The sequence below is a fragment of the Doryrhamphus excisus genome, chromosome 3, assembly GCF_030265055.1.
Source record: "Doryrhamphus excisus isolate RoL2022-K1 chromosome 3, RoL_Dexc_1.0, whole genome shotgun sequence".
NCBI lineage: Eukaryota > Metazoa > Chordata > Actinopteri > Syngnathiformes > Syngnathidae > Doryrhamphus > Doryrhamphus excisus.
In genome coordinates, this window is record NC_080468.1 from 24,314,409 (window position 1) to 25,411,384 (window position 1,096,976).

The following is a 1,096,976-nucleotide window of genomic DNA, read 5'->3' on the forward strand; positions in this document are numbered from 1 at the left end:
TCCTTGTTGGAAGACAACTTCGTGGAAAACACGTGGAGAAATGCATCTGATGCAGCTTTCAAGTTAAAGGTAATGGATCTAGCAAAATTTGCTCAAGTCTGGTAAAGGATCTCCAAGAGACAAAAGTAACAGTTGTGACAACAAAAATGGGGGGGGGGGTTAAGTCAATGTTGATGCACTACACTACTGATAGGGATATCATACAACTTCATGTCCTAAAATCTGAACTATCCCTTTAACTAGTAGTATTGCACACACTGTTCTGCACTGTTTGGAAAAAAAAACATTCCCACATCCCTTGTGGGACTAATAAAGGAATACTGTATCTTATATTCTACGATGCGCAATAATCCAGACATTACGGAAAATTAGGAAATCATTAACTCAGATAATTATTTAGCATTTTATGATTGAGACACAACAGTCATATCTAAAAAAATAAATAAATTCAACCATGTCCCAAAATTTACATTTTTGTTAATTTGGTATGTATTTTGGGCTGTTAATTAATTATTAATGTGGTGTTTAAAACAGAAATGTTTTCCTCTTAAACAAGAAATACGCTTTATATATGTTACATGTAAACATGCAAGTATAAATAAATGACATATGCTTTATCCTACCTGTTAGTCTTTGTTGTGTTGACTCGTCTAAAGCAAAACACAAAGATGCAAAAGGAATGAAAAAATATTGGTCAGCTTTGCAAGTGCATCATGTATTAATGTTGCACATACCTTCACCCTTACCCTTGCATCCTTATTTAAATGGGTGCCACGTGGAGGAGGGCGGTTCTTTCATGTACAGTACATATATTTTTTTGTACATCCTCCTCTGTGTGTGTGTGGGGGGGGGGGGGGGGGGCTTGTTGGGCAGAGTGCAGCATCTTAAATGAAAGTCTAACTTTAAAATATGTATCATGAAGTATATTGTATGTAAAACCTTATTATACACTTTTATTTGGAAATTTAGTGGAAGACTGGAATGTGGACCAAAGGGAAACTGAACTGATGAGTGGCTATTTTGTTTTTGATTTTATTAACAGCAAAAACAGAAAAATAATAGAGGACGTTCTATCACAATAGACAATAGACATTTGATCTTATTTATGAAATGGGTCTTGTGATTCATAGCTAACACATATAAAAAGGTGAACTAATCCTAAATGTATTTACCCAAACAAAACAGGTGTATATGAACTAAATACGGTAATGTGGTTGGTTTAATGTTTTAAAGAATAATGATGAATTATTATTAATTCATGTGAAATCTTGTCAGTGACTGGTGACAGAATGGGAGTGCTAACTTGTTATACAACTCTGTGTATGTGCAAAGCATGCCCACATTGAAAGATGGTAGCCTATCACACAGGAAAAACCACATTGCAGAGTAAAATGTCGAAATCTTCCAAACTGATGTTTGTTGTTGAGTCACACGATGCCCACAACGTAAGTGTCCAAGGTCATAAACCCCTGGGGAAAAGAGAGACAGCACAACTTGTGATGAAGAGGAAATCAGTTTGGGACAACATTTTTAAATAATTATACTTGCAGTGTGTTTTGCAGTAATTGAATAAAGTTAACTGAAAGTTTGTAAAATTCTCATTACAGCCAAAGTGTGATGGAACGCTCACACCCTAACCTTCTCCTCTCTGAAATGCTAAAACAGTCATCAAGATGCCATGACACAGCACATCTATCAGATAACCATCAAGACAGCGTTACCATGTTGGAGTCAACAACAGGTTGAATCGCTTTGCTACAAAATTTGACTCAAGTGAGATTTCAGTCAGTGCAGATCCACAGAGCCTGTCAAACAGACTAGACCAGGGGTCTCAAACTCAATTTACTTGGGAGCCACTAGAGCTCGGATCTAGTTGAGACTGGGCCGCATCAGGTTTTCCCCAAAAAACGCATTTATTAAAAACAAAAAAAATTTAAAAACTTTGCTTTGGTTCCAATTTTCTACAAGAAAAGCTCTGATAAAACATTCCACTGTTCTCAAATATCTTACTTTTTATTTTTCTAGACAAAATAAGATGAAAAATAAACACACAAATCAAGAATAAAGAAAATCAATCAGTAATAAATAAATATAATAATAATAATAATAATAAAACGGCAAATAATAAAAACTTAACAAACCACATATAGTTGGTGGGTAGACAAATTATTTTTTTTCAGATTAAAATTAACAAAGCATTATTAGAGCCCTGTAGACATGACAAAACAATGACAATACTCTTTTTATTTACAACATATTGCGCAACTGCAGGGTCTTGAGACACATGCTAACTCGCAAACTAGAGAGCTAGCAACCTAAACGGTAGCCTTCAAGTTATTTCCTTTAAACTTAAATAGCCAAAAACTTACCACTTCCACACGGATAGGGAGGATAAATATTAACAGTTATTTAACCTTTAACATGAACATTAATCAAACGTAATAATTTTTTCTGGGTACATGATACCATACAGCATTCATATCAAACTTGCGTGGGCCGCACTAACATTAAACTTTCATATCAAGGCGGGGGCCCCCGCGGGCCACGTGTTTGAGACTGCTGGACTAGACAGTAGCACAAGGTTTATGATGGATAACACCATAATTATATATTTTTTCAGATTTCAAAATAAATGTGCCCCGCAGAAGCATTGGAATAGTGAGATCAATTTCTTTATTTTTGCTGTAGGGTGAAAAACATTTGGGTTTGACATCAAAAGATGAATGCAAGACTAAAGAGATGCTTTTTATTTCTCGGTATTTACGTATGGAAAGGATGCACTACCTTAAAATGTATCAGTCTATAAAACATTTGGGTTTTTTTTCTACTTTTTGGCAAATTCCAGCCTGTTCATGCCACTGTCTTGTTTTCCCCCGTTATTATCATTGTAATAGTATTATTGTTATTATCATTATCATAATTATCATTATTGTTATAATCTTTATCATTATGACCATCATTATAATCATCATTAATATTACCATTTCCATCATTATAGTTAACAATTTTTTGATTTTTTTGTAATTATTTAATTTTACAGACTTCATTGCTTCTCGTAGAGTGCTGTATTATTCCATCTGTTGTTTTCTGAAATCCGCAGTATTTGTGCTTTTATTGTCAATTTATTAGTCCACTTTTTTGCAACATTTACATATCATTTTCTGGATTTCATGTGTCTAATCTTGTGCTTTAAAAAAACAAGACACGCTTAAGCAAAAATTCCAACTTTCTGGTCAGTTGTTTTTGTCTTTTGCTATTGAACACAAATGTTTTTAGTGTACAGTAATTGACCTCACTGATCCAATACTTCTGGAAAGTTCTGTAGATTAAAAATATCCCATTGGAAGTGTCTGCTTATGTGTAGCTTACTGTAATTCATACATGGGGACGTTGAGCTCCTGATACCACATCCAAAGCCAAAATACAGCCAGAGACCAGTGGAGCTGCATGAAAGGATGTTTGAAAAATACAACAATTAGCTACCATAGAATCTTAGAACCTTCATATTCATTGAGAGCTCACCTTGTGTCAGCAACAGTTGGAGACCGGGGACTGGCTGGTGATGGTGAGGGCGACGGTGGTGATGAAGATGAGCGTGCGTGACTGTGGTGCCTGGCTCTGCCGGGTCCACAACGTTGGTGGTCAACTTCGGAGTTAGTGGCTCCAATTTCACTCGTAGTTCCACTACCACGGTCTTCACTCACTTCTCAACTTCATCTTGTCCATGGCCATGTCTGCTTCTTCATCTGGTCTCACTTTATAATAATGTACACATAAATACAGTAGTTACTGAGGAACTTATGAGTAATGGTTTTGTTCCTTAAGTACTGTAATTTTGTGTATCTTATTGTAAAGCGTTACCCTTCATCTTGTCCACTGCCACTTTCTTCATTTTGTCCACTACCGCTGTTCTGCTGATCATCATCATCGCCTTTGTCACCACCACAGTCCTCTTCATGTTGTCCACTGCCGCTATCACCTTTGTCTTCTTTATCCTCTCCACTTCCACTCTTCTTCATTTTGTCCACTACCACTGTCTTCCACATCATCTTCCTCATCCATCTTCATCTGTCCATCGCCATGGTCCATAGACATGTCCACAAATGATGAGCATGTTGTTTTCCCAAGCCTGCCTTTGAGAGAGACTTATTATACATGTCATATTTAACATGGGAGCCCAAAAAAAAAATGCCATAAACACAGCCCATCGCGTGTGACGTTGCATACGGCGTATGACTACAAAAATGACTTGTGGGACACCACGTGATTTTTGTTCCAACTCCAATTCAACTTTCAAACACGCATCTGAGAAGGACTTTCCAAATGCTGAGCTTTGTTGTTTTTGGTGATTGTGTTTACTTATCTGATGTGACAATCTAACATTTCTTCTCCAATGTTTGCACGATATATTCCACTGCAATCAGTGGGGGGAAAAACCCAAAATACATACGTATGAGAGCTTTTGATTATTTTGTTGCAATTTCCCCTTGACCCACTTACCTTGGACTGAGTGGAAAACCCTTTTCTTCTACTACATACTAAAGGCAGAATAGACTAGAATACCTTATATTGTCACTATACACATATATAATGAGATTTAAAGCAGCTCCTTCATGCATGTGTGTACAATATTGAAAAATAGACAGTTCTCCCTCCTTTTTCTCAGGTAATTGGTTCCACTAAGTAATAAATTGAATATTTTGTGCATAGAAAATCTGTTTATGACTTTCTAAACAGTTTTTTACCATTATTAGAGTCCTGTAGACAACAATGCAGAGAAATAAAAGACAGCAGCTGCTAGCATAGCAAGCTACCGAGCTAACTAGTTAGCCTCTTTAATTTACTTATTCTAAGCTTAGTGTTTCAAACAGAGCGAGGCAGAAAGACAAAGCAGAAAGACAAAAACTTACAATTTCCACACATTTTTCACGCAGTCATTTCAGACATGCCGATAGAAGGAGGCATTTTCGAACGGTGAAATAACCGCTACTTCAATCTCTGGCTGTCTGCACCGCCCATTATCTTCTGCATCCTTATTCGCTGTAGACCACTGTCAATCAATCTCTTTTATGCTGCCACTTTGACTGCAGTGTCTCACTAGCTTTGCAGTTTTTGTATGTTTCCAATTTTCTCCCTGACAAAAGCTACAATATTGACGAAATGTCAAATGTCAATGTTAATCATCACAAAAGGTTGAATTCTGGACATATTAAAGGAATGTACAAGATATGCGGCTATACAGCACCATTATGGAATACTTTGACTCGAAGGAGTGTGTTGGTAATGGTAATGGTTTTATTTCATTTGAACATGCATCAGATTACAATTGAATGCATCACATAATCAGTTCACAGTTCCACATGTCCAAAAGGAGTAGGAAGAAGCAAAGCTTATTAAATCCTATCCCTCCATCTGGTACTTTTACAATCAGTAACTGTTACATTTGTTCACTTCCTGCTTCCCATAATACAGTTTAAGGCTTTTTGTTTTTGTTTTTTTTTTAAATAATTTTTTTAAATATTTTTTTTTAATAATGCACCTCGTACCGACGTACAAGGTGCCATCCAATGACATCCAATGACATAATGGGTACCATAGTAAGTGTCAATATAGTGATATGTATAGCACATCATGACTGGTTCAAGACTCTTCATCCTTGTATTTAGCAAACATCAACTGCTTGTATTGTTTCTTGAATTGGCTCATTGTTGTGCATTGTTTGAGGTCCTTACTCAATCCATTGACATGCAATATATTTTAACAAGGATACAAAAATGCTACAGTACTGTGGAGCGGCGCCAGGACAAAAAGGAATGGAGCGAAATAATGCGTAACTTGAGTAACTTCATATTTTGTTGTCTCCAACGTGTAGGTTGATCATTCAAATTCAAATAAAGGTTTTAACTTTGTCATGCCTGTTTCAGAAAAGGGTCTAAAAAAAGTGTATGGGGGCGGCTTATACAAACTTAATACATACAATATTTAATAATTGCCCACAAATAGAGTTGGCTACTTCGCGGATTTCAATTATTGCGGGCTATTTTGGGAACCTACACCCCGCAATATACGTATACTTATACCAACCCATATACCTTTACCCCCTGTAGTTTGTACGTCATGCCCCTCAAAGTGACATATTTCTTTCCCTTTTCTGTGCATTCTACCAAGCTAGCTAACAACGGACGTCATGAGAGGTACCTATTTTGAGCTGCTCGTCTGAGCGTCATTCCCGAGTGGATACCTAGCTCTCAATTTCACGACAAAGACGCAACAAGATCGTTTGCCGTCAGCATTTTTTTTACCTGAGAACTGGAACACACAGCCATCCCAATGAGAGCGAACAACGTCAGTATTGTCGCTGTATCTATGCTGCTGTTGCTGACGGAACTACAACGGAAGTATGTGTATCAATGAGCCCAGGAAAGAAGTTTGGTAGTGTTTTAAATCATTGTTACAGTTTTTTTAGATGGCTTCATAGTCAAAATAGGTGTATCCCAATGACATGCATTGTCAGCTAGCTCATATTGACTTGTTTTCTCATGTTATAATGCACGCACAGAAAAGGGAAAGAATTATGCGATCGTGTTACATTTGTCTTTTGCTGTGCAAAATTTAATGTCGGGGCGAACTTCTAGAACTTTATTCCAGTTCCTCAGGTCGGACTCAAGCTGCTTACTGCGTTGCCCAAAATAAAAATAGCCAACCTCAATCACAATATATTCAGATGTACACAGGAAACACACTGCAAGATCACTTTAAGGTTCCCAAGAACACCATGCACAGATTTAAAGCCTAAACATGACACATCACTAAGCTACAATCATTTATCTCTGACTCTGATACAACCACGACATTTGAGCCATTACAGAAAGTGCTATACTTATTTACTATCATATTAATGTTCATAACTTTGCAAAAGCATGAAAGAAGGATCAAAATCAAGATTTGCATTTTGTTTGAGCAGCCATGAGTCATCTCTCATGGATCTTGACGTGGTACCATACTGACAAAAATCAGCACCCGAACAGGTTCCAATCAAGATTTGTTTGGTTTGTTTGTTTTCTTACGTTTCCTCAAAGTTGCATTCCTCATGAATCATGTCCTTAACCATAGCCTTCTCAAAAGCACGGCACAGGTTCAGTGCTATGCTAGATATCTTTAAGACGTTGACGTTGACGTTGCAACATTGTTTTGCTTCCGTCACATCTATCTTACTCTGTTAGCTACCTAGAATTTGGTAATGAGCACAATTTTCACCAAGAACCAAAACAGGGTTCAATGCCAAATGTTACTTTTTCTTTCATCAGCCACATTTACACTTGTGATGACTTCCATGACAAATAAAGGGTTTTAATTGAGGAGGTCGAGAACATTCAAGGCAGTACTAAATAATCGGGGTGTAACGGTATGGTTTGGTACGTCCGTTAGTTTTGGTACAGTATATGACCAAAATGCAAAAAACTACTACTACTCTAAGTCTACTGTTCTGAGAAATGCGTGCCTCTCGCCTAAAGTCAGCTGGGATAGGCTCCAGCATAACCCTGCAACTCTCGTGAGGACCACATTGAAAATGGATGGCTGCATATTAATGTTAAAATTTTGAAACAACATATGCATGGAGAGATGATCTTCCCCTCGCATATGTCTAGTCTAGACCCTTCTCAAATAGTGTGGAATTGTCAATTGCCATAGGAGTACGTGAGAGGCAGGGAAGAATTTCAATATTAGTGCATATCTACCAACATACAGTGAACCTCGGATATATCGGATTCAATTGTTCCCACTGGTTTTGTCCAATATAAGCGAAATCCGTTATATGCGTATACCGGAAAATGTCCGTTTTACACATATATCGGATTCATATCCGGTATATGCGTAAATCGGATTTTATCAGTTATAAAAAGGCACTTCCTTGACTATGTTTCCAATGTACCTGGACCGGGCAATGAAAAGAGACGTAAGGTAATGAGAATTTAACTTTATTGGACTCTGAGCATAACAAATTGTTAATTAAGCTAGGCCCTGTTACGCCCGTCAGGCCTACGTTATTTCCAATAGTGAGGTTAAGATCTCATTCACTGCTGTGCTAGTATTATTGACGTCACTCACTTTTATATTTGTCCTAAATCTGGAGCCAGGAGAAAGACAATAGCCAGTGACATCAACAAGATTAGCATAACGATGCGGCCATCCGATAAATGCAAGGGAAATTTAATGGAAATGCATTGGAACGGGACTGGAGATTTTGTCCAAAATAGGCAAAATCCGTTATAAAAAATCCGATATATGCAATGAATTTTTATTGGAAATGCATTACAGAAAAATCGGTTCTTTTTTATCTGTCCGTTGTGAGCGAATTTCTGATATATCCGAGGTTTACTGTATATGAATTTGTTGTACTCACCATGCAATTTGACTCTTGAATATCCTTATATGTTTCACTGCAACCCATTTGTTGCTGGTTTCAGTTTCAAGTTTACGACTAAGTAAATACCATACATTGCTGTGCCGAGTGTGATGACCAAGATATGGTCATACTGCTTGTACATCTCTAGTAAATACCATGTATTCCTCCTTTAGACTGTATTGTAACCAGGCAAGATGTTTTCTTTTGTTTAACAGCAGCTTCTCTTTTTTTTTTTTTTTAACTTTTTTTGCGTATCAGAATTTTAGTTTCTTTTTACTTTAATGCAAGCTATTTAAAACATGATCGACATTCAACAAGGGTAAGTGACCCATGCATGATCGCGTCTCATCGGGCTGCAGATCATCAGATGCAAGCACAAGTGTAGGGGTGGGGCCAGTGGCATAACATTTTGGCAGCTTAACAACAACAAAATGTATTCTCTGATAGTTACCAAAAAAAAACTTGAAAAAAATCAATATATACTATAACATGTAATCTATTATGAAATAGTAGTCACGTAGTCAGTTGAAAAAAATTAACTTAACAGAGTCTAATACAAAAAAGCCCACATTTTGCAAGGTGAAAACATACAGTTAGCAGCATCAGTATGTTTTTATGATTGACTTACAGGAGATGTGGATGAAGTCCTCATCATTATGGGATGTGTTGAGTAGATGCTTGTACAGTATGCGTTGGCAGCAGTGTGGCTCCTCCTCATCATACAAGTAAACTCAAACTCACAGCGATAACAAGACCTGGACGAGAGAAACATTAAAAAAGCACCATTGTACCATTGTTGGGGGGGGGGGGGGGGCATGATGTTTTCCTGATTAGTTTTGCCCATGGGTGCCCACAAACATCCATCATGCCAGCATCAAAAGCAGCAGTCCAACTTTCAACATGACTGTAGCGCAATGATCACATATAATAGCATACAGAACAAACACAATAGCCACTAACCACAACAGAACCACATTTGCGGCAATGTTGAACCATAATGACATATTAGAAATTGACAATTAAGATCCTAGATTATAAAATTACAATGTCAGACTGGAAGTGCAAGGCCTCCATGATGTTTGTGTGTGTGGTTGAGATCAAAAGTTGTTAAACAATTCTCATGGTTGCCTTACCGCATTTGGTTTGACTGCCAGCATCGTATTTGTTTGTTTCTTTCGGCCTTTTCCATGATTATGATTACATGATCCGCATCCTGATTTTTTGGCTTGAGCCCTTTATATTCCGGATGGATTTCCTGACGAATACCGTTGATGCTTACTCGTAGAGATTTGAACCTGAGGCGTCCGCTCCAAAAGTCCAGAACGCTAACCACTACACTCGTATCACAAACCATTAAAAAAAACTTGCTAATAGCGATAAGTCACTTGTGAGCATGATAAAGCACAAAATATAAATTTGATAATCCAAACCAATATACTGCTATGACCATACCAACTACATTAGATGAGAAAAATTTCGAATTTAATCACTTTTAATGATTTAATTGCAATTAGCTTGCAATTGATAATACTCAGGATCGGGTAATTTGTTGAGATGTTTGTGTTGAAAGCAATGTGCCGCATCACAGCTTTTGTTCTATTTTATTTAGCAATTCTAACAATTGAGGGCTCTGGCTCAGTTGCAACTAAGTTGTCCGCAAACTTTATTGAAAAAAGCTCAACTAAAGACAGACATACATACAATTGGATTATTAAAATATAAATACTTTCATTTTGAAATGATTTAACTCGTCTGAGGTTCCACTATGCCGTGCCATGGTCAACGTGAAGAACGGTAAACCTGGCAGGCGTTTGATTTTGGTTTCTTCATTCTTCAAGCTCAATGAGTTTCTTCAGATCAGACTTCAATATCTCCTCATCCTCTTCCTCCACCTCCACCTCGATGCCATCCATCGTCTTCTGTAGCTCTTCCTTGATGCGGTTCAGCTCCAGGAGCCCATCCTGCAGGTCCTTGCAAACTTCTCGAATCTTGGCAGCAAACTCGGTCTTTGCACCCTTTCTCAGCTCTGCGGAGTCCTTAGCCAAGAAGAAGACATCGAGTGCCAGGAAGAGGCCAGACATGACCCCGGTGGTGACGCTCATCACCTGGGCTGCTTTGGCAGCACCGCCCGCCACGCTGAGGACCTGAACCGTACTGATCAGGCTTTCTGTGTTGATGACCAAAGCCTTGCCGGCTCGGCCGCCCTCCTTCATGACATGTTTGACATTCTGGTTGAGATGTTTTTTGGAGATGCTCTCGGCATACTGCTCAAAGTTCCACTCCTCGAGTGTCTCCATCCCTTCCTGTCAAGGAAAAGTGTGTTGCTTGCATCACTGGGGTAGAAATAGCCCGGAAAATCAATTCAACATATGAAATATGGTGCACTGATAGGATGACACTGAAAGCTGCATTCCAGAACACTGGGAAATGGCACAACCCTATGAAGTCCAGGGTAGGATTGGTTGATTTCCTTTTTTTTTTTCTTTTTGCATGAATTCAATCCCCCCCATTTGACACATTGGGCTGTGAAACAGACATCGGTAACTTAGATGCAGATACAATAAACCTCGGATTTATCGGATTCAATTGTTCCCACTGGTTTTGTCCGATATAAGCGAAATCCGTTATATGCGTATACCGGAAAATGTCCGTTTTACGCATATATCGGATTTATATCCGGTATATGTGTAAATCGGATTTTATCCATTATAAAAAGGCACTTCCTTGACTATGTTTCCAATGTACCTGGACTGGGCAATGAAAAGAGACGTAAGGTAATGAGAATTTAACTTTATTGGACTCTGAGCATAACAAATTGTTAATTAAGCTAGGCCCTGTTACGCCCGTCAGGCCTACGTTATTTCCAATAGTGAGGTTAAGATCTCATTCACTGCTGTGCTAGTATTATTGACGTCACTCACTTTTATATTTGTCCTAAATCTGGAGCCAGGAGAAAGACAATAGCCAGTGACATCAACAAGATTAGCATAACGATGCGGCCATCAGATATATGCGAGGGAAATTTAATGGAAATGCATTGGAACGGGACTGGAGATTTTGTCCGAAATAGGCGAAATCTGTTATAAAAAATCCGATATATGCAATAAATTTTTATTGGAAATGCATTACAGAAAAATCGGTTCTTTTTTTATCTGTCCGTTGTGAGCGAATTTCCGATATATCCGAGTCCGATATATCCGAGGTTTACTGTATAAAATCCATAATTCAGAATGTCATGAACAAATATGGTAAACAATGCTAGAGGAAGTGAAAAACTATACTTTCAAAGCCAGACGAGGCCTCGGTCAATTAGAATATAAACCGCGTACAAAATAAAGTGTCAGGCGTGTTTCGGCCTTAAACAACTCCCTTGATGGCAGCGTTGGCTTACCCTCCCATTCTTCCAGTGCAAACAAACAGCCTAATGTTTTAATGGCTTTTCTTTCGTACTGCTCCGAAAGTGCACGAAAATGAGCAATAATAAACACGATGACGCAAAGTCATGCCAAATATTACTGCTCATAAACTGGTTTTACCGATCGACGCCACTGTAAGACCTTTATACAGTGTGAAATACGCTCTTTCAACGCTAGTTGAAACAGAACAACTGGCTGCGTCACCGCGGATACTTGGTTGTGGTCTCCAGAGCGTGAAGGCCGGAGTTGGCGTTCACAATGTGAAAACAAATCAATCAATCAAATTTCAGCAACATGCACCAAAACAAACAAAATAAATGAGCAGATTACAATTTTTACGCTTGATTTTGTTCCCCTGGAATACTTTGAGGGGACCATGAATGCATCATTAAGCTTTAAAAAAGTCTCACCTGCAAGAACTCCAGACACTCCCTGATGTCATTCATCTCCTCCTGGTAGTCTTGGATCATTTTCTCCACCTTCTTACGGTCAGTCTTTGAATGCACGGTGTCTGTGATATTGGCGGAAGCGGAGGCCACGCCGCCCGCCGTGGCGACGCCGATGCCCACGGCTGTGACAATGAGCGACGTTCCTGCCGTGAATGGGGCCAGGATGAGACCGGTGATGGTGGTGACCGAGCCTGCCACGCTGGCCACCCCACCGCCGATACTGGCCGTAACGGTCTTCTTGTGAAAGCTGTCGGCGGCATCGGCCAGCGTGAGGAGTTCGAGGATGCGCTGCTGCAGAGAAGCACCACGCTGGTTGAAGAGGCGAACGAAGAGGCGAGCGGCCATGAAGACACGATCGGCCGCTTCTTCCACCACTCTATGGAAATAAGCAGATCTGTATCAGCGTATGTGGGGGACATTATTATTAAGTTGTATTGTATTTAGTATAAGGCGGCACGGCGGTCGAGTGGTTAGCGCGCAGACCTCACAGCTAGGAGACCAGGGTTCAATTCCACCCTCGGCCATCTCCGTGTGGAGTTTGTTCTCCCCGTGCATGCGTGGGTTTTCTCCGGGTACTCCGGTTTCCTCCCACATTCCAAAATCATGCTAGGTTAATTGGCGACTCCAAATTGTCCATAGGTATGAATGTGAGTGTGAATGGTTGTTTGTCTATATGTGCCCTGTGATTGGCTGGCGACCAGTCCAGGGTGTACCCCGCCACTCGCCCAAAGACAGCTGGGATAGACACCCCGCGACCCTCGTGAGGAAAAAGCGGTAGAAAATGAATGAATGTATTAGTATAGTAAGATCACTTACTCTTCGGAGTCATCATTCTGGGTGGCCTCGTTCCACTCAGTCCAGCCTAACAATTGCCACAAAAGACAACAATTGGGATCCACTATGAATTCATTTCATTGTTCCGGCATCAAACATGCATACCATCAACTGTTCTCCACCATGCCAGCAGTCCATCTTCATCCTAGATAGCAAACATGTTCACATTCAGTGAGACAAGGCAGCTTTCTACATTAAAAAATATATTTTATAGACCTAAATATGAAATACCTCCAGAGGGTCCAAAGCACTTCCATCATTGAGTGCAGTCATTTCGACCATTTCCAGTGTTTGGACCTCCACCTTCATCCAATGTGATAAAAAAATGAAATGCCATTCAAAAACAAGTAAGTCAGGCAAAGTAGGCAATAAAAATTAAGAAATTACATGAACTTGGCACCATTTGTCACGAGCACACTGCACTTTTTATAATGGCTGGCAAATGGCCATAAATGACTTCATTTTGGTCTGTGAACACCAAACAAACTTGTTTCAATACACACGGGACACGTGGACATATACACACACTGCATGCTGCAAAAGGTGCATGCAGCGGTGCAGAGACACTGATGGTACCGTGTGTATCTCATTGATAGCTACAAACGGAAGAATGCTACTTAACTTTTTGCACATCATGCGCATGTTCATTAGGTTTTTGTCTGTTCTGGTTGAAGTGTGACAGCCAGCATAAAAGGGAGAAGAAACTGCTGCTCCAAAGGCGGCAGTAATAACTAAGCAACATAGCAGTCCCGTTACAGAGTTGGAACAGTTGCTTGTCCTGTGGCTGGGAGACCAGAATCAACATTGTACCACAGTGAGCCTTATTCAGGAAGTGATGCTGTACGCTCTCCGTCAGCATCTTCTTCCTCTTATACTTCTTCCTCTCAATAAACCACAGGAATAAGATTAAACTGTTATCTTTTTATGACAGGTTACTTTCATTCTTGTTCGGTATTTAGTGTTATCTTAAGTCCTCCATGTGTTTTGTGTACAGTGCGAGTTAATCTAGGTTTAGATTCGTCTTACATCACCGCCTAGGAATGTAACCCGATGACCACCTGTAGTCATATTTGGCGAGGGCAGTCACAGGAAGTTCATTATCATTATCAACGAAACCATGTCTTTTAGTACTAGTCTAGTCTAGTACTCAATTATAGTAATATGTTTTTATCCCTGCATTTGTATGTTTGAACTTGAAATTAGTAATATTAATGCACTGGTTATCAGGAGGCGGCACGGTGGACGAGTGGTTAGCGCGCAGACCTCACAGCTAGGAGACCAGGAGACCTTCTCCCTGTGCATTTGTGGGATTTCTCCAGATACTCCGGTTTCCTCCCACATTCCAAAAACATGCTAGGTTAATTGGTGACTCTAAATTGTCCATAGGTATGAATGTGAGTGTGAATGGTTGTTTGTCTATATGTGCCCTGTGATTGGCTGGCGACCAGTCCAGGGTGTACCCCACCTCTCGCCCGAAGACAGCTGGGATAGGCTCCAGCACCCCCCGCAACCCTTGTGATGAAAAGCGGTAGAAAATGAATGAATTATCAGGAAGAAAATGCCCTCGCCCCCCCCAAAAAATGGCACCCTTACAATACTGTGGCTTTGTTTTATGTTGCGTGTTCACAACAACACAATGTTACGTGCGTGTGTTTACTTTTTTAACTCAACCTTCAACCACACTGCGTTTTGAGTTCCCATGTGCATTACCTGTGGCAAAGGCTCTGTGTCAGGCATTGCATTCGAGTCCTAAAGAGTCAAATGGAAAGTAAATGAGATCGAGTATAACAACAGCGAGTGTTACACAATGACACACTGGTACCTTTGCTCCAGAGCCGAACAGCCCACTCGGAAGAATTCTTTTAATTCTGAAGGTCTGGGAAACAACAAAAAAGTACAAGCTGTGACTGCAAAGCAAAAGGTGAAAAGTACACTTTTTAGTTTTAAGACATGTCAACCAAACCTTTCTTTTCTTTATTTGCTGAGTTGGTTGACTTTTCAGCTCACAGTTGCTGGGATCATCTGTGTACCAAACAGACTGAAGAGAGGTTGGTAGACTAACAACAGTGAAAAGTTAGTCATCAAAAGTTCATAAAATGAAATTTACATGTCTCTCTACTGCGCCAGCATTTAAACTCTCTGAGCTGCATGACAATGGTGGCACATCCTGAGGAGAAAAATAATTTTTGAGTGATTTAGTCCAAGCTTTCTGATTAGATAAGATAAAGTTTTATTGTGTTGCTTTAGCACAATAAACATAAAAAATGCCAAAATTACTTTTTACCTGCTTCAGAGATGTGACTGAGTCTGTCTCTTCATGTGCCGCCTGCATATAAAAAACATGTAAGCGGCATCCATATTTGTTTTTGGCTTTGGAACATTGCCATGTGACAGTTTCACTGACATACCTGTGAAGTCGACTTTGAGGGTATGACTTTGTGCATCATCTCTTTCAGCATCCCAGTCTTCTAAAAAATAAAGTAAAAATACATGGCGCTAAAAATAATCTAGATGCCCAGCAAAAATGTTATGGGTTCTTATTTGGATTGCGTCCCATAACATTTGGTGGAAATCGGGAATGCTAAGCCCGCTTCACTTGCTACCAAATAGAAACACTGAGTTAAATCAATTATAGCAATGAACGTGCAGTCCTTTTTTGCCTTTTTTGAGATTGTTTAAAAGCATTTCATTCACTTTATTTTGTTTGTTTCTTTCAGCTTTATCCTGATTGCGGAGTCATCACAGATCTTTTTTTATCTTTATTATGCACATTTATTTCCTCATCTTTCTCTGTATGCTGGCTATGGCTATGTTAGAAGTGTAACTAAGACAACATCAGATGGCGGCCAGCGTGCACCTCGAGATAAGGCCTGACAATGCAAGTGTGGTGTGACTTCAACTTCTCCTGAAAAAACTTTACCGGTTTCTCGGCCAGGTTGTTGTTATCAGCCAGATTTCCTTCACTGGAGGAGATGTCACACTGGACAGGCTGCATGTCCTAACAAAAGGTGAACAAAAGGTATTTATAACTGCTGTCTGTCAGTCTTGAATTTTTTTTTTTTTTTTTTAAAGCACTCCCAAGCTGACTAAAATGAAACAAATGTTGAACTCACCTTTGGCTGGGAAGATTTGAACGGGTTGACTTTCTGTATCACACTTGTCATCATCCCTGGTTTCTAAAGAAAATAAACAAAAACAATCAAAGGCAAATTAAAATAACTTGGAATATTTCACGTCTACCTGTTTGTCATTAGATTCTTCTCTGGCCTCTTGGTGATCGGCATCCTGAGGCTCATTCTTTGGTAGCTGAAGCAATCAAGTCAACGGTTCGTTCATTTAAAATAGCCATTTTATATTCCAGTCTTAATTGTTGGCATGGCAACATAATGCTGTTAATATAAGGGACATTTTTGCTTGAGAAAAATAGCACCTGTTGAGAAGACTTGAATGGGTTGACTTTCTGGATCATCCCTTTCAGCATTCCTGGGTGCTGAAACACAATCGGCATATTTAGTCGGTAGTGACCATCAAGGAAGCAAAAAGAGTTTTGATAAACGACTTTTCTGGCTTTACGTCATCATGATACAGATCACTGGCTGACCTGTTCTGCTGATTCAGACCCTTCAGTTTCAGGAACCTGTGGGAGAACCGCTCAAATCATCAGACGTGGATTATCTCATGCTTAAAGATAACATCATGCTAAGTGTAAAACACTTACCTGACTGGAAGACTTGAACGGGTTGACCTTCTTCATGACCCCTTTTAGCATTCCTGTGTTCTGAATGACAGAGATTTTTGAACTCAGTTGGTATTACTGCAATTCCAACATTGTTTCTTGTCATGATGATAGTCACTACAAGAGTGTGCAATTAATACAAATATTTAAAGACTGATATTCATTTTTTTGTATGGTACTATTTAAAGAATGATATAACATACAACAAAGAAGCATTAAAGAGCAGGAGCATCACAGGATGAGAAGAAACATTACTTTCAAGAAAAAGTACAATGAAAAACAATGAAAAAATTATTTGACAATACATTGCAGTCTACTATTTTTAATTTCTAGACCCGCCTACACCCGAGAGACTGTATGACTGACAAAAGCGCTGCAACCAATGCACAGAGCTGCCTGTTTGGGAGCTGGAGACGAGGAAAACAGACACACATGCACATGGCAATACATTAAGGCAGAGTGATGGAGGACACAAACGTTAGCAATACTAGAGTAGCACTGTGAGGTAGTACTAACAGTTACATTTTAACAGCAACATTATGTTCGATTATTCGAGTGGTTAGCACGCAGGCCTCACAGCTAGGAGACCCGAGTTCAATTCCACCCTCGGCCATCTCTGTGTGGAGTTTGCATTCTCCTCGTGCATGCGTGGGTTTTCTCCGGGTACTCCGGTTTTCTCCCACATTCCAAAAACATGCTAGGTTAATTGGCGACTCCAAATTGTCCATAGGTATGAATGCGAGTGTGAATGGTTGTTTGTCTATATGTGCCCTGTGATTGGCTGGCGACCAGTCCAGGGTGTACCCCGCCTCTCGCCCGAAGACAGCTGGGATAGGCTCCAGCACCCCCACGACCCTCATGAGGATAAGCGGTAGAAAATGAATGAATATATAAAGATTAGGGATGTAAAATGATTAAAAATGTGAATCAGATTAATTATTTTTAACAAAATAATCATGATTAATCACTATTAGCAAGTATGTCTGAAATGTGTGCATTTCACTGTATTTAATGAAACAACATAACATTTGAATCACACTTTAAACGTGTTATGAGCAATAAGGGGTCATGTTCACAGACATCACGTAATTTAAATGTAATTTTGGGTGTTGTCAAAAGGAATGATTGAAACTGCAGACACAAAACGTCATGGTGACTGTCTGAAAACGTGGACTTCAAAAAGTATTTATGTTGGAGTTCCTCTTACCTGTGTGGGATTTGTTCCCACATCTGGCACGTCATCAGTGGGACTTTTGCCAACTGTGGAGGTTGTCTGCCCCCCCCCACCAAAAACCAAAAAAAAAAAATTCAGGCACAGCTGACACAAAATAGTAAATAAACTATGCTTTTGTCTAACCTGTGATGAAGTCTTGAAGGGGTTGAGGTTCTGCATAACTCCCATCACCACAGTTCTCTGCAAACACAAACCCATATAGGCCTACCATATCATGCTTACTTTTTAAAGTGTACAGAAAATGCATATTCTCATGTAGCGTACTTTGGATTTTGGGACACTTTCGGCTTCATGGTTGCTTCCCTGCAAGAACAATTCCAGTTAAATGTCTGCAAACATGCCAGTGTTTTTATGTCAACATTTACCTGTTGGGTGCCGCCTGCATCTTGTACTCTGGAGCTGTGTGTAACGGGATTGTCCAGATCCTGTTGGTGAAAGAAAGCCTGTTTGGGTTTGGATGGTACAGAAACGCTGACCCCATTATCACAATCACCACCAATGGCTACCTGTTTGCTGGGCCTTGGCGGAAGGGAGGGAATTGTGGGTGCTGAGCTCTTTTCTCTGCGGAACATGTTCAAGCTGAAATATGAATATTTCAGTTAAAAACACTATGAGTCATGTTAATGTGAGCAACAGAATAAACTTATTTGTTGTTCAATTGTGCTAATTTAGAAAAGTTCTCAATTACCAACATGTGATGGGAGAACTTTGAGAGGCGCTGAAAGAGAAAAGTTACTTTTATAAACTTTTGGCCAGTTTTAAATTAAACTAAGAATGAAGTTGTAGTTCTAAACGTAATTAAGGTGTTTTTAGTGGATTTTTTTGTCTCTCCGACAGTATTTTAGAACTTCATATGCAAATGATACGATGACGTCAAACAGAGACTTCTACAACAGCCAATAGCTATTTTTCTTATTGAAAAGTTGGCAACAGTGGTTGACAAGCCATGTGACTTTAGTGTCATTCCTCGGTTTGCGTTACATTGACAGTAATTTTGCCCTGTTTTAAGTCCCGTCTGACTCACGATAGCTGAAATCTTAAACAAAAGTAACTTCAAACGTTTCGAAACGAAAGTCATGTCGTGGGAGAAATAGCGCCGAATTGTATTATATATCATAATTTTCGCGAATGTCTAAGCTAAAAAAATGACTGGAATGACGAGCTTTGCATCACGGAAGTCCGACAAAAGTTGCTTGCTAGCACCACTAGCATAATATAACACAGTGGAATGTTCCAGGATAGTGGACGTACTTCTAGCAAAGAGTGGAGGTAAAAAATAATAAACATCCTACCCTTTAGTTGAGTCAGAAGTATGACATCTGAGCCATAGGCAAAGCGTTGTTACGCTTCACTTCCCTTCATGGAGGAGTCGACAAACTGGTTTAGCAAATGTTGAGTGACCTGTTAGTGTTAAAGAGTTGGGTTACCGGCTTCGACTCTCGTCCACTCTGATTTCACATACAGTTCCTCCCAAAACAAAAGTGACGAACAAAGAGACACGGTATCAGTTCCTGCAAAGAAACGATTTATGTCAAATAAAGTACACCTGTGTTACCTGTGTTCGAGTGGGAGTCAGAGCCAACCTTACTGAAAGTGGCGCCACGGGTGAAACTTTACAAGCCCGTCCCCCCCATTAGCTAGTTCAGGGGTCTGCAACCCGCGGCACCAGAGTCTAAAGTGACTCTTCAGCCTCTTTTTTGTGGCTCCTTTCGCAATGCTTCGAATTTTTTAACACCCAAGTGTGGAAATGTAATGAGTTTTTAAAAAATCCAACTTTGTCTGAGACCATGAATGCATCCTGGCTTAGTTCTGACTGTTGATTGGATGAGCACAAGGGTGAGCAGACAGGATGCACCTAGCTGCTTTGTTGCTGCATTGTTTTCAGTTTTTTTTCTGTTCACATGGTTAACAAATTACAAATAAACACCCCCAAAATAAAAATCCTGTAAATAAGTGAATAAATAATAGTCATAAATACAATACAATCAACAAACAAATATATTTGTATATTATTAGAGCCCTCTTTTCAAAGGACAACAACCCTTTTGTTACCTTTACACTCATGGTACAAGATGCAATCAGAGAAAAAAATACAAATTTCAGCCATAAATACGACTTGCATCGTGTTTTCAATAAATAAGTCGTGACGTCTAGGATTGAGTTATTATGATTATGAGGATTATGTCTGTTGTGAGATAATCAAACCTGCAATGATTGTTGACGGCGAACAAGTCTGGCGCGTGTTATTAGTGACACCTAGTGGCCGGTGTAGGCCACAGTTCATCAAAGTCACTTATAAGTTTAGTCCCTTAAACTGGAGGTCATATAATAATTAATTTAGGTAAAGGATATGTACATTAGCATTTTTTAAAAAAAACTAATAACAGGCGGCAGTCAACCACAGAACAAAGAACTACAGACCAGCTATTGTTGGTAATTTATTGATAGCACACTCTTGTGGTAAAATGGAATGTGATCATGACAATAAATATTCAAATTTCAGTAATACAAATTCAAACAAATGTAAGATTTAATTTAAGGCTTCCTTTAATGTGCCTTCAATTAAATCATTGTCTTGTAAGACATTGTGTAACTGTTTGGCAACTGCTTTGGAAAGAAAAAAAAGGTTGTAATTACCTGATTAATTACCTAAGACATATGCATCAAGGCTGGCTTTTTAAAGAGGTTTAATTACAGCCACTTCAAATGATTGTGATACATAGCCTGTCACGAAAACACAGCAGTAGAACATCTTTAAGCAAGATAGTAGGTATTGGCTCCAATAAACAAGTTATTTACATCTCATTTTAAACCAGAACTAACCGGAATGAGTCTCAACTAGTAAATACATACCAAAACAAACGTCATAATTGAGCGAGTTTCACATTGTGAAGTCATCGTTATAAATTCTTTATTCCATCATTCACTTTTACAATAAAATACTTCCAAAATCAAAAAGATACTTTAAAAACATTCACATATCGAAAACTATGACATAATGTATATACAGTACATGTGTATGCAATGTAACAACGGATGGATATGCAACTACATAAAACAATGTACAAGTTATAATTTGCAACACCACCTTATGTATTACTGACAAAATACTATAATGTTCCAAGATGATTTTTTTTTATTGTTTTGCTGTTCCTCAGTTCAATCAAGAAGTTGTTTAGAATGCAGGGCACTGTTATTGTTGATGGTGCAGTGAAAAAGAGTGAAGAATCCAAAGCCACCGTGTGGTGGGAGCTCCACCATTTCACCCACAAAGCAATAGTGTTTGTTAAAATATGTAAATCAAATGCCCTCACAAAATACAACTAGAAAAACAATGATTTGTCATCTTTAAAAAAGGTGGATTTCCCTCCATCCATCCACTTGTTCTCATTATGGTTACGGGTAAGCTGGAGTCTATCCCAGGTAACTTCAGACATGAGTTGGGGGTACACACATGACTGTTCACCAGTCAATCATAAGAGATGCAGACACACCTGTGGAGTCTCCCATTGTATTGTGTATTGGGGAGGTGTGTGTGTGGGGGGGGTGTGGGGGCTGAAAGTATGTGGAAAAACCCAAACATGCAAACTCCACAATGACATGTGAAACCCTATCTCCTCTCTGTGAGGCAGACGTTGTAACCACAAGGCCACCATGCTCTCCAAAGTGTATTTCTTCCAACCATCATGCAGTATCGTGGAGCACTTCCATATTTCCTCCACCAGGTGCCGCTGTTCCCCAACGTTTAAAAGTTCCCAACCGCGCTCTGTAGTTCTTCCCTGATGGCGTTGAGCTCCACCACTCCATCATTGAGAATATTTGCAACCTCCTTTATCTGAGCCACAAACTCCTTCTTGCAGGCTCTCTTGAGCTCCCGGGATTCCTTGAGGAAGTACTTGTCAATGCCACTTTGAAATTTGTGGAGTAAGGCCAAGTTCCTGTCGGTGACCTGCGTAGCTTGCATAATGGGCGAGTCCACCAGGCTGATCATCTGCACTGCTTTGCGCACCTCCCAGTCCTCGGAGTAGTGCTGTGTGCCCGAGCGAAGGAAAGGATGCCCGCGCAGTTTATAGATGCCGTGATTGACAAAGTGAAGGATCTTGGCTACGTCCTGAAAGTGGAGCTCGTATTCCTGCAGTAGCCCCTCCACCTGATAACAACACATGCAGCTGCAGCTAGAAAGAAAAGCACATCAAAACAAACACACACACACACCGCTTACCTTCTTGCGCTCCTGCATGTTGTTGACGTTATCCGAGATGGTCGCTGAGGCTGTGGTGATCCCTCCAGCGGTGGCCACACCCACACCGACAGCCGTGACAATGAGGGAGGCACCGAGTGTGAATGGGGCTAAGGCAAGGCCGGCGATGGCCGTCACGCCACCAACGGCCGCCGTGGTTCCACCGGTGATGCCCGCCGCCTTGGCTTTCTGGTGGAAGACTCTGATATCATCAGCGAGGGCGTGCAGCATGATGATGTACTGCCAGAAGACCTCGGCACGCTCTGTGAAGACTTTGTTGAAGACGCGGAGGCCTCGCTGAACCTTTTCAGCCAAGACAGTGAAGGACCTGCCAGAGGAAATATTGTTATTATACAAAATTTACATTCATTCATTCATTTTTCTACCGCTTATCCTCACGAGGGTCACGGGGGTGCTGGAGCCTATCCCAGCTGTCTTCGGGCGAGAGGCGGGGTACACCCCGGACCGGTCGCCAGCCAATCACAAGGCACATATAGACAAACAACCATTCACACTCACATTCATACCTTTGGACAATTTGAAGTCGCCAATTAACCTAGCATGTTTTTGGAATGTGGGAGGAAACCGGAGTACCTGGAGAAAACCCACACATGCACGGGGAGAACATGCAAACTCCACACAGAGATGGCCGAGGCTGGAATTGAACCCTCGTCTCCTAGCTGTGAGGTCTGCGCGCTAACCACTCGACAAAATTTACATTCTAACAGAAATATGTGTCCTAAGACACTGTTCATGAGCACCAAATATTAAAAAAAATCATCTCCATCACATGTTTGCTCCACTTTTGAGAGAAGCAATGTTTTCATGAAGGAAAAAAAACACTTTACTCATGGACATGAAACCGCCACTGACCCCACACCCAGCGAGAGGAGCGCTCCGTGGATATACGCCCACCACTTCATAGAAGACAGCTTTGTAAAAAGGCAGACTTCACTACAAATCTTAAAAATAGAGCATGGAGCTCTGCCAACTATCCGTCAGTCAGCAGCATGAGTAGGAGCTGCAAGTTTTCCTCAGTTAATAGGCTAAGCTAGCATGATGTTGCTATAATAATGGAGTTGCATGTGATATCTAGCATCTATTACATTGGACAGCGTGTATACCATATGTGAAAAGGAGACAAAGCGCATAATAGTGCTTCTTGGAGACACACACACACACACTGTTGGAGTTTTGCGTTCCCAGTAGGGCTTCCTATATTACTATGATATATACAGTGATCCCTCATTTATTACGGTAAATTCGGTCCTTCTAGACATGAAACAACAACCCTATAGTCACATTTACTTTTGTAAATAACCTTCTTCTTTCTCTTTGGGCTTTTCCCTTCAGGGGTCACCACAGCAAATCAATCTCCTCCATCCAACCCTGTCTTCTGCATCTCAACATGTCCTCCTTCACTACATCCATAAACCTCCTCTTTGGTCTTCCTCTACGCCTCCTACCTGGCAGCTCTAAACGCAGCATCCTTCTACCAATATGTTCACTATCTCTCCTCTGGACATGTCCAAACCATCTCCAAGGCCTCTAACATGTAGTGTCCCTCTCGTTCCTGATCCTATCCATCCTGGTCACTCCCAATGTGAACCTTAGCATCCTCATCTCTGATACCTCCAGTTCTGCTTCCCATCTATCTACTATTATTGAAAATTATAGTAGATATAATCAGTCAAAATAAGTAATTTAAGGCATAGATAAAACTCCAGCATGTTTGTGTGTGTGTCACATTAAATGTGTTCCATGTGGAGGCCAGGAAGTGACTAGGGTTCAGAGTTGAGTTTTTTTTCTTGTTGTTGGTTTCGGCCACAACATGAGCCGGTGTAATTATTATTACTATTACTGACACCTAGCCACCAATGTAGAATACTTCATTCACAATTTGCCTTGTGTCAATAGCTTATGTTTATCCATGTTATGGTTGAAAATGTTTAATTTTAGCAGAAACTACTAAAAGCAATTTGCTTAAATATGCATTTTTTTATACGAATATGCCACAACAAACAGCGTCACTTTGAACTGTGAAATACTATAACCCCATTATTCCTACATCTAAGTGCAATGAGTTTGCAATATTCTTCATTGACCTCCTGTCCTGGAGTCTCCTCACTAGGGAGACATCCATGACATTGCAATGGGAAAAAAAACACCTACTTGGAATCATTGCTTTTGTCATCTTCATCTGGTGGCAACTCATCCCATTCTGAAAGACGACAAAGCAACAGGAAAATATGTTTTTTTTTTTCTTTCTGATTGATTGACGGCATGAAGAGGCGTGTCACTCTTTTGAGCCTAAAATGTTAACAGAGTGGTATATGACTCACGTTCAACTGTGTGCCACCATTCCATCAAGCTGTCTGTGTCCTGCAAAACGGAGCGCAAGAATAAAGCGACATCTCCTACACAATAACTACAGTGGAGTCAAACACTGCGTGGACACACTTACTCCGTCGGCGTCGCTGTCCTCCAGATCCTTTGCAACATACCCATCCTTCTCAGCAGCCATCCATTCAGCCTAGGAAGAGAAAAGACACCATTAGCGCTTGAGCTAGCAACGTTCCCATCAACATGGAGACATGCTTTGGAAGCTATGTCGACAAACAAGTTGATACACACGTCACAGGCTGGCTCCTTGTGTGTTTACATTTTTACACATTTGACTAATTTTCTATCTTAAGCTGAGTTTTTGAGCAGCCTCAAATCGGTTCAAATCGTGAAAATGATGTTAAAAACTGACCTGAGCCGCCTCTGACAAATGGTTGCCTGCGGAGTCCTCGTTGCCGCCATCCCACACTTTGTTCTGCCAAGAAACACAACAACAACGCGTGTGAGCGAGTGTTTAGGTGTTCCTCAGAACCAAACCTCAGACCCTGCTCACCTTGAATTTGGGCTTTCGAAAAGGTTTGCGCTTTAACTTTTTCTGCTTTAAAAAAAAAAGAAGAAGACGAAGAAGTCAGTGTTGAGTCGCTCCCAAAAACGAAGCTTTAAAAGTGGCGTCACCGGTTTGCAGATTTCCAGGTCATCCACTTCACAGTCGTAGTCTACTTTGGGCTTCTGGCGGGATTTTCTGTTTGGGATGACATCATCCTCGTCCAGCCAGTGGTCCGACTGTTGAAAGGGGAAAAATGAAGCCAAAGCACTTCGGAAAATGCAGCAATGGTAATATTAAATACATTAAAAAACATACATTATATGCCTGTGCAGCATCAGCATGGCTGTGTGCGAATGGCTCCCCCAGTTCAGATGAACTGTGGATCGGCTTTTGTCTGCGCAAAGGCACCGGAGTCTTGAATTTGTTTTGTTTCTAAAAGAAAGAAAAGATATAGTATCCGCGTGTGTGTGTGCTTAAGACGATCAATCAACACTTTATTAAACAAAACAGGTGGATCATGGTGTCAGAAAGTTTTTGTTTGTCGCCAATAACATAATGTTGCAAAAAAGTTGATTATACTCCATGACTTTCTACTACTGTAATACTGTAATGTATTTAATGAAAGTGTGATATTATTTTTACCAATCGTATAATAAAATACAGATAAATCATATGGGAGGCACTTGCAGTACTCGCATCATCCTGAAGGAAATGCCAGCATGTTTTTTGACAGCAGTAACAAAAGGAAAGCAGGCAGTAAAATGCATCAAAGACATTTTTATGCACGATTGAATGAATGTGACTGCCAAGACGTAAGATTACAAGGTTTCCTCTACATGTAATTTATCGAGGCGCGGCGCCACGGTGAAATAAAAACTGCCACACCTTTGTTTTTTAAACTTGAAAACATTCATTCATTCATTTTCTACCGCTTATCCTCGCAAGGGTTCCAGGGGGTGATGGAGCCTATCCCAGCTGTCTTTGGACGAGACTGGTGGCCAGCCAATCACAGGGCACATATAGACACACAACCATTCACACTCACATTTATACCTATGGACAATTTGGAGTCGCCAATTAACCTAGCATGTTTTTGGAATGTGGGAGGAAACCGGAGTACCCGGAGAAAACCCACGCATGCACGGGGAGAACATGCAAACTCCACACAGAGATGGCTGAGGGTGGCATTGAACTCGGATCTCCCAGCTGTGAGGCCTGCGTGCTAACCACTCGTCCGCCCTGAAGCCTTGAAAACAAAACTTGAAAAACATTCATTGATTTTCTACCGCTTTTTCCTCAAGAGGGTTGTGGGGGTGCTGGAGCCTATCCCAGCTGTCTTCGGGCAAGAGGCGGGGTACACCCTGGACTGGTCGCCAGCCAATCACAGGGCACATATAGACAAACAACCATTCACACTCACATTCATACCTATGGACAATTTGGAGTCGCCAATTAACCTAGCATGTTTTTGGAATGTGGGAGGAAACTGGAGTACCCGAGAAAACCCACGCATGCACGGGGAGAACATGCAAACTCCACACAGAGATGGCCGAGGGTGGAATTGAACTCGGATCTCCTAGCTGTGAGGCCTGCGTGCTAACCACTCGTCCACCCTTGAAAACAAAACTTGAAAAACAATTTTCGGTAATATATTGTATGACTGCATATACTGTAAATGCTATATAGATGAATATATAGCTTATTATTAATGCACACATTGACGATAATTACTTTGAAAACAATTATAAATATCATGCAAATGCTTCTTTGTACTTTATTTTGATAAACATGCACCGGAATGGCCTTTCCCCCACGTTGGCCCTTGCACATGTGTGACCAGATAAACGTACGTGACACATCTTGTTTTGATGTTCACTGTGATTCTTATCTTCAAGAGAATGAAAAATAGTCTGTAAAATGTGGAGTCAATTGACAACAGCTCATCACAGGCTTAACCTATGGATGCCAGCATATGTAATCACTCACGTTTCAATGTCATTCCACTTCCTGGCAACTTTGTTTACACATTTTGCCTCTGTGGAAAAAAAATCGCCTAAAATGGCCAGGTTGTCTTTGGAAAAATGGCTGGGATTGCTACAGAAATACCTTGTTATATGTAACACATTTTCACAGCCTGTGTCCAATTATGGCCTGCTTAATTTTGACAGGTTTGGCAGATAAACACATCGGCTATAATTGGATCCTTAACAGCACTTGACAGGTTTAATCATAAATACTATAAATAAAGTGATAATGAAGAAATACCTGCTTTTGAGCGTCTGCTGCATTCAGCTCTTCATCATTCAGCATGACATCAAGGAATCTTCTGTTCATGTTCTCCTGTTATTAGGCGCCAAACAAAACCAGTCAGACCTTGCTTCAAGGTTGCTCATTCCACTTTAGAAATAACAAAAAGCACCTTGGAGCTGCGGCGACCCAGGTATAGCCCCTTCTTCTTTCCTGATTTTTTCTGCTGAAAAAAAAATAAAAAAGTCAGGTCAGAACAGCACAGTAAGCTGGAAGCTGATGTAGAATTCCAAAAAGGAGGAAGTTACAGATTTGTAGTCCTCCGGCCAGGAGAATTCGTCATTTAATCCAGCAGGCATGCTAGCAGAGGTGGCACCGTTCATATCCATGAGGCGACCCTAAGGACGTTTACACAATGACATGTACAATACACTCACATTAAAGATGTTCATAAAACTACCTGTCTGGTGGAATGGAGACTTTTTAACTGGTCCACATCTTCAAACATATTCTCCTTTGAGTCTGCGTGACTGCTGAATCCATACGCCCCCTTGGGTTGCTTTATTTTTAGATTCTTTTTGCCATTCTATGGGAACAAATAAACACAACAGAATGCCAACTACAGTGTCCATCATCACCAATTGCTGTGGAAGAGTCTGGAATTCAAAAAAGGGCGTACACTAGTGTAGCCGTCAGCCTCCTCTTGTCCCACTTCTTCTTCCTCATTCATGCTGTTGTCCAACATGGCCTCCTGGGGAACCGGTTTCACATCATTTACTATTTTTGCTATGTCACTCTGAGTGTCCTAATATTAACAGCAGTTCACTTATTTGTACACTTGTATGACAGTTAATATTATGTACGGGCATAATATATTCATTGATTGTTAAGAATTAATCAATTGTTTGTTGATTAATCACATCTTGACTCAATGATGTAAAATAGTGTGCACAACATGGGTGCAACCAGCAGAGGCGCTGTTGATTTCGGTCTCAACTAGTTTGCTATGTCAGCTATGGAAAGTTGAGCTACAGCCATGCTAAAGCACAACTCTTTAATTAATTCTTAATAAACTTAATTAACTCTTTAATAAATTAATCTGAAAAAGAGGTTGTGAGCCTTCAATTAATAGAAGGGTACAAAAATAAGACATGATCGGCGGAACAACAGGCTTTACTGCAGGCTTCAATTATCTCACAAAAGGCAATAACAGTAACATATAATAATGGGGCTGTCAAATGCTTAAAACAAATGTAATCAGATTAATAACAGATTTTTTTTTTTTTAAAAAACAAATTAATCACGATTAATCACAATTCGCAACTATGTCTGAATTTTTACTTTAATGTAGCTACAATTTTTACTGTATTTAATGAGTAGAAAGAAAAACGATATATCGGCGGATGAGTGGTTAGTGCACAGGCCACACAGCTAGGAGACCTGAGTTCGATTCCACCCACGGGCATCTCTGTGCGGAGTTTGCATGTTCTCTGGGTACTCTGGTTTCCTCCCACATTCCAAAAACATGCTAGGTTAATTGGCGACTCCAAATTGTCCATAGGTATGAATGTGAGTGTGAGTGGTTGTTTGTCTATATGTGCCCTGTGATTGGCTGGCGACCAGTCCGGGGTGTACCTATCCCAGATGGGATAGGCTTCAGCATACCCTCGCGACTCTAGTTTTCTCCGGGTACTCCGGTTTCCTCTCACATTCCAAAAACATGCTAGGTTAATTAGCGACTCCAAATTGTCCACAGGTATGAATGTGAGTGTGAATGGTTGTTTGCCTACATGTTGTTTGCCCTGTGATTGGCTGGCGACCACACATGCTGGGATAAGCTCCAGCACCCCCCGCGACCCTCGTGAGGATAAGCGGTACAAAATGAATGAATGTGTGCGTGTGATACCTGAGAGCGCCATCTGGTGGTGGACTCATTCATTGCCATCCTTTTCTTCATTAAGTTGTTGTCCTGTTACATGATGGAGAAGAGAACAGCAGTTTACACATGCGGTGCCTTCATCTCCATCACATGATAGGTTACCTTGCTGTCAGTAGCTGGGTGTCTGTGGAGGAGGCTGGTGGATGCACGCCTCAGCAGCTGGTTGACTTTCTTCTTCAGAGGTTTCTTCTTCATCCGCCCAAAAGAAAAGGGTCAGACTTCAACAAAGACAACAAGGCTGAAAAGCAAAAGATAATGTCCTACTTGCTCTCCATCTTTCCTTTCTGATGGTGAATCATAGAAATCGTCCTGAGAAAAGAAAAATAAATATGATAGAGAGTGCAACCTACTCCTCATCTTCGTTGGAATGATGCAGGCGAACATGTGATGGTTTACCTTTGAGCCTCTCCTGGACATCAGGGAGAACTTCCTCTCCTTTTTCTGTAGCACATGTTCAAACCTTAGCTGATGTTGTGTTTAAGAATAAAAGGTACAGGTAGTAAACCAGGGGTCTCAAACACGTGGCCCGCGGGCCAAATGTGACAGGCAGGACACTAGTTTGAGGCCCCCGCCTTGATATGAAAGTTTAATGTTAGTGTGGCCCGCGCAAGTTTGATATGGATGCTGTATGGTATCATGTACCCAGAAAAAATTATTACGTTTGATTAATGTTCATGTTAAAGGTTAAATAACTGTTAATAGTTATCCTCCCGATCCGTGTGGAAGTGGTAATTTTTTGGCTTTTTTTTAAGTTTAAAGGAAATAACTTGGAGGCTACCGTTTAGGTCGCTAGCTCTCTAGTTTGCGAGTTAGCATGTGTCTCAAGACCCTGCAGTTGCGCAATATGTTGTAAATAAAAAGAGTATAAATGTGACTATAGTCGTGTTTTGTCATGTCTACAGGGCTCTAATAATGCTTTGTTCATTTTAATCTGAAAAAAATAATTTGTCTACCCACCAACTATATGTGGTTTCTTAAGTTTTTATTATTTGCCCTTTTATTATTAATATTATATTTATTTATTTATTACTGATTGATTGATTTTCTTTATTCTTGATTTGTTTATTTATTTTTCATCTTATTTTGTGTAGAAAAATAAAAAGTAAGACATTTGAGAACAGTAGAATGTTTTATCAGAGCTTTTCTTGTAGAAAATTGGAACCAAAGCGAAGTTTTTTAAATTTTTTTGTTTTTAATAAATGCGTTTGTTTTTTTTTTGGAAAACCTGATGCGGCCCAGTCTCACCCAGACCCGAGCTCCAGTGGCCCCCAAGTAAATTGAGTTTGAGACCCCTGTAGTAAACAAACAATGATGAGTCACCTTGCCGTGACTTCCAGCATCATCCTGATCTTCTCCGCTTTCCCCTCCTTCCTCAGAATCCATCTTCACCTGAACAGAAAGAAGATTTTGTTGGCTTTCATTTTTTTTTCCCTCTGTAGTCAGTTTAAAAGAGCTCTTACTCTCAGAGATTCACGACGGAGTCGAAGCTTCCCTGCCTTCAAAGACAAAACACAGACATGGCTCAAGAGCTCCACTGGAGTGCAAATGAATAAAAAGGTTTTCTTACTGGTTTAAAGTCGGGGTGGAGTTGAGGACTGTCTTCTGGCCAGTCTTCTACACACCGCTCCTATTTTGGACCATATTTGATGAATATACATTGCTTTAAAAAATAAGTATAGTAGACATTTGTGTAAATCTTCTCTACACTAATGGCGTACTCACACTCCAACAGTGTTGAACTTAGGTGCACTTCCTTTTGTGGTCCCCACTGAGGGGCTGTATGCCGTGCAACTATATTTTTCGGCTTCCAGTGTGGGAAAATCTGAAAATACCGGGTTGCCGTTCCCACGTAGAAAAGCCAAAGCGCTACTTATGAAAACAATGACGTCACCGAATCGTCGCCATAAGTGGAAGATGACAGACTTATGCGCATGCGTTCTTTCTTTTTCTATAGTTTGGTTCCGTTGATGACTGTTTACAGCGCCACATGCAGGTGTGCATTGTTTATTACATTGTTTTAACCTAGTGATTTGTTTCCGTCTGGATGCAACCATTTACTAGTCGCAGGCAAGCGAGCATGTCATGGGTTTTGACTGAGAATTTAGCATTACCATATGAAAAGCAATGACATTATGACTTGATCTATGATCTATGACTTGGGCCTGAGCATGGTACAGTAAACCTCGGATATATCGGACTCGGATATATCGGAAATTCGCTCACAACGGACAGATAAAAAAGAACCGATTTTTCTGTAATGCATTTCCAATAAAAATTCATTGCATATATCGGATTTTTTATAACGGATTTCGCCTATTTCGGACAAAATCTCCAGTCCCGTTCCAATGCATTTCCATTAAATTTCCCTCGCATATATCGGATGGCCGCATCGTTATGCTAATCTTGTTGATGTCACTGGCTATTGTCTTTCTCCTGGCTCCAGATTTAGGACAAATATAAAAGTGAGTGACGTCAATAATACTAGCACAGCAGTGAATGAGATCTTAACCTCACTATTGGAAATAACGTAGGCCTGATGGGCGTAACAGGGCCTAGCTTAATTAACAATTTGTTATGCTCAGAGTCCAATAAAGTTAAATTCTCATTACCTTACGTCTCTTTTCATTGCCCGGTCCAGGTACATTGGAAACATAGTCAAGGAAGTGCCTTTTTATAACGGATAAAATCCGATTACGCATATACCGGATATAAATCCGATATATGCGTAAAACGGACATTTTCCAGTATACGCATATAACGGATTTCGCTTATATCAGACAAAACCAGTGGGAACAATTGAATCCGATATATCCGAGGTTTACTGGATGATTGGTCTAGTGTGAGTACATTCAAAGACAAGTCTGTCCCCAAACCTGTCCAATCAGCAGAATGTCCTCAAAGACAACATAGTCCTCTGGCTTGACTTCTATATTGTCCTGCAACACAAAGTGGCTCATTAGAGGCTCATTATGAGCTAATCAGCACCCCAATTGGAACAAAGAACGCACCTCGGCTTTGGTTCTGAGGCGAAACGGAGGTATGGGTAGCGGTTTAAACGGTTTCGGAGGAGGTTTCGGCGGCCCAGCTGGATCTGGTTCCACCTTGACAACCAAACAGACATCACTTGCAGCTCAGCCAATAGCAAAATGTTATGTTTATAAAGTGGCTTACGGGCTTAGCTGGCTTGGGGGGCTTTTCCGGTCTGGGAGGTCTGGAACGAGGAAGTGGCTTTGGTGGGCGTCTGGAGAGTGTCCCCTGGAAGTTTGGAAGAAGTGGATAACATGACTTTGTGTCAGATTGCATGTCAAATATTAAAAAAAAAACTACATACAAACTCTAACTCGGTCGGGGAAGAGTCCGGTGAAACCATTAGTTTCCGGGCCTGACTAAAAGGGGTCGGCTGGAGGATTCCATGTTTACTTCCCTGGGGAGTAGTGAGTACAATGTCATTTGGTGCATTAGAATGCTCTGATTGGACCAGCTGGGCCGATCCAAAAATGTCCTTGCTATCGGGCGTCTTTGCACCAAATGAGTCACTGGCACGACCGCCATCTCCAAATAAATCCTTCACTATCGGGCTGGGGAATGGCTCTGCAGTGGAGGAAGGGGAGAATACATCCAGATCCGAGCCAGATAATCCAGAATAAGAGAATCCTCTCCCGTTTGTTTGAAACTTGGTGGAGGCAGAATAAAACTGGTTCCCCAGTGGAGCTTTTGAGGTGGTGAAGAGATCCTCTTCCGTTATGACAGAAGGCTGGAATGGATCCGCTAAGAGACTGGGAGACGTATCAAAGACCTTCCCATCCTCCTTGGAATTTTGGAAAAGATTCTCCATGTACGACTGCGAGTCCTTGTAGACGTTCCCAGGAGGATTCTCTTTGTAGGTATCAACTGAGTTGCGGTTGATGCCATTATAATGGCCTCTTGAAGACGCACTTTGCGATGTCGAGAAGTTGTCCTGTCTGTTGTTTTGGCTGAAATCCTGAATGAAGTCCTTCTGCGAGTCAGACACTGTGGCTCCATTTTGAGGCACAGAGACGCCATCCATGTGGGTCTCCTGGGAGGGTTTCAAGTCAATATCCTTGTCACCGTTGTACTTGTTCCCGGATTCCTGATGGCAGAACATGTGACTGTTACAAACTTGTCAAGGGACAGTCAAAAAGCAATACTGGTCCTTACCAAATAATACGAATAAAAAGGGTTACTGCTGGCCACATCCTGCAAGGAAAAACAAGACATTGAGGCATGTTAGACTGGCTGATGGTCTTCACAGTAGTTATGCTCCATTCTGTGATGAAGAGACAACTTTAGATACATATGCTCACTCTAATGCATCTAGCGCACAAGGGTGAGTACACCCCTCACATTTTAGCATTTTTATGACAGTATATCTTGGCAATAATAGAGAAAGTAAACATGGATATACTGTAGCGTAGTCAGTGTACAGCTCGTATGGATTTATTATGCACTGAAAATTAGTCAACACAAAATCCATCCATTTTCTATACCGCTTATCCTCACAAGTGTCGCGGGTATGCTGGAGCTTATCCCAGCTGTCTTTGGGCGAGAGGCGGGCTAAACCCTGGACTAGTCACCAGCCAATCACAGAACACATATAGACAAACAACCATTCACACTCACATTCATACCTATGGACAATTTGGAGTCGCCAATTAACCTAGCATGTTTTTGGAATGTGGGAGGAAACCGGAGTACCCGGAGAAAACCCACGCATGCACGGGGAGAACATGCAAACTCCACACAGAGATGGCCGAGGGTGGAATTGAACCCTGGTCTCCTAGCTGTGAGGTCTGTGCGCTAACCACTCGACCACCGTGCCGCCTCCTGATAACCAGTATGCAGGGAAAAAAACGTATTACTGTAATTGAATACTAGACTACTACTAAAAGACATGGTTTCGTTGATAATGATAATGATATGATAATACTGCTTATCCTCACAAGGGTCGCGGGTATGCTGGAGCCTATCCCAGCTGTCTTCCGGCGAGAGGTGGGCTAAACCCTGGACTGGTCCCCAGCCAATCACAGGGCACATATAGACAAACAACCATTCACACTCACATTCATACCTATGGACAATTTGGAGTGGCCAATTAACTTAGCATGTTTTTGGAATGCGGGAGTACCCGGAGAAAACCCACACAATAAACTCAAAATTCCCTCACCTATTTTTCGACTCACTTCATACACTAGCCTACCTCCCCTTTCGCTTGCTCATCCTATCTGCAGTCAGAACGCAATCTCGATGCCTTCACTGACTTGTGATGAGTCAGATATTTCACATTCTTTTTGAAAATGCACATGTCTCTTATTTTGGTGTTTTAAAAAAAACAACAACAAAAAAAACATGCTTAACTGAAGAGCTGCATGGTTGCCACAAGTTGCTGACCCTTGCTCAAACTAAACTTAGATACATATTTCATGAGAGCATAACATAAACTGGTTGTGCATGTCACAAAGTGCTCGCTACTGTGAGTGAAGGTCAAAACAAGAGAAAAGGGTGTGGACGTCACCTGGGCTGAGGCAGGCAGCGGCTGATTGTTCTCCGTCTTGAAGGCACTCTGAGAGCAGAACAACAACATGATATGAGACACAATGCCTTCTGGAGGTGATGAATGTTGATCTATGACTTCACCTGTGTCAGGTCACTGTCAGCGAGGCCATCCTGTAAGCAAAAAGACATTTTTATTCAAAAACTTAATATTTATTCAAATATTCCTGCTAAGAACTGAGAGGGCGCTCACTTGTTTACGTCTCCACTCATCCACAAGAGAAAAGCTGGAGTCGGAGGCAGACGAAATAGGAGTCTAAGTAGTATGATAAAGAGACAGTTGTCAGGATATTCACAGAAACAGAACCGAATCTGATAAAAATATGTATATATAAATATATATACATACCTGGTACTGATTGTGGAGTGGGGATTGGGAAGCTTTCTTCAGCATGTTTTGCAGCACAGCAATACTCTGCAAAGACAATGAACCCTGATCCATTTTCTATGCCATTTATCCTCACTAGAGTCACAGGGGTATGCTGGAGCCTATCCCAGCTAGGATAGGTACAACCCGGACTGGTCGCCAGCCAATCACAGGACACATACATATAAACAAACAACCATTCACACTCACATTCATACCTATGGACAATTTGGAGTCGACAATTAACCTAACATGCATGAAACTCGAGTACCCGGAAAAACATGCAAACGCCACACAGAAATGTCCAAACGGAGATTCGAACCCGCGTCTTCCAGATCTCTTGACTGTGTTGTCAACATGCTAAATGAAATGATCATTTCATTCATTCATTTTCTACCGCTTTTTCCTCACGATTGTCGCGGGGGGTGCTGGAGCCTATCCCAGCTGTCTTCGGGCGAGAGGCGGGGTACACCCTGGACTGGTCGCCAGCCAATCACAGGGCACATATAGACAAACAACCATTCACACTCACATTCATACCTATGGACAATTTGGAGTCGCCAATTAACCTAGCATGTTTTTGGAATGTGGGAGGAAACCGGAGTGCCCGGAGAAAACCCACGCATGCACAGGGAGAACATGCAAACTCCACACAGAGATGGATGAGGGTGGAATTGAACCCTGGTTTCCTAGCTGTGAGGTCTGTGCGCTAACCACTTGACCGCCGTGCCGCCTGAAATTATCATTGTTAAATAAATATGCCAAATAATGATATTAGTTCATCTTGACAGAAAACTACAAATTTTGTTATTTTGACTTGAGTACACAACAAAAGTAATTAATGCAGCCCAATTAAACATCGTAAAAGAGAAAGTAGGTGAAGTGATTGTTGTGTACAGGAATGTGTCAAACTGGTTGCATGACAGTGCGAAATTCATTCACCAGTCACAGAATGGGGGACAATATGAACATATATTTCATCACACAAAGTTCAAATAATAATATTTTGAATCAATTAGAAAAAAAAAATCCAACTTACAGGTCGTCTCTCGATTGTGGTGCTGTCGCCAATTGGCGCCCGCTCCTGAAATAACATTCACACAAGCTTAAACAAATATCAAACAAACAAAGCTTTGCGTTCGTGTTTTGCCGTCCCACACAAACTCAACTTACCGTTTCCGCCCTCATGTTACCCTTATCTAACTTTGTTGTAATCTTCGGTATTTCTGCTAAAAAGCTTTTGTTTCCTTGTGGAATGACAGCAATCAAGCCGGCTGTCTCCACGCTGTTTATCATATCACCTTCCAGGGATCTGTCAATGCTCTGTGAGCAGGTCAAAACATCCGGTGATTGACTTTCAAAGTAAAAGCACACGGGGAACCGTAGGTGTAGAATTCGTCCTTCCTTGTATTAGCGTGTGACTGATAATGTATGGTATGGAGACTGGACCACACATTTTTACCAAACAAAGCTTCCAAAATGAGTTTTTATTTTATGTATCATTTTAGCTCTTTGAGTTACATCCGTTGTCTGCAAGAATTGACGTTGACTTGATACAGTTTTTCTTCGGTCTCCCCAAGACTGCAATGCAAACAGACCGGTTGTCCTTGTCCTGGCAGTGTGAGCTTATTGTAGGTACTTTGCTACACCCAAAAAATAAGCATTTACCTTTACGACTGTACAAGATTTCACCTTGTGGGAGTATTATGATTCTGAGACTAAAATGACACACTTGTGTGTTTTGAGCCAGACAAATGCTAAATATGAGCCCAATACCACCACTCCTACTACCACAACATTGAAGGGCTGAATGTTTCGGATTAAAAACCCTCCTGGTTTCAGTCAAAACACTCAAAACGGGTCATGGATGGGTCTTTTAGCATGACAATGACCTACGACATACTGTACATTCAGGGTAACAATATGTAGCTTGCTATTATATAAGTACTTGTTGTGTTTGTGTAAATTGGTAACCCTGCTAGCTTGTTTCAATGCAGTTTAGACGTCATGTTTTATCATTTTCTTTGTGAGAATGCATAAAAGCAGCAAAAACACAAGATATTCATCATAGGTTTTTATTCATATCTTATAATGTGTTACATTTTTTTTGTCACACAAGTAAATTGGATTTTTTTTGTCTCAATGTTTATAACATGACTCTCCCTAATGCTAAAAAAAAAAAAAGTTACGTGAACTATCACACGATAGACTAATGTGAGTATTTTGGAGGGAACTGACACAGAAAGAAGATGAGACACAGAAAGAAGAAAGGGGGAGAAAAATAGACAAGGTCGGACATCTCCAGTCAGACTTCCCTCTCTATGAATCCGCACACACACACACACAAGTACCGCTCCTTTTCTTTTCATTAATCATTAGCAGTTTTGGCAATCACTTAAGTCTTCAATTTGGCTCACAGGTTGAAGATTTTACACTTTTCTGTGCACAAACAAGTGGTCAGATTAGATTAGATTGAATGTTTCTTTAAAAAGATCCAGTGGCAGCTCATGTGGCTAATGGCAGTGGTTAGCTTTAGGAGAATTATTGTTCAATTTAACAATTAAAAACAATTTAAAAGGTGCAGCTTTAGCTCTGTTTGATTATCGTTCACATTTTAAAAGCGTCTCATTGCTGGTCGTTACAATACAGAAAATTTTCTAGACGCACTTGTACGCACTTCCCTACTTGCTCACGTCGCGGCTGTGTGAAGTTCTTTCGAGCGCACATAAACTCAAGTATGCTGGCTGGGTTTTTTTTTAAAAAAATTTTCGTTAGGAGGTATCTTGAGGTTAAGAGAGTTTAAAAAAAACCCAGAAGATTAAACACAGTGATCCCTTCATTTCAACGCGCCAGCATGCTACTCAGCGAGGTCGCTGTTGTGGCGACTGGAAGCACTCTCGCTATAGCCGAAGCAAAACCCAAGCATTTTCCATCGCCACGCCACATTAAAATGAAAAAAAAAAGTCAGAGGAAAGGAGCTTTCCGCCAAAAAAACTTCCTCAGATGAGGGCACAAAAACAGCGAACGACGGCTGGAAGACATTACAACCTGGCCACCACAAGGGGGAGCTCCTTAGCGGCACAGGTTACAAACACAAACATGAGTTGAAAATAGAAACTAGCACATTGTTTAACTCTGCTATAGTATTTTTTTTTGTTAAGAAAAACAACACATCAGTCATCAGCTTCAACAATAACACTGTTTTTTTTAGGATTATTACTATTATTAGTTAATGGCCTCTAGCGACCTGGCTAAATTAAAGGGCCAATAACAGAGCAGAGGGGGGGCACCATGTTTAGCCCATCTCCCTCTATGTTACATCGATCTTTTATGTTTTTCTAAAGCTTTTCTGTAAATCAGGACAGTGAGGATACAAGCATTTGGACTTCATTGTGACACGCCCTCCTCCCTCCGCCCCCACCTCCTATATTCAGCTCCACCGGGGAATGATGGGAATTGTAGTGACAAACATGGGAACCCATTCGTCTCGACTGGCACCTTTCTCTTGGCGTTCTCCCCCATCCTCTAACCTCCTCCTCTTCAGCATGACACCTCCATGGTCTGGGAGGGGCTGGGTGGCATCTGGCCCCCCTGCGAGCCCTGCGACAGCGTGCGGGAGCGTGAGCGGGATCCGTCCATGGAGTATGAGGAGGACAGGGAGGTGGTGCGCGAGCGTGACAGGCGGGTCATGCATGACGAAGCCACTGTGGGCACACAAGTGGGACATTCGGTCTCAGGTTGCAACTTGAAAAAGGACTAAGCCTGACGGTGGTCACTTACTGTAGCCCATTCCCTGGATAAAGTACTTGAATGCCTCAGTCAGTTTTGCAGGCTGCAAATACAAAACATCCCTTCAAGTTTGTCACTCAAACCCCTTGTTGGCAGCTTTAATCATTCCTTTTGTTTACCTGAGTGAGCTGGGGGAGACCACCAGCGTCCGCCATCTGAGGAAACATTGGGTGGTAAAAAATGAGAAACAAGGATACAAAACAATAAAAGACAGAAAGAAAAGCACCTTCAGGAAGGAGGTGGTAGTGGGGTCTAGTTTGCTGTTGCACTCCACCTAGTGGTGACAGAGGGAAAGACAACAATAAAAGACCAGCGACAAGATACCCCAAATTCTCCCATAAATACCTGTCTTTAATTGCCAATGTGGTTTTGACAATCTCCTGGTTGGTAGTGAGAGCATTTAAATCCTGTTTGCGACGTTTTTTTTAACATGATTAGAGCCCTCTAGATATGAAATAACACCCCTATAGTCACCTTTACACCTTTACACTCACTTTACGCTAGTAGAGCTGAGTGGCTTTGGGGTTTCTGGGCTGAGTTTTAGTTTGGCCTGGGTTACAGCCGTAACATTGTGATCATTGTTCCTGTTGTGAGATCATTCAACCTGCAATAAAAGCTCCCTGACGCTGGTTATTATTACAGTTACATTACATTACTGACACCTGGTGATCAGTGTGGAGTACTACATGTCATTCATGGCGTCTTGCACCATCTGAATGACTTATATTAGTTCATATAGACATAATATGATAATGTAGGAAACAAATATGCGAATTTTGCTTCAATATGCATTTTTTTTACTAATAATAGGCCATATTCAACCACAAAACAGCATGAATTATGGGTTTTTTTTATTTTCTCCCATTTTTCATGAGCTGGATTCAAAGATTTAAAGCCTATTTCTCTCAAATATTCCCAAATATGTGTGTGCTGTCTATGTGGGTAAAATTTGGGTCTCCGTACATGGTGAGTACCACTTCCGTGCGGATTTAGGCACATGCAGACACGATATAAAATGAGACCTCACCTTACAAATCTCTAATTATCAACGTCTTCCAAATTAAATGAATGCCCTGTTGGCGGTTATGGTAAATAAATTCCCCCCGCTGTAATGAAAGCTTTGGATAGCTTGATGCTCATCGCACTTACAGCGGCGTCCTCGTATGGAGCTTGGTCGCCCACCACCAACATGACGGGACACCTGAGCCGCCATGAGAGAAGACAGTCAAGATTTCATCAACAAGAATATAATACAAAATACGCAAATGAAGATGGATGCTTACTTGAAGGTGCAGCTGCGATCGAGGGTCAAATCTCGACGGCTACAGGGACAAAGAAGACAATGTCAGCACCATGTAATGGTAATCACAACACACGTTCTTTGGAATCAGCTCAGAGCATAGTTATGGAAGACATAGAAAGACATTCTGGGACAGTAAACAACCACAGGTTGTACGTGACAGCTTGTACTTGCACTGTGTGTATCATCTCTGTATCACCTTGTGCTTGTTTCACCTTGTCCAGTTAATATTAGCAATATAGAAAAACCACACGCGCTGTGTTGTCATGTATTTACCTGTTGTAGGTCTTCCAGAAGAGCTCGATGTTGAGCAGGTGGGGCGCTTTAGAGATGCGCTCTCGATGAGACTGCACCAGGTCTGTGTTGGACGAGAGTTCCTCCTGTGGGCGACCAAAGCTTGGATTTCACTGCCTGTTTTTAACTCATTCGCTCCCAAAGACATATTTTATGTTGTGTTTTGTGTGAGAGGTGATGATGAAGAGTTTGATGCTGTTTTAAGCCAAAAGGTGGCAGGAGTGCATTTTATAAGAGGTCAGCATGCATGTCTCCCATTGAAATCTATGCTACGAAACAACCATTTTTTGTGATGTTTAGACATTTCCATCCATCCATCCATTTTCTATACCACTTATTGTCACAAGGGTCGCGGGCATGCTGGAGCCTATCCAAGCTGTCTTTTGGCAAGAGTCGGGGTACACCCTGAACCGGTCGCCAGTCAATCACAGGGCACATATAGACAAACAACCATTCACACTCACATTCATACCTATGGACAATTTGGAGTCGCCAATTAACCTAGCATGTTTTTGGAATGTGGGAGGATGCATAGGGAGAACATACAAACTCCACACAGTGCGGGGAATCGAACCTGGGTCTCCTAGCTGTGTAGCCTGCACGCTAACCACTCGTTCACCGTGCGGTGCTCAGACATTTTGGCAAAATAAATATGGCTAAATTGGTGTCAAAGTTAAAGTTATACTTGAAATGTATTTTTTTTTCTCCCTTTTTTTTGTTGAAAAATGATATTTTGCTGTAACTTACTTATGTTCTAATCTTTATTTTGGTATATATATACCAGTTCTATATAACCTTAGGACACGTCGTTCTGTGTGCCTTGAAAAATTTATCAAAATCATCAAAAATGGCAGATACCAAGACAGACGGCTAAAATGTACCTGGCTGAAAAGGTGCGACAGGATCTGCTCAGTGAGGGAGGACGTCACAGAGCTGAGCTGTGGAGAGAGAGAGAGAGAGAGAGAGAGAGAGAGAGAGAGAGAGAGAGAGAGAGAGAGAGAGAGAGACAAATCAATGAGATGCTTCATCATTTCATTATCTACAAAACAATCGATGAGAGCGTTTCCATGCACGCTATAACGCAGTTACCTTCTGAGCTGCCCAGTCCATCCACCCTCGGGAGTTTGTGTCGATGTTGACCAAAACCAGACCCTCCACTGAATCCGGGTTAGCAAGCTGCAGAGAGACACTCATAAAAGGTCCACAATGCTTCTTAAAAAGATCCCTGTTTGTTAACACTCACTGTGAACTTGGACAGGATGTACGCCCCGGCGCCCACACCCACTCCGATCACGGTACGGAAGCTACAAGAGACACAAGATTCGTGTTAAAGCACCCGCATAGTTAGCATGTTTCTTTGTCGACTTACTTAAAGAACTGCAGGACAGCAGGGATCATCTCAGCGATCGTCTCCATGGAGGGGTACTGGTACCTAAAGTAGAAGTGAGAGGTGATGGAGTCTCAAAAGGAAAATTAGTGATTAGCTTAGCGTTGCTATCTTTAGGGATTTAGAATGGAATCGCAAATTTAAAGAGGGACGATACAGTGATAAGAAACTTCCGAAGAGGATTAAAGGTTACAGGAGGACACGGGATGAATGGAAAACTCACCCCACTGGGTAAACGGCAGCCCCGTCCTCTTGGCCTGGTGCGTCAATGTGGATCAGTGTGAAATTCTTGACAATCTCCTGCATCTCCTCAAACTTGAACAACGGCAGGAAGCAGCTCTTGTCTGTCAGGAACATACAGACAGAGGGGTGAACATGACCAAAAATAAACCAAAATGTAACATTCATTCATTTTCTACCGCTTTTCCTCACGAGGGTCGCGGGGGTGCTGGAGCCTATCCCAGCTGTCTTTGGGCGAGAGGCAGGGTACACCCTGGACTGGTCACCAGCCAATCACAGGGCACATATAGACAAACAACCATTCACACTCACATTCATACCTATGGACAATTTGGAGTCGCCAATTAACCTAGCATGTTTTTGGAATGTGGGAGGAAACCGGAGTACCCGGAGAAAACCAACGCATGCACGGGGAGAACATGCAGAGGGTGGAATTGAACCCTGCTCTCCTAGCTGTGAGGTCTGTGCGCTAACCACACGACCGCCGTGCCGCCACCAAAATGTAACAAAAATAGAAAATAGGAAAAAGTCACGCACTGTCCAGCCCCACATCGTGGAAGGTGAGGATGGCGGGGCGGCGGCTGTTCCGTGTGCCGTGCAGTGTCACATGCAGGACGCCATGTGGGGTCTCAATGCTGTGTTCCTGCAAACATTTAGAATGCACTCATAAAAACACAATTTTTAAGAGGTTCAAACTGCAAAAGGAAGAAATAGGACTGAGACAGTGAGAGCAGTATTAAACGAAAATAGGCTGTTCATCAGACATTTAAGATCATAGCTCAAAAAAATGGACAACCACCTAAAATAGAATGAGGGCTCAGTGAGGAGCAGTTGCACCATTCTTGTTAATCACCTCATAGATTTGTGTTTCCTGGAGGCTAGTTGCTACAGATGGTGAAGACGGCTTCACTGAGATCATCCACTATATGAAACTGGTTCTCATTTTTGTCAGCTTCCCTTCCTATCCATTCACAGATGTTCTCAATTGGATGGAGATCACAGGAACACACAGGATGGTCCAAAAGAGTGATGTTATTCATCTGGAAGAAGTTCTTATTATCAAGTCTTTACCACACAGACGAGGGCCTTCAGTCATGAGGCATACCCCCTGCAACATCTCCGCATTGTGAGCTGCCGTTTGACACCCCTGCACAACCTGAAGCTCCATTGCTCCAAGTGGGATCTCATGTCATGTCATGGACAGTCAAGGTTCTCATTCATTCATTTTCTACCGCTTTTTCCTCACAAGGGTCGCGGGGGTGCTGGAGCCTATCCCAGCTGTCTTCAGGCGAGAGGCGGGGTACACCCTGGACTGGTCGCCAGCCAATCACAGGGCACATATAGACAAACAACCATTCACACTCATTCATACCTATGGACAATTTGGAGTGGCTAATTAAACTAGCATGTTTTTGGAATGTGGGAGGAAACCGGAATACCCGGAGAAAACCCATGCATGCACAGGCCGAGGGTGGAATTGAACCCTGGTCTCCTAGCTGTGAGGTCTGCGCACTAACCACTAGGCCACCGTGCCGCCCAGTCAAGGTTCTATGAGAGAATTTCTTCCACCTTTCAATGTTCCATGTTTGGTACTCTTGTGCAAAATCAAAACAAGCAATTTTTTGTTATTAAAACCCTTCTCTCCCTGATGCCATCTGATAGTTACGTATTGGACCTCACTCGGCACCACTAACAATCTTTATTTGGGCCAAAAATAGCTCCGTCTTGATGGACAGCCAATTGGATCCTCTGGCTCAGGACTGGTGGCATTGTTGGGGGGTATACCACTTTTTTTGTTCTATAACGCTCAGGATGTTTAAGTTTCAAATGTGTTACTGCATCCAATCTCAACAGCTATATGGCGCGCTGTGGCTTGCTTCTGCAGCTCAACAACCCATTCAAAGAGAAAGCTTCTGTCATCAACCGATCATGACAGTGAGCTGATATTCAGCCTTTATTGATTGTTTGCAATAAATTGCTTAATCAAACATTTTTTGTCTCAGTCTCATTTCTTCTTATTGCATTTTGAAACTCTATTTAGAGCCTCCTTAAAATCCAACACTGGTCTTAAAACCTGTCAACAAATGACATGCTGTGATCATTCCCACCTGTCCCTGGTCCAGGAGTATCCTCGCCGCCAGCTCAGCATCCTGCTGGTAACCATGAAGACCAGTTGAAGAACACAGGAGCAGGAGACAAAACAAGAAAAGTATTTTATTTTTACCGTGATGGTAAGCAGTGGTAGAAAAATATACTTCTTGTCAAATATTTCTGAGATAGTACTTGGTGTAAACAGTTTTAGAAACATTTCGCAGTGTTATTCAGATGCAGGCCTATGAATGGAGTCTGAAAGATGGAGAATGAAAGATCATACAGTAAACCCTTGACTTACAAAAGTTCTTACAAAAGTTCTTACAAAAGGCAAACGGCAGTAGGTCCTTAAAAATAATGTCATATAGAGGATCTTTGACACTTTCCACGAATCAAGGCGTTATTGCTATTCCCATCCCAAGTCGAGATGTTTGCCGACTATCAAATAATCGATGGTGATAACACACTACACTGCCTGTCACCCACACATCAAACAAATATCTCTTTGGAAAACAAACTCCAGGGCCAGCACTCTTGTTTCTGAAGGCACTGAGCAGATTACATTGACATGACGACACATAAAAGCGGAAATCTGATTTTCCCGAAAAAAAAATCGAACATGCATATAGACGTAATGGAAGCAGTGCAGCCAGAAAAGTAGGTCAGTGTTTCTGATCGTGTTTAGACTAGCATAGTTCAATCAGGAGTATATTTACTGCCAGCTCAGCGTCCTGATGGTAACCATGAAGACCAGTTGAGACACACACACACAGGAACAGGTGACAAAACAAGTAAACAAGTCATTTAGGGGTTGTACTACAAGGTTTGCCCACCAGGGGTCAGCCATTAATCTTGCTCTGTGCTGCAACTGTAAGGCAACATCAGCAGCAAAACAGGGACCCCATCCTCCCTTTTCCACCAGCACCCTGGGGCTTTGACGTCAACCCAGCCAGCCAGTGCTGCAGTCGTGCACAAGCATGACGTGCAAGACTGTTTGTGCACTTCACACACACACACACACACACACACACACACACACACATACATACACAGCGAATTAGGGTGATGGCGGACAAAGAGCCAGGCTTATTCAAATTCAAAAAACGGGATGTATGCAAACTAGTGTGTAGTGTACACATATGTGTGTGTGTGTGTGTGTGCGTGTGCACGTGTGTGTGTCATCCTCCAGACCTTGCTGGAATCGGCCTGACCCGTGAGCAGTGGCTTGTCCTCTGTGATGGCAATCTCTTGCATCTCCGTCGTCATGGCGTCGCGGTCCTGGCCAGACAGAAGAAAACAAAATGTCAAAATCCGCCCCCAATCACTCTCGCACACACATAAGCACACGCACACACACACACACACACACACTCAGGTTCCAGTGGGACCTCATGAAAGTTAATTAGCGATTGGTGCCAGCAGAAAAGGATTATGGGAGAAAAAGTGGATGGACGTCATTGTCGTGACACAGCCTGACCAATATGGCCACCGCTGACATTGCATGCAAACTCACATGCAAAAATGCTACATTCAGGAAGTGGAGATTGCATCCAACACATATAATTAAACATTCTATTGTGCTCATGGACCACAAGAGAATGTCTGAAGACGTTCAGCCAGACAGATAAGACGGCGGGTCACATGACCACATTGTGCGCTAAGCGGCACTGATACAGGCGTCACATTAACTCCGCTCCTCATCTAATCTGCTCCCTCTCACATCCTGTCACGTTTTAATCGGCCTAACATCCACCCCGCCCCCCTCCATCCTTCCCTCCATCTCGTATTCTCATCCACCAAGTAAGAGCAATAAAGGTCAGAGGTCAGAACTGCAAAAACACAAAGATCTTCTTCATGACAGGTGTACCTTGCTCTTTGTTTTTTTGTTGTTTTTAGTTTTCACTTTACTATATCATAACTATATCAGATTTGGCATCCTTTCCTTTCCACTTCCTTTTTTGATAATAAAAAAACTGTGATAATAATACAATAATATTTCATCATACTTGTATCAAAAATGTATAATTTACATAATTCTGTCATTCATTTTCTATACCGCTTGTCCTCACAAAGGTTGCGGGGGGTGCTGGAGCCTATCCCAGCTGTCTTTGGGAGAGAGGTGGGGTACACCCTGAACTGGTCACCAGCCAATCACAGGGCACATATAGACAAACAACCATTCACACTCACATTCATACCTATGGACAATTTGGAGTTGCCAATTAACTTTGCATGTTTTTGGAATGTGGGAGGAAACCGGAGTACCCGGAGAACATGCAAACTCCGCACAGAGATGCCCGAGGGTGTAATCGAAGTCAGGCCTGTGCACTAACCACTCGTCCACCTTGCAGCCACATACAAACATATGTCATTTTTCTTACTAGTCATTAAATACAGTAAGAATTGTAGATACATTAAAGTAAAAATTCAGACGTAGTTGCTAATTGTGATTAATCATGATTAATTTGTTTAAAAATCTGTCAATTAACCTAGCATGTATGTTTTTGGAATGTGGTACCTGGAGAAAACCCATGCATGCATGGGGAGAACATGCAAACTCCACACAAAGATGCTGTGTGGCCTGTGCGCTTACCACCCAATTGATACAAATGAGTCTTTAAATAATACGTGTGTATTTGTGTGATTATTTCATATGTATTGATCATATATTATTATTACGTACATATATACTCTCGTGCTTTTTCATTTATCCATTAGTTTAATTTCATCGCTGTATAAGCTAGCAATCTATGCTACAGATTCTCTACTACCACCAAAAAAGGAAGTGACCAAACATTTTTAAGGGGTTGAACACAAACACTCATTGGTCCTGATGCAAGCCACTGTCACACCTGATCATCGCCATGGTGATGCACCCAAGACCTGCCTGTGCCGCTTCCCACAGTTCTGGATGGGCACACCTCAACTCTCTCGAACACACTCACAGGGAATAAAAGCGGCGAATAAAAAAGGCGCCTTCATCAACAATGACTGTGACCCCTCCTACACTCCTCGAAGGGTGATGATCTTACTCGGACATGTGGGACGCTTTGAAAAAAGAGCCGGAACATCCTGAGTGAAGGTTCCAGTCGACTGAAAGGGAATTAAAAAAGTGGCGCAAAGGAGGAGGAGGTGTCCGTCTTTGTCCCACCACCACCAGCATGGAAAACAGATAGCGGTCCCGTGATGTTCCGTATCCATCTGCATCATGGCGCCGACCTCTGTTGCTAAGCGACGTGTGACACCATCGCGGGGAATCTATAAACGGCAAGCGCGGTGCGAATGGATTTGTACTCGCCAGCAGGATGCCAACGTGTTTATTTCCGGACTCTTGCCGCAACGCCGCTTCTATTGACCCACCTTATGTAAAGCGGGCCGGGATCACATTGGGGGTCACTCCTGGTTAAAAAAGATGATGTGGAGAGTGGACTATTAATACTGTAGCTTCTTTGGACTAGTGGGAACACAGCACCATTGTGGCCCGGCAGCATCTGGACTTCAGCCAGGAGGGGAAGCGCCTCCTTTTTGCACTGGGTGGACGTGCTCGCATACACCAACTGATGTAAGCCTGCACACCTACACAACAACACATCCGTACTCGCTGACCCAGTTGTGGCTCTGGCAGCGCCACACGCCAACACACCACAAGTCAAAACCCCAATGGATGACGGTCTGAGTCCAGACGGGTTTCCACCAGCCGGACTCCCACACACGCATAAAAAACAGGAACTCCAATGTCAAGAGAGAAAGGGTTAAAGAACGACAACCCAGTTGAGCGTGTCCTGACGTGTGAGCAAACAGCGCAGGAGTGAATGTTAATATTAGTCCAGGAAGGGTTGATGATGGCCTCGGAAGTGCATGAGAACGTCAATACATGGAACAAATATGGCACTAAAAAGCCGTCATCGGTCACTGGTTCCGTTGCTCTACAGCAGTGACTCTCAACATGTGGTATGAGTACCACTGGTGGTACACGGGGTTCACCTTGTGGCCCTCGGGAACACCAGGAAGATATGTATAGAGACAATAATACATATGAATGAATAAAATTTCAAAACAGCAGAGTGCTCCTGTCAAATACAAGATCTTTGACGAATTTTGCAGTAGTCCCTAATTATGACTGTATTTATGACTACATCGTCCATTTTGATAACAATAATAGTGTAGGGAGAAGTCCCCCAGAATCAATTTTATGGACTAGTCCTGCTCTACAGTATGAATGTAAAAACAACCCACATCCCCTTCTGTCCACTCTGCAAGTTCCCCGACAACATAGGTCAGTCGAAGGTCAAATACAGTATGCAAAAGTAGTTTTTTTTTTTTTTTTAGCTGTTAGCTTGTTAGCTGTGAGCACTACCTGGTGAATACATGGTCATTGTGTGTGTGTGTGCCTCCAAATGCGGCATGACTCAAGAATGCCTGTGTGTGTGTGTGTGTGTGTATAAGTGTGTGTGTTTGCGTATGTATGTGAGAAAGAGCGTGCACGTGATCCTTCAAATTTCTTCTTTCCTAGAGCCAGCTCTGAAAGCATTGAGACACACCCCCATTTGACATTGAGGGACATTGTGTGCCCCCCCCCCACCACCACCACCTCCCCACCGCAACTCCCTGTCATCTCCAAAACAGCACCCACCCCCCACCTCTAGAAAAACACATAAATGAGGGAATTTATGTATTAATTTGTTGAGGAAAAAAACAGTAAGCTCAATTTAAATCATACAAAGGATGCTAAACTAGAGCATGCGCAGTGGGGGGCGGGGGGGTCACTTCAGTGGTTCGAGTTCATGCAAGAGGAGAATGTCAATAGTGGCCTATATTGCTGGGAAGAGGGTGCAAAAAGATGTGCACATCAATACACATGCAGTGATTTATCATGGCGGACACTTTGCACACTTGTTTTGCTAGCTGGACAAAGGGGGTCACATGAGGAAAGGGAGGGGGCGGCGGGGGTCACGGTGACATATATTATTTACAAACAAAAAAAAAAGAGGGAGGGAGTCAAGCTGCACCACATGTAAACATCTTTTCTTTCTACAGCTTTCAGAAGATGAATCAAATGCCATCACGCACCTCCGGGTCTTCTCACCTCTTGCTGCACCAAAAGGTTGGAAGATGTCCTCACAAGTATGTCCACAAGTCCTGAATGGTACCTCGTCCCTTGTCCTACGTTCCACTGTGGTCTTCCGCTCGTGTTTGTCTCTTCTCCAGCAAGCAGAGAGCAGGGCTCGTTCTGCACGGGGACGGGAGGGGGAGGGGGGGAGGCTAGAGAACGGAGCCGTCAATCAAAGAGGGGGACATGTTTAGGATTGTTGCAGGAGGGGGGGGTTTTATCATTTCATTCTCCTCACATGAACCAACAGTGGTTTAAATTAGCACGGATGAGAGCGTAATGCGCGAGGCGTGACGTGCTCGCGAGTGTGAAGCGCGTGCAAGCTAGCCAGAGAAGCGTGTGCACGTTTATTGGAACCCTCCCCTTCCTCCCCCCCCAGTCCCACTTTCTAATCACCCCCTTTTCAGCTTCACAAGTGGTACGACCCAGTCTTGCTTATACAGTATGCTACTGCTGCTGGGCTGCATGCGCACGATTCCCCACCCCCCACCCCCCTCCCCTCAGAAGGTAAACACGCGCATTGCAAGCGCACAGACGCATCTGGACCACACATCACTAACTTTGGCAAGATAATATTATTATTATATTCATATTCACCATTTTGTTATATGACATATCTGACAAAAGTGACAAAATGTTGGAATGGAATGGCATGGAATTGAATGGAATGGCCTTTATTGTCATTATACAAGATGTACAACAAGATTGGACAGCTTCTCCTTTCAGTGCAGTAGTCAAGTTAAAAAAAAAAATAGTATATAAAAGTAGAATAAAAAAGACCCAAGATATCCAAAATATACACATACAGTAAACCTCGGATATATCGGACTCGGATATATCGGAAATCCGCTCACAACGGACAGATAAAAAATAACCAATTTTTCTGTAATGCATTTCCAATAAAAATTCATTGCATATATCGGATTTTTTATAACGGATTTCGCCTATTTCGGACAAAATCTCCAGTCCCGTTCCAATGCATTTCCATTAAATTTCCCTCGCATATATCGGATGACCGCATTGTGGCGCTCCGATTCTTTTCCGATTTTACGCATATACTGGATATAAATCCGATATATGCGTAAAACGAACATTTTCCGGTATACGCATATAACGGATTTCGCTTATATCGGACAAAACCAGTGGGAACAATTGAATCCGATATATCCGAGGTTTACTGTAGTAAAAATCTGGGGAAAAACTGTTGATTTTTGTTAATACTTGGGTTGTTTATATTGTTTATTTTTCTATATTGTGTATTTTGTACTGCTTAACTGACTCTGTACTCTTGCTGCTGTGCAATACAAATTTCCCCACTGAGGGACGAATAAAGGCATATCTTAATCTTAGTATTGCACAGGAGCATTTGCAGGTTATCCTATTTACATCGTTAATTTAACTTTATTTCATTTTATTTTACTGATATATTGCTGCATGCTGCACCAGGATTAGTAAAAGTACATTGAGATCTCTGAATAATGTATGTGAGGTGAGTTTAAAAAAAAAAAAAAAAACATGAGCATGCCACGATGTGTACACAACAACTGCTACATGCTTGTAAGTCTGTGTTGGGACACTGCTCAACCAGGGCCGCCAGCTGTCCAGCTTGGGCAGATTAACGGGCCTTCGGGTGGTGATATAACACACCCTCAACTAGTGTGTGACACAACACAGCTCACAACCAGAGTGAGTTGCAGTGTCGCACAACATTGTGTATTTCTGGGTGGGCCTTCACCCCATGAGCTCAGTCACGCAGCCTCTTGTGTAAACACTCCTTTGGGCCAGCAGGAGACTTCGCTGTGTTGCGTTGCCAGCGGAACGCCAAGGCCGAGGAATGCATTGTGTGCTGGGGAGTCGTGTGCACGTACGCAGTGACTCACAAATATTGCCTCTCAGGGCAACACCACACAAAAAGTGAAGCTCTTTAGGCTCGCCGGACGACAACAACGACGGCTGTGCATTCTAATCGAGTTCCAAGCGGCGCAGTGCTTTTAACGTGATGAGATGTGATCGTCGTCATGTCATTAAACACAGGACACAATGTGCTGTGAATGTGTGCTGATAGAAACAACAAAGCCTGGTTGTAAAACATCACAGAAATGCTAACTTCCTTAGCATGTGTCGTCGAGGAAATCAAACTGCGATGCTTACTTTTTGTTGTTGTTGTTTCGGCGTCTACTATAGTGAACTCCTGCTGCGCTAGGAAGTCTGCGGGTCCTGATGACCCCTTGGTGACCTTATGACCTTGTAAACACACACAGACATCCATCCATTTTTGAAAAATATTCATCAACATTATTTCCCAAAAGGTGTCGGTAGATTGTTCATTCCCTAAAATAACCTCACTCATCAGCCCCCGACCATCCACCGGTGCTCCACGCTGACATTTGCTTTATCAGGCGTTGAGCGCCACTCTCCTCCACCTTGGCTCCAGCTGCAGATATATCCCTTCACAAAAATTAAAAGATAAGAGAAAAGCGTCAAATGCAAAAGAGCTCATCAAAGATGTGGAACACTGTGCTGTAATTAGAAATAAGCTGTCTGTCTGATGTTAATAGTGGACCAGATTGGGCCTACGGGCTGGCTCAGAGTGCTAATTAGACAGAAATTGCCCCATTTGCAATTATCAACAACAGAGGGCAGTATTCTTAAGAGCAATTGGAGCTTTGCGGGATGTACCACTTACCACTCTTTTTTTTTTTTTTTTAAACCCACCCTCAGGCCCCCACCTCCACACATTCACACACAATGCAGGCGACACTTAAATCCCCATGAAGGCCCAGTGGGTTTTGGTTTGATGCTGCAACCTTAAAGAACATCAGAAATAGCTCCACTTTGAGGGTACGTCACACATGTCTTCATTAGCGCCGCCTCAGCGAGCAAAGCCTCTTTGACGAAGGAGGACATTGAAAGGGGGCGGGGGGGGGGGGGGGGGTCTTAAGTCGTGTTTGTAGTAGCAGGAAGAGGAAAATGTGAAAGTTACAGATGATGTAGATGATGGAAGTCTACTGTTACTGTCCATGAGACTGTTTATAGCAGCAGGGACAGCTGCAGAAAAAAAGTGAGGAGGGGGGAATGTCGGGGGGAGGTGTTACTGTTGATTTTCCTGTGGCGGCGGTGGTGGGGGTGAGAGGGGAGGTGCGCGTGATTGGTCGATTGTGATGTGACATCACAACTCGGTGGCTGACCTACTTAAAGTGGACGTGACGTCACATCTGTCTTCTTGATTCTGTAACACCCTCCCCGCCTTGTGAATCATTTACAATTGCCAATAACCTAATTTCCAAAAGATGAAAGCTTGGCTCATGAATATTCATGCAGTGGCGCCATATGGAGGGAAGCTTCACAGATTTTAGTGCTGATTATTGCATTCTTGTATAACAACACGCACAAAGATAAACAACAGTAACACATAATAGACAACAAGTAACAGTGGCATTCAAGGGCTGGTCCATGGGTCCGTGACCTCCATTTGAAGCCCTGCATTTATTTTTTTTATTAACCTATAGGCTATTCCAGAATTTTATGATAAGGAGAAAATTAAAGTTGTTTTCTATGTACAAATCCTGCATTGGTCTGTATTTGCATTTTCAACAATACTGACATTCATTCATTAATTTTCTACCGCTTATCCTCACGAGGTTCGTGGGGGTGCTGGAGCCTATCCCAGCTGTCTTCGAGCAAGAGGCGGGGTACATCCTGGACTGGTCGCCAGCCAATCACAGGGCACATATAGACAAACATTCACACTCACTTTCATACCTACGGACAATTTGGAGTCGCCAATTAACCTAGCATGTTTTTGGAATGTGGGAGTAACCGGAGAAAACCCACACATTCACGTGGAAAACATGCAAACTCCACACAGAGATGGCCGAGGGTGAGAAGAATACTGACATTAAAATAAAAAAAATTATACTTTACACATATGTATAATAATACCAGTAAATATATCAGTAAATTGTGTATTGCCTGCTGTACGTTCCCTCAGTGGGGTACATGTAACTACATTAACTTAATATTTTGTTAAGTAAACATTTAAAAATTAATTTAAAATTTATTTAAAATTAAATAATTTTTAAAAATCAAAAAAATGTTACAACTATAATGATGAAAATGGTAATATTAATGATGACTATAATAATGGTGATAATAATAACAATAATAATGGTAATAATGATAAAGATTATAACAATGATAATGATAATAACAATAATAATATTACAATGTTAATAATAACAGGGGAAAACAAGACTGTGGCATGAACATGATTATATCTTGCAAAAAGGGGAAGGCATTTATAAGCTTTTGCTTCAGCCTACTCCTTTTGAGCTTGTGATCAGATAGTTGAATACAAATGTAAACAATGGAAAGTTATATTTTGATTGATGTAAGAAATGCACTGTAATGTTTCATATATTTGCCCAAATAAAAAAAATCACTGAGTCATTACTCTCGACTTTAAAGAGTGATCTGCACTCAGATATAGTTGGATGAGAGTTATACATAAGCCCGCATAATGTCTTTAATGTAAGTGTGACATAATTATTTCTGCTAAGCAGACAATGAATTACACTGAAATATCATGCTGCAGTACTCCACCTCACCAAAGCCTCATGGAGCTGAAACATGCTTGTCGCTGCCGTCCTTCTAGAAAGAAAAGCCAGAATCAGATTCTTTATTTATTTGCTGAAATACAGCAACCCTCCAAAGGGGTCAGTGCCATGAACCTCATCGTACATCACTGCATTGGAACATGTTAAACACAAGAAGTTAGCAAACTTTTAGTAATTAAATCAAGTGAAACAAAACCATCACTATCATATCTTGACCCACGCTGGATTAAGGTATTGCAATGTATCACTATATCAACTTTTCTGGATGCAGCCCTCGGTGGAATAACTGTGGACACATTGGACTGCCTATTTATTGCTATTATTATCTGTTTATTCTACTATCGCCAAACAAGGAGGACGAGGAGGAAGTTGTGGCACAAGGGAAAAATGAAGGGAGGGAAAACTCCCCCCTCCTGCAATGGTGACCTGAAGTGTGCCTTTCCTCCTCCTCCTGCTCTCATGCATTTTTCTCTCTCTCATTTTGGCCCACTGAGCTCATGGAAGACTCCTCATTTAAATGCACACCAGCTACAGGGCAAGTCGCAGGGCAGACACACAGAAACCTCTCAAAAACATATCAGGTTTTATCTAAAAAAATAAAACAAATGTGACTCTTTGCCATATGCAGGGTACAACAATAAGATTTTAGTGTGTGTACCATATTAACAATTATTCAAGTGCACAAAAGCATCAGGACACAAGGCCATTACACCTGAAAAGACTTAATGCAAGAGTTTTGAAGCGTATATGTGGGAATTTAGGTTACTGAGTCAGTTCTAATTCATGCTAACAGTTTTAAAATTAATATTTTAGTATTAAGGGCAACAAACCTATGACTGAATGATTAATTTGTTGATTCTGTCACATGTTCAAGTTTTATTGAGGGGTTTTAAATTTCGACTTTATGGAAGATAAATTAACCAGGTGTTGCACTGCCACCTGCTGGCTCGGAGAGGCACTTTTGCAAGTACGTTAATGAACTCAAGTGGATGTTCGATTGTTTATTCGTGTTTTGTTCGCACCAAACCACATTTTATATAAAGCAATAGAGTTGTTCAAATATCTACATGTAGATTTATCTACAATAACAACAAACTAAAAAAAAGTTAGCCTGGGTAAACATTACAAGACAAAATAGTCACGTTTTACAAGTGCCACAAAAAAACAAAATGGAATAAATCTTACGTTGGAATGCTCCAAAAACACACGAACCATGACGTGAACATGAAAAATGAGTAAATAATGCCAAGATTAGCAATGGGACACACTCAAACACTCCAAAAGGCGTCAATACGGAAGTGAGAAGCAGCTAAGTTACGCCCACCTTCTATGTACATTCCTCTGATTGGCTAATCAAATCAACTAAACTAAATACCGTTGACCCATTGGTCAATTATGATTATGAGACATTTGCTAGTCTGTCGCAAAACTCAGGAACCCGGAAGACGAATTAATTTTAATACATGTCGTTTTAATAAGATAGCTAGCTATTGTTTGTTTTGAATATGCTCAAATGTTTAACGTGACGAAAACAACCATGAAAAGAATTTGCCAATTTTCTTTCAAGTAAGATATGTTTTTCAATTCCCTCAAGTTTTTATGTTAAGTTAGCTCTTATGGAAGAGTGTATTTTGTTGTCCTCAATAGTTTTCCATCACCATGGTCACCGCTTCAATTTAGTTGAGAGTGGACCTAACAAGTAAACAAATTGTTTAGTTGAGCATTTTAAAAATCTGAAAAAGATAATGGAGCACCTCGCCTCACCTTTGACATTTAGCATCCTCCTGCGGTGTCGAGGCAGCGTCACATCCAGCCTGGAGGTGGATTCAGGTGTTCTCAGCACCGCCTCAAGCCTGCAGTGTTGCTCACTTTCCTGGTGAAATAACACAGAACCAGTAAGACATTGTTTCTTTGCTTTTAATTCATCCACCAGTGTGCTTCATTTGCTGTACATGTGTTTGAGGCGGTTTTCCTTTTCTTGCAGAAGCGTTTGGACCTGGACTTGCAGCTGCACACTCTCTCTGATGCAGAATGGCTTGCCGAGCAGCCCGGAACTCGAGAGAAAAGTTGCTTATGGTTTTACAGAAGTCCTCAGCTCTGGTTTCTCGTGCCATCGTTTTGGAGTAGCCCAGGAACAAGAGGAATGAATGAAACCTGGAAATATTGGTTCTGGTTAATAAGCAATCATCCCTGCAGTACCTCGAACTAACACTACAGTGACCCACCTGTTGACAACCCTCCTGTGGACTGCTCTCAGAACCTTCATCCTGTCATCAATCTCCCTCAGGATATGTGGAAGCCTGTGACAGAGCACACTGTCTGGTCCCAAGCTATCACCACCTCCTTTTAATAGTCGCCTCTTCTCCCCCTTTGCTGGGTTGCATTTCTTCGCTTTATCCAGCATCTTCACCTGCTCCCATGATGCCTTGCATAGGTCCCCGAGGTGGTCTAGGTTGGCTTGAACCAGGGAGTAGTCACACTGTGAAACATGGTGAAGGATTTTCTTAGGATTTAGTGAATCTTCAAAAACACAAACAATTGCGCACCACCTTTCCAGCTTTGCTAACTGCTGTCAGGTCCGAGTACAGATCCGAAGACTGTGGGTAGAGTTGCAGCAGGAGCACGCAGACATGATGCAGCAGAGGCTGGCGGGAATGTGTGTCCCTCACCTGGGAGAGCTTGCCCAGGTAACTCAACTCAAAACCACGAGCCTGAGGTGCAGAAGTCGATGCATGACTCACACAGAATGGACCGCATGATGCGTTTCTCCCTTCTCACCTTACATCCGTTGAGGAAGTTACCAATGGCTAACACCGTTGCTAGAATGTGTCTGAAGGTCTCGCTAGCTACCAGCTGCTCCATGGCGAGCTTCAGATGGAAGAGTGGTTCAGCGATCTCCTAACAAGAGGTGAGAACTGTGAGCAGAGGGTAATGATTCAAAAGAGTTTTCATCACTCACTTGCTCCAAAGAGTCATAATCCAACACGAAAGCCCATAGCTGAAGCCTGGAGATCAGATGAGGGATCTCCCCTAAAGCTTGAAGGCAGAGCTCGGCTGGGGCTAGAGGACAGTTTGGGTTTTGTCTTTTAGCCTCCTTGATCAGACAGAGTTCTTCCTCGGTTGGGATGAGAGTTTGAAGCCGCTGCGGTGCACAAGAAAAACTTCAGTAAAACATTACATGTTAATGGCCAGGACTGTACCTGAATATCCTCTCGGTCCAGCACACTGCTGTCCATGCTGTATATAGCAGGAGGGAGGAGATGTGGGGGTGGCAGGCGGCTCAGCGTGATGGTAATGTTGTTACTCCTCTTCATCCCCAGCACTGACACTGTCGCTTGTTTCTGTGTTAAAAGACAAGACCATGAGACATCACTTCATGATGGTGGACCAACCCTGACGTCTCTTACCCGCTGTCCACAAGCGACACTCAAGCAGGTGCTCTTGCTTTTGCATTCAAAGAGTAACTCCAGCCATTGTGTATCCAACTGGACTGACTCCAGCCCGGCCCAAATGGTTTGAGTCCCAAAACGAGTCCTCCTAGGAAGCGGGGTCAAACTCTGCAGGGCCCTCCAGTGAAGCTTCAGGGTGGCACATTTATTGGCAGCACCCTTTGGGGAAGCCAAGAAGAGTTTGACATCAAGAGGAGGAGGAGGAGGTGGTGGAGGTGCTAAGACACCACAAAACCTTTCATCTGTCGAGTTGGTTTCTTCTTCTTCGGTGCTGTCCACTTCTTCTTCATCCCAGAGGTCCGAGAAGTCTAAAGTGTTAAGGCAGAGGTGTGGTAGAGTGGTAGGCGTGAGGGACCAATCCCATTTTGGAGGACTGTCCTTGGTTTGGTCTGAATCTTTCATGGTCACTTCAACATATTGAGGTGTTCTTCTGTCTGGATGCACCCTTCAGGAACCTCGGTCTGGTCTTCTGTTTCTTTCTTAGTCCTCAAATGTTCAACATCGCCTTAATGATTTTGCAGCCATCGTTTTAGCTCCTTCTCAGAGAGAGAGAGAGAGAGACGCCGTCCGTTTTGATATATTTGAGTTGCGCCCTTTCCCTTAATTTTCTTATCAGCCCTTCATCTCCTGTTTATATTGTTGCTTGTATATACAACTCTCCACTATCTGATTTGCATCTGTTTGCCTCCCATAAGTTTTTTTTTTTTTTAATTCAACCTTGGATCACATTCCTGGACATCCGCACATCTGCAGATCAATTCATGTTGACAAAATCAGAACACATGAAGCCCCAAGAAGCTGAAACCGTGTATGTCCAGCTTAGCAAAAAAACACACATTACGACTATGTTCTGAGGTCAACTCGTTCACGGTCGACTTGCAGCCATAATGAGGTCCCCTCCCTCCGTCATGCAGCCTCCCTTAATCACTCTTTATCATTTTTGGTGGCTCCAGGGACATTTAGGACAAAATGGGGGTGCTTGACCTATTTAACCAAACAAACTATACACAGATTTGGCGAATTTTGGGGTAGGCAGCATGATGAAATAGTGGTTAGTACGTATGTCTGCATCACTGTACACTGTAACGAATCTTTGTGATTTCCACAGTATAGTACTGTATTAATGACAGTGCATTACAGTGATCTATGCTTATAATAAAGTAGTGTGATTCTATTCTGGACTATTGTAGTATTGACACTAATTTACTCTAAATGTTTTCACATTAGAGTACTGTAAATTACACACACTTTCACAGTAAAACCAGTCCATAAATAATAAGTAATTTGCTGTGAATCGAATTACAATATTTTACTGCACTTTAACAATAGTTACTGTATTACGAGCAGTCCATTACTGTGATTATGCAATGTGTTACTGTGAATTATATTCACATTATATTACTGTGAATATGACTGTAAATTGTACCACAATGGCGCTTTCAACAGTGCTTTGGACATGTTCACAGTAATTTACATTAAAATTTGTGTAAATTACTCTATTGAGTTTTGTCAGGATACTGCGGCTTCCTCCCACATCCCAAAAATATGCAGGTTTGTTGGTTAATTTGAGACTCTCAGGTTGTCTGTATGTGTCCTGTGATTGAAAGGTGGCCTGACTAGTCACCTGTCAATCACTGGTAGTCCAGGTCAAACTGGTTTTCTAGGGTGTTATACCGCCTCTTAAATAGAATAGCCTCCAGAATAATCATACATTGGTTATATATATAATAACTCAAATGTTAGCTTTTTGACTTACAGTACAGTATTTTTATTTATGTGTATATAAAAATAACCATGCATGCCTTTGCGCCACTCGTTTTATTTTGAAAAAGTCAAGCGGAACTCCGCTCTCCTACGCACTTCCGCTCTGTTTGGAAGAAGCGATGGCGGTGTCCCGCTGAGCGCGCGAGCTGTCAATCATCCGTATGTCGCATGACGTCACGAAGGATTTGCTACAATGTCAAACATCGGGGAGCAGCGCGTGCTTACCATGACACACAGGACCTGGCTAGCCTGCCAACACCAGACTCCGTTTACATTTTAGGCGGTTTACGCCGTCGTCATGTGGTTCAGGTAAGATGATCAAATGTCTTTTTTTTAAACCCAGCATCGCGTCGAATGACTCCTTATTGTATTTTCGGTTTACCTATAGGTCAAGGGATGTTGTGTTTTTTGTGTGTTAAAAGGCTGTTTTGTAGCCATAGTAGCATCATTTCCCGTCTGGTCCTGATGCGAAAAGTTGCCTGTTATGTAATGTGAGTGCGGCACTCCTGGCCAGATGTGACTGGCGTGACTACGTCATTAACACCAAGTTTGTTTACATTCTAAATGACTCAACATAAGCACATTAAAACTGTACATTTCAGGAAGTGTAAGAATATTGCAACAATAGTACATAATAATGCATAATGTCTCCTCCAGGTCTATGTGAGCCAGGTCAGAGGTCATGCTGCGGGGGAACTCCCACGGCCTCTTTTCCTCAGAAGAGACATCCGACAATGACTGTGAGGTTGTTCATCTTTAATATCCACTCTCTAACACACTTCCACACACCAGCTTCCATTATAAGCGCACATTTAAAGTGCTTTTCTTTTTCCCTTTCAGGTGGGGTCGAGGCACCGAGGTCCAGATGTGGCGTGCATGTGCCAGGTCACTCCCTGCCCGCTTTATTCCGAAGCACACACTTCTTCATCGGTGAGCACTTACCGGGTCGGCGTACAACTCCTGGTATAATCCAAGGTCACATCTCTGTCTGTTCACAGGAAGCGGTGCAGTGTGAACGCTGTGGAAGAAACCCAGTTGTGATGACCCGCTACTCCGAGGGATACGGAACAGAGGTACTGTGGCTTTTGTCGCCATGGAAACACATCTTTTGTCACTGGAAAAGTCATTAATTTGGAATGAAAGGCCAAAGCACTTAATACCATAAATATTGTATAATATAGCCTATTTACCTAGACTGCAAAGAGTTCCTTGGAAGCAGATGCTAAGTGGAGACAGGCTGTTATTCATAAAAAGTGATTATATATGTTCTCTCATGATATTTCAAATGTAGCTACTGCCATCATGTACACTTTATATAGTAACAATAAGTGATACAACATCTGTTAGAGGTGTTATTTGGAGCATTTATGATATTGTGTATATTGCACGCTATAGTATATAAGGTATTCAAAAGTTCACTTGCAGGAGGAGTGTATGCTGTCAGACCCTCAGGGGGAAAGTGACGCAGACGCCGACATCGAGGACACTGACTGCAGGTGGCGCCACTAAGTTGTTTCTTCTCACCAGAGTCCACCAGCTTTTTTTTTCCCACCTCCTCCTAAATAACATCTTACCTCATTTTAGACTCCAAGAACCTGGCACCCTGCAGCGAATCAGCTCACGGCGACGCAAACGACAGCGCGTGGCGCGGCAGGATACCACAGAGAGTGAAGATGACGGAGGTCGGAGTCACGGGTCACATCGTTGGAACCTGCGGCTCAGTCCAGATAGGTCACAGAGCCGCACCATCCTGGAGGTAGAGCATATCATGTGTTACATATACACTATAGCTCCCAAAAGTGGGTAAACCCCTCACATTTTGAATACTGTCATGATATTAATATTATATATTGGTTCCAGATGAGTGAATTTCCATGAAACTTAATTATAAATGTAATATTTTCAGAGTTAAATACGTTTCTTAACATTATTAGACACTCTAAACATGAAATAACACCACTGTAGTCACATTTACACTCGTTTTACCCAATAGAGTAGACATAATTGTACATATTACTGTTATATCTTGTTGCATTCACAGATCATACTGTTTATAATTTATATAATCTGCAATAGCCATACTCTAGTCACTTCATTGCAATATTGCACATATTACTGTTATTATATATTGTCACATCCATACTGTACATACTGTTTATAATCTGTATCATCTGCAATAGCCATATTATAGTCATTTATATCCCTGTACATATCCTCACTGTATTATAGTCATAGCCTGTTATAGTTTGTAGATATGTCCATTTTTCTGCAATTACTTACTACTAAGGTACTTAGAAAATTGCACTTCTGGTTGCTAACTGCATTTTGTTGCCCTGTACCAGTGACATGAGCAATAACAATAAAGTTGAATCTAATCTAATCTAATCTAATAATCAGAGCCTCAAACAATGCTAGCATTCGGAGAGTTCTTTGTTTATTTTTTACATTACAAAGTAACATTACTGACACTTATTTGTGACCAGTAGTAGAATAATACATATCATGTCTTTCAATGCATTTTTTCAATGCCTTGCATATGTATGTTAGATTTGAAAATGCTTAATTTAAGTAAAAATACATAGAATTTGCTTAAAAACTGTGATAGAGTGAAGCTGCAAAATTTGATGTACGATGTGGTGGGGGGGCAACCGTATGGCTTGTAAAGGAAACTTGCATATATTTTAGAGTAGTCAGTGTATAGCTTGTATAGCTGTATTTACTATGCATTGAAAATGAGTCGCCGCGGCACGGCGGTCTAGTGGTTAGCGCGCAGACCTCACAGCTAGGAGACCAGGGTTCAATTCCACCCCCGGCCATCTCTGTGTGGAGTTTGCATGTTCTCCCTGTGCATGTGTGGGTTTTCTCCGGGTACTCCGGTTTCCTCCCACATTCCAAAAACATGCTAGGTTAATTGGCGACTCCAAATTGTCCATAGGTATGAATGTGAGTGTGAATGGTTGTTTGTCTATATGTGCCCTGTGATTGGCTGGCCACCAGTCCAGGGTGTACCCCGCCTCTGGCCCGAAGACAGCTGGGATAGGCTCCAGCACCCGTGACCCTCGTGAGGAAAAAGCGGTAGAAAATGAATGAATGAATGAAAATGAGTCTACACAGTTGTTATTGTCTAAATTGCTGGCAATACAAAACACCGCTCTCTAAAGTACGTATATGAAGTTCAGGTTTTATTATATAGATAAATATGAAAATAGTTACTGAAATGTGATTGGCTGTACTCACTTTTCTGTGATACTGAATGTTATGATGATGAGTTCTTCCTGGCGTACATGCAGGAGAGCATCTCGCAGGTGAGGCCGCTCGTCATCAAGCAGGACAAGCAAGCGGAAGCGGCTAAAACCGGCCAAGAACCTCTGGTGTCTCCATGGGCGCTGCCCCTCTCGTCCCCGCTTGTCCTTCTCTTCTTGCTCGTCCTCGCTGCCGCCATTGCATCCTTTCTGCTCACATGGATCAGAACCTGACAGACAGAGTCAAGAGTCCACAATCAAGCACAAACACATTTGTCATTCCTGTCATTGTTTTGTTTAGTGTCAGGAAGTCAGTCAAAAGTGGCCCCCTGTTTGGACCCTTCTATAGAAGCCATTCAAGTCAATATCATGTCATCACCTCCTCCTTTTTCTAAATAGCCTCACACAGAAAGTCGGCGTGACACAACAATGACGACTATGCAAATCCACTATTCCTACTGTGCTAGTTGGCCGCTGAAGAACGCCCCCCCCACCCCCTCCCCATGTCCTTGTCTCCACACACTGTACCTCCTTCAGGGCTTGTGACCTGACTAGTTTAAAAAGCAATAGCAGGAGAGATTCCATTTTTGCTCCCACATGTGATTGCAGTATCTTAGTATTTTATGTACCTTCTGATCTAATCAAGTCAGCTGGACAATCAGTCAGTCGGTTAAAGCTAAACTCTTATCTGACCAATGTGTGATCAATGTGTTTTGTGTTTCAACGGTCCATAGTGCTTCAATAAAATGAACATTTTTGACTAAAGTCTTGTTGGTATTTATTCATTCATATAGCACAATAACAAACAAAAAAAATTAAATTGAGAATTATCATCTTTATAAAGGCAGAATTTGTGATCTTATACTAAAATAAAGTGGCTAGTAATCATCTATTTATAGACCACTGACACCATCAGAGCCCCCCCTACCCTCTAAGTCAGCTCAGCACTAAACAACCGGTCACCTCAAGAGTCTTTTCAAGTTCAAAGACACGTGACCTCCAGGGACTGTGAGGGTGTTAACAGCCTAGCAGTCGTCAACACGATGCTTCACAAGTTGACCTTGAAAAGGTTTCAGCGCATGGAGCGACCCCATCAACTTCATCAGGGTGATGAACTTGCCAGCTTCCCTTCTTCTTTAAATGCCTTCACTTTGTGCGTAGGTTTGAGTCATAGAACCTGACTCATTGCCCGACTGTGTGTGTGTGTGTGTGTGTGTGTGCACTCAGAGCAGCAGTCATGGTGGGCAGGTAGGCGTGTTTAAAGCGGTATATCTGTGAAGGTACCATTAGTCTTGAACCAAAATGTCACCTCTTATGTAGAAGTGACTTTTTTAGTGGTGTTCTAACAGCAGGGGTGTCCAAACTGAGGCCCACATTCATAAACATTATAAGATTCTGACTCGGTTGGACGCTCCAGATCAAAATTTTAAGACTATTTGAAAAATTGCAAGAATTTACATTCTAAGGTTCTAAGTCCAGCTTCAACACGAAAAGAGAAGAAATTGTGAGTGAGACAAAAAAATTAAACTAAATAAGTTCATCAGCGGGCGGCATGGCGGTCAAGTGGTTAGCGCGCAGACCTCACAGCTAGGAGACCAGGGTTCAATTCCACCCTCGGCCATCTCTGTGTGGAGTTTGCATGTTCTCCCCGTGCATGCGTGGGTTCTCTCCGGGTACTCCGGTTTCCTCCCACATTCCAAAAACATGCTAGGTTAATTGGCGACTCCAAATTGTCCATAGGTATGAATGTGAGTGTGAATGGTTGTTTGTCTATATGTGCCCTGTGATTGGCTGGCAAGCAGTCCAGGGTGTACCCCGCCTCTCGCCCAAAGACAGCTGGGATAGGCTCCAGCACCCCCACAACCCTCGTGAGGAAAAAGCGGTAGAAAATGAATGAATGAATGAAGTTCATCAGCAGGCGACACGGCGGGCGAGTGGTTAGCGTGCAGACCTCACAGCGAGGACACCAGGGTTCAATTCCACCCTCGGCCACCTCTGTGTGGAAATCTCCGTGCATGCGTGGGTTTTCTCCGGGTACTCCGGTTTCCTCCCACATTCCAAAAACATGCTAGGTTAATTGGTGACTCCAAATTGTCCATAGGTATGAATGTGAGTGTGAATGGTTGTTTGTCTCTATGTGCCCTGTGATTGGCTGGCGACCAGTCCAGGTTAGAAAAGCGGTAGAAAATGAATGAATGAAGTTCATCAGCTGATCAAAAGTTTAAGACCAAAACTCACAAAAACCCGAAACCCCCACTCAAAAACAATCACTAAAGCCACTCACAACCTCTACAAACAACATTGTGAGGATGAGAATGAGAAGCCCAAAGGCCCATGTGACCACAACATGAACTTGTCAGCTTCTGATGAGGTCCTTGTGTCGGCTCTTTAAGCAGCTGTTTGCTCCCTATAACGCGTACACAACAGCAACAACAGGTGTAAATGTGTTGTTTTGTTCGCTCTGCCCCCCCTCTCAATCCTTGACCCAGATTCCTCAGTGTTTGGATTCAGAGAAACAACGTGAACTCACCTCGCCTCCCTCCCCCCCTCTCTCTCTCCCTTGGCATTTAATACTGATCCCACAGTATCATGGCTTGGAATTAAATGTGCCTGTCAAGACGAAGAGAGCCCTGGGTGGCATCCAGCTGCCTCCAAGTCTGGATGGCTCGCTTTAAATGGGTCAGATGTTTGCTTTGGATTTAAAAAAGCTGCAGTTCTTCAGTACGGGCGAGGAGGCCGTGTGTAACATTAGCACCTCAGACAGGCTGGAATTCTAATTAGCTGATATGCTGTACAGTAGTACGCCCGATATAGCAACCTGTTGGCTTGCAAAGACGATGAGGAGCGCGTGAGTGGAGGGCAAGGGAACAAGACGCAGTGAAGACAGAGAGATGTTTCCATTTTGACTGAGCTCCATGGAGGTGGTGAATCTACAGCTCCAGCCCGACTGGGAGCAATGGAGGAGAGAGATGGAAGACAGGTGGAAGAGGACATGGAGGGAGAGGGTGAGGCGATGGATGAGCGAGGGGGAGGATGATGAAGAGACAGACAATGAGGTGAGTGAGCAGGATGAAGATGAAGGAGGAGAAACAGAGAGTGAGGAGTTTCAAGATTTGCATGAGGAAGACAAGGAGGATGATCTGGGGCAGGGAAGGTCAGCTGCAGAAGATTACTTAGAAGGTCCTAGATCTTTGACAGATGAGAACTTGGCAACCATTTCCAGCCAAGATGAACTGGAGCAGGGAAGCTCAGTTGCAGAAGATTCCAGATCTTCCGAAGATCAGCGCAAATGTCTTCAGATAGAGGAACAACATGATGATAACAGAAAGTGGAGAAATGGAATGCAAAATACGAAGGAGGAGGCAAGAAACGCTTTGGAAGATGAAGAGACACCTGCTGTGGCATTGTGGATGAGCCATGAAGAAGAAGAAGAAGAAGAAGAAGAGGAGGACGAGTCCAGTGATGGTGATGATGAGGAGACAGTGAGCTCTCAGGATGAAGATGAGATAAAAATGTACACCAAAGACGACCACCATGTGGAGATGTTTCACACTCTGGCATCGTTCCGGGACTTGTCTCAATTCACCGACCTAACTCTGAGCACCAAAGACGGCAGGAGGCTACACCTGCACTCCGTTGTTATGGCAGCCATCAGCTCGCTAGTCCAGGACTGTCTGAACAACAACGTGCACCACGAAGAAGCGCAGGAGCGGTCCATCTTCTTGGAACTAGACATGGACCACCATAGTTTGGAGGCGATTGTAGAATTTGCCTACACTGGACTCATATCCTGCCTGGAGAACGTGGAGCAGGTGAAGGCTGCAGCTCAGACAATCGGTGCCTACAGAGTGTTGGAAGTTCTCAAGAAGATGGAGGAGTCCAGCACAAATGGAGACAGTATGTCTTCTTCACAACAACTCGCCGTTAGTCTTCGATCCACCAGAGAACTCTGGATGGACGGAGTAGGCTGTGACATCACCATAGAAGCAGTTGGATTATCACTTCCTGGTGAGTAGATATCTAAGCTAACACTCATAGTCCACGTCAGGGTGTCTAATTCTCCTGCCTCCAGTCCACAGAGTCATCCTGGCAGCCAGCAGTGACTTTTTCCGAGGAATGTTCAATTCAGGAATGAGAGAGTCCACTCAGTCTCACATCAGCCTTCCGTTTCTATCAGCTTCAGACTTGGAAGTTCTGATTGCTTCCTCCTACAGCGGCACCCTCCCGCTTAGTTGGAGTCGCGTGTTTGAGATCAGCAGCACCTCCCTTCAGCTCCAGTACCAGCCGGCGCTGTCCCTGAGTCTTGACTTCCTGCAGAAGGAACTCAACCCACACTCTTGCCTGGATGTGGCATCCTTTGCCAAAGCCTACCAGATGGAAAAACTTCTGGAAGTCTCTGACAAGTTTGTGTTGAGGCAATTCCAAAAGGTGGCGTGCACCTGCAAGTTCAAGGACCTTCCGGCCAAACAGCTCTTGAGGTACCTGAACAGTCGCTCATTGTGTGTTCCGTCTGAGTTGGTTGTGTTCAAGGCGGTGGTAGCCTGGATCCAAGCCAGACCCAAGGCTAGGCTTAAACTTGCCAAGGAGCTTATGAAGACCATCTACTTCCCACTCATGACCTTTGAGGAATTCAAAGAGGTTCGGTCTGTCAACATGTGGTCCAAGCACAACCTGGTAGACCTGTACGAAACAGTCTGGGAGGATTTCTGCTCCAATGAGGTGGACCCACAATGCCAGTGCCGCATTTATCTGCCAGAACAGAGTCTAGTTCTGACCGGAGGTGACCAAATCTCTGAGGACTTGGGCCGGAGACATATCAGCAGAGAAGTCTGGTTTGGGAATTCCTTGATGAACCAAACGGGAATAAGAAAGGCAATGGAGTGGAGGCAGCTGGGAGAGATGCCAGAGCCTTCCAGGTTCTGTCACGAGGTGGCAGTGCTCCAAGGAAAACTGTACGTGATTGGTGGGAAGAAGTACTACGGTACAGGAGACACCCTGCAGTGTGTTTATAGGTGAGGCATCCAGTTGTTGATCTTTCAACCTTGGATTATAAATGCATCTCCTTTCACCGCAGATACGACCCGCTTCAAAACAGCTGGCAGAGAATGGCCGACATGACACAGAAGAGAAACTCCTTCTCGGCCGTGGTGATTAGCGGGAGCATTTATGCCATCGGGGGGCACTGTGACCCGGAATACATAGAGAGTGTGGAATGTTTCTCACCTTCGGCCAACTCGTGGAGGTGGGTTAAAGCCAGTTGAAGGTCGGGGGCTGCATGTTACCAGATGGTTGGGGAATCAAACCCTAAGAAATGTAGCATTATCCATCCATTTTCCTCCGCTTTAACCGGGTCCGGGTCGCGGGGGCAGCAGTCTCAGTAGGGAAACCCAGACTTCCCGGCCCCTGGCCATCTCCTCCAGCTCCACCGGGAGGACACCAAGGCGTTCCGAGGCCAGCTGTGAGACATAATCCCTCCAGTGTGTCCTAGGTCTGCCCCGGGCCTTTTCCCGGCTGGGCATGCCCGGAACACCTCACCAGGGAGGCGTCCGGGAGGCATCCGGACTAGATGCCCGAGTCACCTCAACTGACTCCTCTCGATGTGAAGGAGAAACGGCTCTACTCTGAGCCCCTCCCGGATGACTGAGCTCCTCACCCTATCTCTTAGGGTGAGTCCAGCTACCCTACGGAGGAAACTCATTTCAGTCGCCTGTATCCGCTATCTCATTTTTTCGGTCATGACCCAAAGCTCATGACCATAGGTGAGGGTGGGAACATAGATCGACCGGTAAATTGAGAGCTTTGCCTTCCGGCTCAGCTCTCTCAGGACCTCATTCCCAACCCAGGACCTCATTCCCAACCCAGAGGGAGTACACCACCCTTTTCCGACTTAGAACCATGGCCTCTGATTTGGAGGTACTGAGTCTCATCCCAGACGCTTCACACTCAGATGCAAACCGTCCCAGTAAAAGCTGAAAGTCGCAGCCAGAAGAGGCCATAAGAACCACATCATCTGCAAATAGCAGAGATGAGATTCTAAGGCCCCCGAACCCCCGGACTCCCTCAACACCTTGGCTGCGCCTAGAAATTCTGTCTATGAAAATTGTGAACAGAATCGGTGACAAAGGTCAGCCTTGGCGGAGGCCAACGGTCACCGGAAACAGGCTCGACTTACTACTGGCAATGCGAACCGGGCTCCTGCCTCGTTGGTACAAGGACCGGATGGCACGTAGTAGCACGCCACCAATCCCGTACTCCCAGAGGACCCCCCAGAGGACGCCACGAGGGACACGGTCTAATGTTTTCCAAGTCTACAAAGCACTGGTTGGGCAAACTCCCATGCACCCTCAAGAATCCTTGTGAGGGTGTAGAGCTGGTCCAGGACGAAAACCACATTGGACCTCTTGTAGCAGAGGTTCGACCAACGGTCGTACCCTTCTCTCCAGCACCCTGGAATAGACTTTCCCAGGGAGGCTGAGGAAAATGCAGCATTAGGTTGAAGTAAAATCCTGTACATGGTCAAAGGCTGTAAAAAGTTGTCGTGTTTTCCATTTCAGCATGGCCTGTCCTTTGGATCTAACCCTAAGTGGACATGTGGCAAAAGTGTTGCAAGACCAGATCTTCATCTCCGGAGGCCTGAACAACGACTACCCATGTCTAGCTTCTCTGTTTGTGTATCACCCAGAGAGAGGATGCACCTATCTGGCTAGCATGTCTCAACCACGTGCCCACCACTGCATGGAAACCCTGGATGACCGTCTTTACGTAGCCGGGGGGATCACGTTGGACAGTAACGATGCGGCGATAGACCAGCTCACCTGTGAGGTGTACACTCCCGCAAGTGACATGTGGACGGCTTTCTCGTCCTTGCCGGTGCCTCATGTGGGGGCAGGGAGCGCCATATTGGAGGGGAAGTTGTATCTGCTCGGCGGGTACAGCCAGGAGGACTACAGCGACACCAAGATGATCCACCGCTACGACCCGGCCCTGCTCAGGTGGGAGAATATGGGCAAGATGCCCGGGCCCAACAACGATCTACGGGTGTCTTTGCTACATTTGCCACCACATGTACGCAAGTAGGACATGTATTTAAAAGTGTGAAGTCTTCTGTAGTATATTTTGTGATATTTTTGCTTGTTTGTCTACTAACTACAAAAAAAAAAGCATGTAGGACAAATACATGACAGTTTTTACAATACGATCGGAAGGGGGTACCACCCGAGACCACCTTCGAAGAACAAAAAACATGAGTAATTGAGACGCACATCCTCCTAAACCTCCTGCAAGCTTGATTGATTTTGGATCAACATTTGCAATATTCATTCATTCATTCATTTTCTACCGCTTTTTCCTCACGAGGGTCGCGGGGGGTGCTGGAGCCTATCCCAGCTGTCTTCGGGCGAGAGGCGGGGTACACCCTGGACTGGTCGCCAGCCAATCACAGGGCACATATAGACAAACAACCATTCACACTCGCATTCATGCCTATGGACAATTTGGAGTCGCCAGTTAACCTAGCATGTTTTTGGAATGTGGGAGGAAACCGGAGTACCCGGAGAAAACCCACGCATGCACGGGGAGAACATGCAAACTCCACACAGAGATGGCCGAGGGCGGGGACCGAACCCTGGTCTCCTAACTGTGAGGTCTGCGCACTAACCACCAGACCGCCGTGCCGCCCCATTTGCAATATAAATTTTGCAATATAAATGACTCCAGAATAGTCGTAAATGACTCCTAAATAGTCCTCACATACTTATTAAACACATTGGAAATTATTCATTCAGGGGGTGCTGGAGCCTATCCCAGCTGTCTTTGGGCAAGAGGTGGGGTACACCCTGGACTGGTCGCCAGCAAATCACAGGGCACATATAGACAAACAACCATTCACACTCACATTCATACCTATGGACAATTTGGAGTCACCAATTAACCTAGCATGTTTTTGGAATGTGGGAGGAAACCGGAGTACCCGGAGAAAACCCACGCATGCACAGGGAGAACATGCAAACTCCACACAGAGATGGCCGAGGGTGGAATTGAACCCTGGTCTCCTTGCTGTGAGGTCTGCTCGCTAACCACATGCATAAATACTCACCACAAATGATCGTCGTCACACTAGTCGCTCGTGCTATAACCGCGCTTCTGTTGTTTTAGCACCACCTGTCACCCCAGCTAGCTGTCAGCGAAGGCGTCCCCCCCCCAAAACCGCATCTACATAATCCACACTGCTTACCTGTTGACATTACAGTAACAAGTTACGAATAAATGCTGCATGTTTTGAGGCAGAATGGACTGTGGAAGCTAATGTTTCCATAGCCAAACAAACATTGCCTCATTATAAAACTTATTTTTTTTAGGGTGATTGAGATGTGTTTTCTGCAGGAAAATCTATTTTCGGAGAAAAAAATAAGTTTGAAAAATCAACACATTTGCAGAATCAAGTGTTATTGTTTATGGTATTTTGTCTACTAACTACTAACCAATACTAACTAATAAACACATAGCCTGTAGGAAAAATGCATGTAGGACATTTTCAAACAAAGAGTGTTTTTTTAATGCACTGTATTTAAGGTTGTACTTTATTTTTTGCTGTATATTTTCTAATATGTTTGATTGTTTGGCTGCTAACTAAAAAAACTACTTCAGGAATGCACTAATTAGGTAAAAACACAAAATGGTGCTAGCATGCTCATACTCGCCAGTCAATGTTCTTATTATTATTATTGTGTCGTAAGAACTGAAATAAAACAACATATATATTATATATATATTCTTACATCTCCTATCTGAGTTGGTCTATTTATTCCTGCATCATCTGTCCACTATACACAAGATCCAAAGGAATATTATATATTAATATTTGTTTTAAACTCTTGCACAATGGATTATCAGCACAAAACCTGACTAGCACCTCAAGTGCTGGGGAAGTCGTAGCACACAAGCCTTGATGTCAGTAACAGCTGCTGGAAGCTTTCCCATGTTTTCCCAGCGCTGCGTGCCACAGTTAAACCGGTGTACAAGTCCGGATTCGCTGTAATCCTCCTGACAGTACCCTCCTAGTATGTACAGGTTCTCCTCCAAGATGGCCGAAGCTGCACCCACGTGAGGTTGGGGCAACGGTGCAAAAGATGTCCAAGAATCAGCGCTGGGATCGTACACCTCACAGGCGAGTTGGTCGGTATAAAACTTTCGGAGATTGCACACGCCGCCGGCTACGTATAGGCGACCTCGCAGTGCCTGCATGCAATGTTGGGCTCGGTCGTGGGTCATCTCTGTCAGGTGGGTGATTCCCGCCTCTGGATTGTACAGGAACAGGGAGGTTAGACACACGTACCGGCGGTCAAAACCTCCAGAGATGAAGATCCCTCCATTGAGAATGGTGGCAGCTTGGCCACTTAGTGGCTGGTCCAGAGGACGGACAAAGCTGAGCAGAAGAAGACGGAGATTACAAATCAAATGAAGTAAAGATGCATGAAGCTGCTGAAGATACTACTCGTCAGAATACATGAAGTTTCCTTCCTCACCTCCAGGTGTCAGCTTCTGTGTCATACATCTCCACACTGTCCACATTGGTGTTGATCTCCTTATCTCCACCAATGGCATATAGCTGACGTTGGTGCACCACCACCGAGAAGTTACTTCGAAATTCCTGCATATCAGCACACCTCTTCCAAACATCATGGCCACAGTCGTAGCTGGCGTGAAAAGACAAGACAAAGATGAGAACATTGCAACAGAAGATGTTAAGAACGTGCAGGTTCACAGTCACCTGTAGGTGGATTTCATCACATCATCCTTGGAATAAAAGTGACATCCTCCAACCACAAACAACCGCTCACCGACGGTTGCCACCCCATGTCTGAACACCGGTTTGCTTGGAATCTCGGTCAGCTTCCTCCACTCAATGTCCTTCACAAGACCAGTTCCACAGCGCAAGGAGTTGGCAAACCACATTTCCCGACTTGGTATGCGCTGACCTACATCCGGGTTGAGCTGGTCGCCACCAACAACAATTAGGGAGGCTTTGGGGCGCCTCACTCGACACTGATGCTGCACCGACAAAGTGGATGCGAACTCCTTGAAGGCAGCACCATACAGATGAACCTCTTTGGCTTCCATGCGAAGGTTAATTGCCCTCACCTCTCCAACGATTACTAAGTGGAAGACAGAAAGAGAGAAATTTAAAATTCATAATATCAATTTGGGCGTCATGGTGGTCAAGTGGTTAGCTCGCAGACCTCACAGCTAGGAGACCAGGGTTCAATTCCACCCTCGGCCATCTCTGTGTGGAGTTTGCATGTTCTCCCCGTGCATGCGTGGGTTTTCTCCGGGTACTCCGGTTTCCTCCCACATTCCAAAAACATGCTAGGTTAATTGGCGACTCCAAATTGTCCAGAGGTATGAATGTGAGTGTGAATGGTTGTTTGTCTATATGTGCCCTGTGATTGGCTGGCGGCCAGTCCAGGGTGTACCCCCGCCTCTTCCCCGAAGACAGCTGGGATAGGCTCCAGCACCCCCCACGACCCTCGTGAGGAAAAATGAATGAATGAATGAATATTAATTTGGCAGGCATTACATTTTTTTTCTAATGAACATAAAAACGTCTTTTGCAAAGTTTTGAGGAAATCCATTGAGATTTAGAGGTGCCACCTCACACATAAACTTTTGTAAAATTTCAGAAAATGTGCAATTTCTAATGTGCAATTGCCAAAAAGTTGACCTGGAAATGTTGAGTATAATGAACTTCTATACAGCATGATTTTCTATAGGGTTATCAAAGGGGGCCCAGACCAAAGACCAAGCTGCGATTGCTAGCATGTTAGGAGAGCTGGTGGGTTGTGCTGCACAGTGCCTAAAATAATAAATGGATAAAAAGATTAAATCAGATTATGTAGGACTACAGTACCACTCTCAATAAATATGAGGCATAAGAAATACTGTCTACTCTATATTACTGTTATTGATGTTATGCTTGCTCAGCTATTAGCTAACTGTCATTAGCAAACTGTAGCTACCTAATGTTAGCTACAGTAGAGACAATGAGCACTAAATACCTATAAATATGACTACAAATCATTCAAATTACAAAAAACAAAACCACAAATATGCTAGTAATATGTAATAGGAGTATAAATACCAACAAAAACATCAAAATCACCTCAGAGTTCTTGAGCTGCATTCTTTGCTAACCTCATATCTCCATGGCGACCATTGAACTGTTCACCACTTTATTCCTCAAAAACAGATGTATGGTGGCACCCCTAAATAATCATGTATTGGAAAAATATTTTGTATGTGTTGTTTCTACATATATTGGAACACTTTTAGTACCCAAATTCAATAATTGTGTTTTTTTGATGCACCCTAACCGACACCCAAACATCATCACAGGCATGAAAGCACTCACTCACCTCCCTGAACTCTCGAAACGTCATTAGAGGAAATCGAACCCCATTCATAAGATGTCCAGCATGGCCCAGTCTCTCGTCAGGGTCCGCCTCCACCCAGGAGACCACAGCTCGAAAGACCACCAGCTCAGATGGCACACACAGACCGTCACTGCAGATCAGGTCTAGAAGCTTCTCAGCCTGGAGGTCCATGAACTTTACATTTGTAGATACTTCTAAGAAGTTCCTCAGCACGTAGTCATTTGCTTCTTCTTGGAGCTCTGACATCTCATAAGCTTCGGCAAAAGAAGCCACATCCAAGCAGGAATCAGCTCCCATTTCCTGTCTCATGAATCGCAGACAGAGGAAGATGGCCGACTGGAACTGGAACCGAAGTGCTGTGCAGGCTGTTTCAAAGACGCAGTCCCAGCTGAGAGGAAGGTACCCGTGGTAGCAAGAACCGATCAGAGCACCAAACTCTGGAGCTTCTTCTAAAGTAAGGACAACATGGTTTTGACGGGATTCCTTCATACCGCTGGTGAACATGCCACGGAAGTAGTCGCTGCTTGTCGCCAGGATGACCCTGTGGACTGACAGGAAGAGACTTGGTACGAGCCAAAGTAAACAATTGGGAACATCAAAAATATGAGTGATTACCAACCAGGGAACGAAGCACCGCTCACATCTAAAATGACATCACATCCCACTCCGTCGATCCAAAGTTGCTTTACAGATTCAAATGTAGACTTCATCTCCTCTTGAACTTTGTTCTTTTTAGGATCTTCTTTCGTTCCTGATGTTTGGAGGTCTAACAGTCTGTGGACTCCGAGTGCACGAGCTGCACGAGTTACGCCGTCACCTCTTAAGAACTCCCCAGTGTAGGCAAAGTCTATAACAGCCTGTAGTCCAACCTGATCCACTTCTGGATCCACAGACAAGGACCATTGGTTGGGTCCGAATTTGAAGGTTTGGACCTCTTCCATCAGGTGCTTCTTAACAACCGTGCTGATAGCAGCAAGGATGGTGGAATGCGCCTGGAACCTGCTCCCATCCTCAGTGGTCAGTGTCAGGTCTGTGAGAAGACGGCCTTCACGCAACTCCGTCAGAGCCTTGAACATCTCACAAGGAAAGCTTTCGTTGTGGTAAATCCGGAGATTATCGCCTTGATCCGATCCGTCCTGTTCCAGCATCCTGCTCATCAGCCCCAATCTGGAATCATTGAAAGCCACGATTCTCCTCAGCTCACGCTGATCTCGCTCAATGCCCTCCTTGCCTTCTCCGAGGACTTGCGCCCTCCTTTCCTTCTCTTTCCTCCATTGCTCTTCCCATCCTGCAGGCAAGCCGCTCCTGTTCGATTCCATGTGGTTTCAACCAGGTGAAGTGAATAAAATAAACACAGTAAAGTGTACACTCGTGTCTGTGTGAGACTCAAAGCTGCCTGCTCACTCTAACACTGGACGACAACATGATGCTATTTTGAGCAATGGCGTCGCACAGATTCATTTTCACACAAACTTTGGCAGACATTGTGATCTTCACGGTACACGACCTTGGCTCTGGTAACAGAGTTTGAACAGTGTGATGGGAAAATTTGGAATTCTAACTTCAGTTGTTATTTGTTGTTGTGGGGAAAAAAATAACAACTAATAGAATGCCTGAAATAAAGACAGAATTTGGGTAGTTTTTATTACCTTTGCTAAGCTAAGGGGTCAGACAACACTTAGTATGCATTACCATTACTTTAGGTGTCTGGCCAAGACCAAAACTCTTATACTCTATATTACAGGGGTGGGCAAACTACGGCCCGGGGGCCACATTCGGCCCGCTAAGTGTTTGAATACATACCTGTTCTTTCCAAATTTAAATAGCTGTTTTATCAATTTGGTTATTTGATGTGGTCTGCTGTTTACAAAGTGCTCCTGAAAAAAGTGACACAAGCACATAATAATAATCATTAATTCATTCATTCATTCATTCATTTTCTACCGCTTATCCTCACGAGGGTCGTGGGGGGTGCTGGAGCCTATCCCAGCTGTCTTTGGGCGAGAGGCGGGGTACACCCTGGACTGGTCGCCAGCCAATCACAGGGCACATATAGACAAACAACCATTCACACTCACATTCATACTTATGGACAATTTGGAGTCACCAATTAACCTAGCATGTTTTTGGAATGTGGGAGGAAACCAGAGTACCCGGAGCAAACCCACGCATGCACGGGGAGAACATGCTAGCTGTGATGTCTGCATGCTAACCACTCGACCGCCATGCAGCCATAATAATTGATTCATTCATTTTCTACCGCTTTTTCCTCATGAGGGTCGCGTGGGTGCTGGAGCCTATCCCAGCTGTCTTTGGGCAAGAGGCGGGGTACATCCTGGACTGGTTGGCAGCCAATCACAGGGCACATATAGACAAACAACCATTCACACTCACATTCATACCTACGGACAATTTGGAGTGGCCAATTAACCTAGCATGTTTTTGGAATGTGGGAGGAAACTGGAGTACCCGGGAACATGCAAACTCCACACAGAGATGGCCGAGGGTGGAATTGAACCCTGGTCTTTTAGCTGTGATGTCTGCATGCTAACCACTCGACCGCCATGCAGCCCTAAGGTTAGCTTAAATAGCAATTCTTCTGGCATAGTTGACCCCATGCTAGATAACCTCCTGATTTAGAGGTCAACTATGTTTGTCGGGACTTCCTGATGCCCCCTTGTCCTGGGAGGGGGTGGCTTAAAAAAAAAAAAAAGAGTTCCACCTTGTTTTGCAGTCCTTAAAGTACAACCCTTCCCAGCCCCCCTTGTCCCCAAAAGTCCCCAAAACCACTGAAAGGTGCTTATTTCGGTGCTTAAATTGTATTTGACTTATATATATTGAATTAAAACTCATGAAAAGAAACAAACAGCAGGTTGTCTACAGCCACCAAGTAACACTAGCTTTGATCATATACATTCCATAATGTGATGCTATAGTGCCATACCTTTATCTTTATGGAGCCTTCCTCCTCTTCTTTCCAAATTGTGCACCTGATGGCTCTAGCAGCCAAGGCTAAACCATATCATAACATACCATATCCAATCATAATTTATTAAATATTTGAAAAGTGAAATAACATGGTTGAGGTTCTTGGTCTGCAATATAATAATATGATATAATATTAACAATAAAATATGTTTTATTTTTCAGCAATTACTGTTCAATGAACTGTGAGTTCAATTTTTTAACTTATAATTAACCAGAAGGGTGAAGTCCAGCAGCAAACCTAGCTTAGTTTTATACACACATATCATGTGGTGGGCGTTTCATCACACTTGGGGGAGTGAGTACCACGCCTGTAGAGGGCGCCTGTCTGACTACATGAAGATTGGGTGAGTGCTGAGCATTTTTTTTTTTTTTGGTTCCCCCTGGAGAATGCCGCCCTCGGCTAGAACCGCTACTATCTGGCACTATTCGTTACCCAGATCCAAGAATTGAAGCTCTACAAAAAGTTCTAAAAGTCATCACATAATAAGATAATGTGTTACCTATGCTGTTTTTTTTTTGTAACACTTTCTAAAATGAAAACAGGACGGCCATTACAGGTTGTGGAAACATGACATGTCCCCCATTCTACAGTGTCAGTATGAAGTGCACCGATTGCGCATTCACACACTCACTTATGAGTGCAATTTGAGACAAAGCGGTTATTGACTCATTTGTTATTCACTTTGAGGCCTTTTGAGACGATCCACAAATGAGATCACCACCACAAAAGTGTCAGTTTGCGCAACAAACTTGTCCTGTTTATGTTCTCCACGTCTCACACCGACAATCAAGTAACCTTCAATTGCAATCAACATTTTATTTGGTGCTTTTTCATGCTCTAAAAATCTATTATCTGTATTATATTGTTGGGAGTGGAATATTTCCTCACCCTAGCAAAGCCAAAAGAGCCACTTTAGTAATTGAAGTAATTTAATTTAACCTTTTTGGTGTTCTTTACTCTCCTGTTATAAGAAGGAAAACAACTCATAAACTGGTATTAGATTTACAAAAAAATAGAATAGCAGCTTCCAGGGACCCTTGCAGTTTCTCTCCTCCGGTCTACTCCAGTCTCCGCGTAGAGAGAAAGTACCCCTGTTCAATATCCCCTTAAGTAGTCTCAGACGATCCAAGATATATCTCTCCGATGATGGTTGTGTGGCGTCAACAACAGTTGGCAACGTGTTCCTTCTGGCAATTTTTCTTTTCGAATAGCGCATCCTTCCCCAGAAGTCCTGATTTACGTACTTATGTATAGGATTACTGAATCACTAAACACTTCTGGTCTCTAAATTGTCCATAGGTATGAATGTGAGTGTGAATGGTTGTTTGTCTATATGTGCCCTGTGATTGGCTGGCGACCAGTCCAGGGTGTACCCCACCTCTCGCCTGAAGACAGCTGGGATAGGCTCCAGCGGTAGAAAATGAATGAATGAATGAATAAACACTTCCGAAATCTAATTATATTAACACACTGTTAACACTTTAAACACTCTAAACACTCTATTATATCACATATTATATCACATTTTCTATGCCGATTATCCTCACTAAGGTTACGGGTATGCTGGAGCCTATCCCAGCTGTCTTTGGGCGACACCCTGGACTGGTCGCCAGCCAATCACAGGGCACTTGTAGACAAACAACCATTCACACTCACATTCATGGACAATTTGGTGAAAAATTGCTTATAACATAACTATATCACATACAATTAATTTGAAATATTCTTGTTAAATCACACATTAATATTGTTATAATGCTGTATTGAATAAAGTTATGCTAAAATCCATCCACAAGTGTCACTCTGCTGTTGAAAATCAGTAAAAGCAGTTTTACTCCGCCAACAATACTTTGTTCTCCGTTGGTAACTAAAGTATCGCAAGAGGTCTTGTGTGTCGTGTGTGTGATGAAACAAAGAGGAAGTATATGCAATTTCTGTGCTGTTACCAAATTATTATTTAAATATGCATGTGAAACAGAAGCTACAGAAGAAATACAATAAACATATTGTTAAATTAATTTCTTTCCCATGCATTAATAATTTTATACATCACCTGATCATCTGTGCTACTCTAACGGCTCAACACTTGCAAGAGTCTTCAGTTCCGGCTCATCCGTCTCCCTCGCCGCCTTGTTGTCGCCGTCACCCTGCCTGCTTTTGAATGGCTTCCCCAGTTTGACACTCAGTGTCTGCAGCATGGAAGTGTCGTCTCGTGACGAGCTGGTGTGTCCACTCCGGCCAAAGGTGGACGTGCTCCTGCTCTCCGAGTTGGTGGCCTCCAAGAGCTTGCCCAAGAAGCTGAGGCCGGCCTGGCGAATGTGGGAGCTGCCGGCGAATACGTACAGAATCGGGTTGACTGCGCTGCTGAAGTAAGCAAAGGCGGTGACGTTGGGACGAGCCACACTGGCAGCCGCTAGTGTGGACTTGCTGCCCTGCAACAGGCCAATCACCTGTGGGAGGAGAGAGCTAATACTAATACTGATACTAATACTAATACTAATACTAATACACCAAAAGCCTGATAGAATCACCTCGATGATGTTGATGATGTGATACGGCAGCCAGAAAACAGTGAAGGCAGAGATGATGATGAGGATCAGGCGGCTGCCTTGGCCTCGCCTCTGGAACTTGGCGCTCTGCAGGCGGCAGATGATCGACGAGTAGCATGTGTTGATAAGGAAGAAGGGCACCAGACATCCCATGATGGTCTCAAAGGTGTACTGAAAGACCCGGTGACCCACACTGCTCCAGTGGTACGGCACGCAAAATCTCAGCGTGATGTTGTTTGGTAACACTTTCCTCAGATTGCTGCACAAGTAAAGTAAATAAAGGACAATGCAATTACAGAGACACAATGACATGTGCATGCGAGGTTTACGTACCTGCGGTAGAAAGGCATGGGGAGGGACAGCAGAAAGGCTATGACCCAAACACCCAGCAGGAGAACCAGAAGGGAGCGCTTGGTCCGCATCCTCTGTGACAGGAAAGGCCTGGTGACGGCCAGCCAGCGGTCCATGCTCATCAAACAGATGAGATAGATGGACACGTACATGTTGACGCTGGATAGGTAGTGCACCAGCTTGCACGCCGCAGAGCCAAACTCCCACCCGTTTCCACCGGCCAGGTAGCGCAGGAAGATAGGGGCTGTGAGCAGCACGAAGGCGTCAGCCAGGGCGAGGTTGAGAACCAGCAAGCATGTCACCGAGCGCTTCCGGACGCGGCACAAGACCGACCACACCACGAACAGATTCCCGGGGAAGCCCAGCGTGAACGCTAAGATCAGGATGGCGATGCCGACCTTGGCTGAGGTAGTGATGGGCAGAGAGAAGGCTGCGGTGGTAGCATTGGACACCATGGCTTCATCCGCACAACACTGACTTCTGCTACCGTGGATGGCACATTTGTAAAGGGGAAACAGGAAATGTTGAAATCACAGCACACAAACTGGTCGCATATTACGGCATTATTGACTTCATAATCGAGTCCTAGCACAAAGTGAGCAGAGTCAAACCACAAACACGGACATTGCGAACACTTAGTGTTCCATTTTAGAAAGACAGAGGCTATAATCTTTCAAAATAAAAACAAATAATTACCTGACAATATGATAGGCTGTGCGCATGTAGTCACTCCGACTTCCCGGGCTGATCTGAGGGCGCGGCGTGTGCTCACACACTGGGGACGAACATTGTGTAACGACAATTGTGACGTGAGGGGAAGACCTGCAACCACGCGTCAGCTGCTTTGTCGACAACTATTTCAAACGTGACCTCAAAATCCTCTCTAGTAGAACTAATGGCCAATCTAATGAGATCCAATAGTGAGGATAAATCCTGTAAAATGTCAAAATGACTTGGAATTTCTCACACAGCTCAACCTGCTGATGCACACCTACAGTACCATTTCAGGTGACGTGTGTAAAAGGTTGATTAAAAAAACATCAAGCAAAACATCTTTGCAGGACGTAGTCGCTAATTGTCCATAAATCACTATTGATCATTTGTCGTATGTAAAGAAGCTTTTCCATATTTTGTAATGGATCTCATCGATTTGTACAGCAGCACCTGATGAGTGTGCATCAGGTTGTGCAAGCAGGACATGAATGAACGACACAAGAAGAAGGTGAGGGATGTTTCTTTACAGCACAAGTCGGGACAGGATGTCTCCATTGACTGAGTCTTGGGTCATCTTGAAAGTGGAGCGTGGACTATTTTGTTGCGGTGCGGCTGTAGCAATAGTTCCGTTTCTGTATCATTTGGACCTTGCTTGCAAATACACAAATATACATTAATAAAATAACCACGGCGCAACAAGACGACCGACTTGAAGAGTTGATGTCTTCATTTGACCTCCAACAACTGTCCTTGTTGTTCATGGGTTCATTGCACAAATAGATGGAGGAGACGTTCGCGTCACGTCTGCAGTTTCAACACTTTCCCATTAGGGCCAGAGTTAGAGTCCTGACCTTTTTCCTTCAACATGACGGCGTCCGACTCTTTGTCCTTGTCCCGACTGTTCTGGCTGTTCTGACGGCTCTTCCTGGTCGCCGAGTCCAGACCGGCCGCTTCGAAAAGGCGGGCCATGAAGGCCAGACCCTCACGGCGGATGTATGACTTGCCAGCAAAGAAGTAGAGCACCGGGTTGGCGCAGCTGCTGATGAAGGCCACTGAGGAGGTGACGGCGCGGCCCCGGTGCCAGATTTTACCCAGCCTGTCGGATAAGAACCAACATTATGATCGCAGTGTGAGATGTTCAAGTCCAAAACACCCAAGCAGAAGACGCAAGCAGGGAGCTGACACAGGTTAGAGTGGCGGGACTAACAAGGACAGGGACAAACCTGAAAAATGTTTTTACACCTTAGTGTGCAACTGCAACCATGACAACCAAGCCACAAAGTACCAAAGCATGTGTGAAGGCTTACATCGTTTTGACCGATCCTTCCGGACATAGCGCCCATGTGACCTGAGGAAACAAACTTCAAGTAAAATGTCGCCATATTTGCACGCTGTCCAGCACTTAGACATCTACCTGCACCATATTGATCAAATGGTAGGGCAGCCAGAAGAGGCAGAAGGTCACCACGATGGCCAGGATGAGCTTCTCACTTCGGATACGCCTGCGGAATTTGGTCTTTCGGATGCGGCGTAGGATGCAGATGTAGCTGACCACCACAATGCTGTACGGGATCAGGAAGCCCAGGATCAGCTCCAGCATGTACTGGGTGACCGTCTACACACACACACACACACACACACACACACACACATAGACAGATGTTCAGCGTTTTCAAGGTAGCGGTAATATGCGCTGAGAAGAACTCACGTGGCTGTCCTCGTCGTGGAATGAGTCGCAAATGGCACGGTCAGAGCTCCACCTCACGTCCCGGAAAACGAGCGCAGGGACAGAGGCAGCAGCCACTAGCGCCCACATGACCGCAAGTGTAAATGTTACCGTCCTGTGCCCGGCTAAGGCACCGACACGCTGCGGCCGCAGTACCGCCAACAGCCTGTAGAGGCTCATTAGGGTAATGATGTGGATGGAGGCGTACATGTTGGCCAGGCACAAGTAGAAAAGCACCTTACACATCACCATCCCAAACACCCACCTCTTCATCACCAGATAGGCGATGAAGAACGGAGTCAGCGCCATCAATGAGCCGTCTGCGAAGGCCAGATTGAGGATGAGAATAGTGGTGATGGTCTGCTTACGGGCACGCGCCAGGATGCTCCAGATGACAAAGAGGTTCCCGGGGAAGCCCAAGAGGAAGACAAGGCTGAGGATGAGCGCACCCATGGTGGTCGCGGACGTGTTGTCCACAATGCTCTCGTTCTTCGGAGTGAGCGCCATGGAGCTGTTGCCGGATGCCATCGGGCAGCTGTTGAGGGGGGGACGGGAGTCACCTGCAGTAAAACCATAAGGGGGCAGGTTGGGTCAAGTGTGAGGAGGGAGGGGCTGTGCACGCCTATTGGGTATTAACCGAGACAGCTAATTCCTGAGAGGCAAGACCAGACACGTGCCAGATTGAGCAACTGTATCATTTATCCTCTACACTCTTTGCACATGAAACTCATAACTCATCATATAAACAATCATATTGTTCACTTCAACTTTAGGCTAAAGTTGCAACTGGTAGAAAGGAATCAAGGGTTCTTGCACAGGAACTGAAATGTAGCCTAATTTGCCCCATCAATCAGTGTTTGTGCACTAGACTGTAGACCACATCTCCGGCATAAGTCATTAAATACACTTTACAATGAACAAAGCTCAATGGTCATCACATTGCTACTAAAACTCTGTCATTGAACTACTTTCCATTCTGCAGGGGTGTGTTTGTGTGTCGAGTGACTCACACACACACACACCTGTGAAAGAATTCGGTCCAGCAAAAAATCCCAGTAGAACAACTTATTCACGTACTCTATGCATTTTTGTAGAGGATTAGCATGAAACTACATAACAGCGGAGAACTCACCTGTCCGAGCCCAGTAGTGGAACTAGAGGAATTCTGAAGATGAAGGTGTTCTTGCGCCACTTAACATCCTCGCCCACCCACAAGCCCGTCACTGCGTCCCGCCTGCTGCTGCAACAAACAGGGTATTGACACAGGGAGGCGTGTCGTTCCTGAGCAACTGTCCCGCCTCCGCCTGTCTGTCTATCAACATCGTCACACATTCCCTTCAGCTGAGTGTCAACTTAGTCATGTGCACTCAAATATAAATTCTACATCTGAATGTGACACGGCTACTGAAAAGCTCACAAGAACAACTCCATTGGTGTTTTTCGACAGAAAAAGTGATCAGTTATTTCATGAAAAGATCACACCATTATGTTTATGATGCTGTTTCCATTGGGGCAGAGAGCTCAGGTGCCTCACATAGCAGTGAAAGGATGGGGAGATACGGCAGGGCAAACATATACAAAGGGAATTACTCCAAAAAACTGGAGTCGGGACTGATACATTCTTACTGAAGAAGCACATTTATTTCATAAAAATTTTCGATAAAGAATAGAAAAACCTTAATATTTTTTTTATCAAATTGAACCAAACAAAACCCAGCAAAAATGGGGAAAAAAAAGTCAAATGCAAAGAGAAGCTGAAATATTGATACTAAATAAATAAAATAAAACAAACTTGTCTTTAAATAGCCATCCATTCATTTTCTTTACCGCTTTGTCTTTTTCCAAAACAAAATATACATAAAAATCTTAAAAGTGTCCCCCTGCATCCTTTGATTTTCAGTATGTGGCCCTCGGTGGAAAAAGTTTGGGCACCCCCGCTCTAAAGAATTAACTTTTGTCAATAAACTAACTGGAAAGACAAAATGTTAAATGTACACATCCGGCTCCGTGTGTTGGGACCCCAGGGAGGATTAAGTGTTGAAAAGTACACTAAAATGACATAAAAAGTACATAAATAGGCGTTTCTCCATGTGGCCACACCCCTTTTCGAAGTGACACTGCAGCTGTCAGGCTTCACTTTTTCTGTCCAAAACATTCTACACTTATTGTACTTATTGTACTGCTTATTGCCAGGGTTAGGGTTAGCACGCTAACCTAAATTTGAATGATGAGATGAGCCAGCGTTGAAGGGAGAAGACTTGAGTTAAGGTGAGTCCTGGTTCGGTTTTAAATTATACTTGACAAAAGTGATGGGTGTGGCCCTCAAAGGGGGTAAAAGTTAGGACTTAAGTTTGCATTCCAAAGGCCCCTAACTGACAGGGGCCCCAGTAAACAGTTAAAATAATGTTGTCTAGTTTTGATTTTTTTTATATTAGTTAAAATATTAGTTAAAATACAAAACAAAAATTAACATGTTACCTTAATGACCACAATGCTAACCCTAAGTGCAGTGTTAGCAGAGGATGCTGGAGCCAATTAACCTAGCATGTTTTTGGAATGTGGGAGGAAACCGGAGTACCCGGAGAAAACCCACGCATGCACGGGGAGAACATGCAAACTCCACACAGAGATGGCCGAGGGTGGAATTGAACCCTGGTCTCCTAGCTGTGAGGTCTGTGCGCTAGCCACTCGTCCACCGTGCCGCCCAGCATGCTGTGTCTCACTCCTTTTACTGTATCATTAAATCGGGCTGCACGTTGATTGAGTGGTTAGCGTGCAGACCTCACAGCTAGGACACCAGGGTTCAATTCCACCCTCGGCCATCTCTGTGTGGAGTTTGCATGTTCTCCCCGTGCATGCGTGGGTTTTCTCCTGGTACTCCGGTTTCTTCCCACATTCCAAAAACATGCTAGGTTAATTAGCAACTCCAAATTGTCCATAGGTATGAATGTGAGTGTGAATGGTTGTTTGTCTATATGTGCCCTGTGATTGGCTGGTGACCAGTCCAGGGTGTACCCCGCCTCTCGCCCGAAGTCAGATGTTTTGGTTTTTTTTAGGACGACCTAGATGGGTGTCAACTTGCACTTGACGGGCTGGATGCTTGACTCCCAATTCTTTGTCTCTGCCTCCTGGAAGATGACGTGCAAGATAATTCTGCTAATTGCCTTCACCAGCTGTGTCTGTAAGTTGTCTTCCTTCTGCACCTCGTGCATGATCACATGACCTCATGTGTTGCCTTCTCTTTGAGGTGGATTTGAGGTGACCACGACTCAAGCATCCTACAGCGCCAGGGAGAATGACAACATCACTCTGGGGTGGAACTTCCCCACTCATCGCAACATGTCCCTCAGCTCACTACGGATCCAGTGCACATTCTTCTCTGAGGGCAAGGCGGACGTCCAGATTTTTCATCTACAAGACGGTGTGGATGTGTCCATGGACTACAGAGGACCATTCGTGGGGCGCCTGCAGAGCGATATGGATGCGTTGACTCAAGGACACATCATCCTACGATTGTTCAGACTCCAAATAGAAGATTCTGGCTTATACCAGTGTCAAGTCACCACCAGAGAGGGCAGCCAGTCTGAAGACTGTGAAGTCATTGTCACAGGTAAGCATTGGACCTGGAGGATGTGGTGTGAAAAGTTTGCCTCTTTCTGGATTTCCTTTTTGCGCGTTTGTCACACTTAAATGTTTCAAATCATCAAACAAATTTAAATATTAGTCAATGACAACATGTCTGCTGAACACATACAGTTTTTAAATGAAACTTTTTATGATTAAGAGAAAAAAATAACCCAAACCCTATATGGCCCTTTGTCAAAAATTGTTGTTAATAATTGTGGTTTATCACACTTGAGCTCAAATTGAAAACGTTATAAAGCCTTTTTTAAAGCTGTGGGACTCCAGCAAACCACAGTCAGAGACATTATCTGCAAATGGCTAAAACATGGAACATTGGTGAACCTTCCCAGGAGTGGCTGGCATACCAAAATAACCTCAAGAGCACAGGGACGACTCAGCCAAGAGGTCACAAAAGGCCCCACAACAACATCCAAAGACCCGCAGGCCTAACTTGCCTCCACCATAAGGAATACACTGGGCAAAAACAGCCAGCATGGCAGAGGTTCAAGACAAAAACACTGCTGAACAAAAAGAACATTAAAGCTCATCTCAATTTTGCCAGGAAAACATCTTGAAGATCCCCAAGATCTTTGGGGAAATACTCCATGGTCTGACTAGACAAAAAATTGAACTTTTTGGAAGGTGTCTGTGTCATTACATCTGATATAAAAGTGACACTGCATTTCAGAAAAAGAACATCTTACCAACAGTAAAATATGGTGGTGGTAGTGTGATGGTCTGGGGCTGTTTCAGGATCTGGAAGACTTGCTGTGATTCTGCTGCTGTCTACCAAAAAATCCTGAAGGAGAATATCCGGCCATCTGTTGGTGACCTCAAGCTGAAACCAACTTGGGTTCTGCAGCAAGACAATGATCTAAGACACACCATCAAGTCCACAAGAAAAACAAAATGAAGACTTTTGAATGGCCTAGTTAAAGTCCTGACCGGAATCCTATTAAGATGCTGTGGCATGGCCTTAAAAAAGACGCTTAATATTAAAAATGTTCATTTAAAAACTGCATTTTGTGTTCAGTTATGTGACCAATATTTAAATATGTTTGATGATCTGAAACATTTAAGTGAGACATGCAAATAATAAAAAAATAAATAAACCAGGAAAGGGGAGCAAACACTGAATGAAACAGTTATGGATATTTGTTGTCTGTGTTTTGTGTCCTCTGCCAGCTCACAATGTTCATGTTTTAGCCAACGTTGTGGCCGAGGAGGTTCACGGGACGTTAGTGAGTCCCACACCAGATGCCTCAGACGATGACCACATTTCAAAGGCACTCCTACTCACAGCAGCGGCGGCAGCGGCGATGGCGGCACTTGTAGCGGGCTACCTGCTCTCATTGACTCTGTAGTGATATTTATAGGGGGAGCAGTGACATGTGTTGACCAGGTGGGGGCAGCAGAGGTGGCTGTGTTGAAAGAGACATGGGAAGAGGCTACACTGCTATTGTGTGTGTAAAAATAAAAATGTATCAGTGTGAGTCATTTTAATAAAATCTTTCACCAACAAAAGTCAGCATATTTCTATTATCTGATACCCTGTTGAGGTTTAAAAGTGGCTTTTCAATATGGTAAAAATTAAGATTAAGATATGCCTTTATTCGTCCCTCAGTGGGGAAATTTGTATAAATGTATTGTAAAATAATGTGTCCTACAATATTTGTCACACTTTTAAGAGAAGAGCGACTCAAACGCTTGCTTTTGAAGTTATTGTTTTTCAATGACGTCATGAAGGAAATGATGATACCACTGCTGAGCAGCCCCTAATTAGAATAGTCCGCCCCGTGTATACGCCCACAGATCGGCAGACATTGCATGTTGTTGTTGAAATGTGACTTAAAAGTTAGCACTGTAGCCCACATAGTAGTGTTTGCTAATGCAGACACTATTTTAGGACATGTGAGACTTGCATTACAATTTTTCAAAATATAAACTATAATCCATGACCTAAAAAAAAAAACATAGTATCCTCCCGTTTAGTTTGTGTCCTTTAGTCTTACTGTTGTAACAGTGACTAGCCTGTCAGTTGGTGAGTGCGGCATCGTTCTCCAGAGCATCACAGATCATCAAGCAGAGTTGAGAGAAGGACGGGCGATCCTCAGGTCTCTGTGGACACAGTCGTGCGGTCATGCATGTGGCGTGGCCGTGAACATCATATTGAGTGAGCTAGGGACACTGACCTCCTGCCAGCACAGCTGCATGATGTCATAGGCAGCAACGGGTGCCAATTTGGGCCTTGAGAGGCGGTGACCCGTGGTTACCAGGGTGACGACTTCACGGTTGTTGTTCTGCTCGAATGGCATGCGACCTTCAGTGAAAGCCTCCCACATCAGCACACCTACATGCACAGACAAAATAGATTTTCATGAGCTAAACAGAGAAAAATTTAGATCAAAAAACGCCAAAGACTGAGGTTTACGTCCTCACCGTAAGACCAGACGTCAGACTTGCTGCTGTGTCTGCAGAAGTTGAGGACTTCAGGAGGTGACCACTTCACTGGGAACTTGGAGCCTGACGACGAGGTGTACTGGTCATCCAAAACATACCTGTATGACAAAAGCAGGGCATGTCAAAACATGACTTTTTAAAAACAACAAGGGAGGCCATGTTTACCTGGCCATGCCAAAGTCAGACACCTTCACCACCAAGGAGTCGTTGACCAAGCAGTTCCTGGCCCCCTGAACAACAATAGAAGGGCTCTTAGTGAACACAGTCAAAGACTTAACAGGAGTTGTAGCTAATCGTGTGAGAAGAGACCAGATCTCTGTGGATGAAGCTGTTGCTCTCCAGGTGCTGCATGCCCTCGCACACGTCCAGGCAGATGCTCAGCAGCGAGGCTGGGCTGACGCTGCCCCGCCGCTGCCGCAGGAAGTCTAGCAGGCAGCCATGCTCCATGAATTCTGTGATGATGTAGATGGGCCGCTGCTGGCTGCACACACCGTAGAGCTGCACCAGTTTGGGATGGGATAATTTCCTGGAGGATGCAGGACACAGCGGTTGTTTAGGAATGATTTAAGGGCCTATCATCTCTCCTTACATCCACACACAATTCATATGCCAGTGTGGTGCTTTGCCAAAGATATATGCTAATCATGACACAATTTTCCATACCATATTGGTCGCCGCCCAGGTTAACAACTTTGTCCTTTTTTGTCACAGCACCAAACTAGACTGTGATGGATGAATCAATTGATTCAATGATTGCTGTGTCTCATCAGCTCCTGTGTCACGCTGTGCTTGTCATCAAGACGTACATCCTCTGCTGGGCCTTTTTTGAGGATGGACTTGAATGTTAGACTCCCACTTCAGGTCATGAGCAATTATGGATCCCAGGAACCAGATGAGGCACTGCGTCAAGAGCTGTCTTAATCTGTTGTTTGAGGAGCCGGCACTCATGTTGTTTATGAATGCTTAACGTGTTAGTTAGGTAGCGGGGGGGGGGGTCCAAGGTGTGATGGCAGCTATTAATAAGAGAGCAGCAGCAGGGGAGCGGATGAGAGCCGTCAGAGGTGTGATGAGCATCATTGCTGGCGGGGATGTGTGGGGCGTGAAAATGTTTATTTCAAATCTGCAGAATTTATTCAGATTGTGGGCCTCCATTTGGGCGAGACGTCTCCTGTATTTGGTGATGGCTTGCAGGCCTTGCCACACTAACACAGAGTCGTAAGCAGAAAACTGTTTGCGTACTTCTCTCTTATTGCTCTAACTTCTCTTAGGATTTGTATTATTTATTTCCTTTATCAGCTGCTTTCTGCTCTGCTTGCACAGGCATAAATTGGGATTTTATTGGTAGGATGCTGAAGATGGGGGTCCCAGGAAGAAGGGGAAGGGAAAGACCAAAGAGCAGATTTCTAGATGTGATTAGAGTGGACAGAGGAAGATACAAAGAGGAAACCAAAACTCTGTTGTGGTCCTGATGGGAAAAACTCAAAGTAGAAGAAGAAAAAAAAATCTCTCCTTACATCATGACCTTGGCCTCTTCGATGAAGTCCTCCTCGTACATGGCACCGCTCTTGATGGCCTTGATTGCCACTTTGTGCTGCGCCCTCCACATGCCGAGTCGCACCACCCCCACCTGACCGCTGCCCAGCTCCTTCATGAAGGTGAGGTCGCTGGGATTGATCTCCCACTTCTCTGAAACAAGAGCCACGCATCACAATTGAGCGTCTTGAAGTTTCAAAATAAAAACACAAAAAGTCCCACCGAAGCTGAAGCCGGCCGTGGAGGGAGCAGACTTGTCCTGTTTGCCCACGGGATACCTCAACCTGGCGACAAGACCTGAGACAGAACACACTGTAAATTCTCCAGTGGCTGTCTCTATGCAATTAACCACTGTGTGTGTGTGTGTGTGTGTGTGTGTGTGGTGTACAAAACCAATTCGCCGGCGGGCTATAATTATCTGCGGCTGCAGGCAACCGAGATGTCATTTATTTTTTGACTCCACAAGATGGCAGCAGCTGCATTGAAAGTAGTAGTAGTAGTATGAGTGGAGCTTTTTCTACATTCTGCATGCCCCCTACTTACTAACTTTGCTCCTTACGCTATTACAACATTGGTTCTGTTGCTGATGTGTTGTGCAAAATACTTGCTCATGAATAACCATGTGGGACAACAATCATTTCCTTTCCGTTTTCTCATGCGTGTCCAATCATCATTCATTCATTCATTCATTTTCTACCGCTTTTTCCTCACGAGGGTCGCGGGGGTGCTGGAGCCTATCCCAGCTGTCTTCGTACACCCTGGACTGGTCGCCAGCCAATCACAGGGCACATATAGACAAACAACCATTCACACTCACATTCATACCTATGGACAATTTGGAGTGGCCAATTAACCTAGCATGTTTTTGGAATGTGGGAGGAAACCGGAGTACCCGGAGAAAACCCACGCATGCACGGGGAGAACATGCAAACTCCACACAGAGATGGCCAAGGGTGGAATCGAACCCTGGTCCTCCTAGCTGTGAGGTCTGCACGCTAACCACTCGTCCGCCGTGCCGCCCCCAATCATCAAAAAATCGACTTGTTATATTTGTATATAGTTTTCCACAGCCTCTCTCCAATTAGCCAATTAATTAGTGTCCGTGTACCTGCAGCGTTGTGCTGGTGGTAGGTGATGAGCTCAGCGATGGAGTCGAATACGTGTTTCCCCGCCAGGTAAAACTGTTTGGGCGAGCCTCGGGTCTCCCTGATGCGGTAATGTTTGATGGCAGCAGCTCCGTTACTGTGGACCAAATTAAAAAAAGTGACATTATCTGTGATCTGTTAAGTGTCAGTGTCAGGAGTGTCGTCCTTACCCCCCCACAGACTTAGTGTAGAGGGACACCGTGTACGTCCCCTGAGTGCTGGACTCTCTGACGGTGAAGGCACCTTCTTTGTCCTGAAAGGGGAGGCAGAGAAACAGAGCTAAAGCTAATGTAAACTACACTCACAATAATAAACATGCTGTTAAAGATGAATGCTAGCTATTAAGAGGGAAGGCCCACCTCCTTCCGTAGGAGCTCCTCTGCCTTGTTCCTGTTGACATGTTTGCTGTACCAACTTGTAGACACACAAATACACATAAATGTGGATAAATTTGTGTGGATAACGGCCCTAATATGATTGACATGACTCACGCAAACTGCGCCAGGTTTCCAGATTTCTTCTCAGTGACATAGTTGCTAGGGATGTAGCCTTCTTCCCTGTTTGTGGAAGAGAACCACAATGTATCCCTTGTACATGAAACCATTCATTTGTCCAATAAAGTATCTCAACAAAGTACACCCCTCACATATAAACAAGCAGTTTATTATATATTCACAAGGGACAATAATATAGACATTTTAGAGAAGTCAGTGTGCAGCAGTAGAATTACTATCCATTTGTCTCAATAGCTTGTAACACAATTAAGCTATATACTGGTGTGCTCCCATTTCTTTTGGGCTGTATGTGTGAAGTCATACCCGTCCTGGTTGCGTGCTTTGTACCAGTTGACGTCACAGCGCTCCACAATGATGTACTCGCCTCCTTTGACTAGCTGCAGGTCGTGGGACTCGCTGCCCGGGAAGTCATACAGCGCCACCACCATGTCATCCGTGGCGTCGCCATCTTCATCATCAACTTCAGGAGGAGGGATCCGGCAACGCTGCCAGAGGAAGGGAAGGCATACGCGGTGTGTGTGCTTGGGGCCGACTTAACATTACGCAATTGCCGAGTGCCCTGAGATTTTTTCCTTCGATATAATGTACCTACCACTGCTGTAGTCATTAAATCATTAAAACTACATCCAAATACGTAACCTCTCATGATCATTTCGACCCCCCCCCCCCTTCTCATGCAATTGATTAGTCCACATTACTGCGCATGTGCATGTTGTTCCGGAAGACGGCAGCGAATCAAACTTGTTGGCGCGGGGTCACCCGAGTGGAAAGCATAAAACTACTGAAAAGATTCAGTAGTTTTATATTTGAAGCTGAGAGAGACGTTGTTCTTCACAAAGGTGTGAGTATTGAGACTTTGTGTAGCTCAGGAATTTGAATAATTTCCCTTTATTTACAATTGTTAGTTGATGATAAACATTCATATTTATTAGTTTTTTTGGGGGGGGGGGCAGGTATATAAAGATGGCTGTGTAACTAGCAACATAAGCTGACATATAACTAACAAAAGCAGGAAATAGTTACATACTCCCATTTAGTAAAAATGATAATAAAAAAGAAGGATGCTGAGGGCCTCAACTATATTGCCCGCAAATGACTAAATACGCCCCCTGTGTTTATGCGTGTCAGTGGTTACCCTCCCATCTTTGCCTTCCGCTGCGGGAATCGGGGGTAGCGGCTTTCTGGAAGCTAGAAAAAGGGGAACAGAAACCAACAGCTTTGCATTGAACGATAGTCAGATTTGACATTGCCGAATGTTTGTGCAACACTTCAAAAGTGCAAGCATGGATCCTTACAGTCTCCAAACAGGTTGTACTCCTCGCAGCCGGGGGCCTGCTTCTCCTCCTGGCGGCAACAGAGCCACGCCCCCTCACACCAGAACTGGCTATGGAACTTGGTCAGAATCTCACGGTTGTCTAGGATCTCTGCGTGCAGACACACACACGAGTCTGCACTATAGCTATGCTGGCACCCCCTTATGGTTATACAACAATGAGAACTGACCCTCTTTAATGCGTTGCACCCACACAGTCCTGCTGTCCTGGCTCGGCGCGAACACATACAGTGTGTTGCTCTCGTGCACCACCTATGCACAAATACATTTTCCGGGTTTACATTATCCACCTTTTAGCTTTTTGTGTGTTATGCATACCTGGAAAGGATATTTGTACTGGCAGGGGTTGATCCCGCCAACGTCCCTTACAACCTCCACACATCTGATGCAACTCAGTGGGATGGAGCCTCTCCGAAACTTCTTCTGTGGATGACAACACAATTTTACACTCTGCAAGACAAGCCTTTATAGTTTATATATATATATATAACCACGAGGGAGAGGCTGTGACCTCTGCCCTGCCGTCATAGTAGCTCAGGCTGCTCTTGGTGAGGACAAACAGCCTCTCCTTGTAGTTGAGCGGAGACGTCCTCCTCTTTTGCTGCGAGCGCTTGATCAGCGTCTCCTCCAATAGCAGCTCGGCGCTCATACTGGCTCATCGCAGTGGCAGCCCATCGCCCAGACTGGTCTGTAGCTGAGTTGACAAACAATGAGTTTACACCATTGTTGAAGCAGTATTCAGTATGCAGTACCTGGCAGCACTGGTAGCAATATGACATCTACCTCACAACCAGACAGCCTTTGCATCCAGCTGGACCAGGTAAGACACTCCTGACACAGTTAACATCTCGTTCACATCATTATGTTACATGTAATTGTCTGATACCATTAGCAGCTCCCTGATGCTGTTAGCAGCTAGTGGACAGTAGCTGACATCAGTGGTGTCAACAGCTACATAACACCTCGAGCAACTAAGATCATTTCCAAATGAAGAATGTTCAAAAACCAAAACAAAAAGGATTCCAAAGATGGAACAATTCAGGAACATGAGTGGAAATGCTTAAGCTTTGGTATGCAAACAATATTTTCAGAAAGTCACAAGCATGATTGTATATTTCAACTCGGCAAGCGTCAGACGATTAACAACCTACATGTGTTTTGCTTCTTCTTTGTCTTTTTGCAGCATTTTGGCAATGTTGAATCATCCTCATAGTAGTAAAAGCTGGAATTAATTAAATTTAATTAAATTAATTAATTTCAAAAAATTAATAAACATGACTTGACATTATATGTGCCCTGTGATTGGCTGGGCGACTAGTCCAGAGTGTACCCCGCCTCTCGCCCAAAGACAGCTGGGATAGGCTGCAGCACCCCCCGCAACCCTCGTGAGGAAAATGAATGAATGAATGGACATCATTAAGAGTTAGCTGACACAGTTGGTAGCAATGACTTGAAATGGACAGTTCTGGTTTGGCCACCATGATGGTGAGCAGAATCCAGAAACCTTGCATTGTGTATATGTACTCAGGACACTGTGCAGCCATTAATTTCACCAATGGTGCAAAAGATCAGATTTGTTATTTTTCAGTTTTCGCAATGACAGGTATAAAATTCACAACTTTACTTGCGGATGACAATAACAATAGAGTTGGAAAATAATAAATGAATAGTTAAGCATGACAAACTGGGAAGCATTTTCCAATATTCTGTTAAAAAAAGGACGTGTTCCTGTCACAGCATCTTAGAACAGTCAAGCTACAGTAATTTTACAAATAAAGATGATTTAACATGAAGGTGCCCGCACAGCAACAAATGTAGACGTCAAAGATGTGCATTAAAACTGAGCTTAAGTATAAATGAAAAGCTTTGTCTCACCTTCATTATGGTCCGACTGTCACGACACACAGTGAGAGTGAAAGAGCGGGATTGAGGAAATGCAGAGCAGGCGACGCGTGAATGCAGAAGGGTGTGAGCAAATGTTGCTCCTGTACGACACATAAAGTCAAACATTGCCAACTGTCTTGTTAAATGTTTTCATACATACACGCCAGATTGTCACCTTCAAAACGACGGATGTCAAAGTTGGTCAATTTTGACGGGCATTAGAATGAAAATAATAATCAACATTTCCCTCCAAATTTATGTTGTGTGTTGGTTTTTCACTTCCTGTGTGTGCATAAAACCACACATGCAGGAGATGTGCCACCACACATCTCACACCAGGCTGCTACCACAAATGGCAACAAGAAAAACACCATTAACTATTAGCAATTTATATATTTTTTTTGCTTGTCATTGTTGTTGGTTTAAAACTAAACCTGATTGATTTGCAAAAACAATTCACATTTGATTTGTAATTTTCCATTTGAGTTTCTCTGGCTGGGATGAAAACACACACAACAACCTTACTGACCTACACTAATTGTACTAAAGATGACAGAACAAAAAACAGGAAAGGAATCAAACATATCTCACTCACACAAACACACACAGGCCACTGAGGCGAAACTCCACTTCCTGACAGACACACACACATTCTGTGAAAGACAAACAATGCAAGAGAGAATGTTCAACTCATATCAATGAATAATTCACATCCTCCTAACACTTTATAATCACCATGTATGTTCCTTTAACAGGTCAAAGCAGCCAGCAAGGCAACCCAGTCCACATAACAGTATGTCTGTGCAGGTCTGAACCTATGGAGGATTGCGCTGTCCCTCACTGACCAGACTATGTACAAGCATGGCACACAGTTTAGCATCGCTAGCATCGGTTAGCCCAGGGGACCGGAGGCTAGCCAGGCAAAGCAAGGAATGACGGCATAAGTGACAAATGAATCCACATCCTCGTCACCGATGTCATGTTCCCTTAAAGGGGACCTTTTATGCTAATTTTCGACCCTTTGTATTGAGTTGTGTTCTCCTATAGAGCAGCTACACACAATAACCACAATAACAAGTCCAACAGGAGCACAAACACAAAATGAGGAGGTGCAAGAACAAGAACTAACTGGAGGAACGGTACATCCATGATGTACCTGTAAACTGGGCTGAAACTCATTTCAGGTCTGGAGATCTGTTTTTCCAACATGGAGAGAAGATCATCCTCAGTCACTTCTGCTCGCAGGCATCGTCTCCACTGCAGTTGGCTTATCGTCTGAGCATTGGGGTGGACCATGCCATCATCATCATCAACTACCTCAACAGAATACACACAGTACACAGTTAACTGCACTCTTCTTGTTTACGCTCTACACATTAGACTTCAGATAACTCCAACCACCCTAAATGTATATATGAAGTAGTTCCTTCTCCAGGAAAGGTTCTGCTCCTTCTGCTGAACTTGTTTATACCAACATGGCAGTCCAGCTCATTCATTCAGCAGAACATACAAATCTCTATGGACGGCAGTGACAAGCACCTTCAGCTCTTGCACACCCCCACCTCTGTATAATATTTCTGTGTACTCTATTGTCTGATTAGCAAGAATTACAATATCACACTTATATTGAAGATATTACTCAGGCTGCAGAAAGATGTTTGCAGTATTTGATAAGGAAATTGCAAATTCAGCTATTTTTAATTTGGAAAATGTTAAAAAGGATTGACATCACACTGAAAATACATTCTTAATACAGTGTAATATTTATTGTATTTAATATTTGCTTTATGTTCATCTCTCCGCTTCCTCTGACTGCTTATCTTACTGGAAATTTTACACGGAAACAATGGAATTTCCCAATGTGGGATATATAAAGTCTTGTAGCCTAGCCTATCGATGTTCCTACTTACTTGTATTGCAAGTTATTTAGACAATTGTTGCATGTTGACTCATTTCCGGCATGTAGCAAATCTGTAATGTCACTTTTAAATTCACAAGCCCTAATATTAAGTAACAAGTCTTATAATTGGAAATAGTAAACATTTTTCCATTTTCTACTTCCAATCTCATCCACAAACTGCTTATTGGCTAATCTGAGCGAGGAGGCCTTCCAGCTCAGGTCGAGATTTGAAGCGGGCTTGGAAGTCAGCCTGGGTGTGCTGAGAGGGCCAAAAGGGAAATACAATTAGACAACAATTGGGAAGGGACAAGCTGTCAAAAATAAAGTAGACTCACCTCCTTTACAGATAGCTGGACCCCTTCAGGCTGGTTTTTCATGAGCATGTCCATCAAAATGGGGCACAGCTTTGCCTTCAGGCTGCTCAGCTGTGTATAGGGGGAAGAGAGGTACTCACACTAAGTCATTGATTTGAGCATGATCCCTTCATCCCTCTCCTGCCCCATTTTTTTTAGCTTGGCCTCAACAGTAGTCCATGTTCATAATATTCAGAATATTATATGTTATTATTATTACAATAAATGCCTGTTATGGAGTTTTCAACCATCAACCATTATGAAATGTTTCGAGAGGGTGGTTAAAGACCATATCACCTCCATACTCCCCCCATCACTCGACCCTTTCCAATTCGCGTACCAGCCAAACCGCTCCACTGAAGACGCCATCTCCACTGCTCTCCACCTGAGCCTGGAGCACCTGGAGAAGAAAAACACCCATGTACGGATGCTGTTCCTGGACTTCAGCTCAGCATTCAACACGATCATCCCCCAGGACCTGGTACGCAAGTTGGAGCCACTGGGCCTCAAGACCTCCCTGTGCAACTGGCTGCTTGACTTCCTCACAGATAGAACCCAGTATGTCAGAGTGGGCGACAACACATCCAGTGTCATCTCCCTGAACACCGGCTCACCCCAGGGATGTGTTCTGAGCCCCCTGTTGTTTACCCTAATGACCCATGACTGTCGCCCCAAGTACAGCAGCAACCATATCCTGAAGTACGCGGACGACACAACAGTTGTGGGCCTCATTCAGGACAACAACGAACTGGCTTACAGGGAGGAAGTGCGACACCTTGTGGATTGGTGCAAGGCGAACAACCTGATCCTGAATGTTGACAAAACAAAGGAGATCATCGTCGACTTCAGGAGATCCAGACCCAGCCACACTCCACTCAGCATCAACGACACAGCCGTAGAAGTTGTGAACACAACCAAGTACTTGGGGGTGCATATCACAGACAACCTCGGCTGGTCACTCCACACCTCCGCTCTGGCGAGGAAGGCACAGCAGCGACTGCACTTCCTGCGGCGGATGAAAAGAGCCTCCCTCTCCCCTCCTATCCTTACCACCTTCTACAGAGGGACCATCGAGAGCCTGCTGACCAACTGCATCTCCGTCTGGTCTGGGAGCTGCAAGGCCTCGGACTGGACGTTACTGCAGAGAGTGGTGAGGACAGCGGAGAAGATCATCGGGACCCAACTCCCCCCCATTAAGGACATAGCAAACAGCCGGTGTGTATCTAGAGCCCATCGGATCTGCTCTGACCCCACACACCCCCAGCATGGACTGTTCTCTCGCCTGGCATCGGGGAGAAGGTTCTGCAGCATCCGCTGTAGGACGACCAGGTTCAGAGACAGCTACTTCCCCCTGGCCATCAGACTGCTGAATGCCAAATAAGCCCCTCTACCTTACTTACATTATTATTATTTATTTAATTATTTAAATTATTTGGGCAATTTACTGTTCACGCTGCACTTTACATTATGTTGTTCATATTTGGTGTCTATTATATCTATTTATTCTCCACATTATTATTATTATTATTATTATTTATTATTACTTATCTTCTTTTGTGTCTGTTATTATATGGGAGCCAGGCAACGACATTTCGTTGGCAATTTCACTACTGTGTTTTTGTGCAATGACAATAAAGGGAGTCTATCTATCTATCTATCTATCTATTTGGCCGTTGTTTCACTGAACACTGACATCTAGTGGCCAATGTGAACTACTACATCAGAATGCCACTTGTATTTGTATTTTAGTACATTTTGTCAAGGTGGCGGACGAGTGGTTAGCGCGCAGGCCTCACAGCAAGGAGAACCGAGTTCAATTCCACCCTCGGCCATCTCTGTGTGGAGTTTGCATGTTCTCCCCGTGCATGCGTGTTTTGTCTACGAGGACTCCGGCTTCTTCCCACATTCCAAAAACATGCTAGGTTAATTGGCAACTCCAAATTGTCCATAGGTATGAATGTGAGTGTGAATGGTTGTTTGTCTATATGTGCCCTGTGATTGACGGGTGACCAGTCCAGCGTGTACTCCGCCTCTCACCCCGAAGACAGCTGGGATAGGCTCCAGCACGCCCGCGACCCTCATGAGGATAAGTGGCAGAAAATAAATGAATGAATACTTCATTTAAGCATTTTTATGCTTGAAAATGTTTCATTTAGACCTAATAAAAGTCAAATTTGCCTAAATATCAATAACAAGGCCATATTCAACCACAAAACAGCAATCATTTATGAATTAATTACTTTGTGAAAAACTGAGATAGTGTGAGGCCGCAATGTTCAAACCGTGATGTAGCAAGGGACAACTGTATTCCTCTTTATGTCTGAAATTGCAAACACATTCCAGACGTTGTGGCCTGTCCGCCCTCTAAACAAGTCATATATTGTACACACAGGAAATAATGTACTACAAGCCGGCCTATCACAGCCTTAACTGTCAGTATCGCCATGCTACATGCAGCATAAAGGCTTTGTTATGCTCCAGCATCACATGTACAAGCATATTTAAGTGTCAAAATGTGTGCAGAGGATGAAAAATGCGTACTAGTTGGCAGGTCTGCAAAGGAGGGAAGTGTGCCGTGGATCTGAGCACTCATACTAGCCACCCTGATATTCAACTCACCTGAATAACACGTCTGTGGGTCTTCAGAATTGAGTCCACATGCATCTTGGTGCCGTGCTCGGGCATCAACATCACCTCTGTGCTTTGGGTCGGCAATGCATAGCTGAGCAAGAGTTCACGCCTCACACACTTAGTCTCCAGTGGTTAAAGGTTGTCAATAAAATAAACAGCATTAAAGTTACCTCTCTGCCACACTGACGCCAAGCCGAATACACAGGTTGTGAATGTACTGCGCGTAGTGCTCTACTGTTGTCATGTCATAGCCTGACACGTTGACATTCAGGGTTCCATATGCCGTGCTGGTGGCGGCCATGATACTCTGCATCTGATGTTTGTCGTATTTCTTCTTTTGCTGACCAACAAATAGGAGTTGTTCAGAAATTGAGAAGTTGAATTTAAATTTCATGATGATTGTGTGCTTTCTTACCACTTCTTTGGGTAAAAGATGTTTCCACCTGCCGATGCCTTCTGTCGGGGCACCCTTGTATTGCCTTTCCTGTGTCAGAGCAACACCACCTGCAGGCGATAGGAGAACATTATAAATCTCTTCCGTTGAACATCACTAACTTCTTATCTTACCCCAAACAGGAAGCTGCTGGGTACATGATCGAACCCTTTCAAGACAAAAGCATAAAAATGACATCAATAAGTTGTTTTTCTAGGAAAACAAAAATGGAGGTTTTTATAGAGGCCAACATGAGGTACTTACCTGCACAACAATGGTCCTTGACTCAGCACCTGCTAGTTAAAACAAAAAACACAATGCAGTCAATTGGACTCGCTGCTGTTCTATGCACTTGTAATAAACTACACAGCCAAATGAGGGCAGTGTTTGGTAAGGTCAACTGAGAAATCCACAGCAAGAAGTTTTAACGTATACAAAAAACGATAACAATGCGTTACATTATTATAACAAGGTAAATCATTTAATATTGTGGGAGACACCGCTAATTTCTAAGTTAGCATTTGGTGCTAATGTGTATCCAGCTTTGGGATGTATAGCACCCTCGCTAAGGACACACGTAGAAGGTAGCGGACGTCTTTCGCAAAACAAATATCACTTGATAACAAATTAATATAACTTACCTTTCGTAGAACAGGATTCATAGCCCGGCTTCTATTTGGGCAAAATTACTCACACTAGTCGGTAGCACACACAAATTACTGTAGACATGCGACGAGAAGACCCGGAAGTCAAAACCGGAAGTTGGTCCGTCTTCTTTGCATGTCCGTTTAAATGAAGAACAAATTAACAGTTCCTGCATTCTGAACCAAACATTTTTGCTTTCTGCTTGGACATGTCAGTGATATGATTTTTTTTTGAGCTATCAACATTCCCAATTAAAAACAAAAAAAAAGTAGGGTAACCAAACGGTCTCCTTTTCGAAACATACAGAGGAGGCATAATATTGAAATATATATTGAAATTATAAGGCATCTTTGATTAAACTTGCAGTATCATTTGAGTATTTAATTACAAAACCAAGCACCCTGGTTTTCACTAATCAAAATATGATCACTCCATATACATTTTATTTTGCGGGAAATTATTGATTAATTATTATTAATCAATAGTGTCAATGCCCGGGATTCAATTCCACCCTCGGCCATCTCTGTGTGGAGTTTGCATGTTCTCCCCGTGCATGCGTGGGTTTTCTCCAGGTACTCCGGTTTCCTCCCACATTCCAAAAACATACCGACTTAATTGGTGACTCCAAATTGTCCATAGGTATGAATGTGAATGGTTGTTTGTCTATATGTGCCCTGTGATTGGCTGGCGACCAGTACAGGGTGTACCTGGACAAGGCAGCAGAGAAAAAAAGAGACGAGTAATCTGACACTACGCTCGTTGCCACAATGATTGACAGCACGTGGCAGAATAAGATAATAAAATGGCAGAATTCACAACTCAATTGTCAACCGATGGTGGTGTAATGGTCCAGCTGCTGCCTTTAACAGCAGGGGGAATGAGTTAGATCCCAGCCCTGAAGAGTTGTAAAAAAAAAAAACACTTTTAAAACACAGTTCTATGGACAAATATTAATATTTATTTGTTATTTATTATATTATTAGTTATGTTTTTTTTTTTTCATTATGCTTCCCCTGATCGCACGTCACTGCTGCTTGAGGACCTTGTTCAGACGAACCACAATGTTCTCAGGAAGTCCCATTTGAATCAACGCGGTAGAAAACTGGCAACAAAAATAGTTACATTTATTTTTCAATTTGTGTTTCAGAGTTGTGTGTGTGCTTCTTACATCTCTTTCCACCAGGACGGCGAGGTCCTTCTCAGTCAGATTCATTTTGGATGTCAGCTTCACCTTGAGGTCGACCAAGTGAACTGCAAACACAGAAGAAGAAGTAGTGAGAAGAACCAGTTCAATCTGGTCCACTTCAGGTTTGATAACTGTGCTATGGGAACACTCAGACTAAGTGAACCACTAAGTGAGCCATACCATCATCTCTGAGGCACACATACGGCAGCTTCAAGGTGCAGTCTTCATCAGACCAAAGTCCTTCCTTGGTGCCGAGATCCACTACCGTGCACTGCTCAATCCCTTTGGCGTTATCTGGCTGTTTCTCCCCCCACAAGCGGAAGAGGGAGTCACTCCCATCAGACCACACCCTTGTCCTGTGGGAGCCCAAATAAAAAGGAGGGTAAAACAGAATTTAAAACAGGATGAGTTTCAACATCAGACCTGTTGAGGCCGATCCAGGCGTCTTGTCCCTCGTTGAGGTTCCTCACTTTCTCATTGTCTGTCGCGGTCTTGATGGTGACTAGATCCGTGTGTAACCTGCGGCAGTAGCCCTGAGCATCCGACCAGTTGAGAAGCTCACCCACCTCGACAAACTTCTCTGGGGCATTGACTGGAAACAAGAAGAGGATGTCAGGCGATCACCGCATTCCAAAGAAGCTGGCCGTTTAAATGAAGTGCTCACCGTCGTAGCAGACGAATGGCAACAATCTGGCGCAAGAGGTGTCGTCCCATCCACCGTCGGCCTCCATCTTCACGCACAACTGATTCCCGTTCGAGTTGTCCGGCTGTTCCTTATTCCAGTTGTTGTACACGTTTGACCCCAGGTTGCCGTCCTTAGGATTTGACCACGTCCACTTATTGAGGTCATCGCGCAGCCCGATCCAGGTCTTGCCGCCAAGACCGCCAATGGTATTGTGTGACCCCTCCACTAGTCTCTTTGCTTCCTCGCTGCTGGTGATTGTGGCCAGGTCGCTGTGGAGGTCACGGCAGATCGACTGCGCCTCTTGCCAGTTGACGGTTTCTTTGGCGTAGTGGTACTGGCGGGCGGCGTGCAAAGCTGGAAGTGTGCACACGCCTATGGACACAGGAATCCATCAGTGGTCACATGGGGTCATTTGATGAATGTATACAGTATGATGCATCTGTATATTATTTTATAATGAATAACATATATATTATGTTGGACAAGTGCAGAGTTACAGTACAGTATATATGTAATACGTGCACATTATCACATACTACAGTATCAATTGGCCCTGTACCCTAGAAACCGCCCATGAATGATACGGGAAAACGCCGAAATGATACTGTGTCAAAGCCCAGGGCAGTGATACTGATAAAATATAGTTTAACCATGTCCAGTATCAGCCCCCGTAGCTGTCCACTCAGAGCGCGCTGCTCTGTGAAACAACCAATCAGAGAACAGAAAATTTTCTGGAAACAAAATGGTCTTTTGATTAAATAGTACGTGATAATAAGCTCATAATTATTAGGTTATCACATGGTTTGTCTGGTATCAGGCCAGGTATCATGCCCCCAAGTGTCAGTAGCTGATACCGGTCACGCGGGGACATGATACTGGGCCTGATACCAGACAAACCATGTGATGATCTTATTATCACATACTATTTAATCATGAGATTATTATCACGTACTATTTAATCAAAAGACCATTTTGTTTCCAGAAAATGTTCAGTTTATTACATGTATTATATCTAAACAGTGTAAACACAATAATTGCAAAAATATTTCAACAATAATATTTTATCAACAGTCTTATCTTATCAATGTCTGACAATTAAAGTTCCATTAATCAAGTTTGGGTTTTTTGGTGACTGGAGAAGCACTAGGAATATTTATAGTGTGTTTTCACGCTCGTGCGCGGTTCTCTGATACCAAAGCAGCGCGCTGTGAGTGGACAGCTACGGGGGCTGATACTGGACATGGTTAAACTCTATATTTTATCAGTATCACTGCCCTGGGTTTTGACACAGTATCAGTTCGGCCTTTTCTCGTATCATTCATGGGCGGTTTCTAGGGTACAGGGCCAATTAATACTGTAGTATGTATTAATTAAATAGTATGTGATAATAAGATCTTATAAGATCTAATAAGACCTTCGGTCTCAGGCTGATACTGACACTTGGGGGCATGATACCTGGCCTGATACCAGACAAACCATGTGATAACCTATAAATAGCACTTCATTGGGACACAAAACAGCATGTTACCAGTAAAATCTGCATATTTGTTTAAAAAAAACATCTAATCGCGGCCAAAAATGTTCCTATTAATTTTTTAATTTGTTGTTACCAGCGAGGAGGACAAGGACAGGCACGTTCCACTTCATACCCGACTTGATTTCCTGCAACATACATACATTTCAATTAAATTATATATATTTTCATGTGATAATACTAAAGAAACGGCACTTTCATACAATAAATTAGACAGTGTACAGCTTGGATAACAACACACAAAAGTGAGTACACCCCCAACAAAAATGTGAATGGTTAAGTGTGGATACCATTATTTTCGAACCCTGCCTTATAACTCTTGGTAATGGAGTTCACAAGAGCATCATGTTTCCTCTGGAATCCTCTTGGCCTCCATGACAGTTGGGTTTAAGTCTGGAGACATGCTTGGTCAGTCCATCACCTTTACCGTCAGCCTCTTCGGCAAGGCAGTGGTGGTCTTGGAGGTGTGTTTGGGGTCTTTTAATGTTAGGATACTGCCTTGCAGCTCAATTTGGGACATACTTTATACTCCTCACTTGCCTGTTGCAACATTACGTTGGTGTCATTATACATATATTTTACACTTACATCTTCCTTAGTCGACCATGGCAAAGCCTGAAGTGTGGTACGTTTATTTATAGTTATCCGTGCTGTACACTGACTACTTTACACTATATCAAAGAGTCATTTCCTTAGTGTTGTCCCATGAAGATTACAGATATTTTTTCAAAAACATGTTCACACACCTGGGAAAGAACATTCACGTTAAACAGTCATAATAAGAAAATGTAGTACAAGCTTTGCCAACTTCAAAACTGCATAAAAATAAAAACATTGTCTTTTAAAAAAGAAAAATCCAAAAAGTAGACTATGAACAAAGAGTTTCTCACTCACCAGACTTTGCTCGCCTCTTTTGATTGTGACTCAAGCGATGTGAACACATCTTTCTTGTCTTTCTGGCTCCCTTGTGCATTCTATATGTTCCTCCTGCACCAAAATTTCCAAAGGAGAACAGGTTTGGGTTGTGTCGCCTCAGGGGTGCAACTCGAGACACAAGAAAAAGCTTTGAGAGAAGATCGACAGGGGTCACATCAATAAGCAAACGTGTATGAAAACCCTGCCCATACATCAGGACTGTTGGGGGAGAAAGATGGTGCATCAGCATTAGTTCAACATTAGCTCTGATTGGTTGAGATGACCAATGAGGAATTCCACACATAAGAAATAACATTTCCTTTTAATTTTATTCCAAAAACAAAAAAAGATTTTTTTAGACTTAATTGGAGAACAAACATATCTACTCAAAGCAGAAATGAGACAAAAGACAAGGGAGGTTGTGTGCACGTATGTGTGTGTGTGTGTGTATACCCCATTAAAAAAAACAAAAAAACAACTAATCAGCCACCCCCCCTCAAAAAAACAAGTTCTGGAATGCCCTCAAATTGTTCAGTGAAGGCATCGCAAGGGGGTGGGGCTTGCTATAAAATATCAAGTGTTTTACTAGCTAACAAAAACATTAGCAAAAAACACGTTGCACACGCATACACACACACGCACGCACACAATGCAGAGAGACAAGGAATGAAGAGAAAATGCTGGTACGTCACTGTAACCATGTGTAGACCAACACAGACAATAGCCTCTATGTCTACACACACACACACAAACACACGCACACATGTTGTGTATCTGAGCGGGCAACGTCAGAGTCCAAAGAACCAGTTGAGGAAAAGTGAGGGTGCTATGGAAGAAAGGGGGGGTTGGTGAAGGTTTGGCAGTTTAGTGTCGCCTCTTCTTCTTGCTGGGGGTTATTGCAGACGAGCGGATCTTCCTCTTCTTGTTAGATGTGTCTTCATCCTCATAGTGACTCTCCTTGTCAGCTGGACAACATCATCATCAATGTCAATTACATGTCATTCTTGGCTCCAGCGGATCCGGACCAGGTAGTGCTTACCTTTTCGGGCCTCCTCCTCCAGCTCGTCCCAGTCTTTGCCGCTCTCCTCCTCGCTGCCCAGCGACGCGCTATAGTCTGCACACAACTTTACTGGTCAACACGCAGCGTTCACATTGCTTAAAAGAAAAGAGTGGAAACGTACTGGAATCCTCAGTTTCTGAGCTGTAGTCTTCATCGCTGTCCTCCTCTTCCTCAAATTCCTCATCATCCCCAGAGGGGTTAAAGGTTTCATCCTCCATCTCAGACTCCGAATCTTCTTCGGCGCCGCTCCCCTGTCGCATAAATGAGAAAAAGTCATTAAAAAAAGTCACATTTTTGAAAATTTGGGTATGGGAAAAGTATGGGACAGACCTCGCTCTCAGGATCCAGAAAAGACCATCCTCCCTGCTCAAAGAAGCCCTCGGGGTCATCAACGATGGTCTTCATAATCTTGGTCCAGTTCAGAGACTGCACGCCTTCTGTGTACTTGATATCACACGAGCTGCCAGGAAAAGACAAGCATGAATCAAAAAGGAGCTTGCTTTTTTTTGTGGGCATCCTCAATGCGATGGCAAGCTTACTTGAGCCACTCCTTGATGGGGTCCAGGGAGTTGACAGGCACGGCGTTGATCATGGTGACTTTCTTGTTGTAGTCCTTGTACACAATGACCACGTCAAAGTTTTTCAGGTGGAATTGTACACGTTCAAAGTGGACCAGTTCCACCTCATCCAGTGTCACCACAAATGGCGGCCATTCTGTTACGTTGACGAGGGAGCTAGAAGTGGGCTGCAGAAGGCAGGTGCTCCTGTAGGGGGCACCCTGGAAGCTGCAAACACACCCCCCCCAATTAGATGTCTTGGTCGCCGGGGAAAAAATCTAAAAATGGTGGAACTTACCCGAGGTCCCTGAATGGAACCTCGAACTCCAGCTCCTCCCGTGTTAGCGTCTCTACCTTCTCAATGAAGTTTTTGAAAGCAGACTTTAGCTTGTGCCGCATCTCGCGCTCCATCTGCTCGGCGTAGAGGTCGTCGCGGTCGTGCATGTGCTGGTGTTTGCCCAGATCCGTGGTGATCTCCCCCACCTCCGTGTAGAACTGCACGTCCGTGTGGCGCCGTTTGCCAAACATGATTGCGTTCTATATGAGGGGCAAAGTGGATACTCGTGAGTTCAACTTTGGAGTTAGAAGATGAGTGGCATGTTCTTCTGGCACAACCTTGAGGTGGAAGTGCAAGACGATGATCATCTCGCCGTCACATGGCTGGAAGACGGCATGCTTGATGTTGTTATAAAGTATGTCCACTTTGTCGCCACGGACAGATGTGAAACGGAAACCTGCCACAGGAGATGAGTGGAAAGTGATTGAAACAATGGCAGAGGCAGCGATGGCGGCCTCAGTGAATGCATGGCCTTGGACTTTACCATTTGTGTGTGCCTCCAGGGACCCTTGCATTCTCTTCTGAGCGATGTTCGGTCGGATGTAGAGGTCTTTGAGTTTGGGGTTGCTGCGATTCAGGTTGATAACTAGCGAGTCCTGCTTGACGATGCCCTCCTTCTCCTTCTCCTCTGCCTCTCGAGTCTTGTAGCGCTTCTGCACCTCCTTGATGATGCGGAAGGCGTTCTGCAGATTAGTGGATGGCACTGAGGTGTCGCCAGGCGCCTTCAGGTTGGATGCACGGTACGTGCTGACAAAGTGGGAAGGAAGCATCGCTTGTCAGTACGCTTTAGTTTTATTTTATGTTGTTAACACACTGGATTATTACTACTTAACGACCACCAGAGGGCACCATCATATCAGATTTATTGCTAGGTTAATTGCCGACTCCAAATTGTCCATAGGTATGAATGTGAGTGTGAATGGTTGTTTGTCTATATGTGCCCTGTGATTGGCTGGCGACCAGTTCAGGGTGTACCCCGCCTCTCACCCGAAGACAGGTGGGATAGGCTCCAGCACCCCCGCGACCCTCGTGAGGATAACCGGTAGAAAATGAATGAATGAATAAATAATAGAAATACAATTTATGGGTTATCTATGACATCATCAGGGCTTGACTTTAAAATGCGGTGTTGACTTAAAGTGTAACATGCATAAACCAATTATAAATGCATATAAATGACGAATTAATGAGACAAATTAACATTTACAATTACTTTTACCTTTACCGAAGATGTGACTGTTCCCAAAGACACAATGTGGCAGCAAGACCAACCACCACCACTTTCCTGTTTTCAGTCACGTCAAGAATCGTGTTTTCAATGAAGGCAAAGGTAACCTTACATGTTCATTTATACCTTTCATTCATCATCTACATGTATTTATGTGCATTTTGAAGTGTTTTCTCAAAGTAAAACTATGAAAACGTATTTAAGGTAACATTTTTGGCTTTTTGGAGCAGATTAATTGGACTTAATTGGATTTTAAAAAATTGGATAAAATTAATGGTTGGCACCATTAATTCATTTCCATTTCTTTTTGCAATTTAAAGCTTTACTTTGAACCTCATTAAGATCCAACAGTGCAAATTGTACATTTTTGCAATTTTTCAGATTGGTCTTAATTTTGATAAGACACATTTACATAAAAAAAAACCATCCCAGCCATAATTATAAAACTGTATTAGTACATACATTTCCTTGACAAAAGTGGCATCCGGGTTGGGGAAAATGTTTCCTTCCTGTCGACCGAGGGAGCTGCCGGGAACGTAGAAGTTGATCCTCAGGTACGTGTAGTCACCTTCTACAGACATGCTGATGTTCTAGAAGCAAAGAGGGGAAAAAAACAAATGTTAGGTCCAGTCAATCAATGACTGTTCCAAGATGAGGCGGACCTTGATGGTGGCGATGTGAAATGGTGTGGCGATGCCAAAGACAGGCATGACAACCGTCTCGTATTTCTTGTCGATGAAGATCTTCATTTCTCTGATGTCCTTTTCTCTCGGCATCTGAGAAATGTTCTTGTAGGACACATTGGATTTTCTGGCCCTAAAAAGGAGGAGAGTGGAGGTCAAAACCAGGACAGGCCGGGCCGTTGCCAACCCCATAACGACTCACTTCTGGATCTGCTGCTCTCCTTTCTGCTCAGTTAGACGTCGCTTGGCCTCCTCGTTCAAACTGTTAGCCAGCTCCTTCTGGTGGGCGCGACGCTTCTCTTCCGCAGTCATCTCGTTCTGAGTGGGCGACAGACACGTGAGCGAGTGCCATGCATGTGCCAACAATGACCAACAACACACATGATGATGTATGGCGATGATCCACACAAACACACAAAAGAACGGGCTTGCTTTCATCAGTGCTGACTACTTACCTTTCCAAGTAGCTAGTAGAGACCAGAAAAAATGCTTAGTCAACAGCTCTCAAGAGCACGTCAAGTGAACGTGCCTCACACACACTCCTCAACTCACCCGGGTTCTATCGGCGAGCAGCGCCGCACCACGAGCACCTTTTCCCAACAGCTCTTCTGCGTCATCCCCATCCTCTTCTTCATCGTCCTCGTCATCATTCTAAAAGAGAAACAGGGCATTTTCAAAGATGGCAGTCACACTAATATTCAAATGACAGCTGTCAAGACACAAGAGTTCTTACCTTAAGGAAGATGCCCACGTTTTTAATCTTCTTCTTAACGGGTGTGAGCACAGCAGCTGTCTCCTCCTGCCGCAAAAACACACATTTAATTCTACACAACTAATTGTGCAGAGTTTGTGCGCATTGAGAAAGATCACCTCGTTGATTTGCACCGTGTCACCGACAAACAAGGCGTACTTCTTCTGTTCTTCTTTTTTGCCATCCTTGTTGATGAGGTCGGCCAGGCCTAAGCTGATACTGAGCACCATGCCTGCCCCACACACACACACACACACACACACACACACACACACACACACCATTGTTTTAGAGTCCTTTTAGTTGAATGACCAAATTTGTTACACACATGTGGAAAAACATGGCCACCATAAAGCAGAATATTTTTCAGGGGCATCTGGGCTTAGCAACTAATTTTTCACAAATCATTGACCAGTCGACCAATAAGTATAACATTCTGTATTACATGTATGCTAGCATGTCCTCCAAAGCACTACAACCACAACCCATTAAGGGACTCCATAAATATAATTGAATTTTTTGTGTATCTGACGTCAAAAACAAGAACACATAGCATGATGTTTAAACATGTGGTCATGATTACCTTTCTTCAGCTTGTACTGATTCTTTGAGTTGAGCACCAAGGAGCCCTCTCTGAACTCGATTCCCATCACAAACCTGCAAATCCACATGTGAGACCGGTGTCTTTCAGCGCAGAGTGCGTGCATGTTAATTTAGAAGAACCGACCCAAGATTTTTGGTCAGCTTAGCAACAAGATCAGGCTTCTCCTTCTTCACATACTCCAGAACAGCATTGTAGGCATCACAGATTTTCACGCCTGATGGGAGGAAATGCATTAAAATAGTTTTCAAAAAGAAGAAAAAAAAAGTTCCATGCTCCTAAACACACCGTGCTTGAGCTCCTTGAGCAGCTCCTCCTCCACCTGCAGTAGGAAGTTGTAGTTGTCCTGCATCTCCTGTGGCGGGTCCACCATGAGCGTGCGCACTAGGTTGGAACAGTATGACTTGTACCGGATGCCCATGGCACATGTGATGGCACCAAAGTGCATATGGTTCTTGTCGCTGAAGGAATTAAAAAATAATAAATATATTGGGCAAAAAAAACATAATTGCCCATTAATTCTAATGCTTATTTTGTGGCCAACAGATTTTAACCAAAAAAATAAATTTTCTATTTGATGTGACATTAGGTTTTTGCTAAAAATGTTAATATGAATTAATCAATGTGAAATACATATTCAAATTCACCCTTTGCTGAATTGTAAATATGTTTTATATATTGGTCACACATTAAATTATCACAATAATGAATGGACAATTATGATTCCCCACCAGATTTGAACCAATGAATACATTTAAGTGGCTTGATATTTAATGGAACCAAACCGTAAATATGAATGAATTAAAATGTCAAAACAAATACCCCATTAACTTGTTGAATTGTGAAATATATTAAATATCCATCTATTTTCTTCCACTTATCCACGTATGACTCCAGGTGAGTCCAGCCCCCTATGGAGGAAATCTGCAGTCTCATTATTTCGGTCACAACCACAAGTGAGGAGTGGTAAATGGAAATCTTCCCTTACAGCTCAGCTCTCTCTTCACCATGACAGTCCGGTACAACGACCACATGATTGCAGATGTTGCACCTGTCGACCTCACTCTACAACCTTCCCTCATTCGTGAACAAGACCATGAGATACTTCAACACCAACACCTGAGGCAAGACTTCACTCCCAACCCAGAAAGGATGCAATCCACACTTTTCCGACTGAGAATCATTGCCTGGAATATGGAGGTCCTTAGTCTCATCCTAGAAGCTTCACACTCAGTTGAAAACCGCCCCTGTAAAGGCTAAACATCAAAAGCCTGATGAACCCACCAGAACCACATTGTATCCTGTATTCTCAGAGCACCCACCACAGGACACCATGAGACATATTGTTGAATGCATTTTGCAAGTCTACAAAGCACATGCGGACCGATTGGGCAAATCCAATGTACCCTCCAGTACCTTTGTAAGGGTTTAGAGCTGGCTCAGTGTTCCTTGACTAGGACAAAAACCACATTGCACCTCCTGTAGCCAAGGTTCAACTAAGGTTCGTAGTACCTGTGATCCCACTACAGTTGGAACACACCCTTGAGTCACCCTTAAAAAGGAGGGAGCATCTACCAATAGGGACATCCTGACTTTCAGCCAGTGTTGAAGAGAAGTGTCACCGAAGACAGTCAATCAACATCCAGAGCCACTGCCCAACAATACCCTGAGTCACTAAAGATGGTCTAATTGTGTCAACAAAATAAGGGTGTCATAAACATCTTACATTAATGAGACAATGTAAGTGACTGCGTCTTCCTTAAACCACAAGCACGGGCATTACAGTTTGTTGAAGACTTTGTAGCTATGTGTACAGTGAATGTGTACAGTCCCATTAGCAACGTTAGCCAAGTTTCATCAGCTTATGAAATAGCCAATGATGTATTGCATTGTTAAAAACGTAAAGATTTCTGCATTTAATTACCAGACATTTCATTTACTGACAAAAACACACACTCCATGCTGGCAAAATAAGTGTAAAAGGTTAAAAAATAAATAAAAATGTAATTAAAATATTCACTCATTTTCTATCCAAAAAACTATTTTTAAAAATTTTAATGGATTTCACACGACAATATATATTGTTTTGTTTTTTTTACAACACGTGTATTGTCACAAAATGTTAATGGGAAACATACATTCCTCCATATTAGTAATAACAATAATAAGCTACCTGACAACGCTGAACTTGAGGCTGTAGTTTCCGCCGCTCTGGATGATGGGAGGGTAACACATCTCCACTGTAGTTGGGTCCACGCCACCCAAATACTTCTTCTCCTCGATTGCCTTCTCCACAGACTCAGCCAGTTTGCTGTGGCGCACTTTCTGTTGGCAGGAAAATACATGTGAGCAAGGGAAAAAAAAAAGTGTTCGTCTACAATGACCACATCATCACCTCATCTGCGTCGACTATTTCCATGACACGCTCCTTAAAGAACTTGGAGTAAACCTCACTGGTGATGGCCGCCGCCTTCTTCATCAAGTTGAGCTCGCCGTCCTCCTTTACCGCCATGGTGTATGCCACCACAGCACTGATGTCCACCTGCAAGGGGATGGAACAGGAAATATCATCAGACACACTCGCTCTCGGTTATCATCATAATCATAATTCCCAGCTTTGAAGCTCTCTTTGCCTTTTGTAGCCCCTCGGCCGTGAGAGTGTCGTTCCAACTCTTCATGTAGTCGCCGGGAAACTTGTCCTTGCTGAATATGCCCACCGTCTTGCCTTTATGGCTGCCGCGGATGGCCTCCAGCATCTTGTCAAAGTTCGGCTTGTTGCTCTCGTTCTGGAAGACACGCCACATCCACCAGCGTCAACATTCTGCATTTTTTTCCCCAAAACAAAAGTCGGTCAGTATTAAGGCAATTTGCATGAAATTTGGCGAGAATTAGCATCTTGTTTAACTCCCTCCATATTTCATGGTGGTGTATAAAATAGGAGATTAGCATATATGCCTACATTTAAGACCATTAGAACACCATATATCTGACATAATCCTGCTTTTACCATTAACACATAATAAATCATAAAAACTCAATGGACGCTCAGTTGAATTTGTTAAATACTGCATATTTGAGGTTCGGGACACAAAAATATTTTTAAAAATAATTTGAAAACCATGCTTAGGTCTCACCTTTTCCCTGGTGAGCAGCGTGATGGGTGGAATGCCATTGGCATTCTCATTACCCTTGGTGATGGCCACCTGTTTGAGGAAGTCCACCTTCTTTTTGCTGGCCAGGAAGAGAATCTTGGTGTCGCAGAAGACCATAATGGTGTCCGTCAGCTCATAGCCAAATAGCCAAGTCTGAAGAGACAGGATCCCTTTAGCATAATCAACTTGACCATTGTTAACAATAAATACAAATATCTTACCTGTATGGCTGTGGATTTGGCATACACAATTTCCTCGTCCACCCCCACAGAGACCACAATAGCATCGACTTTACCAAACTCATCCTCTCCTTTCTGGGAGGAAAGACAAAGTTATGTTTTTGAAAATGCTTATAGACACATACAAATTATGAATATATAAAAAGGTTATCACATCAGTTATTGATTAGTTTGCATGTACGTCCCTGCCAAAGGCTTCTTCTGGGCAATACCACATCCCAAAAACATGCATTTTAGTCTAAACTCTCTAAATTGTTCATACGTGTGAAGGTGAGTGTGAATGTCTTCTAGACACTTTATTCATCTCCAAAGGAATTCACAGATCCAGCAGCTTAAAGATTTCGAAAACACGAGTGCATGCGGGGTTCAAGAAAATAAGGGAATGGTACTATGTAAAACAGTCTAATAAAATAAAATAAATAAAATAAGGTACAAATAGCAAATACAGTAAACAGCAAAAATATCAACAATATAATAGCAAATCAAGCAAAATATAATGCAAAAACCTCCATCAGCATATACATGTACATATTGATGTAGTGCAGTGGCAGTTAGAAGTACACACTTAAGAGTCCATCATGTAGATCTCTGTGTGTGTGTGTGTGTGTGTGTGTGTGTGTGTGTGTGTGTGTGTGTGTGTGGTAATGTCAAGGTAGTGTGTACAACTAACCCATACCATAGCATGGGTGAACTGTACGAGGAATATATGCTTAAAAAACGCCAAATATTACATAGTAAAGTGGAATTACCAGTCGTTGTAAGTGGCGAATGCAGTTAGAGTGTGTGCCACCCAAAAGCTCATGAGGGCATCTTGCACATGCTGCCTCCTTCACTGGCGTTGTCCAACTAGCCACCTTTAGCATTAGCATTGAGCTAAATTGAGTTACTGTGTTTTGAGTGACAACATGGCGACACGGTAGAATGTTCTGAGCTTCGACATAGTTAAAGAATTGCCTGCTAGTGATTTATTTACAAACGGGGCGCTTGTTTGTTTAATATGAAGTACGTTTGAGCGATGCTAAGGTAGCTAGCTAGTTGGACAAGCAAGCTAGCTGGATTGCTGGCTAGCAAGTTTTAGTAGTCTTTCCCACGCCGGCCGGCTCTCCAATATTTTATACCTTCCAGTTGCTGTAGAGTCTTTTTATCCGCCGGTAGTACGCCTCCTTGTCCAGGTTAACCGCCATGGTGAGTCTGCTGCAGCTGCACACTCCAGCCACCGGCCTCGCGTCTCAGCAGGCCGGATGATGATGATGATGATGGTAAAGTGGTGGTACTTGTGAAGCTGATATCCGCTCAATACAACGCGCCTTCCTCCTCCTCGCGCGAAATTATGTTATTGCCTCTTGTAAATCCTTCTAATAGTGGATTTACATATGAAAAACCATGGAGTATTTCTCTCCTGTTATGTCCCCCCCGCTCTCTCTCTCTCTCTATGCACTACGACGACACCAAGCTCTCATAATTAAGTCCACCTCCTCCTCCCTCCCCTTTTCCTTATTCTATGCATATGTCCAAAATAAACAAAATAGCATCAAAACGTTATAAAAAATACTAATAAAAATATTAGTAAATATAACTTGTTTTTTTTAAATTGTAATTTATTTCGTTTTGTTTGTTTTTTTTGGGGGGTGGGCATATTTAAAATATCGCCCAACAACGCCCCCTGTCGCGTGTTGATCACCTTTGCCCCCCTTTTTCCCGCCACGGTGTTTTTCCCGCCGTCGTCATCAAACGTATCGAGAGGAGCTCAAATCTCGCGACAAAAAATGAGAGGAGGAACCGAAAGTAAACATAACCTCCCACGTTATGTTTTTAAACACTGAAAGGGTTCAGTGTTAAAAACAGATAACGTCTTTAATGATGCAAAAAATATCTCAATAATAATTTATAATTATCTTGTCAGATTCTATATAAATAAATGGCAAACATTTTCAATTTGTTATTTTTATGGTAAAATATTTGTTTCATTGTCAGTTTTGAAAAACATTAATAGCATCACCATTTTCATAAGAATCTGGGGTGTATGGGGGGTGTATTGTATATTTAAATTGTATTTTAATTTTATTGTTGTTTATATAGTTCCCACCAAAGATCAATTTATTTAAATTAATGAGAAATATATGGAAATTGATAGAAATATGATTTAATGGAAAAGTATTGTATTTTTGCCTTGAAAACAGCTCTGGGATTTGGGATTCATTCTGTTCATTGGTGTCATCTGTGAGGTTCCAAATACCAACTGTATTAAAACAAACAATTTTATTTCACCATTGAAAACACTTGCAGGTTTATCCTTTATAGTGAAGTTGCCCCTTCCTGACAATGTACTCAGCAAACGAGCATCCCATTATTACTGTTTCATGTTAATTTAAAAACCGAAAAGTATGTTCCAGTAGTAGTGTTAACAGGGCTGAAGTCTTTTTTTTTTGTTCGTTTTACATCTCAGGTGGTCCATGTGACACTGAATAAGTAAAAAAAAATAATCCAGGCGGGAGCACTTTCATTGGGCAGTGAACCACAGCTTTTGTTTTTTCTTTCCTGAATCATAGCACCAGTTCTCAGAGCCTTGCACTGTGCTAGAAGCCCCTAAGTCCCTAAATGTGTTTTCACCTCCAAACTGTCATGAATATGTATTTAAAAAATGTGTCCATGCAGATGACACGCGGAAATGATCAAGTGATGCTCCATGTTTCACAGGGAGTTGTTTACAATAGAACGCACTTTTTACAACACAAGAGCCGACCGATATTACACACACACACACACACACACAAACAAACATTGATCCTCAATGTAACAGTGAAATCACTGAAATTATCGGAAAAAAAACATTGGAAATTCTTTTCCTCCCTGCACAGTTTCTTCAAGTTCATTAAAAAACATTGTCTTTATAAAATGTCCTCTTTCTTTTTTACATATAATGGATGTATTCCTCCCCTCCCCCTGCTGGAGAGAGTGCAAAGCAGCAGAGTCTTGAAGTTCCTCCCCCCAGGTGTGCCATTGGTGTGCCTGGTTAAAACACAAGTACCAATTCCTGAGCCTCATATGGCCACCACTCATTCATTCATTCATTCATTCACACACAAAGGAGCGTGTCCTGGTGGCACTATGTGACGGTGGTGGAGTTCCGCCCTCGAATGGCGCACCAGGCTGTGAAAACGTCCCTGCAGAAGAAAGGAAAATGTTCAATCAAAGTCAGGTCAGGTGTGTCCTGATAAGACTTTTCCATTTGCGATACATTTATTGCAGCCTGGAGTATCAGCTGGTGCAGTTACTGATCAGATCTTACATACTAATGTATACAACAGAAAGTATGAGAAAACACTGACTCTTGTACTTCTGTATGCATCTAAGGTATAGTTTTATTCACAATGTAGTGGCAGCTAGGCATAACGTAGCAAAGCACAAGGTGCTAAATGAAGCCGTCAATCATCAACATTACTCACCACAGACAGTGGCTGGCTCTTTTTCAGATTTCACCAATGACTTTTTAAATGTAAATGTTTCAAACAGCATTGGATGCTTCAGGGAACCTTGGTCTTGTGAATATCCTCATGTCGTTTGTTACACTGCTCAAATGTGCGATGGGGTTGGTGGTTTTAAAGTTCCCCGATTTAGTGCCACCACGGAAAAGATGTGCATGACAAGTTTTTGCGTTTTATGGCCTAACTCCTACTCCTTGCTACTTTGTTAACATGTTAGCACACGTCCTTGTTGTGATCATGTGGGCGTTTGCAATCTGGTGCCAATATCAGAGGTTTTACATGCGGTCAATATAATCACATACTTTTTTGCTGACATGGGCCGGATATCCGAGAGATCAATATCAGATCAAAACACCCCCACTAGAAGGTGGACTGACCTGCAGTGAGTGGCAACACACTCGTTGCTGCAGTACTCTTTGTCCCAGTCTTTGCTCTCCACCGCTGGGTTGGTGCAGCCAGCACGCAAGCAAATGTTTGGACCCGCGGCCGTCGTGATGGTGGGCCCGGGTGCAACATTCAACTCCACCTCCATCTGACACACAAGCACACGTTGTAAACATTGTCAGTACCTTCTGGCGGTCCGACGAAGTTGAACTTACCCCCTCCTCGGCGTCCACTACTTCCTCTCCTTTCGCCACCAAAGCAGTCGACTGTCCCACCTCCATTGCTGTGTCCGATGTTTCGGGCGCCGACTTCACAATTATCGGCACGCCGGAATCTGACTGGCGAGCCGCCGGGACCACTTTGATCTGCAAGGGAGGAGGAGCTGTAGCGGCGGCCGCGCCCCCTCCTCGAGGTTTCGCCTGTAGAGGGGGCGGAGGCTGGGCATGTACCATCTGTTGCAGCCGTGGCGGTGGAGGGGTGCTCTGCATCTGCTGTAGTGGTGGCGGTTGGCGAGGCGATGAGGCGGGCATTGCTGTGACGGAGACGGCGCCAGAGGGCAACTGTGTCTGCTTGATGATGATCTTGGTGACTGTGGGAGGGCTGGGGGCAGTGGCGGGGACAGGTGGCTGCGGTTTGATGGCACCTGTGCGGGAGCGCGTAGTGACCTGAGGCAGGTCCAGGATGATGTTGGAGGTGCATATGTTGGTGATGGTGTTCTCCTCGGGATTGTACTGCTGCGCCCTGGTGGGGCGGGTTGCTGGGGGCGGCGTTGGGGTGACAACAGGTGCTGGAGTAGTTGAAGGGGCTCGAGTAGGCAGCGAAGGCGTTGAATCTAAAATTTCAATGGGAGCCTGAAGAGACAATGGTAGACATAACAACATGTACATGAGATCAGCAGCAACTTTTTTTACCCACATAAAAAAAAAACCCACCTGAGAATTTAGACCGGCTCTGTATTCTGCAAGTGCTTTCAAGTAATCCTTCTTGGCCAGTTCATTTTTCCTCTTGTAAACCTTCAAAAAAAAAAAAAGGACAAGGACTTTATCACCGACACAATTAGATATCAAAATTAGAATTAGATATCGGACAAACAAAAACATTCATTCATTTTCTACCGCTTTTTCCTCACAAGGGTCGCGGGGGGTGCTGGAGCCTATCCCAGCTGTCTTCGGGCGAGAGGCGGGGTACACCCTGGACCGGTCGCCAGCCAATCACAGGGCACATATAGACAAACAACCATTCACACTCACATTCATACCTATGGACAATTTGGAGTGGTCAATTAACCTAGCATGTTTTTGGAATGTGGGAGGAAACCGGAGTACCCGGAGAAAACCCACGCATGCACGGGGAGAACATGCAAACTCCACACAGAGGGTGGAATTGAACCCTGGTCTCCTAACTGTGAGGTACACGCACTAACCACTCGACCACCGTGCCGCCCCAAACAAAAACATGTAACGCTTTAATATATGACATGCCATAAACAGAGAAGCAGCGTGACTCGGTACGCGTAGCACAAGGAGTGTCACGATATCTTTTGAGATAAAACATAAGATTTCCTGTTCTCAAAAAAAATCATAATAATAAATTAATCACACAATGAAAATAAATTCAAAACTGTTGCCGGCCTCCATACATTGCATTGCGCATCTGTTTTCCTTGTACCTCGTCTCCAAACAGGCAGGAAGAGGGGGCTCAATCTCAATCTACAATCTCTGACACTCTCTCGACCTTGACGCTTTATAGAACAACAACGAACAAGGCGAGACGATGTCTTGTCAGTCATACAGTTACTTTGTCTTTGCTGGTACACACACAAAATAAAGAGTGCAGCCAGTTGGATTCAAATGCGCTCGTAAAAACGAATACTGAATGACGTATTTTTTTTTCTTAGGTTAATTAGTGACTCCAAATTGTGAGTGTGACTGTTTGTCTATATGTACCCTGCGATTGGCTGATGACCTGTCCAGGGTGTACCCCAAAGACAACTGGGATAGGCTCCAGCATACATACAACCCAAGTGAGGATAAGCGTCATAGAAGATGGATGGATGGATGGATGGATGTGTGAGGGCAAGCTGGTGGTTTCTGGTCTAGAGTAAATATTAAATATATATGTTATTAATTAACATAATATATTTAATGGACCAGCACGGCGGCCGAGTGGTTAGCGCGCAGACCTCACAGCTAGGAGACCAGGGTTCAATTCCACCCTCTGCCATCTCTGTGTGGAGTTTGCATGTTCTCCCCGTGCATGCGTGGGTTTTCTCCGGGTACTCCGGTTTCCTCCCACATTCCAAAAACATGCTAGGTTAATTGGCGACTCCAAATTGTCCATAGGTATGAATGTGAGTGTGAATGGTTGTTTGTCTATATGTGCCCTGTGATTGGCTGGCGACCAGTCCAGGGTGTACCCCGCCTCTTGCCCGAAGACAGCTGGGATAGGCTCCAGCACCCCTCGTGAGGAAAAGCGGTAGAAAATGAATGAATGAATGAATAATGTAGTAGATTAGGTTTATTTATTAAAAGAACTCCAGTTTCCAGGATGCTTAGAGTGCAGATACAGGAAGTAGTTATGACATAAAAGCTTTGCACCAACCAAAAATGAATGGAAAAAAAAATGTACTTGGTTTATTCTTACCTGTTTCTGTTCCTCCCCCAGGCTGTCCCACATGGATGCCACAATCTTGGATACTTCTCCAAACGTGGCATTGGGGTTTTGTCCCTTGATGGCCGCTTGAGTGTCCCTAAAGAAGAGGGCGTATGCCGACACAGGCTTCTGTGGCTCGTTGGGATCTTTCTTTTCCTCCTTCTTTCTCCTCCCTTTCTTCCCAGCACCTCCGGCAGCAGCTCCTCCTTTCCGACTGATGGCCGCCGAGATTCCCGCAGTGGGAGTGGACAACGGTGTCTCAGCCAAACTGGGGTCGAGGGAAATAACCCCGGCAGAGTAGGTCGGAGAGATGGGGGACTCCACCAGGATGCTCTGATGGCGGGGAGAGAACATGTCACACAGGACGTGGTCAATTTGGAAAGAAAGTCTGTGTGGGAATCTAACCCTTCTGAAGTCGTCCATGTCGTCATCCTGCAGTGAGCTGGTGGGTGACGGTGTGGCTGACAGAGGGTTCTCCGGTGACTCGGGGCGCTGTAGAATATTCCCAGCTCCCAAGCCGAGCCCAAGTTGAGCACTGAGCTCTGACTGGTCGATGGTGGTCAGCTGGTTGGAGCCCAGCAGGCCTTGGCTCATGTCTCCCAGAGGAACATCGATGGTGACCGGCGATGAGCTGCTGAACTGGGACCCGATGGGATGGCCCAGATCCTACAGGAGGAGGAGCGCGTTTCTGTGACTCAACCTCGAGCGAGAACATCTTATGACATCCTCACCATGCCAAGCGACGACCCCAGCAGAGGTCCTCCGGATTGGTTGATGACCCCAAGACTAAGGTGCTCTAGCCCCTGCGAGGGCGGGTGGACAAAGGTGGAGGCAAAGGACGGGTCATCGCCTTCCACCACAGCGTTCCCGGGAACCACCACACTGTCAGAAGGGCTGGTGTCAGACAACTCCCCGAAATGAGACACCACATCGGAGACGGTGAGCGCCGTATCGGGGTCCAGGGATATGGGTGGGATCTCGAACTCCTCATCGCCCAGACTGGGAGTGTGGAACGTCTGTGAAGAGATGGGACAGATCAGTCTCAACATTCCTGTCCACATTCACAAGATGGCCTACCACTAATACATTTGAGTTCCCACTGTGGCAGTATTTATCGTAACTCCGAATTATTAAAAAAATATCAGATCCAGACATGTAACGCACATACACAAGTCCAAGGAATGTAAATAATATACTATTAAAAAAGCACATGCATCAATTGCCAGTTATGCAAATTGCAATGGCACCCATCAAAACCACCACAAATAGATTACAGTCCTGTGGGAAACTGACCAAGTTTACTCACCTCTGATGGAGCGAGGAAAGGATGTGCCGTCCCAGAAATCGTTAGATAGTTGTCACTACCTCCGGGGAACTGAAAGACAGAGGCGTGACTTACAAAAGTTCAACAGTGTAGAGTTTGCATGTTCTTTGGCTTTTTCCCACATGCCCCAAAACATGCATATTAGGCTCATTAGATTCTAAATTGTCCATTGTGAGTGTGTTTGTCTATATATGTGTCCTGTTATTGACGGGGTGTTCAAGGTGTAACCCTCCTCTCGACTCATCAGCCGGAATAACCCCGAATGAGAACAAGCGCCATAGAAAATGTATGGATGCCTGCATGTTTTGTTTGGATGACAAATGGCTGTCATGCCTCACAGCTCAATTGAGTCACCTTGTTGTCAGAGTCAAATCCGTTGAAGGACTGCGGGTCCAAGAACTCTGGATCGCCATCGTGATGCCCGGTTCCACCCGTTAGATCCGAATAAAAATTTAGATCCATATTTTTTTTGGACACCTCCCAGGAGAACAATAATCGCAATGTCCTCGCTCACCTCTGCGCACTAATTGTACATGCAGGTTGGGGAGTCATATGGGTGATAATAGAGAGAATTCCCGCAACCAGTATTAACAGGGAGAGTTGAGGACTCGAACATGTGGACGCCCTAAAAATAACCCGTCTGCAGACTGGCTAGCTACCGAGGTAACGTGGCTCCCCTACGGCGGCTTAGCTTTAGCCGCATTTGACGCAAGGCTGCGGTACAGGGTACTGCCGCTGTTGCTCACTCGGCGACCGCTTGACTGTCGCTCCCACAAGCCAGCAAAGCACCGACAGCCACGTTAAAGCTACTTGACGCAACCGGAAACTCTGCGTGACCGTAGCATCCGACCCAAATCCACAGTCTGGCCCGGCTCAGGCTGATCAATGGAACCCGATATAGTGATGCCAGGACCGCACGGGCTGTTGTGTCAAACTACACTAAAACGGACATGCAGCAATGTTTGTTCAAAATAAAATCCCTCGAGCTCGTCCTCTTCCGTGGAATAACACTATCTGACAATTTATATTCATCACAACACTAAACAATTTTTTTACATTCACAAAACTGTTAATTAGCCCAAACTATCAAGCTCAAACCCACATTCCATTGACATGTAGTTTTACTTTGAAAGACAAAACTAAACACATCCGCCAAGCTTTCATAGCGTTCAACAAATAGAAGTTAACCTGGTTTCATATAGAGTTGCTGTTTCAAATGTCTCTTACAGTGTTTACATGTTCATATGTTAACGATTAAAATCCTGAAAAATTAAACAATATTTAAATTAGTACAATCGATCAGCTCGTATTTAACGTCATCCTTACTGGGGTGGTGAACACCAATGATTTTGGGGTTTTCTTTTATTGTGGCCGATCGTCACACATGACGACAAACTTGGTCATTTTTCCTCTTCAAAGGGCGTCACTGTCATCTTACCTCCATGATGTCTGTCCACTTGTGATTTTTCTTTCCTTGTTGTGTCCACTTTGCCGGAATGAACTTCGGCTACACTGGATTTCCTCAAGTATCACAACATGGCAACGGCTACCAGATTGGACTTGCACCCGGAAGTGACGCTAGCAGATCCAAATGCGGCCTTTGGAGCCGTTCGTAAATGGTAGAACCCGTCTACTGTATTTATTTACACCTTGTACACCTGCAGTACTGGGGAGGATTCTTTAAAAAAATGAGATAAACATGAAATACGGGAAATTTACGGGAAACTACAGTGATGTTTTTTTTTGTATTTTTACCTTCCATTAAAAAAATCCTCTTTGGTACCACACAGCATCCACAGCTTCTATGCTGCTTAATATATAAATTAATAAAACAATATACATAATAATTTTACATAAACAATGTAATACATAACAACTGTCTACTACTTAAATCTATATATAAAGACAGTTGTAAAAATATTCACATTATGCCAAAAGTAATAAAAAAGTAGTTAATTTTATGGTTAAAAATGAGAGGTTACATGTATACATCTGCAGACAGATGACTTTTCTTTCCAGCAACACACAGTGGACACCTCCTCAACACCGGAGAAATACGTAATTTTATTGGGGGTGTCTAATATTGGCTTTTTTGTCGAAAACCAATATGCTGATATTGTCCATCTCTCAATTTCTGATACCGATATGTGTAACATGACACATCTCCTGTGATGGACTTAATACATATGTATTGTATAAAGCATGTTTTTAAATCGGTTTTCATGATCTGGAAAAAATGCAATATCGATATCAACTGATATCATATTTTTATGCTGATATTAGACAGATAATTATCCGTCATCTCTAATTTTTATTCTTAACGTTCTGTCTTAGTTATATCTTAAAAGCAATGTGTGATCGTCTATCCTGTGCTTTTGTCTAACTATAACAAAGTTTTAGGGCCACTTTGAGAAAAATAAATAAATCTGAGATTTTGAGGAAAAAAAAAGAAAATTTGTAAATTTACAAGAAAAAAAACTCATAACATTACTTTTGCCCAAGGCGAAAGGTTGCATAATTCTTTCCATTTCATAGCTGCCTTTTTGGATGAAGTATTAGAATTGAAAAAAAGCTGAAATTTTGAAAAAAAAATTGAAAGTTTAAAAAAAAAGTTAAAAATCCGTTTTTATACATAATTTTCATCAATTGTATTTGTTTACTTTTTATTTTGCTTTCAAATCCATTTTTGTTTTGCTTGGATAAAAAGCCACTAATTTCAATTCAAATCTCTCCATAGAAATGTGCATTTTCGAAAAGACTTTGAAATATCCCACTCACCACAAGTCCGTGAATATATTTAGACAGCGTTCTGGTTGCTGATTGGATGAGCCAAGGAAGAGGGGGCGGTGACACATGAAAAAGGGTGTTAAGCAAGGGTGTTAACAGTGTGCTGCGGTAAGCTATCCATACCCATAAATCCATCCATAATAAGACAATTCTCGTTCTGCAAAGACAGAATGGCAACAAAAATCAAAAGTCTGAAAAAAAAATGCCTGAATGAATGAATGTTAGCTGAATTCTGTCGTTGCAACAGGTAAAATTTGGAAAAGATTCAAACTTTTAAACTGTATAAACTGTGAAATATTCTGCAGCTCTAGACTATTTTTCATGACTAGATAAGGAGGCAAATGACCGACCCCTGTCCAAGGCACTTGTTATCATTATGTCACTGCAGACAACATTCGAAGACCACTTGTAGAGCTGAGGGAAAGGGGATGTGGGAGGAGTGGAAGTGGTACATGGAAGCACTTGCCCTTGTTCACTTTCATCACAAGCAGTCATTGTTAGACCACTAGTTGGAGGTGTTGCACTGTACTGCTTCTTCAACAACAGCATGTGGGAGTGGCATGTTTGTTTGCTACTACTAATCATGGCAGATATAGTTAAAGTACATTTTGGTTAGAGTCGGATCATCTGGAAAATAATTAATAACGCTAACTAAGGTTCCACTGCAATTACCTTGCTCATTTTCAAAAGACCTCCATTAGTAGTTCAACTTGAAGTTTGTGTTGTTGTTTTTATTGACAAATATCCCACACAGCGTCTTCAGCTCCACGGTGTTCCTGTTAATGATATACATGAGTTCAAATGACTATGAAGTATGCATCCTTTTAAGGATGTGGAAGTAAGCCGGAGTACCCAGACAACATACCCACAAAAGCAAAAGGTAGAACATGCAAATACCACAAAGATGAGATTCAAACAGGGATCTTGAGATGGTGAGACACCATGCTGCCGAAAAGTGTCATTCGTCAGAGAACACAAACGTTACTCAATTTTCTTCAAAATCACTTTATTCCCAAAATTGCCTCCTTTTATATTAATGTCATAAAAAAAGAATACAACTTGGAATCTGTATGTACAGGCAATAAACATAAAAAGAAAGATCCCTGCACTGTAACACTAAAAATCTGAACATAAGAGAAAGCACGGACACTGCAGTTCACGGTTCATGTTGCAACAAAGCTCTCATTCACACACAGAGACCGACAACGGTGAGACATCAGCAGGTCAACTTTGATGAACACGTGTATCATTTCCACGTATAAACACATGCACACTTCTCTCCGCGGTGGTCCTTTCCATCTGGATGGTCTGAAAAGGCCCCTAAAAAGCACCACAAACTGCTCCGCCTCCTGAGACACGATGCACACAAGGTTCAAGCTCGGGGTTGAGTTTGCTAATTGTAACAACAAAAGGTATTGCAGTCAGATGCAGGGGGAAGCTGCGCGTCACTTTCCGTGTTAGTCAGACTTTCTTTTACGCATCACGTCAGACCTACGAGGGATTTGTCTGGTAGTTAAAAATGAGAGATGAGAAACTTTTTAAAAAGTTAAAAAACGTGAAATTGTGACTAACAAATGAACTTACTATTATGGAAAAAGTGCAGAAAAAATGTGAGGAAAAACATATCTTACTTTGGTAAGAACACAAATAAAAACAAAATGAAACCCTGAGTCTTGTCAGAGAACCTCTGACATCCTACGGCGACCCTCTCAATGACACGTGGCCTTTCTTGACGCCAGCGGAATGGAAAGGCGTGTGACGACAGAGAAGCGTGAAGACAAGTGGGTGACCAGCGGACGCTTTGTTTTGAGTGTGACCATGCAGCCGATGACCAACCCGTACACAGCCCCCTCCACCTCTCACTTCCTGTTGATTGGCATCTTCTTTCTCAAGCAAACATCCCCCATCAGGAGTAGATGGTGATGACTTCACTTCCTCCACCTCGGACCAGCAGGACACGCTCCAGACCCTCAGTTAGAACTTCGAGGAACTCCATGTCTGCTCAGTGGGTCAAGGATACACATCTTCTGCACATGTGTTAGTAACACAGCTTCAACTCTCAGCAGTCCGCAACCTTGTGTCTGCAATTTATGCATGTCCGCAGCACAAACAGATGCTCCATTGAACTTGCATTGAAAGTGCAGCCTTTACACTGTACATTGAGTCTTTAAATGGTGTAAATGCTGTCAATAATATTCAGGATGGGCGGCACGGCGGTCAAGTGGTTAGCGCGCAGACCTCACAGCTAGGAGACCAGGGTTCAATTCCACCCTCGGGCATCTCTGTTTTCTCCGGTTTCCTCCCACATTCCAAAAACATGCTAGGTTAATTGGCGACTCCAAATTGTCCATAGGTATGAATGTGAGTGTGAATGGTTGTTTGTCTATTTGTGCCCTGTGATTGGCTGGTGACCAGACCAGGGTGTACCCCGCTTCTCGCCTGAAGACAGCTGGGATAGGCTCCAGCAACCCCCGCGACCCTCGTTGCGTTAGAAAATGAATGAATATTCAGGATGATTTAGCCATCGTGTCATCACATTATTTCTCATTTGTATGTCCTTTCGGTGCAGGAAGGTAGTGAAAGTAAACAGGAAATGAAGCATGCCACTACCTCATTGGTGGAAAAAAGCTCATCTCATCTCATCTCATCTCATCTCAGCAAAGCGTTTTGGTTTGTTGCAGAGAGAAAGGGGGGGAAGGAGGGTAAGCCAACAGCATCTCCAGTGCTGAACTGAGACTGAGATGCTCATCATGGCTTGTTTTTTGCTAAATTTGAATTATAAGAAAGGTTCATTACACTAGCCATTTTACAATAAATAAAAAAACCTAGTCAGATTGTTGGTTTAGTGTAATTTTAGTGTGAAAAAAACTGTACGGTCACACATGTGGGAGAAAAAAAGGAAACCAACCAAGACAACAAAAGCAGTTTTAAGGTGAAATATAAAAGTATGTAAAACCTACCCTGGATTGAAAAGCATTGAATTATGTAGGGTTAAGGATACAGTTTTCATCTCCGTCTGGGTTCCTCGGCGGTCCTGGCATGTTGAGCAGTACAACTCGGGCATCATGGGATTTGTTTACGATCACCTCGTTGAGCTTGACAGCCGTGTGCATCCTCCTCACATTGGAATGGTCCCTGCAAAAAGCGCATCTTATTGGTTCACGTAACATTTCAATTTTTTTTTAAAATGTGCACTCACGGCCGAATGCTGAGCATGTCCCTGAAGCCCTCGGGCGTGGAGCATCCCGAGTGTGTGGCCCGGTACTGTGAGGTCTTCTCTTTGGTCCAGGTCATCTGAACGCGGCGGTGGCGCTCCGAGGAGCCGTCGCCAGTCACCGCCCGGTCCCGCTCACCGGCATCTGTGTCATCTTCCTCATCCGAACCAATACTGGTCAGTCGCAACATGGAGTTCCGGTCTTTGACAAGTTGAGCCTGAGCCATCGGGCAGACACATAAACAGAGACAGTATTTGTCAGTTGTTGGACAGTCAGTCTATTTCTATTTGTCGCCCCGCTCTTGAACATGGTCTGCCTTTCCTACAGTGGTCTCATTTCTCTTTGTACCTGTCTGTTTCCTGTGCGGGCTTTGGTGGCTCCAGTTCCGCCATACCTAGGGGAAAGATACACCTACGCAAAAGACAGGCTAACCTCACTGCCCAGCACAACATTGCATATTCTAGCAGGAACTATTGAAAAGAGCGGTACGCGGTGGGGGTGGGGTTGACAAGAACAAGGTGGCTCGTGGTTGTGGCTCTCAAACCAAACCCAACTAACTACAGGCTTTTGTAAAACTGTTCTACAAACTGGACTCACTGATGGCTGACCACTTAAAAGCAAACTTACATCATCAAAACTCCACCGAACCCGCTGAGAAAAGTTAAACGTTAAGGTTTTAGAAGGTCCGAGACATTCGACGCAGATCGTCACAGCCTTACCTCTCGCTCGCGGTCCGATTTGGATAGTCGCATCTGACGGAGCATCTGGGATCTCTGTTCCATCATGAGGGTCCTCTCATAGGTGTACGCACTAATATCACTGTCATGCTGAAAGGGTGAAAATAGGCCATGATTCAGGGATGTTTCTTAGAAGGCAGGAGACGACAATGAGGAGTAGCATTGGCCTACCATCTCCACAACTTCCACTTCCGCTTCAATGCGTAGGTGATAGAGGAAAGTTGCTAGATCCTTCTTCATCTGGATGGAATTGTCTTCCATCTGAGCCACGGTAAAGATCCGCATCCCACACTTGCGCCACACCTGTCAGAAGCAAAGGGAGTGTCAGTCATGTGATCACAAAATGGTGTGCAAAAAAAAAAAAAAAAGTATCAGACCTTGTGCTGGCGCAGAAGAAAGGGCAGCAACATCAGCATCCCGCCATCGTGCACGATCCACCACACATCGATGTAGCCGTCTGTGCATGGCTCGCTGTTGCTGGGGAACAGGGAGATGTTTTTGGGCACCAGTAGTGCCAGGTGGGCGGCTGTGGTGACACGTACAGTGTCTGGAAGAAGGAGAGCGTGGGCACTATCAGCCTCATTTAATAGGAATAAAGGGCGGGGCAGGTTGGCACTCACGGATAAAAGTCTTCCACGACTGCGGGTCCTCGCTCTGCCTCCAGGCGTGAGGCCATCCCATCACCACGGTGTTGGGCTTCATCCCGCCCAGGCCGCTAGACTGGATCATGTGACTGATGCCTTCACGTGCCTTCTGTGCTACGATGCACTGGCAGAAGCCCTTCACACGCTCCTTGTCCATCAGGTGCTTCAGGGTCTGACATGCAATAATATTATATGTTATGTTAACGAAAAATATACATGTCATGTGATGGGACGCACCTGCTCTGCTGCCAGCGCCTCTCCGTAGCTCTGCAGGAAGTTGCCAGGAACCACGGTGCCCACGATAGTCAGGCCTTTCCCCGCCTTCAGCTGGCTGGCAAAGGTCAGCAGACGAGGAGACTTGACGTGTGCATCTTCGTCCAGCTTGAGTAAGACCAGCAGCTGAGGCCTGCGGGGCAAGAGCAAGCAGGGCTCTGCCTTAAACGAAGACCAGAATCATGAACCTAGCCTCATTCGAGACACACATACCTCCAGTTCTTTGTGTGCGGCGGTCCTTCTTCCAACCTAAGCAGGGCGTAACGAGCGGCACTGAGCGAGAGGCCACGGATCCCATCCCCCCACTCTTTCTCTGCTCTGATACACAAACATAGCATATAGACACCCATGACTGCTTAATCCATACAATAATAACTGATAGCAGGTTGCACACCACCCTGCAGGTAACACTAAATGGAATCTCCATGGCAACATACCCGTGATACTCAATGTACTTGTAGATCATGCCTGCGATCACCATAGCAATGATTGCGTAGTACCACGAGGAGATGAACATTAGCGCCAGGCAGATTGTCATCCCCAAAAACGACAAGCTCCTGGACACATTAAAAGGCACACACACCGTTGAGCGTGTGTTTGACCATGACGACATACAAGCAACACGGGTCACACCAGTGGTAGTAGGAGAAGCGTGGCCTCCAGTTGGGCGTCCTCAGGAGGGTCTGGAGAGCACAGGCCAGGTTGACAAACAGATAGCACATCAGGAAGAACCTAGACAGAGAGGAAGATGATTGACGGCTCTGACGTGGTGCAAGAGAGATGCTCAGGATCCATAGCAAGTCTCACATGGTCAGGATGGGAGCCACCAGATCCAGAGATGCAATGAGGATGCCCAGCTCAGCGATTAGAGCTGTCAGGAGCAGCGCCCACGTGGGCTCACCGTTAGCTTTGCCCTGACCAAATACCTGCAAGCACACACAAATACATCAGCATTGAAAGCACCTGGATTTTTACTTGATAACAGTTCTGACCCGAAGGAAGGGGATAATGTTGTCCTTGGCGATCGCCTGCAGAAGTCTCGGAGCACCCGTCAGGGACTGGAGGCCCGCGCCACATGTAGAGAAGAAGGAGCCCACAACAATGACCCAGGGGGTGGGCCAAGCGAGGGTGCCTACCACCAGATTCCCTTTGACCGAGTCGCCGAACCTTTGGGAAATAACAAAGATCCTCTCTTATCACTCTCTCTCTCACTCCTTAACAAACAGAAAAATGGAAGGGGAGGAACTGACTTGTCTCGAAGAACCACACCTTCAATGCAGGCGCCAAACAAAAGAACACTACTCAAGTCTGAAAAGAAGGAACTTAGGAAAATAACTGTAATTGCTGCAGAACTGCAAAGATTTTTCCCCTAGATTGGATCGAGCTTCTACTCTGAAGGATACAAACAACGGAGGTGGTGAGGATGGCAAGGATGGTCCCGATGGGTATGGAACGCTGGGCATCTTTGAGGTCCCCAGACCGGTTGGAACCAGCCATGATTCCTAAGGAAGACAGGGTTATATACAGTTAATCTATTTAAGCGCAGAGTCCTAAAAACAGTAAGTATAGGTTCATCATGATCAGTGAAGAGAGTGTTTACCGGTGACGGACGGGAAGAAGATTCCCACCAGCAGTGTGAAGGAGGTGGTGATGTCAGCAAAGACGTACGGCTGCTGGGTGGATGCCGATTGCGCCCCGCGTGAAGAGCTCAAGGAGCTTTTCTCTACTACATCTCCTTTGCTGAGATAAGAGCTCCACAAGTTGTCTACCAGGTGCAAGTCCAAAGAGGAACATCACAAATGGAGCGGCCATAAACAATGTGGAATCTAGTGTTACCTGCGATGATTCCGCTGGCCAGGCCGGGAATGCCTTTGATCCTGGAGAAGTTGTTGGTGCTAAAGTAATCGTCACAGGTGGCGTTGAGCTCTGTGCTCTGGCAGAAGCGGCTCCACAAGTATGTTGTCTTCTCCGTGACAGTGGATGTGGGGGTCAGGGTGGGTTCAAAAGTCAAGAGGATGGTGGTGTTGGGTTCTGCTGGGAACGGGAGCAGGGCTTTTTAAAACTTCTGAGCATGCCGGGATTGGTAGTTGTTACACTGACGCACCGATGGGAAGTGTAACGTTGACATCCTCCCTCTCGTCTGGCAGCAGGACAGTTTTGGCACACTGGTTATCGACAAGATCGTGACCGTTCATGGTTCTGTTTCCGAGCATACACACCCTGCAAAGACAAGGCATCACACTAAAAAGTGTCTAGGAGCAGCCATGTGCAAGTGGCATTGACGGGTGCACCTACGGGAAGTTGGGCGGCTTGAAAGCGGAAACGAGTGCCCCGACATAGATGGAGACGATTGAGACAATGACGCAGGCCAAGAAGACGGAGGCCAGCTTGTTGACGTACTTGACACCCACAAAGACCAGCAGGGACATGAGGAGGAGGCAGACGGAGCCATAGACACGCATGTTATTCAGCATGGCGGCACCCTCGCCCTCCAACCCCTTGGCAGCAAAGATGGCCGCATCAGGAGCAATGTACATCTGGATGAGGAAAGAAGAATCTCTGTGAAGACTGACGAATCAAACAACGGTCCGATATTGAAGGGTGAAGAACCCACCAGTAGGATCTCAATGGCGCCGAGGATGTACATGGCTCCAGCAAAGGTGGTGCCCAGGTAAAAACACAGGCCCACCGCACCCCCAAACTCTGGACCCAGAGAGCGGCTGATCATGAAGTAGGAGCCACCAGCTGGATGGTAAAGTAAGGAATTAGGAGTTTATTTGAATCATCAGGGGTGACCCTAAATAGGACCACAGGAGGGCTACAGTACCTGGAACCACTCCGTTAGTTGCGATGGCGCTCATCGATATGGCGGTCAGCAGTGTCTGGAGGAACACGAGTTGGGTCAGATATTTTGGTTGGTTTTGATTAGCCGTTTGCTAACACTCACGCAGCAACAGCAGATGAAGACAATGCAGAGGCCCTGCAGCACACCAGCAGTCCCCACCACCCAGGTCAGACGCAGGAACAAGATGACGCCGAAGATGTTCTGGAGGCACGGCAGGTACACGCCCATGAAGGTGCCCATCTGTGGCGACTGCGGGGGGGCAGACTGAAATTTCACTTTAGGTATCTACCATGACCACACACCAAATTTAAGGCAAAGCGACATTTCCAGCTTGCAATGGTTCAATACTTCAATCAGAATATAGTGGAAACTCCTTCCCAACAAAACAACAGTCTTATCTTCTGCTGTCGGCCAATCCGTACATGTGGAAACAATCTTATCCACTGATCTTATCTACCAATCTTATCAACCGCTGCAAAGGTCTGCAAGTCAGCGACTGTCCCTTTTGCTTTGCCTGGCTGACAGTTAGCAATCAAGCTAAGGCTAAAGCTTGCCAGTGCAAAGAGCTGGGTAGCAGCCCACTGTTAGCACTTACATGCAGAGAAAAGGGCAAAGCTACTAAGGGAAAATGATGGAGTTCATAGCGCCATAATTATGAGACTAAAAGGAAGCCATCCAATTTAGTTGTTTGTCATTTTTCTATTCTGTTTGTATTATTTCATGGGTATTGTTCAATGTTCATTCATTTTCTCCCGCTTTTCCTCACGAGGGTTGCGGGGGTGCTGGAGCCTATCCCAGCTGTCTTCGGGCGTGAGGCGGGGTACACCCTGGACTGGTTGCCAGCCAATCACAGGGCACATATAAACAAACAACCATTCACACTCACATTCATACCTATGGACAATGTGGAGTCGCCAATTAACCTTAGCATGTTTTTGGAATGTGGGAGGAAACCGGAGTACCCGGAGAAAACCCACGCATGCACGGGGAGAACATGCAAACTCCACACAGAGATGGCCGAGGGTGGAATTGAACCCTGGTCTACTAGCAGTCCATCACCTTAACCTCTCGGTCACCTCATCTCTTTGTTCAATGTTTTTCCTATGAAATAAGATTGGAACATTGAAGGCTACAAGTTATATTCAAAAATGGTATTGGCCAAAATTTGAATCGGCAGGTTAGGCTTTTCTGAGATCAGTGATCAGACAGAAAATAATAATCAGTGCAGCCATACTTTTGTATTTGAATGCTACTTATTCAGGAAGTGTCTCTGTCAGCCAATCAGTGTATAGCTTTGCCCTTGGGTCAGTTACTTTTGGTGGAGAGGTACAAGGCTAATTTCTTAAAAAATGTTTATGTATGGACTTCAGATTGTTTTAAACAACCGGAATTGTCACCTTGCTGGCTTTCTTCTTCTCGCCAATGCTCTCAGCCTCCTCGTGTTCCTTGGCCCCCTGCGTCAGGTTGGTGTAGTTGGCCAGCCTACTGAGCAGAGAAGAGACTTTTGGCCGGGTGTCCATCTCCTCCTGTGTTTGTGTGAGAGATGCAGAATGATAAGACAACGATGACAATGACTTCAGACGTCACACTTTGCACAAACCTCAAACAAGGCCAGGTTCCGGTCATAGAAGTCGTCATCATCCACACCATGGCTGTTGTTGATATACACACTGGCGATTTTGGAATTTCCATCCCCTGCCAAGGCAAACCACAGCAGATGTGAACATATTGCAAGCAAGCAAGAGCTACGACTTGGTCAGCAGGTAGTCCCGCATCAGCAACACCTGAGTCAGCAACATCACTTCCCTCGCCGCTGCACGGAAAACTCACATGAGGTTCACCTTCCCATACAACCTCTTTCACTTCTCCAAAACCTACTATTATCTCGAGACTGTGTAAAAGTCAACACAACACTAGTTAATATTCGGCCACTGCAATATGGTGGGAAAATATTAACCATCAACACGCATGCTATGACTGAGGTGGACCAGTAGATCCTCCTGGACAGCTCATTCACACCATATTGATTTGACCTTGGCCTTCTACTTCACACAAAAAAAAACATTAAATCATATAAAAGTTTGATTTTGGAGAGCCTGACAGCAGAGGTCACTACACCTGTGTAGGATGCATCTGGCATCACTCCTGGGACAAAGGAGCAAAAGCGCTACTCCCAGGGCTTCCTTCCCGACTGAGGGACGGATGCGGAGACGCTGCACAGCCCGCTCAAAAGGGATTAAGCATCTCCATTCCTATTTATGGAAGCTTATTATCAAACTGTGTGGGGCATTCTTACTCCATGCTATGCCTAAGTGGATCACTGCCAAATCCACAGTTGTGTCCTTTGTGTAGACAAGCACGGAACCGAAAGTGTTGGCCGATTCATGTCTTAAAAGCAAACTGTGGCCGACTTTGCTGACTCAGGGAACAAAAAAAAAAAGGAGAGCATGTTAGACAAACATGTTTGAAAGCAGAACTTTGTCCCTTTGTCTAGCCAGGACTTTACAGTTACAGTGGTGTGAAAACATTACCCAAATTATGTAACCCAAGTCATTTAGCATTTGTCTAATGATTAGAACTTTGAGGATATTTGTATTTTGTGTATGCTACAATGTATTCCATAACATTCTGAATACAACCTAGAGGGGCTGCCGTCATTCAGTTTGACAGCTAATTAATCCTGATGGAGCTGTTAAAATCCAGATTAAAATTCTGGATTAGCAGACGAGTCTGACATGCACAGGAGGATTTATTTTATTCCCTCTATGTGAAGATGTGCTCACCTTGCTCCATGTTGACATGGTCAGGCGTTTCCGTCCCACCTCCTCCCGCTGCCGTCGTGACTCCTCCCGAGGCATCGCTGGGAGGTTCGCTCCGGCTGACACTTTCCCGGGAGCCAAAGCGCACGTGGGTGCCAGAGCGGGAGCTTATTTCAGGCGAGGTGTCCGGCAGTCCAGGGAGGTCCTCCGCCTTGGTGGGGGTCACAGTGAACCGAACAGATGCCATGGCATCTGGGCCCTTGGAAAAGTACGAGGATTCAGGAAGAAGAGGGCGAGTGTGGGGGCGGCGGTGTGGGGGTCGCAGGCACGGCTGAGGCAAATTGAGCTAGGTTACAGCTCTCAGGTGACGGTCAGGTAATTAGTTCTTTTACAGCGGTGGTTCTCCATGGAGGCAACTGTTTCTGTTTGTTGTCTCTTTTCTGCTGGGGCAGGGGCATGGAGAGGAGCAGTAACCGGAGTTGGAGCAAATTAATGGAGGAGAAAAGGGGCAAGGAAGGATTGGGACAGGAAAATCGGCCGTCATAGGTGTGGGACCAGGGATGGGAACAGTGATCAGGGAACAGTGATGACGGCAAATGGTGGAACAGGAGGAGGTGCATAGTAAGGAATGGTGGGTCATCAGGAGGACAGGTCAATACCAGAGGGGAAAAAAACAAAATGAAGCAAAAATTAGCTTTAAACCAAACCAATTTTTTGTCAGCAATCAAGGCGTCTTATATTAGCACAAACTACAACAAAACAACAACAGTGATGTGTTTAAAGGCAATTGGGAAGTACATTCCCAATATGTGTCAACATGAAAGTCCTAAAAGCCTCAACCATCTCATTCAATGACTGACCAAGGAATCCACTCAAACAGACGACGATGTGAAACAATAACCCTGTGTGTGTGTGTGGGGGGGGGGGGGGGGTCAACCTTGTGGTCCAGTGGATGAGAGGCGGCTCAGGCCGACTTGGCAAATTATACACGAAGAATAATTCAAACCAGTTGGACCAGTCAGCGCCGGCTTAGGGAAACAAGAGCAGAGGCTTGTTTTGCAAGGCGGTAATCACTCAAGAGAAGATGACAGGTGGAGCAGTTTCACTCTGCTGCAATACTCATCACGTCATGTCACATTTTTTTTGTGTTCCTTTCGAGGAAAAAACAGCTGTGGATTGCGTGTTGGGGGCTGAGGGCCTTTTCCTGTTGAGGAACACCAACACCGGAGACTCTACTAGCCTCACCTTCTGCATATTTACACTGAGGAATCAACCCCCCATGACATGTTCCGGTTAATAGACAGCTTTTGCTCCCTTCCCAATGTCTTTAGGCAATGACAACACAACAATTATTAACGAGAGAAAAAAAAAATCCAAACCTACATGGCCCTGTGTGAAAAAGTGATCACCTCCTAAACCTGGGCATCGAATCTAAGAATCAAAATAAAATTATTTGAACAATCGCAAAGTTAGTCCTGGCTCCCATCAAAGCAGCAAAAGAGGCACAGACATGACACTACCTCCGCCATATTTTACTCTTGGTATGATGTTCTGTTTCTGTTTTAAAATGCGGTGTTACTTTTACAACAGATGTAATGGGACACACCTTCCTTAAAGTTCAACTCATGTCTCGCAGATTACAGAGTATTTTCCCAAAGGTCTTCAAGATGATCATCAAGATGTTTTCTGGCAAAATTGAGATGAGTCTTAATGTTCTTATTCTTCAGCAGTGGTTTTGGTCCTACAACTCTGCCATGCAGACTGTCTTTCTAATAGTGGAGTCATGAACACTGACCTTAACTGAGGCAAGTGAGGCCTGCAGTTCTTTGGATATTGTTGTGGGGTCTTTTCGGACATCTTGGATTAGTTGTTGCTGCGTTTTGGGGGTAATTTTGGTTTGCTGGACAATCCTGGGAAAGTTCACCACTGTTCCATGTTTTTGCCATTTGTGGAAATGGCTCTCACTGTGGTTTGCTGGAGTCCAAAAGCTTGAGAAGTGGCTTTATAACTTCTTCCAGATCGATAGATCTCAATTACTTTATTTCTTCACTTTTTCACACAGGGCAATGTAGATTTGATTTTTTTACCCTTCCTCAATAATAAAATAATAAATAATAAATAATAAATAATAAATAAAGGTTTCATTTAAAAAATGAATTTTGTGTTCAGCTGTGTTGTCATTGACTATATAACATGCCAAAAAAAATCAAGAAGGGGGCAAACACTTTCCCAAAATAATCTGCTGAACTCTTAAGGCTGAGATGACATTTAACAGAGGGGTGTGGAGGGGGGGGGGGGGGGGTATGAACAAATGAGTCCTGTCCTGTCAGCAGCAAAAAAGGAGTGACTCAAGAAGAAGCACATCAATAACCTGGAGTGGCCTACCCTGTCTCTGAACCTAAATCCTAAATAAACAGTGGAGGGAGCTAGAACTATGACATGCCAAGCGACAGCCTCAAAACCTTCAGGATTTGCAAAATAATCCAAAGAGTGGAGTGGCCAAAAATGCCTCCTGGTGACCGACTACAAGAAACATATTACTTTACCAATGCCTTCTTTGCTTGGGAATGTTTTGCTTTTTTTCTGTTACTCACTGTTAAAATTAATCTACCATAAAATTATGAAATGGGATCAAATAATTATTTCCACCACTGTATATTTTGATTGATTACATCTTTTACCATTAGACATGCTTTCTGTTGAATAAATACAACATAATGCTTCAACATTTTACTGTTGATTAATGACCAATAAAATGTGACACGGGGGCCCTATACTGATAAATAAAATGTTAAAGGATTTAATAGAATATTAGTATACTGTTAATTGGAAATATATCTAATTTAAATATATTAACAGCAAACACTGCTGTAATCGGTCACAACGATATAACAAACTATTAATATGATGGAATACTGAAGTGTAAGCCACCAGTATAAGCCAATTAATATCGTTAAACAATAATAACAATAAATGGGACATAATATATATATAGAATTTAGAATGGGAAATGTTGCGTCTTTGTGGCGACAAATGCGGACATTTCAAACCTACCATTACCAGACAACGCACGCATTTGGTTCACAAGACATCAATGTGATAATTATCATGTTTTCCCCGAAGTTAGTGGGGTTTTTTTTTAGTCCAAAGAGAAGAGGGAGAGGATTAATCATTACGGCATCAGTGGGTGAGTGTCCGGCCGCAGAGACGCCGGGTGCCTCGGCTAGCACCGTGTTAGCTTTAGCTAGCCATGCCGCGAGGACCTGTCAACTGTCAACCCTTTCTCCCGGTTGACAGACACCATCGCCGGTATCACACACTACCAAGGGACTCCTTCCGTAAAACACAACGTCTAAGTCAAACTCATACCTGGAACTTGTTTTCTGAACAGGCTGCATCCAGTGTGTAGTTATATTCTGGTACATCTGTAGAATAATTGCGTTCTCCTCGGCACCTTTATTGTCCAGCACAGAGGCGAAACCGTGTGGCGTGTCCCGTCTCCATTGCCGTAGTTACTGCAGTTTCACGCATGCGCAGTGTCACCACGCTCAATACAGAAAGAGCCACAGAACACTACTGTCAATAATGTTATTTTTATTATATAATTATTACATTTGATTAAACTTTAAACAATAAACACTCCTGATGAAATAGAGGGAAAATTATTTAAATTATAAATAAATTATTTTTCACTGTTGGATTGTAACCTGATTGTAAGTCAAACATCAAAACGCAAAGAGAAGAAACAGGAGCAAGAGACAGAATTTTTTTTTTTTTATTGAGAAATGCAGTTAAACTCATCACCTCAGCAAATGTTTACCTTCCATGTCATTTTCTGTTTACAGTGTCATGACCTCCTGATGGCAAAGGCAAAAAGACTTTCTCTCTTGGCAAGATTGTGGAATTGCACGAGAAAAAAAGAAAAAAAAAGTCAAGTCAGACTTTTCATCTGCACTCTGACGAACTTGCTTTATTCATAAACTTACATTCTTCGATGTAAAAGCTACCTTCATTAGCAGAATTATAAGACTTTGAAATCTTTCAACAGTTGACTGATTCAATAATTTTTAAAAAGCAGTAAAGTAGTAAAAATATTTTATTTTGCATTTCAAGCCCTTTTATTTCAAAACAACATTTCAAATAAAAACTCTTGAATTTATAGCTTATGATAAAACACAGAATAGGTCATTCTTAAAAGTGTCAACAAGGAGTAAACAGTTCACATTTAATTCCATGTGTCAATATAAATTTAGCTATTTACATAAAAAAAACACTTTTTTCACAGCTTACCCCTTTTTAAAATCACTCATACACAAGGAATATAAATACATTTACAAAGACTTTACATAAATCGAAAAAAAAAAAAGGCACACCGTTCAAGTATTGGTTTTGTTGGGACTAGTATTTTGGTCCACATGTCACAGAAGTGGAATTGTGTCCAAAAAAAAAATCCCTTCATTCCCTTTTGAGAGATTTGTTACCATCGATCATGTCACCATTGTTGTTCACAACCTTCCTGTGGGCCAGCAGCCGTCTTGTCGCCTCGTCGGGCTGCAGGTGCTTGCTCGCTACTTCTCGATAAGTCGGGTGACTAGTGAACGTTTGCAGAAGGTCATCTGAGGGAATACGGGGACAGGAGAGAATTCAAGAAATACCTCATAAATCTCCTGTACCGTCTTGGTGGAACAAAGTGTTCATGGAGAAGTGATGAGAGATGCTAACCTTGAGTCAACAGGCCGTATTTGGAGGCCACAGAGTAGAGCTCAGCAGTGTGATGTTGACGTAAGCCCAACAGTGCCCCCATCAGGCCGGACAGTTCCTCAGCACTCAGACTTCCTCTTTTTTCTGTGTCATACAACTGCAAGATATGAAAAAGCTATTAATCACAGTGAATTTAAATAATATATGTACTGCATCGAGTTAAAATAAAAGCACACGGACATTAGCCAGGAAAAAAAAAATCAGTGATCAATATTGTGGCGAGTACTTGAAGTACTTACACTGAAGGCTGTGTGGAGGAGAGACTTGATGCTAAACAGACCAGAGAGGGCGGCCACATTCAAATAGATTTGCCTCAGGTCCATCATTTTTTCCTAAAAATAACAAAAAACGATTTATAAACCAATAAAAATGTCTGACTTGAAAGGTAGTTATTATGCTAAAATGATTTTTTTAATGATATAACAGTAATATGTGAAATCTCCCCTCACTTGTTTGCTCATAAAAATGAAGAAAATCTCCGTTCCTAATTGAAATAATACTGCCACTAGCGAGATGAGCCCACCTGGTGTACATACCTATAAAGCAGGCTTCACTACACGTCTTAAAATTAATCTGCAAGTCATCTTAAAGGCATGGTAGCTGCAAGTTTGATCATTTTGTTCGGCAAATAGGTTAACCTAGCATGATATCACTCTTAGAATGCGACTTAAATATTAGCACTGGAACTCACACGCCTATGCTAGTGTTGCTAAGGTTTGCGTCCTCCTGTCCAACTCCTTAATGTTACATTGTTGTATGTGACATATGGCATTTATTACATTTGGAAAACACACTTGGGACTTTTAATACATCACAACATATCATGTATGCACAACAAAATGACATGACAATCCAATACCTTGGAGTAGAGGCTGCAGATGTTCACTGCTGTCCGCTGATCCACTAATCCGAGAAGAGAGGAGAGCTCTTCGGCGCTCACCATTGATCCCTGGGCGTCATTCTGACATCTGGTCATCATTCTTCCCAGTGCCACTTCCACTTGGTGTGATGCCAAGCTAACAACACACACATAAAAAAAAATAAATAAAGTTGCATATACTGATAGATGTAAGTGATGCAACAGATATGTTCTCCAACCCGGCCTTGTGCAGCAGAGTCAGTGTTTCACGTCCAGGTGACACCAGCGGGAGCGAGAGACAGCCTACTTTGCAGACGGGCACGCCGCCCTCCATCACGTAGTCTGTAGCCGGTATGCCGAGGGCCCTGAAGCACAGCAAGACACCACCTGACCCTCCGGGTTCACCATACACTAAAGAAAGTAGCACCCTTACCTCGCCATGAGCTTCTGCACGTTGTCAGCATACAAATTGGGGTTGTTCCTCTCCTCCTGCGAGGGTGTGTAGACAGGCAAGAACTGCAACGAGACATAACGTTGCAGTACATGTAAGAGTCATTCATTCATTCATTTTCTACCGCTTTTCCTCATGAGGGTCGTGGGGGTGCTGGAGCCTATCCCAGCTGTCTTCGGGCGTGAGGCGGGGTACGCCCTGGACTGGTCGCCAGCCAATCACAGGGCACATATAGACAAACAACCATTCACACTCACATTCATACCTATGGACAATTTGGAGTCACCAATTAACCTAGCATGTTTTTGGAATGTGGGAGGAAACCGGAGTACCCGGAGAAAACCCACGCATGCACGGGGAGAACATGCAAACCCCACACAGAGATGGCCGAGGGTGGAATTGAACCCTGGTCTCCTAGCTGCGAGGTCTGCACGCTAACCACTTGATCGCCGTGCCGCCCACATGTAAGAGTATCACACAAATCCAAAATCCTCACCTCCACGGTCATATTGGTGTAAAGCTGGGAGCTGGTATGCCACAGTGCCTCAAACCTACAGGAAGGAGCGTCAACGTAAGTGCGTACTTGGATGGATTGGAGTGGAACAGGAAGTGGACTCACCATGTTGTCCCTGTGTATGACCAGCGAACAGTGTCCTAAAGGATGCACATTTACAGTGTGTCACATTATTATACATTTTATTTGTACAGCGCTTTTCAAAATACTCAAAGACACTTTACAGAAGAATTGAGTTGAATAAAGCAAGTAAACAGAATAGAAGACACACCAAAATACAACATTGATTGGTTAATACACAGTTAAAAGATGAGTAAAAGCGGGGCGGGGGGGCACAGCAGTCAGATATAAAAAGTTAGACATTAAAAACAGATTTAAAAAGGTGGGTTTTTAGTTGTTTTTTTGAAGGTGGGAAGGTCAGGGCAAGCACGCAGTTCCAGAGGGTGGGGGCAGTGATGGAGAAGGCTCTTACAGGGGAGTGCCAGGAGGTTTGAGTCTGAGGAGCGAAGGGGACGCGGGGGATTGTGTGGATGTAGCAGGTCTGTGAGATATGAGGGGGGGGGGTCAGATCGTGGAGGGCTTTGTAGGTGATGAGAAGAATTTTGAATTGAATGCGTTGGGGGAACGGGAAGCCAGTGGAGGTTTTGGAGGACAGGGGTAATGTGTTCACGGGAGCGGGTGGAGGTGAGGAGGCGGGCAGCGGAGTTCTGAATATATTATAGTTTGTTGAGGGTTTTGGATGGTGTACCGTAGAGAATACTGTTGTGATGGACGGGGTCGGGCTATGTTCTTAAGATGGAAGAATGCAGTCCGGGTTAACTGTTTGATGTGGGGTTCAAATGAAAGGGTGGGGTCTAGGAGGATACCAAGGTTGCAGATGAGCGGGGATGGAGCGAGGGTGGCACTGTCAAATTGAAGATAGAAGTTATGGGTGGGCGTTGTGGTGTTTTTGGGACCGATGATGATGATAATATCTGTTTTGTCACTATTATTTGAGAAAATTTTGTTCCATCCGAGTTTTGATATCAGCTAAGCAGTTGGTGAGGGTGGAGTACATGTTGGAGGTGTTGGATATTTTAAAAAGCAGTAAAGTAGTAAAAATATTTTATTTTGCATTTCAAGCCCTTTTATTTCAAAACAACATTTCAAATAAAAACTCTGGAATTTATAGCTTATGATAAAACACAGAATAGGTCATTAGGTCATTCTTAAAAGTGTGGACAAGGAATAAACAGTTCATATTTAATTCCATGTGTCAATATAAATGTAGCTATTTACATGATATTACGTGATAGAAATGTATAATTGAATATAATTGGCGTAGCTGTGAGTACAGTACACCTTTCACATAATTAGAATGAGTACTAGAAATGTAATACTGCTATACATGCTACATATATACACCGAGTACTCTATAGAAATGTCACATTTTGAGCTCCACTCACCAATTTGTTGGGGTAACGCAACAGAACCGGCTGGACCGGAACTCCGGTGAGAAAGGCTCCTACACGGAAAAGCGAACAAGGAAAGAAGTTGCAAATGACTTACTTTGTCACGCCCTTTTTTTTTTTTCCTTGCTCATGCCACTCATTCCATACGAGCGCTTTGTTTGCGCTTTGAGCGCTGCGTCAGGACTGGATAGTCCAGACCGACTAGAGCGGGGTCTGGTTCCGATGGTAATGCTCGGCAAATGTCAACTCACCGGGTTTAAACTTGATGAGAGCGCTACCGTTGGTTGTGGTGCCTTCAGGGAACATCAGCATCTGGACAAGGAGTCAAACAGAATTGCAGAAGCGGAAGCGACGATGTTAGTTCTTCTGTGCAATGACTCACCTGAGGCCAGTACCCATTAGAGGTGAGCCTCTCTGCGATCTGGGCCACAGCTTTTCTTCGGGATTCTGGATCGCTTCGGCTCACCAGGACTGACTGGTTGAACTCCAGGAGGGCTACGGTCAGAAGTCTTCATGAACCCACCGATGCTCATAATATGTCAAAATGAACAAGAAGTTCAAAGATGGTCCAAGCTTACCTCCAATGACTGGCAGGCTGGTGTTCTCAGAGCGGGAAACTACAGTCGGCAGCTGAGTGGGACACAGAACCAGCATGTCCAGAAAGCCACTGTGGGGTGCCACCACCAGAACAGGTGCCTCCTTCAGATCTGCTCGCCGACCTTTCACCTCGACCCAAACAAAGCCCAGGGAGAAGAAGACAGCCCGGCTCAGGAACCAGATGATTGGGTGGAAGAGCCATCTGCGCCAGCCTGTGACGGGACGAGAGCGCTCTTCCGCAGACAGGCCAGCCAAGCGGAGGCGGGCCAGAGGCCACATGAGGAGGAAAAAGATGGTCATCAGGACTAGCCGGATTGGGAAGAGGATGCTTCCGAGGATGATACCCTTTGGATGGAAGATAGACGCCACAATTTAGATTTGCAGCAAATTCCTAAAAACAGCGATTAATTTCTAAAAACAGATGAGGATCTTTGACTAGTATTTCTAACAACAGTGGGAGAACATGCAAACTCCACACAGAGATGGCCGAGGGTGGAATTGAACCCTGGTGTCCTAGCTGTGAGGTCTGCGCGCTAACCACTCGACCGCCGTGCCGCCCCTAACCAAATCAAATTTCCCCAGAAGAAATCATGTAAATTCAATTAACCGGTTCAGATGAATAAAAGAGATAAAAGATGGGATTGTTGCCAAAAACTCTACCTTATGGTTTTGCCATGAGGTATTTCTTGAATTCAGTAGTGTTTCTCATTTTAAGTATCTGCTTTTCTTTTGAACACAGCTGCAAAATAGACCAAAATAGACCCAAAGAAAGGGGGCGGGGGGGGGGGGGGGTGAGAAACACTAGTGACATAAATAACTCATGGCAAAACACAACGGTGGTGTTGATCTCAATAAAAGGTGAAAATAACAGTAAATGTGATCCATTTCATTCATCATTAAATTGCATTTAGAATTGTTTTATGCATCCATCCATCCTTCCTTATCGGAGGTTGGGTTGCAGGGCAACGGCTCAAGATGAGCTCTCTCTCTCTCTGGCTGCTTTGTCCAGCTCCTCTGAGCGGATCCAAAAGGTATTCTCAGGCCACCTGAGAGACAGTTCCTTCAAGGTGAGGCCTCCTATCAGTCAAACGTGCCCTGAACACCTCCAGGAATAAGTGGGGGAAAGAACTTATACTGACAGATAAATTGAGATCTTTATCTTTCAGTTCAGCTCGCTCTTCACGACAACGGACCGATGCAGAATCCACATGACCCATGATTAAGTCCCAAATGCAACTTTTCAACTTGAATCCTAAAAAAACAGAATTTTGAGAATATTTGACATGAAACTATTGACAATTTGGAGTCGCCAATTAACCTAGCATGTTTTTGGAATGTGGGAGGAAACCGGAGTACCCGGAGAAAACCCACGCATGCACAGGGAGAACATGCAAACTCCACACAGAGATGGCCGAGGGTGGAATTGAACCCTGGTCTCCTAGCTGTGAGGTCTGTGCGCTAACCACTTGACCGCCGTGCCGCCCAAGACTAATGATTCATTCATTCATTTTCTACCGCTTTTTCCTCACAAGGGTCGCGGGGGGTGCTGGAGCCTATCCCAGCTGTCTTTGGGCGAGAGGCGGGGTACACTCTGGACTGGTCGCCAGCCAATCACAGGACACATATAGACAAACAACCATTCACACTCACATTCATACCTATGGACAATTTGGAGTCGCTAATTAACCTAGCATGTTTTTGGAATGTGGGAGGAAACCGGAGTACCCGAAGAAAACCCACGCATGCACGGGGAGAACATGCAAACTCCACACAGAGATGGCCAAGGGTGGAATTGAACCCTGGTCTCCTAGCTGTGAGGTCTGCGCGCTAACCGCCGTGCCGCCCAAGACTAAAGATGATCCAATTAAAATTAAAATTAGCTTTGAGCGTCATTGTAATTGGCTTTCTTTAAATTCAACTTCAGGGCGGCACGGCCGTTGAGTGGTTAGCGCGCAGACCTCACAGCTGGGAGACCAGGGTTCAATTCCACCCTCGGCCATCTCTGTGTGGAGTTTGCATGTTCTACCCTGTGCATGCGTGGGTTTTCTCCGGGTCCTCCGGTTTCCTCCCACATTCCAAAAACATGCTAGGTTAATTGGCGACTCCAAATTGTCCATAGGTATGAATGTGAGTGTGAATGGTTGTTTGTCTATATGTGCCCTGTGATTGGCTGGCGACCAGTCCAGGGTGTACCCCGCCTCTCGCCCGAAGACAGCTGGGATAGGCTCCAGCATCCCCTGCGACTCTCGTGAGGATAAGCGGTAGAAAATGAATGAATGAATTCAACTTCAAGTCACCTGCTGTTATTTGTACAATTATATCCCACATGTAGCAACTGTACCAGTACAGTACGTCTCTAATACCTTAAGATCTCTGGTAGGCACCATTAGTTGAACAAAGTCTGACCATCAATGATTTATAGTTCATGTCAAATGGACTATTTACAATGCTTGCCCTGCCCTGAGTTTGGTATGCTATTTATACTATGTCTTGTTGTCATGCCTGCCACACAGCAACACAAACACGTTCAAGTGATTCGTTTCAGGTGTAGCCTATACAAAAAAAAAAAACATGGAGGACGAATTCAAAGTGAACTTTACCCTGATCCTTTGGGTGCTGCTCATCTTCACTTCATGATAAAAAGGATGTGACTCGCAGGCTGAAGAGTGACGTTCCAGCTTCTCCATAGAGACCACACACACACAAAAAACACCTTTTACACTTTAACAAAATTAAAATAACCTGTGAGAGTATATTACAAAGTGCAAACAAACAAAAAAAACCCGAGTGATAAAGGTGTGGAGAGAGATCACAGCGAGGTGAAGAATTGTCGAGAAAGTAAGCAGCACATGTTGAAGGCCTCCTACACAACAAGATGACTTAATAAGCGTTGTGTGACGTCACGTCCCACGCCTACCACGCCCCTTTTTTCTTGCTCGTTGGACCGGTCTGCTGGGCCGGTCGACTCTTTCATATTTATGGTGCGGAACCGAAACCATTGCAATTACATTGTGTGATGTACAGTTAATTAATTATGTCGGTTTTATTTTTAATTTGTGTTGATTTGCTACAAAATGAATTATTTCATTGTCAAACAGAGAGGGGGGCAAATGCGCATGCTCTATCCAGTGGTATGCAGGAGCACCACAGATGTAATGAATTATATTAAAAACATATATATATATATATACATATATATATATATATACACATATATATATATATATATATATATATATATATATATATATATATATATATATATATATATATATATAATCACACATTAAATAAATGCTCTCAGTTATATTCTGTCACTTTTATGCGCCCCATGATGAGAAACTGATATTTTTCTCCTCTGTTTGGACTGAACTCGAAACTGAAACCAGCGAAATCAAAATGAAACAAAATGGGGAGCAGTGAAGCAAGCATACACACTATTCAAAATTCTAATTGTTTGACAAATTCATGCATGTTGGCAGTTCTGCACTCCCCCCCCCCCCCGTGGAACCCGCCCCACTATTTGAGTAGTTTTAACTTGTGCTCAAGTTTTGCATACATAAGCTCAAGCAAAAGAGCTGAGTCATAGAATGACTGTTACAGTGGCGTGAAAAAGTGTTTGCCCCCTTCCTGATTTCATTCATTCATTCATTCATTTTCTACCGCTTATCCTCACAAGGGTCGCAGGGGTGCTGGAGCCTATCCCAGCTGTCTTTGGGTGAGAGGCGGGGTACACCCTGGACTGGTCGCCAGCCAATCACAGGGCACATATAGACAAACAACCATTCACACTCACATTCATACCTATGGACAATTTGGAGTCGCTAATTAACCTAGCATGTTTTTGGAATGTGGGAGGAAACCGGAGGACCCGGAGAAAACCCACGCATGCACGGGGAGAACATGCAAACTCCACACAGAGATGGCCGATGGTGGAATTGAACCCTGGTCTCCTAGCTGCGAGGTCTGCGCGCTAACCACTCGACCGCCGTGCCACCCTGAAGTTGAATTTAAAGAAAGCCAATTACAATGAGGCTCAAAGCTAATTTTAGGGGGTGATCACTTTTTTTTTTACCCTTCCTTGAATAATAAGTTTCATTTAAAAAATGCATTCTGTGTTGGTTATTTGGCTAGGTTGTATGTTACATATTCATTGTACAGTATATTGAGATGTTTATAGTACATTTCTTAGATCATTTTTTTTGTACAGGTATTTGATTTATTGTGGTATTTGTATCTTTCTGCTGCTGTAACATCTACATTACCTTGTTGTAGGATAAATAACGTACAATCTAATCTAAACTAATATAATCCAACAAGTAAACACGTTTGAAGTCAGTAAAGATTTATTTCTGTTAAGGAAATAAGTATAAATTACAAGAGGTCTATAAATTAAACAGGTTTGTGACATGAATGCTAAAATCATGCTAATGGCTGAAAAAAAAATCAACATGATTTCATGTAAAGTGGTTTGCACTCAAAACATGAAAGCAAAGCACAACTGTGGTGTTAAAGGGACTGTATGCTAGTACAGTATCCTCAGATAGGGGATCAACAACGTACAGTCATGTTATGATGTTATGAGGCTTTACATTCAATGATGACTGATACTAGCTAAACTTTGCCAATTCGCTATCATTAACCGACACCAAACATAACTGTGTGTGTTACTGTGGCATACTCAAAAGCAGGAAAAGGCAGATGTCTCATGGAAATGAACAAAGTATCTATCTTATTATCTATATATACTATCTATCAATTTTCTATGCCGCTTATCCTCACTAGGGTTTTTGGAATGTGGGAGGAAACCCACACATGCACGCCCAATCTCCTGACTGTGTGGCCTTCATGCCACATGAGGAACCTGCTGCATACCGTCCCTTTAAGTGCTGGAACATCAGTGTTGCTGTCCAAAAAACAAGGCAAAAAAAAAAAGTGGGTGTGCAGAAAGCCACATCATACAACCAGCTGCTCATTTATCACAAAAAAAATCTTCACCATCGTCAGCACGGCAAAGCCTCCATCGGTCATACATTGACGACAATAGTTATGTCATTCACAGGACCATCCCTCCGCCCATTATCTCCATCCTCTGTGGGAAGACACATTTGGTTAAAGTCAATAAACAATACTTAGTACCATTAAAGAAGTTATGGAACATTCAGTTGTGAGACCACTGTGCGGCCGTATGAAATTATTATTATTATTTTTTTTTTATTTCCATACTGTCTATCTTGAATTGTAGCTATTTTCCCAGCCCTTCTTCCAATACACTGTTGTGGGACAGTGAGAGACTTCTTGGAGAATTCCAAGTGTGACATCTAGTGGTAGAACTCAGTACTGCGACAGAGCTAAACAATTACATACTATATTTTTCTTTTCCATTTGAAGTATACCTGAGGAGGTTCTATGAAGGCCAGCCAATCAGATGAGTGTGTGGGCAGCAGCCCCATTGATTGACACTTGTAGATGGCTAGCGCCGAGCCCAGCAAGTTGCCCACCAGGTAGACAAGACCCTGAAGCCACTGCTGACTGGAGCTCTCCAACAGCTTGAAGGCTGAGTGAGACAAGACAGAGAAGAAGAGTATGAGATGGATGTGTTCTTGGTATGTTCTTAAAAAAAGTGTAGAGATGCTCACTTGCAGACATGGACATGAGCGCCTGTATGGGCCTCCATGCCATCATGCACACCATCATGATAGGGAAGATAGAGATGGTATTTCCCGACATGTACATGATGAACAGGTTCATGGGGATCTGCTTTAGGGGCCCCAGCGCCACGTCCCAGCATCGCTGAAAAACAAACAGCCATTTAGTATGAGCTACTTGTTTTTAACCATCACCCTCACTCTCACTCACCTTCTCCACCAGGTTCTTGTCAGTCTCCTGAATGCTGGTATCAGGGACTGGTTTCTCAGAATATCCGATTGGATAAACGACGTCTCCTTGACCGGCTTGACGATCACCACGACACCTGGAGCACAGTATGGCTATGATTACCTTAGCTCAAATGATCATGAAAACAAGTGACAATTAATGTCTCTTTTAATTAACCTGGTGTTGCCTAAACTCAGCTCCAGAGCCCATTTCATCCTCCTGGACGTAGCTCCCCTTGTGGACAAAACTCCTCCTTGTCCTCCTGGAGACGCCATGGAAACCAAGAGTAATGCTAGCTGAGCCTGCTAAACATTAGAAAATAAATCAAAATGAATGCACTGAACCCAAAACAAAGCATCCCAACGTGCTTTAAAGTACGTAATGACTTGTGCAAAGATGCCGGTCAAATATATCCTGTATGAGCTCAAGACAACAGACGTAAATATTCCGTGTATTATATTTAAGCACATTTAGATCAAATTATGTACCTGAAACATGGTCGCTTTATAACATACCATACCAGAGTAGCATTACCATTAGCATTAGCCTCTAGCTTAAAGCAACAACAATCCCGAGAATCAGAAAGGGTCTACCAACACAAAATGACAAAAAGCAGCAGCTGGGGGTACAATATCCTTACTTTATCAACGAACACGACATGAAAAGTCCCTTATTATAAGAGTTTGTACCTTGTTTAAGCATCCAAACACGAGCTCCTGCGGTTTTTGGTCGAGGACAGCAGCCAGACTACGCTTCTTCGCTACTTCCGGGATTGCGATGACGCAGTTTGCAGCTCGTTGAGTCACTGTTGCCCCCTAGCGGCGCTCACGGAGATGGATGGTCCTTATTTCCCCATTCATTAAACCGCCGGGAGATTATTTTTGATAATCATTAAAAAAAAACAAATCCAACAACATATTTTTTTTTATTTCCTAAATCAAAAAAATTCAAGTTTGGACCTCATGGCTGACAGATGCATACAAATTATTCAACACCAATGTTAAAACATTAACATTTCTAAAAAGTATCAAGTGACCAATTTAAAAACTAACTAGTCATCGTAAACACTTTTTAGCATTAGATGTGCTGTCTAAATTGTTTTAATTTTGTTGGGTTTATTGTAGACTACTGCAAGTTTGTACACATTGCAGAGAAATAGAATTTACAATAAATTACAAAATAATAAATTACAAATTATTACAATTCCACCCTCGGCCATCTCTGTGTGGAGTTTGCATGTTCTCCTCAAGCGTGTTGGGTTTTCTCCGGGTACTCCGGTTTCCTCCCATGTTCCAAAAACATGCTAGGTTAATTGGCGGCTCCAAATTGTCCATAGGTATGAATGTGAGTGTGAATGGTTGGTTGTCTATATGTGCCCTGTGATTGGCTGGTGACCAGTCCAGGGTGTATCCCGCCTCTTGCCTGAAGACAGCTGGGATAGGCTCCAGCACCCCCACGACCCTCGTGAGGATAAGCGTCATAAAATGAATGAATAAATTTGGTGTGCAACTGTAAATGTAGTGCAAACATTCAAGAGACATCTCAGCAGTGCAAAGCAAACTGTAACGTGTACATGTACAAACATCGATTAGAATTCTGTAAACAGTGTGTTCAATAAATACTTCAATTATTTTCAACTCATTCAACTGACAAGTGAGAAACAGCTATGAAAGATTTTAACACAAAGAACATTTTAAGATAACTGATGTGAGAGGTTCACTTGTAGAGACTCAGCTCCAGGCTGTGATATAAACACATGTAGGAGTCACACAGCAGCCGGCGAGCAGGCTCCCGGAAGGTCGCGGGGTCAACTCTGCTAAGCTCCTCCTCCGACAGGCTGAAGTAGCCGCCCACCTCCGGGCAGGGTTTCACCAGGGGCACATTGAAGCCATTCTCACCTCCTAGATGAAACAAATTGGTTACTGGTTGGTATTCAGTCATGGATTTCGATGCATTTTTTTTTTGTCCCGTCCAGGTATTGGGGCAGATAGTATTGTTGATCTCAATGCCCTTACATGCTAAACACATTTGCTCTGTGTCAGGAAAGGTGTAGGCTACAACTTCCCTGTACCATGACATTTTATTTGATGTTTTTGTTATGCGCATTTGGAGCTACCGGACCGGAGCAAGAAGAAACACAGAAAAGAAGAAGAGAAACTGGGGTGGGTGTTGGGGGAGGGGGCAGTAGAGAGAGACAAAAACAGCAGCAACAACAATTCCCATAACAACAACAGTGACAAACAGGACTGCATCATTCATTCATTTTCTACCGCTTTTTCCTCACAAGGGTCGCGGGGGTGCTGGAGCCTATCCCAGCTGTCTTTGGGCGAGAGGCGGGGTACACCCTGGACTGGTCGCCAGCCAATCACAGCGCACATATAGACAAACAACCATTCACACTCACATTCATACCTATGGACAATTTGGAGTCGCCAATTAACCTAGCATGTTTTTTGGAATGTGGGAGGAAACCGGAGTACCCGGAGAAAACCCACGCATGCACGGGGAGAACATGCAAACTCCACACAGAGATGGCCGAGGGTGGAATTGAACCCTGGTTTCCTAGCTGTGAGGTCTGCGCGCTAACCACTAGACCGCCGTGCCACCCAGGACTGCATCAGTTAGATGTCAATGATGGCTTTGTTGTTGTTTTTTTTTTTAAAAGGCTTCGCTACATATCTAAAAATGAAGCTAAGTCCGTTAGTGAAAATGTAACTGTAATGTTAGCACTCTAGATAACATAGCTATGAAAATGTGTCTTCCTGTCCAACGACTTAATATTGAGCTGTTGTATATATAGCATATAGTGCAGCACTACTAAAGTGCTCAATAGCACTTCCCTTTGGTAACAACCAATCACAAGACTGGCTCATACCGAGCAAAAGGGATCATCCACGTCTCTTGATGATGATAAAAGTTTGTGTTGCTCTCAGAAACTTTATGAAATGACACTTAAGCTAAGATTTCTTGCCATGAACTTTTAGGCTAAGTTAGGAACTCCCTGAGATGACCCTGAAAAGGTTGGTGAATATAGGCTTATATGGGAATATGGTCACTGGTCAATCAATGTCTCACCTTCACGGTCGGCCATACTGTCAAAAAAGAGCCAGTCAGAGGACAGAGGCCCGTATTTGACAAAGCTGACATAATGGCTTGTCTCGATGCACGTCACGGCGAAGAGAGACATGTGCTGACGGGCACAGTTGATTGGGCCACTCAACGCCGCTTCGGGGATGCCAATCTCAACCGGGGAGTGGGAGCCCCGCTTCTTGTGATGGTGGACCTGTGAAAAAAAAAAAAAAGTGCTTGACAATATGCTTGACGAGCTGAGTCGTGCTAACCGTTTGGATATGGAGTACCTGAGTGTTGCAGGTGTGACAGTACTGTTTGAGATGCCCGGGTGTGATGTCTTGGTCTTCGTAACACTGCACACATTCCCATTGGGCGACGGCCTGACAGATGCTGCACTGCCTCAGTGCTGGACACAAGGGGACATGCACCTTCAGTTCTCCAATAAAATGTTATATCCTCAAAGTTTTATAATAATTAGACAGTCAATGACTTATTGCTAATTATTTGCCAAGTCAAAAAGTCTTAAAGACATTTTAAATGGGAAAAAAATGTCTGTTACTGTCATCCAGCAGGTCTGTGATGTCAATGTCAAGGGTGGGCAAGATGGCATCAAACATCTTAAAGTCCTTCCCAAAGCGAGGCATGAGCAGTAAGAGGCAAGAGGGAGCCTACGGTGAAGGTCAAACAGGAGTTATGACAATCCACTTGGAACGGTTGCTGCGGCTCACCTCCACAAACTTGAGGCCGGCGTGGAGGAAGGACGACTCCAGCAGGGTTTGCACGCTAGCTACCTTCATGCGGCTGAATAGTGGTGAGGGCAACAAAACGGGGGCCTCATCAGGGAAGGATGGCAAGGACGATGAAGGAGGAGCGTGAGGCGGAAAGAGCTGGTAGAGGTGACACTCCTGCGGCTTTTGCGTCATTGACCTGGGAAAGGAAATAAAAATCAAAAGGGTGAGAAAAAAAAAAAAAAAAAAAGAGGGAGGAGGTATGCAAGGCGTCACCTGATCTTGAGGAGCGGCTCAACTCGGAGGAGCTGGAAGAGCTTGTTGAGGAACTCCTCCGGATCTGGACAGGCATAAAAAGACGAGCGGCGTGACGGCATTCCTCAGCTGGATTGCACGGCATTGAGCTCACGTACCTTTTTCCTGGTTGGTGAAACCTGCGTTTCTGTTGGCGGCCTCCAGCAGTCGCCTCAAAGCCATGGTCTTACTGGCACACACATAGCCGTGCCTAAATAAAAACAAACATACATAGTAAACAAAACACAATTATACAAACATTATACAGTAAACCTCGGATATATCGGATTCAATTGTTCCCACTGGTTTTGTCCGATATAAGCGAAATCCATTATATGCGTATACCGGAAAATGTCCGTTTTACGCATATATCGGATTTATATCCGGTATATGCGTAAATCAGATTTTATCCGTTATAAAAAGGCACTTCCTTGACTATGTTTCCAATGTACCTGGACGCGCAAGGCAACGCTGCAAACGCTGCAAACGACGTCGTATAGCGGCCTGTCACGTTTCGGCGAATCGGAGCGCCACGATGCAGCCATCCGATATATGCGAGGGAAATTTAATGAAAATGCATTGGAACGGGACTGGAGATTTTGTCCGAAATAGGCGAAATCCGTTATAAAAAATCCGATATATGCAATGAATTTTTATTGGAAATGCATTACAGAAAAATCGGTTCTTTTTTATCTGTCCGTTGTGAGCGAATTTCCGATATATCCGAGTCCGATATATCCGAGGTTTACTGTACCAACTTCTACTCCTGAACTGCTCCACTCAAAAGTGGACTTTTATCAATACATGCACCCTGATTGTCATATTTCCACAAATACACTCGTGCTGCAACGATTACTCGACAAAACTGACATTGCCCAAAATAAAAATTTGTCTACAGTTTTGTCATTGCCGACACATTCCTAGTAACATGATGTTACCGAAGATAAGAACATGGCTGCCTTTACACGGGCATCTAAGATAAGATAAGATAAGATATGCCTTCATTCATCCGTCAGTGGGGAAATTTGTATTGCACAGCAGCAAGAGTACAGAATCAGTTAAACAGTACAACATACACAATATAGAAAAATAAACAATATAAACAACCCAAGTATTAACAAAATCAACAGTTTTTCCCAGAGTTATATACAATACAGTATGTAGATAATATGAAACGAGATGAGATATATGACCAGTCTATACACTGAGATCTTGCTAGAGAGTTAATATGAGGCATTATGGAAATACTTCACATAGAACTTAGTATATTGCATTTAGAGCCCTTAATATTGCACAGTGAATGGAGTCTGGAGTAACTATACTGACTATAAAAGCAAGTATTACACAGATGTACATAGTGGTGTAGAAGTCTATTGGGAGCAGTTGCTGGTTGTACAGCCTGACAGCTGCGGGACTCGGCAAATAATTGCCCATAAGTCACTGACCATTTGTCTAATGGTTATAAAACGGTTACGATATTTTGTAGATGCTAGCATGACTTGAATTGAATTTGACCACAAACTTGCATGCTGCATTTCGGACAAGTGATGCATGATTGTGTCAAAAGCTTGCAAAAAGTTTTATTTTAAAAAGCGACCGGTTCAGAGTACCTCCGCAGCGGGTTGACGATCTCACAGCGCAGCAGGTCCTGTGCTCGGCTCGAGCTCTGGTCCTCTTCCGAAGGCCAAAATAACAACCAGTCTGCTGAACTGCAGCAGGCGAAGAGGCTGCACACGGCAAAAGATGGCAGCAGAGGCAGTGAGACATCATGCATCCGCGTATGATCTCTGAAAGCAGGAAATAAACGCAGCACCTGAAGAGCGTAGCGTCCAGGTAGCAGGAGTTGAGGTGACCCTGGATGCCTCTCTTCCAGCCCTGGTACAGCTCCTTGGCCTCATCACCCTCCACTGGAGGCGTGTGGTCCTCCACGCGTTCGCTGCCCCACTCTGCGAAGGCTATGACGCACAAAAAGATGTTTAGGCTGTGATAAACAAAACAGCACACAAACTAATCACCTATGGAGTTGCAGCGCTCCACTTGATTGACACGGGCTTCCGGAGCGGGAAATCTGGAATCCCGCCTGCAGTTAGAAAGCTTGACAAAGAGCCCCTTGTTGGGTGGACAGCGGAAGTGGCGTTTGTTGAGGTACCGGCCGTCAGTTCCGGCCGCCAGCTCCTGCTCCTGGACGGCAAAGCACAAACATGAAATATCTGGACAACAAGAAGTAGCAGCTTTTGCCATAAAAGTCTACCAGCTCGATGCCTGCCACCACTTCTGGAACGCCACTAATGTTCCCAATCCAGCGAATCACCCCATAAAGGGGCGGATCGTTCACTTCCACCATGGAGCCCACCTCCAGGGTCTCCGTGTGCTCTCCCTGTGCCTCATCTACATCTGCTGACATGGGGGGCGAGGGTGGACTGTGCATGCCGTTTGTGGAACGTACTGCAGGGATCACAATGTCCGCTGGCTTAGGTGGTGGGGGAGGGGGCGGGGGTAAGTGATTGTGGGCCAGCTTGAGTGGCGGTGGCGGAGGAACAGGTTTTGGGTTTTTTTTGTTGGGGGGCAACAGGGCCACTTTGGGGGCAGATGTAGGCGTCGTCACAGGTTTGGTCGTGGTTGGTGAAGTGTTCATGATGGATTTCAGAGCTTGAGGGGGAGGGATTTTGGGATGCTGGGACTCTGCGGGGGAGGGGTGGGGTATAAAAGTGAGAATAAATGAGCACAGTATGCAGATGATAAACATGTTATGGAGGTGGTCCAGTACCTGGGAACACCTCAGATGCTGGTAGGAGCTTTCCATATGCGGCATAAGGAATTTGACACAGCTTCTCTCCTCTATGACGCCCATCCCAATCGCCAGCCGGAGTGTCCTGGGACAAAATTCCCAATTATAAGACACCCTGAACGTGTTTGGAAGCAATGAAGCAACTGACCAGGAGGACGCCAACGTAGGTCTCAGATGAAGACCGACCAGGCAGGGGACCACAGAAGCGCACCTCTCCGCTAACGGTAGAGCCCTCCACGGACATGCTAACTCGTTGACCAACACTCACAGTTGCTGCATGCGACTGCTCAGTCGCTCCGGGGAGAACACCCAGCGACTGGGGCTGGCTGTTACGCGCGGGTGGCAGGGGCCAGCGCTCCGAGTGGTGCCCATTACTTTGGGGCTGCATGTTTGCGGGACGACGACGGGTGACACTGCGGCGGGGTTGACGCTGCCTTTCTTGGCCATCTGGACTGCGGGTCCAGTGTCGGGGCTGGATGTGGCTGATTGGGAGAAAAATGGCACTTCCATCTGGGCAGGTGAAGAGATCATTTCCAGTTCCTTTGCCTTTTCCCGCTGCTGAGCCCTGCAACAAATGTAGCGCCATTAATGACCACCATCGAAAAAACAAATTCTTGAAGTGTTCGATTGCTAATTTTACCAAGAGCTGCACCCCAAAAAAACGAGCTCTGGTCCCTGGTGTCAGAGGTCCAAAATATTTGAGTACAGCCTCTGAAAAGTCATCCCCAGGTCCGGTGCGGACCAAAAGGGGGGTGCCGATCGGCAAACTGGTCAAGTCATACAACTTCTGAGGATTGCCTGAAAAACAACAAAATCTCACAATGAACAACACAAATCCCCTCATTTCCTGTAACAGCTTACTTAGTAGTTTCAGGCGAGTCTCTGGTTCCACCGGCTCCAACAGGCCAACAAAGTCACTTGGTACCTCCAGAAGAACCGTTCTCTCCACTGACAGGGTGATGGCTTTTTCCAGTACCTTTGTTGAACCATGTTATTTGCAGATTATCCCAGTCACAATGTAAAACCGTGCACATGTTTGCTACCTTTATACACACGAGCTCGCCTCTGCTCTTGAGAGGCTTCTCCACACACATTGTCCCCCGCAGAAGGCAAATGGGACCTTCCTCATGGCTCTGAATATACTGGTCGGTCGAGATCAAGTACACTTTCTGGGGGCGTCCAGTTCGTTTGAAGTCATGGGCTCCTGGCATGTTGCTTTAATCAAGATTCAAGATACAAGACAAGAAACAGTGTATTTACTCTCATAATGGACAAACCGGTGAACTTGAGTACCTCCATGCTAGTCAACACGCTAAAGCGTAAGGTAATGGCGACAAAGGTTTACATTCAACCAGTCGTCTTTCATGTTTAGAGCGGGTTTTTTTTTTAGCTTGTGACAACAAGTTGTCTTGAGCGACGTGTTCGTAACTAACGAGTTATGTGGAGGGAAAAGACATAAAAACCTACCGACTTCACCAAAGGCACTCAAGTCAGGTAAAAATCAAGAACTCCCATAACAAACCAAACTAGCAAAGCCGGAAGCAGGGAGACAGAGGCAGCGTCAGCCAATGGGAAGTCACAAAAGTTCAACAGCCAATCAGGATAAACCTTGGCGTATCTTTTTAAGGTGCCCTTTTTTGACAACTTTAATCGTGAATATGTCAACGTAAACTATAACCTCAATTATTGATTGATTTAATGAATAAAAATAAGTATGTCAGTCCAGCTGTGTCAATACTAAAGTGTGCCGCGGCATTGACCTAACGTAAAATTAAAGCACACGTCTTAATTTCACATGAAAACGATTCAAACGGTTTGCTTTGTGACCTGTAATACACAGCTGAAGTGTAGTAGTTTTTTCTTTAATATTTAATAGTTTAGCATAGCTATGCATTGTGTTTTATGTAAACAAAAGGTGTGAAATTCCATCCTTCCATTTACTGTATCTGCATGGAAAAGGTTTGGACCCCTTGTATTACACACTCCCATTAATCGACATTTTAATTAATTACCATCAATGACTTTATCATTTATATCAAGGTATCTGGTTTTAATTAATTTAACGTTACATTGTACAAATAGGCCAAATATTAATTCATTCATTCATTTTCTACCACTTTTCCCCATGAGGGTCGCGGGGGGTGCTGGAGCGTATCCCAGCTGTCACAGGGCACATATAACATACAACCATTCACACTCACATTCATACCTATGGACAATTTGGAGTCGACAATTAATGTTTAACTTTAATTGTTTAATTAATGTTAAACAATGTTTTTGGAATGTGGGAGGAAACCGGAGTACCCGCAGAAAACCCACGCATGCACAAGGAGAACATTCAAACTCCACACAGAGATGGCCGAGGGTGGAATTGAACCCTTGTCTTCTAGCTGTGAGGTCTGCGCGCTAACCACTCGACCAAAAGGGTACACTTTGGACTGGTTGTCAGTCAATCGCAGTTTTTAAACATTCATTTTTATTATTTATAAATAAAAAAATAAAACATTTCCACATGTACTACAGTCAGACACACTGACCCTCACACAATTCTTGTGTATTTGATAATATACACAGAAAAATATTTTCAACATGACATCATGATTAATAATAATATTTTATATAGTATATATATATATATAAATGCAATTACAAAGTGCACATTGTTTAAATGGCGATTGGCAACACAATTACATATGCAACAAGTGCAGATGAGCAGAATGTCCATTTCATTCAGCAAACTATTCAAGATCTGAAAATTGAACAAAAATACAGAATTCAGACTGTCCAGCGCAGACACAGCTGCATCGTCATCTATGATCGTAACGATCATTCAAGCAATTGGGATTATATTTAGCGTCTCATCCCAAAGACTAAGGCATCCCTTCGTGATTAGTGCATGGGTGCAAAGAGAGGGCAGGCACATATAGCCAGACACTCAGCAGCATCTGCGTCAGGGCGACAGCCATGTCAGCGCTATGGCGAGCACAATGTGGCAGGCTCGTCGTAATAGTCCCTAAAAAGGAGGAGGTCAGAATCGTGGAGATGACTGCTCTGGATTGACAAAGTAAGTCGTCACGTCCCCTTTGCCCTTGACGTTGATCACGCCTCGGAGTGTGACGCCGTAGCCCACGCTCTGGACCACCTGGGCCGTCTCCTCAGTCACCTAGATACAGAGAAGTATCGAGGTAAAGCACACAAAGTGCTCACATGGAGAATGAGCAGACTGGTAGCCAGTGGTACCCTTGACTGACCTGTATTTTGTCCAGCACTCCCGTGCTGTCCATCCTGCTGGCCACGTTGACAGAGTTCCCCCAGATGTCGTATTGCGGTTTGTGAGCACCGATGACTCCAGCAATGACCGGACCCTGGTTTATTCCTGCAAGTACAACAAACAGGCCAGATTGAGCAGTTTGACAACCTTGTAAATTCCCACACTCACAGTGTTAAATGCTTACCAATGCGGAGTTTGAAGCTGTTGAAGGAGTCTTTGTTGATGAGCTCCAGTTTGTTCATTAGAGAGATTGCGAACTCCACCATGGAGCGCACGTGACTGTAGGACATGTCGCATTTCTACAGGCAGAGCCAGAGATCATGTTTCAACAGAGTTAAGTAATGAAATCCAGAATTCTAAACCCTCTATCTCCAAACTTCAGGGCTGACATGCTAACCATTGCCACCTTGCAGCCCAAGGGATGACGTAAAACCTTTTGTTTGGCGTCACTATCAGAGCTACTTCCGAGTGACATTAAATCGACATTAAAGATATTACACAGGCTGTAAAAAGACATTGTGTATAATACATCTTTCTGCAAACATAATAGTGACATGTTGAGAAACAAATAGGAAATGTGCAAATTCAGTTATTTTTACTTCAGAAAATGTTACAAATTATTTGACTCATACAGAAACAAATTTATATCAAAGATGTGTTATCACGGTCTCATCTGACCACACAGTACTCCTCTCATTTTATGATTAACTTAAAAAAAGGCATACCTTCCTATCATCCGATGATTGTGTCAGCCCAGCAGCTGCCATGTATGTACTGCCGATGGTCTTGATTTTCTCCACTGAAGAGAATTTGGGCTTGGATAAAATCTGAGGGACAGAGAGACCATCTGAGTGACTCATGGGAAAGTGACAAGATAAATGAGGTTCAAGGTACTCCGTTGCACCTCGTCAAAGTCGGAGATGATCTCATTGAGGAAGCGCAAACACTCGAGGCCGTCCTTGTTGGCGCTGCTCTCACTGTAAAACTCCTTAAACTGAGGTACAGAGGCGAACATGATGCACACACACTCATAGGACTGGCTGTACAGGTCCTAAAAGAAAAGGCAAAGCATCAGCCTTCATTCACTCACAATTACAACTACAGTAACATTGTCTGTGAACTGGTGTCACCTGGTTGCGGACAGTCTTGCCCAGAAAGGAGGAGGCCACGTGGACGGGCAGGACGTTCTGGAGGAGAAGCTTGTTGACGTTCTCCACCGTCTCCATCTCCTCGCGTTCCAGCTTGAAACAGTGTTCCAACAGGAAGTCTACACGGCAACCCAGCTCATCCTGAGAGCACAAGGTATGAAATACAGTTTTGTGAAAAAGTGTGTGCCATCTTCCTAATTCCTTTTTTGCATGTTTGTCACACTTAAATGTTTCAGATCATCAAATAAAGTTAAATAGTAGTCAATGATAACAGAAATGAACACAAAATGCTGTTTTTAAATGAAACTTTTTATTATTAAAGGAGACAAAAATCCAAACCTAAATGACCCTGTGTGAAAATGTTACACACCTGTCTGGCCAGTATGAGGCAGATGATGTAAAAGATGACCAACCAAAACCCTGACATGATAAGAGGGTCCTTCAGAACACCGGGCCTGAGAAAAGAAAATATAATTGATTCACTGTTTGAGATGATTAGGTTACTATATAATTGGAAGAATCTTCACTAAATAAATAATGGTACTGAAATGTGACATAGATTCTGTCTGAGTGGCAAAAGGCTGGCATGACCGCCATGGCGTTACACCTGAATGTTCTATAAGTGTATGGCTGCTGAGCAAATCAATGCTCACTGACCTGGTGTTGTTGTAGAGTAGGCTGATGAGGCAGTAGGACCTGAGTGCATACACGTGTAGGAAGAGCGCCAGGTAAACGACCACAGCTAGCGTGAGCAGCAGAGCCTTCACTGACAAACATATCCTAATGAAGACGATGACTCCCAGCATGGCCAGCAGGCAGCAGTACAGATAGTACTGGATGTGTCAGTGGAGAAATAAGTACAGCAATTCAACACCCCTGGCATGACTTAAAAAATAAACAGGCTTCAAAATAATGCTTCTCACAGGGACAGTGTAGAGTTTGAGACCCTCCAGCGTGGTCCTGTTAGTAATATCGGTGCAGTTGTTTCCTGGGACAAACACCTGCAAAGGGGAACAATGAAATCAACAACAAACATAAATAATGCAGAAAAAGTTCCTTTTTAAAGAGCTTACAAAGTTGAGAATGGCCATCAGCAGTGTGATGAGCACACCTAAGCAGACAATAAACAGGCGCAAAGCCGCCCTGGTGGAGACGCCTCGAGAGAGTCCTGATATCCACTGGACACGAGGTGGGATCTTGGAACGCAATTTCTTTAAAAAAAAAAAAAAAAAAATCAGTGTACACTGTAATACTTTAAACAGTAAAGTCTTCAATCTTCCACAGACCTGTAGGTATCCACAGAAAGCGATGGACAGCAGAATTACCAGCACGGGAAAGGTGGCACTATAGGACACGGCCAATTGAAAGTTCCTGCCATAGGTGCCATCGCATTAGTAACAACTTTATGGCTCTTATTGAAAAGATACAGACAACACACAGGTGTCACTCACTTGTCAGACACAAGCATTTGAACAGCGAAGAGTGTGACAAAGACCAAAGCAAGGCAGCTCATGGATTGGTGTAAGCCCTTCACCTCTGAGAAGCGAAACTGCAACAAACACAAAAAGAAAAAAAAAATGTTTTGATCATATCAAAAGCACGGCAATTTCTCAGCAGGCTCACTTGAAATTACCTGCTTCTCCAGGCTCACATCGTTAAACAGCAAAGTCAGACAGTTGAGCCTCTTGGCTCGCCTCCTGGGTGACATTAGAGAAGATGTATATCAGAGGAAATGGCGACGAGAGAGGAGTTGGTTAAACGTACCCTGCGGTGTTCAGAGTGTCCAGCGATCCTCTTACACCATTATCTACAACCAGGCTGAAACAAAAAAGGACAAAAATAAAATGACGACAACGTTAGTGAAGAACTACGCTGGAACATACCAGGAGGGGTTGTTCTGACAAGGTGGTCGTTCCTGAAGCAAACACAGACAGACATTATGAAGTAAGTGCACAGATATTTGCACATGCAGATCAATGCATAGTGTCCTGGGTGTGAACATACAGCAGGCGATTGAGACTGGTTTACGGGGGCAACATGGACAGGATTGGTCTTATTGGAGGACTTGGCGCGATGGTTACTGAGCTCGGCGAAGGGATGGATGTTCTGCCACGACCGAAGGTATTGAGACATGCGCATTGAAGCCCGCTGCCTGTTTTCGACAGCTGCAGAAAGGTTTGCCTTAAAAACAGATGACGTAAATGAACATATTGAGGGGTATCTGGCAATTTTCAAGCAAAAAAATATAAATATATTATAGTATGTTTGATGAATACAAAGTGTGCCGTCCTACTTCTGTCGGTCTTTTTGTCAGGCTGTTGAACTTGTTGGGGTCAATCACTAAGTAGGTTTGTCTTCCTCTAAGAAGAGGATCCCGACTGCCCCCATCCCCGTCCTCCACTTGGTATGCTCCGTTCAAGTGCCTCAGGGTCTCCTCTGTGATATGCACTCTCCTTTAAGAGACAAAACAGTGAACACTTTCATGTTTTGTAACAAAAGACAAAACGAAACTGATTTTAAAGTTAGTATAGTTGCTGTTGGCCTGCGTGGTGGACTAGTGGGTGTACTGGCTTTCTCCCACATCCCTAAAACATGCACGTTAGGCTAATTGGACATGCTTAAGTGTGAATGTGAGTGTTAATGGCTGTTTGTCTACATGTGCCCTCTCAGCTGGGAAAGGCCTTAGTTCACCCGTGAACCTAATGAGGACAACCGGCACAAAAAAACGAGTGGTTGGACAGTTAAAATAGTAGATGTTCTCACCCAGGAACACCTCCGGACTCCATGTGATTGGCTAAAGTGACATCATGTGACCATACATCGTATTGCAACTTCTGTAAGCCGATCACGCCGGAGAGCACATTGCCTGTGTGAACGCCAACACGCATGTTGATCTCCACACCTGTCGCCTCTCTCAGTTTACTACACAAGAGGAAACAGATCAGTTTCATCAGTCATAAAACCAAGTGGTAGTGGTGGCGGTAGATGAAACAACAGTATCAATATGACAGGAGGAAGTTGGACACCAAAAGTGACATGCAAATGAGAAAGCAGTCAAATGAACCCACCTGATAGCAGTGCACATGTCCAAGCCCATCTGTACGCAGTTGCTGGCATGTGTCGGGATAGGGTCCGGCAGGCCCGACACGCAGTAATAGCAGTCACCCAAAATTTTTATGCGGAGACATCCGTTTTTCTACAGACAGACACAGACATTTTACAGCCAGAGATCTCTTTTTTTTCTCTAGTGTTCGTAGATGTGCTGGTACCTTTGCGATGTCATCAAACCTGCCAAAGAGCTTGTTGAGCATCGCAACCAGCTCCTCTGGTGTGCAGGCACTGGCCAACTTTGTGAAGCCCACAATGTCGGCGTACAGAATGCTAGCATCACACACACACATTTAGGATTAGACACAGATTACACAAAGATGCAACATTAAAAAAAACTTGGAAATTTGAGAGACTCATCATTTCACCTAACATCCTTGTGCTGTCGAACATATAGACTGTGGAAATTGAGCTTGTTTTTTTTCATGGGCTCGCTGTTGTGCTCGCTTTTGGGCTTGGTCAGTCTCTTTATCACATCTGCTTTCATCTCTATAGCGATGTAAAGGGGCAACACAGACAGCAAGAGACGCTCCTGTTGCCAGGGAAACAAACAGGATGGGGTCCGGCAACTGATGAGAATCTACTAAAGTCAGTAAAGAGCCATTAAAAAAAATGTGAAATGTGATCCAACCTGCTGGTATTTCTTGATTTCCTTCTGTGAGCGGATGGCGCTGAACTCCTCTCTCTTCTGATTTGACACCCTCAGATCATGCTCTGTGGTCCACAGGTGATAGAGGCCAATGCAGTTCACACACAAGAACAGCAACCCATTCGCCACCAACTGTGGAGAAATAATGGATCGCATTTCAATTCCAAGTAAGAACTCAAACATCCATGCGTTCTCTAAATTGCTTGTCCTCGTTAGGGTCACAAGCTGAAACCTACTACAGCTGAATTTTTTTCAAGTGGTTCTCACAAGAAAAAAACATTGGTGACCCCTAATATAGCCAGGAGTACATTTAAACATTTACACTGGCACTGTACGTATGTATGTGATATGTGTGGTATTTGACGATTTCGCTCATGGATTATTGGGATCGGTAGCATAAAACCCTGCTTGGAGTATATTATCATGTATTTTTTGTTTTTTCTTTGTACTTTTCTTAAATGTAATTGTTAAGGTCTCACCTTCCCTCCCCTTTCCAGAGACCCAATCACATGTATCTTGTCTCATGACACACATCCAAAAGAAGATCTCTAGACTGTGAGGATGGTGGGTTAATCGGCAGGCCACCATCCAGCATCAGCATGTATGTATGAGAACGGTATGAGAAAGTGCACTAAAGTAAAAAGTCACCTGCACCACCAGGTCTGGTGTCTCTGGGCTTGTGACAGGGACATAAACACTGATGATGACGATGTGTGTCACACTGGTCCAAATCCCCACCATGAGGGCCCAAGCCAGTGAGAGAGGCAGCACCGTGTACACACTCAGCGACAAGAAGAGGAAGAACGCTACCTGAAAGACAGGGTTTTAGCAATAATACAGAGTGTATGTATTTATAAAAGTGCAGTCACATGACATCATCACCTGCTCCCATGTTGTAACGGGTCCTCCGGTGAAGATAAAAACAATAGCGGTGACGTACAGTGTCCCCCAAACAAAGAGTGCCAGGGCTCCAGCGCAGCGCCTCACACTGGCTAGCCAAGGCAGGCACACAAGGAGGCCGGCGCTCAGACAGAGAACCACACAGACCACCGACAGAGCTCCAACGTGGACGTCAAGGTTCTGTGCATAAATTAGAACATTGTTGTTTGCATTTGATTGCAATCACTGACACTAATAATACTGATGTATGAATTCACAGTGTTTTCCCTATTATATTACCCTTGCTATACATTGCCACAGCAAAGGATACTTTTCTGATAGACCAGGTCTACACTTTGTGTTTTCATAAAAGCTACTTTAACAAAGGTATGCTATATTCTACATATTGCACGTATAGTGTCTTGATTTGAGCCACTAATTTTCAGTTGTTGTGACTTTGCTGAATATTTGCGTGTATTTTTGATGTCAATTATTCGTCTCCAATATTTAAATGATGCACGGGAATGTTGCACTTGAGTTCCCACTGACACTGCTAACCTATGTTATCTATTAACTTCTGGACATATCCATTAACTATTAGTCAAGCACTAGCTATGAGAGATATTTCCTGTGTGCTACATTTGAAATACAGAGCAGAAGTGTCAAAGTTTAGATTTTATTAACGTTATTTAGCATCGTAATTGGAATGATGTAGAGAAGGAAGTGATTTGTTTCCCACCAAACACACAAATAGTGGTTCTCACCCTTCCCATGGTGGGAATGAGGACGATGATGGCCACACAGAAGGCCAAAGACAGCACCAGTCCAGACAACATGGCGGGCGTCTCCTCCACACACTGTAGACAGCCCCTATGCATGGACCTGTAGCAGCAACACACGCGTTCGGTGACAATGTGGCGGGACCGCTCGTTTCGTCGCTCCTCTTCATTGCCTGTATTGCCCCTGTCGCTGATGGAGTCATTTCTGCGTGTGGATCCCGATTTCTTTTTAGATTTGGAATCTCCTCGGGTAGCAGTGAGCCTGTTTTTCCAGCTTTTTTTGGATTTCATGGATATGTGTTCCAAGGAGTTCCAAGGAGGGACAGAGTTTGTATTATCAAAGGAGCTGCTGCTTAATTCACTTAAGTCTTTGCTACTGAAACTATTGCCGGGACTCGACTGAATGCTGCCGTAGTCCGAGTAACAATACTCGTTGGTTTGAGATGACGTGTTGTCCTCTTGTAGCCTCTGGGAAGACAAACTGACCTGGGCGTCATCCCCGGTGTGCTGCAAGAGAACAGGTGGTCCTCCCATCAAAGAGTCCACAACAAGGGGCCCGTCGGGCAGATGAGTCGTTTTGACCGCATCCACCTCTACAGACACCTGGCTTTCAGAGGGTCCCGATTGGCTGCCTGGTAGTCCAGTCCTTGTAGTGTCATTTCTGTCTGCTGTGCTAGCTGTGCCACCAATGGTGTTAAGTTCAAGTACATCTCCAGTTTGGGCTAAGTCATCCGTGGAGATCAGGGTGTCAGGCACCTCAGATGCTTCTTCTTTGGCTTGCATCTTCTCTGGCGGTATGTATTAACCTGAGGGTCCTGTTAAAACACAATGAAGTAAATTATGCGGTGGACTCTCGTTCATCATGTCATTACAGCCGTTTAAGTGAAACAGACTAATGTTCTCTACGTCCAAAAAGCAGCTCTTGTGTTTTCTTGAACCAGAGGTGATCCCCTTCAGCGAGCACATAACCATCGATGAACGACGTCGAAGTCTTCCTGTCATGAAAAAGATAGACTTTCATGTTGGAGAAAACAAAACTAACTGAAAGAGTGTCACGAGTTGGACAATAATGGCAATGAACTCACACCTTTAGTTTAATGACGTCCTTTCGTTACTTCCCCATTATGCTAAACTTGTTTGTCTGGCTAGTTCTTCAGTCTGATCTCACACACACACACACACACACACACACAGAATTCAGGCATGAAGCACTGAATGGTATGACAAGCGACGCACCCAGTACACATTAACAGCAATTTTCCAGTCAACACCTACACATTGTTTGGCTTTGTGCTCATCACAACTCACAAAATATTCACACCACCATGAAAGTACTTAAAATGTTAATTTTACCACCTCAAGTGACCTGCTCCAGCATCATTCAGTGCTCCTTAAAATGTGTTAAAATGTACATTTTTACATTAATTCCTACAAGAGTAGGCCATGTAAACCTGTAAATATCAAATATATACATATTGACCTGATATAGATGAATTTTTTAATTATAATTCTGGGTTGAAGCACACAAAAAAGAGCTGTTGGCAGCATCTTCTGACATTTAAAAAAAAGAAAACATCACAGTTGATAGCGTCGGCAACACGGAAGGCGACATAAGAAGTTTAAAAAAAATATATATATATATATATATATTTAACTGTAGCCTAAAGGATGACGGTAGCAAACTGAATGACATGGGTCTGAATAAATCCACCATTGTTCTCTCAAACACTTTAAATCCCTGTCATGTACAGTACATGACATATCATTATGCTCAACGATGCTAAGGCTAAAAAGGCACTTCTCCTAACCATTCTTTACGTTTAGCGTACAACCTTACCTCGTGATAGACGTTCGACTTTGTCATATTCCACTTTAGAAGTGTTTTCGTCGCCGAGCCGAACAAGCTTGAACAGGTGCACTTTTACACGGATAAAAGGTCCTCCATGACCAAAAAAAGTTGGAAAATGCCACAAGAAGGACCGCGAAAGGACTCACACACACACTTTGTGAGCTTGTGTATGCGCGTGAGGATGGTTCCACTAGGGGCGGGCTTATTGATTCAAATATCGACTATTGATACCAATTATAAAGACAGCGTCACTATTTGGTGGAATGTCTATTTTCATAACTCTTCGTGTTTTTCTATTGTAATGACAACACAACTGGCCACAAAATTACACAAAAGTAAGTTTTTATTAAGGGAGAACAAACTATCCAAACCTATGGCCCTGTGTGAAAAAGTGATTGCCCTCTAAATCCACCCAAAGCAGCAACAACTGCAATCAAGCCTTTGTGATAACTTGCAATTAACTAATACTCATCTTTGCAGGACTATTGTAATTTAGTTTTTTTTTTTTTTAGCATTAACTGTCTGTTTAAGCCAGGGTGGGAAAACTACACCAAACGTTTGAATCCGGCCCCCAGTTGCTTTCTAAGTATTTCAACTTTTTAACTACGTGACTTGCAAGTCGGATGTTTTATTTAGTAAAAAAAAAACAAACAACAAAACTGTAAAATGAAATTACCCAGTTTGATGTGGTCTGATGTTTAAAGTGCTCCTGAAAAAATGGACATGGGAACATACAGCTGATAGTATAACACTTTTACAGATAAAATTAGATAAATAATTCAAGGAAAATTATAACCATAAAACAGTGTGTGTGTTAAATATATGTTCTGTAACAAGTCAAAATATTTGCCCACCCCTGGTTTAAGGTCATGTCACAGCATCTCAGTAGGATTCAGGTCAGGACTTTGACTAGGCCCACTCCACACTTCATTTAGTTTTTCTTCAGCCATTCAGAGGTGGACTTGCAGGCGTGTTTTGGATCATTGTCCTGCTGCAGAACCCAAGTTGGTATCAGCTTGAGGTAATGAACAAATGGCATTCACGGACATTCACCTTCACGGCAGAATTCATGGTTCCATTTATCACAGCAAGTCTTCCAGGTCCTGAAGCAGCAAAATTCCAGACCATCACACTACCGCCACCATATTTTACTTTTGGTATGATGTTCTTTTTCTGAAATGCGGCAGATGAATTGGGTCACACACCTTCCAAAAAGTTCAACTTTTGTCTCATCAGACTAACTATACAAACTATATTTAAACGAGGTCCCTATCAATAAGACCCCATAATGATTGCAGGAAAGCTTGCTCGCAAATAAAACTGAGGAAAATGGAGGAAGGTCAAAGGTCATGAAAGAAGCCTTTTACCAGGGGTGTCAAAGGTACAGCCTGGGGTTCCTCGGTTTGGTTCCTCGCAGCCATAATTAATCCCAACCTGTATTTGAATGTTGAAAACAAAAAACAGTGTGGCCAAAAGGCCACCTTAAAAAACAACAGTGTGTCTTGCAATGTATTCCTTTTTTTGGTAAGTTTTAGTTTATGTTCAAGCCCACAAGATAATGATTTATTTGCAGGAATAATAATAATAGTAATAGAAATATTTTTTTTAAAAAAAAGGTCCCTGATACTGCAAAGTTAGTTGCAGACCGTTTTTATTTGCATTTATTTAATAGCTGAGCATATTTGATGAATTAAAATGCAATATCTTAGTGGCCCCTCACAAACTTCAATTTATCTCTTTGTGGCCCTCGGTAAAAAAAAAACGTTTAGTCACTTTATAAAATACACAAACAACAAACTGTACAAATGCTGTATAGCAACACAAATCTAAAACCTAAATACACGTTAGTGCATAATGTAGCACATACATCTATGACGATGTTCCCAAAATAGCTGGAGTACAGACTCACCCAACCGGTCGAATGTAGCGACCTACTACTCCAGTGTGATTTTAACTTGATGAGCCTCTTTGAAGTTTTTCAATGATATTCCACAAAGTGTCAATATACGAAAAGACATCTTATGATAGTCACATCATAGAATACCGGTGATAATGAAACGCGACTCAACTATATTACTAGAAATGAAGAAAATGGTGTGTTTGTGTTTCTGGTACTAAATGCGGCACGACAGGAATGTCCTTTAGAAATACTGCAAGTCATTCTTGATGAACCAGTGCGAGCTCTAGTGGACGTCATGGTGAACAACAGAGCTGAACAGGGAATGTGCAGACACAAAAAAAAGCCTTAATCCCTAAAGCTCTAAAAGAAACTCTGATAGCACGTTAATATTGGTCTCCGCCGGGTAGCGTTCGAGAACTAGCGTCACCATATCGCTCTGACCCATAAACACTTGAGAGAGATGCTCTCTCAGCTTTGCTGTGTCCTCTGGCGTTCTGTGCTTTAGGTCCCCTTTCCATGCCACCCCGTCCTGGCTCTCTCCTCCTGCTGCACCCATCGGACCACCCAGTGTTCGGTCTCGGAAGTCCAAGACTTCGGTTTGTGAGCGTGGAGAAATCAAAGGGGGCACACTGGTGGCTACACCAGCAAATGAATGGTTTCCCGGGTTGGGTGTCCTGGGGAAAAAAATAATGGTGGAAAATGTGGTTGGATTTTTATGTATAGTAGATCTTTGACTATTTGCAGTTCGTTATTCGCGCCCCAAAATATTCGCGGGAACATACATGCTGGTTTGATGGCGCTATCTGCAGGGGAAAGAGTGATGCAGCTATAAGACCAGCAGGGGGTGGTGTCTCACAAGTCAATTCATTCATTCAGTTTCTACCCCTTATCCTCACGAGTGTCGTGGGCATGCTGGAGCCTATCCCAGCTGTCTTCGGGTGAGAGGCGGGGTACAGCCAATCACAGGGCACATATAGACAAACAACCATTCACACCCACATTCATACCTATGGACAATTTGGAGTCGCCAATTAACCTAGCATGTTTTTGGAAACCCACGCACGCATTAGGAGAACATATAAACTCCACACAGAGATGCCAGAGCGGGTAATCGAATTATTCGGTTCACTAACCACTCCTCCACCGTGCAGCCACAAGTCACACTCAATCACTGTTTCTTACTGTGTAGAACTGAATTTAAAATGTGCTTAATAACTGTGAGAGGTCTTGGAATGTAACTCCTGCAAATAGTGGGGATCTACTGTATTTCATTGAATTAACGTACATGTGTAATATGTCTAACCTGTGTTCTGCACAGAGGAAGTCATCCAAATGAGGTCCTCCTCTTCCCAGTGGGTCATCTGGAACCATAAAGTGATCGCCAACAAACGTGTACTGGAGCAGTCTGAGGGGGACACAGGCACAGTGCATAGAACCTTATTAGGCTCTTGGACAGTAAATACTGTGTTTTCCCAAGGTTTACAACTTTGGTGTAGCGGGTTGGGGTGGCATCGACACAAAGATTGCCTCGTTGGGGTGCATGAGTAAGATTAGGATCATGATTAAGATAATGAAACCTGCATTGATGTTGCTTATGCTGCAGGTGGTGGCCATGTTGTGAACACTTGCAAAACAGGAAATAAAACTGGATTGTGACTTGACTGAAGTTTTGTATTGGATAATGAAATCGGTCCATTCTTTTTTTAATAACCCTCTAGAAAACAACAGAAAGACTCCAAACTCATCCCTTAAGTCAAAATGTAGGGATCATTCTCCTGAAACGGGCACCAAAAGCATGACATGCAAGCTAACCAATTTGCCTATTAAAATAAAATATGGCTTGTTATGTTTCAGTTTATGGCACAGTTTACTGAAATCTCAATTGTAACATTTACATTAAAATGCTGTAATTTATTCACTTTTTAAAACAAATGCTTAATTTGCACTATGTATGAGTAAATACATTAATTTTAAGTCAAAGGTTAATTGATATTGTGGACTCTGTGTGCACGCTGTGTTCTTCAAAGCAATATTAGTTGGCTGAAGCACTTCCCCTAAGTGTATTTAATAGAAAAATTGTAAAAAAAAATCGGATTGTAAGGATTATCATGGATACTACACCATATTTCTGAATTTCAATCATTGGCTGAATTTTGACCCAAAAAATTGAGAAATAACCCAGCAATACTCTGAAGGTGGCATTGTTTGTGATGGCAGAGGTCGTCTCATTTGCATCTTCTCCCATTGAATTGTGTGCGGACTATGCTGTATTAATTAGGGTGTACCCCGCTTCTCACCCAACCGAAGACAGCTGGGATAGGCTCCAGCTTACCTAAGACTTTAATGACTTTAACTGTCCTGTATCAAAAATATCCTTAAATTATTGTTATGATCTGCCGCTCCATAGAAAACCCTCTTGAGGGCGTGGGGGTGCTTATGTGGTAAAAGTCTGAAATACACACTGTAAATTACATGATGACCTTTGGTAAGTAATAAATAGGAGTGTGACAATAGAGCGGTCCCGGTTTGATAAGGACTATGAATTAAACAATACCGTAACCCAGGAGATGTCACATGACGTCAGTCAGCTGACATCAAAGTCCCCTGCTGATTCGTAAAACTGGATGTGTACATGAACTGTGTAAACAATGAACACTACACAGTTTGATTGAAATACTACTGCATTTGTGAACAGATGTATTGATGTAATCATGTGTAATTAAATTTATGTTGAATTGCATTATGAATTACTGATTTGTTTTATTACTATTATCACAATGTGATGTTTTTGTTTTATATAGTTCTAACTTCTAAGTATGCACAGCAGAAAATGAGGCACAATTGTTTTCCTATCCAAAAATATGATGAAATGTGGCAGTAATTTAATTTAATTTAAATTAATAATAATTAATATTATTAAATAATAATTATTAATAATAAATTAATTTAATTTTAATTTAATTAAAAAAGCATACTTTTGAGTTAAACCCAACCCAAATGTGCAACGTTGCACCCCTAATAGCAAGGTAACTGTTTATGGAGTCCCAAACGTAAAAAAAAAAAAGAAAAGAAACCTTTGGCATGGGAAGACGTCTAATTCCACCGTACCTCTTTTTGATGATGTCCCTCCATACGGGCGACTCATCTAAGAGATCCCTCAGATTGTCATTGGTCACGATCACTCCATCAGTCTTCTGTGCAAGCTGCAGCATTTGTCTGTAACAAAGACAAAAAGCCAATGTATTTACAGCAGTAAATGCTGCATGAAGAGCATATTTGACTTCCTGTTCACTCCCCTAACCTGTCATCATACGAGCAGATCCTCTTCCCCCGGACCATCCTGGAAGGAGTGTAAGACAGCAGGCCCAGTTTATGCAGCTCACCCAGATAGTGCTGCTCTGTGGGCAGGAAAAACAAAAGCTGTGCCAGGGCTTTAGAAACATGACAAGGACACACTGGCTGGGGCCTTGATGGACAGACAGTCAGGCATTGTCACAAATCCAGTAGAACCTCGGTTAGCGTTCGCCCTGGTTAGCATGTTGTTTGGTTAACGGGCGACAGAAATATCCTTCCTTGTTAGCATCCTGTTATCTGGTGAACAAAATAGCAAAGTTTTTATACTATTCTAATTATAATTTTACATGCATAAAACAATTCTAAATGCTGAGGCCTTGATGGACAGACAGTCTGGCATTGTCACAAATCCAGTAGAACCTCGGTTAGCGTTCGCCCTGGTTAGCATGTTGTTTGGTTAACGGGCGACAGAAAATGTCCTTCCTTGTTAGCATCCTATTATCTGGTGAACAAAATAGCAAAGTTTTTATACTATTCTAATTATAATTTTACATGCATAAAACAATTCTAAATCCATATAAATGATAAATGAAAGGCTAAATGAACATTTAAAGGTTAATGACTACTGTTTCCAAAGACATGATGTGACAGCGAGACACCAAACGGACACCATCTTATTGTTTTGTCATGAGGTTTTTCTTTAATTTAATAGTGTTAGGTATTGAGGTACTATTTTGAATTGAAGAAATGGCAAAACAGGAAGGTGGTGATTGATCTTACTGCTACATTGCGTCTTTGGGGACAGTCATATCAAGAAACACATCTTCAGTGAAGGTAAAAGTAACCTTTAAATGTAGCCAACATTTTTGGCTTTTTGGAACCGATTGCATTATTTCTTAGGGGAAACATTTTTTGGTTAGTGTCTGTTTTGGTTAGTGACTAACATGAATTCATTCATTCATTTTCTACCGCTTTTTCCTCACAAGGGTCGCAGGGGTGCTGGAGCCTATCCCAGCTCTCTTCGGACGAGAGGCGGGGTACACCCTGGACTGGTCGCCAGCCAATCACAGGGCACATATAGACAAACAACCATTCACACTCACATTACTAACATGAATTAATGATGTAAACCAAGGTTCCACTGTATGCTGTAACTTTAAAAGCTAACACTGACTCTGAACTTCTCTTCATGCTGTAGGAACATTACAATGAGGAGCAAACATGGCAACCTCTGATCCGGGGGTCATTCTTTTGCCTCCACTGAGGCAGCAGGGTGCTAATTTCACGATGACCACGGTCCCAAAAATGCTGCACGGCCAGAGCAATGCCTCGACATGAAAAGAAGTGTCCCCGCCCATGACTGCAAAATCAAATCAAAATGGAAAATGATGCAAAAGTATGACCTTTAATTTCCTCTCTCTCTCGAGCTCTCGAGCTCTTTGCTTTGTGCTCCTACCTCATGGCCACGTTGCTCCCATCTATGACGATTGTCCTCAGCTTGGGGTTTCCTGGCTTGTCTATTAGCTGCAGAGCAAAGGGGGTCCGCAGACCCTCCAGGAAACGCTGCTCCCCTGTTACTACCACTGAGGAAGTAGAAGCCAAACTGTGGAGTTCCCCGAATCTGGCTTCCTTGGAGCGGTTTGGCGATACAGGTTTTGGGCTCGATACATCAGGGAAAGAGGGATCAGAAGATGCGGAATACATTGTCATGGGTGGTCCCTTGACAGGGTCAGGATTTGATGTGACTTTCTCAGACAAGAGCCAGTCTGGATATGTTTGGGAAACATTTCTGTCCTCATTTTGCAAGGGTCCATCACTCTTCATCATTCCAGCTTTCTCCTTCTCATCCTTCATCAAGACTTTCAACCCTGCTTCTCGCTCCTTGGATGTTTCCTTTTTGATCCCCCCCTCCTTCTGCAGCTCCAGGAGTAGCTGGAGAGTGGATCCATTGGGCAACTCGCTATAGACCTTTGTCACCTCATGCTCCTTGTAGCCGCAGCTCACAGCGGCTTTCTTCACCACACCCAAGACAAAGTCCTCATCTTCCTGATGTTCACCGTGCTCTCTTGACACATCTCTGCCTGCTTCACCTTCCACTACCTCATCTTCCATCTCACATGGCAGGTTCCTTTGGCTCTGACAATCCATGTCACCACAATCCTGCTCTCGCTGAACTAGATCCAGTATCTGGAAAGCTTCCACAGGCCCTGTACGGCTCAGGACTCGTGTAACAATCTCTTCTGCGTAACCCATGGCCGTGAAGAACTTCAACATCAGCGTGAATTCGTTGTTGGCTTCTGGTGGCTTCTGCACACTCTCCTTGGTCTCTTTCATTGATGTTTTCATCTGCAACACTTCTTCCATCTTCTGTGTTGTCTTAATGTGGTCTTCTTTAGTGGCGCACGGATCACCGCAAGTCACCCTAGGGAGGCTAACCTCATGCAATGCTGGCTGGTTGGCCCCTAGCCCTGACCCTTTCACCATATCCAGCAGGGCTTCTTTTACAGATCCGGGCAGCAACAAGAGATCCAGGATATGTCGATCCTCCCATTTCTCCACCAGAGCTTTGAAGACCCGTCGAGAATCAAACAATTCATCTGAAGCCTTGTCTTCCGTCTCTAAGCACCCAGCCTGTGTGCCATTGTATCTCTCTATCAAATCGGTGATAAGGGAGTAGGCTTGCACCACAGGCACAGCAAGACCGGATATGAGCAGGGAGCCCGGAGAGCCCACCTAATTTGATGGGGAACACCAAACATATGAGCATTTTAGATAACGGCTATCATATCACAAGCCAATAAATACTCACCACAATGTGTGCTGAGGTGCTTTTAATGATGCAGTCCATGAAGAGTCCTCTGGCACCGCAGAAGACGCAGTTCAGCGCTACGGGATAGCACAACTCCTGCTGCTCCTCCTGGTTGATAAGCCCCGTCACAAATAGCTAAAAAAAAAAAAAAAAAAAAAAAAAGACAGAAATAAGCTAACTTAGCTTGTCCACTTTGGGTGAGAGAAGTCAAACCTGACCTTTGCAGCTTCGACATCGCAGATTGCCCCATGCAGCCGCAGCCACATCTGCTCGGTGGAAAACTGGTGCAGATCACGGGCGTTGATGATGAACGAGACCCGGAATATTCTCTCCACAGTATCCTGCTGGGAGTTCAGGGCGCCCTGCAGCGTTTTGGCGCACACAAACTCATCCTCCACCTCGGCTTGACGCTCCATTCCTGTTTAGCACATTGTCACTTTAACAGACATTACATCATGATATCCAATCCAATTTATAATGCAACCATGGTAAAAACTTACGAAGGTCAAGTAGTTATTGATTATGAATGATTAAAAAGAAAAAAATTGTTGTATAGTCGTCCCTCGTTTACTGTGGTTAATTGGCAAGTACATTTGGAAAGTGTAAGTAAGTGTTTATGACTTCCTAAATACAATTTTTACCATTATTAGAGGCCTGTCAACATGAAATAACAGCCTTTACAATACTTGACACATTGCTCAACTGTAATGTGCAGGCTACAGAATCACTGCAGGGACACAAGAGACGCTTTAAACATAGCATAATACCTAGCTAAATAGTATTTATTTATTGTAAACTTAAGTTTTTCCACTAATGTCCTGTCATACCCCATCAATGTAACATTACTGACAGACCGTGGTCAGAATACTACATATAACTTGTCTTTCAATATTTTTTTTGACTAATAATAGTCTATAGTCAACCACAAAAAGGAATTAATTTACTAATTCTAGTTTTAACCAGACCAAACCTGTCAATGTGAATGTGTCTATACACACTGGCTGTAAAGCTTCAACTCAACTTTTAGTATAGTGCTATAAAAGTTACTTTTTTTTTAACACTGCTGCTACAAAATGTTAGCTTTCCTGTATAGGTTCTTTATACGCTAATATAGAGACAAATTAGTATTCCTAGCAGAGGAAAAGCTCCAAATGTATTGTACAAATAGCAAAATAAGGCCTGTGTGACGTTAAATTAAAACGAGCGATTATTCGAGACTGAATGAATCGAGGATATAACACACAGGCGAACCATAGTAGAGTCAACAAATGTCGTTTTCTTACCCGGGGTTGGTCGCTCAAGTCCAGAATTCCGCAAATCACGTGACCACAACAAACAAAACAGCTAAAAAATGACTTCCGCACCGAAGTCTAATCAATTCAAAACTTCCAGGAAGAGAAGAGACCCACGGAGGCGGGTGGTTAAAAACGAAACTAAAGGCGCTGCCGGGGGGGAGAAGCTCGCCTGCAAAGGCCACTGTCTCACCTTCAATGACCCGAAAACGAATATCATAAAAATAAAAAAAATACGCACAAAAGGTCCTAAAATATGGTACCGCACTTTCGCCCCACCAGATGGCAACAGTTCGTGTTGAATTATTCGGAAAAAAACACTTGAATTGTTTCTCAAGCAGAAACTGAGGGGAATTCCAGTGACGACAGAAACGGGGATTTTAAAAAAATATAAATATCTGTTGTACTTCACGCCTGCTCCAAATGAATAACAATGAAAACAAACGTGTGGTATGCCTCATGTACAGTATATTCATTTAATAGAGGATTGGATTGGATCCTTGAGTTGTCCTTCAATTTTCTTTTGGCAAGCTTGAAACTGCTTGGCAAGACATTTTTGTTTGTGGGAGGCCCATTTCTGCACCAATATTGCCTGTTTTAAAGCCCCCCCACCCCTTGTGAGATGCAGCCAACTTCCTTTGCAGCATTACAATTGGACTTCAAATGAGGAACAACACCATCACAACCATTAAGGGGCACCAGAACTATTCAGCCATTTTAGATTTGATTAGATTTAATTAGTTTTCACTGACTGCACGGTGGGCGAGTGGTTAGCGCACAGACCTCACAGCTAGGAAACCGGGGTTCAATTCCACCCTCGGCCATCTCTGTGTGGAGTTTGCATGTTCTCCCCGTGCAGCATGCGTGGGTTTTCTCCGGGTACTCCGGTTTCCTCCCACATTCCAAAAACATGCTAGGTTAATTGCCGACTCCAAATTGTCCAAAGGTATGAATGTGAGTGTGAATGGTTGTTTGTCTATATGTGCCCTGTGATTGGCTGGCGACCAGTCCAGGGTGTACCCTGCCTCTTGCCCGAAGACAGCTGGGATAGGCTCCAGCATATATATATATATATATATATATATATATATATATATATATATATATATGCGTGTGTATTATGTTACCAAGCTAATTTTATTAAGTCATGGCAACTTGAATTTTGTTTTAAGCTTACCAACAATAAAATTTGAGTGTATATGACATGCTAAATTAAGTTCATGTAATAGCCAACATTATTATTTGAACATAACTTAAAAAAATAAAGTTAGCAACTTAGAAAGTTTATCTGAATCAATTAATTACATTTTTTACATTGCATTTATGTATTAAATCAAGTGGTGTCAACAGATACTTTTAGAGTGCAGAGTACTGGGGAGAAAATGTAAACTCCACACAGAGATGCCCAAACGGATCCCAGATCTTCCAGATCTACTGTGTGGTCAACATGTGAACCACTTTTCATCTTCCATAAGCCTGTGTTATTTTGTTCTCAAATTGGGAATACATTTTCACAAGATATGATTAAAATGAGCTTCATTGCACATCGGGTTTGGTCGAGAATGCAGGGCAGTCGTATGGTTTCTGAATCCACCACCACCAGGCGGTGCAAAACAAGATGGAATGTAAAAATATCAGCGTCCAAGTTTATGTTAACATACGTACAGATATTATACTTTCAATTCTGTTTGTTCGCTTGATGTTCAAGTTATAGAATGTAGATTTTCAGATCAAGGCTTACAAGATGCAATGGAATCTTGAAGCCGTCACAATGCAAAAATGCAGTTAAATAAAATATATATATACATATATATACACGTCTGTGTGATTGCACAGTACAGTTACTGTTTTGTTAGTGTTTGCTTACATTTGGAATCTTGCATTGCTTTGTAGCCCAGACACGCATAGCAAGTGCTAACACTGGCCTCTGCTGGGTGCCGGGCCGCTGAGACCAACGGTTTGTGACGGTCCAGAGTGAACCCAGCAGGCTTCTGGCGCCAGACTCCTTGCATCACCGCTGATCCTCCATCTGCCACCGGATGCTCTGCAGAGAGCCACCGTGTGGATGACAAATCCTCATGCATGCATGCTTCCGTGTTTGTACAACAACAGTACGGGAAACATGAATGACTTTCAATTAAGTATGACAGCGAGGGTTTTAATGGAAGCCCACCTTTGCGCATGATGTATCTGCTGTAAGAGACAGCAGGGTACCCCCCTATTTTCACTGCAGCCATCTGTTTGCATGGACTGATTGATGGCTGGAGTGCTTGAGGTGGTTTGGAGGTCACATATGAGTAGCACAGAGGGAAGTCGTCAGAGAAAGTAAACTTGGAAGAGTTAAAAGTTTACTGGTGTGCATGAGATCAAATATACATACAGGAAAACTGTATATTCAGCGTGTGTTAATGCAAGATATATGCTACAATCGCAATGTGAGAGACAACAAGAAATCACAACAATCAACACTTTGAATAAGTTAGATGACCAAGTTAACTCAAAATAGAGATGTTAATTAGCTTCATATATATTAGCTTGCTAGCTAAGGATAGATAGAAAATAGATTATTTCATGCATTTACGAAAATATCAATGGTGCAAGCAAGCATAGACACTAGGCTAGCCATAAAGGTGCAGAGGAAATGGAAAACGCAGTCAAGATTTGATGAAACGAATCCATTGACCCCTTAGCATCCTGAGCACGGAAGGTCTACCCACGATCCTTTGCACCCTTACAAGGGGAAGACCAGAAAACCAGAGAAGGTGGAGTACTTCCACCCTCCCATCAGGTTGCCCCTCTCCAATTTGAGGTATGCCTTGTCCCCCCTCTCCATCATCACCAGGCCGGCATTGGTGGCAGCTTCCCTGGTCACATCCTGGTCGCCCGCAAAAGCGGAGATCACTGGCCAGCCGTTGAGAACCAAACTCACCTTCAAGCAAAAACAAGGAGCACTTAGTGAGAGAGGAGGGAAGAACTTAGAGGCAAGTGCTGGTTAAAAGTAAAATTACTTGTATGGTCTGCCTGTTGTAAACTTTAACCACATGAAAGTTGAAACTGTAGACCCCCTTCCTGGGAGCCATAAAGATGCTCCTGGCGGGGTCAAAATGGCTGCCCACATTCACCAAGACCTAGAAGAAGAGAGAAGAGTGTCCTTCAAATACTCCGCCTCCGTCTCCGCAAACGCGAACCCACCTGGTCAAAGTAGATGGTCATGGTGCGATTGCTCATCTCTGAAGGTTCGTGATTGGTGTTGCGAATGGCCGAGAACGCCACCCGGCCTGTTCCAGACCTCACAGACATTCCCAGGGCGTTTCCCGATGGCTCGGCAGAGGGGGTGGAGTCGCACACCACTAGACATTTCCCCTCCAACACGATTGGCTCTGTGTCATTCTGGCAGTGCACCACCAGGGGCGCCCAGCGAGTCATGAGCAGCAGTTCGACAACGAAGGCAAAACGGAGCCAAGAGGGGCGAAACATTGTTCTGACTGGTTCCAGTTGTGTTTCCGACGAGTTTCAGGTTCACCCACAATCTTCAGGGGTGTCGGCTATGTCTTGCTGATGTGGTCATGGGATTTGATCCTCAAGGAACAGATCTGCCAAGACTCGGTGGAGCTCCCATAGCAGCTGACCATAAGTCCTTAAATGAGACACAAGTGGAGGGTTATGTACTGTGTCAGTGCTGTGAATTTCACGCTAGGGCTTGAAAAACAAGTGCGCTGATCGCTGGGCCAAAAGCCCGGACTGTGGACCCAGCGTTCAATGCAGCTCTTCAGACCGAGGGAGTGAGGTTTACCGACGTACACGAGTGCAGCACCACTGGCTGGCATCAGTTACACTCACTCCCAGGTGGGTCACGATAGTGCCGTGACCCGCCTGCTCAAACACAGGCCACACTGGCTGGCATTTGTTACATACCTGTACACACCAAATTAAAAGTAGTATCACAGAAAATACATTGATTGACATTGATCTGATTTAAACCCAAAACACCAGGAACATCAACATGTCGACAAGGAAAACAAAACCAAAAATACAAAATGAGGTAATGCTTTTGGCCAGGAAGAAATAATGGATGCCAGCTGGACCAGGTGGTAGTGGGGGGCTGGCAGCGGGGATACCGGACCACCACAATCCCAAAGAAAGACCAGCTGTGGGTATAAATACTTGCTCTAAATTTTGAATCTAATTCCTCTTTGTATAGCTTGAACGCCGAACGCATAGTCTGATTTAAAAGCTAACATTGAAAAGAGCCTTATTTTTCCATATCTTCAAAAGTTGCTATATGTTGGAATCATGTTGTCAATAGCATTCCAAAAAACAGGGAAACTTACCTTATTCATCAGACAACTTGGAGCGTCTCATGTCTCCCCTCCAGGTTCGTTTCTGCTCTTCTCTTTCTGCTCATTCCCCGCCAAATTTCCTTTTCCACTTTCTCTCCCCTCCATGTTGCATGCCTCCACCTCCCTCCTACCCTACCTGCTTCCCAACCCGCCTCCTCTGATTCAATTGGCTGAGAGGAAATGATCCAATCTGGCTCATGATAGCGGATATTTTCAATCTGAAGTCATTAAAACAAATACACTATTTTAGTCCAACATGCAATATGGCTTCTTTGCTGTTATGGCATACATGTCATTTGATGTTTATGATGTTCTCATTCATCCTGCTTTGCATCACAATGATCAATGATTCTTCAGTCAAAGATGACTCGGACAATTTGTGATTTGGCCTGCAACTCCACCACAATTTTATGCCATTAAAATACCAAATAGTGCATCAAAAAGTGCCTAAAATAAAAATACTAACTATAATTAAACACTGGTCATATTGCCGTTCACTTCATATGCCTCCCACTAAAACAAATGGCAGCATAAATGATATTTGTGGAAATGGCACGCTCTCTCTGCCACCACGCTGCCTTAATGGCATGCCAAGACTGGACTCTCAGTGCGGCCAATACGATCCACAATCCATGCATCTCAATCAGGAGTCTCGCGAGGCCTGTTCCATTTTAGGTACCATTCTATCCATCTATTTATCTAGCTAGATATGAGTGACGTGCATTGAGGCTGATGGCTGGTGAGGCACTGACTCCTTTGGAGTTGTTTTAACATTAAAGAGAAGAATATTTCTCTTTGGTTAAAAACATTTTCAATTTGTTTTGAAGTACTTCTTATATATATTGATTGATTGTATTATTTTTGTTTTTTTAATTGGATTATATATTGTATTATTATCCTCTCTGTGGAAGGACGGCAGTGACAAGTACCTTGCAGCTCATGCATGGGCCAAATTGGTCAGGATGAAGAGAGCACTGTTGTCCGATTAGTAGGAATTATGATGTCACACCTAAATGGAAGAAAAGCTGCAGAACGTTATTGTGTATAATAAATGTTTCTGCAACATTATTATTATTATTATTACCGACATGCTGACAACCCATAACTGGCAAGCACCATGATCCAACCGTCTGAGTGCCGTCACTCGCTTACGGCAACCTCAGCTTAGGTTTCTGCCCTCTATTTGATCAGGAAATGTGCACATGTTACGCATATCGGTATTGGTTTTCGGCAAAAATGCCAATAATATTAGTAATTATTTTTGTATTTTCCATGATTATATGTGAGGCAGAGATAGATTAGCTAGCCAATCTGTGTACAGCAAGATTCCTTTCTAAAGCAAGTAGCCACCTTACAGATCAATGACATGTTTTACTGTTATGCTACACACACAGCATCTAGTAACAGTACTATTCAAAAGGTGTCACGTGATTGTAAAGTGGTTCCACCTCGTCATTTCAAGTCATGTGACACACGAGAGGCGTCATGACAGCAATGAGGAAGCGCTTCCTATTGTGAAGCTGTACATGCATGGTGACGAGCAGATCTGCTGCATTCCTTTTTGCCACTGCTCAGGTGAGTCAACCACCTTAGCTAGCCCTTGGACACTGACTACACGCCCTTTTCCCTACAGGAACAAAGTGCATGCTTCCAAAGAGTCACCAGCTCTGACGCCACCACAGAGGAAGAACGCGTGTCCAAGACCATGGCAGTAAGAAATGACCTGAATCGTGTTCTTTTTGTGATAATGATTTTCCTGTAGGCTGTATTTACAACTTGTCAAACTAATTTGCGCAAAGTACAAAAAAAGAAAACATGGGCAAAGGTTATTTTTTGCATCAGCAAGTAATTGAATTGTTTTATTTCCCAACAGGCCTTGTAGCTGTCAATGAGTACGGCCATTTATTCTTTTTATTGAGGGTAAAATTAATATCATGGTTGCATTTCTTGTGTGTAGCACAGGTGTGTCGAGTGTTTAAGAAAACAAAAGGAAAGTGAAGGGTGGAGACCACATTGAGAGAAGTGTACAAAGTCATAAATGTTGAACATTTAAATACTTAATACTGAACTTCCTGTTAAAAACATTGTTCCTTTTTTTGTTTATGCTGCAGAAAATGGCCTCCTCTTGTGACACACTGGCCGAAAAGCAGTTGGAGTGTCCTGTGTGCGAACAGGTGCTCTCCGACCCCGTTACCACGCCATGCGGACACAACTTCTGCCAGGCCTGCCTCCAGGGCGTGTGGGACAACAGCGACATGTGCCGGTGCCCCGCCTGCGACAAGGCCTTCGCCGACCGGCCCGAAATCAGTATCAACGCCGCCTTCAAGGAGCTGGCTGACACCTTCAGGAGAATGACACTCCTCGACCGCTCTTCATCCTTGCCGTTGTGCGCCGCTAAAGACAGTGAGGTGACGTGCGACGTGTGTGCCGTCACCTCTCTACGGGTGTCCGCTCTCAAGTCCTGCTTGGTGTGTCTCACCTCGTACTGCCATGTTCACTTGGAGCCCCACCGCAGGGTGGCATCGTTGCAGATGCACAGGCTGATGGAGCCGACCACTGACTTGCGGGAGCGTCTGTGCAGTCAGCATGATAAGCTGCTGGAGATGTTCTGTCGGGACGAGCAGCAGTGCGTGTGCCAGTTCTGCACTGAGAGCGAGCACAGGGGTCACCACGTTGTTCAGATTGAGGAAGAGACCAAGGAGAGGAAGGTAACGCCAGACCTGAATCTTAATTCTTCATTTTGAACAATTTTATGTTGATGTTTTTTGACGTTGTGTTAGATCCAGATGAAGAAGGCAGAGGCCAATTTTGAGCAGCTGATCCAAGAGCGACAGAAGAAAGTGGATGAAATCCAAAATGGTCTCAAGCTTATCATGGTGGGTCCTAAATTTGTTGTGAAAATGTTCTGTCCTGAGGAGGCTTCATCCTCTTATTCTCCTCCAGATGAGTGCGGAGGGAGAGAAGACAAAGAACGAGCGCCTCTTCACCTCTCTGATTGACTTGGCGGAGAAAAGACGGGCGGAGGTCACCACCGAGATTGATGAGAACGAGAGGGCAGTCAAGTCGAGGGCTGACGGCCTCATGGACGAGCTTCGGCAGGAGATTGCTAAGCTCCAGGAGAAGAAAGCAGAGCTGGAAAAGCTGAGGGACACCGAGGATCATCTGCATCTCCTCCAGGTTGGCATGAGGTGTCAGGATATTGTTACCAGTCACATGCATGTGTGACCTCTGACCTCCATGATACAGAGGTCCCCTTTGATGACATCGCCTCCACCCACCAGAGAGTGGGCAGAGATCAGCATCAACCCTGAGATCTGCATAGGCACAGCGAGAAGGGCGCTGTCCCAACTGGAAGCCGCATTGAGGAACGAGCTGGATAGCGTGAAGACATATGGTGAGTTGGCCTCAAATATTTGAACAGTGTGAAGTGTGAAGCTCATCATCGTTTTCTTCACACCCTGACAGAGATAAAGAGGGTGCAGAGTTACGCAGGTAGTACCGTCATCACTGTGGACCCTCTTGAATGATTGTTATTGGGATTAATGAAGCTTCGGATTCCAACAGTGGACGTGGAGCTGGACCCGGACACTGCCCATCCCAATATTTGTCTGTCGGCTGACGGCAAGCAGGTGGGCCGTGCAGAGCTGCTGCAAGTGGTGCCTGACAACCCTCAGCGCTTTGACCCCGTCATCTGCGTTCTTGCCAAAAGAGGCTTCTTGTCCGGAAGGTTCTATTTCCAGGTGATGATCTCTCCTGAGCCAAATCAATACAACTACTGGATGTTTTCGGTCTTAATGAAATAGTCTGCTCCCATCAGGTGGATGTCGGAACGAAGACCTTTTGGGACGTGGGTGTAGTCAAAGAATCCGTCAACAGGAAGGGGCAGATCACCTCCAAGCCAGAGAATGGCTTCTGGACGGTGCGTCTGAGGGGCGGAGATGAATACCGCGCACTGGACTCTCCATCAGTACTTCTGAACCTTAACGTGAAGCCACGGACAATCGGTGTGTTCACCGATTACGAGGAGGGGACCGTGTCGTTCTTTGACGTCGACGTCAGGTCTCACATTTACACCTTCACAGGGTGTGTGTTTTTGGAGAGAGTTTTCCCATTTATTAGCCCTGGAAGTTGTGATGAGGGGAGGAACACGGCACCGCTAATCATCACTAGTGTTAGTCAACAAACAGAGGCCCCTTGACCAGGAACAGATCCACTATTTATTTGCAATGTCTTTTGATTTCCCAGCACCACGTCATTGATTATGTTGTGAATCTCCAAAAAAAAAATCACAATGGCTTGGCTTTTACATAATTTCTGGTGTATATGCTTCCTCTTTGGATTGGTTCCAGCTCCAATAACTTGCTCCGTCTCATCAGTTGTCATTGTTCATTCAAGCTAGCAAGCTAAATTGTCAGCGAGTGTCAACAAAAGCTTATTAAAAAAAATAAAAACTATTAAACAACACAAATTAAAGAGAAAAATATATTTTGGCACTTCACAAATCCTTCAATCCCCATTCTTCCCCACCTAAACAAACTTTTTCCACTTTTTCCAACGACTGAAAGGTGCTTATTTCACAAGCTTTCACATTTGACATAAATCCACATTTACACAAACAGCAATTAGCCTATACCAACCAAGTAACCTTAGTAAAGTGATGCTATAAGCGCCATACCTTTGTCTTTGGCCCGTTTCTCTTCCTTCCTCCAAATTGTGCATCTGGAAGCTTTGACTTTGTCTTTTCCATGTTTTCTTGACACAAATTAAGAGCACTTTCATCATCTCCTACCGTCACACAACTAGCAGCCTGGGTTAAACCAACTCGACTCACAATTCCCTCCTTTTATTTCCCTTTTTCGAAGTGAAATAGCATTTTTGAGAATATTGGTCTGCAATATAATACATTTGATATAATATTAAGAATTAAATATGTTATATTATTGAACAATTACTGTTGTAAGTTATATTTTTATCTTGTAATTAACCTGAGGGCTGAGGTCCAGCGACACACGCACCCTGCTATACTTTGGTTTCGTCCACACATCACGTGGTGGACGTTTGCTCACGTTTGACCATGCCTGTAGAGGGCGCCCTACTCCCATGATGATTTAATGAGAGGAGCATTAGTAAATATATTTTTTTCTTTCCCCGTCCGCGGCGCCCCCTGGGGAATGCCGCCCTGAGCAATTGCCCTGTGGCCCATAGCTAGAACCACAACTGCTTATAATATTAATTTATATTTTGTGGTTTAATTTGTGGTTTTACTGCAACAGTACTAGATTTACTACGTGGCTTCTGCTGCTATGACAGTTGGTGGCCACGAGAGGGAGCTTCACCTCTTCTCCCACCTCTTGATGCTCACGGCTTGCAACACGAGGAAGAAAGCAGCAGCCTCTCCCCATGATGGCGGCTACCATAGACAGCAGCAATGCCGTCCAGGCGACCAAGAAAAAGCATCTGGGTATTCCAGAGGCGGTGTTTGTGGTACGTGGACCCTGCTTCTTAGTGCGTGTGTCATGTCCGGACCTCATATCCCCACGAAAGGATCCGTCTCGGTGCTAATTATGCAGCGTTTGGGGGCGTCATGCCAACCCAAAGCTAGCTTGCTAACTAAAAGTGTGTGAAAGATGATCACTTCCATCTATGGACTTTTGAGTTATTTTAGCTTCACTGTTCGATGAGGTTTAGGATTTCAATCCCGATAGATCAGTGTTCTTTTTTGTTTGTATCATATCATTGAGGCTTGGTTTTGGTGATGAGGATTTTCATCATCATTCTGTTATTTAAACTGTACACTGTAGAACCTTCCAGTCTAGAGGGAACACATTCGTACCCAAACTGTCAAGCACTGAAAAACGGCTGTAAACGAAAACGAGGCCGTTGTAACATTTTTGCATCATTTGTTTGTCGTTTTGCTGGTTTAATTCTTCTTTCTCTGTTGTTTGAATCGGACAGGAAGACGTGGATTCATTCATGAAGCAGCCGGGCAACGAGACAGCAGACGCGGCTTTGAGGAAGCTGGATGAGCAGTACCAGAAGTATAAGTACATGGAGCTCAACCTGTCACAGAAGAAGCTGAGGTAGGCTGGAGTGACGGTCCACAGATTTACCCATCGTGTTTTTGTTCATTCTCGTTCTCTTTTTGGGGTTGACTTCCAGGTTGAAAAACCAGATCCCGCAAATCTCACAGACGCTAGAGATCCTGCGACACATGCAAAAGAAAAAGGTTTGTTTGAATTTGTTGTGATGCTTGTTGCATGTTAGGCTAATTGTGTGATTGACTGGTGAAGGATAGCCCAAAGTCGTCTTTTTGGACCTCATTTTGTCTCCAGGAGACCACAGAACCAATGGAAACACACTTCCTGTTAGCCGACAATGTTTACTGCAAGGCCTCGGTACCACCCACCGACAAAGTTTGCCTATGGTTAGGTGTAAGTCAACTCAACGTGAAACTCTTCCTTTAAAATGAAAAGAAGTACTTGGTTTATTCTAAGCTATTGATTGCCTCCTCAAAGGCCAACGTCATGCTGGAGTATGACATCGACGACGCTCAGGCTCTGCTAGAGAAGAACCTGTCCACGGCCTCTCGCAACCTGGAGACGCTGGAGGAGGACCTAGATTTCCTGCGAGACCAGTTTACCACCACCGAAGTCAGTATCCTTCCAACCTGAGGGTTTTTCTTTGTGTGCTTGCTGTGTTGTAGCCCCTTAACCCGCTCACCTCAGACATGGCACGAGTCTACAACTGGGACGTGAAGAGGAGGAGCAAGGACAACCTCCTAAAGTCAACAGACAAGTCTTAATCCAGATAGGACACCCCCGCCCCTGCTCCTTTCCTGTTATATGGTCTTCTGTTCAGTCAGTGCAACAACCCCCCCTCCTCCTACAGCGAGACGTACCGAGGGCAAGATGGTGGCACTGTGTTTTGGATTCGAAATCAGTCTAGTGTAGCCACCACAGTCGATTTCGTACTTTTTTAAAAGTCTATTTTCAGGTTAAAAAAAAGTCATTTTTTTTGTATTCTTTGATCTGTCCTCTCCCCTTTTTGTTCCGTCTGTATTTATTTGTCTGTCACTGTGCTCATGAATTAAAACATGAATGAACAGCGATGTCCGTCCGGTTAAAAACTCTTATTTTAACAGATGAAGGGAGGCAGTGAACACATTAGCACCCAAAGAAACAAATAAAATGCCATCTTGATCAGTCAGGTTATTTTTGAGCATTGTTTGTGTGGCGTCTCACTGTTACACCCATTTTTTTATGCAAACAGATATAATACAACACAAGCGTTATGGACAAGAGATGACTTCTAAATGATCATATAAATGCAAAGAGTTGATAACATGATGTATTTGATCTAGTGGTTTATTTTAATAGAACATTAAGGGACTATATGAACAACTGCCAAACCCCACTTTTGTTTCCAGGCGCATACACTGCATGGAAAAGTATTGAGACACTATCTACGGGAAGTGAATAAAATGCAGCTTAACCCAAAAAGTCTTCAAGAGTGGTAGACAGCCTTTTTTTTTTTTTACCACGGCGGGTGTACTTAGGTCAGGCTTGTCTTGTGTGTTAATGGCATGAGGAAGTCAAAAGCACACATACGTAAACCAACAAACATTCTTGTGCCTGTGCAGAAATGTCCGCAAGCCAGCTGGACCTCCTTTGCTTGGTTATACAGTGGTACACTTTTTGTCTCAAAGCGTGCATTGTGGGTAATTCAACGTGTTCTGGATGCTTATGCTCCACCTTCGTCCGGCCTCCCAGAGTCACAAGAGTTTTGGAAGTCGGCTATTTGGGCGCTGTTGGGTCCCCTTTGGGTCCACCTGCTTTTAAGGACTTCTTCCAGAAGTGAACGTTGCATTGCTATAATGTGATACTGAAGCAGAACAATGCTGATTCTGCCTTCTTTTGTTAGTTGGTGACTTGTCCATTAGGCCAGATAAAGTTAGTTATAAACTTGTAATGGTAGAATTGCATATCGGAGAAGAAGGAAGAGGAGGTTTTGGGAGCCCACAGAAGCAATTGAAGTATTTTGAGATCCTTCTTTTCCCATCAAATTAAACATCGGCGGTCAAAATAAATGACCACAACTCTTCAGCGGTCTGCTCTGTTTCAGCAAAGATGGCCGACACCACAGTCCGTCAGCCACTCCGCTCTGTTCGAGCTCCTCCCACATCAGCAGAGGCAGCGGCGGTCGCTCTTGGTCACCTCCTCGGAAGAGTGCACCACATTGGGGACGAAGCCACTTTTGACGCCCTCCCAGCCCTCTTGGATGGTGATGTCGCCGGACCGCACCAGGGCGAAGATGTCTTTGGTCAGCTCTGTGAAGGCACGCTCCACGTTGATGGCGTCACGTGCGGATGTCTCGATGTAGCGCATGCCGTATGCCCCTGCCAGCTTCTCAGCTTCCTGTCGGCTCACCTGGAAGATTGTTAGAGGAAAGGTAGGACAACCGTAAATGCAGTTTCCTATCATTGCCCTTTCCGGGGTCTTCAAAAGCGAATCATCTCAAATTAGTGCAAGGTCAGGCGGCACGGCGGTCTAGTGGTTAGCGCGCAGACCTCACAGCTAGGAGACCAGGGTTCAATTTCACCCTCGGGCATCTCTGTGTGGAGTTTGCATGTTCTCCCCGTGCGGTTTTCCTCCCACATTCCAAAAACATGCTTGGCGACTCCAAATTGTCCATCGGTATGAATGTGAGTGTGAATGGTTGTTTGTCTATATGTGCCCTGTGATTGGCTGGTGACCAGTCCAGTCCAGGAAAAAGCGGTAGAAAATGAATGAATGAATGAATAGTGCAGGGGTGGGCAAACTACGGCCCGGGGGCCACATCCGGCCCGCCAAGTGTTTGAATACGGCCCGCCGAATCTTTCCAAAGTATTTCATTTAAACTCAACATACAACCTGGCATCATGGCCTGAGCCAACCTTTTGATGGTTGTATCAATTTTGTTGTTTGACATGGTCTGTTGTTTACAAAGTGCTCCTGAAAAAAGGGACACAAGCACATAATAATAATAATTATTATTATAATAATAATAATAATTATTATTATTTAGATTATTATAATTATTATAATTATTATAATTATTATAATTATTATATTAATGCTAATTATTATATTAATTATATATAATATTATTGTTATATTTGCATATTTTACATAATAATAATATAATAATTATGATTTTAATTTTATTGTAATTATTATAATATTTTATTATTTTTAAAATATTTAAATATAAATATAAAATAATAAATAATAAAAGCAGATTGCATGACAATTTTACAGATACAATAATACCAGGTGGACTGTTACGTGTAAAATATATAGTCTGCCCCCCCCCCCGTAAATTTTGTCATATCAATGCGGCCCGCGAGTCAAAAAGTTCGCCCACCCCAGGAATAGTGCAAGGTCAAAAAATGGCATGAACAGCTGTGGCTGTAGGCAGCTTTCTTATGTACTTTTAATGACTCCAAAAGCTGTGTTGTGCAATATACTTCTTAATAAACAACCATAGACAAAAAGAGCAACATTTTCCTTACCTCTCATGCACTCCAAATCATTATTAAAATTGTATAATGAACCTGAATACACAGAACACGTTTCCAGGTATAACAATCATCACCTTCTTTCAATCAACACCACCATTCGCTTTTTCACCAAAGGTTTCCACAGTCGGGTCACTTTTTTTAATCAAAGTACGTACCTGACGCTCTGCCTCCAGGTCACATTTGTGTCCCACCAGCAGGAAGACAATGCTGTGCGGCTGCACGTGACTGCGCGCCTCCTCCAGCCATTCGTGTACGTTCTGGAAGGAGCGGCGGTTGGTGATGTCAAACAGGAGCAAACCACCCACCGAATTGCGGTAGTAGGCCCGAGTGATGGACCTGCATAGAGGAAGGAGTGGTGTGGGTTACTTCTTGTATGTGTGACACGTGGCCACACACCCTTCAGGAGACTGATCACATGTTTATGTGTAATGGTTTAAATTTATTTCGATCATGCATACAGACTACATTATCTATGATAGCAATAGCTAATATGTATGTTCATTTCCTGTATGCTATCTTTGACAACAATCACTCTTGCTACTCCTGGTCCTCCTCCATTTAGCCTGATGTAGATTTTGCAGTTGCTCCAAGTGCTTTGTATCTTTGCCTGCTTCCTCAAGTCTCGTGCTTTCTTGGCGATGTCAGGGTTGCGTTTAGTCAGATGCTCATTTCACTTCAGCTCCTTGTTTCAGCAGTGAGATTCTGAATTCGCTGTTGTGGACCTTAACAATGATGATGGCTGTGGTGTTGTTTAGGGCGCAATTTAGAGTCCTGTGTGGATCACATTGTTCATTCGTGCACTCTGATCCATCTCATCAGTCATAGAAGCTGGGTATCATTACATTATGCTCAATTTTCTCCAAAGAGGTTTTAACCTCCTTAAGATCAGTATGCAAGGCAGTATAATCATCTTGTAATGCTTCGATATCTTCTCGTAGAGCCTCGGTGTCCTATTTTCCTCCTTAAGGTATAGGACTTCCTTATGGATTACCCTGAGTATTGCGTAGAGGGTGTCGTTCTGCGTGAGCCCACATTCAATCTCTCATCCCCTGCTTCAAGGTGTGTGATAATATCACATTTTTGCTCTCGAGAATATTGTCAAATTCTGATTTTTTCATTCAAGGCATCATCCTCCTCATTCGACAGCCATGACTGACCCTGTTTCTGATTTCCAGGATCGGTACCATTCATCTTTGTGTTTGGCATTGTTGTTAGGCAGGCGCTTTGAACTTGTAATTGGTTTATTTCAAGGAATTTGTATGTTTCATGTGTATTTGTATGTGTCAGCAAGCCATTGTGATCATGTGTTTATGAAGTGTAGTCAGGAAACAAGTCTAGTCACAAACAAGCAAAGTGTAGAAATGCAAGTATGTATTGGAGATATTATAATGGGGAACTCCCCCATAGAACCAAGAGTGACGTTGTTATCGTACATACTACTCTATGCTGTGTATGCTTTCATCATTTTTTTGTCTACAATGTGAGACAAAGAGGTCCTGTAAGGTGTATGTACTGAAATAATAAAAGAAGACGTTTACTTCCATTTGTTTACCCTCTCAGCTGGTGTCACGTCAAAAGACTCATTTTAATAACAGCACATTCTCCAAGAACAAACACTTTAGGTGGTAATTCTAGTTTTCGGACCTCCAGGCTAAGCCTCGTGCTATGTACATATTTCTTCATCTCACTAGACCCTCATTTCTCTGTTATACACAAGTGTTTCCTAATGTTTGTTTGCTCATTCGTGGTGTTTTAGAGAGGGACAATCAAAGCAAGAGTGGACAACAATATAGAACTATGCAGGTTTGACCCACCTGAAGCGCTCTTGGCCCGCCGTGTCCCAAATCTGCAGCTTGATCCGCTTGCCTGGCTCGATCTCCACCAGCCGGGAGAAGAAGTCCACACCTACTGTGGGGTCCGACACCTGGGCAAAGCGGCCCTCGGTGAAGCGGCGAATCAGACACGACTTGCCCACCGTGGAGTCGCCGATCACGATGAGACGGAACTGATAGAGCCAGATCGCCTCCATAACTCGGCTCTGGAGCTCGACTGTCTGTCACTCTACCGGTCTGTCTTCTTGTCTGTGGGAGGCGGGGCCATTTTTTGAAGCAAAGAGAGATAGAATGTTAAGAGTGTGTCTATTCTTCCCTTCAACAAATTATACATCTAAAATATAAAAGAAAATTAGTGGTGGGTATTTCAACTACAAGTGAAAAATGTGTTATTCCCCCTTTGCTGATCTCTGTACTTTTTACAATATTTTAATACAAAAGTATTTATTTCTCTGTGAGGGCTCTGGAAGGTGCAGCATTTTTTTTACATCAACTATGGCATCAATGCCACTGAGGAATGTTGTGGGTAGTTCCTTTCTTTTTCATTTGAAACAAAAAACAACAAACTTTCTACCTGCACACAATACACACACAAATGGTTTGGCTCACTACTATGGAAGCAACAAGCAACATGATGGCGTGCATCCATCTTTGACGCGTTCTTTAATGCGTTGTTACAGTCAAAGATCCTCAATATGACAGTGCTATGGTGTGTTTAGGGATCTGATGCAAACATTTTGCTCATGACTGGGCCAGATTTGGCCTGTGACCCCCATGTTGAATAGCCTTCTCTTAATTGATCATTCCTAAAAACCTATAAACTATTTCTAGTTTTTGTGAGAGTGCACATAACGACAAATGAAGATAACTGGACGAAGCCCTGTTTTTTGTTGTAAGTCACACAAAAACACCAAATTCCTCCACCTACCTGGAGCTGATGCTGTGGGTAAAGATGCTCTTGCTTTCTTTTTCTTTCTCTTTCTCGTTCAGGACCTGCAAGCCGGCCTGGGCTCCATGATGGCACCGTCTGAGACGTCTGACCGGATGGATGGACAGCTGGAGGCGACGACGGGTGTAGGCCCTGGAGTCAGGCACTGTGTCCTCGGTGTTGTCTCGGCAAGAGCTACTACAAGAGGCGGGAACAGGGTACAAACAAGGCGTCTCTTCTCTGCGTCGACGTTCACTGCCACAAACTCACGTGCCTGTCATTTGTAGGCCAGTAATGAAATGGCAGCGATAGCAGCATCATATAGCCTGACTCATCCCGCATCAGTACCACTACCGTAAAGCATCGAGGATTGGCGCAAACGCGGAAGTTGTCCAAGTACGAAAATTTTGTTTGTTAGATAACAAATATATGAACAAATACATGTAATTGCTGAAGCTCATAAAATGCCACGATTCCTCGGAACTACAACGGTAATACGAACACTTTCACTCATTTTCACACAAACAACGCAAGAAGGACGTAGGTTGCGTGTGTGTAGGAGGCTAGTGCGCAGACACGGAAATAAACAAGACGCTGGGTATATTAATTCCTGTGTCCCAACTCGCACACTTCTACACAAATATTCCACACATAGTATACAGTATTGTATGTACATACACTAAATACTTAGACAGTGCAGTACTGTCCCCAATCCATCATTGTCGTCACATAACTGGAAATGACGTCTGTGTCCAATTTGTGAATTACAACTGATTGGGGTTTTTACTAAATTTGTTTAAACAATAATACAGTACATATAAAGCAAACATTGTACATCATATCTTACATAACTTGAGCAATGTGATAATAAATCGATGACTGAGGGTGGTAAGCGCCCATCACTGCACACTCACCAAGGGGCTTGTTGAGGGCAACATCCGGGTCCTGGCGGCACACTGCATTTTGCCGTACTTCTCAGTGTGTAAACATTCAAAATAACAAATGTAGAGCCCCATTTAACACATAGTCAATAATGTCCAGAACTAAAAAAAAATAAACAGTGAGTTATTGTGACAATACACATGTAAATGACATTTTCCACACATAACATAGAAAATTTCATCGTGACAAGAGTAGAAGCTGTGACTGTAGGTTTACATGTAAGGGGCGGGGAGAAGGTGCCCAAGGGGGCGTGGCCGTGGCCATGCACATAAACCGCAGGCTAAATGGATAATCACATTTCTGTCCGCCCCCCCTTCTCTTTTTCACCTCTTGACTTCCCATTTATGCACAACACTGTTGTGTTGTGTGCTGTACCACTAAGTTATTTTTTTAAGGTGGCAACGTCCAACGGAGATGCATAATATTTTCTCAGAATTCTTCTCACTCAGAACAGTAAGTTGTTTTTTTTACAGCAATTTACAGCAAATATTTGTTTTTATCTTACACAATCTAGTATAATGGCCTGTTTTGTGGTCGTGTTCTGACTCCAAGGGGTTAACTTAACTGTCCATGAAGCAGAAGTGCTAAATCTTTTATCTTGATAAAAGTAGATAATTCACCTTCTAATTACTTTTGCACATTAAATTGTGGTATTAACAATTACAATGCAAATATCAACACAGGTATCAAAGCATGCTGAAAATTAATTGGAGTGTATATTCTGGGCAGTACATGACTGCAGGATCATCACCTGAAACAACACATAATAACCTTTGATTTTGCTCTTCGCTGAACATTTGTGTACAATATATTACAACACAATACACAATGTGACAATATTGTTTGGAAGAAGCAAGGTGAAGAGTGTACTCACTTTTACGAGGTACTCCATGTTGGCTTGATGTATATATTGTGGAGGACAGAAGCCCCATCTCTATAAATTACAGGTTTGTGTGAATAAAAAAAAAAATGTATTAATTCTAAGTAAAATGTCTCCATAATTAGAGTCATCCTGGCGTTTAACTGACCCCCTCGGCCATGCAGCAGCAGCAGCAGCGCCTGCTCAAGGTGCTCGTCATCGGCGACTTGGGAGTGGGCAAGACCTCAGTGATCAAGCGCTATGTCCACCAGGTCTTCTCCCAGCATTACCGGGCCACCATTGGTGTGGACTTTGCTCTTAAGGTGCTCCAGTGGGACCATAAGACGGTGGTGCGGTTGCAGCTGTGGGACATAGCCGGTGGGTTGATGCAATTTTAGCCTTCTGATGCCATTTTTTATGTTTTTCTCAATTTCGGAAGGATTTGGTGATCATTTTGGTTGGCTTGTAGTGAAAAAAAGGTTTGAATAGAAGTCAATCAGGGATTTTTAGGTGTCCAAAGGGACTATATAAAAACACTAATGCAATCAAATTAAAGATATATTATTATATGGGAAAAAAAAAATTTTAGTAATTATTTTGGATTTTAAATAATACCACTCAGATGGTAATACAAGCTCCACTTTTGCCCCATCAGAAGTTCATGCATCTTTTCTGAACTCAATTAAGATAAACGATGACTAGATCAGACCAGCAAGTTTCATGAACACCTATTTAACCATGACAGCAGCAATGAACGTTCGAGCACAAAGTGAGCACTCGTGCACAGTGTCACACAGCCTTCACAACGTTTGTGTGTTTGTATGCCTGCTGACTCAGCCGCTAGATTGGCATCATGTGGAAGAAGTTAGCTTCCAGGGTGGAGACTTATTTATACCTTCTGCTATGCACACACACACAAACAAAAGCTGCACTATCCTGTGTAATTCATACCAATTTGTCTCTGTTTAATATTATATTTCCCATATTATAACATATCAGTGTTGTCCTTGATAGCAAAGTTCATCTCAAATTAGGACATCCCATTACTAAATTACACCCCGCTACATGTTGTGGATGCTTAGGAAGGCATCCTTATCATACATGTAACGCAGATACAAATGTTACATAAACAAATACATACAGTTAAAACTGTTCTTGCTTGCTTCTCCCCCCCACAAAGGACAGGAGCGATACGGCAACATGACCCGTGTTTACTACAAAGAAGCCGTGGGAGCTCTTGTGGTCTTTGACATGACTCGGCTCTCCACCTTCCAAGCTGTCCTCAAGTGGAAGGGAGACTTGGACTCCAAGGTGAGCCAATCAATGACATTTAACTGTCTGACTAGACCAGGGGTGGGCAAACTTTTTGATTCGTGGGCCGTGTTGAGTTAACAAAATTGTCCGGGGGGGGCCGGAATATATATTTCACACACACTATTTTACGCTTATAATTCTAACAGTCCACATTTGAATTTTATTTTAAGTGTCATACTATCAGTTATATGTTCTCAATTCCCTTTTTTTTCAGGAGCACTTTAAACATCAAACATCAACAATTTGCCAAATTTAATTTTACATAAATAAAAAAAAATTACTGAATGTTTCTTTTATGTTAAAAGAAAAATACTGGTGGGCCGGATTCAAACGCTTGGCGGGCCGCATGTGGCCCCCAGGCCGCAGTTTGTCCACCCCTGGACTAGACAGACCCCCTCATGGTTTTGTTATTCTTGTAAGGTGGCCTTGAGCAACGGGAAGCCAGTACCGACCGTCCTGTTGGCCAACAAGTGTGACCAGCGACGGCTCGGTTTGTGCCCCAAACTTCCCAAACTGGAGAACTTCTCCAAGGATTACGGTTTTGTGGGCTGGTTTGAAACATCAGCCAAGGTAAGACTTGATGTTTTCTGCTCATTTCCCAGCCTATTTGCTCCACTACATATTTGTGATTTTTTTGTCTCTAAAATATTATTCAGTGTTCACACATTTTCTCCTCGAAAATAAGCTCTTTTCACAGAAAGCCCCCGTTTCACTTGTAATATAACATGGCGCATACAGTAAGATAATACAGCATACAGTACATGTCAGTGCTAACAAAAACATTACCAGTAGGAGGCAATATAACATCAGTGGGTATCTGTCTACTGCATTTTCAGACAAGGAGGGTTTTTTTGGGCATCTTACCAATAAAAGGAGCTGGCTAAAGACAGCATAAAAAGACACATGTTGCAGATGATGTCTGGGGCGTCATTTGCGGACCCAAGGCAAACCCCGTCATTGGGGCCCTCCACATTCTTGTACAGCACAGACAAAAGTTTTATTCTATTTCAAATGTATTTATTTTATTTTACATTTTCTCATTTGTTATTATTGACTTATTTGAAAAGATTTTAATATTTACCATCTACAAACAAGTGTGAATATGAGAAAATTATCCTAGTCCCTGCACTAAATAAAGTCCTGGAATGGGACCTAGTATACTTTTCCCGCTTCTCTGGCAATGTTTAATATGAGAATACAACATTCTAAATACATGTATAGGTCAAAGTTTCAGATAATGAGGTTTGCGCATTTGGAAGTGAGCCTCGAAAGAAGTTTGGGATGGCTAAAAACTTGGTTTTCAGAAAGCATGGTAAAACTGCCCCTTTGTGGCAGCAGCAGACTTCCTTATGTGGGCGTGGCTGTAAGCCCTCCCCCCAAGCTTTGCTTCTCTGTTTATGTTGCTAGCTAAGGGAAAGCCTTTGTTGACAATTACTAACGATGCCACTATCAGGCACAAGTGGTTGGAGTTCCTGATTCCCAACCAGCAAAATAAATGAATTTAGTCAGTGCCATTGCCAATATGCAGCTGGACTAAAATTGCTAAAGTCCAACGCCTTTCCAACTTTACTAACTGTGTTTATTTTGTTTAAGTCATGGAGCAAAAGATCCTGTATACAGGGAGTGGGGTTGCTAATAGCCTTTCCGCACCACAATTGGTGGCTCTACCCGAGTTACCGGTGCTGTAGAAAACCTAAAGCTAAAATGCTAAAGCTACTTACCATTGAGCGATATCTTGACGTAACCTCTTTCTTGAGAAACTTCTGTCCAGTCTGTACTTCCGGATCGGATTCGGAATCCAACACATATGTCTGTATATTAAAAGCTGACATTTTTAAAAGATACATGCTATTTATTATCAACTCCTATAAAGTTGGTTTCACTAGCAGCACAAACCGGAAGTCATTTTAAGCACTCGGAGTTTGAAATACAGAAATACAGCTGAATAGATGCTGATTCTGGAAGCACTAGAAAGCTTCCTGTGCTGGTTATACTGTGTGGCTGCTCTTTCGGAGTCCACAACTCAACACTGAGCGTATTAGGTCCCATTTAAAATACTTCTGTGGGATTGTTAATACTTACCACGCACTTTTACTGTAATAGATAACAACATTCAGCAACATTTTATATAGTTTACCGCTATAATACTCACATTTTTGTGATGAAAAGCGCCGCTCTCAGCTTCATCTCTACAACTACTGCTTTATCCGCGGCTGAAGCTGTCAAGCAGTGCTGCTGCTCTTGTCTGCGTTTGCTGTGACTGTAAGATAGGTTGACACCTTCGATAGTTTTGATTTAAAAAAAAAACTGTTTGCTTTCTTTTCCCCTTACCTCTTCTCCACTCCACTCCATTCCACTCCACTGGGGTAACTGCTTCATTTTTCTCCAAGTTTGTTTTGCCTCCGTCTTCCTGAATCAATGTGCACGTGCGCAGTAACATGGGATAGTCCATTGTATGAGAAGGGGGGGGGGTGGGGGTGTTGAAACGGTCATATTACACATTCTGATGTAGTTTTAAGCATGTGAATTAAGTCTAAGGCCTATGGAAACCTCAGCGCAGTAAGCAACTGCCAAGTTGAGTCAATGAGTGGGCCACATGTTAGCGTAGTGGTTAGCATGTTGTTGGTCCGCCCACATTGACGACTCTAAATGAAGGTATGAATGTGAGTGTGAATGATGAGGCCTGTGATTGGCTGTCAACCAGCATACACCCACAAGAGGCATGGAAAATAAATGTAATGAATATAATGTACAGCGCATTGAGTGTTATCTCTTTCATCCCAAGGACAACACTAATATCGACGCAGCCATGACGTGTTTGGTGAAGAACATCATGGCCGCTGAGGAAGAGCGAGCATCCAGGAGTGAGCTTGACGGAAGCGGCGTTCTGGTGCTACCGCGCTTGGACTACAACACCAAGGAGAGGGGACTGGTGGGATGCTCAGGATGTTCTGGTGTGAAAACACGGGACAAAGATGGCCACTGAGGACTTGATATTTACTATTTGTTGTGTTTTTTTTATTATTCAGTATCATTTAAGCTTTTTTGAACATTCCAAGGACTGCACGGTGAGCGAGTGGTTAGCGCGCAGACCTCACAGCTAGGAGACCAGGGTTCAATTCCACCCTCGGCCATCTCTGTGTGGAGTTTGCATGTTCTCCCCGTGCATGCGTGGGTTTTCTCCAGGTATTCCGGTTTCCTCCAACATTCCAAAAACATGCTAGGTTAATTAGCGACTCCAAATTGTCCATAGATGTGAGTGTGAATGGTTGTTTGTCTATATGTGCCCTGTGATTGGCTGGCAACCAGTCCAGGGTGTACCCCCCTCTCGCCCGAAGACAGCTGGGATAGGCTCCAGCACCCCCGTGACCCTTGTGAGGAAAAGCGGTAGAAAATGAATGAATGAATGAACATTCCAAGGGCTGCACGGCGAACGAGTGGTTAGCGCGCAGGCCACACAGCTAGGAGACCGGAGTACGATTCCATCCTCAGGCATCTCTGTGTGGAGTTTGCATGTTCTCCCCGTGCATGCGTGGGTTTTCTCCGGGTACTCCGGTTTCCTCCCACATTCCAAAAACATGCTAGGTTAATTAGCGACTCCAAATTGTCCATAGGTATGAATGTGAGTGTGAATGGTTGTTTATCTATATGTGCCCTGTGATTGGATGGCGACCAGTCCAGGGTGTACCCCGCCTCTCGCCCGAAGACAGCTGGGATAGACCCTTGTGAGGATAAGCGGTAGAAAATGAGTGAACATTCCAAAGGGAACATGTCGTAATGTTAAAGAACATTAATGTAGTGTTTGATTTCAGATAACTGCGTCACTGTGTTAGAATTCTATGACATCATGGCCGACTAATGTAATCCACACCCAGTAGACTTTTTTTAGGTGAACAAAAAGAAGTCAACTGGTCTCTGGTCCCTGCAGGTCGTGCCCCCATCCTGCGTTGTGTCGTGGGAAGGGGAGGAAAGGCATCGCCCACTGAGAGAGAGTCAAAAATAGACCCAACGGACCTCCAGTGTCAAAGCATTAACTATTTGCTTCCAGCTTTGGACCTACAACATATATCATGTTTTGATGTATCTATTCATGCACATTAGGAATATATGTATTTGTGTATTTATTGTGTACATTAATACACCCTATGGTGGTACAATTAGATTGGATTAAAAATATACCCAATTGGAATGTCTCACCTCCCTATCTCCCTCAGTGGGATGTGGCCTGCCTCTTCACTTCCTGTTTCCTCCGGGAGATTCTACACACTCAAACACAGCTGGTTCGTGTTGGCCACACTGTGCTTCTCCATGAAGTGTTTTCCCACAAAGGTCACAACATATTCTTCTTCTTCTTGGCTGCTCTGGCGTCAAGTTCGAGAATTGTTGAATCTGACCCCACTGTCAAATATGGAGGTGGAAACATTCCGTTTTGGGTTTGCGTTCTCTCCAAAGAGTACTGTGGTAATTTAACGTGTTATGGAGGCTGATGAACGTGGCCATGGACTGGAGTCTTGGATGAGAACTTGAAGATAGATTGAGAACGGATCTTCTAGCATAACAACCCAAAACAAACGGCCAAGTAGTTGGGGGAGTAGACCCAAATGAAAGATTGAGTTGCCTATACCATAAAAATATTCATGTTTTTGTAACTTCATCCCCCTTTTGTACAACTATGCTTTTTAAGCTTTGTTGACCTCCATCATGACCACAATTGAAGCTCCGCAGCATGCACATAGCAACAGATATCACTGCGTCCATTTTTCTTAAATGTCTCTTCTCTTTCATCACCCTCCTGCCTTGACCGAAAAAGGGAACATTTCAAAAGCTCCAGTCCTAATGTGACCTCATAAATGTCACATTAGCTCCAAACCCCACATCCAATAAACCACACACACACACACACACACACACACTAATTCATCTGTGGTAATCAATAGACATCTTAAAGGCCAACATTATTGGAGTCTTTTTCCACACACCGTTGGAGCCCTTTTGGGGTTAAAGGGCAACAGGGTCATGAGATGGGGTCAGAACACATTGGAAGGCATGTGTGTGCAGTGAAGGGTTATAAAGGAGGATCAACGAGAGAGACATTCCTGATGCAGAAGAACGGCAATGTGTGTTGGGAGGTCATGAGAACATAAGGACATAAGAACAATATTTCAAGCAAGCATTTCTATTCCAGTATTTTTTGTCAAGGGGAAATACTATTGTAACTGTATGAGTGCTGCTAGCACAGGGGAGCTGAGGTTCATTGAGGATAAATGGGAATTCCAACATGTACTGGACTCCAGTACACACCTCTAACATGACAAGTGTCTTGCCAAGGAAGCTGAAGGTAATGAAGTGGCCAAGGATGTCTTCTCCGAATTTATGGAAAATGATTTTCTGGTGAATTCCACGCACAACTAAATTAGAGCAGTCAGACATAACAATGGTGCTCACACAAAATATTCCCATTCATTCATTAATTTTCTACCGCTTTTTCCTCACAAGGGGGTGCTGGAGCCTATCCCAGCTGTCTTTGGGCGAGAGGCGGGGTACACCCTGGACTGTTCGCCAGCCAATCACAGGGCACATATAGACAAACAACCATTCACACTCACATTCATACCTATGGACAATTTGGAGTCGCCAATTAACCTAGCATGTTTTTGGAATGTGGGAGGAAACCGGAGTACCCGGAGAAAACCCACGCATGCACGGGGAGAACATGCAAACTCCACACAGAGATGGCCGAGGGTGGAATTGAACCCTGGTCTCCCAGCTGTGAGGTCTGCGCGCTAACCACTCATCCGCCGTGCCGCCAAAATATTCCCAATTTGTTGTTATTTTTATGTCTCAATGAACTGTAGCTGGGCTGCACGGCGGTCGAGTGGTTAGCGTTATACCTATTGTCCATAGGTATGAATGTGAGTGTGAATGGTTGTTTGTCTATATGTGCCCTGTGATTGGCTGGCCACCAGTCCAGGGTGTACCCTGCCTCTCGCCTGAAGACAGCTGGGATAGGCTCCAGCACCCCACGCGACCCTCGTGAGGAAAAAGCGGTAGAAAATGAATGAATGAATGAATGAACCGCAGCTCCCCAACAGCACTTATGACCCAGAATATGATGCCACCAACACCATGCTTGACTGTAGGCAAGACACAATCATCTTCCTATTGTTGACTAATTTCCAGTGGAGGGTAAATCTGTACTGCGATAGACACAGACAGTCAGTACTTTAGACACAGTCTAAAGTACTCTCTATAGTATTGTCCCTCGACAATATGTAATAAAGTGCTTGTTGAAATGTGAGGTCTGTGCTCACTTTTGTGAGATACTGGAACTTCCCCCATTAGACCAACTATAAACAACAAGCTGATCAAATGGAAAACTTCACGTTGCGAAGTGACGCTTCTCTGGGAACGTTTTCCTTTAACGTGCCAGTTTCAACTCAAAAATGCCAACTTGATTCCAGGTTCGTTTTCTTTCACTTAACTTTCCATCTGCCTCCTATGTCATGACCTTTTGGGGGGGTCACTTCCTGTTTTGATCCAGATATGGAATGAACACAAACGGCACACACACACAAAGCTAATAATAATCTTCATTTGTTCCACAGAAGTCCAAATAAAACTCACTCAATGTGGACATGTGACTGCCCAGCTGACTTTGAGTGACATGTTAACTTTGTTGCCCAGGAATGTGGCGGTACCGACCCACAGCTTTCGTCCAAAACCCACAGAGGAGAACTTGGCTTCCAGAAATGTGTCCGTCTGTGAGATTGTGCTCAATAAGTCAGTTTCCGTCAATGGCTTTGATTCCATAATGGAATCTTTAGGTCCTTTTTCCTTTTTCTTGGATGGCGTCCATGAGGCATCAGAGAGTGGTGGCTGATTTGACTTTGGAGGAAAGGACCTGCCTGAACCTCCTCTTCAGCTCCTGCATGTTGGGAGACTTGGGTCGGGCCAGGTGGAGTCCTCCTCTACGTTTCTCTCCGTTGCCGCCCCCCAGCGCACGGAATATCTGCACCACATCATCATTATCATCATATGACCTCTGGCTTTGCCACATAAATAAATCTAAAAATACACATTTTACTAATATTTTGCTAATTTCAGGGATGTTTGTGTGTTCTTTTTATAAAATACTTGAATATGAATATTGTGCTTTGTTCTCAGCAGTAACCATGAAGTAGGTCTTTAGCTCCACTGAAAAATCTTCCCAATGCTGCTTCCAATTGATGAGCCACTGACTGCCATTTTCAAGAAGAACGGTACTGAGCAGCGGTTGCCAGATGTCAATCATAAAATATTGTTGTTTGTGAGATTTAAGAGTGGTATACAAATAAAACCAGGGATGACTTAAAAAGACGACAATAAGGCACTTTGACATCATGTAGAATAAGATGAAACATACACAATACATGAATCTGAAAAGTTGAACCCACCTCTTGACAAAGATGAAGGAAGGCAGCATGGACGCCCTCATGGTTCTCCCTGGCCGAGGCCTCGAAGTAAACGCCTCCTGTGGGAAGAGAACGGCTCTTATCTCGCTGATAACACGCCCCGCTCATTAGACACGATCACCAGGAGCATTTTTTTTCTAGTTGGAAGAATTACAAGGACTGTTTTTCACTAACTGGCAGTGTTTATGATTACAGATAAGTACATTATTTAGACAAAATACATGTACATGTAGTCCCTCGTTTATAGCCTGTTAATTGGTTTGACCTGCAATATTTTAGTATTTTAGTAGAGCATAAAAAACTGTTTTTATAAATAACACCCCTTTGGTCACCATTGCACTCCAATTATTCATTGTTTACACCAGATTGCACAACTTTTATTGTTATTATACTTATTACTATAGTATATACTTATACTACTATATACTTATTATTATACCTATTCCAGCTGTCTTCGACAAACAACCATTCACACTCACAATTGGAGTCGCCAATTAACGTAGCATGTTTTTGGAATGTGGGAGGAAACCGGAATACCCGGAGAAAACCCACGCATGCACGGGGAGAACATGCAAACTCCACACAGAGATGGCCGAGGGTGGAATTGAACCCTGGTCCTCTAGCTGTGAGGCCTGTGTGCAAACCACTCGTCTACCGTGCAGCCCCTATTATTATTATTATTATTATTATTATTATTATTATTATTATTATTATTATTATTATTATTATTATTATTATTATTATTATTATTATTATTATTATTATTATTGTTATTATTATTATTAAGCTAACAATCTAGCAAGCTAAGCAGTTGGACTAGAATTTAAACTTAAGAGTTTCAAATGGAGGGGGGAAGAAAGACAAAGTAAGAAGCCACAAACTTACCACTTCCACACAGAATGAGAGGAGAACCATTTTTCACTCTGCATCAATGGCTGGCTACATCCATGAGTGTCAGGTGGGGTGTTTGATGACCAAATATATAGACAACCCTTCCTCCAAAGGTTTTAACCCAATATGGCCAGTGACGGTCACGGGGTGTCCTAATGTTTTTTTACATAACCGCGTATGTGACTGTTAAGATTAGTTTAGCATATTTTACCATATTGATCGGAACATCTTGCAGGCTCATTTTGTAAGACATGCAAGAGACCCATGTTAGAATATTCATATATTTTTGTTGAAAAAAGACTGTAGAAGTGAATGTAAGGTCCTACCAAGAGAGGACGCTAATGTCTCGCCTTCATCCGCAGGCACTTGTCGGGCCCTCAGCAGGTCGCTCTTGTTGCCAATCTGCAGGAGATTACATCATTAGATCAGATTAGCGGGATTAGTAAACTGTCTATGAGGACAACGGTATTCGGATACCATGCCACATTTGGGAGTTTGTCCGCGGGAATTCCGTAGCATTTATGAGGTCAATGGACGCTAATCTCTATTCTAGTTTATCCTAGCGCTTGGGTGTTCCATTCCAAACTCATCAAACGTCTTTATGAACCACGTGTGGCTAAAATAGAGATGACATCACATGACTCCACTGACCAGTATGACGGGAATGTTCCCAGACGGGTGTATGCGTCTGACGTGCTGGTACAGAGGCTGGATGGTACGATAGCTGCTGTGGTCCGTAATGGAGAAGACGAGCACGTAGCCGTCAGCCCAGTAGATGGACCTGGAAATTCCAACCATGTCAATAAGATGACGAATATAAGAGAACAAAGCGACATCGCACTGACCTGTTGATCTGCTCCTGGCAGTAGAGGCCCTCAGCATCATCCTACACAGAAAGACATTAGTAATCGATTTGGCTGGGAGATCTGGGCCACCAACAAGTCCAGGTTCCTCCCTGCTTGACCTGCCCCCCTCAGGGCACATACACGAGTGTAATCGCTAGCAGACAGATGCCACTGTCGTCTACGCCGCCGGGAGGGACTTCCTGAGCTTTCATTATCTTCCCCAGAGTAGGAAATGAGCATCTCAGAGGGCCTGGCTTTCTCAACAGACGAGCCATTTGTCACGTTGCACTCATTAAAATACATGGCTGCCGTCCTAACACCACTTCCTGGGACTTCACGCGCATTCTTCCGCTCAGATAATAGTCGAAAACAGGGGTCTCAAACTCAATTTACCTGGGGGCCACTGGAGCTAGGGTATGGGCAAGGCTGGGCCGCATCAGGTTTTCCAAAAAAAACTCAAACGCATTTATTAAAAACAGAAAAATATACAAACTTTTTTAGTGCTTTGGTTCCGACTTTTTACAATAAAAGCTCTGATAAAACATTCCACTGTTCTCAAATATCTTAATTTTTATTTTTCTGCACAAAATAAGATGAAAAATAAATAAACAAATCAAGAATAAAGAAAATCAATCAATCAGTAATAAATAAAATAAAACTGCAAATAATAAAAACTTAAACCACATATAGTTGGTGGGTAGACAAATTATTTTTTTCCAGATTAAAATGAACAAAACATTATTAAAGCCCTGTAGACATGACAAAACACGACTATAGTCACATTTATACTTTTTTTTAATTTACAACATATTGCGCAACTGCAGGGTCTTGAGACACATGCTAACTTGCAAACTAGAGAGCTAGCGACCTAAACGGTAGCCTTCAAGTTATTTCCTTTAAACTTAAATAGCCAAAAACTTACCACTTCCACACGGATAGGGAGGATAACTATTAACAGTTATTTAACCTTTAACATGAACATTAATCAAACGTAATAATTTTTTCTGGGTACATGATACCATACAGCATCCATATCAAACTTGCGCGGGCCGCACTAACATTAAACTTTCATATCAAGGCGGGGGCCTCAAACTAGTGTCCTGCGGGCCACATTTGGCCCGCGGGCTGCGTGTTTGAGACCCCTGGTCTAAAAGCTACGTTACTGGGATAGAACAATGGTCAATGACCAATAGACAATGAACTGCAACATTACTGAGATGTTTGTTTGATGGCGGCCATGTTTTCCAACCAACCCTACAGAAGTGCTTGTCAATCCCCAAAAAGGCGTCTTATTAAAGGAGTTTTTTCGAATTTTCAAGTCAATCCAACTTCAAACAACATTATTATCGTTAAACAACCGATCTTATATCTGTGTCAATGCACAGGCAATACAGTTGTGGTGCACCCATGAGCAAATATATATACAGTACATAGAGATTTTAGGACACAGCCCCCATACCTGTAGAGCCACACAGGGAGTGTCCTGGATCTGGAGCGACACTTCCTCCCCGTCCAGTGTGACCTTTCTGGAGTAGAGCGCCCCTGGTTGAATCGATATCTTTTTTAGCAAGGTCACGCAGAGAGGACTTGAAAGGTAGGATAAAAAAAAAGGCATCGGCTCACCGGTGTTGGCTTCATAGTCGCCGATGAAGCGCTTTGTGAGGAACCTGACGATGAGTGCTGCAAAAGTTCAAGAGATCTAACATGAGGGTCCCACTGACCTACATTATAGACTATTTGCAGTTAGCGACTTTGCATGGAATTTCACTTTAAGATGACAATGTGGATTCTGGAACACTTTTTGGAGACATCTCAAACAAACAGGTCCAAAGTCTGATGTGGGGGAAATGATTCACCAGTGATGCAAATTGCAAGTGCATCAATACAAACATGGTTCTTCTACACGACTGCAGAGACAGCACACAAAAGCAAAACACATAAAATCTGATTGCTCATAATCCTTACGCTAGGGATTATCATCCTCCACTTCAGACCATCTTAAAGTGTTTGGGAATGACATTCCAGTCTACTTTGACTCCATTACCAGTTTTGCCGACGTTGCTGGCTCCTAACACCACAATCTTCACCGTTTTGTTGGGCACACAGTCCAGCAGGGGGTACTCCGGGATTGGCACCAGCAGAAAGTTAGCGGACCCGCCGCTGCCGCTGCCGCTCATGGCTCCCGGTGCAGCAGGGTCCCCTGATCCAGTCAGTCGCATTGAGCTCCCCCTCCTCCAAAGACCTCCACCTCCGTGTGGGAAAGAAACCAGCTTCACTCGCCTCCTCCTCCTCCTCTTCTTCTTCTTCTTCTTAACTTACTCCAGTGTTCCCATTTCGTCCCAGCTCGGTTTGTCCCTGGATCACCTGCTGCTGCTGGTGCAAAGCTCCTCTGTGTTTTTAAGGCACACCCTAATTTTGTGGTACTAAAAAGAGACAAAAAAAGGCTTCGCTCCAGCGTTAGGTGCGTGGAACTGGGTGCAGTGAGGAAGGAGAAAAGAGGAGGAAGAGGAGGAGGCAAACTTATTGACCGTCCTCTGATAGCCGCACACACACACCCAGTCTAACAAACTGGGGATATTTCAAATGATTTTTTTTAAATAAACTTTAGTATATGAAATTAAATATTAATGTTTATTAGAAGTATAAAAATAAATAATACTATCCATAACAATTAATGTTTAATTCTTGAGGTGCATAAGACATAATTTGATTATTTATTTAATCTAATTATGAGACCGTTATGACTTTAATACAGTGTGGGTTATTGTATTTTTACAACCAAAACTCAGCTGGGCGGTGTTTGTCTCGAAAAGTATCAATCTCTGTACTCACACAAAAATATAATGTTATAATGATCTCAAGTAAGGTCTATGTTTTTTATGTGTAATAAATGTGAAGAATTTCAGGAAAATTACGGCGTAATGGTTTAAGCACCGCCCTCTATTCCAAGCCCGGTATATTGAACCAAACTACAATGTGACAACTCCCTCTTTACTCGTCACCCACACAGGACCAGGGAGTAAATTACACGGAAATATCGCAAACCCTATAGAAAGCTTGTGATGTTTCCTACAAAATAAAATGACAACAATTTTGACTAAATGTACACATAAGGGGGTAAAACCACATCTATATAAAGATTAAAGTACTGATGATAATGTAAACATTAAAAAGATAAAGGCAGATAAAATGTGATTTAATCAAACAACAAAACATAAACTCCGAACCGGAAATTCGGCGCGCCCCCTTTCACGCTTGACAATAGTAGTAAACAGGGGAGCAAAAGAAGGCTCTCCCGGAACTCTGCAGCAGCCGCATCGGCTCTGACAATTTCAACATTTGGGGTTCGGTCCAACATGGCGGCGCACGGATGGAAATACTGATGACAGTCCGAAAGATCGCCTCGATTTGTACGATGGTGAGACTCCCGAATATTCGCCTCCATCTTTGCTAATTCTGTGCTTCTGGTCGCTCGTGAGCTAACACGATTTGGCTAGCTTGCTGTGCTAGCTTGCTTTGCTAACCACACAAGTACATGGTAATAATAATAACACACAGTGGAATGTTCTAGAAAGTTGTATACTTTCATGAAGGTTGGTACATTGTACTATGTAACGCCAGGTGGGGTCGTTTACCCATGTGCACTTTGTTTGACACTTCATTACTTGTATGCTGTTAGTTTGTTGATGCTAGAGCGTCAGTTAGCTACAGTAGCTGACTGCTATGTTTTGGGTTAAAGTTCTTCGATCAGGAATGTTCTTGGCTTTACTGGTAATTAAATTGTTTATCAGTGGACTCGTTAGTACTTCTGTTATGGGAGTTTTTTTTTCCTGATGGAAGCTAGCTAGTGTTTACATGTGTCGGCTGTGATTGAGTAGTTGATTCCGTCATAAAGTGATCTCTGTCTGCTTTGGTGAGTAAACAACGTATATTTTTTATGGCGAGGTCAAGGTTCAAAGGTGTCTAATGCTCACTCAAGTCTTACTTGAGCATTTTAGAAACGTAGTAGTTTATATTCGCAACACATACACATAACAATTCACACTAATATCCACACCTATGGACAAAAACATGCGTGTTTTTTTGGGATGCACGTGACAGGGCAGTGGCGGGGACAGACATTTCATCATTGGGGTGGCCATGGTGAGATCATTAGTCATAGTAATGAGTAATTGCATAGTAATGGTGGTGAATACCACTAGATGGAGGCCGCAAATCAGTTTGAGAAGAAGTGGACGAGTGTGGAGTTCCAAGATGCAATAATGAGGTAAAGTGATGGTTGGACATTGGGTGTCACGTTGACCACATGGTGGTGACATGACGGTGGCACGAGGAAGAGAAACAATCCATCCAAATGTAGGCCCGCCCAGGGATCACACATAATTGTGGGTCCAGCCAAAATGGCTTCTTATTGGAGGGCAGCGGGGTGTGCGGGGACTGCTGGGGTGCTGGGCACTCGGTGGTGTGCTTCAGCAATGTCCTGGGGATTTGCTGGGGTGTCCGATGTTCCCACTTTTCTTTTGTTGTTTTGTCTTATGTAAGATTCTGTTATTATATGTGTGGGGGAAAAAAATCACATATTGAATTGGTAACGGTGGCACGGCGATCTAGTGGTTAGCGCGCAGACCTCACAGCTAGGAGACCAGGGTTCAAATTCCACCCTCGGCCATCTCTGTGTGGAGTTTGCATGTTCTCCCCGTGCATGCGTGGGTTTTCTCCGGCTACTCCGGTTTCCTCCCACATTCCAAAAACATGCTAGGTTAATTGGCGACTCCAAATTGTCCATAGGTATGAATGTGAGTGTGAATGGTTGTTTGTCTATATGTGCCCTGTGATTGGCTGGCGACCAGTCCAGGGTGTACCCCGCCTCTCGTCCGAAGACAGCTGGGATAGGCTCCAGCACCCCCGCGACCCTTGTGAGGAAAAAGCGGTAGAAAATGAATGAATGAATGAATGAATTGGTAACTGCTATGGCGTGGAGAAGGGGTAGGATTTAATAAGCTTTGCTTCTTCCTGCTCCTTTTCAGACATGTGTAGTAATGAGGTGTTGTGTGTGTGCATGTATGTGTATATGTATATATATATATATATATATATATATAAATAGATATTGTAAGTGTATTGTTTTTTAAGTGTATATGTGACAAAGAATAATGTAACATAGTATGCATGTCTGAAATAAATTAAGAAAAAAAAAAGAAAGATGTTTAAAGACCACACAGGACGGCATTGAACAGCTGATTGAAAAAAACGTGCTAAATGTTAGCTTGGCACTTTTGTTTGCCATCTGCTGTTCAGAATGACGTTATTTAATGATGTACAAATGTAAGCATGGCAGGGCTATGACTTGTTAACAACCGTTGACTTCACTCCACTGTAATAGCCGTTTATTATGAGCGTTGGAATGCCTCTGAAGAAATTTGACATGTTTCTTCTTCCACCCCTCAGGGCGCCAATGCCTCTGCCTTGGAAAAGGAGATTGGACCAGAACAGTTTCCCGTTAACGAACACTACTTTGGATTAGTCAATGTTAGTATCAGTGTTATATTGTTGTTGTGTTCCAAACATCATTACCTGACTTCTTTCTCTGCATGTATTGCAGTTTGGCAACACTTGCTACTGTAATTCGGTTCTACAGGCGCTCTACTTCTGTCGGCCGTTCAGGGAGAAGGTGTTGGCCTACAAGGTAAGAGAAGAAAGTGGTGCACCGCAAGGCTCACTTCTCTGACTCCTGCTACGTTTGCCACAGGTGCAGCCCCGCCGCAAGGAGTCACTCCTCACTTGTCTGGCCGACTTGTTCAACAGCATCGCTACGCAGAAGAAGAAAGTCGGAGTCATTCCTCCTAAGAAATTCATCTCACGATTGAGGAAAGAAAATGGTAGGTGCCGTGCAGACTGCAGATTTGCTTACGCCGGTGATGGGTGTCCTTTAATGTTTCTCACCTTCTCCATGCAGAGCTGTTTGACAACTACATGCAGCAGGACGCCCACGAGTTCCTCAACTACCTCCTCAACACCATTGCCGACTTGCTCCAGGAGGAGAAGAGCCAGGAGCGACAGCAGAATGGAAAGCTGGTGCAGAACGGTGGAGGAGGCGGAGGTGGAAGCACGGGAGGGAGTGAGGTAGGAGGTGGAGGAGGAGGAGAAGGCGAAGGCGGGAAGGAGACGCAGCAGACGTGGGTCCACGAGATCTTCCAGGGAACGCTGACCAATGAGACGCGGTGCCTAAACTGCGAAGCTGTGAGTTACCAAATAACTGATTTGTACATGTTTTGGCACTCTGACTCTGTTAGGTTACATAAAGGGGCGGGGCTAGACATAGATTGTTGGAAAGAGAATGGTATCTTCCAACATTGGCCACTCTTACAATTAAATAATAACTGATTTGTACATGTTTTGGCACCCCGACGCTGTTAGGTTACCTAAAGGGGCGGGGCTAGACATAGATTGGTGGAAAGAGAATGGTATCTTCCAACATTGGCCACTCTTACAATTAAATAATAACTGATTTGTACCAATAGTCCCTTCCCTCTTGCTACATAGTCAAGAAGGCGATGATCGAGTGCGGTCAGACTCCATTGCTGCACACTCGCCATTTTCATGTCGGGTGCAACACCCGAGTATTGACCGCACACTCAATTTTGCCCTACTCAAAACGTGAAGTGGAAATGTGCAAATTGAAGCACAGGCTGTATTCCAAATCACACACACACTTCACCAGTATACTATGTATTTTGACCGTGTACTGCCGTCCCAAATCCATTACTCTTACTGCACACTTTCCGAAAATGATAATTCAAATGTTTATCTGCTTGCTAGTCTTCTTCTAAATTGGGAAATGGTAATAATAAAGCCACATTGACACTTGTGAAAAATTTGCCTCTGCATTCTCCCCCAATTTGCTGTGGCAATGCATGTCATTTAGATTGTACGCCTGAAAGCACCACTTATTTAAGATGAGTACTGTCTCCTAGCTGCAGTACCATTGTACTGCAAAGTCTGTGTCTGTTTCTAGCTGGGCTCTCCTTCTGGTTGTCTTCTTGGGACAGTACTATTCACTGATGACTCAGGAAATAGGCACACCTCTATGCACTACCTTATGTGTAAAATCTATACCTATAGGGTAGAAAAGTACACCTAGAAGCGAGTGCTGTCCAGCGTTTTGGCTGCATTATTTGCCATTTGACTGACAAGTACACATTGAGCCCTCGGAAACCCACCATACTCAAGTCAAGTGTTTGTTTTACAAATACCACACAGGTTGGCAGACATGTTTGTTTTGGTTTTGGCACAAAGAAAAGTGGGCGGAGGACACTTCCCAAGACAATAGTTAGGGTAAGGCGCTTCATTACAAGCAGGGATTGCTACAGGCTACGAGCCAGCTTTTGTGATCGGCCTTGAAATGCCGTTAGCATTAGCATATGTCACATATTTTTCACGGAAATGGGCCAATTGATAGGAACATCCCTTGAATTTACTTTTTGGCAAGCAAAATTGCACACCACTGTGGGGACAAAATGTGTTCAAGTACCAAGGCGGCTTCAGTCCCTCCTCTGCTTTGTTAGCAAAGATGGCGATGACTGAGTATGTTTAGCTTCTCATTGTGAACACAACTATGCGCTCAAGTGTATGACGCCAATGGATGCGGTGTTGCAGGTGAGCAGCAAGGACGAGGACTTTCTAGACTTGTCAGTGGACGTGGAGCAGAACACCTCCATCACACACTGCCTCAGGTACGGTCCGAGTGACAACAACGTTATATGCCATCAAACCGTCAAATCTTGGAACATTGTCTCTTTGATTCCGCAGGGGCTTCAGTAACACGGAGACGCTGTGTAGCGAGTACAAGTACTACTGCGAGCAGTGTCGTAGTAAGCAGGAAGCCCAGAAAAGGTGGGTGACATCTTTGTTTTTTTTTTTTTTTTTACATCATTTGTTTTTAAATGTTATCATTGGGGCGGCACGACGGTCTAGTGGTTAGCGCTCAGACCTCACAGCAAGGAGACCAGGGTTCAATTCCACTCTCAGGCATCTCTGTGTGGAGTTTGCATGTTCTCCCCACATTCTCCAAAAACATGCTAGGTTAATTGGCGACTCCAAATTGTCCATAGGTATGAATGTGAGTGTGAATGGTTGTTTGTCTATATGTGCCCTGTGATTGGCTGGCATCTGAATGAATGAATGTTATCATTGACCAGGATGAGGGTGAAGAAGCTGCCCATGATCCTGGCACTCCACCTCAAGCGCTTCAAGTACATGGACCAGCTACACCGCTACACCAAACTATCCTACCGCGTGGTCTTCCCACTGGAACTCCGCCTCTTCAACACGTCGGGCGACGCCACCAACCCAGACCGCATGTACGACCTGGTGGCTGTCGTCGTGCACTGCGGCAGGTGAGGTCCACCACCATAAACCATCATTTCCTCTTGTCTCACATTGTGGTGCATTCCTGCAGCGGACCCAACCGAGGGCACTACATCACCATTGTGAAGAGCCACGGCTTCTGGCTGCTGTTTGATGACGATATTGTGGAGGTACGTTGACAGCGATGCTGCTATGAGGCACACGACACCAGTACACGTTGAGGATTCTGCTGAACTTGCAGAGAGGGAACAAATTCATCAGAACCTCATCTGACAGTTCCAGCCTTGTGTTCACGTACAAGTCATCAGTCTTTCAATGCTGCTCCAGAATACTTTCTTTCCATTCCAGCAGCAAATTAGAAGCAGTTGTCAGGGTAGAAGGTCCAAATACGTCATGGCCTCTTTGGTGGTCTGAGACTTAGAGCTCAGCATGGCCCGTGTTGATAAAACTAGTTGAGAACACATCGTCCTGCTTTTCAATGTTGGAAGTTTTAAGTGGATTGTTTGTCTTCCTGCAGAAAATCGACGCACAGGCCATTGAAGAGTTCTATGGTCTCACGTCAGACATTTCCAAGAACTCCGAGTCAGGATACATTCTCTTTTACCAGTCCAGAGACTGAAGTGGCCCCCGGTGTCGGTTCCCAGACCGGGGTCCCCCGGACAGAATGGTCGGGCCAGCATCCCAGCCTTTGTTTTCTGTTGGCGGAGCTTTGCACTGGATCTCAACCCAATTGTCAACGCAGCCTCGGAAGACCAGATCACGCCAATCTTGTGCGGTCGACCTAAGCCACGTCCGCCGCAGTGCGCTTTTGAGGCGGACCGAACAACTGATGGGACTCATTTTTTTGTGTGCTTATATGAAAGCGTTTTGACATTAGCTTCCAGGGTTCCATTTAGCATCATGCTAAACAAGTTAGCGGTCCAAAGTGTGTTCCATGTCGTTGCCTTAGTTCACAGGTTTATTTCAATTGTTCATCTGAACGCCACATGCAGTCCCTCTGAATGTTTCTTTGCTCAACTTTATATTGCTCTCGACAACACATCCAAGTGGGAAGCAGCTGCAGACGACTATCGGCTTCCGCCTCCCGCTCCAGTCGTTCTTCTGCCTCCGGTTGCTTTCTTTGTACCAAATTCTGTTTACATGTCAAGCTAAGTATTCAAACTGAACAAAAAAAAAAGCAAGCACACTCTCGCATCTTTTGAACACGCACATTCAATCAAGTTGCATTCATTGGTTGTAATTAGTGTTTTTTTTAAAATATATATATTTAAATATTGATATTGTTATGAATGTTTCACTCCTTTTTACTTAGACGTCACACTTGTTTTGGACATTTTACTAATGCTACAACTTACAGTATGTCTACCATTGTTGCGTAGGCACTTTGGAAATGTGTGAGACTTTTACATTTTGGCTTTAATTTGAAGGGAGCGTGCGATGGGAGATGTTCATGTGTACATAAATACAGATATTATTGGAATATAAAATAAACGGCTTGCTTGAAATAATCCACAGGATAGGATTATTGAGGGGGCTAATTCATATTTATCTAAATTATAGCGCCCACCGGTATAAGTGGTACACCCCCCCCCCTTGTGGTTAAAATAGCGTACATCAGAATCCAGTTAATAGAACTTAAATGTCAAAGGTGGTACATGCTGCCCCCTGGTGGTAAAAGTAGCGTACAACGCCATCAGTGGTTGGGGCTCCATTTTGACTTGCGACACAAACTGATGGCTGTTTTAACTTGCTTACAACGGACACTTTATTACATATATTCCGCACAAAAATAAAGCAAAAATAGGGTTGTAAGAGGATGCTACAATTAATTGTGTAGCTCTATAATGTGTAAAAATACATTATGTACACATGAGGCGCATACATGGCCACTGCATTTTTTAGACGTCAAACTCAAAAGTACATTTTGAGCATAACTTTTTAACTTCTGACCCTCCATCCACCCATCATACCACGGTCTCGGAGCTCGACCCTTTCCCCGTGAAGAAGTCCCAGAAGCTGGCTGAGGGTGAGGCCTTACCCTCTGCGGTAGGCGTCTGCCTCACCCAAATGCTGCTCTCGGTAGAGCCGCCGCTGCCCTCGCCACTCAACATGAACCCCCCGCGCTCGACCCCTGCGTCTGGATCATGCAGATTGGAGGTGGAGGCGGCGGAGCAGAAGGAGGGATGCTGGGCCAGGCTCAGCAGGTTATGGTGGGAATGGAATTGACGCATGAGGCTGATGGATTTACCGGGCCGGATATCACCTGGACAGGTGAGGAGGGGGACGGGATTTGGATCAGATTGGGACAGAACTCTATTACTTTGTTCTTTTTAAAAACAATACAATTTTCAGCATCATTAGTGAACCAACCACATTGGCAGGTTGCCTACAGCCACGCGCCATTTGCTATTGGAAACTTGGATTAATATGGAGCCTGGTATCATACCATCGGTATGATACAGTATGTATCATTATATGAGATGTATGCAGGCCAAGTTAAATCACAAATAATTTGGACCTAAACCAGATGTAAATCTATATATTTGTTTTGTTCATATAAGAAATTGTTTATATGATATAATATTTAAAAAAGTAAATAGAGGTGAAAGGTGAGATTACCGTATCTGGAGTCGTGGCGTTTCCGACTCTGATTCAGTTTAAGCACGTTCAGGAACACCTCGCTGGTTAGGCTACCCTCGCAGCCACTCCCGTCGGGCGGGAAGAGGGGTGAGGGGGGCTCTAGCGGTGACAGACTCCCGCTGGAGGCGCCCACCGAGTCCAGAGAGGCCCCAGTGTCTCGGCGGCCCCCCGACTCGCCGCTGGTCTCCGCTGTCATGTGGCTGCCACTTGGGACAAAGGAGTGGTGTTAGGGGGTGCGTTTATAACACTGATCAAGTTGAGAAAAAAATGGTTCGTGGGACACCTGAGTTTACGGCGGAGAAGATAGTCGATGATATCTGGATCGGTCTGGATAAGACTCATCAAGACTTCTTGTTGCAACTCGGCCGATACCTATACAATACAGAAAGTGGAAGCCAGCGGCTCTTATTTTGAAAAGCAGTGGAGCTGAACATTATTGAAGCATGACGCGCACCATGAAGAGCCTCCTGTAGTTCTGGATGAGCACCAGCGTGACGTTAATGATGGCCGTGCTGTCTTCGATGCCCATGGCGTGAAGGCTCACGTCTCCCCCTCTTTCCTTCTGGAGCAAGTTAGGCCCAAAGATGACGGCCAGGTTGGCGGCGGTCATCTTGTTTCCAGGGATCTGGATGGTTTAGCAATAGTTAGCGTGAGGTCAAGGGACTGATCTAAATCGGGGGGGGGCGTACCTCCTCGTCGTTGGTGCCGACACTGTCCTGTGCGAAGCTTTGCACCGTGTGCAGCAAGGTGAGGAGCCGCAGCAGCGTGTCGCAGTTGCAGGGAGGCAGAAGGTAGAGGAGGTGCTGCAGGTACTGGAGCTGCTCTGCTCCTCGGAGAACTGAACCAAGACCAGCATCATTAAGCCATACACGACTCCCCATGGAATGTCAACTCAGCGAAATGGATGCTTAAGAATGTATTCATGCACACGGACTTGGTTTAACATTAAATTTCTGATTCAAAATTGGTCAAATGAGCTACATATTAAAAATATATAGCTAAAAAATGTGATTGAATTCTAACATGGGGCACCCTATTAAAAATACTGCAATATGGGACCTTTATAACAGCCAACAAGGTAGTTAACGACGTGTGTGCATACGGTTTGCGTGCAGAAAGGCGGGGTACAGCTCCCTGCTGAGCAGCGGGTCCGGCATATCCCTCAAGAACTCCTTCAGTAAGGCTGCCACATCATGCACGCTTTGCTCCTCGTCCAGCTGCACATCCACGCCCATGTCAAAGTCCTCTCTCAGCTGCAAAAACCCACCACCCCACAACACAACAGGATCTCATCAGCGACGGAAACACTCACAGGAAGCCGCTGCATTCATAATTGCCAGCTCACCTGCCGCACCCTCTTCTTGGAGCTGCCCACTCGGAAGATGCCCACCGTCTGGAGACCTGAGTGAACGTGTGGAATGTGAGTCAAGTGTGTTCAGAGACACTTAAGGTGCACTCGCTCCACGATTGCCCCCCTCCCTCTCCTGGCCTCGCTACTACCCTCTGCTCACATTTCTTCACTCGCTAAATGTACAGCAAAAAAGGTCAGTAAGGATAATTCATAATGCCGCCTGCAGAGAACATACGAACTTCTTATTTCTAAAATCACAAATACTTAAACTTGCTGATATAGTTCATCTCCAAACAGCTAAAAATAATGCATAAGGCTAAAAATAACCATTCATTCATTTTCTACCGCTTTTCCTCACAAAGGTCGCGGGGGTGCTGGAGCCTATCACAGCTGTCTTCGGGCGAGAGGCGGGGTACACCCTGGACTGGTCGCCAGCCAATCACAGGGCACATATAGACAAACAACCATTCACACTCACATTCATACCTATGGACAATTTGGAGTGGCCAATTAACCTAGCATGTTTTTGGAATGTGGGAGGAAACCGGAGTACCCGGAGAAAACCCACACATGCACGGGGAGAACATGCAAACTCCACACAGAGATGGCCGAGGGTAGGAATTGAACCCTAGCTGTGTCTCCTAGCTGTGAGGTCTGCGCGCTAACCACTAGACCGCCGTGCCGCCCGGTACATTATTTAAAAACAAAAAAAAAACTTAGAATGTATTATGGAAAGCAGGAAGTGAACAAATGTAACAGGAACTGATTGTAAAAGTACCAGATGGAGGGGTAGGATTTATTAAGCTTTGCTTCTTCCTACTCCTTTTTTGGTAATGTGGAACTGTGAACTGATTATGTGATGCATTCAATTGTAATCTGATGCATGTTCAAATGAAATAAAACCATTACCATTACAATGAATGGCCTGAATCTTCCTTTCTATACTGTTGTACTGCTGCTATTTCATGGACTTTGTGGATTATCTCCAGTCTTATTTAGATTCTTTCTTATGGCCTCATAAGAGGCAAATATGGCCTCACCGTGAGTTTCGATGTGGCGACAACAGCGCTCCAGAACCCGCGGAACCTGCCGGTAGATGGGGTTGAGGCTCAGCTTGCTTTGGCTCCTCCCCTCATGAGAGCTGCCGCTCTTCTTCAGCTCCAGTTCAGCTGGATGGGAGAGCTGCAGTGCCTCCAGCAGGCGAGACTGACTGTCCACCAGGTCAGAAATGGAGTCCACGGACAGGCCGCCCTGCGTGGGGTTAAAGTGGGACATATTGTATAGTGTTGTATTCTGGGATGCCTCTCATCACAGGTTTTACCCGTCTCTGTCCACGCCCGTAATTGTCCAAAAGCAGCTTGTTCTGCACCTCAGACGGCGGCGCCGGGGCCACAGAGTTGGCCGGTGGCGAGGCAAGACCACCCGAAAGAGAGGAGGAGCCCACCAGTGGATTGTTGCCGTTAAAAAACTGCCTCTTCTCTGACCTAAAGCGCAAGACGCTGGCCTCCAGCTCCAAGCAGTCACGCCTGCTCTCCTTCAGGGCGTCCTGACGCCGCTTGAAGGCACGGTCGTTGGCTATGACCTGTGAGAGCGGGATGCCAAACGCCTTGGGGGCCGACTCTACTGGAAAAGAAGCCAAAAAAAAAAAGATTATTGTGAGTAGACAGCGGCCTAGAGAGGGTTAATCCTGTTTTAGCCACCTGGTTTTAAAGCAGACTGCCACCAGCTTAATTTAGCCTGCAAGTGAATGCAACACAATCGCCACAACAGTTGATTCCTGCCCCACTCAAATGCCATAAAAAGCCTCAAATTATCAAATTTTTGATATTCAAAACCCTATTAAAACATTTTAAATGTAGTTGTACACATGTAGAAACAAATATTGAAATACAATACACAGTAATGTACTAACAAAACATGCATCAAGTCTTGTCAAAGCATCTTCCTGCTGGAAAATGTTGAGTGAATCAACTTGTGAGACAGCACCCTCTACTGGATAAGTACTTATATTTAAATTACCATAAAATTATTACTCATAATTTGAAATCAGAGAAAAAAAATCTACAGGTGGAGAATGCCGAACCGCCAACAGGCAAGGATCGACTTTATTGTTTGGTAAACAATCTGGCGCTAAAAGCCACCAGAGGGTGATGACAGGCTTTGTTGTCGTGCCACGTGTGGGGGTGGGGGGATGGCAAGCTAATTAATGTGTCTTCCACCCACTAACAGACGCACTTGGCAGCCTTGTTTAACCACTAAGCTCCTCGCTGACGCTGACGCACGCTCCCTGACTTTTGGCCACGTATGCTGGCATCCGACGACAGGCGCTTTAGCATTTTAGCGGCTCACGTTTGCCGTGATCTGCTTGTTTAGACAAACAGTTTAGCCTTGAAATAACACAGAATGGATAATATAACGTGGAGGAAATGACTTATTTTCCTAAATATTGATGCTTATATTAAAAAGGTGGGCGGCACGGCGGTCTAGTGGTTAGCGCGCAGACCTCACAGCCAGGGTTCAAATCCACCCTCGGGCATCTCTGTGTGGAGTTTGCGTGGGTTTTGTCCGGGTACTCCGGTTTCCTCCCACATTCCAAAAACATGCTAGGTTAATTGGCGACTCCAAATTGTCCATAGGTATGAATGTGAGTGTGAATGGTTGTTTGTCTATATGTGCCCTGTGATTGGCTGGCGACCAGTCCAGGGTGTACCCCGCCTCTCGCCCGAAGACAGCTGGGATAGGCTCCAGCACCCACCGCGACCCTCGTGAGGAAAAAGCGGTAGAAAATGAATGAATGAATATTAAAAGGTCACCTTAGGGGAGTAGCTTGTTTTGTGGACATCTGGATTTTTGGTGTTGAAACGGTTTTCCATATTTATATTTTGGAAAAAAAGGCAATCCATCCATTCCCATGCCAGTCGAAAGACATAGTCTTCCACGAGGTCTCCTACCGGTCGGCTGTGCCCTGAACACCTCCACAAAGGTGTCTGGGAGGCATCCAGACCAGATGCCTGAGCCGCCTCATCTGACTCCTCTCAATGTGGAGGAGCTACTCCCAGCTTCTCCCCGATGACAGTGCTTCTCACCTTATCTCTAGGGGAGAGCCCGGCCTACAGAAAAAATGAATTTTCTGTATTTTCTCGCTTCTACACGACACTAGAGACACCGATATGTGGTGTATTACACTTGATTGGACATCCTGAGGCCCTCAGACAACAAAAGCAGGAAGACAGCGGGGCGTTTTCTTATTGCGAGACTGGTAAATTTAGATAGTTACCTTCACAACAGCAGCCTCACAATCATGGTGGGCACCCATCAAAATTAGACATTTTCCATTTTTTATATTTGTCATGACCTCCACCATCGCTGCTCATTAGATACCAGGCTAATTCTGAGGCTGCCATGCCGTCCGCAGGTGGCCAACGGGAGCCAGCAGGAGTGCAGCCAGTTCCCAATGTCCTGTGTTATTGATAAGTCTTCTGCTAAATCTGCATGGCCTGGATTTAAAGATCTGTACTGACACACTGCGCTAATCAGCTGAGCGTCTCTCAAACGTGGAGGGGGCGGGGTGTGAGTGTGTGTGAATAAAAGTAACCAAGGGGGAACACATGCTGCTGTTGTGATTTTACTATTTCAAAAGTAAATTTTTGAAGAATTTTTAAAGAAAAATACAGCACATTTAGTGTAGAAGAACAAAGTGGGCAAATAGAACAACAACTAAAGACTGTGACACTCATGCTAACAAAACAAGGACTGTGTTCCAGTTTGCACTCACTTCAATATGTGTACTCTGTACACTGCACACTTCGTTCCTGAGGGTCATTACTGTCATTGCACAAATGTAACACGTAACAAAAATACTGATTGCTTCTTCCTCTTTTCTCCTTTAAAACAGTGAATTGTAAGGCAATTATACAGAGTGGTAAGACTGCTTCTCATTGGTGCGTAAACTGAGACAGCAATGGGGCTAAATAGTGCGGCCATAATAATAATAATAATAATAAGACGCAGGTGGCTGCAGCAGGAAGGACGGGGTTAGCAAGGGCTGATGAGACACAGATGATGTCTGCAGCCACACACTCACACACACACATTCTGTGTGTATAAATACAAACAACAAAAATAGAAATTGGATCAGATTCCCATATATGAGCTGCACTCAACATTTTTTCTATGTACACAAAAGACATGATAATATAATTCATCAATTTATATGCAGAATTTACATGTCAATGATCCAATTCAGTCAAAATTTGTACTATTTTTTTGTAAAATTTGTAATATTCATATATTTATTCTCAATGTTTTTGATTTACTTGTTTTAGTCAATGTTGCCCGTAAATTCTTAACAATGTATTACTACTTTATTACATTTTAATCTGTTGGTACGCCATGTCAACTCACCACGCTCCTTTTTTTCCTTGGAAAAAGAGTCAAATTTCCTGCGTAGGGATTTTCTCCGTTTGCGTACATCTGTGGTAAAAAAAAAAAAGGCAAGAAAACAAAACAAAGTACATGTTATTAAAGTCTGTAGTGGCCCAACTTTCTCTGACCTTCCATCGTCACCCACCTTGCAAGCATGTGTGTGTGTGTGTACACCTCCAGCTAAGGGAGACGCTGTTTGATTGCACATTCCAGAGAAGGTGCATATTTTAAATAAAAACAGACTGCAAGAAGCTTAAAAGTTTATGTTGCAATTACAGCATGGTTGTAATTTGTGGCGATTTGTTGTGCAATGTTTCCACAACCTCAAATGATACCAATTAGTCAGAATAGTGTGTGTGGAGTACATCGACCTAGTACGTTTTTACTTTTATATTTGGAAGTATAGACTGCATCATACTGTAATTATCATAAAAAAATATTTTTCAATGTTTTCAATTCCCATTAATATTATATTGGAATTAACCTTTCTAAAATCTTCAATCGACTGACTCAAATTATTTTTAAAAATTATAATACAAATATGGAGCACTATGTTTTTTTTTTGTTTTATGGTACTTAACTCACATAGGTCTGCATACAGAAAAATGGAAGAATGGTGGTCGTGGGGTTAAGATTTAAGATGCTAGAACCCATCCAATGTACAGGAGGTCAGCATACTGCGTTATAAGCCAGTGCTTCTGAACCGATGGGTCACGACCCCTAAGAGGGTGGGTGGCACACAGCCAGTCAAACATGACATTAAAATATGTAATATACAGTTCAGGGTGTACCCCGCCTCTTGCCCAAAGTCAGCTGACATAGGCTCCAGCATACCCCCGCGACCCTAGTGAGGATAAGCGGCATAGAAAATGGATAGATGGAATATGCCAAGGGCAACGGTGGCCAACAAAAAAGCAACTGCGGGCTGAAAATGGCCTCAGGCCACACTTTTCACACACTCCAACTTAAATCAACGGAACAATTTAATAAAACAAAACCAAAAGAAAGAGTTAAAAGCAGCTCAGTTTATGAAGATGAATATTTGAATATTTGTAGTGTTCATTCTTAACAAAGCTATAAAAAGTGTTTAATGATGGTTTTATTTAATTACATAAACCTTGTCATGCATGAACATATTTGTAGCTATTTTTTTTTACTTTCTGGCAGATGTTTAAGGCTGAAGAGGTGAAATTATTCTCATCAAGCAGGATAAGGGCTCCCCCACCATGGGGAAAAGGAAAAATGGTCAAGGCGGGAGCATGAGAACTCTAGCTAGCGAAGCAAATACGAGTAAAATGTCCCCGGAGTGGTGTGACACATTTCACAAAGAATCCCAGGGATGCTCGCCAGTAGGACGTCCAAACAAGGTGGGCGTGCTCATAAAAGCGTCTGCACACACTCCACAGGGTTTATACACTAAAGACATATACAGTATACATTAAAAGAAACAAGTGCCAACCATATTTGGGAACTTGGTGGGAGTTCATCACCAAGTCAAACCATATGTGACTTTGTCCAGCCCATCAGCAACAGAAAAAATTATGAAAATCATGTATTAAAACTTGTATTATCTCATTATTGATGGTGTATATTGTAGACGTTATTATGCTTTATCACTGTAGAAAAATGAAAAAAAGTGAGGCGATAATAACTATAATAATTTATTCAATATATATGATAGTCCCTATGCAAATAAAAAAACCTCAAATCTGGAATAGTAAGAGGGGAAGAAAAAAAAATAGCAGTTTATGCTTCATCTGAGTCATCTAAATTAGGTTTTTAAACAAGTTGTGGGGAGTTGTAACATGTAAGACGACAACGCAAGACCAGGTCAAAGTTGAACTAGTCAGAGGTTAATTGTCCTGAGAAAACCAGCGAGGCCGAGGCTGAGAAAAGCAGCTTACGTAGCCTCTGGTAGTCTCATAGGACGGATGGACGCACGCACGCGCACGCACACACACACACACACGCTGCATCACCAATGGACTGTGTTAGTGTCTCCGTTAACATTCTGAGACAACACTGAGAACGTGAGCATAGGTGAGCTATCGAGGATTTCCTCTCTACTTCCTAAGCCCCATCCCCAAGGGTGTTCTAAAGCAAGGGTCCCCAACTACCGGTCCATGGGTGGGGCCGAACTGGGTTTCGTAAAACTTTCAGCAACATTGATATAAAAGAGACAAGCTAAAAAAAAAACAAAAAAAAAAACAGAGGGACTATTACTGTATTAGAAAAATGTTTGAAATGTATGTTTACATTGTTTTGTTTCATTGGTTTTCTCCCAGCGTTTATTCCCACTTTATTTGGTGTCCTTGAACGCACCATTGTTGTGTGCTCTGAGTGAACGTTCCCTATAACTTTCTCCAATGCTGCCACAAAGTTACTTAATTAATCAAATTAATTTGCCTTATGATTACAGTTGCGGTTAATTGGTTCTAGACCAAACCCGATTAATGAATTTCCACAAAATATTTGATTTATTATTAATAAATTGAATATTTTGGTACTTTGGTAGAAAACTTGTTCAATACAGTTTAGAGACATATTTATATTATTCTTTGTTTACAACACATTGCGCAGGTGACAGGACTACTGGAGTGAGTTGATGCTAACATAACAAGTTACCGAGCTAACTAGTTAGCCTCAACAATTTAGTCTGTTTACTTGTTTGCTTTGTTGCAAACGGAGTGGGGAAGAAGGACAAAGCAAAAACTTACCACTTCCACACAGAATAGGAGGATAACTTGTTTTTGTTTTCACTCTATCATGTCGGACATGCCATGGCTGACTCCTTACAGTAATCTAAGGTAATGTCTCATCAATTTAATATTAGCGACATTTAGTGACTAAAATACTACATATGACTTGTCTTTCAATATTTTTTGACTAATAATAGTCCTTAGAAACCGCAGTCATTAATTAATTGTTGAAAAAAACACTAAATAGCGTGAGGGCGCGATGGTACCGGTGCTTGGGTGGGGCTGAACCAGGCTGTAGAAAACTTTTAAATCGATTAAAAAAATAAAATAACTTTTTTTTAAATTTTTATGCATATGTACATGTGCATTTTGGAAGTAAGGGCAATTTCACAGACATTAATTTTCATATCGGGGTGAAAGTGGCATCCTCATATCTTCCATGCTAATGCACCAAACCATGTGTGTTTGTTGTGTGCAGGGAGAGGTTGGTTGTTTTGATTCTTCAGATTGAAATGAAGTAAAGTCCTGTAGCTCCCCACAATAGCATTAAAGATGTTTTCATTCCGTCGGATCCGGTAAAAACAAGCTGCGCCTGTCACCCACACACACATTGTACCACATTAGTATTGTACCGATGGTGAGTCACTATTTCCCCATCCGTCAGGACTTTGAAGGAACATGAGCTGGTCTGTGCGCTCAGAAAGGTTAGGGATGGCAGTGCCAGCTTGTCTTCCACAGCTTTTTGACTGCAACCTCCAGGGGGCGGCACATATGTTTTGTGAAAACACAGGGACACTCAAGTGGGTGGGCATTTGTATTTTGGCAGCAATTAAATCTTTATCTTCGTTCGGAGGCTTTGACCCTCTTTGGTTGAAACAACTTCCAGGCACCGAAATGAACCTGTGTCCTGTGGCTATGCAAACAAATCATGTGACACCCCTTGACCTTCTCTGATTGTCTGTACATGTTGGGAATGTTTATGTTGGCTCTCCCATCTTCACGCGCAAGATCAGCTGGAATAATTCCTTCTCAGTGATCATCCTGTTATTCTTGATGCCCTCAAAAGTTAACTGTTCTCTCATCTATCAGTTTTACTCTCAAAGAAAGATCTCTTCTACCTCATTTCCCCCAGCCATGCTAGCACTCCTAATCACATGCACATTCTAGCCAAAAAACACAACCAAAGTAGTTCTCCACCACATGTAAACAATTCCCAAGCTCTTAGAACTCAGGATTCCAATGAGTCCTACCTCTGGGAATGCTGATCTTAAAGTCCAGGTCCCTCTGGTCAAGGTGACACAAGGCCACTTGCTGGAGTCTGGCTCGCTCCACTTCCGACAGGTTCTGGATGGCCACGGGCTGCAGACGCACGCTCTGACCCAACATGGTCGCCCACGTGAGGCCCCCCTGGCCACAGCAAAAAGCAAAAGGTCAGGCTTTTCCTTCTTGTTTCCCCCCCCACCTTAATTCAGGGTGTCCACAGTGTGGCCCGGGGGCCAACTGCAGCCAGCAGTGCATTGTTCAAATAAAATTAAACAAAAAAACAAGGAAAAACGAGAGCAAAAAGGAACAAATGTAAAACTAAAAAGCTGCTAACAACTGATAATAAATATAACCTTTTTACACAATAAGGCCACACAGCTCAAAGACCTGGGTTCAATTCCACCTCGGGCATCTCTGTGTGGAGTTTGCATGTTCTCCCCGTGTGTCCGTGGGTTTCCTCCCACATTCCAAAAACATGCTAGGTTAACTGGCGACTCCAAATTGTCCATAGGTATGAATGTGAGTGTGAATGGTTGTTTGTCTATATGTGCCCTGTGATTGGCTGGCGACCAGTCCGGGGTGTACTCCGCCTCTTGCCCGAAGACTGCTGGGATAGGCTCCAGCATCCCCGCGACCCTCGTGAGGATAAGTGGGCGAATGAATGAAGAAATATATTTGAAAATATCAAAGTAGACCTTTGTATTCTTTGATTTTTCATGATGAGGCTCTTGGTGGAAGCACACATCATCTGGTAATACTTAGAGAAAAAAGGAGGTATTTGGTTATCAACTGACCATCACGTTCTTTAGACTATTAATTTATGACATTTTCTTCAATTGCAACAAAGGATCAATGCTCAGCTGCAAAATATATATTTTTTGAAGCAGGTTTATCGCACCAGTTCAAAGTCTAATGACATACAGACACTGTTTTGATGTACTAAAGAACATCAAAGTACAATTGATCGTTGTAGTATATCAAGGTTTCACAAGTTATTGTTCAAGTTAGAAGTTTCAAAAGGAAGAGCACTGTTGGAATGTTTCAGAAAGATCATTACAAACAGGTTTTACAAAACTTACTTTCATTCATTATTTTCTAGTTAGAAACACAACCAAGTGGACGTGTCACCAACTCCTTCAAAGATGAAGTTGAACATTATTTTTCATGCTTAAAGTACGGTGGCCGAAAGAGGCAAACATGCAAACCAAAAAAAACTGGAAAATTCACCAAATGGAAAATGAATGCAGCAACATCAAAAAATAATGCACAAAAAAATGCTACAAATGCAAAAAACACACAGATGGATGGATGGATGGTGTTTAACATTCAGGTTTGGTGCACTAGGCTAACTTCCTGGTAGCCTGGCTAACTTCCGTGCAGTTTTTTGGGGACATGAGTGTGTTTTTGCCATACCCAACATATTTTTTGCATTCGTTTTTGATCTTGCAGCAACTACATTATTGCAGTATTTTCCTGTTGCATTTGTTTTATGGTGTTTATGTGTCTTTGGTTTTGACTAATTTCTGTGTTTTGGACATTGCTGTGCATTTTCCTCTTTCGGCCACTGTACTAAAAAAAAAAAAAGAATAAAAAGACTTCAGACCAACACTTCGACTATCTCCACTTCCAGCTTCTCCTTCCAGCAATAACAAAAATGTTTATAAATGAGCTTGTTGCAAATGGGAAGTAGCTGTATGCCAAGTGACATAATGCAGTAAAAATACATACTTGTGTTGTTATGCAACCCACAAAAACCCACAATAAGAGCCAATTTAGGAGTAAAAGGAGGACGGGAGGAATTTCTTATTAAACTTGTTACTTGGATAAACATGAACTTGAGTCCACACTGCCCTGCAGGCTTTGCTGCGCCATTTGGGAAGCACAATGTGATCCACTCTCGCTTCAAACACAAAATGGCACATCCATCAAGTGAGTCTAGTGTACATTCAGAGGCCGTGTCAGAGCATGAAGGAGACAAATTGACACTAAAGTGGAAACAATGCAGAATCACATACTGAAAGGACACTTCTCCAAAACTATTTGGGTGGAATTTTGTTGCTTCCTAAGATTTTGAGCTTCACATTTTTACATCTCCCTTGCTTCCAATTGAATTGAAATAGGAATCTCCCATTAGGAATCGAGAAGGAACGCACTCATTTGCTGTTTCACACACATGATTGATTAGGCTGCTTGGTGGCACTACAGACAGAGTTCCCAATAGTGATGCACAATACCACTGATTTAGTTTCCAATCCGATACGGAGTAAAATTCAATCCAATATTGTTACTTTATGCAAATGCACCCATGTTTTAAAAAGCAGTATATTTCATATAGTAGCATAAAGAATGCAAAACATTTACTAACGAATCAATTTCATTAATTATTGCAACTTATAACCAAGTAATAAAGCCATCGAATATAAATTATTACTTTTAAAGAAAACTTTATTCACAATTCAGACATGGCTATGTTTTCCAACAAAGATTGCCTCAAAGTATTGATATTTTCAAATCAATTTCAGCATAAAGAGCTGGTCTGGGAAGTATTGATCATTGAGTATTAATCCGCACATCAATAGTCCCCATAGAGGCCCCATTATTCACACCTGACACACACACACATTCTAACAGAGTAAAAAGTAACTCATCAAAGCATTTTCCGGCCGGGAATGTCAAAGGTAGTGCCACACAATGATGGAAAAACGCACACACACACACACACACACACCAACATGATCACAAAACAACAAACAAAAGGTGATTTTGATGAAAGCGTCATTGTCAATAATAGATAACAGTCACGCTGTGTTCAAGCGTCATTGCCCAAGTGTGGAGTTTGCAGTTTTTAAATTGCTTTCATCCATAAAAGCTTTTACACTAGTAAAGCATCATCGGTATTAGTCAGGAAGGGCATCCGGAATTTGGTCTCAAGCCAAAAATCAGTATGCGGATCAAAAAGATCGGCTGTGGCGACTCCGTAAACAGGAAAAAAGCCAAAAGAAACAAAGAAACAAAGAAATCAAGATCAAGACCAGCGCTAAGATCTCATTGTATAGCACTGGTGTATTTTATTATTTTATGCCACTGTAGAAACTCATTTGTTTGAATTGAACCCCAAGTCTACATATGCAGGCAATAAATATATATTTACAAGGTTTTCACTTCTTCAAATCCACATGTTGTCATCTGTCAGTTATTATTACTGTGATGGTTCCAAAATAGTCCAGTGGCTCTCACTCTAACTCTCTCTCACACACACACACAAATCATACCTGGGTTGGGATTTTTCTTCCTGGCAAAAATAATATCCCTCACCACAATACTATCCTGACCCCATTGAGTCGAATGAGAAGTTGGAGTGAGTGGAAGCATGCGGAATGAGAGAGACGGTGGAAAAGGAGGGAGGGAGGTGCTGAGAAAAGAGTTGGATTACAAGGAGGAGGAGTGCATGTTGTGACTTCCAGGAGCTGGAGAACATCAAGACGAGGAGGGAGGAGGGGAGGTTAGTAGTGGCAGACATGACGGAGCTAGGAAAGCATACACACTAAAATGTCATCTGAAAGGAAAAGGGGGCATATGAGGAGAAGAAAAAGGAGGTACCCAAAAAGAGACAAGAGGGTCAAAGATGAGATTCATCACGAGCTTGTCTGACCCTTTTGCTGCAAAAATGCACGTACATGTGCATATGGGATCATGCATGGAATATTTCTCAAACACAGCTCATGGATGTGCTAGCACCTCTGACCCACCCCCAAAATCGATACGCCCACCACTTTGTATAGCTCAGCCAACAGAGGTGTAAGTTTGATCTGTCCCACATCTTAATGTTACATTATTACATGTGATACATGGCAAATATTATTATTACAAGTTATGTCATATAAAAAGTGAACACACAAACAAACACACCTCTTTATCTTTAAAGCTACAGACACAAAACAGTGCGTTCCCAGTAGTGAAACTGGTGAAAAATACTACAATTGGGGACCTGTAAGCAAGAACCACACACAAGTCAACAAGTTTCCAGGACAACAATGCTAGTTATCTTATATGCTAACAAACTGACAAAATGTGCTATTCCTATTATTTGGTAGAATGTTACTATGAAAATGAAAGGAACAACCCGTGTTGTTGCATAACATCCAAATGTGCTTATGACAGGAAAAATCTTGACCTTCTGACCTTGCAACTCCTCTTTTCCATTCCTCTCCCGGGACTTATGTGTGAATGTGTGTGTCATCCTCTTCCAGGTTTTTCCATGTCATCTTTGACCGCGGACCACCAGCATACATTTCCGCGTCAAAAGGTGAAATGATTGCATATCTGTCTACCCGGTGTGTGTGCTGACTCGGCCTGTCTGTTTAAAAACAGGATGGATGGGGGCACACACATTACACACGTACAACAGAAGGTGTGTTGCAGTCGTGTAATTTCCGAGACAACACCGTCCCCTAGTGGCCTTCGTGGTTACTGCCAAGAAATACATACATCGCTCCACATGAACTGTGTGAGAAGCAATTTGGTGAGCATTCTCATGCATGAAATATAAAGTTCCTGAGGCTTTTCCACTATGTCTCCAAGAAAAAAAACAAGGAATGCGTGACAATGTTTACATCAGCAAAGAGGCTGATGAGGCGTTAAGCAACATGGCAGGCACTTCCAAGCTAGTAAAGAGAAAGGACAATGTCATATGACTGCTTGTTGATGTTAAGTACCATTGGTATGCACACACATATACAGCATATATCCATACAACATATAGATTTATAGAGATACATAATCACAGTCGTCCTTTGTTTATCTCGGTTAATTCGGTCCAGACCTGACCGTGATAGGATAGGTATGAATGTGAGTGTGAATGGTTGTTTGTCTATATGTGCCCTGTGATTGGCTGGCAACCAGTCCAGGGTGTACCCCCGCCTCTCGCCCGAAGACAGCTGGGATAGGCTCCAGCACCCCCGCAACCCTCGTGAGGAAAAGCAGTACAAAATGAATGATTTATTCATTCATTCATTCACTACCAGAGGTGCTGGAGCCTATCCCAGTTGTCTTTGTTTTATTCATTCATTTTCTACTGCTTATCCTCACAAGGGCCGCGGGTGTGCTGGAGCCTATCCCAGTTGTCTTTGTTTTATTAATAAATTAATTAGCTGTGGTTCATTGTACAAAACATGAATGGTAACACAAGTGAGTCCACCTCACCTGAGAACATTGTGTCCTTCAGCTTCCTGAGCATGGCACTTTTCATCTTGGAGATGTGTTTGGGCTCCTTACCAGCTGTACACAGACTACTTTAAAGTCAGTCCAACTTTCCTTTCCATTGTACGTATTTTCCCTTGACAAAATATACTGGAGTGAGGGGTGGACTCACTCGTGGTCGGATGAATTCATGTTGCCGGCAGCACTCGTGCAGCCCCAGACCATGATGCAACCGCCACCATCCAGCCCCACGCTCGACTGGAGTCAGGACATAATCTTGTTCCTCACTTGTGTTTCCAGCTATTTAGACAATCTATCATCATCATCATCACCCTCAACATCATTGCATCGCTTCATTACGCTTCTGCGGAGCTCCTGGAGGACCGGGGGGGGGGGGGGGGGGGGGGCAGGTTTGAAGAAGGAAATGCCAACACTGCAAATTAGATTCCACTGGGGATATTGATAGTCTGTCTCTTGACTTCTCTAAACAGGACGTTTACACCCAAACTACCGTCACCAGAATAACCAGCAGACCTTTATTTGTGTTGCTGCTTCTCAAACTGGAAATCAAAATCAACTAAAAGGCCCCATGTACGTATTTCATTGGAAGGAATCCAAGCAGAGACAATATATATTTGGATGTACTTTGACACCCTCCTTTCCGCTGACATTAACATGTGTCTCCAATGTAGACAGTATCTCTACTGCTGTACAGTATGTGCTGTGTTATATAATGGTTTTACTCATCACAGGATTGCTCCATCAATCAACTCATCAACATAACAACTGGTCTAGTACGTTCTACAGTAAGCATCTCCACATAATATACCCAATGTATGGACACAACAATGTCAAAGGAAGTGTCATGGCCTATAGGTGCTCACCCAGCCAACCCCTGCCATCCTGGGATGAAAGCAGTGTTGGGATGCGGGCACCCCTTTTGGGGGCATGTGAGGAAGCGGAAAATACCAGGAGATCGAGTCATCCGCATCCTCTGACATCTCAAACCATTGAAGGGAGAACAACAGGTTTTCTGCTTGGACAAAATGACTGGATGGAGAACCCACATCAGCATTGGGGCCGCCTTAATCCTCTTAGATGGTGTTCACTTGATCAGTAGTTATCACTGAGATGTCTCTGCAACCCTTACAACCTTGAGAGAGTCCTGCTCCTGCTCCTGTCCCAACCTAATTCCAAAAGCAACACTTTTTGTGAGGGTTTTGTGAGACACAACTCCCACCCACAAGAAAGAAGGGCCCACTCATCCTTCAGTCACCCAAAACAGCCAACAACGGGAAAGACAGTCTTCAGTATCAATCATGGAATGGAGTTCCAGCATTCCAGACTTTAATCAATTATGAGTGGTCCTATATGAGGACGGGGACTGTTAGCATTTAGCTCAACTCAGCTTTACAAAACCAAACTGAGCGTCTTACCTTCAGCCTTAATAAACAAATGAAAGCTTTGCCTTTTGGTGGTGTTGTCATTTCGACTCTCCGAGCACCTTCAGCTTTTCCACTTGGAACCTCACGAAACATGATAAGACGTAAGGCGACACCAAAGAAGAGGCCGCCACGGGACCCACACGCTATCGATTCTTCTGGACATGTTCCTCTCATGTTATCAGGTAATTCTTAGAACTAGTCAACAAGACAATACGTAGCTCCATGCAAGTATGCCTCCTAGTGGCTGTGAGCACATAGCACAACTTGGTTGATTGCGCCGTAAGTGCTATCATCTTCCGGTAATGTCATGACATCATTGCTTTTCCCACTTTTGAGCTTTCTTGCAAAAAAAAAAATACATATACGTATATATATATACAATTTTTAGAGCTGATAACAGTGAAAATGATGAACATTGTTTTTAAAACTCAGGCATTAAACAGATATGTGGCACCCAGCACTTCTATAAAACCAGCATTCACACCACCATGGGTGCTTTTGTCCACTATAACAAGTTCTATGAAGACTTACCTGGAAATAATATGTTGTTGACATCATGTGACATCATGTGCACAATGTGTGTCACCCACCTGATGGTAGAAGTGCATGTCTGGAGGCGAGGATAAGAGCGGTTTGGGTCCATCCGGTAGGAGCATGAGTCAGGAGCCTCATCTGGTGCGGGTCAGGAGGAGAGTGGAAGTTCTTCTCATCCTTCTCTGTGGTGGTGCTTTACTTCCCTCCCTCACATGACTTCAGCCCCGCCCCCTTTTCCTCTTTCACAGCTTTCATCAGCATTAACACTTCATCCGCGTTTCTTAGGTTTTCCTTCTTTGTATCTTATTTTCTGCAAGAAATATAGCAGCAGAATTCAGACAGCAGTCTACTTGGTTGATGGCTCTTCCTGTGTGTGTGTGTTGTAGATAACATGGCGTGCTCGCTCCTGTCAGAAACAGGAAGTTTGCTCATTTGGGGAGCCCATCTCCTGTGTGTGTGCGTGCGAGGGACACACAAGACATAATTAACTCAGGCATTTTATCATGAGGCAGTAATGACACTGTCCAACACACACACACTTTACATCATTATACACAGTGGTATGCAGCCAGAGAAGACTCTGCTGGCCTAACCACTACCAAAAGCACTGACCTAAATTTACAGCTTCAATTCTAATATTCGTTACATTAAATAAATATATAACTAAGTCTATTATATTCATTTAGGAATATAAAGGGCTCACGCCAAATCACTATGAGGATCAAAAAAGATCAGCTGACAAAAACAAAAAAAACAACAAAAACAAAAAAAAAGTAGTGTATTCTTACCTGCACTGCTTTCAGTAATATATTTATATGTTAGGTGTCTTTGTCCAATCAGATTTCAGCTTCTACGTTTTGCCATATCAGCATAATCTATCACATACACAGTAACAATGGGTCTGGTTGGTTTATGAGAGAAAAGGTTCAACAAGGTAAGGTATGCCCACAACCCATCACTCTAGTGAGGAGGCCCGTTGTGCAATGCAGGTCTGAAAGCAGTAAAAATGAATAAAATCACTTGTTTTTTTTAAGTGGCATAATCTAAAGGAGCTGAGGTGAGCGTTTACTTTGAACACTAAGAAGACTGTCAACATTGAGGGACATCCAAAGTATTTTGGAAAGTTTAAAGATGACGCCAGCGACGGAAGTGCAACTTTTCTTATCAAAATTGGTTCGAGACCCGACTGTGTTAAATGAAACACTGCAATAAATAAGTCAATGTTAATAAATGGAGGACAGTTCTCCCTCGTTTATCGCGGCATGTTTACTGACCCCAACGAAGTGGTCCAATTAGGACCTGTTCAGAACTGTCTAAATACAGTTTTCAACCTCATTAGAGCCCCCGTAGACATGAAATAACACCCGAATAATCACTTTTATCTATTATACCTTGTTTACATCACATTGGGCAGGCTACAGGATCACTGCAAGGACATGCAACGACAGCTGCCGCTAGCTTAGCAAGCTAGCTAGCTAGCTAACGAGTTCGTCTCCGATTTACTTATTGTAAATTTAAGGTGTTTAAAATACAGTGGGAAAGAAGTACAAAGCAGCCAGTAACTTACCACTTCCACATTACAGGAACTTTTTTTCACTCTATCGTGTCGGACATGCGTGGGTGACTTCATTAGGGTTTATGTTTGTGTGTTGCTTAATATAAATGACGGCACTGTTGTTGCACACCTACCATGCTTATTTATCGACGTGTTTTATCTTTTGTATTTGATGAGATTAGTAAATGAGAAAATTAGAATAGTTTATTTGTTAGCTCTTCTCTCAAAAACACAGGCTCACGGCTTAACTGGCCCTCTCTGTCTCGTCAAGCCCCCGCTGAAGCACCAAATCACCAGCCGCCATTGACTAAACAGAAATGGTTATTTCCTTGTTTGGCCAACCTGGCTGCACTGACGCTCACAACCACTAGATGTCACTACAACGCAACAAGAACACAAACCAAAGTAGCAGTTTGAGAAAGAATGCAGTATTTTCACTGGAAAAACATAAACATACAGCACTTTTACACAAGAAAAATAATTTATTTATGATGGAATAATTTCACTGGTCAGGCTGCGACGCGCTCATCTGGGCACCTAAATACCAAACCACTGCATTTGGAGGAAGGGGGGCAGGGTAATACTATACATACATGGAATAATCATTTAAATATGTCTTTTTGCAATAAAAATAACAAAAATAGAATAATTATCCAATAATTATCCGTCTCTATCTTTTTTTTTCACTCTACACCACCCCCAATTTGGCAGTGAGGAGGCAAATATACTCTTTGGCCCGTATTACTACCTCGAGTGTGCTGTTGGATTATCTTATGCAACACACGCGTGTCCTATTAATTAATTAGAGGTCACTCAAAATGACCCCAAACTTCACAACGCCTCCAAATGATGCAAATTATTTGACAAGAAACCATTGGATTCATCCTTTACTGGGAGGAAAGACAGACACCTCCTGCCCCTACACACATTGAGGAGGTGTAAATGTGACAGTGTGGGGATTACACATCCTCCAACCTCAGGACTTTTCCCATCCTCTTCTCTCCCAAAGAGGGAATCATGTGTTAAATATTCAATTTATCCGGTCCCATTGTCGCAGTGTCACTTACAGGGCTGCCTTGTTGGTGGGGGTGGGAGGACAAAAATGATGTCCAAGCCAAATTTTTTGTATTTGTATTTTTCCATAAATTAGCATCACTCCTCAGTCTGCAACGCCTGTGTCGGCAAGTGTACTATAGGAATTGGTGGAAAGGGGTGCACGTAAAAAAAAAATAATCTACAACATAAAAAAAACACAGTGGGTACCGTACCCAAATTGTGGTATACAAGGCAAAACAAACACAGTTCCATTCACAAAATATTCCAAAAGCAAAAAAAAAAAGAAGCACCACTTGACAAGTCATCATAACCAGAGAGGAGAGCACTTTCACTGCTGTCCTAATGTGTGGCTCTACATCCTCCACCCACTAGAGGGAGCTCTGACAGTGGTGGCACAATGAGTCCAAACTGGGATGCCACCTTTACCCATCCAAAGCATCCAGAGCAGCAGGGAGGAGCATGTTTTTGTCTACTTATTGAAATTCACCCACTATCGTCTGACAATTGGCAGAGGAAAGACGAGGGGAAGGTTAATGGGGGACGTGATTGGAGAGGTTGGGACGGGAGGAAGAGGAGATGCTACATGAAAGTGTGGAAGTGCATGGAGGGGCCGGTGAAAGGTGAACCGGTCACCACTCACTCAAGCGATGACCCGGCGGTGGTTGATGGCGTACGAGTAAACACACACAAGCACATGCGAGCATGCATGCTCTCACACACCCTCAGGTCCCCTCTGGTCTGGTTCATTGGCAGTCCTTCACTCCCGTCACTGGAGACCACATACGACACAAAAAAAAAAACAAAACCCTGTTTGATCCCCCGAACCTGCTTCATGCTCTCCATGCAGAAACTCCGCAGGCGTGATGACGATTTGTGCGTATATATACGCTTGTGCAGACTGTTCTGTTCTTTGTGTGTACGTGTGACGTCCGTCACACACGCGGTGTCTGCAAATGTTCTCTGCATGATTCTTAATCATGTGTTTGTTCTAAAAAAAAACAAAAAAAAACACTAAACAAGTGAAAAAAAATATATAACACCATTTCAGGGTGCGCCTGGAGGGAATGAGTTGTGTAAACGGCCTCTCAAAAAAAAAAAAAAAAATTAAGAAAAGTGCTTTATGATTAAATGTCATCTTTCAAGATCTGTCAATCTTTAATGATCTGTCTTTTGCATGCCAAGAAGCAAGTCTTCACTTCATGCCCTGATTGGTTGAACTGTGAAGGAGTCATACATGGATTCTGGATGGTTCCCGACAAGACGCTTGATGCTGTGGTGCATGTAGGTAGTCACCATCAGGAGAAAAGATATCCAGTAGTTATATTCCTATATTCTCCTTCTCCATACTCTTTCATATTCACCTTGAGAGATCCACTATGACAGGGAATAATACGGCTCCAACCACGTGAGGGACCATTTTGTCCAACAGAGTGCTGCTCCAATGGGATTGGACGTTGCAAATGCTCAGCCTGTAGTTGGAGCGAAGCAGCTGCTTGCTAGCTTATCCAGACTTGGATAACGTTGGTTTTTTTCTCACTGGTCGTTTGGTTTGCCTTGACCGCCGGACTCCACCTCTGGCCCCTCGCTACCTGAGGTAGCGCCGCTGGAGAACTCGGTGACTCGTCGTGCCAGAGGGTTTGTGCTTTTGAGAAGTTCGGCGGCAGACACCCTGGCCCCGCTGCCGGAAGACTTGCTGCCTTTCTTCTGCAGCAGGGCCATGAAGTTCTCATTGCGAGAGCTGGACCTCTGGCTGCTGCCCATGGTGAGGTTCCGTAAGTCGGCGCTCTGCTTGACTGGGGACATTAGACTCTGCCGGCTTCCGAAGGAATCTGAAGGCTCTTTGCGACCCAGAACCTTTCGCTTGGACCTGATGGTGAAGATGAGATGTACAAACAGCTAGAGCAGTGTTTTTCAACCTCTTTTGAGCCACGGCACGTTTATTTACATTGGAAAACATCACTAAGTCTATAGGAGGAACGAGCTAGGTGTTGCCACACGGACCGAATGACTTTTCCGGAAACAATGGTATACATGGAAAGGAATATTCCAATCTCTTGTCTACATGCGTCGCTACAATCAACCAGAATAGTCAATGGGGCATGCCTAGTAAAACGTAAACACCAACATCACGTGATACCGACTTCCCCGAGTTGTTCTTTCACTTGTTGGAATAACTCCGTATTGCCTGTTTTTCGTTTGTCCAGTCTTGAAATTTAGTTTGGATCAAAAACAAACTTTCCGTAGCAGTCCATTGCCGATTGCTGGCCTCCATTTTTAAAACTGAAGATCGTCTGGAGCTGCGTGCTACGTCATATCTGAGCAATTTAACCGGGAAAAGAACCAAATTCAGTCTTGCTAATATTTTATAATTAAACTCGGTACATGTTTTATATAGATATATTTTTTCTTTTGACTTATGGACTTATGAATGGTGTATAGAAGGGTTTAGATTCTGTTCCACAGATGGCGCTAATGCACACCAAAGCTGCTTGCCAACCGCCAATAAACAACAGAAGAAGAAAACCGCACCCTGACAACTTTCCGTTTGAGCGGCTACAAGATACCTCAATCGGATTGGGGAAAGGAATATTCCATCCCTGTTAATCCCATTATATATTCATTGGGATTGGCACTATTCTTTGGGAATGAGGCGTATACAAAGGTTAAATTCTTTCCGTTTGAGCAAATAAACCAAATGCAATTGGAATATTTGGGTCCATGTATACGTGGATATTGACATAATATTTGCAAATGATGATTAATAAATGTTAATTATAAAAAGTGATATTGGATAATTCCTCACGGCACACCTGACAATTTCTCAAGGCACACTAGTGTGCTGCGGCACAGTGGTTGAAAATCACTGAGCTAGAGTACGCTGTCGAGAACAGATCATCCTTTAACCGAATACAATGGTGAAGACGGTCGGATTAGACTAGCTAATCGAGACCTTTTTGGACATATATGTTCTCCAAAATAATAGCCTCCTTCTCCTAAAGCTTCCTTAACGGTGTTCCAAGCTATTTTCAGCATGGCAGACAGTAAAATCACCTGTTGCTTAGTGACAAGCATCTCGGGTGCATGTGTTTGAATCGATATCACTGTGAGAAAGTACAAGCCAGTGGTCGCTCCTGTAGACGTTGCTAGGTAACCTCACTCTCTCTGCCCGCCTTGTCATAACTTCCCACTGAGCCCAATGCAATCTTTTGTTACATGTTCTGAGTGGTAATGAGCGTGGTGGAGTGCGGACACAAACCTGTGTATAATGGTGAACAGGTCTTCGGTGGTGTGTGCTGCAGGCGTGTTGCTGGTCAGGAAGTCATCATCGGTTTCCTCCACAATGTGAAGCACCGTCTTGTCGCAGGACACGCTTTCGTCTGAAAAGGACACGTGTGTCTTGTTAAATATAATGTATGTTTGTGACAATTAGTTAGCATCGGAGATAATTAAGGTGCTATCAATTAATTGGATTCTAAGAAGTTAGCTGTTCATGCAAAAATGAATTGCTCCTTAAAATAAACACTAACAATTTAATCTGTGGGCAGCACGGCGGTCGAGTGGGTAGCGCGCAGACCTCGCAACTAGGAGACCAGGGTTCAATTCCACCCTCGACCATCTCTGTGTGGAGTTTGCATGTTCTAATCTTCTTAATCTTAGGTTAATTTGCGACTCCAAATTATCCATAGGTATGAATGTGAGTGTGAATGGTTGTTTGTCTATATGTGTCCTGTGATTGGCTGGTCACCAGTCCAGTGTGTACCCCGCCCCTTGCCTGAAGTCAACTAGGATAGGCCCCAGCATACCCCTGGCGACCATAGTGAGGATAAGCGGCATAGAAAATAAATGATTGGAACAGCACCTTATGTAGTACATGCTACTGTTTTGCGGTTTGGTGTACAGCTAATGGTGCACTGGCGTTAAGAGAGCAAAATACTGCTTTCTCACCCTGTATTATGGCAAAATGAACAGGCCATATCCACTCACGAAGCTAAAGTAAAAAAAAAAGGTCTTTTAAGGTGGACTGACTGTCAGAGTATGTGGGAACAGAAGAATGAGAGTTGAATCTGGGTGAGATTTTTTTCTTTTTTGAATGAGAAAGGGCTCCTCTGAAAAACATGCCGCAAAGCCAAAGTAGCAAGCCAGTTTCTTGAGTGAAAAGTGTGGACTAAATGTGCAGCATGTTGCACTGGGATGCTTGTATTTTGATGGCCGGACTTACTAAACACAGGAACTGTTATACCAAATTTGCCCGGTTGATGCCGAAGAGTTGTTTGCTGTAGAGATTTTAAAAATGTGATTTTTTTTTCAAGGAAAGTAAACATATACGGATCACTTTCAAGTGCAGTTGCAGAATGAAGTAGTGGCAGAACAGGTTGCTACAAAACAGACATAAAGAAGTAAAAGTAAGCTACATTGTGAAATACGCCTTGCTGACCTGTTGAACCCGCTCATATACAAAATACCACAGAATGGAAGTTGGACTATCTTGGTTTTGGACAGGTGTGAGACTAAAGATGTGCATGTCTAATGGCTCTTACAGAGGTCCAAGAGGTCATTTGTGGGTGCTCACTGCTCAGACACTTGAAAATATAAAATCTAAAATCTAAAAAACAAAATTAAATGGGTGCATTTTCTTAGCTGCTGTGGTAGAATTCAAGTTACTACTGCCATGCTTCAGGATTCTGGCATGAAGTGATCATTTTCCTTTTTTGGGCCTCAGATTTTACATTGACAAAAACAGTCAACCATGGATGTCAATATTGAGGGCACTTTTTTAATCTAAAAAATAACATAGTTACTATAATCTCCTGAATACCTCATCCCTTGTTTCTAGAAACATACCTGCCCCAATCCCAGTGGCGGCCATCTTCCCTTCCAGCTCAGCGAAGGAAGAATCCAGCAGGGATGAGTGAAGCACAGACTCCTTCAAAGCGTCCAATCCCAAGTGATTTTCATCATGTGTTGACATTTCAGGCGCACAAGGACTTATCGGGATGTCTTCCAGTAGGAAAGCTCCTCCAGGAGACGGGATGCCCACCGGACTGCCGGTTTGTGGTGTCTGGCGGTCTGTGCCGCCATTACTGGAGGGGTGCACAGATGAAGGAAGAAGCAGGAGGCAAGGCTTCTTCGGAACTGGGGGTGGAACCTGCAAAGAAAGGACTCATTCAAAAAACAGTGGGGGACATCGCTTTTTAAAAGTTATTTCTGCACATTTTCTACCTTGGGTTTCTTTTTGTCGGAGAGCTCTGCCAAACAGGAGATAGTCATCCTCGAGGGAAGTGTCTTGCTTTTGTCCTGGAGCTCAGGTGCCTCCTGGTTACTGCAAGGAGAAGGTAGAGAGCCTCCATCTTCTGGCCCCAGTTGAAAGCCAGTGTCAAATTCTGGCTCCAAGACAGGGTCTTCCAGGAGAGGCTGTGGTTCCGGAAGGGGTGGGAGGTCAAAGAGGCACTGGTCATACATGGAATGAGTGGTGGACAGGGAATTAGAATCCGGGATCACTGATGGACTTGCAGGACTTTTTGGCGGTGCTTTTTTGGGTTTGGGTTTCTTCATCACTTTGTAAATATTGCCTAAAGGTATAGGCCGCTCTACAGGCGACGGTGGGGGTGAGTCCAAAGTGAGTGGGGGTGTCGAGGATGGGGAAGGAGACTTCAGAAGCAGGTTGAGTGGCCGCTTTGGCAAAGGGGGTTTGACTGCAACAGGTGGCTTAGGTTTTGGTAGAGTAGGAGGTGGACTGACATCGTCTCCAAAGTCTCGACACTGTTGTTCTTCCTCGATGGTGTCCGACGCACCGTCCGGGAAATCCTCGAGATCACCTCGTGAGACAGAGCGAAGCCGAATTGTTTTCAGCTCATTCTGAGTGACCACAGGGAGAACCTGGGAAGAACTGGGGCTGATTTTGCCAGGTTTTGCTGCCGTGGAAGTGTCCGAATGCCGCCGACTAGCCTTTTGTTTTGGCTTGATGGACGACAGCTCCAGGTGGGCATTCCCAGGCATTTCAAAGGATAGTCTGGACCTGGCAGCAGGATCCTTTGGTGACGGTAGCGAAGATTTCCTTTCAGGGATCTTAGGCCGCATCTTACACCCTGATATCCCCACAGAACCGACTCCACCTGGACCTGCTGCATGACTGAGCGGCACGGTCGGGGTTGGAGTTTCGGACTGGCTGGAATATCCACTCGACGGGGACATAAGTCCTGGGGGTTTGAAGGGAGAGGAGGGCTTGATGTCTGTTTCTGTGAGGAGCTGCGAGGGTGACGTGGCTCTGGAAGTGGAAGGGGAGTCTAACGACTCTGAGCTGCCTCTGACTTTCATACATTCAATCACGGTGGTACCTGTTGCTGTGCTGGAGCCTGATAAAGATCTGGAATAAAGAAAAAGGAACGTTATGAAGGCATAGAACAGCTCACAAGGTCAATTAACAGTCCTACCTGTAGGGGTCATTGTTCTTCCAATCCCCGAGCTGCCAGTGAGGTGGGAAAGTTACATCCGCCTCTCTCTCTGGTGGATGCACTTCCAGGTTCGGAGGTCCGTCGCAGCCTGCCCGGCTTCCCTGCTCCCCATGCTGAGTGCCTGATTTGGAGGAGCAGGACGAGCTGGGCAAAAGGAAGTCTGGCTGGAAGTCCGGGAAGTGGTCTCTCGGGATGTGCAGGCTCTTTGGCCGGCCATCTCGATGCAGAGCGCCCCCATGGTGGATCCTTCCTTCAGCCTTGCCAAGATTCTTCACAAGGGACACGCTCCTCACTGGAGGCGGAGGCTTGCGTTTGGACTTTTTGAGAGAAATGGACCGCGAACGCATGCGCAAGCGTCCTTCGGTACCGTAGTCGGAAGCTGTAACAGAAATGGTGTCAGTGGTACTGGCACTGTCCTCAGAACTTCCTCTGGGATAGAGGAGAGCGTAGTTCTCGCCCAAACCCATGAAGTTATGATGTTGCCGTTGGTGCTCTGTAGCTATGGAGACGTTCCCGTTCCCTGCGGATGAAAGAGTCCCGTCTGATTGGTCTGTGCCAATCTCAGTAAAGCAAAAGGAGCCAGAGTCTGTGGGTGTGGAGAGAGAACGTTCCCGGAACTTGAATGCATTTGCTGCCGCGATGGAGCGCGCCGACATCTCCCTTCCCTTCCCCACTTCTCCACCGCCGCACCCTCCTCCCGCACCTCTACCTCCATCTGCCGTGGCCCCCTCTGTTTCACTGCGCCTCCCCATCATGACAGCTGCCAGTGACATCCCTTGCGTATTGTGCCCTCGTCTCCCAGAAGCATCTGACGTGGTTGAGAATGACTGTGAGCTGGCCAAGTGTCCCGAGCTTACTAACATCACGCCTTCCTGAGGCCCACCTCCTGTGTGACCAATGATGCTGTGCTGTTTCGGTGGGACTGCTGGACCTTTCTTCACACTGTAGTTGTAAGGCTCGTTCCACTCTGCGGGAGAGAAGGTGGAGCCTTTAGGTCCATTCCATGTGGTGGAGGGAGTGTTGGAGAAAATTAGTCCAGAGTGGTCCATGCTTCCTGGTCGCTCCACGATGTTCTCTATGAAGAAGGAGCATTAATTGTAACTTAACTCGTTAAGACATGCATAAAAGTGTGTTTCTCCGTCATGCACACCTGCAGGCGAGCTGCCGTCAAGGTCGGAGTGTATCTTCCTCAGGGCAAGGCTCTGGTGAGGGGTGTCCGTGACAGGCTCCAGGGAGCGGGGCTGGTGGAAATGCTCCGCTGGAGAGGGGGACGGGGACGTCGAGTGCTGCAGGAGGTCCACACCATGGAATTTGCCTTCACCTGGAGACCAAGTGATTGAGTGAGATTAATCTCCTACTGTTGCATTTACTTTGTTAATGTCATTTGGGGGCGTCATGGCGGTCTAGTGGTTAGCGCGCAGACCTCACAGTTAGGAGACAAGGGTTCAATTCCACCCTCGGCCATCTCTGTGTGGAGTTTGCATGTTCTCCTCGTGCATGCGCGTACTCCGGTTTCCTCCCACATTCCAAAAACATGCTAGGTTAATTGGCCACTCCAAATTGTCCATAGGTATGAATGTGAATGGTTGTTTGTCTATGTACCCTGTGATTGGCTGTACCCCGCCTCTCGCCCGAAGACAGCTGGGATAGGCTCCAGCACCCCCCGCGACCCTCGTGAGGAAAAGCGGTAGAAAATAAAATGAAATGTTATTTGGCAAAATGCAAAAAATTAGTGAGGCAAATGAGTCCAAAAAGGCTGAACTGATGAAAAAAATGAACTGTGGAATTATGTAATCAGAAGCACTGTTTGTGCAAATGCTGACGTAGATGCTTGTCAGTAGGGACACAAAGAAAAACACAAGAGATGCAGATTTGCGATGAATCATACATTGTGTTGTCAAACTCAATAACCTGCTTATTTCACAGAATGTAAACAAAGATAGTGATAAAAGGAAAAACAGAAAGATGTGTCTTTGTCATGCAGAGACAGCCAAACGACAACAGTCATCTTTACCCTGTTTTATTGCGTTGCCTTGTACACACTTTTAAGTCAAGACGCAATTGGAGGCCGACATGTAAAGCCTCCTCGGGGTTGCGATGAGGGCAGCGAAGACTTGGCAGATTCTCCGCGACCGCTCGCTGCATTTACTTTGACATTTCCTCTCCTTGAATTGCCTCTTCAGTGAAGAGTGTGCACTAAATAAATCGTTTTTGACTCTCCCTGCCTGTTTTCTCACCTGTCTCCAACTGAGATGGCAGGGTGGAATCAGTAATAACTAGGGATGCTGCGATCCATCGGACACTAATCAGTATTTGCTGATTTCCATGAAAAATCATGTGATCATACGCCGATAAATGCCTTTCAACGGCAAACACAAAACATGATCACCTGTGGTTTGTACTATTGCAGCGTGTAAACCACAGTGTGGGTAGTTTCCTCCTCCCACTTTCCTTCACACTGCGCAGATGTACCAAAACAAAACAATCTGCCGTGAGGAACTTAGCTGACTAGCCTTTGTCAGACATGGAAGACACTCGGTTCACCTACTGCTCTCCACCAATGTACTGTGACATCCGAATTCTCTTAAAAGAAGGCCTCTCATCCTTTTTAAGTGTCAGGAGTGATATATGTTCTCTTGAAAATGTAAAGTCAAATATGTTTTTGTCTAAATTAAGTCATTTAATGATTCATTTTTCATATCATCTAACAGAGGTGCAGCCACAAATTCCGGGCCCCATGAAATAAGTCACCCAAAAAAGTATAGGACAGGGGTCTCAAACACGCGGGACACTAGTTTGAGGCCCACGCATGTTAGTGCGGCCCGCGCAAGTTTGATATGGATGCTGAATGGTCTCATGTACCCAGAAAAAATTATTACGTTTGATTAATGTTCATGTTAAAGGTTAAATGACTGTTAATAGTTATCCTCCCTATCCGTGTGGAAGTGGTAAGTTTTTTTAATTTATTTAAGTTTAAAGGAAATAACTTGAAGGCTACCGTTTAGGTCGCTAGTTCTCTAGTTTGCGAGTTAGCATGTGTCTCAAGACCCTGCAGTTGCGCAATATGTTGTAAATAAAAAAAGTATAAATGTGACTATAGTCGTGTTTTGTCATGTCTACAGGGCTCTAATAATGCTTTGTTCATTTTAATCTGAAAAAAATAATTTGTCTACCCACCAACTATATGTGGTTTCTTAAGTTTTTATTATTTGCCATTTTATTATTATTATTATATTTATTTATTACTGATTGATTGATTTTCTTTATTCTTGATTTTTTTTTATTTTTCATCTTATTTTGTGCAGAAAAATACAAATTAAGATATTTGAGAACAGTGGAATGTTTTATCAGAGCTTTTCTTGTAGAAAATCAGAACCAAAGTTTGCATATTTTTCAGTTTTTAATAAATGCGTTTTTTTTTTTTTTTGGAAAGCCTGATGCGGCCCAGCCTTGCCCAGACCCTAGCCCCAGTGGCCTCCAGGTAAATTGAGTTTGAGACCCCTGGTATAGGAATCTACGTATCTAGGTATCAGAGCATCCCGGGCAATTATTTCCCTCCATTCACTCTTCTTTCATCCCTCATTTTGTGCTTTTGCTGTCAATAACTCATCGGTGGTTTGTTGTAGCTCACTTTCTTTATTTTAGTGAGGAGAGAGGAAAAGTGGTGAGTTACCATGGCAACAGTTAGCCAGTTGCCAGCTAACTGTTCGCTCATGTAGAAACAGGCCGTCACAATAACAGGATGACGTATTTAGCAAATATATGCTAAATGTATGCAGAAAAGAAGGCCTTGCCGAGGGAAGGGATGCAGCATCATTATACCTGACCTTCTAGTCCATATGTGGCATCGCATCACCACACCAAACAAAGTGCTCGCAAAAATCTGCATAATCAAGTAATTCCTACTGTATCAAATATTCCTCTAGCATTAAAAGATTAAGAGTGACAGCAGTATTATATACAGGATAAATTGCACAAGTACTCTCACTAAGGGTGCTAGATTTAGACTAAAAGTAACAACAATATAATGCATCTGTATGACTAAAAACAACAACACTTTAACTAATACACCCTGTCTGTACAAAATGGTAAGAAATTATTATTTTAATTGTAGCAAAGCATGCCGGGAAACAAATAATCCGCCCAATCCAAAGCTGCAAACTCTTCAGAGTTAGACTTTTTGGGGATTGTGATGTTTTGGTGTGACTTCATTGAAACGAACAGCTCAAGTCATCTTTGAGTTTTGGTCCCCTTTTGAAATTGAGTTCTAGTCCAAAAACATTAATTTAGATATAGATATGCTTTATGAGGCACACTGGCATGCACACAAAAGAAACAATGCGAAGCGAGGCGGGGGTGTCACTGCGAGGATGACCACGGCATGCTAACGCCTGACATAAGAGGACAAGATGGGAATGTGCCTGCCGGGGTATCTTTGCATGGCAATGTTTTCATGCAAACCTAAGGTACCGACCTAACAGGCGATGTTTCCCAATCAAAAAGAACAAATTGAAGCTGTGATTTGAATAGATTCAATAAGAGCCACTATGCGTCCACTATGATTAAATTACAAGGTTGTGTTAACCTGTGGGGCGGCACGGTGGTCGAGTGGTTAGCGCTCGGAGACCAGGGTTCAATTCCACCCTCGGCCATCTCTGTTTGCATGTTCTCCCCGTGCATGCGTGGGTTTTCTCCGGGTACTCCGGTTTCCTCCCACATTCCAAAAACATGCTTAAAAACATGTTAATTGGCGACTCCAAATTGTCCATAGGTATGAATGTGAGTGTGAATGGTTGTTTGTCTATATGTGCCCTGTGATTGGCTGGCAACCAGTCCAGGGTGTACCCCGCCTCTCGCCCGAAGACAGCTGGGATCGTGAGGAAAAAGCGGTCGAAAATGAATGAATGAATGTTAACCTGTGCGCCTGCCGAGGTGCCAGCGAGGTTTCTCCGCCACGGGTGGTCCCCTAGTCCAACCCACCGGGGGGCAGTCTGACTCGCAAGGGGATGGCGACAGTGATGGGGACGGGTTGGCAAGGGACCTCAGTCCAAAGACCGAGGTGGCGGTCTCGTCCTCGTAGAGCTGCTTGGATGCAGGCTAAAAGAGAAGCAGATGAGCTGAGCTGAGATGAGAGGTTGTCCAAGGTGGTTTCCTTGTTTCTAACACAAAAGAACACAAACTAGAAATTCTACACAACATCATTGGAACACTTCAGAGCAAAGCAAATGTCCTCTTTTTGCTCATTTGGTGGAACATCACTGTCAGTTACAGAGGACAGAGGCCAACAGAAAGACGACAAAAGGAACACAAAGCGTCATCTGTCTTGAGGTCTTTAGGACAAATACAATGTTTTGTTAGGAACAAAAGTAAGGGGACATGTGGCGATTCCTCATGGAAGACTGATGTTTGACCTGAACCTGCATGCTCACCACCTCCTTTCTATTTAATCTCAAATTGTATGTATTATATATGCATATTCAAGCATATCTTCCTTAGCATAGCCAAGAAACTTAACTGCTGTCACAGGGAATTCCGACCCAAGTCGTCTCCAGGGACTCTCAAAGTCTAATTGAAATCAGCCCCATCAGGCATGAACTTAACAGAGCAATTTAACTGGCTCCTGGAGGAACAGCGTGCCAACGAAATCACCTCAAGGAGTCCATCAGGCTGCCATGGCGACAAAGAGTCACTCAGCAACTGACGTTCCCGAAATCCCGTCCGTCCTGGCTGGAAGGACACACGTCACTCATGTCTCTTTGTGCTATAAATTCCTAATCGAGATGTCACATTTCCATCTGGGAGACGCTAAATCATTTAGCCTGCTGAGAGTGTGAATGTGATGACGAACCTGAGCGGAGGCGGCAAAGCGTGCGTTGCTTTTTGGGGGGCGAGGGTGGCGAGGCTAGTGGATGTAACTTTAGCGAAAACTATTTTAGTCACATGAACACATTTGATTAGGTGATGCTCGTGTAGTTACCATGGGACGCATTGTCACTATCTATCTTCTATACATGCGGGTGACTTGATTGTCACACCTAATTAACAGTCTCCAATTAGCCGCATATGCATGTTGTTACAGGTCATGGGAGGAAACAGAAGAAAATTGATAACATGCAATCTCCACACAAAAAATTATTATGCCACCATGCTGCCAATATCACACTCTATTTGCTCTGTGGCATCAAACACAGTTAAAACAGTGTTTCTTGTGTCAGGCTGAGGACACTTTAAGGACTTTGCGTCACACACACACACACACACACAAAATCAACAATCCGACAGAATCAGATCCAAGGCATTCGAGAGTGACTCTGTTTACCAGGAAGATGAAGTCGGGCCGCTTGTTGCCGGGAGAGCCGGGGGAGTAAGAGACGGACGCGTCGTCGGAGCTCTGCGAGGGTGGATGGCGGAATGTCTGACCGGTCAACTTGGCGTCGTAGAGCTGCTCCTCAAAGTCTGTAAACATGGAAGTAACACGGCACACGTTAGCCTCGGATTCCTGCATTCCTGCACACAACAACCCAAACAAACACGCACACACACAAACACACACACACACACACACCGCTCTGCATCAGTTTACCTCCTGCAAGCCTCACCGCAAGACTCCGTTAGTGTCTCCTCGCTCTCACTTTCCCCTCAATAGCACCGCTTCCCTTTGCTCTGTGGCAGCTTAGACGACTCCCCCTCAGGCCATTGTAAACAGATTCCTAACCCCCGCCCCCTTCTCCTCTTTCCCTACAACACACAAACACTCCCCCTCACAATCTGCCAGCCAATCCATTACCCCCAAAAAAACACACTCCTGACCCAGTCTCTACTCATCCCTAAAGCCCCTCTAACAGACCACTGGGTTAGACTTATATGGATTCCATAGTGGTGGTGGTGGTGGTGGGGGTTGCTAGGTGACACAAGCAGAGTGGGCGGGCACCTCACAGGGATAACTTTTTGCTGCTGATGCATGCTTGAAAGTGGGAGGGACGGTGATTGGGAGAGGGGGGGGTAAAGGTATGCTGGTCACTCCGCCTCCCACACACACTTAAAAAAGTACTCCTTCCCCTTTATCCAGACAGGCACTCATGCGTCACTGAAGTTCACATTGTTTGTTAGCATCTCAGGTTTTTTTTTAAACATCATGTAAGTATGCAGAGGAACTTCACTCACCGATGAACCCAAACATTCCCGACAATTAGCGCCCGGCTGTTGTCAAATGTGGGTCACTCTTTCTTCCGCAGAGGGGCTAAACCGCTGTGAACAATACCCCTCTTTCATGTTTTTTTCCGCATACAGTTATTGTGTCAAGGCACACAATTGGCCTAATGGGTTGGTAGCACTGCAGTGTGTGCTCGGTTGTGACCCGGAATGACGTCCCAACAAGAATGGAGAGTTTAATGAGCACTCTGGAATCATTCATTCATTCATTTTCTACCGCTTTTCCCTCACGAGGGTCGTGGGGCATGCTGGAGCCTATCCCAGCTGTCTATGGGCGAGAGGCGGCGTACACCCTGGACTGGTGGCCAGCCAATCACAGGGCACATAGAGACAAACAACCATTCACACTCACATTCATACCTATGGACAATTTGGAGTCGCCAATTAACCTAGCATGTTTTTGGAATGTGGGAGGAAACCGGAAAACCCACGCATGCACGGGGAGAACATGCAAACTCCGAGGGTGGAATTGAACTCTGGTCTCCTAGCTGTGAGGTCTGCACGCTAACCACTAGACCGCCGTGCCGCCCCACTCTGAAATCACATCCATCCAATTTCACCTCCTATCAACACGTCATCAAACATGGCAAGTTGTTGCATCCAAATTAAAACACCACCTGAGCCCCCCCTTCCCCCAACCTTGGGTAACCCCTACAACATCTGTAAAGTACGATAAGCTACAAAAACAACAACTAGTCCTCTTCACCCAGCTCCTAATGACCCATTCGCTATTTTAACATTCACTCGTATAACAGAAGCGTTGCTGTTGTGTTGACCATTCAATACCACAAAGCATTAAAACAACTACAAAGGTCGTTCGAATGCCATGAATGGAGCTGGGGGGGGATCAGGTGGGTGGTGTGGGTTGCGTATCATGGCAAGAAAACGCTGCGGATCCGTCTGACAGCGAGCTTCATAAATATGGACTCTGTGCAAGAGTCGAAGGAGAGCAGTGAGAGAAAGAGGATGAATATTTCACTGAGATGGAGGGTGAGGATGGCCGAAGAGGGGAGCGCTTTGGCGTTATATAAGATCCACACCCCCGTGCGAGCACATCACACTTAATATAGTTAAACCCTAACATATTAGACTCATAACCAGCCACAAATATACTTCATGCTCGCACTGCCACTAAATAACATTCATTATAAAGGAAGACTTAACAACTAATCTACTAACATTGTAACTGGCTTTATTTACATTTATACTTTTTGAGCTGCCAATTACAACTTTCAACTTGGTGTCATTATACCCTCTTGCATCTCTCACATAATCAGCGCCTTATAGCATTGTCTCTGTGTTCTTCACCTAATTAGCCAAAATAATTAACACCAGGGCATCACCTCGCTGTAACAATCTATGTCTTTTAGCATTTCAGGCCACTGTATAAAGCTGTGGCTGTTTAGACGACACCACAACTAGTGCCTTATACAGGAGCTAGAGACCAGGGGTGTCAAACAAAATCACACAGGGGGGGGGCAAAATTCAAAACTAACTTTACGTCAGGGCGGCACGGCGGTCGAGTGGTTAGCGCGCAGACCTCACAGCTAGGAGACCAGGGTTCAATTCCACCCTCTGTGTGGCGTTTGCATGTTCATTCCAAAAACATGCTAGGTTAATTGGCGACTCCAAATTGTCCATAGGTATGAATGTGAGTGTGAATGGTTGTTTGTCTATATGGGCCCTGTGATTGGCTGGCGACCAGTCCAGGGTGTACCCTGCCTCTCGTTTGAAGACAGCTGGGATAGGCTCCAGCACCCCCGTGACCCTCGTGAGGAAAAGCGGTAGAAAATGAATGAATGAATTAACTTTATGTCATTAACCCCCCAAAAATAGTAGTTAGTATGTTCAGATTTGGGGCTCCATGGTGAAGATGGTGTTTAGCGTGCAGGCCCCACAGCTAGGACACCTGAGTTCAATTCCACTCTGTGTGGAGTTTGCATGTTCTCCCCGTGCATGCGTGGGTTTTCTCCGTTTTTCTTCGGTTTCCTCACACATTCCAAAAACATGCATGTTAGGTTAATAGGTGACTCCAAATTGTCCATATGTGTCCAACTATATGTGCCCTGTGATTGGCTGGCGACCAGTCCAGGGTGTACCCCGCCTCTCGCCCGAAGACAGCTGGGATAGGCTCCAGCACCCCCTGCGACCTTCGTGAGAATAAGCTGTAGAAAGTCAATGAATGAATGTTCAGATTTTGAGAAAATGTCTCATTAGCACTGACGAATAGATAAGTAAGCAGCCTACACACTTGTTCCGGTTCCCTGTGCGCAGTGCCAGAATCGGAACATACGAACATGATGCACCCCTGTGGTTGCATTATTAGGTTGGGACAAAATGTGCATAACAGTTGGTGAATGTGTCTATACATTTTAATGTGCATTTTTGTTATGTCTGTTCATTCCTGCTTGGAATTTCTACTTTCTCCACGGATATACGACTAGGGCTGTTTTTGTGTTTCAATAAAGTGATCAGTGTTGATCGACCACCTCTTTGTCATTTTCTCAAGTTCTGCGCAAAAATTACACTATTTTATATAAACACAAACACATCACAATCTACAAGATGTGGAGAGTTTGCAGCAGTGGAATGGGCAGATTCCAGGTCCATTGCTGTGATTAAAATCATCACTTTTGACTGTCTTATGCCTCTTTAATGTGTTATTTTGTACAAACAGGATGTAATAGTTAAAGTGCTGCCAGTTTTAGTCACGTACAGTTCAATTATTTTGACTTTTGGTTTGAATCCTTCTATATACAATATAAACTTTATTCATTCATTCATTCATTTTCTACTGCTTTTCCTCACGAGGGTCGCGGGGGGTACTGGAGCCTATCCCAGCTGTCTTTGGACGAGGGGCAGGGTACACCCTGGACTGGTCGCCAGCCAATCACAGGGTACATATAGACAAACAACCATTCACACTCACATTCATACCTATGGTAGATTTGGAGTCGCCAATTAACCTAGCATGTTTTTGGAATGTGGGAGGAAACCGGAGTACCCGCATGCACGAGGAGAACAGAGATGGCCGAGGGTGGAATTGAACCCTTGTCTCCTAACTGTGAGGTCTGCGCGCTAACCACCCTGGACTGGTCGCCAGCCAATCACAGGGCACATATAGACAAACAACCATTCACACTCACATTCATATCAAAGGAATTGCTTAGTTATGCAGACCGCTGTAAGCACTCTGTTTGATAAGGTCTGTGAGATGGGCCAAGTATCAATGCTATTTTCCAAACAGTTCTCCAGGCCTGGATGAAATTGCAAGGCGGGCCAGATTTGGCTCTCGGGCCTGAGTTTGACACCTATGGGCTTGATGCACAAAGAACACAAGGCGCGCAAGAAGTCATTATTTATTCATCCTCTCCATTCAACCTCACTCGTTCATTCATCTACAGGCTGGTTTGGAGGAGGCAGGAGGGCAAGAGAGCATGAGTCACACTGAACATGAAAGCGAGAGCTAGAGAGAGTGGCGAACCCAGCATCAGCATCAGCAGTCTTATACAAAGCAGATTTTCATTATAAAAATAACTAAGAAAGAGTGACGGCCACTGACAAGCCGTTTCAAAAGCGAGCTGTTTTGAACACACGCTCACACACACACACACACACACACACACACACACACACACCCTGTCAGAACCTTAAATAACAACGTTGCATCAGCTGCAGTGCCGCTGTCAACCAACATGCACACACCAAGAATATGCTGAGGAAACACACACACACACAAACACACACACACACAGTTTCAGTACAGCATCATCCATCCACCCACCCAAATACACACACCTTCCATCCGCCCAATCCCGCTCTCTCCTCCTCCGTCCATGCGTACCTTGCAGCAGGCTCTGGAGGTTAAGCTGCGCCTGCTGGTGCAGCTCTTCGACACACTCGGGCCTGCTCCACGAGCCAAACACGTTCACGCTCTGTTGCCATGGAGACCTGAAGTGGGCCGTGCCGTTGCCGCCACCGCCGCCGCCGCCGCTTCCTCCTCGTCCGCCGCCGCTACTGCCGTGGTTAGCGTCGTTGCCGCGGCTGCTGCTGCTGCTGCTGCCTCCACGCCTGGCGCCCTCCGCCTCGAGTCCGCTGGTGGCTGCAGGAGGCGGGAGCGACAGAAGTGATGGATGCAGTGAGAGAGAGAGAGATGGAGGGGGAGAGAGAGAGGACAGGGTGGGAATTAAGATTATTGCCAGTGAGGATTGAGGATGGCAGGATGAGGGTGAACGAGGACGAGAGGAGTAAATAAAATGGTGTGAATTTCCATAACTAATAGCCGGGGATTACATAATGGCGTGTTGTCAGGGAGAACAAGGAACGAGGGAAGGAGGGAGGGATTAGGGAGGAAACAAGGGAGGGGAAGCGATTCTGAGGGGAAAATTAGAAGGGAATGGAGCAGAATCACGGGTGGAGGAAACGTCACAACATCACACCTGACACAAGCGAAGACAAATCACGCTGTGCCATGGAACATGTGGGGGAAAGAAACATGGTGTCCCACTGGGCAGTGTAAAGGAAGCTTGACAGGTCATGTGACCCAAGGAAATAACACTCCTTTGCTGCCCACATTAGCAGGGGTTTTCAAAGTGTTGCATGTCCTGTTAGAGTAGGGGTGTCCAAAATGCAGCCCGGGGGCCATTTTTGGTCCATGTATCGTTTTTTTATTGACCCAAGGCCTTTTTTGTGCATCAGAGCCGCCTGCACCCAGCTCATTAACGGACCCACTGTTCATGCACACATGTAAAAGATTATGCTTCCGGTGATGGAGCAAAGCATATGTGCAGCGCCTGCACGTCTGATGGAGAACTGGGCGTGTGAGTATGAATGTGACTGCAGCAGTCAGACAGCCGTTTAGACTGTGGCTCAGCGCCGCCCCCTGATGCAAAGACAGGTGTACTGTCACTATGGAAACTACTGACTTTTTTGCCTCCTTCAAAGGCCTCAGACGCTTACACTTTAACCTCACCACAAAATTCGTTGTCATCTTCATCATAATGCTTTTAACAGAAGGTCAAGCAACCAGGCCGAAACAATATGGCTACCCTAAGAGAACATTAAGGGCATTAATTACAATGTTATGGGTAAGATAAATGGAAATAATTATAGAAGTCACTAACCATACAGCAAAAACAAGATCGCAAATATTTTGTCTAAAGCTATTTTAATTTCTTAGTTTTATTTCTTTATTCTTTATTCAGAATGTAAACAAAGACTTTGAGTAGGACTAACTATTGCTAATTGTCTTAGTAACTGTGTTTGTGCACGTGCAGTTATTTAGAGCTAATTGTAGTCCATGCGCGTGCGTGTTTGCTAACAGGAACAAAGGTCCAATTTCACGGCCATTAGCGATGCGGAGCTTTGCGTCAGTTTGATTGTGACGGTCAGCCGGACAAGGAGGGCCAGCCATGAGTCACACAGGCACACATCCACGTCCTGTGTTTGCTTATGACAATTATTCCTGGAAAAAAAAAAAAAACGCATGTTGTCATGGATACAGGCACATATGAAAGGGGCTGAAAAGTGCAAATGAGATACACATGGGATGACCGCTTACACACACACACACCTCATTCCTTATTAATAACATCATGTCTGAAAAGCGATCAATTTTAATTTTAGGAAAGTTCAGTGGGATAAAAAAAAGGGTATAATTCGACACACATTTCAAATGTTTGTCTTTGGGTGCACGTTTGCGATTAATGCAAAAAAAATGTTTATCTTATCGCCATGGTCTGCGGCCCTACATTAAAGTCATGGGTGTGCTGCAAGTGAGTCACTCCGGTTTGCTATAAAAGCATAATTCCATAATAAATGGGGTCAAAAGCTCACAGCTGTGAATGGCCGTGTTGCTTTTAAAGGAGCCTCGGGCAAAAGAAATGCACTCAGCAGACTTGTGTTTGTGTTTGGCGGCATGCATCGTGACAACATAGACTGTGACAACAGCAAACAAAGCCAGATTGCACCGAACGTGTTGACGTGGAGCATCTGACACCCGCAGTGATGTCACAGTGAGGCTCCGCCGCCAAACAAATTAGTCACAGGACACAGAAAACACGTCCAACTTAAGCGTTGACACAAACAAAAAATTGTATCCAATTCAATCCTAACCTCTTTCAAAGTTGTCTTTGTTGACATGAAAATAGGTAAGTGATTAAAAAAGGTGCGGAGAAATCACGTGCAAAGTGTGTTTTTCTTCACAGCTGCACCGGGAATGCTTAATATGAACTGCAAATAATGAAACTGTGGCTTTACACACACAATACACACACACACACGCAGCCATTGATTATCTATCGCCGTGACTGATGGCGCTCAGACTGCACATCGGGCTGACTCAGCAATTTCTGCAGGAGGTCGGCAAGTTTGCAGACTTATACAATGGATCAAAGGCTGCTGTGACGCTCAGGAACAGGAAGTGATGTCATCAAGCAAGGGTGTGCAGGTAGAAGGAGATGATTATTTATGATTACACACCCACACGCACACACATGATTTCCTGTCTATGGTCTTCCAAGGTCGATGTCCCCACCACTCCCAGTGCACTCTGGGTCCCCCCATGGCCTTTTGACAGTGCGTGAGCGCATCCTGCTCAGTCATCCTTTATCGCCCTCACACACCTAAGCATGCAACCCTAGCAAATAAATCTTTCAGACAACACAAAGCCAGCGTGATGACTTTCTTCCCACTGGGACTGTTTCACTCTGAACGCAACACAAGGAAGCAGTGAAAGGATCGGCACGAACACAGCACACCATGTCGCTTTAACATTTGATGCGACGTGAATATTTGAGGCAACTAAAGCTCAGTTTGTTTGATGTCAGATCATACAGGGGCAAATGTGCACCAACGTCCAAACACAGAAATGCACAAACATCCCCAGAGGCAACATATTACCCGCTTGCCAGGCCTCCATTTCAACTGGCACTACTTCCTGTCGCTGGTGGCACAATCTAACAAACTCTACCTAGGTAGGAACAATCGTTGTTGCTATGTCATGCTGCCTTTTGGTGGCTCCATGTTCCGCAGATCTCCACAATGTCTGGTTGAATTGTATGGCCGGGAGACCCTGACAGGAAACTGGAAGTACTGGATTTATTTCCTGGTTTCTCCATGGATATAAACACTAACAGCACATGGCAGAGCATGGCTTTCAGTTCTTTCATGGAAACGAGATCCAGTGCAGACCTCTCCCAAAGTCCTGTAGGTGGTAGGAACACACAGCGCACACTAAGCATTTATCAATAGAGCTGCATATTGCTCCATATCTGTCTGACTGATCTTGACTGAAAAATCTTGAAGCTTTAATCACAGCAGCGCCATCTGCTGGTCACTGCCTACCATGGCCCCAATGCAAGCAGACTAATTTGACTAATGTGTCAACTAAATAAATGAGGATCTAACCATTCATCATTGACGATAACACCAAAGCATTTACCATAATTTCCGGTGTACAGTATAAGCTGATGCTTTTTTCTCACAATTTGAACCCTCCAGCTTGTACATTGACACAGCAAATTTATGGCTAAAAAAACTACATTTCCCATGAAGCTTATACTGCAGCTTCAAGAAGCAGTGATGTAAACGAGCAAAGTGGAAGCCAATATCGTAATAAGTCTTATACAGCAATCTCTGACACATCTTAAGTAACTTTGATCAAATGGAGAACTACTACAGCTTCGGTTTGGACTGCTCGGACCACCAACTGTACACTATCACCAACTACAAGACCGACAGCGAAAGAGAGAGGGAGAGGCTGACAAAGTGTGTGATGAAGGAATTATGAGGGTGTTTAACTGTGATGCTAAAGAAGACAACTTTAGTGATTTTAGTTCCAAGAAGGAAGATAAGGACGGTGATTTATGACTTTTCTGGTAGGCTATTATAATTAGTTATCTTACACGCACAGTTTGGAACTATTTGGAAAAAAGCATTTATTTAATTAAAAATCTTTCTGTGCACTAAATACTGAACTTGACTAAACACCAATTGAAAATAAATTAAATACTACATAATTATAAACTAGGGCGGTATGGTGGTCTAGTGGTTAGCGCGCAGACCTCACAGCTAGGAGACCAGGGTTCAATTCCACCCTCGGCCATCTCTGTGTGGAGTTTGCATGTTCTCCCCGTGCATGCGTGGGTTTTCTCCGGGTACTCCGGTTTCCTCCCACATTCCAAAAACATGCTAGGCTAATTGGCGACTCCAAATTGTCCATAGGTATGAATGTGAGTGTGAATGGTTGTTTGTCTATATGTGCCCTGTGATTGGCTGGCGACCAGTCCAGGGTGTACCCCGCCTCTCGCCCAAAGACAGCTGGGATAGGCTCCAGCACCCTCGCGACCCTCGTGAGGAAAAAGCGGTAGAAAATGAATGAATGAATAATTATAAACTAAAATATAGACAATGAAATGCTGTGGGACCTTCATGACTCCTCCGCCATACATCTCTCCGGCACTGGGTTTGGCAACTCATTTTTCATATCAAGTCAATTTGCAAACCTGATTCCTCACACTAAACTAATGTGCATGGTATGGAAGTGTGTGAAATTCTGCATGTGTATGTTGGCAATGTGTGACATACTGTATGAGTGTTTGTGTAAAGGTTCATTTTTCCATCCTGGATGTGAAAAGGACAAAAAATTGGGTCTCATCTGTTGGATGCGAGGAATACCGCTGGATTTAAAAAACCCTTGTAACCACAATAATAGCGAGCCAGAGTCTGATTTATGATACAAACACAAATACAACCTGAGCTTACCTTGTGTGACTCCTTACAACCTACAACTGTTTGTATGCTACCATTTTGGACATCGTCGTTCGTATTCCATGCGGTTTCACATTCCACTTTTATTTGGGCTGGAAAATGGCAAAACTTTGTGACCTAATTTTTTTCCCCCCACAAAATGTTCCAAATCCACAGAAAGCCATAATCAAAACTGAAGAGTCGCGGCCATTTCACATGTTTCCATCCCAAACAACAACTATCATGACTTTATATCTAACTAAAAGTAGGCTAATACACATAATATGTCATAGATATTGGTATAAATTACTATTAGCAAAGTTTGTATGGCAATATTAGCATAAAAGTGTGCAGGAGTCACATGGTGTCATGGTGGTCCTGCATAATCAAAACAAGCACAGAGAAAGTTGTTCCTCCACCCCAGCACAATCAGAGCGGCACAATGCAACCCATCGAGCTGTCACTTTCTTACCCAGCCTGGCCCAGAAAAGCTCCATGTCCGATTCCCTTGAAGCAGCACAGGCGCACTAACTTGTTAGGGAGCACGGCAGAAGGGAGGTGACCAAGAGGAGCGCAAACTGCAAGGGGGGTGCGTTGAGTGAAAGGACAGAAGGGAAAGAAATAAATCGAGAAACAAGGGAGGATGTTGTACCTCCCCCTTTTCCTTCTGTTCTTCTCTTCCTCCTCCACCATTTCCCCGGCTGCTTCCTCTCCATTCACCTTAAAGGGCTTTAATGAGATTGGCCTTAACAATATTACAACTATGCAGAAATACACCCAGTAATACCTCAGAAATTGAGCCAGAAATGGCAAAAAAAACTAATTTCTGTATTGACCCAAATATAAGACGTCCCTTGTTGAAACCTGTTTTCGTTTTTATGTACACATATTGAATTTGTGGCTGTACGGTGTTAGAGTGGTTAGTGTGCAGGCCACACAGCTAGGAGACCTGGGTTCAATTCCAGATTGGGTTTGATTCTTTGTGTGGAGTTTGCATGTTCTTCCTGTGCGTGCGTGGGTTTTATCCGGGTACTCCGGTTTCTTCCCACATTCCAAAAACATGCTAGGTTGTTAGGTTAATTGGTGACTCACATATACTGTATGTACAATATTACAAGATTTTAACATTAGTTTTAAGAAATGTACTACGAAAATATATGATCGGACAAACACCATTTTTTATTTAACTAGGTTTGTTTTATAATGTTTATTGTCCGACAAAGTGATGCTCAAAGATATTATTGTTAAAATCTTTGAACATCAAAAAATACACATTATAAATTATAATACAGCTCGCTGTTTAATGCTTTAATAACTAATTTTTAAAAATTGCAGGCTGCACGATGGACAAGTGTCATGTAGGCCACACAGCTAGGAGACGCGGGTTCAATTCCACCTTCAGCCATCTTCGTGCGGAGTTTGCATGTTCTCCCCGCGCATGCGTGGGTTGTCTCCGGGTACTCCGGTTTCCTCCCACATTGCAAAAACATGCTAGGTTAATTGTCCATAGGTATGAGTGTGAATGGTTGTTTGTGTACTGTGATTGGCTGGCGACCAGTCCAGGGTGTACCCTGTCTCTCGCCCGAAGACAGCTGGGATAGGCTCCAGCACCCACGCAACCCTCGTGAGGATAAACAGTAGAAAATGAATGAATGAATATAATGAAAACAACATTATACGGGTATTTAATATTTATGGTTATGGTATGGCCCTGCGCTTGGCTGGCTCCAGCATACCCCTGCGACCCTAATGAGGATAAGCGGTGGGTTACAGTATGACTTTTTGTTCCATTTTCCCACTTTTGATGAGTTTTTGTTGACTTTAAACTGCCTTCTTGGCTGTGTTGGTCAAGGTTGCATTGTGGAGGAGTTTTTATTGCATGGCGGCACAAAGATGAAGCTCACCCTGCTCGCTTGCTTGGCAGATACTTCCACTTTGTTGATTGATTGTGTCTAATAAATGCATGACACAAGAAACTTAAATGCATACCCTTATTTGCTAAATATAGCAACCATGTCGCTAAATTGTGTTATGAAACAGAACCGCTATGTGATCGCCGCTCGGCCAAATGCAATAAAACCGCTCAGTGATTACGAGTGCAGACAAGTCCAAACATCTCAGTGGGTTTATCTGACAAATCTTAAGTGAAATTGATCAAGGAAGGCGGAAGTGAGAAAGGCTAGACATGCTAATCTGTTGACGATCAGGAACGTTCCCTTCCATCCTGATGAGCTATGCTCGATATTCCCTCTGATAGGTATGACACATACAAAACAATATAATATTCCAACTTTATTCTCAAAATCTCCGATTATTATTTCCAATACTCTGTTGTATGATCATGATCATTGAAGGCAGATGTCACAAAATCCTGAAATGATCTTGAAAAAAGGCCAAGTAAAAAGTATCAGTATATGCCCTATATTTACTTGGTATCAATACAAAAATTTAGGCGGCACGGCGATAGAGTGGTTAGCACGCAGACCTCACAGCTAGGAGACCAAGGTTCAATTCCACACTCAGCCATCTCTGTGTGGAGTTTGCATGTTCTCCCCGTGCATGCGTGGGTTTTCTCCGGGTACTCCGGTTTCCTCCCACATTCCAAAAACATGCTAGGTTAATTGGTGACTCCAAATTGTCCATAGGTATGAATGTGAGTGTGAATGGTTGTTTGTCTATATGTGCCCTGTGATTGGCTGGCGACCAGTCCAGGGTGTACCCCGCCTCTCGTCCAAAGACAGCTGGGATAGGCTCCAGCACCCCCGCGACCCTCGTGAGGAAAAAGCAGTAGAAAATGAATGAATGAATGAATACTAAAATTTGCAGTATGCCATCAGTCAAGCACACATGCCCCCTAGTGGCTGTGAACAGCACAGAGCATTTTGTTGCCATAAAAAAAGCCAACTTTTAGTGTTCACCAATAGATTCAACATGAAAGTCAGATCAGTAGGTTGTACACACGTCGTTTACAAATGAGCCGACACAAAAACCCGCTTGTTGTCCACAACTCCACATCCGAATGACCTGCTTCAACACCTGTACCGTTGCCTTGACAACAGCCGCAGGCGCCGCCTCTCCTCTTTGCTACAACTTCCTCGTCCTCTCTGCCGCTTTTCATCTTCCTCGCTCTTCCCACTTCCTGCTTTCTTTTTTGTGTTGTTCTCTCTCGCTGCACGCCTGCAGCGCCCCAAAATGACATCATCCATCAGCAAGCATATGAATGAGCCTGCTCCGGAGCACGTCAGCATGAAGGAGTGAACAGAGCTGGCTGTGATATTTCAAATTGAAAGCCACTTCATGAAGTAGGCCCGCTAATGTGACCTCCACATAATGTGGTTGCAAAGAAAACCACTTCAAGCAATTGGCCCGGTGGATGTCGTGTGACGCCTGCAAGCCACAGGAACGCCATTCAGGTGCTTCTCAAGTCAAGGTCAAAGGTGTCTGGAAGCCTTTTCACTGATTATGTTGTGACAAGGGCTGCTTTGCTGCGTGTATACACACACCACCATGCTCCTCAAGGTTTACTCCTGCATCTCTGCAGCACGTCCATTGTGGCTTTTGACCGCCACATCCTCTCCTCCTTCTTCCTCCTCCTCGTCCGGCAATCGCCTTCTATTTTTGCAGATTTACGACGCCTGTCGCCTCACGTATCCCGCTTGCTTCACTCGGTCCAAACTCGCGTGCGCGTCATGTGTGAAACAGCCCACTGATGATCTCATGCGGGACGAGCCCGTGCAGCCCATTAATCACACATACACACAGTGTGCATGCACGCACATGCATGCTCCGATCCTGCTTCGTCAAGACCGACTGACCCAGTTCATTCCTATGCAGGAGGAGATGGACCATGCTAGTATGACATGTACGGAGCAATAAAGCACATGAGTAAGTTGGACACATTGTAAGCTCGATACATATAGACCGATAAATCGATAGATAGATAGATCGATACATCTAAATGTAGCATAGATAGACGCAAAAGTACCTGTTGCCGATTTGGGTCTGTGTCTCCCTTTGGGCCGTTTTTGGGAATTGCCCATACTATTCTTCCTGTCCCAAAACATCACAGCAGTGGCATTCCACCGACACACAAGAGGCAACGCAGGGAGTGAAAGACAAAAAAGACAGAGGTGTGTGTGCGACTGAGGCAAAAAGGCGTCACAGCATCACCCGGCGGCGCCTGCATCCCATGAGTGCGAGGCTGAGTATGTCAGTCAGACAGAGAAACATTGAGCAATAGAGAGAGAAAGAGAGAGAGAGAGAGAGAGAGAGGGAGGGAGCATCACTGCACCTTGCTTACGTGAGCTGTTGGCTAATCATATGTTAGCGTGTCAGTTAGCATGCGTGTGTGAGTGTGTATGTGAGAGAGATAGCTCGTTGTGTTGATTAGCAACCAGCCAGTCACATCCAAGCACCGCAGCTCAATTCATAAAGAGCCAGGCAGGCGGCAGCCAATCAGAGGCTGGAGTGAGTGAGAGCGCTGGAGGGAGGCAGAGCGAGAAATAAGACGGAGAAGGGGAGGGTTTCTAATGGGGGCTGGCTGCGATGTGACTGGAAAACTGAGGAACACGCCACATGGACAAAAGTATGTGGACAACATACTTCCTTAAACACAACTGCAACAATAATAAACAGTTTTTACTAATTCATACCGAGATGTTTTTAATACTTTCAACCTGATTAAGCCACACAGGCAATTAAGCCTCCCAAAAATTGGAAACAGCACCACACATTGCAACAACCACAATTAGACACAAAACATTTTCAGATCAATGACAACACAACTCAACACAATAATGAAACTTTTCATTATTAAGGATGAAAATAAATCCCAATCTACATTAACCCTGTGTTAAAAAGTGATTACCCCCTAAACCTAATAACTGGTTGGCCACCCTCAGTAGCAACATCTGCAATCAAATGTTTGTGATAACTTGCAATGAGTCTCTTACTCATTTTGGCCCACTCATCTTTGCAGAATTGTTGTCATTCAGCAACAATGTTCTTTTTGTTCAGAATTGTTGCCATTCAGCCACAATGTTCTTTTTGTTCAGGCCCTGTGTTAAAAAGCGATTACCCCCAAACCTAATAACTGCTTGGCCACCCTCAGCAGCAACATCTGCAATCAAGTGTTTGTGATAACTTGCAATGAGTCTCTTACTCATTTTGGCCCACTCATCTTTGCAGAATTGTTGTCATTCAGCCACAATGTTCTTTTTGTTCAGGCCCTGTGTTAAAAAGAGATTACCCCCTAAACCTAATAACTGGTTGGCCACCCACAGCAGCAACATCTGCAATCAAGTGTTTGTGATAACTTGCAATGAGTCTCTTACAGTGCTGTGGAGGAATTTTGGCCCACTCATCTTTGCAGAATTGTTGTCATTCGGCAACAATGTTCTTTTTGTTCAGAATTGTTGTCATTCAGCCACAATGTTCTTTTTGTTCAGGCCCTGTGTTAAAAAGTGATTACCCCCTAAACCTAATAACTGGTTGGCCACCCTCAGCAGCAACATCTGCAATCAAGTGTTTGTAACTTGCAATTAGTCTCTTACAGCGCTGTGGAGAAATTTTGCCCCACTCATCTTTGCAGAATTGTTGTCATTCAGCCACAATGTTCTTTTTGTTCAGGCCCTGTGTTAAAAAGTGATTACCCCCTAAACCTTATAACTGGTTGGCCACCCTCAGCAGCAACATCTGCAATCAAGTGTTTGTGATAACTTGCAATGAGTCTCTTACAGTGCTGTGGAGGAATTTTGGCCCACTCGTCTTTGCAGAATTGTTGTCATTCAGCAACAATGTTCTTTTTGTTCAGAATTGTTGTCATTCAGCCACAATGTTCTTTTTGTTCAGGCCCTGTGTTAAAAAGAGATTACCCCCTAAACCTAATAACTACTTGGCCACCCTCAGCAGCAACATCTGCAATCAAGTGTTTGTGATAACTTGCAATGAGTCTCTTACAGCGCTGTGGAGGAATTTTGGCCCACTCATCTTTGCAGAATTGTTGCCATTCAGCCACAATGTTCTTGTTTGTTCAGCAGTGGTTTTGGTCTTAGAACTCTGCCATGCAGGCTGTTTAAGCCCAGTGTCTTTCTCATGAACCCTGACCTTAACTGAGGCAAGTGAGGCCTGCAGTTCTTTGGATGTTGTTGCGGGGTCTTTTGTGACCTCTTGGATGAGTCGTCACTGCGTTCTTGGGGTCATTTCTGTTGGTCAGCCACCCCTGGGAAGGTTCACCGCTGTTCCATGTTTTGGTGGATAATTGCTCTCACTGTGGTTTGCTGGAGTCCCAAAGCTTTAGAAATGCCTTTTTTTTTACCTTTTCCAAACTAACGGATCTCAGTTACTTTTGGGGTGGCAAAAGGTAGGTTTGGAAAACTGCCTTTGGTGTTTTTATTTGATTTAAATTTGTCTGATGATATGAAACATTTAAGTGTGACAAACAAAGAAAGAACTGATAAATCAGGAAGGGGGCAAACACTTTTAGCGGCATTACGTCTGTATTGGATGTTATTTGTATCCCATCATATTGCTGAGGTAGGACTTGAGCCCAAGCTGTTGGTTTTAATTTTGCTGCATTATGCGCTTTCATTGAATTTGCATCAACCCCTTAATGCTAAGAAAGAATGCCTCGGGAAAGTGAAGGGATTCCTTCTAAGAGCTGGCAATGCCAAATGTGGTGTGCTTTTCCTGAAAAGCACAGAGGAAATGAATGGGATGTTCCCTTAAAGATAAGGACAGAAGCAATGAACATCCGTTTATTTTTCCCCATGAAATTTCAAGCTGTTTGTCCTTCATCTGGCATTTTTTTTTCACTGACTGTCTCAGGTTGGATTCCGCCAGCAAGCACAGGGAGTCACTGCTGAAGTGCAGGTCAGCAAGGCACCGACAGTCACTCATCTAATTCAGAATCACTGGAAAGCTGCACAACGCTTCAGGATGCAAAAATGCACAAAGACCTATTTCAAAAATAGTATATTCTACTCTACTGCAGGATTCTTACATAACGTTTAAATCCAGAATAATACTTGAGGCCTGTGGTGGCTAAATCCTGAATATTAATGCACATTAATGTAAAAAAAAAAAAAACTTTAAAGAAAAAAAAACCTCTCCCTCTCACGAGGACAAAACCTCACACATTCCTCACGTCCGGAGAGAATCGTTTAATCCCCAGAGGAGCTGAACACCAGAGGACACGGTCACACGACAGGGACTAGGAGTCCGCCAGTTAACTCCTTATTTGGGAGTTCAAAATGAAGTCATAAACATGACAGCTGCACAAGAGCGCCTCATCTGTCCAAAAAGCTCACCTCAGTGCACCTTTCTATTGAAACATTGGAAGGTAGAAAGCATGCATGTAGTATATAATAATAAAGAGGCAAACACAATGACGACATCATGTTTATGGACCTTAAGACGACCAAAGTCCTGCAAGAAGACAGCTGCAAAACTAAGGCCAACTGCCCATCATCTGACTCCGCCCACAACTATTATTCTGTACAAAATACCACATCATATTACAACAGCTAAAAAGCTTCCATAGCGTCACTTGATATAAAGTGATGCATGAATGCACACACACACACACACACACAAACACACACACACACGCATACCTGGGTGCTGCTCGTCCTACAGGCAAACACTGCCAAATACAAAGGGACAGTGAATGCACCGTCTCTCTCCCTCCCTCCAGCAGACAGCAAATGGAGGGAAAAGTGGAAGAGGTGAGGGTGGGAAGGGGGTTGGAGTGATGGCTCTATTTTTCTTCTGCATGCTTGATAATTGGAAGCAGACTTTTGTGGGAGGGTCCGATGGAGCGAGGGAGGAGGTGGTCTCTCTTGCTCTCATCACTTTCTAAGCTGTGTTACGATTTCACTGACAATAGAAAAGATATTAACATATATTATTCAGTGCAGAAAGGGTGCTTTTAGGGCAGCCGCTGCGTTTTTTAATGTTGGAAGGATCCTCTAAAATTCCAGGAATTTGGGATTCTGCACGGAATACGGAAGGCGACACACACACACACACACACACACAGTGAGGAGTGAGAGAAGTCATGGAGCGACTGCGCAGAGGTCACAACAAATCAAATCAAATCAGCTTTATTTGTATAGCACTTTTCCTGCAAAGACATGCAACAAAAAGTGCTTTACATAATTAAAACAATTACCACAATTAAAAGGAAAAATAAAGAAACAAAAGAAAACCCCTCCCTCCCACCCTCCATACTAGACACACACACACACACACACACAATCACACAATCACACACAGTAGGGAGACATGGCATGGCACTGAGGATCAAGGAAACGCCACCGTTGGGGCCGTCCACACTGGGAGGAGCCGCAGGCCGTGCCATCGGGGGACCAGAACCCGGGCCCCCCGACTCCGACAGATGGGCGGACCCCCACCTTAAAGGGAGGAACCCCCAGCCGGCCGGGTCGAAGGGACCCAAGGATGGCACCCCCTCAGCAGACCTGACACAGCCCCCAGTGTGGAGGACCCCCCTGAGTAAATACTGGAGTTAAAAGCTCAAGACTAAAAGCATAAAATAGGACTAAAGAACTTTAGGCAGCAGTTGATGAGCTCTGCTGCCGCCTAGTGGCGATTAGGACAAAAATTAGGACACCTGAACCCATGCACACAAAAGGGTGAAAATTAGTCAAACATTGCACCGCTACTGTGTTATCTGTGCTATTATTCAAAGTGACACCATGACTTTACATTTCTCACACAGTTCAATGTGAAATATGGTGCACACGCAAAAGTATTTGCAACTAATTGTTCATTGATTATTAATTCACTTTGGTTTAAAAATGTTTTCAGATACTTCTTAGACCTATTTATTGAATTAGTGTTCTTACCTTTTATTTGTATATGAAATACATGGATCCTTTCCTTCTCGAAAAAGTAAAAGTGTGATCCTAGTGAGGTTATAATCCTCCATCGCGGCAGTCACATTCATTCATACATTCAACAGAACCTAATCGTATTTTTCACGTATTTCACTTTTTGTTAGCTTGTTAGCTAGTCTGTTCCTAGTTAGCTTGTGTGTTTAGCCATACTTTCTGTTTTTCCTCTGTAGAAGGACAAGTGTGTGACAAGAATCTTCCAGCTCAAGCACGCCCCCACCCCCTTCAGGATGCAGCGGTACTGCAAGTGCCTCGAGTAATGGCGTTTCAATTTTATGAATAATGACGTCACACATACGTTAAAGACATTGCAAGGGCTGTAGAAAGTCGTGGTTGGCATTGTCCCAACAGCAAATATGGAGTAAAAAAGCAATAAATGTCTGACAACTTCAAAATAGTAGAAAAAAGTCATAATTTTATAAGGAAAAAAATAATAAAAAATGTTTAAACTGTAAAGACAAAAAAATATGGAATAAAAAAGGAATAAATGTGTAATTAGGTTGGAAAAATGTTCTAATATTACAAGAGCAAAGTCAAAATATTTTGCTATAAATTAAGTCATAACATTTAAGAGAGAAAACTATATAAGAATAAAGTTGAAAAATTTGGGGGGGGAACTGCTGCTGTATTTGTTTTTACTTAAGCATGAGTTCAAATCAATTCGAATCATACAGAAAATACATTCATAATAATAATAAAAATAATAAAGAATAAAATAAAATAAAATAAAATAAAATAAAATAAAATAAAATAAAGGGCGGCACGGCGGTCTAGTGGTTAGTGCGCAGACCTCACAGCTAGGAGACCAGGGTTCAATTCCACCCTCGGCCATCTCTGTGTGGAGTTTGCATGTTCTCCCCGTGCATGCGTGGGTTTTCTCCGGGTACTCCGGTTTCCTCCCACATTCCAAAAACATGCTAGGTTAATTGGCCACTCCAAATTGTCCATAGGTATGAATGTGAGTGTGAATGGTTGTTTGTCTATATGTGCCCTGTGATTGGCTGGCCACCAGTCCAGGGTGTACCCCGCCTCTCACCCGAAGACAGCTGGAATAGGCTCCAGCACCCCCCGCGACCCTTGTGGGGATAAGCGGTAGAAAATGAATGAATGAATGAAAAATAAAATAAAATAAAATAAAATAAAATAAAATAATTGAAATGATAAATGTTTATATTTATTTTGTTATTATTCATTTTGTATTTTTCACAGGGCCTCACGTGCCCCCCCGACTATATATCACTGCTGTGTGGAGTTTGCATGTTCTCCACATGCATGTGTGGGTTTTCTCCGGGTACTCCCACATTCCAAAAGGCTAATTGGAGATTCTAAGTTGGTGCAAATATGATTGTGGATGGCCGCTTGTTTATACAGTATACTGTATGCCCTGTGATTGGCCGGCGACCACATGCATCATTGGAGGGCATATAGAGGACGTGCACAGGTGACACAAAACAATATTGGCCCACACGCCAAATGTGAGGCGTGTGAGCACACTCTCCACACGAGCCATGCACTGTGTGTGTTTGTTTACACACAAACAAGCTGCTTATTCACGCCATGTGGTGTGTGCATTCCTGCCACACTATACAGAACTGGGAGTCTGTTGTTAAATTTCTGTCAGTTGGCCGGCTGCCTCTCCACTGCCGCACCGCGCCAACACCTTCTTTTCGTGGTGTGTCGTTCGTATGCACTGTAAACGCCATCATAGAGGCAACATCTGCTTTTCGGACAATGCGCCGCCTCTTTCGGCCTCCCCCCATCGACATTTCCCCCCACCACCCTTCACCCTCTCTTCCTCCCCTCCCCTTTCATTCCACTGTGATGGGAATCTGCTCCCAATGAGATCATATAAACACAAGCCTCATGACTTTGTCCTCATGCTCACACACTGCAGAGAAACTGACTGTGTGTGTGTGTGTGTGTGTGATGCACATGATAAAGGGCCCACTGGAAAATACTCTCACATTCACAGGGAAAGTTTCTGGAGCTGCACAAACACACAGTAACGGCACCTCTTCCTGCGTTATATCACTGCTGTTACTCAATCCCTCGGATTCCTGCGGCGTCTGTTATTATTCACCACTTGGAAGATGGACTCAATCTTTGCTTTTTAATGCCTGCATTTGTATTTCTAGGACAGTCATTCCACTTAATGAACATGCCCTAACGATAATAGCTGTTAGTAGTCGCAATAACAGAATAGCCGGCGGAACTGGGAATGTCATAGTGCACCAACTCATATCGGCACTACAACGGTCCAGTCGGTTGCCGTAGAAACAAGGAAAAAGTACGAGTGGTTTGAATAAAAAGGAAGAAAAGTTGAATTGCTCTCGGCAGCGCACGAGTGCCGTTTTGACCCATTACAGTGAGGAGTGAACACTAAAAAAAACACTTGACCATAAAAAATGACTTCCGTTTCAACCTGTGACATCACAAGGAGGGGCGGGGCCAATGCTGAGGCAGAGACAACAATAGCTATAACCTGATGCTTACTTATTCCAGAACTAAAGATGCACAAAAACACGGGTTAACTCAACATTGGCAGCATTCATTCTAAGATATAACATCATAAAGTACTAGTACTTTACAAGTACTACTTCTAATGCTAAATAATCCAAAGGCTTAAAAAGGGAGACTATAGAGAGAGAGACAGAGTCTCATGTTTTCAATACAAACATAGCAGCGAGGCGTTCACTGACAGTGGGAGCTGGTGGACATTCATTTGATGGCCCGTGAGAAACCAGTGCAAGTTGGAGGAGGGGGAACTACAACATGGAGGGGCGCCAGAGTCATGAGTATGACGGTCACTGTGGGAACACGTGAGAACGGACAGAGGAAGCTAGCAGCGAAAGAAACGTACACACCCATGACCGTGACCGTGACGTGAGCCGGACTGTGTCACGCCCACTTGCGTGATGTCACAGCAGGTGGCCTGTACTGGTTGGCGTTCATTCTTCCCTGAGTGATGGATTCTGGAATGTGAGGCTCCCAGCTACAGGGAATGGAGAAATTCAACCCATTAAATTGGTTTTCTTCCAAGGAAGATGTGGTTTCTCTGAGAATTCATTTAAGGCGCAGGAGAAACAACAATATTTTGGTTCCTGTGCACATTCTTGGGATGCTCTCAGCTGGATTTGTAGCCTACCACCTCTACTTATATCTCTTTTCATAATAATAATTGCTTTCTGGGCACTGTTTAGGACAGTCAAGCTCAAATAGAAGCGGCTGAAACTACAGTTAAAACCAATCAAGCATCTGCTTTAATATGACACATTTGCCAAATATGTTATTAAGACATGTCTAAAGCTTTGGGACTCTAGAAAACCACAGCGAGAGCCATTATCCACAAATGGCGAAAACATGGAAAAGTGGTGAACCTTCTCAGGGGTGTCCGACCAACAAAAATGAGCAGCAATGACTCAAGAGGTCACAAAAGACCCCACAACAACATCCAAAGACCTGCAGGCCTCACTTGCCTCAGTTAAGTAAGTAATATTCATGACTCCACCATAGGAAATACACAACAAAAACAGGCTGCACGGCAAAAAAAAAACCATTGCTGAACAAAAAGAACATGAAGGTTTGTCTCAATTTTGCCAGAAAATATCTTGATGAACTCCAAGACCTTTGGAGAAATACTCTGTGAGTAAAAGTATCATTTTTTATCCCATTACATCTGGCATAAATGTAACCACGCATTTCAGAAAAAGAACATCATACCAACAGTAAAATATGGTGGTGGTAGTGTGATGGTCTGAGGCTGTTTTGCTGCTTCAGGACCTGGAAGACTTCATTCATTCATTCATTTTCTACCGCTTTTCTTCACAAGGGTCGCAGGGGTTGCTGGAGCTTATCCCAGCTGTCTTTGGGCGAGAGGCTGGGTACACCCTGGACTGGTCGCCGGCCAATCACAGGGCACATATAGACAAACAACCATTCACACTCACATTCATACCTATGGACAATTTGGAGTCGCCAATTAACCTAGCATGTTTTTGGAATGTGGGAGGAAACTGGAGTACCCGGAGAAAACCCACGCATGCACGGAAATGGCCGAGGGTGGAATTGAACCCTGGTCTCCTAGCTGTGAGATCTGCGCACTAACCACTCGACCACCGTGCACCCCCCTGGAAGACTTTCTGTGACAAATTGAACCATGACTTATCCCGAATGGAGAATATCCGCCCATCTGTTGGTGACCTCAAGCTGAAACAAACCAGGGTTCTGCAGTGGGACAATGATCCAAAACACACCAGCAGGTCCACCTCGTCAAAGTCCTGATCTGAATCTTATTGAGATGCTGTGGCATGATCTTAAAAAGGCGCTTCATGCTGGAAAACCCTCCAATGTGGCTGAATGACAACAATTCTGCAAAGATGAGTCGGCCAAAACTTGTGTTATACGAATTTTCAAGTGGTTTAATAACAGCAACACAATGTAGTGTACTTATCATATACAATATCAATAGCATATGCAACACAATATGGGTGCATGTTGTTCCAAATGTGTACCTTTTTGTGTGTATTGTTCTGCTGTTTTTCATGTGATTACATACAAAGAAACATTTTACTCTAATTTGTCGCACAAATAAAAAATGTCTGTGTGAAAAGTTACGTCACTGTGTTGCATCTTTGTTTAGACAACAGGAGGCGAGTGAGGGGGGTGGTGGTGGTGGTAAGATAATGACGATCTATTGATTACTTAACCGCGGGCATCTTCTGCCCACATGACCCACTTTGCTGCAGAAGCCAGAAGCCCACACGTGTTGTGTGTTGTAAGAAACGCACTCATCTGCACAAAGTCTGTAAGTTATACAGTGAGCTGTGTTTTGTTTTTTATCTTCCTCTCCTCTTTTCCAGCGCTACATCTGTTCCGTGTTTGGATGGACTCTCCATTATCACCCTGCATGCACACTGCACATATTTGCTCAGCCTTCAAAGTTGTAACTCCCATACTAAAAAAAAGAAGCAAAAACGACATATTTCCTGCATGCGCAGTTGCATCTCTGCAGCATCACTATGGTTATGGCGGTTGTGTTTTCTTTTGTTTTTTTTTTAGACAACCTAAACAACGTTATCATTATCATTTGAAGTAGAGTAGTATAAGAAAGAAAAATATGAATAAAAGGTGATGAAAAATAAGAAAATTAAATAAATAAATACAAGTAAATTATTTGTGTCTACAAAATCAGTAAACTTTAGCAAATCATATATAAGGTTTAGGTTTTCTCCGGGTACTCCGGTTTCCTCCCACATTCCAAAAACATGCTAGGTTAATTGGCCACTCCAAATTGTCCATAGGTATGAATGTGAGTGTGAATGGTTGTTTGTCTATATGAGCCCTGTGATTGGCTGGCAACCAGTCCAGGGTGAACCCCGCCTCTCGCCTAAAGACAGCTGGGATAGGCTCCAGCACCCCCCCACGACCCTTGTGAGGAAAAGTGGTAGAAAATTAATGAATATAAGGTTTAATAATTAGATCAATTAAAGGCACTGTCTACCTTGGTTTGGTTCTGCATGGGGGCGCCAAACCTCCAAAACTGTATATTTAATAAATGCAAGTTTTAGGTTGACTGCCACCAGCAACGGAGCTAGGGGGAGAATGCTAATTCTGAAGTGTGATTCAGCACATAAATCTGTAAATAATGGAAGCTGAGTGGGTATGTAAACAACCATGTCCTCTGCACGCTGCTCAGCTATTAAGTTCCAAAAGCAGTGGCGGAGCTATGGGGTGGACAGTGGTGGCCATGACCACCCCCGGTCACCCCGATTGGCCACCTAGACAATTCAGATATCCACTTATTGCTCACCCTGGCCATCCCAAATTTGTAAAAATCTGGCTGTGCCACTGCTGGCACATTTTAATTAAACCATCCTACCAATCAACAAATACAGTAACCGGGACAAACACATAACTTTTTTTTCCACTATCTTATTCTTATTATTATTAACTATTGTACAAAAGTAAGTATGTTAGAGTTTGCCGGTGATTTGATTAGAACCTGTCATGCTCAATTAAAGCTCATGCATCCACCAAAAGCTCACAAACTTGAGTGTCAACTCCTCCTTACATCTCGGCGGGGGCTTGCTGACCATCTCCGCGACGCACCTCCGCAGCCGACCCACTCTGACCTCCAGCGCGCCGGAGCGGCGGCACACGGACACCAGCTCGCCCTCCAGTTCCTCCAGGATGCCCACCGAGTGGCGGGACAGGTCCGAGAGCTGGCAGAGCACCGAGGCTAGGGTGAAGGCGCACACGTCCGCCAGGTCCCCGAACGTCTGCTGCAGCCTCCCTTCTCCTCCTACACCGGGTTTGCACACATCCCTCGGCAGGACCGTCCGTTTACAAAAAGGCATACTTGCTTGGATATCTCCCACCTCGGAAAGAAAGAAAGAAAGAACAAAACTCCGCAGGTGGTCAAGTTATATCCCCGTGATCCGTCTCTCTCCCGCCGGCGCACGGACGCATGCTCCGGGTATTCGGGGGTCAAAAAGTCCGCTTTGGTTGGAGAGCTTCGAAGCAGGCTGTGCGTCGTGCGTCCTCATTGCCAAGCTTTTCTCTCTCTTTTTTTTTTTTTTACCCTAAAGCGGTCTTCAGCTGGTGTGAAGATGTCAAACCTTCCAAATTCCGGTGCGTCCTTTCAAAATGAAAGCCTGGAGTCGCCTCATCCTTACGAGTCTTTAAAAGAACGTTATTCATTTTCTACCGCTTTTTCCTCACGAGGGGGTGAGGAAGGGGGTGCTGGAGCCTATCCCAGCTGTCTTCAGACGAGAGGCGGGGTACAACCTGGACTGGTCGCCGGCCAATCACAGGGCACATATAGACAAACAACCATTCACACTCACATTCATACCTATGGACAATTTGGAGTCGCCAATTAACCTAGCATGTTTTTGGAATGTGGGAGGAAACTGGAGTACCCGGAGAAAAACCCACGCATGCACGGGGAGAACATGCAAACTCCAAACACAGAGATGGCCGAGGGTGGAATTGAACCCTTGTCTCCTAGCTGTGAGGTCTGTGTGCTAACCACTCGACCGCCGTGCCGCCTAAAAGAACGTTATATGCTTTATAATTATAGTTACACATATGCATATTCACAATTTGCACCACTGGAAGAGGTGGGCTTCAGTGACCCCACTGGACTAGGGTCCCAAGCTGTTGCCTACCATGCCTTGGTGCAAGCAGCACCCCCGGACAACCAGACACCATCTGTAATATAAATAAACAGACACTGACAACAGTCTAAAAGTCAAAACCCATAAGCCTGTGATTAGCTGACGACCAGTCCAGGGTGTACCCCGCCTCTCACCCAAAAGTCAGCTGGGATAGGCTCCAGCATATCCAATCAACCCTAATGAGGATAAGTTGCATAGAAAATGGATGGATGGATGTACTCCAAATAAGGCTGGAAAAAATCCACAATGGCACAAAGCCAAATGCTCAGTGTGTGGGGACACATGGCCCTTACTGTAAAAAGTTTGGACCCTCTGGCCTATTGTGAGTACGCCCCCTAAGTTTATTTTGTAATGCTTTTATTTTGAAGGTTCCCCTGCTGCACTCCCTCCTACAGCTTGACATTGCTATGAGGTGTGCAACAGTCTGGTGTTTCCCCAAATGTAGGAGAGGAGGGAGGTCTGGGTGTTTGTTTTCAGAGAGCAGTGAACATGTCCCTGAATGCAACACACATGCATAAATAAAAAGGTTCCTGTCATTGACTTGCATTGGCCAAAAGGAGGCCTTGCGTTTGCATGGCGTTTTGGGGACAACATGAAGACCTAATGATGTCTTTAGAAGTATTTCAAGTCAAATTTTAATATTTAACCAATTTCCTTTGGTTATTGTGTTAACCTGCCCTTTGACCTTCATACATCTTTGCGAACTTCAATGGCTATCAGGCCACGACTCAGCAACAACTTTCTTATTTCTGTTCTTCCCAAGTACAACTCTCCTCCCCTTCCTTAAAAAAAACATCTGGCCATCAAGTGCACCCCTCGGGCCCCCTCAAGAACCCCTCCCAGACATGAAATTGGCCCACCGAAATGTTTTTGTTCAAGCAGTCTGTTATGGATAAAGAAGGGGGTGGGGGGGCTGGAATTTCAACATAAACCACCCTTTGACACAATTGAAAACACCAATATGAGAAACTTGACTGAAATGTGAGGGCGTGTCCACATGACATCATTCAGAAACTGCCACAGCTAAACACATCCAGAAATCCTTTGCCACGGTAACCAACTAGCTTTATCCACCAGGATCATGGCAGGGTTGTCAAGACGCTCCTGTCTCAACAGGAAGTTTACATGAGCTCTCCCGGTCAATCCAAATGACACTCAAGCTAGTCACATGCAGCCAAGTGATTAGAAGCAGCTGTCTACACTACAAATGTCAGCAAAAGACCAGCAGGGGGAGTACACGCATTTTCAAGCAGAAGCTCTGACGCAGGTCCAGAGGCTCAGAATGGGAAGCCCCGCCCCCCAAGTGAAGTATTGGCGTTGCCCACGATGTTACCTGCCCGTTTCTAAAAATGACATTCAGATGGTACCAAATTTTAAGCATAATGGTGCAATATTACACTGTCCTGTTGGACAGGCACGGCCGAATAAGCATGCACACGCAGTGTGCCAGGCCAGGTTTCCGAGGCGCAGAGCAGACTGGATCTCTGCAGTGGCCATATGGACCGATACTGGATTCAGAACAGTGAGGCAGAAGGATGGATGAAGCAAGGGGGGGAGTGAGGGCTGAAGTGAGAGATGGATGGGTAGATGAGGTAGGAACAGATGCAAAGGAAGATGTAGGCTGGGAGAAAGATCAAAAACGCCTTGATGGGGGAAATACTGAAATATGAAAAAGCAAACATCACAGCAGGATATAAAACTACTGAATGCCAGGATGAAAACAGCAAAAGGAAATGGTGCTTTCCGACTTGGCAATATTAGGTCACTTTCTGTAGAGGGGGGAGGGAAAAAAAAAAAAAAAGACTGTTTTGTAAATAACATTTTATTTTGAAAACCAGGGTTCAGGCTGTTCTGCCATTTTAGCTACTGGCCTGCTTGGCGGCCAGCCTCTTGTCTCTCTCCTCAGCGATGGTCAGGCGGATTCCCTTTCCTCTGGGGATGGACACCCATGGCTTGTTGCCCTGGAGATGAGGCGAGTGGATGGTGGACACAAGGAATTGTTTGATCACTTTTGTGGCGGAAGCATGTGTCGCTTGTAATCATTGTAGCAGATTGCATGTAGCTTGAACCATTTAATGTAACGTGCCGAGGAGCTCAGAACTTCTTAGAGGTTTACGTTTTTTCATCACTGTCAAAACTATAAATGATCATCATAGCTCCAGGTCGTTCCCATTTCTAACAGCATGTGTTCCAAATAAAGCTTGTGATTAATTCAATTAGTTGAATAGTTTTGGTTCTCACCTTGCCAATGACAAAGATGTTGGAGAGTCTGGTGGCAAAACTGTTGCCTGTGCTATCCTTGACGTGGACCACGTCAAAGGAGCCGGGGTGGCGCTCCCTGTTGGTGATGATGCCAATACGACCCAAGTTAGCGCCACCAGTCACCATGCACATGTTACCTGCAGGGGGTAGAGAGGGACAAACTTGAACAAACCTGATTGTGTTTGCATGAGGAGATCCTTTGCCCACGGACTAACCAGTATCAAACTTGATGAAGTCTGTGATCTTGCCAGATTCCAGATCAATGCGCACTGTGTCGTTGACCTTGATGAGGGGGTCGGGGTAGCGAATGGTGCGGGCATCGTGCGTCACCAGGTGAGGGATCCCCTTGGTGCCAATGAGGATCTTCTTCACCTTACAGAGCTTGTACTGCAGAGCAAGAGTTACATTTTGAACAACGCAGACCTCAAATTGATTCAAAACAAGCAAAAAATATATATTTTTTTACCTTGGCCTCCTCGGCAGTGATGCGGTGGACGGTGAAACGGCCTTTCACATCGTAGATCAGACGGAAGTGCTCACCTGTCTTCTCAATGCTGATTACATCTGGAAAGAAAAAGTTTTGGCTCAACTTTCCTAAATTTTATACATCTACAGTAGGGTTGGGCGATATAGACCTTAACATGTATAACAATATTTTTGGGATGTATCATGATATAATTCACCGCTTTATACATTTATCTTGTATAAAAAGCTACAAAACTTGAGTCATATAACAAAATACACTTGTCATATTGGTAACAAAGTGGCTACCTTTTTTTTCTTTTTTTCAAATGGGATGTCGGCCTCTGCACACATTGCTACTAAATCAACAAACTAATGCCTGTGATTGTGCTTAAGGAAGATGTAGTCACCAGCTATGAACGGGAAACCAGCAAGTACATAAATAAGAGTTGAGAGTAAGAATAAGATGTTATGAAATGCTTCTATAGTATTATTGCAATAGCTTGCCATTTCAGCTAATCCTGCAACTCACATCACATCTAGGGGTGTCACGGGACATTCAGTTCAGGAGATGATACGATACAACATTGGTTCTGTGAATCAGACACAGGATTTTAACTTTATGAAGTGTAATTCAAAACATAAGCCAGTAGACGATGTATGACTGACACTGATTTATAATACTATTATACCCTACTCAGCTTTTCATTTATCAATGCTCGACACAACACAACTCTGACATTTTAACACTTATACACACAAACTTTTTTTAATCTTTGAAACAGTCTGTTAAAAATCCTGAATCTGAGTGTGACCACTAGATAGCAGTGTTGACATGTTTTGCGGTGAACTTTTTTTATTTTACAATTTTTTCTAGTGCTTATAAAAAAAAATTTCTACTAGTAGATTGATGCCTCCCGCAAATATTGTATTACAAGACGACGAACAGGCTGAGTACTCACGCAAGGATTGCTGTGACATTTATGTGTGCCAACATCGGCCTAGTTAGTCATGCTGGATTTTAGTCCTGGTGCTCATGTGAGCATATCTACGATATTCACTTGGTAGAAAATCTCTCACCTAAAGATGGATGATAATATGGAAATTAAAAAAATATACATCTTCTCCGTGTCCCCTAAGGAGGCAACGCAAATGACACCATCTCCGAAATAGCTAAACAGTGGCACTTTCATAGACAATTTTAAGCTGAAAGCCTGACATGAGGGCATTTGGCTACCATTTAGTTACCATGGTGATACAGCTGCTTTAACAGAGAGACCATTGCTTTCCACTGAACTCGATTTGCAGAATACAATGCCCAAAGGTGAGAGTTAACACCCGTGCCATCTAAGGCCGACTTTTGATAATACTGCACATGCCTGTGGTTTCAAGAGAAACGGTATGAGGGGCAAATGTAGTGGTTTGGAAACAGAGTTTCATACAATCCTATGCCTTGAAACAACAACAATCACAAACAAATATAAATAACAGCCAACTTTTGTAGAATGCTTGTGAAGTGTTCAAAAATATAATATAGGCACTATATAAGCATTTGCATTAGCGACCAGTGTCCAGGGTATACCCCACCTCTAGTTAACTGGGATAGGCTCCAGCATACCCCGCGACTGATGGATAAGCGGCATAAAAAATGTTCATTAGGCTGTGCAATATTACAGCGTGAACTAGCCAAAAACCTACATCACAGGTACTCAAGTAAAATTTTAACAGAAAATGTCAAATTAAGGTACAAAACTCTGCTTTCCCCATGACTTTTGTGACACAACAGTTATGACTTTATTTTGAAAACCAACTTTACCAAATACATGAAGTGTTTTGTGAGTGTTTGCCAAGTGAGGCCAAAGGTCAGAATTATTGCTAATAAAGAAGCTTCCATGTGGAATACACCGTATGTTTTGACCCCAATATTCAAGATCCAACTTAATTTGTTTTGTCCTTTCTCTCAGTATATATCATTTATTTCCTTTCCACCCACTCATTCCTCTCTATGTTGGTTGTAGTTAAGAGTTGCAATATCTTAGCACAAGCGCACAGAATTAACTAGCTGGTCACGTCGAAAGAAATTGCCATCATCTAATTTTAATGGGCGAGTACGTCAGGTTCAGTAGCACTAAATTCATCATTGCTCCAACTAGAAGCGAAAAAAAAACAATGGATGTCGGACTTACCCATGAATCCAGCAGGGTAGGTGATGTCAGTGCGGACTTTTCCGTCAACTTTGATGAACCTCTGCATGCAGATTTTCTTCACCTCGTCCCCAGTCAGGGCATACTTGAGACGGTTCCTCAGGAAGATAATGAGGGGCAGGCACTCTCTCAGCTTGTGTGGACCAGTGGAAGGACGGGGCGCCTGGTGGACAAAATGATACAGAAGAACTGATTCGATAGAACGGTTCTTGCAATGCATGCTATTACTATTTTAGCATGACTTTCAAAAGTGCGGCACATTGCATCAATCGAAACATCACTAATACCTATACATCAGTCCTGTTTGATCAACTTGATGGAAATGCTACTTACAAACACACCAGTGAGCTTGTCAAGCATCCAGTGCTTTGGCGTAGCAACGCGCTTCAGGTGCTTCTTCGGTCCTCTGGCCTGGAAGACAAAAACACAATAAATCTTATTACAGCACAGCACAACCGTCACAATCTTTAGTCCTACACATGCTCGCCGACGTCCGCCTAGCCAGGTTAGCGTTCATTAGCATTACATTAGCAAAGCCGGCTACGGCCTGTTGGACAGGGTATGCTTAAAAAGCAACAATTTGACTTTTTTTCTGCCCGTCGGTAACAAGAAGTTGAATTGAATCATTGAAGCAGAGTTTTAAATGTGCCCATTTCAATCAGTGAAACGTCGCTTATTCGGTTAGCATAGCAGCAGCAATGCCACATAGCTTACGGACGTCTCAGAAACGAGCCTCAAATAAAAAATTATCAACACTTCACTTGTCTTAAATATTGACGTTTACAATATCGTAAGTCGTTATATTATAAGACTGAAAGTGTATGGTTGTGTAAATACAAATTCAGAGACTGATGTTTGACGATAACTTCGGCGAAGAACAACGGCTAAAAACTGCTCACCATGTTGGAGTCTGCGGGGAAAAGGATCTTCGAGCTTCCGGTATGGGAAAATAAGGCCGCGTACGGAATAGTAGGAGGGACAAAATTAAGGAAACGGAAAAGCGTTTACATTATTTTCAGGACAATTCAAATATTAAAGACCACACTAAAAAACATCATATATAATTGTCGTGTTTGTAAATTGTGAGGTCACAGGATGAATGAATACAAATATTTTGTGGCAGCCGAATCACATTGTTGACAATTTAATAAACATAAAAATAACAAGACTAAGTATTTTTCAGTGTATTTCAATAAGACCGCCATTATTCAACGAACTAAATACAGTAATAACAACAACGAAATAAAACACTCTTGGCCAGGTGTAGTTGTAATTACATAAGCTCACCACTACGAGGCAGCATCGATCTGTACTGTATTAGTGAAGCACTCCTTTGTAACTAATGTGGTGTTCCAATCTTTGTATAACCTCACATACAGGTCAGTAGCATCAGATGATACAAATTCTAGTATATGTACAGGGATATATTTATTTTGTGAGATTAACTGTAACATGGAATGTGTTTGTTGCAACTGAGTGATGAATTACAACAACAGTTTTTTTTTTCTGTGATCAACTTTATTTCGCATTCTTCATCGTGATATCAATCATTCTCACATGAGGATATGGTGAGCAAAAGTGCATTTTCACAATCATCATTCATAGAAAGATAAACAAAACAAGAAACAGATAGCAATTGACAGACAAGACGAAAATAAGACTCTGATGTACACGTCCAAAGGTAAATACAACAAGTTCAGAGTCTACTTTGGTTAAACAAGTGATTCATTAGGAGACCTGGTTGAATACTGTCAATGCTTTACACACGTGTCATTGTATGTGATGGTATACTACATACATGTATTATATACCAGAATTCCAGTTCATTACACCTATTTTGGTTCTGAAGGCCTCTGCAGGGGGGCGGTGAAGGAAAAGAAAGGGAAATGAAGGGCTTCCTCAGACGACGCAAACTACAAAAAAAAAAAGATCTCTGCAGAGGAGTGGAAGGGGGGGGAGGATTCGGGGGTTACACAGCAGAAATAACATTCTCTCAGCTGGGATTAAGGCAGCAATGCAAAACAACACAGTCGGCCAACAAAACACGAAGGCCGCTTTGGTGAAGAAACAACCTTGATGACCCCCTCAACCTAATTCATTACGTGCACAGAAGCCCTCGTTGTCCTGAAGTCCAGATGGATATCAGCTACTGTCTTAAATAACATGTTCTATGTTCTGCTTGAACTAAATTCAAACAAGAAGCAGAAAACGGGGAGTGCACACAGATAACCGTGTCTCAGACAATTACTTTCCTTGTGAAACAGAGAGAGAGAGAGAGACAGAGAGAGAGAGAGAGAATGAGGAGGCTCTTTCCCGTGAGAGCACAGTGGAATATTGTCCATTGAGAAAACAGGAAGCTTACTGTTGGTCATCTCGCCGTCTCTCATAATAAAGTCACGCATCCCACTTTCATGTCGCTGCAGCGCTCCGAGGCCCGATGGGGCCAACAGGTGTCTCTTTGTGTTTCAATCCGTCAGCTTGTTCTCATTAAGCCTCCACCGTGGAAAGGAAATAGGAGACAGCAATGGCTCCTTGTGTCTCCTCCTCGCATGCTTCCTTTCCTTCAAAATAAAAGAGGCACTCATCCCGTTGGATGGTCGGTTTCATCAGGAAAAATGCACTCGTTTGATTAAAGAGGACAAAGGCCTTGAAAGTTTCTTGAAAAAAAAAAGTCTCTGAATGGTTTCTTTGACAGTCAGGACAAAAATGAACCTCTTTTGGTTGTGGTGGGTCAGCAGCCTGCCTGCACGTCTGACATGAAGTCAAACTCGTTTTGGCCCAGCCAAAGTTCAGGCAGCTCATTAGCTCGGTCCAGTCCGAACTCCACCACCAAAGACATGAGAACCTCCTCATCTACCAGGTCAAAGTCGATGACTCCACTTGGACCAGAGTTCTGCGTCCCCATACCGATGCCGACACCCATCCCCCCACCGCCAAGGCCCCCAGCGGGCCCCAGGATCTGGTTTCCACTGCCTAGAGGCGACGCAGCGAATCCCCTTTGCATGCCGCTAGGCGTCAAATGTCCCGTAGAGGACCCGGCCAGGTTCTGGTAGTGTGAGTTGAGCTTCTGCAGCTGCATGCTGGCGATGAGGTGTGGCCCCGTCTGGAGGCAGAAAGGCTGGGACTTGGGGGCCACCGCTAAGGGTGACACAGGTGACGAGGCACTGGAGGACGGGGAGAAAGGCCCGACGGAGGTTTTGGAGGAAGGGTAGTGGAAGTTGAGAGTAGAGGAGGAAGTGGAGAGGTCCTTCATCGCAGCGTGGGCGTTGCCGGGGAGCAGCAGTGAGGTCATCACCGAGTCAGGCCAGAACCTGCAGGAGACAACACAACCACGTGTTAGCTATTTAAGGCAAAAACATAACATTCCCTCAGAAATCACAAAAATAACAATCATAGCAATTCCCAGTGAGCAGCATGGATGGCATCACAGTGCTGTGTGTTATTATTATTATTATTATTATTATTTTGGTTTACTTTTGGGGCAGCACGGCGGTCGAGTGTTTAGCACACAGACCTCACAGCTAGGAGATCAGGGTTCAATTCCACCCTCGGCCATCTCTGTGTGGAGTTTGCATGTTCTCCCCGTGCATGCGTGGGTTTTCTCCGGGTACTCCGGTTTCCTCCCACATTCCAAAAACATGCTAGGTTAATTAGCGACTTCAAATTGTCCATAGGTATGAATGTGAGTGTGAATGGTTGTTTGTCTATATGTGCCCTGTGATTGGCTGGCGACCAGTCCTGGGTGTACCCCGCCTCTCATCCAAAGACAGCTGGGATAGGCTCCAGCACCCCCGCGACCCTCGTGAGGAAAAAGCGGTAGAAAATGAATGAATGAATGAATGGTAACATTTAATTGATGTTACTAACTAATTGTTTCCAATACATTTTGATGGGAAGGCTTGATGACACAATTAACTGATTACTTCTAATCTCTTGACCCAGACCAGTACACTGGAGTGATCCGGGTGTTGATATTCAATTCAATGGAATGATTATTTCCCAGCCACCACGAGGCCGCATCCCGCCACCGCAACAAAGCCAATGCGGAGACTTTTTCGCGTCTTGTGACCCTGGTGACAAAATTGAAGTCAGAGCCGCCTGGGAAACGTACAACAACCTCTGACCACATGACTCGCTCCACCCAGACTGTGTGTGTGTGTGTGTGTGTGTGAAGTCTGCTTTTTCTCATGATCTATCAAGTGGCAAATTAAGCACGAAAGGCCCCACGGGGACGAACAGGCTAAGGGAATGTTTATAGGCACTAAGTGTGAGCGTGAACAGGGGTCCCAACACAACAGTGCCTTTGATTGGGTCACATTGCGGGATAAATACATGAGAGTGTGTCAGCAGCATAAAAGTGTGTGAAGACAAACAAACACGCACCCCCATCGCCCCCCCCATGTCCTCCTGGCTCCCTCCCCTTTCTGTTGGAGAACATAATTACAACAGGCAGGCGTGCAGCTGCACTCGACTGATAGAGTTAACACACACAATGATACCAAACAGCTGTCATTGGCAGCTCTCTGTGTGTGTGTGTGTGTGTACGTTTGTGTGTTCATTATTCATGATTACCGCCAGGGCCAGGCTGCACATACAGAGAAAGACATATATAAATCAAGAGGATTCAATTTCATATGCTAAAAATTTCAAGATGCCGGACAATTGACTGCCCCATATGAACAGTGTGACTATTTCTTTTCACATGTTTATATGTTTGTGTCACTTTTCTACACCTGAACCGCTGCACACGGAAGGTTACAAAATTGCCAAAATATGCGCAACCACTGTGTCGCCTGTGCTATTATTTTTCCGATGAATACACCACATGGTGGTGCTGTTATTAAACTCCGATGTTTGACCTCATTTGTTGGATTGACTTGAAATGTCTCGCACAGCTACAAAACACTCACTGTAATTTGAGGATGTTTACACAAATCCCAATGGAATTTGGTACTCACTTTAAGGCAGGGGTCTCAAACACGCGGCCCAAATGTGGCCCGCAGGACACTAGTTTGAGGCCCCCGCCTTGATATGAAAGTTTAATGTTAGTGCGGCCCGCGCAAATTTGATATGGATGCTGTATGGTATCATGTACCCAGAAAAAATTATTACGTTTGATTAATGTTCATGTTAAAGGTTAAATAACTGTTAATAGTTATCCTCCCTATCTGTGTGGAAGTGGTACGTTTTTGGCTATTTAAGGAAATAACTTGAAGGCTACCGTTTAGCTCGCTAGCTCTCCAGTTTGCGAGTTAGCATGTGTCTCAAGACCCTGCAGTTGCGCAATATGTTGTAAATAAAAAAAAGTATAAATGTGACTATAGTCGTGTTTTGTCATGTCTACAGGGCTCTAATAATGCTTTGTTCATTTTAATCTGAAAAAAATAATTTGTCTAGTCACCAACTATATGTGGTTTCTTAAGTTTTTATTATTTGCTGTTTTATTATTATTATTATTATTTTTATTTATTACTGATTGATTGGGTTTTTTTCATCTTATTTTGTGCAGAAAAATAAAAATTAAGATATTTGAGAACAGTGGAATTTTTATCAGAGCTTTTATTGTAGAAAATCGGAACCAAAGCACTGAAAAAGTTTGTATATTTTTCTGTTTTTAATAAATGCGTTTTTTTTGGGGGGGGGGGGACCTGATGCGGCCCAGCCTTGCCCAGACCCTAGTTCCAGTGGCCCCCAGGTAAATTGAGTTTGAGACCCCTGCTTTAAGGCGACTGACAAGCATGTGTTTAAGAGATTGGTTTAAAAACATGGCAGCCATCAAGCAACATCACAAGTCATTATAGACAGTTTGTTTAGTGATTATAACACTTTGAGGATATCTATATTATTATTAAAACAGGATGTTAAAAAGCATCCAAAGTGTATCCGTGGACGGTTTTAGGAAGGATGTTGGGAAGACAGCCAATGTTTTTTCCTGTTCACAGCTGACTGCGGTGGGTGTTTTTGGTCCGCCTTCTTTTATTGGCCTCCGTCAAATCCAACTGGCTCCGTCTCGATTTGGCTTATAAATGATTTTGTAGCTTGTCTAGGCTGCTGCCTTCACCGCAAATTGGTGTGCATTTGTCTAAATTGACAACTAACTTGCCTAAAAGCACAGCAAAAACAGTTATATGCATCATGTGGGACATAAACAAGCTTCTTATAGAATGCTGCCCCCAGCTGGTGTGGAGGGTGAACTATGAATATACATGTTGCTTTCAAAATGTATTGTTATTCTGAGTTTTGTTAGTTACGTAAACATAAATGCAAGCACCCACTGAAGACGTACTTCCTATGCATAATTAAAGCATGAGAAGTAAACTGAAACGTCCAGCCTATATAACAGTACGCTAAACCAACCTCTTACATGTTTACTCCAATTGTTCTCATTTAAACAGCAACCACTGTTTGGAAACCGCTCATGGTCCACTTCATGTAAGTTTGACCCAAGGTGCAGTGCTCTGCTGGGACCGGCAAATACTTGACCTCATTTCAAGTGTTATGTCAACACTGGAGGAGCTCTCCAGTATGTGGAAACTCGCTTCTCCGTGCACAGGTTTAGAGCACACAAACGGATGCATTGCACTGTACATCACAGTTCTAATGGAGTAACAACCGGTAAGTGACTAACCTGCATGCAAAAGAATGCCTGGGTGCAGACAGGAACAGAAGATCCAGCAGCTGGAGTCCAAAGTGTGTAGATACACAACAGGTAGTTTGTGTTTGAATGGACACACTCACTGAGCTCTGTACTGAATAGAAGGGCAATAGAGACTCCCTCACTCTCGCTCTCTCTACACACATTCACCAGCTCAGTGTGTGTGTGTGTGTGTGAGAGAGAGTGAGAGAGAGCGAGAAGTGCCAAAACAAGGAGCTGGATCAGGAGGGGGTGTATTTTATTTGAAGCTGACTGCACAATAAGCCTAAACCACAGGCACAATCTATTAACAGATCCCCTATTATGAGTTTTTAATAATGTTTTAACAGTAAAGTGTGCCCCTATATCCTTTTTATGACCACCAATAATTCACTCATGTGTTTTGAGAGGAGCTTAATCCATTCCAGCATTCCAAACAATCAGGGATGAGATAGAAAACATCTAATGATTTCAGTGATTACACACTTTGTTATGCATCTCACATGGAAGTTATGGAGGCTGGATCCAGGAGCATGCAGATTTTCATTCATTCATTCATTTTGTACCGCTTATCCTCACGGGGGTCACGGGGGTGCTGGAGCCTATCCCAGCTGTCTTCGGGCGAGAGACGGGGGAACACCCTGAACTGGTCGCCAGCCAATCACAGGGCACATATAGACAAACAACCATTCACACTCACATTCATACCTATGGACAATTTGGAGTGGCCAATTAACCTAGCATGTTTTTGGAATGTGGGAGGAAACCGGAGTACCCGGAGAAAACCCACGCATGCACGGGGAGAACATGCAAACTCCACACAGAGATCGCCGAGGGTGGAATTGAACCCTGGTCTCCCAGCTGTGAGGTCTGCGCGCTAACCACTAGACCGCCGTGCCGCCTCATGCAGATTTTATTGAGAAAAAAAGGATTTCTTAGTCAGAAAGTATTTTTTTTTTTCACACCAAAACCAAATTTTGTTTAACCCTAATACAATTGCACATCAAAGATCACATGACTTCAAGTAGATTCAGTTGTAGCTTGTAGCCATGGCTGACAACTGTGGATAGTAACAAGGTTCATAAACATGAGTGGCAAAGGAACATTGGATCTACCATCAGTATATTGCAAATCACTGCAGAAGAACCCAAGATTAAGATTAAGATTAAGATTAAGATTAAGATTAAGATTAAGATTAAGATTAAGATTAAGATTAAGATTAAGATATGCCTTTATTCGTCCCTCAGTGGGGAAATTTGTATTGCACAGCAGCAAGAGTACAGAGTCAGTTAAGCAGTACAAAATACACAATATAGAAAAATAAACAATATAAACAACCCAAGTATTAACAAAATCAACAGTTTTTTTCCCAGAGTTATATACAATACAGTATGTAGATAATGAAACGAGATGAGATATATGACCAGTCTATACACTGAGATCTTGCTAGTGAGTTAATATGAGGCATTATGGAAATACTTCACATAGAACTTAGTATATTGCATTTAAAGCCCTTAATATTGCATATGGAGGTTTCACAAAGGAATAAGTTCTTTTTGACATTAGCACACAAGGTCTGTTATATTCTTGCAGGGGTTTGAATCTATGACATTTGGAGTATTGGGTCCCCTCTGAGATAGTAGCTGCAAAATACTACAGGACCTCTTTAGAGTTGTACAGTCGCATGGACAGATGGATCCAGCTCCAGAGTTTATCTGCTGCTGGAGGGCAGATGTTCCCAGTTTGGAAGCAAACTGACACTTTTTTTTTTTAATCTGTGTAGCTCACCATGAGAAGGAGGTTGAGAAAGAGAAGGCTTTTATTTGCATCATGAGCACATGTTATGTCATCAGATTGGCTTCTTGTGAGTGAATGATTGCCTGTGCTGCAAAATATTACAGCAAAGTAAACTGACTTATTAAATATTTCTTTCTGGAGGAAATCCACTTTGACTGTTACACAGCATCGATATTATTTATCTTTATCACTGCTGCCATTGTGATATACAACCACACGTTTTTAGCACTGACATAAATTAGGGCACAATAACACAGCAGTGAAATTGCCAATGAAATGTTGCTGCCTGGCTCCTGTGTAATAAAAAATAAAAAATAAAAAATAAAAAATAAAAAATAAAAAATAAAAAATAAAAAATAAAAAATAAAAAATAAAAAATAAAAAATAAAAAATAAAAAATAAAAAAATAAATAAAAACAAAAAATAAAAACAAATAAATAAAAAAAAATAAAAAAAAATAAAAAATAAAAAAAATAAAAAAATAAAAAAATACAAATACAAATAATAAATAAATAAATAATAGAAAATACAAATAAAAAAGAAAAAAGAAAAAAGAAAAAATAAAATGTGGAAAATAAATAGATTACATCAAATATGAACAATGTACAGCGTAAATCATTATGGTGACACCATATATACTATATCACTATATGTATACTTTGTACTAGGGCAGGTGGACAAAGTCATGACACATTCGAGTGCCCACACACATGCACTGGCTCTCTTCCGTTACGTAGATAAAAGCCGACATCTGTCTTTATTGTGCACATCCGTCCCCTCAACCACTTGATATGTTGATCAGGGCAAAGGGGCCCCACCCTTTATCCCCTCGGGGCTGGAAACGTTATGCTAATGTAACAAACCACTTATGGGACATGTTTACAAAAAGCGCCGTGGGACAAAAATGTATACCGCAAGCTTGGAGACACATTTATGTAAATGGGTGAAGATGGAGAACCAACATGTAAACATTGCATGGAGTGAGGTGCCCCGAGCTAGTAAAGTTAGCGCCTTAGTAACATTACATTAGTGCAGGTATTGTTACCTTGCTGTACTGACTGACCGTCCGAGGCTTGTGTATTTATTTGAGTGAACAAACATTGAGCTCATAGTCTCAGGTGTACAAATCAAACATCAGACAGACAGTAAAAGTAGATTCAAAGCAGTATCTCATTTGCATACAGCTCGTTGGAAAAGTGTTTTGTAAAAAAAAGCCACACACTATCTGATCTATCATATCTGACTCATCATATCTGAGTATGCAACGGAAAGTGTCAAGTGGAAGTAATATTTTCCTTCATGCTGGAACAGAACAGAAACCAAACGTCAAAGATGGAAGGTCTGCCGCTGTACACAAGTTAGTTAGAATGAGGCAGATGTTTCCAAAAATGTAATGGGGTATTAAAAAAAGGCATGTAGGCCGCACAGGAGATCGGGTTCGATTCTCCGCTTGGACATCTCTGTGTAGCGTTTGCATGGGTTTTTTTCCGGGTAGTACGGTTTCCTCCCATATTCCAAAAACATGCAAGGTTAATTGGCGACTCCCTGCTATTGGCTGGTGACCAGTTCAGGGTGTTCCCCGCCTCTCGCCCAAAGCCATAATAATAACTCCAGCATACCTGCGACCCTAGTGAGGATAAGCGGTATAGAAAACACATGGAGAGGAATAACACCAGTCATATGAAGCAGGTAATAATTGGAGACTGGTAACTCTGATGTGTGCATCGATACTGAAATATCGATACTTTCGATACCAGCGTTTCATGCTCAAAAATAGATTCTAAATTCATTCATTCATTCATTTTCTACCGCTTTTCCTCACGAGGGTCGTGGGGGGTGCTGGAGCCTATCCCAGCTGTCTTCGAGCGTGAGGCAGGGTACATCCTGGACTGGTCGCCAGCCAATCACAGGGCACATATAGACAAACAACCATTCACACTCACATTCATACCTATGGACAATTTGGAGTCGCCAATTAACCTAGCATGTTTTTGGAATGTGGGAGGAAACCGGAGTACCCGGAGAAAACCCACGCATGCACGGGGAGAACATGCAAACTCCACACAGAGATGGCCGAGGGTGGAATTGAACACTGGTCTCCTAGCTGTGAGGTCTGCGTGCTAACCACTAAACCGCCGTGCCGCCCTATTCTAAATTCTAGATTCTAAATAAATACATCTCTACTGGTAAGAAGCAAACTGCTCAGTCAGCAGTAATAGTGCTGATGAGTTCATTGTAAACAATAGTAAGACAAGTGAGACCCACATGACAAACAGCCAAGTAGCAACATTTTCAAGCACATGCAGAGGTACATACTAAAAGGTGCTGACAGCCATGATTCTTTCAATTCTACTGCAGTGTTTGCCAAGAATCTCCTCTGACTTTATTTTGGTGATAAGACAGAGTGGAGAAAGAAAATGAGACACACACATCTGTCAATCATGTTTACATGCACGGTACCGTACTGACCCACAACATCCTCCCAAGTTTACCGGATAGGATTTCAATGGTCTCCCCTTTCCCCTGCCTCGTAAACTGTATAATGAGTTTCATTTGCAGAGCTGAGATGCTAAAGATCCTGAAACACCCACACACCGTAACGCACAAGAGCCACTGCTGCTCGGCACATGCCAGCTCCAGTTTGTATTTCCAGGCTGTTCATATAAGGGGGGGTCACCTTCTAAAGGAAGCAGATCAACACGATGGTTCCGCTTTCAAAGACTTGCCCATGAAAGTTGGTACCAGTCGCTGCTTAAACAGCTGCAGACATCTTGTAACATGTATGAACTTTGAAACAAGTGATTTAGTGCTTTGTGTATTTTTGGGGCCACAGACATTTGGCATTACGGATTTCAGAAGTTCCTCATGGACATGAGGAGCCCACCAATTTGTAAAAAAGTTTTGTTACACATCTTAAAATAAAGCTATGTCAATGATCCATCAGTTGGAAAAGACACAAAAGCTGTAAGTTTGAGGAAGTCCGCTCCTCTGTGACATCACAAAGGAGCAGTTTTACCACGCCTTTTGAAACTGAGCGTTTTGAGCCATCCCAAACTTCTTCCAACCTTTCAAACCTGAAACTCTTGCATCAATTAACACGAGAATACAACATTCTAACTACAAGTAAAATAGGTTCCCTTTAATAAAATACAATAAAAAGGTCATATTTTTCACACACTGTAGCAAATAGTGATTAATGATCATTAATTAATATGAAAAATGATTAAATTGATTGACAGCCCTGGTGAAAAGTGGACATCTGTCTAAAGTCTAGATTTTGGACAACATTTCCAATTCACTATTGTGGAACCTGTGACATTTAAAATTGGTTAAAAATACTATAATATGGGACATTTAAGCAAAACAAAGGAAAAAATACTAACCAAGTAAATATACCTGTAAATACTCAAAGACATGTATTTACTACTTTAATTGTACAAACTGCATTCACCCTGAAACACATCCAAACAGCAAACATTTTACAGCAACCACATCACAACCTCACCCCCCCTCCTTTTAAAATTCTTCCCCTGGAAACCGCTAATCTTTTCCAAAACTCTTCACTCTCCATGCTGCACGGGGCTGAAGGCCTCTGCTCCATATTGTCTTCATTACTCTGTGTGGACTTCTCCTAAACCACATTCTTTAGATTCCCTGCAAACAAGTACAGAGAGAGGTCCACACATGTAAACAACACACGGTATACAGTATAAGGAAGCTTCAAGGGGTCATCATTATGTTACACAACAAAGTCGCACACAATTCCTGCATGGAGTTTGTGTCTGTTGTCATGTAAAAATGCATCACGCACGCATGCACAGAGTGGGTGAGTAATTGCCTTGACGCAGCCAAAGAGGATGTCCTGTTTGCTAGCTATTGTGTAGCTGTCACTTGTGTCCCGTCAGCTTGTCAATTTTATTTTTAGGATGGACACACGCGCCTTGTGTTTGCAGAGCGGTGTCACAACTCCACTCGTTTCATATCCAAACGACGCAGATGTGCCTATGTTTGAGTCCAAGGGCAACCACTATTTCCATCGCTTAACCATCCAATGATGTCATTAGATTATTCGGGTGTACCTAATGCTGTGGCCGCTTAGTGCAGCCTGATCGTCATGCATGAAAAAATGTGAGCTGACAGAGAGGAAAGAGGAGGACATAAAACAGATGTGACAGCGCTGACATTTCAACAGGAGGAAAACGTTTATGGAAAGTCACAAAGAACAAATCCATGTATTAAAAAAAAAAAGGTGCACTGGAAATCGGGATTGTGCAGTGTCTTTTTTTTCTTGATGAAGGACGTGCAGATGGTAGGCAGAAGTGTTTCCATTGTCTAAAAACAGTAAAAGTTCTGCAGATGTTTTTTGGTACCCTCTACAGTATTTGGAAGAATAGTAGTACAGCCTATTAGAGGGTTGAACATTTAAGCTAGCATTTTTATGACAGTCAGGGTTCTTAAGGGGCTCAAGGGACTGTACAGAAGTGTAGGTTTACATGGTCGTGGTGGTGTCATGGTACAAGTGCTGCAGGCATTGGGGGAGCAGTGGTTCATTTACGGGAAACATTAATTCCAACACAAGCGAGTGGCAAGGCAATTGTGTCAAGTATGCCGATGGTAGCTGTAGTTTGTTGAAGGGAAATATAAATTCCAATGCTAATGCCATGCACTGTGGCATTGGGAAGCAGAAACCTGGCTGCATGGTAGTTTTCAAACATGATAAGGAGCCTGAACACACCTCCAAGATGACTAGTGCCTTACAGAGGAAACTGAACATGATGGAATGGCCAAATATATCTCCTCTAGACCTAACAAGTGATTTGTAGTATTTTGGTAACTGGGCGGCAGGAATGACATAAAAACCATGATGACACATTACCTTAAAACTGCATGAAGTCAGGCATGGGATGTCCAGGGGAAAAACACACCCCAAAAAAACCCAAAAACAAAACAAAACAAAAAACGTTCTCCCCCCATTTGGTGTGGAAGTGGTACATTTTTGGCTTCTTAAGTTTCAAAGAAATTATTTCCAGGCTAAATGGTTAGCTTGCTAGCTAGTGGCCGTCTCGAGTCCCTGCAGCACAGAGTTGCATCCCATTTACTTTACTTAACGCCAACCAAAAGTATACATCACAACAGGACGTATATACATCACTTCCTGTTGACAGGGAAGGATATGCACGGCAGGAGCTCAGACTTTGCTAGTTTTTAAACTTTTGTTGGAAAAATTCAAGACCATTACTCGTGTCAGCACCTCTAATTACCGCGTAAGAACTCTATGACACTCACCATAACAACAACAACAACCGACAGATGTTACAAGGCTAGCTAGCGAGCCTGGCTGGTGGCTGCTCCTAGCCTGAACTCTATAAAATCTTGGAACCTTTGTGGAGACTTCCCGGGCTGTAACATGGAGTGGTGAGAGACATTCGCTATAATAACAAACATTAAACTTCGAAGACAGTTGTAAAGGCATACGGCATTGCCTAGCAACCACAACAATGCCTAGGTCCAAGAGGAAGGTTTCACTCCGCGGACAAAGTAGCGTACCTGCCAGCTCAGGTAGCTCGGATCGAGGTGTGCCTGCGAGCTCATGTAGCGCCGGACACAATTATAAGCCCGGAGAAAGCTTTTAATGATCAGTCGGTGCAGCCGCTAACGGAGATGAGCAAACAAGAGTTGCTCTCGATGTTGGGAGATAAATTGGATTACCTGGACCGGAGGCTGGATCATATTTACAGGAAGGTACGGAAGTTGTATAAAGCAGGGCAGAAACCACAACAGGTGAACCTGAGCTTTTCAAACCCTAATACAGGAGAACCGAGATGGAATATGAAGAACTACAGGAGAGTAATGCCACAGTGAAGGCCACCATTAAAAAGGTAGTGAGGGGGCTGAGGCTCAAACCCAGGTCTTATGCCAGGGCAGTTGGGCCCAGGGATGAAGCAGACGCAATGGAAGTGGTTGATCGTGGAAATTCCTTTGTTCTGGTTGTGTCTGGAACCAATTAACTGTTATAAACCAGGGATGACTGAATACCCAAGTTTACTTTCTGTATAGTAAAGTCCATTGAGTAGATATAATAAAATAAAATTCTGAAATGTGAGGTGTGTAATCACTTAAGTGAGATAATGTACCATCTTATTCTCTTACAAACCTTTAATGGTCCTGATGACCTGATCCAGGTGTTTGGTGTCGTTGCGGTCAGGTCGACAGCTCGGGCTGATCTCTAGGGAGTAGTCTGGCACATACTCTGTGAAAAACTAAAACACACAACGAGGAAACTAAACATTCACGCTCAAGGCTATCATGGCGCATTTGGAGTTTTGAGGCACTGTTAAACAAAATGTGATGAATATTCACACGGAATTTTGATCACGAGTGCGTCAGCCCGATTCTCAAGGGAACCTTGAGTCCTCTGGCATAGACACGCCCCCTGTATAACATCTCACATCCTTAATAATCTCAGCTAACGTGCTGTTTTTTTGTTTACAAAGACAAAGACAACCTTTCTTTGTATGTATGGAGCACATCCTTGTATACAGTATGTGTCCCATCAGCTGATGGCTTTGTGTGTCCTATCTCACACACAAACACACACCGAGATTAATATGTTCCCATGATCCCGCTGCTCCACACACGCACACACTCCTGCTGGTGCCATGTTTGTTTTGGATGGCCCAAGAGGAGATGATGACAGAAGAGCGGGGACGCAGAAAGTCTACGTCATGTGGACAAGGACGCGTGATAGTGCACATGCAGTGACGAAGGATGGTCACCTTATAAACATTTAGATGCGTCTTCAGTCTATACACAAACACGTATACTCGATGACGTTTTCCGGTCATTGAGCCTGTGTCTGTGTACAGCAGCTAGAGGCTGGCCAGGAAGTGGCGGTAGACAGGAAAACTGGGAAGTATAGAGGCGGTATGCTTCCCTACTTCCTCTTCACAAGCCTCCTCCCTTTCCTCTTCATGCTGCCTCACGTGTTGTTGGCTCATCATCATCATCAACATGACACTGCTAGACACTGCTATTATTAAAATAATGTTATATTAATAATACTGTAATTAAACCGCAAAGAGGATGGGGCGGTAAGTGGAGTCATTATATGTAACAAGTTATTTTTTTTATAATGGTTTGGAGTGCATGAGAAAGTGGAAAAGGAAAACGTAGCTCTCTCAGATCACATGGTCATTTATAAACTTTATTTTGAGGGTATTAGTGCACAACACAGCAGCAACAGCACCAAGGCTGCAAAAACTGTAGCACTAATTACTTTAATAGAAAACTGTAGGCGACTTGGTAGTTAATTAAATAGAAGTGTTAACTGAATTGGTGATAATCATCTTACTGTAGGTAGAAAAAAATATAGCTGATCAGAGATCAGATTTTGTCAGTTGATAACCGGTATCCATCCATTTTCTACCGCTTATCCTCACGAGGGTTGCGGGCATGCTGGAGCCTATTCCAGCTGTCTTTGAGTGAGAGGCGGGGTACACCCTGGACTGGTCACCAGCCAATCATAGGGCACATATAGACAAACAACCATTCACACTCACATTCATACCTATGGGCAATTTGGAGTCATCAAATGCATGTTTGGGTGGGTGGGTACTCCGGAGAAAACCCACCCACGCATGCACAGGGAATCAAACCCGGGACTCCTAGCTGTGTGGCCTCCACTCATAGGTATCTAAAAAATATACATATATCTCTAGAACCAATGACAACAAATTACTACTCTTACAGACTGTTATTCGTATTTGGGTTTTGGTTACAAATTTAAAAAAGCGATCATTTGGAGCTATGTGTTTTTTAATTGCAGCAATCCGCAGGCTCTCACATGCTTTCCAAAGCTAACATGTGGCACTATGACCCCAGAAGGTTATCAGGTTATTTTCGCCAATCCGAAGCCTAAAGACAGTTATTTGTGGAAAAGAGACAATAACAACAAATTGAGTAACAAGGGGAATGATACAGTATGTGTGGAATATAATTGAACAATAAATGAATGTGTGGATTCAGTTGGCTTGCATAAGTTCACGGCCGAGACCAGGGATCTGGGGCTCAAAAAGATTGGTGACCACTGGCTCTAGGAAGACCACAAAGCCAGTTTTGTCTAGTTTTGCTTGGTCATTGTGGATAAATGCCCCTTATTGAGAACCACACATACAGACACACACACACACACTTTCTCTTTAGAAGCAACTATAAGGTTCTTTCATTATTCTCTAAATTGGAGGCCAGTGTTTGAAAAAGCCAGCATGAACATATGCTTGTGTGTGTGTCATCAGCATCTGAGGCAGCTGCCCGCACATGATGGCCGTCTTGTTTTCAAGTGAGAGCCTCTTAATGAGGTCAAAGGTTACAGAAGGAGAAACAATCAGTACCTTTATCGGGGACACACACTCTTGACACTGCTTTTCTTTACATTTCCGTGAGACGAGATGAAAAAGTGAACAAAGATGTGTTTGGTGTGCTGCATTTTTCTTTTTGAACCAAAGTGTCACTCAAAACATGGCCGACAGTGCATGTGTGTGTAAGATGTCGTACCTCATGGTCTGGAATATCTGAGGCGAGGGTCTTTCCCAGAACTGATGCTGTCAGGTATGTCCAGCAGCGAGCCGTATTGGCAAGGTTGTATCCCCCTGGTGGGAGAACACGGGTTAACCACACTGGCAAGAATACATTATCAGGTAAAAGTGGGTTGTTGCTCTTGCTGCCTGCAATATTTAAAGTACTTTTTAAAGCTACATTCATAAAAGAAATAAGTGACTGTGTTGCTTGTGGTATTATTTTTCTGAGGAATACACCACATGATGCTGTTATTAAACCCTTGTGTGTAAAATTTGAGGAAGCTCAGTTGAAAAACATGTCCGCCAACAAGTAAAACATGAGTGACAACTATGCCACCCCATTTACAGTGAGCGAAAGGAAAATAGGCCAGTTTGTATTACAGAAAAATGGCTTCATTGTGTCCAGTAATTAGCTAAACCCGTGCACGCACACACACACATAGGCATACGGACATCGCACCTCCTCCCAGCAGCAGCATTGGCAGGCGCCACTGCAGAACATACTGCAGGCATTTGGCCACGCCCACCGGGGTCATGTTAAAAGAGCACATAGGGTCGCCCGCCATGGTGTCGGCTCCCAGCTGCATCACCACCGCCTCCGGGTTGAATTGGGCATGCACCTCCGACATCACACTGACAAGAGCGAAAGCATAGCTTGGTTGTCATCTTGGTTGGCACGGTCAGAGAAATGGCAAGGTGAAAGTTCTTGCCTGGTGAAAACTTGGTAGTATCTGTTGTCCTGGATGCCGTCCTCCAGCGGGACGTTGACGGCGTACCAGCGGCCCTTACCCAATCCTGTGTCTGTGACGTCCCCTGTACCTACAAACACACTTATGTTAAAGTGTGTCATAGCATTAAAAATGAGAAAAAACGGCAGTGGTGAATTACCTGGAAAGAATCCTGGGGAGAACTTATGCAGGGATACCGTCATGACTTTGGAAGTAAAGCTGAAGGCATCCTCCACACCTGCAGGAAGACACAATTCTAGCAAAGTCCTGAATACTGGCAATACTGTTACACTCCTCTAGATGGTGCTAATGCACATTATAAAGTAGCCACATCACCATCTGGTGGATTCAGTTTGCTATTCATTCATTCATTTTCTACCACTTTTTCCTCACAAGGGTCGCAGGGGGTGCTGGAGCCTATCCCAGCTGTCATCGGGCGAGAGGCGGGGTACACCCTGGACTGGTCGCCAGCCAATCACAGGGCAAATATAGAAAAAACAACCATTCACACTCACATTCATACCTATGGACAATTTGGAGTCGCCAATTAACCTAGCATGTTTTTGGAATGTGGGAGGAAACCGGAGTACCCGGAGAAAACCCACGCATGCACGGGGAGAACATGCAAACTCCACACAGAGATGGCCGAGGGTGGAATTGAACCCTGGTCTCCTTTCAGTTTGCTATAATTTAATATATTTTTCTTTGGGCCCTCCACCACCCTTCATAGAAATCAGTTATGTTGTGCAATCCTTTTCAGTCACTAACACGCTAACCAATACATGGCGCACTCAGAGGAGGTAATCTTGTTTATTGCCGTACCATCTCCGTGATGCAGGTCCACATCCACATAAAGGACACGCTCATATTTCTCCCGCAGCTTGAGAATCCCCAACACGACATCGTTCACGTAGCAGAATCCCGATGCCTCGTCCCTGGAGAAAGAGGGAAAGAAATAGTCAGTAGTGACACATGACATGCAGCCATTGGTCTCATTTTCCGGTCTTCACTTCTTTGCGTGGTGCCACCCTCCTGCCCAGTTGATGGCTACGTCGCTCGTCTGGTCCAGCAGGCACTGGGCGGCTGTGAGTGTAGCGCCCCCGACTGCTGCGGCATAGTCAAATATGCCCTCCACCACTGGACAGTCGTAACCTGGAAACCATAGTTAAACAGAGGTTAAAACTTCTGTCCCTTAAAGAGGGCATGACAGAAAGTAATTTAGAAGCACTGATTTATTTATTTATTTATTTATCTGCTTCATATTACATTTTTTGCCCGAAATGATCTAAAACCAAAAACACACAGATAGCATAAAACATATGCAACAGAAAAATGCTGCAAAGTAAACATACTGCAATCACTTAAAAGCCGTGGGATCAAAACAAATGCAAAAACTCACACACACACACACACCCAAAACATATAATGGCTGAAACTTCACAAAACAAGACAGAAGGTAGCCAGGCTGCTATGGGGCACCAGACCTGAGGGTTATCCATGGGATGCCCAGAAGTAAGTTGATGGAATGAAAAGGTACATTTATGTTTGTTGCTCCATAACACTTTCAACTATTACTAGGGTCGCCGGTATGCTGGAGCTTATCCTAGCTGTCTTTGGGCGAGAGGCGGGATACACCCTGGACTGGTGGCCAGCCAATCACAGGGCACATATAGACAAACAACCATTCACACTCACATTCATACCTATGAACAATTTAGAGTCGCCAATTAATCTATCATGCATGTTTTTGGAATGTGGGAGGAAACCGGAGTAGCCAGATCATCCCCACATCCGATTCTTTAGGAATACTTGTTCGGCACATTTTGAAGATAGTTGTTTTGATACGGTAACTGTAATAGATAAACATTTGAGACTGAATGTGTTCTATGGTAGGTCCTCTGACGTTACAACTCACAAAGTCATTTCACTTGTATGCTATAGCTGTGTACTGGTGGATGACAGCAGAATGCGTGCCCATTCATTTTCTGTGCCCCTTATCCTCATTAGAGTCACGGGTGTACGGGTGTATGCTGGAGCCTATCCCATCTGTCTTTGGGCGAGTGGCAGGGTACATGGACTGGATTAAGAAATCGTACTGTTTTGTGGCCTGTTATTAATTAAAAATATGCACATCAAAGCATGTTTATCAAGCATAAAAATAGACAAATTAACTATTAGTATGACCTCCCTTACCCAGGCCATAGTCAGCTGACTGTGGGTCATCATTGTCTCCATCTTGGCTGATCTTGTGAAGATGCTCCAGGTAGGAATCTGTGTGGAACTTGGCCATGTCCTCTATAGAGGCCATTTGAGGTTTCACAATGCTGGCATGGAAATAGAAGATGTATTGATGGTGTATCTTGACATGGGTTGTATTATTTTCATGACAAAAACAAACCTCATATGTTTGAGGAGTCCATAGGCTTCAATCAGTGAGTGGACCATACTCGCCTACGAATAAACAGAAAACATAAAATATCCTGTTTAAAGAGCTTACCCTGCATGACTAAACAATTTTAATGCAGAAGTAAAAGATGATAAACTTACCCGGTTTGGCACTTTGGACAAAGAATCGCAAGTTTCAATATATTCCTGGCTAAAAACATAGGCAACATTCCGTTTTTTGGAGCCGTCGTCATCGCTGTCTCCTTTAGAACTCATTTAGGGTGGATAAAATGTAGAAAAAAATACTCAGAAGAACGTATTATCATTTAAAATACACCGACAACACAAAAGGAATGTCTTATTTGATTCAGTGTTCGGGTTTGGTGTTTCACTGTAAGCGTTCCCCCGGAAACTACAACAACAACAAGTTTTTGTTTTACGTTATCTCACGAGAACACAATAACGGCCAAACGTATTTTATTAGTAGTATTAGTATTTATGATTACAACTTTTAAACAATCAATATGGAATGAGCACGATACACAATCCAACGTTCTTCAGTGTTATGTTTTTAGAGACGGACCAAACCTGACGAGAGGCATTATGGGAGTAATTGTAGTCTTTCACCCTTCTCTACTGAAGAGGGGCGTGTCTTAACGAAAGCTCGTACTTTGTAATTCATTTGCCACTTTTGTGAGCACTACATTCAAATTTTCAGTGAGTGTAAAGCTTATATTGCGCATCTCACCCATGTTACTACAGTTTATAGACAATTTCCGCCAGTTTATGTAGCTACATTGCTCAAGGGCGCGAAAACTACTACCCTCGAAATGTGACGGTTTTGTTTGTACCAGAATATAGTTTTCGTAAATCAAATGTATGTGCCAATCAAAATTCCTAATGTGTATCGTGCTTTTAAATGTGCTTTTAACAACATGATTATCAACCTCATATGAATGCGTGATATAACGCTTTTATTTTGAAGGTAGCTGTCCTCATCCGATTTTGCCCGGCTTCCTGTTGCTGGCTGAAACTGACTGTTTATTACCCAGTCTGCAGGACTCCTCCGTGAAGTTTTCTTTCTTTTTTTTCCACTTTAGAAGGAAGAAATGACTTTGCACCGGGGAACTTAACAAGCTGGTTTATTGTTTACGAGCGTGCTTTCCACAAAGTTTGTCACCATGAGAAGCAGGAGCAACTCGGGCGTGAAATTGGACAACTATGCGCGGATAGTGCAGCAAACTATCCTGCAGCACCAAGTGAGTATTCAATTATTGTAGTATCACATAATAATAAACTCAAATGACCGCTTTACTCTTACCTCTGCTGCAATATCAATTGAAAGTGAAGTAAACACATGTTACGCAAGGCTTTTGTGCTACTCAAGGAAATAGTTTGCAACTTCTTTTGCTCTCACATGGGTTTAAAAGGCAAATCTTACCATTCATCGTGGGCTACAGTGGAATTACCGTATATGAGAAAAACGCTCCACAGGGATTAGTTAAAAAAAGTAAATCTTGCAGGAGCAGACACGTTTTGTCCACACTAATTAATATTCTGACAGCAAACTCCAGCTTATTACAAACCTGAAGCCCCTTGGATGCAGCAGTGTGACTTCAGGTGATTTGTTTGAGCACAAGCACAAATGGTGGAACAAGGTGGGGAAAAAGTGTCATTGAAAAAACAGGACTAATGAAAGAAACCAAAGCAGAGGACACTATTTTCCAGTTGAATGCAAAAGACAACCATAACATTCAGCTTGTCTTGTACAGGAAAAGTCTTTTTGTCCTAATAGATTTAATTAGATTAGATTAGATTAGATTCAACTTCATTGTTATTGCTCATGTCACTGGTACAGGGCAACAAAATGCAGTTAGCATCCAATCAGAAGTGCAATTTTATAAGTACCTTAGTAGTAAGTAAATGTAGAAAAAAAATGGACAGATCTATGTAAAAAAAAACTATAACAGGCTATGACTATAATACAGTGAGGATATGTACAGGGATATAAATGACTATAATATGGCTATTGTAGATTATACAGATTATAAACAGTATGGATGTGACAATATATAATAACAGTTATATGTACAGTATTGCAATGAAGTGACTAGAGTATGGCTATTGCAGATGAAAAAATTATAAACAGTATGATCTATGAATGCAACAAGATATTACAGTAATATTTACAATAGTGCAATGAAGTAGTGCAATGAAGTGATTACAGATGTGTCACGCTTCACAGGATCCGGTCACAGGCCTTCTACCGGGTAGCAGCGACCAGCCGGATGCTTGGGTCCGAGACAATGTTTACAGCATCTTGTCTGTGTGGGCCCTCAGCCTAGCCTACAGGAAGAACGCTGACAGGGATGAAGATAAAGCGAAAGCCTACGAACTGGAGCAAGTATGTGTGTTTATTTTTGTGAATGTGTTCTTTCTATGGATAACTAATCATCTTCATGGCTGTCTGCAGAGTGTAGTGAAGTTAATGAGAGGGATTCTGCAGAGCATAATGAGGCAGGTATGTTGGCTTGTCTTTTTACTAGTTTGATGTACAGGAAGAGGTCCTGATGAAAGCTAAAACAGCATCCTATGTCATCCCACAGCTGGATAAAGTGGAGAAATTCAAGTATAGTCGCAGTACGTCTGACTCACTCCACGCCAAATACAACACCAGGACCTGCAGCACCGTGGTCGGGGATGACCAGTGGGGTCACCTGCAAGTGGACGCCACCTCGCTTTTTCTGCTCTTTCTCGCCCAGATGACGGCTTCTGGTACAGATTCCTGGTGTTTTTGTTTTCCAATTTTGGAATGATGTTGACTCTACTGTGTGCATTAGGTCTTCATATCGTTTACACCCAGGATGAAGTGGATGTGGTGCAAAATCTAATGTTCTACATTGAGGCAGCTTACAAAGTGGCAGTAAGTGGAGAGTTTTGTGTGTTTTTATATTTCAAGAGTGTCTCACTAACTGTGTCCATCCCTCTGTGACCGCTCACAGGATTACGGGATGTGGGAAAGAGGGGACAAAACCAACCAGGGAATCACAGAAATAAACGCCAGCTCCATAGGCACTGCCAAGGTAATTAACCGTGCGGTTAGAAATACATCAGAGTGGAAAGACGTTCCCTTCCTGAAAGTCAGAACTGCTTCTCATGTTTCAAATCTGGGTTAACGATATCCAGTCGCTTCATTGACCTTTAAGATGCCTCTTCAATGACCTGCACTGAGGAGTCAAGCTCAAGGAAGGACTTGCCGGCTTGCTGGTGTCCTTTTCCCCCCTACAAAATACAAACTTATATAACAGAGTGGAGGTCACAGCAAGCGTTGTCCTTTGCCTTGTGGCTGTCAGGAGAGATCGGGTTCCTCGTGTCTTACAAGAACACACACGCTCACAAATGCACAGTGGCTAAATTAAGACGTTGGGAATCAGGCTTCACAGTGGAATGTAATGACTCCTAAAACAGTTGCAGTAACAGAACAGTTATTTTTGGAGCAAAATATAGTGCAAAAAATATTACACGGCGGAACCCGTTTATGTTGACTTCCCTCGGGCTGGCCGACTGACATAGACCTCAGTGGTTCATTGAAATTGAAACGAGCCATATTAGCACAAGGGGGAGATGTAAGGAATTCTTGGGTCATGAAGGAATTTTGAACCGACTGCTGTTTGTTGACATTTTTTCCTCCCGTTTGTCCATTTTAATTTTTGCTTTTCTGTGTGTCATTCATTTTCTACCGCTTTTTCCTCACGAGGGTCGTGCTGGAGCCTATCCCAGCTGTCGAGAGGCCAGCCAATCACAGGGCACATATAGACAAACAACCATTCACACTCACATTCATACCTATGGACAATTTGGAGTGGCCAATTAACCTAGCATGTTTTTGGAATGTGGGAGGAAACCGGAGTACCCGGAGTAAACCCACAACATGCAAACTCCATAGGAAAACTCCGAGGGTGGAATTTAACCCTGGTCTCCTAGCTGTGAGGTCTGCGCGCTAACCACTAGCCCGCCGTGCCGCCCGTCTTTTCAATTTTTCAATGTGATATTGTATATTCTTATCTATTTGCTTTGGTGGAATTTTTGTTTTGTTTTGACTACAATGATGAAAATATTTCTTCTGCTGGCTAAAAAAATAATGAAACTGATGCATTTGATAGCCATTGTATTGCAATCCAGGTTAATATTGCCATGTTTTTATTCGGAAGCTTACTTTGCACTGAACAGGAATTCATTTTGTGCACTTTTTTAATGCTGTGTAACTCAACCGTTATGTTGTTGATGTTGTTTCAAGCAGCTGAGCGCTGACATTAACAATACTACAACATATGTTGGCATAAATGGACCGATTTTCCATAAAAATGAACCCTATGTCGCCAAAAGTGGCTGACCATGTATGTCAACATCAACTTTTGTATTAATTAAAAGGACACCTCAGTTTTTACTTGTTGGCTGCTCTTGTTTTGACACTTTATATTCAAAAATTATCCCCACGTTTTATCTTCCAGGCAGCTCTGGAGGCACTAGATGACCTCAACCTCTTTGGAGCCAAAGGTGGACCTGGATCAGTGGTCCATGCTCTGGCTGACGACATCCAGCACTGCCAGGTAGCCTGGGATCAAATCCACACATTTACTGTATATGTGTCAACTTTATTTTCTCACTCCCACTTTCTTCATCAGTCCATCCTGACATCCATGCTCCCGAGAGCATCCATTTCCAAAGAGGTGGATGCCGGCGTCCTGGCCATAATCTCCTATCCTGCATTTGCCGTGGAGGACATGAATATTGTTAACATGACCAAGGAGGAGATCATCTCCAAGCTGCAGGTGCCCACAGATGACTATATCAGTTGTGGTTCTAATAAGGAACCCTGTGGAACTTAATGTGCCTAATTGTCTGTGTCTCTTCAGGGTAGGTACGGCTGCTGCAGATTCCTCCGAGATGGACACAAAACTCCCAAAGAGGTCAGTGACGTCCATGGGAAAGCCAGGTTAGAATTTGATCACCCTAATGTTGATATTTTTTTTGTCCCTCTCAGGATCCCAATCGTTTATATTACGAGTCGGCTGAGTTGAAGTTGTTTGAGAACATTGAATGTGAGTGGCCGCTCTTCTGGACCTACCTCATCTTGGATGGAATTTTCATCAACAGCCCTGAGCAGGTAGGAATTTGTAAATGAGTCAGTCTGTGTTTATACCTGCCATCCTGGTGGTCAATACTTCCAGGTCCAGGAGTATCAGGAGGCCCTGGAAGGTATTCTGATCAAGCAGAAGGATGGAATACGACTGCTACCCGAGCTCTACAGTGTCCCACCAGATAAGGTTTCACTTTTGAAACCTAATTTCATCAAATAGTTTTGCTCCAGTCTTAATAATTTCAACAAGTTTCCAATAGGTCCAGGAGGAGTACATGAATCCTCACACAGTGGAGAGAATTCCAATGGGAAAGTGTCCGCTGAAGTGGGGGCAGTCACTCTACATCCTGGGAAAGCTTCTGTCTGAGGTGATGGTCACTTTAGATTATTTGCTTTGACCGTGATCTCATTGGACGCCATTCATTACATTTATTACAAAGAGCAACTATTGCATTGCTTTAAAGCAGGGGTCTCAAACTCAATTTACCTGGGGGGCGCTGGGGCTAGGGTCTGGGCAAGGCTGGGCCGCATCAGGTTTTCCAAAAAACAAAAACAAAACGCATTTATTAAAAACAGAAAAATATACAAACTTTTTCAGTGCTTTGGTTCCGATTTTCTACAATAAAAGCTCTGATAAAACATTCCACTGTTCTCAAAATTTTTCTGCACAAAATAAGATTAAAAATAAACAAACAAATCAAGAATAAAGAAAATCAATCAATCAGTAGTAAATAAAAATAATAATAATAATAATAAAACGGCAAATAATAAAAACTTAAGAAACCACATATAGTTGGTGGGTAGACAAATTATTTTTTTCAGATTAAAATGAACAAAGCATTATTAGAGCCCTGTAGACATGACAAAACACGACTATAGTCACATTTATACTCTTTTTATTTACAACATATTGCGCAACTGCAGGGTCTTGAGACACATGCTAACTCGCAAACTAGAGAGCTAGCGACCTAAAGTGTAGCCTTCAAGTTATTTCCTTTAAACTTAAATTGCCAAAAACTTACCACTTCACATGGATAGGGAGGATAACTATTAACAGTTATTTAACCTTTAACATGAACATTAATCAATAATATGTAATAATCTTTTCTGGGTACATGATACCATACAGCATCCATATCAAACTTGCACGGGCCGCACTAACATTAAACTTTCATATCAAGGCGGGGGCCTCAAACTAGTGTCCTGCCGGCCACATTTGGCCCGCAGGCCGCGTGTTTGAGACCACTGCTCTAAAGGCTTTGCAACATTTGGCTCGGAATGATGTCAACAAGGCTGTTACTGTACCGCATGGCAGATCATGGACAAACTAAGTGCAGTTGTCAACTATGCCCCTCACTTTAGATTATTTGCTTTGACCGTGATCTCATTGGACGCCATTTATTACATTGAAAGTAATTTCTTTTTCCCAGGGTTTTCTCGCCCCTGGAGAGATCGACCCCCTGAACCGCCGCTTCTCCACCATCCCCAAGCCAGATGTGGTGGTGCAAGGTGAGGGCCTGGCATTGAGTAAGTTCATCGGCCATATACTGTGATGTAATATCCCATCTCCGCAGTGTCTATTCTGGCCGAGACAGAGGAGATCAAAGAGCTGCTCTCGAAAAACGGCATCGATGTGGAAACCGTGGCTGACATTCATCCCATCCATGTGCAGCCCTCAAGGGTCCTTAGCCACATCTACGCCCGACTCGGTAAAACTGCCCAGAAAAAAAGTCTTGAAAAAGTATAAAGACAGAACAACTGGACATTGTTACTTCACCAGGTCGGAACCCGAGGCTCGGTTTGACGGGACGGCCCTACAGAAGAATCGGCGTGTTGGGAACCTCCAAGTTCTACACCATTAGGAACACAATCTTCTCATTCACGCCTCAGGTGTGTTGTCATCAAGAGCCATGTGTTGTTCTTGGACAAATGGAGTAACGAGCCATCCCATCGGTCCACAGTTCCTGGACCACCAGCAGTTCTATCTGGCGTTAGATAATAAAATGATAGTGGAGATGCTGAGAACAGAAATTTCCTACCTGTCATCTCGATGGAGGATGACAGGAAGGCCCACTGTCACGTTCCCCATCTCGCAGACGATGCTGAGTCAGTATACTGAGATGGTTACTCATATTTTGATCGTGCTGTTTTTAGCATTGTCCTTTTGTCTTCAGCTGAAGACCACACAAACCTGGACCCTGCTGTGCTGGCAACGCTGAACAAGCTACAGGATGGCTACTATGGAGGAGCAAGGTGGGATGAGATTCACAAATTAGCAAACAATTATCATTATCTTTTGTCATTCGAATTTTGGACTAGCGTCATTATGCCCAATTCCTTGGTGTTTTCCAGTTTCATTCCAGTTCATTGTGGCAGTGAGAAACTATTACACTTTCCCACTGATGTTCCCCGTTCAGGATCCAGACAGGGAAGTTGTCGGAGTTCTTGACCACCTCCTGTTTCGCTCACCTCAGCTTTTTGGATGGTAAGGCCTCAGGCAGCATGGGCCATGACGAGGAGTATAATGGTGATGATGATGCAGGTGACGTCGAGGGATACGTGCATGAGTTGCGCAATGACGATGGTAAGGAAACGACAGAGGATGAATGGAGAACGGGTAGCTTCTGTGTTCTTTTAACCGTATTTATTCCTTCTCCTTAATGAATTAATAACTTAAACTTAATAAATGACCTCCAGCTCCACCCTGATCCCATCCTCTTTCAGCCGGCATGATGGCAACACCAGAAGGACTGACTTTTAATCACATCGTCATTTGTATGGGAAGTTTGTTACAAGAAAATTATTGGTGCTCCGATTATTACAGGACAATTTCTATGAAAAAGTACATTAAAAAGTACATAATCACCAAAACCTTTCTTTCATATTATGCAGGCATTTGTTGGAAAACGCACACAAATCGGCCAATCTCAATCATGGATGATTGGTATCACAATCGGCCACTTCAAACCCTGATCGGAGCACCCACTAGAGAAAATGTTTTGCATCTTTTTGCTCTTCTTGGCTGTTAAAAGAGCAACTATTGCATTGCTTTAAAGCAGGGGTCTCAAACTCAATTTACCTGGGGGCCACTGGAGCTAGGGTCTGGGCAAGGCTGGGCCGCATCAGGTTTTCCAAAAAAAAAAAAAAAACGCATTTATTAAAAACAGAAAAATATAATTAAAAAAATAACAGTAAAAAAACAGTAAGTAAAACATTCCACTGTTCTCAAATATCTTAATTTTTATTTTTCTGCACAAAATAAGATGAAAAATAAATAAACAAATCAAGAATAAAGAAAATCAATCAATCAGTAATAAATAAATATAATAATAATAATAAAACGGCAAATAATAAAAACTTAAGAAACCACATATAGTTGGTGAGTAGACAAATTATTTTTTTCAGATTAAAATTAACAAAGCATTATTAGAGCCCTGTAGACATGACAAAACACAATTTATACTTTTTTTATTTACAACATATTGCGCAACTGCAGGGTCTTGAGACACATGCTAACTCGCAAACTAGAGAGCTAGCGACCTAAACGGTAGCCTTCAAGTTATTTCCTTTAAACTTAAATAGCCAAAAACTTACCACTTCCACACAGATAGGGAGGATAACTATTAACAGTTATTTAACCTTTAACATGAACATTAATCAAACGTAATAATTTTTTCTGGGTACATGATACCATACAGCATCCATATCGAACTTGCGCGGGCCGCACTAACATTAAACTTTCATATCAAGGCGGGGGGCCTCAAACTAGTGTCCTGCGGGTCACATTTGGCCCGCGGGCCGCGTGTTTGAGACCACTGCTTTAAAGGCTTTGCAACATTTGGCTTGGAATGATGTCAACAAGGCTGTTACTGTACCGCATGGCAGATCATGGACAAAAAAAAGTGACAAACTAAGTGCAGTTGTCAACAACGCCCCTCCCCGCAGAGGCTGATGACCTTGCCCAGTACCTGGACCACCTCTTAGCACACGCGGCACCCAAGAAATCCAAACCCCAGGCAGGTGGGCTGGGGAAGTTCAAGGCCGTGGCCACCAAAACAAAAGAAATGGTGACCCTGATGAACAAAGCCCAGGACCTCAACGTGCAAGGTGGGTGGAGCTGTCATGTGGATTCAGGTTAGAATTCCCAAACATCCTAAACAGGCTTTTCTTTTTCCAGATGTCAATATGTACCTGCCCAATAAGCTGTTTCGTTCCTGTCAGCCATCACTCAATCTGAATCTTCCAGACTCTTCTGTACTTGCAGAGACTCAGGTGGGTTTTTTTTGTGAGTTGTGAGTCCACCAACGAGACATCCCTCATCTTGTCATGCCAGGTCCCAGAGGTGACAGTGACCCAAAGTGGCGTGCCTCGGGATGCCAGCGGAGCCATCGAATATGATGCTCTAGCTCAGCTCCTGAAAGACACACGGAGTCTGCAGGATCAAGCCGACATCCTCTACATCCTCTTCAAGGACAAGTCAGATTCTCACCTTTTCATGTCATGAATAGACTGATGAGGTCCTTACTTAAAAAACCTCAAACACAGGGGCATGGAGTGGGACACACGTCTGCACGGTAAAGGCCCCACGGTGCGTTTGCTGCTCACTGACTTGTATGAGAAGGCCGGTGAGCTGAAGGACTGGGGTCTGATCAGAATGATCTCTGGAATACTGAGGAAGAAAGTGGAGGAGTTGGACTCGGTAGGGAACGTAGAGAATGGAATTTAGACTGATAAAAAATATATATTGATTTTTTATTTTTTATTTTTTATTTTTTATTTTTTATTTTTTATTTTTTATTTTTTATTTTTTATTTTTTATTTTTTATTTTTTATTTTTTATTTTTTATTTTTTATTTTTTATTTTTTATTTTTTATTTTATTTTATGTTTTATTATTATATATAATTATTTATAATTATTAAATGTGGTAGCAAGAACCCAGCAGTTGTTCTCTGATTGGCTGTGATCTTTCCACAGGCTTGCTCTGACCTGCTGGCCCACCAGAAGCACCTGACTGTGGGACTTCCACCTGAGCCCCGAGAGAAGACGATCACTGCTCCCATCCCTCCAGACCAGCTGGCGGCGCTCATTGACGAGGCCAGCGACAACAACATCAGCGTGGCCATACTCACCCAGGTGAGCACGACATCCATCACATCACCCCTGGTCTCCATCACCACTCCTTTCATCCTGACTCCTAATCCTCAGGAGATCATGGTGTACCTGGCGATGAGCATCAGGACACAGCCCGACTTGTTCAGTGAAATGTTCCGGCTCCGCATAGGGCTAATCATCCAAGTCATGGCCACAGAACTCGCCCAGTCGCTCAATTGCTCCGGTAAATACTACAGAAAACAGAAACTCATTTTCTACTGCTTTTCCTCACAAGGGTCGCGGGGGGTGCTGGAGCCTATCCCAGCTATCTTTGGGCGGGAGGCGGGGCAAAGCTTATTAAATCCTACACCTCCACCTGTAACTGTTACATTTGTTTACTTCCTGCTTTCATTCATTCATTCATTCATTCATTCATTCATTTTCTACTGCTTTTTCCTCATGAGGGTCGCGGGGGTGCTGGAGTCTATCCCAGCTATCTTTGGGCGGGAGGCGGGGCAAAGCTTATTAAATCCTACCCCTCCACCTGTAACTGTTACATTTGTTCACTTCCTGCTTTCATAATATAATAATATTTTATTGATTTATTTTTATTTTTATTTTTATTTTTATTCATTTTCTACCGCTTTTCTTCATGAGGGTGCTGGAGCCTATTCCAGCTGTCTTCAGGCGAGAGGCGGGGTACACCCTGGACTGGTGGCCAGCCAATCACAGGGCACATATAGACAAACAACCATTCACACTCACATTCATACCTATGGACAATTTGGAGTCGCCAATTAACCTAGCATGTTTTTGGAATGTGGGAGGAAACCGGAGAACCCGGAGAAAACCCACGCATGCACGGGGAGAACATGCAAACTCCACACAGAGATGGCCGAGGGTGGCTACAGAAAACTTTTATTTTGAAAATGTTGCACTCTTTCACTTTAATGTGTATGTCTTTAGGGGAAGAGGCCACCGAGAGCCTGATGAGTCTGAGCCCCTCGGAGCTGAAGAACCTCCTCCACCACATCCTAAGCGGCAAGGAGTTTGGTGTGCAGCGTAGCGGTCTGTCCACTCATCAAATTCCACCTTTTTTTTTTTGTGTTACAAGGTCGTCACCATGTGACTCGTTTGCTCTTTCTCTCCTCTGCAGGGCGAGACACAGAAGCTGGCGTCAGTCCCGCCATTTCCATTCATCACCTTGGCAATGTGGGCGCCACCAAGAGCGAGAGGGCCGGAATCAGCAAGCTCAAGAGCGACATGAAAATGGTAGGCAACAAACATTATTATCAGTATTAGGATTATAGCAGCATCCTTTAACCTATTTATCTATGCACAGACTATGGAAAAAACGGCATAAAACATTCCTCACGCATTAAATTGACTGAAATGGCCTAAAATTTGGCATGAAAGCATATCTTTTTTTTCCAGCTGGAGCACAGGATGTCTCTAACGGGGCTCAGTAAGGTGACGATGCCGTGTTTGGGTGCTAATTCACTGTCTTTAATCCGAGGGCGGTGGGAGGCAAATTGGTGGAATGGGTGGTATGGATGAAGTAAATTTATTGATTTCACCTGTAATTATAATTATAAGTACTTAATTGTAAAGTGATATTGCAACATGGCTGTTTTATGGAGTGTAATCAGCATGATTTATTCATATTGTTGTGTTGTAGGTGGAGCATCGGTCCTCCTTGACCGACCCTTTTCAGGTGACTTCCCCAAAATGAACGCGGAGAGGAGAGGCATTTAATGATGGGATGATTTTATGATAAGATATTAGGTTTAATGAGAGATTGTTTTTGTTGCAGGCGGATCGTAGAGTATCTTTGACAGACGCAGTCAAGGTGACTGTCTTCATACGAAGACATCTCATTTGCTTGGATGTCATACACTCTTAAAAATGCTGGGTTGTTTTTTTTGACCCAACCGCTGAGTTGAGCCTGTTGGGTCATTTAATTGGGTAATTTTTATTGAATTGGGTATTCTGAGAATTCGCTGGGTTGTCTCTGTTGGGTGCTAAGTTATTTGCTGCTGGGTTGGGATTTTCCATTATATTAAAATTAAAATTAAAATTAAAATTAAAATTAAAATTAAAATTAAAATTAAAATTAAAATTAAAATTAAAATTAAAATTAAAATTAAAATTAAAATTAAAATTAAAATTAAAATTAAAATTAAAATACAAAATTAAAATTAAAATACAAAATTAAAATTAAAATACAAAATACAAAATTAAAATTAAAATACAAAATACAAAATTAAAATACAAAATACAAAATACAAAATTAAAATACAAAATACAAAATTAAAATACAAAATACAAAATAAATATATATAAATATAAAATAAAATATAAAATAAAAAAATACAAAAAAACCTAAAAATATAAAAAAATACAAAAAACCTAAAAATATAAAAAAAATACAAAAAAACTAAAACTAAAAAAAATAAAACTAAAAAAAATAAAAATAAAAAAAATAAAAATAAAAATAAAAAAAATAAAAATAAAAATAAAATATATATATGGTATGTTGGCAACCCAATTTGCTGTTTTGAAATAACCCAGCAGTGCAGTAAATATGAACCCAGCGTTGGGTCATATGAACAACCCAATTGTTGGGTTAAGATAACCAACCCAATTGTTGGGTTAAGATAACCAACCCAACTTGTTGGATTAAGATAACCGAGGTTGGTCCAATATTTAACCAGCGCTGGGTTGGGAAACAACCCATATTGGGTTGTTTTTAACCCAGCATTTTTAAGAGTGTAGTGCAGTGAATAAGACACATGCTTCCAACAGCATTAAAATGTAGATTTCTCTAATAAACTTATCATAGTGCCTCCACTGGAATCCAATATCATTTTAAGAGCAGAATACGGCATATTTAATCTTGAAATCTTGGTTGCATTCAGACTTTTCCAGTCTTAAAAAGTGTTTCTTCTCTCCTATAGCCGGAACAGAGTGTGACATCCCCTCGCAAGGTGATGAAAGCTCAACATCAGTGTTGAATTCCCGCATCAATTCTCTGCTTGCTCCAATCAGCTTCATACAGTTTTGTTTGTTTACCTTCGATGTCCTGATATTTTCCATGGACGTCCTTAATAGAATTGCGTCTGGCTGTCTTTTGCCTCCAGTATTATTATGTTTCATGTTGATTCCTGCATATTGTGCCTGTGTCACCTCTCAGAGCCTCCGATCTCACTCGCTGGACATCGACAACATCGAGTCAGGGGTAAAGTATCTTTTTTTTTTTTTTGTTCTTAATGGTTTTGTTACGGTAACACTTTTTTTTCCAAGTATGACTTGAAAGGGGGGGCGGCACGGCGGTCGAGTGGTTAGCGTGCAGACCTCACAGCTAAGAGACCAGGGTTCAATTCCACCCTCTGCCATTTCTGTGTGGAGTTTGCATGTTCTCCCCTTGCATGCGTGGGTTTTCTCCGGATACTCCGGTTTCCTCCCACATTCCAAAAACATGCTAGGTTAATTGGCTACTCCAAATTGTGAGTGTGAATGGTTGTTTGTCTATATGTGCCCTGTGATTGGCTGGCGACCACTCCAGGGTGTACCCCGCCTCTCGCCCGAAGACAGCTGGGATAGGCTCCAGCACCCCCATGACCCTTGTGAGGAAAAAGCGGTAGAAAATGAATGAATGAATGACTTGAAGGGGAATGTCAAGCTTCTCAGCAGCTCATCCATCTTTCTTTTCCCGTTTCAGAGGTATAGACTTCCCTCCATTGAGTCGCTGGACATTCCAGAGAGCATCACGGTGGCAAAGGACACCAGACATGGACAGTGGCTGCGCAGGAGGCGCCTGGATGGCTCACTCAACCGAGTACCTATCGGGTTCTACCAGAAAGTCTGGAAGATTCTGCAGAAAGTGAGTTGGCACGCTCACGTTTAAAGATTCCATCATCTTTTGAACATGAATTAAGATTTTAGGACTCGGTTGTGGTCTCTTTTGTTTAAATAAACTGTCAATGTTGTTTTTCAGTGTCACGGTCTGTCCATCGAGGGCTTCGTCCTTCCTTCATCCACCACCAGAGAGGTCTTGAATCATTACCATTGGGTTTATTTTTGGGGGAGGGGTTGTGATGCAAGGTTTGACCACTTTTGGAATGGATGGAATGGCCTTTATTGTCATTATACAAGATGTACAACGAGATTGGAGAGCTTCTCCTTTCAGTGCAGTAGGCAAGTTTAAAAAAAAGTATATAAAAGTAGAGTAAGAAAATGACAATTTAGCAAAATATATACAGGATATCCAAAATATACACATAGTATATGCAGGAGCAGACATATTGCAGATATATTAATTTTAGTGCATTGATAAATGGGTCATAGTGCAAATAATGACTGGTGCATACAGATGAGTAAAGTCACATATGAGTGTATTGGGTTGTTAAATAATAAATATGATTGAAGTAGTAACAGAGGCAGTGATGGAATATTGCACATTTGCATTATGCTAATGACCGGGTACGTTGTATGTCTGCTTGCCCACAGATGACGCCCGGCGAGATCAAGTTTTCCGTCCACGTGGAGACGGTGCTGAACCGCGTCCCGCAGCCCGAGTACCGCCAGCTGCTGGTGGAGGCTATCTTGGTGCTCACCATGCTGTCCGACGTCGACATCCCCAGCATCGGCTCCATCATCCACGTCGAGAAGATCGTGCAGCTAGCCAACGACATGTTCTGCAAGGACCAGGTTAGATTATCTTACCTACCCCTGCTCCTCATCATCCTGGCCTTGCTTTATCTTCTTCATTTATCCCTTCAGAGGGACCTTGGAGCGGAGGAACACATCCTGGAACGCGATCCGTCCACCGGCGTGTGCAGACTGCTGTATGACAGCGCCCCGAGCGGCCGCTTTGGGAGCATGACCTACCTCACCAAGGCGGTGGCGGTGTACGTGCAAGACTTCCTGCCCAGCGGCTCGTGTGCCGTGCAGTGAGTTTAAGTTTAATGTACTAAGTTCCTGTTAAGCATCCTGTTCTTGTGGCCGACTCACGGATACACCAGCACCCTTATTTGGTCACGATTCTGGTGCTAACACGTCATCGCTTGAAACCACATGCTGAAACATGGTCAAACACTGATTTAGTTTATTGTTTTATTTATTTTACAGTTACTAAATAAGTGGCTTAATTCTTATGTCATTTGATTAATTTTAACGATTAATTCATCTTTAAAAAGGTAGTTTTTACAGTTGTGTGTGAGAAGTGATGGGAGCATGATTTTGTGTTATTGGGATATTAATTCTTGGAAGCTGAGTGTATGCGTATATTTGTCAAGGTTACTTGTGAATGTAGTGGGTTTTTTCATATATACACAACAAATATATAAACACATTCCCATTTTTCATGAGCTGAACTCAAGTACACAAATATTGTTAATGAATAATTCATAATTCATCCACCTCCCATGTGTGGCATACCAACAAGTCGATTTGATAGCATTCATTCATTCATTTTCTACCGCTTTTTCCTCACGAGGGTAGCAGGGGGTGCTGGAGCCTATCCCAGCTGTCTTTGGGCGAGAGGCGGGGTACACCCTGGACTGGTGGCCAGCCAATCACAGGGCACATATAGACAAACAACCATTCACACTCACATTCATACCTATGGACAATTTGGAGTCACCAATTAACCTAGCATGTTTTTGGAATGTGGGAGGAAACCGGAGTACCCGGAGAAAACCCACGCATGCACGGGGAGAACATGCAAACTCCACACAGAGATGGCCGAGGGTGGAATTGAACCCTGGTCTCCTAGCTGCGCGCTAACCACTTGTCCGCCGTGGCGCCTGATTTAATAGCATGATTATCAGAAAACCAGTCAGTATGATGCGTGACCATTTGCCCATATGCAACTATCTCGAGCATCACTGGGTTACATATCCGGTGAGTATGCTGACCATGCAAGTTTTCAGCTTCCAGGAATTGTGTACAGATCCTTGCAACATGGGGCTGAATGGCAAAACATGGACTATTCATACACAACCATCACTTCATGTTGCAGCATGTTAAATAATGCACAGCCCCATTTTACACTCACTCCCTCATACAGTTAAACTGCACATTTGGGAGTGGTCTTTTATTATGGCCAACCTAAGGCACACCTATGCAATAATCATTCATTCATAATCTATTTATCTTGATCTGCCACAACTGTGAGGTGAATGAATTATGAATGCTCACTAACACAGATATAGACAATTTGTCAACTATATTTGAAAAAAATAGGCCTTTTGTGTTTATGCAAAAAGTTACATCTTTGAATTTATCTCATGAAAAACGGAGCAAAAACAAAGACGTATTGTGTTTATGTTTTTGTTGAGTGTAGTCGTGGCTTTGAGTTGTTGAAAAACTCACATTGGTGCTGTAAGAGATTGTTTATTTGGTAAAATATGGGCAGATTGTTGGGATACAGCTCTAAAAAAAAGCAATAAAATGAAGTATTTTGGAAAACATCAGAGGCAATTTGAGCATTTCTTACAAACGGTTGTCCATTGTTCTTTACAATGCTCAATACAATGAAACAAGAAAAAAAACCATGAAAAATAGCAGAAGAGTTGATATGATGACGCTAATGATAATAATATATTTTGTCCTCTATAACAAAGCTTTCACTGTCTTTTAAAAAAATAATATATACAGCCGTCCCTCGCTGCATCACAGTTCAAAGATTGCTCTCTCACTCTATTGCATTTTTTTAAAAAAATAATTAATAAATAATATCTGTTTTGTTGGTTGACTATGATCCATTATTCGCCAAAGAATGTTGAAAAACAAGTCTTGTCTGAGCAGTAGGTGGCAGTAATGTTCCAATGATGAGACATTACCTTACATTACATTGCCTTCACTTTCCTGTATGGAGTCAGCAATGGTCCAACATTAGTGGGGGGCAAAAATGTTATCCTCACATTCTGTGTGGAAATGGTAATTTTTTGGCTTCTTACTTCCTCCTTCTTTCCTACTTGGTTTCAAAATGTTTTTAAAGGGGACCTATTATGCTCATTTTTCTGCTCTTTGTATTGAGTTGTAGACTCCTATGGAGCAGCTAGCTTTCTAGAGCTTCCAGAATCTGTACCTATTATTCCAGCTGTATTTCCTTGACTTTCCAAAACGGTCTGTTTTAATTAATTCTACTCGGAAGGTGTAATGGCAGAAAGTGGCCAACAGATGACACCAATTCGGTTTGTACAGTCATCACTGACACCAAGCTAATCAATTGAAAGGCTAATTTTTTCATTTTTCTTTTTTTTTCTCAACCCCAAAACCTGGAAGTTTGTGTGTTTCTATATTTTATGCACTTACGTATTTATGTTTATATTGCAATAAAGCCAGTTAAATGGCATTGAGGTGGCATTTAAAATTTTTTTTTTTTGCTGAGCTAAAAAAACATCTGATAGACGAGCAAACAGACAAGAATAAACACAGCCTTGAGACTATTGATCTGTACCTTTCCCAGTACGGGCATGTCAACACACGTGCACATTAGGTACACTTGCACAATACACTTGCCCCTCTAAATACAATAAACCGTAATATAGTAATATTTTGTTTTTATCATTTATCATGATTTTGTATTATTTTATATGGATTTTTAAATTTAATTACATAATACTCAATAATACTTTCTGATGCACATGCAATTCATTAAGCGCAATTCAAATCAATCATGCACATCTAAATTATATTCACAAAAAAATGCACTGTGTGTTTTTTCATGTATTTATTCCAGCTGTTTTGAACCAGTACATACAGTACAGAGCCACAGTACAATGATAATTTGGCTTTTTAAAAAGTGCTTCATCTCAAAGTGCACAAAATTCTCAGATTGTCCCAACACGGTTCCCCTTCCAAGTCTTTCCCTCATTATTCTAAAAATAATAACAATACAACTATTATATTATATTCTAGTTTCAACAAAATGATGCATTGAATACATGCGTATTTGGTGGAATAAATAAAATGTGCAGGATTGGAATGATGAATTACAAATGTTGTTTTAACAATTTAACAAGCTCCGTTATGAGTTTTGCTTCCTTTTGTAACGTCCGCTCCTTAACACAACAAGAACGATGTCCCACACATCTTGAGTCAGGTTCTGGTGCTGGATGATCTCGCTGTTCCCGCTAGTAGTTGGCCACCTCAGAGGGAGGATGCTGGTTGGTGGAGCAGTGTCCCGCTCTACACAGAAGGAGGATATTTTGGGTTAATGAAGTCAATTTAGTTAAATACATGTATACTTTTTTTTTAGCTCAACTAAAGTAGTATCAATCAAAACTATCATTTGGTTTGTTTGTGTAGTAGTATACCGTAAAAAAACACTTTTTATGTCAAAAAAATGTGTATTTGTACATATTTGTGCCTGTTCCTCCATGCTAATTTCATCCAAAAAGCAAAATTATTTTGTTATTATACACTGCGGATCAATATTTTAAGACCAATTGAAAAATTAAAAAAAAAAAAATTAAATTTTTGCACTAACAATTTTAAAGCGCTAACGAAAAGTTTAAGAAAGCAAAAATCTTGGCAAAATGTGGATTCAATGTCATTTTCTGTTAGGTATTCACGTCATGATCTGTTGATGGCAAAGGCAAAAAAAAAACACAGTCGGATTGTTAAACTGCATAAGCAAGGCCTTTCTCAGCGCACTATTTCTGCTCAGATTGAACACAGTAAGACATTTTAAACATTTTTCAAAGATCCTGAGGGTTACGGAACAAAAAAGTCAAATGGTAGACCCAAGAAAATGTCAGTGACGCAGAGCCGGAGGATATGATTCGCTGTCTAGACACGGGATGATCTTTTGGTGCCGAGTACAGTCCAACATCCGCCATACGTCATCTGCATGAGAAAGGTTTTAAGCACAAAAACGTCTTCAAGCCGTCTCCTTAAATGCCACTAAATTGCCCGTTTGGAATTTGCACAAGAGCACCAAACATGGGAAAAACATGGAAGTTTTATTCTCTGTTGAGAAAAAAATGGAACCTTGATGGTACAGTAAACCTTGGATATATCGGATTCAATTGTTCCCACTGGTTTTGTCCGATATAAGCGAAATCCGTTATATGCGTATACCGGAAAATGTCCGTTTTACGCATATATCGTATTTATATCCGGTATATGCGTTAATCGGATTTTATCCGTTATAAAAAGGCACTTCCTTGACTATGTTTCCAATGTACCTGGACACGCAGGCAATGCTGCAAACGCTGCAAATGACGTCGTATAGCGGCCTGTCACGATTCGGCGCCACGATGCGGCCATCCGATATATGCGAGGGAAATTTAATGGAAATGCATTGGAACGGGACTGGAGATTTTGTCCGAAATAGACGAAATCCGTTATAAAAAATCCGATATATGCAATGAATTTTTATTGGAAATGCATTACAGAAAAATCGGTTCTTTTTTATCTGTCCGTTGTGAGCGAATTTCCGATATATCCGAGTCCGATATATCCGAGGTTTACTGTACTGATGGCTTCCAATGCTACTGGCATGACAAGGAGATCCACCTGAGATGTTTTCCACACGGTACAGTGGACGGGGTGCCATTATAATCTGGGGTGCTTTTTCCTTCAATGGGACAATGGAGCTCCAGGTTGTGCAGGGGTGTCCCTCAAGACTTAAGTCCTTTGTCTGTGTGGTCATGACTGGCTTTTTCAACAGGACAACACTGCAGTTCACAATGTCCGCTTGACAAAGGACTTCTTCCTTTGGACCGACATGCATATTTTCCTCATCTAAATCCAATTGATAACATTTGGGGATGGATGGCAAGGAACATTTCTAAAAATGAGAGATGAGTGGATGGCCTCCTTGAAGCCATCTTCACCATCTGGACCAACATTCCCACTAGCCTGCCTGAAACGCTGGCATCAACCATGCTAAAACCAATTTTCTCTCCCTAAGATTAAACAGTGCAAAATGTCAATTCTTGCAGTTTTTCATTCATTATTATAATGAAATAATTTAGCTTTACCGACACAATTGGCATGGAGGAACAGGTACAAATATGTAAATAAAAAGATTTACAAGCAAGTCAAATGCAAGATATAGTTAATGAGCAAACTGTATTACATAAGAAAAAAAAAAAAAACTCCAAAGGAGTCAGTGCCTCAACAGCCATAAACCTCATCACACGTGGCTAATTCCTGCTGTAAAAAGGTGCTGGTGGCATACGAAAACGTGCAGTCTCAAAAGTTGTATGATTTTCTTTTCCCAAAGGCCAAAACTTTTGACCTTTTTTTCCACAAATAAACAGCAAAAAAATTTTTTTTTAAATGCTTGCACTGTAGAACATAACTTAAGGAATTAAACAAAAAGATTTCACTATAAAAAAATCGGTATAGCATTAAAAAAAAACACTAATATGACTAAAAACTGCCTTGAAAGTTTTTTTCTTTTTTTTTTTTATGTAAAGAGCTGCTGGTGGCATACGAAAACGTGCAGTCTCAAAAGTTGTATGATTTTCATTTCCCAAAGGCCAAAACTTTTGACCCTTTTTTCCACAAATAAACAGCAAAAAAATTAAAAAAAATGCTTGCACTGTAGAACAGAACTTAAGGAATTAAACAAAAAGATTTCACTATAAAAAATCGGTTATAGCATTAAAAAAAAACTAATATGACTAAAAACTGCCTTGAAAGTTTTTTTCTTTCTTTTTTTTTTTTTTTTTACAATTTCCGCTAAAATATTGATTTTAATTTCTTTTAAGGGTTAGTTAATATTCTGCAGTAAACAAAAAACACATAATGTGGTCTTTACCTGCAGAGTCCGGTGGAACACTCGTAGTTGTTCTGGCAGTAAGCGCCAAAAGGTTTACTGTTCATGATCCTCCACAGCGGGCTTGTGCGGGCTATTCTCTTGCCCGTGTGTTCTGGACTCTGTACGGGACCTGAGCCCACCTAGATGACACAAACGTCAAGTAAGAATATGCGCTCCTTGGTTTCATTATGGGAATCTCCAGACTGGACTCACCTGCTGGGTCAGAACCAGCAGAACCAGGCACAGAGCGACCCTACATAAGTGACTTTCTTGCATCTGCATCTTTTGTGCTGATAGTAGACCCTGCAGGTTCTGGTCTGAAGGATTTTGTCGATACTGCGCTGGGGAAGCGGTCAGGGGCCGGAGGTCGGACTCTGCTGGCGTGGAGGCTCTTATAAAGACATCCAACCATTGGAGAGAGAGAGAGAGAGAGAGAAAGAGAGAGAATGTGTGTGTGTGTACGTGTGAGAGCGAGCAAGAGTCACATTCCCCACCTTTGTGGCCCGAATGGGACTTTATATGTTTGGAGACACTTTCCTCCCCATTTCATGCATGCACATGTGATACCCTTTACCCTTTCCCTTTCTAATCAACCTGCAGCAACATGAGCGCTCATGGCTTTTGACCCGATGCAATCACACTGTCAAACTGACACAACCTACAAGGCACTGTGCCTTTTTTTACAGCTTTAACAAACCCCAACATTCACCACATTTTGCATAAAAGTGTACCCCGGGCATCAAGTAGGCATGTTCGTCATGTCAGGATCAACGGAAATCATCAAGAAACCGATGCTAGACACTCAGGTGTAAAGGTGTCATTTGTAAAGGTGTGTAGGTTGATACTTTTTTCCCCACGTTTTGAATCCAGCTAATTTATGGCTAAATGAACAACAGTTGACATGATTCTTATAGTGCAGTTTCAGGAAGTAGTGAATGAGTGGATGCTAATATCGCGTTATGAAGTCTTATGCAGAAATCGTGTTATGATGTGACAAATCTTAAGTAAGTTTGATCAAGTGTAGAATTACTAGAATTACTATCACCTTGTACTTCGGTATGTGACTAAAAATAAAAATAAAAATAAAAATAAAAATAAAAATAAAAATAAAAATAAAAATAAAAATAAAAATAAAAATAAAAATAAAAATAAAAATAAAAATAAAAATAAAAATAAAAATAAAAATAAAAATAGGGCGGCATGGCGGCCGAGTGGTTGGCACGCAGACCTCACAGCTAGGAGACCAGGGTTCAATTCCACCCTCGGCCATCTCTGTGTGGAGTTTGCATGTTCTCCCCGTGCATGCGTGGGTTTTCTCCGGGTACTCCGGTTTCCTCCCACATTCCAAAAACATGCTAGGTTAATTGGCGACTCCAAATTGTCCATAGGTATGAATGTGAGTGTGAATGGTTGTTTGTCTATATGTGCCCTGTGATTGGCTGGCGACCAGTGCAGGGTGTACCCCTCTCGCCCGAAGACAGCTGGGATAGGCTCCAGCACCCCCTGCGACCCACATGAGGAAAAGCGGTAAAAAATGAATAAAAATAAAAATAAAAATAAAAATAAAAATAAAAATAAAAATAAAAATAAAAATAAAAATAAAAATAAAAATAAAAATAAAAATAAAAATAAAAATAAAAATAAAAATCAATAAAATTTTATTATATTATGAAAGCAGGAAGTGAACAAATGTAACAGTTACTGATTGTAAAAGTACCAGATGGAGGGGTAGGATTTAATAAGCTTTGCTTCTTCCTACTCCTTTTGGACATGTGGAACTGTGAACTGATTATGGGACGCACTCAATTGTAATCTGATGCATGTTCAAATGAAATAAAACCATTACCATTACCATTACTACTCTGGTTGAACTGGTTGGACTGTTTGGACTGCGGCAGCTGTTGAACTCGGACGAAACAGAACGTCTCACATCTTCTTTCTTAATTTATTTCAGACATGCATACAATGTTACATTAATGTACATCACATATACAATATACACTTAATTGCTTCGCATGTCTGCTTTGAGACGAAAGTGACACAGAGAGCGAGAGACTGACAAAGTGTGTGATGAAGGAATTATGATGTCACAGTTCTGCTGCTGCCACCCTGTTGGGAGTCCCTGCCTTCTCCTGGCCTGTGCTTTTTCCCTTGTTTTCCAGACATCCTTGAGCGGGCTGGAGGCAGGAGGACTGGGCACACCTGAAGCGCGTTACACTCCCGCTATTTAAGCTGACTGCTTGCAGCCGGATGCGCTGATTCCTCGTTGCAGCTTTTGGGTGTAGCTTTTATACAGATGAGCGCTGTCGTCTTTAAGTTTCTGTGTTTTTGTTTTGAAACAGAACTCCTCCATTATTGGCTCACATGGACCTTTAGCACAAATAACTTTGCTGCATATTTTAACATGATGTCACAATATCTTCTGCACGTCCAGTCCAAAAGTTCTTCAGCAGGACAGGACAGCGTTCCCCACTGCATTCCACGTGTAATGTCTGTCACCTTGTGAGGTACCAAAAACCCTCCCAAAACTCAAACCACTGCATTATTCATTGTGTCTTGTGTAACATTAATTCCTTGTTGTGTAACCCTTGTCGCACTAACCTAGTTGAAGTGAGGAGGCCATAAAGTAAACATTGTATCCTACAAAATTAAAAGCTTGACGGAGAACTGAGGTTTTTTTTTGGCTGGACATCTTGGGACACATGAGAGTCCGGGTGCCACGAGGTCATTGTCTCTTTGCTGACCTTTGAGATTTGATTATGCTAAAGTAAGCAACAGTGGACTAGAACTGCAGGTCCAAATGACAAAATTCCTTCATGACTCATGATAAAATGATAGGACTTAATTTGAATAATAACTGAAGCAGACGGCCTGATGAGCCATGACTTAGACTTAGACTAAGTCATAACTAACAATGGAAGTAAGTACTCTAAAGGGGTAACTGGGCATGTTGCACTGTATTAAATATGAAATAGATAGAAAATAAAGCAACACAGTGACAGCGTCATGTTGTACGAGGCATTTAGTCAAGTCGTGACTGTCGTGATCCAGGCATCGTGCCAGTTAAATGGTTCAACTTCTGATCAAGGTTGCGATTGCGGACCTGATCTGACCAGCTGGCAGTCCTCAGAACACCTCTACCCAGAAGTCGGAATGTGGCGATGCTTCACCTCTGGCAGACATAAAGTACTTTTTTTACATTTCATACATTTCATCACATCTTGACTGGAATTCTGTGACTGGAATTCTCTTCCACTCCTGCATGATGACATCACTGGTGGAGCTGGGAGACCATAATCATCAAGACGTACAATGTCTAAATTATCTTATTTATGTCTAACATGTTTTATTTTGGAGCGGCATGGTGTTCTAGTGGTTAGCGTGCAGACCTCACAGCTAGGAGACCAGGGTTCAATTCCACCCTCTGCCATCTCTGTGTGGAGTTTGCATGTTCTCCCCGTGCATGCGTGGGTTTTCTCCGGGTACTCCGGTTTCCTCCCACATTCCAAAAACATGCTAGGTTAATTGGCGACTCCAAATTGTCCATAGGTATGAATGTGAGTGTGAATGGTTGTTTGTCTATATGTGCCCTGTGATTGGCTGGCCACCAGTCCAGGGTGTACCCCGCCTCTCGCCCAAAGACAGCTGGGATAGGCTCCAGCACCCCCGCGACCCTCGTGAGGATAAGCAGTAGAAAATGAATGAATGTTTTATTAGCATGTCGACTCCAAATTGTCCATAGGTACAAATGGTTGTTTGTCTATATGTGCCCTGTGATTGGCTGGCAACCTGTCCGAGGTGTGCCCCGCCTCTCGCCCGAAGGTGGCTGGGATGGGCTCCAGCATACTCGTGACCCTAACGATAATAAGCGATAGAATATGGCTGGATTTACAAGTGTAAACATGACTATAGGGTTGTTATTTCATGTCTACAGAGCTCTAAAAAGTGTATTTAGGTCATAAACAGGTTTGTTATGCTCTAACCATGAAAAGATTTATTAATATTGAATATTACTTATGGAAATGTACTCCAATTAGCCTATTAAACAGGATAAATGAGGGGCAACTACTACTACAACCAAGATATCACCTTCAGTTTCCTCAGCAAGGCACTTGTCATCTTGAAGGTGCGTTTGGGTTTCTTATCATGCTAGCAACTGTCTAGTGGCTTAGTTGCTGCTTCTGCTTGACTGTAGGGAAGTCAATTTTGCTACTAATAATGAATGTACACTGACTACTCTAAAGTACATCCATGGCTACTTTCTATAGGATTGTCCCTTGACATGATATAATCATCAGTCAAAAATCCTTGCTGAAATGTGAGTTTTAATTGTTATATACAGATAGAGTGTAAGTAAGTGTGCTACATCACACTTTGAGCTGGTTCAAATGTTGTGACTGCATGATAGAAGGTCAGTGCCACATTAGAAGGTCACCAGGTCACAGTATGATGCAGTGTGGTTCTGCAACCACCATGCTAAATACATTTTCAATGAATACCGCAAACTCAGACTCGTATTGGATCTCACAATAATGTTGCCATAATGTGTCATTTTCTGACTTTTATGAAGTTCATCATACAATTATGTTTCAGCTTATCTCCAAAGGCTGTGTGTGCGAGTGCGCGTACATGTGTGTCAGCCCACATAGATATCTGTGTGGAGTGTGTATAAACAACTCAGTGACCCACTGACCTGTTAAATGATTCCTTCAATGACTGCTGGTTGATTTGTAAAGCCGGACGTTGTTCATGTTATTGATTGGTGAAGTTTTGGACCCATTAATTAGGTAAAAATTTTGTTCTGCTCTTTTCACAAGTTAAATATGCTTAATGGCAGGCGCCCCATTTAAAAGAAATGGAGCCGGTGACATAGATGGGTGAATATACAAATTTGAAGAAAAAAAATTAACACATAGGTCAAAATCTTATTTATTTAAATGGGAATATTAAAGAAATGGACGGGTACAATTAAATAAATTCCAATATGGTGCAAAAAGCTGAAAAGGTTTATAGAGGAATACTGCCCGGACAAAAAAAGGGGCTCTTGGCAACAGGGACAACAAATCTACTGAACTACTGAAATTAAATTGAGATGCAAGAGCGGCCTCTGCTGGACTGGCTGTGTGAGTGCACCAGGTCATGTCATGACATTTCATTTTTCATTCATTCATTTTCTACCGCTTATTCTCACGAGGGTCACGGGGGATGCTGGAGCCTATCGCCAGCCAATCACAGGGCACATATAGACAAACAACCATTCACACTCACATTCATACCTATGGACAATTTGGAGTCACCAATTAACCTAGCATGTTTTTGGAATGTGGGAAGAAGCTGGAGTACCCGGAGAAAACCCACACATGCACGGGGAGAACATGCAGAGATAGCTGATGGTGGAATTGAACTCGGGTCTCCAAGCTGTGAGGCATGCACACTAACCACTCATCCGCCTTGCAGCCCGTCATTTCATTTTGATTCTGAATATTTTTGAGTTTTTTTTTTTTTATTCTATGATTTATTACAGTGGTCCATCATTTTTTTCCTAAATGTTTAGAGAAAACCTGGACATTGTGGAGACATTTTCCTTGAATTTGCAACCCATTTCTTTACAAGCATTTTAGTCAGGACCGCATGGTGAGCGAGTTCGGGTTCAAATCTCTGTGTTCCCGGTGCATTTCCAAAATATGCCTGTTCAATCAATTGAAGGCTGTTTGGTTGTGTATAAGGTCCTACAGGTTTACGTGGCTATACAGCGAGTGAATCCTGTGCGTCAAGAAACATGAAACAAGAGGTTAGGCTTTAGAAAACATGCAAATTTATTTTATTATTCATTTTCACTCGTAATAAAAAATTGCATTCTTTTCACAATACATGAACACTTTTTTTGAACACCCCTGCCTTTTGCTATATAAATACTGTACTTAGAAAGTGAAAGGGAAAACTACAACACATCACATGGGCTGTGTGTGTGTGTTTAATACATCCGACACATTAAAATCATGTATGAAAGTGTCATCCCTCTGCATGTGTGGCCAAGAAGTGTGTTTTAGTATCAAAACACAAACACACTTCTAGTTCTTCAGCCTGAACATGATGCAAAAGATTGTTAAAAACACGGCTGAAGAAAAGAACACGGCACAAGAGAGATGAGGATGGTTGCATTGGATGAGGTTTTTTAGCACGCTACAAATATTTATTCAGTTGAAATGTTCCAAATGCAAAGTGATGGCGACGCAACTCAGTAGTCCAAAGACCATCAAGGGCCTCGATTTAAAGTGCTTTAACTCTGAAAGGGCACAACTTCCGATCTAGCGGCACGTGCATGACTCAGCCACCATGTCCTCCAGCTCCTTATACTCCACCTTCTTCTTGTGCACCACTAACACGCTCATGGGCATGTACTTGTAAGGCACGCAGGAGGGCGGCGGCACATCGCCCACCCCGAGCTCATTAATGATCATTTGGATGATGGCGTGGTTGGGCGAGTGGTAGCCGTAGGGGAGCACGCGGGGGCAGTCGCCCTGGCAGAAGCGGGGGTTATAAACGGGTGGCGCGATGTAATGTCCCCAGCCCAGCTCGTCAAAGGACAAGCGGAAGGAGTGCAGCTTGCAGCGGTTCTTGGTTGTGCTCGTTTTGCGTTTGTAGTTTGGGATGTCGGAGATGATCGAAGCGGCGGTGGATGTGGTGAGAAGATCCAGGGAGGGGTCTTTGCTTTCTGAGGAGCGGCGGTGGCGGACATAGGGGTGCCACCGGCCTAATCGTCTCATGAGTTCTCCTCGTTTGTCACCGAACAACTGCCCCATCCAGTCTTTCCTGTCACGCTCCTCTTCCAGGTACAAAAGCAACGAAGGGGCTTCCACGTGGGGCTCGCTTCGCCATTTCCCCACCCCGAGGAAGCGAGTCCACCACCAGGATAGACCACGGTTCTCGTCCGTGTCCCCATGCTCTGTGCACCAGTACTGCGCCGCGAGGCTCAAGTGTCCGCCACCACTTTCCTCGCCTCGGAGGATGTGAGCAGTGATGTCTGTCTCTGTCCACTGCTGGTGAGGCTCCATGGTGACCAGGCTCTCCTTGCCCAGTGAAGTGATCTGAGCTCTGCATCGAGGTGCGACCCCCGCCCGAGCTGAGCTTGGAGACTCGGCGGACGAAGAAGGGGAAGACCAAGAGCGCAGGTGGACGAAGGACGCTCTGATCAGCTGCTCCGAAGAAAGGGTGTCGAGGTGGTACTGAACTGTGAAGGTGTAGTGGTGGTCTGCGGAACAGGAACCAAAACTGGTTACGAGATCACAGACTACTTAATGTGATTTGTGATCCGGATTAAAGCTGGTTTGACTCTCTATGTATACACATTTGATAATGATTTGACTAGTTTAGCTAAAATCCAGAAACTATGTGATTTCATGACTGTTCTGTGGATGTTTTTGGTTAGAAGTCTCTCACCTGTGGACGCCAGCAGGTAGTGCACCGAAGACGTGGAAGGTCTGATCAGTCGCACGGTGTTGGAACCGAACTTCCGGTGTTGTTTAGGTCTGCCGTCCGGTCTGGCCGCGCTACGGTACAAACTCAGCATGAACTGCAGGCTCTGGTCGGCCTTCTGCTCGTTGGTGAGAGGCCGGTGGTGCGCGCCTCGGGGGGACATTTTGGATCCACCGGCCATGATCCCGCAGAGCGGGGCTACGAGGAGGGACAGGACAAAGACGGGCAGAAAACCGTGCAGGCCGCGCATGTTTGGCAGGAGAAGCTTCGGGCCGCTATCAAGCTCCACCGAGGAGGCGACAAACGGCGACCATCGCCGGCGAGGCCGTGCTGGGGCGCGACTCACAGCAGGCTCTCCGGATCACAAACCATCATGGACTCAGCAGCTTGTTACCGGACCAGGGTGACCTCAATTAACTTCTCTGGCGCTTGGGAGCCGCCCATTAGAAGTCAGTTAAGTCATGTGACCTGGGCGTAAAAATTGGCTTTTAAGGAACAATGACACCAAAAATGTCATACACACCTTTGCTTGTCCAGGATCAAGCAGTTATCATTTTAAAATGTAATATAGTTATTATATAACAATAGAATGAAAGTTATTAGTATATCAATCAACCATCAATCACGGACACGGTGTAAAAAAGTGGGTGGGGCCAAAAGTGAACCCGGAAGCTTTTACCTTGGCTCGATGACAACATAACCGCAAGGGGTAATATATTTGGCCTCATATACGTTTATTACGTGTGGATATAATGTAAAGTAATTCCAAGAACACACACACACACACACACAAAACATATTTAAAAGTGTATATTTTGTCAAGTGCCTGAAATCTTTCCTGAAATTGTGTCATAATTGGTATCACCCTTTATGAACCCTCCCGCTTTGTTTTCCAATTGGGCAACCTATTGGCGGTGCTTTGCATAAACCTAGCTCACTATTCAACTGGTGGGAGTGGCTAAAAGTTGGACTCACAAAAAGCTAATTACATGTGGCTTCAACGTAGCGTAATTCTTAAAACACACACAATAAACACATTTCTAGGCGTAGATTTTGTCAATGGTTCAACAATTCGAACTGTTGTCGCGCTATTCCTTTGTTTTCTCATTGGGTAAGACAAACAAATCGTTTCTGGCATTGGCGGAATGTTGTGTCAATCACGCCCACTGTTGGACATTGGGCGGGGCAAAGAGTTAAGCCAAACTTTTTTTGAGCAGGTCAAGCTACCCAACGCCAAACCGGAAGCTTATACTTACAGGACACATTATAAATACATTATAGGAACAAATAACACATTTTTGAGCTCAAAACACATTAATATTGAGTACTGTAATATTAAAAAACAACAAGATAAGATTACACCAACAAAAAACACATTTAAAGGTGTCGATACTGTTAACAGTGGACAGTTGACCGGAAGTTGTGGCTGTTCGCTTCCAGCACTTGACACAAAACTTTTTCCCTCCCCCTCTTGGGTCTCTCACTCATGACCGCCTTCCTCCATCCATCCGACCGTCCATCTATTGTGGACTCGGCGCCGATGGGTAAACGGGTCCCGCTAGCTCGCCACGCCGAAGAAGAATGGAGACGGTGGAGCAGCTCGTCTCCTTCCACCACATTCAGGTGCAGCTGAGCGGGGGAGCACCGTGGGGCTTCACGCTCAAGGGGGGCTTGGAGCACGGAGAGCCGCTCATCATCACCAAAGTAAGTCAATAATCGATACGATCAATAACACCAGCAGCGAACTCCTCAGTTTGGATGTTTTTCGGGTGGTGTCTGTTTCTGATTGGCAACGTAGTACGAGAGTTGATAATATGAGATTCATCTTTAAAACATTTTTGAAACATCCTCTTGTCACGAAATGCTAATTTTTTGATCCCACATTGATATTAACGTAATGTCTTTTTTAAATATATTTTTTGTCCACAAGATGGCACTACTTTTTCTCATTCAAAGCATGCAGCATGAGTTCCCACCTTTTACTGCTTTCTTCTCAAGTGTGGCCATTTTACTATTGGAATACTACATATTTTGAATGGATATGTGTTTTTACTCCATCCATTTCATGTATACATTGCATTCCGCTTATGTCGCCAACCTACATGTCAAACAACTCATCAAGTACTTGTCCACCATGTTCTTCTTCTTATTAAAAAGTAAGCCTGCTGAAGTCGATGTTGACATACACTTTAAGCTGAGGCCCGTCTACATGCAAAAATCGCAAGAAACGCATGGATGTACACTTATGTTTTTTTTCAGGTTGCAAGACAAACCTATGTACTTCGCTTTGTTTGTCTTCATGTGTCATCTGTTGGACCACACGTGTGTCTTTCGTATGTTTTGCTGGTGTCATGTTGTATGTTGCACTTGTGGAGTCCTTTTGTTGGTGTCACAGCACTTTATACACCAATACACACTTATCTCTCTAACAAAGTAGGAAAACGTTACTGCCCCCTAGAGTCCAATTCTTGAATCCCATCCATCCATTTTCTATGCTGCTTATCCTCACTAGAGTTGCAGGGGTATGCTGGAGCCTATCCCAGCTGACTTCAGATGAGAGGCGGTGTACATCCTGGACTGGTCAGCAGCCAATCACAGACAAACAATCATTCATTCATTTCGACATAAGCAGGTTTCATTGTGTTCTTATTGGATATTTATGCATATTTCAGGCTGCATTTGTTTTTTAAAGATGGGAAACAACTGTGAATGATGGCGGTTTTACAGTATTTTCTGGGGAGGTGGCTTTTTTTGTATTAAAGGTAAAATGTGCAAGTGAATTTTAAGGATCTTTTATGGCGTTTGTTGGATTTGCAAGATTTCAGTCGATACTTGATGGGGTGCTTTAGTGTGGGAAATGCTTTTTGGCATGTTAAGTGTCATTGTATTGAAATGTAATTACATCGCACGTTAATCAAATCCTTCTGAAGAAGGCAGTAAAGGGGGAGGAGGTTGATTTTATCATGTGCTGTATCGAGACAGAAGTGGGTCCTATTTTCACACTGTTTGAAACAAGTGTAATTATTGCTGTGTGTTCTTTCTGGGGTGGCCTGCTTTTTCTGCCTATGTGTAAAAATGCTATACACACAGGCTATCCTCCTCTTGCTCACTCTATGGTGAAAATGTTGGCGGGTGCATACCTCCATTCACCAGGCTACCATGGCGGCAGCGCAGTGGAAAAGCATGGCTCATTCATCTGCAAACGCAGCCGCTGGGAAAATGTGACTGGAGGAGGAGACGATAAAAATCAAGCTTTTTTTTGTGCCCGCTGGCTATGTAAAGCTAACACACACACAATGAAGCAGCTCATGGTGCTGAGTGCTGGCTTGCTTAATGATTAAGTGTTGACTCCTTGAAGGCAAGAAAGTGTGAGGTGTTCTGGGTTTTGTGAGCTTTCACAAACACATAACAAACATGGTTAGACCGCCCTTACTGATGACGACGACCGTTGTCGATCTGCAGCTGGAGGCACGTGCACATGCTGAAATCTTGCTAGATTTCAGGACCACAATGTGCGTGCGTCCGGCCGGCCCCTTTGAGGGTGCATGCACTCCTCAAGGGGGAAGGGTAGCCTCCTTGCTCCGAGACAGAAGAGCGATACGAACCATTTGGTCAACATTCCACCAGGAGCATAACAAATTACTCCTTCAAAGTGTGTGTGTGTGTGTGTTCATATGCTGTCTTATGACATGTATGGCGCCCAAATGGAGTGTGTTAAAATGCTAGCATGAATGCAAATGCAGATACTGTAAGTTTTATAATCATTAGACAAATGGTTAAATAATTATTGGGTGTCCATGCAAAGATGTTGTGCTTGTTTTTCTCTCAAATTTTACGGAAAATCAGTCCACTAACGGAAAACTCTTATTTTGCATACACGATTGGACAGTATGTGGCGAAGGAGTGCTTTTATTTTGTAGGCCGGAAGTGTGTTGTGTGTGTTGAGAAGGTCTTTTAGGAGCAAGAATAAAAATCTCCTGCTTATTCCACTCAGAGCTTGCACAACATCAGCGGGCATTGTTAACAATATACACACACACATACAGCCGCACTAGCATGCTCCACTAAACTAAGCTAACCTTGCTAGCTTCCATTCAAGGGAGGAGTTTTGAAGTTTTTTGCCAACCGGCTGACAGTGAGTTTCGTAATGCGAGCCTGAGCCGGCGGCAAAACGACTATCGCACATGCTCTGTATCTTACCGAGACTGAAGATGGGAATTGATGTCAATAGTAGCAGTGCGCTAGCTAGTCACAAGTCGTCAAGGTCAACACATCAGCGAAACATACACATCAGTGAAACTATGACAGGAACAAAGTCAAATTAAAAGCACTAAATACGTAAATACTGAGGTGGAGAAAAGTGTCAGGCGGATGTGTGATCGAAGAGTTCAAGCTAAAATGAAGGTATAAAAAACTGTGGTGAGACCAGCCATGTTGTTTGGTTTAGATACAGTGCCACTGAGGAAAAGACAGGTAGCAGAACTGGAGGTAGCAGAGAAGAGGATGCTGAGTCTCTCATTGGGAGTGACCAGGATTGATAGGATCAGGAAAGAGTACATCAGAGGGACATTACATGTTAGAGGCCTTGGAGATAAAGTCAGAGAGGCCAGACTGAGATGGTTAGGACATGTCCACAGGAGAGATAGTGACTATATTGGTAGAAGGATGCTGCGTCTAGAGCTGCCAGGTAGGAGGCATAGAGGAACACCAAAGAGGAGGTTTATGGATGTAGTGAAGGAGGACATGAGGGTAGTTGGTGTGAGAGAAACAGATGCAGAAGACAAGATTGGATGGAGGCGATTGATTTGCCGTGGCGACCCCTGAAGGGAAAAGCCCAAAAGACAAAGAAGAAGAAATACATAAATATAGACCCAGTATCCACCAGTATAAGCCAGGAATTTGTTTTCCAGAGTGGCTGTGCACCACAAATCTGTACAATCTGTACAGTAGCACTCAATAACGTCATCAAATCTTACCTTTATGCATTCTCACATAGTATGAGCATTTGGGATGAAAAATACAGTATAATCATCTGTCAGTGCAGAGTGGGAGACAGTTAGATGATGCATTCAAGGACAGCATGCTTGGGGAAATGATGCGCTCTTTTGAAAATACTGTTAGAATGGTGCTTTTATAGAAGTGGCTTATTTATTTTATAATGTCAGAGTAATGTCTAATGTCTGTATTGTATAGACGTGTTCTATTTTTTAAATATATTGTTTTTTTTGTAACCTGTGTATCTAGATGCATATTGAATCGGCTACACATAAGCTCAGACGCCCTTCCGATTCCTGTCTACAGCGCTAAGTGGTATGTAATGTAGTATATAAGCATTTTGAAAGTCATCATCACTGCATTGCCCTCAACAGATCAACAAAAGTGTGGGTTACGTGTAAGTGTTGTTTTATTATTACAGTTAATAATAATTAATAATGTGCTTTTACTGTCATGAGAACATGCAAACTCCATACAAGAGACGGCCAAACATAACCCAGAGCTCCCTGATCTCCTGACTGTGTGGCCAACATGCTAACCGCTAACCACCATGTGGTTCAATATAATGATAACTATAATATAAAAATAAATAGCCATAAATAAACCACCGTAAAGAACTTTTGCTGCAGTTTTTTTTAAATAGCTGCTGCCAATTCAGGCATTTTAAGCTGCAACAATCACAAAAAAAAAGCCTACAAAATCTGCTTTATGTCCACACTGCTGACAGAAATCCCCGCATTTTACTAAAGAATGTTTGGACATGTGGTGGAAGGTGGGCAACCCGTTGCCACCCTGTGCGTGCGTGTGTGTGTGTATGTGAGAGAGATTTGGAGTCTCAACATTCCAGTAGAGGTAGTCTCCAGTAAGAGTTTGTTCACAGTGGGGGGTAGATGAGGATGCAGTCAGATAGAGATCCGATTGTCCACTGTGTGTGTGTGTGTGTGTGTGCGTTACTGTCCTGACTAAGCAAAAACATATGTTGTAGTGATGAACCACGGAACAAATGTTCATGCTGCAAACAAAGAAGCACTGAATATTTTTGGTGTGTGTGAGACAAAATTCCATAACTATCTCAATAGCTGAATCCTGGCTGGAATGGTTTGTTTTGTGGGTGTTGTGCTTACGGTGCCATTATATTCAATTCTGTGTGTCCAGACGCTGCCTGGAAGAAAGTGCCTCAAGCTGCACAGATTACAGATAGAGACATTCCAACCACGCCCGCACACACACACACACACACACACACACACACATACTACGAGAGGTCAGAAGTGCTCCCTAATAACCATACCAAAGGCAATAGGTGTCCAAACAAACGCCTGACAAAAAGTGGCTAAAAGTTAATGTTATTGAAGCGTAGTGATCTTTCATGGTATCCTGATCATAGCTACTGTGATGTGGTGGAGGTAAAAAAAAAAATTGACATTTTTATTGAAGCCCGACCATGGCCACTGTAACCAGCATGTTTCTGTTTCATGTTTGCAGTCTATTGTCACTTTCAGTGAAACACACACACACACACTTACACACATTCCTGGTTACTGTGCGGCGCACACTTGTGGCCAAGTGTGGCAAGGCGACGTGAGTTTGAGGTCGAAATTACACAAAACTCTCTTTGTGTGCTCTTATTTTGTCCTGTCGTCACTCCGCTGCCCTTGGTGGAACAGACCCCCATGCCCCCCCCGCTCCTGCCCCTTGGTCTACTACAGTCACGGGAGATACTTTTGGGAATTGTATAGTATTTTCCAACATTTTGAAATAAGTGTCAGACGTCTGTTGCTTGAATGTTAATGAGCTGTGTTTTTTCACAAGTATGTCTCCAAGTAGCACGATTATGCCATTTTTTATAATGTAATGGTTTAATTTTATTTGCACATGCATCAAGTTAGAAAGGAATAATAATTCACTTCACAGATATATTGACGTGGGAAATATCGATATATTGACACGTGCATGCTTGTTTGTTTTCCTCCTCTCTTTGTACCAAACAGACTGGATGACAAGTGTGCATCTGTCTCAATACCTGGTCGTGTTGGTTCTATAGCAGAATGAACGGAGTGAATGAACCCTGATGAACCTCTTTGTCCCAGTGGGGCGCTGGGACATGATGTCATAATAACCCATCTCTCGAAGGTGGAGCAAACCAGTGAGAGAGATGATGAATTTTTCTCACGTTTTTTTTGTTTCTTTCGGCTTTTTCCTGATGAAGGAGTCACCAAAGGTGATTTTTTTGATCCGCATACTAAGTTTTTTTTTTGCTTGAGCCCTTTATATTCCGGATGCCCTTCCTGATGAATACCGATGATGCTCACTAGTGGAGATTCGAACCCAAGGTGTCCGCTCCAAGGTCCACAATGCTAACCACTACACCACGGCGGGCTCGATTTTTCTCACGTTTGGTGCTCATAAACAAACTCCAGGGATGCACATTACTGTTAGAAAGTCATTAAAGTCAATTTTACATAATAGGGGACTTTCTCTAGGTTGAAAGTGGCTGTTTATTCACCGAAACGTTTTAGTGGTTTTGGTTTCCTGAAACCTGATTAAAAGTGCAGAATGTCAAAATGCTGTGGGACTTCCTCCCTTTTTTCCTGGTTGGAATTAATGTAGCTCTTAGCCCTGATGTGGGATAAGAAAGTCCAAGATTGTCGATTTTAGGGGAAAAACTCCGGTCTGGCAGGCAGCGCAAGGTTTTAGTGCACATTAAGTTAATGTGTCACCATGTACACACACACACACAGACACACAGTCTTTCATTTATGACATTGATGGATCTATCTGGTTCCACACCACTCCAGCCAGACTGAGGACCTTTTGACCTTTGCCATTGTCGGAGTTGGTCACCAGATCTAACATCAAGCGCCCTCGTGCATGTGTGTGTGTGAGCGCAGGTCTCCGCAAAAGTATTGTGACAAATAATGTCTCATAAAAGTAATTTGTTTTGTCTACTGGTCTGTGTGTTATCCTTGTACGTGGTTTCAGGTTTTTTTGCACTTCTGACACGTTTTAATTTCGCATTAATTATTTAGTCTCATCCAGAGAATGAAGCTAACAAAAATATACTGTACACATAACTAGACCTGCAGTGGAGTGGACTTACCACATTAAAAATAATTACTGAAGTGGCCTCGCAACTAAAACAAGCAAAAGAACCACACATGCTTGAATGAGGGTTTTACATTTCTCCAGTGTCAAAGTGGACAAAGTGAAGAATCAGCAGTGCAACTTGTGTGTCAAGACCACGGGCCTTAGAGACTGTTCCAGGAGAGCAGATCCACCGGATCGTGGATCCTTGGAACCAGACGTTGCTTTTACATATGTAGCTGCTGCTTGGCCTGTGAGCGTGGGAGCTTTTTCTTTTTCCATCTTGGGTTGCTCCCCTCCCTCTTCTTCCCGCCCTGATAAAGAAGCCCTTGTGTGAGCGTGGGTGTTAGGAAGGGAGGAGAACCTCACACGGATCCAAGTGGAGGGCAGAGGTCCATGCCAGAAAGTGACTGGAGAAGCATGCAGATGTTTCCCTCTTTCTTCAATCAGGAGCATTCAGCTAAAGACAGAGAATCATCCCTAAAATGTACTCTAGAATGTAAGACCTGCATGTAATACATACATACAGTGGAACCCGGTCTTTAATCAGTTCCAAAAGGTCTAAACCAAAAACTGAATCAGTCTTTCCCATAAGAAATGATGTAAATCCAATTAATTTGTTCAAGACACCCAAAAATATTAACACAAAACACATATTACAGAGAATAATTACAGTTTTACATGAAGGAAGCATGGTGGTGTAGACCTCACAGCTAGGAGACCAGGGTTCAATTCCATCCTCGGCCATCTCTGTGTGGAGTTTGCATGTTGCATGTTTGCATGTTCTCCGGTTTCCTCCCACATTCCAAAAACATGCTAGGTTAATTGGCAACTCCAAATTGTCCATAGGTATGAATGTGAGTGTGAATGGTTGTTTGTCTATATGTGCCCTGTGATTGGCTGGTGACCAGTCCAGGGTGTACCCCGCCTCACGCCCGAAGACAGCTGGGATAGGCTCTAGCGCCCCCGCGACCCTTGTGAGGAAAAGTGGTAGAAAATGAATGAATGAATGCAGGAAGCAATACAAAATATTTCAGTGATTAATGAACTGGATAAATCAATCACAACACATGCTTCTGTCAGTATCAGTATTTTTTTCCGGATGCGGAACGTTTGTGAGAAAGTAGAATTGGTCTCAGAACTTTTTTGGAGAGTGGGTCAAACACAGGATCAGACACAGGATCCAGTGAAATGGGAGAACCTGGCTTCCACCTTCAACCTATTCTGATGCTTAATCCCAAAGACTCAATCGGGATTCCAGAGTGGCATTCGGGAGCAGAAGGCCAGTTGCACAAAAAGAATGGAGCATGAGGCTGGTGTGCAGTGGGGGGTCCGAGTAGTCTACAGGCGTCTTTGTCCAAGGGGGATGCGGCCACATAGAGCCATGCTGGATCGTGTCAGCTCGATGCCTCTTTTTAGTGCATAGTTGGAACGCTGTAGGTGAATGTTGCTACTGTGAATGAGCCACAAGTTGCTTACTAGCTTGTTTCTGTCAAACCTCTGATGGACAGTAAAAACTTTGTTTACCAAATGTAACCATGAAAATGAAATGAATGAAAATATGTCTTGCTGCAGAGTTTTGTTTTAGGGGCTGTTTGCATGGAAGTATTGTTTCAGCCTTGGTGTTTTGGGTGCTCTGGAACTGTATTTTTTTTTAAACAGTGGGGAAAAACTGGAAACGGCGTCTTTTTGTTGCCATGTAGACAAGCAAAACTGGTGTTTTCTGAAAATGACGCTACTGTCACATGAGTCACACGAGTGGTTAGCACGCAAAACCTTACAGCTAGGAGATCAGGGTTCAATTCCACCCTTGGTCATCTCTGTGTGGAGTTAGCATGTTCTCCCCGTGCATGCGTGGGTTTTCTTCGGGTACTCCAATTTCCTCCCATATTCCAAAAACATGCTAGGTTAATTGGTGACTCCAAATTGTCCATAGGTATGAATGTGAGTGTGAATGGTTGTTTGTCTATATGTGCCCTGTGATTGGCTGGCCACCAGTCCCGGGTGTACCCCGCCTCTTGCCCGAAGACAGCTAGGGTAGGCTCCAGCACCCTTGCGACCCTCGTGAGGAAAAGCGGTAGAAAATGAATGAATGAATGAATGTCACATGACCAAGCCGACAAAGTACCTGAATACTTCGACGGGCATGGCTCACAGGATTTTTTTAGCCTGCAAAAAAAATAAAACCACAGGAAGGTTGGGCCTGAGACAAGTCGTTGGATGGGACTGGCAATGACGTCAATGCCTTTATAGAAAGTTACAGACAATGACAAAACATTTTTGTATTGTCTATGGAAATATTCTGCTTTTATAATGGTGGCAGGGAACCCTTGCAATGAACAACACTAAAGTGAATGTGCTACCAGTTTGTTTCCATGTGTGCATACACATAGTACACCTCCAGACTTTCTCAAAATGAGAAGTAGTCATTTTCTCGGCCTCAACCTCGTACTAATGTTCGGTTTCACTCACAGCCATTACATGTCGAGGCACTGTCTTGCACTTCCTCCACACACACACAAACACATGTGCCCGTACGTGCACATTGGAGTAAGTCATGCTGTTTAATGTACAAGCGCAGTGCGTTAATCGTCTCGGCCGAAGCAAATACGCAGTCTCATCAGAGCTATGGTGATTGTTTGCGATGAAAGAGCCTCTTGTTAAATAGGTGTGTGTGTGTGTGTGTGTGTGTGTGTATGTGCGTGCGTCAGGTGATAGCTGAGTGATGACAGCTTGTGGCCAGCATGGGGCTTTCCCGACCTTTCCAGGGCACAATCACGGGCAGTAAGCCACTAGACACACACACACACAAATGAAGTGAATTCACCGCTTGGATTTAAAAATAAAAGGGTGTGTCTGACCTGTGTGTGTGTGCGTTGGTGTGTGAGAGTATGTTTTAAACGCACAGAGAGGCTTTTCTTCTCTGTCTCACCAATGTGACCTCACCCTGTCTGGATGTGCACACACACACACACACACACACACACACACGCACACTTTGCAAAGGAATGTGATGAGTTTCTAAGCTATATTAAGAGATGCACTTCAAGGAAGTGCTGCCATGGTGACAGAGAGCTTTTGTAGAGTGTATACACACACACACTTGGTCAGTAGTACCACACCTTAAGTCTGGCACAATTTGATGAGTGTGAGTACTCTGATCCACGCTCTTCCACGCACGATTGGAAGAGGTGGGCCATGGAACAGCGTGAGTGCATGCACATGCACGTGATTCTCGTAATTCATTGCAACGCATTCATAATAGAAATAAATAGAAAGGCTCAAAACAAACTGCACTCTTGTTCACCTGCGACTACATTAATGTGCATAATCATCCATCCATTTTTTATGCCGCTTATCGTCGTTTGGGTCGCGGGGGTATGCTGGAGTCTATCCCAACTTCAGGTTAGAGGCGGACACACCCTGGACTGGTGGCCAGCCAATCGCAGGGCACATACTATAGACAAACAAAAGCACTCACATTCATACCTTAAAGCAGAAGCCATTGCACATTCATTAATGTGAATGCGGCATTAATTCTAGCCCTCTAACTCATCTGTCTTTCCCCCCCATTCAGATTGAGGAGGGAGGGAAGGCGGCCCAGTGCAAGAAGCTCAAAGTGGGTGACGAGCTCATCAACATAAATGGCTCCGCCCTCTACGGCAGCCGACAGGAAGCGCTCATCCTCATCAAGGGCTCCTACAGGATACTGAAACTCGCCGTCAGGAGGTAAGTGCACCTCATGAATACCCAGGCTTCCTTTTCTATGGAAAGGGCCAGGATGTGTGTTGGAGTGGGCGGGGCTGAGAATCTACCGGCCAGGAAGGAACCTTTTGACCTTCAGGTGTCAGAGCTGATAGCGTCTGGTGACAAGCATGGAGTGTCTGGTGTGTTATCTTTTCAGGGTTAAAAAAAGTGCAGGGTAGAACAGCTGATGAATAACACTCAGCACACAATCTAAATAAGTCAATTGTATTGACATAATAATGCTTAGGCAGCATTGTTACTTTCCAAAACCACATCCCCCATGAATGGCAGAAAACACACACTCGTAAAAAGCCCTAAAATGCCTATTTTATTCACGATCTCCGATAATACCTGGAGAAACGTGTTATAATGGTTGACCATCCATCCATGTTCTATACCTCTTATCCTCATTAGGGTTGTGGGGTATGCTGGAGCCTATACCAGCTGTCTTTGGGCGAGAGGCGGGGTACACCCAACAACCATTCACACTCACACTCATACCGATGGACAATTTGGAGTCACCAATTAACCTTGGCGTGTTTTTGGAATGTGGGAGGAAACCGGAGTCCCCAGAGAAAACCCACGCACGCCCGAGTGGGGTATCGAACCCAGGTCTCCCAGCTGTGTGGCCTGCGCTCATCCACCGTGCGGCCTCACTTTCTATTAAGTTGAAAAAAATATTGACTAATTAAAGCAGAGGGGGCTGCACGGCGGACGAGTGGTTAGCGCGCTGACCTCACAGCTAGGAGATCAGGGTTCAATTCCACCCTCGCCCATCTCTGTGTGGAGTTTGCATGTTCTCCCCGTGCATGCGTGGGTTTTCTCCGGGTACTCCGGTTTCCTACCACATTCCAAAAACATGCTAGGTTAATTGGTGACTCCAAATTGTCCATAGGTATGAATGTGAGTGTGAATGGTTGTTTGTCTATATGTGCTCTGTGACAGCTGGGATAGGCTCCAGCACCCCCGCGACCCTCGTGAGAATAAGCGGTAGAAAATGAATGAATGAATGAATGAATAAAGCAGAGGGGAACAAAATCGGTAAAATTGCACAAATATGCCATAACACACACAGGAGGGTATCTATAATGTTTGAATGTGTATATATATAATGCTTTAATGTTCTACCACTGTATGTGTGCTATAGCAGTCACACCACACTCTGCAGGACAAACTGTGTTATGACACCATTTCATCATTGCCCTCATTGCATGAATGGACGTCTTTAAAGACCAGTGGATTTAACTGGATGATATAAATCTGGAGGAATGAAATGACACATTATGCAAAAGGCTTTGGGAAAAAAAAACAGTTTTAATTGCCTTTTCCAGTAATTTCTTTTTGGGAAGCTTTGTAGTGGCTTGCATTAACGCTCCAGTCATGACTGTACAGTACGCATAACTCTTCACGCACACTGTGCTACTATTTTTCTGACACTGTTATTAAAACCTCATAAATTGGATTGACTTGAAATGTGTTTTTCCAGGTCAATTTGTGATAACCTGATAATTCACACTTCTTATTCTTCTAATAAAATGTCCTCCATTCCTGACTGTGTTTCAAGGCACCGGGAGGCCTGCAGGCTAAATTTGGGAAACCACGGGAATTTGACATGTTTGCCAGCTGCATGGATGGTGGTTTGTTTGGGTTCGTTTTGGATTTAATTCCAGTACTGATGCTTTATAAGTTCTTCTACAAGCCAACTTAAGCTGGGAAGCACCGACATGGTTGTTTTTTCTTTGCAAGGAGACCTTTAAAAAAAAGTTGTGTCACTGAAAGGTCAAAATGATTGTAGTGACTTTGGATTGTCAGAATCTCTTCGCACGTTTTGTTTTTCATGATCTTTATGATTTATTTCCGGATGGTAAAGACCATTTGGTTAGGTTGTTTGTCGCCTCGACCTGGAAATGTTTCTTCTGCAACCCTTTTGTTAGATCCAACCGCAACTGGAAGAGGCAAAGGAGAGGACATTCCTACACTTTTGCATAATTTCCTCTTCTTCCCAAAGTCTCCCCTCATTGTTTTCCATCCAGCAATGTGAGGAGAAAGAGCATCCATTTACGGAATAGGAAATGGCCACTTTGGATGTGTGGCCAGGAGGACCTTCTTGAGGATTCTTGCCAGCCACGGTCTAAAACCTCATTGGGTGGACCAGGACCAGCTGGGAGTCAAATGTGGCACAATTGCAGTTTCTCCACGTGTGCTGCACACCCATGTCACCTCGGAAGTGTTGCACCAGCGACGCTGCAGCTCTGCTGGACTTGCTGACTCGCGCTTATCTCTTGTTCACAGACGCTGGTTCAGAGTGTCACAAAGGGTTTTGCTGGCTCTCACACATGCATGGGATTGTTTGGAGTGCTACCGCAGACAGATGGATGGGATGAATGCAAAAACACACACACACACAGTTGTTTTGAAGTATGACCACAGGCTCTCTGGGGACCTGTGCAAGACTAAGGTCTGCGGTGCCAAGACGCTTGCAACACAATAGTCTGCCCCCCCCATCACCGGTTTCTTTACCAACAATAGACATTCTTGGGATTCCTCAAGACCTCTCACTCACACACACACACACACACTCCCTCAAATGACTTTGACTTATGTTCATTTCCTGGACCCTAACCACTATTTTCATCACACCAACCACTCACCCTAAACTAACTTTAACCCCCTTAACTTGTTTTCACACACGCTCACACAGTGTTTATTTAAATGAATTGATTAGGCCTGTGGGCAGCATGGTGGACAAGTGGTTAGTATGTTGGTCACACAGTCTGGAGTTTGGGAAAATCTGGAGTTTCCGCTGTGGAGTTTGCATGTTCAAAAATGTTGTACCAAGTGGAATAAATAATAAACATTTGGTATTATTCCTTAGCAGGAAGGCTTAACATGTAGCAAACAACACTGTTTGGGAGTGTGCTCCATTTTGTGTTGTTTTGGTTACATTTTCTTTGCCCTACAAATGCTTCAGTAAGTGTTGACTGTCGGGATGGAGGCTCTGCTGCACCTCTAGTGGTATTTTTTCCCCCCAGTTGGGAAAACTGGATAGGATTGTTATGTTTGAGGTGTGCATGCCAGTTGCTTTTATTCCCCCTGTTCATGCTATTTTTATGCTGTGTTCACCTTATTCATTCTGTTTAAAAGTGGAATATTCCCACACACTGGTATTTGGGTTAGAAGCCATCACTTTTGTGTCTTCATTCATATTCAAGTTAACTCACGATGCTAACTAGTGTTAATGCTAACTGGGTGGACTTCTCTGTTTATCAACTCATGAGCAGTCCAGCCTCCACCGACTGAACCCTCTTGTCATCCAGCCCATGTGGTTAAGAGAGAGGACAGAGAGGAAAACAAGCACCTATGCACATGTCAATTTATCGAGACCGGCAAAATTATCTACTTTGTTTTTGTTGATTATTGTGACAGGCCTAGAATGAATTAATCAATAGTTAGTGGTTGTCATCTTTGCAGAGCACATGTGGGCTCCCAGCTTTGCGACAGCAGTTCAGATCAGCTCCCTTTCTCTTCTCAGTGGGCAAAGTGAAGTTCATAAAGGCATGCTCGGATGTGTTTGATGTCGAAGAAACATGTCATACTTATTTGGGCTGAACTTGGGCCCAACATTAACCTCTGACCCTACAAATTTCTACCCTGACCTGTTTATACATATGTTCTCTCATTTGCAGAACCTGAATACCTTTTGAAACAAGATATATTTTCTTCAAGGGCAACGATAAGACAAACAAAAAAGAGTCTGATTGCGCACAAACACATACACACACCATGAGAGCCATAAAGAAAACAAATAGGTCCTGATTGCAGGCAGACACACAATGGAAAGGATGGGGAGGAGGTGAACTTGTTTAGGCTTCTCCGACATTGTTCACCATTCACCCCCTCTGAAGGCAATACGCGGAATGTAAGGAATCTGCCAACCAACATGCATGTACGTCACACAAACACACACGCATACACATTTTTCCAGGGAGTCTGCAGGAGACTGGAAAGCTAATGGCCTCAATTTGTGCCTGAAGTGTATTTGTGTAAGATAACTCTTCTACTCCTGAACCTTTTACATGCAAAAGGGTGGAAATTTATCAAAACATTCACCTTTACTGTGTTACTTGTGGTTGTATTTTTACAAATGTACCACATGGGTGTGCTGTTGTTAAGTTCCAAAGTTTTCAAACTACTTGAAATTTGGCACACCCACTGTAACTTAAGGACGGTTAGACAAATCACAGCAGACTTTGGTACTGTACTATGAGGACATAGGTGGTTTCGCATCAAATCTTGGGATGTTGAGGGATTGTTTTGGCTGACACGTCTCTTCAACATTGTGTGGAAGTCGGAACAGAACCTCTGGATTGGCCGACCAGGGTGGTGGTCCCCCTTTTCAAGAAGGCTGACCTTCCAACTATAGGGGATCACACTCCTCAGCCTCCCTGGGAAATTGTATTCTAGGGTGCTGAAGAGAAGGGTAAAAAACCTCGGCTACAGGAGGTGCAACGTGGATTTCGTCCTGGTCGTGGAACACTGGACCAGCTCTACACCCTTGCAATGGTACTGGAGAGTACATTGACATTTGCCCAACTGGTCTACATATGCTTTGTGGACTTGGACAAGGCTATTTGCAGAAGATACGTTCTTAGTGGCCTCACCAGACTGTGACTTTCAGCATTTACTGGGGCTTCTGGGATGAGCATCAGCACCTCCAAATCTGAGGCCATGGTTCTCAGTCAAAAAAGGGTCGATTGCACCATCCGGGATGGGCTTGAGATCTTACCCCAAGTGGAGGAGTATCTCGGGGTCAATGTTCCCACCCTCATATGTGGTCATGAGCTTTGGGTTGTAACTGAAAGACGAGAAATTACACCGTGGTTAAAAGCGGCTGAAACGAGTTTCCTCCATAGAGTGACTGAGCCGTTGCTCCTTCACATGGAGAGGAGTCAGTTGAGGTGACTCGGACATCTAGTCCGGGTGCTTCCCGGACAGCTCCCTGGTGTGGTGTTCCAGACATGCCCAGCCAGGAGAAGGCCTGGAGCAGACCGAAGACACGCTGGAGGGATTTGGTCTTACAGTTGGCCTGGGAAAGCCTTGGTGTCCTCCCATTGGAACTGGAAGAAATGGCCGGAGACTAGGAGGTCTGGACTTCCCAACTGAAACTGCTTCCCTGCGACACTGCTTCCATTTTCTTCTTGGATAAGTGGAAGAAAATGGAATGGAATGTTTAATATGAGACACTGGTATCCCCCAGGACTTTATCCCAGGTCCACTGAAAAGTATGCTTTTTGGCAGGTGGGTTTCCACCATGATTTACACATCCATGATATTTTTTCTAGGGCAGCACAGTGACCTTGTAATTAGCACATAAAAACTGTATTTCTGTTGAATCATTTCTGTATGGGGTTTTGCATGTTTTCCTCGTGCTTGTGTGGGTCAGTATAATTGGAGATCCTGTGATTGACAGGAGACAGGTCCACCGGGATAGGCTCCAGCCCCCCTGTGACCCTAATGAGGAAAAGCATTATAAATAGATGGGTAGCTCTTTCTGCTCATCCATCAACAAAGCCCATTGTTTGGTCTAAGTTAATTTCAATTTCAAAGGCTATTTGTTTGGCTATTTTGTTCTCCAGACCTCACATCCTCTTATACCCGTCTTCTTTCATCAATTTTTTTTTTTGATGGAAAAAGCTCCCTCTTTTTCTGTGTCTTTGGCTCTTTCAGGCACTTTCAGGAAGTACCTCTGCATCCCCCTCATCAAACAATAACATCGTGGTACTCTTGGCTATTAGTTTAGCAGCCCTACACCACTTTATCTGCCCTCCACAATACTTCCTCTTTGACTGACTCACACATCCTGCAAAAGAGGGGGCAAGCGAAGCAGGCAAAGAATGACATGGGAGAGAGAGAGAGAGAGAGAGGGTGGGAGTGAGTGCAATGCCCGGCACAGAAGGGAGAAATAGTCATGTTTTGTCTTCCAGCGAGAAGAACGAGTGAGAGGGAAGACAGGAAAAGCAAACAGAGGGGATGTCAGGACAGAGAGGGAATGTGAGGACCGACACTTGGACTTTCCCTCTCAAACCTGGCCTGTTTTACCCCCGATGATGGACACATTGTCGCAAGATGCTTTTCCCACCCTGCGGTCATAGCGAGGCACTCTTGTCGTACAGTTGAAGACACCCTGGAGAAGAAGAAGGGCAGATTCAGCCCAGAAAGCGAGCTGAGAGGCTCCATTGTTTTGGTCTTGTCGAGTGAACGCGTTGAACTTGACCTTTTGGCTCCTCACATTTTGCTGCCCGGGAGCACTTTGCCTGTGGATGCTTCGTCAATCCGGTGGGTTTGTCTCTACGCTTAAAGTTCATCGTGACCACGAATGCTCTTATCATCTGTGTCCTTGTTGCTTATCTTGCATTTGTGTCTGGCATTGGCTGGGTCGCTGGCACTGAGACTGTTTGTGTGACTCAGATTATGCGCCTTGACCTTCGTGCAGTCAGCTGTTGCAGCCTCTGACTATGAAATGGGACATTCCAGCAGTCTTTCTTCATCTGACTGAATTTATCAGACTCTTTATGACTTTCATTCTTCAGTGTCTGCTATGTCTTGTGGCCTAATTGAATTTCCAGCGTGTTTGTGGACTTTAGAAGCTCAAGGGACACACTTCCTTGCCCCACATTGCAACAGATTGTCTAATATTCATGTGGAGATTTTAGGAACTTTAGGCTCACTAGGTGTGTTCAAAAAGCCAGCATCAGCCAGCATTCTCTTGTGTTCCCTGGGTCTTGCAATAAAATAAAAAAAACAAGAAAAGGCCCAGAGACATTATGGAGCCTCCTTGGACGTGCCTGAATGCAAACTACACAAAAGTCTTTTTATACCCTTAAGTTGTGTCATCAAGGCACCCAGAGGGCAACGAGCATGCACGTTCAACAAGTCTGGAATTCACTGGCGCTTTTAAGCCCTCAAGAAACTGCAGCAGCAGTCAGAAAATTCTAGAACTCGAACTGACCTTCTGTAAACAGCTTTTCCATTGAACAGCTTAAATGGAAGGAAGAGATGGTTCATGTTTGTGCTTGTATATTTCCCACATACTGTATACACAGCGGCGGCACGGTGGTCGAGTGGTTAGCACGCAGACCTCACAGCTAGGAGAACAGGGTTCAATTCCACCCTCGGCCATCTCTTTGTGGAGTTTGCATGTTCTCCCTGTGCATGCGTGGGTTTTCTCCGGGTACTCCGGTTTCCTCCCACATTCCAAAAACATGCTAGGTTAATTGGCGACTCCAAATTGTCCATAGGTATGAATGGTTGTTTGTCTATATGTGCCCTGTGATTGGCTGGCGACCAGTCCAAGGTGTACCCTGCCTCTCGCCCAAAGACAGTTGAAGTTCGGTACACTTCCTCTGTTCTGGTATGATTAGAAAAATAGAATGACACACTTCAGGTCCAACACATTTGATAATAAAAATAAATAGCAATGCTCTAAATAATCACGGTTGCACGGTGAACGAGTGGTGAGCACGCAGGCCACACAGCTAGGAGACCCGGTTTCGTATTGGATTCTGTGTGGAGTTTGCATGTTCTCACCGTGTGTGGGTTTTCTCCCACATTCCAAAAACATGCTAGGTTAATTTGCGACTCCAAATTGTCCATAGGTATGAATGTGAGTGTGAATGGTTGTTTGTCTATATGTGCCCTGTGATTGGTGATCAGTCCAGGGTGACAGCGATCACTTTACAGAGTCAAAATAATCAGAAAGACTGAAAATACACAAAGTTATTACTGTTAAATAACAGGAATAGAGTTCTGTCTCGATTTATGATTTGTCATCCAGTAATGTTACGGACCGGTGTCACCTGTGCTGGTGTCTTCGCAGGCGCAGCGTCCCATTCATCAGGCCTCACTCCTGGCACCTGGCGAAGCTGTCCGAGCTGCCCTTACCGCCCCCTCCACCTCCACCCCCGTCTCCGCCGCCCAGCATCCTTCCACCCGCTGATTCCCCCCCACTCCCGCCGCCTCCCCCTCCTCCACCTGCCATGCAGCTCCATCCTGGCGCTTACACACTAGCCTGGCACACAAGTGACCACAGGTGAGTCCTTCGAATCTCATGTATCTTTCAGACAGTTAATATATTCTATGGAGTACGGCTTACCGTGTTGGGAATTTTTGTCCCCCTCATAGCCAACAATTACCAGGAAACGGGTGACATCATTGTGTTTTAATGTCAGCACCACCCACGCAGGAAGCCCCTTGTACTATTTTTAACCCTCTATGCAAACACTCCAGCGGTGATAGCCAATCACCTCTCCCCCGGTGAGCTGTTCTTTGTCTGAGGAACCATGTTGACAGTTCTCAAATATTTTTTTTCATTGTGGTAAATGATTAATACATTTATCATGTGGCTTTCTTTGGGTTCAATTCTTACACTGCGGCCTCTGCTGCTGTGATAATTTCATTATAAATATGTGCCACAAACCTCATGTTTTAAGTGACCGTGTCAGAAACATCATTGGGGTGCTTGCACAACCTAGACAGCGGTTGTGGTGAATCACAACCGCATTGCTGGAATTTAACAAGCCATCATGTTCAAATACAGGTCCAGTCTGTTGGACAAAGTGATACAATTTTTGTCGCTTCTGCTAGGTTTTTCACACCACTCTATTATTATGGCAAAAGAAGAACTTCTGTAGTCATATTTGTGTTATGATCTCAGTTAAACTGTGGATCCTTTAGAGGAAACGGGAACTTCAGTGTTTGTATTGTGACTCACAATAAGATAAATAGCCCTTATGTCTTTGTTCTTTATCAATGCTTTACTGTTCTTCGTCTGATAGGAATCAATGATATCATGCACCTCTTTCAGACTGAATTGGGATAATGATGGCAATATGTGTGTGGGAATGTGCACAATGGCATGTAACTCCTGACAAAGAAAGGAAGACATCCAGTAAACTGTACTTGTGTGGGACCTTTTGTACACTCTTTCGTTTGTGTGTGTGTGTGTGTGTTTGTGTTGGTAGGCCAAAAAGAAATCCGCTCCATCTGAACACACACACACACACACCTTATTTCGTGCTGATTCTGCCTGCGTCAACTGTCTCTCTGATGTTCTACGCCACGCCTCATTGGGCAGGAGTTACTGTCATATCCTGTCCAGCTCCTGTCTCATTTCCTCTCTTCCTCCTGTTCTCATCCAGGTCAAATCTATACAGCAGCCCTTGCTTTCTCATTCATCGCTCACTTCCCCTCACAGACAATTTTCTCACGCAGGACTATCATGAGTTACCCAATAGAAATGTCATAAAAGCAGCGGTGACCTATGAAATTTGGATAGATTTTGTGGAAACTCTTGGATTTCTCACATCCATGCATGTATTAGCAAGCCACAACCTTATGACTTTTGGCATATTCTCAGGCTGTTAACCTCAAGTGGAAATCGTAAGATGATAGTATTACGGCCAGAATGCAGGGGGTTGACGTCTGAGATGTTTTGGCTTTGCCGCTTGCTCTGTTGTGCGACCACAAGGTTCACCACATGTAAATCCACACTGAATTCGCCATGGTTCTTGGTAAGTACTTATTTTTGATATTTTAGGGTTAATGTTAGGGAAATTGATCATTTATATAGATGGAAACTTTACTGATCACCAAGAGACACAAATAATAATGTTCAAAAGAAGATACTGTTGCTGTAATAAAATTATTTTGAAAAGGAAGAAAGAAAAAAATGACAGAGGATATGGGGAATCAGGTGAGGACTTAAGAGAACTGGACTTCAGGCAGTGGAAGTTGATGAGGAGGAATTCCATATCACCCTGCAGTGCTCTTTTAAAAACACCCACATGACGACTGTGGCGTTCTAAGGAGGGATTTAAAGCAGATTCTCCAGTGGTCTCTTATTAGAAGATTTATTTTTGTTTCTTGGGAAAACGTTTTGAGAATGGATACTACTTGTATGAAATCTTCACAAATGGAGGAGGAGTTTGGGTATCAATACTTGATGGTAAAAAGCGTAGACTTCCATCTGGAAGAATAGATCCTTTTATCTTTTATATTTGGATGGTAGTACGTTTGGACATGTTATAAAATACCAAATTGCATCCCTTTCTCAATCTCCTTGCAGTGACTTGCCCATGCAGTGGGGTCAGCTGTCCAGGCCGTACTCATCCACCGACCGTAGCAGTTCCCTGGGCTCCATGGAGAGCTTGGATACGCCCACACCCGTCACACAGCCTTACTCTGACTCCCTCAGTTCGCCTGTTGACCCAGCACTCTTCAACAACAAGAGAGACTCCGCCTACAGCTCCTTCTCTGCTAGCTCAAACACCTCCGACTACGCTACAGTGCTGCTCCGACCTGGTGAAGTGTGCTCCATGGACAACTTGCTTCAAAGCTTGGGGCCGTCTTGTCCTGGCTTTGCCAGTGGGGATCGCGGAACGCTAGTTAGTACATCCCGTGAGGCCTCGGATGTGGAACAGCTGATTGGACTGAAGTCCATGTCACTGACCAGGCCGAGGCTCAGGCCTGTAGAAATCAAAGAGAGGCCCTCCTCCTGTTCTTATGAGGAGGAGATGAGGGCAGGAGACTGTGATATAAATGGTGAAAGTGGAATAGAAGGAGAAGTGACTCCCACTCAGCCTCCACATAGAAAGGACAGTTTCAAAACAAGCAGGAGTTGCTCTAATGTGTCAAACAAACGCTGTGCTTCAGCTCCTATTGAAATGTGCAGTGTTCCTTGTTTCTATAAGGATGATATGTCTTCTGCAAATAGTGAACCGGGAACTCATAATGGTTTCCTTCAAGTCCAAGACGGCAATACTGGACATTTAGGATCCTGCTATAGCCAAAATGAACAACTTGGTTTTAATACGAGTGCTCAAAAGGACTACAGTGACGAAACAGAGCACCTCTCAGACCTGGGTGGGTTATCTGTGGTTGCTTCAGACCCCTCAGTGGATGCTCAGGGGCATATTCGTGTCATACCCTCTCAGACCAAGCATCCTTTTGCTGGTCAGCATCAGCAAAATGACTCTAATAATGTCCCGCAACTTCAGTTTTTGCAGTGTCACAGTGACAACTCACTAGAAACTTCTAGTCAGTTAGATCCCTCATGTAGCACCAAGTCGTCCCCTTTACCACCGGGCTTAATGGAGAACCAAGAACCCTCAAACAATCTTTCTTTGGAACCACCAAACAAATGGGACGGAAACCACTGCTCAACGCCTGGATCTGTGTTCTTGGAGGAGGGCGTGGAGGAAGAAACGAGAATACAAAGCAACTCCCTCCCTCTGATTCAGCATCACCAATCCTGGAGCCGCTCTGTGAGTGTACCCGAGGAACCAACAGGGACATCAGTGCAGGGTATCCTGGTTTCTGACCAAATACTCGGAAGAGATTTTCAGCCTCTTAGTGCTGCTGTCAGTGTTGATACCTTAATGGAAGAGCAAACGGCAGGCGAGAGCAGAAGTGGAGAAAAATCTGAGGACAATACCTCTATCAAGGCCACCATGAAGAAGTCATCCAGGAACCATCGTCGAAACCGCCGCCATAGTGAACGCTTTGCAACCAACCTTCGAAATGAGATCCAGAGGAAGAAAGCTCAACTGCAGAGTAGCCGCGGCCCAGGAGGGTTACTCTCTACTGGTGAAACTGTCCAGGAAGAGGAGGGTGCAGACCTCCACTTGGAGCCTGAAGAAGCAGAAAGTAGAACCAAAGTTGTGTTTGCCCCAACTGTTAGTGCAGCGGAGACAGCAGTAGATGAGAAATCAAACTCTTCATGTCGGATAACCTGTGGTGATCCGCCTGCTCAACCTCCACCCACAACTACAGCCATTCAGATTGTGGACCCAGGAGTGCCTAATTTTGGTGTTGGCATTCGAGTTGTGGAGGAGCCAGCTCCTGCCGGCAAAGCTCGCCGCTGGCGTTGGACTCCTGAGCATAAACTCCAACCAGAACCAGAACCAAGCAAACTGTATGGAGTTGTTGGAGAGAGCATGTTAGGGGTGACCCAATCAAAACATGGGGTCTGTGCCTTTACCTCCTCTTCCACCCACTCAGGTGGTCGCTCCTCTTCCTGCTCTCGGATGGAGGAGTCTGACATCCTTCCATTTGCAGACAGAAGGAAGTTTTTCGAGGAGACGAGCAAGTGCGTTGCAGCATCAACAGTATCTAGTCTGTTGGGTCGCACACAGAGAAAGTCCCAGGAGGTGGAGCATGTTCAGTACAGACACCAAAGGAGATACTCCTACCAAGGGGGGCTACAGCAAGAAAAACTAAACCCAATGGAAGCCAGGAGGCCATCAGTGTGTACCAGCCAGGAGAGACAGCGGGAGAAGGAGAGGGACCAAATGAAGGAATGGGAGGGAAGAGCCAGAGTACAAGAGAGGGATGAAATGTTGCAAGAAATAGAGATGCAGCAGGAGAAGGAAAGACAGGAGAGGGAATTTGAAATGGAACGAGAGAGGCTCAGGGAGAAGGACAGAGAGGAGAGGGTGAGACGGTGGGAAATCGAACGTGAAATTGAGCTTGAGTTAGAAAGGGCAAAGGAGAAGGAATATCTTAAAAAAGAAAGTGAAGAAGAGCTGCAGCGACCAAAAAATGCTTTTTTCATCAGTTCTTGCACCAGAGAAAGAAATCAGGACTTTCATGACCAGAACGTGCATCCCAAGCATTGCGGCACAAGTCTCCTCCAGCGATCTGCATTCTACCCAGTTAACCAACCTTCACAGGCATCTTTGGACACAAGGAGTTACACCCCGACACAAGTAAGTCTCACTTCTTTGAGTTCACTCCATTGAGTTAATGCAGTTCGTCAAGTCACCTTTTGATGGGAGCCTGATAACATGTAATCTGCATAATAAACAGCTTCATAGGTTTCATAGACAAAGAAGTGAAATGTCAACTGATGAGTAAAATATCAATCAGTTGATTGGATGCACACTGTCCAGATCAGTGCTTTCCTCTTAAAGGGGAACTATACTTATTTTGGAATTTTGCCTGTCACACAATCCTTATGTGAAACATGGCCACATGTAAACATGCATTGTAGCGTGAGAAAACGTTCGTCTTTGGAAATACTGTACCTATTTTGACGCTAGAGCCCTCAGAAAAAAACTAAAAAACAGCTAACATGAAAAACTCTTTTTATCTCACGGACTAACAACGCGTCGCTAATTGCTAGACTTTGCGTCATTCACAGATTTTGCTAATAAAGACTCAACAAGATGCTCGTTTGCATGTTTTACCTGAGGATTGGAGCACACGTGTTGTGTTTGAACACAGAGCCATCCCAATGAGAGCGGACATCATAAGTGTTGTCGCTGTATCTATGCTGGTCTTATTGACAGAACGAACATTAGTACATATGTGTATCAGTGCTCATAGAAAAGAGGTTTCGATAGTGTTTTAAATCATCAATGCGGCAAGATACTGCAACTATGACATGTTATCATCAGTGTACGTGTTAATGCATGATCACAGTATGGATATCAAACCATGCAACGCTGTTAGAGGTTTTTTTTTAGAGGGCTTCACAGTCGAATCCCAATGGCAGCATTGTAAGCTAGGTCTTATTAACTCATTTTCTCATGTTATAATGCACAGAAAAGGGAAAGAAACATGTGTTCATGTTTCAGGATTGTGAATGATGGGCAAAATTTCCCAAAAAGTGCAGTTCCCCTTTAATGACAAGAGATGACCCATATTGTGGGATGTGTAGAAATGTGGAAATTTTTCAACTCGAATTTTGGATGGCTCAAAACACCGGCTCCCTGTGACATCACAGTGAGTTGGACTTCCTTATATGTGACGTACAAGCTGAGTGGGACCAATCACAGTGGTGTGGGCGTGCCCCAAGGCAGGCCATTGGTGGAATAAATAAATAAAAACAGACCGTTTTGAAAATGCAAGAAATACAGTACGGTTTATTGCATGTAGCTGCTCTATAGGAGTCCCCAACTCAATACAAAGGGCCGAAAATGAGCATCATAAGTCCCCTTTAACAATTACAGAAGATATATTTACCAAGCATCGGAGTCATTCTATGACTTGGCCATGTTGTAATGTGTGCAGTCATGCTGTGCCCTGGACAAACTCTTCCAATCGTGCCAAAGCAGTGGAAGTGTACCGAAATTCCGTGCAGATTAGCGGTGTGAAGTGGGCCCAAACACACTACGATTTAGTACGCCCCTTAAGCATTTCTTGAAATGGTCTGAAACAAAAATAAATTCCGTCCCGAGTGCTGCTTTCTCAGTACAAACCGCTGTCTTCAAATGTCATCATTTTGAAACAAAGACATTGCAGCTGCGTGGTATTAGACAGTGCTATTTCCCCTGAAATGAACTGACCAGCACCAGAGAGGGTCTGAGCCTGTCCAAGTGGCTTGTGGTTGATCTGTCGGTTTGAAGTTACGTCTTGTATCCTGCAAGCGGTAAGAATCTGAATGTGTTTTGATTGAAAACTCTGCGGATCATTGAAATACTTTTAACATGGTGGTGGTTTTGGTCTCTCTTTTTTTTTTTTTTTTACCACAAACCGATGATTGAGGGCTCTTGTAGGGGAAGGGAAAGGGGGATTCGTCCTTATTTGAACTCTTGATAGTACTTCCTGGGAACCTTTTCAACCAAATTATGACGCTAACATTGTATACCTTATATCACCATTGACATTGTCAAAAGGGAACGCCCATTTCCCTTTGCCGGGAACACTTCTCACCAGCTGGATTCTTTGTGGTGTAATTACTTTGAAATGTTCTACTCAGGCGCAGTATCCTGCCTGGCAACAGGAAACAAGCAAGCTGAACAGGAAGTACAGCTTGACGGAGAGGTGAGACACTTCCTTTTCATATAAACAAATAGTATGTAATTTGTGGCCTCCATTGTCCACCATATGTCTGATTCTGTTTTTCTGATGGAGAGAGAGGGAGGTCAAAGCATCTTTTGGGTCATCTTTGTCTTGATTGTTCCTAAGTGAGTCCCTGGAGACTTTGGGGTGGGGAGATTTGGCAGAAAATCCTGCTCAGTCATGCTTGGCTGTCGTCTGGCCGTAATGAGGTTTAAGTGGACAAAAGCAATCATCCGTGCTTAAAATATGGCTCTAATGATATGTGGCTGTGCGGGGGATTCCTGTTTGTTAGCATTCACGCCACATGGGCAGATACAACTACAGTGACCTCAACCAAAAACCTGCTATTCAGTATGCAAAGCCCTGCAAATTCATATTTTTGATTACATGTTTTTTTTTCTCTCCGAAAAGTAGGCTGTTTTTTCCTCAGAGAACACCTGAATTGGTCATAATTTATAAATGTGTGACAATACAGGTAAAATGTACAGCATACATGTGTGTATCACTATTAAAAAGGTCCACAATTTTGACATGTTTGTCACTTCATGTGTTTTTTTTGTGAAGCAGTGAGATTTCGCACTTTGTTCTGCTGTCCATGAATGCACCATAGTTGTTGTGAAACGCTAAATTATTTGTCCACATCCCAGGGACTACACCAGCTGGAGACGAGAACAACACAGAGAGGCTCCCCACCAGGGATCATGGACCCCCAGACGGTTGGACAGTTGCAATGGACACAATGTGGCCCCCCTGCCAGCGCCTCTCTCTGTCAGGGGACGCGCCATGTCCGAAAACGATATCTGCTTCCCCAACAGTCAGCACTGGATGCCGTCGCATACCTCTGCTGTCAATCAGACACTGACTGACGTCAAAGAACGAACAGCTGACGTCCGGGGGGAGGTGGTACACAGCGCACAGTTGACCCACAGGAAGAAAAACCCACCTCCGAGACCACCGCCCCCCAAGTGGGAGCAGTTCCACCGCAGGCATGCGTCCCAACACATGGTGTTCTGCTCTTCTTCTACTGCGCCTCCACAACATACCTCCACAGAGCATCTGAATGCTGAACCGTGCCGACAGAGGTCATACAGCCTCCCCCCGCAGAGACAGGAAGTGGCAGAGAACTGCCCGCGCTGTAGTTGCAACCAACCTCGGCCCCCAGAACCCGCCTTTTCGCACATCCCATCCAGTTGCCAACAGTTCCCAGAGCCCTCCATTGCCCAGTTCAGTCCCATGTTTTCCAGGCGGGCCTTCAGGCCTGTGGCTCCACCCACCAGGGAGCGGGAGGGGAACTTAGCTGCCATGTACTTCCAACAGCCCGAAAGGGTGACAACGCCCCCTCAAGCACCTGGGAGCCTGTGCCTCAACAGTCTATTTGAGGCAGACACCAGTCGTAGTGATCTTCACAAGCCGCCACCGGGCCAGAGACCTGGCACTGTGTGGGATAGAACGCCCTCTCCCAGAATTCATAGCAATAATGCACTTCCACCTGTCTTGGAAGATGGATGCCTTGGTGGTGTGTTGGCTTCTGGGCCCTTCTCTGTGCTGGACTACAAGCAGCAGCAGCAGCAGCAGCAAAGTCTTGACCTGCCAAGGCCCCCAGAAACTGGAACCGAATCGGAGATGACCCTAAGCCCCAGCCCCGCGCACAGCATGGAAGCAGAACTGGATGTCCCCTTGGAAACAGACATCGACGACTTCCAGGAGGATGATAGACTTCCTGTGGAGGATGACCTGTTAACCAGCGAGCTTCCTTGTTTTGCGCTGCCCGTCAACGTCTTGGAGACAGATATCGACACTTTGCCGGACCCACAATCCGCGTCAGAGTGTGGAACCAGAAGAGATGAGAGCGGCTCTGTGGAGGAAGAGCTGGAGAGCTGCAGGGAGGGACTGAGCCTGGAGGAACTCTTCCTCCACAATAGCAAGGGGGAGACAGGCACGGAGAGCTGGAGGGGAACATTTCAGAGTGTGGAGCACAACACTGACAGCTTGGATAGGTAATGTGTGTGTGTGTGTGTGTGGGTGGGGTGTGTGTGTGTGTGTGTGACCATGGCAAGGTTCTTTCCACAAAGAGATCACCCACATCATCTCATACTAGCTTGTGAACAAGAACTATTTTGGTGTTTTCGTCAGGCGGTCCGGCACGAGCTCCAGCTGTTCGTCCTATTACAGCACATCAGCTGCCAAGGCTCAGCTCCTGTCCCAGATGAAGGACTTCAGTGATAACAAGGAGCATGAAGAGGATGACGAGCTCACCTACAAGGTGAACGCATCTTCTGCATGTCTTCCTGTCTTCTGTTTTGTTCCCTTGATTCACCTGAATGTGTTTGCCATGCGCAGAGACAGTTGATGGAGAGCCTACGCAAGAAGCTGGGGGTCCTGAGAGAAGCCCAGCGTGGACTTCAGGATGACATCCGTGCCAATGCGCAGCTGGGCGAGGAGGTGGAGAGCATGGCGGTGGCGGCGTGCAAGCCCAACGAGGTGGACAAGTTCCGCATGTTCATCGGTGACCTGGACAAGGTGGTCAGCCTGCTGCTATCGCTGTCGGCCCGCTTACTCAGGGTGGAGACCACACTGGACACGCTGGACCCAGATACCGATGAGGACGAGAGGGTGAGGAAGAAGGACAAGAAGCTCACTCAAAAACTGATTGTATAAAACATATTGAAGCTCTTCTTCTTCATTGGCTGCTGTGTAGCTCCCCCTGCTGGAGAAGAAGCGCCAGCTCATGAGGCAGCTCTCAGAGGCTCAGGATCTGAAGGACCACGTCGACCGCAGGGAGCAGGCTGTCAGCAGGGTTCTGGCACGCTGTCTCTCCCCGGACCAGCACAGAGACTATAGGTACCATATAATATCAAAATATTTTCAAAAAAACTGCATACATTTTACACATTTTTGTCTCCTTTAGCCACTTTGTGAAGATGAAGGCCGCCCTGCTGGTGGAGCAGAGACAGCTGGAGGACAAGATCCGGCTGGGAGAAGAGCAGCTGAGGGGTCTAAGGGAGAGTCTAGGGCTGGGCCTTGGTCTGGGAATGGGAATGTCAATGGGTTATGGACAGTTCTGACTATTTATTCCTTTTTAAAGCACAAATGTAAGTAGCATTCAAAAGTGCATGCAAAGACCCTGAGGTTCTTGGACCAAAACTAAACTGCACCAACATCTTAAAAACACTCGGGTTGCCATGCACACAATCGACTATGACAAAGGAGCGTGCTCAGAACTTCAAGTATATTCACGACTTTAAGAACACTTGCCATGATGTGCCTGCTAGATGTACTGTAAGACACTACACTTGTGTGGATCTCACGACCAAAGAGGTGTGTTTTTTTTTTTTTTTTTTGGTGCTTCACATTTAGAAGTTTTCTTCAGTATTATTTTTGGTTTTGTTGCTGGCTGACACCCTGCAATTGTCTATAACATCATATTTTGTTTGTATTTTGAAGCTATTTACTGTGTGGAGTTTGATACTCTGGTCACATACATGTACAGAAAACTCTTTTGTGTATAGTGTACACATCATGTATATAGAGGATTTCAATAGATTGGAATGGCTTGTATGGAATGCTTCGAAAAAGTAAGTGTATATTTTGACCTTTTTTCCAATTTTGTAACTGCACGAGTTCACAATTTAGAGAAGCAAGTTTGGTCAGGACGGAATTGAGCAATTAAGCAATCAAGGCAGGCAAGTTTGTGTCCTTTGTGTTTGTTATCCAGCCTTCATCATCCATTAAACTTTTACAAAGCGCCCGCTGTCCTCCTCTGCCTCCACCTCCTGGTGATTTGTGATCTGGGCCAAAGTCCCCCGAAGCTTTAAGCACCAGCACTGACCCTTGGACAAGGGCGGTTTTAGTTTCAGTAAATCAAGTTTAGGAAGGGTTTTATTGGATGTATTTTGTGGAACGAATATGCACTAAGCCAAGATTTGCAATCAAACTTGTTCATTTTGGCCTTTTGAAATGTTTTTTCTGTTTAATTGTCATTCATCACATTTCTTTGTAAATAGCATTACAAAATTCCTACTTTCTGAGGATGCGATAAATATCAGTATTTTAAACTCCCTGTAGGTCTCATTGCTGTGATATATACACCTCCTGTGTGCACTGTGCTGAAATTGATTCCCTCCAGGGGTGTTTTTTTTCCGAATGGGGGGTCCTTAAGTAAATACAGCCAAGGCCAAATGGAGGTTGCCGGATGATCCGAGCTCGGCGGGAGACAGAGGCTTGCGGTGCAGGAGACTCATTTAAAGGGTAACATGCAACTTCTTTAATGTCAGTGTGACTCTTGAAATGTCCATTCTGCATAGTGATTATTCTAATACAGAATATTGATAATGACTTTCTATGGTAAATGGTATACCCATCGGGTATAGTTCCAATGGAGGTCAAACAAAATGGCATTTCATTTTGCATCTAATTGCTAGCTGTTTAAATAGCTTTCTCTAACCATGATTTCAGCATGGCCTGGAGGTGGCATTATGCAGAAAGCAGGAAGTGGGGAGGAGGAGGCCCTCTAAAAACAAAAGTCTGTGGGACTGTGGGTCAGGAAATGTTTACAGTGGGCTGCAAAAAGATGAATGACTGGGCAGTTGACAGCTTGGGAAAAGGAGCAAGGTTCACTAACAAAAACATTATTAATGACTTAGTTTACTACGTATCAGACTATATATTTTGTTTCATATTTTTACTGTTTCTTCGTGAACCCTGCATAAAAGACAAAAAAAATACAATCAAACGCTTCAATAAATTCCACAATGCTGTTTTATATAACATCATGTGTCTACGTAAACAATGTGCTAATATGAAGGAAAATAACAATCCACGGAGAAAACCACTAACAGGCGCTAAGGCGATGGTCGCTGAATCGATCTGCTCCACTGACCTAGATGGAGATGCGCCGATAGCTCTGAAATAGATTGTTTTTCCTGGCGTAATGTTGAGCTCTGTGGAAGCCGAGAAGCTTTTCCGCAAGTTGCCTTCAGAATAAAGTGAGCGTATGAACAGAATGACATTACTTGTACAGCGGTACAAGCGAAATTGTGCAAGCATCCGTCCATGTACATATATATATATATATTTGCATTAAATTTAATAAGACAACCCCGATGTTTCTTTTATTTTGACGATTATATCCAGCTGGTAGCTTCACTAGCGGAAATTGAATGTTAGCTAGCTTGATGCTATGTGTTTGCAGTTCTGACTTCTAAGTAGCAAAACAACGTAACGGCGGACTATTCCACTCTTTTTTCGTAAAAAAATGAGATAAACCCAGTACTATGTGTGACGCGAACTCGTTTTGGAAGTCGAGCGAATATATTTGAGCTGCTCAAGTCTACATTTCAGTGTTTTTTGTTTGTGTTGACATAAGCAGCAATAGAGGAGGCTCTAATCCGAGTCACAAGACTAACACGGGCGGTCTTGTCCTACAGGTAAGATCGGTCTTTAAATGTACCATTCATCAAGCTATCTCACATTATAATGTAAATGTTAGCATGTTCGCTCACAATTTGGATGACGAGTTTTGTTCAGACACACACACGCACGCCGCAGGAGGAGCACAGCATTTAAATAATTTCGCAAATGTCCCGGAAGTGGACACACACTGTCATCGAATGACTTAACAGTCAATACAGACACTTGTCTTCAGATTATAATGACGGTAAAATGAGCCACTTTTGGTCTGGTTGGCGTCGTGGAAGTGGTGCATTTGGAGGTAACGACACAGGGCTAAAACTTTCGTCTCCTTGGACATTAAAGTGTGTGTGTTTGTTTGCGTGTGCGTGTGTCATCAGGCGCGACGGCGATGGAGCACCGTGGTAGTTACAGTGGAGGTGGAGGTAGCAGCAGTGAAGACGATGATGATGAGATGGTGGACATCGCCGGAGCAACGCTGGACTTTTCCTCCACGGATGACGTCCCCCCACTCAGCTCAGGTAGTAACACTTTATTTAAGAAAAGTGATAAAACTTAAACGAATTTCTTCTCAGGGACATATTTTATGCTGCAAATGCACATACAAATTCCATGCTGTTATAGAATATGTTGCAAAATGTTTGTCAAACATCATCCCTGTTTTTAGGAATCTACAAAAAAAAAGACACAGGTCAAAGATCCTAGATATCCTGGGAATGTTCCGCGTTTTTTTTAGGACCTACTGCAAAAATACTACATATCCTCTTACAATGAGGAAGTGCTCTGCTGTTTTTAAGGACCTACTGCAAAAACACGAGTCAAAGATCCTCTATATGAGTGGTTCCCAAACCAAGTCACAAACCCCTTTAGAAATTTGATCTGAAGGTACATACCCTACTTCTGCACACTTATAAAACACAAACCTTTTTAATTCACTTAAATATTGAACATAATTAATTGGTTAATGAATTTATTTTACAATACTTTCACGTCAAAAATTAGTATTGTACAGTTTCACATGAGCACTGATAGGTAATTATACTACATTTCTTGTATTTCAATTTGATGTTGTTATCCTTCCTTTTGAATGGGCTTTACTTTTTTTTTTATCCACTTGTATTGGTTATGGTTTAAGTCTGCATATTTAATACGAAATTGAAGGGGAAACGTTTCACATTCATAATAAAGCAGTATCCAAAAAAAAACAAAGAAAAAGCATACAATCACTCTTAATGCACAAATTAATCATCCAACCTACTTATTTGTTCATATGATGCACACAAAGCAATGAGCGACTTCACGCTAAGTCTCATTTCTGCTCTGTTCTCCTTGTGGTGTGAGGCATTCAGGGTCATTGGTAATTGTTTTTCATTTTACGTACCCACTTTGGGAACCATGTTTTAATGTTAAATAGAGGCTGACGGGAAAAGACTGAGTACTTTAATCTGTCACATTTTTTTTAACACTTCTCACAACATTGGTCTGTCACCAAGAAGTACACGTTCTACTGATAAGATGTGCTTGCGTGTCACATGCTCTAACTCTTGGTCATGCATCTGAATAATCAGTTACTTGCCGTGGTTGCTCTCGGTCACACTTTATCAGCCTGTGGTAGCTCAACTTATTTTTTTTTTTATATGTTGTCTAGGGGGCTGCACGGCGGTTGAGTGGTTAGCCCACAGGCCATACAGCTACGGACCCGAGTTCGGCCATCTCTGTGGGGAGTTTATGTGGTGTGACACCACCATGAGATGTACATGGCTGTTTGGGTTTTTCTTTTGTTTTTTCCTCCTGTTGTTGCAGAGCAGGTCTGACGCTCTGAGCTTGTAGAACCTGTTGTACACTCCTTGGCATGTGCTGTTCGGCTAAAGAAGTGGCTTTGTTTAGCCTGAGGATGTTTATCATGGCTACACTGCAACTAACAATGAAGGATTCATTCATTCATTCATTCATACATACATTAATTAATTAATTAATTCATTCATTCATTCATTCATTTTCTACCGCTTGTCCTCACGAGGGCCGCGGGGGGTGCTGGAGCCTATCCCAGCTGTCTTCGGGCAAGAGGTGGGGTACGCCCTGGACTGGTCACCATCCAATCACAGGGCACATATAGACAAACAACCATTCACACTCACATTCATACCTATGGACAATTTGGACCTAGCATGTTTTTGGAATGTGGGAAGAAACCGGAGTACCCGGAGAAAACCCACGCACGGGGAGAACATGCAAACTCCACACAGAGATGATCGAGGGTGGAATTGAACTCGGGTCTCCCAACTGTGAGGTCTGTGCGCTAACCACTCGTCCGCCGTGCAGCCCAGTTCACAACAATCAATATTGATACCAAGATTTGAATCGATATTACCGATATTTGGATCATTAGATCATCTGCCCACCATTAACGTTTGGTGCTCTCGAAAGGTATGGTGGAGAGGACCATAATGTATCTTGCTAGATTTTCAATTTGAGTGGTGTTGCTTTATTTAATTTAAATTTACATAAGACCTGCACAAGATGCAGAAGGTGAACAACGTCATAAAGCACAGATGAATGATTAGTGTGAGCCAGTCACTACTGCTACAGTCCACTTCACAGGATAGCTCAGAAGAGTTCCGTCCAGTTGTGGTCTTGTTAGCTATGTTTGGGACCAAGAGAGCAGCTGGTGAAAGAGGAACTGGGTGAATGCGGTGAGTGTGATGGCGGAATAAGGCTGATAAAAGTTGAACTCTACACTCTCAAATGAGATGCAAAGGTCATTAAGTCTTATGGAGATCCTGGAGAAGGGCTGCCGGTCTTCCTCCGTAAGATCCTTTGAGGCAAACATTCAGCGTTTTTTGCTGTGTAAGACAAAGTTAGCTAAATTCAACTACATGCTGGAAAGAGTGCTTCCACATTATAGTTATTGTGAGCTTTGGTTTATTTCTGTTGTTTTCCAGATGAAGAGAAAGAGCATAACACAACCAAAACGAGAATAACAATGTATGTTGCTGCTGCTGTTGTTATGGCTACTAAGCACCACCTGATTCTTTCTCGCTCCCTGAGGAGGTTTCGAGGACAGCAGCAGCAGCAGCAGAGGCGGCGCGATGAACGGGAATGGCCCCAGCCATCTTGTGGACCCACTGGAGGACCCGCTTCCCGGGGTGGGCACCTACGAGGACTTCAACACCATCGACTGGGTCCGGGAGAAGAGCAAGGACCGTGACAGACACAGAGAGGTAGCTGTGTTGTGAAGTCTCATGAAGTCCAGTGCACACACAAAACCCCTTATTATGAGCTGAAATTGCTGAGTAATATTGGGGTAGAATTTCTGTATTATTTAACCAGATCTCCTCCACTCGCTTCATTGTTTTTCCAAGCACATAATTCAGCTAAATTGCAAACTAACAGTCATTTTTGAAAGAGGAGTAGCAACAGTTTTTCTTTTTACTTTGTCTTTAATATTTATATTATTTCTCTTGGAGATGAATAAAGCATCTGTCTTTTCTTATATGCAGATCACCAACAAGAGCAAGCAGTCGATTGTGGCTCTGCTGCTCAGCATCAGCGACGCCTTCTCTGGATGGCTGCTCATGCTGCTGGTGGGACTCATGGCAGGTAACGCTCAGCAACATATAATACACACCATGCACTTGTACATTTTGGGGGTAGGTGCATCAAAAATAGTTATAAAATTGTTAATGAATATAATAAATTATTTCATAAATACATTATAGTAAATAGGCGGTCGAGGGGTTAGCGCGCAGACCTCACAGCTAAGAGACCAGGGTTCAATTCCACCCTTCACCCTCGGCTGGCCATCTCTGTGTGGAGTTTGCATGTTCTCCCCGCGCATGCGTGGGTTTTCTCCGGGTTCTCCGGTTTCCTCCCACATTCCCAAAACATGCTAGGTTAATTGGCGACTCCAAATTGTCCATAGGTATGAATTTGAGTGTGAATGGTTGTTTGTCTATATGTGCCCTGTGATTGGCTGGCGACCAGTCTAGGGTGTACCCCGCCTCTCGCCCGAAGACAGCTGGGATAGGCTCCAGCACCCCCCGCGACCCTCGTGAGGAAAAGCGGCAGAAAATGAATGAATGAATGAGTGAATTATAGTAAATTATTCTGCAAACTTTGTATTGCCAAAATACATATAGTGCATAAAAATCAATTACAGTACAAAAATTGCCGTGAACGTCACATTCAGTTGTTGTCATCACAGGCTCCAACAGATGGGGGACAAGTGAGTGTTTTCGTAACTGTAATGTAAAATCAGAGCAAAAATGTCGCATACATGCTCTATTCTCACACGTACACATTTCTGAAAATGTTATTACGTACTAAGGTCGTCCATCACGAACAAAAAAGTTCAAGATACAACCAAAAAAAACTGAGAAGATGGCTGTTGAACCTGTCTCTCTCATCGAGTGGAGCTGTATGGTGTTTCACTTGGAAGAGACGCACACACGCCAACAGCATGCGCAAACCTGAAATGTGTGCACAGCTGCACTCAACTTGATAAGTCAGGAAATGGATAGGGTTCTGTAAAGAAAAATGGAGTTGAATTCCTCTCTCCCTCTGTTCCCCTAGGCGCTCTGGCTGGTGGCATCGACATTGCGGCCCACTGGTTGACGGACATGAAGGAAGGTGTGTGTCTTGTGGGCTTCTGGTTCAACCACGAGCACTGCTGCTGGACCTCCAACGAGACCACCTTTCAAGAGCGTGACCAATGTCCACAGTGGCAGAGCTGGGCCGAGCTCATCACAGGGACCTCGCAGGTAGAATATATGTATCATGATTATCGTTATTATTATTTGAATTCATGACAAATCCAATGCATAACTTGTATGATTGCGTGATAGTAAGTGCAACAAGCTCTTACTACAGGACTTTGGCTCCATCTGCTGGCTATAAACTGTTTTACAGGGTGCTTTTGCTTACATCGTCAACTACCTGATGTACATCTTCTGGGCTCTTCTCTTTGCTTTCCTGTCCGTGACACTGGTCCGGGCCTTTGCGCCGTATGCATGCGGATCCGGTATCCCAGAGGTAAGAGACGCATATTTCCTGAACATTCGCATGTGGTCCACTGTTTGTGTTTTTCTCTCTCGCTTTAATTTCTGAGCAAGCGAAGAGCTGAGGATTCCGTTACGGTCTCAGTCCAAAGCACACAAACACAACCATTTCCTGCTCAGGAGGCCAGTTTCTCACTCTCTTCCCACAAACACAGATCAGATTAGATTTTTTTAAATCATACCGTTGCTGAAAGGTCACTCAACGGTCAACAATCCAAGACGGATGAAATTTGATGTTTCTTGCATTATGAATACAGACTTTCTTCCAAAATGTTCTTCTACTCCCTGCAGATTAAGACCATCCTCAGTGGCTTCATCATCCGGGGCTACTTGGGCAAGTGGACCCTGATTATCAAGACCATCACACTAGTGCTGGCGGTCTCGTCCGGGCTCAGCCTGGGCAAGGAAGGGCCGCTGGTACACGTGGCGTGCTGCTGCGCCAACATTCTGTGTCACCTCTTCACCAAGTACCGCAAGAACGAAGCCAAGCGACGAGAGGTAAAACCCTGTTTTCATTGTGTGTTTTTACTACTACTACACTACTTTTATTACGATACGATAACATTTAGCTACCAACTCATTGGTCTGAATCAAATAGAGTATTGGGAGAGGTCAGGCGACCTGGAGTATAGAGCGAGAGGAGCCACCTGGCGTAGCCCAGCTAGGTGCACTATATTCGGGCACAAGCTCCAAGCAGCTGGTGTGACCCCATGGAGGTCTCTGGCAAACATTTTGCACTTTTCAAACATTGACGCAAACAAGCCCCAGGTGTGGTGGCAATGTGGCATTTCAGGTGGATGACACCATTTATTTATTTTTTTGCATGTGAAATGTCTCTGACACAGCCAGCATTTGTTTACAAGTGAGCTCAGGGGACGTTATGACAGATCATTAAGGAGGAAAAAGGAGTGCTTGATTTGCTCACCTCTGGAAAGTAGGGGTAGTCTCGCCCCATTGGAGCGTTCATTTTTTTTTTTTTTCGGTTATCAGAGCTATTTTTTATAATTATGGTGCACCATTTTTTATACAGTCATGTAAAAAAAAAATGATGAGACCACCCTTGTTTCTTCAGTTATCTATCGATTTCAGTGCATGGTACAACTAAAGGTACATTTGTTTTATAACTTATAAGACTTTAATTTAAGAGATGATATCCAACAACATGGTTTTCTTGATAATAACCAATATCACTTACGTTCTGACATGAATAGCCACAGCATTGCACTGCCAAAAAATGTCATTCTTATGAGCTATTAAAATGTACCTTTGAGTTGTACCAGGCATTAAAATGAGCAAGAAACAAAGTGGTCTAAAGTTTTAAAAGTTATTTCTATGCAATGCAGGTGTTATCTGCTGCCGCTGCGGTGGGCGTGTCTGTGGCGTTTGGCGCTCCCATAGGGGGAGTCTTATTCAGCCTGGAGGAGGTAAAGTACTATTATTTATTGACCAACGATGTCATGTGTATTTAGAACTAAATAAACCTGACAAGTTTGATTATAGAGACGCATGCAAGCCCTACATGAAAGAACGGCTTCTTTTCTTTTTCATTGTTCTGTTACAAATTATTTTTTATCAGCAGCAGACAGCCAAACCCAACTAAACTGTTTTTGTTTTTTGCACCACATGACTGCACAACCACACACACACACACACAAACATACACAAATACGCTTGACTGGCGCCGACACTTGTAATGAACGCGTATGTTGGCATATGCCTTGAGTAGTTCCTCTTAAATGACTCTGGAATTAGCTAGTTAAGCATGTAAATATTAGCCAACATTTCAATTTCTTCTCCTCAAGGTAAGCTACTACTTTCCTCTGAAGACTCTGTGGCGTTCCTTCTTCGCCGCCCTGGTGGCCGCCTTCACTCTACGCTCCATCAACCCGTTCGGGAACAGTCGCCTGGTGCTCTTCTATGTGGAGTTTCACGCTCCATGGCACCTGGTGGAACTAGGGCCCTTCATCCTGTTGGGGATATTTGGAGGCCTGTGGGGGGCGCTGTTCATCAGAGCAAACATTGCTTGGTGTCGCAGACGTGAGTGGTGTATATTTACATGTTTTTTTGTGTGTGCCATATTGTACTGTTTTACAAAACAATGCAACGGCAAAAGTGTCTGAGATCTCACAACAGTGTTAAAAAGTGTTTTTAGTCGCTTTAGCTGCACTTATCCAACTTAACAGATGCCATACGTATATCATGTGTATCATGTATATCATGGGTGCGACAGGAGGACACAAATATTAGCAACACAAGCATAGCTATGTTAGTTTAATTGCTGCTGAAAAACAAAATCAAACTTAGAGCACACATGTGACTCCAAGATAGCTTTATTTTAAGATGTGTAGTGAAGCCTGCTTTGCAGGGCAGGTGCCACAAACAAGTGAGGGAGATGTTGCCCAATAACAGACTCTAGGGACACTGTTAGAACATCAATAAAAAGTCACATAATATTGGACCTTTTAACACCACATCAAACTAATCTGTGTGTGCTTACATGTGAATGTGGTTTCCTCCCACCACCAGGTAAGTCCACCCGTCTGGGTCACTACCCTGTCATGGAGGTGCTTGTGGTTGCCGCGCTGACCGCCCTCCTCGCCTTCCCTAACAGCTATACCCGAATGAGTGGAGCGGAGCTGATTTCGGAACTGTTCAATGACTGCTCGCTTCTTGACTCCTCCCAACTGTGCGGATACAAACAGGTATGTGTGTGCGTCTGTGTTAAGTTAAGTCTGTTCTTTGCTTTCCGCATCCACAAGGTTCCGTGTGGTCAAATGACGTCATTGTCATACCCACGACCCCTCAAGCGGCACTTTTCATGCGGAAAATTCCCACTACATGCACCTGTACATTTTACGTTACGGAGACACACTGGAAAAAAAGCAGGAAATCCTCACAGTTGAAGTACAGAAATACCGGCATCTATGTATATACGAGCTCGCCTACCTTTAAGCATAGTAGTTTAATTCTTTTGACAAACAAAACAGTACTTCTTACTCGCACAAAAAAAAACTACACTAGCTACACTTTGTTTTTTAGTGCTGTTGTTTTGCTCACACTTTTTGTCACTATTTGTACTTTTAAAACAATTACATTTCCAGTGACAATATTTTTTGCACTTCAGAATTGCAGTGTGTTTTATTTCATTCATAACGCCACGTTATAGAGAACATACAAATTCTTTATTTCTAAAATCACAAATATTAAAATTCGCTGATTTAGTAAAACCTCAAACAGCTAAAATAATCCATGAAGCTACCGTAATAATAACTTTCATTCATTCATTCATTCATTTTCTACCGCTTTTTTCCTCACGAGGGTCGCGGGGGTTGCTGGAGCCTATCCCAGCTGTCTTTTGGGCGAGAGGCGGGGTACACCATGGACTGGTCGCCAGCCAATCACAGGGCACATATAGACAAACAACCATTCACACTCACATTCATACCTATGGACAATTTGGAGTGGCCAATTAACCTAGCATGTTTTTGGAATGTGGGAGGAAACCGGAGTACCCGGAGAAAACCCACGCATGCACAGGGAGACCGTGCCTAGCTGTGAGGTCTGCGCGCTAACCACTAGACCGCCGTGCCGCCTGTAATAATAACTTATTACCCAAAAATTTTATCACAAGAGAGGAGAAATCAGGGAAAAACTAGACTAGAAACACTTATATGCAAGACGTAAACGGGTAAAATGGGTAATAAGCTTTGCTTCTTCCTGCTCCTTTTGGACATGTGGAATTGTGAATCGAATTATGTGAAGTATTTGATTGTAACTTTGTTAAAATAAAATAAGCCATTACCATGACCATATTTCCTGTGTTGTCTTCAGCAATGTTAAGCATGCCTTTTGTAAGCACATTCTTTTGCCAGGGTATAAATCCCTGTGGTGGTAGAACTGTGATTGCATCACTCCTCTTATTCAAAGGACGAGTGGGCACAACACACAAACACAACACAATTCCTCTTCTTCAAGAAGTAGACGTGCATGTGTTGCCGTGTTTGAAGTCGAGTACACAATAGCACACTTCTTCCGCTCAAGCTTAGTACCATGGTGGACTTGTGTTTTTAATACACTGCCCCCTGCAGTTTGGGAGCCTCACAGCGTATCAAGTCACACACGGTTTCTCGAACGGCTAGTTTGTGCGGAAAGTATAACCATACCTTTATATTTGCGAGGGGATACATTGTTTGTATCTACATTGTGCGTTTGTCCTGCATCATAATAATACTCTGTGCTCTGGTGCCTTTTTGTAGCCCAGCAATACATCTGAAACAAGTACAGGTAACAGCCTGGCGGATCGTCCTGCTGGAGAAGGTCTCTACACAGCTTTATGGCAGCTGTCCCTGGCCTTAATTTTCAAGATGATGATCACTGTCATCACTTTCGGCATGAAGGTCAGTATCCATGCATAGGGGTGACTCTGTCAGCATTGTGTGGACCAACGTAAGAGATGTCTGTTTCATTATTATGTCACACTGTTGCGTCTGCACACACTTTATGTTAGTTTTTACCTTGGTCACCTTGATGACGCTTAAAAAATAATAATAATTTTTTAAAGGTAACAGCTGTGTCAATGTGTCTACGTCCAATCCAGGTCCCATCAGGGCTCTTCATCCCCAGCATGGCGGTGGGTGCTATAGCGGGAAGGCTGCTTGGCGTTGGCATGGAGCAGCTTGCCTACTACAACCACGACTGGTTCATCTTCAAAGGCTGGTGCTCGCCAGGTGCCGACTGCATCACCCCGGGGCTCTACGCAATGGTGGGCGCCGCCGCCTGCCTCGGTAAGAGAAGCCTCACTTAATGACTTCATCAAGCGGGCTCTGTGTTGTATTTCCAACACAGAAGTGGTTGGGACTAATTTGTGTTAGTTCAGTTCAGTTAGTTTCATTCAAACTCCCATAGTACAATAGAATGGCTTACAATTATTTTTCTTTTGTGGCAGAAATAGAATGTATTTTTATACTTAAATCAAGCAAATACCAAAAGACTGGTGCGGGGTGGGGGGCAATTTAAAGGGGACCTATTATGCTTTTTCCACCTATAAATGTTGTTACAGTGTTTTATTCTCATGGTAAACAATGCCAAAGCGTCAGAGATAGTAGAGAGATAAAGAGAGAGAGAAAAAAACAGCAGTAACAAACAGGACTGCATTAGTTAAATGTCAATGTTGGCTAAGGGGAGATCACTGAAATGAAACAGTCAAACATACCATTGGCAATAGTAACAATGAAAACATGAACCATGATAGTAAGCAGAATTACAGCAATACAATTTCAATAACTAACAGTTATTGATAATAACAGTTCTAAACCATGCAGGATATTTTATTAATTTACCTCCTCTGGTGAATCGTGTGTGCTGCTTTGTCTTATACCCCTGTGTAAAGACTGCCACAAGCATGCAGTTGGCAAGCATGTCACACTTTTTTTTTTTTTGCATCAAAGATATCCTGACAACAGATGGTTTGATGCGATTTGACTGTTTGCAGAGTGCTTACAAAGTCATTTGATGTCCTCCGCTGATGCTACATGTGGATGTCATCAGCAATATTGTTTCTGTGCTGCGCGAAACTCCAGGGACCCGTTTGGGGAGTGTGTAATCATCTAATTAACATATACAACCGACAATCCAGAGTTTATTTGTCATTTGTTCCAGACTTCCCCGCCAAAAAAAAAGAACTATGCACACACAGTGTTGAAAGAAACTTGTAATGGACTTCACATTTCTACCCCCTTTGGATTCATTATTCATGCGAACTCACAACTATCCAAACTGTCAAGATTCACTTCTAGAAGCAGGTGCCTTTTAAAGAACAGGTGGATTCTAACCTCCCTGCTCCCCTCCGTGTGTCCACAGGTGGTGTGACACGCATGACGGTGTCACTTGTTGTCATCATGTTTGAACTGACGGGAGGCCTGGAGTATATTGTTCCTCTCATGGCCGCCACCATGACTAGCAAATGGGTCGCAGATGCGTTTGGTCGGGAGGGAATTTACGAGGTAAGGCTCTTGTGAGTGCACAATGACCTCCACAAAACCAAACTGTGCGTGTTTGTTACAGGCACACATCCGCCTCAATGGCTATCCCTTCCTGGAGCCCAAAGAGGAGTTTGAGCACAGCAGCCTGGCCGTGGATGTGATGAGGCCCAGGAGGACAGACCCCACCCTGGCTGTGCTCACGCAGGAGGGCATGACTGTGGGCGAGGTGGAGGTAAGCGCACACACATACTACTATGGAGCAAATGTGGACTGCTCAGCTACCCAAATGACCCCTATGAAAGGTTTACATAACCTAGTTCCCTTTTAAACATCATTGACAGCCTTAAAGGTTCACTGACATTTTATTAACTTTGCTTAAATATATGTTGTTTGTAATTATGTTTGTTTTTTGAAAGTGAACTGTAAATTTGCGTCCTGTATGTCACAACACAGAACAACAGACCCAATATTGTAGTAAGGAGCGAATATTGTAGTTGCAGCATTTTAAATATGTGCAGAGATGGATAAAGCTGCTGGATGCTGACCACTTGTACTGTGCAGGCGATGGTGGAGAGCACACACTACAGCGGTTTTCCCGTGGTTGTTTCCAAGGAGTCACCGAGGCTGGTGGGATTTGTGCTAAAAAGAGATCTGCTCATATCAATAGGTGTGTGTGTGTGTGTGTCCATGTTGGCAAAGCAAAAAGCTAAAACGATGCTGACTCTCTCTCTCATCCAGACAACGCCCGCCAGCGGCAAGAGGGCGTGGTCAGCGCTTCCCAGGTGGTTTTCACCGAGCATGCCCCCAGCCAGGCTCCCGATGCCCTGCCCCTCCTCCGCCTCAGAGGTATCATGGACCTGAGCCCCTTCACCGTTACCGACCACACGCCCATGGACATCACAGTCGACATCTTTCGCAAGCTGGGTTTGCGGCAGTGCCTGGTCACACACAATGGGTGAGGAAACACACACGAGCATGAACCCGAGCCGAGTTGGCCCAATCAGAATTGATCCCCAGTGGCGACGAGAAATTTAGCTTTGCGAAATAACCTTTTAAAATCATCCATCCATGGTGTGCTCATTGTTGCAACATTGCTGTATAGAGCGATGCTATTAGGACAAAGCCGTTACACTAATCTATCGTAAGAACCTCCAATGCAACAACACACACAGAATATTTTTACTGGATTAATTCCACCCGGGAAATTAATTTTTTATTGCCATTCTTATCTGAGGGTATTAAAGGTTAATTGCCTTGGACAACAAACCTATTAAATGTCAAAAAGAAATGTTTAATTCTCAACCATACGCTGTTTCCAAAGAGAATTTGGCAGGACAGTCATCCCGGTTTGAACATCGCTCCCTCACGCTATCACGGATTTTCATAGATTAATTAATAAATTCTCACGGCCTATTATCATTCCAAAAATGCACATTCACGTAAATGTTACCTATTCTTGGCCTAAATGAAGCATTTTCAAGCATAAAAATATTATAAATGTACAAAAATACAAATACAGCATTCCCTTTAATTTACTACTTGTCAACTTGAGTACCGATACAAAAAATACATGTAAAAGAAAATACACCCTCCAAATGCCCCTTTGATTTAATTACGTCACTGTTTTTGCTTTCATAAATGCATACAATATGAGTTATTTTCCATATAATAAATGTTAGTGGGCTAAGTGTCAAAGATCAACAACAAAGACACCAAAGTCCCATTGACTTCCATTATAAGCGTCATTTTTCACCCCATTTTAATCAGCCAATATAGAAACGTGCAGTTTTGGATCATGTTCACATTGTAGGTGACAAGTTTCCTCTGGATGTTGTGACTGTGGTGGGTTCTGGTGGGTGGTGGCCAGGGCTTAATAAAGTAATGGCCCATGACTACTACGGTGGCCATTACATTTGCGGAAAGTCATTATCATTAATATTTGTTTGCAGTTCGGAGGGACGCACTTGCAGCTCCATTGCATGCTCAGTGCTGATAGAAAGTGATTCGTGCATGCTTTGCTGAGTCTGCAGAAATCTGCACTAGCCTAGACTTGTCAGTACTTGCTTTTTTGAAACCGTATCTGTTTTTATCTGATTACTCCCAAAATATAGTAGACCACCATGAATAAATTAAGGTATAGGAAACAAGGTCATAAACAGGTTTTCTATTCTCTAACTACAAAAAGATTCAATTTTTTAAATATTGAATCATACTTCACTTGTCGTTGTTTGGTCTTGAACCAATTAACAGTGATAAATGAGGGACGACTGTACATCCAACTGGAACTCCAATGGGCCACTCAGATCCACAACAAACTACTCACCCGCTGGACACCCTGTATAGTGAAAACTAGTATTCTTGAACAGCCTTCATCACACACTTTGTCGGTCTCTCTCTCTGTCTTGTCACTTTGGTCTCGAGGCAAATTCGCCCTTGAGCTTGCGCTGTCCCCTCCATCATGTAGTAATCCAGCTTTTCCAAAACTGGTCGGTGATAGTGGATGTTTTGACACGCTGTCAATCACCTTTAACTTACATTGTTTGCATTTCTTTGTGTGCTTTTCGTGTGTGTGTGTTTGTGCAAGAAGCGCAAAAGACTGTTCTGAAGTATATGAGATGTTGTCAGATTACAAGATGACTATAAATTAGACCAGAAATTACGTGTATACGCCCCTTAACGTGTGTGTGTGTGCGTGCTATAAAATGGCTCTTCGTCAACAGTATTCAAAGCAAGGCCCCTCAGGAGGCGGGGAGCAGCTGTTCATTTGGGGTGCGTTTACCTTACTGCTTCTCTTTTCTCTCAGGAGACTTCTGGGTATTATCACCAAAAAGGACATACTCAAACATATGGCACAGATAGCCAACAGAGACCCGGACTCAATCCTGTTCAACTGAGCCTATGGAGTGAAGATGCCGTCCTTGCAGCTTTTTTTGCACACAGAACAATGCTTTTGTTTGTAGGATAATGGCCAAATTGTGCAAGTATGAAAAAAAGCCAAAAAAAACAATGACTCATCCCCAATTTCATGTCTGAGCCAGACGGATGTAAGACTCTGGAATATATCACTTCTGCTCCATTATTTTGTATGTGAAGGAGTGAGTGGCCCCCCTCTTCCTCCACCCCGCAAAGGATTAAGGAGCAGATATTATTCAGGATGGGAAGAATGCACAACGTCAGGACAGACAACGTTTGGGGAACTCGGTGCCTGCCCCGTGGCTGTCAGGCGAGCCCAGACAGAGCGCTCCGAAGCGGGGCTTGATGGATTCTCCAGGTGCCCCCTTCTCCTGTGAATGCACGGGCCCCGGGGGCCAGTGATGCGTACGGTGTGAGAAGACATTACAGGGAAATGAACTGACACATAGAGAATCATTCATGGAATCATCTAATTTATGTCCCACTAAATTATTTCACTGACTTAAAACCACTGTCTGTTTTTATTTATTCCTGTTTTACTTGGAATTAAATCCATTAAGCTTCTTCTCCTTTTGTCCCAGGTTCCTCTAATATCACTTTTGAACCTAAAATTAAATTTCCTCACTTTTCTTTGTTGCCTCCTTGTTTGGGGTAACTTTGTAACCAGTGAAAATATGGCGGATGTGTGGAAATATGAGATGTTTGCTTATGTTCTTTCACTGACCCTTTGAAAAGGTCAAAGAAGAGTACGACTAGTAGGATTACTTTATGGACACTCAGGGAAACGAGCGTTTTGGAGTTCCCCACTCATGAAAACATTATTGAGCAGTGTCTCGACTGTGTTTGTTAGCAGTGTTGCCATAGTAACCGTACCAATGCTTGTTTGTAGGTACACGTCCCACATGATGCTTATTTGTTTTTGGATCACTCGCCTATGAATGCACCGTGACGGGGCGCGCTTGATTCGTAGGCCCTTGGGAGCACAGCTTGTCACAATCTCTGCAAAAAGGAATTTAGAGAGGGAGGAGGGGAGTGTGTGTGCGTGTGTGCGTGTGTGGGTGGAATGTGCACGCCGTCTAATGACTCAGCTTGCTTCCTGTGTGCTGACACTTCACATGGGGCTCGAGTTACCCACCTGCCTTCTCTTCATCTCGCCGTACTGCGACTTTAAATCCCCTGCCTCCTTTACCATCTCGTCATCTTCTACTTTTCCGCCCCGAGATACCTTTTTGGTCGCCTCCTCCTTCGTTTAAGGAGCCAACCAATGAACTGAGACGGTGCTCCAGTTCCCAGGGCCCGCCGCCACCATTGTCTCTGCACGCATTACAGCGCTTCGAAAGCATGTGGACGTGGTAACACTCCAATGGAAGGAGTTACCCAACACCTCCAAAGTGTAACATCACCTGTCTTGTGTGTGTGAACACATGACGTGCATATTTGGGGATTGTGTTTTGTGTGTGCAGAATGCAACCCGAGCCGCTCGCCACTGTTCCATCTCTGCCCTCTTGGCCTCACCTGAGGTCTGAACCAGGCGGCAGGTTCCCACAGCTTCAGTCGAGCGCTGCCGCCGCCGCTCGCATGACACCACCGCTGACCTTTCTTGCCAAAACACGCCAACGTGTCTGCATACTCAAAAGACTAGAAAGTTTCTCATCATCATCAGCTTGTAAAATATACACTACTTTTAAAGAACATTGTTGCCATGTTGCATTATGGGAGCTGGTAGGCCATTGCATGGAGAAACTTCAGGACCCTGAATATAAGATGGCCCTTTTTCATACTGTTTCTCTGCGGTTTTGCTTTCACCTGGGGGTTTGTTAGACGGTGCACTCTGACCCCACCGATGATGACAACCCCGACCGCTTAAGCAAAACACAATGCTAGCATTACTGTATATGTTGGCTAACAACCAATCAGTTGAAGTCATTTAGAATCGTGAAGACAAGTTAACCTTCCACAGCGGTCTTTCTTTTCAACATGAAGATATTTTGGATATGGGCTGCACGGTGGACGAGTGGTTAGTGCGCAGGACACACAGCTAGCAGTCCGGGATTCAATTGATTCCCCCTCGGTCATCTCTGTGTGGAGTTTGCATGTTCTCCTCGTGCATGTGTGGGTTTTCTCCGGGTACTCCGGTTTCCTCCCACATTCCAAAAACATGCTAGGTTAATTGGCGACTCCAAATTGTCCATAGGTATGAATGTGAGTGTGAATGGTTGTTTGTCTATATGTGCCCTGTGATTGGCTAGTGACCAGTCCAGGGTTTTGAATTGAACGTAGCTTGTTTTTAAACTGATTCAGACCCAACTTAAATCATGTAGAAGGTATTCGTGCCCATATGGGATGTGTTCAAAAATCCTTAGACATGCTAGCATACATATATGTTAATACAAATATTCTCAGTTTTATGATGAGACAAATGGTCAATGACTGATGACCAATGAATTGCTAAGTTCCAGGGGTGCCCCTGCAAAGTGTTGTTTTGTTTTTCAACCAATCTTGGTGCCCAAACAGAGGTTTGAATCCCTGATCCCCTGACTGGGCGGCCAACACGCTAACCAATAGAATACCGTGCAACTGAATCAAATGAAGTGAAAGACTTTTCAGAGTTTGTGTGAAAGTGTTTTTTTTTTATGCACCACTTCCTGCTACTGAGCCTTTTGTGCTTCTACAAGGAGGGGGTGAGGGGGGTGAGGCTTTTCAAAGACCTTATCAAGCTCTCAGTAATGCATGTAGCTTGACTGCAGGAATACGCGCATTGTTTTAGGTGCCCTGCCAGGGATTCTGATAGCCTGGCTCCCAATGCCTCTGACATTCCCGCTTCCAATGGCCGGTAGTCGGGCCAGCAGGGTCGAAACGCACGCATTGTTCTCTGGAAAAGGAGTGTGTGTGTTTCAGGTTGAGCTCTTGTCTGGCCCCACTTAGTCTCTTCAGGATGTTTTGGGATCTGTGTGTGTGTGAGAGAGAGAGCTTTATAAAGCTCATTTCCTGGTTGGCTGTAAGGAAAACACACAGTAAAGTGGGCAATAATACGTTGCTGTTGATAATGACGTGTGTGATGGATGTGTTGTGTTTGTGTGAGAGATGGAGGGAAAAAGGGAGCGCTGAGATAAAGTCTGCATGTCGGTGACTGGGCGGTTGTTATAGGTCAGGATGGGCGGCGCTGCATTTAGAGGCGGAGGGGGCGCAGATTAAAGAATAACAGTTGGCCTTTTGTTCAAACTAAAAAAAAAAAAACAGATATTGAAATTTCAGACATCTAATCACTGATTAGTGGCAGGAAGTGCAACAGTAGAGCTCTCCTGTGTATGGATATGACCTTCGACCCTAGCAACCCAGCCACCGCCCACAATAGCAGTCATGTTGCAGTGACACGAAACAGTCACCCCTGAATGTCTGAAGGTCGGAGACAAAAAGAGCACATATGGCTTTGACCTTTGACGCCCAGTTTTCTTTCTGTTGGAAAGGGCACAGATGCTGCTTTGTTTGAGGGATGGAACACCGGGGAAGACCACGCCCCTTCCAAATCTGACACTTGATCTTGACCATCAAAATATTCTTGTTAAATACGTAAATAAAAAAAAAAGTGAATATAATAATAATAAATTTTATTTCAAAGCGCCTTTCAGGACATCCAAGGTCACTGTACAGAAGATATAAAAACACCAATATAAAATACAAGATAAAAGAGAACATACAATAAATAAGAACGGGGCGGCACGGCGGTCTAGTGGTTAGGGAGACCAGGGTTCAATTCCATCCTCGGCCATCTCTGTGAGGAGTTTGCATGTTCTCCCCTTGCTAGCGTGGGTTTTCGCCGAGGGTGGAATTGAACCCTGGTCTCCTAGCTGTGAGGTCTGCGCGCTAACCACTTGACTACCGTGCTGCCAAATTGATATTCATTAGTTTTCTACCGCTTTTCCTCACGAGGGTCGCGGGGGGTGCTGGAGCCTATCCCAGCTGTCTTTGGGCGAGAGGCGGGGTACACCCTGGACTGGTGGCCAGCCAATCACAGGGCACATATAGACAAACAACCATTCACACTCACATTCATACCTATGGACAATTTAGAGTCGCCAATTAACCTAGCATGTTTTTGGAATGTGGGAGGAAACCGGAGTACCCGGAGAAAACCCACGCATGCAAACTCCACACAGAGATGGCCGAGGGTGGAATTGAACCCTGGTCTCCTAGCTGTGAGGTCTGTGTGCTAACCACTTGACCGCCGTGCTGCCAAATTGATATTATGAATTTTAAATTTCCCATTCAAATTTGATGCACCCTATTGTATTGTCTAGTTTGTATTGTATTGTCTAGTCTCAATCACCTCCAAAAGCGACATATGATGTACTGCTGCACCTCGGACACTCGCTACATCCTCCCAAGACATCAAACCGCGGGAGGTGAAAACAGACAAGCGTCACGCTGCTTCTGTCTGCCGCCGCTTTGCTTTTCACGAATTCACGAGGTCTCGTTTTTCTGCTGACATTCACTTGACCAAGTCCCTCAGAAGAGAGGTGGATGGAGGGCTCGCCTTCCAAGGTTTAGTGGTTAAATTGAGATTGAGGTTGAGATTCACTGCCAAGGTACCGCGTCCACACCCTTCACACACAACCCGAAATTGTGGCATCCATGGACACAGCTGCATCGTCTCGGGAGTTGGATGGAATGATGTGTGAACCGTCTTTCCATATTCCCATGCATGTGGAAGGCTAAGAAACAGGTGGTTCTTCAAACCACGGTACTGGTACTGTCAGTTACTTTTGGTGTTAAGGCTTTAGATGTCTTGTCTAATTTATCGACGGCGACGGAATTGTTCTTTCATGTGTTCAAACATTTGGCAAGCACTTTTGTTTCGTTTCAGACATTGCACGCAATGTCATTTTAGGAACATGTCCTGCTAATTGATGCTAGCGTACGGCTCGCAAAATAGCGTCATGTCGTCTCAAGGCGGAGTAAATGAAAGCAAGTTGTAAGGTTTGGGATGTACATGGCCCAAAAAAAAAAAAAAGCCTTTATTATTATGGCTTTTCAAATTTCACAATAAAAAATAAATGAGAAGAAGCTTGGTAGGCACTGGTCTGCTTTTAATCCACCATCAAAGCCATCTTTTTTTTTTTTTATTAATTGCCTCCACGTTAATGCGTGGCACTTTTATGACACCGTAAAGAAAAGCCTAACATTCCTTCTTAATGAATCCATGGCTTTGTCAACTTTTTGCACTGTTTAGCTAACCGGTGGGCGGGAACGGCGGAATTGTGACCACGTTTGAGTCTGCCAAAAAGAGCCGCAAAATCAAAATCGGAGCAGTAGACATTCTGCATGTGAACATACTGAGAAGTATAGAGTTTTATTTATAAACCATAGCCTTCAAAGTTTAAAGCAGCTCTGGTGGTTTATACCCTTAAAAGATGCACAGTCATGTTCAGAAGGTATTAAAATAACTTCCCAGCGTGAGTTCTGGATGGGAAAACAGCTGGAAAAGTGGACTCCGGAGTGCTGCTCCACCAGGATATTCTACATGTATCAGTATAGAGCGTAGTTGTGGGAATGCAGACTTCTGAGTCTAGCAGTCGCAAACACAGACAAAGGGATTAGCAGGGATTTAGCAAGGATGGGAAACACATTCTCCAAAAAACTGTGGAGCAGTTTTTGGAGTTTAATCAATGATGTTGGCCTATCTAATTTCAAACACGCACACTCCCGATACGCAGCTGTTGCATGACAATATGGAAAGTGTTGACACCAATTGTCTGAGGACGGGATGAAGATTTGTTTGTTCTTGTTCTAGGCTGGAAGAATTATCCAATGTACATTTCCTGTGATAGGATTTTTCGGAAATCAGTTCAGGTTGTGAGACCAGGGTTCAATTCCACCCTCGGCCATCTCTGTATGGAGTTTGCATGTTCTCCTCGTGCATGCGTGGGTTTTCTCCGGGTACTCCGGTTTATACTGATTTCTGTATTTAATATGACATAATAATACTGCGGGCTGCACAGTGGACTAGTGGTTAACGCAGCTAGGAGATCCGAGTTCAATCCCACCCTCGGCCATCTCATGTTTCTCCGGGTACTCCGGTTTCCTCCCACATTCCAAAAACATGCTAGGTTAATTAGCGACTCCAAATTGTCCATAGGTATGAATGTGAGTGTGAATGGTTGTTTGTCTATATGTGCCCTGTGATTGGCTGGCGACCAGTCCAGGGTGTACCCCGCCTCTCGCCCGAAGACAGCTGGTTTAGGCTCCAGCACCCCCGCAACCCTTGTGAGGAAAAGCGGTAGAAAATGAATGAATGAATGAGTTCAGGTTGTAACCTGCATGTCACCCAAAGTCAGCTGGGATAGATTCCCAGATAGACGGAACACATGCTAAACACGCTAACTACCAAGGGTCGATGTGACAACGTTTCAGTCTTCACGCTGGATGATGATTATGATGATGATGATGACGTGCCACTGCACTTATGAGCGCGTGCGTGGACGTATGCGCTCGCTGGGGTCGAGGTTGTGTTGGTCGAAGCGTGGTTTCCATCTGCGAATATCCTCCTCCTTATTCCCAAATCTGCTCTGTGCTTTCCTATAATTTGCTGGACAAACTGTTTGACTGCGGCTCGCTCGGGTCCAAATGTGCAGCAGATGGTTCTGCTTGGAGCTGCTGTCGGCAAAGTGTTTGCATGTGTTTACCTCTTGCACATTTTGACCTGCAGCTCAGACGTGACAGCACTTTTTTTTTTTTTTTGGCAGTTCTTCTACTCCAAAAATCCCTTCTTTAAGAGAGTATACTTAGAGTGAACCCACATTAAGCCCAAACAATCTTATGGTCTTGGATTTTTACAACATAATGTGATGCTTGGTTCCTTGGCCGATGCACCACTTATCTGTAAAATATTGTTAAAATCATATAAGTAGTTCCAGTAAATGCCGCATGAGTTGTTAGCAGGTCGGCTTAACAGTCTGGAGATCCAAATTTCTGTATCTCTGTGGGGAGTTATGTCTGTTCCTCTCACATCCCCAAAACATGCATGTTGCAGACTTTTATTGGTCCTTATCTACAAGCACGAGTATTTGTTGAGGATTTTGTTGCGATGTATGCAGAGGCTGACATCTCATGTGAAGCTACATTCATTCATTAAATTTTCTACCGCTTATCCTCACGGGAGTCGGGGGTGCTGGAGCCTATCCCAGCTGTCTTCAGGCAAGAGGCGGGGTACACCCTGGACTGGTGGCCAGCCAATCACATACAGACAAACAACCATTCACACTCACATTCATATGAACAATTATGAAATATGAACAATTTGGAATCGCTAATTAACTTAGCATGTTTTTGGAATGTGGGAGGAAACCAGAGTACCCGGAGAAAACCCACGCATGCACGGGGAGAACATGAGATGGCCGAGGGTGGAATTGAACTCGGGTCACCTAGCTGTGAAGCCTGCGTGCTAACCACTAGTCCACCATGCAGAAATACTGATTTCTGTATTTAATATGACATAATAATACTGCGGGCTGCACAGTGGACTAGTGGACCCGAGTTCAATCCCACCCTCGGCCATCTTATGTTCTCCCCGTGCATGCGTGGGTTTTCTCCGGCTACTCCGGTTTACTCCCACATTCCAAAAACATGCTAGGTTAATTAGCGACTCCAAATTGTTCATATTTCATAATTGTTCATAATTGTTCATATGAATGTGAGTGTGAATGGTTGTTTGTCTATATGTGCCCTGTGATTGCCTGGCGACCAGTCCAGGGTGTACCCCGCCTCTTGCCTGAAGACAGCTGGGATAGAAAATTAATGAATGAATAATAATACGGACACAGCTCATTATAATAATTATAATTAATAATTATAAAATAACTGTAAAGGATCTAAAGGAGAGAATTTGAAAAATATGAAATATGAATGAATAGAAAATTCAATAAATAAGACAAGTAGGTTGCGTGTCAACACATCTTTCATCCACTCAGCACATCATTTGCAATATTATCGTACTATCGTTTTTTTTAAAGCATCCACGTTTTCTGCCAGCCCAACGCTTGGCGTGCAAAGTGCTGCAATCTCATCTGACAGTTCTTTGACGTGACTGCTGATAGACTTTGATTACCTTCTTACGTCATGGGTTTGCACCTTGATAGTTCTCCTTCCTCGTGTCGTTCAACATCGTTATTACTTTCCCGATAGTACCCGGTACCTGGCGCTCTTCCACATCCTCCTCCTCTGCATACAAAGGCTAGCTTGTCTTGTGAGTGTTGATCTGCGCATAAATAGAATACACAATTGATTTGACAGCCTGGCTTTAAAAGCCTCACATTGTTTATTTTGAAGTCATTTTTTGCTTTATTAGAAATTCTCAAAAAAACTTGTCGGCTGTTCAATTGGAACTTTTTAGTGTTTAGTGTATAAAAAGTAAACGTTGCAATGTGCAAATGTTCCCATGCAGACGTCTTGCATGCTTTAAATGCAAGTTGCAGCTTGGCAGGTTCCACAGGAAAGACCAGATTGTTTGTTTACATGTGAAAGTGAAGCAAAAAGAGAAAGAGGAGACTAAACTGCTCACTGGTTTTCGGCCTCTTTTCATTTCACCGTCTTTTTTTTATCCTTCGCTTGTGTCTGGCTCAGTCTGCTCTCCCACACATCGTTCTCTTTCTCGCTGCTCTCACTAAAAAGTCGGCGCAGTCCTTAGCGAGATGGCCTTTGTCCATCCCGAGTAAAAAAAAACAACTTTTAAAATCACCAGCCTTCATCCTCAGTCACATTTTTATGTACACCATCCCTATGGCACGCTCATTTGCTCCACTTTACTTCAACGTCCGTCGTCTTTTTATTGTCCGTACATTCTTCCGTCTGGAGTCCAAATGAAAAGATTCCCTTGGAAAACAAGTAGCAGATTCATAATTACTAAAAAAGCAGCACAGTCCTCTTGTCTGCCCCCCTCCTGATTTGCGTTTGCTCAAAGGAGGAACATCGGAATCGTCCTTTTCCTTGTCCTCTTGCTGAGTCCCACTACAAATCCTTCCAATCACACCTGGAAACTCAACCTCCAGGTTTCGGTTAGTGGATTGTTCCACAGGAACTGTCCTCGCCCTCAGAGATCCAATCGGAAGGCACCGAAGTAGCTGGACGAATCGTCGGCGTTCAGCATCGTCGGTGACGACACAGAGACGAAGAGTTCGTCGCCGGCCCTCAGCTCAAATAGTCCTCCTTGGTAGACGGAATGGAGGGCGTACTCGGCGTCGGGGGCCCAACACTTGGTGCCCACCCCCTTCAGAAGCTGGCAGAAGAAAAAAAAAAAGAAGATGGCGTCATGAAACAACACAACCAGTCGACCAGACGAGTGCTTTTGTACCTGAATCGGGCTCGGGTAGGACGTCTTCTTGTAGATGCACTGCACCAGCTGGTGGCTGACACTGCGCTGGTCCCCGTCCCCGGCGGCGGGGGATGGGTAACGGAAGTAGACCTGAATAACAAGGGCGTCCCACATGTCAGTTATGTACTTTTAGAGACAGGAATTACTTCCAAGGACAGGATAGTTCACCTGTGAGTACAGGTAATAGCGCCCGTCCTGGGGCACTCGCAGCCTCCCGTTGGTTAAGGTCATATTGTGCAGGTGAGCCCCCAAGCTCTGATTGGCCCAGGAGCGCACCACATGACGGCAGGACTGGTGGAGCCCTGGCTGAGAGTAGCCTGTGTGAGGATGAGATTGATTTGATTAGAACCGGTCTCAATCATTAATTCACAACTTCCTTCCTGTGCCCCCCACTGGACGCCCACCACCCCCAGATTCTCCCCAGCCACTCACCGAGCTGCGAGCTGGTGTCTCTGAGGGTCAAGTGAGCCGATGGCCTTTGGACCAGTGAGCTCATGAACTTTGACCCCGAGTTGTTGAAGGTGCGAGGCATGGTTCTGGCCACTGAGGTTATAATACGGGGGGGGGGGGACAGAAGGGTCAGAAAAAGCGAGGGCGTCCACGTGTATGTGCATGTGTGTGTGCATGCTCACCCATGAAGGTTTGTTTGGAGATGATGTTCTCAGTCACCTGGAAAAAAGAAGTCAAAACTGTAAATCAGGGGTCTCAAACTCAATTTACTTGGGGGCCACTGGAGCTAGGGTCTGGGCGACGTTGGGCCGCATCAGGTTTTCCAAAAAAAAACAACCAAAAACGCATTTATTAAAAACAGAAAAATGAATAAACTTTGCTTTTGTTCTGATTTTCTACAATAAAAGCTCTGATAAAACATTCCACTGTTCTCAAATATCTTAATTTTTATTTTTCTACACAAAATAAGATGAAAAATAAATAAATCAAGAATAAAGAAAATCAGCAATAAATAAATATAATAATAATAATAATAAAACATCAAATAATAAAAACTTAAGAAACCACATATAGTTGGTGGGTAGACAAATTATTTTTTTCATATTAAAATGAACAAAGCATTATTAGAGCCCTGTAGAGATGACAAAACACGACTATAGTCACATTTATACTCTTTTTATTTACAACATATTGCGCAACTGCAGGGTCTTGAGACACATGCTAACTCGCAAACTAAAGAGCTAGCGACCTAAACGGTAGCCTCCAAGTTATTTCCTTTAAACTTAAAAGGCCAAAAACTTACCACTTCCACACGGATAGGGAGGATAACTATTAACAGTTATTTAACCTTTAACATGAACATTAATCAAACGTAATAATTTTTCTGGGTACATGATACCATACAACATCCATATTAAACTAACATTAAACTTTCATATCAAGGCTGGGGCCTAAACTAGCGTGCAACATTTGGCCCACGGGCCGCATGTTTGAGAGCCCTGCTGTAGACTATTCACGCTCACTCTCTTGCATCCATTATGGGAGTTGCTCTTTATGATTTTTTTTTTCCAGCATGGCAGAAACTTAATAATGTTTGCATAAATATTTCACAAACATTAGCCATAATTCATTGGGCCGTGTGTTTGAGACCCCTGCCGTAAATCTAGTGTAAATATTTAAAGTCAATATTTCCTACAAAGGGCGGCACGGCGGTCTAGTGGTTAGCGCGCATACCTTACAGCTAGGAGACCAGGGTTCAATTCCACCCTCGGCCATCTCTGTATGGAGTTTGCATGTTCTCCCCGTGCATGCGTGGGTTTTCTCCGGGTACTCCGGTTTCCTCCCACATTCCAAAAACATGCGACTCCAAATTGTCCATAGGTATGAATGTGAGTGTGAATGGTTGTTTGTCTATATGTGCCCTGTGATTGGCACATATAGACAAACCAGACAGCCAAGACAAGACAGCTGGAATAGGCTCCAGCACCCCCGCGACCCTTGTGAGGATAAGTGGTAGAAAATGAATGAATGAATGAATTTCCTACAAAGGTAGGATACACCCGTGTACACGCGAGCTCAACAAGGAAACGGCATGTATGACCCGTTGACCTCATTTATTGGCCTCATTATGAATCCATCTGTCATGGTTAGCCGTCAGTCAACAATCTCTGTGAAGTCCACCGGCCGTCTTAATTCCTGTTTCTGTCGCTGTCATCTGTTTCTGCTCACCCGCCGCGCTCCATCATCAACAACCAAGTCCCACTGGGGCTCACCTTCTTTGCCTGTCTGTTTTATTTTTCCTGACACTCCGGGTTTTGTTTTTTTTACTCCCAGGCTGCCGTCTTATCTCGGAGTGCTGCAAACGCACACTGTAAATTAGGATTTGTTTCCCCATCCGTATCCATTCACTTACTTTGTTTTCCCTCCTATTCCCGTATTACTACTTTGGTGCCACTGAGCTCCCTTGGTATTGATCTCCTTGATTAATCTGTGGAAAGGCTGTAAAATACAGAACATGATGGATCCTAAGTAAGCTAATAGTCCTCGCAGTTTCCACTGAGGTGTTGTTGTTGGCAGCCGGCCTGCTTCTTCTGCACCTCAACCTGCAAATTGGACCTGACGGTTCTGGGTTGAGGCATGTGTGTATCGAATGTACTCCGTGGGGAACCGCAGTACAATGTAACCCGGGTTGTGGCCATGCGAGCCCCCACACTCTGGGTGGGTAAAATGGCTTCCCGAGGGGGCACATCTAACACGGCCGTGATGACCATTTTAGAGCCACTGAACTTTTGGTTTTTCCCTGAGTTGCCTACGGCGGTGCGTGTAGTGATTTGGAAGGGTCAAATCACCTGCTGACAAGGAAATTTAAGGGAATATTTTTTTGCTGTTAAACTAGCAGAACTGGAGGTAGCAGAAATGCGGATGCTGAGGTTCTCATTGAGAGTGACCAGGATGGATAGGATCAGAACAAGTACATAAAGGGACATTACATGTTACATGACCCTGCGGTCCTCCGGCACTGGCCTTTTAAACAATACCAAAACCCAGAACTAAAACCCACGGTGAGGCAGCATTTAGCCACTATGGCCCCCACCTGTGGAACAGCCTGCCAGAGAGCCTCAGGACTGCAGAGACTGCTGATTTTTTTTTTTAAAGATTAAAGACACACTTTTTTAATCAGGCTTTTAACTAATATTTTTAAACTTTTCTTATGTTTTTATCTTTTTAATCCTATTTTATGCTTTTAGTTTTTAGCTTTTAACTCCAGTATTTCCTCAGGGGGGGTCCTCCACACTGGGGGCTGTGTCGGGTCTGCTGGGGGGGGTGCCATCCTTGGGTCCCTTCAACTCGGCCGGCTGGGGGTTCCTCCCTTTAATGTGGGGGTCCGCCCGCCCGTCTGTCGGAGTCGGGGGGGCCCGGGTGCTGGTCCCCCGATTGTGTGTGGGTGTGTGTGTGTAGTGTGGAGGGTGGGAGGGGAGGGGCTTTCTTACTATTTGTTTTTCCTTTTAATTGTGGTAATTGTTTTTAATTCTGTAAAGCACTTTGTGTTGCATGTCTTTGCAGGAAAAGTGCTATACAAATAAAGTTGATTTGATTTGATAGACAGCTAGATTAAAAAAAAACAGCCTTAAAATAAAACATTGTTGAATAGTTTGTTCATATTGTTTTCCCTGGCGATCAGTGTATGTCATATATGGCATTTACTACTTTGGACAAGTGCAAAAAAAGAGACAGACGTGAAAAAAAGAATGGCTAAATAGCATTAAAGCTACGCACACACAAAACAACGTGTTCCCAATAGCACTTTTAAATGTCTACGTTCCAGTATTATCGAAAATTGTTGAAAAATATGAACTATGGGACCTTTAATTAACAGTTTAGTGTTTGGCATACTCATGCCTTTGCCCTCTGCTGGCCGACAAACAGAACCCTGTTGTTGCCTCCTCCGTATCTTTCTACAGTCTCGCTAGGCCAAGCGTGTCGGTCTCAACCTTGCGTTCCACAGGTCCTGAGAGCAGAAAATTGCACCCCCGCACCCTTGAAGAAAAAGAAAGAAAATTGGCAGCACCTTTGCCTCAGCTTCACACAACAACACAAAATGATGTTCCATCCTCTTATAGGTTGTTGGTGTGAATCCAGAGCTGCAGGTTTTCTGTCTTTGGAACCCTTAAAAGTGAAGGGTTTTCTACTGCGGCCTACATGCTTTGTCTGCCGTGTTCCAGCACAAACAGCCTGAACTAGCATAACAATGTTCACTGCTCGTAAACTTGTCAAATGAAACAATCGGTTTCAAGCTATCAACAAGACGTGTCTGCATTTAATGCCGGCTGTCATCCTCTGATGCCAAATATTCTCACTATCTGGGATGGACTCCAGCTTCTCATATGGTCGGGATCTTACTTTCTATTTTATCTTCATGTCTGGATCCTGTCTTTGCTGGCGTTGCACCAGTATAGCTTTACTCATCTATAATGGAAATGATAAAGGTGATGGTTTCATTTATTTTGAACTATTGTTATTGTAGGGGAAAAGGGTTTATATGTTCTCTATAAACAGTATTAAAGATACCGAAATATTAGAAACTCAGTCCAGTTATTCCATAAATACCATAGATTTCAGCAGAAATTATTCCAACTCTTATTTCATTGAGAATTGCTGAGGAGTTTATATATTTATGAGGTCAAGTTCTTTTTTTGAGCTGAGAGATAAAAGCACCAAAAAGCGAGAGGGGGTTGCTTGGATCTTTGGAGCTCGTTAGCTGCAGGTATTTTTACGATGCATTCAGGGAGTCGTTCAGGGATCTGTCCCCGGATATTTTAGCAATGAAGTATTCCCACCTCATCGAGGAGGTACATAAATTCAGTGACCACTGGCAGGATTCCATGTCATCCCGATTTAGTCCCTTTTGGTTTAGCTGTAAGATGAATGTGTTTTGAAGTAGGCTTGACCAGCATTGTTCAGATGAGAGAGGATTCTAATGCTTTTAACTCACAACACTTTGTATCTTCTGTCCTGACAGGCAGGACAGACACATCCTGCAACAGGACAAAGACAAATGACTGCAAAACAGATGTGGAACTTGTCCTTGTAAAAACATTAACCATGTCTCCTCCCGCTTAGACCAAAAAAAATGACCGTTGTGTTATATGTGCATCTTGTTCCTTTAATGTCTGGTGCGCATGGGGAGTGAAAAAGCCCCCAAATTATGTTAGTTATTATGTTAGTCGCCTCTTTTGGTGTTATTGTTAGACAATATGCGACTTCAGAGACCTAATATTTTGTTCACTACTTCCTGCTTCGTCCCTTGCTACATCACGGTTCATACATAGTAGTGGAAAAAAAAGTTCTCCCATCACGTGTGGCAGTGGTACTTTTTTGGATTCTTACTTTGTCCTTACTTAGCTTCAAACCCATTCTTAAGCTTCTATTAAATAAATTGGAGGCTAACTAGTTAGCTTAGCTCTTGTGTCACAGTGGATCCCATAGCTTGCGCATGTGATGAAAACACAGCTAGCAGTGTTGTCTTATTGAATGTACATCTATGTATGCGACTTCAGAGATCATAAAACTAATATTTTGTTCACTACTTCCTGCTTCGTCCCTTGCTACATCACGGTTCATACATAGTAGTGGAAAAAAAAGTTCTCCCATCACGTGTGGCAGTGGTACTTTTTTGGATTCTTACTTTGTCCTTACTTAGCTTCAAACCCATTTTTAAGCTTCTATTAAATAAATTGGAGGCTAACTAGTTAGCTTAGCTCTTGTGTCACAGTGGATCCCATAGCTTGCGCATGTGATGAAAACACAGCTAGCAGTGTTGTCTTATTGAATGTACATCTATGTATGGCAAATTCATGTTAGACTGGCTGTCAAGTGACAAACATCACAGTGAGAGTGGCTGATAGGCTTATGGCGATTTTTTTTTTATGCCATGCGATCCACCCACATTACATTTGAGATACTTTCGCAATGCTAACGGTGAGTTATTATGTCTTATTGTTGCTTTTCATGTCAACAAAATTGGGTAATACAAGTATAAAGGTGACTATAGGGGTGCTATTTAATGTCTACAGGGCTCTAATAATGTTAAAAAAAATTTAAATGGTCATAAACAGATTTTCTTTGCTTTAACTATGACTTCATAGAAATGTGCCTATCGGAGCGAGGGCTGGAAGCAATTATCTGCAATACAGGAGGGGCGATTGCATAATCTTGTTGGAGGTAGCAGTGCTCAGTTTTGATGATTTCGGTTTCATATTTGACTGCTAGTTACACAAAAGTGACTTTCTGACTGTGTGAGGAATGCATGAAACTTCCTCTGTGGAGCACGCCACGTTTGTTTATTTAAAAAAAAAAAAACAGCCTTTCAACTTTGCTTCCAGTGTGACCCCCTGATCCCACACGCTGCCCCCCTCTTAGTGTCTGGCCAGCCGACACCAGCGTTTGTCTCGTCTTTGCCTCCATCTGTGACCCAGCAACTCCACAAACTGTGCAGCTGCGATAACAATAACAAATAAACCTTAGCCGCCCCCCACCCCCCTCAAAAAAAAAGACAACGGTCCAGCTCGCGATGATACGACACGCGATCCACTTGGGTGTCATGTCTTTGTCGTGCACGTGTTTTAGGTTTCCAGCTCATCTCCGAGATTTAGTGTAGCCAGCTTCCTCCCGGGGAGATCGTAAATACAAGCTGTGAAAACGAGGCGCATTGACGGACGCCTGCTGATTCACTGTTTGCTTGATTTAGTGTGTCTGCCTTGAACCCTTCACTGCAAGCATCCACCTCCTTTTTTTACTTTTCTGATCCCAGACAGGTGTATTGGTGTACGTACACAAGGTAGCTGCTTGTCACAGATTGTGGAATGACGGGGGAAATGCAAGCCGGTGGAGGGTGATGGATAATTATGGAAACAGGAGAAGAATGAGTCTGGCTGGGAAAAAGGAAAAAAAAGCATCAAGGAAGAAGTGGAAGAGTGAAGGAGCGACAAGCAGGCACATGAAGGAACGTTTCTCCTGCAGATTAGTAGGAGCTGCAACCCAATACTTTAATATGCTGCTTGCCCTCGACAGGCCTAGGCTGGCTATGTGTGTGTGTGTGTGTGTGTGTGTGTGTGTGTGTGTGTGGTCAGGTCGATGATTAATACGTGACTCGGACTGTGTTTCATAGAGAGGCAAGAATGTACACAAAAGCTTTGTTGTAGTTTTTCCTCACTGGTGAGACAACTGGTTTTGTTTTTAATCAGCGGCGGAAATTATTTTTATTTAATGTGAGTGCAAAAAATAAGTCTGATAACCGCACTAATTCTGCTGCTTTGAAGACTTCTGGGAATGTTTGAGATGGCTTTTCTTTGTACTCGGATGAGCCAGCAATAATACAGACAATCAATGTATCAGTCAGAGGTCCCACAATAATGTGATGGAAGTAGGTGGTCCAAAAATCTAGGAATTTTGACAGGTTAAACTTTTTCACTTTTTCCAGACATTACCAGTATTGCAGCCTTGAGTCAGTCAGCCAATCAGCATGAATCATGACTAGTTATTATTGAAGTGATATGACCCAGAGAACAACAGCCAGCAACAGTAGGTATGACAAAAACTCATTTAGTTCTCCGTGCGTTTGGGGTGTAGTTTTTCTTTTTTAATATTGTGATGCTCGAGGTGCTCAATGAAGGTTTAAAACCTGTCATTACTCACCATTACTCACCACTTACTGTTGTGATTTTTTGTTTCTCACGCTTGGTTGTGTGAGCCGTGGTTTTGCAAAAAATCTACATGCTTGTTTTTATACCCCCCTTACAGCTCCCGTGTGTGTAGATGATCCACTTTTCTGACCTATAAATGTAGTTACAATGTGGTATTCTCGTGTTAAATGATGCCAAAATTTCAGATAATGAGGTTTGTGCATTCGGAAGTGAGCCCTGAAAGAAGTTTGGGATGGCTCAAAATACTCAGTTTTAGAGGGTGTTGCAAAACTGTTCCTTTGTGATGTCACAAAGGATGGAACATCCTTATGGGCGTGGCTGTAAGCGCAATGCTACAGCTCAGGCAGAAGTTACTGGAGCAAGAGAAAAATATTTTCATCTGTCAACGACATTTCACATGGGACTTTTTTTTTGTGAACATGAACGTGAAATGGCGGCACGGCGGTCTAGTGGTTAGCGCGCAGACCTCACAGCTAGGAGACCAGGGTTCAATTCCACCCTCGGCCATCTCTGTGTGGAGTTTGCATGTTCTCCCCGTGCATGCGTGGGTTTTCTCCGGGTACTCCCACATTCCAAAAAAAACATGCTAGGTTAATTGGCCACTCCAAATTGTCCATAGGTATGAATGTGAGTGTGAATGGTTGTTTGTCTATATGTGCCCTGTGATTGGCGATGTGATTGTGATTGGTCTCGTGAGGAAAAAGGGGTAGAAAATTAATGAATGAATGAATGAACGTGAAATATCCGTCAAACTGTTGCTGAAGCCAGAAGCAGCGCACTCTCACCCGGAAAGGTGCAATAATGTCGGACATGCTGTGTGTCCATGAAGGTATCTGCAATTCACGTCCGACTTCTTAGCTCCACTTTACCAGCGGGGCCTGTGACAAAGTGTGTCTGTCAATGAGTGCTCCTCCTCGGAGCACCAGCTGTGCCTTCGTTTGTAGCTAGGAAGCACTTTGCGCATGTGACCAATCAAAGCGAAGTGGGCTTACCCGGAGGCGGGCATTCGGTGGAATAAATTAAAACAGACGCTTTTGGCAGGAGGCACAAATCCAAGGATATACAGCTGGAATGGGTGCAGTTTTCTGTGGCGGTTATTGTGTGTAGCTGCTCTATAGGAGTCCACAACTCAATACAACGGGTCGAAAAATTGGAATAATAGGTCCCCTTTAAGATATGTAGCGAAGCCTGCTTCTTTTCCATCTAGTCAAAGACAGTAAAATGTCTACGATCAAGCGTTTGTCTCCAAAGTGGAGCAAACAATGTGGAAGATGATGGATTTTTCCGATAAAAGGGCTTCAGGGACATCATTAGTCACTTTTGCGTAACAGGGGATTTTGCTTACAAGTTTGTGAGAAGTTTTGGGGAGGGCCCTGTTTGGTTCCTGGTGCATAAAGCAAGGTCTTAACTGGACTTGATGAACTAAGGCCTCTTTTAGAAATAGATCAGCTAAATGTTTACCTTCTTTTTTGGCAAAGTTCACAGAAAACTGCAGAAAAAATAACCTAAAATGGCTAATTTCACCTTGTCATGGACATAAGTTAAGGTCACGCATGTACAGTTTCCACAGAGGGGCCTCGGGTTTGTCCCCCTGATCGCACCTGATGTGAGGATCACATTTCCATCAGTGAGCGGACAGTGTTTTCTAAACCCCCCTGCCACTTTCTGTGACTGTGACAGGGGAAAAGCAAGCCAAGCGTAACTTTTCAACTTGACACGTCATAAAGCGTTGAACTTCATTCAGCTTTTCTTCTCACACTCCCGTGATGGGTTGTGTGGGTTAATAGAAAAGGGGCAGGAAACCTGTAAAGTGGTCTCGCCTCAGTCTGGATTATATTTCACTTTTCTTTCACTTTCTACTTGACCTCCTAAGTAGCTCCACCCAGCCCCTCCATTCCACTCAGTCACATGATATTAAAATATGACATCATTGTTGTAATTATGAGCTTGTCCTTTGGGGTTGTCTTGGATTATTGCAGGGAAATTCCCCTGGCAGCGTTGGAATGAGGCATTTATTAATAGAAGGATTTTTGTGAGGTCAACCAGGCTGCTAATAGGCGCCTCGTGTTTTTGTAAAAGTCGTGCATACAGGAGCATGTCGGAGCAGCTCGACTGTATCTCCGAATAAGATAACAGTTTCTTGTTTTTTATACAGCGAGACCAAACTGCCATTTTATCGTCTTTAAACGCCGCTGCGATTACATCAATCACCCTCCATCTCTTTGTTACAATCGGGATCAGATAAGCAGCAAGTCGCCGCCTGGCAGGGGGGGGCGATTCGCAGCGGTTGTCGCGGCCACACCGAGGTCAATCAAGCGGAAGCTTCTTAAATGGAAACAGTCGACTCGGAGTGTTAATGAGGCACGGCGTTAAGCGCTTCCGGGGGTTATTGAGGACGTTTATTGGCGCCGTGGAACACTGTTGGAACTTGTATGAAATATACTGTAGTAAGACTTAGATGCTGGGTGTTTAAGGTTGAATTAGCATTATTATTGGTCGAGGCAGTCTTTGTTGTGTTCAGGTTTCCTTCCCTAGAGAGAGTTTTCCCTTGCCTCCATCGCCAAGTACTTTCACATGTGGTGCTGTATAAATACAATTGATTTGACTTGGCAATATGGTGACCTCGTGGTTAGCGTGTCTGCCTCATAGTCAGGAGATCCTGGTTCAGTTTTCCTTTGTAACGGATTTTCTGCAAGTACTCCAGCTTCCTTCCACATCCCAAACACACACACATACGTTTAGTTCATTGTAAATTATCCGTAGGTGTGAATGTAAGAGTGAATGTGTGTGTCTACAAGCATGTGTCCTTTGATTGACTGATGATCAGGCCAGAGCAGGGCTGGGCAAACTACGGCCCCGGGGGCTACATGAAGCCCACCAAGTGTTTGAATCCGGCCCGTCAGTTGCTTTCTAAGTACGTATTTCAACTTTTAACATACACGCTGGCAACATGACTTGCAAGTTGGATGTCTTATTCAGTAAAAAAAAAAAAAAAACAACAACAAAAAAACTCAAAAATTCAATTTCGTAGCTTGATGTGGTCCGATGTTTAAATAGCTAATAGTATAACACTTTTACAGATAAAATCAGACAAATAATTCAAGGTGGACTGTTTATAAGCGTAAAATAGTGTGTGTGTTAAATATATATTCTGGCCGCTCTGACAGTTTTGTTTGCTCAACGCGGCCCACAAGTCAAAAGGTTTGCCCACCCCTGGTCCAGAGTGTACCACGTCTCTCACACCAACACCTCAAGCTCTCCCGCAACATCAATGAGGACAAGCGCGAAATAAAATGAATGAATGGACAATTTGGCTTAAAGGGGGCCGATTATACCGATTATTTTCTGACCTACGTATACATAATGTTCGAATGTTGTATTATTGTATTCAACATGTGTCAGATAATGAGGTTTTGGATGATTCTGGAAGTCCTCAGCAGCGTTTGGAAGTGTGACCAATCACAGCGGAGTGGGCTTATCTACAGGGAAGCCTTGGGTGGAGCAAATGAAACAGACAGTTTGGGTCGGAAGCAGGAAGCGCTGCAGAATAGGTGCAGAATATGGAAGATCTAGCAAGCTTTGTGTGCTGGTTATTGTGAGTAGCTGCTCTATAGGAGGCCACAAGTCAATACAAAAGCACAATGAGCACAATAGGACCCCTTTAACTTGAATAGTTTTTCTTGTCACCATTTTCAACCAGCAAGGTCGCTATTGAATTTGCATGAAGCCAAGGACTTTAAGGACGATATCTAATTCTGGAAATAGGAGAAATTTCTTATATTCACACTTGTTACATATTTTTGGGGGTGGGGGTTGGAGGCTATTAACTAGCAACTTAAGCTGACAGATAAGCTGCCTAAATTACATAGTCACATTTTATATAAATGTAAAAAAATAGATGTGTCAGGCCCCAATGACAGGTTTGCCTCTGGCCCCCCAAATGTCTTCGGTAAATATGCCCCTGGTTATTATGAGTGTATTGAGTGCTCACGTTCTGATTTTTTTGATGTCAAGTTAAATCATGTTAGCACACTGACTGTTACAACAACAAAAGCGAACTCTAGGCTCCTGCAGTTGCTTATTTAGTTATTTTAATTAGATGTTGTAATATCATGCAATGTGTTTTATGCACAGTGCATAAATAAACAGTATGACCTTACATTATTATTCTTGCACAACCAACCGCCTGTTGTTAGTTATTTTTATAGTGCAACAAAAAATGCAGATGATGTCATTGCTCACACAAAGAGTTTGGAGGTCAATTCGTCAAAGTCTGTTACGGACTTACACAAAGCCTGAGTAACACAGGCTCTCATAAATTCTTTTTTTTAATGTTTCTTCAAATGGTCTCCTCCTGAGCGAATGCAGAGGGCCGCCATGTGTGCTCAGAGACTGATTGGTTTTTGTCTGTTGAAAGTCACACTCGTTGCATGCTGGATGTGATTTTCACCCGTTCATGATGTGAAAGTGCCGGGGTGCTGATTGAAAACAGACCAAGTCCTTCCAGGGATTGTCTTTTTACATAAATATTGTATCTAGATTGCTGGAAGTGCGCTTCCCGCTGAGGGAGTTCTTGTTATCCAGTTTGGTTTGGATGACACTCACAAGATTTAGTACCGCTGATGCATTTTATTTGCTCGCAAAAAACCTCCAATCCGCACATCATTTGTGCTCTTTACTACAGACACATCTTTTATTTTCCTTTTCAGAGGGAATTAAATGGATATTTGCTGTTCCGGAGTTTCTTTTCCCAACTCTCATCTGCTCTCACTTTCCACTTCCTTTTCACTCACATCATTTATAGTCTGTGGTCTCATCTTCTTATATATACTCTTTCTTTTTCTTCCTGAACTTTGACCCACATGTATAAACATACATTCAATGGCGTCATGATGTTGTAGATGTTGCAAATATAAACTGCTGGTTGGGCTGAAACTCTGTGCTAACTGCTAGCTTCAATTTGAGTACTTACAGGAATTTGACTATAGCTTAAAGGGCACTTATTTGCTTATTTTTCTGCCCTTTGTATAGAGTTGTGGACTCCTCTAGAGCAGCTACACATGCAAGCTTTCTAGATCTTCCAGAATCTGCACCTATTTGCATCTGTATTTCTTTGGATTTTCTGCTTCCTGCGAAAATGGTCTGTTTTAATGGATTCCACCCATGACCCACCTCCAGGCACGCCCACTCTGCTGTGATTGGTCACACTCCCAGGTGCTCATGGGGACCTCCGGATAGCTGCGGAATCTAACTTTATAAGGCTTGATAAACTTAAATCTTTTCAAAAAACATCTCTCAATGGTACGGAGCTTTAGCATTTTAGCGGTTTTCTACAACATTGGTAACATCTAATGGGGTCATTACATGTTGTGGTGGGAAATGCCCAATAGCAACTCCAGGCTCAGTGAGGTTGTAATTTGCACTCTGCTTCATGTATGCACACTCTATAATGCTACACAGACAACCTCTGTTGTTTCATTACTTACACAAAATAAGTTAGGACACTGATAAATAGTGACTCACTGTTTGCTCTTCTGACTCACATGACCAAGTAACGAAAAGACTTCAGCAACAGTTTGTCGGCTAATCCAGCAGCATAGTGGCCCATGTTCACAAAACAATCCAGCATGAAATGCTGCTGACTGATTAAAATCTTTTTCTTTTTGCTGGTAGGGAATCAGAAACTCCAACCACTTCTGCCTGATGTTTGCCTTGTTAGGAATTGTAAACACATTTTTTAAGACCGTAAGCGGAGAAGCAGAGCTTGGGCGAGGGCAGCAAGCGTATCTGGCCTACAGCGCACGCCCATATACGGAAGCGTGGCACTCTGTGACATCACAAACAGCCAGTGTTAGAACGCCCTCTGAAACCGATCGTTCAAATCCATTCCAAACTTCTTTCAGGGCTCATCTCCAAATGCGCAAACATCGTTTGGGTCAGAAGCAGACATCATTTGACACATTTATAGGTCAGAAAAGTGGAAAAAGAATAATTGGTCCCCTTTAACTTTAAATGTCCAATATTATATTATGTTCTTCTCAAAGGTCCCAGAATACTTAGGGTCCTATGATAATGGAATTGCGGAATTGGCCAATAAAAACAGAATCTTCTGTTAAGAATTTCGCAGAAATTGATGCTTGTGTTTAGGCAGTTTATTAGTGCTTTTAGCTTTAATCAACTGTAAAGTGTCCATGCCCATCTTCAACAGCGTGTGTGTCTTCAAGAAACGCTACTGTGCACTTTTAATACACTTTTTCCGCACTTGTCCAATGTAATAGATACCATATATCACATACAAGAACATAACATTAAGGAATAGAACTGGAGGAAACAAACCTTAGCAACACTAGCATAGCTATGTGTGCTGCAGTGCTAACATTACATTACAGCAACACCATGCTAGGTTAGCGTATTGGCTGAAATGACCAAGCTTATGGCTAAGAACGCATCTAAAAAGTCACTTTTGTCACTTTAAATACTATACTTAGCAAACCCAAAGTGGCCATAGTCATCAAAAACAACCATGAGCTGAGTTATCTTGTGTCTGCGCCATTGTGGTCACTCATCACATCTAAAAATAGCAGCAGACAGATATACTTATACACTTGTGGCCGTGACCTTTTATTGGTCTAAAATGATATAAACACGTACCTATTTATGCTATCTTCCCCAACTTGATTTCAGCCACTTGGACTGTGATAAACAGATAAAACACACACACATACACACAAGCTCCAAGATGTAAACAAGAAAGAAGGTCAGTGGTGTTTATGTGAGTCACTGCTGGCCGCCTGACAGAGGAGTAACAATTCCCGCCCGTCAGCGCCGAGACAAAAACACGTCAGCATTAACCGCACAACCGCTAACAATTGAACGGTCACGCCGATTTCACGGCCCAAACAGAGTCTAAAATCCCCATCATCGGACACGATATGCTCTAGTTTCCACACTCAGGAATTAAAAAAAAAAAAATACGCTGCACGTGTCTCGCCTACAATCAGTTGCACCCAAAACTCCATGTGTGCTGTGACCCCCTGCAGATGTTCCCTCAGAGGACCGTATTCCTTCACACCTAATCAGCCTCCATGTGCTCTATGAGTGCGTGTTTTGGTGGCAGCGACAATATATTAACAGTTGTTTTGACGTTACCTTGGAGATGTAGGCTTTGATGCCCTCGGCTAGCTTGATGCAGGGTTCTCCCAGGAGCTGGGCCAGCTGGTCAGGGATGTCCTGGTCCAGAGCGTTGAGTAGACTCAGGCACTTGAGCTCCTCTGTTACCCCTTGACTGCGCACCTTTAGAACATAAAGACATAAGAATATAAGGTATTAGTAGGAACATCTGACTAGCTTGGCGTCCACTGTTGACAGTTTTTGCCATTATTAGAGCCCTCGACACATGAAGAACACCCCTATAGTCACCTTTGCACTTGTATTAATCAATGTGGTAGTAATAATACAAGTAAATAAGCCATCTTAGACATAAATAAGATTGACACATTATTAGCATGGACAGCATACTTCCTAAGATGGCTATTGTCTCATCAATATACGTAACAATATTGACACCATGTGACCACTTTATTAACAAGCAGAAAAAGTGGTTTAAACCAATTTTGCATGTACTCGTAGTGACTGTCCAACTATGGTGATGCAGTACCTGAATATATGTGTATAAGTACACATACTGAAAGGAAAGGAAAACAAACGTTCCTCCCTTTCTGTGTGCCTTGACTCCCACGTGTGAGTGAGAAATGTCAGGTTAGCTTTCTTCGGGAAGGGAGGGCGACATGAGCCCTTCAGGGAGGTCGCGAGCGTCACGGTCTGCGAGCGCCGCTAATGACTGTAACAAGCTGCCGTGAAGAAAGATAACAGTGTAGCCTTTCTTCTTATTAATACTGTATCTTTCTGCTCCACTTCTGTCTTTTTAATGAAACTCTTTCCCTTTGTGCTTCCACAATGGCGCTCTCCCCTCCCTGCACGATGGCATCTCGCCGCCCTGCGTGCCAAACTTTGGTAAAGTGGCGGCGGTGGGGGTGAGTTTATGGGAAAGATTCTTTAAAGGAGCGAGGCCTCGCCGCGTCAGTCCTTTTTGGTTCCGTATAAAGAGTGACTCAGCCCTGGGTGTCTGCATCAGGAGCTCTAATGAGATTCATATGTACCACCGCTTTGTGCTGACAACTTAGGGAGGCTCCCAATAGCCGATAGCATCAACTGGGGATCCAATTGGACACATGTGGGCCAGTTTTTTTTCCATCAGTCCATCTATTTTACGTGTGTTTTTCACACTGAGAACAACTTCAGTCCAAATATTTTTGACAGGAATGTAAATGCAAATATAGTATGGCTCTTAGAAGACGTGACACGAAGCGTAATCTGATATCTGTGACTTTTAGTTGCCTTTAAGAAGCAGGGCCTGGGAAGTGACTACAGTTGATTATTGACTGTGTGAATGCTCACTACATATGTGTTTTCTGCTTGTTAATAACCTGTCCAGAAAGTTCTTGTTTTTTCATGTACAAGATTAGACACATGTAATCCAGAAAATGATATGTAAATGTTACAAAAAAGTGGACTAATAAATTGACAATAAAAGCACAAATACTGCGGATTTCAGAAAAACAACAGATGGAATGATACAGCACTCTACAAGAAGCAATGAAGTCTGTAAAATTAAATAATTTTTTAAAAAATCAAAAAATTGTTAACTATAATGATGGAAATGGTAATATTAATGATGACTATAATGATGGTCATAATGATAAAGATTATAACAATAATTATGATAATGATAATAACAATAATAATATTACAATGATAATAACAGTTATTCATGTGTCGAGGGCTCTAATAATGGTAAAAACAGTATTTAGAAGGTCATAAATATATATATTTATATATATAATTTAATAATATAATATAATAAATATAATTTAAATAAATAATAATAGACCAGGGTTCAATTCCACCCTCGGCCATCTCTGTGTGGAGTTTGCATGTTCTCCCCGTGCATGCGTGGGTTTTCTCTGGGTAATCCGGTTTCCTCCCACATTCCAAAAACATGCTAGGTTAATTGGCGACTCCAAATTGTCCGTAGGTATGAATGTGAGTGTGAATGGTTGTTTGTCTATATGTGCCCTGTGATTGGCTGGCGACCAGTCCAGGGTGTACCCCGCCTCTCGCCCGAAGACAGCTGGGATAGGCTCCAGCACCCCCACGACCCTCGTGAGGAAAAGCGGTAGAAAATGAATGAATGAATAAATAATAATAAATATAATTTAATTAATATATAATTTAATATATAATATTGAATCGTAGTTTGTGGGAGTTCCCTTGGAACTGGTCTGGAACCAATTAACCACAATAAATGACAGACGAGTTTTCACATGTAGGAAGTAACAGCATTTCTACAGCTTCCAATTAAAGGCCCATCCTCTTTGCGGTTTAGGTAAATAAACACCCTGTCTATTTTTATCTCCTTTGTTTGACAACTTAGTGTGTTTATTGTGTGTACTGTGTTTATTTTCACGAGTCATTTGTGTGTCTTTGTCGCACGGCAAGGTATCATTGTATGAGTGCAGCAATCAAACTCAATTTGTGCAGACAGTTTTGTTGTTATTTCCATAAGGAAGTTAGCATTCCCTTCTTTTTCTCTCATTTGGTGTACTGCGGGCGGCACGGCGGTCAAGTGGTTAGCGCGCAGACCTCACAGCTAGGAGACCAGGGTTCAATTCCACCCTCGGCCATCATCTCTGTGTGGAGTTTGCATGTTCTCCCCGTGCATGCGTGGGTTTTCTCCGGGTACTCCGGTTTCCTCCCACATTCCAAAAACATGCTAGGTTAATTGGTGACTCCAAATTGTCCATAGGTATGAATGTGAGTGTGAATGGTTGTTTGTCTATATGTGCCCTGTGATTAGCTGGCGACCAGTCCAGGGTGTGCCCTGCCTCTCGCCCGAAGACAGCTGGGATAGGCTCCAGTACCCCCCGCGACCCTTGTGAGGAAAAAGCGGTAGAAAATGAATGGTGTACTGCGACATATGATAGTTTTGAACCCAAAACAGGTGCACTGACTTTTTACGATTGCTGGACTCATATAGTTGAGCACCATCGCGACTGAGAGTGCTGACAAAGCAAAGCGGGGGGGTGTGTGCCTTGGCAAAATACGCTCCCTACGTTTTTTGGTGGGGGGATGTTTTTACATGCTGTCTTTGTGTCTGAGAACACACGGCCAGGCTGCGTTTGTTGTGCATGCGTCCATTAGGCTCTGACAAGGCCAGCAGGGAGGGTTTGATCTATTGTGGGAAAGAAGCGTCTCAGACGTGTTAGCAAGGCGATAAAGGCGGACAACATCTTTGCACTCAGCAAAAGATAAGATGACGAGGCCAGAGGCTAGAATAAGGGGGCTATACATTTATATGCTGCAGCTTCATTTGTATAAACTGGTTCTTTAACCCGGGGGGCCTGGGCCAAACTCAGCCCAACAATGGCAAATGTCGACACCCATAGCATTCTTGACCCCGGGGGTCTCTAATGAAATTCATGACATGTTCTCTCACTCTGCACTTTGCATGTGTGAGTCTCATTGATCTCCTGCCTGTGTACTTCCTCATCCATCTATTTTCTATACCGCTTGTCTTACACCACAATTAATTGCTCATTTCAAAGTTTCTGCTTTGCCTTCACAAGCGCTGTGATGTGTGGCTGGGGTCTGGCGCCAAACCTCCTTCCAACTTTTGGTCTCCCAGTAGGATAATTTCCTTCATTTACTTTTCCGATCAAACTCCCCGAGCCAAGTTCTGTCTCCTATCGAGCCTTTTCTGTGCATCACCAAGACTCAGTTAAACAGGCATCATGTTGAGATGGACTTGGCGGCCCAGTATGACCACAACTGGAGCACCTCCAGTGGATTTGAATATGAAACTTCCTCCTCCAAAAATCCTGCGACTGGATTGCTGGCCCCCTTAGTATTTTTTTTTTCCAACAATGATTCAGCAACATTTCCTCATTTTATTCATTTCTAACGCTTTTCCTCACGAGGGTCGCGGGGGGGCAAGAGGCGGGGTACACCCTGGACTGGTCGCCAGCCAATCACAGGGCACATATAGACAAACAACCATTCACACTCACATTCATACCTATGGACAATTTGGAGTCGCCAATTAACCTAGCATGTTTTTGGAATGTGGGAGGAAACCGGAGTACCCGGAGGAAACCCACGCATGCACAGGGAGAACATGCAAACTCCACACAGAGAGGGTGGAATTGAACCCTGGTCTCCTAGCTGTGAGGTCTACGCACTAACCACTCGATTTTATTCATTATGTAGTGGATATTTCCAAGACTCCTAAACTCTCAATGCTCTTGTCCCCAGTGAGGAGTTTCCTTCTTTTGGATCTGAAGCAATGAGTGGGTCACTTGGGGAGGGGGGGGGGACCAGGTGCACATATGCTAAAGGCATTTAGCAGCACACCCATGCTGAGCATTATGATTATGTTGTATGTGACTTATGGCATGTATTACATTGGACAATTGTAGAGTTCTTGGAAACGCACACAGCTACTTAGCATTAAAGCTACAGTCACACAAAACCAGCACACTTATTAAAATGTGTACTTTAATACAGTACAGGACATTTTAGTCAAAAAGATGGGGAGTACCTAAGAGGAAATGTCCAGGCTGACTGAATTACTGTGATGCCCGTTCCGACTCCCGCAGGAAGTGAGGAACAATACCTCACTGTTCCCACACCCGTGCGCGTGCATGTGTGTGGCCGGTCGGACTGTTTTTGGCTGGCCTTTGCTGGTCACCGAAAACCTGAAAAGAATATCTCTGAGGCTTGGTTGGAAACCCTGCTGCAAACCATGTGTGTGTATGTGTGTGTGTGTGTGTGTGTGTGTGTGTGAGGTTTTTTTGGCAGTCCACAGCGCTCATTTGAAAGGATTAGCAACAGTTGAGAGGGGCCATGTAACTAAAATCCAGCAGGCCAGTGATGGATGGACAAAGCAAGAAGTCCAAATATAGACGCGCACTTAAATGTAACATGCAAGTTTATATTTGTTTCATTGGCACTGACACACACACACACACACACACACAGCTGGGCACTAAAGTATAAATTAGCCAAACACGGGCAAGCGCAAGTGAAAAGCAAACATGGGAGGACATCCAACATGGATGTGTCATGCAACACAATCTATCATCTACTTCTAGTCTACGTCCTCTGATGGTCATGTTGACATTTAACACCACAGTTCAGCCGCAGACTGTCTCAAAAAAAAAAACAACAACAGGTGGCGCTCTAACCATCACTTTAAAACTATTCACACCACTTAGAAGTTGATTTTTAACTATTGGTATGAAGTTGAGAAGAGTGCACCAAAAAAGATTTTCATGATGCGAGGAAGCGACGGAGGTGAAGCTCTCGGCGTTGTTATTTTTGGGTGATTTGTTGGAACTTGCTAGCCACAGTTTTGACAGATGGTTATAAATTTTAAAGAAACATGCGTAAAATTACAAAAGCAGATCACTTTTGCAGTTTTTAGGTCACTTTGTTAAAATAGATCTGTATGACACCGCCATATAAAGGTCCCATATTAAATTATTTTTTATGCACTTTATCCACGTTTTACACACATGCTGTCACTCTACAACTTCTCCAATGTCCAACGTAGATGCCGTATATCACATACAACAACGTAACATTAAGGAGTAGGATTGGATTGTTAGAAACCCCTCATGGTTCCATTTATCACAACAAGAAGAAAACAGGCCATCACACTACCACCACCATATTTTACTATTGGTATGAGGTTCTTTTTTTGAGATGTTTTCTGGCAAAATTGAGATAAGCCTTAATGTTCTTTTTGTTCAGCAGTGGTTTTGGTTTTGGAATTCTGCCAGGCTGGCTGTTTTTGCCCACTTCCTTTCTTATGGTGGAGTCATGAACACTGACCTTCACCTTGACTGAGGTAAGTGAGGCCTGCAGTTTTTTGGATGGGATTGCGTGGGATTGGAGTGTAAGAAACCCCTCATGGTTCCATTTATCACAGCAAGAAGAAAACAGGTCATCACACTACCACCACCATATTTTGCTGTTGGTATGAGGTTCTTTTTCTGAGATGTTTTCTGGCAAAATTGAGATAAGCCTTAATGCCTGCAGTTCTTTGGATGGGATTGAGTGGGATTGGAGTGTAAGAAACCCCTCATGGTTCCATTTATCACAGCAAGAAGAAAACAGTTCATCACACTACCACCACCATATTTCACTGTTGGTCTGAGGTTCTTTTTCTGAGATGTTTTCTGGCAAAATTGAGATAAGCCTTAATGCCTGCAGTTCTTTGGATGGGATAGAGTGGGATTGGAGTGTTAGAAACCCCTCATGGTTCCATTTATCACAGCAAGAAGAAAACAGGTCATCACACTACCACCACCATATTTTACTGTTGGTATGAGATTCTTTTTCTGAGATGTTTTCTGGCAAAATTGAGATAAGCCTTAATACCTGCAGTTCTTTGGATGGGATTGAGTGGGATTGGAGTGTTAGAAACGCTAGCATAACTATGTCAGCTACAGTGTTGACAATACAGTAATTCTTACGCTACAGCTCTCACCTCTGTAGCTGACTGATGGTGACATGATTTGAAGATGTGTAGAAAAGCCTACCTTGAAATTAAAAAGGTGTTTAGGAACAAAAAAAAACACTTTTCTATATTTCATGATGAATTTGTCAATATTATTTGTAGTCACTGATTGGCTGAGAGAATGTCATCCTATTGTGGCAATCTGACCACATGGTGGCGCTGATGTGACGCTTATCGCCTGCCTCTTCAATAACAAACTCCTCAAAATCTCAAAGCATCATCTCATCTACGCGGAATCTATTCCTGTGGTGCACACATGCGTCTTGTTTGCCGTAACGAGGCACGCTGGCAGCTTTCACTCTTCAGGTTTATCTCCTCCGCAGCGAGGAATGCTGTGAGCAGGCGGCCAAACCGGTCCTAAGATGTCTTTGGTGTGCACCTGCATTTGTGTTTGTCCACATACACACACACACACACACAATGAGGCAAGAGACCACTCCCGGCCCTTCGCGTGCTCACCTTTGACCCCTCATTGTCAGCAGTGCAGTTCTGGATTTTATCATGTTTTGATAAAGACGCAGGGCGGAGCGTTCTCTTTATTTTTTGTTTTTTGCTCCACTTCCTTGTTGTTCAAAGCGAAACATGCTGATTTGAAGTCTGTGAAGCCCCAATAAAGATAAAGGCAGCATTTAATATCTGACTAGAAAGAAACAAAGGTTAGCAAACAGAGATTTCTCGTAAGCGGGCTGAGAATGAGGAAGAAGATGGAAAGAATGAAGAGCGAGAAGAAGGCCAGGTCTTTACAGTGTGATTTTTGCAACGTTGACATGGCATACTAAAATTGCCATGCTACTATCTGCACACTAATGTGTGATTCCTTTACTAATAGTGTGCTATTAGAATGCTGAAATAAACAAATTGAATGGCAATAATAAGACATCACAGCATATCATAGCAACTCTCTGATCCCATGGAGCTTGCGTTTGATTGTGTTTCAGTGATGGTGATGCTCGTGATACTTCAAATGCAGCTTCTTCCAACTTGTGGACGTAAGAAAAACTACACGAGAAGGTTGCCTACAGCCACAACCAATATTAATACATAGCTAGGCCAGGTCTTTACAGTGTACATTTTTGCATGAGCGTGCAAGTGTACAACGTTGACATGGCATACTAAAATTACCATGCTACTATCTGCACACTAATGTGCGATTCCTTTACTAATAGTGTGCTATTAGAATGCTGAAATAAACAAATTGAATGGCAATAATAAGACATCACAGCATATCATAGCAACTCTCTGATCCCATGGAGCTTGCGTTTGATTGTGTTTCAGTGATGGTGATGCTTGTCATACTTCAAATGCAGCTTCTTCCAACTTGTAAGAAAAACTACACGAGAAGGTTGCCTACAGCCACAACCAATATTAATATATATAATTAAGTATTTTTTCAAACCCGGTGACTACAGGATATTGAATAGCATTAGCATAAACTCATAGGAGTCCTGCTTTAGAAATAAATGTTGATGATGCGTCTTCTAAAAGGATTAGCACGCTTGTTTAGCTTTCTAAAAAAGAGCTCATTAAAAACTTTCGGAACAAAGATGTCCGTTTCATAACCTAATGAAGGCAAGTGAGTCACAGAGGCCCACAGAGGAGGCGGACAAGCAACAAAAGAGTCGAGGCGGTCAGGGCATCTCTGTGGGGTCCACTTGCCGAGGGCCCCGCATGGGTGGGCGCACACCATGTACTCAAAGTGTGGGGCGGCTACGAGTGTTATTGTTGTGCCTTTGTGGCGGGACCCACACCGATGACAGAGGAAGTGGTTGAAAATGTGTTGAAATAGATAAACCTGACTTCTAGTTGTCTCATTGTTTTGACCCTCAAGTGCGCCAATGTTGACAATAAAGCCTTAAATATAATTCCAGCTAAACCTTACTGGGTCCATGGAACTGAGCAATAATTGAACACAATGGCTCTTATTCATATCTCTGACTCAGCTGGCAAAGTTGGTACAAGTTTATTGGGACCATCAGTGCGGTAAATCTCAGTAAAAACATTGAACTCTCAACACCATCTGTAAACACGCACACACAGAGATGTAACCACATGCTAATAGACAACAGGGGGATACAAATAATCCAGATTTCATGAGATAGACAGCTCAAGTGGAAGTGACTCCATAAAAATATTACAATATATTCTTTTTCACATTTCCCAGCCTTTATGATAAAATGACAATTAAGACAATATGATGCAATATAATTAACTCTCCAGACCACCATGGGAGCACCCTCTTCCTCACAAAAGGTGCTGAAACACTCCCAGACAGGCTTCGCTACACATCTTAAAGTCAAGCTCTACCACTTGAAGTGGTGTGTTTTTCACACTTGAATGTTTCAGATCATCAAACACACTTAAATAATAGTCAATTACAACACAAAATGCAATTTTTAAATGAAACTTTTAATTATTAAGGGACAAAAAAAACCTAACCTACATGGCCCTGTGTGATGAAGTGATTACCCCCATACCTAATAACTGTTTGGGCCACCACTGAAACACTCATCTTTGCAGAATTGTTGTCATTCAGCCAAATTGGAGGGTTTGGATTGGAAGGTCATGCCACAGCATCTCAGTAGGATTCAGATCAGGACTTTGACTAGGCCATTCCAAAGTTTGCATTTTGTTTTTCTTCAGCCATTCAGAGATGGACTTACTGGTGTGTTTTGGATCATTGTCCTGCTGCAGAACCCAAGTTGGTTCCAGCTTGAGGTCACCAACAGATGGGCAGACATTGTCTTGATTTGTTGTTAGATAGCAGAATTCGTGGTTCCATTTATCAAAGCAGGTCCTCCAATTACAGTAGCAGCAAAACAGCCCCAGACCATCACACTACCACCACCATATTTTACTGTTGGTATGATGTTATTTTTCTCAAATGTGGCCTTACTTTTACACTAGATGTAATGGGACACAAACCTTCCAAAAAATGTCAGATTTTGTCTTATCAGACAATTTTTTTCCCAAAGGTCTTGGGGATCAGCAAGATGTTTTCTGGCAAAATTGAGACGATCCTTAATGTTCCTTTTGTTCAGTGGTGGTTTTGGTCTTAGAACTCTGCCATGTTGGCTGTTTTTGCCCAGTGTCTTTCTTATGGTGGAGTCAAGAACACTGAACTTAACTGAGGCAAGTGTTGTGGGGTCTTTTGTGACTTTTGTGTTATTGATAAATATTTCAATTTGTTTGATGATCTGAAACATTTAAGTGTGACAATCATGAAAAAAAAGAGTTTTCAGAGCAGAGTACCATTTCGTTTTTCTTCAGCAAACAAGCTAAACTAGCATGATGTTGCTGTTCAAATGTGCCAAGTTAGCGTTGTAGCTCATATAGTTCATAAAGTTCCATGAAGGAAAAAACCTCCTTCATCATGGAGATGAAACACTGCCTCTGACCCTGTCCGAGCTCCATGTGTGCACCCCGTGTAGACACCCACTTTGTAAAAAAGCAGACTACACATCTTTTAAAATAAAGCCTGGATGTGGATGTCCGCCAAGTATTTGTGAAGTCAGCTCCAGTCATGGGAGCTGTAAAGACTTCATTATGCTACGATGTAGTCACTATGCTGGCCCTTCTGACGACGTCTTCATCATGTTGCAGCGCTTCGGTGATGGCTGAGTGCGTGGCCTGCCAAAACGCTGGGGGCAGTGCTTCCTACCATCCAGTGTTTTAGTTGTGAACAATCATTTTTGGAGCTGGAACTCATCATTTTTTCCCAACCAACAGGCTCCACACATACAAAATTTTGTGTTCCCAACTACTTTTAAACAAGCACACTTCCAATGCACTTTTGTGGGACCTCTGAGACTTATTTAAACACTTAACTTATATTTGTGTGAGCAGAGGTCACATGTTTCCACGTGCGCATGAATGCAGCATTGCCGTGGTGACCCTGTACAATTCCTCATGGTGTACTACTTTGGTGTTCCTCTGCTCAGTTGTCAAACGAGCTGCTTTGCATATGCGTGTTAATGGACACCGGGGACTACATTGAGAGAAGGGGCTGTTGTCCAATTAAAAATAGCCGCTGTGGGGAATCCCCACACACACACACACACTTGTGCATACTCACAAGGTCTGGCCATTGCCTGAAAACAAGTTTAGACACAATGAGATCACTGTGCACTATTTTTACAAACATCTGTTTTTGGACTTTTTCATGCATATATGTTTATGTATATATATACATATATATATATATATATATATAACCAGCACTGCTCCCAATAGACTTCTACACCACTATGCACATCTGTGTAATACTTGCTTTATAGTCAGTATAGTTACTCCAGACCCCATTCACTGTGCAATATTAAGGGCTTTAAATGCAATATACTAAGTTCTATGTGAAGTATTTCCATAATTAACTCTCTAGCAAGATCTCAGTGTATAGACTGGTCCTATATCTCATCTCGTTTCATATTATCTACATTCTGTATTTGTATATAACTCTGGGAAAAACTGTTGATTTTGTTAATACTTGGGTTGTTTATATTGTTTATTTTTCTATATTGTGTATTTTGTACTGCTTAACTGACTCTGTACTCTTGCTGCTGTGCAATACAAATTTCCCCACTGAGGGACGAATAAAGGCATATCTTATCTTATCTTATCTCTTATATATATATATACTTTGTTTGGCTTTGTTGCCTTGTCCAGACTCAGCTGTCTTCTGCCATCTCATTGACTAAATTTAGGATTATTGGTGCCAGCTGTTGGTTCTTTGGCATGCACTTAATGGCGCTATCTTAACAGCGATTTCTTTAATCCCGTAGTATGTATTTAAATACATAAATCTACATCTAATAGTAGGTGTGCTTATAACAATAAAGATAAGTCGCGTGTTAATTATGTTCGAGCATTGTGTAAATAAAACCACATCTTATATCACAATGTCGGCCAAAACAAGGGCCCAAATCTCCTTTCAGCACTGGTAATGAGGACAAGGCGAACAACAACAACATCGCCTTATCACTTTGGAAAGACTCTGCCACTTGATGCACACGTGAGGCCGTGCAGTGAGGAGTGGACAGTGTTTTCACAGCTGGCGTGCATAGGGACGCGCCCCCCCCTGAAGACACACTGTGAGAAATATGTGTAGCTTCATATCATTCAATTATGATCATACATTTGTGCATTTAATGAGTGCTCCACCCTAAACAATATAATGCTTAAAGAATGAAAGCTCATCTGTCCACCCTTTTAGTGCCATGCCAAGTATCATTTATGGTTATTAGAACCATGAGCACACAAATAACCACGCCGCAAAACCATCAGAGGTTCTGTTCAAGTGTGTAGAAACATATTTGTTATGATTTCAGGAGACAAAAATGTCCCAAGTGGACGGCCATATTTCAACATCTGTAACTATTCCAGTGCCTCCGCATCCATGGCTACCAAGTAGAACTTATATGTGTCGAGTTGTCATTTGGCTTTGCCCATCAGTGACTTAATTGCGTAATTAGTTTGGTTTTAATGCTGGATGCCGTCCCTGACACATCCCTTGCATCGTCAATGGGATGGGGAATCGAAACCACGGCAAAAACGTAACCTTAAAAAGTAAGTTACACTTTTTAGCCTTCGGTCCCTTTCATGAATGTCTTCAAAATCTAACTTTCCACTTTCAGTGGACTGAAAATGTCAGACCTAACCATAGATATTTTGCGAATAATGGCCGATTATAGCCTATGATCAACCTCACACAGATATGAAACATATTTAAAATTCATTTTTACACATTCGGAAATACACTATACAGTATTGTACAATGAAACCTTGGTTAGTGTCATTAATGCGTGACTCTAACCAAAACCAAATCCATTTTTTTCCACAAGAAATCATGTATATTCAACTAATCCGTTCCAGAAAGCCAAAAAAAATTAACACATAACATTTTTTTTTATAATTTCACATGCCTAAAACAATTCTGAATGATAAAGAAATAATTAAGGTTACTTCTACTTTCACCGACTTGACGTGACGATGTGGCAGCGAGATCAACCACCCCACTTTCCTGTTTTGACATGAGTTGTTTCTTGGATTGAATAGATTCTCACCTCCATACGGTAGCTCACAATGGAACCTGCATCTTATACACATATGTACGTGTTCATTCATGTTACACATATTGGAAATTGAGAGTTGGACAACATCTCTAAATATGAAACAACAAATGCCATACTGTATGCTAACCGGAGAATGCATGCTAACTGAGGCAACTTTGTAGCGTACATTTTTTATGTTAACCAAAAAACCTGCTAACTGGGTTACATGCTAATACAAGTTCTGCTGTACTTAAAAAATGTGCAATTTCAGACATCATCACATCTTGTCAAAGCATCTTCCTGCTGGAAAATGTTGAGAAAATTTATACTTGGCTGAGATGGCGCTTGGCTGTGAGTGGTTAGCGCGCAGGCCACACATGCAGCTAAGGGACCAGAGTTCAATTCCACCCTCGGCCATCTCTGTGTGGAGTTTGCATGTTCTCCCCGTGCATGCATGTTTTTTTTTTCCGGGTACTCCGGTTTCCTCCCACATTCCAAAAACATGCTAGGTTAATTGGCGACTCCAAATTGTCCATAGGTATGAATGTGAGTGTGAATGGTTGTTTGTCTATATGTGGTCTGTGACTGGCTGGCGACCAGTCCAGGGTGTACCCCGCCTCTCGCCTTAAGACAGCTGGGATAGGCTCCAGCACCCGCGAAATAAATGAATGAATGAACAATACAGCGCCCTCTTCTGGACATTTCGCACCATCAAGCCACTTATTTACATTAAAAGCAGAGAAAAAATATGTTGAATGTGGAGCATTTGATGAGGCTTGGATCTTCCAGAAATTAGGTGCAAAGTGGAATATTTGGGATGACGTTATTAGAGCCTTGATTATGTTAATAACTAATAGCATTGATCTGTGATTAATATAAGTATAGTCTCCAAAGCTGATGTTCTGCACTGAGAATGCAAGCAGTAAAACAAGCATAATGTATAGATTGGTGCCTCAAGGGTTAACAAGTCCAGTCAAGCAAAGATGTTCCATGCATGCTCATGTGTTCCTCCTGAGAAGATCTGCCAGTGCTTACCTGTGATATGGACATGTTCAGGTAGACAAAGAGCCCAGTGGTGGAGGCGACCTGCAGCACCACGACCACGACCACCACCAGAGCCACCCACATCTTGGAGGGCGCTTCCCTGCGCCCTGTACCACCGGGACCTCCAGCCGGAACCATCATGTAGGTGGTGGACTCGCTGCTAATAGATCGGAAGTAATCCTGGTTCTGATGCTGTTGCTGCTGCTGCTGCGCGCTCGGGGCGGCCATGGCGCTCCCCACGCATGGAACCCCGGAGAAGGGCGACGAGGCAGGGTGAGTGGGAGTGGCCCAACGGGGTCAGCGGGTAGGGAGGGGGGGTCGCTCCTGGACTTTTTGGTGGAAAAAAAAAGTTCGATCCCCATGCAAGAGGAGGGAAGGAGTTAAAGCGTCATGTTCTGCTGTGCGCACTCAGGCTGCCTGGAGCCGGACTGGAGTTGTTGGACAGAAGGAGGCTGCAAGCAGGCGGAGAGGGGCTGGCTTAACCTCTTCATCACCCGGGGGAATGAGGAATAGGAGGAGGAGGAGGAACTCGCTGTCTAACTTCTCGGTACGAGTACGCGATACTGAAAATGTTGGTATCGATTCAAGAACACGTGTTGCCGATACCAATACTGATTTTTTTTCGTTTCATGAGTTGATCATGATTAAACAAAGATTGCAGGCAAACAAAAACAACACACGGCGATCATTTGAGAAATGAATAAATGAAGTAGTGCAAAAATAACTACTATTTTAATCTTATTTAAATGCAAACAGGCCACACTACGTCTTATTAATCGTATTTTTAAACACTTTGTGCATTCATCTGACACATATAGCATAAACACAGCAACATCAAGCTTTGAGACACTCCTAAAAGTGTTTTTATTCCACTCCGGTTTATTTGAATTCCCACCCACAGTATGACATTTTTCTGGTTCCTCCAGTTTGGCCTCTGAAGTAGGACAGAGGCAGGTGATTTTATTTAGGTCACTGCTAAGATTTATTTCATGTTTTTTTTTCTTTTGCTTTCTTTTGGAAGACGAAATACACATGCACATGCACATTCAAGCCACACGGGGGAGCTGTGTACATGCAACAATGACAACAAAGCTAAGTGGAGCAGTTCGCTGTGTTCATTAATTTATGTCATTTTAAGTATTTTATGAGTGAATTCAGAGTGACAAATTTCAGCTAAACTAAATTAGGATTGTTGGGCTTTCTATATGAGAGGTTAGGGTTGCCAGCCATCTCTTAAAAATTGAATGGTATACCTTCTCTTCTGGAAAAACTAGCTTAAATATAAATAGTGTTTGCATGCTGGTCATGCTGCTCCTCCAGCACGAAAATACAACTTATGCTGGTCATGCTGGTCTATGCTGATTTTTCCAGCAGGTTTCTGGTCCCCCCCACCCTCCCAAAAAAAGCAATGGGGTTAGTTTGTAGCTGGTTTCTGTCTGACAGTAAGCAAGTTGTGCTAGCTTAGCCGCAGTGCAAGCTCACTGTTTTTAAAACTCACTTTTTGGCATTATAATAACTATGTCTTGTCCTTAAAACACCACTTCTAAGTTGTTTACTTAACATTAGCATAGTGTGTCCATTGATTTATACTGTTTTAAGTTAAGCAGCAGGGTTTGGTAAAGAAAGATGTTATTATGATAAGCAGAAAAGATTTCTATTCAACAGAAATTTTAATTTATTTTTCTAATCATCCATCCATACATTTTCTATACCGCTTATCCTCACGATGGTTGCAGCATGCTGGAGCCTATCCCGGCTGTCTTTGGGCGAGAGGCGGGGTACACCCTGGACTGGTCGCCAGCCAATCACAGGGCACATACTATAGACAAACAACCATTCACACTCACATTCATACCTATGGACAATTTGGAGTCGCCAATTAACCTAGCATGTTTTTGGAATGTGGGAGGAAACCGGAGTACCCGGAGAAAACCCACGCATGCATGGGGAGAACATGCAAACTCCACACAGAGATGGCCGAGGGTGGAATTGAACCCTGGTCTCCTAGCTGTGAGGTCTGCGCGCTAACCACTCGACCGGCGTGCCGCCCTCTAAATAATATATTATATTATTTTTCTAAAAGAATAAGCAAGCCTCCATTTGAATGCACATAAGATGTAGCTGCAAGATTTTAAAGTCGCATCGTCCGAGCACGAACTGAACATCCAGCAACGGATGTTTGAGGCCTCGACAGCCTGAATGTGCCCAGATGTTCCAATGGATTTAATCAAGAGAAGAAATAGTTTGTGCCCCCACAAAATATTGATGATGGTGATGATGATGTTTTGGCTTTTAACTACTCGGCAGGCGTGTCGAAAACCGCGTCTATTTGGACTCTGCAAGGTCGCACGCTGACCGCAGACACATCTCCAACAGATGAGACGCCACAAGACACCTGCACAAACGCTACTCTCATTGCGCCGCTAATCACTTTTGTCTTTCAGGTTGAATCAACACTCCTGTTTGTTTTGAAGTTGACATCGTGTGGGAATCCAAACAAAAGCTGCGGTTAAACCAAATCAGCAGCAGCAGTATATTACACTTTCTATCCAAATAGTTCCCAAAGTTGTTCCTTTCTAGTGTCATCTACATTTAAAATCTAAATTTTCATAATATTGAATATTCCCCCCACCAAAATTTGGTGCAATGTGAAACGTTTGTGATAATACAGCCTTGTCGTCACTCCTTTATTGTGGTTAATGAGTGGTTAGCATGTAGGCCCCACAGTCAGATTGAGGTTCGATTCTGGTTCTCCCCGTGCATGGGTTTCCTCCCTCATTCTAAAAACTTGCATGTTCATTCATTCATTCATTTTCTACCGCTTTTCCTCATGAGGGTCGCGGGGGTGCTGGAGCCTATCCCAGCTGTCTTCGGGCAAGAGGCGGGGTACACCCTGGACTGGTCGCCAGCCAATCACAGGGCACATATAGACAAACAACCATTCACACTCACATTCATCCCTATGGACAATTTGGAGTCGCCAATTAACCTAGCATGTTTTTGGAATGTGGGAGGAAACCGGAGTACCCTGAGAAAACCGGAATTGAACCCTGGTCTCCTAGCTGTGAGGTCTGTGCGCTAACCACTAGACCGCCATGCCGCCAACTTGCATGTTATGACTCTAAATTATCCATAGGTATGAATGTGAGTGTGAATGGTTGTTTGTCTATATGTGCCCTGTGATTGGCTGGCGACCAGTCCAAGATGTACCACGCCTCTCACCCGAAGACAGCTGGGATAGGCTCCAGCATGAAAACCTGAAATGGAGAGAGGGACTATGTAGTGAGGGACATCCATCCATTTATTTTTGACTTTTGGTTGATAATTTGGTTTAGAATTAATTTATATCAATATTTCAGCTTTTTGCTGTGTTTTTTTAATGTAATTTTATTTTGACAATATGCCGAGAGCCGCTTTTGGACACCCGCCCGTATCTACTTTTCTATCCACCTTGCAATAGAGATGACTTTTGGTTGATAATTTGGTTTATAATTAATTCATATCAATATTTCAGCTTTTTGCTGTGTTTTTTTAATGTACGGAATTTTATTTTGACAATGTGCCGTTAGCCGCTTTTAGACACCCGCCCATATCTACTTGGATATATCTATCCACCTTGCAATAGAGACGGTCACTAGAAATAATTAAAAAAAAAAAACGAAACCGCAGTAAGCGTTTGTTTGGGTTCCGCAAGGTCGCACACTGACCGCAGACACTCGACAATACTTGACACCTGCGTTGATGCCTAAACAAGCACGACTCTGCCCGGAGGAGAACCCTTTGTCTGTTTGAATCAACACTCCAAGCGTCATGTTGTGGGAACCCAGACAAAAGCAGTGGTCGAAGCAGATCGGCAGCAGCCACGTAAGACTCCAGTTCCTGGGAGTTCTCACAACACCATCCAAACACACTTCCATGTTCCGACAGGTCCAAAGCAGCGATTACGGCCTTTCAACACCACTCTCCTTCCAAGGAAATTGATAGCATCAGAGTTGCTACATAACGAATTGAATTGAATGCTAGCTTTGGGAATTGCAACTCCTGAGAAGGGAAGTTTTACGCTGTCAGAGGTTAGGGAGTGGATCCGACAATCGTAATGTGGATCTAAGGATGAAGAAGGTCATGATGTGCTATATATATCACTATATTGACAGTTACTATGGTACCCATTGTATGGTCATATCACCTCGTACTTCGGTACGAGGTGCATTATTTTAAAAAAAAACAAAGAAAAACCTTAAACTGTATTATGGAAAGCAGGAAGTGAACAAATGTAACAGTTACTAATTGTAAAAGTACCAGATGGAGGGGTAGGATTTAATAAGCTTTGCTTCTTCCTACTCCTTTTGGACATGTGGAACTGTGAACTGATTATGGGATGCATTCAATTGTAATCTGATGCATGTTCAAATTAAATAAAACCTTTCTATTACCATAATTAATTGATACCGACTGCATGATACATGTCATAAAGGAAAATGATTCAATATTACACTCCTTAATGCAGATCTGCAATGAAATGTAGTATCATGTTTTTCCTAAAGCCGTTTTCCAATACCTGGTTTGCACCACGGTGCAAGATAAACAGTACATAAAGAAGTATGAAACTAAACAAAAACGATGAAAATGTAACCTCAATGGCTCTGTGTCTCTGACTGGAAGGACCAACATTGGAGCCTTCAATTGGACCCAACGTGACATAAATACTGGTTCGAAGTCCAAGAATGACTTCCAACCTTAAGTGTGTGAGAATTCCTCAAAAAGCCGTAAAGCAAATACTGTTTGAGCAGAGCTTTTAAATAGCTGGCTTGTTACGACCCCGAGGAGGCTCCTCAGCAGACTCTGAGGCCTGCAGCCCGTAAAGAATCGTTCATAAGTAGCTCGATGTGCTCATAGCAAGGCTGCAGAGCTGTTAACTGCCCGCAATAAACAGCAACACAGAACATTTAGCAGGCCGCAACACTTTTAATGAATGCACCCGCCAACAGTTAATGTATATATGCATCAAGGCGTGTGTGTGTGTGTGTGTGTAGGCAACTGGTTGGGCACCCCTTAGCAGTAACAACTGCAATCAAGAGTTTGTGATAACTTGCAATGAGTCTCTTACAGCACTGTGGTGGACTTTTGGCCCACTTATCTTTGCAGAATTGTTGTCATTCAGACACATTGCAGGGTTTTCGAACATGGACTACCTTTTTAAGGTCATTCCACAGCATCTCAATAGGATTCAGGTCAGGCCAATCCAAAGTCTTCATTTGGTTTTTCTTCAGCCATTCAGAGATGGACTTACTGATGTGTTTTGGATCATTGTCCTGCTTGAGGTCACCAACAGATTGCCGGATATTCTCCTTCAGGAGTTTTTGTTAGACAGCAGAATTCATGGTTCCATTTATCACAGCAAGTCTTCCAGGTCTTTACACAGCAAAACAGCCCGAGGCCATTACACTACCGCCACCATATTTTACTCTTGGTATGATGTTTTTTTTTCTTAAATGTTGCCAGATGTATTGGGACACACACTGTCCAAAAAGTTCAACTGATCAGACCACAGGATATTTACAAGTTTTTGGGGATCATCAAGATGTTCCCAGTTAAAATTGAGACAAGCCTGAATGTTCTTTTTGTTCAGTAGTGGTTTTGGTCTTGGAACTGTTTTTTTATGGTGAAATTATGAAGACTGACCTTAATTGACGCAAGTGAGGCCTGCAGTTCTTTAGATGTTGTTGAGGGGTCTTTTTTATCCTCTTGCATAAGACTTAGCTGTTCTATGTTTTCACCATTTGTGGATAATGGCTCTCACTGTAGTTCGCCGTTAATAAAAGAAAGTTTCATTTAAACACTGCATTTTTTGTTCCGTTGCTTTGTCATTGACTAATATTTAAATTTGATGATCTGAAACATCATCTATGTGCGGAGTTTGTTCTCCCCGTGCATGCGTGGGTGTTCTGCGGGGACTCCAGTTTTCTACCCACATTCCAAACACATGCTAGGTTAATTGGCAATTCCAAATTGTCCATAGGTATGAATGTGAGTGTGAATGGTTGTTTGTCTATATGTGCCCTGTGATTGGCTGGCGACCAGTCCAGGGTATACCTTGCCTCTCTCCTAAAATCAGCAGGGATAGGCTCCAGCTTACCCCTGGACCTGACCTTAGTGAGGATATGAGGAAGTCATAGAGGATTGATAGGTAGATGTGAAACATCGCCGTATGGCAAACATGCAAAAAAAAAAAAAAGAAATCAGACCGCAGTATTTAGTTTGATTTTAGTTCTTCTCGTTTGATTTTCATATAAGAATGCTTTTGCACCCATAAATGTTAACCGTAAGTGATAAATTTGTTTACAGGAACTATACTGGAAGGAATGTTCGCTTATGCTGCCCTCTACTGGCATTTCAGGGCTACTGCAGTGTGAATTAAAACTGGATTAATTTCTTTGAGAATCAACACTGGCTGTTAATTACTGTTAATCTACGAAAGATTCTTAGCTTCCCGGATGGAGGATGTGATGACGGTTTCAGCCAAATGGTGGGCCAGTCCACCCAGTTCGTCTCCTCCTTGCCGGCTTTGACCACACAGGACCCAATTGATGACATCACAGGCTAGAGATTCTGCAAAGGCGTCCATCTTGGCCACCAGTGTGTCGCAGGAAGCCCAGTTGACCTTGGACAAACTTTGTCTACTCAGGAGGGAAGTTGTCGTCTGCTGGTCAAAGTCCTTCATTTGCTCGAAACATGACTGTAAGACACTGTCTGCCATATTGTCTGCAAAGTTATCACAGGAGGACGACTGGTTCTGTTCACTTGAGGCATCCATTGGATCCTGTGGAGATGGAACAACTGGTTATGTCTTTTATTTACCCGACGTGTGTAGAAAAGAAGCATTGACAGTAAGCCTAGCTCAGCTTCAGATACTAGTTTCATCATCTTGAAGGGATTTCTCCATCGCCTCATGTCTGCTGCCAGTTTGGAAATGCAACCCAGTTGTTGGCCTTTGCTTACAAAGTTCATGTCAGCACACCAGTAGGAGGGATTGTTCAGTGCTCAAAGTCTCCCCAGTCCATTAGTGTCACAATGTGTTCAATTAAGTTATATGAAGAACATTAAAAAAAAAGCACAGAATGTGTTTGTGAAGACTATTCAGAGCCAACTGGATACAATTAAAATGGCAAAGTGTATGTCGGACGTACTCACCAGTGTCTTGATGGCGTATTAAAATGCAAGAAAGTGTTCACGGAAGACTTACTTCCTGTGACAACACGAGGAAATGCACTTCACTTGATGCTGCTTTCTTGCATGTCTCTTGTGACATGTTTCAGAGGTTCTGTGATTCCTAAGATGCAATTTATTTTGACAGGGCTTTATGTGCAAAACGCAGCAACACTTGAGTGTCAGCAATGTGTCCTCTACCTCAAATCTCACAAATGAAGTAGAAATCAAGCATACATTTGGTATGTTTCATACTTGTGTGGATTTTCTTGTCCAAATTAACTTTTTTATGAGTAAAACATTGTTGTAATCACTATTGGAGGGCAGATTGATTCAAATATTCACAGTATTGTTGTATTTACCGACCCAAATGTTATCTGGGATAGGCTCCAGCATACCCCTGCGACCCTAATGAGGATAAGTGGCATATAAAATTGATAAACACGTTTTTATTCTATTTTTGTTTATATTTTTAGTATTTATTGTTATGTTATTCTTAAAGCAGGGGAATATGGCGCCACTTTATGCATTACAATGAAAACACAAGTCAAATAATTGTATTATAAATATTTCTGAATAATTCAGAAAAAAATTGCTAGGTGCGTATTTTTTCATGCCCCAAATCTTATTCTATAACCGCTACCAGTGATTCGTTCCTTGATTTAGAACAAAAAGGAGACAGTCTTTTAAATAGCTCTTTGAAACGGCTCCCTTCAGAGAGTCATAGCTCTAACAGCTGCATGTTTTGGTCACAAGAACCAATGAAAGAGCAGCATTCAACTGCTATTGCTGTGAGTGTGTTTGGGTAAAGTAACAGCTTCTCCCGCTGACGTTCGATGCATAGACAAACCACATACATACTACGAGTAAAACCTTTTTTTAAAAAAAAAAAGAAAAATCACCACCACGATTAATTGAATGCCGTGTATCATCCTGGCTCGTTAACTGTTTTTATTTTAAGTTTTAACCTTGGAAAGCCAAATCCCCCTTCTTTATCTCCCACTGTCTGGGAATACTCGTTCAACAAACCGAGCGCTACTTTAGAAACTGCGAGCTCGCTCATTGGTTCACTGCGCTTAAATTCTGACCAATTGGAAGCGTGTCCTGCAAAACAGTACCCGCTTGGAGAAACAAGAGTTTTCGTTTTAAGGCTTTCTGTTACGTTGGCGTAAACGACATTTATCAACTATATGCTTATTTCCCCCTTCCTCCTACTGCAACTTTAAGGATTTATCAGTTAAGGTAGGAAAAACGTCTTTTGGGATGCTGACGAGCGATACTTTTAAACACGCGTGTTGAAATAGAAAGGATGCGTTGCTTGCTTTGCTCATTGAACCCACAGCGCATTTTAAACACATTGGTTTTTTTTGATGTTGCAGAAAATTGAAAGCCATGCCGACCTTGAGGAAACAATCAGTGGCTGCCGTGGGCAAGAAAACAAAGCCCAGTTTGTCTGAGAACCAGGTAAAAAAGGAATGCTGTTAATTCATTTATACTAAGTTTTTCCACCTCCACTTGCTTTTCATGAATTCAGACCACTACTAGATAGTCGGCATTCACCCCACAATTATGTTGAGACTCTTATTTTGAAACATTTTACTTTGAAATTGACTTCCGTTTCCTGTATGGCCTTGTGTCTATTTCTAATACATTTTAAGCGGTGGCATAAAAATGACATGCACTTGTGCCTGAATACTAATAACTAATATGTGCTTTTTTTAAATATTTTTTTTTAATATGTGCTTTTTTTTTCCAGGAAGAAGCTTCTCGGGTCAAGAGGGCCACTTCCACATCTCGTGCAGCTGCAAAGAAGCGGACAGCCTTCATAGACCTCACCAATGTGAGGACTTGTATTTACTTTTTTGTTGTGTTAGGAAAAGATACCCTAGTAGTGTAATGGTACAAGATGCTGCCTTTTGGCATTAGTTGTCAAAAATAGGTAATTAACTGATTACATGAAATGATGAATGCGGTCAGTGGATATTGATATCACTCAGTTTGTAATGGGAAGTACACTTATCAGTATTTAAGTATACTTGTACATCCCAGAAAATAAACTCAAAACATGTGATTTCAACTAAAGTTATGTGGTGTCTTTGAAAGCACCACCCACTGATCCAGTGTCTATGCCGCTTATCCGTATTAGGGTCGCGGGGGTATGGTGGAGCCTATCCCAGCTGACTTTGGGTGAGAGGCGGGGTCCAGCCTCGACTGGTTGCTAAGGGTTTTAATTTTATTTGAACATGCATTAAGTTAGAATGAAATACATGACATCATTCTCGCCCTGGCCTGGAAGGCTCACAAGGGGAGTCATCTGCAGTGTGAGTCCTTGAGTAAAATGACAAATAAAATTGTTTAGCGTCTAGTTAAGTAAAATAGCTAAATTCTAAATTAGTTTTTTTTTGTTAGTGTAAAAGGACACTGGGTTTCAATTTTCTTTTTTCTTCTAATTTGTTTTTTTGTGCAGCCCCAATTTCCTGATCATGCATGATTAAAGATGGGCCCGATTTGAATAATTTAAATAAATCTTGTTAACACACTAATGTAGCTGTGTTTTGTAGTCTACTAAAGTCCAGATCAGCTTCCCTGGCAAGAAGAAAGAGCTGGCAAAGAAGCAGGTGAAGAAAAGAAGCGCTTCCTGTGCAAAGAAAACAGCCAAGCAGAATGGGTAACATTTCCTCTCAAGAGCTGCTCTTCTTTTTTCTTTTTTTCCCAACATTTAAAATCTCCATTTTTAATTGCATAGGACCTCTTCCGAGACTTCTGCAGAGAAATCGGTCAAAAAGGAAGCTAAAGCCGAGACGGAAGCAGCTGCAGCAGACAAGCTGGAAACCGCCGTCTCCGAGGTGCCGCCACACCTCAGGAGACCCGAGGTGAGCAGCGGCATCTATGTTGATAGATGTAAATGGGGGGGAAAAAAAGTGCTGACTCGTTCTTCTTTATGCCATCAGGTTCCAGCAGAATTTGACATTGACTCACAGTACTCAGAAGACTGCGTTATGTGTCCTGACTATGCGGTGGAGATCTTTGCCTACCTCAAAGAAAGAGAGGTGAGCTCAGTGAGAGTGGAATTAATTTAAAAAAAAAAAACTCCATTTAAAAATCTTTGTAATCTTTTTAGGAGAAATTCGTACTGTCTAACTACATGACTACGCAACCCAGCCTCAACAAGGAGATGCGATCCGTCCTGATTGACTGGCTGGTGGAAGTGCAGGTGAACATCCACACACACACACACACACACACACACACACAACACATAGACAAGTCAATCCAATGTTAACCCTCCTACAACCCCTTTTATTAGGAAAACTTTGAGCTGTTCCACGAGACGCTGCACTTGGCCGTGAAGCTGACCGACCACTACCTGGCCAAGACCCCAATCCACCACAATATGCTGCAGCTGGTGGGCACCACCTCCGTACTCATTGCTTCCAAGTTTGAGGTGTGCACACAAAGACATTACTCGTTATGTACGGTATAACTGATCCGTTAACTAATCATTTAGAGTGCATGAGAAAAGGGAAAGAAAAACATTGCCATTTGACCATATAGTAATTTATGAGCAAGTGTTCTGCTTACAGTTCCTTAGTTTTGTTGTTTTGTGCTTATGTATACGTTCCCTCTCGAGCAAAAACCAAGCAGGCTCCACATATTCATTAATGAATACATACATTATGAATAAATCTAATGCAGGTTTTAATGATCTGACAACAGACACAATAATTTCAATAGTCATCCCTCGTTTATCACAGTTAATTTGTTCCGCAACCCAGCATCAAGTTGGAATTCCTTATTTATAAATGTAGTTTGAGCATAGTAAACCTGTTTTAAGACCTTCTAAATATGTTTTTTAGACATGAAATAACACTCCTATAGTCACTTTTTTACACTTTCATTACTCCATATACGTAGACATGACACTCAGACCATACCCCCCATCCACACCGGCCATTTTCCTTCCAAGAATATTCCCATAGCCCCCATCATCAACTACCAGGCCGGTCCACCCCCACATCAAAAATGAAAAACCTGCCAAGCAATGCCCATGAAATCCCTCCCTGCTCCTCTGAATCTCACAACATGGAGCACAGCAGCACATCCTTCAGTTTGGTCATCTTAACCCCCGCCCCCTCGACAATAAAGTGGTCATACTTCATGATTGGTGGGTTTGGAACCAGTTAACCTCGGTGATCCGATTTACACCAAAACGTATGACATTTCGAGGAACGGACCTTGTACATAACCCGAGGGCTACCTCTAACAGTAAAGTGCAAAAACTGCTCAGTTGGCATTAATGGTGTTGAGTTCACTGTCAACAGTAAATCTGCTGAGTGCTGACCACGCATGATATTTCAAAGAGAGCTATTGGTGGAGTTAAAAAGACTACATCAGGAGGTTGCCTACAGCCACAGCTGTCGTTTAAATTTTTTTTAGACACCAGCAGTTATTTGCTTTTTGTCAACTATGCACCCAGCGAAAAAAAAGTGTAAAAAGGGAGTTTGAGGTATTTACAGTATTTCTGTGAAAGTTCTTGGTGTGAATGAAAACTTCAAATATTAAATATTGTAATAGCGGTAAGGAGCAAACTGCTCACCCAGCATTAATAGTGCAGATGATTATTAATTTCATTCTACACGTTCACACTGACTGCTGTGTCAGGAGGTTGCCTACAGCCGCAAGCAATTTTTCAATTTTTTTTACATGACCAATGTTAAATTTTCCTGCCTTGGGAACGTCACTCCATTCATGTTACTGTATGAGCTAGTACCATAAATCTATCCGCTAATAGGATGTTTACCTCCTGCAGGAGTACAGCGTGCCATCCGTCGACGAATTCCTCTACATTTGTGACGACGCGTACACTAAGGAGGAGCTCCTCGCCATGGAGGCCAGCATCCTGCGGACGCTTTCTTTTGACATCAACATCCCCATCCCATACTGTTTCCTACGTCGCTATGCCAAAGTATGTGCAAGTGCATTGCGCTCACATTGTCGTCAATTTTCCCTAAGTTGCGTTGCTTCCACAGTGTGTGAACGCCGGTATGGACACGCTGACTCTGGCTCGCTACTTCTGTGAGATGAGCCTGTTGGAAATGGAGCTGGTGGTGGTGAGGGGGTCACTGCTGGCGTCCGGCTGTCTGCTGCTGGCCATGCTCACCAAGGATCTGGGTGGATGGGTATGCCTGGGACGTTGCTACTACTGTTATTATTAGCAGTGACATTATAATAGAAGTTATTTTTATTAGCAGGATTTAGCATACTTTTTTTTCCCATTGTGCTTCCAGTCTCCCATCCTGCAATTCCACACAGGATATGAATTGTCAGACGTGGCGCCCGTGGTTTGGATGGTATACTCGATGATGTCGCAGCTTCCTAAGGACAAATTGAGCGCCATCCTGAGCAAATACTCCCACAAGTAAGAACACTCAAACCAACCACCATAGCTGATGTAAGCATGCCAAGCCAGTAAATGGCAGTGTAACAGTTAAAGTGTAGGCATTTCACATTGATTTAAAAATGTATTTATTATATAGTATATATTGTATTTTTTCTCTGCTTAGCTGGGATATTTATTTGATGAAACTTAACCATTTTGAATCAATTTTTTAGGGTGTTTTTCCAAGTGGCGTCCTTGCCCATGGTGGATGTAGAGGTTTTGGAGAAGGCCTTATCGTGTTAAACAGCCTCTGTCCTGCATCCCAAAATGTCCCGCATGGGGGGAAAACTTGTAAATATGTTAATGTTTGTTATTTATAATTGTTATGTATTTTTAAAACTGTTGTTATATGTGATGTTGAATCAGTGTTTTTAATATTTTATGTTGGAGAAAAAAAGTATTAATCATCTGCTTCAAGCTTTCAAATTGTTACATTTTACTCAGATTTGCTTTTATGGCCTTTTGTGCATTCGTATCATGCATAATCTTTAGAATAAAGATGCTTTTTGTGTTTGGTAACCTGTTTTTTGTGTGTTTTCCCAGTAGTGACCAGTAGAGGTCAGTAGTGTACCGCCTAATGTGTTACAGGTGTCGCTGAAGGTTCTAATTGACATAAAGGAACTTGTTCAAAAAAGTGTTGGCTAGTGCAATTTCCAAGTTCTATTTTAGCATCTTTACTTCAAATTGAAAGGCAAATTTCCACCAAGTGGACTCACCCGGAAAGACAATTACTGGTAAGTTTCTGACTGACAGTTCATGAGGAACTTTAGTTATGTGGACTTGAGTTTAATTTTCTGATTACCGAAGCGTGGAGGCTCGCTCACCCAGGAAAGGAGCTAACCTTAGCTGTTTTTTTTGTTTCATTCAAAATGTAATCGCAGGGCCAGATTGCGGATGGCAGAGAGCAATTGCGGGCAAAAATAGGCCCGCTGTTTCTATCAATTCACTGTGGTTAGCAGACACATTTTACGCCGTCGTTTCATTTCATTCCCCACTCCTCGGCCCAGCCGTTTTGTTATTTACCCAGTCGATTAAAGTGATTGATTGGCTTTTCTGTGTGTCTCTACGTGTGTGTGTGTGTGTGTGTGTGTAGATTCAGATTCATTCAGATACACATCAGAAGAAAGTCCACATATGAGCTATTGATCTCAGCACTGTCTTTGTTAGCTTTGCACACCGCCAGGGAGCTTAACTTGTAGTGCCAGGCTCCAAGTCTGTGTTGCGTTCATGTTCAGGACTTCTTTGCATTATGAAGTATGCTTTGTTGTCACTCAGAGGATGCAGTCCTGATTGCCATTTAGCTCCGAGCAAAACACAGGCAGGATTAGTTCCAAGATTAAAATGGCTTTGTACCCTAAGCATGGCTCCATTGGAACTCAGCCAGTCACTGGCTTATTTCATTTATTCAAGTACTGTATTGCACACTATCATGCCTAAATGGGAACTTTTTATTTCTTCTTCATTTAGTACTGACTTTTTTTTTTTTTTTAAAACATCTTTACAGGTACTTAAAGTAGTGTTGCTTGAGGCACGTTCAAATTCAGCACCTTAACATTTGCAAACAGTCCCTTCAGCATGGCAGCTGACTGTATAGCAGGGGTCTCAAACTCAATTTACTTGGGGGGCCACTGGAGCTAGGGTCTGGGCGAGGCTGGGCCGCATCAGGTATTCCAAAAAAAATAACAACAAAAAAACACATTTATTAAAAACAGAAAAATGAATACACTTTGCTTTTGTTCTGATTTTCTACAATAAAAGCTCTGATAAAACATTCCACTGTTCTCAAATATCTTAATTTTTATTTTTCTACACAAAATAAGATTAAAATAAATAAACAAATCAAGAATAAAGAAAATCAATCAGTAATAAATAAATATAATAATAATAAAACACGAAATAATAAAAACTTAAGAAACCACATACAGTTGGTGGGTAGACAAATTGTTTTTTTGAGATTAAAATGAACAAAGCATTATTAGAGCCCTGTAGACATGACAAAACACGGCTATAGTCACATTTATACTCTTTTTATTTACAACATATTGCGCAACTGCAGGGTCTTGAGACACATGCTAACTCGCAAACTAGAGAACTAGCGACCTAAACGGTAGCCTTCAAGTTATTTCCTTTAAAGTTAAATAGCCAAAAACTTACCACTTCCACACGGATAGGGAGGATAACTTTTAACAGTTATTTAACCTTTAACATGAACATTAATCAAACGTAATAATTTTTTCTGGGTACATGATACCATACAGCATCCATATCAAACTTGCGTGGGCCGCACTAACATTAAACTTTCATATCAAGGCGGGGGCCTCAAACTAGTGTCCTGCGGGCCACATTTGGCCCACGGGCCGCGTGTTTGAGACCCTTGCTGTATAGAGTCATAGGTTAGTTTCCCCCTTAACTATCTCAGTAGAGCTCAATATCACTGTGCTGGCTGACAGCACTGACAAATATCCATTGCAGGGCCTGGAATGTCCAAAGACCAGCCTGCCAAGGTGGCTTTTGTTCCAGATTTTGCTTTAGTAGCCACGGCATAACTGCTTAACGCCAGTTAAAAAAAGGGTCCCATCATTAAACTCTTAAAAAATGGTTGACTGTTTGTGCGCGGGAATGACGGATGCAAAGCATCTGCAGCATTTCTTCCTTTCTCTGCCCAAACCTTGCTTTGTTCCCATGGACAATTGTTTTTCCTCCTCCTTTTGTGTAAATGTGAGTGCACGCGTCACGTTGTTTGCTGTTTCCCACTGATACAGGCTGTGTTTAGCTGTTTGGCTAATTGTCTTGGCTGTGCCGACTCGCAATAAGCATTCCCCCAGCTGGACTGGAAAAGAAAGGGCAAGCTCACCTTGTCAAGGAAGAGAGAAAGACAGAGTAGGATGCAAGAAAACAGATGAGGCCAAACAATGGAGCATCATGAATTTGGCCATTGGTGATTGTGTGTGTGGGGGGGGATTTGGCAACGGTAGCTTGAATATGGATGCGACACAAGCAAAAATGTCCAGACAATGACTGTATCATCAGACAAGCTCTTTGCTAGCTTCTGTTTGAAAATATCTTTAAAGGTCACTTTAATTCTTCCTAATGAGCACATGGAAGGCTAACATAAGGAATGGCAATTACAGCATCTGTCAAAATAGCCTGCACAAACTCATGTTAGCGTTGTAGCACCAGACTATATTCGACTACCGTAATTAGAAATTAAAACACAAATATTTAGATCCGATCTGGTACCGATCCTCCAAAAAACATGAATGACACCCTTATTTTGTTGACACAATTAGACAAATGGGGCAAAGAGCGCTCTTATTTTGAAGGCCCGATCCGATATTCAGGATCAAGATCGCTACAAATATCTTCTATTCAAAGAAAAATTAGCATAATAGGTCCCTATGCTAATTTTTCATCCCTTTTGTATTGTGTTGTGGTCTCCTCCTCGCACAATAACCCGCACAGAAAATAGTTTATATTTTCCAGAATTTGCACCTATTCAAGTATTCCTATTCCTGTATTTCCTTTGATTTGTGCTTCCCGCACAAAATGGTCTGTTTTAATTTATTCCACCCATGGCCCGCCTCCGGTCATGCCCACTCTACTATGATTGGTCACACGCCCAAAGTGCTTCCTAACTATGAACCATATAAGTAAGTCCACCTCTCTGTGACATCACAAAGGAATGGTTTTACCACGCTTTCTAAAACTGAGTGTTTTGAGCCATCCCAAAGGGCAAACTTTGGCATAGTTTAACATAAGAATACAACATTCTAACTACATTCATTGGTCAGGAAAGTGGAACTGGCATAAGGTCCCCTCTAAAGGGACTATGTGCAACACAACGGAGCTGCAGCGGGGGAGGACGCTCTTCATGGCGTACTTTGGCAGTTGTATGTTGGACGGAATCCACTCAGTGCCTTTCCCCTCCTGCTCCAGCTTGACAAAGTTGAACATAAACATGGCGCACAACCCGTAGCGGCGTAGCAAGTCAACAGCACAGACAAGAACATGCGGTGCATTCACATACATCGCATCATTACATTCGTCCAGGCATAAACCAGCATCGATGAAAGGACCATACTACTGTTTTTAAGGACTTAATGCTGCAAAAGATTTTTGAACTGGTGTCATTCTCTGACCGCCGATGGCTCTCCTGTTTTGCAGCCTTTTGTGTCATCAGTTTGAAAATACTACAAAAACATCTGTTTATAATAATACTGTTTTTGGTTTAGATACCAGTCCAATGCAACGAGATTGCTCAAAATGTCTGGATGTGGATCTGCTTGTGGAGGAAGGACATCAACCTGAACAGGTAAGCGATACCAAGTTGTAAGAAGCTTTTGCCATTCTGATCAAGTGGACGCATTTGGAAGGCAATTGTTTATAGTTTGCATGTTTAAGTTAATGTCGTACGTCAACCTCAGTAGGGTCCCGATACAACTTTATTAATTCTGATATGCAGCCTTATGGATAGGTGGATAAATATATTAATCCAATACAATACCCACACATAGCATACTTACTTTTGCTATCTATTTTGGAGTGTTGCTAGGTTAAAGGACTTGATCAAGTGATAATATTGTATAGTAGATATTGAAACCCAACATTATTCACCAAACAATGAAACCCTTGTGTTCCTTTTTGGGATGCTGCTACAAATACACGATGAGATTGGTGGTATTAAACTTCCCCCGGCTCTGTGCCACCATTTGAAACTTGTGCATTGCAAGTTTTGCACTCAGTTGCAATTTTATTCAGACTGTAATGAAAAACAGTGACAGTCACATGTTCAGTATCACTCCTCCTCCTTGCTACTTTGTTAGCATGTTAGCACATGCTGTTGTGATCATGCGGCGCAATATCCGATAGTTATATCCGAGGTGTAATGTGAATTTTTTCAATATTTATAACCCGATGAAGTGGAATAAAAGGGTAAAACATCAAATGATTTTCCTTTTAGATTTAATCTGGTGCAAGATTAAACAGAAAAGTTGCACACAGCAATACTGGCAATACAATAACCATACATTTAATGATTAGTTGTTTTCTTGATGCTTGATGATTTTTTAATGTAAAGATTTGTGATGATTGATGAATTATTAATAATATAACCATTTATGCAACGGTGTGTTTCATTCTGAAGAGAGACCCGAAACAATCCGTCACACGTTCGTAACACCCGCTAGAATGTACACTGACCACACAGTGACACACAGCGTGATGAAACATGAAAAGGCGCCGACACGAGCGACACTTTCGCCACCTCCAAATACGCTGTCGTCCGTGAGTGGCATGCAGTCGAACTGTGTGTCGCTGTCCACCCCTGAGGAGGTGAACAACTTGAAGATGGGAGTGTCCTCATCGTCATTGATGTTGTCCACGATCCATTGTTTGAAACTGGACAATCTGGTATAGACGCCGGGTTTTTCAGGCAAGGCGCAGGAAATACCAAAACTGGTGATTCCCAGTTGGATCCAGGACTCATTCTTTTTGATCATCAAAGGCCCGCCTGAGTCTCCCTGTGGAAAATGAAGAACTCGGTGAATATCCTTTTTGTAAGTCACTGCGCTGGATCTGCTGCTCACCTGACAGGCGTCCATCCCGCCTTCCTTGAACCCAGCACAGATGGAGTTCTCTATTGCCCTCTCCTTAAGGTAGCAGTTGCACTCATTGTTCCCCACAATCGGCAGATTGACCTCCTGAAGAATGTCTGGAAAGACCCAATCTGATTGGAATTGCCAAAGAAAAATGTTCAAAGGAGGACTCCCTCATGACTTGAATTCCTAGACCTCTATCGTCTTTGAACCTCACCAACAGAAAGGCTCCCCCAGCCGGTGACCCAAGTGCTGGTCCCAGCGTGCACGGTGCTGCCACTGTCGGCCAAGCAGATGGGCTGGATGTAGTTTGTGAAGTTTACAGGCGCCGACAGTTTCACAAGGCAAATGTCGTTTGCCAATGTACCGAAGTCGAATTCGGGGTGACATTTCACGAGTGCCATCATTCGGGACACCTCGTTAGGGTTTGAACCGTTTTGACTCCGACGGCCTATGTACACCTCTGTGTCAAACATGTTGTTCCTAGCAGACACAAATGTAAAACAACAAATCAAAAGCAATAAAACAGCTATGACCTGGAAGGGAACGGTTGCTTACTGTTCGACGCAGTGTGCCGCTGTTAGCACCCATTGGTGGCTGATGAGGGACCCTCCGCAGTAAGAACCATCTTTGTTTAGACTGACTTGCCATGGCCAATGTCCTGGGGGGGCGTCTTGACCATTGATGATTCTGCCGTTTAACGGCGCCATGCCACAGTCTAATCAGACGGATCATCATAAATTATTTGAAATGAGTAACCTACTGGGAACACATCTTTTTGTGTGTCTGTAGCTTTAATGCTAATGAGCTGTAGTAGCAATAGTGCATGGCTCCAAGAAGCAATATTGTGCACTTATCCACTTTTTACAGTCACATTTTATGAGCAACAACATGCTCGGTGAGCCTATTTGCTGAAGAAATACAAATCTTAAAAGGTACTATCTGTCATGATTTGGTACTGCAGTCTGTTCTCTGAAACTACTATTGGTGAAATGTGGTACATTCAACAATTTAAAGTATCGGAACGGTGCGGTCAGTTTCTTGATTTTTGCTGTAGGTGGAAAACATATAGGTTTGACATAAAAAATGAATACACGACATGAAAGGTAGACGATAGCATCTTTTGTTTCATTTGAGGTGTGTTTTTTTTGCCCAGGTGTGTCCTAATACATCGCTATAAATAGCTCTGAATGTCTACACTCAGTTTCAGAACAGTCTATGATTGAAAATCAATTGTCAAGAAAAGATGGAAGATGGATCAACTAGGTTGGAATTTACCATAAAGTACAGAGATAAGCCTAAATAATTGTGATACAAAGGTTGACGAATGAAGTTTTTAGACTCATTTGTGTACATTTAAGCAAATTCCTGATCTTTGTATCTACTGGTTTAGCCATTGCTTTTGTTATATATTTATATTATAGTGATGCCTTCATTCCTGTTCTCTGCTGATGTTGTTGCTGATGTCACTGTTTATAGTTTTAGGGTCGATCTTTACAGTTCTCACAGTTCTAATTCTTTGGTTGTAGTACTCCAGTGTTATTTTTCGACAAGACATTCAAAATTGGTTGTACTGGCTACGACCAATGTTTGTACAATGGTTCTGATTGATTTTCCATCATTTACAATTTTTCTCCCATATAGCTCTCTGGCGAGTGGTTAGCGCGTAGACCTCACAGCTAGGAGACCAGGGTTCAATTCCACCCTAGGCCATCTCTGTGTGGAGTTTGCATGTTCTCCCCGTGCATGCGTGGGTTTTCTCCGGGTACTCCGGTTTCCTCCCACATTCCAAAAACATGCTAGGTTAATTGGCGACTCCAAATTGTCCATAGGTATGAATGTGAGTGTGAATGGTTGTTTGTCTATATGTGCCCTGTGATTGGCTGGCGACCAGTCCAGGGTGTACCCCGCCTCTCGCCCGAAAACAGCTGGGATAGGCTCCAGCACCCCCGTGACCCTTGTGAGGAAAAAGCGGTAGAAAATGAATGAATGAATGAATGAATAGCTCTCTGGCGTTCATGTTGTTTTGACCTATAAATACCTGGAAATAAAAGCTGAAATGTTGCTCTCCAGTCTTGTATTTGTCTTTTGATGTCAAACCCAAATATTTTCGGTCAACAACAAAAATAAAGAAACTTACCTCGCCGCTCCAATACTTCTCGAGCTCACTTTTTGCAGGAGAGGCTTGTTAGGTTTTGGTGGATAGATACAGTCGGTTAATGTAAAATCCTGATGTTATTAGTTACATAGGTGAAGTACACCAGGGAGGACTCTGCAGTGTTGTTCCTGGAAAAACCAGTAATGTTGACGATGCTTACCTGTCAGATGTGCATGACATCCTGAAAGAAAAAAAACAAACTTGATTGAACACATGACAACAATATCTTTTGTGTGAGCTCTGAGACTTCTGGGAAGACATGACCATTGTTTTTGCGCATCAACTTGTTGTAACAATAGCACTGACAGACTTTCACTTCCAAGTGTCATCAATCTTGTAATAATAACAGTAAGACACTGAATCATGAGGATGTATCGTGCTGTTCGCTCAGTTAAAGGTCACAATGACATTTCATTAAAAGCTAACTTTTTGGAAACACACAATTTATAGCTGCAGTTAAAATATTGGTTTTATAGAGGCTTTCAGTTTGTTTTTTTAGATACTGTACTGATGCAAGTATGCCACTCTGCTGGGTGCCTTCTGGTCCCTGAATACTTCACCTAGATAAAGGGACAGCAGTGTGCTGCCGTTGTTCAGTAGAGATGAGACCTGCAGGATATGAGGGGCATGATGCAACTATTAATGCTGCACTTTGGCTGAGGAACTTTGAACTGAACCAGCCCAGGAGTCATTTTCTTGCTTGACTTTTATTGGCCCGCAGCACATTACAGAAATTTAACCACCCCCAAAAAATGGCAAAATTGTTAAAAAGGAAAAATCAAAAGATGTTGATAATAACTAATAATAAATCATAAATATATATATATATATTAGCCTCTCTGCAACATTTTAAAAGACATAAAAATAACGGACTCCAAATTGTCCATAGGTATGAATGTGAGTGTGAATGGTTGTTTGTCTATATGTGCCCTGTGATTGGCTGGCGACCAGTCCAGGGTGTACCCCGCCTCTCGCCTGAAGACAGCTGGGATAGGCTCCAGCACCCCCCGTGACCCTTGTGAGGAAAAGCGGTAGAAAATGAATGAATGAATGAATAAAAATATTTTGCATCCTTTCATTTTCAGTATGTGGCCCTTGGTGGCAAACTTTGGACACCCCCCTTAATAATCATAACAACATAAATAATAAAAAGAGTTTTGGGGGAAAAAGTTGTTTAAAAAAAAAAAACCCTAAAACCTTACCCTGAGTTACCTGTACCTTTACACCCCAAGTGTAAATGAAGATAATAATAATGATAACATTATTATTATTCTTAAATAAAGCCAATGATAATGTATTCTTTCTTACCCCTGGAAGTAGTAATGATGAACAGTGTCAGCCCGGACAGGAACGATGTGAGCGCCATCTTGCAGCCTTGTGTTGTGTTTGTGCCAGTGCTTCTCGGGCAGTCCCGGCAGCTCTACATATACTGTCCGTCATATCAAGTTAAACACGTTTAACGTGATTACCTGGCCAAAGAAACGCTGTCACTTGACTTCATGTCAGAGGTCACCGTCAGCTTCTTGTAATTAAACTGGAGTATGATTTCAATTTGTAGTCTGTACAAGATGAATTGAAGTTTTTTTTTTACAGTATATTTTTTAAGGGGCAATACACTCCTGATGAAAATTGAAAGAAGTAGCATTTTGGACTGTAGCATCAAAGAAGAAACGGTAAAGAGACAAAAAAACCTTTGAATAAGCAATCGATTACAAGCAACCATTCAACTGAAATATATGGAAGCCCTTTTCCTCCACTGAAAGAAAACAATATCCCAATGTCATCATAAGTCATAATTCTGAGTTAAAAAGTTGAAATTGTGTGGGGAAAAGTCAAAATTCCGATATAAAAAGTTATGATGATGAGATGAAAAAGTGTAAATTATGAAATACATCACATGCACGTCAAGTGCCATTTGATGAAGGCGGCATGTGCTCAGTTTGTATCTCATCATTTTGGCTTTTTCATTTAATTATGTCTTTCTTCTCTCATAATTATGACTTTTGATGTTGTAATTGAGATTTTTTTTAATTTCATAATTGCCATGAGACACGTGCTCCATTGAAAAACTTGTAAAGTTTGTATCTTGTGATTTTCTTTTTATGTTGTAATTTAGATTTTTTTTTTTAATCTTAAAGTGTTTCTTTCTTTCCTTTTTAATAATTATTTTTACTGTGGCTGCACGGCGGTCGAGTGGTTAGCGTGCATGCCTCACAGCTCGGCCATCTCCACCCTCTGGCATCTCTGTGTGGAGTTTGCATATTCTCCCTGTGCATGCGTGGGTTTCCCCCCCCATTCCAAAAACATGCTAGGTTAATTGGTGACTCCAAATTGTCCATAGGTATGAATGTGAGTGTGAATGGTTGTTTGTCTATATGTGCCCTGTGATTGGCTGGTGACCAGTCCAGGGTGTACCCCGCCTCTCACCTGAAGACAGCTCGGCTAGTCTCCAGCATACCCACGACTCAAGTGAGGATAAGTGGTAGAAAATGATTCAACGACTTTTAATGTCATAATTTCCACTTTTTATGTCATAACTGTGACGTACTAGCAGCATATATATATTTTTTTTTCAGTAGCGGGTTCTAGAGAAAAAACGCCAGTGGTTGGCAACCCGTGGTTCTGGAACCACATGTGGCTTGTGCCAAGCTCTGTGATTAAAAAAAATTTTTTTACACCAAAGCAGAACAAATGTGCACCGCTAGTCCGTGAACCCATCTACACTGCATTGTTACAGCTGATTGGATGAGCAAGTGAAGGGGGAAGGAGTCGGTTTGTTCAGCCGGTAAGACACAAAAAGACATCTTGACAGTGCGCAACCCCCTGCGGTGAGCAACCATAACATGAATACGTCCCTAAGAAGGAAATATTCCGTTGCCTTCACTGCCAATGACGATGTGCTTTAGAAAGTAGTCAACATTTTCAGTATTGCACCCAACTGCAGATAAGAAAGTGATTTGGGAACTATGGCATTGTGATTGAACTAGAGATCATACGGAGGAGGAGGCCATTCACCGATGGAGAATAAATGAGAGAATCATTCATTAAAAATATCACATCTATTTTCTGAATGGAAAAAAATGAAAGAAAAGAAATCTCCTCCCTGCAAAGACATCATTCATTCATTTTCTACCGCTTTTTCCTCACGAGGGTCGCGGGGGGTGCTGGATCCTATCCCAGCTGTCTTCGGGCGAGAGGCAGGGTACACCCTGGACTGGTCGCCAGCCAATCACAGGGAACATATAGACAAACAACCATTCACACTCACATTCATACCTATGGACAATTTGGAGTCGCCAATTAACCTAGCATGTTTTAGGAATGTGGGAGGAAACCGGAGTACCCGGAGAAAACCCACGCATGCACGGGGAGAACATGCAAACTCCACACAGAGATGCCCGAGGGTGGAATTGAACCCTGGTCTCCTCGCTGTGAGGTCTGCGCGCTAACCACTAGACCGCCGTGCCACCCCCTGCAAAGACATGTCATGTAAAATTTGAAAAAGAAAAAGTATCTAAGCCACTTCAGACCATTTTTCTTTACTGGAAGACGAGGCATGACGCTAAGGGTTGCAGACCCCTGAAATAGGCTGTTCATCAGCTGATCCAAGGTTTAAGATTGAAACCTCCCCTAAAATGGAAATGTTCAAAAAGAAGCACTCAGTAAAGTGCTGGGTTATACTTTCCACACGAACAAGTCCGCATGGAAATCCCCTTGAGGGACCGTTTTGTGTGACTTTATACTCTGTATCAGAAACTCACATCTACCACGGTACCAAACTAGAGCGGAATAGTTTGCCATTGTTTACTCGACTTCCAACAGAGCAAAAGAGGATATTTTGTGTCGTATTTATTTGCTGCAGCGACAGAAAAGGAAGAGAAGGCAGTCCACTTGTCCTTTTGAATAGGAGGAGTGCCGCAATTGGCAGATTGTCATTCTTTCCACCACAGGGACTTGGCAGGAGAATGTGCTTTACAAAAGGCATGGTGAACACGGCAGAAAAAAAAAACAACCAGACTTAAAACACAACTTGTTTCAGTGTTTCTACTGTGCGACATTTCCCGCGTGTCTCCGCCTGTGTATTTAGAAAAATGTAGTAGTGTGCGGAGTGGAGGTTTTCCCTATGGAACGGGGCTGCTCAAGGGGGCATGGGTGTGAAAATGACCACGCGGACCTCACAGCTGCAGAAATCATGAATCAGGCTTAATTAGGAGCTCTGCCATTCTTGTCAATCACCCCAAAAAGTGGTTTGGGCATGCTTGATGCCAGTGTTTCCTGGAGGGGATTGGGAATGTTGTTCCAGGTGATGAAGATTGCTTCATGGAGGGGATTCACTGTCTGGAACTGATGTCCATTTTTGGGAAAATTCCCTTGCCATCCATCCCAAAATGTTGAATTTAGTTTTTCAATTTGCACAAAAGGCTTATTTCTTTAAAATATTGTTCACAAATCCATTCATTATTCATGAGTCATGATCTAGCCACCTGACAGGTTTAGATGTTGATGAGACAGCCTGGTTATTGTACAAAAAAAGGCCACTCCAAAATTTAGATGGGGGGGGGGTCTGAAAACCAGTAGCTATACGTACCATGTCACTGAGCCAGAGCACCTCAAACATGCTTACTATCTTCAAAATGTCACCAATAAAATACACCTGTGTAGAGTGGCCTTTTGTTGTGGCCAACCTACAGCACACCTATGCTATTACATCAGCATTTTACTATGCCACACCTGTGAGATGGATTATGAAGTTGAACTGTCAATTAGATGGCAGGGGAGGATGGTTTTATGCCTTTTTAATGTATTATTTTGTACAGACAGGGTGTAATAGTGGTGTCATTTTAACTCGTACACAGTGAAATTATTTGTGGTTGAAATAGGGGACTTTATATGTTCAAATGCCAGAGGCGTAGTAGATACCCGACTACTAACTGTTACACACGTCAATGCATGCACTTTGTTTATAGCGAGGCCAACTAAATGCTATTTTCCACAGAGTTCTGTGTGCAAGATTGTGAAATCCCATCAAGTCAAACGTGCTTAACTCCAAACACGATCAAAAACACTTAAGCCCAAAACGGGAGACTCCAGTCCTCAGACGACGGGTCACCAACCAGTCGATAACCATCGACCAGTTGCTTTTAGAGACTTGCCTGGTCGATTGCTGTTGTAAAGTCACTAATAACAAATGTATATGTTATGTTATGCAGGTACTGTTCTGATTCACTGTACTGACTTTTTTTACACCAGGCACTTTACAGGACAGAAAAGGGTCCTTCTTAGGACCAATGGCACATTTAGTCACAGTGACCATTGCCTTAGACAATAATATATGTCATTTCAGTGACTAATAAATCTATACTTCTACGTACATAATCTGTACACTGACTACTATAAAGTATATCCTTTCTACATATACTATTGTTCCTTGAGAGGATATCATAAAATATGAAGAATGTATTCACTGAAATACTGTAAAAAATCAGCTCATAGACAAACGTTTCTTGGAGAAAGTAGTTTTTTTAGCGAGGGTATTGAGTGGCAGGTGGATGTTGATTGCGGTGTTGCACACTGATGAAGGTGACCCCCCCCCAAAAAACTTGGTGCAATCACATAAAAAGCTCATCACCCCCCATGAGATGGAAACGTCACCATTAATTAGAGAGTGAAAATACACTCCAGTCCCTCTGTCTCTCTTCACATCCCTTGAAAATACGGACTTGGCTTCCAGTAGGTCCCATCTTATACTTTAGCATCTCAGCAAGACATTGGGGACTATTGGAATATTGTTGAATACAATTTTGGTGTGGATGAATGGTTACCAAGTCTTCCCAAGAAGCTGTTTTTTGCATTAAATTCATATCCATGCACCTTAATTGCAGACATTTGTTTGGCAAACAATTCAGTAGAGCAGGTATGTTTTCTTATCTCCATCACAGTGGTGTCAGTCCCAGCCTGTGGTGATGATTGATGAATCGCATCTGAAGCCAATTTCTATATTCATCCGCCAGGACATACGCTCAAATTGACTCATTTTTCATTGGTGGGCAGCAAAACTTTTCTTTACTGGAACCTGTGTGATCAATATATCAATAGGCTCTTAATTTATGCAAATGAAGGACTTAACATTAAGCCCTCATGCTAATGCTTCTACTCACAGTGTTGATTTCTGGCTTTGTGCCTCTGTATGGAGTCCAAGAGATGTAGATGTATTCATAACAATGAGTAAGCGTTAAATGAATGGAATGGAAGCATTTATAAGTACACTGCTGGTTTTGCTATCAACAACACACTTATTGCATGACTGCATGCATGGCGGCATTGGCACTCGGCACAAAAAAAAAAAAATAATGGAAGATATGTCGGCAACAATTTGCCACGGCCTTCTGAGGCCAAACGTAATCAGATTATCATCTCACAGGCTTTTTCATGCTGACGCTTTAACAGCACACCTCCATGCGGACTAAGTCAATAAAACATACAAGTGGGACAATAGAAATAAGTCGAACAGAGCGATTCAACCGAATTGCTGTGGGAAGTTTCAGAAAGCTAAGGACAGCAGCGGGTACCTAAGGAGTTCTCCCTTTCACAGTTATTCTTAGTTTGTACATAATGTCATTGTAACTTGTTATACAAACAAAACCATACCACATATGCTACGCTATCTGGACAAAAACATCCACATATCAGCTTTTCGAGGAGTGGGGTAGGGGTAGCCCTGTCGTGGGGGGGGGGTTCACAAATCATTTCAATGCAGACCCACCAACATGTACAAATTTATAGTACTCAACATTGTGAGTACACTGTACAATACTTATAAATGTATGAATATCAGTTTCTCTTGTATTTCAAATCAGATGAATATGTGCTTTCTTTACTCCGACGAGAAACAAAATGCAATTTTGCAACACCCGCAGTATGTTTTTTAACTAAGTAACATTTGTGTTTTTACATTTTATGATGAATCAAGTATTGCAAGTGCCTCCATATATGAGATTTCTAAGCATTATATTGTCTGTTTAGCAAGAGTAATAATGTCACACTGACTGACGACATTATACGGGTTGTGGTGTATAATAAATGTTTCTGCAATATTATATAAAATAATATATATAATAACACACACATATATATAAAATACAATATAAAATCCCATTATATATATATGTATATATATTTATATATATGTGTGTGTGTGTATATATATATATATATATATAAAATCCAAGTCGGTGCACTCAGACGGTAGTATCATTGTGCTTTTGTTCATGAAGTCTTCTATTAACATTATAGTCATAACTTCTGCTCTTACCCTCTGCAGCTTGTTGCTTATGTCAGCAACCCTGACTTCGCGTCACTGCACTTTCTTACCTTTTTATACAAGCCTTAAGGCCACTCTTAATTGCACATCATGCACAAATGCTCACGAAAATATCACTTTTCACCCCTTTCTACTCCCTTTTTACTCTTTGCTTTTGTTTATAACCTCATCAAGATGGTTTGCAAGTTTGCAGATAACAGTACATTTTTATTTAACTTAAATACAGCTGCTATTTGTGCAGACCCAGATGTGGTTCTTCCTTCATTTCCACTATTAATGAAAATTGCAGCATACTGCGTTGCCCCGTAATCAATGGTCTGCCAAGAGAAGGATGCCATCTTCCTGTGGTTTCATGCAAGCTGCAGCCATTGCATCTTCACTTCTCATTTGAGAAGTGAGAAGAGCTGTTCAGAAGATGTGGTGTTACATTTGTTTTTGTTGGAGTCCATATCTGATGCAACTTAACTCTTTTTCTGTGTCTTTTTCCTCTGATAATCCATGGTCTCTTCTCTCTTTGCTTTTATTTTGGCTGGTTGCTATCTCGCTTGCACGGCAAAAATCAATGGCTTTTTCTCGAGTGCCTCTCACTTGGTCGTTAGGAAAGCCATACACTATTACTGTGTAATATATATATACCAGTGAGTTGTGCAACTTGCCCTTCTTTTTTAAATCTGTTACATATCAATCAATTGACTCCCCCAAATGACAGTGTTCCATGCTTTAATCACTTCCTCTCCTCCGAAGTCAAGACAAGTTCCATTTTGCAGAGAAAAGCTCCAAAACGCTGAATCCAGCTCCTCCAATTTATAGCAAGACTGCCTTGCAGACTCAGGCTCGGTGGAGGTTGAAACTGCGTCTTAACGTTACTCTTCTTCTGCCTTCTCTTCTGACATCATGTTATATTTATGAGGCGTGACGACCGACTGCCTTTTATGAACACAATTTAATGGGATACCGTGAAATATGACACTTTCTAAACCCGCTGACTAAAAACCTGACGAGGGAGTCAAACTTTTAAATTTACGTAGGTGCATTAAAAAACTTGTGTATTTCTTGCAGTGTTTAATAGTGGTGTCACAAAATATTGTGAGATTAAAACATGACAGGATTTCTAGTTCAGGAGAACAAAATATGTCTTGTGGGCACCAGACCTGGGACCATAATAAATAAGTTAATCAATCACACGATAAATGAAAATGAAATTGATAAATTTGCCTCAATATATTACCATGTGGCGGCACGGCGGTCGAGTGGTTAGTGCACAGACCTCACAGCTAGGAGACCAGGGTTCAATTCCACCCTCGGCCATCTCTGTGTGGAGTTTGCATGTTCTCCCCGTGCATGCGTGGGTTTTCTCCGGGTACTCCGGTTTCCTCCCACATTCCAAAAACATGCTAGGTTAATTGGCGTTAATAGGTATGAATGTGAGTGTGAATGGTTGTTTGTCTATATGTGCCCTGTGATTGGCTGGCGACCAGTCCAGGGTGTACCCCTTCTCTCGCCCAGAGACAGCTGGGATAGGCTCCAGCACCCCCGCGACCCTTGTGAGGTAGAAAATGAATGAATGAATATTACCATGTGCATGCGTCTGTGTTCCTCGGTTTCATAACCTTGTTGTGTTTGTTCCAAAGAACAATAGCATGAACGGGGTGAGCTCTTTTGTCAGTAATTCAGTCTCTTTGCAGGTGGAGTACAGGCTTTCGAGGAGCAATGCAAAGTCACGTAGTAGAAATTAATCCGTGAACCAGAAATGAGTGACGCCACATTATGAAAAACATGTAAAACGATGACTCTACAATGTTAAGTTCAGGAAAAATAGTAGCAAATAAAACTGTGCAGTCAGAAAACATTCACGTCAGTGATAACCACATGATTTTTAGATATCAATACATTTTATTCAGGTTGAGTAATTTGGTCTCATAACTAGAGTCTCACTTCAGGTAAACATCATCATAAGATGATTTGAAGTGTGTCAATTCCATGTGTAATCCCGGCCTGTTTATTATGCCTTACGCACACTCTTCACACAGCTGCTGCTCCGCAACCATTCCCCGCTTTAACACTCATTAGTACGCCTTTAGCTCGTGTTAAACATAATTAACAGATGACACGTCACGACACATTATAGTATCAGGGGGTGCAAAATGCACATTTTAAACGCATGTCGCTCTGTATAATTGTCTACTATAAATGTTTCGCCAGATGTTATCAGCCCTTGTTAGCGAACATGGCTTACTGCAGTGGAAATATATTTATACTTGTATATACAAACTGAGTTGTTTGTCCCGGATCAGAAATAGACCCCGGTATCGATCACAGAGTCACTGATTCATATACTTACCCCCAATGGAAGTGGAACTCCTCATAATGTTTTGTTTTGCAGTGAACATGTAAAGTATTTCTTGTAATGCAGGGGTCTCAAACTCAATTTACTTAATGTTAATGAATGTTAATTTGAATCTGGAAAATATAATTTCTCTACCCACCAACTATATGTGGTTTAAGTTTTCATTATTTGCTGTTTTATTATTTATTTATTACAGATTTATTTTCTTTATTCTTGATTTGTTTATGTATTTTTTCATCTCAAAGCACTGAAAAAGGGTATAGTTTATAATTTATTTAATTGTTTATTTTCGTTTTTAATAAATGCGTTCCGGCCCAGCCTCACCCAGACCCGAGCTCCAGTGGCCCCCAGGTAAATTGAGTATGAGACCCCTGCTCTACATAATCTGCCTTGCTCTGGTCATCAACCACTGTAGACTTTTATTCCACTGCTATACGCTGATGACACAACTTTATGCAAATGTCACAGCTGCATCCTCACTTTCACTATTACCGTCATCCATCATCAAAACACCCCACCTGTCTGGAGGAGATAAAGTAATGGATGGAGCACAACTTTCTCTCACGCAACAGCTCCTTGAACTGCCATTAATTGTCACCCCTCACCAGACCAAAACACGTTCCGTATGTACTAACCAGCATCACCTTTTCTGGCTCCAGTATCTCTCTGTTATGCACAAGTCGTGCATCTCTGCAGGACTTCCTTATACTTTTGTAATAACTCCACAACATCCCTAGCAAAAGCCTGCAGAGGCTCCAATTCATCTCAAACTCTGCAGCTACGGTCCTGATGAGAGTGTGCAAACATGAGCACATCACCCCCACACATTGGATCACTCCACTGGCTTCCCGTTTCCACCAGGATTGACGATAAGCTTTCCCTCTTCACACATCAATGTATTTATGGACAAGAACTTCTCCACGCCCAAAACGCAACACGTTCCCTCCGATCCATACACTTAAACCTCCTCCACATACCCAGAACAAGAATTGTCAGATCAAAACAAATGGAGATGTTTCCGTTTGTCTGCACCTTTAATCCCTAAATGGTTCTATTTATGCTCATTATACTATATTGTATTTGACTGAGCGCCAACTTGGATCTAGCAGGTCAATGCAGGTCTGAAAGCTGTAAAAACCCCTCCATGATGCAATCCAACCCCTGACTATCAACAAAAGCCAAGAAAGCAGACCTTGGACACGCTCCTGTGTCACCTGGCATCACCTTGCCTTCCTGGTGAAAAGCAAAGGCATAGATGTCCAAAGTGTGGCTCAGCGGCCATTTGTGGAACATGGCAGAAATGAAATAAATAAAAATGTTTATACTAGTACTAATAACACATAAAAACACAAATATTTGTCTTTAAATACGTACATGGGTACCTCTTTTGAAATGATAAATTGTTCTTTTTATTGTTATTACCAAAAGACAAAAACAGTAAGCTGGCATTGTTCAACCTCAAACTGGAACTATTAATGCTGTCACCACTATTGAAAAGCCAGCATTTCAAGAAATGCTGCAAATGTTTGACAGACAGTACAATTTTCTTGTGAGAAAGATGACTCATTAATGCAAATATTTCATCATTATTATTATTGTTATTTTAAATTATCATAACGGTGGTTTATTTGGTCTTAAACTGACTTGTTCTGACAGGGCTACATGGTGGCCTAGTGGTTAGCATGTTGGCTATATAGTCAGGAGATCGGGACGATCTGGATTCCAATCTCAGTTTAGTCTTTCTTAAAAAGCATGTTAATTGGCGACTCCAAATTGTCAATAGATATGAATGTGAGTGTGAATGGTTGTTTGTCTATATGTGCCCTGTGATTGGCCGGCCACCAGTCCAGGGTGTACCCTGCCTCTCGCCCAAAAGTCAGCTGGGATAGACTCCAGCATACACCTGTGACCCTCGTGAGGATAAGCGGCATAGAGGATGGATGGACTTGTTCTAGCCCAAAACAACAACACATAGTATTTGATGTGATGACTTTTATTCCTTTAGCAAAATGCTATATTACAATTATACAGCATACAAGGTAATTCCAACAATAATGTATTCTATGCAATTTGATCTAGAAGGGCAACACATGTATTCCATCACAGACCTTAAATAGACAAGGAAAAAGCTATTGAAACGATAAACGTTCCGAATGTTTATTTTTTAGCAAATAAGTCTAGCATTTATTTCTATTTAGAAATTGTACAGTGTGTGTGTGTGTGTGTGTGTGTGTTTTAAAATCCGTTGGCACAAATCCACTTTCCAATCCATCTTTGTGCATTAATCAGGTGTTGAGTCCCCGGCTCACCCTAATCTCTTCTTTTAATAATACATACACACAAATGCTGCATGCATGTTATAAAAACACACATTCCATAAATAGGAATGACTCTGCACACGCACACACACACACACACACACTCTTGCTGTCCCTCATTATGCAGCGTTATGCAAACAGGGACTGGAAAATTCTACAAACCCCATGTGTCTTATATAAATTCAAAGTGGAGCGCACATGCTCACGCCCACAGGTGCATCACACACGCACATGCAATGTTAAAATTCTACTCCCCCTGACATTATGCAAAACAAATTCCAAAACACTCCAAACATGCTTCGAAGTCATTTGCTTATCTTGTTTTCTTTTTCGCAATCTTATCTTCTAACAACACTAGGCTACTGTGCAGTCAACCGTGTACATGCAGGAGTCCACCTACAGCAGTAAAGATTTTCAAATTGAATTTTTCTCACGTCTTTTAACCATATACAGTTCACTCAGTGGCTGGTGGCTCAGTCTGGTGATGATCCTAAATGCAGAGCCAAACAAGGATGCAGTTAAAAGATACAGTCTTTAATGAATAGTGGCAAACAGGGAAAAAGGACCAATAGAATACTGAAATGCGGTGCAACAAAGGGAGTTAAAGTATAAGGCACTGTGGAAATAGGGCAAAAAGGTCAAACCTTGGGCCTAAACTCACAAGTCAGAATAACGGTAGAGGAGCAAGACGGCTGTCAAACAGGAAGTAGCGAACACTGGCAGGACAAACAGGTCGAAACATCCGGAACAAGTTACATGGACATACGGAAGTTCAGTGCTTTGACAGCACGATGACAAAGATGTAACGATGCAGTGTCCTCATCCTGTAGCCACGTAACCTAAAACCTGGTTTATGCTAGCTGACTTTGCCCCCTTTGAACCTTCTGGTGGAGTTTGACATTGACAAACTTTGTGTCAACATCGATAAGCGCAGCAGAGCTGTGATTGGTCAGATTTTCATTGTGCATCATTATCGGATCTTTCCTCTCAGGAAGCACCACAAGGTCCTGAAAGGAAATAATGGAGCAAGATGAGGACTGATTGAGTGAAAAGTTTGCAAATATAAAAACCTATGTAATACTACACTGCAAGCTAAATAGCTAGTCAAAAAGAAAAGAGAGTTGCTGCCGCTTACATTTTGGTGGAGAATTGCACGTCAAGCTCTTGTCCTGACCAAAGAACTATGAATGAACTTAGCTATAGCATAATTCACTTGAGTAGCCCAGATTGGCTACAGGTACACCCTGTGGCACCGCCCCCGCAGGACCCAAAGGGTCGGACAAAAAGGTGAATGCACAAAATAAAGGCAAACAGAACCCAACAGTACCCTCTTCCTCAACCGATGCCTTCAGGCAGCCTCCCCAGAGTTAAGGATCCTATTATCCGAATAGACGGAATGGTTGTTGACCAACCTCGGAGGAGGCATGACAGGAGGTCTCAGAGGGCTATTTGTGACAGACATGAGATGGGAAACGTTAGGATTCATAGGGATATAGGATGCAGGAATGTGATTCATTCATTCATTTTCTACCGCTTTTTCCTCACGAGGGTCTCGGGGGTGCTGGAGCCTATCCCAGCTGTCTTTGGGCGAGAGGCAGGGTACACCCTGGACTGGTCACCAGCCAATCACAGGGCACATATAGACAAACAACCATTCACACTCACCATACCTATGGACAATTTGGACAATACCCGGAGAAAACCCACGCATGCACGGGGAGAACATGCAAACTCCACACAGAGATGGCTGAGGGTGGAGTTGAACCGCCGATGCAGGAATGTATTTGGAAGATAACCAGACACTCTTGCCAGGTGTATAACTCAAAGCCAGGTTGTGGTGAACTACATTTGACTTCAGGGAGGAAAAAGAGGGGAGGCTGGTAGCTCTTAACAGAACAAAAGGAGGACACGCCCTTAGCAGAACTCACCAAAATTGTGTGTGTAAAAGAGTGCAGACCACAAAGCGAATTGTTGATGTTCAGATGCAGTGGAGTACCGCCCCAGGTTTTGTTTTTTGGTCTGCTTCGTCTGTCCATTAGATTGAGGATGCTCACCTGAAGACATACTAGAGTCTCCCCTCGGGCTTAGCAGAAAGACTTCCACACTGCACAGGTAAATCGAGGCCACCAGTCTGACACGTAGTGTCTGCAACGTATGCAGAAAACATGAAAGATGAAGAGCTTGGCAGTGTCCATAGCAGAGGAGAGTTTAGGCAGGGGGATAAACGGTCGACAATATTTAGTGGTGTTGTTGTCAGAAGTAGGAAGCCCACAGATAAAATCCAAGGATATGTGAGACAAAGGACGTAGGGAAGTGGAGATTTAGAGCCTCACTTGCCATGATTGAAAAAAAAAAATGTGTTCTACATGTATTTTCTTTATGATTCCAATCTTTTTTTAACCTTTTGTTCAGTAAAAAGCACTGAATTTGCACATTACCCCATCAAATACTAGGAAGACACCTCAGATGAAGGCACCGTGAGTGTGGCTTCTCGGATTGGTGTGCAAGCCCCGCCTACTGTCTGAGTGGGGGGTGGGGGCCGGTCAGCGTGTTTGTCAGCATGTCACCAATAACACTGTATGTTGCAGAAACATTTATTACATGACATGGCTTTCTACAGCCTGTATAATGCCTTGTAAATGTCACATTATTATTCTTGATAATCTGACAATAAAACAAAAACGGGAGGCATTTGCAGTGCGATGCATCCTGAAGGGGAGGGGCTGTGCGTGATCTGGATGGTGCCTGTGAGTCCCCCTAAGACAGAGAGAAAAGAAAAAGCATTTTTTTGCATGTCATCAAAGTAAAATAATTTTAATACTTGAGTATAAATAGTAATTTAATGAAGATTGAGAAATATTTAACTTCTACAACAGGGTGAGATTCATGGATGCGTAGACCTCCACAATGCTCTCAGTGGAAGCTGACGGTGCACCGATTGAAGGCTCAACGGTAGAGTGGTCCATAGTGAGTGTTCCCCAGTCCTGTGGGTGGAGCAGGCTACTTGGAGATGACATGACCTCCAAGCACAGGCACAGGTGCTTTGCTCACCTCCGAGCTGTATCGTGTTGGCAGGATAAAGAGCTGTTACCACAGGGATGAAAGGCAGTGACAGGAGGCTTTACATTGTACTCCACCTTGTGTTCATTGACGTGATCATCCAACTCAATGACAAGGGATCTTAGCTCCTCCAATGACTGTCTCATCCCTCGGTGCAAGCTCATCCTTAATATTAGAGAAAAATGATATCGCATCCCTGCCACTCTCACCTGCCGGAATAAGGATATTGATGGAGTGGTACGCTACGGAAGCGTTATTTTGGTGTAGAGCCAGAAGACGACTGACTGACTAACGCCTCCTCAAAGTCTGATCAAAGTTCCCTGCGGAACTCTAATAATAAGTCAGATCAAGTGTCACGTAACTCTGGGCTGCTCTCCAAAACAGACAGACACCAGACCAATTATGACCACCCTCGCTTGGCAGTTCTGGTGGGTGAGTGATTGCTGATCAAACACCAGTTTGGTGGCAACGGTGGATAAACGTTCTACGATCACCTGAATACCCAGTTGGGTGCGGAACAATGGGTTCCTGTATGTCACTGGAAGAGGAGTAAAAAGAGGATGGCTGACGAGCTGATCCACGTTGGTGAAGATCGAATGGAGGACGATGTAATATCATCTTTCTAATCCAATCATCTTTCCAGGGCTGCACGGGATCGTTTTCCATGACCACATTGCAGTCAAAAACTACCGTCTTTAATGAATGACAGTAAACAGAAAAAGTAGCAGCAGAATACAATAATATACTTGGCAAGGTTAAAGTAGATGGTGCAACAATAGCATTAAAAAAGTGTCACTAGGCGAAAACATCACTAGCACCTAACGGAGCATCAACATAGTAAATGATTCTGAATGGTTGTTTGTATATATCTGCCTTGCAATTGGCTGGCGACCAGTCCAGGGTGTACCCCGTTTATTGCCAAAACATACCTGTAATAGACTCTAGCATACCCACGATCCTCGTGAGGATAGTCAAAGGGTCGAAAGAAACGTGTTGAGAAAAACGATGCATATTGTCAAGATTGTTAACAATGAAAAACCAAGCATGAAGCTACAACAAACCCGTTGGTCTGCAGTGCTGGCATATTCCAGAACAGTTGCTTATACTAGGAGTACTCTGAGACAAAAGGTGTTCACTGACCCGTGGCAGTCTGAAATCCAACCACCTTTGAACATGACACATAAAACTGGGGCAAGAAACACCTGAAGACTGATTTTTCATAGTCTTTACGGACTGATGAAAAGGACCAGATGGATCAGTAATGGGTACAAAACTCCACTTCAATTCACACACCAGCAAGGTCAAGGAGGGTTCTGCTATGGGCTGGAATCATCGGAAAATGATCCAGCTGGATCGTTTGGGGTTAAAGATGGTCTTAAAATCAACTCCCACAACTACTGCCAGTTGGGAGAGGAAACTTTCTTGAAGGCGTAGCATAGAAAAAGCCTGTTTCTTTCCTTTTATGCAGGACGCTGCTCCATCACACGTATCAAAGTACTCCACTGCATGGTCTGAAAAGATGAAAGGATAATGACATGGCCCCTTTCCTCACCTGACTTACATAAACGCTCTTGAGAATTTGTAGGCTCTTCTTAGACGGGAGATTTACCATAAAGGAAAACAGTACACCGCTCTGAACAGTATGTGGGAAGCTGGGCTTGAAAGGAAGCACAGGAAATTAGAAAGGAAGGCTGGTTATATTGGTCAGTGGATTTTTTTTAGTGGACATCTTAGCAATGTTTATTTGTACATTTTTAGTTATTCATTATTTTGACTTTAACACAAGAAAATAAAGAGATGAGATGGGAAAATATGCTATTTTTGTTAGTTGGCCAATAATTCTGCACACCAAAATTATTGTGCGCACTGAGATATTCTTAGCAGAAAGACAAAACCTGACTTTTTTGTCCTAAATATTCAGCTTTGAACTTAGATTAACATTGTGGATTGAGTAAGAGTGCTAGTTAATAATAAACTGAATTGTTAAAAATACAATCTGGATACACAACAGTTATTTTGCTGCTACAAAAAAAAAAAAAATGGCGTGTTGACTCGGTTTGTACACTGACTACTCTAAAGTATATTAAAGTAAACCTACCGTTGAGCTTAATCCCAAATTCCAGTGATTTTCCTTTGCATGTATTATTATTATTATTATTATTTTTATTGCTTGAGAGACAGCTGGCAAACAACAGGCGCACACAAGTGGACGTCCCAGTGAACCATAGCAGTGGCAAAATGAATGAATTTGTCAGGACAAGCGGCAGGATATTGGCTCTGGACGATGCGTCGGCGGCCGTCTGTTGCGGGTGTAAAGAGAACCAAGTGAGCGTTTGGGGGGGTGTGGGTATGCAAATATTTGGTCTGTGCTTGGCACACAGCGCTGTGTCTGGTAAAGATGAAGCACTGCGTGGGAATATAAGGCCCGAATGAGGCATCACATGTCACATTGGATTGTTCAATTGCGAGAACGAGGGACTTTGTTCATGAATACGGACTTAAGCATTCAGTAAATAAATGATTGGTCTTGAGTACCTAAAGGCTGTCGCTGGAGTACTCGTTTTATGTTGTTTGGATCATTCCGAGCTGACATGATGCTTTTGCACCAGTGATGTGCTGTGAGGTGCATGGCTGGTTTTCTCTGGGGGGGTGTTCGGACACCTGTTGTTTGTTCGCAGATGTGACTGACTATTTTGCGATGATTGGTCATTCCCATTCCCACCAAAAAAGGACTCATCATTGGAACATCCTGCAGTGGACTCTGTACCTTGAGTTTTTTCTGCGTACTCTGACTTTTTCCCCGATTCCAAAAAAAAAAAAAAAAAATAACCGTAGACTCCAAATTGTCCATAGGTGTGAATGGCGTCCATTTGTGTCCTGTGATTGTTGGGTGACCAGTACAGGGTGTACTGGTCACAGACTCCAGCTCACCTTCATGACGATGAGTGAATGTTGTGTTGACGTCTTCTGCCGCCCAGTGGGGCCCAAATATACGTTAAGTTTGAAAGTACTTTTAATTCTAAATACTGATATGATAGAGCGTAAACACACCATCATATCAACAAATGTTGCAGTCCTAATCTGTTTACTGTTGAGCTGGAGGCTGTGGAAGGGCACCCTCAGCCAAGGAGAGCAAGCCACTTCCCTAATGAAACAAAATCTAAACAAATGCTTCACCTTGACAAAGCGTGGGCACAATCGGGGCAGACCATTGAGAAAAAAAAAACAGCATGGCACAGTTTGCAAGCTAAGTGTGTTTACTCTTTGCATCTTGTTTCCCCGCAAATGAATTACCGTCAACCTTGACTCAGCCCGTCTGCCATTTCCGCTTCATTTGAGTGACCAGGTCAGCTTTGGGGAAATGCGACAAGGAAATCTTTGGGATTGGAACCACTGACCTGATCACTTTGAAGGAAGCCGCGGTGGAATGTTAAATTAAGTGTAGACCTGCTGCAGACAGAAGTGAAATGGATCTGTGAAGAGGATCATGGAGTTGGTGGGAAGTTGTTTTTGTTATAAAGCGTGGCCACAAGCCAGCATGAAAACAGCGGCCGTGCCGGAGTGTGTGCCAGTTGGTTCCAGATGATGCATTTATTTTGGCTGCGTGCTGGCATAAATACAATTCGAAGAAGGACCTCAAATAATAAAGCGTTATCAGTGCTGGTGCTTGTGGACACAGTTAAAATTGATTTGTCAGCCTTCCCGGGGGCCTGAAGCTATGAAGTGTTGTTCTACTCGGAAAAGGCCAAATTACAATAATGAACAGGCCTGTCTTCTTTGACAAATTGTTTTTTTTTTTTTATTGCACATGAAGAAAGGGAAACTGCCCTCTTGCAGAAATGAAAGGTTGGACAGAACCAAGCTTGAGCCGCCTATATTGACCACTAGTGTTGGAATGAAGGAATGGATCCAGATACTAATTTATATTGTTATTTGTGGTAATTTCCTATCCCTAATACAGTGGAACCAGATTAAGTCAGCCCCATTTATGTCTGTGTCAAACAATTCATCACTTTTGTGTTCATATTACAAAAAAATGCCCTCTTATGTTGGACACACGTCGACACAATGGTCAATACAAAGACCGCTTGTTTGTTTCTTTCAGCTTTTTCCTCAATGTTTGCCATTTTGCTCAAACCAGACATCAGAAAAACATACAAAAGACACACATTGGCTGAATGGACAACATACAAAGACGTACAAACTGAGTAAATTTGTCTTGTGTCTAAGTACAACTAGAATTTTCTTGACATGACAAAAAACGTGTCTTCAATGTCCGAACCAGGCATTTAGGTGTTTGTTGGAATAAATAATTTGCCGGAGTAAGTGAAAGTGTCCATCCATCATTTTTAAACAAAACACTACCAAAGGCTCCCTTATTGTGTGCTGTCTGCTCCGTCCACAATTTAAGACAGAAAGCGATTTATAGCGGTGATTTGTGTTGGTAAATGAGAGTCAATTAGGGATTACCATCACACCTCGACATCTGTGTCAATGTAAACAAGGAAGGACGTGGGTGGGCGATGCAGGGACACATTTGATTGGTTAGAGAGTTGTTGTGCATGTCTGAGTGCAACTCAGGGACAACTGCAGATGATTGTCCAAAAATGAATTTTAATTTGCAAGGCTGCACATAATTTCTGGGGATTAGTGCGAAATTAGCACAATCGCAACATTGTCAAATCCTGGAGGGTCTGATCATATGAAAACACAAGAATCAGAATAAAAATGTGCATAAATTGAGAAAAACAGCAACAAACTGCACTACGTTAAAAATAAATCACATATTATTGCCTGTTCTTCAAAGGGACGGGTAAATGTGTAAGTTTTGATTTCAGCTATGTCAGGTACTGCAAATGTTGACGTTTTACACTCTGGACTGGTCATCAGTCAATCACAGGAAACATATAGACTACAGTTGTCTACAGACTGTATAATAAATACATTTTTAATTTTCCCCAAAAAATCCTGTACAATAACCGTGCAATAACCGTACGTGACTTAGTCTTAGTATGTATATAGTGTATATAAGTCATTTTAAGACATTTTATCTTGTGGGACTAATAAAACCTTATTTTATCTTAACTTACAAACAACCATTCACAATCTTATTCACACGTTAGATTAATTTTAAAAACTGGCTTTTTATTGAAATCATTACCCCCCAAAAACCAGTAACCGGGGCTCGGCCCAGTGGTTGGTGACCTCTGATACAGAGGACTTTTGTCTAGGGCAGGGGTCTCAAACTCAATTTACTTGGGGGCCACTGGAGCTCGGGTCTGGGTGAGACTGGGCCGCATCAGGTTTTCCAAAAAAAACCCAAAAGAAATGCATTTATTAAAAACAAAAAAATTTTAAAAACTTCGCTTTGGTTCCAATTTTCTACAAGAAAAGCTCTGATAAAACATTCCACTGTTCTCAAATATCTTACTTTTTATTTTTCTACACAAAATAAGATGAAAAATAAATAAACAAATCAAGAATAAAGAAAATCAATCAATCGGTAATAAATAAATAAATATAATAATTATAATAAAACGGCGAATAATAAAAACTTAAGAAACCACATATAGTTGGTGGGTAGACAAATTATTTTTTTCAGATTAAAATGAACAAAGCATTATTAGAGCCCTGTAGACATGACAAAACACGACTATAGTCACATTTATACTCTTTCTATTTACAACATATTGCGCAACTGCAGGGTCTTGAGACACATGCTAACTCGCAAACTAGAGAGCTAGCGACCTAAACGGTAGCCTTCAAGTTATTTCCTTTAAACTTAAAAAGCCAAAAACTTACCACTTCCACACGGATAGGGAGGATAACTATTAACAGTTATTTAACCTTTAACATGAACATTAATGAAACGTAATATTTTTTTTCTGGGTACATGATACCATACAGCATCCATATCAAACTTGCACGGACCGCACTAACATTAAACTTTCATATCAAGGCGGGGGGCTCAAACTAGTGTCCTGCGGGCCACATTTGGCCCACGGGCCGTGAGTTTGAGACCCCTGGTCTAGGGTGTTTAAAAAAAACAATAGCGATCACCTGTTATATCGAGGATCTTTGACTTTCTGAAAACATGGCCTCTTATCAGATGCAGACATAATTTATTGCACATTCTGATTAAAAAAAAGTGCTGCCTGCACTCTTAGGCTTACAAATGCTCATATTTTATGCAGCAGAGTCCTTGTAGGTGACCACTGGGCCCACAGTAGACAGATTGTAATCTCTCTCACACGCACACATTACGATAGAAAAGAGACTCATCACAATACTTTGCTTACAGCAGGTTAGTTGAAGATGCTTGAGGGTCATGAGCCCTCTTCTATTAAGGAGCCACCCGGGGGTGAGTGTGACTTGAAATTTAATGGAAATGCTTTACCACATTCATCTTAAATGGGATTTAAATTGGTCGGAGGGAAGCAGAAAATTTGAAAATACAACAAGTGGGAATAGCTGCAAGCGTCATCAATCGTGGTGTTATGTTATTATCTGGAGTTTGTCGAGGAAACATAGCTTGGCCTTCTACTGTTTTATGTAATTCATTTCTGTGAAAACGTTTCATAATACCATATCTATTTATCAATAACACCAGTTACTAATTGATTTAAATCTCATGTTTTAAATGTTAATTTTGGTTGGATTTTGCAAGATGCGCTGAAGAAGTTGTGACTTGCAAGTCAACTTGACATTAAGTCGTAATCTGTCTTCATAATGTGACATGCTTGTGTGTGTGCGTGTGTGTTTGTTTGTCAATCTTTTTTTTTTTGCTACAGATTCTCAAGAGGTACCTCTTGCTAATTACATTATGCCAATTAGCTATGCAGAGAGCTGAGTAATGCCATACTACATGTATCCGTTATGCAGATTAGTCAGGAAAAGGACCATTAATTGGAGTGCTAATACATGAACATAGTTCAGGTTGCTTTTTTTTTTAATATTACAGCTTATTTGTTGCACCAAATGATTGAAATCGCATCTATTTGAGAGTATGATGTATACTTTTCCTGGTCGGTCTTTAGACAAATTTGTTCATAACTTACTACCAGCCAAAAGCATTCTAATCCACATACAGTAGAAGGTTTTATAATATTGTAGTGGGTGAAAACATTGCAAAGTGTAGACAGTCATTTGACAATTGTGACACCTCAATGTACGGTGACCTTTACCTGAATCACCACCAAATTTGGTACACACCTATTATGGGCAATTGACAAGCACGTGTCAGCAAGATTGGCTGATAAATATAGCCACCATTCAGCAAAACCTCTTTGCAGGTGCATGGACATAAACAACTATTTGTCCTAACCTCATGAGACCTGAGCATTTTGTCTGCAGTGCATTTCTCATTTCTCCTTGTTATTTGGGGTAAGAAAGACCAAATATGTATAATAAATTAATTTTGTCTTTATACAGGAAGTAGTTTTTGCAAAAAGTAAGGCCTTCATATGTTAAAAGTTGACCAAACCATTGAATAGTAGACGTGATAAAGCCAACAAAGATGTTTTTTATTTAGGTTTTAGTTAGGAAGGAGTCCAGGAAATATTTTAATGAAGGTATAACAGGGGTACAATCCCCTTCCGGGTAGTGCAATTGTGTATTTTTGTGTTTTGCACTTGTCTGCTACTAAGATAAACGAGAAAAGGAATGTAGTAGCTGATTGGTCCAAATGTTTTCACATCCTATCACGCTGAGATTTGGTACATTCCTTTTCCAGTTGGTGTAATTGTAATTTGAATTGCTTGTGAACGTGTTTTGCCACTGTGGCACTGCGGTATTCTGACAGAAATATGGCTGATGTGGTCCAAACACCACCCAACATTCCTACAAACTCATTCCAAAGGGTCTGGCTAAAACGGAATCATACAAAAACATGTAAATCCAATTAATTAGTAACGTTAACACAAAACTTGAGACTTGAGGTTTAACCACATTAGTTAGCAAAGAATACAGTCAAGCAGTCATGACGTCATAGAAGGCAATAGGGATGGGGGACAAAGACTTCTGGTGTTGGTTTTGGGTTGAAAGCAAGCTAAAAGGCACTTTGGTAATAAAGACTGTGGACTCACACAGTGTATTAACAACATGACAAGACTGAGTTTCACCAACGGGTTTGATTCTTAGTACTTAGTATTTTGTAATGGAAGTATTGTTAGAGTCTGTGTTGTGTTATCCAAGATGGCTGAATAGACAAGTAATGCTGGGAGTAGTCCATCCACATCTAAGGAAAAATAAGTTTTAAAAATAAGTTTGTTGAAATAAGTTTATGTGCAAAATCGTACGATTACCGAGGTAGTGTGTGAAACCTGGCAAAATTTTGGCAACAATTTTAGGCCAGAACTAAATGGTATGAGATCTCGGCTGTTGGAAAACCACAATAAATGTGATTGTGAGTCCGAGTGTGTTCATAAGGCGGGTGTCATTTCAATCCATTACAGTCAAACCAAACCATTCATTCCAATTAGGCTCCCTCACAGTTAGTGACCATCTCACAGAAGCCAATTCATTCGCCATCATGCATTCTCATCTTGCTCTAATCTTAGTCCATTCAGATGCTTTTTGCAAACATATCACATACACACCAGCACATCCCTGTTGTTTTTTTTCCTTCACAAGGGTGACAGTGGCTTCAAAGTAGAAAGACAGCTTTATTTAAGTCTGCAAATTGTCTTCATCTTCTATTCCAGAATACAAATGTGGATCTTGTGGACTTAACTCGGGCCATCTCTTTATCCTCAAGTGAGGAAGTTTTGTTCTAGCATATTTGCAGCTTTGTTTTTTTTTCATGTTTTTAATGGCTTCAACTACCAAACTGAATGAAAGCCATATTTAACCATGTCCAAAAACAGAGTCAGCAAATTGTTTACCACCATGATTAAAAAAAAAAAAGCCGGAATGTGACATGGATACCCCGGGCCATTTTCCCATTTTCCCTGCTTCTAATGCCAGCCACAATGCTTTGCTGCACAATGATGAAATTAATCCCATTTGTGTGCAAAAACTTTTTTTTTTTGTATGGCTTGAAAATGTAAGCCTCTTATCCATTGCCGACGGAGCAGACCCCTGAGAGATTTCCACTGCTTCCCAACACTCGTGCTTGGAATATTCAGCGTGCCTTGTGACAGCAGCATGTTCCTAATCAGTTTGGGGGGGAAATGGCATGCATGTAAACAGCCTTCAGTCTGTCATTGTGGCTAACAAACACGAGTTGAACACAGTATACTAGATACCTATCAGAGGTCACATACAGTGTGGGAAATAACCACTTATAAAAACATGAACATCTTTTTTGGTAGATGTTCCCCAAATTCTGAAGTTGTGAGGTTGCCAGATTTTCTATGGCATTAAGGTTGGGCGACTCATTTGTTGCTTCAGATGAGTAGCATGCTGGAAGACCCATCCATCACCCATATTCTGGATGGCTGAGGCCAGGAAGTTCTCATCTAAGATTTCCAGTACATGGCCCCATTCACCATCAAAAAGGCCCTGCCGGACGGGCTTCATGGCTCATACACACGGCTTCTTATGAGAGTATAGAATATCATTTGGAGAGAGCACAAAACAAAAGCGGAGATCTAAGAAGATATTGCACCCATTTCTTCTATTGTAGCTTGTTGTAGAAGACAAATTGCTGGTCACTGTCTCCGTGCCAAGGAACAAATCATATCTGATGTCATTTATTTGAGACTACCCTGCCCTCACAGAGGAGGCCATTGAACTATATTGATCACATTGCACGAGATATAGGGCATGAATTAGCCAACATGCAAACACTGATATTTGACAAGGTACATCTAAAAAGCGCGCGTCACAAATTAGTCGCGTGCCCATACCTGGCAACCACCACGCATGCCACCTGAGCATTTCCTGGCTTTTGTCAGCCGTACATACTAGTATTGTACCTTGTAAGACTAACTTCCATTCTGTCGTATTTTGTAAGTGTGGGCTTAAACAGGCGGGAAGACTTATTTCACAATGGAGCTTTCTTTATTCTCAACCTCAGGCGAAACGAGCCGTGGTCTCATACAATTAACCATCTGAATCAGATTAAAAAAAAAAACATAGTTTATTGTTTCATTTCCCATTATTTTCTTGTCTAGTATTTATTTTGTTAATTATTGATACATTCATTTCCTATTTGACTTTCACTTTCAGGGCCGCATGTTGAATGAGTGGTTAGCACATCGGCCACACAGTCAGGAAGACCTAGTTTCGATTCTCTGCTTGGTATATCTGTGTAGTTTACCTCCGGTACTCCGGTTTCCTCCCACATTCCAAAAACATGCTAGGTTAATTGGCGACTCCAAATTGTCCATAGGTATGAATGTGAGTGTGAATGGTTGTTTGTCTATATGTGCCCTGTGATTGGCTGGCGACCAGTCCAGGGTGTACCCCGCCTCTCGCCCGAAGACAGCTGGGATAGGCTCCAGCACCCCCCCGCGACCCTCGTGAGGAAAAAGCGGTAGAAAATGAATGAATGAATGACAATATTTAAATATTTAACAAATCACTGGAGTTCCATTATTTCTTATGGGAAAGATTGATCTGGTTTCATCTGAGCTTTTGGAACAGATAGACTATGAAGCCTGAGGTTCCATTATATAAACATTCCCCCATCTGAATGTGTCAGTTCTCCACATTATGCTGTTCTGCTTTGGTGATGGTCCAATGAAGTAGGCATTCCTGCAGCCACACATCATTCCTGTGGAATTATTCCCACCTGCCAGCTGCTCAAGCTACAATATTCTGCGACCTACAGTAGCAGACACATGAGAACCGAGGGAAGATGTACTTCCCAACCAGCAGGTTTTATTATATAGTATTTACCAATATATCCATTGGCTCCAGCACACCTGCAACCCTGTAGGCTAAGCCATATGTACTATATACTGTATATCATATCATATTACCATACGGCCAAGATATTGGAGGAAACCTCTAGTAATCTTTTTATACAGCTTAGAGGGGTCACTTCCAGTTAATGTTATCACCATGACAACCCAACCCAAATTGAGTACTTAGCTATCAGGGAGCAAAAACAGGTAAAAAGCTGTAGAATGTAATAAAATGAAGTGAAACACAGCAACTCTGTCACACTTAGTTAAAAAACAAACTCAGTTGTGTTTGGGGTTCGTTGTTGTTGTTGTTTATTTCGGTGTGACTCTGTCATGAAGAAGATGAGACAGGTGTGTATTCGTATGAACATTTCCTCCTGCTGCAAAAAAAAAAAAAAAAAAAAGCTCACGCCTGCAGCTTCTTTTTTAAATCCAGTCGACATGCAAAAATAAAACAAGCCGAGTGTTTGCATGAGAGGCTGAGACAAGATGAGATGTGAAGGGGATACAGGTGCACCAATGCCTTTCCTGTCTAATTCTCCATCTGGAGCGTACACAATCCGCCTCCAAAAGGCAAGTGGGGAGCATGCCATGTATAGAATGTTTGTCATTAATTTTCTGTGAATGTAGCACCTTTTCTTTGTTGCAAAACATCACCACAGTATTGATCTGCACGAGAGTTGTGTTGTAGTGTTTAATAGTCAGCATGTTTATGCGGTGGCTTATTGAAGCAATCATGGCATTAAACGCAGTGGTCCAGTGATTACTATTATAACGCCTCGGGCAGACTTGTGTGTGCGTGACACATGCTGCAGAGGTTTTAAAGGTGCTATAAAGGATAGATGAATAGATGGCTGCAGCCTCAGGGTGTTGCAGGATGGTAGGATGTTGCTGTTTGCTATCAGTTAAAACACAAGCACAGTGTTATAAAGCTCACCGTCTTCATCCAAGCACACCTTTTATGAAGATTCGTCCATTCAGGGACAACTAATTAAGTGTGGGAATGGTTATTTTTGCATATAATTCACATGCCTGCACAGTCAGAAAGCTGTTCCAGGATTGGTTACGGTCAAGCGGCATGACGATAATGATAATGATGATGAGAATGAGCGGCGCCAGCAGCAATATGGATCTTCATGAGCTTATCTGGAAGTCTGAAAAAAGGTTAATTCAATTTAGCCAGGCCATGTTCCTGACAGAGCTGTCATGAAATTGGCTTCATCATGACTAAGTTCATCCAGTTCATGCACACTCCATCACAATAAAAGATAAGAGAAGGCAGACAGCTTACAGTGATACCGGCGCGTGTGATAAAAGAATTAAATTAAAGCCATGATGAAAACAAATAGTAACATTTGAATACATTGCACTCATTCCTTTTCAATTGGTTTCGACGGTGCTATTCTGGCATGCACAAGTCGCACAAGAAATAGATTGTACAAAGAACACACAATGTAACCTTCATGTGTCATACAAATAAATATCTACACAAAATACCCAAGCCACAATTACATCAACATAGTCCTGCCGCAAGGCATGCTGGGTAGCTTGTGGTCCTACCAACTTTGTGCCATTCATTCATTCATTCATTCATTTTCTACCGCTTTTCCTCACGAGGGTCGCGGGGGGTGCTGGATCCTATCCCAGCTGTCTTCGGGCGTGAGGCGGGGTACACCCTGGACTGGTCGCCAGCCAATCACAGGGAACATATAGACAAACAACCATTCACACTCACAATTTGGACAATTTGGAGTGGCCAATTAACCTAGCATGTTTTTGGAATGTGGGAGGAAACTGGAGTACCCGGAGAAAACCCACGCATGCACAGGGAGAACATGCAAATTCCACACAGAGATGGCCGAGGGTGGAATTGAATCCTGGTCTCCTAGCTGTGAGGTCTGCGCGCTAACCACTAGACCGCCGTGCCACCCGACTTTGTGCCATATTTGTCACATTTTTGCTCGATTGCAAATATGTAGAAGACCTTGTCAGAGGAGTCTGGACTACCCAGCAGGCCTTGCGGGCACTTGTAAATAACTGTTTAAGTTACATATTAAGCATGTGGCTGAAATTTCAAGTCCATTCGACATAAGACATTTAATAAAATTGGCACCATGTGATGTATTTGTCAGATAAATAATAGCAGAGGCAACACCGGAATGGTTTTACAAATTTTCCCCATTTTGTGTGCATCGGTTCAGGAGAGTGCAAAGACAGTACACACAGATAAAATACATAGCGTCCTTGGTTGAGGTAATTAGCCTCCATAGCATCAAGTAAAACTGAATGGGTTCTGATACCTTTTATCAAACAGAAAGTCTGACGATGTCCTGTTGTTTGCTGGCTTTTTTCTCGATATCTTTGTAAGGCATCTCTGCTCGTCTTCCGAAATCCTTAAAGGCTGTTTGTTGTCCTCCGCCGGGCGCTCATGTAACAGTTTGTATCAGTTTGGCCTCGGCCTCGCTGATTGTGTTTGACACTTTGGTAGCCGCCGATTGTGTTCATCAATAATGCATGAGTCTGTTACAACACTTTAGCGAGCAATGGGAAGATCTTTCCCCCACCCCCCCTTCCCATGCCAGGATTATAGTTGTTGGAGTACACAAGAAGGAAGGTGTTGTTCATCGCCTGTCCTCTCAGTCACAAGGTTGCCGTGCAATCAATACCAGTTTGTTCAGACCAAAGAGGCTCACTAAGATAGAAGATAATTGTTTCAATCCATCAGAGGGGCAATCTTGGAGCATCATGTCTGCTCTCATGGAAATAACTTGTGAGGAATGCCTAACAGAGATTGCAGAGAACAGAGAAGGTGAACAGAGAAGGTCAATGTGTGTCAATGTGTATGTGTCTGGCCCGAATATAAGACAACCCCTTTCTTTGACCCGTCAGCATCCCCATTGGCCATGTTTGGTTGGGTTAAAAGGGACTCTGGTGCATTTTTACCAGCGTTGGGAAGTAAGTTGCCAGTCTTAAAATTATAATGGTAAGCACTGTTTATCAAATAAAATATCATTTTAACAAAACCACCATCTATCAATTGTTTTAGTAACAAGACTGTTTCCCAGAAATAGAGTGCAGACACAGCATTCCGGATTTAGGCAGTGCAAGAAAGCCAAATGAACTTCTCAAGACATAAAATATTTAGTTAACCTAATTAACTCTGTGTGTATGTATCCAATGCGGCCGATGCTGTGGGGAACCTTTGCCGCTTTGTTGGAAACGATACAATAATCATCACGGTAGTTAAATGTTTTGTGTGGGGACGCATTTTACTCAAAGTCTTCAGACTGAGTCACGGATGCCAAGTCCAAGTTGCAAGTCTTTGATTACACTGCTCCTACACTTCCTGTCGTCAAGTGTGAATGCAATCAACTGAATCCTGTTGTGCAGAACGGGTGGACCGAGACCGATTTCTTGCTTGAGCATGAACATGCAGCAAGACATGGATCCTGTTTCTTATGGATTGCGGTAATGCAGTGGAACCCGCTTCTCTCAATGATCCCTGGATTGACATAATCGCAATCAAAACTATCCATATTTATTTCTAACTTTGGTCCGAGAAATATGAAATATGAAGATACTGATGTTATCATGGGCGGCCATCTCTGTGTGGAGTTTGCATGTTCTCCCCGTGCATGCGTGGGTTTTCTCCAGGTACTCCGGTTTCCTCCCACATTCCAAAAACATGCTAGGTTAATTGGAGACTCCAAATTGTCCATAGGTATGAATGTGAGTGTGAATGGTTGTTTGTCTATATGTGCCCTGTGATTGGCTGGCGACCAGTCCAGGGTGTACCGCCTGAAGACAGCTGGGATAGGCTCCAGCACCCCCGCGACCCTCGTAGAAAATGAATGAATGAATGAATGAATGATGTTATCATCTCCAAAGGTGGACTTCTTCCACATCAAACTCATCCAAGCATGCTTTTTATGCACTGGGAACAGAAACACGGTCTTTCCCAAAGTGTTCCCACAAAGCATCCAATTGTCCAAACAGTCTTGCTCGGTTGAGTAATGATTTTCGTCCATCTAGTATACTTAATTGATGCTCCCTCTGCAGAACAACCCCAGAAAATATTCAAAGCAACTAAAGGATTAGACCACAGACCATGAAGACAATTCCACCACCAGGATAAAATAATAGATTACGTTTGGTTGGTCCACTGAGTCACAGTCTTTCCTGGAGACGCTCGAGCGACCTCGAGTGACTCCCACATTTACTGCAGAGGGGGGGGGCAGCAGGGGCCGTCCATGATGAGGCGTTTGCAGCTTCAGTGGCCACCTGAGGGACCGTCGAGAAGCGAGACGGAGTGTTTTCAATAGTGTTGCTGTAAATCCTCTGTGGGGGGTGGGGGCAGTTATTATTAACGGTTATTTTCCAGCTTGGTGTGCTATATCGGATGATGCCGGTGTACCAGGACACGCTTCTTATCAGCGAGATTTATGCAGCAGAAATGAGCAAAACAAACATCATTTCTCACATTTTGCTGTCCCACACAAAAGGCCCTTGTCTTCTCTTCACGTCCCACACACTTCATCTCATAAATAACTGCACCGTGTTCACCTTTTGAGAGAAGTTGCAGTGATTTCCACATTGTCGGTTTGTGCTTAGCTCACCTTTCATTCGCTACAAGAACTGCAACAATTAATCCATGGTTAATCAATTACCTAATTAATCGACCTATTATCTTGGTGTTTGCTTTAATTTTTGTATTCTTTTCTGATATGATGTGTACCCATCCACCAACTCTAAAAGTTTGCTGCATATTCATTTGGTCCAACGAATACTCCATTCATTGAAATGACAAACTTCAGATTAATCGACTAAAAAAAATGATTATGATTGTATGTTTGTGTACATTTACTTATTTCACTTATTTGCTCTGTTATTTGAGAGCTTCTATTTCTGAAAAAAAGAGGTGAAAAAAAACATTGAATAATCGGAAAAAATAATCGACAGATTAATTAATTCATTCATTTTCTACCGCTTTTCCACACGAGGGTCGCAGGGGGTGCTGGAGCTTATCCCAGCTGTCTTCAGGCGAGAGGCGGGGTACACCCTGGACTGGTGGCCAGCCAATCACAGGGCACATATAGACAAACAACCATTCACACTCACATTCATACCTATGGACAATTTGGAGTCGCCAATTAACCTAGCATGTTTTTGGAATGTAATAGGAAACCGGAGTACCCGGAGAAAACCCACGCAAGCACGGGGAGAACATGCAAACTCCACACAGAGATGGCTGAGGGTGGAATTGAACCCTGGTCTCCTAGCTGTGAGGTCTGCGCGCTAACCACTTATCCACCGTGCCGACCCCGACAGGTTATTAAAATAGTCGTTTCTTGCAGCCCGGGGTAATCTAGCACAAGTTTTTGTGGAAAAGTGAATTAAATCTCGGTTCTTAACGACTGTGTCCACCATTGTGATTCATGCCCTCCATCGATCCTCACTGCCGTTGTTATTGTGCCTTTTAAGAGTCTTTGAGTGCATTCAGGGGTGAAAGTATTGAAGCAGGCCGAGGTTGCGTTGACCCACACAAAGAAAAGCGCTTGTCTGACTGCGAGACGAGCACGGCTAGATTATTTCGGGAGGCTTAGAAGATGTCGCTGAGGTAGTTTTTGCGGTGTGCATTCATCAACAGTCCTGCGTGGCCGGCCGAGGCGAGGTAATTACGAGCAGAGACATTATCCAAAACACTCAGAAGCAGTCTCGAGAGGGGAGCGAAGGAGGACCACAAACAGACTGAATGAACTTAAACACCCTATTAAAGAGAGCGCACTGCAGTCCGTTCAAATCCAAGCGCTGTATTGTTTAATGATTAAGTCAACTCATCAGGAGCTGCTTCCTCTTTATAAAGTCACGTTTGCTTTCACTCCTGCGCCTAATAGAAATAAAAACAGTGGCTACCAAGATGATATACTTGAATTGCAAAACTGTGTTGAAACGCAAAAAGGAGAGATGGGAAATTGCCTGCCACTTCATTAGACACAGCTGCACCATCTAATGCAAAAAGAGGTTTACAAAAATCAAAATACTCACGCTTAATTGAACATTGTTTGCCACTGCAATGCGTCATACTGAATGTGTGTTTTTTAATATATAAATAGAGATGAGCCCCTTGTTGTCAAAGCTGCAGGTGCACATTTATCTCTTTTGCTGCCAGCTTTTTTTCTTGTACACACTAGAATGAGAGCTCGACTCTAATTTTACAGAAATGGGAAAGATCTCCGTAATGACGCTAAAGCCCGGAAAAAACACTACCAATTTCCTACTAAATTCAAACGCACGCAGCCGTGGCTTTATTGGGATCACTGGTGCAAACAGAATAGAAGTGTTGACGGAAGCCCTAAAATTTGTGTGCTAAAGATCTACATCGCATTAACACGTCCAATCAAATGCACTGTCCTCTAAAGAGAGAAAAGAACATGGCAGCCTCTCTCTCTCTCATGTTAGCCGCTGTGTGACTTTAATGGAGCTCCCATGTGTGCAATCATCTGCTGTGGCTCGATTGTAAAATGATTTTCAGGCACAGGCTGAGGACTAAATTTTACCAGTGTAGTTGCCTTTTTGTCAGGGCAAAGCCCATATCTCAGCAGACGGAATGGGACTCAAAGAGACAAATATTGGCAGCAGAGAATAAGGGGGAAGATGTGATGGAGTGACAGCGAATCAGGCGTGAGAGGAGGGCGAGACGGGAGGGAGGGCGCAATCCATTTTAATGAAGCCCTCAGTGACTGTGACAAGGTGACTCTGGTGGGAGAGCGACACAGGCGACGTGATGCTTGCTTGTACGAGGCTGTGAGTACACTGTTGCACCTTGTCAACCCCTACGTCCTCAATCACTTCCACTTAAATACCAGCCTCTTCTTCAGCAATTTAAAATAACTTCCAGATATGGGTCACAATTGTGGACTGTCCAACATCTGGCCTTGATGAATGAAGCTGAAATTTAGACAATTTAAAAGTAGGCGTTCCTGGGAACATGTTGCTTTGCGTGCTTGTAGCTTTAATGCTAATGAGCTGTTTGTCCATGCCTGTCCAAGCAACGCTACTGTGCGCTTTATTCACATTTTATATTCTTCTTAAAGCATTCATGGGGCGGCACGGTGAGCGAGTGCTTAGCGCACAGACCTCACAGCTAGGAGACCAGGGTTCAATTCCACCCTCGGCCATCTCTGTGTGGAGTTTGCATGTTCTCCCTGTGCATGCGTGGGTTTTCTCTGGGTACTCTACATGCTAGGTTAATTGGCGACTCCAAATTGTGAATGTGAGTGTGAATGGTTGTTTGTCTCTATGTGCCCTGTGATTGGCTGGCGACCAGTCCAGGGTGTACCCCGCCTCTCGCCCGAAGACAGCTGGGATAGGCTCCAACACCCCCGCGACCCTCGTGAGGAAAAAGCGGTAGAAAATGAATGAATGAATAAAGCATTTATGTTTTGTTTTATGTTTTAAGAAGGCTGCACGGCTGTCGAGTGGTTAGCGTGCAGACCTCACAGCTAGGTGACCAGGGTTCAATTCCACCCTCGGCCATCTCTGTGTGGAGTTTGCATGTTCTCCCCGTGCATGCGTGGGTTTTCTCCGGGAACTCTGGCTTCCTTCCACATGTGACTCAAAATTGTCCATAGGTATGAATGTGAGTGTGAATGGTTGTTTGTCTATATGTGCCCTGTGACTGGCTGGCGACCAGTCCAGGGTGTACCCCGCCTCTCGCCACGAAGACAGCTGGGATAGGCTCCAGCACCCCCGCAACCTTCTTGAATGAATGAATGTTTTAAGGAGAAAGTGGGCAAAATGTCTAAAGGTTGCCAACCCTGGTCTAAGTGCACATGGGTTTGTCTGCATGTAGCCTATATGCAGAAACATTTATTATCCATGACATTCTACAGTCTGTGTAATGTATTTCATGGAAATGTGACATCATTATTATTGCATAATGGGACAATAAAGTACAGAGAGGTGTCAGTCAGCTGTGCAGATCCTTTTTCCGCTGGTACCCGAGCTGGCAGGAGTTGTTGCTGACATCTTTCTGCAGTGAGGCACAGCAATAGTGGCTGAGTTTTTTCCTGGAGGAGAGGTGCTTGGACTTCATATCCAAATCTCTAATGGAAGACCATGGTTTTCAGTTTGACATAAAAATAATGGGTTTTTATAAGAAAAACTCAAACTATTTCTCTTTTTTTTCATTAACTGCAGCAACATGCTAAGTTAGACTATTTGCTCTGGAAAAACAAAATGTTCAAACTCTCATGTTTGTAGCTGACTGACTGAGTTGGGCTCACTCATTTGTCAGAGGTGATATCATGTCCTTGAGGAAGTTTTTCCTTTTTTCCTTTCCTTTTTCCTTAGTTTTGTCATGTTCGGTGCTCACAAAAAGGACACGTTGTGATGACATCATTAAAACTTTACTTTTGTGGGTATATAAAAGTATTATGTTTGTGTGCGGTGGCACGGTGGTCTAGTAGTTAGCGCGCAGACCTCACAGCTAGGAGACCAGGGTTCAGTTCCACCCTCAGCCATCTCTGTGTGGAGTTTTGCATGTTCTCCCAGTGCATGCGTGGGTTTTCTCCATGTACTCCGGTTTCCTCCCACATTCCAAAAACATGCTAGGTTAATTGGTGACTCCAAATTGTCCATAGGTATGAATGTGAGTGTGAATGGTTGTTTGTCTATATGTGCCCTGTGATTGGCTGGCGACCAGTCCAGGGTGTACCCCGCCTCACGGCTGAAGACAGCTGGGATAGGCTCCAGCACCCTCGGGACCCTCGTGAGGAAAAGCGGTAGAAAATGAATGAATGAATGTTTGTGTGCAGTAGTTGTCATATGACATGTAAATGAGATATGAGAAAGGAAGAAAAGTAAAGAAGAGAAGCAGCAGATAGGGGCACGGGGGGGGATTTGCCAAGAGAGACTTAGATCCGTCACTTCGGCTCTGAACCTGAGCTGCTTGACAAATCTAAGTGATTGAGATGCTTTCATGTGTGTGCCGTGGTCGGAGGGAATCATCCCTAACAAGGCTGTTCTGTCTCCAAATTGCTTTGCAGGGCACACATAACAATAAAGAGGAGGCTGGTGCCGCAATGTGGTTGCGGCTCTCGAGGAGGCGTGGGCCGCGGAAGGGGCCAAAGAACACTGAGTGAAGAGAGGAAATGAGAGTAGACATGGAGTAGGAAGCAACTGCACTTTCAAGTAAAAGCGGTAAAGTCATTTCATTTCAAAGTATTGTACTTTTCCTGATGTCAACATCCTTTTAGCCAGTTTAGACAAATGACTGCTTGTAAATAATGCATGCGTCAAGCCATTCTATTCTCCACTCGCACTCTTCCTGTTGACTTCCTATGGGTGGCCCCTTTTTGGTAGGGAAATGCCACAAAACATAATTCAACAACAACTGCAAACCTTGCTGATACAAACCGCCTTACAGCCTTGGTAAATGGGTGTATTTTTCAATCCTGTGTGGGCTGACCCCTGCTGGTCAAGTCCCCTTAAAGGAGCTAACTCTCTGCCCTTGAAGGTCACAAAAACTTTTTGCTCCCATTATACATTTTTACCGACTTCCAAAAACCCAATTATAACATGAAACATCCAGACTCCTTGTAGTGATATAAGAAAGTTGTTCTGTTTTCTGCCCCTATCTTTCTGACCTTGAAGAGTTTTTTTTTTTCTAATAGAGAGCATATTCTTGCACGCGCAAACTACATTTGAACATCCCAGATGGATAATTAGTACATCTGCTTCCATTGTGCTTCTTCTGCATGACAACAGCAAGGCCACAGTAGCTACTTTTAGCCTCAATGAATGAATGTTATTAAAAGTGACAGCTGGAGATGGATTTTTACCTCCATCCGATATACCGACACTGTCCAGCACATCAGTATCAATATCAACTGATATCAATATTGGCAGCAACTCTACTGTCAGGTTGAATCTCGTATAAGGAATGAACACACGATACTTTTTAAATCGAATGCCGTTGAATGCATTTCACAAGTAAACACTGCAAAATAAGACAAGTACGGGAATACACACTGCGAGTTAGAGGAAAAAGTGACATTTATTTTAATATTTCTATCACTTATACTGTACGTCTTTAAAACAAAACATGACGGTAAAGATTCTATTCAGAGCAGACAAAAAAGCCATAAGAAGTGAATGGTAAAGGAGGACGCCCCTACTCTGGGTCAAGGAAATCTACATAATGGAAAAGCTCATGCATCGCCGACGGAGGCAGGAGGCTCGACTCGAACACAAATGGACCTGATGGACACAATTTACATCTAATCAGTGACAAAATATATAAGGAAGACTTGAACTGATAAAAATTTAAATATTGATAGATTCATAAGAAGAATTTTTGCACTTCCCATTTTTTCTTGTATTTAGTGCCAAAAAAAACCTAACCCTTTGCATAACCAACTCCTCTAAAACTCCTCTTTGTACCATCTTTACGCCTCCTACCTGGCAACTCTAAACGCAGCACCTTTCTACCAATATATTCACTATCTCCCCTCTGGACATGTCCAAACCATCTCAGTCTGGCCTCTCTGACTTTATCTCCAAGGCCTCTAACATGTAATGTCCCTCTGATGTACTCCTTCCTGATCCTATCCATCCTGGTCATTTGAAAAACTGTCAATGTAATGGCAAAGTTGCTGAGAGCACTTTGACTACGACTGTTTTTGACAGTTTTGATAGTCTGTGGAATTGTTTATTATTATGTAGAATATCATAGAATACCTTTTACTGTCACTATGCACATGAACAATGACATTTAATTTAATTTAATACAAAAATATAGACAAAAATATACACAAATATTTACAACTTTGAAATAAAGTCATAGTTTAAGAAAGATAAAGAATAAGTGATATGTTGTTCACTAGGGGTAGTGATATGATGCACATTTCAGTCAGTATTGCAGTCATAATAAATATTGCACATTTTGTTGATAGAGGAAAATATGAGAAACTGTTCTCGGTTCTGTTCTGGTTCTGATGCCCTGCGGCGCCTTCTTGAGTGGGATCAGGTCAGACAGCTCAAAGCCAGGGTGGCAGCTCAATGTTTCTTGCCCTGCTGAGGCAGCGAGAGGTGTACATGTCCCTCGTGGAGGGGAGAGGTTTTCCGATGACCTTCTGCGCGGCGTTTAACGCTCCCTGCAGATTTATAAACTATTTATAAACTATTACGTACAGTCTTGGCCGAAGTGCTATCAGCAACTTTGGCATTAAATTGACAGTTTTGCAATATTCTCGGTTCATGTTCTGCTGGTTGTGGGAAAAAGTTGAATAATAAGTAAATAAATACTTTGTTATAATTAAAAGAAGAATTGCAGACGCAGCAGCGCATTACGCAGCAGCGGCAATCCGCCCTCCCATGTAGCCCAACTTCAAAAAACTCCTATGGGAAACTGTGTTAATCTCTCAAACACTTTTTCCACTGCATTTTAGCCCTGTAACAAAAGGAAAATCTGTTCGTGTTAGTGAGTCTCTGATTAACACTCTCAATCTGTCATGCTGATTGAGTTGGAATACAGACTTGAAGCTGTAAAAGATGAATTGTGATTGGAATTGAAGTTTTTTCCTCTTTTTCCTCTGTTTGTCATGGTTACCTGTGAGGAAACCTGCATTCGTCATTGTTTTGCACAAAAATTGGCCTCACAGGCAAGGATATCCCTATTAGTATGACTGCACTGAAAACAACCATTCATCAGATCAGTAAGAAGTTCAAAGAGAAGGCTTCAGGGCACCCGAGAAAGTCCAACAAGTGATCAAGTTAGCTGTGTGATCTGGGTACCTCCAGTGCAGCACTTGCTCAGAAATGTCAGCAGACATGTGTGAATACTTTAGGAAGATGGCCTGGTATCAAGAAGGGCAGAAATGTACAGGAATTGGGCTCCTGAAGACTTACGTTAAAGTCACTTTTCCTGATATGTAAACATGTTATTATTGTTCCAACAATATTATAACAACTATTGTGATACCTTGTAAAAGAGAGCGATATTCCTCATATTCCTAGTGTGGTATAATACACGGCCAATGAAGCCGATTCTGATTCTGAGTGTCCCAACTAACGAGTGTTTTTTAGATGCAAGCCGCCTCTGGGCTGTTTATTTTCTTTTGAACTGCAAACCAGAAATTTGGGTTACGAGCTGGTAGCCGAGGACAACTATATATTTCAACTTGTGTTGATGTGACAAAGTCGGAACTGAGCAGGCGCACGCATCGCTCAATGAGATGGCAGTAAAGGCTGGTGAGGGAATTTATTAGCTTTATTCTTATCATTTATTAGCTTTTGTGCTTGAACTGCAGTGTTTGTCAAAGATGAGACCCATGGTATCCATGTTGTTGAAGTCACCGTTTTGGTGTTGAGCTATTTGAAAAAATAGAATGTTTACCAACCAAAAATTGCTTAAAGCAACCATATTATGCAGTCTCATGTTGATAGGTGTACTAAAATTATTCTATTAAATTATTGTAGATAAAAACGGCTATCTGCGATTCATTGTAATTAATTACAAATTAACTGTGGACAAAATGTGATTAATCACAATTAAATATTTGAATCTAATTACACATGCTCTCAACTATTTTCCGGAATAATATTATTTATAGTAATGAAGATTATTAAGGGAGGAATTATTTTTAGTGAGTCACAAACTTGTCTGTATGCTGTTTTAGTTTTTTGCTTAGCATATGTTGACCCACATTTGATTGATTTGAGCCTGTGTAATGAATTCAAATATGAAGAATATCAATACTTTGTTAAATGTCCAACAACCCCAATGTGAGACTTGACATATTTTGTGACCAATAAGTGCATACCTCCATTAGTAACGCCTCATAGCCACATAGTCTAAGAACATAAATGTCATGATGTGACAAAAACACAAACTACATACATTTATATTAATAATAAACTAACAACCAAAGTAAAAGTTCAGAGAGTTTACCGCCGTCTTGTTGTGCAAAGACTCTGGAGATGGGATTTGACTCTCTTGCATTTAGCCATTTAGGTTAAATGTCAAACTTAGCATATTGTCTGTCATTACACAGCGCTCTGCCTCATTTCGTCCCGGGGAAAAGTTCCTGACAAGACAACATACTAGACTGCATCGTGCTCTACGCAGATGCTTTTTTGCAGAAAAGATTCTTTATTAGCTTTGAGTAAAGAACAACTCTACTTCTTGCTGGATTGCTCACCTCAGTAAACAAAACCAATGAGCTTTTGGTCCCAGATTCTGATTCTATGACTTGTGGAGCAGGGCAATGCTTGTTTTTTATTAATGTCATGCTCCCATTTGGGGAAGAATAGGCTTTTCACAGGCGCATACCCCTTCAGACTTCTGACTCCTGCACACTTAAATATAAATCACACAATGAAACAACACATTGGTTACTGATTTAAAATGGATGGGTTTTTTTTACTGAGTAAAGATATCACCTGGTAGGTTTTTCTTGTTTTTTTCTGGTGAATGTATTTGTATGTGTATTTGATGTTTAAGTGGTGACGAGATCTGGAAGGATATGGTGAACTGTGATCTTTATGCTTTTTTACTGTGCTTTGGAAATAATTGGTGTACGTGTATACGTGTAAATAATGATAAAATACGGTGTCACATTATGTACAGAAATCAGTTTGGAAATTTATTCACTACGAGGCTTATTACTGAGCCAAATGGACATACAGTATGGGCACAGATTATGCAGCAAGCTAAAATGCACATTATTAAACTTCACCTCTGTGCAATGCAATATGTGAAAGCATACATTTACTAACACGTGCAAAATTGGGGGCTTTCCAACACCTAGTTAACTCAGTCAACAAACAAATGACAGTCTTGTACAGCTCCGAAAATGCACCAATTAGTCATAGCACCAAGATGAACCACTTTTAATGCACAACGTCATCATCAAACTTAACTATTTGTTCATGTAATGCACACAGAACAACTTCAAGCTGTCGCCTTTCTTTTGCACTGTGGCTGTTCACATGAGGCGTTTGAGTTCCGCATAGTCAAACTGTTTTTTTTTTTTTTTATTTTGATGGCAATACCCAATGCCCCTCGGGGACTCGTACCCCACTTTGGGATTCCAGGGGCTACAGTACAAAGTATTTGAATCTTTACTAACCAGCAAGTATTCTGACCCCTATAATGGGTCCATGATGAATCAACTTGCTATATGGATAAGAGATATTTCTCACAGAATCAGTTTCTTCCATACAAACCTCTTCACCACCACGGGTAAGAAGAGCTGTCAAAGGACCTCAGGGACAAGAATGTAGACTTGGACAAGACTGGAATGGACTACAAGAGAAAGACATCACCGTTAGTGTAATAAATGGCAGAAATACAATCTAAAAAAAATAAAGCATACAAGATATAAGGATAATTGCCCTCACTCTGGAGCTCTGTGCAAGATTTCACCTCATGGAGTAAAAATGACTGTGAGAGTGGTCATGGATCAGCCCAGAATTACAAGGCGGGAGCTGGTTAATGATATCAAGGGAGTTGGACCACAGTCGCGAGGAAAAGCATTAGTAACACAAGTAATGGGCTGGGATGGAATGGATGGAAACGGTCTGCTTTGGGGCTGTTTGTAACCCTGGTGACCAACTACAAGAAACATCCCACCAAGTATTTAGTCACAGTTTGCATTGAGATCAAATATTTGGGCCGTAATTTACGGACAAGAGAGATCACAGGTTCGTTCACTCACAAAATTTAAAGAGGAAAAAAGCCTGCAGAGCTGCAGGTGTCTACATCATAATATGGGATATTTAGTACACAGTTTTTTTTAAACTTTTGATATCATTATCATGATATCATGCTTGTTTACCAAACAGGGCATGTAACACGGCTAGTTAAACAGTTGCCTACCACAAAGTCATTCATTACCGTTTTTATCCGCCAAGTTGTTTTCTTCAGCATCAGAATTGACCAACCTCGTAATTCCGTATGTCACACACCTTGTCAGTCTCTCTGTGTCACTTTCATCTCCAGGCAAATTAGCCCTTTTCCTCGAGCTGTCATTTTCATCATGCAGTGGTGCAGCCTTTCCAATTCTGTTGGTGATAGTGGACAGTGGCTAAAAGTGGGTGTGGTAGGTACTGCAATATTGTTAGCCTAAATAGAGGGGCTTGGCTTTTAGCTAATTAGCCGAGCTAATGCTTTACACGTGCAAGGCAGGCAATATTCAATAGTCATTTTTTGTTGTTGTTCAAATGTGACCTGTACCTTGAACAGTACAATTCAGACTTGTTAAAATGCTAGCCATGCCTCCTTGTTCGTAAAAAGGATGTATCCATCATGTATACATCATGGAAATGCATTCTTTGCTGACACTTTGGGAAAGGTACTCACAGGTGTTGACAAAGTTCTTCTTGTCCTCTGAAAATGAAAATGTTTAAAATCAGTGATGAGGCTCACGTCGATGTGCCGGCACTCCCTGGTCTGACATCCACCCACACTCTCCTCGGAACAGATGCCAAAGCAAGTTCCATACAAACCGCCCAAACTCTTGCTGTCTTCCTCCTTATTATTTTGGTTAAGCAAATGTTGCCTCCAGTTGCACAGAATCCTTGAAATTGCCCCAAATGTAGTTCCATGCTTTGAGGAACCAAGCAGTATATGTTCACTTTTTATGTAAAAGGCAAATAATCATTCAACAATTCATAAATTAATAAGCAGTCAGTGCATGAATGTGCCAAAAAATGTGGAAAATAAAGCTAAAGGCACTATCTAAAGAGAAAAGGCTATATATATATTTTTTTTTTGTTTTTTTGTTTATTATTATTATTTTTTTGTTAGTTTGAACACCCAAGCTACCAAACTTCTACCTCCACTCGATGTTCCCCGCGTCACTCATTAGCGCTAATGAGATGTAAGATGCTTTTTTCATCTGAGTTCAACATCTGCCGCAGTCCAAGCAGTTCAAAGCTGTCATAATTCAACATATGATCAAACTTACTTAAGATTTGTCAGATCAAAATATAATCGCTGCATAAGATTCACCGTCCATTATTTCTTTCAGCCATAAATTAGCCTCATCATTGTATAAACAGCAGGGTTCAAAGTGTGAGAAAAAAAGTAGCGGGTTACACACTAGAACTCACAGTAATTCGTCTTTTTTTTTGGTACATTCTCTTTGTTAAAATAACAATCCATAAAATTTCTGTACTGTTCATATCTTTGTAATGGGGGTAAACAAAATCAGCAGGGGACTACTACTAATACTTCCACCCCCACTGTATTTCTTGTTCGTTGCCGTGTTGACTATGAATACTATGTACTATCAGGAGGTCACTGGGATTCATTAAGGTCATCTGGACATCATTTTTTACCGTCTTTCTCCCTCCATCAGCCATGCAAGCGCCCTCCTTCCACTTGTGAGTCAAGGCACAGCAGAGCCATCACTCTCGCCTTGAGAGCGTGGCGTCAAGCCATAAAATTCGTATTTACTCCTCTAAGAAGAAATGGTGGGGGCCAGCGACAATGCATCTGGGGGTTTGCTATTAAATGTCACCGCTGACAACAGGATGCTCACCACAATGTTTACTACAATCATTGCTTTCTTACTGCATTGAGTACTGGCGTCCTCTTTTTGCTTTGTATGGCCTATAATGGAGTATGCTTCGTCATGGAATTACCTGATGCAATTAGTGATATTACTACAATATGATTATTGGTTCTAGCATTTTGTATTTTAGTTTGTATTTTAGTAGAATCCAAATAAGCAGTATGATGCTGAGCCTTGAGGTGTCAGGCTCCTCTCCTGTGGGACCAACATTCTCGGCTTGATAAAATTTGTTATAAAGCTAATAAGCATGTTCTGAATCATGTGGCCACAGGCATTGACTGTCCAGGAAATTCCCATGATTCACTGCTCTCCGTCTCAAAACGCTAACTAAAGTCATTTGTTTGTTTGTCCGTATATTACACCAAGTTGTTTGTGGAAATTGGTTATTTTTTGTGTAACTAACAAATAATACTTATTTATGGTTTTGCAATTGAATTCAATAAAATAAAGTCCCATATTCTGCAAAAGCTACTTGGTACCACCTGAGGTTCTATCCTCCTGATACTATCTTTAAAAACTGTCAAAAGCCATTTGGAAAACTTCCTGACATTAAAAGTTATCAATGTAAGGTATGAACATATGAGGATGCGGTCAATGTTGTTGCATGCTCCTTTCCACGTCGTAACACACACACTGCTTGTGGTGCCAACTCCACTGCTCTCCCACATGTCACGTGAGAGTGTTGCAGCGTGCGACTACAGCGTGTGGGCGCTGACAGGCAGGCCGAAGTGCACCAGGATACAAGAGGGACAGGAAATAGGTGCGTTCCCAAAAAAAGCCAATGAGAGCTGACAAGTCATCCGCAGGCTTTTCGACAAGCCAGCCATTCCAAATTTGTTCATCTATATCATGGGGTCTCAAACTCAATTTACCTGGGGGCCACTGGAGCTAGGGTCTGGGCAAGGCTGGGCCGCATCAGGTTTTCCAAAAAAAAAAAAAAACGTATTTAAAACAGAAAAATATACAAACTTTTTCAGTGCTTTGGTTCCGATTTTCTACAATAAAAGCTCTGATAAAACATTCCACTGTTCTCAAATATCTTAATTTTTATTTTTCTGCACAAAATAAGATGAAAAATAAATAAACAAATCAAGAAAATCAATCAATCAGTAATAAATAAATATGATAATAATAATAAAAACTTAAGAAACCACATATAGTTGGTGGGTAGACAAATTATTTTTTTAAGATTAAAATTAACAAAGCATTATTAGAGCCCTGTAGACATGACAAAACACGACTATAGTCACATTTATACTTTTTGCATATTACATATATAATATTACATATTGCGCAACTGCAGGGTCTTGAGACACATGCTAACTCGCAAAACTAGAGAGCTAGCGACCTAAACGGTAGCCTTCAAGTTATTTCCTTTAAACTTAAATAGCCAAAAACTTACCACTTCCACACGGATAGGGAGGATAACTATTAACAGTTATTTAACCTTTAACATGAACATTAATCAAACGTAATAATTTTTTTCTGGGTACATGATACCATACAGCATCCATATCAAAAACTTGCGCGGGCCGCACTAACATTAAACTTTCATATCAAGGCGGGGGCCTCAAACTAGTGTCCTGTGGGCCACATTTGGCCCTCGGGCCGCATGTTTGAGACCCCTAATCTATATGTTTTTATATTGCTACACAAACAAACATGGAGTACAGAAATGAGCATCATTGGTGATTCCACTGGTGACGAGATCTAATGGCCTGACAAGAAGTGCTTGTATATTTGATTTGGAATCAATCTTTGAGTAGGACTGGATTGTTGCACGTCTTTAAGTCACTTTTGGTGTTTTGTGCGTTTTGCTCTCCGAATAACTGTCCTCTTCTCGGCAGGAGAGTTGTCCATTATTTATGAGCATGTCCCCCCCCCACCTTCCACTCGCTCTGTCTCACATTCACACTGTCAGAGACACATCTGTTTCCAAGCCTTATTTGCGCCCTCCATCTGCCTGTGCCTGTGGCTTGGCTCAGGGCGAAGACGCACTCTCGCCTATTTATTTATACTCGTCTTTTATTGTTATTATTAAGACACACTAGTTTGACGCCGCCTGACCAGAACCACAGATATGACACCTAAAGTCACAGCGCCGTAGGGCAAGAGATACGGTATTTACCGATTCATACGCTGGCATACATGCTTGGATGTATGAGGGATGGGGATAATGTTGCTGATCTTAGCACTGTGTTGTTTGGGATGAACCAATGTATGAATATATGACACTGATTATATTTTGTGTACTTTTCTTGTGCATGCTGGGATTTTGGCTCTATACATCCCAAAACATGAACTACCCATACAGCGGTGGCCTTTCTATAGCCAGTGTAGGAATCGTGCACTGATACACTGTGCAGGATTTTAAGAAGGTAAAGTGTTGTGCTGCCTGGAGCCTTGTTGCTGCCTCAGGCGCCATTCCCCCGCCGCTGAAAATGGCAGCACTCCTCACTCGACTGCTCTCTTGTGTGGGCTTAGGCACTCGATGGCTTATTTTGGGCTCGAGAGGTGCTGCAGAATGTCCAAATTAGGAGTTCTACAGCTTCACGGATTGATGCTTCCTTTCTTTGTCATGGAAACCGTATTGACCGGAATGTAAGACCACAACTCTCTTTGAATAGGCTTATGAAGAAAAAACTCAATATTATTATGTTCATCATCATCATCATCATCGGGATTTGCCCCTCCAAAGCGTACTTAGTGACACTTGTAGTTTTGAAGGAGGAGCCATTGAGCATCTAAGTGGGCCAGAAGAACTAAAGTCAGTGTGTCCCATTGTTGCCATGACTATGAATCAAGCTGAGCTATACTAGAAATGTTGAGGTGAGGCAACTACTAACAGGCCCGACTACAAAGACCCGAGGATAAATCCTCTCCGGATGGTGTCGGGATTTACTGCATTAAAGGGAGGTTTTTCTCCCCATTAGATCGATCCATTGTTGACTGCTTAAGGGAAGCTGTGTGCTGGTGTGTGTTTGTATGAAGGTGACTTAGCGCGACACTTGGCTCTGATGACTTTTTCATTCTCCTTCTGCCTTCTTCTATGTAGTTAAACGTCTCTTTCTGCCGGGGCAAAAATCTTATTGTACTAAAAGATACAGATATGAAATATTCCAGGTTCCTCCGCCATAGATGTTCTACATGTATGCATATAATAATGTGTTTTTTGGAGAACTTCACTTTCATCTGAGTTCATGTTAAACGTATACTGTAAAACACATTACCATCTTCTGTAAGAAGGTGCTTATTCATCTGCGTTAGCACAGCATATAACATATAATAGTGAATTATTACTGCGTTACAACAGTAATTGTATCAGAATCCAATGGCGGTTGATTACTTTACAACCAAGGCTGCCCTGTTGCCTGCTGCCATTTGAATCAATTCGTCTGTTTAAGGTCACTCCAGTACATGTAACCTTGAACTGCTAACCACTTTCCATAAGAGGAACGGGGTCAGATCCAAGAACCTGAGTCATTTTCTCAAAGGTAATGAGGTAGTGTAAGATCATGCAAGCTCTTATACTCAATGCAAACCATAGAAAGAGCCCCAAAGTCTACCTTGACAAGCACAGTTGCATCGGTACTCTAAGGACATGCGCAGTGTGCACATTAGCCACTAAAGCCAGATAAGCACCAAAAGGCGAGCACCATGCACAATCATCAATGACTCAAAGGCAAGACAGAGGAGGAGCACAGTGGGTTGGGGTGAAGAAGAGTTCGGTAAGTGATGGAGGTGATGCAGGAGGAAGCCAGAGAGAGTGGAGAGAGCAGGCAGAGGATGAATCAGGTTGGATCGAAAAAGTAAAAAAAAACATGTCTGACAAACACAAGCAAGGTTAGAAAACTGTCAGGTGTAAGAATGAGCCCTGGAGCTCTGTTTTCTTTTTTACTGCACCTAACCACGGCAGGACTTGTCTGCTGGGTGAAACTAACTAATTCAAGTAAAAGGAATGCAATGAAAGTATCTCACAGATGTGAGTACACCACTCAGTATTTTATGATATGTTCCCTAGGGACAATACAATAGGAATGACACTATTCAGTACTTTAAAGTACTGTCCGTCTATAGCTTGTATAGATTTACTATCAACTGTTTATTGTTTATTTAGACAATATCCGTATTCATGTTCTAATGAGGATATTTTTATTGCAAAAACAAAACAGGCGACATGCCAAAACAACATCAGCAAACTCCCACAGAGTCAGGACACATGGACACGTTCACTGACACTGGGAAATTACAAAATTACAAAATTATGAGGTGTCAGTAATGTTACATTGATGAGACATGACTTTAATGTCATACTGCATGTGGAAAAAAAAGTGAAAAAAAATGGTCTCCTCCCATTTCGTGTGGAAGTGGTATGTTTTTGCCTTCTTAATTTGTCCATTTTCCACATTCTTCAGTTATAATGGAGAGGCTAACTAGTTAGCTAACTAGCTAGCTGTGCTCGCAGCGGCCATCTTTTATATCCCTGCAGTGGTGCTGTAGCCTGCAGGGCTATTCTGTGTAAACAGATAATGGGAATAGAAAGGTGACTATAGGGGTGTTATTTCATGTCGCCCGGGCTCTAATACTGTTATTTAGCAAGTCAGAAACAGGTTTTCTACGAAAATATTGACTCCTACTTCATGGAAATTCACTTATAGCGGTCAGGTCTGGAACCAATTAATCACGATTAATTAATTAATTAAACTGTATAGTGTTTTTTTGGGAGTTAATTTAGGTGGAAAAATCGACTTCCAGCAAAGCTCCCAGTCGAGAATGGGACTAGGACAAGCAGGTCTTTTTCTCAGACCAAGATGGCAGTACCTCGCTATGGACCAATGACGCTAACGCCACTATGTCTCGCTTAACGTCTTGTCTCTCGTCTCCATGCACCCTCGCTGTCAACCTGTCTGTCTCGCTCCTCGCGTCTGTCACTCATCCGGCAGGAAGGTGAGTCAAGATCAGAACCTGACAGTCCGCAGGGGGAGTTCAGTTCTTTCTTTCATTCCCTAAATTGAGATTGTCAAGATCAGTGGTGTCCAAGGGATTGGTTAAAGAACCACAGTAGACTGTGAGAGAATTCAATTCAGTGTGCTTTTTTTTTTTTTTTTTTCTCGAGTGGACTTGAATACTTCGTCGCCTTGCACTGTAGTTTAAGGTGCACTCTTTATTTCCAGCAGTTGGAAAGCTTTGAAATAAGACGCCCTGAAGACAACACAAAGAATCCTTCATGTCTAACTCTTTTACCGTTCATGACATTGCTCTCTCTTCACTTGCTTTGTTGTGGAGGATTCCCAGTCCGGCCTGTGCCTTAAAGCTTGTTCTCTGCAGCTTTTCATCCATCCATCCATCCGTCTGTCTGCTGCCTCGCCTACCCATTTGATATTCGTGTCATTCATTTGCTTTCCGCAGGGTCAGCAACATTTCACTTTGTCCTGCATGCCTTTGTCTCACCCGGTGGTCTCCCGCTGTCCTTCTTTGTCCCGCCTTTCATCCCTTGCTGTGCACCCTTGGGACAAATATCTTTGTGCTAATCCGTGATGTGAGGCAGCTGATTGTGCACAAAATGAAAACACGGTAATCTTGGTGCCATTCATGTTTGAATGTCATTTTAAGTGTACCTAATCAAGTGTCTTGCGGTCAAAACTGTTTTTGCTCCCGACTCGTGTGCCCTCATCAACAATTGATATTGCATCTGAAGCGTTTATTTGGAAGACATGTTTCTTTTCGCCAAGCTTGTCATGCGGTGATGGTATGTTGTCAGTAGGAGGCGGGGCCATGTTGTGTTGTCACTCCACTGGCGGAGCCCTTTGGTCATGCTTTTCACTCATATGTCATCACTTTATGTAGCCTCACTGTAGCTTAATGAGACATGGTTGGCAGAGGAGGATGAATATGTAATAATCCTGTCGCAATCTGTCGGAATCTTTGATCACATCTCCAGAAGATATGGTGGACAAAGGAGGGCATGTGACTGGAATGGAGATCCATTTTTTTTTTAGCTGTTTAGGCATAGATCCATGATACTTTTACTCTTCATGGAGTAAAAACTTCACAAAATACATTAGCACCTTGAGACCTTTGGTACTTTGGTCTTATGCTAAAATCCATACATTCAATGCATTTTTGTTCAAGTAAGAAATGAAGAAATGCTCTATAGTACATATAAATTTTACAGCATTTTGGCTTCATCTGCTCAATATTTAACCAAGAGTCACACTTGGAAGCATCCCTTGTACATACTGTATATGCTACACTACATGGAGTAGCACTCTCATGGCTAATTACGTCGGAATGAGGATACGTCCTTAAGGCAAGTACGATGTGAACATCTCTCCTCGGATTTGAGATCAACAATTACAATAAAAGTTTCTCAATTTTTAACCCACAGAGAAGCTAACAAGCCAAACAGTGTCATAGTTGACCACTGTATCATTCATTCATTCATTCATTCATTTTCTACCGCTTTTCCTCATGAGGGTCGCAGGGGGTGCTGGAGCCTATCCCAACTGTCTTTGGGCGAGAGGCGTGGTACACCCTGGACTGGTCGCCAGCCAATCACAGGGCACATATAGACAAACAACCATTCACAGTAGTCGGTCTATAGCTTGTATAGATTTACTATGAGGATATTTTTATTGCAAAAACAAAACAGGCGACATGCCAAAACAACATCAGCAAACTCCCACAGAGTCAGGACACATGGACACGTTCACTGACACTGGGAAATTACAAAATTATGAGGTGTCAGTAATGTTACATTGATGAGACGTGACTATAATGTCATACTGCATGGGGTCAGCCATGGCATGTATGACATCAGTGAAAAAAAATGGTCTCCTCCCATTTCGTGTGGAAGTGGGCGAGAGGCGGGGAAAACCCTGGACTGGTCGCCATCCAATCACAGGGCACATATAGACAAACAACCATTCACACTCACATTCATACCTATGGACAATTTCAAGTTGCTAATTAACCTAGCATGTTTTTGGAATGTGGGAGGAAACCGGAGTACCCGGAGAAAACCCACACATGCACGGAGAGAACATGCAAACTCCACATAGAATTGAACCACTCGACCGCCGTGCCGCCACCACTGTATCATCTTCGCCTTAAAATTCTCAGCAGCTCATATCCTGTCTTGGATCTTTACCATGTTGGAAAAAAACCCATGCAGCCCAGTTTCCCAAGGGAGGGGACCATGTTGAGCTCCCCCAATGTTGGCAGTACTCGTGCAGCCCCATATTGTGATGCTATCACTATGCTTTGTTATTTTCCGATACAATTGTTGTCATTTTGGGTGGATGGTAAATCTATACTCCATTACAAGCTGTACAACTGTCATGGTTGCTCATTGAGTCGGCTAATTGTACTTCATGCACTTTAGATCCTCGTCTTCCAGCTCAGTTTGAGACAATTCCAAGTTGTTTGTGAAGTGCTCATGTTATTTAACTTACAGACTGGGGATTGCGCAACTGCTTTCTTTTCTGAGCTCAATGTTTTGGGCCTCAGAAGCAGCCAAAAAGTGTTTTTTTTATATGAATGGAGATTACTCACAGTGAAAAGTAGGCCAGTCGCTTCTGGTCAAAGATTTTGTCTGGCAAGCTGACCCTGGCAGCTTCTTGTGTAACGCAAGCATGCAGCATCATCTGTATTTCTGTGGTCTGACGTCCACCCGCTCACACTGCTGGTGGATCAGTGTTACTTTATTGCGTGTACGTGAGAGATAGGCGGGTGGTGTTTGGGTTGGAGGTAAAATGAAACCAAGTTGATTTGGAGGTTTTGCCAATGTCACAGCAGGGTATTGTTTAATCCACTCAGATTGGAGACACGGCAGCGAACAGCGAACACACTCTTTCTCTCTTGGCCTCTCTGATGGGTTAGAACAAGACAGCCATAATCTGTCTTTATATTGCTATCTTTTATTAATACTAATTGCATTTATTCAGCACCTTCTCAAGCTAAATCTATGCATGTCAAATGTGACAATGTCATCTTCCTGCCGCCCAGCTGATGCAGTTTCCGATCTCTCACATGTATTGCCCGAGAGTCTCATATGAGTCAGATTTGTTTGAACACTTCCATTCGGACCATCTTGCCTCCAACCTTGAGAGTGACTCACTTCACACCAGAGGCTTTTTTTATGTCTAGTCATCCTTGGGATTTACCAAACTTACTAGAAAGTATTTTAGACAATAGTGACAGAATGTTTTACGTCACAACATGGACGCTGGACTGGCTGTTTTTCTGCTTTTAGGGGTGCAGTGTCCAAAATTATTCTGAAATAAAATATTATTTACATAACTTGCTGAGATGTCACTGTCTCTACAGTAAATACCAGGGGTGTCCAAAGCCAGCGTCTCCTTCAATGTAGAGTTGGGCATCCGGCATCCATGGGAACTGGGCCTAATATTCCAATTCTCCTGGGATTGTTAAATTTTTTTGAAATAGGAGAAATAGCCGCAAACACCAATGAAAAAGAAGCCAACGAGCACCAATGAAGACGATGCAACTTCCTTAAAGGAAGACCGGTCATATAAGGGCAACTCTTGCAACACAAAGATGAAGGAGTGTGCATGACCAACATTGAAGACCTCCAGATTCATGGTGTAGTGCCTGTCTTTCACACGCTACATCTTCCTTTAAGCAGTCAGAATCAGGGAATCAGTCAAACAATATACCAATGTAACTGAGGGTTTCAAGATCATTGTTAATAAAGGACAGGAGCCACGGCTTCAAGATGCAAGTTTATTCATGTACGCATCGTGTCTCCTGTAGCAAAAACTCAAAGAGACCTTCTCAACCCACACAGCACACCTTCTGCCTTCAAAATAATAATTCATACAATTCGCCCTGCATCCTAGTTACGTGTGCACATCAAATAAGGGTGTAATAGCGTACACTGACATTGAAGCAGCCAAGTATACAAAGTGCTAATATGGTAGTTCAAAACTCATAGCTCATAGACAAACCTTTTACAAGTTATGTATTTGATATTCTGCACCCAGACTTGTGCATGTTTATGTGCCTGCAGCATCACACACTCTTTTGTGAAAGTGTACTACTGTGAAAAATGATCTGTCACAATTTCATAGAGAAGTTGACAAAAAGTTAATATCATAAAAAAAATATATATTGGGGAAGTTCAGACATTCCATCCCAAAAACACTTCAGTTTGTGGCGTCATTTAAACCATGAAAACTTTTATGAGCCTGCCTCTTAATAGCATTGGGATCAATAATAGTTAGGAACTGGAATTCAAATGAGGAATTGGAATTGGAACCAGAATCATTGAAATTCAAACAACAGCCAATCCTACCCACGTGGTCATTGATCACAGTTAATTGGTTCAAGACCCGGCCATGATAAATGGATTTCTGCAAAGTAGGATTCCATATTTCTATTCATTCATTCATTCAGTTTCTACCGCTTTTCCTCACGAGGGTCGCGGGGGGTGTTGGAGCCTATCCCAGCTGTCTTTGGGCGAGAGGCGGGGTACACCCTGTACTGGTCGCCAGCCAATCACAGGGCACATATAGACAAACAACCATTCACACTCACATTCATACCTATGGACAATTTGGAGTCTCCAATTAACCTAGCATGTTTTTGGAATGTGGGAGGAAACCGGAGTACCCGGAGAAAACCCACGGGGGAGAACATGCAAACTCCACACAGAGATGGCCGAAGGTGGTCCATATTTCCATATCAAATATATTTATAATCATAGCAAAGAAAACCTGTTTATTACCTTCTCGATAGATTAGAGTCTTTTAGAGTTGAACTAACACCCCTATACTCATCTTTACTCTTATATTACCCAATATAGCAGACATCAATCCATCCATCCATTTTCCTCCGCTTATCTGGGTCCAGGTCGAGGGTGCCCTGACTCTCAGGGAGGCGGCCGGAAGCATCCAAACGAGATGCCCGAGCCACCTCAACTGGCTCAGCTCTCTTTTCACCACTACGGTCCGGTATAGCCTTGATTGAAGAGGTTTGGACACCCCTGATGTAACTCAGCCCACTATGAGACCCGATTGCATTTTCTAATGATATGGATGAATGAGTGGTCACATACAAAGTGAGATTCCCATTACTGACAGCAGGTATCACTTGGAGATTTAGCCGATATGACTATGTCTATAATTTCTATTTTAATTGTTTCAATCCTAGCAAAGCAATCCCGACAACTACGTCTCTTTTATCAGCTTGTATTTTCAAACTGATGAATGCAAACTGCATAGCCTTGAATGCAGCCTCTTACCAACCGAGGGCGTTCAATAGAACAATCACATCGCTCTCACATGATGATTCGTTAAAAAGAAAGTGAATACCTTTCAAGCAAGAGCCAAGATGATAATGGCTGCCGACGTTGATAACCTTGTGCAAAAGGAGGCGAGTCACCGTCACATTCAGCATTGGAGCCGCCTTGCAGACTAAAGCACATGCAAACAAAACATCCAACGATGAGGATCCTGAAGGCGCCATTATGAAGTGACTCATAGGTCAAAGCCAAGAGGCCAACGAGAGCTTCTTTGAATCTCTAGATATGGCGACATTGTCAGACGTAATCCTTCACTTAGTGTGGAATGAAGTGCTTAATGATGGCTTTTACAACACTCTCTGGCATGGGAAGACAATTTAAGCTCATGGCCAGTCCAGGCAGATGGCAAATGCGTTGCTGAGTCATTAGTTACTGATAAAGGCCTCATCAGCACCTGGAGATAAACTCTTCTATTGAACAAGCACATGAATTCTTCTTCGGATATTCCTTGAATCAGAATAAAGAATGCAGCCTCCTTGGAGTGGCTTTTGACCACTTGGATGGAAGCCACCACTTATAGGATTATATTGTGCTTGACACTATCAACATGTGGCGCACACTGTCACTACAAGACTTTGTGGACCTAAAATGGACTAAGAAGTGGCTCGCACTCTTTTTGAGCCCACAGCACCTCTGACGGATAAGTGGGATCGCAGGCCAACCTCGGCAAATCCTTGCTATTAAAGCCTGAATTAGTTGTACTGATTGGGGTGGCTGTTGTCAATGAACAGTTGCATCATTTCTCATAGTCAATGGATGTTTACAGACTATGATATTATAGACCATTAAAGACTATTGGTCAGTGGTGTATACTAAAGGTCTACACGGAGCGGCTGGCTCCACGGCTCCACGCGGGGCGGGCTGAAGAAATCTCAAGAACATGGCCACGGCTATGGAAAACTCATTCATTCATTCATTCATTTTCTACCGCTTTTTCCACACGAGGGTCGCGGGGGTTGCTGGAGCCTATCCCAGCTGTCATCGGGCGAGAGGCGGGGTACACCCCTGACTGGTCGCCAGCCAATCACAGGGCACATATAGACAAACAACCATTCACACTCACATTCATACCTATGGACAATTTGGAGTCGCCAATTAACCTAGCATGTTTTTGGAATGTGAATGTTTTTGGAAAACCGGAGTACCCGGAGAAAACCCACGCATGCACGGGAAGAACATGCAAACTCCACACAGAGATGGCCGAGGGTGGAATTGAACCCTGATCTCCTAGCTGTGAGGTCTGCGCGCTAACCACTCAACCGCCATGCCGCCGCTATGGAAAACTAATATAAAAAAATATTGATAGCCTCATTTGTTTCTTGAAAGGTCATCTATATTGTCCATAATCCTTCCTTACATCATCTTTTTCACACAATTTATACTGTCTTGAGCTGAAAAGAGGTAATTTAATTTTTGCACTTGTTCGGCCGGCTGACGGCTGGCCGCTCAAATATCACCACGGCTGTGGACGGGCTGTGGCTGTCGTGCCACGGCTGTGGGAAGGAAAAGCACAGCCGTGTAGACCTCTAATGTATACTCCTTCTGGCTCTTATCTTGTTTTCTTACGTTTTCTTAAGTTACTGTGGTGGACAAAGTGAACCAACATAGTAGTATGACATATCAGTACTTAATCCTCAAACTCATCCAAGATAACATACATTATAAAATAAAGAAGCCAATTCTATGAAAGTGGCATTCTTGCAGCATTTTTCAAATGTGTAAAAGAGCACATCATATCCCCAAGCATGCTATAAGGCATGAGCAAAAATAAAGTCAAAAGATAAACAACAACAGAATAACATGTCAAATGCAGTTATTTTTAGACAGGGACCAAAATAACGACTTGCTGAATCGCTTTATTTGATGGGAACAACATAATATATAATACTATATATCGATAAAAAGCCGGCACGGTGCTCTAGGAGGACAGCTCCTAGAGCAGCTAGGAGGACCAGGGTTCGATTCCACCCTCGGCCATCTCTGTGTGGAGTTTGCATGTTCTCCCCTTGCATACGTGGGTTTTCTCCGAGTACTCCGGTTTCCTCCCACATTCCAAAAACATGCTAGGTTAATTGGCGACTCTAAATTGTCCATAGGTATGAATGTGAGTGTGAATGGTTGTTTGTCTATATGTGCCCTGTGATTGGCTGGCGACCAGTCCGGGGTGTACCCTGCCTCTCTCGCCCGAAGACAGCTGGGATAGGCTCCAGCACCCCCGCGACCCTTGTGAGGTAAAGCGGTAGAAAATGAATGAATGAATGAATAAAAAGCCTTTGATTCAATTATGGTAATGCTAATGGTGTGATTTGATTTGAACATGCATCAGGTTACAATTGAATGCATCACATAATCAATTTGCAGTTCCACAAGGAGTAGGAAGAAGCAAAGCTTATTAATAAGAAATGAAAAAGAAATAAATAAATACTGCAATGAAAAGTGGTAAAAATACATAGGTGGAATGAAAATGATGTTTTAGCTCGGTCAACATTTTCATAATGAAACTGTAATAACAATATTTCAGCTCAGACAAAATTTTGTCAGCAGCCCAGGCCCCTGTGCCCTCAAGCAGCCATTTCTCTCGATTGTCAAATCGGATCTGGTTGTATCGGTTTATTATTCACAACCCTACACAACATGCAAGGGATATCATTAAAAAAAAAAACATACCGAACGTAGCTGCTGTCATAAATAGGGTTGAATTTGGCTTTCTTGTCTCCCCACTATCCTCATTGGCCCAGGAAGGTTTTTTCAGCATCCCTAGAGAGAAAGCTTTTTTGTCTCTTCAAGGGCACACTGGCCAACTTTGAAAATAAATGTTATATTAATTTTAGATAAAAGAAAACACACTATTTCCAAAATTGATTTCCATTTAATCCACTGTAGTTGGTTAGAAAACTAAATTAAAAAGAATGTGTGTTATTTCATTTTGTTATTGCATCTGAATGTAATTTTTTTTAAGGAATCGTTGTTAGAGACACATAGAATTTGAATGTGATGCAAATCAAACTCTGACCTTCTGATCTTTGGGCTTGAACCACGCTCATTGTCACACATTCACACGCCTACTAGGTTTTAACACGTCTCAGTAACACTTTAAATGATGCTATGCTTGGATGACATTGAATGCATCATTTTTCTGTGTGCATCAACATTCCAGAAGTTATGAACAATTTCATATTTCAATTCATTCAGTGAAAGGTTACATTTTGTCCATTACTTTCTTGCAGAGTAGCGTTAGAATTTTATGCACGAATAGGCTAAATATGTAATAAAATCATTTTCTAATGGTTTGGTCAATTCCATAATACCTCTTTTTGTTAGAGTTGACCTTGTAGTCACCTCATAGGTTCACACAATCACAATTTTAAGAACCGGAATTTTTGAATTCAAATGATGCTCAACCCTGGAGGTGGGGACAGCAGTCTCAATTTGGAGAGAGAGAGTGTGGTCTCCTTCCACTGGGGGGAAAAAACCGAGGTGTTACCAAGCTAACTGCAATATATGGTTTCTCAGGGTGTCATAAATCTGTCCTTGGGCCTATTCCCGACTGGGCATGCCCGAAACACCTCACCAGGATGACGTCCAATAGGCACCCCGATGAGATGCCTGTATGAAATCAATTTACTTCCATATAATGTTCCACCGAGTCCACAGATGAGAGGACTAGCTGGTGAGCTATAAGCCTGGACCATAATCCTGCCTGGTTTCAAACCGAGGTCAACAAAATGAGAGTTGGTAGCACTAGCCATCGAGCTAAAAGCCCTGACTTTCAACTTGATGTCCAGTGCGAATCTTAAGGCATCGGGGTTTGAGGTTAGCCAACGTACTTTCGCACAGCTGCACCATCTGGCATCCATTACTCATTCGTGAATCGACAGCTTTGCCTTCTGGGTAAGCTCTCTCTTCAGGGTGCGACACTGCACCGATTCACACCTGCACACCCGCCGTGAACAAGATCGAGAGATACTCAAACGCTTCTAGACGTTATTCCCAACCGAAACTCCACTCTTTTCCGGCTGAGGACGACAGTCTCAGATTTGGAGGTGCTCAGTCTCATCCCAGAAGATTCATACTGAGCTGTGGACCGCCCTAGTAAACACTGAAGGTCAGAGTCTAATGAAGTCATGGAGACCACATCATCCCCAGGTCCCCAAACTGGACGGCTTCAAATTCTGTCCATAAAAATGATGAACAGATTTGGTGACTGTGAACAGGCAAACCAGGCTCCTATTCCTAACTCCTGGAGGACCTCCCACAGCACACCGTGAGGGACAGGGTTGAATGCCTTTTCCAAGTCCACAAGGCACATCTGGACGACTTGGGCAAATTCCCCTGTACCCTCCAGTACCCTTGCAGAGTCGTTGGCCCAGTGTTCCACGTCTAGGACAGGTTGGACTCACGGTCGTACTCTTCCCGTCTTCCACACAATTAACAGTCGTGTCAACCAAGGCACCCCCGTCCACAGCATCCACAGCAACCATTGTTAACCTGTTTTTGAAATTCCATCATTAACGTGCTCAACGTTTTTTCGAGAACTTGATGTGCATAGAGTGTGTCTGTGTGTGTTTTGCTTCTCTAAATTTAGAACTTGCACCTCACCTCCTCTAATGTACCGAAGACATTCTGCGGTTTCCAATGATCCGTTCCGCAGACTCTATCCTGTGCTGGGAATTCTGTGGAAGTCTGTTCCTACATCAACACAAAGAACATGCCTGTGGTGATGTATGCACCCGGCATCATCAAATAAATCATATACTGGATTCGCGTGGGTTGAAATTGGAAAAGATTCCTCTTGAGTGTGCAACAAAAAGATGCTATCAAAAAGCTGTAAGTATAAACTCGTCTATCAGAGTCCAGCAACAACAATCAGTCCAAATGAATTAGTCATGCGAAAAGGGTCCAATTGTAATTCCTCACACAGTTTCATTACGCTTTCACTCAGCCATGCCGCCTCTCATAGATCACTGATTCCAAATGTGGCCTGTCTCTCTTTTCTAAAAATAAGCATGACACCCGATCGGTACTAGGAAGATTAAATATGAGAAAGAAAAAAATGATGGACCCCGTCTACTGCTTCGTCAACTGCAGACATAACGTAAATGCTTTATTCATAGCCAGGTCGTTTATTTACCGAACCGAAACCAGGAAGAAGACAGAAGACAGGGCAGTTATGGAATGACGCAGTCATTGAGCAGTATTACATTTTATTACAAGTACATTTTCCATCTTTAATAATGACTTGCCATGAATGAGAAAGTGGAAAAGGAAAGCAGCATACGTCTGCATTGGCAGTAGTGATTAGTTAATCGTAAACAGTGCGACGAATGCAGCAAAACGAGATCAAAAACCACAACAAACTGCCTGAACCGTTCGGGTGGCAACACCCTCAACTTGAATGGTTCCGGGGTGATTTACTGTATGATTTTATTGAGTTTAGTTGAGCTTTATTCTACTATTTAACAACAACAACACTCACACAGGTTGACGTGCGTGCAAGTGGTTAATGCGCAGGCCACACAGCTTGGAGACCCAAGTTCGATTCCATCAATTTAGCCATCAAACATTCTGGTTCTCTAATTATTGTGGGAATCTGTTGTCGTCTAGTTAGTCCTCCCGGCAGCGCCACCGTCATCGCATCAATTTTGCCATCAAACATGCTGGGTTTCCTCTCATCATTGTCGGAGTCTGTCGTTTGTCTTTTGTTAACCCTCCAAGTACGATTTTGACATGCTAGCAAGCTCTCAATTCACTTCACTTGGCTTTCACAGCAGAGATAGGAGCGGTGTTGTTGGACAGCCCTGGAGGTGTGGTGGACGTTAAGATACCTGCTGTGTGTATTATGTGTTGATCTCTGATTGGTTTATCTCTGGCAGTGTAGTATTACACCCGTGTGTCAGCAGGAAATGGTCTCCACTCACTTAATCGGAACATACTGTATATGGTAATACTGCTAAACCAGGGGTCTCAAACTCAATTTACCTGGGGGCCACTGGAGCTAGGGTCTGGGCATGGCTGGGCCGCATCAGGTTCCCCCCCCCAAAAAAGAACGCATTTATTAAAAACAGAAAAATATGCAAACTTTTTCAGTGCTTTGGTTCCGATTTTCTACAATAAAAGCTAATAATAAAAAAAATACAAACATTCCACTGTTCTCAAATATCTTAATTTTTATCTTTCTGCACAAAATAAGATGAAAAAGAAATAAACAAATCAAGAATAAACAAAATCAATCAATCAGTAATAAATAAATAAAATAATAATAATAAAACGGCAAATAATAAAAACTTAAGAAACCACATATAGTTGGTGGGAAGCCAAATTATTTTTTTCAGATTAAAATGAACAAAGCATTATTAGAGCCCTGTAGACATGACAAAACACGACTATAGTCACATTTATACTCTTTTTTTATTTACAACATATTGCGCAACTGCAGGGTCTCGAGACACATGCTAACTCGCAAACTAGAGAGCTAGAAACCTAAACGGTAGCCTTCAAGTTATTTCCTTTAAACTTAAATAGCCAAAAACTTACCACTTCCACACAAATAGGGAGGATAACTATTAACAGTTATTTAACCTTTAACATGAACATTAATCAAACGTAATAATTTTTTCTGGGTACATGATACCATACAGCATCCATATCAAACTTGCGCGGGCCGCACTAACATTAAACTTTCATATCAAGGCGGGGGCCGCGTGTTTGAGACCCCTGTGCTAAACTATTGCCATTATTGAAATGATATTTATTTACTGGAATAGTACACTGCACAGTCTGGCCAACAGTTTAAACACAGTGTTGTTCAAAGGATGCAGTAGGGAGCCCTCAGGCTTTGTTTCTCTGTGTAAACGTCTTCACTGAAACTGGCCGCAGATGTTTAAGGCACCCATAGGCTCGGTCTTCGGAGACGGATGAAATATTTGGCTGCAGGACTGCTAGGATGGCCAACCCATGTTGGTGCTGTGACAGTCACTTCATGAATACGAATGAGCTGAATTCCCTCACATCCCAAAAGGTGGATGGACCACAGCTACGTGGTGGCGGTGCGGTCTCCACCGTACATCTGCTGTATCATTCTCTTTGAACTAATATGGAGAACATGCATGCAATGTTCCATGTGCTCTGCAGTTGTATTGCTGCATGTGTGGAATCGTCAATGAAGACCATTCTGGTGCTAAAGCTCCAAAATCCTTCGGAGCATTTAAAATCCACATCAATCACTCTCGCCCCGAGTGAGTGCATGTGTCACAGTTGGTCTGATGTTGCATCAGATACTCCTGCTCGTGCACCCCAAAGATGACAGGAGAACTCTGCAGTGCGGGAGGAAGGCTTGGTAAAGTCAAGCCCCAAATACATGATTGCTGGAGAAGCATTTCACTTGACTGAAGGGCATTGACTAAATGAAGTGCATTGACTCAAGTAAAGTGCATTGCACTTAAATTGAAAGTGTTGCTTTTCCCATTCCTCTGCATGGCTTTGCTGATCTTTGCTTTGATGTTAACATAGTGTCTCACTTGAGTTCCCTTATGACTGTAAACATCTACTACACTTAAAGAGCAGAAAACCAGACCCACATTTTCATAGGTTGGGAAAAATTGATGATGATAAAATGGCATTCCCGTCTCGTGGCACAAGATGAGCTATCGGGCTGTAAGCGATGGACGATGTGCAGCCATGCATTGACAAAGAAAGGTTGGAGGTCTTCATGGGAGTGCTGCTGGGATTAAGAGGTAGGGATGTAAGGAATTACACGACTACAGCAAATGTAGTAAGAAGATGAGATGGATGAAGGCATGAGAGCAGATGACTGTTGAGAGGCATGATGGAGTAGATGGAGAAATGATGGGGAAGCATATATGATGAGTGACGGCCAATGAGATGAATGGATGGAATGCAGAGATGGAGAGTATACAGTAAACCTCAGATATATCGGACTCTGATATATCGGAAATTCGCTCACAACGGACAGATAAAAAAGAACCGATTTTTCTGTAATGCATTTCCAATAGAAATTCATTGCATATATCGGATTTTTTATAACGGATTTCGCCTATTTCGGACAAAATCTCCAGTCCCGTTCCAATGCATTTCCATTAAATTTCCCTCGCATATATCGGATGGCCGCATCGTGGCGCTCCGATTCGCCGAATCGTGACAGGCCGCTATACGACGTCATTTGCAGCGTTTGCAGCGTTGCCTGCGCGTCCAGGTACATTGGAAACATAGTCAAGGAAGTGCCTTTTTATAACGGATAAAATCCGATTTACGCATATACCGGATATAAATCCGATATATGCGTAAAACGGACATTTTCCGGTATACGCATATAACGGATTTCGCTTATATCGGACAAAACCAGTGGGAACAATTGAATCCGATATATCCGAGGTTTACTGTATCATGAGACATGGGGAAATGAGATAATGGTGGATGAGGTGCAGGAACTCAAAATGACTGATGAGTTGCAAGCAAAGTTGGACGATGAGATGAATGATGAGGCATATGATGAGGTTGATGGAGCGTTAGATGGGATGAATGATGACTGACAATGATAAAGTGATGGTGCTGAGGCATATGAGATGGTGAGAGAAATATATGATGAGAGTGATGAGGTTGGTTGAGTTAAATCAGACTATGAATATGAAATATTGAATGTTTTATACCGTCAAACAACATGACCACCTTGAGCTCTTTATGACAATGCTTCTTCTATGGTTCTCCTATGACTTGTACTAATTAACTCTAAACATTAAATGCATCAAATTGATGCATTTTCGGCCTTTGCAATGATGTTGAGAACTGCTTAAATCAAACCTAGTGTCCTTCTCCCATTATGGGATTAAGCCAACCTCTGTGAGCATTATTTCTAAAATAATCCTTCTGCTTTTGTAATCGCTGCTTTTAAATGCATGGGATGAAATTCCACTGTTATGTGCGGCTCGTGAATGATGTGATATATCAAGCCCGGCTGCAAAATACGCGCGTGCATATACGGTTTAATTAAACAAAACTGTACGTAGGTGGTCGGTGGTCCGCGAGGAAATCAAAGTGAGCAAAGACGAGGGTCAAACGGGGTTGCTGCAATGATTTAGACACACCTGATCCAGACCTGCTGCATCATTTCAGATGTCAGACACATTAGTGGAAAACCATTGTCCTTGTCAACTGAAGTTCATAATGAGTGTAAGGGAGAAGCCTGACATACTGATAGTGTCGGGATTTCCTTCCGCTAATTCTGTTTACATAAATGGTGTCAGACACCTTCATATTCTGTTAAATCTCCCCCCCCGACCCCGATTGAAATTAAATTCTCAGCAGGTTGGACTGTGATTAAATCATCTTTTAGGAGTAGTACAAACATCTCTTACAGATGGGCTCTTGCATGGAAATCGGTGTAAAGTGTCTTGTGTCCAAGTGTCTTGTGTCCAAGTCAAAATGTTGGTGTCTTGTGACCTTTTTTTTACATGCATTGGGGACTAAAGTTGCTTCTCAAGGCTGAAAATGGAAAACCGTGGAGACGGTCAGTCAGTGGGCACCTGGGAGAGCTATTAAAATAACAACAAACTGTGTCCTTGGTGTCAATATTTAGCACAATGCCTTGAAACTGACCAGATCTGCACACATATCTGGCGGGCGGCACGGTGAACGAGTGGTTAGCGCACAGACCTCACAGCTAAGAGACCAGGGTTCAATTCCACCCTCGGCCATCTCTGTGTGGAGTTTGCATGTTCTCCTCGTGCATGCAAAAAAATGCTAGGTTAATTGGCGACTCAAAATTGTCCATAGGTATGAATGTGAGTGTGAATGGTTGTTTGTCTATATGTGCCCTGTGATTGGCTGGCGTCCAGTCCAGGGTGTACACCGCCTCTCGCCCGAAGACAGCTGGGATAGGCTCCAGCACCCCCCGTGACCCTTGTGAGGAAAAAGCGGTAGAAAATGAATGAATGAACCACAGCCGGGCGGCACGGCGGACAAGTGTTTAGCGTGCAGACCTCACAGCTAGTAGACCAGGGTTCAATTCCACCCTCGGCCATCTCTGTGTGGAGTTTGCATGTTCTCCCCGTGCATGCGTGGGTTTTCTCCGGGTACTCCGGTTTCCTCCCACATTCCAAAAACATGCTAGGTTAATTGGCGACTCCAAATTGTCCATAGGTATGAATGTGAGTGTGAATGGTTGTTTGTCTATATGTGCCCTGTGATTGGCTGGCGTCCAGTCCAGGGTGTACCCCGCCTCTCGCCCGAAGACAGCTGGGATAGGCTCCAGCACCCCCCGTGACCCTTGTGAGGAAAAAGCGGTAGAAAATGAATGAATGAACCACAGCCGGGCGGCACGGCGGACAAGTGTTTAGCGTGCAGACCTCACAGCTAGTAGACCAGGGTTCAATTCCACCCTCGGCCATCTCTGTGTGGAGTTTACATGTTCTCCCCGTGCATGCGTGGGTTTTCTCCGGGTACTCCGGTTTCCTCCCACATTCTAAAAACATGCTAGGTTAATTAATTGGCGACTCCAAATTGTCCATAGGTATGAATGTGAGTGTGAATGGTTGTTTGTCTATATGTGCCCTGTGATTGGCTGGAGTCCAGTCCAGGGTGTACCCCACCTCTCACCCGAAGACAGCTGGGATAGGCTCCAGCAGCCCCGCAACCCTTGTGAGGAAAAAGCGGTAGAAAATGAATGAATGAATGAATGAATGAACCACAGCCCACCTATGTACCTAAGTATGTGCAGCACTCATGTATGCTTGGCTGTAAACAATTATTTTACTTCTCATGTTGCTATAATTTAACATTTAATACAAGCTGTACAAGGACTACTCTAAAGTGTACTGTAATAAAATGACTGAAATGTGAGGGGTGTATTACTCTGTGGTGTTCCCATGTTTGAGTCCCATTGAGCTGAAATCATTTATGCAGCCTCTCAGCACTTACACGCTCCACGCAGGCGGCGGACACGTGTACCGAATACCTGTATGAATAAACAGTCGGGAATGAGTTGATATTCCCGCTTGCTGTGGTCCCCCTCCGGTTTTTTTTCCCTCCTCCCTAGCAAATCATTATTTACATTTCACTGGGACCTCTCTCTCTCATCATCATCATCATCATCCTCTTCCCTGCTCCAACTGGAGAGCATCACATCGTGATGCCATTTTAATAGAAACACACAGCAGACCTTCTAGTGGAGAAGAGGGTCTTTTGTCACCGCCCCCCTCCTGTTTCGTTTTTTTTTTTTTTTTAAACCAGTCTTGGTGCAGGACTGCTTGCTTGACGCACCTGCAGCTTAGTCTGAACCCACAGAGAACCACTGGCACATTGTCCAGCTTTTGGCATCCTTTTGGAAGCTTCAAGTTCTTCAAGAAGGATCACTTTCTCCCCCAACAAAAATGAGGACCTACTGGAACCGCGGTTGAAACCAGGAGGATGGAATTGAACTAAAAAGAAGAAGGACAATTAAAAAGTGTAACAAGGAGCCATTAGAGGTATGAGCAGGTGAGACAATCCAATCGTTTATGTGTTTTTTTGTGAAATAATACGCATGAGAAATACTCTTTGACTGGCGGACGCTTGGAGGTCGAGTCCGGCTTTTGGAGTTAATATCGGAAAGGAAAGGCATCACATTTTGGCTGCACTGGATGCTGAATGCGTGGGTGTGGACGTGTTGTTTTTTGTTTTTTTTGGTGAAACTTTAGTTGGCCGCGTACGCATGGCAATCGCTGCAAGGCAAAAGTGTGCATTAACTTTGCTTTTTTTTTTTTGCACACAAAAAAAATATCCAAAACGCAAACCTAAACGCGCACGATTGTGATTTATATCCACAGTTTCCTCGAGTGCGAATGCGAATTCATTAAAATATTTGTAATTAAATACGTGCAGCGTTCCAGTGGTGGTCGCAATCCGGGTGGAAGGATGTAGGGAGGAGGAGGAGGAGGGCGTGGCCGTGTTAATGCTGCGCCTCATCCCCCCGTGCGTGGGCGGGACTTTAGTGCGCAAATTTCTGCACCAAACTGGGAATTGAACGATCCGAGGAAGAAGGCTGTGCGGGGTTTTTTCCCCCCATTTCCTGTGTTCAGTTAGTTGGTGCATGCCATCACATCCCAGGTCCATAAACCAAAACACAGACCCCCCCCCCCCCCCCCCCCCCTACAATCTTGATTCCTACACTTTTCCCAAATGTACCGGTGCTTCCAAATGAAGTGTAACATGAGGTGTTATGAGAATGAGGTCATGCTGCTTGTGGTTTCTGTTGTGGGGTGAAAAAAAGATGCAAAACCAAAACTGTTCAGCATTTTGATGAGCATCACTGTCTTTGTGTGAGTGTTTAGACCTTATGAGAAGGTGTAAGTGTCCCCAATGAAGTGGCTGTTGGCTGCATTCCGCTCTCCAGGAAGTCGCTAAGAAGTGTGATCCAAAAAGCCTCCTTTTGTTTTTTGTTTGTTTTTTTGTCACAGAATTGAAATTGTTCCATAATTCTCATTTGAATGCACACCGTCTCTTTGTCTCAGGCTCTTCGCTGGCATCTCTTTCCTCTCTACTTCTTCCTCGCTCAATTAAACCTGGCTGGCTTTTATAAAATTATTGGAGGCCCATCAGGATTGGGTTTGTGGTTTTTCGCTCCCTCTTTTTTTTTTTTTTAGGCTTGTAAAGGGGTGGGAGTTTGATCTCAATGTGATCAATTGGGGATGTTGCCCTCTCAATCCTATTAGCTGGTGGTCCATCTTCACTGTACCGGCTCTGCTTGACTGACTATGACATCCATCACCTTCACATAGTCACACATGGTGGAGCTTCACTCCCTTTTTAGGAATAGGTTCTTTGATAGTTCAACACCTATGAAGAGGACATGCTATATAGAGAAGAATACCAGAATATATTTGCATCATGGAATGGGATGAGAATGACAGTACAAAGCTGGAATACAATCATTTCAGTCCATCACTACTATGTTGAGTGACATGTACAATTTTTGCATTTGTAAATTTTTTAAAAACTGTTCAGAGTTTGCAGACAAAGAGTTTTTATTTCCAATCTGAGGTTTGCAAACAAAGGTGATTGCCTGGGGTGGCTAAACTATAATTACTCATATAGTCTTCATTACTGCGTATAAAACTACAGGGTGTCGGAAAAGAAATCACCCTTAACAATTGAAATGACGATGGCAGCCAGACTAAACTTTGAAGGAAGGAAATTTGTGTTAAAGCACACAAATAGCAAGGGAATTGTTTCACGATGGATGCGATTTCAGCAGAACGGACACGAGTTTGAAAACAGGCGGTGACAAAAACATATAATAATATTTTTGAATGGTATTACGTTTCAAAATTGAACAAATTATAACAACACCTAGTTTACAATTATTTAAAGTGTGAATATGTTTTTGTGACACCTTGTACATCAAAATACGTAATTTACCATCGTCATTTCAACTGAACCCCTTTATTCCCATTCAATGGACTATTCCATGTTACTTAGGGCTGTCCAATATTATTGGCCACTGATAATTATTATTATCACTCCGATATCAGGCTATATCTGCATCGGTATCTTCCTTCAATGAAAGCCAATGTGGTACAAACGTCCAAAATAGCAATTTTGATGAAATTGTAGCATAACGTAGTTAGTACTGTGCCACTCAAAATGCACTACCAACAAATAATGCAGAATAACCAACAACTGTGTGAGGTCTAAACTTATTGGACATTTACAACTACAGTACAGCAAAGCACGCTGGGAAACAGGAAGTCCAGTTGTAAAATCCACATCAGCACGGAGTGTACATATCAATATTGTCAATATTGCCACCATACTGGATGTGGCAAGGCTGCGCTGTAATGAATCAAAGTAAATGTACATAATTTCATGAAGTGAAGTGGGTATAGATGTCAATGACCTGAGTTTTACGTTTCTAGCATCACTACCTGCGACAACGTATGCTGTGACGTCACACACGCCACCTGTGTTTACATCAGAAACAACATGGATGCCGCCAGAACTGTGTTGGTTGTTGCTATTTTTGCTTGCTTGTATTTGCAAAACCAAATATTGCTTCACTTTAAAGAGCCGAGGCCTAGAAACACTTGAAGGTTGAGTTATGTTTGCGGAAGTGATGATTCTGATTGGATGGTATTGTAGGAATTACTGCCGCCTACAGGTTTGGTTGGTTTATGACTTTGGTTCCCAGTGTGGATGCATTACTTGATGTTCTTATTAATTACAGTAAAAGCGTTGAGAAGATTCACTTGTTAGGTAATAGTAATTTTGAAAGTGATTTTATGGACTTTATTGAGCGCCAAAATTACGAGAATTTCCTCATATTCACACTAGCCGGTAGAGGAGAAACAGTAAGATTTACAATTGTTTTATAGGGGGTATATAAACATAGCAACAAATTTCAAAAGAGTTGTTTTGAGGTGAGAAAAAAAGCTTTTTGTCGGTGCGGTACGAGGATGTGGAAGGCCCCAATGACTTTGGGCCCCCAAATGTCTAAATACACCCCTACATGTTAATGTCAGTTAAAGTAACAGTTGTCAAAAACTAGCCTTTTATCTTTAGCTTCACTGCTGTTATAGTTTAGTAAGACGTTATGAAAAATAAAGCACTTTTGGGTAACTGGACAATATTTTGTGTGTGTAATTGGACTAAATCCCTGAAGTGAGATTGGGTGTTTTGTAGTGTTTTTGAACTGTGTGAGAAATTTCAAGTCCATCTGATGAATGGGAGGCGGCACGGCGGACGAGTGGTTAGCGCGCAGACCTCACAGCTCGGAGACCAGGGTTCGATTCCACCCTCGGCTATCTCTGTGTGGAGTTTGCATGTTCGCCCCGTGCATGCGTGGGTTTTCTCCGGGTACTACGGTTTCCTCCCACATTCCAAAAACATGCTAGGTTAATTGGCCACTTCAAATTGTCCATAGGTATGAATGTGAGTGTGAATGGTTGTTTGTCTATATGTGCCCTGTGATTGGCTGGCGACCAGTCCAGTGTGTACCCCGCCTCTCGCCCGAAGACAGCTGGGATAGGCTCCAGCGACCCTTGTGAGGAAAAGCGGTAGAAAATGAATGAATGAATGATGAATGGGGTCAAAAACTGGGGTTGAATGATGTATATAACAGAAAAATAGTAGCATAATTAAAACAGAAGGGGTACATTTTTTGTAGAATCCTACACACAAAAAATAGTATGAGGAGGATATACAATATGTACGTATATATTCAATGTTAGAATCAAATTTTAGACATTACATGTCATTGTCTGACACATTCCTCCCGACTCCAAAGTACACGGCCAGGTCGCTCCCCCCCTAAGCGGATCATATTTGGACCAGCCGCCTCGTTCTTGCCCCAAGCTGAGACCTTGGCAGATTAGAGAGGCAAGCGTTCATGTGCAACAGCGAGGCCCACCTGTGACCTGTCAGCGGTGGGGCGGTGGGAGGTTAGAAAGGAGGCGGATGAGGGCCTTAAGTCTCAATTGGTTGCATCCTGGCAGCAGGCGAAGCTCATCTATCACTCCGGGGGGGCTCTCACACCCGCACATGAAAACATTGAGGCATCTTCACTTGGATGATGTCTTTGTATTAATGGGATTGTGCCACTGTGTGTGAGCGGTGTGCTATAAAATTGGTATTCGCCACCAGGGCTGGCTCTATAGCCAACGCCATTAAAAAGCACTCAGCTTGATTCAAAGTTATTCCATGTGTGCTGCTTGAAGGTGCGTTCATTCACTTCCTGCTGTGAATGCATCCACCCAATTTTAATTAAATCCACCATTGTCCCGTGCCGCCAAATGCGAACAAAGTCGAATTTTTATAGGTTGTGATCATCCTTGTTCTTTAAACATTGATAGTCTGACATCAGAGAATTCCTTTTGGGAGACGCAAAGAGTGCTTTGGAAGGAAAGACCATTATACTTCTCGAGTGAAAATGAGGTTGCGGAACAAAAGTGACGGCTAGCTGAATGGCTTTGCTGCTGTAAGATTCTGTTAAACGTGAGGCTGGAGGTGGATTTTTGGGCTCCATGTGGAGATTTAGGAACAGAAAAGATGTTATCTGCTGGCATGCAGTCCCTGCAGTTGAAATAAATCACTCAAAGATGGAACTTTGGACGCAAGTGCTTTCTGTACGTATCTTTGCGCCATGATGGAGTGGACTGTCTCACTCATATTTCTCTTGATAGGACGCAGATTCTGCAGCTAAACACCGTGAGTGTGTGCATGAAGTTCTCTTATTGCTTTAGTTGTGTTTCCCAGCCTCAGGAACGTCTTGTCCTGCTACTCCAACTTGGGGATCAAATGATTCCACACTGTTGCAGAGGTAAGATAAGCATCTCTGGTGATGTTATGTCCATTCCAGAAGTCTGGAGTAACGTCATGTGTGATGTCTGCCCCATTCAAGGAGTTTACCCTAGAAGGAGCTTCCTGTCTCGTTTCATTGATTTCCCATTTTGTCATGCGGCCAGATTGGCACCTGGAGGAGATTTCCCTCACATCTGATCCTCCATTTTGGGCCTCCTTTCCCTCCATTCCTTCTCCGAATGAAGAAATCATTCTTGTTTGTTTTTTTAATTAGGATTCTTGGATGGATTCTTTATCAATGGCCAACACAGATGTGTATGTTAACTAATATTGTAAGTAAAAATGGAAGTCTTTTATTTCTTATTTCAGCCTTTAGTTCTCCACAGTGCACATCAGAAAGAGAAGGTTGATGGTGCATGGTTGTAGTCTTTACTGCAGATGTTGCCCTTCCACCACCTGGAGGGGTTGTATGCCTTGAAAATCCTGTGGTACAGAAGGAGGAAGACAATCCACGATGACTTGACGTATATTCACCCTCAGGATTTATTCTTCTCTCAGAACAATAACAACACTCCCGGTCTCATAAGATGACTACACCAACAGTTGGCCATTTGTTTCCAGCATTATTGGTTAAACAAACATTTGAACAGCTAAACATTTGTGATGTTAAGACATTGTCTTTACATGTCAAGCTAGTGACAATTTCAACAGCCAATGTATACATTTCACATATCTTTAGTACAATACTATCAGTAACACATTTCACATATTGCAGTTAGCCTGCTTAATGCTATTCACCATACATTAAGGACTGTTAGCATTAGCCGTTAGCCATTTCACATGTGCTCAAATGCTCTACAAAACATTTATAACAAACCACTTTGCAGTCAGCTGTTTACTTTAGCAACTTTCTACACTCTTTACAGTCGTTTGCATAAATTATTTCTACTTTATACTAACCTGTGGTACAGAATGAGGAAGACAATCCACGATGGCTTGACGTATATTCACCCTCAGGATTTATTCTTCCTCTGTCGTTTTGTCACCTACTCTACCATCGCTGCTAGCACCCCCTAGTGGACCTTGCGGTATTACACCCAAACGCTAACAATGGAGATTTGGTTATTTTAGACACAAACATATAAAAAATAGTAGGGTGTCTTTTTTCTCTTTTAAACTGAATTTTATATGTATGACATGAACTATTACTACTCTTACATGCGTTAACCATATTTATACATTTTAAACTGTTATTTTAAAGCCATGTTACCTCATCTTTTATGTACCTTACAAAGATACCTTGCAAAGAGGAAGAGGCCGGAAAGCAGCAACATTTAGCTGAAGTGGCCTCATAAAAGGTTAAATGTGGCAACATCTCTGTGGGAAACCGAGCTCAATATCTCCAGTCTTGTAGCGCTGTCGTTTGCTGTCATGAAGCCACACTCTTCCCCCGGCTGGCCACTAAAGTCATTATCCCAATTGTTCCACGCTCCTCGATGACGGCCGTGGCACACTGTTGTGACCTAAATCCGACAGATGCTAAATAAAAATAGCTCAAAAAGCGTCCAGCTCAGCTCTGCATCAGCTACGGTATATAAACCCAGTGACATCACAGCACATTCAGGTAACCTATCCTGTCAGTAGACTACGGCTGTGTATTCAAACCGAATACACATCAATGCTATCTACGCTGTAGACTTACTGTAAGAGGGCATGGATTTAACTGTACGGTTCTGTTCCAAATAGATTACTGCCATTGCACAGTTATCAGAGATGACGATCACCATATCTTCTCCCCGTGCATGCGTCGGTTGTCTTCGGGTACTCCGGTTTCCTCCCACATTCCAAAAACATGCTAGGTTAATTGGCGACTCCAAATTGTCCATAGGTATGAATGTGAGTGTGAATGGTTGTTTGTCTATATGTGGCCTGTGATTGGCTGGCGACCAGTCCAGGGTGTACCCCGCCTCACGCCCGAAGACAGCTGGAATAGGCTCCAGCACCCCCGCGACCCTTGTGAGGAAAAGCGGTATAAAATGAATGAATGAATATTCCAAATGCTCAAATCTATTTAGCTAAGTGCGCTAACTGGAAGGCCATCATTGGAGAAGAAAAATTCATTGTGTACACAATGTAACTAATAATAATTTGGATTGCATGCCAAAGTGGGATCTTATCGAGTCAATTAAAAACATCAGTAGGTTGCCTACAGCCACATCAATGTCTCTTGCCATGGTGCTGATTATAGAGATCCCGATGGTTATGTGCTTTGTAGGGACAAAAATAGTATATTTTTTGCCTAAAAGACGAAACCAGATGTCTAGTGGGATACTTTTCAACCATCCAGTGAAAAAATCACCGTTGTCTTGTTGCAAATGTGACTAATTTGTGTGAAGTCACAGATATTGCACACATGTTGCGTTAAAATACACATCCTTCACATGCCGTCTCCGAAAAAAGCCACAATTGGCAACACTCTCCCGTCATAACGTTTCATTTGTGTTCGGCGGCGCATCATCAGAGCGGCGAGACGTAAAGTGTGAATCACATCCAATGGTGTGCCTTTTCCATGTCGCAGTCATACACACCTCAGTAGTCGCAACATGCTCCCCCTGCGGGATTAGAAGTGGCGGCAGATAGAAAGAAAGACTGATAAAAGGGATGACAGCAGATAAGAGGGGTGGGACGGAGATGCATCTTGTGCGTTGGGGTAAAGGTGAAAGTCAGGGAATAAATAAATCTGATGATGTAATGTTATCAAGGGCCAAGAGGGCAAGCTTATGAAGGAGGTGCAGCTATAAATAGATGAAGGACAAGGCTTTGTATGTGACGGGTTAAGAGGGTCGCTAATGATGGGCTGGACATGTGCGTACGTTACATCTACATGATGCGGTGGAATGAGAAAACGTTCGGGCATCCACATATAAATATCACTAATTGAGCTCCAATATCTTCATGCACATAAAAAAAGTAGGATAAAGAGGGTCAGGATTAACTTGGTAGGCGACAAATGCTGCTACATGAACCTCTTTCAGATCAGAGTGAGACTGAAATAAAATATTTCCTGGTTGATGATTGACAGGATGCAAAACTATTCAACATGTAGTTGACATATTCATGTTTTCCTGCAGCTTCTGGTATTTGTTTTATGCGAGTTCCCTCTTCCACTCCCTTATTATGAAGCAGGATTTATTTTTATCCTGGATGAGTTTGAGGATTAAATTAGTACTGTGAAGCGGGATAAGTTGCCACAGTAACTTGCACAATGGGGGTTTGGAATACAAGATAAGAGCCGCAGCCCACAAACTAAACACTGACTAAAAGATGTCATCGTTCACTGACAACAAAAGCGCCGATTCGGCACACAGATCGTAAGAGTAATTCAGGTTTTAAATGCAAGGATTTTGCAAGGTTGGGCTGCAAAATCTGTTTTTTTCTCCATAATTTTGAAAAGAAAAGTTCTAGATTGTCATTGAAGGGAATATGTTGTAGCTTCTTGGGTCGTATGAGCCATGCCCATATAAGGACATCCGCTCCTCTGTGACATCACAAAGGGTGCAGTTTTACCACGCCTTTTGAAGCAGAGCGGTTTGAAACCAGGTAATGTTTGGCATTGTTAAGCCTGAAAACAAAGTACGGGTCTCTGGATTGATGCACGCAAAAGGGGGTGTTCAAGTTTGACACTGAAAGTCGGATGGACTTGAAATTTCTCACACAGCAATACTGAAAAAACACCTATTGTTAGGCAAATAATTGGCCATAAGTCTTTGATAATCTTTTTAATCTATTCTAAACTACGAGTATGTAAAAACCCATCAGAAACTACTGTACTGGATCAGGTCTACCTATTAAAAGTATTTCTGGTGTAGCTCGGAACTAGGAATCCTAGCTTTACTCTGTCCTGACCCTACTTCACCTCTCAGATTCTGCACTGGTATCTCACCTTCACTTTCACGTTCGCGCAAACACATTAATTTGTGCTCCTGAGAATAGCGTGTTACACGTGTCTAGTATGTACACCGACACGGAGAAGCTGTTGCATGCTTGTCACTTAAGGCCGCCGTGACAGCCGCATGTAGACACGTTGCTAATGGGCTAAAAAGCAACGTCTGTACATCGTTTTGTCTCCCGTAGGGCTTTCTCTGGACCGTCACATGAAAAGATTTTGCCTGTCAGTGCAGCACTGAGGTTTTCTTCAATTCCCTGATGTCATTTGTCAGAAGGCTGCAGCAGCTTCTAACATAGATTAGTGAGCATGCACACATTCTCAGCCTGTTGCACAAATTCAATTAAATGACGTGATTTTTTAAAAAAAGTATGAGAATTTGTTCAAAACTCTTTCTCTGCATGTGTTTCTTTGTGCATCACTTCTTTTTTTTGGATGTGATTAGCACGCCTCAGACCAACGTCGCTAACCTTAGGCCTTGAAGGTGCATTAATCAACAGGCAGATCTTCTTGGACATTAGAATGAATGGCCCCCTGCAGCCTGTTGGTCTTTCATTCAGCGAGTCCTTAAAAGACTCAGACGGAGCCTCCCAGGAAAGGTCGGAAAGGTCAAGGCAAGGTGTGTTCTTTCTACATGCCGGCAGGGGGCAACGCCAAAAATCCAACTTGTTTGGATTTTGAAAGCTTAGTAAATACAGTAGAACCTTTTTAATGGCATTAATTAAAGGTCTGACTAACATTTTTTTCCCATTATAACCAATGTAAATCAAATTAATACATTCCGGAAAGTAAAAAATGTTAACACAAAACCACATTATTATTGTTTTACATGCAACAAACAATTCAAACAACACACAAACTGCATATAAATGATGAATGAAAGGGATAAATGAACATTTAAGGTTACTTTTACCTTCATTGATGTGACTGTTCCCAAAGATATGATGTGGAAGCAAGACACCTTTCCTGTTTTGGGTGAGTTATATCTTGAATTCAATAGTGTTTCTCACCTCAGGAACACAAAATGGAGCCAGTATGTTAAGTGCAAGCATTTGGATGAAATAGAAGGTGAGAATCACTAATTCAAGAAATAACTCATGACAGAACAGGAAGATGGTATCTGTGTGGTGTCTCGCTCCCACATCGTGTCTTTGAGAACAGTCATTGTTCATTTATCCCTTTCATTCCTCATGTATATGCATTTAGGATTGTTTTCATTCATTTTCTACCGCTTTTACTCACAAGGGTCGCGGGGGATGCTGGAGCCTATCCCAGCTGTCTTGGGGCGAGGGGCGGGGTACACCCTGGACTGGTCGCCAGCCAATCACAGGGCACATATAGACAAACAACCATTCACACTCACATTCATACCTATGGACAATTTGGAGTGGCCAATTAACCTAGCATGTTTTTGGAATGTGGGAGGAAACCGGAGTACCCGGAGAAAACCCACGCATGCACAGGGAGAACATGCAAACTCCACACAGAGATGGCCGAGGGTGGAATTGAACCCTCTTAGCTGTGAGGTCTGCGCGCTAACCACTCGACCGCCGTGCCGCCCTAGGATTGTTTTATGCATTCTAAAACTACAATCGCTGATGACATCATAGACGGGCAACTAAGCTGACTCACGGTTTTGGTTGCCATTTTGTTCGTAAGCGATGGGTTCACTGTCATATACACTCACCATTTTACATACGTATGCATTTTAAATTTACAACTCTGCACTTGCCCAACTGAATAAATACTAGTGGGCAGTGCTCCAAGCTTTATTTAAAAGGTGTGTAGCAAAACATTATTTTTTTAAAGCTCAGGGTGGATCATTGGCGGTATCATGTCCATGAGGAGGTTTTTCCTCCACAGAACTTCTAAAGCGAGCACTTTAGTGCTTTTTCCTCTGAAAAGTGGAGCAATCAAATGAAGGAGATGATAGATTTTTCTCACATTTGGTCCTCAAAAACAGACTCCAGGGACACATTAAAACCATTAAAATGTCACTTGTGACATAAAAATAGTTTCATCATAAAGCATTAACAGAATACTATTATGACTAGCGTATGTGTTGGTAATGATGTGGTTTTGTCACAAAAGCTCCTTCTTTATCCACTTCTTATTTCTCATCCATGTCCTTCCCAGCTTTCCTTTTCTCTATTTATTCCTGTCACAATAGTGCAATGGCTCTTGCATTCCTTTATAGCTGTCTCTCTGCAACCCCGCACCTACCTCCCACCCCCCACGCCTGTCTTCCACCTTATGCTTTCCTATTTCCTGCTCTGCTGCTCTGTATTCCCCTCGCCTCTGAACTCAATGTGTGTCTCCTCTCTCTTTCTCGCGGAGACTCTGGGATGCTTTTCCTCTTTTGAAGGGCCATCGGGATTCGTCTGCTCTGCCGATGCTTGACAGCTTGACACTCACGGATGCTGGAACTCGCCGCACTCACCCACTCAGGCATTTGTCAGCTTCCTCTGCCTTCTTTGTTTGGCCCCTTACGCTTTCTGTCCATGACGCACAGTCACACCAAAAGTGTGAAGAGTTCCCTCCCATAGTACTAAATGCCTTAGGTCACATCCAACCATCTTAAGCCATTTTAGGGGAGTTCATTCATTGCATATGTTCAATAATGGTGTACTCACACCAGACCAATCATTCATTCATTCATTTTCTACCGCTTTTCCTCACGAGGGTCGCGGGGAGTGCTGGAGCCTATCCCAGCTGTCTTCGGGCGAGAGGCGGGGTACACCCTGGACTGGTCGCCAGCCAATCACAGGGCACATATAGACAAACAACCATTCACACTCACATTCATACCTATGGACAATTTGGAGTCGCCAATTAACCTAGCATGTTTTTGGAATGTGGGAGGAAACCGGAGTACTCGGAGAAAACCCACGCATGCACGGGGAGAACATGCAAACTCCACACAGAGATGACCGAGGGTGGAATTGAACCCTGGTCTCCTAGCTGTGAGGTCTGCGCACTAACCACTTGACCGCCATGCCTCCACACCAGGCCAATCAACCGCAATTGGACCGACGTCACACCTAACGTCCGGTAAGCTTGGCTGGTGTGAGTGCAATGGATCCGCAGTCAAGCGTGGTACACTTGCCCCATTTCCCTTTTGGCACGTTGGGAAGGGGTGGGCCAGGACGCGGCACGACTGCGTGCTCACGCAGATGGCACATCGCCAACAAATTTATTACTGCCTCAAGACAAGACAAAAAGTGATTGTTTCTAGAATTGCTACACGAGAAGGTTTTTAGTTTGATAAATTACTCTTACAATTTTAGACTCAGTCTTCTGTCAAAGGGGATCCCGCTGTATGTTGGATGAATTGCACACAAGACCAAATTATTTTCATTGGACAGCCATTGTGCTAAATTGGTTTTAGAACCTGCTTGCATTTATCTTATCTACCGACAACTGTATGTCATTAGGCATAAGCATATGTAGTATTTGTGTACTTGGACATGGAAAAGTGGAAAATGGAAACAAAGTGAGAAGAAAGAATCCTGGGGATTGGTGGTGAAGGCCTGTATGGCTGGCTTGGGATCGTTCCAGCGGGCAGGTCGGTTCCGTGTTGGGTACTGTGGATGACTTATCATGCAGAAATATCTGCACGATCATGATTAGAAATGAAAGTACTGTCTCTTTACCACTGACAACACTGCTGGATTCTAGAAAGATCTCATTCATGTAGATTATTGTATTCTCAGGTTTCGTCTCACAGTTCATGTTCGACGACCAGGTGGCACATACAGCAGTCAGACTAGGCAGCTCGAGATTGAGAACTTGGTGCAAGGCCCAGTGTATTGACAGGAATGGTTTCACTCTTTTGTGGTGTCAAATGACAGTCGTTACATACTGTGGATTTTTTTTTTCAAGTGAAAAAAAATCAACAACGAGGTGCCACAAGGGTCTATCCCTGGACCCTTTTACCCTGTATATCAACAATATAATGTGTTCCAACAAATATTTTAATTAAAGATGCTCCGATCGATCAGCCACAGAACAAAAAACGTGATGTGCATATACCGATAAATGCCTTTCAAAACTGATCATAAAAAATGATCAGCTGTTGCTCGTACTATTGTAACCTGCAACTGCAGAGAACCTTGTGTGCGGTGTAATGTCCCCCTCCACTTTTTTTGACATCGGTAAATGATGGAAATGATGATGAGTGAAAAATACAAAAATATCCCCAGAAAACACACACAGTTTCCGTCCTAGAACTTTAGGTTGTAGAATGTATAAAAAAAAGTTTATGGCCTGTAGTAACTACAGCAAACTTCGAGCAGCCTCAGGTGATTAGCAGCAGCCTTGGGCGGTTTGCTACAATCGATTGGCATTAGGGACTTTACAATAAAGATTTATTGATGTAAAAAGACACATACACACACACACAAGACTCTTCCTCCGCTGCATCTCTCTCTGGGATTGGCTATTCTTCTCTGCTTGCCTGCTTAAAACAGCATCTCAGGTGGAGAAACAAATAAGAAGTGGTTGCACTTGTTCTCACTTGCTTTTCTATTCATTCCCCCCCCTGTACACAACTATCTGTCTGGTGCAATCACAGTGGCCCGTTGTGTCGCCGAGGCTCACAGCGGATTCCAATGCCAATTAAAAGTTCATTCTAAGGGAACCCCCGCTCCCCTTTAATTAGCACCCTTAGGTCTCTTTTGTGTGCTGCCGTTTTGTTTGAAGGATGTAGCAATATTGCTGTGTTTACAATCTGCAGTGGCGTAGAAGTGTATATAAAGTTTAGGTTAAAGGTCCCTTATTATGCAAAAATTCCCTTTTAATTATTTTTTTTGAGTAATGTGTGTGTATATGTGTGTTAATGATAAAATAAGTAAAAAACTCAGTTGATTGATCAACTTTTGAGGGAAGAGGCGTTCAAATACTTCTTTTGAAGTTGTAGCAAGAAGTAAAAACCTCCTTCCTCGAGTCTGACAGTCTCGAGTCAGACAATTTTGTCTATAGTTAACTCATAATTAATCGCAGATAGAAATACATTTTCAACTATAATAAGTAGGCATGTGAATTTCTTTGTGGCAAACCATTTGATGCACAACTCTACTTCATAACTACATACAATTTTATGTAAAAGGACATCAATTTTAGAAATATGAAAAAAATATATTAAATAAAAATATTGAAAAATAATAAATTACTGAAAAAAATATACATATATATACATAAAAATATACATTTAGAAATCCCCCAGGTTTTGCATGTTTAATGCAAGCGCCGCTTTGTCCCACTTTGTTTGCTGATCATTGAACTCACCATGTAACTTTGTCCAATGCTGTACAGATAGGCCACTATACCCTTTTTTCCCTCCTTTTCTTTGACCTCATATTTGGTCCCAAATGCTGACATTATGTGAAAATGCATAAAGATAAGAGTAGTAATGTATTTGTTTGGCACACAACTTTTCAGAGAGGTTGTTAATAAAGTTGATAAATAAATTACATCGCTATAATGTACGTATGTTGTACTGTTCATCTTTCCCATAATGCGCTGCTAATGCTAGCACTGTGAGCTCCACGGCCGTTAAGCCTTTAACCAACAGCTCTTACCCAAATTTTAGCTCACATTTCAAAGCAAAAAAAAAAAAACAGTCAAGAAACAGCTTGCATCTTAAAAACAATAAATAAAGACTTTTCAGTCAGGACACTCGTATGCCAAGATGCTGCTAAAATGTGACTGGAATGTTAGCACTGCAGCTCACATAGCCATGCTAGCGTTACTAATGTTTGTATTTTTTGGACAATACACTATTGTGAGACCTACTCAAGAGTATTCTTTAAAATTGGTGAAAAATCCCATAATATGAAACCTTGAAAGAACCTGTTGACATTTCACCCTTAAATTTGATGTGAAACGTAGTAAGGCAGGAACGACAACATTAGAGCACAGTTTGTGATGAAATGGAATGTTGCTAATATTTTACACGCGTGTATTTGTCTGAATGAGGAGGTCATCTCCTCCTCGCCTGCATGGCAACCTTCACGCGTCCTCTGACTGATTTGTTGATTCTCAGCCTCCTCCAATGCACTCCGACACGCTCGGTTACAAATAGAGAGCAGCATTTAATCAACGGCGGTGCGTCTGTGCCGAGAGATGCAATCCACTAAAGCCAAACTCATCAATCTGTCATGACAATTAATAAACATCGGCCGTGAATGAAGAAGTCCGCCGGCTGATCGCGATGGGGAGGATAGGAGATATGGAAGTCCTCACCTTGGGAGGAGCGTCGGGAAAGAGAAGGCTGCTTTGATGTATTTAAAGCTATCCACATACGAGATAACGAGCGGGAATAATTAGGTAGAGGGAGGGGGTCGTCCATCAACCGGCTGGTTTGCATTTAATATGTCACATGCTTCAATATATACATATGTCGTGCTACTGCCTGCTTATTGTAAATAATAGCATGAGAGTGAGGAATGATGGCGGTCGACGCGGACGCACTGTAGCAGCTTGCCGTACTGTAGTTGATTGGGAAAAAGTTTTCATCACATCTAATCGATTTTGTGCATTTCAGTGTAACATGGAAAGTCCCACTTGTCAAATATTGTCGATGCGCTCATAAGTTGTTGTGCTTATTTAGGATCTTATAAGCTTACCGGTTTAGCCTTTTTGGCTCATCTAAGGCAATAAAATCACTGAAGCTTCTCGCTCATCGATTTCACACGTGCCTTAGCAGAGGTCTTAGAACATTCCTCATTTAATAATAACCCTGCATGACAGGCTGTATCCAACATGTTCTTTTATTATTGTTTACTGCTTAGGAACGTGGCAGATTATTCTTTACCAATCTAAGATAAATGTAGCGCCGTTGTTTTGTTGTCTATCATGTAATGTCTCAACAAAGCCCTTACAAGATTACTTTTGTCAAGTGGGTAGCAAAATAATAGTGTCATACCTGCAGTCAAATATGGTGGTGGTAGTGTCATGGTCTGTGGCTGCATGAATGTATAAAATGGTTTTTCATATTCAGGTTGAATTAACAATGAATGAACTGACAGGGGCGGCACGGTGGTCTAGTGGTTAGCGCCCAGACCTCACAGCTAGGAGGATCAGGGTTCGATTCCACCCTCGGCCATCTCTGTGTGGAGTTTGTATGTTCTCCCCGTGCATGCATGGGTTTTCTCCGGGTACTCCGGTTTCCTCCCACATTCCAAAAACATGCTAGGTTAATTGGCGACTCCAAATTGTCCATAGGTATGAATGTGAGTGTGAATGGTTGTTTGTCTATATGTGCCCTGTGATTGGCTGGCGACCAGTCCAGGGTCTCTCTCTCTCGCCCGAAGACAGCTGGGATAGGCTCCAGCACCCCCGCGACCCTCGTGAGGAAAAAGCGGGGAAAAATGAATGAATGAACTGACAGGTTGAATTGAATACAGTTCTAGATGATGAAACATGACTTCAACTTTAATTTGATACCTCAGTCACTTCTCTAAAAGACGTTAGAGCAATTAATATCGTGAAATAGTGCCTTTGGTTCCTAGCGTTTTAACATTGAGTCAATACAAAAACTGTGATCGACCCACGGACCTTGACAAGTACAACTGTACTACGAAATATATCCTAACTTAAGCTGCGATATTTGTTTTAAAAGTCAACAGAGTAGCCATTTCCTTTTTTTTTTGATAATCCAAAAGAAAATCAAGTATCATAATTCATATTCACAAAAACTCACCAACTCTGCTCTGTTTATTCAACAGTCACCCCACTCAACAGGCATGACTAATCAACTTATGCCCAATCAATCTGTTTCATTAGTAACGTTTAAAGTCTTGATTATTGAAAGTTCAACAAATAAAAAATAAAGCCTGCCATGCTTAAATCAAATGCTTTACTTCCTAGTATCGATGCAATCGATTGATTATCCGTTTAAACGATGTTAGAGCTATATACGTATGTCGTCCGGAATGGCAACTTGCTGAACACAGATCGATGTACGTTGTTGGATCATAGGAATATAAATCGATACATCAATGTAGTGGATGAATCATTCCACCTCAAGTGGGAAGGGGAAGTGCTGTGACGCACCGGAATAAAGACTTCTCTTTTCTATTTGATTTTTTTTTTTGGTTATTTTTCCAAATAACGTCCATTTTCTCTTTTTCTATTTGTTTAACCATTACTTCCATTTAACAATCTCAACTCAGAATGAAACAAAATCCTATCTTTTTATATGCAAACAAGAACATTGTGGTTATGTTGTGGTGAATTATGGGCTTGGTTGGGAAGCTTGTTCATGTGCGCACAATTTCAGGATGATTGATGTAAGCACGAAAAAAATATATGTATGTAATGTATATGGTGTTTTATGCATCTGACAAATACTGCGTGTGCATGTTTCCTGTTTTGTGAGTAATAACAGATTCAATTTTGTATAGCACTTTTTCAAGGTACTTCCAGTGAAATGAAACCATTTTGGTAATCTACATTTGTAGCTACACCAGTCCTGGGGTAGACTGATGGAAAACATGGCTGCCATTTCAAACCTACGGGCTCTTTGAGCACCATCAAAACATTCATTCCCGTTCACACACCACTGCCAGGGAAGGTGGGAAGAGCGAGGACCATGGAGGAGTGGAAAAGGATCCCTGTAGCAATCTTTGCAATTCCATGCATTAAGAGCATTAAGGCAACACTTGACTTGGAAGAAGGTGCTCACACTAAATATTGATACCTTCAACACACAATTTGACCGTGTTCACTGTGAGGTGTACTCATATGTCGGACGGCAGCACTCGTGTAGCCCCAGACTATGATGCTACCCCCACCATGCTTGACATAATTATCTTTCATTAGACAATAATGGCTGTGTTCGCTCATCAATAAACTACTATTTAAACTGCACTGACAACTATGATGTATATCCAGGTTTCAATTCTATTGTGGTTTCCTCTTTGCTAGGATACAATGAAATGCCTGCTGTTTTTGTGAGATAATGTATAGTGGCTTCTTTTCATGCTCTAATTAGATGACTTAAACGATGCATTAATCTCTAATTTAAAACAAGAGAGTGAGGCATGACCATGAACTTTTTAGAGCGCTGATGCATTGATTTATTACATGGTATTAGTAACACAAGCACGGATGATAAATAAAGAGTCACCTTATCAGATTGATAAAGGACATGAGCTTCAATATGTTTGACCTTTTCCCATCATGCGTCACCATGGCGGTGCCATAATCCTCCGGGGCCGGGACTATCGGAGTGTAAAGTCACCATTCAGCCACCTTCTCTGTGAACATATGGAGGCGCTCCACAGTGTTCACTTAACACCACTCCTCGTCTGCGGTCCTCCACAATGGAGAGAGAGTTCCTACTTTGGGCTTAAAGCAAGGAATCTATATTTGTTTTCTATGAAGAGTGAGACAGTTATGATGCTTGTGGCTTCACTTTGACCGTCTTTCAGACCTGCACGCATGCATGGCTGCACACACGCATACAGTACACACATAATAACAGCAGGTCTCCCTGAGGTTTATTTACTCATGCTAATCTTGTGCACGCACACAATAGTGTTTATGTGTGGAGACGTTTGCCTTAGAGTACATTTTTCCAATCCTGACTTTCCTCTGAGTGTGTTTCTGTGTGTGATGCAGCAGTGCATAGTTGTCATCTACGGCCAGTGAAATAGCGTCTTCATTTCCTCGAAATAAGTCGCCGAGCTTGTATGAGACGCTGCTTCACTGTAGGGTGCCGTCTCTTAAAAGTGTCCAAGGCGTAATTGAGTTTTTGTGCAAAATAAGCTGGCGAGTCATATGTCTGTGTGTGTGTGTTTGTGTGTGTGTGTGTGTTAACTTGTGGTGACTTGAGAGCAACTTGAGGGTCTAATTGGATGCATGATAATTCAGCACTGCAGGACTCGCATTGACGTACCAAGCAGGTGAAAGAGTCCTTATTGATTTGGAAATGGTGTCGCCACGCAGACCGATCGCTAATTATGATGATTGGCGCAGGCGAGGTTGGAGCTGTTAGTTGTAATTGTGGTGCATTCGGAGGCCTGTGTGTTACTTAAACATGCACATTCAATAGCGAGGAATGATTGACGTGCAATTTTCACTTTGTGTTATGTCGTGTAACAAATTATTCAAAGTGTAAAAGTGACTTTTAAAAATGATATTCTGTAAATATGTGTCCCTCGAGTCGATTATCCATGAGTGGAATCGGTCGATACCGATACCAAGACCGATTACATGGGTGTTACAAGTGTTAATGTTTAAATGTACTACACACCTGCACACAACAAAGTTCCTCCTGCACTAAAAGTGCTACATAGTATCTGCATGCTCCCAAATCCTGAGGAGGTCCCCACATTTTGCCCACACTTGGAAGTACAGTGGGTAGGGACTGGGGTTTTAACTGCTGCCTAACGGATGCGAAATCCACAAAAAACACTGCCGAACAAAGAACATCAAGGCTGTAGAAAGTCATGGTGTATATGATGTATGGTGTATATGGTGTATAAGTATGTGTAGTAAGTGATGCTCATGGCAGCTTCACCTCTACAATTATGGTACAGTTCAACACAGTTTATATTTATTTTATGTTGTTATTGTTTTTTGTTTATTTTGCATTATGACCCCTTTCCTGACTGCATGTCACTGATAGCTTCGTATATCATCCTTATTATAGTCATCAACCTATTGTTTTTCTCGAAATGCGGTATTGTCCAAAGTTAGCTTAGCTTTTCAACATGCTAATCATCGTAGCATGCTAGCGTGTCACCAACCCTGTGCCGGTGGAGTGTAAGAGCAACTATTGAAAATTTGTCTCTAATAAGGCTGGCCCGTCCTTGACTGTGATGACGCTCCACTTCTCTTCCCTCCAATTAGTCTGAGAGTGTCGCTCAGCGTGGGACATTCTGAGAGAATTTATCTCTCCACCTGTCACGGCGCAATGGGTGTTATTGAGGAAGTGCGGTGAGGAAGGCTTAAGTGTTCATTTAGTTTTTTTTTTTTTATTTTAATTTATTGCTGCTTGGCTGTTAAGTATGAGCAGTGTGTCGCGTAGATATTTCCCATATGCTCTATTTATATCTTTAAAGAGTAGCTCACTGACTTTATACACTGACTGGACTTTCCTGGAGAATGGAGCAAGGCATTAGTTGCCAATGAAACAGTGTGTTGCGGCCTCCTCATTGTGCATGCTGTGTGTATACATGTGTACGCCACACAGCGCCTGCAATGTGGAGGCTGGGACACACACACACACACACACGCACACACGCACACACCTGGCCATCAAGGACCAGCCTATCAAGTGAACAAAGGCAAGTATAAGTGTTGAATGAACATGCCGTCCCTGAACGTCACGGTGCATTTTGAATAGAGATGTTATTGTATCGCACGGCGGTCGAGTGGTTAGCTCGCAGACCTCAACAGCTAGGAGACCAGGGTTCAATTCCACCCTCGGCCATCTCTGTGTGGAGTTTGCATGTTCTCCCCGTGCATGCGTGGGTTTTCTCCGGGTACTCCGGTTTCCTCCCACATTCCAAAAACATGCTAGGTTAATTAACGACTCCAAATTATCCATAGGTATGAATGTGAGTGTGAATGGTTGTTTGTCTATATGTGCCCTGTGATTGGCTGGCGATCAGTCCAGGGTGTACGCCACCTCTCTGGGATAGGCTCCAGCACCCCTGCAACCCTCGTGAGGATAAGCGGTAGAAAATGAATGAATGTTATTGTATCAGATTGTCGAACCGCATGCAGTTGACTTTTTTTGACAATCAGAGAAACTACGTTGCCCCCATTAAGGTCCCACCCTCATATGTCTCCCCTTCAACACCAATTAGCTCACGTGCTAAATTAGCTCGTTCGCCAAACCCCCGCGACTGCAGCTGTAACACAGATGTTTTAGTTCGCCGCCATATCTGCCGTTGTTAGCTGCATCGCTGCCTATGCAATCAGCTACATGCTAATTAGCAAGCTGTAAGGGGCGAGCGTGGGATAGGGCGGCTTGACTGGTTAATTAGCTGCTGTTTAATAAGCGTTGCAAAGATGCCAGGGAGGCCGAGGACTTTAGCGTCGTGTTCCGTGTTCCTCTCTGGTGGGTTTCTATGTCCACAGAATGGGAGAGGATACATCCACTGTCAGGAAGTAAAGGTCCCCTATTGTGAAAAGGGGACTTTTTAGTGATGGTCGAACTGTGAATTATATCCTGAGATTCAAGCTCATGTTTATGAGCACCAAACATGAGAAAAAACGATCTTTTCCCTCAACTGTCACCTGTTTTTTAAGCTATGTTTTTTTCATGAGGTCCTTCCTCTTGGACTTGATACCAATTCTGACAGAATTCTATGAAATTTATTTCTCTTCATCTTCTGAGAAAAATTATTGTACAAACCAAAGTGCAGTGCAGGATATATCCTGTTTGTGTTTGCTAATGATCATTTATTGAAGGTGTGAAATGATCGTACATTGTGGGATTTTTTAAATTATTGATCGTTTTGATCGTGACCAACAGGCACAATAATACTTATTTTTTATTTATTATGTCTACAATTTTGGGTAATTGGAGTGTAAAGGTAACTAAAGGGATGTTATATCATGTCTAGCGGGCTCTAATAATGTTACAAACTCTATATATGTAGAAGGTTGTAAACAAGTTTTCTATGTTCTAACTATGAAAATATTCCATTTAAACTTTATGGAAATTACCATCCAATTAACCACCATGAATGAGGGATTACTGTGCACATTTTTGATAGGGAAAGTTTCAAACATTTAAAGACCGATTCTGCGTAACCCCCCCTGAAAGATGCGTGAGATGACTGATTGAGTCTGGCAGCTGAAAAGTGGCTTTCTATGTCGCTTGTCCAAAGCGAGTATGTGAAGAACCGTGGGGAGATTTGCAGACTTTTAGCATCCCTGCCCTTCACATTCCTGCTTACAATAGCTTACATAGGTGTATAAGTCCTACATGCTAATAAAAGCATGTAATAATAAAAACACGGGGCCACAAATGATTATTTATTCAAAGGAGGCCACAAATTATTAGTTTGTGTGTATGAACGCTAACAAAAAGATGTTTCTGAAGTATTAGGATCCATTAGGAAGTCAAACATTCCGTAATGAGAACTATTGATTATGGCCATGTTGTGCTGAAATCCAAGTTCTGAGAAGGACATTTTATTCATTGCATTTTTGGAAGATTTGTCCAACAATATTTCCATTAAGTTTTTGGAAAAATGCACTCAATTTCTTTAGGTTTGCAGTTTTATGTCGACATCTCAGCACATTTCAAGTCTCCAATTATGACTCCACCAAAGTGCTCTCTCTCAAATGGGACCTTTTGGTCTATAACATTGCCCCTTGCTATGGCACTTAGCGACTGATTATGTCCAACCTTTGTCAGCCCTAACTTTCTCCACTGTGGGCTGCCCGGTGGGAAATTAAATTGAGGCCCCAATCCTCCTTGGACGTGTTATGAAGCGCTGTTTGAGGTCACCCTGGAGTCCATTGGCATGTGTCACGGGGAGTTGAACCGAGGGGCTTTTTCTTAAAAAGGTCTTTTTGGTGTGTCAATTTCAACAGAGCCAATAAGCTGTTCCCAGGTAATTGGTCATTAGGGTCTTTGTAGCTCGATTTGGTTCACTGTTTTCTTTTAAGATTAATGTTCAGTTTCTTATGTTAGGACCACTTTTTTTAAATGGGAATTTTACCTTTTTGAGAGCCCCACGGGACACTCGGCTAATAGCTTTGAGGGTGCGCCGAGAGGCATGGGCTGGGAAAGACTGTTGCTTTCATAGCAGAGTGTCCCATGGGGCTCAAAAAGGTAACATTTTCTCTAAACATGACTGAACAGAAGAAAGTGAACATTCATTATGGTCTTTGTATGTACTACCACACATTGGGATTAACCATATTCATGTGCATTCATTATAGATCAGGGGTCTCAAACTCAATTTACCTGGGGGCCACTGGGGCTAGGGTCTGGGCAAGGCTGGGCCGCATCAGGTTTTCCAAAAAAAAACCACATTTATTAAAAACAGAAAAATATACAAACTTTTTCAGTGCTTTGGTTCTGATTTTCTACAATAAAAGCTCTGATAAAACATTCCACTGTTCTCAAATATCTTAATTTTTATTTTTCTGCACAAAATAAGATGAAAAATAAATAAACAAAGCAAGAATAAAGAAAATCAATCAATCGGTAATAAATAAATATTATAATAATAATAAAACAGCAAATAATAACTTAAGAAACCACATATAGTTGGTGGGTAGACAAATTATTTTTTTCAGATTAAAATGAACAAAGCATTATTAGAGCCCTGTAGACATGACAAAACACGACTATAGTCACATTTATACTCTTTTTATTTACAACATATTGCGCAACTGCAGGGTCTTGAGACACATGCTAACTCGCAAACTAGAGAGCTAGCGACCTAAACAGTAGCCTTCAAGTTATTTCCTTTAAACTTAAATAGCCGAAAACTTACCACTTCCACACGGATAGGGAGGATAACTATTAACAGTTATTTAACCTTTAACATGAACATTAATCAAACGTAATAATTTTTTCTGGGTACATGATACCATACAGCATCCATATCAAACTTGCGCGGGCCGCACTAACATTAAACTTTCATATCAAGGCGGGGGCCTCAAACAAGTGTGCTGCGGACCACATTTGGCCCGCGGGCCGCGTGTTTGAGACCCCTGTTATAGATGCTGCTATACTCTGGTTCTCTTGTTGGACTACTTCAGGGAACCCCCTCCTGTTGTAGACTTTTAAAAATATCTCTTTTGCCTGTAGCCACTTGCAAGAGTCACCCAGGAAAGTGTGCAGCAGCTACATGTGTGGTGAGAAGTCATTTGGGAAGAAACATCTGCTCTTCCATCTGAAGCGAGAAGGAAAATTAGAACACCCCCTTTTCGGTTTCCTTCCTTTACTTCATTGTCCATGAATGCATCGTGAGTTTGCCTGAGAAGGCACATAAACACACGACAACGACAAAGTCTTTGATGATTGTACGCCAAATAATTCTGACAGTGTAATTTTCTTCCTGGGTAATCTGCGGCGTCGTGCATCTCAAGCGCCTGTGATCACATTCTCAATAATTGCTGTTTGTTGTGTCATCTAGGCTGCTATCCAACAATCGCGTCTTCTTGTCTTCGTGCACCGTCCTTTCATCTGGGCCTCGCCTCGCCGTGCCATCTTTGATGATCATTAACTCTGTAGTCTCTATTGGTGAAGCCCCCCCCCCCCTCCTCGACCCCCCATTTGGAGATTAAAAGTTAAATTCATCAAAGTCTTGCATGGCATTGCATTTGAAGAAATATGTTTCCTCGAAGCATAAACATTGCCAATACGCACAAACAGCATGCAGTAACTTTGAATGAATGTCACGTTTTCAATCAGTGTGTGCAGGCATCCTCCACCCCGTCTGAGAGGGCGATCTCCACAGGTGGAGACACCAATCAGTCCAGAAAGAAGGCGAGGCACTTATTTTTCAATATAATAATTCTTAATGGTTGCAGAATTGAACAATGCACATTTCCATTGGACTTGACTTGATTGTGTTTGTCACTGGCTGAAATAGTTTTATTTTTGAGTGCTCAGCTCCGGTGTCCTTTTTACAAAGGACAATTTTAATTTCTATTAGAAAAATTGTTACTACACGGCTGCACGGCGGCGAGTGGTTACCATGCAGGCCTCACAGCTTGGAGACCCGAGTTCAATTCCACCCTCGGCCATCTCTGTGTGGAGTTTGCTTGTTCTCCCCGTGCATGCGTGGGTTTTATCCGGGTACTCCGGTTTCCACCCACATTCCACATTATATCATGCAATTGTTTGATTTTGCTTACCAGATTGACAAATCTGACACGTTATCATCATCATTACCATCTAGTTATCACATATAACATGCTCGCTCCAGAGAACAAACTGGAGCTCCTTCCTGTAATGCCAGCAGGTGTTTTAGGGCTTGGCACGCTTCCATCGCTCTTTTTCTCCGAGAAGGTTTTTGGCACGTTCTCACTTCCCATCGTCAGGACTTGTAGTTAGGACATTTTCAGCACGCTAAACTGTGAAGATGGAATGAATCAGCATTTTAAAAAACAACTTGGGTTCTGCAGCATGACAATGATCTAAGACACACCAGAAAGTCCACCTCAGAATGGCTGAAGAAAAACAAAATGAAGACTTGTGAAAATGAAAGATTCCAGACCTGAGTCCAATTAAAAAGGTGTTTCAAACTGTAAAACCCTCCAAAATTCCTCCACAGCGCTGTAAGAGACTCATTGCAAGTTATCACAAACACTTAATTGCAGTTTTTGCTGGTAAGGGTGGCCCAACCAGTTATTAGGTTTAGGGGGCAATCACTTTTTCCACGCATGTAGATTTGGAAACAAATAAAGCAGGGGTCTCAAACACGCGGCCCATGGGCCAAATGTGGCCCGCAGGACACTAGTTTGAGGCCCCCGCCTTGATATGAAAGTTTAATGATAGTGCGGCCTGCGCAAGTTTGATATGGATGCTGTATGGTATCATGTACCCAGAAAAAATTATTACGTTTGATTAATGTTCATGTTAAAGGTTAAATAACAGTTAATAGTTATCCTCCCTATCCGTGTGGAAGTGGTAAGTTTTTGGCTATTTAAGTTTAAAGGAAATAACTTGAAGGCTACCGTTTAGGTCGCTAGCTCTCTAGTTTGCGAGTTAGCATGTGTCTCAAGACCCTGCAGTTGCGCAATATGTTGTAAATAAAAAAAGTATAAATGTGACTATAGTCGTGTTTTGTCATGTCTACAGGGCTCTAATAATGCTTTGTTCATTTTAATCTGAAAAAAATAATTTGTCTACCCACTAACTATATGTGGTTTCTTAAGTTTTTATTATTTGCCGTTTTATTATTATTATTATTAGATTTATTTATTTATTACTGATTGATTGATTTTCTTTATTCTTGATTTGTTTATTTATTTTTCATCTTATTTTGTGCAGAAAAATAAAAATTAAGATATTTGAGAACAGTGGAATGTTTTATCAGAGCTTTTATTGTAGAAAATCGGAACCAAAGCACTGAAAAAGTTTGTATATTTTTCTGTTTTTAATAAATGCGTTTTTTTTTTTTTTGGAAAACCTGATGCGGCCCAGCCTTGCACAGACCCTAGCTCCAGTGGCCTCCAGGTAAATTGAGTTTGAGACCCCTGAAATAAAGGATACCAGACGAGACCATACAATTCCATATCATACCATATGTCAGAACCTTGTATTGAGCAAAATAGTTGAATTGTCATGAATTAAAACATGAGAGACAGGAGAAGGTAGGATATATTATATTTAGCAGGGCCAGCCGAGACTAATAACAGGATTATGGGATCAAGGAATGAAGTGCAGCAAGCATAGAGGAACAAAAAAAAAGGGAAACTGGGACATAAATTAAAGATGTGCTCTGTCTTACATTTGAAAAATGGAAAAGCCAATATGACTTCGAAGTCACGGTCACATGACAATTATACGTGCATACACGGTTATTTCTCAGGCAAAGGGACAGGTGACACTAACTAACTAACCAGGACCTTGAAGAAAGTTATTTACTGTACAGTAAAACCTTTGTGTTTCATTAATCTGTTCGAAAAGGTGAGATGAAAACCGGAACATACAGAAATCTAATACATTTTTCTAATAAAAAATAATGTTTATGGGCGGCACGGTGGTCGTGTGGTTAGCGCGCAGACCTCACAGCTAGGAGACCAGTGTTCAATTCCACCCTCGGCCATCTCTGTGTGGCGTTTGCATGTTCTCCCCGTGCATGCGTGGGTTTTATCCGGGTACTCCGGTTTCCTCCCACATTCCAAAAACATGCTAGGTTAATTGGCGACTCAAAATTGTCCATAGGTATGAATGTGAGTGTGAATGGTTGTTTGTCTATATGTGCCCTGTGATTGGCTGGCGACCAGTCCCGGGTGTACCCTGACCCTCGTGAGGAAAAGCGGTAGAAAATGAATGAATGAAAATAATGTTTATGCTTTCCACATTCACAAGGTCCCTGCAGATAAATTACGTCATTTTCCCACTCACGCCCCCGTGAGCGGCCTCTTTTATGCGGAAAATTTCTGGTCCACGTACCTCCAAATTTTTCTAACCACGCAGACAGACACAAGTGGAAATAAAATGTCAGATGAGCAGAAGATCCTCATAGCCGAAGTACAGAAATACCAGCAGTTATACGAGGCTACCTCCCCTGACGCATAATAGTTTAAACTTAAGGAAACACTGAAAAAGTTGTGTTTTAAGTCAAGTTGTTTGTGTTCAGCATGCCTTTTGTAAGCATTCCCTGTTGTGGGAAGAATGACATCCTATTCCAAGGACAAGTGTACCGCCTTCCCTTCCTTTTATGTTGCAGCAGCAAATAAATACAACACAATTCTACTTCAAGTCTTTGACAGCCAAGAGTCTCAATGTTGGAAGTGGAGTGAACAATGACAAACTTCTTCCACTCTAGTTTAGTACCATGGTAGACATGTGTTTTCCAAACACTGCCCCCTGCAGTTTGGGAGCAGTCACACAGTCTCAGATTTCCGTGCAGCTTGTTCGTTTGGAACACAACCTTAATGGCCACATATTCATTGTGTAGAAATAACACAATACCGTGTATTTAATGCAGTACCTCGGACTTCCTGTAGGAAGTCAAACAATAAATGAGATTGGTCTTATGTCAGTGTCACCCTATCTGATGTGGTGATGAATGGTTTTATATTCATATACTGGTTGAAAATAACACTGTAAAGTTCATATCGTTAAACAATTCACGGAGAAGTTCAGAAATTGCGGATGCAACCCAGCAACGTTAGGTTTATTCATATTAATTTGGCCCATAAACGGGCAATGAATTTAGCACATGAACTGATTACTCCATTAACATCAAGCTTCAGATTAGTCTACTAAGAAAATGATTGTATTTTGTTCGATTCCTCCATCCATCCATTTTCTATGTCGCTTATCCTCATTAGGGTCACGGGTATGCTGGAGCTTTTCCCAGCAAGAGGCGGGGTACTCTTTGGACTGGTCGCCATGCAGCCAATCACAGGGCACATATAGACAAACAACCATTCACACTCATATTCATACCTATTGACAATTTGGAGTTGCCAATTAACCTAGCATGGAATATTCGGAGAAAACCCACTCACGGGGTGAACATGCAAAAAAAAATCACATTTGTCGATTAATTGGAAAAAAATAATCACCGGATTAATCGGTGATTAAAATAATTGTTAGTTGCAACCCTACTTTTGACCTGTGTTATAGTCAATATTATGCAACATTAAGATGAGATATGTTGATTTGAGCAATTTGGGTGGAGGACTGAATGTAATCCCTGGGGTGCACCCTAGATTATGCCGCCCTGGGCATTTGCCCATGTGGTACAGCTAGAACCACTAGTGTCTGTAAGGCACATTCATTTTGTAAACTCATATGAAAATGTTCCACGCACTCGTCTGTTTGCCGCCATATCGTTCCATGGACTTGAGTGCCCAAACAAAGAATCCCACGCGTTGGTGACTCAGTTGTGTTGTGTTATTAATACACTGTGCGATTCCAACTGTGTTTGTAGCATGTTTTTAATTACAAAATATGCTTGTTGGCCTGCGCTCAACTCCCACTCAGAGGTCACTGTCCCTTGTCTCTGTAGTTCTTTGCTACCTGACACAGTTACACCGAGGGATGGGTACCGAATTTGGTACAAACTGAAATTTATCGGTGTTACCGAGCAGCGATTCAGATGTTTCGGTACCTAAATGCCAGTCTCGTTGGCACTCCTCACGGCATTCACAAGGGAGGAAGTCAATATTTACATCAGCAAGGGAACAGAAGGTGAAATAAGTCACATTTTAAAGTATATGGACACAACAAAACCTACTTGTTTCATAAATGTCAGAATGTACTGGAAAAAGACTTTTAATACGTGACATGACGCCTGTGTAGAGACATACAGGCAGGAAGAGAGTTCACTCTTTGTATATAACAGTTTCAACAGAGTAAGATCTCTTGTCAACCATGCAATCAAAATTAGATTTACGTGGTTTTCTATGGGAAATATAATAGCATTTTCAGTACGATTCAGTTTTCGACAGACACTTGCAGGTACCCCTGCATTTCAATACAGCAGCACTCCAGAGAATGTCTTTTTTTATATGCTTTCTGCACCTTTGCTTTTATCGCGGCTCTGCTCGGTTCATTCGGCTCGCAGCAGCGTCAGAACCATACATGTTTACGAGTGCAGGGTGGTGGCAGTCAAGGCTAATATGCGCTCCTCGGAGGGCGCGTGACAGTCAAATGTGACACACAATATTATGATGCTGTGGTCAAGGCCAGGCATCTTGACATGCACAATCACGCAATAATGCAGCACTTGTAGTTATGTATTTTTTCCCCCATTTCTTTTTATGAGTAGGGCCGTTGTCAGAGGCAATTACACAGGTCATCCTGAATTTTAATGGAGAAATAATGGAGTTGGAGGAAGACAGCAGGAGATAAAGACAATGAGGGTAGAGGGGGTTGATGGGGGGTGCATAGGGAGGTGTAATGGATGCAGCAACCATGAGGACATCAGAGCAGAGTGAGGAATAATAATCAGACATGGAAAGTGTGTGTGTGTGTGTGTGCCCACCATTTTCCAGATGCTTGGCATTTTTCATGATCTTTTCAACAAAAATGACAAATGTATGACGACCTAAACTGCAAAGGCAATAACAGGCTGTCATTTAAAAATTGTAGTATATAATATAGTATTTATTATCACATACTACAGTATTAATTGTCCCTGTACCCTAGAAACCGCCCATGAATGATACGGGAAAAACGCCGAAATGATACTGTGTCAAAACCCAGGGCAGTGATACTGATAAAATATAGAGTTTAACCATGTCCAGTATCAGCCCCCGTAGCTGTCCACTCAGAGCGCGCTGCTCTGGTATCGTGCCCGTGAAACAACCAATCAGAGAACAGCGCACGAGTGCTTAGTGCCTAGTGCTTCTCCAGTCACCAAAAAAAAAAAAAAAACTTGATTAATGGAACTTTAATTGTCAGACATTGATAAGATAAGACTGTTGATAAAATATTATTGTTGAAATATTTTTGCAATTATTGTGGTTACACTATTTCGATATAATACATGTAATAAACTGAACATTTTCTGGAAACAAAATGGTCTTTTGATTAAATAGTACGTGATAATAAGCTCATGATTAAATAGTATGTGATAATAAGATCATCACATGGTTTGTCTGGTATCAGGCCCAGTATCATGACCTTCGGTCTCGGGCTGATACTGACACTTGGGGGCATGATACCTGGCCTGATACCACAAACCATGTAATAACCTATAACTATAATATACAGTGTATATATATTTTTAACTTAGAAAAGTGGAAAAAAAACATAAATATCTTTGACCATATCGTCATTTATTAAGTACTTTGCACCACACAGCAGCAACAGAACCAATGTTGTAGTAGTAGTGAGGAACAAACTGCTTCATCAGCATTTACTATAAACAGTAAGGCAAGTGTATGTATGAAATTCACATCCACGGCTGATTAGTTAGTAACATTTTCTAGTACATATAGAGGTAAATAAAGCTGCTGGACGCTTATCACTCATAATGCTGCCATCTTGTGGGGTTAATTAAAAATTCACATGGTTGCAGACGGCAGTTAATTAAAAAGAGGCGTCAATTGGAGTATTTAGTTTAGGGCCTTGTGCCTTATTTACTCCTGTGTGTTTACCAAAGAAGCGGCCAAGTTTCTATGGTGATAAATGGAGCTGTCACGTTCACCATGGCAACCGTCTCGTCCTTTTTTTTTTTTACATCTTTTACCTTTTTACTTTGGAGTTGGGCGTGCCTCCAGGGTGAATCTCCGCTTGGGGCTCCTGCACGCCAAAAGCTTTAAGTCCACATTTGATGTCAGCATCCATTTCCATTAGCGCCAACAGTGTTCTCTCCAAGTCCTATTGATCATGTCAGGGTATCGTGATCCATCAGCACAAATGGATGATGATTTTTGGTTATGTCTTTGCTGCCATGTGAGCAGGTGACGTGATGGAAATGTGAAGTTTTGAATAATTGAAGAGAACTTTCTCTGGAGCAGGAGGCAGTGAAATCTTGCTGCATTTTGATAATATAAAACATTAACGTCTTTGCTAGGTGTATTGATTTAGCCCAAGACCTTACGCTACATTTGTCAACTACAACTTTAGCCATTAAAAAAGTGAAACACATATTCAACCCATTCATACAGAAGGATGCCAACCTCAGACTGGAATAATAGATATGTAGGATGATTACTTATCTATTTATCAGTGCTCATGTGAAACTTTATCAAAATTTGACCATGCAAAGTGTCTAGAATTGCTATAAAAATGAATTATCCAAGTGTTCAGTATTTCAAGTTAATTTAGATAATAAGCTTTTTAAGTGTGCAGGAGGGCGGCACGGCGATCTAGTGGTTAGCGCGCAGACCTCACAGCTAGGAGACCAGGGTTCAATTCCACCCTCGGCCATCTCTGTGTGGAGTTTGCATGTTCTCCCCGTGCATGCGTGGGTTTTCTCCGGGTACTCCGGTTTCCTCCCACATTCCAAAAACATGCTAGGTTAACTGGCGACTCCAAATTGTCCATAGGTATGAATGTGAGTGTGAATGGTTGTTTGTCTATATGTGCCCTGTGATTGGCTGGCGACCAGTCCAGGGCGCCCAAAGACAGCTGGGATAGGCTCCAGCACCCCCTGCGACCCTCGTGAGGAAAAAGCGGTAGAAAATGAATGAATGAATGAAAGTGTGCAGGAGTGGGGGGGTACTTGAAAAAGTTGGGGAACCAAAGCTCGACTAGACAACGTTTACTACATGGAATACTCAACAGTAAAAGGACTTGTCGTTTCAAGTTCCAAATGACCCAATGTTTCAATCCATTGGCAGATAAGCAGCATGCTCTTTCTTACAAGCTACAAATTATTCCAGTGATGTATTCCAGAATGTTTGGATGACATTATCGCTCCGGCAGTTAGGATTGACAAGCAGACTGAGAAAGGCAGACTGCATGGACATGCGACAACTACCTGCAGGAGGAGCGGCCACATCATTCCGCCCACATCAAATCGATCGGCTCTTTTGACTCCTCACCTGCGTCATCCTCCGCCAAGAGGAGTGTAGGCGATGAAAAACGGAGGGTAAATGTTCCTACTGTGGCCAATGCAGACACCTAGTGGCGAATGTTGTTAGCATGTTGTATTCTCGTGTTATACGATGCCAAAGTTTCAGATATTGTGCATTGGGAAGGGATCCCTGAAAGATGATCCCTGAAAACCGTCTCACTGTGACATCACAATAACTTCCGGACTTCCCGGGTACAAGCTGTAGGCCTGCTCTCTTCCCCACTCTGCAGCATTGTTTTGTTTCGAGAGTGTGACCAATCACAGCCGAGTGGACGTGCCTGGAGGCGGGCCATGGGTGAAATACATTTTTTGGAAACGCAAGGAAATGCAGCTGGAATAGGTGCAGCTTCTGGAAGATCTAGAAAGCTTTCTACACGTGTATGTGTAGCTTCTCCGTAGGAGTCCATTATTGGTCCCCTTTAATGTGGCGATTTGCAATACTGCTATGGTTCTACCATGGTACCCGTTTTTTTTTTTTGACGGATGTTAATCTTTTTATGAATTAGCAAGGCAGTGGACAGAAGTCCCTTGGGCATTAGCCACCAATGATTAGCCACCATTCCCAACTGGTAAACATCACATTTCTTGATGTCAGACAGATAATTTGAACCTTCATATTTTTTCCAAAACAATCAACGTCATCTTGGGTCACCAATAGCAGAAAAGACATAAGTGGTCCACCAGTCAGATCATCTCCTGGAGTTTCAGGACACCTGGTGATGCCCAAGCTCAGCTCCAGTCCAGATCCACGTCTGGAGGTAGACCTATCTCGGGTTCTTAGAGAGCCTAGAGATTGTCAGGCCCTCTTCTTGATTTTTCAGGCAATTTAATTTAACTTTGTCCTTATTTTTGTCCTTTGTCCTTATCAGCTTATTTGGCCAGAAAGTGAGGCTTCAGAAACTAAGAGTGTTCATTATTTTGTCTCATCCCAGTTATCGAGGCCTAGATATATGAGAAGCAGAACATGATGTCCCGTTTTGTCCTAACTGTCCTCTGGACAAGTAATTTGTTATTGAGTCCATGAGGGGGCCGATCATCCATTAGGCCCATACCAGGAAGTCCTCTTGTCACCGTTCACTGATGGCAGCCTAAGATGTTTGATGGTCTATCTTAATATGTCTCTGCTTGTTCTTGCTGTGCCGCTAACAATCATCCTCATAGAAACCCACGGGGGAGCTGAGTGTCTTTTCACCACCGACGCTTGTCTCTCATCTGCTTGGACTTTGTTTCCGTACTGCAACAATCTGAGGGGAAGACGGTTTCCCTGAGGATTTAGTTTCTGGCTGTGGTACCGAATATGTTTCTGTGGTTTGCTGAGGTCCACAATCAGTCTTTCTTCCATGTCTCCTCCCTCAAATACTGCAAATTTTACAATGTTAAAGAATCCTTTAAATAACATTCTTCATCCAGACAGTGATCCGGATCAGTTCTTCCATATCCCATTTACGACAATTCCTGGGAATTTCATCCAAAAAGCATAGAAAATAAATCTGCAAATATGCAGGGGAGCGAATGCCGAACCGTGGTCTACTGGATTTGGGGTTGGATCTACTTTGGATCTCTGTTGAGGAGATTCCTTGGAGATGAAGACGGGGGTGTTTAGTTGTATGGTCACACGCACATGCTTATTATTTTATATCTTCATCCATATTGCACCATGAATGTGACCTCAATCTGAACCCCTGCTTTGTATAATTAAACCATGTTATGAAATCTTGCAAGGAAGCACCTCCAACTGTCACCCAGGCTCATCTCCACGTACACCAAAATAACCCAAAACCGGAAAGGAAGCCGTTAGATCGTTTTCACATGGAGCTGTTTGAGCCTATTGCATCGTTAGGTCTTAATTACTGCAAATTAGGACTTTCTTAATGATGGAGGGGTTGGTGTTTATTATTGCTCTATGTGTCTGGAGCACCCTGATTGCAGTGAGGCACCCATAAGGAACATTCCAACAGTTCCGACAACCTGGGAGCTAATTAGAGCATGAGCAGACTTTGTTGTCGCCAAGTTATGTCAAGGCACTTTCACACGGAGCCCTCCTTTCTTATATCTCGTCACTCTTATGCAGCATAACAGCGTCTTGATCTTCTGAAAGGGAAGTCATAAATCTATAAGATGAATCTACAGGAGTTTGACACAATGTTTTGCAGAAACCTTCCAAAGAAGTCACAGTTATTAATACCTTTAACCTCGTCGGCTCTTTGCTATAGTTCTAAAGGTGCAGGAGGACTAGAAGATGATTCTGTTGCAGGAAAAAAAAAAAAAAACTTGTGATGTTTCTCTGGAGAAAATAGATTTATTAAAAGGGACCGTATGCAGAGACGGCAGCAACATTGGAATGTACTGTGAGCAATATATCCCGACTCTTCGTGCTTGCACACATGCAAGTCATCTTTATTGTCAGCGAATGATAGCCATTTGGCAAAGTTTAGCTACTGATGTTTGCTATCATTGACTGTATAGTATAGTTTGTATAGTTCATTCATTCATTTTGTACCGCTTTTTCCTCATGAGGGTCGCGGGGGGTGCTGGAGCCTATCTGTCTTCGGGCGAGAGGCGGGGTACACCCTGGACTGGTCGCCAGCCAATCACAGAGCACATATAGACAAACAACCATTCACACTCACATTCATACCTATGGACAATTTCACAACGAGTATTAGATATTAAAATATTCAAAACAAGAAACAAAGCAATAAAAGTATAAAAAATGAAACCAATTTCAATAAAAAACGAAGAACTAAAACACACAGGACCATACGACTCACTCCGAGTTAAAAGCCAGAGAATAAAAGTGGGTTTTAAGACGAGACTTAAAGCTTTCGATGTTGGGGGCCTTTTTTACTTGGGAGGGGAGAGAGTTCCATAGTTTGGGGCCAACCACAGAAAAGGCTCGGTCCCCCCTGGTCTTTAGTCTCGTCTTAAGCACCACAAGTTGGAGCTGGCCCTCGGACCTCAGTGACCGCGCTGGAGAGTAAATTTGGATGAGGTCCGAGATGTATTTGGGGGCCAGCCCATTCAACGCCTTAAAAACAAACAATACAATCTTAAAATCAATCCTTAAACAAACAGGCAACCAATGCAGGGAGGCATTGGACTGGTCGCCAGCCAATCACAGGGCACATATAGACAAACAACCATTCACACTCACATTCATACCTATGGACAATTTTAGAGTCGCCAATTAACCTAGCATGTTTTTGGAATGTGGGAGGAAACCGGAGTACCCGGAGAAAACCCACGCATGCAAGGGGAGAACATGCAAACTCCACACAGAGATGGCCGAGGGTGGAATTGAACCCTGGTCTCCTAGCTGTGAGGTCTGCGCGCTAACCACACGACCGCCGTGCCGCCTAGTTTGTATAGTTTAAAATGTAATTTGGAGCAAGTTACAAACAGTACTTTGTGTTTGTGCCTATTTTTCTACTTCAGGACAGGCAGGGTTCTTGGAGAACGACTTCGTGCATGAAGCCTTGTCCCGCATGATGACCCAAACTGCGCTCAACAAGGGTGAGTCCATTTGAACGTACACTCAGATAAAAGTACTTTATTGTGGCCCTTTAGCCTTAATGTTTACATCCCTAATTATTGGATTACTTGGGAATACTATAATTAGCCCTTTGGTGAAAGGACATTTGCACCCCCTGTGGTTTTATGGTCAAATGTTTTTGAATACATGGAACTAAACAGATAATCCAGATATCCTCAGAGATTTGGAATCATCCGCATAGGTGTTTTACTTGACAATTTTTTTCAACTATTCTTGCTCAACATCTTCCAACTTTACACCCACGCACATTAGTTGTCAGCTCATTTTAGCACCGTGATAAGGTTACCTATTAAAGTAAGCTATCATTGAATATATAGCCCAGGGAGGCTCATTACGTCGATCCCGAGCTACCGCTACATCGCCAAGGTACTTTGGGTCATTTGCGTAAAATGTCACTTTGTAGCTGTCATATGACATCTGTCAGCTGACACTAAGATCCCCTCCTGATTCAGTCTTGCTCCCCCCCGCGGCCTTTTAAGCGACACATGGAGATGTAACTTTCTTTTTTTTTTTTATTCTGATGAGAACAAAGTCAGCGGTACGATGCTTATGTAACACTTCACTTGTAGCGGCTAGTTATGTTGTTTCATGGCTTTACATCCCGTCATGAACTCCACTCAAGAAATAGTGTTTGTGATTTCACGCTGAGATGGAAAGTCTGCCCGTTACGTAAAGCTTATATGTTGCCTTGACTTCAGCGATGTAGTCTATTGCATCATTATTTTCATTTCTTGTATATCGGTAATGTTTGATAGCATTCTATATTTATATTTATTTATGGAATTTGGTAGATCTTTAGGATTTGGTCACCAGCCAATCACAGGGCACATATAGACAAACAACCATTCATACTCACATTCATACCTATGGACAATTTGGAGTCGACAATTAACCTAGCATGTTTTTGGAATGTGGGAGGAAACCGGAGTACCCGGAGAAAACCCACGCATGCACAGGGAGAGCCGAGGGTGGAATTGAACCCTGGTCTCCTAGCTGTGAGGTCTGCTAACCACTCGCCCGCCGTGCCGCCCCATATCCTCACGAGGGTGTGAACTTTTTTGGTTCTGGAAAAAATGTACCTTGGGGTCTAATAATTAGCCGTATGTCATATTTTCACACACTGTCTGGAAGTATGTTCTGCATTCAACAAGTGTTCCCATTGGTGTTCCCACCACAGGTCCTAATTGTCCTCCTGTTGCTGGTGATGTTTGCTCACATAAACACGCCTTATTATAGCATATACAGTTAATACATTGCATTGTAGTTAGATTATTGGAGTGCATTGAGTTGTGGGGATTGGAAAGGTAAATATTTTTATAAAGGGATTACTTTGGTTCCTTGGCGCCAAAATGTGTGTACTTCTTGGTGGGAACAGGCCTTGTATGACAATGTATGGGAAGATTTAGCATGGTACTCCAGCCCCTACAGCCTCTCGCTACTTCTTGCTTACTGGCTCTTGTCACTTGTGATGATGAGACATGATGTAGGGGGTCCATTTGGCTGTGATGACTCTCATATTGATTCACAACACACACACACACACACAGACTCACACACATATGTATGTTCTCTCGGAGGGGAAGAGGAGAGAAAGGTCATGTCTCTCAAGTTAATTAGCCTCCACTGGCCCAAGGTCTGGCAGAGCTTTCCGCTCCTCCTCATGCTCCAGGTCCTCCTCCTATCTCGGCAACTCCCTCCATCCTTCTTCTCGCTGCCACCAAAGCATGAAGGTCAAATACCCGCTGCACGCACTTGCTATATATGTTCCATGGACTTATTTCCGCAAGACTTGGCGCAACCAGAGTATGTGACCTCCATCTACAACATGCTCACACACACACACACACACACACACAATGACATACTCAGGTGCATTCATATCTTTCATCCTAAATCCAGGCTTAATTTATTTTGTGGCTGCCGTGACGGTGCTGAGTTTAATTACTTCTTTGACTGTTGGCTGGAGGGGACGATGGTGAAGTTTATGAATGTACATGTGTGTGTGTGTGTGTGTGGATACAGTACGTGTATCAGCCACATCTTAAGGGGCCGGCAACCTTTATCATCAAAAGAGCCATCTTGCCTCCTTTTCCAGGTGAAAAAAAAAATTGTCTGAAGCTGCAAAATTTGACCTAGCTTATAAACTTCAACGTCATCTTTTACAACAAAAAAAATTTAAAAAACAAAGGTCAGTGTTTTTGTGCTGAATTGTCATCAATGACCATCAATGGCCGTTTTTGAGAGAGGCATTCTTTCATTTTCTGAATCATTAAAAAAATATTTATATCCTTAATTTTTTTTTCATTGGAAAAATAGATGCTCTGATATTTTTAATGAATGATTCTTTCATGTATTCTCCATCTGTGGGCAAGCTTCTCTAAATTTGGTGACTTTGCAAACTCTCTTGGGGACTTATCTTCTCAAAATTGACTAGCAAATATAAGGACTTTTCATCACATCGTTGGGAGATTTTACTGGTATTTGGGGACGTAAAAGTGAAAGCACATATTGTTGCACAGCTGCACAGAGGTGAAAGTGAAAGGGTTTTCCCTTACTCATCCAATCAGCAGTCAGAACGCACTCTAGATCAGATAGTTCACATTCTTGTTCACTTTGTTGTTTAAAAAAAATCACTGTGCTTGGTGAAGGGAGCCACAACAAGGAGGCTGAAGGTTGCAGACCACCAGTCTATCTGATAACTAAGTGTATGAGTCAGTGAAGGACCTCCGAGGCACACACACCTCTTCCCTCTTTCAAAGCTGCTGCTTATTTAACATGAAAGACACCCCACCATCATCTCTCTACAGGAATTAAAAATTGAAGAAATTGAATGTGCATCGATATAGACGCACTTGTCTAAATAGCAACAAAGGTGAGTAGCAAGTTAATTGTGTCTTGCCTATACAGTCAGTCAAACGTGGTGGTGGTAGTGTCATGGCATGGGTACTGGCGGCACTGTGGTGCTGCAATTCACGCCTTCAGTGTGTGTGTATGGGGGGGGTGAGGCACTGTGTGTTCTGTCAGCTGATTAATATAATAAGAGTCAGGTGCACAAAGAAAATGTCAGTGTTGAAGTGTTTAATAGCAGAAACCTTGCAGTGGCACAGCGTCACAGTTGTCCATCACAAAGAAATTAGTGAATGTGAAAAGATAGCCCAGGTGAAGGTCATGTGACACGCTTGGCAATAAAGCACATTCCCATCAGACTTGTATCAGTTGGCCTTGAATGCCGACGCCGGCAGGTGTGAGTCATAAAGGTGATCACTGTTATGTAACTTTTATTTTATTTTTTTCAACCTTTTCATATTTTTTAGAGAAGCGTTCGTCAACAAGGTCACAGAACTCTCACAGATCTTTTCTCTCGACTCCGACTCCACCTCTTACCGTCTTTGCACTCTTTGCTGCAACTTGTGATTGGACGGGGGAACAAAACATTTGTTGCTACATCCACTTGAATGGCAGGCATTGGAGTGGAGACCTCCGTCAGTGAAACCCTGGGACATTTGTTCTATCTCATCGTATAGCGTCATAAATCCTCCTAGTGACAGGTGACGCTATCGGCTGACCCTGACATGACTCCATGTAATCCGCCTTTTAATCCTAACGCTGACACTGGCTCTTATACATCCTATATGACACATTCTGTATGCTTGATGGTTTCCGATTGCTGCTGAGTGATCCAGATGTCGTTGAGCTCCAGCAGCTGTCTTCCACGAGATCATACCTCCTAGCTATACAGTCTAGTCCCTAAATGACGTCTCACGGCTCACAGTGGCAGCAAGCCCATGCTAGAGCTTTACAGACAATCACAGACAATTACACTCGCCTTGACCCGTTCTGGCGCAGGGCCACGTCCTTCTAGCGCCTCAAGGCTTGTTCTGTCTATTTATATTGACTTTCCTCGTCTTCTTCAGCTGCCCGGAACATTTACGACAACCACAACTACAACACGGGGATCTACATTGAGGAATAATTCCGACTTTTACAGAAGATAAAGACTGTAGATTCCAGACTTGTATTATTTATCTTGACTAGGGCTGCCTTATTCATTCATTCATTCATTTTCTACCGCTTTTTCCTCACAAGGGTCGCGGGGGTGCTGGAGCCTATCCCAGCTGTCTTCGGGCGAGAGGCGGGGTACACCCTGGACTGGTCGCCAGCCAATCACAGGGCACATATAGACAAACAACCATTCACACTCACATTCATACCTATGGACAATTTGGAGTGGCCAATTAACCTAGCATGTTTTTGGAATGTGGGAGGAAACCGGAGTACCCGGAGAAAACCCACGCATGCACGGGGAGAACATGCAAACTCCACACAGAGATGGCCGAGGGTGGAATTGAACCCTGGTCTCCTAGCTGTGAGGTCTGCGCGCTAACCACTCGCCCCTGTAGATTCCAGACTTGTATTATTTATTTTGACTAGGGCTGCCTTATTCATTCATTCATTCGTTCATTCATTTTCTACCGCTTTTTCCTCACAAGGTTCGCGGGGGTGCTGGAGCCTATCCCAGCTGTCTTCGGTACACCCCGGACTGGTCGCCAGCCAATAACAGGGCACATATAGACAAACAACCATTCACACTCACATTCATACCTATGGACAATTTGGAGTCGCCAATTAACCTAGCATGTTTTTGGAATGTGGGAGGAAACCGGAGTACCCGGAGAAAACCCACACATGCACAGGGAGAACATGCAAACTCAACACAGAGACGGCCGAGGGTGGAATTGAACCTGGAAGCACGGTCTTCATGTTGGCCTGGTTGAAGTCTCCAGCAACAATAAACACGCACCAATCCACGAGGTGTTTCACTTCCTAAATTATTTAAATTATTTGTACAAATTAAAGTTTACGCTGTTCTCCACATTATTTATTATTTATTATTTATTATTTATTATTTATTATTTATTATTTATTATTTATTATTTATTATTTATTATTTATTATTTATTATTTATTATTTATTATTTATTATTTATTATTTATTATTTATTATTTATTATTACACGGGAGCCAGGCAACGACATTTCGTTGGCAATTTCACTGCTGTGTTATTGTGCAATGACAATAAAGAAAGTCTATGTCTAGCTGTGAGGTCCGCGCGCTAACCACTCGACCGCCGTGCTGCTGCCTTATTGATTATTTAAATAATCGATTAATTAATTGATTATGTTTTCAGTTAATTGATGAATTGGATTTATAGCAAATAGGGCGAGAAATAGGAATTTCTCTGACAGCAATATTGAAGTAAAGAAGTATTAACAATTAACTCACAAATATCACAAACACATCTCCAGCAAATCAACAAGTCAATGACACGGACTGCTACATTTGCATCACCAATAAATAATAAACAGTGACTTGTATAATGTGTTCTTGTTCTTACAAGCATTTTAAAGTCCTTTTGTCATCCATGAAGGATTGTAAATGGGGAACACTGGAAGATGGCCGCTGATATCATTAATTAACAGGCCACCGGTGGTGTTGTTATCAAAGTCATTGGTGAATATATTATCCATGGAGGTGGCACAGTCGTCTGTTATTCTACTTCGTCTAACTAACTCGGTTATTCTACCATTGCATCATCCTCAGAAAGACTGCTGACAGAGCATTCACGACTTAGTCATTGAAAACCAGTACAACAAATGAACATCTGAAGACCTTCAAGCTATATTAATTTTACCCAATTAACTTTGTGTGTGTGTGTGCGCGCTTGTGCATTTGAACTTCCTACCACGCTCCAGCAGTCTGGCCCTCACATAAATGGAAGCCTTATTTTGCTCTTAAATCTGAATGGACATGAATCGATGCAGTTCAATGCGGCAGATTTGGTGGGAAAGTGAAGGGGTCCTATTATGCTTATTTGGCAATCCTTTGTATTGAGTAATGGGCTACTATAGAGAAGCTACATACAATAACCCGCATGGAAAACTTTTTAGATTTTTCAGAATCTGCACCTATTCCAGCTGTATTTCCTTTCATTTGTGCTTCCTGCCAAACCGGTCTGTTTTCATTTATTCCACCCACGCCGCACCTTTGCTGTGATTGGTCACACACCCAAAGTGTTTCCTAACTATGAACCATATAAGGAAATCCGCCCCTTTGTGACATCACAAAGGCTCAGTTTTACCACGCCTTTTGAAACCCAGCGTTTTGAGCCATCACAAACTTCCAAATGCGCATATCTGAAACTTTGGCATAGTTTAACACAAGAATACAACATTTTAACTACATTTATAGGTCAGAAAAGTGGAAAAAGCCAAATAGATCCTCTTTAAAAAAAATTATGTGAATGGTGACACATTTTACTCAACATAATCAATGCAATTCTGTTCAAGTCATCAGACTAAATCAGTTCCCGAGTCAAAGTCTTAGGCCATAGGCAAAATTCATGCGCTCTTTCTTTTTAATCTTCTACACGGGATCATTTGGTTAAGAAAATATTGCACAAAATCCTTGAAATTGCCACACACTGAAGCTATCTTTACTTAAAATGTATGTGACGTCGTGTGACTTGTTCACATTAACAAGTCACATTTTTTTTGGTAATATGAACGGCCACAAAATTGAAATTTAGCATCATACTCCGTAACTTTAATCCAATTGCACATCAATCCAGTGACCCGAGTCCACTTGACATGTGATAGCCATTCTCCAATAGTCCTGAATGGTAGTCAGCAAAGCTAGGGGCGAGAGATGTATATGACCGTCATCAGCACTAATGGACCGCCATGAAAACGACTGGCTAATAAACGTCTTTATTACTCTACGGTGCCTGAATGACTCATGTGTGTGAGGCAAACATTTTGGCAGGGTCACCTCCAGCATCCTGGTGCCTGGTTCTTGCCTCCTCCGCTGACACATTCTTGGCTCCGGTGCTATTTTATGCAAATACAGGTTGAAAGCTGGAAAAGATGAAAACCATTTTTTTTTCCCCTTTTTTTGCATTACACGAACACAAATCATTCTCATTTGCTCAAGCGGACCTCATCCCTCTCACTGTAGGAACATATTACATTGGTGCATCGCTTCTTGGAACAAACTGCTTTATAAATGTTATTTTCCCCTAAATCAAATAAAGCCTTGCGGGTACTGCGGACCCCGCTGACGATGAGTAAGCAAGCTAAGAGGGAAATGTCAGCGACTAAAAGATCTCACTGCACACAATCATCGATTTGTCTCAAACCTGAAATTCAAAACCTTTTCGGGATGTTATTGCACAGTATCTCATCATCTTGGAAATATTTTTGATCGTTATCCAAAAAGGACAACAGTACACTACAGAATGAGCAGGATTAACAAAGCAATGTATGACTACAAAACTTTGAACAGAGGTCAGGCATGGGTGAAGGAAGAATTTTTCATGTGGATTCCGATAAAGATGCAACTCCAGGATATATTTTCAATGGTGACGTAGCTCGTCTTCATGTGCTTGGAATAGGTTGTTGACCTTCGTGGGCCGTCACATGACATGTACAACCTTCAAGCTTCTTGAACCCGAGCCAAAAATTCTTAAAATAGAGTTGTCGTTATTTGAACATTTTCTCCACTGACTTTCAACACTGACCTGACTTAGATTAAGACTGGAAGCCAGCCAGACAAACGCTGTTTGTCTTAGTTAGCGAGCCAATGTCAATGGCATTTATGCCCCCCCCCCCCCCCCCATGGGTTGTGGTGATTTGGAAGACAAGCCTACATGTACAGTCACTACATTGTGGTTCAAACATAGCAGCCTCACTTTATTGCGTTTTTAGCTATTAGCAACAGGTTAGCAGTGTAGAGAGTGGCACGACAGCAGCTCCTGTGTGAATGTTTACTGCGAATGTGTGAATTTGAATGTGTCTGCTTTTTGATAGGGTGGAACGGCGGTGAAGTGGTTTAGCACGCAGAACTCACAGCTAGGAGACCAGGGTTCAATTCCAGCCTCGGCCATCTCTGTGTGGAGTTTGCATGTTCTCCCCGTGCATGTGTGGGTTTTCTCCGGGTACTCCGGTTTCCTTCCACAGTCCAAAAACATGCTAGGTTAATTGGCGACTAGGTTAGGTTGTGAATGTGAGTGTGAATGGTTGTTTGTCTATATGTGCCCTGTGATTGGCTGGCGACCAGTCCAGGGTGTCGACAGCTGGGATAGGCTCCAGCACCCCCTCGACCATCGTGAGGAAAAGCGGTAGAAAATGAATGAATGAATGGTTAATACAAGCGTAAAGGTGACTATAGGGGTGTTACTTCATGTCTACAATGCTCTAATAATAGCAGAAACTTTATATAGTAGGTCATCATTTGGCTTTTCTATGCTCTAACAACGAAATATTACTTTAACCAAGAAGGAATCCTACATTGTGGAAATTCACTGCATGTAAATGTATATTCTGTATCATAATTTTATCATCGTTATACAAATGGTCAGTAAGTCATGGACAATTTTGCTTTATGGCGACCATGTTTTTCAACCAATCTCACTCAAATTTTATTGACATGCTTCTCCCTCAAGGTGGGTACCTGATTTCATGGTAATTCTACAAAAAAGTTAGAGTGGGTATTTATGTACGTGCACTGAGCTGTGTGAAATCAATTCCACTTGCGGTTTTTAATTCCAGTGTTACCATGTGGTGTATTTAAAAAAAAAATGTTTTCTCTGTTTTGTGTGCAGTGGTTCAGGAGTAGAAAACTCAATTTTCACAAATAAATGCATCCAGCCGTGAATGATAAATGACATTACGATAATATTATACACCTTCACCATCCAGTACAAGAGATGCATTTAAATTCTACCTTCATAGAGGTTTATAATGATGAATGTGCCTTAATAAGGTTGTCTAAATATGAGGAATATGAGGCGCTCCCTGTGATGCACAGGCAAGCAACAAACATCTTCAGCTTGGAGTGACAGCACGCCTGCTGATTGGTAAGCCTCTGTTGAAATCTTGCTCCATATTTCATTTCATGGTGCATTAACCACCCACCGCCGCCACTTCTGGTACGTGTGTTCATGTCTGCGTCTGAATGAGCAAGCGAGCAAGCATTTGGGATGAATGGGATGGCGGGAAAGGATGTGACAAACAATGGTGCTATATACTATCAGCATTCGAGTGGTGCTGTTTTGTTGCTTGCCGCCAATTAGAGTGAAGCGGCCATCACACAACAAAGCCAGGACTGGAGCAGATGCCATCACACTTAACGGAACAAAACAACTTGACCTTGTCCTTTGAGATAAACACTAGCCAAATGGCTGGAAAGTTCATTTTTAAATGCTCTTTTCAAAAATGACATAAACAACAGATGCAAGGCTTGAATTGGATGATATTGTTTCCTCGAAATGAAGAGCGTAACACGAGGGCCCTTCAGTGTTGTAATTTTATTTCATGCCTGATTAGCCGGACTTGAAGTCACTGGAGAGCAATCAGAGAGTTCTGCATCGGTCTTCTTGATCCAAGACCTCCAGCAGAAAGAGAGCGGACTGGCCCGAGTCTGGAGGGCCTGTTGAGGAGGAGGATATTAATAGGACTACATTCACACTGCAGGTCAATTCAGATTTTTTTTTTTTTTTTTTTTTTCAGATCACTGCATCGCTATAGCTTCTGAATCACAAACCAGCATTTTCCTGGTAGGACTTACTAAAAGCACTTTGGAAACCACATTTCCAATATTGTGACACTTGAATAAGACCTTTGGACCTGTTCGCTGCACATTCATAAATCTCTAGTATAAAGTTGCTAATATCGCTGAAGTGGGTGTCAACTCACCACCAAGGGGCCTCCAGCACTTTGGACCAGCTCATAAATGCACAATATTTGATGGGTCTTTTGGGTATGTGACCCTCACACCAGGTTGGTTTTGATGCTGTCATTGAGGAAGAACATGATATGAATATTCATTCATTCATTTTCTACCGCTTTTTCCTCACGAGGGTCGCGGGGGTTGCTGGAGCCTATCCCAGCTGTCTTCGGGCGAGACTGGTCGCCAGCCAATCACAGGGCACATATTGACAAACAACCATTCACACTCACATTCATACCTATGGACAATTTGGAGTCACCAATTAACCTAGCATGTTTTTGGAATGTGGGGGGAAACCGGAGTACCCGGAGAAAACCCACACATGCACGGGGAGAACATGCAAACTCCACACAGAGATGGCCGAGGGTGGAATTGAACCCTGGTCTCCTAGCTGTGAGGTCTGCGCGCTAACCACTAGACCACCGTGCCGCCCATGATATGAATATATAGCAGGAAAAAGAACATAAATGAGACTTAGGAAATGGATGGCTGGATGGATAGATAGACAGCAGGAGGAGGATGGAGGAGTGGGATGCTACCCACTCAAGAGCAAAGAGCACCTTGACAGCTTTCTTGACAACACTTTTTTTTTATTGTATTTTCACTTTCCTCCTCCTCCTCCTCCTCCTCCTCCTGCCTTGGTGCTCTGCATTCTCCATCTCAAAGCATCCGAGCAGACGGACGCGCTGTCATGAAGTTACCATTGTTTTGTTGGCACATTGCAGTGAATGTGTGCTTTGATGTCTTCATCACATTAACAGCCTTGTCCGTGTTGCGTGTTAAAAGTTAGCCCACCTCTGTGTCTGTGCTGTGTAGACACAAGGACAAAAAACAAGAGGTAGTAGTCATTACCATTGCCATGAACAGCACGTGAACGCAGCTATAATCCACCTTAATAGCTCGGGGCATGATGCTCCACATCACCACCGAGACAAAAAGCCCACAGCATGTGTTTGTGTCTCATCGCTATCAATACTTACATATAAGGAGCCCTTTTTTTTTATAATGAAGACACACAAGCGCACACACACATCGTTGCCACTCATCCAAGGATGTGTTGTCGCGCAGAAGGTTGTGTAATTTGAAGGTTGTGCGTCATCCTTGTGTGGCTGTGACATCTTCGAGCGCCCACTGTATTCATAGACGTCTTGTTTTGGGGCCCATCGCCTCCTCGCTGAATAATTCTTATTCATCACAGGTTGAAAAGATGGTTTAAATATATCATTAGGGTGGAAAAAAAAGCCAAAGTTGTTATGTGAATGCTTAAATTCATCTTTTAGGAAGTCTGGTTAGCTATAGGAAACAGCATGCATTCCAGGTTTGCTGCGCCTTGGCAGATGTACATAAGCCCATCTTTAAAATGATGCATGATTAGCATGGTGTCATTACATTAAATCCTATTTACATAAGCTGAGTCATGTACTCCTCCTTTTTTATACGCACACAATTTGAACGTTTCCAGCGCTGCAAATAGATCTGCAGCATTCATTCATTCATTTTCTACCGCTTTTTCCTCACGAGGGTCGTGGGGTGCTGGAGCCTATCCCAGCTGTCTTTGGGCTAGAGGCGGGGTACACCCTGGACTATTATAGGTTATTGATTAGGGAAAAGTGAAGTAGAAAATGTGTTGAAGCCTCCCAGCACGGACCTTTCAATTTGTAAAAAGTTTGGACACCCCTGACAAACAACCATTCACACTCACATTCATACCTATGGACAATTTGTCCTAGCATGTTTTTGGAATGTGGGAGAAAACCAGAGTGCCCGGAGAAAAGCCACTCATGCCCAGGGAGAACATGTAAACTCCACACAGAGATGCCCAAGGACGGAATCAAACCCACGTCTCCTAGCTGTGTGGCCTGCACACTACCCACCCCGCCAAAGTCAATCACACGATAAATTAAAATGAACTTTCATGTTTTCCTTGTCACTTGTGGGTTTTTTGGTTGTATTTGGTTTCAGCAACCTGGTGCGTTTGTTCCATAAAACAATGATATGAACAGAGTGAGCACGGGGTACACCCTGAACTGGTCGCCAGCCAATCACAGGGCACATATAGACAAACAACCATTCACACTCACATTCATACAATGGACAATTTGGAGTCGCCAATTAACCTAGCATGTTTTTGGAATGTGGGAGGAAACCGGAGTACCCGGAGAAAACCCACGCATGCACGGGGAGAACATGCAAACTCCACACAGAGATGGCCGAGGGTAGATCTGCAGCAGCAAACATGTAATACTTTTATACAAGTTGGCCACATGATCACGCCAAACCTCCAGTGAGTTTCCCACCTGTGTTTGAATTCCAGACTGGTTGCAAATAGCAATGCAGCCAGCTTGGATATGTTAGATGCTTGCTTTGGCTTTGCGAATGTCAATATGCAAGCTACAGTACAGCTCTGGAATGTGCTGTAATTTAACATTTACATTTTTTGTACACACCGTTCCATTTATAATCAATATAAAGTACAAGAACAAGGAATAAATTGATGTTTTTGCTAGATGGCTCCTCCTAGTAGTGTGGAGTGTATTATAAAAGCATACATGGGCAGAAGCTTTAAAGCTTTAAGCTACTGACTGCTAACACAACCTGGTAGGTATCCTGGTTGGTCCAAAGTAGGTGATGCTAGGTAACCATGGTAACAATAGTGAGCCTGTTCTCATTGGTACAATCCTGTGTAGCATCTAAATTATTTTCTTTTTTTTATGACTAAAAAGACCAAATGAGTTTGCTTTACTGCTGAACACGTCCAATAAACACTCAGAAGAATAGTAGCCAAGCGAACAATGAGTCAAGGTGAAACCCCTATTTCTATCTGGGTTTTTTTTTTTTTTTTTACCATTAGATTGCCTTTTATTTCACAGCACTCAAAATGACCATTGTTGTCTGGTTGTTGACACACCGGCCAGTCTTTAATGGAATTTTTGACAGCGGCACAAAAGCGAAGGGCACACACAAAAAGCAGACTGGAGTGTGTCGTCATTCGTACTCACAGAAAAGCTGCTTGTACTGTATGTGAAAACCTTGAATTCAACCAAGCAGGCATTTTTTTTTTTTTTTGTGGAAGAAGCTAAACACGCTGTGACAGCACAAAATGTTTATATCGGGTTTACACATCCTAGTACATAAAGTTACACCATCTTCTGTTTCTCATTGTATCATGTACTTTCTCTCATGTTTTTTATTACTAAGTAGCTACTTTCCCAAGAAGTCATTGAATTTGTAACGGAATTCTCTTATTTTATTTTATTTTATTTTATTTTATTTTATTTTATTTCATTTTATTTCATTTCATTTCATTTCATTTCATTTCATTTCATTTCATTTCATTTCATTTCATTTCATTTCATTTCATTTCATTTCATTTCATTTCATTTCATTTCATTTCATTCATTCATTCATTTTCTACCGCTTTTCCTCACAAGGGTCGTGGGGGTACTGGAGCCTATCCCAGTTGTCTTTGGGCGAGAGGCGGGGTACACCCTGGACTGGTCGCCAGCCAATCACAGGGCACATATAGACAAACAACCATTCACACTCACATTCATACCTATGGACAATTTGGAGTCGCCAATTAACCTAGCATGTTTTTGGAATGTGGGAGGAAACCGGAGTACCCGGAGAAAACCCACGCATGCACGGGGAGAACATGCAAACTCCACACAGAGATGCCCGAGGGTGGAATTGAACCCTGGTCTCCTAGCTGTGAGGTCTGCGCGCTAACCACTAGACCGCCGTGCTGCTTTATTTTATTTTATTTTATTTTATTTTATTTTATTTTATTTTATTTTATTTTATTTTATTTTATTTTATTTTATTTTATTTTATTTTATTTTATTTTATTTTATTTTATTTTATTTTATTTTATTTTATTTTATTTTTTAGAATATGTCAAAGACTTTAGATTTAGGTTTGTTGTAGCACTGAGACTAACAACTGATGTGACCCCCACTTTCCTCTGGTACACATCACATACAGGAGTGTCCTGATACAACTTTTTCACTTCCAATACAATTCCAATTTTGCAGCCTTGAACAAAAGCTAATATGTATAAGACTAAGGGTGCTCCGATCAAGATCGGTATCGGCCGATATCAATGAAAAACGACAGTATCAACATGGGCTGATACTTGCTTTAAAACAATGATCCACTCCGCCGATTAGCTCCGCCCCCACTGCAGCATTCCGAACAAACATGTCTGCCGTGTGTGGGACTTAGCTTTAGATTAGTGGGACATTTGGGGCCGAACACTTGGCAAGTTGTGGTGAGTTTGAGGCTGGTGATCATCCGTCAGGCAGCGGCTATATAATCCCGGTCCCAAACTGCTGTACTTGCAAGCGTGAGCATGAGTACCACCTGAGTACTTATTTGGGAGTATGCAGACACTACGCTTTGAGAAAATCCTCATGTTTTGTGTGATGCTGATTCAAATGCGAGGGGAGGCTGGTTGTATGATTGAGACCACGGGAAACTCGTGCGCGGTGTGTTTTACACTCAGCTTGTCTTTGGATAATTTGGATTTTTTTTTTACATGAAGTTGTAGGCCATCCACATGAGCAGTGCGGTGCAGTTTGGTGATGAGGAACGTAGTTCCGGATAGTTGCTGGGGCCACGTAAGAGTCTGGCTTCTCAAAACAATATGCGTTCAAAAGAGTAATTAAAGGTAAACACATTTAATTTGCAGCTACTGACCTGTTCATTGGCTAATCGTACCAGCGACTGGTTAACTGCTCTTAGATATCGGTACGTAATTACAGGCCTCATCATTTCACTGTTGCTAACGTTGCTAACGTGTTCTAATGTTTACATAGTAATCCGTTTACCCATTACTGGAAAACTGTAATGGTGTCAGTGACGTTGTCTTTATTGCTGCTACTCCTGACACTTCACATCATCTCTCACACGTAAGCTAACATCGTTCTCTCTCAAGTCTCGTCATTTCTCCCGTGTCACTTCACACCATCAGTTCCATCACACCTTTCATACGCCGTCGCACGCCGACATGTTTCTCATGTCATGACTTTTACATGTCACCTCGCATAATCACTTTCATATGATGTTTTTCATGTCATCTCACATCACTAGCAGGTGTGCTCATCAACGTTAACGCTACGTGTCATCTCGTTTCTTTTATTCTCATGTGATATACAGTATCATTGACATGTTTTTTCATCATAATTTCCCTCTTCATACAGTAAAATGTCACGTTTTCGAGTGGCCTTTTATTGAGGCTCGGGGTATCATGACACGACATGACACATGTGATTGGGTCGATGAAAATAAGACGAGACAAGATTTTTTTTTAAATATGTATGCCAATACATTGCAATCTAATAATTTAATTCCTGCTATGTTACTCTGTGGGTCGAGTGGTTAGCGCGCAGACCTCACAGCTAGGAGACCAGGATTCAATTCCACCCTCGGCCATCTCTGTGTGGAGTTTGCATGTTCTCCCCGTGCATGCGTGGGTTTTCTCCGGGTACTCCGGTTTCCTCCCACATTCCAAAAACATGCTAGGTTAATTAGCGACTCCAAATTGTCCATAGGTATGAATGTGAGTGTGAATGGTTGTTTGTTTATATGTGCCCTGTGATTGGCTGGCGACCAGTCCAGTGTGTACCGCGTCTCTTGCCCAAAGACAGCTAGGATAGGCTCCAGCACCAAAAAGCGGTAGAAAATGAATGAATGAATGAATGTTACTCTGTGTGTATGTAGAGGCCCCGCCTCCACCCACCAAGAGACTATGAGCCCAAAGAGGGCTCACTCTGTTCATATCATTGTTTTATGTAACAAACGCACCAGGTTGCTGAAACCAAATACAACCAAAAAACCCAAGAGTGACAAGGAAAACAGGAAAGTTCATTTTAATTTATCGTGTGATTGATTTTGGCGGGGTGGGTCGCGTGCAGGCCACACAGCTAGGAGACGTGGGTTCGATTCCCTCCTTGGGCATCTCTGTGTGGAGTTTGCATGTTCTCTCCATGCATGCCTGGGGTTTCTCTGGCTTCCTCCCACATTCCAAAAACATGCTAGGTTAATTAGCAACTCCAAATTGTCCATAAGTATGAATGTGAGTGTGAATGGTTGTTTGTCTATATGTGCCCTGTGATTGGCTGGCGACCAGTCCAGGGTCTACCCTGGAGTAGGCTCCAGCATACCTGCGACCTTTGTGAGGATAACTGGTATAGAAAAAGAATGGATGCCGTGATTGATTTATTTAGTTATTATCACCCCAAGCGTAGTGCCCACAAGTTGTTTTTTTCCTGAAAAAAAAATCACAGTCCTTCTTTTGGTGTGACCTCATAATTTTCTTATCTCGCCTGACATACTGTCACATAATGACTTTCCCACCATCTTCTTTCTCATTGTTTTGTCAAACCATCCGACACGTTAATCCTTCAGTCACCCTCATGACATCATGTCTTTTCAAGTCACCTCACATTGTCACTCTGATTTAATGTTTCTCACACCCTCAGTTTCACATTAACACAACACATCACCTCACATCGTCTTTTTCATGTCACCTAAATAATCACTTGGAACTCATCTTTCCGATGGCGTGAGTTCATGCTTGACTCATAACATCTGACACTTCCAATAATCAAATCTGTCATCTGCTTCCTGTTATTGAATATATGAATAATAATATATGAAGCATCTCTCGCTTTCACCATATGGACTTTGTATATAGGTGTAAATATAGTCCCAGCACAAAGGGTTGTCATAGATGAAATACAACATTTAAAAGTAGGCTTGAAGCTGTTATCACACACACACACACACATAAAATCCTGCCAGTGGTGGCCGTGTAATGGCACTCCATCTGTGCAGTCCATTAGGTGGCCTGGTGGCTTAGTGCTGATGAAAACGACTCCTTTGACAGAACACAGTCCACCATCACGTGGTCGGTGTTTACTACGAGGCCCATTCAACACAATGTTGCCCTAAAATGAGCCAACAAGGTAGCAATAATTATACAATAGCGGCGCACAAATAGGTTTGACTGTTTTTGATTGATATGTGCTTCGCTTCTACTCTAAATGGATGGAAAATAAGAAAAAAAAAAATGTGTCCCTGCAGGCAAATGGATGATCCTGAGCCGCCACTCCGGAGGTGTGGAGTGACACATGAAGGAGCACGGCAGAAAAAGCGAGGTGACGTTGGGAGGCGTACTCTCTAACGGCGGACACATCGATCCCAAGGTGAGAAGTGATCCAATCAAGCCCACAATGTTAGTGTTAGAAAATAGGAGTAACATTCATAACAATAATACCATAACAACAACAATAACAATATCATTAATAAGCCAACCAGTTTAGTTTTATGGCTCATTTCATGCACAAAGGCAATTCAATGTGCTTTACATGAATAAAAGAAAGACCCACAGCAAAATGTAATATAGTGAGCGTGAAGCCATATTAAAAGACAACAGTATAATAAACACAAACAATTAAGATGATTAAAAGAAGTGCAAAGCAATAAGACTCGAGTACAATGAGAATTGGGTATACATGTTAAATCAAATGAAAGGAAAAATGTTTTTAATTAGGATGTGGGGATCCATTGGCAGTTTAGTCTATTTTTTGGAGCATCCTCTTGGTATATTGTGTCACATATTTGCTGTCTTCTTTGCGGGAAAGACAGAAAACAGGAGCTAGTATTCGGTCACTGGCCAGAAGAGACAGTCCAGTGTGTTTACTGATATCAAACATGAACCCTTGACCCATAAGCTCCAAACCACACACACACACACAGCTCAATTTGAAGTTTAGTAGGAGCAAAATCCCTCCATCCCATTTTCTCCTCATGGCGTTATCTCACAGAGCAGCTATGATTTAAGCAAACAAAAAAAATGTCCCGTGGTGCTCTGGAAGCAAACACACGCCAATGTCTTTTCTAATGTAAACAACTGATGGACGGTGATCAAGAACAAGTCTTTCACATCATATTTCTTTTCCTTATGGCATCATCATCTATTTCTCATAACCTCATAAGTGAGGGTATGAATGTCAAACGACTGGTAAGTTGAGAGCTTTGCCTTTCGACTTACAGCATGGACCCATCCTTCAGTCACCCTGAGGTACTTAAACTACTGCACTTGGGTAAGGATCTCATCCCAAACCTGGAGGTGGCACGCCACCTTTTTGCGGGTGAGAACCATGGACTCATAAGATTTGAGGAGTGACCGAAAGCGGCCGAAATGAGTTTTCCCTGTTGGGTGGCTGGGTTCTCCCTTAGAGATAAGGTGAGAGTCGCTGGCTGTCATCAGGTACAAACTCAGAAGAGTTTGGATTGTGGAGCCAGATGAGGTGGCTCTGGTCAGAAAGTCTCCCGGATGCCTCCCTGACGGGGGGGGGGGGGGGGGGGAGCTTTGGAGAAGCTACTTTGGTACTAAGATACTTTGGCGAGACTACGTATGTCTCTCAACTGGACTGGGAACGCATCAGGAACCATTGGGAGGAGTTGGATGAAGTAGCTCAGGGAGAGGGAAGTCTGGGTTTTTCTGCTTAGTCTGTTGCACCGCGACCTAAACTCAGATAAGTGGAAGAAGATGGATGGATGGATGGATGGATGGAACTTTTTTCATATAGTCTCACATTTCTTTTGCATGATCCTTCCCATGGCCTCATCACTTCATCATCATTCTCTCCTGTCATTCCACAATCATCCCTCATGCATCCCTCATGGCATTATCCGACTCATGTTGTTACTTCCGTATCCTGTTTTTGTTTGTCATTACTACCATTAACTTTGTAATGCGGCGGCATGGCGGTCTAGTGGTTAGCGCGCAGACCTCACAGCTAGGAGACCAGGGTTCAATTCCACACTCCTAGTGTGAGTGAGAGCGGCACAACAGCAGCTCCTGTGTGAATGTTTACTGCGAATGTGCGAATTTGAATGTGTCTGCTTCTTGATAGGGCGGCATGGCAGTCAAGTGGTTCGCGCACAGACCAATTCCACCCTCGGGCATCTCTGTGTGGAGTTTTGCATGTTCTCCCCGTGCATGCGTGGGTTTTCTCCGGGTACTCCGGTTTCCTCCCACAAAAACATGCTAGGTTAATTGGAGACTCCAAATTGTCCATAGGTATGAATGTGAGTGTGAATGGTTGTTTGTCTATATGTGCCCTGTGATTGGCTGGCGACCAGTCCAGGGTGTACCCCGCCTCTCGCCCGAAGACAGCTGGGATAGGCACGCGACCCTCGTGAGGAAAAAGCGGTAGAAAATGAATGAATGAATGAACTTTGTAATGTCATGTCTCATGTGATGATCGCATGTGACCACTTTCATGTCATGTTTCTCATGTCCAGTCTCATCGTCAGTTTCATATTCTGACCTTCTGACCTATTCTAACTTTCTCATGTCATCTGACATCATTGTCTTTTTCACATCTTTCTCATGCGCATCATCGCTGGCACGTATTGTCACCGCCTATTGACGTCTTCCTCAGTCTTTTTTCACACACCGTAAGATTTAGTTGAAATACATAGTTTTCTAAATTGTAACAGGCCCAAAACAAATCTACAGTGTGTGTTCTCTTCCTCATGTTATGATCGACTATCGACCCAAGAAGAACTCCCCGCCCCCTCGGCTGGAGCCCCCGCATTCTTCACGCTAGCTTTTTAATCTGCGACTTGCCACACAGAGACTCTCGCTTCAACCTCAAACATCCACGCATACACTAAAGGGCGTCTCGCTGCTTTTCACAGCCTCTCGCTCTTTCAGAACACCTTTTTCCAGTCAGAGACATATGTGCAAACACAAGCTCTTGCAAGTCGCACTACAGAGAGCTTCCTTCACAAGGTTACGTGGGCGGGTTTAAAGCACCACATGAGATGTATTTGAGCTTTTGAGATGTTTTTTTTAAGCTAGACAAAAAAAATGATTCCCAACCTTTTTGAGCCCATAGACCAGCTTGTTTCAGTCAAACCTCTGTCAGACCTCATAGTAATGCTAATGCACTCCCATCATTTACCAACAAAGAAAACATTCATTCATTCATTTTTTACCGCTTGTCCTCACGAGTGTTGCAGGGGGTGCTGGAGCCTATCCCAGCTGTCTTCGGGCGAGGGGCAGGGTACACCCTGGACTGGTGGCCAGCCAATCACAGGGCACATATAGACAAACAACCATTCACACTCACATTCATACCTATGGACAATTTGGAGTCGTTAATTAACCTAGCATGTTTTTGGAATGTGGGAGGAAACCGGAGCACCCGGTGAAAACCCAAACTCCACACAGAGGTGCCCGATGGTGGAATTGAAAGCGGGTCTCCTAGCTGCGTGGCCTGCATGCTAACCACTCTTCCGCAGTGCAGCCACAAACAAATAATGAATAATGACAAATAATGAAAAACAAAAATATCAAAAGAAAACACTGGACAAAATGACTCACTATATGCTTGATGTGCATGAGTGACAGGTGCAGTGTGTTTTTTTTTCATCATCCATTTTGCTACAGAGTCTCGCTCTGGTTTTTTTCGGTTTTGGGAACAACGAAAAGTTAGTTTCACACAATGAATTCTTCGGGAGTGAACTACAATGCCATTCAATTCAAATGTTCCACGCCATTGTAAAAAATTCTCTTTTGTCCACTTTAAATTCATAACAAACTTTGTCCTGCACATAACAAAGAAGGGTTTTGGTACATTAGCATGGCAGAAAGCGACGAGAAAAACATTCGGCCAGAATCTGGTCCACGTCATCACTTTTATGGAGCTTGCAGTGACTCCTCCCAGACACTAGATGGTTTCTTTTCCAGTCTACAGCGAGAGCACTACAAAAAAAGTTGATGGTACACAACTGCACACTAATGGATGTTACTTTTAGAGCAGTTTTAAACCATAAAAATGGCCACAAAGTGGCAGAAATGCTCTGCATGGATCTTCGTATTTACACACTCAACAGGGAGGAGGAAGTGGAAGAGTATGGAGGAGAAACGTAGGGAAATTGTAACACACTCAGTTTAGTTCCAAATGTGAAAATTGTAAATATTTCATGTTGTATTATTAGCAAATATATGACTATTTTGATGTAAAACAACCCTTTTTTGTGTTTACGTTGTGGTGTAGTTAGATCTCACTAAAGCAAAAAAATTGTGTCTGCTTGAAATGTAGCTGTTTTTTTTCCCCCTTTTGTTGGGAGCTGGTATTTTCCTGAAACCTACCTATGTTTTACTTCTGATTACTAAAAAAAAGGTAGAACAAACCTGTTTTTTCTGAAGAAAGACAAGATTCTAATCTTTCTTCCATGTTTAAATAGCCATAGAACACAATATTTTGTGTGTCTAAAAAAAATGTAAAAAATCCTCTAAACTGAAAGCTTGTCTTTTGAAATGTCTGGTATTGAATGAGTTAAGAACTTTAATCCCTTCCCTCCTTTATGTGGGAAGGGGCGACAGGAAGGAAGAAGCATGCTAGGGTAATTAGGCATACTAGGGAATTTCATAACACAGGTTCTCTTCATGAGTCAAACTTATGAAATGTTCCCTTTGATATTTCTGTTCTCCTTTGCATCATCTAGTTTTACTTTATACCTCAAACCAGATGTTGGGCGTGTTCTCCAGGTGGAATGCTCAATTGCAGGATTATTCCGCAGGGATAATCCTCATTGTGTCGTAATTCACGCCGGTGTGGTCCATCCAGATGGCACATGGAGGTGTTGCTTCTGGTCGATGGAGCGTTCAGGTTTAGTGTCGTCCTCCCAGAAAAGTTGCAGAGGAGGGAACGGAATAAATCACTGAGCCATCTGCGCAGTGAGGTTAAACAGCGAGGACAGTAGGTAGTCTTGCAGCATCAACACTGCTGACTCATTCGGCAATTTATATTGCCATTTAGGTTTTCAGACTCTTAAGTCGCTAAGCTGAGGAGAGGCTGGATCGATGCATGGATGGTGAGAGGGAAAGATCAGCAAACAGATTAGGTGGCAGGCAGCAAAGCTTAAATTAGAAAAGATTGGGTAAATAATGGATGATTAATGATGTTAAAGATGAACAACGTGTGACAAAAAAAGAGCCACAATTAAAATCTTTAACACTCTTTTATCAATTCCTTCCCCAGCTCAGCCTGAGACCTCAACAAGGTCGAAATCCAATCTCCATCAACATGACTCATCCAGTTCCAAGATCTAGACAAGAGAGACTGTCGTTCTGTTTTAATTCCAGAAGTGGATGTGACTAGGACACACCAGGAAGTGTCCCGGGCATCCCTTCCCTTCGCTTCCCTTTCTGAAGCCCGATGTTTCTTTGTTTAAGGATCTTTTGTAGAAAAATCCCTTCCCAAATCCTCAAGTAAGTCTCCCTCAATGCCGAGTGAGCCCTGCCCTCTAAAACCTCCAACAGGTTAAGGCTCTCTCCCTCGGGATGGGCAGCCCAGCAAGGGCTCCTCTTGGTGGATTTGGCACCACCACCACCTCCCTGGAGGTCACCGGATGGACATCTTGGCCGGGGAACAGCTCCCTGGAGCTCAACCAGAGTCTGGCCATGGCGACGGGACTTGGCGCCGTTGGTGCGGCAGCCATGAGCGCGGGTGTGGACAACCTGACTCAGGAAAACGTCACCAGCTTGCCCATGAAGGAGAAGAATTGGCCTGCCCTCCTCATCCTGGTCATCATTGCATTGACCGTCGGTGGCAACATCTTGGTCATTTTGGCTGTGTCGCTGGAGAAGAAGCTCCAAAATGCCACCAATTTCTTCCTGAGGTCTTTGGCAGTGGCGGACATGTTGGTAGGCATCCTGGTCATGCCCATCTCCCTCATCAACATCCTGTATGGTGAGTCTCACAACACTTTCTGTTGCAGCAAAATGTTGTCTAGTTATATTTGAATGTGGCTGTCCGAAAATCATGGAATGTTCATTAATATTACTCATGCAGTTTCTCCTCCTGATATCTACCACCAACTGCTCACCGGCTGTCTCCAAACGTGCAAGGCCTCCAAAGTAGTAAACTTGCTATAATCATTCAGTGACTCCCTTGAATATTTTTTGCAAGTGGAAATCCAAATGAAAACACATTTGTTGTCCCTCGATTATCACAGTTAATTGCCTCCAGATCAAGCTGATAAGTGAATTTTTATTAAGTAGTATTCAATATTAACACATACAATATTTTCATAGTTATATAATAGAAAACATGTTTTGGACTTTAAAATACAGTTCATTATTAGAGCACTGGAGATATTATTATTACAACAGGTTGCAGGATAAATGCAAGCACATCCATAAGAGATGGCCAACGCTCATTGCATATAGCAAGCTACTAAGCTAACTAGTTAGTCTCCAATTTTATTTGTTCCAAACTTGAAAGTGAAGAAGAACAGTGAAGAAAACGGGCAAAGTAAGAAACCAAAGAAATACCACTTCCACACTGAATGGGAGAGCTTGTTTGTCGGCCATGCCGTGGCTGTGTGTGAAGGTAATGTAATCAATGTAGAATTTCTAATGCAAATAACCAGAATACTACATATAACTCTTCCAATATGACTATTAATAGATTATAGTAAACCACAAAACAGCAATCATTTATTAATGATTTTGTTTTTGAAAAAACGCAATGTAGCGATGGATGACTGTTGTCCCAGTTCACCTGTTGATTTGTATTCTTGACGATCATGCAGTGTACCTCATATGGTCTGACCTTAAAAATCCAACATGCTCGGGAAAGTACAAAGTTAGGGCTTTGTGTCACAGGTGTATTGTTGAATGTTTCTCATTGGAGTTCATTCTTGCACTACATACGTATGCTGCGTGTAATACTGCTGTCACATCTTCCCAGATTAAATCCAAAAACATAATCCCTAGGTGATTTTATTACAGTTTATTGTAACAATATAGGGCAGCTAAGAATGTATTCTATTCTATTGTAGAACATTCTGCATGGCTTTTTTTCTGTTTAAACTCAAAATGACAGAACATGCTTCTTTTCCACCCACAACACGGATCGGATTTGGTGCATTAGAATGGCAGGAAGTGACATATTTTCATCATTTCATTTTTATATGGCTCATAATGACTGCTTCCAGACACTAGACGGCACTTTTTCTAGCTCATACCCAAAGCACTACCTACGACATTTATGTTTATGAACATCTCTTTGCCCCTTCATGTTCTTACATACTAATTGGATGCTGTCACAAGCACGCATGTACCAAAGCAGGGTTCTTTGGGCTGTTTCCATTGAACTGTAAGGCCATTGTACCATAGACCGGAAGAAAGTTATCAATGCTGTGTGAAGCAGCGCAGAGATCCTGCAGAGAGATCATGTTGTACACAGGGGACAAGCAAAGTCCACTTTCACTCACCCGATAAAAATGCATAGAAAATAACTTTTTTTTTTCTATCTTGTCTTTTGCTAAGGCTTCTTGTCTAATGCGACGGGGCTTTTATCCTGACAGGACAACAAATTTGTAGAATAAATGTCAAGTCGAGGCCCTCACTAAATGATTTGTCATTCAATTTCTGCATCTGGCAGTCGCTCTGACAGGCCGCCGTCTCTCTGGGGGGAAAACATTTATGATGAACTCGTTTTGGGTAGGGAAGAATGGCGGCACTGGCAGAACGTACTTTGTGATGTTTTAGCCTTGTGGAGTTGCTTTGCAGGGGAGTTTGGGAAGGTGCTTAGCTTGCCATCTATGTTCTAGTTCTGAAAGCCATTCTAAACAAACATGGCGGCAAGCCAGAGCCACTTCTTCACTGTTGTTTGATGTTGAACATGAAGGTTGATTAGAACTTTGGGCTCTCGTTAAGCCTTCATTCTCACCTGCCGTGCTCCGCTCTGCCATCCCTGTCACAACTATCTTGCCGCCATGTCTCTAACTCCGACTCTTTCCTCAGCCCGTCGCCTCCAATGAATGTGAGGCAGCACCAGACATCGTAGTCGTCCCAGTAGGCCTCGCCGTTACTGTTACTATTAAAGTCGTCATCCTTTCTGTCTTCCCAGACTATGCCTGGCCCCTACCCAGCACCCTGTGTCCTATCTGGATCTACCTGGACGTACTCTTCTCCACCGCCTCCATCATGCACCTGTGCGCCATCTCCCTGGACCGCTATGTGGCTATACGCAACCCAATCGAGCACAGCCGCTTCAACTCCAGGACCAAAGCCATGATGAAGATCGCCGCTGTGTGGACCATATCCATAGGTCAGCACTTTACCTTTACCTTTACTTTCACTCAGCCTGTTCATTATGCAATAACTGCTTTTAACCCTTATCACTAAAATTAGCCTGCTGATTAAATCATTTTGAATTACATTTTCCCTGCATGATTTTAACTGTTGGAAAATCTGTGAATTTCAGTATTTTTTTGTTTAATTAATGAGAGTTCGCATGTGTTTTATGGGCTCGCTATAATTATGAATTTTAATTGCAGTACTTTTACTTCTTGTTTCTTATTTCCTTTGCAGCCAATTCAGGCAGCGCACTGGGCAGACCTGGAATAATTGTTTCTTAACCCTTATCACTAAAATTAGCCTGATTAAAGAAGTGAAAGCGCACCTTAGATTGCACCAAGCCCCCTCAGGTGACTTTTTCCACTCTGAGGCATCAATTCCACACTAACAAGACCTCACGTGTTTTCTCGAAGCACACAAACAGCCCTAACTGCACTTTTAATGGCCGCACGGTGCTGAAAAAACGACAAACCTGACAAAATACTGATGGAAGCTGCTATTAAGAGAGTGAACAGGAGCACCTCATTGTCTCATTAAAGGGGTGGTGGGGAAGCCTGGGTGAAGAATGACTTCTTCTGCATGTGTGTGTGTATGTGTGTGTGCGCAACATAGAAAACGAAACACCGCCCTATGAAGAAAGTTTAGAGGGGGATGACTTTTAAAACTTCTCCCCTCCATCCTCCATGCAACTTCTTTGGACCGCCGCCCTTTAAAACCCAGGAGGGTTTTTTTTTTTTTGTAGCGAGAACACCTTTAGAACTGTCTAAAAGAGAGCCTTGGAGCATGGTCAGACTTCTACAATAATAGGTGTGTATGAGGGCGGCACGGTGGTCAAGTGGTTAGCATGCAGATCTCACAGCTAGGAGACCAGGGTTCAATTCCACCCTCGACCATCTCTGTTTACATGTTCTCCCCGTGCATGCGTGGGTTTTTTTCCGGGTACTCCGGTTTCCTCCCACATTCCAAAAACATGCTAGGTTAATTGGAGACTCCATATTGTCCATAGGTATGAATGTGAGTGTGAATGGTTGTTTGTCTTTATGTGCCCTGTGATTGGCTGGCGACCAGTCCAGGGTGTACCCCGCCTCTGACATAGGGCTAATTATTAGACTCCCAGGTATATTTTTTCCAGAACCAAAAAAGTTCACACCTTCGTGAGGATAAGGAGCAGCACGGCTACGGTTAGCGCGCAGACCTCACAGCTAGGAGACCAGGGTTCAATTCCACCCTCGGCCATCTCTGTGTGGAGTTTGCATGTTCTCCCCGTGCATGCGTGGGTTTTCTCCGGTTTCCTCCCACATTCCAAAAACATGCTAGGTTAATTGGCCACTCCAAATTGTCCATAGGTATGAATGTGAGTGTGAATGGTTGTTTGTCTATATGTGCCCTGTGATTGGCTGGCCACCAGTCCACGGTGTACCCCGCCTCTCGGCCAAAGACAGCTGGGATAGGCTCCAGCACCCCCTGCGACCCTCGTGAGGAAAAAGCGGTAGAAAATGAATGAATGAATGAGGTGTGTATGAGGTATATGACACCCTGAAGACACCCATATGTCACTTCCTCAACTAGTAACAGTGCCTACATGGTCCAGTTATCCCACATTTTGATGGTAGGATGGGCCCATTCAACACTTCTTTCAATTTTTTTGTTACTTGGTGTGTTCAAAATGTCTGTAATGTAATCGTCAATGTTTTATAATCATTAGACACATGGTTAACAACCTACGACCAATTAGGTCTTATGTCAGTAAGATGTTTTGCTTGATGGCGGCCATGTTTTTCAAACAGTCTAGCTCAAACATTACACACACGTGCTTGTCAGTTCCCTCTGGGTTTGGGATGGGTACCACAACTTGGTGTCGTTATGGCACTGCTGTACCTTGAAAAATAAAGTCGCTATCTCGACTCAGCCATCAAAGCAATAATGTCCAATTAACATGGCTGTCGCTCTTTAAACCAACACACAACACTTCCTCATTATCCACCAATCAGGGTCACGGCGGGGTGCATTCTCTAACACTGAATTCATAAACATTAACATTGCATGTTGTTACACTCGCCCCATTTTACTCAATTAATACATGACTCTTGTGTGTAGGATTAACTTAACCATTGTCAGAAATTCCAATTCAGGCTGATTTATGGGCTTTAATAACAGTGCCGCCATGTGATGTATTTAAAAAAATAACAGGCAGCACAGTAGGGGTGCATGTTTAGACATATTTCCCCCCTTTTGTGTGCTGCAGTTCAGGAGAAGAAGCGTTGAAGCATGGGGTGACTGTATGGTTATGTTGAACCATTCCTGAGAGGCTTAACAGAGATCAATACACACGGATTAGCCACAAAGCATCCAACATGAGGTTTCCCTGGGGGGGGTAAAAACACGCACATTCGACTTGAAGGATGTTTCAACCACAATGACATTCTACCTCGGCTTTGCGTGATGCACAAGGAGCACGCTAGACGGCCGCCGTTTGTGCTCTTTGTGCAGATTAACAGATGGATTGAGACGATGAGCACCTGTGGGTGGGAGATCTGCCGAAACGTGGGGGTCGTTTAAAGAGCTTAGCATTAGCTAGACGTCTGATTGTGAAAAGGGCACATGCAGGGTGGATTGCTTTGTGGATTTGTTTTTTTTTTGTGCCACTTCCTGTGCACTGTTTTTCATACGTCAATTTAGGGTGGTCTTAGGGGGGGTGATGATCGATGATTCCTGCTGCATGAGAACAAAGGATGTCGACTGTATTCAACCCCCTTTAAAATTAAGTTATACTTGTTGTCCTTATGTTCCATATAATAAAATGGACTGTATGTTTTTTATGTTCACAGGGCACATATAGACAAACAACCATTCACACTCACATTCATACCTATGGACAATTTGGAGTCGCCAATTAACCTAGCATGTTTTTGGAATGTGGAAAGAGAAAACACAGAGAACATGCAAACTCCACACAGACATGCCCGGAGGGAATCAAACCCGGGTCTTCTAGCTGTGTGGCCCATGCGCTAAACACTCCATCACCGTGCAGCCTCGGTCCCTACCATTCATTCATTCATTTTCTACCACTTTTCCTCACGAGGGTCGCGAAAGTGCTGGAGCCTATCCCAGCTGTCTTCGGGCGAGAGGCGGGGTACACCCTGGACTGGTCGCCAGCCAATCACAGGGCACATATAGACAAACAACCATTCACACTCACATTCATACCTATGGACAATTTGGAGTCGCCAATTAACCTAGCATGTTTTTGGAATGTTGGGAGAAAATCCAGAGAGAACATGCAAACTCCACAAAGCCATCCCCGGGGGGAATCAAACCCGGGTCTCCTAGCTGTGTGGCCCATGAGCTAAACACTCCTGCACCATGCACCCTCGGTCCCTACCATAACATTTTTAAAAGAAGAAGGAAAAACAAATCCTGGCCATATGTGTCATATAGAATTAGACTACAAGTATTCATATATAACAGAATAAGCAGAAAGTACAAATGATTTACGAAAATATGTCCTCAATGCAGGTGTTTCCATGCCCATCCCGGTGATTGGCCTCCACAACGAGGACAAAGTCTTCGTCAATGGCAGCTGCGTGCTGAATGAGGAACGCTTCATTCTGATCGGCTCCTTCGTGGCCTTCTTCATCCCGCTGGTCATCATGGTGGTGACGTACGGCCTCACCATCCAGGTGCTGCAGAGGCAGGCCACCGTCTTCCTGTGCGAGGCCAAGACATCCTCCCAGCAGCCTTTGCAGCCGCCCGCCATTAGTGCCACCTTGCAGCCGCCCGCCTTCCACCTCCCACAGATCCACACGCATGCCCCCCCGGAAGGTAACTCACCTAGAAGAAGTTGACTGTTGAATGTCGCAACTCTAAATTAGAACCTTCCTCGAAAGCAGAGCTGAAGCCGCCCCCCACGCAGAGCCGCCGCAACACCCTGAGCTGCCTGAAGGGGGTGGACCCCAGCATGCTACTCAGCGTCTCCACGTCGGAGAGCGTCAGTATCGTTGCCAGTTCGGAGGCAACATCGCAGCTGAGCTCGCCGGCAGCTGGGCCCGGGAGGAGCGATGCCTCGGGTTGCCATGGGCGACGAGGAATGATGCAGGCTATCAAGAACGAGAGGCGGGCCTCCAAGGTGGGCATAACCGACAACTGTCGGCCCCCAGACTCAATTTAGATGTTGTATATAGCAGTTTGGGACTGCTGTTAGCTACAGTTAGCTGCTAACAACCACTTGCTGCTCTGTTGCTTTATTTTCTAGAATCCACATTCATCTCAAAGGCGTCTGGAGATGTTTGCTAATGTTTGCTAATGTCATCACATTCAAGAGGTCAAGGGCGTTACACAATCTCCAGCAATCCAATCCATCTTTTTCCTCTCCAACCTTCCCAGGTGCTGGGAATTGTCTTCTTCCTCTTCCTCATCATGTGGTGCCCCTTCTTCATCACCAATGTCGCCTTCGTGCTGTGTGGCGGCTCCTGCAATGAGTCCCTACTCCACGAACTGCTCAACGTCTTTGTGTGGGTGGGCTACATCTCGTCGGGGGTCAACCCGCTGGTCTACACGCTCTTCAATAAGACCTACAGGAGAGCCTTCTCCAGCTACATCCGATGTCGCTATAATATGGGCACCAACGCTGCCGCACAGGGTTGCAAGAACCCACCGGGGGGAGCAGCAACGTCGTCGTGCCCCTCGCATGCCATCACGCCCCTGCTGGCGGACAGCCACAGGAAGGAGGGCGTGGACCGTAACAGTAACTGTCGCAATGGTGGGCGGGGGGACAATGGGCGGCTGGCCATCGACCCAGAGGACACCACGGACGACGGCACCCAAATGGGGGGCACGTCGCAGAGTCTCTCAGACTACCACAACATCAGCGCTCTATCAGAGACAGAGGCGGAGACGGAGGCGGAGCAAGAGCTGTCGCTTATCAGCTACAGCCCCGCCTCCAGGGTGCACACAAGCAGCGTGTGATGCCGCTATGTTTGGAGTCTTTAAGCTGGTGCTCGTACTCAGAAGACTGTGCAAGGAGGCTCAGGGGGTCAGGGCGCCATCCATGCAGGAGTCAGAGAGGTCAAAGGGCACCAGACTTCACGAGAAGCAAATTGACTTTTGTGTGCGCGTGCAAACCAGCAAAGAAAATGAATTTTCTTTAGAAATGCAGTTGACAGGCATTAAGGAATTTTGGAGAACCTCTGGTCTCACAGCGTCCTCTAGTGGCCACAGGAAGAATGCATCAACAACAACCCAGCACCTGAAATGTCCTTTTATAAAAAAATAACAAAATGTATTTTAAAAAATGGAGATGAAGGAAAAACTAGATACTTAGCTTAGATGAATCAGAGATATATATACTGTAGGTCTTCCTCACGTTTGCCAAGGGAAATTGAGAGAAGTCACACAATGGTGGCATGTCATACTGGAGCCACCGCCAGCTTTTTCAAAGGCAGGTCAAAGGTCATCTTCTTCTAGACATGGTAATGTCGCCAGCAGCACCGCAGAGCCGCCTCATTCATGTTTCTCACACAGCGGAAGGTACCATCACCTTTTTTTCCCCCCAAGCCAAGGTCAAAGAGCAACAGTCAGAGATGACCATTAGAATGATGAGCAGGAGTCAGCTGATTCTGATTCTATGATCCCTTCTTCACAAACCAGGACAAGGACTGAGGGCGCTCCACCTCAGAGCAGAGGCATGGAGGAGGTGGGCCTCGTCACACTGTCACTGTTTGTGGAAGTTAATGACTGCATTGCCGAGAACTGAGGAGTTATGTCAGGGGTGTCCAAACTTTTTCCATTGAGGGCTGCAAGTTCATACAAATTGAAAGGTGTGTGTTGGGAGGCTTCAACACATTTTCTACTTCACTTTTCCCTAATCAATCAATGAATCAATCAATAACCTTAACGCTTTTGGCTTAGTTTTTACACTTTGACGACAACAAATTGTCCATATAGGTATGAATGTGAGTGTGAATGGTTGTTTGTCTATATGTGCCCTGTGATTGGTTGGCGACCAGTCCAGGGTGTACCCCGCCTCTCGCCTGAAGACAGCTGGGATAGGCTCCAGCACCCCCGCGACCCTCGTGAGGAAAAGCGGTAGAAAATGAATGAATGAATGAATGGTAGGGGCCGAGGCTGCACGGTGATGGAGTGTTTAGCGCATGGGCCACACAGCTAGGAGACCCGGGTTTGATTCCCCCCGGGCATGTCTGTGTGGAGTTTGCATGTTATCTGTGTTTTCTCTTTCCACATTCCAAAAACATGCTAGGTTAATTGGCGACTCCAAATTGTCCATAGGTATGAATGTGAGTGTGAATGGTTGTTTGTCTATATGTGCCCTGTGAACATAAAAAAACATGCAGTCCATTTTATTATATGGAACGTAAGGACAACAAGTATAACTTAATTTTAAAGGGGGTTGAATGCAGTCGACATCGTAGTGAGGATAATGTGGAATATGCTGAAACAAACAAAGCAGCAGGCTACACTTTGGACACCCCTGAGTTACTGGATGCTAATATGGGGAGAGCAGAAAGTGCCACAAAATCTAAGCCTCTGAGGGGAGGCTCACTGTGTCACACTTTGAAGACCCCCGCCTCCAGAGGCATTTGGTTTACTGGCAGAGTTTGAGGAACAAGAAAAAGCCTGTCTCATGATAAAAATCTTTAGTTTTGTCATCTTGTACATCAAAAGCTCCCAATCCAATTCGGAGAGAATGTGTCCACGGTAACGTATGAAAATTGATTTGACGTTTTTAAATGAGAAGTCAGAGCAGACTTTTGGTTGCCAAGCAACAAGATCAAAGATGTATTGGCCTATCTTTCTTTGAAGGTGCTGCTCACAATGGTTTACCTGAGGCCCCTCCCCCTTGCAAAAAAAAAAGCACAGCAATATATGTTTTAGACTCCATTCAACTCTGCCAATAAACATCAAGGAAAAAGTAAGAATTGGGCTCATTATACTTCTTCTTTTTATATATATATAACATTTTTATTGTGAATGAACATATCTTCTTGCGTTTATACAATAATCACCCAAGCAATGTATGTATTTCTGTTTCTTTGAAGTGGGATGCTGCAATTTATTTATTAAAAATATTCAATTTTCGAGACTTAATCATTGACATCCACAATACAACACAAAATATTGCACTGCAGGAAGACCTGTAAGTGGAAACCTTGTGCTACCCAGACCGCAAACGATTGGATTGCATACAGATCTGGACAACAACAACAAAAGAAAAAAATATGTATTTGTTCCCAATATTATTTTATTACACAGAGGTACTTAAATCCGACAACAAATTAGCAATTATATTTATCAATAGCAGAAGTATGCAAACTACAACAGTCATAAGATGAAATCAGCACCATGGACAGTTACTGTGTTTTTAAGGAAACAGCGACACCCAGTGGAGGGCTCGCTCGCCGTTTTGTCGGGTGGGCGGTGGTCTCGGCTAACCTCGGCAAGCCCCGGGACTCTTCGTCATGCGCATGCTCCATAGCACTACTTGTCTGCGGTTCCGGAGCCTGTGTGAAGCGAGAGGTGAGTCCGAGCAGACATGCGTGCCCTCGTGAACACTCGCCGTCAAAATAAAGCTACATAAACCTACGTCATGCCACATAAGACGAGTTTCTTTCATGTAGATAATTCATGATATAATGTCATAATAGTTTGTTGAATAGTGTCACTGAGAGCGATGTTTGTGTCTCATAGGGAATCAACACTGTCGCCCTAATGGGGTTTTGTTCTGAAATTGACACCGGAAATGTGTTGTTGAAGCTTGAAGCTTCACTTGATGCTTGTTGGATCGACGGAGGCTGCCGTGGAAACGACACACATCCACTCAATCCACGCAGGGAGGCTGATTTGTTCTCTTCAAAGGCTCCTCCTCTTCCTCCTCCGCATCCATCCATCCTTCCATCTAACCTCCAAAATGTGGAGCATGTGAAATGAGCCGCGAAGAAGGAAGAAAGGACATCTGGAAGCTTCTGAACGAGTGAAGAAGCACAACAAGCCAGGTAAAGCGCCTTAACGAGCTGCACGTGACTGCACGCACACTACACACACACACACACACATACACCTTACTCGCACATACACATCTTATTCACGCACACAAACAAACACCACTTTGCTGTGATCGTGATTGTCGTCGAATGTCCCCACGCGCGCACACCCTCCTCACAGTGATTGACAGGTAAAGGAGCTTGCTGGAAAGGAAGGCAAAGGCGCGTGCGTGGCAGGGATCTACACTGCAGCGCGCGCACACACATTTGATCCGTAATAGTGCACGTAATGATTGAGTGTATACCTGTATATGTATACGTGGGCGTCGGCGTGCGTGTGTGCGTTATCCAATAATATAATGTATACTTTAATATATGCTTGTGTATACCCTGAATATATACAGTACTGAGACATTTACGCGTACGTGAATGTGTGTGTGTGTGTGTGTGTGTGTGTACGGGTACCATGACTGCGTGCGCGGACACGTGTGTGTGTGTGTGTGTGCGTGTACTATGTATGCATGAACATGGATGTGTTTGTCATGAATGTGTACTCGAACCTGTGTGCGTATACACCTTAGTTGTATATTTGGACGTGTCTGTCTCAACCTACACTGTATACGTACCTTTACATGTATTGTCTGTGTGTACACAGAGATTGTCGAATGTGTGTGTACCATGAATATGTAAATGTATGTGTGGGTGTATATACCATGAATATGTGTATACACCATGAATGTATGCTTGGGCGTGTGTACAGGATATACCATGACTGTATGTTTGGAAGTGTGTGCACCATTTAGTGTGTGTTTTCTCTGTAGTCCTTGAATGTTCTCGTCTGTGGTTGCCATGGTAACTGTGTGTGTGTGTGTGTCTGTGTGGGAAAGACGGCAGGGGTCAACACTTGTTTCCACCTGAAAACTCTGCCAAGGAACTCTCGTGTGATAAGAAAACAGTATGTTCAAATTAAAAAAAAAAAAGCACCGACCTACATTTAAAACTTAAATTGTATTTGTTCCATGAAATTATATTATTTAATTCCCAGTTATCCCATAGTATTCCCAATTATCTTGATTTAACAGTGTATTTCTTGTCTTCACTGCTTCCAGTGTGTGTTTGTTAGATTTTAATTTATTTTTAGTCTAATCAGATTTCAGTTTCTTTGTGTTGTCCATTGTATTTCAATGTAATATGCCCAAGGCCTTCAAAATCAGGAGTGCTGGCCCCTGTCACACACACACACACATACACACACTATTAGCAATGGGAGCCTTATGTTTCCAGAAGCATTCCAGAGAATTGGCCATGCAGTAATTGGCAGGAGTTTGCTACTCTACTGTTAAACATGGAATCTCCTAGAAATTGTGAATGAATGAAATCTAATCACAAACACTAACGCCCCCTCCCGAACTAAACATGTTGGTACAGCAGCCAGAAACACTGTGGAAAAAACTTTGAAACTCCTTTCTTGAATGGAAAAATGGAGTATGCTAGTGCGGCTTTGTGTGTGGAAACCAGGCTCTACACTGTAATATTCCCCACTGATGGTCATAACTAATGGTTTATCCAGCACTAGAACTAGTTCCAAATACAATGGAATGTAAACTTTGTGTGTGAGAGACACTGGGAACACCAAGTGCAGGTAGGACTGCAAGGTTTACGTGAAGCATTTTTTCCGATCTTGCTTTGTGCACTGCCACTTCCATAATTCATGTATTATCATTCACAGTCGTGATGCCATAGCTCCCACATCACTGCCCTCTTCCAGTGAGACTGCTCTAGTTATATAAATACATCTTTTGATGTCAAATCCAAGTGTTTTCATTAGATATGAGCGAGTACACCACTATCTGTATCCACACCTGGAAGTGGCCGTAGTTTAACCAGAAATGGGTGGGGCTCACATCAATATATTAATTTAAGTCTGAAATTGACATGGATTCATCGGAAGTTGTTATAAATATTATTATTCCGCAATACGGGTACTGTGTATGTGTGTCAGTGGTCTGTCAGGCTTTATTATTCAAATTTTTTTTTCATAATCTGTGTGAAGTTGGTGATGCAAACATGCAATGATAGCAAACAGGGAAAGCCTGTCTGCCTTGTTCACTGTGTTTTTCTCAAAAGACACAGCGTTCAGTACTTAAACTGTAAACTGAAAGTTTTTCAAGTGACTTCATCTCACCAACCAAATTTTAGCAGACAAAAAAAAAAACACAGGGAACTACTACTACTATAAGACAAAAATACATTTATAGGAAAAAGCGGTCATGCTACCCCTGATGCATTAGTGACTGACGTAACACAATGCACCGTACGTTACGAGACAAGTAACTTTAGATACAAACCTAAATAGAGGCAAGCATTGTGTATGTGAATGAGGCCTCTGTGACCGCCACCTACGAATTTCGTCTAGGAAGAGGCAATCGATGTGTGTGCCAAACCCAGAGTGTGAAGAGCGAATACACACATATACATACATACACTCGTATCTGGCAAAATTGCATTATCTGTAATGGATACTCGTTTATAACGTCCCCACTGTTCCAGTACTTATGGGGGTCATCTATGTATCTATTTGTTGTCCTGCTGTTTGCTATAGCCACTAGCTTTTTTCCATATAACATGGTTGCTCCTGCCCACTTGTCTTGTATCATTCTCTGCCAACCCACTTCAGACAGGGACACGGTAAACTGGGACACAAGACATCCCAGTCCCTCATACCTCCACCCTCCAGCCATACCAGTAGACCCAGTTTGGCCCCCCGAGTGCAGTCACGGATGACTTGTTGCAGTCCCGCTGAGGCCAACACATTTAATTGTGAGGGACGGGTTGTGGTGGGCCAAGGGGAGGGGACACACACACACGCACACACACAGTCACACGCTTCATTCATCGTGTTTACCGACCATCAGCACAGACACTGAAAATGACTAATTTTTGTGTTCAGTAAGTTACAGTACATTTGAATAGTTAGCCACAGTGGTGTGAAAGTGTCATCTCAGCTGCTCCTGAGTGTAAACAATGGAGCAAGCATGCAGCGAGCTACAAACGTGACAAGATGAATGTCCATAGCTGCATGCTTGCTGAAGGGATAACTTGCAATGAGTCTCTTACAGCGCTTTACAGGAATTTTGTCCCACTCATCTTTGCAGAAGTGTTGTGATTCAGCCACATTGGAGGGTTTAAGGAGGGTTTAAAAGTGCCTGTTTAAGGTCGTGCCACAGCATCTCAATAGGATTAAGGTCATGACTCTGACTTGGCCACTCCAAAGTCTTCATTTTGTTTTTCTTCAGCCATTCAGAGGTGGACTTGCTTGTGTGTTTTGGATCATTGTCCTGCTGCAGAACCCAAGTTGGTTTCAGCTTGCAGTCACAAACAGATGGCCGGATATTCTCCTTAAAGATTTTTTGTCAGACAGCAGACTTCAGAGTTCCATTTATCAAAGCAAGTCTTCCCGGTGACCATCACACTACCACCACCATATTTTACTGTTGGTATGATGTTCTTTTTCTCAAATGCAGCATTACATTTATACCAGATGTAAGGGGACAAACACCTTCTAAAAAGTTCAACTTTTAGAGTTACTGGGATGTGTGTTATGGGGTGTTTTGTGACCTCTTGGATGTGTCACCACTGTTCACCACTGTCTCATGTTTTGGCCGTTTGTGTATAATGGCATAATGGCTGTTGCGGTAGTTTGCTGGAGTCCCTAGGTTTTAGAAATGGGTTTATAACCTCTGATCTCAAGTATCATCTTTCTGGGATTCAATTAATCTCAGTTTTGTTTTAATGGCGGAGGGGGGGGGGACATTTTCACACCACTGTAGCTAATTATTCAAATGTAACTTCTTGATCTCTTGTCCCTTTTATTCACGTGTACTTTGTGGAATTAGCTAAGCAGCAACACATATGCTGAAGTGAGCTGCATAATTAGTTGTTTTGACAGGTTTGGTAGGGTGCCTGCTAATCGTAATTGGATCAATTTCAGCAAATTGCCGACATGTGACGAAGTGGAGCGAGGAGAAAGAAGGCCAGAAGGAGGTGATAATGGTGTGGGGGTTGGGTTTTGGAATGGTCTTGCTGTTTTGATGCCATGGTAAAAAAAAAAAGATTACTATTTCTGTCATTATCGTGGGACCCCAGCAACATTTGTCCAGCATATTATCGAACCTGTCACGATTGAGGTATGGTGGCAAGGCGAGGTGGACCCAAATTGCTGTTCAAAGTGTTTGGACAAATCTTGCTTGATTTGATGATGTGAGCGATTGTTCCCGAGTGCCGTTTTAAAGAAGCAAGTCGACAGTTTATCTAATTATGTCATCAAGAATCCGCAGGGCTTATCGCTCCTGTTAGCGACATGTAGAGCTAATTTCACTGATTGCTACAACAAGAGAAGACGAAGAGGAGGGTAAAGACAGAGCAGACTGAGCTTTACGAGCATTAGCATTAGTTCGCAGGTCCACGTCTGTTATGGAGCTTGTTTGCATGACACTCTGATCATGATGAAGGATGAGTTCCAGTTTAAAGTTCACTGCCATCATCCGTCTATCCGTCCGTTCAGCAATCTGTCCATCCTTCCATTTATTTATGCATTCATCCAGCAATACAGCCATCCATCCATCATCCATCCGTCCATTTCTCCATCTATCCAGCCATCCAATCATCTGGCCATCCTCCACTCAGCTGTCTGCCTTGTTCTGTTTTCACAGTTCCACCTCTCGTAGGGACCTGTCAGTGTGTTGCCATGACAACCCTGCCATGCGCCTTACTTGTCCCCGCATTGCTTCCTTCTTTGATTCAATCCCACTCATTTTGTTGACGTATCTCCATGATGTAGAGCAGGACCACTCCAATACATCAAGAAGAGGGCCACAGTTTCAAAAATGTAAGGGTCCAAGGGCTGGACATGTTCTGACTTTCAGTGGGTAGTTCGGTTTCCTCCCTCATTCCAAAAACATGTTAGGTTAATGGACGACTCTAACTTGTCCATAGGAATGAATGTGAGTGAATGTGAATGGTTGTGCCCTGTGATTGGCTGCCGACCAGTCCAGAGTATACCCTGCCTCTCGCCCTAAGACAGCTGGGATAGGCTCCAGCATACCTGTGACCCTAGTGAGGATAAGCGGTATAGAAAATGGATGGATGGAGAAATGCTACAAAAGAGAAAATATAAATCTTTAGTAGCATATCTACAGCATGTGTGTGTATCCTATGGATTAATATGTGGACATTTATGTGTGTGTACCATTAATGTATACTTGGACACATACTATATGTGTTTGTACAATGGATTTGTATTTGGATGTGTGTGTGTGTACCATGGTTGTACACTTGGACATGCACAGTATATGTATATGTGCCGTGTGAAGTTGTGTATCATAAATCTGTACTAGGATGTGTGTGCGTATGCCATGTATGTATGTATGTATCTATGTTAAGATATGGGTGCGTGTGTGGACTACATTTCATACAAAAACTATTCATTTACTCCCGCTGCTAATTGCAAACCATGTAGGTTTACTTTGTCTTGCATGTGGCCTGAAGATGTGTGTGTGAAACGACGACAATGTCATTTTCATCACTACAGTGTGTGTGTGTCTGTGTGTGTTTTCATCATGTCACATGTATCATTGCTGTGACTTATTAATGAATGCTGGTAGAAGAAAAATGTGAGTATTATAGCTAAGCGACATTACTTTGATATCACGGCTGATTTGTTTATTTATAATTTTATAGATGTACCACAGCTGGAGCAATCTCTTACATGCACAGTTCCAGACACGCAAAGATGTTTCATAATTGCACCTCATCGAGGCGCACGTGTGACAGAATGGATGCCCAAAAATAACAACTGCGTCCCACATTGAGAGGAACTCAGTGGTTTCATCTCACGTGTTTGCTTCACGCACTTTTGTGTGTGTGTGTGTGTGTGTGGTCATGTGACTCCAGGAGCATCATGCCGCTGGTGAAGAGGAACATCGAGCCCCGGCACCTGTGTCGCGGGGCCCTGCCAGATGGCGTAACCAGCGAGCTGGAGTGCGTCACCAACAGCACACTGGCAGCCATCATCAAACAGCTGGGCGGCCTGAGTGAGTACCAACATGGAATGGAAGACTTTTGCCTGTTTACACTTACATATGCTGTCAAATCTGGATCCGATCCTCCTTCAACACAAACTATGTAGTGTTTAGAAGCATTCAGTGACAAGCGCCCTCTTGTGGACTCATGAAAGCAAGGTTTCTGGTGGTCACCATGCAGCGAGACACTTATGTAAGACAGGATGGATCCCCTCCAAATGTGTGTGTGTGTGTTTATTTGTGCAGGCCGCCACGCTGAGGATATTTTCGGAGAGCTGTTCAATGAAGCCAACAGCTTCTACCTGAGGATGAGCAGCCTTCAGGAGCGTGTGGACCAGCTGGCGGTCAAGGTCACACAGCTAGACTCCACTGTGGAGGAAGGTGTGTGTGTGTGTGTGCTCGTCTAATAGGGGTTCTTTGAAGATGCATCTGAATGAAAGCTGCATCACATTAGAGGAGTGTTTGTGCGGACGCAAGCAGAGAGGCTAAGAAGACATGATCAAAGAGCACACCGCATGACTTCTCTTCATCTCTAAATTTAAACATCTAGATTGTTTTTGCCAGCTAATGAACAGATTAATGTATCCACATCATCACACACACACACACACACAAGTAAATCAGTGGTGGGAGCATATGTTACATGGGCAGGGTTTAACCTTATTGTCGTGTGTGTGCGTGTGTGGCCATCTGGTCGTGCCTGGACAGTGTTGCACAAGTGTGAAATCTCCTCTATAGTCAAAGGATTGACACACATTCCTGATGCTGATGCTTGCAGATTCCCAGAGTGCCTTTCAGCATCAGAATCCATACACCTGTACAGCTCAGGGTGGGCAGGAAGCGGGATTTTCAAGGTTGCAAAAGTGACCTTTTAATGATGTTGGAACAGTAATATGTACAATCTGCTTATGAGCATCAAACGTGGAAACATGTTTTGTCTCTCTCACTTGTTTGCTGGACTTGTGAGTGTGGCTTTTCATGACGTTATGAACAAAAAAAATTCCTCATGGTCAAGATTTGGCTTATGAACCCCGTCTAGATAGAAGATTCCGACCCATATATGCCCATCATGTTGTAGTATGGCAGGTTTCGCTACATATCTTAAAACCTGCTGACGCAATGTGTGTGAATTCTGAAAGCTGAAGCAAAACTGAAACACGAAAATCGAAATTTAGAATGAACACAGGTGCCGTTCGGAGGCTGAAGCTTGACTGAAATGCTGTGGAAATATGCTAAAATGTAGAAAAGTAAGAGTAAAATGTTAGCTTGAGCTCAAATCCGGAATTGAACCAACCATGTCTGGATCCAAGCACTCTACCAGCTACACTTATGCAACCTTTACTAATTTGCCACAATTGGGGTAGCAGTAGGGTATGCCAAATAAGTCTAGTGCGATGCTTTGCAGCACTGCTTTTAAATAGTTGGAAATATTTTGTGATGATTGCAATGCCCGGAGACATTGCGTGTGAATACCCGAGCCTGATGTGAGGGGAAAAAAACAGAAATGAGCAGGTGATGTTGATAGAAATGTGTCGAGAAATGTCAAAGTAGTTGCTGGAAAATAGGAGTGTCAGGAAAGTGGGAATTGTGTGATGTGGATAACACCACGAACAACCTGAATCATTGAATCATTTAATGTTTGAACGGTTGATTCTTGAATAATAATGCAATATTTCCATTAACATGTCATCTTTTAAAGTTGGGGAATTTATGTTTGTGAATTTCTTCTGTCTGCCAAACATTTGCAGCTTTTCCGGAAAGGCTGGCCTTTCAACTGTATTAAAGAGCAGCATTTCTTTTGCCAACACTTTCTACCAAACCACACAGTTTCATTTGTATTACTTTACTGACCAAACATCTTAGTGGATGTTGACTACTAACCTGTGTGATCAATTTAACCTATGCTAGTGTTGCAAACATGTGTGTCCTCCTTTCTGACTCCTTAATGCTATGTTTTTGTATGTGATAATCGCCTCTCCTGCAGTCTCCCTGCAGGATATTAACATGAGGAAGGCCTTCAAGAGCAGTACTATCCAAGACCAGCAGGTGGTGTCCAGGACATCGGTGCCCAATCCTGTGGTGGAGATGTACCATCGCTGCGACAAACCTCCTCCGCTCAACATACTCAGCCCCTATAGGTCACTACTTGAACTCTGAAAATTAACACTCCTCATGAGCACTCCATTCATTCATCCACCCTTCTCTCTCCAGGGATGATAAGAAGGACGCCCTCAAGTTCTACACAGACCCGTCCTACTTCTTCAACCTGTGGAAGGAGAAGATGCTGCAGGCCACCGAAGACAAGCGTAAGGAGAAGAGGAGGCAGAAGGTGCGTCTAGATTCCTGCAGGTCACATTTGGAGTGGATATTTATTATTTTGAAAATCCTCAAGCTGTATTTTTGGTTGTTTTTTTTTATTTCCTGCCTGTTTATTGGACTGCGCGCTTGTGCCGTTCGATTACAGCAGCGGTTGGTCAGGCATCAACAAGGTCAATTGAAAACCATCAATAATGAATAACACTCCATGGCAGCAAAGGGCACCAATCCTTTAAAACGATAGATACTTTAATGTATGATGATGCAAAGTATGGAATTTTGAATGATCATGTGATAGGAATCATCTTTTTCTTGATTACACATTTACCATAAAGCACAGTATAAAGGTGCACTACTAAATAGAACTGGGCTTGACTGACTTAACCTTTTGATGGCTTTACTTGTTAAAGCCTGTCACTGATTAATATTTACACATTTTAATGATAATTATAAGGTAAAAAAAAAGTCTTGACCAACTTCTGCTGTTTGCTGTGCTTTGTCAATATTTCTGTTCATTTTGATGCTGCTCACATGCTCTTTCTCTCTCAACCTCTCATTTATCTTTCGCTCATCTTTAGTACTACTTGGCCTTAAGAAAAATACACTCACCCTTCCTTCGTTCCTTCCCTCCTTCCTTCCTTCCTTCCTTCCTTCTTCCCTCCTCTTCTTGGTCTAACACACCAGCTTGTGTCTCTCCCATGTTTCCATAGAGCTGTCCGGCCCATCCCGACAGACCCCACTCCAGACAGGCCCCACCCAGGAGCCCCCTGTCCATCTCTGTAAGACAACCCCGACCCCTGACCTCTCCCCCTAATCCCTCACCCCACATATACTAGTAGAACATGCACACGTCATGCTTGTGTTTTGTGTTGCTTGCTAGCCTGTGTGTGTTACTCATAGTTGAAAAGTGTGTAGACAGTTTGTGGTTGTGTAGTTGGCTCTGTTCGTCTCAGGACCTGGTGATGGGGTCCTATTATCCACCCACCCCAAAAGAAAAGATCAATGATAATGAACTTACTGTTGTCATTCTGTCATTGTCCACTAGGAGCAGCAGAGGCAGGTCGAGGACCCGGGTAGGGAGGTCAAGAAGGTTAGCAATTCAGGACACTTGACTCAGAGTGAATGCTAATACCTAGGTGTTGTCATGACAACCGCACATCATCTCTATCTTGCTTCTTGAAGGTGCGTAAGGCTCGTAACCGACGTCAGGAGTGGAACGTGCTGGCCTACGACAAGGAGTTCAGACCCGATGCCAGGCTCACGCCTTCCCCTTATCACGGCATGTCTCCCGAGGGCTCCTTGTCACCTGACAGCAGGTAAGTTGCTAATATGCTGCCATCTCCACTGATTCCTGAAAGGTCCCATATTTTGCACCAATTTTAAATAAGTGTCAAGAGTTGCTACAAAAGTTGCAAATCTTTTTTCAACGTTGCATCATCTTGTGATTTTTATGAATTTAATATCCACCCAATTTGCACATAAATACAGCATTTTGTACAAATACAGCAAATACAGGATGTTTTGTTGTTTTATTACAACACAGAGCCTTCAGTGGGGACTTAGCCGACCTAATACCATCATTATCACATCACAATTATACAACATATCAATAATATAACAAAGTGTGGTATTATAGCAGTGGTCCATTGTTCCAGCTGTCGCCAGCCAATCACAGGGCACATATAGACAAACAACCATTCACACTCACATTCATACCTATGGACAATTTGGAAAAAAACACGCACACATGGGGAGAACATGCAAACTGCACACAGAGTAGATTGGAACCCAGGTCTTCCTGATCTCCTGACTATGTGGCCTACATGTTAACCAAATACAGTGCGGCCCCAAATACAGTCTACATCTGGCCATCCCTCTCTACTTAAAATGGTGCAATCTTGATCACATGACATATTCAGATGACTCAACTGCAAGATTGATAGTAAAATTAGACTCCAATCAAATCGTCAAAGACGCCCCTACAATAATCGTTAACTAATAGGTGTCCTACTCATTTCCTCACCAGTCCCAACCATCCAGCTACGCAGACCGCAAACATGGGCCACCCCATTGACCACCATACCAGGGATCACCTGGGCGCAGCCACTCAGACCCAGTCACTGGATCGCGTCCTCAGGCCGGCCAACCAGCCTCAAGGAGCGGGAGGGGCCGCCGCTGGTGGGCGCCATGTCGCTTCCTTGGGAAGGACCCCATCAGCTCATGCTAACCAGGCCGCGGGGGATCTGACTGTCAACGGGCCGAGGCAGCAGTCAATTAAGGATTACCGGGCCGGCCATGGGTATGTAGAACACTTGATCACATGTTCATACTGCAGCAGCTCTGACTTAATGCTTCATCTGTAAAGGCTTATATCTGACAGATGCTACTTATAATATTAAACTATCACCAATGTATTATCTGTGCATCACAAATACAGGAATACAATGTCATGATTAAATAATTAAAATGTGTTTCTGTAGTGGCCAGCCTACCACCATTCCGGAGTATTATATCCCTCCTGCTCCTCCCCCTCCTCCCCCAAGCATCCCCTCCGCCCAGACGGCCTTCGATCACACCCCGGGCCCACCTTCTGCCGTGCCACCCACCTCCTCCGCTCTATCCCGTCCCTACTCCCCCTCGCCTCCTCCCCCTCCCGTCAACTACGTCCCCTCTCCTGCCCACCCACCTTCCGGGGTGCCGCCGGCCGCCCCACCACCTCCCCCACCTGGAGGCCCAGTGGGTCACCAGGCTCACCCCTCCCCTACACATGCTGTCGTCGGGCAGGCAGGGGTGGAGGCCGCGCCCCCCACGAGGAAGGGCACCATGCTGGGGATGATCCCCATGAGCGACGCGCGCTCCGACCTGCTAGCTGCCATACGCAGAGGTAGGTTTGAAAACCACAGCTGGATATCGGCGTCGTTTTGACGTTCTGTCTGCTTCTCCACAGGCATCCAGCTGAGAAAGGTGCAGGAGCAGAGGGAGCAGGAAGCCAAGCGGGAGCCCGTTGGCAACGATGTGGCTACGATCTTGTCACGTCGCATCGCCGTGGAGTACAGCGAGTCTGACGACGACTCCGAGCTGGATGAGAACGAGTGGTCCGACTAAAGAGATGGTGGCAATAACTCGGACCGGTGATGGCTTTGGATTTGGGTTCGCATTTTCAAATTCATTTAAAGAAAAATGACACTCTTGTCACACATTTGAACATTTTGCAGCAACTTAGTCATTTCAACGCCTCCTCTTGAGATGTGTCTGCACAACCAACAGAGTTTGGCACATGACACATAATTTGAACAAAACAAATGGACCAATTCCTCCCCCTTAAATCCTAATTGATAGCAATATTCCAGGTCTCTTTCTGCACAGAGCCCCTGTTGAGTGAGGAGGTGTTGTGTTGACTAAACACATGGCACGGCTACAAGAGTTACTCATTATTGTGCTATTCTAATGTATTTCTACTTGCAAAATGTTTATGAGTTTATGAGAAGAAGACAGGAGAAGGAACAGTAGCTCCTCTGAGTGCTCAACATTGGCCACATGGATGCTAACTTCTTTAGTAGCAGAGGAAGCTAACACGTTTGTGGTAGGCGATACTGCCAAGCATCATTTCAAGATTTAACGATTGATTGTTTTGCTGCAGTACCCCACTAATATATTTGAACAATACAACAAAAAACGGGTATTTGTGGAAACTAATATTTGTGGGACAAAAAAAATATTCATCCGAAAATGCTATATGTATTGAACCAATACTGATACTAGTTTAAGTAATCAATAGTGTTGATATTTGGATCCATCCGTTCACCCACGACTACCTAGCTGGTGATAATTGCTGGCCGCCTTCGATTGAGCCGCGTCAGGTGAGTAAAGTGCAGCCTCTTCACTTGTATGAACTATTTTGTTAAGACATGAAAGTTGACGTTATGTTGGTTGTAATTTGGTTCTCATGGAGGTTTAGCTTGGCTGGTGTGACCTGTCGCGTTTCAGCACTAAATGTAGACTTCATCCATCCATTTTCATCACAATGAAGGTTACAGGTGAGCTGGACCATACACATCCGCCCAGATTGGAACCCCAATATTCTAACTTTTTTTCCTCATGTTTTGATTTTATTTTTATCAAATTGCATGAATTAATTGAATGTGAGTGTATGTGAATGTGAATGGTTGTCACTTGGAGACCATTCCATCGTATATACCTCACCTCTCGCCCCAAAAAGTGAGCTGGGATAGGCTCCAGCTCACCCACGACCGCATTGGAGATAAGAGGAATATAAAATGGATGGATGCATATTTTAATATCCCAGTTGTTGATGTGATCAGAGGGCAAAACACCAAGTAGGACATGAACATTTTCATTTAAAGCATCCCTTATTACCCCAACTTATTAATCAATCATCATCGACTTCCTTGTGACCGACCCTAGGCAGATATTTACGTGACTTTTTACTCTCTTCAAAGCCAGTGACTGTGTGCTGTGGTATTGCTCTTCTATAAAATCACAATATATGCCACCATGAACCAGGGTCGAAGGTCACATGACACTGACCCTGGATCAGCACTGCGGAGGCTTTGTGTCTGGACTGCTATAAATACATCTGTGTAAGCAACCTACAACAGTAAATAAACAGCATTGTCTGGTCTGCTTCGGCTTGGCTGTCCACCGTGTCAGAACGCTTTTTATAATGTGGTTTTCTTTCATTTGCAGTGAGTCGTTGGTTTTGATTTACCGTAGGATCTTTTTAAGGCCATAACGTAAAATGCATTTTTAATTGAGTTGATAGCAAAAAGTCAAATTTGTGTTGAATTATTGTTAAATCTTCTAAAAACATCAAATGAAATATCATTTTAAAGAGTACCTGCTCTATTAGTTATAGTTATACATATTAGGGCTACACACAAAATTACAATCTTGATTCACATTGGTCCCGGTGAGCATGCCATGGTGTATTATCTTCTTCGCTGTCTTGGTGGGACCTCACGTTGGGTGTTTCTAGGTGCTTTCTGACATGGTTTGGTTTTGCAGTGGGGGCGCTAGCATTGAAACCCCCTCTTCCTGTTTGAGATTGCTGTTATGTGTATGCGCGTACACAACACATCAATTTCAGTTTAACTCATAATTGTGATGAATATAGACATTTTTGGGGTGAAATAGTGTAATTTGGAGCCAGCCAGGGAGAACTGTCTTTAAAACGTAAGCACATGGCACTGAACACAGAGCAAAGAAAAATATTTAAATTCATGGTGGCCACTGAACCCAACATATTGTGCAGCTAGACATTTTCATAAATGGTGGAAAAAGTAGTTTAACATACGTACATTACGTCCCTGCTTTGTGTGCGGGTTAAGACCATCCACGAATTACGAAAAACTGAGTAAGTGAGGTGCCCCTAAAAGTGTCTATTTTTGACACTCTTATCAATTGACTTGACTTTGATGTTTCCACCATTACAACACAAACAACCCAAATGCCTACCTTACTCATGGAACAACAACAACAAAAGTACCACGTAGAAGACAACACATGAACTATGCCGGTATGGAAATAAACCCATACACACAAATACATGTAAAACAGTGCTAGCATTTATAACCCGCAAGGCATGCTGGGAAGCCCACATACACACTTGCACAGCATGCCTTGCGAGTTGTTTATTAGTAGTGTTAGTATAAGTTTGTAAGCTCGTGGTGGTTTGTCGTGTGTGAGTAAGGGTGTATATGTTACCTTGATGAGGCTGCCCTGCAATTCATAACCAGTTTATAGTACATCAAAAACACCCTAATTTTTGAGAGTGAAATCTGGGACAATGCGGAGTCACCAATGTTGGTCCACTGTGCGCTACTCACAAAAAGTGTAAGATCTGTGAATGGACAAATACATACTTCATTGTGCTGTTCACATTTTGACATGAGTCCAAGACCACGCCTAACAATTGATCAACAGTACTTCGCCAATTTGTGGGGCTAGAAATGGGTAATTCTCAGATGGATGTGGCCACTTAGTTTAGGGCAGGGGTGGGCAAACTGCGGGCCACACTGTCTTAATCCGGACATTTCTAAATTCCGTTTTTAAACCTTTGACTTGGAAAGTGTAGCTGGCAACATGACAAGCAGCGCTATTGTGGCGCGCTTACGTTGCTAAAATAGTCAGATGCGATCTGTAGCTTGTACAAAATTGCAACAAACACGATGCACAAGATAACATACCTGCTGCACCATGTGGGCATACAAACAAATATCTACACACAATACCCATGCAAAAAAAAATTACTCATACATTCCTGCCGCAAGGTATGCTGGGTAGCATTTTGCCACGTTTGTTGCATTTTTGCGAGATTGCAATATATGCTAAGGAGGTCATCAGTTAACATACTCTTGATACCCGATGTTTTATTGTTCATAGTTCATATTGTTGTTGCAGCTGGACTACCCAGAATGCCTTGCGGGAAGTTTGGAAGTAATACTTTTAAGTTATGTGCCAGTTGCATGAACTTGTTAACTTTTTGTTTTGGTGCAGCGTGAGCAACTACGTTATGCTGTTTAACGCCACCTAGAGTGTATAGAGTATAGGTGACTCCTCGGACAAATTTTATTAACCCAATGTGGCCCACGACTGCAAACATTTGCCCATCCCTGCCTTACTGTGTCACATCTTGTTCGATAAAAAAAAATATTTTTTAAAATGTCACCTGAATTGTGTTATTCAACAAAGGTTCATGGTGCATTTTTGGTTCATCCGGAAATTTTACCAGAATGCCTGCAACTGTTTGTGAGTAGTGTATTTCTGGAAAGAAATCATCCCAGAAATTGTGATCTCAATTCATAACAAAGAAAATGTTTTTTTTTTCTTCCAGAATCATGCAGCCCTAATACATATCATTCAAAACAGGAGCTTATTAATTCAATGATTCACCAGCAAGGTTAATTTTCTTCTGTAAATGTCTTGTTGTAAATAAATGACACTGTAGATGATGACACAGACATACTGTTGCTGCAAAGGAATGCAGAAAAGGCTGTTTCTAAGCTGAATTCCCTTTTAACGGACTGTTGTGAGACAAGCATTTCTGGCTGCTATACTGTTTGAGTTAAATAGGATGTGGAAATGGGTCACATTCTATTTAGCGCATTGCCAAATGGGAAAGATTGAGTGCTCCTGGGCTTGCATAGTCAACGAATGTGAACGCTGTAAGAACCTGACAGTTCCCTCCTCGTCAGGTTTTTGTCACTGAACTATTGGACACTGTGTTTCTATGGTGACCGCCTTGCTCTGGTTGTCTTGACGTGACTACAGACAAATTTTGCAAAAGGGATCCTGTAAAGTAAACACATGTCTTTTTGGGGTCATTCATATACATTGTTAGACAGTTAAAAAAAATAAACTGCTGTAAGCAAGTATGCATGTAACTATAGACAATAAATGGTTAACTTGATGTGTTTGCATTTTTTATATTGAGTTTATATTGAGAACATCTGCATAACCATCAGGGGGGCTGCATAAAAGTAATTCAGAGTGTCATTTTTTTTTACATTGGAAAATTTTTTAGGGGTGTCCAAAGTATTATCACCAAGGCCCACATACATGGAAAGGGTTTGGGTTTGGGCGCCACTTAAAACACACGAAATCCAATTTTGCATAAATGGTGAATTAAAAAGGTTAATTATGCGCCTTCTGCCATCTAGTGGAAGAGCGTGTAATTGTACTGATTGCCACCAAGCCCACCTCTTAAGGCCAGTTCGAAAATTTGCAAGAATTTACATTTTGCACTGTTGGATCTTAAGTAGAGCATCAACATGCAAAAAGACGAACTGGACCAAACAGTGAAACAGGCTGTTCATCAGCTGAATAAAAGTTTATGAGCCTTTAAAAGACAAAATCTTGGTCAAAATTTAGGGTTTTGGGGATGTCTTTTTTTTTGCTACGGTCTTAAATTTTTGATTACTTATAGAATTCTATTGTTGCAATCTCCAAATAAAGGCTGGTCAGTAATAGCACTAGTGTAAGACTAGTCTCTTTAACAGTAGCAGAATATCTGAATCACACTTTAAACCTTGTAATTATGAGCAATACGTTGTTGCGTTCAATGACATCAGGTAATTTAAAGTATATTATAAGTTTCATTCAAATATAGCAAATTCTACATCTGGATTATGAATTGCCATGTGAGAATATCAATTTGATGTTTTTCGTTATCTTCCTGTTCACACAGGCATTATCAGGCCGTGTTCCTGATGTTCGCAGTGTCCCTAAATGCATCTCACGTTCTTGTAACGAGAAAGAGGAAGTGAAGTTCCCAGAGTCAGTGTTGCCAAATTGTCGATTTTGCCGCTAGAGCTGGCGACATTCCAACCCCCCTCGACGACATATTTCCTCAAAAGCGACCAGTGACAAAACTTGACCTTTTCTTGGGTAATTTTTTTGTATTTGGGGACTCAAAAGTGAAAGCCTGTATTTTGTGTGCTCACTGAGCAATAGCGGGTGCTGTGGACAGGTCCGCCCCGCCCAAAGGCAGTCACAAGCCGGCAGGAACCAGTCAGCTTCCAGGGCGCGATGCCACGGGGTGGAGCTGTAAAACGCAAATGTTTCTTAATCTTCCGTTCCCCTGGATAAAAGAGGTGTGTTTATGTTTTATTGTTAATCTATTGCTACTATTTATTAGCAAAATGAAGTGGGCTATCTTTGAGTAAATGTAAACAATTGGCATTGCTATGTTCTCAGTTGCTATTACATATACTCACCAGTAGAGTGTGCTACTCACGAACCACACTGAGTCATGGGAACAGAATAATCTCAGCATCATCTGTTATTCGCTTTTCAATTGTGCTAATTTAAAAGTTCTCAATTACTAATGTGTGATGGGAGAACTTTGTAAGGAACTATTAATTACATAAATTAGTTAACGCCATAAACACATTATTTATGACAACTCTCATACATACACATGGTGTTGATTCATCTGATGTTATCTTGACCTCTCCTCAGGCAATGAATGTCTTTCACCCTTAAAGTCATGACATCATGATGCAACCATCAGCTTCATCTATATTATCCCATTCATCATCCCTACCCCTATAAAAGAAGAGACGTGGTCATTTTTAGGCAGATGGTGACCCAGCAGAGCACCTGAGGAAGCCGCAGGTCAGTGAACATTTAATCGTCATTCGAAGAAAACAAACATTACATCTTTTTTTTTCCTGTGTGCGTTTAATGGGAAGAAAATATGCTACATTCATCTTTTGTACATACTGTTAAAACAGGTTGCTCATTAAGAGGATAACAAAAGAAAGAACTCTGTTAAAGGGATGCTTTTCCCACTTTTTTGACCTATAAATGTAGTTAGAATGTCGTATTCTCTTGTTAAACGATGTCAAAACGTCAGATAAAGAAGTTTGCACATTTGGAAGTGAACCCTGAAAGACATTTTGAATGGCTCTGCATGCTTGGTTTTACAGTTTTTTTCTAACACAGAGTTTTACTGACAGCAATGCAATCTGGACTGCATGGGCTATATGGGCTGCAGATTGCCTGCACTCAGTAAATGCAGACCTAAGTATCCGTAAGTCCTCGGGAGCGCTTGGGAGTCTGACCAATCATAGCAGACTGGGCATACGTAGAGGAGGGCCGGGGAGGTGGAGTAAACTAAACAAACAGTTTGAGTCAGAAGCAGGAAGTACATGGAAACAGATGCATGCAGAGAATGGTGCAGAATCTGGAAGCTATAGAAAGCTTTCTGTGCAGGTTATTGTGTGTAGCTTCTCTATAGGAGTCCACAGCGCAATACAAATAAGCATAATACGTAGGTCCCCTTTAAGAAACTGCTGATATATATTTATTGCATGCTGACAAATTCAAACATGCTGGCAGGTCTGTACTAATATTGAAAGTCCTGCCTGCCTGTCAAGTCCCCTCTGACAGTTCACCATGCCACCCCCAGGAGCACCCGCCCCACTATTTGAGAAACACTGCATTCAGGAATGGACGAGTGGTTAGCATGCAGGCCACACAGCTAGGAGACCCATGTTCAATTCCACCAACGACCATCTCTGTGTGGAGTTTGCATGTTCTCCCCGTGCATGTGTGGGTTTTCTCCGGGTAGTCCGGTTTCCTCCCACATTCCAAAAACATGCTAGGTTAATTGGTGACTCCAAATTGTCCATAGGTATGAATGTGAGTGTGAATGATTGTTTGTCTATATGTGCCCTGTGATTGGCTGGTGACCAGTCCAGGGTGTACCCCGCCCGAAGACAGCTGGGATAGGCTCCAGCACCCCCGCGACCCTCGTGAGGAAAAGGCGGTAGAAAATGAATGAATGAATGAAAATAATTTGACTCATACAGAAACTACATTTACAAGATATTTGAATGGACAAATAATCTTTTTTTTTCATTATGAGCTCCCCTGCTTCCCCCTGACCACAAGTCACTGCCGAGTACATATAACCGAATGTGTGTTGGCGACCCCCAGATGCTCTCTGTGTTAATTATTTATGAACATAAAAAGGTTTGCTCTCTTGTAAGGTGATTTGCCGCAGCAGATGGCAACTGTGGGATGGAAAGGAAGGAGAGAGGGAGGGATGGAGGGAGGGCGAGCTACACAGGTGGTGCTTGACGTAAAGGAGTTGAAGATGCCTGTAGCCACATGGTGGTGCTCTTCTTGTGTGTGTGTGTGTCAACACCTGAAGCTTGACCCCTGCGCCTATGTTGACCGATTTGATAACACACCTCATGCACCTTTGGCGTACTGCTTAATGAAATAATACATATGTGTAATATGAACCTGTGATGCATGAGAAAGCATGAGAAAAATCATCTCCCTTACTTATTTGCTTCACTTTTGAGAGAAGAGGCACTTGAAGTTGCAGCTTTTTGTGACATCATGAAGGGGATGGTGGAACCCACCCCATGCATACGCCCACACCAAAAACAGGCTTAATTTCACGTATGTGTTGCTAATGTTTGTGTCCTCTTGGCCCACTTAATGTTACATGTTACATGTATGTGATATATGGCATCAATTACGAATGACAAGTGTATAACTAAGAGTGACTCCACAAATAAGACACACTCACCGTCCTGACTTGACGCATTTTATTTCCCTTTAGTGTTTTTTTTTTCTGTTCCAAATGTTCTTTTGTCCTGGTTATGTACAATAATAAAAATAAATCTCTTTAAGGTTTTACATTCAACATTTACAAGTGCAAGGTGTAGCATAACTCTCTCTCATAAAGTGCATTTTCTTTTTTTTTTGTACCACAACATCATCACAATAGAGGAAATCAGTCAGTATCCTCACACACACATACAATCGCAGACATAACGAGATGGATGTATAAAACAACATTTCTCAATGAAGGCCATACTTGGTCCACATATTAGCTCTGTCATGGTTTGTTCTTGATTGATACATCTCAAACGTCCCTGCCGGTGCCCCCTGACTCTCTATTTGGAAACCCACGTGTAAATGCTCAAAACAAAAGTGGGAGACCCATAAAAGGACAAAACAGGTAGTCAACGAGGAAGAAATGTGAAGCAAAATGCCCTCCTTTTGGTCTGCTTTCAGGCTAACTATTTTTAGCCTGACCGACTTGCCTTCCAGGCCAAGAGAAGGTTGGAATGAGATGTACGGAATGATGGAGGATGAAAGTGGACGTCTTTGAAACGACCCTCTCCCTCCTTCTTGCTCTCTCTCAGACAGAGATGGCCGGAATCTGACGCCGTGACGCACAAGACTGCTGACGTTTTGTGTATGTTTACACCCCCCCCCCCCCTCAAAAAAAAACAGCTATCACATGTCTAGCTGAGAATTGATCACCGTCTATTTTGGCTCCTTTGCTCAGCCGAGCGATCAATACCAGCAAGGTCAAGCGCTCGTCTGCTCTGTGCTCCATTGCTTCTGTCTGTTCACAGCGGCCTACATAAGCAAATCAAAGTAAGACACTAGAGAGTTGGAAAATATGGCACTTTCTCAGCATAATTTTTCCCAAAAGAAAGAAACATAAAAACAAGAGGAAGAACAGTGAAGAAGAGAAATAGATACATGAATGACTCATGCCCTGATGAAACGTTACAAAAATAGACATTTCTGTACAGCTTTGCATAAGAAAAATAACACACTCACTTATTTATATTTAAAAAAACAACAAATTATCCTGTATAGCATCTACCACCCCTTCTCAATGTGTGTGTTTACAGTGAGAGTTGGCTGCAGTATGGTTCATTACAATTGGCTGTGATCACACACACACACACACACACAGTGAGTGGTCGCTCCACTCCTACCACAGGAATGCTTTGTGTCATATTCACAGATGAGAATTATTAATCGGAATAAAAAAAAAAAAAAAAAATCAGTCATGCCAGATGGGACGTCCGGTGACAATGCGTTAAATTTGATTAAATTGTCTCTCAGATGTCGCCAAATTTGTTGTGTTCTTTGTCACACTCCTGTCAGCCACCAAGCTAACCTAAACAGTGGACATAATAAGGCAGCAAATTAGTCCTGTGTGAGTTTTTACTTCATTGACAACAGTAAGAAGGCTAGTTAGCTTCCTGTGTAAGTGTAGTTCACTGAGAGCACTTAACGAGCACTTAGCAAGCTAGCCTCAAGCATAGGTGATTTCAATTAGAAAAGCTAGTGCTTGACTGTGCTTCCTGTGTAAGTGTAGTTCATTGAACATTAGCTTGCTGTTCCATTGGAGCTCACTGTTAACCAGCTTTGTACATGTATTTCAATTGGAACAGTTAGCCTGCTAATTAGCTTCCTGTTTAAGTGAAGTTTATATGTATCCATTTTGTTTAGTTTAGGAAGGCGAGTTAGCTTGGTCATTAAATGAATGGACACAAACATACTTCGTACACAGGGCTCTAGACTGCAACTAAATGGTTGTATTTTAAGACATAAAACACGAGACAATATTTTTTTTCCTCTACTCGCACATGTGTGCATTATTGTACATCATTCCCTTATTACCATGAGAATGAAAAATAGTAAAATTTGGCGTTAATTGACAACTACTTGTCACGGTCTAAGCTTATCAATGCCGACGTATGCGATCGCTCATGTTTCAATCACATTCAATCGACCTTTATACCATTTTTGTTTACACATTTTGCCTGTCTCTCACATTCTTCTGTCTTGCTGGCGGCAGCTGGCTAGCTAGCGTTATTTTCTCTAGCTTTTGGTCCATGGACTCTAAATGTGACTTTGTGGTTCGTTCAGACCTCGTTTTTGTCTCACAGGGAATCGACAAGTGGCTGTCACTTTCATGGAGTACTTTTTCAAAGTGTCACTGAACAACCTTGATTTCTCTGTTCTGATTTTGAGCAGCTCACCCAAGAATATTTGCTTCAACTCTTAGTATTCTAATAAGTCTTCAATTCAAACATTATGCCTGTATTTAATCACCACAAAACAGCATCAAGACGATGATCATGCTGTTTGAGTGGAGATGTGCTTTGTAAATAAAGTACAATTGAAATGTTGGCAGTCACATAAATTGTCAGACAAATAGCTCATCTCTAATTTGTTTTTGTCGAAGTAGCTTTAACAGAAGTTGGCTACACCTGCGCTGTCAGACACCTGACACATACAGTTTATACTGTAACAGGACAGATTTCTTTGAGAAATCATTATTTTATTCTCTTAATTGTGTTACTTTTAACAAAAAATATGTATCACTGAACAGTTAACAGTTAGCCCAGTAGTTGACAGTAACACACAAATGAGGTAGTTTGCCAACCAACATTAACTCTGGTATTGGAGTGAATAGTATTTATCAGTAATACAGTGAACATGAGAGGAAATATGAATGTTTACTTTCCAGGTCGATTTCAGTGTTAGGGGCTACTGTGCTCTGAGTAAAAAAAAAGTTAGTCTGGAGCCCTGGTAGGTATAATTTAATCATATTTTCCATTGTGCGTCCCATCTAACATGTCCGACTGCAGATGGCTAAGCTTAACATCTGATCACTGGTACTCATCGTGATTCTCCCCCTGTTGGCTTCTCTGGATTGAATAGAAACAAGTTTAATATAAAAAAATAACACTAGTCTATTTCACCGTGTGACTAATGCACAAATGTCTTCTGATGGTTTTGCAGTGAGCCAAAAGAGAGAGAATGACACAAACCCACTTAAGGATTTGAGTCACAGTGACAGCATGTTCAACTAATATTTTTTTTTCCTATATTTGTGACTGCTAAAGTAAGATTGTCCTGCTGAGTATCAAATACGCTTGTGTTAGATTTCTTATATTATTGCAAATAAGCATTATTTTTGTTCTAGTGAGGTCACAAACAAGACAGCAGAGATTCAACAAAGTGGCTCTTACTTGACAACTGTAGGATGACATGTGTGCCAGGATCCTGACTGTTATTTGGTAAAAAGCGTTAAAATAATTCCCTGTCAAACAGCCTGTGTTATTTATATTGTTCTTCGTAAAGTAAGTCACCAATCATTTTCCCAAAGCCATTGTCATCACGTCCTTGCGTTATTGTTATTATATATCATAAAGACATTATTATTAGCTTGAGATGGTTCTAACCTGCACGATGACCTTGCTGCCAGTTGTATTTCCTTCCTTTCTTCACAGACAACAATCGTGAATAACAATAATGCTTAATATGTGTCTTTTCTCTGCAAAAAAAACTGTAACTGTTCGGTGGTAATTTGTATTTTTATGCATTAAAACATGATCATGTTGATATCCTGTCCTATGCTGTGAATGGCTGCATGAGAAAGGACTCATCCCAGCACAAGCTAATGTCGGAATGCTGTCTTTAAATGAAAAGTATTTGTGCATCATAAAACCTCGCCTGTTCCCGTCATGTAATCGGGAGACACCTCATCAACACGCTGTGGAAACATCTTTGATCCTCATCATGGGTGGAAGAAATCAATGGCGGAATCTTTCCTCTTCCTAAAGGCTGTATCGTCATGCCGTCATGGAGGTGCTAAAGGAGAACAGCCTAGCCTACTTTCCAGCTCTCCCTAGACCCCCCCTCCACCCCATGAGCAGTCCCCGCCCCCGCAGCAGAGAAGCATTCCCTCCATAGCGGCTCGCTGCAGTGGTGCTGTCTTTGGTGCTGAATGCTGCTTTCGCAGTCACGGCGCAGCCAAACACGCTTCCCTCACACTGTTTTATAACACCCAACGTGCACCCTCGCTGGGTGTCTTTTTAAGGAAGGGAGGGGGGCTTGCCTATGAGTTTAGGACGGATGCTTTCCATCTTCCTGCCTTTGGGAAAATGCTGATTGTGCTGTTGTTGTTTTTTCTGGTAAAGTCCTAATGTGCTTGAAAATAAGATGTCAATCCTGAATCTAATCTATCCTCCCAGTTGATTATTCCCGCCCCCTAACTCATTAGCTCATCTGCATCAGATTAAAGGACACCGTTGTTCTTGTTTTCCCCATCAGGAGAAAACAAATTAGCTCATAAAAGATACCCAAGGTCATTCCTTGGTAGAAGTTAGCTCCACTTGAATTCCAAAGCAAACGAGCATTCCGTGACCTTCTAATTGCATAAGCATGCAGTGCTTTCCCAGCAAGGTCAGGACACTTCCCTCCAAACCTTCACAAAGATGCTACTCCTGAGAGGTAGGCCTCAAGGAGGTCCCGATGCTTCATCAGGTATTTGCAGTGGGGTCAACGCTGGAGGTTGTCCTCGTCGTCTTACTGCTGACCTCTTCCTGACGAGAGGAGCTGCCACACTCCTCGTCCCCCTGCTCTGCCAAAAGCCTCGAAGAATGCGGACGGTCTGTGCTACACGTCACTGGAGGCGCGTGGTCTGAGCGAAAGATTGGATGGAACGCAACCGCAACATGCCATCCACAGCGACTTCTGGATGTCCGGGTTTCGGAACGCATAGATGATGGGGTTGATGACGGAGCAGCAGGTGGCCGGCAGCACGGTGGCATAGGTGTATATGGCGGGGTAGCTGGAGTCGGCCACAATGGAGTACATGGCAAACGGGAGCCAGCACACCCCGAAGGCACACAGGATGGCCGACAGCGTGGAGACGCCCTTGGTGGTGGAGATGGCCACGAACTGGTGCTGCACGGCGATCTGCTGTGCATGGCGAAAGGCGATCTTACAGATCTGCAGGTACAGCTGCATCATGAGGGCAAAAACCAGCAGGAAGGTGACAGCAAGGGCCACAGCGTTGTTTTTGGTGACCGGCCGGCAGATGCTGCACATGGACTCGTCCCGCAGGCAGTTCCAACCGAGCACCGGCAGCAGGCCCAGCGTGACACATGAGAGCCAGATGAAGATGACCATCACATAGGTGAAGGTGACCGTCCGCTCCGTGTGGTAGGTCAGCGCGTTGTACAGCGACAGGTAGCGGTCCACCGTGATGGCCAGGATGTTGAGAACGGATGCGGAGAACGCCGAGATGAGCAGTCCCACTGACAGAAGAGTCACCAGCTCCAGCGAGCCGTCTACCAAGTAGGTGAAGACAAAGTTCAAGATGAGGCCGAGACCAGCCAGGAGGTCCGCCACTGCCAGTGAGCCGATCAGGATGAACATGGGCGCCCGCAGCGTGGGAGTGTAGAAGAGCACGGCGATGACCAGTGCGTTCTCGCACGAAATGAGCGTTCCTGTTACGCACAGTGCAATGTCCCATGGGCTCACTTCCTGGACAGCCACAGTGGTGGTTGCCGGCAGGAGGTCTGGGGTCATCCGCACCGCCGGCTCGGAGGACGCGTTGGACAGCTCCTCAGAAAGACCCCAGGAGGTGGATGAGCTGACAAGGTCCAGGGGGGACGAGGAGTTGAGGCTGCCACCGCCGCTCACGGCTGCCGCCGCGGCCAGCGAGAGGATCATGGCTGGGGAAGGAAAGTGGGAAGAGATAAAGGAGTTGAAAGTTGAGGAGACACGGACTGGAAGTTGGAATGAGAGCACATGTGATAATCAGCATGGAGAGCAATGACAAAACACAAAATGGGACGAAGGAGTCAAAAGTGAGGAGGGAGGCGGCAGCAGGATACAGAAAGGGAGGGTCTTAGCCCAAAGACACTTCATCGATCCAGCACACTCCTTTCATTCATTCATTCACTCACCCATTCATGAAAAGTGAGCACCACAGAACGAGAGTGGCGCATTCTCCCTTATACTTAACACACTGATCCTTTCTTCCATCTTAGCCTGCACGGCAGCATTCTAGCACGCTAATTCAAATGAGACCGAAATAAACACCAAACATGCCAACGGAGGCTGTGATCTTCAATCCGACATGTCCCTACCTAAAAGGTGCCACATTCCGAGCCAAATGCTCACGCTGCTCCCAGTCCAAACCCTTTTCAACACATTCTATTTTTAGAGCCTCTCTAAAAATGGTGCATGACGTCCTGGGGCATGGCGCGCTGCTCGATCTGCTCCCCTATTCACCGTTGCGCGTGTGCATCTTCTAGAATGCCTTCCTCCTCCTCGTCATCATCATCATCTCATCTGCTTGTGATGATGATACAGTCTGGGAATTTTTTTTTATGCAGCTAATTTTAGCTCAACAATCCTAAAAATGACACAATAGAGCTCCATTCACAAAAAGACACCTACCAGCAAACACCCCCCCTCCCCGCCCCCGTCTGTTCCAGAAGGTCACCACCACCACGCTCCCCCCACACATCCTTCCCATGCCACACACCCCCAGCACATCACTGCGGTAAAAAAAAAAAAAAGAAAAAAGATTGAGCTTCCAGACTCCAGCCAAGATGTGGACTGATTGAAACAACAACAATAATAAAAATAATGACAGTGGAAGAAGTGACTGATTTAGCTGCAGCGTTGCGTGAGAGGAAGAGGAGGGAGGAGTGGGAGTGGGATGGGGGACCACGCCACACTGAAGAGGAGAGATGGGAAAAAGATATTTACCAGCTGGGTGGCTTCTTTCGTCCCCTGCAGGAAAGCGGCGATGTCCTTTCTCCTCTTCTTCTTCCTCCTTCCTCCTCTTTTTTTTCTTCTTTATCCACGCAGTCAGCCGCGCGCGCCTCGCTGCTCCGTTGTCATGGTTATTAGGCTGCCTTCCTCCCGCCGCATGCACACCCTCGCGCAATCTCTAACCCCCTCCGTCCTCTTTCTCCACGCGCGTGACGTCACAGAAAGTCACCCCGTTCCCCCTGAGCAGCCGTCATCATCGTGAATCACGCGAGGTGGTGGTTGAGGGGGTGTTCTTAACGTTGCTTGGGAGTCATGTAGGATGGATGGATATTTAATGGTGGCCATCTCACGCTCAGTGACGCACGATGGCAGCGTGGATGAGGTTCATTGTCAGGGGGGTGATATGGACCCTAGACATTGAGCTCCGTCTCCCCCCCCGCAACCAAACATTGCATCACCAGGCTGGATGACATTTCCTAAAGGTCACCAGCAGTTGTGTCCACAGACAGTCGGACTTCATAGGTGGGAGAGCGTGGTTATGTAATGCCACACATGCAGCCGCATAGGCATGCTGGCTTTATGTGGTGCCATGTTCTGTCAGTAATATCATTAGAGTAGTTGGGGATGACGGAATATGAAGGGCACAAAAATCTATTCATAGCTGTCTCAGGCAATGCCTGTGACATAAAGATTTTTCTGGTAAATGTACAACTTTATTGTTTCATGAATTTACAATTCTATCGTAAAATCTCAGATCATTTTACAATTTATACAAATTTCCCCACTGAGGGACGAATAAAGGCATATCTTAATCTTAATACTCCAGTGTAACAGGCATTCTAGGCCAAGGGTGGCAAACTCTTTCACTTAGGGCTGCTTTGAGTTAACAAAATTGAGGTCAAATGGCCCCAGAAACGAAGTATAACTACCTTCCTCATCATGGAAATCCAACCAGAACTGGGCTCACGGGCCCAGTGGAGGGTGGAGAGTAAATCACCGTTGATGTACTACACTGGTGATTGGGATGTCATACAACTTAATGTCAAAAAATCTGAGCTATCCCTTTAAGTTGTGTCACATATTTATTGACTTGTGTTTGTTTGGGCACTGTGGTAGATAGGTTCTAGTCTGGATTGCTGCATGTGAAAAGCAACTTAAACCACCAAAATGTCTCAGATTGACTCTGACTACTTGCAAGTCATGTTGCCAGCTTGTATGTTAAAAGTGGAAATGACGATGTCATGAGAACAGGGCAGCCAGAAGCCAATCAGACTGCTGTGAATGATAATACATGTGATACACATGAAGTGCCTTCCGCACACTATAAACCTTGCAATCATATACCTGCGCTCTGTGTTCTCAGCATATCTTGCTCGCGACGTGTGACTTTTTTTGTCTGCATTCAACAGCTGGCACGGTGTTAATGTCCAAACAGAAGATGAACTAATTCTACTAATTGTACTACATTTTGTTATACTACTTCTACTACTCTAATTCTATTTGATCAAACCCGATCACTTCCTAAGACTTCCATCAAAACATGATTGAAGCATCTATTTCAATACTTCCTGGTAGCACACTCTAAGCATCATGGGAACTGTAGCTCTTTTAGCATCAACATAATCAACACCTCCTGCAATCTGCAATGTATTTTACATGTACATCGACATAATTACACAACATAAATTTGTAGTAGTACCAGCTACAACTGCCATTATCATTTTTAAGTGTTGTTCAATTTTTTTGAAAAAAATCAACAGTTAAAGTATCATGTTTAGGTCTTGCATGCAGAGTTATAAAACATTTCAAACTTTACGTACAATCTTTTAAGACTCATTTTAATAAATATGTTTTTGCAGTTCTATTTTGTCAATATCCTGAGAATATCCATGCACCTCACAGGCGTGGTTTATCAAGGTGCTAATTAGACAGCATGACTATTAAGGTGTGCCCTAGGATGGCCACAGTAAAATGTGCAGTTTTATCACAGCACAATGTCACAGATTGCAGTCACAAGTGTTGAGGGAGCGTGCAATCAGCATACTGATTGTAGGAATGTCTGCTAGAGGTATTACCCTTGAATTGAATGTTTATTTCTCTATGATAAGCTATCTCCAAAGGAATTCCAGAGATTTTCCCAGTACATCCAATCGGCCTCACTATCAGAAACCATCAGCAGGTAAGCTCATTTGTATGCTCGTCATCCTCTGCAGTTCATCGTCGTAACCGACTTGAGTTGGCAAATGATTACTGATTATTATTTAAATGTGTTTTATCTGAAACATTTAAGTGTGTCAAACATGTAAAACAAGAGATCAGGAACGGGGTAAACACTTTTTCACACCACTGTAATTTCACTGCATATAAATCCAATCCATTATTCGTGGTATTATTGCTAACCAGTATTATTGCTAACCAAAGCATTTGTGTATATGATATACTCAGGCCCTTCTCCCTATTTTTACACAGCTTCAGAGTGAATCATCCCACATAATTAGCATACAGATGCACTATGTGTGTGTCCGCGCGTGTGTGTGTGTTTTCATTCACGACTCCATTCATCTTTTCCAGCAAAGCGTCATGGGTAATCGAGAGCTGTTACATCAGCGCCACTGTTTTGCTTTAAAGCTGGCCTGACTCACTTACCATGCAGTCTTGTGGTCTTCTGCGTTCTGCATACCAACCGCCCTCTCTCTCTCACACTCATATACACACACACTTGGCTGTCTTTTATGACAAGGCACACCAAAGTCAAACTGTATTACATCACAGCTGAATTTCCATCATCACAAGACATCATCCGTGTCCTCCAGAATGACTTTGAATGTCTTCTCTGCAAAAATGGATACAAATCTCCCATGTTGCACAAAGGCTGGGGAAAATCTCGCAATGTGGATGATTAACATTTCACGCACAGTCTCTGCAGTTTACTATTACATCCGTTTCCTCGTTTAACCGGTGGGCTTTCCATGCAAATTTCTCTCTGAAAGGCAAAAGTGTTAAGGCTGAATTACACTTCTGCGTCACAGCGCCGGTGTAAGCGAAGCTGGCTGGCTCCTCCCCTTCCAAACCCTGCGGCGGAGCTTGAAATTCTAATCTTACGACAACGTCGACATGGACTGCAGAGCTGTGATTTGGTGTTCTTTTTTTAGTACATCATTTCCGGTTTTGCCTCCAATGCAAGTGCCAAAAAGTTCTCAAACAAAACAGCATCTCAGTGAAGAATTATGCAATACAGTTGTCCCTTGCAATTTTCAGATAAAATGTTCATTAATAAATATCCCTGTTTCATGGTTGACTTTGGCATATATAGTCATACTGTCATTCTGTCAGTTCTTAATTATCGTCTGTCATGCCCCCACTCGGGTACAATTGCTTCCCCCATAATTTGGAATACTATTGAGAAACGGATGTCTATTTATTTATCTGAACTTCACAGACTAAACTCTAAACTGAAGCCAGTGAAATGCAACAACATTAAGAGCAGTGAAGCCTACAAGCGTATTTAAGAGTCAAATTTCATGCTGTGTTCAACAAATTCATACATGTTGGCAAGTCTGCATTAATTAATTCATTAAAAGTCCTCTATGCCTCTCATGCTCGCCCTGACAGTTGATGTCGGCCCCCCTAGGGGAGCCTCCTCCTTATTGAGACATGACATTAGAGTACCGTTACACTGCAGGGAGTCACCCATGGCATGTTCATTTGACACATGACCCCTCACGTTTTGGTGGGGAAGTGCACATTACATGCTTGGCTACCGCTGAAGGGCCAACATTGTGACTCCGCAGTAGAATAATTTAGCCTTTAATATTTAATACTTACTACTTCCTCTCTACTGATTTTGACATGTCAACCTGCATGTTTGTTGGATGGCCAAATGGTTCTTCATAACCTGATAGTAATACCTAAGTGCATTTCCCAGACGGAATGCAAGTATAGCATCTAGTGTGGATTGGCATGGCGTGGATGATATCTCATCGTCTTAATAGGAGTGCCCTTGTTGTTGCACCTGTCACAGCACTCACAGGTGCAACCATTTTTCCATGGCAAAGTGCTGCATCACTGCATTCATTTTCCTGATGCTCTCAGTGGTGACTCATCCCTCTCCCTGCATCATTTACACGGTGCGACAAACTTCCACTCCGTTTGTTGCTGGGATGAACGCTTAGAAGCTTTAGGATTTAAGAAAGGCGGTTTTGCCAGGCCCAGTTAACTTTCCCAGCAGCTTTGTCTGTGACCGAGCGATCGGTTCGTTAGCAGCGACCCCGGGGAGCCATAGCTCACCTTTGATTAAAGGTCTCTGTGAAAGGTCAAAAGGGAGCTGCTGTGGACAAATTGACAGACCAAAGGCAGACTATTCTCCAGATGGAAATGTATATTATTGTACTGTCAAACAAAGGCAAAGGCTATGATCATCTGTGACTGTCTGTAAAGTACAACACAACCTCTGGGTCAGTGCTTGGATCTGTCCTTCCCGCCCCTCGACTCCACTTTGTCCCTTTTCAGCAGTCACCCCACTGGATGCAGGTCCAGGGCTGTCAATGGCTAGATGCGACCCAGTCACAGCGGCTCTTCTCTGGGCAGGTCTGTCACCAGATGGCCCTTCTACTCTGGTCCTCACACCTGCCTCGTTTGTGTTGTCTAGCTAGGAAACTTGTATTTTGAGTTTGCTGAATGTTGGCCTTAAACCCAAGCCCAGTCCATTTCAGCACACTCACGGCCCCCGCGACCACAACTGCATTAATTTCCTGTTAAGACAAGTTTTGTGTGTGTGTGTGTGCATTCTTATGTTGACAAAGTCAGGCTCCTTAATGTAAACTGTACTAAAGAGCTGAAAGGAAAAAATAAACATGAGACAGACGGGCCAAAACAAAAAGGACATTGCAATGTCTGCAAAAGCGCCTGCACAGGAACCAAACAAACAGGAAGTCTTCAGCACACAAATGTTTTAAAGAATTGGACACATGCAGTCCAGATGGTGTAATACTTTGTAATACAAAAGTGTCGTGATATAGTACCAAAAGGTTTGAACGAGAGTCCTTAGTTCTGAAGCCTAGCAGTGACATGCAGTCAGGGGAGATGATGATAATGAAAAATAAATTAATAATAACATGAAATTAATATTTGGCAACTGAAGTGTATTATAAATGTGTGGTTTGTATGATTCCAATCGTTTATTCATTCTTTAAACCTAAAAATCTCGGATTTTTCAGATCAAATACAGAGCAGAAACCAAAGATATAAGGTTGGCATGTGTGAACTGGAAGGTGCTTGTCACTGCCGTTGTTCCACAGAGGAAAAGCCAGCATTCATTTTCTGGCAATGCTTGCTAGAGCTAGATTTACCAGCAAGTCTATTGAAAGATATTGTAGTACTCTACTGAATTTCACACCTAAATTCTGGCATGTTAGGCTAGTGTAAGTAGTCTGGTCTAGTCTCCAGTTTGATACGCCTCTCCTCCTTTAGTACGATTGGAAGTGGACACAATTGCATGCACACGCATGCGTGGAACCTGCCAAGTCATAGAACGACTGTAATGTGATTGCTTCTCACAAGTTATTACTGATAACCGACACATTGCATAGCAGGAATCAATAGGAATGCTCCGAATAATCAAAAAATCTAATTAAAAAACCCATGGCACGCTCACTCACTCGCAGGTACATTTACTGTATGTGTGTAGTAAAGACATGTAATTTAATTAATGTGACTTAATCACAGCTGCCACCTTGCAGAATAGAAATGATAGCAATAACTCCGAATAAGACACAACCTGGGTACAACAATCCTCATGATTCCCAAATGCCAACTTCATTTGTATCTTTTTCCATGCTAGCTTTGATTTAATGTTTGTTGAAAAAAAAGAAACCCTAAACTCAGCAGTGACACACGCACATGTCCTAGTGGATCATCATCAAAGCTGCTCTTTCTATGAATAAGATGAATGTGCTCTCTTGAACTGATGCCCCTGTGTGGCTTTCAAGTTGCCTGTGTTAACACTAATGCTGTCTGACAAGCATGTGTGTGTGTGTGTGTGTGTGGACAGTGGGGATGCTTTACCCATAGGAGCTCACGGTGACATCGGCCTGTCAGTCTAATTTAATCTCTTTTATCCACACTTACTACATCACTGGTCACCAACCTTTTTGATCCCTGGTCTGGGCCGCGACCCATGAAATCCTCCCTGAACAGTTCCTGCACTAAAGGCACTATAAATGTATGTAACGGTGATCAACTGGGCAAGTCCCAAAGATCAATTGGTCGATCGCATTTGACAGGTTGGTGACCCTTGCATATCACGTCCCTTACTCACTAGCAGCCTCAAACGAACGAACACACAAATCTACAAGATACACAACTGTGGGGATTTTTCAGGTTCTTGATACTTCACATGCTCTTCCAAGCCTTTACAGACCTTGCTAGAAGCATCCATCCATTCATTTTCTGTACTGCTTATCCTCATTAGAGTTGCAAGGGTATGCTGGAGCCTATCCCACCTGACTTCGGGCGAGAGGCGGGGTACACCTGGGACTGGCTTGCGAGAAACAGAAGTATACAATTGTCCAAAATGTCTTAGTAAGATGAAAAACTAAGTAGTGTAAATACAGTACAGTACATTTACCTCTTAAATGAAGTTAAATCCAGCATGGAAATGGTCCCCTGTGAGACGAATGAAGCAGACAATTAGTGGCATTTGGGAATCCTCTCTTGAGGATCCAATTAGCTCCCCTTTGGAGCCATTAGTTGTATTATTGGCCCGCGCTGCTTGCTGTTTGACTTTTCACCCCTAGCCGCCGTCCGATATCGACCGCCGCTATTTCCTTTCATTTAATTGATCTCTCGGCTCACCGTTAATCAAATTGGCAGACAAGTAAACACACTGCTGCCGCCATTGACAAACAGTCATTGATCTTTAGAGGTTGATACAGCGGGAAGGCTGCACCATTCTGACAGAAGTCTAAAAATGACCTTTTAAGATGTTCCAGAAAGTGATATTACACTCAGGATCTTTTTTTTTTTAAAGGGACTATGTAATGAGTAGCTACGCCATTCTCGCCATTGGTAATGTTGCTCCAGGTGGTGAAGATGGCTTCACGAAGGACATCCACTGTCTGGAACTGATGTACATTTTTGTAAACGTCCCTTGCCATCCATCCCCAAATGTTCTCAATTGGGTTTTGATCAGAGGAACATGGGGGATGGTCCAAAATAGTGATGCTATTCCTCTGGAAAAAGTCAGTTGTCATGCGGGCATAGTGAACAACAGTGTTGCCATGTTAGTAACGCCACTCATCATCCCACATATGATGGCTTCAGTCATGAATGATGCCTCCTGCAACATCTCCACAGAGCCATGTACCGTTTGACACCCCTGCACAACCTGAAGCTCCATTGTTCCATTGAAGAAAAAAGCACCCCGGATCATGATGACACTGTGCCGTGTGCTTATGCAGCAGTATGCCTCCTATACTGAGCTAGTCGCTAAGTTTGATACTTTAGCTACATTAGGAGTGTTCAAAGTGCGTCCCATGGACCATTTTTGACCTGCTTTTGTTAATTTGTTAAGTTCATTATAAATGTGATGTATGTTACAGTATGTTATGAGATGTTACACTAATATGCTTTGTCACCTATGCAGGTGTGACACAAAGATGTGGATGTTTTGCCTAGTTAATTCACAATGCATGAGTGGCCCCCACACTGGATCAGTGGACCTCTATGACACCTCAGATTTAAATGATATCCTCACTGAGAAATAATTTAGCCCAGGATGGATCTCTCTACAAGCTGCTCACAGATTCATGAAAGTCCTTCACTTCAAGGCATGTGTCCTCAAAACTTCACCCATCACTTCGTCTTCAGTCTTCATCGGCTTCATTCAAAGCAGCGAGAGAGAAAGAGCAAGCAAGTGAGCGAGGAAAGTGTCACATGATCGTTAATTCTAACTGATGGCAGATTTAGAGGCAGCGCTCTCGTGCGTGGACTAAAAAGAACGGTAGACTTGACAGACAGCCGCTGTTAAAGGTGAGCCAAGTGGTAATTTTCACTGTCCCTGATGTGGCACGTGGCGCCTCCTTTACATTTTCACAGAGAAGGCCGCATGTCACGTGACTGGACCAGTCAGAATAATGAGCAGTTGTTGCCATGGAGGCCAGTCTATATTGCGAGGCTCCCAACAAGTAGTGCAGGTGCATGACGCATGGTACTGGCTTGTATGGAGGCAGGATGCCGATACTGAAATAGTGTTTTCACCATTTGGTGTTGTGTCTTGTTTCTATGCTTTGTAACTGAAACAGTATTCTGATTATTTAATGTTAAAAAAAACACCATGGCCTAATCAGACATAAGATGTCATTGTTGGGATTGTTCTGGAACTCCTCCAGTATTAAAATGGCTTCCAAACATGAAGGCTTCATCAGAGGCTCTTGTGTTGCCGCGCTTGCCGAGGGCTTCCACCTGTTAGATGCTTGAGTTTCATGTTGTCATGGAAACCAATGTGAAGGTGACACAAACACACAGTGACCTCTTTGTTTTTCCTCCCTGCCATCCCACCCGCCTGCTTGCATGTGTGTGTTCTTGTGTTATTGTTATTGACTCCTAAATTGCACCATGTCGTGTTTCCCATTGCGGGACGGCGCCGCAGCAACATACTCAAGGATCAAAGCGGCCATCGTCAAAGCCTGCGTGGCACTACTGCATTAGACGGTAGATGACTCAAATGTTCCCCATCGGTGAATCCCACAGTGGTATTTATAGCTTGAATAGGTCACACATTGGTGTCGGGGTGCTCTCCCTTTCTCGCCCCATCTCAATTCCTGCCTTCCACCCATCTTTGTTTCCTGCATCGTCCCTGAGGTATTATTATTATGTCAGTTTACATGGTAGTGCTTATGCTATTAGTTAGGCCGGAGTAACAGTAGGCCTTAATCCTTCATATTGCCAAGTCATTTTGGACCATTTTACACGTACAACCCACCTAAAGGCATGACTGGTGGAGTTCAGTGTGGATGGGTCCCTTCACTAGAACTGATTTTCTTCCTTTTTGGGTTCTTGTAAGCATTATGGTCTACTATATTTGCCCCTGTAGTGTAGTTATACAGTACTGTGGAAAACAAATTAGGACCAACCAATCAGTTTATCATTGAGTGCTTGTCAGTCCCCTTAGAATGTGTACCAAATTTTGCAGTGATTTGACTAAAACCCCTTAAAGCAGGGGTCTCAAACTCAATTTACCTGGAGGCCACTGGAGCTAGGGTCTGGGCGAGGCTGGGCCGCATCAGGTTTTCCCCCCCAAAAAAATGACAAAACACGACTATAGTCACATTTATACTCTTTTTATTTACAACATATTGCGCAACTGCAGGGTCTTAAGACACATGCTAACTCGCAAACTAGAGAGCTAGCGACCTAAACGGTAGCCTCCAAGTTATTTCCTTTAAACTTAAAAAGCCAAAAACTTACCACTTCCACACGGATAGAGAGGATAACTATTAACACTTATTTAACCTTTAACATGAACATTAATCAAACGTAATAATTTTTTCTGGGTACATGATACCATACAGCATCCATATCAAACTTGCGCGGGCCGCACTAACATTAAACTTTCATATCAAGGCGGTGGGCCTCAAACTAGTGTCCTGTGGGCCACATTTGGCCCACGTGCCGCGTGTTTGACACCCCTGCCCTAAAGCTACAATGGAGTTTTTTTGGCGAGCACATTGAGCTGTGTGAGAAATGTCAAGTCATTTTGACTTATGGGGGTCAAACTTTGGGGTTTAATAAGAAAAATAACAGCACAGGCAACACAGCGTGTGTTGTCACACATTTTCAGTCTGAGAGGTAATCAGCACTTATGTAATAAAATATGCCGTGAAGTAACTTGTACAGGCCTAATTGAAGCAATATATCCAAATAAGCATCATATCACCACTCAGCAGTAGTTTGCTAATAAAGTGACTTACGTGTCACCGCCCCCACTCTCCTCCCACCGCTATAAAGTGTCTCTCCTCTCATCCACCCCAACCTTCATCTCCCATTCCATGCCTCATTAGCATTTATGCCGATTAGCTCATCTCCCTGATCAAAAGGGGACATCTCCGACTCCTCTTAATAATTGATGCTTTTAAACGGCTTAGTGCTTAAAAGAGCCCACCGGCTTAGCTGCCACTCACCCGCCCTTCACTGCCACACTTCCTCCTGGCGACCTTTGCCCTGCCTGGGTTCTCCTCTGAGTGCTACAGGCTGGTCTGCTCACCATCACTAGGTGGCAGCATAGCAGCACACAGATTGACAAGAGGCCACATGAAAGTCAGCCTGCTCTTATTGTGAAAAGACAGCCGAGCATCTCTTCATGCTCATCTATCTCTTTTGTGCTAATTACTGGATCAATGAGGGGCTGTCGATGCCAGATCAATTGTAATAATGTTCCCCCGAGATCCATTAATGACCTTTTACGACCTTTTAAATCATACGCTTGCCTTGCTTAGTCCGTAAACGGCACACACGGTCAATGAAGAGGTCATTTCCAAAACAATTAAAACAATCAATGCCGATCCCCTTTAAAATATTAGCTTTTAAGACTGTTTCTCCTTCATAGTATAGCCAAAAGTAGTATGATGTTGTCTGAAAGCTACGAATACTACCATTAATAATTCTTTAACAACTAAAAAAACTACTTATAATACTATGCTAGAAACTGACACATGTTGAACTTAGGTGGTGAACAAACCATCAATAACTGAAGAACTATGTATAGGATTAGATAAGCTCTGCTTTACCCTCCTTTTCAGGCATGTTAAATTATGGCGATTAAAGGAAAACTGCCTGCACTTTTTTTGGAGGTTCGCTCATCCATAATCCTTATGCGAAACATAACCACACACGCCTACCCAAACCAGCAAAAAAAAAAAAAACAGCTAGCATGTGGGAGCTAAGAGTGCACTTAACGGGACACACCTATTTTGACTATGAAGCCCTAATAAACAACAGCAACAATGTTCTATTTACAGTACATAACTGACCTGTACTGTAAACCAAGCTACAGCGACATTGTTATTGTTATTGTAGGAGCTAACATGAAGGACTATTTTTCTGGTATAGTGATGCAGCACCCAGTCCAAAACAATGTGATAGGAGTCCAATCTGTACTGACTAGGAAGTAGACAAGCAAATTGCTAGCCCACATTCCATGTTTTGTTTATGCACGGCTAGATGGACTGTGTTATCTTATCATGTGTAATGTGCGCCATGTATCAGAATCAGTATCACAGTGACTTACTCCATTGCTGGCTGTCCTTCTGGTCCAGCTGGTCTGGGGTATCTTTTGGGTAAGTGGAAAAAAAATTCTATCACGGCAGGATTTTTTTTTTGGCACAACAGTTTTATGCTTGTTGTGATGCAGTCTCTTGGAGCAGTGTTCTCCTCACTATATACACAAAGCCTTTCCATGGATGGTGACATTGTATGACACTCAATGGAGCAGAAACACTCCATTTCTGTTGCCATGGCTTGGTAAGCTCCAATATACACCACCAAATCATGGCGGTGTAATGACTTGACCCCAATCTACAAACTACAAAGTTTCATACCGTCATGCTCATCCTTCATATATTTAGCCTCACAAAGAGAGTCTAAAAGTAGGTAGCGGCTCTCGAAAAGTCTGCCATGATTAGTAGTTGCTGTTGTTGATGAATGTACGTAGTAGTCATAGTTCCTACCAGGCTATGTGAAATCAATGCACCCAGGAAAGAAGTTCCGGTAATATTTGAAATACGTAAAATTATGTAAAAAGTATTACATTTTGTAATGAATGTACCTGTTACTGTATGGTCACAGAATGTACATAAAGAAATGTTTCGAGGGCTTTGTAACCAAAACAGGTGTATCCCATTATGTGTATTGTTAGCTCCCTCATGCTAACTCTTTAGAACAAGGATTGTGGATGATGGTCAAAATTCCAAAACACTAAGCTTGTATGCATGTTTGGAATAAACTATTTACCATTAAGGGCTCTTGTCATAATGTACAACTGTGCCTTATGTAAATCTATAAATTAAACAAGAATTACTCTATCAATGCAGTTTTTATGTACATATTTTTCAGACTGCATATAGCCACGGTAGCTGTGTGCTTTTGTTTCCTTTGCTATGCTATGCTAACAAGCTTTCCGGTAGTGTTATTTACCTCTGCTTGTGCATTGTGTTTTTAATAATGAGCACCCTGCTTACTCAAGGATGTAAATATAATTAGAGAACCCCAATCTCAGCATTTATTGACTCTAGTATAGTAATTACAAAAAGGGAAAACAGCAGCAGCAGAGATTCGTGCAATAATGTGTTAGTTTCACATTAAGCAGATTGATAAATAAATAAATAGGATTGTGAATGCATAATTGCTTGTGACAGATTAGCGCAGGAAGAGCAACTGTACGCTCACATTTAGGCGGTGATAATGACGACGCTGTGATTTCCCTTCCAGCGCGACGCGATAACACAGAGCTGTTAATTATCTCGCCGCTCTCCCTCTTTTTTTTTTTTATTGCAGCTACGCATGGCGCCCCTCTTGCCGCATTTGACAGCGTGGAAGAGGGACAGACCCCCACCTCCTACCCGTGCTGGATTTGAATGGAAAAGCGTAACCTTGTACTTGATTTCAAACACGCCTCAGATGATTATCTCCTCCCTAGGCTTCATCCTCCTATCTCTTGTGTGGTTGTCAAGGGCAACTGAAGGATAGGGTTGTATACAGTAAGCACAGGTGACTCTGGACAGGTGTGTGCAGAAACCGAAACCCCTGCCTCCAGGATCATGCTAAGTCATAACTAAGTCAAGTCCTCAATTCCTTGTTTACAGAGATGTTGACTTGTGATGATAGTCTCTCATCGTCTTTCATTGGTTTGGTTTTATCCACTTCCTGTGAGCGGGATGAGGCTCACATATCACATATAACTGTTGAACCAATGCTGATATGACCCCTTATACTTTTATAGCAGGGGTCGTCAATCTCGATCAAATAGTTGATCTTTGGGGCTTTGATGCTTTTCAATGCTCGTCTTCTCATCTGTTAATGTGACTTGTGTTTCTGATGCTCGATGTTGGGGCAGTAAGATATGACTTTGGTCCTTACCTTTCACCCAAAGTCAGCTGGGATAGGCTCCAGCATGCGCCTACAAGTATTATGTCAAGTATTTGGTGCCCAAGCTAAACATGACTACTGTTATTTGCACTACTCCTTTTTACACGACTCCTCCATATCCTGGAGGTTTTGAGGCTATGACATGGTGACTCGAATGTTCCGGTTCCCTCCACAGATTTTCTACAGGATTAAGGTCTAGACTCTGACTAGGCCACTCCAGTATCTACTGTAGTGTTTTCTTCTTGAGACACTCATTTGTGGTTTTGGTAGTATGTTTTAAGGTATTGCTGGGTGAGGAAATGAGTTTCTCATTCAAGAGTCTACATGTACAAAAACAGAAAACTGACTGTCAAGATAAAGGTCGAAGGTTCCCATGACTATAATGTCATTTAACGCATGCACACTCTTTGGTCGTGATTTATGATGGACATTGCCTGGAGGTAATCAAACACACAATGACAAAACAGACAACATATATGTATTCTTATTCCTGAAGTTTGCTGACCAAATCATCCACTTGTAATAGCATCTGATTGCTATGTGTGTGTGCGTGCGCGCAGTACGTGCGCGTACTCTTCACCAGTTTAACATCCGAACCGCAGCGATTGAGGCTTTCTAATCTCTCTCTCTCTCTCTCTCTCTCTCTTTCTCTCTCGCTCTCTCTCGTCTTCCTCCTCCGCCCTGCCTGCCTTCCTGTCTCCCTCTGCTCTTCCTACCTGATCCAGATTCGGTTCCGGCGCCGTGAGCACCATTGCTGCAAAGCCGAGCACCAGCGGATAGGACCCGGTGGCGATCACTCCGGAGCCCGGCCGAGGAGCGAGCGAGCGAGTGAGCGAGCGGAGCACGGCAGGCCGGGCGCCGGCAGCAGGCGGCCGGAGGAAGGGTAAGGCACCTCGTTGCTTCATTTCACGACGTGTTGTCGAACGGACTGTGTGGTCGTGGCGGTGGCTCCGAATCTCGTCGCGCGTCTTAATTCTAACAATTGGACAAGAGACGTGCACGTCAGGATGGGCGATCACACGCAGGCACGGATCCTGACAGCCGTCAGTGCAATGAGAGGCATCTCCATCCGGTGTTTGCTCCTCATAATCATTATCATCGTCATCATCATTCCCATCGCCATCCTAAAAGGCCATTCTGTGTGACAGCAAAGGAGGAAGCCTGGAGGAACTGAGAACTTGTCTCCCTATGTGCATTGTGTGTTTGTGACTGCGCGTGAAGTGAGTGTGTGTGAGGGATGCAGACAACACAACTGATGCCTCATGTCTTCATCTCTTCCACAGTTGCTGCCAGCTTCTCCATCCAAGTCCCCCTCTTGTACCCCATCCCAAATCTGACCCTACATGGCATCCAAGCTGAACCCCAACGTCTTGCACGTGGCCGAGCTGAGCGAGTCGGTCCAAACGGACGCTGAGAGAACCCCTATGGTAGGTTTCCAAATGCTGTTGATGTTTTTACAATGTGTTGTAGTTTGCAAGGCATCCTGCTCAAAAGCTTTTTCTAATGGTTTGCTTTGCTTATGATGAGTGCTCTCATTCTGAATTGTATGACCTCACATTAAAGTAAGCTAAACATCTAAACATACTTTAAATGTAACCACATTTATTAATGATGGATACTTATTGTTTTGGGTAAATGTTTGTAAACCTGTATTTGGACGGTGGCAGTGCCACATTTTGCCTTTACAGCATACACCACCACCACCTCAATGGATTAGACATAAAGCAATCAATTAATAAATCAGCATGTGTTTCAAGTGTAGACTTTCAGCTTTAATGTAAGCGTTTTGACATAAATATAGCATTTCACATTTAGAAATTAAAGCTACAGGGGAAATACACACAGCATTGGATGTGTCAAACACAACTTTACTGTAAATACAAACACCTTTTTAATACTTTGATGACAATTCTTTGCAATCAATGAAGCCAATGGACATTGGCTCATCATCGAATGGTGAGTAATAAACACGATGGATATATTTACAAGTATGTCCACTCAAAGTGAAATGGAGATTATCTATATAATGTACCGTTGGTGGTAATTATGTTATTAATGGTGGCGATAGAAGTTTGTAGTGGCTAACCCGGGTTTGATCCCCGCATCCTCGGGGATCTCTGTGTGGAGTTTGCATGTTCTCCCCGTGCATGCGTGGGTTTTCTCCGGGTACTCGGGTTTCCTCCCACATTCCAAAAACATGCTAGGTTAATTGGCGACTTCAAATTGTCCATAGGTATGAATGTGAGTGTGAATGGTTGTTTGTCTATATGTGCCCTGTGATTGGCTGGCGGCCAGTCCAGGGTGTAGCCCGCCTCTCGCCCGAAAACAGCTGGGATAGGCTCCAGCATGCCTGTGACCCTTGTGAGGATGAGCGGTAAATGGATGGATAGAAGTTTTGTAGTGGTGTCATACAGAAAACGGTTCGTAATACATTGGCCCTCTGTTGCAAGATTAAAGGGGAACGGCTCTTTTTTGGAATTTTGCCCATCATTCACAATCCTGTGAATATCGCAAGATACTGTCAGTATCACATCTTATCATCCATGTACTCGTTCTTACATGATCACAGCATGTATATTCGTCAAAATAGGTTCGTCCCAATGACGTGTTATAATGCATAGAAAAGGGAAAGAAATATGTGTTGATGTTTCACAGAAGGATTGTGAATGATGGGAAAAATTCCCCCAAAGTGCAGTTCCCCTTTAATAAGGTAACCAAAATATGAGCTGTCAGCTGTCTTGAGTAAAGCGTACTGGTGTAGTATTCCATAAACAGAACCAGGTACTGGTCAGTTGAAAATAACCTGCAAGGTATTTCGGTGCCAGAGGTGTCCAAACATTACCTACTGGGGGCCACATGCTAATAAATCAAAAGATGCACATTATATATGTAGTATATATACATATATTTTCTATGCATTACGTATGTATGTGTTGTTTTAGTATCAACAGTTCAGATTTTTCTCATGACTTAATACCTTTTTGCATTTTAATTTTAGAATGACACTGTGTCGCAGGCCAATACGAAACAAACGTCTGACCCGACTTATGCTTTCCTGGTGTCATGACAGGCAGGTGAGGCGGGAGACGAGTCGTCCGACAGCGATGGCGAGCAAGAGGAGACGTCGCATAAACTGATCCGCAAAGTGTCCACTTCAGGCCAGATCCGCGCCAAGGTAGGAGACCACTTAATTATACCTGGTCCACTTTCTGTCACATGGCCAAGTTTCCCATAGCTGAGATTACTTCTGGCAACCTTGGCAGGGCCTTACTGTAAGAAATTAGCGCTTTGATGTTGCTCTCTCATTTCTTATTAATAAGAGGTTTTGTTATTAATAATAGATAACTGATCCACCATGAGTTCTGCTAGCTGTGCATGGCTAACTCTCAGATGACCTCATTGTTGCTGCGTTAAGTCAAGATCGTTAGCCATCGCCGCCATCGAGCATCCACTGTAAATCACTTTCGGATCGATCAGAGACATGGGATATGGCTCCCGGTTGCCATGGCGATAGCATCCCATTATTGGCAGCATCTGTCCACCGGTATTGGATATCATTGATTGGCGAGCACCAACGTGAGGATCGACATGTGGCGGGACATTAAAAGAAAATCAAAAATAAGAACTTGGTGGGTGAGTGTGTGAATGGGTATTAGATTTTGGCAGGTGTCAATCAAATCTAAATAGATTTGATTGAAGCCCTCATTTAGCTTTTAGAGGCGGACCCAATAAGAGTCAAGTTTGTGTGCCTAATGTGAAATTAAAGTGGAAACAAAGTGAGCTAGTCCTCAGGCCACTGCTGGTAATCAATACATGTTAGCCATGATGTGTCAGTCATGTGACCTAGATTAAGCCCACTCAGGGATTGGCTCTTCCTCACAATGGCCTCCAGCGGATTAGTGTGTTTGTTGGTGTGTCCTGTTGGGACACACGCACGTGCGCCGTAGCCCCTCCTTCTCCGCTGCCGCCATTGTCGCGCGCACTCGTTAGAGCGTCGCACTTGTTAGAGAGGTGCTAATTCCTCTCCGACATGACATCCTCGCCCCTGTCAGATTAATGGCTCGCTCGGCGGTCCTCAGATAATCACGCAGATGCTCCGATAGCCTTCAAAGATGAGATGTCTCCCTCTGCCTGCTTTTTTGCCTCTAATTAAATATCTTTCCAGGGAGGAGGCTGGTGGGTGTCAGCCATGTTTTGTCAGACTAGCAGCTGCATTTTCACAGGACAGCCCCCGCCTATCAGTTGCATAGACTCTTGGCAGTGAATGCTGGGTCGCCGCTGTTTTATGGTCGGCGCCGTACTCACCTTGTGATGTGACCTTGCAGTCTCGCTAATTGCAAGTGTGGCTAACACTCGGCCAGCCTGACTTTTTAGGATGGATGGAGGTTGATTAATTCTGTCTCGCTTGTGTGACGCCATCCTGGTGCCACTTAGCGGTGGCCACCTTTGGTCGCTCTTAATCTTTTCAAAAGTGCCTCTTCTTCCTCCTCCGCTTGCTTTAAGTTTTACTTTCACGTTACGTAAGGCTTCACACTCGCCTTCCTCCTGTTTGCCTCATAGTAGAGGAGCTTTGACTAGGCCTCTCCCACACACGCTAACAAACATACCTTCATTATGCTTCTTTCCACATAAGCCAATTGACACAAAACATATCCTGGTTACTCTCCTCCTCGCTCCAGTTTCTCCTCCCTCTGCTCGGAAATTAATTGTCTTAATTAATTTTTTCAGCATACTCTGCCCTCACAATGCCACTCCTGCACTCTTTTTTTAGTTCTGTAATTGTCCTGCGGCCCGCCCAAGCTCATGAGTGGTTTTTCAGCTGCTCTGAATAGCGCCGGAAATCCTCACCTTTTACCTCCGAATGTGAGCCAACACCCCACGAGAGACTTGGGCATGATGTAAAAGTCAAATATGCTTTGTGCATATCTATTTCACCAGCTAAATGGATTACTTTTCCCATAAGGCCTTGCAAATGAGGCCTGACGACCTTTGTGGATATAGCTTTCTACAGGAAAAGAACTACTGTTCCCATAAGTCGGGTGTACAAATTGCAGTCCACGGGTTGTTTTTTTCTTTTAGTGGCCAGCGGCACATTCAAAAGTAAAAATTAAACTAGAAAGATGTAAAAAAAAACAAAATAAGATGGACGCAGCAGATAAAAGGTTGATAATAATACATATTGTGTATATATACGTATATATATATGTACAATAACTTCTTAGCATATCTACATCAGATTGCATCAGAGACACTCGGTACACAAGACGAGATGATACTTGACATTGGGTCTACGAGAGCAAGACATCATTGTAACATTATTTTTTAATAATGATGAATAATAATGATTAAGAATATTTTCAAATAATGCAATATTTCCTTTAATATGTCATCTTTCACTGTTGTTGTGGAATTGCCATTCGTAACATGTATTTCCTCACAAGCATTTCGTACTGTCTGTCAAACGTTTGCAGCATTTCTTGAAATGCTTGTTTTTCAACTGTATTAAACAGCAACATCTTTTTTGCGATGCAGCAAAGTACACTTTCTGTGAGCGCATACGATTTTGCACTGTTGCTTTTGTGTTTTATTTACTTTGTCCACCCAACGTCTGAGTGAGTGGTGACGTTCAGTATTTTGTAGTTTTTCCCCAGCGAAAAACTGTGTAGGTGGTTTATGTTTTCGGTGCGAAAGTTCATTGCCTTGCCTTTTAGTTGCCGCAGTTTTGCACAAATTTGGCATACAGGGTCATCCGTCTTGATGGGGTCACCTTGCTCATTTGATTTGAAGTCGAAATATGGTATATTTGTTATTGTATTATAATAAATATTTGTGAGCATCTTTTTCCTTACTAATTACGACTACGTTACCTTGAATTGCTCCTCACGAGGCAACACTCTTCTGCTGTGTGTAAGCTAGTGGCACCGTCTTCCCTTACAGAGACAAAGAGACTATGACTGAGAGGTCTGAAGAGGTCTCACTCCGTTTGCCATTGTGCCATGGAACTATGAAGTATTATGAATTCTGAATGACATGAATTGACATTGTGATAGTTTTTTGGACCTTCCTAATCCTTATTAAGCAATTTAAAGTGGAACACTTGGCATGATTTGCTTATTATTGGCTTCTCTTTTTGAAAAGTTACGTGATTGCGGATCCAAGACAAACATGGCGATAAATATATCCCGTTTATTGATTAAAATCCGAATATGAATGCATTAGGAACAAATAAATGAATAAATTCCAATACATGCAAAGACCATCCACCGTTTTCCGATTATATAATGTAGAATATTTCTGGCATTTTTGAGCCATGACCAACAGGTATTTTCAGTCTTTTCCTCCTGCCTCCTATTCCTGTAGCTTTGCTGCAGGGAGCGTTTGGCCTTACCACATTTGTTCACTTTTTATCTGCATCTTGCTCTCTTAGCGTGTGCGGGCATGTGTGTGTGTGTGGGTGTCGACTGCATCGAAGATGAGGACGAGTTATAGGTGTGCGCGTGGGACGGCGAAAGAAACGGGAGAGTGCGCACGCACCAGTGTGTGGGATGGCCAGCATTGTGTGAGCAAGCGTGTGTGTGTGTTTGTGTGTGTGTGCGTGCTTTGATTTACGCCCCTGGCTGGATGTGATACAGTTGCAGTGCTACGTGAGGGTCAATAGTGAGAGGAGGAGATGGAGAGACAAAAGGGAGGACAGGACAGAGTGATGAAGTAGTGTAGAGACTTATGTAAGACACTCAACCAACAAACATGCCTTGTGAATAGCCATGAACAGGTGGGCAGCCCTGCACTGGAGCACAAAATGCAGCATCATGGAAGGCTAGAAGATACCCAAACGCAGCATTACATGACCCTATGGGGAACCCAAACGCAGCAGTAAAGCAATGACAACAAAAAGCTCCATAATGTAATGCAATAGGACGCCCAAACGCAGTATCACACATATAAATATACTATAGTAATAAGGTTCCTAAATGCAGCATCTGGAAAGCAATAGGTCACCCGAATGCAGCAACATGTGTAGCAAAAGGGCACCTGAATGCAGCATCAGTTACGCCTAAACGCAGCATTATGTATTGTAAAAGGGTACCCACATGCAGAATCATGTATAGTCATAGGATGCCTGAAGGCAGACCTACGTAAAGAATAACACTCCCGAGGCACCCGAACGCAGCATCAAGGGAAGCGATAGGACACCCAATTGAAGCGTCATGTAAAGCAATGACACCTAAAAGCTCCATAATGTAATGCAATAGGACGCCCAAACGCAGTATCATACACATATATATATATATATACTATAGTAATAAGGTTCCTGAATGCAGCATCTGGAAAGTAATAGGTCACCTGAATGCAGCAACATGTGAGGCAAAAGGGCACCTGAATGCAGCATCAGTTACACCTAAACGCAGCATTATGTATTGTAAAAGGGTACCCACATGCAGAATCATGTATAGTCATCGGATGCCTGAAGGCAGACCTATGTAAAGAATAACACTCCCGAGGCACCCGAACGCAGCATCAAGGGAAGCGATAGGATGCCCAAATGAAGCATCATGTAAAGCAATGACACCTACAAGCAGCACCACGTCACCCAATAGAGCTCCTGAATGCGGCATCATGTATAGTAAAAAGCTGCCTGAATGCATCACGAAGTGAAGCAACAAGACGCCAGAATGCAACATAACGTAAAGACATCTGTCTTGTTCTTTCCGCCCACCGTGTCTGCTCATCGTCCTTCCTGTCCCTCTTTGTCCTTCACGTCAGTCTTGTCCCTCTGCTGATACGTGCTTTTTTTTTACTCTCCCTTTGTTCTCTCTTTCCATCCTCCAGTGTCTCTCTCCCCTTCTGTCTTCTCCTTCTCCATCACGCCCTGTCATTCCTCCTCCCATAAGGCCTCAGCCTACGACAGGCCATTAACGACTGTGCATGTGTGCGTGTGCGTTCGAGACAGAAATACAGAGTTAATGAGCTATTTTCAGCGCCTGTGTCAAACATAGTGACACTCACTTTGAACATGTGTTAATGCCAAGCAGAGAGCAATACCTCTCATGCATGGTGCGTTTAGGTGGTGTCGGTGTGGTCGATTAAAGTACTCATGTGTGCATTCAGTCAGTAGCAGCTGTGTGTTTGTATCATCGCTAACGAGCTCGGACCTGATGTGAGTTTGTATGTTTGTGTCGACACTCTAATGTGTGTAATCAATCACTGTGTGTATGTGTGTGTATGTGCGCTTGCATGTGTGTATTGTACTATTAATCTCCCCCCCTCCATCTCCTGTCTGTCGCCTAATGGAGACTGACAACACAACTTTGACACACAACATTTCTTTGTTATCCTAACCGAGCCTTGACAGGATTAAGTGTGTTTTTCTTTCGGGAATTACAGTGTCTTTATTATTATTAATAGTATTTGCCTTTTTAACCTTTAAACCTCAAACTATTTCAGTTCACATTGTACATGCTATCTTTGAAGTGCTCTCTGCATCAGCCTCTGCATCCAAAAATAGATTCACTCTGGTTTCTTGTTTGCTTTTTCACTCTGTTTTTAACAGGAATTCACTCACACACGTGCTACGGAAAATCCGAATGAGTGTCTCTCAGTTGTGATGCTTGAGTGTCACATTGTCCTGACATGTAGCGTAATCATGAGTCAGCAACACACATCTGTTTATGATGCATTCACTATGTGTGTGTGTATGTGTGTGTGTGTGTGCAGGGGCACGTGTGTGCATTTAGGGCAAGGTCAATACAATAAAGCAGCCACATCCCCGCTTTCTGTCAGACCCAAATGTCCTGTTGCTGTTTTTAGCTCTGTGCAGGATTACCCAAAAACTCAGTATGAAACTGTGTGCAGGGTAGAGGCCTATTAGATGTTGGTGCAGATCTGGATAAACATGAGCACAAGTCAATTTTCCTTTGCATTCTTTAGCCATTTGAGTTCTTGCTCGGACTCCATGATAGAGCTTTCCGGGCAGAGCAATCACTCTGCCCTAAAGTCCGGCATCTAGACTCCTTCCCCTGCTAAGTTCCTTCTCTCCTCCCTGAGTCATGGCACTTGAGTTGGTAGCCAGACATTGAATCATATCGAAGGCAAGTGTTGGAAAAATATCAGCAAGACAACAACAACCACGCCAGCACCCTCCCGCTCGTGTTTCCTTTCAACGGTGCAATCTGGGTGATGAGCGTGCCATGCACCAGAGGCTGAACGAGCGCACAAATCTCTTGCAACAGAGCGACCACATCCTTTCTTGCCTAAAAGGAGGTGATCAAATATCAGCGGGAAAAAGGGGCAGGGGGGTTGAGAGCGTCTTATGCATTAAACTTATGCCTTTTTTGGATTTAGACTCAGACAGACTGGGAAATTGCTTGGTTCACCAGATTAGACGTGATGATAAGGTCAATGAAAAAATAGGACTGGACAAACAAACCTTTATTTCTGCCATCAGCCACGGTCCACAGATGGCTCCTGCGCCACACTTTGGACACCTATTTTGCAGGGAGGCGAGTGTATCCAAGTTCTGCCTTCTTAGCGATGTTGGTCAAGGGTTGGGTTACAGTTTTTTACAGCTTTCAGTTTTGCATTGCACGGCGTTACAGAGGTGGAGCTCACCTGCTTGGCAGGTGCATAGTTTTTGTTAATTGCTTGTGTTTAATTACTGAATAAATGCATGATGCAAGAAACACTTAAATGCACACCCTTATTTACTAAATATAGCAACCATGTTGCTAATCTGTCAAAACCAATCTCTTCTAAAGGTGTGTTTTACAGAGAAGATGATTTTCGGTGCTTCAGTTGCTGACGCTGGAAACACCGAGGTAGGTTGGACTGCAGGGTCTGACTAAAGCATTTAATGTGTGCTTCAAATAATGCATTACACACGGCCACCTCCATGTTACTCTATTATCATTCATGGTAACAATGCCATAGTTCATAGTCTGCTTGGCTTTTGGCTGCCGCGTTCTCACGATGCTATAGAATCTTGCTCAAGAAAATGACTTCAACAGTTGCACGCTACTTGTTGATGTCCAAGCACAAGCTGTAGTAATTCTACATTTGATCAATTTAAAGATTTGTCAGATCAACTCATGTAGATGTTTGGACTTGTCTGTACTCTAATTGAGCATTTTTAATGACAACGATCAAACGAGATTGCAGATACAAGTGGCTGAAATTAGTTTCCTCATGCCACACAGGTAGGGGACCAGCGTTCGATTCCGTGCATGCGTGGGTTTTCTCCGGGTACTCCGGTTTCCGCCCACATTCCAAAACATGCTAGGTTAATTGGCCACTCCAAATTTTACATAGGTATGAATGTGAGTGTGAATGGTTGTTTGTCTATATGTGCCCTGTGATTGGCTGGCGACCAGTCCAGGGTGTACCCCGCCTCTCGCCCAAAGAGAGCTGGGATAGGCTCCAGCACCCCACGCGAGGATAAGCGGTAGAAAATGATGGCACCCTTATTAAACCTAATATGGATAGGATGGACTTGAAACCACTAGTAACTTCATGGAGTTTAATCAAATTACCATGAAATTTGGTACACACCTTTCAAGGACTTCCGAGCACTCGTGTGAAAAGTGTTTGCAAGAATGTTTGAAAAACATCATGTAAATCGTCATTGTAATTTTGCAATTAAGTGTCCCTAAGTCATTGACCAATCCAACTCTAAGGATGTTTATTAGGCCTACATGTATGCTAGGATGTCTTACAAATCATGTTGATAAAACTCAAAGGGGGTGCCAATACAAACGATGTATATACCGTAACTGTATTCATGATGTGTGGAACAGTGTGTTGTCACTGCTGCGGGATTCCCATTTTCCTGTCTCCTTGTCAGACGGAATGAGGACAGCTTCAAAAGACACACACACACATTTGTCATGCATTCTGCAGCACTAACCACTCTGTGAACTCCAGAAGGGCTATTTTTGGCACCGCATGTGTCTGAGTTTAAGATATGGAGCTTCTTGCAGCTGCACACATTTTATTACCCACACTTTTTTTTCTGTCATTCTTTTTTCCTTTTCTTTCTTTATTCCTCCTGTCCTTTGCTGATATGCCTGCCGGTGTGAGCGACCAGGCATGCGGTGCAGCAATCTGTTGCCTGTCAGAGCAACAACAACACACACACATGCACACAGAAAAACACCCTTTTACATTGTGCAGCTTTGCATTAACATGCACGACAGTGACACTCTATTTGCATGCGCAGCTTCATCATCAATCCTCGCCATTTTAGGTACGTGACAAGTTATATTCATACACGGTTTCTGACATAGTTAGCTCACTTTAATCAAAGCCCAATTAGAAGGGTTAATTAGGTTTTTTTTCCTTCCCATGTATGGAGTAGAAATGAAACTTCATGTTGAAAGGTTACTTCCTTATGTGCTTTATGTGGCTTGTTTACATTGTAGGAGCTCAGTAATCTGATTAGAATCTGAAGCCGTTTACTGTTCTCTTGCACACACACACACAGACACACACACACTCCCATGTAGATCACCTGATACTACACTAGGTGGAGAACAAAAGAGGCAAAACAAAAGAGATAATAGGAGGAGTGAACTAAAACGGCACCAATTAAAGTCATTGCTATCGGCACCAAAGTGTGTGAATTCAGACGCTCTAATCACTGAGAAATTAAATCTGAAGCTCAGAATGTTACAACATCCTTTACCGAGGTTTCCACTGAAGCCACACACACGTTCATAAATACTGTATATACACAAGTGTCCTGTTTTAGAACCTCCTCTGGGATGTAACAGCTAAATTTAGATCTGTGTTTGGTTAAGCACATCTGTGTCAAAAAAAAAACCTCAGTGCCTCATGCGCCCGTGCAGTTCTTCATTCACAACAGACAAAACAACACAGAATAGTCTCTATGTAGTATGTTTTTTATTTTTGATAAAGCCAACGTATCTCATCAGATTTGCAGTTGTACCGAGTGAAGTGTTAATTAACAAGTTTGTTTCTCGACTTTGATCAAAAGTTCAAGCAGCTGAAATCGTCGAGCCGAGAGTAATCCTTCGAGGCCACCAAACGCAGCACAGATATTAATTTTATCGGCTAAATCGCTCCGGTGAAAAAGCAGATTATTACGGTCTAGACATGCTGCTGTGTGCCTCATCCATCACGTTGTCAGAGACACAAGAGTCCAGGATGGCCGTAACTTGTGTGCCTTGCCTAAAATAGTCCATAATGGTGTGTGTTATGAAAAGGGAGTGTTTCGTTTTCAACCCAATTTAGGTCAGCAATTTGACAGGCAGTAAAATAACCACTTTTTTCAGTAAAGAATAATCGAAGGTTTTACCATTTCCAAAACAATGATCAGATTATTGTTACCAAGTCATTGTGCGTTACTGTTTTCCTTCGTAAAAAGATACCTGTATTGGCTTTCTTCTTGTGTCTCACAATGGAGGGAGGAGAGTCAGGCATTTTCTATAGCGGGAAATCCAACCATTATTTTGGGCAGGGGCCGCCAACCTTGATCTTTGGGACTTTGCTGCTCGATTGAGAAAATTGGGAAAAATAATTACCTTGTCACAACAGTACCCCCCCCCCCCCCACACACACACTCCTAGAGAGCGACCAACACCCATATGCATCATCACTCATCAGACATTCTCAGCCCTAAAAGCCCGGCCAAAGGTGCCAACGCAGACCACACCGGCACGTCTTGCCCCACATGCACCAAACATTGCATCACATTCACCCCCCCCCCCCCAAAAAAAAACACTCAAGCTGTGGCGACACGGATCATTAAAGCTGACTGTTTTAACGCATCGACCAGCTCCATCCGCAACAGCACTCCCCTCCCCTCAACCTCACCCGGAATACCAAGCTATCAACCATATAGAGTTGTGGTTTGCACACAAACAAAGCCCCCACAAAGAACCACAAAAGCATGGGGCGTCTAAACTGCGGCCCGGGGGCCATCGGTGGCTCATGTGTTATTCGAAAACAAAATCAAATAAGAACAAAAAAAAAATGCAAAAATATTCAAAATAGAACAGACTGCACAATAAAAATGAGCGGAAATGTTCACAGCAACCGTTTAGCATGACTTTGCACTTTAAGCATCATGGCAACTGTATTTCCTTTAACCATAAATTAGCCGCATCATTATATAAGCTTTGTGTGGAAAAAATGAATTTGCTGAGTTACTTTTTAAACTAGTGATCTTTTGATCTTGACTTTTTCAAGGTAACTGTGGCAATACACATACAGTAGGTGAAAAAACTAATCCAAGACCTGAATCTGCATTGAATATCATTGACTCTCTCTTGACCTGTGCCCGAAACCCCTAGTTTTTGGAGGAAAGCTCCAAACCAACAATCAAACGGATATTAGAACGTCGCGTCTGTGGCAGATGACGGTAGAAAAAGAGGATGAGGAAGAGGATGAAGGAGATGTGTATCGATCTGGGCCGCAAAGTGGGATAGAAGAGAGAACACAAAAAAGAGGAGGAGTAGCAGGAAAATATTGATCCAAGGTCAGGAATGGGAGTTAATGAGGGATGAAGTCGGCAAGGTGTGGAGAGTGAGCGAGTGCTTGGGACTCCACACTGTCAGATATAAAGCCTCATTGGGAACACAATTTGGGAAAAACACAGCAATTACCTGATTGGTTGGAGTATACAGTATTTCTCGAAGAATCTGTTTCATGAGATTATGGATCATGAGTTAAGGCTGAATTAGCCTCCTACGCCTCCTTCAAACCCCCCAGTGGAGCTTGACTTTTGCCTCCATAAAATTCTGATTGGTTGGCTTTTCATCATACATCATTTTCGGATTTTCCCTCTCACGGAAGCACCACAAAGTCCAGCATAACAAAGTTTAGGTACTGCAGCGTCCTGATAGAGCATTTAAGTTGTATTGCCAAATTGTCCATAGGTATGAATGTGAGTGTGAATGGTTGTTTGTCTATATGTGCCCTGTGATTGGCTGGCGACCAGTCCAGGGTATACCGCATCTCTCGCCCAAAGACAGCTGGGATTGGCTCCAACATACCCCCACGATCCTAGTGAGGATAAGCAACATAGAAAATGAATGGATGTGTTGCCAGTCACCATTTTGTACTACTATGCTGGATGCCAGCTACTCCAAAGAGAAACTGGAGCTGTGATAGCTCAAGCTCAGGAAAAGGCTGCCCCTAGTGATTTGGTGGAGATTTGCACGTTAAGTGCTTCCCCCCTGGCTAGAGAGCTATAAATGAAGCAAGACACCATCAGAGAGCCAGCGTAGTGATTTCGCTGTAGCTCCTGACTTGCAATTCTTTACTAAAACACTAGGGTGGATATGTTTTCCTGGGAGTGAGCAGCCACAGCTCTTGTTGACTATTTAGCTTCCAGTGTAGTAGTAGTAGTAGTGAACAATGCCAAATGACAGATCATTGATATGAAAGCATAATAATAATAATAACAGGCCACATTTCACTGTTGGTAACAGCGTTTGACTCCCAACACTGATGAAAACTAAACAAAAGCAAAAGCTACCACTGACTCTTAGTCAAATCCTGTAGATGTCAGAGCTTTCTGTCTGGGTTGTGGGTTGAACTCTGGGTTGAAACAATGAAACATCGGGCGAGAGGCGGGGTACACCCTGTACTAGTCGCCAGCCAATCACAGAACACATATAGACAAACAACCATTCACACTCACATTCATACCTATGGACAATTTGGAGTTGCTAATTAACCTAGCATGTTTTTGGAATGTGGGAGGAAACCGTAGCCCCTGAAAAAACCCCACACATGCACGGGGAGAACATGCAAATTCCACACAGAGATGGCCGTTGGTGGAATCAAACTCGAGTCTCCTAGCTGTGTGGCCTGCATGCTAACTACTCGGCCGCTATGCCCACTTGAAAAAACAGAGAGATTCTATCTTACATGAACATAAAAGTGAATCAGTGTTACCACTCGAAGGTTGTTAACAAAGTATCCTCCTTTCAGTGGTGGACTTTCAAGGAATGATGCAATAAAGACTCCACGCCATCAAGGATGATGCATACCACAGGGTGCTGCCACAAAGGACCTGGGGAGGTCATATTTTGTTGTTTTGCATTCAGGTCAATGCAAACAAATGTCAAATGCCCCTAAATATTCAATTAACGTGTGTGTGTGTGTGACAAATATACAAGCTTGAGTTGCAACATTGTAAACGCCACTCATGTCACCCATCAATAACAACATGCTAATCGTATCAGGACATTAAGGAGAAGCGGCAGCCATCATTTCCCTTTTTCTGTGTGTGTGTGTGTATGTGTGTGTGAGTGAGGATTATGGAGCACAAGAGCCAGATTTGGTCCGTATGCTCCGAGCCACCTCCCCCCCTCCCGTCACTGGCAAAGAGATTATGTGTCTTTCAGTTCACAAACCTCGCAGGCCGAATCCCAAAAATGGGATGATAGTACAGAATCACATTAAGAGAGTGGAAACATGTGGCTAAAGTTGGGGGATTTTGTGTGTGTGAGACACATCGGTTTCTTTTTCCTGCACATGTCGTGTGTGTTTGTGTGTCTATTAATAAACGCATGGGGTGCATGAGACAGGATGTGGTCGCCATGGTGCAAAGTCCTCCTACGCCTTGTTTTAACTGCGTGTGTGCGTGCACGTGCGTGGTCAGAGCAACATGTTTGTGCACGTCGAGTGTCTTTTTCTAACCGTCCCTTACTGCGTCTTCCTCCTGCTCGATTACAATTTTATTGGTGCAGTTATTTCCTATTTGGATGATCTTCGCAAATCCCTGCTGTTTTAAGGTTCTGGATCAACAAGTTTTATGTCCTGCTAGCTTTATAGTGTGAATAATAGTTTTCAGAATATGGGGTGGCTGCTTGAGAAAATAAATATAAACACATTCTTCAGACCTGCTAAGCTCAGGCAAATGAATTGAAATGCCACAAAATATGCTCCGCTGGGGAGTAGTTTTATGTTCTCTGAGGTAACGTTCAATGTGCCAGACTTTGAAAACCCCTTCAATATACTGCTCAGCCCCTTTCCAACATAATGTTACTGGGAACAGTGCAGTGATTTTTATATGTCTTGCATGACAATTTGTAGTCATTGTGAGGCAGGCTATACAGTTGTCCTTCCCTCCATCCCGCAAAGTATCACTTAGTTACTCTTTTGTGGTTTTTCAAAAATTAATTCATGAAAAAAATGATTGTTTCATGGTTGACTACGGCCTATTAGTAGTCCATAAATTCATACTAAAGCAAGTGTTTCCAAGCATAACAATGTTCCAAATACAAGACGACATAGTCTAACGCATACAGTTTAACAAAAGAAACGATATTAATGAGTGAGTGTGAATGGTTGTTTGTCTATATGTGACCTGTGATTGGCTGGCGACCAGTCCAGGGTGTACCCCGCCTCTCGCCCGAAGACAGCTGGGATAGACTCCAGCACCCCCTGCGACCCTCGTGAGGAAAAGCGGCAGAAAATGAATGAATGAATGAAGATATTAATGAGCTGTAGTCTACACTGGCCACTAGGTGTCACTAGTAACAAGCACCAGACTTGATCACCAATGACAGGCTTTTATTGTTTTAGAATTATATATCTCACAACAGGCACAATATCCATCCATTTTCAATGCCGCTGTTATGCTGGAGCCTATCCCAGCTGACTTTTGGGCCAGAGGCGGGGTACACTCTGGATTAATTGTCAGCCAATCACAGGGCACATATAGACAAACAACCATTCACACTCACATTCATACCTATGGACAATTTGGAGTCACCAATGTTAGGTTAATTGGGGACGGGGAGAACAAACTCCACAAAGAAGTGCCCAAGCGGAGAATCGAACTTAGGACTTCCCAATCTCCTGTGTGGCCAAAATGCTAAACACTCTCCACCGTGTGGCCACAGGTACCATCATAACATGATAATAATATTAACATTCATCATCGTGATATTAACACGGCTACTGTTGTGCCGCACTCCAGCTAAAATTCACCTCTGAATTCACAACGCCACTTCTTGTCTGCACATCCGGAAGATATTCATTGAAACACACACAAGCATGAGTCTTTTTATGTCTTAAATGACTTATTTTCTCTGATTATTATCTGAGTATTCTCTACTATATTGGGTAATATAAGTGTACAAGTCGCTATAGGGGTGTTATTTCATGTCTAGAGGGCTCCAATAATGGTTAAAAAAAATTATTTAGAAAGTCACAAACCGGTTTTGTATGCTCTCACTATGAAAATATTCAGTTATCATTATCATTTAATCTTACTTCGCGGAAATACATGTATCACGGTTGGGCCTGGAACCAATGAACCGCATTAAGCGAGGGATTACGGCCAATGTTAATAGCTAAACTTTAAACTAATAGCTATTTTAAGCCGACAACAAGCAACCAAGGCGCGTGCATGTGTGTTACCTGGGGCATGCTTGCAGTGGTCGGAAGAGGGCGGGTCTATAATGCTTGCAGCGCATTCAACATGTTCAACTTATGGTAATGGTATTGGTAATGGTAATGGTTTTATTTCATTTGAACATGCATCAGATTACAATTGAGTGCATCCCATAATCAGTTCCCAGTCCCACATGTCCAAAAGGAGTAGGAAGAAGCAAAGCTTATTAAATCCTACCCCTCCATCTGGTACTTTTACAATCAATAACTGTTACATTTGTTCACTTCCTGCTTTCCATAACTTATGATAAAAATAGTCCAATATAGTCTGCATTTGCACATTTGTAGAGCCTAAATTTAGCAACTACAACTGCCTTTTGGTTTTACTTTCTCTTTCTGCCTGAGGGTTCTTCTTCAGCCCACATGTTGCTTACCCTGCCCTCCGCTGGGCAACACGCATATGTGCACCTTATCATTTATTTTCCGTTTGTTTGCTGTTTAAAAGGCTCACTCAAAAGAATTCTCATACTCAAAAAATACGCAGCACTTTTTGGTAGAATGGAGCGTGAGCCAAAGGAAAATGCATTGCATTTTGGTGCAGGGTTTGCTCAAGTTTTCATACATTTTACAAATTGACCAATTTGGATTCTTTCACTACAGATTAGCGCTTATCTCAAGAATGTGCATAAAAACCATTTGTGTCTGAAGCACGCACTCACTTGAATATTTTTTTTGTGCTTTGGTTTATTGCCGTTTCTTCATTCACCAGCAAGAGTCACGATGACAGTAACAGGGGCGTCAACACTTTTCATTACATCTTCTAACAAAGCCATGAATGGGTTTGATTGTGGGGAATGGCAGGAGAGTTATTTTCTAAAATTGGAAGAGGCAGACATGACAAGTGAGTGAGTCTGCGGTTTTGCGCTTGTTAAACTGATAAACCAGAATGACGAGCACACACATACTAACACATTAGAGGGGAGTGGTGTGTGCGTGTGTGTGTATTTGTGTGTGCGCGTGCTTGTGTTTGTGTGTTCAGGTAGGAACAAGCTGATTTCCTGGAGGCTATAAATACAACTGGAGGAACCTGTCTGACTCGCACTGAAAACACACACACACACACAGGTAGACAGAGTAAAAGGGGGCGGGCCCGCCAGCACACCTGAGGGGGCATTGCTACCTAACAAGTGTGAAAGGCAGGAAGTGGCTGCCTGGTATTGTTTGAGTAGGAGCTAGTGTGGAAAGTGATCAGTGGGGTGGGTCAAGGAAGCCAGCTCGACTGTGTTCTTATGTTGGAGGGTGGGGATATCAACTGGACCGTTTATTTTTCTAATTTGGCGCTGACTAGAAACCGAAAAACAAGTTAGTCCGCCTCCGCCTGCTGATGCTCAGTCTGTGCCAAACGGGGTGCTGCGCGGCTCCAGTGTGGTTCCGTTGCGACGGATGGGGTCTCGCCGATGGTGACCACCTGAGCCAAGAGGATCATCTGGAGCACAGTGTGGCAAGGAGCAGTGAGGAAAGCCACTCAGTGGAAGAGGTCAGTGTGAAGCCACGTTGAGGATAGGATGGCAGGTATTGGCACTTATTCGGTTCTGCGGGGTCATTGTCCTTCTGAAAGAATGCAACAGCTGCTGTGGTGGTTCTCACTTTGGACCTGTTCTGTGTGTGTGCTTGTGACATTCTTGGAGCAAAGTCCATAGAATCATAAAGGAGAATGCTGTGTGATATCCTCTACGAGTTGCCAGAAAACATCAGAACTTAAAGCTCCATTCTCCACTGCTCTTGGACCCACTTAGCCCACCTAACACCTACATTGTTTAGCCCATACAACAAAAAATGGTGAATTTAGATGTGTGATGTGTTAAACCATGCTGTGGAGCATAAAAAAACACATACTGATTTATTTCTTACGTGAGTGAGCTAAAGCGTGTTTTGCTTTAGCGGCATGTCACCTCTGGCGCCCATGTTTGCACTGAGAAACCTGATCTATATCTAGTCTTGTTTTAATCTCCTCTTCTTCTTCATGTGGCAATAGACAAACAGTATGGGGTCATGCAGGGCAGTTAGGGCATGGTCACGCTTTTCTTACGGCACTCATGGAAGCAAATGTGGAAGTTCAGGAAGTGTTCGACCCAAAGTGAACTAAAATGTTTTCTGACCTAGTCTGCTTATGTGTGTGCACAGAAGAGCGTAAAGGAGGGAATCTTGTTGAAGCAGACCAGCTCCTTCCAAAGATGGAAACGGCGCTATTTCAAACTCAGAGGGAGGACGCTCTACTATGCCAAGGACTGCAAGGTACCCCCAAAGCATGGTGCATAGATGTTGCCATTTAGTCAACTTGATTTCATTGTTCTATTTTTGTAGTCTCTCATATTTGACGAGGTGGACCTGTCAGACGCCAGCGTAGCGGAGACCAGCACCAAGAACATCAACAATAGTTTCACCGTAAGAATCTGAATCCACCTTGTTTTGTCTTCAAAATGTGGCCTATTCATCTTTCTGATGTTATTCTTCTTTCTTAGGTCATTACTCCTTTTCGCAAGTTGATGCTGTGCGCTGAGAACAGGAAAGAAATGGAAGACTGGATCGGCGCTCTAAGGTCTGTCCAGAAGTGGGAAATCTATGAGGTAGGTTTTTTTTAGTTTTTGTATACTTCCAACTTTGTGTGGGGAAGGCCCTTTTGTAGTACAGTAAACCTCAGATATATCGGATTCAATTGTTCCCACTGGTTTTGTCCGATATAAGCGAAATCCGTTATATGCGTATACCGGAAAATGTCCGTTTTACGCATATATCGGATTTATATCCGGTATATGCGTAAATCGGATTTTATCCGTTATAAAGAGGCACTTCCTTGACTATGTTTCCAATGTACCTGGACGCGCAGGCAACGCTGCAAACGCTGCAAATGACGCCGTATAGCGGCCTGTCACGATTCGGCGAATCGGAGCGCCACGATACGGCCATCCGATATATGCGAGGGAACGGGACTGGAGATTTTGTCCGAAATAGGCGAAATCCGTTATAAAAAATCCGATATATGCAATGAATTTTTATTGGATATGCATTACAGAAAAATTGGTTCTTTTTTATCTGTCCGTTGTGAGCGAATTTCCGATATATCCGAGTCCGATATATCCGAGGTTTACTGTATCTATACGCTTCCTCTTTCTGCAGGCCAGCCAGTTCAACATGGAGCATTTTTCAGGGATGCACAACTGGTATGCTTGCTCGCACGCCCGCCCCACCTTCTGCAATGTCTGCAGGGAGGCTTTGCCCGGTGTCACCTCCCATGGCCTGTCCTGCGAAGGTACACACACACACACAAACACACGCACGAATTCCAACTAAAGCTTTTGCATGCTTCTGCTTCCTGTCTTCCTCAAAAAGTATGCAAGTTCAAAGCTCACAAGCGATGTGCAGTTCGCTCCACCAACAACTGCAAGTGGACCACCCTGGCTTCCATCGGGAACGACATCATAGAAGATGAGGATGGGGTGTGTGAGTTTTTAGTGTTTGCACTTTGCTTTGATGTGAATATTAGCATAGCGATTGTCTTACAGCATAGCTTTTTTTCACCAGGTATCCATGCCTCACCAGTGGCTGGAAGGCAACCTGCCCGTCAGCGCCAAGTGTGTTGTGTGCGATAAGAACTGTGGCAGCGTGCGGCGACTGCAGGACTGGCGCTGCCTATGGTGCAAAGCCATTGTACGTGTCTTAGCACAATCAGGAAGTACTGTAATTTCTAGATTATAGACCACACTGGTATATAAATCTCGGCCACTAAATTTAAAGAGAAAATACGATTTGTAAAATATATATATATAGGCCCGATGATCTATTCACTGCAGGTATTCATGTCATGACATGGAATATTTAATACACAAACATATTTAACTTGGCTAGGTAAACAGTAGCCTACCAGAAAAGTCATTTATCGCTGTCCTCGTTCTGCTCCTGGGAACTAAAAGTCGTCCTCGTCAAGTGTTGCCCGCCGGTCGGCCTCTCATGCCCCGAGGCAAATCAGCCCGCAAGCCTGTGCCGGCCTCCCCAGCACGAAGCAGTCCAGCCTGCCGAATCCCGGCAGCAACAGTGGACCTCCCGACACCCCTCCACGCTTTCAAAGCTGCGAGATTGATCACCTTCAACCTGAAAGCCGATAAGTAGTGATGTGGCGATCAATACTAAAATATTGATACCTTCTAAACCATAATTTTAGGCTCTTAAATCAATTCTCAAATCAAAATATAGATACGTCAGTTATTTCGGTAATGTATATCATTAACAGGAAGACACTGGAAGGTAACTAAAAGAGACCAAATGCACACAAGATGTTGCAAAACCACAAATTAGCTGCATGGTTCAAAGCGTAAAAAAAAAGTTTCAGCTTATACAATAGAAATTACGGTATTTGCTGGAAAATGAAATGAAGCCCTACTGTACGTATATACTACATGAGAGCTCCCACTCTTCCACTTAGCAAGGAGTGTGTCGGTGCTGAGTGTGCAGTTGGTCAGATATGTGAGACACTCTGATCCTCACACACACACACAAATAAATCAGTGTGGTATTTGTAAAGGTTAGTGAAGTGACATTTGCTGCATTTGTGAGGATCGTAATGACCTTTGAGCTCATGCTGGAATATGAAATTATTATGGAGACTGCTTATTTTTCACGTGTCTGTCTCTGTGTGTACGCATCAGGTCCACAGCAGCTGTAAAGAACAAATGGCCAAAGTCTGTCCCCTGGGTCAGTGTAGAGTGTCCATCATCCCTCCCACTGCACTTAACAGCATCGACTCTGACGGTAAGATGCCTCTCACTCACACTCACTGACCAACCTTTTCTGTTATTGGTTTCATTTGTATGCATGCCTGTGATGTTTGTGCGCAGGCTTCTGGAAGGCCACCTCGGCATCCTGCTCCAGTCCTCTTCTGGTCTTGGTCAACTCTAAAAGCGGAGACAACCAGGGTGTCAAATTTTTGCGCAAGTTCAAACAACTCCTCAACCCGGCACAAGTCTTCGATCTCATGAACGGGGGGCCGGAGCTCGGGTAAGCGGCTCTCATGTGCCAAATCTTCTTTCACACTGAACATTTTCCTCACTCAGCATTTTTTTTCAATTCCAGCCTGCGCCTTTTCCAGAAATTTGTCACGTTCCGTATCCTGGTGTGCGGGGGAGATGGCAGTGTGGGCTGGGTACTCTCTGAGCTGGATAAGCTCAACCTCCACAAGCAGGTGAGAGGCAGGAGAAGGCACTTTATCCCAAAATACTGCAAATGCTTCAATGAATGCGAATAACATCCTGGCTCTCTTGCCAGCTTTGGCAATCCCCTGATGTATTTTCTTTTTAAGTAGCACTCAGTGGTCAGCATCCAGTAGGTTTATCTACCTCTGCATGCGCTCAGTTGTACGTACAAAACGTACATTTTACACACTATTGTTTGCAATTAACTCATTGGTGCTATCAATGCTAACTGAGCAGTTTGCTTGTTGGTTGGTTATGTTGTTTCTGCATTGTGCAATACACTTATTCATAATTTACCAACAAAAAAATGTATCTTCCACTTTCTCATGCGCTTCAAATCATTATTAAAGTTAAAAATGAAGTTGTTATAGTGAAGTTGTCAGCCATCACCAAATGGCAGACCTCGGCCCGGATACTGACCAATTAAAGCGAAATGGAAATATAATAATATATAATCATGCTTGCTCACTGATTGCAGCGCCAGTTTGCAGGCTTAATTACTTCAGTTATTACAGCTATGTGACAGCAAACAAAGTGAGGTCACTCAAAATGACCTAATGAGATTGTTTGCTTGTTGGGAAGTGAATGAGCGACCCATGGCTTGCTCAAAAGTACCAAAAGTGAAAAAATTTAACATTTTAAAAGTGAATGGATCTACCAATATGTTCTTTCTTTCAGAATCCAGTGCCAAACCACCGTCTCATATGCTCTAAAACTCTAGCGCTAGTCAAAAGAGCAAATGTGACAGTCAATTTTAGGCAATAATTATAATAAAGTTTGGACGTTCACTCTGCTTCCAATTAAAGCCACGTCCTCTTTGCGCTTTAGGTGAATAAATGCACTTGAGCATGGTAGTCCCAAAAGGCCCTTTAAATTGTAAAACCAAGGTATACAGACATATGACATTAAAAGACAACATGGAGACAGGAAATGTGATAATAGGATTAAAAGTATGTTTTAAAAAAGCGTTCTCCCTCTCCTGAATGGGCAGTGTCAACTGGGCGTGCTGCCGCTGGGCACCGGTAACGACCTGGCCCGAGTCTTGGGCTGGGGAGGTCTCTGTGATGATGATGCTCAACTGCTGCAGATCTTGGAGAAGCTAGAGAGGGCCACCACCAAAATGCTGGACCGGTAAGGAGGACTTTGGAGCAGATCGCATGAGAGATATTCCACCGATGGAATGAGTTCAGGAAGAGTTCACGCTCAATTTGACATTTGTAGATCACCGTGACTTGCGTGACTGAGAATATATGAGATATATTCTACTTTGTATGTTAATTGGACTGAACCACAAAAGATGGAAGACAGCAGGAATGTGCTTCCATTGTGGGAATGAGGCATCTCTTATGAATGTACTTTCAAATTGTAATTAATTATTATTATTTTTATTCTTTCAGGTGGAGCGTGATGACGTACGAGGTTCCCGCCACCACGAAACAGACGGCATTATTAAAGGAAGACGACCCCCTCGACTCCCCCTTGCAGGTATGTGAGTTTAATCCATGAGGTTGCTTTTCCTACTGTACTGTCGTCATCATCAGCACGTTTTTTTCCTCAGGTTCACATCACTCAGTATGCAGACTCTGTGGCGTCCCACCTGGCAAAGATCCTGGACTCAGACAAACACAGCGACGTCATTTCCTCTGCCAAGTAAGCCATGGATCTTGTGTTTGGGCCTCGAGTGCTGACTGACTGTATCACATGACCTGCTCAAATCCTTCTGAAGGTTCTTGTGTGGGACGGTAAATGAGTTTGTGGTGGAGGTGGGCAAGGCATATGAGAGGGCCACTGAGAACAAGGAAGAGGCAGATGCCATGGCTAAGAAGGTAAATGGTTATTGTAGTGTGTGTGTGTGTGTGTGTGCGTGGTATTACACAAGGTAGTTGTGTAAAAGCCACTAGTGGGCAGGTGTATTGTGTTCAAGGCTCTGATTCTACATTCTACAGACATTTGGACAAAAATGAAAATGTGCATATTTTGGTACACTCCACTCTATACTTGTGCACTGGGAACCGAATGTGTTCTCACAAAGTTGAGTTGTAAGCATGCAATAGCCAAGAATGCTTTAGCAAGATGATGATGTGTTTCATTAAGAGGTGTGTCCCAAAAGTGCATATAGTGTATTTTAGTAGACACAACAAAATGATCTGGATGATTGAAAAACATAAAATATAATTGTGTATATGTGTTTATCTTCCAGTGTGCATTGCTGAATGAGAAGCTAGATTCTCTGGTCAAAGCCTTAAGCGAGGAAGTGGACGCGCAGGTAATAAAGGAGGAGCTAACCTCTGTTGAGGACAAAAAAAACCAACCCTCTTGCTCATCTCCTGTTGCTTCCAGGTGGTTCCGGCAGATTCCATTCCCAGCCAGGAGGATGGCGGATCAGGCCCTGATAAAAACGGTGGCGACACTGGCTCTGACGGTCAAACGTACCGCTCCAGGGAGCAGCTGATGCTGCGGGCCAACAGCCTGAAAAAGGCACTGAGGCAGATCATCGAACAAGCAGAAAAAGGTGAGTGGAGAGTAACGGCATCCGTCACAATCTTTGAGGCTGCGCCCCCGCTCACCCGTGTCATGTTTATAGTGGTGGACGAGCAGAACCGACACACTGAGTTCCATAGGATGTCTTCCTCATCCTCCATTAAAAGGGAAAACAGCGAGGAGCTGAAGGATGCCGAGATGCGTAAGACATTCTAAAAAATATGTATTAAATGCTCTAATTATGGCGGTCTCTTCATAAAACATTAAAATTACCATCTGTGGTTGTTGGCCTTCTGATGTAATTTTTATTAACTTATTAACAAGATGACATCTAGTAGCTTTATCTACCTCTACATGCTCTTTAAAATGTTGCGACAATGTTGCAGGTGCTGTGCTGTTATTTACACTGAACTATTAATGCTGACTGAGCCGTTTGTTCCTTTTATGCTTTTACAACATTTGTTGCTGTTGTGTTGTGCAATGCAGTTGTTCATTTGAGATGTTTTTAAATTTGACATCCTCTGTTAAGGCCACGGAAGTCTGAGCCCATCCTCGCCCATCGTCCTGGAGAAACCAGATAGCCTCCATGCAGTCAACTTCAACGAGGATGTGTAAGTCTAACTATGCGGCTTCTTAGTGTTGCACTCTTTTTAACGTCTCTAAATTGACCATCTATGCTTGCCTGCAGACAATGCTGGGAGAAGTGTGTCATGAACAACTACTTTGGCATTGGCCTGGACGCTAAGATCTCACTGGAGTTCAACAACAAGAGGGATGAGCACCCCAAAAAGTGCAGGTAAGAAAAAGAGGGTTGCACATCTTGCCATGATGGGTTTAACGTGATGTACTTTATGTTTGTTCTTCTGCAGCAGTCGCACAAAGAACATGATGTGGTACGGAGTCCTGGGGACGAAAGAGCTCGTCCAGAAGACCTACAAAAACCTGGAGCAGAGGGTTCAGCTCGAGGTTGGACTCATACACTCATACAACTCCTCAAGAAAGCCAAAAAAACATAACAGAATCTTCTGTCTTTAGTGTGATGGCGTCTCCATGCCTCTGCCGAGTCTCCAGGGGCTGGCTGTGCTGAACATTCCCAGCTATGCAGGCGGCATCAACTTCTGGGGCGGCACCAAGGAGGACAATGTGAGCATGGATGTTAAAAATGAAGGAGTGCCTTCTTTGCCGGCCGGGCTCTGACTCTTTGGCATGCTCTGTTCATCGATGCAGAACTTTGGTGCGCCATCTTTTGATGACAAGAAGCTGGAAGTGGTGGCCGTGTTTGGCAGCATGCAGATGGCCATGTCCAGAGTCATCAACCTGCAGCACCACCGAATTGCTCAGGTTACAACAGTGCTTCTCAAATCATGGGGATGTGTGACATGTCAGGGGGCAGGGACAAAAGGGGGGACTTTTTCAGTGTTATTGCAGGCCTGTGGCCATGTGTACATTTTTCGTATGTCTTAGTTTCAAGTTCAGTCTGTGAAACACGGATAATGCTGAATCTGTTCATTAAGCACCGAAATGCCCTCTGACCTGTGCTTTGTGTTTTTCAGTGTCGCCAAGTGAAGATCACCATCCTGGGTGAGGAGGGAGTCCCCGTGCAGGTGGACGGCGAGGCCTGGATCCAGCCACCTGGCATCGTCAAGATCATCCACAAGAATCGAGCTCAGATGCTGACAAGAGACCGGGTGTGTACAACTCATGGTGATGATGTGGCGTTTAGCTTGTTGACTCTTGCTTCGTGATCAAATTAACTTGACGCCGCTCCAGTCTGTGGGAGCTCTCTTGAGCGGTGCAAGTTCAGGCAGATTGTTTCCATGGTACCCGCTGAGAGTGGGATGTTGACTCAAAGGATGGTTTGCGCCTCCTAAATGTGTCCTGTCCTTGGTTAAATGAGGTCATCATGTCAACGTGTCTCCTCAAAGCACCCTTGACTAAAGTTTGCGCTGTCTCTGCAGGCGTTCGAGAGCACGCTGAAGTCTTGGGAGGACAAGATGAAGATCGACATCGACCGCAACCCCAGGCCCCGCCTTGACTCACAGCAGTCCATGGAGTACCTGACGGAGGAAGAGTGCGCTCAGGTGCAGCAGCTCGGCATCGTGGCCGACACGCTCATCAACAAGTCAGTACAGCTTGTTAAAATATTTATGTGGCACCAACAGGTGCCGGAACAATCTTCATCCCTTCTTTCTCCTCTCCCCAGGATCCGTGAGGCCGCCAAGACCCACAAGCTGGTGGAGCAGGAGTTGGCGCATGCTGTCAACGCCAGCGCCATGGTGCTGACCGAGGCCAAGCTGTCCAGTCCTGAGGTAGGGACGCCAGGCAGAGTAGGCAGATGGGTCCAGACGAGTCGACAGATGGCCCGGGGGGCCGACGCAGTGCACGTTTGTACATGCTGAAACGTGAAGCCAAAGCATCACTCTCGTGTGGACAGGTCTTAATGTATGAGATATACCATAGGATCCAGTAATGAGTAGCTGTGCCATTCGTCTTAGTCACCTCAAAAATTGGTTTGGAATGCTTGAGGTGTTTCCAGGCGGTGGGTGGGAGTATTGTGTCTGCGAAGATGGCTTCACGGGGGACATCCACAGTCTGAAACTGATTTTTAAACCATTTTTGACAACTTCCCTTGCCATCCATCCCATCCAAATGTTCTCAATTGAACTTTTGATGTGTAACACATGAGTTTTACTCCAATAGCTGAGTAGCAACATTTTAAAGCGCATGTAGAGGTAGATAAAGCCGCTGGATGCTGACCACTCATGTCATGTATTTTGACCCGGCACTAATTAGAGGCACTTTCAAAGTAAAATACTGTTTTTACCTTTTTTTATTTTCAGTGTCTGAGTCGTAGCACGGCAGTGGAAATCGTCAACAGCAGCAAAGTTCTGCAGGCAGAGACCACCATGCTTCTGGATGGAAAACATCTAGTAAATGATCTTGCTCGCCTGCACACTACACCTTTGTGTCTGGTTTCCTGTTACACACGCTTCTTGTCCTCTTTCCCAGTCTGAGTCCCCCGAGGAAGACGAGCTCCATGTGACCCTGAACAGCCTGATCGCCGAGCTCCACAAGCTGGACGACATCCACTGGATCTGTCCACTGATGCACTGCGCTGAGGAGGTGAGTTCTCTCACACACACACACACACACACACACACACACGTATGTTCCATCCACTGTCATTGTGTATATCTGACATTGTGTGTCCTGGCCCAGGAATCAGTCCGTCCCAGCAGCAGCAGCAGCAGCAGCGGTAAGAGCAGCATGAAATTGAAGATCATGCCCAAGGGAAAGAAGGAGAAGGAGAAGCTCCATAAGCAGAGGTCCAACAGCTCTCTCTCAGGTTAGAACAAATAAATCTCATATATCAGACCCAACAACGGTTTGGAGGTAAACCGCTTTCAGTGTTAATCGCTTTGAGTAATACGTTGCTGCCCTCTAGTGGCTCAGCAAGTTGAAACATGCACAAACATGTCTGCCATCATTGTGGCGCTACATAAAAAGTTACAATGAAGAATATAAATTCTATCTCAAGGCTATTCAGATAAATATTTATGCAGGCCCTATTTACAGAAAGCTAAGCAACCATGACTATTATTCACTTCTTTTGTATAGGCTGTGTCATTTTTTTTCTGAATGAGCCCTGCTGTAAATAGCAATATATTTCTGTGTATTGGTTTATTTTAACCCTCTGGAGTTCAGGGTAGTTTTTAGCATTTTACTACAAAATTGTGTTTACAATTATATCTCAATATCTTGTCTTGAAAACTGTCTCTTGCCTTGTTTGGCATTTTTCCATTTTACAGTAGTACAGTACAGAATCACATGTGTGTTATTTTATTTCATTTTGACCGAACGTTCTAACATATTGGGTCTAAAAATCACCCAAATCCACATGGGGAATTTATTTTGGTGTGTTCAAATGCCTAACATTTGCAAAAATGAAGCCTAGCTATGTGGCAGCAGTCCTCAAAACTCCAACCCAGTTCCGCAAGCTAGCATGCTAACAGTTAGCATATGTTAAAGTTAGCATTTTAGCCATTTTTATAGGTGTAAACTTACATAAAGACCAAACACTATTATGCTGAGTGGAAACAGCTAGCATGTTAGCATTGTTAGAATGTGAACATTAGCATGTTAGCATTTAAGCCATTTTATAGTTTGAATAGCATAGTATAAACTTATAAAAAGGCTAATCGTCATCATGCCGAGGTGGTGTTATGCTAGCATTGTTAACATGCAAATGTTAGTATTTTAGTCATTTTCTCGGGTATTACCTTACATAGACACTTAGCATGCTATCTTGTGCTACCATGCTAGGTGATATCATGCTAACAGCTAGCATGCTAACTAAAATATGACAGTTCGGTGTCAGCATTGCCAGCATTCACACACAATTTCTCCCAATATTGCACATCCTAGTTATTATTATTATTATTTACCTTCAAAGCCAAGGAAGGTCTCATACAGGCAGTTTCACAAGTTGCCACTTAATGGCAATGTTGGCTCACCTTTTCCCCCTCACCCTCTGCAAGTAGACAGCTGCTCTTAATTTGATTGGTTATTCACATGGGGAATTTATTTGGAGATACATGTCAAGCTTTACCTGAGAGTTTGGAAGGGGGAGGAGCCTGCAACATGATCCATCCTATTTGTTGTTTGTGGTTCTGCTTTAGGAACATGGGACGTCAAAACTCCTGAAGCAGAATCATCGGGCAACTGAGGATGTGATGATGTACGTGATCTTTTCCATCACATTAACAGCCAGAGGTGGGGAGATGCCCCCTCTTCCGCTTCCTGCCTGTTGCCACCAGGTGGGCTGACAGAGGTGGGACCAAGGTGGTTTACTTCCTGTTCTTTTTGTTTTGGAAAGAGGCCTCGCTTCACCTGGGGTGAAAGAACTTCTAATTTAATGAGGGTTTGTTTTTTTTTGTTCCAAACTGAGTGTTTACACGGTGCTCTCCTTGCATGCTGAGGCCCAAATGTCGGAAGCGAAACAGCCTTCAGACTCAAGTGAGACTCAGTTCTCGTTGCTACTGCCATGTGACCTCAGACTTGCAGAATATCTTAAATGTTGCAAAAAACAAAAAAAAAAAGAAGAAACATATTGAATGTATTTGTGTGTTGAGCTGTGAATTGTTGAAATAATAATATAATTGATGATAATGTACACATGCAACATGAAGGTGTGGTGGTTCTAAAGTGGTTCTTAGTATGTTGTGGCCTCTCACAGGTACTCATGAGGTCCTTTGTGGCCATTCAGGGCCAGCTAACAAACTGCTGATTGTAGATGTAACGCACGAATGTCAGACCTTTTTTTTTTTTTTGCTTTGCCAGTGCTTCTCACGATCTCCGGTGGCTTCGCTGCTTCCCCTTTGCCTTTTTTAGGACTACGATTAGGATCAATAATGACTAGAAATAGAATACACAATATGTAAGAGTATTGTAAGTACATGTTTATTGCCAGGGCTGCTTGCATTAGGAAATCACGCTGCATTGTATTACCGTATTGACCCGAATATAAGACGACCCATGTTGGTTCACACTTGTTTTTTGGACGGTTTGGCGCCACCTTCTGGTTTGCATGAATACACATTTCAACCCCGAAAATAAGACAAGCTGTCTTTTTCAAAGTATACGAGACAACAGCGTCTTATATTTGGGTCATTTATCATCAGGATAAATGCTGATTCATTTCTTTGACTCTTGTTAGGATTTAGACAATATTAGCCTTTATTGTAGTGATGCTACGCTGCCATATTATGACGAGCCTTTAAAAAAAGAAAACATTGTAGTTATGTCTGACTTAATTTTTCTACACTGTCGTTAGACTGCAGCCACCGTGGAGGTGCTTGTGCCAAGTGGAACGACACTTTTCAGGTGTGTGCGTGCGCGCATACGAGAGTGTGTACGTGTATTTGTGTCATACATTTCAAAGTTTACTGTATCTTTGCCTTGCACTTTACCAACAAAGAGGGGAAATATGCGTGTGTGTGTGTGTGTGTGTTTACAAACGCGTGTACGATGAGGTGAAGACAATTATTTACGGCAAACATGCTAAATATATCCACATGATGACATCAGTGGTTGTGTACTGTAGTTCCTCCTCCATGTAACCACGGTAACCATGTGAAGCTTTAAGCCAAAGCTGAAGAACTCCACCAATGTTGTCTGGAAGTAAATGTATCACCGATTGATTGATTGATTGATAAAGCTGAAATGTTTGAATTATCTGTTATTGTTATTTGTTTTGAACAAATGATGGCAATTTGTGTGTTGATTTTTTTAAACAAAGCTCATATATATTTAATTTTTTTAAAGGATTGTTTTAATTTAATGTAATGGGATTTAGAAAGGATCCCGCAACGCCAGAAGCCAAGCTCGATGTTTGCACGACCATGTGCTTTTGCCAGCTGTTGTATTGTGTGCTGTCGTGTGCAGCGTGTAACAAAGACAGCAAGCTTCGGAGATTAAAAAGACTTTAATGGTGTGTGGAATGTGTGACTGCTCCTTCTTTCTTTAAGCTTGACATGTTAAGTTTTCTCCATTGGTTCGGATTATTTCTTGACGCAAAAAAATACATGATCAAACAGTTTCACACTTGAGAACAATGCTATAGCTCACTTGCAAAAAGCTTGTATCGTTCCCAAAAAATTAACTTTTCCATATGAATTGTTAATACCCATACATCACATTGCACTCTTGCTGCCAAGGAAACTATAATTACTTCACAGTTGTTCTCCATTGGTTTGGCTCAAGAAATAACAACATGGACAAACCTCCAAGCAACTTGGCAATTGTTCACAACAGAACTGAATTTCTCACTAATTCCATTACATTGCAAATGTCTTAGTTCATGTGCCAAAATGTCTAACATCATCTGTGCAAATGATTAAAGTCCAGGTTGCTACACTTACATTTAATGCAACACAATTTCTAATCCAATGGATCTTGTTGAGTTTAACTGATTGTGGATTCTCAGATCTCAGCTTCAAAACATCCTAGCATTTACGATATCCATATTGCATATTCCTGACTAATTTTTACAGTTGAAAAGACTATTGTGCATGTGATGATTTATACAATGAAATGATGCTGACATGTTTTGGAGAAAACAATCATTTGACTGTTCAATTGAAAATTGTGCTACATGGCTAACTGTAGGCTACCTGTACTTAGTCAGTCACAAATACATACCTAGACATTGAGACATGCCCTTAGACTCCAGAATAGAACAAGATGCAACCTCTGGTTCCAGAACCTGAATTGTGTGTTGAGGGGAGTCTGACCATGACCAGTCGGAATGTATCGCTCAGGCTCAGGCTCAGTTTTATAAAAAAGAAATAGTGAAATTAGTGAAGAAGATGGATCTAAAATTAGCTTGAGGGCACAACAACATCACAAAGAAAACTGTATTTTAGGAACATAAAACAACACAATCGGAGTCTAAAAATGTCATTACTTGACAGGATTCAAATTTAGACTACGTTTACACAACATCACAGTGTGATGTAATTATTTTAAGTGAAAGCTAATAATGAAGAAAAAAATGATTAAAATAATAAACTAAAGTTGGGCGATATTTTTTATGTAACAGTATAACGGTATAGATTCTTCCCATGATAAGAAAATGACTTGCGGTAGAAAATGAATGAACGATAAACGTCAACAAGCAGAGTTGATGACTGTGCTCCGCGAAGGATATACTGTATAAGATGAATGCCGTAACGTGTGTTCAAGAGTTTACTCGGCAGACCGCTCAGTCGTGGCACAAAATCATGACAAACACTGAACAATCTCCTCCTGACTGAGACGGGTTGAATTGTCGATAAACCCCGGCGAAAGTTAGCTGGCTAGCTCGGTTTGACTTAGCTTCCATTCTCGCTTACAGAGCGTGAGTGGAAGCTAGCAGGTGTTAGCTTGTGTGGTTGTGTGTGAGCGACTCGGGCTCGATTAGGATATTTTCACTACGTTGTATTTTACTTTTTCAATGTAAGGAACATTTTACAGTGCCCGGTGGTGACGTGGAAAAAATGTGAAAAAATTGAATTAAAAAAATACGAGAAGCACGTTTATTTTTTTAAGTAGCTCGTCTTAGCCGTAATTGGACATTCTCCGCACACTGAACACATTTCCGTGAGCGTCCTTCAAAGTAAGAGCACCACTTTCCCCATGTCTGCGTAAACAAAACAAGTGTCATAAAAATATCCAATTAGAAAAGTTAGCCAGTTTTATGTCGTCATATTGTGATACATCCTAAAATATACTGATACATGTCAAGGTCCATATCGCACAACCCTATAACAAGCTAAAAATAATAATACAATGAAAACCTCCATTGGCCACAACGTTAGCTCCGCCCCCGGCGCTACCTCCTAATTGTTTATTAATTAGACTTGATTGGCGTCTTCTGTGTCTCATATTAGCCACGCTCTCCCGGAGGTGCCGTCAGTTGAATAATCCATAACTAGTAACTATCACCACCAAGTCATCACTAACAGGCATTAGTTGTCTTTCCTCCTCCAAATATGGACAAAAGAAGCGTGACCACCATCTCTGCCTGCGTGGATGCTGCTGTTTCGTCACCTGGTAGGACAGTTTGTGATTTGTTTGTCATATTTTGATAGCGTAGTGTGTTTTTCTTGTGTCTTGTTGAGAGAAAGATAGCATTCAATGTTGCCTTTTTTATTTCCTAGTGTTGTCACTCAACTAAACTCCTCAAACTAAACGTGTATTTATCTTTATCTTATCTATTTTGATCTCTAAATAATTCAGCATGTAGCAAATACGTCCAAAGAAAGTTACTTTCTTATTGTCAGTGTTTCAGGATGTTGTTTTTGTCAACTACATTTGGTTTGATATTGAAAAGGCTGCATTAAATAGCTTTTTTTCTTCAATGAAGTTTGATATTGTGGAATCATGCTGGCCTTTTGCCTTCTTTTTTGGACCACAGCTTGTTTGTATTGTTTATTAAAATCCCCATCAGCAGCTGCCATAGTAGTATCTATTGTATTTATTGATGAACTGCTACTTCTACTAAATGTGGATTGTACATGAAGAGACAGAAATGGCTGATTATGATGGAACTGTTTCCTGTCATCTGATTTTAGCACAGCAGTAGGCTTGAAAAACAGAATTCTGGAACATTCTGACCTGTGCTATATGGTCACGGATGAGAGGCATGACTTCCAGGACTAATCGCAGCGTGAGTTTCTCAGCTTTCAAGCGGCTTTTGTTTGTTCTTTTGGCCTTCTGGACACACTTGTATGGCGGGGTGGACCATCTGTCTTGGGACTGGGGCCAAGAGAAAAGAGGAAAAAGTGGCACAGGATGGCCGAGGTTAAAAGGGACTCTATGCACCAGGTTCCTCCAACTGCCTGGATGGTACCAACATTCGAACGTACTGCAAGCATTATATGCTTTTTTTTTTTTCAATTTTAGCCTTTATTAGATGGACTTTTATTGGATTAGGTACCTGACTTACTGAGGTTTGTTACAAAAGCTTTGCTTGTATAATAGCATTGCTTAATTATTGCATTGCATAATAGCAAAAGCTAGCATCGGCAATTGAAGAGAGTCAGCTCAAGAAGGCCTAATGGGTGACGTGGAGAAGGTGTGCAGCAAGGTAGCAGTGAGTGCTCCAAAAATGGACAAGGATTTAGCTCTCTGTTTGCATCTTTAATTGTGTATACAAGTCATTTTAGTGTGTTTAGCAATCAGAAAACATCTTTTGAAGAGATTGTTTATGCCCACACCTTATTTTGAAGAAGTAGCTGTGACAATGGAGCCACAAGCGGGAACAACTATTTCTGAATATTGAGCAGAAATGGACAAAGACAAGACTAATTATCGTCAGTAAAAATTTTGTAAATTTAGCTTCAGAGCCCCGGGAGATTGCTCTCGCAATAAGATCAAAGTTAGTTGAATCTACTGTCACTGTGACTTGAATTGTCAAGTGTAGACCTGCCAGAAGCTGCAAGAAGGTACTGAATCACTGTCTGTATTTTTTAATTTTTGCTTTGGTTAGTGTCCCAATTAACTGATTTTTTTTTCTTTGAACTGCAAGCTAAAATGTGGGTATGAGCTGAGGACACCTATGGGGGGGCTTATGTCAATCATGGCTGAAGCGCTAGCAATGCTAGCATTAGCACAGACTAGTTGGTCACCAGTAAAACACGTACATTATAGCAGTATAATTTATTTGACTTGTGTATTGTGTAAGACAGGAACAACATCAAATTAAAATACAAACAAAATGAATACAGACCCATCATCAGTATGAGCCTGGACTTTCAATGTTATTGTTTTTCCGGGAGGTTGTGTGCCGAACAAATATGCACATTAGCACTCAATAAGGTCAAATATTACCGTTATACATTCTCGTATCATATCACAATTATGGACCAAATATGTGATGAAAAAAAAGGTGTAAAAATACAGTGTAGTTAGTCTGTACAATGGGACAAAGTTACATGTTGCATTCATGGACCGTCAAAAAGTGCTACTTGCAATAAACATGCAAGAACTGGGGAATTTCTAAATATAACCGTATATTCATTTTGAATGAAATAATGTCAGAAATTTCCCAAATTGATATTCCTTCACATAAAATTTGAGGTGTAGTTATGATAGTTGCCCTTTCAAATAATTTACCACAAAGAGATTTCCAATCCTACTTATTACAGATAAAAACTTATTTCTCCATCCATCTTCTACCGATTATTCGAGGTCGTGTCCTGGGGGCAGCAGCCCAAGCAGGGAAGCCCAGACTTCCCCCATCCTCCCAGCCGTGTTCCCAGGCCAATTGGAAGACATGTCTCTCTCTAACGTGTCCTGAGCCTTCTCCGAGGGCAGGATCCAATCCTTGAACCGGTGATGGCACTCCACTCTGGCGAGAACCATGGACTCAGACTTGGACGTGCTGATTCTCATCCGGGCCGCTTCATAGTCTGCTGCGATTTGATCCAGTGAGAGTTGAAGGTCACGGCTCAATGTAGCCTGCAGCACCACATCATGTGCAAAAAGCAGAGACCCAATCTGGCAGCCACCAAAACACAACCCCTCAACGCCACCAACAGTAGTCAGCGCTAGAGAGACTCAGCTCCAGGGTCATTTTGTATTTGTGCCTTTTTATTTTTAGGTAACATATTTTGAGCCATGTTAACATGCAATAACAACGCTTATTGTTCCGGGGCGAGGAGAGCAGTGTGCATGTGCTTGTACCAGTTTTTGGGACTGGGCTCCTGGCTGGAGCTTACTGGGTGCATGCCTAGTGAGTGGCAAGGTGTATGGATGTGTTCAGTGGTCAAAACACATGCTTATTGGCCACTCTCCAAGAGGGGAGGGCACTGATATAATAATACATTTTTTTTCAACATTCTCGTGATTGACCGGCAAAGTCCCAAAAGTCGACTCGTAGGTTGTGATCGATGGGTTGGTGACCCCTGGCCTACATTATTATTAGACTCAATGATGCTGAACACTTCCATCATTCCAGTGGGACGTTGTGACAGACAGGCGGACTGTAAATGTGACAGGAAGTGGGCTGGACTGGAAGAGGAAAAAGAGGGCTTGTACAGGGCTGACACCTTGTGGTCATAAATGCTTACTACTGACTTGCTGCTAAAACTATCCTCTTTGATGTCAGGACTGTTTGGCTATTGTTAATGACTTGCAGCAAAACACAAGTCAAAGACTGCAGGGGTGGGCAAACTACGGCCCGGGAGCCACATCCGGCACGCCAATAGTTTGAATGCGGCCTGCCCGTTTTTTTCCAAAGTATTTAATTTAAACTTAACATACAAGTTAGCATCATGGCTTGAGCCAAGCTTTTCGTGGTTTAAGTAGCTGTTTTATCAATTTGGTTATTTGATGTTGTGTGCTGTTTACAAAGTGCTCCTGAAAAAAGGGACACAACACACACACTTTTACAGATACAATACTTCCAGGTGGACTGTTTTGTGTAAAATAAATTTTGTTAAAGCGATGTAAGTCAAAACATTTGCCCACATCTGCTCTACTGTATATGCCAGTCAAAGATATGTTATGATCCATATGATCCAGTGTATTCTGGTGTTTTATGAAACACTATTCTGATGCCATATACTGGTTAAACCAGAGTTTTCCTGCAACAGAACCTTGCTGTATTTTCCCTTTCTGCTGACATTGACAAGTACACAGGTCCTTTATTTGGGGGGGGGGGATGTCTGGTCATCAATTTAGACTTCATCTTCTGCTGGCAAGTCATTTTTGGCCACATTGTCTTGAAAAATATACCCTTTTTTAGTACGCTGTGCGATATTTGAGACGGTACGGGATGTTGTTTTAATAAGTGAGTCTGGGAAAGAAATGGGGCTTTAATTGGGTAGAAGTTATGCTGGTCCGCACTAGAGGTGAGCATATCGATTGTGCTTTTCTGTCAAAGATTTCCCAGCAAGAGAGATCTGGTTGATGTTTTTTTTTTTTTTTTTTTTTAATGCTGCATTGCGGTGTGGTTTTTGATCCACAAGGCCACATCCCTGGTGCCTTGGCTAATTTTGGCTGGCCAAGGACAAGGTCAGCGTGTGTGATGCTAGTTCAACACAGTAGTTCACATTCTAGAAGGCTGCTCTGTTGTTTGTCTACGCAGAGTGCTCCTGAAATAGAGGATCTTTGACAAACTCATTTTTGCAATATGGTCCATAAATTCAGACTGCTGGTGCATTAACTTAATTACACTAAAAGCAACTTATTAAAAAAAAATGTAAGAGCGTGAATTCCCTATAGTGGTGTTTTACAACCTTTAGCATACCTCTCTCTCTCTCTCTCCCTCACTCACTCGCCCCTTCCTCCTCATCTGTCTCCTCCTCCCTTTTCACACTCTGTTGCTCGACTCCAGATCACTTTGCAAGCAGGGTGTGGAGCATCGTCTTTATTTTATTTTTAAGCCTGCAAGCTAATCAAATCCAATTTCCACTAGCGTTTTTATATTTTCTTTGTCGCAAGTATTTATTTCCCGAGTTGTTTGTTGAAGTTAGCGTGGGGAAGAGTCATTATTCGAGGTCAACGCCATGTGTACCAAAGACAACCAGTGCCAGGGGGATGCGCGACCCTTCCGTAAAGGCTTCTCAAAGAAAGTCCTGATCAACTGCTGCCTGGTGCGCCGCATCCTTGCGTGGGCCACCCCGAAAACAAAAGGTATGCAGGAGAAAGTCATTTACATCGTGTTTTATTTTCGTTTACAACTTTTGCCTCCACCTTGCGCATATAGTGAAAACTCGAATCTATCAGTTATGACAGAAAAAATCCAAAGGAGCATACCTTCTGGTGGCTTTTGTTTCATCAGTGTAACATTACTGACACCTAGTGACCAGACTAGAATATAGCCGCTGTTTGTGGTTAAGTAAAGATTCAGGATAGACTTCAATCACTTTATTAACAAGCAGCTAAGTCATATGCAGTAAGCACTTACACAGGAGCTGCTGTCGGCCACTCTCTACCCTGCTAACCTGCTGCTAACGGTCAACTCCAGGTAGCTGAAGGCACATCATGTTTTTGTTCATTTAGCCATTTTTTTGCTTAATGTAGGCCATGGATATATATATACAGTGGCATAAAAAATATATATTTTTGCAAAACTAACAATAGACCATATTTAACCACGAAACAGCAATCATTAATTAATTTTTAAAAAATCACAATGTAGCGAGGGATGACTTTTCTGGATTTTGGATGCACTGTTGCAGTGTAAAGGTGACTATAGGGGTGTTATTTCATGTCTACAGAGCTCTAATAAAAAAAATATTTTTCCATGCAATGAAAATATTGAATTTTTTAATCTTGAATCCCACTTACGGTGGTGAGGTTTGGAACCAATTAACTGTGATAAATGAGGGACAACTGTACTTTGCTTTACTTAAATGCTACTATCCAGCTAGGTACTGCTTGCAAGCACTTGCAAGCCCACCCTTGCATCTTGCATGCGTCAGCATTACATTTTGTGTAAATCAAACCATTTGTTTTAAGGATTTACAGCTTGGTGACAGGTCACACCGCTCTACAGCCTGTGAGTGAATAAATCCTCCTTATTGATCCGTGCCTGCATGTGTAGCCTTACAGACGATTGATTTGCAGCTAGTATTTCTATTAATGACCTCAATTATGTGATCATTTTTACAGGAGTATTTAGCTTCCTGTTGAAGGTTTCATGGAGAGTTTGCCTTCCAGGATGCTATTAAATAGCCATGAACATCTCTGTTTACACCTGCAGGCCCCAAACAACAGCAGCTGTTCTCGTTATGCATCACAAAGGCAAATTATGCAAATGAATATGTTAAAAATAGACCTAGCTTTGAATCGGTCAGTTGTATTTTAACACGTTTAAGTGTGCATTTAGGGTCCTCTTCCGTTCTAACTGAGAGAGTAATGGTCCTCTTCATGCACAAATAAGTCAAGTAGAAAGGTTATCCTATCATGAAACGCCAATATTGCTGCACTTTCTCGTTTTACCCATAAGACAGGGGGTCTCAAACACACGGCAAGCAGGCCAAATGTGGCCCACAGGACACTAGTTTTGAGGCCCCGCCTTGATATGAAAGTTTAATGTTAGTGCGGCCCGCGCAAGTTTGATATGGATGCTGTATGGTATCATGTACCCAGAAAAAATTACGTTTGATTAATGTTCATGTTAAAGGTTAAATAACTGTTAATAGTTATCCTCCCTATCTGTGTGGAAGTGGAAGGTTTTGGCTGTTTAAGTTTAAAGGAAATAACTTGAAGGCTACCGTTGAGGTTGCTAGCTCTCTAGTTTGCGAGTTAGCATGTGTCTCAAGACCCTGCAGTTGCGCAATATGTTGTAAATAAAAAGAGTATAAATGTGACTATAGTCGTGTTTTGTCATGTCTACAGGGCTCTAATAATGCTTTGTTCATTTTAATCTGAAAAAAATAATTTGTCTACCCACCAACTATATGTGGTTTCTTAAATTTTTATTATTTGCCGTTTTCTTCTTCTTATTATTTATTTATTATTGATTGATTTTCTTTATTCTTGATTTGTTTATTTATTTTTCATCTCATTTTGTGTAGAAAAATAAAAAGTAAGATATTTGAGAACAGTGGAATGTTTTATTGTAGAAATTCAGAACCAAAGCAAAGCAAATTTTTCTGTTTTTAATAAATAAATTTTTTTTTTTTTTTTTTTTTTTGAAAACCTGATGCAGCCCAGTCTCACCCAGACCCTTGCTCCAGTGGCCCCCAAGTAAATTGAGTTTGAGACCCCTGTCATAAGAGAACAGCAAAATAAGCTCGGCCCAAATGAAGGTTGTTACTGGTTCCAAGTGCAGTTCAAAGTATGCGCATACGCAACGTGGCGTAAAACGTATAGTTGTCATTGTAGTGTTGAGAAAGCCATACATAGATTTCACTCAGATCAGTCATTGCATTCTTGGAAAGTTGTGGTGGGCCGGTGTTGCCCCTGACTGCCAATTAACAGTCTGTATAGAGCAGAGGTAGGGAACCTATGGCTCGGGAGCCAGGTAGGGCTCTTTTGACGACTGTATCTGGCTCTCAAGCATTTCTTACCACAATAAAAATGTATTTTTGCTAACATTTTAAAGTAAACCATCACAGAAATGACTGTTAAAAATAATATTCAAAATTAACAACTTTCTTATGCATTTTAATCCGTCCATCTATTTTCTACTGCAATACGGCTGACCATATCCATCTTTCTTGAAGATATTTTCCAGGTCAAACACCAAAACTCGATTACTGGGTAATGCGGTAGTCTACCTCGGTCATTGAGATGTCAACATGTAAATGTAGACTTTCCTCCTTTAGTCAAATAGTCACCTAGCTAAAGCTGCAGAACCAAGCCTTCTGGCAAAGATGGCCAAAAGAATGAAATATACTGAGTATGGTGCAAAATTATGCAGCAGCAGAAGTTGCATTAATGGCAGCGAGTATTTGATTTATTGTTGCCTGGTCTACATAATTGGAGCCCATTATATCTAAAACTGTTGGTCTTACATAAAAATGCACACATTTTATTGCATTCAATGTTTAAAAAAATGTATATGGCTCTCACAGATACACATTTTAAAATATCTGGCCTTCATGGCTCTCGTAGCCAAAAAGGTCCCCGACCCCTGGTATAGAGTGTATATATGTGGCACTTTCTACACAAGAGGGGCCACAGTGTGTGGCCACAAGAGGGCAGCAACGTACTTTCTGTTGCTGTCTGTTGCTGTGTGTGATTTCATGTCTCTACATTGGAGTCTATTAACCAGAAATGATTAACAATAAGAATAATAAATCATGTAACTGCTAAGACGTCTCTCACAGTATGTTACCTTATCCAGCTGCTTGACATTGAAGAAATGTGATTCTCCATTTTGGGGAAAATATGACATTTCCTGCTATTTGTCCTTGGTGATATCTGGCTGTCTTTGGAGGTCAATACAGAAGGACACTTTATATTTTAATGGTGGTCAAATGTGCATTTCTGAAGTTGAAGTGAGGTGGCAGGTTAAAAAGACAATCATCGATGTTTGTGTGTGTGTGTGTGTGTGTGTGTGTGTGTGTGTGTGTGTGTGTAAAGCCCCTGGTAGTATATCAAGAGGTGTGGAGAAGGTTTAGCGGTAGACACGTTGTCATTGACGTGATTCATGTTGTGGAAAAATGATGGGAAACGATGCAACATTTCCTCGACATTAATCTTCGTTCAGGAGATGGGAAGTTAAGAAGGGGGGTGCTACACGAGACAGCTGCTTGGAGGCTTGTGTGCCAACTACAGTATCTGGGGACTGCTATGATGTGCTGTGAAGTATTATTGTGGGGTCACGGTAAACTCAAGGTGGCCATTTTAGCCGACATCACTTGGGGAGCAGTGGTGTGGTACCACCTGTTGGCTTGCATTTAAACCCCTCCATGTGTAATCTTTAACACTACAAAACTCTGTGCCTTTTCACCTCCTGGTTGCTGTGTAAGCGCTTATTTCCATGGGGAAGTTGCATGCCGAGCTCTAATAAATGCACTTCTGCCACTTTGTGGCAGTTTTTCCAGCTAAAACATGCACCAGACATGCTCTCCAATTGTGGACGTACATCTTCACCTCTTTTTGCTTCAAGCACAAAACCCCCTCTAAAAGACATATAAATATGTGTTTGATAGTGAATGAGTTTGTGTAAGATATTTTTATGACACCATTATTTCATTCATTTTCTACCACTTATCCTCACGAGGGTCGTGGGCGTGCTGGAGCCTATCCCAGCTGTGTTCGGGCAAGAGGTGGGGTACACCCTGGACTGGTTGCCAGCCAATCTCAGACACAATTAGACAGGATGTGGCTCTTATTTTGAAGGATGGAAGCATGGTGTATGTTGAGAATGTCTGTCTGTCTGATGGCAAGAATAAACATGCCTGTCTTTGCATTGTACTTTCTTTGCATGCATTAAAGCGGTCAAACATAACATGCTGTAAACCATTCGCACACACAGCCACACTAGCATGCTTTGCTAAACTAACCTGGACGCTAACCCTGCTGGCTTCCATGCACGCTCCATGAGAGGGGAGTTTTGCCACCTTCTGCTGGTGTTTTATGCCGGCGTTTTGACATCTTTCGTTTGGGAGCTGTTTGAGAGTCTGCTACGATTGAGTGGTCCGCCGGGTAAATACTTCCCCACATGAACATCCTTAATAAGACATAATGATACATTTTTTTTTTTAAAATTTGTATAGTGCTTTTCAGAGTACTCAAAGACGCTTTATAGGAGAGAAAAATAAATAAAAACAGAGTAGATGCATTAAAATAAAATATCCAAACGTTCATTCACAGCTAAAACAAGGCTAAAGGCGGGTGGGGTGGGGCGCAGCAGTCGGGTATAAAAAGTTAGACATTAAAAACTGATTTAAAAAAGGTGGGTTTTGAGTTGTTTTTTGAAGGATGGAAGGTCAGGGCAATCACTGAGTGAATGGGGCAAAGAGTTCCAGAGGGTGGGGGCAGCGATGGAGAAGGCACCATAAGATATAAGACAACCCCTCTTTTTCAAATCAGTTTTTTTTAAATCAAAAGACAGTTGACGTCTTTTTTTTTGGTATAATTTTTAGTTTTCGCACTAATAATACTGTATACACTCAAACATAAGCCAACCATGAATGTTAAACAACCCATCTTTGTCAAGGCAATAAAGACAAAATAATGTTGTTGTTGAGCATGTATAAATCTCTTGACAACAAATATAAGGTCACCCATCTGATTTTGATTTTTTTTTTCCTTTTGGGAAAACTTATCAAGATCTTGAACACAAGGCAACCTTTTTTCCACTCTTTTTAAGGAAAACTACTGCCTTATTGTTTACTAGAGTATGGTATGGCTCTACTTTTAGCTTGAACACTAACACTGTCATATCATAGTAATTACATGGGCTGCATAATTCAAAAGGCACTTTCTCACAATGAGCCGGTGGTTGATAAATAAGGATTAGCTGCTAACAACCTGGGATTAGTCCCACCTCGTTGGTGTCAAAACACCTCCAAGTGGCCTGTTGAAGGATGTCCTGATGTCAAATAATTGGCTGTAAACCGAGCCGGCCCCATACATTATTCAAATGCATTTGTTAGTGTTCTAATTTGATCGTAAATACCTTTTGTGGATTATGACCTCCTGTGCAAGAGGTGACTTTGTCTGCCTTAAATGCCCGAACGCTCACATGCTGCTAACCCACTCCAGTCAAGTGTTTGTATCCCTTCTATAAATAAACCTTCCCTGATTGATACAAACTTTTTCTTACGTATCCCAGCATGACATCTGTCCAAAAAGTATGCTCAAAACTAGTCTGGACATGCCAGCGCAGGTTGAGGTTTATTAGAAGCGATGCAGCACACTCCGGACATGTGTTCACGTCTCTAAAGATATGTCTGATGACCTGATTTCAATTCTTAAAAACAAATTCAATAAAAAAAAATTCAAAAGCCCTCCAAAGAAGCTCACACAACATTCTGTTTGCATCTGCTTTTTCCCCATTAATATTGTCAAAATGTTAAATATATTTTTAAATAAACACACAAAATAGCGTATTAGAAACATCAATTTATATTTATACATAAAATATATAAAAACAAAATTAAACACTGCTATTAAATACATGTTCAATTCATTTTTGTACATTAAATGGGACCTATTATGCCCATTTTTGACCCTTTGTATTGAGTCCTATAGAGCAGCTACACACAATAACCAGCACAGAAAGCTTTAGAGTTCTTCCAGAATCTGCACCTATTCAGCTGTATTTCTTTGGATTTTATGCTTCCTGCAAAAACGGTCTGTTTTTAAAGTATCCCACAGCCCGCCTCCAGGCACGCTCACTCCACTGTGGTTGTTTCGGACTTCGGCTGTTTGGCTTCCAACTTAATAGGGGTTGATAATAAATGTTGATGTATCTTTTTAAAATGTCCACGTTTAACATTTTTACGAGCCATTGCTATCAACGTAAACACAGAAGCAGAGCTTTTGGGAGGGCAGAGAGCGTGTCTGGCCTACAGACCATTAAGAAGCCCTCCCCTCTGACATCACAAAGGAACAGTTTTGCAGTGACCTCAGAGTATTTTTGAGCCAAACTTCATCCAGGGCTCACTTCCAAATGCGCAAACTTCATTATCTGAAACTTTGGCATCGTTTAACACTAGAATACAACATTCTAACTACATTTATAGGTCAGAATGTCAGGTCAGAAGTGTAATAGCATCATAGGTCCCCTTTTAAGAAACAATTGCAGGCTTTCAGTATACAGTATTATATTTACAAAACCTCTTCCTGCTGGAAAATACTGAGTGAACTGACTGGAGAGATAACACCCTCTGCTGGATTCAAGCACTGCTTGGATTTATTTATTTTTTTAATCTCTGCAGATATCGCCATCATTCAACATTGTATTTGAGAAGCACCAAAATGACACCAAAATTCCAAATTTCCTATTTAATTGAATTAGCTCCACTCCACTATTAATTACAGTACAGCTATTAATTACACTAACTCATTTCAATACTTTGATAACGTAAAGCAGTCAGTTGCTTCCTTTAGGAAATAAAATTAAATTAATCTGTTCCAATGTCAAGCGCTCACCCTCTTTAAATATTTATACAGTCAACTACGACCGTTAGAAGCTTCCATTTGTGGTTCTACGGTGATCATCACAATCATGCTTTTCCCTTTTTGCCATCATGGTTAGTCATGAACATGGCTAACATTAACCCCTCCTCTTCCTCGGTATCATCACTCACTTTGAGCCACAGCGATCTGGAGAGTGTCAGCCCTCCTGTATTTACTTTCTCCGCAGGCCCAGCCCAGCCGAGCTCTTTAAAGACACACTAAAGCCTCGCTTATGATGAATGGCAATCTTCCTTGAGGAGGTTAGATAGTGTCGGCGGTGGGAGGACCTAGATTGAATTTAAACTACGTATGTTATATAGCGTGGCTCTGTAGTGCATTTATTACTAATAGCCCGGTTCCTGGACACACGTGTACAGATTGACCTTTTGAGAGGAATAGTGTAGATAGATTACAACTATGGGTCAAGGACACTTACATATTTTTACACAGCTTGGAATTGTTTAAAATGCAATCATATGCTTTATATACGTACTAGGACATTCATCTCGAATGTGGTTACTTTGTCCTTCGAGAAATTACAGTGCTCCAGTCTGTAGAGATTCTATTATGGCGCTAATAAATATTGTTGCTTTGATTATGTTGTAGGTTTGTGTGTGTCTAAGCCAACACGCGCTCGTGATTCTCAGCGGCACTCGAGCCGTAGTGGTGCCAAATAAGGAGTCCCTTGCCAATGCAATGGAAAAGGGGAACAAAAATTGATAACTATCTTATTTTATTATTATTTAAAGAGAGTCTTGTTTTTATTTCACTCTCAGGCTACCTCTCCTGTAATTCTCTTTAAATACAAATACTATTTGTATTTAACACTGTAGCTCATGTATTATACCTGGAGATGATCATTAATTGGCGTCAATGAAATCCTAACAGTCAAGATTATGTTCTGTAAGAATTTTTCTACCACCGTACATTACCATACTGACTCCAATGTAACAGGGTGTTTTTTCCCCCCCCTTTTGGGAAAAAAAAATAGTTTGGGTTCCATGCCAACCTACAGATTGAGTCAAACGACTCCTACAGCCAAAGCGAGTCAGCATTTTCTTGCATGCATGACACAGACACAATCAAAAAAACGTGCATCACATGGTCAAAATGTGTTCAAAAATCCATCCAAAAATGGGCCTTGAAAGGAAGGGGCTGATCTAATGCTGGCATTGCCTTATATTTAGTCAATACTGATTTTTTGTCTTTTTTTTTGTATTTTTTATATAATAAATGGGGCCAAGTAATTTTAGTATTATTCAACATTTAAAATTACTATCCGAAAACATCTTGAAGTCTTGAAATTGACAGGTTTGTCAATGCCCAGCCATTTTTCAAAACACAACCCATTCAGTACTGGAAAAAAAGTTGTACTGGGGGGGGGGGGGGGGGGAGTTGTATACCTTTTTTACGTTCTTTAGCAGTAGAACATAGATAACGAAAAACGGCTTTTTGTGAAAAGATACATTTCAAGCATAACTTCCACTTTGACAAACATGTTTGCTTTTGTGACAACTCAAATATCCACACTGTACTATATCTGTACTATAACACATCATTCATTCATTTTCTACCGTTTATCCTCACGAGGGTTGCAGCTGTCTTTGGGCGAGAGGTGGGCCACACCCTGGACTGGTGGCCAGCCAATCACAGGGCACATATAGACAAACAACCATTCACACTCACATTCATACCTATGGACAATTTGGAGTCACCAATTAACCTAGCATGTTTTTGGAATGTGGGAGGAAACCGGAGTACCCGGAGAAAACCCACGCATGCACGGGGAGAACATGCAAACTCCACACAGAGATGGCATAGGGTGGAATTGAACCCTGGTCTCCTCGCTGTGAGGTCTGCGCGCTAACCACTAGTCCACCGTGCCGCCCCGTGGAGTGTATTAATACATGCAAATAATCCATGCCAAGCGTTTATCAATTATGACTTCTGCCATCCTTACGGCTGTTTCATGTGGCTTTAAAACTGCTCTAAATGTGCAGTTGCATCATCAGCACATACAGTAAAAGATGTATAAATAAGCTACATGTAGTATAAAACTACATAAATATTTTTTTTAGTACCGAATGATTTCAAATATACTAGTTTTTAAGGCTTTTCTCCAGTGGAAACATAGTTTATATTCCGGGTACTTTAGTAGCCCTCATTCTTGGTATGACCAGGGCTTAAGTTTCAGACTGAGAACATCATCAAACTGTCATTAAGGTTTTTTAATGTCTGTTAGCAGCCACTCCTGTGAGAGGCACTCTCTGCTCCCAGTGGAACGGTGCAAATGGAAGCCACCACAAATGCAAGATTATTATTAGGAGCTGTAAACTACTTGACGTTTATCAGTAGGAGTGGCTTGTCGGTAAGCACTCCACAAGACAAGGATGAGGAAATGCGTTAATTGGAGATGCAAGAGGTTTTCTTGTAAAAGCAATGTTTACATTTGCGACTTGAGGACCAGAGCAGAAAAGCAGGCCTCCATACTGTAAGCACACCAAAGTGAGCAGCCATAACAACGCATCTACTGCGCCATGCTAAAAAGCTCTCCTCCATGTGACCTCAATTCATTCCTGGTGTGGCTTGTTGACCCAATTCCAGCAAAAAAAAAAAAAAAGAAGCGGACAGACGCAACAAATGAGAAAGTGCCATTAGCAAAAGCGGCAAATATAGAAATAGCTGTCCTTCATGTTTCTGAAAATCACTCCCAGGGTGGCTGAGACATGTCAAGGACCGACCTTGAGGTTGTGGATGCTGCGCTTTGGGACGAGACAGGAACCAATTACCCGCTGCACACTGTGAAGAAAACCTCCACAATGACATATTACAGAAAAGGCTACCTTTTATGGAAAGTACGTATGTCAAACTTTCAAAGCAGACAATACAGTCAAACTTGTTTTTCAAGTTTGTCGGTTTTCGTATGATTTGTGCAATCCTGTGCAGTGTTTGCGGTGTTTGGTCTTCAAGCCTCCCTGCAAATGTTTTTTGCGGCTTCACTTTTGCACAAATGAACGAGTTTCCCTTATCGGCATCCCATTTGAGGGCAGACAGTGGTGTGCAGATAGAGGTGAGCATCACTGACAGTGACATACAGCTCTGCAGTCGCTGCTACTATTGCACTTTTGTAAAGAACAGGATTACAGTATATCCCCATGTCTGTAGTGACCTTTTTTTTTTTTTTTTTTTAAAAAGGAGCTTAAATTTACCTCTCATTATGGCTTAAAAGAAAAGAGCAAGGAGTGCATACAAAAGCAGGACAGCGGGATCTTAATGTGAGGAGGCATCTCATATGCTTTTCTCCAGCCGAGCCCCCAGGGAGCGCTTGTGTTAACATCTGATGTCATAAGCAATTCATTACACTCGTCGGGTATCGACCCGCAAGGCTCTTATCTGCAGTGGCGCCCCCGCGTTGTCTCGGCCACCTTCCACCCCAAACAGGCTGAAAGTGCTTCCTATACAGCAATGAGCTCCTCGCCTCTTTCATTACTAATGCACTGAATTATCAGTATCGGGTGTGTAGTTCACTCGTGGTGGGAATTTTTCACGTTCATAACTTGTACCAAGTTGTTCCAACTCTGTTCCACCATAGAAAAGTGTAAAGTTAAGCGCTCTGCAATACAAGTGAATACAACTTAAAATAATTTGTACATAAATATATAAGCCGGCTCATGTCCAAGTCATAAAATATCATATTGTGGCACGCACAAATCTGAGGACCAGGCAGCTCTTTATTTGACAGGAGTCAATCATGAGCCATGAAAAATATGATGACAAGCTTGTCAACACATTAGAATTGGCAGAAGGTCATGACTCAACATATGAGACTGACTCGCAGGGTCTGACAAAGAATGCTAAACTCATCACACAGCAACTTAACACTCAACAGGTGTGCCTAAAGAAATTGTGTTTTTTTTTGTTTTCCCATAATGCATTGTATCTGAGAAAATCGTTTAATTTTAATAGACAAACTGCATAGGAAATGACTTGATGGATGGATGGCCTTCTGTCCAGAGGAACCCAGAGGGAGGCTGACATCATCGCAGTGTGTTGTTTGGACGCAATGCATTGTGGGAAAATGTTAAAATATATACAGGGTATGTTTTTTTTTCCATTTGAAACTCGAATTGGTACTTGTTAGGATATTTCTTAGGTCTACATTTTGAATATTAAGCTGCTGTGTGATGAGTTTAGCTTTCCTTGTAAAAAAAAATGACTTCTTCCCTGACTGAGTCAGAGCTTTTCTTCCTGTCACTCATGCACACCAGTGACATAGAGATGATTAATTTTGTCTGAGAGTTTCAGGGTATTCTGTGGCTCCACCCATGGCTAATGTTAGTAATTTAAGAGGGGTTCTCCTTGCATGTGTGGTATGCCAATTCCATGAAGAGTCCTAATTTATTAGGCATTTCTATTAACTTGGCACTAAACTGTATTTGCAAATAGCCTTTTTAAAAAGGGTTTCTTAGCAAGTAATGTAAAAGCCATGAAAATGAAATGCGGCTTTTAATCGAGCTGATTTGAGTTGGTGCAGCACATAAAACAAGCATGTCAATAATCAAGCCCTGATTAGAAAAAAAAAACTGTGATGCACGCTGAAAATATTAGCAGGCCAGCATCACGAGTGGCTCACTGGCTGCTACAGGAATATTAAATCCACAACAGGGCACGCTGCTAAGATATTAAAAAAGCAAACTGATGACTTTATAGCACCTTTGCTTGGCTGGAATTCTGTTTCATATCGGGATGCTTCAGTCAGGGTTTAATGCCGCTCATTGTGATACCGATCATTCACAAAAGCACACAAATCTGCTTGATGTCAGGTTGATTTTGGTGCAGTGCAGCTGTCTTTTAGCTCTCTCGAATAATAGCAAAAAAAAAGCAAAATGTCTTCTTGTAGTGTCCTCCAAGGTGTTGTCTTAATGACTCAACAGCTGGTATGTGAAGGGCCTGCCAATAAAGCTATTACAGCAATGCTGCCATGGCAACATTTGGGGATGTCATTTTAAAGGGGGGTCGTTTGTTTAGCATGATTAACTTTTGATGGCCTTACTTATGTGACAAGGGGTGTTCTGCTGTTCTGCTAGTGGTGGACACTAGGGGCATGCCTCTCACCCAGGAGGTGAGATTTGCTGTTGTAAGCACTTGACGAATAAAGTCAAGCTTAAAGTCAGGTAATGGGAAACAAAGATTCTCTAAAAAACCTTTAAAAAAACACAAAGTGATCCATTTAATTAATATGACCCGCATATTAAGTAAGGTACAGCGGCATTGTTATTGTAGGAGCTAACACCGAAGAACTACTTTTGTGGCGTAGTGACACAGCGACTCAAGTCACTACCATGGATAGTGGCTCTCAAGTTCCGACCACATTGCTAGGAAGACTTTGCTAGATGCTAGTTTTTTTTTTCTGAGGACTATGCTGAATTTACCAGCTCAACGGAAAGCGTATCCCAGTGAAAACTGACTGTTTTCACTCGGGACACAAGAGCTTGTGTCACCACTAGTGGGCATTTGCATAGTAGCATTTGTTGTGAAATCAACAGTTCTGATAATGCTTCAAATGACCAAAATACATATTATTATTATTATTATTATTATCATCAATGTACCTGTTGTGACATGTATTTTACCTGAGTCATTCACAAGCCGGATTTGGTCTGTGGGCAGTCAATTTGCCCTCCCCTGCTCCGTAGTAACATTGTCTGTCATTGTTTTCCACATCTGCAGCACTTTACTCGTCATTCCCTCTTTCTTTTCTCCTTTGCATGTCCCGTCCATCTCTTCCTCCTCCTCCTCCTTTCCTTGAGCCAATCAGGCCACGCCTCCATGGCAACCGTCAGCAGTAAAACCATCCACAGATGGTGGCGGGTAGAGCAAGAGGAGTGCTCACTTGTGCGACTAAGTGTGCAAGGGTGCTGTTGCGTGCGGTGAGAGAGGCAAGGAAGGAAGGAAAAAAGGAAGGAAGGAAGGCAGGCAGAGTTTTCCCACAAAGAGAGCTATAAAGCCTTACGCTGGAGCCACTCATTCATGATACGCTGACAGTGCCGCAGGAGGAGCAAAAGGGACTTTGTCGACTCTCTGCGCAGGTCAAGATGAGCTGTAGGAAAAGATGCAAGCGGGAGATTTTCAAGTTTGCCCAGTACCTGTTCCGACTTGTCACCGGCTCTTTGAACACCGGTAAGACCCTTCCTGCACCCCCACTTAGTGGAACGTCACGCTTTCTTATTAGAGCGGTGATTTTTGTTGACCAAAACTGGATAGCAATGACTGACTATGTTACTATAGAGCAGTGATGGGGAACTGGGGGGGGGCCATGAATGACACGAGACTGGCCTGAAAGGTCACTTTAACACTTGGGAGGGACCATTTTTGAAACACATTTGTTAATATGCCAGAAAGCCCCCTGTCACTTAGAGGACCTTTGACTGACAAGGGGGCAGCGCGGTGGCCACACATGTTGGCCACACAGTCAGGAGATCTGGGTTCGAATCTCCGTTGGGCATCTCTGTGTGGAGGTTCCAGATTCTCCGTGTGTGTGTGTGGGGGGGGGGGAATCCGTCCGGGTACTCCGTCCGGGTACTCCGTCCGGGTACTCCGTCCGGGTACTCCGTCCGGGTACTCCGTCCGGGTACTCCGGTTTCCCCCCACATTCCAAAAACATGCTAAGTTAGTTGGTGACTCCAAATTGTCCATAGGCATGAATGTGAGTGTGACCAGTTCATGGTGAACACCGCTTCTCACCTGAAGTAAGCTGGGATAGGCTCCAGCATAATCCCTAATGAGAATGAATGAGCATGGAACATGAATGACTAACACCGGGGCGACCTTTCCTTTTTTAATATAGGATTTTTGGCTAGTGTTTTTTTGTTTTTATTAAAAACGGAGGATTCCTGCAGTAGGTCCTTAAAAGTGCAAAAGTAACGGGCAAAGATGTGACAGGTGGGTTCTGCTGATTTTAAGGACTTTCTGCAAGAAATAAAAATACTTGCCAAAGATCCCGACTGTTAGATGTTAGTCACTCCCAGTTTTGTGTCTCATGTCATTCATGGGTCTGATTTGGCCCGCAGGCCACCATTTGAATAACCCTTCGCTGCAGCGGTGGCTTTTATGACTTTATTTAAAGACAACAAAGCCTACATACATATTACATGCTTTAAGGTCCTCCAGCATGAAGTACGAGGATTCTTTACTGCTCTGGTACAAAGTGATCAGTCAAGCAAGTGTTCCAGAACGACGTCAATTAAAAGCCACTGGTCCACTGCAGATAGCTTATAGGATTATTTACGCAGACAACGGAACGACAATAAACCATCCACTGGTCACTATGGAAACTAATGGCTTTAACTCCATTGGGTAAATTGATGGATTCCTCCAATCTTGGCTAATTTGTTTATGACATAAAAGCCTTCAGCCGTCTTCATCCTGCACGAGGTTCAACAAGAACCACAGGAAGTGGGCCAGGGAATATTTGTCTCCAAACGAAGGACGTCAAGGCAATTTAAAAGCGGATGATTGCTTAGAGAAGCACCCACAAGTCATTAGCATCATGTCGCAACACTATTTGCCTCTTGATGCTCACTACGTTTACATGCAATCAAACAGTCGGATTCTCTCCATTTTTCACACTAATTCCATTGTCGGCCGTACGCTGTGTGGCTCTGAAACACCAGGGGGGATTTAAATGACATTGGCTTTGGTTCTTGTGGTGATCTTGTCAGTGACATGTAAATTGTTGTATGGGGACCATACACTCATCCCTGAAATATTTGAGAAGACAGTGGAGGCTCCTTTTTTAATTGAGCACCATATTGTTGTCTACATTTCAATAACTAATGAAATACAGACGTGAAATACAGACCTAAGGTCTGCATGGGTGATTACTAGGAAAACACAAGTTTTTTTTACTGGGGTCTGTATAAAAACTTAAAACGGCATGCATACATTAGCATCTAACATACAGAGTTACACAGGAAGCAGAGATGAGGGTGCTGAGGTGCTCATTGGGAGTGAACAGGATGGATAGGATCAGGAACGAGTACATCAGAGGGACGTTACATGTTAGGCCTTGGAGATAGTCAGAGAGGCCAGACTGAGATGGTTCGGATGCTGCCAGTTAGGAGGCGTAGTTGGTGTGAGAGAGTCAGATGCAGAAGACAGGGTTGGATGGAGGAGATTGATTTGATGTGGCGACCCCTGAAGGGAAAAAAGCCCAAAGAGAAAGAAGACGCGGAGTTACACAGTGCTCTTGAACGCCTCATCATGTGCATAGAGTACCGTGCAGAAGAAAGAGCAGACAGAACGTGGAATCGTTCATTGTTCTGTGTATGTTACATGAACAAACCAGTAAGTTTGATGTTTTTTTTTTAAATCTCAAAGATTCATTCATATTGTGTGCTAAATAAGAGCTGGCCTTCTTCTGTGGTGCTGTGACTGATTGCACTTTCTGAGCCATATGAGCCCTTCATTTGTTTCTTGGCTGGATGTACTGACTCGTATCTGTGCACTTGAAAAATAAGCTGCATAATTTTTTTTTGAACAACGATTAAGGCCAGAAAAAGTAGACCATGCCTTCATCAAACAGTACTGTTTCTCAGAGCACTAATGACATGGCACAGGATGTTTAAGAACTTGACTACAGAGCATACAAGACAGTGAATCTTATTCACTACAGCTGGAAGAGTCAACGTGTGTGTGTGTGTGTGTGTGTGTGTGTGTGTGTGTGTGTGTGTGTGTGTGTGTGTGTGTGTGTGCATTACAGCGGACATGCTCTTCTGTAAAGATTTTCTTTTCCAAAAAAATCCATTATAACAGGAGTAGGGGGAATAAGACTTAATGTCTGAAGGAGTATGGGACTGTGAAATGTTTGGAAAGCACTGCTTTTATTTTATGATGGAAATGTTCTGCTGTTTTTAAGGACCTATTTCAAAAATATGCACCAGAAACCAAAAACCAGGAGGAAAGACAAAGACAAGCTGGTGGGAAGCTGATACCAGACCATCCAAAACGCGGTGACCCTCAGAAAAGGAGTGGTTGTAAAAAGGTCAAGAAAGCCTTGACACTGACACCTTTCATCGTTTAAGAGCCTTATAAAGCCAAGTTTCTGCAGCTTCTCGATTGGTCCTATAAAGCAGCAGAACAAGTGAATTATTCCAAAGCCGGAATGACACTTCCTTACATGACGCCATCCCACGTGGATGCAGGTATCAAATATTCAGTGTTTGTCAATGGAGTACTGTACAGGTGGAACATGACCTGATAGGAGGCCCCTGTGATGTCACCACAAGTGGATATTCCCCAGCCCATAAAGGAGAACTATACATTACGCTATACATTATACATGTGTTTATGCAACACAGAGTCTGCAAAACTTTCATCCGTCATGTCCGAAGACATGCTTACGAGTCGAGTAATGTGCCGCAGACACAGAGAAGACACGTGCCGAAGAGGGATCTCGATCTCCATAAGCGTGAGAATGGAGATGCTTAATCGGCACACTCAGTCAGGGCAGAGTATTGGCAGCCTAATGAATGGGAATCCAAATGTCACTGGGAAGTGAAGCACTCAGCTGGAAATGATGGAGGAGATGAAGATGTTGCCTATCTTTTCATACGTTGTAAGAAATGCTGACACTGCTGTATATGTGTGGGCTACAGCATTAAAGCTGTAGTAAGAATTGCCTACAGCGGAACACTTTGCTTCTTAAAGAAAAGCAGGGCTGTTCAACTTGCGGAGTGCGGGCTGAATTCAGCCAATGACCAACCTGCAAGGTCAGTTCAAAACATTTCTTTATATTGAGGATCTTTGGCTAGTGTTGCTAAAAACATCACAGCGCTCTCGTCACATGGAGGATCTTTGACTCAATCCTTTGCACAAGGTCCTCAATAGCAGGCATTTTTTCTCAGTCAGTCCTTAAAGGGGAACTGCACTTTTTGGAGAGAATTTTGCCCATCATTCACAATGCTTATGTGAAACATGAACCAATTTATTTCCCTTTATTATGAATTTTAGCGTGAGGTCAATATACAAGTTCATTCATTTTCTACCGCTTTTCCTCACGAGGGTTGCGGGGGGGGGGGTGCTGGAGCCTATCCCAGCTGTCTTTGGGCGAGAGGCGGCGTACACCCTGGACTGGTCACCAGCCAATCACAGGGCACATATAGACAAACAACCATTCACACTCACTTTCATACCTATGGACAATTTGGGGTCTCTAATTAACCTAGCATGTTTTTTTTTTGGAATGTGGGAGGAAACCGGAGTACCCGGAGAAAACCCACACATGCACGGGGAGAACATGCAAACTCCACACAGAGGGTGGATTTGAACCCTGGTCTCCTAGCTGTGAGGTCTGCACGCTAACCACTCGACCGCCGTGCCGCCTCAATATACAAGTCAGTTATGTAAATGTAAATGATTATAATGCCCAAAAAAAGAAAGAAATACATGTTTATTTCTCATAATTGTGAATGATGGGCAAAAAAAAGTGCAGTTCCCCTTTAAGAAGACCAGAGCCCTGCTGCCTCAGATGCTTTTTGCCTGATTGACAGTTTGTTGACACGTGTTCAAGTGCTGTAAAATGATCCGCTTTTGTCGCAGAGAAGTGGAAAGTTAAACCTTCAGTTGTGTCCTCTGTCTCCCTCACACTCTCCCGTTCTTTTTTTTTTTCATCCATCATTACATGTGAATGAATAATTAGGCACTGATGAGCCTGTCAAAGAGATGTCACCCTCGCCGTTGACGCGATTAAAGACTCCACTTACAGTATGTCCATTTACATCTTCTATCTTTAAGGTCCCTCCTAGGTAGCTCCTCCGCGTCGTTTATTGCCGCTTAAGCACTTTTAACTTTAAACTCCCTGTGAGACTCTTTGTACCCTTCCCTCCAACCAAAGTAAAAAAAAAAAAAAAAAAAATCAGACAATGTCCTCTCCACGCATCGTTCACTGGCAATTACTGGTCTTGCAGTCGTGCACAGGCTGCCGACAAACCACCAGGGAATCAAGCCCACCCCTCCAGGGAACTGGGATAATGATACATTTCATTATCCAACACATCTCAGCTAGCCATGTTAGCGGGTTCTTGCATTTTGCTGGTCGTGCAATTTACTTTTTGTCATATTTCATTTTCCGCCAGACGAACATGGCAGCTGGCAAATGGCTTTCATGTCCGCGTTTGACAGATCAATCTTGGGATGCTTTTTTTGAAATATTGGGAATTGACACCCTGTTGGTAATTCCTACAAACCTCTAGTTCGTATCTTTTACGCCTTTTTTCCAGTTCGGTGTTCTGTACGAACGGTACTGACACGCCTTCAGAGGGTGTACACGGTGTGCACTTTCACACAGCGACAATCAAACAGTTATATGATGTCAACACCAGGGTGTGGTGTGATGTATGAAATACACGGACAGCAACAATGGTGGAAAAGGATCTGACATTCATACAGAAACAGTTGGCTAATTTGATGACATCAGCACCAGCGTGTGGGACAGTGTAAAACAGGGGTCTCAAACTCAATTTACTTGGGGGGCCAAGTTTTAAAAAAACAACAACAAAAAAACGCATTTATTAAAAACATATTTTTTTTTTTAAAACTTCGCTTTGGTTCCAATTTTCTACAATAAAAGCTCTAATAAAATATTCCACTATTCCTCATATATCTTACTTTTTGTTTTTCTACACAAAATAAGTTGAATAAATAAACAAATCCAGAATAAAGAAAATCAATCAGTAATAAATAAATAAATAAATAATAATAATAATAATAAAACTCCAAATAATAAACTTAAGAAACCACATATCGTTGGTGGGTAGAATTTTTTTTTTCAGATTAAAATGAACAAAGCATTATTAGAGCCCTGTAGACATGACAAAACACGACTATAGTCACATTTATACTCTTTTTATTTACAACATATTGCGCAACTGCAGGGTCTTGAGACACATGCTAACTCACAAACTAGAGAGCTAGCGACCTAAACGGTAGCCTTCAAGTTATTTCCTTTAAACTTAAATAGCCAAAAACTTACCACTTCCACACGGATAGGGAGGATAACTATTAACAGTTATTTAACCTTTAACATGAACATTAATCAAACATAATAATTTTTTCTGGGTACATGATACCATACAGCATCCATATCAAACTTGCGCGGGCCGCACTAACATTAAACTTTCATATCAAGGCGGGGGCCTCAAACTAGGGTCTGCGGGCCGCGTGTTTGAGACCCCTGGTGTAAAATATTTGTCAACATTTGATACTGCCACCTTGTATATTATATTCCAATATTAGTGGTTGTACTCGTAGATTGGGGATTTACCTTTGCCTTTTACACAGAACAGAGACATTGCCTCACCTGCTTTCACACACCACCTCGACTAATGTGTAGCATGAAATACTTGCTGACAATGGCCTGTTTCAACTCTTGATGCCATATCTTCAGAGGTTTAAGATTGCAGAGTCTACATCCGCCTTCTTGTTGCTAGCATTTTTACGGAACAATGAATGTGGTGGAAAAATGTCAACCTGTCTGCTTTATCTTGTATATTTACGCCTTTTTTCCCAGCTCAGTGTAGAAAGGAAAAACCTCTACGGATTCTGTAAAACAAAGGCGAAGATACAGTATGAGCCCCACCTACAACCCCACAGTGGAATTGTCATTTACAATCATTCCCTCTGTTTCCCCTTCATTGTCCTCGCACCGCTGAGCGCACCGCGGAATTCAATTTAAATGCAAAGCGGCGCAGGAATTGGCACTTTTTTTTTTTATATTTTCGCTGCTTTTTGTGCTCCGGTATCACACCGGCTGTGCTTGTTGCTTCTGATACATTACATTTATACCTAATGAGGATTGATTTGGCTCCGGTGCCCCATTTTTGGGTCATCTGTGAGTGATTACGAAGACTCTGATGGACCACGAGAGGTCACCGTGCAAACAGTTTTGTCACTGTTTAGCTTGTTGAATGGGAACTACAAGTGTTTGTTTCCAGCGTAGCTTGGCCTGTTTGCATTTCACACATTTCCCCGCTGTTCCTGTTCCTGTTCCTGTCTGGCATTCTAATGCAATTTCATATCGCCTGCAAGACTGCTTGGCAAAGAAAGCAAATTAGTGTAATTGGAGATTTGCAGGAGGAAATAGAGCAGAGTGCGTGTAGATGGCGCCGCAGCAGTAAATAGATATAGTGTGGAATTTCCCCAATGTGGGATAAATAAAGTTGATCTGGAGATGGACTCAAAAACAGTCTTTCATTTCCTCCCATTATCATTGCTCAGTGGCCAAAAAATAACTATTCCCGGAGGCGGTCCTTGTTATTGTGTTGCTGGACAAGCCAATTATTTGCCCAGCACTAAAAATAATAATATTTTTGAAATGCTACACGGTGCATTAAAGCTGCAGCAGAAGCCATTTTTTACCCCATTAAAGCAGTTAATTAAAGCAATTCTCCACAGAGGATTAATGCACTAAAAATCATGGATCATTTGTAGGCAACTGTTGGAGCATGAGCGGAGGGATGAAGTGTGCTGGAAATGAAGGAAGCAAAGTTCCACTTCAGTGCCACCAGTAAACATTAAATGCCTGCATTATTATTTAAAATCAACAGCTGGAAAAAATGGCTGACACTGATGGAATGGCGTCATTTGTTTACATCCAGGAAGTGGTTTCTTGACGCCAAAGATGAATTAGTCCTATTTTCTTAAGCATTCTCGTCATGGAGATCTTTGACATGCCTGATCATTTTAACAATTTTCGGTCTGTTTTCTTTTAACTCGGTACAACCTCACATGTGTTACTGTACAGTTATCTTTTTCATATTTACATAGTGTAATAACACATAGGGATTAAGCCACCCAAAAGCCTAATGGAGTGTCATGGCTCCGCTGCTAAGAACATTTAATTTACAAGAGAAGAAGACCAAACCAAAGGGCGGGGGTAACAGAGACACTGCTGTCTAAAATACAGCATTTAATTTACAGCACATAATTATAGTTGCACATTACTTACAGACATACAGTCTCCAAGGTAAAACTGTATGGGAAATTACTCCGTATCCTGTATGCCCTGTATAATTTCATATGTGAGTTGAATTGCGTCACCTTAACCTGGGAAAAACTGTTGATTTTGTTAATACTTGGGTTGTTTATATTGTTTATTTTTCTATATTGTGTATTTTGTACTGCTTAACCGACTCTGTACTCTTGCTGCTGTGCAATACAAATTTCCCCACTGAGGGGCGAATAAAGGCATATCTTAATCTTAATCTTAATCTTAACCTTACTGCTAGTTGTCGTCCAAAAAAAAAACCAACCACCACCCTACTTTATTTTAAAAGCAGCACATCCTAAATTATATACTGTATTTCTATATTAATATACATAAAGGTGTATATATTTCTACATACCCCACAGTAAACACATTAAAAACATGTATAAAAATCAACATTATTGATCATAAATGTGGTTTTATTTGACCAATTTTCCCCAAGACTTGTTTGAAGTCTGCACTGCACCTGCGTAATCTGCAAATAGAAAGTTCTAGAGAGTTCACGTATGACTTCAAGACTGTATTGACAACTGTGACTATGTCGGGGAGCAGTTTTTTCCACACTAAAATATATTGCTGCATAAGTGATACCTGCCCAGATGGTGCTTGTCGGCGGGTGCTGTAGGGCCTCGCCGTGCGTCCACCTGCTATCCAAGTTGGAAAGCCTATTATTCATTTTACTCATGCCGCACACAGGGATACTTCGAGTGACATTACATTCATAACATCTCAGTGTATTGTATTGTATTGTATTACAGTCGTGTAATAAACATTCCTGCACAAAAAAAAAAAAAAAAATCAATATTCTGTGGGGCTGATGACTGTCACTGAACAAGCAACCGAGACGCCCCACAGCAATAAGCATAACTCCTCGCTCCCACTCCATTTCAGCAATATTACATAAAAGGCATTATCATTCTGCACACAATCGCTCTCCATTGCACTTGAGAAGAAGCAAGGGGGTGCGTGGCATATCACAGCCAAGCGCTATTAGATATGCACAGTTTCAGTGGCTCAAAACTAAGAGGATTTATCCGGGAAACACTCGCTCCTCGCTGTGTGAAACTCATCTAGCGGGACTGAAAAGAGCAGCTGAAACAAAGCAAGAATTAAGGAAGTTATTCTTCTTATTATATAATATTAGTGTTTGGGGATTACATTTTTGTTGAATTCGTTTTTTTGAATTGCACGGGCCATTGTGGGCCCGTGCGCTGAACCGACTGCAAAACTCAACACAAAAATCCTCCAGATGACATCAGTGCTCTGTTTTTGAAGTAGCATATTGAAATATTATTTATTTTTAGCATCTAATTTACAACCCAAGAGACTGAAAAGTGTCTTTGCTGCTTTACAAAGCACAAAAGTTGTTCAATGCAGAAGCAAGTCAACAAGTTCTAACACCAGCAAGGTTCTCAGGAGAGGAGGAGAGGATGCTTTTGGCCTCCAGCAGAGCACAGGCCTTATAAAATAAAGTCATAACAGAGATGCTCTTAAAAATGCACATATTTGTCCATAAATTGTGTTAATTTGTTGGCATCCCTATGTTGTTGTACTCCACCGCAAATTAATAAAGGACATAAATCATGCTGTTATACACATGAGGGGGGGTACATAAAAATGCATGTAAAAAAAACTTTCCTGTCTTAGGCCTTTTTAATCAATATACCACAATGAGCAATTACTGAAGCTTGTTTCAATAACAAAAGCATCATTCAGACTGTGTTTTATTGTAAGGACGTGACCTTTAAATACAGCCCCTAACCCTGCATAAAAGAAATTCTTCAAAACATGACATCAACACATTGTCAATTATGATGATGGTGTGTTCCTAACGCCAGTGTAAAGGACAATTTACCATGTTCACATTTTGTATGGGGTTTAAAGGACAATGTCAATGTTTAACTCTTTTACAGGCGCTATGTGTTTTAAGCTGAGGCATTAATGCGGGCATCAAATTTTAACGAGTTGTTACATCAAGCCCATTTTTTGTGGCCCAATGTCAACTTTAATACTTGCCTCTAAAACTGGGGTCTCGAACTCTAATGACCTAATGGGGGGCCTCTGGGGATAGACTCTGGGTCGCATCAAGTCGTCACTCCGGAAACACGTTTCAACCACTGTGACGCTGTCACAGGCCTGTGGAAAAAAAAAGTCTAAAACATAAATATTGAAATAGAATATTGTGGCGCTCTTGAGTTGCGCAGTAGATGAGAGGTGAGAGGCTCTTCAGTTTGCTTCAACGAGGTTGCTCTTCATATGGGCATGCACAAACCATCTGATTCACAGCAATAGGTACACATCACACATACACAGGGCAACTACTGCTACATGTGGAGGATGATAAACAAATTACTCTAAATTTGTATTTTGAGTAACTGTACAAAAAAGTGCCACAAGGCATGCTGGGAGGCAGCCAGTGCTATAATTCTGACTTGGCGTCTTTCCTTGTGACATTTGCTTTTTGCTAAAGTTACATGTTAGAGTTGCGTATTAGTATAGTACTAATTGTTATGTGTTTACTTACCTGTTACATGTCGTCATGGTTACCAGTTTCCATGCTATAAAAAAAGTCACCACTAAAATCATCCACCATACCGTTTCCTGTAGTATCAGAGGTGGCGGTCCAGGGTGGCCATTACTTGGAAATACTATTTTTATGGAATTATTCCTTGAAGTTGGAACTTTGATGTGTTAAAACCAAGGGCCAGGGGCATAGCTGGATTAGCGGCGTTGTCGCCATTGTCGGTTGACGTATTACTCATGTTGAGGGTCACCAAATGTGGAGATGTGAGTCAGAACAAGACAGGAGTCAAGCAACAACCACTTCACACTAACCATGTATACATGGACCCAAATATTCCGCCTGCATTCAGTTTATTTGCTCAAAGGGAAAGAATTTAACCTTTGTATACACCTCATTCTGAAAGAAAAGTGTCAATCCAAATGAACATATAATCTGATTGACATTGGTCTCTCCTGGAGACAGCTGGGATAGGCTCCAGCACCCCCGTGACCCTCATGAGGATAAGTGGTAGAAAATGAATGAATATTATTATTTATGTTGTGACCTTCTTGGAACACTTGATTGCATTTATTTGGATTTTGATTTTGATAATGGCTCTCACTGTTGTTTGCTGAAGTCCCAGAGCTTTAGAAATGGCTTTAGAACCTTTTCCAGACTGATAGTTCTCAATTAAACTCAGTTAATGTATGTTTTAACAGAAGGGGAGTCACTTTTTGCATGCAGGGCCATGTATGTTTGGATTTTTTTTCTCCTTTTAATAAAGTTTAATTTAAAATTTTTTTTGTTGTCATTGACTATTTGTTAATTTGTTTGATCCGCAACTTCCAAGTGCCACATAATAAAAAAAAATCAGGAAGAAGGCCAACACTATGTTCCACTTTCATAGTGTTTTTTTTATTTTTAAATGACTTGAATTCTAAAAAGATGTAAAAGTTGAACATTTTCAAACTGTAATTATTATACGGTGAAACCATGAAATCTATATTGGGTTACCATACTGTCATCTCATGCTGAGTTGGTACCATGATAGAAGTTGGTGTTCTGTCTATTGCTAACGTGCCGTTTACCAACTCTTGTGGGTTTCAATGTCAAGGGGCCAAAAAATCGGGCCACGTGTAGACCCCTGCTCTAAAGCAAGACCACCACAATTGGTATGAGGCAACGTTAGCAATGTCACAGATCAGACATCAAGAGGTAATGCAGGCAATGGTAGAACATGCAGTTACATTTCCCAAGGCAGCGCACAAACACACAGGAACTGTTCTTTTAAGATGCAATATTTGCTTAATTTTCTTTGTCTAACATTGTGAAGGTCAGAAAGTTGAAAGGGTTCATGCATGCTTCCTGCGCTCCAGCAAAGGGCAAACACCATTTAAAAGAAAAAAAAAAAAGCCATGGCGTCATGGCGCCGATCGATAAATTTAATTTAGTCCTGAGACAGAAATGGGCCAAATTCAGTCTGAACCGTTATTGCTCACATTGGAATTCTGTGCTGTTCCATTTTCCATCATGGCCACTATTTCACCAACAATCTTCAGGATGCTCTCCTCAGTGCCGATGCTGGCTAAGCCTTAACCCTCAGACACGACTTCAGCATGAATTATTTACATGCACTTGTCTGGAAGTCAACATTATACTATGCTTTATGTGATACTATACTACCACTGGAGCATGCTGCTGTTTTTCAAACGCGTAAGGATCCACTATATGTTAAGTGCTCTAAATCCGCTGCATAAAGAAACCAGTGGGCCAGTTTGTAACTTTAGTGCACTTTTCAGAAGTTTTGTTTGCAGCACTTTTGACAAAGCCTCAGTCTTGTTGCTTCACGGAAAAAAAGGGGAAAAAGGCAAGTCTGAACTGTTTTATCACATTTATTTAGTTGTACAGTTTTTCTCATGGTCATTCAGCCTTGTCAACATGTATTTCTCATCATTACCGAAACTTCTTTCCTGGGTGCACTGATTTCACATAGGAACTTGCGTTACTTACGTCAACAACAACAGCGTCTGTTTGCTACTACTAATCACAGCACACTTTGTGATTTTTGACAAATGATGATTCAGAAGCTTATCTTTTTGAGTCTAAATATACCGAGGATGAGTTAAAGGTTTTAGAAGTTGAGCCCGCAAAAAGAGAGAATGGGGGACAAATCATTACACCGACATGCCTTGGTGGTGTAAAGATGGAGCTTGCCAAGCCATGCCAAGAGAAATTGAGTGTTTTTTCTGCTATACTGTAGTGTCATACAGTGTAATTTCCCCTGGAGTCGTTGAGAAAATGGTAGCACTTTTTTTTTTTGGCAGAAGCCAATCAAGCGACATCAGTGAACTCACGACGAGCTTGTCAACCCATGAGAAATCGCATGAGTATAACAATATAACAGGCTGACTCATGGTGGTATCTTCCAAAGAACACTAAACACATCACACAGCAACTTAACAGCCAAAAGGTACCTCATAAATATACAAACCAGTACCAATATAAGTTTAAAATGAAGTTTCCCATAATGCAGTGTGTCTGAACAGAGCATCCATATGTTTGCCCAGGAACTGCAATATTCTTTATAGGTTTAGTTTGAATTTCATTTGATAACTTTACTTGTGCTTTGTTTATAAATTTCATTTTGTCACTATAAGCACTTTCATATTGCTACAATGTTAGGTGCAATATAAATAACAGGTTTTATGATTGCGTCAGCCTCCCTCTGAGGTCCTGTAGCTCCCTCTAGTGCACAGAGGCAGCATTGCAGTGTCAACGATTCAGTTGCAGCTGGTGTTGGGATCCCAAAGCAGAGAGTGACGCTTAGTGGTGAAATAAAAAAGTTTGATACCAAAGGTGTCCTCTGTAGAGGTTAAAAGGCAATATAAATATAATATATGAAATACAGTACAAACAAACCACTGGCTAGGCAACAAAAAGAGAAAAAAAAACCCTGCTCCGAAAAGGCAATAGCAAAAAATAGCAAAGAGGGACGGTCTGGCATTGAACAAGGCCCAGTTCAAAGCTTAAGTACGAGACGGACGTGATTGCAAACTGGTCTGCACCGGTGACTCCGCCTCAGCCGGACCAGCCGTGCACTGCTAGGCATGGCAGACAGGCGGCAGCAAAGAGAGACACGGAACATGACACCATCTATCAATCAATTTTCTATGCCGCTTATCCACCAGTGAAATGATTTGCACAGACGCAGTGCATTATGGGAAACCTTTTAAATAGTTGCTTGTTTCCATGTATTTTTTTCACTGTAGGTTGTATATTTATACCTTGCCATACCTTTTACGTGTTAAGTTACTGTGTGATGAATTTAGACACCCTGAGTCTTCTGCAATTTCCAATGGGTTGACTAGTTTTTCGTGAGTTTTTTTCATTGATTCTTGTCCTGATACACTGATGGTTCTGAGACCCACATTCACCCGCAGGTGAATTGGATGAAACAATAGCACACTCTTGTGTCCAAAGCCTTGCAGTACACACATCTTCCACCAGAAGATTGATCCAAATACTAATATTTTTTTCTATCCAGACACTATATAATCCAAACATGTTTGATTATTTACTCATGTTTTACTAATATGCAAATTTCCCCACTGAGGGACGAATAAAGGCATATCTTAATCCATCAATTAAGGTCCATCAATATTTGTATCATTCTGTGAATGCATTTAATATAATTGCACTCTGCCTTTTGTGAAATTCTACTAATCTACTTTATTATTTCAATATTAAAGAATGTTCCTTACTTTTACTAAGCAAATTTAAAAAAAAGTGTGTGTGTTACTACAGAGGAAAATACTGTATCTTCACAAATACTCTGCCTCCATCCAGTGGACATTTTGAAGTACTGTTTTACCGGCATACATTACTGCTATTATAAATTACAAATATTGTATATTCTCGCATATACTCTTCCTAAAACTATTATTGCCATTATTCGTCAGTTTTTATGAACATAATACAACACTTCTCCGGCCAATGTTGCTGTCTGGAAGTATATTTTATTGTGTTTATTATTTTGTCCACTCAAAGCAAGATTGTACAAGACTGGAGTTGTGACCTTGGCCTTAATCCCACACAAGGGGTCTGCAGGATCAGCAATGAGGAGGCAGCTATTGCATTTTGTAATTGGATCTCTCGCTTGGACACAACATTAGGAACACAACATTGACATATCCAATACTGGAAGTCCAGTTTTTTTTTTCCTTCCTCTTCTATCCTCTCTCTTTTTTCTCTCCCTCCAATGTGAGGCACCCTGCAAAGCGTGGGAGGCAAAAAGTGTGTGTGATTTTGTGTGTGTGTGTGTATTTCCATATCAGTGGCAGCGAGACAGTGAGGGCATCATGGGAGCTTTAATGGTCATCTTCTCTCTGCAGCCCAAACAAAGACGCAAAACCACAGGTAGGCTTCCATGAGGCTTTATCAGATATCTTTGTATTCAGTGTGTCATTAGAAACCAGCATGTGAATAGCAAATGGATGCATCACAGCATATCATAGCACCACCCGCATTGCATTGATGAGTTTCAATGGTGAAATGTTGGGCTGTTGGAGTCTTCTTTCCAGACCAGCAGCACATGAAATTGTCTTTGTGTAAAAGTAGTCATGTTGTTAGCTTCCCTGAATATGCTGACGCTAGCAGAAGCCAGCCCGATGCTGATGATGATAATAATAATTAAAGTCATATTTTATTTGGGCAGCCTTTGTTGCTGCTGTAAGCACATCTCTCCTACAAAGGATAGGAGAGTGGACCCACATTATGTATATATCATATCATTAAAAATATTAGATGATTTTTTTGGATGTTTTTTTTACACTGATGGCATTAATATATATTTCCACATACAGTGTCAATAGAAATGTTTTGTTATGCCATATATGATGTGCTATCTTGTAATTTAAGATTATTTTAATATATAATTATATTTTTTTATATTTTATTATTATATATTAATATATTTTTAATCAAGTTTTATCCAATTCATTCATTATTTTAAATGTATTTTTATTTAGATTTTTATGATTTATCATTTTTTTATTAATTATAAAATAACTATATATATTATATTAAATTTAATATATATTTTATTCTACAGTAAAAAAAACGTTAAATTAGTGTGATGTAATGACAATTATTCAGTATGATGTTTTTTTTTATCAAGTTATTCAATTATTGCAAAAAACACTGGCCTGATTCAAATGGTACTGTACATACTGTATTATGGGGGGTGTATACATGGTGGTGGTCTCCAGCCTCCATGCATTCTCTATAGAATAAAACAAACAGTCCAACAATATGGTGGTGTGTTCATTCCCACTCGATGCCGCTTTATTAAACATAAAAGCAGTCTTCCATTCATCTCCCATGGTTTGCATAACAGATAGCGCTCCAACGAGCACCCTTAGGTGCTCTCACATCAGGCTGTAGAGTGCTTCCACAGTGTTTTGTGTGTGTGTGTGTGTGTGTGTTACACACTGTTGTTGTCGTGTGGGAGTGAGATGGTTACTCAGGCTGCTACCAACTGGTCAGTCGTTTGTGACAAGAAATGTCTGGATAGGCTCCATCAGCTCCATCAGAGTGAAAAACCCCCACACAAGAATTGTCGTTCCTCTTCTGATCAAATTGTTACACATTATTGACATGTAGAAATATTTTTAATGTATTTCCTCACCCTAGCAAAAGTTTTTGTGTAGTTTGCCACCAAAGAAACATTGCAATTCTACACTTGTAATGCAAATAATGCAGACTTTATTTATATATTATTAAAAGGCCTGCAGTGCTGCTTTTGTCCACTGGATGGCAGCAGTGTCAAAGACAGATCACAGCACTGCTTCACTGAAGATGACTTCTGCAGGAATTCTGTGAATCCTGCAAAGATGAAGGCTTGTTGTGGTTGGAATGTTTAGAAATGGAGCAGAATTGGTTGAGGAAAATGTGGAATTCTGGAAATTAGGACATTTTGGAATGTGGAAAATATGTTCTGAATGAGCTGAACAGTTTGCCATTGAAATGGTTGCCATCTGTTGAGAAATGTGGACGTGGTAAACATGTAGACATAAGGTATTTAGGATACATGCAGACAGACAACCATTCACACTCACATTCATACCTATGGACAATTTGGAATCGCCATTTAACCTAGCATGCATGTTTTTTTGGAATGTGGGAGGAAACCGGAGTACCCGGAAAAAACCCGGGGAGATAATGCAAACTCCCCACATAAATTAATAAAAAAGTTCAATTTAAATACATTATCTTGTGTACAGTTGTGTTGTCATTGACCTGAAACATTTACAATTAAGTACAATATAAAAGTATAACATTGGGTGCATTTAATTGAGTTTTGAAAAAAAAAAATTCTCCAAAATGACTGCCAACATTAGTTGTCTTTAGCCTGTATGAATGCCACTTTTTGCTATTTTCTAATCACCTCAAGATATTGCACAGGGCACAATCAAGGGTCCGTGGCTGACGCTGAACATAATGTTCCACAATCATCAGCACACAGTATGCCGTATCAATCAGCATGTGATTTTTGGTGATGAGGATAATTACTAGAGTTGTGCGCACGGCGACACCTGCACCATGGATTCTTAGAAATATTACCAATGCAGCTATATTAGTAATAATAACACAATGTAATGCAATGCAAGTCGACTTGTTGTCACAATATATTCATACGTCCCAACGTCCAAATGCTGAATTTGTAAGTGCTGCCTGCGGTTAGCATTTGAGCTAGCATGTCAAATTGCATGTACAATCGTCCTTTGCATTTTTTTTTATTAATTAATGAAAGATTGTTGTTTCATGGTTGAATGGCATATTATTAGTCATAAAATACTGAGACAAAAGTATACTGTGTGTAGTATGCTGGCCACAAGGTGTCAGTAATGTTCCATTAGTGGTTCTCAGTGATTTTCTGTCATGACTAATATTCAAAGTCCTAAATTACCATCACAGTGCATCGAGTCAGCCCTAACATGATAGTGTGGAAGTGGTAATTTTTGTTTTTTTTTTTTCTTCTCTAGTCCATTTAAAGCCCTTTCACAAGTTTAGAATACAGTATGTACATTGGAGTATATACATCTAGTTTGCCCGCTAGCTTGCTAAAGGTTAAAGCAACGGTTGTCTCTTGTGTCCCTGCAGTGATCCTATAGCCTGCACATTACAGTTAAGCAGCATGTATCATTTAACTACAAAAATGTTCCATTTATTAATATTGAATCCTTTGCAGAAATTCACTTATCTGGTCTACAACCAATTAACCATTATAAACGAGGAAGTACAGTATTTGCATATTGTGTTAAGACTTTCTAGCCTTGGCACTTTTTGTACTCTTGGTTACGTAGTAACTTGCTATCTGCTTGCATGCTAACAGTTAGCATGTTAGCATTGCAGCAAGTTTACACATATCAGTACTCGTATACAAGTACTGTATATTACCACATTATGTTGTCTTATTTTATGTTAACAGGCAAATACTACAAATGGAAGACAGGAAGTGAATAAACGTAATGCAATTGATGTGAAACGGATGGGGAGGGGGGCCGGGGGGGGGGGGGGGGGTAGGATGGACATGTGGAACTGTCTTGCATTCTAATGGGACTTGTATGCATGTTCAAATATAAGTATTGCCATTAATATCACTACAATCCCACATTTTTATTGAATTATTTTTGCTCATTTTAAATTAATTAAATGTAAATGTAAATTTTTGAATTTAGAATTTTGTCAAAATATAGAATATTTTGCACAAATATTTATTTATTTTTTCATCAACTCGGTCACTTCCCCACACACATTTATGTCCTAATTTTGTTATTTTGCCCATGTTTTTATGTATTTTTAGTTTATTATTATCCTCATAACAATAATTTTAAGCATTTTTGTAATTTTTTCCCCTGCATTTTCCAATAGTATTTTAGATATTTTCTCCCATTTTATGATTGGTAATAAGAACAGTGAGCAAACAAATCAGTTCAACTTAAGAGCACCACCTCCTCCTCCTATTCACCCCCTCCCTCACCGCTTCATGCCCATCAAGCGCACACTCTTGAGAGGCGTTTAATGACCCTGGGGACGTGCGGCACTCTGCATCAACATGAACTTGGAAGGTCTGGAGATGATCGCCGTGCTGGTGGTGGTGGTGCTCTTTGTGAAGGTTCTGGAGCAGTTTGGGCTGCTAGAAGACGGGTACGATGGTAAGACAAAGCAGGGAGGAAGTTGAATTGTGCTTGCGTGAGTTGTCCTGTTGCTTCCAAGTTTCATGACGCTAATCTTCTTTCCATAAGTGATGTCTTTATTGATTTCCTCTTGCCGCTGCTTGTATGTCATCCAGTGGACAGTGGCTCCAGCCATCCTGGGTTCTCACTGCTATTTTATGTCTCCCCTCGTTTTAGGTCTTGCGTTAACTCGCTGACCTTTATGCTCGCAGTTCACCATGACTGACAGTCTGGCATAAATCAGGCCTGACTCTTATAACAAAGCCTTTTTTTTCATTCCTTGTCAATGTTGTCAAGACCGAGACACAAGCTAGTCAATGTTATCAGCTGCTCCATGCAGGTCCCCTCGGCTTTTGTCCGCTTTGTGACAGAGACGTTTCTTTTCGGGTCACTTTTTCATTTATTGGAAACAGGTGGCACTGCTGTACACAGGAGGCTGCCATGTGCAGTCAAGGATGAAGACGCTTGTCCCAGATAAAGATCCAGTGTGACAACTTATTATATTTTTGGTGCAAATCTGGATGAAGGTGCTAAGCCGTTTAATTTTGGTTCACATCTGGTGCAGATGCCCATGTGACAATGTCATTTTGGTGCTGATGTAGTGTTATAACGCATTTAATTTTGGTGACAATCTGGTTAAAGATGTGAATCCAGTGTCTCACTTCATGAAAGTTTGATGTAAATCTAGATAAAGGTGCAAATATTGATAAAGGTGCAGTTCCTATGTAGCAACTGATGAGACTTTGGCATAAATCAGCGTAAAAGAGCATGTCTACTTCTTCTACGAGACGACTGACATTTGATAACAGTGCTTCAAGATGATATGCTACAATAAATGTGCATCATGGATGGAAAATTGCCATAAGGTTAACCAGCGCTACACGCCTGATTGCCCCCGTTTTGCACCTCGTAATTACACTAACCCCCCCCTTCAGCGCTGCAGGTGTCACCTAATTGTATCACCGTCCTCATCTTCTGATGATGATAAACAATCTTTTCATCGCTCTCTTTATTGCCCGTCCACAACTTTGATTGATGACTCTTCTGTTTTCACCCAGCAGCCGTATTAATTAAGGCAACCTTAATGAAAATGTAGATTGTTTCGAAAAAACAGCACGATGCTCCTGTCAAATTGTGGATTATTCACTGTTTTTGCACTCCTGTCATGTTTCTGAATGGCGTTTTTGATGCGCAGTCGCCCCTCGTTTATGGCGGTTAAATGGTTCCAGACACAACCGCAAAAAGTGACTTCATGTATGAATAATAAAATATTTTATTTGACTTTCTACAGTAGTGTGAAAAATGCACCTTTTTGTGATTAAAGGAGAAATTAAATCCAACCCAACATGGCCCTGTGCGGAAAAAGTAATTGCCCAGCCCTTAAAACATAACTGAGATGAAGTGAGATGTATAAAGCAGTTTCTAAAGCTTTGGGACTCCTGCGAAGCACAGTGAGAGCCATTATGCACAAATGGAGAAAACATGGAGCAGTGGTGAATCTTCCCAGGAGTGGCCGGCCAACCAAAATGACCCTGAGACCAACAGTGATGGAGCAAGGGACAGTCCAAAGCAGGGGTCTCAAACACGTGGCCCGCGGGCCAAATGTGGCCTGCAGGACACTAGTTTGAGGCCCCTGTCTTGATATGAAAGTTTAATGTTAGTGCGGCCCGCGCAAGTTTGATATGGATGCTGTATGGTATCATGTACCCAGAAAAAATTATTACGTTTGATTAATGTTCATGTTAAAGATTAAACTGTTAATAGTTATCCTCCCTATCCGTGTGGAAGTGGTAAGTTTTTGGCTATTTAAGTTTAAAGGAAATAACTTGAAGGCTACCGTTAAGGTCGCTAGCGCTCTAGTTTGCGAGTTAGCATGTGTCTCAAGACCCTGCAGTTGCAGGGCTCTAATAATGCTTTGTTAATTTTAATCTGAAAAAAATAATTTGTCTACCCACCAACTATATGTGGTTTCTTAAGTTTTTATTATTTGCCGTTTTATTATTATTATATTTATTTATTTATTACTGATTGATATTCTTTATTCTTGATTTGTTTATTTATTTTTCATCTTATTTTGTGTAGAAAAATAAAAAGTAAGATAAATGCGGGGTTTTTTTTTGGAAAACCTGATGTGGCCCAGTCTTGCCCAGACCCTAGCTCAAGTGGCCCCCAAGTAAATTGAGTTTGAGACCCCTGGTCCAAAGGCTGCCCACCCCTGCATAGTTGCATATAGCCACTGGATGGCGATATGCTCATCTCTTCCCTCTCTCTCCCCTCCCTCTCACTCTCTCCCCGTCCCTCTCTCTGTCTCACATTTCTTCCCCTTGCTCCCTAAAGAGCAAGAAGAGAAGTGTAAGAGAGGACTTTGCTCCCGCTGCATCCTCATTGTTGTCATTAGTTCAAGTTGATGCCATGTGATCCGGTAGACCGTTCATGACCTTACAACACATAAGGTCAGGGAACCTCAGCCTGGATTCAGGCAGCGGCAGGAGGTCAGGAAGCAGGTGCCAGGGGGCGACGAGACAGGCTTGTGCGACCGGCACGGCTTAGCACTGGAGTGGGCTCGGGGCAACTGGAGTGCTGGACCAGGCGAGGATGAAGGGGGAGGCTCCGGTTCTGACTTGGGGTCCGGGTACGAGGGCGGTGAGTGGGCCGAGGGCGGTGCAATGCTGAGCGCCATCTGGGAGACGGAGGGTCTGCAGACGGTGGGCATTGTGGTGCTGGTGTTCGCCTCCATCAAGCTGCTGCACTTTCTGGGCCTCATCAACTTCTCAGAGGGTAAAGAAAAGTCAAATCAGCTGTTTTGTGGTGCTACTTCTGCATGGATCTTATGGATCTTACGGATCTTATGATCTTGTGCTTATGGGGCTCAACTTCTCATAGTGTGAACAAAGTAAAATGGACTATTTTGTGGTGCTAATTCTGCATGTGTCTGTAACTTCTCAGGCTCATCAACTTCTCGTAGTAAAAATGTCTGTCTTTCGGTGCGACTTCTGCATGGGACTCATATGCATGTCAAGGAAAAGCCCGTCTAATTAGAGCGGCCACTTTAAAGCTGGCTAACGCTTTAATCCCTATCGCGGCGGCAGTCTCATTAAGTAAAGCAGAGGTGCATTGTAAGCAGTTTGGACGAGCGCACACCTCAGCTCCCCTAATTAGTCTGGACAATCACAAAAAAAAGGCACATTTATAATTAGGATGAGTATGCGTAATGCAATAGTGCACACATGGGAGCTGTGTTGTTACAATCTCTTTGCACAGACGATATCAGTATTCCAGACGTCTTGCAGAAAATCAAACAGGCTGACGGGCTCCTCGTGCAAAATATTGACAAGAAAGATCGTTTTACAATTAAGTGAGCGGCTACACTGTCACAGATGGCTGATAAAGGCTTAGAATCACTTTTTTAGGCCACTTTTGGAAGCCTTGCCACTAATTCCACTTTTTTTCCAAGGCTTGAAAAGAAGTAACCACCCTTAACTAAATGGGAACATGAGAAATGACCTTATTGGCCTGAAATGAGTCATTTTCAGACCTTTCTGTAGGCCATATATTATGGTCAATAAAGTAAAACTTGAGAGCAAATGTTACAAAAAAGTCCCCACAAATGCTTATAACACATATACTATATGTCTTATATTGAAATATAAGACACACCTGAATATAAAAATACTTTCTACACCAATTTCTGGAAAACCAATTGGTTGGTTTGCTTCTATAAATCTCTAGACCTTGAATATAAGACCCCCCTCTTCCGTGTGTTCAAGACCTATATTTAGCGTGGGACGTTTGGTGCAATCTACTGCTTGGTTTGCATGTAAAAACCACAAATATAAGACAACACAAATATTTTCCAGGGGGAAAAACATATTTGGGTCAATGTAGTAAACTATAAGATGCCCTTGAATAAAAGACGACCCCTTATTTTTCAAGTCATTGTTGGAAAACAAAACACCAGTTGATCAGTTTCCATGAATGACGAGGCTCCAAATACAAGACAACCTGACCGGTCAATACTGTTATAACACCCCCACAAAAAAAAAACAGAAATCATCATCATATATACCTTAATATAAATCACCCATGAATATATGACGATCCCAGTCTTTTCGGGAAAAAATATATAACAGTCGTTTTGATTTGCTTGACTTGAATATAAGATGACTCTCTATTCATTAAAAAAAGACCCCACAAATGCTCATAAGCATACCTAACATATTGACCTGAATATAAAACGCTGCTGAATATGAAAAGATCATCTTTCTGACATTTTTCTGACTTCATGAATGGTAATAAACTTTTTTCATATATTTAATTATTTTAAATTATTATGTATTATTATTTATTATTTATTTATTATTAATTATTTTAATTATTAATTATTTTAATTATTTATTTATTATTTATTATTTTAATTATTTATTTATTATTAATTATTATATTAGAAATTACACATTTTTGTGTATTGCATTTTTCTATACAACTCATAGTAATAAGAGTGGAAAATAAATATATTTTTATATAAAGCATTTAAATTTTAATTAAAAATGTATATAATTTTTCCATAAAGTGTGGGAGGGGCTTCTTTATGTTATGTCTAACCCTAAATGCAGCGATCCCCCCCCCCCCCCCCCCCCCCCAAACCTGCACTGTGCTTGAGCTGATTCAGCCAACTCAGCCCCATCCATCATTTTAATCTGCAAGAACAACAAAAACAAAATGAAGATGTGGGTGGGCTGGGGGGTTGGGTTGTGGGGGGGTGTACATCTTGGTTGCAAGTAGCATGACATTGGTTTAAAGAGACAAGAAGTAAGCGGCCCGATTAGCCTTTTGGCTATTTTCCTCAACTAATGTGGTGATTTGATTGACCTTTTTTGCTGGTGTGCCCCCCCCCCCCCCCTCCTCCCCGGGAGACAGCAGGAGGATGGGTGGGGGTGTTTGGACTGAGCGCGATTGCTAATGGCTCACAGCTCATATATGGCCGAAATCAATAGGCACGTATGTGGACAAAAGTAATAGGACACCTGGTCATTGTATTTACTGCAAAGGTGTGAAAACTTTAGTTTCCCTCCACCAGGCACTCTAATTAGCCACAGGAAACCTGGTGATGGCTATTTTCCGTAAAGAAGGTGGACGACACGTTCTCATGCATAATGCAAAGTCGTTACACGTCACCTTCTGGAAAAGTGTCCAAAGAGAAAGTGGGACACACTGGGTGGACGTGCTGATGTGTCCCCCTGTTTATTATATTTGTTGTGTAATGAAACCAGTCATTTCTTAAACGCATCATATCATTTTTAATCTACTACAAGGGAATGCATAGAGGATCTTTGACTTGCATTGTTTGCAGTACATCTTAGTTGTCTTGTTTTGCAGTAGGGAACATTTTTAAAAAATGCAGTTTTCCTTTAAAAACAGCAGAGATTCCTGCCATGCAGAAAATCTTTGACAAGTAATTTTTGCAGTAGGTCCTCAAACAGAAGAGTGCTCCTGTCATACAGAAGATCTTTGACACTACTGTCATATACTGTAGAGGACATTTGACTGATTTTTTCTTTGAAGGTCATACTGTAAATTTTAAAAAAGTGTACTCTGCTGTTTTTAAGGACCCACTGGACCTAAGGACCTAAAACAAAATCTAGTCAAAGATCCTCCATAAAGATGCAATGATGCAACTGCACACTAATAGAAGTCACTGCAGTGTTAAGCCGTAAAAATGCATTTGATGAGAGGTCTGCATGGATCTTTTACATGTACAGTAAAACTTAGGAACCAAGGAAAACCTCATTATATAAACATTTCAGAATACAAAGGAAATTTGCTTCAAAGAAATTTCTGTCTTTCACAAAAAAACATTCACAAAAATCCCAAGTGCCACCCCAAAATTGCAGCGGTCACAGCAAAAGTAAAAAAAAAATTGTGTCAAAGTGAAAGTTGGGCCTTGAAATGTTTCTTTTCACAAAAAGCTTTTTTTTTGTTGGGAGCTGAAATTTTCCTGAAACATACCCATGTTCTAATTTGTCGACCCACCAACTATATGTGGTTTCTTAAGTTTTTATTATTTGCCGTTTTATTATTATATTTATTTATTTATTACTGATTGATTTTTTTTATTCTTGATTTGTTTATTTATTTTTCATCTTATTTTGTGTAGAAAAATAAAAAGTAAGATATTTGAGAAAATGTTTTATCAGAGCGTTTCTTGTAGAAAATCAAAACCAAAGCAAAGTTCATTAATTTTTCTGTTTTTTTTTTTTTTGTTGAAAAAACCTGATGCGGCCCAGTCTCGCCCCGACCCTAGCTCCAGTGGCCCCCAAGTAAACTGAGTTTGAGATCCCTGGTTCAAATGCTGCCCACCCCTGCATAGTTGCATATAGCCACTGGATGGAAAGAAATTGCGGTCTTTCACAAAAAAAAACATTCACAAAAATCCCAAATGACCCCCCAAAATTGCAGCGGTCACAGCAAAAGTAAAAAGTGAAAGTTGGGCCATGAAATGTTTCTTTTCACAAAAAACTTTTTTTGTTGGGAGCTGAAATTGTCCTGAAACCTACCTATGTTCTACTGCTGATTGCTAAAGAACGGAAAAAGGTAGAAGAAAAGCTTTTTTTTCTGATGAAAGACTCGTCGATTTTTTTCTTTAGGTAGGTTGCATGTTTTTACAACCATAGAACACTCCCTGTCTGCCTTTTACAAATCTGTCCAAATCATCTAAAATGGCCTAAACTGAAGGGGTTAACCTTTGGAAAAATGGCTAGGATAGAATGCACTCCTGTCAAGAGGATATTTAACAAGTGTTTTGGCAGTCGGCCCATAAAAACAGCGCAGCGCTCCTGTCGTATCAACAAAATGAATGACATGAGACAATATTACATGCACTCTTGCTGTGTTGTCTCTTCCTTTTTCCCTAAGCCATTTTTTTGCAAGCTGCAGGCACTTTTATTAAATATCAGCGCTGACATATGGGCTTATTTGTGTTCTGCTTGTGTATCTACCTCCCTCATGCTTGCTGTGCTGTTATCTGATTGTAAAAAAAAAAATAATACGCCGTGGGGCCGTATTGTGAGTCAATAAAACAAAAAGTAATCCAAAATTCTATTTTCCATGCAGGGTGCATCTTCTGTCGTTTTTTTTCCCCCCTCCATGAATTGTGACAATTGATAAAATTTCAGAGTATTTAATAGAAATGTCCATCAATACGACCATATCGTTATCTTCACTTCAAAGCCAGCAGTTTCGCGTCCGGCCTAAAAGAGTGATGAAAGACGCAGCGACACCGCTCTTGGAGATTGGAGATTTTCTTTTTTTTAATGTTTTTTTTTTTTTAGATGTGTGAAACAAGTGCCGCGATAACAGATACTACTCAGCAGCACATAAATATTAGCCTCTGAAAAAATCCAAAATGAACCTCGTCCAATCTGCTTCTCTAAGCTGACCTTTAAGAGGGATGGATGAGTTCAAATTGTACATTGAAAGCATGATGCATTCAGGGATGAAGGGAATTATTAGATCTATATTGTTACCGTATATGGAAATGAGCAGGCCTGTGCTGTATAAAGACTAGGGTACGCGGTTGTGTCGCATTTGGGGATAAGATCATGTGATGGGTGGCGTTCAGGTGCTTGCGAGCAACAGCTTTAATGTTGTGCCAGTTTTGTGTTGCTTATGGAACACATGGAATTGAGTGGATGTGGAAACACAAGGATGTGATTATATTTAATTGGCCTTTTCCAGGACTTTCTTCCGTTTTTCAACTGGCGGCGCTACAGTATTAGAGGTTATAAAACACTACATATTGCTTTTGGCATACGTTTGCAAATGGTTTAAAATGGTGTCGTTGTGGGGCCAAAAGGTGTACACCAGGGGTCTCCCAACATGTGGCCCGTGGGCCAAATGTGGCCCGCAGGACACTAGTTTGAGGCCCCCGCCTTGATATGAAAGTTTAATTTTAGTGCGGCCCGCGCAAGTTTGATATGGATGCTGTATGGTATCATGTACCCAGAAAAAATTATTACGTTTGATTAATGTTCATGTTAAAGGTTAAATAACTGTTAATAGTTATCCTCCCTATCCGTGTGGAAGTGGTAAGTTTTTGGCTATTTAAGTTTAAAGGAAATAACTTGAAGGCTACCGTTTAGGTCGCTAGCTCTCTAGTTTGCGAGTTAGCATGTGTCTCAAGACCCTGCAGTTGCGCAATATGTTAATAGAAAAATAAGTAAATAAAAAAAGTATAAATGTGACTATAGTTGTGTTTTGTCATGTCTACAGGGCTCTAATAATGCTTTGTTCATTTTAATCTGAAAAAAATAATTTGTCTACCCACCAACTATATGTGGTTTCTTAAGTTTTGCTGTTTTATTATTATTATTATTATATTTATTTATTACTGATTGATAGATTTTCTTTATTCTTGATTTGTTTATTTATTTTCCATCTTATTTTGTGCAGAAAAATAAAAATTAAGATATTTGAGAACAGTGGAATGTTTTATCAGAGCTTTTATTGTAGAAAATCAGAACCAAAGCACTGAAAAAGTTTGTATATTTTTCTGTTTTTAATAAATGCGTTCTTTTTTTTGGGAAAAAACCTGATGCGGCCCAGCCTTGCCCAGACCCTAGCTCCAGTGGCCCCCAGGTAAATTGAGTTTGAGACCCCTGGTGTACATGCATGCTCCCAGGTTGAGGGAACCACTCCATTTAAGGTCAGCGTGCGTTGACATACAACCGCAGGCTGCCTATGATTGATGATTTCTAGCTAATATTCTCACTTTCACTGATGAAGACTTTTTAGTTTTCTTGCTGTCGTCGGCAAACCTCAGCGTGCCTTGCTCCCATGTTAATTATGTTTTTGCTGAGGTATTTGTCTCGTGTTTATGACCCCATAGGTGAGTCCTTCAATCTTAATAAGTTCAGGCTGTATTGTGTTGTTTAAAGTGGGGAAAAAAGGGATAAAGCAGTGCTTGTTGATGGGAATTAGACATTATTATTCCTGTCGTGCAGTCTACAAGGTAGTGTTTCTGGAAGAAGGCAAGAGTGCAGCATGTATAATCACAAGGGATGGGCATTTCTTTTTTCTAATATTTTTAATGCCAAAATATATACATATCTGATATAATTGATACGGCACGTTCATTCATTCATTCATTAATTTTCTTCTTCACGAGCGTCGCGGGGGTGCTGGAGCCTATCCCAGCAGTCTTTGGGAGGGAGGCAGGGTACACCCTGGACTGGTCGCCAGCCAATCACAGGGCACATATAGACAAACAACCATTCACACTCACATTCATACCTATGGACAATTTGGAGTCGCCAAAGATATTAGGTACACCCGCACCTAATATACTAGTATTAATTTCACACAAAATATTGGATTTTATTTTTCTCTTAAAATCATATTAATTTGGTGATAATTTCTAAATATGTCATAATACAGGTAAAATGTACTGTAGAAAGACCACAATTTCTGCATCTTTATGTCTTTATGCTTAATTGATAATGCTTTTTTATGTAGTGTTGGGATTTCACCCTTCTTTCGGCAGCCATTGAATGTACCACAGTTCTATGCTATGCTAGACAGAGCACTGGCTTCAACAAGCAAAATGGCATCAAACTCGCAGGTGAAAAGTAGAAATTCAGTTTTCAATTTAATGGTCAATCTCTTAGACACAAGAAGTACCTTGTCTCTGCACCATTTGGCTGTAGTGTTTTTGTATCCTTGTTTAAACCTATGGCTCCTGTGGTAGTATTTTACTCCTTGTAATCCTCCATGAACCCAATATTGATTTACACTATTCCATAGCGGCAAAGAGATCAGTAGCAAACAGGAAACACAGCATTTCTGCCAAGGACATTGGCTGTAGATCATTGTCAATCAATCAAAATGCAGAACACAATGTGGCTGCCGGCTGCTGAGGTTCAGCTCACAAAAGTATCCAACACCCACTACTGGTAGAAGTACTAAAAACAATAACACACATAAAACAGAGCAGTGATAGATCAATTTAATACACCACAAGGATGCAAAAAACAATGCACATTCATACACTGAGCGTAAATATGCAGAATTGAAATTACAGTCAAAATATCAGATACAGGCAGCATAAATATGATAAATTGATTATAATGCCCATCCCTACTACTGTGTATATTGGACTGTGTAAGTGTGATAAAGGGACTTCATTCTTCAGGACAACAGCCCACTAAAGATTACATGACGGTCCATCATGGAAGCCCCCAGAAGAGCAAAACAGACATGATTGTCTCCCAACTAACTCATCATAATTAAGAGTCTTCCAGGCCACTGCTTTTTTGTCCTTGAGCTTGCCACAGCTGGCTCCCTGCGGTGCACCCGAGCTTCCAAATAAAGCCGTCACACTGTTGACGTTTGCTCGTGTGTATCCAAAAAAATCCACATCTGTCTGAAGTACACACACAAGGAAGAGGAGGCGACCATCACGCTCGTTCCATGGTGCAAATGATGCTATCCGTTATTCCACTCCTCCTCGCCGCCAACTTTGAATACATTTGGCAACGTTTTGATTGTGAGACACGTGCGTCCAAAGAATAACAATAAAAATTGATGAAAATGTTTTTTTTTTTTTTTTTTTACATTTTCATAACCAGATTGACATTTTGGTAGCTTTATGAGGCAATTTTGTTCAGATATGTAATTGCTGCCATTGCATCTTTTTAATTGGCCAGTCATTGGCTGCTTCTCAGCTGCCAAAGGGCTAATTAAAGGAGTTCATAACTTTTTGTATGTTTTCTTGGACTAAAACGACATGGGAGTTTTTTCTAGCTACATGTGGAAGACCAATGATATCAATAGGAGTAATATAAGCAGCAGTAGTAGTAGTGGCACCCAAAATAGTAGGTACACATTCAGCCAAAGTACAGCTATCCCTCTTTTATAACGGTTAATTAGTTCTATTTATTGTTTATGCTACAGGGACTCGGTGAGCCAATGTTAGCCTCTCATTTATTTCTTAAAAACGTAATTATTTCAAATTCAGTGAGGAAGAAGGACAAAATAAGAAGTCACAAACCTACCACTTCCACACTGAATGGGAGGATAACCTTTTTTTAGTTAAGTTAGGGTAATGAAAATGTGTTGACTACTAATTGAATCTAGAAGCTTGTGCCTGAATGCAAAATTAGGTCAGAGGATCATGTTGTGCTGACCTACTGAGTGACTTTTAAATAAGTCATGTGACCTAGTGATGTCACACACACACACACTGCTTTGTCTACAGGTGTAGCTTTACACCTGTATCCACCCTCTCTTAGCCTTTAACCTCCCCAGCTGCCCTATTTTGCCCTTTAAAAGCAACCCATGTGCTGTTGTCCTGAAGAAGTGACCTCCTCGCATGCTCTCGCTCTCTCTCCGAGCTGATGGCGTCCCATTGCCGTAGTAACCACCTCACTACTTCCTACTTCCTCCAGGTTACCCCCCGCCGCCACTGCTTGTCTACAGGCGTGGGGTGAGGGCTCGCCTCATGAGGCTGCTCCCGTGCTCCACGGTCAAAAAGTCATCTAGCAGTGTTCAAAGCAAGTGCGATGGTTTGTTGTTGTTACTAAACTACAGAGAGTGCCAGAGCCGTGGTCTGTATTTGTTCAATATTTTTTAAAAATATGGTACATTTTTTAAATAATTTTCCTGAATTAAATAATACATTTAAAGAATACAAATAATTTAATAACAATTGTTTTTTTTGTTTGTTTTAGCATTGAGCTTTTCCAGCAGTCTGCTACTGTTGATTGTAAGGCGTTGGACCAATTTAACTTGCAATTCCACATTTTTCCACTTCCACCGACAATGTTGGGAAGTACTTGAAGGGAAAATGTGGGTGGTTTTTGGCAGTTCAGAGATGGGATGGTTGCACGGATTATTCCATGGTCTGCATTTTCCAACTGTTAGCTTTCCAACGGTGCCACTCACTTCCTTCTAAGACATCAGGAATTCTCCAAACTGGGATTTTGTGTAGATTACCGTCCAGCTTCTTCCATAAAGGGAAAAGGTGGCATCAACTTGGAATGTGGTGTTTCATTTCTTCAAGTGGACGACGCACCACGGTGATATTTAGACAATGTGACAAAATATGATATGGTGACATGTTGCTCTTGCAGACAGCGTTGAAGATGAGCTGGAGCTCTCTGCTGTCCGCCACCGCCCCGAGGGACTGGGACAGCTGGAGGCACAGACACGATTCTCCCGCAAGGAGCTTCAGATCCTGTACCGCGGCTTTAAGAGCGTAAGTGGCACCTGGCGCTGCCCCCCATCCCCCTAGTGCTTACAGCCACCAGGGGGCCATATTTGCTCTGCTACATATCATCTTGTGATACAAGCTCATTTTAGCCGCCGGGATCGAACATTTCTCTTAAGGAAGTCTGCAAAATAACGTCAGCCTTTTTTAATACAGCGTGCTCTTAACACAAGCTGGCATCCTGATGAGAAATGGAGCCCTTTTGTCCTTGCCGAGATAAATAAGGCGCCGGGAACGGGCAGAATGAGGTCATTTGTCTGCACTGACTGCAGCTCAGGCGACCAGAAAAGACCCCTGTCCCGGGTCAAAATGGACTTCCCCATTGAAATATTACAAAAAAAACTTTTTTTGAGATTAAAATGTGATTTCCTTTCACACTTCCTTATCTCTTTGAGGCGTATTCCGGGAAGGAATTTCACGCCTTGTGGTTTCTGTGTTCACGGATGAGCAAATGTTACAAGCATATCTAATCAAATACTTTTTTTCTTGCCTTTATACTCCGCAGTAATGCATTTGCCACTAAGTAATAAGAATAATCGCAAGTGTTGATCTTGAATGGTCCGGTCTCTTTAAATTGAATGGCCATTTTAATAGATTTTATATGTTGCTACAACACTAAATACTAGGTTGGTGGGACTGTTCTACCAACCTAGTATGTTAGCATGCTAATACCTTGCTTAATAGTGCGTATACTTATGAAAATGGCAAAAATACTAATTAGCATTAAAATACTAATGTTAGCAATAAAAATAGCAAGCTAACATCTACCATGACAACGTTAAGTGTCTGCTTATGTTCATGTTCACAAAAAGTGCAAGAAAATGTTAATGTGCTAATGCTACATGCCAATCTTGTCATATGACCTTGTATAATAGTGTGTTCATGTGTGTATGAAAATGGCCGAAAATGTTAGTATGACAATGTTAACATGCTAACATTAGCATTAAGTGTCTGCTTAAGTTTATATTCAACAAAATTGCAAAAACCATAGTATGCTAACGTTAACTTGCTGGGAATGCTAACATTTAACTTAATAGTTTACCTATGAAAATAGCTAAAAATGCCAGTATGTCAACACCGAGCATAATAGTCAACCTATGAAAATGGCTAAAAATGCTAGTATGCTAATTTTAGCATGCTCGGCAATACTAACATTAGCATGCTAACACCTAGCATAATAGTGTCTACTGATGAAAATTATGTTGTAAATTGTAATTTGTAATGTTCCTAAAAACCACAAGATGGCAGCCTATGCTAAGCTAACTTCACGCAAATTAATTTATCTGTAATCAAATAACCACGATAAAGGAGGGATGACTATGTGAAAAATGTATATACTCAATGTACAATTTCTGTATCATGTCTTGCAGGAATGCCCGAGTGGAGTAGTCAATGAAGACACCTTCAAGGATATTTACTCCCAGTTCTTCCCACAAGGAGGTTTGTCCCAGTTTTAGCTATCACTATCACGTCAAAATCCTGAAAAAAAATGTGACGCGGATCACTGCCCATTTCTGTCTTATCTTTGATGCTTTTCTCTCTCTCCGCAGACGCATCAACGTACGCTCATTTCCTGTTCAACGCCTTCGACACGGATCACAACGGCTCCGTGAGTTTCGAGGTAAGCTGGATGCTGTCACCCCTTTTTTGGTGCAAAGAATTCCATCTGATGTCAAATGTCCTTCAGGATTTTGTTATGGGTCTTTCCATTCTCCTGCGAGGCACCATTCAGGAAAAACTCAACTGGGCGTTCAACCTTTACGACATCAACAAAGATGGTTATATCACTAAAGAGGTAGGCCCTCCATTGAAAGACATGGCCTCTTAGAGCTGGATGATGAGCTGGGAAGACTTTATTGTCCTGCAGGAGATGCTGGACATCATGAAGGCCATCTATGACATGATGGGAAAGTGTACGTACCCAGTACTCAAAGAGGAGACGCCACGTCAGCATGTAGAAATATTCTTTCAGGCAAGTGTACCAATGCAAGTGTATTTTTGGGGGGGGAACGTAAAGGACTCTGAAGTAGAGACGAGACGGGACATCAGACCTGGGGGAATCTGAACCAGTAGCAAAGGCTCCACAGTGGTAGGCTCCACTGTGCCAATAAAAATAACAAAAACAAGAGAGCAAGATCAAAAGCTAGTGTCTTCTCGTGATTAATTTCTAGTATTAATCAGCGGTGATACTAGTAATATTACTAGTAATATACTAGTATATTAGGTGCGGGTGTACCTAATATCTTGGGAGCACTTGGGAGCACAAACTGTTTTGAGTGTACCAAATGTTTTACATATTTACACTTAATAACGTACCGTATCGGGCGGCATGGCGGTCTAGTGGTTAGCGCGCAGACCTCACAGCTAGGAGGACCAGGGTTCAATTCCACCCAATACTCCGGTTTCCTCCCACATTCCAAAAACATGCTAGGTTAATTCGAGACTCCAAATTGTCCATAGGTATGAATGTGAGTGTGAATGGTTGTTTGTCTATATGTGCCCTGTGATTGGCTGGCGACCAGTCCAGGGTGTACCCCGCCTCTCGCCCAAAGACAGCTGGGATAGGCTCCAGCACCCCCACGACCCTTGTAAGGAAAAAGCAGTAGAGAATGAATGAATGAATGAATAATCAGCGGTGCATGGCTAAAGCTAACCACCCATGTCTCTACTGAATCACTCAACCACGCTCTCTGCTGGTGTAAACATGTCATTACACTATCATAATTACATTGGTAAGGTTCAATTAATGTTGTCACTTTTTGATGTCACTACCCCCCACCCCGGATTTTTTTTTTTCTGATTGTTCCTGCCTTTTCTCCTAACAGAAGATGGACAAGAATAAAGACGGAGTGGTCACTATTGACGAGTTCATCGACTGCTGCCAAAATGTAAGTTGGGACACGGCCATCACATGTAATGTACACACAGATGATTGATTTTGACTCTCTAAACGCCATATTTGTTTTTGTCTCTAGGATGAAAACATCATGCGATCAATGCATCTCTTTGAAAATGTCCTTTAAATCCGTGAAAGTGAAATTTTTTGGGACTCGTGTACAGCGTGCTATGCAGGTTTATGCGTTTTATTAAATAAAATAATTGTTGTTCCTTACTGTGGGCCACCAGGAGGAGGAGCTGTGGTGACACTCTTGGAAGCGTCAATCGGTTTTACTTACTTCCTGCCAGGTGACATCACTGTGACTTTTTGAGAAAAAAAACATCATTCCATCCAATGAAGAATGTTCCATAGTGTCTCCACTTCTCTTAGTGGATACATGTATATATTTAGTATAGATACATGATGGAAAGAATCAGGAGTGTACCCGCCAACGAGGAGGTGACATCCACACAAGCACACAAGTAGCTTCTATTCAATTTATGTAGAATATTTGACAACACAGATGCTTTTTAAGTGTATTTTCTTTCTCGAGAAAAATTAAGTTATTTAATGTATATGGTGTTATGCTCCTTGTACAAAACAGGTCATCCGTGCAGTATTAAAAGAACATTTGTGGGTTTGTTTGTGCGACTTTTAGCAGTTGCTCTGCAAGTATGTGGACTTTCATTTTATTTTTCTGAAAAATATTCCCGAAGAATGTAGTATTTATCATTTTTATTATACCACGTGCTCATCATCACTTCTGAAATTCGACTGGATGACGCTTATTTCTACATTTATGTATATATAAAACACCACATTAAAACAAATAATAAATATATTTCTTGTTTACTGTATTTTTTTCATTTTTATTTTAATCTAGAGTCATGAAAGATATAAAACACAGTAATGAACGACTGTAAGAATTAAATAAAACTAATAAGAATGAACGTTAAAGCATTAGCACCCTTTCCATATCAATAATAGGACCACTGTACTGCTTAGTTATTACTGTTGCTGAAGCAACCTGGCACTTACGTGGACTGTAGAGTTAAGAGTTCACTGATTTTTTGTCTTTGAACTCTACACATGTCCTGACTGTGTGTGTTTGTGTTTGTGTGTGTGTGGCTGAGTGCAGAAAGGACAGTTGATTTTGCTGATGTTGTTTTGGTGTGTTGGAGACTGTTGATGGACCATCTTGTCATCCTGATAGATATCATAATAGAACCATTGTCCATAACAATGGTTGGCCATAGTCAAACCATTCAGACAAGTACAGCCAATATTGAGTATATTGTTTATTCTTCCACAGCGTACCACATCATAACTAATTTTCGTGCCCTTCCTGTGTTTATGGAACAAAATTACAGTAATATCACCGTCACTCCTTTTTTGTTGCACACTTTTGAACCCTGCGGCTTATTTATGGCTTAAAAGAACTCCAGTTTCCACTGCGCTTAGGCAGCTTCACTAAGTAGTGAATTGCAGTAGTCAAGTGGATGCAAATATCATTTTGATCTGACAAAAAAAAGTTTGATCAAGTGTAGGATCAATAATGCTTATCATTGGAACTAACGAGTGACATGGGGACCAGTGTACACAGGATTGCAAGGTTTATACATATACCAGTTATAGTTATAGTTTGCCTTTGTGTGTAAATATGTATGGCTTATAAATGTACAAAAATATTTTTTTTAACTAGGTGGGTTTGGCTCATATTTAGGTGCGCTCAATAGTCCAGAAATGGTTCGTCTTTAATAGGTTTACTGGAGTGAGTATGTAATTGCAAAATGACAAAACATGGAAAACTGTAAAACATGGTCCTCCTTCCTGTACTGTGTATTGTATGCCTGTTATTGTTAATGAGTAATGCTTCATTTCAAATGAGAGGCATATTTTAAGGTTTGGAGAATCAGAACTATGCCTTTTCTAGGACTAGGACTTTTTTGTCATTTGGGTCCTTGAACATACCAATCTGCTGTGTTATATTGCAGTCTTATTTTTTTTTGTGCTCTGCTGCCTTTTAGTGGCTGTAAGGCGAAGGTACACCACTCCTTCTCAAGTATGTACAGTAAATCCCCAAGTATTTGAGATTCTTCATTCACAACCCTACAAATTTGTGAAAATTTGGTCCAAAATTGTATGTATATTTTTATTGTTTTTCCTCCATAAATATGAAAACACATCTTATTTTCCCTAAGTCAGTAATAATTTATAAATACATATCTGCACGATATAACAACATGTCAGTGCCTAATCTAATAATTACAGTCAATTTTATTGCAAATGTTGATCCGAGATGGGAATGTCAAACTCGTAGGGGGTGTAGTGAACCTGCGTAACGATGCAACAGAATAACCCAGGCTTTATTAGTTTCAAAAATAGACATTTCTATGGCTGTGTCAATTATTGGTATTTGCTATTTGCAAGTAGTTTAAATACATAACCCGTGTGAATAGAAGGGATCAACGGTATTTAAGACAAACAATATGCTCACATTACCTGAGGTTATGTTTTAATACAAACCAAATTGGAATGTTTCACCTAAAAAGGCAAGTGTCAATTTATTTATAAAGACAACATACGATACTGAAAAAAAAATCCTTAATCCACTTTTTTTTTTCTCGACTGTAATTTGTTGTTTCAGACTGGCATTAAAAAGAAAAGGCACATTGACATTTGTCTTCCATTATTTGCTGAGTAAAAGTAGACTTGTATTGAAATAAACAATAAGCCGGAATGTGGTTTAAAAAAAGAAAAAGGCAGCTTTGGCACACTTTCTCTGTGATCTGTGTTTGGAATGTTCCCAAAATACAGTTTCCCGCTTTTTGTACAATTAATAGTGTCCATTTTAAGCTCTCTTAAGTTTTAAGTGAGTACTTGTTTGATCTCCCTATGAACATAGCACAGGAAGTCCATGTACGAGGTTCCCCCGTGAAGGCCTTTGTCCTCCACCAGGAACTGGCGGAACATCATCTCAGGTTTGTCCTTCTGCCTCACAATCTGAAGCTAAATGGAGAAAAAGACAAAGAAAAAACATTTTGAGAATAATCTCATATTGCAATTAAAATGATTACTATATATTGGAAATTGACCGTCCATCCATCCATTTTCTATACCGCTTATCCTCACCAGGGTCATGGGTATGCTGGAGCCTATCCCAGCTGTCTTCACACGAGAGACGGGGTACACCCTGGACTGGTGGCCAGCCAATCACAGGGCACATATAGACAAACAACCATTCACACTCACATTCATACCTATGGACAATTTGGAGTCGCTAATTAACCTAGCATGTTTTTGTGGGAGGAAACCGGAGTAAATTGTAGGATTGGGTCTCTTTCTGCTTTTAGCCATGCATGACCTTCAACTCTCACTGGTTTGGTTCGCAGCAGAGTGTGAAGTGGCTGGGATGAGAATCACCACCACCAAGTCTGAGTCTGTGGTTCTGGCCTGGAAAAGGGAGTTCAGGGCTGAGATCCTGCTCCAAGTGGAGGAGTTCAAGTACCTTGGGGTCTTGTTCACAAGTGAGGGAAGGATAGAACGTGAGATCGACATGCAAATTGGTGCGGCGTCTGCAGTGATGTCGACCCTGCACTGGACCGTTGTGGTGATGAGGGAGCTGAGCCTAAATTTATTCAATTTTTAAGAGTAATGTAGTCTTTTAGAAAGTTTGCATCAGAAACAGCCATAAGCTCTGAATGGGTTAAATAAAAATATTTTTTTAATAATGAATTTTTTTTGTAATTTTTCACAATTTTACAATTTCATATTTTTTTATTATTCAGTTTTTGCACAAAGTAATTTGAAATGTTTTGGAAATATACACGGACATGTATTTACTATAAGCTCCAAAGCTACCAAAGGTGAGTGGAGAGAACAAGACATATTGGGTTCCTGACATTTTCCTGACAGTATTTCTTTGTGAACTTCTTACCTTCATGGATTTGGGCCTCTTTTCCAGAAGATCTCTGATGATGCATCGAACCTTCTTAGACAGAGGGTTGTCCAGCTCAGGAAGAACGCTCTTTAGGGGAGGAAAAAACACAAAGTCAGGTATTTCAGTTACTGTTCTTATAGGTATGGAGATATTAGTAGCTCCGACCATGTTGCCCTGCAGGTGGGCGAGGGAGGGTACGTTAAAGAGGCCCTGGATCACGTCAGGTGGACTCGCCTGACCCAGCCACAGGAACATAACGTAGCCGTTCTCCAAAAGGAAGACACCGTTGTCTGCTAGACGCTCTTCCGTGCAACGCAGTGGAGTGGGTGGGGCCTCATTAGCAACATCCATGTTGTGCTAAAAGGAAATAAAATGAACTTTGGCATTCATTTGTTGTGTTTTTTCCCCATCCTGTCTTTGCCGTACCAGAGGGATGAGGCGCGGATAGAGCAGCAGCTGAGTGTCCTCCACCCCCATGGCCATGACGGACAGCCTCTGATGAGCCCGATCGTCCGTGGACAGCTCAGTGCTGCCGGTCAAGGGAGATGTTTTCATCAGGTTGTTCATGTAGACCGGGAACACCTTCATGGCGTCTGGCAGGATTAGCTAAACACACAAAAGTTACAAATACTTAATACTACTTAATACTTAAAGCTCTGCTGTTGGTGGGGGTTACGTTACCGCACCTCCAGGAAAGGGAAAAAATACCATGAATAATGAACATATCCATAAAAAGTCTGAAAAATGCCAATTTTTTAATACTCTAAACCTGGAGTGTCCAGTGTGTCCCGCATTGTGGGTTTTTTTTTTTATTGGCCAGCGGCAATAAATAAATAAAAAAAACAGAAAATATTGGGCAAAATAGAATGTAAAGAGCTGAAATGTTAATACTAATAACTAAGAATAATTATAAGAATTATAAGAATACATAAAAAAATGTAAGTAGGTGCCCGCATCCTTTGAATTTCACTATGTGGTGTTCAGTGACAAAGTTTGAACACCCTTGCTATAGATTTCTCTGCCAATGGAATGTAAATCCAAAACAGAAAACTACATAAAGTCATAAAATAACTATATTTGTATTATTTTACCATATTACTATAATATTTTACTATTAATGTTTTTTACTATGCATAGCCTGTTTTGCATATTTGCCAATTTTCTTGAAAGCAGCGCATTTGTTTGTGTATTCCAGCCTACCTGGCTGGCCACGGAGGCGCTGGCACAGTTTTTCCTGTAGCAGGCCAGCATATGAGCCGTCTGATTAACCAGAATCTCCCTGATGTTCTTCAGCGGCTGGTTCAAGATGGCCCGATATGATGATTTGGCAAAGAAGTTGACGAGTGAGTCTGTCTCGCAGCTCTTGTAGAGCTCGGATAAGTGCGAGCTGCAGTTGAGGCTGAGGTTGAGGATGCGGAGACGGCGCTGCCCACTGATGGTTGTGTAGAGCAAGGCACACTGCGACGAGACGATCATTAGTTTAGTAACAGAGGCACTATGTAGACGCTAAGAATTTTTTTGCGCACACCTGTATGAACGCGCCTGTCTCCTCATTGAGCGCATCATCGTGCTTGAACTCCACTGTCACCGCCTTCTCGCAGTCGACCGCCGCCATTTCCACATCTGTGGTGTTCTTCATGTGGATGGCGCCAAAGAAGTCAGTGGCTCTGAAGCCTGTAGACACACTCACTTTGATATAATATTGTATACCACACTAAATGAATCTGTGCAGTTTAAGTGAGACGCATTACACAAAGTAAGACCGGCCAGTGTGTGTAATGATGATTGTACTTGATGGTGACGTTTATAATTAAGTTCCAGTGAGCAAACAGCTGAACTCGTTCACTCTGTAAAGTTACCCTAAGTTTGTAACGGGCTACAATAAAGGGCCTGAGTGGCTCTTCCATCGCCTCCCTTTCTCCCTTCACCAATAAGTTTTCCTTCTACTTTCTCTTTAGGCTTTCCCCTTCAGGGGTCGCCACAGCAAATCAATCCCCTCCATCCAAACCTGTCTTCTGAATCTGTCTCTGTCAACTATCCTCATGTCCTCCTTCACTACATCCATAAACCTCTTTGGTCTTCCTGCCTCCTACCGGGCAGCTCTAAATGCAGCATCCTTCTACCAATATATTCACTATCTCTCCTCTGGACATGTCCTAACCATCTCAGTCTGGCCTCTCTGACTTTATCTCCAAGGCCTCTAACATGTAACGTGCCTCTGATGTACTCGTTCCTGATCCTATCCATCCTGGTCACTCCCAATGAGAACCTCAGCATCCTCATCTCTGCTACCTCCAGTTCTGCTTCCTGTCTTTTCCTCAGTGATACTGTATCTAAACCAAACAACATGGCTGGTCTCACCACAGTTTTGTATTAAGTCTTCCATAAAAGTAAAAGTGATATTAAATGTTCATTTTTTCTCTTAGGTTTCTGCATGTATAACTAATTACCATAAAATGTGGTTTGTGTTAATATCTCTGGATGTCTGGAATGTATTACACTGTATTTATATTATTTTTTATGAAAACTATTCCGTTTTTGTCCGATCTTTTGGAGTGGATTAGTGATGAAAACAGAGTTTCCACTCTATAAGACACCCCTCAATATAAGATGATGCTCAATATGTATTCCTCACCTGTACTGGTGCGAACACGCATGATGGCATCAAAGCCGATGCTCTTCTGCACTTCCTTCCTCACATCTCGCAGGAAGTGCTCCCCGTCCGTCTCCACCTGACGCCATACATTATGATATATAACCAGCAGATAGAAGGCTTGCGTCTTAACCACTAAACAAGCTCACCTGGAAGTTGTTATACTTGAACACAGAGCCGCCTGTGTGCGACGGCACGTCTGCCATGGTGGCCACGTCCACATATTGGTTGGGGAAGAGGAAGAGATCCACGCAGCAGCCTTGGGCCACGCAGTCCTTGGACAGCTGCTCGTAAATCCCCTTCAGCGGCTGGAAGAGTGTCTTCTCCTTCTCCGTATTGACCAGTTTTTTGTCATCCCTGTTCTTGAGCTTACCGGGAGCCTCAGCGGTGGGCATGGACGAGTGGAAGATGAAGAGTTTGCCGCTGCAGTCTGCTTCCTGCATGGTGAAGGTAAGCAAATGATGAGTTGGATGCACTTCTACAACAGAATGTTTCTGTCATTTCTCCTTACCTTGAATGCCTCCACACCAGCCTGGATGACAGGAGCGAAGACTGTTTCGCTCTCGTTGGTGTCGGCAAACATATCAGGGATTTGGGTCAGGAGGCTGCCGATAACAAATCACACATTAACTTTCGTATTTAAGCGTTTAAATTATTGTTAGTAATATTATTTACTTACTTGCAGATTAGCGCCCTGGATTCTTGGAAGTTGACAAGGAAGCCATCTGGGAGTGGCACATACATCTCAGCCATGTCAGACACCACCATCATCTGTGGCTGCGTCAGGGAGCTCTTGACGTTATAGAAGTGGAGTGTCTTGTTGTAGGTGACGAAACCCACCTTCACAGGTGAGTTGTCGACACCCTGCTCTCTGATGAGTGGGAGATAAGACAAGCTTCTGTGACAGTGATCGCATGAAAATCACATACTTCACCATCATTATTGACCAATTATTAAACAAATTAAACTAAACAATTATTAATTTATGTCCCAAATTAATTATATTATCAATTTCATTAAAAAAAAACAAAGTCAGCTGGGATAAAGTCCAGCATACCCCTACAACTTTAATGAGGATTAAGCACTATAGAAATGAATGAATGAATAAAAAATATGTACAATAAATAATAGTCAATAAAAAAATATCCAGAAATAATCATTTGAAATGGCAACCATAAAAAACTACTAATGAAATTATTTTCAAAATAAATTCTATTACCATTCATTTTCAATACTGCTTGTCCTTCAAGTTTTTGGAAATGTGGACATTCCCACACGTTCATACCTTGGCAGCTTGTCCAGCAGAGTCTTCAGCTCGTTACATATTAATCTGACCAGCCCGCTTTTAACATTGTTGTAAGACACGTCGATCATGAAGATGTAAGCGGGAGGATTGGGTGGCTTGTTGTTCTGTGGAATCATCATATCATATAATATGTCCAACACAATTCTCAATGTGGTGCTGACTAATACTGTACAGTGGAACCTCGGCTAGCGTCAGTCATTTCTTCCAGAAGGTATGAATCTAACCCAGACGGATGCTAACTGAATAATTATTTTCCAGCAGAAATAATGTACCGGTAAATCCAATTAACCCGTTCCGGAAAGCCTAAATTTTTTACAAAAACACATTTTTATAGCTTTTCATGCAGAAGGTTTTGAGAGTCAACCACTGACATCATTATTGACATGCAAGTTAGTAGGATGTAACAAGGATATTTTGTCATTAAAAATACATAAGAACACAGTTAACAATATGACTAGATGAGCACCATATTGTACACTAACCAGAAAACGTGCACTAACCAAGATACAATTATTGCGGCGACACGCTAACTGAGGTTCCACTGTACATGAAATCCTTGCTCAAAAGACCTTGCAGTAGTCCAGGGTGGCCACCATTTCATAGGATCCCAGCGACAGCTCTGGTCTCTCATATAAGTCCACCCTGCGGCCCATGTGGTCGAGGTGTTGGAAGTAGAAGACAGGCACTATGGATGAACAAAATAGTTATGTCTAACGATGCCTTCACGTTACTTTTGATTGCTGTGTGGGTGTAGCACCTTCATTGCTGCAGTTGCAGAAGCCGCACTGGTAGCGGCGGCCGCCATCGATGAACTGCATGTAGGGACACATGTAGGCCTTGCATCGATTGCAGCGGATGGGACCGCTTTCACCGTGGTTGACGAGGTACAGCGGCGTCTAAACAAAGAGGAGGACATGACAATGACATCATGGTGAATTCTATTAGCTTACATCTGGGAAGGTCGACAGCTTAAAATGTGTTTAAAACCTCCTCTCTTCTCCTCCAGATACAGTGTTGGATATTGCAGGGAACACTAACATTGCCTAAAAAGGCATAGGTGACGAGGCGAGTGGCAAGAGAAACATTATGACACTGCAAGGGATCCAAAAGGAGGTAGTACATCTGTGTCATGACATCCAGTACAAGTGAACTATTGATTTATGATAGAAACATCATACTGAGAAATTTGATATACACATGAGTTTCTTTACTCACATCCGAATAAATACATAAGCAAATAATACCGAATGGTTCACTTCCAATTTAGCAACTTGGGATAAGCAGTCCTACCTCGTTCTTTGGCAAGCTGGCAAAAGGTTTGACGATGCATGCCAAGGGCACCTGGCACTGTTTGGCTAGATCGGAGGTGCATGGCAGGGAGTAGGTGGTGCAGCGCATAAACCTGGGACTGGCATTGCCTTGATCCAATCAAAGGTAGAGTGAGCACAAATGACACAAACAGAATAATTTTAGTGGGATAATACCTTGGTCTTGCACTGTGAAGTTGGTAGTGACTAGAGGTGGAATTTGTCCTCTGATGTTGGTACTAAAAACTTGTCCTCCATGTTTGGCTTGGTCGTCCTCCATGACTTGAATCTGGGGGGAAACAGAGATCAATTAGCATTACATGACAAATACTACACGAAATAAATAGTTGCGTACGCACTGCGCTGGGAATGGAGTCCAGGTCTAGTTTCTTCTGAGGCGGACCAGCAGGGAATCCCCCAGGCCCTGGATGTGGTCCCGCCATGTGGCCTCCAAATGGACCTAAATGTAAACAAAAGGCATAACAAAGGATTTTAACCTCCTAAAGTATTCCTCTTGCGTGCATTGTGTTTTACTGTGATGCAAACACAGTAGGGTACCAGTGATGGCAATGCCATAACCATATGGAGCTTATTGTGAGATTTTATCAAGCGAGTGCAAACAAAATATGCTTACCAGTTTACTTACCATCACAATACCAGCCACTAGATGACAGTATATAAGGTTTTATCTAATGTAATGATAAAGTGTTTAGTTTTTCTTTATACTTGTATGCCAACACCATGTTGCAGTCCCTGCTTGCTATTAGCACGCAGGTACTGTCTGTATGAAACGCACCAAAACACATCTTTTGTGTATTTTGTGATGCAAACACTGCAGAGTACCAGTAATGGCGACAAGGAAAAGTGTGATGATAACCAGAAATGGAGCTTACTGTGACATTTTATCAGTGTAAATTACAATGCCTGCAAATCACATTCCTGATCCCTCACCATCCTTTAATTTATTTATGTAGTTTTTAGCTTCTCTTCATATTTGTATAGTCAAACCTTGGTTTTCACATGCCCCAATTTTCTTATGATTCTATTTTCAGCTATCACTAAATTCTGCCTAGATTCTTGAACACTGACTTTAATAAAGACATGGACGAAGAATACTTGCTTATTTATATATTTATCATTTAAGTTATTTTGTATTGTTTTCTGCATGTAAAACTATTCTCTATAAAACGTGTTTTGCTTTAATATTTTTGGGCTTCTGGAATGGAGTAATTGGATTTACATTATTTTCTATGGAAGAAATGACTTTGGATTTCATACATTTCAGCTTTCATCTGACCTCTTGGAATGAATTAATAACAAAAACAAAGCTACCACTGTATGTTCAAAGTTAATGTATGTACTTGCTGTGCATATCCAAGCATTGTAGCTGTTTTGGGGGTTTTGGAACTTCTTAATATACACCTCAATATGCTCTTTTGGTTTTTTTATGATGCAAACATTAAAAGAGTACCAGTGAAGGCAACAACTTAAGTGTGATGATAACCATAGATTTGGAAAAGCCGAGTATTGAGATTTTCTTTGAATAAATACACTTATAATATCTATAAAACACTATTAAGCCAAAGTGTCACTCCGCCACCTCCCAACATTTAGCTTAATGTTACACTTACATGTTGACAGTTACCGTACCTGCTTGCTGTGGGTATCCAGGTGGACCCACAGGACCAGGAGGAGGCGGTGCTCCAGGGAAGGGTCGGCCCATCGAGGGGCTGCCCATGGACATGTTTGGTGCTGTGGCCATCTGGAGCGGCTGCATGTTGGGCGGCTGCATGTTGGGCGGCTGCATGTTGGGAGGCTGCATGTTGGGAGGCTGCATGTTGGGAGGCTGCATGTTGGGAGGCTGCATGTTGGGAGGCTGCATGTTGGGAGGCTGCATGGGTGACTGCATGTTGGATGACTGCATATTGGGCGACTGTGATCCCATGGTCATCTGAGGAGGAGGGGGTGCACGGAAAGGCTGCTGGAGGCTTGTTGCAGATGGGGGGTTCTGAAACGCAGGTCCCGGGGCTTCAACAAGAAAGAAAGTTCATTACAAGAGTTGTTCACATGTTTGATTAAGTTAAGGACAGCTTACCATAGTTGCCAATGTTCATTGTACTCATCTGATTGGTCAGCTGCATGGCTGGAGGCGGGGCTGAAGAGGCCATGCTGTTGTACGCTGTGGACTGTAGCGGTTGTCCGTAAGCAACAGGGTACCTCAGGTATAACAAATCACTTGATTATTTAATCCATCAATGTATGAATTAATTAAACAAATATATTTACTTCCACTTACCTTTGTGGGGGAGCCCCATTCTGCTGGCTGTTTGGACTGGAAGGAGTGGACACTGGAGGTGGCAAAACTGGTGATTTCATCCCTAAAAAATGGTAAGAATTTTTTTTTTAGTAAACAGCCCAGCCTTTGGTCAGCAGGAGTCATGGCTAGCCAAAGTCTCCTACTAGGGAACACATCGCTACACCGGTGAAATACCAAAATGTGAATAAGACAAAAGCAGTGTGTTGTCATTATTCATTACATATGGGAAAGGGATCAACACGGTGGAACTATTAATGCTGCACTTCAGCCAATAAGGATGTTTAATTTTCTCAAAAAAAAAAATATTCAGACTGCCTAGGCCAGGGGTGGGCAAACTTTTTGACTCGCAGGCCGCATTGATTTAACAAAATTGACTATACTATACATTTTACACGTAACAGTCCACCTGGAATTATGATCATGATCCCAGGTTGCATATTATTAATAATAATAATACACTTTATTTGTATAGCACTTTTCAAAATACTCAAAGACGCTTTACAGAAAAATGGACTTGAATAAAAGCAAGTAAACAGAGTAAAAGATACATTAAAATACAACATTCATTCATTTATACGCAGTTAAAACATGGGTAAAAGCGGGGCACAGCAGTCAAGTATAAAAGTTCATTCATTCATTCATTTTCTACCGCTTTTCCTCACGAGGGTCGCGGGGGGTGCTGGAGCCTATCCCAGCTGTCTTCGGGCGAGAGGCAGGGTACACCCTGGACTGGTCGCCAGCCAATCACAGGGCACATATAGACAAACAACCATTCACACTCACATTCATACCTATGGACAATTTGGAGTCTCCAATTAACCTAGCATGTTTTTTGGAATGTGGGAGGAAACCGGAGTACCCATAGAAAACCCACGCATGCACGGGAAAACATGCAAACTCCACACAGAGATGGCCGAGGGTGGAATTGAACCCTGGTCTCCTAGCTGTGAGGTCTGCGCGCTAACCACACGACCCTGTGTCGGCAGTATAAAAAGTTAGACATTAAAAACAGATTTAAAGAGGTGGGTTTTTAGTTGTTTTTTGAAACTGGGAAGGTCAGGGTAAACACGCAGCGAATGGGGCAAAGAGTTCCAGTAGGGTGGGGGCAGCAATGGAGAAGGCCCTGTCACCTCATTAAGTTTAAATGAAATACTTTGGAAAGAACGGGCAGGCCGTATTCTAACACTTGGCGGGCTGGATGTGGCCCCCGGGCCCTAGTTTGCCCATCCCTGGCCTAGACTGTTACTGTCACACTTCTAGTTTTATTTTTCTATTTGAGAATTGTATTCATTGGAGAGTTTCCTATTCAAAAACTAGTGAAGCTGTTTTATATTTTACATTTTGTTCCGTTACTGCACCCAAACTGTGACATTAAAACCTAGCTCCATCACTTTGGTATAGCGTTAACAACCGTAGTGACTTTCCTATTGTGACTGAATGTTTTCTGTCTATGCTCACCTGTCAGAGGTGCTTGGAACGTGGACGGGGCTCCTCCTCCATAGTGTCCATAATGGGGTTGTGCAGGACCGGACCCAAACCCACCTTGGTAGCCCCCTATCCCCGGCTGGGCCTGGGAGTAAGGAGGTGCAGCAACATAACCCTGTTGACTCATTTGTATGCTCTTCTCATGCCACAATAATTGGGCTTCTGGACAGTCTGTGGGAGGTAGAGAGACAGTTGTAGAAGTGTAATGACCTAAATAATCTGTTTACTCACACATGATGACCTCATGCAATAACGTGCATACAGCATGGACCTTTGAGATGCTGGTAAGAAGATAAGATTATTTGTGAAAGTCCTATCTATCTCCATAAGAGTCTATTAAACTTAAAACAAATATGCTTGATGACATTTGCTGGACGAAACGGCGCAAAACACCTTCACTGTCACTGTCACGTTGCATTTAATCTGATGGTGAATTCCTTCGGGGTAGTTGCCACGTCAAAGCTTGTTATCGTGGATAAAATCATTCTAAACGAATACATTATCTTACATACACTTAATTATGTTTAAATTACATTACACAAAATACAATTTGCGACACTAGGGCATCTTTGCTAGCCAGCTACTTAGTAACAAACCTATTACACTATCGTGAAGTATATACAACGTGACGTAAACAAAACGTCCTAACACACAAGCATCCAACGCGACAATTTTTAAAATTATTATGAAGTGACAAATGTTATTTTATTTACCTGTAGATTGGAGAAGAATTCGCTTGGTCTGTTTGTTGCAGGGAATGCAGAGTGCCACGTCAAACTCCTCCAAGCAGCCGGTCTGTGTGACGTATGAGGAAACAAGGGTGGAGGGAAACTTCCTGTCAGCATTTGTTTTCAAAATAAACAACAGTTAAGCTATCAATGGCCAATTAATATCCACATACAACTTACAACAAGCATAAGAGGCATATTATTATTTTGTATAGCCTTTTGAATACAATACATTATTAAGTCAATCCTAAAACCAAAGTAAATGTTGTAAGACGTGCTTTTATTTTGATGCTAGGCAGCCCGCTTTGGACGAGATACTCTTTGATGTTTTTCGTTCACTTCACCTCAATGAAGACGTACGCATGCGCAGAGTGAGTCCATACGCGTCTGCGCCATAAACCCAAACAACTTTTTAGCTCATTCCGAAAAGATAAACAAAAACAATCATTATAAAAACACCAGTATAATAATACTTAATCATAATGATGAATAAATATGATACAGTTATATTGACCAGACCACTATTTTCAATCACATATTATATTTGTTTTTGAATGTGCACAAATATGAATGAATCCGAAGTAATTTAATTTATATACAAATGTATAAAATCCAATACACAAAAAATGAATAAAGCAGAAATTGAGATATACAATATAATGAAATAACAAAATCTAAACTAAAATACAGTATATTCCAAAAAATGACATTGAGAGAGCCCATACGTCATCACCATGAACATGAACATTGGACGAGAATTAAGTTATGCCAAAAATCAACTATTAAACTAAAAAAGGTTTTCGAAAAAATATCCTTTGCACACTAATTTACATCAAGTGAACAAATATTAATTCAATGTAATTAAATCCTTTAAATACAATAAATAAAAAATAAACAAATAAAATAAATATTGTCCAAAATAATATCAAAACATAATAATACACAATAATAACAATAATACATGAATATTTAATTGAATAAAAATATTAAAATATTATACATAAATGACTCGTAGCAGTAATTTGATTAAATATAGTAATATTGTGTACTAATGAGTAGAAATATGAATACATGCAATTTAATTGAACCCTTAATTTTTAAATGTCATATTTGTCCATGAGCTGGTGCTATTTTTCCCATTCAAAGCATGCAGCAAAATGTCTCACCATTTCCTGTTTTCTGCCTTACTACTGAAATAATGAAGTATGCAGAATGTAAACATCCCTAATTAATACTGTACATGATATTTTTGTAGGCGTTTTGGGGAATACAGTATTCCCCTGCCCACGCCTACTTTTTCCTCAGGCTGGCTGGTCCTGTTTTGTTGTGATGTCACTGAGCGGGCTGGACCGAGCTCAGATGATGGGGATTAAACAGCAGCACTGGAGAGGAGGGGTGGTTCCTCTCTTGTCAAATGCTGTTTACTTGCCCGATTGCCTGACTGACTTCGGATTTGCTCTGGAGTGGTTCATGCAGACAGCATGGGAACCGGGGAGTACATGTGCATCACTTTAGAAGGTGGGCCGCCGTGGGGGTTCACTCTGAGGGAAGGACAAGGGAGCACATCTTTGATGGTTTCCCAGGTAACTATCTTTCATTTAATACTTTTAAAGTTAATTACATTTCAAGGTATTTTTGCGGGTTTTGCATGCTTTGTCTGTGTTTCGGTGCAAGATTCCTTACAACCCTTATATGGTCAATGCCGAGGTGGAGGAGAAGAGACCAGTATGATCTGTTATCACTCAAAAACCAACAAAAAAAATGTAAAGGTATGTGTGTTATGCAGGGAATAAGTCTCCACCTAAAGCATTGTTGGCGCACAACAAGTACAAGGCATTACAGCCTCACAGCCTGATGGATCCATTTTGTCCTTATAAGGAATTTTGTGTTTTTGCCCCCCTCCCGACCTGTGTACAAATTTGATGAGGTCATTTTATTTTTATTTTATGAAAGCCACACAATCCTCCTACTTTTATGATGGTATATGATGCACTTTTTTGCATTATTTTTAAAGCTGGAGGGTACAAAAACAATACATTGTACAATAGTTAAAATTAGAGGATCATTGTCAGCCAATAGTGAACCATGGCAACCTGATTAAGCAAAATGCCATCACTTTATCGTTTCAGTGGAGTAACCAAAGTGCTTCTTTCATTACTGGTGACAGAATGCAGGGAAGCAAAAACACTGATTTGCGGAGAGAGTGCCTTGTTTTTACTATCTATCATTCTTGCAGTCTGTTTAAGAATTAGAGTGGAAGTTTACCTTTGTAATGTAGAAGTGCTTGAAGCTGCAAAGGCCAAGAAATGCAGAGTGGTCAAAATTCTGAACTTTCTAAAAAGCTTCTTTCTAAATGTAATAACTATAAAAACCGTGCAGACATCAGTGAGAAAGGTTTGGACCCCCCCAATGTAATATGGTTGCAATCCTTTTTTGGAGCAGAGATGTAGTTGTAGCCTTATAGGGCCTGTGTGTACGGAGTCGGCTCATAAAATACATTTTATATTTAAGACAGCTTGTTTTATTATGGTGGGTGTTGCTTATGTTAGGCTCTGTCATGGCCGCATGTGGGCTGATAAAGCAGTATAGTATAACTGTCATTTATTTAGTTTTGCATGTTTACCTGTCAGTCCATGCAGGGATGGCTTTCCCAGCATAGTGAGGAGTGTTATTCAGTTGTTATTCAATTGTTGACAGCTATGGCCATGTAGAGTATTTTTGATTTTTGCTTGTGTTTTAATTAATTGCATAATTGTATTCATAGAAGATTTATGGTACATTTATGCTTATTTGAATCCTTTATTAACGAGGGGGCAGCAGGAAGCAATTACAAGGCAACAAAACCATCCATCACTGTAATAACTGCCCTTTTAAATGCATCCAATGTGAACCATCGAACAGTGTATTCATTTGTTATAAGACACAGACAGATGAGAATGTATTGTAGCATCCATCTTTCTATGCATACATTTTATTCTGCTTATCCGGGCCGGGTTTGCTGGGGGTGCAGTCTTAGTAGGGAAACCCAGGCTACAAAGACTGTGAAAGGACTGAATGGCACTTAGTAGTGTGCACCAATCCCATACTACCAGAGCACCACCCATTGGACACCACAAGGGACGGGGTTGATTGTCTTTTCCAAGTCCACAAAGCACATGTAGACCGTTTGGACAAACTGCTGTGTACTCTCCACTAAGGGTGTCAATCACATCCAGTTTTCTGTGACCGGAAAACCACATTGCACCTCCTGAAGCCATGGTTTGACGAATGGTTGTACACTGCTCTCCAACCCTCTGGAATAGACTTTTCCAGGGAGGCAGAGGAGTGTGATCATGATCTCCCTACAGTTGGAACATACCCCACGGACCACCACCCCGGTCTACCAATCCAGATGTATTGTTCCCGACTTCCAGGCAATGTGTCAGTTGAAGAGAGTTGGAGGGGTGAAACCCGTCCACCTCAGGAGCTTTTTTGACTACCCAAGATACCTCAGGCCCGGTGATGGACCTGTCCACATTCGTGTCCTGAGACTCAGCTTCCTCTATGGAAAGTATGTCAGTGGGATTGAGAAGCACCTCAAAGTATTCCTTCGACCACACTGTATCCTCAGTTGAGGACTGTAAATAGTCACGGTTTCCCCTTTCTGAGGCTTTGAACGGTTTCGAATGGAACCTCTCAGACACCAAACTCCTCCCACACACCCAGTTTTTTACCACGATTACCACCAAAGCTTCGTGCCATGCACTGTAGAATTTTGAGTTTAAATGTATGTTTATCAACAGGTAGAAGAAGGCAGTCACGCTTCTAAGGCCGGCTTACAGGAAGGTGATGAGGTGGTGTCGCTGAATGGAGAGCAGTGTGCGACGGTTACCCTATCACAAGCTCACGCCCTCATGGACACATCCAACGACCTGCAGTTACTTGTCAAAAGGTATAAAAGCTCAATAATATATCACAATTGTAATATAATAATAATATAAAATTTCATTCTTATAGCAAAAATGGACAATGCACATGAATCGAACAGCTGCATAGTAAATTAAATAGACCATTTTGGTTGGAAGCAGGAAGTTCATGGAAACACTGCAGGACAAGGTGAAGAATCTGGAAGCTATAGAAAGCTTTCTGTTTGGGTTATTGTGTATAGCTGAGAATGAGCATAGAGGTCCCCTTTAAATTGTTTGCACAGCCATACCTCTAATTTATTTGACCAATTCCCATATAACTGATGTGTACTGTAGTACACATTTTTCTTTTTAAAAACAAAAAAAATACATGGGTACAGTCCACATATTTCTGAAATATGATGGTCTGAGAATTGCCAAGATGTTAAACTCACTGTTTTCTGTGACAGGTCTGCGACCAAAGAAGCGTTAACAAGCTACAGAAGCCAAAATCCGACAGAACTGTACATATCTGAGTCCCAGGATGAGGCATCAGACGGTGACCAAGACATTGTCCCTGAAGACACGGAATGCACCTCTCTTGGAAGTGCCCACAGCATCAAAGGAAATCTCTCCACCAGAGGTTCCATTGCCACAAAGGAAGCACAATCCTCCATCCGTAAGCCATTGAGCCAGCATGGAGTTGTCGAAGGGACGGTATCATCAGCATCAGCATCAGCAGGGAGGGGCCTGGGAAGTTCCCAGAGTGGAGCAGAGGACAGGGGAGGTCCTTGTGAGAGTCCAGGGTCTTTCAGAGTTGCTTTTGAATTCCCGTCAGATGAGGGGACGCCCGCAGAGGAGGAGGAGGAGGAGGATTCCGACCAGGAGAAACCCAACAGGCATCGGGCGAGGCACGCCAGTGAGTGCTATTCTCTAAAGGGTCGTTTGATAATTGTTTTATATATGTTGGGCTTGCAAAAGGTTCTTTTAGTCTTACATTATACACATGTTTTATTTAAAAAGGCAAACTGTAGCCTTCTAAAGTTTTTTTTTGGGTGGGGGTAGCTAAATATACCCACTGATGCCTACAGAAGTGTGGCACTTTGACAGACACCAGCATGTGCATGTGCTGCTCAAGCCGTTACCTGATCCTCCTCTATAACTGAACTAAAAAGAGTCAGGACACTCACTCTCACCGCTTGCAGTCCTCATCGCCTTCAGGTTAGTCTGAGAGGAAAACTCAAATCAATTTTGTTATTTGATGTCCATTATCATTGTGAATTTATTGCAATGCATCTTTAGTCCTGCTGGTTTAATGTAGTGTGTTCTCACAGGATTAGACATGGGTCAAATACATTTTAAATTGCTTTTGTGTATTTATGACTTGCAAATTAGGCTAGGTTACTGCCATAGATAATTTTCTTACCAGACTGTATGTACGTATGTGTTCAGCTTCTACTGGACACAAAAAGGCCTGTGGTATTATTTTTCTGAGAAATACACCACATGGTGATGTTGATATTTAAACCCCAAAGTTTGACCCCATTAAGCGGATTGAATTGATTACATTTCTTCCACCCACTGTAACTTTGGCATGTTTTCCATGAAATTTGGATACATAGGATGGATAAATAGATGGATGCTAAAATACATTCTCATCTGTCTGTCTCTTATAATGAATACATACAAGCAAATTTCAAAAATTTGAGTAAGACTAGACAAGAAGCATGGCCTCCATCAAGAAATGGGTCTTTAAAGGGTCAACGGATGGACTAAACAACTGTCATTGACCATTTGTCTAATGATTATAACACTTTGAGGATATCTGTATTGCATTATGCTAGCATGTCTTTTAAAGCATTTTGAGCACAACCCGTAGGAGGAACCATAAATGTCATTTAAACTCCTGTCAGTACTATGTCATGGTGTTGTTGTTGCAGTAATGACCTTTAGGCTGTCAATAAAAGTGTCTACATCTCTTCCCGTAGGGCTCAGGCGTAGCGAGAGTCTCTCCGAGAAGCAGGTGAAGGAAGCCAAGTCCAAATGTAAGCGGATTGCCCTCCTCCTCACCACTGCTCCACCCAACCCCAACAACAAGGGGCTGTTGATGTTCAAGAAGCACCGGCAAAGAGCCAAAAAGTACACCCTTGTGAGCTACGGCACCGGTGAAGACGAGCAAGACAGCACAGAAGAAGAGGACGGGGACGAGGAAGGCCATCGAGGTGGAATCCATGTTTTGGAGTTCACCGTTGCAGCACAAGACCGCACCAATTTAGAGAAACATTTCAGCCAAGGCGGAAAAGGTGTGCTGACCATCAGTCTCCAGGACAAAGGTCTCCTTGCGCAGCATAAGCAAATGGAGTGTCTACCGGACACCAAGGGCAAGGGCGCTCTCATGTTCGCCCAGCGGCGCCAGAGGATGGACGAGATCGCTGCAGAGCATGAAGAGCTCCGGCGCCAGGGGATCCCAGTGGAAGGGGTGCAGGAGAAGCAGAAAGTGGTGGAGTCATCCTACATGCAGTCAGCCACAGAGGACCATGTGTACATGGATGTGAATGTACACCAGCGACAGCAGTACCAGCAGCAGCAGTACCAGGAGCAGCAGTATCAGGAGCAGCAGTACCAGGAGCAGCAGTACCAGCAGCAGCAGTACCAGCAGCAGTACCAGCAGCAGCAGTACCAGCAGCAGCAGCAGTACCAGCAGCAGTATCAGCAGGTTCAGCAGGTTCAGCAACAGAAAATGTATCATCAAGAGTTTTCTCAGAATGGCTCAGTCCATCACCAAAGCAGTGAGATGCAGAGTGCCCTTAGCAATCGTACCGCAAAGCCCTTTTTGGTACAAAACATGGCCGCCACTCCTTACTCTACAGTCATGAGTGGCTCTGATCAAGAGTCTACAGGTCAAGGAGAACAGATTGCCTCCCGCGATGAACGTATTTCCACACCGGCTATCAGGACGGGCCTTCTGGATTCCAAGAGAAGGAATGCCAGCAAGCCGATGTTCACTTTTAAGGAGGCACCAAAGGTATCACCCAATCCCGAATTGCTGAACCTCCTTAACATGAGCAGAGATAAGAAGACGGGGTTCGAGTCTGGACCTGAGGAGGACTATCTCAGTCTTGGTGCAGAGGCATGTAATTTCCTGCAGTCCGCGCGGCTCAAACACAAGACTCCTCCACCAGTTGCTCCCAAACCCATGATCAACCCCAACGCCACCCCCTGGTCCCCTCAGATGGACAGCCAGGAAATGCCTCAGCAGCATGCTGAAAATAGTGCTTGCCCACCTGCTGTAGCCCCCGCTGTAGAGACCACACCTTCCACAGACCAGGAGCCAATCTCTGTTGCCCCTGAGCCATCTCCCCCTCAAGCTGCAGAAAAACAACAAACATGGCCTCCCTCTGCGCCAGAAACACAAGTGACACAAGTACAAGAGGGGAATGCTCATGCCAGTTCCTCGCCACAGCCTGATCCAGGAAGAATGTGCGATTCAGCAACAACGCAAGCAGCTCCGCAGCAATCCACCATTTCCTGTGGATTCCAATTACAACAGCCCCTGAACCCACCGCCAAGACAGTCCCCTCCTCAACAACAATGGGTGACACATCAGCCCACTCTGAGCCAAGTCCAGGCTCAGCCCCCAGTAGCCAATACTTGGCAGCCCTCCTGGACCCAACCAGAGCAAGCACAGCCTCCAGCCCAACCATCCTGGTGTCCGTCAGAAAAGCCACCACAAACAACCTGGTCGCAAGAACCACAAATGCAGCCGACCTGGGGACAACCACATACAGCGATGCAGCAGCAATCACAGACATCCTGGGCCCAGCCTCTGCAAGAACAGTCTCAATCGGCTTGTCCGCAGCATAAACCCCAAGCACAGCCACCTTGGGTTCAGCCAGAATCCCAGCCGCAACCACCATGGTGTAAACCAGCACAGCCTCAGGCTCCACCACAAGCCTGGTCACAAACCCAGGCACCAGATCAAAACTGGGTTCCCCCTCAGCAGCAACCGCCCATTGATTCCTGGCCTCCTTCGCAACCTCCTTGGACCCAAGCAGCTCAAGCACAGCCTCCAGTCAGCTTGAATCCATGGGCCCCCGCTCCTGCCCAGCCGACATGGACTCAGCAGGCTCCAGAACAGGTCCAGCATGCCACTCCATCCTGGGGAGCAGCTCAAGATCAGGACCAACACCAGCCACCTTGGGTTCAGCCTGCTCGTTTGCAACCATCGCCACAGTCCACCTGGCAAACTCCGAAGCCTCCACCGCCGCCTGCAGTGAACGCATGGCCTCCAGCTCAACTTCAGACCCCTGTCAATGCCTGGACACCTCAGTCTCAGCAAACGCCAACAACCAACACTCACCCCTTGCCAAAACCTTGGCAACAAAATCGCAGCCCTCCTCCACCACCACCAACACAGCAGCGAAACTTTGCCATTGGTCAAAAAGTTTCCTCCCCTGTGAACCCCTTGGCAACAATCTTGAACCCGTCTTCTGCCGGCTCAGCCTTCGAGATGCCAGCCGTTAAGGGAAAAGGTGCTGACATGTTTGCCAAGCGGCAGTCTCGTATGGAGAAGTACATCGTGGACTCGGAGACTGTTCAAGCCAACATGGCGAGCCGATCAACATCACCTGCTGCTTCCTTACCCAATGAGTGGAAGTATACCCCCAATGTACGTGCGCCACCTTCTCGGGCTTTTAACCCCATTCAGTCCCCTTCTTATCCACCGGCGGCATCAAAGCAACCCCCTTCCAGCGGCCCCGTGTCAAAATCCAAGAAAAAAGGCAAACCTGCCCCAAAACCGCTCAATGCTATCGACGTCATGAAGCATCAACCTTACCAGCTTAGTGCCTCGCTCTTTACATACGGTCCTGCAGCAGAATTTGCCAAGGAATCCAAACCTAACTGTTCACCTCCTAGCTATCAAGCACCCTCATATGAGCAAATGTCCCCTGATCAACCAGCCGGGACCTTTAGTCCTCCATACCCCCAACAGGCCTACGAACCCATCCAGGCTATGCCGCATGATGGCACCTACCAGCCAACTCCTTACCCCCCTCCTGATCCTTATCAGCAACCTTCAGGCGGTCCCTCCTGGGCACCATACAACCAACCGCCCAATCCCCAGTACCAACCGCCTCCGGTCCCCTACCAAACAGCTGCTAGTCCTCCTTACCTTGCATCTGCTTACCAGCAGCCCCATGCTAACATCACTCATAGTTTTCCTGTAGCTTCCCCGCCTGAGTCCACATCCGGGGGAAGCTCTGCTGCTGCCCCCAGACCTAAATTTACCGCAAGAAAAAGCTCCGCTCAGGTTTGGAAGCCCACTGGTGTTGAGAAAGAGTGATCCCAATCACATTGTATCATGTTTATTGGAAGGATTCATGTCATTTTAAACTTTAAAGTTCAAAGAATGTAGGGTGGTACGATGAGTAAAATAGGACAGAATTTTAGAAAAAGAAAGAAGGATGATTGTATGTGCTTAATGTCAAATATTGTAGAGATGTGATAGTTCGCCAGCCCGAGAAGCGTCCAATTTTAACCATATAAATGTTATCCTAATAATAACAATAATAGTAATACTAAAACTATTTGATTACTTCACTGTCCTTTACTTCCATGCAGCACCTTTGTCAAGTGAATTTATTTTCAGCGTTTTTTTTCCTGCCAGCTGTTGCGTCATGCTGGGTGTTATATTTATACCACGGTTGACACATAGCAGGCTTGAATTTCAACTTGAGCCAAACTAATCGACCATATAGCTTTATCTTTGCAATGGCCTTCGTATAAATAGACTGCATTTATTTATGTTTTGCAATTTGCTTTTTTGTTCCCTTTCTCCATTTTCCCCTCCTTAGTGTGTTCTCTTCTTCACAATGCACTTTCCTGTATACCAATCACTGCAGTGCCATTAAAATACTTTTATCTTTCTTTGGCTTTTTCTTCCGTTTCCTTTTCTTCTCCTTGCTGCATGTTTTTTTCTGTCTTATTTTCCCATGCTTGTTTCTTTTTTACACTATGTGCTATTCTATATTATTATTAGCAGTCAAAAGTTTGGAGTGAATTCCAATAGCAGTAACTAGAAATACAAAATGTATTCAGAAATTATGTAGCAATTGAGGCTGGCATTGTGTTGGCCACAGAGTCAGGAAATCCGGCAGACCTTGGTTTGATTCTCTGCTTGGGCATCTCTGTGTGGAGTTTGCATGTTCTCTCCGTGTGTGCTTGGGTTTTCTCTGGGTTTCTCCCACATTCAAAAAATATCCATGTTGGGTAAATTGGCAATTCAAAATTGTCCATAGGTATGAATGGGAGTGCAAATGGTTGTCTATACTGTTTATGCCCTGCACTTGGCTGGCAACCAGTCCAGGATGAACCCTGCCTCTGCACGAATCCACTGTGATAGGCTCCAGCATACCCCTGTGACCCTAATGGGAATAAGTGGCATAGAAAATGGATGGCTTTAGTAACTGATTTACTTTACTATACTTTACTTACTTTAATACTGTATATTAGTGTATTTCCTTTCCTCCTGTGCATTCAAGCTCTTGTAATTCTATCTTTCACCACACGATGACAGCCTTGCATTTCCTATATGTGTTATACAGGCGCTTGGCTTCAAAAGAGCAATTATTTTTTAATCTATATTAGAACACAAAGATGTTTTTTTCATAACTCATGTCCCGACACCTTTACTAAAATAAACTGAATTTGTGGTTTTTAGGTAACTGGGAGGAGCTATTCTCTTTCCCCTCCAGCAAGAATGTCCTCGACAGCCAATCGGTATCCAACACGGGCATCCAGGCAGACGTCCTCCTGGCTGGACAAGGCCCCCAAGCCCCTCACACCATGGGAGGCCGCTTCCCGCCATCCCCTGGGGCTGGTGGATGAAGCCTTCGCCATCCAAGACCTCCAGCAGAACCTGGCCTCTAATGTTTACCTGGCAGCCCAGCGCAAAATGGTCCCCGAACCACCGCCCCAGTGGAAGGAAAGGGTGTCCTACCAGGCCTCACAAAAGGGTGGAGGCCAGCCTTGGGGCCACAGTAGAAGTGGTGTCTCTGCTATGGCTTATGGATCCCTGCCTCGACAGTGGCAGCCTCACAGGCCACCCTCAGTGGGGCAGCAAACACACAAGTCTGTCACTGGTGTAAAATATTATCGGAAACAGTAGGAAGCACTTTTAATTTTAATTTGTTTTATTTGCATGCCGTACTTAAACACAACCACAGTGAGACTTTAGACTTAGACTTTAGAGGGCTTTTTGTTGTTGCCGTGGTTGCTCATATTAAGCATGATTAATGACCCAGAAATGGTTCTCTTATTGATGGTGTCAGAAGTAGGATCACAGAAATGAACTCACCAATTTGGCCATGAAAGATGCAACCTTTCTTGGAAAATATGTGCTTTTTACATCCTCTTTAAGATCAAGAGGAGGGGCTTGTGTTACTATGGCAACCATCACTGCATCAAACTGCAAAGTTTTTTAATATAGCACACCCTGCTACTGTAATGTAACAAGGAACTGTGGTTCTCTAAATTTAGACACTTGTCAGCTACAGTAAATACTGATGACAACATAGTGACACCCACCCGTCCATCCACCCACCCACTCATTCAGGAAGCCCCCCCCTGTGCCGTGGAGTGTACCCACTTGGTTCACACCACCATCTAGGTTCTTTTGCCACCTCCTGTACCCCGACAGGTGCACCAACAGACCCCTCTCCAAGGTCCTTAAGAGCAGGTAAGAAAGCACCAACATGGGTGCTAAGTTGTCAATTTTTTGAATGTTTAATTTTTTTTTCTTTTTGAAGAAACATTTGTATAGAACCCTCTCAATGTACTTCCTATTGTGTATTCTTTTCCGCCAATTCACCATATATTGATTCCGGGAGTCCTGACACCTCTGCTAGCAGTGTCTGGATGAGCATATGTGAGCAGTTTAACAGGCCAAGGTTATTTAAAGAGATGAGCTAACCTTGCCCTTTTCGGTCAGTCAGCACTTGGACTGCATGTACTTGATGTCACACATGCATTGTAGTGTGTAGGTCATGCTTACAATGTGTGACAATTCCAAATCCCAGGTGCAGCCATGTCGCTGTTCTCCACCATGACGACCAGGGAGCGGAAACTTCAGGCCGAAGCCATCTGTAGGGAGGTGCAAGCCCTGGAAGGTAGCATTGTTTTTCCTCGCCTTCCTTCTATTTCAGGTATACTGATATTTTTTTGTGTCACGGCTACAGGGCTACAGGGTTTACATTTACGCATATACTTTTGGTGTTTGAGGATTACAAATGGTTCCACTGACACGAATGTACCTCATAGTATGGTAAATAAGAGTTTTATTTTTTGGTGAAACCATCCATTTCACTCCTTAAGTGTGAAGTAGTTTACAATTTCCTTTTTGTGCCTTTTGGTAGAATAACAGTAATGGTAGATTCCATCTTTGTGAATGTACCTCATATGGGCAATTATTGTTACCAACTTATAAAAGTCAAGGTTACAAAAGCAGCCATTTTACCTTTTTACATAATTAGACCTGATTTGAGCGTCTTATCAAAACACAGAGACAAAAAAATGGCTGGTTGTCATAACTCCATAATGTTCCTCGTAGTACTGTAATTATTATTAATTATTTTGTTACCACAAGTAAACAGGATGTGGTGCACAACACTCTTATTTTGAAGGCCAGACGTGTGTTGTGTGTGTTGCAAAGGTCTCTTGACTGTTGCTAAACAGACAAGCTGCTACATGAATGAACATGCCTCACTGCTCATCCTTTGAAGTACTGGGATACTTTTTTTGTATCAGAAGTAAGATTACCAAAGTAGTCACAGTCCGTGTATTCAAATCATCAATGATTGTGCCAAAGTTATAAAAGTAGCAATTTTACCATTTTAGGTACTCTGATATACAGCTTTAGTGCATGCTGTACCTCCTATGGTCAACTGTTGGCTCCAAACAATAAACATCAAGCTAGTTTATCCTTTGACGTACAGTATTCCCTCATTTATTGCGGTTAATTGGTTCAAGACCCAACCGTGGTAAGTGAATTCCCGCAAAGTCGGATTGTTTCTTTATAAATGCAACATTTTTGTAGTTATGACATAGAAAATCTGTTTACCATCTTCTCAGTGTGTTTTTTTTTTACATTATTAGAGCCTTCTCGGCATGAAACAAGGCACCTTTATATTTGTATTAGCCAACGTAGTAGACATTCAAGACATATTAGACATAAAACACTCACAAGTTACCATTGGGAGAGTTTTTTGTTGTTTTTTTTCTGCGTAGCAAACTTCCAAAGTTGGCTATTGTCTCATCAATGTAACACTACTACACCTTGTGACCAGTGTAGACATAGACATAGACTTTCTTTATTGTCATTGCACAATAACACAGCAGTGAAATGTAAAAAAAATAAATAAATAAATAATAAATAATAAATAATAAATAATAAATAATAAATAATAAATAATAAATAATAAATAATAAATAATAAATAATAAATAATAAATAATAAATAATAAATAATAAATAATAAATAATAAATAATAAATAATAAATAATAAATAGATTACATTTACAATATGAACAATGTTCAGCGTAAACAGTAATTTGTACAAATAATTTAAATAATTTAGAATAAGACTACATATAACTTTTTTGTTCATTTAGCCATTTTATGGTTAAAAATGCGTACATTTAGGCCAGTATTGGGGCGGGCCCCCTTGGAGTTGGCAGGTGAACTGTTAGGGAGGGCGTGAGAGGCAGGGAGGACGTTGAGTATTAGTGCAGACCTGTCAACATGTACAAATTTGTCGTACTCATACTTGTATACACTTGTATGCTTCACCACTCTTTATTTTTCTTTTTTTTTTTTTTACTAATAATAGTCCGTAGTCAACGAAGAAACAGTGACATTTAATTAGCTAATTTTGAAAAACTGATTGAATTGAGTGATATCCTTTTTGGTGAACCAACATCAGGACATTTGATCTTTTTAAGTACTCTGATATACTTTTGGTGTCAGAAATAGGAGGGTTCAAGTTAACTGTAATTTGTCTATATTTACACATATTGACTTACAGACACGACCCTGGCCGTGAATACTTTTATGGCCCAATGTAAGCAATCCCTTTGTCGTCTTGACTACGCTATTTGAGGCGAGGACAACTGCTGTCTGGCAATGGAGGACACACTGACAGCTGAGAGATACTTGTTACCACACTTAAGTGTACGTGTACACTCAAAACATATTTTAAAGAGTAACCAAATCATTTTACTCTTAAATGTACAATCATGTACTTGTCCTGTCACAAGTAAGATGGCAAAATGAAGTAATACTGTTTTGTCTTGTTTTTATGAGGAGATGTGGAGATGGATCTGGGCAAGAAGGTGAGCGTGCCAAAGGACATCATGCTGGAGGAACTGTCCCTTGCCTCCAACCGAGGAACCCGCCTCTTTAAGATGCGGCAGAGACGTTCAGAAAAATACACCTATGAAAGCGTCCAGAATAACAACAACACACACATGAATGTATGTATTATTCTTAATATTAATATTATTTCTTATTATAGTAACAGTATTATTTCTTTAGATCCTCTATATCAGGGGTGTCCAAACTTCCAACGAGGGCCACATACTGAAAAATGAAACTTTGATATTTTGTCATATGCTAAGAAGTTATGTATATTTTGCGATATACCCCTAATGTGAATAAGCAGTATAGAAAATGTTTTTTTTTCCCCAAATATTTCAACATTTCTTCATGTAAAATAACAATTTTTTCAAAAAGGGCAACTTTATTCTTTTTCTCTCATAATATTACAGCTTTGAAAAAGTATTTTTTACCGAAATGATGTTATTTAACATGAATAATATATTTTTATAAAACGGCCCACGGCCCCCACTTTGGACAACATAGTGCTTTATATAAGTGAGCCTTCTGCTGGTTTTAAGGACCTTTTAAGGACCTCTTGTGTACTATTCAGTGACCGTTGAGGCCTCTACAAAGTAATGATTACACTAAAAGGAAGCACCCCCCCTCCTCTTGCTTCCTTTCCTATCTTTGAAGTGACTCGCATATTTCTACTTTGTTTATTGCTCGAGGGGAAATGGAGTGGATTTTGTTTCAAGTTTTTCATCAGGAAGTTCTGGAGTAAATCATCATAAATATCTTTCACTGAGATGAAAGCTGCGGCACAGTGTCTCTAATGTCTGGTCGTCTTTCTCGTCCATTCCTTTAGAACACAGTGGACTCTCAAGCTGATAGTTCCACACGGGATGATGATACTGAGAAGCAGGCCTGCACAGTTGATATCACTGAAACAGTTCCACATCCAGACAGTATCGCCCCTGGTAGGCAAAACATGTGATAAAACACATATTGCATTGAGTTATTTTTTTTAATGATTTTCTACTACATCTGTATATTTACGATTCTTTTACAGTATGTACCACGATGTGCACTCATGTTTTTAGCATTGTCTACTTCGGCTTTACTATTACGCTAGTGTCCCAATCAAGTGCAACTTATTAACTTGCTTACTAACTTTCAGAACATCTTTATTTCATTCAGCTCTTTCTGATTCTCTTACACACATTATTACACAGAGGGAATTGAGTCCATGTTTGAATCCAGTGGAACTGCATTAACCACCATTTTTGTACATAATATGAATTATCTTAATTTTTAAAAACGTATCACAGTTGTCCCTCGTTTATCGTGGCTAATTAGTCCTAGACCCGACCACGGTAAGTTAATTTTTTTCATTGTTAGCGCATAGAAATCATATTTACGACATACATTTTTTACCATTACTAGAGTCATGTAGTCTTGAAATAACACCCCTATAGTCAGCTTTACATGACAATTATTCATTGCTTACATCACATTGCTAATGCTGCATAGCATCCTAGCAAATTTTCATTCATTTTCATTTCATTTCACCATTTTCAAAAAATACCATTTCAGGGCAAAACGATAAAATCTTTGCCATTTTGCCATTCTGAAAACCTTTCCATGTGGAAGCCAAAAACTTACCACTTCTACACGGAATAAGAGGAGAAGTTCTTTTCACTCTCTTTCACTCATGTTAGACATGCCATTAACGACCGCGATAGAGTGAGAGAGAGATATTGAAACCGGAGTGTAGCGAGGGACAAATGTAAAAAAAAATTAACCATACCTATGATAAAAATGAATATTAATTAAATTCTTATTATTTATATCCATTTTCTTTTGTTTACATTATCTTGAAATGCAAAAAATAGAAAACACATTCTTTAAATCGCATATGTTTGCAAGCTGGAGGCCTATCCAAAGCACTATCCTTCTTCGAGCTGGCGCGTTACATAACGTGGGGGCGTCGTGTCACATCCAGACCTTTCACAATGAACAATCCCCCTTCCTGAGTTTATGTTTTGTCCTCTGGGGGAAGACGCAGAGACCAAACAGTGTTGTGTGGACGTTTTCTTTTCTTTTTGGCTTCTTTTTCCAGAAAGGATCTCCACCTAAAAGATCATCTCAGGTCACGGAATATGGTTCTGACTTTAACTCATGCACATCTAGTGTACGTCAAGCAAGGCTAGAAAACAGGAAATGCTTGTTAGGGGTGTCGCAAATGCCGTAAATCTCACTTAAAAGATTGGCTGGCCAGACAATGGTAGAGTTTGGAAACAGCCTCTGGAAGCAGCTGTTGCTAATAAAAGTTAAAAACAATAAAAGTTTTGGACATAGATTTAAACATGTATACGCAAGTTGTGTTTGATGCAGTTCCACTTCTCATAATGTTTCATAATTACAAGTATATACATTGGAAAAAAATGTATGCCAGCTGCAATTGAGACATTCATTCATTCATTTTCTACCGCTTTTTCCTCACGAGGGTCGCGGGGGTGCTGGAGCCTATCCCAGCTGTCTTTGGGCGAGAGGCGGGGTACACCCTGGACTGGTCACCAGCCAATCACAGGGCACATATAGACAAACAACCATTCACACTCACATTCATACCTATGGACAATTTGGAGTCGCCAATTAACCTAGCATGTTTTTGGAATGTGGGAGGAAACCGGAGTACCCGGAGAAAACCCACGCATGCACGGGGAGAACATGCAAACTCCACACAGAGATGGCCGAGGGTGGAATTGAACCCTGGTCTACTAGCTGTGAGGTCTGCGCGCTACAATTGAGACATGTTGACGCAAATAAAAAACACTAAGTTTAGTCATAAAAAGTCAATTTAGTTGGTAGATTTATACTCCATGGAAGTAAAATTTTATTTTGGACAATATTTTCACCGTGGAAGAGTGGTTAGCATGTTGGCCACACAGTTTGGTCGTAAAAAGAGTAAATTTTGTGAGATGCAGTTCGACTTTTCACAGAGGTAATTAGCTTCATTATGTACATTAGAACAGTGGTTCTCTGCTGGTGGGTGGGGACACAAACACGGGTTGCGGGTCCATTCTGGGTGGGTCACAGACATGGCAGTCAGAAATATGACAAGGTTTGATATGTTTTTAATTTTTAGCTATAATTTAGTCGTGTGTCATTCCTGTTATATGTCAAATATGTGATTTTAATTAGTGCAATTTTGATACTTAATTTTAATTTATGCAGCTGCACTGTGGTTGAGTGGTTACCGCACAGGTCACACAGCTAGGAGACCTGGGTTTGAGTCCCCCTCGGGCAACTCTATGTGGAGTTTGCATGTTCTCCCCGTGCATGCGTGGGTTTTCTCCGGGTACTCCGGTTTCCTCCCACATTCCAAAAACATGCTAGGTTAATTGGCGACTCCAAATTGTCCATAGGTATGAATATGAGTGTGAATGGTTGTTTGTCTATATGTATGTATGTATGAATAAATTACAATACTTTCACTCTGTAAAGTGGCGTTTGTGACATGTATCTGTTATTATTATAATCATGGTTTATTTCTGCAATGAGCCATGTTCCACAGATGGCTCTAGACCACACTTTGGAAACCCATGCGTGTTCCCCATGAGGGCAGCTGTTGCTCAGCGAAGTAACTAGGAGTTCAGAATCAGAAGGGGAAATCCTGCAAGGCGGATACCTTTGTGGAACGCCTGTATTTAATTACCCAGTAAATTCCACTTTTAATGTGTACCTCTGCTTGATAAATATAGTGACCATGCCCCTAAGTTGTCAACACGGATCTCCTCTTCGTATGAGGTACATTATGAAGCGGGGTTATGATTGCCACATTACGTCTTCATGTCGGATGCACACTCTCTGCATGTCATAAGAAGGGTGCTGCCATTATTACATTTGATAGTGATTAATAGTAACAAGAAGTCCAAAGTAACTTTGATCATGTGTAGAATTACTACAGCGTCTGCTTGAATATTAACACATGTGGCAGCTGTTCAACTTCAATGAAAAAAACATCCACACGTCACTCCCTGACACTGACACTGACACTGACACTGGGAACACCAAAGTAGTTTGCATTGCAAGGTTTAAAGTGTGTATAAAGCAGGTAATGCACGCTTCCATTATTGCCTTATACACTGCCACATCAATATTATTATCATAGTATGCCATAGATCACAGCTTTTTATTACTTAATAACTTATAACCGCTGTCTTTGCCATGCAATCATCCCAGGGTACGGAGGTCCTTTAAAAGATGTCCCACCAGAAAAGTTCAACAGTACGGCCGTCCCAAAGTCCTACCACTCACCGTGGGAACAGGCGATCATCAGCGACCCAGTCTTAGCTGAGACTCTCATAACCCACATATCAGAGCCGGAAGCACCAACAAACCGACCAGGCTACAAAAGTTTCAATCGGTGAGATCATTAACAGTCTTGTTTGATTAAAAGAATGGCTAATTTAAGTTCCCTCTTCATGAATCACTTTTAGGGTGGCGACTCCCTTTGGTGGCTTCTCCAAGGCACCCCACCCTGCCCCCATAAAGAGGCCAAACGTTGAGCCCACCCTGCCCGAATACCCCGAGCTCAAAGATGACTCTGCGCCATGTCGCCCCTCCTTTAACAGGTCTGCCCTAGGGTGGGTGTCCACAGATGCGCCAATCACCCTTTCCACTACCGTTTGCCAGCTCCCTGAGTCGGATGACCTTTGAACCTGTCATGCTGTAACTGATGTTGGGTTGGTGAAAAAAAAATCTATTATACAGTGGTGTATAATAATCTCCAATGTTTTTGTTTTTGCTCAATAAAATTGGGTCAAATGCAACGTTTCCCAGTCCACCTCACTTTCCTCCACTCCACTTTCCTCCATTCCATTCCACTCAACTTCACTTTACTCCTCTTCATTCTACTTCACTCCATTTCCCTCCACTTCCATTTTAGTACACTTCACTCCTCTTCGTTTTACTCCATTCCGCTTTACTCCACCTGAAATGGGGTGGACTGGGACAAAAATTTGGCCTTGGACTTTTTATGGCCCCTTTGTACAAACGGACGCACAGCTGCTATTGCAAGATTTGGAAAATAATTACAGATTATGGGAAAATTTAAGGCACATCATCCAACACAACATTATACTCAAAAACATTCAATCAGTCAGTCTGTCATAGATATTTTTTAATGGCCACATATTAGCCTAGTGGGTTAGCATGTCGGCCTCACGGTCAGCCGATTGGATGCCCACATGGGAATGTGGGTGGTTGAAAAAAAATTGCTTCCACACTGTGTCGGATTAGTAAGTCTTTGCAACCAGACAGAATTGGATCACTGGGCGAAAAGGATGGAATACACAAGGCACACCTACGTGTGGCGCTGTAAACAGACCATGTGACACACCAAACGATAGAAGAAGAAAGAAGGGATGTTGTCTTTCACTTCTTCCAGACATACTACAAAGTGGACTTTGTAGTATGTGTGACATTTTGGAATATAATACAACTAAATATCAGGACAATGTCAACTGGGGTGAGTCATGCCAGTCCAAATATTGAGATATTACGTTGGTGTTGTCATAGCTCACTTGTTGTCATAGCTGGTGTTTTCAGATTTTCTCACTCTGGAAGCCTTTTTAAAAAAAAATCAAGTTTCAGGACACGACATTAATGACTGAAACAATAAAATACTGTTTTGACTTGAAAATGTTTCCGTGTGGATAGCACCGAAGGATCCGAATCGCTGTTGAAACATCTGTGTGTGGAGTTCTCCCTGTGGGTTGCGTGGGTTTTCTCCAGGTAGTTCCGGCTTCCTCCCACATTCCAAAAACATGTTAGACGGATTAGAGACTGTCAAATTAGGTATGAATGTGAGTCGAATGATTGTTTAAAATTAATATCCTATTTTAGTTGTACTCAGCAGTCGTTTGCTCCTCGAGTCAGAATATGTGTGTCAGATGGACCGCCATGCTGTGCTGCTTAGATCAGGTGGTAATAAATATTATATGTAGCATTCTGGTCACTAGGCATTAGTAATGTTATAAGATTACATTAAATTTCACGCAGTATGAAGACTGACTACGAAAAACTTACCACTTCCACATGGTATGAGAGGAGGATCTTTTTTTCCTCTACCTCAGCCAAGTCGACATGGCAGAGGTTGAGGGGGAAAAAAGATCCTCCTCTCATACCATGTGGAAGTGGTAAGTTCCACAAGTCGATATGCCATGGCTGAGGTCAAGGGAAAAAAGATCCTCCTCTCACACCATGTGGAAGTGGTAAGTTTTTGGCTCTTTTCCCTTTCTTCCCGCTCTAAGGAGTGCTGATGGAAAGAGGCGGCCAAAGAGGATTGATCTGGCCAGTGTGTCATCCAAGTCAGGTCCAGGGTTTAGAATGTCTTTTGCCTGAAGTCCGCTGGGATAGGCTCCAGCTCAAGTGCCATAAAAAAATGAATGGATGATCCCCCTGTTAGTTTTTTGTTTATGTTTTGACTGTCCAAGTTGTCAGTACAAATGTGTCATATTGTCGGCTACCATGTGACTAAATTCAGCGTCAACATTCCAAGCCTCAGTAGGAGAACGCTTGGAATGTTACCACTCCCTTTCCCACAACCCCCCCCCCCTTCCTCCTCCTTCTAGTCCAATATTGAATTCCTGTCAGTGGTCACTTTTTGGAAGACGGTGCGTGAAGTATGAAGTAGCACTGCCAAATCACCCACTGAATAAATGTAATGCCACTCTACATTAATAGTGTGTGAACTCTATTTGCACTCTGTTTGGAGCGTTTATCACAAGGCACCAACGGGAAATAATATTGGCACAGGCTAGTGGAGGCTAGTAGAGGGGGGGAGTCAGACAATTCGATTATTAGTGTCTAACTAATTTACCCTCAGGCTGTTTCACTTGGCATGAGGGAGACGCTGCACTCTAAAGTAAGCTGTATGCTCTTGTTAATTCACTACATTAATATGTATATAAATATATGCTATACAAAATGTATAAAAGTATATAAAACCAACCTGTATTCTTTTCAGTACAATGTAAATATCTTTTTTTGTTGTTGCACTTACTTAACTCTACTTAACTTCAGTCTACTCCATCCAATCTATTCTACTTTACTAAACCATAATCTAGTTTACTCCACTGCACTCCATGTTACCCAACGCTACTGTCCGTTACTGTACTCCACTCCCCTCTACTCCGCTCCACTGTACTTAACTTCACTATACTCCATCCAGTCTGCTCTACCCCACCCACTCCACTTTTCTCCACTACAATCCACCACTTTAACCCACTCAGCTATACATCAATATGTTTCACTTTACCGCTATAATTGACTACACTCTACTAAACTTTCCACTTTCCTTCACTTTACTCCAGGTCATTACCTTAAGACAAAAACAGGTTAAAATTTAATAAAATAAGTGTGACAAAATGAAAATCTAAAAATAAAAAATATGTCTACTAATACAAATAAAATAGATACTATAAAAATTCTATATAATAACTGTGTTTTCTACTTCCATACTCAACATGAGCAGTGAGTGATTCTAGGGAAGGCATTATTACACAAGAACCCTCCTTCACGTTCAAACAGGTTGAGCAGGTCGTTTTGAAGTCAACGAGATGCCAATTAGCTGATGTCGCAACAGGAGCAGCTGTCCTTTCCAGTCGCTCCATCAGCAGTCCTGAGTCGTCGTTTGGGGTCCCTCGGGTTTCCATCTGCGCACACAGCACACACCTAACTCATGCCCCCTGTGTGCTGACAGCAGATAAACCATTGAATCCCGTGTTGTTGTGTTAAAGGGAGTCAGAGCTGAAAGGGCACAGTGAGACACTTGATTAAGTACTAGGAGTATTAGGAGTTAAGCATTAGGAGTACTATAGACTATATGTTTGGATGCGGCATTAACCCCTGTAATATTGTTTCCAAGTAGACAGTGTTGTCCGGCTTTGGGCTGATGGATGGGTCGCAGCAGGTGTTGGTTCTCACGGGAAGGTGCAAAGCCTTATGGGATATCTAAAAATACCAAGAAGGATACAAGCCATGCAACCCTCGGGGGTCAGCAGGGTGGTGTTGGGTTGCCAAGGGTGTGTAGAGTGTCTTAAAATCAGGTAAAATGACGTAACAGGCATGTTGCTCAGTCCGCCATAAGTGTGATAATTATATGGACTAGCCTTATTGGGACATACAGTACAACTTTAAAGACTGAATGGTCTGAGCTGCATGCATGCCCATGTGAACTTTCTTGGAAATTTCAGGTACAATCATCATTACACACATTGGCCCGACTTACTATTTCTTATGTGTCTCTCTTAAATCGTTCCCTCTGCAACATGTGTTAAAGGATCCTACCTTTAGATTGGAACAGACGTTCTCATTCGACTTTGCTATTAGTTCATTAACAGCTGTATTTAATAATAATTTAAAAAAAAAAGGCCAACACTCAAATACACAGTGCGCCTGAACATTTCATCAGGCATGGCCGGCTGTGCTGATTAGGAGGAAGGAAGGAAACAGATACGAGTTGCTCATCATTCAAATCAACAGATGATTAAAGAATTCCCTGTCTATTGTGGGTCAACTCTATAAGGACCGCCATCCATTCTTCACAGAGACTGAGCACTTGACTAGTTTGTTAGGTGCACCTTTTGACTATACCATAACTGAGACATATTTTTAGCTATAACTTTGGACAAAAACTATAATTTTCAACATATCCAATGAAATCCAGATGGAGGTTCCATTGTATTTATTTGAAATTGTCATGCAGTATTTGTTTATTATTTAATTTTCTTATATTTTCTTATGTTATTGGGCTTTTTTTCACTTAATTGCTTTGATTTTTTTGTTATATTGTATTCTAATGTGGGCCGCATGGTGCACAAGTGGTTAACATGTTGGCCTCACATTCAGGTGATTGCGTGTTAGTTTTATATAATACTAATATCATTGTTTCATAATATATCCATAACATAGTCGTGTTTTATATATTCATAATATATAGTTTCAATAAATTAGTCTACATTTTTTTTCATTTCATTGCCGTGTATTTTACTTTTTTACAGTAATTTGCAGTGCATTGCAGTGTATGCTATCCCCCCAAAATTTACTTTTGTTTACTGTTTTATTACTATAAACTAAATGTCATCACAATGTTTTCATTTGTATTTTAATATTTAAAGCAATTTATACAAACAACATAAGTAATTGAAATAATACTTCAACGGTTACAATAGAACGACCGTGCTTTCTGCAGTAACAGCTTAAGCATTACATGCTTTCTCTGCAGTCTAAAGCTACCGTGGCAACTGCAGCCAACACAGCAGAGAGACATTTTTCACCGTCACCCCTTTTGGCAGAGCTCCACAACCAAAGTAAGACAGTCAACTGCCAAAAGCGGATTTATGCTTATGTTATCTTCTTTTTTTTTTGCAGTAAAACAACAAAAAAAGATGAATGTACATGGTGCAAGTATGCACCACCAGCATAAAACAAACAATGTAGGCTGACTTTTATTGTTCTAGTTATTGTGTAATTTCCCACAATGCAAAGCTCCCAAGAAGTGTTTGTTATTGCAGAGGTGGCACATGAGGTTCTTTAATTATGTTTCTCCTTATAGCTTATTTATTAATTAATTCAGTTTTATGTTGCTGTATCAGGCTGGACGCTTCATTCGGGCCCTAAAGAGCCATATAAACCAGTGCACTTAAATTTGTTGGCAACAGGAGCAATATGACGAATTCTCCGGAAGTCATCCAAAGTACAGGACATTCCAGGTCAGCAATAATAATAATAATAAAAAGAATTAAAATAATAATAATAATACTTGTCGCCAGCCAATCGCAGATAATAATACCATCTTCATCTTCTCTTTGGGCAATGTTAGCAGAAACAGAGTTTAAAGTCAACTGCAGTGGTGATGTAAAGGGACTCCCGGGACGATAAGGTCGCAACGGTGGGAATCCTTGTAAAGACTGTATGGAAGTGGCAGACACAGGAGGCGGTCGACAGAGATGAGGCCTTCCTGTGGCAAAAAAGCCCAGTGGGCACCATGGCAACAAAGGTGGTCTAGGTTGCTTTCAAAATCGCTGCTACAGTTTTGTTTTGGAAAAAGGGAGACGTTATCTGGTACATGATGAGGTCCAAACAGAAGTGGAGGAAGAACGTACCAGCAATATGGTCGGCATGACTATGCAAGGAAGCAACACTGGAGCATCACCTGGGCAGACCTGTAGCAAACTGAACCATTGTGCATTAATTTTCTGATGCCCTCCCAAACCCAGCTAATCTGCAGCTCTTTGGGGCTTGCAGACACAGTGTATTCTGTGCCAAAAAGAGGAGCACTTTGAGCACATCCTAAGGAGCTGCCCAAAAGCTTTAGGGGGACGGACGGTGAGAAGTCTCAACAACAACCCAGCTCTACAGGAGGCCTCCTTACCACCACTCGTGACTGGCTCCAAGTTCACATTGGAAGACCGCTCAAGTTCCAAGCCAACCTTGCAACCACTTTACTCTGCTCAGATAAGGTTTTAAGATTGGAGTCAACCAAGCAGGTGGTCTGGACTTTGCGGTCTACTTACTATAGCTCACATTCATACTGGAACATTCTAGAGGCCGTAGAAAACATCTCACTGTGGGGCGCATGGGTTAAGGTGCCACTTGGTTGATCCAACCCCAGCTGGGTCACCCAGGTGAGAGTGTCTGATGACTGAAGACCCGAAACGCCCAATAAATTCAGGTTTATCATTGATGTTGTATCCGAGTAGCAACAGTAGGTGTGTTCAAGCACTGTCAAGATGGCACAACTGCGGACCCAGCTTGTTCTCTGGGGCTCTCGTAGTGACGAAGAGAGTATGTTGACAACAGAAAGTGAGTGTTTGCGTTTTATGTCAGCTATCGAATCACTCAATCACAGTGAAGTCTGTTAGCTGTGAATTATAGCCACCCTAGTCCACCAACAATTGTCATGGTGAGATATGTGTTATGTATTCATCATACAGGATTCATAGTCAGGTGTTTCCCTCTGCAATACCACAGGGCACTCCAGGATAATTCAGAATCTGCAACTCCAGCATGGAAAATGCCATTCTGGACTTTCTTACAAAACAATCTGAGAAAGAACAAGAATTATAGGAGGTTGTTACAGCTGTAAGCTGTTATTTATTAGATAAATGAGGTAGGCTATGAGAATGAAATAATGTAGAAATGTATGCACCTTACTTTATGGTATCGGAAATATTTATTATGAACAATTGAATTGTCTCTTCTTCCTATGTCACAGCCAGCAAGCGGTAAAAAGGTGATGACAGAATGAGAATCAAGTGGCATCGCATTTCTTAGTGGCTTCTCCCCATTGGATCTTGGTTTTAAGGGGCAGGGGTAGGAACTGGGATTCAGCCTGATTGACAGCAAGTCAATCATCCGTTGTATATGGACAACCTCAAGCTCTTTGCCAGAGGAAATGCAGAACTAAGTGCTGAGCTGAATGTGGTTAAAAGGCAGATGTCTCTCTTGGTGACAAAGAAACCAACAAAAACCTGACGCATGGAGGTATCTACAAGTGCATGGACGTACATACTAGATGAGGGTGATGGCATCAAGCATGAATACCACCCCATCAGAATAGCTCTCTGATCAGAGCCAAAATCTATGAACAAGATTTCTGCAATCATCAGCTTAGCAGTGCCAGTTTTGGTATACTTTCACGGACCAAGCTGGATATCAAGAATATGGACTACAAAGCCAGGAAACTGCTGACATTTTGTGGCTTTCTATAAAAGCTGATGCTGAGCGCCTGTACATCTTGCGCCGCCAGGGAAGGCATGGCCTGCTAGAGATTGATCATTCAGAAGGCACAAGATCATAAATAACATGAAACACAGGCACTGCCAAAACCAAACTGATGACCGGTATAATGACAGCAAAAATACAACACTGTAAGGACAAGCCACTGCATAGCCAGTTTGCAAACAATGTTGACAAGCATTATGTGGACAAATAACAGACTCACTCATGGCTGTGGAGTGCAGGACTCAAAGGAGAAACTGAAAGCCTAATTACCGCAGCATGGGACCAAGTGTTAAATCCCTGTGACCACCAGAAGAATGTGATGGACATGCAGGTCAGCAGCACGTGCTCAAAGAGATATCTGCATAGCCAAGGTTGGGAATGGGTGTTGGCACAGGTGGTACAAGAACATAACTGAGAAAATGGTTGACAACGGAGCTTATGTCCTCATGACATTTCTACAGATGGTACCATCTCTGCAAATTGGCCAGACATTGTGCTCTGTGAAAAGAATAGAAAAATGTACTACTTGCTCAATGTGTCTATGCCAAATGACAATAACATCTTGAAGATAGAGGCCAAGAAAATAAAAATGTAGAAGGATCTTAACGTAGAAGTCAAGTTGAATTATTGTGATTGTAGCTTTAAAAAACACCAACAAAAGATTCCATGAGCAACTGGAGAAACTCATATGCAGAGTTGGTGCAAAAAAATACAAAAGACTGTGCTGCCAGGGCAAAATTAAATAATAATAATAATAATAAACAGTGAATTTTACTTACATACACGCCACGCTCCCAAACTTTAAATTATGTCAAAAGGAAATGTTAAACATCCCCTCGAGGAAATGTGTGTGGAAGGAAACAGCTTCAAATGGATTTGAAATACTTCCTGGGGAAATGCTGGACTGTGCTGATACATTGTGAGAACCCTCCACTGCACACATACTAAATCATTGTGTACTCTTTCTATTGCCTTGTGGAGCTGCATCACTTTAAAAATCCTATATTTTGTGTATCTTGGGGTATGGGGGTCTTTGGGGTGTACCGCAATGCACTCATTTTTATATTGGGCAAACCAATTTCCACTGATTTTATTCTATCATGTGTATTCTCCCTTGAACAGAATGCAGTAGTGTCATCTAGTACACTATTTGTTTTAGGTACAAAATTTTGGTCCCAAAATTTGACCAAATACATTTCAACTATTTGTAGAAATAAAATTCCAACTGAAAATAAAAGTGAAAAAAAATAAAACAAACAAAAAAACATGAATAGAGCTTGTGTGTTTAGGCTTTAATTGCACCTCCTTTATGTAACAGGATCACGCAGATGGTGTTTGGTGTAACAACATGAGCCTTACATCACTTTTGCCTCTTTTTGCTCTCCTCTTCTCTCTCTTCCTATCTTCATGTTAAATATCGCTGCTGGGCTACAAGTATGCAGTGGAGAATATTTACACTCCACAAAAGGCGTCGACAATCATTCCCTTGACACGCTGGTAAAGACGTAGAAATTACTGAAAAATTTGAATTGCAATGCATGTTGTCAAATTTGCAAGTTTTTAAATAAAAAAAGAGTAAAAGCTGTTATAAGATGCGCGTGTGCGTGTGAGTCGTGGAGCGAGCATGGCACACACTGCAGTAAACAGAGAGTTGAGGAAGAGGCGTGGCTTGTCATCTCGCTGCACAAAACATCTCTGATCCAGTTGAAATATTTCAGGTGCCGAAACAAAGTGGACGAAGCGAGCCGCCATAGCTGCCGATTCCCTTCCAGCAGCAGAAGCAGCAGCAAAACAAACACAAAGGGAGACTCTGTTTATCTATTTATTTTTATGGTTCCAAACCAGAAGGAAAGTTTGCATTATATCTGCCGGGGCGATCGTGTCTTGTGAAGCACCACCACTCGTCTACCTTGTTTATTGGATGGTTCCTCCTACTTTACCCCACCAATTTCGCAACTCTAGTTTGGACTGTGGAGCTGAAACCTTCGGATACGTTCTTCATTCACGTCTAGGTAAGGTGTTTAAATCATTTCATCTGTATTTTACCTCCTGTTATCCACAAATTGACTGTTTACGCTGCGCTTCCGGTGGGGAAATGTACCTGGTTGTGAGCTCAGGTAAGTCGAGGAATCGGGAAGGGCCTAAAAAGTCAGCAGCAGGTGGAATAAAACGTATATTGTTGAAAACGGTTAAAAAACTACTTAGACGTGTTAACTGTCATTTGATTAAGGTTACCTACCTAGCAAAGTGACGTACCTGTTGTCATACCATGGCAAGCTAACCAGAGGAAAAGTTGTCGAAATAACTCAATTGTTCGTTTTTTGTGGCGCTTAGGCGGACATCCACATAGTTAACCGCTTAAAGGCAATGATATATGAGTTAAAACTGATAAAATGACGTTACGTGTGTGTGATTGTTGGTTAAACTAGCTGCCTATGTTAATGCTTTGTGTGGCGTCATCACGTGGACAAATTGTGCTATGATGAAAGGACATAACATTTGGTACACCTTGTCTGCGTTGCAACATCTAAATAAGGAGGACAACTGCGCTCATTTTTGATTAGAAATAAAATTATTGTCAATGTTCGTTACAGCTGTACATTTGTCTGTGGTTCGTATACACTTGTTGGCTTTTGAGCCAAAACAAAGTGACCTATGTGTTAGTAAAATGACAATAAAAAGCCCATCTTAAGGGAAATTATAAATAATGTTAATAAATAATGTTAGTTTGTGTCGTTTTAACCAACGTCGCTAATTCCGTGACAGGTGAATTTAAATAAATTACCATAACACAGCTGCCAATGCGAAATGATTTGCGTGACGTCATCACGTCGACAACTTGAACCTGATGTGCGGACATAACATTAGGTACTCTTATTCAATACAAAAACCTGTTTAAACTAGGGCTGTCACGAAGCACAAGATTACTTTTCAGAAAAAAACACAATATAAAAATATATGGCAAGAGTTAACCTTCTTCCTGACTGTTTGGAGGCAGACATACATGTATATATGTTCATTTATTGTGTGATTAATTCATTATTGTCCCAAGCTCAGTGTCTATTATGGAGAAACTCTGAATGAGAACTATTGTCACATTTAAATCTTGTGACACCCCTAGTTAAAACGCTAATTTGTTATTCTACATTAAATGACTGACACTGTTCAAAACACAGTATTCTTACTTATTATTTTTATTTATAATACTGTACATCAGTTGCGTTATTAAGACAAATTATTGGAGCAAAATATCACGATCAACTGCCAAGTATGTTGCAGTACCTGTTTACACCAATGGAAAAAGTAATGATTAAAACATTTTTAAATATATTCTTGTGTATCTAAACTGCGACTGAGGAAGATTTCCCTCCTTCATAAAGCGAGGCATGCTGGGGAACCAGTTTTGTTTGCAAGCTGCCAAACGAGAGCACTTTATGCCATGTAAACATTACCTCAGTTAGTCAATCTGTGTACTCCGAAACTATAAGGTCACTGATTTCAGGTCACAAGAGGTCAAGGTGGTCGAAGTCATTGAAAGAACATTCATTCACAACAGGAGTGATACTAATCATGTAGTAAAATGAAGACACTATGATGACTTGAATTTTTTTTAGCGATAATATGCTGAAAATGTGCAGATATTGCCCTGCCATTGTCAAAATAAAGCACTGTAATGTTTGTTCAGGATTTAAAAGCAATTAAATGATGGAAATAAAAGTAATCACGGTCAAAATGTTGTTTTTACTGACCTTGCAGAGATTTTTCAAAAGTTAACAAAGTGTTCCCCAGTTAATAAAAACCGTACAACACAGGTTTTAACATACCTAATTGTCATACAAGTGTGAAAACAAGTAAAATTGCAGACCACTTATGTAAGTAGTAGAGGTGTCACGAAACAATACAATACATATAACATTGGAGACACGATTTTAACACTACTAAGAAAACTACAATGTAAAATCAAAAAAATATATGACAATATATTGCAACATACTCATTTTATTTCTACTATGTTATGCTCTTCTACACTCTGTGTACCTGCAAGTGGTGCACCCTCCACCTGTGAGACAAAGCGGCCGTATGACTGACACAAGGGCTCGCGTCGTTCATGGAACAAACGCACCAGAGTGCTGAAACCAATGCTGAGAGCGAACGCTCTTCTTGCCTGTTTTGAGGAGGGAGATGAACGAAACAGAGTATGCACATGTCAATATATTGAGGCCGCAGTTGCACACCACGTATTCCTCTATTTTTAACGTTTCTAATGATCAGCTGTTTTGTGGATGTCCTTTTTTTTAAAATGCAAAATAAGGTACCCCTGTGAACAGTTAAAAAAACGGATTGCTGTGAAACGCTGCCATGTATGTTTTCTTCTCCTGCGTTAATTTTTTTGGTATTTTGTTTGAGGACATTTTATAATTTTATATTTTTTCGAAAATTAGTTTGCGGTCACAGTAAATGGAGACTGTCAGAGCAGATCATGAGTTTATTTCTACTTCCATGACATCAGCATGACTCATCCCAGTTGCTTATATGACCTAACCCAAAGCCAACGCTTCGTCACCGTGACATTCAATTGTGTTCTCATTAAAGCTCTTGGTTACAATTCAGACCTGTGCAGAACTGGCAATGGTTTTGAAAAACTATGCCGACTAATTAACTTGCATATGTGCCTTGAAATTAGAGTGGGGAAAAAATACAAAGGGAACACTTGTGCAAGTACATTTGTCAAACCTTTCATTCGCGTTTTGCTCCTGAAATAAGTCCATATAAAGTGTGCTTTGCATCGGTGAGTGCAGCTGCACTCGCTAACATAGAGCTAACTAGCTACTATGTTATCAGATGGATACTGCAGTGATGCAGGAAAGATGACTATTGTTTGTGATGTAAGTGCTGCTAAAATTTTTTTTTTTTGTATTTTTATGCATCATAACTCCGCTCCGAATTCCTGTGTGGCGCACATTAAAATAGAAAGTGAGGAAGTGTTTCTTTCATTAGGCAGTTACTCATCAACAAGCGGTCACGAGAGGCTTGTGGCCGGAGTGTGCCTCAACAAGTCCACTGTGGAAGCCTGCCTGATTGTGCCACGTAAAAACACAGCCTGGACACACTCATTTGTTTACACGGCGTCCTCTCTGTGAAATATGTAAACCAGGGATGTCCAAAGTGTGTACCGCATTTTTTTTATAGGCCTGTGAACAGCCCATTGTAGGAACAAAATATAAACGTGGAAAAAAAACAAGAGGTAACAAGAAAAAAATGAAAGTGTATGAGTCATTTTGTCCAAACCTGACACAAGAAAAATATACGAAAGATACTTGGTGGCCGTACGGACAACACCCCATTAGTAATTGCATGAGACGGGAGGTGTATGTATAGCTTAGTACATGTGTGTACAGGATGTAGTATGCCAGGCTATGTATGACCCTTTCATAAATAGTCCCAGGGAGACGTGGTCCTTATGATGGCACTGTGTTTATATGTACAAGTGTATTACTGTGTACGTTGTTTGAGTTTAATAATACAATTTAAAAATTTCACTTTGCTAAATGTTTCATTTCGGAGCACCTGTGCTCCTAGTGACAAAGCCAAGCCTACAGCGTTGATAATATATTAATAATAATGAATGTATTAATTAATTAAATTAAGAAAATAGAGTTAAATCCCAATCCTAGCTTGGACATGTGTACAAAAACACAACCACGGGCCAATTTCTCCATCCCGTGCAGCAAAAGGAGCCGTTCCCTAATGAGGTCGTCCATCAGCAGATGGCTATCGGAAGAAATTCTGCCAATTCCCGACCACTACGTGGCCAAAGATCCTTCTTCACAACTCCCTTGGCCCCCTGTCTGACTTGCTGATGCACCTCTCTGGGTGATTTGCTTGTGAGGTGCTAGCTTGTGCATTTTCCTAATGACGAGGGAAAGAAGCGCTGGATTGTTTTTTTTTTGTGTGTGTGCAAAACCTTTTATTTGCAGTGGAAGACCGAGCTTCCTCCACCGCCTTAGGGAAAACAGATGTATTTGCTTGTAAAACCGGTGAAAGCAAAGAATATTCCTTCATTAGTATGTTGATGTAATAGTGTAAACCACCAAAAAACAAAAGTTTTCCACTGAGGGCCGCATACTGACAAATCAAAGGATTCTGGGACCATTTTGATATTTTTTTACTTTTTAAAAAAAAGTCTTAGCTAGTGACGGAAACCAGAGCCTGGAGACCGTCTTCTGTCGTTTAAATCTCCTGTTTCTTCTGCTTTGCCTTGTCTGTGAAATATGTGCATTTCATTTTAAAATTTGAACACAAGTGATAAGCAGATTTATTTTCAGCATTTTGTTCCCTTACCATACCATTTGCTGTATATGCGAGTTCCCCTGCACCAGTAGTTGGACAGTGTTGGTCTATGTGTTGTTACCGCTTGTCACCTGTCACTCACGGAGTTGCACTGCAAAATGGCACAAAATAAATGTAGTTATGTGTTTATTATGGGCATGCCTGCAATGAAAGCAGCAGTCAATGGGGGAAAAAAAACAAACAAAAACTAATTTCCAAGGTGTGGCAGCTTTTATTTTACTGTGGCGCTACGCCACAATCCATTACAGGTAGCGGAAACCCTACACAGACTGGTTAGACTACTAAAATAAACAGGTCACCTATTGACACCCTTTTCATTTGCCTTTCTTCTCTCGTCTTTTGCTGTTCCTTTTTTCACTCTGAGAAATTATTTTACTGGGCACTGGCAGCATTGTTTCACTTTCTTCTGCCGCAACTGCCAACTGAAGTGGCAACATGCTGGATGAAGGAAATAGTGGACCAAACCCTTTCATGTAGTAACAGGGGGGTGGTCAGTCAGTATAGAATTTCACTTTTGGTCAATGTGGATATTTACCTTTTTACTACACAATACAATAGAGATTGTTTTGTGAGTATATAAATAGCAAAATTATTTACCTATTTACTGGGGCCCCTGCTAGTCATGGGCCCTTGGGATTGTCCTCACCTTTCTCCCCCTCTATAGTGCCTCTGCTCAGTGGGTGCTTTTTACAGAAGCTGTAGGAATTCCACATTTGATAAAACATACTCAATATTTGTCAGATCAAAATACGATTTCTGCACATTATCAAAACATAGAATAGTTACAAAAGTTATAAAACATTTCAAAATGCACCTGCATTGTTTTGTGACTCGGTTAAATAAAAAAAATTGTCCAGTCCTTTATTTGGTAGTTTTCTTACTGCAATGTTAAATATCATCTGGCCTCATTCTTCTGAACCCAGAATCATGAATCGTGTCATGAGCATATGGTGGCCCCTAGTGCGTACATAATGTTTTTAATGGGTTTACTTAATGGGCTTCTCTCAAAAGTAGGCAAGGTTGTGTATGTTATTTACATTGCTATGGTACGGGGGACATTTTATGTTTTGGTCCTTCAGTTGTATTCAAATAAACATGGACACAAAATTAAGAAAATGTGAGTTTAGATTAGCCCACTCGTTGTAGAATTGAGTGTCAATTAAAAAAAAAATTGCACCAAATGGCCCCGAGCCGCACTTTGGACATCCCATATTGTACTGGAGACCATTAAAAGTGCAGTGAAAATTCCTCGTCATAATACAAATTAAGCTCGATTAATGGGTTCCCCATTGTTCTTTTTTTCTTGTGTTCATTGGGTTTCTTTTTTTGCACTTTTTTTTTTTTGCTGATGCAGTGACCCAATTTCCACACTGGTATCAATAGTTTCTTTTCATTGCATATTAAGTAGACTGCTCTCGATCTGTCAGCGCTCGGTGGCGGAGTAAGGCCGTATTTTTCAGTGGAAAGAAAAATGATCCTTATGGTGCTGTCAATCATTGGAAATGTTTACATACGGTAAAATTCTTGACTGTAGGTGTCCAAAGTACGGGCTGCAACTCGTCTTTTACTGGCTTGCATAAAAGACGGGACCTATAAATTCTGCTGAGTTACATAAGAATGGCACTTACTTCCAAAGTGTATATCTCTCTCCGTAAAATTTGATGTCGTAATTGTTGTCGTTGCGTATCGAATCATTTACCACAGATTTACATCTCGAGTTAACTATGGACAAAATACGATGAATCCCAAGTTTAATGGTAAATGCTAAAGATGTGTGTTGTGTCCAAAGCCAACATTATGTTTAACCTCATTTTCTGCATATCCATGCCATGCCTTTAATAATTTATGATTGACAATGTCATCATATCCCCTTTTTATTTTGATGTATGCAATGGCTTGCAGATGTTGAATTTTACTGTCAAAGTTAGTTGTTGAGCAGCAGTTACTGAAAATGTCTGCTTGTTTTGTTGCAATGCATACAGTCAGAACACTTGCCTTGCCAGACCCGGAAACTAATCTGAAAACTTGCAGCTCTTAAGCAACTCTGAGCTTAAGTGATTGCTTTGGAATCCTATTGCCATGGAGCCCAGCTGCAAAGTACAAGCCCGAGAACTTCTGCATGTTTAATTGAATTGGATGCGGGTCGCTGAACGTCACAGTTTTTCAATCTACTGTTGAATGGTTACATGGCTGCCCTGTCATCGTCATCATCATCCATCATTCATCCAGGATTCCTGCAATTCCAGGGTGGCAAATCTTCTCCGACCGGTTGTGGCTGAAAGCTTGCGGATCTCTAGATCATGTGGGAAGTTTCATTGTGTTAACGCTGCTTTTTCCATGATATATGGAATCTGGAGTCACATGATGTATACATATGCTGTATACAAATGTACATATGAAAAGCAGAATTCAGTAATGTAATAACATCATACTGGCACACTCAGCACAAATATAAACATTCATCAAAGCTATCAAAGTAAGCGCACACGGCTTTGCACTTTCTTTTTTTTTTTTCCTGGATGGGAAATGGAATAAATTGAATGCCACCTCGCACTGTGACTCGTAATAGTATGCCATGCGCCAACTCTCGTCTTAAGAAAATAGGTCAGACCTGCATTGTTGTGTAGCTGGTAAGACAACAAAGTGGCATTTGAAAGGCATCTGAAAGAGGAAAAGCTGAGGAAATTAAAGGCACAAAATGTGTTTATAGGCTATTTTCATCCTTCCTTCAGCTATGGAAGTGTGTCGGTCACTCACATGAACACCTGAAGATTAATGAATGACAATAAGTTACATTTTCTAGCTACTGTTTGCATTTGGTTATTGTTTTGTTTTAGAATTTCATTTCACTGACGGAGAATGAACATTTTTTCATTCAAGTCAGATATCGTTCACTAAATGCTAAGTGTAAGATTGTGCCACTGTTACCGGGTGGAAGTTCAACTCGACCTTGGCCTTGGTTTTAAAAGCTGTTTGTAAAAGTTAATGTGCAAGCTTTGTTGACATACCTTAAAATGTTCAGTAAGGAGCCTCTCAAGTTACGGCCAAACAAAATTTTATGTGGGTAAAAAAAAATAAAAAATGAAAGGAATCGAACAAATGTTAATAAATTACCCCTCTTTCAAAACTCCGGTCACAGCTGTGAGTGACAGAAAGAAAACCTCTTGACTTGCCTGGGCAAAAGGCCTTCGGTGCCACCCACTGGTTAGCAGCAGGCTCCTTTTTGTTCACACATTAAATTATACTTATCTAGTGTGGAAATTATGGCACATATTCGTTTCGAATATGAATTAGTTTTTGCCATCCACATGAATAGGCTTGTTTTTTAAGGACAAAAATCTAAGCATATCTAGATTGAAATCTAGATAAACATGTTATGATACGACTCAAAAACAAGATTTGATTCAACGGGTAACTCATTCAAGACCTGGGTTCAATTCTCCGTGTGGAGTTTGTATGTTCTCCCCATGTGTGCGTGCATGGGTTTTCTCCGGGTACTCCGGTTTCCTTCCACATTCCAAAAACCAGTGTGTACCCCGCCTCTCGCCCGAAGACACCTGGGATAGGCTCCAGCATACCCGCAACCCTAGTGATGATAAGCGGCATAGAAAATGGATGGATGCAGGGTTAACTCATTCACTCTCAAAGACGTACTTATACATCTTTTATGTTTTTTGCTTTTGTGGCACAAAGAGGTGATGATGCAACTCCACAGTTAAAAGAGAGCACGTTTGGTGCAGTTTTAAGCCGAAAAACGGCCACTAGGTGGCAGAAGTGCATTTTATATTTCAAATGGGAGAGTCTGTACATAACCACATAACAGCAAAACTCAGAACACTGTAACTGAAGGACAACCTGTATATTATTTCTTATGGGAAAATTTATTCGGTTTTCATCTGACCTTTTGGAATAGATTAATGGGGAAAACCGAGGATCCACTTTAATTTTGGAGAACAGATCATGGCTTGCTTCTTGCATTTGCATTTGGTTTGCCAGACTATAAGGTGTAATAGACGAATTGGTGTTGCCAAGTTAGCATCGTTGTCGCTATTGTAGCAAGCTATTGTAGCCATCAGTAAATAAGGTAATACAGTGTGTCTTGAGAGTGTTTTTTGTAACAGATGTTTTTTGAATATATAGTACACATGCCACAGGTTGCCCATCTGTCCTGTACTGTATGTCATGTATTGATTCTAAGCGTGTCTTCAATAGGAACCTGGATTCAAGCGGATACTATGACCTTCCAATGGACCACTGTATGTCAACATCACATGTAGCAGATTCACCTGTGTGGGCTGCAAGATGATCAATTCAAGGCATCTAAATTCCACCTGCAAAGACTTGCCACTTGGATTATAACTGTTTTTTTGTAGTTTTCGTTATTCATCCCCGGGAGACCTCATCTGCATGTGGTGCAAACCTGGACTAGTGGCCCATGTGTAGCGGGGAGTCTGCAGCATCCCACGGAATCACCTAGCAACCTCATATTTTTGGGGGCGCACCACCCCCCAATTCTCCCTGCCCCCCACCTTTATTTTAGTCCTGGTGTCTCTGCTCAAAGCTGTGCAGAACCCACTACCCAATGGCATGGGTCAGGATTTTCAGGAAGCCGGGGGGCAACCTTGGGAAGTCCTACCAGCCAGGGAGCATGCTGTCCCTGGCACCCACCAAAGGACTGTTGAACGAGCCCGGACAGAACAGCTGCTTTCTCAACAGTGCTGTGCAGGTAGGTGCTACTACTACGTATGTATTCACTTATGGACCTATTTGGATTCTGGCTGCATAGTATTTGCCCCTTGTACTTAAGTCTGTCTTAATTAGGGCTGGGCAATATGGACCAAAACTCATATATAATTATTAGATATATTTGAATATTGATATATGATATATATCCCCATATTTTTTCCACAATGTGAGTTTTGACAAAAGTCACAGCCAAATATGAGTGCAAAGTTTTATTAAAATTTAAACAATCTTATTGAACAATATAGCCACTGAAATAATATAGTATATTATCTAAAGATAGAAAGTTAATTTAATCTTCACAGTAGTTTCTCTGTAGCCGGGTTAGCGCCATTAGCACTTCCATCTCATGTTCCCCATAACTACAAACTGTAAACATGGTTGATGCTGTCTTCATACAGCAACCTTTATACCGTCTTTTTTGCTATTCACTCCCGCTATGCAGCCTCTCCTCCTCCATATCTCCGTGGGGATCTCCGATCACTCTGCATAGCAAAGGGGTGCTCAAAGCTAACAGCTGCTCTCAAGTGTAAACAGTGGTGCAACTGGCAAGCTACGTAACCGTAACAAGACGAACATCCATAACTACACACTTGCTTGAGGGTTCGGTATGGCACAAAAAACAATAAGAAAGTAATAAATGGAGCACTATTAAACACTAAAAACACAGCAGAAGACACAGAGCTGTTGCTAGCTTGCACTCAGGCGGCACCATCTTGAAACATGAGACCTTTGTGTCAAATCCAGTATATATTGATATGAACGATATGCTTGTTTTTGATATCGTGCTTAAAATAAATATCGATATATGGCCCAGCTCTAATCGTAATCATCAATCAGCCAGTTATCTGATTGCTTAAATTGCAAGGTAAAGTGTGTGTGCCTGCCTGACTTACAGGACAACAGGGAGGCTACATTCAGCCATTGCAGCATATCATTCACGGTCTGAGAGTTGACAGCTATGCGGCTAATAGAATATACATAATGGGTGCTGGGGGGTGGTGTCTAATGCTATTTATTTATTATGTATTGTGTATAAAACTAAGAAAGGCAGAACATCAAATTAAAAGCATAACAATAATATGGACTCTGGAGAGGACAGCCAGACAAGTGAAATTTACACACCCACCCACCCACTTGCTACTCCCACCCTCCGTTGTCCTGGCCGGCAATGGTGGAGGAATGAAACCACAGGGAGGCGGAGACAACAGAAAAATAAATACACATGATGCTCTACAAAGAGAAGCATGGATAGTGCTTTCACCCCAGTATGGACACACATTTCCTTTCATTCTTCTGAAAGCACAACACCAGTTATGTGCTTAGTCTAAATTCATGTCACAGAAAGTAAGCAGTCTCATGCAAAGCACAGTATGAATATGAAGCCAGAGCCCCTGGCTATATTTTAAGATGTGTAGCAAAGCCTGATTAACACACACGGGACACAGTACTGGTAGTACATCATTTAAACGTCCAGTTCATGCCCTAATGTTGTAAACCCGTGTCCTCATGCCTAACCCTTACACTGCATTCCACCATTTTCCAAAATAAGACTTATCTCGAGGTTTCACATCTTAGTCAGCGCCCTTCCCGAGCGATGTATGAATACACATGAAGTTTGGCTTGTGGGGCCTGTGGTTACTTCATGGTTTCCAGTCAGTGAGGTCACCCTCCACTCAGCATGACTCAGAGGGTGAGACACTAGTTGGAGCTGGTTGGAGATGAACATTTGTTTTTGCTCTTCTTGCATGACCTTGTGTCCCAAAAAAAAATACTGAAAATGTTTTTGTCTTTTTCGTAGGTCCTTTGGCATCTGGACATCTTTCGCCGCAGTTTGAGGCAGCTGCCTGGGCACTTCTGTTTGGGGGAGTCATGCATCTTTTGTGCATTAAAGGTATTTTCAGTGCAAATTCTCCTGTTTTTGTCTACAGTCTAACAGATTTCCTCTTTTTTTTTAAAGAGCATATTCTCCCAGTTCCAGCACAGTCGCGAGCGAGCGCTGCCCTCAGACAACCTGCGTCACGCCTTGGCGGAGACCTTTAAGGACGAGCAGCGCTTCCAACTGGGCTTCATGGACGATGCCGCAGAGTGCTTTGTAAGTTTCTTCCAGGAGAGAGAGCCATTTGTTTGCAACAAGTGAGGTCATTGAAAACAGCTTCTGTTCCTCCTTTCCCTTCCCATCAAGTGCTTGCCACACTGCCGCTAAATATCAGGATGACAGATTATATAAGTGCCGGTCGGGGTTGTTTGTTTTCTGCACATACATGAGGTTGCATCATTTGTGCGCTTTGGAAAAGGATGCCTCATGCATAATTAATTATGTTGACACCAGTTGATTTTTAAATATTTTTTACATTTGTTATATGCATTTATTCTTGTATTATATTTATTACATTTTCTTCCCAACCCTATGTTATGTGTGGGGGAGAAAAAAAGAAGCCTATTCAAGCAAACGTTTTTATATATATTCTTGACCTAAATTAAGCATTTTCAAGCATAAAGATGTTCTAAAGGAACTAAAACACAAACAAGATTCATACAAGATGTTGATAAACTGTAGTGTGTAGGTTCCCCAAGTGGTGTATGTGTACCCCTAGGGGTATGCCAATTGTAATAAGACATAGGCACAGACACACACACACACATACATATATATATGTAGGTGTGTCAAACTCATTTTTATTGCAGGCCACATCACAGTTATGGCTGCCCTCTGTATATCGGAGACGTGTGTGAATAAAAACGAAAAAAAATTATTGCTTAACAGTCATAATTACGAGTGTGCCTGAATGCCTCACAGAGCACGGAAAACAGAAATCAGAAAGGTGACAGAGCATGATGTTTTTAATTGCTCTGTGTGTATCATATGAACAAATAAGTAAGTTTGATGATTATTTTGGCCAGTAAGAGTGATTTACTTTGGAATGATGTTCCAAACCCCGCACAGCGCAGCGGTGAAAACATGTCACTGTTGCTTCATCGTTGGTTGTATGTCTTCCTATGACTATGCTTGTTTGCTCCCCCACCCACATGCTTGAGTTGCAAGTCACATGCAACCCAGCAATTGCAATCGCTCCTCCGCATTAAATTTACATTTCACAAACATTCATAATAAACAGCAATAGATCCGCTAAGTTAAAATAAATGCAATCGCTCCTCTGCATGCGATGAGCAGATGAAAAATTGTAAATATGTGACCATGTGACCATGTAGAGACAAAAATGACATTCTGTTGCGTAAATAAGCTAAGGCTATTTAGTTTGTTTAAAAAAAGCACAATGTATGTACAATGTTATTATACATGAAAGACTTAAATTACTTCTGTTCTCTTCTGGCAAAATAAATGAATGACGGTGGCAGTGGTCGAGGCAGCAGCAGAATTTATCTGCAGCCAGTGTCAGATTAACAGGCTGTGACGCTCTAGACTGTAACCTCTGCAGGCCTGCCGTGCGGGCCTTTTAATATTTGATCAACTTCCCCATTCTAGGCCTAAAATGAACCTTTTTTGATTGTATTTAGCTTAGTCCTCCACATAATACATACAATACATACAAATGATTATTGTTATTTGACAGGAAAATATACTGGAGAGGATACATCTTCATATTGTGCCTGAAGAGACGGACGCGTGCACCTCAAAGTCATGCATTACTCACCAGAAGTTTGCCATGTCGCTTTACGAGCAGGTCAGTGGAACACCATTTCACTTACTCACTTGATTATTGTTTTGATTCGGGGCTGGTCAAGCAAACAGAATGCCTACACATACGCTGGTGTCCGACAGGTACATGAATCAGTGTCTGAGACGGTGAGATTCCAATCTGTCATGTTCTTGAATGGAATAAGGGAGAGGTGGAGGGTGGGAGTTGTGGGGTTTGGTTTTGGACTCCTTTGTGGTCTCCATGCAGCATCAGCAGTACCGGGTAAATCACAGATGCTGTGTGTGTGTTTGGGTGTACATCCATTATAGCCAGGCAGACACCACCGGGGCCTTCTGAGATGCTGACTTTAGCTGGAGCCGACCATTGTGAAAACATAATGGAAATTAACAATGATCCGTTCCAGGGTCAAACTGGCAAACGTCAGTTCATTTCGTATTCATTTTTTGTGTGATTTATTGTCCCAGCTCTTGTGCCCATGACTGTTTTTTTTCTGAATGAGAAGTCATGATTTAATCTTGCGAGATCTTGTAAACACACACACACAAAAAAATGTCACTCTTGCAATTGTAAAAAGATGTTAAGTTAAGATGTTATCTTATATATTTGGATTTGAACTACACTGCCCACTGCTGGCTCAGCATATATACTGCAATGCTAGCAATTTGTAAAGTTTTTAAAGAAGTTTGTTTGTCTTTATTCGTCCCCCTCTTTCCTCTCAGTCTGTGTGCCGTAGCTGCGGGGCATCCTCTGACCCACTGCCGTTTATAGAGCTGGTGCATTATGTCTCCACCACCGCACTCTGGTAAGGCTGCATTGTCATCTGTCCCGCTCTTGTTGTCCCTGCACTTTTGCATCCCGGGAGTGTCCTCACCGTGCCCCCCCCCCCCCCCCCCCCCCCCCAAGTCCTCAGTTGTCTCACATCTTGCGTGTTTGTCTTCTTTTTCAGTCAGCAGATGCTTCAGCGCAAGGATGATTCATTTGGAGAACTGTTACAAGCAGCGTGCACGGTCGGAGACCTGAGGAACTGTCCCGTAAGTTTTTTTTTATGCGTTAAATAAGCATGCATGTCCATTTCCATCATTTTTGGGACAGCAATTTTCTAAACTTTTTATTGATATTATATTATAACTACCTTGTGCTGTTCAGTGTTTTCCAACAAAATAAGATTGGAACATGGAAGAAAGTGTATGCTGTCAGTTATATATTTCAAAAGAAAAAGAAAGTCAGTGTTCGACAAACTCGACCAGAGTGTACCCCGGCTCTTGCCCGAAGTCAGCTGGGATAGGCTCCAGCATACCCCTGCGACCCTAATGAAGACAGGCGGCATAGAAAATGGATGGATGAGTGACATGGGTAGCACAGCTACAGAAGCCCGTAACAAGCAGTTGGTTTGTTAGTGATGTGTGGCTGTGTCATGTGAGCGTAGTGAGTGAAAGTAACAATGCTCTTAAATGAGTACAGATGTACTCCATCCATTTTCTATACCACTTATCCTCATTAGGGTCGCAGGGTGTATGCTGGAGCCTACCCCAGCTGACTTTGGGCGGGGTACACCCTGGACTGGTCACCAGCCAATGGCAGGACACATATATACACTCAAATTCATACCTATGGACAATTTGGAGTCACCAATTAACCTATAAATAACATGCTTATCAAATACATTGGTATTAGGGCCTAACTGATTCCCAAGTATGTTAGTGTGTGTGAATGCATAAACAAGAGGCATTAACTTCAATTTATTTGTACAAAGGCGCCTAAAGTAAGTACATTTTACTGTATTCACTGACACGACGGCCTTGCCACATCCAATATGGCGGTAACGTTGATGTACGTAGATGCAGCAAGACATTTATATCGTGATACCAGGGAACCGTTTTTGTATCTTAGCTTGACAATCAAATAGCCAGGAGTCTGCAACTTGAGCGAGACAAATAAAGAGGAGTTTTCGATGTGGTCGACTGCATCAAAGGCCTCGAACAGTGAACAGTGCCACACAGTACTGTCTGTTCTTCAAGGCCTTGATTATATTGTCCAGTTATTCTGTAGTTGCCCTTATGATGCCTAGATTTTTCCCGAAGGCACATTGAAACTGATTTAGAATATTGTTAAAATGCAAAAAAAACACTTCCTTTTATTGTCCTGATGTTTTACTTAGTTTTACTTTTTCTTTCTTTTTTGGTCCAGAGCAAATGCGGACAAAGGATTCGCATCAGGCGCGTCCTCATGAATTCCCCGGAGATTGTCACCATCGGCTTTGTGTGGGATTCCGACCAGTCGGACCTCACTGAGGATGTGATCCGCTCACTGGGGCCTCACCTCAGTCTCTCCGCGGTGAGCTTCCTGTATATATAGAAGATCTTTGACAAGTATTATTTTGTGTTGTTTGGAGGACATTTGACTCATGCTTTACAATTGGCGTACCCCTCGGGGTTACGTGTACCCCACTGGGAACCTCTGACATACTAACGGCAGCCATAATGTGATGTTTCCTGCAATAACAATGAGCTTGAGCTTGTCTAGTGGAAACATATTGCTTATGTTTTAATGTATACATTTATGGGTTTATTTATGATATTATCCATTAGGTACAGTAAAAACGTCAAAGTATGACAGAGCCTTGTAACATCATTATGAGCATTATGTACAAAATAATAATAGTGGAAAAATATCTGAAAAATGTGGCCCCAGGCTAAACTTCAGTTGAAACTCCTACTGGGGTTGCCCTCCCTTTGCTGATGAAAAGGCCCCTGCTGTCCTGGGTCACACAGCGCAAAAACCCCACCCAAAAGCAGTGCTCCTTCTGTGTGGGCTTCACAAGCAACAGAATTCAAGCGGAGCTTCAGAACAGACGAGGCCTCTTCATGTTGCATAACTTCAGTCTTGTACTGAAGTATTCAGTCTGTTTGTGACGGTTCATGTTTCTGAAGCTCCCGCTGATGTACGCCACAAAAGCCTTGATTCATTCGGGAGTATTTAACGTGACATTGTTGGGTGTTAAAAGGCAGACCTCCCCCCCGCTACTTGTTTGTTATTGTTCACAAGGGTGAGAACTGGCTGAGCAGGAAACACAGGAGGCAAAAACAAAACCTCATTCTTGTTCCCTCCGCTGCCCTTTAGCTTTCTGTTAGTTGTGATTTAAAGCGTTATTGTGTGTGTGCAGCTTTTCTACAGGGTGACTGACGAGCACGCCAAAAAGGGCGAGCTGTTGCTGGTGGGGATGATCTGCTACTCCAGCCGCCATTACTGTGCCTTCGCCTACCACACCAAGTCTTCCAAGTGGGTTTTCTTTGACGATGCCACAGTTAAAGAGGTAACCACTTGACCAAGACTGTTAGAACACCATATGTAGGTGGAGGTTTTTATGGGCCTGTGACACATTGTAAAAATACAATAAACCAAAAAAACAAACAAAAAACACAGCTTTTACTTGAACATTAACACGGTGGCAGCTGTTGAACTCAGGTGGGGAAAAAAGTCACACTTTGCGAGTGCAGGTAAGATTGCAAGGTTTGTGGAAAGCACAAACGGCCGGAAGGAATATATAAGCAGCAAGGTGCTCCTGTCACAATAGAAGATCTTTACCATGCACTTGAATGAGAAGAAGTCTGCAAACTTTGCATAGGTATTATACATACGTCTAAATGTGAAACACAAAATCAAATGTCCAAAGTTTGGAGACACCTTCTCATTCACTTTTGACCTGTTCTGGTTATAAACACTTTTACACATTTAATATGCATCGCATGGTGTCTTAATTGGCGTCGTTCCACCTGCCTGCTACGATCTCGTCCTGCCTTTTGCTTAATTAAGAACCAAACAACCATCTGTTAGCCTGCAAGCTGATGTGATTGTTCCACACACTCCAGGCGAGGTTCACCCCAATTTTAATTTCTGGTGATGTCCAAACATCTGCTCTCAGGTTCCGTAGTCATCTTTTATTTCCCTGCGTCTTCTTGTAGGTGGGGTCCAAGTGGAAAGATGTGGTCAGCAAATGTATCAAAGGTCATTTCCAGCCTCTTCTGCTGTTTTATGCCAACCCTGAAGGCAGCGCCATTACGGCTGAGGACGTGTCACAGCAACACCTGAGGCAGACCCAGAACAAGACCCCTGTCAATGGAGAAGGTAAGATATAGGATTTGTTCACTTGGGACACTTTTTGAAGATCTTGTCAGATCTGTGGGTGGGGGAAATGTAATGTAATACTATTTATTTATTATGCATTGTATATACAACAAAGTCTAGTACAGTGTAACCAAGTGTCTTGCAACGATGACCACTGATGTGTAAGCCTAACTTGAAGGAAAGACGACAGCCAATGAACTCGGGAGTCATTTCATGGACACTCAAGTTCGTCTTCCCGTCACACATTACATCCATCAAGACCAACAACACACTTACGGCCTGCACAATACAAGTGCTACATGTTACATTCGGTCTGATTGCATTGAACAAAATAATCGTCTCATAAAAGTAGCTTACAGCATCAAATGAAAGCATAAAAGGAGTGCAGACTCATCATTGGTACGAGCCTGTAGCTTGTTTTCTCGAAAGAAGATTTCAAGTCGTTTGACGTGTGGAGTGCGCGAGCGTGAATTAACTTGAGGTTTTGCACTAAATAAATATGCACACTTGGACTCAACACGGACATCATATGTCATCAATCCTCACCTTTATGCATTCATACACGGCATCTGCATTTTGAAGTAACGACAAAGTGAAAGAAGAATGGGGAAAATATGTAGTGTATTTGTGGGCGTATGGGTAAAGCTATATATGGTGCGTTCAAGGACCGCCATACAAAGGGGAAAAAAGCGACATAAACATGCCAAAAATGTGGTCTTTTTAACAAACATTAGTTTTCCAATAAAATAATCACCCTTATTTCCAAAATTAATGTTGTTAATTTATGTTAAAAACATTTTTGGAGACAGTTTAACATGCAATTAAATCAGAAGGCGTCTCCAACTTTTGAGTACATATGAGTCAAAAGTTTGGAGACACTTTCTCATGCAATTGAGTGATACAATGTCTCCAAACTTTTCACTGGTCATCAAAATCAAAAGCTTGGCGATGCCTTCTAATTCAATTGCATGTTAAAATATCGCGAAACAACAACACACTGCCTTAACTTTGACTGTTGTACTACTTTGACTCTTAGTCCGCCTTTCACCTACGATGGTGAGAAAGCAAAATGTCCTACAAGCATCAAAAGGAGCTCATCAAAATAAAACAGTCAGTCATATCAGTGACATATGGCACATTTGTGACGATTTCTTAGCTTGTCTCACAAGTATAAAAAGAAGCGAACCACAATGTCACACTAGCTGAGAAACGTATTAATTTCTTCTTCCCCCATCTTTCAGGTCTTCAGTCTCCTCTTCCATCCCCCGAGAAGCTAGACCTGACCAAGGAGAATCTGAACGGTCTGCTGAGCCAAGGTTCCTTGAAACCGAAATCTCCTTCCGCCTTTAGCCGGGGCAGTGCCCATAACAGTGGAGGACGAGGAGCAGGTAGTAAAAAACATTATACAGGATACTTTGCATAGCAAGGCATTAGGTGGTGATGTGACCCACAGTGCACAAAAAGACAAAAAGATGAATGCATAAAAAAAGATGTTGGTCATTTGTCTTATTCTTGTTGTTTCCTTGTTTTCATTTTTTGTAACAGTGCAAATTGATCTCAAGCGTCACTTTAAAGAGATTTTCAGGGAAGTCGCCCATCGAGCCAGCGGTGAGGTGCATTCATCCGGAAGAGACTCTGATCGGAGTGGTCAACGCAGGCCGGAGTCACGCTACAGAGGTCGGTTGGTTCCTGATTCCCCCCCAGCCCCCCCCCCCCCCCCCCCCCCCCCCCCAGCACCCCGCACACGGATGGTATCTGCATGTGATTACTCACATAAACACAACAGCTGAATATCACACACACACAATTCTCTGGCCCCTTATGTAACCCGCTGTTAGGGAGCGACGTGTCAGAAAGGGGATTAACTGCTGACGTTCGTCTGAGCCGAGTGTCTTTCATCCCGCTCTCTCTGAGTCACAACCTCTGCTTTTCCTCGCCAGGACAACAACAGGATAATGCTATCCCATCCTATAAGTGCATTATGCAGTATCTGACAAAATGTTAAGAGACAATAGTATGCAAATCATACCTGGATATGTAGTACTTTAGATTAGTCAGTGTACAGCTTGTATGGCAGTATCAATTTACTATCCACTTAAGACCAGTCAACACACAGCCATTACAGTAATGGTTTATTGAAGTTAATTGGTTCCAGACCCGACTGTGACAAGTAACTTTCCGCAGAGTAGGATAACTTATTGATAAATGGAATATCTTTGCAGTTAGAGCAGAGAAAACCTGTTTCGGACCAATGTGTTTTTTAAAAAAAACATTATTACAGAACTAAAACCCCTATATTTACTTTCATACTCTTATTAATGAACATATTTGACATAATAAGAGTAAATAAGCCATCTAAGATATAAATAAGACTCGTGCTCGTGTGTTGCTATAAATGTGTTCAGAATTGAGTTTTAACTTTGCATGTTTTACTGCAGTAACGGTAGCCCATGATTTTATTAGGCATTAGAATTAATTAAATAGCTAGCAACAAGCTTGCTGATGGCACATGAAGTTGTCACAAATTGTATTTCATTTCTCCTCAGATCAACCTCAAGACCGCATCTACTCTCGCTCGAACTCTCCCCCGGAAAATGGTTTCAAGCAACACCTTGAGACTCGCCTGTACAGCAGCCAAGGAAAAGGCCCCATCCGCAGTGACCGACCAGCCACCCACCTTAGCACCAGGTCTTTCCAGGAGCCCCTCCAATCCAACTCAAGGGTCCGGGTGCTACCCAGTGTTCCCAGCAGCGGGCATTACAGCAGGAGGGTGGAGAATCAATCCAACGGCTACGACACCGATAGCAGCCAGGACTCTCGAGGGCGTCCCAGAAGTGCTGCGAACGGCCGCAGCAGTAACAGCAGCAGCAAGTCCAGTCGTCCCTGGAAGCCCATGAGAGAGGCACTCAACGTGGATAGTGTATTAAGCAGCGGTGGTGGCCGTGGCGGCGGAGCAAGTCCAGAACGGAGGCCGCACAGCCCCAGAAGGCGCTCAAGCAGCAAGTCACAGGAATGGGACTTGACGTGGGCAGGCCGAGAGGAGCGGAAGGCCAAGAGCCTGATGACCATTTACGAAGATGAACTGAGGCAAGAGAACGGGAGCAGCCGCAGCTCGCTGGACTCGGACAAGGACAGGCCAAAGGGCACCGCCACCCTGAAGGTCTACAACGACAACTGGAAGATTCAGCGGACTGAATCGGGCTACGAGAGCAGCGACAGGATTAGCAACAGCTCTGCAAATTTGGACTCGCCTGTGGTTGAAAACTTCTCTTCCAAGGAGCTACGACCCATACATGAGCTGCATTTGAGCCGGTAACGTATTGTACAGCAAACTGTAATCCAGTGAGGTTTACAAATGAGGAACTGTAATGGATTGTATGCACTTTTAGGGATCAGTTCCCACCAAAGGGAAGTAATGACATCCTGCATGCTACTTTTTCCACTGGTAAGTCAATTTACTTGATTTATTCTTCTATTTGTACTCTTAAGCTTGATTGAAGGAAAACATCACTGCAGTATAACCATATTCGTATGTTCACTCCACAAGATGTATTTATATAACATTTATGTTTTTTGCACAAAGGGCGCAAAGAGGTGATGATACAACTCTACCATAGAAGAGATCACATTTTCAGTTTTGGACCAAAAAAGCATTCACAGGATAGCAGAAGTGCATTTTAGAAGAGCATAGCCTGCATTGAAATATTTGCTCCGCAGCAACCAGGAAGTGAAAAGGCATCTTCTCAAAACTCTGCCAGTGATGTCCTACTACTGAAATGATTATCACGATTGCATAATTGGTATCCATAATGGCTTTCCATTAAGAAATGTTTTGTCTTTTGAACATTAGTTATCTGGAAACTTCCAATCAGAAGTTCATTCATTCATTCATTCATTTTCTACCGCTTTTCCTCACGAGGGTCGCGGGGAGTGCTGGAGCCTATCCCAGCTGTCTTTGGGCGAGAGGCGGGGCACACCCTGGACTGGTGGCCAGCCAATCACAGGGCACATATAGACAAACAACCATTCACACTCACATTCATACTTATGGACAATTTGGAGTCGCCAATTAACCTAGCATGTTTTTGCATGCACGAGGAGAACATGCAAACTCCACACAGAGATGGCCGAGGGTGGAATTGAACCCTGGTCTACTAGCTGTGAGGTCTGCGCGCTAACCATCAGACCCCGCCAGAACCGCCCCCAATCAGAAGTTGTTCCGTTTTATTTTGGGAGAAGAGGGATCGCAGATCATCTGCCTCAAATTGTGAATTGCCGCATGGACTTAGCGGCTTAAAAATGCAATAGCGTTGTGGAGTATAGGGCGGGGTGATCTGACTTCCCCCACTCCCCCCCCCGGGTGTAATTGCATGCCAGCACAAAGGATTTAGCCTCTAATGCTTTTGAGAGAGAGTGCTGACGCATCGCAGATGGCATCACTCACTCCCCGTCCTACGTCTGGTTAGTCAGCGGATCACTACTCAAACCAAACCATGGATGTGCTTTTGTGTTTCTTTAAGTTGATGTTCTTCTACACCAAATTACTTTTTTGACCCCAATATTTCCCCCCCTAAAAAGTCTATTATGGGGATTCTGGGGTCTGGTCATTTATACATGCAAACCAACGAGTGAGTCAGAGCTTTTCTTCCTGTCACACACACACAAACCAGAGACCTGCCAACACATAAATCCACTGGCAAGTGTATCAAAGATTTTTATCAAGTGGTCAATTAACAGAGTCCTAGTAGGTAGGAAGATAAAGCCACGGCACATGTTAGCTTGCTTTGCTTTGTACTTTTCAAAACCCAGAATTTAATTTTTTCTTCTCCTCCAGGTGAGCAAGGGAGAAAATCTCCGGACCTGTATGACCCAAACAAGCCATTACAAAGGTAAATGAAATAAAAATAGACCGTGTCAGTGAGAAGATGTATTAATTTTACTTTTGTACCAGACGAAGAGCCTTCCGATACACACCTGGAGTCCTAGAAAATGACGTGGACAGCGAAAGGGAAGATAACGTGGAAAGCCCAATCAGCCCGGTGCCGCCTTACTTGACAAAGACCAGCAGTTCTGAGTGGAACAGCTCGGATGACCAAACGGGGCCCTTCTCAGAGCACGAAGAGGCCACCATGAAGGGGCTCGCTCTGCACAACTATCCACCTCCTTTACCACCAAAAACATTTCACACTGACCAATCCGAACTGCCACCGATACCAGCCCGCTTGAGCCGAGACAAAAATGGCTCAGCACCCGTGCTCTCACACACCACCCTCATCCGTTGGATCGAGACGCCCGCCGAGCACAGGCTTTCATCCGACACCAGCTCCAAGTCCTCAGACCAGGACAGGAACGAGATGTCAGCCAGCGAGGGCGAAGAGAGGATACCGGGCCGCGACGGCGCCGACTCCCCTGACATGGTTCTACCCACTACCTACTTCTCAGTGGATAACTGTATGACCGACACCTACCGGGCCAAGTACCACAAGAGGCCCGCCTTGTACATGAGAGCGGATGAGCACACCTCTTCAGGGGAGAGTGATGTGGATGCCAGAGGACTTCCTGCACCGGATGACGAGATGGCAGAGCCTTCCAGCAACCGACCAGAGCCAGGTACTCTAAAGTTTGCGGTGATGTTTCAACTGAATGTTTGCCTCTATTCAAAGTTAGTAGGTTTATGTCAAAACTACACCCTGCCACTCAGGTGTTCCTTTCTAGACAATACTTTTTTTATGCGCCAACAAATAATCCGTCCTCCCGCCAGGTATGGACAGCCACATGAATAACGTAAATAAACGCATCATCTCTGGGTTGCACGTGACGTCGTCACAGGCTCAAACAGGATATGTAGCTAGAATACATGCACTGTTGTGACATGTGGAAATGTTGCAAATCGGGATTTCAGGGATAAATTATTATCTTATTATTAATCAAATAATGTTGGAACTACAAAGTCCCATATTCATTTCATCTTGTGGCACCATCTTTTTGTTAAAACATCCATATGGGGTCTTTGCGCATCTCGGCCTGCCCCCCTGGTTCTGTCACCCCATGAGGGCTCAAAGACAGTCGGGTGTCCCTGGCCCCTCTCCATCCCGGTTCTCCTGACCTCCCGGGAAGCACCCAGACTAAAAAGACGAAGTGTTCCGCTTGGAAGCATGCTCCACGGAGGACGAAGGGTGGGGAAATGTGGTGGGCACCGGGACTTTCAGCAGCCCAGAACCAGTGCGTACGGAGGAGTCCGAAACGGCTATGGCACTCGAACTTTGTCAAACAATGCAGTAAAAGAAGAAGGACGCATACAAGAATGTATTTGTGCCAGTTATTAATGACAACCGCCACCTTGTAGATGCCCTAGAAACAAACCAAACAAAAACAAATAATGCACAACAGATCCCACAAATAATCCATAAAGCCTCCAATTTGATTGCTGATGCACAAGCACGGCCGCCTCATCTGATCCCCAATGACACGTGCCACCCGACACCTTGGAAAAATAGTCCACAGCCTCAGACTACGATGCGATTGCTCATGAAGGAGTATCAAGTGATCCTTCCTCTCGTCAATTATTGACGAGAATGACAGCTTGCATGTGTTATATAAGTATAAACAAACAAAACTTGTACAAGTCCATCAAGTCAAAGACCGTGATGTGATTCTTCATGCCCGGGCCGAGACACCTCATATATTTGTAAAAATAATTAGTTTTTCTTGTTTCTCTGTAGGGTATTCGTCTTCTTCCCCGAAGCCTATCGTGAAATGGAACCCTGTGATGCCGAAAGGACTGGACGAACACGGTTTCCTATAGTCGGAGCAAAAACAACAATAATGAATACCAAAAATTAAAAAAACAACTATGCATTATGACTGTTGTACAGTTTGAATGTCTGTCGCAAGATGAAAGAATGTGGAAGCCAAAGAGATTGTTGAAAAAAAAAAGGATGAATATTGAATTTGCACAAGCAGAAAGGTACAGAAAGGGGGGGGGGACTGAGAATCCTCCTATCAGGGTTACCAAGTTAAAGACTACTGAGTGAAAAAGTGTCGAATAATGCTAATTTTCCACCATTTGAACAGTCTTTCTTTGTACTGGCTTTACTAGATCCCAGGGATCTGTGTGGGTAATGAGGTGTCTTCCTTCTGTCTCTTGGATAAATGCCGCTGGATCAACTCTCCTAAGGTGACGGGCAATTATCGCCAATGCTAATTAGCACAAATGTCTTATCACTGTATTATCACTATAGACACTCCAAAACATACAAGCGTTGTTGTAGGAAAATGCTGTACATTTGTTTTTGGCTCCTTGGTTTAGTATGTAATGCAGAGTTTTTACTGCACAGTGCCTTTTTGTATTTTTTTGTTCCAAAATGACAAAAGGTTCGAATCTATGCCGTGGTTTGTACAAGGATTTGATTCCAGAGATTTTTGCAAATGAGTTTTATGTTTATTGACTGCCACTTGTCCAAGAAAATAAACCAATGTTTGACTAATTTTGCCTATATTATTATTATTCATAAGATTAGTAGTAGTAGTACTAGTAAAATAAAAAAAAACAATATAATTTAAGATTTACACTAAAGGTAATGTGACTATTTAGTAGATTTTGTACCATTCATTCACATGTTCACATGCTGGTGCTTTTCTGCCCCCTGTTGTTGTCTGCACGTAATTACACCCAAACCCCTTTTGCCGTTTTTTGCTCAATCAAATGTTTAAAATCGTAACAAGTTCAGAAAAAATACAACATTCTGTATAGAACATAACATTTAAGCTACGATTTGTATTCCATTTCCAATACGTCTTTGTTCATATTAGCCCCAAACCCAGAAGTTTACCATTTTTATTAACACATACTTAACACTTATTTAACACATACCATATGTGTGTTAAGAAAATATACTTAAAACATGATGTTTTAGTAAAATGGGGCGGCGACTTTGACGTACGTATGATTCAGCTCTCAACGTAGAGAAAATAGTGTGCTGTATTTCTAATTGAAGTCAAAAACAAGTCGGGTAGTGATTATATTTTGAAAGAAACCGGAAGTATGTTTCCCTCCCACCTCTGGTTTTGTGACGTAGCCGGATAAACAAGAAAATGAGGCGTTCCTAGCGGAGGCGGACACGACAGTCATTTATTTATTCTCAGTGTTCCAAACCGTTCTATTTATTCGATATTTATTCAGAGAATGCTGTCTTCGAAGCGGAGCGAGAGTGACTGGCAAGGGCTGGTTAGCGAGGTGAGTTAGCGGAATTGTACAGCGTTATGATATTACACCTGACAGCGGCTTCAAAGGCTCCACAGCATATGGACTCCCCACTTGAATTTCTGCTTTAAAATGAACACAATTTACAGCTAATTTATAGAATAACGCACTTGGAAGATGGGAACATAGTCCAACACTACATCAGGTATACTACCAAATGATATGCAATGTAGATGCTAGGTGTACCTAAGGTTGTGGCCACTGTTTGGTAGATGCTAGAGGAGCAGCAGCTGTTGTTTACTTTGTGTACTTGTCTTTACACTCCTAACTGTGATGTTTACCTTTCCACTTGCAGCTAAGAACTGTGACACTTGCACAGTCACATGACCAATATTGTGATAGAATTATGTGTGCACAGTCTTTAACTTTTTTCAATTCAGTATGGTAGGATGCAGCATATCATTCAACTTTCTCTGTATGCATTATTGAATCTTCTGTCTGTCCCTGTGTTGTGCTAGTTCCTGGTGTGTAAGCGCAAGCTGGAGAGTAAGAAAGAAGCCCTCCTCATTCTGTCTAAGGAGCTGGACACCTGTCAGCAGGAGCGAGACCAGTACAAACTGATGGCCAACCAGCTCAGAGAACGTCACCAGGGGCTCAAGAAGAAGTACAGGGAGCTCATTGTGAGCAGACGACATTGTCTTTTTTTAAAATATGTAGTATTTCTGCATGCAATGCTTTGCAATACAGTTTTAAAAAACATGACTGGAATAGACGTGAAATGCGGCTAATACTGCGAGAGACAATAGTGGAAAAACTTTTTTTTCCAAAATCCTTTGATGTTGGGTGGAATTTTGTGATGTTACATTGTGTTAGAAGGTCTTACTTCCATGCCAGTGGTACTTATACACTGCATGCTGTGGATTGAGTCTGGTTGCTATCCTTCATTCGACTGATTTGACTCTCTCGTCCCCTTATGAATCCCCATAATTTTGCTCCACCCACAGACATCCATCCATCCATCCATGCATTTTCTATTCCACTTACATATGTATCTGCAATTTGCAGCTGTTGTCATGGCAGTTTCTGTGGTGTTCTCCTAGTTTGTGCTTTTCCTGCACATACATTGGTTGTTTGTCTCTTTCCTGATGTCTTACCTTTAGCTTTTTTGGCTTACTTAACTGTTACAGATCATCAAACAAATTTAAATATTACTAAATGACACAACTGAACACATTATGTAGTTTTTAAATTAAATTTATTAGGGATTAAGGGAGAAAAAAAATATAAACCCTGCAGAATTGTTGTCATACAGCCACATAGGAGGGTTTTCGAACATGGACTGCCTGTTTAAGGTCATGCCACAGCATCTCAATAGGATTCAGGTCATGACTCTGACTAGGCCACTCCAAGTCTTCATTTTGTTTTTCTTTAGCCGTTCAGAGGTGGACTTGCTGGTGTGTTTTGGATCATTGTCCTGCTGCAGAACCCAAGTTGGTTTCAGCTTGATGTCACCAACAGATGGGCAGATATTCTCCTTAAGGATTTTTTGGTAGACAGCAGAATTCATGGTTCCATTTATCACAGCAAGTCTTCCAGGTCCTGAAGAAGCAAAACAACCCAAGACCATCACACTACCGCTACCATATTTTATGTTGGTATGATGTTATTTTTCTTAAATGTGGCTTTACTTTTACACCAGATGTAGTAGGACACACACTTTCAACACACACCTTCCAAAACGTTCAACTTTTGTCATGTGAGAGCGCAGATTGGGGATCATCAAGATGTTTTTCTGGCAAAATTGAGACGAGCCTTAATGTTTTGTTCAGCAGTGGTTTTCATTTTGGAACTCTGCTATGCAGGCCGTTATTGCTCAGTCTCTTTCTTATAGTGGAGTCATGAACACTCAAGTGAGGCCTGCAGTTCTTTGGATGTTGTTGTGGGGTCTTTTGTGACCTTTTGGATGAGTAGTTGTTGGGCTGTTGGCGTCATTTTTGTTGGGCTGCCATTCCTGGGAAGGTTCACAATTGTTCCCATTTTTTGTGGATAATGGCTCTCACTGTGGTTGGCTGGAGTCCTAAAGCTTAAGAAACGGCTTTATAACCTTTTCCAGACTGATAGAGCTCAATTAGTGTGTTATATTTTAACGGGGGCAATCACCTTTTCACACAGGGCCGTGTAGATTCAGTTTTATCTCTTAATGAATATATGAAAAACTCTGCAATAGTCATCTCGCTATGTCACAGCCATAGTAACTGTGTCATTTTTCACAATTTAGGATGGTGACCCATCTTTACCACCGGAAAAACGCAACCAGGTAAGATCCCCCGATATCTAGTGATCCTCCATCCCCTGCATGCCTTCCCGGTTGAATGCTTTTTTTGCTCCCTGATCAGGTGAACCTTGCCCAGCTGCTGAGAGACTCCAAGGAGCGAGTGAAGCAGCTGACCGAGGAGGTGAAGGAGCTGACTCAGCGCTTGCTCGAGGCTCAGGGGGACAACAAGGTAAGATGATTTGAACAGTTTTCCCAAGTATAAACAGGAAGCGTCGATTTCTTTTTCATCTTTGTGTTTGCGGCAGCTCCTTAGAATGACCATCACGCGACAGAGACTTGGGGATGATGAGGTAGGCGTCCGCCACTTCCCCGCCCATGAACGGGAAGATTTAGTTTGCCGGCTGGAAAGAGCAGGCCTTCAGGTACATCCATTAAATATTCCAGAGCGTGGTCACTAATATAGTCAGATATTAGTTATTCAAGGACTCATACATTAATACCGCTCACTTACATGAAACCCAGGAAATATAAAAAAAAATATTGCAGGGTAAAAATATAGTATCATATAGCTAGTCATTTTATCCATCTTGTATTGTAAAGCACACATCATATTGTAGAATGTGTTGTATTATCTGGTGTATATCAAATATAACAGATGGAGGAGATGGAGCACAACGCAAAGGCTCTGACGGATGAGCTCCAGGACGTGAAGGCAGAACGCGGCGTCTACAGGGAGAAGGCAGAGCGCCTCAACGTGGAGCTCAACCACATACTGGGCAACCGCGAGGCACGCATCATCGACCTGGATGCCCTCTGCATGGAAAACAGGTACATGAAATAAAACCTCTCTTTCACTTATCTTGTTTATGATGTTACATTTTTGGCTCTTGGAAGGTATTTGCATGAGCGTTTCAAACAACTACAAGAGGAGGTGAACCTGCTGAAATCAAACATCATGAAGTACAAGGTAAAGGCTCAAAAAAATCCCTAGCAAAACATTAAATAATGCTTAAAATCTTGGCAGACGGCATTAGAGAGAAGGAAAAACTCCAGCAACAATGGGAAATCTAACAGTCCACTCACAGGTGTCCTCTCGGCCAAACAAGGTTAGTGTGGAAATGTCACTAACTGCCTGTTTCTAAACGTATTTACCTTTTTTCCAGGGGAATTAAAAGACGACCATAAGATATCCTGACATGATCAAAGAAGAAGAAATAGAAATGAATACATCTCTGGAACACAAGATGACACATTTTCCCTCTTTATAGTCCAGCAGATGCTCCTGGAAGAGCACGGCTGCAGCCTCCCCGCCACGCCGCAGTCCATTTCTGACCTAAAGTCCCTGGCCACGGCGCTGCTGGAAACCATCCACGAGAAGAACTTGGTCATCCAACACCAACGCCACACCAACAGGTGATGAAATTATCCCCACCACGTGGTCTAAAACCGCCTCCAAGCAAACACCCACCATATTGATGTACTCTATTCACTTGGCAGGATCCTCGGAAACAGAGTGTCAGATTTGGAAAGGAAGCTGAAGACGCTGGAGGTCGCAGGGTTTTGGAGTCTGCCAGGTGCGTTTGTAAAGCATTACAGTCCACAAACAATTTAAAGGTTCAGTTCATCTCCAAATGACACTTTTTTTTCCAACCAAATAATATAGGAAAAACACCCCCAGCACCGATAGCAGTTTAAAACAACAATTGTTTGTCACAATTTCAAAGATAAACTTTGTAAAAATTGTCACATGGGGTGAATAGGATGACTGTCGTTCATGGCTTTCACTCATTGCTGTCAGGTATTCAAACATCCAACAGCAATCTCAGAAAAGCAAACAACAATTTGGAGTCATTGTATAGTTATGATAGGCAATGCATTCGGTAATAGCTATCATTTGCAGCTAAACTTTGCCAAATTGCTATCATTAGCGGACACCAGACATAACTCATGTGTGTTACCAGGCTTGTGGCTTGTCACCTCAGTGCAGGGAATGGGGGAAATATACAGTTTTGGAGGGTAACAATTCGTATTGTTATGATGTGATATATCATATATTGTAATGCAGTTTTGTATATTACTGTAATCACTGGAACCTGCAGGGTTTTTCAGTCACCTAAATGTGTCTGCCTAAGTAACGTGTTGGGATTTCTATCATTTGCACACAAACCTGAGAATTTTTTTGCACATAATATTTTATTTGTTTGCTTTTTCTTCTCCCCTGCGGCTGCATCTCAGGCCTGACCTACCGCATATCCATTGGAATCGGGAGTATGTATGTCTTCTATGCAGTTTAGATTAGCTCCGCCCCTTCACTGTGTGTTCATTTGACCATCCCATCAACTGCCTGTAGCTCCCAATTTCTCCACCGGAGGGGGATATTGTGCCACTTATGAGGCTGCCAACGACGGTGTCTCATCATTCTCAGCGCTATAAAACTGACAAGCATCCATTACTGAAAATGATTGCCCACATTACAAACACATTTAGGGGAATGTGCCCATTATTAGGGAATTTGTAGGCCACCACCGCAGAGAGAGAGAGAGAGAGAGAGAGAGAGAGAGAGGTGTGGGATGATGCGTATTTAACAGTTATTTGTTTGGAGTGAAAACCAAATGATTGATGGAGCACCCCTCACATCACCCTCACCCTCATGGTCCTCCATTTTTGTTTTGTTTTTGTTTTACTCACACTTGAATGCTCCGAAACAGGTTGATGGGCACATTTTAGGCATATTTTGTGTATGTGTGTTTGTGTGTAGCATATGGGGTGTCAGGCTGAGAGGCTAATGAAGACGGATGACAGGGAAGTGAGGCTTTGATTATGGCGTCATCCACACTGTCCTTCTCACAGGGGCTCGGCACGACATCACGCCTAATGAAAACCTCCTGCCGGAGCTTTGTCCTACCCGGGAGACGACGTCACAGCAGCAACATTCACCCAAAGGTAACGGTTGTAACGCAGTGTGTAACTCTGGGAATCTGTGGGTAACTCTCGTACCTTTGAACAGAAATGGTGTGCTGGTCTGATGTCATTCCTGTGCCCCATTTGGCCCGTGGGCCGCCAATTGAATAGCCCTGCCCACATGCGTGTGCCATACATCCATTCTTTTCCTGCCTTTTCATTGGTGCAAGCTGCTACAAATGTCATGGCATTTTAAAAATTCTCATCCACTGACATTCACAAACTGTTGAGTGTGAAATGTGTGTCCATAAATATGGATGCCCTGAAGTGGCCATATTCTTTTTCTGCAACGATGCGCTTCTGAAAGTCTTTAACCTTTTTTTTTTTTTACCTGCATGCCCACAAATATGGGTCAGCAGTCCCCCAATGTGTGGGCTGCATTTTGCCGAAGAAGAACAAGCAGAACTAAGTTGTCGCTCCTGTGGAGGTGTGTCGTGTCACACTCGCTTGGTGTCCTCTTGCTTGTGTCTCAGAGGCTATATTTAGACTGTTGGCATGGAAGCACTCCAGCCACATTGATATAACTTCTTACATTTCCACTAACATCTAAAATGTAGTATTTTTAATTTAAGACCTTAACATGTCTATGATTCTATTAAAACGTCTTAAAGGGGACCTATTATGCTCATTTGTTGGCTGTTTATATTGAGTGGTGGACTCCTATAGAGCAGCTACACACGATAACCAGCACACAAAGCTTTATAGTTCTTCCAGAATCTGCGCCTATTCTGCAGTATTTCTTTGGATTTTGTGGTTCCCTCAGCCAGTCTATTCCAATCTGAACTACCTGAGCACTAAGTTAACAATAAATCTACAAGGTAGAATTACAACCCTCCTACAATTAGAAGTATGCATACATGTCTGCCTAAAGGTTTCAGTGTATATTACTACATGCAATTTTCAGGACCAAGCAAAAAAGTATGCTTAAAATGACCCATCATTGTTTCTTTCTCCAACTAGCATCGGGTGACGCAAGTTTAAAGGAATCACAGTGGGAGTGTCACTCCATCGCCAGAAGCCATCTTTGTGCAGATCGGCCCGAAAACCAAGACGCGAAAAGAAATGGGATTGAAATGACAGGAGGAGGAGACACGGTGACGCCTCTGGAAGAGGAGGTGGAAGTGCGTAGTCCGGTGGAGGAGGAGGGGCGGGAGGTGAACGGCGCGGAGGAGGAGGAGGAGGACCTCGCTTCGACGGTGGAGGAGGGAGAGGACGCGGCGTTGGCATTGGACGTTTCTCCCGATGAATCGCACCTTACATGGCTTACGATAAAACAGGAATCAACCCACAACTCCCAGGATACACCTGGATTACCATCAGCGCAGTGGGACATCCGTTGTCAATCGAGTGACACATGTCAGAACTTGGCCTGATTGTGATATCATCAAAGACCCTGGTGAAAGAGGATGAAAGACTTCAAACCATCTATCCTCCAGGAAGCCTTCCTCACCGTGCAATTAGATTAATTCCCATTCTTTGCTTTCTTCGTCGTCTTGAGGGATGTTTATGAAGTTAGCCACCTCTGTGAAGATGTGCCTTATATGACATCACCAATTCAAAAATACACTTTTAAAAGTTTCTGGTGTTCTAACAGTAACGTTTGTCCCGAGAGCCAGTTTATGAGGGACAAAGATATCATCTGCCTTACTTGTTTGCTCCACTTTTGAAACGTGGGCTTCGCTACACATCTTAAAATAAAGCTCTGTCAAAAATCAGTCAGTACAGCCCGTTCGATATCTTATAACTTATATAATCTTACAGCAGGATATACACCGTACTTTACATGAAGGTAAATTCTTATAATACCCAAAATAGGATTTAACAAAAAGAAGCAGAAGTCTTCTAAATAAAAATAAGAAAGTTTAACTAGTAGGACTGTCAACATAAGGACATACCTCTTTTTCACCTCTCTTGTAACGCCTCTGCACTTTACTCTAAAACTTACAAACGGCAACTAAATACATGATTTGTAACATTTTCAAAATGATTTCAATGAAAACATGAACTTGTCAATGTATGAGCCCCTGGAAATCCTGCATGGGTGTACCAAGTGAAGTGAAACACAGTGTGTATCTGCATATATCTTTATTTCACTTGAAACGCTGTATAATAGTCTTAGATTATGGTGGACATGTGAAAAAACAATTGCATCTCTTTGTTTACCTCACAGTCTCAGTCTCAAAATCTTGGGGAGGGGGGGACTACAAATATTCTTGAAAGGCGTGGCACTAAAGTATAGTGTTATGTTGCATGACGTTACTGTTAAAGTGTGCCTGTAATCTGTAGTTTAAAATTATGAATAACTTAATACAGGCAGAAAAAAGTGTATTCAAGTGAACAATAGTGCTTCTTGCAGGAGACAGGAATAGACAAACACAGCTCATTAGCATTAAAGCTACAGACACACAAAATGTGTTCCCATTAGGGTTTACTCAAGGCGCTTTTAAAATGTCTAAATTCCATCATCAAGGCTTGAGTTTGTACAGCACATTTTATTGTGGCACCTCATATTTAAAATGAAAAAAGTACTGTAATATGGGACCATGCTAACTTTAGTAGGTGACAGCTGGTCTCTCCATGCCAACATCGATGCCATAACTGCTTACGCGGTACAATTGCTATGTTTTTAATCCCAAATGTGAGTGATGGGAGCAGTGGCGTAAACCCCGAGCTTTGTTGGCGGCAGGCAGCTGATTTGGCACACTCTTTTCCTCCCGCCCCAAAGGAGTTTAAACACCAGATGGGAGTGAGAACTAATGAAGTTGCAAGATAATACTGCATCCTCGCATGCCTTAAAGAAAGATTTGCATATTTGTAAGGAAAAACGCACACACTTTTTTGGCAAAGATGCTGCAGCTCTTGTGGGCCTTGTGTGACATACATTTTGTGTTTCACCTCCTTAGATCTGAATGTCAACACCATAATGGAAATAATGTGCCCAAATATTGTTTTTTTTTAAGATGGTGCAATAAATTCCTCATGTTTAAGAAGCTGCTGTGATACTGTTATTATTTATTTTATAAAAATAAGGCTCCTTTGGGGGGGGGGGAATTTATATTACAAAATACTGTGTAGAACCAAAGAAAGAACATAAAAAATCAGAAAACAAAAAAATCAAAAAACTCAGAAACCTGAATTCAAATGCTTATGTTTTGTAATATGACCAATATTTTGAGGAAAAACTAGCCCTAAAGTGACAAGAATAATTTTACAATGTCAACTATGCAATCATCAGTGAATAAACTTCATGTAAATGTTTTGCATTTTTTTTAGAAGGTGACATTTTTGCCAACTTGTAGACAAAAAAAAAAAAAACAACGGCCAAAATAAAATACAAAAACCGGACATGTCTTTTCAAAAGCGGACCTTTGGTCACCGATTACGACACGTCCACAAGGATTCCAAATTCTGCATTCTCTTTGTGGCAGAGAGGGGGTGGTCGCAGTGCAGCATCACCACGCTTTCCACCGCATCCCTGTACCACCACCGCACCTTAAATAAACATGCAAGGAGCACGCTAGTAAAGAAGTAAACAACACTTACAATCCAAGGACAAACATGATGAGGTAAGCACTTCCGGGTGTTGTAATGTTAGCCCTAGCAACAATACGCCTTGTTATGCTATGTAGCCTGCTAGCGTTAGCCTATCGCCATCAGCGTTTTTTGCTAGGTGTGTCGTGTTGCTAATGTGATGTTTAGCGGCACAAAGTCAACATGACTCAACGAATTAATGGTCGCTTTGATGTGTAACGTTGTTAAATAAACCGTATATGTGGAGCACGGGTTGCTAGCAAGCCTAGCATAAATAGGATGCACCTTGAGGTGTCATGTGATTCCATCCACCGGAAGTCCCACTGAAAACGACAATGAATAAGTCAACAAAACAATATATCGACAGTATAAAAATATACAACTCACAAGAAGTTAGGGATATTTAAGATACGTTTCAGAATTAATTAACATATACTAATGTATAACCTTTACAGGTGAACTTAATTTGAACGCACTTAATGCACAGCTTGCTGTTCTCTAACAAAACATTTGTGCATATCACTATCTTTTTGTGATTGGTATAAATGTGGATTATGTTTGTTGGTAATTTGAGCGTGTTTAATGGAATTGCGTGTATTGTTTTCAAAAGTACATTAAGAGGCACTGCTAGGAAACAGGATGTTTTGCCAGTTTTGCTTGGTAGGGAAGGGATTTAGTTGGTGGTGCATGTAATAAATGATAGATGTATTATAGTATTTGAAGATTTCACTGCTAAATATATCTTCCAAGAAGAGTTCCAAAAATTGTTTAAGCCTCCAAATATTCTGACAACAGCATATAATCTTCCTGACGAAATGAAGCCCTGATCTTCCTATACTTTTGGTTAATGGGCTTGGTATTACAGCTAAAAAGTGATGGGGATTTTGGCTATTTGAAGGGAATTTGAAGGCTTTTTTGGCTTGGCTCCAGCTCTGAAAAGGCTCCTGTTTTTTTTTGCAGACACTATCATATGTCCGGGCATATTTTTAATAATATTTTGTTGGTGTAACAATGATTGTATGTCTTCCAGGCGTGACTGGGACAGGGGACGAGCCACAATGGAGTCCGCCATGATGGCACCCAACAGGCCCACTCAACAGCAGATCAACCCATTTACTGAACTGCCCTACACTCCTCGTTACTACGAAATCCTCAAGAAACGTCTGCATCTCCCTGTGTGGGAGTACCGAGAGAACTTCGCCGACATCCTCATGCATCACCAGTGTTTCGTCCTGGTGGGGGAGACCGGTTCTGGGAAGACCACACAGGTAAAGTAGCCTTTATGATAACTCATTAAACCTTTTGTGGAGTTTGAATGTTCTCTCCTTGCGTGTTTTGATTTTCTCCGGGTACTCCGGTTTCCTCCCACTTTGCAAAAACGTGGCTACTCCAAATTGTCCATAGGTATGAATGTGAGCGTGAATCGTTGTTTGTCTATATGTGCCCTATGATTGGCTGGTGTGTACACCACCTCTCTCCCAAAGTCAGCCGGAATACCCCAGCATATCCCCACCAATCTTATGAGGATGAGCGGCATAGAAAATGGATGGATGGAGGTTCCCAAGGGGACATGGAGAAAAGATAAAAAGAGCATTCCCTGATGATATTATCAATCTATAAGTGGGATAGATATTCATCTGAGGGAATATGCTAGATATGTTCATGCTAGAACTATTAATAAAAGGCAATATAGAAATGTTAATAATTCATGTAAATGTCACAGGAGTTGTGCGTGAGTACTCAGCTCATTAGCCTTCTTATATTACGATATTTGCTGGCGGAATAAACGTGCTGAGACATCAATCAACACTTTGTATATTATAAAAAGGGAAAAAAATAAAGTCTCCACTGGTCACAACAATATACAGTAGATACAGTACGTCATGAAGCTATGGTAATCACAAACGAAAGTTGTTACTCCAACGTATTTATTTTTTAAATGGATGTGTTAATATGTCAAAGTTGTGCCATGTTGCATTGGTAAATAAAAAGACTAGTTTTTGTCATAATGAATATGATTCTTCCATTGGAATGATCCATGCCAAGCTCTTATCAAATGCACTTCTGCCACCTTGTGGTCGTTTTTATGGCTTAAAAGTGCTCTGAAATGTTAATACAGTAGTGGAGAGTTGCATCATCACCGCTTTTTGTCACTTGCGCAAAAAAAAAGATGGATAAATATGTTTTGCGGATCCGGCGTTGAAAGAGTTGATTTCAAGTTTTTATGTTCATCAGATCCCTCAGTGGTGTGTGGAAATGGTCCCTAAAAGGGCGGTAGCTTGCACCCAGCCCAGGAGGGTGGCAGCCATGAGCGTCGCCCGGAGGGTGGCTGATGAGATGGATGTGATGCTAGGCCAGGAGGTGGGCTACTCCATCCGGTTTGAAGACTGCACCTCTGGCAAGACAGTCCTCAAGTAAGAACATTCTCACAGATGTCTGAGCGCTTCTTCAGACAGACTTCCACCAAGGCTTTTTTTCCCCCTCTTGTCCTTGCAGGTACTTGACTGACGGAATGTTGCTCCGGGAGGCCATGAATGACCCACTTCTGGAGCGCTACGGCGTGGTCATCTTGGATGAGGCTCACGAACGCACGGTAGCCACGGACATCCTCATGGGGGTTCTTAAGCAGGTGGTCCGCCAAAGACATGACCTCAAGGTAACCTGATTCTTTTGTTGTCATCTCCTGTCTTGCATTCTGACTTTATTTTGTGACAGTTGCTACTGGCCTTTAAATTCGATCATAAGAAAGCCATAGCCAAGACACTAGCATGCGATCTGTCAACTGTTCTGATTGTACTGCATCACAAACAAGCACCTCTATTGGGTGAGTTTTTTAAAGCCATTCATTCATTCATTTTCTACCGCTTTTCCTCACGAGGGTCGCGGGGGTTGCTGGAGCCTATCCCAGCTGTCTTTGGGCGAGAGGCGGGGTACACCCTGGACTGGTCGCCAGCCAATCACAGGGCACATATAGACAAACAACCATTCACACTCACATTCATAGCTGTGGACAATTTGGAGTCACCAATTAACCTAGCATGTTTTTGGAATGTGGGAGGAAACCGGAGTACCCGGAGAAAACCCACGCATGCACGGGGAGAACATGCAAACTCCACACAGAGATGTGGAATTGAACCCTGGTCTCCTAGCTGTGAGGTCTGCGCGCTAACCACTCGACCGCCGTGCCGCCCTATTTAAAGCCATATTTATTCATTTACTTTTACATTGTTGAATTGTGGTCCCAATTCTAAGAAAGAAAAATTGTGATTCCCATTTTTGCCACAATTGTAATTGTATTTGGACACGCATTTCCCTGTCCTTTCCTACAAATAAAGACCTAAATCTGACTCTGCAACATACTTTAATTGTCATGAATCAGATGGATTGTTGCTGGCGGTGGAGGTTATTGGGAATGATCCTCACCCGCCTTTCCCCTCCATCTCCTTCAACCCTATCGCCTTGCCGAATTCGGAAGTTTAATTTGCCTTGATTAAGAGCAATTATGGTGTCCCGCCGAGCGTAAAGCGAAGAGAGAGCAAGGGAGAGAATGTTTGAGATTGAAAACGTGGCAAAGCGCTTCCCATCAGAATCCTAATGCACTCTATCTAATGGCTCGAGAGGGAACAGTGTGTACCCGACATGGGGGGGCCAAGGACTGTCGTATCCTGGTGTAGGTCACTGGCTTTGGAGTGTGATGCCAAGTTTGCAGCGTAGACCGCCGCTGTTCATATAAAGTCTCCTGTGGGCCACATTTGCAGAAAGATAAGGACTAGTCGGAGCAGACTTTTTGTATGTAATGTCAAACCTTTACCTAATTGATAAAATAATAATAAATAATGTAATAAAATCATACATTAAAACAATATATGTTTGTTTCATAACCCGAGGGCCATTTATTCTGTAGACCACAGCCCTGCCTGGGCCAATAGTTCAAATTGGACATAAAACACTTCCAGTCCGCTCGACCATCATACCTCGGCGTTTGCATTGTGGGTGGAATTCCCCCATGCGACTTAACTTGAGCTGCAGCCGTGAGATGCTCTCTCTCTGTAGTGCTGTGTACTTCTCTTCATTGCGCTATATGACAGAAGCTGTTGCTAGGCATCGACTGCAAAAACACGCGTCAGAGATCCTCTAAACCAGCGATTCTAAACTGGTGGGTCATGATCCCGAAGTGGGTCAAGCAAACATTTTGTGTGGGTCGCAGAGAGCAAGCGAAAGTACCACAAATAGAGTAATAAAAATCATAATAAATACAAAAATAATATTGTGTACATTTCCTACCTACATTTGAGTGTTAAGTTGCTGTGTGATGAGTTTAGTGTTGTTTGTAAGATGACATAGTGAGTCAGAATGTTTGAATGAATTAGCTGCACCGCTGTTTAAGCCGCAAGATTAGAATTTGGAGAAAAAAAGTAGCAGCTTATACACTGGAATTTACGGTATATCCATCTATTTATATGCAGAGCTAGCTGGCCTTTTAGTCAATATAAGCAATTGCTAGGGGAGCATTGTCTTCGAGTTTGGCATAAAATTCACCTTCAATATAATTATGTGTATTAATGTCTCTCGCCCGAAGTCAGCTGGGATAGGTTCCATCATACCCATGACACTAGTGAGGATAAGCGGCATAGAAAACGGATGGATGGATGGATGTTTAAGAAGAGGATTTGATGATTTAAAAAAAAAAACATTTGGGTGAGCAAGTGAGTCAAAACCTAATGATGGTTAGAAAACGTGGGTCTTGAGTTTGAGACCATTTCAGAACCTCTGCTCTAAATGACAGTTGATCACTTTGGGATCTACTGCAAAAACATACATGCAACAAGTGCAAAAACACTACCTGCATGGACAACTATGCTTTGCTGCTCCCAATTTACTGTGATTTCCTACGGGGGCTGCATTTGGCCACTGGAAGTACTGTATTATGGAAACATGGCAACATCCTAACATTCCTCTATATCCCTGCTCCAGGTTATTGTAATGAGTGCCACCTTGGATGCCGGAAAGTTCCAGCTGTACTTTGACAGCTGCCCTCTCCTTACCATTCCCGGGCGCATGCACCCCGTGGAGATCTTTTACACACCGGAACCAAAGCAGGACTACCTGGATGCGGCCATACGCACTGTGATCCAGATCCACATGTTCGAGGAAGTCGAAGGGGACATTTTACTGTTCCTCACCGGACAAGAGGTAGGGAAATTTGCGAGAATTCACCATTGGAAATAATGGGGATTTATCTCTTATAGTGTCAAACCACTCCCATTATGACACATCACCACATTGTCACATTTTGCCCTATTTAACTGTGTTAAATGTGTACAATGTAAATGTATTTTGTGGATAGTAAAACTTAAAATACTGTATATATCTTAGCTTAGGATTTAAGGTGAGGAAAGAGGGGGGAGGGGGAGTTGTTGTTAGAATGGAAAGAGGAGACGAGTGACCCAAATTCTGCCCTCCTCACGATTCCCTGAAATTAAGTCATTTAGATTTTTTTCCCTGCTCACTATTGTTCATTGATGTGTAATGGAGGGCAAGGTTCACTTTTGGAATTATGAATTTGGTTACAGCTGGGTGGGCATGCACACACACACACACACACACACACACACACACATACAGAAAAGCTCAACAAATGCCTCCAGATAATTGCAAGCATATGCTGGAAATGCAAACAACTTTATTTGTACTATTTGTATTAATGCAGCTAATGCAAAAGCACTTGTAGCAGAAAGTGTGTGCGGCACGCGTCCATGCCGCTTTTCATTGACCCGAGTAGGATCAATACTTGGCGGTTTAAAGTTGTCCCCCCCTGGAGAAGGACATTGATTTTTATATTTAGCCGGCACACTTTTATGGAGAAAAAAATTGGGACGCACCCGCCTAATCGATTCTCAGACCTCCACCAAGGAAGTTAGCTGGACTTGTGCTTAAGCTACATATTCGTTTTAAAAACAAGAAAACACAAGCAAAAGATCCCCTGTGACAGGCGCTGTTGTCTGTATTTAAAGGGTACTCATAATGCTCATTTTCAGCCCTTTGTATTGAGTTGTGGACTCCTATAGAGCAGCTACACAGGATAACCTGCACAGAAATCCATGGCCCGCCTCCTGGCACGCCCACTCCACTGTGATTGGCCACACTCACAAGCACTCCGGAATAATTCTGGACTATTACTGAACCCTACTTTCTAATTTTGTCAGTATAGGAGTTGATAATAAAGGAATATCTGATCTAATCTGATCTAATTAACCCTTTGGCTACTGGTAGCTTATGAGCTACTGGCTGGAGACCCCTGACTTGCTGTGTATTGCTGGTATACTGGTGCGGTGGAGGTGAGGGCGCTGCTTCCACTTCCTGTCCTACGAGGAGCACTCGCTGTTGGACACACTTTGTCAAAGTATGTGAGGGTACTACGTGCAGGCAATCTTGGGACAACATTGGAAGTGGAAATTACAGGTTTTTTGCGGGACTACCCGTATTCCAGATATGGGTGAGCTTGTAATTTGCATGCATGTACAAAAGACGCTAACTGTATGCACAGTCTATAATGCTACACACACAACCGCTTACTTACACAAACTCAACACAGTGCTAACAAGGTGAAATCTTCCACCAAAAAGTGCAGCAGAGCCGGGAGGAGGGCAGGCGTACCCTGGCATGCCCATATAAGAAAGTCCGGCTCCCTGTGACAATCACAATTTCAATGATATCGAGAGAATCTCATTGTTAGTCGCAGTTCCCATGAATGCTTAAGACACGGTATTCGACCCACGTCTTCAGTGATGATGGAGGCCTTTCTTTGCGGCTGGCTTTTTTGGCGGCGCATGCGTATTTGTGAGCTTTCGAGGCACCTTCGTGGTGATGTTGGCGTTTCAGGTGGCTGGCAGATTATGGCCTGTTGGGTTTTTTTCTCGTTGTTAAATGTTTCTGTAACGTTTGGTGCGACTATTGTGTGAGGCAGTAGGGAGGTCCTGCAGGATCAATGCCATGTTTGTTTACGACACGTCAAGTGTTGGAGAAAAGATGTGCATGTTTTGCTCAGCCCAATGGCCACCACACACGGAAGGCGTCATTGCTTCGACTTCATTCATTTTCAGTGGAACCTGCAGAATAGGGCGGTTATCGCGAGTCACCGTCCAGGGAAGCGATACCTGAAATTCGTGCAAGTGCAGGTTTGTGCATATCATCTTGCACACGTTGGCTTCCGACGCCATTTGGGAAATTTAAAAATGTTAAACTTTTCAGCGCACTCGCCCAGATAAGAACCAATCAGTGGGAGTTTCATTGACCAACCAATGAGCTGGCAGGATGCTGTTTCGTACTCTTTTGCAGGTAAACATGAGGGGAAAATTTAAGGAGGTATTTGACACTTAAAAAAACATTAGGTAAGTTTATATTGATTTTCATGGACATTTACGTAAGTTTATTTCTGCTCCAAGCAAGATTACACGATCAACACCAGTCTTTTTCTACTTTAATAAGTGGACTCGTTGCAAAAAGTGCTGCAAGAAAGCCAAAGCAAATGCAAAATCCTTTGATGCTCGCTGGACTGAGGTCTTATGAGGCGTTCATATTGGTTCAAACTTGTTTTGTCCTACTTTCAAGGCGTCTTTGCCTGAAAATGTTGGTTGAATTACTAAGCTACGGTATTTAGATGTTTGTTTTTTTTTCTTGCATTTCGGTGTAATTTGATTTTGACCCCACTCATGTCTAACCATAAGCTCACTGCCGTTCATTATCAGCACCTCCTAATTGGGAGAGAGCGTCAGGGCTTGGTGCCCCCTTCCGAGCCTGGTCTTCACCTCTTCCTCGGCCTCGCAGCAACTTTGATGTGGACTAATGATTGGAAGGCAATCATCTTTCTTTTTGGAAGGGATGAGGATGGATGGCGCACTCTCTTGATATTCTGCCGACAAATGGAGCACCTCCTCTAAATCACAGCTGTAGAGCAAAGATAATATTTAAGCTTCCCCCTTCAGCTGCTAACATCAAAACATAGCAGCAGCAGCAGCAGCAAAATAAATAATAATACAGAGCAGGGTGGCCCAGTCAAGAGAAGTGTTGGTGATTAGCTTGGCTTCAAGAGCTGCTGGACACAACACAACACAACACACATATTCCTACGGGAATGGCAGCCCAGCTTGCTTCCAGCGCTTTTGGCAAACAGCTCCATGTTTTTTTTTTTTCCTCCACGGCAGCTGCTGCATCCCTGGGCTTGATAGGCTATTAATACCCCGGCTAATTTTTAGCAATCCATTCCCATTTAGTGTTTTCCACTTGTCATTGCTTTGATTAAGAGGCATCAGCGGGACTTTGACTTCAAATGTGATGTACAAGGGTAGGTATAAAGTGGCGGGGTTAATTGTTGCACGCTCAGAAAGCCCGGAAAAGGACCCAGGAAATATCATAGGGGCACTATTTAACATGTTACAACTGCACAGTGTTGAGATATAGTATATGTAGTATATACAATACGTTTTCCTTACTTTACTGTGTCACAAGTTCAGAAACACATCTCACTGAGTCCATAACATGTATACAGTAATGAGTGTTTGTCTTCCAACCTGAACATTGTGGGTTTGATCCTCCGAAGTATCCTTGGGCAGTTACTCATGACGCTGCGTCATCAATTACAGTAAATGTGCTAACAGTGCTAACACTTCGAAGTGGAGAAGTGCTATAAAAGTTAAAGACTTGTATGGCTTGTATATATTTAATTAAGACAAAAATAAGACAAAAAAATGTACCACTATTATAAAGAAAGCATTAAAAAAACCTACTGATCACAATGCAATAATTAACATGAATAAATTAATACCTCTTCAGTACAGTATTTATATTTTTGACAGCGTCAAGTGAACCTCAGTAGATGGATTCATTACATTTTTAGTTAATTTAGTTTTTTTCATTCATTCATTCATTCATTCATTCATTTTCTACCGCTTATCCTCATGAGGGTTGCAGGGGGGCTGGAGCCTATCCCAGCTGTCTTCGGGTGAGAGGCGGGGTACACCCTGGACTGGTCGCCAGCCAATCACAGGGCACATATAGACAAACAACCATTCACACTCACATTCATACCTATGGACAATTTGGAGTCGCCAATTAACCTAGCATGTTTTTGGAATGTGGGAGGAAACCGGAGTACCCGGAGAAAACCCACGCATGGGGAGAACATGCAAACTCCACACAGAGATGGCTGAAGGTGGAATTGAACTCAGGTCTCCTAGCTGTGAGGTCTGCGCGCTTTAGTTTTATTTCATTTCATGTCTACAGTTGTGGATGTCAATATATTACAGGTCTACCTAATTACTTTTAATTGTACATTATGTGGCTTACCCAATTGTTATTTCTTTAAATTAAATTTTTGTGTTTGTTTTGTTTCACCTGATGAATCTCACTGGATTGTGCAGGTTTACCGAATTACCTTTATTTGTCTTTGTAGTTTATTTTAGTTATTATTTAGTTCATTCTTTAATTTCTTGGCCGTGCATTGCTGTTCTAGTCCTGCAAGTGGTGCTACAGCACAGGCTGTAAAAATGTGACGCTTGTAACAGCAGCACAGAATGATTGTTGACAGGAAAACAAAAGAAAAGGTGGTGTGAAAGACAAATATGGGCATTTAAAGGTCTTTTTTTTTTAATAGTGGATGTGAGTGTGCAGTCTGTCAGTGCATGTAATGGTTTTAGAATTTTCAGCAGTCTCATCACCTATTTCCCTTTACAATGCTGCATGTTTTCGTTTGACAGCAGAGCCACAGGGAGCTCAGCAAAACATACTGCAGTTTAATTTCCTCCATCAGAAAGTGAATACATTCACTGTCGTTTTACGTCCTGCAGGAAATCGAGGAAGCCTGCAAGCGAATCAGGTTAGAGGCAGATGACCTGGGGCCCGATGCTGGCAATATCAAAATCATCCCGCTGTACTCCATGCTGCCCCCCCTGCAGCAGCAGAGGATCTTCGAGCCGCCCCCTGCAAAGAAACCGAATGGCGCCATCGGAAGGAAGGTAAGCACAACCTGCCTCCCTCGCTCTTTGGGCTTTCGACGCAGAAGTGAGTCACATATGCAACATATGCTAGCATTTGGAAATGTTGGGAGTTAGTCACGCCCTCTGAGCACACTGAAAACCAAGTCAAGAGTTTGCAGTATTGAGAGGAGTCAAGACAAAGGCCGAGGTAATTTGAGACCAAAACGAGGTTCGGGCTTCCAGGATAACACAGTCAATCTATTTTTGAGCCCAAGACAAGGCCAATCCTGGGACCGTTAAAGAAAATCAAGTTTTCCCTCAATGAAGAAAACAAATCTCTTCCTTGCATCCCCTGAGCAAACCAAAAACCAAGCCAAGACCAAGCCATTGAGACAATAAGGAGAAGTCAATAATAAGACCAAGACTAGGATAGGGTTTCTAAGACTTTTTTTTAATTAACATGTCTGAAACTAAGCACTGCTGTCCCTGCAGTAAATGTGTTTTAAGTTTTTAAGATTCTGAGACTGAGATTCCCCCCCAAATATTGAAGACCAGTTTCTGACCAAGACTGATCTTGAGTACGACAACACGACTGGAAATAAGCACTCCCGAACGATGCAAATTAAGTGGATCAAGACTGAGGTTTCTTTCCACCAAATGAAGACCAAGACTTTGAGGCTTCCAGAGGAATCAGTAGCAAAGCAGAGGAAATTTGAGGCCGAGGTTAAGGTTTTGAGGATAATTTCTTACCACGACTGCATCATCTAAAGCTAAGTACTACAACATGACAGGAAATGGGAGAAACTTAGCCAAAACTGAGATAAGTCAAGACCAAGACCAACTGTTTTATGGAACAAAACTGCTCAACTCGTGTCCTGCGATTGGCTGTTCCAGAGCGTACCCTTCCTCCCACCTGAAGACAGACAGCGCCGACAGGCTGCCTTTGAGACCTGCAACCATAGTGAGGTACAAGCGGTACAGAAAATAGATGGATGGATGGATAACTGGTTACCTCCCCAATGTTTGAGTCGAAGACAAGACTGAAGTGATACAACGATTCAAGGTTTTGAAGACTGATCATTAGTTATACAAAACCAAGTAGAGGGAACTAAGCATTGCCGTTTCTGCAGAGATCACGGTGTTTCAGATGTTGGAGGTGATCAAGACTGATTTGACTACTGCTACTTTAGTACTACTACTACCTCAACGCGGAAAACTAAGCAGAAGATGAGCAATTGTTTTGGGCTGAACTGTTCTTGAAAGTGATGTCTGAGTCCATGACAAGACTGAATATGAGAACAAGGTCCTCCATATGTTGAAGGTTTCCAAGACTGATCTCGAGTACTACAACACACTGAGAAATCAGGCTCTCTCTAAACAGGGAAAGCAATTCTAAAGAGGATGGAGATTTTTGATTTTGTGCTTTGAGTTTGGTCTTGATACAAATCCTTACCTGGACACAGCTTTACCTTTTACCCGAAATGCACAACTGTGGCAAAATCTGTCCAAATAATGGCGATTTTTTTCTTAGTTTGAGGGCTATCCTGGTTCTGAGGTAAAGATCAGCAACAACAGGGTATTTTTATGTGAACTATCCCAGGAACTCCATCGTCATCACACCCCAATGCCACCCGTTTTCATTTGGCCAATATCTCGACAACGTGGCGGCGGTGTTGGCCCGGCATCTGACAGAATATATCAGAACATCATCACTGCCGGCGAACTGAGCAAACATCCCCCCCCCTCCATCTCCCCTCTTGGCGTCTGATCGGGAGACGGGTGGTGATGGATGACTCATTGCCGCAACCCCTCTAATTGAGGCGGACTGAGCTGACATGTTAGCAGGGGGAAATATTTACGGGGCTGTCAGACTCGCCGCGGCAAAATTTCTGGAACAGAAATGCAAGTTTTTTTTTTTGATCAAAGACTGTAATTTGCTTTCTGTTTGAGTGTGTCAACGCTGGCTTAAGACGCTCATGCTTAGCTGGTTTGATTACTTGGGATAAGATCAAACATTGTTCACAGTGTTTGCTGTTTTAGAGTCGACAAGAACGTGGCAACCGATACAGGGAAAAACGTCAAACCGAGGAGTTAGCTTCACTCCTTCCGAGGGGCCTCACGTCGAGTGAAAAATGCGAAGATGTCACTGGAGCCTCGCCGAGAGGAAGTCATGAAAAAGAATTAAGGCTTGTCACGCCCGCCGCTGTGCATGCTAACGACTGCATTAGGCAGCCCTCGATTAACATAAAGCGCTCGCTCGTCATTTAGTCGCCATTTGTCCAGGAAAGCCACAGATCGTCTTGTTTTTTTTTACTCATTCTAATCTCACTTTGTCCCGACAAGTGCGTTCCGATGAGTTTATCTGCAAGTACTCCCTCAAATGTCATCTGCGGTATATCCGATAGATGTATCTTCATCAACTCTACTTTAGCTTCAATCTGTGTCAACAAAGCGCCCAAAATGTGAGAGATGGCCACTGTGCAGGTAATAACCCAGAAATAACACTCTTTAATGATATTACTGATGAAGCAAGGCCCCGGATTATCCTGCGCACCAGCAAACTGGAAGCGTTCTCTGTGTAATGGGCCCGGCCTGAGATAATCCTTCAGAATCAATGCGGTCAATGAAGCCGACTGTATGATCATGAAATGGGAGAAGGTGTCATGTGTGGCATCTGCTGGTGTCCCGGAGACAACCTCGTGGGTTTAGCCATTTTTAATCCAATCTTGAAGCACTCATGCATCCTGTTACAACTGATAGAGAGCACTTGGTCGTTTGAAAAAAAATCAAAACAACAGATGCAAAAATATGAGATAAGCATCCTCTATATGACAGGGGGTGCTGTGTGTGTATGTTAAGGATCTATTGCAAAAATGGTCATGTAAGAGCATCTAAACAATAGGAATATGCTGCTGTTTTTAGGGACCTAGTCAATATGTTACAAAGCAATAAAGGTAAGCAGCAGCCCTGGAAAAAAAATAGTGCTCATCTTTGATGTCCTGCTGGTCAAGATTTGTGTGGTACCAGTGGACTTCAGAGCTGCTCTGCATTGTTTACAAATGGTGTGCTTTTTGTCAGGTTTCCCGTCTTTGTAAAATCCAAAGACTTTCGATTTTGTTTTGCTGATGCATTGGAAATCTTTTGTGGTAACATGCTGCTACTCTTTACATCCATTCTCCCATGCTCGTCTTCAGTCATGGTAAGCAGCCCAGGCTCTCGTACTGTTTTTGAGATTTCTTTTCACAAAAAGCCTTTTCCTCCCCTTTTTTTTAATTTATATTTTACTGCAACTTACCTATGTTCTACGGAAGATTAAGAAAGAACAGAAAATGGTGGAAACAAACTTCTTTTTATGATGAAAGATGTGTTTTTATAGCTCTAGGACACAATATTCCATGCGCCTTGAAAAATCAGTCAAAATCATCAGAAATGCCCGCTACCGAGAGGGATGGCTGGGATTGAATGAGTTAAATGTCATAGAAAGCCCCATAATGAAAACACTGCTTTCATGTTCTATATGTTCAATAATCCCAGAAGGTTTATTGGATTCATGTGGGTCTCATCGTCCACCCACCAGCATATGAAGTTATGACTCTGAAGAGGCGGTTGCCAGTTTGAGTGGACTATTAGTCAGCCGTCACAGTACAGAATGCTTTGATGAGCTGGTCGTGTTTCCACTCTTATATAAGCAGAAGTCACCCTAGCAGCAGACGCTGTTTCGCGTGATCCCCTCTTTTTCTCTGTTTGGGTATATGCTGACAGCACGATGCCCCATTGGGCGGGATGACTCATTGAACTGTCATTTTTCACAGACAGCCTCGCTATGGTGCATCATTGAAATAACAACAGATTTTTGTAGTTGCAGTTTTTGTGCTGTGTCAGTATTTTTATATGGTTTTTAGGGGTGTAACAGTATTGTATCCTCCTGGTTTGGTGTGTACCTCGGCATGAAGGTGACATTCGATTCATTTTTGGTACCGTAAGGGTACAAAATACAAACCATAAAACAACTTAGCTAAAAAAAATTGTGTTGTTAAATCAAATAAATAAGTTAATGTTTATAATTTTTAAAAAGCAAAAAGGTTTGAAAAAAATGAAAACAATACAATACATAAGGCATGAATAAATACGTCAATACAAAGCAAACACAAGTTCGTTCATTCATTCATTCATTTTCTAATGCTTACCCTCACATGCTGGAGCCTATCCCAGCTGTCTTTGGGCGAGAGGCGGGGTACACCCTGGACTGGTCGCCATCCCATCACAGGGCACATATAGACAAACAACCATTCACACTCACATTCATACCTATGGATAATTTGGAGTCGCCAATTAACCTAGCATGTTTTTGGAATGTGGGAGGACACACCTGGAGAAAACCAGGCATGCACGGGTAGAACATGCAAACTCCACACAGAGATGGCCGAAGGTGGAATCAAACTCAGGTCTCCTAGCCGTGAGGCCTGCATGCTAACCACTCAACTGCAAACAGAAGTTACTTTTAAAGATTTTTTACACCAGTCTTAAACATTGAAATGTATAATTTATTTTTTTTTTTTTACAGGTTGTGGTGTCAACAAACATCGCCGAGACATCACTCACCATAGATGGCATTGTCTTTGTAATTGATCCAGGATTCGTCAAGCAAAAGGTTAGCATTTTTGTGTCATTCATGGCCCTTTTTCTGTTTGCCACCGACCTGGGAATTGCTAAAACGTGCATGTTTGTAATGTTTCGTATGCTTCATCAGATGTACAACCCTCGCATCCGAGTAGAGTCGCTTCTGGTGTCGGCCATCAGCAAAGCGTCAGCCCAGCAAAGGGCAGGTCGAGCTGGACGGACGCGTCTGGGGAAGTGCTTCCGGCTGTACACAGAAAAGACTTACAAGACAGAGATGCAGGTCAGAATAACCATTTTTAGCTTCTTTTCACATAGATGTCTCACATAATTGCTGCATCACAGTCATTACAGCATTTTAGTCAGAACCTGACATATTTATATGCATTTTTACATCCATCTTAAGAAACTACTACAGGTGTTTAGTAGATGGTATTGCGCTTGCATAACATCTTGTTTGTCAAAGCATACAGTACAGCAGTCCAATTCCAACACCATATACTGTATTTATCTCCAACTCGCACATGTTGCTGTTTTTTTTACTTTTCATGTGGCCCCTAGACACCCCTGCTTACAGATAGTGGCATCAAATCAGTTTCTATTGAAGCTACCAGAAAAAATACAGTAATTATTCACAATTTAACACCCATTGAATCCACAAATATGCAGGGTCGCGAACGCCAAACCTCAAACCGGCAGAGGTCTACTGGACCACTTTTACAAGCTATCTGTTGTTCCCTCAGGACAACACCTATCCAGAGATTCTCAGGTCCAATCTGGGCTTGGTGGTGCTGCAGCTAAAAAAGCTGGGTGTTGATGACCTGGTACATTTCGACTTCATGGACCCGCCAGGTAAGCAAATAGTCCTACAGTAAAGGGGAGGCCCTGTGATTGGCTGGCAACCAGTCCAGGGTGTACCCCGCCTCTCGCCCAAAGACAGCTGGGATAGGCTCCAGCACCCCCGCGACCCTTGTGAGGAAAAGCGGTAGAAACTGAATGAATGAATGAATAAAGGGGAGGACCCTTTACCATGTGTGTTCACATTTGATTTAACATGATACAATGCCACTCTCTTGATTGTGATCGCTGTGGTCTTAATCGATATCAACACGGTTACAAGCGTTGCCTTTGGCTCCCAGTGGGCAGTTGAAAATTAGCCTCCAGCGTGATTTGGAGAATGTAATTCCACAACCATTGTTTAAAAATGGGTAACAAATATCGATTGGCGGCACATTGTTTTGGGCTGCTTCTTACTGCACAAACGGCTGTTGAACCTGAAGTAGCGTGATGAAGCGGCGTGGAAATGCAATCTGTGGCTCATCAGAAAGCGAGTATTGACTGCCTGAACCACGCAGGAATCTAATATAGGGCTAAATCAATGGGCCCAAAGGCTAAAAGGTACATTAAACCTGCTGCCTCTTTGGAAATGTCATAAGGCGAATGAAAGCTTCATCCACGGAGTCAAGTCCACTGATTTCTTATCCCTCGTCGCAAAGAAGGGCCAAACAAAAAGAGTGGGAAAGAAAGCTGTAAAAGACACATCCCTGCCCGGCCCATTTATTCAGGAGGTGCGTAAAAATCGATCGGATGCGACTAGATATTATAAAGAAGTCTGTCCAAAGCGTTGGTAGCTTTCTTGTTAGGTAGCAGCATCCCATGCCACCAGTGGATCAAATAAATAAACCCCCCGTCTCTCCCTCCCCACCCCAGACAAGGCCGATCCGATATGTTGACGCTTACATTTTGTGAGGAACGCGGGGGCTGGCTGGATGCTGGAGGTCAGTCACTGGAGGAATATAAAGGAGGAGGCAATAGCCAAGGTGATAGCGCCGCTATTGATGTAACCAATTTCATTCTCAAAATGGCGCCACGAGTGGGAGGAGGAGGTGGTGGTGGGGTTTCATCTTAGAGGTGAGATGAAAAGTATATTATGGGGGAGGAGGGGGGTCTCCTCGGGAAGATGTAGTAACACTCTCTCCTGGGGGGAATCTGTTTGGCCTAATTCTAGCGTGATTCAGAGCGCTCATCAAAAAAAACGCTCAGAAAAAAAAAAAAATTCTCCCGATGGTACAGCTGCGTTTGATATCTGCCGAGATCGTTTTATCTCGTCGCCGGCTCCCGAGTGAGACAGACCCGGGATTTAATATCTGCACATCAAACGGCCGTGCTTGTAACTGCGTTTATATTGATTAAGACGACACAGATCACAATCAAGACAGCGGCATTGTCTGTCATGTAGAGGACTTTTGACTAGCATTTTTGGCATACGTCATGTGTGTCAAACTCCAGCCTGCTGTAATTTCATCTGGCCTGTGGAACTGTTTGGAAAATGGCAAGGAACCGGCCCTTTTCGCTGACCTCAGTGGCATCACTGGATATAAAGTGACCGCAGTATTATTTGTGTGTGTGTGTGTTTATATATATATATATATATATATATATTTATTCATTCAATTTCTACCGCTTATCCTCACAAGGGTCGCCGGGGTACTGGAGCCTATCCCAGGGGTACACCCTGGACCAGTTGCCAGCCAATCACAGGACACATATAGACAAACAACCATTCCCACTTACATTCATACCAATGGACAATTTGGAGTCCAATTTGGAGTTTGGAAAACCGGAGTACCCGGAGAAAACCCACGCATGCACGGGGAGAACATGCAAACTCCACATAGACATGGCCCAGGGTGGTATATATATATATATATATAAGTAGAGTAAAGGTACAGTAACGTACAACACCACCTTTTGTCTGTCCAAAACAACACCTTAATGAGGCATAGGACAGTCAAGAATGATCATGATCAACTACAGCAAAACATCCCATGTAACACGTAATCTACCCATTCCACAGCTGCAATCTCTTCCGGGTTCCACTTGTGAAATGTGGTGTTGTTGTGTGGATATAAAATACTCTAGCTTTTGCTTGAATGTTAAGAGAATGACAAAGATTGTTGAGAATCATCACTTTATAAAAGCAAAAACCTTGCTAAAGGAACCGTTGTCATTTATTGGCATGAGTGAAGTTAAAAAAAATAAAATGTGTGTCCATATTTTTATGGATGTGCAGATGTCCCATCGATATTTTTTGGTTTTGCATACGATTTTTTTGTTGTCTTGCCGATCCGATACAATCCAGAACCGATACTTTTCTTTTCTTTTTTAAATAAGAACCTTTTGTGGTGAGACCAGCCATGTTGAGGAATGTAGAGGAAGACCAAAGAGGAGGTTCATGGATGTAGTGAAGGAGGGTAGTTGGTGTGAGAGAGACAGATGCAGAAGACAGGGTTGGATGGAGGAGATTGATTTGCTGTGGCGACCCCTGAAGGGGAAAGCCCAAAGAGAAAGAAGAAGCTGCTTTTGTCACGAACATGAATTTGTGCAATTGAATATGGCGATAACAATAGTTCTTCAAAGCATTAAAAATAATACAAATAAGTGTTATTAATAACTGAATGTACGTTTTTATTACACAGCATAGCCAACAATATTGTTTGGCTTTTGTAACTGTCTTCAAGGCAATAGTAATTTATTGATGATCCCTAGTTATAACAATAACACAGCAGTCCATGCACAGTGAGGGGGAAATATTGCTGTAGCTACAGAGCCCAATATCCTACATCCAATGTGAAAGTAACCTCACTATGGTACACGACGGACATGTCTGCATGGTGGTGTTGTGTTTTCTTCTTCATGCGAGTGGCAACCAGCTTTGAGGTGCATTACCGCACCTAGCATGTTGGTGTATTGCCCTTTTGTTACAAACGTGATACGGCAACTGGATCTTCAAAATGTCATCTAGTGTGAGGGGTTGTCGACATGAAATGTGGAGGATCATTGATGAGGTTGCAGTATGTGCTATGATCCAAACAATAAACAGTAACGTCAACATCAAGTCCTTTGCTATTGCGTCCTCTGCAGCTCCAGAGACCCTGATGCGAGCCCTGGAGCTGCTCAACTACCTGGCGGCGCTTAACGACGAAGGCGACCTGACAGAGTTGGGCGCCACAATGGCCGAGTTCCCGCTGGACCCTCAGCTGGCCAAGATGGTGGTTGCCAGCTGTGAATTTGACTGCTCTGACGAGGCGCTCTCCATCACCGCCATGTTGTCAGGTAAGAGGGTAGTCTATTCTTGCCGCAAACAAAAACACTAGTAAGTGTCATGTGCACATAGTCAAGCAGCAAAAGTCAGCTATTATTGGTGAAAACTTTTTCAAAAGTCGAGTATCTGGAACAGCAGTGGGTTGTGCTACAGCAGTAATTGCATTTTAGGCTTGCCAAAGCAGAATGCTGCTCATTCGGATGAATCTTTATGCCTCCGAAGCATGAGGAGCCTGTGAGAGCAGGGGGGGGAAATGGATTTCAATTTCAAGAGCAGGTGTTTCCGAACGGCGGCTTTCTGCTGAGTTCATTAGTGGTGTAAACGCCACGCGTTACAATCGTGAAGTTGCAGTTAAGCAGCTCCGAGGTAGAAGAGTCGCTTCTTCCCCGACCCTCCTCTTCTTTCCCGACATTAGCATCAGTCTGTGGGGTTAACTTCTCCCTGTGGGCCCATACCGACCTTGTCTAGTCCCGCAGTGCTTCATCCGACCCACCGAGGCCAAGAGGGTGTCCGACGAGGCCAAGATGCGCTTTGCACACGCCGATGGAGACCACCTCACTCTTCTTAACGTCTACCACGCCTTTAAACAAAGCAAGTGGGACCGCCTTCAGTGCAAATGTCTCATCACCACATCTGGATTTTTAACTCTCGATCATTTTCCTACACAGACCACGAGTCCTCCCAGTGGTGCTACGACAACTTTGTTAGCTACCGCTCGCTGATGTCGGCTGACAACGTACGGCTTCAGCTATGCCGCATCATGGACCGCTTGGGGTTGCCTCGACGGAGCTGCGCACACAACTGCAGAGAGTACTACACCAATATCCGCCGAATGCTCGTCACCGGATTCTTCATGCAGGTCGGGATTTTACACCATATATTTAGCTTTATCATCATGTTGTATGCCAGGGTTCAATTCCCCCCTTAGCCATCTCTGTGTGGAGTTTGCATGTTCTCCGGGTACTCCGGTTTCCTCCCACATTCCAAAAACATGCTAGGTTAATTGGCGACTCCAAATTGTCCATAGGTATGAATGTGAGTGTGAATGGTTGTTTGTCTATATGTGCCCTGTGATTGGCTGGCGACCAGTCCAGGGTGTACCCCGACTCTCGCCCGAAGACAGCTGGGATAGGCTCCAGCACCCCACGACCCTCATGATGATAAGCGGTAGAAAATGAATGAATGAATGAACAATATAGACTTACGTACATAGACTCAACTCAGAGTTGCTTGTTTTTTTTTTCCCTCGCATGATGATGTCATCATCTAATTTGTATATCAACATATTATGATGTAAAATGCTATAGGAGAAACAAAAAAAGTAAGTAAAAACACCTTAAGAAAACACCTGATTCTTGGTTTGTTGGGTCGAATTGGCAATCATTCCATCAAAATAAAATAGCTTTAATATTTTCTCTCAGTTCCCCCATCAAATGTCTATATGTGCCCTGTGATTGGCTGGCGACCAGTTGGGATAGGCTCCAGCACCCCCGTGAGGATAAGCGGTAGAAAATGAATGAATGAATCATGTTTTACGTTGCACGTTATTATTTTTCAAAAAGTGTAAGTCAATCAAATCGACCCACGTGGAAGCCGAACGTGACTGAATTGCCACAATTCGGAATGTGACCAACATTTTTTCGATAATTCATGTTTCTGACATTCAAAACCGTAAAGGTTATGTTTGTGTTTTACTATGCTAACCTCAGTTTGCACAAATCATTGGCCTTATTCATAAATGTCTTTGTTGGAAGTGTCCATTCACCACGTTTAACACTTTAATATTAAAAAGCAGTCGATACATGCGATTGCAGTGCCAGCACTGCCCAGAATGATCAGCCCACCAACCGAGACATTGGCAGGTCCAAATGGTCTCTGATATTAAAAAAAAGTCCCTCTTCATGATAGGTCCACTTTGGAGTGGGTCCCAATCTCAGGAAACCTTCCATTGGCGTATTGGATGAGTGTCCTGGCCAGCACATGGGAAACATGACTCATAATAAACCTATATGTGTTTTTTTTTTTTTTACATGAAGTTTTATGAGCATTCAGCTGTGTAGTGCATCAACAGTGACTGACCCCCCCACTCCATCAATGTAAACGCTCGTGTGTCATAGCAGCCTTGAAAGAAGAAGAATGCTGCACTATCCCTTTAATTAAAGAAGAATATGCTCCTATTGTTCCAAGAGAAGTTTTGTTGTGTGTCTTTCTGTTGCATGTCTACAACAGAGTGGAACATTTCCCAACTCTCCATGATGGCATTTCATCTTTTATTTGCTCAGACAAAAAATCTGTAGAACTGTCTGTACTTGCAGAATTATATATTCTCTGATCTAATTTTGTTTGGCTTTCATACACATCACTAGATAGAGCCTGCATACCACCGCTGGTACTCGTGCCACAGTTTGAGAATCAAACATCTCCATATTATTTCCACAGGTCGCTCATTTGGAGCGCACAGGTCATTACCTGACCGTGATGGACAACCAGGTGGTACAGCTCCACCCCTCCACAGTGCTGGGCCGGAAACCAGAGTGGGTCATCTACAGCGAGTTTGTACTCACCGCCAAGAACTACATCCGCACCTGCACCCATGTCGAACCCGAGTGGTGAGTCGAACCATAATTCAGGAAGTTCAGTGCAGTTACATTTGTTCTATTATTTTTAAAATACTTTTAGTTATATTGGTTACCCTTTTTGTTAGTTATGTTTTAGTTACATGAATTCCATATGTAATTAACTAATACCATATGTATGGGTGGAAATTTGGTCACATGAAACATATAGTATTACATTAGTGTTCAAACCAGTTAGGTTGTTGCTAATGTTCTACTATAGTAATTTTTAACGTTTTAGTTCCGCTAGTTTCATTTTTATGTTTTTGCTCGGGCTGTCAAATGATTACAAATTTTAATACGATTAATCACCGTTTTGTCTGTTTATGTCTGAAATAGGCCCATTTTTACCATATTTAATGAACAGAAAATGACGGGACATACTATATATTTGTATATATGTAGCTCCAAATGAAGCTAAACAATACCACACAAGTCTAAAAGTGTATTTGTCTAATTCTAGGCTCTGTAATAGTAGCAGAACATTTGAATCACACTGAATGCGTAATGGGGGTTCTGTTCAAAGACATCACGTAATTTAAAGTAAACGTACTTGTTTTCAGTGTATTTTCCTGCATACTTAAATGCAGGAAATTGTATGTTCGAATTAAGAGCTATGAAGTGAGTGATAAGAATATTCACTTCATGTTTTTCTTTATCTTCCCATTTATTTACACAGACACACATGCTGTGTAAAGCGCTTTTTGTGATCTTCGGGGCGTTCCTGAATGCAACTCGCGTTCTTGTAATGACAATGATGAAGTATTGTTCCCAAGATGAAGGGACTAGAGTATGTGTGAGTTGCAGGTACATACAGTATATGGTGTTGGAAATGTACTGCTGTTGATGTGTTTAGGTCAGAGTGAAGCTAAAAGAGGAACGTCAGACTGTGTGACTGTGTGGGGATGCTCCACTGTGCTTCCGTCTTCCGTCATAACAGAGAGCCATGCTTGGTCTGGTGCATATTGTGCGCGTTAATTACACAGAAAGATTTAATGTAATTAATGAAATTAATTAGTTACCGCATTATTTTTGACAGCCCTTGTTTTATATTAATTTTGTACATTTATTCTTAGAGTGGGGGAACTTTCCTGGAAATTACATCACATAATAGTTTGTGAATTTATTTTACATTTATTGTACATTTGTTCTCACCGATCAGAAAGTGTGGCCTAGTCACAAATCTCGCATACAAAGTGGAATATTGACATGGATATTTGACATTCCACTATAAACACAATAACCTCATGTAAGAAAAAGCCGATTGATTCATTCTAAAAAACGTATAATGACATTTTTCTGTAACAACCGTTACATCAGGATTAACGATGACATTGTTTTTTTTTTTCAAGGCTGCTGAAAGTTGCCCCACGTTACTACGAGATGAGTAAGTTCCCTCAGTGCGAAGCAAAGAGGCAATTGCAGCGGATCATGGGCAAGCCCTCTCAGTTTTAAATAATAGAGAATATACTTTTTATTTATGTTGATGTCCCTTTTGTCCATAATAATTCCAGACATTGCTGTTCATTTATTCACGTAATAAACATGAATTTGTTTTTAAAAAATGTCCTATGATTTAGTCCCTCCGTTATACCAAAGGCTCTACTTTTTTATTGATCATGGCTGCAAAATGATGCAAGGAAAATGAGAAATACGACTGAATTCAAGAAATAACTCCTACGAAGGTGGCGCTCTCCTCCATCGCCATTGCCTCGCGGCCATCTTTACAATATTAGTTTTTAATCAAGGTAAACATGACATTAAATCTTTAAGTATCCCTTTTATTTGTCATTTCTATACATTTGGTGTTGTTTCCAAGGGCCACTTTGATATTTTGTAAACACATGTACAGTAGATATGCTAAGAAGTTGTATATACAGCTTTGTTATGTAGGTGAACTGGTAAATTTCTGTCTTGTTTCCCCATTTTTGCTGTTTTTTTAATTAATTTTCAAAATATTTCAGCTTATATCTAATATATCTTATTATCTATCTAATTTTATGTTTTTCCTCATAACCGTATGACTTTATTCCCATCATATTTTGACTATACTATCATAGTATAATTTTTTCCTCAACCTAATTTTCCAAAAATGACAACTTTATTTGGTTTTGTTTGTTTGTCATAATTTTTTAAAATATTTAAACTAAATTGAAATTAATTTTCCACATAATATTACATGTTTGTGCTTGTAAAATCGTGCCTTTTTAATTAGAATGGACTAATTAGAATGGGCTTTTCGTTACTTTTTTACTTTATTTTTGTAAAAATACAGCTTTTTTTTACCCCATTTTTGCTGTTTTTAAAAAAAAATTATTTTCCAAATGCCGTATTTGAACTTTTTTGTTGTAATTTTTTCTTTTCATATTTATAACTTTATTCCCATAATATTTTGCATTAGTCTTATTATTTTTTAAATATTATTCTTGTAACATTTTTTTAATATTACGACATTGAAAATATTTCTTTAATATTTAAACTTTATGCTACTAAAATTACATTATAACATTAATATTTTGCCTTTATTATTGTAAAATTACTGCTGATTTTTTAAGTTTTCTTATTAAATGATATTTTTAGAATGTGCCACATGCCCATAAAAACAGTGGTGGGACACAAATAATTAATATGTAATATGTTTCGGTGTCTGGAATGGATGAATTGGATTTATCTTGTATCTTATAGGAACAATTATTTCAGCTTTATATTTAGTCCCAGTCGGGCAGCAGCGAGACAAAAGTGCAAGTCACTGCATTGGGATGCTAAATGTAGATTTCCGAATTGCACAATATGCTAATTCAAGAGGTTAGCATTTGCTCTTTTTAGCAGGCCGACCACACACACAACTTTTTAAAGTGCCTTCTGTGAAGCAGAGTCATCCCTCTCCCACCCAATAGAAAGCCCATTAGTCGGAGCTGATCTGGAAATTATATGGAATCGATCCCCGGGGGTAAGAACAGTTTTTCAGGCTCGATACTTCCCATTGATTCCCGGCTGCTATAATTATAAATGAAAATCGTTTCAAAGCCAAGTTGTGTTTTGAACACTCGCGCGCTCTTTGGATAATATTAGAAGTGATTTTTCTCTCTCTGTGTTGGTGTTTGGAGAAGAAGTTACATAAGGTCACTTGGCAGCCCATCTTAAATGGCGACAATTTATCACACGGGGCATCTATTGGATTTTTAGATGCAATCCAGTGTGTGAACGCACTGTTAAGTCCAAGTGCTCTACCGAGTGGTAAGTTGGTCAATTACTGTTTAACAAAACTTTTTTAAGAAAAAAGTTGTCATGTCCAACAACTGTCATTTTTTATGCTAATAAAGTTATAAATTCAGGCTTTTTTTTCTCTTTGTTTTCAGTGTGACCCTAATACTCCATTGAGAGTTTTCACATTAGCATGGTGGGCCGGATAAAATGCTTTGATGGACCATATTTGGCTCATGTTCTTTAGGTTGGCCAACCTGCTTGCTTTCCCAACAAACAGTAGGCAGCGTTTATCCAGTGTGTTTCCAAACAGTGTGAATCATCATCCCAATCTCCTGCCACCCCCGGAGTGCTGCTTGGCACCTCATCATCATTTGACGACTGCGGGCGGGACACTTTATTGCCTCAGCGTTTTCAGGAAGTCCATCCACCCACCCTGTCCGACTACTCCTCCGCTTTCTTCCCCCCCCCCCCCCCCCCCCCCCCCCCGCCCGTCTTTCCAGACTTCCTTATCTCCCGTTTTGCTGCACAAATGCAGCCAATCTTTGGGGAAGATGGCAACGGAAATGTGACAAATCCATCTGTCCTGCTTTGAATTTCTATGCTAATTTGAAGTAATAGTCCCTGTGGTGACAGTGCAGGGGAACAATTCAATCTCACCATCTATGACAACTATGTCTCCTGTAGCTATTAAAGCATATAACTGGGGTGGCCAAACTTTTTCCACCAAGGGCTGCATACAGAAGAAATGAAAAATGGGGGAGGGGTGATGACTTTGTTATATTGTTTACATAAAATAGGGTTGTATCTGAATATAACACAGCCACATATTAAAAATGAAAATTTGTGTAATAATTTAGCTTGTTTATCGTGCGTAGTTAATTAGTTCCATACCCGACTGTGATAAGTGAATTTCTGTGAAGAAGGATTCTGTTCATAGTTATAGAAAACATATTTCCAACCTTCTAAGTAGGGTTTTTAACATTATTAGAGTTCTCTGACATGAGATAACACCCCTATAGTCACCTTAACATTCGTTTTATCCAATCTAGTAGAGAAAATCAGAAAAAAAAAGACAATTATAGACTTAATCCCGCCCTCGGCCATCTCTGTGTGGAGTTTGCATGTTCTCCCCGGGTTTTGTCCGGGTACTCCGGTTTCCTCCCACATTCCAAAATCATACTAAGTTAATTGGCGACTCCAAATTGTCCATAGGTATGAATGTGAGTGTGAATGGTTGTTTGTCTATATGTGCCCTGTGATTGGCTGGCGACCAGTCCAGGGTGTACCCCGCCTCTCGCCTGAAGACAGCTGGGATAGGCTCCAGCACCCCCACGACCCTTGTGAGGATAAGCGGTAGAAAATGAATGAATGAACAATATAGACTTACGTACATAGACTCAACTCAGAGTTGCTTGTTTTTTTTTCCCCTTGCTTGATGATGTCATCATCTAATTTGTATATCAACATATTATGATGTAAAATGCTATAGGAGAAACAAAAAAAGTAAGTAAAAACACCTTAAGAAAACACCTGATTCTTGGTTTGTTGGTTTCAAAATAAAATAGCTGTAATATTTTCTCTCAGCCAAAATTAGCTCAATTGACAAATGAATAACAGATGATGCTGTGTTTATTCTATGGATCACATTCACGACTGTGTGATTCGTGAGTAGCATGCGGCCTACAAAGGGGCTCTTTAACTGGTAATCCGAGGGCCAAATCAGGAGGATGTTTGACTAGCGTGAACATATTACTTCTGTTTTCATGTATGACTTTATTCATGGCTATGTTAAGCTTTTGATGGTGCTCTACTGTACCTAATTTGGTGTATAATTTTCATTTGTAATCTGACCTCTTCCACATTTGCATCTCCCAGTTTACCTTCCAGGAGGATATAAACAACAGCACACTAACATTGCATTGTCACCAAAAGTGTCTCCTTCCCCGCCTGTTGATGTGATTCAGTGAGAAGCTTTTCACGCGTCGCCGGGCAGAAAAACGAGAGATGTTTCTGAAGAGAGGAAACAGAAGATGCATGTATTAAATGAGCTGAGCCGTGCAGGGATATTCACTACCTTGTGCTGTGCAAATATATGACACTGTGTTATCTTTAAATTGATCTATACCACACACAGGAAAGATTACATTTGATGTTGGATGGTGGAAGGTGAGGCATAGTTTTTTCTGCTGCCACTTTCTGCATGTTATCTTATAGTTTTATCTGTCAAAACCAGCTAAAGTATGTAAAACATAGGCTTACACACTGCCAAAACTGTGTTTATTTATTTTTTATTTAGCAAATACACTTAAAGTCAACAAGAAACAAGCTTTAACTGTTCCCATTATTTTATATTTATACTCTAAATATCTAATGTGTATATACTTTATTAAAAGTTTGGTAAAACAAAAAAGAAGACATGAAGAGTACTTTATGCATAGAAAATAATTATTTAAAAATAAAAAAATACTGTTTGAATAGATGCATTTAGTGAAAATAACAAAATAAATAATATATATTTTTTAATTGTAAAAAACATGTGATTCTGTGTGAAGATGTATTTATCCCAGCACATAAAACGAGAATTCATACATTCCAACACTGATTGTTAGTGTTGGCGTCAAAATATGACGTCATAAAAATTGACTAATCACAACAAGCCCTGCCACCGAAATGCGGAAGTAATCAAAAATCAAAACAAATAACCCAATTCACACGTGGGGCAGGTTCTCGTTTGCATCTATAGTGACAGCTAATTCTTAAAAAAAAACAGTCAAAGTTTTAGCAGCCTAGTTTTATTATTTGGGTTATTTGTTTTAATATTATTATTTTTTTGTATGCGGCACCACGTGACCGAGGAAGCTGGAGTAATCGCCCCACTTAGCCACCTTGTATCCATCCACACCGTGCGGCTGGATCCACTGTGGTGCTGACAAAACTCTGGAGGGGAACATTTCATTCCAAAAAGCCCGAGGATCGAGCACTATCACCCGTCCACCTCAAGACATGGACTCCCGCTGGCGGCGCGACGACGAGCCGGTATCACCCTGCATCGTCACTTGGGAGAGCTGCTCAACGCAGGTAGATACTTCCACGTCTATGGATACTTCCCTAACATCCGCCATGACACCTTTAGTTTCACCTTGACATGTTTCATAGAGAAAATTGAGTGAGCTTTATTTGTTGAATGTCTACGTAGCTGAATTTCACTACAAATGAACTTTTTCTTCCAACAATTTTAGCAAAGTGCAGTACAAAGAACCAAAATGACAAACATTTACAATGTTGCCATGTGAGTGTCATATTCTGCTAATTGCTTGGTTGCTAGATATCACATTAAACATACTTTTAGTGATGTTATTGTAAACTGTCCTCTATACTTTGGATATTTTGAGCTGTTTACTTCATTAATGACTACAATAAGCTTAACATATTTTACTTATATTAAAAAAAAAAAAACATTTGTGTTCCAAAATGTACAGGTACAGCAGGTTGCAAAAGCAAAGCAGGTACGTAAAACTAATTCAATTTGAAGTTAACCCCACAAAAAGTACCCCCAAAATACTATAATAAAAAGTAGTAGTTCTATTTTGTTTGTGTTGTTACTGCATGTGGCAAAGTTTGTGTTCCATCAGAATCAGTGATGCAGGGTCACCATGGCAATGGGGGAGACGCGAGTAGCCATTGCAACATTCATGTTGTTACATAATGTTGCCTCATTTCCATGTTGTTTCAGTGTAAGAGAGTGTCTGATGCTGCAGGCACTTTAACTGCTCATGACACCAAAACACATGTTCATCTTCTTCTAACATTGAAAAATAACTTTGAAAGGCGTGTTTCTTGTGTAAGATGTGTGCTCAAATTGAAATTGAATCGAAATATTTGCTATTCTCCACGCTTTTTGTCACTGAACCCAGTCGTCGGAGGAAGTGACGTTTCTCCAAGAACCCTCTCATCCGGAAGTGCCCATGGACTCTTTTGGATTCTATATGGTTATGGTGAAGTTTCCATAGTTTATTTTTTATTTTTTTTTCAGCATAATCCTTTAATATTATTTACGCTTGTTATGTGGACGGCTTTTACTCAAACACTTGAGACAGTACATTTCGAGGACAATTGTTTTGTTACCACACCACAGATGAAGGAAAGTTTGGGGCTGTGTATTACCAGGGGGTGCGCCTGCCATCAGTTACTCAGACTACCTTTCCTCGACGGAGACCAAGATAACATAAGTGATGACAGAGATGGACATAAACAAAAGTCAAAAACCCAGAAGATGTTTGGCTGTGGTAAAGCGTGCCAAGGTACCAGTAAGAATCCAATTTTTTTTTTATATCTTCAACGAATCTTAACGAATCTTAATACTAATAATATAGGGTTTCATGCCAGGACTAGCAAAGCAGCGATCTCTGCACACTGTATTGTATCTTGTCTGTGTCAGTCAATGTCAGTCAATGTTGGCATCAGACAGACTTTAGTCATTTGTTGTCTTACTTAGATGACTCTGACTGGATAGAGGAAGCGCCGGCACAGCGGGAGGTGTTTAAACAAGTTGGTCATGCACACTCTTTTGCATGATTTGAGCGTGGGTGGCAATGGACACACACACACACACATGATTCCTGCTGCTTCTTCTTTGTTGGTGTTTACGGATATTTCTTCCAGTCGGTGGACTGGGAATTTTAACTAGGAATCAAAAATGCCAAATTCTGAACAGTAATTTTAATCCCGATTGTGTTGATGCTCAAAACTCGATGCCTAACCTGAATTGGTGGCTTTTTTAGGGGGATATTTTCTTTTCTCTATTTTCTTTCTTATTTTCTTTGAACACTGAAAAGAAGGTTTCTGATCCAATTTAGTTTACTATACTTTAGATTTCTTTTGTTGTATGGTTTTACTTTATGTCTTACACTATGGTACCTCTTATGCCTCATGTGTACTCTTGCAGTACTTTACTTTTATTTATGTTTTGTCATGTTGCAGTAAGATAACTTTTATTTATGCTGCCTTGTGTTAAGTGACAGTAATGACACTACTACCAATATTGCTAATTATACTATTATAATTATAATTATACTAATAATATGTAGTATTATACTAATAATATAGCAAGGCATGATTTGTAACCTTGGTTGCAAGGTTTGTTGCAGCAGCTCCGGTAGCCAGTATTACCGCTGTGGGCAAGATTCTGCGTCACTACACCAGAAAAGTAGTTCTTTGGTGTTAGCGCCTTCTACAACAATGTCACTGCAGCTTGGTTAATATGCAGTTCAAGTTACGTAAATAGAACATTGGTTAAACATATTTTTAGAAGGCTTTATATGTGTGGATTGTTAGCTGCCTGGTGCTGGCAGGTTTTCTCTATCTAGAACACACCGAAAAGGGAAATACGTGTGTTCATGTCTCCAATAAGGATTGTGGATGATGGGCAAAATTACAAAAAAGTGCACATTTTTCTACTAAGTACAGACTCAACCACTGATGACATCATCAACGGTTTCTGTTTCTCTGTAGTAGTAGCAAGCTAATAGGAATAGCAAAGACATTTTGGGATAAAAATACATTAAGAACACAGTTGCACTAATGCAATGTATTAGTATGTTAACCGAAAAACATGCTAATGAGGTTCCAATGTGTGTGTGTGTGTGTGTGTGTGTAGTCACAAATGGACTATGATGCCCATCCTTAGTTGTGTTCTTGTGAAAGCAGGTCATCTCAGTTTGGGCAGCCATGTTATTCGCCCTCACCGTATTCTCCCTCCCTCCAAAATCCAGTGGTGGGCGGGTGTGTAGTTGGGTAAATAAATAAAAAGGAAAGGAAGAAAAGGGAAATGTTGACACAGCTTGTCCTTGTGGCCAGATTAGCCACTCATGCTTGAGCGTGGGCTAAAGGCGCTTGCATTATTCAGCCTCCGACACAGATGAACAACTATAGAGTGTGTGTGTGTGTCTGTGAGGAGTGTTTGGGGCGGACCCCTTCACTTTTGTGGGCATTGCAGGGATGCAGAACACTGCGGGAAGCTTGATGCTTAATTAGCATCTTTCTCGGGGGTTGCTGTCCACGGTGCTGAAAGTTTCATCCCACCCTTTTTTTGTGTATGCCTGCCTGCAGCTCGCACCGCTCTTCAAAAGCCAATAAATGGACAAAAAGCCTGCTAGGTATAAAAAAACATGTCTTTCTCCACGCCAAGGCTCAAGTTACTGCTCTCTCTCAGTGGCGCGCTTAAACGAAAATCTCCTTTGTGTCCAATATTTGATCCAAGCAGAACACAAGTAGTGAGTCAGTGGCTGGAATGGCCATGAGGGAGGCTCACATTATTGAAAAACTGGCCATTTTCTGGTTAGATTGATGTAGTTTTACAATTACAGGAGTAAGTGCTTTCAGATTTGTCTCAATTAACTAATAAACCCTATACTGCTAATCATACATGGCAAGCTAACCATTCCTAGTTTAAAAAAGGGCAGGATAGCTTTCAAACTCTTGTTCATTTCAGGGGCTTTTAAGATATTATTGGATCCCAGTGGGGAACTAGACTAGGTTTCTTTTTAATAAGAGAAGTTGTGTACATGGCAAGTTTGTATTCTTCTTTTTTTCCACAGCCTTCTCCCCCGACCATGCCTTCTTTTGTTGGATCGACTCTATCATATCTAACATATATATTGGTGAACTGGTGCAAGTTAAACACAGGAAATGACAACGATTTGTAGCTGCTGAAAAATGGGCAAAGAGCAGGGTTAAATGAACTGCTGAATTGTTGAATTGTCAAATGTAAACATGTGACTGCAAATTGTTGTAAAATGTTCCTAATCAACTAAACCAGGGGTCTCAAACTGAATTTACCTGGAGGCCACTGGAGCTAGGGTCTGGGCAAGGCTGGGCCGCATCAGGTTTTCCAAAAAAAAAACAACAAAAAAACACATTTATTAAAAACATACAAAAAATAAGAAAAATATACAAATTTTTTCAGTGCTTTGGTTCCGATTTTCTACAATAAAAGCTCTGATAAAACATTCCACTGTTCTCAAATATCTTAATTTTTATTTTTCTGCACAAAATAAGATGAAAAATAAATAAAATAGAATAAAGAAAATCAATCAATCAGTAATAAATAAATATAATAATAATAATAATAAAACAGATTAAAATTAACAAAGCCCTGTAGACATGACAAAACACAACTATAGTCACATTTTTACTTTTTTTATTTACAACATATTGCGCAACTGCAGGGTCTTGAGACACATGCTAACTCGCAAACTAGAGAGCTAGCGACCTAAACGGTAGCCTTCAAGTTATTTCCTTTAAACTTAAATAGCCAAAAACTTACCACTTCCACACGGACAGGGAGGATAACTATTAACAGTTATTTAACCTTTAACATGAACATTAATCAAACGTAATATTTTTTTCTGGGTACATGATACCATACAGCATCCATATCAAACTTGCGCGGGCCGCACTAACATTAAACTTTCTTATCAAGGCGGGGGCCTCAAACTAGTGTCCTGCGGGCCGCGTGTTTGAGACCCCTGAACTAAACCATTCCCATGACCAAGATGAATGTGAATGGGACCGGTCTAATTCCTGGTTGTCTGCAAAGCCTACTACTTTTCTTTGGCCAGCTCTCAGCATCATTTCTCGTTGACTGTTTTATTTTCTCTGCCACATTGGCACACAGTCAAAAAGCATCCATTGATTTTTCACTGCTGTGTGCGTCTGTCAGCTTTGACTCCCATAAAGATGCCTGGCAGCCGTGATAAGAAAATACAGTTTAAAAGGCAGCATTTATCCCATGAACGATCTTTTGCCGCTTTTCCCTTCATGGCCAAGGAGTACAGCTCATTTACATGTTTTTGTTTTTTCATTCTCCATCAACAAGTGTGTGCCAGGTGTTGAACACCGAGGCTTTAATGACAACATATTGACAGGTTATACAGTATGCATGGATAATTTACTCATCAGGATGCTTAACTCACAACTGACCTGCTTAATATTTACGGTATATTTGACAGATTGTATTGCTTTAATAAATGTGTCAGGCATATTAGCATGAAATAATGTCACGATCAGGGAGTTAGCCCATGTGATTGTTTGGTTTGTTTAGCTTTCTATGCCTTAGTTCCTGTTTCCATGTGTTTTTGATTGTGTTGATTATTTAGTTCAGCCAGTAGCATCCTTCTGTGTTGGAGCATTGTGAGTTGTCGGTCAAGAACTCTATTGATGTTGAGGGATGTCTCCCCCCATAACCACCATACTGATAATAATAATAATAATAAGTGGTGGCTAATTGTTTTCTATTCAAACAGGACCAATCGTCTTTAAAGATACAGATATCAAGAACCCCGTTGATTAGGCTGTCTGCCCTAAAAGGTAGCTGAGTTCAAAGGTCATGTTTAGCACTGTACCGGTGCGATGTGATTGTTTTCCCAGCTAGAGGAATGGAACGCCCAAGACTTTTTCAGCAGCTTTCTTGAATTCGCTTCCCATTTGTCTGTGAATGATTGTGTTGGATGAAAAAAAAAAAAAAAGAACTCCATTCGTCTTCCTTCCCTGCTTCTTGACAATCTGTTGATCCCTTGCAGAATCTCCAGATGAAAGGCGATGCCGCTCAGACTGTGAAGCATCCTTCTCACCTCCTCCTCACCGGGAGGTGAGGCAAAATGACACAATGAGGCGTTATCGGTGCCACTTTTTTAGATGGCGGCTTGCCTTCAATCAAAGTTGTATGAGTACAAATGAATTTGGATTTTACGTTCAGTTAATCCAATGTGTGTTTTCCGTCGGTTAGTGGATGACTTTTTCAATTGTTTTCCTGCCATATCTTCCTGTCCTTTCTGAATTGCTTGGAGGCAAAGTGCTTGGAGATTTTTTTGTCATTAACACAATTTGTAGTTTTTTTATTGCTAAGGATATGGGGACTTTTTTAAATTTTGCTTAGCAACAAGGAGATGTGGAAATGGCTCCCTAGTGAGGATAAGCGGCATGGCAAATGATGTAGGGATGTAAATCCGAACCTAGTTAATTAATATAATACATCCTGTAGAATGCAGTTGTAACCTTTTTTAGATTTTATTTATTTACATTTTTAATTATAGTATTATTTTATTTTTCATTTTGTGTAAGCAGTGCTATTTCCGAGAGTTATAGCCTGCAATGAGATGAGTTGTCAGGAAAATGACAGTGTGCCATAAAAGTGTGTGGGTGCTGACAAGGGGGCGTTTCCATGCTGTAATACGACAGCTACATCTATTTTTTTTGCCCGCTGTCCTTATTCAATGATTAAATAGATTTCGGCCTTGCTCGTGAGGCAATTTTATTTATTTTTACCTCCCTCCTTCATTGAGTGCTCTTTTTTTATTTGCCTTTGAGACACACATCCCATCTTCCTTTTTCTTCCCTCTCTTCCCTTCAGGACATCCTGAAAGCATGTCCAGGGGTGTGTGTCAATGATTCATGCTCTCCATTTTGCAGCCGGTCCACCTACAGTCGCTGTTTTGAGCTCAAATTCTCTTGACTGCCACTCAGGTTGGATTTTTTTTTTTTTTAATGCTTTGATTCAAGGTTCCCCCTGGTGTTGGAAATTTAAACGAAAATGCTTGAAATGTGCATTTTAAAGGCTTGATAAGTGCCTGCAGGGCTTTACAGGGCTTGAAATCACAAGTAGTTTACTCTTTAGATGATGAAAATCACATTCATTTTACCTGTCACTTTTAGGGTACGATTTATTGGGCTTGTTCATTTGTCAGGTAGTTCATTAGTCAGCTAGTTAGGCACTTTGTTACTTCTTCTTATTTGTCGGTTTGGTCATTAGTTAGTCAGTTCCTTAGTCAGGTCATTTGTCAGCTAGTCACTTGTTGGTTATTATCATTCTGTCAGACAGTCTGTCAGTTCTTTTGTGTGTTTGTTCGTAGTCTTTTAATTTGTTTCATTTTTTGTTAGTTAGTCTGCTAATATGTCCAGTCACTTTGTTAGTTATTGAGTTAATTTGCTTGTTTGTTTGTTGGCTAGTTAGTCAGTTTGTTGGTCTTTTAGTCAGCGAGTTAGTCAAATTATGAGTTCTTGTGTTAATCTTGTTAGTTTGCTAATTCATACATTATTGTTTCCTGAGAAAAAAATCAATATAATTAAGGTCTAGAGATGTAAACCAACAAGTGGCACCAAATGCCTTCTCTTCAAACCAATCACAACTTTCACAAATGGGCAAATCAACGGAACAATTCAAACAAACTGATGAAATAACTGACAATAACGATAAAATGAACAAAGAAATTATTGAATAAACTTGCTGACAAAATTAATCACGCCTATACGGAGAAGAGACAAACTCACAGAATAATTTAGTAATTGACTAATGGATAAATGGTCAGGCAAATTAATTACGACTAGCAAACTGACTAGCTGTCAAATGAAAACATGAACAGAATAACAAACTGACTTAGTGGTGACTTAGTTGTTAGTTTAGCATGTTGACTATGCTGTCAGGAGATGAATGATTTGTATCTCCGTTTGGACGTTGTTGCCTGTTGTCCCGTTCACTCGCCATTCTCCTCCCACATTCCAAAAAGATTTTCCAGAATCTGCTGTATTTTTTTTTATTTTATGCTTCCTGCCTGTTTTAATTTATTCCACCCATGACCCGCCTCCAGGCATGCCCACTCCACTGTGATTGGTCACACGCCCAAAGTGCTTCCTAACTATGATCCATATAAGAAAGTCCGCCCCTCTGTGACATCACAAAGAGGCAGTTTTACCACGCCTTTTGAAACAGAGCGTTTAGAACCATCACAAACTTCTTCCAGGGCTCACTTTTATTTTATTTATAGGTCAGAAAAGTGGAAAAAGTTTTTAGTCATGTAGAGTTAAATTATTTAGACTTTAACAAACTGACAGACTCACAGAATAGCAAACACATTGACATTTGACTAATTCTGTGGTGGACTGGCACAATAACTAACAGACTGATAGATGATTAATAAAGAAAAATAGACTCATCAAACAGACTAAGGCTAATGAACTGACTAACAAATCAACAGAAAAATGACACGCCGAATAACGGCATAATTATCGAACACATAAAGTAACAAATGGTTGGTCTAGTACAATAATGACTAATGGATTAACGCAACATCTTGCTAACAAATTAACAAACAAGCTGACTATTGAAGGTTTGCCATGCTAGGTTCTAGTTTTAACCAAAGCTAGCAGGGACATTGAGGTTTCCGTTCAAATACAATTTTTTCCACATTATTCTGATGTTGTACAGAAAAGTGCTTGCGTCTTAGGTAGCCCCTCCCCAATGGTGGTGTGTTCAATCAAGTTTTGGGCATCTTTTAATTATTCTCATGCAAACAGTGCAGGCATTTTGCCTTGTTTACCACAAACAGCTTTGTCATTATATTCCACACACAAAAAAAAGCTCATTCTGTTTTTTTCTTTTGTGCCTTTTTCAAAAGTGACCATCAGTGTGCCTCCAGTGTTTGCTTCTATTTCAGTATGCTAATAGATTACGGCTTAATGAAGCGGCAACACAAAACGGCCTTGTTGTGGCGCCACCGTCATCTGTCTGGCTTTCTGGGAGTCTAACCTTCACCCAAAGAGCGCATCATTTCCCCCCTTGGCGAAGCTTAATGAGACATGCTAACAAACGGCGGAGTGCCACGTCAAAGTGACTTTCCAGGTAAAGGCCGTTAGCCGTGCTCGTAATCAGTCCCCTAGTGCAGCTAAACGGTGCAGAGTCTCAGTCTCAGCAGCTTGTCGTCGACTTTTTATGGCGGGCCTCGCCGGGGCCGTGCGACGGCATGTTACATCTTGATATGCCCTCAAATAAAACACATAATCTGCTTTTGTTGTCAGCTAGTGGGCTGTGATACACACAATGGAGCCCGCTTTTTTTTTTCCACAGAAAACACTACCACTGCCGCACAGTGTGGACGTGTATCGCTTTAAATGTACATGATGAACACTGTAACTGGTTTCAAGGCTCCCCCTATGGCTGTGAAGTGGAATATATGACAATACATATGTTATGATCACAGCTCACTGAAAGTACTCAAGTACGGTAGGTGACCCTTGGTTACCATGGTCACTGTGATGCTATTCACCCTGTTAGAAGCCGCTGCGATTTTGATTGTATTTCACGGTATTGACCCAAATATAAAATGTTAATTGTTAGGAGCAACCCATAATTGGGATGATGCTCTCCAAACCTGCAGAGAGCTTTACAAGTACAAGTACATTTCAGGAACACAAGCTTGCTGACACCCTCAACTTTGGAGTCAAAGTACATGTTTTGCATGCAGCAAAATGCATTTGGTGCATAAAGTGTTACACTTCGGGAATCACGGATGCTGACACCTAAATTCCACCGTCACAACAGGCACCAAGAAAGTATTTCATTGTGGAGCACACCACACACACAGCTAGCGAGGGCGCAGCAGAAGCACTCTGTGCACTCTGTTCATCCCGTTATAGAACCAACACGCCCAGGTGTTGAAACAGATGCACAAATTGAACTCTTGTGTCATAGCTTGTTTGGTAGACCGATTTATTGATTATTGTGTCAGGCCAAAGATGGTTTATTGTCTTATTATGCCTAAACTACATATTGGGTGATACAAGTGTAGAGGTCACTCTGGGGTGTTAGTTCATGTCTAGAAGGTTCTAATACTGAGGTCATACATATTAAGTGGGGAAATTTGTATTGCACAGCAGCAAGAGTACAGAGTCAGTTAAGCAGTACAAAATACACAATATAGAAAAATAAACAATATAAACAACCCAAGTATTAACAAAAATCAACAGTTTTTCCCAGCGTTATATACAATACAGTATGTAGATAATATGAAACCAGATGAGATATATGACCAGTCTATACACTGAGATCTTGTTAGAGAGTTAATATGAGGCATTATGGAAATACTTCACATAGAACTTAGTATATTGCATTTACTAGAGCCCTTAATATTGCACATGGAGGTTGATCAGATATTGCACAGTGAATGGGGTCTGGAGTAACTATACTGACTATAAAGCAAGTATTACACAGATGTACATAGTGGTGTAGAAGTCTATTGGGAGCGGTGCTGGTTGTACAGCCTGACAGCTGCAGGAAGAAAGGTCATCTATGCTCTACTTCAATGAAATCCACTCATCGCGGGCGGGTTTCGAACCAATTAACCATAATAAACGAGGGACAAGGTATGACTGTACAATAAAATTACAATCCAGGCCTCCACCGGTGAAAACTGGCTCCATTCTTAGCACCCTCTGTCATCTGACAAGACAAGATATGGCAATGTTTACCTCAGCGCCACATTTTATTGTAATACAGTTAATTCTCACATCAAATTTCCATATAAAGTGTCCCATCATCACATGTGTAAAAGGTTGGGAGTTTGTTTTTTTTTTCGTTTTTGTTTTTGATTGAATGTTTTCCATTTAGCAAGCGAGCAGAAAGGAAGATAGGAGTGCTAAGCAAATAGCTCGACTCGACTGATTCGTCTCCCTCCCACACCCCCCCTGCGAGGGCTTTACAGCGCGAGCCCGTGGAGCCATCAATCAATGGCGCCGCACACTCCAAGGACAACTTTGTCTCTTTATGCAATTTGTAAAGGCTGTCCAGTCAAATTGATTCCTTAAGCGTGAGCCTTCCACTGAAAGGCAAAAAAAAAAAAAAAAGAACATTAACCTCCCTCGGTGTTTACCAGTAAACAAGACAATAAATGACTGCTGCCTGTTTGCGGCCTGAAAAACACCCCAAAAAGTAGGTGACAAACAAGATGGACAGTGATCGCAGGAATGATTGATTTAATAGTGTTTAATGGAACACTGTTGTCTTTTGATTCTTTACACAGACAAAACGCCATCAAAATAAACTTTTATTAAACAACATGAAGATGGCATCTCTAATTCCTTAGCAATATGTTTTAGGTTATGTTCTTTGTTATTATGTGATACACAACGAAACGACATGCAGTCGGTCCAGTAGCTGCATTTAGCACCTTGCCGTACGTTGTTTACAATGAGCACTATTAATGCTGGCGGTGCAAGCAGTTACTCCTCACCGCTATGACAACATTGGTTCTCTTGCAGCTGTGTTGTGCAGTATACTTATAAACTTATAATACCGATATGCCGATATCGCCCAACTCTCAATTTGTCAATACCGATATGTGTAACAACACATTTCTCCTGGTTGCACATAGGGCTGCACGGCGATCGAGTGGTTAGCGCCAGGGTTAATTCCACCCTTGGCCATCTCCGTGTGGAGTTTGCATGTACTCCAGTTTCCTCCCACATTCCAAAAACATGCTAGGTTAATTGGCCACTCCAAATTGTCCATAGGTATGAATGTGAGTGTGAATGGTTGTTTGTCTATATGTTGTCTATATGAGTCGCCAATTAACCTAGCATGTTTTTGGAATGTGGGAGGAAACCGGAGTAACCGGAGAAAACCCACGCATGCACAGGGAGAACATGCAAACTCTACTCAGAGCTGGCCGAGGGTGGAATTGAACCCTGGTCTCCTACTAATAATAAATGACCACATGTTCAGATAGAGCTATGTTTTCATTTTCTCATGCACCCAAAGTTATTGAAAAAAAACAACCTGTGCTATATAATGACTTTTCAAAAGACAAGTTACACTTGCTGTACCGTTGTTCAGCCACGTCAGTTGGACTTCAGTGTTTAAGAACTGTCAGAAGGTATTTTTTTTGTCTCTGCCTTGGGGTCCAACAGCTAATCATAACAGTTTGATCTTTACCAGTATTCCAACATTGGATATTTAGCTGCTGCTCAGCCGCTCAATTCAAATTCCAAGGGTTGTGTCAAAAATCTTCAAAGCACATCCACATTTTGCAGAATGTAGTTGCTTCATAAAGGAATATGGAGGCCATGTGGGTTCGCAGCCTTAAAATGTGTTAACTGATCTCTCACAATCCTCAGTATGGCTGCAAAGGAGGAAGTCTTTTGTAAGGAAAAGCATGTTACTAATATTGGATCTTCCTCCCTCTAGATTTGTCTTATCGCACGCGAGAAACGCGCAGCGAGGCTGACACATCGTGGTGCCGTTTTGTCAGGCGGCCCTCAGATGGAATGTTTGGGGTTCCAACACCTCCCTGACACTTCCCATCATCAAACTGAAATCAACTACATTTTCCTTCCCCGCTTGTGTGTATTGCCACAAGTCTCAGCATTTTTCTCCCGCGTGAGCCAGTTGTCAGAGGTTTATGGGTGAGATTTCCTGCCTTGGGTTTAATCACACGGCGCTTCAAAGTGACGCTTCAGCAGCAACAGACTGCATTTGTTTCTATTTTAATGTAGAATTCTGCACCAGATAAATGAACAATCCTTAATCTTTCATATTAAAGATCATAGTATGATGTTTACTACCGGGTTTAATTTGTTTTCAATTTGGATTTTTCCTACTCTTTCTTCTGTTATAGTGTTGGAGCAGTGAAGGTTTTTTCTACCTAAAGTAAGTACTTTTATTGCATCTCCACCCAGCAGATTATCCTCTATTCTATGTATATTTTGAAATTATTAATCATGTGTAAAAGGTAATTTTTATGGTTGTACTTATTAATACAATAGTGAGGTACAGTAACACCTCATGCATTGCAGTTAATTGGTTACAGAGTTAGTTTTGTCGTAAGAACATAAAAAATCTGTTCTGAATACTTTTTTTAAACATTAGAGCCCTCTAGACATGAAATAACACCCCTATAGTCATACATAAATAAGATTTGTGCCCATATGTGTCGCTATAAATGTGTTCCCCAATGAGGGGCTGGGTGGCAGGCGGACAGGAAGTGACATTATGACGTTATGATTTGAGTTGTAGCTTGCCGTGGGTTATTGTAGTAACACTAGCCCCTGGTTTTTTTTTAAATTTTTATTAGGGATCATTGTGACCAGTGTACGTAGAATACTACATAACATTAATAGCATATTTGATTGCATCTTCTAAATGCCTTATATATGTTTTAGTTCATTTAGCCACTTGTATGCATCAAACTGCTTAATTTAGCAAAAAATAACATGTAAAATTTACTTCAATATGCATGTTTTTGACTAATAATAGGCTGTAAATCATAGGAAGCAGCATGATTTATTAATATATTAATTTTATAAATATTATTAAATGACTTATTAATATATTTTTGAAAAGTTATGACAACTGCAAAATTTGAACCTCGAAGTGGCAAGGGAGGCCAATAGTGATGAAGAAATAAAGCTTGTTTTTTTTTTTTTGATGGATGATTTAATCCTGGATATTGGGGTAAAAAAGGACACAAAGACATGACAGGAATATCCTGGTTTTATTGAATGTCTTTGGTATTTGTTGATGTGCACACCACAGTGCAGACAATTTCTACTACACAGATAACGTTGATGAAGTGCAGGCAATTTGGAATTCCAAGACAAATAGTTACCTTTCGTGTCCGCTGCTGTCACACTTGTTAATTAGCCTGGGAAATGCCTTCAATGTCTTCCGTCCGTTTTGCTTTTCACACACGCACACATACACACACACACACACACACACACACACACACACACCAGCTGCAAACCAAGAAGCTAGGCTCCAGTTATGGATAACTAGGCTCCATTTGAATAACACAGGAGTCAATAATAAACTGTTGTTAATTATATATTGATATGTAAAAATCATAGTGTCTAAATCAGGGGTCTCAAACACGCGGGCCAAATGTGGCCCGCAGGACATTTGTATGATATCATGTACCCAGAAAAAATTATTACGTTTGATTAATGTTCATGTTAAAGGTTAAATAACTGTTAATAGTTATCCTCCCCATCCGTGTGGAAGTGGTAAGTTTTTGGCTATTTAAGTTTAAAGGAAATAACTTGAAAGCTACCGTTTAGGTCGCTAGCTCTCTAGTTAGCTCCAGTGGCCCCCAGGTAAATTGAGTTTGAGACCCCTGGTCTAAATCATCATGACTGTTGACATTTTGCGAAAACCACGCAACCGATGTTGAGTAATGTAACAATACCCTCAAAAGAGGCATTCTTACAGTATTGTCAAATGTAATGTCAATCCATTATCGTCTTCTGTCCTGGCCACATTGACACAAACGCCCCAAATAGTTGTCCTTGGCTATGCCTGCCAGTAAATAGCAGCTTATACCCAAATTTTAGCCCACAGTTCATTCAAATACCCTTTTCTTTGTCCATTTCTGCTCAATATTGGTCCCGCTTGTGGCTCCACATTTAACCCTGCGATTCTTCACACTCCAGTCTGGGCTGTTTGCCAAATGGGATGTGTGCATGTTAATCAAAACAAAATAATGCTGTTAAAGGAAATTTCAACACAAAGTTAATGTGTTAACTTTGACAGGCGTAATATACAGTCATGGAAAAAAGAAATATTAGACTAGCTTTTTCTATTCAGTTCATTTGTTCATGTTAATACTTGGTACAATTAAAGGTACATTTGATTGATTTAAGAGTGTATACTGTACATAGCCATCCACCCAGTTTGCGGGTTGCCGCCCAATGCCCCAGTCACTACTAGCACCACTGTTGCCTTCACACCCTGCATTTTCTTTGATATTTCCTTGGTATTTCCCTTGCTTTTCATGTTCCTTTTTTCTGATGTTGTCACTCAGGATTGCTCATCTATCACCGCAGCTGTCTTCTGATGTTTATCCACCACTATGTCAGGCTGATTGCCCATCACCAGTTTGTCAGTCTGCTGCAAGACAAAACATTTTTGAGTAAGCAATTTATTGCAAAGAACAATTGAAGTGAAACATGCTGTTCATCAGCTGAGCAAAAGTTTAAGACCACAGCCTCTAAAAGCAAAAACTCTTCATAACAATATGGAATTCAGTGTTGTGATCTCTTGATGATAAAGGCAGGGAAGCCTTTATTCATATTTTGAACATGGTTGTTGAGCTGCATTATCAAAGCACATAACACATTTTTAAAAATCCTGAGGTTTATGGGAGAAAAAAGTCAAGTAGTAGACCCCAAAGAATGGCTCCCAACGTTACTAGCATGCCAGGAGAACCCAGCTCAAATGTTTTCCACACAGCACAGTGGATGGGACACCATGATGATCTGGGATGGTTTTCCTTCAATGGACCAATGGAGTTTCAGGTTGTGCAGGGGCGTCAATCGGCAGATAGCTATGTGGAGATATTGTAGGGGGCATCCTCATGATAGAGGACCCTCGTCTGTGTGGTAATGACTGAGTTTTTCAACAGGACAACACTGCAGTTCACAGTGCCTGTCTGACTTTGAGGCTTGTGATTGGCAAAAAATCGATTTTCGGGTTTTCAAAGGCCTATCTGTTGCTTTGACCAGCATTTTCTATTGGACTAATAATAACGAAAATATTTGACCTCTCTAAAGGGAGTAAATCATAATCAATGAGGGTCTTCCCTCTAGACTATGTTGAGTTAAAGGTGTGTGTTTGTGTGTATATGTTTGGTGGTGGGGGGGTCACAGCGTCCTACCTTGTGAGGTTTATCACACGAAGTGGAGACATGGTCACCTTACCGCAGGCCTTACTTTAGAGGATGCTATTGGAAATCAATACCCCCTCACCCGCCTCACGCTCTTTAATTGTTAGAAAACAATAGCCACGTTGTTTAGCCGGGACCGCCTGACTTTCATTTACTTTAGTTATTTATTTGTCTTCGGAATATGCTTATGATATTTTGATGATGACTGTAAATGCTGGAAAGAACTCTTATTCAGTTGGCTGCATCTCCTACTGGAATGGCCAAACATCTATGTTGCGATTTATCTTTCATCCTCTTGCGATAACGAGTAATCCCTCGTTTATCGAAGTTAATTGGTTCCAGATCCAGCCTTGATAAATACATTCATTATTTATAAATTTAATATTAAAAAAAAAAGACGGTTTAAGCCCTTCTAAATTTTGGTTTTAATATTATTAGAGCACTCAATACACAAACTAACACCCCTATAGTCACTGTTATACTCTTATTTCCCAATATTGTAGACATAATACAAGAAAATACAGACATATAGACTCACAAATGTTAGCATTAAGAGTTGTTTGTTTACTTCTGGTTTCTGTTTCCCCCCTGTGGTAATTATTGTTTCATCAATGTAAGGTAACATTCCTGACAACTAGTAGAATATTGTAGTGTAGAATATTACATACCATCACAATGTCTTTGAATGTTCGGTCTAGCTACAGTGCCACTGAGGAAAAGACAGGAAGCAGAACTGGAGGTAGCAGAGATGAGGATGCTGAAGTTCTCATTGGGAGTGACCAGGATGGATAGGATCAGGAACGAGTACAGCAGAGGGACATTACATGTTAGAGATGGTTTGGACATGTCCAGAGGAGAGATAGTCAATATATTGGTAGAAGGATGCTGCATTTAGAGCTACCAGGCGGTAGGCCTGGAAGACCAAAGATGAGGTTTATGGATGAGGGTAGTTGGTGTGAGAGAGACAGATGCGGAATACAGGGTTGGATGGAGGAGATTGATTTGCTGTGGCGGCCCCTAAAGGGAAAAGCCCAAAGAGAAAGAAGAAGAAGACAATGTCTTTGAATGTGTCTTCTTAATGCCTTACAACCTATTTGTATTTACGTTCATTTAGTCATTTTTCTGTTTCAAAATTCTTAATACAAGCAAAACATATATACAATTGGCTGAAATATGCATATTTTTGGATTAATAACATGGCATATTCAACCACGAAACAGTGATGCTTTATACATTTTTCAAAAGCTATAATAGAGTGAAGAAGCGAACTTCGAAGTGTGATGGCAACATATCATTGGGCATACAGTTCACATTCATGGAAGCTGTGCTGTTTGCATGGCTTCTCTGTCTTTATCTTAGCCATTCCTTGGCTTATGTACATTTTTTTTCTTTCCCATCAAGCCAAATGAGTAAAACTCCCATGCAGCAATTCCGATCTTTCCAGGACATTTTCCTTGCATGACTGACGTAAAGAGCTCGTCGGCAATGACAAATTAGCACGATTGCAAGGTTCCACCCTTTCCGCTCAGGCTGATTTGTGAGCTTGGCGATATTTCCAGTGCACGCCCTTCATAATGGATGTACTCTGGCTTTGAATTGTTGTGCGGGAGAAGCTGTTCAATTAATACCGCGCTGCAATAAAATAACTATTGGAGTGACAAATGGGCGAATGAATAGGCAGTCGTCGGGGGGGAGGCGGAGATTTATGTCGGCAAATTGCATGCTTTTGGGGATGATGATGATGATGATGGCGTCGAGTTGTGTTGCCGACAAGAAGAGGCAGGTAAAAGATATTTACGGCTGCATTTATGTGAAGGAGGTTTAGCTCCAGTAGACTTATGCTGGAGCGGGATCGCATGCAATGTGCAGCAGAATAGCCTTTGGTAGCTAACACCCTTTCATTTCAGTCATTTCAGGAAGCAATGCCATAATAAGCTGTCGGGGTAAATATGCATGACGGATGAAGAAGAGCCCACAGTGATCTTGGCATGATGACCCAGTCAGTTTTTTAACCTAGTCCAAGGTTACTGGGGTACCTCTTCAGTCTTAAATCCCAGGAACTCATGCTTATTTGTTAACGAGTATATTGCACAACACAACGGAACTGATTTTTTTAGTCGCGGTAATGAACAAAAACTGTTCAGACAGTATTAATAGAGCCGATTAATTAATCGCAAAAAAAGACCTTAACCTTAATGTTTTTGTTTTACTTTTCTACTCTTTTTTTCCACGATATTTACACCAAAAGAAGTTGAAGACTCAACTAGTGGTGTTGAGATCAAGATCAGATCATGTAAAAATGACATGTGATCAAGATTGTACCTTTTAGACTACATTGGGGGGGTGGCCACGGCTGCTGCTGAGCGACTGTGAAAATCCTTGGCCTTAACTCCACAAGATGGGAGTAGATTTATTTGAAGTGCCATGCGACATCCAGCAGATTTTTTTACCTGTGTGTGTGCTTACACATGCTGCCATTTTGTTGTTGTGAAAATTATGTGTTACACTTGTGGTATCGTTGCTTGCGTTGATCTCATCAGCGTTATTGATGCTGCCTGAACAGTTTGCACCTTTTCATTATTACAACATTGGTTCTGTTGCTGTTGTGTTGTGCAATATACTTGTTATGAAATACCATGTTGGCAGGCAACTCTTATGCAGCATGAATGGATGCTTAGTTTGGCAGAGCATGCTAGGGACGAAGGCTCAGTGTGACCCAGCAATAGATTATTGACACATTTCCTGTAAAAATATTTAGTTTAGCAGCACGGCAGTCTAGTGGTTAGCGCGCAGACCTCACAGCTAGGAGACCAGGGTACAATTCCACCCTCGGCCATCTCTGTGTGGAGTTTGCATGTTCTCCCCGTGCATGCGTGGGTTTTCTCCGGGTACTCCGGTTTCCTCCCACATTCCAAAAACATGCTAGGCTAATTGGCGACTTCAAATTGTCCATAGGTATGAATGTGAGTGTGAATGGTTGTTTGTCTATATGTGCCCTGTGATTGGCTGGCGACCAGTCCAGGGTGTACCCCGCCTCTCGCCCGAAGACAGCTGGGATAGGCTCAAGCACCCCCCGCGACCCTCGTGAGGAAAAAGCGGTAGAAAATGAATGAATGAAATATTTAGTTTTTTCTGCTGGGTTTTTTTGTGCCAACACAGCACATTCAAAATTCAGTCAGGAAAAAAGAACTGTCTGAAGTGTTATTCCTGGCATTGCTTGCCCATATTGGGATAAAACATCTCCTTTTATAGCCCAGACTTGCAAGACAATGAGCTGTGTCCAGAGTGCAGTTCACTCCACTTTCAATTAGGAACGTCTAAATGAATGAAGAGCTTTAAAGACATTCCAGTCGGCGGTATTAACCTGGTGCTTCTCATTAGCCACCCCTGGCTGATAAAGAGGAGTCCCCCCCCCCACCCTCCTTCAACTCTCCACCTCCGACAACTGGTGACACCGCCTCATGAATAGTAATGGCCGCCGACACGTCCCGCGTGAGGAGTGACTGATTCCTGTGTCAACAGGGCCCATGGTGAGGGAGAAGAGACTTGACATGTGACGGAGATGTTCTACAGGGTGGAAGTGATGGCAAGGAGACGGAGAGACCAGCGAGGACTGGAGGGTGCGGGGCGGTGGGGGGGGGGGGGGGGTGGTGGGTGTTGGATGACATGAAGGCTGCATCATAAGACTGTTTGTCACGGGCACCTTCTTCGTCTCCCACTGAGCGAATAAATAAGTGCAGGGAAAGGAAGTACACTTGTTTAACAGAGCTTGTAGTTATTCTATAACCTTAACATTTGCCGTTTTTATGTTTTCAGGGGTTTTTTTTAGGATTCTATGGCAAACGGGTGATCCAGATCACCAGGAATTTTCAAAAGGATTCTTTAATATTGCAAGAAATGGTAAGAGCACTTGTTCAGGACATTTAGCCTTCCCAGTACATTGCCCTATAATACGATAGCATTGCTAACATGCGATGAGCATTGCGATTTTCATCAATATGAACTTAAGCAGACAATTAGCGCTATCATGTTAGGTGCAAACGTTAGCATGATAACATAATTATACTAACATTTTTAGCATTTTTAAAGAAAGGCACTGATAAAAACACTCAGCGCTATTATGCTAGGTGTTAGCATGTTACCATTCAACATCATTCAAGCCCTTCCTGTTATGCTTTTATGATGAAGGAATTTAAAGATGTAGATAAAAGTAGGAATAGTGTATATATGTAGTATATATATGTATATATATGTATATATATGTTTATATCTGTATATGTATGTGTGTGTATATGTATGTGTATATATGTATATATGTGTGTGTATATGTATGTGTATATATATGTATATATGTGTATATATATGTATGTGTATATATATGTATATATGTGTATATATGTATATGTACATATATATGTATGTATACATGTATGTATATGTACATATATGTATATACACATATATACATATATGTACATATACATACATGTATATATGTGTGTATATGTACATATATGTATGTGTGTATATATATATGTGTGTGTGTGTGTGTGTTGTGTGTGTATGTATATATAGTGTATATAAGTCTGTATATATAGTGTATATTCTATATACGTATATATATATGTATACATATATACATATACGCGATATATATAGTATGGGGGGGCTATGACTCTTGGCCTGTGCTCTCTTAGTGCTTTTGTAGTTATCGTCTTAAAAAACGCTTTGATTGACAGGAAGTGAGGCAAGTATTCTCAAGCGGTGGGGCATGGATCATTTGGTACTGGGATTGTTTAATTAGCTGTACAGGTTTGGTTACTGTACAGGTCCGTATGTACTTAGACTTGCATGGCTTAATCTCTGAGACAAGCATATGCTACTGGCAGGATCAACCAGGTATTCCATATGTGGAATTAAGTTATACAACAGACTGAGTAAAGAATTCAATGTGGGAACATGAGCCAGTGTATGAAAGGATATTAGGTGGGGATGATGAGGAGTAGGGGAGTATATACACTGTAGAAATTACAGTAAAAAATACCTGCAATGCTTTCTCAACTCACAGCGACAGTGGATACTAATAACTTTGGTCTCGTTATGAGAGAACCAACAGAAACAATGTTAAGGAGTAAAGTGCTTTAATGGCGCTGTTGACCACTGTAAACAACAGTACAGCAACGGTAACACGACTTTCACACCAGCTGCGGTGTAGCGATACATCGAAGTGCATGCAGAGGTAGATAACGCTGCTGGATGCTGAGCACTCATCATATTCAGATGCAGTTACTGTCATGTTATGGTGTCAATATAATCAACTATAATCAGGAGGCTGCCTAAACCGAAGCTGTTAATATCAGTGTTGTTAAATTTAATTTGAGACACCTGCAGTTATTTACTATCCACCCTATGGAGTTGTTCCCCGCCCCTTTCCAATAAGACCAGATTTATCTTGGATGTTGCCTTTTTTTGGAGTAGACACAATAGATGCCTCTTTGTGGCTTTGGTATTTTAATTCATCAGTTATCTCCCGACCACTGCTGTGAGTCATCGTACCGCCGTCTTAAAACAAACAAACTCCTGAGCTGATGCGTTGGGGGGGTGGGCAACCAATTTAACGGCCATCTTAATGGAATCTATAATAAGCGCTGGGGCAAAGTCATGGTGCAAAGTGACATATTTTGCAAAAAGTATATGACAAAGCTTTGGAATCAGCAAACAAAAATGTCCAGATGTCAATTTTGGGCTCCGCTAAGGCATCACTCGGGATGGCTACCTCAACTCGTCACTTTAATTTCATGGCCAGTCGTTCCTTCATGTGCACCTGGATGGAGGTGTTGTAGTTTTCATGTACAATTATTTCTCCCTGTATGAGCTTTTTACAGGGAAAGGGGGCGCGACAGTGAAGTGGTCAATAAGCAAACAGTGCAAACAGTAAGTACGGGTAACCCAGCAATCAAAGCGGGGCCCTGGCATGTTTGGCTGTGCAGATGTCTGTAATGATGGTACTGTCTGAAATTAGCAAAAATGACTTCCTCATTAGCTCCCTCATTGCTCCTGTAAGTAGTCGTACTTTCAGCACCATTAGATTGGGCCTTGCAAACAAGCGCCGATTTCACACACAAAATCAAGCTTGGTTAACCAAGCGTTTTTTTTACCATTACAGACTATTAAATGACAGGTTACGTTTTAACCTTCAACACCGTCATCTTCAGCTGTTAAACCACCATTTTTGCCCTATTCATTTGCATAATTATTGCTTTAAATAAACAGTGTGGCAGTTTTTGTCCTTGCGTACATGAATACAATAGGACATGAATACAATAGGACTCCCCTGCATAGAGCCTGAGGCTGAATGCATTTGAATACGTCCTCACACATGTTGTTGGTGGCGAATAAAACGACATGACATTTTCACAAGACTCAGGACCGTCAATATAATTCTTATTTTGAATATAATGTAAACGCAAAGCTTTGTCATACCATCATATTTTTACCTCGTAATATCATATTGTCATTCTGTAAATAATAATAACTATGACTAATCATAATAAGTCATACATTTATAGCATAATGTTCATTTATTGTACACTACTTAATGATCCTCTATGTCAGTGGTGTCACACTCAATCACACAGGGGCTAAATTTAAAGCCAGCTTTAGGTCGTGAGCCAAACAGCCCCCCCCCCCCCCCCCATATCTTTATTCCTGCAGATATTTTCAACACTTACATACTTCTTCATTTTGAATTATTATAAATCTTCACCTTGTCTATTTCATTAATTCATTTTCTACCGCTTTTTCCTCACGAGGGTCGCTGAGTGCGGGCGAGAGGCGGGGTACATCCTGGACTGGTCGCCAGCCAATCACAGGGCACATATAGACAAACAACCATTCACACTCACATTCATACCTATGGACAATATGGAGTCGCCAATTAACCTAGCATGTTTTTGGAATGTGGGAGGAAACCGGAGTACCCGGAGAAAACCCACGCATGCACGGGGAGAACATGCAAACTCCACACAGAGATGGCCGAGAGTGGAATTGAACTCTGGTCACCTAGCTGTGAGGTCTACGCGCTAACCACTCGACCGCCGTGCCGCCCCTTGTCTATTTAACCAACAAAATTGTAGCACATCATCAGGGAACACACACAAATTATCCACTTCTCCAGACTCAAAAAAATGTATTTATTATGGTCAGATTTTGAGAAAATGTCAGATTAGCACTGACAACCAGATACTGTAAGTAAGCAGGCGACGTACCTTTTTCTTGGTTCCCAACCTGCTCAATGCTGGGATTGGAACATACCAACTTTGCACAACAATATCATGCATTTTCAAAGATATTAGTCTATCCATTCATTCCTGTTGGAATTATCTATTTTTCTATAGTCTCTGAGGCCATGAATGTATCCTGATTGCTTATGAGCCAGGAAAAGAGATGGAGAGACAGTTGCAGATATACTATTATGGTTGTTCGTTTCAATAAAGTGATTGTTCATCGATGACTTCTTTGTTATTCTTAACGTCTGGGCAAAAGCTTTATATCAACACTAAAAGACCACAATCTGCGGAATGTGTAACATGGAAGAATATACAACTGTGGAATGGATGAATTACGTGTTTCCCCAGCTTGCTTTATCATTTTCCCAGCCTGGATATATTGACATGTGAATGTGTGTTTGATTTCCTCCTCTCTCGCTACCAAACAGGCTAGATGACAAGAGTGCATCTGTCATAACATGTGGGAGCGTTGGTTTTATAGCATAAATGAACGAAGTGAGTAAGCCCTCCTGTCCGTCATTCAGCATCTTTGTCCCAGTGTGGGGAGGCAGGGCGCTAGCAAGTGAGTGTTGTGAGGAGTGATTCTGGGTACCAGCGATACTGCAATTACTATTATGACACACACACTACAGTGATTTGAAGCCATAGCCGTGTGAAAGTACTGAAACACGTCTGTCCCCTGTGGGGGCATGATGGAAATGAACCTAAGAACCACTGGTTTAACGTAATATGTCCATTTTATTTAAAAGCACTTGACATTCAAATTGCATTGTTTAATACTCTTGAGACATTCAAGCTTATTGCTTTTCATACAGTGTACTTTCCTTACATACTATCCATATGTACACAGTATGCCATATATTGTCATTCATATTGTCAGTAATGTGACACGTATGCCTATTTAAGGTGTTAAAATTGTGTTTTTAGTTGTTTACAGTTAAATTATTGCTAATTTAAGGTGGAGTCTGGCATGTTTAGCAACATGCAACAGACTCCATTCACTGTGCAATACCTGATCAACCTCCACATGCAATATCAAGGCTCTAAATACAATATATTAAGTTCTATGTGAAGTACTTCTATAATGTCTCATATTAACTCACTAGCAAGATGTCATAGTGTATAGACTGGTCATACGTAGTATATCTCATCTCGTTTCATATTATCTGCGTACTGTAGTTGTGCATAACTCTGGGTAAAACTGTTGATTTGTTAATACTTGGGTTGTTTGTATTGTCTATTTTTTTATATTGTGTATTTTTGTACTGCTTAACTGATTCTGTACTCTTGCTGCTGTGCAATGCAAATTTCCCCATATGAGGGTCTTATCTTATCGGCTGTGCAATTAGTGCTATATAGTATATATAATACCATGCTTACTTACATTTCATAAAGCTGCAGCAATGTTTGAAACTGAATGATTTTATTGGCCAGACCATGGTTTTTGCAGTCGGTCCTCAGAAACACCAAAGTGATCTTTGACGAGTGTTTACGCAGTGAGAATACTCCTGTCATATAGATGATCTTTGGCTCACGCTTTTGCTGTAAGTGCTTAAAAATAGACGAGCTCTCCCGTCATATCGTGTACAGGATACTCTGTATGTCTAGCGTTTTTGTAGTAGGTCCTTACAAACAAACTGAAGAATATCTTGACTGGCATTTTCACAGTATGTTAAGGAATGCTCTGCTATATACTATAATATATTTGGTAGTTTTTGCACATGTTCTTATTAGCTAGAAATGCTAAAATTAGAAAAGAAGCTTGAGTCACGATACGCGATCATTTTAACACCTACCAGTTAGCGTCAGATACACTCGCCTCCTACAACTGTGCGGTATTTCTGTCTGCGGTGCCTCGTAAAAACCATAAATAGCCACCATCACACTCTGGAAACCCACACACTTTCTTCCCAAAAATACCTCCTGGGCCTTGCGTCATGGCTGGTTGTTTCTCTGGGTTTATTATGGAACTGGAGGCAGGCAGGGGGGGGTGGACAAAGGGAACGTTGCCAGCTCCGTCAATGTGGCGTACGAGGCTGACGCTGCCAAGATCTCATAGCGTGGAAAATGTGCCAGCTGATGTCCCGCCATGTAAATGAAAAGGCGGCATGGTGGGTCACGGAGGTTGAGTTAGCTGAACGGAGCAAGGTTGCACTCTCTGGGAAATGTGTCTGCACAAGTAGCAGGTGGACATTTAGTGGCTTTTTTCCTCCCTTTTTTTGCAATCAAGTCTGACAATTTTTCAGTTAGCATTGCTTAGTGCATGTTAAAATATTATTATTATATTTTTGGGTCAATTTTGTGTCATTTCAGTGTCAAATACAGTCATTTTCAAGGTTCGCCACTGAGGAATGAAGCTTGTTGCTGTGCTTGGCATCACTTAGTCACCGATGTCATTATCAACACAAAAAAACGATATGAATCAACATCTCATTTTTAGGTCAAAATTGGCCGATGATATGGGTAGGCTGATATTTTCCGACATCACGAAAAAAATAATCACACCTCAGTGTAGTTCTGATGTATTTTAGGTAATTTACCCAAGCAACACACGCACAGTAAATCGAGCAATCACATTTAATGCGGGCCGCTAGTTGAACACCCTGCTCTAGGGGTTATCTACCTAATTCCGAGACTGTCCATCCAGGAAAGCCCATGACTCTGTATTCTGAAAGATTTAGAGCATGTCTGGGGTTACTGAAGCAAGGACGGCCTTTGTGGCGTGGAGATGAGTGACAAATGGCTGTCAGCGGGGTTATGGAGTGTGATGAGGAACAAAGAGGCCTGTCAAAGTGGAAAAACATGGCGGATCAAATGTCCTTTCTCCTCTGGACCTCATTTTGAGTGTCGCTATCTTTAACACATTGCATCAGGATGGTAAGTGAGACGTCCTACTGTTTTTGTTTTGCCATTTAGAGCTGTTATAATATTGTCCTGTTTCTTGGACTGGACGGACGCCCATTTTAGTGGGAGTGTCACATTGCAGCAGCTTTAATGTAAAGAGTCATGTATTAGGTCCTTGATCCGGTAATGATGAAGCCGAAAAAAATCCAAGATTTCCTGTAGGCTGATTTTCTTTCATATATATCCACACACCTTATATATATGTCTTTACTTTCATGTCGACTGCTAAGGATTATACCTTAGCAATCATTACTTCCTCTTAGCTGTTTTGATGCATGTCATCCCGTTGCAAATCCTCCTCTTGATAGACGCAACAAATTAAAGGCTTCCTAAAGGTCAGCTAAAGGTGACAGGCGCCTCTGCTGCTCCTCGTAGATATGGTTTGGATTGATTTTCACGGTGGAAAAAAAAAGACACAGGTTTTTGGTAAAGCTAAGTCTAAGTCTAAGCGATGGCGACTGTATGGTCAGGGGCGCACCGGGAATTCTGGAAAAAAAAAAAAATCACTTTGTCTCTCATCCCCCAGGCAGTTGTTGTCAACACATCATAGTATAACGTTTTAAATCACAACCAGATAGCACTCATTTTAAACCTATTTACTATTAACTTCACCAGGGTTCAATTCCACCCTCGGCCATCTCTGTGTGGAGTTTGCATGTTCTCCCCGTGCATGCGTGGGTTTTCTCCGGTTTCCTCCCACATTCCAAAAACATGCTAGGTTAATTGCCGACTCCAAATTGTCCATAGGTATGAATGTGAGTGTGAATGGTTGTTTGTCTATATGTGCCCTGTGATTGGCTGGCCACCAGTCCAGGGTGTACCCCGCCTCTCGCCCAAAGACAGCTGGGATAGGCTCCAGCACAACCCCGCGACCCCGTGAGGAAAAGCGGTAGAAAATGAATGAATGAATGAACTATTAATTTTTCCCCCCGTATGCCGCCACTGGTTATGGTTATTGAGTTGTTTTTCCACAAGGAGGATGATTCACTTTGGTATTTTTAGAATACCTCAAGCAGACTTTTAATGATTTGGGGAATTTTCATGGTCTTTCAGTTTCCTTTTACAATGCTTATATTATTTCTAATGATATACCTTAAATATATTATGCCCCCCTTGTCACTCACATTGCTATACTGTAGTTCTGATTTACCGCAGCTGTTCCCAAACACACCGACAGTGAATAAATATACCCATGGAACATCAAAACAACCTCATCTCGTTGTAGTGTCAATTTACCATGCATCGTTTGTGTCCTCTAAACAAACAACACCCACGATAAATCATAACAAGCATAATTCATTCATTCAATCCCAGGCATTTTTCATAAGCCGTCCCTCTTGTAATGGCCATTTTTTTATGATTTTGACTGATTTTTCGAGGCACACAGAATATTGTGTTTTTGGGCTATATAGACATGGTATATACCAAAAGAAATATTAAACTTTTCATCTTTAAAAAAAAAGTTTGTTTCTAGTTTTTTCCGTTCTAAAAGTATATTGAGCCAAAATGTCTAACAACGATGCCACAACATAAACAACACAGAAAATAGCATCATGAGCAGTTAACTGTGTGTGCATGCATTCAACTTTCCCTTCAATGTGTAACCTTGTTTGTGTAACACGGCGAGATGCCTCTTCACTTCCTGATTGTGGCAGAGCATATATTTTATCATATATTTCAATGAAAAATTTTTTTGGTTGAAAGGGGACCTATTATGCTCATTTTTCGACCCTTTGTATTGAGTTGTGGTCTCCTATAGAGCAGCTACACACAATAACCTGCACATAATCTGCACCTATTCAAGCTGTATTTCCTTTGATTTGTGCTTCCTGTCTTTTTAAAAATGTATTTCACCCACGGCCCACCTCCGGGCATGCCCACTCCGCTGTGATTGGTCACACGCCCAAAGTGCTTCCTAACTATGAAGCATATAAGGAAGTCCATCCCCTTGTGACGCCACAAACGGAGCGTTTTGAGCCATCCCAAACTTCTTTCAGGGCTCACTTCCAAATGCGCAAACCTCATTATCTGAAACATTTGCATTGTTCATTCATTCATTCATTTTCTACCGCTTTTTCCTCACGAGGGTCGCGGAGGGTGCTGGAGCCTATCCCAGCTGTCTTTGGGCGAGAGGCGGGGTACACCCTGGACTGGTGGCCAGCCAATCACAGGGCACATTTGCATTGTTTAACACGAAAATACAACATTGAAACTACATTTACAGGTCAGAAAAGAGGAAAGAAAAAGCACAATAGGTCCCCTTTAAAACTGCATCAAACATGCTCTCTTTTACTGTGGAGTTGCATCATCACCTTTTTGTGCCCCTCGTGCAAAAAAACTTAAATGTGAATATGTCACCTTGTTGGTGTGCATACTTGTGACCATTTTTTGGCGTGTGTTATATTATAGTCGCACAATATCAGTGAATGTTAATGAACCTTTTGTTGTGACTGTGTCGCTTTCTTGGCTTTGCTGTGAGTTCCTGGCTGCATACATTTGAATCTGGTTCCTGGAACGTATTATGGTCATGATGTCACAGCCAGGATGGCGTCGCTTTAGTTTATTATCTATGGCGGTAGTAATGACCCTAATGTTTTATTAAGTGAGTACTTTCATTTTTTTGGTGGTATGAGCATTTGACTATTTGTAATGGAATGTGCTAACATTTAGAATGATTGCCATGCTTTTCACCCGTTCAAAAAGCTCAAAATAGCTCCAGTGTCAAGGTGATGCCATTTGTGTCAACATTGTTTTTTGGTTTTGTTTTTTACCTCGTGGATTGATTAAAAAAAGATGTTGTCTCATGAATTCTGACGGCGTCTGTCCTCCAGAGATGGGCGAGTTATTACAGAGCGGCGGCATTGAGGGGCGTTGATGTATTGTGCTGGGCTTTGGGACAAGGCGAGATGGAGAAGGAGTGACAGGACAGGACTCGAGACAGGAGGGTGATGAGGAGTTAAAGACCACAAAAAAAAAAAAAACGGTGTGAAATGGACACACTAACTTTGTCTTTCTCCATCTGTGCGTCCTCAGTCATCTTTTACGCTAGCCTGCTAACAGGTTGTCACAGCGCTGACGCTTTTGGACGTATTGTTTGTGTTGTCGTGACAACACCTTGTCTGGCATCTCCACGGGACGCCACAGGCAGGAAAATTGCCCAAGTTGAACGTCGGAGCACAGCCCAAGCGGGAGGACGGGTGTTGTGATCTGATGCCAAAAAAAAAAGAGGAAAGAGTCAAGGGAAACCAGGGAGCGCATCTGTCCTTATGTTGACACTTTTTTGTGTTGAACTTACTCTGACACTCTCAATTGTTAGGTGCAGCAGCTTGAGAAAAAATAAGAAAAATTATTAGTCATAAATGTATAATATGGATTCCAACGGAAGTCTCCATGTGAACCTCTGATCCGGCATTCATCTTCAACTTTGATTAAACTCCTCACTCGCAGTAGACGCTTGATGGTAGATAAGCACGAGGGTCAATGTCCATCTCATCATGGGACATATAGGCGTGGCGAGTCGTTCGACCCTTCGTGCGCCTCCACTTTTTTTTTGTTGTGCTTTTAATTGACAGCTGTCCGCCAACAATGGTTAGGGTCAGGACCTTCATCTCTTGCCACCTCTAAGTGGATATTGTTAGCTGGAGGACCTTGACTGCACTGTTGTTGTCCCCCATCAGCTGTTGTTGGAAAGATAATGGAAGGTGATGACTTTTGACATAATCGACAATGGCAAAGTAAGCTGACTTTATAGGTTTTATTTATATACAATATGTATGTGTATGTATATACACAATATCATTGTACAGTAAACCTCGGATATATCGGATTCAATTGTTCCCACTGGTTTTGTCCGATATAAGCGAAATCCGTTATATGCGTATACCGGAAAATGTCCGTTTTACGCATATATCGGATTTATATCCGGTATATGCGTAAATCGGATTTTATCCGTTATAAAAAGGCACTTCCTTGACTATGTTTCCAATGTACCTGGACGCGCAGGCAACGCTGCAAACGCTGCAAATGACGTCGTATAGCGGCTTGTCACGATTCGGCGAATCGGAGCGCCACGATGCGGCCATCCGATATATGCGAGGGAAATTTAATGGAAATGCATTGGAACGGGACTGGAGATTTTGTCCGAAATAGGCGAAATCCGTTATAAAAAATCCGATATATGCAATTAATTTTTATTGGAAATGCATTACAGAAAAATTGGTTCTTTTTTATCTGTCCGTTGTGAGCGAATTTCCGATATATCCGAGTCCGATATATCCGAGGTTTACTATACTTGTACATTATTATTTTATAATATGGTCTATTATGGTTTATATTATGGTCTAAGTAAAAGTAAAAAAAAAAACAATAGATATTTACACTGTTACATAGATTTTGTGATACTATTGTGATTATTATTGCAATAGCACAATATCACTATAGTAGTGTTGGCAAAGGGCTGCACGGTGCAGAGTGGTTAGTGCGCAGGCCACACAGCTAAGAGACAAGGGTTCGATGCGTAGGTCTTCTCCTGGTACTCCAGTTTCTTCCCACATTCCAAAAACATGTTTAATTTTTTCATTTTGATTAATTGGCGACTCCAAATTGTCCATAGGTATGAATGTGAGTGTGAATGGTTGTTTGTCTATATGTGCCCTGTGATTGGCTGGTGACCAGTCCCGGGTGTACCCCGCCTCTTGCCCAATGACAGCTGGGATAGGTTCCAGCACCCCCCACGACCCTCGTGAGGAAAAGCGGTAGAAAATGAATGAATGAATGAATAATTGGCGACTCCAAATTGTCCATAGGTATGAATGTGAGTGTGAATGGTTGTTTGTCTATATGTGCCCTGTGATTGGCTGGCGACCAGTCCAGGGTGTACCGCGCCTCTCCCCCGAAGACAGCTGGGACTGATTCAACAATATCAGACTCCATTTTATTATGGATAAACTTGTTAGTATTAGTTAGTATCTTGTTAGTATTATTATTATTATTAAACTTGCGTCTACTTGTATTGGTAGTGTCACATATCAGTATCACAATGTAGTACATCATTACCACTCACAGTAGAGTATCAATAGGCCAGTATTGCTACTTTTTTTTTGCACAGTTGCTTTATTGTTATATCATAATTGTGTAAATATTGGAGTATTATTGTGTGAGTAATATTTAAAGTATTTAATGCAGTGTATCAAATTGGCTTGTTGTATGAATCCATCAACATAATACACACTGCTCTAAAAAATGAAAGGGAACACTAAAATAACACATCCAAGACTCTTTACATAGTTGAATGTGCTGGCAACAAAATCACACAAAAATGATTGTCGACTCAGATTCTTTTAAGAGGCATGGCTTTTAGTTTAAGTTTCCTTTGGGATGAAACTTCTCCACTATTTCTTAAATTCCATGATCTTTTTATGAACGTTACAATGCATTTCTCACAGGGGTATTTTCAACCGATATGTAAATAACCAAAATAAAAATATGTTTAGTGTAAATAATAAATAAAAAAACAAATCCCCCAAAACCATGGAACATGAATATGAATGTTATGAGGGTTCTTTTCCACAGGAGTTCAAAAAAGATCTTTATTTTTGAAATCCTCATGAAAAAACATGGACGCATATCCTGTTGTTTAAGTATTAGAGTGTCTGATGCTGCAGGAACTTGAACATGTTCCTGAGTTGCCAGTAACTTAGGTGCAGAAGATCATTCATTCATTCATTTTCTACCGCTTTTTCCTCACGAGGGTCGCGGGGGGTGCTGGAGCCTATCCCAGTTGTCTTCGGGCGAGAGGCGGGGTACACCCTGGACTGGTCGCCAGCCAATCACAGGGCACATATAGACAAACAACCATTCACACTCACATTCATACCTATGGACAATTTGGAGTGGCCAATTAACCTAGCATGTTTTTGGAATGTGGGAGGAAACCGGAGTACCCGGAAAAAAACCCACATGCAAACTCCACACAGAGATGGCCGAGGGTGGAATTGAACTGGTCTCCTAGCTGTGAGGTCTGCGTGCTAACCACTCGACCACCGTGCCGCCCAAAATAGACTTTTTATACTAGAAAAGTTAGAAAGTGTTAGAAAGTAGTAGAAATTGTTAGTTACCTCAGTGTTGGCATTAATCAGGTGTAGTTTATAATTTTACTTACACACCAAAGATGGTGCAAAGATTTCTACATCACAAATTTTGCACAGTGTAATAGTGTTGCAAATGTTTGAGACCGCTAGGCAATGAAACTACAAATCAGAATTTAAAAATGTGAATGACACTGGGAGAATCGTAATGTCAGTCCCAGGTTCGAAAATGTCAATATTTGTTTGTATCCCATTGGTATCGCTCACAGTTTAGTATCAACACATCAACATAAGATATTAGTATCAATACTGTGACATATTGCATCATTGTTATTTTTTGCAGTGAATAAATTAGCGTTCAATTGCTATTGTATCGCATTACTATCATTTCCATAGCCATTTATGAAGTAATAAAGTTGGATCAATGGGAGGCTAAGCTACTACCATGTCAAGCTAAATCAGGTAATTGACCTTCAAGCTGTGTTATCCCGTTAACTCGCCCTGCTGGGAGTTTAACATGCCGGGACCTCCCCCCTGCTACGCCTGTGATTCCACACGGTGGGCACACACCGGGTGGTGTGGGGAGAAATGAACCGCCCCTTATTTGCCAACGCGTAGATTTTTTGGATTTTTGCAGGATTAGGTTTAAATCTCATAATTAGTGCTAAAGGCCAGCAGGGGTTAGCGAGGTAGAGGAGAATGCAAACGGACAAGTGGGGGGGGGGCCCTCCGCTATCTGCCCACGGCATGCCTGGAAGGCTTATCAGGCTCCATAGCAGCAGCAGCAGCAGCAATGTTTATGTAGAACTTAAAGCTCCTGTGTGACAGTTCAATTTATGAAGCGATTACAATGCCGACTGACCCTGAACTGCTCTTTACACAAAGGTGATCTTCGGGTTTTTATTTTATTTTTTTTTGCTACACGGAGGATGAGTCAATGCCACAGCAGCATCCAATTAGCATGAAGCTGTCCACCCATCTTGTTCTTTTTTATTAAAATGCACTTTAATTATTTTCACGTTAATTGGCAGCATGTAAAGTGTTTGTGCATTTGTGGCCACGCTCACTTGGGGGATTTGTCACAATGATGATTCAAAAGGCCACTCTCGTCCTGTATTGCTTGTTGTAGTTGTGTTTATTTTTCTCCTTCTTGTTTGATGACACAAACCACACAGCGAACTACAGGGTGATCCTCGGGGTGATACTGTTGGAATCAACTTGGAAAATTGATACATATTCTTGCTAGAAGTCATGCAAAAACCTTGCAAGACTTCAGAATATTGTGTGGCATATCTTCTGTTCTTGTGATACCTTAGCAGGGAGGTATTGTAAGACTCCAGCGAACCTCACAAAACCTCTTCATATCTTTTAAGGCAGGGGTCGCAAACACACGGCCCGCGGGCCAAATGTGGCCTGCAGGACGCTAGTTTGAGGCCCCCGCCTTGATATGAAAGTTTAATGTTAGTGTGGCCCGCGCAAGTTTGATATGGATGCTGTATGGTATCATGTACCCAGAAAAAAATTATTACGTTTGATTAATGTTCATGTTAAAGGTTAAATAACTGTTAATAGTTATCCTCACTATCCGTGTGGAAGTGGTAAGTTTTTGGCTTTTTTAAGTTTAAAGGAAATAACTTGGAGGCTACCGTTTAGGTCGCTGGAGCTCTAGTTTGCAAGTTAGCATGTGTCTCACCAGCCAATCACAGGGCACATATAGACAAACAACCATTCACATTCACATTCATACCTATGGACAATTTGGAGTCACCAATTAACCTAGCATGTTTTTGGAATGTGGGAGGAAACCGGAGTACCCGGAGAAAACCCACGCATGCACGGGGAGAACATGCAAACTCCACACAGAGATAGCCGAGGGTGGAATTGAACCCTGGTCTCCTAGCTGTGAGGTCTACACGCTAACCACTTTACCGCCGTGCCGACCTCAGCGAATCTAAAAAGAAAATCTCTGGAAAAATGTATTCTAAATCTGATCAAGTGCAGGTCAACAGGCACGTCAGAAATGATCACCTTTGACCTTTAAAACAAATCCAACTTTTTACCAAGTTAGGGTGATGTCAAAGTTGGCAGCGCTTCGATTTAAACAACAAAAAAAACACAAGGTGAAAATTAGCCTCTTCAAGCACAAGATGGATTATGCAAATGAAAGATCAATTGCGTTCCCAAAGGGCTTTGTTTACCAAAATCCTTTTTAGCCATCAAGGTGAGTTTTTTTTTTTTTACTTTTTGCAGAGAACCTGCAGGGTTCCGTGTTCTTCATACGACAACAGGTGCTCATTTTAAGATAGCTAGTGAGGGTACGCTGTTTGTCGTTTTCAATGCAATGTCATTCACTCACAGGAATCAAAGAGGTCACACGCTGACCTCCTTTCCCTCCCGCGGTTCTGTTTCAAGCACACTCCAGCCTTTTACACTTCACTACAAAGCTACATGCCTGGGAGGCGCACGTCTGGTGTGTTTAGATTAAAAAAAAATGTGTCAACAAGCTTAACGGGCCGCCTTTTGAAATATGCCTCGTATTTCCATTAACGCTTGACACCACTTAATAAGTAACACCTGATACGTGTAATACTCAATCGTTCCTGATTGATCTCCTCAGGAAATGGTGGTCAATTCCACGTCTTCTTCCTGTTTTTTTTCCGTTTAGTCATGGGGATTACGCTGTTGGACGAGCTTTAAAGTCTACAATGAGGAGCTGTGCTTAATGCAAGGATAATATGGGCACTGCTGTGGTGGTTTAAAACAAAGCGCTCACAAACTTCACTTTTAAGCGACATATATGTTGATTTTAATTTTAAAAATATGAGAAAATCTATCATCCCTATAAGTTGTTTGGTCCAATTTTGAGAAAAGAGAGTCAGCTTTGGGGTGGCACGGCGGTCTATTGGTTAGCTAGGAGACCAGGGTTCAATTCCACCCTCGGCCATCTCTGTGTGGAGTTTGCATGTTCTCCTCGTGCATGCGTGGGTTTTCTCCGGGTACTCCGGTTTCCTCCCACATTCCAAAAACATGCTAGGTTAATTGGCGACTCCAAATTGTCCATAGGTATGAATGTGAGTGTGAATGGTTGTTTGTCTATATGTGCCCTGTGATTGGTTGGCGACCAGTCCAGGGTGTACCCCGCCTCTCGCCCGAAGACAGCTGGGATAGGCTCCAGCACCCCCGCGACCCTCGTGAGGAAAAAGCGGTAGAAAATGAATGAATGAATCAAACAAACCCACCTTATTAGGGTAGAGCATCGTTTGACTTTGAGCGATTTTGGTTCCCATTCAGATTCCTCATTTTTATTCCAGTTTGTAACGATTCTTGATTCCGATTCTTTTCAGACATAGGGTCACAAGAGTTGCCGTGGTTTAAATGATGGCGCGAACCAAAGTTATTGGATTAAAATGTGTGAAGGTGTTAATTTTCTTCGTTGGAGAGATGCTGAATAGACGAAATGTAACTTTAGTACAACTTAATTTATTATTTTACTGGTTGGAAGAAGTCCGGTGTAGTGCATGAAAAGCAGGGCACACTGCACACCGTGCATCCGGAGGTGTTTAATCATGTTAGTGGTGCACCTTCTTTTGCATGATATGATGCCGTTGCAGATCTTGCACGGTACCGGGGCGTTCATTTTTTGATGAATTGAAGCCACTGCAGAGCTTCCCTTTGCACATTTTTATATACTTTTTTTATTCTATCACAAAATGCAAAATATATTCCATTGACGACACCAGTGGTCACCCCTGAGTCCATGATCCATGGTCTGGCCATGAACTTAAGCAAGATCAGGGCCACACATTGGGCACTTGTGCTCGGCTCTGTGAGCAAACCAGCGATCCATGTTGTCACATCTCAAGTATTTCTTTTGGAAGCTCTTCCTTTTGAGGACTATTTTTTGTAAAAAAAAAAAAAAAAACCCTGATATTTCAAAGACAAAATCAATTTGTGTGAGCGACAGGAAGAAAAGCTCTGACTAAACCGGTGAGAAGATATTGATTTTTCTGTTACCTGTTAATAAACCTTGAGGTGAGAATGTATTTTCACATGCAGATGAAATTTATATTTTTACCAGACTACTAAAAGTCTCACTACACGTTAAATCCCCGGAGCAAACATCCCTAACCTCGCACTCCCGTAGCCCCCGTCTGTGATCACATAATAAGATAACTTTGTTAGCTAACCCTCGACGTGAAGTGTTTTCGTCATCACTTGATCAAAGCGTTGCCACATTTCCCAACATCAAATATAAAATCTTGAAAGGGGCCCAAGTAATGAATTTCTACGCTGGACGTTTTCATTAGCCAGTGTAGCGACGTGCCGGGTTACAAAGATCCTCCGTCAGTATGTCACACCCAGCTCTGAAAATTAAAAAAGAATGGAAGCATTAAAAAAAAAAGCAGTTTAATCTGTTTCACTCTTTATCCTCCTAGTCCAAGTAATTAAAACATCAGTCGCTATGTTTTTTTCTTGCCTGTATGCACAGGGTCTCCAAAGCATCAGCACATTACAAACCAATTTCCCTATATCAGCTTATTTCACATTTGATTCTGTCGCAGCGCTGATGGGAGTTGGAAGTACACGGGAATGTAAAATAACGTCATGACGCTCGGCGGAGACTTCATTTAAAATCCAATGCCTTGGCGGAATTCCATTATGACTTTCTCCACTCCTTTATTTGTGGGAAATAAAGGAAAAGCTAAGAATAGGAAAAAGTCATTCCGCACACAATCCGACACTAAACCAACAAAGTAGCTTGGCTGGTCTTAGGTTGCTGCAAACTGACACCTTGGAACATCTGGAAGACCCCTCAGAGCTCAGCTGGCAGCCGGACCAGGCCAGGGTAAAAGGCATAACGGACCTGAACATCTGTGTGGCCTCGCGTCTGATTAATGGCCGCCACGTTATCAATCAGTGACGCGTGCCAGGCAAGTGTGTCCTAGCAAGGCTGTCATAAAGACTTATTTACACCAACAACTTCTCAACATTGTTGATTGTTTGTCATCTCTGTTTTGTTAAAGGGCACCTATTATGTTCATTTTTAGCCCTTTGTTGTGGAGTTGTGGACTCCGATAGAGCACACAATAACCAGCACACAAAGCTTTGTAGTCCTTCCAGTATCTGCACCTATTCAACTATTTCTTTGTTTTAATGTGTTGCACCCACGGCCTGCCTCCAGGCACACCTACTCCGCTGTGATTGGTCACCCTCCTGTGGGCAGAGAAATATGTCTTTTTGCTGCTAACTTTATAGGAGTTGATGTGTTGGATCCCGAATCTGATTTGGAAGTACAGACTGTACAGTCTGAAGTTTCTAAAGAAAAGAGGTTACTTCTAGACCAGGGGTGGGCAAACTTTTTGACTCATGGGCCGCGTTGAGTTAACAAAATTGTGCGAGGGGCCAGAACATACAGTGAAGAAAATAAGTATTTGAACACCCTGCTATTTTGCTATTTCTCCCACTTAGAAATCATGGAGGGGTCTGAAATTTTCATCGTAGGTGCATGTCCACTGTGAGAGAGATAAACTAAAAAGAAAAATCCAGAAATCACAATGCATGATTTTTTTAACAATTTATTTGTGTGATACAGCTGCTAATAAGTATTTGAACACCTGAGAAAATGAATGTTAATATTTGGTACAGTAGCCTTTGTTTGCTATTACAGAGGTCAAACGTTTCCTGTAGTTTTTCACCAGGTTTGCACACACTGCAGGAGGGATCTTGGCCCACTCCTCCACACAGATCTTCTCTAGATCAGTCAGGTTTCTGGGCTGTCGCTGAGAAACACGGAGTTTGAGCTCCCTCCAAAGATTTTCGATTGGGTTCAGGTCTGGAGACTGGCTGGGCCATGCTAGAACCTTGATATGCTTCTTACGGAGCCACTCCTTGGTTTTCCTGGCTGTGTGCTTCGGGTCGTTGTCGTGTTGGAAGACCCAGCCACGACCCATCTTCAATGCTCTGACAGAGGGAAGGAGGTTGTTCCCCAAAATCTCACAATACACGGCCCCAGTCATCCTCTCTTTAATGCAGTGCACTCGTCCTGTCCCATGTGCAGAAAAACACCCCCAAAGCATGATGCTACCACCCCCATGCTTCACAGTAGGGATGGTGTTCTTCGGATTGTACTCTTCATTCTTCTTCCTCCAAACACGCTTATTGGAATTATGACCAAAAAGTTCTATTTTGGTCTCATCTGACCATAAAACTTTCTCCCATGACTCCTCTGTATCATCCAAATGGTCATATGCAAACTTAAGACGGGCCTTGACATGTGCTGGTTTAAGCAGGGGAACCTTTCGTGCCATGCATGATTTCACATCATGACGTCTTAGTGTATTACCTACAGTAACCTTGGAAACGGTGGTCCCAGCTCTTTTCAGGTCATTGACCAAGTCCTGTCGTGTAGTTCTGGGCTGATTCCTCACCTTTCTTAGAATCATTGAGACCCCACGAGGTGATATCTTGCATGGGGCTCCACTCCGATTGAGATTGACCGTCATGTTTAGCTTCTTCCATTTTCTAATGATAGCTCCAACAGTGGACCTTTTTTCACCAAGCTGCTTGGTAATTGCTCCGTAGCCCTTTCCAGCCTTGTGGAGGTGTACAATTTTGTCTCTGGTGTCTTTGGACAGCTCTTTGGTCTTCGCCATGTTACAAGTTAAAGTCTTACTGATTGTATGGGGTGGACAGGTGTCTTTATGCAGCTAACGACCTCAAACAGGTGCATCTGATTCAGGATGATACATGGAGTGCAGGTGGACTTCTAATGGGCAGACTAACAGGTCTTTCAGGGTCAGAATTCTAGATGATACACAGGTGTTCAAATACTTATTTGCAGCTGTATCACACAAATAAATTGTTAAAAAATCATGCATTGTGATTTCTGGATTTTTCTTTTTAGTTTATCTCTCTCACAGTGGACATGCACCTACGATGAAAATTTCAGACCCCTCCATGATTTCTAAGTGGGAGAAATAGCAAAATAGCAGGGTGTTCAAATACTTATTTTCTTCACTGTATATTTAACACACACACACAATTTTACACTAGTAATTCTAACAGTCCGCCTTGAATTATTAGTCTAATTTTATTTCATAAAAGTGTCATACTATCAGCTATATGTTCTCATTTCCTTCAAACAACAAAATTTAATTATACTTTTTTTTTTTTTTTTTTACTGAATAAGACATGTTAAAAGTTGAAATACTCTGAAAGTAACTGGCGGGCCGAATTCAAACGCTTGGTGGGCCGCATGTGGCCCCCGGGCCGTAGTTTGCCCACCCCTGTTCTAGACTCTCTCAATGGTAAGTAGCTTTAGCATTTTAGCGGAAAATGGCTATTAGCAACCTCGCTCCCTGTATGCAAGCGCTTTTGCTCCATGAATTACAGAAAATAAACACAGTTAAATTATAACTTACTGTTTGCTCAGTCCACACAAACAAGCAACATTGGCCCATGTTCACAAAAGAGTTCAGTCTGAAATGCCATTGACAGATTAAAATGTATTTCTTTTCCTGGTAGGGAATCAGGAATTCTAACCACTTGTGCCTGATAGTGCCGTCGTTAGGAATTGTAAACAAATGTGGCTTTGCTCGCAAGTAAACAGAGGACCAGGGCTTGGGGGAGGCAAGAGCACTATCGGGCTTCCAGACATGCCCATATAAGGAAGTCTGCCTCTCTGTGACATCACAAAGGACCAGTTTTACCACGCCTTTTGAAACTGAGCGTTTTGAGCCATCCCAAACCTTTTTCAGGGCTCACTTCCAAATGCGCAAACCTCATTATCTGAAACTTTGCCATGGTTTAACACGAGAATACAACATTCTAAATACATTTACAGGTCAGAAAAGTGGAAAAAGCATAATAACACCTTTACCACTTTTTCTCACCGTTTCTCACCTTCTTTGTCAAAGTGTTTGCACTCACAACTTTATTTGGCCTCTTGGCAGGTTATGTTGTGCAGTCACTAAAAAAACCCTGTGAAAAGTGGGGATCTACTTTATAATAATAATCTGAAGTTATATTTGTTAATTGTTATAATTACTTTTATTTTTTTAAGTACATCAATTATACAAATTACTAACATTTAATGTGTATGTCACTTCTTGGTAAAATGAAAACATATATATGTATATATAATATACATAACTAGAAAATAGAAATATTCTGATGCATAAAATACAGTATATTAAACATATATGGTAATTGGTAAGTTTATTTTGAACATGCAACAAAGATACATTGAAGTACATCACAGTTACAAAGTTCAGCACGTCTGAAAATGTGAAAAATCTAACAATACTCTTTCAAAACAAAAAAAAACATGTCCAGCATATAATTCCCTTCATTCACTTTTCATTCTAATTGGCACAGACATGACAAAAACTAATGCGACCTCACAACAAACAAGCTCAGGCCTGTACATCATCATTAAGAGGGTTGTGGTTGGAGTCGACAAAGGCGTCACCTGTCACCTTGTCATATGCGAAAAGCATCTAATTACTTATCAAAGTGCCTGCACAATGTCAACACGCTAAATCCCTTTCATCAGAAATGTGTGAGTCACAATTTAGGACTCCCGCAACCACCACCAGCAACCTTTTCCCAAGGGGAGGAAAATCAATTCCAATCTAAAAGTCCTGCAGCCTATTCCATATGTATTTCCCTGTGCGACACAATGTACATTATCTGAGACCATGTGACAGGCAGGTGATGATATTTGGATGTTGAATGTTTATACATACAAGTCATGTGGACTGGAAAATGTCCTTTCTGGTGCCCCCTTTTGGGTTGTGCTGAAAATACTTTGGAAGACATGCAAGCATACAAATTCCGCCTTTTAGTCCCCTAATTTTAGTGGGGATTCGGCTACAAAGTTACAGAGGGGGGGTTTTTGTTGTGCTGTGTGAGAACTTTCAAGTCAAGCTGATTCATAGGGTTTAATAATGATGCCAACAGTGGTGTATTTGTCTGACAATAATAGCACAGGCAACATCCTTTTGTCTGTAGCGGTTCATGAAGTAGAAGCTTGGAGTCACGTGACTGGGGGAGGAAAGTGTCAAGATTGCCATAATCTGGACAATAGTAAATCCAGCTGCTATAAATAGCGAGTGTGAATTTGTTTATTTCTGTCTCAACGCTACAGGGTCCTTTCATCAGAGCTCTGGCAGGCCAAATCCCAACAAATTAGCCAGAATTGCGACTGCGGGCCTTAAGGTCTCCAAGGCTAATCTGCTTATCGCGCTCACGCGCTAAGATGACCGAACGACTCGTCTTGCAATGCAACTGAACATTTGTTTGGTATTGAATCACAAAAACATTCCCCCCCCCCCACTGATGACAGGAAGTCATGCATGTTTATACATGAACTGTCCACAGAATATCTGCTGTGAAGGACTTCCTCTGTGAATCACAATAGCCTTCTTAAGGACTAGAGAGAGGGGACAGGATGGACAAATCTGCTTACTTTGGAGCTTATTGAGCAGAATGAGTCATGCATGGAGATGAAACGTGACTGAAAAGCAAAAAGGTAAAAAAAAAAAAAAAAAAAGTGGGACGCTGGTGAGAAGATGGGAGGGTACAGAGAGGTGAAACAGGCACGCCTGAATATGGATGTCCATGGGGGACATTAAAAGGCCATGTGGAATGGTTTACGTCAAGACAGCGGGGGCGCTGTTGCACTGACCGAAGGAGTCAAGTCGGAAGAGTGCTTTGCTGTCTGCAAAAACACAAACCAAAGTTCCTCCATATTTCAGAAGAGCTGCTGTTTTAACTCATTCAAACCCAGCCATTGGATGAGTTAAAATAGTAGTGGCCATTTTTAGATTCTGATTTTTCAAGGCACACAGAATATTGTGTTCAATGCCTACATAAACATCAACTCTTTTTGACTGTTGCACAAAAAAATGTAAAAGGCATTTAAATATTTGAATTAAGGACCTATTGCAAAAATTCTAGCTATGATTTGAGTGCTTTTTGTTTTTAATGATGTTAAAAAAAAATCAAATCTGGAAGAGGTGCTGGGATTTGCTGTCTGTATGTGCAGCTGGTCTTCTGTTAAACACACATTTTTATTTTCAATTCTATATTGAAAGGGACCTAATTAAATTTAAAGAGGGTTTTTTTCCACTTTTCTGACCTATAAATGTAGTTAGAATGTTTTATTCTCGTGTCAAACGATGCCAAGCTTTCAGGTAATGAGGTTTGCACATTTGGAAGTAAGCCCTAAAAGAAGTTTGGGATGGCTCAAAACGCTCGGTTTGAAAAGGCGTGGTAAAAACCTTCCTTTGTGATGTCACAAAGGGGCAGACTTCCTTATATGGCCATGTGGAAAGTGGACAGGGAAGTGGATGGAAAAAATTAAAACAGATAATTTTGGCAGCTGGAATAGGTGCAGATTCTGCACCTAGAAGTTTTCTGTGCGGGTTATTGTGTCTAGCTGCTCTATAGGAGTCGATAACTTAATAAGAAGGGTAAAAACAATTAGCATATTAGGTCCCCTTTGACACAAATGAGGCTGATGTATCAAAATCACAGATTACTAACAAAAACAAAGGCATTCTATGTAAAAACACATGCTCAGCAAAACCCGTGGGCACCCCCATGTAGTGGTACAATTTGATCACATGACACTTTTACATCGATCCACAGTGCTGGCGTACTGCTACTTTGCACTACCTCAAATTTTTCCACTAATGACAAGATATTTTTGTTGAAAAATGTCTGCAATATTCATTCATTCATTCATTTTCTACCGCTTTCTACCGTCACGGACATGCTGGAGCCTATCCCAGCTGTTGTCCCAGTGAGAGGCGGGGTACACCCTGGAATGGTCGCCAGCCAATCACAGGGCACATGTATAGACAAACAACCATTCACACTCACATTCATACCTATGGACAATTTGGAGTCGCCGATTAACCTAGCATGTTTTTGGAATGTGGGAGGAAACCGGAGTGTCTGCAATATAAAAATATAAAATAATATCCCACAGCCAAACTGTTCTATATCGCTAAATCACTCTGACTAGTAAGTAGGTCCTCCATATGACTTGATTTCTGGGTCAGTCTCCTAAAATGGGTACCAGAGGGGGTGACGTCACTTTGAGGGCCATGATGCACTACATTGAATTACAGTGAATTACAGCGATAACAGCGTCCTAAACGCGGGCATGCTGGAGCCTATCCCAGCTGTTGTCCCAGTGAGAGGCGGGGTACAACCTGGAATGGTCGCCAGCCAATCACAGGGCACATATAGACAAACAACCATTCACACTCGCGTTCATACCTATGGACAATTTGGAATGTGGGAGAAAAACCGGAGTATATTTTAATGATTTTTAGTATGCAACTTGATCTGCTAATGACTGTCAATTTAGCTTGCTATGTCATGCTTTTTGGTACCCCATTCAGGCGACCCTTCTTTGCTGCAAAGATTTGGTCGCTCCCATGTTGTGACTAAACTCCCTGCGGGCTACCAGTGGACTATCCCAGCTATAAAAGATGCCCTGTGCCGGTTATGAAAGGAGATCCCCCATGATGCCTTCAGTCGTCTCATTAGAATCACGGGCGTACATACACGCACATGCAGCCCATTCATCGACGCAAGGTTAGCTTAGCATGCCACCGTGTCTTTCCAGCTCATTTTCTCATCACACAAGCTGCAGGCTGAATGTCTCATCCATCTATAAATTCAGGATGAAGCGCCGCATGAGACACATTTGCCGGTTTGGGAAGCTAAAATTGTAAGGATTAGAGATGTGTATTTTGATGGAAAACGCAACTTTATTGTGAGCCTTCAATGGCAGAGGTCACAACGAGCGAGCTGTCAAAGGTTTTCAGGGTAATTTTAATGGAAAAAGCTTGCTTTGGAAGGACTGTGTGACAGCAAGCCAACGCAAAACACTACACGGCCGTTATTCATCGTGACATGGACAACTTTGTGACAAAAAAAAAATAGGCCGCTTAGTTAAAATCCCTTCTATTTCTCTCTGGTTCCATAATACAAGTAGTCAGCTTTCTGTCAATGCTTAGCAATCAGAACAAGCGGCTGTGATTTTCTTTTTTTTTCTTTTTTTTCTTTTTTAAAATTACCACAACACAACATATGAAAGGGGTGGAAAAAAAATGAGGCATCACGTTCAAAGCGGCGTCAAGTGACAATTCCAGGCGCTGTAAGAATGAATCATATTATGCATCTCTTGGGTAATAAGACCTCCTCTGATAGGTGCTATTTCCCCAGGAAACAAGAGTCATCATGGCGTTACTGCCCAGGAATTTTTGATGAACTTCCCTGAGGAAACAGTGTTATTCTTTTCTTTTCTCTTTTTTTTTTTTTTTTTTACATACAGGCAGCAGTTGTCTTTAAAGCCATCCAACCACTACTGTTTTTTTTAGTACGTGCACTCCATAATGATGAAATCTTGCATTAGGTATTAGACTTAGTCTTAAATATACACACTAATAATCAGAGGTGTGGACTCGTTACGCAATTTTTATTTGACTTTATTAACTCTGGACTTGAATGTGAGTGTGAATGGTTGTTTGTCTATATGTGCCCTGTGATTGGCTGGCGACCAGTCCAGGGGGTACCCCGCCTCTCGCCCGAAGACAGCTGGGATAAGCTCCAGCACCCCCTGCAACCCTTGTGAGGAAAAAGCGGTAGAAAATGAATGAATGAATGAACTCTTGACTTGAATGTGAGTGTGAATGGTTGTTTGTATATATGTGCCCTGTGATTGGCTGGCGACCATTCCAGGGTGTACCCCGCCGCCCACTGTGACAACAGCTGGGATAGGCTCCAGTATGCCCGCAATGTTTGTGCCGTGTGTAGGTGCATGTTTAGGACGCTGTTATCGCTGGACTTGAATGTGAGTGTGAATGGTTGTTTGTCTATATGTGCCCTGTGATTGGCTGGCGACCAGTCCAGGGTGTACCCCGCCTCTAGCCCGAAGACAGCTGGGATAGGCTCCAGCACCCTCCGCGACACTCGTGAGGAAAAAGCGGTAGAAAATGAATGAATGAATGAACTCTGGACTTGGCTTTAGTCAGAAAATACTTTTGTTTTTAAATAATTTTCAGTGAATGTGCTGAATAAATTGTGTCCCCAATTGCCTTTGACTTAGGACTTGACTCAATCTCTCTTGTCTTGACTTGAGAATCAACTTGGGCTTTGTCGTCTTTACTTGAGTTGACTTGGGATTTACTCAGGACTTGTGAAATAATAACTTCCTCCAACCTATACTGAGAATATAGCAATAACATTTACCATATACATACCATATACTTATGCTTTGGATGGTCCTGCAACTTGTACTCCGGAGTGATGGTTTTTTTTTTTGTCTGAAGAGTAAATCAAACACACGAGCAGTACAAAAATATCCAAGTTTGAGTTTCAATTTATTTCAATTCCCTGTTCAGTTCACTTTGTAAAAAAACATACAACAGTGTTACGGCCATGCTGCATGTGCAAACTTGAGTAGACACACAACAGAAAGTGCAATGTGTTTTGCACATTATTTGAAGGACGTGGGCTGTAATGTGTCGTGTCCATTCATAGCTGTCAGACCTTGCTGATCGGTATTTTGTTGATTGTATGTATGTGTTATTAATGGTCCAGAGTGGCTACTATCACTTTAAACGGCACATTAGATAGCGTGCATTTAACATTAAATCTCAGTATTAAAAAACTCCTTCAAATCAAGTCCTATAAATGATTTTTTTTTTTTTTGCCAATCACGAATCGTCCAAAAGGGAGATGGGAATCAGCGGCTCATCAGGCGAGGTGGCGATCCTCCCGTGGAAGTCCTCGTCATCTATTTCAAATCAACTTTTTGAAGAAGTAGCGAATGCTTGACCCTCATCAGTGCACTCGCCAAAAAGCTTTGCCAATCAGCATCTTGACACAGTTTATTCATATAAAAAACAGAAAATTGCTACCAAGGAACATATAATGGTGGCGCTTGCTTTAAAGCTAACACGCCACCCAGTGATTATTACCACCAAACCTTCCCCGTAAGGAGCACACTTTTCATACCCATCCATGGGTAATTATAGTGCATAGTGGAGCTGTCAAAAGTGTAATTGCTAGAGGAATGGTGGGCAAATCACACCGCATTTGAACGGTGACAGCGCCTGATTAGAACCAGTGTGGGAGATGGAGGTGCAACCCCACGGCGTGAACACCACGTAGTTGATATTTTGAATTTTGAAGTCCCATATGGTAATATTCATGTGGCGAGCTACTTCCTGTTTTTCTGTTGTCTGTCTACCGGTATACTAGTTCGGCTTTTTCAAGTGTGCTCTTGCTGCGCGGCTTTGAGACCATACATTTGCACATTTAGAACAGAGGCCATACAATAACATCCAAGTGTGAACTACTTCCTGTTATGGTGTTTATGGTGTTACTATTATCTGCATGCCATCATCAATAAAACCCATTAGGGAAAAATAAACCTTGAGAAGGGAATCCCCCTTCTAGGATGACCAATTGCGACAATTCTGCAAAGATGAGTGGGACAAAATTCCTTCACAACACTAGACACAAGACACTCATTGCAAGTTATCGCAAACACTTGATTGCAGTTGTTGCTGCTAAGGGTGGTAGTAAAAAGTTACATTTAAAAACTGCATTGTGTGTTCAGTTGAGTTGTCATTGACTAAAATTTTAATTTGAAACATTTAAGTGTGACAAACATTGAAAAAATAAGAAATCAGGAAAGGGTAAAAAACACTTTTTTACACTACTTTGTTTCATACAGTGGTGTTTCTTGAGGTTTAACATGACATGGAGTCCTTTTTTTTTTCAAGAGGGATATTACAGCACACTTGTGTGGCAGCAACATCATTACCTGTAACACATCAAACATGAGACCTCATCTTGTTAGCGCAAATTGCCACGGGTAAACGTTTGCACTTGCTGTCATGAATGGCCCATTTCCGTGCCAGAAGCTTCTGGAAGGGTTGGAGAGCGAAGGGAGCGAGTCACAAAAAAAGGGATTTTAATTTCTTCGAAATTCAATGCAGCTTGCGAGGGAGACAGCACAGTCCAGCTAGCAGAAAAAAAAAAAAAAACAACTTGCGCTGGGATATTATTGGTGGAATGATGAGGAAATCAATGGGGACTACAAAGGTAATCATAACAGTGCAGCAGTGTGGACACTTTTCTTCCCACAGGCACGTAATTGCAGTGGACAGCCTGAATGGTGTCCATTCACGCCACTTTACATACAGTACACACACACATACACGCACACACACACACACACACGCCCCGCACCGACTAGCTAATTGCATTTTCAAAGTGTTATTGTGCCACGGCGCCAAATATTGATTGAATGCTAAACATCTGCGGGTGTCAGCACGTAAAAGCCAATTTGATTTAAATGGCGGCGGCGAGGTGCAGACTAACCTCTCCTGTCAGCAGCAGAACGTTTGGAATATGAAAGTGGCTGCCACCCTCGGAATGTGCTGGAATATCTCAATCGTGAGCTTCTGACGGGAGATGGAATGAGCTTAATTGAAAGTGGCATGTAATTGGGGGGCATTAACCTAGCGTGAAATTTGGCCCGGTGCTACATTATCTCCAAATATCACCGCTGGTAATAGACAACATTTACACTTGTTTTTTATGTGTTTACTAGGGGTGTCACGAAACACCCAAATCAGGAGATGAGACAATGCATGAGATGATGAGGTTCTACAAGGACCATACAAGATGAGATTTCATGTTCAGAAAAGTATAATACATTTTTGAAATCTAATAAACCACTGTTATGATTTTTTCACAAGCACTTCATATTGTCTGTCAAACATTTGCAGCATTTCTTGAAATGCCTGCTTTTCAATAGGGCTGTCAGCAATAATAGTAACAGCTTGTAGTAGGGTGGGGTGGTGTTCTGGCTTATTGTCTGGATCCAGGAATTATTGTACATTCTTAACATAGGACAATTTTTGCCATAACTTTTTGCCATAATTTGGAAAAAAAAATACGGGACAATTTTGGTGTGAATCACAATATGGGGAGGGAATGGTGGAGGTCTGCACTCTACAAGTGCTTTCTAGTTTTATTTCTGCAATGAGCCATGTTATACAGATGGACCCGGGGCACCACTTTGGACACCCATGTGACATGTGTTGGGTTGCATTGTAGAGGGGTGTATGCAGCTTTCAGCACTGCAGTCGGGGGCAGCATTCCACACCTACTCATTAAATACGATGTCACAAAATTGTCAACATGGATCTTTTGTACATGTGAGATATATATAGTGAAGCACAGTTATGGTTGGCACAATACCATTATAAAGAAGCCAAACACCCCCGCTCAACTCTTTATCTTCCAATACATCATCACTGATACGCCAAACTTCAATTTCTGCTTCTAGCTTGGAGCATTATTCACTAACTTCTACCACTGAACTGTCTTCCATTGAAGGAAAAAGCACACTAGATCATGATGTGTCACGTGGAAAAAACACCTCAGGTGTCATGCCAGTAACTTTGGAAGCCATCAGAACGCGTAGGGTTACACTTTATCTCACCACAGAACAAAATTTACTTCCACTTTTCAGTGTCTTCTCTCGCAGATGCCGTATTGTGGTTATTAAACTATGCATATGCATATTAGACTATGTATGCCAAGGACCTTCCCGGATCTTGACAGACAGAATATCAGATCCTCCGGCTCAGGGCTGGTGACATTTTTTTGGGTCTACCACATGATGTTTTTGTTCCATAACCTTCAGGAAGTTTAAAATAACTGCGTTACTATGTCCACCCGGGCGGCACGGCAGTCGAGTGGTTAGCGTGCAGACCTCACAGCTAGGAGACCAGGGTTCAATTCCACCCTCGGCCATCTCTGTGTAGAGTTTGCATGTTCTCCCCGTGCATGCGTACTCCGGTTTCCTCCCACATTCCAAAAACATGCTAGGTTAATTGGCGACTCCAAATTGTCCATAGGTATGAATGTGAGTGTGAATGGTTGTTTGGCTATATGTGCCCTGTAGTTGTTGGCGACCAGTCCAGGGTGTACCCCGCCTCTCGCCCAAAGACAGCTGGGATAGGCTCCAGCATCCCCCGCGACCCTCGTGAGGAAAAGCGGTAGGAAATGAACGAACGAACTATGTCCACCCCTGCCGTGAGAGGCGTTGCTTATGTAGCTCAGTAATGAGAATTTGTTGACATAACTTTTTAAATAGTGCATTAGTGGTATTGGCATTTTTAGGAGTTTTGATAATGTTAATACACGTTGCTCATTAAAAAGATAAGAAAAAGAAGAGAATAATTCACTTCGGTCAACAAATGTTTTTGAATACTTGTACGATTAATTTTTACGATCGCAAGGTGACATCACAACCACACTTGACGACATATTTTCTAATACATAATACATTTTCATAATAATACATTTTCTATACATGAGTATATATTTCTCCGAAGTTCTGATACTTTGTAAAAGTAATGACATTTTGGTGAGCTTGTGCCTGCCATCCTCCATCTAAGCAATCAAATGCATTCCTTTATTCAGCAGCTCATAAGAGTATCTTGCATTTGTCTTGCTGCTCTCCGCTGGATTTTCCGGTCTATGGAAGACAGCACTGACAAGCATCTTCATGCTAACACACGGCACCATCAATCCACGTTTATCGCAGAGGAGAAATTCCCCAAATAGAGAAATAGCCCGCAAAAAGTGAGATTTGCAAAGTTGCCAAATGTATTTTTAACAAGTTATTTATCTGTTAAGGCTGTAAACCCCCTCAGTATATACCCCGCCCCGCTTTTACTCATGTTTTAACTGTGTATTAACGAATGAATGTTGTATTTTGGTGTCTTCTACTCTGTTTACTTGCTTTATTCAACTCCATTCTTCTGTAAAGTGTCTTTGAGTATTTTGAAAAGCGCTATACGTACAAATAAAATGTATTATTATTAGTAGTAGTAGTATACATTTATACACTTTTCTCAGACAGGCATTAACATTTTCTAACATCTCTTTTTTTATAATCTCCAAAAAGTTCAAATTTTGGTTTGAATTGTAAATGATTAACCTACAAGGTTGGACACAAGCATATTTCATTCCTCTGACCGTGCCTCCACAATGGCGCCCTACAGCCGCGACTTCTTTGCCCTCCTCTGCCTTTCAGGTGCGACTGCACGTGCCTTTGACAGTACACAATGTTTCATCAACATTGTGTGTGTTGTCGGGGATAACATTTGCAAACATACAGCACTTCAGAGCCGCAGTGCTAGCGATCAAACATTTATGCAAATTTCGCAAGCCGAACGCATTCAGTACTGCACAGGAAGGTACGGAGGAGATTGAATAACGATGGTCAGGACGTGCAACACAATATATGTTCATACGTTCATACGCTGTTTATACGCTGTCCAATTAGAAAGAAGAATGATGTGACACGTTTTACATCAAAGACTTTACACAGGCTGTAGACCAGGTGTCTCAAACTCAATTTACTTGGGGGCCACTGGAGCTAGGGTCTGGGTGAGACTGGGCCACATCAGGTTTTCAAAAAAAAAAAACCAACAAAAAAACGCATTTATTAAAAACAGAAAAATATACAAACTTTTTCAGTGCTTTGGTTCCGATTTTCTGCAATAAAAGCACTGATAAAACATTCCACTGCTCTCAAATATCTTAATTTTATTTTTCTGCACAAAATAAGATGAAAAATAAACAAATCAAGAATAAAGAAAATCAATCAGTAATAAATAAGTATAATAATAATAATAAAACAGCAAATAATAAAAACTTAAGAAAACCACATATAGTTGGTGGGTAGACAAATTATTTTTTCCAGATTAAAATGAACAAAGCATTATTAGAGCCCTGTAGACATGACAAAACACGACTATAGTCACATTTATACTCTTTTTATTTACAACATGGGTCTTGAGACACATGCTAACTCGCAAACTAGAGAGCTAGCGACCTAAACGGTAGCCTTCAAGTTATTTCCTTTAAACTTAAATAGCCAAAAACTTACCACTTCCACACGGATAGGGGGGATAACTATTAACAGTTATTTAATCTTTAACATGAACATTAATCAAACGTAATAATTTTTTACCATACAGCATCCATATCAAACTTGCGCGGGCCACACTAACATTAAACTTTCATATCAAGGCGGGGGCCTAAACTAGCGTCCTGCGGGCCACGTGTTTGAGACCCCTGCTATAGAGTAATGTCCCAATGTGAGCTATACAGCATGGTATGTTTTTCTGTTGTCTGCATGAGGTTTGTACTATAAAGCAACAATGTGCAATTTGAGGCCTTATGCTAAGATCCAAGTGTGAGCTATTTCCAGTTATGATGTTTTTGCCCACTTATTACCTCACACACACACTCGACAAACATCCTGCTGTCACACATGGGCGCCAGTAATTGTCGGCGCCACAAAGCGTGGGCGTGCTGTTGGGGTAAAAGGAAAACATCGCAGCTGCCACCCGCCGAACGGAACAGAGGACAGTGTATTGTTGCGGCGACGAGAAACCAACCGTCTCTGATTGAATCCTCCGACCGCTCTGTTTTTCGTACATCGAACAGATGTGTTTGTTGGTGATAAGAGCTTGGTGCGCGCATGTCAACACGCGTGGCGATCAACAGGTACCTCCTTGCGATGCTTGCTGGCGACGCCGGCTTTGCAGTTGCATCCTTTTGATATGGAAACTTCCTGTGCACGCTTCGCTTGTGAAGTTTCCTCCGGGCCTCACTCTACTTTTATGATAATCACATAACACAAGACGTTTCCCTTGCGCCCTGATATTACTATAAATACTGCAATGCACGCATCCTAGTAGTACTATAAATACTGCACTCTTGACAAAGCTGGGGCCCTGTGTGATGCCGCTCAAAAGGGATTTGTCTTTTGCTTGGCTTGACTGGAGTGTAAACATGGCTTGAAAGGATGTGTGTACGTCTCTTCCTCATTTAACTACCAGTGACAGAAGGCCTTCAATCATCACTTCATGCACCAAAAATATATTGCTTTTGAGGATTTTCAATGAGTTGTTTATATCAGCTGTTTGTTGTTTGCAAACTTGGGAGGACTAGCATTTTTGCAGCAGATTCCTAAAAAGAGTAAAAGAACTAAAAGAACTGTTGCCAAATAGAATATCTTTGACAAGTATTCTTCTTTCTCTTTGGGCTTTTTCCCTTCAGGGGTCGCCACAGCAAATCAATCTCCTCCATCCAACCCTGTCTCTCTCACACCAACTACCCTCATGTCCTCCATAAACCTCCTCTTTGCTCTTCCTCTACGCCTCCCACCTGGCATCCTTCTACCAATATATTCACTATCCCTCCTCTGGACATGTCCCAACCATCTCAGTCTGGCCTCTCTCACTTTATCTCCAAGGCCTTTAACATGTAATGTCCCTCTGATGTACTCGTTCCTGATCCTATCCATCCTGGTCACTCCCAATGTGAACCTCAGCATCCGAGCAAGGTGCTCCTGTTATATACAGGCTCTTCAGTTAGCATGTTCGCAGAAATTCCTAAAAAGGCAGTAGAGTCATATAGACCATCTTTGACTAGCATTCTTGTAGTAGGTCCCAAAAAACAGCAGAGCCATATACACTCTATATGTACAGTAGGGTATTTGACAGTAGTACATCTTTAAAAGCAGCGCAGCTCTCATTTCGTATAGAGGATCTATGAGTAGTGTTTTTGCAGTTGATCATTAAAAAAAAAAAAAACAGCGCAGCACGTGTTTTGGAGACGATCTTTGACTAGCATGTTTGCAGTAGTTCCTATAAAAGCAGCAGAGTGCTCATGTCATATAGACCATCTTTGACCAGCATTTTTGCAGTAGGTCTTAAAAAATCAACAGAGCACTATCATATGTCGGATCTTTGGATACAGTAGGATACACTATTTGACTAATAGTAGATCTTTGACTCATCTTTTTGCAGTAGATCCTAAAAAGCAGCTGGGAGCTTGTCGCATTTTTGTCGGCACTCTCCTGTCATAAAATATAGGATCTTTGCAGTAGTCTTTCACTCTCGTTTAATCCATTATCTTGGTGACCTACCACGTCCATAAACATATGAGTTGAAGCAAGAACACATTTCCACCTTGGCAAACAAATAGAACTTCAGTGCTGGACGTCATCGTAGGTCAAGGCGAGACTCGGCGGCAGGTTAAGCGTGATAAGCGAGAATGAGCATATGCCAGGGGGAGCAAGATAATGGCCCAAAAATGACTTTCTGTCCCTCCGACACACAGAAAGGGAGACAGGTAGAGGTGGCACAGCTGCTGTGGAAGATTAATGGTGCTGCCAGATGTGTGGTGCAGGTGGGGGTGGGGGGGGGGACTCTGGAGAGAGTGACCAGCCCTTGGTTGCAAGGAAAGGACAAAGCAGGCATGCAGATTATATAGAAAAAAAGATGACAAGCTAATGATGTTGTTTGGCTGCAATGATACCTAAATCTCCTCCATACACGCAATAATCCGTAAGTAATGATGCTGCTTGCCAGGAAGATTGACTTTATACCCCTTAGCTCGTTTTGCTAAAGCTTTGTGACATGCTAAACAGCTTAAGCCTGATACGCACACAGAGATTTTTTAATGAGGTTTTGCACAATGAATGTAACCTGGTGTAGTACATGGAGTGTCCTGTGAGGGGCAGCAATGTGTGCTGGCAGAACCGAGGCTGGCTAAAAACAAGGTGTGGTTAGGCTTTGAGCTTATCTGGCAACTTAAAAGTGGTGGTGATTTCATATGTTACTGTTTGCAGCAGTAATACTTTTGAGTTGGTCCTGCTTTTTGGATATACACGGCGGCACGGCGGTCTCGTGGTTAGCGCGCAGACCTCACGGGTTCAATTCCACCCTCGGCCATCTCTGTGTGGAGTTTGCATGTTCTCCCCGTGCATGCGTGGGTTTTTAATAATTAAGTTATACATGATCGCTGTTTTGTGGTTGACAATGGCCCATTTTTATTTAAAAAAATATGTGGAAATACAAGTTACAACCACTAGGTATCAGTTATGACACAAAACATTGATGAGATATGACACTGCATGTAGTTGGCCATGGCATGTTTGACACCATAGTGAAGTTCTCCTATTCCGTGTGGAAGTGGTAAGTTATGGCTTCATACTTTTCCCCATTCTGTTTGAAGCCCTTTAAGTTTTAGGTAACTGTGTTTGCACAGTTGACGAGTGGTTAGCTCGCAGGCCACACAGCTTGGAGACCCTCGGTCCAAGCATCTCTGTGTGGAGTTTGCATGTTCTGTGTGTGTGTGTACACTCCGGTTTCCACCCACATTCCAAAAACATGCTAGGTTAATTGGCTACTCCAAATTGTCCATAGGTATGAATATGAGTGTGAATGGTTGTTTGAATAAAGAATAATAGCGGTGTAATGGTGAGGGGTGCTAACTGCGTACTGTCTACAGGTTTGAGAATCAATGTGTGAGTCTCTTGTGTTTTTTGCACATAACCAGCGCATAGGAGCAGGTACTTTTTTCAAGAATTTAGTACACGTCTTCAAAGAAAATATTAGGACAAAAGTTTCCACCTCGAGGACTTGGAAAGACATCAAAGGGCAATTGAGTAAAAAACAGTGGCCCCTACTGTTAAGAGTCACCTCGGACTCACCTTTAAGGTCACTGAAGTCAAGAACCATCACAGCAAAAAAGTGTCAATAGTGCAATTTGTTCCCCTTATATCAAGGTTAAACGGAACAAATCGATCACCCGGTGGGACAAAGATGTCCAAAAAGCTTATGAAGACTTTTTTTTTTTTTTTTTCTGGGAAAGTGAAAGAAACCCGAGAGCGTCTGAAAGCCTTCCTGCCGAATCTGCAGACAACGTTGTTCCTCTGGAACAGATAGCGTTTCAATTACACGCCCGTGCCTGGGCTATTTCAATATTTTATGTTGATCCATGATGCCGTCATTTCTTTCCATTCAGGAGACTTTAGAAGTGCTTTATCAGGCCTCGCTCGCTGTTGTTTTTGCTCCGATACAGAATGGATCTTAGACAATACAGAATGGCAATACATAAATTACAAATGCACAATTACTTCTCCGGCGCGTCGCTACACCTCGCTAGTATCTCGTCTTGTCAATGTTGCCATGTAATTGGCTCAAATGTAGTGATACGGTACAAGGGCCTGTTTTTCTGTATTCTGTCTGAAAAAAAATGACAAAACACCCATCAGTGGTATGAAGGTGATACCCTGAGAGCTGTTTTTTTCTCTTAGGACAGCAATGGTGGGCATTTTTAGGGAAAAAAGCACTTTTGGTACCATCCTGGTGAAACTTTTATGCTGGAGCCTATCCCAGCTGTCTTTGGGCGAGAGGCGGGCTACACCCTGACATAAGTCAGTTTGAGGATGTTGTTAAATGTTATATTGTGTGCTAACTGAGAGCGGATGTTGTTGCTAATTTATGAGCCTGTAATTTTGTCTTGAATGCACGGACTGTTACTGGATGCACGTTGATGTTCATCATGCTTCACTAATAAAGTGAGGACACTTTATTTGGCAGTTCTTGAACGCACCGTACGTAGTTGTTTGTGACGTGGATTGAGATTTATATATCGACGCTGCACAGTCAGACACGTGTTTTCTGTTCATTCTGTCACCTCGTCTTTGTTGACAAATGTTAATGTTGTGCGTAAAAGCACAGAGGGGTGCTTTATTGACGTTGTTATGCATTTTTTGTTTAACGCATAATCTCATGCTATTTGTGGTCATACTGTATGTCCGTTTGGCTTTATATGGAATTCATTCCCTTATTGATTCCTGTACTTACATTCATTCATTTTCTACCGCTTTTTCCTCACAAGGGTCGCGGGGGATGCTGGAGCCTATCCCAGCTGTCTTTGGGTGAGAGGCAGGGTACACGCTGGACTGGTCGCCAGCCAATCACAGGGCACATATAGACAAACAACCATTCACACTCACATTCATACCTATGGACAATTTGGAGTGGCCAATTAACCTAGCATGTTTTTTTTGGAATGTGGGGGGAAACCGGAGTACCCGGAGAAAACCCACGCATGCACGGGGAGAACATGCAAACTCCACACAGAGATGGCCGAGGGTGAAATTGAACCCTGGTCTCCTAGCTGTGAGGTCTGCGCGCTAACCACTCGACCGCTTGTACTTAGTTTTCATAATTGTTTAGAATTACAGCATGTCAAGGATGCGTTGCATTGTACTGATTGTTGCCATGTTGCCAAAAAAACAACATAAATAGATTTAAGATGTATTATTGTGTGCTTATTGTGGTTTGTGTTTTTTTTAAGTGTGCAGGAGTAGGGGTTACACAGCACTACACAGATATTTGGGAACCGCTGCTCTACACGGTTCCTCACCCAGTAAAGGGTTAAAAAGGGCAGACCCGAGGGTTGAATTTGTTCCACATTTTTGCATTCAGGCTGTACAATCCACCTGAAGCCTTCATTATGCTCCTTTACAGCGACATCATGAAGATTGATTGGCTGGCTCAGGTGTGGCGTACCAACCTTAGTATTTTTTTTTTTTTTTTATATCTTTTGCACTTTTACGGCGCATATGCCGGTGCTGAAGCGGCACACAAATACACAGTGAAAAAGACATCTTAAACATCTCCAGAAATGCAAATAACAGTCATGAAAAGGGTGTTAAAGACCTAAGACCCCTTGAGGAAGTTTCAGGCGCTCTCAACTTGACATGAACCCGCTGAAACTCTGAAGAAGTTTGCGGCTCATTAAAAATATCACCACCTCCTACGCCAACCACCCTGCCCAAGAACTACCCCTCACCCCCCCCACACACACACCCTCTGGAAACTAATCATTGTAATGCATCTCTGTTCTTTTAATTAAGGGATAATGTCCAATTTCATGACGTTTATGAGGTTGTAACATCCATTAGCCTGCAACAGATGCTGCGCAAAAACCGCTAAGGAGCCTCAAGCCGAGTCGGTCCGGCAAAACCCTGCCGGTTAATTGCAAAAAAAGACTCTCCCGACTTTTGGATGCTAATTTTTTTCCCCCTGTTGTCTCCGCCCACCACCCCCCCCGCCTATTCCGGCTTTCCATTTCGCTGCCTCGAAGCAGAATGAGATTTTATTTTATTTTTTAAGAGTATAAAGCGACTGAACTTTAAACTGCTCACGGCCGGAGACGCATAAAAGTGGCATTTAAAATTTGCGATTGCAATTAAAAGGCACAAAAGAGAATGTCAAAAGCAGTTCTAATCATTTTTATTGGCTAACTTCATTATTGCATCATATTCCATTCCGGGACAAATGACCATTGGCTAACATTCTCTGTCAAAAACCTCAAGAGGTTTTCACTTACTCATTTGTATTAAATGCCAAAGAATGTCAACTGTCCAAATATTAGATATATTGTATACATTGTTATTGATTTTCAGTCCAGGGTGTACCTCTCCCACACCTCTCCCAAAGACGGCTGGGATACGCTCCAGCATACCCGACTCTAGTGAGGATAAGCGGCAGAGAAAGCGGATGGATGGACTAGTAAACAATAACTCACACTCAAAATGCGTAGGTCCAAAAACTGCCTTAACTAACAAAGTAGCAAGAAGAAGCAATGATGTTTCCTGTAAGTGGTTCGTCATGGTAAACATCATGCATATGAAGCGGAATGACATTTTGAGTATGATTGAGGCTTTTCTAAGATTCCACACGACAAGAAAAAAAAATCATGTTTAAGAGGAACTTTCAGCATCTCAGTAATTATGGAACGGATTGAGAAAGGAACTCAAAATGAGTGATTTTTAAGAAACAGTACAAGCAGTGGATGTTTAAAAGATACAAGGAAGATACACACAATATGTAAAATACAATGGTAAGTCTAATTAATTAAACAATATTGGTATCGACCAATATTCAAGGCCCCCATACAAAAAAAAAAAAACTCCCAGGATGGAAGGGATGTAAAAATAACAACAGCAGTCCTTATTGTTGGAATGCTTCCTTGTTGAATTGCACTCCATTCCTGGAAAAATGAGCATTATCCAATATTCTCCCCATCTACTTCATTATATCTAAATAAATCTGCTGGGGAAAGAAAGTGGATCCAGGAAGTTTCCAAACATCCCAAACCCCATCCCTCATGAGCCAGATGGCATCCAGTCTCGTAACAAATTAGCTTCATGAGCCCGCCTCTGTTGGAGGTGAAGCGTCTTCGCTCCCTGGAGGCGTCACTGCCAAGCTCGGTTGATGGAGATGGACTGAAGCTGGCATCTTCCAGTGCCAGGGTCTGTTTTTTTTTTTTTTTGTTGTTGTTATTTGGGGAGGGTTGGTGGAAGTAAGATAGACGCGGTCTCCGAGGGCGGCGTGAGGGTCTGCTGGGCAGCTGTCCCCTAATTAGTCCCCTCCCTTTGCACTCGGCCCCTGGCATCTGTTGGGAGTGGCGTGGACCTGGTCCAGTTCCCGACGCTGGGCTCTGTCAGAGCCCGTTTGACTTTATTTAAGCACACCCACCTGCCGTTAAAGCGGCACCTGGACCACATGTGGGACAGATGTGATCAGTTGCTCCTATTTATCTCCACGCTACCATTTGCTCCTGTCATTAGTTTTGAGGCTAATGTGGTATAAAAAAAATACACAATATTATAGCCCAGAAAAGGAAGAAGAAACACATTCCTCCACAGGACATTAAGCCAATTAAAATACCTCGTAGCCTTTTGATTAATTCATTCAATTGATGTACAGATAAATAAAACAAAGTTTGTATTTGTGACACAATTTGAAATGATACAATTTGCATATTTGTTGTGTTTTTAGCCTGTGTTGATACAAGGCTAACAAGTTTGGACATTATTACGGTCCCACAAAACATTTGTTTTGCTTTAAAATGTTTAAAGGTGACTCACGCAATCTCAATTATTAAGTAATTAATTAACTAATAGGGTGGCACGGTGGTCTAGTGGTAGACCTCACAGCTAGGAGACCAGGGTTCAATTCCACCCTCGGCCATCTCTGTGTGGAGTTTGCATGTTCTCCCCGTGCATGCGTGGGTTTTCTCCGGGTACTCCGGTTTCCTCCCACATTCCAAAAACATGCTAGGTTAATTGGTGACTCCAAATTGTCCATAGGTATGAATGTGAGTGTGAATGGTTGTTTGTCTATATGTGCCCTGTGATTGGCTGGCCACCAGTCCAGGGTGTACCCCGCCTCTCGCCCGAAGACAGCTGGGATAGGCTCCAGCACCCCCACGACCCTCGTGAGGAAAAGCGGTTGAAAATGAATGAATGAATAATTAACTTTATAATTATAATTCTTATAATTATAATTAACTAGTGACTTCTCCACTTTTATGACCCTTTTCTGGGGTAAGAAGTTTCAGATAATGAGGTTTGCACATTTGGAAGTGAGTCCCGAAAGAAGTGTGGGGTTAATTCGTAGTCAGGAAGCACTTTGGGTGTGTGACAAATCACAGCGAAGTGGGCGTGCCCGGTGGCAGGCCGTGGGTGGAATAAATTAAAACAGACATTTTTGGAAATCCAAGGAAATGCAGCTGGAATAGGTGCAGCTTCTGGAAGATCATTGTGATCCTTTATGATCATCATTGACATTTTCTGATGTGGGCCTTTGTGGTTGTTGCTGTGGTTTTTGTTTCTTTGTATTGTCCCCCTCTTGTCCCTGCACTCCCCCCTCTGTTTTATTGTTTTATTCTTTTCCATTGCCTCCTGCTCCGGTCCGCCTGCTCAAAAATCATCAAATAAAGCCAAATAATAAAGCCAAAAAAATAGTTTAGCATGTCAGAGCTTTTAAATCAATAATACTATATGCCCCAATGGCAGGACAGGACATCAACAACAACAAAAAAAGAACACAGGAAGGCGTGCATCATAACCGAAGACTGCACACACAGGCAAAACTGTGGCATAAATTTTAAACGTTAACTGAAAAACACGCCAATCTGAGTGGGCGCCAACTGAGGTTAAACGATACTTCCTATGGAAAACATTGTGATAATGAAGTACTATTAATAGAAATTCACATGTTTTTACACTTTTGTGACAGTGGAAAAAAAATATAAAAACATTTCATGATGAAACGGCTTTGACTATTCCCGACACATGCTAAAATATTACTTAAAAATCACATGTGAAGGTGTTATTATTTCTATTTTCCAATCAGTTGTACGGGGAGGAAATGATTCCCCAGAAAGGCAAAGACGCGACAATATAAGGTAAAAAACCTCCGATTGTACCGTAATGATGTACAATGTCTCCAATAGAAACACTTGATGGTTCACTTCATTGCAGCAACTTGTTAATTTCCTCCACTGCGTGGTCAGGATTACAGCGAGTAAATTGCATTTGATGATTAAGAGCGAGTGTTTAATGGCGGGAAGTGAGACGTATCGGCATCAATAATTAAAACGCCAAAGACAAAAGAGCTGAGCAGTAAGATGGAGCGATCAAGAAGCTGCTTGATATATAAATAGACTGTTGTGTTGTCGCTGCTGAAAGGAAAATCTAATCTGAGTCGCCGCACTGAAGTGCTTTTTAATCGCCATCCCCTTGGCGAAGAGGCGCCACGTGCTTTCCCCTTGCATCCTCCTCCATCACATAGCTGCAACTGTACTTAAATGTAGCCTGACACACAAAAACACAAACAAACCACGGTAATACAAATTAACCTGACACGCCATCAGCAATTAAGCCTCATTTGAATAATATCCATGCATATTTTCCCATTACCGCAATCAAGCCAACACAAAGGTACTTTTTTTCTGGACAAATTACTTTAACCGTATGGTACATTCCGTTTTGCTGGAGCTTGGTCCAAGTATATGTTTAGCAGCAAAATGAGGTGAAACCAAAGTTCCACTGTTTTGTTTTATTTAGTTCATCGTCTTTGTTGCACGCTTTTGCATGTCACAATATGGCGATGCACCAACAGGCTGAAATTGACATGACGTCCTTTTTTTTTATGCACAATAAACAAAAACAAATATTGGACTTTCTTTCTATGCTGTTGTTGTTGACGGACGTAATGTTAGTTCCTATTGAGCTATGTGAAATCTATGCGTATTTGATTGTTTTATGATGGTAAAAGGGCGGCACAGCGGTCTAGTGGTTAGCGCGCAGGAGACCAGGGTTCAATTCCACCCTCGGCCATCTCTGTGTGGAGTTTGCATGTTCTCCCCGTGCATGCGTGGAATGCAACTCATGCTTGACATGCTGTAATTCTAAACAATTATGAAAACTAAGTACAGGAATCGGGCAGTACGGCGCTTGAGTGGTTAGCGCGCAGACCTCACAGCTAGGAGACCAGGGTTCAATTCCACCCTCGGCCATTTCTGTGTGGAGTTGCATGTTCTCCGGGTACTCCGGTTTCCTCCCACATGCCAAAAACATGCTAGGTTAATTGGCGACTCCAAATTCATTCATCCGTAGGTATGAATGTGAGTGTGAATGGTTGTTTGTCTATATGTGCCCTGTGATTGGCTGGCGACCAGTCCAGGGTGTACCTCGCCCTGAAGACAGCTGGGATAGGCTCCAGCACCCCCGCGACCCTCGTGAGGAAAAAGCGGTAGAAAATGAATGAATGAATGATGGTAAAAGTTGAAAATAAATGAATAGTTTCCATCAGAGACAAAACAGTTCTTCCTTAACGCAGATGCATAGCAGCATGCATAATAAATCTCCCCCCCTACTTTTTTATTTTTTTATGGCTCTGCGGTGACCCGATTCCAAACAAACATTCTCAACATGTTGTATTCCACAATGTTTGCCATGGCCAGAAGGCAGCAAAAACATCATGGCAGCTAAACGAATTCCTGTCTATTTGTGGGAAGAGACTTACTGTACGTTGTCTCATGAATAGAACATTAGCTCCTAGCCAGGTGAACCGTGATAACGACGGGGAAGGAGATGACGGTATGGACACGGCGACACGCAATAATTGCACACTTAACGTGTGCCAGCTTGTGTAGGGACTGACGCTAGAAAATGATACATTCATAATAAACTCATGGAAACAACGACATGCATTAAAGAGGGGGTTCCCAAACTGCGGTCCCTGACCTGTTGTATTGCTAAAAAACAAATTCCGAAACACTAGCCAAAATATGACTCCTGACTGTGTGGTCTGAGCGCTACCCACATTTTATGCAAGTTACATTTTTATCGATTGTGTTTCTTTCATTGTAGAGCAGCTTCTTTGTTCGCTGACATTGCACAGATAAGACGTATAGTATATGTGTATTTTACCTGGTCGTCTTTCACCTCATATTTGTTCCCAAATGCTGATACTGTGGGAATGATAAAAGTAAGAGTGCTAATGAGAATATTTGTCACACCATACGACGTTATAATCTCCTCTCTGAAAACTCCAGGCTGGTACTGAATGGTTTGTATTCATTTTGTGGTTATAAATTGATGCTGTGGATGTTTTAGTTTTATACACAAAATTATAATGCAGTTTCAGGGTGAGTCAAGAGAGGAGCCGTAAACAAGGACTTGAGTTTCACAAATGCAGATTCGGCCTGCGGGGTCCAAACAAAGGGAATCTTAGTAGATGTAAGCTTAGTCAGGGGTCCTGCTTTGCAGAATTTGATGCCTGTAGAAATTAGCAAACCCTAGGAACTTCAGCAATTGCTTGATTTAGGAGAGGACCATTCGACCTCCATCTGAATCTTAGCGGAATAGGCACATAAGTGGCCCGTCTTCATGATGTACCCCAAGAACAATACGGCGGTCGAGTGAAAATGACACTTCTCAGCCTCAACATATAATCTATTCTCCAATAGGCGTTGGCGAATGAGGCGGATGTGGTCCTGGTTTCTGGAAAAAATGAGAACGTGGTAAACAAAACAAAACTAAAAGTCCAAAAGACATAACCGGATATTCATAGTGACCCATGGGTGTGTTAAATGTTCCAACCATAAAAATCCGGACTCCATGAAGTAACGAAAAAGCGGACTGGCTAGGAGTTGCTATAGCAAACGGTGATATCATTAAGACCTCTGGAATGCACGGTCACAAGGACTTATCCTTCTTCTCCATAAAAAAAAAAAAATCCCGTCCCCAGGAGAGACGATGAGAGGTGAATAAGTCCAGCAGATAGTGAGTACAAATATATTCTTTGAGTGCTTGCTGCTTCGGACCCAAGGCGTTGTATAATCTGGCGCGAGGTAAGAATGTCCCGGGAAGTAACTGGATGGTGCAATAATAGGGATAGCGGAGGGGTAAGGTCTTTGCCTTGTCTTTACTGAAAACTTTACTGTAATGCATACAAAAGCTGCTTGCCAACCGCCAATAAACAACAGAAGAAGAAAAACACCACGAAGAAGAAGGCACCCTGACAACTTTCCGTTTGAGCGGGCACAAGATACCTCAATCGGATTGGTTAAAGGAATATTCCATCCCTGTTCAATTCTTTCCGTTTGAGCAAATAAACCAAATGCAATTGGAATATTTGGGTCCATGTATACTATTGACATAATGGCTATTGACATAATATTTGCAAATGATGATTAATAAATGTTAATTATAAAAAGTGATATTGGATAATTCCTCACGGCACACCTGACGGTTTCTCAAGGTACACTAGTGTGTACTAGTACTAGTAGTACTGCCGCGGCACAGTGGTTAAAAATCACTGGTTTATGGCTTACCTTACATTATAAAACAAAGAAGACAATTCCATAAAAGTGGCATTCTTATGTATGTGTAAAAGAGCACATCATATCCCCAAGTATGCTAGAAGGAGTCCCAAGAGACTTTCGGGTTCAATTATTAAAAGGAAGCACTTGAAAAAAATTTATAAATAAATAACTATATCACAGTTTATGTAAATTGATGTAAATATTTGAAATATGGGCCATTATGTTATTCAAGAGATAATAAACTGTTAGAAATCTGCATATTTATTTGTATGTTTACGTCTTGTAGCTAGTGTCGGCCTGCCCCTGTCTTTGATGGTCCTTGAACACACCATCATAACACTGACTCCTATACCGACTACTATGCTGTGTTTTTCCAAATTTGTCTTTCACCTAGTACATATTTGATCCCAAATACTGATACTCTGTGGTATGTACATATTTATTTAATCAACAACCTCAAGTTACAAGTTGGCGTATAATCCAAACTCCAGACTTGTACTTTCAGATGGTGGTTCTGTATTCATTCTGTACTTTTAATTTGATGTTGTGCTTTTATTTTCTTATTATTGTCATCTTCAGTCATGGTAAGCTCCAAAGTGTGCATGGCAATCCTTTTGCCAGCAGCCCAAGCTCTCGTATTATTTAAGAGACGCACTGTCACTGTCAACCGGTTGTCTCTACAATCGATTAATCTCAGGATTTATGGCTGATTTTTATCAATCCAGGAGGCTGCTACCGATGCAAGCGCGTCTCTCGCTTGCCAAACGGCATACCCAGTCACACCGGCTTATTGTTTATTGTTCCCTAATAAATAGCATTACATTGCTGGAGGATTCTTGGAACATGAGTTGGCGCTATAGGACTGGGTTTGCTGTTGTTTTTGAACACCTACTACAAAAGGAGGAATTATCCAATATCACTTTTTATAATTAACATTTATTAATCATTTGCAAATATTATGTATATTATGTTATTATGTTAATAGTATACATGGACCCAAATATTCCTTTCCCTAATCTGATTGAGGTATCTTGTACCCGCTCAAACGGAAAGTTGTCAGGGTGCCTTCTTCTTCGTGGTGTTTTTCTTCTTCTGTTGTTTATTGGCGGTTGGCAAGCAGCTTTCGTATGCATTAGCGCCATCTGTGAAACAGAATCTAAACCCTTCTATACTTTATTCACAAGTGCAGTTTTATTAACAAAGAAAATATATATCTCTATAAAACATGTCCTGAGTTTAATTATAAAATATTAGCAAGATTGAATTTGATCTTTTCCTGTTTAAATTTATCCCAGGTGCGTTCTTTCAGCGCATGCTCAGATATGACGTAACACGCAGCTCCAGACGTTCTTCAGTTTTAAAAATGGAGGCCAACAATCGGCACTGGACTAAGCAAAGTTTGTTTTTGATTCAAACTAAATTTCAAGACTGGACAGACGAAAAACTGGCAATACGGAGTTATTCCAACAAGTGGAAGAATAACTTGGGGAAGCCGGTATCACGTGATGTTGATGTTTACGTTTTACTGCGTATGCCCCATTGACTATTCTGGTTGATTTTCACGGCGCATGTAGACAAGAGATTGGAATATTCTTTTCTATGGATACCATTGTTTCCCAAAATGTCATTCGGAAAGAGAAAAACTCATCATGTAAAAACGTGGCTACTGTCAAGTGTCTGTGGTGTAAAGACTGGCAGAGCAATGTAATATTGGTCCGTGTGGCAACACCTACCTTGTTCCTCCGATAGACTTATTGATGCACGTGTGAGGTCATGGTGACATTTTGTAACATTTCTGGTTAGTGGTGTGCCACAAGATTTTTCCAATGAAAAAAAACGTGCCGTGGTTCAAAAAAGGTTGAAAAACACTGATCTACATGACAGGACGACCGCTCCCACGCCCACCCAGGTGACACTTGACAAGGCATTCAGTTTTAGCACAGCATGGATCTACTTTGTCTTCTCATTTTGGTCCTAATTTTATTCCCAAACTTTTGCTCAGCGGGGCGTCCTATTTTGCATTATTGACTTTAATGACACATCTCAGCATTCAGACTTTGCAATTTAATTTACATGGCCCTCAAAGCATGCCGTCTAATAATGAAAGGAGTGCAGTAAATGTAGGTACTGTAGGTTGGAACAGTGATGACTTATTGTTTATATGTATTTAATGTGCATACACCCATACATTTTCTATACGCTTTGTCCTCCTTGAGGTCACGGGTAAGATGGAACCTATTTAATTTGTGCCTATATATGTAAGTTCACTCTTTATAAACAGCTTGCATGCTCTCCCCCGCCCTCCCTGAGGTTTTGTCCAAAAGTGCTGAAATGGACCGTACTGATCGTCACAAACAATCACGGCGAATTAAACCCCTCAAGGTCTTAGGCAAGAAGGGGATTAAGGAAATTATCATGGCCGTCTCTACTGACTGTTTATTCTTGGCGACAAAAAAAAAAACCCAACGTAAACAGTATTGATTGGGAATAGGCTACAATGTTGTTTTGATAGCCAGCTGTGCAATTACACGCTGCACTTTTTGTCTGAGTTGTTGCATTTACATGTGTCGCCTCATTACCAAACACAACTAAGTGGATGTGAAGCACAATTAAAAAGTGACACTAAGCCTTTGTTTCCAGTCATCGACAATGAAAGCAGGAATTATCATTAGCATCCTTGGAATGCTGCCTTTTCAACACATTGTTTTCACTGTTTTGCTTTAAAATAAAAACAAGTGGACCGACTGCAAAAACAGCAGTCAACCAACGTACAAACGACGAAAGGAGCGCACACCTGAACTAAATAGGCATCACAAATAATTGGAAACAGGTGCAAGAGATAATGGAAAGCAACTGAAAACAGAACAGAGCAACACAGGAAGTTAATACAAAATAAGGGCATGAACCAGGAACTGAGGAAAGGAGGAAAACTAAGAGCCGTCACAAGGGGGTGAAGCCCAATCGTGACAAGACCTTCTGTCAAAGATCTTTGACAGTCTATGACTGGTATGGTCTGTATTTTTAAAGGGAACCTATTATGCTTTTTCACTTTTCTGGCCTATAAATGTTGTTATAATGTTGTATTTTCGTGGTAAACAATGCCAAAGCGTCAGATAATGAGCTTTGCATTTGGAAGTGACCCCTGAAAGATGTTATGGATGGCTTTACAGAGTTTTCTACAACACCAAGTTCTACTCAAGTCAATGCGAGCTGGACTTTCTTATATGGGCTGCAAATTGCCTGCACCCAGTAAACATACCGATGTATCCCGAAGTCCTCTGAAGTTCTTGAGGGTGGAGTAACTTTAACAGACCGCTTCGGTCAAAGTGCATGGAAGTACTGGAGCAGGAGATGCAGGATCTGGAAGATCTAGAAAGCTTTAACGTATTATCATGTGTAGCTGCTCCATAGGAGTCAACAACTCAATACAAAGTGCCGAAAATGAGCTTAAGTCCCCTTTAAGTACTTTCACCTTTAAGAATAAATGTGGCTAAATGAACTAAAATAGAAAATACAGGGCATTAAGAAGAATGCCTTATTTCCTCTACTATATTGGGTACACTATAAAGTACTATAAAGGTGATGGCTCTAATAATGTAAGAAAAACATGTATTTAGAGGGTTGTAAACAGGTTTTCCATGCTATAATTATGAAAAATGCCATTTATGAATAACGAATCCTACTTTGCGGAAATTCACATACCACGGTTGGGTCTGGAATCAATTAAACACGACAAACGAGAGAATTACCGTACAATATAAACGATGTCAGTCATATAAATAAAACACTATCCCTCATCTATCACAGTTAATTGACAATTAATTTAAGTATATTTTTAACCCTTCTTCTGCTGCCTTTTTATTAATTTACCAATTTTATTCCCAATAAAATGCGTGTTAAAAGCTAACAGTAACTCTATTAGTGCGTATCCTGGGCAGCAGATGGCAATCCACAGGCCTGCCATGTTGAATTAGAGATGATGCTGTTGTTTTACGTGCTGGCTGCCGCCGTGACAACCCATAAAACTCCTAATTAAGCTTACAAATTAATAAACGACATCCCGCCATCGCTGTAACGTACAGGTAAGTCCTTCATTAGTGGCGCCTTTTCTCCATTTATGCAAGAAATCCTTATTATGGCTTGGCTATTAAGAGCAATTAAATGGCGATTGAAGACGCCGGAAGCATCCACAGGGTTTTGTTTACTCTCCTCCGAGTCAAATCTGGGCAAACTCCATCCACTTAATCCCTTCGATGTTTTATTAAAAACAAATTATGTCCGACTACAATGGCGCTAATCCGCCGCATCAAGTATTGGTAACCGCCTGAAGGAGAAGCACGCTCAGCTTTTAATTAAGAGGCCAAGTAACGAGGAGTGTGTGAGGAAGGGAAAGTGTGTTTACTTGGCAAAGAGAAGAGAAAAAAAAAACATTGTGCGGTTTATTTATTTTTTTAATTGGGCTGTGGATCACAGGGATCTTTGTATGAGTTAAATGTGTAGCTGTAAAAATAAATTAAATACAAAAAGCAATTAGACAAGGACACACTACAGTGAAAAGCGTGAAAAAACGTATAAAATAACGAAAACGAAAAATGTGATTTGCTTTTCACTGGATAGTGACGGTGAGTAAATACTGGTAAATACAATTTCAAAATACAGTCATAAAATGTTTCATATTTAAACAACTAAAATCACAAACTAATCCAGTAACGATGCTGTCCAGTGAAGATCAATTAATTTGCTTAACTCGAACTGCATGGAATCTGTCATGGATCGGGAGAGAGAGAAAAAAAGTTCTCCTCCTAATCCTTGTGGAAGTGGTACATATATTCCTTCGAACTTTGTCCTTCCCCATTCATTTTAAAATCCTTTCCGGACTAAGTAAGGAACTTAAAAACTGTACTAAAGCGAGAAAATTCAGGAAACTATACAAACTACAAGGAAGAGGCATTTTGAACTTGTTCTGTCATTTTATCTCTATTATTATTTAGTTTTCTATCGCACTGATTATTACACGTGATTACTACTTATTATGACTGTGAAAAAAAATATATTCACAAACTGTTATATTACTTATCACTCTTCTATGTAAAACTAACATGGAATACAGGAAGTCAACAAATGTACTAAAACAGATGTAAAACAGCAATAAGCAGGGTAGAATTAAATGAGCTTGGTCGAATTGTGAATCGAATAATGTGAAGTAACGTATTTCATGCATAACCTGTATGCATGTTCAAATAAAATAAACCGTTACATTACCATTTCTTGAGTTTGGAATAAATAATTCGGAGAGGCAAAGTAGTTAGCTCGGTAGCTTGCATTGCTTAAAGTAGCAGTCATCTATTGTGTCCCTGCAGAGATCCTGTGGCCTGAAAGAGTTGCACGATGTGGCATAAACAAAGGATAACAGTAGTGTAAAAGGGACTATAGGGGTGTTATTTAATGTCTATGGGGCTCTAATAATGGAAAAAAAAACATATTTAGAAAGTCATAAACAGGATTTCTATTCTCTCTTAGATAACTACTTGTTTTCAAATCTACCATTCAGCCAAGGGATCCCACTTCTGACACCAAACTGAAATGGTTGAAAAAAACACCTACAAGCTAGAATAATAAAAAAATAAACTAAATAAAAAAACACAGACACAACAGATTCTACGATTTCGAGTCAATGTTGTCCGAAAGCCACTGAGACAGTTCAGTCGTACCCCGGAGCAGTCCTGCTTACATCCCATAATTGACATACTCAGCTATAATCCCTTATGGGAACTCCACTGTGTTCCCAGACTTGAGTGGGGGAGATCTGCTGCTTTTTCTTCTCAAAGAAGTCATGACCACTGTTTGATCAAAGAGGCTTTCTGCCGAATCAATCCTGTACAAAATCCCCACTTCCTCGAGTCATGCTAAGTTCACTCGTTGTTTTTACGTTGGCAAAAGGGGATGAAAATTTATACATGTTCATCTTCATAAAAATATAATGCTCTAATAAACCAGCATTGTTTTCTTCCTTCTCCTATCAGCCTACAAGCAGAGTTCTTGCGGCTCTCATAAAAAAAATGCCCTGGATGTTTTTCATTTTCCAAACAAGAATAACAAGAAAAGGCTCATAATTACAGAATTTACTGCAGTTGGAAAACTTCTGTTGGCATTAATGGGAAATATGCTAATTAGTTGTTCATAGGAGGTTGGTGTTCATGACAGACTTCCATTTTTTTTAAGCTGCGCTGATTCAGATTGGATGCAAAGGGATGGATCATTAAGCTGGGCGTTGTTTCATTAAATGTGTTAAGGTAATTAGTTGTCGGCATGGTTTATTTAGCTACAAATTGACAAAAAAAATCAGTGTTTTGCTATAACCATGCTCAGGGAGCTAGTGCATGATTCGGTGTAGTGGCTGGAATATAAATTACATCTTGTAAGTACATAAGCATATTTGCTACTAAGGCAAGGCTTATTGTTTAAATACTTGAGGATATATTCATGCAACATAAACAACAATGGTGGATCCCATTTCTGACACCACTGTTCCAATACTGCGATTTGTTAGTGGTTGATTAGCTACAAATAGACAAATGATTCATTTCCTACATGTATGTCAAGGGAACCCGTGTATTTCTCTATTTCATAGCTGGAATATGCATTTTAAAGAAAGATGATGCTTTGAAACATATTTATTACTAAAGCAAGGCATGTTGTTTTAAAAAATATATGTATACGGTGCAGTATATGAATGTAAATATGTAATTAGCATAACAATTGTGGATCACTGTGGACAGGGATGGTGTTCTACTTGTGCTGTTTGTGAGTTGTCACTTCATTTAGCCACAAATTAACTAACAAATGCTTGTTTTGTTATAGCAACGCTAAGGGAGCTAGTGTATTTCTCAGTATAGTGGATGGAATATAAATTACAACTGTAGGGAGAGGGCGGCACGTTGGGCGAGTGGTTAGCGTGCAGACCTCACAGCTAGGATACCAGGGTTCAATTCCACCCTCTGCCATCTCTGTGTGGAGTTTGCATGTTCTCCCCCGTGCATGCAAGTTTTCTCTGGGTACTCCGGTTTCCTCCCACATTGGCGACTCAGGTATAAATGTGAGTGTGAATGGTTGTTTGTCTATATGTGCCCTGTGATTGGCTAGCGACCAGTTCAGGGTGTACCCCGCCACTCGCCCAAAGACAGCTGGGATAGGCTCCAGCACCCCCGCGACCCTCGTGAGGAAAAAAGCGGTAGAAAATGAATGAATGAATGAATGAATGAACTGTAGAGAGAACCTTATATTTGAGAGAAATGTTACTTCTGTGTTAATTATCATAAGACCAGTCTAAGCACGAGCCATAAACAGCATAACATTGCTGGAACCCACTTCAGACACCACTCCAAACTGGACTGGTGTTGTAATCGCATTATCTGTAAAACCTGTAAAACCTACAGTTAAGATTTATTATACTAGAAATATATTCTACGGAGACTTTATTATTGTTGTACACATGCATAGTGTTGATTCACGGCAGGTAATGCAACATATGTTTTTAACTAAAAATTCTCCAAAATTTATTGTGGTTCTGATTGGATGTTAAGAGACGGCTCATTAAACAATCCGTCCCAGGAGTCTTGTGTCGTTAAACGTCATCTAGAAGTAGTCATGAGGCGTCGTAGCGGGGCAAACGGTGTGCCATTGTCTCATGGCGTCCCGGTCATTACTTACCCAACAAGACGCCCAATGACACGAGCAATGTCCCCCAGGTTTGCCCTTCATAGCTTGTTGTGCAGCCACCCAGCATTAATGATGATAACAGGCAGGTGAAAGCCCGCACACACTCCCCCACCTGCCTTTGTCTCAGAGAGGACGCAAAGATTGTATCTTGCAATTTAACCCTTCATATCTATTCATTTTGTTGATAACAAGGTCCTGTTTACAAACAACACTGCAATTTGTAATTACAATGATTAAAATGCAGATGTAATTCTTTAGTTTACTGTTAAAATCCTCTTCCAATTTATTCAGCTACGGATCCCACACTGGATTTCATGTAGCATTTTAATACTGCTATTTAAAGTTTGGAAAAAAATACCTCAGGCCTGCAAGAACTTTTACTTGCAGTGTCATTTCATATAAGCACTTTTTATGTGACATTGGATATGACTTAAACCGAATATTCAATTTATTGCATCAAATCCTTAAACTGACATACACCGCTTAAGACCTGCGCTATTTTTGTTAATCACCTCAAAAATTGGGGCGGCACGGTGGTCTAGTGGTTAGCGCGCAGACCTCACAGCTAGGAAACCAGGGTTCAATTCCACCCTCGGCCATCTCTGTGTGGAGTTTTTCATGTTCTCCCCATGCATGCGTGGGTTTTCTCCGGGTACTCCGGTTTCCTCCCACATTCCAAAAACATGCTAGGTTAATTGGCGACTCCAAATTGTCCATAGGTATGAATGTGAGTGTGAATGGTTGTTTGTCTATATGTGCCCTGTGATTGACTGGCGACCAGTCCAGGGTGTACCCTGCCTCTCGCCCAAAGACAGCTGAGATAGGCTCCAGCACCCCCCGCGACCCTCGTGAGGATAAGCGGTAGAAAACGAATGAACGACCTCAAAAATTGGTTTGAGGATGTTTGATGCCAGTGTTTCCAGGAGGAATGATCTGGATTTGGTTTGGAATTTGATTTGATTTGGAATTAGATCAGAATAGTCCAAAAAAAGTGAGGTCCGTCGGGCTTTGCAAACTACAGCATTGTCCTGTTGAAAAAAAAACAACCGTTACCACACAGACGAGGACCTTCAGTCACGAGGGATGCCCCCGTGCAGCATTTTTACACAGCGGTTTGACGCCCCTGCACAACCTACAGCAACCGCAGATCATGACAGCGCCCCCTCCAGTGTACCATGTAGAAAACATCTCAGGTCTTGTTGGAAACACAGTAAAGGTTACAAAAATACGGGAATACAACGTTCTTCCACCTTTCAATGTCCCATATTTGGTTAGGGTTATTGGCATTGAAGGAGACTTGCACCCGTGTTTTGATGGACAACAATAGGATCTTCCGGTTCAGGGCTAGGAAACTTCTTTTTGATCTACCACTTGACTTTTTTGCGCCCGACAACAGCAGCAATTTTGAGCCTTGCTTATGCAGCTCAGCAATCAGGCCGCATCCAAAGAGAGAAAGCTGTTTTTGCCTTGCCGTCAAGAGATCATACCTGACATTGAAACAAGACATTGAAACCACATCTTTCATTTTGGCTATTAAAAGCTATTATTTCACTTTAATGGTCCCTACGCAAATTTTTTTGTGTAAGCCCATTTCTTCTTTTTACATTTTGAAGCGTTACTTAGAACCTCCATTAGTACAAAATGTAAATTCTTGCAATTTTTCACACGGCACACAGCAGCCACTCCCGTCCACCCTGTGGTGCACGGCTCCGTGTGTCTGATGTTGATTTAGCTGTAGTAGCGCGCTGCTTATTCCCGGCACGCTGCCCAATGGAGTTATAACGGCGTGGCATTCATCGGACGGGTCTCTGAAGAACGGCAAAGAAAGTGACAGGAGGGAAAAAAGAGGTTTTATTAGGATTGAGGTGGTGCAGTAAAAGAGTAAAAGAGAGGTGGTGACACATTTATTCTTTACACACTCGCTGACTCTATTGATTTCCTGACTTTTCCTCTTGAACGAGCCAAATAAATATTCATCGGATGGATGGATGGATGGATGGCGGTTGACCCACACCATTATTCTCATCCTGTTTGGGTATCTTGCATGTGTCCTTATTTTGTGGTGACTTGTTTCATTGACCCCTTGGGAACAAACCTTGGAGGTTTGTGGTTCAATAATAATGTGTTATTTTAATTTGACTTGTATATGAGAAATAGGAGTACGAATAAGAACATGTGGAAAAGGGTTTCCCACTTCCCGATTTCTTAATTTTTGCATGTTTATGATGCTTAATTGTTTAAGATCATCAAACAAATTTAAATATTAGTCAATGAAAACACAACTAAACACAAAATGCAGTTTCTAAATGTATTATTAAGGGAGAAGAATTGCAAGTTATTGCCAATGCTTGATTGCAGGTGTTGCTGGCTCAACCAGTTATTAGGTTCAGGGGGCAATAACTTGCTAATAAAAAGTTTCATTTAAAAACTGGATTTTTGATTTTCAGTTGTGTTGTCCTTGACTAATATGAACATTTGTTTGAAGATATGAAACATGCAAAACAATAAGAAACCAGGAAAAAAAAAACACTTTTTCACAATACCGTATAGTTGTCATTTTTTTTCTTCATATACAACTAGTTTTTTATTATTTTAAGTGAAACAGAAATTTTAAATACATGATTTCTAATGGGAAAAATGTATTCAGTTTTAGTACGATTCAGTTTTCGACTGACCCTCTGGAACGGATTAATAACTATTATGTGGTAGTACTCTTATATTAACTCTTTCAATACAAAATACCTACTGTAAGATGATATATTACAACCCCAAACGCCGAAAAACCAACAACCTATTTGTACATATTTTGTGTTGTTTTTACATGGAAGTCAATAAATGGTGATGATGCAACTCTTCGTTAATGCATTAACATTTCAGAGCACTCTTAAGCTATGTAAATAACCACAAAATAGTTTTTATATATGGCTCGCGCTTATTTATTATCATTTAATTGTTATAATTTGGCAAGAAAATTACTACTTTCTACAAATTATTTTTATATTATTACAACTTTATTTGCTTGAAATAACTTTTCTCGCAATATAATGATTTTTTTTGCGATGGTTCCCGTAATATTACACATCTCGCAAATTGAAGATTGACAGGGAACTATTTTATCTCATTAACAGAGACTATTAGCCATGTCCACACGTGTGGAAAATATATGTCCAATGCACAATATGAAGACTATATTTTGTATTTGCAAGAAGATCTTCGACTGTAATTACTGTAATATTATATGAAACCTATATTATATTAATGGTAGGATTAATAGTACATCAATTTATGCAGTAGAAAAGATTTAAAAACACCTTGTGTTGTTTGGGGTTTGAAAGTTTTTTTTTCCTGTGTGTTATGGCTTCCTCCAAGGATACAAATAAACAACAATTTCTATCTCATCTCTCCAAAATAGATATTTTTTTTATTCTTCACTTCCCATGAGGAGTGTGTTTCATCCAAACAAAGAAGACACATCTTATATTGTTACATCCTAGTGTACACAGTTAATGGTCATATTAGACATACTGTGATGTAGACCTCAGAGACACTTTGGTAAAACATGAGGTTGTACAAATGGGTTAAAGCTACATTAAGGAATAATGGTTGCCAATTTGTTACTTGCCGGTTCTCCTGCTGTTGTTTTCAATTACACTTCAAGTGATAAAAGCTAAAAGTTATACTGCCTATGATCATGAATCAAAATTACTAAATACATAAAACAAATAGTGAAAAAAACTTCCTGTAGGACAATTTACATTGTTTAAACTACAAAAATCATCCTAAAAAATGATTCCATCATATCAGATACCCACAACTAGTGGGTGTGTTGCTGATCTTTTAGCCCATCAGTTATGTTATTTTGTGGCTGGTCGCCAAACAGACAGATGGCAATCCTTAACACAAGCACATTTAACCTAACACACACACACACACACACACACTTTGCAACAGTGTTCTCACATGACAATTGACTTACTATTTCCTCTGTCTGTTCTGTACGGTTGCATCCAGTTTCAAAGGTTCCATGACAGCCAATAAAAGAGCACCTGTTCCAGTGTGCTAATCTAACCCCGCCTTGTGCACGTTAGTCCTTGCAGTGTCACGTTTCCTTTGGCGACACGGTTCTGCAGCAGACAACGTAGCACCCACCTGACGCAGTGTGACAAAGTCAAGGATCCAGCTGCCGATCAACATCATCATTTAACCGGCTCTTTTCGATAATAGATTTGTGTTAAAATGTCATTAAAAAAAAATTCTATATATATATAGTAGAGCTGTCAAAAACAACACGTTAACAGCAGTAACTGATTTATTTCACTAATTGGGTTCCATATTTTAGTGTCAGTTCCTCATGTGCACCAGAGCAAGCACACCTCTCTGTTATGACAGCAGATGGAAGCACAGTGGAGCGTCCCCGCCGAGTCACACAGAGTCTGCCGCTCTTTTATAACTTCATTCTGACCTCAACACTACTGTGTTCGGGTACTGTATGTACCTCCAACTCACACACGCTTCCACTCCCTTCATCCCGGGAGAGACACTCCCTCATTCTCACTACAAGAACGTGAGATGTATTCACTTGGTAACTCTTAATTGAGAAAATAGAACAATTTATTTACCTTAAATTACATGCTTTCTTTGAACGCAACCCCTCATTGGTAATAATAACACAGTTTGAAGTGTGATTTGAATTTTGTGCTACTATGAAAGTGTTGGAAAAATATTTTTTTAGATTTGTGTGGTATTGTTTAGCTTGATTGACAAATTATTTAAGTTCATTTGTGGCTGTTAATACATACAGACATTTATCATCTCTCTCTGTTCATTGAATACAGTAAAAATGGACTGATTTCACACATCGTTTGTGATTAATCATGATTAATTAATTTTAAAAAATTATTATTCTGATTCAAAATGAGAGCCCTATAATATAGTCAAAATATGATAAAGGAAACTTTTGGTTTAGTAATGGTTTAATTTTATATGAACATGCATACACGTTACAATAGAATACATCACATAATTCAAATCACAGTCCGAAAGGAGTAGGAAGATGCAGAGTTTATTTAATCCTATGCTCTTTCAGTGCTAAATAATGTAAATCCAAATTGTTACGGACACCCACAAATGTTGTTTCGCAGCCGTGTAGAAGGACAGAGACTTGGGGTGTAACTGTAATAGTGAGCTAAGAACTACAGGAAATTGGTGACGATGTCAGAACTGGTTGCTAGTTTCCACTTTTTGAGATGTAAAAAATTTAAATGTTTGCAGAAATTTGTAACGTAAACCAAAAAGATGTTGACGATTTTTTTTTGTAAATCATATAAAATTTTTTTACGATATGTCATAAAATTGTTTCTTCTAAGCTTTTCTGGCAACATTACATAATTGTATATTTTTCCCTCTTGGTTTTGTACTACTACAGCGTCAATCTTGTAAAATTAAGGTTCATAGTAAAAGTGTCAAATGTGCCTTATAATGAAAGTCACGTTTTTTCATTTTATTTTTCTAGCTGAGAACATCAAATAAATATTCAAGAAACAACTACTTAAATTCATCTTTCAGGGTGTTGAATCAGCTTGTCGTGCTTTAATTCTGCTTTTATCTCAGGGCACTTTTTGGAGGGCTGTACCAAATTGAGATATGGATTTTTCTGTCTCTTTGCGTCTGGAACATGATCACTTTGAAAAGGCGGGGTTTGAGATCACATCTAATTTTTGTATTTATTTATTTATTTTTGGTCCACCGGCATGCATATTTACTTATCTGGCAACTCAATGGAGATTTCCATCATTGGTCATGTGACAGTTGTGCAACATGCATGCAATGTCTCATTCATCTGATTGAACATGCATATTAAATGGACCTGTTGAATAATTAATCTTATGCAAATTCTCCATTAAAAGGCATGATGTAATGATTGCGCTGCAACAGCTTTGCTAAGGAAGAAGAGGATATAGCATCTCAAGGAGTACCCATAAAAAGAATGTTTATATTATTTTATTATATATTACATTAAATACAAAAAAAACATTTGTCCACCCACAAACTGTATTTATATCTTCTATTATTTTGTATTGTTTTATTTTGTATGTACAATTACTGAAATGTGTTGTTTCCATCCATGGCTTTCTTCCAACCCTAAATGAAAACATTTTTCACTACAATATAGCCTTAAGCCATGAGAAAAAAAAAGATTTTAATCTAATTGACTGGATTTATATAGCATGTTTCGAGACTTTCCAAAGTGATTTCCACCCAATATTCAGTCAGTAGTGGTGGTAGTCTATTAATCTACTTCTGGAGTAGTCTCTCCGGCCACTACCAAACATTTATTTACAGTCACGGCCAAAGGTTCTGCAAATTTTTTAGATATTTTTGTCATATGCTCCTATGTTGTTCCTCGAGCCACTTATCACTTTTGTCTTTGGAAAAGGCATTGTTCGTCACCAAACTGTTCATGGATGATTGGGAAATGTTTGCAGAGGTTGTTTTGGTACCATTTTTTATTCATGTCTGTGTTTTAGGCAAACTTGTGAGTGAGCTCACTCCCTTGGCTGAAAAGCAACCCTCCACATGAATGATTTCTGGATGCTTTACTGTTGGCATGACGGAGCTCACCTTTTCTTCTCTGGATAAGCTTTTTTTTGGAAGCCCCAAACAATCAGAAAGAGGATTCCTCAGAGAAAAAGGTTTATATTGTTTTTAATGGTACCTAAAGCTGCAGCGATTAATCATGCCCAATTAATCGACTGCTACTTTGGTCATTGGTTAATCGCTTTTTGATTTAAATATGTACAGTGATATGTGGTATTGATATGTTGCGTACCCAAATGCTAACTATAAATGTTATAGTATTAATTTGGTCCATCTATTGCCTCAGCGATTACTTCATTAATACAAGATACAACATAATGATTGTATTTTTGTGTACATGTATCAGTTACTGCAGCTACATGACAAATATTTAGATTATTTTAACAGAATATTCAAGTGTCAACCTGGGGTTTGGGGCACCTATTTGCTCAGACAGTTGAGAGCTTCCATTCCATTCAAAGAGGCAAAAATTTAAATTGTGTTTTTTTTTAATCCCATACATGGATTAATAAAAAAAAAAAAAATCTACGATTAATCAATTATTATTATTGTTAGTTGCAGCCCTAGTTTTCAGGAGTCCATTACTTGTATCTTTTGCAGAATATCAGTTTGCCCTGATGTTTTTCTGGAGAGAAGTGGCTCCATTACGACTTTCTTGACACTAAGCCATCTTCCAAAAGTCTTTGCCTCACTGTGCATGGGGATGTACCACCTGCTGCAATTGTTGAGCAAGCATTGTACTCGTGGTTCTCCAATCCTGCAGCTAAATCAACTTTCTGAGACAGTCCAGACATTTGCTGGACTTTTTTTAGGGGCCCAAAGCCTTCTTCACATCAATAGAACCTCTCTCCTTGAAGTTCTTAATGATCTGATGAATAGTTGGTTTAGGTGCCATCTTACTAGGGGCAATATCCTTGCCTATGAAGCCCTTTTTGTGCTAAGCAAGGATGATGACAAGTTTCCTTTTCCTTTTTTTGACTCGTTTCCAATCAGGTAACCATGGTTAACAGAGGAAAAACAATCACCTCTGTTAAACAGAGAATCACTAACATGATGGCAGCTGGTGCTTTTGTGACAGGGCTGAAATGCACTGGAAATGTTTGACAAAGAGGGACTTTGTAATTCATTGCAATCTATCATGTCTGTGTTTGTAACGTTCTTGAGTTTATGCAAATTACCATCATAAAAACTGAGGTAGCAGACTTTGTGAATATTAATATTTCTGTCATTCTCAAACTTTTGGGCATGACTGTACATTTATGGACGAGTGTTCAAACAAAGTGGCTTGGATGGAGGAAGCTCGGTTCAAACCTCCAACCTTCTGGTTTCTGAATGACCTGGTCTACCTCTACCATTTTTACCTATTGTGCTACATTAGTGCTCATGTTGATGGTTCGTTATCAATATTATGACACAACCTGCATGTTAATAATTCATACTGCATTGAATTAAAATGAGATCCAACACCGAGATTAGCTCCACCAACCATTTCTTACAGTGTCTTTAAGGATAAAACCAGTATGTCCTTGCAGAGACCTTGTTCTCGATAAGAGGTTAATGGCGTCAACAGCACATAAAGTGTGCTAAATCCAGCAAACTTACAATGTTTGCATGAGCGCCGACATGATATACGAGTCATGCCCCGTGTTGTTCTTTCATCTTTACGGGGGATCGCAGTGGGCTCAAACGCTCCTTTAAATCTCCTGCAATAAAACACTTGCCGAAAGCTGCTGCGCACCACCGGGGCCATGCCAGGGGTCCCCCAAAAATGTATGCACGAAATGAACTCATTTTAATATAAATGAGCTCCTGACATAATAACACAGTGGGAAGGAGAGCGGGCCAGTTAGCAAGCAAGTGTATGGCGATAAATCACGTGTAATTAAAACACTTTGGAACTATACGGGCCACGGCAGGTGGGGCGGGTGGCAAAGGGGGGGTGCCCATATTGGTGCCCCATCTAAGTCTATTAAAACATCTCCCAAGTTTAAAATGTGACCCAATCCCGGCGACAGATTAATTGCACCCGATCAGAGTCGTTAAGTACAAGTCGCAATGGGGACTTTTTTATGAGTTGGGAGAATTTTTAATACGATCCTGTCTTCGTGCTTTACTTTTTTTTTGTTTTACTTTCAAAGCCGAGCATGGCGCATTAATGGCACAGATGAAGGTTGATCACGGAGCATTAGACATAGAGGCCACAGAACTGAAGGCCTTAGTGGAATATAATTCAGTGCACTGGATCCACTATGAAAGACCACTTAGGTATGTAATTTCAGGTTGCCGTGATACTGACATAGATCCCACTCTTCTTATTTTAAGCCAGATATCAGGTAATTTTGCTTTAATGGTGGAAAAACTAAAAGTAGAAGTCCAGATTTAAACTTTTTCTTTTTTTTTTGGGTGGGAAGAGGATAGAAGGGAACACAAGCATCGGTGTCGGCAGAATTGCGCTGAAGCCTTAATTGGGGAGCATCAGGTTATCAGGCTTAGGAAGAAATCTTCATTGAAGTAATCAAACCTTGATGAATTAACGCGCTAAGCCCTCGTGTTTGGCTGTGATAGAACTCATCGCCTATAGCTTAGCCGGTAGCTTTATTACGATTAAAAAAAACAACAAAAAAAACAATAAAAACACAAATCCAAGTGTTATTTGCATCAGCATGTTTTGGTGTAAAATTGCAGATGCTGCCAAAAAAAAAAAAAAATGAAAATGTAATCAGTGGCGCTCTCAAAAGGCTTTTGGAGAGGGCATCTGTGCTTATCTCCTTGGGAAAATTATGTTTGGCATCTTTAGCAGGGCTTGATTTGATAGCTTGATTGACTCCACGGGGACAATGGAGGATATTTTTGCCACAAGAACAATGCTCAAGAGGAGAAAAAGTCTTGGCCCAGCAGTGATTGGTGCACACTTCATACATTTTGTGGTCCTTGCATCCAACTTTCTTCAGTTGTTTTTATGCTCTCCTTGAGGCCACGGAATTGTGTGTATGGTCCTTGCACACTTTAATAGATTCAAAATATTATTTTTGAATGCATTTGAAGCAAACTGCATGAAGTTGGGGTCAAATCAGTCTATATTAGCTCCTTTTCTGTGTGTCGCACAGCCATTTTTTTTCAACTTATTGAAAAAACATTAATAATACTAATGACTAGGGACAGGAATCCAATTAATTTTGTTTTTGAATGAAAATCTCTCAAGTCTTTACTGAGTTTCAAACGGGATAAAGGAGCTGTCCATGTCAGCACCTCCATGTAGTCTGATGCTGCATGTACATAGCTGGTGTCATGTCGGTCCGTATGCACTCTTTCAGGACATTGGAGGACAGCAGTGACAGTACTACTACAGTAGATCCCTGATAATCTGTGGGGATTGCGTTCCAAGACCCCCACAAATGGTGAAAAACTGCAAATAATGACATCCATAACAATGCTTATTTTTGATACTCCAAACCAGGGATCACTAACTGGCGGACTCGTGTTCAAGTCCAGAACCAATGTATCGTCAATAGAATATTACGTACTTTAAGTTACGTATTATTATGTGGGTTTTTTTTCACCAATTGAATGCAAGTTAAGACATCCCACATGGTGCTAGTCAATCAAATATGTGCATAAGCATTTCCACTCTAAATGCAACAGAGACAGATTAAAAGAAGATAAGTGAACAAGTGACACAGAAGAAGGAGTGACACATGCAGTAAACAAAGTGATACATACAGATAAAGAGGACAGACGAGTGAAATTTACGGAGAAAGACAGGAGAGAGATGTGTCCTCCGCCCCCCCGCCTGCTTGCCATTCCTGGCGTGAGAGGATATGGAGACAAGTGAGGCATAGACAACAGAAGAATAAATACACATACTGTATAAAAAGCGGAAAGTGTTTTCAACCCAGAATGGACACACTCATTTATGTTCATTCTTCCCTCTGGAATCACAAAACCAGTTTTATGCTCAGAGATTGTGGCACTCATAAAAAGTGGCAAATTTTTGAGCACTCATATCCACTCAAGTCTGAACTTACGTGACGGAAAATAATAGTTGGTAAACACATTTTAAATTCAGTCTCGTCAAAGCATCTTGCTGCTGGACAAGGTTGAGTGAATTGACTCATGGGACAGTATACAGTATACAACAGTATACAACTCACAAGATGAGTGGCAATGAGAGGCAATACTTATGCAATACATTACTTTTAAGAAAAGTACAATGACAAAAACTATGACTGGACAAACCAACTTTTCACAAAACGATGTCGATGAGCTTTGAAATTTATTGTCAAAAGCTCACTTTTAAATTAATTTAAATTAATTTAAATTGAAGTTTATTGTCCCACAAATTCATGCTAAACATTATTTTTGGCAATTTAGCATTTTTGTTTTTTGAGACCAAATAAACCTCCAATGTTGTGATAATAATTAGGGTTTTCTAATTTATGCAGTATGCCTCTATTACTAATCATTTTAAAGTACAATCTTTTGAAATGAAACGTCCAAACGCATTAAGTTTATCATCGCGTAAGGTCTCTCGCAGCGTGGCATTTCTGATGACGCAGAAAGACAGTCATAATGAATATTTTGAAAGAACCTGAGCTTTACGGAACAAAAGAGTCAAGTGGTCGACCTGCATTAAGTAAAATAATTTGATTGGCTGCCTGTCAAGACACAGGATGGTCCTCAACCCCACTGAAGGCTCTTACTGGTGCCGACATCCGTGGGAAAAGGGTTTCAAAAACAAATTCAAAGACCTCGTCTCCTTCAACGCCACAAAACCGCCCGTTTAGATTTTACCAGGGAGCATCAAACATGGGACATTGAGAGGTGGAAAAATTGTGTATTTTCTGATTAGAAAAAATGTAACCTTGACGGTCCAGATGGCTTCCATCATTACTAGCATGACATGGAGATCCACCTGAGATAAAAAACGGTGAAAACCAACACAGGGAGAACATGCAAACTCCACGCAGAGAATCGAACCCAGGTCTTCTCGATTTCCCGTTCTTTCCGATCCCCTGTCTGTAACCACTCATTCACCGTGCAATTGACGGCTTTCAGTTATGTGGCCTCTATGTCTAAAATATGAATATCCAACGCCCAATGTGAAAAACTATCTTCATCATGGTAAACAAGTAAGATGAATGGAGTAACACATGACGAGTCAACTTGCTGGCTAAGGCTAGCGTTAAAATAACTTAAAGTACAGCATTATGTTAGCTGGATATTTGAATTGCTCCTTTCAGTACCATCATTAATGAAGCAAGACACCCACTCAACCCGTTATCTTACCTTGGAACACCAAGGTAGGTTGGACTGCAAGGTTAATAGTGTGCATAAAGCACTTAATGTGCGGTTCAAGTTGTGCCACTTCTATATCACATGTATTATAACTCTTAGTAGCAATGCTGTAGCTCGCAATATCATTGGCTTCTGGCTGCCATGTTGTCAGAGACAGCTTTTCTCCAATGGAGAACTCTTGTCACGTTTTAATCTTGACACCCCGGCTAATTATCATTTTAAAGCAGAGATAAGAAATCTGAAATTTGGAATGGAATCCACTTGCACTCTTTGCCAACATTGTTATCGGTATCAAATAGCCAATCACATAATTGTACACCTAAATATAAATAATATAACAATAATAGTGGAATCATGTTGATTCAAACCCATAAGTTTGCCGGGTTCAAAGGTCACCAAATGCAAATATCCTCTCCTCGCTTCCCCAACTTTCCGCCTTGCGTAACACAAACATGCCACAGTGCATCACCGTGAACCCTGCAGTGGAACCCTTGTGATTTGCATGCTTATTTCTTCGTTTGCCTTGTGTTTGTTTGTTTCTTATCTAATCTCTGCATCCCATCTACTTATCGTAAGTGCCACAAATCAAAATCATGTGCAGCTTCCTATTAAAAAAAAAAAAAAGGTTGCATAGCTGTGTGCGCTTACTATCTGGACAAGATCTTGCAGTGCTTTCATTTTTTTACAGGATTTTTTTACGTTATTCTGAAGAAGGACAGTGAGTGTGTGTGTGTGGGGGGGGGGGGGGGGGTTACAACACTAAAGGTGAGGTTGGTCTGTATTTGCTTCTTTGCTACTAATCAAGTATTTCTCTATATATGGATAGCGAGATACTTTATTAATGCCCAACAGAGGAAGAAAAAAGGGAAGAGCAGTCCAATTAACTTTGAAATTGGAATGAAATTTGATTACGTTTACTCAGTATGCGTGTCTAGCCAACACTTTTATCAGTTTTAAATATGAATAATGATGCTGATGATAATAATTGTAGAATCCTGTTAGTATTGAATGTATTAGATTCAAGCTGCATGAGGTAGCTGGTGAGCCATGTCGGTCTGCATGCTCTCCATGCAACAGGATCACTGTGACACTGTGACAAATGTCAGCCTTTTTTCCCCCAACGTAACAACACTAATAGTAAGAATAAATAGAACGGAAATGCAATTCACTGTTTGAATTTTGTATAAAATCCACTCGGTGGATTTGTACATTTCCAAATAAATTGCAGAAACCTGAGGTGAAGCTGCTGCGAGTGTCTCTCTACCGTCATGGCGACAATAATTTCATATTTGCAGAAACATTGTTATGCATCATGACTTGTAGAGTCTTGTAATGTAAATGTGACATTATTATTCTTACTACGTAACAATGAAATACATATAACCATCATACGTGGGGGCTCGTGCTTGTCACTACTGTCCTTCCATAGAGAGGAAACGCCAGCAGATTATATATCAAAGCTCACCAGACGGTGGTCATACTTTTACAACAAAGTATCAAGAATAGGGTGCATGTACTTATACCTATACAGATATGTGACTAAGAAGTATTTGAATATCAAAGTGAATTTTTGAAAACACTCCAACGGAGTCAGTGCCTCACCAGCCATGAACTCACCACATGTCGCTGCATGTAAGTATTTAAATATTAATACCAATTTTAATATTAATAATAATATATGGATAGTATCCATATATATATATATATATATATATATATATATATATATATATATATATATATATATATATATATATATATATGTATGGATAATATTAATAGTGGAATCCAGAAAAAAAACATGGACCGTGTTGGTCTGTGTGTGCTCTTTTTCACTGCATTTTTAAGTTTGATAAATTTTTCTTTGAAAAACCTTTTTGAGTTAATTTTGGAATTTTGCCCATCATTCACAATACTTATGTGAAACATGAACACAATTTTTTTTTCCATTTCTGTGCATTATAACACAAGGAAACAAGTTAATATGAGCTAGCTAACAATGTTGCCATTTGGGATACGCCTATTCGGACTATGAAACCCTCTAAAAAAACCTCTAACAGCGTTACTTGGTTTGATATCCATGCTATGACCATGCATTAACACGTACACTGATGATAACATGTAATAATTGCAGTATGTTGCCGTATTTTGATGGTTTAAAACACTACCCAAACTTCATTGATACACATACATACTTAAGCTAGTTCTATCAACAATAGCAGCGTCAACACTTACATGTCCGCTCTCCTTGGTATGGCTGTGTCTTTCAGGGCAAGACGTTTGCTCCAGTCCTCAGGTAAAACATGCTGACGGCAAATGAGCATCTTGTTGAGTCTTTGTAGCGAGAGCAAGGTATCCATTCTTCTGTCTGTGAATGACGCTGAGACTAGCGATTAGCTGATGTTAGCCCGCGAGATAAAAAATAGTTTTTTATGTTAGCTGCTACAATAACAATGACACTGTAGCTTGGTTAATATACAAGTCAGTTATGTAAATGGAACACTGTTGGCATTTTTTACAGTATTTGTAATGCTAGCTTGCTCATGTATCTCGTTTTCTCATGCTAATGCTAGCTTGCTCATGTATCTCGATGTATTCCCCCAAAAAGTGCATTTCCCCGTAAGTGTTGACTCACAATCAGCTGAGGTAGATGCGGTAATTTTTCTTTTCAACTTTCAGCCCATTTTTTTTTAACTTAACATATATAACGAGAAACGTAACGAGGAATTCAATTGACTTTGAATTTCAAGACACAATCCACTGAAGTTTACCCTCTATGTGCTCCTTCCCATCAAGTTTATTGGTTCTAAATGTCATGAGTAATATTGTACTAATAATAATAGTGGAAACCTGTTGTATTGGAATGAGCTCAACAACTTTATTTGATAGGTGGGATCATGTTAGTTTGTATGTGATAAGCCCTTTTTTAGCATAATAATAAAAAGAATAATAATAACAGTAATTAATGGCGCTGGAATCCGGTGCACCGTGTTGTTATTATTATTATTATTATGTGAGTGTGAATGGTTGTTTGTCTATATGTGCCCTGTGTTTGGCTGGCGACCAGTCCAGGGTGTACCCCGCCTCTCGCCCGAAGACAACTGGGATAGGCTCCAGCACCCCCCGCGACCCTCGTGAGGAAAAGCGGTAGAAAATGAATGAATTATTATTATTATTATTATTATTATTATTATTATTATTATTATTATTATTATTATTATTATTATTATTATTATTATTATTATTATTATTATTATTATTATTATTATTATTATTATTATTATTATTATTATATGAGCTTTAAATTTTGAAAACAAGCCACTAGTTTACCCTGTATATGTTCCTTCCCAGGAATCTTATCAGTCCACATGTCAATCAATTACTTTTCTAGCTAAATATTAATAATAGAAGAATTATAGGAGAATCATGTTGATTCAAACCACTTGAAGTAGCGAGGTTCAAAGTTCACAAAGTGCAAATAACCTCTCAGTTTCTTTCTTCTTCTTCTTTCCCTGATTTGAACTCCCTTGGCCATTTTGGCAAGTCTTTCATTAACTCCTCTGCCCCCCAAAAAGCCGTCATTTCATTTCCTTTCTTCTCTCCTCCCTCTCAATTTTACGTCAAATTTTCCTCCTCTCTCTTTTGCGCGCGTTCTCCCTCTCTCTCTTTATGTGTCTGTTTTCCCTGTCAAGCGTTCCCTTCTCGCCTCTTGCTGGCATGGCCGCCTTGTGTGGATATTATTAAGATGTAACAGGCAAGGCGCTGTGTTGCTCTCTGATGTATGTGTGACCTCCTTTTCCGCCAGACCCAATCTAGCCTCCTGCCTGCCTGCCTGCCTTTGCTGGCTAGTAGTAGCGGTTCTCACTTTGCATCCTGCACTGGGTCTCATGGCAAGTGAGGGATTAGCCATAATTGCCTTTTTCTTCTACTCATACAGCTTCTTGACTAGTGTCTTATGAACTGTCAGTGCCTTTTAATTCAGCAATCTTTGGTGAAAGACTGCCGACAAAAGCACAAAGTGTCTTCCTTTCCTGTCCTCTGACAATTTTTTTTCTGGGAGGGGGGGTTGTTACTGAGTCGCATCTGTTCAAATTAGCAGCGTGGAAACACCTAATCATATATTAAAATATAGCACTGTAAGAAAGACATGGAGTACAGATTAGAATAACTTTTTCTTTTATTTTACTTACTTTAAATTGTATTGAGTTTTACCTACAGAGGGTACACTATAAAGTACCATATACTATAATTCCCATGGGATCTTTAGGGGAGCTTGTCCTCGGCGTGTCCCCATCAGGGGCATCTCGAAGTTAACCACAGTTTCACCTCGCTGTCGTCCCTTTGTGCACGTCCCAGCCGGCCGCCATTGTTGTACACAAAACAACATGGCTCACCTGAGGCGATGCACATTTTTTTGTTTTGATCAATGAGGCCCAGAGTAGGAATAATACACTGAACTGGGCAAAATAAAAGCATGTTGTTTTGGGATTTGGGGCCATTTTGACTTTTGCTAGCATGCTGCGTGTAATATAATATAAGTGTTGTAATGTTATGAAAAGTGCTGCACATTACAAAGTGCGGTTATGTTGAACGCTGCTCTAATCAGCAGCCAATTAAACATCCTTGTTGTTGTTGTTGTTGTTTAATGCACGAACCCGCCGCCCACTTGAGGCAAACTAAGTGTCAGAGCAGAAAGGTGGAATCCAGTGCATTCCCTGTGGTCCAAACCGTATGTTTCCACTACTATATCTCAGCCAAGGAGATCATTTATTCCTTATTTAGCAGGTTTTCACAACAACTACTTCATTTTGCCAGAATGTCAATGGAGTTTGGTGCAGATCTGGATAAATGTGTTTATTTCCAATTGGAAAACGCTCAATTGTTACAATCCCTTGGTTTTACTATACAAATTGTGCTTTTTAAAAACTATATGTATGTTAATGCAGACGATACGCACTACGTATATATACTCGTGAGCATATATGTGTGAGCAGACCACAGTGAAATTGCACAGCACAGATGTGCAGGACAGCTGCAAATAGCTAGGGATTCCACAGGCAAATGGCAACAATACGGAAGCATCTTGGAGGGCAGCCACAGGCAACCAATAGAGGGTGATGAGGCAGATCCTGAAGAGTCAGCTGAATGGCAAGAATAAGGTCCAGGTCATTAATGCATATGTCCTATCCAGTCATTAGATACCCCACTGGCATAGTACCCTGGCCGCAGGAAGAGATACCACTGATATCAACCTTACAAAGCATGGAGGCTTCAACAACAGGCCTCTAATAATATTTACATACTTTGTAGAGAATGGATGGATGGATAATATACTTTCAGATAAGCCTTCATATGTCAGGGGGGTCTTTTAAAGGCGTGTCGTGGTTGTTGTCATGTAAGCTACTGTACCTCCTAGCAAACACTGTGATTATTTATTGTATATAAAAAGATCATTACGCCCACTTCAGTTTTACTCTGATGGATGTTTGTAAGACCCTCCTCTCTTGATCTTACCTTGTAATCAATGTGATACCTGCTTCCCCATCACCTCTATTCCTCGGAGATCCACGTGAATGGAGTCTTACAAGAAAGGTAATTAAAGCAGTGGCAGGTGAGAAAAGAGAGGAGCTCTGCCTCTGATCAACTTATCTTTAATCCCAACGTTACATTAAGGTTGGCATCATTCAACAACTCGACAGCAGCTGCACTCAAAAGACTTGTGTACCAACTCTCTCTTTCACAGCCCATCAATAAAAACAGCAGAACGCTCCTTTCAAATACACACACACACACGAGTAATACTGCAAAAACACTAGACAAAGATCTATTATATGACAGGAACACTGTTTCTTTTTAGGGTCTGTTTAAAGATCCGATAAATAGCAGGAACATGTTGCTGTTTTTATATATCCATTGCTGCTTTTAGGAATCCACTACAAAAACACTGTATGACAGGAGTTTTGCTGTTTTTAGGAATTTGCTACAAAGACACTCGTCAAAATGGCCTTGAAATGACAGAAATGTTCTGCTGTTTTTAGAATCTACTGCAAAAACACTAGTCAGAAATCTCCTGTAAGGCCAGAGAGTTCTGCTGTTTTTTTTTTTAATGAATCTCCTGCTGTTTTTGGAATCTGCTGCAAAAACTCTCATCAAAATATTCTGTACGACAGGAGCGTTCTGTTGTTTTTAGGAATCTGTTGTAAAAGCGTGAGCCAAAGATCCTCTATCTATCTATACAGGGATGTTCTGCTGTTTTTAGGAATCTACTGCAAAAATACTAGCAAAGAATCTTCTGTATGGAGTGTTCTGCTTGGGCCGGTATGATGTTGTTTAAGGGCCATGTTTGGCCCATGGACTGCCAGTTGGATAGCGCTGTTGTAAATATGGTGTCTCCATGGCAACAGAGGAAACTGAATTCTCACCCTATGCTGTTAAATTATTTTTGAGGTGGTATTAACTACACATTAACTACACATTTTTCGAGATCTTTTTTTTTCCATATATTAAAAGCATTTAGGCCTCATCATTTCAACGATGCGTTTGGTTGCTCGAGCAGCCGTGAAATACAGCCCCTCGTGACGGTTATTGCGGGCCGTAAAAGGCGGCAACATAAAATACAAAACAGAGACTGGCGTGTCTATTTATGGAGCAGATAATCGGCGCATTAATCAGTGTAACCCCCCCCTCTCCCCCAGCACTCTTCGCTAAAGTGGCTTTATGGGCCGCATGAGGTCACAAACAACATTCGCATGACTTATGGAGTTTTTTCTTATTATTTTGCAAATGGTGATGTTTTTTTGTGATTACCTGGAATACAGCGCTAGTGTTTGTTAGCACAAGTGCAGTGCTTCTGAAATAGTGGGGCCGGCGCCATTGGGGGGGTGTAAAAGCCAGGAAGGACTTTTAATATTAATGCAGACCTGCTAATATGTATGAATTTGTCGACCAGGGAGTTGTCGAGCAGTTTTGAGTTCAGTGTGCACACTACAGATAAATCAGTCGATAAATAGATATCATCAATTTCTCAATAGTGTTTAAAATGGGGGGGGGGGGGCATTTTTGATTAAAGGTGAACCCGTCCTCAAGAAACAAGGGTCCACTTACTTCTGTTCAAACTATGATGGATTTCTTACTCTACTTTAAATACATAATAAAGTTAAAGTATGTAACACTGCTACTTTAAAGTATCAGCTTCAAAATCATTGTTGATGCATAAATACGAGGAAAAATCTTTTGTTAGCATGATGACACCTGATAACTCATTCGCTACCAAAGACGAATTTATACTTTTTTCAACACGACCTTTTGCACCCAAGTACGTATTTACTATATGTCTTTTTTGTTTTTTTTTGTTTTTTTTGTTTTTTTTGCGCAAGAGGCATATTTGATGCAGTTTTAAGATGAATGAACTACCACAAGGTGGCAGAAGTGCATTTTAACTCTGCCCACATTGAAATGGATGCTGCACAGCAACCAGGAAGTGAAAAGGTATCGCAGGAGCTTTTAATTTTAACACATGTACACACAAATATGTGCACACACACAGTTAAGTTGCAAATATGAAAAATTGTAAATAGTTATAGTGTTATATTTGCAAAATAAATTGTTCATGGCTAAATATATAGGGCTAAATTTTTGTCAAAATGAAAGTTATGTTTGAAATGTATCTTTAAAAAAATACTTTTTTGTTGGGAACTGATATTTTGCTGAAACTTACGTATGTTCTACTGCTGATTACTAAATAACGCGAAAAGGTAGAAACAAACTTTTTTTTTCCCTGTTGAAACCATCCTTTTGGTATATATCATGTCTCTGTAGCCCAACAACACAATATTCTGTGTGCCATGAAAAATCAGTCAAAATCATCAAAAATGGCCGGTACCAAGAACAATGGCTTTTGAAAAGTGGCTGGGATGGAATGAATGATTTACTATTGGCGTACCAGCCAGGACACCTCTTATTCGTATGTTGTTCCCAATCAGATTTACTGTATGTTGCAGTGCCTGTACAAAGTTGTACACTCATTAAAAATGGCCTGAAAATGCCAATAAAGAATGTTTTAAATGTTTATTTACAGCTTTAACAGATAATATCTAAGTAACAGTATGTAGCTAAAGGGTTTTACTATACCACCCACTTACAGTAGATAGCATACTGTCTCAAAATAAAAACAACATATTTTTATATTTTATACAGGAACATCATTAGCATTAGCATTTTGATAGTAACTGCAGCTCCCGATCAATTTGAAATACTAGAGAATCTGATATTTACCGAATATTTATTCATTTATCTGTACTGTACTGATACAACTTGAAACTTAAACCAGGAAAATGCAACAAAATGGAAAGCATACAAGCATATTCAAATTGCATGTTGAGTAGTATATATTTGTACATGTTGGCAGGTCTGCACTAAAATGAAAGCCTCTCGCACGTCTCCCCCAGGGGGGGCCAACCCCACCATTTGAGAAGCACTGCTTTAGTGGCTTGTGTTTGTATAGTTTTGCTGCAGTGCTCACCAAATGATGATTATGTAGGAAAACAATCCCAATATCCCATATTTCGGCATGAAACAAGGGGTTAACTCCATTATGCTGCAATGTGGAGTCTCTAGCAGTGACCACCCCCCACGTCACAACTCCCCCAGCCCCCAGCCTGTACAATAATAATCTCTCTGTGTGTCTCTTTAGGCTTTATCCGAGCTAAATAGAATTTAATGCAGCACAAGTGGTTGGTGTGGTCATACAAATAAAGTGTCCATTCATATGTTAAGTAAACAAACAGATTTATTGTGGGCTGTTCTTCATACGGCTAAGGAGCATATTTAAATGCATGAGGTTTCACATATTAAGGGAGAAAATGCACACCATTTGAGGCGTTTTTTGTGACGCTGGCATTTTTTTAATTAGAAAAAAATTAGATTCTTGTTTCACTTGTGAGCACAACCGATGGCTCTCATTTGCGTACTTTTAAGGAGCAATTCATAGAGGCTACTTAGTCACCATGAGGACGTTGAAATGAATGATGGCAGCCTTATCAAAACACACTCCCTTCTTCCTTTTTGCAGCAACACCACAATGTAAATGCAAATTGACAGTATTGAAACGTCCTGCTTAATGGAATCACATGCAATGAGGGTTGGAGGGGGGAGAATTACCAGCAGGAATTGATATACATGCTCTTGTTTGTTTTTGTAGTCCGCCTCTTTATTGCATTGCTACTCATGCTAAACGACTATATGTGGAAACAATTTCAGCCAAAAATGCATCTCCACTCCGCATGGTGTGCTATTATGTTTCTAGGTTTTCAGAAACACAGTGGTGGTATTTTTAATCCCCAAAAGTGCTAGTAGAGTAGTATTTGCTACTCCGTCTGACATAAATTTGTTTATTACAGCAGAGAAACATGGCCGCTATGATTCTGTATAGCATCTGCATGTACACCGACACATTTTGTTGTGTTTCACCACCTCCCGCTTACGTAGTGTGATGTGAACCACCAAAAAATCAGTGTACCATAAAATGTACCTGCTTTTTTTGCATTATTTCCTGTGTATATCACATACAGCCCACCCCCACAAATGCCTTCTCAAGCAAGTACTATTTGCAGTCAGTTACTCATAAAATTTATTCAAGATTGGCAGGCCCGTTATGTCCAAACACAAAATTTATGGAAAACATGCATCTCGTCTGTGCTATGTATGAATTTTTCAATCAATCTGACACACGGTGGTGCAATTTTTAATCCCCTAAAGCAGTGGCCTTCTACCTTTTTGGACCCACAGACCGACTTGTGTTCCCATACATTATAGCAACATATATATAGTGATTTATTTATTATGCGTTGTGTAAAACTAAGACAGGAACAACATCAAATTATTATTAGAGCTCATTAATGTCATCAAATTTTACCTTCATGCATTGCCACATAGTGTCGGCATTTGGAACCAAATATGAGGGAAAAAAAGGGAAAAATACAATATAGTAGTCTATTTGTGCAGCGTGCGAGAAAGTGCATTTACATAGCCATGGTGTGTTCAAGGACCATTGAAAAACAGGGATGCGATATATTTTTGATAGATTTTGTTTTTGCCAGACATGGGCACTAATTTGGAACTGAACCAGTATGGTGAGGAAGAACTGGAAAAACCCTCAACACCATCAAACATATTTGAACTTGGAAATTCCTACATATTCCGTGTAGAACGTCTTCAGAAAAGAGTGGAATTGATCTGTGTCTCCTGTCCTACATAGTCTATTACTATTATTATTATTCTAAAGAGTCCTTCTGTATCCTGGACAAAGTGTCCTTGGTTTGTCCGACTTAATGTTTCAAGTATGGACGCCAAGCGTGTGGCTCCTGTCCAACTTCCTCAAGAAGTCTGCTTGGTGTCATAAAGTCCCTCAAACACACCTCCAGTACGTGCACATAACTTAATGCAATTAACATTAAAATGATCCCACTTCTGACACCACATGGAAATGTATTGTACGTCCTCGTTTATTTTAATAGGTTAAACTTTTAAAGCCGTTCGACAAGTTGGAGGGGTGACTCACTTTCACCTTTTTTTTCCGTACTTTCACAATTTGCCAATCAGGCATATGTTCCACTCATTAATCATCTGGGTTATAATCTGCAAGCCAGTTCAATATTTTTTTAATGCTTTAGTTAGCAATGTAGCGATATACACATTTTGTAATGGGGTTTTGTGGTACACAGCATTGGCTGGTGGTAAAACAACCAATTAGTGGCCATTCTTCCCATCGAATGAGACAATCTTTGGAGGAGCAATGTTAGGAGATTGTTATAAGCAGACGATGGGTGATGGTGCAAAACTCCTCCTCTGTTTATGGAGGGCCTTTCTAGTGTGACGTAGATCAGTGATTTTCAACAACTGTGCCGCGGCACACAAGTGTGCCATGAGAAATCGTCAGGTGTGCCGTGAGGAATTATTCAATATCACTTTTTTAAATTAACATGTATTAATAATTTTCTGCAAATATTATGTCATTGTCGCGTGTCATTGGTGTAAAGACCGGCAGAGCAATGTAATATTCGTCCGTGTGGCAACACGTAGCTGATTGCCTCGTTCCTCTAATAGACTTAGTGATGCACGTGAGAGGTAGTGGTGACATTTTGTAACATTGTTGGTTAAATTAGTATGCGGATCAAAAGGATCTGCTGTGGCGAGTCCGTAATCAGGAAAAAGCTGAAAGAAGCAAATAATGTTGCCGCAAAATTTTTCCAACGTAAAAAACATGCCGTGGCTCAAAAAAGGTTGAAAAACACTGACGTAGATGGTCACACCTCTTCCAAATATCCCCCCCCATCCAGAATTTGGACAGTCTGCAAATGAACTGCTGACTGTCTCCTGTGTGGTGCCATGCATTTCATGGTCTCTCCAATGTATGGGGCACCTCATTACAATAAACAACATTGCTGAGTTTGCTTCTCAGGATCGTGTCCCATGGGTGAAAAGGCTTTGGTCTCAAGTTGTCTCATGTTGTGTTTGAGTTTCTCTGACAAACTAGCCTCATACGGCGACACCACATTTTGTCTAGGGTGTAGAATCTCTGACCTTAAAAGCGAGGTCTGTACCAAACCGTGATTATGGCACAGGCTACGGTTCTAACCCTAGTAAATGAGTGATTACAGGAAACTTTTCTTCTAATTCGAACTCATTTGTCATGCATGGAAGTGGGATTTCAAGGACGAGGTTTTAGACACGTCTGCTGTATTGATTTTGGTTAACGAGCTTGCGTTCAGACCCTCTTCCACATGGGGAAGGGCCACAGACACAATGGAGCACATTTGCCCGCCACACAATGTGGGCATGCAGCGTTTTGAAGACTGCTGGGAGGGGGACACACATTCAGGCCTACATTCAGGCTCTCTGCCAAGCGAGAGGATAGAAGAGGGTCTGTGAAGTGAGAGGAAAACGGATAAGAAAGGGGTGATAATGTTGGACAAAAATCTTGGCAATGACGTCTTCGTGCCTTCATCAATCACGGGTTGGCATTTCGGGCTATTCTATGTGTCCAACTTTGTCGGAAGAGTTTACGAAAAGCTTTTTGTGGGCCAGTTTTCTGCTTTTTGACTTGTCAAAGCCAGGTTTGCATAGTTTAGATTCCAAGCTAACAGGGATCAGCTTATTACCAGAACAAAATCAATTAAATGAACAAGAGATTGAGTTTCATGATGTCAAACTGGATTTGTTTTTGTATTCACTTGAAATTTCTCAGGCCACCAATTTGGTAAATTTACTATGATTTCAGCCTGACGTATGTTTGTTTAGAGTTGAGCAAGATTTTGCCCTACACAGCAAAAAATTGCTACCATTTTCTAATACATATTTACATGGCTTCTATTGCTAAATGGTGATTCGAAGAAATTTCTGCAAAGTGGGATTCCTTCTTCATAAATGGAATAGTGTTGTAGTTAGAGCATAGAAAACCTGTTTACGATCTTTTAAATCCTTTTTTAACATTATTGGCACTCTCAAGACATGAAATAACACTTATAGTTAGTCACCTTTACACACCTATCACCAAATACAGTAGATGTAAAACAATGTAAAGAAGTCATTTAAGACACAAATAAGACTAGTAGTCAGGATTTTTTTATTTTAGTCAGGATTTTTTTTTTTATCAGAGATTATTTTGCCTGCAATAAAAGGCTGTTGTACTGGCCATCAAGTCTGGTGTGTGTCTCGCTGTCATTTGCGACTGCAATAAGTGAATTTTCACAAAATAGGATTCAATATTCATAAACATAATATTTTTGAAACATATAAAACCTGTGTATGGCTTTCAGAATACAATATTTACCGTTATTAGAGCCCTCTAGAAATGAAATAACACCCCTATAAGCTTTACACTCATATTACCAGTAGTATTGGATATACTGTCATTCAAGAAAATAAGCCTGTGACTGTGGTCATGTGAATTGAAAGGAAGTGACGTCAGGGATGAAAAGTTGAATTTTAGCTGGAGTATGGCAACAACAGTACCTTGTGTTATTATGCTGATTGCGACTATTATTTGTATTATTGTATTATTATTGTGTCTACTTTGAGATGAATAGTTGTTGTTGTCACTCAACAACTACTAGTGATACCTAGTGGCCTTAGACTGTGTTTGTAATGTCATTTACAACATTTGTATGACTGAAAAGGCTTAATTTGCTGGTCTATTTGCAAAAAAAATGCAAGAAATGCACAAAGGCTGCACGTGTGTATTCTCAGGCTGTAGTCTGGCAGCAATTCTACGGGTGCGTAAATCACAAACTTACGCACTTCACATGTCTTTGTGCATCATATGCACGGCTGACGTGTGTCTTTGTTGGTGTCAGGTTTAGACAAAATGTACATTTTTTTAATATTTTGTGTGTCCTTCATGCATATCCAGATCTTACTCCTTCTTGGTCACCACAACTACGCTCGGCACGAATAACAACAACAAAAAACTCCAAAAATCATATGCCTGGTTGTGACCTAGGTTTTAGTTTAATTTGCATGCAATCCTTACATTTTCACTGAATCAACAACAAATTTGTCATGCTGGACATACAAATGTTTCGAAGAGTTAAGACACATGGTGGCCATTTTCTTTTACATCTTCGTACTGCTACTCATGCTCAATGGCGACTTGCTGATTCATGACATTTTAGAAGACCATGCATCTCGCCACCTTTGACCTTTGAGGGTCGGGGCTTCGCTTTTACCAGTTGTCCAATGGTAAGACTGATGTTAAGAGGACAGCCACTGAAACGGCCGGCCCACTAATATTATCCACACTAATATTATCAGAATCACATGACATTTACACATATGCTTGCTTGAAGATGGAGGAGAGTGACAAAGTAGTCCCAATAAGGCCCTTGAGGCCTCCTGCCAATGTTTAAATGAACAGTAATAATCTCATACAGCATCTACTATTATGGAATGTCATTTGTCTGCTCCTCATTTTTGCCGCATAGTGTAGAAAACGTCCATTATTGCTAGTTAACAGAGTGGAGCTGGAGAAGTCAATCAAGGCTCTCTTCTTCTTTAGTGGGCCATAAAAGCTAACGGGCGCAGAGCAGGACACAGCTTACCTTTTTTTTGCCCCCCCTTTGTGTTCCTCAGACAAATTGGCAGCCAGGATGGAGGTGAGGGTCATAAATAAGGAAAACGCTCGTCATGTCACATGCAAACGCTTGCATGCACACGTGCCGATCACCGTCTCGCACTCGTGCACAGCTCTAGGCTGATGCCCCCACCCTTTTCTCTCACACACACACATTTCTTTTAGGTGTACACTTCAGGTGCAGGCAGGGAGGAGAAGCTTCTAAAAATACAGTCGGCGCCACTGCTGAGGTTAAACAAGCCAAAGAGCTGCAGGCAATCATTCAATTAAAAAAAAAAATGCACCAGGAAGCCTCGAGGGCCGCCGGCTGGCCGGAGCGGGACGCGTAAAGAAGTTTAACAGCTCACTGTTTTACAGTCCAGGAAAATGACTTCTGAGTACAGGAGCAAAGACACCAGTGAAGGCGACGTCTCTATGTGGGTTGGATGAAAACAAACAAAGAAGGTGGACATTGTTTTCAATATTTTCCAACGTGTCCACCCCCCCCCCCCCCCCAACCCCCCATACAACAAGACCTCAAGACGACTAAAGCAATAAAGCAGGGGTTTCCAAAGTGTGGCCCAGAGGCCATGTGTGGCCATGGCTGTTTTTTCATTGGCCCGCAGCACATTCCAAAAATATAATTTAAAAAGAAAACCTAAAGAGAACCTATTATGCTCTTTTTTTCCTGCCCTTTGTTTTGAGTTGTAGACTCCTATAGAGCAGCTACACACAATAACCAGAACAGAAAGCTTTTTAGAACTTCCAGTATCCACACCTATTCCAGCTGTATTTCTGTGGATTTCGTGCTTTTTTAATTTATTTCGCCCACAGCACGGCCACTCTGCTGTAGTTGGTCACATTCCCGAGTACTTAGAAGGTTCTGTGCCGCTAGCTGCAAACCCAACTTCATAAGAGTTTTTTATTTTATTTATTATATGTTTTTTATTATATATATTATATGTGTTGGATCCCTAATCCGATCCGGAAGTAGAGACTGGACAGTCCGAAGTTTCTCAAGAAAAGAGGTTACTTGAAGACGTCTCTCAATGGTATGTTTTATCATTTTAGCATTAGGTTTTCTACAGCATCGGTAACATGTAATGTGGTCATTACATATTTTTTGCAGGACAACCGGTGTTTAAAAAAGTCGGGGAGACCCACTGATTGCTCCCTGTATGCACACTCTATAATGCTACACAGACAACCACGTTCCTTCCATGACTTACATAAAATAAACACAGTTCGGACACTGATACATTGTCCGGTGTCAAATGCCGTTGACAAATTAAAATATTTTTCTTTTGCTGGTAGGGAATCAGGAACTCCAACCACTTGTGCCTGATGCGTCGTTAGGAATAGTCAACAAATGTTCCTGTGAGCCATTGCTAACAACATAAACACAAGGGATGAGTCGGATACTCATTATATATATAACTATGCATTACAGATTTGCCAGATATAAGTATGAAACTAATACATTTTGTCATTATCCACATTATAGGCAACTTAAAAACGTCTCATGTTGCGTTGGTATTTCAGTTTGTATCATAAGTTACTTGGTAAACTTGTCACAGGTTTATATGAGCGTATGTTTCCTATAGCGTACGCCCATATGAGGAAGCCCGGCTATGTGTGTTTTTTTAAACTTACCTATGTTCTACTTCTGATTACTAAAGAACAGAAAAATATTATCTAATCTTTTTTTTGGTAGGTTCTATGTTTATATCGCCATAAAACACAATATTTGAAAGATCAGTGAAAATCATCCCAAATTGCCTGCTACTTGAAAAATGACTGGGATTGAATTAGTTAATTTATGGTTGCTTTAAGAAGGATGACTTAAAGCAACAGTAAGGAAAAACAGGTCTGTTTTTTTAAAGCCTTTTCTCAACAAATGACTGAAAGTAATCTGCACCCTTTATAAAGACTGACGTGACGGACGCTAAAAACCCACACAGCCAAGCAAATCGTCGGGGACAGGCTGAGAAAGGCGAAGATGAGAAAAAGAAAGAGACGAAGGCAATGATCCATACAGGAGAAGACAGGTAGGACGAGTGAGAGACAGACAGGCGGCAGGGAAGGGGGACAAGGCGGAAAGCTTAGTCGAGCCGACACGGTGCGGCTAACCGGTGCGAGCAAGAGACAAGGAGGGTGTCACAAGCGATGAACGCAAACGCATGAGATGGAATGTATTTTTAAAGTGGCGGAGAGGACAGCGACAGCGGGCATGGAGGGGACAATTTTGGGACATTTTTTTGATCCAATGCATAAATATAGTTTTAAAGTACACATATTGATACAGCATCCTCTCGAGACTAGACTCATACTTGGCTCTGTTGTAGTACAGTTGCAGCTTGTGCATTGAATTATGTTGTTTACTGTTGCTTTAAGTATTCTAGTGAGTATTATACACTACTTCCTTTTAAAGCAAGTAAACTGTCCTACAGAGATTTTGAGACAGTGAGGTTAATTCCTTTTATTTTTGCCGTAGACTGAAAACTTTTGGGTTTGATGTCAAAACTACGAGACCCGAGAGCAACACTTTTATTTTATTTCCAGGTATTTTCATCTGGATTGTTTATGTTTAAACCCACCCATTTAAATGTGTAGTACTGGAACATGTGGTATATCTGCCTGCGTTACTTATTCAATCAGTAAACAGCACTGAATTTCGATGCTCAGTTTCAGATTGAGTAGTATAGGTTTTGCATGTGTAGACTGCATTTAGAGGTAAAAGCAACATGAAAATCAGACAGATGTCTAAGGGTGAAAAACAACAACAGAGGAGGTAGAAAATCTATCAAAACCATTACACAAACATTGGTCATAACTAGGGATCGACCAATATGTTTTTTTTTTGGGGGGGGGGGGCGATGCCGATACCGATTTTGCTTGGGCCGATATTTGTGGCCGATACTGCTTTTGATCCCTCAATTTACATGAAAAAAAAAATGACGATGATAACAAATATTACAGGTCTCATGTTTAAACAAATATTTATTGAAATGTAAACACTGAAAACAGTAGGATTCAGCTTTCTTAAACACACATTTAAACGGCATTATCAACTTTAAAAGGAATAAATATTCATTTCTGTCGTAGTTTAAATTTATCTAGCATCAATGTGATGACTGCTCCTCCGCAGCGTGACGCGCACTGTTATGCACTGTTATGCACTGTTATGCACTGTTATGCACTGTTATGCACTGTTATGCACTGTTACACAACTGTTTTGCCTAGCGATCACCCAGTGAATTGTGATGGGCTTAGTAAAGTGTTATGAAAGCAAGGTAACTCTATGGCTTGTGAAAACGCGCTCTTGATGTGATTCAACAGTGGGGGCGGGGCAGCTTTGTCTTGCCCCAGATGCCTGACTGTAAATCATGCCGTAGAAAAATACATCGGCGAACCCACGTGCGTATCGGCCGATACCAATACAAGGAAAAAACGCAAATATCGACCCGATATATATCGGCCGGCCGATGTATCGGTCGATCCTTAGTCATAACCAGTACAACTACTTGGAATGTCCCGAAGAAATGAACCACTGGTATCCTATGCAACTGTGTGAAGGTATCACTATCTACTGTTCATAGAAGACTTCATGAGCAAAAATACACCAGTACCAAAAGTTATATTCATACATAATTGTAAGGCAGGTTTTTATAAGGTGAAATGTTATTGTGTGTCCAATATATATATATATATATATATATATATATATATATATATATATATATATATATATATATATATATATATATATATATATATATATATATATATATATATATATATCTTTTGCCCATGCACATGAGGTTGCTATGCATTGGATGAAAGTGCAGAAGGGGAAGAAGCGCAGCCCGACTGGTGATTCAATAGCAAGACCCCTCTCCCCTGCCAGCCTCCCCTGTGGACCAGGCTTACGGGAGTGCTGATGAAAAAGTAATGTAGTGTGTCTGCAAGGTACTGCCTGGCTTTTCCCTCGTGCTTCCTCATCTTCCACATGGAAATGCTAAAAACAACCCCCCCCCCCAAAAAAAATGCTTTTCTGCCAGTTTTCACGTGCAAAATTCACAGAACGCTGAGGAGTTGTGCTTGTTTTTAAAGGACGATAAATAAAGCTGTGATCATGAATATGGATCCCAGAGAGTCATCATCATCATCATCATCATCATCATCATCATGCAAAACAATCACAAATTTGGTGGAAAAAAAGCCTCCACTGGAATTATTTTGGGCAAAGATTGTTGATTAATTCATAAGGCAGTGAGCTCTCACTATTTGTTTGTGACAAAGGAGGGATAGTACACAAGAAGAGACAAGGGAATGGCAAGTTAAATCCATCGCTTCCGCCTCCTCTTCTTCTTCCTCTTCTTCTTCTTCTTCTTCTCAGCCGGCTTGTCCTTGGGCTCCCAGCGCTGACTCTGCAAACTGTTTCAAAAAGTTTACTCAAGGACTCGAAAAGTCTACAAACAATTGATCCACCATCATAAACTTTGTACTTCTTTAAATGTTCATCTTCAGTGATAGTTTGTATTGTCTGTTATGTTCCTCATGAGAGTCTTGGACTTATAATTGTGTCCATTTCCTGTTTTTGCATCATTGGCAGTGCATGTCACAACAGCTCACAGGATTAAAAAAAAATGTTGCATGGGCACTAGGGCTGGGACAATAATATATTAATTAGTTAATCACATCACGTAAGAAATTAAAACAAATTTGATAGAATTTGATTGATTTTGCCAGCCTCAATATATTGCCTTGCGCATGCATGTCTGTTTTTCCTCGTCTCTCGCCTCCTAGCAAACGGTTTAACATAGTCGAAATGACACGAGTAGATTAGTAGAGTAGGAATTGGTGTGGTGTCTGCAGTGTGTTTGCAGTTTGTGTTTTATCCTACACTTGTGTTGTGATGTCCATATTCCATTTTCCAATGATGATTTCATAAACGTATTCCAAAATCTGTGGAAACATCTTGATGGATCTTATTCATTTTTACTCCAATATCCTATTGAAATATTAAACAATAAAGTATACAATTGATTTTTCAATGACTGTTTATGTGTATGAACAAAAAAAACTAAAATGGTGAGACGCTGAAAATGTAAAAATGTCCAAATAATTGTTTTTCTTCATAACGTGATACTTGATTTTAAGATTCAAAATAAGTATAATTTTTACTTTCTATGCCACAGTATGTTTTCTATGTTTGCTTGGTAGCCCTTTCAGGAAAATGACCCATAAAAGGAATGAAAATGAAATAATCCAAATTAAAATGTGCACAAATGGATGAGTATTGAAGTATTTTTCCTCCTTTCGTACATTTCACATTCATCTAATGAAAGATAATAAAATGTAAATATAACTTTACTGCGCTAACCTAGGATTAGGTACCCATTAGGGTGCATCAAAAAACACAATTATTGAATTTTGATATGGCTGGGTACTAAAAGTGTTCCAATATATGTAGAAACAACACATACAAAATATTTTTCCAATACATGATTATTTAGGGGTGCCACCATACATTTTTATGGAATAAAGTGGTGAACAGTGCTCAATGGTCGCCATGAATTGTTATTTAAATATGTTACTATTGCCCCTTGTGTTTACGATAAAATACAAATAAAATAAAATAAAAAAAACAAAGTGTTTAAACTTTATATGTATGTCAAATATCCATCACTGCTACATAAAATTCAGGGTAAGGCCATGTGAACATGTCCCATTTACTGCCATTCATTTTGTCAATAGGACAAAAGTTGAATTCTGAGACATACCCAATCTGCCCAAAGAGAAAACAAATATATTTACTTTAATAACCCTATAAAAATGATGTTGTATAGAAGTTCATTGTATTCAACATTTCCAGGTCAACTTTTTGGCAATTAGACTAGAAATTGCACATTTTCCGAAATTTTACAAAAGTTGATGTGTGAGGTGGCACCCCTAAATCTCAATGGATTTCCTCAAAACTTTGCAAAAGACATTTTTATGTTCATTACAAAAAATGAAATGCCAGCCAAATTGATATTATGAAATTAAAATTTCCCTGTTCAAATTTGATGCACCCTAGTACCCATGTAGGAACTTGGGGTGCTCAGATCGATCGGCCGCAGGTCGGTATCAGCTGATATCAGTGAAAAAGTACGGTATCGACACCGGGGCCGATACTTGCACCACCGATCAGCTCCACCCCGGCTGCAGCATTCAGAACAAGTATGTCTGCCGTATGTGGGACTTTCTGTCTTTGTGACAGTGATATAAGTTTTGCACCCCTCAAAACGTGCCTCAAAAATGTCTCACCTTGGTGGCGCTTTAAAAAGCTTTAGGCTTTAGGCTACGAAACCCCGGTCCCAATCCTGTTCGGAACATCCCTACTAGGAACCTAAGATTGTTTTTGACATTCCTGGAAGGAAAGTTTTATTATTTTAACCAAGACGAATTCAGATGGAAGTTCCTTATTGACAGGAGGAGTCTAAGATTTGATGGATAAGCACAATAGTTGCTGTAATAAAAGCGTAATGCCCCTGACTGTGTTTAACTTTGAAGTATGATGATGATTTTGTTTGTCTTTCCTGAACCAACAAGTCATTAGAAAGTACACCCCAATACCAATTTCCTTCTGCATACAACAGGCTGCCTTCAATTCATACTTCCGTGGATGTTGTTCCCTCTGCTTTGGGAGCGCCTGTTGTGTTAGCATTTGGGTTGCCAACGCACACACAGCAGCCTAATTAGCATAAATTTGGGCCAAAAGCGGGGCCAGAAGAGCCGTAATTGCTATTGACAGAATTAACAAACACGTTAAATCCTTACAATGATTAGACAGTCAAATATAAAACTGTCAGTGCGGCTGTCATCCATCATTGGACGTCCGTGGCCATTTGTTCATTTTTCATTTTTCCTTTCATTTGTTTCCGTCTGTTTTGCTTCTAATACAAAAAATGGTCAGTGCGGTAACTGAAAAATCCTGTTTGTTTAGCTTGCAGGGAGTTGATTGATTGATGATTTGGCCTTCCAATTAGAAGAATGTTGCATTAACGTGAGACAAAGACACACATTTGGACTAAAAACAAATGTCAGATCAATGCAGATGTCGAGTGGAAGCATTTATCACAAACAGTATTACCTTTTAATCAATGTTTTGTATCAATGTACTTTTTAGGCGCTGTTGGAACTAGACTTGGAAAAACACCTGCCTTTCCTCTCTCAGGTTGGACAATTCTTTTATATACTTTTTGGAATGTGCATAGAATTTGTTAAAACAATGTTGTATCGTTTAGTTTACTGCATGAACGGGCTGCCACAGAAAGGTAAACAGAAAGTGAGTTAAATGTGATGTTTTAAGTTGTATTGCAAAAGACGAATTCATCAATTACATTAAATTAAAGTAACAATACGTAACAACACGACCACCCACTTTAGTGGTAGTGACCCAGCCACTGCAACTTAGTGTTCTTTTGAAACACAAATTAATATTTAAAAGTAATTCATAGGACCAGCCTGATCCAGGTGGTGTTAATTCAAAGCACCAATATATAACTATTTGATTACTCCCATTATAATATTGTTGATCCAGCCTGGACAGCTTACGTTGTGTTCAATAGTAGTAATCATCTGTATCAATATGGTAACCTTTATGAAGTAATTTCAAGCAACAATATCCATTTTAGTGTCAAAATTATTGGTGGACCAGGCTGGGCACCTTGACTCATGTGGTACTCAGTGGTATTTGTAATGTTAGTGGACTTGCCAGTACACAGCAAAAATATGTAATTGCATTAGTTTGTCGTTCAAACTATTTGTGGACCTGGCTGGTTACCGTAATCAACTTTGATCATGTGATCATCATCACCTCTTAAATGATGATGGACAGGCTGGTACACCTTTTTATGTTGTGTTCACTTGAGTCAGCTATGTGTAGCAATATGATAACCTTTATTATGTCTATCCATAGTTGTTAGTAATAATGGCGGTTCAGCACCTTGACTTTAAAGCAACTATATGCAACAATGAAATGACAAACGCTGGTAAAACTTCAATTTGTTATCATTAGTTTATGGACATTTAATGTTTGTTTATATATGCAAAGAAAGGTAAGTGGCTGCTTGATTAGCTTCATGTGGACTTGCTTTCCCCTCCTCCTCCTCATCAGGGAGGATGACGTTATGTCACATGTATTCCCGGGATGGCTGTGACCTCCACGGTCAGGAAAGCCCAGCTGATGTCTGTTAAAGTGTGGCAGCTATTAATTGAGCAAACGGCAAAGATTTAAAAAAGGCATCATCCTTTCCTTGTCTTGTTTGCATTTCTTCCATATTAAAGGTGATTGATTTGTAACATTTCTATTGGTGCTCGTTGTTGATGGAGTCAACATATTTCATAGAACAGACTTGGCACATTTAAAGCAATAATCCGGAACAATATGATCACGTCATGGTGGCGGACCACCCAGGATGCTTTGAGTTATGTCAGTTTAAAAGAATATTGTGTAACAATTTCACCAATGTATTCATTCATTTTCTACCGCTTTTCCTCACGAGGATCGCAGGGGGTGCTGGAGCCTATCCCAGCTGTCTTTGGGCGAGAGTCACCCTGGACTGGCCGCCAGCCAATCACAGGGCACATATAGACAAACAACCATTCACACTCACATTCATACCTATGGACAATTTGGAGTGGCCAATTAACCTAGCATGTTTTTGGAATGTGGGAGGAAACCGGAGTACCCGGAGAAAACCCACGCATGCACGGGGAGAACATGCAAACTCCACACAGAGATGGCCAAGGGTGGAATTGAACCCTGGTCTCCTAGCTGTGAGGTCTGCACGCTAACCACTTGACCGCCGTATTTTCTGTCTCTTTAATTAGACGTGTACCAGCCTGGACTTTTTAATTGTTAAAACTGAAAGCAAAAGTATGCAAGAATAACATCCCCTTCCTCCATAATCACCGTTTGCGTTCTTAATTTAAAGCAGTGATGCATGACACCATGATCACCAGCCGCCTCACTTCCTCTCCATATCGATCGCAAACCCCAACTTCCTGAAGAGGGCACCTTCGCCACTCGCCAGCAACAATAAATATGAGCGGTGGCAAACAATTAGCCTCCTTAACAAGGGATTAATTGTGTCAAGATGGAGTGAGGACGCCGCAGAGGTCGTCTGACGCCGTACATTCCTAATGTTAGTTGGAGCGATGAGTCTTTGCTAAGTTGAGCCACTGTCCGTACCTTTAAGAAAGGGCTTGTATCATGTAGAGGATCTTTGACAAGCATTTTTGCAGTAGATGCTTAAAAATATCACAGCGCTTCTGTCATATAAATGATCTTTGGCAAAGATCAATTTCAGAGCTACTTAAGCTCATTTATCGGCGGTGCCGTTGGATTGCTACATTTGTTGCCTCTCTAAGTTGCCTTGTCAAGCCCTCCTAAGTGTGTCATCAAGCTCCAGTCATGACTTGAGGCAGAGCTCTGTCATGTTCGCCGCCGACAAGCGATTAGGTGGCTGTGGCGCCCACACCGCTGCAAATCGAGCTGCAACCGGCCATTTGTTTCATGGCGCTAGAAGTGCGTCAGAGCGTTCTCCGCACGCCTTACCCGCCCCCCACCCCTTGTCCCCCGTGGCCGATGGACACACGCCGCTTGCGTGTTTACATTAGATTTGTGTGCAAGTGAGAGCCGAGAGGGCGAGTGAGGAAAATGGGGAGGGGGAGCAGGGAGAGAAACGGGATCAAAAGGGAATTACTTTTTCGTTGCCGCATCAGCTGATGTGGTTTGAAACACTCTCATTGGCCACATTGGATGGACGCTTGCGCTTCAGGCCGGGATGATATGATTCACTCCTGTGTCATTTAGAGGATCTTTGACTCGTGTTGCTTGTGCATCCATGCAGAGTCACTTTGTTCAACTGTTAGAAGCCAGAGCTTCTGTCATGTTTACATATCTAGCATGTATGTAACATATACGTTGGCGTGTACCTCCAGGGGTTTTTTTTTCTGTCGGTAACCAACCAACCCTCCCACAAGCGCTACCTCTCTATTTATAGCGGGGAAACGGGTGAGACCATCAAAGCTGCTCCCATATATCAAAGCTGATCCCATCATCTTCCTCCTCCTCTGTTCTAAAACGAGAAGGCAGGGAAAGCCTCCACTGGAGAGAGCCCACCGGTGGGGTTGGATGAGGGCGGGAAGAGTGTGGGAATGTGCAGGGGGAAAAAAAGTGAGCTCGCGGGTTTTTTTGGTGTTTGCTCAAACGTAACTCCTTGGCTCCTCGTGGGTATCACCAGCCTCTGGGGGGGTTTGATGTGTTGATGCGACACAGTGTTCATTGTCGCCTAATGAAATTACAATGAACCCTGGGAGGCCCCGCCAGGCACCGCCGCTCCGCTCATATGGAGGATCTTTGACTAGTGTTTTTTGCAGGGGGTGCTTAAAAACAGCATAGCTCTCCTCGTTCTCCTCTTTCTAAGTTTGGTAGCACAGCCTGGACATCTCGATTTGTCTTAAAGGGGACTTATTATGCTCATTTTCGGTGCTTTGTGGACTCCTATAGAGCAGCTACACACCATAACCTACACTGGAAGCTTTCTAGATCTTCCAGATTCTGCACCTCTTTCTGGTCTTACTGCTTCCGACTCATCGGTCTGTTTAATCTAATTCACCCCCGACCCTCCTCTAGGTATCGCTCCAAAAGACTTCCGGTTTGCATGTCCTCAGCCCATATAAGGAAGTCCAGATCACATTGACGTCAGTAGAACTTACTTCCAAATGTAAAAACCTCATTATCTGACGCTTTGGCAACGCTTTTTACAACATGCTAACAACATTTATAGGTTAGAAAAGTGTAAAAAGCATAATAGGTCCCGTCAAGCACCTATGTAACTACAACATCACTATCTATTTTATGGCTATGCAACCTTTGAATGTATATCGATTGGCTACTGGAGGTGGTCTATTATGATTTAGCAATGTTTTGTGGACATGAACATGCCTCACATGAAGCTTTACATAGGACTCCAACAACACATTTGCTAAGCAAAGCAGCGTCATGGGCATTGGAGGCAATTACGTCCTGTCAGGTTGTTGTTAAAGGTGTACTTGTACCATGCAACACACCTGCACAAACACACCTGACTGCTGCAGAAATGATACATTGCACAATCTTGTGTACGTGTGTATGTGTGCGTGTGAAGGGGGGGTGCGTGGCACATGTTGAAATATGGCTCCCATATTTCACTGCACACACAGCATTTGTAAATGCCAAGCCTCCCTCCCCCTCGTCTCTTCTATGGCGATTGGACCATCCCACTGAGGCTGGGGGCTTTTAAGAAATTGAAGGCATAATCCACTTGAAATTGGGATGTTGGAACCCCCCCCCCCCCCCCCCCCCACCCCCAAATATCAGGAAAATACAGTAAACAAAGACAGACGCTCCAGTAAAGCACAAAAACAGGCCATTTTTTTCTACCGCAAACCATAAAATCAGAAAGGATGATGGGAGTCCAAGATGAGAGCACTTGCGCCCCATCCTCACCCCCCCCCCCCCCATCCCATCGTCTTACCTTCCGCTGTCTCTCTGTGCTTGCCACACTCATTCAATCTCCTGAAGCGTCACAGTAAATGGCTAAATTTATAACTGCCACTTCAGCTGACAATCACACGCTATCACTACACTGTCTCTCACTGAGGAGGGGCAAAGGCAGCCTGTTAAGGGGGTCGTACCCACTAAAAAAGCCCTATATTTATCGCTCTTCTAAGCATTTTTGCCCTTTATGTTCACCTAGATATGCACCAAATGGCTGACCTACGGTTTCAAAAGCAAATGTAGGATGTCCACTAGGATGCGGTGTGGTTGTCTACAGCCATTTTGAGTTGTTTTTTTTTTTATAAAAGATGAAGATTAAGGTAGCTTTTTGACCACACTGATGGATTTGTTGTAAACAGGATAGTGGAACACACGTTAGTTACACCAACAGCCGAGTACCACCATTTTAAAGTGCATGCAAAGGTAAATGGAGCTGCAGGTACAGATACCTTGTGAAGGTTATTAAAAAAAAGAGTAAACAACACACCCAGAAAATACATTACAGACATTAATTTATTTTATTATTTTATATTGTTATTTATTGTAAACAAATTATTATGATGACTTGACACAAAAAATGTGTCCATTGTCAGAAAATTTTCAGTCGAGATGATTAGCAGTGCAAGATTTTGCTTCCCCTTTGATTTTCTTCAGTTTTGTGATTGGCTAAATAGGCCTTAGTGTATGTTATAAAGTTATAACATTAGCATGTACTGTAATTACCGATGTATAAGCCACTACTTTTTCTTAAACTTTGAATATTCCAGCTTATTCAGCAATGCAACTAATTTCTGGCTATATTCTCATCTCATGACATCTCCTTTACTTGAGAACTAGCGAGTCTTCATAAGCTATCAGTGAACTCACAACCAGCTTGTCAAGCCACGGAAAATTTCCAGATGTCATCAGTCAATTCACAGAAACAGTCTGACTCACGGTGTCAACTTACGAAAAAACTCATCACACAGTAACTTAACACTCAAAATGTAGTTAAGAAATATGCAATGCAAGTATCGATACAATGCAGCTTAATGAATTAGCTTTGGAATGCTTGGAATGAAAGTTGCTGTGTGATGAGTTTAGCATTCTTTCTAAGATGACACGGTTATAATGACTCATAACTCATAATTGGCTCTTGTCAAATACGGAGCATCCTATAAGATAAGACTATAAGATGCAAATGGATATGTGCATTTCATAGTCCGGTGTGGCTTATGTATGAAAAAGTCTTTGTTTTCCTCTACATTGAGTGGGTGTGGCTTAAACACACAATTAAATTACATACAGTAGTACCATAATGTGATTATTTTTACAGTATGTGTAGCATCCTCACTGAACCAAGTTCTTCTGTATTGTGCTGAGGTTTTGTGCAAAATTGTATTATTGTGCAACTTCAGACCAACTCATTTCTTGATTTACCTGCATTTTTTACTGTAATTCTGCAATAATACATCTCTTGGAGGTCTTTAGAAATGATGAGCAATGTGAGTTTTTGCTTTGCCTTTTCTCTTAATTCCTTTTTTCTGGAATGATGGCTGAGTAGCTCTTGTCTAAATGGATGGATAAAAACATGAGGTTTTTTTTCAACATTTCCCCCGTTTTTGTAGTGAGAAATCGTCATTTTTATGTTTGGACAATCGATGTCAGCTTGTTAAAGGCGGTCCCGGTCCTCCCCCATCGTTCCCGTTTCTGTATTCCCTGTTTTTCCTGGGCGTCCCCCCTCTACATCCATCTCCCCATGCGGGCTGGTCCATGTCAAGGCCTCTGTCTCGCGCCCTCGTTTGACATGCCGTTCATAATGGTCAGACGGGGGAATACCACACTCCCGGCCCGTCGCCGCCGATCTTCTCGCAGCTCCATCACTCCCCCTCTGTCCCCCTTGTTCTCTCTCTCCTTGTCACAAAGCCACGCAAAAATGGAGAAAATCAATTGAAACGCTCTCTGAAGGCTGTCGGCGTAGATGTGGCGAGCTGATTCCACAAGTGTATACATTTGGATGCAGGAAGAGGAGGACTGAGAGGACGGCACGGGGCGTGAGGGGCGGGGGGGATTAGTGACAGACTCAAGCTGGGGACGCTGCTCGTCACTTTCCCCGCCAGCCAGTGGACATGACAGCCAAGGCGGCTGAGCGGCGAGTGGCGGGCTCCCAGGACCTGAGCGCTGGAGTGACAGATGACTCTGTGGTGCTCAGGCCATCATGATGGTGGTGAGGCAGGAAGAGATGTCTTGTGACAGTATCAAAACCCAGCAGTCACAGAGACTAGATGCCATGTCTGTCAGTATTCTGGAACAGGACTCTCAAAAGCTGCTAGTTTATGCATAATCGTTAAGTTATGGATTCTATTTCATTCAAACCAAAATTAAAACCTAAATTAAATCCAATGAATTAGATAAATGCAACGGTTTGGTGGCATATTTTTCTTCCTCTCAATGGGCCTGGTGGACCACCCTTAGTCTCGGGGCAGGGGTGGTGTCCTGTAGCCTATGTCCACCTTGGATGGTGGCCTTTTGAAGGTTGTACAATTTAGAAAAAGCAACATTTTGGGAAAAATCTAAATATTATAGGAAATTAGTGAAGGTGCAACCTCTGCTTGTTGGGTCTTTACATCCTATGGAATAGGGATGGTGTTTCATGGCCTTGGTGACCCCGGATAGTGGCCTTTTGTGGAACATATTATTTGGAATTTCGGGACAAAGTTTGGAATTTGAGGAAACCTCTGGGTCCTATGGCTAAACCAGTCGTTCTCATGTATTTTCTGTCATGCCCGCACTGAACTGGGACATAAATGTTTTGTGCCCCACCAATTTAATATATTATTGAGGTCCTGATAATTCATTCTTTCATTCATTTTCTACCTCTTTTCCTGCTGGAGCCTATCCCAGCTGACTTTGGGGCAAGAGGCAGGGTACACCCTGGACTGGTGACCAGGGCACATATAGACAAACAACCATTCACACTCACATTCATACCTATGGACAATTTGGAGTCGGCAATTAACCTAGCATGTTTTTGGAATGTGGGAGTACCCAGAGAAAACCCACGCATGCACGGGGAGAACAGATAGCCGAGGGTGGAATTGAACCCTGGTCTCCTAGCTGTGAGGTCTGCATGCTAACCACTCAACCGCCGTGCCGCCGGTCCTGATAATGTTTATTTATTTATCTGAAGTGTGTAGACTGAACTTGAAACTGAAAGCAGCAAAAAGTGTTTTCAATAGTAAAATTGCATGCTAAGTATGACAAATTCATACACTTTGGCAGGTCTGCACTAATATTGAAAGTTCTTCCTGCCTCTAACCCCCCGCCCCCCGGGGGTCACGCCCCACTATTTGAGAAGCACAGCCCTAAATCAAGAGCACCAAAGCCTGGATTACCATCTCTAACCAGGACATTCCAACCTACCACTTGTGAGATATAGAATCCAACTGTGAACTGAATGTCAAGGTAACTGTATGCCGTGTAATTATGTCTCCACGGTAGAGCAAAAAACAAAAACTAAAAAACACAATCAATTGTGGCAATTTTGTCCTTGAAGGTAAGTTGGACATGTTCAACTCTTCCAATAACCATTTGCACAAAACTGGCATTTTCGTCTTAACAGAAACGTAGAAATAATCTCTCCCATTGCTGCCACATGTTTGAGTGAGCCACACACACTAATAACCAGCAATCATGACAATCTATAAACGCACTCCAGCAGAGTCCCCAGAGAAGCATTACGGTCATGTTGCGGCCCAATAAATAACATCACAAATAAAGCGTGTGTCTAGTACATATGGTAAATAGGTCAATAACACTATTCTGGAGGTCACTGCTGGACACTTTACTTTATTGACTGGACAAGGATTGTACAAGGATTCCGGAGGAATTATGCAACAATTTGTAAAGGGCTGCGTCACATAAAAGTGCTATTCCTCTTTGACTCCAAACACTTTTAAGTTAAGTTCTGTTTTTTTTTTACAAAAAAACAGAACTTAATTTGATTTGCATGATTTGTTGGGGAAATTTGATTTGGTTAGAGTCGATTTAATGACTCTAACCAAGGTTGCAGTTTATTTTTGTGATGGATGTAATTAAGTATCCTGTCACTATAGATTGTATATCATGTGATTTTTCATTGTGTACTTGTGTTTTGTAGTAATCAGGTAATTAAGTATTAATAATGATAAAATATACAAAGAGAGGATGCTAACCATTGCTGGTTGGACTTCTGGACATGTTGAAGGAATGTAGAAAATATGCAACTATATGGCACTATTATTGACTACCTTTTGAGGTAAATGCATTGTCGGATTGAAGGAGGACTGCAGAAATATGATTTTACAAGGATACAAAAACGCTACAGTACAGCGGAACAGTGCCAGGACAAAAAGGCATGGCAACAGGAGTGAAATAACATGTGAATCACTGAATAATTTCTTGTCTTCAAACTGTAGGTAAATTCACATTTTTTTGAGAACCTATTCCCCGCGATAATCGAGGGAACCCTGTACTGCTTTAAATTTCTGATGATAGATTTGTGTGTGTGTGAAATAAAATAAAATACAAATTTTCAGTATTTTATTTTAAATATAAATGCTAGCGGGTCATGGAATTCAGAATCTTTTTCTGAATTTTACTGGAAGGTATTTGATTATGCAGAAAATCAAAGAGTATTGCTGCCCAAAAATGATCTGACTGGTTGGGACACCTGTTGGGTGGCCATGATCTAGAGAACACCCGGTTCCAGGTACCGACCGATCTTGGTTGTCACCCTCCCTAGTTTTTAGTGGATATGGTTGCGACCATACATGGTAGGTAGGGCTTCCAATGTTCCCCTACTGATGACACAGAAGGGGGCAGCACTTTCCTTAGTGTCGTTCTTTTTACACCACCCTAAGCTCCTTTTTTCCGCCTCCCTCTTCTTCATGTAATTTTCAGTTGACAGTGCTATTGACTATATTTAACAGACTGATGAATGACAAAAATAAACACCATTTCCAGGGATGCCCCGGGGGCCCGACCGCGACAATACATTACAATTAAAAACCCTTGAGGGAACGAAGACTAAAGTCGTCTGCGGGCAATTAGCCGGAACCTTCAAAGGGAGAACTCACAAATATGACTGCTTGTGTGCAAACATGGGGTTTCTAGCTAAAATTTGCTTTCTTTTTCCCCAATTTTTTTCTCTGAGTAGATACTCTGGGAATTAATTGCTCATTTAGCAAGTCTTTCCCCATATTTCACGCTTGAGAGAGTAGCCAAATTAGCTTTGCCATTGGAGTTCACTGCTTCCCTTCTCTATCCCGCGGGTTGGGATGACCACAGTTCCGGGCCGTACCAATCAGGTGCCATCTTTGGGTCAAACTAAACTGGGGAAAGGTCAACACTGTGGTGGGATTGACCTAAAGGAGTGGGAAGTCTATGTCGGGGAGATACCAGCAATCCATCCACACCATTCTGACGAGTCGTGTCATTAAAGCTAGCGTTCGCCAAGGAGCTAATTAGCCAAAGTGTGGCATCAATCAGCTGCAACAGCTTCTTGTGCCTCCCGGGGCGTCTGCAACGTACTTTTTTTTTTTTGCCCCCGTCCCATCTCCCTCCCCCTTTCTCGTTCCTCACTTGGTAGGCATTAACCTTCGCAGTCTTGGTCATTTGTCTATGACGAGCTCCCATGCCGGAAAAAAAGCCTTTGCGCTGTATTTCTACCACTGGGTGGACGTGTAAATGCCAGAGTTGCTCGGTCATGTGGAGCATGAAGACCAGACAGGAGACTGCAAAAAGACCTGGCTATTTTTAGATGTTAGCTTAAAGAATAGAAGTCTTCAGCTTCAGAACCCTTAAAATGGTACACTAGACTGTAATATGAAGAATATTTGTTGTTGCCGTGGGAAACCCAGCATAAACTAGTTAGTTTTGTCTCTATGTTAGCACTAGCGACTGTCTATTGTCCCGAACTGTCTATGTGTCATACACACATTATGTGTGTTTTTGTTGGTTTTGGGAAACACATTATCTTGATTTATTCATACCTTTAGCAGGTGAATAACTATGTATATGATTTGTATAATCATCATGAATTGTCCACTAATGTGAGTTGCTGATATGCTTTTTGCGATTAAAAAAAAAACGGCTTTGACAGTTCAATTTCGAAGCCCTCAGTTAGCGCCACTAAATGAAATCTGTTTAATGTTGACCGATGGGTCATTTGCGTGTCCTGCTGCACCCTCCCTGATAAACAAATGACTTTGGGCCAAAACAAAATGGCCTCCATCAGTACTCACACAGTGACAGCTCCATCTGCTGTCAGGCAAAGCATTAAAAGTGCAGGGCAACATTTCAGCCCTGTCAGTGCATATAAAGTCGCTCATTTCTCTCTATCAAGTCTAGCGGTCCTTGCACAACACCATTGAGAACTCCCCAACATTTTGATTTCATTACCAGCTGCCACTGAATATTCATTTTCTTTTCTTATGTTGAAGTCACACCTGGAATCTCTAGGACGTCATGAATTATTCATGAGGCAAAGACAACGGGGTGTGGCCTAATATAGTTTTTTCCCAACTACACTTCCTGATATATTGATGATGCAAAGGGGACCTATTATGTTCATTTTTCATCTCTTTTTATTGACTGCTATAGAGCAGCTACACACAATAACCAGCACTGAAAGCTTTTTAGTGCTTCCAGAATCTGCACCTATTCAGCTGTATTTCTTTGGATTTCATGTTTCCCACGAAAACGGTCTGTTTTAATGTATTCCACCCAAGGCCCGCCTGCAGGCATGCCAACTCTGCTGTGGTTGGTCACACTAGCAAGTTCTTAAAAGGAGTTCCGGTTTGTGCCGCTAGCCAATGGTATAGGAGTTGATAATAAACAGCGATTTATCTTTCTAAAATGTCGGCTTTTAACATGGACACAGACCCCCCAATCCCACTTGGTATGTTTCCCACTTCGCACAGTGCCGGGGGTGTTTTTTCCTTCAATAGAACAATGGAGCTTCAGGTTGTGCAGGGGCGTCAAACGACATATGCTATGTGGAGGTGCAGAGGGCACTATGATGAAGGCCCTCATTACATATTTTATATTTTATTCATATTGCGTAGCATTTTATTTAAGAGTGTGTATTTTTCTCCTGCAAACCAGCAATTTCCCTTGTGGATCAATAAAGTCTGTCTAAGTCAAAGTCTTCAACAGACAGTGACCATAAATATCATTACCATAAAGTAGCGGTTGTAAATACAACAGTCATCTATATGTACATTTGTTTTGCAAGAAGCCAAGATAGAGAGAATTACCAGTATTGTCCTTCGCTCTCAGACACAAACACATAATGTTGTGACACTAAACAGCATCTCCCAGTCTCTTTGTGACCTCTTCACCCCTCCATAACATAGCTTCCTCTTTACAAGAATCCTACTGGTATTAAAAGCTTTGTCCATCATAAACATTGCAGCTGATAAGCTGGTATTTGGGTGATTGGTGTTTCAAGGTGAGGTCATTGGTGAATGATTATATTCCCATATTTATACAAGACATTCCCGTTTAGGTGCTCTGCTGCTTTTGTTGTTATGCTAAAACCAGATAAATCAGTAAGCAGTAGAACAATAGTAGGTATAATTGTCTTTGTTGTATTTGCCTGACCTGTCCCTGACAGGGCACAAGATTGCTTCTTCTTTGCTAAGATGGAAGTGCAGGCGGAAGGAGGCGGACGGGGAGAGGAGGCCATGCTAACTGGTGGGCCTGTCCACAGCACCCTCCGAGACCGAGCTTTGTTTGAGCGGCAGCAAGCATTTCAATCAAATACTGACCTTTATGTTCCCCTGAAGGCTGACGTACGAATGTCCAACTGTTGGGCTAAGACTTCCTTTTCAGAGTATCATGTCTGACACGGTTCCATCTGTTCAGGTCACAGATCCTTAAAAACAGCACAAAATTTTGACAACTCCTGTCACATAGGCTACATTCGGTTTTTTTTTGTTAATTACCATTTTGTATGTCGTCATTCATATTACCCAAAAAAATTGCAAAAAGTGCATGTTTCCTCCTTGGTGCATTTATGCAAGGAGTTCCAAGGAGCGTGTAGCAAGATGTCGGAGCCATCCACCCACATATGAGCTGCTTCACTGACACTTTTTAAAAATACATTTCAAATGACAAGAAGAGGTTTCTGTGAGTGACTTTATCCAAGTCTCGGTAAACATGGAAAAACCACGCCTTTCGATGACATACATATATGTCGCATACATGCTATACATATTATACATATGTTATACATATTAGATTTATACCTGCATCACATGTGAAAAAATCTGAATGGTGCTGTTCATACTGGCATGAAGAAATCAGTTGTAGGTCACATATGATAAAATTGACTGTCAGTGTAAACATAGTCACAGACCCGTGTTTTTTAACGCCACTATGCAAATATTTTAGTCACTTCCAAGTTTTGTATTGAACTCACGGGTCGGTATGATTTATTCAGTGACCGCATTTGGTCCTCGGGCCTACAGTTGAATTACTCTGCCTGTATATATTACAACAGTTGTCTTTCCTTTCTGAGCTGAAAGACAATTTGACACTCTTCTTGTCATGTGTCTCTCCCTGAATTACAGTCAACTTCCATAATTTGTCATGAAAGTTGTCCTTCTGTATTTTCCACAGCCTTTTTCAGCTCCTGAGGCAATAGTAAGGCAGCTTTTCCATGGCGGGGAGTCGACTTGAATAGAGTCTGTCCACCAACGGGGAGCTGAGCAAATAACTCCTACATGCAGCGTGTCATTCTGCACATTTACCAGGCAGGCAAAGTAAAGACAGGTTATGCAAATGCAAGTATCTGGTGTGTTTACACCGTTCTTGCCCGAGGGGTTCTACAAATATTTGCATCAAAAAAAAAAAAAAACTCAAAAAAATGACTTTTTTTAATGCCTTATTTGAGAGTTGCGTGCATTAACCTGTCTTTGAGATTTCAAATAGTGTGGTGCATGGACTCTCAGCTCTGAAGCCGTAGTAAAAATTTTTACAAAATATGGGAAGGGAATGAAGATGAGGTGTTGTGGTGGTGCAGGAAGAGGGATCCTCCAGGAAGAAACATCAAAGGCAAAGGGGGAGATTTCGGGAAACTGCTCCAATTTGTAATGCGGCGATTGTGGAAAAAGATTAGTAGAGGGAATAGTGTGGAAAAGAGGACATGAGGAAAAATGCCATGTTTGTACCATTTACTTTGATAAATACCAAATTTATCTGAACGCAAGACGACCCTGAATATAAGACAGTGTCTCTCCAGGTCACTGGTGTGTTTGTTGCCTATTGGTTGGCATGTATAAATTTGCAGAAAAAAATATTGATGAATATTGACTCAAATATTTATCATATGTTTATCAAGACCCACTTTCAGGAACAAACTTTACATGTGTGTGGATGAGTGTGTGGTTACCTGTTGGTTGGCGTATATAACTCTCAAGACCCCAAATATATCACACATCTTTTTCCGATTTTTTTTCTCAAAAACGATTATCTATACAAGGCAACCCCTTTTTTCAAGTCTTGCTTTAAGGCAAAAACAAATGAGAAGTTTGGCGTTACCTGTTGGTTGGCATATGTCAATCAAAACACACTGAATATAAGATGACCTTTTGTTTTTTGTTTTTTTCAGGGAAAAAAATACAGTATTGACTCTTGAGTATAAGACACAAACTAAACATGTCTGTCAGTCAAATTTGTTGCTACTGTACCTTTCGGTTTGCATGTATAAATATCCATACCTCAAATATAAGACGGCCCCTTCAGTGTACATATGGTGTCAATATGGTAGATGTTCTTAATAGTGAATATAAAAACATGAGGTGCCAAAAAAACCCCAACAAATATGAGCAAAAAAAAACCTAGGGAGCAAGGTAACAATGTATCAATAAATAACAAAACAAAAAAGAATTGCATCTGCACGCTTCAACCAAATAGATTGGCGGCAGTAAATGTAGGCCGTAGTGCAAACACAAAGTTGGGGCGCTGGTGCAGTTCATCTTTATCGCGTCTCATAGGCTTTCCTCACCTGAATGATGCTTTGGCTTGCACAAACAGGTGGAATAGATGATGCATTTTTTTAGTCATAAATAAATATTGAAAATCCTTTTCCGAGAACAACAGGGTCACTTTGCCTTCAGCTTATTTGTGTTTTATTACTTTTCACTAACATTCATTCATTCATTCATTCATTCATTTTCTACCGCTTTTTCTCACAATGGTCGCGGGGGGTGCTGGAGCCTATCCCAGCTGTCTTCGGGCGAGAGGCAGGGTACACCCTGGACTGGTCGCCAGCCAATCACAGGGCACATATAGACAAACAACCATTCACACTCACATTCATACCTATAGACAATTTGGAGTCGCCAATTAACCTAGCATGTTTTTGGAATGTGGGAGGAAACCGGAGTACCCGGAGAAAACCCACGCATGCACGGGGAGAACATGCAAACTCCACACAGAGATGGCCGAGGGTGCAATTGAACCCTGGTCTCCTAGCTGTGAGGTCTGCGCGCTAACCACTCGACCGCCGTGTAGAGCTTAAAAATACAAAAAATTGTGCTCAAGAGTAAATAAAAAAATACAGTACAGTTGCTCTTTAGTTGTATAATTTGTTTATTTTTCATCTTTTAAGATAGCCAAGTGGTCCTGGTAGTTGGAGAACTCTGATGTAGAAGATCTTTGATTAGTGGTTTTACACTATGTCTTTAAAAACACTCTCGTCATGAAGTTGCAGTAATAGGTCCTTAAAAATGGCAGATTATCGTGTTGTATAGATGATGTTTGTGGTGGGTCGTTAAAATGCCAGTATTTTCCTGTCATTCAGAGGATCTTTAAGATGTATTCTTGCAAAAACGACATAGCAGTGCTATCACATAGAGAATCTTTGACAAGTGTTTTTGCAGTAGGCCTTTACAAAAAGGAGCGCTCCTGTTCTTTCGAGGATCTTTGAGAAGTGTTTTTTGCAGTAGGTCATTAAAAACAACCGAGTGCTTCTATCATGGTCATTTCAGTGATTCTTTGTGTCGAAACAACACACACACACAAAAAAATCTTTATTGCTTTAATCCCTGCCCCTGTGATCGCTTGTTGAGAAATTGAGCTGTTTGCCATTTAGACAAGTAGCGACAGAAAAGAAAGAAACAAACAAAGATGGACGCTAATGTTTTTGGAGCGGAGAAGTAAAGAAAAAACAACCTTTTCCCTTTGCTGATATCAATTACCTGCGACTGTTAATCAATTACACTGACGCTGTAATGATTTTGCGTCGCAGGTAAGAGGAATGACCACCGTTGCCGTTCTTTTGGGTTCCGCTTGACATTTCCCTCTTAAGATCTTTTTGCTAACATTCCCACTTTTCGTTGTTTGCTTGGATTGAAAAACATGATTGGGATATGGATCCTAAGTTTATTTCCTGAAATCCTTCCTGCTATGACTGATTGGTTTATGGAGGAATTCTAACGATTGTTGGGATGAAAGGTGCTTTCGTCTAATGTCTCTTTTGAGGAAAACTTCTGTCGCTTATCTGTTTGCTGAGTGGCTTTCTTCATTTCCTGCTCCTTGATACACCGATAAAGAGTCCCATTTTATGCTTAGTTAGTTTTGATGAAGAATTAATGGGCCTTTCAAACGTAGTGTCTTGATAAGGTACACATGATGGAGATACTTCCAATCGCATAAATAAACACTTTGTGATTCTTCTAGTGGAAATATGAAGTTTTCCATAACTATTATCATTCACGAGCACACATGTACGAGTTTTCCGACTCGTACACGAGCAGTTGTTTCCTTTGAGTTGGATTGGTCCACCCGTGCTCGCATTCTTCCATTTAGATGCTGCTGAGCTCAGCCCGGCAAGGGCTAATGCCCGCGAGGGATGCCGCATCATTTCTGGCCGGGAGCGATTCGGAGACGTCTAGCAGTGGAGGCTTTGTGGCTCCACGCATCTGGCGCTCGAAGATTAGCATACATGCTGGACTGGGGGAAAGTCCTTGTCACATGTGCTTTGAAGGAAAACAACATAAAATGAACCTCACAAGGCGGTCATATTCATTTATATAAGATATTATGATATACTACTCACAAAAAGTCTGACTTGATACTGGAGGATTGTATCGATCTTATGATATACATCTATTAAGCATGCGCTGATAGATCAGCCACCGATCAGTCTCAGAGGATTTCCGTAAGAAAAATTTGTGATTGTCATATGCAAATAAACACCTTTCGAAAGCAGTGATTGGCTGGTGGCCAGTTCAGGGTGTACCTCACCTCTCGCCCAAAGTAAGATGGGATAGGCTCCAGCATACCCCCAAAAATCAGACGAAAGCAGCCCTTGGAATGGAATAAAACAGGTTTGCTAAAGTCTCTTTGAAGAAGGCATCTCATATTCTGGAATTTTCACAGTGATTTATGTTGTCAAAAATGAAGGTGATTCTATAGTTCATTGTTTATATCAAATAGCTAGTAGCAGGGCTGCAGCCTCCCATGTATCCATTTTCCTCTGCTTATCTGGGTCCGGGTCGCGGAGGCAGCAGTCTTATTAGGGAAGCCCAGACTTCCCGGTCCCCAGCCACCTCCTCCAGTTCCACCTGGGTGACACCAAGGCCAGCTGTGAGACATAATCCCTCCAGCGTGTCCTAGGTCTGCCCCGGGGCCTTCTCCTGACTGGGCATGCCCAGAACACCTCACCAGGGAGGTGTCCGAGAGGCATCCAAACTGGCTCAACTCGATGTGAAGGAGCAGTGGCTCTACTCTGAGATCCTCTTGGATGACTGAACACCCCCCCACCTCCCTTAGTAATTAATTACAATTTTTATTAGCAATTAAATATGTTTTGGGCCCTCTGGCAATCAAGGGACCTTGGAATTGTCCTGACTTTTCCCCTTTTTCAGAATCAGTTTTCAGTACTGGATGATCGGTATAAGAATCGGCAGCATAAAACCCTGATCAGGTAATCCCAAATATTTATATTTTCCAAAGTAGGTGGTGATCTTACCGCTGTTACTGTCATCATTGCTAAAATTTGCAGTTTACAGTCTTCCAGTTCACGTTGTCCCACAGACTATTGATAGTAAACATGAATTCAGCACAACAGTGCTTAACATCAGATGCGAGGAAGCATTTTGCTTTAAAGAGGACAGTGGCACTTACATATATACTTATATATTGTCAATATGGCAGTTTGCAAGCTGTGTTATTCCTATGCAAAATCCCACCAAACTCCCACCCAACCTCCGACGTCAACACCTAGATAAGCTACAAAGAAGCTGAAAGGTGATGCTACACGGAGCATGCTTGAACTACACCGGAGTGAATGTCTATGTAAACCAAGGTTTGAGGATGCTTGCTGATGCTGTGAAAGTTCATTGTAAATAACGTAACAGTCAAGAGACCTTCTCAACATACACAACTCACTTCTGGTCTACAAAATGAGAGTGTTGTGTTCCACATCCTGTTTACTTGTAAAAAATAAATAAGGAAAATAGTTTAAATTGACTTGCCTGATGGCGAGACTGCCGACCTCATATGTTCAGTGTCTAGCTAAAAAAAGCTGTCAAATAATTCTCTTCAGAACAGGCCACTTGGTACACTTTGCTACACTTCATTCTTCCTTATGCTACACTTTATTTCTACTATTTTCAAAGGCAGTTTGCACTGTTTCAATAAATACAATATAGCCAGTTTTCTCATCACATGTTGGGTTCATTTTCTTCCAGCATTAAGCTATTGACCGTCTGTCCGGTTATAGCCATAGATTGTGGCTTTCACTTCTCAATTCATTTCATTCAATCCAATCCAATGGAACACTGACAAGATGCCACCAAAATGACATTGTCCTTTTCAAATTTTTCTGAAAAATTTATAGAAAGGTATCATATCTAATCATATCATCGGCCCAATATATGAATATAAATATCATGTCACATGATGTCACATCACTTCATATCGTGAGATTAGTGTGTCAAATTACATATTTATTTGTGTAATTTCCATCAAGAAAACATATTTTTGACCCTCGTGAGGATAAGTGGTATTGAAAATGGAAGGATGGACATTTGACTTGACTTGACCAGTCTTTTCTTAACTTGCAACACTGACTTGCTTTGACCTTTGGTAGCAGGCAATAAGTAATAATACAGTATATCTTCTCAAGGTACGTGCGTGATTATTGCACAGGTGTGCCTCAGGCTGGTCACAATAGAGTAGAAACACTCCAAAGTATGAAGTTTATCACAGAGCAGAAAGCCATAGATGTGTTGAGGGGAGCCTGGCATGCCCAGAGCTCTTGCCCACGAATCTCAGAGAAGCTCATCTGCATGCTTGTCATACTCATCGATTTCTGGACCTGACTGCAGTTTGTCATCATCACCGACTTGAGTGGCCAAATGCTCACATTTGATGTCGTCTGGCGCTGTGGAGACATGTTATCCTCACAGATGAATCCCAGTTTTCACTGTACAGAGCAGATGGCAGGGAGCATTTACGACGCCGTGTTGGTTAGCGGTTAGCTGATGTTAATGTTATCGATTGAGTGACCCAAGGTGGCGGTTTGGTTATGGTTTGGGCATCAAGAAGATACAGTAGATCCTCGCTATTCGGATGGGTTAAGTTTAAAGGCGCCTCTCAAGTAGTAAATAAACGGAAACAAACAGGGCTTACTGTGTAGCATCCACTTGTAGCATCTAGTTTGGTACCAAAAGGACTAAACCTCTTGGCGAGTTTGTTTTCTGTCTTGTAATGGAAATATATATATGTTTTTACCCTGCTTTGTTTATATAAATAACAGCCAATATAAATAAAATAACATCCATCTTTGGACACGTTACAGCAGTCTCGTAATGAGCCTAAGTCATTTGTGTGGCAGTAATTACACACTTCTTCGAATAAAGATGGCTGCGCTGGATTGTATTTGGGTAATTATTCCCTTTTGCGTCCATGTGATAAGCTAACGTCCAGCTGAGTTAATGACGTGCTCGGAATGGTCAAAGAGAATATCCAGCGGCAAGAGCCTCAGCGTGGCGGCACTAGCCAGGCTAAAGTAATTGGTTCTGAAATGGCATGGTTGCACGGGCATGGATCCCCTTTCCCTTGTTATAAGAATGCTAATGACAGCTAGCCTTAGTGCTTTATGGTTAACATGTGACTGCCCCTCCAGTGATGCTAATTAAAGTCTGCATTTTTTTTCCCCTTGTGCACTCTTTTCTATGCCTACTTCCTTGCAACATGCTTGACCTAATCCCACTCTTTATACTACTTGCTGTTTGTAATTAACACTTCTCTACATCTCTTAGTTTAGCCACTTTTTAGCCTCACTTCCCCCTATATGACATATTGTAAGACATACCTTTAACCATACGACCACTTAAGCCAATCAGAAACCTGACAAAAAAACCTTGTAGAACAGCCACCATACCAGAAATAGAGCCTGAAGTTTCAAGATTGCCCTTTTTAGCCTTGGAGAAGTGACAACTTGCTTAAGTTAGCTCAACAGGGGGGGGTACCATCCTCGCCAGCTGACCCATGTGTGGTGCTCCCAGAAGGGTGCTTAAGGGGCACCATCGCAAGCAGAGAGAGTCACGTGGGGAAGCAGAAGAAAGAGAAACTATTGGGCAGCGATCGGTCAGTGGCCCTGGTTTATCGACAGTGGCAGGTTTCGCCAAACAGTGTCCAAACAGTCCTGGGGGCCTCCACTGCAACTGTTGTAATGAATGCAAACGAGGCAGGCAGGGGCGGTTCAGAATATGCCAGCAACTGGGCTCCTCGAGCCACGATGGGGGCCTGGCAGCGGCCAACCCAGAAAAGAGGTGCCAGGAGCCGTTGGTTTTACAAGGCCCAGAGATGGCGCTTCATTCTAAGAACAGAGAGGCTTTGTAGTCAGGGCCAGCTATGCTAACGCTCACACATAAACAAGCTTTATTTGTGTAAGCCGCTGTCTCCCTCGCCTAAAACGAAAGTAGCATTTCTAAATGATACCGTCTGTGAAGCTCAGTCACGAATCAGGCGGGATATAGAACGAGAGCACCCCAAAGCTGGAAAAGTCAACCCTTCTGTTGTTTGGGAGATAGCGTGTAGCAATATTTTTTTGCTTTTATTTCATAACTAATACAAATTCCCATTCAATTCAATTTAATTTATTTTAATAATGCCAAACAAAACAAGAGAAAGTAGCTTTAAAGCATTGGCAACCCTTTACTTGGCGACCCTACTTATTTTTGGTAAACATCATTAGGGTTTATCAACATTTAAATGAACATTTGTCAACATTCTCCTTATCATAACAATAAGGATCACCATAAGCAGCAAAAATGTATCTTTTCTGACACCGAAGTCATGAGTTATTGCTGCTTTTCTGGCGTTTTCTCTCACTTTCATCTGAGTTTTGTCATTCATTTGCTCACCATTCCATTTCAAGGGTTGCCATAGCAAGTCGATCGCATGAATGATTTTGGCGTGGTTTTCACACAAAAACAATTCAAGTCAACATGGATCAAAAAGGCTTCAAGAAGAAAACATGTTGTGATGAATATTACTAGTAAAGTTGCTTAAAGCATTGATGGCCCAGTGAAAACTGACCCATGACCCATTTCTGGGACGCATTGATAGACTTTGCCGAGATTCTCCTTTTAATAATTAATAATAATTCTAATAATATGTCTGGTTTTCCATTTATGCCGTTCCAATTTTCATTATTTCGTGCCACGGATGTTGGAGAAAAAACCTTCTCGGTTGACACAGAATCAGAATCAGCCAGAATCAGAGTCAAACAATAAATGATGTTTGTGTCATGCAGGGTAATCCAGGTTTTCAGGATAATTGCTGACGTCTTGAAAGTATAAAAAGTTTATTATTATGTGCAAAGTCAAGAGACTTTTTCAACCTCCCAATGTTGGATGTTGTGGGAATGTCTTGGTTGATACGTCTCCTCTAGATTCAATGAAAGTCAGGAACCGTCCGTCTGGATTGGTAGCCTAGTGGTCGGCCTCCTTTTCAAGAAGAATGACCGGAGGATGTGTTCCAACTCGAAGGCAATCACGCTCCTTGGCCTCTCTGGGAAAGTCTATTGGCAAAAAGTTTGACTGTTAGTTGAACCTTCGCTCCAGGAGGTACAATGCAGTTGTTGTCCTGGTCAGGGAACACTGAGTGTACTGAAGAGTACATGGATTCCCCGACTGGTTGACAAAAGGCATTTGTCCTTGTTTTGTCCTGTGGTGCATGCTCTGGGAGTACAAGGGTCATGCCACAGTACGATGTGGTCCTTGTAGAACTGGAACAGGATCCTGATTCGCATTGCCAGCGGTCAAGTCAAGCCTGTTTCAGGTGAACGTTGGCCTCTGCCAAGGCTGCCCTTTGTCACCAATCTGTTCATAATCTTTATGGCAAGAATTTCTCGCCATAGCCAAGGCATTGAGGGTATCCATTTTGGAGGCCATTTCATGTCTGCTATTTGCAGATGAGGTGGTTCTGATGGCCTTGTCGGCCTGCGACCCTCAGTGTTTATTACGGCGTGTCACGGTTGAGTGTGACGCTTGTGGGACGAGACTGAGCGCCTCCATATCTGAGGCCATGATTCTTGGCTGGAAAAGGGTGGATTGGACCCTTTGAGTTGGGAGTGAGGACCACCAGGTGGAGTCCAAATATCTCGGGATCTTGCTCACGAGTCTCCTGTAGCGCCAGGCCAATTGGGGCAGCATCTGCAAAAATGTGGTCTATGTACCGGAGAGAGTTGCTCTGAATTTATTGGTTGATTTACATATCCTACCTTCACCTACGGTCTTGAGCTTTGGGCATAAATTTCCTCTGTATGGTGGCTGGATTCACCCTAATACATAGGATGGGGAGCTCTGTCATCTGGGGTGGATCCCAGAGTAGAGTCAGTGTGCCTTTCCACTGAGAGGAGCCAGCCATTTAGTCCAGATGCCTCTTGGATGGCTCCCTGGGGAGGTGTTCCAGGCATGCCCAGCCGGAAGAAGGCCCTGGGACAAGCTAGAGGGATTATGTCTTGCTGCTGGCCTGGGAATGCCTTGGTGTCCTCACGGTGGAGCTGGAAGAGGTAGTCGGAGACCGAGAAGTCAAAACTTTCCTACCAAGGCTGCTGTCCCTGTGTCCGGGATGAAAAGAAAATCGATCGATGGAGGCATGTTGCCTGTCTTAGATACGTGCCTGAAAGTTAAAATATTTACACTTATACATTCTTTCACATTGAAAAAGAAACCATTCAGAGATTTGAAAAGGAAGTCAACATAACCTTGATGCAGATTCTTTGGTATTGTGTTTGGCACATTTCCAGGACAGTTGTTTGAAAGTTTGGGACAGAATGTGTATTACCAGAGGATGCTTCTACCATCAGCTGGGACGACTATCTTTCCTTGACCCAGACAGTGGTCTGTGACTGAAATACAACACAGTCGACAAAACAAAAAGTAAGAAATCCAGAAGTTTGACGATGGGGAAGCTTTCTCGTACTTGTATACTACGTATCTTACAATTATGAGTTACAAGCCCGACCAGTTCAGGGTCTACCCTGCCTCTCACCCAAAGAAATCTGATCCAATTGGCTCAGCATGTCCCCAAGTGAGGATAAGCAGAAAAGTAAATGGATGGATGAGTTTTCATGCCAAATTTCAAGGCGAGATCAACAGGGACTTTTGCTCACTGATCTTGTATCGTGCAGTCTCTGCATAGATCTGTCAGTGCCTGCCAGTCAACAACATACATACCTGTTGTGGCTGATTTGGGGGCTGATCTGAAATTTCCCCTTGTGGGACTAATAAAGGCATATTTTATATCTTATCTTTTTTGGTGTTTTATATCAGATGCTCAGTGAACTGTTTTGTCAAGCAGACTGGTAGAGTGCCAGCCAACAGTGCTTATTATGTAAATGTTGAAAAAGTAATGTATACATGCAATGTACAATGTATTAACAACACAACACAGTCAATGTTATGGTTGTGAATATTTCACTTTCTTCACGTTGCTCTGTGTCCATAGCTGTGTTTTGATTGGTCTGGTTGCCAGAAGGTATTCACGTTTTGACGTCACAGCCACGATGTCTCCGGTTCAGAAAACTCACTGGGGGGTATTTGATAATCACTTGCATTTTGGTCCCTGAGTGTCGGATTCATCAAGTAAAAAAAAATACTCAGCGTCAATAAGTAAGGACGCAACATTGATCAACTGCCTTGAAGTAATGGCCCAACTAACTGTTTTAACAGATTTTACTGTTGAACATTAACATGCCACCAGCTGACACATTCATCCATGGAAACTTTGCTCATGTGACCCCCCCACCACCCCATGTCTTTTTCCCCTAACACTTGATCTGTCCCACTTTCCCAAGCTTGCCACCATCCCACCACAGACCTTTACACTACCCACATGCAGCTGGCTGTAACCTTAGCCTCATTCGGACGCTGCGTAATCTCTCTCATGTGCACCCTCCCACCCCCCCCAGACTAATCTAACTTGTTCCCCCTGCTGCTCAGGGCTTTACGTGGGAATGCCAGAGGCCATGTCTGGGCTGTGCAAGAGGAGCTCTGGCATGGTCCAAAAAAAAACCCTATATCTGTGACATCACTTGGCTGTCCTCGCGGGATGTGTCACGAGTTGTCGGTGGCTGGCTTTTTTTTTCCAGGGTGGTGTGTTCATCACTGGCAGGGGACTAGAGGATAGGGGATAGGGGAAGAATCTTCCATTAGCCTGCAGTGTGCATCACATGATTCCAGTCAGAATAGAAAGGGATGATGCAACCCAGAGAGACGACACAGCTGATGCAAGATGGCATTTTCCTCGCTTTTCTTCCTTTTTTCTGCTGTCATTTATTGCCGGTTTTACATAACGAGAGCGAGGGTCAAGATTGCGACAGCGCCTGACGACATGTCCCACTTGCGTGAACTGACGACACACAGAGGGTCAGATGAGAGTGATGTGATGCTCTGGGCCCAAATTTTGACCTTTAGCCAACCCTAATGTTAACCTCGGGCTCATTTCCATAGTTAACGAGAAAATGGCACAGGATAGGGTGCAGACCTCGGCCAAGGCTGAACAACCTTAATTTGGATCATTCCCCCCCAGTGATACTCCTTCCATCGCCTATGTCTATAATGTCTATGTCTGTTTTCATTATTATTATAATTGGAATAATTACATTGTTGATGTAACATGTAGCAGGGAGTAGTGTTTTAGTTCCGGTAATGAAAGTAGATGTATCATGAGGGTAGATATTAAATTAATTATTAAATTAAATTTAAATATGTTGGATCTTAAAGGGGAACTGCACTTATTTTTAATCCATCATTCATAATCCTGATGTGAACCATTAACATATATTTCTTCCCCTTTTCTGTTAATTCTAGCACGAAAAAACAAGTTAATATGAGCTAGCTAACAACGGACGTCATGAGAAATACCTATTTTGATGCGATAGCCCTCACAAAGAAAACTTTTTAAAATAACGGCAACAGTGCTCAATTTAGAAAATTGACTTCATATTGACCAAGCTAAACACTGAAACACTGTTAGAGATTTTTTTAGAGGGCTTCATAGTCGAAATAGGTGTATCTCAATTATGTGCATTGTTAGCTAACTCATATTAACACATTTTATTGTGTTATAATGCACAAAAAAGGGAAATTGTTTTCCACATGGCACAGTGGAGGGGGTGCCACCATGTTCTGCAGTGCTTTTTCCTTCAATGGAACAATGGAGCTTCGGGTTGTGCAGGGGCGTCAAACGGCAATTGGCTATGTGGAGATGTCGGAGGGGGCATGCCTCATGACTGAAGGCCTTTGTCTGTGAAACACTGGTAACAAGCATGCCCAAACCAATTTTTAGGTTGATTAATAAAAAGTCATTTTTTGTTGTATTTTTGGTTTAGCTGTAGCCTTGAACTTTTATTTTCAGAGACTATGATGTGTGTAACCATGTGTAAAACATGAGTAATAATCTAAATTAAAATGTAACAACTATAGCAGGAAGACTTGTGCACCCTGCCCCTAAGTCAGCTGAGCTCGACTCCAGCTCTGAACAAGACAGGGTCTCTGCCATTTTTGGGGGTGGTCTCACATCTCATGACTAAACTACTTGTGTAACTGTAAAGCCTGCCAGAACTAGTGAAGTCTCGCCATCCTTGAATGCGTCACCCCTTTTCTCAGTTGCCTTTAGTGTAGGGTGTCAAATGCTGCTACGTTGTATGAAGGCATGCAAGAGACACATGTCCCAGTCCGTCCCTTGCAAAGGAGACCATGAATGGGATGGAAAAAAAACATGCAGGGAGGGGCGCCACATAAGAAGATCTTTGACTCCTTTTAGTTTGGTTTCCACTACTTTTGAAGTAACACATTAGAATCCTTCCTGTTCTAGCTTGTCAATCATTATCACCTAAGCTTACAACAGTCAATCATTGGTCCTTTTTTGAACTTTGAATCTTTTCCGTTACTCTTTTCAGAGTAACCATCAGAAATGTAACAGAGCATTTTAATTCACTTTGCATCTCCAGAAGGCAAATTTTGCCCCTGCCCCTTCATCAATTCCTTTAGACGCTCCGTTTAGCAGCCATATTGACTTGTTGTCCACCGTATGTTTGTTGCTATTTTTCCCCCTTTACTCTTGGCATGCCAGAAATGGATCTGTGGTATAATCACATTCCATCTGCTGTGCCGGAGAATTCCTCTTTCTTAATTGTGCTGTTGGGTAAGTGGGATTGCTGTTTCCTATTAGTGCACATATACAAATACACAAACTGCGGTATGTTAGGCGGGGGCAAGTCCTATCCAAACACTCAGCTTGCCATGTGGCACTACATCGATACCGCCAAACACCATTCTCATCTTCCTCCCGGCCTTTATTTTTAATCTTTGAAAAGCAAAACAAGTCACTTCCTCTTGGATATCTGCATCATTAAGACTTGATTGACTTGGATTGTACAATGATGGTTAAAAAAAAAGCTGCTTTATCCTATGCCGTTTGCCGTTTAATGATAAAAATTATTAAACTTTTTTGCATGAAAGCTAAGCTATGCATTTCATATTGCATTTTTTTATTTTACTGTACCAGAAATTCAAACCAAACCGTGACATTAAAACAGAAGTACACAGCAACGCACACATTCGTTACTCCCCTAGTCACGACAATGCATGTTTGTATGCTAACAAGCTAAGTGTTTGTGGATTAGCTGCGGCAATAAGATGCAAAAACTTTAAGACAAATGCAACAAAACACCCCTCAGTGTGTGTGTGTGTGTGTGTGTGTGTGTGCGCATTCCACTCCCTGTTGCCCTTCATCTGTCAAAACATGATAAGATATAAAACTCTGCAGGGCGACGAGAACAAGCAGCCTTCCTCTTCAATCTCCTTAAACAAATACCAGGCAAATAGATGAATTTTGAGCAGCAGCCGCTGCCGCCGCCCGTCTATATCGCCAGACTGATCTCTCGGTTTATTTCATTCTGCCACCTTCTCTGGGCTTTTCCAAAGCAACTCTAATAAGATTTCCTTTTACTGTCTTTGCAGCCCACATAGCGCCGGCTTCATTGTTTAATCACAGAGTCTATTAAAAAGGCAATTAAACACCACACAGGTAATACGTATAATCCTCTCAACAAATCCGGGATCAAATATGCAAATAGTAGGGGTGTAAAGGTACGCCATAATCAGGGTTTGGTACGTACCTTGGTTTTAAGGTCACAATTCAGTCAGGGACAAAATGCAAAGCATAACTGCTTAACTTATGTATAATCACTTTCAATTATTAAAAAAAAATCAATTTAGAGATGGTAATTCTCGAATAAAAAAACGAAAAAAATAAAATAAAATGTGACTGTATTCGAAGTGCATTCCAAAAATTTGATGAAAACATCTGCAGCCATCTCTGAAATGTCACTATGAAGCGTCACCATAGCCACGTGACTTCATATTGGCCGCCGGTGTGTACAGTGGAGAGGTGCTGAAACCCAAAAAGCCCGCTCAAACGTCACTCACCAATGAGGTGTCGCCAATTCACATAACCACCAACCGACAGCACATCACCTCATGCCGCCAAGGAAAAAAAAAAAAGCCAAGCTATCAGATTTCAAATCCTCTCCCACATGCGGACCTAACCTGAATCCTAACTTTTTCATTCCGGCTGGTTCTGCTTGATTCGTGCTGATTCATGCCGAATATGATGGGAGCTTAACCACAGGCTGGACTGCACAGTATTTGTTGACGAAGTCAATGCTTCACTCTGAGTAATGACACTTCCTGTCCTTCACTTAATGTGTATCATGTGGATACTCAGTATGTTACAGAGGCGTACCCAGCCAATGTACCATTAAAGTACGAGTCATGAAGTATTCCAAGATATGGAAAGTCTCAACAGTATGGTCAGAGTCCAGCTTCCTAGTTTAGTTAGGGGGGAAATTAATGCTGCGTTCGATTTGAAATTCCTTTGTGGGCTACAGGGGTTGAAAGTGAGGATACGGCAGGGGGACGGGGAGCAGCGGAGGTCAAAGTATTTGAATGGAAGTAACAATCACGACTACGTTTATGAATGTTGACGTGTGTGTGTGTGTGTCAAAGTCAGTGCTGAGTGAGGGTCAATGAAATTCATCCAGTGCAAGTGCTGAAAATATTACTTTAAGCAATGTGTGTTAACTACTGGTTAACTGCTGTAGAATATCACTCAGTAGAGCGTAGAGATTCCGCCATGCCAAACAAATCGAATTGTTTGGATCAGCCTGTTTTAACAATTTGTCATAAAATTACACTCAAAAACAAGTTTGCATTCATATTTGTTTACTCTGGTCTGGACCAAAATTTTAAAAACACACTTGCTGCCTCCAAACTTTGCTAAGGGGCGACCCCTACAGATGCAATAAAACGATGTTAAACGTTAATTTCTCCATGTCACATGTCATGCTTGTGGTATTGGTATTTGAATGGTAACTGCCTTTAACAGCCTTTAACATATATATCTGTATAGATGTAATGTAAAAAAAAGGAGGTGGAGCATGGCCATCCATTCACCTATTTTCTATGCCGCTTATCCTCACTAGGGTTGCGGGTACGCTGGAGCCTATCCCAGCTGTCTTTAGGTGTGACTGGTGGGGGTAGCATAATCTCCTCTCCTCCTTTTCCCTCTTTGCAAAACTAGGTAAAAGTATGTTATGTGTCAATTGTTCATGTTAAAAAGCCCTTTAACTGCCCCATGAGTGTAATAACTGTCAAAAAGAAGGGATTGCCCTCCAAGTGTAATCTCCTCTCCTCCACCTCTTTTTTTGTAAAACCAGATAAAAGTGATGTTAGATGTTCAGGTGTATATTAATTTGCCATTTGTGATTATTTTTACATCATTTTCAACATGTCAAATTTTAACATGTCTTGAACAGATTCATTGGATTTCCAACTGGAAAATCCAATTTGCTTTGGTTAGAGTACGTTTTGGTTTGAGTCATACCTATGCTAACTGATGACACTAACTAAGGCACCGCTGAATTCCAAACCAAAATATTGTTTGCAGAGTTGACAGCTGGTTTGCTGGTCGCCAGCCAATCACAGGGCACATATAGACAAACAACCATTCACACTCACATTTGGAGTCGCCAATTAACCTAGCATGTTTTTGGAATATGTGAGGAAACCGGAGTACCCGGAGAAAACCCACGGGGGAGAACATGCAAACTCCACACAGAGATGGCCGAGGGTGGAATTTAACTCGGGTCTCCTAGCTGTGAGGCCTGCGTGGTAACCACTCGTACGCCGTGCAGCCCCATGATATTATATACATTATAATATCCCCATCTCTTTCGATTGTCTTTTTTTTTTTGCATGCTAAATGTCACAAGGCCTGTAACGCCCCACAGTATGTTTGTTTGTATGTGTTGCGGTGTAGCGATATGAACACTCATTTGTGACTCATTTCTCTGCAGGCGTCCCAGCAGGTCTTTTTGGCAACATGGAGCTTGTGTGTGTGTGTTGATGTACGTGTGTTTTGTGTAAGCATCCACCTCCTTTTCTCCGCATGCAAAATCATCCCTTTGTGCTTATCCCCTCTTTCTTCCACCTGTTTCCCCTCCATCCCTCTTTTGTCCATCTCGCTTCATCTGTCACCATCCTCTCGCGTCACCCCACCCCTCCCTGGTCTCCGTCCGTCCAGGGGCCTCTAGCGTGACATTCTATCTCTGACACATCATGCATGTCCTGCTCTGATGATGCCAGCCAGCGCACTGACAGATCAGCTACAATGTGTGTCATCTGGCTAAAGAAGGGCTAGAGAGGGAGGGGGAGTGCATGCATACTGTATGTGCTATGTGTGCTTTTTAGATCCATCATCCCCTTTTTATTCTTGGGTTTGGTGTGGACGAACCTGAAGGAATCCTTTGAAACACCTTTGCAGATGAGCTTTAAGTTACTGAAAACCTTACAAGTACACAGAAAAATGACATTACAAAACCCCGAAGAAAGACCCATATGTGGGACAGCTCTACCATCATTACAATATGCTAGGTGTGACCAAAATTGTTGCAAATATTAATATTATTCTGTTCCTATTGAAATGATGCAAAAAAACAGTTGTGCTCGTAAATGGTTGCAAATGAAGCATTGTTACTAGTAGAGATTGAACTACTATGGAACAATAAACATTCTGTACAGTAGATTGCATACACTGATAATACATTCAGAACAATGTATAATTTATATTGTGTGTTAACATGTTTATGTTAACATTGACTGATGGTTCAAACAGCTTACATGATGGTTGGCCCTTAAAAATGTCACGCCAATCTGCTGGAAAAGGTTGCCTAAAGGACTCTTGTTGGCGTAAATCTCAATGTATGTTGTCATTGGTAATGTCAATGTATGCACACAGTGGATCATCCATATGTGATCATACATAATGGATACAGGAAGGCGTATTAACGTATTAATCCTTAGCTTCTTAGCTACAGCGTGGTCCGACATGTTTGACCTCACCATCCACCATTTATACTTAGCAATCCCCATCAGTTATGTCACAAAAGTGGGCCTAGGATAACCCCCTCATCCCCAATGGTGTTTAATGGTTTCTATAACTGTGTCTAACGGCGAGTTTCCACTGTGGATTTTTCCGAACGTGGATTTGCCAATGCATTGTTATCGTGTTAAGCCGATGAGGCTATTGTCAGAGTAGTGTAAAAAAAAGTGTTTGATCTCCTTCCTGATTTCTTAATTTTTTGCACGTAAGTGTTTCAGATCTTTAAACACAACTGAACACAAAATACGTTTTGAATTATTATTAGGGGAGAAAAAAAATCCACAACTACATGGCCCTGTGTGAAAAACCGATTGCCCCCCCCCCCAGCCCCACCCTATTAAAATATAACAACTGAAATTAATTGAGATCTATTAGTCTGGAAAAGGTTATAAAGCCATTTCTAAAGATTTGGGACTCCTGCAAACCACAGTGAGAGCCATTTTCTGCAAATGGCAAAAATATGGAACAGTGGTGAACCTTCCCAGGAGTGGCCGTCCAACCAAAATTACTGCTAGAGCGCAGAGTTTGGTCACGGAGGAGCCGCATACTGATTCGGCTTGAGCACTGTAAATTCCTGATGAATACCGATGATGCTTACGAGAACGCTAACCACTACACCACGGCGAGCTCTTTCATTTGTGTTGTCATTGACTAAAAATCAGGAAGGGGGAAAATACTTTTTCAGAACCACTGTATTTATTCTGCGTTCAAGAGCATGAAATACCATTAATTCTGATTTAGATTATGATGTCATCCGTATAAATGAAAGCTCTCTAAGATTTGGAAGTGATCCAAATGAAGGTATGCGAGAGGTGGAAGCGCTTGTCGGGGAATGGTGCCCAGTTGCTGGGAGGAACAGGTGAAATAGATGAGAAGCTATGATCCTTTGCCCCATTGTGATGATACCTGGTAATTATTGCAAGACTATGAAAAGTGATGATAAATTATTTTATGTGCACCTTCATCTGAATCAGTAACAAATGTATGCACGAACCGGCCACAAAATGTATCCAAAAAAATATTTGTGTTCAGTTTGCACCTTTATCCAGATCTGCACCAAAGCCACACAATTAGATATCTTGCTAACAAATAGCAATCAAAATGTTAACTAGCACCATGAGCATTTCTGCCAACAATAATACATTGTGTTTGTGCTAATAATAACCGAGATGTAATTGATTTGTACCTTTATCAAGACTTGCACCAAAATTCAATGGGTCCTTCTGAGCCACCCATATTCTGCTAAGTAGCTAAGGTAGCAACTTCATACGGCATTGGATCCATGATTGATGAATGATGGTTAAAAAAGAGAAAAAGACCACTTTGTTCCGGACCTGTCTTTCCATCTTCCGGGACAAATGGCGTGGCATGAGAGGTTGGTCTGGGGCAGACAGCGCTTTAGTAGGAGATGTCAGCGCTGAGCTATGGGAGTGCTGGAGGAATCGCTTCCCGGAGGCCCCAGCTGTGGCAATCACTGCTCAGTGGGCCGCCGGACCGCAGCAATCAGGCCACCAGCGAACCTTCAGCTGAGCCTCTCCTCATCTTCTTCCAGCGATCCCATCATCCTGATCACATGATGATGATGACACGGTCCTCCTGTTACCGGATTCTCTTTTGAACAAACTTCTCTTTAAGGGACGCTCTGTTGTTTTAAGGACCTATTACAAAAACAGTACACAAATTCTCCACATGCAGTCGTCCATTCTCCCAATGCAGTTGAAATATTGCGGCTTCAGTTCAAATTATTGCTATTTTGTGGGTGAAAAAAGCCTGTTATTAGTCAAATAATACGCACATTTAAGCTCATTTCACGTATGACTGAGGCTGTGCCAGATTTGGATCACGGGACGCTGATTGACTAACGCTGCTGTGTTGGATGGAGGTGTCATATGTTGCTTTTTCCTCCCTTATCTTTTTTTGACTGGGCTGCAGAGGGGCTGTGGGCTATGTCATCTTGTCTCTAAACACACACACACACTCGCACACACACACATTCGTCCTCCATCACAGTGGGAGTCAGTGGGCTCGGCTGTCTCTCTGATCTCTCCATGCAGCCATCCGAGCCTCGGAGATAGGGTCAGCTCAGCGGCGCAATGGCCTTCCAATCGCGTCTCGGATAACACACACACACACACACACACACACATGCACACACAAGAGCGTGGGTCAATAACCAGGCTATACCAACAGCAATCACAGGACTCGCCCTACGTCCAGGCTGTGTATTTGCGTGACATTCGATCGGACGGATTGTTCTTCTTGCTCCCCCGGGAAGTCGTCTGTGACATTTTTTCGGAGGCGACTTTCCCCTTTTTCTGATGATGGCGGCCACTACAAGGGGGATCCGTACACCTGAGCGAGGACGCTTTTACTTGCAAGGGATTGTTAAAAAGCAACATGTGATAAAGTGATGTGATGCTATAGGATGGCAGGGATAAAATGAAAAAAAAAAAATAGAATGGTTTTGTTCCAGATGCTATCACAAAGACTGACAATCCTATTGCCTCTCTAATCTCATTCAAAGCCATGATGACATGATAGGAATCTTTAAAGCCGCAATAAGGGACAATTGTTGTTGACCATTTCCTCCTCTAGGGCTCCCCCTACAGGTGTGAAAGATACAAATTATGCGAACAATTCATGATACAAACAACAAAATCGTCCAGCAGCTTCCGCTTTTGCATGTAGACGGGAATGTTTGTAGTACCTGATGATCAAATTTGTCACCATGTCTTACATGCCATCTTACATTAAAAAGCATCTCATGTCCACCTCCCAATAAATGTCAATCAAAAACATAGATGAATTGTGCAGCACTGAACTTAACATTGATGTTCATTCATTCATTCATTCATTTTCTACCGCTTTTTCCTCACGAGGGTCGCGGGGGTGCTGGGCGAGAGGCGGGGTACACCCTGGACTGGTCGCCAGCCAATCACAGGGCACATATAGACAAACAACCATTCACACTCACATTCATACCTATGGACAATTTGGAGTGGCCAATTAACCTAGCATGTTTTTGGAATGTGGGAGGAAACCGGAGTACCCGGAGAAAACCCACGCATGCACGGGGAGAACATGCAAACTCCACACAGAGATGGCCGAGAGTGGAATTGAACCCTGGTCTCCTAGCTGTGAGGTCTGCGCACTAACCACTCGACCGCCGTGCCGCCCTTAATGTTGATGTAATGTATCAAAATGCTGACTGCTGCAACCGCCATTATTTTTGTGTACTAATACACGACTTGCATGTCTTTTTGCACGAGGACATGTCGTGTCCATTAGCATGCTATGTGCAACTGTAGCGAGAGGCTGAGCTCATAAAGTCTCTCAAAAAGATTCTCCACACTTGACCTTACGGATAATACTTCCGCTAGGTTTTTTGGAGTGCTTAATAAGTAATATTCCACTAAAGGCCAGCAGGTATTCGGAGCAGGGAATCATTATTGAATGAGGCTCAGACCCGGTTTATGGTCCCAATTATCACATGCAATAAAAGTGGATAGTGGGTAGGAGTGGTAGTGGCCGAAAAAAAGTTTCACTCAAGTTGCTGAGGAGAGATTAGTTTGATTGGAAGTGGAAGTTGCAGCCTTCTTACGTCAGCTCCCTCCCCCCCCCTTTTTCTTATCAATGGTCACATCTCAAAAAGAGAGACTTTAGGGTTTAGTCCGTTCAACTAAAGGACTAAGGGCCAAATCCAGCCTGTGAAGGACATCAGACCAGTTTAAAGGTTCACTTCAGAACTTGGGAACAACTAATGTTGTTGCTGTTGATTCCTAAAAACACCAGCATGCTTGCCATATGGAAGATCTCTAACCAATATTTTTGCAATAGGTCCTTAAAAACATTCTACCTGTCATATATATCATTTGTGATATCATTTTTTTGCAGTAGGTCCAAATCCTATAATAGGATAGCCATTACTGAAGATCCATCAGAGCAAAGTTTCAGGGACAGATTTAGGTGACCCAATCCCATTGTGGTCATGCCACTTGTTCACGACAAGTCAATCTGCTGTCCTTCTCTTCATTGATGGCCTCTTTGACTCCTTTGCCCTGACCCTGAAATTACATTTGAGATGGTACTGAAATGAGGGAAAACAGTTTGGTTTGTGAGGCATATAACAGACTGACCTCTCTATCTGTGCCATTCTGTAAAGGACACCTAACACCATCCGAACAAAAATTGTGTCAATTTATGGCCGTCAATACCGCTCATTCATAGACCGTTTGGACTTTTTCAAGAAACCAAAAAAAGTTCTATAACTTTTAAAATCCAGTATTAAGTCTACAAAAGTAATATTTTTAATGCTACTACCCCAATCGCAAGCCATTGTATGACGACAAAGGGACACAATTTGGTAGAAGCAGTACAATACTATGGAACGGCAACTTTACCCTTTGCCTACTTCTGCTATTTGAAGCAGAAAACATGCAGTCTTGACCTCAACCGAATTGTACAATTGTGGGATCACCTTCATGATGGAGTGACTTACCATCCCACAGCTGTGTGTAACCAGACTGTTGTGGTCTTGTATGGCTCTTTCACACACTACTGAGGCTTTGTTCAAATAATAACATTATACTGTATGTAAAGAATGTCGCCCGTGCCAATATGACTCCCACTGAACCTTATCCCGAACATGACAACCTACAGAGTGATGTTCATCTGAGACATTTTGATGAGAAAGAATGCAGTCCTAACACCAGCTTTTCAGTATGTGGAATCAAACTATGGAATGGATTTAGTAAGGACCTCAAACGATGCACAACGATGAGCCAGCAAGCATGAAGAATCTTGAACCAGTCATGATGTGCTATACATATCACTATATTGACACTTACTATGGTACACATTATGTCATTGGATGCTCATATCACCTAGTACTTCGGTACAAGGTGCATTCATTTTCTACTGCTTTTTCCTCACGAGGGTCGCGGGTCCATAGACAGCGGGCCCAGCTGTCTATGGGCTTGAGGCGGGTTACACCCTGGACTAGTTGCCAGCCAATCACAGGGCACATATAGACAAACAACCATTCACACTCACATTCATACCTATGGACAATTTGGAGTGGCCAATTAATCTAGCATGTTTTTTGAATGTGGGAGGAAACCGGAGTACCCGGAGAAAACCCACGCATGCACGGGGAGAACATGCAAACTCCATCTCTGTGTGGAGTTGAGGGTGGAATTGAACCCTGGTCTCCTAGCTGTGAGGTCTGCGCTCTAACCACTAGACCGCCGTGCTGCACAAGGTGCATTATTTTAAAAAAAACAACAACCTTAAACGGTATTATGGAAAGCAGGAAGTGAACAAATGTAACAGTTACTGATTGTAAAAGTACCAGATGGAGGGGTAGGATTTAATAAGCTTTGCTTCTTCCTACTCCTTTTGGACATGTGGAACTGTGAACTGATTATGTGATGCATTCAATTGTAATCTGATGCATGTTCAAATGAAATCAAACCATTACCATTACCATAACTTAGGGATCAGTTTAGGCGCCCCCTTTGTACTAGAGTCCCCAACATGATTACCTTGGCTTGCTTGCCATCCCACAGCAGTGTGTGGCCAGGCTGTCTTCCACACTCCACTACTTAAGCTCCGAACTAAACTCCATTCCCAATATGACATCTCACAGGGTGGTTTTCATCAGAGACTATCCTCTGAGTTTGGGAGTAGAAATAATTATCCAACTGTGGGATCATCTTAGGGACTACCCATACAGGAATGTTATCAAATGGTGAAGTATTTTATTGTCTCAGCATTTCATCCTCACGGAAATGGCCTTTTGGATGCGCTGAAATTGAATTTTTGAAAAATGCTCTCAGTGTGCGAAAATCTCGCCGTTGCCATATGGACAATCTGCTACTTTGTCTCTCTTCTTCTGTTGTTTAAGTGTGTCCACATTGCTCTGTCTGTGCTTCAGAGGGCCGCATGGAGGTGTGGTTTATGTATTACATCTTTTTCACCCGGTAATGCGTTCTCATGGTGAGGGGTTATTTACTGAATTGTCAATGTGTGGATGTCATTTTTTTTTTCAAACTGCTGAAACAAAAACAAAAAAAACACACACATAAAAAAAAACACGTGGCCATGCTGCCTGTGTTAGAATCATTCATTCATTCATTTTTTCCTCACGAGGGTCGCGGGGGTGCTGGAGCCTATCCCAGCTGTCTTCTGGCGAGAGGCGGGGTACACCCTGGACTGGTCGCCAGCCAATCACAGGGCACATATAGACAAACAACCATTCACACTCACATTCATACCTATGGACAATTTGGAGTCGCTAATTAACCTAGCATGTTTTTGGAATGTGGGAGGAAACCGGAGTACCCGGAGAAAACCCACGCATGCACGGGGAGAACATGCAAACTCCACACAGAGATGGCCGAGGGTGAAATTGAACCCTGGTCCTCCTACCTGTGAGGTCTGCGTGCTAACCACTCGCCTGTGTTAGAATCACCAGCACAAAAATATTTGCAGACTCGCTAACGCCATATGTCTTGTTTCAATGATCCAATCCACCAAACAAACAGAAAACATGAACATGATCAAGTGGTGATCGTATTAGGTGATTTTTTTTCCTCCAGCTGAGCCCCTATCGGCATCACCAGGTAGAATGAATCTATTTCAGGAAAAGCCTTTAGCCGCCTGATGATGCTTCACATGAAGTGACAGCCATGACCGAATCCGGTGAGGCTGAACCACATGTGCATTCTTCCTCAGCCCACCTCTACCTCCGTTTTTTTTTTTTTTTCCCCTCCTCAGAGATCCCCACCCTTGCTGCAGCCATTAGCGAATAATTCTCCAGGAATGGCGAGTCGTTTACTGGAGCTTTCTAGCGCGCTAATGGCGATGACCACGCAAGCAGCCACTCTGGCTGGAATGGCATCTGGTACACCTGGGCCTGCCTTCACGTGTCATTGGACGCGGGAAATGAGAAGCCTCCCGCATCCCGATGGAGCGGCTGACTGAAGGGGAGGCCATCAGTTAACATGGAAGCAAATGAGAGACCTGTGAGAGCGCCGAGTCGCTGTGGATTTTAAAGCATTGCAAAACAAACGTGTGTAGCATTTAAGTGGAGAGTCAACAACTTTCTTCCTTCATGGCAACTTAGACTGTTTTAATCAAGGTTCATTTCTATGTGGGTGCTAGGTGATGCAAAGCTATGGTGTCGTGACCAAAGTGGTGGTAAGAAAGATTTAACAAGAAAAAAAACAGCAAAAATGGGAAAATCTGGAGTCATTTTACAGGAATAAAATCTAAATATTGTATCAATAGAAAAAAGTCTAATCTGACAAGAAAAAGCTCTAACTTTACAAGAACAATGTACTATTATGTAATAAATTAACATGATTTTAATACCATAAAGTTGAAATATTAAAAAAAACACCTACATAAGAAATTGATAAAACAGAAGCAACTTTACAAGAACAAAAACCAAATATTACAAGGAAACAGTCATATTCTAACAAGAAAAAAAATGCAATTTTACAAGAATAAACTTGTCTTATTATTAGGAAAAATAATGTCATTTTACCAGCATACAGCTGTGACAATAAGGTACACGAAATGACAGTAGTTACTGAGGGATGAACCTACCTAACCCTAACCAGTACTTATTTATTCCTCATTAGGTCTTCATTATTCCCTCAGTAATTACTGTATTTTTGTCTACCTTATTATAAAATGAGACCTAAAGAATATATTATTTTTCAGTCGTGATATGAGTTGTAATGAAAAACAAACAAAGTTGTCATTTTGGTAAAAGTTGATTGAGGGACAATAATATTATGGGAATAAATTCATAGTATTAAGAAAAGAAAATAAATGTTTTGGGGCAAAAAAAAAAAACAACAGCAAAAATGGGAAAAAAGAGCAAAGAGTGAAGTTTTTCACCTACTGTATATCGTAATTTTTGGGGGGGAAATTATATCACTTCTTAGCATGTTGCTTTACAAAATATCAACGTGGCCCTTTCATTTTTTACCTATGCCAGTTTGGACATCCTTGACATAGAGGATCTTTGACTAGCCTAAACATATTCCCTGTGCATGCTAATACATGGTAATTGCTATGCATGATTTTAACGATGTAAAAAAAGACGTTTAAGGATTTGAAGGCTAAAACCAGGAATGAGGAGTCAAGAGGAAAGAAAGGGAAGAGAAAGAAGGAGGATGAGGAAGAGGAGCAGCAGAATGGCATTATGTCTATCGGTGTGGATAATTGAATGTTGGAGCGTTTGTCCTCCGAGCCTTTGTTGTCCGATCGATATGGCAGTTCCCGAGGGAGCTAATCTGTATTAGCGGAATTAGCCTGCAGGCTAACTTGGATGTCTCAAGCAGGCGGGGATGAGGGGAGCGGGGAGGAGAGTGGGAGGGAGCTATCATCCAGAATGATGATGATGATGGTGATGCCAGAATGTGAGAATTCCAACTCGGTGATGTTGAGATAAAGAGTTTTTATCACAGCCTGAAAAGTTTGTCAACTCAATCCTGTTGTTTATCTTGGATCGCTTCGATATTAGGGTGAGAGTTCACTCTCTGTTTTGCCTCAACTGTGATGGGGAGTGAGCACAACAGTAGGCAAGTAGGAAAATAGGAAATTAGGATGTCCAGGAAAGGATATTAAACTGGAAGTTCATAGTCATAGACAACCACAATGTATGCCAGCAGACATCCTCCAATTGTTCATGATGTATAGTGTGATTCATTCTTAATACGATTAGGAAATTTTGATTTTTGAGGACCTATTGTTTGTTTGATAAAACCATACAAAAACCATACAATTCAATTATTAGTACTAATTAAGTACTGTTCTTAAAAGCCATGATGCCTTGCTGCTATTTTAGCTTGCCAGTCAGTGATGAGTGTAAGTTTACATGACCCCCTGCTCATGGACAAGGGGTGGGGGTTTCAGGGTGTTGTAACATTGTCGCCACATATTAACTCACCAGTATCCACCACCATGACACGTAACATGTATGTGCTATAATTAGCCACTAATAATATTTAAGGGGTGCTTGCCAAAGATAGAATGTGATGTATGTAGGACAGGGGTCGGGAACCTTTTTGGCTAAGAGACCCATGAAACGCAAGTATTTTTAAATGTGTGTCGGTGAGAGTTATACTGAAGCTATCTGATAGTACATGAGTGTTCCCTCATTTATCGCGGGAGATGGGTTCCCAAAATAACCCGTAATAAGTGAAAGCCACAAAGAAGCTAACTATTTGTTTACCATTATTATATATGTTTTAAGGCTGTAAGAACCCTCATCACTTAGTTCTCAGACAGGCTCTAACATGTCCTCGCATTTTGTATCGTTTTTAAACACTCTCAAAGTTAACATTTCTTTAGAATTGTAATGAACAACCTGACTGTGGCTTTTCGCCATTCGGCTGTAGCGTTTATGTGTTCTTGTTGAAGTGTGTTGCATTTGACGTTGTGTAATAATGCAGAGCGTTTTGCCAGTGGTGCAGCTTTCAGAATCGCACGGTTGACAATTATTTAAGCAACAGCTGGCCGCCAAAACATGTAGCTAGTAGTTGCTAACTGTTTAGTAGCTCGCCAGGACCACAACAGGAAGACAGTCTTGGGACTTAGGACAGAAGACTACAACACTTATATACTTACAACACACAATTGTTCTTAAAAGACTAAACTCAGCCTGTAACGGCGTTCGTTTGCTGTAAAATAGTTTATTTTTTAAAAAGAAGCACTAAAATGGCATTAAAAAATTCAGCAAAGAAGCAAATCTGCAAAAAGTGAACCACGATGGAGCGGTTATTACAACTTCTGGTGCTGCATGGTTTTGCACCATACTCCATATCATTCTTTCTTTTCACCATCTTCTTTATCGGAAAGGTTGGCTGATGTATTATTCAGTAATAATTGAGTTTTGGTGTCTGACTGAAAATATCGGACAGCTGGCATCAACACTGGCCACCCAACACATTGAAAATGGATGGATGGATTATTTTTAATACTGTGATTTCCGTAATGGTTTACTTCAAAATGTCAGCAATAAATAAATAAATAAATGTTATTGTGTTAAGAAATGTAAAATACACATCCTGAATTGGACTCACGTTACAGTCAGTAAATACTGTGAGACCCTTGACCCCATACATTCTGAAACCCTCCACCTTTATCTTAACCTTGACAACCGAATACCCAACCCTGACCCCTTTGAGAAAACCATTGTTAAAGGTTACGCAATACATTTAAAAGTAATTCCACTTTCTGTGTTACTTTCGACTAAACATCACAGGTGATTAAATGCAAGAATAATTTCAACAGGTTTTTTTTGGTTGTTTGTGCCTGTTCATTAAACCCAACAGATACTACATACTAAGTGAGACCTTTGACACCAAGCATTCTCCAACCCTCCGACCTTTAGCTTAACCTTGATGACTCAATACCTTGCCAATGATGATACAATTAGACATTGCAGTGTGGCAGGACTTCATTAGAATCCAATTGTTTGTATGGGTCCAAAAAGACGATATCTGGTCACTACAAGGTTAACATTTGTGAACATTTCAAAGGCTTTGCAAGACCTACTGCATTATAGATGTAACATTTCGATGATTCTATGTCTTTTCATTGCCACATAATTCCAATTCCTGGCCTTAACTCTTGGTCTTTCTCCTCGCCTCTTCTGGCTATAATCGCCACTGAATGTATTTACAGAGTAGCGGGCGGAGCCAGACAGGAATTGATCACATATCTCAGTGGTAAACGGCGAGCACCGTTGTTTACTGACACAAACTAAACTGACTTGAACTATTGATTTCACCTCGCCACTGCTGGGGGGAAAAAAAAAGCCCCTCGGCCTGCAGTATGGACCCAAATAAACCACATCTGGACGAAATGTGTTAAAAAGAGCTGAAAAGTGTAGTTTAATAGTTTTAATAGAATTGCAAGGAGGTGCTTAGAAATGCTGCTACTGAGCCAAAACACCAATAAAATACATGGACACGGCAGAGCGCTCCTGGCACATACTGGATCTTTTACTAGCGGCAGGTTCTTCAAAGTGCTCATGACACCAAAACACATGTTAATCTTGTTATTTACACAGTGAAAAATAACATTGAAAGGCATAATTCCTGTGTTAGACTGCAGTTCTTCCAGGTTCTGGTGGAGGAACTTCTGCTCCACTCCAATGCTTTCTCAACTCTTATGGTCCAGTTCGTATGGTCTAGTTCTGGACCATAAGCATCTTTCAATATCACAACTCAGTTATTATTGTGAGTCAGCAGTCAGTCAACTTATCAACACAATACTGCTATTACAACATTGGTTCTGTTGCTGCTGTGTTGTATCAATATACTTAACTTATATATACTTATATACAGTAAACCTCGGATATATCGGATTCAATTGTTCCCACTGGTTTTGTCCGATATAAGCGAAATCTGTTATATGCGTATACCGGAAAATGTCCGTTTTACGCATATATCGGATTTATATCCGGTATATGCGTAAATCGGATTTTATCCGTTATAAAAAGGCACTTCCTTGACTATGTTTCCAATGTACCTGGACGCGCAGGCAACGCTGCAAACGCTGCAAATGACGTCGTATAGCGGCCTGTCACGATTCGGCGAATCGGAGCGCCACGATGCGGCCATCCGATATATGCGAGGGAAATTTAATGGAAATGCATTGGAACGGGACTGGAGATTTTGTCCGAAATAGTTATAAGAAAATCCGATATATGCAATGAATTTTTATTGGAAATGCATTACAGAAAAATCGGTTCTTTTTTATCTGTCCGTTGTGAGCGAATTTCCGATATATCCGAGTCCGATATATCCGAGGTTTACTGTACTTAAGTAACATGTGCTCAAAGTGAGCGACATTTTCCTTTCCACTTCCTCATGCAGCACAAACCATTATTAAGGCTTTAAAAAAAATAACATATAATGTATTATTATATATACTGTATACAGTTATTATACCTATATTATGGAATTGAATGGAATGGCCATTATTGTCATTATACAAGATGTACAATGAGATTGGAGAGCTTCTTTCAGTGCAGTAGTCAAGTTAAAAAAAAGTATATAAAAGTAGAGTAAAAAAGACAATTTAACAAGATATATACAAGATATATACAATATATACAAGATATATACAATATTACATACAGTTTTCTTATTTTTGTTTTACGAGGCTTAAATGCTTTGAGGAAACCCGGCCATGACACTCCACACTCTTTTTGATTTTAGGTGAATCGGTGTTCGGTAGTACCAACACAATTTGGTGAAAGTCCAGAATTTGGTAACAAGGATACATATCTTATGAATATCTTATCTATGACTATACAACACAAAAACACAGTACTAATCAGTACCAAAGTACTATTTCTGCCATCCTTTAAGGCCATACCAGGTTTTGAGAGTGTAACTATAACACCCCCAGGATGAAAGAGAAGATCTACATCTACTTGGCAATAATTGGCTTGGGGCTGCAGTCATGGGGAGTTCAAATAATGAGAGTCAGATTAGCACATTATTGGTTTTACTCCATTAACGGGATTTGGGAACAAAAAAAAAAGGACACACACACACATAAAAAAAGAGACACATAAGAAAGTAAAAGTCTTATCTTTTAAATGATTCAGGTTTAAAAAAAAAAAGAATCAAAGCACCTTGCTGTAAAGTCAGCTTGGACTATTTTAATAAGAGGAATATTGGGAATGTGCACGTATATTTAAGGTGTCCGTTTATTATTCTTATTTTGTAAACAATGTTAATGCAAGGCTCTGTTATTAAAAAGATATTCATTCATTTTTTACTGCTTACCCTCACGAGGGTCGCGGGGGTGCTGGAGCCTATCCCAGCTGTCTTTGGGCGAGAGGCGGGGTACACCCTGGACTGGTCGCCAGCCAATCACAGGGCACATATAGACAAACAACCATTCACACTCACATTCATACCTATGGACAATTTGGAGTCGGCAATTAACCTAGCATGTTTTTGGAATGTGGGAGGAATTGAACCCTTGTCTCCTAGCTGTGAGGTCTGCGCGCTAACCACTCCGCCGTGCCGCCCTAACTCATAGATATCACTAGATTAAAAAAAAAAAAAACACACCTGAACCCTTAACTTTAAAACAGGAAGCGCTCCTGTCACATCAATGATCTATGACTGTCTTTTTTTCCTTAAAAACAGTCCAATTAGCTCCGCACCCAACATGTTGCTAACAGGTGCCTTAGGCTCCACCTTGCAGAGCTATCTAAATCCTTGGGCAGGTTAATCCAACTCTGACCTCCTCCAGTTCTCACTGACCGATCATATCGTCTTCCTCGGCTCAGGCAGTCATCTCCAGCCTACCCTTGTCTCCCATCGCTCGTCCTTGCCTTCTTCCATCCCTTATAGAGTCCTTATCGCTTACCTGGCTGTCCCTTTTCCTCACCCCCTACCCCAAAGTGGCCCTAAAGGAGATTTTTAAAGCTGCAGTTTGATGTACAGATAAAATGTGTTGTTTATTTCTTGTCTTCTTGACCCTGTAAGCCTTTAGTAGTGTGTATTTGCAGCATGGAAGGAATTTGGAGGGGAAGGAACGTTTTTAGGAAAAGGTGACTCCAAATGGCCCCAAAGGATACTAAGCATGGCGGCACCCTCGGGCAAGGTAGCGAATAGATGGATGATTTGGATCACTTGGCCGTGTACACATGGAAGTAGCTCATTTAAGATGTATATCTTCGTCGTTTATTATGAGCCTTCCCTGGGTGACATGTGCAAAGGTTGTGGTGGAAAATGGCATTTGAAGGGGATTTTAAAAAGCAAAGGCAGAGATCTGCAGGAGAACTTTGAGTTGCCTTTCTTTTTTTTTTTTTTTTTTTCTTCTTAAACCTGTCGTCGTCTCTCTGGAGGTCTACCCTTGGCACTTAATGACCATATGTGACATTATGCACCTCGCGTCTTTATAAACAGACACAAGCCGTTTGCTATTCTAGCTGTCAAGAGGGGACGCAGGTCAAGCAGCTGGAGGTGATCGTAAATATTTGTTCGGAATTCCCTTCCTCAATAAGATGACGACGGATGTAGTTGGACACAGGCCAGAACAGTTACATGTCATGTCTTTCAAATGTATATGTGGTACAGGGTAAAGGGTTATGTATGTTAGACGACAAAAAAGATGGAAATCTAACATGAAACATATCCAATATATCCAAGAAATAAGTTTTTTTTTTTCCCTTTATTTGGGCAAATATATGAAACATTACCGTGCATTTCCCACATCAATCAAAATATAACTTTCCATTATTTACATTTGTATTCAACTATCTGATAACAAGCTTATAAATGCCTACCCCTTTTTGCAAGATATAATCATGTTCATGCCACTGTCTTGTTTCCCCTGTTATTATTATCATTGTAATATTGTTATTATTATTGTTATCATTATCATTGTTGTTATAATCTTTATCATTATTACCATCATTATAATCATCATTAATATTACCATTTTCATCATTATAGTTAACAATTTTTTGATTTTGATTTTTTTTTAATTATTTAATTTTACAGATTTCATTGCTTCTAGACCAAAAATCAATCCATACTTTGTGTTGTTTACTGGTTGTTGTTTGATTATAACAAAATGACCAAGGGCATTTTTCTTAAGCCTCTGTCACTCACACAGAGGAAGAAGTGAATGTTTGGTTGAAGGAGCGGGAAGGCGGAAGAGGTGAGGGAATAGAACGAAAGAGAAAAGATGAAAAAACAGAAAATGTCAAAAGTATGGGAACATTTTAGGGTAAACAGCAAGTTGAACACTGTAACATGTATCCATTGTAATGTGTCACTTACATACCACTGCAGTACATTTTTGATGTTGTGGCAACCAGAATGGAGTGGATGAGCCAACACAAGGCAAAATTAACATAGCGCAAATCAATTTACTTTACTAACATAACGTTAGCCATGAGGAGGGCTAGTTTTATCTTAATTATAAATACTGTCGAATGTGTGACTGCTTTATTACGACAGAATGCCATTAAGGTTGATGTGACTTCATCAGTGGTGTTCACTTAGGGCCAGCAAAGCCTTCTCTGCTGGCCTTAATTAACTTGAGATATTCAATATAATTCATTGGTTCACTTCTTTTATAGTAATTCTGGGTGGAAAAATGTGTGTGGGAACATTTTTGCGTGGCAACATTAGGTAAAGTTTGACACGAGCACTGATAAATAGATAAGTAATCATCCTACATATCTTTTATTCCACTCTGTCACTTTTATGTTTTCATTTTTTTGTCCATTCACGATGGCTATGGTTTAATTCTGCACATTCATTTGTCATGTATTACTCTTATTATGAGTGGTTGGTTTTATAAACATCGTGTTATTTTTTCTTATGTCTGTGAATGCAGCAGCAACTTGTCCCGGAGGCATTCTTAGAAAAGCTCGCTCAGCGCTGATAGCAGTTTGCTAGGGTTGATCCTGCTAGTTGAGTATGAAGTGTCCATTATCTGACCGGAATCGTTCTATGGTTTCCCAGCTTGAAAAAGAAGCACTTCCTCATTCTTAATAGTGTCCAAAGTACATAAAATACATACAACGATAAATCCTGGCCACCACTTTCCACCACTGTGCCATGCAGGGATTAATATGAACAGTAATTCAAATGAAATCTTCAAGAAACACTCTTAATAAATAAAATAATAATTCAAATTTACTTCCGACTCTGGTTTCCTCACATTACGAGCGGTTCAAGTGCACTCGTAATTGTGAGTGCGAGGCGCGTACCCTCACGAGAACCTTCATTAGAGAACCTAAGGTGTAGATGTTTCAAGACGTTGTATTCAAGGTCCTTACGTTAGGTTGAGCACCAACTTTACAAGCATCAGTATACCGTTGCTCACCTGTGGGAATGAATTACAAGCTCAAAAGTACACGCGGTAATGTAGGTCAGGCTTATTGGTCATCTATTAGAAGATAAGAGGACTATTAGTGATACAGTATTGGTATTGCAGGGATCTGGCAGACACTAATTGTGTTGGAGTTCCCTCACATTGTCTCTGCCAGCATGGCACGGGTTTGCAACCTCAGCATGGCACATTTTATTATAGACATATATTTTAAAATTAGTGTCTGCTGAAAAAAAAATTCTGTCCGGTTAAGTCCCCACTATGCCAAATGCACTGGACTTCATACAGGCTTTCTGCAAAAAGACAGCAGTGTGAGTTAAGAAGATGGAAAATATAGGATTTCACTAGTCCACCGGTGCTTGTAAACATGGCACTCGGCCAAAAGTGACGAGCATAAATAGACCGGCTTGGGGATTAAAGGTTCAGATGACTCCATACATATACGCTAAAACATCATCTGAAGCCGTTCACAATCAATATTTCTCTCACAGCGTGACAAAAATAGAAAACCTTTTAGGCAAAATACATTTACCTACCACAGATTTCTCCTCAGTGCAAACATGCAATCGGTACAGGGGGATGCCTCTTTGCACCGATCAATCAATCAGAACTGGGGGCCTTCAAGCTGGATGGAGGAATAAGAAATCTAAAAAAACAAAACAAAACAAAAAAACTGCCCTCTTGCTACTGTGTATGTGACAGCGACCTTTCTAGCGCTTTAATTACAAAGGCTCTGTTTAGATTACATTGGTCAGTATATTCATAATACTATGCTTACCGGCTGTAGAATTTTTGATTCCTTATAATACCGAACATGTATTTATGTTTTATTTATTGATGTATATATACTCCTTTATATTGCTGTTACAGCGACTCTCTATAACTATTAATTATTAATTAATAGTTTGACTATAACAAACTATTAACTATACAATAATAATAGTTAAGCATTTGAACACTTCTGTGTCAACATGAGCTGACTCATTGTTTATATAAAAAATTAATAAATTGTAAAAAATAACCCTCCTATCAGAAGAGTGAGAATGCCTTCTCTATCTCATGTCCATTCTGACAACATGGAGCTTTCGTCGGGGTGGGGGATGGATGGATGGATGGATGGATGGAGGGTAGAGAGGAGCTTCTCATGCCACTAGCCTGTAGCCGCTGAGCTTGATGCGTGCACTGGTTGCGTGTAAGCACTGCTAATTGCACCCGCCTTGAATGTCTGCTGCATTATGCATTGTGCGCATACATACATACATACAGTATATTGGAAGCCTATAGGCCAGGGGTGTCCAAAATGGGGCTCACAGATATTTTTTTTTTGTGGCATATTCTAAAAATAACAATGAACAATTCTTGGTTTAGAATATTACACAGAAATCAGAGAAATAGTATACATTTGTCATGCTGAAAATTAATGAATTAATAATAATTGTTCCACCTTCGGCCATCTCTGTGTGTTAAGTTGCTGTATGATGAGTTTAGTGTTCTACAATTTCCAATTGGAAATGTTCATCATGAGTTTTTTTCCATAGTTCATGACTGGCCTCTGTCAAATAAAGAGCTGCCTGGACTTGTGTATGCCACAATATTCCATTTTATAACACTTATAGTCAGACAGTGCATCTTATATACAGTATGTACAGCTGTGTTCTTCCTCTAATTTTAGTATTTTTTTCTGCAACACTCATTGTAAAGAATGAATGAATGTTGTTTTGTTTAGTTGCAGTAATAATATAATAAGAACAGTAAAGAATAAGAAACCGCGACAACTTCTTTGAGGAAGTTGATATTTAAGCTGTTTTTTTCTAAATATCTGAATATAATAAACTAACACTGGATTAGCTTTAGCGTGTCTCATGAATTAAAATGCAAAAAATATGCAAAAAAAAGTGGCCTCCACAACGTTCATTTTGTTCTATATGCGGGTTTGTGGACACTGATATAGACGATACAAATCAGGACCATCTGGGATGGACGCCTCAGGGCAAACCTCTTTCCCTTCTATTCCTTATGATACACGGCTGATCCATACGATGTGCAGGTGGGCTGTTTTTAAACGACTAAATGATTTATAGGTGCGTGCTCTTTTGGCGTGAGTGTCAACTGGCGTGTTTGTATCATGAAACACTAAACAGAGATCTACTGACAGGAACCAGAATGGAATATATATCTACAGTATACGTGGGATCCCCTAAGGCTCAATTGTAAACCACAAGAATCCAATCTTGGAATAATAATAGGAATTCTGACAGGCAATGTCCAGCAGGTCCATATGAGTGCAAAGGTCCCCATCCACACAGAACAAGCCTATCCATTAAAAAACCTTGTCTCGGTTCCCAACAGAGCGAGCCCAAGTAGGGCATGATTCACACTTGGAATGACCACCCGTTTTTTTTTTTTTTTTGACAACAGGAAGAGTCTTTTGAATGAGGTCAGTCCATTTGGTAAAAATTCGGCTTTAATAGGCACTCTGAAAAATTGTCTAGTGCTGTTTATACAGAAGAGCGACATGGAAAACAAAGCTGGCTTTTATTTTTTATTTTTTATTTTATAGAGCGAAAGGGGCTACACACTAATTCCAAAGCTATAAAATGTAACTTCATTACATGTCGGTGTTTTTTATATGGAACAACAACACATGGAAGACAGAACTCTGATACTACTCATGAGTCATAACTACTTGATTGCTTTTATGGGACTCTAATGAGGACAAGCGGCATAGAAAACGGATGGATGGATGCATGAGTATTGGGCTTAAACGTTTCGAGTTGGCTTCATCAGTTCATGCTCAAAGACTAGGTGGGGCACATACCAGTCAGACTAGATAGGACAGCTCTTGTCTATGAACCCTGATTGGTTGAGAAGTCTTGTGAGACAACCTGCACAGTCCAGCGGCAGTCCATTAAATGCCCTGAGAACCCAGGGCATGACTTAGATGAATGGGAATATTCACAGGTTTGTTCTATGGAGCAAAGGTGCCAAGGTGTTGAAAGCAATGCACAGAGTGAGCTCAATTCCTGCTGTGTGGAGGCAAGAGATGAGGAAAAAAGACACACACGGTCACGGCGATATATTGAGGCCGGCAAAATGATCATTTCCATTTTTGGTTGATTAATTAATTAATTAAGATTGTGACACCCGTAAAATACAATGTTGTTCACCTCCTTTGTGACTTTCAAGAATTACAATTATTATAATAAATAATAGTGGCTGCATGGCGGACGAGTGGTTTGCACGCAGGCCACACCCTCGATTCCACTCTCGGCCATCTCTGTGTGGAGTTTGCATGTTCTCCCCTTGCATGTGTGGGTTTTCTCCGGGTACATTCCAAAAACATGCTAATTGGCGACATTGTTCATAGGTATGAATGTGAGTGTGAATGGTTGTTTGTCTATATGTGCCCTGTGATTGGCTGGCCACCAGTCCAGGGTGTACCCCGCCTCTCGCACGAAGACAACTGGGATAGGCTCCAGCATCCCCGCGACCCTTATGAGGATAAGCGGTAGAAAATGAATGAATGAATAATAAATAATATTAATAAATGCACGCGGCACGGCGGTCGAGTGGTTAGCGCGCAGACCTCACAGCTAGGAGACCAGGGTTCAATTCCACCCTCGGCCACCTGTTCTCCCCGTGTTATGCGTGGGTTTTCTCCGGGTACTCCGGTTTCCTCCCACGTTCCAAAAACATGCTAGGTTAATTGGCGACTCAAAATTGTCCATAGGTATGAATGTGAGTGTGAATGGTTGTTTGTCTATATATGTGCCCTGTGATTGGCTGGCGACCAGTCCAGGGTGTACCCCGCCTCTTGCGCGAAGACAGCTGGGATAGGCTCCAGCATCCTTACGACCCTCGTGAGGAAAAGCAGTAGAAAATTAATAATAAATAATAATAATAAATGCAATTTAGTAGTGGAAATGTTTCAAATTTTGGAGCATTTGTGAAGTTTGTGAAGAAGAGCTCACTAATTATGAATGACTGGGTTCCCATTTAATTTTTTCAAAAATATCACAGAAAACCAATGTATCCAAACCTTGGTTTTGTTAGAATTTGCAGGCCAGCCCTCAGTGATATTGATATTCATCACATTGTGTAGTTTTCTATTTTATTCAGGCTCCAGCCCTGCTAAACGTCCCCTTTTGTCTTCCTGACTCCCGCCCTTTCTTCCCTGTCTATTCCTGTCACTCCTTTCCTGCTATGTGGAACATGGAGTCTCGCCGAGCATTCAATCTTTCATGGCGCCGCCGCTTTTCAGTCTCGCTTTGACACGCCACTCAGTCAGCATGAGAGGAATAGCCGCTCTTTCTCGCTCCCTTCTTACCGCCGCCATTTGGATGCATTTAAATGCCGTAAATAGGAGGACCTGTGCAGCATTTGTCGCTATAAGAAGACTTTAAACCACAGGCGCTCCATGTACGGAATGATGAAGTAGACGCTAAAAACACACACACACACAGCTCACATGCACGACTACATTCACAGTAAATGTCAGCCTCTTTGATATTCCGATGCTTCGCCCTGATTTTCTTCTTAAGTAGCTGACGTGTGATCCCTGCAAATGAGAAGTTTTGGAGTTGCGGCCAGTTTAGGCCACTTAGCGGGCAGACGTGTGCTTTTAAATGAGAGGCGAAGGCGGCGGAGCTACTCTACACATCTCTAATATAAAGTGGGGAGCAAATGAGGGAAAGCAGCTTTAAAAATTGAACTGATGCTCCTCTTTAGATGCTATAAAAGCTGGTTATTGTTAAATAGTGATGTCTAGATCTACTTAAAACTTGATATGATTTTTATACACGACTCTGTAAAAGTTTCAAGATTTTTAACGACGACGCTAAAATACACTATAACCTTTACAGGTCAAAACTGAAAGGCAAAATTCTGACTCTTTGAGTCTCCCTGTATCTCTGTTGCAACTTGCTGGTGACACTCTGTTAGAAGCCTTGCATAGGTGAGGTAATGTTGATGAATTATTAGATGTGGTCTCGAATGTGAACAGCAGAGGACTGTTTCAATACAAATATTAATTTAACCAATAAAAATACTAGTCGATTCATGGATTACACATCCGATTTAAACTCAAAGTTGTGCAAAAAGTATGGAAACATTGAGTTCAACATGTGCATTCAAACGTTTACAGAAGGTCACATTGAATCACCTGTAATAGTTATAAGTATATATACTATATATAATATTTGTACATATATAGGCCATACCTGTTTATAAGTCACATTTTTCCACGTCGTAACATGGGACCTTTAGTACATAAAAAGTTTAGTTTAAATGAATGTTTTTTCGCCAAACATCCATCCATCCATTTTCTGTACCGCTTATCCTCACTCGGGTCGCGGTCGCGGGGTACACCCTGGACTGGTCGCCAGCCAATCACAAGGCACATACAGACAAACAACCATTCACACTCACATTCATAACCTAACATTAACCTAACATGTTTTTGGAATGTGGGCGGAAACCAGAAAACCCACACACGGGGAGAACATGCAAACATGCCCGAGCGGGGAATGAAACTCCTAGCTGTGTGGCCGGCGCACTAACTACTCTGCACAGTGCCAAACAGTGTATGTAAAATGGTTGGTTAAAATGTATCTTACGAGAAAAGTCATTAATCGCCATCCTCCTCCTGGAAAGTAAAACCACTAAAGTTGTCTTCTTCAGCATCAGAATTGAGCAACCTCAGAATTTTTTCACTTTGTCGGTGTCAAACTATCCCCCCAAAAATGATAGTAGTTCTACACTTGGTAATGGTAATGGTTTTATTTCATTTGAACATGCATCAGATTACAATTGAATGCATCACATAATCAGTTCCCAGTTCCACATGTCCAAAAGGAGTAGGAAGAAGCAAAGCTTATTAAATCCTACCCCTCCATCTGGTACTTTTACAATCAGTAACTGTTACATTTGTTCACTTCCTGCTTTCCATAATACAGTTTAAGGGTTTTTTTTTGTTTTTTTTTTAATAATGCACCTCGTACTGAAGTACGAGGTGATATGGCCATACAATGACATAATGGGTACCATAGTAACTGTCAATATTGTGATATATATAGCACATCATGACTGGTTCATTTGAAAAGAGAAGATGTATTTAACAACTTTATCAACGTTATGATCACACTTACTTTAAGATTTGCCAGATCAAAAAAAACACAATTGCTGCATAAGGCTTTAAAACTTCACTTGTTCACGCCACTTCTTCCTGATCTGCACTCTAAGCATCATGGGAGAAGTATTGTTTAGACATTAATTAGCTGCATCACTGTACAAGTTGCATGGTGTGACAAAAAAGTAGCGGCCTATTCACTACTATACCCCAATTAAAAAAAGGTGACACACATACTTACATTTCTGTATTTAAATTTAAATGTTTCAGGTCTTCAATTTTGTACATTGTTTCTTCTGCTAAGGAACAAGTTGCTGACTTTTTATGGCATTTGCTTGCAAACTTCTTTCAAAACAATCTGCTGCCTAAAAAATAAAAGTCAACATTTGCCCCCATGAGCAAAACAGCCGGGTCCTAAAATGCAATCCTGTCTCTTTATGTTGCTGCTTGTTTATCACCATACGTTTGTATCATAGACAATGAATACATATTGTGTATTCTTCATTTTATGTTACTTCTTTTTTTTTTTTTTTACAAAAAACAACACAAATCTTTATTTGGAGTATAAAACCATGAACATTTATTTTATTTAAAAATTGAACATCAATCTATTAACAGTCAAACCCACCAGCATCATCATCATCTTATGGCTTTGCCTGCAAGGCTTTGATTGTTTGGCCCTAAAGCATCACTGCGCATATAAATAATGCATAGATTCAGAGAATGCTGTCTTTTTAATTGTAACTCTTATGACACGGCATGTTTTCACATTGCCACGCATGCATAATTCAGCCTCCTTGGTCAAAAGCCAACGTCTGAATAAAATGAACAGTGTGTCACTTTTCTTTCATGTCTAAAAGAGCTAGCATTGATTGCATGAAGTTATAGATCCTCTATATCCTCGGGTCCCAAAGTGGGGTCCACGTACAACTAGATTGCCGTAGGGAGTATGTGAATAAAAATTAAAAATGCATTGACTGTATTAGTTCTGAACACTGAGATTTACATAATGAGTTTGAACTACGACCAGTCCAGGGTGTACCCCGCCTCTCGGCCAAAGACAGCTGGGATAGTCTCCAGCATACAACTGACCCTAGTGATGATAAGCGGTATAAAAATGGATGGATGGTGGTTGAACGCATCACGTGAACAACCACAGCAGGCAGTGCAGTGTAGAGGAAAGGTGACAACATGAAGTGGTTTATTGTTCTGTATATGTAAGATGATGACGTGCATTAAAATTGTTTCATCTTGAAGATATTTCAAAATAATTAATGTTGTGTGCGTTGCCTTTCACCAGCCTTTCGTCGTTGTTTACAAATGTTAATGCTGTTTGCAAATTCACATAGGTGAGCACAAATGAGACAATGATAATGTTCATTCACTCATTCTTTTTCTACCGCTTATCCTTATGAGGGTCGCGGGGGTGCTGGAGCCTATCCCAGCTGTCTTTGGGCGAGAGGCGGGGTACACTCTGGACTGGTCGCCAGCCAATCACAGGACACATATATAGACAAACAACCATCACTGATAATGCATATTTATCAAACATGTCATTGTGTGGTGAATGCTTTTTAAGTGTGCAGGAGTAGGAGGTACATGACTTTTAGTCAGTTGGGAAAAGTTTGGGAATCACTGGTCTATATGATAGGAGCACTCTACCATCTGCAGGATATACTGCAAAAAAAAAGTCAAAAAAAGTGATGGGTCAATTAATAGCTATTTATTATGGGCAATTGTTTATGGTTATTTTGATCATAGGCTCCCCCCTTCTGTCAACAACAGACCCAGGTAGTGTGAGCAAGTGCTAAAAGTAGGCTGTGTGATAGTGATTATTTTCCATAGTACAAACCAGGAAAAGTAGAAAACAAAGAAAATGTGTGTTTCCTGCCTTTCCTCGTGGTGTCTGCACATCAGCATTCATGCTGCATCATTTGCAATTCGCAGCAGCCCTCCCTGGCGCCTTGTCTCGATCTCGGCCTACTTTTGTGTGTTTTCCTCCGTGCATTGTCGTAGCCTGCAGCTAGCGCTTTGGATTGACTGGTGGCCCTGCTTTACCTCTCTGCTCTGGATGATTGATGGATGAGTCTTGCAATCCCACTCCTTCAATATTATGAACGCTATTCCAAACAAACCCTATTCTCGTTTACCACGCAGTACAGTTTAGTTCTACTTGACACGGCTAATGAACAGAAAAGCTGGCTTTTTTGAGGCTTTTTACCCCATTGAGTTGAAGTTGACCAGGCTATTTTCCGTCATTGGAAGTAGTATCAGAGTTTAACTAAAGGCAATACGCTGCTTGTGTACATTTGTGTTTTTTCCTGCCTTGTTCCCGTGTCGCTGTTGTGTATAAACAGTAATGAAACAGAATGTGGGTTGAAAAAAATGGACCCAGCGTTGTGCTTAGTGTCAGAGCTGTGTAGCACCTTTCCCGCAGGCTGTAAAGGCTGACTATTTCCCAACTTTTTTCCCAATGTCCACCTGGCAATTTTGCTGCATAATAGGTAAGAAGGGACATTTCACTCCTCCTGAAATGGACAGTGTTTTTCTATGTTGAGTGGCCAAGTGACCCTGGGAGTTATGTTGTCCGATAGGGTATCCCTCTGCAAACAGGTCCTTGGTGACGGGCCGGCAGATTCAGAAAAGTGTAATTCAGAAAACCTGATGAACCAGAACGAAAAGAGGGATGGCCCCCAGATGTGGGACAGTGGGGTGACACGTTGAAGCCAGGCCCCAGATTTTCCCCCTGGAGACACACCACCTGCAAAGGCAAGCATATGGGTCCAGTGCAATGTGCATTGGGCGGCACCTGGGTGACCTGGTCTTTGGCTGCAAAATCCGGTTCTTGGGACATGGAACGTCACTTTGCTGGTGGGGAGACTGCTATCCCCGGACCTGGATAAGTGGTGTGGATATGCGAAAGTGGACTGACAAAGTTGACCCAGCTTTGTATGTAGTATTATAGCCAAAACAGCGGCAGGATGGTACATCAGCTCACAAGTTCTATCAATTGTCACTGTTTGACAGTTATTTTAACAGTCACCATACTGTTCTCGCCCATCTAACTGGATTATGTATGAAAACACACACTGTTTAGGCTGTGTAAAAGACACAAGTGAAAATTCTATGTTGCTGGGTTGCCAAATGTTGTGACTTGTTGCAAACTGGTCATTTTCTATGGGGCTACCCACACGGAAATGTTTTCAGGTCAAAACAGCAAAGTATTTTACCGGAAAACTACATACTTGGTGACCTGGAATTTATAAATCGGCTTCTGGATTTGGAAAATCTGAAAACTTATAGTTTTTCAGCCAACACGAAAACAACCAACACCGTCAACAATCACAACAATCACCGTCCCAACAAGCCAATATAATATGTGACTATTTCAAATGGCATGACTCTCCTAATATTTTATACTCCTTAATGGGCGGCACGGTGGTCGAGTGGTTAGCACGCAGACCTCACAGCTAGGAGGACCAGGGTTCGATTCCACCCTCGGCCATCTCTGTGTGGAGTTTGCAAGTTCTCCCCATGCATGTGTGGGTTTTCTGCGGGTACCTGCGGTTTCCTCCCACATTCCAAAAACATGCTAGGTTAATTGGCGACTCCAAATTGTCCATAGGTATGAATGTGAGTGTGAATGGTTGTTTGTCTATATGTGCCCTGTGATTGGCTGGCCACCAGTCCAGGGTGTACCCCGCCTCTCCCCCGAAGACAGCTGGGATAGGCTCCAGCAGCGGTAGAAAATGAATGAATGAATACTCCATAATGACTCAAAGAAAAAATTTCACTTCCATCACTCTAGATGAGCCATCTTCTCTCTTTGGTTCTTTCTTCTTCTACGGTTTGGTGTGTCACATGGTTGTGTCTGCATGTCTGTTCACAGCGCCACACGTAGATGTGCCTTTTGTATTACATCGTTTTCACTCAGTGATCCGTTCCCGTCTGGATGGAACTATTTACTAATCTGGCATTGTGTGGATGCAAAAAAATCCCAGGAGCGTTCCAGTGTGGACAAGGCCTACAGCTCCTTTCTTTTTGGAGCTATTCCCTGTCACTCAGCTCAATTTTTGCTTTGCCCTTTTGATGTGGTTCCATGCTGCTGGATTGCCCCCACTACCACTACCCCCATTCATTCCTCCCCTCTCAGGGTTAGCAGCCAGCGGCAGTGGCAGTGATTAGGAGGTGTTAGAAAGAATGGACGTGCTGTTCCCATAAAGCGCTCTGTGCTGTCAACACCAGCTTTGGTGGAATGGAATCAGATTTAAAAAAAACCCTACATATATACTGTATGTGTGTGTGGACAGAAAGGGTGCAGGGGGGTCAATTAGAAGATTCTAAGGAGACACGTACTTACTGCTGTAAAGTTACTTTGCCCTTCAGCTGAACTGTCACTTGCAGATATGAGGAAGAAAGAGGACAAGACAGCAAAAGCATCGGAATGAATACCTTGACCCTCCCGGCATGCCCTCGCATAAATGTTTGGCAACACATGCCGGGCAAGCGATGACAACATTTGGCACCAGATTGGAATGCCAGTGGGTGCAGAGAGCAGTGGGGCAGGGTAACGGCGGGCTAAAGCAGTTCCGATTATCAGGTGCCTGCTGCAAGGCTTTTTGACTCTTTTGGTGTCTTCTTGGGTCCAACTACACAGAAGACCTGGGAAGAGAGAAAAACATCTTGAGTGCCCTATTTTTGTATTTGTGCATCCATTTACTCAATAGCATTCAACTTACTAGCAGTAAGACTGAGATGATGACTGGAGTGTACCATTTTTATTCTGGGGCAAAAGAGAAAAACTGAGTTGTGTTAGTTGTCAGACTGCTTCCTGGTTTTAGGATGTCATAAGAGGACAGGATCCCACCATTGCTATTTTGGGGCAAGGGGAGCATAGTGACTTTTGAACAGAAAGGACAAAATGATGGAGTCAAGTGTTGGCCTGTGGATTTGTTACATAGCAGATTAGTTCCTGGATTGTACCATTTTTATTCCAGAAATGTGAAAATTGTGCCTCTAAATACAAAAAGAGAAAATAGATTCCTGTAACAAAAGTGATCATCTTGAAACAATATATTAATCTATGCGTTGATAGTTAGCGATTTACTTTATTTTGTGTTAAATCGTACATCTTGTCTCAAATGGCAAAAACAAGTAAAACAGAGGTTTCAAACAAAAGCTATAAAATTGTGGCACGAGAAATATCTCTGTTCCATTCCTAACCATATAGTTGCTGGTTGGTGAACTATTTCCTGCGTTATGGAGGATAATGTAAGACGACAGGACTGTACCATATTGATTCTGCAGCAGGGGATATGTCGTGACTCAAAACATTACGATACGACTATACTGATTCATTCATTCATTTTCTACTGCTTATCCTCACGAGTGTCACAGGCATGCTGGAGCCTATCCCAGCTGTCTTCGGGCGAGAGGCGGGGTACACCCTGGACTGGTCGCCAGCCAATCACAGGGCACATATAGACAAACACTCACATTCATACATATGGATATGAAAGTGAAAAAAGACGTTTACTGTGTTATATTATATTATATTACATGTACCCCGCCTCTCGCCTGAAGACAGCTGGGATAGGCTCCAGCACCCCCGCGACCCTCGTGAGGATAAGCGGTAGAAAATGAATGAATGAATGAATGTTTGCATTGCAATTCTTACTCACCAAGCTTCTTCCCATGTTATCAATGAAATGCTGCAGTGCAGCACTCCATATACAAACAAATGTCGGTGGATTCGAACTGTGTTATGACAGAGGCAAGACACTTCATAACAAAGCAAAACTCAAGTCTTTCGTGGCCAGATTCCTTAAAGAAAAAGTGCACTTTTTTAAACAATTGTGAGACATATGAGACATGAACACATGTCTTTCTTTTTTTTTGTACATTCTAAAGATATAAAAACAGATCAAATAGACAACTAGGAATGCATGTAATGCCTTTTTGTGCATTGCTAGCATTTCTGTCAGTGTTAAGGAGGTTTTAACAGGACTTTAACGGGACTACTGTGGCTTTGTTGTTACCACAAGGACAGCAAAATGAGCAAAAACGTGTACATTTTTGCAAAGTTTTCCCGAAAACATCCAAATTAGTGTTGTGTTGTAAAATGAATACGATCAGAAAATGCATGCTATCATCACGTGTGGCCTTGTGTAAATAGAAAGGTGAAAAAAAGATGCATTATTTACGAGTAGCTTTTGTATTAAAATGATTAGCACACTTAAAGCAGCACAGATGCATTGATATTTACACCAGCTATTATGTGGTCAAAGGTTTTATGGCATGTTTTACAACAGCGTCAGACGTGACTCGCCCATTCGATGAAATGGAACGTGCTTTTCTTTTCTCCTGGGGGGGGTGGAGTGTGTGTGTGTGTGTGTGTGTGTGAAATGGAAGCCTGGCGTTATTGTGCATGAGAATGTCAGACGCGCCTGTTGTCTTGTTACCCGCACCAGGCAGCTGCTGTAAATAAAGGCCTGGAGCAACGCTGGTGAAAATGTCATGACATGGCCAAAATATCAGGTATAGAGGAAGAAAACATAAGGAAGGAAAATGTTTGGGTCCATTTCTGGCTGCAATCACCTGTGGCCACTGCTCTTGACTTGACACTGAGTGTGAGGAGTGCCCCGGTCAGAGGAGAAAAGCTCCCTGTTTAGCCCCGCGGTGTGCCCGTTTGTAATTGGCCCAAAACACCAAGCGGCCTGTAGCTATTTGTCAGCCTGAATAATTGACACGCGCAAACATGAGGCCTTTGCTTTGCCCTTTTTTTTTTAGGATGGTCATGTGACGCCTTGATGAATTATGCATATGGATTAACATCTTAAAGAAGCCAATCAATTAGGAGACTTGTAGGAGTGAGAGGGAGATTAAATTGGTGAGATAGCCGAGCCAAATTAACTGTTCGGGTGGAGAAGATGAGATGCTTGTCTGTGAATGACAAGCTTGAACTCTTCCCCCTGCAGCTGGACGGCAATGGTACAGTCCTGTCGTCGTATGGTATCCTGTCGCCGGTGAACCAGGTACAAGCCTGCAAAAATTGATTCTCTTTTTTTGTTTTTTATTGGAGGAGAAGATGAGATACTTGTCTGTGAATGACAAGCTTGAACTCTTCCCCCTGCAGCTGGACGGCAATGGTACAGTCCTGTCATCGTATGGTATCCTGTCACCAGTGAACCAGGTAGCAGCCTGCAAGATAATTGATTCTGTTTTTTGGGGTTTTTACACCAAAAAATGGTCCAATCCAGCCGTCGATGATATCATATTTTGTGAATCAGGATGGCGCCAACTTTCTTCATTGGCTGACCTTTTTATGCAGATGGATTTGATGTGCGCGTTTTTGTCTTAGTCACCCCCCCCCCTCTCTCAATTCATGGCTCTTATGTCCTAATTAACTCCCTTTTGTATTGTCGTGTTTTTCCAAACGTGATTTTCTATCTTGTAATTAGTTTGGAGGAACAATGCAAGCGTTTATGGCCTCGCTTTATTTTGTGGCAATGAAAAAAAAGGGGGGAGAGAGGGATCCAGAAGCATGTTGAGAGAACATAAGCCGCCTCGCAGGACTCCCGAACGCGCCGGTCCGGACTTTTGATGCCAGATTAGTGACGGCAAATCAGTGAGGTGCATGGCATGGCGTCAGCTTGAGATCAATGCGGAGGCACAGAATGAAAGTGTTGTGTTGGAAATGGACTTATGAACTGGTGTAATTGAAGTGGAGATGTACTGCATGTTGCACAGCCAATCTGTCAGACGCCACTTTGTCATTTAAGTGCTCATTTTCACATTAAAGCCTTGTTTTTTTCCCCCTCCATGAATACAAAATGCTAATGAACAGGGCAAAATGTGCACAGCACATCCCTGTTTCTAAAAGACAAAATCACCTCATTATTGTTATTATTATTACAGTTACGGTCAAAACTTGCTATTCAAACACCCCAGTTTTTGTTTTTCAATTGTAATATATTAGCAATGTTGCTAGTAGTAGTAGTAGTAGTAGTCTCACACTTAGTAAGAGAAGCAAAACTTGTATCCTTTTTTGATTAATTACTTATTACTAACTTATTAACTAAATTATCTTTCATTGCCAACTCATTGCCTGGCATACACAGTCGTCCCCCGTTTATTGCAGTTAATTAAGTGATTAATTATTGCAGTTAATTAAGAGTGAATTTCCCCAAAGTAGTATCCATCTATTAATGAACAGAATATTTTTGTAGTTACAGAAAACCGGTGTATAACCTTCTAAAAAATGTTTCTTCCATTATTAGAACTCTGTATGCAGAGGACCTGATGTCTCCACCTTTTTGTGATTAGTGTATATGGACACAGAGTCAACAGAGCTATAACTGAATGAGTGACTGCTGTGATATGAGACGGGGTAGGATTTAATAAGCTCTACTACTACCTGCTCCTGTGAAAATATGATGTATTTCAATGTACTATTGTATGCATGTTTGAAATAAATCGAACTAAACTGAAAACATCCCTTAACTATAGACAGAACCCCCCATAGTCACCTTTACCCTCATATTATCCATTTTTTAACTCTAATGCACAGGCGACCGGATCACTGCAGACATAAGAGAAAAAGTAAAAGCAAAAAAATAAAAATAAAATTGTACCACTTCCACATGGAATGAGAGAAAAACTTTTTTTCATTCTATAATGCCATGGTGGTAATGTAATATAATGTCCTGTCAAATCAATGTAACATTACTAATGCCTAATGACCACAATACTACCAATGACTTGCCTTTCAATATTTGTTTTTACTAATAATGGGCCATAATCAACCACAAAAAAGCAACCATTTATTAATTCATTTTTGAAAAAAACATGACAAAGCGATGTTCAAACTGCAATGTAACGATTGATGACTGTATACAGCACTTCTCTAGTCCAATATATTATTCATTCATTCATTATACCGCTCATTATACCACTTGGTTGGGGGGCATGCTGGAGCCTATCCCAGCTGTCTTTGGGCGAAAGGCGGTGTACACCCTGGACTGGTCGCCAGCCAATCACAGGGCGCATATAGACAAACAACCATTCACACTCACATTCATACCTATGGACAATTTGGAGTCAACATGCAAACTCCACACAGAGATGCCCAACTGGGGAATTGAACCCGAGTCTCTTAGCTGTGTGGCTGTGTTCTAACCACTGGTCCACCATGCAGCCGAATATATTATGTTTATTATTATTAGGCATAGTCGTTATAGTGTTAGTAGTAAGCATAATTTGTCCTTTTTATGATTATTTGATGATGAACAGTGGACGCTACACTAGTGGCCTGACATGCATATTGCAGCTTTGTTGTCTTTACAGTCCAGTGGGTTTGTAAGTATCCTGCTTCTTTCCTATAAACAACACATGAATTTGAAAATGATGCAGATTCTGACAAACCCTTTCTGCACTGTGTCATTTCCATAACCTCGAACCCTGGGAAAGGAGAGGTTAGGAAGTGGTGGGGGAGAATAAAAAGGCGTGGGAGTGCAAATCAGGTGCCGTGACAATGGAGTGATCGCTCCTAAACAGCTGGGCCTGTGATCAGTATTGATTTCGCCCGCCCGCTCTTCTTCTCGTGTCGATGCGTCAAGGCTTGTGCCAGATGAAATTTCTGATGTGACGAGCAAGCGAGAGGAGGAGGACGGTAGATGAGCTGGAATGCTTGTCTTCCCCCTCACGTCCAGCGCCATGTGTAATTGGCTGCTGTTCCTCCGCCTCAGAGTGTGTGTGCTCATCACTTCACTATGGTGTTTGCATAGGCCCGCTTCCAGTGACGCCAAACAGCCTGTTAGCCAATAAGTCCCTGCGACTGTGGCCACTGTGGACTTCTGACCACCCATGAAAACATGACTCTGCATAAATGAGAACACCCGCTGCCCTCAAAGAAAAAAAAAACAAAAAAAACATCTATACTTTTATGTTTGATGAGTATTGGGAATAAACTGTGACAACCACTTTGTATTCATCAGAGTTTGGAGTTCCAAATTGCTACACGGGGGATTTAATGACATGCATTGTCTTTTTGCAGTTTCTGAAGACATTGCATGTGAATGCTTCATTGCAGTGGAATTTTTTCTCATGGAAAATCTGGGAATACAGAAAAATCAGGACTTGTTTTGGATTGAAGTGAATACCCAACATGTTCAAAATGAGCTTAAAACATTTGAATTGGTTGAGAAATGTGGAACGAGTCAACATTTTCCTTTTTCGGGAAAATTTTCACTGATGCAAAAATATGGAATCAAATGTTGGAAATTCCTGGAATCTTCCAAGAACTTAATCTGCCAGGGTTCTAAGTGGGAAACTTGTCTAAAAAAATTTTCACTGATGCAAAAATATGGAATCAAATGTTGGAAATTCCTGGAATCTTCCAAGAACTTAATCTGCCAGGGTTCTAAGTGGGAAACTTGCCTAAAAAAAATTCACTGATGCAAAAATATGGAATCAAATGTTGGAAATGCCTGGAATCTTCCAAGAACTGAATCCGCCAGGGTTCTAAGTGGGAAACTTGTCTAAATTCTCAATTTCAAATGAAATTTAGGACACAGGAAATGTGGAATTACGGGAAAAGCAGAAATATTTGCCATGTGGAACTATGGAAAAAGTAATGATTTCTGCAATGTGAAAGCAAACATGTTATAAATATGCTGACTCTTTGATGTTTGAATGGTTTGAAGCTTCGATAAATGAATAACTTGTCACAGAGAGAGAATGTATTTGTTGTGGAAAACATGGAATCATCGGCATGTTAAAAATAGTCCTTATGTCCTGGATGGGGGCTGGGGGTATGTACAGCGTGTACAGTATTTGAACGTCTATGCAGATACGATTAATTAGAGAAAATGCAACCCTGCAAAAACAGCATTAAAGGCTCCACATTATTCCGTTCAGTCCCATGATGAGTGTATGTAAACTGTAAATGATAATTACTAATCCCTCCCTTTAAGGCCACTCAATGGGGGCCTTAATGACGCCTCTCGTCTCAGTCTACTGCTCGGATAGACAATCCCTTCCGTACACACGTGTGGGATTGAGTAACTGAGCAGTCAAGGGGTCAAGAACTGTGTGTTTGTGTTAGATAAACTCAACACAAAGGTTAATGACTGGCAAGGCAGTAAGGCAAATGTGGTCCTCAGAGTCGGAAAAGTTTTTCTGTTGCATTCTTCTGGTAGATTTTCCTCAGATTTTTTTTTTTTTAGGCTCATAAACAGGTCCCCCCGGAGCACAGCGAGGCGGGTGTGAAGAGCGGCTGTCTTAATTATGGCGGAGGTGCCATGTGAAGTGTTTTTTTGGCCAGGAAGGAACAGTTTGAAGCCCAGAAATAAGGCCAAACCCACCTGGCATCCCCCTGAGGCGACAGATGAACCAACTACAACAAACACTCCTGTAGCATTTGGCTATTTCGCTGCCAAATTAAGCATGACGTGGATTGCCCTTAAAGCAACACTTTGTGACAAGTGGACTTTAAGATGATGGCGTCATTTAGATCGAAAACCGGTGCTTTTTGTTGTTTTTATTGTTGGTGGACCAACATGGGCACCTCTTCTTGCTGGCAACACTAGCGTCACAACAAATATTTCTTGTTCCTCATCAAGTTTGTTGGGTTAAAATAAAATGTTCTTCCCCTTTGGGCTTCTTTAGACTACACTTTTAGGCAATGGCCTGCAGTGCATTTGATACCTCTGCATTCAGTGGAGACTTAACCAACTTAATGTTAATACCACTACCATTGCCACTCCCAATTATCCAAACCATCATTAATATCCAAAAATGCAATATAACATGCCGTTGCAATATATAGAGAAAGAGCGAGAGAGGCATTCCATGTATTGAGGATGAATCATGGAGTCACAGTCCGGATGTTATGGGTATGAATTGCTAATTGCCAGTCATGTTGAAGTGATATCAGCCTGCACTCCTGATTCTGAAGGCCTGGGAAGATGTGATGGACATGGCAACACATAGAAGCTGAAATCTGATTGGACAACTAAATCTTTCATACATATTCATTATTGGAAGCAATAATACTGGTGCAGTCAATAGACATGCTACAAAAAAAATACTTGACTGTTGGTGTAAATGAATACAATATTTGGGGGTAAATGTAGCGGACGTAGCGGAACCATGGTTAGTGGAATTAATGCATTCCAGGATATTTGACTCTAACCAAAATAATTTTACCCATAAGAAATCATCTAAAAACAATTAATCTGTTCCAGAAAGCCCAAAACATATTAACAAAACACATTTTATAGTTTTATCATTATAGTTGGAGATGCCGCAAACAGGGCCCGCTGTAGGGTAGTGGATAGCGTTCTGGACTTTGTAGCTAGTAAATCTCCACTAGTATGCATCAACGGTATTCGTCAGGAAGGGCATCTGGAATTTAATGGGCCCAAGCCAAAAATCAGTATATGGATCAAAAAGATCTGATATGGCGACTCCGTAATCAGGAAAATGCCAAAATAAACAAACAATGGTTGGAGATGCAGAAAACTATTTAAAATACATACTAATGGTAAAAATAAAATGTGCCTTTTTTTTAGTCCCTCAAGGGGAAATTTCCGAAATAGCGTTCCATACTGGGAGTCAAACTCAGGCCACCTGGGTGAAACAAGTGTGAGAACACTATTGAATTCAAGAAATAATTCATGACAAAACAGGACTATTTTTTCCTTTGTGGTGTCTGCCAAATTGTGTCTTCGAAAAGAGTAGTCTTCAACGAAAATAAAAGTAACTTAAAGGTCCATTCATCTGTCATTTATAAAAAATTTGAATCATTTATGCATGTAAAATGATCATTATAAAACTATAAAAAGGTGTTTGTGTTCAGGTCAACTGGTGATGGTGTCATAAGACAGCTGACACAACTTCCGGTTCCGTTTGCCATTTTGTTCACAAGCTAATAGGATGCCAACAAGGAAGGCCATTTACTGATAAAACTGTTTCAAATACAGATGGACTTATGGAGTTTATTAATAACATAACAAGACGTGAACCATATTGTACACTAACTGGAGAATGCATGCAAACCAAGGGAAATTTTCAATGTTAACCAAAAAACATACTAACCAGGGCGGACAGGTTCCATTGTATTAGAATTAAAGTTGTAAATGTAAGTTAGTGTGTCTGATAGTGTTTAGGCCAGCAGAGGAGGCTTTGCAGGCCCTGACTGCACACCACTTGCACTTTCATCATTGTTGATGTTTATATTCCCTGCTTTTTTTGCCAACATTGTTCACAATTATATTTACTTTGTATATATCAGGGATTTATTTAATATTTTTTTAAAACTTAATATTCATTGGAATGTGAATGTGAATGGTTGTTTGTCTATATGTGCCCTGTGATTGGCTGGCGACCAATCCAGGGTGTACCCCGCCTCTCGCCCAAAGACAGCTGGGATAGGCTCCAGCACCCCCCGCGACCCTCGTGAGGAAAAAGCGGTAGAAAATGAATGAATGAATGAATGAATATTCATTGGTAGTTTTGGCTTTTACGGAAAAATGTCTTTCTTTGGACTTCCAACTACCTAAAATGGCTGTCCTGTTTCTGCATGCGTCTGACTACTTGTAAATGCGTTTTCATGTTGAACTTGATATACAGTATTTGTTTGTGTTTTTCTATTATTTCTTTTGGGAAAATTTGAAAAATTAAAAAAAAATGCAAGACTGCAGGTTGTTAAATTAGCGTAAAGGGTGCAATGTGTGTTCCCTTTAATGCGTCAAAGAGTTGAATATGCATCGATAGGGACTACAAAGAGAACAATTGTATCACTGTCATATCTAATAATAGCTCCATTAGCATACCCTTCAGGGCCATATCTATGGGGGGATGTGCGCTGGCGTGTGCACTCATGGAAATAACGCCAGTACAAACAGGACGGTCCCTGCTGACATTCCCTTCCTAGCTTCTTCCTTGCAGTTTTTCCAGTCTACGGCCAGACGGGAGTGTCTCAATTTGGGCACTTCCATAATTGTGTAACTATCCGCAAATTGACACACAGCCCTGGACTGAAGGTACAAAGCCAGCTGACCTCAACTCAGTAGAACATTTGTGAATTTGTGAGTTTATATTTGAATCTCTATGTACTTTTTTGGCCCTTTGTCAATTAGAGAAATACAAACCTGGAAAAAATGTTCCAGATAAATGATGAAAGAATCTGTTAGCCTTGATTATACGGCAACGTACCGTGAGAATTTTCCTCTTTTGAGTACATACGTAACATCTGACGTTATACATTGACTTCGAAATCGTAGCTTGCTTTATCGCTCACCGCTTGTAAACCTTTTTACACTTTTCAAACCCTGTGCTGATAGGAACAAACCCTAGGCGTTGTAAGTCCTTTATTATCATTATTCATTACAATTATTATTATTTATATTATTATATTATTGTTGTTTTATTTATTTAAAATTTATTTTCATTCATTCATTTTCTTCCGCTTATCCTCACGAGGGTCGCGGGGGTGCTGGAGCCTTCCCAGCTGTCTTCATGCAAAAGGCGGGGTACACCCTGGACTGGTGGCCAGCCAATCACAGGGCACATATAGACAAACAACCATTCACACTCACATTCATACCTATGGACAATTTGGAGTCGCCAATTAACCTAGCATGTTTTTGGAATGTGGGAGGAAACCGGAGTACCCGGAGAAAACCCACGCATGCACGGGGAGAACATGCAAACTCCACACACAGATGGCCGAGGGTGGAATTGAACCCTGGTCTCCTAGCTGTGAGGTCTGCGCGCTAACCACTAGACCGCCGTGCTGCCAAAATATATTTTATTATGTTTTATTATTATTATTATTTATATATAAAAACTTAAAAAGCAATAAAACAATGTAAACCTAAGGTGAGTCACTCGTAAACATGGCAAAAATAAAAAAACCCATACAGCTCATTTAAAGGCTCAAAATAAATATAATATTCATTCTCATGATGAATGTATGTAAACTGTAAATGATGATTTATTTGTATTGCCGGTACAAAGAGGACGGCTACTCTTCATTCCCTTCCCAGCTTCCTCCTCTTGGCAGTTATTCAAGACAACGGACAAACAGGAGATGGAAGTGAAGGTGCAAAGAAAAAGTGACGACTTTGTTTACCTTTGTTTTGCTCACTCCCGGCAAATTTATCAGACAAAAATAAGCCCAATTTGTCGGCCAATGGCTTTGTCACATTTCAAGATGCCCCGACCTGATGGGGACTACTTTTTTTTTCTTTCCTTCTTCAAACAAATCAATAGCGCCGTAGTTTAGCCTTTCATAGCAAAGATTACAGAGAAATGGCTATTAAGGGCTTAGCCTCTATCACTTCTCCCATCTCAAAGCCACTTAAAGACTCTGGGTTGGGATCGTGGACCCCGCTGACCCTTCCGTCACACTGCAGGGGTTGTCAGACAGGACTTGAAGATCACGTTTGGCTTAAAAGGAGATGGACCGTGCAGGTGCACAACTTTGATGGGACAAGGGCAAAGGAAAGAAAATGGAAGAAATTGTCTTCTGACTCTTATTGGACTTTTCTACTGAGTCACTAGACGCTTAAGTGACCGTGCACTTCTTTAAAAATGGGAGCGTGTGACTGGAATGTCAAGTGACTCCTCTTGGTAGTGCTAAAAAAAAAAAAAGTCTCTTTTGCTGGAGTGCATGAATGACATATAGGCCGTGAGCATGAATGACACATAGTCCAGATTCCTGTGGCTAAATGATTCTATGTCTTATTTAGCTATTGATTTTGAGCCAGAGTCAGCGCGGGTATTGACTGTTCGTTTTTTGAATGAGCAGCGTTGAAGGATGAGAGGCTTGTCTTATTGCATGGCTTTAGTCTCCATGCTAGCAATTATAGTTTCATCAGAAATTCCGGAAATAATCATCCAAGTAAGAGTTCTGTTGTTTTTGAACAGTATCAGGCCCAAGGACAGAAACGTGTTTCTTGTTGGCATTTTAGCAATTGCAGTGTTTCACCGATGATCTTATTCATGGTGAAAAATAAATTATATCATAAATAATATTTTAAAAATTGACTTAAGTCCAGCGTCATCATTTCCATGATGAAATCATAGCTTGCTTTATCGCTCGTCGCTTGTAAACCTTTTTACACTTTTCAAACCCTGCGCTGATAGGAACAAACCCTGGGTGTTGTAAGTCCTTTATTATCATTATTCATTACAATTATTTATATTATTGTAGTATTGTTATTTTATTTATTAAAAATATATTTTATTATGTTTTATTATTATTATTATTTATATAAAAAAACATAAAAATCAATAAAACAATGAAAAATACAATGTAAACCTAAGGTGAGTCACTCGTAAACATGGCAAAAATTCAAAATTTTGTCTGGTCATTCAAGTGTAAGAAGACATTAACCAGCATTTAAAACTATAAAATAATGAAAAATGTATGCGCCTAAACATAAATTATAACATAAATAATATTTCAAAAATGTATATTTAATGTACTTGTTAGACGAGTCCAGCGCCATCATTTCCACAATGAAATCATAGCTTGTGAACCTTTTTACACTTTTCAAACCCTGCGTTGATAGGAACAAACCCTGGGCATTGTAAGTCCTTTATTATCATTATTCATTACAATTACTATTATTTATATTAATATATTATTGGTTATTATTTTATTCATTTCAAATAAAATTTATTATGTTTTATTATTATTATTATTATTATTTATATATAAAAACACAATAAAAACAAGCAATAAAACAATGAAAAAGTACAATGTAAATCTAATATAAAAATTTTGTCTGGTCATTCAAGTGTAAGAAGACATTAACCAGCATTTAGATGAAAAAAATATATAAAATAATGAAAAATGTATGCACCTAAACATAAATTATATTATAAATAATATTTCAAAAATGTATATTTAATTACTTGTTAGACGAGTCCAGCGCCATCATTTCCACAATGAAATCATAGCTTGTTGTATCTCTCGTCGTTTGTAAACTCTTTTTGCACTTTTCAAACCCTGCGCTGATAGGAACAAGCCCCGGGCGTTGTAGCAATGCTGGCCTTTCAAGTGGCTGATAAGGTTTGGTTTGTTGAAGGTCGTTGTTTTTTCCCTCATTGCGGAATGTTTGCAAAGCATTTGGAACATATGCCGAAATGTCTTCCTCTGAAACAGCGAGACGTCCCACACGATCAATGCCACAATCGAATCACAGAGCTTGATGTGTCGCGCTAACCCACCTACAACACAGAAAGGCGGAATCTCACATCATTGTGTCTTTTTTTATTTGAGCTATTCTTTAATGTTTTCTGATTTATTGGTATGATGTCAGAATTTCTCATATTGGCTTGATAACTATAGAACTGATAATTATTTTATTTTCTTTTTTTGACTTTTTGGAGGGAACTCCGCCCATGCAAATGAACTGATTGTCTTTCCTGTCTTGTCATTGGCATTTTGGGCTGTAACGCATACACACACTGAGGCTTTCTGCAGATGTGTGAGATTTCATGGCTGCGTGACATGAATGCAATAGTAGTAGGAGTAGTACCAACCTCCCCCCCTTCCTCCACCTGCCTGCCTGCCTTCCATGATTATTCCTACAATAACATTCCATACCATTTCCATGCAGCAATATAGTGCAAGAGTATGGAAAATTGCGCCCCGAAGCTGTACACCTCACTGCTGTTATGGCAGCAGCGTTTAAGCTTGGTGGTGGGAGACTTTTATTGGAAGTTTCACAGGGAAAGTGAAAGGATATCTTTTTCTTTTTTATTTTTTTTTAAGGGAGTGAGGGCAGTGGGTGAGTCTGAGTGGCTGTGATATTGGCGGATTTAACGCTACATCCAGGATTTGGAGCTTTTGTAGCGTTTTTGCAGTCCAGGCTGGGCCCCCGACCTTATTTAAAAAGTGTGTGCACACAACTCACTACTGTAAATCCCTGCACTGTTGTATGTAAACAGCACAAACATGAAGGAATTTAGGTTGTTTGACCTCAGATTACCGTAGTTCACATTTCAAAAACATTTTGACATTTTTTTCCCGTAAGTGAATAATAGAAGTGCAAATGAACTGCTCCCAAGTCATCATTATGACTTATGGCTTATTTTTATACTACTCACAAGAACGTCGGGATAGTTCAGATTTCAGTATTACTGTATAAACGTTACAGGTGAACTGCATTTGAGCTTCTATAATTTTGAACAATATATTCAATACTTAAAATACTATACCTAACATGTTGTGAGTAGTAGTAGTAGTTATAACGTTCTTACAGTTCTTACATGTGTAAAAATATTGCTCTTTAAACATTGCACACTAAGAAAATTCTAACGAAAAGGTGAGTCAAATACAGTATTTATTTATTTTTATTTTACTTATTTATTTATTATAATTATGTGTATTATTGTTGTTTATTTTCATTTAATTTATTAATTTATTTTATGTAAATATTCATTTATTCATTCATTTTCTACCGCTTATCCTCACGAGGGTCGCGGGAGCCTATCCCAGCTGTCTTCGGACGAGAGGCGGGGTACACCCTGGACTGGTCGCCAGCCAATCACAGGGCACATATAGACAAACAACCATTCACACTCACATTCATACCTATGGGCAATTTGGAGTGGCCAATTAACCTAGTATGTTTTTGGAATGTGGGAGGGAACCGGAGACCCGAAAACCCACGCATGCACGGGGAGAACATGCAAACTCCACACAGAGATAGGGTGGTTATGTAAATATATTATTTATAAATTTATTTTTTATATATGTATTATTATTAATTATTTTTATATATAAAAACATAAAAAGCAATAAAACAATGAAAAAGTACTTGTAAACATGGCTTAAAAATTTTGTATGGTCATTGAAATGTAAGAAGACATTAACCAGCATTTATATGGTTAAAACAACATAATAAAACAATAAATTAATGAAAAATGGATGCGCTAAAATGCCTCATTATCGTCACAATTGAAAGCGATTGAAACAATTGAAAACAATTGTTTTTACTTAACTAAGATTGTGTTAATGGAGGCTCATGTTTTTTCTACATTTATGCAATGTTGCTGAAGTTTTTTTTTTTTTTTAATTTAATGCAGAAAATTCCATATTGCACGGCCCTAGGGGCGTTTATTTGAGTCTCAACTCCACCCCCTCCTTTCCCCGTGGCGCCTCACGCTTTAGCCAATAACATGTTTGCTATGATATGGACAGCTGCTCGGCCCAGAAGGTGTGAAATATGGGATACCATTTATAGCACATTAGCCTCCTTTTGTTGGGGAAAAACGCTCCCAAAACTCAGAGGCAGGCTCCTGGAATCTTCTTCTCATCGATGAGCGCCCCTCATTGACTGCTTTTCTTAATTGATTGAGGGTGAGCAGAGCTAATATTTGTCATTTTGACACATCCATTATGGCAACGTAGCGCTGTCCACTGGAGCTTCAGGAGTGTCAATAAATGAGAATGGATTCCGAGCGATAGTGACAAGCATCCAAGGAGCTCTCTTCTGGTAATAGGATCATTTGGAGATACTGAAATGTACTCTTTCAGGGTGCAAAAAAAAAAAGCATGACAGTAGTTATTGGCGTTATTTCAGCAAATATTCAAAACTTGAACATTGTGTTATGCAAAAGTGACCACAGTAATATCTGTCCCTAAGGCGCCATTTTGCTTTTGAAGTTCGGGATAGGCTTTGCTAAACATTTGTTTTATTCCTTAGGTCATGGAGGGTCAAACCTCCTTCCTCCTGTACATGAGCGTGCCTCAGATCCAACCCTATGTAGATGAGCCTGCCCCGTGGAAACCAGGCTTCGCTACACATCTTAAAATAAAGCAGAGTCAGCTAACTGGTTTTAGGTGGCAGTTTCAGTTTTTTATTGATTGTTGATTATTTCTTGTTGTATGTGATGATGTGGTAATGATGAGGCGGCACGGCGGTCGAGTGGTTAGCGCACAGACCTCACAGCTAGGAGACCAGAGTTCAATTCCAAACTCAGTCATCTCTGTGTGGAGTTTGGATGTTCTCCCCGTGCATGCGTGGGTTTTCTCCGGGTTTTCCGGTTTCCTCCCACATTCCAAAAACATGCTAGGTTAATTGGTGACTCCAAATTGTCCATAGGTATGAATGTGAGTGTGAATGGTTGTTTGTCTATATGTGCCCTGTGATTGGCTGGCGACCAGTCCAGGGTGTACCCCGCCTCTCGCCCGAAGACAGCTGGGATAGGCTCTAGCACCCCTGCGACCCTCGTGAGGAAAAGCGGTAGAAAATGAATGAATGAATGAATGTTCTATTGATGTTGAAAGACATTAGCAGAACTGTAGCTGGACGGGGTAAAAGGCAGAAAAACGTTATAGCATCGCACGGATTTAGTCGGCTTTCAGCAGTTTCTCACATATATTTTTGTTAATTTCAAGCTTTGTGTCATTATGGTGTAAAAGTTGTAAAAGTTTCCTGTCGATGCGGACAGTGCTCATTCGATTAACCCCCCCGCTCATATTTGGATTAGACGGACAAACCAGACTTCGCTTGTCAGTATGCGGCGGGCGCGTCCGATCAGTGTTGATTGAATCATTTTCCCAAATAGGGGGAAAGGATAATTAGAAGAAGTGGCAGCTCGGCACATTATGCAAGTGCTGCGCCATGACTTTGGAGCCAAACGGGGGCCCTTTCTTATTAAAGACCCGACTGGGCCCAGCCAAGCCTCCTAATCTATTTCCAGGATTTCCGAAGATTCAGCAATCCAGGGATTAGGACTTTTCTCACAGATTTAGACGACCGCTCCCCTCTGCTTCACCCCCACCAACCACATCCCTCCGTCCCCCCACCCTTGATTTACTAGAAGACATGGAAAAGTATAACATTTTCTCTATTATATTATATGTCATTCATACACTCTTGCAGTGTTGCAGTTTTGCACTCTAGCAATATCACAATAGTCATTCATGCACTCTAGTAATCTTGCAATTTAGCCCCCCCATCGCTGGATTATGACGTTCATGCACTCAAGCAATGTTGCAATAATCATTCATGGATTTTAGCAATGTCACAATTAAGTCACCAAGATCATTCCTGCACTCTAGTAATCTTGGAATTTAGCCCCCCAGAGCTGGACTATATCATTGATAGTTCTGGACTACCCTAAGTACACCAAGTTCTGTACTATATGTCAATCATGCACTCTAATGATGGTTCCATTTATGTCACATTATTTTGATGTATTTACAGGGTTTTTCCACACTTACCAAGAATTAAAGCTGTACTGATTTGTCAATGTTAAGCAACTAAAATGTCTCAAACAGACAATTGAGGTGTGAACACCCAGGTGGTCTCCAGGCTATCTTAGTCCGGGCGAGCGTGCAACCTTTAACACATGTTGTCATATTTGCGTCTTTGTTTGTATTTATACTCACCGCTCTCACCATGACATCCGGAGTGGAGCGTGATTACAAGCGGCGTTCAGCTTCTTTCTCTGGACCCCAATGCCCCCTCCCAAACTGTCTCAGCTTTGACCTTTCCACTTAGGACACAGCTGTCCGCCTCATAAACTAGAATATTCCACTCAAGTCACCGAACTGTTATTTTGTCTTCAACACAGACGTCTCCGTTGTTCTATATGACCTTTGTAAAATGTATGTTATCTCCTTGCCATGATTCTTTAAGCTTCTATAAGATGACCCCCCACTGCATCAATTAGGACTTCATATTAGACAGGAGATGTCATTAGAATGTATTCATGCCACTTTTTTTTACCCCATGTCAAATGATATTACAACTTATTGCAGTTTTGCACTGGCTGACAGCTAGCATTCATCAGCACCAATTTGCTGTATGATGCTCGTTGGACTGACTAAAAGTGCACTAAAGACATTTCATATTGTTAATATTATTGACTGAAGCAGCACCTACAGACTTTTGGTCATTTCTTGCAAAATGTCAAAAGCGTGTATCCCAGGCCAAATAAGTGGGGTTAAATTTGTCACACTATGTAAGTGTAAAAATAAGTCAAGCACTGTTAATATGACAAATATAAAAACAATCATAAAGGGATAATGCGAAGATAAGTTTGGTGATCATGTGTAACGAAAATGGTTTCATCATTCTCAATGGTCATACAAGTTTTTTGTTTGTTTCTTTCGACTTTTTCCTGATTTAAGAGTCGCTGCAGCAGATCTTTTTGATCCGCATGCTGATTTTTGGCTTGAGCACTTATATTCTGGATACCCTTTCTGACGAATACTGATGATGCTTTCTACAGAATTTGAATAAAGTCAAGCATGCATGCACTCCAGCAATATAGTGAAGAAAAAATAAACACTAGTGGTAATATATGTGAAATACTGTAAAGACAATTTGCAATGGTGAGCATGTATTTTACTTTTGCGCAACTTGCATAGCTTTTTCAACAGTAATACAGTGTAAAAAAAAGTGGACCTATTATGCTTTTTCCACTTTTGTGAGCCCTGAAAAAAGTTTGAGATGGCTCAAAACGCTCAGTTTCAGAGGGCCTTGCAAAACTGTTCTTTTGCGATCTAGCCGACAAACTTGCTGAAGCCCGACACCTTTCCAACGTTACTTGGTCGTGTCAAAAGACCAAACAGTAAGTAACAATTTATCAGTGTCCTAACTATGTTTATTTTGTTGAAGTGACACTAGAAACACTAGTAGTCCCGCAAAAAACATTAGATGTTACTGATGATGTAGAAAACCGTTAAAATGCTAAAGCTATTTACCATTGAGAGATGTATTGAAGAAACCTCTTTTCATGAGAATCCAACACATATGGTTGTATGTTTAAAAAGATAAATACATTTTTATTATCTACAGAATAGGTGGAATAGGTGCAGATTCTGTAATATCTAGAAAGCTTTCTGTGCTGGTTATGGTTTGTAGCTATGTGTAGCCAATTCAATACAAAGGGCCAAACAATGAGCATATTAGGTCCCCTTTATCCCCTATCGATATAGGAAATTTGCATTTGATTTTGCATTTTCCTTGACAAAAATCTTTTCAGTTTTTAGCATTCTTATTGCCACGTAAGTGTAAAAATAAGTTAACGACAGTGAATATAGTAAACTAAACAAAATAAACTACTGTAAAGGCATTTTTCAAAGGGAATTTTGCAGTTTCTTTGCAGTGGTCATGGAGGTATAAAAATAAGTTAATCAATGCGTCCTGGCTGGTCCATGAACAATGCATTAAAGTTAACAATTCAATGTTGCCATGGCAATGGCCGTGCTCAGTCCAGTGCTGAATTTCAGTGTGTGCGTTAACCCTAATTATCCCTTACCATTGCTTTAAATGGACACAAAAGGACATCTATGAGAAAATATGGAAATGGGAGCAAAAGGGGAAATTGAGCTGCAGCTCGTAAGCCTTTGGGGAGGTGATAAGCTTATCTTTACCATTTTCATTTCACCGTCCAAGCAAACAAAAAGAATGAAGATGTGATAAAGTACTGCAAGCAAGGACAAGTTACATCAGAAGAATGCTCCTGTTATATAGATGATCTTTGACAGCATTTTTCTCTTGTCATTTAGAGGATCTTTGACAAATGTTTTTGCAGTTGGTCCTCAAAAACAGTATAAAATATGTGTCGGACCTTGAAACAGCACAGGACTCCTGTCACATCGAAGATCTTTGACTAGCATATTGATCTTAAAAAATAAATGAGAAAGGATTATTTTTAAATTGGTCCTTAAAAACAGAACAGTGCTTCTGTTATTTCGAGAATCTTTGGGTCCTCATAAACACCAGAGAATCTTTGAATTGTGTTTTTTTTTTGCAGTTGGACCTTAAACACAGCACAGCCGCCTTGTACCATTTCAAGTTTTTGACTAGAAAGTGTCCCGAATAACCATCTACTACTTTAGCGCTATTGTTTCAGGCTCCTTTGTTAATCCTACAAGTCAGTGTTGTTATAAAAAAGCGTCCTGTCCCCTCCAGCATCTCCCCCACCCCCACCCCGAAAGCATCCACATAATAAAAGACAACAAGTGTCCGCTCATAAACATCATGGTGGCACAAGAGCGTCCTTCTATCTTTGACCATTAAGCCTAATTAATGAGCCAGGTATGGAGAGGCGATAACTGCTCAGCAGCTATTATCCGACCACTCATTCGCAACACAAAAGCCTAGTCTGTGCTCAATGGCCGCTGGCGGAAAAGGGCGAGGAGATCAATTGCAAGGAGAGGAGTAATAAAGGAGTTAAAAGGGAATGTGTGATGGAAGCAGGCAGTTGTTACAAACAGGCTTGGATGGAGAGGTGCTAGGTTGGACCATGTGGGAGTTTGTTGTCTGCAGTAGTAGTACTGTATATATTACCACAAATTACCAGTTAATTCCTAAAAAACTGCTGTATATTCATGTTCAGTGCTTTGTGCCGCAGACATGGACTAGATAGATGGTGAAGACAGCAGCGAGTCGTTTGCAGCTACTTAGAAGCAAAGGTGTGAAAGAGGTCAGCGCAGAGGCGAGAAGGCGACGCCACAAATGAGCTTGATGATGGACTAGTTTGCATGTGAGAGGGTCATTAAAGGAGAAAGAACCGTTGGTCCTTGCAGGATGTCTCACTCTGTTAGCAGGCCAAAGTGTTGTTGCCTGCAACCTACATTCATGCAGCTGCAGGACAAATGGAGACCACCAAGGTCTTTTGCTTGAATTGACAAGACACATGACAATGACACAAAAGTCATTCTGTAGTTAGCAGTATGGTTTTAGACCAGGGGTCTCAAACTCAATTTACTTGGGGGCCACTGGAGCTAGGGTCTGGGTGAGACTGGGCCGCATCAGGTTTTCCAAAAAAAAAAAACGCATTTATTAAAAAAAAATGCTTTGGTTACGATTTTCTACAAGAAAAACTTAAGAAACCACATATATTGGTGGGTAGACATTTTTTTTTCAAATTATAATTAACAAAGTATTACTAGAGCCCTGTAGACATGACAAAACACGACTATAGTCACATTTATACTCTTTATTTACAACATATTGCACAACTGCAGGGTCTTGAGACACATGCTAACTCGCAAACTAGAGCGCTAGCGACCTAAACCGTAGCCTTCAAGTTCTTTCCTTTAAACTTAAATAGCCAAAAACTTACCACTTCCACACGGTTAGGGAGGATAACTAGTAACAGTTATTTAACCTTTAACATGAACATTAATCAAATGTAATAATTTTTTCTGGGTATATGATACCATACAGCATCCATATCAAACTTGCGCGGGCCGCACTAACATTAAACTTAAATCAAGACGGGAGCCTCAAACTAGTGTCCTGCGGGCCACACTTGGCCCGCGGGCCGCATGTTTGAGAACGATGTTTTAGACACTAGAAAATGCAATCCAGTTCCTTTGATGCAGCGATATCGCAAAGGTGATTTGACATATTCATTCATTTTCTGCCGCTTTTCCTCACGAGGGTCGCGGGGGCTGCTGGAGCTTATCCCAGCTGTCTTCGGGCGAGAGGCGGGGTACACCCTGGACTGGTCGCCAGCCAATCACAGGGCACATATAGACAAACAACCATTCACACTCACATTCATACCTATGGACAATTTGGAGACACGGAGGAAACCGGAGTAACCGGAGAAAAAGTCTTGCATGCACGGGGAGAACATGCAAACTCCACACACAGATGGCCGAGGTGGAATTGAACCCTGGTCTCCTAGCTGTGAGGTCTGCACGCTAACCACTCAACCGCCGTGCCGCTAATCCGACATATATTAAACTCAATTGAATTCAAAAGTATTAATGATGGTCATGACCTTTTCACACAAAGATCCTAAGTCAATTACACATGTTCAGTGCATTTCACACAGAACCCTGTAAGACAGGAAATTGGAGGAACTATGTTCATGTTTATTGAAAGACATGGAATCCTGCAATCAGAGAATTAGTCGATGTCAGTGCCAGTGTCTGGTGTGAAGTATAAAATACTTGTTGTATAGCAACAATTGCCAGGACCAAGTTCACACTCCTTTTCCAGGATTGCAGTACAGTAATGTAAAAAAAAAAAGAAAAATGGCTGTGAACAGTCAACATAGCCACACAGCGGGAGGCAGGGAGCTAATTTGCAAGTGGGAATATTGTCTTTTGTAGGGAACATGAAACATGGTTACGTGATACGGACCTAGAAATGTGGTTTCCCAGCTATCTTAACTTACTTTGTCGTTTCCCGCCTTGCCAGTAATTAACCCTGCACACAATGCGGCCTATTGGCAGTCGCGCGGACACAATCCCAGCCGTGTTTAAAAGCCTGGTCCATGTGATAGGATGTGGGTAACAAGGGGGAATGGAGACAGCAAAACTTTATCTTGGCCTAGCCGAGTCTTTTTCTTGTCTGCCGGGGTCTTATTCAAAACTGCTGTCCCTTCACTTCTGCTGAATTGGGTTTTGTTCCCAGTGAATTCATCATCCAGGCTCGTGGGAACCCGCCACCGCGATCGCTTACAATCAGTCAAACACCTGGGAGATAATTGACTGGGCTTCGGTCAAACTTGTTTTTTCTTCCCTCCATCCTCGTTCTCTCTGTCTTTTCCCTGAGTCTTCACAATGGAGACAAAGAGCCAAGACACAAAAAAAAGAAGATCGGAATCAATCCATTCGTAGGCGAGGCGGTGCGTATAGTTGGACCTCGTCTTGTCTAGGCAGTGCGCTTTGAGCTCCCTAAAGACATGCAGGCCATAACGGGCTCAAAACAACTGTTTGGTCTTTGTTATACCGCCACAAAATGCTGCTCCCAGACATTTTTTTCCTAAACTCTAGAGCATGTCGCAGAAGCTTAATTGTAGCAAAAAATACGTCCTGGAAGGGCTATGATGCACCTGGCCAACTTGGAGGCTCATTTAAGGTTTTTACTCATGGTTTTGTGGTCTTTTTTGTGTGCTGAACCATATTGGCTTGCTTTTGCTGCATTGCAGATTCAGGCCGTCTAAGTCAAATTCTATTCTCAGTTTTGCAACACACTTAGAAACACTTGTGAATATTTATACAAATAATGAAAATATATTACATTTTAAAAATAATGTTGGGCGGCACGGTGGTCGAGTGGTTAGCACGCAGACCTCACAGCTAGGAGACCAGGGTTCAATTCCACCCTCGGCCATCTCTGTGTGGAGTTTGCATGTTCTCCCTGTGCATGCGTGGGTTTTCTCCGGGTACTCCGGTTTCCTCCCACATTCCAAAAACATGCTAGGTTAATTGGTGACTCCAAATTGTCCATAGGTATGAATGTGAGTGTGAATGGTTGTTTGTCTATATGTGCCCTGTGATTGGCTGGCGACCAGTCTAGGGTGTATCCCGCCATACGCCCGAAGACAGCTGGGATAGGCTCCAGCACCCTCCGTGACCCTCGTGAGGAAAAGCGGTAGAAAATGAATGAATGAATGAAAATAATGTTGAAAAATATTTCAGTAGGATTAAAAGAAATATTAAGATTGTAATTTCTGACAACAGCAATTTTTTTCTACTTCTTTGCACATAATTCTACTCATACTCTTTCGCCTCTCAAAAAATCCCATTAGATCCAAAAATACTGTGTATGCATGTAAGATGTTCATTGGGAATAATTATGCAGGTTGCAGCGGTCAAATTTAGAGAGCGTGCGCTAGTTGGCGTGTGCCGGCAGCCTTGGAAAAGGGTTCAAATGTTCTTTTGCTACCAGTGAGAAGTCCCCGACATGCTTAGACTCAGAGGAGAAAGTGGAGCTAACGAGTTGAGAAGCTCCTAAAGCCATGAAAACTGATAACCCAGCACTTGAGATCATGCCTTTTATTTACCAACTGATGGGAGTCTGCCAGAAATAATTCAATTTATGTAATATAGTCTAGAAGTATATTTACATATAGTATATATATATAGAACAGTATATTTACTGCAGTCATTTATACATTTATGTTTTTGTCCTGTGCACTGTGTGTCTATGTATGTATCTCGGCTGGTGTGTTTTTCATTAAATGTCAAATTTATGACACCGTTTTGTGAATGAATGCTTTGGTTACCATTCACTAGCCAGGACTACTGAATTGTAGAAATAACTCATGTAAAAACAGGCACGTGGTGGCGGTTGATCTCGTTGCCACATCGTGTCTTTGGGAAAAGTCATCACATCTTCACAAAAGCAAAAGTAAACTTAAATATTAATTTGGCTTTGTGTTAACATTCTGGCTTTCTGCAACGGATTAATTACATTTGCATTCTATCTGGATTTGGTTGACTTCCGCTTCGGTTAGACTTGGACCTTCTGGAACAAATTAATAAAATAAATAATATCTGCCCCAATGGCTGGACAGGTCTAAAAAAATCCAAAACTCATGTTTTGTATTTCACAATGCATTTATTTATAGTCTTCTTACATGATGAACTGAAAAAGTGAATGAAAAGCAGTTTTTCCACCTCTGCTGGGCCCCTCCAGCCACATCTGCTGGATCTGCTTCAGCCACATCTGCTTCAGTTCTTTCACTTCCAATTCTTCTTTTTGCATTATGAAGCTCTACTTAGAACCTCCTTGAGATTCGAGAGCACAAAATGTAAATTCTTGAAATTTTTTGTGGTCTTAATATTTTGATGATGTCACTATAAACTACATATAATTTTGCTTATATAGTTTCTGGTTTACTATTTCAGTCATGTATTTATTTTCATCACTCATTTCTCACCTTTTTGTTTCCAATTGATTCCATGTTTTCCATGCCAAACTTATCAAACCCTGTCTTTGACTTTTTTACTTTGGGAATCAGCATAGAATTCTCCAAAATGTCGACAATGTAATGAATGAATGAATCCGTCTTGATTTCCAAGGTAGTGCAAACACAAATAAAGATGATATTTGGTAGCGAGGGAGCACAAACGGAACTGCGTTTTTAATCTTTTAAGCTTGCATTTGAAGCTAATCTGCCATTAAAAAAGCGACAGTACAACAGCGTTGACTACTTTGCCGTGTGCAAAGTGATGAATGCAAGACGGGAACGGGGCTAAAGGTGCCATTTCAACTCTAAATAAGAAATGTCAAAAATAATCCACACAAACAAAACATGTGCAATAAAAGCAGGAGAGATAAAAGCACTGAGTGGGAATATGATCCTGGAATGCAAATAAATACTACAGCTGCTACTACTACTTGTACTACTGCATACAGTATGTGGTTGAGGTGACAACAGGTGCACTCGTGTGCGTGGAAAAATCACAAACTAGCCAAGCAGCACGAGTGGCACGAGCACTCGCTTGCGGTTTTTCTGTACGGGGCGTTGTCCGTGAATGTTTTTTTTTGACAGCATTCTCAAAGTTTCATGCCATGTGACATAGTGCGTCCAGGAAGAAAGGGGTGAAAGAGCACCGTGTCACATAGATGAGCTGAACAACACTGATGCATGGTCCTCTTTGCTCCATTTTGGGCTGCAACTGTCGACATACAATCTGGAAATAATTGTCAAAGGTCACAAAAGAGCTCCAGATCTCTTGTGATCAAACGTTGAGTGTGTCACTGTTAGCGGTTAACTTCTTTTTACACTTTATTATTGCAATTGTGGAAAAAAACATGGATTACTACTAGCGATAATAATAATACAAAATGATTGGATTTTATATAGCACTTTCCAAGGTACCCAAACCTCTTCACAGTGAAGTGAACCCATTATTCATTCACGCACTGGTGGCGTAGACTGATGAAATGTGGCTGCCAATTTGAGCATACGGTCTCTCTGCCCACCATCAAACAATTAATTCCCATTCATACACTAGTGTGGGCAGCAATGGAGGCAAGGTGGGACAGCTCTGATGGGCTCCAGCATGCCCCGCGACCCTCATGGGGATAAGCGCTACAGAAAATGGATGGATTAATTGTCCTAAAATTTTAAATTTCCATAAAAAAATGTGAAAAATGTGCTTTGAGCCATCAAAATGTAGGTAGCTACTAGCCAGGCCTCTAGCTCTGGTTAGGTGCTTTACGTATTAGCACTTGCTAACACAGCTAAATTGTGTAATTTGCTTAACTTAACTTCTGAATTGGACAAAAAAAAGATGGTGCCTATCCTTTTGGTTAGTTGCTGTACATGCCACCACTGATTAAATTCAGTATTGGACCAAAACTTTCAAAAAGTGCTAGCTTGTAGCATTTAATCTATCCTGTTGAGTAGCAGTAGGCAGCCATCTTGCGGGTCATAGGTCAGCAGGTCAGTGAAGCATCAGCAGCGGCACCAGTAAGTAAATGCCATTGTGCGTATTTGCAGCGATAACAGCGACATATTTAGCATAGCACCTTGAAATTTTATGCTAACCACATAAACTACATGACATCATTACGACTTCACTGCGCTCTCCTTATAATCAGGGAGGGGTGACGAGGGAACAGTGGATGTTGGGGGGAGGGGGGGGTCAAGGAGACGCGGCGAGCCACTGAAGCATGCTTTCAAACTGCAACCCGAGTAGGTTAAAACATCACATGCTTCCCACCGTGCACCACTTTGATGATGCTCTGCGCAGAATAGCTGGCATCGCCTTCTTCCCGTAGCAACAAGGCTTAAAATAAAATAAGCATTGTGAGGCGGATGCTGGTCCCTTTAATGAGGAGATAGCATCTTTAGCTTCGCCACGGTGACCAAGGAGCATATTCATTTTTGATATTGCGAGAGACTTTGTGTTTTAAGACGGTATGTAATAACACCGACACATTATTGTGTTTTTAAAAGCTTATTTTGGGAGCTTTTGGAAGGAAAGTTTTTTATAAATGTTGCAATGTGATATTATTTTTATCATTATAATTATTGTTGGAATATTTAAGTAAGTACAGTTGTCCTTCATTTATCAATTAGTTCCATACTCAACCACAATAAGTGAATTTTCGCAAAGTAGGATTCAATATTAATAAACAGAATATTTTCACAGAGCATAGAAAACTTGTTTAGAGTTTTCTGAATATCTTGTTTAACATTATTAAAGTCCTGTAGATCTCATGTAACACCCCTATAGTCACTTTTACGCTTCTATTATTATTTGTTTACAGGGATGTTTACCGCTAGCATAGCAAGCTACTGAGCTAACTAGTTAGCCAGTCCAATTTACGTATTCTGAATGTAAGAAAGTGTTTCAAAGAGAGTGGAGGAGAAAAGGTAAACAAACATGTACCACTTCCACACAGAATAGGAGGATAACTTTTTTTTTAATTTTAGTTATTGAAAACATTGGATCCGGGTTTGTTCAATAATGTCAAAATTCAGGATTTAATTTTCCAATATTTTTGTGAATATTGTGCTATGGAATAAAAAAATTCCCAACGCTATGCTACAGTGACAAATTCATCTGGGAATATTTTTTTTTGACAATTTGGCCATCAAAAAAAGCGAGTTCCTTTTGAGCTTGGAAAAAAAAAATCAGTAAATTACAAAATTGTCGCTCAAACAAGCTTGGAAAAATACCCAATATCATCCACGGAATTCCAAAGCCGGTTTCTATTATTCTCTCTGTTTTGTTATCTGTGTTTATCCAAGCTGACACGGCACATATTTAACCAGACAATTACTTTATGACTCCTCAACCAAACACTTTTTTTTATGGAACCTTGCGTCATTGCTGCCTTTCAAAAGTTCGGAACGTTTATTAGCACTCGTTGAACTACTGGTTGTAAAACAAGCGGCTCGACATTGATGTATGCAGATAATGCAGGAAGTTGATAAGCAAAATAAGACATACTGTTCCAAGTGAGAAAAGTTTCCTGAAGAGTCCGGAATGTTCCATTTAGGATAATTAATGTATGTTTAATCCCCGCGCCCTCCCCCCCTTGTGTGAAGCTTTGCTTATTGAGCCCCACTGCTAGCCATATTAACAAAGTTAGCTTAATGATACAGCTATTTTACCTAATAGCATTTTTATTACTCCCGCCAAGAACGGAGACATTCATTAACGACTGGAGAAATGAACTTCCTCTGATGTAACGGCATCACAACGACATCACTGCAAATAGTCCAAAACATTCATAATGCCGACGGAGGAGGTGGAAGAAATTAATATTCCCGACAGGCGTTCAAGCGGGATAAATTATGGATGGATTACGGGCTGTTGGCGGACATGTTGGATGTACCGCATGCAGAGCGAGAAACAGGATGGTAGCAATGCAGCAGATAATAGGAAATTCATTAGTAAAGGAAATTTTAATTGAAGAAAATTCCCCCAAAAAAGCACACAGAAGTGTGTACGTAGTAGAAATTAAATTAGTAGATTGCTATATTTTGTCATAATTTTCATACTTTTTCATTGCACTTTTCTTAAAAGTATGACAAAATCTTGTCTCGTTCTCATTGTCGTTTTTAGTTACTTATATGCATTTTTTTTACTTATTTCCTGTGCCTTACTAATGTATATACAAATTTATTGACTTAAGTAATGAATCCTGAATCATACTCTCATAATCGTCTGTTTTAATTTATGTGTCCCAATACAAATTCTCTGTACTGATATTGCAGCTTTGTCGACATGAGCGAGATACATGCTTTTATTACTTATTTTATACAATGTTGAATGTTGGAAAAAGCTTGATTAAGTAATATATGACCCATTTTCTTCTTTATGCATGTGTGGTATAGTTTTATCCACAAAGTTAACATTAGACTTAGCAATATAGCAACATTAAACTTTTCCTGACTTTAATCAGATGGAATTAACCAAATATTTGTGCAAAAGTATGTTATTTTGTGAGAAAGATGGCAACATTGTTGGATAATCTTCCCAAATTCCAATATATCAGACAACCCCAGTATCTATTAGTCACTCTATGGTGTCTGAGGTCTTATTCCCAACCTTGTATCTCCCAGGATGCTCTTTCTGGAAGCATGTATAATTCAAAAACCAGCAGCACACCTTTAATAATCTTTGACGGCAATGGGATTTATAGGACAGTGCCACTTGTGAAAAACGACGGGGTATTCTTTTAAGTAACTACAAACTAATGATAAATATGCTGTGAGTCGGCGCGTCATCCTAAAGTCTCCTCTTCATTACCTCCAAGGGCAAAGAGGAAGACGATCCGTTTGCTTGTATTCATCCCGACATCTCCCACAAGAGCCCAGAAACGAGGCTCGGACTTATCCCGAAGCTTTACAAGTAGAGATAAGGCCAGTTCAGACCTATTGTTGCCGCCCGGTCGACCCGGAACATAAAAGGGCATCTCGGCCATCTCCCATTGTGTACAGCCACACTACATAGTGTGCTATCCCGGGAAAAGGAGGAGCTCTTAATTAATGTTCTAATATAATGAACCACCGGGAAGTTGCTGAATGCAAGTGCCTGTAAGTGGGTTAGCATGTAAATACATAAATAAGTTAGCTTTAAAGTGTGTTAGCATGTAAATAAACAAGTGATGTAGTGTCAGCAAAAATTGGAATAATTAAACAGATTGTTTTTGTTCAAATTAAACTCGGTAAAAATATTTTGCTATGTTATGGTTCCATAAATCGCAGTATGCGGACATCTGGTACATATCTTGTAGTGCATCACAACACGGAAGTTCTTTGTCCAATAATAATGACTTAATTTCATGAATTTAAATTAGTTCCACTGTACATGAATCTTGATTCATGTACCATACGACTGTGGATGGTAGGAATCAAGGATCACTTAAGGCTAGTTTTTGACAGCATGCCAAAAATAAAACGTTTTTGCATTCAAATTGTCAGCAATTCTGAACATTTTTTTTTAATTTATACAGTTTTTTTCAGCTCTTGGTGAACTTCATAATACAATGAATGAAGCAGATGAATACATAAATAAGTTATCCTTAAAGTGCATGCAAATAAACGTCCAAGTGTCAGCAAAAAGAAGTTATCTCAGAGGACACGGCGGCAAGCTCTCTGGCTTTCATGAATAGTGTGTGTCATATTTCCTCATGTACTGATGACACGCTAATTACTCCTTAATTACACGCGTCATCTGGACCAAAGTGGCTAGCGCTGATTAATCCACTTTATTGTTGCAGTGATGGCGGTGCTCCCGACGGACTCTGACAAAAAAGGGATGTGAGGGCAAAGGTTGATGGAAATAAAATATTTCCAAAAATGTAATTGGGTGGTCAGCATAATCACTCACCTTGACGGAAATTGTTCAATAATCTTCGTAAATGTTGTCAGAAGTATGTTTTTAATAGCTATTATGTCACATGATCATACTGGAACGGTGGCATATTTAACATTGACTGGCCAACATTGCCATTGCAAGTTATACTATCCGTTAACGTAAATATCAAAATGGGTTTAATCTCTGGTGAATTATGAAAATTATATTATTTCACAACACTTGACAGAACTATTACAAAATGTACTCATAAAAACCAAGTACAGTGGTGTCATTAATTTGTTCCAGAAGGTCAAACGGTCTCCAGTCAAAGCAAATTTTCCATAGAAAATAATGTAAATCCAATTCACCCGTTCCAGAAAACACAAAACACATTTTATAGACAGTATCGCTTCAAAATCATAAAATCCTGCTACCAAAACGGTGTAATTTTACATTTTCACCAGATGCACTGAAGCGCACTGGATCGTGACGAGCGAGCGTTTGCGACACGCTTGCGGCACGCTTGAAACGTGCGTTGTGCACACAGATTTCAGCAGTGGTGTCGGCATTTTGTCTCGTCTCTGGGATGCCGTGGCCACAAAAGAGGGAGTCGGCTGCATCTGCGGTTCAAAAGGCAGCGGATGCGGCTGCAGAGGCCCAGCAGAGGCGGTCAAACTTGCTTTTCATTTGGGTTTTCAGACAATAATGGGAGAAGAATAGAAATAGTTTGGATTTGTTTGGCTTGAATTACACTATAAAAAAGCCAGTAGTACATTTAAGTATTGACACTGCATCTACGTATGTGATCAGTATTGGTATTGTTATCGGCCACTTTTATTTATGGAGTATCGGGATTGGTATGGGCAGCATAAAACCCTGATCAGCATTCCATAGCAAAGCTAGCCGTTGATATCTTTGCTCCGCGTCTTCACACTCCACCCCATACAGTGTATGTGCTTTTTCTGGCTTTATTCTCACCTGTCACATGTCCTCCTTTTTGCCTCTTCCCGTGCCTATTGACTCCTCTTCGAAAAGGTGAGGGGAAAAAAGGTGATGATACCATCAGTTTTATTGTGCCGTAAGGTTTTTCTTCCCAGCATTCCCGTCTCAGGGAACATTTTTACCTGCCATTTCCTCTGATGATTATTTTTTTCTTCTTCTTCCAAACACGGCATTCCACAGGGCACTCGCTGCACTCCACCTAACCTAATTCCTCCCTGGCGCTCTTTCAAAGTGCTGAGCATCACAAGGAAAGCTCCGTCAAGGTATCCATCCCTGCCGCTCTCGCTTTCTTTTTGGAACTCAAGCAACATCTGTTGTGCTTTGGGGGGCCTCCTCCTGACTCACAGGAGGGTTTTTTTTTTTTTTTGCTTTGCTTTGCCTTGAAGCCAGCAATGAGATCTCAATGAATTTTTCACATTACGGAGTGCATTTTGTCCGAATTAGCATTGCTCACTCAAGCTATAGTATAGCACTCAGCTGCCACCAGACATGTTGTATCTTTTGGAATGTTTTTCAGTCTTGTTTACCTGCTCTTCTGGACCATCAGTTTTAATATTCACAGTCTTGAGTGCCATATCCAAGTAAAGTGCAGCACAATTCCCAGCCTGGAGCGCCAGTTTAGCACAGTCCATCCCTTCAACTCCAGCACCAACCTCTTTTCTAACCGCATGAATCTTGTATGACTTGGTGATTTTTAAATAAGTCAATAAGAAACCTGGACAACATGGAACTCTCCGTGACCATGATATTATTCATGTTTCCCCCACCCTCCGGAATAAGGAGTGCTGTTTTTAAGGACCTACATACTGCAAAAGCGGTTGTCAAAGATCCTCTATGCTGGTTTTTGAGGAGTTAAAAAAAAACAAGTCAAAGATACTTTATATGACAGGAGGTCTCTGCTGTTTTTAGGAACCTATGTGAGTCAAAGATCTACATAGCCGGAATGATCTGCTGCAAAAATCCCAGTCAAAGATCTTCTATGTGACAGACCACTCCTATACACCAACTCTCTTTTATTGTAGACGGTTCGGCGTTAGGATAAAACAAATAGACCTAAAATGCTCTAATGGGAGCAATTCAAACCATTTGTCACTTATTGTAGCTTTAACGTGGAGCTCTCCGAGACCTGAAATGCAAATGAGATCCTCCGTGTCAGTCAGCCAGTCAGGCAGACCATGTTGAATATTCAAACAAAGATAATTATCCGTGGATTAGCCTCATTTTGGCTGGGCCACTTCCACTTGTCAAGCGGACTCTTGGGAGAGATTGTTTAATCATTAAGACCTCTTGCGCTCTGTGAACTGCCGGGGTCGGATCTTGGCGCACCCGGCATGCCACCGGCTCAGAAAAAGAGATATATTTTATCCTAACATCTGAGCCATTTAGCAATTAAACCATGGTGGTTGTTTGAAAGTATGTTTTTTTAAAGCTGCTTTTTGAAGTGTATTTGTAAATGCCGCCGTATGCAATATTTAACGCCAAGAGGCGCGTCTGTCATGTACGTAGGGTTTGGATTTTTCTCCCTTAATCATAAGGTCATTTAAGAACTGCATTTTTTGGCGGATGAGTGGTTAACACACAGGCCTCACAGCTAGGAGACCCGAGTTCAATTCCACCCACGGCCATCTCTGTGTGGAGTTTGCATGTTCTCCCCGTGCATGCGTGGGTTTTCTCCGGGTACTACGGTTTCCTCCCACATTCCAAAAACATGCTAGGTTAATTGGCGACTTAAATTGTCCATAGGTATGAATGTGAGTGTGAATGGTTGTTTGTCTATATGTGCCCTGTGATTGGTTGGCGACCAGTCCAGGGTGCATCAATGAATGAATGAATGAATTGTGTTTTCCTTGACTAATTTTTCAATTTGTTCGGTGATCTTAAACATCTAAGTGTCACAAACATGCAAACAAAACGATAACAGGAAGGGGACAAACATTTTTTTCACACCACTGTGTATGTGCTATGATGCTTCAGATAGGGTGTCAACTACTTTTCACACTGGAGATATACATAGTCGCTATAGCAAAGGTTAAATGTAAGAGAAGTGCGAACGCAAAACCCCTCATGGCCATTTTCAGACGCCTGTATTATTTAATGTACAGTATGGTAGTAGGACATGCATTGTATGGAGGCCACAGGGGCTGAGGTTAGTGCTCTAAAGTCATTAAAGGATGCCATGTGCAGTACAAATACAGAGCGTATATTTGTATTGTTAATTATTATGGTCATTTTTATTATTGTCATTTTATGTTGCTCATAGATATTCCCACACGGGGGCTATGCTAGCATATTTTCCATCCCAACTTCTACCAAGCTACCTTGCACTGCTTTTCACCAAGCTCCACTCTTTTCCTGTGTGTGTATGCTAGTGGCCCCACCTCCTCCTACAGCCAAAGCAACTGTCTGACTGACTAGAGGTCTCACTCTTTTCACTGTTGTTCTATAAAGCATTTACACATTTAATCAATGCACAGCATGAACTGTCTTCCTGTCTGATTGGCTGGTGACCGGTCCAGGGTGTAACCCAGTCAGCTGGGATAGACTCCAGCATAACCCCCGGCCCTAATGAGGATAAGTGGCATAGATAATGTTGAAGGGGATTTTTTTTTGCTTCCTTGTTTGACCGATTTGCAAATACATGTATCTTCCATTTTTCTTTTTTTTTCCTTTTATGTATTTTTCCAATTTATTTTTCATATTTTTTTCTTTTGTTTCCTTTCTTAATCCAAAACATAACTCAAATCAATAATTTAATATTTTTAATTGGGGGATACCAGTGTTTCTTGCATCTGTCACCATTTAATTTCTTAATGTACATTTTAATTTTGTATTTGAAATAATAAAGCAATATCAAGTAGTGGAACATGTTTTTTAATTAGTAACTTTTTTCTTTTTTTCTGATTTCTTTGATTAATTTTTTTCTGATATTATTGTTATTATTATATTATAGTCATATTTACATATATATTTAATTACAGTATTTATGTTGGGATTTTTTGTTAATTGGGACATGCATGGTTTTCATTGGCAATGATAATGGAGTAGCTCTCCCATGATGATCACCCACCTTCCCTCCTTTGAATTCCAATTTTCCCTGATTCTCCTTTCAACACCATTCCAATAAAGAGCTGTAAACGCAACACTGGAACTATATTTAGTTCTTAATGTGCATGAAGGTACAATCAGATAAGCCTTGAGATTGTGACTCACATCACTTCCTTTTAACCAGAGAGGACACACCGTGTAGTTCCCTTTAAGGTGTGCATATGGCGGCGCCGTTAACGCCATCAGGATGTTTTTAACCAGTGGGTACTTTAAGTCCCTGATCTCTTTTTTACTGTCCAACTCCTTTCGCCAAATCTGGGCGGTACCAGGTCCATCTGGGCTCCATGAGGTCACTACACATGCCACCTGCTCACATCGGGCCCTCCTAGGTGGCGTCTATATATGGCGAGCAGATGTACTCTATAGATTTAGTGCTACATGTAGTGGGAACATTTTCGCATGTATAGCCTGTTTTGTGGGTTCTTCAAACTTTCCATTGACGTATCCTTGGGTTTAAAAGGTAATATTACAAATCGGACAGGGAAAATGTATATACAGCATTTGCTTTAAGGGGTACATACAATACACAATTTATATCATTTATGACAAAATGGAGTTTAATGCAAAAATTTCTTCAATTTCTTACCAAATTTGGGTCTTTTTCCCATAGTTATGTTTTTATCTTATTAATTTATTTTTTAAAAATCTAAAAAGAGCCATCTGATCCCCCTGATTCCCCATTTAACAGTAGATTCCATTCCTGTTAAAATGGCAATTAACGGGCCCCTGCGCATAGCTCTGGCTTGCAATCTTTGGCGGTCTTTGGTTCCGCCATTTCTGGTTATCCTGAACATTTTCCTTTTTAATGGGAGGTCTAATCGATCGAAACAGGCTATTGCTAAAATGAGAAAAGACTTCCCTTCGCTGGTCCATCCTTGTTAATATACTTGGTTACCGGGTTGAGACACTATTTCTATTGAATACAAGCCATAGTATTACGGAAATGATTTTTTTTAAGGTCAAATTACTACATGTTGATGCCTTAATAGGCTTTTAAAACACCATAGGGGCTTGCGGAAGCCTTGAAAAAAAAAACTTTCTTTAGTGTAAGTAAATTCCTCCTCAGTTTGTAGGAGCGACAAAAGCATCTTTGTGTCAAATGTCCACACTGCTCTTTGTTTTTATTGAAGGCAGCTTGGTGTTGCCTATACACGTTGTGTTGACACTGTATACACGTTTGATACCACCACCTGTCCTTTTTACTGCCTCCCAATGCACAAAGAAACGCTTCGGAAAAAAAGGAGGAATTACAAAGCATGCGGATTTCCAACTTGTGAGATGCAATTTGATCCCTAAAGAAATCCGATATCTCTGTCTCTGTCAGTGGTTCTGTTGAGTGTGGACTCCTAAATAATGTTTTAGTCTTCGTTAGGTACAAATACAACCACTCAATTCATTTCTACTGTTCATCATTTTTTTTCTTGTTTGTTTGTTAGCCAGATTACACAAAAACTATGTTTGTAGGTGTCGTACATGGGCTACCAAAGAAACTATTTCATTCTAAAGGCAATACAGAATGGTGGTTTGTTTCGAGAAATTACACAAAAGATACAGATTGTATGCACGTTACCGGTTTTCATTAAGTTCTGTTTTGTTTGGCAATTTCCGACAGTTTTTGTTCGTTGTTAGTAACAAGATTGAAAAACAAACAAACAAACAAATATTAATTAGGCCAATGTTAGCTGATGTAATGTCACAGGAGTCCTTGCGTGAGTGCTCAGCCCGTTTTCTTATATCAAAATATATGCTGGAGGAATAAACACTGCAATAAAACACTTAATTATAAGATGGAAGAATTGAAAAAGGTCGCCACAAAACATGTTAAACACGAAACACGGCTATCTTAGGGTCACAATGAGCAGCATTTGAATATGTTTAATGGAAATATAACATTGGAACAGATAAAAGTTGCTGCTGGTTTTCTAAGTGAAATTTTGCATATAATTTTTTAACAACATGTGAACCTGCATTGTGTTCTATGTCCTCGTAGTGTATTAGAGGGATCTATTTGTGCTCTGTTGCATGTGTTTTGTTATTATATTTGCTACTTCTACCAGTAGAGAGTGCTGTATACTCATGCTGAAGATGTGTGTAGTTACGCCGTCTGTGTGTTTACATGCCTCAAGCATATTAGGAAACCACAGCAGAAAATAGCCAGACAAATATAGAGCCATAACAGTCCTTATTGGCTAAACGTGCCCATTCTGCATCCTGATTGGCTGTAGACCATTGTCGATCAATGTGTTATCGCTAGCAAAACTACGTTACTGTATCAGCTGCTTGTTAATCAGCAGTAAACAATAGCCAAATAAGAAGCACCAGTTAATTTAGTTAAATGAATCTTTGGTTCAACGAGTAGGACAAGGAGGAGGACGAGGGCAGAGGGATATGTTTTGACAAGGATACAAAAACGCTACAGTCGAACAGCGCCAGGATGAACCACAGTCACTAAATAAGTTATTGTGTCCAATCTGGTAGATTGATCATCAAAATTCAAATTGAATTGAACTTTGAGAGTGTTTAATGTGTGAGAAAATGTTAATGCCTTTCTACAAAAAGTGTACAAAGTGAATTTTGAAGGCATTTACAGCCTTAAAACAGATCTAATAATGGTGATGAAATAACAATTGTTTTGCTGTTACAGTACAATTTGTCACCAACAACGATTAGCTGGCAGGGTTATATAAAAACTACTTACTCTTTCATTTGGTTCACAGTACTAATTTTTCAAACACATTTCAGTCCTGTCATCTAGTGAAGAAACCATTACATTTGAAATGAATGCTTTGGGGGAGGCTGGAGGCTCTTCTCGAAGTTATGGTTCTATATTCATCCTTATGCTAACTGTTTTTATTTAATGTTGTTCAACATTCTGGATGATTTTGCACCGTTCTGCTGGTTTTCGTCATTTTGGGCCATATTTCTGCCTGAATCGTTCTTTAGGGGAAGTTTTAATCACATTCTACATCAAGCCAGTTTTCTATATTCATCCTTATGTTTAGATAATAATTGTTTGTGATGTTCAATGTTTTGGATGTGTTTTAATCACCTTAATTCACTCTTTTAGTGCATATTTTGATGAGTTTCTGGATAGTTCCTGTATTTATGGTTATATAGTCATTCATTCTTATGCATGTTTAAGTAAAGGTCAAATGTATGTTCAAGTTTCTGTCGAGAATTTAATTCCTTCATTGTTGCATTGCAACAAAAATAAGTACAATCCTATTGTTGGTGTATGTTTTGATAGAAGATGTGTTGATTTTAGTCATCTTTCAAATACATATTTATGCCGGAATTGGCATTTGGGAAGATTCTACTCCACTAAGTTATGGTTCTATAGTCTATTTACATCCTTGTGTATGTTATGGTAACTATTATTTCAAAATTCTAATTCTAAAACTCAAAATCTGTTGAATTTTGACAAAAATAACCCAATTTCCACTGTGCATATTTTGATAAAGATGTGTTGTTTTCGTCATATTTCTGCCAAATAGTCTTTAGGGAGGTTTTAATCACATTCCATATGGAGTTATGATTCTAGTTCATTCTTTATCTTCATCCTCGTGTTTAGATGTCATGTTTGTTCACACTGGAGTCATATTTGCAGTTTTAAAATGATTATTTGCTGTTTTGTGTGCGTTAAAAGTGCACTTAAAAGCATGCACGGTTATTTTTTGGTCGAATGGTGGATGTTGTTGATTTTTTTTTTTTTTTTTTTACTACGTATGTGTGCATGCAGAGCCTGCATGCATGCCTGCAGACTCCGCCTGCTCTGTGCGCGTCACCGGCTTGGCTGAGTAGCGTGGAGGTTGATAGTCACTCCCCGAGCCTACTTTTAATAGCTTTGTCATGTGATAGAAAGCAGTTGTAAGAAGACAGGTGCCCTCGGTTCATTCTCGGCGAGGGGAGCTGCAGTTTTTCTTCGCCAGTGGGGAACTAAAGCGTGTGTGGATTTGCCTCTCTCTTTTTTTTCTTTTTCTTTTTTTTTTACTTGCATTCTTTTTTGTGTCATTTTACGCATTTTGTTCGCAGCGTGTGCACGGAGGGTTGTATTTTGTCCTTTTTCCGAAGCGTCATTCAGTGGCTGGATGGCGTGGGACAGGTGTAACCAGCAGGACTCGGTGTGGAGAGAATTAGAGGTGAGACATCGTTGTGTTTTGTATGTGGTGGACTTGTCTCTTCTCGGCTTTTTGGACCCCCACTAGCTGGTGCGTAATTGGGAGAGAATGGGATGCACAATAGGACAACTATCTTGTTTTTTTTTAAAAAAGCCTTTATTTCCATGCTTACGGGGAGACTCCTTCGCTTGCAGTCGGATGTATCGGTGCACTTTGGTGCGTTCGGGTACCACGGAAGCGGTGATTTTGACATTTTTTTTCTTTTTACGCACGGACCCCTTGATGATTAGCACTTAAAAGCATCAACGACTTGTCTATATTTATCATAATCGCTCCATTTGCATTCACAGCATTTATCAGCGCTGCAGGTATTTTTCCTGGAGTCGAGTGGTGCAAAACTATAAATATTTTGCACCGAACAGCTCCCAATTGCCCTTCATTCGTTTTAGATGCACTACTTGTCTTCTGTCTTATTATTCCATTATAAGATGACGCCTGATAAGCCCACTTGGACCCTTGTCCTCTTATTTGGGTCCTGACTAGTCTTATTGCTGTCGGTACAGCAGATGTTATAAGGGTTTTTTTTTTAGTTGTGTTTTTGTAAAAGGTTCTTAAAAACGGCAGACGCTCCCATCATTTAGAGAATCTTTGACTTATGTTTTTGAAGGCGGTCCTTAAAAACAGCACAGTGCTCCTGTCATATGGATGATAGCTGACTAGCGGTTTTTACAGTAGCTCTTAAAAACAGCAGATATCAAATAGATCATCTTTAAGTAGTGTTTTTGCAGTATATACTTAAAACTTGCAGAGTGGCAAAAATATTCCCAAAAACTGCAGTATACTATTATATATTAATATTTTTTCACACTAATCTGACACTATAAAAAAATCAATATTACTGTCATTGCCCTATATCTTACTGTTAGTAATAATAAGCAAATATAGCTATTATATATTTTATGTAAACCGACTGGCACTTTTCAGGTTAACGCTTTGAAGGACCACTACGGTTACATCAGTTATTACTTAATTTTGCATGGACATCATTGTGACACCCACTTATCATCTCTGCAGCATAGCACCCTAGCAGAAAACAGAAATCAATAATAATTTTTGCAGTATGCTTTGAAGGGGAAAAAATAGCACCCTCCTGTGGACAAATGAAAACATTCCAAGCCAGTATTGTTTTTTGGGGGGATTGTTTATGTTCCTCAACAACTCAAAAATAGCAATTTCAATGTAACGTTTTTTTTGTTGTGAGGAACACGTGTGATGTGTGTGTAATGTGGCAATTTTAGGCTAATTTAAGCAACAGAGACAATACTAAACTGTAAATAATTTACCTACAATCATTTAAAAAAAGCCAACATTTCCTTTGGCTGTCTTGAGATGTCCAAAGAAAATCAGAAAAAATTGGGCTGTGTCTCAAATTGTATACTTCTGTCAGTACACTTCAATTATTATAGTAATGTTAGTCCCTCCCCTTCTGCTACGTAGCCAAGATGGCGGCTATTGAGGGTGGTAAGTGTCCATCAATGCACACTCATCATTTTGGTCTTTTTGAGTGCAACATCTGGGTACGGACAAGGCACCGTATTTTGTCGTACTTCTCAATGTGAACGCACTTGTAAGAAATAGTGTGTGAATTGAGACACACACACACACACACACACACACACACTTGCTGCTTTCTGCTTGTTTTCACAACACAGGCCCTCATTTATAAGATAAAGTCAACTACAAGCCAACACAACTGTCTTTTTCTGTCTTCTGTCCCTACCACAGTGTGCTGCCTTAGTTGGCGAAGACCAGCCCCTCTGCCCGGACCTCCCCGAACTTGACCTCTCTGAGCTGGACGTCAGCGACCTGGACGCCGACGGCTTCCTAGGCGGCCTGAAGTGGTACAGCGACCAATCAGAGATCATTTCCACTCAGTATGGCAACGAGGTCTCCAATCTTTTTGAGGTAAGTCACCACGGCGACTGCTGCAGGGGCATCTTGCAAAGAAAACACGGCAACAAAAAGAGCGTTAGGGAGATAAGGGGATGCCTGATAAGACCAACAGGACCTTTGTCCCCTTATTTGGGTCCCGACTGTTTTTTTTTTTTGCAGGAGGCTTTTGATGGCAGAGCTCTCCTGTCACATAGAGGATCTTTGACTAGTGTTTTTGCAGTAGAACATTCAAGTGCTCTGTCATATGGAGGATTGTTGATTAGTAATAGGCAGTCCTGACGGGCCCAGCAGGGTCCCTATTATTTGTCCCCATATTGGGTCCTGACAGTGGTGGGCTTCCTTATCAAAGGTGTTTACGCGGCCTACATCTGAAGGCAAACTGTGGACTTCACGTCATAAAAAAAAAAAAAAAACACGCCTGAAAAGATTGTAAAACTTTTCATCCTGTCCGCTTTTCTGTGGAACCTGCCAACAAGGTCGATGATCCAGCCCGGGGGCCATAAAGCCATCAGTCTCGCACTCCCTCCCCATGAGTTCATTAGAAGAAGTTATCAGTACCGTAGATAGACCAGCAAAGGAAGAAAGACAGGGATTGGATGGCATGGCCTCGCCTCAAGGGGGCTAAAATGTCACCTGCCGGCAGTCCGTGTCATGTGCTCGCTCACGTTTGCAGCTTGATAACAGGCGGAATTCTTTCCCTGTTTAACCTCCGCAAAGAAGTCACCTTTAACATAACCCCTGGCCCCCTAAACACAGAGTGGTCTAAGTGGTTGCTGGTGTGACCGTCTGCCGCCAAGCAGTGATATGCAAGAGTAAAAATACCAATGAGTTAAAGCCAGCACTATTTACTGGTCTGTAATGACTTGTAACAAAGCTTATTAGTCTTATAGGCGTAGTCAACTAGATGCATTTGGCCCAAATCTGGCACATTAATGACATCAAACCAGCCCAGCAGTTTTATCAGCAGATTTCTAAACGACATATTGGAGGATTTTGTTCATGCACTTTTGCAGTACGCTCAAATGCATCACTTTTGTACTTGTAGTACTTGTAGTAAAATAGTTACTGTACCACTATATTTCCCCCTGACATGTTGTTTGGATGTGCGTGGAAACATCTTGAAAATGGATCAGTCTCCTGAAAGGGGTACCAAAAGTGTGGTATAGCAAGAAAAATTTGAAGACATTTTTTCTTATTTTGTAGCCAATTTGCATATGAAAAAAACATACATTGTTCTGTGTCAGTTTATGAAGAAAAAAATGCAAGAAAATATCATATTTGGGGATATTTCATGGCAGCAGGGGACTGTTTACTGAATTCTCAAATGTAACATTTACATGAAAATGATTAAATTTTATTTGCTAATTTTGCACTGCACGGTGCACACAGTTAGGAGATCGGAAAGATCTGGGTTCGGATCTCCGCTTGGGAATCGCTTTCTGGAGTTTGCATGTTTTCCCTGTGAGTGAGTGGGTTTTCTCCGGGTACTCCGGTTTCCTCCCACATTCCAAAAACATGCTAGGTTAATTGGCGACTCCAAATTGTCCATAGGTATGAATGTGAGTGTGAATGATTGTTTGTCTATATGTGCCCTGTGATTGGCTGGCGACCAGTCCAGGGTGTATCCCGCCTCTCTCCTGAAGACAGCTGGGATAGGCTCCAGCATATCCCTGTGACCCCCAAATTTTAAGTGGGATTACCAGCTGCCTCATCGTTTTATTTAGTTTGTCCCATGTTTATATTATTTTGTAGCGGTGATTCAACGAAATTCAGACCAGAATGAATTTCCGCGATATGCTCTCCTGGTCAAAAATCGTTCAAGTCCAATGTCATCATCAGGCATTGTACAACACTCCTTATGTTTAAGTAAAACACAACGTGGTGAAAATATACTCATCTAGCCCGAGTCTAACGAAGTTAACCCCCCGCTCCATAAGAGGACATTCGGCCAACCTTCGCCTGTGTTTATTGCCTATTTTACCTGTTGAGGTGTGGAGGGGGCTGTTTAGTGTTTGTATCTGTCACAACTGATCCTCCTCATGACAACAACATTCTTTCAAATTATGTCAATTCCCGCGACATTCTGTGTTAAATAGTAAATTCCACTTTTATTGCTCATTTCTGTGATTCCGTCTGTGAAATCATCGTGATATCAGGGATTCCCAGTTGAAGTTTCGCAGGAGTACGGCCAGTAGCCCGTGTTATCATGATGATGATGATGATGACAATTATTATTGTTATGTTACTATTGGTGCTGAAGTCTGGTGCGTGTTACTAGTGACACCCAGTGGCCAGCAGACTACAATTCATCAACGTCTTTGTATTTATTTGTATTTTAGTTCATTTAGAACATATTTATGTTTGAAAATGCTTAATAATAATAGATCGCAGTAAACCATAAAACAGCAATTATTTATTTGTCGAATAATTTATGAAGAAAAACGCAGAGTGAGGGAGCAATGTTCGAACTGCGATGGAGCGTGGAGCGAGGGATGTACTCTGTAGTTCATATTGTGTGTCAAGGCAGCTGAGGTCAGCTCATTTGCATATAGTCGTCCTCAATTAAAATGTAGTTACAGTGTGTGCAGACGATGCTGTTTAGGGTAGTTGGTCATTGTGCAGGTTTTGTATGCAGCATAATGTGTTTGGTGCACAATGAGGTGTTGTTGAGCTGAAATGTAAATTCCACCGTTTTGTATTATTTATTTCACAAAAAGGTGCAACTGACATCAGATCTTGTTTTATACACAACAGACAATAATGTTTAATCAATGTGTTTTTATACGGTTATAGCTTCATATCACCGTAGTCGGTGTGTCTCTGGAGCCCCTTTCAGGAGAATCACCCATATGTGTCCCTTTGAATTCAGCGCATGTGTTCTGCCTGAATATTGTACACTGGCAGCTACGCATGATGATGTTTTGGGCCAGCAGCTATTGTGTTGCACTTAACAGTGAGGTGTGTGTGTGTGTGTGTGTGTGTGTATCAGGGTTGTGTTTATGCAACCTCCTCCCCATCTTTGGAAAAGTTTAAAGTCACCATATGAAGTGGCCAGTTCTTCATACAGCAGGACCCGGCTAATCCCTTTTAATCTGACAGGGGAAAGTTTGCCTCTTGGCAAGGATTAAAGCGCTGGGGGGGTGGGGTGGGCGGGGGGTTGCGGATGTATTTCCTAATTAGCCTCTGCACAAGGCGAAAGCAGGCAATCAATGCGCATCATCACGATAAAAAAAGCTGATCGTCACGATGCAAAAGAAGGCTTGCCCTGAGCAACATGGCTGCCACCCTGAGCCTCAGGCTATCCCAGGCTGTCCCCTGGCTGGCCTTTTGCGCTGTTCCCAACTGTCCCCTGACACAAAATGTAGCGAATGTAGACCCTAACCACCTCACCTCACTCGCGACCAACATCTCCTCTTAAAAAAAAAAAAAAAAAAAGGAGCACTGACCGCGAATGTCGGCGCTCTATTTTGGGCGTCAGTTGTTAAGGGGGACGCTTGGTGCAATGAAGTTCCTGATGTACTGCCAAAGATAACAGCATGGCAGCGTTGACCCAATGTCTTTTTAACCTGCCAGATCTCGACTCGGATTTCATGCTTGGCTTAAACTTTTTGATTGATGGCGGAGAACTACAGTGGAATCATGTGTGTGTGTGTGTGTGTGTGTGTGTGGGCACAAGTATTAGGACACACCTCTGAATTGATCATTTAATCAATCAGTTATGAGATGGGCTTATGCTTCAACCAGCTATGCATTTGTATGCTATCAATCTAGTAGAGGATGCTATGTTAATCATTTTTATTTAATGCAAAACAAAACCTTTCCATGTCATTGCAGTTATTATTTTAGTGTGTGTTTTCTTGTGGCAATTTTGTCATTGGCAGTTACGATAGACCCCTATGAACTCTGCCCAGCAACAACCCTCCAGTTCTTATATGGACTCTTTCTCGGTTTGATGTTGGCCAGTAATGAGAGCTCGATGAATGATGCTTGGAAATAACAAGGAATCAGGAGCAGCTTTATTGCTCTACGTTCCAATGGCAGCTGACTTTTTAGTCATAGTATGATAATTGAGTCCTTTGGCCGTGATGATTGAACCCGGTGAACTCTGCCCGGCAATGACAGGAACATGAATCAAGAGTAGTCGAGTGTAGTTTGACTGTAACGCAATACAGACTTATCGTTTAATTAATGTGACTGCTCCCCTCTGCATGTGGTAGCAGATGAGAACTTGTAAAAGTGGCAACCATGTTGAGATGGAAATTACATGCGCTCGTGTAAAAAACACCTGGCAACAACACGGACCAAAGTTGGTCAGTGTTACTGTTTCTGCTGACTCTCTGTCTCGAGTCAGTCCGTCATTTAAACTAACTGACATGGTAATTCTGTCATTGGGCAGCTATGATGGAGCCCAATCAGCTACGCCTGGCAACAGCAGAAACAAGAATCAAGAGTAATTATGTTGGTCTCTGTTCTTGTTCCTGCCGACTCTCTGTCTCGAGTTAGTCAGTCATTAAAACCTACTTGCAAATGGCAGTTTTGTCATTGGGCAGCAATGATTGAATCCTAAGAGTTCTGCCTTACTACAGGAACAAGTATCAAGAGTAATTATGTTGGTTCCTGTTCCTGCTGATTGTCTTTCTCTAGGGTTAGTTTGTCATTCAAACAGTCCAGTATGTGCTTATTTTGTCATTGAGCAACTATGATTGAGCCCTATGAACTTCACCATGAACAAGAATCAGGGCTCGACAATAACGATGTACCGATGGCCCGGGGCAAGTTAAAACAAAATTCGGGCAAGTAAATCCAATCAGTGATATTCCCATCGGGCAAGTGCACTTTGGTATGCCATACTGCCAAGAGTTTTTTTAAAAGCGGTTCTTGTTGGGTGTTGGTAAAACACAGACTGCGTAATTCTGGTGGTAATTTGCAAACCAATCCTTGCAAATCTTGGAATGGACCAATCAGAATCGTTTATTTAGACCGCAGTCCGCAGTTCGCGTTTTACCCAAAACCCGTTCTTGTTCGCGATCAACCAATCAGCGATCGTTTGACTATGAAAACATCTATCATGGCGTCCCTGCCAATATCATCTAATACTTCAACAACTTCTGAAGGAAAACAGCAAAAAGTGATGAAACAGTGCCTCCTAAATGAGTATTTTATTAGTGGCAGCAAATCAAATGATGGCACAGGTGAGTGAATCACAAGTGGTCACAATGAAACACCACCGATTAGATCCAATACCAAGTGCTGATTTTGCACAAGCTACAAAATCTAGCGCTTCCATTTCTCTGTGTATTTTTCTCACCTTTGCTTCACAAATTATTGTTTGACCATTGAGCATTTTTTTTTCTGGATTAAAAACACTTTACTAGTACACAAATGTGTCTATTCAGTAATGTTTCATTGTGGTGCACAACGTATAAATATCACTGCTTACTACGACTACGCTGTGTAAGGTAGTATGGCATGCCATGTTAACATACATTTCAGACATTCCTCCAAATACAATGCATCAGTACTATTATCTGATGAATTATCAGCAAGTTCGGGCAAATAGTTCTCACCTTAAGGATTCCCCATGGGCAAGTAATTTTTGTTTTTAATGTAGAGCCCCGAAGAATCAAGAGTAATTATTTCACTCTACGTTCTTATTCCTGCTGACTCTTGGTCCAGGGCCCGTTAATCATTAAAGCAGCCGAGTGTATGGAAATGTTGACGTTAGGCAGCAATGATTGAGCCGTATGACTTGTCTAGAAAAAGGAAGATGAGTTCCGTAGCTTCAGTTCCTGCAAAAACAAAGATATTTGTGATTTATACCATTGCAATAAGAGGAATGATCGTCTTCCTGGTCTAAGGTAGCTTGCTGCCTAGTGCCAGGGCAAATTCGTGTCATAGCCAGGTGTCCCAGGACTCGTGTCCATGATGAGATAGACAGACAGACATGAGGACAGATGGGCAGAGAAGGCGAGGTTTGGGCTTCATGCCAGCCCAAATCAAAGCCCACGGATTGGAAGTAAAAGGTTGTGGGCTTTGCAGCTAGTAAAAGCAAATGCCAAGGCTTTAGAGCCTTACCAAGATAGTGTGTGTGGACATTCTGCAAGCATGCGATCACGCGTCGCCGAGCTCTGTCGCTCATGCAGTTTGACGGCCTTCGTTCTCCTGAAGGCATCGGGGACGCTTTGTGCATCTTTCTTTGGGATTAGATTGATCGGTACCAAAAAAAAAAAAAAAAAAAAGTGAATAAGCAATTACTATAAGCTCGCACACAGCAGAGACTCTTATTGTTCCTGTTCCTGCACCCTGCTGAGTGTTTTTTTATTATTTTGCAAATTTATGCTGACATTTGTGAATACACCGCCCACACCGGTTCACCGCTCCTGCGAAAGGAGTGTATGAATTATAATATTCTCACTGTGAGCCTCAGTAGAGTACACTAGCCCTACGTTTCTCATGCTGAGACACTGTTTGGACTGTCTGCTCAAAACGAACTCCTCAATGCCATTTTTGCTCTTGTCACATAAAGGATCTTTGACTTGCCTTTTTGCAGTAGGTCTTTCAAAACAGTAGCACTGTTGTCATGAAGAGCATCTTTGGCTCGTGTTGCAGTAGGTCCTTAAAAAGAGAATCGAGAATCATTCAATAGCTTATTATAGCACTATAAAATCTAGTTTATTGAAAGATAATTGTTTCCCCTCATTCCCGGACAAGTTGTTTGTATGTATCACTTCCCTTATGCTATGTAATCCTGGCCACCGTGCTTACTAATTAAGATCGTTTTATTTGCAAATCCAGTGAAAATGCTCACAGGATTCATTATCTAAACCTGGGATAAACTCTCTTTACTTATTGGATCCTCAATATTGACTATATTATTTGTTAGGGAGCACAATAGCTGTCATATTTCTTCATGTTTCGTGCAAGTCGGGACTCTAGCACTGTTAAATAATACAAGCAGTGTTGGCACTATCGCGTGGCATCATGGCAACATGTGTGTGTGTGAGTGTGTGTGGTGTGTGAGAGAGTCTGGGGGAGGGTTGGATTATTGGCTTAGTGTTTTGGCCAGGTTAACGTGAAACAGCCCTGAAAGGCTCTTAGCTGAGATTACCCCTTTTGGCTAAAAATAGACATCACCACCACCCAACACACACACACACACACACACATGCACCAATAGAAAAGACCACTATTTGATCTGTGTATTGTAAGTTTCAATTACACACACACATGCACCTGTAGACGGTGGTGGTGGAAGAGATCCACTGGGGGCTTTGGGATCAGCTGGGCAGGATCACCAAAGCAATCATCAGCAGCATCCCACTGGGACTACCACGTGTGTGTGTGTTTGTGCACGTGTAGGAGAGAGCAGTGTGTGTCTGTGTGTGTGTGTGCATGTACATGTGTGTATAGGAGAGAGCGCATGACAGGCAAGCAGATCAAAAAATGCTCGTTTTCCAAACATTCCCAGAAGAGACTATTGTTTTGGACCAAACCAGCTACTTCTTCTTCCTCTTCTCGACTAGAAACAAATCCCTCGCCTCGGGGAGCTAAAGGAGGAAAGTGGATGTGACAGACAGACACTGCGAAACGATAGTGGCTTGGAGAGCTCCATGTCATTTGTATCACAGCAAGAAACTGTTTTTAAGAACCCAATGCAAAAACACTAGTCAGAGAGTTCTCAAAATGACAGGGGTGCTCCGCTGTTTTTGAGCATGTACTGAGAAAAATGCTAGTTAAAGATCATCTATGTGACAGGAGCTGTCAGTTTTTGCGGACCTACTTCCGTCAAATATTCAGTAGATAAGATGCCTGCTCTACTGCCTCTAAGGACCTACAGTTAATCAAAGATCCTCTATATCAGGGGTCTCAAACTCAATTTACTTGGGGGCCACTGGAGCTCGGGTCTGGGCGAGACTGGGCCGCATCAGGTTTCCAAAAAAAAAACAAAAACGCATTTATTAAAAACAGAAAAATGAATAAACGTTGCTTTGGTTTCGATTTTCTACAAGAAAAGCTCTGATAAAACATTCCACTGTTCTCAAATGTCTTGAAAAATAAATAAACAAATCAAGAATAAAGAAAATCAATCAATCAGTAATAAATAAATAAATATAATAATAATAATAAAACGGCAAATAATAAAAACGTAAGAAACCACATATAGTTGGTGGGTAGACAAATTATTTTTTTCTGATTAAAATGAACAAAGCATTATTAGAGCCCTGTAGACATGACAAAACACGGCTATAGTCACATTTATACTCTTTTTATTTACAACATATTGCGCAACTGCAGGGTCTTGAGACACATGCTAACTCTCAAACTAGAGAGCTAGCGACCTAAACGGTAGCCTTCAAGTTATTTCCTTTAAACTTAAAGAGCCAAAAACTTACCACTTCCACACGGATAGGGAGGATAACTATTAACAGTTATTTAACCTTTAACATGAACATTAATCAAACGTAATATTTTTTTCTGGGTACATGATACCATACAGCATCCATATCAAACTTGCGCGGGCCGCACTAACATTAAACTTTCATATCAAGGCGGGGGCCTCAAACTCGTGTCCTGCGGGCCACATTTGGCCCGCGTGCCGCGTGTTTGAGACCCCTGATCTATATGATAAAACCGCGTTGCTGTTTCTACAGACCTACTGCCTAGTCAAATATCCTCTAAATGACGGAGTGCTCTGCTGTTTTTAAGAACCTACAGTTAATCAAAGATCTTCTACCCATCAAAGATTGTCTAGATAACAGGTCCGCTTTGTTGTTTTTAAGGACCTACTGCAAAAACAATTGTCAAAGATTGAGGCAGTGGCTCAGGAGGGTTAGCGGTTCCTCCATCCCAGTCACTGTTGTTGTGTCTTTGGGCAAGACATTGTGTGCTGCCCACCCACACTTATGTATAAATGTGAACGAATGTTTGGTGGCAGCCGGAGATGCCAAATTGCCAACCACATTTCCATCAGTCTTCTCCATGGCAGCTGTAGATACAGATGGGTGTATCTTACCACCATCAGTGTGTGACTGTGGGGTGATTGAATAATGTCTTTCACTGTGAAGTGCTTTGCGTATCTTGAAAGATGCTATATAAATCCAATCCATTGTTACGTTTTTTTTAAGGACCTATTGCTAAACATATTATTTCGTCTCAGCCTGAATTCCATGAGGACTAAATCAGAGTCAGCCGTGGTGATCGGGTGCCAGTCATGGACCGGTCAACATATGTCGATGAAGGTGGCAGGAAGAGACGGATCGGAACGTCCCGCCAAAGACCTCTGGTCATTTAGCATGAACTCACTGGAATGGACAGAGGGGTGATTATGGGCCATGTGCAGCCATGCAACCATACATTGGAAGTCCCACTTGTGCATCTGACAGTGTTCCAAACCATAAAAGTAAATGTTAAAGTTGTGTCCCGGCTGGCAGAGACTGTGATTAGCTTTAATAAATAGCAGCTACTTAGCAGTATATTCTTAAAAATAGCAGGGCACAGTCAAGTAGAGGATCTCTGACTGCTTTTTTTGGTAGGTACTCTACTGTTACACAGAGGATCTTTTTTTTGCAGTACATCCTTAATAACAGCAGAGCAATTTTATTTTCACATCCTGTTTTAATAAGCAGATGTCCCAATACTTGTGTCCATATGTGTTCTCCAAAAAGGAAGCTTTGTTCTCTTCACTTGTAAAGATGAACACCATGCAAACGCGAGTGAAGTGCGGCCCATATGGCACATGAAAGTACACAACAATAAAGAATAAAAAGATAGCTCAGATAGCATGCTTGCAATGTCATGACCGAGCAGGAGAAGAGACCCACCTCTACCTGCTTCATGCACACACACACACAAATGAAGGTAAAAAGATAATGCATTTATTTGCTAATCAGCAAATAGCTTTTAGCCAGAGGCTAAGTGGTGGAGACTGTGGGGCCTTGATAAGATCGTGTGCTTTCAGGTGTTTCCCTGTCACACCGCTATTGAGTGCAAATTGAATACGCTGACCTTCTTTTGCCGCCACAATCAAACGACTGCATTTCTCCCCCCAAAAAGATTGTGTCATTTCAATTACCATACGTCTGATATTGCCCTGTCCCCCCCGTATGGCTTCTGTGCATGCATTGACAATGATGTCTACAATGTGTTTAGAGCAGCACATTAGCGTCCTTCTGAAGACGTTCTCCGTGGTGTACTTCCTGCTCTCCTTGCTAGTCCAAAACAAAGACAACAAACAATTATATTTCAATCAATGAGCTCCAGTGATCAGTATTGGAAATACTCTTTATTCAAGCATCGATCAACATGTCAATCATTAAAGGGGACCTATTATGATTTTTTCACTTTTCTGACCTCTAAATGTAATTACAATGTTGTATTCTCGTGTTAAACAATGCCAAAGTTTCAGATAATGAGTTTTGTGCATTTGGAAGTGAGATGTGGGATGAGTCAAAACGCTCGGTTTCAGAGGGCGTTGTAAAAGTGGAGGTCTGTGATGTCACAGATGGCAGTTGTATTCATTGTATGAGTGTTAGTCGGTTTTCATGACGATGATGATAATACGTACAATGTGCAATTGTTAAGTCATGTGATTTAGTCTTCCTGCAAACATTGGTCCGTTTACATTATTGGTCAGTCATGTCGAGCAGCAGTTATTGGTTGATGATTGGACTCATTCTTCATTTGAACATTGGTTGGTTGGTTTAAAAACCTGTATGTTCAACATGGCCACATACGCACTCAATATCTTTGTGAAATATTTGACAGATTCATGTGGATAATGATACATTCCATTGAAATTGTTTGCTAGAATTGTGTGAGTGTGCATGGTGTGCTGCATAGAGATAAGAAATAGTTGAAAACAAGGCTGTCAAACGGCGGTGAAAGCTTATCTCCCTCATCGGACATCATGAATGAAGCAGTTGAAGATAGGACTTCCAACATTTCTGTGCGTTCTTATACCAAGTCGACCTACATGAACATATTCTTCTATGTGTCCTTATCATTTTAAACTAGGGTTGTCAAAAACCTAAAGTACTGAATTAACTATGTTCAACTTTTTCACGCTATTAATGCATGCACATTATGGCAAGCCATTCCTCTCTGTTAATGGCAGATGGAGACACAATGTCGCATCCCCACGAGTCACTCTTTTGTCTTTTATCTTTTACTCTTTTATTGTCATTGCATTCACAGATATTATTCCGAACTCACAGCAACATCTTTACCAGGCATGCATGTGGCCTAAATAAACAGAAATACAAAAACAAACAAAATCACAAAATCTGATGACGTTGTACTTGTCTTTGCATTGTGGTCAAGCAAAGCACTACTTTCTGAAAGTGGTTATGTTGCCGACCAATTGCCATCACATGACATGATGTACAAGCACCACATATGGACAGAGCCTTCGTAACAACTTTATTCCGAAATCCCTATTTAAACGATGCGAGAACAACATTCATTCATTCATTCATTTTCTACCGCTTTTTCCTCACGAGGGTTGCGGGGGGTGCTGGAGCCTATCCCAGCTGTCTTCGGGCGAGAGGCGGGGTACACCCTGGACTGGTCGCCAGCCAATCATAGGGCACATATAGACAAACAACCATTCACACTCACATTCATAACTATGGACAATTTGGAGTCGCCAATTAATTAGCATGTTTTTTTGGAATGTGGGAGGAAACCGGAGCACGGGGAGAACATGCAAACTCCACACAGAGATGGACGAGGGTGGAATTGAACCCTGGTCTCCTAGCTGTGAGGTCTGCGCGCTAACCACTCGACTGCCGTGCCGCCCTCGATGAACAACATATGTACGTTTATTTGACTCGAATCTGTCAGCCAGTGACGACTGCAACCGGACGTGACATCTCATGCAGCCAACCATGTACAGTAAATGTATCTTATGCAGTCTTAATGGCTGCACGGCTGTGCATAATTCTATCTAGAATACATTGCAGGATCCTGTGCCCCGTTTGAGTCACTCAGCTCATTTTTAGGCTTACTAGAAGCTTCTACACGAGCCACACTTGCAGATGTGAGCTAGTTCAAGTCTTAGCAGCGGCAAGAGGGTGATGCTGCTTCTAACAGGAAGAAGAAAGAACATCCCCGCTTACATCCCAAGGGTAGGTGTCTCAATCGGATGTGGTCAGGATGTGCTACAACGCACACATCTATACATTCGCATATATATTTATATAGCGCCTCTTCTCACTTTCACTTTCCCTCTCTTGTCCCCCACGTCAGCTCATGTGATAGCGTTCTAACAGTCTCCAATGGTTCCCAGGAGATATATCATCCCTGCACACACACACACACACATCATTGATGGGTCAAACCATTTCCTCTGTGATGTATTACTCGCATGGCCTTCTAAACCCAGACAGACATCTGGCATATAAATAGCCGGCGTGCTCTCGCCTAATGTCAATTCACTCACATAGCTTTCGTGTTTTAACAAGGAGACTTCCGAGTGGTGAATTCCGAGCAGGACTAATGGATTATTGCAGAGTCGTGGTAGAACCACCAGTCAAATGATTGCAATGGGAGTAACTTCTGATGATAAGAAGAGCTTGGTTGGTTGCTATTTTTAAAGCTAATTGCTGCTTCTGCTGGCCAGGAAAGAGCTTAAACATATACGTAGTTTTATTTTTGGGGGCGTATTGCAAAATGCTAGTCGTATCAAGCAGTCGGCCCAAACAGTACTACTCCTGTGAGGATATTTGACTAGTGTCGGAGGTGCTTTAAAACAGCAGAATCTTTGACTAGCAATGTTTGCAGTAGTTCCTCAAAACAGCAGAGCGCTCCTGTCACAAGGAGGATTTTTGATTAGCATTTTTGCAGCGGGTCCTTAAAAAAGGCAAAGCACTCATGAGGATATTTGACTTGCATTTCTGCAACGGGGCCTTACAACAGCAGAGCACTCCTTGTCATATTGAGCATCTTTGACTAGTATTTTTGCTGTAGGTACTTAAAAAACATCCGAATGCTTCTGTCACATCGACAATCCTTGACTTACTTTTTTTGCAATACTTTGATGCTGTGATTAGTGTAATATGAAGCAATGCCAAGGTGCAGGTTTGTGCAAAACAAGAATAAACTGTCAATGACCCACTTTTACATATTATAATTCTTTTGGTTCCTTTTTAACATACAAATGATGAACAGCTCCATGCCCAAAAAAAGCAGTTTACATTTGTTTGGGTTCTGGCAATTAGCAGATTTAATTTAAACTTTTGTTGTTTGTTTAAAGCAGCTCCTTTCACCTTTCTTCCAGAGTTATCAGTCTTGTGAATAGTATCTGCTGGCACACAATGGCGCAGCGTGAAACTCAATAAAATAGTTAATGGCAAGGACAATCTGAAAGAAAGCCCTACCTGATAACGAAAGGACCTCACCTCATAATGAACAAGCGCCTTTCTTTTGCTGGAATGCGGGGTAAAGGAGGCGGGAAAGGCGGGAGGAGAAGCTCTGGCAAGCACTTGCCAGCATGTTTTATGGCCAATTGAAGCATTTGGAATAAAACAGCCACAGAATGGCACCCTTTAGGATTGGAAGCGGGTTAATATATTGTGATCTCCACAATTAGCCCAAGATTGTTAAGATATCTTTAATTTGGTGAGGTCCATTAAGCGGGATGACCGAGAAAGTATTTCCACAGAGACGTAAGACCTACCACCAAATCACTATCTCTTTGTTCTCTGTGTCCCCTTTTTCCTCTCTATAGCTCAGGAGTAATCAATAGAAGTGACAGGAACCCTTCATTGCCATCCACATCATCCTGCTCCTGTTAGTTGACACTCTTCTATAATGTATTGAAATTATACATGGAACTGTATCTTTAAGGGACGGTGTTGGGTGTTGGAACCCTACATGTCATTCTGTATCAGGCATTAGTTGGATATATTGTTATACATCATGGTGGTCAATATGTGAAGTCTAAGTCACAGGTGAGAAATGTGACTGTTTTGTCTATGGAACAGTTTACATGTCAGTCATCAAATGTTGCACCAGTTCATTGTTGGTCACTAGAATTATTGTTTGTGCAAACATTGGCCGGTCATGACACGTAATATCAGTCATTAGTCTTTTTTCATGGGGACATCAGTCATTACAAAGAGAACCAGTAATTGGTCTGTGATTGGACTCACTGTTTACATCGGCAGTCACTGTTCATAGCACCAGTCATTGTTCGGACATTCAGCTCATTCTGTAAGCAAACATTGCACAATCTACAAGTCCATTAGGACACATAGACCTATTGCTCATGCAAACATTGGCCAATCTCCATGTAAAGGATTCCACATTGTGAGGATCTGTACATGCTTCATCAGTCATTGGTTATCTGAGTCTTTTTTTCATGCCAACATTGGTTGGTCTACATGTCAGGTTTTATACATAGCACCAGTTATTGGAATTTTGGCCAATCATTACACATAATACCAATCCTGTATGTTTTTGTATGGGAACATTGTTCCATTTACATGTCAGTTATTCCAATGACAACCAGTAAATGACCATTCATTCATTTTCTACCGCTTTTTCCTCACGAGGGTCGCGGGGGGTGCTGGAGCCTATCCCAGCTGTCTTTGGGCGAGAGGCGGGGTACACCCTGGACTGGTCGCCAGCCAATAACAGGGCACATATAGACAAACAACCATTCACACTCATATTCATACCTATGGACAATTTGGAGTGGCTAATTAACCTAGCATGTTTTTGGAATGTGGGAGGAAACCGGAGTACCCGGAGAAAACCCACATGCAAGCTCCACACAGAGATGGCAGAGGGTGGAATTGAACCCTGTTCTCCTAGCTGTGAGGTCTGCACGCTAACCACTCGTCCACCGTGCCGCCTTGTCAATGACCAGTGCTTCTTAATTCAAAGACTGGCCAGTGTGCATTACAGACAGTATATGTCATTACAGGCCACACCGGTGATTGGTCGGTCACTTCGGCCACAAACACCTTCATGCCAACATTGGTTGGTCTGCATGTGTGTCTTCCAGGATGTTTTCTCTGTGTCGCTTGTTGGTGGGGGATGGGGTCGACCCTAAACAGATGGCTCATTAAAGACTCATTTATGTCCCTACTTTTAATCTCTCACGTGAATTTGGCCAAAGAAGCATCTAATAACTGCCAAGCCCCCCCCCATCCCTTCTCTCCCTCTTAGTCACCAGGTAATAACGTTTGAGGGGGAGTTGCATGCCGTTCCAGTGGGTTGGATTTAAAGCTCCTTACAAGTAATTAAACAGCGTGACACCTCATACAGTCCAATTTCCTGCCAGGACGTCTTCGCTTTGCCAGGGTGGCGTCACCCACCCCATCCCCCTACTCTCAGTCTTCGTACGTGGCGTTATCTCTGTGAAATATGTCCCCTTCATCATTTTCTAATAATGACAGAGTGCTCATGTTGTTACTCACTGAGCATCCCATTAACATTTTCCTCACTGTTAGCTAGCTAACTGAACATCTGAGACGTCTGCTAAATGAAAATTGGAGGGGGTTGGGGGGAGGAAGCATGAAAATAACCAGTGGCGGACTCTGACATTTTGTCAGGGGAAGCATAATAACACATGTTTATCCCTTTGCAAAACCGTTGTCAATGGGTATTTTGTGCCAGGAAACAACAGTTTGATTTTGTTTTGGCAGTCAATTAGTTTCCCCAACCGGCCAATTAGAGGACAGATTCAGGTCACCTGATGAGTAGGCATTAAAAAAAAAAAAGTTTAAAGTTAAGCTAGAAATGCACTATCATAGACGCTAATCAAAGATCCTCTATTCCAGGGGTCTCAAACTCAATTTACTTGGGGGCCACTGGAGCTCGGGTCTGGGTGAGACTGGGCCGCATCAGGTTTTCAAAAAAAAAATGCATTTATTAAAAACAAAAAAATTTAAAAAACTTTGCTTTGGTTCCAATTTTCTACAAGAACAGCTCTGATAAAACATTCCACTGTTCTGAAATATCTTACTTTTTATTTTTCTACACAAAATAAGATGAAAAATAAATAAACAAATCAAGAATAAAGAAAATCAATCAATCAGTAATAAATAAATAAATATAATAATAATAATAATAAAACGGCAAATAATAAAAACTTAAGAAACCACATATAGTTGGTGGGTAGACAAATTATTTTTTCCAGATTAAAATTAACAAAGCATTATTAGAGCCCTGTAGACATGACAAAACACGACTATAGTCACATTTATACTCTTTTTATTTACAACATATTGCACAACTGCAGGGTCTTGAGACACATGCTAACTCGCAAACTAGAGAGCTAGCGACCTAAACGGTAGCCTTCAAGTTATTTCCTTTAAACTTAAATAGCCACAAACTTACCACTTCCACACGGATAGGGAGGATAACTATTAACAGTTATTTAACCTTTAACATGAACATTAATCAAACGTAATATTTTTTTCTGGGTACATGATACCATACAGCATCCATATCAAACTTGCGCGGGACGCACTAACATTAAACTTTCATATCAAGGCGGGGGCCTCAAACTAGTGTCCTGCGGGCCACATCTGGCCTGTGGGCCACATGTTTGAGACCCCTCCTCTATATGAAAGGAGTTCTCTACTGCATTTTGATGTTTTCTACTGCAAAAATGCACATATATACAGTATATTCCCTGCCCAGCCAAAAGCTCTCTTGTCAATAGTCATCTTTATCTGCATCCATCTCCAAATGCAACATTTGTTTGTTTATTTCACACCCCTATAATGCGTCTGCAGAAATTCGCCGCCTGTCATTAGCATCTTTAAATATAGCGCCTTTATTCGGCATTATCTGGAGGATTGCTGGCAAACATCTTGTCAGCGTAGATTTGAACTGGGCGTCATTGTTTGCCCACAAACTCCCTCTGAAAACGTCCCTGCCTTCCCTAGATACTTGCTCGCTTGTCAGCCTGGCTAATGGCTTTTCTGGGAGACTATATTATTTTGGTCCAGTTAAGCCGCGTGTTTAAAATATGACTGACAGGCTTGACTCACTTAGGAATGGGGGGGTGGGGATTTTCATTTATTTTGGATCTTTTTTCAACACATGCATGCAATCACCCACCAGTTTTACTTTCCTAGGAAGAAAAGATTTACAACTTCCAGACTAAACTGTCCTATTTTCTCCTCTCTATGTTTCTGTCCATCTACTATTTTTTTTCACGCCTGCTAAGAAGATAGATGAAGAAAATGAGGCCAACTTGCTGGCAGTGCTTACTGAGACCCTGGACAGCATCCCTGTGGACGAGGACGGCCTGCCTTCGTTCGAAGCTCTGGCAGACGGGGACGTGACCAATGCCAGTGACCAGAGCTGTCCCTCGTCCCCGGAAGATCTGCCTCCTACTCCGGAGGACCAAGAGGAACCCTCCCTGGTAATCGCTTTAACCATGTGTAACAGCTGCACTTGAAACCATCAGATCAGCTTCAAAAATCTGGCTTGTAAGACGGAGAACATGTTTATAATACAGCATGATAAAGTGGATAATAAAGTGGTGGTAAATATTGTTGGACCAGCCAGGACACCTAGTATGGGCACTAACATTACATTTCTGAAGAACCGCATCTCATTTTTCACTCGATATCAGCGAGAATTTACCACAACTACTGTGCCAATACTAGTATGAATACTAGTATGACTATAGTCACATTTATACTCTTTTTATTTACAACATATTGCGCAACTGCAGGGTCTTGAGACACATGCTAACTCGCAAACTAGAGAGCTAGCGACCTAAACGGTAGCCTTCAAGTTATTTCCTTTAAACTTAAATAGCCAAAAACTTACCACTTCCACACGGATAGGGAGGATAACTATTAACAGTTATTTAACCTTTAACATAAACATTAATCAAACATAATAATTTTTTCTGGGTACATGATACCATACAGCATCCATATCAAACTTGCGCGGGCCGCACTAACATTAAACTTTCATATCAAGGCGGGGGCCTCAAACTAGTGTCCTGCGGGCCACATTTGGCATCAATAATTGTCCATTCTTGCTAACATTTGCCATTGTTCATTTGCTTCTGTACCGATACTAGAATATTGTGATACTTGTTATGTTATTCAACTTGTGCTAATGCTTATAATGTAGCCAAATCAAATCAATATTGTTAGTACCGCGGTGGCTACGCAAGGAAACACATTGCAAGAAAATGGAGCGGGCACAGAATGAAAGTAAATCCATCTATTCTCTCCAGGTCTCGTCTAATCCCCCTACCACCACGCCTCCTTGGCAGCGAGCTTCCGACCATTGTTTATTGTCTCACACAAGCATGCAGCTACACCTGTTAGCTTTAAGGCTAACATTTTTGCATGTTTAATTAACCACAATTGGGGCTCTGAAGTTTGTTTACTTTAGATGAAAAAAAAACCACAACCTTATAATGTCCATTTTGATAATTTGGGTAAATTTTGCTATCACATTCCAGCTGAAGAAGCTCCTCCTGGCACCAGCCAACTCCCAGCTGGGCTACAATCAATACACAGGTGGCAAGGCACAGAACCATGCAGCCGGCAGCAACAACAACCATCGCATCAGACCACCACCTGCCGTCGTCAAGGTATGCACATCTTTACCTTAGATCATCTTCCTCCCTCTACTCCGCTCTCACAATTTTCTTGTTTCGGTGGCCTAGCTCTGCATCCCCGAGAGGGTGTAATGAAAACAGGGTGATTGCTGTTGAGCTTTGGCAGACACGGCAGCGTTGGCGGCGGCGTTCTCCTCATTAGCGCCGCTACATATCCGTCTTGCTATCACCGACTGTTAAAGAAAAAAAAAAGCAAGGCGTATTGTCGGAATGATGCCATGATGAAATTGCTCGCTAGAGGTGTCATTTTTTTTGGTCTAAACATGGTACTTTATTTGTTCTTATTTTCAAATGACCCTCCTCTGTAAACATATTTCTTGTTATGTTGTGCTACGTTTGCACGAGTGTCGCATTCCATTTTCATTACGTGCCTTTGAGTCATCCGTTTCTGGAGCGCAGCGTATGAGGTCTCACCAAGGACTCGGTCTGCTCAAAGGACCACACAAATGTGAAAATGTCCAAATTCTGTCCAAAGTGTCCATATTTTGTGTCACTACCATTCTTTTCCAAAACTGTCTTAGGGATGTAGTTCACTAGATCTTGAACACTAGACGTTACCTCTGACATCACAGGGCAGCTGGATGTTAGAAACCTTGCAATCTACCATGTTCAGTGTGTGGATGCCCCATAGATGCTCAATGAGGTTTAGGTCCATCACTTTCTTATCTTACCCTCTGCTTCTGGAGGTGTGTTTGGGTTCGTTATAATGTTACAATACAGGGCATCATCATCATGCTGTTGCTGTTGTCGCTGTGCTACCCAGTGCCGGCAGGACTCATGCAGCCCCACACCATGACACTCTCACCACATTGCCTGACTGAAGACATGAGCCACTTGTCTTTACACTCCTCACCCTGATGCCGTCACGCATGCTTGACACCATTTGAACCAAATTGTTTATCTTGGTTTCATCGGATCACAGGACAAGGTTCCAGTAATCCATGTAATCCACCACAACAACTTCCAAAAAATCAGAGGGGAAACCCTGGGATGGCCTGCTGGCCCTGAGCGGTCAATCTGAAGTCTGATTGGCTAAAATAACGGCCCCATTGCCAATAGTGTGTATGTGATATAGGTAGACACTCCTGATTCAGAGTAGATCAACATGGCAACACATAGAAACTGAAATCTGATTGGAGAAAAAAACATACAAGGCAGCACTCATGCAGACAATTATGCTGCCATTACCATGTTTGAGTGTTGTGTAGATCTGCTATAAGCTGTACACTGACTAAAGTCTGTACATTTCTATGTCCCTTGAGAAGATGTGGCATTATTTCAATAAAATGCAAACATGGCTTCTTCTTCTTTTGTACAGACGGAGAGCACCTGGAGCGGCAAAGCGAGGGTGGTCTCCGGCCAGCAGAACCGTTCCTTGAGGCGACCTTGCACCGAGCTGCTGAAGTACCTAACAGCCACCGATGACATCTTACTCCACACTAAAGCCAGCGACGTCAAGGGCGGCCACAGTGCCTCCTCCTCGTCCTCCTCGCCGTCCTCGTCGTCCACGTCTTCGTTCTCCTCCCTTTCCTCTACTTCCTCCTCGTCCTCCAAGAAGAAGTCCGCCGTGCCATCTCAGCAGCATCTGCCGCAGCGAGGTGAGCGCCGGGCTGCAGGCCAGTGTTGTGTGGCTGGTGTTGGGGCTGGGAAGTGGCAGCGTTGCTCTCAGGATGTTGACGAGTCGAAGGGTGGCCACGGAAGCTACACCGGCGAAGAAGAGAGGCGGCCGGGTGACGCCGACCGGCTGGCCTCTGCCGCTAGGTTTATTAGGTATATGCATTCTTATTCCCTCCCTCCCCGAGAGGCGAGTCACAGCTGTGAGCGTTGCCGAGAGGCTGTAGGCGCCCCTCGAGATAAGAGCCAGCGTAGGCGCGTCACCGTCACCATTAAGAAACGGGACGAGAAGCCAGGGCACCCTTTACTTAGCCGGCTGCTCACCGCCAAGCCTGCTCAGTACCGAGCCCCACCTAAGACCCCCCAGCCCCCCAAGAGTCTAAGCCAGGGAGGCCATGGGGAGTATGTTGACCATGATGATGATGATGCTGATGATGATGTCAGGGCCCGCCCGCCCAGCTTCCCAGATACTAGCAATGCAGAGCCCGCCCCCGCCCGCATGAAACACAGGCCGCGCCCAGACCACGCAGACCACCTGTTGTTAGGTAATCATGACTGCATCCCCCCCCGCTGGCCTTTATCTCTGCTGCTGCTGCTTCTTCTTCTCCTAACCACTTTTTCCACTAACTCGACTAAATTCTAACATTCCTTCCGTCAAATTGGAGTGGGGGTTTAGGGTGTGTGGGGGGTGACTTGTTGTCTGTCTTTAGTCTTGAGAGCTACGTTCCACAAGTCGGGCCAAAGCCTCGGGCAACTGCACAAGCTTCCTTGACTCTCCTTTCTTATCTTCTTTACCCCCCCCTCACCTTGCTGTTGGTGCATGCTTGATGATTTTTGTTGGTGGAAAGGGGCCTCACCCGCCGTCATGTGTCTTGTCTCTCTGTCCATTGTCCCATCCCAAGCTGTCTCAAGCAGGTTATGTCTGTATCTGGACACCTGAGACCCGTATAGACCTCACATCACAGCTGCATTATTTTTAAGGAGCGATTGTGAAAATGCAGACAAAGATCCTCTATATCACAGGAGTGTTCTGCTGTTTTTAAAGACCTACTGCAAAGATTTTGTATACACATAAGAGAAGCACTTTACTGTTATTTAAGGACTGACAGCAAAAAAAAACAAACAAAAACACTAGTCAAAGATCATTATGACTGGAGCAATGTGGACCAACTCCAAAAAGGCTAACATTCCACTCCCCTCCAGTCATTGCATGCTTATTGATTATGAATTTGTTGGTGGAAGGGGGTCTCACCCGCCATCGCGTGTCTTATCCGCGGTGTTGTCTCTCTATGTGCCATCCCAAGCTGTCTCCAGCGGGCTATGTCTGTATGTGGACACCTGTGACATCACCTCATCCTGCCTCATAGAGTCTATAAGATAAGGATAGGGTCATCCAAAAGAAACAAAAAGACAATAGAACGTCTAACCAGGAATGGGTGTTTTTGATTTTGTAATCATTTTAGTGCATTTTAATTTGATATCTATTCATTGTTGCAGCTCTTAGATCAATAATTACCCATGCTCCTTTGTGTTCTGCAGCCAAACCAACCACCTTGCCACTTCCTTTGACCCCAGAGTCTCCAAAGTAAGTGCATACTGGATAGAGACAGTATAGAAGACATAAGTCCAAGCTGAGGCATTATTTGTGACTCATTCCCATGTCTTTTAGTATCATCTTTAATGTCTGCATGTGACTTAAATGTCTCCCTTTGTTTTTTGTTTTTTTTCTTGCAGTGACCACAAGGGATCACCATCGTTTGAGAACAAAACCATTGAGTGCACATTAAGTGTGGCGATTGCTGGAACCCCAGGTAAGAAGGCGCTCTTTGCATCTCAAGTGTTCCGAGTTAGGAAGATGTTCATATGGATGATTTGAAGTATTGATTAGGATGTCCAGAATTTATTAGAAAAAGACATCCCACTCTCTGCAAAATCACTCATCAAAGATCCTCCTTAAGATATCAGCACTCTGCTGTTTTTAATGCAAAAAACAAGAGTCACAGATCTTCTATCTGTCAGGAGACTGGTATTTTTAAGGACCTACTTCAAAAACACTAGTCAAAGATTCTCTATCCGACAGGAGCGCTCTGCTGTTTTAATGACTTACTGCTGTTTTTGAGGACCTACTTCAAAAATACCAGTCAACGATCCTCTATGTGACTGCAATCAAGACTTAGTGCAAAACCACAAGTCAAAGATTCAATATACAATCGGACTTCTGTGCTAATTTAAGGACCATCTGCTGTTTTTGAGGACCTACTGCAAAAACACCAGTCAAAGACCTTGTGATATGAATGACAACCTACTGTTTTTGAAATGGCAGTAAAATATCATCTATGTTACAGGAATGGAAAAACAAAGATTATTTCTATGACTGGAGTTTTTTTCTGTTGTTTTTAAGGGACCCATTGCTGTTTTTGAGGACCTATTGCAAAAATGCCAGTAATGTCCTCTGTGTGGAATGACAACATACAGCAAAAACAAACATTATTTATATGACTGTTGTTATCTGCTGTTTTTAAAGACCTATTGCTGTTTTTGAGGACCTACTGCAAAAATGCCAGTCAAATATCATCTATGTTACAGGAATGCAAAAACAAAGATTATTTCTATGACTGGAGTGCACTGTTGTTTTTAAGGACCCATTGCTGTTTTTGAGGACCTATTGCAAAAATGCCAATAATGTCCTCTGTGTGGAATGACAACATACAGCAAAAACAAACATTATTTATATGACTGTTGTTATATGCTGTTTTTAAAGACCTATTGCTGTTTTTGAGGACCTACTTCACAAACACCAGTCAAATATTCTGTGACAGGAATGACGACAAAAAACACTGGTCAAAGATTCTCTATATTATTGGAATGCTCTACAGTTTTTGAGGGCCTCCTGCAAAAATGCCAGTCAAAGATCCTCTATGTGACAGTAATTACAATTTACTGCAAAAACAAAGATTGTCTAAATGACTAGAGTGCTCTGCTGTTTTTGAGGACCTACTGCTAAAAGGCCAGTCAAAGATCCTCCATATGACAAAATAGTTCTCGTTTTAGAACTCTGTCGCAATAATGTGAACTGAACTTGAGGGCCACTTTGATGTCATTGACTGATTTGGCCCGTGTGCCGCCAGTTGACTAGCACTGCAACAAGGGGCAAATAGATTGTCATTCCTCTCAGATGTCTTTCTGCTCACGGCCTCCACCTCCTCTTTGCAGATTTACAAGCAGACAGATGGCAGTTATATGGCAAGTCCTGAGATGAGCCCACTTTATAGCATTGTTAATGCACTCACACACCGTCACTATTACTCTCCTTCCCTTGCTTGGATTTCGAACAGAACAAACCAGAGCATCTCCGCTATGTCACTCCGACACACCTACGCTCTTCTTTACCTTTCTTGTAACGCACACCATTTCTTGCTCGCTTCTGAATTGCACCAAATGACAGCTCTTAGCATCAAATCCGGCATCGGAGGAGGCGGCTAGGATGGAATAAATAAGCCGGGCTGTGTTGGGAATACCTGATGTCATGCAAGTGTAGACACCAGATATAGTAGACTGTATATAAATGATGCCCAGCAAATGCCTGAAGAAGCTTCATTCAGCGCCATCTGTCCCGAAAAACAAAAACGCACGTCGGGTCATAAACTAGAAGCCATTAGCGGGCGAGGGCAAAATAAATCAGAATTAGATAAATGTGTGTCCCTTAGTCAAACTCGGGCATGATGGATGGATGCTAATCATGTCGCCGCTGGGGGGAGAACAATAGAAGAAGTAATGCAAAGGTTTTTAACAGTCATCTATCACAAAAAGCGTCATGCAATAACTCACAGAAAGTCATTTCATCATCAACTTTGACTCATGGAACGTACCATCCGTGCTGACAAAAGTGAGGAACGCCCACTTGTTTATCAGTTACGGCATCGTAGTGGAATTTTATTCTTATCAGGACCGCTTTCACCTTGAACTACTTTCACCGTGTGGGGGGGCTCAATAGCCCTGTCCTGCGCTAATGACTTTCCAGCTCGCTAATATTCAATCCCAAATAAAAGCTAGTCCAACTTAAAAGCATTAGAGATATTAACTGGACGGTGAGGCAACAAAATGGTGAAACAAGGAGGAGGACAAAATCGGACTGATAGGAGGCTTTAGGGATTTGTTACAAATTTCCTTCCCTGACAGAACAAGGTTCACCCACAATGTGTAATTTCCACAGCTTGTAAATAAATACCCAACACTGAAACTAACCTGAGATGCACGAGGCTAAAGGACAACCTGTTGACCTTGTGATGGTCATACATAAACTCGTGGAACGAGGGAGTACGATCTTTAGCATGCAAAACTACATAGAGCAGCTCACTTGGGAGACACTAAGTTTTAGCAGTAAAGGGGGGCTCTTTTTTTGGTGGGGGGCAAAGCTTGTGTTATTGTGTTTTTACCAATAAAAAACAAGCCATGCGCTGCAAATGCCCCCCAGGCTGCACTTTGGACACTGCTGATTTAGAACACCCTTGCGTAGCATTTTTGCAGCACATTTCTAACCAGAGTACTCGTTGTCATAAGAGGATCATTGACAGGTGTTTTTTTTCCCCCCAGGTATGTCCTTAATAACAGAAAAGCGTTACTGTTATAGAGGATCTTTGAATCTTTTGATTCCTAGAAACACCAGATTGGAGGAGCTTTGTTTTTATTCAAATGATCCTGTCACAATTTATTTGTAGAAGATCTTCAAAAATAGCAACATACTTTGTCACATAGAGGATCTTTGACATGCATTTGGTGTGGGAATATTAAAAACAGCAGAGCACTCCTGTCATAGAGGATCATTGACAGGTGTTTTTTTTCCCCCAGGTATGTCCTTAATAACAGAAAAGTGTTACTCTTATAGAGGATCTTTGACTGGCATTTTGGCATTTGATTCCTAGAAACACCAAATTACTATTATCATATGGAGAGCTTTGTTTTTATTCAAATGATCCTGTCACAATTTATTCGTAGAAGATCCTCAAAAATAGCAACATACTTTGTCACATAGAGGGTCTTTGACATGCATTCGGTGTGTGAATATTAAAAACAGCACAACACTCTTGTCATAGAGGATCTCTGACACAGGCTGTTTTAGTCTGTCCTTAAAAACAGCAGTTTACTCCAGTCACATCTTAGGAGCAGCGTTATTCTGTAGATTCTTAAAAATAGCTCTTTTTGGGAGGATCTTTTTTGCAGGAGGCCTTAATACTCTTGATCATATATACGCTAGGTTTGTCCCATGTTGCTTTTCCAACCAAAGGGGATCTTTCCAAGGTCACAGAGTAAAGTGGGGGTGAGAAACCATCCATGTTACAGCCCCAGCATATTAAGTTCCATCAAGCATTTCATGAATCTGTCAAGATTGTAATAAAAGAGAGATCAGGATTAATCATAGTGAAAATGTGGATTTTAATCAGGCCTCTCCATAAACCCATCTTTGGAAGGAATGGGGTATATTTGAATATTTGAGACCTGTTTTTATTTTATTGACTTCTTATTGGATGTCTCTCCATCCTCTGTCCAGGTCTGACACCACCTACCACGCCCCCATACAAAGACAGTCCAGAGAATCTTTTCAAAGCATCGCTCAAAACCAAGTTGTCTTCATGTGTCTCCTCAGCCTTGGTGTGCAAAAAAGCAAGGCTGGGCGAGTCGGGCCCCAGCGCCTCAGGCGAGGACCCTGCCAGGAAGGGTCCCGAACAGACTGAGCTGTACGCCCAGCTGAGCAAAGCCTCCACCGTCCTTCCTTACCCTGCCACGCTGCAGCGAGTGGCAGGGAGCGGACCGGAGGAACGTCGCAGCGTCACTGGTGGACACAAGCGGGGTTCTTCCTGTGGGCACGGCGACCATGACTATTGCCAGGCGTCAGCAAGCGTTAAGAAGGACGGTCCCACAGCCTCCGGCGCGCCCAAGGAGGATCAGACGCCATGTAGCCCTGCTGCTTTTGTGCCTATGGGGGATTTTGGATTTAAGGACTCAGGCATGCCTCCACCCTCTTTATCAGTTGGTTCTTTAAGTTTGGTCTCCTCTGTTGGAGAAGATGTCCAGAGATTAGCGAAGGAGTCCCCGACCCCAACCTCCCAGGGCCAGGAACCCTCATATACTGTCAGCCGGAAATTCCTGTATGACCTGGAAATCCGAGCGGAACTCAACAAGCACTTTGGACACTCCTTGAGAGCTCTGTCCAGTCCCGGTGAGGCGGAGACAATTGCGTCCCCGCAGTCTCTTGAGGACGCGGATACCCAGAAGCTACCCGGTGCAGGGCTTCTGTCCTTCCACGATGAGATGGATCTGGGCGAGGGCCGGGAGAGTCGGTTCCTTTACCCATGGGAGGGCACCCCTCTGGACCTCCTCTTTGACTGCTCCCCTTCCTGCTCTCCACCATTGAGTTGCTCCCCCTCGCGAAGCACCCCGTCCCCGCCACCCTCCTCCCTGCTGCTGTCGCCCGGTGAACTCTTTCGATGGAGCGGCGCGAACTCGCACTTCCGTTCTCGGTCTCGCTCTGGATCCCGCAGCTCTTCTTCGCGGTATCGGAGGCGCTCGCTGTCCAGCTCACCGGATAGACATCCTTCCTCCTGGTAAGTCTTTCTGCAGTGTACTTTCTCTGCCTGAACCTCCAGTTTAGTTGTAGAAAATCAAATGATTGGAGATACTTCTTCATTTTTTACTGCAGTACCTTAATACCTTACTGGTCCGAATATAAGAAGACCCTGAATATATGGCCGCCCTGGAAAATAAAACAACCCAAGATATAGCTGACCTTGAATATAAGATGGCCCTGAATATAACACTTTAAGTATTAGACAGCCCATATGATGAATAAAACCACCCTGAATATAAGATGCTGCAACCCCAGCTCCCATTTTTCAGGACCCTTTCAGGGTCGCGGGGGTCCTGGAGCCTATCCCAGCTGTCTTTGGGCGAGAGGCGGGGTACACCCTGGACTGGTCGCCAGCCAATCACAGGGCACATATAGACAAACAACCATTCACACTCACATTCATACCTATGGACAATTTGGAGTCGCCGGAAATACATTTTTCAAGATAAAAAAAGAAAAAAATAGATGAAATTGCCATAGTCAACCAAACGTGGCGCTACACCCTGTTTTTGATTGGGTCTCTGTGTTGTGGTTGCATCTCTCCAGATTATAAACATTTGTATAAGTGAAGTTTCTGTTCTATATAACATCTTTACTATGGTTTTTGCCCTACATTCGTAAAAACACCACATATTGAGTATATTTATTTATTAATACAAATATACAGTATATTTCTTTCCCACAACTGAGATGCGTCTTGTATTCTGGCCAATACAGTATTTTATTAAACAAATAAAAAAGATGTTCAATGAACATCCACGCAACCAAAGTTATCAGGTGTTTATCTCTGAAGAAAATAGCACAAGCAGCAAAAGGGAATAACTGTTTGAACACTTTTCATCTCTCGAAAGGAAGCTTTTGGTTTTTGAGTGTCTTCCTAATATTCTGTCTCCTCTGATACTGCCTTTATTCGTTTGAAGCAGGGGGTTATTGTTTTAAGCGGCAGCTGTTGTTTTTCTATGGCGCGCTCCTCTTTTTTTTTTTTTTTTTTTTTTTTACATCCCAGGAGATGAAAGCCAAATCCAGGCTGTGGGAATGTCGTCTTAAATCCCATTTCAAAGCAGACTCCTGTCATCAGTGTGAGAACTTCATTTCCCATGGTTCTCTTTGATCAGCGCTCGAGGGCTTGTGTAGGGTCTCTTAGTAGAAAATGAAGTTAGTCAGCAGCAAGCAAGGAACATCTGACTAGGCTTTTTGTAGTAGGTGTGGAAAAACACCAGAGCGCTCCTGTCACATGAAGGATAGTGTTTTTGCAGTAATTCCTGAAAAGTACTCGTGTTACATATAGGATGTTTGACTAGCGTTCTTGCAGTTGGTACTTGAAAACAGCAGTGATCTGTTTATATAGAGGATGTTTGACTAGCGTTTTTACACTTGGTCCTTAAAAACAGCAGTGATCGGTTCACATAGTGGGTGAATAAATATCATTTTTGTAGTACATCCTTAAAAACAGCAGAGCACTCCTGTGATATAGGGGATCTTTGACTGCCATTTTTGCAGTAGCAGTAGATTTTCAACTAGTGCAGTGGTTTTCAAACTGGGGGGTGCCCCGTGCCCTCTGCGTTATGGCGCAGGCGGGGGCTACCACGAGCACGGTTAATTATTAACCATTTTAGTTTTTTCCAACTAAATATTCAGTTTTGATATTACTATTTCAAAAGGTTAGGGCTTGAAAATTGTAATAAAGGCATACTGTAAACGAGAAAAATCATCAGTATGACCCAAAGTCTGTGATGGGGTTGAAAGTCATTTCATGTCCAAAAGGGGGGTGCTGCTAAAAAACATTTGAGAACCACTGGACTAGTGTATTTGCAGTAGATTCTTAAAAGCAGTCATATAGAGGATCTTTTTTTAGGAGAGCAGAACTCTCCTGTCACATAGAGATCTTTGATTGGGGTTTGTGAACTACATCGATAACCCCCGGAATCTATATAGACTAGGGGTTTTGTAGTATATTCTTAAAAAACACCACGGCGCTCCTGTTGTTTTGCAGTAGGTCCTTGATGACAGCAGAGCACTCCTCTTCCAGAGAGGATCTTTGATGAAATGAAGTTATCTCCTCAGTGCAGTTTGTTTAGCAGATTACTTAAAGGTCAGTTTACTCCATAGAGTCACTTTCATTCTGTTTCATCTGTTTTTTCTTGCAGCTCAGCGCTAACTTGCTCACATGTATGCAATAATAGTCTCACAGCGTTCAATCACAGACTCGACAAGCTTCCTGAAAAATACGAGGTCACAGATTCAAGTTTGAGGGGGAAGCCATGGGAACAGAAAGCTTAATGTGTTTTCTTAACATCTCACTTTGAAACGCTCCATCTTTCCTTCTTCTTCTTCCATAATTCAAGTCCTCAGCAAAGCTTCAATAATGAAGCATCAAGAAGCGTAACGTTATTTGCCCCGCAGTTAGTCCAGCACCAACAGCACATGCATGACTAGTCAAAGGAAGGTGACATTTTGCTGGAATATGGAACTGGTCTCCAACAAAAGCTTGGGACTAGTTTAACATCAGCTGTCTTTATGTCCCCCCCACAGGTGTCGTCATAGCAATGACTTCAGCAGTTTTCGTTCCAGGAGCCAAAAGAGCCCCCGGCCTCAGTCTCAGTCGCCTCTCAGTCTCAGGCCAAGGTGATTGTTTCACTTACTTGATGCCCAAAAGTATACTAAACTAAGGATATTCAACTGGTAGTCGCAGGCCAAAGGTTCAGTTCAATGTTGGGAGTGACTAACATTTGTAGATTCATAAGAAAAGCAGCTTGTAATGAATCTTTTATGGTTGGTCCTTAAAAACAGTAGAGCACCCCCTGTCGCATAGAGGATCTTTGACTAGTGTTTTTGCAGTAGGTCCTTAAAAATATCTATCATATACAGGTGGATTATATTTATTATTTATCACATATTACAGTATTAATTGGTCCTGTACTCTATAAACCGCCCATGAATGATACGAGAAAAGGCCGAAATGATACTGTGTCAAAGCTCAGGGCAGTGATACTGATAAAATATAGAGTTTAACCATGTCCAGTATCAGCACCTGTAGCTGTCCACTCATAGCGCGCTGCTCTGGTATCGTGCCCGTGAAACAACCAATCAGAGAACAGCGCACGAGTGCTTAGTGCCTAGTGCTTCTCCAGTCACAAAAAAAAAAAAAACTTGATTAATGGAACTTAATATTATTGTTGAAATATTTTTGCAATTATTGTGTTTGCACTGTTTAGATATAATACATGTAATAAACTGAACATTTTCTGGTCTTTTGATTAAATAGTATGTGATAATAAGCTCATGATTAAATGAGTGCCAGTATATGATACTGACACTTGGGGGCATGATACCTGGCCTGATACCAGACAAACCATGTGATAACCTATAAATATCAAACATATTTCTTTTGTTTGAAATTATGACACATTATGGTTCCAATGCAGTAATGCCAGCACCAAAAATGAAGTTATTCAGACGCAATGATTTGGGAGTAGGAGATTGAGTGTGGGTTAAAGTAGAGCGACACTGTCTGGGCGCTCCCAGCTGATTTGGCACTCATGTGTCCTAATGACACCCGACAAGGCTGAGAGTCATTCATCAGTCGATGTTGTACTTCCTAAGCACAACGTAATGGCATGTGAAGTTTCGCTGACAGATGCTGGTCCCTGTAGGGCTTTACTGTAAAAACAACCCTTGTGTTGTCTCCGTCCACCCTCAAGGTACGACAGTTATGAGGACTACCAACATGACCGGCTGAAGAGGGAGGAGTACCGCCAGGACTACGAGATGAGGGAGTTTGAAAGGGCCGAGCAGAGAGACAAGCAACGGCAAAAAGCCATTGTGAGTTATTTGGAGGATCCCTTTTCTTGTTTCGAGAAAAAAAACAATAAAATGTTTATAATAAAATAATAAAATAAAATTAAATAGAGGAGACCACTCTTGTCATATAGATGATCTATGACTACTGTTTTTACACTACGTCCTTAGAAGCAACTTAGTCAGAATTAGAATTTGACTTTTTTGCAGTTGGTCCTTAGTTGGTGCTGATGCTGCCATCCTTATCCGAAGCCTCTACGACACGTCCTGTCCGTATAGGGACCGCATGCAACGATTCACTCCTAATTCAAACTCTCCAAGCCTCGGAGTAAAACAATTAGCACTAGCACTGTCAAACAAAGACTTGTGAGACAGGTGAAATCATCTTCGTCTGGCTGCCTCTCTCTCTCTCAGACACAACGGGCATCCCTCAGGGGGGGGCCGTCAAGAAAATTTGCCTATTTATCGGTTGTCAGCAACTAAAGTCCTCATTCAGCGCTTCCTTGTCCACTAAGGTGGACAGCAGCATGAAAGGGAAAGGATAAAAATCTGCCATTAGTTTGTATTTTTTTTTTTTACTAGAGAGCCTCTGTGACGCCTCATTTGCATACTTACAAAGAGCAGAGGTCCTAGCATATAAAGGATCTTTTATTACCACTTGTCAAATTAGCACAACTCTCAATCCTACAGTGAATCATTGACAAGCGTTTTGAGTGCTCATGTCCTATAGAGGATCTTTGATAAGCGTCTTTTTTTTTTTTTTTAAAAAAAGCACTCCTTTTGTGTAGACTGCAGTGGTCCCTAACCTTTTTGGATTGGATGATGACGTTATTGTCTTTTTCACTCATAGCGCCTCAAAGATTTCTTCGACCTGGTTAGGCCCCGCCCGGTCGTTTGGTATTTTAGAGCAGTGGTATTTTCATTCATTCATTCATTTGTACCGAGAGGCGGGGTACACCCTGGACTGGTCGCCAGCTAATAACAGGGCACATATAGACAAACAACCATTCACACTCACATTCATACCTATGGACAATTTGGAGTCACCAATTAACCTAGCATGTTTTTGGAATGTGGGAGGAAACCGGAGTACCCGGAGAAAACCCACGCATGCACGGGGAGAACATGCAAACTCCACACAGAGATGGCCAAGGGTGGAATTGAACCCTGGTCTCCTAGCTGTAAGGTCTGCGCGCTAACCACTCGACCGCCGTGCCGCCTAAAGGGGCCCTATTATGCAAATTTTTCGACCCTTTGTTTTGAGTTGTGGACTCCTATAGAGCAGCGACAAGCGACTTAAAAGTTTTTAGATCTTCCAGAATCTGTGCCTATTCCAGCTGTATTTCTTTGGATTTGTACATCCCGCCAAAACTCTTTTATTTATTTTGGTCAGAAAAGTGAAAAAAAGCATAATAGATCCTTTTTAAAGAAGATATATGACTAGCATTTTAGCAACTGGTCATTAAAAAACAGCCAATGTCCTTTTGACATATAGAGGATCTCTCTTCTCTGCACAAGGTCTTAGAAAACAGAAGAATGAAAAGCGAAGTATAATAACATCAGTTGTTAATTTGGATTTTTCCTTGGGGGGGGTCATAGGTGACACCTCATTTACATATGTCAGCAGCAACGTCAAGACGCCACTCACCATCTGGAATAAATAAATAATGTGCCCGTAGGCATGCACCGTGTAGAAAAAAATGATAAGCTGATGCCGCTTAATTATTCCGCTTTGTCCTTTTGATGTTGAAGGAAATCTGTGTGTGTTTTTTTCACCCCTGAAACGGGCTAAGATTCTGATAAGTGTCCAAGGCGTATGTCAGCGAAGTTAGTCAACTGCATGTGTCGCTGAGTCACCGCAGAGTTTTATTTTTAGACTGGGAGGAAGACATCGCATCATTTGATAAAAATCAGTCTCCCCCATGGTTGACGTGTTGTCCCAAGAGGAAGAGGGATTGTAGCGCCGCGCGGCAGACTGGAGGCACTTTCCTCCATCAGATTACGCTGAGCAGGCCGACCAATCACAGAAGACGTCCGCGGGTCGTGATGCGGGCTAGTCCATTAGAAGGGCAAAAAAAAATGGCTGCCGTTTTAATCTGCCGTTTTTAATCTGGTGTCTTTTTTCTTTTCAACGAGCAGGACGAGAGACGGGTGGTGTACGTGAGGCGACTCAGGTCCGACTGCACCCGCGCTGAGCTGAAGCACCGCTTTGAGTTCTTTGGCGAGATCGAAGAATGTGCCATCAACCTGAGAGACGATGGGTAAGGAAGACATTAGGAATACTAAAATATTATACTGTATTGACTCCTGAGGTGGGCGGTGTTAACGGTCCCTGGGCTTTTAGTGGACTGGCCAGATTTTTTCCTGCCAGACACTATGAGAGCCAGTATGACAAACCACTACAATAGTGACAGGGTTTCAAACCACGGTTGCCCATGTATAGTGTCGGTAGTGATGCACATACAGGCTGCAACTACAACCACAATATTTTACCAGTGCAAGTCCCCTAAACTTAGTAATGGTAAGAGTTTTATTTCATTTGAACATGCATCAGATTGCAATTGGGTGCATCCCATAATCAGTTCACAGTTCCACATGTCCAAAAGGAGTAGGAAGAAAAAAATTTACATAGAAAAAAAACGGGGATGCACGATGGATGAGTGTTAAGTACGCAGGCCACACAGCTAGGAGACCCGAGTTCGATTCCACCCACGGGCATCTCTGTGTGGAGTTTGCATGTTCTCCCCGTGCATGAGTGGGGTTTCCTCCCACATTCCAAAAACATGCTAGGTTAATTGGTGACTCCAAATTGTCCATAGGTATGAATGTGAGTGTGAATGGTTGTTTGTCTATATGTGCCCTGTGATTGGCTGGCGACCAGTCCAGGGTGTACCCCACCTCTCGCCCGAAGGCAGCTGGGATAGGCTCCAGCATGCTCGCGACCCTCATGAGGATAAGCGGGAGAAAATGAATGAATGAATGATAGAACAAGAAAAGGATGTCTTATTTTCGAGTCAACGCCATTAAAAAAGTAATTTAAAAAGTAATTTTGACTAGGCTAGATTTTCCTGCTGTTTTTTATTCAAGTGATATGATATTATAATATAATATAGCATAGCATAGCATTGCATTGCATTGCATTGCATTGTATTGTATTGTATATTTTGTGTAGAAATGGGCAAAACTTTGTTACATTTAGGTCAAATTTGCAAAAACTAAACATTCCCCATGCTTCTCCATACCCAGGGACAATTTCGGCTTCATCACATACCGCTACACGTGTGACGCTCTCACCGCCCTCGACAACGGACACACCTTGCGCCGGTCCGACGAGCCTCGCCTGGAGCTGTGCTTTGGCGGGCAAAAGCAGTTGGGCAAATCCCATTACACCGACTTGGGTAAGTACAGCTTTGTTGTTGACTAAGACCCCCCTCCCGCCTCCCCCCCACTCACAATCCCGATTCCCTGCAGGCTGCGTTGTTAAATGTTGGCATGGCTGTGAAAAGAGGAAATAGAGAGGAAATAGAGGCTAAGTGATGCTGATAAAAGCAGGAGTCATCTTCTCTGTTGTTTGTAACATGGACGTGTCCACTGGGCATCCAAGAAGTTCACAGATGAATTTCTATGGTTTTAGCTGCAAAAGTACCTGATACAGTTTTTCCCATACATTCATTCATTTGTGGAAACAAAAACAAAAACAGGATGTTCTAAGTTGAGGCTCAAAAGGCAAAAAAGACAATCAGGAGTCAGACAAACCCCTTTATATATTATATTATACTACAGTAAACCTCGGATATATCGGACTCGGATATACCGGAAATTCGCTCACAACGGACAGATAAAAAAAGAACCAATTTTTCTGTAATGCATTTCCATTAAAAATTCATTGCATATATCGGATTTTTTATAACAGATTTCGCCTATTTCGGACAAAATCTCCAGTCCCGTTCCAATGCATTTCCATTAAATTTCCCTCGCATATATCGGATGGCCGCATCGTGGCGCTCCGATTCGCCGAATCGTGACAGGCCGCTATACGACGTCATTTGCAGCGTTTGCAGCGTTGCCTGCGCGTCCAGGTACATTGGAAACATAGTCAAGGAAGTGCCTTTTTATAACGGATAAAATCCGATTTACGGATATATATATATATATATATATATATATATATATATATATATATATATATATATATATATATATATATATATATATATCCGATATATGCGTAAAACGGACATTTTCCGGTATACGCATATAACGGATTTCGCTTATATCGGACAAAACCAGTGGGAACAATTGAATCCGATATATCCGAGGTTTACTGTATATATATTTGGTGACTTGTGTGATGCCCAATGGGATACATCGTCGTGGTCTCTCAGCACCCATTTGTAGTTTTCAGTGATCTTGTCACTGAGCTCGCTACGGCTCTTCCAGTAGCGTTGCCTCCAAGTCTACTTTCCTTGTTGTCGCTGTTGTTTGCCAGGCACACTGTCCATTTGTTTTAAGTAGAGCAGGGGGTTATTGGTCATCCCCTCAAGGTGCGCAGCGTGACACAATGCAGCCGTCAGCCATTGCATTAGCGCGGGTCACGCCCACTATCTCCCAGGCTGCCATGGTCAGTCCCATTTCTCAGTGTGCTGCCGTCCGGGGTCCCTCTGAGGCCTCCATTTGTTGGAGCTGTCTGTTGGCAGAGATAAGATAGCCTATGTATTATCAGCCTGATCTGGAGAAATAGGACATATGAGACACGGAAAGACAGGATAAGATGCATATCGCTATAAAAATAGACCTTTTTTTAACGCATCACAATCTGTTGCTTGGCTGCTATCTTGAAACATCCTCGTCGGCGTTAGGAAGTATGTTGTTCTGTTATGTGGAACTGACACTGCATTGCTCTCTGAAGAATAAAAATCAGATTTGTCTACTCGTTGCAGGGTATTAACTTGCACAAGCAAAATATATTTTTTTAAGAATGCATGTTTAAGCTGATGCACACAAGGTGCTACATTTGTATGGTCATTTGTTGCCCTGTAAGCCAATGGGATTATGCAACAATAATAATTATTATTAATTGGGTAAATGTGAGTGTGAATGGTTGTTTGTCTATATGTGCCCTGTGATTGGCTGGCGACCAGTCCAGGGTGTACCCCGCCTCTCGCCCATAGACAGCTGGGATAGGCTCCAGCATCCCCCGCGACCCTCATGAGGAAAAAGCGGTAGAAAATGAATGAATGAATTAATTAATTGGGTAATCAATGAATAGTTACACTTTGAATTATAGTCATAATTTAAAAAATACTCTATTTTTCATTCATTCACCTTTTATGCCACTTGTCTTTATTAGGGTTGCGGGTTGTTTGCAAGAACCTATCCCAAAAATATGCATGCTCGGTTAATTGGAGACTCTTAGTTGTTCTTCGGTGTGAATCCCTGTTTATATATACAGTCCCTGACAAAAGTCTTGTCGCTTATCCAAGTTGTAGGAACAACAAATAATAACTTGACTTGTAGTTGCTCAATTGGAATCAGAAATGACTTATATGAAAGGCAAAGCCCTCTAGATTATGCTTTTTATATCAAAATAAAGTTTTGTACCATTCATTGAGTTTTATCATTTAATTAGGACATAAAGGTCAGATTTTGCTTGGACAAAAGTCTTGTCGCATACAAAAAAATGTAGAAATAATACATATACTTAATGTTGAATACACAAATATGCTACAATAACATCAGAACATAAAGTCATTGTACCTTGGAAAAAAGAATTAATATTGTGTATGGCTTCCATGAGCTTGGAGGACTGCATCCATACGTCTTGGCAATGACTCAAATAACTCATCTGGAATGGCCAAGAAAGCAGTCTTGCAGGACTCCCAGAGTTCATCAGGATTTTTCGGCTTCATCTTCCAAGCCTCCTCCTTCATCTTACCCCAGACATGCTCAATAATGTTCATGTCTGGCGACTGGGCTGGCCAATCCTGGAGCACCTTGACCTTCTTGGCTTTCAGGAACTTGGATGTGGAGGCTGAAGTATGAGAAGGAGCGCCATCCTGCTGCAGAATTTGCCCTTTCTTGTGGTTTGGAATGTAATGGGCAGCGAGAATTTCTTTATTTTTGATTGAAAAAAATCAATAAATCAGCAGAAACTCAAATATCATGGACAGTGTGTCATATTTCTGATTTTAAATCAGTGTCACCTCCATTATTGTTTGAGTTTTGACACAAAAAAACAGATAATTAACACAAAAATATACTGAAGTTCACATTTGGTTTCAATGCAGATGTCAGATTGAATTTTAGTTTGTGGTGTTTTATACACAACAGATACAAAGAAAGTCCTTCCCCTGTTTATGTGTTTGCAGTATAAGTTTTATTGGTTATAGCTTCAAGTCACTGTAGTCTGTGCGTCATGCCCGTCAAAGTGACGGCACCCGCAGTGGTACCCCTGTCAGGAGAATCACCCATATGTAAAATAATAGAACAGTGTCTTGTAAGGAAATAAAAACATTCCTCCGTGTCCCCTTGCAGACTCCCACTCGGATGACTTCGATCCGGCCTCCACCAAAAGCAAGTACGACTCGCTGGATTTCGACAGCTTGCTGCAGGAGGCGCAGGGCAGCCTGCGAAGGTAACCTGCTGGCCTTCCTGCCTCTCTTGCTTCCTTCTTGTGGCTGGGGGTGGAAGTTGCTCGGGGGGGTGGTGGTGTGACTTTGCGATTACCTCAACGTCTCCCGTTGACGACGAGACGCTAAGAAGTCTGTGTGCTCTGTGGAGCTGTGAGAAAAAAAAAATCTACACTGAAGTTTACATGAACAATCGCTGCTGAGGAGAGGATGGGGGGAAAAAAAACGGGACGATGGAAGACGATCTTCTCCAAGCACTACAATACCCATGATCCTTTGGGGCGAAGGGGGATGAAAACAGCTTGTTCAAAAGGATTTGTGTTGTTTTTTTCTGCCTTTGAAATCTTTGTTACATTTAAAAAAACAAAAAAAACAATGACGGAATCTCTTATTGTCTACATTTTAAAGAGTAGTTGTGTATTTACAAATAACTATAAAAAGGAATATTTTTGTTTTAATGTACATATACGTATATAAAAAAAGTTCTTTATTTGTTACAGCTATGCACTGTAAAACGCAGCCTTTTTTTAAAGAAGAAAAAAAAAACAAATGCTGGGGACAGTTTTTTCTTAATTCCGAATGTCCTCTGTAGTAAAACATATTGTACGCCCACATGTGCACCTGTAGGTACTTCAAAACAAAAATGCTAGTCAAAGATCCTCCATATGACTGTTTTTAAGGACCTACTGAAAAAAAAGTGATTTTTTTTGCAGTAGTTCCTGTTATACTGTGTAGAGGTTTACTGTTTTTAAGGTCCTACTACTTGTCAGAGCACTCCTGTCACATTGAGAACCTTTGCTGTTTTTGAGCACCGACTGCAAAAACGCTAGTCAACAATCCAAAACATCAGAACGCTCATGTCATATTTTTAGCTTTGGTTTATTTTGCAGTAGGTGCCTAAAAATAGGAGAACGTTTTTTTTTTGTTGCTATTTTTAAGGACATATTGCTTGTTCGAGTCAGTCCCAAAAACAGCAGTGTACTCCTGTCTTAGGGAGGGTATTTGCTGTTTTTAAGGACCTACTGCTAGTCAGAGTGTTCCTGTTACATTGAGGATCTTGGACTAGTGTTTTTGCAACATGTCCTTACAAACAGCAGTGTGCTAGAAGCTGTCAGAATCGAAAGAGCAGAAAATATCGTGTCAGACACATTTGGAAATATCGTTCATTGTTTTTGGATTGGGTCATATCAAGGATCTTTGCTGTTTTTACGGACCTACTGTGAAAGCGCTAGTCTGCTGTTTTTAAGGATCTACTAAAAGAGCACTTGTCTGAGCACTCCTGTTATGTGGAGGATCTTTGCTGTTTATAAGGACCTACTGCTAGTCAGGGCGCTGAGGATCTGTAACTGTCTGCAGTAGACACTGAAAAACAGCTGAGCACTCTTGTCATATAGAGGATCTTTGATTTTTTTTTTTTTCGCAGCAATAGGTTTTTCTGAACTTACTGCAAGTCAGAGTGCTCCTGTTACATTGATGATCTTTGACTATTGTTTTTAGAACAGAAACAGCAGAGTGCTTCTGTCATGTCAATGATCTTTGATTTTTATGCAGCGGGTCCTAAAAAAAAAACAGCACACTGCTCCTGTTGTATAGAGAATCTTTGATGTTGAGACATATGATGATTGTAAACAATAAAAAGGCGACAAAACAGAAGAACAAGCGACTCACTTTTGAGGGAGCACATGAACAATCTTTGTGTTTTTAATCATGTTTAAAGAATAAAAAACAGCCCATTTTTTAATTGATTTTTTTCTAAAAAAAAAAACAAAAAAAGAAAACACACAAAGCAATCTTGATTATATTGTGTTTATATACTGTGTACAACACATATATGCAATTTCTTTTGTAAGCTTCTCGTTGATTCAACACAGGGAAAGCAAGCGGAATATTTATTTTAGGTATTTATTTTGGAATCAGCAATATTTATGGCCGCTGTTTTTGTTCATTATTTATTTTTGATTATTTTTTTTAAAAAACATCACGAGACAGGGTGTACAATAAACAGAAGGTGGTGGTCTTCTATGCCTTTTTTCCTGAACAATCAAGTCTCATTTTGGTGCCACTTTGGTGGTTTCCTTCTTCCTTTGACTTAAAAGCAATAATTTCTTTTTTTTTTTATTATTATTTTTATTGCAGGACTTTTTCACATCGCTCCGCTCGCGTTTGATTCTGTGAATGCCAAACAAAAGTTTACAATTTCCTTTCTTGAATTTTTTACAAAGTATTTAATGTACAATAATAGAAAGATTAGTAATATTATTCACAGTAATAATAAAAAAATAGAGGGTTGGGGGGGATATATCTATATATATATACACGACCAGTCAAAAATTTGGATGCCTGATTTTTTTGCATTAAATACATCCAAACATTTGACTGCATTTTGACTGTAAATCTCACTATTAAAAATGGTGGTTACATTTATAGTAGCAGTCAGATGTTAGCATGTACGCTATAAATCAGGTGTGTCCAAACATTTGTCAGATATATATATATATATACAAAAGCAATAATTATTTTTCATAATTGTATTTTAAGCGCTGATTGTTGTGATTTTGTTTGACTTTATTTAATTTGTTTTCCTATTTGCGACCACATTGCTGTTCCCTTTAAAGACAGGGGTGAGGAAGCTACGGCGCATGGGGCAAATGTGGTACGTTTTCATTCAACTATGCCGGTCAAATGAGAATAACAGTAGTTCCCCCCCACCCCTGCTTTAAAAACCATGAAAGTGTTTTGAGTAAATGAAGAAAAAAAAAAGATGAAAAATGTATCCCATTTCATGAAGTCATGAGGCTTCTGTCTGAGGTAAGAACGGCAAAAGAAAGGGAAGAAAAATGTTGTTGTGTTGTTTTTGTTAATATCTTGTATAGCGTTTATGGGTGACTGTGACCCATTGTGTAGATTTGGCTTTAAATAAATGTATTAATAATAAAAAAAACAGCTTTGTAAATGGTGTAGAGTAGCAATATTAAGATTCTAATTTGTAATATTGAGACCTGAAGGACTTTCTCAATGCTTTGGTGTCCATGTTTTTTTCGGGAAGGACAATATGTTTGATTGTGTGTGTGTGTGTGTGCGTGTGTGTTAAGAGATGTGTGTGTGTGTACGTGTGTGTGTTTTATCCACGTTGCCTTCTGCCAAGTTCTTACCAATGCCTTTTGTGGTTCTACCTGTTCTTGTTCCACTTTTCTTGTCAATTTTCATGTTTTCTTTTTTAAATGTGCAATTCTCATTCGCCTCACCATGCCAATAAAGGGAAAACGTGTTTGAAAGTTTCCATTTGTCCGTCTTTGGTGTCTGCCAGTTCATTAAGAATTCCAAGGGAAGCGTTTCATGCAGACAAGCGGAGTGACTCCATCATCAACAATTTCTTGCTTTCCATCCCCAAGAGTGTTTATGCCTCATCTCCGACATTTTAAATCACGTTTTTCTAGCATTACGGGCTGGAGAAGGTCCTCAAAAACAGCGGTGAATTTTTGACATCCTTTGTTATGCAGTTGGTTTCTGGAAACCTCATGTCATGTTTGTGGCCAAGAGTCATAAAAGCAAGCACTAAGTAACAATTTATCAGTGTCCTAACTGTGTTTATTTTGTGTCAGTAATGAAACAAAAGCGATTGTCTGTGTAGCATTATAGAGTGTGCATACAGGAGTAGTGTTGCATACTGCTAATCGCCATTTCCCACCACAATCAGTGGCTCTACCCGAGTTTTTTAGACACTGGTATTCCCACAAAAAATGTCTAATGTCTAATGACCACATACCGATGCTGTACAATGCCTAACGCTAAAATGCTAAACCTACCTAAAGAGACGTCTTGAAGTAACCCTCGTACGTCGGACTGTCCAGTCTCTACTTCCGAATCGGAATCTGGATCCAACACATTTCGCTGTATGTTAAACAGACCGTTTTCACAAGAAGCACAAAATCCAAACAAATACATCTGGAACAGATACAGATTCTGGAAGATCTGGAAAGCTTTCAGTGCTGGTAATTATGTTTAGTTGCTCTATAGGAGTCCATAATTCAATACAAAGGGCCGGAAAATGATCATAATTGGTCCCATTTAACTGAGGCAAGTGAGGCCTGCAGTTGTTTGCATGTTGTAGTGGGGTCTTTTGTGACCTCTTGGATGAGTTGTCACTGCACTCTTTTGGCTCTGGAGTCCCAAAGATTTATAAATGGCTTTATAACTTTTGTTTTAGGGCGTGGGCAATTACTTTTTTACATGGTCCATGTAGTTTTGGATTTTTTCTTACATATGTATGAACATATATATATATATATATATATATATACATTCATTTTCTACCGCTTATCCTCACGAGGGTCGCGGGGGTGCTGGAGCCTATCCCAGCTGTCTTCAGGCGAGAGGCGGGGTACACCCTGGACTGGTGGCCAGCCAATCACAGGGCACATATAGACAAACTACCATTCACACTCACATTCATACCTATGGACAATTTGGAGTCGCTAATTAACCTAGCATGTTTTTTTTTGGAATGTGGGAGGAAACTGGAGTACCCGGAGAGATTTCACAAGAATTTCCATAAACTATTAAAACGGGAGGGCGCCAGGACAGGGGAGCATGATATGAGCTGTACGAAAAACTGGTGTTAATGAGTATTTTTTTGTATTGAATAGCAAACTGTTTGTGTATAAAAGTCCACAATGTATAAGAAAATATATATTTACATTTAATTTATATTATTATATATTTTTGTTACCAAAATTGACTATTTCATGTAGATATGAAATGTTTTAAGGCCGGTTTACCCCTCCCAGAATTACTACATGCCTAAGCATCTGTTATTAAAATGCAAGCCCAATACATATATATAAAAAATACATTTTAATTTTTAAAAAATAGCAGACATGCCATGGATCACTCCACTTTCAAGAGAAAATATGTGAAAATGTGCATTAAACTTTTAAGGAGGGGAGGTGTGTGTGTGATTGTGTTTTTTATTAAGGCCCCGCGGAGGAGCGAGGTGACTGGCTTTCATTTCAGCGGGAGGTCTCACTCTGCTTGGCCTTTTGGCACAATGAAAACATCCCCGGAAATCTCACTTCTCTTTCCATCAAAGTCACAAGACCCATATTATATTTTTATATCTGTTTCTCATAAGTTTAATGCCATTGATTTATTATTAGAGCGCTTTGTTGAACTTTAATGCTTCATATGTAGTACCTCACAAAAGTGGGTACACATTTTTATAAATATTAAATTATAGCTTTTCATTATTGTGTAGCTTATTAAACAGTGGATCCTCTCAAAATAACTCAACATATTGATCCATGGCCAAATTAGCCATTTTCCATCTCTACTGTGAATCAAGGTGTGAGATACCAAGCCGATGTGGTGATTGGTATTCATAGCTTTCCCTCCCCCCCGTCTAGTAGTCCATCACATGTTTTTTCATTGACCAAACAAAACTCACCAAGCATCTGTCAATTCCAGATTCACCGTCTTAGATTTGTTTTCCAGTGTGATCGATTGAAGCAAAAAGATACAATTTCAGGCGGGCGTCCTGAAAAGGGAGACTACCTGACTCTCATGCCTGCTCCCTTTCAGCTTAGAATCATCCTTATCATCCCTTGGGTCAAGGAAGGTGGGTCTTTGATATTGCCATTTGGCCTGGGTCACCATGGCAACACATCCCGTCCTGGCTCAACCAATGCTTTTTCCTCTCGTAAATACAAGATGACCATCAATGATACATTTTAAGACACTTTTTGTGAAGTGCTGTACATTTTACGTTTTATTCACTACTGCAAGATGCCGAGTGCGGTACATCGTGATCGTCTACGAGTATGTTTTGCCAGATTTCAGACAGCGTGCAGCGTTTCCTGTTGATGGAGAACGTGACATTGAAGCCACATCTCAGATGTTATCAGAGTAATTAAACAGAGGTGATTATCTAGGACTACAAGGCCAAAGATGGCACAAAAAAAAGACCATCATTTTCCTTTTTCTTCAAGGTTGAGTTTTGTTTTCTTGTTTTTGTTGTTGATTTTCAAGGCAAAAACCAGACTATGTATTAACTAATATGGCATGGGAAAGTGTCTTGATATTTTTGATTGGTTGGTTTGATTTTTGATTTCATGCCCTACTGATGTTATTTGCACTGCATTATACAGTCCAACATTTCCTGTGTTTACGTCTCAAAAGCATGTTACAAAGAACCACTTTGATTTATTAATTGGGTCCAACTGGGACAATTTGTAGATGATTTTCAACAATTGTTTGTCTTTGCTCCGGGTACTCCGGTTTCCTCCCACTCTATATGTCAAAAGGACATTGACTGTTTTTTAATGACCAATTGCTAAAATGCTAGTCATAGATCCTCTTTAAAGGGGACCTATTGTGCTTTTTTCCACTTTTCTGACCAAAATAAATAAAAACAGTTTTGGCGGGATGTACAAATCCAAAGAAATACAGCTGGAATAGGCACAGATTCTGGAAGCTCTAAAAACTTTTAAGTGGCTTGTAGCTGCTCTATAGGAGTCCACAACTCAAAAGGGTCGAATAATTTGCATAATAGGTCCCCTTTAGGCGGCACGGCGGTTGAGTGGTTAGCGCGCAGACCTCACAGCTAGGAGACCAGGGTTCAATTCCACCCTCGGCTATCTCTGTGTGGAGTTTGCATGTTCTCTCCGTGCATGCGTGGGTTTTTCTCTGGGTACTCCGGTTTCCTCCAACATTCCAAAAACATGCTAGGTTAATTGGTGACTCCAAATTGTCCATAGGTATGAATGTGAGTGTGAATGGTTGTTTGTCTATATGTGCCCTGTGATTGGCTGGCGACCAGTCCAGGGTGTACCCCGCCTCGATAGGCTCCAGCACCCCCACAACCCTCGATAGAAAATGAATGAATGAAATGCTTTGTCTAAGCAAGAACTTTACTTCACTTTTCTGCAAATTATAACAATCTAATCGGCAGAAAGATACGAGATGAAGATATTTGTGGAGATGCTGGATCCCGTACAGCATTCACTTGCTTTGGACTCTGATGACTTCTACCAGGCGTGGCTGTGGCTGCATATGCTGTTTCTGACTCCGATGTGCCCACAGCACTATCGGTAATCCAAAACATCCAAGAGTGGATGTCTGTTCCTCCTCAGGGTGCCTCTGGGTGTTTCAGTGATGTAGGAGTACCTGCTGAAGAGATCACTGCGCTCCTATTCCCTGCACGTCTTTGACCCGCACCTTGATGCAAAGGCAACCAGGTCTCGGGCTCTGAGGCGGCGGTTCTAGTTTCCTTTGCTCCCTTCTTCTCAGATCGTCCATCCGAGGATGAGCTAAAATGGGACGACAACAATGACTATGACTATAAAACAGAGGAACAACCACAACAGAGGAAATCCTACTTTGGGGCAAACTGGGGCCCATTGTCAGCATACACAATTTTATGACATGCAAAATTTGATTTTAGATGTTAATAACTGTTTCAGAGGTAGATATTAAATTAGAAAAATAGTCCACAACAAATATGTTGTGTTCGAACTTGTGTGGTCACTCTAGATCAGGGGTCTCAAACACGCGGACACTAGTTTGAGGCCCCCCGCCTTGATATGAAAGTTTAATGTTAGTGCAAGTTTGATATGGATGCTGTATGGTATCATGTACCCAGAAAAAATTATTACGTTTGATTAATGTTCATGTTAAAGGTTAAATAACTGTTAATAGTTATCCTCCCTATCCGTGTGGAAGTGGTAAGTTTTTGGCTATTTAAGTTTAAAGGAAATAACTTGAAGGCTACCGTTTAGGTCGCTAGCTCTCTAGTTTGCGAGTTAGCATGTGTCTCGAGACCCTGCAGTTGCGCAATATGTTGTAAATAAAAAGAGTATAAATGTGACTATAGTCGTGTTTTGTCATGTCTACAGGGCTCTAATAGTGCTTTGTTAATTTTAATCTGAAAAAAATAATTTGTCTACCCACCAACTATATGTGGTTTCTTAAGTTTTTATTATTTGCCGTTTTATTGTTATTATTATATTTATTTATTTATTACTGATTAATTGATTTTCTTTATTCTTGAATTGTTTATTTATTTTTCATTTTATTTTGTGTAGAAAAATAAAAAGTAAGATATTTGAGAACAGTGGAATGTTTTATCAGAGCTTTTATTGTAGAAAATTGGAACCAAAGCGAAGTTTTTAAATTTTTTTGTTTTTAATAAATGCGTTTTTTGGGGGTTTTTTTGGAAAACCTGATGCAGCCCAGTCTCACCCAGACCCGAGCTCCTGTGGCCCCCAAGTAAATTGAGTTTGAGACCCCTGCTCTAGATACTTCTAGTTCTCTAGTAACTTGTTTTGTTCTGTAATTGAACATGGTCTTGAAGAACAGTGATGGTTTAAGTCAGTCCTTATGTAGTTGTGTTAATAGTCTCCTCTGAGCACTGGTGGAATTACAATTGCACTTCCAGACAGCAGTAGACTATTATGAACAGTGAGCTCATCTGAATAAATGGTACATATGGATGAAAAGCCTTCTGAGCAGAATTTGGTGAAGACTAGAATCTTGATGTTCCTGGATGTCCTTCAGTCTCTTTTTCAGTGGCTGGCAAGTTCAATATTTGTGCCCAGGATCCACCTCATTTTCCTCACATCGGTAGGCCTTGTCAAGGCTGTTATGGCGGTGACTTTATCAGGATCTGGGATGACCCCATGCCGTCTCAATAATTTGCCTCAAGAGTTTGATCTTCTTGCTCTGAGAAAACTCACATTTGTCGTTGAGCCAGCTCTCCATAGCCTCTCACCAGGCTCTGTCAGTGTCCTTCCACAGATGAGGACATCATCCATCTGATGCATGGCACCCTCTAGGATGCGTGACAAAATTCCAAAACATAGACGGTTATTGTCGTATCGACCAACGGGTGTTAGAAAGGTCACTAACAGGGAAGACTCTTTCCATAATAGGATCTGCCATAATCCTGCTTTGGCATCTAACTTTGAGGAGACCTTGGTGCCAGTGAGTTTTACCTTATTGTGTTCCTTATTGTGAGCTCCATGCATATTCTCACCTACTTTTTGGGAAAAACCACCATTCAGTTGGGTCTTCCATCCGTGATGATTCTGCTCGGTTTGTACTTTGGGAAGGACTGAAAAGGGAAAAGCCTCCATCTTTCCCTGTCCACTGAAGATCTCCTTCACAGTTTCTCCACAGCTAAAGAATACATTGCCAATTCCTGCAACTATGTAGTTTTAATCGGTCTTCTACAAGATAGACTTTCTCTTTAGTTGTTGTATCTTTTGTGTGATCGGTAGAGGAAAACGTAAAACAGAAAACTATTGATGACTTCACCGCTGAACAGACCTTGCTTGTATTGCTGTTCGATATGCCAGCAGTGTTTAGGTTGTGGTTGTTCAACTTACACCTCAGCTTCCTACTTCATCTGGGATGGGTCCTAAGAACGCAGCTTCCTCATCGCTGTCCCCACATTCACCAACAGCAATCATGCCACATGCTACCTTTGTTTTATGCCTCTGACCTTCTCATCATGAAAAACTCTGTAGCTGCAATGTTCAGCCAAGCCATATCCAATGTATCCAATGTTTTGTTTTTAGCTGTGAGGTCTACGTGCTAACCGCATGCACGGGGAGAACATGCAAACTCCACACAGAGATGGCAGAGGATGGAATTGAACCCTGGTCTCCTAGCTGTGAGGTCTACGCGCTAACCACTCGTCCGCCGTGCCGCCCTACCCGCAACATAATCAATGTAATTTTTTTTCAACATAATACAAGGGTTATGCAATATATCTTTCCTACAGAATCCTACAAAATGGATACAAAGGTTTTGAAAGATTTAAAATTGTATCTGGCCTGGTCTCACAGCCAGAAGAAAATCAAGTAAACGCTTTGATTTACTCAGTGGGAAAGTAAGCAGAGGATATCCTGGGGTCATTCCATCTTAGCTGCCAGGACGCCAGTAAGCACCCTATTGTGAAGGACAAGTTAAACAATCACTGTGTGGCCCACCCAAATGGGATATTTCAGATAGCAAGGTTTAACCAACCACAGCAAAAAGCTGCAGCTAGTTTCAATACAGTGATACCCTGCCAAGCTTAAGGGTGTCAAAAGTGGGACTCGGGGGCCATTTATGGTGGCAGAAGTGCATTTTATAAGAGTTCAGCATGTACACGTTGCGCAGCAATCAGGAAGTGAAAAGGCATCTCGCTATGTAGCATAATTTGAACGCATGCACACATGGTCAGTTGCAAATGTGAAAATTGTAATAGTTCATGATGTTATATTTGTAAAAAATATATATTTTTTCATGTAAAAATGTGTGTGTTGTTTATATATTTTAGCAAAATATATGTATATGGCTAATGGGCTGCACGGTTAGTGCGCAGGCCACACAGCAAGGGACCCGGGTTTGATTCCCCCCTTGTTTGCATGTTCTCATTTTCTCTCACCGGGTACTCCGGCTTCCTCCCACATTCCAAAAACATGCTAGGTTAATTGGCGACTCCAAATTGTCCATAGGTATGAATGTGAGTGTGAATGGTTGTTTGTCTATATGTGCCCTGTGATTGGCTGGTGACCAGTCCAGGGTGTACCCCGCCTTTCGCCCGCAGTCAGCTGGGATAGGCTCCAGCACCCCCGCGACCCTCGTGAAGAAAAAGTGGTAGAAAATGAATGAATGAATGAATGTTGCAGATCATTTTGACCCATACTGTGTAAATCCACTCAAAACAGTCAAAAAAGCAGGTTAATGTATTGTCAGTCAAAAGTTTTGACACACTTTCTCATTCAATGTGCCTCTGTACTTTTGATTGGCACATCATATGCGTTTAAAACAAGAACCCTAATAACCCCATCCAAACATTGTCCGTGTTAGGAGAACCTTGTCATTGAAAGTGAAAGTGTCTCCATACGTTTCCAAAAAAATAAGCATTTCAACAATGAATTTGAGAGTTAATGCGTAGTTAAAAGTAGCACCGTTTTCCAGGAACTGGCATTTATTCCTTTAGCTTTCCAGACATAGGAATGAGCTCACGGCCTTGTGATGGCGGGGAGGACGGACAAACAGTTCCGGATGGTCATTAGGCTGATGGACGGCAGAGAAGGACAGCTGGGGATGACTGATTACATTATGGAGCCATTTCCCACAGACTGTACATTGACATAAATAGTAGTAAACAAACAATAACTGTCCATGTGGAAGCGTCTATTACGGCATGATGGTTCGCTGTGTGTGAGTCGTGGGTTAAAGCCTGGGTCTGGAGAAAGAGAGAGGGGCCGGGGATTTGGAAAATAAAAGAAGAAAGCACTCAGCTACTCTCTCTTTTGCAGCCATCAGGAATGCTTGAACGGAGCCATTATGGCGCCTCGATCCGACAAATGTGAGGAAAACGGCGCAGGATTGCGAGCTTTGGAATTTCAATGGAAGTAGATTCAAGCCGGAGGTCCCTGTGAGTGGTTTTATGTCTCAAAAGTCCTCAAAATGGACATGGATCTTCTAGAAACATCCATTTAGTGACCCTATTTCAACATCTAATGTTATTTATTTGTATAAATCATAATTTTCACTTTTGAGATATCATTTTATTATATTCATTCATTCATTTTCTACCGCTTTTTCGTGGGGGGTGCTGGCTTTATCCCAGCTGTCTTTGGGCGAGAGGCGGGGTACACCCTGGACTGGTCGCCAGCCAATCACAGGGCACATATAGACAAACAACCATTCACACTCACATTCATACCTATGGACAATTTGGAGTCGCCAATTAACTTTTGGAACATGGGAGGAAACCGGAGTACCCGGAGAAACCCCACGAATGCACAGGGAGAACATGCAATCTCCACACAGAGATGGCCGAGGGTGGAATCGAACCCTGGTCCTTTATTATATTATTGTATATATTTTTTATGTTAAAGAAGTCCTTATGTGCAGTGTTTCCAACATTGTCATTGCCTGGTTTAGCTATAACTGCAAGTACAGAAGGGAGTGCAACCTATGGCACACGGGCCAGATAAGGCCTGCAAGAACGTGTTATTCTAATCTCCTAATGTAAATTGTATTGACAGGAATATAATTCAGTCAAGCCATCTTATATTCAGAGATTTGTACATGCAACCCATCAGTTGGGGTCAGAGCTTTTCTGCCTGTCACTCACTGAATTTTAAGAAATTTTGAAAATTACAAACTTGGTGTATTTTTTGTCTGCAATAAAAAAAAGTAGCGTGTAGCAACAAAAAAATCTTTTTCCATGTTTATATTTATGTCATGAGGCTCGTCAACTTTGCCATTTATTAGTGATTTAATTGCAGCACAAGCCTCTATCCGCTGCTTAATTGACTCTAAATGACCTATTTGTATCACGGAAATAAGCATATTTAATTTGTCTGCGCTTTGAACGACGCCATTAAGTTAAAGTTAAATAATTAGCGAAGATGAAGGCATAGCCGCCATCTTTCCATGTGGTCAAAAAGGCCCGGCATCGTTGGCCCGGAGTCGGGCGAGGTGAGATATTAGAACGCCATCAAAACAAACACATTAGCAAAGCTTGTGGATGCTAATTCATCAACTAAAACCTACAGACATCATCCCCAAAACAATCCTTTTTGTTGGTGTTGCTCTAATTAATACGTCTTGGGCACGCTCGAGGTAATTAACGTTTTTTTTAGGTTTTTTTTTTTTTTTTTTGCTGCGCCACGCAGCAGATGGTGATTGAAAATAGACGGATGAGTCGCTCAATCAAGCAGCCATTTGTCTGCAGCCATTAATTATCCAGCGCAGAATACATGCAGTCCCCAAAGTTTAGGACAGTTTATGAAGACGACGAAGACGCTCCTTCTGTTGCTCATTACTCTTTAACAACAGAAAGTGCTGCAAGTAGAACGTCGCGTGGGGAGGTTGCAATTTTTAATAGTCATTATTTTTGTCCCAGAAGAAGGTGTGAGGAGAAAACAGGGAAAAAAAGACAAGTTTCAATGTGTTTCAATATGCACAAGACAAGAAGCCCTCTTTATTTATTTGTCACTTCAAAGCAAAGTAGACAAATATCTGCTGAAATTTGTCATAAAAAATTGATAAGGGAATGTCCCACTAAGCCAGGGGTGTCCAAACTTTTTCCACCAAGGGTTGCATCCTGAAAATCAAAGAATGCGAGCCTCACTTTGATGTTTATTAGTACAGTGGTAGACCTGGGTTCAAATCTCCACTTGGGCATCTCATTGTGGAGTTTGCATGTTCTTCCGGGTACTCCGGTTTCCTCCCACATTCCAAAAACATGCTAGGTTAATTGGCGACTCCAAATTGTCCATAGGTATGAATGTGAGTGTGAATGGTTGTTTGTCTATATGTGCACTGTGATTGGCTGGCAACCAGTCCAGGGTGTACCCCGCCTCTTGCCCGAAGTCAGCTGGGATAGGCTCCAGCAGATCCAGCAGTACAGTACTCCGTTAACATCTGCCTTGGTTAGTGGACTTTTTTTTGGTTTACATCCCTCTAAAAATGTTGACGCTTGTTTAGCGTCCAAAATACCAGCTGGTTTGTTTAGGCCACCATCTTGGAAAATGTAAATCTTGCGACACACTGGGGACGCCATTTTTAGGGCAGCAGTGTTTGTTTATATCAGACTATGCAGTGCAGATAAACGTCACAAAACACATGGACCGCACAAAAGAGAAAGTCGATGGACCATACCGAGACAAGAGGGCAAAACCTCTTTGTTGAATTTCACGGCGTAAATGTGACGAAGTGGCGACGTGATCAGGTCCATGGTCACCAACACACATGCATACACATCTACTCCAGTTCCTGTGTATTAACTGGATGGTGCATCTAGGGTGATAGCCAGTGTTTCTGTCTCATTCTACATCCACTAAAAAAATCAATACAGTTCTTGCTCTCACCCCCACATCCCCAAAAAGAGAACATTGCTTTTTAAAATAGCTAATCTTTACCAATCTTACATGACCAATATGATACAAAAAGGTACGTGACACTAGATACATGATACGCTACACTGCAGTGTAATGTCCCCAATCTGACATTCTTTATTGTGACCTGAACACATCAGCAACAATTCCAGCACCTTATAGTATGTATCTTCAACTCACAAAAATTCTTCCTTGGAATGACACGTCCTCATTCTCACGAAACCACAGTAAGATGCATTCACGGACACTCTGAAAACGCTGAACATCACAACGTCTCTATTATGCGTGTATGTATGTGTTGTCTAAATAAACAGCAAAATGTACAATAAGTTGATATTCCTGTCCTTCTTCTTCAGAAGTCCCAGGAAATACACCCAAAATGTAAATGCAACTTTTTTGACCCCAACCCATGATTGCTTATAATAACATGGTTAAAATGTGATTGTAATTATATTGCCCTGTCCTGTCATTTACCTTTCTTTTACAGTAAATTACAGAACAAACGACCACATTTCAGACATGGATGCAAATGACACTTAGTAATTAGTCACGCGTAATTAATTTGAAAATTGTAACTAATGGGGGAAAAAACAAATTAAATGATTTGACCATTCTAGGTGAATCATTATTATTATTTTTTTTTTTTGCCATTAGTTGCCATTAGGAGATCTTTTTTTTGTGTGATTTTTTAGAATAAATAAGCACCAGCTCTAACAGTTTAATGTATTAGTTAAAATAATTGAACCAAATTTGTAAACATAACCAAGCTATTATATGTATTGAGATTATTTAGTAATATTTTTAATTTTTCATTTTTACCATTTTTATTTTATTTATTTTAATTAATAAATGGTGAAACAGCCCCCTGTTGCTATGGCTTGCTATCAACAGCCATAGTCATTTTTAATTGGTCAAAAGCAATTGGTTAAATAATGTAATGATGTGATAGGCTATTTTGGCATGCTAATGACAACCATTGTGACCCTGTGACAATGCAAACAAAAGGATATTTAATTTTTTTTCACTAATATACAGCAATCTTGCCGCATATCGGTGCTTTATTTACCGAAGTTGTCATAGTTTACTTGAATATTTGTACACATGTGATTTGTTTCCCAAGTTGTCAAAACCTTCATGTTTGGAGCGTTTCCATGCAGCCGAGGGCAACAGTATCCCACGGTGTCCTGTCACTGATACAACATCCAGGAATTATGCCAGCTTGTTCCTCTCATCACTTGTCAAGAGGTAAACTTTTTTCTTTTATTTTCTGTGTGACAAGAAGGGCAAGAAGGACTTTGATATCTGTCATCTTATTTGCTGGCTGCCTGGGGGGGAGGGGGGAGAGCACATGTTTAACAAGGCTTGAATATTCTTGCAGTCGCTGCTTGCTTCGCTTGTAACAGCAATGCGCATCCCGCCGTGGATTTGACAGGCGCAGCCCACACGTTGGTGGCTAATTGCAGCTTTAGATGCTTTGATGTGATTGTGTTGGTTTGGTTTCATGTGACTGATGATGATGATGATGCACATCAGTAATATGGCATGTCAATGGGGCAAGTTTTTACTATCATACCCTTGACCTTTGGCTGGCAATGTTTATTTGTTTCAGCCATTCATAACAAAGTTACTTCATTGAAGCACAGTACATCCCAGAGAAGAGAAAAAGCTGTAGTAACAATATACAAATGTCCTAAATGTGTTTACTTTGTGCAAGTGCAAGCGGTTGTATGTGTAGCATTATAGAGTGTGCATACTACAGGCAGCGGGATGTAAATTATTAGCTCACAGATGCCTGGAGTTGCTAATAGGCTTTTCTCACCACCAGTCAATGGTCTACCCAAGTTTTTTAAACACAGGTAGTACCACAACAAATATGTAATGACCACATTTCTACTACCGATGTTGTAGAAAACCTACCTTACCACATACACAGGAAGTAGGCGTCTCCAGGCAGTATAGTATATCAACTTACATACCGACAAAATTAAAAAGTAGGGTTTGGCAATAGTCCGGAAGTCCGGAAGGAGCGCTCGGCAGTGTCACCAATCACAGCAGAGTGGGCATGCCCGTAGGCGGGCTGTAGGTAGAAAAAATTAAAACAGACCGTTTTGGAAATCAAAGGAAATACATCTAGAATAGGTGCAGATTCTGGAAGATCTAGAAAGCTTTCTGTGCGGGTTATCATGTGTAGCTGCTCTATAGGAGTCCACAACTCTTTCCGCAGAGAAAGACATGCCCATTTTTGCTGTATTAGGATTATTTGAGTCGATAAATTCCCCATGTTGGAAGTAGGGGTCTCCAGGCAGTATAGTATATCAACTTACATACCGACAAAATTTAAAAGTAGGGTTTGGCAGTAGTCCGGAAGTCCTCAGGAGCGCTCGGCATTGTCACCAATCACAGCACAGTGAGCATGCCCGTAAGCGGGCTGTGGGTAGAAAAAATTAAAACAGACCGTTTTGGAAATCCAAGGAAATACATCTAGAATAGGTGCAGATTCTGGAAGATCTAGAAAGCTTTCTGTGGAGTTATCATGTGTAGCTGCTAGCTGCTGTGTAACTCTTTCTGCAGAGAAAGACATGCCCATTTTTGCTGTATTAAGATTATTTGAGTCGGTAAAAGTTGTTATGAGATGAATGGTAGTCTTCTAAATTGTCATTGCTAGCACTCAGATTCAGCTGTACTTCTCTTTTTCTGCCTTTAATTCCATTCTTGCTTGTGCTATTCATTACAGGCCATGATTCCCACTTTGGCAGTGTCCATGTCCTCAGTCTTTTGTCCCTCCTTGACTGCTTTAATCAACGCTAGTTCCAATTTTTCCAGATTACGTCAGTTTGTGAAGAGAAAAAAGGCCCCCAAAAATTGGCGCCATGCTGAGTCTGTGCCAAACAAACAACATCCATGCAGTGATCTGACACTGCAATTTGCGTTTGCACACAGAAGAGGCAAATCCTCGCTGTCTGTGCAGTGCCGGCCTACTTTGCAAATCAATCATGCAGCACAAAACACTGGCTTATGTTTTGGCCCGCAAAAGAAGCAGTGGCGCCATGGTGTGTTTATGGGGAATATGAATGAAGGCTGCGTACGACTTTTATGCCTCCTAATAAGCCCCCGAGGCTGTGCAACATTACTGCTCTATGCTGGTTTACTACTTCCAGTGCGCTGCTCCGATATCTGCACTAACTGTGTGTGTGTGTGTGTGTATGTAGGTTAGCTACATAATGTTCTCACAGCACACTACCAAAACAATTACAGTGACTATGTACCTGTATGCAAGTCATCCCACTTTTATGCAATGTACAACCATAATAAACAATGTTAATTTATTCAGTGGAACCTTAAAGGCTAATTGGCCCTGAGCTTGCACAATTCAGAGTTTCACCGCAATTTGAGGAAAAATATGCCACTAAAGCTGCATAGAATAGTGATGTGCGATTTCCATGCCAATCCGATAACACGTCAAATTCAAGCTGGTATCGGTGATACCGATCCGATACTGATACTGTCTGCAAATACACCTAAGAGGTAGTATTTAAATGTTTAAAATCACAGCATAGCTCATAGCATAAAGAATACAAGGCATCAGAATAGTGTATGTATTTACTTTGAACTCGCTTACATGCTGATTTACGATATAGCTAAGGTAATATACAACAAAAGGAAATATATACATCATAGGAAATATATGAATATTGTGTTTTAAACAATAAAAAAATAAGTGAAAACTATTGAAATGTATGATTTTTATTAAATATACAACAAAAGGAGGACTACATCTTAGGAAATATATGAATATTGTGTTTTAAACAATAAAAAAAAATAAGTGAAAACTATTGAAATGTATGATTTTTATTAAGACAACACATAAATTTTCGGTGTCAGTGACATTTTTTTGGGTCTATTCCACTTGACTTTTTTGATCGATAACCCTCAGGATGCTTTAAGAAGTTTCAAATGCACTTTCCAACTTCAGCATGAGACCTTAATTATGCAGTTCAACAATTCAAAGAGAGAAAGCTTTTTTGCCTTTGCCATCAATAAATCATGACAATGTTTATACCTGACAGAAAATGACACTGAATCCACATTTTTGCCAGGAATTTGAGTTGGTTATGGTCTTAAAAGTTTTTGTCAGTTGATGAACAGCCTATTTCACTTTGACGCTTGTTTGCAATAAATTGCTTACTCAAAAACAGTTTGGCCTCACTCCCATTGCATTTTGAAGCTCTACTTACAGCAGAATCCAAGATCCAATATTTCATCTTAAAATTTTTATCAGGAGTGTATATACCTGTTGCATAAGATCACTTCAAATTCTTGGAAAAATCTGCATAATGACAGTTTTAAGTAAGACTACAGGCCTCTTAATCAGTTCTATGAGGTGGGTCTAAATACTTGTGTGTAGCATTCTGGTCACTAGGCAGCAGTAATTACACAAAACATTACCTTATATTACATTACCTTAATGTTGCATAAAGTCAATCATGGCATGTCCAACATAATAGACTTAAAAATACTTATCCTTCCATTCAGTGTGGAAGTGGTAAGTTTTCAGCTTCTTAAGTTGTACATTTGAAGCTAAGTGGTTAGCTCACTAACTCACTGGCTTACTAACCTGTTAGTTGTCTCGAGTCCCTGCAGCATAAGAGTTGTGAACAATGAATAATAGGAGTATAAAGATGACTACTTGGGTGTTAATGTTCCAATAATGTTATATATGTATGTATGACATATTAAGCTGTTTCCCATTATTCCCAGCCACCAATCCAACCAGTAGAAAAGCCAAAGTCCATAAGGAGACAGGAGGATGCAAAAAAACTGTTATAAGAGTGCTAAAAATGTGCTATTTTATATACTAAATCCATGATAATCCATGAATATTTTCTAGAAGGATTTTGAGTCACAGAAGCAACGGATAGGGTGGGAATCAGGCACTAACAAAGCCACACATCTACAGACAGATAGTAATCAAAAGGCTTTAGTGGGAAGCCTATATGAAAACAACAGCAGCATTTGAAAAGTTTGTCCTGGAAAGCTGAAGAGGTGCATGTATTTATATACTATATATATGAGAAATATATATGAGAATTACCCCAAAGCCCAAGGTGTTATGTTCCATCAGATGAGCTCCATGTTGCATTATGAGACGTAAAAGACGGAAGCAGATATAGCAACATTAGCATAGCGTGTCCTGAGGGTACTCAATAGCATCAATGGCTCTATTTGTGTATATGTGGGAGGAGAATGCCAATTGATCCTCTCTAGTATGAACATTTTTAGAAAGGCATCGATTATATCGGCCAGTCCGGGAAGCAGACAAATGTGACACTGCAGGCTTTTTTATTGTATCCAATTATTTTAGCATGTGAGTGTTGATGTAATGCTAATATCAAGCAATGGCATAATAGCATGCCTTTATTATAAGGTAAATATCATATAGAGTCTTATGGTCATGCACTTTTTTTTGTTTGCAATGGTAAACAAGAGTACAGGAGAGTATTTCATTGCTCTTTATGATAAAAATAAAATCCTTATCTAACCCCCTTACTTCAAAGATGCTGAATACATTAGCTTTGCAGCTTGTTATTCAAATTGCGGGATGCCTTTTGGCCCTTCATAAGCATATTAATAGTATTTTGTCACACAAATGGTTGCTGGTCACGGAGGCGTAATCAAACAATGAATTGCATAGAGCGATTTAAAGCCGGGATGTGCTAATATTAAAGTATGTTGCATCCACGCTCGGAATGTTCAAAAAGAGTTAGCAAAAATAAACCTATCTTCCAGCCATGCTAATACGTCTCCTAGCATATCAGCTCAATCTGCACTGCCATGCAGTTTTCCCAGCAGCAAGAACCTGCAGCATTTACGATGTGGTGCGGAATTCTAGGAGTTGGAAGCATTTCACGTCTGAATTTTTGCAAGCATTCAATTAAGACACTATTTATATATTTTTCTGCAGTTTCGATTCCAGGCGTCTAACATAATTCCTTGCCCTTTTCTCTTTCATAACAATGGTTATGGTTAGGGTGCTCCGATCGATTGGCCACTGATCAGTATCGGCCGATTGCTAGCAAAGCACAGTATCGGCACACGTTGAGACATGCTTCATAACTATGTGATCAGTATAGGTATCGGACGATTTCACTCATGGATGATCGGCATCTGTATCAGAGCAAAAATCCCTGATTGGAGCATCTCTAGTTTTGATTCTATGCGTTTCATACCATGTTTTTGTGAGAAAAGTTTGTCAAAGGCCATTTTTGCTTCCATTCATCCATCTTCTATACTGCTTATCCTCATGAGGGCAGGCTGGAGCCTATCACAGCCTATCCGGAGAAAAACCACACACACACACGGGGAGAACATGCAAACTCTACACAGAGGTGCCCGAGAGTGGAATCAAACTCAGGTCTCCTGGCTGCGTGGCCTGTGCGCTAACCACACACCACCATGCAGCAGATTATGGACCAGGTTGTCTAACATTGTCATTTTTTTTACAATTTTTTCTCTTGTCTGTAGATGGAATATCTTCCAGTCCCATTCCTTGTGTTAATCAGAAAGTCGGCTTTAAACCCCTGCTGCACCCGAGCTCCACTACTACTATACTACCCCTGGCTGGAGTTGTGAGATGAAGAGATGTGAATTTCCATGAAGACATACGCACAGGGACGTTTGGAATAGCACATAAATGCTGATGCAATAGGAATACAGGTGGATAAAGGCAGAGGCGCCTGTCTATTTACTTATGCATGACAAATGGGAGGCAATTTCTCATATAGCGGAGCACCCCATTCTCCCCAGGGGCGCTTCGGAGTGCCTTACGGATCACAGAATGGAAATAGAGTGGCACTCGCTGGATAGGCAGACCTCTGCCAAGGCCTACTCTTGAACTTATCGATTTCTTAGAGATATAATAATGGCTTTAAAAGGCTTTATAAGCTATATTTATTGGCAATACTTTCTAATTCATCGCAGTGGTTGGACATGTTTTATTATTTACATTGGCACGATGCCTTCAAATACAAAACAGGAATGAATAGTGTCAGAAATAGGTGTCATTCTAGGTCTCATTCTCACACAAACTGTAAATTTTGCGGAAAACTGTACGGAATGTGGTCAGACCAGTGGATAAAAGCGGTGGTGCTGTGTGGTTGAAATATCTAAGAGATAAATTAGCATCACTTCCTATGAATCTGATTGGTCCTTGAGTGTGCTTGCATCATCAGCAATAGACCACATCTTGCATGGAAGGAATTAGTGTGAAATTAACACTATCATCTCTTCCTTGTTGGGCATTCCCCATGTTGCTTGGCAACAAGCAGAGGTGTGGCCAGGGCCCTTGACAACATATAGGACTATACTCAAGCAAGCGTGCAGAGACGGTTTTTAATCCTTTACTTACTGTGCCTTTTAATATTACAGTCATAACATTATTGCAAGCATTCCCCCCCTCATGCATTTTATTGTGGAGGGGGAAAAAAGGCATTAAATAAAAATTGTTTTAATACACTCCATCGCACCGTTTGCTTCCCCTTATTAAATTCCCTCCAATTCACTCATGTACGACAAGGTTTCTAATTGCCATATTTAATGTGTTCATTATTTAATTATTCTTTTTAATTAATTTGTCACGATTAAATGGTTAATGTAATGCAAAGGGCTCTCAGCATGTCTTTGCATGTGACTTGGGATTTTTTTCATATGAGGAATTGGACAAAAGTTGGGAAAAAAAGGGCACTTTTCTGAAAAAAAAAATTTCATCTGATTTTTGTAAAAATATAAATGCACTTTGATGCTGATGTTGACCTCACTTTGAGATGTTGTAGACCAGTGGAAGAAATATTTTAAAGACCTCCTTAATTCACACATCCTCCAATGAGGAAGTGATGTCCACGGACATCCACAGTTGGTTCTGAGGTTGGCAAGGTGGTCAAAAAGCTCCTCGGTGGCAACCCCAGGTGGTGGATGAGATGTTCCTGTCGTGAGGCTGTCTTGTATCTTGTATCGACATTGGGAGTGGTGTGTCCTGATTGGTAGACTTCTTCTTATGGTCTATTTGTGGTTCTAGAGAGGAATTTCTGAAACTCTGAGTAGAACCGCTGTTCCTCCACATTGACAGGAGCCGAATGAGGTGCCTCCCGAGCCTCTCCCTTGGGGAGGTGTTCAGGGCACGTCTGATTGGTACGACGCCATGGGGATGGCCCATGACTCACTGGAGTCACTATGTCTCTCAGCTGAACTGGGAACACCTCAGGATCTGCCAGGAGGAGCTGGACAAAGCAGCCAGGGAGAAGGAGGTGGCTTCTCATATCAGACTGCTGACCCCTCGACACAAGGTGGATGCAATACGTGTTAATTACTAATACGCTAAATTGACAACATTGTAAAAAAGACATTTGGTCAAGTAGAACGTCTGCATATTAATAATGAAAAAAATTAGGTGGTTAGTCAAGAATTAGCATTAACAACAGAAAGCTAACCTAGTGTTCTGCAAAATGGAGCATATTTCTAGCAATTACCAATTATTTTAACTTGTTAACTTTCTTTAATCAGTGCGTACCTATTACAATTTGCTTGTATTGGTTGATTTTATGAATACAATCAGAAATTAGAAATTGGAAAAATAACAAAAATACAAATACACAGTGGTTAATGTCTTTTTTGCACTTCAAAATGTTCAGTAAGGGGTTAGCATGACTATGGAACATATTAATTCTATTTGCATCATTTACTACAGGCGTAATTGTAAATTGGAATAAACTGGAAGTCCTTGGAGATTCCTTGTAATGCAGTCCCCATTCCTCCATGATGAGGAAACAAAGCAGCAAGTGTTAGTGTGCTAGAGATGGTTGGCACATATTTTGACGTGTTTTGATTAAACTCCTGTGGTGGTGGCGGGCTAATCAAAAAAAAAAAAATAGCTGTGAGAAATCAATGTTGTTTTAATAAAAAGGACTTGAGGTGGGAGGCAGTCAGTGCTGCTAGTGACAGGACCCGTCTCTGCCTTATCTCCCGCCTCTCAGATCCCCGAGACAGGCAAATATTTTAACTGTAAACACCCGACAGCCTCTGTCAAGCTTCTCCACTTGCAAGTATCTTGAATTAAAAAGCAGACATGCATAAATATGTTGTACAACAATTAGCCTGCACCTCCTCATCATCTATTTTTCCTCCCTCAATCAAGTGATACCTGCACCTCTTCCCTCCAGCTGCCATCCAAATCCACTGTCATCCAGATTAGCCTGGAAAAGCAGCCAGGAGAAGACAGCAGCAGTGAATTCCAGTATAATTAATCCCAGATTACAAGACGTGGCGTTCCATCAAGCCAGTTAGTGATGAGGCGCCTTACAGCACACATCTTGTCTTGGAAGGGTACAACACTGCTACTTTAAAACATGAAGCCTCAATTAGCAGGGAGCACGTTTGACACAACACACAACACTTAGGTGCAAATAGGAGGTTTGAGGTCCCAAATGTGGACAATTCATTAACTTTCAATTATATTGTTTTAATGTTTTTATATTATTAGGGCTCGAGCACTGACCATATTATTATTATTATTATTATTATTATTATTATTATTATTATTATTATTATTATTATTATTATTATTATTATTATTATTATTATTATTATTATTATTATTATTATTATTATTATTATTATTATTATTATTATTAAAGTATATAGTAGGTGTATTAGTATATAAGTATATTAGTATTTAATTAGTTCCACTGAATAATAATAATAATAAAACAATAATAATATAATAATAATAATAATAAACTGGCATACAAGTCTTTGAAGGGCTTTGCAGTCCTCATTACCATACTAGTAGAAGTGTCAAAAGAAATCAACCATTGTTGTATATGTGAGTTAATGGCATGGGGCAAAGGGAAAACGGGAATTTGGTAGCATGGAAAGTAGCATCAGAAATAATTCCCATCTTCTCAGAATACGTATTATTACTAATAGCCATAGCCATATTGTACTAAGCAGCCAGGACACAGTTTTATGCGGCACATTTTGGGGGCAAATCCCGACTTTTAAGTCGTTATGGTCTTGAATTTTCAGGACTGTGTTCCCACAGTGGCCACATGTGAGGTGCGGGGGCATGTTAGAGGTGTCATCTAAACAGCCGCTTTGGGCTTGTCTCCAAGTTGCCATCCTGTGCTTGGCGGGAGACGAAATGATTGGATCTTCGTCAAACCCATCTGTATCTCCACACCTGCACCTGCACGAGTAGAATGATTATGACGGCAGGAACCATAAAATATGATTTCACATGTAAATGAAGCTGAGTTCTCATTTTTCCCACTGTCTTTGAATGCAGCATTTAAAGTGAACTCTGCAAACTGTCTGGATTTGAAATCATAAGGGGTTAGCATGTAATTTTTTTCAACTTGCTTCTATTGCACTTTTCTGGTTAAAAACACAGTTGAAACCTCACACATGCTCAACAGGGGCCTGAGAAGCATCCAAAAATAGCATAAAATGCCAGTGTTTGAAGGCGGTGATTTTTGACAAAAATCGTAAGGGGTTAGTATGGCGTTTTTTTCTGTTTTTTTCAACTTGCTGTGAATGCACTTTTCTGGTCAAAAAACCTGGGAAAACCTCATACACGCTCAACAGGTGCCCGAGAAGCATGCAAAAATGGCATAAAATGCCAGTGTTTGAGGGCGGTGATTTTTGACAAAAAATTATAATGGGTTAGTATATAATTTTTGTTGTTTTTTTCAACTTGCTTCTAATGCACTTTCCTGGTCAAAAACACAGTTGAAACCCCCCACACACTCAACAGGGGCCTGAGAAGCATCCAAAAATGGCATATAATGCCAGTGTTTGAGGGCGGTGATTTTTGACAAAAATCGTAAGGGGTTAGTATGTCGTTTTTTTCAGTTTTTTTCAAATTGGTTCTAATGCACTTTTCTGGTTAAAAAAAAAACAAAAAAAAAACAGGAAAACCTCACACGCGCTCAACAGGTGCCCGAGAGGCATCCAAAAATGACATAAAATGCCAGTGTTTGAGGGGGGTGATTTTTGACAAAAATCATAAGGGGTTAGTATGTCGTTTTTTTCTGTTTTTTTCAACTTGGTTCTAATGCACTTTTCTGGTTAAAAACAGTTGAAAACCCACACATGCTCAACAGGGGCCTGAGAAGCATCCAAAAATGGCATGAAATGCCAGTGTTTGAGAGCGGTGATTTTTGACAAAAATCATAAGGGGTTAGTATGTCATTTTTGTCAATTTGCTTCAACAGGGGTCCGAGAAGCATCTAAAAATGTTTTTTTTCAACTTCGTTCTAATGCACTTTTCTGGTTAAAAAAATGGGAAAACCACACACACGCTCAACGGGGGCCCGAGAAGCATCCAAAAATGGCATGAAATGCCAGTGTTTGAGAGCGGTGATTTTTGACAAAAATCATAAGGGGTTAGTATGTCATTTTTATCAATTTGCTTCAACAGGGGTCCGAGAAGCATCTAAAAATGTTTTTTTTCAACTTCGTTCTAATGCACTTTTCTGGTTAAAAAAATGGGAAAACCACACACACGCTCAACGGGGGCCCGAGAAGCATCCAAAAATGGCATAAAATGCCAGTGTTTGAGGGCGGTGATTTTTGACAAAAATCATAAGGGGTTAGTATGTGGGGTTTTTTTTTCAACTGGCTTCTAATCCACTTTTCTAGTCAAAAAACCCGGGTAAACCTCACACACGCTCAACAGGGGCCTGAGAAGCATCCAAAAATGGCATAAAATGCCAGTGTTTGAGGGCAGTAATTTTTGACAAAAATCATAAGGGTATGTCGTTTTTTTCCGTTTTTTTTAAACTTGCTTCAAATGCACTTTTCTGGTCAAAAACACTTTTGAAACCTCAGACATGCTCAACCGGGGCTTGAGAAGCATCTAAAAATGGCATAAAATGCCAGTATTTGAGGGTGGTGTTTGCCAATTGGTGCAAGTGGTGAAAGTCATAAGTCATAAGGGGTCACAAAAGATTGATAAATGAGAGCTGACAGGTGAAACTGTTAGTATCGAACATCAAATTGGATTAGTGCAAAGTTACGAACTGATCATTTACGCTGCAGTGGCGTCTTGAATGTCAGAAGTCTGATCCCAGTAGGTACCGTTTTCTTCCAACGACATTAGGGGCTCTTGATTGGACTCCACGTGGCTTCCCAAGCTACTTCTAGTGGCTTACTAGAATATACCCTTTTTCTATGGGTGCCAGAAGTAGGCTCACTTAATGTATAATCTCATTATTTGACCGGGTAGGTCTATCTATTAGATTCAAAAGAATCTTTTCTAGCACTGTTAAGCTACAGGTATGTTCCATTTGAGGGTATTACTCCTACTCCTACAAACAGGAGTGTTAGCAAGGTGCGATAAAGATGAAACATTGAGAGGTGAAAAGTTCACACAAAAATAATTGACACAAAACGGAGCAAAAGTTCATAAAGTGGAAATATTGATTTTACCACTACATAGTGCGATCCCAGTAGGAGCCAATTATTATCTTTGAAAGTACAAACTACATTATTGGGGCCACTTACCGGGCTCCTAGGTACCCTTTTCACTGCCAAAAAGCTACCTTTGAGGCTAGCCCCTAAATACGCTTCTTCCAAATGGTTTTCAAAGTTGGATCCTAATAGGAGCCGATTCCTCTCTCTTCTGGTACAAACTACTAAATTTACAAAGCATTTTTACAGATATCGTAGTTGCATCACAGCTGCTGGCTGTGTTCAGGTCCTCCCGTGGGCATCTTTGAGGAACTAATTGAGGTGCTCATGTGTGTCAAATCCGAGGCAGGATTTTATTATTTTTTCCTCCATCCTCTCCCAGCCAGATGTTCTTATGATTAGAGGATGAGGAATGAGCGCCGCACTGGTGTTGCCCCCCTTTACACTCGCGTTAGTTTGTCACTTTACTATAAGTTGATTCTATCTTCCCCTCAAGGCCTTTTTTTTCCAAGATTTGTGGAGTCTGGCTGTGTAGTTTAGGCAGATGCTAGTGGTCCGCTCAGGGAGAGTGTCTGGTATAAAAATGAGGCTGAATGAATGGTGGCCGCATGTTTGCAAGCCCGCCGCCAAATACTGAAGAAAGCCCTTTTCTCCTCATGCGCTTGGATGTATCCATGACAATATCTAAACAAACAGTAACCTAAAGTGTAACAAAGCAAAAATATTCGGATAAAGAACATGCACCATTAAAGAGTTATACTCTATATAACATATTTTTACATACAGTATATTTGATATGAGGGATCTAAAGGGCTTTGTTACAAAGGTATTGATGAGATGATTTAAAAGCTGCTATTTTTGGTTAATTAGCCCTAATGAATTTATCTATCCTCATTGTCCTCTAAAATACAGTCTCATCAATCTTGCCTGACTTTTGATTGATGTCTTTCTGCTCCACTTTGCTATTGTTTTTGCAAAGGAAGTATCCCCCCACCCAACTCCTCATCCTCCCTTTTTTGTGATGATTCCATTATCTTCAAGCTTTGTCATGGTCGTAATGGAGGCTTGGAGGAACAGGTGATGGGGCTAATTAGTCATTAGTGAGGAGATTAGGCTCCCAAATGACAAGCGCATGCTTTACAAGGTCATAATTTGATTAAAGTCACCACAACTTGATGGGAGAAGCTATTCTCTGAGATGATTAACTTGCCTCCTCCCATCGCTATATACTTCTTTACATGATACTCAGACGTAGACATTGGAGTGGTTTAGTCCATTAACACCCAGTTATCCCAGGTGGTGTAATAGTATAGGTTTCTTCCTTTTGGAAGTGGGCACCACAGGGATCCATGGAATCCACTAACAGAGGAAAAAAAAAGTGCAGAAACATCAGAAGGCATGTGAAGACCATGAAGGAGAAAGATCGTACCACCAGTATGTGTACCACACACAAAATATGAGGCTGCTCGGGCGTACGGCTGTCGCTTCACAGTCAACGCACCTACGTTGTAAGACCAAAGTCCGTCAAACTAATAAACATTCTGACCTTGCATTGCATGCAAGCTTCGCATGGAGGTTGCAAGAACTATGTGCAAGCTTACTTTGCGCACAAGATAAGAAACATGATATATTCTGCACATGTGCAAGGTGACTGCCGTGATATTTATTTATTTTTTCCATTTATTTATCAGTCTGGAGAAGGTAACAATACCTTTGGGACTCCAGCAAACCACAGTAAGAGTCAAAAACAGCCTCAAGCCAAGACAAAAACTACTGCTGAACAAAAATAACATCCAGTGATGCTAACAACAATAATAATAAAAATAATAACATAATATCCCATTTAAACATTTAAGCATTCTTATGTCATAAAAGTGTAAAACAAAGTAATCGTAAAAAAAACAAACAAGCTGTCTTTTTGACCTAGGTGAGTTCCATCACATTGAATTGTTTCTGATGATGTTTTACAATTAATCAAAAGCATCCATAAGTCCCAAGTCATACAGACAATGTACTTTGTATTTTGCAGTCTTTTTTTGCAGCAAGTCCTCAAAAGGGACATTTATTAAACCTTGCAAACACTGACCTTCACCTTTGCCCCCAGTTGTCTTATCTACGCATTGTTTACTCGTTGCTGTTCACTGTCATCAAATATTGATGGTGACCGATAAGCCCCACCTTCATGTTTCATGTGTAATATAAATATAGGAGCTTTTCTTCTTCACGTGAATGCTTTCCAATGGGGAACATTGAGGATTTGGGTACATAGATGCGTTTCCTCGAGGTCGCCTGAAAGCCACACTGCAGCTATATACGTGGTGGAGCGTGCCCATTGGTGAATTATAAATACCCTATACACTTTCTACTGTACTCTGCATCCTAAAGTGGACTACTGGAGAGAAAGTAATAACCCTGAATCATCTCAAGAAGAAGAAGAAGCTGGCCATGAAGAAGACTGAATTGTTGTTGTGGGGTCACCAAAAAAGGGTGATACTTCATTACCTGACCCAGAGAACAAAGAAAACATGCTTTTAACACATGAAATAAAACATAAAATACATATATTTGTGTTAAATATGTATTTGGAATTAACGGTTATTCTCAGTGAAAGGGAAACGCATGTATCTCAGTTTTTCCTTTTGTGCTCAAAAAACAAGAACAAACTATGTTTGTTTTAACTACCCATCATACCAAAATATCCAGGTAGTTCATTAATTCCCTTGAAGTACTTTCTCAGAAAGATGTGTTTTAAGCATTTCTCCCTCCTGACGACAACCTAACAGCATCTTCAAGAGCTTCATCCTTTATCTGGCGTCCATTAGCATGTAATGGTTGAAAGCCTCTCCACTTATCAATGCACAGCGTTGTCCCTCACGACCATCTCTTAGGGCTTTTTCTGATTCACAAGTGGTGCAACAGGGGTCACTTCACACGAAGAAGAACATCATGGGAACATCATGATGAAACCATGGTAGTCCATGATCCATCATCCATCCATCCATTTTCTACACCACTTGTCCTCACGTAATCCCAACCACTAATTGCTAAGACAAGTCTTAGAAACTAGTTGCTAAAGCTAACTTAAATCCTATTAGCTAACGTAATCACGTAATCCCAACCACTAATTGCTAAGACAAGTCTTACAAACTAGTTGCTAAAGCTAACTTAAATCCTATTAGCTAACGTAATCACGTAATCCCAACCACTAATTGCTAAAACAAGTTTTACAAACTAGTTGCTAAAGCTAACTTAAATCCTATTAGCTAACGTAATCACGTAATCCCAACCACTAATTGCTAAGACAAGTCTTACAAACTAGTTGCTAAAGCTAACTTAAATCCTATTAGCTAACAGTAACCACAAACACAACTAGCTAACCCTAAACACTAGCAACAAACCCTCACCTTAAGCACTAGTGTTGAACCCTAAAATGTGAATCTTTAGCACTAGCTCTAAATAATAGTTACTAACCCTAATCACAAGCAGCTGAACCTCGTTAGGAAGGGAATATTTTCCCGCTCTTTTCTGGAAATTCTTATCTACGAGAGAGATAAAGCAATTACAAGACCTATCACTTGGAACAAAAGGCACCCTGTTCTTTTTAATTAATATCACACACACACTATTTTATCGTGAGTTATCCTGTCTGTCTTCTGGCTGGACCGCTTAACCTCCTAGCCAAGGATTGGTTGAAACCTGATTAGACCAAGCAACCAACCTCATCTATGTATCTATGTGTACGTGTATGTATGTACGTAGTGGAATTAAAACCGCTGTCTTTCAAGCAGCTCTGTTTGTTTATTCAAGTATATTTTTACATACCGTAAAAGCGACATCCAGTATTGGTGTGATTCCCTGTCTACACATCGATATTGAGGTAATTTAAGCCTTAAGCACCTTCTATTATCATGGGAAATGTGAATTTACTACAGAACAATATCTACGAGCTGGCAAGATTGTGCTTTAGTGAGTAGCTAAGAGCTAGCGTCCCAGAGGCTAACGTGAAGAGCTAGCCGACTTCAGTATGGTTAGAGCGTCCAGGAACACTATAGAAAGCATAATGGAGGTGGGCTTGCATTGTACATTGTCATCCTGGTCGACATTAATGTTCATTAATTGAAGATGCAAAGAATACAACACAAAAATATGAGCTGTAAAGACAATAAAAGGTCACTAAATGAGGTCAACGTGGAGCATTCTGATGCCTTCCCGGCACACAGGTAAGCTCATTAGCCTGGGGAAAAGGTCACTTTGGGAAGTGGAAATCAAATAGAGGGATTTTTTTACATTCAGCATTTTTTACATTTTCATTTTCATTTCCGGGAAGAAAATCCGATACCGATGTCAACCCATATCATATTTTTGGGTGGATATTGGGCCGATATTATCGATGGCCCAATATTATCGGCCATCCCTAGTAATAAGCTTTGTGTTGTGACCAAAACAATAACATTGCGGATACAAGTGGCTGAAATGAGTTTGGCTTGACTCACCTTAAGATGGGATGGGAAAGCTGTGGACTGGAGGCCACATAACGCCCATCAAGAGTTTGACGCCTCCCTGGTGAGGTGTTCTGGGCATGCCCAACCTAGGACACGCTGGAATGATTATGTCTCTCAGCTGGCCTGGGAATTCCTCGAGGTCCTCCCGGTAGACCTGGAAGACGTAACTGTGGCCGGGAAGTCTGGATTTCCCTACCAAGACTGCTGACCTCGTGACCTGAACCCGGATAAGCGGTGGGAAAGGGAATGGATGGAATAACCATACAATGGCTCCAAATTTTTGGTCTGCAGTTGTGTTTGTGTACATGCCACAGACAACAGAGGTTTATGTGAATACCAGACAACAATGGAGGAAAGCTGAAACAGAATGTGTGTGACAAATATAGACATTTATTTGTTCAATCTATTCTTTTCACTGCTATCCTGCAGTGTTCTTCTATTTTTTGGTTGAAAAAAAGTGTAGTTTATGAGAAGAACAGCACCTTTTTAATACAGAGCAGAGGAGGAATAAGGTGTGGGTGTGTGTCTTAGCCAGTTTAATATTTACTAAGTGTGCTCTGTAGGGCTCATATTTCCCATTAATCTGCAGCATGAATACTAATGACCCCTAGTGGCTTAATGGCCCTGCCCAAATCCCTCTATTTGATTTCCACTTCCCAAAGTGACCTTTTCCCCATGCTAATGAGCTTACCTGTGTGCCGGGAAGGCATCAGAATGCTCCACGTTGACCTCGTTTAGTGACCTTTTATTGTCTTTACAGCTCATATTTTTGTGTTGTATTCTTTGCATCTTCAATTAATTTATTTGTCGCAGCATGCAAACAGATACGCAACGCTTTACAAGGTTATGTGCAAACACGCTTCACTTTGGGATGCTAATTAGCACCATACATGCATTGGTGTTTGTATGTCATAAAATAGAAGGTGGAACTCAGTAAACTCAGTAAAAAAAAAACAACATCAAAAGAACGTTATTTTAGTCCTTTGTACCTTAAAAGAGAAGAATTGCCATCCTACTTCTGACACCCTGAGGAAAAAATAGTGCCGTTTTTGCAATGAATACTGCAATAAATACTGATAATAAATAAATATATAAATAAATACTCATTCAGGGATCTTTGAATAGTGTTTTTGCGGGTGGTCATTAAAAAAAGTAGAGGACTCCTGTCATATAGGCGATCTTTGACTATCCATCCATTTTCTATGCTCCGGCGAGTCTTTTTTTTTTACCTGAGAAGAGAAGGAATTGTACTTCTGCTCTGGTATGTTGAGGGGTACAGTGGTTCTACACTAAGAGGGTAGCCTCAAAGGTACTGCTTTTGGAAGATACTGTAGCTGTGGCTTTTTGGCACTGGAAAAGGTACACCGATAAGTTTCCCAAAATATACTTTGTATCTAAAGAGAGAACAATGAGTTCCTATTAAGATCCCACTTCTGACACCCTTAGAAAAAAAAGGTACAGCATTTTATTCTGATTCTATCATGGCCTGTCTCAGAGCAGCGATGCACATTACAGAGGACGGCCATCAGAGCGCTCCCCTCTCTCATCACGTTGTAAAAGAAGCCGTGCAAGTATCAGGACCCCAGGGCTCTGTCGACTGCAGGCTAGGGGGCAAACCCCCCACCCTCTCCCCTCCTACACCCGTACCAAGGCTCTCTCAAGGGACCCTTCATTTCCGTCGCTTGGTAATAGAATGTAATGTGGAGATGGATGGATAGGATGGGAGGGGGTCATTGACACGACGGGATGAGGCTTATTTATGGCACCGGTTGGAAATCACCATGCTTTACAATGTAGCTATCATTCCAAGATACTGGCGTTTATGGTGAGGATGCAATAGGATGTATAAAGATATGACACATTTGCTCCTCCAATATTAAAACATTGCTATGTAGCAATTAGATAACATACATAATTGGAGCTCTGCCCGAGAAGAGGTAAAAAAAGTAGTAGTAAGAATATTTTTATTTCTAAAATCCTTGCTTATGCACTGTGGAGGCAAGGCTAATTATACGATGAGTGCGAACAATTGGCTTATGATGTAAAAGTAATGCAATTGTTTGTGTCAAGGTAGCATTTGGTAGCACTTGTGTTGTATATTAACAGGAAGAACCACTAACCATTTGGACACCGTGCAGCCCAATTCTGATTCAAGGTGACATAAATTCCTTATGTTGAGCTCCAGTTTGCTAACATCATTGCTAGGGAAAGGGTTAGCCTTGGAGATGTCTGGAATTGGATGGTTATTTCAGGGATTAGCTTCTTTTCCAGTGTCAGAGCATGCTGGATGCTAACCCTTCAATCCCTCACACATCTTCATATCCTCTCTCATTGCTTTTTCTCACTATCTCCTGCAGCTACCGTACTCCTCGACTATTCCCCTCCGAGCTAACCCCTCCTCCAAGGCCGGCCTTCATCACGGCCCCGCTCATCCGTAGGGGACCCCATCCATCACTATCAAGAAGACAGAGGGAGGTAGGGGACGAGACGTACACTACATGCATAGACAAAAGGGGGTATGGTAGCAGGGTGGAAATTGGGATGTTGGACTCAGATAGACAAGCGCTAGAAAATGGGAAAGAGTGAAGGCTAACACAGGTTCAAAGATGTCATATAATACCCAGAATATAACACAACACCCAGGTCCCCTTCTTTAGTTTCCAGTTTTGCTGGATGTCATCTGACAAAGTCATCTCAGCAATTGTTTTTCCAAACTTTATAGTCTAAATCCGTGTCATGAAAGCCGAGTAAAGTTGCCTCTCGCTACATCATGGCTCAAACATCGCACCTTTAAAAAAAGGAATTAAATGATCACCGTTTTGTTGTGGAATATGGCTTATTAGTTACAAAATGCAGAATTAATTATTTTGAATATTTGCATATTGATCATTTTTAAGCCTAAAAAATGTCTAAATGAACAGCATTCAGAACATGTGCTATGTAGTCTAATATGCGTGACTAATGAGCAGCGCCTGGTAAGTGACGTGTGACCCCGAGTTAGCCATTTGTGGCCGACAGCAGCTCCTGTGTGTATGTTCGCTGCATATGTGTTCTGTGTCATGTTTTAGCATGGTCGTGTAGTGTAGTGACCCCAGGAGGCAGCGATGAGGACCCAAATGCAGGTAAAAATGTATTTAGGAGGATGCTATACAACAGAACAACTCACTTGCATGTCCAACGGAAAAACGACAACGATCAGACAACGAAAAGAACACACAACTGAGCTAAATAGACAGGGCGAAAATTAGAAGCAGGTGTGGAAGAAACAAAAGCAGGAAAACTGAAACAAGCCAAGACAGGAAGTGGATACCAAAATAAGAGCATAAGCAAGGAACTAAGGCACGAAAGGACATTAAGTGAACTGTCACAGGGGCTAACTCCCACATCATGTATGCGGTATCCTTATTTTTTCTACATGATATGTATGTGCGTTTTGTACATGATGGTATGTAGGTAAATGTGGCAGGCGGAGGAGGTGATTGGGAGGTGTGGGAGGGCGGTTGGTGCGTTGAATTTTGTGGTGTCATTTTTGAAAATTGAGTTTTGATAACTGACAATTTGTTCAGCTAGTGAAATGTCAAGAGTCCAAAAAAAAGATTGATGAAGTGCATAATGGATGTCTCAGATTGACTCCTCTGTCCGCTGTGGGCTCCTCCAAGTCCCACGTGACGTTCAGACCACCAAACTAGCTCAGAAATGAGATCCTGCCCCGCTCAGACACACACACACACAATATTAGTACTGCTGATGGAGCGCACCTGTGAAATAATGGGAAAACTTGTCAATTTAGCTGGCGTGGATAAGTGTCATTCAAATAATAGAGAATGTCGCGTGGGGTTCTGCTTTTGCTAGGTTTCCGAGTAACATTGGCTGTCTTTTTTTGTATAGTGTACTGGATTGATTGCGAGCTCCTGACACAATCGTATGGCAATTAGAAGAATGTCTGGCAGTAATGACTGATGCGAAATAACAACTAGATTTTCCATTTTCACTAATGCAAGTTAGGGCGAATAAAGTCGCTCTCTTTTGGAGAAAAACTCGGGAACTTGAGACTCCCCAAACTACAGTCGCCACAGTCAGCTTATGGTCTAACTTTCATTCAGACGCCAGCACTCTCTGATCAAACTGTGGGTTTCCGCAGCTGAAATGGCGCTCGCCACTGCGTCTACCGGAGTCAATCTGAGTGGCACTTTGCAGCGAGCTGGACTGGATCACGACCGAGCTGCAACAGATTTATTGTTAGCACTGTTACTCACGACGTTGCATTTCAAAATGGTGCAGAAAAATTGTTATGTGTTTATTTAATTTACCGTTCAGGTTGGACTTAGTTTTGTGCGGTGCACAGATTTTCTGTACACTGAGAATGTGGCAGCAGTATGCGATTGCTCACTGGCGAGCGCTTTCTTTGTTAGAACCAATTTCCAACAATGCTTCTAAAATCGTCCAGCTTTAGTTGAACAAAAGCTGAGGGATTTGGGCAACGTAAGATTATAGCACTGCACTTTTGAGCATTAGTATTCCAAGACCACATTTTCTTCATTTTTTATATGTCGGTAACGGCTTGAAGTGCAAGTTTCCAACACCTACAGGACTTGTGGAACAACAACAGGACCTACACATACTTGGTGAGAACTCTGGGAAGGAAAGGCAAGGAGGAAGTGAAAATAGCATGTAGGGGACACATGCACACACAAAAAGTTTAGTTCCAAATGTGAAAATTGTAAATAGTTAATTACCACTTTTTTGTATTGTTTATGTTGTGGTATCATTGTTTCAATATTTGATCTGTCACAAAAAGTGAAAAAGTGAAAGTTATGCTTGAAAAAGCCGCTTTTCTCCCTTTTTTGTTGGGAACTGATATTTTCCTGAAACTAACTTATGTTCTACTGCTGGTTACTAAAGAACAAGAAAAGGTAAAATGAATATTTTTTTTTCTGATGAAAGATGAGAGTCTAATATTTATTTCGGTAGGTTCCATGTTTACGTAGGCATAGAACAAAATTTTTTGTGGACCTTGAAAATTCAGTCAAAATCATCTAAAATGGCTACTATTTAATAAGTTAATTTGCAGCGAACAGCTTGAAACACAATAGGACTTAATTGGAACAGAAAAAATCTCAATATACACAATGAGTGCTTCAATTATTAGCTTCTGCAATTAGCAACTATGCTTCTAAACTCGTACAGTTTTAGCAGGACAAACGTTGACATTCCTCACAGATTCTGATGCACTGTCAACATCAATTCCGGCAATCTTTGTGTTTTTCTTGCTAGAATAACACCTGTGGAATTGTCTTCTAAAGACACCTGCGACGTTTAATTACTCTGCAGCGGACGCACATGGCGTCGGGCGGTCATTTTCCCCGAGTAGCATCGAGTCATAAAACACTGATGTGATTATCTGGGCTTGTTTGGACTGATGGCAACGCCCCCCCTCCCTCCCTGTCAAAGCAGCGCTTCAGCTGTCCGCTTTGGAACAAATGGCGGGCTAATTTGCATCTCATTAATCCGACCCCCAGTCGCGATGCCTTTCTTGAAAACTTCCAGCATCCCCCCCCCGCCCGCTGCTTCATGCCACGTTACTGTCTTGAACGCAGCCTGATTAAAAGACAGCACTGTTCTTCAAGTCCCACTGAATGACTGATAGACATGTGTTCTCTCTTCAGTAGCACTTGATTAAAAAGGCATGACTCGGACCCTTGATGAGCATATGGATTAAAAGCGGTTAGTGATTGCCTGGCTATCCCCCTCCCCCACAACTGTAATTGAAAGCCTAATGTGCACCCACCGCATATTAATTAAAACCAGAGGTTATAGGCCCTTGGGGGCACACCATTTAGGTCCCATTAAAAATTAATAACCCCAGTTAATTATTATTATCGCTGTGTGAATCACACGTCAGCAGAAAAATAAGACAACGAGATGAATACTTTCACTGGAAAGCCATGATTTTCTTGTTAGAAAATAATACACTACAGTCTGGACTGGCATGTCACTGACATTGGGTTTTGGTCGGAATGTTTTGGAAGATATGCTAGCATGCTAGCATACTGTATAAGTAATTAAGAGATCCTTTGACAAAGTTGCTGAAACTCATTGATGTTTTGCTTAATGGCGACCACATTTTTCAACCAATCAGCCTCAAATTTGACAGACATGTACCTGTCAGTCCTTTAAAGCTGTGTACTTAATTTTGTGGTGATTTGTGCAGTGAAATTTCAAGTCAGTCCAACTTATGCGGATATAGGAGTGGGCCAATATTTGGGGTTTATCATGAGTGCCACCATGTGGTTTATTTGTCAGAACATGTTCACCCTTTTGCAAGGGTAAGCAAACAAATCTTATGATATGACTGTAAATGACATTTGTGCCACACCCCCATTGGTTGTGGTCAAAATGCTTTGGAGGTAATGGACATATAATCTCTGTATTGTAATTATTAGACATATGGTCATTGAGTGATGGTCAATTAGTTAGTTCCGCCCATGCCCTGGCATAGACATTTTGCTTGATGACAGACATTGTTTTTCAACCAATCCTACTCAAAGTTGACAGACACACAGATAAAGGGACCAAATTTTGTGGTGGTTTGATGCTACACCTTAAAGGTACACTGGGTGATTTGTTATGCTGTGTGAGAAATTTAACGTCTATTCAACCTACAGGGGTCAAACGTTGGGGTTTAATAACAGTGCATCATGTGGTGTATTTTGCATTAAAATAATAGCACAAGGAATATAGTGGCGGTGCAGGTTTTGACATAAACTTGCCATTTTGTGTGGAGTCATTCAGGTGTAGCAATGTACGTGAAAAAGCACATATAGTCAGTCCACATCGGATGATTTTAATCCACGTCTTTGACGGTTAACACATCTCTAAGGCAGCATTACAAGCCATTTCAAAAAATTTCAACATGCAACGAAATGTAAGTAATAGTTGTCACCATTTATTATTTAATTCCCTCTTGTTGGAGCTGATTGTTTGCTGTGAAAACATCCTGACCTTTCTTTGGTACTCTCAATAAAAGCATTGCATGCTTTTTACGCCACTGGTTGCACAAGGGGTGGGGGTTTGGGGGGGTGTACAGTGGATTAGAAGATCAGTTGCTCTGCTCGGGGGACACCGCTCCTGAAAGATTTATGATGAGCAAGAAAGCTCACCAGAGCAACAATAGAAAAAAAACGAAGAAAAACAGACTGAGAAACACAAAAAAAAGTCCCAATAATCATAAACAACACTACGTTGTGCACATTAGCATTCAGAGGACCCATCTGATCACTCGGGGCGCTAGTCTGTGGTGGTTTGCAATAAAAATAAAGACGACGGCAAAAGCAAAAACAAATTTAAGATAACACAAATTAGGCAATATATTTCTATGTGGAATACTCACAAGTGAGTGAAGTTAATGAGCCGCTGCGTGTTTGTTTGTGCTACCACTGTATCTCTATGGCATACTGTGTACTCCTGTTTAGACAAAACTTTGTTGGAAACAAGGAATTAATCAACTCTGTCAATTAACTAACTCTGAAGACAAAGAAGCTGTCACGGATAAACAAAAAAAAACTGACAAGCATTAATCATTGATGCTGATTGATGATCTGATTTATGATTGATATTGTTACTTTTGAATTATTTTATTTTTTGTCCTGTCCAGCCATTGGGGCAGATAGTTTTGTTGATCTTGATGCCCTTACATGATAAACAGATTTTTCTCTGCCAGGGAAAAGTGTAATTTACTCTTACAGACTTTATTTGATATTTTGTTGTTATGCAAATTTGGAGCGGCCAGACCGGGGCAGGAGAGGATAGGAAAGAAGAGTAAAGAAAACAGAGCAGGACCAAGGCCAAGGCCGGCCCCTAACAGCCAGTCCCCTAAGCCTGGCCAAGGACAGAGGCAAAAAGCCCCCTCTCACCCTATAGACGGCTGGGTGGCTGAGATAGAACTCCGAAGGGCTGACCTCTCTATGTGTATGTGTGTGCATGTATATGGTGGATATGTATCTATATATATATATATATGTGTGTGTGTGTGTGTTGCTACACAGCTGGTGTTGTTCACTATTGTTGTTTAATTTACTCATCAGCAATATTAATGCTGGCTGAGCAGTTTTCTTGTTAATGCTATTACAACATTGGTTCTGTTTCATACAATATACCAAACTTAATATCCATGTGGTCAAAGAGTACAGCGTTGTGCTTTCCACTTTCTCCCACACTCCAAATCCTTATATAATAAATCTATATATAAAACATGATATAATACGACTTTTTGACAGCCTCTCTCCAATTATTGCCAGCTTTCAATTAAATGCTAAATTGTCTGCACATTTAATGGAGACATTCTGATGAGTCAAAATCCAAACTAATTGAAAGTGGAACAGCCTCTGGAATGACTTGACTTGGACCTTCCGCCACAGTCTTCACTGCCAGGTTTCCCAATGCTTTTCTTGATATATTCATTCATTCATTTACAACCGCTTTTCCTCACGAGGGTCGCAGGGGTTGCTGGAGCCTATCCCAGCTGTCTTTGGGCGAGAGGCGGGGTACACCCTGGACTGGTCGCCAGCCAATCACAGGGCACATATAGACAAACAATCATTCACACTCACATTCATACCTATGGACAATTTGGAGTGGCCAATTAACCTAGCATGTTTTTGGAATGTGGGAAGAAACCGGAGTACCCGGAGAAAACCCACGTATGCACGGGGAGAACATGCAAACTCCACACAAAGATGGCCGAGGGTGGAATTGAACCCTGGTCTCCTAGCTGTGCACTAACCACTCGACCACAGTGCAGCCCAATATATTATTTTTATTTTTTTGCTTTTAGGTCATCTCCCACTTGCCCTTGCCTGACCCCGTATTGTGGGTGTGACACGCAACATCACCCTGGACACAGCTGCAATGTTCCACGTTTTGTGTTAACCTTATCTTGCAAGATTAATGGTTGAATATTACAAAGAGCCGCCACGTGACAGTAGTGTTTTGCTGTTTATTAGGACCCGACTGTAGGACACGCAATATTACGCTGGACATGTCTATAGAATCTACAATGTTCCACATTTTTGCTAACCTCATCTTGCAAGATTAATGGTTGAATATCGTAAGCTGCTTTAAATTTGAAAAAAAAAACACAAAAATGCACGCTTATCTGTTGTGTTTGTTTCCACACGGCTGCGATACGGAGCTGACGGAGACAATTGGGCAGCGCGTCCTGTCATTGTCACCTTCACATAAATCCCTGACACGGCTGTGCAGATATTTACAGATAGGAGGCGGCGTCAGGGGACAAGCAAAGTGCTGAGATAAACCTTCCTAAACCTCCTCCTCAGACCCTCCACTCATTTTTATACGGAAAGCCATAAATATAAACATGTACATTCATATTTGCCAAATCGGTGTGGCGGTCTGAGATGCACGGCCGGCGACAAGAGGAGCAGGGAAAGGAGGAGGAGGAGAAATAATCCATCACGGCCAGGAAATAGCAACCTTAAACCTCTGCGGACATTCCACACTGGCTGAAAACATGACTGCAAAGATGCTTTCTATAGGACCCCCCCCTGAGCGGCTCCACAGATAGCAGATGAAAAAAATAAATAATACCCTCCACTCCCAGCTTGGCAGGTCTTCGTATTGCAGACTATGTATCCATTACCGCCTTCCTCTTGTGACCTGACATCAGTACGAGATGGTGTGGTGGCACCGTCCATTGACAGAGCTTGTCTGCGGGGTCCATAGCATGAAAAGATGACAATGGTGGCAAAGTGGAGTCTCTCTCACACCCAATGTCGGCACATCAGTTGGGTATCAAAGTTGGCAGCGCTTCCTGCCACAAATTACTTAGTGGACTTGGAAGCCTAAAAAGAAATGCTGCTGTTTTTACGGAGATTTTGCTAAACTGTGACTTGTTATGGTGTTTGTTTGGCACCGTGGGTAATGTGGGTGTCTGGATCGCTGTTAAAAAGTCATGGAGTCATCTTATATGTTGTGTGTCTAAACCTAATAACTGGTTGAGCCACCCTTAGCAGCAACAACTGCAAAAAAGTGCTTGTGATAACTTGCAATGGAATTTTTGCCCACGCATCTTTGCAGAATTGTTGTCATTCGGCCACATTGGAGGCTTTTCCAGCATGAAGTACCTTTTTAAGATCATACCACAGCATCTCAATAGGATTCGGGTCAGTACTTTGACTTGGCCACTTTAAAGTCTTGGTTTTTTCTTCAGCCATTCAGAGGTGGACTTGCTGGCGTGTTTAGGATCATTGTCCTGCTGCTGAACCCAGGTTGGTTTCAGGTTGTCGTCAAGGATATTCTCCTTCAGGCTTTAGTGTGGGAAATACATTAATTATAACGCAGCTTCCATAACCAAGACCAAGATCTTGACAAAAAACAAAATGAGGGTGTTTGAAGGCTGAGGTTTGGTTTCATATTTTTTTCAGGGGACAACACTGACGAAATTACATTTTATTACAATATTACAATTTACAATTACAACATAGTTGGTGTATAACTTGGATAACAGTGTCATTGTACTGTCCCCTCAACATAACTCATCACCCAACCATTAATGTCTAAACCGCTAGCAACAAAAGTAAGTACACCTCCAAGTGAAAATACCCAAATTGGGCCCAGTAAGCCATTTGCCGTCCCTAGTGTCATGTGACTTGAATGGGTAGAGGTGTGTTAAATTTGATGTTATCGCTCTCACACTCTCTCATACTGGTCACTGGAAGTTCAACATGGCACCTCATGGCACATAACTCTCTGTGGATCTGAAAAAAAAAATACCTTCTCGGCCAACACTCTTTTTAACAGGACATCTTCCTCTCAGAACACCGGTAGTTTGCTGAAGACAATCAGACTAAGGACATGAATTACTGAATACATGCCTATTTGGTTCAAATGGAGTCAAGCATGTGTGGTGGCAACTAGCTGAGGAGTACAAAGACAAGTGTGTTTTGCCTACAGTCAAAGCCCACATGGTGGTGGGAGGGTGGTGATCTGGAGCTGCATGAGTGCTGCCTGCACATGTACTGTGACATACTAGCTGAGCATGATCCCATCCCTTGGGAAACTGAGCCGCATGATAACAACCTCAAACACTACCTGGCAAAAGTAATGGATATGCATTTTTAAGGACTTACTGTAAAGGCGGTATTCAGGAATGCCTGCTGTTTTTAGGAATCTGTAAGAACGCTAATCGCTCCTAAGTTGGAACATTCTTTGATGTAAAACATGGGCCAGATTTGGCCCGCGGGCCTCCTTTCGGACACCCCTGCTGTAAAGGCTTTTTACCAGTATTTACCAGTATTTATCAGTATACCATCCCCCGCCTCTGGATCTAATAACCATGTTCATGAAAGTGCATTTCCAGTATAAATGCATCAAAACCCCACAGCGGTGCAAGGTGGTGTCTCTCAGAAGACTCCTTCTCCACCGATGAGCGATTGCACTGCTTTCAACCATGCCGTGATGATTTTAATCTCTCTAATCAACTGACCCCTCTTTTTGGCCGTTTCAGCAAAAGGCGCAACCTTCACAGCTGACTGTATCTTGCCAGTGAGGCGGCGAGCGGGTGAATGGCACAAATTGATTTAGAGGAGAAACACCAGCCTTATTTTATTTATTTTTTGCTATCAGCCACAGTTTACCCGAGCCCGATTATCTTAACAAGGCACATATATCACATAATTAATCCAGAAGATTAGCATCAAAAATCTATAAGGCTGCTTCCCTGCAGCACCGCCGTTAATTATATTTGTGGTGCTGAGAGAGAGTCAATGAAAACACAGCAAAGAAGGAAGGGCCTGTTTTTAGGATGCTAGTCAAATATCGTCTATATGGTAGTCTGGGGCTGAATGAGTGGTGCCCACACTAGCGAGCTGCGGTTTCTTTGAAAAGAAAGTGCTTTGCTGAGGAAGCTGAAGGTTATAGAGTGACCAAGTATATCACCTCAAGACCTGACCTGGAATCCTCAAGCTGAATTAAAGTGGAGGAGCATGTTGCCATACATGTTTTCACTCAATGAACCGCAACTCCCCTGTGACAGGTCGCCAGGTAGCACTTGTGCAACCCCAGACCATGACACAATCTATTTCTGTTTTATTGTCCCTTAAATTCCCATACAATAACTGAAATGTGACGGCGTATTTGCTTTTGTCAGATGCTGTACATGGAATGGGATATTTTTTTTACTATATAATTAAACAATCTCTCTTAGTGTACAAACAGGACAATTTTCTGTCTCTTTTTCCCCAACAGTGAATCACAATTTGTGCTCTTAAAGCATCCACATGTGTCTTCCCTTCCCTTGTTAATAATGATGCTGCGCTTGTGTTATCACATTGTTTGTGTCTGTGTAAAATGAATAGCGGGGTGTACAATAATAAATAGCCTCTGTGCAATCACACACAGCATGATAACATCCACCTTCTTCATTTGCCACATTGTCATTCTGAGGGTGCCGCTCCAAAAGGATCGATTTTCCCATATCACTGAGCATTGATATTTTATTAACGTAGTAGTCTCTGGATTTATGTCCGAGCAGGCGTTCGTCTTTTTTTTCTTTTCTTTACAATCTGGAAGATGTCGCTGGAAAAAGCTTCTCTTCACCCCACTTATTTTATCCCGTGCCACTTAAGCGTAACTTATGGCGGAGCGCCGAGATGATTTCAGCGCATATAGAGTTGATTAATGACATGCCAGCTAGAGCTATCAAGTCCAATGCCATTCAGCACTGCCAGGCCGCAGAAGAGCCCCATCACCTTGCGGAGGAGATGCTGCTTGCTTGGTTTTAACAGTGATAATTGTCCTCTTTCTGAAAAAACATCAACAATGTAAACAGATGCCGTGCGTACGGTGATGTTGATGCAGGGACAGACTGTGTTTTACATTGTTTTTTTTCCTCCAGAGCATATCAAAGTTTCCACGAATTTAGCTGTCAATGTGCTTAGTTGGTGCAAAAATCCATCCATCCATTTTATATTCTGATTATATTATATTATTCTGATTGGCGAAAGGTGGAGTACAAGGTCCCTGGACTGGTGACCAGCCAATCAGAGGCCACATATAGATTTTTGTGATTATTATTTTTCTTTGTTCATCTGACTTTCCGATGCTGAACCCAATGTAATGGTAAATATGATAATTATGATACCAAATATGGATACAATGTGTATACTGTTAAATGGATTATGGCCGCAACATTTGCCTGTGTTACTATCATGAGAATTATTACACTAACCATTATTTCCATTGTATAAGCAACTACTTTTTTCCTCAAGCTTTGAATCTTGCATCCTATAAAGGGATAAAGTGGCTAATTTATGGCTAAAATAACTACGGTTTACATGATGCTTAGAGTGCAGCTTCAAGAAGTAGTGAATAGGTGAGTGAAGTGGACACTAATATCACGTTTTGAAGTCTTATGCAGCCATCATGATTTGAGCTGACAAATCTTCAGTAAGTTTGATCAAGTATACTACACCGTCTGTTCGGGCTGCTTGGACCATGGCAGATGTTGAATTCTAGCTTGAGAGCTAACGGGTGACACTGAGGACATCAAGTGGAGGTGGATTGCAAGGTTTATAGTGTGTCAAAAAAACCAACAGACTGGACTACTATGTGATGATGATGCACCTGTGGCTTACATACTGGTGTGGCCTATATATTGTATATGCAAATCTGTTTTTCATTTTAGATTTAGTGGCTGCAGATTATGTACCAGTGCACTCGGTTTGTTATTATTGTGCCTGTTGTGAGTTCCTTTAAACCAAGCATATTGTTCCGGGGATCAAGTCTATTGCTTGTCTTACCAAATTACTGACACCCACTGACCAATTTAGAATATTACATTTACAATTTGAATATGCCTACTTAATTTATTTTATTTGCATTTTAGTAATTTTTGTTTGAAAATTGTTAATTTCAGGAAAAAAATTGCTTAAATTGCACAGTGGTTGAGTGGTTAGCGCACAGGCCTCACAGCTCGGAGACCCGAGTTCAATTCCACCTTCTGCCATCTCTGTGTGGAGTTTGCATGGTTTCTCAGGAGACTCCAGCTTCCTCCCACATTACAAAAACATCCTAGGTTAATTGGCGACAAATTGTCCATAGGTATGAATGTGAGTGTGAATGGTTGTTTGTCTATATGTGCCCTGTGATTGGCTGGCGATCAGCCTCCCGCCAAAGAATGAATGAATGAAATTAGCTTGTATTTGCAGTATATGCAGTATTTAGGCATAATGTTTGAGAAACCATGATAGAGTGAAAACGCACTATTTTGAAAAAAAAATGCAGCGACGGGCAACTTCCAAAAGGTCCAGGAACATTTGAAAGTCCAAACTAGTATGTTGGGTCCAAGAGCACCATGAGGGATCAAGCCCAACATCTGATTGATCAATTAATTGATTGTCTTGGTTCTTTTGTCCACATCCTGTCTGTTTCATCCAATTAGAGGATGTGTTCAAACCCTTCACTAGCAATGGGACACACAAAGGCACACACGCACTCATGTGTTTCCCACAGCATCCATCCTATCGGCTGTGCCATTTCTTAATTTAGATCTGAAGTTGGATAAGCGGTCTAAACACACATACAAACATACTGATGGATAAATAGACCATCCGTCCGTCCCCAACTCCCTCTTGCGTCCCCCCCCTTGGCCATCCACATGGAGCAGACACACGTCAATTGATTCGGCATCTCTTTTTCCCGCTCACTGTCTCTTAAACACACACGAGCATGAAGGCTGTCCCTTGGGGATTAAATCACTTCCACGCACACACACAAATATAGGGTGGCTCTTCGGTGGAGTGGACAGGCCTTTGTGAGATAACGGGCAAACGCAGCCTGACAGGCTCGGCCAGGCCATTATTAAATTGCAGTGAAGACTATATTACTTTAGAGTGAGATAAAAGACTACATACAAGACGGATGGGTGGGGAACATCAAACGAGACTGTGTCCGGATTGTGCCAGCAGTAATCCAGCTGAAGGTGCTGGTGATTTCCCACCAGGCCAGGCGCTGTTTCCCACTAGAATAATCCTTAAAGGCGGGTCCAAAAAACAAACATTTTGGCTCTTTTTGGTCAAAATTCTGTCCAGTAGATCCTGTCTATGTGCAAAACCATGACTGCATTTACAACATTTCTTGTTACAGCGACGCCCTGAACTATTTGGAATTTGACCAAAATTTGAGAATGAGATGAAACAAGATTTTAATATTAATTTTAAGAAAATTACAATGGAAAATATCACTGGACAAATTTAATTTTTAATGTAACCGAGCCACAAAACACTGCAGATGCGTTTTGAAATGTTTATTATCCCACAAATTGACGTAAACAATATTGTTTACGTCAATTGCAAGTTAATTTTTTTTTGCATTTTATATTGCTACCGACCACTTTTGAATTAATTCAGCATCTCATTTGTGCTCATTTGTGTTGCTGGGCTCACCTTGTTCATTAATGTTCCCACACATGTGGAATTTGGCTTTGCAAACTTAATTTTCCCTGTGATTATTTGTTTATTCATAAGAAATCTCATCACCTTTTAATCACGCGAGAGTTTATGACACACCCAGTTGTTGTATGACGTATTGTTTTACTTCCAAGTGTGTAGAAACAGTTTGATAAAGGTCAGTTTCTGTCTTTAATGGCATGCTTAAATGAATTTGGAGCACCTTTGGGGTCGACTAGAACTAAGCACCTCAAGAGCCCCTTGAATCCCGATGATTTGTCAGTCTGACATTTTGGACAGTTCTATGCTTCGACCTTTGTGAGAAGATCCAAGATGATGCTTGGATGAGTCAGACCCCTTTTGGCCTGATCTATTGGTGGGATTGAAATGTGTCTTTTGATCACATTGAATATTGACGCATATTCTAGCGCAGGGGTGCTCACATGTTTTCAGCCTGGGATCTACTTTTAACATGACCAAGGCCCAAAAATCTATTGTAAATGTAGAAAAAAATATATATTTAGGAAAACGAGTTTGATTCCACTCTTGGCCATCTCTCTGTGTGGAGTTTGCATGTTCTCCCTGTGCATGTGTGGGTTTTCTCCGGGTACTCCGGTTTCCTCCCACATTCCAAAAACATGCAAAATGTCCATAGGTATGAATATGAGTGTGAATGGTTGTTTGTCTATATGTGCCCTGTGATTGGCTGGCGACCAGCCTCCTGCCCAAAGACAGCTGGGATAGGCTCCAGCACCGCCTCGTGAGGATAAGCGTTAGAAAATGAATGAATTATAAATTTTCTGCATATTGTACATCTACTTTATATCAGGGGTGCTCACATTTTTTCAGCATGACAAGTTGACAAATCAAATCTAAGCGGTAAACAATTCATAAAGAAAACATGCATTTCTATAGTGGAGTTCAGGATATAAAGCAAAGGCGTAAAACAATTGACTTTTTTTCTACATGACTAGCCGCTACATGTGAAAGGACAACGCTTGTTATGGATATAGGCATCTTATTGGCTGAGTTATCTATAATCAGAATAATTAAGATGAAAGTTGCATCTCTAGTATGTGTATAGTTTGAGCCGTCTGTTTACTATTGCCGCGGGGCAGCAAGAGCGAATCAGGGTGGGGAGCTTAACATCAGCTGACTGATGTCATATGACATCTACAAAGTGAAGTTTATGTGATCGACTCAAACTACCTTTGTGATTGCTCGACGTAATGGGTGACTCTGTTCTAGGCCCTGGTTCTAGTCCAGCGTACCAATTGCGTTCCTTAAAAACACAGATACCTTTCAATCCCCTGGATTCTTTATCTTTTCGAGATATTTGGGCAGGATTAGTGCTTGTTGCTGTGTGGCAACTGTTTGGGAGTGGTCAGTCTCTAGTCTAGAGGACCAAGTAATGTAATGAAAAGGCATGCTTAGATGAGATTGATTGAGGATAAACCATGAAAAATACCTTCTAAATAGAGATGCTCGATGTTGGCTTTCTTACCGATATTGGTCAGCACTTCATTTCCAATATCTATATAGGCAGCAGCATTTCTCTCAGACTAATGTCAGGTGACATCTTGTGTAATTCATGAAAATATTACGCTTCTTTTACTGTGATGCCACTGGATGCATTACACTGCCTGTGCAAAGTAAGACTACTGAAATATTCAATATGTTATAGAGTATGTGTCATTAAAAAAAATCAAGAGCAAGTCACTTTGACACTTTCACTATATGCGTTACATTAACGCCCAGTTTGGACTTTTAGGAAAAACAATCAGACTGAAGTTCCGGAATAACAAACAAAAAACAGACTGTGTACATATATTTATACTGTTATTCTGTATATTTTGTATTTTTCATTCTTTTTTAATAGATGTGTCTGCACCTACTATACCAAAACAAATTCCTAGTATGTGTTTGATCATACCTGGCAATAAACCCTTTTCTGATTCTGATCTAAACATGTTCTCCTATAGCCTAGGTTGTCAAATTGGGGTATATGAACCCCCAAGGGTACACAAATTGTCATAAGCGGCACATGAATAACAATGAAAAACAGTTATGCAGTTATAAGTGCTAGTGAACGCCTCACAGCCCAAGGAGAACGTTTCAGCTTCAATTGGGAGACTTAAACCATAGCCATCATCATCAAAAAAGTGAATAACAAATAGAATAACATTTGTGTAGGATGATTAGTTATGTGTTTATCAGTGCTCATGTAAAGCGTTATCAAAATGCACATTTTGACCAGGTATTACTATAAAATATATTAAACAGTGATGATAAAAATGTTAATGTTTGTTCAACACAAATGTAACTTCGACTCCCTATCTACAACCATTAACATTTAAAAATTAACTCTGATGTGGATGTCTACTTGCATGTTTAACTCTCAAGTAAGCAAACATTGTGAAATTTTCACTCAGACGACCTCCAACACAACTCTGCCGTGTACATCCAGAGGCGGCGTTAGCAAACCAGCAAACCTAAGGGAGCAAAGGGCACTGCAGTTAGATTTGGCTAAGTTGGAGAACATCAACACTGGCACAGATATTGATCACACTGGAAGGTTCAGTTACAGAGGTGAGGTGGGATGTGTCTTCTAACACAACACACACTGGGTGGCCAAACCCCACATACAGGACACACTCGTAAAAAAAAACAGGCTGCACTCGGCTATGCCGCTACATGCATTGCTTATCTTGAAAATAACAGGAGCAGAAGAAACATTCTACAACTGTTGAGCATATGTGAGAGGGCTGAAGGGCAAAGGCCACTCTTTGACTTTGTCAATGACATGCCGCTGCTGGGACACCGCGACACATCGTTAACATTGGAGCCGGTCCACCGCACGCCGGCCCTTGTGAAGCCCAATACCAAAACAAAGCAGTTCTTAGCGGAATTCAACCGTATCATGAGGATGTTCATCATCATAAAGGCAAACTCGGAGTGCAACATAATGAGAGGATTCATCTCTTCTCTTCACCAAAAGCATCCAAATAGTATTGGCAATGATGCAAAATTACGAACTGCGCTAATTTAGCATATCACGGATGAATGCAGCATGAAGAAAACATATTAAATTAGAAGTATTAAAGGACAATGCCCCCCCGCATAACCAGAGCTTTCATTGCAAATTGCATATTTACAATCCAAAGGAGAAATGTATGAATAATATAAATAATTCCAGACATATTGAACTTGTTGGACCACATTATCACGTGTGTGCCAATATCATTAAAGAAAAAAAACCCAATACTGATATGATATCTCATTTTTCTGTCCATATCTATCAGCCGACATTACTCCAAATTACTCCAAATTACTCCATTGCACAAAATAAGATGAAAAATAAATAAACAAATCAAGAATAAAGAAAATCAATCAATCAGTAATAACTATAATAATAATAATAATAAAACGGCAAATAATAAAAACTTAAGAAACCACATATAGTTGGTGGGTAGACAAATTATTTTTTTCAGATTAAAATGAACAAAGCATTATTAGAGCCCTGTAGACATGACAAAACACAACTATAGTCACATTTATACTCTTTTTATTTACAACATATTGCGCAACTGCAGGGTCTTGAGACACATGCTAACTCGCAAACTAGAGAGCTAGCGACCTAAACGGTAGCCTTCAAGTTATTTCCTTTAAACTTAAATAGCCAAAAACGTACCACTTCCACACAGATAGGGAGGATAACTTTTAACAGTTATTTAACCTTTAACATGAACATTAATCAAACGTAATAATTTTTTCTGGGTACATGATATCATACAGCATCCATATCAAACTTGCACTAACACTAACATTAAACTTTCATTTCAAGGCGGGGGCCTCAAACTAGTGTCCTGTGGGCCACATTTGGCCCGTGTGCCGCGTTTTTGAGACCCCTGGTTTAACACGAAAATACAATATTCTAACTACATTTATAGGTCAACGACAACCGTTTCTTGTGTTCGTACAGGGATCCTGTAGCCTGACTTGCGCAATATGATGTGTACATTCCAAGGAAAATGAGTGAAAGGGGGTTATTTTATGTCTACAGGGCTCTAATAGGGCTCTAAGAATGGTTTAGAAGGCCATGTACAGGTTTTCTATGCTCTAGCTACCAAAATCCTCCATATTTAATCCTACTTTGCTGAAATTCATTTATCGTAGGTATGGAACCAATTAACCACGACAAATGAAGGACAACTGCAGTGGTAACTGTGTCAGCTGGGGGCTAGAGGTCAAAAGATTATAGTGTAAGAATGAACCAGACTGTCTTAGGCAAGAGCCTGTCAGCACATGTGAATAATCTAAACTGGATGGATGTGGGGGGGGATTGACACACTGCAAAAAAGAAAAAAAAAACCTCAGGGACATCATTGCACAGACTGATGAGTAAGGATGTGCAGTAACATGTGATGCATAAATCATAACTAAAGCAAATATATGGACATCGACATCGCCTGGCCTGTTGGCGTAACGTTCAAGGCTATTTTTTTCAGTCCCGTTCGTAAATGCATCTGCATGAGAAAGCAGATCTCATTTACCTCACAAGTTGCAGGGATGTCGTGTCCAACAGCTCATTCGGTGCATGCTAATATATGAGCATGCAGGCCTCGCTGTCATAATCACCCATAACACTAAAATGAGACGCCTGACAGTAAATAGCAGTCAAGCCTTACAAAGACTATTTGGCACCGGAATGATTTTTGTCGCGAGCAAACACTTCAGATGCCAATAAATCAGACTGATTTTTTTTTTTTGGTTGATATATTAAGCCGCTCCTTTTATTGTCATTCCAGGGTGCAGACTGTGCATGCAAATCCAAAGTTATATTTACTGTGGATGAGATGCAATTCCAGCTTCAGACGACAGATTTGTTTTTCAATCAAAATTTGGATTTAAGACCATAAAGTGAACAAAGAACTTTTTTTTCCCTTCCCAATGCATAAGCAAACAACTCAGAAATGAACACATAGGACATTTTTTATAAGCTGTACAAGACTTGCTATGCCGAACATGAAGACGCCATATGTGCACAATGTGACTGGGGGTGTTTTTAACAAAGTGAACAAAGAAATTTCCTTTCTTTCCCAATGCATGAGCAAACAAATCACTCCGAAATGAACATGCAGGACATTTTTTATAAGCTGTGCGAGACTTGCTATGCCGAACACGAAGACGCCATATGTGCACAGTGTGACGGAGGGGTATTTGAACAGCGGCATCTGCATGGAGGAACGTGACGGAAACACCCCGCTGATGCAAGGGTCAGCTAGACTTAATTGCACTGAGGGAGCATGTGCGCTAGGCGGAGCGAGGCACCATCTGCCATCCTGTACCTACGAAAAACTGAAGGAAGAAGCAAACTCTCTCCGAAGCTGCTGTTTTCTCCGTATGCACTAATGTATCCTTTTTGTCGTTAAGGTTGATGACTGATTGTTATAGCTTTTGCTAACTTTTTCACTGTTTTCCATGCACAGAAAAGAAAATATTGTTTGTTATATTCAGGTCAATACGCTAAACAGGATGGATTGAACGTGCAATAACGGTTTGGCACTGATTCCATTGTCATAAGATGCGAAGATTGGCTACTGTAATGTTTTGCTTTGCCACCATCAGGATGTGCAGTACACAATTGATTCAGGGAAAAGGGAGAGCAAATTTGACCAATGGGACATTTTTGTGTTCAGGAATGAAGGTTTTCACTCATATCACATCAAAGCACCCCACCACAGCTACCCAACCAGGCACCTCCTGCTCCTCTATTTCCACTCATATTTCCCCGACGGTCCATAAAGAGGCAGCCATCGGAGTGGTCGCATTGATTTCTGGGCGATAAAACGAAGCTGGTCTTCCTTAACTACCCAATTTGAAGGCCCCTGATTGGGCTGAGCCACGCAGGAACTGTAAATAGAGTTGATTGACCAATCAGCCTAGTTTAGTGTCTTGTAGCTCCAATATTTTGGTTGTATTTTGCAGTTGGTCCTTAAAAACAGGATAACACTCATGTCACATAGAGGATCTTTGACAGATATTCCGTCATACAGAGAATTCGATAAAACAAGCTCTGATTGGATGGAACTGCAAATTACCGTTGTGGTTCTGCAGGCCAATCAGTTTAATTTTGTATATTTTGGTTCGGGCCAACATTTGGGTGCTAAAAGTCAGTGAGTTTGAAATCTTGGCTCCTTCTCCTAACTTTGTGACCTTACTTAAAAAGTTAAAGCACCCACAATTGAGCTCTAAGATGGGAGTGGGGGGTGGGGGGTACTCCCTCCAGAGTGTCCTTTTGTGACCATTAATGAAGCGTCATGGCGGTCGGTGTGGCTTGATCATGATCTATGAATCTATGATTTTGATACGATAGAAAAGCAATCACTTGTAGCGAGTCTCAAGGCGACGCATTCGTCATCATGTCTTTGACACGGCGCGGCTACAGAATTGCCCTCATTCTTTTACATTAAAAGCGCTCATTTGTAAATATATATATATATGTGTGTGTGTGTGTGTGTGTGTGTGTGTAAAAGAGACTTATTTTGATGTATGGAAGAATAAAGCAACTGTGCAAAGATGTCGGAACACAAACTTGGGTTTCGAGCCTGATGATGGAGCACTTTTGCTTGAATCTTGTGTTTGTATAGTTATTTTGTCCCAGCCAATGCATTTTGTCAGCATTAAGGTACCCATGCAGAGAGCTGACGATAATGTGCCAATACGACCTTGCTTTTTCATTTGTCTTTTGCAGGCTTCCTTCCGTATGTTCATATTGAAAACAAAGGCTAGGGCAGGGATGTCCAAACTTTTTCCACCAAGGGCAGAATACCGAAAAATAACAGCGTACAGGGGCCACTTTAGACATGCTAATATGTTTTTTATATTTAAAGAATGAGCTTTGCGTTATCAATGAAAATTAATTAATTAATTCAATCATTTTTTACCGCTTTTTCCTCACGAGGGTCGCGGGGGTGCTGGAGCCTATCCCAGCTGTCTTTGGACGAGAGACGGGGTACACACTGGACTGGTCGCCAGCCAATCACAGGGCACATATAGACAAACAACCATTCACACTCACATTCATACCTATGGACAATTTGGAGTGGCCAATTAACCTAGCATGTTTTTGGAATGTGGGAGGAAACCGGAGTACCCGGAGAAAACCCACGCATGCACGGGGAGAACATGCAAACTCCACACAGAGATGGCCGAGAGTGGAATTGAACCCTGGTCTCCTAGCTATGAGGTCTGCGTGCTAACCACTCGATATTTATTATACTAATGTAGTATACGCCATTTTTATTTACATTGATAAACACTAGTTAAAGAGCCCTCTGACAGGAGATTATTTTTTTTCTGTTTTCTACAGGGAAAAAAATACCGTCTTATATTCTGGTCAAGTTAAATCATACATTCATGGCTATAATGTTGTAAAGTCAAACTAAAAAAAAAACATTTAATCCACGGTGACAACTTGGCTAAATCCAAGTGTGATGGTTACAGCGCTCATTATTGGCATGGCCGTGTCAGAAGTAAGCGAGACCGCCAAGAGGGGAGGGGCTGTTCCAGCATACAGTAAGAGGTTGTGTCGGTGTCTTAGCGGCATGGAATGCTAATCGGCCTCGGAGGCACAGAGCTGCAGCAAATCAACTCCTCAGAGCGACATCACCGCCTCGTCTGACATTAAACCTCCACCACCCCTCAAATGTCTCATCTCATAGTTGTAGAAAAAAAGTGAGGGGAAGTTGTATAAAACTTTCCAGCCGACCCGTTAAAACCCAACTGACCTGTTGCTTTTGTTATGATTGCTACATCCGTCAACTTTGACGCCGGACATTTTTTCAGTTTACAATCTTAACTGGTGTAGACGTGTGGAAAAAAATGAGAAACCCTGTGATGTAACCCCCGACACAAAAAGGTTGAAAATGTGCCACACATCCACCCCCCCTGTGTGGCTTGGGCAATTATTTTTCTGCCAAATACACTAGAACCTTGGTTAACATCATTAATTTGTTCTCTAACCAACACAGATGTTAACCAAATCAAATTTCCTGTGAGAAATAATGTAAATCCAATTAATGTGATCCAGAAAGCCAAAAATGTTATTACGGCTTGACATGAACAAAACAATTTGAAATGCATATCAATGTGATAAATGAACATTTAAGGTTACTTTTTGGACTGAAAACAGGAAGGTGGTGGTGGTTGATCTCAAAATACCACAAAATACTGTAGGTATTACATGTTATCATGACGGTACCTTTTACTACATGGTTACGACATGGATATAAAACCATAAAATCTTGTTGGGAGCTTTTTGGGGGGGTGTTAATAGCGGCCTGTGTATGCAACATAGGTGTCTCCCATTACATACAATAATGAGCTGTTTCTTTTTATCTGTTTTTATACACAGAAAACAGAAATATATGTGTTTATGTCTCACATAAGGATTGTGGATGATGGCAAAATAAAAGAAAGGGAAGTTTTCTTTGAAATGTCCATTTATCCCTTTCATCTGTCCTATTTGTAAAACTATAATTGACTGACAATGTATATAAAATGTAATTAGATTTCCATTGTTTCTCATGGGAATAATTATTTCGGTTTTAGTATGATTCAGTTGGAGATGGACCCTTTGGAATAGATTAATCACAAAAAATGAGGGTCCGATGTATGCTAAAGCATTTTGACTGCAACACGTTGGGGGGCGGCACTAATGCCATCTTTTCATAGCTATTTTTAGCAGGCACCTGCATACTAGTAATGTGTAATATTTACATCGACCCATGTGAGTATACTTGACCAGAATGACTCAATAAGTCGTTCTGAATGCAAGACATGCTAATGTTAGCTCATGTATTGAGTCAAATAGTATTTTTTTTTCTTTGAAACAACTCTTACCTAGGCCAAGAGATTGATCCAACCATTGACTTTCCCGATGTGAGGCAGAGTTTTTCTTCCTGTCACTCTCACATGCGCACTCACACACTCGAGTGACCTAGTATGTACTGTTAAAGGGGACCTATAATGGTAATATTTCCGTTCAAATGTGAACGTCAACAGAGGAGCAGAGCTTGGGGGAGGGCAGAGAGTGTATCTGGCTTACAGCCACGCCCATATAAGGAAGTCCGCTCCTCTGTGACATCACAAAGAGGCAGTTTTACCACGCCTTTTGAAACCGTACGTTTTGAGCCATCCCAAACTTTATTTATGGCTCACTTCCAAATGTGCAAACCTCATTATTTGAAACTTTGGAATCCTTTAACACAAGAATACAACATTCTAACTATATAGTTCAGAAAAGTGGATAAAGCATCATAGGTCCCTTTTTAAAAAGTCCTTTTTTTACTTTTTATTTTGAAATGAACTTGACTTGAGCCCAGCGTGACCTCCTGGTGCCGCCACATTTGTGCCCAATGGTTGGTAACTACCATCCATGAATGTCGTCACCTCCAGAATGCTAATAATGCATCCATTCCTTTATGTGTGCCCTCCACCGTTCCGCCCGTTAACTCTTGTATGCGCTCCATCGTCACACTCCTCGTGACACCTTGACGTGCTCACCAGAGAGTTGCGTCGCAGCTTTTGCCGAGGCGAACAGGGTAAATATATTTCACCTGAGCGACTTTCATTTTCTATATGGTGTTTGGAAGTGGCAGCGAAAATAGTTTATGTTCTGTTAGCGTAAACGTACGACAGAGAGAGCAATCTGATATCTTGGCAAGTCTGCGTCATTTCAAAAATATGGCCAAAGCCCTTCTTCTGCTTTGCTTCTGAGAGATGCTCTTTCTACCGGTGATGCATAGACTCTGACATTTTGACAGATGAACAGATTGGAGAGTCCTACAACGAGCAGACTGTTCGATATTTGTGTGTGTGTGTGCTGCCTTTATCCCGCCTGATGATGAAACAACTGAGGCCCGTTTCTACAGCACCTTTGAGCTAATTAATTTAGAAAAGAAATCATCAGGACATTTCAAAGATCAAGGACAGGATTGCAAATTAAGTATCCGTTGATCGGACTTCAATTTTATACTGCCAAAACTGAAATATAACACTTGAAATTATTTTTGAAATAAATTTTATTTTCCAAAATGCCATAATTACTTATTACCGTATTGGCGCTGATATACAAATCAGTTCAAAAATGGAACGACTGGATGTCCATGAATGTACTAATCACTTGCTACGCTGCAATGAGGTGCATGCCATCTTTATGGGTGACTTTGAGTGGGAGGGGAAGGACATGGAGATGACATTTCCGTAATTTGGGTCACCGCTTGTCATTGAGAGGTGATGATGGGCCCTGCAGCCAAACTAGTTGCGAACGTCTGATATAGATGATCTTTGACTAGTGTTTTTACAGTGCAGGTAGATTTCAATTTCTACAATGTACGTTCACTCAACTTTTCCCAAATTGAGAAAATTGTGGACCACGAAACCTCTCAGCTCTGCGTGCCCTGAAAAAAAACGCAGACAAAAATGTGAGTTTTAAGATCTTGCTTTGTGCACTGAGACACAGTCAAGGACTGTATCCCCCCCAAAAATGAAGATTCAAGACTCAACTCTTACACCTCCAACATTTTTATTTGTATGCTGTAGAGACTCCTAAATACATCATACATGTCCCTGAAGCCCAATGTTCTCCCATCTAAAAACTGCAGACAAAACACTCACTCCTTTGCTTGCCTAAGCAAATAATTACTCGGATTAATTAGGTGTTCTCAGGATATCCGCAGGCCAATACTCTATTAGAGCCAGCTAAAGCACAGTACAAAATAGCTGTTAACGTTATTCCTGGATGGACGACCTTCTCTGTCAAGTCCTGGGACAGGAGATGATGTACATATATATATATATATATATATTTATACATACATACACACACACAAAGAGAGAGAGCGAGAGACAGACAGAGGACAAAATGAACCGCTTTTGGACACAAGACACTTTATATCTTCTTTCAGTGAAGCTGCAAGGATACGTCCTATGAATGAATGGATGCTAACTCCCAAAAGGAGGCGCATGCTTTTCCTGGAATGTCATTTCAGCATTTTCCCAGCTGGAAGAACTACTTTCAACCACTTCCTGGTAATCAAATGTGTCCTGGTAATTAAACGTTAGGTGTCACAATGGCCTGTTTGTCTTTTCCGACTTTGCCGACAATGGTGATGACAGCGGCGCATTTAGCGGCAGAACATCTCCCCCGAGGACAAACATTAGCACAAAGGGGGCGACGGTGGTGGACAGCAGCTGTTTGCTTTGTGATGCCCCCAAGTGGACAAAGAAATATATGTAAAACTTGGCTAGTTAGCACATGACAGCTGGATAATGTTGGTTTGCAAAGTTCCTCAACTGCCGCTGGCGTCGGTGGGAAATAAAGCCTGTTGCATCCTCGCCTGATGTCCACGAATTAAAGTGTTTGATCGGGAGGTTTGTGGCATCCATGCACACAGTTTTTGCTTCTTAACGCAGACATTACTCGCTCGCACCGTCTGTAGTGTACACAAAACGACCGGGGATGCTTGCTGTGTTTGCGCTGCATAAATCTGTGTAGCATCTGCGACAGTTGGGTTGAAGTTTGAGATGTTTTTGTAATCACTTTTTGGTTTTTTAACTTTTCGGAGTCCTAAAATGACGAAATGGGGGAATGCAGTGTCTCAGAACATGGCCGTCCTGACACATTGAGCATTTTTGCAGAAGATTTGCAGCAGGAATTTCTCCTTGTGAGACTATTAAAGGCATATCTATTTTTTGAAAATAGCAGGCCGATTTTTAACTACCTTTTTGCAGTCCGTACTGCAGAGCACCATTAGCGCCAGTGCCACCTTTAGCATAATATGAAGTGTCCAGATGTGTCCAATGATACTTTAGAAGGAGAAAGTACATGAGAACAAAGACTCTATGCTGTGTTGTAGCATCCAATGATTTAGATTCTCTACTTTTAGGGTAAAATGTCCATTTACGTGAAGCGAAAAGTGACAAGTGGGCCAACCTTGGCGGGCCTGATGGAGAATTGGACCTTGATTCCAGACGCTACTTTTACTTCGCTGGCTTTTAACGACTGCAGCGAGGTGACAAGTGATGAGCCGTGTGCGTCAGACATCGCCTCATCCAAAATATACAAGGTTAACATTGTGGCGGTATGCAAAAAAAACAACGGCCAAAAAAGTGCATTGTGGTAGAAATCAAGTCAAAAGCGTGGCCGATGAGCACACAAGGGTTTCTGGGTAAAGGAGGACATGTCTGCCTGCTTCATTCTGATGCATGGGAGACAGACAGCAGAATAGATTGGTAGCCTTGGGTGGATAAGGACAGAACCATTCCCCCAGTGAGATGGATTATACCAAGGAGTGGAAATAAATGATCGCAGATTTTAATGGTCTTTTGGTTTGCCCCACCGCCCCCCCTTCCCAAACCCTCAGTCTTCCCAACCGTCCACAAGTTTTACAATGCTGACATTTTCAAACGCCAGATGTCTTGGGAAGCGTTTCAATAGAAACTTCTCTCACTCTCCATTTACTTCATGAATGAATCAGTCAATAAATCAATCAATCAGTGTTTGCTTTAGACTTCCATCCTAATCCTTAATCCTACAGATACGCACCCTAGGAATGTCTTATATGCGGGTCAATACTGTATTAAGAATGTCCATAGTCAGTTTTCCCAGGGAAATGTAAGCCACTATAGCTGCGTAGACCACAAAGTTAAAGCTAAAAGTGGGCAACTGTCAACATGTTAAATTCATAAGCTGACATGTCAGTGCTGTCACAGCGTCCAAGCTTTTGGATTATTCAATTTTTTAAAAGGCATCACTTGATCCAAATGTGGAAAGACAGCCCAAAGGACCAGAGTGGTCTTTTTATTTTACTTCTGATAGAGCTACGTTCTGGCTTTGAGGTGATCCCCCTACAAACTTCTAATTAGTGACCATTCGCAATGTTCAATCTGCAGTTTGGATTTTCCAAAGGCTAGTCAGGCCATCGTCTACCTTGTGAATCCAATCCATCACAACATTATCCGTGTTTTCCTGTTAAACTGGCGCTAGGAACTATGAAACCGTCATTTTTAATCTGGCCTCTTTAAAACCACCATAGTCATCCTTTGCCATATTGCAGTTCGACAATTGCTCTGTCACTAAAAAATTAATTACTAAACCATCATGGTTTCGTCTGGATATGGTCTATTATTAGTCAAAACATGTCAAGTCATATGTAGTATTCTGGTCAATAATGGTGGCAATATTGGAGATATTACCTTCTATTACATTACCTTAACACTGCATGAATGATGGAGTTAAAAGTTCTCTTCCCTTTCCGTGTGGAAGTGGTAGGTTTTCGGCTTCTTAAGTTCAGAAGAAATGAATTTGAGGCTAACTGATTGGTGTGTCCAGTTAAGAGTTGATCGCTTAAGAGTTGCGCAATATGTTGTAAACGATGTAAGGTGACTATAGGGGTGTTTTTCTGTGACTACAGGGTTCTAATAATAAAGACCGGTGTTTGGAAAGAGAAAACAAATATCTGTGTGTGTGCTGAGAAGAAAAGCTCTGACTAGTTTGTGAGGGATTTTTTTTTTCCCAAGCACCAATATAAGTTGTACCCACAACAACAGTTAAATACAATGATGCACGTTTCCCTCCCTGTGTCTGAATATAAAACAACCCCCTTGTTTTCAAGACATGTTTTTGGAAAAACTATATTTTTATAAAATGTATATGAGTAACAGGACAACAAGCTCTGACTTGCTTGGAGGTGAAGTTGTTTTGTATGTATAAATCATTAGACCAAAACCAATATGAGATAATGGCATCTTATATTCCAATCAACACAGTAAAATCAAACACACAAAAAAACATGTGTGAGTGACAGGAAGAAAAGCTCTGACTCACTTGGTTGTATTTTTGCCGATTGTTTTCTAAGAGAAAATACTGTCTATGTATATTGCTCAGTGTGTGCCATCCCACCAGATTAATAGCATGAAATTGCACTAAAAAGTTAGAGACTTGCATTTTCTTCAAAAAATAGCACTAAAATTGCTATAGCTAGCCACAAAAACGCCACATTTTGCCATCATTTCAAAGATTCTCCATCTTCTACTGTTTACAGTTAAAGGCTCACTTCCATCATCCTGCCTTTCTTTGCACCAAGCGAAGGGCATCGCACATTAATGACATTCATTACCCGCCTCCATATTATCTCCAAAACCACTCCCTAGCGCATTCATCTTGGCAATTTCAACATTACATATATATATATTTAAAATACAGTGTCAGAGCAGAATAATGTACGTGGCCATTACATTATTTTTTTATGGAAATGTAGCCCAGGGTTGTGGAATAAAAAATGACTCCCTTTCCTAATTCGTGTTATGATAAGTTCCATACCTGATTGGCTCCATAGGAGGCAGATCTGTCTTCATGAGGCGTCGTGAGGTTGCTGACACCTATTTAAAAGCGGGGCTAATCCATTTCTTTGATTTATTTGGTAACAGTGTGTAGTTAATGTTGGTGGTGGAGAGAGAGAAAGCAAAACTAATATTAAAACGAATATAACTTTGGAAGACCAGATAAGTATCAGGATTAAAGTCCTCTACCACCCTTTCTATTTGACTGGAGTGGAACAGCATTGGCCAAAATGGTGTATGTGCATTGTTTATGTTGCCATTTTTCTTTCTGTACTTGCTATTTTAAATTTGCGGCATTTCTAGGAAGCCCTAATACACTTAAGTGCCTGCCATTGTAGTTTACGAGGTAATGCTCTAAAGGTAAACAGGCTCTAATATCACAAAGTCAATGCAGTCCTCTATTTTGTCCTCTGTCTGCAAGCTTTTTTTTGCAAATGTTGCATAAAAATGTGCATGAAGTTACTCTGCTAGGGCAATGATCGGGCAAGTAATATGATTAATAAGTAAAGGGGAAGACAAGATATGAATTACGGTGCTAAGCACAACTTTTGTGACACCTCCCTCGCTGCCCTACCAATATTCCTATATCGAGGATTGGGAGGACTTTTGGAGCATCCGTCAGCGTCAGACTGACCGAGCCTTGGTGTTAAGCGTACAGGGAGGCAGCGTATGAAGCATGGGGGAGGGTAAAAGTGAGCAATAAAGATTGATGGGCAAGGGTCTTCTGGTTCTCTGTCATCATTTCAGGAGGATATGAAGCCTCAAACTGGGACTAACCAGGACTAGCCTTGCTTTTGCATGTTATAAATACTAAGGCACCACGAGGACACAGGAAAGAAACAACACTATCCATGAGAAATGTTCCCGCGCTTCCATACACAACAGATTAGACTGAGGAAAATGGCTTTAGGGTAGCCATGTAGCTTAGGACAGCGCCACGTCGATAACTAATCCTGACCTTTCCACGCGCACCAAATTGAAAAATAAGAATAAGCGGGAAAAAATAGATGGTGGACACTATCGAGACGGCGTTGCATCGCTTCCCATGCTAATGGTTCAAGAGTTGACTGCATCTACTTTTGACCTATTCTGTCCTTGTGGTTCCAACCTGAAGAACCATATTCTATCTTCCATTCACAGATACACATGATAGACGACACGCGATACATGACCTATACAAATCTAAATCATGCCTCCATGCCTCATTAAACGAGGTTGCGTTTAACCTTTACATGGCTTGACAGAGACGCTTGCATTGTCATACCTGTTAGAGCCGGAAATTACTTTGGCAGCGCGTGTCGCCACGCATCTCGCAGTGCCGAATATATTTGGTTACATTACCCAACCAACCATGGAGTGATGCAACCCTCACTGGAGTTCCCCCACCTGTGGGACCACCACTACGACGAGAATCGACCTCTGCTAAGGTTCGTCACTATAAACAACAAGACTACAGCAAAAATGCTAGTCAGACATATTCTATATCACGGCCCCCAACCACCAGTCTGTGGGCAGGGCCAAACTTTCAGAAACAATGACTTAGAAAAATAGCTTTAAAATAGCCAATTTAATCCTCTGTCTTTGAACACACCAGTGCTGTGTGCTCCGAGACAAAGTGAAAGTAACTTTCTCCAGTGCTGTCACGTATGGACTTACGTTTTTTATGGTTCTTCTTCCACCTCTTTGTTCTTCCCAAATGCTGATGCTGTGTGTGAATGCATAACGGGGAGGTAATCAAACACCAGGATCGTACCAATGGCGAGTAATTTTAAGAATTTGATGTTTGTGCGTTGTTTGTCTTTGAGCACTTGATAGCTGTGATATGTGATAAGACGACAAAATTAGGCATCATTTAGGAGTGTGATGAAGTATGGATATATCAAACTATCATAACCTTACGAGTGACATTGCAATATGCAAGAAGCGTCGCATGAAGCACCTTGTTCATCACCACACTCGCAGAGAAGACTCCGCCTAGTACAGGAGTCGGCAACCTTTATTATCAAAAGAGTCATTTTGCACCCTCACCCACGAAAGAAAAATTGTATGTAGCCACAAAACAAGTCAGAACTCAGCCATGATGCATTCATGGTCTCACAGAAAGTCACATATCACAAGTCACAAGTCTCAACTCTTTTCAAAATTTAGCATTTTCCCCATTCAGAAAGTACAAAAGTATCCAACTGTAGGATTTCTAACTGTATATAATTTTTGGAACAAAATAATGGTCAATATTGTGTATAAATGTATATCACTTTACATACAAATGTTATTACAAATGATTTTATTGTAGCTTTTCTCAACATTTCCGGTGGCCTGCAATTGGAGGCCCCTGCCTTACAGCATGCTTGGGGATATGATATGCTGCTTAATATATTTGAAAATATATGCCCCATAATACATATACATAATACATATAATACCCCCAAAAGCTATACTTTTACAGAATTTGCTTCTTTTATAATGTAAGATTAATATCTATATCAACACACATAACAGTGGAAACGTATAGTTTGTACATTGTATTGAATTGTATCATGTTTTTAAAATATTTTAGTTTTTGAATCGTATCGTAATGTGAATCGTAATTAGATGCGTATCGAATCGTTTACCATACATACTTATTATATATAAAAACTTCTATCTGCGATTCATGTGATTAATTATGAGTTAACTACAGACCGGATGTGATTAATCACGATTAAATATTTTAATCGATTGACAGTGCTATCATTTTCATTACATCATGACAGTGACAATGACGTTACCTCTTATTGTAGCAAATGAGAATACCTTTATTATTTACTATTGAGCATTATCATTAATTAAGATATATTAGTATACAGTTTTTATCTTTTTTTATTGTTATTTTCTTGTCTGAATGTTTGTGCGCAATAAAACTCTCATATGAGGTGTGTGGAACACCTACTTAAGTAAATCTCTTCCTCACTTGCCCAATAAACAGTCAAGCCGTGTATTTATACTTGAATAAACAAGCCAGTGTTTACTAATAGGATCAAGTGAATTGTGGGATTATTGTCTAACAAGCTTAACACTGATGCTTCCTTTCTTTCAAACAGACGGTGCTCCACTTGAGGGCAACATGAGCAATAAAGCTCTTTTTTTTAATGTTTAGGCCATTTCTGTTCATGCCAAGAGCTGCAGGTAACAAATAGCAGATCAGCCAGAGTTCATGTCAGCTGGGGAATTGCTTTGGTGCATTTCAATGCATTTTGTCTCCCTATAAATCTTATCTGGCATGTACATTGGAGCTACTCATGTAAAGACATGTTACATGCACCTGTTACCTTTTTGATTGACAGCTAATTGCTGTAAAATGAGTCATATGTTCACTATCTTAGCCCACAGGCCTATTGTCATGCAGGCGCTCTGCTAAACAGGCCCCGGTCGTCACTCATCTATGTGCTTGACGGGATGTTGCTATCTCGCCCGCCGCTGACTGATGATAGGAGGTGCAGGTGCAGGGAGTTAGCGTGTTAGCACCTGACAGAGAGGAGGGGCTCTGAAGCATCCGTTCCTGACCGGGGGAGCTAATGGGCATTCCAGTGACCACAGGATTAGTTGAAAGGCTGATAAAAAAAAAAGAATCAAACAGGAATCACTGTTATAGAATAGCAGTCCTGTCACTACAAAGTGGATTAAAACATGGGAAAGTGAATGAGCATGAACAGTGAACAGTTTTTCGGACAATAATGCAAAAAAAAGAAAATAAAAATAGAAATGAAATTAACTTCATGCATTCATTCATCTTCCAGACCCCTTGTCCTCATTAGGGTTGCTGGTATGCTGCAGTCTATCTAGAATCAGGGAATCAGGTCTTGATGGGGACTAACATTGCGTTTCTCCCAGGATTGTTCACATTTTTTAGTTTCAATGCTCACTTCACAAATAGCTGTGAACACTAATAAAGAAGATGTCACAGTCGTGCATTGTTGGCTTTGTGTAGCGACCCCAGGATGCAGAGAACAGGACCAAATACAGGTAAAAATATGTATTGCTTGCAATAATAGCAGCAGCAGAATAAAGCAACTCAGGTAGGCAGACGGACAAATGATAATGATCCCACGCAGGGAGAAGCACACACCTGAACTATATACAATCAGGAGAAATTACAGACAGGTGTAAGTGGAAGATGAGGCAAAGCAGGAAGTTACATTCAAAATAAGATTGTCCAAACAGAAACTAAAGCCCAAGAAGGTAATATAAGCAAACTGTCACACGGGGCGTGAAAGAAGAAGCTGGAGAGCTAAAAAGGTTTGTCTTACCATAATAAAAAAAAGAGTGTCCAGCTCAGTGAACATTTGCAACACAATATCATCCAAATGAGGTGTTTGTGGTGGTTCATGGTTTGGGTTCATGGTGTGGAAATGTGTGGTTGGTAGTGCATGTTTAACAAGAGTTATTATGTATTCACATTTATATTCATATTTACCAGTGTATGCTGGTTAGACACACTGGCTAGACAGTGCCACTGAGGAAAAGCAGACATGGTAGCAGACATGAGGATGCTGAGGTTCTCATTGGGAGTGACCAGGATGGATAGGATCAGGAACGAGTACATCAGAGGGACATTAAATGTTAGAGGCCTTGGGAGATAAAGTCAGAGAGGCCAGACTGAGATGGTTAGGACATGTCCAGAGGAGAGATAGTGAATATATTGGTAGAAGGAT

The 1,096,976-nt window shown here is 42.2% G+C and overlaps 52 protein-coding genes, 2 long non-coding RNA genes and 1 other non-coding gene across 143 annotated transcripts; 21 read left to right on the top strand and 34 right to left on the bottom strand.

The window, feature by feature from the left end:
- Window positions 1-9,505: 9,505 nt before the first annotated feature.
- LOC131126399 (uncharacterized) lies at window positions 9,506-19,724 on the bottom strand. Of its 8 annotated transcripts, none has more exons than XM_058068884.1 (26): window positions 19,660-19,718; window positions 19,504-19,587; window positions 19,369-19,432; window positions 18,765-18,794; window positions 18,583-18,655; window positions 18,442-18,501; window positions 18,341-18,379; window positions 18,200-18,256; window positions 18,050-18,115; window positions 16,825-16,884; window positions 16,708-16,743; window positions 16,537-16,596; window positions 16,347-16,412; window positions 16,220-16,282; window positions 16,027-16,104; window positions 15,515-15,574; window positions 15,391-15,432; window positions 15,214-15,273; window positions 15,070-15,144; window positions 14,929-14,982; window positions 14,817-14,855; window positions 13,338-13,409; window positions 13,212-13,251; window positions 13,089-13,134; window positions 12,234-12,648; window positions 9,506-10,710 (listed from the first exon to the last, which is right to left on the bottom strand). In XM_058068884.1, exons 5-26 carry the CDS (start codon window positions 18,646-18,648, stop codon window positions 10,234-10,236), a joined length of 2,031 nt encoding a protein of 676 aa, XP_057924867.1. In that variant the 5' UTR covers window positions 18,649-18,655; window positions 18,765-18,794; window positions 19,369-19,432; window positions 19,504-19,587; window positions 19,660-19,718; the 3' UTR covers window positions 9,506-10,233. The 8 variants fall into 8 exon arrangements, with proteins under 8 accessions (XP_057924867.1, XP_057924869.1, XP_057924868.1 ...); XM_058068886.1 differs by lacking the exon at window positions 19,660-19,718 and adding an exon at window positions 19,632-19,648 and having other exon boundaries at window positions 19,504-19,543; XM_058068885.1 differs by lacking the exon at window positions 19,504-19,587 and having other exon boundaries at window positions 19,369-19,477; window positions 19,632-19,707.
- A 1,022-nt stretch (window positions 19,725-20,746) lies between these two features.
- si:cabz01007807.1 (uncharacterized) lies at window positions 20,747-36,640 on the bottom strand. 7 transcript variants are annotated; one of them, XM_058068755.1, is made up of 32 exons: window positions 36,504-36,640; window positions 36,370-36,414; window positions 35,313-35,378; window positions 35,157-35,219; window positions 35,048-35,077; window positions 34,926-34,973; window positions 33,572-33,610; window positions 32,724-33,503; window positions 32,564-32,647; window positions 32,401-32,493; window positions 32,266-32,328; window positions 30,960-31,019; window positions 30,853-30,888; window positions 30,713-30,781; window positions 29,789-29,833; window positions 29,657-29,701; window positions 29,495-29,581; window positions 29,360-29,422; window positions 28,133-28,204; window positions 27,914-28,039; window positions 27,762-27,851; window positions 27,626-27,679; window positions 27,472-27,546; window positions 25,522-25,638; window positions 25,335-25,442; window positions 25,213-25,257; window positions 25,072-25,134; window positions 24,781-24,849; window positions 24,659-24,698; window positions 24,489-24,537; window positions 22,299-22,644; window positions 20,747-22,226 (listed from the first exon to the last, which is right to left on the bottom strand). In XM_058068755.1, exons 1-32 carry the CDS (start codon window positions 36,624-36,626, stop codon window positions 21,822-21,824), a joined length of 3,498 nt encoding a protein of 1,165 aa, XP_057924738.1. In that variant the 5' UTR covers window positions 36,627-36,640; the 3' UTR covers window positions 20,747-21,821. The 7 variants fall into 7 exon arrangements, with proteins under 7 accessions (XP_057924738.1, XP_057924736.1, XP_057924737.1 ...); XM_058068753.1 differs by having other exon boundaries at window positions 27,626-27,676; window positions 29,789-29,857; XM_058068754.1 differs by having other exon boundaries at window positions 25,213-25,254; window positions 29,789-29,857.
- Window positions 36,641-37,391: 751 nt separating this feature from the next.
- ndrg2 (NDRG family member 2) lies at window positions 37,392-51,906 on the bottom strand. Of its 5 annotated transcripts, XM_058067557.1 has the most exons (18): window positions 51,888-51,906; window positions 51,693-51,785; window positions 49,518-49,693; window positions 45,623-45,709; window positions 44,449-44,493; window positions 42,878-42,983; window positions 42,324-42,444; window positions 42,083-42,145; window positions 41,957-42,017; window positions 41,803-41,889; window positions 41,595-41,651; window positions 40,696-40,799; window positions 40,403-40,441; window positions 40,269-40,320; window positions 39,346-39,393; window positions 39,239-39,274; window positions 39,111-39,162; window positions 37,392-39,034 (listed from the first exon to the last, which is right to left on the bottom strand). In XM_058067557.1, the coding sequence occupies exons 1-18, from the start codon at window positions 51,889-51,891 to the stop codon at window positions 38,871-38,873; spliced, it is 1,395 nt and encodes a 464-aa protein (XP_057923540.1). In that variant the 5' UTR covers window positions 51,892-51,906; the 3' UTR covers window positions 37,392-38,870. The 5 variants fall into 5 exon arrangements, with proteins under 5 accessions (XP_057923540.1, XP_057923539.1, XP_057923538.1 ...); XM_058067556.1 differs by lacking the exon at window positions 51,888-51,906 and having other exon boundaries at window positions 44,449-44,490; window positions 51,693-51,825; XM_058067555.1 differs by lacking the exon at window positions 51,888-51,906 and having other exon boundaries at window positions 51,693-51,825.
- Window positions 51,907-54,236: 2,330 nt separating this feature from the next.
- Window positions 54,237-58,187, bottom strand: si:ch211-63p21.2 (FH1/FH2 domain-containing protein 1). 2 transcript variants are annotated; one of them, XM_058067554.1, is made up of 10 exons: window positions 57,842-57,985; window positions 57,565-57,765; window positions 57,358-57,498; window positions 57,117-57,299; window positions 56,936-57,055; window positions 56,707-56,868; window positions 56,383-56,636; window positions 56,110-56,311; window positions 55,922-56,030; window positions 54,237-55,849 (listed from the first exon to the last, which is right to left on the bottom strand). In XM_058067554.1, exons 3-10 carry the CDS (start codon window positions 57,469-57,471, stop codon window positions 55,821-55,823), a joined length of 1,173 nt encoding a protein of 390 aa, XP_057923537.1. In that variant the 5' UTR covers window positions 57,472-57,498; window positions 57,565-57,765; window positions 57,842-57,985; the 3' UTR covers window positions 54,237-55,820. The 2 variants fall into 2 exon arrangements, with proteins under 2 accessions (XP_057923537.1, XP_057923536.1); XM_058067553.1 differs by having other exon boundaries at window positions 57,565-58,187.
- LOC131125732 (uncharacterized) lies at window positions 55,580-58,684 on the top strand. Its single transcript, XR_009129057.1, has 3 exons — window positions 55,580-55,723; window positions 55,935-56,052; window positions 56,142-58,684. It is a non-coding gene; the product is annotated as an uncharacterized LOC131125732 (long non-coding RNA).
- Window positions 58,685-59,477: 793 nt separating this feature from the next.
- On the top strand, window positions 59,478-63,358 carry si:ch211-63p21.1 (uncharacterized). 2 transcript variants are annotated; one of them, XM_058067636.1, is made up of 7 exons: window positions 59,478-59,679; window positions 60,028-60,115; window positions 60,211-60,300; window positions 60,369-60,443; window positions 60,796-60,866; window positions 60,955-61,126; window positions 62,661-63,358. In XM_058067636.1, the coding sequence occupies exons 2-7, from the start codon at window positions 60,053-60,055 to the stop codon at window positions 62,844-62,846; spliced, it is 657 nt and encodes a 218-aa protein (XP_057923619.1). In that variant the 5' UTR covers window positions 59,478-59,679; window positions 60,028-60,052; the 3' UTR covers window positions 62,847-63,358. The 2 variants fall into 2 exon arrangements, with proteins under 2 accessions (XP_057923619.1, XP_057923620.1); XM_058067637.1 differs by having other exon boundaries at window positions 60,028-60,110.
- A 1,882-nt stretch (window positions 63,359-65,240) lies between these two features.
- On the top strand, window positions 65,241-71,337 carry LOC131126384 (kelch-like protein 33). Its single transcript, XM_058068844.1, has 4 exons — window positions 65,241-66,620; window positions 66,685-67,624; window positions 67,687-67,854; window positions 69,167-71,337. Exons 1-4 carry the CDS (start codon window positions 65,528-65,530, stop codon window positions 69,687-69,689), a joined length of 2,724 nt encoding a protein of 907 aa, XP_057924827.1. The 5' UTR covers window positions 65,241-65,527; the 3' UTR covers window positions 69,690-71,337.
- Window positions 71,207-75,561, bottom strand: si:ch211-63p21.8 (kelch-like protein 33). The gene is made up of 5 exons (XM_058068845.1): window positions 74,661-75,561; window positions 74,024-74,589; window positions 72,382-72,752; window positions 72,137-72,307; window positions 71,207-72,036 (listed from the first exon to the last, which is right to left on the bottom strand). The coding sequence occupies exons 1-5, from the start codon at window positions 75,358-75,360 to the stop codon at window positions 71,517-71,519; spliced, it is 2,328 nt and encodes a 775-aa protein (XP_057924828.1). The 5' UTR covers window positions 75,361-75,561; the 3' UTR covers window positions 71,207-71,516.
- Window positions 75,562-78,825: 3,264 nt separating this feature from the next.
- ltb4r (leukotriene B4 receptor) lies at window positions 78,826-80,770 on the bottom strand. 3 transcript variants are annotated; one of them, XM_058067386.1, is made up of 4 exons: window positions 80,627-80,770; window positions 79,913-80,410; window positions 79,562-79,838; window positions 78,826-79,480 (listed from the first exon to the last, which is right to left on the bottom strand). In XM_058067386.1, exons 1-4 carry the CDS (start codon window positions 80,650-80,652, stop codon window positions 79,097-79,099), a joined length of 1,185 nt encoding a protein of 394 aa, XP_057923369.1. In that variant the 5' UTR covers window positions 80,653-80,770; the 3' UTR covers window positions 78,826-79,096. The 3 variants fall into 3 exon arrangements, with proteins under 3 accessions (XP_057923369.1, XP_057923370.1, XP_057923368.1); XM_058067387.1 differs by having other exon boundaries at window positions 78,826-79,394; window positions 79,913-80,413; window positions 80,627-80,659; XM_058067385.1 differs by having other exon boundaries at window positions 79,913-80,413; window positions 80,627-80,659.
- Window positions 80,771-81,430: 660 nt separating this feature from the next.
- LOC131125650 (leukotriene B4 receptor 1-like) lies at window positions 81,431-84,955 on the bottom strand. Of its 2 annotated transcripts, XM_058067389.1 has the most exons (6): window positions 83,503-84,955; window positions 82,820-82,930; window positions 82,353-82,690; window positions 82,059-82,259; window positions 81,952-81,992; window positions 81,431-81,740 (listed from the first exon to the last, which is right to left on the bottom strand). In XM_058067389.1, exons 2-6 carry the CDS (start codon window positions 82,896-82,898, stop codon window positions 81,443-81,445), a joined length of 957 nt encoding a protein of 318 aa, XP_057923372.1. In that variant the 5' UTR covers window positions 82,899-82,930; window positions 83,503-84,955; the 3' UTR covers window positions 81,431-81,442. The 2 variants fall into 2 exon arrangements, with proteins under 2 accessions (XP_057923372.1, XP_057923371.1); XM_058067388.1 differs by having other exon boundaries at window positions 82,353-82,930; window positions 83,503-84,954.
- Window positions 83,503-96,368, bottom strand: tec (tec protein tyrosine kinase). 8 transcript variants are annotated; one of them, XR_009129050.1, is made up of 19 exons: window positions 94,856-96,368; window positions 93,492-93,674; window positions 93,299-93,403; window positions 93,151-93,232; window positions 92,943-93,071; window positions 92,783-92,835; window positions 91,951-92,132; window positions 91,624-91,689; window positions 91,492-91,546; window positions 91,303-91,385; window positions 91,096-91,229; window positions 90,210-90,284; window positions 89,969-90,140; window positions 88,764-88,980; window positions 88,620-88,684; window positions 88,434-88,552; window positions 88,187-88,344; window positions 86,699-88,112; window positions 83,503-83,610 (listed from the first exon to the last, which is right to left on the bottom strand). XR_009129050.1 is itself a non-coding variant. In XM_058067381.1 (19 exons), the coding sequence occupies exons 2-18, from the start codon at window positions 93,627-93,629 to the stop codon at window positions 88,029-88,031; spliced, it is 1,917 nt and encodes a 638-aa protein (XP_057923364.1). In that variant the 5' UTR covers window positions 93,630-93,674; window positions 94,856-96,368; the 3' UTR covers window positions 83,513-83,610; window positions 88,007-88,028. The 8 variants fall into 8 exon arrangements, 6 of the variants coding, with proteins under 6 accessions (XP_057923364.1, XP_057923365.1, XP_057923361.1 ...); XR_009129051.1 differs by having other exon boundaries at window positions 83,505-83,607; XM_058067381.1 differs by having other exon boundaries at window positions 83,513-83,610; window positions 88,007-88,112.
- A 255-nt stretch (window positions 96,369-96,623) lies between these two features.
- On the bottom strand, window positions 96,624-100,961 carry mrpl48 (mitochondrial ribosomal protein L48). 3 transcript variants are annotated; one of them, XM_058067391.1, is made up of 9 exons: window positions 100,823-100,961; window positions 100,446-100,474; window positions 100,316-100,350; window positions 100,164-100,252; window positions 99,919-100,088; window positions 99,737-99,839; window positions 97,458-97,517; window positions 97,100-97,189; window positions 96,624-97,023 (listed from the first exon to the last, which is right to left on the bottom strand). In XM_058067391.1, exons 1-9 carry the CDS (start codon window positions 100,841-100,843, stop codon window positions 96,946-96,948), a joined length of 675 nt encoding a protein of 224 aa, XP_057923374.1. In that variant the 5' UTR covers window positions 100,844-100,961; the 3' UTR covers window positions 96,624-96,945. The 3 variants fall into 3 exon arrangements, with proteins under 3 accessions (XP_057923374.1, XP_057923373.1, XP_057923375.1); XM_058067390.1 differs by having other exon boundaries at window positions 96,627-97,023; window positions 100,446-100,477; window positions 100,823-100,954; XM_058067392.1 differs by lacking the exon at window positions 97,458-97,517 and having other exon boundaries at window positions 96,632-97,023; window positions 100,446-100,477; window positions 100,823-100,954.
- Window positions 100,962-101,796: 835 nt separating this feature from the next.
- Window positions 101,797-105,341, bottom strand: LOC131126389 (C-type mannose receptor 2-like). Its single transcript, XM_058068861.1, has 7 exons — window positions 105,126-105,341; window positions 104,308-104,359; window positions 102,677-103,069; window positions 102,436-102,604; window positions 102,193-102,368; window positions 101,995-102,077; window positions 101,797-101,928 (listed from the first exon to the last, which is right to left on the bottom strand). Exons 2-7 carry the CDS (start codon window positions 104,342-104,344, stop codon window positions 101,851-101,853), a joined length of 936 nt encoding a protein of 311 aa, XP_057924844.1. The 5' UTR covers window positions 104,345-104,359; window positions 105,126-105,341; the 3' UTR covers window positions 101,797-101,850.
- A 115-nt stretch (window positions 105,342-105,456) lies between these two features.
- On the bottom strand, window positions 105,457-115,213 carry supt16h (SPT16 homolog, facilitates chromatin remodeling subunit). The gene is made up of 23 exons (XM_058068860.1): window positions 114,873-115,213; window positions 113,737-113,829; window positions 113,498-113,668; window positions 112,997-113,149; window positions 112,759-112,905; window positions 112,537-112,688; window positions 110,652-110,824; window positions 110,490-110,580; window positions 110,346-110,419; window positions 109,882-109,994; window positions 109,745-109,810; window positions 109,564-109,662; window positions 109,214-109,329; window positions 108,991-109,144; window positions 108,791-108,918; window positions 107,585-107,847; window positions 107,379-107,497; window positions 107,062-107,300; window positions 106,746-106,991; window positions 106,537-106,666; window positions 106,328-106,457; window positions 106,186-106,260; window positions 105,457-106,111 (listed from the first exon to the last, which is right to left on the bottom strand). The coding sequence occupies exons 1-23, from the start codon at window positions 114,936-114,938 to the stop codon at window positions 106,011-106,013; spliced, it is 3,099 nt and encodes a 1,032-aa protein (XP_057924843.1). The 5' UTR covers window positions 114,939-115,213; the 3' UTR covers window positions 105,457-106,010.
- A 785-nt stretch (window positions 115,214-115,998) lies between these two features.
- Window positions 115,999-123,173, bottom strand: tox4b (TOX high mobility group box family member 4 b). 2 transcript variants are annotated; one of them, XM_058067016.1, is made up of 9 exons: window positions 123,038-123,173; window positions 121,582-121,650; window positions 121,007-121,291; window positions 120,681-120,941; window positions 120,267-120,608; window positions 118,556-118,636; window positions 117,839-118,474; window positions 117,617-117,771; window positions 115,999-116,918 (listed from the first exon to the last, which is right to left on the bottom strand). In XM_058067016.1, the coding sequence occupies exons 1-9, from the start codon at window positions 123,041-123,043 to the stop codon at window positions 116,861-116,863; spliced, it is 1,893 nt and encodes a 630-aa protein (XP_057922999.1). In that variant the 5' UTR covers window positions 123,044-123,173; the 3' UTR covers window positions 115,999-116,860. The 2 variants fall into 2 exon arrangements, with proteins under 2 accessions (XP_057922999.1, XP_057922998.1); XM_058067015.1 differs by lacking the exon at window positions 123,038-123,173 and adding an exon at window positions 121,954-122,981.
- Window positions 123,174-125,256: 2,083 nt separating this feature from the next.
- Window positions 125,257-138,378, bottom strand: LOC131125613 (solute carrier family 12 member 6-like). Of its 10 annotated transcripts, none has more exons than XM_058067309.1 (28): window positions 138,229-138,378; window positions 134,884-135,299; window positions 133,701-133,795; window positions 133,498-133,626; window positions 132,203-132,364; window positions 132,083-132,137; window positions 131,870-132,000; window positions 131,551-131,792; window positions 131,360-131,475; window positions 131,092-131,289; window positions 130,856-131,020; window positions 130,659-130,757; window positions 130,506-130,563; window positions 130,248-130,422; window positions 130,063-130,181; window positions 129,889-129,987; window positions 129,693-129,812; window positions 129,469-129,573; window positions 129,220-129,388; window positions 128,959-129,154; window positions 128,716-128,885; window positions 128,510-128,641; window positions 128,321-128,428; window positions 128,229-128,252; window positions 127,950-128,012; window positions 127,586-127,818; window positions 127,388-127,521; window positions 125,257-126,384 (listed from the first exon to the last, which is right to left on the bottom strand). In XM_058067309.1, the coding sequence occupies exons 2-28, from the start codon at window positions 135,104-135,106 to the stop codon at window positions 126,293-126,295; spliced, it is 3,612 nt and encodes a 1,203-aa protein (XP_057923292.1). In that variant the 5' UTR covers window positions 135,107-135,299; window positions 138,229-138,378; the 3' UTR covers window positions 125,257-126,292. The 10 variants fall into 10 exon arrangements, with proteins under 10 accessions (XP_057923292.1, XP_057923293.1, XP_057923296.1 ...); XM_058067310.1 differs by having other exon boundaries at window positions 134,884-135,302; window positions 138,229-138,371; XM_058067312.1 differs by having other exon boundaries at window positions 125,258-126,384; window positions 132,203-132,349.
- A 559-nt stretch (window positions 138,379-138,937) lies between these two features.
- Window positions 138,938-146,446, bottom strand: lpcat4 (lysophosphatidylcholine acyltransferase 4). The gene is made up of 13 exons (XM_058067319.1): window positions 146,093-146,446; window positions 143,474-143,837; window positions 143,278-143,390; window positions 143,147-143,207; window positions 142,890-142,948; window positions 141,550-141,584; window positions 141,427-141,481; window positions 140,913-140,995; window positions 140,719-140,844; window positions 140,480-140,636; window positions 139,860-139,952; window positions 139,582-139,717; window positions 138,938-139,475 (listed from the first exon to the last, which is right to left on the bottom strand). Exons 1-13 carry the CDS (start codon window positions 146,177-146,179, stop codon window positions 139,315-139,317), a joined length of 1,530 nt encoding a protein of 509 aa, XP_057923302.1. The 5' UTR covers window positions 146,180-146,446; the 3' UTR covers window positions 138,938-139,314.
- Window positions 146,447-147,820: 1,374 nt separating this feature from the next.
- Window positions 147,821-150,204, bottom strand: emc4 (ER membrane protein complex subunit 4). 2 transcript variants are annotated; one of them, XM_058067565.1, is made up of 6 exons: window positions 150,059-150,204; window positions 149,547-149,674; window positions 149,352-149,466; window positions 149,132-149,285; window positions 148,889-149,049; window positions 147,821-148,584 (listed from the first exon to the last, which is right to left on the bottom strand). In XM_058067565.1, the coding sequence occupies exons 2-6, from the start codon at window positions 149,642-149,644 to the stop codon at window positions 148,549-148,551; spliced, it is 564 nt and encodes a 187-aa protein (XP_057923548.1). In that variant the 5' UTR covers window positions 149,645-149,674; window positions 150,059-150,204; the 3' UTR covers window positions 147,821-148,548. The 2 variants fall into 2 exon arrangements, with proteins under 2 accessions (XP_057923548.1, XP_057923549.1); XM_058067566.1 differs by having other exon boundaries at window positions 149,547-149,671; window positions 150,059-150,171.
- Window positions 150,205-150,306: 102 nt separating this feature from the next.
- Window positions 150,307-157,843, bottom strand: si:cabz01101003.1 (ubiquitin carboxyl-terminal hydrolase CYLD). Its single transcript, XM_058067141.1, has 17 exons — window positions 157,719-157,843; window positions 157,295-157,466; window positions 157,113-157,227; window positions 156,892-157,049; window positions 156,400-156,816; window positions 156,231-156,336; window positions 155,715-156,145; window positions 155,479-155,644; window positions 155,277-155,418; window positions 155,074-155,190; window positions 153,583-153,674; window positions 153,446-153,509; window positions 153,170-153,368; window positions 153,001-153,109; window positions 152,729-152,847; window positions 152,445-152,652; window positions 150,307-151,270 (listed from the first exon to the last, which is right to left on the bottom strand). The coding sequence occupies exons 2-17, from the start codon at window positions 157,460-157,462 to the stop codon at window positions 151,086-151,088; spliced, it is 2,796 nt and encodes a 931-aa protein (XP_057923124.1). The 5' UTR covers window positions 157,463-157,466; window positions 157,719-157,843; the 3' UTR covers window positions 150,307-151,085.
- Window positions 157,844-158,632: 789 nt separating this feature from the next.
- LOC131126301 (adenylate cyclase type 4-like) lies at window positions 158,633-168,092 on the bottom strand. The gene is made up of 26 exons (XM_058068668.1): window positions 167,923-168,092; window positions 166,071-167,080; window positions 165,310-165,507; window positions 165,076-165,237; window positions 164,410-164,559; window positions 164,147-164,310; window positions 163,940-164,051; window positions 163,739-163,866; window positions 163,434-163,592; window positions 162,964-163,123; window positions 162,675-162,851; window positions 162,554-162,585; window positions 162,435-162,488; window positions 162,304-162,367; window positions 162,122-162,219; window positions 161,957-162,041; window positions 161,744-161,881; window positions 161,594-161,671; window positions 161,328-161,503; window positions 161,041-161,125; window positions 160,653-160,811; window positions 160,427-160,573; window positions 160,248-160,349; window positions 159,707-159,821; window positions 159,503-159,627; window positions 158,633-159,414 (listed from the first exon to the last, which is right to left on the bottom strand). Exons 2-26 carry the CDS (start codon window positions 166,866-166,868, stop codon window positions 159,280-159,282), a joined length of 3,801 nt encoding a protein of 1,266 aa, XP_057924651.1. The 5' UTR covers window positions 166,869-167,080; window positions 167,923-168,092; the 3' UTR covers window positions 158,633-159,279.
- Window positions 168,093-168,332: 240 nt separating this feature from the next.
- khnyn (KH and NYN domain containing) lies at window positions 168,333-179,242 on the bottom strand. 3 transcript variants are annotated; one of them, XM_058068351.1, is made up of 9 exons: window positions 176,438-176,588; window positions 176,156-176,355; window positions 175,938-176,072; window positions 174,585-175,861; window positions 174,358-174,488; window positions 173,136-173,232; window positions 172,943-173,050; window positions 171,138-171,239; window positions 168,333-170,508 (listed from the first exon to the last, which is right to left on the bottom strand). In XM_058068351.1, exons 2-9 carry the CDS (start codon window positions 176,351-176,353, stop codon window positions 170,187-170,189), a joined length of 2,370 nt encoding a protein of 789 aa, XP_057924334.1. In that variant the 5' UTR covers window positions 176,354-176,355; window positions 176,438-176,588; the 3' UTR covers window positions 168,333-170,186. The 3 variants fall into 3 exon arrangements, with proteins under 3 accessions (XP_057924334.1, XP_057924333.1, XP_057924332.1); XM_058068350.1 differs by lacking the exon at window positions 176,438-176,588 and adding an exon at window positions 179,097-179,242 and having other exon boundaries at window positions 168,334-170,508; XM_058068349.1 differs by lacking the exon at window positions 176,438-176,588 and adding an exon at window positions 177,221-177,820 and having other exon boundaries at window positions 168,334-170,508.
- Window positions 179,243-179,960: 718 nt separating this feature from the next.
- Window positions 179,961-186,373, bottom strand: si:dkeyp-74b6.2 (cerebellin-1). 3 transcript variants are annotated; one of them, XM_058068355.1, is made up of 5 exons: window positions 186,245-186,346; window positions 182,499-182,578; window positions 180,422-180,866; window positions 180,238-180,357; window positions 179,961-180,158 (listed from the first exon to the last, which is right to left on the bottom strand). In XM_058068355.1, exons 3-5 carry the CDS (start codon window positions 180,704-180,706, stop codon window positions 179,961-179,963), a joined length of 603 nt encoding a protein of 200 aa, XP_057924338.1. In that variant the 5' UTR covers window positions 180,707-180,866; window positions 182,499-182,578; window positions 186,245-186,346. The 3 variants fall into 3 exon arrangements, with proteins under 3 accessions (XP_057924338.1, XP_057924336.1, XP_057924337.1); XM_058068353.1 differs by lacking the exon at window positions 182,499-182,578 and having other exon boundaries at window positions 186,245-186,373; XM_058068354.1 differs by lacking the exons at window positions 182,499-182,578; window positions 186,245-186,346 and adding an exon at window positions 181,561-181,656.
- On the top strand, window positions 183,076-186,374 carry LOC131126136 (E3 ubiquitin-protein ligase TRIM39-like). Its single transcript, XM_058068352.1, has 9 exons — window positions 183,076-183,144; window positions 183,203-183,280; window positions 183,681-184,277; window positions 184,350-184,445; window positions 184,513-184,746; window positions 184,816-184,963; window positions 185,035-185,061; window positions 185,134-185,309; window positions 185,387-186,374. The coding sequence occupies exons 1-9, from the start codon at window positions 183,100-183,102 to the stop codon at window positions 185,765-185,767; spliced, it is 1,782 nt and encodes a 593-aa protein (XP_057924335.1). The 5' UTR covers window positions 183,076-183,099; the 3' UTR covers window positions 185,768-186,374.
- A 521-nt stretch (window positions 186,375-186,895) lies between these two features.
- Window positions 186,896-188,771, top strand: vbp1 (von Hippel-Lindau binding protein 1). The gene is made up of 6 exons (XM_058067677.1): window positions 186,896-187,053; window positions 187,525-187,649; window positions 187,729-187,795; window positions 187,902-188,000; window positions 188,085-188,223; window positions 188,295-188,771. The coding sequence occupies exons 1-6, from the start codon at window positions 186,970-186,972 to the stop codon at window positions 188,369-188,371; spliced, it is 591 nt and encodes a 196-aa protein (XP_057923660.1). The 5' UTR covers window positions 186,896-186,969; the 3' UTR covers window positions 188,372-188,771.
- LOC131125799 (ras-related protein Rab-39B) lies at window positions 188,525-199,675 on the bottom strand. 5 transcript variants are annotated; one of them, XM_058067673.1, is made up of 10 exons: window positions 199,335-199,675; window positions 199,156-199,263; window positions 198,725-198,814; window positions 195,859-196,051; window positions 195,705-195,764; window positions 194,803-194,931; window positions 193,889-194,086; window positions 192,943-193,209; window positions 191,284-191,464; window positions 188,525-189,995 (listed from the first exon to the last, which is right to left on the bottom strand). In XM_058067673.1, the coding sequence occupies exons 8-10, from the start codon at window positions 193,155-193,157 to the stop codon at window positions 189,750-189,752; spliced, it is 642 nt and encodes a 213-aa protein (XP_057923656.1). In that variant the 5' UTR covers window positions 193,158-193,209; window positions 193,889-194,086; window positions 194,803-194,931; window positions 195,705-195,764; window positions 195,859-196,051; window positions 198,725-198,814; window positions 199,156-199,263; window positions 199,335-199,675; the 3' UTR covers window positions 188,525-189,749. The 5 variants fall into 5 exon arrangements, with proteins under 5 accessions (XP_057923656.1, XP_057923655.1, XP_057923657.1 ...); XM_058067672.1 differs by having other exon boundaries at window positions 194,803-195,581; XM_058067674.1 differs by having other exon boundaries at window positions 194,803-195,581; window positions 198,725-198,828.
- zgc:162171 (uncharacterized protein LOC565931 homolog) lies at window positions 194,705-202,454 on the top strand. Its single transcript, XM_058067670.1, has 5 exons — window positions 194,705-195,283; window positions 195,836-196,067; window positions 196,870-197,000; window positions 197,424-197,573; window positions 199,789-202,454. The coding sequence occupies exons 2-5, from the start codon at window positions 195,869-195,871 to the stop codon at window positions 199,987-199,989; spliced, it is 681 nt and encodes a 226-aa protein (XP_057923653.1). The 5' UTR covers window positions 194,705-195,283; window positions 195,836-195,868; the 3' UTR covers window positions 199,990-202,454.
- Window positions 202,455-203,575: 1,121 nt separating this feature from the next.
- On the bottom strand, window positions 203,576-209,372 carry rasl11a (RAS-like, family 11, member A). The gene is made up of 8 exons (XM_058065919.1): window positions 208,235-209,372; window positions 207,814-207,870; window positions 207,650-207,732; window positions 206,191-206,231; window positions 205,997-206,126; window positions 205,672-205,747; window positions 204,437-204,513; window positions 203,576-204,012 (listed from the first exon to the last, which is right to left on the bottom strand). The coding sequence occupies exons 1-8, from the start codon at window positions 208,407-208,409 to the stop codon at window positions 203,866-203,868; spliced, it is 786 nt and encodes a 261-aa protein (XP_057921902.1). The 5' UTR covers window positions 208,410-209,372; the 3' UTR covers window positions 203,576-203,865.
- A 67-nt stretch (window positions 209,373-209,439) lies between these two features.
- usp12b (ubiquitin specific peptidase 12b) lies at window positions 209,440-216,065 on the top strand. The gene is made up of 10 exons (XM_058065918.1): window positions 209,440-209,608; window positions 211,639-211,719; window positions 211,793-211,876; window positions 211,940-212,069; window positions 212,147-212,430; window positions 213,847-213,923; window positions 214,000-214,083; window positions 214,389-214,586; window positions 214,649-214,727; window positions 215,075-216,065. The coding sequence occupies exons 1-10, from the start codon at window positions 209,561-209,563 to the stop codon at window positions 215,174-215,176; spliced, it is 1,167 nt and encodes a 388-aa protein (XP_057921901.1). The 5' UTR covers window positions 209,440-209,560; the 3' UTR covers window positions 215,177-216,065.
- Window positions 215,953-234,401, bottom strand: arhgap36 (Rho GTPase activating protein 36). 5 transcript variants are annotated; one of them, XM_058065914.1, is made up of 12 exons: window positions 234,170-234,401; window positions 226,923-227,079; window positions 222,953-223,021; window positions 219,870-220,171; window positions 219,589-219,799; window positions 218,543-218,598; window positions 218,300-218,450; window positions 217,887-218,035; window positions 217,652-217,822; window positions 217,481-217,569; window positions 217,177-217,403; window positions 215,953-216,820 (listed from the first exon to the last, which is right to left on the bottom strand). In XM_058065914.1, exons 1-12 carry the CDS (start codon window positions 234,233-234,235, stop codon window positions 216,522-216,524), a joined length of 1,947 nt encoding a protein of 648 aa, XP_057921897.1. In that variant the 5' UTR covers window positions 234,236-234,401; the 3' UTR covers window positions 215,953-216,521. The 5 variants fall into 5 exon arrangements, with proteins under 5 accessions (XP_057921897.1, XP_057921896.1, XP_057921895.1 ...); XM_058065913.1 differs by lacking the exon at window positions 234,170-234,401 and adding an exon at window positions 233,571-234,145 and having other exon boundaries at window positions 219,870-220,168; XM_058065912.1 differs by lacking the exon at window positions 234,170-234,401 and adding an exon at window positions 233,571-234,144.
- nhsl2 (NHS-like 2) lies at window positions 234,279-274,705 on the bottom strand. Of its 6 annotated transcripts, XR_009128950.1 has the most exons (12): window positions 274,119-274,705; window positions 254,233-254,490; window positions 249,496-249,632; window positions 248,093-248,273; window positions 244,327-244,497; window positions 243,156-244,251; window positions 241,945-243,088; window positions 241,567-241,870; window positions 239,981-240,101; window positions 235,803-238,591; window positions 234,902-234,988; window positions 234,281-234,423 (listed from the first exon to the last, which is right to left on the bottom strand). XR_009128950.1 is itself a non-coding variant. In XM_058065910.1 (11 exons), exons 2-11 carry the CDS (start codon window positions 255,735-255,737, stop codon window positions 238,258-238,260), a joined length of 3,774 nt encoding a protein of 1,257 aa, XP_057921893.1. In that variant the 5' UTR covers window positions 255,738-255,852; window positions 266,750-267,244; the 3' UTR covers window positions 235,681-238,257. The 6 variants fall into 6 exon arrangements, 4 of the variants coding, with proteins under 4 accessions (XP_057921893.1, XP_057921890.1, XP_057921892.1 ...); XR_009128951.1 differs by lacking the exon at window positions 234,902-234,988 and having other exon boundaries at window positions 234,279-234,423; XM_058065910.1 differs by lacking the exons at window positions 234,281-234,423; window positions 234,902-234,988; window positions 274,119-274,705 and adding exons at window positions 255,710-255,852; window positions 266,750-267,244 and having other exon boundaries at window positions 235,681-238,591.
- Window positions 274,706-277,030: 2,325 nt separating this feature from the next.
- On the bottom strand, window positions 277,031-281,140 carry rps4x (ribosomal protein S4 X-linked). Its single transcript, XM_058068862.1, has 7 exons — window positions 281,054-281,140; window positions 280,488-280,565; window positions 280,137-280,317; window positions 277,955-278,052; window positions 277,704-277,875; window positions 277,468-277,625; window positions 277,031-277,187 (listed from the first exon to the last, which is right to left on the bottom strand). The coding sequence occupies exons 1-7, from the start codon at window positions 281,054-281,056 to the stop codon at window positions 277,086-277,088; spliced, it is 792 nt and encodes a 263-aa protein (XP_057924845.1). The 5' UTR covers window positions 281,057-281,140; the 3' UTR covers window positions 277,031-277,085.
- On the bottom strand, window positions 277,317-277,383 carry LOC131126996 (small nucleolar RNA SNORD61). Its single transcript, XR_009129484.1, has one exon. It is a non-coding gene; the product is annotated as a small nucleolar RNA SNORD61 (small nucleolar RNA).
- A 612-nt stretch (window positions 281,141-281,752) lies between the features above and the next one.
- On the bottom strand, window positions 281,753-286,902 carry cited1 (Cbp/p300-interacting transactivator, with Glu/Asp-rich carboxy-terminal domain, 1). The gene is made up of 2 exons (XM_058067591.1): window positions 286,783-286,902; window positions 281,753-283,465 (listed from the first exon to the last, which is right to left on the bottom strand). Exon 2 carries the CDS (start codon window positions 283,444-283,446, stop codon window positions 282,886-282,888), a length of 561 nt encoding a protein of 186 aa, XP_057923574.1. The 5' UTR covers window positions 283,447-283,465; window positions 286,783-286,902; the 3' UTR covers window positions 281,753-282,885.
- Window positions 286,903-289,160: 2,258 nt separating this feature from the next.
- Window positions 289,161-300,777, bottom strand: hdac8 (histone deacetylase 8). Its single transcript, XM_058066980.1, has 11 exons — window positions 300,437-300,777; window positions 300,288-300,340; window positions 300,083-300,213; window positions 298,900-299,041; window positions 298,712-298,824; window positions 298,050-298,127; window positions 297,872-297,980; window positions 297,622-297,794; window positions 297,139-297,233; window positions 294,740-294,845; window positions 289,161-292,239 (listed from the first exon to the last, which is right to left on the bottom strand). The coding sequence occupies exons 1-11, from the start codon at window positions 300,548-300,550 to the stop codon at window positions 292,217-292,219; spliced, it is 1,137 nt and encodes a 378-aa protein (XP_057922963.1). The 5' UTR covers window positions 300,551-300,777; the 3' UTR covers window positions 289,161-292,216.
- Window positions 299,318-321,230, top strand: phka1a (phosphorylase kinase, alpha 1a (muscle)). 10 transcript variants are annotated; one of them, XM_058066968.1, is made up of 36 exons: window positions 299,318-299,401; window positions 301,375-301,533; window positions 302,520-302,678; window positions 302,748-302,795; window positions 302,881-303,049; window positions 303,115-303,197; window positions 303,277-303,357; window positions 304,786-304,884; window positions 304,960-305,106; window positions 305,191-305,244; window positions 305,319-305,441; window positions 305,506-305,601; window positions 305,675-305,782; window positions 306,845-306,923; window positions 306,989-307,123; window positions 307,195-307,304; window positions 307,376-307,520; window positions 307,589-307,667; window positions 307,832-307,998; window positions 309,360-309,521; window positions 309,592-309,686; window positions 309,748-309,890; window positions 309,960-310,113; window positions 310,391-310,549; window positions 310,622-310,751; window positions 311,474-311,575; window positions 311,664-311,779; window positions 311,942-311,977; window positions 312,186-312,221; window positions 312,321-312,356; window positions 313,465-313,494; window positions 313,701-313,745; window positions 314,229-314,390; window positions 314,505-314,558; window positions 315,017-315,217; window positions 315,290-321,229. In XM_058066968.1, exons 2-36 carry the CDS (start codon window positions 301,456-301,458, stop codon window positions 315,461-315,463), a joined length of 3,795 nt encoding a protein of 1,264 aa, XP_057922951.1. In that variant the 5' UTR covers window positions 299,318-299,401; window positions 301,375-301,455; the 3' UTR covers window positions 315,464-321,229. The 10 variants fall into 10 exon arrangements, with proteins under 10 accessions (XP_057922951.1, XP_057922954.1, XP_057922953.1 ...); XM_058066971.1 differs by having other exon boundaries at window positions 299,332-299,422; XM_058066970.1 differs by lacking the exon at window positions 299,318-299,401 and adding an exon at window positions 300,874-300,991.
- leap2 (liver-expressed antimicrobial peptide 2) lies at window positions 318,183-321,667 on the bottom strand. The gene is made up of 3 exons (XM_058066981.1): window positions 321,501-321,667; window positions 321,288-321,427; window positions 318,183-318,703 (listed from the first exon to the last, which is right to left on the bottom strand). Exons 1-3 carry the CDS (start codon window positions 321,567-321,569, stop codon window positions 318,649-318,651), a joined length of 264 nt encoding a protein of 87 aa, XP_057922964.1. The 5' UTR covers window positions 321,570-321,667; the 3' UTR covers window positions 318,183-318,648.
- Window positions 321,668-327,087: 5,420 nt separating this feature from the next.
- Window positions 327,088-329,217, bottom strand: bmp15 (bone morphogenetic protein 15). The gene is made up of 2 exons (XM_058068283.1): window positions 328,728-329,217; window positions 327,088-328,539 (listed from the first exon to the last, which is right to left on the bottom strand). The coding sequence occupies exons 1-2, from the start codon at window positions 329,011-329,013 to the stop codon at window positions 327,596-327,598; spliced, it is 1,230 nt and encodes a 409-aa protein (XP_057924266.1). The 5' UTR covers window positions 329,014-329,217; the 3' UTR covers window positions 327,088-327,595.
- A 472-nt stretch (window positions 329,218-329,689) lies between these two features.
- Window positions 329,690-359,346, top strand: shroom4 (shroom family member 4). The gene is made up of 10 exons (XM_058068282.1): window positions 329,690-330,467; window positions 340,420-340,571; window positions 348,466-348,678; window positions 350,713-353,353; window positions 355,348-355,412; window positions 356,078-357,427; window positions 357,564-357,693; window positions 357,771-358,043; window positions 358,129-358,271; window positions 358,339-359,346. Exons 1-10 carry the CDS (start codon window positions 330,345-330,347, stop codon window positions 358,493-358,495), a joined length of 5,247 nt encoding a protein of 1,748 aa, XP_057924265.1. The 5' UTR covers window positions 329,690-330,344; the 3' UTR covers window positions 358,496-359,346.
- Window positions 359,347-360,585: 1,239 nt separating this feature from the next.
- Window positions 360,586-375,356, top strand: LOC131126104 (H(+)/Cl(-) exchange transporter 5-like). Of its 3 annotated transcripts, none has more exons than XM_058068296.1 (17): window positions 360,586-360,856; window positions 361,220-361,360; window positions 363,888-364,060; window positions 364,340-364,439; window positions 365,412-365,599; window positions 365,748-365,870; window positions 366,188-366,394; window positions 367,240-367,320; window positions 367,699-367,933; window positions 368,423-368,598; window positions 370,153-370,293; window positions 370,494-370,680; window positions 371,756-371,898; window positions 371,960-372,109; window positions 372,439-372,544; window positions 372,616-372,832; window positions 374,681-375,356. In XM_058068296.1, exons 2-17 carry the CDS (start codon window positions 361,231-361,233, stop codon window positions 374,769-374,771), a joined length of 2,448 nt encoding a protein of 815 aa, XP_057924279.1. In that variant the 5' UTR covers window positions 360,586-360,856; window positions 361,220-361,230; the 3' UTR covers window positions 374,772-375,356. The 3 variants fall into 3 exon arrangements, with proteins under 3 accessions (XP_057924279.1, XP_057924277.1, XP_057924278.1); XM_058068294.1 differs by lacking the exon at window positions 360,586-360,856 and adding an exon at window positions 360,957-361,140; XM_058068295.1 differs by lacking the exon at window positions 360,586-360,856 and adding an exon at window positions 360,959-361,140 and having other exon boundaries at window positions 363,891-364,060.
- Window positions 375,357-382,657: 7,301 nt separating this feature from the next.
- LOC131125501 (tumor necrosis factor ligand superfamily member 10-like) lies at window positions 382,658-413,022 on the bottom strand. The gene is made up of 7 exons (XM_058067116.1): window positions 412,528-413,022; window positions 398,959-399,102; window positions 384,790-384,826; window positions 384,590-384,700; window positions 384,326-384,474; window positions 384,137-384,247; window positions 382,658-384,061 (listed from the first exon to the last, which is right to left on the bottom strand). The coding sequence occupies exons 1-7, from the start codon at window positions 412,762-412,764 to the stop codon at window positions 383,876-383,878; spliced, it is 975 nt and encodes a 324-aa protein (XP_057923099.1). The 5' UTR covers window positions 412,765-413,022; the 3' UTR covers window positions 382,658-383,875.
- A 5,766-nt stretch (window positions 413,023-418,788) lies between these two features.
- LOC131125506 (uncharacterized) lies at window positions 418,789-420,461 on the bottom strand. Its single transcript, XR_009129039.1, has 2 exons — window positions 419,728-420,461; window positions 418,789-419,356 (listed from the first exon to the last, which is right to left on the bottom strand). It is a non-coding gene; the product is annotated as an uncharacterized LOC131125506 (long non-coding RNA).
- A 363-nt stretch (window positions 420,462-420,824) lies between these two features.
- ccnb3 (cyclin B3) lies at window positions 420,825-425,701 on the top strand. The gene is made up of 12 exons (XM_058067125.1): window positions 420,825-420,984; window positions 421,122-421,206; window positions 421,499-421,582; window positions 422,304-422,410; window positions 422,489-422,615; window positions 422,694-422,792; window positions 422,864-422,956; window positions 423,050-423,187; window positions 424,553-424,708; window positions 424,773-424,922; window positions 425,031-425,161; window positions 425,356-425,701. Exons 2-12 carry the CDS (start codon window positions 421,135-421,137, stop codon window positions 425,423-425,425), a joined length of 1,227 nt encoding a protein of 408 aa, XP_057923108.1. The 5' UTR covers window positions 420,825-420,984; window positions 421,122-421,134; the 3' UTR covers window positions 425,426-425,701.
- Window positions 425,702-425,750: 49 nt separating this feature from the next.
- On the top strand, window positions 425,751-564,696 carry htr2cl1 (5-hydroxytryptamine (serotonin) receptor 2C, G protein-coupled-like 1). Of its 2 annotated transcripts, XM_058067123.1 has the most exons (10): window positions 425,751-425,916; window positions 429,415-429,494; window positions 467,878-468,031; window positions 532,595-532,672; window positions 549,585-549,706; window positions 554,564-555,274; window positions 557,441-557,641; window positions 561,187-561,492; window positions 561,561-561,796; window positions 562,054-564,696. In XM_058067123.1, exons 6-10 carry the CDS (start codon window positions 554,866-554,868, stop codon window positions 562,633-562,635), a joined length of 1,734 nt encoding a protein of 577 aa, XP_057923106.1. In that variant the 5' UTR covers window positions 425,751-425,916; window positions 429,415-429,494; window positions 467,878-468,031; window positions 532,595-532,672; window positions 549,585-549,706; window positions 554,564-554,865; the 3' UTR covers window positions 562,636-564,696. The 2 variants fall into 2 exon arrangements, with proteins under 2 accessions (XP_057923106.1, XP_057923107.1); XM_058067124.1 differs by lacking the exons at window positions 425,751-425,916; window positions 429,415-429,494; window positions 467,878-468,031 and adding an exon at window positions 496,981-497,224.
- LOC131124928 (serine protease 27-like) lies at window positions 430,345-448,144 on the bottom strand. The gene is made up of 8 exons (XM_058065933.1): window positions 448,046-448,144; window positions 447,972-448,004; window positions 446,975-447,065; window positions 431,335-431,494; window positions 430,994-431,259; window positions 430,768-430,907; window positions 430,446-430,701; window positions 430,345-430,376 (listed from the first exon to the last, which is right to left on the bottom strand). The coding sequence occupies exons 1-8, from the start codon at window positions 448,142-448,144 to the stop codon at window positions 430,345-430,347; spliced, it is 1,077 nt and encodes a 358-aa protein (XP_057921916.1).
- Window positions 564,697-565,388: 692 nt separating the features above from the next.
- zgc:109889 (uncharacterized protein LOC553542 homolog) lies at window positions 565,389-581,916 on the top strand. Of its 2 annotated transcripts, XM_058068611.1 has the most exons (11): window positions 565,391-565,679; window positions 571,620-571,759; window positions 571,994-572,128; window positions 573,732-573,885; window positions 573,959-574,076; window positions 574,774-574,842; window positions 575,109-575,153; window positions 575,246-575,379; window positions 576,090-576,362; window positions 576,544-576,947; window positions 577,011-581,916. In XM_058068611.1, the coding sequence occupies exons 2-11, from the start codon at window positions 571,627-571,629 to the stop codon at window positions 577,166-577,168; spliced, it is 1,623 nt and encodes a 540-aa protein (XP_057924594.1). In that variant the 5' UTR covers window positions 565,391-565,679; window positions 571,620-571,626; the 3' UTR covers window positions 577,169-581,916. The 2 variants fall into 2 exon arrangements, with proteins under 2 accessions (XP_057924595.1, XP_057924594.1); XM_058068612.1 differs by lacking the exon at window positions 574,774-574,842 and having other exon boundaries at window positions 565,389-565,679.
- Window positions 581,917-582,337: 421 nt separating this feature from the next.
- On the top strand, window positions 582,338-636,654 carry si:dkey-172j4.3 (diacylglycerol kinase eta). 5 transcript variants are annotated; one of them, XM_058067032.1, is made up of 33 exons: window positions 582,338-582,675; window positions 583,043-583,198; window positions 605,797-605,954; window positions 606,355-606,498; window positions 608,142-608,246; window positions 624,620-624,730; window positions 624,800-624,880; window positions 624,958-625,062; window positions 625,613-625,745; window positions 625,826-625,932; window positions 626,018-626,143; window positions 627,139-627,241; window positions 627,328-627,487; window positions 627,563-627,671; window positions 628,673-628,812; window positions 629,079-629,166; window positions 629,240-629,331; window positions 629,408-629,507; window positions 629,882-629,947; window positions 630,022-630,193; window positions 630,266-630,364; window positions 630,692-630,773; window positions 630,851-630,958; window positions 631,032-631,128; window positions 631,198-631,305; window positions 631,390-631,503; window positions 631,716-631,850; window positions 632,121-632,284; window positions 632,366-632,471; window positions 633,003-633,092; window positions 633,172-633,285; window positions 633,382-633,508; window positions 634,842-636,654. In XM_058067032.1, the coding sequence occupies exons 4-33, from the start codon at window positions 606,415-606,417 to the stop codon at window positions 634,886-634,888; spliced, it is 3,273 nt and encodes a 1,090-aa protein (XP_057923015.1). In that variant the 5' UTR covers window positions 582,338-582,675; window positions 583,043-583,198; window positions 605,797-605,954; window positions 606,355-606,414; the 3' UTR covers window positions 634,889-636,654. The 5 variants fall into 5 exon arrangements, with proteins under 5 accessions (XP_057923015.1, XP_057923016.1, XP_057923018.1 ...); XM_058067033.1 differs by having other exon boundaries at window positions 624,623-624,730; XM_058067035.1 differs by lacking the exons at window positions 582,338-582,675; window positions 583,043-583,198; window positions 605,797-605,954; window positions 606,355-606,498; window positions 608,142-608,246 and adding an exon at window positions 623,391-623,972 and having other exon boundaries at window positions 624,623-624,730.
- On the bottom strand, window positions 584,707-592,071 carry gpr185b (G protein-coupled receptor 185 b). Of its 3 annotated transcripts, none has more exons than XM_058067037.1 (2): window positions 591,298-591,901; window positions 584,707-590,880 (listed from the first exon to the last, which is right to left on the bottom strand). In XM_058067037.1, the coding sequence occupies exons 1-2, from the start codon at window positions 591,311-591,313 to the stop codon at window positions 589,817-589,819; spliced, it is 1,080 nt and encodes a 359-aa protein (XP_057923020.1). In that variant the 5' UTR covers window positions 591,314-591,901; the 3' UTR covers window positions 584,707-589,816. The 3 variants fall into 3 exon arrangements, with proteins under 3 accessions (XP_057923020.1, XP_057923022.1, XP_057923021.1); XM_058067039.1 differs by lacking the exon at window positions 591,298-591,901 and adding an exon at window positions 591,926-592,071 and having other exon boundaries at window positions 584,708-590,880; XM_058067038.1 differs by having other exon boundaries at window positions 584,708-590,880; window positions 591,115-591,901.
- A 1,898-nt stretch (window positions 636,655-638,552) lies between the features above and the next one.
- On the top strand, window positions 638,553-691,041 carry kcnip4a (potassium voltage-gated channel interacting protein 4a). Of its 2 annotated transcripts, XM_058068360.1 has the most exons (9): window positions 638,553-638,754; window positions 686,518-686,634; window positions 687,202-687,326; window positions 688,709-688,778; window positions 688,889-688,959; window positions 689,026-689,133; window positions 689,206-689,310; window positions 690,164-690,226; window positions 690,314-691,041. In XM_058068360.1, exons 1-9 carry the CDS (start codon window positions 638,694-638,696, stop codon window positions 690,359-690,361), a joined length of 768 nt encoding a protein of 255 aa, XP_057924343.1. In that variant the 5' UTR covers window positions 638,553-638,693; the 3' UTR covers window positions 690,362-691,041. The 2 variants fall into 2 exon arrangements, with proteins under 2 accessions (XP_057924343.1, XP_057924344.1); XM_058068361.1 differs by lacking the exons at window positions 638,553-638,754; window positions 686,518-686,634 and adding an exon at window positions 656,192-656,472.
- A 477-nt stretch (window positions 691,042-691,518) lies between these two features.
- Window positions 691,519-704,018, bottom strand: sec24d (SEC24 homolog D, COPII coat complex component). 2 transcript variants are annotated; one of them, XM_058068836.1, is made up of 22 exons: window positions 703,938-704,012; window positions 703,456-703,505; window positions 703,198-703,395; window positions 701,719-701,800; window positions 701,518-701,639; window positions 701,073-701,450; window positions 699,782-699,882; window positions 699,600-699,711; window positions 699,406-699,533; window positions 698,873-699,011; window positions 698,685-698,800; window positions 698,095-698,219; window positions 697,489-697,680; window positions 697,321-697,414; window positions 696,959-697,246; window positions 696,792-696,888; window positions 695,685-695,830; window positions 695,357-695,614; window positions 694,583-694,762; window positions 694,322-694,513; window positions 694,154-694,243; window positions 691,519-693,225 (listed from the first exon to the last, which is right to left on the bottom strand). In XM_058068836.1, the coding sequence occupies exons 2-22, from the start codon at window positions 703,457-703,459 to the stop codon at window positions 693,085-693,087; spliced, it is 3,183 nt and encodes a 1,060-aa protein (XP_057924819.1). In that variant the 5' UTR covers window positions 703,460-703,505; window positions 703,938-704,012; the 3' UTR covers window positions 691,519-693,084. The 2 variants fall into 2 exon arrangements, with proteins under 2 accessions (XP_057924819.1, XP_057924820.1); XM_058068837.1 differs by lacking the exon at window positions 703,456-703,505 and having other exon boundaries at window positions 703,938-704,018.
- Window positions 704,019-705,399: 1,381 nt separating this feature from the next.
- On the top strand, window positions 705,400-714,543 carry LOC131126298 (synaptopodin-2). The gene is made up of 4 exons (XM_058068663.1): window positions 705,400-705,535; window positions 707,735-707,883; window positions 708,307-708,755; window positions 709,825-714,543. Exons 1-4 carry the CDS (start codon window positions 705,434-705,436, stop codon window positions 713,178-713,180), a joined length of 4,056 nt encoding a protein of 1,351 aa, XP_057924646.1. The 5' UTR covers window positions 705,400-705,433; the 3' UTR covers window positions 713,181-714,543.
- Window positions 714,544-715,005: 462 nt separating this feature from the next.
- LOC131126299 (myozenin-2-like) lies at window positions 715,006-724,242 on the top strand. Of its 4 annotated transcripts, XM_058068665.1 has the most exons (7): window positions 715,006-715,574; window positions 715,915-716,004; window positions 717,919-718,064; window positions 718,200-718,366; window positions 719,077-719,188; window positions 722,457-722,640; window positions 722,714-724,242. In XM_058068665.1, the coding sequence occupies exons 4-7, from the start codon at window positions 718,208-718,210 to the stop codon at window positions 722,931-722,933; spliced, it is 675 nt and encodes a 224-aa protein (XP_057924648.1). In that variant the 5' UTR covers window positions 715,006-715,574; window positions 715,915-716,004; window positions 717,919-718,064; window positions 718,200-718,207; the 3' UTR covers window positions 722,934-724,242. The 4 variants fall into 4 exon arrangements, with proteins under 4 accessions (XP_057924648.1, XP_057924647.1, XP_057924649.1 ...); XM_058068664.1 differs by lacking the exon at window positions 717,919-718,064; XM_058068666.1 differs by lacking the exons at window positions 715,006-715,574; window positions 715,915-716,004 and adding an exon at window positions 716,134-716,643.
- Window positions 724,243-731,673: 7,431 nt separating this feature from the next.
- On the top strand, window positions 731,674-756,372 carry LOC131125994 (inactive ubiquitin carboxyl-terminal hydrolase 53). 3 transcript variants are annotated; one of them, XM_058068101.1, is made up of 17 exons: window positions 731,674-732,016; window positions 740,568-741,081; window positions 742,900-742,992; window positions 743,059-743,193; window positions 744,674-744,784; window positions 745,480-745,562; window positions 745,707-745,791; window positions 746,948-747,094; window positions 747,924-748,073; window positions 748,723-748,885; window positions 750,127-750,273; window positions 750,431-750,562; window positions 751,432-752,197; window positions 752,275-752,330; window positions 753,720-753,774; window positions 753,837-754,495; window positions 755,608-756,372. In XM_058068101.1, exons 2-17 carry the CDS (start codon window positions 740,938-740,940, stop codon window positions 755,688-755,690), a joined length of 3,009 nt encoding a protein of 1,002 aa, XP_057924084.1. In that variant the 5' UTR covers window positions 731,674-732,016; window positions 740,568-740,937; the 3' UTR covers window positions 755,691-756,372. The 3 variants fall into 3 exon arrangements, with proteins under 3 accessions (XP_057924084.1, XP_057924086.1, XP_057924085.1); XM_058068103.1 differs by having other exon boundaries at window positions 732,016-732,121; XM_058068102.1 differs by lacking the exon at window positions 731,674-732,016 and adding an exon at window positions 740,017-740,439.
- Window positions 756,373-756,974: 602 nt separating this feature from the next.
- ccdc149a (coiled-coil domain containing 149a) lies at window positions 756,975-765,307 on the top strand. Of its 2 annotated transcripts, XM_058068876.1 has the most exons (13): window positions 756,975-757,121; window positions 757,607-757,768; window positions 759,367-759,405; window positions 759,485-759,592; window positions 759,669-759,785; window positions 760,019-760,191; window positions 760,258-760,330; window positions 760,388-760,469; window positions 760,632-760,776; window positions 760,861-760,937; window positions 761,599-761,631; window positions 762,214-762,306; window positions 763,285-765,307. In XM_058068876.1, exons 1-13 carry the CDS (start codon window positions 757,071-757,073, stop codon window positions 763,695-763,697), a joined length of 1,566 nt encoding a protein of 521 aa, XP_057924859.1. In that variant the 5' UTR covers window positions 756,975-757,070; the 3' UTR covers window positions 763,698-765,307. The 2 variants fall into 2 exon arrangements, with proteins under 2 accessions (XP_057924859.1, XP_057924860.1); XM_058068877.1 differs by lacking the exon at window positions 761,599-761,631.
- A 398-nt stretch (window positions 765,308-765,705) lies between these two features.
- On the top strand, window positions 765,706-789,153 carry dhx15 (DEAH (Asp-Glu-Ala-His) box helicase 15). Its single transcript, XM_058068628.1, has 14 exons — window positions 765,706-765,890; window positions 766,886-767,123; window positions 768,091-768,269; window positions 768,352-768,511; window positions 770,830-771,048; window positions 775,701-775,868; window positions 780,394-780,480; window positions 780,580-780,729; window positions 781,190-781,298; window positions 784,371-784,562; window positions 785,020-785,142; window positions 785,220-785,410; window positions 786,991-787,160; window positions 788,519-789,153. Exons 1-14 carry the CDS (start codon window positions 765,883-765,885, stop codon window positions 788,619-788,621), a joined length of 2,097 nt encoding a protein of 698 aa, XP_057924611.1. The 5' UTR covers window positions 765,706-765,882; the 3' UTR covers window positions 788,622-789,153.
- Window positions 789,154-992,029: 202,876 nt separating this feature from the next.
- On the top strand, window positions 992,030-1,035,007 carry ppargc1a (peroxisome proliferator-activated receptor gamma, coactivator 1 alpha). 3 transcript variants are annotated; one of them, XM_058066967.1, is made up of 13 exons: window positions 992,030-992,354; window positions 994,119-994,298; window positions 1,011,469-1,011,666; window positions 1,012,729-1,012,860; window positions 1,014,206-1,014,485; window positions 1,016,041-1,016,086; window positions 1,016,236-1,016,312; window positions 1,020,146-1,021,103; window positions 1,023,659-1,023,751; window positions 1,024,828-1,024,948; window positions 1,027,064-1,027,185; window positions 1,028,171-1,028,322; window positions 1,031,459-1,035,007. In XM_058066967.1, the coding sequence occupies exons 1-13, from the start codon at window positions 992,304-992,306 to the stop codon at window positions 1,031,560-1,031,562; spliced, it is 2,514 nt and encodes an 837-aa protein (XP_057922950.1). In that variant the 5' UTR covers window positions 992,030-992,303; the 3' UTR covers window positions 1,031,563-1,035,007. The 3 variants fall into 3 exon arrangements, with proteins under 3 accessions (XP_057922950.1, XP_057922949.1, XP_057922948.1); XM_058066966.1 differs by having other exon boundaries at window positions 1,011,472-1,011,666; window positions 1,020,050-1,021,103; XM_058066965.1 differs by having other exon boundaries at window positions 1,020,050-1,021,103; window positions 1,031,459-1,035,006.
- Window positions 1,035,008-1,096,976: the final 61,969 nt, after the last annotated feature.

Coding starts and splice junctions, on each gene's coding strand:
- LOC131126399 (XM_058068884.1), bottom strand. CDS start 18,648: ATGTTCCGCAGAGAAAAGAGCTCAGCACCCACAATTCCCTCCCTTCCG. Junction 18,502..18,582: donor CGCCAAGGCCCAGCAAACAG/GTAGCCATTGGT, acceptor TTTCACCAACAG/GATCTGGACAATCCCGTTAC. Junction 16,597..16,707: donor GGTCTGAATCAGCAGAACAG/GTCAGCCAGTGA, acceptor ATTGTGTTTCAG/CACCCAGGAATGCTGAAAGG.
- si:cabz01007807.1 (XM_058068751.1), bottom strand. CDS start 36,626: ATGATAAACAGCGTGGAGACAGCCGGCTTGATTGCTGTCATTCCACAA. Junction 31,020..32,265: donor ACATTCTGCTGATTGGACAG/GTTTGGGGACAG, acceptor GGTCCAAAATAG/GAGCGGTGTGTAGAAGACTG. Junction 25,258..25,334: donor ACCTGGAAATCTGCAAACCG/GTGACGCCACTT, acceptor TTTTTTTTAAAG/CAGAAAAAGTTAAAGCGCAA.
- ndrg2 (XM_058067555.1), bottom strand. CDS start 51,810: ATGGATGTCTGTGTGTGTTTACAAGGTCATAAGGTCACCAAGGGGTCA. Junction 42,984..44,448: donor TACTCCTGGACCAGGGACAG/GTGGGAATGATC, acceptor AAATGTTTGCAG/GAACACAGCATTGAGACCCC. Junction 42,445..42,877: donor CCACGATGTGGGGCTGGACA/GTGCGTGACTTT, acceptor TGTTCCTGACAG/ACAAGAGCTGCTTCCTGCCG.
- si:ch211-63p21.2 (XM_058067553.1), bottom strand. CDS start 58,008: ATGAAAGATTCAGACCAAACCAAGGACAGTCCTCCAAAATGGGATTGG. Junction 56,869..56,935: donor ACTTCCTCAACGGATGTAAG/GTGAGAAGGGAG, acceptor TCTGCACCTCAG/GCTCGTGGTTTTGAGTTGAG. Junction 56,312..56,382: donor CACAGGAGGGTTGTCAACAG/GTGGGTCACTGT, acceptor CAATATTTCCAG/GTTTCATTCATTCCTCTTGT.
- si:ch211-63p21.1 (XM_058067636.1), top strand. CDS start 60,053: ATGCTGCGGGGGAACTCCCACGGCCTCTTTTCCTCAGAAGAGACATCC. Junction 60,444..60,795: donor CCGAGGGATACGGAACAGAG/GTACTGTGGCTT, acceptor GTTCACTTGCAG/GAGGAGTGTATGCTGTCAGA. Junction 61,127..62,660: donor AGAGCCGCACCATCCTGGAG/GTAGAGCATATC, acceptor GCGTACATGCAG/GAGAGCATCTCGCAGGTGAG.
- LOC131126384 (XM_058068844.1), top strand. CDS start 65,528: ATGGAGGTGGTGAATCTACAGCTCCAGCCCGACTGGGAGCAATGGAGG. Junction 66,621..66,684: donor AGTTGGATTATCACTTCCTG/GTGAGTAGATAT, acceptor TCCTGCCTCCAG/TCCACAGAGTCATCCTGGCA. Junction 67,625..67,686: donor ACCCTGCAGTGTGTTTATAG/GTGAGGCATCCA, acceptor CTTTCACCGCAG/ATACGACCCGCTTCAAAACA.
- si:ch211-63p21.8 (XM_058068845.1), bottom strand. CDS start 75,360: ATGGAATCGAACAGGAGCGGCTTGCCTGCAGGATGGGAAGAGCAATGG. Junction 74,590..74,660: donor GAGCGGTGCTTCGTTCCCTG/GTTGGTAATCAC, acceptor TCTTCCTGTCAG/TCCACAGGGTCATCCTGGCG. Junction 72,753..74,023: donor CGTTTCGAGAGTTCAGGGAG/GTGAGTGAGTGC, acceptor ATCGTTGGAGAG/GTGAGGGCAATTAACCTTCG.
- ltb4r (XM_058067385.1), bottom strand. CDS start 80,652: ATGCGCACAGCCTATCATATTGTCAG. Junction 80,414..80,626: donor ACAGCCTATCATATTGTCAG/GTAATTATTTGT, acceptor CATCCACGGTAG/CAGAAGTCAGTGTTGTGCGG. Junction 79,839..79,912: donor CCCATGCCTTTCTACCGCAG/GTACGTAAACCT, acceptor TTACTTGTGCAG/CAATCTGAGGAAAGTGTTAC.
- LOC131125650 (XM_058067388.1), bottom strand. CDS start 82,898: ATGGCATCCGGCAACAGCTCCATGGCGCTCACTCCGAAGAACGAGAGC. Junction 81,993..82,058: donor ATTTGATCAATATGGTGCAG/GTAGATGTCTAA, acceptor TTGTTTCCTCAG/GTCACATGGGCGCTATGTCC. Junction 81,741..81,951: donor GAAGGATCGGTCAAAACGAT/GTAAGCCTTCAC, acceptor CTTATCCGACAG/GCTGGGTAAAATCTGGCACC.
- tec (XM_058067381.1), bottom strand. CDS start 93,629: ATGAGCGCCGAGCTGCTATTGGAGGAGACGCTGATCAAGCGCTCGCAG. Junction 92,836..92,942: donor GTACAACCTGTTTGGAGACT/GTAAGGATCCAT, acceptor CCCTTTTTCTAG/CTTCCAGAAAGCCGCTACCC. Junction 91,690..91,950: donor AAAGCACGCAACCAGGACGG/GTATGACTTCAC, acceptor TTCCACAAACAG/GGAAGAAGGCTACATCCCTA.
- mrpl48 (XM_058067390.1), bottom strand. CDS start 100,843: ATGAATCCTGTTCTACGAAAG. Junction 100,253..100,315: donor CCAGCAGCTTCCTGTTTGGG/GTAAGATAAGAA, acceptor TATCGCCTGCAG/GTGGTGTTGCTCTGACACAG. Junction 97,024..97,099: donor TCCAGCTATCTGTAAAGGAG/GTGAGTCTACTT, acceptor TGGCCCTCTCAG/CACACCCAGGCTGACTTCCA.
- LOC131126389 (XM_058068861.1), bottom strand. CDS start 104,344: ATGAAGTGGAACGTGCCTGTCCTTGTCCTCCTCGCTG. Junction 102,605..102,676: donor GCCATTCGTCTGCTACGACG/GTGAGCACTTCA, acceptor TCTTGTTTCCAG/TCAATGCCCCAGAGAAGTTT. Junction 102,369..102,435: donor GCCTGGATCGGCCTCAACAG/GTCTGATGTTGA, acceptor GGGCTCCCACAG/GACAAGGGTGTGGTCTGATG.
- supt16h (XM_058068860.1), bottom strand. CDS start 114,938: ATGGCGGTTAACCTGGACAAGGAGGCGTACTACCGGCGGATAAAAAGA. Junction 113,830..114,872: donor GACTCTACAGCAACTGGAAG/GTATAAAATATT, acceptor CTTTCCTCCCAG/AAAGGAGAGGATGAGTTTGG. Junction 109,995..110,345: donor TCAGTACAAGCTGAAGAAAG/GTAATCATGACC, acceptor TGTGTGGGGCAG/GCATGGTGCTCAGTATCAGC.
- tox4b (XM_058067015.1), bottom strand. CDS start 122,061: ATGGATCTAAATTTTTATTCGGATCTAACGGGTGGAACCGGGCATCAC. Junction 121,292..121,581: donor CTTTCCTCGCTCCATCAGAG/GTGAGTAAACTT, acceptor ATCTCTTCACAG/ACGTTCCACACTCCCAGTCT. Junction 120,609..120,680: donor ACATGGACGACTTCAGAAGG/GTTAGATTCCCA, acceptor CCCCGCCATCAG/AGCATCCTGGTGGAGTCCCC.
- LOC131125613 (XM_058067309.1), bottom strand. CDS start 135,106: ATGGCATCTGTTCGGTTCACTGTGACCCCCACCAAGGCGGAGGACCTC. Junction 130,423..130,505: donor GGTGTGGTTCTTCGAGACAA/GTCAGTTCCTCC, acceptor TATTTCCCAAAG/GTTCGGCGACTCGGTCAAAG. Junction 126,385..127,387: donor CCCAGACGGAGATGAAAACT/GTATCCTTAACC, acceptor CCCACTGAGCAG/ACATGGAGTTCCTCGAAGTT.
- lpcat4 (XM_058067319.1), bottom strand. CDS start 146,179: ATGGAGAAGCTGGAACGTCACTCTTCAGCCTGCGAGTCACATCCTTTT. Junction 143,208..143,277: donor CTAATGGGTACTGGCCTCAG/GTGAGTCATTGC, acceptor CTCCTTGTCCAG/ATGCTGATGTTCCCTGAAGG. Junction 140,637..140,718: donor ACTCTGCTGCACAAGGCCGG/GTTGGAGAACAT, acceptor GTGTGTTGTTAG/CTTGGCATCACACCAAGTGG.
- emc4 (XM_058067565.1), bottom strand. CDS start 149,644: ATGGCGTCTCCAGGAGGACAAGGAGGAGTTTTGTCCACAAGGGGAGCT. Junction 149,286..149,351: donor ACAAGAACCTGGTGGAGAAG/GTGAGTGAGAGT, acceptor TTTGTTTTTCAG/CGATGCTGGGACGTGGCGCT. Junction 149,050..149,131: donor GCTCATGTCCATGTCTGCAA/GTGAGCATCTCT, acceptor TGTCTCACTCAG/CCTTCAAGCTGTTGGAGAGC.
- si:cabz01101003.1 (XM_058067141.1), bottom strand. CDS start 157,462: ATGCCAGGAGCCCATGACTTCAAACGAACTGGACGCCCCCAGAAAGTG. Junction 156,337..156,399: donor CCTACGTTGGCGTCCTCCTG/GTCAGTTGCTTC, acceptor ATTTTGTCCCAG/GACACTCCGGCTGGCGATTG. Junction 152,848..153,000: donor CACAGACCTGCTGGATGACA/GTAACAGACATT, acceptor CCTTGTGTCCAG/CACTGAGGCAGTGCAGCATC.
- LOC131126301 (XM_058068668.1), bottom strand. CDS start 166,868: ATGCAAGCCAAAGAAGAAGCATCTGAGGTGCCTGACACCCTGATCTCC. Junction 165,508..166,070: donor TCATTCCCACCATGGGAAGG/GTGAGAACCACT, acceptor ATTTATGCACAG/AACCTTGACGTCCACGTTGG. Junction 162,042..162,121: donor CAAATGCTTGTGTCTGACAA/GTGAGTGACACC, acceptor CACCTATGGCAG/GAACTTTCAATTGGCCGTGT.
- khnyn (XM_058068351.1), bottom strand. CDS start 176,353: ATGGAGCGTCAAGCCGAGGTGGAGGATGAGTTTGTGTGCGCCAAAACG. Junction 173,233..174,357: donor GAATGACCCCCGGATCAGAG/GTTGCCATGTTT, acceptor TCCTGCCCACAG/AGCAGCACTATCTGGGTGAG. Junction 173,051..173,135: donor ATCTGCTCGTATGATGACAG/GTTAGGGGAGTG, acceptor TCTTTGTTACAG/ACAAATGCTGCAGCTTGCAC.
- si:dkeyp-74b6.2 (XM_058068353.1), bottom strand. CDS start 180,706: ATGTTTCGCCCCTCTTGGCTCCGTTTTGCCTTCGTTGTCGAACTGCTG. Junction 180,358..180,421: donor TGACCATCTACTTTGACCAG/GTGGGTTCGCGT, acceptor CTCTTCTTCTAG/GTCTTGGTGAATGTGGGCAG. Junction 180,159..180,237: donor ACAACAGGCAGACCATACAA/GTAATTTTACTT, acceptor TTTTGCTTGAAG/GTGAGTTTGGTTCTCAACGG.
- LOC131126136 (XM_058068352.1), top strand. CDS start 183,100: ATGGTGACGAGCAGATCTGCTGCATTCCTTTTTGCCACTGCTCAG. Junction 183,145..183,202: donor TCCTTTTTGCCACTGCTCAG/GTGAGTCAACCA, acceptor TTTTCCCTACAG/GAACAAAGTGCATGCTTCCA. Junction 185,310..185,386: donor CCGGAAGGTTCTATTTCCAG/GTGATGATCTCT, acceptor TGCTCCCATCAG/GTGGATGTCGGAACGAAGAC.
- vbp1 (XM_058067677.1), top strand. CDS start 186,970: ATGATGGCGGCTACCATAGACAGCAGCAATGCCGTCCAGGCGACCAAG. Junction 188,001..188,084: donor AAGTTTGCCTATGGTTAGGT/GTAAGTCAACTC, acceptor GCCTCCTCAAAG/GCCAACGTCATGCTGGAGTA. Junction 188,224..188,294: donor GTTTACCACCACCGAAGTCA/GTATCCTTCCAA, acceptor CGCTCACCTCAG/ACATGGCACGAGTCTACAAC.
- LOC131125799 (XM_058067675.1), bottom strand. CDS start 193,157: ATGGAGGCGATCTGGCTCTATCAGTTCCGTCTCATCGTGATCGGCGAC. Junction 191,465..192,942: donor GCGGGCCAAGAGCGCTTCAG/GTGGGTCAAACC, acceptor TCCTCTATGCAG/GTCCATCACTCGGGCCTACT. Junction 189,996..191,283: donor ACCTGGAGGCAGAGCGTCAG/GTACGTACTTTG, acceptor ACAATCTTCCAG/GTGAGCCGACAGGAAGCTGA.
- zgc:162171 (XM_058067670.1), top strand. CDS start 195,869: ATGCAGCAGCAGCAGCAGCGCCTGCTCAAGGTGCTCGTCATCGGCGAC. Junction 196,068..196,869: donor GCAGCTGTGGGACATAGCCG/GTGGGTTGATGC, acceptor CCCCCCACAAAG/GACAGGAGCGATACGGCAAC. Junction 197,001..197,423: donor AGGGAGACTTGGACTCCAAG/GTGAGCCAATCA, acceptor TATTCTTGTAAG/GTGGCCTTGAGCAACGGGAA.
- rasl11a (XM_058065919.1), bottom strand. CDS start 208,409: ATGCGACTGACTGGATCAGGGGACCCTGCTGCACCGGGAGCCATGAGC. Junction 207,871..208,234: donor CAGCAACGTCGGCAAAACTG/GTAATGGAGTCA, acceptor GAACTTTTGCAG/CACTCATCGTCAGGTTCCTC. Junction 205,748..205,996: donor GGAACATTCCCGTCATACTG/GTCAGTGGAGTC, acceptor AATCTCCTGCAG/ATTGGCAACAAGAGCGACCT.
- usp12b (XM_058065918.1), top strand. CDS start 209,561: ATGGAAATACTGATGACAGTCCGAAAGATCGCCTCGATTTGTACGATG. Junction 211,720..211,792: donor ACTACTTTGGATTAGTCAAT/GTTAGTATCAGT, acceptor CATGTATTGCAG/TTTGGCAACACTTGCTACTG. Junction 214,587..214,648: donor GTCGTCGTGCACTGCGGCAG/GTGAGGTCCACC, acceptor GCATTCCTGCAG/CGGACCCAACCGAGGGCACT.
- arhgap36 (XM_058065912.1), bottom strand. CDS start 233,753: ATGAGAGGAACATGTCCAGAAGAATCGATAGCGTGTGGGTCCCGTGGC. Junction 218,451..218,542: donor CCAAGAAGAGGGTGCGGCAG/GTGAGCTGGCAA, acceptor GGGTTTTTGCAG/CTGAGAGAGGACTTTGACAT. Junction 218,036..218,299: donor CGCCTTTCTGCACGCAAACC/GTATGCACACAC, acceptor GTCTTGGTTCAG/TTCTCCGAGGAGCAGAGCAG.
- nhsl2 (XM_058065907.1), bottom strand. CDS start 274,404: ATGCCTTTTTGTAAACGGACGGTCCTGCCGAGGGATGTGTGCAAACCC. Junction 244,252..244,326: donor TGACGGCAGCTCGCCTGCAG/GTGTGCATGACG, acceptor CCTTCTTCATAG/AGAACATCGTGGAGCGACCA. Junction 238,592..239,980: donor CTGTTCACCATTATACACAG/GTTTGTGTCCGC, acceptor CTTCACCATCAG/GTCCAAGCGAAAGGTTCTGG.
- rps4x (XM_058068862.1), bottom strand. Junction 278,053..280,136: donor CTACCCTGCTGGATTCATGG/GTAAGTCCGACA, acceptor TTTTCTTTCCAG/ATGTAATCAGCATTGAGAAG. Junction 277,626..277,703: donor CTTCATCAAGTTTGATACTG/GTTAGTCCGTGG, acceptor TACCCCCTGCAG/GTAACATGTGCATGGTGACT.
- cited1 (XM_058067591.1), bottom strand. CDS start 283,446: ATGACCTCACTGCTGCTCCCCGGCAACGCCCACGCTGCGATGAAGGAC.
- hdac8 (XM_058066980.1), bottom strand. CDS start 300,550: ATGAGTTCTAAAGGAGACAGCGATGACGACGGCTCCAAAAAACGGAAT. Junction 300,214..300,287: donor GGACTCCTCAAACATATGAG/GTTTGTTTTTGT, acceptor TTTCCATGCCAG/CATTGTGAAACCTCAAATGG. Junction 294,846..297,138: donor CAGATATTCCAGACCATGAG/GTACGACATCTT, acceptor TGTGTGTTTTAG/TTTTTCACAGAGTATGTGCC.
- phka1a (XM_058066968.1), top strand. CDS start 301,456: ATGAGAAGCAGGAGCAACTCGGGCGTGAAATTGGACAACTATGCGCGG. Junction 305,442..305,505: donor TCATCAACAGCCCTGAGCAG/GTAGGAATTTGT, acceptor CAATACTTCCAG/GTCCAGGAGTATCAGGAGGC. Junction 310,752..311,473: donor CCAGTCGCTCAATTGCTCCG/GTAAATACTACA, acceptor GTATGTCTTTAG/GGGAAGAGGCCACCGAGAGC.
- leap2 (XM_058066981.1), bottom strand. CDS start 321,569: ATGCAGATGCAAGAAAGTCACTTATGTAGGGTCGCTCTGTGCCTGGTT. Junction 321,428..321,500: donor TGCTGGTTCTGACCCAGCAG/GTGAGTCCAGTC, acceptor TGTGTCATCTAG/GTGGGCTCAGGTCCCGTACA. Junction 318,704..321,287: donor TGTTCCACCGGACTCTGCAG/GTAAAGACCACA, acceptor CCTTCTGTGTAG/AGCGGGACACTGCTCCACCA.
- bmp15 (XM_058068283.1), bottom strand. CDS start 329,013: ATGCGCGGCCTGCACGGTTTTCTGCCCGTCTTTGTCCTGTCCCTCCTC. Junction 328,540..328,727: donor CTACCTGCTGGCGTCCACAG/GTGAGAGACTTC, acceptor CCTGTTCCGCAG/ACCACCACTACACCTTCACA.
- shroom4 (XM_058068282.1), top strand. CDS start 330,345: ATGGAGACGGTGGAGCAGCTCGTCTCCTTCCACCACATTCAGGTGCAG. Junction 357,428..357,563: donor AACACTGACAGCTTGGATAG/GTAATGTGTGTG, acceptor TGTTTTCGTCAG/GCGGTCCGGCACGAGCTCCA. Junction 358,044..358,128: donor ATACCGATGAGGACGAGAGG/GTGAGGAAGAAG, acceptor GCTGCTGTGTAG/CTCCCCCTGCTGGAGAAGAA.
- LOC131126104 (XM_058068294.1), top strand. CDS start 361,092: ATGAGCCACTTTTGGTCTGGTTGGCGTCGTGGAAGTGGTGCATTTGGA. Junction 370,294..370,493: donor TCATCACTTTCGGCATGAAG/GTCAGTATCCAT, acceptor CGTCCAATCCAG/GTCCCATCAGGGCTCTTCAT. Junction 372,545..372,615: donor AGATCTGCTCATATCAATAG/GTGTGTGTGTGT, acceptor TCTCTCATCCAG/ACAACGCCCGCCAGCGGCAA.
- LOC131125501 (XM_058067116.1), bottom strand. CDS start 412,764: ATGGCCGCCCCGAGCGCGCAGCAGCAGCAGCAACAGCATCAGAACCAG. Junction 384,827..398,958: donor TCAAAGCCTACATCTCCAAG/GTAACGTCAAAA, acceptor TCTTTTTTCCAG/GTGACTGAGAACATCATCTC. Junction 384,701..384,789: donor CTCCAAACAAACCTTCATGG/GTGAGCATGCAC, acceptor TTATAACCTCAG/TGGCCAGAACCATGCCTCGC.
- ccnb3 (XM_058067125.1), top strand. CDS start 421,135: ATGCCGACCTTGAGGAAACAATCAGTGGCTGCCGTGGGCAAGAAAACA. Junction 422,411..422,488: donor AAAACAGCCAAGCAGAATGG/GTAACATTTCCT, acceptor TTAATTGCATAG/GACCTCTTCCGAGACTTCTG. Junction 424,923..425,030: donor CCAAGGATCTGGGTGGATGG/GTATGCCTGGGA, acceptor TTGTGCTTCCAG/TCTCCCATCCTGCAATTCCA.
- LOC131124928 (XM_058065933.1), bottom strand. CDS start 448,144: ATGAGCTTGCACCGAGGGATGAGACAGTCATTGGAGGAGCTAAGATCC. Junction 447,066..447,971: donor CAACACGATACAGCTCGGAG/GTGAGCAAAGCA, acceptor CATACGTTGCAG/ACACTACGTGTCAGACTGGT. Junction 430,908..430,993: donor CTGGGGGAGCCTTTCTGTTG/GTGAGGTTCAAA, acceptor AATTCCAATCAG/ATTGGGTCTTTCCAGACATT.
- htr2cl1 (XM_058067123.1), top strand. CDS start 554,866: ATGGGCAGCCCAGCAAGGGCTCCTCTTGGTGGATTTGGCACCACCACC. Junction 557,642..561,186: donor TGTGTGGACCATATCCATAG/GTCAGCACTTTA, acceptor TCCTCAATGCAG/GTGTTTCCATGCCCATCCCG. Junction 561,493..561,560: donor CACGCATGCCCCCCCGGAAG/GTAACTCACCTA, acceptor CCTCGAAAGCAG/AGCTGAAGCCGCCCCCCACG.
- zgc:109889 (XM_058068611.1), top strand. CDS start 571,627: ATGCCGCTGGTGAAGAGGAACATCGAGCCCCGGCACCTGTGTCGCGGG. Junction 574,077..574,773: donor AGGAGAAGAGGAGGCAGAAG/GTGCGTCTAGAT, acceptor ATGTTTCCATAG/AGCTGTCCGGCCCATCCCGA. Junction 576,948..577,010: donor GCTAGCTGCCATACGCAGAG/GTAGGTTTGAAA, acceptor GCTTCTCCACAG/GCATCCAGCTGAGAAAGGTG.
- si:dkey-172j4.3 (XM_058067032.1), top strand. CDS start 606,415: ATGGCATCCAAGCTGAACCCCAACGTCTTGCACGTGGCCGAGCTGAGC. Junction 608,247..624,619: donor CAGGCCAGATCCGCGCCAAG/GTAGGAGACCAC, acceptor GTGTGTGCACAG/AAGAGCGTAAAGGAGGGAAT. Junction 625,063..625,612: donor AGAAGTGGGAAATCTATGAG/GTAGGTTTTTTT, acceptor CTCTTTCTGCAG/GCCAGCCAGTTCAACATGGA.
- kcnip4a (XM_058068360.1), top strand. CDS start 638,694: ATGGACAAAAGAAGCGTGACCACCATCTCTGCCTGCGTGGATGCTGCT. Junction 687,327..688,708: donor TGTACCGCGGCTTTAAGAGC/GTAAGTGGCACC, acceptor CATGTCTTGCAG/GAATGCCCGAGTGGAGTAGT. Junction 688,960..689,025: donor ACGGCTCCGTGAGTTTCGAG/GTAAGCTGGATG, acceptor AATGTCCTTCAG/GATTTTGTTATGGGTCTTTC.
- sec24d (XM_058068836.1), bottom strand. Junction 701,451..701,517: donor AATGAACATTGGCAACTATG/GTAAGCTGTCCT, acceptor TTCTTGTTGAAG/CCCCGGGACCTGCGTTTCAG. Junction 699,534..699,599: donor CTTCACAGTGCAAGACCAAG/GTATTATCCCAC, acceptor GATTGGATCAAG/GCAATGCCAGTCCCAGGTTT.
- LOC131126298 (XM_058068663.1), top strand. CDS start 705,434: ATGGGAACCGGGGAGTACATGTGCATCACTTTAGAAGGTGGGCCGCCG. Junction 705,536..707,734: donor CATCTTTGATGGTTTCCCAG/GTAACTATCTTT, acceptor GTTTATCAACAG/GTAGAAGAAGGCAGTCACGC. Junction 708,756..709,824: donor GCATCGGGCGAGGCACGCCA/GTGAGTGCTATT, acceptor CTCTTCCCGTAG/GGCTCAGGCGTAGCGAGAGT.
- LOC131126299 (XM_058068664.1), top strand. CDS start 715,923: ATGTCGCTGTTCTCCACCATGACGACCAGGGAGCGGAAACTTCAGGCC. Junction 719,189..722,456: donor TCCAGACAGTATCGCCCCTG/GTAGGCAAAACA, acceptor CAATCATCCCAG/GGTACGGAGGTCCTTTAAAA. Junction 722,641..722,713: donor GGCTACAAAAGTTTCAATCG/GTGAGATCATTA, acceptor AATCACTTTTAG/GGTGGCGACTCCCTTTGGTG.
- LOC131125994 (XM_058068101.1), top strand. CDS start 740,938: ATGGCATGGGTCAGGATTTTCAGGAAGCCGGGGGGCAACCTTGGGAAG. Junction 745,792..746,947: donor GAGACCTGAGGAACTGTCCC/GTAAGTTTTTTT, acceptor TTTTTGGTCCAG/AGCAAATGCGGACAAAGGAT. Junction 753,775..753,836: donor CCAAACAAGCCATTACAAAG/GTAAATGAAATA, acceptor CTTTTGTACCAG/ACGAAGAGCCTTCCGATACA.
- ccdc149a (XM_058068876.1), top strand. CDS start 757,071: ATGCTGTCTTCGAAGCGGAGCGAGAGTGACTGGCAAGGGCTGGTTAGC. Junction 760,331..760,387: donor CAAACATCATGAAGTACAAG/GTAAAGGCTCAA, acceptor AAATCTTGGCAG/ACGGCATTAGAGAGAAGGAA. Junction 761,632..762,213: donor CATATCCATTGGAATCGGGA/GTATGTATGTCT, acceptor TCCTTCTCACAG/GGGCTCGGCACGACATCACG.
- dhx15 (XM_058068628.1), top strand. Junction 785,143..785,219: donor CTACCACGCCTTTAAACAAA/GCAAGTGGGACC, acceptor TTTCCTACACAG/ACCACGAGTCCTCCCAGTGG. Junction 787,161..788,518: donor ACCCATGTCGAACCCGAGTG/GTGAGTCGAACC, acceptor TTTTTTTTCAAG/GCTGCTGAAAGTTGCCCCAC.
- ppargc1a (XM_058066965.1), top strand. CDS start 992,304: ATGGCGTGGGACAGGTGTAACCAGCAGGACTCGGTGTGGAGAGAATTA. Junction 994,299..1,011,468: donor AGGTCTCCAATCTTTTTGAG/GTAAGTCACCAC, acceptor ACGCCTGCTAAG/AAGATAGATGAAGAAAATGA. Junction 1,016,087..1,016,235: donor TTGACCCCAGAGTCTCCAAA/GTAAGTGCATAC, acceptor TTTTTCTTGCAG/TGACCACAAGGGATCACCAT.